General features: G+C 42.8%; 6 protein-coding genes, 1 long non-coding RNA gene, 1 other non-coding gene and 1 pseudogene across 10 annotated transcripts; 4 read left to right on the top strand and 5 right to left on the bottom strand.

The window, feature by feature from the left end:
* Window positions 1-130,045: 130,045 nt before the first annotated feature.
* On the top strand, window positions 130,046-365,402 carry LOC121536642 (inactive dipeptidyl peptidase 10-like). Its single transcript, XM_041844050.2, has 26 exons — window positions 130,046-130,234; window positions 291,214-291,325; window positions 298,487-298,582; window positions 303,800-303,894; window positions 304,424-304,498; window positions 327,608-327,660; window positions 333,511-333,592; window positions 336,052-336,172; window positions 337,080-337,234; window positions 352,434-352,531; window positions 352,665-352,788; window positions 352,915-352,953; window positions 353,119-353,226; window positions 353,771-353,862; window positions 354,180-354,227; window positions 355,591-355,712; window positions 355,938-355,985; window positions 359,897-359,995; window positions 360,818-360,887; window positions 361,027-361,221; window positions 361,345-361,399; window positions 361,538-361,637; window positions 362,682-362,740; window positions 363,050-363,122; window positions 363,766-363,839; window positions 364,574-365,402. Exons 1-26 carry the CDS (start codon window positions 130,178-130,180, stop codon window positions 364,706-364,708), a joined length of 2,385 nt encoding a protein of 794 aa, XP_041699984.1. The 5' UTR covers window positions 130,046-130,177; the 3' UTR covers window positions 364,709-365,402.
* On the top strand, window positions 253,051-254,838 carry LOC121536640 (annotated as a pseudogene).
* Window positions 365,403-378,521: 13,119 nt separating the features above from the next.
* On the bottom strand, window positions 378,522-724,802 carry LOC121536639 (inactive dipeptidyl peptidase 10-like). Of its 2 annotated transcripts, none has more exons than XM_041844048.2 (26): window positions 724,615-724,802; window positions 495,720-495,834; window positions 493,810-493,905; window positions 453,006-453,100; window positions 452,772-452,846; window positions 444,242-444,294; window positions 443,809-443,890; window positions 440,159-440,279; window positions 432,875-433,029; window positions 407,889-407,986; window positions 407,650-407,773; window positions 406,775-406,813; window positions 406,449-406,556; window positions 405,971-406,062; window positions 405,067-405,114; window positions 403,926-404,047; window positions 399,494-399,538; window positions 392,948-393,046; window positions 392,782-392,851; window positions 392,398-392,592; window positions 392,139-392,193; window positions 391,842-391,941; window positions 390,365-390,423; window positions 382,259-382,331; window positions 381,774-381,847; window positions 378,522-379,957 (listed from the first exon to the last, which is right to left on the bottom strand). In XM_041844048.2, the coding sequence occupies exons 1-26, from the start codon at window positions 724,684-724,686 to the stop codon at window positions 379,820-379,822; spliced, it is 2,403 nt and encodes an 800-aa protein (XP_041699982.2). In that variant the 5' UTR covers window positions 724,687-724,802; the 3' UTR covers window positions 378,522-379,819. The 2 variants fall into 2 exon arrangements, with proteins under 2 accessions (XP_041699982.2, XP_041699983.2); XM_041844049.2 differs by lacking the exon at window positions 724,615-724,802 and adding an exon at window positions 564,205-564,707.
* Window positions 634,192-634,267, bottom strand: trnat-ugu. The gene has a single exon. It is a non-coding gene; the product is annotated as a tRNA-Thr (tRNA).
* Window positions 724,803-860,336: 135,534 nt separating the features above from the next.
* On the bottom strand, window positions 860,337-887,750 carry LOC121536638 (actin-related protein 3). The gene is made up of 12 exons (XM_041844047.2): window positions 887,552-887,750; window positions 879,854-879,909; window positions 879,365-879,477; window positions 877,631-877,741; window positions 876,233-876,328; window positions 875,925-876,032; window positions 874,115-874,258; window positions 863,799-863,972; window positions 862,695-862,787; window positions 862,379-862,504; window positions 862,117-862,200; window positions 860,337-861,422 (listed from the first exon to the last, which is right to left on the bottom strand). Exons 1-12 carry the CDS (start codon window positions 887,593-887,595, stop codon window positions 861,327-861,329), a joined length of 1,245 nt encoding a protein of 414 aa, XP_041699981.1. The 5' UTR covers window positions 887,596-887,750; the 3' UTR covers window positions 860,337-861,326.
* Window positions 887,751-895,000: 7,250 nt separating this feature from the next.
* LOC121536637 lies at window positions 895,001-898,608 on the bottom strand. Its single transcript, XR_005994890.1, has 4 exons — window positions 898,487-898,608; window positions 896,480-896,556; window positions 895,612-895,683; window positions 895,001-895,481 (listed from the first exon to the last, which is right to left on the bottom strand). It is a non-coding gene; the product is annotated as an uncharacterized LOC121536637 (long non-coding RNA).
* An 853-nt stretch (window positions 898,609-899,461) lies between these two features.
* LOC121536099 (solute carrier family 35 member F5) lies at window positions 899,462-926,513 on the top strand. Its single transcript, XM_041843400.1, has 16 exons — window positions 899,462-899,483; window positions 903,006-903,132; window positions 903,507-903,569; window positions 903,698-903,842; window positions 904,372-904,521; window positions 904,699-904,764; window positions 904,911-904,992; window positions 919,486-919,586; window positions 920,757-920,838; window positions 921,028-921,115; window positions 921,208-921,272; window positions 922,090-922,249; window positions 923,427-923,513; window positions 924,123-924,280; window positions 924,632-924,727; window positions 925,973-926,513. Exons 1-15 carry the CDS (start codon window positions 899,462-899,464, stop codon window positions 924,673-924,675), a joined length of 1,440 nt encoding a protein of 479 aa, XP_041699334.1. The 3' UTR covers window positions 924,676-924,727; window positions 925,973-926,513.
* A 5,260-nt stretch (window positions 926,514-931,773) lies between these two features.
* Window positions 931,774-997,709, top strand: LOC121536635 (G-protein coupled receptor 39). 2 transcript variants are annotated; one of them, XM_041844045.1, is made up of 3 exons: window positions 931,774-932,023; window positions 932,240-933,094; window positions 996,491-997,709. In XM_041844045.1, the coding sequence occupies exons 2-3, from the start codon at window positions 932,305-932,307 to the stop codon at window positions 996,991-996,993; spliced, it is 1,293 nt and encodes a 430-aa protein (XP_041699979.1). In that variant the 5' UTR covers window positions 931,774-932,023; window positions 932,240-932,304; the 3' UTR covers window positions 996,994-997,709. The 2 variants fall into 2 exon arrangements, with proteins under 2 accessions (XP_041699979.1, XP_045062479.1); XM_045206544.1 differs by having other exon boundaries at window positions 931,774-933,094.
* Window positions 997,710-997,811: 102 nt separating this feature from the next.
* On the bottom strand, window positions 997,812-1,045,809 carry LOC121536636 (ly6/PLAUR domain-containing protein 1-like). Its single transcript, XM_041844046.2, has 3 exons — window positions 1,045,635-1,045,809; window positions 1,041,316-1,041,450; window positions 997,812-999,195 (listed from the first exon to the last, which is right to left on the bottom strand). The coding sequence occupies exons 1-3, from the start codon at window positions 1,045,681-1,045,683 to the stop codon at window positions 998,939-998,941; spliced, it is 441 nt and encodes a 146-aa protein (XP_041699980.1). The 5' UTR covers window positions 1,045,684-1,045,809; the 3' UTR covers window positions 997,812-998,938.
* Between the last annotated feature and the right edge of the window lie 16,100 nt (window positions 1,045,810-1,061,909).

Genomic DNA, 1,061,909 nt, shown 5'->3' with positions numbered 1-1,061,909 from the left:
ATAACTGTTAAGGCTCCATGGATTGGAAAAACTGTATGGTTGAAAGAGATGGGGCAAAAGGAGTGGCTAATAAGTCTGGCTGCACATCTGACTCACTGTAAATTGAGAAATTATGTCACTAAACTCAACAAAAAGAAGAATAAACTGTATTATGAAGCCAAGATCAATGATATAAAGAATCTCTGCCATATTGTGGTTTCAGAGCTATCTATCGAAGGGTGTTTTCACATATAATCCTCTTTAAAATAACCGATCTCAGTCCTCTTTAAAGTGAACTCTGGGGTAAAAAAAAAGCAAAATAAATCAGTTCTCTTTGTATTCACACTACCCTTGGCTTTGAATGAGGACTCAATTATTTTGCCAGTTCACTTCACCTATTTTGTGAACTGAGTCCTCTTTGCATTCACATTGCTATGTTTAGAAAGGAACCAAGATCTTTTTCCAACATGCACAGTTTTTACAAAGTGCAGGACAAGCCATTCAGTCAGAATGTGTTATCAGACAGCTAGATATACCTACCTACATTTTGGAAGCTAATAGATTGCATTTAGTTAAATATGAGACATATTAATTGTAATCAGAAGATACTATTAACATGTACATTTGATTGGTAACAGAATACATAACAATAGAATAACTGCAGAATAAATAATGTTATAATTGAAAATTGTACACCCAAGGTAGGCTACTGCCCCTTTAAGAGCTAGAATAGATTTTGAACCCTATATTGTGATTATAACCAAATATATTGTCTTCTCACACTATTCAAACCCCACAATAAATAAACAGCTCTTATTCTATAGATCACATATTGCAAACAAATAATCTGAACTAAAAACTCCACACATTTTAGAATTTCTGTGTGTCCTTGACAATCGCTAATCAATATCCAAAAACAGCACACATTTCTTTCCTCAAACCTGCACATCATCTTCTCTCTTTTGTGGCGCTAATGTGAGGGTTTATGGCAGGGGAAACAGTATTTCAGTAGTCTAGTGTGTGGTGCAGGAATAATGACAAGCAAACCTGGGGAGCTTTGCATTCACATTGTCCTAAAAAAGGAAACGACCGTGGAATTCAAATAAACTGATCTCAGACCACCTCTCGAGATGGTCTCAGTTCAGTTCACTTCGGGGGCTCTTTTGAGGGGTCTGAGTTCCTTTGGAGTGTTCACACTGCATAAAAAATTAAGTTGGAAGGGACCAAGTGTGAAAACACCCTAATATAACTCAGTGTTTTCTTTAATGGAAGCTTCTCTAATGTCAGACATGTAAAGTGTGGTTTACCGCACGGCAGCTCTCTAGGCCCTCTACTCTTTTCTATTTTTGACCTGCCTCTGGCATTAAACAAAGCATGTGTGTCCATGTATGCTGACGATTCAACCATATATGCATCAGCAACCACAGCTAATGAAATCACAAAAATCCTTAACAAATAGTTGCAGTCTGTTTTGGAATGGGTGGCCAGTAATAAACGGGTCCTGAACATCTGTAAAACTAAGAGCATTGTATTTGGTACAAATCAGTCCCTAAGATCTAGACCTCAGGTGAATCTGGTAATGAATGGTGTGGCTGTTGAACAAGTTGAGGAGACTAAATTACTTGGTGTTACCTTAGATTGTAAACTGTCATGGTCAAAACATATAGATTCAATGGTTGTAAAGATGGGGAGAGGTCTGACACCCCACTCCACAAAGCAAGTCCTGCAGGCTCTAGTTTTATCTTATCTTGATTATTGTCAAGTCATATGGTCAAGTGCTGCAAAGAAAGCCCTAGTTAAACTGCAGCTGGCCCAGAACAGAGCGGCACATCTTGCTCTTCATTGTAATCAGAGGGCTAATATTAATACTATGCATGCCAGTCTCTCTTGGCTAAAAGTTGAGGAAAGACTGAATGCGTCACTTCTTGTTTTTATAAGAAACATTAATGTGTAGGAAATTCCTAATCGTTTGCTTAGTCAACTTACACACAGCACTGACACACACACTTACCCCACCAGACATGCCACCAGTGGTCTTTTCACAGTCCCCATGTCAAGAACAAATTCAAGAAAACATACAGGATTATACAGAGCCATGAGTGCATGGGACTCCCTTCCATCTTATATAGCGCAAGCGAACAGCAAACCTATTTTCAAAAAACAAATAAAGCAACACCTCACGGCACAACGCCTCTCCCCCATGTGACCTACTTGTTGTGTGTATGTACTGACATGTATGTGTAACTGATAGATGCACACACACACTACATGTTCATGTTTTTAAATGTTTTTATTTTGTCTGTAATACATTTTTTGTTCTGTGTCGGACCCCAGTAAGACTAGCTGTTGCTATTGGCGTCGGCTAATGGGGATCCTGATAAATCAAATCAAATTGCCCATTGGGTAATTCTATGGTCCTGGGGGCCAAATGCTTATATTATGTAAACTCAGCAAAGAAAGAAACGTCCCATTTTCAGGACCCTGTCTTTCAATTATAATTCGTAAAAATCAAAATAACTTCATTGTAAAGGTTTTCAACACTGTTTCCCATGCTTGTTCAATGAACCATAAACAATTAATGAACATGCACCAGTGGAACGGTCATTAAGACACTAACAGCTTACAAACGGTAGGCAATTAAGGTCACAGTCATGAAAACTTAGGACACTAAAGAGGCCTTTCTACTGACTCTAAAAAACACCAAAAGAAAGATGCCCAGGGTCCCTGCTCATCTGCGTGAATGTGCCTTAGGCATGCTGCAAGGAGGCATGCAATGTCCGTACTGTGAGACACCTAAGACAGCGCTACAGGGAGACAGGACGGACAGCTGATCGTCCTCGCAGTGGCAGACCACGTGTAACAACACCTGCACAGGATCGGTACATCCGAACATCACACCTGCGGGACAGGTACAGGATGGCAACAACAACTGCCCAAGTTACACCAGGAACGCACAATCCCTCCATCAGTGCTCAGACTGTCTGCAATAGGCTGAGAGAGGCTGGATTGAGGGCTTGTAGGCCTGTTGTAAGGCAGGTCCTCACCAGACATCACCGGCAACAATGTCGCCTATGGGCACAAACCCACTGTCGCTGGACCAGACAGGACTGGCAAAAAGTGCTCTTCACTGATGAGTCGCGGTTTCGCGTTTATCGTCGAAGGAATGAGCATTACACCAAGGCCTGTACTCTGGAGCGGGATCGATTTGGAGGTGGAGGGTCCGTCATAATATATAATAATAATAATATATGCCATTTAGCAGACGCTTTTATCCAAAGCGACTTACAGTCATGCGTGCATACATTTTTATTTGTTTTGTGTATGGGTGGTCCCGGGGATCGAACCCACTACCTTGGCGTTACAAGCGCCGTGCTCTACCAGCTGAGCTACAGAGGACCACAAGTCATGGTCTGGGGCGGTGTGTCACAGCATCATCGGACTGAGCTTGTTGTCATTGTAGGCAATCTCAATGCTGTGCGTTACAGGGAAGACATCCTCCTCCCTCATGTGGTACCCTTCCTGCAGGCTCATCCTGACATGACCCTCCAGCATGACAATGCCACCAGCCGTACTGCTCGTTCTGTGCGTGATTCCCTGCAAGACAGGAATGTCAGTGTTCTGCCATGGCCAGCGAAGAGCCCGGATCTCAATCCCATTGAGCACGTCTGGGACTTGTTGGATCGGAGGGTGAGGGCTAGGGCCATTCCCCCCAGAAATGTCCGGGAACTTGCATGTGCCTTGGTGGAAGAGTGGGGTAACATCTCACAGCAAGAACTGGCAAATCTGGTGCAGTCCATGAGGAGGAGATGCACTGCAGTACTTAATGCAGCTGGTGGCCACACCAGATACTGACTGTTACTTTTGATTTTGACCCCCCCTTTGTTCAGGGACACATTCTTCAATTTCTGTTAGTTACATGTCTGTGGAACTTGTTCAGTTTATGTCTCAGTTGTTGAATCTTGTTACATTCATACAAATATTTACACATGTTAAGTTTGCTGAAAATAAACGCAGTTGACAGTGAGAGGACGTTTCTTTTTTTGCTGAGTTTAGGCCTACCTTTTTGAGCTCCTGTGTTTGATAGATTCGATTTATTTTCTCAAGGGGAGGCTGCACTGTAATTTCAACAGTAAAACACTGTAGGATGCACTGTATAATAACATACATGTGTTTTACAGCGTTCATGCTGTAGATTGCGCTGTATTATGGGTAAAATGCTGAAAAATACTGTTATTAACTGTAATGAATACTCAGGGAGAAAAAGGTGTAGATTCACGCACAGAGCACGGCAGGTGTTTATTAAACCTTTGCAGAAGGCAGGAAGCGTGGTCACAGGCAGGCAATGGTCATACACAGGTAGGCAAACAGGCAGGTGAAACAAAACTAGGACTGAAGGCTAAAACTGGTTCTCACAAATGAGCTTGGAAAAGGCTTAGTAGAGTCAAAACGAACAATACCTCACAAGGCACAAACAGAAAGAACTGAACTAAATAAGGAGCTGATGAGACCAGGTGAGTAACTAACACAGGTGAAATCAATGAACAAAAATGAAAGACAGGGCTACGTTCAAGAACACAAGGAAACAGGGCTACATTTACATTTAAGTCATTTAGCAGACGCTCTTATCCAGAGCGACTTACAAATTGGTACATTCAACTTATGATAGCCAGTGGGACAACCAACCAATTCTTTATTTTTATTTTTATGGGGGGGTAGAAGGATTACTTTTGTAGTACGTACAAGAACACAAGGTGAACTAAGAAAACAAATACAGAACCTTACATTAACGGTAATTCGGAAGCCTCCTGTAAAAACTACTCTAACATACTGTATTTCTTTACAGTAATAACCTTATGCCTACTATAGATTCAATTATCAGTTTCAGGTGCCAACCTCATGCTGTCGGGTGAGACACATGAAGATCAGACTATTTTACTAAATATCTTCTTTAAGCGGCTGTGAAGTGGAATAATATTTTCAGCAGCAGCTGAGTAGGTACCTTGAGTTGTTTATAAGTATATTTATTGCTAGCCAATGTTGAATTACTATATGTTTCCTTAGCTAACCTAGCTAGCTGGCTAACATTTGCTAGCTAGCTAGCTCAAGTTGACAAAAGCCATTTCGGTCTACTCTAAATTTCTCGTAAATATCTAGTTGTGCGACCTAGAAAAACATCACCCAGAGAATAATTATTGTGATTATAGGCTGTATCGCAGCCCCTGAGTGCCATAGAGAATACACTGAGCGCTGATTCATGACCGTTATGTTTCCACCATTACTACAGAGAAAATGTATTGTTTCTAGCAGTTCAAAAGATGACCCATATTTTTTCAGATTGACGGGCCGCATTTTACACATAAACCTACGTTGTGGGCCGTACTCGCGATCCGCTAAAACCGATGTGAATGACCAGTGCACCATGTATCGAGGTGCCTGCTGACATAAGGTGCAGTGCCACTGGTCAGCGGCGGAAGCTAGTAAAGTGGCAAATATTTTATATACTGTATTTCAAGTAGAATTGCAGCCTACACAAGAAATAACTAATATTGGTAGCCATCTAGATGTCACCGTGATATCGTCTACTCAATGGGGAGAGCATGAATGGCAAAAACACTGGGATACAGTGTCCTCCTTAGCTGTCACAACCCTGTGTGATTCGGTTCACTTGGCTCTCAGCTGCGCGACATAAGTCAACGTTTTGCAGGCCAGGAGTGTCCGTATGGCCTCTCCCGCTAACCATTTGTTACCATAATGTTACAGTATTAGCTAAACCTGTTCACTTTACCAGTAGTATGCAAACATTTGGTGGCACAGCTAGAAAGGAAAATGTTGCGAGTCTGGTAAAATAATCTGTGATATTGTGTTGGCTATAGCAATGTTTTATTAGTTTGCTAGGGTTTGAAGTATCAAGCTGTCTTATTTGTATTTGTTCAATGCCTCAATTGATTTCATAAACCATATTGGATATATGCTGTAGGTTCGAATCAACCAAAGATGATGAACCCTGAAGATGGCACAAAGTGCATGACAAAGTGGCCCAGAGGAAGCCAGCTGTTTGTTCTCAACCCCTACCTTGCCCCATTCTTCCAAGAGCTCACTGAGTTTGAATGAAGACCTCTAGTGAGGTAAGTACACATAAACACACACACGACACCAGCTTGATATGTCCCTTGTCCCCTGTCTTTTTACCCACAGAGTAACAGCCCTGGTGCTCTCTGTCTCTCATTCTATTCTTTATTTTTCTATGCTTGTCCTAGGGCTGAGAAGAGCTGACAAATCAGAACTGAGGAGGATTGTTAAGGAGCCCTTTGAGGAACACCTGATGCTGTTCTGACTTCTCTCTCCTGGATGCTCTCCTGCCCAAACTGTCATGTTGTGTGTTTCACTGCCTCTGAACCCCCTTACCCCAAACAGAGTTGCCCCTGATCATAGATCGGGCTGCATCACAGCCTGGTATGGCAACTCCACCACCGCAGACCGCACTTCAGAGTGTGATACGCGCAAACGAAAGCAACATTGGGTGCACACTGCCTGTCCTCCAGGACACCTACAACACCAGGTGTCGCAGGGAGGCCAAGAAGTTAATCAGGGACCCCAGCCACCCGAGCCACGGCCTGTTCTCCCCGCTTCCATTACTCAGCATAGGAGCATTATGGCCAATAATTTCTACCCCCAGACCATCAGGCTGCTGAATAGCCACCACTAGTCAGCTATCTCCCGGGTAACCCAGTATTTCCCGCCAAAACTGGAAGTGTTATTCAAAAGCATAAATAAGCATACAAATAGGCTGGATTTGATTAGAGCTTTGATCTCAAATTCAAGCCTGATGCTACCTGAGCCTGATGAGCCATACATTAAATACATTTTCTGAGCCCTACATTAAAGACATTTAATGATCCCAAGCCCCAAAAAGCCCAAATGATTTTGCCGTTATCCAATACATATATGATATACTGTATACGTTACAGCACATTACGCGTGGCAGAAAAACATAAAAGCCCATAGATGTAGCTAGCTATATGCTCTCTTGGGTAAATAAATGAAACAAGCTCTAGTAGGCTTTTCTTTTTGTGAACTGTATTAATGTACTGGAATGTTTTATACTGTATTATATGGACTGAAATTACACACCTCATTCAAACCATGATATAGCATGGAGAGAACATGCGATTCTAGTGCAGCACGTGGCCTACAAAGTGTAGGCTAGCGAATTTTATTTTAATATTGAAATATAATAGGGCCTATTTGTATAATTAGTAGGCTGACGCATATATATACAGTGGGGAAAAAAAGTATTTAGTCAGCCACCAATTGTGCAAGTTCTCCCACTTAAAAGGATGAGAGAGGCCTGTAATTTTCATCATAGGTACACGTCAACTATGAAAGACAAATTGAGAAAAAAATATCCAGAAAATCACATTGTAGGATTTTTTATGAATTTATTTGCAAATTATGGTGGAAAATAAGTATTTGGTCACCTACAAACAAGCAAGATTTCTGGCTCTCACAGACCTGCAACTTCTTCTTTAAGAGGCTCCTCTGTCCTCCACTCGTTACCTGTATTAATGGCACCTGTTTGAACTTGTTATCAGTATAAAAGACACCTGTCCACAACCTCAAACAGTCACACTCCAAACTCCACTATGGCCAAGACCAAAGAGCTGTCAAAGGACACCATAAACAAAATTGTAGACCTGCACCAGGCTGGGAAGACTGAATCTGCAATAGGTAAGCAGCTTGGTTTGAAGAAATCAACTGTGGGAGCAATTATTAGGAAATGGAAGACATACAAGACCACTGATAATCTCCCTCGATCTGGGGCTCCACGCAAGATCTCACCCCGTGGGGTCAAAATGATCACAGGAACGGTGAGCAAAATCCCAGAACCACACGGGGGGACCTAGTGAATGACCTGCAGAGAGCTGGGACCAAAGTAACAAAGCCTACCATCAGTAACACACTACGCCGCCAGGGACTCAAATCCTGCAGTGCAGACGTGTCCCCCTGCTTAAGCCAGTACATGTCCAGGCCCGTCTGAAGTTTGCTAGAGTGCATTTGGATGATCCAGAAGAGGATTGGGAGAATGTCATATGGTCATATGAAACCAAAATATAACTTTTTGGTAAAAACTCAACTCGTCGTGTTTGGAGGACAAAGAATGCTGAGTTGCATCCAAAGAAAACCATACCTACTGTGAAGCATGGGGGTGGAAACATCATGCTTTGGGGCTGTTTTTCTGCAAAGGGAACAGGACGACTGATCCGTGTAAAGGAAAGAATGAATGGGGCCATGTATCGTGAGATTTTGAGTGAAAACCTCCTTCCATCTGCAAGGGCATTGAAGATGAAACGTGGCTGGGTCTTTCAGCATGACAATGATCCCAAACACACCGCCCGGGCAACGAATGGGTGGCTTCGTAAGAAGCATTTCAAGGTCCTGGAGTGGCCTAGCCAGTCTCCAGATCTCAACCCCATAGAAAATCTTTGGAGGGAGTTGGAAGTCCGTGTTGCCCAGCGACAGCCCCAAAACATCACTGCTCTAGAGGAGATCTGCATGGAGGAATGGGCCAAAATACCAGCAACAGTGTGTGAAAACCTTGTGAAGACTTACAGAAAACGTTTGACCTGTGTCATTGCCAACAAAGGGTATATAACAAAGTATTGAGAAACTTTTGTTATTGACCAAATACTTATTTTCCACCATAATTTGCAAATAAATTCATTAAAAATCCTACAATGTGATTTTCTGGAGAAAAAAATTCTCATTTTGTCTGTCATAGTTGACGTGTACCTATGATGAAAATTACAGGCCTCTCTCATCTTTTTAAGTGGGAGAACTTGCACAATTGGTGGCTGACTAAATACTTTTTTTCCCCACTGTATATTTACACCTTTCATAATATTTCCCCTAATGTTATTAGCCTACTTCCTCTTTCTCTCTCTAGTGTTGCTTCATTCCTTCCTCGCTTTCAACAGTTAAATGAAATACGTTTCGTTGTCCTTATCTTCATCAATATAATGACATGTTTGAAAAATATAGGACTTAAATTAGATGCAGAAGGATTTTCATGAAGATTGAATGGTTATAGGTCTGAATAAATAACTCCTATAGCCTACCACCATCTAGCGTTCGCTCTTCTTTCAAACTACCCGTGAGTTCTATTGGCTGCTGTAATTAACGTTCAGCAATTAAGAGTTTGTGTCCCTCTTCAAATAGTCTATTGGTATAAAAAAAAATGTCCAGCAAGATATTCTACTCTAGCTTTTCCTGCAGGAGACTCCAAGAGCTAAAGACGGGTGCGTGCGTATTGCGTAAGAGACAGAGGCTATAAGTTAGAAGCTTGTTATGCATAACCCATCATTCATTAGCTAGTAATGCATTTCATTTATTACCTGAAAGAGGTAGGCTAGGACATCTATATAGGCCTATCAATCTTGAAAATGTGTCACACCCTGATCTGTTTCACCTGTCTTTGTGATTGTCTCCACCCCCATCTTCCCCATTATCCCCGGTGTATTTATACCTGTGTTCTCTGTTTGTCTGTTGCCAGTTCGTTTTGTTTCGTCAAGCCTACCAGCAGTTCCCCCTGCTCCTGTCTTTTTCAAGTTCCTGTTTTCTAGTTTTCCCGGTTTTGACCATTCTGCCTGCCCTGACCCTGAGCCTGCCTGCTGTTCTGTACCTTGTCACACCACCCTGGGTTATTGACCTCTGCCTGCCCTGATCCTGAGACTGCCTGCCGTTCTGTACCTTTTGGACTCTGATCTGGATTACTGACCTCTGCCTGCCCTTGACCTGTCATTTGCCTGCCCCCTGTTTTTGTAATAAACGTTTGTTACTTCGACACTGTCTGCATCTGGGTCTTCTCCAGAAACGTGATAAAATGATTGTCTTTTTTGGATGCAATTTGAAGACTGCGAAAGAGTGCTCGTGCGTGCACTTATTTAAAGCAACGATATTCGAGTGATAGGCTGTTTTAAAACTGTGCAGCTGCAATAGATAAATAAAAAAATAAAAATAAAAATATATATGTATATTTAAGATTTAAAAATAAGGTGACCCCGAAAGCCAGGTGGAGATGTGTAAATTAGACGCACATGCGGTCTTTATATTACTGTAGCAAGGGCTATGCTGCAGTAAATTTAGGCCTACCTGCCTGTCACAAGAAAAAAAGTTACCGTGATGAGATGATAGGTCTACATGCATGGTGATCTGCGCTCCATACTGAGATGGGCTGTCTGTCCCCACCTTGAGCGTTGGTGATTCATCACGCAGAGAGAAGGCCGCAGAGAAGCTAGATATCACAAATAATTAAACAATTCCATTTCACATCATGCTGTTCATATAAATAATTTATTGTAATTTACCGGTTTCTCCCTGGAAAAGTGATTGGTTTTGGGCGGTACGTCTTGGTTAATCTCATTAACCGGGTTCCCGCCATTCAACCCTACTGAGCACGTCAACCTGCCTTGCCTTCTGCTGATTTCATGCCCTTTCATGCCATCATTTTACAATTACATAGGCTAATAAAGATATTTTGTAGACAAAATAATGAAAAGGGCTGTCTGGTTCCTCAATAAATAGACAAAGATTTGTAGTTGAACAAGTCATTGCATGTATAGATTTTGTTTTTACTTGACTTGAGACTTGACTTGGAAACTAGTGACTCAACTTGACTTGCTCTTAGAATGCATGACTTGGACATGACTCGAGTCTTGACCCTTTCTACTTGGGACTCGACTTGAGACTTGGAACTTGTGACTTGAGACTTGCTTGTGACGCGAATAATAGTGACTTGGTCCCACCTCTGGTAATTGACTGTTAATTAATATGAACACAATTAGCAACTCCAGGCCTCCACGCATACAAACCGCAACTTCCGGAGACACTTCAAACCATACCTCTTTAAGGAATACCTGGAATAGTATAAAAGTAATCCTTCTACCCCCCCCCCCCCCATAAAAAAAGTGGTTGTCCCACTGGCTATCATAAGTTGAATGCACCAACTTGTAAGTCGCGCTGGATAAGAGCGTCTGCTAAATGACGTAAATATAAATGTAAAAATGCATACAAGCCGCATACAAGCCACTGATGCATGCCTTTGGAACATCTACATAAAAAAAGTCTAATAAATCAATAGAATATATGCCATCACAATAAAACCATTATTTATTTTAGGCTGGACTAAAGAAACATGAGATGAAGAAAATGTATTTCAGAAAAACAGAATATGAGTTGGCCTACTGTTATCTGGCTATGCTCCATTCCATAGGCTGTAGTCTTGTTCATTTAGCAGACAAGAAATGCGTATAAGTCCCGTGCCATTGTTTTATATTATATAATTTAGCTGAATAAAATAGAAAGGATATTTTTCCCATTCCGGAGCAAGAGCGAGCATATGAAGTGGCTATGTTGAGCGTAAAAGTGATCATTTGAAACAGGTCCTATATGCTAGATTTAGAGTTATTTGGCAACTTTAGTTGTGAATGATACAAACCTTAGAATGCCTTAGAAATCAAAAGATATATGGGCTGCATGATGCGACTATAGGCTATTGATGATTTGAGAAAGTAGCAAAAAAAGCTTGTGCTCTGATCCTTGCCTCAGGTCACACATGCCGTTCTCTCATCAAGTGATCATATTTTCACCATTCAGACTATTCTCAATTTAATCTTGTCTTTACTAATATATAATATTCGTTTAGATTTAGAATGGCCCATTATCAAATGGGCAGGAACAGAGGCATGAGAAAAAAGACGTAATCTTTATGCACTCGAATAGCGAATGGAGGCCACTTTCCCACTGGTTCGTTTTTCCATCATGTAGGGTAGGCTACTCCGGATATTCGCTGCATGACAGGTGATATTCTGCCTAAACTCCGTATGCCATGGGGGCTTAATTTGGGAAACCAAGTGAAATCTGTTCAGGAACATCGATAGTAACATTATTTCACAACAAAACATATGTCATTAAACTGTTGACAGCCCCTCTCTCTGCATGCTTGAGAAAGGAATGAAGGAGAGAAGGGAGGAGATGGAAACGTACAGTGTTGAGATATTCTGTAGCTAAAGGTAATGTGTCGGCCTATTCATTATGAAAATATTAAACATGCAAACACAAATTCACTATAATTGTAGGTTAACTCTGAATTTGTTTAATTTAGGCTTGACCAATTATGTACCAAAGATATCTTAAAACCCTCTACAGTCTAAGCCCTGTCTAAGAAAGTCATACAAGGATAATTTAGCTATTACACTACCGGTCAAAAGTTTTAGAACACCTACTCATTCAAAGGTTTTTCTTTAGGACCGCCACAGGAATGGAAGACCCAGAGTTACCTCTGCTGCAGAGGATAAGTTCATTAGAGTTACCAGCCTCAGAAATTGCAGGCCAAATAAATGCTTCACAGAGTTCAAGTAACAGACACATCTCAACATCAACTGTTCAGAGGAGACTGTGTGAATTACATTTATGTCATTTAGCAGACGCTCTTATCCAGAGCGACTTACAGTTAGTGCATACATTATTCTTTTGGGGTTTTTTTCATACTGGCCCCCCGTGGGAATCGAACCCACAACCCTGGCGTTGCAAACGCCATGCTCTACCAACTGAGCTACCTCCCTGCCGGCCATTCCCTCCCCTACCCTGGATGACGCTGGGCCAATTGTGCGCCGCCCCATTGTCTCCCGGTTGCGGCCAGCTACAGCAGAGCCTGGATTCAAACCAGGATCTCTAGTGGCACAGCTAGCACTGCATCGCCTTAGACCACTGCGCCACTCGGGAGACAGGCCTTCATGGTTGAATTGCTGCAAAGAAACCACTACTAAAGAACACCAATAAGAAGAAGAGACTTGCTTGGGCCAAGAAACACGAGTAATGGACATTAGACCAGTGGAAATTTGTCCTTTGGTCTGATGAGTCCAAATTTGAGATTTTTGGTTCCAACCGCTGTGGCTTTGTGAGACGCGGTGTGGGTGAATGGATGATCTCTGCATGTGTATTTCCCACCGTAAAGCATGGAGGAGGAGGTGTTATGGTGTGGGGGTGCTTTCCTTGTGACATTGTCTGTGATTTATTTAGAAATCAAGGCACACTTAACCAGCATGGCTACCACAGCATTCTGCAGCGACACGCCATCCCATCTGGTTTGGGCTTAGTGGGACTATCATTTGTTTTTCAACAGGATAATGACCCAACAAACCTCCAGGCTGTGTAAGGGCTATTTGACCAAGAAGGAGAGTGATGGAGTGCTGCATCAGATGACCTGGCCTCCACAATCCCCAGACCTCAACCAAATTGAGATGGTTTGGGATGAGTCCGACAGCAGAGTGAAGGAAAAGCAGCCAACAAGTGCTCAGCATATGTGGGAACTCCTTCAAGACTGTTGGAAAAGCATTCCAGGTGAGGCTGGTTGAGAGAATGCCAAGAGTGTGCAAAGCTGTCATCAAGGCAAAGGGTGGCTATTTGAAGAATATGAATATGTGTTATTTCATAGTTATTCTACAATGTAGAAAATAGTAAAAAATGAAGAAAAACCCTTGAATGGGTAAGTGTTCTAAAACTTTTGACCGGTAGTGTAGCTATTTGTAGGCTGTAGCTTAATGTAAATATGAATCTATGGCAAGACTTGAAAATGGCTGTCTAGCAATGATAAAAATAATAATAATAATATGCCATTTAGCAGACGCTTTTATCCAAAGCGACTTACAGTCATGCGTGCATACATTCTTTTGTGTATGGGTGGTCCCGGGGATCGAACCCACTACCTTGGCGTTACAAGCGCCGTGCTCTACCAGCTGAGCTACAGAGGACCACACACATGATCAACAACCAACTTGGAGTGTCAGTGTAAGTATGTGGGTGTGTGGGTAGTCCAGTGAGTGTGCATAGAGTCAATGCCATAGTCCGGGTAGCCATTTGATTAACTGTTCAGCAGTCTTATGGCTTTGGGGTAGAAGCTGTTCAGGTGCTGTTTGGTCCTAGACATGGCGCTCTGGTACCACTTGCCGTGCGGTAGCAGAGTGAACAGTCTATGACTTGGGTGGCTGGGGTCTTTGACAATTTTCCGGGCCTTCCTCTGACACTGCCTGGTATAGGCGTCCTGGATGGCAGGGAGCTCGGCCCCAGTGATGTACTGGGCCAATCTGCACCACCCTCTGTAGCGCCTTGCGATCGAGAGCGGTGCAGTTGCCATACCAAGCGGTGATGCAGCCAGTCAAGATGCTCTCAACGGTGCAGCTGTAAAACTTTTTGAGAATCTGAGGGGCCATGCCAAATCTTCCATTTTCTAAAGGGGAAGAGGTGCAGCATGACTGTGCTGGTGTGAGAGGACCATGTTAAGTCCTTAGTGATGTGGACACCGAGGAATTTGAAGCTCTCGACCCGCTCCAGATGTGTTGTTACCTACCCTCACCACCTGGGGGCGGCCCGTCCAGTAATTCACCATCTCAAACATAATAAGTGCATATTCCTCTCTCTGAATGTGTGGAAGCTGAACCGTATGGGTTTATTTGGAGTGTTCGGATAGGAAGAGTCAACAAGGGCCCCAATTCAGTGTTTTTCCGTACCAGATTAAAAAGCTCCAGCGGTGTTGGCCAGTCCAAAATCATCCCCTAGCAAGGGCTGAAGATATGGTGGCTCGATTGCAACCAACAGGCAGAAGTCCTGCAGGTTACCATTTGATTTCATAGAACGCTACTAACAGGAGATTACAAAAAAAAAAACACAAGGATAAAACAGTGGATCAGTTGATCTCTCGTTGTTACCATTGAAGTGATTATGATACCAGACAGCTGGTCTAAAATTTTCTACTACCGCCCGCAATGAAATATCAACCTATCTGGAGCATCAAAAACGAAGGCTGATGAATTTAAAAATACTTAATCGAGTATAATAATAGTTTCAAGTTTCATTAGTCGTATGGGATACACATGGTATACACCATCCAATGAAATGCTAACTTGCAGGTTCCTTCTTGACAACACATCAACAATAATAAATAATAAAAGCTAAGTATACGAGCATAAAGTAAATGGCTGAATAGAATATAATATTTTTTTTTAGCATAAGTATAATATAGGAAGGGACAATTTATAGTCCAATATTTACATGTGTTTTGGGGAAGGTGGTATTGGGGGGGAAGTGTTTAAATTGTGCAGTATTTAGCAATCATAATAAGAGTCTGGTAGCAGCAGTTGTGATGTGTATGAGTGTGTGTGTGTGTGTGTGTGTGTGTGTGTGTGTGTGTGTGGATGAGTGTACTGTATATCTGTGTGGGTGTGTGTGTGAGTGAGTGCAGGTGGTCAGTCCACTACTTGAATAAAAGTCTAAAAGTATTTGGTTTTAAAGATACTTAAGTATCAAAAGTAATCATTACTCCAGACGGCATCATATTTTTTTCTATTTTGGGGGGGGGGATAGCCAGGGGTACACTCCAACACTCAGACATAATATACAAACGAAGGATGTGTTTAGTGAGTCCACCAGATTATTTTGATAAGTGTGTGAATTATACCATTTTATTGTCCTGCTAAGCATTCAAAATGTAATGAGTACTTTTGGGTGTCAGGGAAAATGTATGGAGTAAAAAGTATATGCCATTCAAGATAACTTTTTAATTAGATTTTAAAAAATGTATACATTATAGGTAAATGAGGAAATACTTTATTTCAGTTGTACAGAATGATTGTCAAATAGATAAATCACCCTTGGTCTGCTCAAGTAGCATGATTAAAATGTTCCGATGATAATACCCACCAGAGGGCAAAATCTTCTTGAAGAATGTTGGTTGCAATCAGGACTAAAAGATAACCCAACGTCCCCGTTATGGAGAGGTAAATCGGTGGCGGATGCTGGTTGCAACTGAGATCAGCTGTGTGGGTGATTTTAGCTCATATTGATGGTTTAACGAGAGATCAGCTGGCGATAATCTAGTGGCCCGGTGTGTCCAGTCCTCCAAGTATTCTTTTCAGCCAACTTCTTCAAATGCCATGCTTCGCCGCATTCCTTCAACACTGCATAAAATAAACTGCAAGGGACAGGGTTTGTGTTCGGTAACACTTTACTCATTTTTTTTACAAGGACAATACACAAAAGTTTCTATTACAGAGGACTGCTAAATGATCCTTCAGAGATATGCATTGATTTGACTGAAAATAGCTGCCAGGGATGTATCTGACAAGCTATCAGTGCATTGGTCCAATGTGAGGGGATTGTGTTGTTGTGTTTACATGTAGAAAATAGTCTGGATGCCCATTCTCTACCGCACTCCTGCCTAAAGGTTTTCAACACTATTTTCTATGCAAATTGTGCAGTTTAATTATACTGCTCTGCTTGGTTCAGGGCTTGACTGCATTGTGATGTACTTCACTAGCCTACCTTCAAGCACTACAGCTCATCTAATTTCTCAACACACCTCAAACATGTAAATTAGATTGAAATGGACCACATGATCGTCTAGACCACTGCGCCTGAGTGGCGCAGTGGTCTAAGGCACTGCACTGCACAGGCTCTGTCGCAGCCGGCCGTGACCGGGAGACTCATAGGCGGCGCACAATTGGCCCAGCGTCGGGTAGGGGAGGGAATGGCCGGCAGGGATGTAGCTCAGTTGATAGAGCATGGTGTTTGCAACACCAGGGTTGTGGGTTCGATTCCCACGGGGGGCCAGTATAAAAAAACATGTATTCACTAACTGTAAGTCGCTCTGGATAAGAGCGTCTGCTAAATGACGTAAATGTAAAATGGAATGGGGTCTGGCCACAAGTACAGGACACCAACAGAAAAATATGGATCTGAAATATTACCCATGAGTGACAGTCTATGGTAGCTTAGAAGTGCACATTGGACAAGCTCTCTGAACTCTGTTTAAGCGCAGTGCAGTTAATTTATGGGTCAGCTGCTATGCTAGCGTCATGTGAAATTGCTTCTTGTTTGTTTGTAGACACCAGGGTTGGGGTCAATTCCATTTAAATTCCAGTTAATTCAGAAAGTAAACCAAATTCCAATTTCCTAATTAAAAATAATTGGAATGTCAGTGTTCTTCCTGAATTGACAGGAATTGAAATGGAATTGACCCCAACCCTGCTAAATGCGATTATAAATTGTCTGTACATGGTACCAGCCACGAACCTTGATATTGTTTCTGGGCTAGACTAAACTGTGTCCCCAGTCCCAAAGACAGAGATTAGGAGAGCATTTCATCAGGCACAGAGAGAGGCCATAATGCTGTTTGTTCTGTCTTATTTCTTTGCAAAATAAGAACTATTACGCAACTGCGCCGCATGCTCCATCCTCACACATATGGTGCCAGCCAAGGGATTACAAAAGCAATTTTCTTTAGTGACCTTGGCAGGAGTTCACTGTTCAAATCCACCAGATTGTGATGAGTTTGTATGATCTGGGTATATGGCCACAGTCTACATAAATAGAATAGAATATAGGACTTGTTTGTTAGAAATAAAATTGGACTCCTAGAATATCAAGATTTTATGGTAGCACTTTAAAATAACTCCTGGTAAAGCATTTATAATGGATGAGTAAATAGTTTATTCATCATTTATTCATCATTACTCCATTCATACGAAGTTTCATATAGGTCCTCATTTTGTAATCATGAGTTAAGTCTTGTTGAGTGGCCTCATCTAAAGCGTGGGCTATTTATACTTTATAAAGTCTTTATAAATGTTTTGAGAGACCAATGTAATTTCGCACAGAAATATGGAAATGCCATTGGTAGACATTCCAGCAGTACCTGATGCGTGTTAAAGTCTCAAAATAGCCTAAAACATATCAATGGTAAAATAATAAACACACAACACAGGATGTTACAGGAAATATATCTAACATTTTATTCACAAAAACTGACTTGAGGAAAAGTTGTAATGTGAATATTTTGCTAATGTTGACAACTTGTATTAAAAACAAAAAACGATGTTTTAAGTGAAAAGTAGGAATTGTGGTCTGAAGCCAAAAAATACAGGAAATTCATGAGCACCATAATGCCTATTCCACCCATGTTCTACCAAGGTTTTTCAGCACACAGCTTTGACCTACTGATGTAGCTATGTTGGTATTGCACTTCAAACTATGTGTAGGGAGGTTGCTTAGGATTCAGCCTTCTCAAACAGCTCAATTCACACTCTTAGAGGAGATGCTTCCACAATAATGTAATTTGTACCGGATACAAGGTCATGTATTGGATTCGTCACACACCACAGTAAGACATTATGCCATTACGCTACCTTTCATGCTTTTAAAAATTAAATTAAGCAGGTTTTGCTTTCATACTTACAAGACCATCAGACTTGATTGAGCTGTTTTGTATTGAAGTAATGTGGTGCATGCCTGTATTTCATTAAACCTTTATTTTAGCAATACATGTCATAAAAAATAGAAAAATGTTTGGTAAGTAGGTGCCCAACAAAACAACAGGTGGTGGTGTGCTGGACACAGTAGCTCAGATAGATAGAGCCTGTCTGCATTGCTGATTTCTGTAACTGTTAGGTTACCTGTGTAATATTGACATAAGCTCAGAACCACTTGTGTTTCAAACATGGTCCTGTTTTATCAGTTGCTCTGCTGATCACTGGACAGTTCATTACCTCGGTCAAAATAATATGTAGCTTAAAGTTATGTTTGTATGGTGACGCAACAATAATACACATTTACAATAGGCCTATATCTAAAAATACATACAGCCTGAACAAAAATATCAATGCAACATGCAACAATTTCAAAGATATTACTGAGTAACAGTCAATTGAAATAATTGTATTAGGCCCTAATCTATGGATTTCACATGACTGGGAATGCAGATAGGCATCTGTTGGTCATAGATACCTTTTTTTTTTTGTTAGTGCCGTGAATCAGAAAACCAGTCAGTATCTGGTGTGGCCACCATTTGCCTCATGCAGCGTGACACATCTCCTTCACATATAGTTGATCAGGCTGTTGATTGTGGCCTGTGGAATGTTGTCCCACTCCTCTTCAATGGCTGGTTGAAGTTGCTGGATATTGGCGGGAACTAGAACACGCTGTCGTACACGTCGATCCAGAGCATCCCAAACATGCTCAATGGGTCAAATGTCTGGTGATTATGCAGGCCATGGAAGAACTGGGACATTTTCAGCTTCCAAGAATTGTGTACAGATCCTTGCGACATAGGGCTGTGCATTATCATGCTGAAACATGAGGTGATGGCGGTGGATGAATGGCACGACAATGGGCCTCAGGATCTAATCACGGTATCTCTGTGCATTCAAATTGTGTTCGTTGTCCGTAGCTTATGCCTGCCCATACCATAACCCCACCACTACCATTGGGCACTCCGTTCAGCAAACCGCTCGCCCACACGACGCCATACAGGTGGTCTGCGGTTGTGAGGCCGATTGGATGGACTGCCAAATTCTCTAAAACGATGTTGGAGGCGGCTTATGGTAGAAAAATGAACAATCAATTCTCTGGCAACAGCTCTGGTGGACCTTCCTGCAGTCAGCATGCCAATTGCACACTCCCTCAAAAATTGAGACATCTGTGGCATTGTGTTGTGTGTAGGGCTGTGGCGGTCACGAAATTTTGTCAGCCGGTGATTGTCAAGCAAATAACTACCGGTCTCACGGTAATTGACTGATAATTAACATAAACACATTTAGCATCTCCTGGCTTCCACACATAGCCTACAAGGCACTGATGCAGACCTTTGGAACATCTACATTAAAAAAAGTCTAATAAATCCATAGCCTACACCTTCACAATAAAGCTATTATTTATTTTAGACAGTTCTAAAGAAGCATGATATGAAGCAAATGTAGTCTATTTCAGAAGAAAAGAATAGCATACTCTGAGTTGTCCTTATGTTAGTGTCACGACTTCGAAGCTGCCACCTCTCCTTGTTCAGGCAGGCTTCGGCGTTCGTCGTCACCGGCCTTCTAGCCACTGCCGCTCCTCATCTCATCATTCCATTTGTTTTGTCTTGTTTATTACACACACCTGGTTCATATCCCCTCATCAGTACCTGTAAAGTGTTCCCTCTGCCCCCTTGTCTTTGTGTGTGATTGTTTATTGTGGAGGATAGTGAAGCTCGGTGGAGCTCCTTGTATTTTGTATCGCCGGGATATTTCCTGGTGTACCTTATATTTTCCAGTGCACCTGTTTTGCACACTGGAGTGTTATTGACGTGTTACTGCGTAACTCTGTGGTTGCGGAATAAATCCTGTTATTCTGTGATTTACGCTCCTGCGCCTGACTCCTTCCAACAATCCGTCTCCTTCCTCGGATACCACATCACCACCTCAGGTGTGGAGATGGAGGGAGACCGCATTTCAGCCATGCGTAATTGGCAGACTCCAACCACGGTTAAGGAGGTGCAGCGCTTCATTGGCTTTGCCAATTACGATCAAAGGTTTATCCGGGGCTTTGGCAAGGTCGCAGCTCCCATCACATCTCTGTTGAAGGGTGGGCCGTCCCGGCTACGCTGGTCTGCTGAGGCTGACAGGGCCTTCAGTAACCTGAGGGTTCTGTTCACCTAAGCCCCGGTACTGGCCCATCCCGATCCATCACTACCGTTCGTAGTGGAGGTGGATGCGTCCGAGGTAGGGATAGGCGGTGTCCTATCTCAACGCTCGGGCACGCCACCCAAGCTCCGCCCCTGTGCCTTCTTCTCCAAGAAGTTCAGCCCGGCGGAGCAGAACTACGACGTTGGTGATCAGGAGCTGTTGGCTGTTGTCCGAGCCCTGACCGTGTGGAGGCACTGGCTCGAGGGGGCGAAACACCCTTTCCTCGTCTGGACTGACCACCGTAACCTGGAGTACATCCAGGCAGCGAGGAGGCTGAACTCTCGCAAGGCCAGGTGGGCCTTATTCTAAACTCGGTTTGATTTTACACTATCTTACATCCTGGGTACGAAGAACGTGAAGGCAGACGCACTGTCACGGCTGTACAACACAGAGGAGAGGCCCATAGACAACACCCCCATGCTTCCGACCTCCTGCATTGGGCACACATGTCCCCCTCCTCTGGTCACCCAGGCATTGGTCGTACAGAGCGCTTCCTGACCGGAAAGTATTAGTGGCCTACCTTGGCAAAGGACGTGAGGGTGTATGTCTCCTCCTGCTCGGTGTGCGCCCAGAGTAAGGCACCTAGGCACCTCCCAGCGGGTAAATTGCAGCCCTTACCAGTTCCACAACAGCCATGGTCCCACCTATGTATTGACTTTCTCACTGATCTTCAAGGTAACATCACCAGCCTTCCGCCTCCTTCCTCTGCCCGGTCTCCCCACGGCCCTGCAGACTGCGGAGGCCCTGTTTACTCACGTCTTCTGGCACAATGGGGTGCCAGAGGACATAGTGTCTGATCGGGGTCCCCAGTTTACATCCAGGGTCTGGAAGGCATTCATGGAATGTCTGGGGGTCTCGGTCAGCGTGACCGCTTGGTTTCACCCCGAGAGTAATGGGGAGGTCGAACGGGTGAATCAGGATGTGGGTAGGTTACTGCGGTCCTACTGCCAGGACCGGCCTGGGGAGTGGTCGGTGTTCTTGCCATGGGCTCTCTCCGCCACTCCTCTACTAACCTATCGCCCTTTAATGTGTTTTAGGTTATCAGCCGGTTCTGGCACAGTGGCATCAGAGGCAGACCGAAGCTCCTGCGGTGCATGACTAGTTTCGGCGTATGGAGGAGACGTGGAACGCTGGTCACGTCGCCAGAAGGCCAACGCTGACCGCCACCGTATTGAGGCCCCGGTCTTGGTACCAAGTGATTGGTTCTGGCTCTCGACCCGGAATCTGCCCCTCGGCCTGCCCTGCCGGAAGCTGAGCCTGCGGTTTGTGGGGCCGTTCAAAGTCCTGAGGAGGATAAACAAGGTTACATATAGGTTATTACTCCCTCCAGATTACCTTATTAACCCCTCGTTCCACGTGTCTCTCCTCAGGCCGGTGGTGGCTGGTCTGCTCCAGGAGTCTGAGGTGCGTGAGGTTCCTCCACCCCCTCTGGACATTGAGGGGGCCCCGGCGTACTCCATCCGTTCCATCCTGGATTCGAGGCGTCAGGTGGGGGGCCTTCAGTACCTCATGGAGTGGGAGGGGTACAGTCCGGAGGAGCGGTGCTAGGTTCCGGTGAAGGATATCTTCGATCCCTCTCTATTGAGGGACTTCCACCGTTGCCATCCGGCTCGCCCTGCTCCGCGTCCTCCTAGCCGTCCCCGAGGCCGGTGTTGGCGCACTGCTGGAGCTGCGTGTCAGTACCTGTATAAGTGTTCCCTCTGCCCCCTTGTCTTTGTGTGTGATTGTTTATTGTGGAGGATAGTAAAGCTCTACCCTTTTGCTCAGAGCGGATGTTGCCTGTAATCCATGGCTTCTGGTTTGGGTATGTACGTATGGTCACTGTGGGGACGACGTCATCGATGCACTTATTGATGAAGCCAGTGACTGATGTGGTGTACTCCTCAATGCTATTGGAAGAATCCCGGAACATATTCCAGTCTGTGCTAGCAAAACAGTCCTGTAGCTTAGCATCTGCGTCATCTGACCTCTTCCTTATTAACCGAGTCACTGGTGCTTCCTGCTTTAGTTTTTGCTTATAAGCAGGAATGAGGAGGATAGAGTTATGGTCAGATTTGCCAAATGGAGGGCGAGGGAGAGCTTTGTACGCGTCTCTGTGTGTGGAGTAAAGGTGGTCTATAGTTTTTTTCCCTCTGGTTGCACATTTAACATGCTGGTAGAAATTAGGTAGAATGGATTTAAGTTTCCCTGCATTATAGTCCCCGGCCACTAGGAGCGCTGCCTCTGGATGAGCGTTTTCTTGTTTACTTATGACCTTATACAGCTCATTGAGAGCAATCTTAGTGCCAGCATCGGTTTGTGGTGGTAAATAGACAGCTATGAAAAATATAGGTGAGAACTCTCTTGGTAAATAGTGTGGTCTACAGCTTATCATGAGATACTCTACCTCCGGCGAGCAAAACATTGAGACTTCCTTGGTATTAGATTTTATGCACCAGCTGTTGTTTACAAATATACACAGACCGCCACCATTTTTCTTACCGGAGTCAGCCATTCTATCCTGCCAATGTAGCGTATATCCCACTAGCTGTATGCTATCCATGTCGTCGTTCAGCCACGACTCGGTGAAACATAAGATATTACAGTTTTTAATGTCCCGTTGGTAGGATAACCTTAATCTTAGGTCGTCCAAGGCAATTTACTCGCTCGCCGTCGGATCCTTACAAGGCACCCCGACCTACGTCCACGATATCTCAATCTCTTTCTCATGCGAATGACGGGGATTTTGGCCTTGTCGGGTGTCTGTAGGATATCCTTCGCATCCGACTCGTGGAAGAAAAAATCTTCATCCAATACGAGGTGAGTAATCGCTGTCCTGATATCCAGAAGCTCTTTTTGGTCATATGAGACGGTGGCAGAAACATTATGTACAGAATAAATTACAACTATCGCAAAAAAAACACACATAATAGTACAACTGGTTAGAGGGCTGTAAAACGGCAGCCATCTTCTCCGGCACCATTTCATAGTAGTCCAGGTGTGACAAAACTAGGGCCTGTAGGACCTGCCTTTTTGATAGTGCTGTTAAGAAGGTAGAGCAGCGCTTTATTATGGACATACTTCTCCCCATCTTAGCTACTGTTGTATCAATATGTTTTGACCATGACAGTTTACAATCCAGGGGTACTCCAAGCAGTTTAGTCACCTCAACTTGCTGAATTTCCACATGATTTATTACAAGATTTAGTTGAGATTTAGGGTTTAGTGAATGATTTCAAAATACAATGCTTTTAGTTTTAGAAATATTTAGGACAAACGTATTCCTTGCCACCCATTCTGAGTGCTGAGTACCAGGCAGTTAGCAAGTTTGGTAGGCTACTAATGACCATCAGCAGCATCAGAGCTTGGAGAAGCCTAATTTCCGTGACTAAACGTCACGTGGAATTTGACTGCGTTCATGACTCGTGACCACCGGTGTGGAGGTAATACAGTCATGACACAGTCTTATGAGGTACTGTAGCTAAGCTAAGTTATCAGGTGTGTGTCTGTCTCTGTGTTATATCTTTATAGTGGCAGATACCTGAGCTGATTCCAGACCAGCTGGACAGGAGATTTTCCTATCAGACTTCCATGGGATCTCATCTTTAGCTTTTGTCAGGTCATACTCAAGTTTACACACAAGCTTACAACATGTCTCTGCATCATACATTACAGTGCCTTCCCCAGCCCAATCTAGTGAACACCGTCCTCTGGACTCAGCCAGCCTAAACAGACAGATATACACATCACTGGGACATTGTTATTACATTGGTACATGGTGGATGTGTACTGAATCAAATGTGAGAACCACACCATTAGGTGTGTTCAAGAAGGATGGAAACCAAGAGTTCAACATGAGGGCCATTTTCTACAGGAGATACCCAGACACACACATCTGTATTGATGTGTGGGCCCCGTGTAGCTCAGTTGGTAGAGCATGGCGCTCGTGTTACGCCCCTGAAAAAGGGGAGAAATAATCACGAGAGTGATGCAGTTATGTTTCCTCAATGAAAACTTTAGTATAATCCTTTTACAAAAATACCACATTTTACAGAACAACAGATCTACAGGAACTAGATCGTTTTGTAGGGTACAAAGCTTATTCAAGTCACAACAGCATAAACTGTAATTCACTAAAACATATACAAATGTTTCAATATAACTGTCAAACACAAAGTGGCTTTAGCTCAGTAACCCATAACTACATTTATCAACCATGTCAACAAAGTATTCGAAACACATTATACAAATAACCCCAAAATATATTATTAACAGCGCACATGTTCATTCACAATCAACATAAAATGGCAGCTACTCTCAGTACGAAGCTATTCTTCGCTGCAACCGAGCAGGGTTTCACTCACACACGCACATATTACTCTCTGCAACTTAACTCTAACTTACTCAAGATGTTACTAAAACACACCTTTAAACACTCTTGACATGTTAGCAAGTTATTACATTCAAATTAACTCGTTTTAAATCAATAACGTACCTGAAAAAGGGGAGAAATAATCATGAGAGTGATGCAGTTATGTTTCCTCAATGAAAACGTTAGGATAATGAGGAAAAAGACCACGACTTCCCCGGGAACTTGGGTGGAGACCAGCGCAATCGATCTCAGGCTCATAGATTAAGAGCATTTAGTAGATCACAGATTAACACTTTTACCCTTAAATTAGACACCACAAAATAAAGTAGTCAATATAACGTTTACACATTCCTCTTACAATATTTACCCTTTGTACACTTGACGGATTTTAACCTTTTAACACAATTATGAATTTTATCAATCTCTATGACTAGTACTGAATGCATGATCTTTTTAACCTTAGATATTTTAAGATCCTCACATACCATGAACATACTAATACTTTCTTGTGTATAACAGGCTATGAATATTTCCTTTAACCTGTCACACTCGCAACACCAGGGTTGTGGGTTCGATTCCCATGGGGGGCCAGTATGAAAAATGTATGCACTCACCAACTGTAAGTCGCTCTGGATAAGAGTGTCTGCTAAATGACTCAAATGTAAATTTAATCCTAGTAAAAATTCCCTGTCTTAGGTCAGTTAGGATCACCACTTTATTTTAAGAATGTGAAATGTCAGAAAAATAGTAGAGAATGATTTATTTCAGCTTTTATTTCTTTCATCACATTCTCAGTGGGTTAGAAGTTTACATACACTCAAATAGTATTTCGTAGCATTGCCTTTGAATTGTTTAACTTGGGTCAAATGTTTTGGGTAGCTTCCCACAATAAGTTGGGTGAATTTTGGTCAATTCCTCCTGACAGAGCTGGTGTAATTGAGTCAGGTTTGTAGGCCTCCTTCCTCGCACACGCTTTTTCAGTTCTGCCCACAAATGTTCTCTAGGATTGAGGTCAGGGCTTTGTGATGGCCACTCCAATACCTTGACTTTGTTGTCCTTAAGCCATTTTGCCACAACTTTGGCAGTATGCTTGGGGTCATTGTCCATTTGGAAGACCCATTTGCGACCAAGCTTTAACTTCCTGACTGATATCTTCAGATGTTGCTTCAACATATCCACATAGTTTTCCTTCCTCATGATGCCATCTATTTTGTGAAGTGCACCAGTCCCTCCTGCAGCAAAGCACCCCCACAGCATGATGCTGCCACCCCTGTGCTTCACGGTTGGGATGGTGTTCTTCGGTTTGCACGATATTCCCTTTTTCCTCCAAACATAACGATGTTCATTATGACCAAACAGTTCTATTTTTGTTTCATCAGACCAGAGGATATTTCTCCAAAAAGTACAATCTTTGTCCCCATGTGCAATTGTAAACCGTAGTCTGGCTTTTTTATGGCGGTTTTGGAGCAGTGGCTTCTTCCCTGCTGAGCGGCCTTTAAGGTTATGTTTCTATAGGACTTGTTTTACTGTGGATATAGATTACTTTTGCACCTGTTTCCTCCAGCATCTTCACAAGGTCCTTTGCTGTTGTTCTGGGATTGATTTGCACTTTTCGCACCAAAGTACGTTCATCTCTAGGAGACAGAACGTGTCTCCTTCCTGAGCGGTGTGATGGCTGCGTGGTCCCATGGTGTTTATACTTGCGTACTATTTTTTGTACAGATGAAAGTGGTACCTTCAGGCATTTGGAAATTGCTCCCAAGGATGAACCAGATTTGTGGAAGTCTACAATATGTTTTCTGAGGTCTTGGCTGATTTCTTTTGATTTTCCCTTGATGTCAAGCAAAGAGGCACTGAGTTTGAAGGTAGACCTTGAAATACATCCACAGGTACACCTCCAATTGACTCAAATGATGTCAATTAGCCTATCAGAAGCTTCTAAAGCCATGACATCATTTTCTGGAATTTTCCATGCTGTTTAAAGGCACAGTCAACTTAGTGTATGTAAACTTCTGACCCACTGGAATTGTGATACAGTGAATTATAAATGAAATAATCTGTCTGTAAACAATTGTTGGAAAAATGACTTGTGTCATGCACAAAGTAGATGTCCTAACCGACTTGCCAAAACTATAGTTTGTTAACAAGAAATGTGTGGAGTGGTTGAAAGACGAGTTTTAATGACTCCAACCTAGCCGGTGCCCCCACACATTGACTCTGCACCGGTACCCCCCTGTACATATAGCCTCTCTACTGTCATTTTATTTGACTTCTGCTCTTTTTTTCTCAACACTTTTTTGTTTTATTCTACTTTTTTATTAAAAATAAATTCACTGTTGGTTAAGGGCTGTAAGTAAGCATTTCACTGTAATGTCTGCACCTGTTGTATTCGGCGCATGTGGCCAATAAAATTTGATTTGATTTGATGTAAACTTCCCACTTCAACTGTATACATGTGTATATATTAGGTCTGTGTTTTTTAAATACTCTTCTCTCTCTCTCTCTCTCTCTCTCTCTCTCTCTCTCTCTCTCTCTCTCTCTCTCTCTCTCTCTCTCTCTCTCTCTCTCTCTCTCTCTCTCTCTCTCTCTCTCTCTCTCTCTCTCTGTAAGACAGTGTGGTAGAACGTCGTGAGGAGGACACTGTAGACATGTCAGCCATGCACCAGGTAGTCAATAGAAGCTGTCCCTACAGTGACAAGGACAGACATGGAGAACATGCTGCAGACAGGACTGAGGGACAACCAGACCTCTGCCTAGAACTCTCCATGAAGTGTTCTACCAAGAACCATTTTATCATCTGAAGGTTCTTCCTAGAACCCTCATTGAAGGGTTCTACCCGATAACCATTTTATCTTTGGAGGGTTCTTCCTAGAACCGTCTATGAATGGTTCCACCAGCCTTATTTGCCTTTAAAATTAAATTATTTATGACAATAATTACATATATCTTAAGGCCTTTCTTTAAGGGTTTCACACCCTGATCTGTTTCACCTGTCTTTGTGATTGTCTCCACCCCCTCCAGGTGTCGCCCATCTTCCCTATTATCCCCAGTGTATTTATACCTGTGTTCTCTGTTTGGCTGTTGCCAGTTCGTTTGTTCGTCAAGCCTACCAGTGATTTTCCCCTTGCTCCTGTCTTTTCTAAAGATCCTGTTTTCTAGTTTTCCCAGTTTTCCCAGTTTTGACCATTCTGCCTGCCCTTCCCTGAGCCTGCCTGCCGTCCTGTACCTTGTCCCACCACACTGGATTATTGACCTCTGCCTGCCCTAACCTTGAGACTGCTTGCTGTTCTGTACCTTTTGAACTCTGATCTGGATTATTGACCTCTGCCTACCCTTGACCTGTCGTGTTGCCTGCCCCTTGTTCTAGTAATACACTTTTGTTACTTCGACACTGTCTGCATCTGGGTCTTCCCTAAAACGTGATAGTACGAACTGGCCCTGACCGACCCAGCAGACTCAGACCAGCTCCACAATGCTGTCTCCCTGCAAGGTGCCACCATTGGACGACATGAGGAGTTAGTGCAATGAATTATGGAGGGACTCCATACCCTGGCAGAACGCCATGACCAGGCATTTGAGACTTTGCTGGAGCAATTCCGCGGATTCCCCACTGGGCAGCGGGTCAACACCCGTAATCTCCCAGCCTACCCCAGTGTCCCGAGAACCCCACTTACCTCCTCTGGAGCGCTACGCTGGAGATTCCATAACCTGTCAGGCTTTTCTCAACCAGTGCTCCCTCATTTCCGAGCTACAGCCTTCTTCGTTCCCCTCGGACCGCTCGAGGATAGCGTACATCATAACGCTGATGTCCAGGAGGGCACTCGCCTGGGCTACGGCGGTATGGGAGCAACAGTCCGCCGTCTTCCTCAGTCTAGAGGAGTTTGTGGCGGAAGTTTGGAAGGGGTTTGATTCTCTGTTGTCCGGGAGAGAGGCTGTTCGTAAGCTGCTCCAGCTACGTCAAAACTCCCAGACTACGCAGTGGATTTTCGCACGTTGGCGGCTGAGTGTGCCTGGTACTCGGAAGCATTGTTCGACATGTTCCTTGACGGATTATCGGAGGTGGTCAAAGATGAGATTGCTGCCTGGGAGCTGCCCATGCACCTTGATTCCCTCATTTCCTTGACCATCTGGATCGATGGGCGGCTTTGAGAACGTAGGAGGGAGAGGGAATCTGTGCTCTGTCGCCCTTGTTCGCCCACGATTCCCACCTCACCTCCGAAGAAACCCGGAGACCCCCGAAGTCTACATGTTCGAGTGAACCCTAGCTGCAAGGTTAATCTGTCCTTCTGCCTCCCCCGCTAGCGCAGGGTTCTTCTTTGTGGAGAAAAAAGACAAAACCTTGTGCTCGTGCATTGACTACCGGGGCCTCAACGACATCACGGTGACGAACCGCTACCTGCTACCACTCATCTCCTCGGCCTTTGAGCCTCTCCAGGGGACCACCGTGTTCTCCAAGCTGGACTTACGGAATGCCTACCACCTGCTGTGGATACGGGTAGGGGACGAGTGGAAGACTGCTTTCAACACGGCCAGCGGTCACTACGAGTATCTGGTCATGCCATTTGGCCTTACTCTAACAATTATCACACTCATACCTCAATCATTCTAGGAACTAATTTCCCTTTTCAATAAATTAGTAAATCATACAAAAGTAATTCCACTGAATAACTTACTATTCTCTAAATCCCAGAACTTCCAAAGTGCTAAAAATAGCCCATATTAACATATGCAGCCTGAGAAACAAGGTTCATGAAGCCAATAACTTGCATATTCTGACTAACTCTGAAACTCACGTTGTAGCAATACATGGTTGTAACATCTACTGAAAAGACAGAAATGCCAACGGGGGCAGTGTTGTGATCTATATTCAGAACCACATTCCTGTAAAGCTTAGAGACGATCTCATTTTAAATACTGTTGAAGTAAATAATAATAATAATAATATGCCATTTAGCAGACGCTTTTATCCAAAGCGACTTACAGTCATGCGTGCATATTTTTTTTTGTCTATGGGTGGTCCCGGGGATCGAAGTAATATGGCTACAGGTTCATCTGCCTCACCCAAAGCCCATTCTTGTGGGAAGCTGCTATAGACCACCAAGTGCTAACAGTCAGTATCTGGACATTATGTGTGAAATGCTTGATAATGAACGTGATAAACAGAGAAGTATATTTTCAAACTGTAACCAGTGCCGGCAACCTGGTTCAGGTTGTCAGTCAACCTACTAAGGTATTTACAAACAGTACAGGAATGAAATCATCAACATGTATTGATCACATCTTTACTAATGCTGCAGAAGTATGCTTTAAAGCAGTATCCAAATCCAGAGGATTAGTGATTCATCTGTTGATGATATAAATAATATTTGCTGGTCTGTGGTGTGGAATGAGGAACAACCAGATGCTGTACTTGACACATTTATGAAATTGCTTATTCCAGTTACTAATAAGCACACACACATTAAGAACATGACTGTAAAAACTGTTAAATCCCCTTGGATTAATGAGGAATTGAAAAATTGTAAGGTTGATAGGGATGAGGCAAAAGGTATGGCAAATAAGTCTGGCAGCCCAACTGATTGGCAAACGTACAGCAAATTAAGAAATCATGTGACTAAACAAAATAAAAATAAACTATACTATGAAACAAAAATGAATGATAGTAAAAGGCTTTGGAGCACCTTAAATTACATTTTGGGAAGAAAGGCAAACTCGGCTCCATCATTCATTGAATCAGATGGCTCATTCATCACAAAACCCACTGGTATTGCTAACTACTTTAATGACTTAATAAGCAAACTTAGGTATGACATGCCAGCAACAAACGCTGACACTACACATCCAAGTATATCTGACCAAATTATGAAAGACAAGGTTTGTACATTTGAATCCCGTAAAGTCAGTGTGGAAAAGGTGAACAAATTATTGTTGTCTATCAACAATGACAAGCCACCGGGGTCTGACGATCTGGATGGAAAATTACTGAGGATAATAGCGAACGATATTGCCACATCGTCAATTTAAGCCTACTAGAAAGTGTGTGCCCTCAGGCCTGGAGGGAAGCAAAAGTCATTAATCTACCCAAGAATAGTGAAGCCCCCTTTACCGGCTCAAATAGCTGACCAATCAGCCTGTTACCAACCCATAGTAAACTTCTGGAAAAAATGGTGTTTGACCAGATACAATGCTATTTCACAGTAAACAAATTGACAACAGACTTTCAACACGCTTATAGGGAAGGACACTCAACAAGCGTAGCACTTACACAAATTACTGATGATTGGCTGAGAGAAATTTATGATAAAATGATTGTGGGGGCTGTCTTGTTAGACTTCAGTGCAGCTTTTGACATTATCGATCATAGTCTGCTGCTGGAAAAACGTATGTGTTATGGCTTTACACCCCCTGCTATAATGTGGATAAAGAGTTAATTGTCTAACAGAACACAGAGGGTGTTCTTTAATGGAAGCCTCTCAAACATAATCTAGGTAGAATCAGGAATTCCCCAGGGTAGCTGTTTAGGCCCCTTACTTTTTTCAATCTTTACTAACGACATGCTAATTTGAGTAAAGCCAGTGTGTCTATGTATGCTGATGACTCAGCACTATACTCATCAGCTACTATAGTAACTGAAATGACTGCAACACTTAACAAAGAGCTGCAGTTAGTTTCGGAATGGGTAGCAAGGAATAAGTTAGTCCTAAATATTTCCAAAACTAAAAGCATTGTATTTGGGACAAATCATTCACTAAACACTAAACCTCAACTACATCTCGTAATGAATAATGTGGAAATTGAGCAAGTTGAGGTGACTAAACTGCTTGGAGTAACCCTGGATTGTAAACTGTCATGGTCAAAACATATTGATACAACAGTAGCTAAGATGGGGCGAAGTCCATAATAAAGCGCTGTTCTGCCTTCTTAACAACACTATCAACAAGGCAGGTCCTACAGGCCCTAGTTTTGTCGCACCTAGACTACTGTTCAGTAGTGTGGTCAGGTGCCACATAGAGGGACTTAGGAAAATTGCAGTTGGCTCAGAACAAGGCAGCACGGCTGGCCCTTAAAAGTACATGAAGAGCTAACATTAATGACATGCATGTCAATCTCTCATGGCTCAAAGTGGAAGAGAGATTGACTTCATCACTACTTGTTTTTGTAAGAGGTGTTGACAAGCTGAATGGACCGAGCTGTCTGTTTAAAATACTAGCACACAGCTCAGACATCCATGCATACCCCACAAGACATGCCACCAGAGGTCTCTTCACAGTCCCCAAGTACAGAACAGACTATGGGAGGTGCACAGTACTACGGTACATAGAGCCATGACTACATGGAACTCTATTCCACATCAGGTAACTGATGCAAGCAGTAGAATCAGATTTAAAAAACAGGTAAAAAATACACCTTACGGAACAACGGGGACTGTGAAGAGACACACACAAATTTACAGACACATGTATACGCAGACATTGTGATATTGTTGTATGGTGGTATTAAACATTTTGTATTGTAGACGTAGTGGTGTAATACTGTTATATATTTTGTTTCATATGTAACTTAAATGCTTTAATATGTTTGGACCCCAGGAAGAGTTCCCTAATAAATACAAATACAAATAATGACCTTGCACACATCGTTTCTAGGCGTTGGGCCAAAGTAACAATGTCTTCCCTTCTTTCTATTCTTCTTCTATCAGTCCCTTCCCTGAGAGCAAAGTCACAGAACATCCTAACACAATAACAAGAAACAATACGCTACATGTAGTCACGCATTTGCAGAGACACAGAGGACACAAAAATGTCCACTACAGGAGGCTGTTGTAGCAGCAAAAGGGGGACCAACTCCATATTAATGCCATCATTTTGAAATGAGAAATTCGACGAGCAGGTGTCCACATACTTTTGGTAATGTAGTGCATATATATATATACAGTGCATCAGGAAAGTATTCAGACCCCTTGACTTTTTCCTCATCGATCTACACACATACTCCATGATGACGAAGCGAAAACAGGTTTTTAGAAATGTTTTCATATTTATTAACAATAAAAAACTGACATTTACATAAGTATTCAGACCCTTTAGTCAGTACTTTGTTGAAGCACCTTTGGCAGCAATTACAGCCTCTAGTCTTCTTGGGTATGACGCTACAAGCTTGGCACACCTGTATTTGGGGAGTTTCTCCCATTCTTCTCCGCAGATCCTCTCAGGCTCTGTCAGGTTGGATGGGGAGCGTTGCTGCACAGCTATTTTCAAGTCTATACATAGATGTTAGACTGGGTTCAAGTCCGGGCTCTGGCTGGGCGACTCAAGGACATTCAGAGACTGGTCCCGAAGCCACTCTTGCATTGTCTTGGCTGTGTGCTTAGGGTCGTTGTCTTGTTGGAAGGTGAACCTTGGCGCTAGTATGAGGTCCTGAACACTCTGGAGCAGGTTTTCATCAAGGATCTCTCTGTACTTTGCTCCGTTCATCTTTCCCTCGATCCTGAATAGTCTCCCAGTCCCTGCCACTGAAAAACATCACCACAGCATGATTCTGCCACCACCATGCTTCACCGTAGGGATGGCATTGGCCAGGTGATGAGTGGTTCCTGGTTTCCTCCAGACGTGAAGCTTATTTTTTATTTTTTCTCATTTAGCAGACGCTCTTATCCAGAGCGACTTACAGGAGCAATTAGGGTTAAGTGCCTTGCTCAAGGGCACATCGACAGATTTTTCACCTAGTCGGCTCGGGGATTAGAACCAGCAACCTTTCGGTTACTGGCACAACGCTCTTACCCACTAAGCTACCTGCCGCCCTAAGCTACCTGCCGCATTCATGCCAAAGAGTTCAATCTTGGTTTCATCGGATCAGAGAATGTTGTTTCTCATGGTCTGAGAGTCCTTTACGTGCCTTTTGGCAAACTCCAAGCCGGCTGTCATGTGCCTTTTACTGAGGAGTGGCTTCCGTCTGGCCATTCTACCATAAAGGCCTGATTGGTGGTGTGCTGCAGAGATGGTTGTCCTTCTGGGAGGTTCTCCCATCTCCACAGAGGAACTCTGGAGCTCTGTCAGAGTGACCATCGGGTTCTTGGTCACCTTACCAAGGCCCTTCTCCCCCGATTTCTCAGTTTGGCCGGGCGGCCAGCTCTAGGAAGAGTCTTGGTGGTTCCAAACTTTTTCCATTTAAGAATGAAGGAGGCCACTGTTTTCTTGGGGACCTTCAATGCTGCAGACATTTTTTGGTACCCTTCTACAGATCTCTGCCTTGACACAATCCTGCCTCGGAACTCTACGGACAGTTCCTTCGAACTCATGGCTTGGTTTTTGCGCTGACATGCACTGTCAACTGTGAGACCTTATATAGATAGGCGTGTGCCTTTTCAAATCATGTCCAATCAATTTAATTTACCACAGGTGGACTCCAATGAAGTTGTAGAAACAACTCATAGATGATCAATGGAAACAGGATGTACCTGAGTTCAATTTCGATCGTCATAGCAAAGGGTCTGAATACTTATGCAAATAAGGTATTTATGTTTTATGTTTTGAATACATTTGCAAAGATTTCTAAAAATCTGTTTTCACTTTGTTATTATGGGGTATAGTGTGTAGATTGATGAGGAAAACATTTAATTTAATACATTTCGAATAAGGCTGTAACTTAACAATGTGGAAAAGGTAAAGGGATCTGAATACTTTCTGAATACACTGTATATCAAATCAAATCAAAATGTAGTTGCCACATTGTTACAGGAGGGGGTCGCAGTTCCGGAGCGACCCACTAGGTGTCGTCCTCCGAAAACCTTAGGCATGTCCTCACTCACAGTCTGGACTAATCATTATCCTATTGGTGTCACCTGTGTCTACCTGTTCACCTGTGTATTTATGCCCTCACGTCCCTGTGTTCCCTTGCTCTGTTTTCTCTGCTAGTTTGTCAATGCCAAACAGTACTAATCAAGTCATGAGAAGTGTTCTCCCTGTTTCATTGTGTTTTCAGTCATAGTTAGTATTTCGTATGTTTGTTGTCAGCCTGTTTTTGGAGACCAATTTGCTCCTCCTTTATTTTATCATGACAAGTCCGCTATTTTGTATCCTGGTTTTGGGAACACCAGTAAATATCCTTGTTTCACCATCTCTGCCTACTGCCTACTGTCTATCCTGCACCGCATCTGGGACACACCTCACACCAACCCTTACAGAAAACAGAGCCAATATGGACCCAGCGGAGGCAGCACAGTATCGTAGCGCATTGGCAACGTAGGGAGCTATGCTGAACCAGCATAACCGCAGCCTGCAGCAGATCACCGAGAATATCACCAGCTGACGATTGCCGTGCAGAGCTGGGTGGACACCCGACCGGCCCCGGCAGCCGGCGGAGTGGAAGCCGCGGCAGCGGCGTCTCCAATCTTGCCTGCGACATCGCGGGAACCCTGCCTACCACCTCCGGAGAGGTACGACGGACGTCCAGAGGGCTGCATGGAATTCCTCACCCAATGTTCCCTGGTATTCAGCCTAAAACCCTCCTCCTTCCCGACGGAGCAGGGCCGGGTGGCCTACATTATCACTCTGTTGACAGGTCGGGCCCTTTCCTGGGTTACAGCGGAGTGGGAGAGCCAAACTCCGTCCTGCTCCGACTCCTACCAATTCACCCGGGAGCTTCGTAAGGTGTTCGACACCTCTCAAGTGGTGTTGGGGCACACAGCCTGTCGGCAGGGTGACCGTTCGGTGGCGGACTACTCTGTGGAGTTCTGGACCCAGGCTCAAGAAGCAGGATGGTAGGAGGCCGCCCTGGTCATCCTTTACGCGCAGGGGCTATCAGAGGGGATGAAGGACGAACTCTCCTTCCGGGAGCTGCCTGAGCAACTGGATGGCCTCGTCGACCACTCGATGCGGGTAGACTATCGGCGTCGTGAGGGTGCACGAGAGAGGGATGACGCAAGGCGCGCTTGTCCAGGATGGAGAAGCAGAGACGTTTGTGCCAGGGACGTTTCCTGTACTGCGGCCAGACAGGTTACCACTGGGACTGCCCGGAGAAGCCGGGAAATGGGAGGGCTCGCTAATATCGGGAGGGGTGGTAGCGAGCTGGAACTGAAACCCCAACCCCAGAAACTCCCAGACTTTTCTCCCCGTCAGGGTTCAGTTGGCCCGCACTGCACATTGGGTGCATGCACTGGTGGATTCGGGGCCCGCGGGAAACCTGATGGACGTGGGGCTGGCCCAAGGGTGGAGCGTTCCGCTACTCTCCCTCTCCGAGCCGGTTCCAGTCCTGGGCCTGGACGGCCGGCCGTTGGGGTCGGGCTTCATCACCTGGTGCACTGTCCCCATGCGTGTCCGGGTTGCAGGTGGGCTATGGGAGGATATCCAGTTTTTCATTGTGGACTCTCCGGAGTGTCCCCTCGTCCTCGGGCACCCCTGGATGGTCACCCACAAACCCTGGATAGACTGGTCCATAGGGCAGCTCATCCTGGAGGGAGGCCCCACCTCTGTCCTGTTCCGGTCTCCACCGACCACTCATCAGCCCAAACCACCATCCCAGACCACCTACCAGTCCTCACCTCTTCCCCAGGTCCCACACTCCGAACAGCCTACCGCCCTAGCGGCGGTTGCCACCGGGAGGACTGCGGCTACAGACTCGTCACCGGCCCAGACCTGGCATTCGTTTCCCGGGAGTATTGGGATCTGGGGGAGGTGTTTAGTAAGAGGCGCTATCGATCTCCTGCCGGGCGCCATGCCCACACGAGGGCGATTGTTTTCCTTGTCCCGGCCGGAGACGCTGGCCATGAGGGAGTATATCGACGAGGCACTCGTCGAAGGTCACATCCATCCCTCTACCTCACCCGTGGGTGCGGGCTTCTTCTTCATGGGGAAAAAGGATGGTGGGCAGCGGCCGTGCATTGATTACAAGGTACTCAACGACATCACAGTTAAGAACTGCTATCCACTCCCCCTGATGACGACGGCATTCAAGTCATTGCAGGGAGCCCGGGTCTTCACCAAGCTGGACATACGAAATGCCTACAACCTGGTGAGGATTCGGGAGAGGGATGAGTGGAAGACGGCTTTTAACACACCCAGTGGGCATTACAAGTACCAAGTCATGCCATTCGTTCTAGCCAACGCGCCTGCGGTGTTCCAGGCGTTGGTCAATGATGTGCTCCGGGACCTCCTCGACCACAGCGTCTTTGGATGACATCCTAATATTTTCAAAGGACACGAGTGAACACCAGCAGCACGTTCGGCAGGTCCTCCAACAACTCCGTCACCAGCTCTACGTCAAGGCGGAGAAGTGCGTTTTCCACACAGAGACAGTCTCCTTCCTGGGGTTCATCGTCCCTCAGGGGGACCTAATGATGGACCCAGCCAACATCAGCGCAGTACTAGATAGGCCCCAGCCATCATCCCTCAAGCAACTACAACAGTTTTTAGGGTTCGCTAATTTGTATAGGATATGTATTTCAATTTTAGCTCCCTAGCCGCTCCCCTGACAGCCCTCACCCAGACAAGCGTGCGTCCCTTCGCCTGGACCCCGGAAGCGGGGAACGCATTTGATGCGCTTAAGCTGCGCTTTACATCGGCCCCGGTCCTAGGGCATCCTGATCCGTCCCTGCCATTCATTGTGGAGGTAGATGCTTCAGACATTGCGGTGGGAGCAATCCTGTCCCAGTGGTTCCTCACGGACGTTAAGGCTTGCCCGGTGTGCACACGCACGAAGAGCTCACATCAGCCCGCGGCAGGGCTGCTCCAACCCCTGCCTATCCCCAAGTGCCCCTGGTCCCACGTCTAGCTGGAGGCAGGTATGGGCGGCTCTTAAGCGGGCCTCGATCAGGTCTCAACATCAGGCCAACCGCAGGCGCCGCCCAGCCCCGGTTTTTCACCCGGGACAGATCTTCTCCTCCGTGTGGAGTCCCCGGTTCGTTGGGCCATTCAGAGTGGTCCGTCGAGTCAACCCAGTGGCCTACCACCTGCAACTTCCCCCCACCATGCGGGTGCATCCCACGTTCCATGTGTCCCGCCTCAAGCCCGTTGTCACCTGTCCCCTGGCTCCCCCTCCTCATCCTGTTCCCCCGCTGCTCCTCGTCGGAAGGCATCCGGCTTCTACTGTGGACCAGATCCTGGACTGCCGGCGGGTGGGGAGGGGTCTCCATTTTCTAGTGGACTGGGAGGGTTATGGGCTGGAGGAGCAGTCCTAGATTCCCAGGAGGGACATTCTGGACCCAGGGCTGAGGTGAACAGCTGGGGCCGTTCGTCGGGGGGCGAGGGGGCACTGTTACAGGAGGGGGTCACAGTTCCGGAGTGACCCACTCAGTCCCAACGTCAACAGTGAAGAGGCGACTCCGGGATGCTGACCTTCTAGGCAGAGTTGCAAAAAAAAAGCCATATCTCAGACTGGCCAATTAAAAGAAAGGATTAAGATGGGCAGTCTGAGATATGACTTTTTCTTTGCAACTCTACCTAGAAGGTCAGCATTCCAGAGTCGCCTCTTCACTGTTGACGTTGAGACTGGTGTTTTGCAGGTACTATTTAAAGAAGCTGCCAGTTGAGGACCTGTGAGGCGCCTGTTTCTCAAACTAGACACTCTAATGTATTTGTACTCTTGCTCAGTTGTGCACCGGGGCCTCCCCCTTCTCTTGGTTAGAGCCAGTTTGTTCTGTGAAGGGAGTAGTACACAGCGTTGTACGAGATCTTCAGTTTCTTAGCAATTTCTCGCATGGAATAGCCTTCATTTCTCAGAACAAGAATAGACTGATGAGTTTTAGAAGAAAGTTATTTGTTTCTGGCCATTTTGAGCCTGTAATTGAACCCACAATTGCTGATGCTCCTGATACTCAACCAGTCTCAAGAAGGCCAGTTTTATTGCTTCTTTAATCAGCACAACAGTTTTCATTTGTGCTAACATAATTGTAAAAGGGTTTTCTAATGATCAATTTGCCTTTTAAAATGATCAACTTGGATTAGCAAACACAACGTGCCATTGGAACACAGGACTGATGGTTGCTGATAATGGGCCTCTTTACCTGGGATAGGATAAAGTAATCATATTGTAAAGTGGTTATCCCACTGGCTATAAGGTGAATGCACCCATTTGTAAGTCGCTCTGGATAAGAGCGTCTGCAAAATGACGTAAATGTAAATGTAAAATATTTACGCCTATGTAGATATTCCATTAAAATTCGCCATTTACAACATTAACAATGTCTACACTGTATTTCTGATCAATTTGATGTTATTTTAATGTACAACATTTTTTTTTTCGAAAACAAATACATTTCTAAGTGACCCCAAACTTTTGAACGGTAGTGTATGTACAGGTCCTTGAGAAAGTCCCTGTTTCATTTTTGTTTTCAGTCGCAGTTAGTATTTCATATGTTTGCTGTCAGCCTGTTTTTGGAGACCAATTTGCTCCTCCTTTATTTTATCGTGACAAGTCCGCTATTTTGTATCCTGGTTTTGGGACCACGAGTAAAGATCCATGTTTCACCATCTCTGCCTACTGCCTACTGTCTATCCTACACCACACCTGGGTCACACCTCACAACAACCCTTACACCACATGCACCGAATACAACAGGTGTAGTAGACCTTACAGTGAAATGCTTACTTACAACCCCTTAAATAACAATGCATGTTAGGTAAAAAATAGATAAGTAAAAAATTAAAATAGCAAATAATTAAAGAGCAGCAATAAAATAAAATAACAGTAGGGAGGCTATATACAGGAAGTACCGGTACAGAGTCAATGTGCGGGGGCAACGGCTAGTCGAGGTAATTGAGGTAATATGTACATGCGGGTAGAGTTAAAGTGACTATGCATAGATAATAAACAGAGTAGCAGCAGCGTAAAAGAGGGGGTGGGGGTGGGGGTGGGGTGGGGGAGGGGGGAGGGGGGAGGGGGGAGGCAATGCAAAAAGTCTGGGTAGCCATGATTAGCTGTTCAGGAGTCTTATGGCTTGGGTGTAGAAGCTGTTAAGAAGCCTTTTCGACCTAGAATTGGCGCTCTGGTACGCTTGCGGTGCGGTACCAGAGACAACAGTCTGTGACTATGGTGGCTGGAGTCTTTGACAATTTTTAGGGCCTTCCTCTGACACAGCCTTTTATAGAGGTCCTGGATGGCAGGAAGCTGGGCCCCAGTGATGTACTGGGCCGTACGCACTACCCTCTGTAGTGTCCGAGCAGTTGCCATACCAGGCGTTGATGCAACCAGTCAGGATGCTCTCGATGGTGCATCTGTAGAACTTTTTGAGGATCTGAGAACCCATGCCAAATATTTTCAGTCTCCTGAGGGGGAATAGGCTTTGTCGTGCCCTCTTCACGACTGTCTTGGTGTGTTTGGACCATGATAGTTTGTTGGTGATGTGGACACCAAGGAACTTGAAGCTCTAAACCTGTTCCACTACAGCCCCGTTGATGAGAATGAGGGCGTGCTCAGTATTCTTTTTTTCCTGTAGTCCAAAATCATCTCCTTTGTCTTGATCACGTTGAGGGAGAGGTTGTTATCCTGGCACCACACGGCCAGGTCTCTGACCTCCTCCCTATAGGCTGTCTCATTGTCGGTGATCAGGCCTACCACTGTTGTGTCGTCGGCAAACTTAATGATGGTGTTGGAGTCGTGCCTGGCCATGCAGTCATGGGTGAACAGGGAGTACAGGAGTGGACTGAGCACGCACCCCTGATGGGCCCCCGTGTTGAGGATCAGCGTGGCAGATGTGTTGTTACCTACCCATAGATAGCGTCCATTGATACAGAACATAAAGGCTTAACGACTTGGTCGCATCTCTGGCAACCAAACTGATAGAACGAACAACCAGCCAGCTTGGGTAGCAACCCTAGATTTGTGTCGCAACTAGATCTTGTGGAAGGATGAAATAGTATTAATAATTTCATCAAATTAAAATATGTAAATCATTATTTGAATATGTTGGTAACCTGTTTTATAAAAGTGATAATGCCTTCGAAGCTGGTGTTTGGAGGAAATATTGGCACGGTTTGCCGGCCCGAGACGAAACAACACCCGTACCAATATATCCTCCAAACACCGGCTTCGAGGGCATTAAAGGAATGTGAGGAAAACATATAAAAAATAGATAAAACTCCCATTTGCTTAAAAACATTTGATAAGATGAAATGAGAATAATCATATTTAAAAAACTGCCTGAAGCACAATGCCCTTTTTTAGCTTATTAAAAACCAATAAGAGAGACACTCAGTTGTCCCTCAGCCCTGTCTGCAGCCTCAGCAGAATGTTCTCCAGTCTTTCCAGTCCCTGACTGTCTTTGTCACCATAGGGACAGCTACTATTGACTACCTGGTGCACAGGTGACATGTCTACAGTGTTCTCACGAATGTCCACCACATTGTCCTACAGAGAGAGAGAGCGAGAGAGAGAGAGAGAGAGAGAGAGAGAGTGGAGAGTATTTTAAAAACATATACCTAATATATACACACATATACACTATATATACAAAAGTATGTGGACACCCCTTCAAATTAGTGGATTCGGCTATTCAGCAACAGGTGTATAAAATCGAGCACACAGCCACGCAATCTCCATAGACAAACAGCGCATGAAACTCGTCTGTCCTCGGTTGCAACAGTCTAGTCAAAGTCCAGGCCTAATCCCAATTGAGATGTTGTGGCAGGACTTGAAACGAGCAGTTCATGCTTGAAAACCCACACTTCACTGAGTTAAAGGTGGCACAACCAGTTATTGAGTGTAAGGGGGCAATTACTTTTTCACACAGGGGAATTGGGTGTTGCATAACTTTGTTTATGAAATAAATGAAATAAATATGTAATTGTTGTGTTATTTGTTCACTTATGTTCCCTTTATCTAATATTAGGTTTTGGTTGAAGATCTGATAACATTCAGTATCACAAATATGCAAAAGTAGAGAAAATTAGAAAGGGGTTAAATACTTTTTCATAGCACTGTATATCTCACTGGTCATCCCCAAAGCCAACACCTCCTTTGGCCGCCATTCCTTCCAGTTCTCTGCTGCCAATGACTGGAACGAACTGCAAAAATCTCTGAAGCTGGAGACTCTTATCTCCCTCACTAACTTTAGGTGTCAGTTGTCAGAGCAGCTTACCGATCACTGCACCTGTACACAGCCCATCTGTAATTAGCCCATCCAACTACCTCATCCCCATATTGTTATTTATTTTGCTAATTTGCACCCCAGTATCTCTATTTGCACATCATCTTTTGCACATCTATCATTCCAGTGTTAATATGAAATGTTAACTATTTTGCACTATGGCCTATTTATTGCCTTACCTCCATAATTTACTACATTCGCACACACTGTATATATATTTTCTGTTGTATTTTTGACTTTATGTGTTGTTTACCCCATATGTAACTCTGTGTTGTTGTTTTTATCACACTGCTTTGCTTTATCTTGGCCAGGTTGCAGTTGTAAATGAGAACTTGTTCTCAACTGGCTTACCTGGTTAAATAAAGGTGAAAAAAATAAAAAATATCATTAGCTTTTTAAGAATACTTTGATATTGATGAATCTCTAGCTGACCAGCTGATATTCAGGGCCATAATGTCCCTGACAACAGTCAGTTGTCACCACATGCAGGGCATAATTACGTGAAATGTTATGTAGAGTGTAAAGTCAAATGATTGTAGATGTATTATTATTAGGCTAGCCCTAAGCGGAGTATACATAATGCAATTTAATGAAATGGTGATATTAGAAATCATACAACTTCTATAGCAGATGTCAATAGCACACACTGAATGTATGATCAGAAAATTACAAACCGATTCAACTTGTGATAGCCATCGTTGTGCCACAGAGCCAGGGGTACAGACACAGAGTACACTCTTCTTTGGATTACATTAATACCAAGCCCATGGCAAATCATCCCTACAGGATCCACCATCCTTGTGTTCTCCATCAATCGTGGCCTTTGTACCCTTAGAATTTAAATTCCAGTGAAACACCTTAGAATTTCAATACAAATAGTTTATTGCCATTCAGAGATTGTTAGGAATTTGCTTTGGTGCAGCTCACATTTAGAAACAGGGACAAGTCCACACTAATGACAAACACTCCAGACCAAAGGACACATTTCCACCGGTCTAATTGCTCGTGTTTCTTGGCCCATGCAAGTCTCTTCTTCTTGGTGTCCTTTAGTATTGGTTTCTTTGCAGCAATTCGACCATGAAGGCCTGATTCACACAGTCTCCTCTGAACAGTTGATGTTGAGATTTGTCTGTTACTTGAACTCTGTGAAGCATTTATTTGGGCTGCAGTTTCTGAGGCTGGTTACTCTAATGAACTTATCCTCTGCAGCAGAGGTAACTGGGTCTTCCATTCCTGTGGCGGTCCTCATGAGAGCCAGTTTCATCATAGCGCTAGAGGGTTTTTGTGACTGCACTTTCTCTTTGCTTATTTGAGCTGTTCTAGCCATAATATGGACTTGGTCTTTTACCAAATAGGGCTATCTTCTGTATACGCCCCTACCTTGTCACAACACAACTGATTGGCTCAAACGCATTAAGAAGGAAATCAATTCCACAAATTAACTTAACGAGGCACTCCTGTTAATTGAAATGCATTCCAGGTGACTATCTCATGAAGCTGGTTGAGACAATGCCAAGAGTGTGCAGAGCTATCATCAAGGCAAAGGGTGGCTATTTGAAGAATCTCAAAAATAAAATGTATTTTGATTTGTTTAACAGTTTTTTGGTTACTACATGATGTGTTATTTCATAGTTTTGATGTCTTCACAATTATTCTACAATGTAAAAAATTGTAAAAATAAAGAAAAACCCTTGAATGAGTAGGTGTGTCCAAACCTTTGTGTCACGATCGTCTAAGGAGGAGGACCAATGCGCAGCGTTGAAGGTGAACATATTCTTTATTTAATTAGAATGATCACACGATCAAAACAACAGACGAAAACGTGATGTCTACGGTTGAACACAAACCAAATAAGAACAAGAAACCACAAACAATGAATGCCTAACGGCTACCTAAGTATGACTCCCAATCAGAGACAACGAGCTACAGCCCTCTCTGATTGGGAGCCACCCTGGCCAACATAGATATACAACGACAAGAACTTAAACAAATAAACACCCTGGCTCAACATACGAGAGTACCCAGAGCCAGGGCGTGACAGTACCCCCCCCCCCAAAGGCGCGGACTCCGACCGCGCCAACCAAACACAACAGGGGAGGGACCGGGTGGGCACTCCGCCTCGGCGGCGGATCCGGCTCCGGACATGACCCCCACTCCTTCTCTAAACCCCCAAAGTACCCCTGGTCCGGTCTGGCCCTGCTGACCGGAGCTGGACTGCACACTGGTGGAGCGGATAGCTTCAGCTCCGTAGTGGAGCAGTTGACCGGGACCTTACCAGGCACCGGTGACCCAGGCACGGGTTGTGCTGGACTGACGACGCGCACCCCTGGCTTGGTGCGTGGAGGAGGAACAGGCCTTACCAGGCTGACGACGCACACCGTAGGCTTGGTGCGTGGAGCAGGGACAGGCCGGACTGGGCTGACGAAGCACACCACTGACTTGGTGCGGGGAGCAGGAATGGGCCGGACCGGGCTGACGAAGCGCACCACTGACTTGGTGCGGGGAGCAGGAATGGGCCGGACCGGGCTGACGACGCGCACCACTGACTTGGTGCGGGGAGCAGGAATGGGCCGGACCGGGGTGACGACGCGCACCACTGACTTGGTGCGGGGAGCAGGAATGGGCCGGACCGGGCTGACGACGCGCACCACTGACTTGGTGCGGGGAGCAGGAATGGGCCGGACCGGGCTGACGACGCGCACCACTGACTTGGTGCGGGGAGCAGGAACGGGCCGCGCCGGGCTGACGAAACGCACCACTGACTTGGTGCGGGGAGCAGGAATGGGCCGGACCGGGCTGACGAAGCGCACCACTGACTTGGTGCGAGTGGCAGGAACAGGCCGGACCGTACTGGGAACACACACCACTGGCCCTACGTGGGGATCAGAAACAGGCCGGACCGGACTGGCAACACACGCCAGTACCTCTCGCCGTGCCTCTACAACCTCCTTCCCCCTGGTGACCAGTGACTCCCGTAACCTGGCGGCCTCCTGCTGCCCCGTCGTCCACGGCGTTAGCCCCCCCCTAAAAAATATATGGGCTTCACTCCTACCCGTGGCCAAGGCCTCCATCCCTCTTGCCAGACTCGCACTCATCTCCTCCCAAGTCCATCCTCTCTCCTCGTCACGCTGCTTGATCCAGTCGAGGTGGTTTCTTCTGTCACGATCGTCTAAGGAGGAGGACCAATGCGCAGCGTTGAAGGTGAACATATTCTTTATTTAATTAGAATGATCACACGATCAAAACAACAGACGAAAACGTGATGTCTACGGTTGAACACAAACCAAATAAGAACAAGAAACCACAAACAATGAATGCCTAACGGCTACCTAAGTATGACTCCCAATCAGAGACAACGAGCTACAGCCCTCTCTGATTGGGAGCCACCCTGGCCAACATAGATATACAACGACAAGAACTTAAACAAATAAACACCCTGGCTCAACATACGAGAGTCCCCAGAGCCAGGGCGTGACACTTTGACTGGTAGTGTATTTATCTATCCCTCCCCTGTAACTGTATATCCATCCCCTCTTTCTTATATCTAGTCTAAAGACAAAATGTTTCCCACTAGCAAGCCCACTAAGTTTCTTCAGGAACTTAATTTAGTATTTTACGCAATATAAATACATTATTAATAATTATTACATTAATCGTCATAATATATCATTATGATACTGTGTTTTCCTCTTTTAACGCATCTCGCAAGATGTCGACCGAGACAAAGGTGCAAACCGATGTATCATTTCTGAATAGTTCAAACAAATTGGTTAGGGTTAATGGGATACCTTTTAATCATGTACCTCTAGTTGCTCCCCAAAATGTGTGTTTCTAGGCTACTAGCTAGCAAGCTTTTACGTTAGTACAGTTGGCGCACATGTCACGTGCATGGTTGTGAACATCTCTGCATGGAGGTCGTTAGCTAACAAGCATTAGCTACTGGTCCACAGGAGCTGTAAAACATGTTATCCAGAACTTGTTACAGCAAGCTAGATATTATTGAGAATTATATTTGTAAATCGTTTTTCTCCCTCCTCCAGACCCTTACTTATCATCAATAGCTACGTGTTGTAGAAACAGATTGCTGATAACTATGGAAGCTTTAGGTTGGAACTTGTAAGCTAGCTTTTGTAAGCTAGATAACGTTAGCTTCCATTAGGGCCATTGAGTAGCGTTAGCATTAAGTTTCAAGCAAAATAGCTTATTTTATATTGGTAAGTGTTGTTTTGGCATTGGTTGCTAAGATGAAGTTTGAAAATCTCACATTTTCATATGTGTATGTGCTTTCGAGGGTGGCTGACGGCTTGAGATGCCTTGGGGTGCTGGAGGCCCTGCTGAACATCAGGGTGTCTTCATCGGCGGGAAGAGGCGTCTCCAGCCAGAGGATCTCTTGGACCTCTTCCATGTTGTCCTTTCAGAGGTACAGTACGTTGTTCAGTTGAATGGTGTAGGTGAGAGCGCGTTGCTGTATTGATTTACCAAAGCTTAGGTGAATGTGTTTTCCAGAAGGGGATTCGGTGGTCACTTTGGAAAGCATACTGATATTTTCATCTGGGGCCGACAACATCCCACCTTTGGGCTTCCCGTTCCGCCCAAGAATCACCTTCTTGCATGCAGATTTCCACGGCCGCAGAGTTTACCCGGAGGCCAACCATGCAACTTCCCATTCATCACACATACATATGAAGATTTTAAAAAGAAGATGGAATCTGGAATAATCCAGTCTACAACTTTTGGGTTTGCGTAAACCTAAAAGAGCTTCCATTACCGCCAAAAGGCAACTGTCATGGTACAAAATCATGCTTTAACTCAGTGTTGTCAGGCTACCTTATATCTTATACAGTAGGGCCATTTTTACAAGCAGTTAAAATCTATTTCCTAAAATTCTCAGTCTACTGTTATTGTAATATTGACAATGTCATTCTATCAGAGATTTGTTTCTATATAGTGTACATAACATTTAATTTTCCTAAGATTACATTTTATTTACAGTAATTAGATTAAATATATTTGACAAGAAGCTTGTTCAATAATAATATCTTCTTCCTTAATAACAATTTGGATGCATATGGCACTGATTGGGAGGCACCAATGTCAGTGGATCCAGAGGCAATCGCACTAGTTCCTGGACACACACACATTACATACATCTATTGTTATAATATACATTTTTCCTGTTGAGCAGAAAAAAAAAGTTTCATCACTAGAGGTAGTGTTCACAATCAGAGAATCAAGAGATTGTGGAGAGATCTTTGGTTCGCTGTTTCAAGCAATTATCATTCAGCACTACAGTACCTCACGAATGCTGGTACTCTTGATTCACACGGTCTGTTTGCATTATGTAATGATACCCAGAAACATGCATCTAACTTTTTAGACTATTGCCTTTTATGTGTTGATCTGAGAGTTCCTAAACCTGTGCTGTTTTCATTCAGACAAGAACTGAGCATATTTGCCATTGAGCCGGCACACCAGCGTAGGAGAGAGAGAGAGCGGGAGGGAGGCCAGTGCAGCTGTGACCACAACCGTGATGTTGAATTGGCCAGTTACCTGAAAATTGGCACAGATGCACTGACCTCTCTCTCTCTCTCTCTTTGCTGCACTGGTTTGCTGATACAATGTCTTCACTGATGGTGAGCATGTTAACCTTCTTACATGTAAACATTCCATTAATATGGAAGTATTCTTTAGTGCATCTGAACTGAGTAAATATGACTTTCCTTTTATGTGCTAATCTGAGAGAGCACTCAGGTGAGACACTGTGAATGTTTATTTAAATGTTAATTACTTTCACAAAATAAAGCATGCACAGAATAAAACAAATGTTATTTGAAAGGGAATTAAAGTGCTTTTTTCCACAGATGTAGCACACGTTGGCAAACACACACAGGGCCTGCATGAGGACAAAACAGTGTTGGACACTAGTGATATAGCCCTACCTGAACAGATATTCATTGTCTTATTGCCCATGATGGTTCACACTATACAGTGCCTTGCAAAAGTATTCATCCCACTTGCCGTTTTTCCTATTTTGTAATTTAAATGGATTTTTATTTGGATTTCATGTAATGGACATACACAAAATAGTCAAAATTGGTGAAGTGAAATGAAAACAATTACTTGTTTCAAAAAATGCAAAAAAATAAATAACGGAAAAACGGTGCGTGCATATGTATTCACCCCCTTCGCTATGAAGCCCCTAAATAAGATCTGGTGCAACCAATTACCTTCAGAAGTCACATAATTAGTTAAAGAAAGTCCACCTGTGTGCAATCAAAGTGTCACATGATCTGTCACATGATGTCAGTATGTATACACCTGTTCTGAAAGGCCCCAGAGTCTGCAACACCACTAAGCAAGGGGCACCACCAAGCAAGCGGCACCATGAAGACCAAGGAGCTCTCCAAACAGGTCAGGGATCGGGGAGAAATACAGATCAGGGTTGGTTTATAAAAAAATATCAGAAACTTTGAACATCCCACGGAGCACCATTAAATCCATTATAAAAAAATGGAAAGAATATGGCACCACAACAAACCTGCCAAGAGAGGGCCGCCCACCAAAACTCACCGACCAGTCAAGGAGGGCATTAATCAGAGAGGCAACAAAGAGACCAAAGATAACCCTGAAAGCTCCACAGCGGAGATTGGAGTATCTGTCCATAGGACCACTTTAAACCGTACACTCCACAGAGCTGGGCTTTACGGAAGAGCGTTCAGAAAAAAGTCATTGCTTAAAGAAAAAAATAAGCAAACATGTTTGGTGTTCACCAAAAGACATGTGGGAGACGCCCCAAACATATGGAATAAGGTACTCTGGGTAGATGAGACTAAAAGCATGGTGGTGGCAGCATCATGCTGTGTGAATGTTTTTCATCTGCAGGGACTGGGAAACTGGTCAGAATTGAAGGAATGATAGATGGCATAAATACAGGGAAATTCTTGAGGGAGACCTGTTTCAGTCTTCCAGAGATTTGAGACTGGGATGGAGGTTCACCTTCCAGCAGGACAATGACCCTAAGCATTATTCTAAAGCAACACTCGAGTGGTTTAAGGGGAAACATTTAAATGTCTTGGAATAGCCTAGTCAAAGCCCAGACCTCAATCCAATTGAGAATCTGTGGTATGACTTAAAGATTGCTGTACACCAGCAGAACCCATCCAACTTGAAGAAGCTGGAGCAGTTTTGGCTTGAAGAATGTGCAAAAATCCCAGTGGCTAGATGTGTTAAGCTTATAGTGACATACCCCAAGAGACTTGCAGCTGTAATTGCTGCAAAAGGTGGCTCTACAAAGTATTGACTTTGGGGAGTTGAATAGTTATGCACGCTCAAGTTGTGTTTTTTTGTCTTATTTCTTGTTTGTTTCACCCCCAATTTCTTGTTTCATCTTCAAAGTGGTAGGCATGTTGTGCGAAGGGGGGTGAATACATTCGCAAGCCACTGTAGGTTGTATACTTTCTAATGATTGCTTCCTCCTCCTTCGACTCAGTCATTCCTTCATAGGGCGGAAACCTAACTTTAAACCTGTGTTTAACTTATACGTTTCCCATACACTGAGCGTACTAAACATGAAGAACACCTTCCTAATATTCACCCTCTGAATAACACACAAACACAAACCATGTCTCAAGGCTTAAAAATCCTTGTTTAACCTGTCCCCCAAGGAGAGAGAAAGGCATTACTAATATTAGAATGGTGAATTCATTTAATGTAGTATATATTCCTGTTTGATATGCATGCATATAATTACATTGGACATGTTCTCCTTTATATAATATGCCAGTGATTGTTTTGTATCCAATGCATTTAGCTTACATTAGGATGAAGTAGTCTAGGCCTTCTAATCAAGTTATATTACATCATATTGCCTATCAATAGTAGTTATTAATGCATAAAGTGAATATAAAATCAAGCTATCTTTAACATCAGTGTCATTTATTAATATGCACGGGTGTTATAGTGTATGAATTATCACACAGCAAGCCTGCTCATTGGAAAAAAACACCAGCAGCCCTAACGTAATATTCACTTCACAGTGAAACACCACTATTCGGTCTATTTATCATTCGTAAACAGTAAGCAAAATAGCTTATTGCTAAATCATTTATTTTGTGCTTTAGCCTCTGTACCATGCATGCAAGCTTACCTGTCATACGTCCACAACGATGTAGCAGCAGACCAAGCACTGTGCAAGGAGGACCCCACATAAAATAATTATTCTGATCGGTGTCAACTTAATACACTAACAGGTACGGTCATAACATACTTTCTATATGGGCAAATACAATTCATAGAATAAAAAAGAAAGTTTTACAATTTACTAAGGGTGGTTTTAACCTACCAGACATGGAATTGTATCAACTCGCAACCCAAGGCTCTTACTTGCGACATATAGTTAAATGCACTAAAGAGGAACAATGGGTACATACAGTGGGAAAAAAATTATTTAGTCAGCCACCAATTGTGCAAGTTCTCCCACTTAAAAAGATGAGAGAGGCCTGTAATTTTCATCATAGGTACACGTCAACTATGACAGACAAAATGAGATTTTTTTTTTGCAGAAAATCACATTGTAGGATTTTTTATGAATTTATTTGCAAATTATGGTGGAAAATAAGTATTTGGTCAATAACAAAAGTTTCTCAATACTTTGTTATATACCCTTTGTTGGCAATGACACAGGTCAAACGTTTTCTGTAAGTCTTCACAAGGTTTTCACAAACTGTTGCTGGTATTTTGGCCCATTCCTCCATGCAGATCTCCTATAGAGCACTGATGTTTTCGGGCTGTCGCTGGGCAACACGGACTTTCAACTCCCTCCAAAGATTTTGTATGGGGTTGAGATCTGGAGACTGGCTAGGCCACTCCAGGACCTTGAAATGCTTCTTACGAAGCCACTCCTTCGTTGCCCGGGCGGTGTGTTTGGGATCATTGTCATGCTGAAAGACCCAGCCACGTTTCATCTTCAATGGCCTTGCTGATGGAAGGAGGTTTTCACTCAAAATCTCACGATACATGGCCACATTCATTCTTTCCTTTACACGGATCAGCCATCCTGGTCCCTTTGCAGAAAAACAGCCCCAAAGCATGATGTTTCCACCCCCATGCTTCAAAGTAGGTATGGTGTTCTTTGGATGCAACTCAGCATTCTTTGTCCTCCAAACACGACGAGTTGAGTTTTTACCAAAAAGTTCTATTTTGGTTTCATCTGACCATATGACATTCTCCCAATCCTCTTCTGGATCATCCAAATGCACTCTAGCAAACTTCAGACGGGCCTGGACATGTACTGGCTTAAGCAGGGGGACACGTCTGGCACTGCAGGATTTGAGTCCCTGGCGGTGTAGTGTGTTACTGATGGGGTTGAGATCTGGAGACTGGCTAGGCCACTCCAGGACCTTGAAATGCTTCCAAACAGCGCCGGAAGAAGATGGCTGCCGTTTTACAGCCCTCTAACCAATTGTACTATTATGTGTGTTTTTCCGCGTTATTTGTAATTTATTTTGTACATAATGTTTCTGCCATCGTCTCTTATAACCAAAGAGAGCTTCTGGATATCAGGACAGCGATTACTCACCTCGCGTTGGACGAACACTTTTTCTTCAACGAGGCGTTCGCGAAGGATATTCTACAGACTCCCGACAAGGCCCAGATCCCCGTCATTCGCGTGAGGAAGAGACGGAGATATCGTGGGACGTAGGTCGGGGTGCCTTGTAAGGATCCGACGGCGAACGAGTAAACTGCCTCTCCCATCAATCCTATTAGCCAACGTTCAAGCTTTGGAGAATAAAATGGACGATTTAAGATTACGGTTATCCTACCAACGGGACATTAAAAACTGTAATATCTTATGTTTCACGGAGTCGTGGCTGAACGACGACAATGATAACATTCAGCTAGCAGGCTATACGCTACATCGGCAGGACAGAACGGCAGACTCGGGTAAGACGAGGGGTGGCGGTCTCTGTATATTTGTAAACAACAGCTGGTGCACCAAATCAAATACTAAGGAAGTCTCAAGGTTTTGCTCGCCTGAGGTAGAGTATCTTATGATAAGCTGCAGACCACACTATTTACCAAGAGAGTTTTCATCTATATTTTTCATAGCTGTCTATTTACCACCACAAACCAATGCTGGCATTAAGATTGCACTGAATGAGTTGTACAAGGCCATTAATCAACAGGAAAACGCTCATCCAGATGCAGCGCTCCTAGTAGCAGGGGACTTTAATGCAGGGAAACTTAAATCCGTTCTACCTAATTTCTACCAGCATGTTAAATGTGCAACCAGAGGGGAAAAAACTCTAGACCACCTTTACTCCACACACAGAGACGCATACAAAGCTCTCCCTCGCCCTCCATTTGGCAAATCTGACCATAACTCTATCCTCCTGATTCCTGCTTATAAGCAAAAACTGAAGCAGGAAGCACCAGTGATTCGGCTAATAAAAAAAGTGGTCAGATGACGCAGATGCTAAGCTACAGGACTGTTTTGCTAGCACAGACTGGAACATGTTCCGGGATTCTTCAGACAGCATTGAGGAGTACACCACATCAGTCACTGGCTTCATCAATAAGTGCATCGATGATGTCGTCCCCACAGTGACCGTACGTACATACCCCAACCAGAAGCCATGGATTACAGGAAACATCCGCACTGAGCTAAAGGGTAGAGCTGCCGCTTTCAAGGAACGGGACTCTAACCCGGACGCTTATAAGAAATCCCGCTATGACCTCCGACGAACCATCAAACAGGCAAAGAGTCAATACAGGTCTAAGATTGAATCATACTACACTGGCTCTGACGCTCGTCGGATGTGGCAGGGCTTGAAAACTATTACAGACTACAAAGGGAAGCACAGCCGCGAGCTGCCCAGTGACACACGCCTACCAGACGAGCTAAACCACTTCTATGCTCGCTCGAGGCAAGCAACACTGAAGCATGCATGAGAGCACCAGCTGTTCCGGACGACTATGTGATCACGCTCTCCGTAGCCGATGTGAGTAAGACTTTTAAGCAGGTCAACATTCACAAGGCCGCAGGGCCAGACGGATTACCAGGACGTGTACTCCGAGCATGTGCTGACCAACTGGCAAGTGTCTTCACTGACATTTTCAACATGTCCCTGACTGAGTCTGTAATACCAACATGTTTCAAGCAGACCACCATAGTCCCCGTGCCCAAGAACTCTAAGATAACCTGCCTAAATGACTACCGACCCGTGGCACTGACGTCTGTAGCCATGAAGTGCTTTGAAAGACTGGTCATGGCTCACATCAACAGCATAATCCCAGAAACCCTAGACCCACTCCAATTTGCATACCGCCCCAACAGATCCACAGATGATGCAATCTCTATCGCACTCCACACTGCCCTTTCCCACCTGGACAAGAGGAACACCTACGTGAGAATGCTATTCATTGACTACAGCTCAGCATTCAACACCATAGTGCCCTCAAAGCTCATCACTAAGCTAAGGATCCTGGGACTAAACACCTCCCTCTGCAACTGGATCCTGGACTTCCTGACGGGCCGCCCCCAGGTGGTAAGGGTAGGTAACAACACATCTGCCACACTGATCCTCAACACGGGGGCCCCTCAGGGGTGCGTGCTCAGTCCCCTCCTGTACTCTCTGTTCACCCATGACTGCATGGCCAGGCACGACTCCAACACCATCATTAAGTTTGCCGACGACACAACAGTGGTAGGCCTGATCACCGACAACGATGAGACAGCCTATAGGGAGGAGGTCAGAGATCTGGCCGTGTGGTGCCAGGACAACAACCTCTCCCTCAACGTGACCAAGACAAAGGAGATGATTGTGGACTACAGGAAAAAAAAGAGGACTGAGCACGCCCCCATTCTCATCGACGGGGCTGTAGTGGAACAGGTTGAGAGCTTCAAGTTCCTTGGTGTCCACATCAACAACGAACTATCATGGTCCAAACACACCAAGACAGTCGTGAAGAGGGCACGACAAAGCCTATTCCCCCTCAGGAGACTAAAAAGATTTGGCATGGGTCCTCAGATCCTCAAAAAATTCTACAGCTGCACCATCGAGAGCATCCTGACTGGTTGCATCACCGCCTGGTATGGCAACTGCTTGGCCTCTGACCGCAAGGCACTACAGAGGGTAGTGCGTACGGCCCAGTACATCACAGGGGCAAAGCTCCCTGCCATCCAGGACCTCTATACCAGGCGGTGTCAGAGGAAGGCCCTCAAAATTGTCAAAGACTCCAGTCACCCTAGTCATAGACTGTTCTCTCTGCTACCGCACGGCAAGCGGTACCGGAGTGCCAAGTCTAGGTCCAAAAGACTTCTCAACAGCTTCTACCCCCAAGCCATAAGACTCCTGAACAGCTAATCATGGCTACCCGGACTATTTGCACTGCCCCCCACCCCATACTTTTTACGCTGCTGCTACTCTGTTAAGTATTTATGCATAGTCACTTTAACTCTACCCACATGTACATATTACCTCAACTACCTCAACTAGCCGGTGCCCCCCGCACATTGACTATGCAACGGTACCCCCCTGTATATATAGCCTCCCTACTGTCACTTTATTCTATTGTATATATAGCCTCCCTACTGTCACTTTATTTTTACTTCTGCTCTTTTTTTCTCAACACTTTTTTGTTGTTGTTTTATTCTTACTTTTTTTGTTTAAAATAAATGCACTGTTGGTTAAGGGCTGTAAGTAAGCATTTCACTGTAATGTCTGCACCTGTTGTATTCGGCGCATGTGACCAATAAAATTTGATTTGATTTGATTTGATTTGATTTGATGGTAGGCTTTGTTACTTTGGTCCCAGCTCTCTGCGGGTCATTCACTAGGTCCCCCCGTGTGGTTCTGGGATTTTTGCTCACCGTTCTTGTGATCATTTTGACCCCACGGGGTGAGATCTTGCGTGGAGCCCCAGATCGAGGGAGATTATCAGTGGTTTTGTATGTCTTCCATTTCCTAATAATTGCTCCCACAGTTGATTTCTTCAAACCAAGCTGCTTAGCTATTGCAGATTCAGTCTTCCCAGCCTGGTGCAGGTCTACAATTTTGTTTCTGGTGTCCTTTGACAGCTCTTTGGTCTTGGCCATAGTGGAGTTTGGAGTGTGACTGTTTGAGGTTGTGTACAGGTGTCTTTTATACTGATAACAAGTTCAAACAGGTGCCATTAATACAGGTAACGAGTGGAGGACAGAGGAGCATCTTAAAGAAGAAGTTACAGGTCTGTGAGAGCCGAAAATCTTGCTTGTTTGTAGGTGACCAAATACTTATTTTCCACCATAATTTGCAAATAAATTCATTAAAAATCCTACAATGTGATTTTCTGGATTTTTTTTCTCATTTTGTCTGTCATAGTTAACGTGTACCTATGATGAAAATTACAGGCCTCTCTCATCTTTTTAAAGTGGGAGAACTTGCACAATTGGTGGCTGACTAAATACTTTTTTCCCCCACTGTATTTGTATTTATTTAACCCCTTATTTTACCAGGTAAGTTGACTGAGAACACATTCTCATTTCCAGCAACAACCTGGGGAATAGTTAGTGGAGAGAAGCTGGGGATGGTTAGGTGGCCATGATGGTATGAGGGCCAGATTGGGAATTGAGCCAAGACACTGGGGTTAACACCCCTACTCTTACGATAAGTGCCATGGGCTCTTTAGTGACCACAGAGAAAAAGGAAACCTGTTTAATGGCACCCTACACAGGGCAATGTACCCAATCACTGCCCTGAGGCATTGGGATATTGTTTTTTTTTGGGGGGGGGCAGTGGAAAGAGTGCCTCCTATTGGCCCTCCAACACCACTTCCAGCAGCATCATGGATCCATAACATAAACAGAATATTCCTAAATTATGTTCATATGGAATAGTGGAATAGTAACTGAAATATGGCCTATTACCTCTCACATGTAACGTGATATAATATGAACTCCTTCAGAATTATGCATTTGTTGCACTGAAATATGATTTATTTCTTTCTGCATCTCTTGAGAAAATGTGAATGCGCGTGTAATGTGTTATCTTTGACGCTGTTATGCAAGCAGACAGAATTTCAACCATATAAAATGTGCACCCAAGACGAAAACGTGTTTTGTCATTTTCTCAGCTTTTCATTTCCTTAAAACCGGTCAAACTGATGACATTTGGAAATTTTGCACAGGACCAATCTTTCCACTGTTTTGGAGTTTGTGTTTTCTCCCCGGTCCCTAAACGAAACAGACAACTTTACCATTGTTAACTAGATTACTAATGCATTAATTCTATCAATGTAAGACATTATTCTGGTGAGCACTACGTTATTTAGTCTTCTGGGGCAACAAGTTATGACAGGAAGAGAAGCTGCATGTATCAAACTATAGTTGACAAATAAATGGCCTACCAAATGCCGGAAATTATAAGCAGAAATGTAATAAAAATGTAGTTAATTAATTATGGTAGGCTAAATTATTATGGTGGATCGAACTGCGTAGGTAGCCTACTTTTTCTTCAAAAGAACCCCTTTTAATGGATCCTCAAATAACCTTTTGAAGAACCTTTTGAGGTTCATTTTTTAACTACTCCCTCTCCCTTATTATTATTAGTAGTAATACGGATAACAATAACACAGTATTTTAGTTGTCAGTTTATCATGATTTTAGTGGCAAAGCAGAATTTAAAAAATCAAAATATGAGGTAAACTCCCAGCAGAGCCCCAAGTCCAGTGGGTATGTCCTCTGACATGTTGATGTTCTCCATATCCATATCCAGAACGATTTTGCAGTGCATTGTGATATAACAGGTTTCCTGTTGAATTTATCAGAGGTGTAGGGAAGGTGAAGTCTGTGAAGCCATTTTTTTTTTATACAGATGTTTAACAAAACATGCACACAACAGTATTTATACCTTGGTTTTTGTGGTAAATGTGAATGAAAAAAAACTGTTTTGATAATGGTTTTCATACACATACCTTGTCCATAATGTAGAGGCCTATGGGATTTTCATTGAACAGGTAAGGGAGGAGGATGGTACATGTAATCTGCATAACATACCAATTGACATACCTTTGTATGCCTCCTTGTCTGTATACCTGCAGACACAGACACAAAATTTAGCAGTTCAGCCATATGCACCCAATACAGCTAGACTTCAACATATTCTTATAGCCTACATATTCAATCCAGGGAACTCAGTGAGGAACACTGTACGCTGCCCAGGAGGCCTGTAAATAGTAGCTATACAAAGTAATTTAAGTAGGCTGCATATATTTCATGACTAGAACCTCAAAAGACAAAAATGCAGTCATTTCTTTCTGCGTAAATAGACATTTGCTGTCATAAATGTTAGCAAAACCTCCACCATTGTGGGATGCGCTGGGGATATGGTCACTAGTGTAACCAGAAGTAGAGGCCTCATTTAGTGCAATACATGCATCAGGCTTAAGCTAGGTTTCAGTCAGGCCAATCATGACTGCCTTGGAAGTGAGGGATCTAACATTCAGTAGTCCTATTTTGAGATGTGAGGTATTATCACAATCTCTTTCATTAGTGACAGGAATGGAGGAAGTCTTAGGATTAGTTTTGCCCAACCTAGATTGAAGCACAGACATGGTCTCAATGGGCAAAGCTGAGCTGACTACACTGACTGTGCTAGGGGGCAGACTCCACTAAGCTGGCAGGCTGGCTAACACCTTATCTCATTGTGGAGCTAGAGTAGTTAAAGCTCTGTCTATGCTGATAGATAAAATGAGAGCACCCCTCCAGCTCCCCGACCAAGGCCCTTCTCCCCCGATTGCTCAGTTTAGCCGGGCGGCCAGCTCTAGGAAGAATCTTGGTGGTTCCAAACTTCTTCCATTTAAGAATGATGGAGGCCACTGTGTTCTTGGAGACCTTCAATGCTGCAGACATTTTTTGGTACGCTTCTCCAGATCTGTGCCTCGACACAATCCTGTCTCTGAGCTCTACGGGCAATTCCTTCGACCTCATGGCTTGGTTTTTGCTCTGACATGCACTGTCAACTGTGGGACCTTACATAGACAGGTGCGTGCCTTTCCAAATCATGTCCAATCAATTGAATTTACCACAGGTGGACTCCAATCAAGTCATCTCAAGGATGATCAATGGGAACAGGATGCACCTGAGCTCAATTTTGAGTCTCATAGCAAAGGGTCTGAATATTTACGTAAATAAGGCATTTCTGTTATTTTATTTTTATTTTTTTTGCAAACATTTCTAAAAACCTGTTTTCGCTTTGTCATTATGGGGTATTGTGTGTAGATTGATGAGGAAAATATTCATTTAATCAATTTTAGAATAAGGCTGTAACGTAACAAAATGTGGAAAAAGGGAAGGAGTCTGAATACTTTCCGAATGCACTGTAGATCACTACTCCCCAACACTGGCTGTGATGGAAACAGGAAGTGTCGGTACAATTGTATACATTTTCATTAGACATGGTGGGATATTTTAGTGTCTTTAAAATTAATTATGAGACAAATTGCGCTGGAAACGATTTCTTGTGCAATTGTTGATAAAATAACCATAATGTCGAGGTAAATTTGCATCATGCGATGGTATGTTGTGTTGGCCTCTCACTAGGACTTGAAAATGCATGCACAGTTTATTAGGCTACAGATAAAATAAATTATAATGAACTTCATACGATGGTGAAAGTGCACGGTGATGAGCTTGATGCTCCTTTCCAATAAATTTGAGGGTCTTAATTTGACATGATCATCGGTGCTTAGCTGCGAATGAACAAATAAAAATGATCTTGCTCTTATCCATCTCATCATAATAACCTAACCTGTCCAGTTTATCAGCAAACTATTGTCTTGAGAGCATGCGCAAAAACCAGATTGGACAAGTTTGCCATTTATCGCAACTGTGTGACAAAACCATCAGTAGAGTGGAAAATGCAATGGAAACACATTGAATTTATGTATTTTATTCGGTGCATGAGAACTTAAGTCCACATTTTTTAAATTATGTGCACGACATCCTCACGCACAGCCTTATATCCGACACAAGTCAGTTTGATGGGAACAAACCTCTGGTGGGGAAATACACATATTTTTCTAAAGCAGATTTTATAATATTCACATGAAAATCAGTCACAAATTGGATGGAAACCTAGCTAATGATGTGGTAGAGGAGCTGCAGCTCAGGAGCTGCATGTCAGGTCCAGTCATAAGACCTTGTTCATTCCTTTTTAAGGAAACATGGCTGTCTTTTTGATGATTCCATAGTCTCAGATTTGGTTAAAGAGTGACTGGCCCTAAATAGCAACTAATCCCTTTGAAGCAAAAACACTATATATACAAAGGTATGTGGACACCCCTTCAAATTAGTGAATTCAGCTATTTCAGCCCGTTGCTGACAGGTGTATAAAATCGACTACACAGCCAGTACACATAGTAGAATGGCCTCACTGAAGAGCTCAGTGACTTTCAACGTGGCACCGTCATAGGATGCCACCTTTCCAATAAGTCAGTTCGTAAAATTACTGCCCTGCTAAAGCTGCCCCTGTCAACTGTAAGTGCTGTTATTGTGATGTGGAAACATCTAGGAGCAACAAGGGCTCAACCGCGAAGTGATAGGCCTACAAGCTCACAGAACGGGACCACCAAGTGCTGAAGTGCGTACACGTAAAATCATCTGTCCTCGGTTGTAACACTCATTACCGAGTTCCAAACTGGCTCTGGAAGCAACGTCAGCACAATAACTGTTCGTCGGGAGCTTCATAAACTGGGTTTCCATGACCAAGCATCCGCACACAAGCCTAGGATCACCATCCGCAATGCCAAGCGTCGGCTGGAGAAGTGTAAAGCTTGCCGCCATTGGACTCTGGTGCAGTGGAAATGCTTTCTCTGGAGTGATGAATCACGCTTCACCATCTGGCAGTCCGATGGACGAATCTGGGATTGGCGGATGCCAGGAGACCGCTACCTGCCGGAATGCATAGTGCCAACTGTAAAGTTTGGTGGAGGAGGAATAATGGTCTGGGGCTGTTTTTCATGGTTCGGGCTAGGCTCCTTAGTTCAAGTGAAAGGAAATCTTAACGCTACAGCATTCTAGATGAGTCTGAGCTTTCAACTTTGTGGCAACAGTTTGGGGAAGGCCCTTTCCTGTTTCAGCATGACAATGCCCCCGTGCACAAATTGAGGTCCATACAGAAATGCTTTGTCGAGATCGGAGTGGAAGAACTTGACTGGCCTGCACAGAGCCCTGACCTCAACCCCATCAAATACCTTTGGGATGAATTGGAACGCCGACTGCGAGCCAGGCCTAATTGCCCAACATCAGTGCCCGACCTCACTAATGCTCTTGTGGCTGAATAAGCAAGTCCCTGCAGCAATGTTACAACATCTAGTGGAACGCCTTCCCAGAAGAGTGAAGGCTGTAATAGCAGCAAAGTGGGGGACCAACTCCATATTAATACCCATGATTTTGGAATGAGATGTATGACAAGAAGGTGTCCACATACTTTTGGTCATGTAGTGTATTTTATGGAAAAGAGCTGTTGTATGTTTCCGGACGATGCACCATGCTGCCTTGTTGACAAAATGACCGAGGGGCGCAGATTACGGTTTGATTTGAGAAGTGCGGTGCCCCGTAGCTCAGCATAATCAAATCAGCCTGTTGAATGGGGCTCCGGTGTGCAACGGCCAGTGGTGGTGAGTATAACCAGAGATAATGACCTCTCTGGTATAACTTAGCTAATCACGTTAGATAATGTTGTTGCTGGTTATGTAGGTAGCTATCTTTAAATAAAGTGAGGCAGGCTAGCTAACATTACAACTACCTCATTACAACTTAGCTAGGTCGTGGCTCATACAAGTTTATTGTGTATTGTCTAGATACTGCTGGTTATGTAACATTATCATTTGATAATACTAGTGAGGCAACTAGCTAGCTAACATTAGCCTACAAGTCAGATTTGCAAGTTAGTTCATAGGTCATACAAGTGTATTCTGTATTGTCTAGGGCAAAACTAAATAATGGATGCAGCTATGGTGGAAGCTAACTCATGTCTGAGTCTGACTAATACAGTGAGTATGGTTACATGCACACAATCATTTGATTATTGTGGATAGTCAGATTAATATAATAGTTTGATTAAAACATTTACATGCTTTGCAAGAATAATTATTTCCCTAATAATCCTGTTTACATGGACACATCTGAAATCAGGTAACCTGATGGCACGCTGATAAATGCAGAAAATCGGCAATCAAAATAAACGTTCTACCACAGCGACCATGTTATTTTTGGGAAGCATATTTGATTCTGAGTTCGGACATAGAAAGTTTGCATGTGAAAACAACTTCTAAGACGCATACATTCAGTTGTTACGAACTCACTTCACTCATGCTTAAAAGGGAGGCTCGCTCGGCTGGTGCTAGCACATGTGCAGATGAAGTACACCACTGGAACGCCGATTTAAGGCGTTTACATGTTCTAATAATTCGAAAGACTACTCAGAAAACCAGGTGTTTTAATCGGCGTGTGCTTACTTGGAGTTTGACCTTATGCCGATTTAAGATAAACAGAGTAAGGTGTCTACATGACTGTTGCATAATCTGCCTACTGCCATAATCAGTTTAATATCGAATTATTACTGTGAATGTAAACATTCTCAATGAACTAGGAGCAACAAACCGTAACGGCGTCACCAGCCTGAATCTAATCCAATCTGGAGCTGCAGCACAGGAGGTTGGTGGCACCTTAATTGCGGAGGATTGCTCGTGGTAATGGCTGGAGCGGAATAGTGGAATGGTATCAAACACATGGTTCTATGTGTTTGATGCCATTCCATTCGCTCCGTTCCAGCCATTATTATGAGCCGTCCTCCCCTCAGCAGCCTCCACTGAGCTACAGTCGGTCTACTACATCTGTAAAGCGTAGCATTATGGTTTCTACTAGTTACCACAGCCACAAACTCACATTTCTCTATATCGTATAAATTCATGAAAACAAACATTTGATTTTTTTTCTTAATTTAAGGTTAGGGTTAGGCATATAGTTAGCAGTGTGGTTAAGGGTAGGGTTAAGGTTAGGCTCAAAATCGCATTTTAAGAAGATAAATTGTAGAAATAAGCAGCCTGTATGAGTTTTTGGCTGTTGTAACTAGTGACGACCTAGAATTAGCTTGACCCGAGAGTTACTGCTCTGATGACACAGACGGCTTCATCAACAACGGTAATGTGTGTTATGTGAAAAGTTGTATAAAAAAAGACCCGGTTTGATAAACTAGTCGGTTAATTACCCAGCCAAGCATATACACGTAGTAATCATTTTGGATGTGAATTGCGTTATCAAAAATCTTTGTCCTTTCTTTATAACAAAATGCAATTTACCACTTGGCTGTCTATTATATCACCCTGTCACAGGCCCTCCCAGTCAACACCACCTCATAAGATGAGGAAGTACATTGTTTATAAGGATTGCCTGCTGCAGTTGTTCGAGAGATATCCAGTTTGTAGCCAAACATGCAACATAGAGAAGACCAGAAAGGGGACCCTCAGCATCACGCAGACATGCCCTCGCTGTGAGCATTCCTATAAATGGAACAGGGAGGACACTTGAATCAGGTTGGTGACATTTGACCTGGTCAAAGGTCAAAACTGTTTCGAGTTTTGTCCCAATTCAATTTCAAAACCTAGCCTGGTGGAACCAGCCTGATCACTGTGTTCATCATTCTATTTCACTTGACATTTCATGATATCTGAAGTGAAATAGAAAGGTGAATGTAGTGATCAGGTTGGTTCCTCCAGGCTAATCATAACCACCATTGAAAATGTAATCAGTGCTCTGTGTGTGTGTGTGTGTGTTTGTGTATGACCGACCAGTATCATTGATGAGGAGCCAGGAGCTGATCTACGCTGCCATGCCCATCAATGGGGCGCTGCAAAGACCTTACCTCCAGCCTCACCTCTTGCCTGCTCACCAACGGTTATCAATGTGGAGACCAGAGTTAGGTAGGTTCAGTCTGGCTTGTTCAAACTTCAACATAGGATAGGTGATATCTGACAAACAAACATATACTAACTGCCATTGGTAATAGAACAGTGACTATGTGTGTATTGTGGCAGCCCAGAGGAGGCAAAAGTGTAACATCAGCAACTGTAAATAATTTTTCTAGCTAGTTACAGTGCATTCGGAAAAGTATTCAGACCCCTTCCCTTTTTCCACATTCTGTTACGTTACAGCCTTATTCTAAAATTGATTAAATAATTACAAATGTGTCATCAATCTACACACAATACCTCATAATGATGAAGCGAAAACAGGTTTTTAGAAATGTTTGCAAAAAAAGTAATACAAAAAAGTAATTTATTTACGTAAGTATTCAGACCCTTTGCTATGAGACTCGATATTGAGCTCAGGTGCATCCTGTTTCCATTGATCATCCTTGACATGTTTTTACAACTTGATTGGAGTCCACCTGTGGTAAATTCAATTGATTGGACATGATTTAGAAAGGCACACACCTGTCTATATAAGGTCCCACAGTTGACAGTGTATGTCAGAGCAAAAACCGAGCCATGAGGTCAAAGGAGTTGTCCGTAGAGCTCCGAGACAGGGTTGTGTCGAGGCACAAATCTGGGGAAGGGTAACAAAAACTTTCTGCAGCATTGTAGGTCCCCAAAAACACAGTGGCCCCCATCATTCTTAAATGGAAGAAGTTTGGAACCACCAAGACTTTTCCTAGAGCTGGCCACCCGGCCAAACTGAGCAATCGGGGGAGAAAGGCCTTGGTCAGGGAGGTGACCAAGAACCCAATGGTTCCTCTGACAGAGCTCCAGAGTTCCTCTGTGGAGATGGGAGACCTTCCAGAAGGACAGCCATCTCTGCAGCACTCCACCAATCAGGCCTTTATGGTAAAGTGGCCAGACGGAAGCCACTCCTCAGTAAAAGGCACATGACAGCCCGCTTGGAGTTTGCCAAAAGGTATCTTAAGGACTCTCGGACCATAAAGAAACCAAGATTGAACCCTTTGGCCTGAATGCCAAGCGTCAATGCTGGAGGAAACCTGGCATCATCCCTACAGTGAAGCATGCTGTGGGGATGTTTTTCAGCGGCAGGGACTGGGAGACTAGTCAGGATCGAGGGAAAGATGAATGGAGCAAAGTATAGGGAGATCCTTAATGAAAACCTGCTCCAGAGCGCTCAGGACATCAGACTGGGGCAAAGGTTCACCTTCCAACAGGACAACGACCCTAAGCACAGAGCCAAGACAACGCAGGAGTGGCTTTGGAACAAGTCTCTGAATGTCCTTGAGTGACCCAGCCAGAGCCTGGACTTGAACCCGATCGAACAACTCTGGAGAGACCTGAAAATAGCTGTGCAGCGACGCTCCCCATCCAACCTGACAGAGCTTAAGAGGATCTGCAAAGAAGAATGGGAGAAATCCCCAAATACAGGTGTGCCAAGCTTGTAGCGTCATACCCAAGAAGACTCGAGGCTGTAATCGCTGCCAAATGTGCGTCAACAAAGTAATGAGTAAATGGTCTGAATACTTATGTAAATTTGATATTTCCATTTTTTATTTTGATTACATTTGCAAACATTTCTAAAAACCTGTTTTTGTTTTGTCATTATGGGGTATTGTTTGTAGATTAATGACGGGAAAAAAAACAATTTAATCAATTTTAGAAGAAGGCTGTAACGTAACAAAATGTGGAAAAAGTCAAGTGGTCTGAATTCTTTCCGAATGCACTGTATGTAACATAATTGACTAAGGGTTGACATTGGTTTTGATTATGACCATGATAGGCATGATGCAAGATAGGATTCCAAACAGATGTAAATAACAAGGTATTGTATATCCAGGAAACTAGCTAGCTATGTTTACTAGCACACAGTGAGGAGAAACAACAATACAACAATTTACTGTTGTAAATCTCTAAAACTGAAGTTGATTTTACTATTATATTTTGTTGCCTGAGCATGCCTGATAGACATGGCTGTAGCTAGATACTGTCTGCCTACCTACCTAGGTACATTTGTACGGTCTGGTCACTGCAAAGGTTAAGGGTTATATTGGAAATGTAATCTCTGTGCCTGTGCAAATATACAAGTTAAATGGGTTTCCATCGCATTTTCAACTCTACTGATGGTTTTGGCACAAAAACTGTTGCGTTATATAGCAAATGTGCCCACTCTGGTCTTGGCACATGCACTCTAGCTAACAGCTCACAGATACAGTGCAGGTATGCTGCCTACATTGTGAAATTATTATGGATAAAAGCGATATTATTTGTATTTGTCAAACGGCAGCCAAGCATTGATCATCATGTCACCAAAATAAGCCCCTTGATATTTATTGGAAAGGAGCATCAAGCTCATGAACTTGCACCTTCACCACCCTGTGAAGTTCATCATTTATTTCATCTATAGCCTAATAAACTACATGCTTTCCCGAGTTGTCGTGAGAGGACCACACAACATATCATCACGTGACTCTATGAGCGTTTCCACCTCCATTTCGCACATTATAAATGTTACTGACACAAAAACATCCCACCATGTCTAATGAACAAATTGTCTCTCGGCATTAATACAATTGTACTGGCATTTCATGTTTTTCCATCAGCCCGGTCGTGACTTTTTTCATGTGTCAGGTAATTCATCAGCGTGAAATGGTTGGATGGAAACGTGGTTAATGAGGGACATTAGGACAAAGATCAGTCAACAAAGTGAATAGGGGGGGCTGAAGAAGGTGTGAAAAGGTTTAGGAGGGCACTTCAATCGCTCTCATACACAACAATACATTTACTGTCTAAGCACAACCCTGCACAACCAAAACCCCCTTCCTCATCTCAAAGTACTGTCTGTAAACCTCCCCCAGCCCATTGACTTTGACAGATAATTATTGTCAATAGTAGCCCTTTGCAGGGGAATTTTGTAGACATGTCTTTGTTGTGTTTTGACAATCTGCAGAGAGAAGAATGAGGTGGTTGTATCATTACTGTTGTAGTCATGATTTTACACCTTTCAGTGTCCCTTGCTGGTTTCTGTCCCAGAATCTTGTTGTGCTCCATAACCGCAAGGTGTGTCTGCTCCCTCATGATTGTGTACCCAAAATGCCCCTGCCGCTTTGGGGTATTTTTCAGCAGGGCACTGTGGAATGACTCCAGAAAACCTGAGTTTTACAAAGAGAAAAGGTAAAAAGAGAAGAGGGGTAGACTACATTTACTACATGGCCTGGAAGGTACTCTGTGCTCCTCAGGCTAACTCTAACCACCTGTAACCCCATAATACAAACACAAACACTACCCAATTAATATTTATGCCATGGTTACTGTAAATTGAGCTATCTTAGCCGTCAGCTTGTACATTTGTCACAACCTAAAATAAAGAAATGATCGAAAAGCAAAACACAATAATAAAAGTAATAATAGATATACAACACTGGCGGTCGGTGCCGTTAAATATTTTTTTATGAGCATGGCCTTATTTCTATTACAGCATATTGGAAGACTGTCATTCATATTCCATTCACCCAGCTCAATGTAACATCGATAGGTTTAGGCTACTACATGATACTCAAATTTTCCATATACCCATCATGAGGTTGCTACAACCTAGTCTATGAATGAAAGATTACAACGTAGCTGCACAGGTCGAGATTACAGGTCGCACTTCCAAAGCTAACTCTCTCTCCTCTGCTCTTATCCTTCTAGACCTATCTGCTGCCTTTGATACTGTGAACCATCAGATCCTCCTCTCCACCCTCTCCGAGTTGGGCATCTCCGGCGCTGCTCACTCTTGGATTGCGTCCTACCTGACAGGTCGCTCCTACCAGGTGGCGTGGCGAGAATCTGTCTCCGCACCACGTGCTCTCACCACTGGTGTCCCCCAGGGCTCAGTTCTAGGCCCTCTCCTATTCTCTCTATACACCAAGTCAATTGGCTCTGTCATATCCTCACATGGTCTCTCCTATCATTGCTACGCAGGCGACACACAATTCATTTTCTCCTTTCCCCCTTATGATAACCAGGTGGCAATTCGCATCTCTGCATGTCTGGCAGACATATCAGTGTGGATGTCGGATCACCACCTCAAGATGAACCTCGGCAAGACAGAGCTGCTCTTCCTCCCGAGGAAGGACTGCCTGCTCCATGATCTCGCCATCACGGTTGACAATTCCATTGTGTCCTCCTCCCAGAGTGCAAAGAACCTTGGCGTGACCCTGGACAACACCCTGTCGTTCTCTGCTAACATCAAAGCGGTGACCCGATCCTGCAGGTTCATACTCTACAACATTCGCAGAGTACGACACTACCTTACACAGAAAGCGGCACAGGTCCTAATCCAGGCACTTATCATCTCCTGTCTGGATTACTGCAACTTGCTGTTGGCTGGGCTCCCTGCCTGTGCCATTAAACCCCTGCAACTTATCCAGAACGCAGCAGCCCGTCTGGTGTTCAACCTTCCCAAGTTCTCTCACGTCACCCAGCTCCTCCGCACACTCCACTGGCTTCCAGTTGAAGCTCGCATCTACTACAAAACCATGGTGCTTGCCTACGGAGCTGTGAGGGGAACGGCACCTCTTTACCTTCAGGCTCTGATCAGACACTACACCCAAACGAGGGCACTACGTTCATCCACCTCTGGCCTGCTAGCCCCCCTACCTCTACGGAAGCACAGTTCCCACTCAGCCCAGTCAAAGCTATTCGCTGCTCTGGCACCCCAATGGTGGAACAAGCTCCCCCTCGACGCCAGGACAGTGGAGTCACTGACCACCTTCCGGAGACACTTGAAACCCTACCTCTTTAAGGAGTACCTGGAATAGTATAATAGTAATCCTTCTACCCCCCCTTTACTACCACTGTCTTTTGTCTAAACTAACACCTGACTTATTTCACCTGCTAGCACTGACTTGTTTAAAGAAATGTACTTATTGTGATCGAGATGTAGTTGTCCCTGATTGCACTGACTTTGCTCACAGCTGCTTGTTTGAAGAAGTGTACTTACTGTGATGAAGATGTGGTTGTCCGACTGGCTATCCTAAGTTGAATGCACCGATTTGTAAGTCGCTATGGATGAGAGCGTCTGCTAAATGACTTAAATAAATATGTAAAATTAATCAAGGTGAAAGACATTGACACATTCAATGCCGCCTTGCACAATCTTGCCTGCATCTAGCTGATCTGGGGTGTAAGAATTAGTCCAACAGTTGCAAACGAGTGTTTCTATTGAACAAATTCAGGTATGTTTATCCCCATTTCGTTCAGTTTGCTTCCAGTTAAGAAACGTTTTTCAACAGAATCGGCAGAATGAATACACCCCTGATCACACACAAACACAGTACACTTTCATAGCAGCCACATACAAACAGCATGATCCCTTTGATCATTGGATAATTCCTTCTCGCATTTACACATTCTCCTACTCTCACCTTTTCCCTTCCCTTGTGGACTTCAGTGCACAACATATCAGCTGTCTGTGACCAGGCAAAAAAAAACTTTCCAAGCCAAACCTTCATATCATAACTGCTAACCTCTACACACAGCCTTCATCGTTGTCACCATATTAGCTAACGTCAAGTCAACATAGCTACTAGAACTAACGCGTTAGTAAACCCGCTACAATCATGCAGTACAGTGTAAAGTTAGCAAGCAGTTTAGCAGTTACACAGGTGGGCCCGGTGGCAATAAATTTATAAAACCAAATGCTTACCTTGACCTGGAAGAGTTCCAGTGTTGGATAGCCATAGCCAGCTAGGTAACATAGCATCCCTCTCTGTTTGAGCTGGGTGTTTGAATAAGCTCAACTAGCTAGCTGCATTTGCTAGCTAAGTAGGTGAAAGTGAAAAAAATATGAAATATAGTTAGCAAGCTCTCTCTCTCTCTCTCTCTTGCTTCTCCTTCATTTTTGAAGAAATGAATTTGTTCAAAACTGTTGAACTATTGCCTTTCTCTCTCTTTGAGTCAACTACTCACCACATGTTATGCACTGCAGTGCTATCTAGCTGTAGCTTATGCTTTCAGTACTAGATTAATTCTCTGATCTTTTGATTGGGTGGACAACATGTCAGTTCATGCTGCAACAGCTCTGATAGGTTGGAGGATGTCCTCCGGAAGTTGCCATAATTACTGTGTAAGTCTATGGAAGGGGGTGAGAACCACAAGCCTGCTAGGTTTTGTATTGAAGTCAGTGTACCCAGAGGAGGACCGAAACTAGCTGTACTCCAGCTACACCATGATGTTACCCTACAGAGTGATGTTGAGGCTACTGTAGACCTTCATTGCAAAACAGTGTGTTTTAATTAATTATTTGGTGACATGAATATATTTAGTATAGTTATACCTAAAAAGCATAACTTTTTAAAAATGTTTCACTATTTTTATTTTCTTGAAATTCCCTGAAGAGGATGGTCCTCCCCCTTCCTCCACTGTTATTGCCTACCCTCACCACCTCGGGGCGGCCCGTCCGGAAGTCCAGGACCCAGTTGCAGAGGTAGGTATTCAGTCCCAGGTTCCTTAACTTAGTGATGAGTTTGGAGGGTACTATGGTGTTGAACGCTGAGCTGTAATAAATGAACAGCATTCTCACATAGGTGGTCCTTTTGTCCAAGTGGGAAAGGGCAGTGTGGAGCGCAATAAAGATTGCATCAGGTGACATGCTGGTAGATAGGAGGTAAGACGGATTTCAGTTTTCCTGCATTAAAATTGCCTCTAGATTAGCATTTTCTTGTTTGCTTATGGCCCTATACAGCTCGTTGAGTGTGGTCTTAGTGCCAGCATCGGTTAGTGGTGGTGAAATATGAAAGATATAGATTAAAAGTCTCTTGGTAAATAGTATGGTATACAGGCTTATCATGAGGTATTCTAACTCAGGCGAGCAGAACCTTGAGACTTCCTTAATATTAGAGATTGTGCACCAGCTGTTGTTAACAAAGAGACACACATCACCCCCCTTGAGCTTACTCGACACTGATGTTCTGTCAATGCCGATGCATAGAAAAACCAGCTAGAATATTATCCATGTCCTTGTTCAGCCAAGCTTCAGAGAAACATAGGATATTACAGTTCTTCAGGTCCCGCTGATAGGATAGTCTCGAATTGAGCTTTGTTCTCCAGTGATTGTACATTTGCCAATATAACAAAATCCCATGCTTCGAGCGTAATACATTTCCTGCTTTCTAGATGTAGCCATCTTGAAATGTGTGTTTGTGATGCTAACGTTAACTCACGAATGTGAGGATGTTTGAGTTGGAAAAAACCCAAGCCATTTATAAAAAAACAACTAGTTTTTTTAACATAACATTTGCGTCTGTCACGCCCTGGCTCTGGGAACTCTTAAATGTTGAGCCAGGGTGTGTAGTTTCTATGTTGTGTTTTCTATGTTTAGTTTCTAGATCGTTTAGATCTATGTTGGCCAGGGTGGTTCCCAATCAGAGGCAGCTGTAGCTCGTTGTCTCTGATTGGGGACCATACTTAGGTAGCCTGTTATAATAATAATAATAATATGCCATTTAGCAGACACTTTTATCCAAAGCGACTTACAGTCATGCGTGCATACATTTGGCACTAGTGGGTTGTGGGATCTTGTTCCGTGTAAGGTATGTTGTTTGCATGCTACCTTGGACTTCACGTTTCGTTTGTTGTTTTGTCGTGTGTTTAGCCGTAAATAAATATGAATGCATATCACGCTGCGCCTTGGTCCTTCTCGTCCGTAAACGACCGTGATAGAAGATCCCACCAATCCTGGATCAAGCAGCGTGACGAGGAGAGAGGATGGACTTGGGTGGAGATGAGCGAGAGTCTGGCAAGAGGGATGGAGGCCATGATCACGGGGGAGAGACAATCCCAAAACATTTTTAGGGGGGGCTCACGCCGTGGACGACGAGGCAGCAGGAGGCCGCGATAGAGCGGTTCCGCTGTTTAGCAGAGGAGGCCACCAGATTAGGGGTTCAGAGGGTTCAGAGGGAGCAGAAGGGAAGTGTAGAGGCACGGCGAGAGGAGCTGGTTAGGCAGCAGAAGGAGCGGGGGTTAATGAAGGAACTCAGTCCCGCTCCTCGCACCAATCAAGTGGTGCGTGTCGCCAGTCCGGTCCGGCCTGTTCCTGTCCCTCGCACCAAGTCAGTAGTGCGCGTCGCCAGCCCGGCCCGGCCTGTTCCTGCCCCTCGCACCAAGCCAGTAGTGCGCGTCGCCAGCCCGGTCCGACCTGTGCCTGTCCCTCGCACCAAGCCAGTTGTGCGCGTCGCCAGCCCGGCCCGGCCTGTCCCTGCTCCCCGCACCAGGCCAGTGGTGCGCGTCGCCAGTCTGGTACGGCCCGTTCCTGCTCCCCGCACCAAGCCAGTGGTGCGCGTTGTCAGCCCAGTCCGGCCCGTTCCTGCTCCCCGCACCAAGCCAGGGGTGCGCGTCATCAGCCAGGTTCGGCCCGTTCCTACTCCCCGCACCAAGCCAGTGGTGCGTGTGTCCAGTCCGGCACGGCCCGTGCCTGTTCCACCGGTGCCTGGTCCGGCACCGGTCAGCTGCTCCACTCCGAGCCAGAGCAATCCGCTCCACCGGGGTCCAGTCCAGCTCCGGTCAGCGGCTCCACTCCGGAGCCAGAGCAGTTCGATCCAACGTCGTCGGGTCCAGCTCCAGTCAGCGGTTCCAGACCAGACCAGGGGCGCAACAGGGAGGCGGATAATAGGTGGTGGTCACGCCCGGGCCGGATCCGCCTCCGAGGCGGAATGCCCACCCGGCCCCTACCCTGTTATGTTTAGGTTGCGCGGTCGGAGTCCGCACCTTTGGGGGGTACTGTCACGCCCTGGCTCTGGGGACTCTTAAATGTTGAGCCAGGGTGTGTAGTTTCTATGTTGTGTTTTCTATGTTTAGTTTCTAGATCGTTTAGATCTATGTTGGCTAAGTGGTTCCCAATCAGAGGCAGCTGTAGCTCGTTGTCTCTGATTGGGGACCATACTTAGGTAGCCTGTTGGCACTAGTGGGTTGTGGGATCTTGTTCCGTGTAAGGTATGTTGTTTGTATGCTACCTTGGACTTCACGTTTCGTTTGTTGTTTTGTCGTGTGTTTAGCCGTAAATAAATATGAATGCATATCACCGCTGCGCCTTGGTCCTTCTCGTCCGTAAACGACCGTGACAGCGTCAATGTCTTGTATATACAGTTATCTTGTTATCTGAACAAGTCTGAGGCGTTGTGTGCTAATGGTTAGTTCGGCTGTCTGTAAATAAATGGGCGGGTTGTAGGTTGATTCTGGTGAGCGATTGGATAGCTTGCACAGCAGCACACCAGGCAGCTGTGCTGCTCCGGATAATTTGATTACTGCCAGTTGTGATTAGACTGTGCCAGGCAGTTGTCCCATGTGGGCAGGATTGTAATCAAACCCAACCCGCATGTAAGTCGTGACACAAATCTCACAAAACTCTGTTTAGGAATATACTGACTTTATGACCAAAATTATTCTACTTACACTTTTTAGTACATTTTGGCACTGGAATAAATGTTTCTAACTAATATCGATGCCACATAGGCCATTTTCAACCAGATTTTGCATTCAGTTGCTCTTTAATGTGTTCTCGAAGTAGGCCTACGGATGTGCCTCAGTATGAGTCATAGGTAGCCCAGTGGTTAAGGAGATGGGATTGTGGCCGAAAGGTTGCCGCTTTGAATCCTGGCCTGTGCATTGTAAAGAATGGGGTGGAATTAATCTAACAACTATAGGGCTGCTGGGTTCACATCCTCAAGAAATGCCCCTACTGTTGGTTTCTTGAGCAAGGCCCTTAACCCCACAAAATGCTCTCCATCCATGGATGCTGCTTGGCCCTGTCGATGTCTAGGGGGGATTGAGCAGAATACATATTTCTGTTGTTTACTGTAAATAGCCTAACAGACAATACCATTTTATTGTATTATGATGGCACACATTTCAAAGAAAACAAGTGATTATCAGGAGATTAACTAACACTTTCTCTACTACTCTATGTTGATGACTTTGAAGTGTGCAATCCCCTTGAAACATCCCACAAAATCATTGCTATCTATGAACAAATGTGCCTTCACAGTTTAGGTCAACACTGACGTCCATTTACTTAGCTGTTCTTTTCCAGGCTGTTGATGAGAAGACAAGACATACTGTAGATACTGTACGGTACAGTGCTAGAGCCACTTTTAAAAGACATTGCACAATTGGAGGAGGAAGGACTTTTTATTCTTGTGATGGGAAATATAATTGAGAACACTTTTTTAGCATAGCAATCAATCAAATGTATTTTATAAAGCCCTTTTTACATCAGCAGTTGTCACAAACTGCTTATACAGATACCCAGCCTAAAACCCCAAAGAGCAAGCAATGCAGATGTAGAAGCACAGTGGCTATGAAAAAGTCCCTAGAAAGTAAATAACCTAGGAAGAAACCTAGAGAGGAACCAGGCTCTGAGGGGGGACCAGTCCTCTTCCAGCAGAAACTGGATCAGCAGCACAAACAGGTGGACTGGGGATGGGGACAGCCAGGAGTCGTCAGGCCAGGTAGGCCTGAGGCATGGTCCTAGGGCTCTCGTCCTCTGGGAGGGTAGAGAGAGAGAGCGGAGAATAAGAGGGAGCATAACTAAGATCACACATGACACCAGATAAGACAAATTGACCCTAGCCCCATGGCACATAGACTATTACAGCATAGATACATGGGGGGGTCGTGGGACAATGTGACCCTGTCCAAAGTTACCCCCGGACAGTGCCAACCAGGCAGGATATAACCCCACCCGCTTTGCCAAGGCACAGGCCCCACACCACCAGAGGGATATCAACAGACCACCAACATACTACCCTGAGACAAGGGTATAGCCCATAAAGATCTTCCCCACCACACAAGCCAGAGTAGGCGCAAAACTGGACAGGTGGACCATGTCAGTAACGCAACCCACTCAAGTACAGTATAGCGAAAGAAAAGCCTGGCATGACATGATGCACCCTCCTAGGGACAGCATGGGAGAGCACGAGCAGGGTTAGAGGCAGAGAATCCCAGTGGAGATGGGCACCGGCTAGGCAGAGACAGCAAAGGTGGTTCGTCACTCCAGTGCCTTGCCGTTCACCTTCACACCCCTGGGCCAGACTACACTCAATCATAGGACCTACTGAGTCTTCAGTAAAGACTTAAAGGTTGAGACCGAGCCTGCGTCTCACACATGAATCGGCAAACCATTCCATAACATTTGAGCTCTATAGGAGAAAGCCCAGCCTCCAGCGGTTTGCTTAGAAATTCTAGGAACAATAAGGAGGCCTGCATCTTGTGACCGTAGTGTACGTGTAGGTATGTACAGCAGGGACAAATCAGAGAGATAAGTAGGAGCAAGTCCATGTAATGCTTTGTAGGTTAACAGTAAAACCTTAATCAGCCCTAGCCTTAACAGGAAGTCAGTGTAGAGAGGCTAGCACTGGAGTAATATTATACCATTTTGGGGTTCTAGTCAAGATTCTAGCAGATGTATTTTGCACTAGCTGACATTTATTAGCTTTTCTGCATCATTTTGGGGAAAAAAACATTTTTGCAAAGGTCACAAAGATGGAAAAAAGTTGCTCTTTAAATTGTTTTGATATCAGTGTCCAGAGTAATGCAGAGGTCCTTCACAGTTTTATTTCAGATGACTGTACAACCATCGAGATTCATAGTCAGATCCGACAGAAGATATTTTTGTTTCTTGGGACCTAGAAGTAGCATCTCTGTTTTGTCCGAGTTTAAAAGTAAAACATTTGCCGCCATCCATTTCCTTATGTCTGAAACACAGGCTTCCATGGTAGGCAATTTTGGGGCTTCACCATGTTTCATGGAAATGTACAGCTGTGTGTCGTCTGCATAGCAGTGAAAGTTAACATCGTTTTTTTCCGATTGACATCACCAAGAGGTAGTATATATAGTAAAAACAATATTGGTCCTAAAACGGAACCATGAGGAACACTGAAACTTACCCTTGATTTGTCGGAGGACAAACCATCCACAGAGACAAACTGATATCTTTCCGACAGATAAGATCTAAATTAGGCAAGAACTTGTTCGCGTAGACCAATTATGGTTTCCAATCTATCCAAAATAATGTGGTGATTGATGGTGTCGAAAGCAGCACTAAGATCTAGGAGCACGAGGACAGACGCAGAGCCTTGGTCTGACGCCATAAACACTAGAACCGCTAAAGCAGTCATTTTGACTGCTCAATATTAGTTTGTTTGTTTGTTAATCTGCCATTTTTTAAGTCATGCCCCCCTCCATCTTTGACTTTTCCTAAATAAGTCTATATAAAACACTGTCGGTGTGTCACGGTGTCACGCCCTGGCTCTGGGGACTCTAGTATGTTGAGCCAGGGTGTGAGTTTTCATTTGTTTATGTTCTAGTTGTTGTATATCTATGTTGGCCAGGGTGGCTCCCAATCAGAGACGGCTGTAGCTCGTTGTCTCTGATTGGGAGTCATACTTAGGTAGCCGTTAGGCATTCATTATTTGTGGTTTCTTGTTCCGTGTTGGTTTGTTTATGTAACCAGGGACGTCACGTTTTCGTTTTGTTGTTTTGATCGTTTGATCATTCTAATAAATAAAATGTTCGCATTCAACGCTGTGCCTTGGTCCTCCTCTATGAATGACGATCGTGACAGAAGAAACCACCAAGATGTGACCAAGCAGCGTGTCCAGGAGCCATCGCCAGGGAGATCCCTAACAGATCTCCTTCGCCTCCTCGACTGGGTCAAGCCGAGTGAGGAAGAGAAGGGCTTGACATTGTGGCAGAAGGGCGAAAGGCTGGCGAGGGACATGGAGACCTGGTCCACGGGTAGGGGAGACGCCCAGAAATTTTTTTTAGGGGGGCTAACGCCGTGGACGACGGGCCAGCAGGAGACCGCGGCAGAGCGGCCCAGTGGATTGGCAGAGGAGGCCGCCAGGTTATGGGGGCCACTGGTCGAAGAGGGGGTGGAAGATGTAGAGGCACGGCGAGAGGTACTGGCGTGTGTTGCCAGTCCGGTCCGGCCTGTTCCTGATCCCCACGTAGGGCCAGTGGTGTGTGTTCCCAGTACGGTCCGGCCTGTTCCTGCCACTCGCACCAAGTCTACGGTGCGCATCGCCAGCTCGGCCCGGCCCATTCCTGCTCCCCGCACCAAGTCAGTGGTGCGTTTCGTCAGCCCTGTCCGGCCCGTTCCTGCTCTCCGCACCAAGTCTGTGGTGCGCGTCGCCAGCCCAGTCCGGCCCATTCCTGCTCCCCGCACCAAGTCTGTGGTGCGTTTCGTCAGCCCTGTCTGGCCCGTTCCTGCTTTCCGCACCAAGTCTGTGGTGCGCGTCACCAGCCCAGTCCGGCCCATTCCTGCTCCCCGCACCAAGTCAGTGGTGCGTTTCGTCAGCCCTGTCCGGCCCGTTCCTGCTCCCCGCACCAAGTCAGTGGTGCGCGTCGTCAGCCCGGCACGGCCCGTTCCTGCTCCCCGCACCAAGTCAGTGGTGCGCGTCGTCAGCCCGGCACGGCCCGGTCCTGCTCCCTGCACCAAGTCAGTGGTGCGCTTCATCAGCCCGGTCCGGCCCGCTCCTGCTCCCCGCACCAAGTCAGTGGTGCGTTTCGTCAGCCCGGCTCGGCCCGCTCCTGCTCCCCACACCAAGCCAGTGGTCTGCGTCGTCAGTCCGGCACGGCCCGTGCCTGTTCCACCGGTGGCGGGTCCGGCACCGGTCAGGTGCTGCGTCACGCCGGAGCTAGAGCAATCCGCTCCACCAGTGTTCAGTTCAGCTCCGGTCAGCAGGGCCAGACCGGACCAGGGGTACTTTTGGGGGGTTAGAGAAGGAGTGGGGGTCATGTCCGAGCCGGATCCGCCGCCGAGGCGGAGTGCCCACCCGGTCCCTCCCCTGTTGTATTTGGTTGGCGCGGTCGGAGTCCGCGCCTTTAGGGGGGGGTACTGTCACGCCCTGGCTCTGGGGACTCTAGTATGTTGAGCCAGGGTGTGAGTTTTCATTTGTTTATGTTCTAGTTGTTGTATATCTATGTTGGCCAGGGTGGCTCCCAATCAGAGACGGCTGTAGCTCGTTGTCTCTGATTGGGAGTCATACTTAGGTAGCCGTTAGGCATTCATTATTTGTGGTTTCTTGTTCCGTGTTGGTTTGTTTATGTAACCAGGGACGTCACGTTTTCGTTTTGTTGTTTTGATCGTGTGATCATTCTAATAAATAAAATGTTCGCATTCAACGCTGTGCCTTGGTCCTCCTCTATGAATGACGATCGTGACACACGGATCCCCCCGGTACTGCTGCTCATTACGTTCACCAGCTCCGGAGGTCTACGTCACCGGCATTCTAGGCATCACTGACATCGATCATTACCACCAACCCCGGACTGTCTTGTCTCATTACGCACACCTGGTTCCCATTCCCCCTGATTAGTATGTGTATATGTGACCTCTGTTCCCCATTGTCCTTGTTGATTATTTTCCCATGTCCGTTGGTCTCGTGAGTACCGTGTATTGTGATCTTGTTTACGGGTCTCGTCCCGTGTATTGTGTAGAGGTTACGCCTCGCTCTTTGTTTGGGTTACATCCCTTTTGTATACTGTATATATACACGTGTTTGTGTTGGGTGGAGTATTAAAGCCCCTAACATGTGCCTGTCTTCAAATCATTATACAACGTGAAATGGCGTTAGTATCTTAATATCACAAACAGAACTGGAGTTATAATCAGTTTTAGGAGGCATGTCATTTTTTTGAAAGTTTTTCCTCATTGCCCCTCCTTCTCCCAACAGTCAGCTGATAATCACCCCGATACTGAACCTAAACTATACCAAAATGTATTTCACACATATAACAACAGATTAAATAAATTAAGTAAAGTATGATGGAGAGAAAGGGGGAGAATGGATGAGTTGATGAGCGAGGGGCAGCGAACAATGCATAATTATGTAATCACTAATTGTGAATGAAGAACAGTGCGGGCCATTCTATCATTGTATTGATCCATTCTAATTACTGTATAATCTTAAAATGGTATGTACCCTATATTAGTCCACCGAATCAAAGCAGTCTTATCAGTCTACTCTGGCCTACTTGGAGCAGGCTACACAGTGAGATTGTGTGTAATTGTACATGCTGAACAGCTTTCAATGTCTGTGAAAATGTCCACATCAGGCAGCTGGTGAGCGAGTTTCGGAGAATGTGGTGATGAGGCTTGTGGAACCTTATGTTGGCAAGGGGAGAAATGTCTCCATTGACAATTTCTTCACTTTACTGCCATTGGCAAACAAGTTGCTTGCAAAGAAAACAAGTCTGGCCAGCACCATGAACAAAGTAAGGCACCTGCACAGCAGCTGTAGTCCACCACCGTGCTGAAGAATGACAACAGGAAGGGAACACAATAAAGAGAAAACCAGAGACTGTTGCGCACTAAAACCAAACAAAGGTATGTCAACATGTGTCAAGCAAGTGAAAGTTACGAAAATTGTGTCAACTGTTAGGACAAAGGATGACCGCTAAATGGATGACCTCTAAATGAAATCCAACACAGGAGGCTGCTGAGGGGATAACAGCTCATATGGAATGGCATCAAACACCTGGAAACCATGTGTTTGATGTATTAGATTTTTTGATATTTGGTGGTTGGGGTATTTGTTTTATTTTGTCATTATAAAAAGCTGTTACCGTGTTCCAACACATATGCTTTCTATTTCATAGTTGTGACAAAGACACTCCATTATTAAAATGGATTGAACACTTAACGTTTTTGCATTATTATTTTCTTTTTACATATAACCTATAGTAACATAAACTAATGCTATTGTGTTATTTGAAATAAAATAAAAATAGTATTCTAATGTTACCAAAGGCCTTCATAAACACAACCAAATGATTATTTTTGCGATAGTATACAGTAATTTTCTTATTTTTCCTTCAAAGCATTGTGGTGAGGAACCAGGTTTTGGTCTACCAGCTCATGGCGCTGAGGTGTGTAGACCATTTCTTCTTGCTGTGATCTTGGCTCATAGATTCCATATCAGGCATTGATGGATGTCTGACATGGGCTTGATTGCCTCGACAACAGTATCAAGATGTAATGTGTAATGATTTTCAAGACACGTTCTTGCAACGTTCCCATGAAACATGTCTAGAACATTAATATCTGGTCCTGCTTAAAATGACGTGCAGCTTATAAAGCCTTTATAAGCTTCCATAAACACTACATAATGCACTCATGACTGTAAGTCGCTTCGGATAAAAACGTCTGCTAAATTGTATATATTATATTACTCTAAAACATTTATAGGACGGCCTAACCTTTTTCCCTCTTGGGTACATAGCCAATATTGGACCTGACCTCAACTTTCCCAAAAATGGTGCAGTCATGCACAGCAGAAAATGTTGGCAGGGCCTTTTAAAATATATATATTTATTTTGCCTAATTCAGTTTTTTTCTCTCAAAATACTGTTTTCTCGGCTTGTTTTACCAGGTTTCGGATTTCCCCCATTATTTTCTGTTTTTTCTAGTTTTTTCACACTTTTTACATAAAAAAACAACAACATTTGATTTTCTGTGTTCACAACAATTTTTAAACCATATCAGGTGACAACTTTTGAGTTCTGGGAAAAATCAAAGAAATGTCGATTTAATTCAGTGAGCATGCCCTGCACTGTTGTTTGGTTGGCAGTGTTTCTGTGATGAGTTCGCAAATCAAATGCCCACTTGAGGTGCCACTGGACAGTTCCAATTATCTATAACTGTCGCCCCGGCGTGAGTTGTTTTATGCACATGATGTCAGAATGCACTCACTATTCCAAAATGTGATTGTTGCGCAACAGGACAGTTAACCCGTGCTGCCTGCTAATTATCTACAGGCTATGTTTCACTTTATGTATTAAACTTGTCAATTTCAAATGATAATCTAAGAAGTTTTATTTTCTAACAGTTTGAATTTAGGTGTGCTCCGCCTCCTCATTAATTTACATAGAAGTAGCCCATTTCACTGTTGCGGATAATTTATGTTTGAGGCTTTAATGAGCCCGACAAACTGCTCTCTTCGAGGAGAGCCCAAGCACTTCCCCATTGTTTCCGCAGATCAAGTATGAAGACATTTGCGCAGTCTTGCACAAACTTTTTTCCCCAGGCACATTTTCTGGCTGGCACTCGCATTGCCTTCATTGTCATTTTCCTTACAGATAATAACTTTGGACATGTGTGCGTTCCTATCAAAGTAAGTGCATTATTTTCTGTATATCGTGTTGTCGTTTCTACTGAAGCATACAGTATATATGTATGTATGTATGTATGTACAGTATGTATGTATGGAGCATAATGTATTTACAGTTTTATTCACGTTTGTAAGTACTGGTAACAAATAATGCATTCCGATTATTGCATAGATTGTAATGGACAACTATGATGATCGTAGATGTCACACCCCCTTCAACACGCATACTGCAAACAGACCAAACTTATCTTGTCTCCTCTTCTTATCTTTGGTTGACGCAAAAACAAAAACATGGTGGCGCGCACAAACTACCCATCGTCAGATTACTTTAGATTTTTAGAAATTGTTTTACTCAATTATTTCAGTCAATGGTGAGCTCACCCGTGATGTGATGAATAATTCCTATTAGCTAATTCATATTGTGGTTTCTGTCAGCCGAGAGTTAGCTAAATATGACCGCTTGTGCTATGTCAATCTTTCTTCAGTTAGCACTAGGACTAATGTAGCCTACATTTTCTGGTTTGGATGATTGTGTTATGCTGTTGCTACTTCTGTGAATATCTGAACATTGCATCCAAAAATAAACTGGTCACATTCAGGACATAACTTTGTAAGGATTGTGTTTGTGCAAAATGTTTCCGTGAAAAACAGTGTGGTCAGCTCAAACGCTGACTGTTGCGTCAATCGAAACTGGACTTTCTAAATAAGTGTTCTAATCACACCGGTATGAGCGTATGCTGCAGGGACCACTGTAGAATGATCACACCCTTTTGTTGGTTCGTGTCAAAGGGTTAAATACATTTTTGGTAGTTACGTGTTGAGCTAGATTACATAGCTAGCTCAACTGTTATTTCAAATAATTTCAGTGATTTCACAGCAATGGAATTTTGCTAGCTAGCAGTCTCAGCTAAATAAAAATCCCCCTAGATACAGCCACAGGTCATTGTGACGTCATGAGATTTGTAAATGAAAGAGGAATAAAATAATACGAATTGAATGGAGTTTCTCCAATCCCCACTTAGATTATTTCTGGCACAGCACAGAAATGCCCTTATCCAGATGGTGTGACAAAGGCATTTCCTGACAGACCTGCTAACTTTCTTTGTTGTTACTTTTAAGGTTGGAACCAACATGCAGTACCTCCAGCAGGCCGAGAGGCAAGAACCATTCATCTGCCAGCTCAGGGAAAAGCTACACCATTCACAGCCCTGTGTAATGTTCAATGTAATTGCATTGCTGGTCTTTTTGAAACTGAATGTATTTGTATTGTTTTAAAAATAGAAAAATGAAAAGGAAATGAATGGTTTAAACATGTCTTGAATGTTTATTTGTTTTAGCTGTTGGTGATATAAAGACTTTATGGATGTGTTATGAATGACCGAAGGTGTCTCACTTCAAACAAAGTATTACAGACACTACATAAAGTGTCAATAAATAGGTTATTAACGTTCTGCTGATTTGTGAAGGTTCTTTCATGATCCGCATGTTACTGTAGGGCAGGGATCATGAACTAGATTCAGCAGCGGTCCGAAGCTTTCGTTTGTTTGTGTGCATGTCAGGTATTCCTCTTCTGTTCCCTTGCTGGATACCAGGGCTTGATTACAACCTGTTACAAATCAGACAACATTTTGTGGCTGATCTTTCAGCGGGTGAGTGGGTGAATGTGTCAAAGACATGAATGGGCCCAGCACGGTATGGCTCGTTATATTGTTGTGTTTGTGTACTGAGGAAGAAACCCACTTTCAATTTCCTTATGTTGGAGGCTTTCATCAAGGTAAGTGTTTCTTGGTGTAACATCGTCCCCAGGCTATTGCTCACACAACACATATAAGCCTGGGATATCAATCATTCATAGTTGCCCTTAGTGGGAGTGACCATATAATTCTATGGGAGTGACCTTACTGAGTAAAGTATTTGTCATCAGGCTATGTCCTTTGCTAGCAAAAACATAACATAGCCACAAAGTCATCATTATGTCTTAACCTAGCCCATTTCCACAATTTATTTTCTTAAAATGTGATTTTAAACCTAACTAATGAAGGCCAAGTTTAACGCGTTGGTCCAGACCTTGCGAGCATTTGGGCGGAAGTGTCTGGGAACGAGATTAGATGTAATGTGACTAACATGACATCACTTTAGAGCGTGTGCCATCCTTCAGCACAACATGTCACCCTTTATAAAGCACATGTTTATATCATATTTGACATTGCTGATTATGTCACACAGTTATGTACATTTATGAACCCTTTATAAAGCATGACATACGGTTATAAATGCTTTGTAACACATGAATGTAGTGCTTATGAGGGCATTATGAAGGCTTTATAAGCTGAACGTCATTGAAAGCGGTACCTAATATCTTATGTTCTGAGAACATGGCAACCATGATCTGTGTATGTTTGGTGGGATGTTGATGAAATATTATCCTAACTCACAGAAAACTGGACACCTGAATGTTATTGCAACGTTCCCATGAGACGTGTCTAGACCATTAATATCTTATTTTCTGAGAACATCGTAACCATGTTCTGGGTGAGTTACATTTTACTTCAAGGGAATGGTCTCTTGGAAACATTCCTTGCACATCATGGGAACATTCCAATGAAAACATTAGTTAATTACCTAATGAAACTCCTAAGGGAACGTTCTCTAAAGTTGTGGGAACATTTGTTGTTAGCTGGGATGTTGCCTGACAGGTGGTGTATACAAATAAAGTTTGATTTGATTTAATAAAACACACAGGGCTCTACTTTCGGCTGGCGTTAAGGAGGTGCTAGTGTCAAAGTGCGCACTTTGGCAATTTAGACTTGTAAAAGCCAACGCTCTGCTATAATTTACCTGTAATTTACCTGTCTTATATCAGCTCGCTTGTGCTGTGGTGGGAGGGTTGGAAATATTTTGTCCTTAAAAATGTGCGCCAGTGTGCCAATGTCAAGCAGTGCTACTGGTGATATTTAAGACTCACCAAAAGCTGGTCTTAGCGGTAACACAATTGGTTATGGCATCAATTTTGCCAGTGGAGGCGAAGTAGCCTAATCAGTAGCCTATAAACAGTCAACAGACATTCCTGTTTTTTCTTTATATTGGACATTATTTTTCTGTGTGCAGCTTCTGTGAAAAGTTTGGACTCATTAGGTCTATGTGCGATGCCCATTGAATGAAAGGTGTCAGTGACTGTAGGAAGTCTGTTTAGGAACATCCAGTTATTACAATAGAATGCTTATTGTTTTTCTTTTATCATTTTGTAAAGAAATTGCATCTTCCACTTTCATCTGTTGGACCTATCTTCCGAACACTGTCCTTGTTGCTGAATCCGCTTGTAGCCTAGGCTATTTGTTTACCTTTCACAAAGTCACTAACAGGCCATATCAACCTCGATTCGATGGTAGGCTAATCTTATTATAACATTTGGGCAATGTCCAAATGCCCATGGCGCGAACATGCATTGCATTTTCGAAATGCGAATGCAATGTGTGTAGACAAATATTTCCATGTTGAAGCCAATAAATTAAACTAGATTGGCTACATGTTTGTTATAACTAGGTCTATTGTAGGGTTAGTGTATAGTATTTAATAAACTATATTCAATGGTTAGGACAAACATCCATGCCTCCTGCCGAAGAGCCCTTAGGCCTACCTACTTACCTTATGCTAAAGAAATATCAGAACGAGCAATGTCCGGAACATAATTATACAGTGAGTACAAAACATTTCCATGATAGACTGACCAGGTGAATCCAGGTGAAAGCTATGATGCCTTATTGATGTCACTTGTTAAATCCACTTCAATCAGTGTCAATGAAGGGGAGGAGACCGGTTAAATAAGGATATTTAATCCTTGAGAAAATTGAGACATGGGATTGTGTATGTGTGCCATTCAGAGGGTGAAAAAAATATTTAAGTGCCTTTGAACGAGGTATGGTAGTAGGTGCCAGTCGCACTGGTTTGAGTGTGTCAAGAACTGCAACACTGTTGGGTTTTTCATGCTCAACAGTTTCCTGTGTGTATCAAGAATGGTCCAGCACCCAAAGAACATCCTGCCAACTTGACACAACTGTGGGAAGCATTGGAGTCATCATGGGCCAGCATCCCTATGGAATGCTTTCGACACCTTGTAGAGTCCATGCCCCGATGAACTGAGGCTGTGCTGAGGGCAAAAGGGGGTGCCACTCAATATTAGGAAGGCGTTCCTAATGTGTTGTACACTCAGTGTATATGTATATGATGTTTGTATAGACATTATGGACAGTATATGAATAGAAAAGTTGTCTACAGCAGTAGTTATATAGGATGAGCATTGACTAGAATACAGTATATACAAATGAAGAGGATAAAACAGTATGTAAACATGATTAAAGTGACCAGTGTTCAATGACTATGTTCATAGGGCAGCAGTCTCTAAGGTGCAGGGCAGAGTATCGTGTGGTAGGTGGCTAGTGACAGGGACTAAGTTCAAGGTAGGGTACTGGGCAGAGGCCAGCTAATGATGATTATTTAACAGTCTGATGGCCTGGATATAGCAGCTTGTCATAACCTGATCTGTTTCACCGGTCTTTGTGCTTGTCTCCACTCCCTTCCAGGTGTCGCCCATCTTCCCCATTATCCCCAGTGTATTTATACCTGTGTTCTCTGTTTGTCTGTTGCCAGTTCGTCTTGTCTACCAGATTTTTTCCCGCACTCCTGTTTTTCTCTAGTTCCTTTTTTCCCGGTTTTGACCATTCTGCCTGCCCTGACCCTGAGCCTGCCTGCCGTTCTGTACCTTTTGGACTCTGTTCTGGACTACTGACCTCTGCCTGCCCTTGACCTGTCGTTTGCCTGCCCCCCTGTTTTGTAATACATTTTTGTTACTTCGAAACTGTCTGCATCTGGGTCTTCTCCTGAGCCGTGATAGTACGAACTGGACATGACGGACCCAGCAGACTCGGACCAGCTCTGCAACGTCGTCTCCTCCCAAGAAGCCACCATTGGAAGGCACGAGGAGTTGCTTCATTGTCTTATGGAAAGGTTCCAGACCTTGGCCGAATGCCATGACCGAGCGTTGAACACATTGCTGGAGCAATTCCGCGGGTTGTCTGTCAGGCAGCCTACCACGACAGTAACCTCCCAGCCCCTCAGTAACCCGGCTGTTAGCAGCGCGGCCTCCCCATCCACCCCGGTTTCCGGAGAAACCAGTGTTCTCTCATCATCGAGCTGCAGCCCTCGTCCTTCCCCTCGGACCGCTCAAAGATAGCGTATCTCATCACGCTGATGTCCGGGAGGGCTCTCGCCTGGGCTACGGCAGTGTGGGAAAAACAGTCGTCCGTATGCTTCAGTCTGGAGGAGTTCGTGGCGGAGGTGAAGAAGGTTTTTGCCCTCTTGTTTCTCGCTTCCGCATTGTCTCCGTGCTGCTGTGCTGTTTGCTGCTACTTGGCTACCTGCCAAACTATTCACGTTTTACTTTTAATAAACGTTTAATCAATCTCTGTGTTCAACAAATTTACCAACTTTTTAGTTTTGTCCTCACTCATCTTTTTTCGTTAAACTTTTTCACCCCGGACGTTTTATCCCGAGACAGAAGAGTCATTTTCCTGTGCGTTTTTGCTGCCAACTTTACTTTACTTTATTTTCCTTTTTTCCATCGCAACTTTTTTCCCTCATTCAACTTTTTCACTCCGGACGCTTTATCTGGACATGGTTCGTCAACATCTTCAACAGCCGAAGCTAAGTAGTAACATTAACATGATGTCTTCTAATTGCAGTCGCTGTACTCATAATATACAGGAGAACGATCGCCTTACGGCGAGAATAGCTGTGCTACAAGCCCAGCTTCAGACGCAATCGTTAGGCAAGGGTAATTTCAGTGTAGGAAAGGAAGAAACAGCGTCTGTGCCACCAGTAAGTACAGATAGTAACGTTAGTATAAATCCCCCCGCACAGTCCCCGCAGCCGGACAACTTTCTCATGGCTTCTGGAGGGAAATACTGTTGGAATGCTCAACCGGTGTCGCTCATTCAGCCGACAGAAACTTTCAACCGGTTTTCCCCATTATGTAGCGAGTCGGAGTCTGAGTCAGAGTCTTCTCTTGTCTCTACTCCTCCCGTTACGGGGTCTGAGACGCCGAAGGCTCCCACCATTAGCTCTGACAAATTGAAAACCCTAGTCATTGGCGACTCCATTACCCGCAGTATTAGACTTAAAACGAATCACCCAGCGATCATACACTGTTTACCAGGGGGCAGGGCTACCGACGTTAAGGCTAATCTAAAGATGGTGCTGGCTAAAGCTAAAACTGGCGAGTGTAGAGAGTATAGAGATATTGTTATCCACGTCGGCACCAACGATGTTAGGATGAAACAGTCAGAGGTCACCAAGTGCAACATAGCTTCAGCGTGTAAATTAGCTAGAAAGATGTGTCGGCATCGAGTAATTGTCTCTGGCCCCCTCCCAGTTAGGGGGAGTGACGAGCTCTACAGCAGAGTCTCAGCACTCAATCGCTGGTTGAAAACTGTTTTCTGCCCCTCCCAAAAGATAGAATTTGTAGATAATTGGCCCTCTTTCTGGGACTCACCCACAAACAGGATCAAGCCTGACCTGCTGATGAGGGACGGACTCCATCCTAGCTGGAGGGGTGCTCTCATCTTATCTACCAACATAGATAGGGCTCTAACTCCTCTAGCCCCACAGTGAAATAGGGTGCAGGCCAGGCAGCAGGCTGTTAGCCAACCTGCCAGCTTAGTGGAGTCTGCCAATAGCACAGTCAGTGTAGTCAGCTCAGCCATACCCATTGAGACTGTGTCTGTGCCTCGACCTAGGTTGGGCAAAACTAAACATGGCGGTGTTCACCTTAGCAATCTTATTAGGATAAAGACCTCCTCCATTCCTGCCATTATTGAAAGAGATCGTGATACCTCACATCTCAAAATAGGGTTACTTAATGTTAGATCCCTCACTTCAAAGGCAGTCATAGTCAATGAACTAATCACTGATCATAATCTTGATGTGATTGGCCTGACTGAAACATGGCTTAAGCCTGATGAATTTGCTGTGTTAAATGAGGCCTCACCTCCTGGTTACACTAGTGACCATATTCCCCGTGCATCCCGCAAAGGCGGAGGTGTTGCTAACATTTACGATAGCAAATTTCAATTTACAAAAAAAAATGGCGTTTTCGTCTTTTGAGCTTCTAGTCATGAAATCTATGCAGCCTACTCAATCACTTTTTATAGCTACTGTTTACAGGCCTCCTGGGCCATATACAGCGTTCCTCTCTGAGTTTCCTGAATTCCTATCAGACCTTGTAGTCATAGCAGATCATATTCTAATTTTTGGTGATTTTAATATTCACATGGAGAAGTCCACAGACCCACTCCAAAAGTCTTTCGGAGCCATCATCGACTCAGTGGGTTTTGTCCAACATGTCTCTGGACCTACTCACTGCCACAGTCATACTCTGGACCTAGTTTTGTCCCATGGAATAAATGTTGTAGATCTTAATGTTTTTCCACAAAATCCTGGACTATCGGACCACCATTTTATTACGTTTGCAATCGCAACAAATAATCTGCTCAGACCCCAACCAAGGAGCATCAAAAGTCGTGCTATAAATTCTCAGACAACACAAAAATTCCTTGATGCCCTTCCAGACTCCTTCTGCCTACCCAAGGACGTCAGAGGACAAAAATCAGTTAACCACTTAACTGAGGAACTCAATTTAACCTTGCGCAATACCCTAGATGCAGTTGCACCCCTAAAAACGAAAAACATTTGTCATAAGAAACTAGCTCCCTGGTATACAGAAAATACCCGAGCTTTGAAGCAAGCTTCCAGGAAATTGGAACGGAAATGGCGCCACACCAAACTGGAAGTCTTCCGACTAGCTTGGAAAGACAGTACCGTGCAGTACCGAAGAGCCCTCACTGCTGCTCGATCATCCTACTTTTCCAACTTAATCGAGGAAAATAAGAACAATCCAAAATTTCTTTTGATACTGTTGCAAAGCTAACTAAAAAGCAGCATTCCCCAAGAGAGGATGGCTTTCACTTCAGCAGTAATAAATTCATGAACTTCTTTGAGGAAAAGATCATGACCATTAGAAAGCAAATTACGGACTCCTCTTTGAATCTGCGTATTCCTCCAGGGCTTAGCTGTCCTGGATCTGCGCAGACTCTGCGAGGGCCTGGGATCGGGAGAGACACTTAAGTGTTTTAGTACTATATCTCTTGACACAATGATGAAAATAATCATGGCCTCTAAACCTTCAAGCTGCATACTGGATCCTATTCCTACTAAACTGCTGAAGGAGCTGCTTCCTGTGCTTGGCCCTCCTATGTTGAACATAATAAACAGCTCTCTATCCACCGGATGTGTACCAAACTCACTAAAAGTGGCAGTGATAAAGCCTCTCTTGAAAAAGCCAAACCTTGACCCGGAAAATATAAAAAACTATCGGCCTATATCGAATCTTCCATTCCTTTCAAAAATTTTAGAAAAAGCTGTTGCGCAGCAACTCACTGCCTTTCTGAAGACAAACAATGTATACGAAATGCTTCAGTCTGGTTTTAGACCCCATCATAGCACTGAGACTGCACTTGTGAAGGTGGTAAATGACCTTTTAATGGCGTCAGACCGAGGCTCTGCATCTGTCCTCGTGCTACTAGACCTTAGTGCTGCCTTTGACACTATCGATCACCACATTCTTTTGGAGAGACTGGAAACCCAAATTGGTCTACACGGACAAGTTCTGGCCTGGTTTAGATCTTACCTGTCGGAAAGATATCAGTTTGTCTCTGTGAATGGTCTGTCCTCCGACAAATCAACTGTACATTTCGGTGTTCCTCAAGGTTCCGTTTTAGGACCACTATTGTTTTCACTATATATTTTACCTCTTGGGGATGTTATTCGAAAACATAATGTTAACTTTCACTGCTATGCGGATGACACACAGCTGTACATTTCAATGAAACATGGTGAAGCCCCAAAATTGCCCTCGCTAGAAGCCTGTGTTTCAGACATAAGGAAGTGGATGGCTGAAAACTTTCTACTTTTAAACTCAGACAAAACAGAGATGCTTGTTCTAGGTCCCAAGAAACAAAGAGATCTTCTGTTAAATCTGACAATTCATCTTGATGGTTGTAAAGTCGTCTCAAATAAAACTATGAAGGACCTCGGCGTTACTCTTGACCCTGATCTCTCTTTTGACGAACATATCAAGACTGTTTCAAGGACAGCTTTTTTCCATCTACGTAACATTGCAAAAATCAGAAATTTTCAGTCCAAAAATGATGCAGAAAAATTAATCCATGCATTTGTTACTTCTAGGTTAGACTACTGCAATGCTCTACTTTCCGGCTACCCGGATAAAGCACTAAATAAACTTCAGTTAGTGCTAAATACGGCTGCTAGAATCCTGACTAGAACCAAGAAATTTGATCATATTACTCCAGTGCTAGCTTCCCTACACTGGCTTCCTGTTAAGGCAAGGGCTGATTTCAAGGTTTTACTGTTAACCTATAAAGCGTTACATGGGCTTGCTCCTACCTATCTTTCCGAGTTGGTCCTGCCGTACATACCAATACGTACGCTACGGTCACAAGACGCAGGCCTCCTAATTGTCCCTAGAATTTCTAAGCAAACAGCGGGAGGCAGGGCTTTCTCCTATAGATCTCCATTTTTATGGAACAGTTTGCCTACCCATGTGAGAGACGCAGACTCGGTCTCAACCTTTAAGTCTTTACTGAAGACTTATCTCTTCAGTAGGTCATATGATTGAGTGTAGTCTGGCCCAGGAGTGTGAAGGTGAACGGAAAGGCTCTGGAGCAACGAACAGCCCTTGCTGTCTCTGCCAGGCCGGTTCCCCTCTCTCCACTGGGGTTCTCTGCCTCTAACCCTGTTACAGGGGCTGAGTCACTGGCTTGCTGGTGCTCTTTCATGCCGTCCCTAGGAGGGGTGCGTCACTTGAGTGGGTTGAGTTACTGACGTGATCTTCCTGTCTGGGTTGGCGCCCCCCTTGGTTTGTGCTGTGGTGGAGACCTCTGTGGGCTATACTCGGCCTTGTCTCAGGATTGTAAGTTGGTGGTTGAGGATATCCCTCTGGTGGTGCGGGGGCTGTGCTTTGGCAGAGTGGGTGGGGTTATATCCTTCCTGTTTGGCCCTGTCCGGGGTTTCTTCGGATGGGGCCACAGTGTCTACGGACCGCTCCTGTCTCAGCCTCCAGTATTTATGCTGCAGTAGTTTATGTGTCGGGGGGCTGGGGTTAGTTGGTTATACCTGGAGTACTTCTCCTGTTTTATCCAGTGTCCTGTGTGAATTTAAGTATGCTCTCTCTAATTCTCTCGTTCTCTCTTTCTCTCTGAGAACCTGAGCCCTAGGACCATACGTCAGGACTACCGGGCATGCTGACACCTTGCTGTCCCCAGTCCGCCTGGCCTTGCTGCTATTCCAGTTTCAACTGTTCTGCCTGCGGTTACGAAACCCCTACCTGTCCCAGACCTGCTGTTTTCAACTCTTAATGATCGGCTATGAAAAGCCAACTGAGAGACCTGAGCCCTAGGACCATACGTCGGGACTACCGGCCGTGGTGACTCCTTGCTGTCCCCAGTCCGCCTGGCCTTGCTGCTATTCCAGTTTCAACTGTTCTGCCTGCGGTTATGGAACCCCTACCTGTCCCAGACCTGCTGTTTTCAACTCTTAATGATCGGCTATGAAAAGCCAACTGAGATTTATTCCTGATTATTATTTGACCATGCTTGTCACTTATGAACATTTTTGAACATCTTGGCATGGTTCTGTTATAATCTCCACCCGGCACAGCCAGAAGAGGACTGGCCACCCCTCATAGCCTGGTTCCTCTCTAGGTTTCTTCCTAGGTTTTGACCTTTCTAGGGAGTTTTTCCTAGCCACCGTGCTTCTACACCTGCATTACTAGCTGTTTGGGGTTTTAGGCTGGGTTTCTGTACAGCACTTCGAGATATTAGCTGATGTAAGAAGGGCTATATAAAATAAAATTGATTGATTTTGATGCTCCATTGTCCGGGAGTGAAGCTGCCCGGAAGTTACTCCAGCTTCGGCAAGACTTCCGCAGTGTGGCAGCTGAGAGTGCCTGGAACCCAGAATCACTGTTCGACACGTTCCTGCACGGAGTATCGGAGGAAGTTAAGGACGAGCTAGCAGCCCGGGAACTACCGACGGATCTCGACATGCTCATCGCCTTGACCATCCGGATCGATGAGTGGCTACGGGAATGTAGGAAGGAGTGGATGTCCGATTCCACTAGCCTGCTCAAGGATTCCACCTCGAGGCATCCCGGAGGTCCCTGACGTCTCCGCTGCCGAGAGAACCCGAGGCTATCCGAGTTCCCTCGAGAGTCTCCGAAGTCTGCCAATTCACCTCCTCCCGAGCTGATGCAACTAGGTAGAGCTAGGCTGTCCCCAGCCGAACGTCTACACAGGCATCCTCCTATCCACTAAAAGACCAGGCTCACCGGTAGGGGCAAGTACTCTGGTGGGCCATACGGATAACTTTTCCTCTCCCCTTACTCGCACCCCTTTCCATGCCATTCTGCTGTAGGGGAACCAGTCAAAATCTCTCCGGGTACTCATCGACTCTGGGGCCGATGAGAGTTTTATGGACGCTACCCTGGTTTCCGAGCTTGGCATCCCCACTCAGCCCATCTCCATTCCCATGGACATTAGAGCGCTGGACGGGCACTCTGTAGGCCGGGTCACCCACAATACCACCCCCATCAACCTACGAGTGTCAGGGAACCACAGCGAGGCTATCCAATTCATGCTAATCAAGTCTCCTCAGGTTCCCATGGTATTGTGATTATCTTGGCTCCAGCGACACAATCCCCTCATTGACTGGACTGCTGGTGCCATCATGGGCAGGAGCCCGTTCTGCCACGCCCATTGCATGAAGTCAGCGCTGCCTGCCCCAGGACTCAGAAGTTGCCCTGGACCTCTCCGCCATTCACGCGGAGTACCAGGACCTCCGGGAGGTTTTCAGTAAGGCCTGGGCCACTTCGCTTCCTCCGCACCATCCCTATGACTGCTGGATCTACATTATCCCAGGCACCACACCGCCCCGGGGACGACTGTACTCTTTGTCGGGTCCGGAGACCAAGGCTATGGAGAACTACATCGAGGACTCCCTAGCTGCAGGGTGTATCCGTCCTTCTGCCTCCCCCGCCGGTGCAGGGTTCTTCTTTGTGGAGAAGAGGGACAAAACCCTGCGTCCGTGCATCGACTACCGGGGCCTCAACGACATCACAGTGATGAACCGCTACCCGCTACCACTCATCGCCTCGGCCTTCGAGCCACTCCAGGGGGCCACTGTTTTCTCCAAGCTGGACCTGCGGAACGCCTACCACCTGGTGCGGATACAGAAAGGGGACGAGCGGATTACTGCCTTCAACACGGCCAGCGGTCACTACAAATATTTGGTCATTCCATGTGGCCTTACCAACGCTCCAGCTGTGTTCCAGGCCGTGGTTAATGACGTTCTCCGCAACCTCAATCACCACTTCACCACAGCTCCCATATTGGTTCATTCTGACCTGTCCCGTCAGTTCGTGGTGGAGGCCGATGCTTCAGATGTCGGAGTAGGAGCGGTCCTGTCCCAGTGTTCTGCCCTGGATCTCAAGTTACATACCTGCGCCTTCTTCTCCCAACGCCTCAAAGCCATGGAGAGGAACTATGATGTGGGGAATCGTGAGCTTCTCGCGGTGAAGATGGTGTTGGAGACAATGGTTGGAGGGGGCGGAAAAACAGAAATATCTTGTTTAGATAACTATTCATCCCCTTTGCTATGAGACTCGAAATTGAGCTCAGGTGCATCCTGTTTCCATTGATCATCCTAGAGATGATTCTACAACTTGATTGGAGTCCAACTGTGGTAAATTCAATTGATTGGACATGATTTGGAAAGGCACCCACCTGTCTATATAAAGGTCCCACAGTTGACAGTGCATGTCAGAGCAAAAGTCAAGCCATGAGGTCGAAGGAATTGTCCGTAGAGCTCCAGGACAGGATTATGTTGAGGTACAGATCTGGGGAAGGGTACCAAAACATTTATGTAGCATTGAAGATCCACAATAACACAGTGGCCTCCATCATTCTTAAATGGAAGAAGTTTGGAACCACCAAGACTCTTCCTAGAGCAATCGGGGGAGAAGGGCCTTGGTCAGGGAGGTGGCCAAGAACCCGATGTTCTCTCTGACAGAGCTCCAGAGTTCCTCTGTGGAGATGGGAGAACCTTCCAGAAGGACAACCATCTCTGCAGCACTCCACCAATCAGGCCTTTATGGTAGAGTGGCCAGACGGAAGCCACTCCTCAGTAAAAGGCATATGACAGCCCGCTTATAGTTTGCCAAAAGTCACCTAAAGACTCTCAGACCATGAGAAACCAAGATTTAACTCTTTGGCCTGAATGCCAAGCGTCACATCTGGCGGATACCTGGCACCATCCCTACGGTGAAGCATATGGTGGTGGCAGCGTCATGCTGTGGGGATGTTTTTCAGCGGCAGGGACTGGGAGATTAGTCAGGTGAATGGAGCAAAGTACAGAGAGATCCTTGATGAAAACCTGCTCCAGAGCACACAGTACAACGACCCTAAGCACAGTCAAGACAACACAGGAGTGGCTTCGGGACAAGTCTCTGAATGTCCTTGAGCGGCCCAGCCAGAGCCAGGACTTGAAACTGATCGAACATCTCTGGAGAGACTTGAAAATAGCTGTAGAGCATCACTCCCCATGCAACCTGACAGAGCTTGAGAGTATCTACAGAGAAGAATGGGAGAAACTCCCCAAATATAGGTGTGTGAAGCCTGTAGCGTCATACCCAAGAAGACTCAAGGCTGTAAGGTGCATCAAGAAAGTACTGAGTGAACGGTCTGAATACTTATGTAAATGTATATTTCCGTTTTTTTTTTTTTTATACATTTGCAAAAATTTCTACTCATTATGGGGTATCGTGTGTAGATTGATGATGGGAAAAAGCTATTTAATCAGTTTTAGAATAAGGCTGTAACGTAAGAAAATGTGGAAAAAGTCAAGGGGTCTGAATACTTTCCGAATGCACTGTATGTGTGGTGCCATGTTTGTTGACATTATACTATGCATTCTGGGTTTCACGTAAATGTCTGTCAGACCAAATATGTGGCCTCCATATGAATGAAGTGAGGGATGGTTCACTCATCTTTCGAGTAAACTTCCGGAAGTGAATGAAGGGAAGTGAATGATGGTAGATGACACACCCCCTTCAACATGCATACTGCAAACATACCAAACACATCTTGTCTCCTCTTCTTATCTTTGGTTGACCCGAAAAAGAAAAGAAAACATGGCGGCATGCACAAACTACCCATCGTTGGATTACTTTCGATTTTTAGAAAGTGTTTTACTCAATTATTTTGGTCAATGGTTAGCTCACCCGTGATGTGATGAATTGTAAATAGTAATTTATATTTGATAATTCATATTTTAGTTTCTGTCAGCCGAGAGTTATCTAAATATGACCGCTTGTGTTAGGTCAATCTTTCCTCAGTTAGCGCTAGGACTAATGTAGCCTACATTTTCCGGTTTGGATGATTGCGTTATGCTGTCACCACTTCTGTGAATGTCTGTATATTGCATCCAAAAATAAACTGGTCACATTCAGGACATAACATTGTAAGGACTGTATTTATGCAAAATGTTTCTGTGAAAAAAACTGTTGCCAGCTCAAATGCTGACTGTTGCGTCAATCGAAACGGCATGATCTAAATAAGCGTTCTAATCACACTGGTTTGAGCGTGTGCTGCAGGGACCACTGTAGAATGATCACACCCGTGTGTTGGTAAGAATCAAAGGGTTAAAGAGACTGTCTCACACACTGGGATTGACCACCTATGCATACTAAAAGACTGACACACAAAGTCATACTATATCACGTCTTCAGATATCACTTTATGTCTTCATTACATTTTCTCTCTGTTACATAGACCATCAGCAGTGACGACCTACCACAACCTCTCTTGAAGCCTGCCAAATGAGCTCTTCTCAAAATAAATAAATTGAAATAAATGTCCTCCTGCATCACTTCATTCTGTACATAAGACATGATCCAGAGGCTGTGACCTTTGGAGATGGTAGATTATCTCTGCCAATCAGTCAATACTTCATCAATAATGCAGTCTCATATCCGTGGACTCATTTTGAACCAACGACTCCATTTCGACAGGATTCCTCTGAACCCAGCAGTGTCCCATTCGGCAGAACGTCTGTGGCCCACCAATGCCGTTAGAACACACATTGATTTTCCCACAATGCATTTCAATCTGTCTATTTTGGATGTTTTTGTCCACTGCATTTGCTTAAGCAGGAAAATTATTATATTTGTGAAATTCCAATAATGATCCGCCTTCATGAATAATTGACGCATATCTACTTGGTAAAAAAGTACAAAATATATACTAACTGAGGTTCCAGTTAGGTATATCTCCATAGCTACCATCTCCTCCAAAGGTCACAGCCTCTGGATCATGTCTCTATCATGTTGAACTGAAGTCTTCTTCCAAAAAAGAGAAGCTCTTTATGTCATTTTGTGGATTCTTTAAAACAGCTATGTAATTTCTCTTAAATGCTTTATTGTAGATTCAACCAAACTTTGATCAACTCTCCTCACAGTCAAAAAGCAGGAGGGAGAACTTTTTAACAAACCTAACGCAATGGTAAATCTTAGCGCTGGCATTAGCGCTATAGGTCCAGGGGTGTGTCCGAAATATTATTTTTATTTTCACAGCAATAATTATGGGCGCAGTAGCTGGCAGTGGCGTAGAATGGCTGGGTTTTGATGAATAAATAAGTTGTAGGAGTGTCGAGGCTTGAGCCCTCACTGGCCAATCAGAACATGCTCCATGGCTAAATATGTGGTTGCTTTTAAAGTCGTTTATATTGTGGTGTCATCAACTCCAATTGAGTTGGGGGCATGGTGGGCATGGTTCGTCCTATCAGTTTATTTATAAAAAAGAAGACTATACAGTAACCCTAGGCTATAATATGCCTAGTTATAATAAACATAGGCCTATCCAGTATTTTTCCATTTAAAAAGTATTCTAAGTAGCTTCAACATGGAAATACACTACGTGACCAAAAGAATGTGGACACCTACTCGTCAAACATCTCATTCCAAAATCATGGGCATTAATATGGAGTTGGTCCCCCCTTTGCTGCTATAACAGCCTCCGCTCTTCTGAGAAGGCTTTCCACTAGATGTTGGAACATTGCTGCGGGGACTTGCTTCCATTCAGCCACAAGAGCATTAGTGAGGTCGGGCACTGATGTTGGGTGATTAGGCCTGTCTTGCAGTTGGCGTTCCAATTCATCCCAAAGGTGTTCGATGGGGTTGAGGTCAGGGCTCTGTGCAGGCCAGTCAAGTTCTTCCACACCGATCTCGACAAACCATTTCTGTATGGACCTCACTTTGTGCACGGGGGCATTGTCATGCTGAAACAGGAAAGGGCTTTCCCCAAACTGTTGCCACAAAGTTGGAAGCACAGAAACATCTAGAATGTAATTGTATGCTGTAGCATTAAGATTACCCTTCACTGGAACTAAGGGGCCTAGCTCGAACCATGAAAAACAGCCCCAGACCATTATTCCTCCTCCAACAAACTTTACAGTTGGCACTATACATTCGGGCAGGTAGCGTTCTCCTGGCATCTGCCAAAACCAGATTCATCCGTCAGACTGTCAGATGGTGATTCGTGATTTTTCACTCCAGAACACGTTTCCACTGCTCCAATGGCGGCGAGCTTTACACCACTTGGGCATTGTGATCTTAGGCTTGTGTGCGACTGCTCGGCTATGGAAACCCATTTCATAATACTCGCGACGAACAGTTCTTGTGCTGACGTTGCTTCCAGAGGCAGTTTGGAACTCGGTAGTGAGTGTTGAAACCGAGGCCAGACGAGTTTTACGCGCTATTCGCTTCAGCACTTGGCGGTCACGTTCTGTGAGCTTGTGTGGCCTACCACTTCACATCTGAGCCGTTGTTGCTCCTAGACGTTTCCACTTCAAAATAACAGCCCTTCCAGTTGACCAGGGCAGCTCTAACAGGGCAGAATTTTGACGAGCTGACTTGTTGGAAAGGTGGCATCCTATGATGCCACATTGAAAGTCACTGAGCTCTTCAGTAAGGCCATTCTACTGCCAATGTTTGTCTATGGAGATTGGATGGCTGTGTGCTCGATTGTATACACCTGTCAGCAACGGGTTTGGCTGAAATAGACAAATCCACTGATTTGAAGGGGTGTCCACATACTTTTGTATATATAGTGTATTATCTTACATTGTATACCATGGACATGCCTACCATAATAAGGTTATCCATCCTTCGCCGTTGATATGGCCTGTAGTGACTTTGTCACATGAAGAATTGTTAAAGGTAAGCAAACAGGCAAATATCAATAACCTAGCATATTCATCACCATGGACAGTGATGGTAATTCTCTCGAAGTAGAGGATATATTTTTTAACAAAATGATACATTGAACCAATAAGCAGTCAATTTTCAACAACTAGATTTTTCTAAACAGGCTTCCCAGTCAATGACATATTTCATTCAATGGGTATCGCACACAATGAGTCCAAACTTTTCACAGAAGCTGGACAAACATCCAATATAAAGAGAAAGGGGGAATGTCCAACCACCGCTCCCAAATGTAATGTTTTATAAACATAATAGAACCATGTTACAGATCGCATTCACACTTCTCTAGAAATAGCAGACGGCTCATAAATTGAATTTTTACATTCTCAGCATAAAGCCAGGATGGTGAATCATTCTAATAAATGTGGTTTTTAATCAAATGAAATGAAAAACAAGATATCTGTTTTAGTTTAAAAAAAATTTAACAACAAAGATATTTCTAAATAGGTTGGGGTCAGACGCATGATATCATAAAATCGCCAGCCTAGAAAAGACTTGACGCATTGCTGTTGAACCAGCCTTCGTTATAGTAGCCTAAGGTAAGGGTACGTTCTTCTTAAACGGAAAACAAGCAATTGTTACAGAAAAATAACTTATAAATATAAGGGTCACCAGCATCATCTCATCTTGCGTTTCATGATTGGCCTTTGCACACGTAGAATACATGGAGGGTTTTTTACGCATGACATGCATTGTCCAAAATGGGAGCTGGCTAAAATAATGTAGGCCAACATTAATGTAGCCCAAATGTCTGCTCACTGTTTTGCTGCTCCCAAACTTGATCTTGATAATAAAACATATATATTTTTTTGTTTTATTTATAAAACGTTGGTGATTAAGATTGATTTCAAAGCAATCTCACGAGCCAAACCCTTTTTTGATAGACTTTAGCTACTTGGCAAACGCATTGGGCAGGACAAAAAAAATGAGGGAAGGCTATGCTTAGTTTTTAACCAAATTAAACTAAATAGAAGAAAAAAAAGATTTGTTTTTAATGATTATCAATACAAGGGTTAATGGCACAAAAAACACATCTGCTCTCTTGTTCCATGAGAAAAAGGGCACATAGCTGGATAGGTTGCTCTTCCGCTGTCAAAATCCATGCCATTACCATGTCACGCCCTGACTCAGGGGACTCTTATATGTTGAGTCATGGTGTGTATATTCTTTGTTATATATATTCTATGTTGTAGTTCTATTATGTGTAGATCTGTTGGCCGGTGTGGTTCCCAATCAGAGGCAGCTGTAGCTCGTTGTCTCTGATTGGGGCCCATACTTAGGCAGCCTATTGGCACTAGTGGGTTGTGGGATCTTGTTCCGTGTAAGGTATGTTGTTTGTGTCTACCTTGGACTTCACATTTCGTTTAGTTTATTGTTTTGTCGTTGTGTATGTATGCATATCACGCTGCGCCTTGGTCCGTCCCGTCCTTCAACGAGCGTGACAGAAGATCCCACCAGACCTGGACCAAGCAGTGTGCCGAGGAGGAGCAGAGAGGATGGACTTGGCAGGAGATAAGAGAGGATCTGGCAAGAAAGATGGAGGCCCTGAAAGGGATCAGGGTGGAGAGGCAACCCCAATAAAAAAATTTTTTTGGGGGGGCACATGGTGTGGATGATGAGGCAGCAGGAGGCCGCGATAAGGCGGATCTGCTGGTTAGGAGAGGAACTGCTATTGGTTCAGAGGGAGCAGGAGGTATTCGGTCAGAGGGAGGCGCTACAGGAGGCTAGAAGGGAGAAGGAAGGTGAAGAGGCACGGCGAGAGCAGCTGGTTAGGCAGCAGAAGGAGCGGGGGTTAATAAAGGAACCCAGTCCTGCTCCTCGCACCAAGCAAGTGGTATGTGTCGCCAGTCCGGTCCGGCCCATTCCTGCTCCCCGCACCAAGCCAGTGGTGCACGTCGCCAGCCCGGCCCGGCCTGTTCCTGCTCCTCGCACCAAGCCAGTGGTGCGTTTGTCCAGTCCAGCACGGCCCGTGCCCGTTCCACCGGTGCCTGGTTCGGCACCGGTCAGCTGCTCCACTCCGGAGACAGAGCAGTCCGCTCCACCGGTGCCTGATCTAGTTCCGGTCAGCTGTTCCACTCCGGAGCCAGAGTAGTCCGCTCCACCAGTGCCTGATCCAGCTCCGGTCAGCTGCTCCACTCCGGAGCAGTCCGCTCCATCGGTGCCTGATCCAGCTCCGGTCAGCTGCGCCACTCCGGAGCCAGAGCAGTCCGCTCCACCGGGGTTCAGTCCTGCTCCGGTCAGCGGCTCCACTCCGGAGCCAGAGCAGTCCGCTCCACCGGTGCCCAGTCCAGCTCCGGTCAGCGGCTCCAGTTCAGACCATGACGTCAGCCCCTCTCCAGGTTCGGGGTCTCCCACACCAGGGTCCAGACAGGGCCTGGCGTATCGTGGGAGGAAGGAGAGGGGAAGTAGCGCGCCGAGGTCCAGACCAGACCAGGGGCGCAACAGGGAGGCGGAGAGTTAGAGGTCGTCACACCCCGAGCCGGATCCGCCGTTATGTTTATGTTGTGCGGTCGGAGTCCGCACCTTTGGGGGGGGTACTGTCACGCCCTGACTCAGGGGACTCTTATATATTGAGTCAGGGTGTGTATATTCTTTGTTATATACATTCTATGTTGTAGTTCTATTATGTGTAGATCTATGTTGGCCGGTGTGGTTCCCAATCAGAGGCAGCTGTAGCTCGTTGTCTCTGATTGGGGACCATACTTAGGCAGCCTATTGGCACTAGTGGGTTGTGGGATCTTGTTCCGTGTAAGGTATGTTGTTTGTGTCTACCTTGGACTTCACGTTTCATTTAGTTTGTTGTGTTCATTCGTTATAATAAACATGTATGCATATCACGCTGCGCCTTGGTCCGTCCCGTCCTTCAACGAGCGTGACATACCAGCTGTGTTACCGCTAAGACGTGCTTTTCATTGGTCTGAAATCTCCTCACTTTTGCGATTGTTTTCAAGGACACACCTCAAATATTGCCACCCCTCCCACCTCAGTGCAAGTGAGCTGATATTAGATAGGTCAATTACAAAAAATGCAGCAAGTGGTGTAAAATGCAAGGGGTCCAGTTTTTACATGCTGAAATTGCAAACCTAGCTGCGTTTGGCAGTTGCGCTGCCTTAGCGCCAGCCGAAATAGACTGCTGCTCTCTCTTTGTACCACACACACACTTTCATATCAATCCCTGTGTCTCATTGTCATCTATTATTGAATTGCCTGGACATTGAGGCAGAGGGATTAATTCAGATGTAATTAGCTATTCATCTCAATTTGGAATTAAGGGAATTGGCTACTTTGCTAGGGCAGGATGACGTTTCGTTACCCCTGTACCCTTGTGGTTCTTCAGTAAAATGTATCAATGATTCACTCTTGTCCATCTGTATATCGTTTGACATTTACATTATGAATTTGAGATGACATGGGGTTTCAAAAGAGGCCAAAGAGCCAGAACGAGTCTGAGTTCTCTAAAAGCCTTGATATATGCAACTACCAACAGTATTGTAACTAGGGAAACTGATGTTAGGATATATAATTCTTTTTTAGGACAGAAATGAAATGCTAACTACTTTTTTTCCTGGTAAGAGTTGGGTGGATGTGTGACCAAATTAGATTACAACTCAGTCAACTACACTGAACAAAAATATAAACACAACAATTTCAAAGATTTTACTGAGTTACAGTTCATATAAGGAAATCAGCCAATTGAAATAAATTCCTTAGGCCCTAAACTATGGATTTCACACGACTGGGAATACATATAGGCATCTGTTGGTCATAGATACCTTTTTTTTTTAAAGTTAAGGGCGTGAATCAGAAAACCTGCCAGTATCTGGTGTGGCCACCGTTTGCCTCATGCAGCGCAACACATCTCCTTCGCATAGAGTTGATGAGGCTGTTGATTGTGGCTTGAGGAATGTTGTCCCCCTCCTCTTCAATGGCTGTGCAAAGTTGCTGGATATTGGCGGGAACTGGAACACGCTGTCGTACACGTCGATCCAGAGCATCCCAAACATGCTCAATGGGTGACATGTCTGGTGAGTATGCAGGCCATGGAAGAACTGGAACAATTTCAGCTTCCAGGAATTGTGTACAGAGCCTTGCTTCATGGGGCTGTGCATTATCATGCTGAAACATGAGGTGATGGAGGCAGATTAATGGCACGACAATGGGCCTCAGGATCTCGTCACGGTATCTCTGTGCATTCAAATTGCCATCGATAAAATGCAATTGTGTTCGTTGTCTGTAGCTTATGCCTGCCCATACCATAACCCCACCGCCACCATGGGACTCTCTGTTTACAACGTTGACATCAGCAAACCGCTCACCCACACGACGCCATACATGCTTTCTGCCATCTGCCTCGTACAGTTGAAACCGGTATTCATCTATGAAGAGCACACTTCTCCAGCGTACCAGTGGCCATTGAAGGTGAGCATTTGCCCACTGAAAACGGTTATGGCGCCGAACTGCAGTCACGTCAAGACCCTGTTGAGGACGACGAGCAAGCAGATGAGCTTTCCTAAGACGGTTTGCAACGCCAGGGTTGTGGGTTCGATTCCCACGGGGGGCCAGTATGAAAAAATAATTTAAAATAAATAAATAATGTATGCACTCACTAACTGTAAGTCGCTCTGGATAAGAGCGTCTGCTAAATGACTAAAATGTAAAAATGTATGTAATTCCATCTCCCAAAGTCCTTGTCCAGCAACAAGCAACATGCCTCACACAAGCATTGGAACGATTCTAGAAGGGGAAAAAAAATCCACACGCCATGGACCGGCGTAGGGCTGATTGGTGGAGAATGCATATTTCATTAGATGAAGAATGAATATTGATATTCATCGTTATAAATGTCAAACAATAATTTCATTATAGCCAAGAAAATAGGTTAAAAAAATATATATGTAGTAGTAATAAATCTGCTGTCAATTTGTTTTGAAGGTATTTTTCTTGACCGCCTTCTTTAGCTACCTTTAATGAAAATGTTAAAGCCATGTAGTGAGAGAAAAATATAATTATTGTAGACTTATCCTATCCATGAAATAAAATTAACATTTAACTCTAAAAAGCTTTTTTTTGCTTACAAGAGACTGCAATTCTGTGACAAACCTACCGGTGGCACTGTGAAATATTGCTTCACTATCACCTGTCAACCAGCGACAAACTCGGTGGGGGTGTAGGGAAGATGGTGGAAACGGATGTTCTGTTTGAAACTGATGGTGGGTCGGGTTAAGATGAGAGTACGGAGAGTGAGAAAGAGTGGGCTACAGTCGTGAAAAAGGAAACAAAAGAAGTAAAGTTGTGATGGAAACTAAGAATTACCTAGAAGAGTTTATAGTCGGAGTGAGGGTTTTAGATCAATGTTACCTGGGGGATCTGTTCGATGTCACGAGGAGTATCATGGAGGCGTTGGTTGAGGTGGCGTCTGTGAGAGTCATAAGAGCTGGTCTTATTCAGATTCTTTGTGTGTCAGCGGAACAGAAGAAGCGTGCTTTGTATTTGGCGGACTGCGGATGGGGACAGCCAGGAGTCGTCAGGCCAGGTAGTCCTGAGGCATGGTCCTAGGGCTCAGGTCCTCCGAGAGGGGGGGATGGGGGAGAGAGAACGAGAGAGATGTAAGAATTAGAGGGAGCATAATTAAGATCACACAGGACACCAGATAAGACAGGAGAATTACACTAGATAAGACAGACTGAACCTAGCCCCCCGGCACATAGACTATTGCAGCATCGATACTGGAGACAGAGACAGGGGGGTCGGGGGACACTGTGGCCCCGTCTGACGATACCCCCAGACAGGGCCAACAAGGTAGGATATAACCCCAACCACTTTGCCAAAGCACAGCCCCACACCCCTAGCGGGATATCAACAGACCACCAACTTACTACCCTGAGACAAGGCTGAGTATAGCCCACGAAGATCTTCCCCACCACACAAGCCCGAGGGGGTGCAAAACCGGACAAGATCACCTCAGTGACTCAACCCACTCAAGTCGAGTATAGCGAAAAAAGCATTGTGTGACGTGATGCACCCCTCCTAGGGACAGCATTGAGAGCACTAGCAAACCAGTGACTCAGCCCCCATAATAGGGTCAGAGGCAGAGACCCAGTGGAGAGACAGCAAGGGTGGTTCGTCCCTCCAGTGCCTTGCCGTTCACCTTCGCACCCCTGGGTCAGAATACACTCAATCATAGGACCTACTGAAGAGATGGGTCTTCAGTAAAGACTTAAAGATTGGGACAGAGTCTGCGTCTCTCACATGTATGCCTCAAGCTGTTTGCTTAGAGATTCTAGGAACAATAATGAGGCCTGTGTCTTGTGACCATAGCATACGTGTAGATATGTACGGCAGGCCATAATCGGAGATAGGTAAGCAAGCCAATGTAATGCCATGTAGGTTGGCAGTAAAACTTTGAATTCAGCCCTAGCCTTAACAGGAAGCCAGTGTAGAGGCTTTCCACTGGAGTAATATGATTCAATGTTTTGGTTCCAATCAAAATTCTAGCAGCCACATTTAGCACTAACTGAAGATTATTTAGTGCTTTATCTAGGTACCCGGAGAGTAGGGCATTGCAGTATTCTAATCTTGAAGTTACAAAAGCATGTATTATCTTTTCTGCAACATTTCTGGACAAAAGGTTTCAGATTTTTACAATGTTACGAAGATGGAAAAGGCTGCCCTTGAAATATTTTGGATATGTTTGTAAAAAGAGAGATCAGGGTCCAGACAAACGCTGAGGTCCTTCACAGTATTATTTGAGACTACTGTACAACCATCAAGATTAATTGTTAGATCAAACAGCAGATCTCTTTGTTTCTTGGGACATAAAACTAGCATCTCTGTTTTGGCCGAGTTTAAAATAAAAATAATTGCCGCCATCCACTTCCTTATGTCTGAAACACAGGCTTCTAGGGTAGGCAATTATGGGGCTTCACCATGTTTCATTGAAATGTATAGCTGTGTGTTATCTGCATAGCAGTGAAAGTTGGCATTGGGTGTTTCTTAAAATGCATACTACTCAAATTGGAGCACGGGAGGGTCGGACTATGAGTCCAAATCAAAGTATGCGAAACAGAGCATGGAGGGCACTTTGAATGCTTATTCCATTTGTACAAATTTTGAAACAAGCATCGATGCATGCTTCAATGGAAAGTATGCAAAGAAATATGACGCAACCACGTAAAAAATTACACAACATTTCTTGAAATCAATGGCAGGCATTATTTGAGCTGAAGCGAGAGAAAATGCACTCCGACTTCGTAAGGAAATGTTGTGTATTCACATCTCATGTTGCCTGACTACAATATTTTATCTTGATACATTAATAAATACATGCTGTGTTAATTTTGGCATGTTTACCTTCCTACGTACCGTAGACCACAAGCCCATAATAAGTAAATAGGGCTAACTGGCTAGCTACTACTATTAGCTAGCCAGATAACCACGAATAATTGTTAACTAGCTACCTACGAAGAATTGACATCTACCTTGCATAACAATAGTTTTAGGTTATTTTTGCCTGTTAAGCTATCTGGTTAGCTACATTATTGCAATTCACATATAGGTAGCTGATAGTTACGAAGTAAAATGTTTGCTTTGTGTACATCTTGTTTCATCTCTATTGCCCTAGTCCTAGCTGGAAGAAGCTTCAGTGAATGGGTAAGTCCATAGTAAGTCAATAGGGCTAACTGGCTAGCTAGAAACCCACAAAGAATTGGTAGCTACCCATGAAAATGTTTCATCTACCTTGCATAACATTAGTTGTAGGTGATTTTTGCCTGTTTAACTAGATGGCTAGCTACTATGATTCACAAACTGTATACAGTATCTAGCTGATAATTATGAAGTAAAATGTTTGCTTTGTGTATATCTTGCTTCGTCTCTATTGTTGCCATTGATAAGTTCCTTACCTGAGGATGGCTCACCCCTCACAGTTCTGGGTGACTTTAACCTCCCTACGTCTACCTTTGACTCATTTCTCCCTGCCTCCTTCTTTCCATTCCTCTCCGCTTTTGACCTCACCCTCTCACCGTCCCCCCCTACTCACAAGGGAGACAATACGCTTGACCTCATCTTTACTAGATGCTGTTCTTCTACTAATCTCACTGCAACTCCCCTCCATGTCTCCGACCACTACATTGTATCCTTTTCTCTCTCGCTCTCCTCCAACACTATTCACTCTGCCCCTACTCAGATGGTAATGCGTCGTCGCAACCTTGGCTCTCTCTCTCCCGCTACTCTCTCCTCTTCCATCCTATCATCTCTTCCCTCTGCTCAATCCTTCTCCCTCCAATCTACTGATTCTGCCTCCTCAACCCTCCTCTCCTCCCTTTCTGCATCCTTTGACTCTCTATGTCCCCTATCCTCCCGGCCGGCTCGGTCCTCCCCTCCTGCTCCATGGCTTGACGACTCATTGCGAGCTCACAGAACAGGGCTCCGGGCAGCCCTGTTCTGTGATGGAGGAAAACTAGACTCCCTGCGGACCTGGCATATTTTCACTCCCTCCTCTCTACATTTTCTTCCTCTGTTTCTGCTGCTAAAGCCACTTTCTACCACTCTAAATTCCAAGCATCTGCCTAACCCTAGGAAGCTCTTTGCCACCTTCTCCTCCCTGCTGAATCCTCCTCCCCCCCTCCTCCCCCTACTGTGGATGACTTCGTCAACCATTTTGAAAAGAAGGTTGACGACATCCGATCCTCGTTTGTTAAGTCAAATGACACTGCTGGTCCTGCTCACACTGCCCTACCCTATGCTTTGACTTCTTTCTCCCCTCTCTCTCCAGATGAAATCTCTAACCTGGTGGTCCCTGCACGCACCACCCACGTGGAGTTCCAGGTCTCAGGCAGCCTCTGGAACTGCCGTTCTGCTGCCAACAAGGCAGAGTTCATCTCAGCCTATGCTACCCTCCAGTCCCTCGACTTCTTGGCGCTGACGGAAACATGGATTACCACTGAAAACACTGCTACTCCTACTGCTCTCTCCTCGTCTGACCATGTGTTCTCGCATACCCCGAGAGCATCTGGTCAGCGGGGTGGTGGCACAGGAATCCTCATCTCTCCCAAGTGGACATTCTCAATTTTTCCCCTGACCCATCTGTCTATCTCTTCATTTGAATTCCATGCTGTCACAGTCACTAGCCCATTTAAGCTTAATATCCTTGTCATCTATCGCCCTCCAGGTTCCCTTGGAGAGTTCATCAATGAGCTTGACGCCTTGATAAGTTCCTTTCCTGAGGATGGCTCACCCTCACAGTTCTGGGGGGATTTCAACCTCCCCTACGTCTACATTTGACTCATTTCTCTCTGCCTCCTTCTTTCCACTCCTCTCCTCTTTTGACCTCACCCTCTCACTGTCCCCCCCTACTCACAAGGCAGGCAATACGCTTGACCTCATCTTTACTAGATGCTGTTCTTCTACTAATCTCACTGCAACTCCCCTCCATGTCTCCGACCACTACTTTGTATCCTTTTCTCTCTCACTCTCCTCCAACACTACTCACTCTGCCCCTACACAGATGGTAATGCGCCGTCGAAACCTTCGCTCTCTCTCTCCCGCTACTCTCTCCTCTTCCCTCTGCTCAATCCTTCTCCCTCCAATCTACTGATTCTGCCTCCTCAACCCTCCTCTCCTCCCTTTCTGCATCCTTTGACTCTCTATGTCCCCTATCCTCCCGGCCTGCTCGGTCCTCCCCTCCAGCTCCGTGGCTTGATGACTCATTGCGAGCTCACAGAACAGAGCTCCGGGCAGCTGAGCGGAAATGGAAGAAAACTAGACTCCCTGCGGACCTGGCATATTTTCACTCCCTCCTCTCTACATTTTCTTCATCTGTTTCTGCTGCTAAGGCCACTTTCTACCACTCTAAATTCCAAGCATCTGCCTCTAACCCTAGGAAGCTCTTTGCCACATTCTCCTCCCTGCTGAATCCTCCCCCCCCTCCTCCCTCTCTGTGGATGACTTCGTCAACCATTTTGAAAAGAAGGTTGACGACATCCGATCCTCGTTTGTTAAGTCAAATGACACTGCTGGTCCTGCTCACACTGCCCTACCCTATGCTTTGACTTCTTTCTCCCCTCTCTCTCCAGATAAAATCTTGCGACTTGTGACGGCAGGCCGCCCAACAACCTGCCCGCTTGACCCTATCCCCTCCTCTCTTCTCCAGACCATCTCCGGTGACCTTCTCCCTTACCTCACCTCGCTGATCAACTCATTCTTGACCGCTGGCTATGTCCCTTCTGTCTTCAAGAGAGTGAAAGTTGCACCCCTTCTCAAAAAACCAACACTCGATCCCTCTGATGTCAACAACTACAGACCAGTATCCCTTCTTTCTTTTCTCTCCAAAACTATTGAGCGTGCCGTCTTTAGCCAACTCTCTTGCTATCTCTCTCAGAATGACCTTCTTGATCCAAACCAGTCAGGTTTCAAGACTGGTCATTCAACTGAGACTGCTCTTCTCTGTGTCACGGAGGCTCTCCACACTGCTAAAGCTAACTCTCTCTCCTCTGCTCTTGTCCTTCTAGACCTGTCTGCTGCCTTTGATACTGTGAACCATCAGATCCTCCTCTCCACCCTCTCCGAGCTGGGCATCTCCGGCGCAGCTCACTCTTGGATTGCGTCCTACCTGACCGGTCGCTCCTACCAAGTGGCGTGGCGAGAAGCTGTCTCCGCACCACGTGCTCTCACCACTGGTGTCCCCCAGGGCTCAGTTCTAGGCCCTCTCCTATTCTCCCTATACACCAAGTCACTTGGCTCTGTCATATCCTCTCATGGCCTCTCCTATCATTGCTACGCTGACGACACACAACTAATCTTCTCCTTTCCCCCTTCTGATAACCAGGTGGCGAATCACATCTCTGCATGTCTGGCAGACATATCAGTATGGATGACGGATCACCACCTCAAGCTGAACCTTGGCAAGACGGAGCTGCTCTTCCTCCCGGGAAGGACTGCCTGTTCCATGATCTCGCCATCACAGTTGACAACTCCGTTGTGTCCTCCTCCCAGAGTGCGAAGAGCCTTGGCGTGACCCTGGACAACACCCTGTCGTTCTCCGCTAACATCAAGGCGGTGACCCGATCCTGTAGGTTCATGCTCTACAACATTCGGAGAGTACGACCCTGCCTTACACAGGAAGCGGCACAGGAAGCCCAAAACATCACTGCTCTAGAGGAGATCTGCATGGAGGAATGGGCCAAAATACCAGCAACAGTGTGTGAAAACCTTGTGAAGACTTACAGAAAACGTTTGACCTGTGTCATTGCCAACAAAGGGTATATAACAAAGTATTGAGAAACTTTTGTTATTGACCAAATACTTATTTTCCACCATAATTTGCAAATAAATTCATAAAAAATCCTACAATGTGATTTTCAGGATATTTTTTTCTCATTTTGTCTGTCATAGTTAACGTGTACCTATGATGAAAATTACAGGCCTCTCTCATCTTTTTAAGTGGGAGAACTTGCACAATTTGTGGCCGACTAAATACTTTTTCCCCCCACTGTATTGTTCAATCTGATCAGACATGTTTTTTACATGGATGATACAGTGGAGATAATATACGACAATTACTTGAAACAATAAAATACTGAAACATCAAAGAAACCAGGCCTGGTCTTTATAGCAGATTTTGAAAAGGCTTTTGAAAAGGTGCGACTAGAATTTATATATAAATGATTGGACTATTTTAATTTTGGTGAATCTCTTATACAATGGGTTAAAGTTATGTATAACAACTCTAGGTGTAAAATAATAAATAATGGCTACTTCTCAGAAAGTATTGAACTGTCAAGAGGAGTAAAACATGGCTGTCCGTTGTCTCATATCTATTTGTGAATATTTTCTCAGTGGGATGATCAAAGTTTCTGATATTTTTTATAACCAACCCTGATCTGTACTTCTCCACAACTTTGTCCCTGACCTGTTTGCAGAGCTCCTTGGTCTTCATGGTGCTGCTTGGTTGGTGGTGCCGCTTGCTTAGTGGTGTTGCAGACTCTGGGGCCTTTCAGAACAGGTGTATATATACTGAGATCATGTGACAGATCATGTGACACTTAGATTGCACACAGGTGGACTTTATTTAACTAATTATGTGACTTCTGAAGGTAATTGGTTGCACCAGATCTTATTTAGGGGCTTCATAGCAAAGGGGGTGAGTACATATGCACGCAGCACTTTTCTGTTATTTATTTTTTAGAATTCTTTGAAATAAGTTATTTTTTTCATTCCACTTCACCAATTTGGACTATTTTGTGTATGTCCATTACATGAAACGCAAATAAAAATGAATTTAAATGACTGGTTGTAATGCAACAAAATAGGAAAAACGCCAAGGGGGATGAATACTTTTGCAAGGCACTGTAGCTATTACAGAGGAAAAATACCATGCTATTGTTTGAGGAGAGTGCACAACAACAAAAAATGTTTCACGGTAACTGATTTGATACATTCACCCCTGAAGGTAAATAATATACTTACATTCAGTAATCTTGCTCTGATTTGTCATCCTAAGGGTCCCAGAGATAAAATGTAGCATAGTTTTGTTTGACAAAATCCATTTTTATATTTAAATGTAGGAACTGGGTTCTACAGTTTGAACCACTGCTGTCTCTGGCTCCACACCCACCCCACACGGCCATCTAGATGTGTGCAAGTTAGAGTATAAGCTAATGATCCATCATGTATGGGCTCCCGAGTGGCGCAGCAGTCTAAGGCACTGCGTCGCAGTGCTTGAGGTGTCACTACAGACCCCCTGGTTCGATTCCAGGCTGTATCACAACCAGCCGTGATTGGGAGTCCCATAGGGCGGCGCACAATTGGCCCAGCGTCGTCCGGGTTTGGCCGGTGTAAATAGAAAATTCATGTTTTTTTGTTTGTATTATCTTTTATCAGATCTAATGTGTTATATTCTCCTACATTAATTTCACATTTCCACAAACTTCAAAGTGTTTCTTTTAAAATGGTATCAAGAATATGAATATCCTTGCTTCAGGTCCTGAGCTACATGCAGTTAGATTTGGGAATGTCATTTTAGGCGAAAATTGAAAAAAAAAAAAGGGTCCGATCCTTAAGAGGTTAAAGAACAAAATTGGCTGAAAAAGATTGGCATAAACTGAAAAGTATACCAGTTTCATTTGAGAACAAAAATGTTGACAGCTGCGCCATACAGGTTGCAAAATAGCTGGAAAGAGACTTTCGATGTACCGATTCCATGGCACATGGTGTATGAACTGAAACAAAAAACAACGCTTGATTCAACAATTAAAATATTCTATAAAATTCTTGCCACCAACAAAATGTTATATATATGGGGCCTTCAACAATCTCAACTCTGCAGATTTTGCTGCAAAGAGACAGAATCATTAGATCATTTATTTTTGGTATTACCCCCAAGTACAGTATCTTGTTTCTGGTCACAGGTTCAGGAATGGCAGAAAAATCACAACATTCATTTAAAATGAACCCTACAAACAGCAGTATTAGGCAATTTGGAAGGACATAGTCAATCGGTCAATAATATAACACAACAATATAACAATATTCTTAGGAAAAATGTTAATCTTTAACTCACAATCTATGGATACTATGCGATTAGAAAGGTTAAAAATGCATGTAAGAAATCACAGCACAGTAGAAAATATATGGCACATGGAAATCAAAAGAGGGTGGTCTACGGAGATATGTGGGATGGGCTGAGAGTAGCTGAGGGGTGGGATTAAAAAGCTCATGGTCCGTAATAGATATAACCGAAAACACTATATATATAATGTATACCGGATAAGTCTGAGTACTAATTATTTAAATGTAATGTGTATACTGTATATACACTACCGGTCAAAAGTTTGGACACACCTACTCATTCAAGGGTTTTCTTTATTTTTACTATTTTCTACATTGTAGAATAATAGTGAAGACATCAAAACAATGAAATAACACATATGGAATAATGTAGTAACCAAAAAAGTGTTAAACAAATAAAAATATATTTTATATTTGAGATTCTTCAAATAGCCACCCTTTGCCTTGATGACAGCTTTTCACACTCTTGGCATTCTCTCAACCAGCTTCACCTGGAATGCTTTTCCAACAGTCTTGAAGGAGTTCCCGCATATGCTGAGCACTTGTTGGCTGCTTTTCCTTCACTCTGCGGGCCAATAAAAAATAAAAGAAATAATACAAATATATTTAAAAAACCACTACTACCTGTATTTACTGGTGGAACAGCTGTTTCATCCTTCCCTACAATTAAATTGCCCTTGCCAAACGATTGCGTCTGAAGCCGGGCTTGCAACTCGGCTATCCTCACCATAAAGCAATAGTTCTCCTGCAAATTATGAGTACAGCGACTGCAATGAGAAGGCAAAATGTTACATAGCTTTTTCGGCCAGAGGAGGTCCTGCAGATCCATGTCCAGATAAAGTGTCTGGGGTGAAAAAGTTAAATGACAAAAGTTGCGTGAGGACCTGCAGGTTATTGTAGAAAAGTTTTAGAGTGCACCTTTAAAAACTAAATAGATTCACTGTTGCTATCGAAGTCATTCCAAATGGTATGTTTAACAGAGCAAATGAAATGTGACCATACTTTATCACTCATATACTGTATCATCAATGATGCTATTTAGGCCTATATAGGATTTGCAAAGTAATCAACAGCTATTGTTTCAATACAATAGCCTAAGGGTTTCAAGCTCAGTTTGATTTAAAATGTAATGATATTTAGTGATCAATGCCGTTCGAGATTATGCACAGATTATTACAGCAATTTTGCATAATCACGAACGGGCATTGATCAATTGCATGTCCTTTTAATTTAATCTCAACTGCAATCCAGGTCATTTCATTCTACTATTAGATGAAGCACAGTGATAACACATTAATCTGTTGTAAAAATAAACAAAACATCTGACATTGTATTCCCATTTGAACTTTGCTGTGCTTTTACTGTAAATTGTTGAAAGCGCAGTGATAACACATTGGAAATTCAATTTCTTTTTGAGTGGGTGAATATAGATTGTAATATCATTAATCAACGCCTCAACCAAATATTCACCAATTATCCATGTTGAAATTACGTGGTGTGCCCAGTGGGATAGTTCTCACACAGCCATCTCCCTTGGTGTGCAACACTCCAACTAGTATGTTCTCTGGGTGTGTCACAGATGTGGTGTACAGTGCCCATATTAGGACATACAAGCTAGTGGTGCTCTGTTGAACGTAGGTGCTTCCTATCTCCTTGGTGTCCCAGTGTTCATGGGGAGAGACCATTTGATAATGCTGCCTGCTGTTATCCCCTTGTGTCAATGCATTCTAGTGGGATTTTGCTCCTCTCAAACCATCTGGTGGATGGGTTGCTGATGACTACACACTTTTAGAAAAAAGGGTTCCAAAGGGGTTCTCTGGCTATCCCCATAGGAGATCCCTTTTTGGTTCCACATAATAATAATAATAATATGCCATTTAGCAAACGCTTTTATCCAAAGCGACTTACAGTCATGTGCGCATACATTTTTACGTATGGGTGGTCCCGGGGATCAAACCCACTACCCTGGCGTTACAAGCGCCATGCTCTACCAATTGAGCTACATAGAACCCTCTGTGGAAAGGGTCCTACATGGAACCAAAAAGGGTTCTTCAAAGGGTTATCCTATGGGGATAGCCAGACAACCCTTACTAGATAGCAACTTTTTTTCTAAGAGTGTAGATGTCAATAACCACTGAGCTTTACATGGCTCTCCTGTTGTGGTCTACCAGAGAGATAGGGGATTGAAAACGGATGTAAATGGCCTACTCACCATTGTCTGTAATGATTTATCTCGAACGTCGCTGTAACAACTTTGTGAATGAGCTGTTTGGAAGTGATTTGGGAAGCATTTGTACCAGTAAAGATTTGCATCTATTATTTTGAATTAAAGACACAAACAAAGCTTACACCACAAACAGTCTTTATTTATACTTTCCCTTCATGTCCCTTGCCTAATCATCTTTCTACCTTTTGTTCCATCTTTATTGTTTTATTCCCTCTTGAATGCAAATCTGGCCCGTAACCGTTGGCACCATAAAACTGAAACCATTTCAAATATGATTTACGCTGCACTTTGTGCCACTATCTCTCTGTTCGACAGAAACGTTCCCGCTCTCGGGTTTATTCCCTCTGTGCAACTATTCTCACTCTATTATTTTCTTAATTACAAAAAGTCTTAAATAGCTCCAACGCATTAATTATTATTCTGTCAGGTTTACACACATACTGTGAAGTGTGCCAGCGGAGGTCCCAAATGCCTGGGATAATCTCCACTTGATGCTCTACAAAGCACACAATTAGCCGTGTGAATCTCTCCTTGTTAGAGTAAATGGGGTTCAAGGTTAATCCACACTCACCATGCCATGTGAAGCTACTTAAGCCATGTGTAGCTACATAGTGATTAAGTTTCTAATTGTTTTAAGGAAGAAAGAAATACAGAATACACACAGCTTGAATCCAGACAGTCAAGTATGTTGAAATACCAGTGGCTCACGTTACAGTGTAGCCTATATTCTTTGACACAGTTCTTAGTTATCATCACTCAGTCTGACCTGTTATGGCTGGTTATTCCAGCATAATTTATTGATGACATTTGGACTGTGTATGTCGATGGCTGTGCTGCTACAGAGTAGGCTAGTCTTTCAATGTTCTCTCATCTAGCTATTTCTGAACATCTGTTATGCACACACAACATCAGGCATTTACCTGAAGAAAAGGTGCCCTTATTTCAAACCAGCTCATACTCCCTGAGCTATCTTATTTTTATGTTCTACACTTATTTTGGATCTGCTGTACCCATGCCAGGGACCTACATATGCAGTGGCGTGTCCAGGGGGTGGCCCAGGGTTGGCCACGGCCCCTGCTGAAATCTGTTTGTCCACCCCAATTCTGAGATCTGATAGGTCGTCTCTGAATATATTGATAATTTCGACCAAGATGTGCACAGACAGCAAGACTCATCAATCTCACTGGAGAAAGCATCCGAGCGAGCGAAACAGCGCCTCTCTGTCTTAATATGTGTACCCCATGTATCTGATGCTGTTTGGACTAAAATAGCATACTTTTCTTGGCCAGACGGCATCAGATACTTGGGCTACAGATACTAAGACAGAGGGGCGCTGTTTGCCTCGTTCGGATGCTTTCTCTGTTGAATAAAAATATAAACGCAACATGTAAAGTGGTCCGATGTTTCATGAGCTGAAATAAAAGACCCCAGATATTTTCTATATGCACAAAATGTTTTTCTCTCAAATTTACCAAGAGAATCCAACCACCTGACAGGTGTGGCATATCAAGAAGCTGATTAAACAGCATGATCATTACACAAGTGCACCTTGTGCTGGGAACATTAAAAAGGCCACTCTATAATATACAGATTTGTCACACAACACAATGCCACAGATGTCTCAAGTTTTTAGAGAGTGTGCAATTGGCATGTTGACTGCAGAAATGTCCCCCAGAGCTGTTGCCAGATAATTTAATGTTAATTTCTCTACCATAAACTGCCTGCAACATCATTTTAGAGAATTTGGCAGTACGTCCAAACGGCCTTACAACCACAGACCACGTGTAACCATGCCAGTCCAGGACCTCCACATCTGGCATCTTCACCTGCGGCATCGTCTGAGACCAGCCACCGGGACAGCTGATGAGACTGTGGGTTTGCACAACCAAAGCTCATCTGTGTGCTCGTCGTCCTCACCAGGGTCTTGACCTGACTGCAGTTTGGCGTCGTAACCGACTTCAGTGGGCAAATGCTCACTTTCGATGGCCAATGGCACGCTGGAGAAGTGTGCTCTTCACGGATGAATCCCAGTTTCAACTGTACCGGGTGAGCTGATGTCAACGTTGTGAACAGAGTGCACCATGGTGGCGGTGGGGTCATGGAATTGGCAGGCATAAGCTACGGACAACAAACACAATTGCATTTTATCGATGGCAATTTGAATGCCCATTGTCGTGCCATTCATCCGCCGCCATCACCTCATGTTTCAGCATGATAATGCATGGCCAATGTCGCAAGGATCTGTACACAATTCCTAGAAGCTGAAAATGTCCCAGTTCTTCCATGGCCTGCATACTGTACCGGGCAGATGGCAGACTGTTTGCTGATTTCAACGTTGTGAACAGAGTGCCCCATGGTGGCGGTGGGGATTTGGTATGGGCAGGCATAAGCCACGGACAACGAACACAATTGCATTTTATTGATGGCAATTTGAATGCACAGAGATACCATGACAAGATCCTGAGGCCCATTCTTGTGCCAATCATCCGTCTCCATCACCTCATGTTTCAGCATGATAATGCACGGCCCCATGTTGCAAGGATCTGTACACTTCCTGTAGGCTGGAAATGTCCCAGTTCTTCCATGGCCTGCGTACTCACCAGACATGTCACCCATTGAGCATGTTTGGGATGCTCTGGATTGACGTGTACGACAGCGTGTTCCAGTTCCCGCCAATATCCAGCAACTTCGCACAGCCATTGAAGAGGAGTGGGACAACATTCCACAGGCCATAATCAACTGCCTGATCAACTCTATGTGTAAGAGATGTGTCGTGCTGCATGAGGCAAATGATGGTCACACCAGATACTGACTGGTTTTCTGATCCACGCCCCTTTTTTTTAAAGATATCTGTGACCAACAGATGCATATCTGTATTCCCAGTCATGTGAAATCCATAGATTAGGGCCTAATGAATTTATTTCAATTGACTGATTTCCTTATATGATCTGTTGCATTGTTGCATGTTGCATTTATATTTTTTTTCAGTGTAGATTCAGCCTCTTGCGAATTGAAGGAGAATTATAAAACACGAATAGAAACGAATGAGAAATCATTTTATAGGTTTGTTTCTTTTTTTATTGTTACAATTTTGACATCCATTAATACATGCCACTTTGTAGGCTGAATGTCATCACACTTATGGTGTTTGTAATAATGTCAATTTCCATTCAAATGGCGGGTGCACAGTGGACTGTTCGGACGCTGGACTTATATTGGAGTAGACGAATGTGTGCAGCTAACCTACTTAATCAACTTTTTGAAGTGATTTGTTTGACAATCAGATTCAAACGTCATGACTGGTTGTGTTCATGACACATTAAAAGGTAATACATTTTTACAGTTAAATTACATGTCTTTACTATGAAGGACATAAAGCGCGTGCATACATAAGAGGTCCCGAAAAAAGAAATACAGACCCACCCGAATGTCACGGTATAATTCACACTCTGGATGGCACTTTAAAGTGAATTTACTGCTGTATGCTAATACCCTTATATGAATTACTGACCTTGAACGCAAACACTGTAACAAGACTTTTGGAATTGATTTATGATTTATTTGAACAGGGAAATGTACCAAACCTAAGCTGAAGCATTTAATGCGTTGAACCATCATAAGTTTATTGAAAACATCCACCTTGCATCGATTAAGGTTCAAAATGTTATGGCCCCCCTAAACTAGATCTGTGCCCCACCTTGGCCAACCCCTTTCAAAATGTTCTGGACATGCCACTGTACATATGTAGCAAATCATATATCCACTTACTGTATATCTATACATTTACATTCTATGGCTCTGGGTTATAAATTCTGCATGGCATTTAACACAACCATACTTTGTAGATAGATGTACAGATGTAGGATCGTAATTTGATCACCCTGTTGTTGCAGGAAATGTCCTGCACAACAGGAAATGCAAACTTGTTGTGTATTCAAGGTTTAAAAAGGCATCTAAAGTTTGTAAATTCCACTTTAAAATGTTTGACTTGATTTGCCCTAACTAAAAATGTACCAAACCCTACAAATGTATTTTTTTACTGTGAGAAACTGGTCCCATATCTGTAGCCGCACTGACCGATTTCATCAGCTCTCTGGACATTACTCACAATGCTACAGTTTCATGTATGTTTGGGTGGTGTTTACGTCATCCCAGGTACTTTATACACTTCTTCATACCCTGCAGGGTCCTGCACAGTAAAGCTTCTCTCCTCCCTCTGTCCTTCTATCTCTCCCTCTATCTCTCTCTCTCTCTCTCTCTGAGTGTGGTTTTCTCTTTCATGAGGTAGAAGGAAGTCCCTAGTGTCTCCTCTCACCTTGGCCCCATACTATCAACCCATCAAAAACATGTTTCAGAGGCACAGTCTTTCATTTATAATTAATGGACAACATATGACAAGCAAAAAAAGTGGCCCTGGAGAACACAGTTGAGAACACATTCAGCGATATGCCTAATGAAATAGGAAAAATTAAGGCAAACTGAGAAGGAGAGGTAAAGGAAAGGGCGAGAGAGAAAGTGCTAGCATAGCTGTGTAGCGATGCATGCTACATGCTCGTTGGGTGCTGATTGGGTGTGCCATGGCTGGCCTTAATAGAAACCTGAGTGGTAATCACAGATAGCGGCTAGAAGGTCAACCTGCCTACTTCACCTTTCCTCTGATATGTGTGGATTGAGAGGGTGGATGCTAGCCTACTTTCCCTCCATTTTCCAAGATAAAAAACACAGAAGTGGATGAGTCCACTCAGAAGTATGACCTCTCTGGCTCTCGCTGGTTGTGACATGGCAAATGGAAATGCTATTAAACCATTATTTTGAATGATTGGGCTTGCCTGGATTAGAACAATGGGGGGATACAGCTTCCGGCAAGAATTGTATCTAAATTCTCTGTTTGATGAGTTTTGTGGGTTTGATTTGTGAGGCCAACAAAGTTTTCTTTGCTGTTTGGAACAGAAATATCCAGCAGACATAATTTGAAAACAATGATGAGCATGAAATTTGTCAAAATGTTTCTGTCAAAGCAAGTTATGGTTTCATTAAAAATATATAATTAAGGCATAAACCTACATAAAGCCAGCTAAGAGTTTAATTAAATAAACCACCGTAAAGAGAACACATTCTTAATCTCTGAGATTACTATTTCCATATTACTGTTCTTGTTATTAATGCATAGTCTTATCATGGGAGAATGCACATGCCTTAAAATGATTGGGTTTGGCTACAAAGTGGGCTTGGACAACATTTAATTTTTTCTATTAAGACGATAATTGTGGTAATATTTTTACATTATGGGAATATAATATTTTTCCATTAAGGGAAATAACTGAAAGCCAGCAGATTAACTTCCGACAGCAGAACTCTGTGAACGCCTGGGATGTCTGGGATCCATCAAAGGAAGAAAATGACTTCTCCTCCTTATCCATCTGAAAAATTATAACCCACCATTCTAATTCCCTGTTGCATAGGTGTAGGAGAGAGAAAGCACACTGGCAGTGGTTATTTTTTATGAAAGGATTGAAGACAACACTGTCTAGCTCAGAGGAAAACATCAAATGAGAATGGAAATAGCAATCTTCCAACCAGGGATTGAAATGTTAAAAGTGAAACAGAGCACTAAACAGGAGAGGAACCATTAAATCACACAAACACTCAAATCTTTCTCTCTGGGGAGAGAGGGGGGAGAGAGGGAGGGAAAGTGATTGACAGGCAGGAGTGCATGTAGCGTAGCTGCCTCAGCTGATGGTAGGCACAGGAGACCACACTCTCGTCACTGTAGAGTGGTCACTGGGACATCAAGCTGATTGGTTGATTGATTACTGATTGATGAATCCTGACATTAGGGGAAGAGAAACAACAGTCTATGGTGCTTTTAAGGTCCCAATGATCGATGTTGAGCTAAGACAAGACAGACGCTAATTAACTCAAGAACCAAGGAGAGAAAGGCTGACACTGGCTTTCTCACCCTTCTATTTTATTTATGTATTTTTTTATTTTACTGTTTTTTTTGTTTTTTTTGGGGGGGGGGGTAGATCAACTTTAATATTGCAGATAGATTGTAACTTCCATCAATGTAATTGTCTGCATCACTTCCAATCCCCCATATGTTTTTATTTTTTCGCAAATCTCTCTCTCTCTCTCTCTCTCTCTCTCTCTCTCTCTCTCTCTCTCTCTCTCTCTCTCTCTCTCTCTCTCTCTATATATATATATATATATATATATATATATATATATATATATATATATATATATATATATATATATATATATATATACATACATACATATATCCTTAAAAAAAATATATTTCCCTTTATTACTTTCCAACCCCACCACCCTTTCCCTAATTGGAGTAAACTAGTGAACAACAACGCTTAGGCCTCTACTTCCAGCTTATACATACTATATACACCTTATGGACACAGTCAATTTTACGATAATTTTACCTTGCTTGGTTTTACTCCTGAACTTCCTCTACCCTCAACCTCTCCGATCATTTCCATGATGTCCATCCGGTTTGCTTCTATATGCCATATCTTTTCAACTGTGCTCTTTCACAAAAGCTCTCAACCTATAACCTTTATACTTATTATGGACACAGTATGCTTTACATTAGTTCTCTTGTTGTTATTAGTTGTTATTAGTCCCATCCTTCAGCTCCATTCAACACCTCCCATCTATCTCTTAACACCATCCATATTGGATTTCTATTTGCCATATATTTTTCAACTGTACTGTGATGTTTCACAAAAGTACTGAACCCTTCTATTATCATTGTTTCTACAGATTGTAAATTGAAAATAAACATTTTTGCTAAAAGTATTATTATATTATTGATCGATTGACTATGAATTTTCAGATCACCCAGTAGTGCTATCTGCAGGGTTAGCTCCAGGTAAATATTGCAATCCTTCAGCCATTCCTGGACCTATGTCCAAAAACAAGCTACAAATGGACAGTACCAAAACAAATGATCTAATGATTCTGTCTCTTCGCAGCAAAATCTGCAGAACTGTCCAAGATTGTATCCCCCAAATAAATAACATTCTATTGGTAGCAAGAATTTTGTATAATAATTTAAATTGAAAAATTCTAAGTTTTGAATCCGGCGTTGTTTTGCGTATCAGTTCATAAACACTATGCCATGGAATCGGTACGTCATAAAACTCTTCCCAACTATTTTGCAATCTATATGGGACGGCTGTCAATCCTTTGGACCTTAAATGAAACTGGTATACTTTTTTATTTATCACAAATTTCTTTAACCAATTATGTTCTTTAATGCAGGGCCGACAGACAGGTTCCTTACTTTTTCCCCCTTCCACTTTCCTCTTCCATTTTTGCGGTAATGCTGCAATTATTTGGTTGTAATTTTGGGTAGAGCAGACATTTCCATATGTTTTTGTTAGCTGCATGTCCTACCTATGATATAACTTACGAAGATTATACCTTTTTTTTTAAATTATTCCATCTCTCATACACTCACAATCTTCCTCATTTAGACATTTCAGGAATTATTAATTATTGCATAAAGATCAAAGAAGATTGATGAGAGTGAATGACACACTTAGAAAAAATAACCCTCTGTGTAAAGGGTTATACATGGAACTCAAAAGGGTTCTACCTGGAACCAAAATGGGTTCTACCTGGAACCAAAAAGGGTTCTTCAAAGGGTTTTGCTATAGGGACAGCCGAAGAACCATTTTAGGTTCTAGATAGCACCTTTTTATCTAAGAGAGCACAGGAATGAATCCATATGCTGGGTAAATGAGAATAGACTAGAGCTAGGGCTATAGATAAAACAGATTAAAGAGAATGTTTGAGTGGATAAAATCTGTGTTGTACTGTGCTGTCATCATCAGGCTGAAACATCTTGATCATGATTGGCTGCCTCACTAGAGCTTCACCCTTATTTCCATGTTAGAGCTCATAACTGTTACCTGGAGTTGTTTACGGAATACAATAGATAATTAAATCATGACCAAGTTATAAATAGAAAAAAATCGATGCTCGCTGGTATTTAGGGCATATGCATGTTGACTCGATAGATTAAAATAGTCTGAGATTACGGACATATATTTGGCACCAGAGACTGGTGGTATATCGGACAGGATTAAATGCACAGATTATTGTTAGGATAAACAGGGAGGAGAGGATGAGATTTTTGTACATGCACAGTGAGGCAGACTGGTCCAAAAAGATACAACGTTGGAAACTGCCCAGAAATGGGTGGACCAATGCATCAGAAAGTCATGTAAAATCGGATAAAGTATCTGTTCTCCATTTTCCTAAGGGAAGATACACAGGAATCACAGAGTGAACACACACACAAACAAGCCACTGATGGGACACTTAGTGACAGATATGCTGGGACAGTCTTTGGGATGAGAAGCCCAGTCTAAAGACTCCTGCAAAGGGCTTCATTTCAGAGCCCATCCCCATCTGACTTTATAGTTACCAGTGACATTTTGGACGCCGATCAATGGACAGTGACCCCTCACTCTCCAACCTCGACCTTTACCAGCTCAAAAGGCAGCGCCTCTCTCAGTGGAAAACGTCTTTCAAGTTGGGGGAAGCAATTCTCTTCAAAGAGCTCTGTGAAAACCAAACACATGAGACACTCTTTACTTATTGATGCTGAGGTTCGAGAGTGAGGCTCAAGATGAAAACACAGGTAGAGTAGATACCTTTTACAGCAACACCTCAACTCAAAGCTGCGTTTCTTGTATTTTTCTCCAGATCGGTACATGGTTTAGCTGTCATACCCCTTTCACACTATCTTGCCGACCCAAACCAAGATGTACTTTTCTTTTCACATTGTCCGTTCAGTATGCTTCCAGCAACTATGATCAGCACAGCTCGGTTTGGCTTGGCTCATTTAGGATCAGTATTGCGAAAAACCCTATTCTGTGTGGCCCAGGTTGGAACAGAACAGTGACATTGAGGTGCGTACAGCTGGCCATTTCCCCTTCATCCAATGATGTGAGGATGAGGTCCCTCATGAAGAAGCGCTCTAATAATCCTCAAATGTCACTGTGAGCAAACCCTGGGTGAAGACAATTGCTGTCACAGGCTTGGGAGGACAGCATGCTGGTAGCGTTAATATTGATGGTGCACTTGTATCTGCGATGACCTAACTAGTGAGTCCTAAAAGTGTTGTAAGGTAGTATTATTAACGGGGCACCAGTCCAGTTATTGGACAAAATGGTATTCTAAGAAGACCTGACTTATGAGTTATTTAAGTAATAAATATATAAGACTACAATTAAAATAACAGTAATAAATTGATTCATCTTAAGGTATAAATTCTATGAGAATCAATTGGAGTTCTTTACCAGAATAACAAGACAATCACAATTGATTTATACAATCAACATTTAATAACACTCATCAAAATATTTACAAACATAATGAGAATGATCACAAAATAGGAAATATAATGAAAGATAAGAAGTAAAGACCTGGAGATCCTGAAGATTAAATGATGTTGTACTCCGTCTGTGATCAAAGTCTGTTGGTGTCCTTATGCTTGTTGCTCTTCTCTGTCGGTTCCTTGCTTGAGTTGCAGAGGCTCTGCGCTAATTGTCTTCTCTTTCTTTCCTTGAAGGTTATCTTAAATGTATCATTCAGGCTACACTAGTTATTTTAAGTCTTATGTCTTCTTCTGAGACTAAGTCTTCTTCTGAGCGTGTTTAGTGCATGGGCATTTCAGTCCCAATTTCTGTACTGGATTACAGGTACTATTCCCTAAAAAGTAATTTTCCCCTAATCTATCAGTTACCAGTTCTGGCCATTAAAGGCAAAGGTCCAGGGCCTTTGGTAAGCCTTCTGGAGATGGAGGTCTTTCTCACTCCTTTGCGTCCAGAGTTAAGAGCGTGAGAGAGAGGGGAACAGTACTTTTCTAGTCCTGCTAGGTCACATGGTATCACACCTAGGTGTCGCAAGCCATTTTTACAACAGATTGTCTTGGAGGTAGAGATTGTATTTTGTGGAGAAAACCTAAAGTTGGTTAAGGTCAATTCAACATAATGTTCAGCATTGTTCAACATATGCCATTCAAATGACACATCACTACAGTGTGTTGGAAACTCATTCCCAGGGTCCATTCTAGGAGAGATGATGTCACGCCCTGGCTCTGGGGACTCTAGTATGTTGAGCCAGGGTGTGAGTGTTCATTTGTTTATGTTCTAGTTTGTATTTCTATGTTGGCCTGAGTGACTCCCAATCAGAGGCAACGAGTGTCAGCTGGTTGTCTCTGATTGGGAGCCATATTTAAACTGTCTATCTTTCCCTTTGTGTTTGTGGTTTCTTGTTCTTATTTGGTTTGTTTATGTAACCAGAGACATCACGTTTTCGTCTGTTGTTTTGATCGTGTGATCATACTCTAATAAATATAAATATGTTCACCTTCAACGCTGCGCATTGGTCCTCCTCCTTAGACGATCGTGACAGAAGAAACCACCAGAACTGGACCAAGCAGCCTAGTGAGGAGCAGAGTGGGTGGACTTGGCAACAGTGGAGGAAGAGGTTCGACTGGGTCAAGCCGAATGAGGAGCTGAATGGCGGAGATTGGAAGCAGGAGAGCGAGAGTTGGGCGAGAATTATCGAGGCCTGGCCCACGGGGAAGAGAGACTCCCAGAAAATGTTTAGGGGGGGGCTCACGACGTCGGACCAGCAGGAGGCCGCGATAGAGCGGCCCAGCGGGTTGCCAGAGGAGGCCGCCAGGTTACGGGGGCCACTGGTCGAAGAGGGGATGGAGGATGTAGAGGCACGGCGAGAGGTACTGGCGTGTGTTGCCAGTCCGGTCCGGCCTGTTCCTGATCCCCACGTAGGGCCAGTGGTGTGTGTTCCCAGTACGGTCCGGCCTGTTCCTGCCACTCGCACCAAGTCTACGGTGCGCATCGCCAGCTCGGCCCGGCCCATTCCTGCTCCCCGCACCAAGTCAGTGGTGCGTTTGCGTCAGCCCTGTCCGGCCCGTTTCTGCTCTCCGCACCAAGTCTGTGGTGCGCGTCGCCAGCCCAGTCCGGCCCATTCCTGCTCCCCGCACCAAGTCTGTGGTGCGTTTCGTCAACCCTGTCCGGCCCGTTCCTGCTCTCCGCACCAAGTCTGTGGTGCGCGTTGCCAGCCCAGTCCGGCCCATTCCTGCTCCCCGCACCAAGTCAGTGGTGCGTTTCGTCAGCCCTGTCCGGCCCGTTCCTGCTCCCCGCACCAAGTCAGTGGTGCGCGTCGTCAGCCCGGCACGGCCCGTTCTGCTCCCGCACCAAGTCAGTGGTGCGCCCGTCAGCCGGTCCGGCCCGCTCCTGCTCCCCGCACCAAGTCAGTGGTGCGTTTCGTCAGCCCGGCTCGGCCCGCTCCTGCTCCCCACACCAAGCCAGTGGTGTGCGTGCGTCAGTCCGGCACGGCCCGTGCCTGTTCCACCGGTGGCGGGTTCGGCACCGGTCAGGTGCTGCGTCACGCCGGAGCTAGAGCAATCCGCTCCACCTGTGTTCAGTTCAGCTCTGGTCAGCAGGGCCAGACCGGACCAGGGGTACTTTGGGGGGTTAGAGAAGGAGTGGGGGGTCATGTCCGAGCCGGATCCGCCGCCGAGGCGGAGTGCCCACCCGGTCCCTCCCTGTTGTATTTGGTTGGCGCGGTCGGAGTCCGCGCTTTAGGGGGTACTGTCACGCCCTGGCTCTGGGGACTCTAGTATGTTGAGCCAGGGTGTGAGTGTTCATTTGTTTATGTTCTAGTTTGTATTTCTATGTTGGCCTGAGTGACTCCCAATCAGAGGCAACGAGTGTCAGCTGGTTGTCTCTGATTGGGAGCCATATTTAAACTGTCTATCTTTCCCTTTGTGTTTGTGGTTTCTTGTTCTTATTTGGTTTGTTTATGTAACCAGAGACATCACGTTTTCGTCTGTTGTTTTGATCGTGTGATCATACTCTAATAAATAGAAATATGTTCACCTTCAACGCTGCGCATTGGTCCTCCTCCTTAGACGAACGTGACAGATGATAGAGTCATGAAGGTTAACAAGTGTCATCCCATATATGTGTATCTTCAGATCTAGAAACTGAGTTGGTTTGGCCATTGCAAAGATTGAGTATTAAAATAAATACCTGGAGATACTGTATGTAGGAACCCCAAAACATAGGCAGATGTCACTGCACTATAACATTGAGACAAATGGAGTCAAGACACAACACGCACAAAACACTGTCTTTTCCAGATCTGGTTACACAGTTGTCAGGCCAGATTACCTGAAATACTTTACGCATTGACTGGTTGAAAAACATTAAATGAAAATTGAACACAGTATATTATTTTTCTGTAATGTGATTTGTTATGTAGTTTAATAATATGTTATTGATCAGGTTGAGTCTTTTGCAAGAATCTATTCAGGTTGTCTTTTGCGTAAATCTATCACACCGGTTGAGAGAGACATGTAGGCAAGCTATCACAGTGCCTCCAATCTGCTGTACTTTATCAGCTATCCTTGTTGTCAGATTCTCAGGGGAAACCCCTTCATACTAATTGAGTGCACCCAGCAGGTCTCAGGGGCCAATCTGGCAACCTCATGCTCCTTCATTCAGGTTGACTGATTCAGACAGTGAGACAGTCAGGCTCCCAACAGGTCTATGAAGATGCCCACGCCATAAAACCCATTCCCTGGATGAGAATCTAGGTCATGTAATCTCTCTGGGCCCTGGAGCAGGAGGTTGATGTGGGGACCAGCTTAGAATAAACTCAGAGGTGGATTCTACAAAGTCCCTTGGGGGCCATCAGGTGGTCAATGGCTGGGTTCCGATTCTCTACCGTTCTACAGAAATGTGCACTTGTTCACTCTGTTGGATTGGTGTAAGTATGGCTGGAGGGAGTTTCCACCAACATATTACCCACATCAGTCTATTCCTTTTAAATCCATGACAGGAAGTGTAGTAGTGCACATTTACTAGCCCATGGCTCTATGGTGGTGGAGGTGTGAGCAGAGGGTCCAAAGGAGAGGCCCTCAAAAAGAGGAGAGAGTAGCCTACAACATCATTGTGGTTGGGTGTGAAATTCCAGAGCGGGGTGCATTTTAAATATAGTCCTGTCTGTCTTTTCCATCAAGACCACATTGAAAATAAATGTTGTAATATGTGTTAACCCCAGGGCTCTGCAAGCATTAACTGTACAAAAAATTAATCAAATCAGCTCGACAGTGAATAGATTTGTAAAGAAAAACATAGGCCTACTCCAGGTATATAAAATGTTCCAGATTCCAGATGGGTTAAACGGAGATAAAACTCTATCTCAATATGGACCCATTTGCACAAAGAACTTGGTTCAAGGAATATCGGATTTAATCGGTTGCTGTGGAAGAGGGTTAGACTTGTCAGCTGGAGTTTGGCTTTACAGTGAAAAAGGAGTTTATGTGGAGAGAGTTTCATAAATAATTTGTAAACAGACCGAATTCTCTGTCAACACCAGTGTCCCATGGCGAACCTCATTTATCAGAGAGAGAGAGAGAGAGAGAGAGAGAGAGAGAGAGAGAGAGAGAGAGAGAGAGAGAGAGAGAGAGAGAGAGATGGTCCAGTAACTTTTTTAGCCTAACAGTTTTCTAACAAATAAAATTACGTTGGTTAGGACATTTAGACAGCAGAACTGTAAACCACTGTAGAGCAAATAGATCTCACCTACAAAACGAATTGCTTGGCATGAGAGATGAGAATTTAGCCATCAATTGTGAGTAAAATGAGTCATTCTAACTTTTCGTTGAAAATAGGGTAATTTACAGTTGTTGGCTTCTGAGCAAAATGTCTCCAGTGTTACATTTGCCTCGAATGAATTAATTGAGTAGGCCTAGCCCAAAGCTGGCGCACCAGTAGAGGGAGCAGAGCTTTAACGCGCGTCCTTGCTGTCTGGAATCCTTGGAACGTCCCTATGCCCCATTGAAGTTGAAAAATGGTTAAGGTTAGGGGGAAAATGGTTAAGGTTAGGGTTAGGGTTAGGGTTAGGGTCCCCCCGTTTTATCATTGGAATGTGATACAAAACAAGGCAACGGTGTGCTTTAGGACCATGCAGACACCTCCGAGCGGTCGGGTAGGCTGTTTGAAGTGTTTATCCGACTGAAGAAAAAAAATATATATATATATATATATATATATATATATATATATATATATATATATATATATATATATATATATGTATAGTTATGTCCCCCCCACTTCTAAAACCAAAGTTGCGCCCCTGGGGTTAGGGTAAGGGTTAAGGTTAGGGTTTAGGGAAGGGCAGCGGTGGCCTGCCCATTTGGGCGCTAAGGGCAGCGCCCCACTTGTGAAAAAAGTACAAAACGTGTGATTTGTGAAAAATAAAGAAATAAAAAGTACATATATTTGTATTTTAAAATATATATTTATGTAATTCTTGGATTATGTTTTAAATGCTCATAAAACTGCGGTAAATGTCGACATTTTCCTGTTTCAAAAATAAATTGTTCAAAACGACTGCCAGCAGCAGCTCCGCCTCCGTGGGCGCATAGGCCTTGCTAACATTGATTGGATTGATTTGTCAGCTATTTGCTATAGACAAGTTGGTTGTTTAGCAACAAAACTGACACGTGCGCAACTACAGGGTAAGACAGATGGGGTTGGCTTAGATTGTTGACAACATGTAAACTATATTTAGTCTCCAATGTTTATTGAAAACATAAATACATTTGCACAATGAGCACTTGTTGTCTCTCAAATACATCGTTACAGCTGTTGGTTAGCTAGCTAGCAATTGTTTTGCCATACTGGCATTGACATGAAATCAATCAAAACACTTCAAAACAAGACATGGTATCAAGAACAAGACGAAACTAGCTGAAACAAGTCACTTACGATTCCCCACATGGTAATTTCTTGTCATTGTTGGTAGCTATCTGGGCATCCAGAATCACAACAACTCACAGACTTCTGCCAATTGAAGCGTGCGCATCATTTTCGTGACATTGTCAGCTAACCCATCTATGAGGTGGAATTGTCCCAATGAAATCACAGGATTTCATTGCATAAATTATAACAGCACAAAGTAAATGGACTGCACTGGGGCGCTCAAATGTGCGTCCGTTCAGTCAGAACTTCTGGGTCTCCTCTAGTCTCCATCCCAATGAGTCTCTCACACCAGACGGCTTACTTCAGCATGTGAGACTAGAACTGCTCTATCAGGTACAGATGGCGCTAAAGTAAAAACGAATTGTAATTAACTTGTAAATAAATAATTATAAGAGTCATGGGAGCCTGGGACCTGATAAACCGGACAACTACATCCAACAAGAGTCGAAGGACAGAGGGATACACTAGCTAGAACCTTCTCATCGCGGATCTGGTAGGACAAAAAAGCATGGCAAATATTCCTTTCCCCCCATGTTGTTCGTCAGGTTCTACTGTAGGTGACAGGGTGACATGTTGTGTGGACTAAAACAGCATAAAACCGGGTGTATCACAAAGCATGATCAAATTAATTTGCCATCTACAGTAATTTTGAGAAACATTTAAATAGATTGGTCGATTTTTGGAGTCTAATTAACCAGTTATCTACCTTTGATATGTTGGTAGCTTTCTTTCCAGTCTTTCTAAACTAATATCTGACTAACTCGGAAATGTGAAGTTATTTCATAATGAAAGATAACTGGCTAGCGCATCATGCTTTCTGACATGATGTTAGCTAGCTATCCCCAGATAGATAATCACTGTTGCATTCTCCCTGGTGCATTTGTGAGCTGGCTGCTCATTCTAAATAGTATAATTGGGGCGGCAGGTAGCTTAGTGGTTAAGAGCGTTGTGCCAGTAACCGAAAGGTCACTGGTTCTAATCCCTGAGCCGACTAGGTGTCGATGTCTGTCGATGTGCCCTTGAGCAAGGCACTTAACCCTAATTGCTCCTGTAAGTCGTTCTGGATAAGAGCGTCTGCTAAATAAAAAATATAATATAATTGAATCTGTTCCAAACAGTGGCAGTCATTAGGTTTTGACATGCAAAAGTGAAATAGGTGTATTTATGCTGTTGTTCAAATGCACAGATCACTTTATATATCTTCTCAAAGAAACTACTTGTAGTTCGAAAACTGAATACCTCGCGCCCCGGGTATTCAGCCAATCAGCGGCCACTACTGGGGTAGGGCAGTCCCAAGGATACCGGATAGCACTAACCTTTGACGCACGGGCATCATTGGCTGAGAAACCATGCATGTCATAGCAGAAAAAGCACAGCGCGAAAAAACGGAATAGTAAACTAGTTCCAACTAGTGATGGGCATTGAGCCGGATCATTTGGCTCTATTCAGCTAAAAGAGACATTCAGCAAAAAAATATCACATCTCTAATGTAAAGCCTACAAAGTTGCCTGCCATTATGTCAGACCGTCACATGTGAGTTCAAATACATTGTTACCCTGACCAAATTATTAGATGGCCAGCAGAAAAAGTTTTTTTAAAGCACTGTAAAAATGTGTGTGGACCATAAAAAAGTATCTCTCCTCACTATCTATTGTTCCTGTCGTAAGGAATTACAACCTTCAGAGAATGTTGTTGCATATAATGTTATATGCAGATAATAGTTGTCTGGAGCTCAAAAAGCAGTAGTAACAGTATGCCAATCAGGGAGCCAAATGAACGGCTCTTTCACAGATGCGATTCGGTTCCTCACGTTCACCAAAAAGAGCCATAAAAAAGAGCCGTTCATTCGAGAACGACCCATCACTAGTTCCAACGAGTCCCCTGTCGGCCAATTGCGCTCTATCTATCACCAACATAACATTGCTTGCTCAATACAAAGAGAGCGCGGATTCATAAAGGCGCACGGTGATTTATATTTCTTTCTGCCGCCACTGGAGCGGTCCAAGGTGCTGAAACATGAATCAAACTGCCGGAGTATCCCAGAATGTTCGTCGTTACTCTTCTGATGATAAGGTAAGCAGCGATGTAAAGTGAGCGGTTATTTCATATCGACGGATGTTTTGCGTGTACGGATGTGTTACTTACCTTTGCAAGTTTGTGAATTGGTTACGTTTTTGACTCGGGACCCCATCCCCAAGCATTAGTCTACTGAGTAAACACGTTTCCAATGTAGGGAAAAGCTTTCTGTTTTTGTCATCTCAGATCAACTAACTTAGGCTATAAACTTGAGTTTGTGGGACTCCTAGCAGGCACAATGAATGGACACCTGATAGAGATAACATTGTTATCAATCATTGTGCGAAATTGCGCTCGTGTCCGCCAATCTCTCACAAAGATGATGCTGGTTGTATTACTTACAGTGCCTTCATAAAGTATTCACACCCCTTGAAAAAAAAAATCGCACATTTTTGGGTTACAAAGTAGGATTAAAATGGACGTAATTAAAATGTTTGGTGAACGATCTACACAAAACACAAAGTGGAAGAAAAAGCCTTAAGCAAATTACAAAAAATAATCTACTAATATATCTTCACTATTCACCACCCTGAGACAATACATGTTAGAAACACCTTATGGTTTACATCTGTGAGTCTTTTTGGGTAAATCTCTTAGAGCTTTGCACACCTGGATTTTTCCATTATTCTTTTTACAATGATTCAAGCCTGGTCAAGTTGGTTGTTGATCATCGCAAGAAAGCCATTTTCATAGATTTTCAAGCCGATTTAAGACAAAAACTGTAGCTAGGCCACTCAGGAACATTCAATGTCATCTTGGTAAGCAACTCCAGTGTAGATTTAGCCTTGTGTTGTAGGTTATTGACCTCCTGAAAGGTACATTTGTTTCCCAGTGTCTGTTGGAAAGTAGACTGAACCAGGTTTTCCTCTAGGATTTTGCCTGTGCTTAGCTGTATTCCGTTTCTTTTTATCCCCAAAAACTCCCTAGTTCTTGCCGATGACAAGCATACCCATAACAGGATGCAGCCAACACCATTCTTGAAAATGGTGGTACTCAGTGATGTGTTGTGTTGGATTTGCCCCAAACATAACGCTTTGTAATCAGGACAAAATATTAATTTCTTTGCTAATGTTTTTGCAGTATTACTTAAGTGCCTTGTTGCAAACAGGATGCATGTTTTGGAATATTTGTATTCTGTACAGGCTTCCTTCTTTTCACTCTGTCATTTAGGTTAGTATTGTGGATTAACTACAATGTTGTTGATCCATCCTCAGTTTTCTCATATCACAACCATTAAACTCTGTAACTGTTTTAAAATCACCATTGGCCTCATGGTGAAATCCCTGAGCAGTTTCCCTCCTCTCCGGAAACTGAGTTAGGAAGGACGCCTGTCTCTTTGTAGTGACTGGGTATATTGATACACCATCCAAAGTGTAATTAATAAGGGATATTAGTCAGCGTGTGCTTTTTATTTTATCTACCAATCATTGCTCTTCATTGCGAGGCATTGAAAAACCTCCCTGATCTTTGTGGTTGAATCTGTGCTTTTAATTCACTACTCAATTAAGGCTGTAACACAATTTTTTGGGGAAAAAGGAATGAGGAGTGAATATTTTTTGAAGGCACTGTAGGGCTGGATAAAATATTAAACTTAGTGGCCTCCCGAGTGGGGCAGCGGTCTAACATGCTGACCACACCGCCCACGTCGCGTGCGCGAGTGTTGCAAAATATATGTACACATACATGTTATTCAATCATTGTACCCACACTGCTCGTGCGCTGCAAGTCCCGCCTCTCCCATCTCCTCATTGTTTTTTAGGAGCATATACCCACGTGGGTGATTGAAAGTTGAACTGAGGTCCACACTCCAGTCCAGATGGTGGTGGGAATACACCTTAAAGTTGGTTGCCAACCACCATATAAAGTCCAAAGAAGAAGAAGAAGTCTGAAGGAGGAGAGATTACTAGAAACAAACTCGGTTTACCCTTTTATCTGTGGATTAATTGTCGGAGTAGAGGACCTTGTGCATTTCAGGTAAAATAGCAACCCAATGTTTATATCCCAGGATAAATTAGCTAGCAACATCTAGCTAGCTAGCTAAATTGCCATACATGTTTAATGCTTTTCGACCTGTCCCCAAATTAATATAGTTGGTTCAGAGTTCGTTTTGATATTTCAACCTGCGTGTGTCTGGTGTGGGTGGACAAAATCAACATGCGCGCGATGGCGCATGCAGATGCACACACGCGAGTGGTCTGGTCAGCATGTAAGGCACTTTATCACAGTGTTGCGGCATCACTACAACCTGGGGTTCGATCCCAGACTGTGTCATTACCGGCCGTGACCAGGAGTCCCATATGGTGGCGCACAATTGGCCCAGCGTCGTCCGGGTTAGGGGAGGGTTTGGCCTGGGGAGCTTTACTTGGCTCATCGTGCTCTAGCGACTCCTTGTGGGGGGCCGGGTGCCTGCAGGCTGACTTCGGTCGTCAGTTGAACAGTGTTTCCTCCGACACATTGGTGCAGCTGGGTTAAGCAAGGGGGTGTTAAGAAGCTTGGCTTGGCGGGTCATGTTTCGGACCCGCCAAGCCAAGCTTGGGGAGTTGCAGCGATGAGACAAGATCGCAATCACGAAATTGGGGAGAGACAAAATGGGGTAAAAATTACAACAACAAAATAATATACAAAATAAATGATTAAACTTAGGACAAATGGCGTTCCTCTTATAGGACTGTCTCTGAGTGCCTTCAGTAGCCTAGGAGATGATTGAATGATTAATGTGACTTTGGAGAAGACTACCTTTATGAGGTAGCTGAACGTAGCCTGTCACATTAACATTTCATTTGTTAAACCTTTCAATAGCACAGCATGCAGTAATTTGTCCATGATGTGAACATACTTGGGTACGTGCAGTTTGGTTCTGAAGTTTTGCATCACTTTCAATTAGGCTACCGCAGAAATGTCGGTCTGTGTGTGTTTGTATGTTTGTGCGTGCATATATGTGTGTGTGTGTGTGTGTGTGTGTAAGAGAGTGAGAGAGAGAGAGTGCGTGTGTTTGAATGAGAGAGGATGAGAGAGAGAGTTTGTATGTGTACGTGTGCCTGTGTGCTTGTATGGGTATAGGGGAAGGCAGAGAGGAAGAGGTGGGCCCAAAATTCTCCAACAGGATGGTGTTTTTTCATATTTTTTCGCTCACCAAGCGAGGAGTTTTTGTATGGAGGTCAATGAGTGTGTAGAATTTGGCTAACAAAAACATGTATGGCTTATTTTCTATGTGTGGCTTATTTGATCGAATAGAAGTTTCGTAATGATTACATTGTTACGGGTGTACTGATAAGTAGGACACGTGACATCCCAGCAAATTTGAGAAAAAACACTATATATATATCGGAGTTGTGCCTAGTCGTCACTAGTTACCACAATTTTTACAAATCATCTTCTAACCTTAACCACACTGCTAACCTTATGCCTAACCATAACCTTCAATTAAGACCAAAAAGCACATTTTTGTATTCATGAATTGTTACGATATAGCCAATTTCGATCTTCGTGGCTGGGGTACGTAGTGGAAACTGTTGTGCCTGTTGTTCACACGTGTGTATGTCCTCTCATTGGCTAGAATGGTCCCACCTGATCTTGCCTCCTCCAGAATGCCTTCCATTTTTGAAGAAATGTATTTTCATTGTTAGAGCGGCCACTTGAGTATCTGGCCAATATACTGGATAATAGCTTAGCCTACCTTTGCATTAATGCATTCATGTCTTTGTGTTTGTGGGCTATTTCTGTTCAAAATCTAACAGATATAAATGATGTGTGTATGTGTTCAAAAAAATGAGCCTTGGAAAATAAAAAACAATTAGGGCATGGATTCCCTGCAGTTTAAACAGATAAATGAAAGTGCACATCTCACCCAGGGCTATTGAATTGTGCATTTGCTTTCTGTCTTATTAATGACGATATCTTGCTGTGGATTTCCATGGAGGACTTGAGCGTTGCAAGTTTCAAAGCATCTACTGCAGTGACATACTTAGAACAATATCATGGATGCTGACACAATAGTTTAACCCCCCCAAAAAACTATTGTACCCTTACACTTACATAATGAACATACAGTATGTCAGGTGCTAACTATAGTAACTGGGCAAAAAAACACAACCCTGACAAGACCACCAGTCTATCCCCAAGGGTTTTCCTGACGGTAAGTTGGATGACCCCCAAAATCCCACACCCTCTGCCCTGGCTTATCCCAGTATGCTTTTACTGGCCTCAGGCCAGTGTGCTATTAACAATGTACATGTACATATACATACAGTAAGTGTAATTCAGAAGTACCACCACTACAGAGCCACATCCCATGGCTCTATACACTCATAGAAAAAAAGGGTTCCAAAAGGGTTTTTCGGCTATCCCCATAGGATAACCCTATTTGGTACCAGGTATAACCCTTTTTGCTTCCAGGTAGAACCCTTTTTGGTTTCAGGTAAAACCCTTTATGGTTCCAGGTAGAACCCTTTTGGGTTCCATGTAGAACCCTCTGTGGAATCCAAAAGCATTCTACCTGGAACCAAAAAGGGTTCTTCAAAGGGTTCTCCTATGGGGACAGCCGAAGAAATCTTTTAGGTTCTAGATAGCACCTTTTTTTCTGTGTAGGCTCTCTCCCTGTTGCCACTGCACTGATGATTGACTTAGTGTACAGTATAATCACATTTGATATGTGATTACCGGTTCATTGGGAATCGAGTTTCCACTTGGACCATACAACTGTATGTTGAATTCATGTAATGCCTGTAAGTTGTTTAGGATAGCAGTGTCTGCTAAATTACAATTTTATATCATTATACCATAATGCTACTGTACCTGGTAAGGCTTACTTTACAGGGACAAATCTTACCTTGGGACAGTCTTGTGATTTGAGTTTTTTTTGCAAATCTACTTTTAATACCAGGGTTGGTGTCAATTTGAATTGAGGTGCAGTCAATTCAGGAAATGAACTGAAATTCCAACTAATTAAAAAAGGGCCATCTATTTTCAATGAACTCTCAATAAGCTGACATTAAGCTATTAATAGCAAATATTAAGCCATCAATAGCAACCATACTCATACTGAGTTGCATATTTCATGTTAACATTTGGCCATCAGTGTTCGTCTTGGGACAAATGCCAGTAAATACCAAGATCTCAAACAGAGAAAACTCTTAAGATACAGTAGCTAGTGTTTGGTGTGCAGTACAATGCTCTTTGAGTCTGGCACCATGAAGATGCATTCAGCCTAGGGAGTCGTAGATGGCCATTGTATCAGTGTGTTTGGATGCCCCGGTGGGCAATTTGTTATGTAAAGCAAATGTGGTGAAAAATGCTTTATAGTTCGGATAGAGAGGGACTGCATGGGTTGTTGTTGGAAGGAGATATGAAAAATCATGCAAAATAAACTCTCAACTCCCATGATGCTTCACTCTGCCCTGAGAGACAATGAGCTACTAGGTCAACAGTTTGTTTGTTGTTGACGTTGTTGTTGACACGAGAGTGAGGCTAGCAGAAGTGCTGTTGAAAGTAGACCCTCGTCAAAATAACCCTGCTTTGGCCAATAACAATGTTTGCCAATAATTTGTTTGCCAAGTAGTTGACCTAAATGTGCATGGTGGATCCAGATAGACATCTAAAAGCTACAGACACTATGGATTCATAATGATATTCCCTTTTTCCACATTTTGTTACGTTACAGCCTTATTCTAAAATTGATTAAATTAATAATGTTCCTCAGCAATCTACACACAATACCCCATAATGACATAGTGAAAACAGGTTTTTAGAAATGTTAGCAAATTTATTAAAAATAAAAAACAGAAATACCTTATTTACATAAGTATTCAGACCATTTGCTATGAGACTCAAAATTGAGCTCAGGTGCATCCTGTTTCCATTGATCATCCTTGAGATGTTTCTACAACCTGATTGAAGTCCACCTGTGGTAAATTCAATTGATTTGGACATGATTTGGAAAGGCACACACCTTTCTATATAAGGTCCCACAGTTGACAGTGCATGTCAGAGAAAAAACCAAGCCATGAGGTCGAAGGAATTGTCCGTAGAGATCTGGGATTATGTTGAGGCACAGATCTGGGTAGGGGTACCAAAAAATGTCTGCAGCATTGAGGGTCCCCAGGAACACAGTGGCCTCCATCATTCTTAAATGGAAGAAGTTTGGAACCACCAAGACTCTTCCTAGAGCTGGCCGCCCGGCCAAACTGACTGGTCAATCTAGCTACAAGCTACTGCTGGTCAATCTATGTCATGGAAAGAGCAAGTGTTCCTAATGTTTTCTACACTCAGTGTACATCATCAATAGAAAGTAACTGCAGAGTATTGTCCATGGGGATTCAATATTAACTCACAGCTCTATTCAGGAATCTGTCCTCATATTTCTTTAATCTCAGATGTGGAATAAATAGGCTCTTTAATACAAGATGTGGTCGGCTTATTTATTGTGTATGGGTGAATCTTCTTTTAGCTTCCACTACAGGCCCCGGTATGAGTAACGCAAACCTGCTGACTTTGCCAAGGACTGCAATGATGTGAAGATGCACAATGTCATATCATATAAATTTTGTCCCATACTGGGAAGCAAGAGTGCTTTATGTGCTAGTTTGATTTGATCAATCTTGGTAGCTGTTACTTAGAATCCGTGGAATAGTCAGCGGTGGGTTTCCCAAAGCTTTCATAGTTAAAGTAGCACGTTTCTCTTGTCGACCTAGAATCACGCATCTTGTAGAAAAGCAAAGTGCTTCATTTACAAATGTTGTTCACTCACACATAGAAGATTGACCGTCAAACAAAAGTTTTATGTTACTCTATTGTGGCTCTGTGGCTGGGTTGTTGAGAGAAATAACGTGCAACGTATAGGCGAGGCCTTCTGCAAACTCACCCTCAGTTGAGTCAAAAACAGATTAAGAATGGAAAGTTGGACTACTTGGGAAGGTCACACTTCAGTGGTCATTTTGCTTGCATGGGATTGAGGCTTGTCAACTCTGAAGACTTGACAAGACTTTCAAGCACAAGTCGGAAGTTGAGATCAGCATAATACAACTTGAGATACGATGGCTTTCATTTGGAAATCTAAGCTCTTTTGAAACCGTGTGAAGGTGTCACTGCCTTTCTAGTTATTTTAGTATTAATCTCTTTATTCTTCTTCTGGATTCCTCTTCCCCTCATCCTCTTCACAAATCTGCCAGCTATAGATAGTGGAAGAGCTCTGAAAGCAGGAAAGTGTAGATCATTATCATCACTTAAAAAGGTAGCAAAAATTAACTAGATTTTGGACTCTTTGAAAATGAGGGATGGCACAAAAAAAAGCCTAGAAATTGGACTTGTCAAGTTGAGAAATTGAGCTCTTTGCGACAGCTGCATTAAAATAGAACAAAGCTCTGTGAGGCAGTAAACATGGCCCAAACTGATAGAGATAGTGTGCGGTGCCGGCTAAGCTGCTATAGCTGTCTTTTTTTACTTGTGTTAGACCTGTCAATCAAACACTATGGGCAGTGTTTCAGTAAAGTGAGACAGAAGAGGTTCCATGGGCTTGCTAGCTATGCCCAGAGAGGAAGAGGCGAAGCTGTACTATATGCTGAATAACTCAGTAGACTGTATAGATAAGCTTTGCTATGCTGGCTAGCTGGCAACAACAGCCGGTGAGCGAGGAGATCACGGGAGGAGACACGGGGAGACAGATCGGGCATGGTGCTTGCTGCAAGCTACTAACAGCTAATATGATGGCTAGCATCTTGCAGCAAGCATTCAAAACATTAAGATCACCTGCTCTTTCCATGACATAGACTGACCAGGTGAATCCAGGTGAAAGCAATGATCCCTTATTGATGTCACTTGTTAAATCCACTTCAATCAGTGTAGATGAAGGAGAGGAGACAGGTTAAAGAAGGATTTTGAAGCCTTGAGACAATTGAGACATGGATTGTTTATGTGTGCCATTTATTGGGTGATTGGGCGAGCAAAACATTTAAGTGCCTTTGAACAGGGTATGGTAGTAGGTGCCAGGCACACTGGATTGTGTCAAGAACTGCAAAGCTGCTGAGTTTTTTTCACGCTCAATAGTTTCCCATGTGTATCAAGAATGGTCCACCACTCAAAGCCCTTACAAAAATGTACCATGGTAGTACAATGAAAAAAATACCATGTTATTATCATGTTTGTTTGGTCACTACCATGGCAGGAAAATACCATGGTACTGATGCAAATACGATAGTATTTTCATGCCATGGTAGTGACCCAAAAAACACGACATTCAACTGACTTGGCTACTATTATACAATTCTAAATAGCCAACATGCTAATTAATACCTTTTTACAAATGTTTTTTTTTTGCATCTTATCACAGATACATTTTCAAAGACACTAGGCACATGATCTCATTGATAGCAGGCTTAGGAAGGATACCAGGGGGCACCCTGCTGGCCACTTTTGATGTGGAGAGCTTGTACACTAACATCCCACACACTGGAGGCTTGCAGGCGCTGCAACACTTCCTTCAGCAGAGAGACCCTACCCTTGCGCCATCCAATGATTGCATCTTGCAACTCGCTGAACTGGTATTATCCAATAACTACTTCATCTTTGAGTCAGACTTTTTCCTTCAAATTAGGGGTGTAGCCATGGGCTCCCGTTTGCCCCCAACTATGCGAACCTGTATGTGCGACAATTTGAGGAAGCACTCATTTACAAAACAGACACAACCCCTACTTGATAAAATCCTCCTATGGAAGAGATACATAGATGTCTTTGTGCTCTGGGAAGGAAGTCAGCAGGAACTAAATTAATTTCAAACTCTATTAAACGAGAGCTATGAATATCTCAAATTCACCATGCAGACTGATAAGAAAAAAAATAATTACCTGGATTTATGGATCATCAAAGAGAATGATGCATTACATACAAATTACAGTGTCTTGCAAAAGTTTTCATCCGCCTTGGAGTTTTTCCTATTTTGTTGCATTACAACCTGTAATTTAAATGGATTTTTATTTGGATTTCACCAAATAGTCCAAATTGGTGAAGTGAAATAAAAAAAATTACATGTTTCAAATAATTCAAAAAAATAAATAACGGAAAAGTGGTGTGTGCATATGTATTCACCCCCTTTGCTATGAAGCCCCTAAATAAGATCTGGTACAACCAATTACCTTCAGAAGTCACATAATTAGTTAAATAAAGTCCACCTGTGTGCAATCTAAGTGTCACATGATCTGTCACATGATCTCAGTATACAGTTGAAGTCGGAAGTTTAAATACACCTTAGCCAAATACATTTAAACTCAGTTTTTCACAATTCCTGACATTTAATCCTAGTAAAAACTCCTTGGCTTAGGTCAGTTAGGATCATCACTTTATTTTAAGAATGTGAAATGTCTGAATAATAGTAGAGAAAATGATTTATTTCAGCTTTTATTTCTTTAATCACATTCCCAGTGGGTCAGAAGTTTACATACACTCAATTAGTATTTGGTAGCATTGCCTTTAAATTGTTTAACTTGGGTCAAACGTTTTGGGTAGCCTTCCACAAGCTTCCCACAATAAGTTGGGTGAATTTTGGCCCATTCCTCCTAACAGAGCTGGTGTAACTGAGTCAGGTTTGTAGGCCTCCTTGCTCGCACACGCTTTTTCAGTTCTGCCCACACATTTTCTATAGGATTGAGGTCAGGGCTTTGTGATGGCCACTCCAATACCTTGACTTTGTTGTCCTTAAGCCATTTTGCCAGTATGCTTGGGGTCATTGTCCATTTGGAAGACCCATTTGCGACCAAGCTTTAACTTCCTGACTGATGTCTTGAGATGTTGCTTCAATATATCCACATAATTTTCCTTCCTCATGATGCAATCTATTTTGTGAAGTGCACCAGTCCCTCCTGCAGCAAAGCACCCCCACAGCATGATGCTGCCACCCCCGTGCTTCACGGATGGGATGGTGTTCTTCGGCTTGCAAGCCATCCCATTTTTCCTCCAAACATAACGATGGTCATTATGGCCAAACAGTTCTATTTTTGTTTCATCAGACCAGAGGACATTTCTCCAAAAAGTACAGTCTTTGTCCTCATGTGCAGTTGCAAACCGTAATGTGGCATTTTTATGGCAGTTTTGGAGCGGTGGCTTCTTCCTTGCTGAGCGGCCTTTCAGGTTATGTCGATATAGGACTCGTTTTACTGTGGATATAGATACTTTTGTACCTGTTTCCTCCAGCATCTTCACAAGGTCCTTTGCTGTTGTTCTGGGATTGATTTGCACTTTTCGCACCAAAGTACGTTCATCTCCAGGAGACAGAACGCGTCTCCTTCCTGAGCGGTATGACGGCTGCGTGGTCCCATGGTGTTTATACTTGCGTTACATTGTTTGTATAGATGAACGTGGTACCTTCAGGCATTTGGATTTTGCTCACAAGGATGAACCAGACTTGTGGAGGTGTACTCAGCGTATGTAGCTAACTAGCTAGCTAGCTGGCTATGGTAAGGGTCAAGTCAATATGAGTGGATTGACATTACCTACTAAAATAATTCTGGTCTAACAAATAAATAAATACAAATATATGCAGTGCATTTGGAAAGTGTTCAGACCCCTTGACTTTGTCCACATTTTGTTATGTTACAGGTTTTTTAAAATAATTCTCATCAATCTACACACAATACCCCATAATGACAAAGCGAAAACAGTTTTTTAAAGAATTTTTTGCTAATTTACTACAAATAAAAAACAGAAACACCTTATTTACTTAAGTATTCAGACCCTTTGCTATGAGACTCGAAGTTGAGCTCATGTGCATCCTGTTTCCATTTATCATCCTTGAGATGTTTCTACTACTTGATTGGAGTCCACCTGTGGTAAATTCAATTGATTGGACATGATTTGGGAAGGCACACACCTGTCTATGTAAGATCTCACAGTTTACAGTGCATGTCAGAGCAAAAACCAAGACATGAGGTTGAAGGAATTGTCCGTAGAGCTCCTAGACAGGATTGTGTCGAGGCACAGATCTGGGGAAGGGTACCAAAAAATGTCTGCAGCATTGAAGGTCCCCAAGAACACAGTGGCCTCCATCATTCTTAAATGGAAGAAGTTTGGAACCACCAAGACTCTTCCTAGAGCTGGCCGCCCGGCCAAACTGAGCAATCAGAGGAGAAGGACCTTGGTCAGGGAGGTGACCAAGAACCCGATGGTCATTCTGAATGAGCTCCAGAGTTCCTCTGTGGAGATGGGAGAACCTTCCAGAAGGAAAACCATCTCTGCAGCACTCCACCAATCAGGCCTTTATGGTAGAGTGGTCAGACAGAAGCCACTCCTCAGTAAAAGGCACATGACAGCCACTTGGAGTTTGCCAAAAGGCACCTAAAGGACTCTCAGACCATGATGAAACCAAGATTGAATGACAAGTGTCACGTCTGGAGGAAGCCTGGCAACATCCCTACGTTGAAGCATGGTGTTGGCAGCATCATGCTGAGGGGTAGTTTTTCAGTGGCAGGGACTGGGAGACTAGTCAGGAGCGAGGGAAAGATTAATGGAGAAAAGTACAGAGAGATCCTTGATGAAAACCTGCTCCAGAGCGCTCAGGACCTCAGACAGGGGCGAATGTTCACCTTCCAACAGGACAACGACCCTAAGCACACAGCCAAGACAACGCAGGAGCAGCTTCAGGACAAGTCTCTGAATGTCCTTGAGTGACCCAGCCAGAGCCCGGACTTGATCCGATTCGAACATCTCTGGAGAGACCTGAAAATAGCTGTGCAGCGACGCTCCCCATCCAACCTGACAGAGCTTGAGGAGATCTGCAGAGAGAAATGGGAGAAACTCCCCAAATACAGGTTTGCCAAGCTTGTAGCGTCATACCCAAGAAGACTTGAGGCTGTAATCGCTGCCAAAGGTGCTTCAACAAAGTACTGAGTAAAGGGTCTGAATAATTGTGTAAATGTAATATTTCAGTTTTGTCTATTTTTATAAATTTGTTAAAAAATCTAAAAACCTGTTTTTGCTTTGTAATAGTGGGGTATTGTGTGTAATTGATGAGAAAAAAACAACAATTTAATCCGTTTTAGAATAAGGCTGTAACGTAACAACGTGGAAAAAGTCAAGGGGTCTGAATACTTTCGGAATGCACTGTATACAGTATATTGACACAGTGACTGTGTGTGTGAGAGGGGGAAAGACCCCTTTGGCTTTGGCCAGTAGTCTTTGAGTTAGTCCTTGGTGGGACAGTATTTACAAAAACTGCAGGTTTTCATATCTGTCATGGCACCATCAGGGTATTCCCACAAGGGATAGACTCCCCAAATGGGGGAGTGGCGCAGTGGTCTAAGGCATTGCATCGCAGTGCTAGCTGTGCCACTATAGATCCTGGTTCGAATCCAGGCTCTGTCGTAGCCGGCCGCGACCGGGAGACCCATGGGGCGGCGCACAATTGGCCCAGTGTCGTCCAGGGTAGGGGAGGGAATGGCCGGCAGGGATGTAGCTCAGTTTGTAGAGCATGGCGTTTGCAATGCCAGTGTTGTGGGTTCGATTCCCACGGGGGGCCAGTATGAAAAAAAGAAAAATAATAATGTATGCACTTACTAACTGTAAGTCGCTCTGGATAAGAGCGTCTGCTAAATGACTAAAATGTAAATGTAAATGGATAGGAACCCCGCCTGCGCTGCCCCTTAAGTACTGTGGCACCATATTTTCTTGAGCAGTATTGCTGTTCCTTGACTCAATACTGTTAAAGGGGCAATCTGCAGTTGCTACATCCATTTTTGGATGCAACCTTTGATTCTTGAAGAATATAATTTATATATGCCTCATAAGCTTAGTTCAACTTTTCTACCCCATCAGAACCCAAAATATAAGCTTGTTTTACTCCAGTGTTAGCAAACAAAGTAAATGTAAATAAGTACTATATACCCTCAAAACATGGTGAAAACTATTATTTTGATAGCATGAATTGTCAGTCCTTTCATCCATAGCTTTGTCTATGAATTTTCTCCAGCCCCATCCCTCAGCTTTTTACCGAATCAGGGGCAGGGAAAATGTTTTGTTAGTGTTTCAACTGCTGATTTTAAAGCTGCAAGCCAAAGTAAGTAAGAGCGAAGCTTTGCACGAGCTTTGGCTTGTGCGAGAGGGAACGGCTCATAGGAGCAGGAGCCTGTTTCTCTAGTGTGAGGCAGTTTCTGTTGTGTGAGGCAGCTGGATGTACAAGTACATCCTTACAAGTACAGGGCCTTACCCGGGACCAATCTCCGTAATGTTGAGAGCCAAGTAGAGACGCATCTGGTCCCATTTTTACAGTCTTTGGTATGACTCAGACAGTGATCGAACTGTCCAACCTTCAAATCTCAGGGAGGACACTAACCTTGAGGGCACTGAGTTGGTTATGAAAGCCATAGGTATTACCATATTGGGTAACCCTTTACTTGACACCAACTGTCATAACCTGTCATAATATGTTCATAACACTGTCATTACACATATATTTATGCCTGTTGTGACATGTATTGCGTTCTTTTATGGCTGGTTATGACACCTACATAAGAGTGTCAAAACCCACATTTATTCAAATTAGTTTTGTCACTGCCAAGAAGTTTCCTTTCGTTTGAAAATATGTTTCTTAAAGCCTTTGTTGTCGTAATGAATTCTTTACAGTCATGTTTTTTTTCCAGCACATTTTAAATAACTTGTAGAAAATACACTTTGAAACTGTCATGAAGCATTATGACCATCCTGTGTCACTTTACTTGGGCTAAGAAAAAACACTTTATGACACTGTGAAGAAAAATGATGACCATCATAATCATATCAGCCAGATAGGTCTATCACGTACATGCCATTATATCAGTCATCAGTCAAAAATATGGTGTCTTGTCCTGCTCCTGAAATCTGCTCCTGCATTCATCCCAGTCATCAGCAACAGAGCATTGGGGTAGGTGCATGTCTGACATGTGTGCGTAATTCAGTGGTGAAAAAAGTACCCAACTGTCATACTTGAGTAAAAGTAAAGATACCTTAATAGAAAATGAGTCAAGTAAAAATATAAGTCACCTAGTAAAATTCTACTTGAGTAAAAGTCTAAAAGGATTTGGTTTAAAATATACTTAAGTATCAAAAGTAAATATAATTGCTAAAATGTACTTAAGAATCAAAAGTAGAAGTAAAAGTATAAATCATTTTAAATTCCTTATATTAAGCAAACCAGACACCACCATTTTCTTGTTTTTTTTTTAAATTTACGGATAGCCAGGGGCACACTCCAACATTCAGACATCATTTACAAATGAAGCATGTGTGTTTAGTGAGTCCGCCAGATCAGAGGCAGTAGGGATGACCAGGGATGTTCGATAATAAGTGCGTGAATTTGACTATTTCCTACTAAGCATTGAAAATGTAACGAGTACTTTTGGGTGTCAAGGAAAATTTATGGAGTAAAAGTACAATATTTTCTTAAGGAATGTAGTGAACTAAAACTAAAAGTTGTAAAAAATATACACTACCGTTCAAAAGTTTGGGGTCACTTAGAAATGTCCTTGTTTTCGAAATAAAATCAATTTTCTTGTCCATTAAAATAACATCAAATTGATCAGAAATACAGTGTAGACATTATTAATGTTGTAAATGGCTATTTTACCCGCAAAACACCAGTCTCAATGTCAACAGTGAAGAGACTACTCCGGGATGCTGACCTTCTAGGCAGAGTTGCAAAGAAAAAGCCATATCTCAGACTGGCCAATAAAAATAAAAGATTAAGATGGGCAGTCTGAGATATGGCTTTTTCTTTGCAACTCTGCCTAGAAGGTCAGCATCCCGGAGTCGCCTCTTCACTGTTGACATTGAGGCTGGTGTTTTGCGGGTACTGTTTAATGAAGCTGCCAGTTGAGGACCTGTGAGGCTCCTGTTTCTCAAACTAGACACTCTAATGTATGTGTCCTCTTGCTCAGTTGTGCACAGGGGCCTCCCACTCCTCTTTCTATTCTGGTTAGAGCCAGTTTGCTCTGTTCTGTGAAGGGAGTAGTACACAGCGTTGTACGAGATCTTCAGTTTCTTGGTAATTTCTCGCATAGAATAGCCTTCATTTCTCAGAACAAGAATAGACTGATGGGTTTCAGAAGAAAGTTCTTTGTTTCTGGCCATTTTGAGCCTGTAATCGAACCCACAATTGCTGAGGCTCCTGATACTCAACTAGTCTCAAGAAGGACAGTTGTATTACTTCTTTAATCAGCACAACAGTTTTCAGCTGTGCTAACATAATTGCAAAAGTGTTTTCTAATTATCAATTAGCCTTTTTTTAAATGATAAACTTGGATTAGCAAACACAACGTGCCATTGGAACACAGGACTGATGGTTGCTGATAATGGGCCTCTGTACGCCTATGTAGATATTCCATAAAAAAATTCCAGCTACAATTGCCATTTACAACATTAACAATGTCTACACTGTATTTCTGATCAATTTGATGTTATTTTAAAGGACAAAAAAATGGCTTTTCTTTTAAAAACAAGGACATTTCTAAGTAACCCCAAACTTTTGAACGGTAGTGTAGATAGGAAAGTAAAGTACAGATACCCCAAGAAACTACTTAAGCAGTACTTAAGTACTTTACACCACTTGCGTAATTACAATGATAATTTAATATGGTCAATAAAAAATATATATATACAACATAAACATACTGTTGACACGCAGGCTATGGTGTAATTGATTGCCTTGTGTTGCCTTGTGTGGTAGGTTTTGTGGGTTTTGACACTGTTATGAAGGTGTCATAACCAGCCATAAAATAATGCAATACATGTGAAAACAGGTCTATGTGTCATGACAGTGTTATGACCATATTATAACAGGTTATGACACACACTACATGACCAAAAGTATGTGCACACCTGCTCGTCGAACATCTCATTAAAAAATCATGGGCATTAATATGGAGTTGGTCCCCCCTTTGCTGCTTTATCAGCCTCCACTCTTCTGGGAAGGCTTTACACTAGATGTTGGAACATTGCTGCGGGAAACTTGCTTCCATTCAGCCACAAGAGCATTAGTGAGGTTGGGCACTGATGTTGGGCGATTAGGCCTGGCTCGCAGTCGGCGTTCCAATTCATCCCAAAGGTGTTTGATGGAGTTGAGGTCAGTGCTCTGTGCAGGCCAGTCAAGTTCTTTCCCACCGATCTCGGCAAACCATTTCCATATGGACTTCGCTTTGTGCATGGGGGCATTGTCATGCTGAAAGAGGAAACGGCCTTCCCCAAACTGTTGCCACAAAGTTGGAAGCACAGAATCATCTAGAATGTCATTTTATGCTGAAGTGTTAAGATTTCCTTTCACTGGAACTCAGGGGCCTAGCCCGAGCCATGAAAAACAGCCCCTTGACCATTATTCCTCCTCCACTAAACTTTAAACTTTACAGTTGGCACTATGCATTGGGGCAGAGAGCGTTCTCCTGGCATCCGCCAAATCCAGATTTGTCGGTCGGACTGCCAGATGGTGAAGCGTGATTCATCACTCCAGAGAACGCGTTTCCACTGCTCCAGAGTCCAATGGCGGCGAGCTTTACACCACTCCAGCCGACGCTTGGCAATGCACATGGTGATCTCAGGCTTGTGTGCGGCTGCTCGGCCATGGAAACCCATTTCATGAAGCTCTTGTTTTACGCGCTACGAGCTTCAGCACTCAGCTGTCCTGTGAGCCTTGTATGGACTACCACTGAGCCGTTGTTGCTCCTAGACATTTCCACTTCACAATAACAGCACTTACAGTTGACTGGGGCAGCTCTAGCAGGGCAGAAATTTGACGAACTGACTTGTTGAAAAGGTGGCATCCTATGACGGTGCCATGTTGAAAGTCACTGAGCTATTCAGTAAGGCCATTCTACAGCCAATGTTAGCCTATCGAGATTTTTTTAAATGTTTGTTTATTTTTATTTGACCTTTATTTAACAAGGCAAGTCAGTTAAGAACAAATTCTTATTTACAATGACGGCCTACACCGGCCAAACCAGGACGACGCTGGGCCAATTGTGCGCCGCCCTATGGGACTCTCAAACACGGCCGGTTGTGATACAGCCTGGAGTCGAACCAGGGAGTCTGTAGTGTCGCCTCAAGCACTGAGATGCAGTGCCTTAGACCGCTGCGCCACTCGGGAGCCCCAGAATGTATGGAGGTGTGCTCGATTTTATACACCTGTCAGCAACGGGTGTGGCTGAAATAGCCGAATCCACTAATTTGACCGGGTGTCCACATACTTTTGTATATATAGTGTATTATGACATGGTTATGACTGTGTCATAATGTGTTATGACACTGGATGTCAAGTAAAGTGTTACCCTATAGAGCTTATTACGTTTTTCCATGTCAACTGGAAAATGAGAGGCATACACAATTAAACATCACAAATTATTTTATTAAGGATATACAGTGGGGGAAAAAAGCATTTAGTCAGCCACCCATTGTGCAAGTTCTCCCAATTAAAAAGATGAGAGAGGCCTGTAATTTTCATCATAGGTACACGTCAACTATGACAGACAAATTGAGAGAAAAAAAATCCAGAAAATCACATTGTAGGATTTTTAAATGAATTTATTTGCAAATTATGGTGGAAAATAAGTATTTGGTCACCTACAAACAAGCAAGATTTCTGGCTCTCACAGACCTGTAACTTCTTCTTTAAGAGGCTCCTCTGTCCTCCACTCGTTACCTGTATTAATGGCACCTGTTTGAACTTGTTATCAGTATAAAAGACACCTGTCCACAACCTCAAACAGTCACACTCCAAACTCCACTATGGCCAAGACCAAAGAGCTGTCAAAGGACACCAGAAATAAAATTGTAGACCTGCACCAGGCTGGGAAGACTGAATCTGCAATAGGTAAGCAGCTTGGTTTGAAGAAATCAACTGTGTGAGCAATTATTAGGAAATGGAAGACATACAAGACCACTGATAATCTCCCTCGATCTGGGGCTCCACGCAAGATCTCACCCCGTGGGGTCAAAATGATCACAAGAACGGTGAGCAAAAATCCCAGAACCACACGGGGGACCTAGTGAATGACCTGCAGAGAGCTGGGACCAAAGTAACAAAGCCTACCATCAGTAACACACTACGCCGCTCAGGGACTCAAATCCTGCAATGCCAGACGTGTCCCCCTGCTTAAGCCAGTACATGTCCAGGCCCGTCTGAAGTTTGCTAGAGTGCATTTGGATGATCCAGAAGAGGATTGGGAGAATGTCATATGGTCAGATGAAACCAAAATATAACATTTTGGTAAAAACTCAACTCAAGTCGTGTTTGGAGGACAAAGAATGCTGAGTTGCATCCAAAGAACACCATACCTACTGTGAAGCATGGGGGTGGAAACATCGTGCTTTGGGGCTGTTTTTCTGCAAAGGGACCAGGACGACTGATCCGTGTAAAGGAAAGAATGAATGGGGCCATGTATCGTGAGATTTTGAGTGAAAACCTCCTTCCATCAGCAAGGGCATTGAAGATGAAACGTGGCTGGGTCTTTCAGCATGACAATGATCCCAAACACACCGCCCGGGCAACGAAGGAGTGGCTTCGTAACGAGCATTTCAAGGTCCTGGAGTGGCCTAGCCAGTCTCCAGATCTCAACCACATAGAAAATCTTTGGAGGGAGTTGAAAGTCCGTGTTGCCCAGCGACAGCCCCAAAACATCACTGCTCTAGAGGAGATCTGCATGGAGGAATGGGCCAAAATACCAGCAACAGTGTGTGAAAACCTTGTGAAGACTTACAGAAAACGTTTGACCTGTGTCATTGCCAACAAAGGGTATATAACAAAGTATTGAGAAACTTTTGTTATTGACCAGTCTCTGTATAATTATTCCCTCTGCTCCCCCATGTCTTTGTGTGTTCTTGTTCCATGTGGATGTGTCGCTAGCTCGTGTTGAGCATAATGTTACTTTTTTCGCCGGGATATTCACCCGTGTGTTTTGTTTTCCCAGTACGCATTTAACCCTCCCGTTGTCCTAGGGTCAAAATGACCCGCCACTGTGTTGAACCAACTTTATTAAATTTTTATATTTTTGGGATCATTTGTGAGAAGGAGGCAGTGAGACTTTAAAGAAAGTATCACTGCCTCCTTCTCACAAATGATCCAAAAAATATACAAATTAAATAAAGTTGGTTCAACACAGTGGCGGGTCATTTTGACCCTAGGACAATGGGAGGGTTAAGTCGCACTGTATTTAGTTTATGCATTGCTGAGGACTGCTGGATTGGCCAAATAAACCCTGTTCTTTGATTCACACGTCCTGCGCCTGGCTCCGTCCTACTCACCTTGTTACATTGTAGTCATTGTGTCATTGTGGAGTTGCTATTTTCACCAGTTTTCTCATGTCAATTAACTCATGACATTCCTGGATTACTCATTATAATAATAAAGTTTGATTTAATCAAAAAACATGATAGTCAGTTTTAAAAAGGTTAACGGTACAAGACTGTGTACATATCTGTTTGGGTTGGCAAAATTACTACATATCCCATCAAGCCAAGCAGGGAGAGGCTGCCCGTTGTCACAGTTCCAAGACCAGTCAGAAACGTCCAGCTAACCCTATAGCAATGACGCCGGTGGATCTCAAAACTGAACTTGGATCCGTTTTAAGTAGCAATGATATCCTTCGCCACTGTCGTCTTATGACAGATACAGTATATTGAACCAGTCATGACTATTCAACAAAACAATAAAACTATAAATAATGTTTTAGTTTATTTCCAGCAAATGTCTTAGTTACATGATTGTATAACTAGCAAAGAAGTTTTGAAGTTGAGAGTGTTGTATTTATAAAGTTTGGCAATGAGGACAAAAACTAGCATAGTATAAACTAGCCAGCTAGTTTAGCCAGAGAAAACTGGTGGAAATGAGCTCGGGCCTAGTGCGCATGGGCGCACATGCGCACTAGGCTAATTCAGGAAACAGATTGTAGTTTTTATGTCCTGATATCAGGAGCGAAAAGTTTGATTAAACAATTCAGAGACTGAAACAAATAAATCAGATGACTTACAGTGGGGAAAAAAGTATTTAGTCAGCCACCAATTGTGCAAGTTCTCCCACTTAAAAAGATGAGAGAGGCCTGTAATTTTCATCATAGGTACACGTCAACTATGACAGACAAAATGAGGAAAAAAAATCCAGAAAATCACATTGTCGGATTTTTTATGAATTTATTTGCAAATTATGGTGGAAAATAAGTATTTGGTCACCTACAAACAAGCAAGATTTCTGGCTCTCACAGACCTGTAACTTCTTCTTTAAGAGGCTCCTCTGTCCTCCACTCGTTACCTGTATTAATGGCACCTGTTTGAACTTGTTATCAGTATAAAAGACACCTGTCCACAACCTCAAACAGTCACACTCCAAACTCCACTATGGCCAAGACCAAAGAGCTGTCAAAGGACACCAGAAACAAAATTGTAGACCTGCACCAGGCTGGGAAGACTGAATCTGCAATAGGTAAGCAGCTTGGTTTGAAGAAATCAACTGTGTGAGCAATTATTAGGAAATGGAAGACATACAAGACCACTGATAATCTCCCTCGATCTGGGGCTCCACGCAAGATCTCACCCCGTGGGGTCAAAATGATCACAAGAACGGTGAGCAAAAATCCCAGAACCACACGGGGGGACCTAGTGAATGACCTGCAGAGAGCTGGGACCAAAGTAACAAAGCCTACCATCAGTAACACACTACGCCCGCCAGGGTCTCAAATCCTGCAGTGCCAGACGTGTCCCCCTGCTTAAGCCAGTACATGTCCAGGCCCGTCTGAAGTTTGCTAGAGTGCATTTGGATGATCCAGAAGAGGATTGGGAGAATGTCATATGGTCAGATGAAACCAAAATAGAACTTTTTGGTAAAAACTCAACTCGTCGTGTTTGGAGGACAAAGAATGCTGAGTTGCATCCAAAGAACACCATACCTACTGTGAAGCATGGGGGTGGAAACATCATGCTTTGGGGCTGTTTTTCTGCAAAGGGACCAGGACGACTGATCCGTGTAAAGGAAAGAATGAATGGGGCCATGTATCGTGAGATTTTGAGTGAAAACCTCCTTCCATCAGCAAGGGCATTGAAGATGAAACGTGGCTGGGTCTTTCAGCATGACAATGATCCCAAACACACCGCCCGGGCAACGAAGGAGTGGCTTCGTAAGAAGCATTTCAAGGTCCTGGAGTGGCCTAGCCAGTCTCCAGATCTCAACCCCATAGAAAATCTTTGGAGGGAGTTGAAAGTCTGTGTTGCCCAGCGACAGCCCCAAAACATCACTGCTCTAGAGGAGATCTGCATGGAGGAATGGGCCAAAATACCAGCAACAGTGTGTGAAAACCTTGTGAAGACTTACAGAAAACGTTTGACCTGTGTCATTGCCAACAAAGGGTATATAACAAAGTATTGAGAAATGTTTGTTATTGACCAAATACTTCTTTTCCACCATAATTTGCAAATAAATTCATTAAAAATCCTACAATGTGATTTTCTGGATAAATTTTTTTTTGTCATTTTGTCTGTCATAGTTGACGTGTACCTATGATGAAAATTACAGGCCTCTCTCATATTTTTAAGTCGGAGAACTTGCACAATTGGTGGCTGACTAAATACTTTTTTCCCCCACTGTACATTTCAGGAGAGCGAATCAATATACAATCCCGAAATCAGCTATAACTGTCAATATTAAAACAAAGCTTAAAACTATGTTTGAGTGAACCCTGAATACAGAAAATGTATGGTGAAGTAACTTCCGGACACTGTAGAGTCCCTCCTCCTCACCACTCTATAGCAAAATGAAGCATTGCATTTGATTTATGGAATTTGATTGATCATTTGAATTTTGACAGTGTTAAACCACATGGAGATTTTAGTTTTTGTCACAATTCATGCTATCACAACAAGGAAATGAAATGGCAAACATAATAATTAATTTGTCATTTAAGCATTTACATTACATTTTTAAATGTGTCAGTGTTGTACTGGATAGTACCATGGACATTAAATATCAAGCACACTTTGCTATTTCTTTTTCAAATTGGCAGGCAGTATTCATATTCATGAAAATGATAATTTAAAATATTCCTTTGAATTTGAATTATATATTTTTTTACAAAACATATATTTCTTCTGTGAGGTGTTGAACCTATATCCCAGAGGACCTCAATTGTAATTGGTACGTGTAATCGTCAACACATTTTGTAAGTTAAAATTCGGTCATGCCACAAATAGTAGAACTCAGAGTAAACCATTCAGCGGCTTTACTTAAGTAAATGAAGTGAGGATGAATGCATTAGGAGAAGCAGATGGGGCTTAAGCCAGCTAACAGACAGATAATTTAATTCAAAACCCTACTGTTTTTACACAGGCATGTGATATTGAATTTTCCGTTTTGTGAAATACTTAGTGTTCGTGGCACAGAATCAAAGGTCAAATGTCAAATATCATTCTCTGATGATGCAGTATCTGCTAACAACAACGTTTCTCTCAGTAACCCATATTGCCTTTACTGATGCCCTACATCTAAAGGCATGCTGCTCATAACTGAATATTTAAACATCCCCAGTGTCCTCTCCTGTAGCATAGCTCTCTAGCATCCTATCTTCAAACTGCGTAACCATCCAGGGTTGGCAGAGATATTGTGTAGTATGAGCCCTCCCTCTCTAAAAATCACATCACATGCATTGGCAGGATACAGAATAGAAAGGAGGAGCCATTTGTCATTTCCGATGACAACTCCTTCCATTCATATTATTATATTTTGTTCAGTGACGGATAGATTAGAGTAAGCCTTCAAGCATGCCATACGTAAAAATGTATGCACACATGACTGTAAGTCGCTTTGGATAAAAGCGTCTGCTAAATGGCATATTATATTATAAGCAGCACAGATGGTGCTTTCTGAACACCTGTAAATAGTGATTATGCTGGCATTGATGGTTTCCATAGAAACTCAGCATCGGAGGGGTGCCTAAAAAGAGGTGAGGGAGCTGAGAGGAGGAAAAAAAACAGTTTTCCTTGGTTTTGTCTATATTTTAGATGATACATTCTTTATGAAGATGGGTGCTTATAGGGAAAAGTGTGACTTGTATCACTGTGTCTGCTACCTCTTTCTATGGAGAGAGATGGTGGGGGGGAGGGAGGTTCATCACTATTTTTTGCTGGGAAAACGGGTGGACGGGTGTTTGAATCTCTCTGCTGGTTGGGGATCTGGACTTTGCTGAATCAGTTTTGATCTACAGTATGTTCAGCCAGTGAGTAGAACCAATTCTGGTCTGAAGAGGTTTGTTCCGGCGTGGCACTCCCTCAGCTTATTCACTGCAGGTTGGCTCTTACAGGCCAGGGCTGGCCCATATTCATCTAACTGTTTATCTCACTCTTCTTCGCACACACTTGGTTTAACCTTCTAACAAACAATATTGATCCAGTTTATTTAACAACATGAACACCTCTGTCTCCGCCTCACATACGAACAATGCCCTATACCACCTCTATGCATTAACACTCTGTGGTCCTTCATCACACCCTTCCACTGACAATCTTGATCTAGTCCTTCTCTCATTTCCTGGTTGCAGATGTTATACAGAACCCTACAGAGTACAGACAATCTCAATCCTTATGCTACTCGTCTTGTTCTTGTCCTTTTGCTTCTTCTCCGAGACAACTGGACCACCAATGGGGAGTGCCATGAGGCACCGGAAGTCGTCCTACTCCTAAGTCAAAGACAAGATCTGAGCTGTGAGATCCAGCAGGGGGAGAAGCTGTAGTAACCATCTGTTTTATGTTTTTATGTTGCACAGCTATCTGTCTCATTACAATAATCTCCCACACTCCAAAGACGCTCTCCAAAGGATACACACACTGTCTCTGAAACAGCTTTGAAGAGCAGAGCATGCTTGAGGGATCAAAGCTGTAGGGATGTGTGTGTGTGTGTGTGTGTGTGTGTGTGTGTGTGTGTGTGTGTGTGTGTGTGTGTGTGTGTGTGTGTGTGTGTGTGTGTAAAAGTGTGCATGCATTTTTTTAAACCCTTAAATTCACCAGCCTTGCATTTTAAACAGTATTTGGCCAGAGGGAGCTACTTTAGCAGTTGCTCTAAATATGGAGAACTTAGACAACATTTCAGCGACATCTGTGGTGCCTCTTGTGAAAGTCATTCACCTCTCCAACTGTGTCATATCTAAATAAGCAATGGCTGGTTGGCTTACATGTGAGGGACTATTTTGGGCTTGCATCACTTAGAGGTGCCTTGCGTAGATTTTTTGTTTGAATACAGTGATAGCTTAGGGCTCTATTCAATCCGTAGTGCTGAAGATCCGCTTTATAGTGCGGTTGACAGTTAAAGGCAATGTTCATGCGGTCGTGGAGACTGCATTAACGGTAAACACTGTATACTGTATTAACATTTGAAGGAGATTTAATTCCAGTTTGTCTACACATTTATAATTGATATGTTGGATTCACGTCTCCATTGAAACCAAAAATCTAAGTTAAAGATTAGGACTAAATCAAACCAAACTTTAAATGCAATTTAAATACAGTTTGATTTGATTTTGTCCTATTTTTTAACTTAGATTTGTGGTTGAGATGGAGACATGAATTCAACATATTTAGTGTTAACAATAAATATGAATACATTGTTAACAATTGTTAATTCCATTTGAAATCAACCAAAGTTTGAAACCCTACACTCTTAGAAAAAAGTTTTCCAAAAGGGTTCTTCGGCTCCCCATAGGAGAACCCTTTGGAGAACCCTTTTTGGTTCTAGGTAGAACCCTTTTGGGTTCCATGTAGAACCCTCAGTAGAAAGGGTTCTACATGGAACCCTAAAGGGTTATATCTGGAACCAAAAAGGGTTCTTCAAATAGTTATTCTATGGGGACAGCAGAAGAACCCTTTAAGGTTCTAGTAAGCACCTTTTTTTCAAATAGTGAAGGCCTATATGTATTGTCTATTTTTTGTTGAATCCTGTGTTGAATTTAAACAATAGCTGTTGATGACTTCTCAAATGATACATTGGCCTGAATAGCATTATTGATGATATATGATTGATAAAATATGGTTACATTTCATTTGCTCTGTTAAACCTACCATTTGGAATGACTTTGATAGCAACAGTGAATCTATTAAGTGGAGATTTCTCAACAATAATTTTCACGATAGCACATTGGTAACAGTCAGTGAGAAATATCATAGCTAAGCAGGCCTGGTCTTTGTGAAAACCCTGGATGGGAGATCAAAGGCATAGCTGTAGATAGATCAACTTTCCAGTAGGAGGTGCTGCCCAACCTAATTTCTGTATTTTCTTATAGTGGCTATTACGTTGAAGATCTGACGTTTTTTCAAAGGTACAAATAAACATGTTTTATACAAGGTTTGTCTATGTTGAAAATTGGTTACCATGATGGCATAATGCTGTGGTTTAAATTTCACCCTCAAAACAACAGTTGATTACTTTTTTTCAAATCCAATGTATTTTCCACGTAGATTCCACATCACACTACATTGACAAATTACCTTGAAACAACATTGATTTAACCATATTGTGTACGGTGGGATGCCACTTTTGATATATCTACAGCAATCATCTTGACAATCTTTGTAAGTGATTTTCTTTGGTCCTGTACCATACTATAGACCTTAACAAGTGATACCCAGACTGATTTCTCATCGTTTATTTCTCATGGCCAGGTGTATTGGCCAATGTTCCACTGCAGTCACATGACTTCTCCGTTAAGGTATATGACTGATGGCTCTCTTAAACAGTCCCTGATTAGATGATCAATCAAACATTGACGTTGTAATTAGACACACAAATCAGCCAGAGGGACATGGCCACCCAGTACTATGGGAATGAGAATCAACTGACAGATAAAGCATGGGACTCAGACCAGAAATCATTGAAGAAGGCACTGTTCTCTCTTCACTGTCAGTCACAACTCTGAAGGAGCTGTGGTACTCCATCGCAATGCATCACAATGCTGATCTACTGTATAAATCATGTGAATGTGGCTCCTTTTTTGCTTAAGTTGAGTTACAGTGCGTAGCCTCACCTTAAATAGCCCTTTTGAGCAACAGGGGTGCGTTCAGTTTGCTTCAACGTTTGCTACGATGTGTGATGGTTTGTACTGAATGGCACATTTCACCAAACAGTGCACACCATTTGCTCCAGTTTGGTGGTTGTGGCGAGGTGTGGCCTGATCAATTCCAGTTTGTGTGACCCTCTGAAATCGCAAACCTTGTGCAGCACACATATGGTAAGTGCCTTCTAGGCCACCATTATCACTTTTTTCAACTGGTCGTTCAGTACGCAACCCTAGTGTCTGGCCAGACACAAGTCATGGGATGTCCGTTTCTGTAGGCAAGACCTCATGCTACCACATAAATAGTAGGCTACCTTGTGCAGCACACATATGGTAAGTGCCTTCTAGGCCACCATTATCACTTTTTTCAACTGGTCGTTCAGTACGCAACCCTAGTGTCTGGCCAGACACAAGTCATGGGATGTCCGTTTCTGTAGGCAAGACCTCATGCTACCACATAAATAGTAGTGTTGTGTTCGAGACCACCTAAAGCGAGACTGATTCAAGACCAAGACCGAAGCAAATCGAGTCTGAGTCAAGACCAAGACAAGGGGTCCGAGACCAGAAAAATGTGTCAATTCATCACCATAATAAGAGTACACGATATCCAGTATTTCTGTGTTCATATTTCAGAACAACATATGGGTTCTTTAGACATTCAGAGTAGTGAAAAAATGCATGCTGAGGGGAAATAGAGCCACTCTACAAATTATTACCAAACACAGTGGAGAACAATGGGCCTTCTACGCCTTCAGAGAAGGGCTAAGGATTGATCGAATAATAATAATAATAATATTATTATTATTATTATTATTATTATTATTATTATTATTATTATTATTATATTATTTTCAATGATGTTCTGACTTAGGCATCAAAGAAAAATCCTGATTGATTTTCAGGATTTTTCTTTGCTGGTCTCTAGGGAGATAAATCTAGCTAGCTAAGTCAGCCACTGGCTAGGCCATCAGAGGTTATAGTAGATAAAGACATCTGCCATTCAACTGTATTAGGGCAAGGTTTTGGAGTGACACTGGAATCAACCAATCACATTTTCACTTAATAGGTGGGACCGTTTTTACAAAAACGTATGGAAACTTCTGCTTTCTTGAAGGCCAACAGTTCACTGTGCAATAGCGAGAAGTTGTTTTTTCCCACTGTCTAGTTAGCTAGCTTTTGTTGTCGGCTAATTTGCAGCGGCTGCAGCAGGTGTTATCAAAGAGGATGTTGTTGCTAATTTGTTAGCTCGCTTTTCAAGAATAACTTTCAACAAGAAGTTACGTTTCAAATTATCATAATCTGGTGAGTGGAAATGTGTGTTTTATTGCAGCGCGCTTGCTGTTGTTCGCCATCTCTTTGAAAATAACTTATGTGTGTGAAACATTGTTGCATTTAAAGTGGAACTGACAGCATTTTAGCAACATGAAATCTTATTAAAGTCTGTTCATATACAACCCCAGTAAGAATATTATACTTTTAAAACATTTTCTGACAAGCAACCACTTAGATATGGTCATTTTCACGTTTTCATAAATTCTTAGAATGTTTGGGAATTATGGCATTTGTGAAAATTATATAGCAATATAGAGAGGGAAAGCGGCTGTGCGTTTGGACAATTAATAGACACTGCAGTAAATAAAACCAAATACAAACATCTGTCTTGTCCATGACCGGAGTCTACACAGACCGGTGCACTATAGCCAATCAGAGCTATAGTAGGCCTTTATACAAACAAGCCATTTGCCACACAGGCCTGCCATTCACTTTGAACTGGACTGTGTGTTTACAGGTAGTTGCAACAGCGCAACTGTAGATCATTAGAACGCATTCGCCAAAAGCCACAAAATACACCTGAATGGATTTCTGCAAATATGTAAACACCACAGGAGTCCTCTTACATTTGGGAACTTTACAGTCCTATTGATTAAACAACCATGAAAAGGTAGGAGGCTCTCTCTCCCTCAGTTATGCACATCAACAACAACAAGATCAACAACTAATGCTAGCCAGAGCAAGATGAGCTCAAATCTAACGAAGGAACATTAGTTAAACCCTCTCAAACTTTTTCTGCTAGTTGGCCGTCAAAATTGCACTGACAAATGAAGGGGAATTGTAGCCTCCTCGTCCTTCTGCAGCTTGCCTGCCAATGCATGCTTGTCCCAACCAAGCACCCAAGCTAACTGGCTAAAGTAGCTACTTCCAGACACAAATGAGAGAACACCTCACTCTGACCATTTTACTCGCCGTAGGAGAGTTGGTTAGGCTGTTTACATGTTATCTAGAGCGTTCTTGACTATTACTTTTTTGCCTACATTTATTGACACTGGTCATATTCAGCGGGTGTTGCACGCTCGTAAATTCATCAGTTGTTCTGCGCTCTGGCACACTCAGACGAGAGTGCTCTGAAATCGGAGTAGATACCCAGAATGGTAGATAGCCAGAGTGAATTTGCGAACCCAAGAGATATGCTAACTGGATAACTGTCGTTCAAGTTCTTGCTAGCTAACCAAATCCCACCTGCATCTCTAGCTGTGTATAGCCACCGAAAAACTACATGAGGGGAAAAAGTCAGTCACTTACCCACTCCTCCAATGGCATGACATGACATCCTCCTAGCAGCTAGCTAAAGTTAGGCTCCGTGTTTTTAGCTTGCTACATAAATAGATACACTAGCCTATTAGCTACATTATGACTGACTGGTGATCATTGCCCTTGCTAGTTTGATTGTATTGACATTCCCAGCCTTAGTTACAGTGGGGAGAACAAGTATTTGATACACTGCGAATTTTGCAGGTTTTCCTACTTACAAAGCATGTAGAGGTCTGTCATTTTTATCATAGGTACACTTCAACTGTGAGAGACGGAATCTAAAACAAAAATCCAGAAAATCACATTGTATGATTTTTAAGTAATTAATTTGCATTTTATTGCATGACATAAGTATTTGATCACCTACCAACCAGTAAGAATTCCGGCTCTCACAGACCTGTTTGTTTTTCTTTAAGAAGCCCTCCTGTTCTCCACTCATAACGTGCATTAACTGCACCTGTTTGAACTCGTTACCTGTATAAAAGACACCTGTCCACACACTCAATCAAACAGACTCCAACCTCTCCACAATGGCCAAGACCAGAGAGCTGTGTAAGGACATCAGGGATAAAACTGTAGACCTGCACAAGGCTGGGATGGGCTACAGGACAATAGGCAAGCAGCTTGGTGAGAAGGCAACAACTGTTGGTGCAATTATTAGAAAATGCAAGAAGTTCAAGATGACGGTCAATCACCCTCGGTCTGGGGCTCCATGCAAGATCTCACCTCGTGGGGCATCAATGATCATGAGGAAGGTGAGGGATCAGCCCAGAACTACACGGCAGGACCTGGTCAATGACCTGAAGAGAGCTGGGACCACAGTCTCAAAGAAAACCATTAGTAACACACAATGCCGTCATGGATTAAAATCCTGCAGCGCACGCAAGGTCCCCCTGCTCAAGCCAGCGCATGTCCAGGCCCGTCTGAAGTTTGCCAATGACCATCTGGATGATCCAGAGGATGATCCATGGGAGAAGGTCATGTGGTCTGATGAGACAAAAATATAGCTTTTTGGTCTAAACTCCACTCGCCGTGTTTGGAGGAAGAAGAAGGATGAGTACAACCCCAAGAACACCACCCCAACCGTGAAGCATGGATATGGAAACATCATTCTTTGGGGATGCTTTTCTGCAAAGGGGACAGGACGACTGCACCGTATTGAGGGGAGGATGGATGGGGCCATGTATCGCGAGATCTTGGCCAACAACCTCCTTCCCTCTGTAAGAGCATTGAAGATGGGTCATGGCTGGGTCTTCCAGCATGACAACGACCCGAAACACACAGCCAGGACAACTAAGGAGTGGATCCGTAAGAAGCATCTCAAGGTCCTGGAGTGACCTAGCCAGTCTCCAGACCTGAACCCAATAGAAAATCTTTGGAGGGAGCTGAAAGTCTGTATTGCCCAGCGACAGCCCCGAAACCTGAAGGATCTGGAGAAGGTCTGTATGGAGGAGTGGGTCAAAATCCCTGCTGCAGTGTGTGCAAACCTGGTCAAGACCTACAGGAAACGTATGATCTCTGTAATTGCAAACAAAGGTTTCTGTACCAAATATTAAGTTCTGCTTTTCTGATGTATCAAATACTTATGTCATGTAATAAAATGCAAATTAATTACTTAAAAATCATACAATGTGATTTTCTGGATTTTTGTTTTAGATTCCGTCTCTCACAGTTGAAGTGTACCTATGATAAATATTACAGACCTCTACATGCTTTGTAAGTAGGAAAACCTGCAAAATCGGCAGTGTATCAAATAGTTGTTCTCCCCACTGTACGTTTGTCTGTTTATGTCCAGAATATTGAGTAATTGAAACTGAAACAGCGCATCCCGAATGGAGGCAGCAAACAATGTACCAGGCCAGCTGTGATTTACAACCTGATAGCAATATTTTTTGGACTACCAAGAAATGTATTGGTGAATCATATGAATCATGCATTGAGCTGCATCCATCTATTCTGCCAACAATTCCTTAGTGTACGTCATGGAACGTTGAGTCAAATATAATCTATTTTTAAAACCTTTTATGAAGTTGGTTTTGCAGCATAAACTGGGAATTTGACATTTTTTACTGATATTATGATTGTCTGTTTGTTTCATATATGCAAAGTAGTTAAAATGCTGTCAGTTACACTTTAAACTTTAGCTCACCGGTTACTTTGTGTGCTAAATATTAAATGTTTTTTTGCAATGGGAAGTAATAGTGGTACATTTTGATTGGGAAATACTTAATGGTAGTGTTTTTGTATTCTTATGATTGGGACCTACTGGCTTATTATTTCAGAGTTGATGGACTGCTTATCCTTTAACATCATGCTGTGTTTGACTGCTGTCTTTCCATTGTCCCTATGCAGTGGTGTAGAGGTGCCAGGAGAAGGCGGTACAGTCTAATGTTGTCAAAAATGTCCCAAACAGCCTGCCCATTGTAGGAAATGCACCCTTTGTGAAAGAGCCTATGTTTTCCAATTGTTTTTTATGAGTTTTTCTTTAGATGTTTCAGATTTTCACTCTCAAAATCTCACTAGAAAATAAATACATTCAGTGGTGGAAAAAGTACCCAATTGTCATACTTGAGTAAAAGTAAAGGTACCTTAATAGACAATGACTCAAGTAAAAGTGAAAGTCACCCAGTAAAATACTACTTGAGTAAAAGTCTAAAAGGATTTGGTTTTAAATATACTTAAGTATCAAAAGGATGCTTGTATAATACACATCATTGGTCTTTTGGTTATGCAGGTAATGCTTGTAACGCCAGGGTAGTGGGTTCGATCCCCGGGACCACCCATACACAAAAAAAATTATGCACGCATGACTGTAAATCGCTTTGGATAAAAGCGTCTGCTAAATGGCATATTACATTACATATTACAAAAGTGAATGGAATTACTCAAATGTACTTAAGTATCAAAAGTAAAAGTATGAATCAATCCAAATTCCTAATATTAGCGAGGGGTACACTCCAACACTCAGACATCATTTACAAATGAAGCATTTGTGTTTAGTGAGTCCTCCAGATCAGAGGCAGTAGGGATGACCAGGGATGTTCTCTTGATAAGTGTGTGAATCGGACCATTTGTAGCAACATTTTAAATTGTGTTTTTTATATTGGATAAAAGTAAAGACTCAGAGCTAGAAAATGTTATATGATACACTACAGTTGAGGAACAATGGGAAAGTAATTCTGCTTTGAAAGTTGATACACTTGGAACCTCACTTTTGAGAAAATGGCCTGTTTTGGTACACCTACTGGAGAGCTTTTCTTTGTCTACACCCATTCAGCATCGTTCACACCCTCTTAAGCTTTAGCCCCAACCATCTATTTAAGGATTCTCATGTAATGCCATGTACTAAACAACCAAAGATTTCAAGACTAAAGGCTGGTTTATACTACGGGTGTGTTTGTACATTTAATCTGGAGTGCCAGAGTGTGCTCTGGGCGTTCGTGAACTCAGAGCGTTGTCAGATTGTCCGTTCAGAGAGTTTTTCGCTCTCGGAGTGTTCAGAGCACACACTGGACGCTCTTGCCAAAGAGTAGGGTTGATCCGAGTGTTCTGTCCTGACAACAGCAGTCAAGCACCCAAGCTAACTGACTAACGTTGGCTAGCTTGCTAGCTACTTCCAGACACAAATGAGAGAACAGCTCACTCTGACCAGTTTACTCACCCTAGCAGAGCTGGTTAGGCTGTTTTTATGTTATCCAGTGCATTGGTGACTGCAACTGTGATGCTGGCAACAATTTAATTACGCTTTTTTTGCCAACGTTTACTGACACCGGCCATATTCAACGGGTGTTGAGCGTTCGTAAATTCGTCAGTTATTCTGTGCTCTGGCACACTCAGACGAGAGTGCTCTGAAATTGGAGTAGATAGCCAGAGTGAGTTTACCGGCTACGTCTATCAACAGTTGTCGCAGTGACATCATTAACATTCTACTGAAATGGTTACTTGCATAGTGGAGTCTTTTGTTAAGACATGTAGCTAGCTAGCTAGCCAAACAATGAACCATAATCCCAATTTATGAAGTTACTACCCTACATGAATCTGCAGGTAGCTAACCAACCAGATTCAATGTTAGCTAGCTAACATTAGGCTATAACGAGCAAAGCAAATGGCTCTGAGATACAAATAATATTACTACACAGATCATACATGTAACGTTAGCTAGCGAGCCAGCCAGCTAACGTTAGCTAACTAGCTAATTGTACACTTTAACATGAAATTAAATCGACATTCTGACAAAGTTAGAAACATGTAATATCTGAAAATGTACCTAGCTAGACTATCTTACCTGTATATATGGATGGACGCGTGACATACAGTTTCCTGAAACGAGTCACATTTTCCTGTCAAAATGTAACAAGTATTTTGGGTGTCATGGAAAATGTATGGAGTAAAAAGTACATTATTTTCTTTAGGAATGTAGTGAAGTAGAAGTAAAAGTTGACAAAAATATAAATAGTAAAGTACAGATACCCCAAAAAAACTACTTAAGTAGTACTTTAAAGTATTTTTACTTAAGTGCTTAACACCACTGCAAAAAATGTGATGGACTAAGTCCACAACAATGCTTAAACAAAATCAATCTGATTGGGTAGGCCTGTCAGTGCCTGGCTCCCCAGTGGGTGGGTGGACCAGGCCCATCCATGTATACGCCCCTGATTTAAACATGGCATGATGACAATTGCGCACCACAAATAGGCCACTGGGTTGACTCGCCGGACCACTCTGAATGGCCCGACGAACCGGGGGGGCAGCTTCCTGGAATCCACGCAGAGGGGAATTCCCGCATGGAGAGCCACACCCGGGGCCGGGTGACGCCTACGGTCAGCCTGATGTTGAGACCTGACCGAGGCCCGCTTAAGCGCCGCCCGTACCTGCCTCCAGGTGCGGCGACAGTGACTGATGTGGGCCTGGACCGACGGGAACACCGCCTCCTCCTCTTGCTCGGGGAATAGAGGGGGTTGGTACCCGTATTTGTACTGGAAGGTGGACAGGCCGGTGGACGAGCAGAGAAGGGTGTTGTGGGCGTACTCCGCCCACGCCAGTCGCTGACTCCACATAGCTGGGTTGTCGGAAGACAAACTGACGGAGGCGTCGAGGCAGGTGGCGAATGCCTTCCAGAACCTGGAGGCGAACTGAGTGCCTCGATCCGACACCACATCTTGGGGAAGGCCGTGGACCCGGAAAACATGCTGCACCACCAACTTAGCCATCTCCCGGGCCAACGTGGGTTTGAGAAGGGGAATGAAGTGGTTAGCCTTCGTAAACCAGTCCACAACGACCAAGATGATCCCTACCCCCGGCAGGGCGGAAATGAAATCCAGCGAGATGTGGGACCAGGGGCGCTTGGGGATAGGCAGAAGTCCGAGCAGCCCTGCCACGGGCTGACGTGAGCTCTTCGTGCGTGCGCACACCGGGCAACCAGCCAAGAAGGCGTGGGTATTCCCCTCAGCTGATGGCCACCAGAACCTCCTATGCAGGAACTCAAACGTCCTGGCGCCCCCCAGATGGCTTGTGAGGTCGGACGCGTGCGCCCACTGAAGCAGTCGCGAACACGCCGCCTTGGGTACGTACATCCTCCCCGATGGACCGCCGCCCCGATCGGGCTCCCGCCGTAGCGCTGATCTGACCAGCCTATTGATTCCCCACGAAACTGGGGCAGCAATCAGGGCATTGGGTACATTGGGGTCATCCCTCTCCACCAGGTTAACGGTATAAGATCGTGAACTGGAACCTGGTGAAGAACAACGCCCACCTGGCCTGGTGCGAGTTGGGCCTCTTGGCCCCCTGAATGTAGGCTAAGTTCTTATGGTCAGTCCATATGACTACTGGATGGGCAGCCCCCTCTAGCCAATGCCTCCACTTCCCCAGGGCGAGCTTGTCCGCTAGCAGCTCACGGTTCCCCACATCAAAAAGTCTGGGAGTCTCTGGAGTTGCGGTTTCGGTTCCGGCTCAGCAAACATACGAAATAGTAACTACGACTGAAATAATAAAGAAAGAGGGAGAACACTTCTCGAGTACCTGTTCATAATTCTCCATTCAGACACCGATTAGTACTGCTGAGCATAGAGAAACTAGCAGAGAAAACTGAGCAAGGGAACACAGGGAAGTGAGGGCATAAATACAGGTGAACAGGTAGACACAGGTGACACCAATAGGATCATGATTAGTCCAGACTGTGAGGAAGGAGGTGCCAAAGGTTGGCGGAGGATGACACCTCTGTAGCTCAATTGGTAGAGCATGGCGCTTGTAACGCCAGGGTAGTGGGTTCAATCCCCGGGACCACCCATACCTAAAAATGTATGCACACATGACTGTAAGTTGCTTTGGATAAAAGCATCTGCTGAATGGCATATTATTATTATTATTATTATTATTATATTATACCTAGTGGGTCGCTCCAGAACTGCGACCCCCTTCCGTAACACTGGGATGCATTCAGTGCCTTGTAGAGTGGAGTAATAATGGGGAGATTTAGTTGAGTGTTTTCCCAACTGGCATTGCATATTTACATTTACATTTACGTCATTTAGCAGACGCTCTTATCCAGAGCGACTTACAAATAGGTGCATTCACCTTATAGCCAGTGGGATAACCACTTTACACTGTTTTTTTTTTTTGTGGGGGGGGTGGTGGGTTGGAGTGAAGGAGGGGGGGTAGAAGGATTACTTTATCCTATCCCAGGTATTTCTTAAAGAGGTGGGGTTTCAAATGTCTTCGGAAGGTGGTGAGTGACTCCGCTGTCCTGGCGTCGTGAGGGAGCTTGTTCCACCATTGGGGTGCTAGAGCAGCGAACAGTTTTGACTGGGCTGAGCGGGAACTATGCTTCCGCAGAGGTAGGGGAGCCAGCAGGCCAGAGGTGGATGAACGCAGTGCCCTCGTTTGGGTGTAGGGACTGATCAGAGCCTGAAGGTACGGAGGTGCCGTTCCCCTCACAGCTCCGTAGTTAAGCACCAGGGTCTTGTAGCAGATGCGAGCTTCAACTGGAAGCCAGTGGAGTGTGCGGAGGAGCGGGGTGACGTGAGAGAACTTGGGAAGGTTGAACACCAGACGGGCTGCGGCATTCTGGATGAGTTGTAGGGGTTTAATGGCACAGGCAGGGAGCCCAGCCAACAGCGAGTTGCAGTAATCCAGACGGGAGATGACAAGTGCCTGGATTAGGACTTGTGCCGCTTCCTGTGTAAGGCAGGGTCGTACTCTCCGAATGTTGTAGAGCATGAACCTACAGGATCGGGTCACCGCCTTGATGTTAGCGGAGAACGACAGGGTGTTGTCCAGGGTCACGCCAAGGCTCTTCGCACTCTGGGAGGAGGACACAACGGAGTTGTCAACCGTGATGGCGAGATCATGGAACGGGCAGTCCTTCCCCGGGAGGAAGAGCAGCTCCGTCTTGCCGAGGTTCAGCTTGAGGTGGTGATCCGTCATCCATACTGATATGTCTGCCAGACATGCAGAGATGCGATTCGCCACCTGGTTATCAGAAGGGGGAAAGGAGAAGATTAGTTGTGTGTCGTCAGCGTAGCAATGATAGGAGAGGCCATGTGAGGATATGACAGAGCCAAGTGACTTGGTGTATAGCGAGAATAGGAGAGGGCCTAGAACTGAGCCCTGGGGGACACCAGTGGTGAGAGCACGTGGTGCGGAGACAGCTTCTCGCCACGCCACTTGGTAGGAGCGACCGGTCAGGTAGGACGCAATCCAAGAGTGAGCCGCGCCGGAGATGCCCAGCTCGGAGAGGGTGGAGAGGGAGGATCTGATGGTTCACAGTATCAAAGGCAGCAGACAGATCTAGAAGGACAAGAGCAGAGGAGAGAGAGTTAGCTTTAGCAGTGCGGAGAGCCTCTGTGACACAGAGAAGAGCAGTCTCAGTTGAATGACCAGTCTTGAAACCTGACTGGTTTGGATCAAGAAGGTCATTCTGAGAGAGATAGCAAGAGAGTTGGCTAAAGACGGCACGCTCAATAGTTTTGGAGAGAAAAGAAAGAAGGGATACTGGTCTGTAGTTGTTGACATCAGAGGGATCGAGTGTTGGTTTTTTGAGAAGGGGTGCAACTCTCGCTCTCTTGAAGACGGAAGGGACATAGCCAGCGGTCAAGGATGAGTTGATCAGCGAGGTGAGGTAAGGGAGAAGGTCACCGGAGATGGTCTGGAGAAGAGAGGAGGGGATAGGGTCAAGCGGGCAGGTTGTTGGGCGGACTGCTGTCACAAGTCGCAATATTTTATCTGGAGAGAGAGGGGAGAAAGAAGTCAAAGCATAGGGTAGGGCAGTGTGAGCAGGACCAGCAGTGTCATTTGACTTAACAAACGAGGACCGGATGTCGTCAACCTTCTTTTCAAAATGGTTGACGAAGTCATCCACAGAGAGGGAGGAGGGGGGGATTCAGCAGGGAGGAGAATGTGGCAAAGAGCTTCCTAGGGTTAGAGGCGGATGCTTGGAATTTAGAGTGGTAGAAAGTGGCCTTAGCAGCAGAAACAGATGAAGAAAATGTAGAGAGGAGGGAGTGAAAAGATGCCAGGTCTGCAGGGAGTCTAGTTTTCTTCCATTTCCGCTCAGCTGCCCGGAGCTCTGTTCTGTGAACTCGCAATGAGATTCAGCAGGGAGGAGAATGTGGCAAAGAGCTTCCTAGGGTTAGAGGCGGATGCTTGGAATTTAGAGTGGTAGAAAGTGGCCTTAGCAGCAGAAACAGATGAAGAAAATGTAGAGAGGAGGGAGTGAAAAGATGCCAGGTCTGCAGGGAGTCTAGTTTTCTTCCATTTCCGGAGCTCTGTTCTGTGAACTCGCAATGAGTCATCAAGCCACGAAGCTGGAGGGGAGGACCGAGCCGGCCGGGGGGATAGGGGACATAGAGAGTCAAAGGATGCAGAAAGGGAGGAGAGGAGGGTTGAGGAGGCAGAATCAGGAGATTGGAGGGAGAAGGATTGAGCAGAGGGAAGAGATGATAGGATGGAAGAGGAGAGAGTAGCGGGAGAGAGAGAGCGAAGGTTGCGACGGCGCATTACCATGTAATCTGCTCATACAGTATGTCATGTAACCCCGTTCCACACACACAGACGCACACACATGCTGGGCAGGCCATTATTTTGGCTTCCATGGCTATGCCCCCATTGGATGACAATGCCCCAATCCACAGGGCACAAGTGGTCACTGACACTGAATGGTTTGATGAGCATGAAAACCATATGCCATGGCCGTCTCAGTCAACACATTTCAACCCAATTGAACACTGATGAGAGATTCTGGAGTGGTGCCTATGACAGTGTTTTCCATCAACAAACACCAAATTGTGGTATTTCTGGTGTAAAATTGTGTCATATTCCTCCAATAGAGTTTCAGACACTTGTAGAATCAATGACAAGGTGCATTGAAGCCGTTCTGGCTCGTGGTGGCGCAACACCCTATTAAGACACTTTATGTTAGTGTTTCCTTTATTTTGGCAGTTATCTGTACATATTGTACATAAAACATCAAACATGTTGTTATATACATGTATATAACATAGTGTTCAAACAATTGATTTTCAGGACAAACTCTTAAAATACTACATTTCCCAGAATGCATTAGTTTAACCCTCAAGTTGACCCTGAGGCCTTCAAAAAGAAGCCAAACAAATTAAATTGTTGGTGAAAATATACAGCAATTGGCTATTCTAAGCAAAAGGCTACAAGAGTATATGAACATTGTTTCCAGAGAAAAGTGATATATTCTTTGGTATCTGGAAGTGTGACCTGTCAGATTCAATGAAACTCTGATGTTCTATGACTGAGTGGAATTTATTTGAATTGCACTGTATTCAATTCTACTTCCTGTCACTCAAATTCAAATTCTACATCCTGTGGGGTGTGGCCAATTCAATTCAAATAAATTCCAAAATTCTGAATTGAGCCCAACCCTGGTAGTAAGTACTGCTCATGAATCATACTGTCAGTCTGCCTGCTGGGATGAGTGAGACTCCTGTATGTTATGGGGGATATAGGCATAGAATCTATATAACAGTCATTTTTTTCCGTTATAGTCATTCTATTTCTATGGATAGAAGAGTGATTGTGTATCCTCACCACCAGGGGGCACTCTGACATAACTGAAGTCTGGTTTAGATGCCATGTTTTACATTCAGCATCACTCCAAGGGAACTATAGTATTCTTTCTAACAAAGATGAGTTAGTTAAGAAGCTGAGGATAAAAATGGGCTTCTTCTATATAAATATTACCTGCCTCTCGCTAAATAGTAGAAAGGAGATTATTCAGTCGACGTTCCTATCGGTCCTAGACTATGGCGACATCATCTACTGTATATGAACGCAGCTGCCACTTCATTAAAGCCTTTAGATGCAGTTTATCATAGAGCACTGTGCTTTATTATGGGTGACAATTTTAGTACTCATCACTGCATTCTCTACCAGAAAGTTGGTTGGCCCTCTTTGATGTCACGTAGGTTGATACGGATATGAACCTCAGCCAAGAGAAGCATATCTGGAATCAATGTAGCTTAATATCTTGAATGAAATATATGCGGTGTATACAGTCAGTACTTGTCAACATGAAGAGAGAAAATAGGATGTCACATATCTCAGGATATTGAATGATTCCATATCCGGCCATAGCAAATGTCAATGTGTGATATTCTGAGTAATGCCAATATCATATATGTCTAAAAGACACATCTGGATTCAGAATTTGTCAGGATATGGTGCATATCCACAAAACTCAAAATATGCATTAGAAATGGTCTGTATTATCTAGAATATCAAAAACGTGTCATGTAAAGATATCCTCTGATATGGACCCTTTTCACCCAGTGTTCCCCTAACCTTAACCCTTTAATCTAACTCCTAATCTTAACCCTAACCCATAACCTTAACCCTTACCCCTAGCCCTAACCCCCTAGCCTAGCTAACGTTACCCACCTAGCGAATTGTAAATCGTAACATATCATATGAAATGGATGATGGACATCCACAAACGAATACATACCATACCAAACGTAACATATACTAATTTGAGTGTCCCGGATCTTTGTTTACTAAATTACATCTAACCCAGAGTCCAGGTTGCTTTCCCTCCCTTCTCAGATCACTTACTGAAGTACTTAAGCTGATGGGCAGAGAGAAATCAGAGGCTGCATTTTGGAGATAGCATATCTATCAATTCAACCATCCCCTAGAGGACCAGAGTTCTCTCAAGCTCCTTCACATAGGCTCCATGCATATCATGTTAATCCCAGCATTTGATGGGAATACCAAACCAATATACCTTTCATAGCAAGATGTTTTACCGCCCAACTTTACCATGCCACAAACCTATCAGCATAAACGTCACCTTTCATCTTTGGAATGCATGAAATCATGAAACTTCTATTGTTGTCCGACATCAAATGTGTATTTGTCAATCACAACGCATCATATAAATGCTTTTAATGCATTTATTCTCTCCATTTAAACATATGTAGTTCTGTCCTTGAGCTGTTCTTGTCTATTGTCACAGGAATGCTTTGGCACTTAGCCTGGGGGAATGCACACTGCCATTTCATATTTTTTTCTTGACTTTGACAGGCAAATATTTAAAGGCCCTTATATTTAGCTAATAAATGATGGGTTAATATGCATATCTTTTTAACTGAAACTACAAATCGTTAGTAGGCTATCTGTCTTCAGCCAAAATAACTGATGGGGGGTTTGAAAGAAGAGAAAGCGTGCGATAGGTGTGATCACATCCAACATGGATCAAAAAAGCTACTGTCTGAAATCATCCTACAGAGGTGCATCCAGGTCAGATTTTGTATTTATTTACATGATCAGAAAGAGCAGATTCTAATGCTAAATTAGGACATGGGCTCAAAAAGTAGGACATGGGCACTGCTTCAGAATAGGTTCCACATGTTCATGACACTCAAGTTGTGTGTGAAAAATATTATTTATATTTTATTCTGTTATATTCAATTATATTAAGTGTTACTATAACATATAGGCCCTATGTGTGTTGACTGTGATCAGGAATGTAGGCTAATTGTGTCTCTTGTAGGGCTGACCCCAATTAGTCGACTGGTCAATTATTTGGTCGTTAGGCTGTTGGTTGACCGAGATTGTTTTAGTCGAGCAGTAACAAATGTACAGTGGGGAAAAAAAGTATTTAGTCAGCCACCAATTGTGCAAGTTCTCCCACTTAAAAAGATGAGAGAGGCCTGTAATTTTCATCATAGGTACACGTCAACTATGACAGACAAATTGAGAATTTTTTTTCCAGAAAATCACATTGTAGGATTTTTTATGAATTTATTTGCAAATTATGGTGGAAAATAAGTATTTGGTCACCTACAAACAAGCAAGATTTCTGGCTCTCACAGACCTGTAACTTCTTCTTTAAGAGGCTCCTCTGTCCTCCACTCGTTACCTGTATTAATGGCACCTGTTTGAACTTGTTATCAGTATAAAAGACACCTGTCCACAACCTCAAACAGTCACACTCCAAACTCCACTATGGCCAAGACCAAAGAGCTGTCAAAGGACACCAGAAACAAAATTGTAGACCTGCACCAGGCTGGGAAGACTGAATCTGCAATAGGTAAGCAGCTTGGTTTGAAGAAATCAACTGTGGGAGCAATTATTAGGAAATGGAAGACATACAAGACCACTGATAATCTCCCTCGATCTGGGGCTCCACGCAAAATCTCACCCCGTGGGGTCAAAATGATCACAAGAACAGTGAGCAAAAATCCCAGAACCACACAGGGGGGCCTAGTGAATGACCTGCAGAGAGCTGGGACCAAAGTAACAAAGCCTACCATCAGTAACACACTACGCCGCCAGGGACTCAAATCCTGCAGTGCCAGACGTGTCCCCCTGTTTAAGCCAGTACATGTCCAGGCCCGTCTGAAGTTTGCTAGAGTGCATTTGGATGATCCAGAAGAGGATTGGGAGAATGTCATATGGTCAGATGAAACCAAAATATAACATTTTGGTAAAAACTCAACTCGTCGTGTTTGGAGGACAAAGAATGCTGAGTTGCATCCAAAGAACACCATACCTACTGTGAAGCATGGGGGTGGAAACATCATGCTTTGGGGCTGTTTTTCTGCAAAGGGACCAGGACGACTGATCTGTGTAAAGGAAATAATGAATGGGGCCATGTATCGTGAGATTTTGAGTGAAAACCTCCTTCCATCAGCAAGGGCATTGAAGATGAAACGTGGCTGGGTCTTTCAGCATGACAATGATCCCAAACACACCGCCCGGGCAACGAAGGAGTGGCTTCGTAAGAAGCATTTCAAGGTCCTGGAGTGGCCTTGCCAGTCTTCAGATCTCAACCCCATAGAAAATCTTTGGAGGGAGTTGAAAGTCTGTGTTGCCCAGCGACAGCCCCAAAACATCATTGCTCTAGAGGAGATTGCATGGAGGAATGGGCCAAAATAAAAACAGTGTGTGAAAACCTTGTGAAGACTTACAGAAAACGTTTGACCTGTGTCATTGCCAACAAAGGGTATATAACAAAGTATTGAGAAACTTTTGTTATTGACCAAATACTTATTTTCCACCATAATTTGCAAATATATTCATTAAAAATCCTACAATGTGATTTTCTGGATTTTTTTTCCTCATTTTGTCTGTCATAGTTGACGTGTACCTATGATGAAAATTACAGGCCTCTCATCTTTTTAAGTGGGATAACTTGCACAATTGGTGGCTGACTAAATACTTTTTTCCCCCACTGTATATATACATATATACATATATTTGCACCCATCTCAGTGAACTAATCGATTGCAAAGGCCTAGACTAAAAGCCCATTTATGCTTGATCCGAAAATGTGGTCGAAGGCTCCATATGGAGGGTGTAACGCAATTGCGGAGCCTCCAGAGGCATGCAGAGGCCAAATCGTGCTCTGTACCGCATTGCCATGCACCTCCCAAATTTTGTAACAATGCGGAGGGCTCTGTATAGCTCCGCATTGACATGATTAGTTGAGGGTAGGTGGGGGCGGTACATCCTGTAGAAAACACAAACTCACTTCCTTGACAACAGCTCCACAAAGCGCAAGAAGTATGAATGTCCTGACTTCTGCTGAGGCCATATCACCGTAAATGCTGCATGGCCAATGCAGATGTCGGATTGACCATGCACCCAGATGCACTTCTCTCTCCAGAATGCACTTTCTCCTGCCAATTTTTTCACATTAATTGTTTCATAACTTAATTGTGTGAATTGCTTGCGTTTGATTGTTAGTGTATATCAATTCCCAATTACATATATCACCAGTAGTACATTTACCATTCATTCCTATATTTTCTAATCTACAATGTTTGTTACTTTGGTTACGGTAATTTATTTTAATGCATTCAATATTATTATTCCAGTCTTCCCATTCTCATTGTCGGAGTGGACACATTGTTTGCAGAGTGCACAACCTATGCTACACGTGTGAGAAACAAGTTTTGGTTTATTTCATTCCATTTACAAGTTTAGTCAATTTTGTCATTGTCTTTTGTTTTGAGCGCTCCTGTCAATGTTGAGTAAGGACGCGCACGCATAGAAGTAGGCCTATAGGCTACCTGGCCTGCGCACAAATGTAGGCATATAAATGTGCCCATTTGGGGATCTGATAGTATTTCTGATTGGCTTAACGCACCAACACTAATGACCTGTGGAGCTTCTCAAAGTAATGTTTTATTCACCTCAAACAGCAAGCAAATTAACTCTGTTTTTACATCCATTGAGAATTACAATAGTTCCTCAATGTATTTGAACATTCTTTCCAGCTCTCTCCCTTTCGATAACCACTCAGCGTGAAAGGGAAAAATGTAATGCTCTGATCCAATGGAAACGTCATAAAATAGGCCTACCTGATTACTTCTTATCAGTGCTTGACTTGGACTGAAATAGGTTCCGGTACTCATTTTGAGTGCTGGTACTGTTTATATAGGTGCAGGAGCTCCACAATACTTTTAAGATAATATTTTATAAGAGGAACAGGAGCTCAAGCCGTAGAACATTTGAAGTGCCGGTATTCAGCTCCAGTGAGCTCCTGCCCAAGTCAAGCACTGCTTCTTATCCCTTGCGCAAATAGCTCACTGGCTCAGGAAACTCTGAGGGCCCAGAATATTTTATATGATATTGCAAGTTCGCTAGGGCATGCTCTGGGCAGGACCCAAGTTAATAGTTGATACAATGTTTCAAGTTCATTGCAGACAGGCCATGTGTAGCCAAAGTGATTCATAGGATATTATTTTTATCAGGATATTTTCTACCTGCAGGCTGCAATGTTTTTATTTGTTGGCTTTATGGAGGCTATTTTCACATAGTTGGCAATGGCAATAGAAGTTACTTTTTAAGTTTGTATCATTTTAATTTAGATTTGGATATAATTTTGATTAACCACATGACAATGATTGAGATATGAAGACGTTATTATAAATTAAATGAAACTGTTTCACGAAAATTAGTATATGAAAACCATAACTGGCACACAGATCAGTAGAAATTGTCAGATACATTGGCATTCCACATCAGAAAGGTTGCTGACTCCTCGTCTAGCCTATTGCAACTTCAGGAGAGTAATGGCAGAATTTGTGAAAGCCAGCAGGAGCGGGAGGAGAATAGTTGGGTCAGGTTAAGGTTTTTTTCTTCTGGTTATCTAGATGTCTGGCACCATCTTGAGGCATTTGTCTTATTTCATCAAACCCTAAGCTTTAAGCTTCAGACAAGCTCAATGCATTAACAGTTGAAGTCGGAAGTTTACATACACGTTTTTCAACCACTCCACAAATTTCTTGTCAACAAACTATAGTTTAGGCAAGTCGGTTAGGACATCTACTTTGTGCGTGACACAAGTAATTTTTCCAACAATTGTTTACAGACAGATTATTTCACTTATAAATCACTGTATCACAATTCCAGTGGGTCAGACGTTTACATACACTAAGTTGATTGTGCCTTTAAACAGCTTGGAATAGTCCAGAAAATTATGTCATGGCGTTAGAAGCTTCTGATAGGCTAAATGACATCATTTGAGTCAATTGGAGGTGTACCTGTGGATGTATTTCAAGGCCTAACTTAAAACTCAGTGCTTCTTTGCTTGACATCATGGGAAAATCAAAAGAAATCAGCCATGAACTCAGAAAAAACATTGTAGACCTCCACAAGTCTGGTTCATCCTTGGGAGCAATTTCCAAATGCCTGAAGGTACCACGTTCATCTGTACAAACAATAGTATGCAAGTATAAACACCATGGGACCACGCAGCCGTCATACCGCTCAGGAAGGAGACGCGTTCTGTCTCCTAGAGATGAACGTACTTTGGTGCGAAAAGTGCAAATCAATCCCAGAACAACAGCAAAGGACCTGGTGAAGATGCTGGAGGAAACAGGTACAAAAGTATCTATATCCACAGTAAAACGAGTCCTATATCGACATAATCTGAAAGGCCGCTCAGCAAGGAAGAAGCCACTGCTCCAAAACCGCCATAAAAAAGCCAGACTACGGTTTGCAACTGCACATGGGGACAAATATCATACTTTTTGGAGAAATGTCCTCTGGTCTGATGAAACAAAAATAGAACTGTTTGGCCATAATGACCATCGTTATGTTTGGAGGAAAAAGGGGAAGGCTTGCAAGCCGAAGAACACCATCCCAACCGTGAAGCACGGGGGTGGTAGCATCATGCTGTGGGGGTGCTTTGCTGCAGGAGGGACTGGTGCACATCACAAAATAGATGGCATCATGAGGAAGGAAAATGATGTGGATATATTGAAGCAACATCTCAAGACATCAGTCAGGAAGTAAAAGCTTGGTCGCAAATAAGTCTTCCAAATGGACAATGACCTCAAGCATACTTCCAAAGTTGTGGCAAAATGGCTTAAGGACAACAAAGTCAAGGTATTGGAGTGGCCATCACAAAGCCCTGACCTCAATCCTATAGAACATTTGTGGGCAGAATTGAAAAAGCGTGTGCGAGCAAGGAGGCCTACAAACCTGACTCAGTTACACCAGCTCTGTCAGGAGGAATGGGCCAAAATTCACCCAACTTATTGTTGGAATCTTGTGGAAGGCTACTCAAAATTTTTGACCCAAGTTAAACAATTTAAAGGCAATGCTACCAAATACTAATTGAGTGTATGTAACTTCTGACCCACTGGGAATGTGATGAAAGAAATAAAAGCTGAAATAAATTCTCTCTACTATTATTCTGACATTTCACATTCTTAAAATAAAGTGGCGATCCTAACTGACCTAAGACAGGGAATTTTTACTAGGATTAAATGTCAGGAATTGTGGAAACTGAGTTTAAATGTATTTGGCTAAGGTGTATGTAAACTTCCGACTTCAACTGTAGTTGATTTTATTAAAACACATAGGGTGTGTCAATATATGGAAAAATACACGTTTAAAAATGTTGACCAATCCATTGGTCGAAAGAACAGACAACTTTTTTAGTTGGGGACAGCCCTAGTCTCTTGTCTGTTTAATGAACAATATAATAACTATTGATTTAATTTGCATGGCGCAGCCATGGGCCGCACAGACCAGTAACATAATTAAACTCAAAATATGCTATTCTATTATTTTGAAAATAAACTGTATTAGTCTTATAAAGTTTCTTAGGACCTGCATAAACTAATTAATTATGGATTTTGTTGTCTAGCCAGCTCATATACTGTAGTTACCAGAACATATCTGATGTTTTTAGTATCCAACTATTTATTCACCATAAACAGGAAAATACAAGGTCATTATTTACAAATTATTCACAAGTAGGCTATGGTAAGCTGGTAACTTACTGTTTTGAATGTGAAGAAATTAAAGCAATGGTAGGTCTGAATTTAAACAGAGGAATTCATAACCTGCAGCTGTCAGGTTACCATGACATGACAGGGTCAAAGTTGAATGTCTCTTGCTCCTTCCCGGCAAAAGCAATGGCTATATAAAAGGCAAATGCAGACAAGAAGAGGTAAAAATAGGTCTGTTTAGAAGAAACATTGCCCAATTGTTTTTATAGGCAACATACCGTGAATCCTATGTGAAAGCAGTACAAGTGGATCAATTAATTGGGGGGGGGGGCTCACAGGGATGGTGTTGGGAGGGAGGAAAGCAGAGTGCATTGAAAGACACATGCCACTAGTTTTTGAGTTTTCCTTGATTGCATCTCCCTCAGGGGAAATGAGTCTTGCATCCTATAAAGCAAGCAGTAGCGTACTGTGCTGTGTGTAGTACTGTTTTTATCTTGAGCTAGACATGACTGAGTTTTGCTGAACATGCCTGGACAGTACTACTTGTACACACTTATGGTTGTGATTGAAAAATGTAACTGGGGAAATAAACAGTAGAGATGTTATAATCTTGATAATATTCTGCCTTTCCATGTAAAGTTCATTTTGTAACTGGAAAAAACAGGATCGTTATTGAACACATTGGAAATTGAGCTTTAATTTATGTTAATGATTTAGTCTTGCATCCCAATGTAAATCCCAGACACCCTGGACCCACTCCAATTTGCATACCGGCCCACAGGTGGTGAGGGTAGGCAACAACACATCCGCTACGCTGACACTCAACACGGGGGCCCCTCAGGGTTAAGTGCTTAGTCCCCTCCTCTACTCCCTGTTCACCAATGACAGCATGGCCGCGCACAACTCCAACAGACCATCATTGCGTTTGCTGACGACACAATGATGAGACAGCTTATAGGGAGGAGGTGGTGTCATTGGTGAACAGGGAGTAGAGGAGGGGAGAGTGGTGCCAGGACAACAACCTCAACGTCAGCAAGACAAAGGAGCTGATTGTGGACTACAGGAAACGGAGGGCCGATCACGCCCCCATCCACAACGACGGGGATGTAGTGGAGTGGGTTGAGAGCTTCAAGTTGTTCCACATCACAAAGGAATTAATGGTCCACACACGACAACACCTCTTCCCCCTCAGGAGACTGAAAAGATTGATTTGGCATGTGCCCTCAGATCCTCAAAAAGTTCTACAGCTGCACCATTGAGAGCATTTTGACTGGCTGCATCACCGCTTGGTATGGCAACTTCTTGGCGCTACAGAGGGTAGTACGTATGGCACAGTACATAACTGGGGCCAAGCTCCCTGCCATCCACGACCTCTATACCAGGCGGTGTCAGAGGAAGGCCCTAAAAATTGTCAAAGACTCCAGCCACCCAAGTCATAGACTGTTCTCTCTGCTACCGCACCACAAGCGGTACTGATGCACCAAGTCTGGGACCAACAGGAACCAGAACAGCTTCTACCCCATAAGAGTGCTAAATAGTTAACTAAATAGTTACCCGGATTATCTGCATTGACCCTTTTTGCACTAACTCTTTTGACTCTACATTCGCTGCTGCTACTGTATATTATCTATCATGATGCCTTTTCACTTTATCCCTACCTATATGTATATATCTACCTCAATTACCTCGTACCACTGCACATCGACTCTGTATTGGTACCCCGAGTACATAGCATAGTTATCGTTACTCATTGTGTATTTATTCCATGTGTTATTCTTTTTCAATTTTTCTCTCTGCATCTTTGGGAAGGGCCCATAAGTAAGCATTTCACCTGTTGTTTACAAAGTATGTGAAAACCACATTGTATTTGATTCAAAGTCAACTTTAATTACATTTTTCTCAGAGGTTTACTAAAAGCTATGTACATTAATCTATTACTCTGCTTTGCACAACATAATAGTTTTCGGTCTATAATCATATAACAATCATATTTTATATTGACTTCATCGCTATTTCTTGGAAAATAAACTTGTAGGATATAGCCCATCCAGCACATCTACTTTTGCTGGTTCGGTATACTTTCACGTCCAACTCACTGTTCGTTGTGCTGGAATGGAATTTGTTCAATCTATAGCAACCATACACAATATTGTCATAGCCCTAGGCCTAGTCCTTTAGGTAAGCGCACACTTTGCCAAACATGAAATATGAACGTATCTTTGGCCAATAGGGACCTTCCTTTCTCATAAAAAAGAAGTGCACCCCTGTTTAGAGTACACATTGTAGCAATGAGCTGTCTAAGCTCAGCAACTTGACATCTTTCTAGCCTTTGCCACGGCCCAGTATTTTTCTTTCCACAAGCAGCTCTGACACTCTCAGCCTGTCCATCCGGATCTATTTATTTTTCTATTTCCTGTTAGGATGGGGTCGGCCATTCATGGCCGTAGTGCACTATGCTGCTATCGCTTGCATGACGGACTGCAGCGTGAGTCTCCCGAGACCATCTGTCTTCTGCAGCCTCCCTGCTTTAAGACGTTCTATCTATCCCTACTGAAAGGAAGGAACACTCTAGTCCAGGGCTCTCCAACCCTGTTCCTGGAGAGCTACCTTCCTGTAGGTTTTCGCTCCAACCCCAGTTGTAACTAACTGATTCAGCTTATCAACAAGCTAATTATTAGAATCAGGTGCCCTATATTTGGGTTGGAGAGAAAAACCTACAGGAGGGTAGCTCTCCAGGAACAGGGTTGGAGAGCCCAGCTCTAGTCTATCAGTGGAGGCTGCTGAGGGGAGGACGGCTCATAATAATGGCTGGAACGGAGTAAATGGAATGGCATCAAACAGATGGAAACCATGTGTTTGATGTACTGTATTTGATACCATTCCACTTATTCCGCCCCAGCCATTACAACAAGCTCGTCCTCCCCATTTAAAGTGCCACCAACCTCCTGTGTAGTCTATACTGTATTGTCCAGTGTTGATGTGGCAGAGGAAAATGTCTTGTTGTGCTGCAGTTATATCTGTGAGTCTACAGAAGTGGAGGAAATTGCAGTCCCACCCCCCCAAAAAATATTTTAAAAACTGTTAAGTCTCCAAACTAATATTGAGTTACACCCCCTTTTGCCCTCTGATCAGCCTGCATTTGTCGGGGCATGGACTACAAGGTGTCAAAGCATTCCACATGGATCCTGGCCCATGTTGACTCCAAAAGCTGCAATATGTAACTTTTTGGGCGACGCAACCAAATTCACATAAAAATGTGTGTTATAGATCTGTCATTCTCATTGAAAGCAAGTCTAAGAAGCGGTAGATCTGTTCTATGTGTGCTATTTCTTTCGGTTTTGTACACCAGCTTCAAACAGCTGAAAATACAATATTTTTGGTTATGGAAAAGAGATTTCACAGCAGTTTAGATGGTACAATGATTCTCTACACTATACCTGCTTGTTTTGTAACATGAACTGAAATTATGCGAACTTTTAGAAGTTTAGCAACCAGGAAATGGCGGACCGATTTCTGCATTGTACACCTTTAACTGGTGACATCAATAAGGGATCATAGCTTTCACCTGGATTCACCTGGTGTGTCTATAATAATAATAATAATATGCCATTTAGCAGACGCTTTTATCCAAAGCGACTTACAGTCATGCGTGCATACATTTTTGTGTATGGGTGGTCCCGGGGATCGAACCCACTACCTTGGCGTTTCAAGCGCCGTGCTCTACCAGCTGAGCTACAGAGGAAAGAGCAGGTGTTCCAAATGTTTTGTACACTCAGTGTACATCATATGTTCTAATTCAATCCAAGGCAATAACAAACATATCATTAAATTAATAGAGTACAAAGTCATATTTCTAATGAGAGGTGGCTGTCCCAAAAATCTGACTCCTCAACTGTGTTTGAAAATAAAGCAATTCAAGATTTTTGTATTTTTTTTTTAAACTATTATTTCAAGTAGAACTGACAGCATTTTAACAACTTTGCAGATATGAAACAGACAATCAGAATATTTTTCATAAATATAAAATTCCCTGTTATGAATCAAAACTTTAGAAGAGGTTTTAAAAATAGGTTATATTTGACTCAAAATTCCATGCCATACATTAAGGAATTTTTGGCAGAATATATGGATGCAGTTCAATGCATGATTAATATAATTCACCAATAAATTTCTTGGTAGTCCAAAAAATATTGCTATCAGGTTGTAAATCACAGCTGGCCTGCTACATGCTGCCTCCACCCTTTCGGGATGCACTGTTTCAGTTTCAATGACTCAATATTTTGAACAAAAATGAACGACTGCAACTAAGGTTGGGAATATTAATACAATCAAACTAGCAAGGGCAATGATCACAAGTCAGTCATAACGTGGCTAATAGGCTAGCGTGTCAAACACAAGGCCCGCAGGACGAATAGGACACACAAGTGAGTATAAATGAGTCAACAGTTGAGTCATCTACTTTATGAAATTATAGCCTGATGCACCTGCATCAGTGAATTCAACTTCAATTGTGCTGCTTTTGTGTGTCCCGTTTACAGTGCGCAGCGGAGGGAAAGTGTACAGACACATGTCACAGTCCTAGCTTGGCTATTAAAATGTTGCTGTCTGGCTTCAGTTTTTAAAGCTTGACAATGAATAACCAAAAAACAAAACACCATGCAAAGGAGAAACATGTAGGCCTATTACAGCAATAGCCTAGGCTGGCTATGTCACGCCCTGACTCAGGGGACTCGTATATGTTGAGTCAGGGTGTGTATATTCTTTGTTATGTTGTATATTCTAGTATGTGTGGATCTATGTTGGCCGGTGTGGTTCCCAATCAGAGGCAGCTGTCGCTCGTTGTCTCTGATTGGGGACCATACTTAGGCAGCCTATTGGCACTGTGTAGTTGTGGGATCTTGTTCCGTGTAGGTATGTTGTGTGTGCTACCTTGGACTTCACGTTTCGTTTCATTTGTTGTTTTGTCGTGGTGTTTATTCAGTATAAATAAACATGTATGCATATCACGCTGCGCCTTGGTCTGACCCGTCATTCAACGAACGTGACAGAAGATCCCACCAAATGAGGACCAAGCAGCGTGTCCAGGAGCAGGCAACCTGGACCTGGGAGGAGATCTTGGATGGAAAGGGATCCTGGACTAGGGAGGAGATTCAGGCTGGGATGGATCGCCGTCCTTGGGAGGAGACAGTGAAGGCCCGGTATAGAGAGGAGAAACGGCGCCAACAGTGCCGACGACGGAGACCCGAGAGGCAACCCCAAGAACATTTTTTGGGGGGGCACACGGTGTGGACAACGAGGCAGCAGGAGGCCGTTAAAGGGCGGGTCTGCAGGTTAGGAGGCCACCATGTTACGGGGGCTATTGGTTCAGAGGGAGCAGGAGTTATTCGGTCAGAGGAGGCGCTACAGGAGGATAAAAGGGAGAAGGAGAGTGTAGAGGCACGGCGAGAGGAGCTGGTTAGGCAGCAGAAGGAGCGGGGGTTATTAAAGGAACCCAGTCCTGCTCCTCGCACCAAGCAAGTGGTGCGTGTCGCCAGTCCGGTCCGGCCCGTTCCTGCTCCCCGCACTAAGCCAGTGGTGCATGTTCCCAGTACGGCCCGACCCGTTCCTGCTCCTCACACCAACCCAGTGGTGCGCGTCGCCGGCCCGGCCTGTTCATGCTCCTCGCACCAAGCCAGTGGTGCGCGTCGCCAGCCCGGCTCGGCCAGTTCCTGCTCCTCGCACCAAGCCAGTGGTGCGCGTCGCCAGCCCGGCCCGGCCTGTTCCTGCTCCTCGCACCAAGCCAGTGGTGCGCGTCGCCAGCCCGGCCCGGCCTGTTCCTGCTCCTCGCACCAAGCCAGTGGTGCGCGTCGCCAGTCCGGCCCGGCCCGTTCCTGCCCCTCGCAAAACAAGCCAGTGGTGCGTGTTCCTAGTCCGGTCCGGCCCGTGCCTGCTCCTCGCACCAGACCAGTGGTGCGTTTGTCCAGTCCGGCACGGCCCGTGCCCGTTCCACCGGTGCCTGGTCCGGCACCGGTCAGCTGCTCTACTCCGGAGCCAGAGCAGTCCGCTCCAACGGTGCCTGATCCAGTTCCGGTCAGCTGTTCCACTCCGGAGCCAGAGCAGTCCGCTCCACCGGTGCCTGATCCAGCTCCGGTCAGCTGCTCCACTCCGGAGCCAGAGCAGTCCGCTCCACCGGTGCCTAGTCCAGCTCCGGTCAGCAGCTCCAGTCCAGACCATGACGTCAGCCCTTCTCCAGGTTCAGGGTGTCCCACACCAGGGTCCAGACAGGGCCTGGCGTATCGTGGGAGGAAGTAGAGGGGAAGCAGCGCGCTGAGGTCCAGACCAGACCAGGGGCGCAACAGGGAGGCGGAGAGTGAGAGGTCGTCACGCCCCGAGCCGGATCCGCCTCCGAGGCGGAATGCCCACCCGGCCCCTACCCTGTTATGTTTATGTTGTGCGGTCGGAGTCCGCACCTTTGGGGGGGGGTACTGTCACGCCCTGACTCAGGGGACTCGTATATGTTGAGTCAGGGTGTGTATATTCTTGTATGTGTGGATCTATGTTGGCCGGTGTGGTTCCCAATCAGAGGCAGCTGTCGCTCGTTGTCTCTGATTGGGGCCCATACTTAGGCAGCCTATTGGCACTCTGTAGTTGTGGGATCTTGTTCCGTGTAGGTATGTTGTGTGTGCTACCTTGGACTTCACGTTTCGTTTCATTTGTTGTTTTGTCGTGGTGTTTATTCAGTATAAATAAACATCACGCTGCGCCTTGGTCTGACCCGTCATTCAACGAACGTGACAGGCTACTCAACTACAATACATTTTACATTTTTTTACATTTTAGTCATTTAGCAGACGCTCTTATCCAGAGTGCATACATTTTTATTTCATCTTTATACTGGCCCCCCGTGGGAACCGAACCCACAACCCTGGCGTTGCAAGCGCCATGCTCTACCAACTGAGCTACAGGGGGCCCATTGAGTACACCATACAGCAATGCTGCATTCAACCGCACCGGAGATCCATGCAGTGGAAGAAAATAAAAAACATTTAAATGTTACAATAAACCTAGCTATGTTTTTGTTATTTGGAGTGAAATATTTTTTGATTAGGGTCACAGCATATTATGCACATCTGCAAGCATAGCAGCAAAGGATGGACAAATATTATTTATCTCTTTGTTTTAATACAGTATCAGTCAAATGTTTGGATGCACCTACTCATTCAAGGGTTTTTCTTAATTTTTACTACATTGTAGAATAATAGTGAAGACATCAAAACTATGAGATAACACATGGAATCATGTAGTAACCAAAAAAGTGTTAAACATCCCTTTGCCTTGATGACAGCTTTGCACACTCTTGGCATTCGCTCAACCAACTTCACCTGGAATGATTTTCCAACAGTCTTGAAGGAGTTCCCACATATGCTGAGCACTTGTTGGTTGCTTTTCCTTCACTCTGCCGTCCAACTCATCCCAAACCATCTCAATTGGGTTGAGGTCGGGATTGTGGAGGTCAGGTCATCTGATGCAGCACTCCATCACTCTCATTCTTGGTCAAATAGCCCTTACACAGCCTGGAGGTGTGTTGGGTCATTGTGCTGTTGAAAAACAAATGATAATCCCACTAAGCGCAAACCAGATGGGACGACGTATCGCTAAGTTCTTGACATTTTCCGGATTGACTGACCTTCATGTCTTAAAGTAATGATGTACTGTCATTTCTATTTGCTTAATTTGAGCTGTTCTTTCCAAAATATGGACTTGGTCTTTTACCAAATAGGGCTATCTTCTGTATACCACCCCTACCTTGTCACAACAACTGATTGGCTCAAACGCATTAAGAAGGAAAGAAATTCCACAAATTAACTTTTAACAAGGCACACCTGTTAATTGAAATGCATTCCAGGTGACTACCTCATGAAGCTGGTTGAGAGAATGCCAGGAGTGTGCAAAGCTGTCATCAAGGCAGAGGATAGCTACTTTGAAGAATTTCAAAAAATAAAATATATTTTGATTTGTTTTACACTTTTTTGGTTACTACTGTCAAAGTCGCGTCAATTCAAATCTGGTATTAGGAACAAAAGAGGTCAACACGACTTCTAAGATATACTAGTTATTTTAACTAATGCAAAAACCTTCAATGGTAAATATGATGTTTCGTATATACGGGCTCTTTGAAATACCTCGCAGGGCACTTCAGAGAACTAAATCCATTGTTTCAGATTGTTGCTCAAATACTCTGACAGAGAGAGTTTCCCACCTCTCTGTTGGCCAATCAGAGTAAAGGACTGAGTGTGGTTTAAACTTTACTCAGCCTATCCGTTGGCGCAGGGGTTGGTCCCATCTCCTCGGCGCTCCATTTGTCGCACACTGTTGCCAGGCACAAGTTTATCATAACAACCTGTCATAGTGAGAAGAGCCAGCTCCCTTAGACACCATTCCTACGTCCAAGGAAGGTTCACAGATCACAAAGAACCAGTATATTCCAGTATCTGGAGACACAAATCCCTATCTCCCTTTACCCCCTAAAACAGCTCTTCACATCAATCACAGCCTGCCAGGTGTCAAAACCTACATTAGCCCAGTCAAGAATGCATTCTTTCGAAGTTAGTCATCCCATCAATCCAATTATTAGAAAATAGAACCCAACACTACATGATTCCATATGTGTTATTTCATAGTTTTGATGTCTTCACTATTATTCTACAATGTAGAAAATAGTAAAAATAAACAAAAACCATGGAATGAGTAGTTGTGTCCAAACTTTTGACTGATAATGTATGTTAAAATGCTATACAGCACCCTTTATAAAGTGGCCATTATAAAGGGCCTTATTTTGTCTAATAAAACAATGGCCAGTTTGGGTTGCAGTTGCATGTTTAAAAAAAAATAAAACATAGGCTGTGTCTGGCCCGCGAATTCTTTGTGTTTTTTCAATATGGCCCGTGCACTGCTTGAGTTTGACACCCCTGGCTAGCATAACTTTTTATATAGCTAGCTATTTATGTAGCAAGCTAAAAACACAGAGCCTAATGTTAGCTAGCTAGCTGTTGGGAGGATGTCATGTCATTGCAGGAGTGGGTCAGTGACCTACTTTTCCCCCTCATATTGTTTTTTTGGTGACTAAAGCTAGAGATGCCAGTGTCATTTGGTTAGGTAGAAAGAAATGTGAATCACTTTGCTATTTAGCTAGCTATGCTGAACTTGAACGACTGTTATCCACGGTTAGCATATCTCTTAGTTGTCAATCAAATGTATTTGGCATCGATCAAATGGGCGGGCAGGCAGGCAAGTTCCCATTCAGTTGTCAAAACATGGGTTGGGACAAGCATGCATTGGCAGGCAAGCTGCAGAAGGATGAACAGGCTACTATTGCCCATTGTTTCAATGCAATCTTTACGGCCAACTAGCTTAAAACGTTTGAGAGGGTTTATCTAATTTTCCAGCGTGGGATTTTAGCTTATCTCACTGTGGCTAGCATTAGTTGTTGATCTTGTTGTTGTTGATGTGCATAGGCAACTGAGGTAGAGATAACCTACCTTATCATGGTTGTTTGATCAATAGGACTGTGAAGTTCCCAAACCTAAGAGGACTCCCGTGGTATTTACATATTTGTAGAAATCCATTCAGGTGTATTTTGTGGCTTTTGGCGAATGTGTTCTAATGATCTAAAGTCGCGCTGTTGCTACTGCCTGTAAACACGCAGTCCAGTTCAAAGTGAATGATGGCAGGCCCGTGTGGCAAATTGCTTATTTGCATATAGACCTACTGTAGCTCTGATTGGCTATGTCGCACCGGTCTGCGTAGATTCCTGTCCTGGACAAGACAGATGTTTTTATTAGGTTTTATGAATTGCAGTGTCTATTAATTGTCCACGGCCGCTTTCCCACTCTATATTACTATATGTAATTCTCAAGCGTTCTAAGAATTTATGACAATGTGAAAATGACCATATCTAAGTGCTTACTTGTCAGACAATTTAAAAAAAGGTGTCATATTCTTCCTTGGGGTGTATATTAACAGATTGTAATAATATTTCATGTTGCTAAAACGCTGTCAGTTCCACTTTCAATAGAACGTCATGAGTTGTTCTATTATTACATTGAAATATACTGATCTAATTAGTCTTTCTCAAAACAATGCTGTCCCACCTTTTGATGTCACTACCGAAACACAGACATTCAAATACATTGTATAATGAGTGTGCCTTAAGCCACACCCCTACAAATATCACCAGGTGATGGGATTGTAATGGGATTGTACCCCTCTCCAGCATGGCCACATGGTGAGTATTCTATCTGCAAACATTTTGGAGAAAATGAGTGAGCAAGTTGGTAAATCTTCATGTATGTATTTTTAAGAAGTGTCACTGCATCTAATCAGTGGTGGTTGGTGCCGTTTAAGATGAGGGAGTACGATAGTTATTATTATTTTTTTCATGAGCATGGCCTTATTTCTACTACAGCATATTGGATGACTGTCATTCATATTCCATTCACCCAGCTCAATATAACATCGTTAGGGTTAGGCTACTACATGATGCTCTAATATTCTCTATACCCATCATGAGGTTGCTAAATCCTAGCCTATGAATGAAAGTTTACAACATAGGTGCACACAGGTCGAGAGACAACATTTTAGGTGACAGACAGTGACACATTCAATACCGCCTTGCACACTTTTGCCTGCATCTAGCTGATATAGGGTGTACTCATTAGTCCAACAGTTGCAAACAAGAGTTTCTATTGGACAAATTCAGCTATGTTTATTGCTGTTTTGTTCCATTTGCTTCCGTTTAAGAAACATTTTTCAACAGAATCGCCGGAATGAATAAACACCCCTGATCACATGTAAACACAGTTCACTTTCATAGCAGCCACGTTGTATTCCTTCTCGCATCTGTGCACTCTCCTCCTCTCACCTTTTCCCTTTCCTTGTGGACATCAATGCACAACGCTTCAGCTGTATGTGACCAGGCGGAAAAAAAACTTCCAAGCCAAACCATATCATAACTGCTACACACAGCCTACATCGTTGTCACCATATTAGCTAAAGTAACGTCATAGTCAACATAGCTAATATAACTAACTTGTTAGTAAACCACTACAATCATGCTGTAACGTTACAGTCAGTAAGCAGTTACACCGGCATGGCAATATATTAGTAAAACCAAAAGCTTACCTTGACTTGCAAGAGTTCCATTGTTGGATAGTCATAGCCAGCTAGCTAACATAGCATCCCTCTCTTTGAGCTGGGTGATTGAGTTGGCTAAACTAGCTAGCTGCATTTGCTAGCTAAGTAAGTGAACAAAAAATCTCACTCTCTCTTGCTTCTCCTTCATTTTGGAAGAAATTAAGTTGTTCAAAACTGTTCAACTATATTGTCCTCTCTCTTTGAGTCAACTACTCACCACATGTTATGCACTGCAGTGCTAGCTAGCTGTAGCTTATACTTTCAGTACTAGATTCATTCTCTGATCCTTTGATTGAGTGGACAACATGTCAGTTCATGCTGCAAGAGCTCTGATAGGTTGGAGGACGTCCTCTGGAAGTTGTCATAATTACTGTGTAATGGGTTGAGAACCGTGCGCCTCCAAGGTTCTGTATGGAAGTCAATGTACCCAGAGGAGGACTGAAGCTAGCTGTCCTCCGGCTACACCATGGTGCTACCCTACAGAGTGCTGTTGAGGCTACTGTAGACCATAATTGCAAAATGGTGTGTTTTAATAAATTATTTGGTGACCTGATTATATTTAGTATAGTTTTATCAATAAAGGATTACTTTTAAAATTGTCATTTAAAAAAAATGAAATTCACTGAGGAGGATGGTCCTCCCTTTCCTCCTCTGAGGAACCTCCACTGCATCTAATATATCAATAAATATGTAAATGTACAGTTTTGGGAGTAAAATATGTTTGCTGGGATGTACATATGTCAAAATAAAAGATAGCCAACCATATGTTAGCAATGGGGTTTCTTGAACCGTTTCCAGCTGGAGCGTTCTAATTTGGAAATAATAGTTATGATGGTTTAAAGCCTTATAATACTGCCATTCAATCACCAATTTTATTTCTGAAAACTGCCATTTACACACGACAACATGAGCTACACATAGATATAATTGGCTTAGGACTTTATGGGCAGGAACCTTTTTTAATTGGTTATGACAAAGTTTTATCAATAATGTCACTTGAAAAAATGAAATTATTTTGTTAAAGTCTTTAAAGCGCTGAATAATGTTGGTTGCAATGCTGCTTAAAGAGGCAGCAGCTACATTAGCGTTAACTATTGCTTTAGCTAGCTATCCTCTTCCTCCATTTCTGAATGAATTTGTGGCTATTTCTTTCTAGCTGGCAAAAAGAGTGAGCTAGAGTTTCTTTGTGTACTGCCATATTTCGATAACATAACTAAGTTTGTCACTGATATGGACTAGTAAATGGTCACCATAGCAACACCCACCCGTAGTATGCGCTCCAGCAGGTATATCTCACTGGTCATCCCCAAAGCCAACACCTCCTATGGCCGCCATTCCTTCCAGTTCTCTGCTGCCAATGACTGGAACGAATTTCAAAAATCTCTGAAGCTGGAGACTCTTATCTCCCTCACTAACTTTAAGCATCAGTTGTCAGAGCACCTTACCGATCACTGCACCTGTACACAGCCCATCTGAAATTAGCCCACCCAACTACCTCATCCCCATATTGTTATTTATTTTGCTCATTTGCACCCCAGTATCTCTATTTGCACATCATCTCTTGCACATCTATCATTCCAGTGTTAATACTAATTGTAATTATTTTGCACTATAGCCTATTTATTGCCTTACCTCCATAACTTGCTACATTTGCACACACTGTATATATATTTTCTGTTGTATTTTTGACTTTATGTTTTGTTTTACCCCATATGTAACTCTGTGTTGTTGTTTTTATCGCACTGCTTTGCTTTATCTTGGCCAGGTCGCAGTTGTAAATGAGAACTTGTTCTCAACTGGCTTACCTGGTTAAATAAAGGTGAAAAATAAAAAGAATATCCTAAACCTAGCCAGCTAGACAGTGATAGCTGCAAGCTAAAACCGGGGAAGGGGAGGACATAATTAATTATGTTTCATCTGCTGCTGGCTTGCTAATGCTCGCTCAAATATGTGTTTCCACATTTATTCTACAAATATTATAATTGTGTCAATATGTTGTGAATATTGTAGAAAAATCCTCTCTGAATATAGCTACCATGTAAAAGATGGTTAGCTATGCTCCAACTTCAGTCTATCAGGTTATCTGACATGTGATTCACTAAAGAGCTGTAGACTAACCGTAATGACATTATCTGATTTACAGCAAACACTTTCACACTTTGCTTGTGTCTAGATAGGCTCATCCACCACATGGGATGTGTGGTGGATCATCATGATGGATAAGCCATCAGCTGATCCGGGACAGTGATAGGATGGCATATTTTGTGTTTGGTCCACTATCTAGCTAAATTAGGATTTAGTAATGTTTGTAATCTAGCTAGCTAACTACCTTAGTTCAGTAACAGTACAAATCGATAACTGCCAGGCAGGAAAACCATGTCAGATAACCTGATAGACTGAAGTTGGAGCTAAAGAATGCACACATTAAACCTACCAGACAACCAGTCAAACGGCCAGACAAACCAGATGAAAAAAAAGAAAAAGGCAGACTAAACAGACAAACAGGCCTAAAACGGGCAAAAAAATTTTTTTATAGTATGTGTTATGGATTTATGAAACAAGGCAACTAATTACAGTATAACGTTATATATTTTGTATAGGTAGAGATTGATGGATGAAGGCGGGTATACTTGCCTACTGCAGTCCCTACAGAGGAAGAGGCTGCTGACAGCTCTGATGAGGTCAGGCTCATAGCAGATTAGGATGTTGAGAAAGAGGATTTGCCAATGCCTTTTATGATGTACTTTTAGGCCTACAGTATATACAGTATACACTATATATACTAAAGTATGTGGACACCCCTTCAAATTAGTGGATTCGACTATTTCAGCCACACTCGTTGCTGACAGATGTATACAATGGAGCACACAGCCTTGCAATCTTCATAGACACACATTGGCAGTAGAATGGCCTTACTGAAGAGCTCAGTGACTTCCAACGTGGCAAAGTCATAGGATGCCACCTTTCCAACAAGTCAGTTCGTCAAATTTCTGCCCTGCTAGAGCTGCACTGGTCAACTGTGAGTGTTGTTAATGTGAAGTGGAAGCGTCTAGGAGCAACAGCGGCTCAGCCGCGAAGTGGTAGGCCACACAAGCTCACAGAATGGGACCGGCGAGTGAAAATCGTCTGTCCTCAGTTGCAACACTCAATACTGAGTTCCAAACTGCCTCTGGAAGCAACTTCAGCACAATAACTGTTTGTCGGGATCTTCATGAAATGGCCTTCCATGGCCGAGCAGTCGCACGCAAGCCTAATATCACCATACGCAATGCCAATCGTCGGCTGGAGTGGTGTAAAGCTCGCTGTGATTGGACTCTGGAGCAGTGGAAATGCGTTCTCTGGAATGATGAATCATGCTTCACCATCTGACAGTCTGACATACTAATCTGGGTTTGTCGGATGCCAGGAGAACGCTACCTGCCCCAATGCATAGTGCCAACTGTAAGTTTGGTGGAGGAGGAATAATGGTTTGGGCCTGTTTTTCATGGTCCGGGCTAGGCCCCTTAATTCCAGTGAAGGGAAATCTCAACATTACAGCATACAATGACATTCTAGACGATTCTGTGCTTCCAACTTTGTGGCAACAGTTTGGGGAAGGCCCTTTCCTGTTTCAGCATGACAATGCCCCCATGCACAAAGCGAGGTACATACAGAAATGGTTTGTCGAGATCGGTGTGGAAGAACTTAACTGGCCTGCACAGAGGCCTTACCTCAACCCCATCGATCACCTTTGGGATGAATTGGAACGGTGACTGCAAGCCAGGCCTAATCGCCCAACATCAGTGCCCGACCTCACTAATGCTCTTGTGGCTGAATGGAAGCAAGTCCCCGCAGCAATGTTCCAACATGTAGAGGAAAGCCTTCCCAGAAGAGTGGAGGCTTTTATAGCAGCAAATGGGGGACCAACTCATATTAATGCCCATGATTTTAGAATGAGATGTTCGACGAGCAGGTGTCCACATACTTTTGGTCATGTAGTGTGTGTCTATATATATTATTTTGCTTGTATGTATGTGTTGGGCATTATGGATTGTTTATTGGTATGTGTTAGGCTTTAGCTGAATTAATTATTTACAGAGTCAAGTATATTTGTCCAGGCTTCAATTCTTCCTTTACTAGAAATATTCATTCTCGCTGTCGATAATTCTGTTAAAACTTCAAAAAGTAACTGTATCCACTGGCGAGTGATGTGATTACCATCTAAGAGCAGTAGTCATCTCTGATGGATTGAGAGGAGTTGTCATCTTTAATTAACATAATAGATGCAAAGCATTGAATATTTACACTCATGCACTTCTAAATGAATTGTATAACTTTGCCCCAGAAGCATTTAAATGCAGGGCACTCCCACAGCATATGAAGGAATGTGCCTACCTGATTTAGGGGACACCGTGAACAGTTGGAAGCATACACTAGGATTTTCTTAAACATTTTAGTTCCTTTTTGTGTTTCGGCAGATATATTTTTTTTCAGCTGTTAGAGCAAACAAATGTTTTTCTTGAGGCATGTCGAAGTTCGGTAGCCGAAGTCTACACTCAGGGCTCTAAAGTGAGACCAAATATTTTGCTGTGTGAACAGGATTTTTATTTTGGGAGCGCTGTGCAAAAAAATTAAAATAAAAAGAAATAAATAAATAAAAGGATGTAATTGTTGTAATGATAAGGCTTCGCTATAATGTTGCACCATTACTACAGTGAAAACAGCGAAAACAGCGTGCTTCTAGCACAACCAGGTCAAAAGATCTGACCCATTTATGGGCGTCAGGTAGCTTAGTGGTTAAGACCGTTGTGCTAGTAACCGAAAGGTCGTTGGTTCTGAGCCGACTAGGTGAAAAATATGTCAATGTGCCCTTAAGCAGGTGTCCACATACTTTTGGTCATGTAGTGTGTGTCTATATATATTATTTTGCTTGTATGTATGTGTTGGGCATTATGGATTGTTTATTGGTATGTGTTAGGCTTTAGCTGAATTAATTATTTACAGAGTCAAGTATATTTGTCCAGGCTTCAATTCTTCCTTTACTAGAAATATTCATTCTCGCTGTCGATAATTCTGTTAAAACTTCAAAAAGTAACTGTATCCACTGGCGAGTGATGTGATTACCATCTAAGAGCAGTAGTCATCTCTGATGGATTGAGAGGAGTTGTCATCTTTAATTAACATAATAGATGCAAAGCATTGAATATTTACACTCATGCACTTCTAAATGAATTGTATAACTTTGCCCCAGAAGCATTTAAATGCAGGGCACTCCCACAGCATATGAAGGAATGTGCCTACCTGATTTAGGGGACACCGTGAACAGTTGGAAGCATACACTAGGATTTTCTTAAACATTTTAGTTCCTTTTTGTGTTTCGGCAGATATATTTTTTTTCAGCTGTTAGAGCAAACAAATGTTTTTCTTGAGGCATGTCGAAGTTCGGTAGCCGAAGTCTACACTCAGGGCTCTAAAGTGAGACCAAATATTTTGCTGTGTGAACAGGATTTTTATTTTGGGAGCGCTGTGCAAAAAATAAAAAAATAAAAAAATAAATAAATAAAAGGATGTAATTGTTGTAATGATAAGGCTTCGCTATAATGTTGCACCATTACTACAGTGAAAACAGCGAAAACAGCGTGCTTCTAGCACAACCAGGTCAAAAGATCTGACCCATTTATGGGCGGCAGGTAGCTTAGTGGTTAAGACCGTTGTGCTAGTAACCGAAAGGTCGTTGGTTCTAATCCCTGAGCCGACTAGGTGAAAAATATGTCAATGTGCCCTTAAGCAAGGCACTTAACCCTAATTGCTTGTCAGGGTATCTGATGCGGATGTGGTGCGGAATCAAGTGCAGGACACAGGAGCTAAGTCAAACCAGTCTTTACTTGAAAAGACAAAAGAACAAACGGGTCTAACCAACCCGGAGGCGAACAATACGCAACACAAAACCGACAGCGACTGGCAAAAAGTGAACAGCACCAACAGACAGGTGAAACCAATTACACACAACACATGACAGAAACAACGAGAACTTATAGGACACATAATCAACACTAAACATGAACAGGTGTACCAAACAGACCAAACCATCCGACGTCTCGAATCCAAGATGGACCGCACGGTGTACGCCGGTGCCCCCTCGATGTCCAATGGGGGCGGAGGAGTCTCTCTGATCTCATCTTCCTGGAGTGGACCAGCTACCACCGGCCTGAGAAGAGAAACATGGAACGAGGGGTTAATACGATAGTCACTAGGCAGTTGTAATCTGTAACACACCTCGTTCAATCTTCTCAGGACTTTAAACGGCCCCACAAACCGCCGACCTAGTTTCCGGCAGGCGGAGGGGCAGGTTTCTGGTAGAGAGCCAGACTCGATCACCAGGTGCGTACACCGGCCCCTCACTGCGGTGGAGATCGGCGCTCGCCTTCTGACGACGGATGGCCCGCTGCAGATGGACGTGTGCAGCGTTCCACGTCTCCTCCGAGCGCCGCACCCACTCATCCACCGCAGGAGCCTCGATCTGGCTCTGCTGCCATGGTGCCAGAACCGGCTGGTAACCTAACACACATTGGAAAGGGGTTAGGTTAGTTGAGGAGTGGCGTAGGGAATTCTGGGCCATTTCTGCCCAAGGAACATACCGTGCCCACTCCTCCGGCCGGCCCTGGCAGTATGATCTAAGAAACCTACCCACATCCTGGTTCACGCGTTCCACCTGCCCATTACTTTCAGGATGGTAACCCAAGGTAAGGCTCACCGAGACCCCCAAACGCTCCATAAATGCTCTCCAGACTCTGGAGGTGTACTGGGGACCTCGATCAGACACAATATCCTCGGGTACCCGGTAGTGCCGGGAAACGTGGGTGAATAGAGCCTCGGCGGTCTGTAGGGCAGTAGGAAGGCCCGGCATAGGGAGCAAACAACAGGCCTTCGAGAACCGGTCCACAACGACCAGTATAGTGGTATTCCCCTGCGAGGGGGGAAGGTCAGTGACGAAATCTACCGAGAGGTGAGACCATGGTCATTGTGGAACGGGCAGGGGTTGTAACTTACCCCTAGGCAGATGTCTAGGCGCCTTACATTGGGCGCACACCGAGCAGGAGGAGACATAAACCCTCACATCCCTGGCTAACGTGGGCCACCAGTACTTAGCACTAAGACAGTGCACTGTCCGGCCAATACCAGGATGTCCAGAGGAGGGTGACATGTGAGCCCAATAAATGAGTCGATCCCCGAACCTCGAGCGGAACGTGACGTCCGACCCACAGGACACTGTGGAGGGCTAGGGTCGTGCACGCAATGCCCGCTCGATTTCAGCATCGACCTCCCACACAACCGGTGCCACTAGACAAGACTCCGGTAGTATGGAAGTGGGCTCAACGGACCTCTCCTCTGTGTCATACCGCCGGGACAAGGCGTCTGCCTTACCGTTCTGGGACCCAGGGATGTACGTGATTTTAAATACGAACTTGGCTAGAAACATGTTCCACCGAGCCTGGCGAGGGTCCAGTCTCCTAGCTGCCCGGATGTACTCCAGGTTCCGATGGTCAGTCAAAATGAGGAAAGGGTGTCGAGCCCCCTCAAGCCAATGCCTCCACACCTTTAGGGCCTGTACCACGGCTAACAGCTCCCTGTCCCCTACATCATAATTTCGCTCCGCCGGGCTGAGCTTTTTAGAGTAAAAAGCACAGGGGCGGAGTTTAGGTGGCGTGCCGGACCGTTGAGATAGAACAGCCCCTATACCGGCCTCAGACGCGTCCACCTCTACCTGAAATGGTAAGGCAGGATCCGGATGCGCCAGCACCGGAGCCGAAGTAAACAGGCCCTTCAGTTTCCCAAAAGCCCTGTCCGCCTCAGCTGACCACTGCAAGCGCACCGGACCCCCCTTCAGAAGAGACGTGATGGGAGCTGCCACCTGTCCAAAACACCGGATAAACCTCCGGTAGTAATTCGCAAAGCCCAAGAACTGCTGCACCTCTTTAACAGTGGTTGGGGTTTGCCAATTACGCACGGCTGACACACGGTCCACCTCCATCTTCACCCCTGACGCGGACAACCGATAACCCAAAAAAGGAGACCGACTCCTGGAAAAACAGACATTTCTCTGCCTTGACATACAGGTCGTGCTCCAACAGCCTCCTCAACACTCGACGCACCAGGGCTACATGCTCGGCTCGGGTAGAAGAGTACACCAGAATGTCATCAATGTGACACGACCACCCCTTGCCCCTGCATGTCCCGGAAGATCTCATCCACGAAGGATTGGAAGACTGAAGGAGCATTCATCAACCCGTATGGCATGACGAGATACTCGTAATGACCCGAGGTGGTACTAAAGGCTGTTTTCCATTCATCGCCCTCCCTAATGCGCACCAAGTTATATGCGCTCCTGAGATCCAGTTTAGTGAAGAAACACGCTCTGTGCAATGATTCCGTCATAGTCGCAATCAGAGGGAGTGGATAACTGTATTTCACAGTAATCTGATTGAGACCACGGTAATCAATGCACGGGCGCAACCCTCCATCCTTTTTCTTCACAAAAAAGAAGCTTGAGGACGCAGGGGAAGTGGAGGGCCGTATGTATCCTTGTCTCAAAGATTCGGCTATGTAAGTCTCCATAGCCCTTTTCTCCTCTTGAGACAAAGGATACACGTGGCTCCGTGGGAGCGCCGCTCCTGCCTGGAGGTCTATCGCACAATCCCCCTGTCTGTGAGGAGGCAACTGCGTCGCCCTCGATTTACTGAACACAAGTGCCAAATCCCCATATTCATGGGGAATGTGCATTGCGGGCACTTGGTTTGGACTTTCCACCGAGGTTGCCCCCACGGAAACACCCAGACATCGCCCCTCACACTGAGCAGACCACTCCTTGAGAGCCCTCTGTTGCCACGAAATGGAAGGGTTATGGGTACTTAACCAGGGAATTCCCAGCACCACCGGGTACGCAGGAGAGTCGATCAGATATAGCTGAATAGTCTCCTCATGACCCCCCTGCGTACACATCTTAAGTGGTGCTGTGACCTCCCTAATCAACCCCGAACCCGGGCGGCTATCTAATGCATGAACGGGAAATGGAGCGTCAACAGGAAGGAGGGGAATCCCTAAATCTAAACAAAATTTCCAATCGACGAAATTCCCAGCTGCGCCTGAATCTACTAGCGCCTTATGCTGGGAATGAGGTGCAACCTGTGGAAAACGTACAGGTATACAAAAATGCACAACAGAGAGCTCTGGGTAAGTGGGGCGTCTACTCACCTGGGATGGCTCCCCAGTGCGTGGCCTGTTGTCCCCTCCTCCTGGAGACCCTCCCCAGCACCTGGCCGCAGTGTGCCCTCCACGGCCACAATTGGTGCAGGGGACAGCCTCCCTCGGGCTCCTTCTCCTCCTCTCTCTAGCGCCAGCACCCCCGAGCTCCATAGGGCTCGGCTCTGAGGTGCTGGAGGATGGAATGGACGGACCCCACTCGGGACGTCCACGGGTGGCCAGCAGGGTGTCAAGACGGATGGACATGTCGACCAACTGGTCGAACGTGAGGTTGGTGTCCCTGCAAGCCAACTCACGTTGGACGTCCTCCCGTAGACTACATCGAAAGTGATCGATGAGGGCCCGTTCATTCCACCCTGCATCTGCCGCTAGAGTCCGGAACTCCAGTGCGAACTCCTGTGCGCTCCTCCTCCCTTATCGGTGGTAGAATATACGCTCCCCCTCCGCTTTCCCCTCAGGTGGATGGTCGAACACGGCCCTGAAGCGACGGGAGAACTCCGCATAGGAGATGGTGGTGGCGTCTATCCTCCTCCATTCGGCGTTGGCCCATTCCAACGCCTTGCCTGTGAGACAGGAGATGAGGGCGGAAACGCTCTCGTGTCCCGAGGGCACCGGGTGTACAGTGGCCAGGTAGAGCTCCACCTGCAGGAGGAACCCCTGACACCCGACAGCCGTGCCGTCATACGCCCTCGGGAGCGAGAGCCGAATCCAACTGGGTTCCGGACCTTGGACGGGCGGACCGACCGATGGTGATGTTGTGATAGGTGGGGGTGTGGGTACCCCTCTGGACTCCCATCGGTGTAAGGTGTTGATGATGTCCTGTAGAGCGGTCCCAAGTCGATGGATCTGATCATCCTGGCTGCGGACGCGCTCCTCCAACGACTCAGGCGCTGCTGTTGCTCCTGCTGACTCCATGGGAAGGTGTGTAATTCTGTCAGGGTATCTGATGCGGATGTGGTGCGGAATCAAGTGCAGGACACAGGAGCTAAGTCAAACCAGTCTTTACTTGAAAAGACAAAAGAACAAACGGGTCTAACCAACCCGGAGGCGAACAATACGCAACAGTGCGTAAAACACAAAACCGACTGCGCACGAAAACAACAGTGCGACGGTAACACTAGCGACTGGCAAAAAGTGAACAGCACCAACAGACAGGTGAAACCAATTACACACAACACATGACAGAAACAACGAGAACTTATAGGACACATAATCAACACTAAACATGAACAGGTGTACCAAACAGACCAAACCAAACAAACATCGAAAACAAAGAACGGTGGCAGCTAGTACTCCGGAGACGACGACCGCCGAAGCCTGCCCGAACAAGGAGGAGGAGCAGCCTCGGCCGAAACCGTGACATTGCTCCTGTAAGTCGCTCTTGATAAGAGCGTCTGGTCAAATGTATACTGCAGCAACATTTTTATCTTCCTATAGCGGATCACCGGGACCGCATTTTACATTCATTTTTTCACGTAATTTCATTTAAATTATGTTGAACCAAAGTGGAATAGGTGTTGAATTGGTGCCGGTCTGTGCCCAGTGGGATGTTACCTCATTGGCTAGCTAGCTTTACCAGTATATCCAAACATTTGGGGGCACAGAAAGAAAGGAAACGGGATAGCTTCTTCAGGAGATCATTGATCATAGCATAGCAATTAATTAATTACAGATATCTTGCATGTAGTCGTGACAAACGTTTTTTAAAGAGGCATCTCAATAGGAAAATGGTGCTTTTACACAATGTAGAAACCTAATATTCCACAAATGACTATATAATTTCAATGACAGGTATTTGCATCAACATTTTAGCATTTATAATAAACTCATATCTTAACAGTGTTACATATTAGTTTATATGGCACAAAATGTGCTTCAAAAGTAGCTAGAATTCATATAGGGCCAATATATAGGCTGTATCTCAATTTAAATTTTTTTTTTTTATTGTGCTCCTAAATTCATGTGGTGCTTCTAACTTTTTAAAGTTGAGTGCACCAGTGCTACCAATATTTTTTATATTTTTTTAGCCCTGTCTATGCCCCTTCGTCAGTGGTTGGTCAACAGTATTACTCTTTGTAGGAGTGGGAACTATGGACAGGATTCTTCAATGAAGTGTTTGAGTTCAGTCAGTGATAGGGCTGTGGCGGTCACGAAATTTCGTCAGCCGGTGATTGTCAAGCAAATACATTTTACATTTTAGTCATTTAGCAGACACTCTTATCCAGAGCGACTTACAGTTAGTGAGTGCATACATTATTTATTTAAATGTTTTATGTTTCATACTAGCTGGCGGTCTTATGGTAATTGACCGTTAATTAACATAAACACATTTAGAATCTCCTGGCTTCCACACACAGCCTATGAGCCATTTTAAAAAGTCTAATAAATCCATATAATATAGCCTACACCTTCACAATAAACTGTTTCAGAAGAAAAGAATAGCGTACTCTGAGTTGTCCTTATGTTAGGTCCTGATCTGGCTATGCCATATGGCTGTGGGCTACGCTAATTCATTTAGCAGACAATATTTGCTTAGAATTCCGTGGCATATGCTTAATTTTGAGTTATTAATGTAACTTTAGTTGTTCTACAAACATTGGGCTATATGTTTTGATTTGTAATACATTGTAAGGCTGCATGATGAGACTAATTGATGATTTGAAAAAAGTTGCTTGAAAGGCATGAGCTCAGTTTTTTTTTTTTTGCCGCAGGCTGTACACACTCCTGTAGTCTCTCATTCACTTCATAATGCCTCAAATTTCACGGCGGCATCCCGTTTGTGTCCGTAATGCACCCTAAAAAAATCCATGCCTTTTGCTGCCCGGAGTGCTGCGTTGTGCCCTTCTCCTTGAGTGTGCTGCGCAATCCTAAGCGACTCTCACTCACATGGCTCTCCGTCACGTGATCAGGTCTTTCTCACAGGCTGCAAGGCGCGCGTCCTTATCCAATTCCGAGGTGCATATTGAAGATATTGGAAGAACTGTCCACATTTACTTTTTGTCCGCCAACAAGGTGCATTTTTATGGTGAAAATTATCTTCCCCAACCTTGAAACTCACGCGCTGCTTTTATATGCCAGTTAGGATTTACACCCCTTGTAAAGCAGATTAATGTGCTTAATTTTAAGAAGTTATTCGGCCACTTTAGTTGTAATACAAACCTTATTAAAACATATCAGTCTATGGGCTAGGCTACATGAGGTGTGCGACTATGATTTGAAAAAGTCGCAAAAAAAGGCATTGTTTCTTATGCTGGGCATCATTCACAAGTGATAATATATCATTCACAAGTGACAGGCTAATATTGTCACCCATCAGACTATTCTTGATTTAATCTTGTCTTTACATACAGTGAGGGAAAAAAAGTATTTGATCCCCTGCTGATTTTGTACGTTTGCCCACTGACAAATAAATTATCAGTCTATAATTTTAATGGTAGGTTTATTTGAACAGTGAGAGAAAGAATAACAACAAAAAAATCCAGAAAAATGCATGTCAAAAATTTTATAAATTGATTTGCATTTTAATGAGGGAAATAAGTATTTGACCCCCTCTCAATCAGAAAGATTTCTGGCTCCAAGATGTCTTTTATACAGGTAACGAGCTGAGATTAGGAGCACACTCTTAAAAGGAGTGCTCCTAATCTCAGTTTGTTACCTGTATAAAAGACACCTGTCCACAGAAGCAATCAATCAATCAGATTCTAAGCTCTCCACCATGGCCAAGACCAAAGAGCTCTCCAAGGATGTCAGGGACAAGATTGTAGACCTACACAAGGCTGGAATGGGCTACAAGACCATCGCCAAGCAGCTTGGTGAGAAAATGACAACAGTTAGTGCGATTATTCGCAAATGGAAGAAACACAAAAAAACTGTAAAAATCCCTCGGCCTGGAGCTCCATGCAAGATCTCACCTCGTGTAGTTGCAATGATCATGAGAACGGTTAGGAATCAGCCCAGAACTACACGGGAGGATGTTGTCAATGATCTCAAGCCAGCTGGGACCATAGTCACCAAGAAAATAATTGGTAACACACTACGCCGTGAAGGACTGAAATCCTGCAGCGCCCGCAAGGTCCCGCTGCTCAAGAAAGCACATATACAGGCCTGTCTGATGTTTGCCAATGAACATCTGAATGATTCAGAGGAGAACTGGGTGAAAGTGTTGTGGTCAGAAGTGACCAAAATCGAGCTCTATGGCATCAACTCAACTCGCCGTGTTTGGAGGAGGAGGAATGCTGCCAATGACCCCAAGAACACCATCCCCACCGTCAAACATGGAGGTGGAAACATTATGCTTTGGGGGGGAGAGGGGGTTTCTGCTAAGGGGACAGGACAACTTCACCGTATCAAAGGGACGATGGACGGGGCCATGTACCGTCAAATCTTGGGTGAGAACCTCCTTCCCTCAGCCAGGGCATTGAAAATGGGTTGTGGATGGGTATTCCAGCATGACAATGACCCAAAACACACGGCCAAGGCAACAAAAATATGTGGAGGGAGCTGAAGGTTCGAGTTGCCAAACGTCAGGCTCGAAACCTTAATGACATAGAGAAGATCTGCAAAGAGTAGTGGGACAAAATCCCTCCTGAGGTGTGTGCAAACCTGGTGGCCAACTACAAGAAACGTCTGACCTCTGTGATTGCCAACAAGGGTTTTAACACCAAGTACTAAGTCATGTTTTGCAGAGGGTTCAAATGCTTATTTTCCTCAATAAAATGAAAATCAATTTATAACATTTTTGACATGCGTTTTTCTGGATTTTTGTTGTTGTTATTCTGTCTCTCACTGTTTAAATAAACCTACCATTAAAATTATAGACTGATCATGTCTTTGTCAGTGGGCAAACGTACAAAAACAGCAGGGGATCAAATACTTTTTTCCCTCACTGTATACTAAATAATATATGTGTGATATTTGTTTTGATTTAGAATGGACCATTATCATGCACCTGTATCGAAACAGGGGCAGCGGGAAAAACCCCCACTTTGATTAGATTTTTGAAAACATTTGCATTGATGTCTGAGTGATTAGAGGGACAATAGAGTGCTGAGTACCAGGCAGTTAGCAAGTTTGGTAGGCTACTAATGACCAGCAGCAGCATCAGAGCTTGGAGAAGCCTAATTACAGTGACTAAACGGTCATGTCAAATTTGACTGCCTTCATGACTCGTGACCGCCGGTGTGGCGGTAATATGGTCACTGCAACAGCCCTAGTCAGTGAGAGATGACTAGTTTTTATGCAAATTTTTTCACATGAGAAATGCTGCACCAAACATCTTAGTTAGATATAAAATTGCATGACTAAAACCTCCTCTGCAAAAAAAGTCAACATTTAATTAGATACTTATTGATTTATCTTAGCCTGAAAATAGTCTGAATTAATCTATGTTGTTGCTATGGCGTCTCAAGAGGGACAAACAGTAATATTGCTGCTTTAACCTCGTTTTTCAAGCGTAGGTGTTTTTAAGGGAGTACAGTTGAAGTCGGAAGTTTACATACTCCTTAGCCAAATACATTTAAACTCAGTTATTCACAATTCCTGACATTTTAATCCTAGTAAAAATGCCCTTTCTTCGGTCCGTTAGGAGCACCACTTTATTTTCAGAATGTGAAATGTCAGAATAATAGTAGAGAGAATGATTTATTTCAGCTTTAATTTCTTTAATCACATTCCCAGTGGGTCAGACGTTTACATACACTCAATTAGTATTTGGTAGCATTGCCTTTAAATTGTTTAACTTGGGTCAAACATTTCGGGTAGCCTTCCACAAGCTTTTGTTCGGTGAATTTTGGCCCATTCCTTCTGACAGAGCTGGTGTAACTGAGTCAGGTTCGTAGGCCTCCTTGCTCGCAAACGCTTTTTCAGTTCTGCCCACAAATTATCTATAGGATTGAGGTCAGGGCTTTGTGATGGCCACTCCAATACCTTGACTTTGTTGTCCTTAAGCCATTTTGCCACAACTTTGGAAGTATGCTTGGGGTCATTGTCCATTTGGAAGACCCATTTGCGACCAAGCTTTAACTTCCTAACTGATGTCTTGAGGTCTTGCTTCAAAATATTCACATAATTTTCCTTCCTCATGATGCCATCTATTTTGTGAAGTGCACCACTCCCTCCTGCAGCAAAGCACCCCCACAGCATGACGCTACCACCCCTGTGCTTCACGGTTGGGATGGTGTTCTTCGGCTTGCAAGCCTTCCCCTTTTTCCTCCAAACATAACGATGGTCATTATGGCCAAACAGTTCTATTTTTGTTTCATCAGACGAGAGGACATTTCTCCAAAAAGTACGATCTTTGTCCCCATGTGCAGTTGCAAACCGTAGTCTGGCTTTTTTATGGTTGTTTTGGAGCAGTGGCTTCTTCCTTGCTGAGCGGCCTTTCAGGTTATGTCGATATAGGACTTGTTTTACTGTGGATATAGATACTTTTGTACCTGTTTCCTCCAGCATCTTCACAAGGTCCTTTGATGTTGTTCTGGGATTGATTTGCACTTTTCGCACCAAAGTACGTTCATCTCTAGGAGACAGAAGGTGTCTCCTTCCTGAGCGGTATGACGGTTGCGTGGTCCCATGGTGTTTATACTTGCATACTATTGTTTGTACAGATAATCTAGTAACAATTAAACATAGTAGGTAAATATTCAATAAATAATAGTCATCTCAATAATGAAAGTCACGACACAGACAAACACTCAATAGTATGCAAGTATAAACTTGGTTCTCTAAAGAACTTTCAGGTCTTGTTATGGTGAGAAATCAGGCCTGGGCCAAGGCTAGAAAAACTGACTCTGTAGCTGATTGGCAGCTTTTCAAGCAATTGAGAAATAGATGCACTTCCTCAATCAATAAAGCTAAATCTAGCTTCTTTCTAAGTTCTATCACAGACTGGAAAAAAGTAAATGCTCTGAAGCATGGAAATTCTTCTCCTTCCCTGCCTAAGCAGATTGTGTTAGACTCTGGCATCATTACTGAGAAAAATGTGATAAGTTATGCTTTTAATCTGAAATAAATGGTAGCTAAATTTACCCTGGTCAGCCGGTCGACTGCATTCCCCTCTCCCAGGCTCTAGTTTTTGTTTTGTTTTTAATGCCACTTAGCAGACGCTTTTATCCAAAGCGACTTACAGTCATGCTTGCATACATTTTTGTGTATGGGTGGTCCCGGGGATCGAACCCACTACCCTGGCGTTACAAGCGCCATGCTCTACCAGCTGAGCTACAGAGCACCACAGTTACATAGTTGACTCTATGGAAGTTCCGTCAACTTCTAGTGATTCTTTGTTTTCATTTGACAACTTTCTACTTGTGATCTACTAATAATCCAGTGGGGCTGACTTGCTTTATCCTTTCTTGTTGCAGCTTTCTGCTCCTCTGAAAGCAGATCCTTTAACACATATTTTGTATTTTTACATTATTTCTGGTACCATGCCCAGGGTCTGGAAGGCAGCCCATATACTCCCCCTTCACAAAGGTGGTAGCCCGTGTGACCTAAATAATTATCGCCCCATTTCCAAACTCTCTTGCCTAGCAAAAATTCTATAATCCTTGGTAAATACTCAACGTAGATCATTTTTAACTACGATTTCAGGTTTCAGACCAGGTCTCTGCTACCTGTTTGGTTTTAAATTAGGTTCTTAATTGTTTGGATAAGAAGAAACCCTGTGCGGTCCTTTTTATTTACCTGTCTAAAACCTTCGACACTGTTGGTCTTGAAAATATGGGCCAAGAGCACCATAAACCCTTTTCCCCTTTTCCCCTCCGAATCTACAATGTGCATAAATTAGGCCTATGCAGACAATTTGCCTGTTGGTTTTTCCTCCCTGTAGTCTCTTTCAGTCAGTTTATTCTTCACATCAGCAAATAACAACTCCATGTTTCAGAAACTAACTTTATCTAGCCTAGGCCAGGGGTGTCAAAGTAAATTTGCCCCGGGGGCCGCATTCGTTCTTCAACGAGGTCCGGAGGGCCGCACTGAAAATGTGTTATATATGATGAGATTTCTCTATGGGGGATTAAATCAAATTTAAGTGATAAGCTTTTTTTACATTGTATAAAAGGACAGACTCAAGAGTTTCAAAATGATATATCATACACTGTAGTTGGAGGAGGGGGGAAGTAATGCTGCTTTAAACATGAATACATTTCTAATCCCATTTAAGAGAAAAGGCGTTTCAAAAATCTGCTGCGATTTACACACTTGCTCAACATCAAGCCTTGGCAAACATGTATTTAGAAAAATAATACTTTCACCAAATTGCCGAAAATGGATTCTCTGAACGTTATCTCACCAAGTTCCCCAATTAGTCAAAACATGAACAGTATTAAATTGCCTATTGTTGTATAATAAAGATAACCTTTCACAGTGAACAGCTACAGCGCTATTCTTTGTTTTACGCCCATTTAGCATCGTTCACACCCTCTTAAACCTTAGAACCACACATCTCTTTAAGGATGTACATGTGAACCCATGTGACTGTGGCCATGTGCTAAAGCAGTGAGGTAGTGGTTAAAAAACAAATGAAATATTTCAACATTAAAAGATTTCAAGTGCTAGCCTACAAGCAGAAAAAAATTAAAACACATAAAGGCTTAGGTAAAAACACTATCTAGACCTAGGCCTATATATCAATTAAAATAACTTTATTATACTGTGTTAAGATAGCTAATGAAGTATGCTATGGATAATGATTCATCATGGCAGACTGAAACACACAAAATATCCTTCCCACTCAGCATCAACCAGATGATGATTTCCTTCCACAGTCAGAGCTGCATGATACCAGCACCAGCAGAATTCACTGCAACACTGTTATTGAAAGCTGTAGGGGTGGCAGGTAGCCTGGTGGCTAGGAGATTGGGCCAGTAACTGAAAGGTTGCTGGATTGAACCCCCGAGCCGACAAGGTAAAAATCTGTCGTTCTGCCCCTGAGCAAGGCAGTTAACTGCCAACAACTGCTCCCCGGGTGCCGACAAAGTGGATGTCGATTTAAGGCAGCCCCCACACCTCTCTGATTCAGGGGTTGGGTTAAATGCGGAAGACACATTAAAGTCGAATACATTCAGTTGTACAACTGCCTCTCCCTAGCTACACTTTACATGATTGAAATATTAGTACTGCAATTATCTGTGTTGCATCATAGTTTGGGAAAACACTGTCATACAGGTATTGTGACATTTTAAACTATTTGATTGACTCTGATGCTAAGCCTCCAATTTCCCAATTTCCTCAAAGATCCTGAACAAAGTGCTCAATCTTATTGTGGTCTTTAACATCAACTATTGCTTGTATGACACCATCTTGTCAATGCCTTCCTTCTGTTGTGTTTTGTATTCACTTTAGTCTTCCTTCCATGGAAAGCAGTTGTATTCAGTTTAGTCCTCCGCACCTTCACCTTCGACATGCTCCAATCAAATGACACTCCATGCTGCAACACAACAGCAGATAGCTACAGCTAGCTGCTTTCAATCTTCTCAAGTGTTTGCTGAGAACCGTATACAGTTCACCTATTTCTCCCTGTAGGGGAACCACAGAGGCCAGTAACCTTCATCTGTATTATTCTGAACTCGTATGAATACTCTTCCCGGCATATTTGTTTTAGACTTGCATATGGCAGTCATATGCCCACCATAATTGAATCCTTGGCTGCGGTACGCAAAGGCATATTTACCCAGGCTGATGCCCCATCTGGCTGCTCCATCCATAACCTTATCAAAATCATATGGAGAGAAAAAGAATGAAACTGCCACGTCCATTTGCGATATTACAACAACAAAGACATTACTTCAAACAATGAACACTGTTTTATTCCACTCGGACATCATTGCACATCATTGCACGTGCGATAGAACAGCAACTATTTCTTTATTATGTTACTTGATTCTCATCTCCTTTTCTAAAAAAAAACAATAACAAGACGAGTGGCACTGTTTCACCTTTCGTGGATCTCAGCGTTAAATATCAAAGGCAGGACTGGGCGAACTGCTCATATCTATGTAAATCAGAGGATGTTGGTTGGAGTAGCTATAGGAGGCCAGGCCCATTGTAATGACTGGAATGGAATCAATGGAACAGAGTCAAACATGTTGTTTCCATCTGTTTAAAAAAAAAGTGTTTGGTAACATTCCATTTATTCCATTCCAGCCATTACAATGGGCCCATCCTCCTATAGCTCCTTCTACTAGCCTCCTCTGATGGAAATGTATGTGTCTCTTGGTCAAGGATTTCTACTACACATATTTTTCTCTTTTCTGGCAGGTATCAAGGAATCAATCAGTTATTTTTTGTTATTCTTTTTTTTCACCTTGAAATCTGAACGAGTTGCCTGAAAAATGCTGAGGAAAAATTGTTGATGGATTTCAGAAGAGAATACACGAGTTGAGCAAAATCTTCCACATCGTTTGTAAGAGATATTCTCAGACTGTGTAGCCTAGTGTTTCTCAAACCTATCTTCCCCTGCAGACATTTCTTTGTTGTAGCCCTGAACTAGCCCACCTGATTAGACAAGTCAAGAGCTTGATGATTAGTTAGCAGGTTGAATCAGGTGTGCTAGTTCTGGAATAAATCAAATACATGAACTGCTCCCAGAGGAGAGTTTAGACTAATGTTGGCCTAGCCTACCTGTTATCTGTTCCTTGGGCCCATATAACTCAATCCCATCAGGGAGGGTAGGAAAATCATCCCAAGAGGTCAGTGAACTGTCGATTCCACCAGCATCTTTATCCATCATGTCATGTTCATTATACCTGCCTGAGCATTCAGATCGTTGAAGCAGCTACATGTAGTAAATCACCATGTAATTGAAGGGACATTATTGCCAGTGGCCTCAGTGTTGCCACAATGAGGAGTCCACTAATAATCAAAATGATCTCATTAATGTGTCGTCATGGATCACATAGCCATTATGATTGTTACCTGGTTATGATCGCTTGGTAATGGCAATTATATGACGACAAAATCGCTCTGCTAGAATTGCAAATCTTTCCATGTGGCTAGATGAAGACGGAATTAATGTTCTCTCAGCTGCCCTTTGTAGGAGTTGGAGGAATAGTTCATTCGGCCAACCAGACAAATTCTCTTGTGTTTCCTCCCTTTTGAAACTGAGATTCTCAATGCTTTTCAGGGTTTAGACCTCTAAGGTGAAGAATGAATGGGATGAAATTCTTTTGAAGGTTAGCTTCCATACAGAGCCAAAACTTCAAAATTCCTCAGACAGTTGGATGAGAAAGAACTGTAGAAATATACGTTTTCATAAGTGTCCATCCATCCATTCTCCACGTGGTTTTGACAGTATGTAAGAGATTTATTTGACAGGAAAAAGTGCCATATGAACAGTTATGTACAAAACATTAAGAAGACATACTCTTTCCATGACATAGACTGACCAGGTGAATCCAGGTGAAAGCTATGGTCCCTTATTGATGTCACTTGTTAAATCCACTTCAATCAGTGTAGATGAAGGGGAGGAGACAGGTTAAACAAGGATTGTTAAGCCTTGAGACTATTGAGAAATGAGCTGTGTACGAATTCTCATACTAACCGCACTAACAGTACTATTGTGACGTAAATGGAGTATGTAGTATGCTTATTAGTCATAGTATGGATATAGTTAGTATGCCAAAAGATCCCGGATGTCGTACTACATTCACCAAAATACGAAGAATACAAGCAATGGACACTATTTCCATGCTTTTAGGGCCCATATTGAAATTCTTCATTACATCAGTAATGTACCGGGTATTTTAGGTACCTACTGTAACGTTAGTTGGCTACTAATACATCGAACTTGCCAGTATATTGACTTTATGCTATCTAACTAACTATCCAACGTTTATTGACTTGATTATTCATGTCATTTATAGCTTAGCTAAGTGGTATAGTCGTTCGGGTGCGTTCGTAAATTCGCTCTGGCTATCTACTCCGATTTCAAAGCACTCTCGTATGACTGTGCCAGAGTGCAGAATAACTGATGAGAATTTACGAACGCTCAACACCCGTTAAATGTGGCCGGTGTCAGTAAACATCGGCAAAAAGCGTAATTAAATTGTTGCCAGCAGCACAGTTACAGTCATCAACGCTCTAGATAACATGAAAACGGCCTAACCAACTCTGCTGGGGCGAGTAAAATGGTCATAGTGAGGTGTTCTCTCATTTGTGTCTCGAAGTAGCTAGCCAGTTAGCTTGGGTGCTTGACTGAACACTCAGACAGCTAAACACACAGACAGCTAAACGCTCTGAATTTACGAACGGACAATCTGACAACGCCTTGAATTTACGAACGCCCAGAGCGCACTCCGGCACTCCAGATTGAATTTAGAAACACACCGAAGTCTAGCTAGTCATTTGTTATGCTAACAAGCTAGCAAGAGGTTGCATAGCAACAGCATCATCTTCCGGTAGACAGGCGAAGCGCTAGTACGCTCAACTGAAAGGATACCGTTCGTTTACAGTATACTAAAATGAACTAATAGTATGTAGTATATACTCATTAAGTATGTAGTATACAGTATGTTAGTATGTGTCACGATCGCCTATGAAATACGACCAAAGCGCAGCGTTGGGAGTGAACATGACTTTAATGTTGAAATAACGACAAAACAAAACACGATCCGTAACGTCCTCAGTACATAGACTGAACATAGAACAAAAACCCACAAACAAACAGTGAAACACAACAGTATATATATGGCTCCCAATCAGAGATAACGAGCCGACAGCTGACACTCGTTACCTCCGATTGGGAGTCATTGACCAATCACCACTAAACACAAACAAAATGAAACTCACCCAACCCCAACACCACCAAATGAGATACACCCTGGCTCTAACACACAGTCCTAGAACCAGAGTGTGACAGTATGGGTATTCGAACACAGCTATGGATTGTGTATGTGCTTAGGTCAAATAAAAAAGGTGAAATAAAAAAAAAAAAAAAAAAAAAAAAAAGAGGGTGAATTGGCAAGACAAAATATTGAAGTGTCTTTGAACGGGGTATGGTAGAAGGTGCCAGGCTACTGGTTTGTGTCAAGAACGGCAACGCTGCTAGGTTTTAAAATGTTGTTAGAGACAAGAGACAGCTATAGCTAATCACTGAGCATACTTCAAATTGAATTAGTTGAAAAAAATGTTGTTAGATACAGTCTACCTGAACTGAATAGGAGGTTGTGAAACGAGACAATTGATTACAGTCCTTGTGCTTGCCTGTCGGTGTGCGTCTGAGTTTGAGGTCTATATGGTGTATGAGGTCTACCATTTAAAATGATCGGTAATTATTTACTTTGACTACATATCCATAACGCATTAATTACACATCTATAAGCATTTAATGAACGCGTTATAACACGTCCTAACCGCATTATTAAAGGTTTATGAAATATATCCATAGCATTTCTATAGCACATTCATCTCATGCTAGGCAAGAGCTCATATTTAGGTATCTTAATACATTTACATTTTACATTTAATAGATGCATCATTATCGCTGTTCTCAAAAGTGTGCTTCTGCCATACCAGTGTTAGTGAATATGCCTAAACGCCAAACCACGTTTTAAAATGATTGACTTCAGAAAGTATTCATACCCATGACTTATTCCTGTGTTTCATTTTCAATACATTTGCTACAATTTCTATAAACCCGTTTTGTCTTTGACATTATGGGGTATTCTGTGTAGATGGGTGAGAAGAAAATATCAATTTAATCCATTTTGAATTCAGGCTGTAACACAACAAAATGTGGAATATGTCAAGGGGTATGAATGCTTTCTGAAGTCATACATTTTAAAACATGTTTTTTAGGCATGTTCACTAACACTGGTATGGCAGAAGCACATTTTTGAGAACAGCCATAATGATGCATCTATTAAGATACCTAAATATGAGCTCTTGCATAGGATGACATGAATGCGCTATAGATATTCTATGGATATATTTCATTAACCTTTAATAATTTGGTCAGGACCAGTAATAACACTTTCATAAAATGCTTATAGATGTGTAATGAATGCGTTATTGATATGTAGTCAAGGTAATTCATTACCAAATTATTAGAGAAGTGCAGTAGCGAGGCACGCTCTTCTGCGTTTTTGCCTCCCTTCCTCTTTCTGCCTGACTCTAATTAGTCATGTGAGGTTGCAAACGAAACCCAAACAAGGTCCCCATAGTCCCACATCCTGTCACATCGTCCCATGAGGCTTTGCAGCTCTGCAGTTTGGATTTTAAGGCCACTGCTATCAGAAGATGTGTCTTTATAGAGAGATATAATATAGAAAGGAAAGGGTTGCTTTAGATCAGATAGGCCTCATATACTTTAAGCTCATACAACTTATTGTATAAAACAGTATTAAGTGTGATGATTGACGTTTAAGCTCATATAACCAGTCCCAATTATATGTGATGACATTCAATTACCAAAAATTGAATTTTCATGTTTCATGTTACAACACAAACATGCTGTTGGAGGCTTATGTTATTTGTTCCGTATGCTATTAATAATGCCATTGTCTTTTGTCTGCAGAAGTTGCATGTTATTACATGTTATAACACTTAAGTGCTGTTTGGTTGCTTATGTTATTCGTTTTGATGCTCTTAATTTGACCAATGTCACTTTTCTGCAGAGGTTTGATTGATAAAGTAGGAAGCTAATTCAGTAATCAGTGCCCAGTGTTGAGATAAATTATATGACATTTGTGTGGGCATGTATCTTATCAGGAGAAACATTTCCTTCACAACCTCATGGAAACAAGGGAGATATTATGTCAATCATCCGAATATGCTTTGAATTGAGTCAAAACCACATACATATACAGTACCAGTCAAAAGTTTGGACACACCTACTCATTCAAGGGTTTTCTTTATTTGTACTATTTTTTACATTGTAAAATAATAGTGAAGACATTAACACTATGAAATAACACATGGAATCATGTAGTAACCAAAAAATCAGAATATATTTTATATTTGAGATTCTTCAAATAGCCACCCTTTGCCTTGATGACAGCTTTGCACACTCTTGCCATTCTCTCAAACAGCTTCATGAGGTAGTCATCTGGAATTTCAATTAACAGGTGTGCCTTCTTAAAAGTTAATTTGTGGATTTTCATTCCTTCTTAATGCGTTTGAGCCAATCAGTTGTGTTGTGACAAGGTAGAGGGGGTATACAGAAGATTGCCCTATTTGGTAAAAGACCAAGTCCATACTATGGCAAGAACAGCTCAAAAACCCTTAAATGAGTAGGTGTGTCCAAACCTTTGACTGGTACTGTACACACAGACATATCATCCTACTAAATGTCAACTAGACTTATTCAATCAAAATCGCTGCATTAACCAAACAAAACCTGCTCCAGAGTGGGAGAGGTGAGGGTCAGAGTCTTGGGTTTGAATTTCAATCAATACCACCCCCCCCCCCCTCTCTCTAAACATGACTTGTTTTTTCAAACAGATGAAAGGCTGCGGTGCACTCATTTCCAACGGGGATCTCAAATAAACAGCAGGGTTTACAGTGCTATCCTTTTCACACTGATGTGATTATTGAGTGGCTGTAAACATTGAATAGAAGGTTAGAAGGCTATAAATGCATGGGTTTTGCTGCAGTGTGTATATGCCCCCCTCCACACACACACACACACAAACGGCATATGTTTTACTATCCTTGTAGGGACCTAAAATTGATTTCCATTCAAAATCCTATTTCCCCTAAACCTAACCCTTACCCTAACGTTAACCCTAACCCCTAAACATAACTCCTAAACCCAACCCCTAACCCTAGTTGTAACCCTAACTCATGATATGTTTTTCTATTCTCATGGGGACCTACAATTAATATCCATTCATTCAAAATCCTATTTTCTCTTACCCAAACCCTAATTGTAACCCTAAACCTAACCCTTAAGCTTAAAGTAGCCTTTTTCCTCATGGGGACGTGGGAAATGTCCCCACGAGGGAGAATTTTCCTTGTTTTACTATCCTTATGGGGACTTTTGGGGATTTTAGGTCCCCACAAGGATAGAAAAACCAACACACACACACACACACACACACACACTACATACACTCACATACACATGCATATTGATGCCACACACACACACACACACACACACACTCGCACGTAGACACACGTTCATAAGCTGCTGCAACTCTGTTTTTTTTATCTATCCTGATTGCCTAGACACTTTTACCCCTACCGATTACCTAAACTACCTCGTACCCCTGCACATTGACTTGGTACCGGTACTCCTTGTATATAGCCTTGTTATTTTTTAGTTTTTAGTACTTAATTTTTTATTTTTTACAAACAATACAAAACATACATACACAAACATCGACTTTACACCTGCCCAGACCCACTTGCTCACACCCCCATCTCCATCCTTATGAAACAAGATTACAGTCAGAGGGCAGTATAACTGCAGTACACTTCAGTTATTCTGCATTTACTGCGTCCAAAATACCACAGTCGACTGCAGTTACTGCACTTATACTGCAGTTTCAAAACGGCAAAAAAAAATAATCTAAGGGCAACACCCGCATCACATGGCCTCAAACTGCACCATTTTGTTTCTCTCCGTCACCCACGCACTTTCAACATTTAGATAATAAAGCATTTGACCTTTCCATTGTGTTAACAATGGGCGATTGGTTGATTTCCAGTTTTTAAGTATACGTTTTTTCAAGATGATTGACAAGAAAAGTATCGTCCAACCCATCGGGTATCTCGCTGCACCCTCATATGCCATGTCTTGAAATATGCAGACAGACGGATTAAAAGTACATTTACATTGTAACAGCCAACTTTCTAACTCCGCCCATAACTGTTGGACTTCATAGCATTCCCGAAAGGATTATGAAGTAATTAGTTTTATACTTAATTAGTTTTATACTGCCGTTGTGTTGTATAATTTGTGAATTTATACATTCGTTTATACTGGATTAAGCATACATTTTAGTTAACTGTAATTTTGTAAGTTATGTTGCAACATTCCCACCATCTTGTGCCAATAATTTATCAGTGAATTCTGAAAAGCTATCCAAGGATTGTTCCATAGGGTTGTGTTTTTAGGGAGTGATATTAGCTCTTGTAGAATATGTTTACTTTTACTCCATGTTGTTATAGAGTTCTTACCTATGATGTTCTTAATGGTCTTTGCTTTATCCTTTGAGAATAGAAATTAGAAAAAATTATGTGGATGAGCATTCACATCTTCAATATGTACCCATTGTTCCTCTTTAGTGCATTTAACTATATGTCACAAGTAAAAGCCTTGGGTGGCGAGTTGACACAATTCCAAGCCTGGAAGGTTAAAACCACGCTCAGACTTAGGAAGATGTAAAACATTCCTTTTTATTCGATGAGTTTTATTTGCCCATATAAAGTCTGTTGTGACGAGTATACTTTTTTTATAGAATGTCTTCGGTGGGTTAATTGTATTACCGAGAATAAATATAACAACTTTGGGAGCCATTCTGAAGAGGTTTTTTATATTTATTGTTGTCCACTTAAAGATTACTGTAGATCATGAGTTATGAAAAAAATAATATTACCATTATTTTGTTTTTTTCCCAAGTTGATTATATATCCTAAGATTTTAGAGTATTCTGAAAATACTTTTAGCGAAGGGGGCATTGAGTTTTCAATATTGGTCAGGTATATCAGGAGATCATCTGCAAATCTGCAAAAGTATGTGGACACCTGCTCGTCGAACATCTCATTAATATGGAGTTGGTCCCCCCTTTTCCGCTATAATAGCCTCCACTCTTCTGGGAAAGCTTTCCATTAGATGTTGGAACATTGCTGCGGGGACTTGCTTCCATTAAGCCACAATGGCATTAGTGATGTCAAGCACTGATGTTGGGCGATTAGGCCTGGCTTGCAGTCGGCGTTCCAATTCATCCCAAAGGTGTTCGATGGGGTTGAGGTCAGGGCTCTGCAGGCCAGTCAAGTTCTTCCACACCGATCTCGACAAACCATTTATGTATGGGCCTCGCTTTGTGCACGGGGGCATTGTCATGCTGAAATAGGAAAGGGCCTTCACAAACTGCCACAAAGTTGGAAGCACAGAATCATCTAGAATGTCATTGAATTCTGTTACATTAATATTTCCCTTCACTGGAACTAAGGGCCCTAGCCCGAACCATGAAAAACAGCCCCAGACCATTATTCCTCCTCCACCAAACTTAACAGTTGGTACTCTGCATTGGGGCAGGTAGTGTTCTCCTGGCATCCGCCAAACCCAGATTTGTCTGTCGGACTGCCAGATGGTGAAGCATGATTCATCGCTCCAAAGAACGTGTTTCCAGAGTCCAATGGCGGCGAGCTTTACACCACTCCAGCCGTCGCTTGGCATTGCGCATGGTGATCTTAGTCTTGTGTGCGGCTGCTCTGCCATGGAAACCCATTTCATAAAGCTCCCTACGAACAGTACTTGTGCTGACGTTGCTTCCAGAGGCAGTTCGGTAGTGAGTGTTGCAAACGAGGACTATTTTTATGCTCTTCAGCACTCGGCGGTCCCGTTCTGTGAGCTTGTGTGGCCTACCACTTCGCGGCTGAGCCGTTGTTGCTCCTAGACGTTTCCACTTCACAATAACAGCTCTTACAGTTGACCGGGGCAGCTCTAGCAGAGCAGAAATTTGACGAACTGACTTGTTGGAAAGGTGGCATCCTATGACGGTGCCACGTTGAAAGTCATTGAGCTCTTCAGTAAGGCCATTCTACTGCCCAGTTTTCTATGGAGATTGCAAGGCTGTGTGATCGATTTTATACACCTGTCAGCAACGGGTGTGGCTGAAATAATAATAATAATTTGAAGGGGTGTCCACATACTTTTGTATGTATCGTGTAAGTTTAGTTTATATTCATGTTTACCAATACTGATACCTGTTACATTTGGGTACTGTCCATTTCTTCTGAAAGCAGTTCAATTGCCAACTCAAACAGGAGGGGGAAGAGAGGACATCCCTGTCTTGTGCCCCTATCTAAAGCAATTTCATCAGATATATATTTTTGCTTTAGGACATTTTATATAATATTTTTATAAAATTATTTCAGCTGGAAAGTTCAAAGCTTACAAAGTTTGGAATAGAAAAGGCCATTCAAGACAGTCAAAAGCCTTTTCGGCATCAACCGCCATTATTGATGTATATCTTGTGTTTTAGCGTATTTTATTAAACTGAAACGTCTTCTTGTATTTGTTTGTAAGTGTCTATTTTTAATAAACCCTGTTTGGTATGTTATTGTTATTTTATTCTATTGTATTACTATTTCCTTTTTTCTTAGCTAATGTTTCTTACTTTTTAACTCTGTATTGTTGGGAAAGGGCTCGTAAGTAAGCATTTCACGGTAAAGTCTACACCTGTTGTATTCGGCACATGTAACAAATACATTTGATTTAGATTTTGTGTGCCATCCTTCAGCACAATATGTAATCCTTTATAAAGCACATGTTTATCATATTTTACATAGTGTGTTATGTCACATTTTGCAATGGTGATTATGTCACACACTTATGAGACATTTCTGAACCCTTTATAAAGGTTAAAGATGCTTTGAAACACATTTATGTAGTGCTTATTAAGTCATTATGAAGGCTTTATGAAGCGTTTATAAGCTGAACATCATTTAAAGTGGGACCCAAATAGGATATGTAACTGGTTCCTACTGTTTTGCCCTTTTTGATGAACAGTAATTTGACAGAGCCTTGTCTTTAATTATTCACTCTCCAAAGTCAGTTTGGCTTCAATAATACAAAATCTAACACCACTAGATGATAGTAATCCTACAGGATTGGGTATAACATACATCCACTGTAGTTAGCAATGTCTCACCACTCATTAAACATTTAGCTCTGAGTTATTTAGGCTTTGGCTTTGTACTCTATTAGAATGCTGCTCCTGCTCTGACTTGGGCTTTGATGTTTCCCCACAATTTCATGGCTCGCGCCGAACCGTGTTCTCTCTTCCACACTTTTAATTGCATTTCGCCTCATTTTTCCCGTACTGTAACAGAGCTCGACCTCACGTAGTGCCAGTATAAATTTTTAGGAGCTCAAACCAACTGATCATTGCTCATTGCTCAATGGCCCTCTTAGTGGAGACTTGGTTTCAAGGCAAGATGAGGGCAAATTGTGGAAAATCACTAGTCTACTGAGAAGGGAGTATTACTTTCTGTTTCTTAGAAGAACTCTAGAGTGGTGAGCGTGTAGATAAGTGTCAATTGAAGAAATAAGGGAAATAAAGTTGAGAATATGTCAGTTGAAGTTGTACAGAAGGTTATAACCTTCTAAAGTTCCATAACAAGCTAAAGGTGTTTGCTCTAGATTTTGTTTCGTCTTAGATCTTGACAGCCACATATGATCTCTCCACATATGAAGTCCCCTCTGATTAGCTTTAGAGAGAAAGCCTCTGAGAAGTACTCAATATTTCATAAAGACATGCACAGTATGTACTGTATGTTTTCACACACAGAAAAAGGTACATGTTCATTTTGTGTCCATTTTCAGCAGATCTTCAATATGATCTACAATCATTGGTGAGGATACTGTACCCACAAACACCGATAATTTTACTACCATATACAACAGTCTTTCATGTAAAGGTAATTGGATCTATAAGAATAATATGTTTCTTTCCACAGTAGACAGTGTTGTTTCAAGCCCCATCTGAATTAGTACACTGCTGACGTGGTTGCAGAAACAGGGCGCAGAAACAGTAAGAGACCATTGAGATGAATAATATATCTCCACTTCAAAGAGGGGGACTCTATCTGCAGGGGCTTTTAATGCTGGGGGCTAATGCAGCCCTGCACATTTCTCTCTCCTCCTCTCCTTCCCTCTTTGTCATCTCTGCCTGGGCAAGTTTCTCAACCCCCTCCAGCCAATGTGTGCTTAGCAGTAGTGCATGCCAGCGAGGGGCAGAGTCTATTAATATTTCATAAGCAATGGAGGGAGAGCATCCCCGGCACGCACGTGCATAAGGATGCGTGTGTGCGTATGTATGTGTGTGTGTGTGTGTGTGTGTGTTGCAGTGTCAGTGTAAAATGTGTGTGTGGGTAGAGTCCAGTGAGTGTGCATAGACCCAGTGCAAGAATGTCAGTGCAAAAAAAGGGGGTCAAAGCAAATAGTCAGAGTAGCCATTTGATTAACTGTTCAGCAGTCTTATGGCTTGACGGTAGATGCTGTTCAGGAGCGTTTTGCTTCCAGACTTGACCCTCCGGTATCGCTTGCCGTGCGGTAGCAGAAAGAACATTCTATGACTTGAGCGGCTAGAGTCATTGACAATTTTTAGGGCCTTCTTCTGACACCGCCTGGTATAGAGGTCCTGGATGGCAGCTAGCTCAGCCCTAGTCATTTACTGGGTCGTACACACTACCCTTTGTAGTTCCTTTCGGTCGGATACCAAGCAGTGTCCATATCAAGCGGTGATGCAGCCAGTCAAGATGCGATGCTCTCAATGGTGCAGCTGTAGAACTTTTTGAGGATCTGAGGGCCCATGCCAAATATTTTCAGCCTCCTGAGGGGAAAGAGGCATTGTCGTGCCCTCTTCACGGCTGTGTTGGTGTGTTTGGACCATGATAGGTCCTTAGTTATGTGGACACCGAGGAACTTGAAGCTCTCGACCCGTTCCACTACAGCCCTGTCGATGTGAATGGGGGCGTGCTCGGCCCTCCATTTCCTTTAGTCCACAATCAGCCCCTTTGTATTGCTGACGTTGAGGGAGAGGTTGTTGTCCTTTCACCAAACTTCCAGGTCTCTGACCTCCTCCCTGTAGGCTGTGTCATCATTGTCGGTGATCAGGCCTACTTAATGATGGTGTTGGAGTTGTGCGTGGCCATGCAGTCGTGGGGTGAACAGGGAGTACAGGAGGGGACTAAGCACGCACCCCTGAGGGGCCCCCGTATTGAGGGTCAGCGTGACCTGGGCGTGGCCTGTCAGGAAGTCCAGGATCCAGTTGCCGCCCCTCATCTCTGATTCTCCGCTGGGCGCGCAATATCAAATGATCCATAGGCTACAGGCTACGAAGTGCATGCTCGGAGAAACACAGAGCAAAGTTATATTTCCAAGATAGCTGCTGGGATGGTGTAAATAAAACTAAGATGCATTACACACTGCAATGGATATTCCAACCCTGAGCCCCGGCCTGCGCTGCTTTTGCTGATCAAACACTTTTGTGTGTCCTGCCTAACCAATGGCTGGGCTGTGTAGACCTACGGTGGCAGTTCAGGAGAGTCAAAGGCTTCTTCCCTCCAAAAATGTGGATTAGGCCTAGTCCAAAAAATCTTGCGCGCGGACTAGCCTATAGCCTATGTTCTGTTCAGTTTGAGAAGGAGAGCATGAAGGTGAAAAGGTGGACGGAGGTGCTTGCTACTACTGTAATTGATTTTATATAAAAACAATATGTTTCCTGCCCATTATGTATTTTTCAGAGTTATTGACCTCACAATAAGCCATATTCACATAACTTACATTGTGGTGCTGAAACTTGAAGCAGCAGCCGTGGCACAATCAATCGGAAATGGACAGCTCATGGTGCTGAAAGTAGGCAAATTCGAGTAGGCATAATTCATTTAAACCGTCTTTACTTTACTAACAACAAAAGGGCTTTGCGTTCGAGCATATTTCTTCCTATTTAAGAAATATGAGGTAGCCCTACCTGTTTGACAGACGAAATTAGGCTATAGGCTGCTATATCCATAGATTTGTCAGTCAATTCCTCCACCCACCATGTACTCTTTAAATAGCCTACCTCCGTGTCAGTGTGCTGTTAATTTAAAATCAAGGCTTGAATTGAGGGGGTATGAAAGGGTATACCTTTTATTAAAGAAAATGGCAAAAAGCACAGATGTGACTCCAATGCATATGGGGATACATATCGTTTCATATGGGGATGCATATCGTTTCATATGGGGATATATATTGTTACAGCCCAACACCGTGCAGGATGTTTGGCATTTGCCAGAGAACACCAAGATTGGCAAATTCGCCACTGGCGCCCTGTGCTCTTCACAGATGAAAGCAGGTTCACACTGAGCACGTGACAGACGTGACAGAGTCTGGAGACGCCGTGGAGAATGTTCTGCTGCCTGCAACATCCTCCAGCATGACCGGTTTGGCGGTGGGTCAGTCATGGTGTGGGGTGGAATTTCTTTGGGGGGCCGCACAGCCCTCCATGTGCTCGCCAGAGGTAGCCTAACTGCCATTAGGTAGCCAGATGAGATCCTCAGACCCCTTATGAGACCATATGCTGGTGCGGTTGGCCCTGGGTTCCTCCTAATGCAAGACAATGCTAGACCTCATGTGGCTGGAGTGTGTCAGCAGTTCCTGCAAGAGGAAGGCATTGATGCTATGGACTGGCCCGCCCGTTCCCCAGACCTGAATCCAATTGAGCACATCTGGGACATCATGTCTCGCTCCATCCACCAACACCACGTTGCACCACAGACTGTCCAGGAGTTGGCGGATGCTTCAGTCCAGGTCTGGGAGGAGATCCCTCAGGAGACCATCCGCCACCTCATCAGGAGCATGCCCAGGTGTTGTAGGGAGGTCATACAGGCACGTGGAGGCCACACACACTACTGAGCCTCATTTTGACTTGTTTTAAGGACATTACATCAAAGTTGGATCAGCCTGTAGTGTAGTTTTCCACTTTAATTTTGAGGGTGACTCCAAATCCAGACCTCCATGGGTTGATACATTTGATTTGCATTGATACTTTTTGTGTAATTTTGTTGTCAGCACATTCAACTATGTAAAGAAATAAGTATTTAATAAGATTATTTCATTCATTCAGATCTAGGATGTGTTATTTTAGTGTTCCCTTTATTTTTTTTTGCAGTGTATTTTGTTGAAGGGAGGGCCATCCATTTTCATTTCAGAGAGGTCCAATTTTCTCCATGTAACTTTTATTATAAATAATGTTCACTCCCTTAACAGAGTCAAAATAAAGATATATGCCCACCTTGTCCTTGTCTGTTTGCTTTTCTGCAAATATACATTTTTAAATATAGATCATATTTTGACGCACAAAACCATTCAAATGAATACGATGGGTTTTCTTTCACTTTTCCCGAAATATTCACATAATGTCACAAACCCTGCCGTTGGCAGTGACATTGGCATACAGTCCCTTCAGAAAGTGTTCATACCCCTTGACTTATTCCACATTTTGTTGTTACAGCCTGAATTAAACATGTATTTAAATATTGTAAAAAATCTCACCCATCTACACACAATACCCCATAATGACAAAGTGAAAACATGTTTTTAGAAGTGTTTGCAAATGTATTGAAAATGAAATACAGAAATATTGCATTTACATAAGTATTCACACCCCTGAGTCAATACTTTGTAGAAGCACCTTTGGCACCGATTACAGATGTGAGTTTTCTGGGTAAGTCTCTAAGAGCTTTCCACACCTGGATTGTGCAACATTTGTCCATTTATTATTTTCAAAATTCTTCAAGCTGTTAGTTTTTCACTCTGTTTGTCAGAAACTAACGGATAACTAGTCAAAGCTCAAACCAAGTTTATTCACCCAATGGGTCAAACAGCAACAAAGACATGTTTCCACCAGCACAAGTATTTATACACTCCTTTAGGCAGCGTCTCCTCCTTTTTTCTAAACACTACATCTTTGTTGCTAGGCAGGAAGTTAAGTGATGTGTGTAATAAAACTGTTCCTTCTCCCTTCATGTGACCTGACCTGACCTTGGCTAACATTCCTCAATAAACCACAGCTATCGACCCTTATCAGTGACCGCAACCATGTGAGGCCGATCTAAACTCCACCCCTTTGTGAACACCCTCGTTACAGTGTAAACTTTGAGTCCCAACGGTTGATAAGCAGCCACCTTCTGACACTTTCTGTTTACTGTCCCTCGGTCCCAATCTTCTGGGGGTTAGGAATGAGGGAGAGATTAGTGCCGTTGGAAGAGTATCCAACCTTACAAAACTCTGAGTCACATGTTTCTTAATCACACTCTGCAGGAGATGTGATGCTATTATTACATCAAACTTCCCTTCCGGTGAGGTGGCCTCCTGTATACATGGATCTGTGGCTATTCTTTCAAGTGTTGTACCATCTTCGACGAACCCCTCACTGAAAGTTGACAATAGTGTCTGAAATGACAACACTATCTCTGCTACTCCCACCCTAATCTGGGTATGTGTGACGTTGAACTTGACTTCATAGTAGTGTCTCTATTGTGCACAGTTAGCTGTCCTTCCTCTCCTACGAGATATCCCCTGTATCACTATACATATAGGAGTGGTATCATTCCCCAGATACTCTATTACCCCCTTCCTAAATTTATGAGCCACACAGATCTCCGTTCCAGTCACAGTCCATTCTGTTCTCCCAATTCCCTGTAACATTAACACCTTGGTTTTTGGGACTCCATAGAATACACTGATATCGGTCCTGCTAGAATCTGCAACTAACACCCTTATGCAAACATTCTGTCTTGCCTCCGGCCACAAATACATTTGCACATGAATCATTCCATCTAACCCATAACACATTAGTCACTACTGCTAGTCCACTTATATAGTTATAAACATACTAAAACATGCTCAAGTCAATTAGTTAATTTCCAACAATCCCTAATCTGGAACAATGATCACTCTCATGTTCCACCTAGAAAACATATTGACACCATCCTTGATACGAATGAGACTGTGGAAAGAACCGTCCAGCCGTTCTGTTCTATGCCAATGGATGCTAGTCTCCTTCAGCCTCATCCTCGGGTGTCAAAGCAAGACACAGACTATGAGCCTTGTACGTAATTAACTGTACTGTATCATCCAGAAAGCCATATCTATTGATGTGCTTTAACATTATGATTCTGATGACATGGTAAAACAAAACCCCTACTATCAATGTCCCCATCATGGTTAGCCCAAGCTACCATCTAGTGGGTTCTCTAATAACCTCCCTCTCAGAGGACACTAAAAGATAAGGTTTCCTGGGAGGAAACCCTCCCTAGACTCAATACATTCGAGCAGTGCACCCTCCTCTCACTTTGTGCTCTCCTCACAGCTTAGGGGCAGCACTCTCTCTCTCTTTCTCTCCTTCCCGATTCATAATTAAAACAATTGATAAATGATCCAACCCACATTTAGAATGACAGTCCTTAGTGCTTCACGTGGAGTGTATCACTCGAATTCGAGACCCTCAACTTAGCACACACCGACACGGTTAGAATGTACATTTACAGACAGGGAAAATATATAGACAGTATGTACTACTTATTTTACCAGGATTCACTTTTCTCATTACGGCCCCCATTTATCCCTGTCTTACATCGTCACAAGTGGCATGTTAATGACAGATCAGTATCTCATTACATTTGTTTTACCTACATTACCATAAACTTCCCAATGTGTAGACCTCCAAAATCAACCTGATACCCCAAATAAACAGTTTAAGGCAACCTTAAATCAATTTACGGGCACAGTTGAATACTCTCAGACCATGAGAAACAAGATTCTCTGGTCTGATGAAACCAAAATTGAACACTTTGGCCTGAATGCGAAGTGTCACGTCTGGATGAAACCTGGCACCAGCCCTATGGTGAAGCATGGTGGTGGCAGCATCATGCTGTAGGAATGTTTTTCAGTGGCAGGGACTGGGAGACTAGTCAGGATCGAGGGAGAGATGAACGGAGCAAAGTACAGAGAGATCCTTGATGACAACCTGCTCCAGAGCGCTCAGGACTTCAGATTGGGGCGAAGGTTCACCTTCCAACAGGACAACAACCCTAAGCACACAGCCAAGACAATGCAGGAGTGGCTTTGGGACAAGTCTCTGAATGTCCTTGAGTGGCCCAGCCAGAGCCCGGACATGAACCCTATCGGACATCTCTGGAGAGACCTGAAAAAAAGCTGTGCAGCAACGCTCCCGATCCAACCTGACAGAGCTTGAGTGGATCTGCAGAGAAGAATAGGAGAAACTTCCCAAATACAGGTGTGCCAATCTTGTAGCAACATACCCAAGAATACACAAGGCTGTAATTGCTGCCAAAGGTGCTTCAACAAAGTACTGAGTAAAGGGTCTGAGTACTTATGTAAATCTGATTTTATGTTTAACAATTTTGCAAACATTTCTAAAAAGCTGTTTTCGCTTTGTCATTATGGGGTATTGTGTGTAGATTGATGAGGGGGAAAAAAAAACAATTTTAATCAATGTTAGAATAAGGCTGTAACGTAACAAAATGTGGAAAAAGTCAAGTGGTCTGAATACTTTCCGAATGCACTGTATATGTGCTGTGTGCTCAATAACCTGGGGACGACGTTACAAATTGAAACATTTATCTTGATGAAAGCACCCAACATAAGGACATTGAAAGTGGCTTTCTTCTGGAATCAAATTACATGTTCCTCAGTACACAAACACACACACAGCAATGTAACGAGCCATACCGTGCGGTGTTGGGCGCAGGCAGGTCTTTGACACATCCACCAACTCCCCCGCTGAAAGATCAGCTGCAAAATGTTGACACCATTGTAACCGGTTGTTATCAAGCCCTGGTCTTCAGCATGGGAACAGAAGAGGAATACCTGGTGCGATAGTGTCAGGTTGGACTACTCCAAATCATCTTGGTTCTGACACACACACACACAAACGCAAGCTTTGCAGGTCCATCAACTCATTTAAATACCTCTCACACCCTACAGTAACCTGTGGATCATGAGTGAACCTTCATAAATCAGCAGAATGTTTATAACCTATTTATTGACACTTTATGTAATGTCCTGTAATACTTAGTTTGACGTGGGACACCTTCGGTCAATCATAACACATCAATAAAGACTATATATTGCATGACACTGTACTTACTTTAAAGTCAGACCCCTGTGGTCTAATGTCCATTGCTCGTGTTTCTTGGCCCAAGCATTACAGATGAAGCTGGATGAGAGAATGCCAAGAGTGTGCAAAGCTGTCATCAAGGCAAAGGGTAGCTATTTGAAGAATCTCAAATATATAATATATTTTGATATGTTTAACACTTTTTTGGTTCCTACATAATTCCATATGTGTTATTTCATAGTTTTGATGTCTTCACTATTATTCTACAATGTAGAAAATATTAGAAAATAAAGAAAAAACCTTGAATGAGTAGGTGTGTCCAAACTTATGACTGGTAGGGTACATAAATGCCTTGTATCATATGACACTGTACTTACTATAAAGTCAGACACCTTTGATAATTCATAACACATACATAAAGGCTTAAAGAAATATATCCGTTGTTGTGACATGACTTTCATTAATGTGATGACTATTATTTATCGAATAATTACCTACTATGTTTAATTGTTACTAGATTAAATTAATCATGTAACAATTAACTCATTAGGAATTTGGGGCACCACTGGAAAAGTTGTTTAACGAGTTACCATTTCCCGAATTAACTGGTTCTAATATAATTTAACAATCACTTATTAATCATTTACCTCATATCAGTCTCATTCTGAAAGTCGTAGACTCTTTAAATCTGCACAAATCCGGATCTTACTGATCATTCCGTACAACACAAATTGATTCAATTATTTATTTACTAACTAATTAAAATGATAACACAAGATACAAACACGTAGAGTTAGGGATTAAAACTTAATACAATGAACACAGTTAACACAGTTAACTCCTGAGTGGCGCAGTGGTCTAAGGCACTGCATAGCAGTGCTAACTGTGCCACTAGAGATCCTGGTTCGAATCCAGGCTCTGTCACAGCCGGCCGTGACCGGGAGACTCATGGGCGGCACACAATTGGCCCAGCGTCGTCCAGGGTAGGGGAGGGAATGGCCGGCAGGGATGTAGCTCAGTTGATAGAGCATGGCGTTTGCAACGCCAGGGTTGTGGGTTCGATTCCCACGGGGGGCCAGTATTAAAAGATATGTATTCACTAACTGTAAGTCGCTCTGGATAAGAGTGTCTGCTAAATGACTAAAATGTAAATGTAATGAAAACGGGTCGCTAGCAGACTAACACAATATGACACTTGTTACAAAAGATGACGAGTTAAAGAGAGAGAGAGAGAACACTTGGATACACATGGAACTACGCTCACAGTAATCCTAATACTTTGCCCCGAACTGCTGCCCGTTTGGTAAGAAGTAATGCATGTATTTATGTGTTGGAGGTCGTGTATCTCTGTTGGACCCAGGCCTCCGTGGAAAGGGCTCGATGGGGTCTTCTCCTCGTGTTCTGGATGATAGTTGTCTGGTTCTGTAGTCTGTGGACTAACAGGGTAATGTTCACTCTCCCCGTTCTGGAAGAGTGATCTTCTGAGGACGGCTTATCAGCCGTGTCGATGGGGTGATGAGAACATTGTTGTTGACGATGATTTAAAGAGAGTAGCCGGATGGTCCTACTTAAATTCACTTTCTTAGATACAGTACTACAACTGTGCAATTGACTGTTAGAGGCTCCTTAATTTTTTTCAACTGTGTGTTGGTTTTCAGGGTTGGGACCAATATAGACCTAGCTGCAGCTTCAGGTCCGTCTAGTCTGTCTGTTGATTCTTAACTCAACCTTTTATACACTCTGGTAAAGAGGGTATTTACGTCATGCGGACACTCTTTCTGAGCTCCCTTGGGCGTGGCTAGTTACTGGGGCAAAGTATTCTGAACACTATGATTTTGCTAGAAAACCAAAATATTCTTCCTATCTTTACAAAAATATTATCTTCCTCCTGGATATTTCCTACACAACGTAAAGGATGCAAATTTGAAATGCACAGCATGAAAGCTCTTCAAGTTACAATATTTTCGTTATAACGTATTTTATTTTCATGCCATCACAAAATAGACATTCATTTTCCATATTCCCTCTCTCATCATTTCCAACATTTGGATGTTGAAATATACTGTTCCAGTGTCCACCTTTGGTCGTTTTAGAGTTTTGGGGCGGCAATCTGTCCCTGTAACACAGGAAAATCCTCCAACGATAATCGAACCAATTGGACATGGGCATAGTCATGGTTCATGACCTCTACTAGCTTTCCTACCAACAGGAGGGTTTTGTTCAGGAGAGTAGTGTGTGTGTTTACCACCAGAATAGTGTCCTGGAGAGACTTTCCTACATGTTGCAACCTGAGTGCCTGCCAACTCTTGTCGCTGTTATCAAGGGCAATTTGACTTGTTAGGTCTCTAACCTTCATACTGAGTGTGGCTGGACAGACTGTTGCTGGCATTGGTACTGGTACTCAAGGGGACCAGTTATCCTACCGATTTTATTCTGACATTTTATCCTACCGGAACACATGATTAGAGCACGTTACAAGTTGCATTGTAGTTGAAACTACACATGGCAAGGAATGATTATTGTTGCCATTTGTTTTGGAGGTGGAAAGTCCACTGGACTTATTTTACGACCAATGTGGTATACCTCAGTGATATCTCAGATATGTTCTAAGTTATCCCCGTCGAGGGGCTTGTCCGCTCCTCTCGGTTCTCACAGGGAAGTTTACAACTAGATTTGTTTCCTGCTCTGGCGGTCTGGTACAGTGTTGCACGAAGGACAAGATAAGTTAATCTCAGCTACAGTATCGCATGACTCCAAGGAGGAGGGAAGTTTCTCACTCACAGAGACCGCTGGCTTGAAATCATGAAAATAATGGTCAATCAGGTTTGCTGATTGAATGTGATGCGATATTGTAATATCTCCTTGGGTCAGATTCTGCGCCAAGAGATGTCGAAACGTCTGTTTCCCAAGGGGTTCTTTCAATAGGTACCCCTCGTGGATGACTGTGTTGAAGTTAACGTTCGGAGAAGACAGTGTGGTCAGTGAAAACGGCACTGTTACCTGTGACCATTCTTGGTTGGTTTTCCAATCCATCAGAGGGATCAAACGATCCATCAAGTCTGCTCCGAGTAGCAGGGGTTCACTTTTGAGGTAGGTAACATACACAGGGTGAACAAGCGATACGTCTTGGAAGTGTAGTTTCAGCATGAGTCTCAATGTGAGACGTGAGGTAGTCTGAGTGAAACCTCGAAGTTTAGTATCGCATCGTTCTGTTTTTAACCAACCTTTAGCTGGGTTCAAAGCCCCTTTGAGATAATTGAACAACGTTTGAGAGATGAGCGATATTGTTGAGTCCGACTGTTTCCAGGTATGGGCTGTTTGAGTCGTGTTTTGTGGTCATATTCCCCACAAAGTGGAGTGGTTGTTTGTGATGTGTCAATAGTGTTCATGGTGAAAACAGATCAACTTATCGGGTTTTGAGTGGAATTGGCAAAATGTTTTTGACCTTTTGCTTCGCAACATTTGTATCAGAGTTCATAGAGAAAGCCTGTGGGCTTGTTTCTAGATCGAGCGGGCCCTGGATAGGGTCTTGAGTGAGAGCGGGAGTAAGTTGATCCTTTACATCCTCGCAAATTGTGTTAATTTTGGCGGACCTGGCAAATCCACGTCTAGTCATAGTGACTTATCTTTTTCCCCTTTCTCAAAATGTTTGCGCTTCTGTATTTCTCTTAGCAGAACTTCTAGAGATAATCTGTTTAAGTTGTGATCGTCATTGAACCCTTTGTTAACCTTGTTACCCTTGTGCTCTAACACGTTGTGTGGGTTGGGTGCAGGAATGTAATGATCAGGTTGATGGTAGTGGTAGTCGTTTTGCTGGCGGCATACTTTACAGGTATTGGTATCGTGGTTTCGTGGTAGAAACCGTTGTTGTGTGTCATCACTCAACACTTCAATACCTGATAACGCACCCTCTAGCTGGAGTGAGTGCTCCTGTTCAATCTTGAAACACGAGATTACAGGGCTCTTAGCGTTGCACACTTTTGATGCCTCAAAAGCTGTGCTCGCAAGCTCTCTGAGGTCTGAGATTGGCAAACCAATGTGGGCTGTAGGACCGAAGTAGGTGTGATGGTTGGATACATGTTTGACAGAAACATTTGTTTGAATGGTAATAGCTCTTCCATTCCTGTTTCAGTGAGTAGGCCAATGTAAGTTGAACGAAGCCTATGATAGTAAGCTTGTGGGTTTTCATTCTGTGCTTGTTTGACAGTGTTAGCCAGCGAGCTGTCGTGTTTGTGAGTCGCAGAACCACTGAATTCTATTCTCAAAGCTGTGGCAAGTTTCGTGTAGTTGTTTTGCATGTGTTGCTGTTGTAAACGGATGAACCTAGTCACGTGTCTATTCAACGTTCACTTCAACAGGTAAAGCCTATCAGTATCCGTAGGGTTCGGGTAGCCATCCAAGGCGTCCTCTATGTCTGCTAGGAACGTCTCAGTGTCATTTGGCTTCCCTGGGGCGGGGTCAAACGTGCAGAAGGTCTTGATGATCTTATCAAGGCGTTCCGTGTCTAGTGGGGGGGTGCTTCATCCTGTGGGGAAGAATGGGCCAAGAGGAGAAGCAGAGGCCTTGCTTGGCTGGTGAGGAGGCGCCATATTACTCTGTGCCGAACAGCCAAAGGGAAAAGAGTGGGGGACACCTGAGAAAGGTAAAGGGTGAAATCTTCTGTCGTCTTCACTCCTATGTGAACCAAACTTCGGTTGCGAGCTTGGTTGCTTGGCTGGGTAGTCACGCTGTAGCGCGTGACTGTTCTGGAATTCCTCCAGATGGTACCTAAGGGTGGTATTCTGCTGCATCGCAGAGTCCACTTGGGCGCGTCAAATATTTATTTTAGACACATGAGTGTCGCACTTGCTCTGTTCGGCCTCATACTTATCTGTCATGGTTTGCAGGGAGAGGTTTTGAGTGTGGAGCTGGAGATTCAGTGATGATATTTCCTCTGCTTGCTTAGAGTTCAAATGTTCCACCTCCACACCTGGGTTTTCTCATCACTCATTTGATCAGCGACTTCAATGAGTTCCGCTGTTTGTTCATCCAACTTGGTCATTGTGTTCATTAACTGATCGTCTTTGGTTTGCAGCTTTTGGAATAGAACATTATTGCTTTGAGTGGTGTCATTCAAAACTGCTTGCAGGGCATCAAGTTGTTCGCCCTTGTTTTTAGCTAGCTCGTTAGATTCATCTAGTTTTGCATGGACTTCGTCGTATTTATTGTTGGCTAAATCGAGTTGTTCCTGTAGAAGACGGAAGGATTTATTAAATTTTCAAACGCAGTTCCTATGCTAGCAGAATGTTTTCCTCATCTGCTTTTGTCATTAGTTTCCCTGTTCTCTCCACCTGTCCCTTCATATCATCCATTTCTTGCTCATGCTTCTGCTGTGCACTGCGGTACTGGAGAGATGCCAATGTCTGATGGCTATACATCAGGGCTAAACTGGAGAGAACATTTATAAGGCCTGCACCCAATGGTTTACTTTGGAGGGCGTTTGTCGCAATTTCTGCTGTTTTTCCGCTAATGGTCCTGAGTGGCCTAGTTACAGTTTTGACTTAAATCGGCTTAAAAATCTATGGCAAGACTTGGCCAAAATGGCTGTCTAGCAATGATCAACAATCAACTTGACAAAGTTTGAATAATTTTTTAAAGAATTATGGGCAAATCCAGGTGTGCAAAGCTCTTACAGACTTACCCTAAAAGACAAAGCTGTAATTGCCACCATAGGTGCTTCTACAAAATACAGACTCAGTGGGTGTGAATACTTATGTAAATTAGATATTTCTGTATTTCAATTTCAATACATTTGCAAACATTTCTAAAAACATGTTATTACTTTGTCATTATGGGGTATTATGTTTAAACTTTCTGAAGGCGCTGTAAATATTAATCTTGTCCAGATGGGAGAGGGCAGAGGAGTGCAATTGAGATTGCATCGTCTGTATATCTGTTGGGGCGGTATGCAAATTGGAGTGGGTCTAGGGCAGGTGTGTCAAACTCCATGGAGGGACCAGTGTCTGCTGGTTTTTGCTTTCCTTTCAATTAAGACTTAGACAACCAGGTGAGGGGAGTTCCTTACTAATCAGTAACCTTAATTAATTAATAAAGTACAAGGGGAGAGCGAGAACCCGCAAACACTTGGCCATCCGTGGAATGAGTTTGACACATGTGGTCTATGGTGTCTGGGATGATGGGATGATGTGTGCCATGACCAATGTTCCCTCTAAGTTCCCGAGACTGCCTCGCAGATCCCCGGGACTGCTGGGCAGAAATATCACAAGATTTAACTTCACTCAACTTTCTAGAGCAGTGGTCACCAACCGGTCAATTGCAATCGACTGGTCCATAGCCAAGGCATTCCTAGTCGATTGCCAAACATTCATGTAAAAAAACTAAACAATGATAAAGCCTTGTGTTACAATTTTTTTTATTCTCTCGGGCTGTTGATGGTAGGTGCACCCGATTCAGCTGCCCTGCACGCGGGGTAGGCGAACTGTTGCCATTTTGAACTGTTGCATGTGTCTGGTGGTACAAACTCTACCTTCCCGGCAGGCCCATGACTAGAGAGAGACTGTCAACGAATACAGGAAATATATGCAGTTTTTATGAGTGAGTTCATGTTTAAGTTCTTACTCAGCACTATCAACACTTTGAATTCAACAATTTTAAAAGCCATAAAATGCGCGTTCTTCCTATTATCACTCAGCGCTACAACAAGCACTGCAGCAGTAATGAATGAGTAGGAAAGTGTATCTATAGGCTTGTGGTGTTATTATTAGCAGCTTGGGTCTTTTTTAATATCAAGGAATATTTCACTTTCTCTGTTCATAGGAGTAACAACATGAATTTGTGCATGAAGCAGAAATAATGCGGTGCGACTTGAGTTTCACCAGATGGAAGACGGTGTCCCTTTTTGGTCAGTGGAGGAAAGGGAGAGCGGAGGGATGTTGAGAGGCGGACCCTCAGTCTGCTACTCTTTCCCTCCACTGAGACTGACCATCAGATGCAGTTGCCATCAGCCCAGTAAAATAAAAAGGAAAATATTTAAATGTATGTTCACTTAGCTGTGCTTCACAAGTAATACAACAACAGATCTATTTTTGCCAGAAATGCCTTCTGGAACATGTAAACTTTCATGTGCCTTAAAACAAACTTGTATGCCATCTGTAAATATGAATACAATTGTTAAATTACGAGCCTAGTTGGTTTAGCAACGGAAAAAGACAGGAACCTTCCCGCTAGCCATGATTGGCTGAGATAATGGATGGTCTGGACATGCCGCGAGATGAGTTCGGATTGGTCTGCCTTGTAGCATGCTTCTGTCTATAACATGAGCTGCTTAGTATGTGTACAGTTGAAGTCGAAAGTTTACATACACCTTAGCCAAATACATTCAAACTCAGTTTTTCACAATTTCTGACATTTAATCGTAGTTAAAATTCCCTGTCTTAGGTCAGTTAGGATCACCACTTTATTTTAAGAATGTGAAATGTCAGAATAATAGTAGAGAGAATGACTTATTTCAGCTTTAATTTCTTTAATCACATTCCCAGTGGGTCAGAAGTTTACATACACTCAATTAGTATTTCATAGCATTACCTTTAAATTGTTTAACTTGGGTCAAACGTCTTGGGTAGCCTTCCACAAGCTTCCCACAATAAGTTGGGTGAATTTTGGCCCATTCCTCCTGACTTAGCTGGTGTAACTGAGTCAGGTTTGTAGGCCTCCTTGCTCGCACACACTTTTTCAGTTCTGCCCACAAATGTTCTATAGGCTTGAGGTCAGGGCTTTGTGATGGCCACTCCAATACCTTGACTTTGTTGTCCTTAAGCCATTTTGCCAAAACTTTGAAGTATGCTTGAGATCATTGTCCATTTGGAAGACCCATTGGCGACCAAGCTTTAACTTCCTGACTGATGTCTTGAGATGTTGCTTCAATATATCCACACAATTGTCCTTCCTCATGATGCCATCTATTTTGTGAAGTGCACCAGTCCCACCTGCAGCAAAGCACCCCCACAGCATGATGCTGCCAACCCCGTGCTTCGCGGTTGGGATGGTGTTCTTCGGCTTGCAAGCTTTCCCCTTTTTCCTACAAACATAACAATGGTCATTATGGCCAAACAGTTCTATTTTTGTTTCATCAGACCAGAGGACATTTCTCCAAAAAGTACGATCTTTGTCCCCATGTGCAGTTGCAAACCATAGTCTAGCTTTTTTATGATGGTTTTGGAGCAGTGGCTTCTTCCTTGCAGAGCGGCCTTTCAGGTTATGTCACTATTGGACTCGTTTTACTGTGGCTATAGATATTTTTGTACTCCTGAGTGGCGCAGTGGTCTAAGGCTCTGTCCAGGCGAATCCAGGCTCTGTCGCCGCCGGCCGCGACCGGGAGACTCATGGGCGGCGCACAATTGGCCCAGCGTCGTCCAGGGTAGGGGAGGGAATGGCCGGCAGTGATATAGCTCAGTTGATAGAGCATGGCGTTTGCAACGCCAAGGTTGTGGGTTCGATTCCCACGGGGGGCCAGTATAAAAAAAATATGTATTCACTAACTGTAAGTCGCTCTGGATAAGAGCGTCTGCTAAATGACTAAAAATGTAAATGTAAATGTTTCCTCCAGCATCTTCACAAGGCCCTTTGCTGTTGTTCTGGGATTGATTAGCACTTTTTGCACCAAAGTACGTTCATCTCTAGGAGACATAACGCGTCTCCTTCCTGAGCGGTATGAAGGCTGCGTGGTCCCATGGTGTTTATACTTGTGTACTATTGTTTGTATAGATGAACGTGGTACCTTCAGGCGTTTGGAAATTGCTCCCATTGATGAACCAGACTTGTAGAGGTCTACAATTATTTTCTGAGGTCTTGGCTGATTTCTTTTGATTTTCCCATGATGTCAAGCAAAGAGGCACTGAGTTTGAAGGTAGGCCTTGAAATACATCCACAGGTACACTTCCAATTGACTGAAATGATGTCAGTTAGCCTATCAGAGGCTTCTAAAGCCATGACATCCTTTTCTGGAATTTTCCAAGCTGTTTAAAGGCACAGTCAACTTAGTGTATGTAAACTGGAATTGTGATACAGTGAATTATAAGTGAAATAATCTGTCTGTAAACAATTGTTGGACAAATTACTTGTGTCATGCGGAAAGTAGATGTCCTAACCGACTTGCCAAAATTATAGTTTGTTAACAAGAAACTTTTGGAGTGGTTGAAAAATGAGTTTTAATGACTCCAACCTAAGTGTATGTAAACTTCCGACTTCAACTGTATCTAAATAAGGGATTTTTTTATTTATTTTTTATACATTTGCAAAAATGTCAAAACAACCTGTTTTCGCTTTGTCATTATGGGGTATTGTGTGTAGACTGATGACTAAACTATGTATTTAATCAACTTTAGAATAAGGCTGTAGCATAACAAAATGTGGAAAAAGGGAAGGGGTCTGAATAGTTTCTGAATGCACTGTATTTTTGGACCCAAATGTAACCTGTCGTTTTTGTGTTTATACCTTTTCATAACGACAACAACAAGTTTGATGTGGGACGACAATAGAATGTTCATGATGTCACTGAGACAACTCTATACAGACATGACAGTAGAAGTAGTTTAAACCAGCCTTTAGTCTTGAAATCTTTGGTTGTACACCACCATACTCATTGTTTAGCACATGGCTTCACATGTGAAACCTTAAAGAGATGGGTGGGGCTAAGGCTTAAGAGGGTGTGAACGATGCTGAATGGGTGCAGACAAAGAAGAGCTCTCCAGTAGGTGTCCCAAAACATTCAAGGGCCATTTTCTCAAAAGTGGAGTTACAAGTTTATCAACTTTCAAAGCAGAATTACTTTCCCATTTGTTCCTCAACTGCAGTGTATGATATACCATTTTCTAGCTCTACTTTTATCCAGTTTAAAAACACAATTTCAATTTTTTTCTACATAAGACCGAATCGAGGTGGTCGGTCACATATAGCCTACCTGAAATTTTGAAATATAATTTTAAAAAATAGCCAATATGTGGTGATAATGTATTGGGCCTATAGCTGACTGCCTCATTCCTACAGTACTGTTTTTAATTGGTTAATGTTGCATAGGCTTACGTTTTTTAAGTAATGTCAACAACAACAAATCTTAGTGGTATAGCTCGGCTTGCATTTTGACTCAAAGTGATCTTGACTCAAAGGTTGGTGACCACTGTTCTAGATTTTTCCCTGTTAACACTATCAATGTGTTCCCTTTACTGTGGCAATTTGGGTTGGTCCCAGAAACCGATGGGTTGGGCCAGAGCCAGAACAAACGTGGGTAAAGAAGCTTTTAGAAAATGTGGCATTGGCTTTGATATTCTGATTGGTTATAGATGAACCAATCGCTGATGACTTTGTTTTGCACAACACCCCTCATTTTGACATCACCACAAATTACTTCAATGATGGATGTCCCAGACTGAAGTATGTAGCAAACATAGAGCAGCGGAAGAATTCAGTTTGAGTCGTCAGGCAACAAAGATTGGGTCGGGGGGCACACAAAGAGCCCAGGGCAAATGACTCAGAGTCGAGGTTGAAGCGGGAATTTAGGTTAGTAACTGCTGATCTGATGTTCAAAAGTTTTTGTAGATCATAAGAAATGATAGCAGATATATTTCGTGAAAAAAAAGTCAAGATGAACGCCAAAAGTTGGGTCAGAGCTCGTAGGTTGGGTCGGAGCTCGCAAGACTGCAACCAAACAGTGCAGCACCATCTTTTGTATAGTGTTGTTCATCACCATGTTCATGATCTTATTCTTTTTCATGTGTAAAATATAACTTGCTCTCTCCGACAGTAAAGCAAGTGAAACACTTTTCAGGCAGTGATAAAGATTGTGAGACCAATGCAAGGGGAAACATAGTATAGTAGTGAATGTAAGGATGGACCTGAGCGCCTCACATCTTTCCACCGATGTCTCAGTCACTCCATTCATGACTCATTACGCGCCGTCCAGGCATCAAAGCAAATAAATGAATGATGAAACATAAAGTAAACAAAATGGGAGTCTCATGTTTTTATGTGGAAGAAAAAAAAGGTCTAACAAGCTATTCATTTCCCCCAGTCTCGTGGGGCTGCGCTAGATGGGGGCTTTAGCATTTGTTCTGCACTGCGCTTCAAAAAGCGCTTTTGAACTCCGAGACTAGCTCAAATCTGTTTTGGTTTCTCTCCTGGGTAGCTGCAGTCGACAGTGCTTGCCAAAGCAAATAGAGGCATCACGGCTTCCTTGGTTATTCAATTATGCCCTGCAACTTATTCAAAACAGAGCAGAGTGTTTTCATATGGCTATTTACTGGGTGCCAAATTCTTATTCTCTAATTTGTTGGTTTAGGGCACAGCTGAGGCTGGTGATGTGCACAGGGAGAACCACAGTAACAGTGGGTGTGAATCCCCCAGTGAGTGTCTCTCATTCCCAGTGGTGAGGAGCTAAGACCATGTCTACTACTGCATTATCTGAAACAGCTCTGGGGTTTTAGAACTTGTGCATACTGGTATTGTTGTTAATGAAATCAATAGGCCTAGAGTATAATCTCACAAACCTCTCTCATTGAAGCCACAGAAGTTGCCTGCAGTACCGACCGTGGTACTGTTTGTTAGCAGAAAATAGAATCCCCATTATAGTGAATGGAAAAATTGCAAACTTTGTGGTCAATCTTTGTGTAAAGACAAAAATTGGTACCAATAATTGCTTAAAATACACAAAATGTACAGTACAAGTAAAAAGTTTGGACACCTATTCATTCAAGGGTTTTTCTTTATTTTTACTATTTTTTACATTGTAGAATAATAGTGAAGACATAAAAACTATGAAATAACACATATGGAATCATGTAGTAACCAAAAAAGTGTTAAACAAATCAGAATATATTTTATATTTGAGATTCTTCAAATAGCCACCCTTTGACTTGATGACAGCTTTGCACACTCTTGGCATTCTCTCAACCAGCTTCACCTGGAATGCTTTTTCAACAGTCTTGAAGGAGTTCCCACATGCTGAGCACTTGTTGGCTGCTTTTCCTTCACTCTGCAGTCTGACTCATCCCAAACCATCTCAAATGGGTTGAGGTCTGGGGATTGTGGAGGCCATGTCATCTGATGTAGCACTCCATCACTCTCCTTCTTGGTAAAATAGCCCTTACACAGCCTGGAGGTGTGTTGGGTATTTTGTCCTGTTGAAAAACAAATGATAGTCCCACTAAGCCCAAACCAGATGGGATGGCGTATCGCTGCAGAATGCTGTGGTAGCCATGCTGGTTATGTTAGCCTTGATTTCTAAATAAATCACCAACAGTGTCACCAGCAAAGCACCCCCACACCATAACACCTCCTCCTCCATGCTTTACATTGGGAACTACACATGCGGAGATCATCCGAAAGACACAGCGGTTTGAACCATAAATCTCCAATTTGGACTCCAGACCAAAGGACAAATTTCCACCGGTCTAATGTCCATTGCTCGTGTTTCTTGGCCCAAGCAGGTCTCTTCTTATTATTGGTGTCCTTTAATAGTGCTTTCTTTGCAGCAATTCGACCATGAAGGCCTGCTTTACACAGTCCCCTCTGAACAGTAGATGTTGAAATGTATCTGTTACTTGAACTTGCAATTTCTGAGGCTGGTAACTCTAATGAACTTATCCTCTGCAGCAGAGGTAACTCTGGGTTTTCCATTCATGTGGCAGTCCTCATGAGAGCCAGTTTCATCATAGCGCTTGATGGTTTTTGCGACTGCACTTGAAGAAACCTTCAAAGTTCTTGATATTTTCTGTATTGACTGACCTTCATGTCTTAAAGTAATGATGGACTGTCGTTTATCTTTGCTTATTTGAGCTGTTCTTGCCATAATATGGACTTGGTCTTTTACCAAATAGGGCTAACTTCTGTATACACCCTCTACCTTGTCACAACACAACTGATTGGCTCAAACGCATTAAGAAGGAAATAAATTCCACAAAGTAACTTTTAAGAAGGCACACCTGTTAATTGAAATGCATTCCAGGTGACTACCTCATGAAGCTGGTTGAGAGAATGCCAAGAGTGTGCAAAGCTGTCATCAAGGCAAATGGTGGCTATTTGAAGAATCCCAAATATAAAATTTATTTTGATTTGTTTAATGCTTTTTTGGTTACTACATGATTCCATGTGTTATTTTGTAGTTTTTATGTCTTCACTATTATTCTACAATGTACAACATTTTAAAACTAAAGAAAAACCCTTGAATGAGTAGGTGTGTCCAAACTTTTGACTTGTAGTGTGTGTCCTTGAAACGATTATTTAGAAATCGCACACAGAAGAAGTTATATGGATAATTTAATTGCTAAAGGCAGCCTACCGTACCCCGGTCGGCCTTCAACTTGAGTTACTCAATGAGAGGGGGCTGCACTGAGCTAGGCTGCAACATCACTTCCTGGAGTAGCTCAAACTGAGCATGTTATGTCTCCATGAGACTCCATCTTAACCAACTTCATTTGGCTTCAATGCGCTGTTGAGTCTTCACATAGGAATGAATGGTGTCACGTGATCGATGGCTTTGTCCATTCATATATACAGTCATTGATGTAAACAAGTTACTCACCGAGCTGCTTTCCAATCAGGAAAACAACACTTTGGTATGTTGACGAGCATACACCATTCATACAATACAATAACTTGTGATATACAATTTAGTCAAGGACCATTAACTTGAGTCATGGATCAGTCATGGTCCACAATTTTAATCTTTTCAGCAATCATCATGAATGGAGACGTTTGAAGATACTGTAATGTTTCTCAGACTCTTGTCATATTCTATTAACTTTATTAAATGTTTGTGTAGCTCCCCTTGACATTTGTGGACTCTTTTGTCAACTTAGATGGGTTAGCTGACAACATCATGAAAACAATGTGCGCAATTCAATTGGAGAGAAGTCTGTGTTGTGATTCTGTATGGCCAGATAGTTGGCAACAATGACATGTGGGGAATCATAGGTGGCTTGTTTCAAATAGTTTAATCTTGTTCTTGATACCATGTCTTTTTTTGAGGTGTTTTGACTAATGTCATGTCTATGCTAATAGGGCTAAAATTCGGTACCTCGCTAACCAACAACTGTAACAATGTATTTGAAAGACAAGTGCTCATTGTGCAAATGTATTTATGTTTTAAATTTTTTAAAATGATTAATTATAGTTTACACATTGTCAACAAATCTAAGCCAACCCGTCTATTTTGCCCCATAGTTGCACACACATCGGTTTTGTTGCTAAACAACCAACTCATCTATAGTGCCCTTCAATCCTTGTCTAGGTCTAGTGAATAACTCCTTTCATTCTCTCAAACCATTGACGTCAGGGATGGATTCGGTTGCTTTATATAGCAATATAAAAAGCTTTTCACTCTTATGTTTTCATATGTGATAGCATGACTTCAAACCTTCCAAGGCATCAAGGACGTGATGCTTCAGAAGCCTCTACAGATGAGTTTTTTTTTCACAGAAATTCAGATGGAAACCTTTCATTTTATGGTTTCCTGGAAACTATTAGATACATGTAGATTGGTGTTTTTTTCAAAAGACTAAGCTGTGTTGAATAATGTCCATCTGTACGGTTAATGCACCTCTGATTGGGTTTGTGTATCACTCTTCTAGTTCAAACTAAATGGGTGCTTGACACAGAGAAGTTGGTTGTAAGTTAACTGAGGCCACTTGCTTTTCAAAATGGAGAGATAAGTGTTGAGTTATAGGTAAGGGCAAGAGAAAATGACATGGAAAGGATTACCATTTTCAAATGTAGTGTAAGTACATCCAATAACTTACCACTGCTGGGTATGAAAAAAAAAAAACGAATGAAATGAAGATAGAAGCCTGACGAAGACCTTCCGGTCTAAACGTTGCACAATAAACTGCAGGAGCATTCATCATTATGCGGGTATCTATCTCTATATCATAAAAATAATGACCAACTGTGTACCGAATCTGGGTCATTTGTGCATCACAAGACTTAGCCTGCTGAGCTAAGTTGAGAAACACTACAGCTGACCATGTAAGACATTGTTGTTGTGGTCTTACTTTAGCCTGTGACTTAAACCTCCCAAGAATCACACCAATGTTCAAGGAGCGGGAATTCTCGGGCACATGGGTGGATTATGAATCCATTTATACTCTCGGAAATGTGTCTGGGAAATGATAGTCGATCCCAAACTAGAAACTAATTGTCCACTGTATGCTCCGACTAGGTCCTGCGGCCTTATCTTTGAGCAGAGGCTTACAAAGCATCCAGGATGTGACGGCGTTACCATAATCTCCCCAGTTGATTGTGTCTGGGCTACAGTGACATAAAGCTCTGCCGCCTGATTGGCTTCTGCAGGCTTGGCAGCCCAGGAAGGCAAGAAGCAATCAGTGGGCAGATTAAAACTCCGGACAGCAAACAAAATAAGGAAGCGGCAGACTGACACAACGTTGAGACCTGCCCTGGTCGCCTGTGTCTGTGGGGACGGCTCTGTCACTGGTCAGGGGAGAGTGAGAGACAGAGTGGTTAATGGAGGGGTCCATCACTTCTTTGTCACGCCCTCATAGCAGATTGGCTTCCCAACTGGTGACTGACAGGTCGTCATTGGTGAACCCTCTGAGCTATCATTTAAAGGCCCAGTGCAGTCAAAAACGTGATTTTCCTTTTGGAAGTGCATTCGGAAAGTACTCAGACTTTTTCCACATTTTATAAAGTTACAGCCTTACTCTAAAATGGATTAAATAAATACAAATCCTAATCAATCTACACACTAGCCGATAATAACAAACCGAAAACATGTTTTCTTTTATTTGTTTTGGCAAATGTATTCAAAATGGAAATACCTTATTTACATAAGTATTCAGACCCTTTGCTATGAGACTCCAAATTGAGCTCATGTGCATCCTGTTTCCATTGATCATCCTTGAGATGTTTCTACAACTTGATTGGAGTCCACCTGTGGTAAATTCAATTGATTGGACATTATTTGGAAAGGCACACACCTGTCTATATAAGGTTCCACAATTGACAGTGCATGTCAGAGCAAAAACCTAGCCATGAGGTTGAAGGAATTGTCCGCAGAGCTCCGAGACAGGATTGTGTCGAGGCACAGATCTGGGGAAGGGTACCAAAACATTTCTGCAGCATTGAAGATCCCCAAGAACACAGTGGCCTCCATCATTCTTAAATGAAAGAAGTTTGGAACCACCAAGACTCTTCCTAGAGCAGGCCACTCGGCCAAACTGAGCAATCGAGAGAGAAGGGCCTTGGTCAGGGAGGTGACCAAGAACCCGATGGTCACTCTGACAGAGCTCCAGAGTTCCTTTGTGGAGATGGGAGAACTTTCCAGAAGGACAACCATCTCTGCAGCACTCTACCAATCAGGCCTTTATGGTAGAGTGGCCAGACAGAAGCCACTCCTCAGTAAAAGGCACATGACAGCCCGCTTGGAGTTTGCCAAAAGGCACCTAAAGGACTCTCAGACCATGAGAACAAGATTCTCTGGCCTGATGAAACCAGGATTGAAGTCTATGGCCTGAATGCCAAGGGTCATGTCTGGAGGAAACCTGGCACCATCCCTATGACGAAGCATGGTGGTGGCAGCATCATGCTGTGGGGATGTTTTTCAGCGGCAGGGACTGGAGACTAGTCAGGATCGAGAGAAAGATGAACGGCGCAAAGTACAGAGAGAGACTTGATGAAAACTTTTTCCAAAGCGCTCAGGACCTCAGACTGGGGCGAAAGTTCACCTTCCAACAGGACAACGACCCTAAGCACACAGCCAAGACAGCTCTTGAGTGGCTTCAGTCTGGACAAATGTGGAAAAGTCAAGGGGTCTGAATACTTTCTGAAGGCACTGTATATATGTCCACACTATGAGGTTCTAATAATACTGTGAAAATGATTATAATGACCTTTTAGTGTAAGAGCTGTTTGAAAAGACTGCCTGAAATTTTAGCCTGTTTTGCTAGGATGGAGTTACGGCCTTCATGGTGACATCACCATGTAGGAAATGAGTTAATATACCAATAAGAAAGAGAGTTCCAAACCTGTCTGCCAATAACAGCTAATTTTCAGTATTCCCCTCTCCACTCAGACCACTCCCAGACAGCCCTTGCTAAATTCTTGCTTGAGAAATTGCACTTTGCTAAGAAGCTATTTTTGTTTATTTTTTACCATTTTAACTGAAAACAACAAAGACATTATTTGATATTTAGATAAAAACTGCTGCATTGGACCTTTAAAGACACTGATCCAGGGCCTGATCAAACACAGTTTAACAATGTAGGGGCCTTACCAGATTGAACCATATTGGATGGTATTACGATTTGTAATGGTGAGCAGATATCTGGATTGACATAAACTGAAACTGGTGAGGTCTGGAAAAACTCCAAACAATGACTCACACAACACACCAAGGAGCCAAGTAGCTGGGCTCAGCTGCTGTGGGAAAAATGTATTTTCATAAAGAATATAAGTGTGTGTATAAGAGTAATACCTCACCACAGCATAACTCTCAATGGCAAATGCTCATTCATGTGTAGACCTACACAAGGCTGTTACGTTCAAAGATCTGCTTTCCCAACTGTCTTTGACGTATTGCAAGTCTTTGTTCATCATAAAATGGACCTTACAATTATTTATTTGTTTAAATAGCCGTAGGTGCATGAGAAGAAAAGAGAAACTCGGAACCATCTCCAATCAAATATGTTGAATAGAACCATAGCCTTAACCTTCATCAAATTGTCAGAGAGAAGAGAGTCAATTAATATTCATGACTGCAAAATCATGATGTGATGATGCTGCAGAGGCCCCTGTGGATTGTGGGTACTAACGAGCTGGCTGTGGCGCCCATCTGTTCATTTGTGTGATAGATTAGTCAGATGCCACAGGTTCTCCAATGACAGCAGTGGGGCCCAGTCGAGGTCAGCTGGCACCATAGACCAGGGGCCTCCAACCTTTTCTAGCATGTGAGCTACTAAAAACAAAATATAAACATGTTGTGAGCTACTCTTTTTTTTTCTAGCTTTCAAAAAGGCACATTCTTCTCTTCTCCTCTCCCCTGCAACTCTTCCCCGGGTTTTTAGTGTACAAGAGAAAGTAGTGCACTATGTTTTCTGTCAATACACCTGGTAAAAGAAGGGGGCCCTATAAAATCAGTGATTTCTTCCCAAAATAATATTATGTATTTTCCCAAATTATATTTTCTCAGTAAAAATTTTCCTGGTTTTAGAATAATTTTTTTCACTCTCAAAATTACAATTGTTCATAGAGAAACAACGAAATTGGATGATCTGAGTCCATGTCAATGCTTAAATCACGTGAAGACAATTCTCTTTAGGTCTGGAACAAAACTAACAAATATATGTTTTTTGTGTGGAATTCCCCTTTAATTGCGCATCTGGCCCTTTAATTTTAATTTTATTGTGCTCATAGCGAATGAGGAATGTGCCATCTAATGTGCCGGTCTCGCGATTGTTCTGTTCTGCTGCTGCTAATTTCATAGCAAAGTTTGCAAATAACAGATACAAATTATATAATTACTCATAATATACAGTACCTTCTGCCAGGTAAGCCTACTTTGCTGTTAACATTTAATTGGGAAGGTTTTGGGGAAAGTATTTCTGTCAACCCACAAGAGCGTTATCACGTCAACTGGCTACACACTGAATGATAGGCAAACACGTGCACCACACAAATAGACAGAGGCTATATTGCTGGAAATTAATTGGCATATATTGTTAGGTTTTTAAGCCAATAGTGGCTAACCAGGGGTGGGTTAATGTCAATGTTGCGTTGATTAGATAGTAGCTGAGAGCTTGTGGTGTCTGATACTAGTGAGATTTGTTTATGACAGTTTGCGGTGGAACACGTGAAAATTGCATGTACAGTGCCTTTGGAAAGTATTCAGACCCCTTGACATTTTCCACATTTTGTTAGGTTACAGCCTTATTCTAAAATTCATTAAATCAAAAAAAAAATCCCTCATCAATCTACACACAATACCCCATAAATACATAAAAATAAACATTTTACATAACTATGCAGACCCTTTACTCAGTACTTTGTTGGAGCAAGTTTGGCAGCAATTACAGCCTCGAGTCTTCTTGGGTATGACACTACAAGCTTGGCACACCTGTATTTGGAGAGTTTCTCCCATTCTTCTCTGTCGATCCTCTCAAGCTCTGTCATGTTGGATGGGGAGCGTTGCTGCACAGCTATTTTCAGGTCTCTCCAGAGATGTTCGATCGGGTTCAAGTCTGGGCTCTGGCTGGGCCACTCAAGGACATTCAGAGACTTGTCCCGAAGCCACTCCTGCGTTGTCTTGGCTGTGTGCTTAGGGTCGTTGTCCTGTTGGAAGGTGAACGTTCACCCCAGTCTGAGGTCCTGAGCGCTCTGGGGCAGGTTTTCATCAAGGATCTCTCTGTACTTTGCTCCGTTCATCTTTGTCTCGATCCTGACTAGTCTCCCAATCTCTGCCGCTGAACAACATCCCCACAGCATGATGCTACCACCCCCATGCTTCACGGTAGGGATAGTGCCAGGTTTCCTCAAGACGTGACACTTGGCATTCAGGCCAAAGAGTTCAATCTTGGTTTCATCAGACCAGAGAATCTTGTTTCTCATGGTCTGAGAGTCTTTTGGTGACTTTTGGAAAACTCCAAGTGGGCTGTCATGTGCCTTTTACTGAGGAGTGGCTTCCGTCTGGCCACTCTACCATAAAGGCCTGATTGGTGAAGTGCTGCAGAGATGGTTGTCCATCTGGAAGGTTCTCCCATCTCCACAGAGGAACTCTAGAGCTGTCAGAGTGAACATCAGGTTCTTGGTCACCTCCCTGACCAAGGCCCTTCTCTCCCCGATCGCTCAGTTTGGCCGGGCGGCCAGCTCTAGGAAGAGTCTTGGTGGTTCCAAACGTATTCCATTTAAGAAATATGGAGGCCACTGTGTTCTTGGGTATCTTAAATGCTGCAGAAATGTTTTGGTACCCTTCCCCAGATCTGTGCCTCGACACAATCCTGTCTCGGAGCTCTACGGACAATTCCTTCGACCGTATGGCTTGGTTTTTGCTCTGACATGCACAGTCAACTGTGGGACCTTATATAGACAGGTGTGTGCCTTTCCAAAACATGTCCAATCAACTGAATTTACCACAGGTGGACTCCAATCAAGTTGGAGAATCTTCTCAAGGATGATCAATGGAAACAGGATGCACCTGAGCTCAATTTCGAGACTCATAGCAAAGGGTCTGAATACATACAGTGAGGGACGAAAGTAATTGATCCCCAGCTGATTTTGTACATTTTCCCACTGACAAAGAAATGATAAGTCTTAAATTGTAATGGTATGTTTATTTGAACAGTGAGAGACAGAATAACAACAACAAAATCCAGAAAGCATATGTCAAAAATGTTATAAATTGATTTGAATTTGAATGAGGGAAATAAGTATTTGACCCCCTCTCAATCAGAAAGATTTCTGGCTCCCAGGTGTCTTTTATACAGGTAACGAGCTGAGATTAGGAGCACACTCTTAAAGGGAGTGCTCCTAATCTCAGCTTGTTACCAGTATAAAAGACACCTGTCCACAGAAGCAATCAATCAATCAGATTCCAAACTCTCCACCATGGCCAAGACCAAAGAGCTCTCCAAGGATGTCAGGGACAAGATTGTAGACCTACACAAGGTTGGAATGGGATACAAGACCATCGCCAAGCAGCTTGGTGAGAAGGTGACAACAGTTGGTGCGATTATTCGCAAATGAAAGAAACACAAAAGAGCTGTCAATCTCCCTCGGCCTGGGGCTCCATGCAAGATCTCACCTCGTGGAGTTGCAATGATCATGAGAACGGTGAGGAATCAGCTCAGAACTACACGGGAGGATCTTGTCAATGATCTCAAGGCAGCTGGGAACATAGTCACCAAGAAAACAATTGGTAACACACTACGCCGTGAAGGACTGAAATCCTGCATCGCCCGCAAGGTCCCCCTGCTCAAGAAAGCACATATACAGGCCTGTCTGAAGTTTGCCAATGAACATCTGAATGATTCAGAGGAGAACTGGGTGAAAGTGTTGTGGTCAGATGAGACCAAAATGGAGCTCTTTGGCATCAACTCAACTCGCCGTGTTTGGAGGAGGAGGAATGCTGCCTATGACCCCAAGAACACCATCCCCACCGTCAAACATGGAGGTGGAAACATTATGCTTTGGGGGTGTTTTTCTGTTAAGGGGACAGGACAACTTCACCGCATCAAAGGGACAATGGACGGGGCCATATACCGTCAAATCTTGGGTGAGAACCTCCTTCCCTCAGCCAGGGCATTGAAAATGGTTCGTGGATGGGTATTCCAGCATGACAATGACCCAAAACACACGGCCAAGGCAACAAAGGAGTGGCTCAAGAAGAAGCACATTAAGGTCCTGGAGTGGCCTAGCCAGTCTCCAGACCTTAATCCCATAGAAAATCTGTGGAGGGATCTGAAGGTTCGAGTTGCCAAACGTCATCCACGAAACCTTAATGACTTGGAAAAGATCTGCAAAGAGGAGTGGGACAAAATCCCTCCTGAGATGTATGCAAACCTGGTGGCCAACTACAAGAAACGTCTGACCTCTGTGATTGCCAACAAGGGTTTTGCCACCAAGTACTAAGTCATGTTTTGCAGAGGGGTCAGATACTTATTTCCCTCATTAAAATGCAAATCAATTTATAACATTTTTGTGTTTTTCTGGATTTTTTTTTGTTGTTATTCTGTCTCTCACTGTTCAAATAAACCTACCATTAAAATTATAGACTGATCATTTCTTTGTCAGTGGGCAAATGTACAAAGTCAGCAGGGGATCAAATACTTTTTTTTCCCCTCACTGTATGTAAAGGCAATTTTTATTAAACAAATCTTTTTTTTGCACAAATGTCTAAAAACCTGTTTTCGCTCTGTCATTATGGGGTATTGTGTGTAGATTGCTGAGGATAGCTCGCGGTTGACCTGTTGGAGACCCCCTGCCATGGACAGTCTTAACTTAGTATACCATCTTGTATTTGCTTGTCATTTCTTTTTTTCTTGAAGGGCAGATAAACACCTTGAATCTTATAGTGTAAGGCAAGATTTCCAAATTCAAATAAGCTAAACCATCGTCTGTCACATCACGTTGTCGTCACCATCGACGATGGATGTCCATCATTGTCAATAGACGATGCTATCGTAATACCACCCAACCATACTAGTAATCCAAGTCTTTACTCAAATAAATTAGTAAAAAATTAGGCACAATGTAAGAACACTGGAATAGTAAAGGCCATGTATCATACTACTCATACTGTATACTGAGTTTGAAGCATGTTAGTTTGATCCATGCGGGCCTGGAAAATTCCTCCAAGTGAGGTTGAAAACCAAATGGCCAAAAGTCTATCCTCATTCCTACTACTGGCCTATCATAAAACCTTTAAGACAAGTTAAAGTTATGAACAGTAGCTTATTTTCCAAATTTTCTAGCCTACGAAGGAGTTGTCCTAAAGTTATGGCTTTCAAAAATAACAAGAATTGAAGTCTATAGGCTAAGCCTAGGCATAGCCCACTGGGAACACCACATCATTGGGTAATATTTGGTTGAGATGTTGATCAATTAGATTACAACCTATATTCACCCACTCAAAAAGACAGCCAACGGTTAGTTTAATTTCTAATGTGTTATAACGATGCTTTCAACATCTAAAAGCACAAACAAATTCCAAAGAAAAAACAATTTCTAATTTTTTGTTTAGTTGTCACCCAAATGTCTATCACTGCGCTTTCAACCATTTAAAAGCACGGCAAAGTTCAAATGGGAATACAATGTCAGATATTTTGTTCATTTACACAACATATTAATTAATCTGAGCCACTGGCTTAATCCCATTATTCAATTTACATTTTTGGTTGAGTTGGAGACGTGAATCCAACATATAATTTGTTAACTTGTCGACAAGTTAATAGGCTATTTATTGTATTTCAAAAGTGATATTGAATTGTGTTTGGTTTTCAACGCAACCAAACATCAACAGGAGATTTCTCTTCTGCTTGTATAGTTCCATCTGTGCCATTGACTAGTCTGGCTTTAATTCCAGTTTGTCTACAGACTGGATATGTTGGATTCACATCTCTATCTCAACCAAAAATCTAAGTTTAAAGAATAGGACTAAATTAAATCAAATCAAACTTTAAATGCACTTTAATCAAAGTTTGATTTGATTCAGTCTTATTCCTTAACTTAGATTTTTGGTTGAGATACAGACATGAATCCAACATATTAATGATTCATTTGTAGACAAAAGGGAATTAAAGTTTCAAGTTTGAAAGTTTATTCGCCACATGCACAGGATACAGCAGGTGTAAAACAGTACAGTGAAATGCTTACCTTGAAAGCTCTTTCCAACATTGCAGTGATAATAATATAGATAATAATAATAATAATAATAATAATATATATATATATTTTAAAGTAAGAATAAAGACCACATAAGAACTACGATGAGAGTTAAAGATATAATGTTGAAGATTTGACATTTTAAAGGTATCAATTCAACATATTTTGTACAAGGTTTGTCTATGTTGAAATTTGGTTACCATGATGACATAATCCTGTGGTTGAACTTTCTCCCTCAAAACAACAGTTGATTTACTTTTTTCAAATATAAAATGTTCCATGTATAGTGAACAAAAATATATACGCAACATGCAACAATTTCAATGATTTTACTGAGTTACAGTTCATATAAGGAAACGAGTCAATTGAAATAAATTCATTAGGCTCTAATCTATGGATTTCACACGACTCGGCAGGGGCGCAGCCATGGGTGGGCCTGGGAGGGCATAGGCCCACCCATTTGGGAGCCAGGCCCAGCCAATCAGAATGAGTGTTTCCCCACAAAAGGGCTTTATTACAAACAGAAATACTCCTCAGTTTCATCAGCATTCAGGGTGGCTGGTCTCAGACGATCCCACAGGTCTCCCGAGCTCCCGAGTGGCGCAGCGGTCTAAGGCACTGCATCTCAGTGCTAGAGGCGTCACTACAGACCCTGGTTTGATTCCAGGCTGAATCACAATCCAGCTGTGATTGGGAGTCCCATAGGGGGCGCACAATTGGCCCAGCGTCGTCTGGGTTTAGCCGGGGTAGGCCGTCATTGTAAATAAGAATTTGTTCTTAACTGACTTGCCTAGTTTAAATAAAGGTTAAAAAAAAAGTGGAGGTCCTGGGCTGGCGTGGTTACACATGGTCTGTGGTTGTGAGGCTGGTTGGACGGAGGCAGCTTATGGTAGAGAAATTAATATTCAATTCTCTTGTAACAGCTCTGGTGGACATTCCTGCAGTCAGCATGCCAATTGCTTGCTCCCTCAAAACTTGAGACATCTGTGGCATTGTTGTGTGACAAAACTGCACATTTTAGAGTTGCCTTTTATTGTCCCCAATAATCATGCTGTTTAATCAGCTTCTTGATATGCCACACCTGTCAGGTGGATGGATTATCTTGGCAAAGGAGAAATGCTCACTGACAGGGATGTAAACAAATTTGTGCACAACATTTTAGAGAAATAAGCTTTTGTGCATATGGAACATTTCTGGGATCTTTAATTTCAGCTCATGAAACATGGGACCAACACTTTACATGTTGCATTCATATTTTTGTTCAGTATACATTCCACGTCACCATACGTTGACAAATTAAGTGGAAACAATTGCTTCAACCAGTTTTTGCCCAGTGGGAGGATGTTCTTAATCACAGCTTTATGATAGACAGATTTCTATTATTTTATGAGGCAAATAAAGCAATTATCCAGTTCTGATGATGGTAGATTGCTTTTAACCAGCCCATGATGTCACTACGGTAAGACAGCCCGTTCCTCATCAGACAGTCACTGCTCCAACACAGCGCACCACACAGACAGACATATACACACACACACACACAAACCTGCTCCATGCTGAAGGTCATCCACCAGAAAGAAATATTAGAAAATATTTGCCTGCACTTAGCCACTGCCCAGGTGTTCAATAACATTATCTTTTGTCATGATTTGTCCAGTTGCATTCGATTTTGTGCTATAGCCCAACTGTCATTTTAGCTGAGTTTAAAAAATAAACATTTACACATTTTGGTTTAGTCATATACAGTGCCTTCGGAAAGTATTCAGACCCCTTCACTTTTTCCTAATTTTGTTATGTTATAACCTTATTCTAAAATGGATTTAAAAAATAATAATTCTCAGCAATCTACACACAATACTCCATAGTGACAAAGTGAAAACAGGCTTTTAGAAATTGTATCAAATGTTTAAAAAAAAAAAAAAAAATACCTTATTTACATAAGTATGCTATGAGACTCGAAATTGAGATCAGGTGCATCCTGTTTCCATTGATCATCCTTGAAATGTTTCTACAACTTGATTGGAGTCCACCTGTGTAAATTCAATTGATTGGACATGATTTGGAAAGGCACACAACTGTCTATATAAGGTCCCACAATTGACAGTGTATGTCAGAGCAAAAACCAAGCCATGAGGTCGAAGGAACTGTCTGTAGAGCTCCGAGACAGGATTGTGTCGAGGCACAGATCTGGGGAACGGTACCAAAACATTTCTGCAGCATTGACGGTCCCCAAGACCACAGTGGCCTCCATCATTCTTAAATGGAAGAAGTTTGGAAGCACCAAGACTCTTCCTAGAGCTGGCCGCCCAGCCAAACTGAGCAATCTGGGGAGAAGGGCCTTGGTCAGGGAGGTGACCAAGAACCCAATGGTCACTCTGACAGAGCTCTAGAGTTCCTCTGTGGAGATGGGAGAACCTTCCAGAAGGACAACCATCTCTGCAGCACTCCACCAATCAGGCCTTTATGGTAGAGTGGCCAGACAGAAGCCACTCCTCAGTAAAAGGCACATGACAGCCCGCTTTGAGTTGCCAAAAGGCACCTAAAGACTCTCAGACCATGAGAAACAATATTCTCTGGTCTGATGAAACCAAGATTGAACTCTTTGGCCTGAATGCCAAACATCACGTCTGGAGGAAACCTGGCACCATCCTTACAGTGAAGCATGGTGGTGGCAGCATCATGCTGTGGGGATGTTTTTGTGGCAGGGAGACTAGTCAGGATCAAGGCAAAGATGAACGGAGCAAAGTACAGAGAGATCTTTGATGAAAACCTGCTCCACAGTGCTCAGGACCTCAGACTGGGGCGAAGGTTCACCTTCCAACAAGACAATGACCCTAAGCACACAGCCAAGATAACGCAGGAGTGGCTTCGGGACAAGTCCCTGAATGTCCTTGAGTGGCCGAGCCAGAGCCCGGACTTGAACCCGATCGAACATCTCTGGAGAGACCTAAAAATAGCTGTGCAGCAACGCTCCCCATCCAACCAACTTGAGAGGATCTGCAAAGAAGAATGGGAGAAACTCCCCAAATACAGGTGTGCCAAGGTTGTAGCGTCATACCCAAGAAGACTCAAGGCTATAGTCGCTCAAAAAAGTACTGAGTAAAGGGTCTGAATACTTATGTAAATGTGATATTTCAGTTGATTTTTTAAAATTATAAATTAGCAAAGAATTCTAAAAACCTGTTTTTGCTTTGTCATTATGGGGTATTGTGTGTAGATTGATGAGGGGGAAAAAATATTTAATACATTTTAGAATAAGACTGTAACTTAACAAAATGTGCAAAAAGTCAAGGGGTTTGAATACTTTCTAAAGGCACTATATATATTATATATCACAATGTTTTGTGGGTGCATAATCACGCTAGGACAAAGGTTGACATCGGCCAACCCTAATTATTAGTAGGAAACTGACAGTAATAGTCCAGGCCTACTCTCTAATAGTTGCAACAATAATTGCACAGCAGCAATAGAGGTTGAAAATGTTTTGAACTAAGACAAAAGTAACGTGTTTTTTTTGCTGTGACAATAACTTTTGTCAAGGAGAAAATTGGGCTGTTTCTTAATCGTCTTCGATACCGGTGTTCCTCTCTTCTCGCCTCCTTCTCAAAATTCATTGGAGGAGAAGGTCGGGGGGAGAGACCTTGGATGTTCCCCTCCAATATGTTTTGAGAAGGCAAGAGGCTGCGAGGAAAGACACATTGAAATACAGCCCTGGTGTTGTGGAGTGCAATATCTCATAATCTTTTCTAACAAGCACTACAGTTTGTCACTTAACCTTGAAGACATTAGCAAGTTCCTATGTCATCTAAAGCTTGATATATGTGTCAAATGTACTGGCAAATGGGCAGTCCTCCACATGTGAACATATTAGAGTCTTTCTGCTGCTACATGTGACACAGTCAGGTGACTTAGTCCGCATTGGCATCTCATGTGTTTGTTATTGTTTGAAAAAATCTGCCTACAGATGTATATATCATGTGTGGCTGCAGCTGGATACTATTAGTTGAGTTACTTTTGCACAAATGAAGGTTTGGAATATAGTTAACTACACTAACTGAGATAGTATGTCATCACCAGCAATAACAGGCTCAGACAGAAAATAGAACAGCAAAAATAACTGCATTTGCAGAAGAATGTATGGCTAACTTTAACTGTAATGTTGTAAAAACAATGGTTTGCAGGAATTAAATTGTCCTTAACCAATTATGTCTACCAAGTTTATTTTCTGCTATCAACATGCAAACTTTGAAAGCGTGATTACAGTTTTGGACACATATCAATGGTCTACCAAAATGATTAGGAACTTATGATGTCACAAGTTACTGATGAATCCCACCCATTTCAACTGTTTGACGCAGGAGTATGCCCCGAGTAAGCACTGTTTTTACATACTAAATGTATTGTTACTTTATGGCTCTGTGGTATGATCATGGTGATCAATGCTTTGTATTTGTATACCTTAAAAAAAAAAAAAAGTTTCTTCTTCATTTTGAGTGGCAGCCCACGGGTGGATGCGAGCTAACCCCCCCCCCCCCCAAGAAAAAGAATATGACAAAATGAATAAAGATCTGGTCACAGAAACGAATGATACTCTCGATTTCCCTATGTCTTGCTCTATTTCCTAATGGGCCTGGCTGCCTCGCCAGGGGATGGGCCTGGCTGCCTCGCTAATGGGCCTGGCTCCTCACAGGGACCTGATAGATATCTGAAAGGCAGCTCAGGCCCTTTATCTTGCAGAGGTTAGAAATTCCAGAGACATTGGCTCACGAATGGGGCGGGGATTGGCAAGGCTGTCTGGGTATAAAGAGGCCCAGATTATCAGAGTTGAGAGCAGAGATGCACAGTCAACCAGATGTCCCCCTCCAGAGACACAGAGATCGAAAAACGAACTCACTGCCATCATGAATTCAAGCCCCTAAAGTGTGTCGTCTTACCGCTGCCACTTCGAGGACATCAGCAGCAGCTCGTCCTCCTACCAGGTTAGGGTGTCCAGTCCTTCCCCCACCCGACGAGATGCCCGTACCCGATCTGCCAGCTTCGCCCGCGGTGCTGCAGGAGGCGGCACAGTGGCCCAAAGGACCATATCCTCCACACGAAGATCTGGCGCGGCTGGTGGGACTATGTGTGCCGGTATGGAGGGCGCTATCGACCTTCGACACAGCTGCCGCCGAGAACCAAGCATTCCTCAGCACAGCAGCGGGGAGTTACAGGAGATGGTCATCCTTAACAACAGGCTAGCTTTTTACATTGACAAGGTCCCCTTGTTGGAGCAGCAGAACAAGCAGGTGGAGATGGAGATTGAAGGCCTCCAGAATCGATGTGTGAAGCCGTCTGGCCTGCGCATGCTGTACGAGCAGCAACTGAAGGAACGGATGAAGATCACAGATAAGATGAGAGTCCAACGGGACCTGGCCCTCGCCGCTAAGGAGGCCATGGCTGGCCAACTGGAGATGATCAAAGCCAAATATGAGGAGGCTCTTGAGCTGAGGAAGGCAGCCAAGCTGGAAATCGAAGCATTCTGTCCGGATGTGGACGCGGTCACTTCTGTACGTATCACCCTGGAGAAACAACTGGAGCAGTTGGAGGTGGAGCTCGAGTTCCTCCAGAGGGTGCAGAAACAGGAAACCGAGGAGCTGATGGCTATGATTTATGCCGGTCATTCCGCAGCTCAGAGCTCCTTCGCCCTTTCTGACCTCTTGGCCACTCTCAAGCAAATCCAAAGTCAGTACGATGAAATCGCAGCCAAAAACTTGGATGAAATGGATTCCTGGTACAAATCGAAATTTGAAGACATTACCAACAAGACGACAAAGCACATCGACAAGGCCCGAAGTGTAAGAGAAGAAATTACGAGCGCTGAGAAGAATATCCAAAACAAAGAGCGTGACCTGGATGCTCTGAAGACCATAAACAACGCTCTCGAAGCACAGATCCACGAAGCAACAGAGGTACAAGAAGGAACTGAAAGATCTGCAGGCCAGGATCGAGGCCCCGAAGCTTGAGCTGAAAACCACCAAGGAGAAGATCGCTCACCACCTGTGCGAGTACCAGGACCTTCTGAATATCAACATGTCTCTGGAGATTGAGATCACGACTTACATGATACTGATTGAAGGCGAGGACTCGCGACTCAGCGACATGGTCAAGGGCTTGTCTCTGAGTAGCAGCAAGAGTGCGATGAGCTCTGGGATGAGTGTGGGTATGGCTGGAGGTGTGGCTGGAGGAATGGCATTGAGTGGAATTGTTAGAGGCAATGGAAACGGTGGAGGCAACGGAAACAGAAATGGTAAAGGCAACGAAAACGGTGGAGGCAATGGAAATGGTGCAGGTGGATAAGAAGCTACCTTCACCCCTGAGGAACAGACAGTGGAGGTGACGGAGAGGAAGACGGTCCTCATCAGAACTGTGAAAAAACAGAGGACAACATGCTGGAGAGCCACATCCAGAAGCAATTGAAGGTGGAGCAGATGACACAGATGAAGAACAACTGTGAAAGATCATGTGACCTTTGCTAAATTTTTAAAGAGATTATGTTAGGTAATTGTGTATACTGTTTAGCCAGTAGTTGAAAGTAGAGGCTCACAAGCCAAAAGTGGTGTCAGAAAATTGCATGCTACATCACATACAGTGGGGAGAACAAGTATTTGATACACTGCCGATTTTGCAGGTTTTCCTACTTACAAAGCATGTAGAGGTCTGTAATTTTTTATCATAGGTACACTTCAACTGTGAGAGACGGAATCTAAAACAAAAATCCAGAAAATCACATTGTATGATTTTTAAGAATTCATTTGCATTTTATTGCATGACATATGTATTTGATCACCTACCAACCAGTAAGAAATCCGGCTCTCACAGACCTGTTAGTTTTTCTTTAAGAAGCCCTCCTGTTCTCCACTCATTACCTGTATTAACTGCACCTGTTTGAACTCGTTACCTGTATAAAAGACACCTGTCCACACAATCAAACAGACTCCAACCTCTCCACAATGGCCAAGACCAGAGAGCTGTGTAAGGACTTCAGGGATAAAATTGATTATCTACACTTATCTGATGTGCACATTCAAACACTGACCTACAGTTAAGGAGCAATGATTGTGCCGACTAACTAAAACAAAGTTCACATGAAGTGAAACCAGTTCAGACAGGAAACCTGAGTATGCATTAGTTGATAGCATCAGCTGATATTGCACCTATTAGATTCATCACTCAACCTTTACTTTATGGTCTATTTAAGTTGACCATTTCCGCACACACATTCTCTGCCGCACGCAAGCTATGCTCTGGGTTTTCTTGCTATTATGCTGTTGCCGTAACATGCATTACGTGATATGCTTGTCTGTTTTTGCTAGCCCAGTCAGGGGGATTGATAGTATATCGAGTTTAATGTCTGTAGGTATTTTATTATCTTAATGATTGCTGCTTACTTTGGCAGTGATTTACCCCAAAAGAGCAGAGCCTAATGCCAAGATCTAATATAATGCATTGACATTTATTTTCTAATAAATGGTTAAACAAATTTACATGGTGTTTTCTGTCTGAACTAAATATTGGTTTGGAGACAGCAATTTTATCTACAATAGTACTGAAATGTCTTAACACGTACAATGCTAAATACGTTCAATTGTTTGTCAAGAAGCTCATGAAAGACCAAGGGTGGAAGGTTGTTCTCTCATTGCATTTGTGTAAGAATTTGTAAAAATCCAGCAGTACACTGATGGATTTGGCTATCTGCGGGCTGTAATTTTGATGTGGACTTGATGCCCCGTGAATTAACAATTGGCATGATTACACGATTTAAGACAGATATTCCTTTTATGATACTGTACTGAAAAGGAACATAAAGAGTCAGCACAATCCATCGTGTAATGATTACATCTTACATGATACATTATTCATGATTCAGCACATGGTTAAGTTTGTATCGGATGACATCACAGCTGAAACCCAGTTCATTAGACATGCTTGCCCGCATTGGAGGAATAGACCTCCTCTCCCTGAGAAGTTTAGTGTTGTGTTCATCCGATGAGCATCAACAAAATCAGGATTGACAAGAAGGTTGATCACTTTCAAGCAAAGACAACACTGCCAGTAGGCAAACTAAAGGCTGTCTGTTTGGTGCGGAGAGATGGCATTCATGTCAATATAGCAAATGGTATATAATAATGATAATTAAATATAATTTTATTAAATATAATATAATAACTAAAATCCACGGTAAATAATCAGAGCAGAGAAAAACAGATAATTTTGCGCAGTGAAGAAGGCATACCAATGTGAAAGATTGCAGTATCATTTCACAAGACCAAATGTATATACATATTCAGTACTGTCCTGTATGTCAAAATGTGGAGTTAACATTTTCAACCTCCTGAGGGGGAAGAGGCACTGTTTGCGTGTGTGTGGACCATTTTAAGTCCTTAGTGATTTGGACACAGAGGAACTTGAAGTTCTCAACCCACTCCACTCCACCCCCACATTTCCTGTAGTCCACAATCAGCTCCTTGGTCGTACTGACATTTAGGGAGAGGTTGTTGTCCTGGCACCATACTGCCAGGTCACTAACCTCCTCCCTTTAGGCTGTCTCATCGTCGCTGGTGATCAGGCCTACCACCGTCATGTAGTCAACAAACTTGATGATGGTGTTTGAGTCGTGGGTGGCCACGCAGTCATGGGTGATCAGGGAGTACAGGAGGGGACTAAGCACATACCCCTGTGGGGCCCCCATGTTGAGGGTCAGCGTGGCAGAGGTGATGTTGCCTACCCTCACCACCTGGGGTCGGCCTGTCAGGACGTCCAGGATCCAGTTGCAGATGTAGGTGTTCAGTCCCAGGGTCCCAAGCTTGGTGACGAGCATGGGGGTACTGGTGTCGAACGCTGAGTTGTAGTCAATTAACAGTATTTTCACGTAGGTATATTCATCTTATCTAGGTGGGTGAGGGCAGTGTGGAGTGCATTTGATATTGCATCGTCCACCCTGTTGGGGTGCTATGCAAATTGGAGTGGGTCTAGGGTGTCTGAGATGATGGAGTCGATGTGTGCCATAACCAGACTTTCAAGCACTAAACAATTACAGATGTGAGTGCTACAGGCTGGTAGTCATTGTGGCAGCCTTAGAGTTCTTGGAAACAGGAATGATGGTGGTCAGCTTGAGACATATGGGGATTACATACTGGGACAAGGAGAGTTACATACATTCTTGTTATCTCCATAAGAAATGCTCCTGTTGAAAGTCCATGAGGCTTTCAACCAGAAATGTGAGATATGTGAACAGAGATGTGCTGTATATGAAGTGCACTACAAAAGTATGTGCTCTATCATGTAATCAATTCCGTTCCAAGGACACTTAGCAGGGCACCACTATACAACACATCAATACATCCCAAACCAGCAGTGTCTCCATTAGGCTTTGAGGGAGTTAAGAAACCGGAGGTAAGCCCTTTCAGAATGCTTCATCAAGTCCAAATAGGCAACCGGATGGTTAGTTAGGGTCCCAACACACTATGCAGTCATCAAGCAGAATTCATGCACAAACACATTAGTCTTTTGTTGTTTACTCAAAACGGATGTTAAATCGTGTAATCATGCCAAATGTTCATTCACGGGCCATCAAGTCTACATCAAAATCACAGCCTGCAGATAGCCAAATCCATCAGTGTACAGCTGGATTTTTACAAATTATTACACAATTGTAATGAGAGATTTGTAAAAATGTGCGCGTCGCCAGCCCGGTCCGGCCTGTCCCTGCTCCACGCACCAAGCCTACGGTGTGCGTCGCCAGCCCAGTCCGGCCTGTCCCTGCTCCACGCACCAAGTCTACGGTGCGCGTCGCCAGCCCGGCCCGGCCTGCTGTTTTCAACTCTTAATGATCGGCTATGAAAAGCCAACTGAGAGACCTGAGCACCTAGGACCATACGTCGGGACTACCGGCCGTGGTGACTCCTTGCTGTCCCCAGTCCGCCTGGCCTTGCTGCTATTCCAGTTTCAACTGTTCTGCCTGCGGTTATGGAACCCCTACCTGTCCCAGACCTGCTGTTTTCAACTCTTAATGATCGGCTATGAAAAGCCAACTGAGATTTATTCCTGATTATTATTTGACCATGCTTGTCACTTATGAACATTTTTGAACATCTTGGCATGGTTCTGTTATAATCTTCACCCGGCACAGCCAGAAGAGGACTGGCCACCCCTCATAGCCTGGTTCCTCTCTAGGTTTCTTCCTAGGTTTTCGCCTTTCTAGGGAGTTTTTCCTAGCCACCGTGCTTCTACACCTGCATTACTAGCTGTTTGGGGTTTTAGGCTGGGTTTCTGTACAGCACTTCGAGATATTAGCTGATGTAAGAAGGGCTATATAAAATAAAATTGATTGATTGATTGAGAGAGCAACCTTCCACCCTTTGGTCTTTCATAAGCTTCTTGACAAACAATTGAACGTATTTAGCATAGTACATCTCAATACTTTTTAATACTATTGTAGTTCAAATTGCTGTCTCAAAACCAATATTTAGTTCAAACAGAACACATCACATACATTTGTTCAACCATTTATTAGAAAATAAATGTCAATGCATTATATTAGGTCTTGGAATTTAGTCTCTGCTCTTTCGGGGTAACTCACTGCCAGAGCAAGCAGCAATCATTAAGATAATAAAATAACTACAGACATTGAACTCAATATGCTCTCAATCCCCCTGACTGAAACAAATGCAGAGCCAAACAGGTGCCGGCTGGGGTGCTGGTGGGCTAGCAAAAACAGACAAGCATAGCACGTAACGCATGTTACAGCAACAGCATATATGCAAGAAAACCCAGCGCATAAGCTTGTGTGCAGCAGCAATCAGAGGATGTGTGCGCTGAAATTGTCAATTTATGGTCAACCACCATGTAAAGGTAGAGTGAAGAATCTAATTGGTGCAATATCAGCTGATGCTATCACCTGATGCATGATGCACACTCGGGTTTCCTGTCTGATCTGGCTTCACTTTATTTGAACTCAGTTTCATTTAGTCGGCACCTTCATTGGTCCTTAACTGTAAGTCAGTGTTTGAATGTATACATCAGATTAGTGTAGATAATCTGATGTTTCTATTTTATGTTACATTTCACCGATTGTGCTCCAGCTCAGCCGTCCCCTCAACTTTAGCATATGTCTAGTTTTGATTTACATTTGGTTACCTTGTCAAGTAACGTGAATTCAAAGTGAAATCAACAAAAAATTTCACCATGTCATTGGATTAATGTTCAAACTTGGCAAAAAATAAATAATCACAATTCCCTTACCTTGATGACTTTTTGCAAATCCAATCAGTATATCACGTTGATTCAACGTCATCACATATGTTTTTTGTTGAAATTATGTGAAAACAACATCGATTCAACCAGTTTTTGCCCAGTAGGATGGCATTGGTTTGAGTTGTAGTAAAAACAGTTGCCTATGTGTTGACACATCAACCAAAAACACGATATATTCCTCCAACAAGGAGTCATCCAGAATCTCGTTATTCTAACAAGAAGTCTCTGCCACTTGTAACGACACAACAGTTACTGTAACTAAACTATCTCTATTTGGTAATGGTTTTGAATTACTGCCTTAGGACCTATTCCTATAATATTCTCCATTTATGCAGTCTTTCATGACACCTGTCCACAGAAGCAATCAATCTATCAAATTCCAAACTCTCCACCATGGCCAAGACCAAAGAGCTCTCCAAGGATGTAAGGGACAAGATTGTAGACAAACACAAGGCTGGAATGGGCTACAAGACCATCGCCAAGCAGCTTGGTGAGAAGGTGACAACAGTTGGTGCGATTATTCGCAAATGGAAGAAACACAAAAGAACTGTCAATCTCCCTTGGCCTGGGGCTCCATGCAAGATCTCACCTCGTGGAGTTGCAATGATCATGAGAACGGTGAGGAATCAGCCCAGAACTACACGGGAGGATTGGTAACACACTATGCCGTGAAGGACTGAAATCCTGCAGCGCCTGCAAGGTCCCCCTGCTCAAGAAAGCACATATACATGCCCGTCTGATGTTTGCCAATGAACATCTGAATGATTCAGAGGAGAACTGGGTGAAAGTGTTGTGGTCAGATGAGACCAAAATTGAGCTCTTTGGCATCAACTCAACTCGCCATGTTTGGAGGAGGAGGAATGCTGCAAATGACCCCAAGAACACCATCCCCACCGTCAAACATGGAGGTTGAAACATTATGCATTGGGGGTGTTTTTCTGTTAAGGGGACAGGACAACTTCACCGCATCAAAGGGACAATGGACAGGGCCATGTACCATCAAATCTTGGGTGAGAACCTCCTTCACTCAGCCAGGGCATTGAAAATGGGTCGTGGATGGGTATTCCAGCATGACAATGACCCAAAACACACGGCCAAGGCAACAAAGGAGTGGCTCAAGAAGAAGCACATTAAGGTCCTGGAGTGGCCTAGCCAGTCTCCAGACCTTAATCCCATAGAAAATCTGTGGAGGGAGCTGAAGATTCGAGTTGCCAAACGTCAGCCTCGAAACCTTAATGACTTGGAGAAGATCTGCAAAGAGGAGTGGGACAAAATCCCTCCTGAGATGTGTGCAAACCTGGTGGCCAACTACAAGAAACGTCTGACCTCTGTGATTGCCAACAAGGGTTTTGCCATCAAGTACTAAGTCATGTTTTGCAGAGGGGTCAAATACTTATTTCCCTCATTTAAAATGCAAATCAATTTATAACATTTTTGACATGTGTTTTTCTGGATTTTTTTGTTGTTATTCTGTCTCTCACTGTTCAAATAAACCTACCATTAAAATTATAGACTGATCATTTCTTTGTCAGTGGGCAAACGTACAAAATCAGCAGGGGATCAAATACTTTTTTCCCTCACTGTAAGTGTATATGTTATCTGTTACAGTGCTATTATCCAGGCCTCACACACTTTCCTACAGTCACAAGTGAAAGTCTACACACCCATTTTGCTGCCTTAAATTTAAAAGGGATACAACTTTATTTTTTCCTACCGATCTACACAACATACTCCACAGTTCCAAAGTGAAAGAATAATTATACAACATTAAGATGTCTTCACACCCCAGAGTTAATACTTGGTGGATGCACATTTGGCAGCCGTTACAGCTGTGAATCATCTTGAATAAGATTCTACCAACTTTCACATATCTCAGGGCAACATACACTGAGTATTCAAAACATGCTCTTTCCATGACATAGACTGACCAGGTGAATCCAGGTGAAAGCTATTATCCCTTATTGATGTCACTTGTTAAATGCACTTCAATCAGTGTAGCTGAAGGGGAGGAAATCGGTTAAAGCCTTGAGACAATTGATACATGGATTGTGTATGTGTGCCATTCAGAGGGTGTATGGGCAAGACAAGATATTTAAGTGCCATTGAATGGGGTATGGTAGTAGGTGCCAGGCGCACCGGTTTGTGTCAAGAACTGCAACGCTGCTGGGTTTTTCACGCTCAACAGTTTCCCGTGTGTATCAATAATTGTCCACCACCCAAAGGACATCCAGCCCACTTGACACAACTGTGGGAAGCACCAGAGTCAACATGGGCCAGCATCCCTGTGGAAAGCATTCAACACCCCAATGAATTGAGGCTGTTCTGAGGGAAAAAGTAGCCTTTTAACAGCCTCAAAACCTCATCCTGTCACGTTTTCCCAAAAAGTTGAAGTCAGGCGTCAACCAATTGATGCTTATGTCAACTGGCCATGCTCCACAGGTACTTCACAGGCAAAAGCCTGGCTACAGAAATGTCTGAAAGCAGTCATGCCAGCTAGGACTAATAACTGGTCTTACATCAATTGACCCAGACCCATAGATACATAAATATGGCTCTGGGGTGAGTCAATAGAAAAGTCCAACGTTTTTTCTCTTGCAGTAGCAGTAATAATCATTGTGAAGACAATGATAGAAGAACCTAGCAGTGGCAGATAAGCCAAGCAGGGATGTATCGTATTAACGCCGGTAGCTGTGTGCATGGTTGATGCGCTACTGGCTCAGTGTACATTCTGAGGCCTTATCGTAGAGGTGCAGCTTGTGTCTTGTGTAATACAATAGCCAGCTATGACAACTATGGCAGGAGGGTGAATCCAACCTGCGCAACAGGATGAGGAGAGCAGAGATGAGCCATGGAGTGTTACTTTCAAAACTATCCAAAATGGCTTTGGGTGTTCCATGGACCTTTCACTTTCAGCCCACTCAGAATTGACATTTAATGTTATCTTTTCGCGTTTGGCTCTTCTTTATCTGTATCTGTTTGGACAATGTCTTCAAGCCCTCACAATAGCTTCTTTGCCATCCCTTCTTGCATACAGGCCCTGTGTAGCTCAGTTGGTAGAGCATGGTGCTTGCAACGCCAGGGTTGAGGGTTCGATTCCCACGGGGGGCCAGTATGAAAAAAAAAAAGTATGCACTCACTAACTGTAAGTCGCTTGGGATAAGAGTGTCTGCTAAAATGTAAATGTGTCAGAGGATGCAGAATATTAATTTTGAAAGAAAACTGTTCTCCTTATGATTTGTTGGTCAATTTGCAGACTTTGCAAACAGTGATGATTTCCTGGGTCCAAGGGGAAATGTTTGCGAAACTTCAATTATTTGAACACGTTTCCTTTGGGAGAATATTGCATACAGTACAGTGTATCTGAGATACAGTCGGGACTAATGGCTTTTTAGATGCATAGTAATTTCATGTTGAAGTGCTCGGTTAGTTGTCTACTGCAGCTCTCAATCATAGTCCCTGCAATTAAAAGGTTGCACAGTCACGCAGCTTGGCACACCCATTGCACAGTCTTCACATTTTGCTGCCTTAAAATTTTATCCTAAATGGGATACATTTTTATATTTTCCTACCGATCTACACAACATACTCCACATTTCCAAAATGAAAGAAAAATTATAGAACATTTTCCAAATTAATCAATAATAAGAAATGAAGATATCTTCACACCCCAGAGTTAATACTTGGTGAATACACATCCGGCAGCCATTACAGTTGTGAATAATTGTGAATAAGATTCTACCAAACTTGCCCAACTCTAAGGGCAACATATATTCATTGTGTTTGTCAAAATGAGCTTATCAGCCTCAAAACGTCATCCTGTAATATTTCTGCATGGTTTCAACCAATTGACGCTTATCTCAACTGGCCATGCTCCCAGCAGGCTTTGCGGTGCTAATGGGACAAGATGAGCGTCAAATTGAAGCTTATGTCAATACATTCCATTCAATGGGGGAAGATGAGTGCCAACTAACTGCACCGCCCTACAGACAGTGGTGCTGACAGCCTAGTACATCACAGAGGCCGAGCTCCCTGCCATCCATCTATATCAGGCGGTGTGAAAGGAAGGCATATTATAGTCAGCGCTAGCAAATAATCTTGTAGCAAAGCCTCCGATTCGGGGGACCATTCTTCAACGGAGTGCATCACAGGTACTTCCTGTTTGAGCTTCTGCTTGTAGACAGTAAGCAGGAGTATAGAGTCATGATCTGATTTGCCGAAGGGAAGACGAGGGAGGGCCTTGTATGCTTGTGGGTAGAGTAACAGTGGTCTAGGATTTTATCGCCCCTAGTGGCAAAGGAGACATGTTGATAGAAGTAGCCTAGTGGTTGTTGGGCCAGTAACCGAAAAGTTGCTGTTTCGAATCCCTGAGTCGACTAGGTTAAACATCTGTTGATGTGCCCTTGAGCAAGGCACTTAACCTTAATGTCTCCTTCAAGTCGCTCTGGATAATGTCAAATTCAAAAATTAAAATTACGTGTCTTGATTTCTTGGAATTAATCAACGGCAACAAGGAAAGTAGCCTCTGTGTGCATGGTTTCCTGCTTGTTTATAGCCTCTTACAGTTCGTTATGTGCCAAGTTGTTGTTTTTATAACTACTCCTTATTGTGACCTGACAGTCATTGTGAGCCATTGCTAGCCGATGCTGTGCTCCACCGTTCTACTGTTAAACTCCACTGAATTTAACTTGATAGTCACATCTGAGGACATTGTTATCCGCCCTTCCGCTGTCCCGATCATTTAGAGACAGCCCTGTGGCTCAATGCAGATTAATTATGATCCACCTGGCGACAGGGTGGCTGAAGTAATGAGATGAGCCACATGGTGAGGCGACATATCACCAGCCACTATCACTTCATGAAGGTCCACCCTCAAGCTCCACTATTCACAACAGCAGATGGTGAGGAGAAACAGGAGATGTACTAAACACAGGTGAGGACACTAATAATGTGAGGTGTGGAACGTTAGCAGAACACTAATACAACGTTCTGGGTATGGCATAGTTACGGATTGCCCCGGGAGTGTTCGTCCTCTGTTGAAAGCCAGAAAGACAGAACTCTTTACTACAAATAGACTCCCCTCTGTATTTATTTGGATAGTGAAGCTCAAACTTTTAATTTGGTTCTATACTCCAGCATTTGGTTTTGAGATCAAATGTTTCATATGAGGTGACAGTACAGAATGTCACCTTTTATTTGAGGGTATTTTCATACTTATGGTCATTTCCATGTAAAAGGACCCATGAGGACCAATGTGAAGTTTATAGAAGCATATAAAATGTAGTGTCAAATGAAAGCTAAGAGCCTATATTGCTAGGATATGAAGGCCTAGGTATGTTTTTCAACCATTTTCCAGCCTAAACATTTTTTATAAACAAAGGCTTTGATTTCTGGTCACACAGATGGAAAAGGGGTCATAAAAAGTATAACTCTTAAAAGTATTAGAAATACATCAAAACACAATAATGTTGAGGTAAAGTCCCCTGCCAACTAATATCAACATTTATATTTTGTTTTAGAAATTATTTTCCTTCTGTAAGTGTAATAAATATTGCCTAGTGCCTTGTCATTCTGTTACCAAAAACCCTCATATCTTTAACATGTTGTCTAATCTCTCTCTTCATGAGGAGGGAGGATTATGAAAGTTCATAGAAGTAACAAGTAAAGGTAGACCTATCAATTAGTTATAGTGTTTTTACTGATAACAATTTTGTTTATTTATTATTACGTTATTAAAACGTGTCACCAAATCGGGAACAGAGTGACCAAAAAATCATTAACAGAATGACTGAAATTGAATTGTCCACAATGGGAAATCAATCATAGTAGTCACAAATCACAGTTGCAGTAGAGCACAGTACATCACAGTACATTACAGTACAGTAGGGTTCAGTACAGCACATTAGAGCACACATGAATAAAGTACAGTATAATATAATATACTCTACTGGGCTGTACTCTACTGTAATGAACTCTGCTCTACATCACTGTACTGTACTATTCTGAACTCTACTCTACAGTACTGTGTTGTATGTGTGTAAAAAATGGGAGTATTACAACTGGATTGTGACTCAGTATGTTCAAGTATCTCTTTAAGTATTCTCAAAATACAGTACGTAGTGAAAGTCTACACACACCTTGCACAGTCTTCACATTTTGCTGCCTTCAAATTAAATCTACATTTTTCCCCCTACAGATCTACACAATGTACTCGATATTTGTGAAAGTGAATCATATTATGGGTATGCTTGTCACCGACAGGGACTGGGGAGTTTGTCAGGATCAAAATAAATATGAAAGGAGAAAAGGTAACAAGTTAGAGGAAAACCCACCTCAGTCTTCTGAAGACGTAACCATACAATTACACAAATGTTCATGCAAAACATGAACATGGCTTTCCAAGAGGTGTTGCATTTTCCTGACTGGTCCAGTCTCAGTCCTGACTTAAATCTGCTTTAAATCAGAGACAAGGTTTGAATATTGCTGTCCATCAATGATTCCCAACAAAATGTACAAGCTTGAGCAATTCTGACAAAAACAATGGGTAGATGTTGCACGAAGAGTTGTGCAAGGTTGGTAGAATCTTATTCAAAATGATTCACAGCTGTAATGGCTGCCAAATATGCATACACCAAGTATTAACTCTGGGGTGTGAAGACATACACAATCAATACATCTTCATTTTATATTATTTATTTCACTTTGAAATTGTGGAGTGTGTATAGATCGGTAGGAAAAAAAATCTAATTTAAGGGAGGGAGAAAGAGAGAGAGAGAAGAGAGAGATGGGGAGAGGGGGGATTAGAGGAGAGACAGAGAGATGCCTGCCTGTCTTTGAGTCTCATCTTTTCATCTTTTCCCATTGACTGGAATGTATTGATAAGCTTTAATTGGTTGACACTCATCTATTGACTTATGCGCCAACCCTGCAAGACCAATCTTTTCCCATTGACTACGATGTATTGACATAGCTTTAACCTTGTGACACTCATCTTTTCCCATTGAATGCAATGTATTTAAATGTTTACATTTTAGTCATTTAGCAGAAGCTCTTATCCAGAGCGACTTACAGTTAGTGAGTGCATACATTTTCATACTTGACATAAGCTTTAATTGGTTGACACTCATCTTTTCCCATTGACTGCGATGGATTGACATATGCGTCAACCCTGCAAGACATGTATTTTCCTTTTGACTGCAATGTATTGACATAAGCGTCAATTGGTTGATGCTCCTCTTTTCCCATTGGCAACGCAAAGCCTGCTGGGAGCATGGCCAGTTGACATAAGCATCAATTGGTTGACACCTGACTTCAACATTTTGGGAAAACGTGACAGGATGAGCTTTTGAGGCTGTTAAAAGGCTACCTGCACATTTTGACAAAAACAGTGAGTATACCCCCCTTTTGCCCTCAGAACAGACTCAATTCATCGGGGCATTCACTCTACAAGGTGTTGAATGCTTTCCACAGGGATGCTGGCCCATGTTGACTCCAGTGCTTCCCACAGTTGTGTCAAGTGGGCTGGATGTCCTTTGGGTGGTGGACAATTATTGATACACACGGGAAACTGTTGAGCGTGAAAAACCCAGCAGCGTTGCAGTTCTTGACACAAACCGGTGCGCCTGGCACCTACTACCATACCCCATTCAATGGCACTTAAATATCTTGTCTTGCCCATACACCCTCTGAATGGCACACATACACAATCCATGTCTCAATTGTCTCAAGGCTTTAACTGGTCTCCTCCCCTTCAGCTACACTGATTGAAGTGGATTTAACAAGTGACATCAATAAGGGATCATAGCTTTCACCTGGATTCACCTGGTCAGTCTATGTCATGGAAAGAGCATGTTTTCAATACTCAGTGTATGTTGCCCTGAGATATGTGTAAGTTGGTAGAAACTTATTCAAGATGATACACAGCTGTAATGGCTGCCAAATGTGCATCCACCAAGTATTAACTCTGGGGTGTGAATACATCTTAATGTTGTATAATTATTCTTTCACTTTGGAAATGTGGAGTATGTTGTGTAGATCGGTAGGAAAAAATTAAAATGTATCCCTTTTAGGATTTAATTTTAAGGCAGCAAAATGTGAATGTGCAATGGGTGTGTAGATTTTCACTAGCGACCGTAGAAAAGTGTGAGGCTTGTATAAAGCACCCTCTAACAGATAACATAGATTTTTGTATTCTCAAAGACTGCATAAATGGAGAATCATATAGGAATAGGTCCTAAGGCAGTAATTCACAACCATTACCAAATAGAGATAGTTTACTTAACAGTAACTGTTGTGTCGTTAGAAGTGTGTAATGGAATGGGGAAAAAAGCAGGTTTACAATAAGCGAGGAGGTTTAGTACGTTACACCCATAAGAATCAACATGTGGTATTTATCAAATTATAGAAAGAGAAATTGGCGTGCTCAGCTAAAATGTTTGTAGTAACAACATATATTTTGGTGCTGGAATCAAAAGGCATATACTGTACTTGTTCAAAGGAAAAACCTGAAATATTATTTGAGTTTGAATGTATTTTTTAGCAACAGAGGTCAGAACAAACAGACATGTTTCGGCGCCAGCCTTTGTCAGCATTTGGAGAACAATAGAAATTCACCCATATTTATAGATGACGTCACATTTCAGTACTGCTACTTTCTTTTTTCACAGTTATTATTTACATTCATTATTTACATACTTTATTTACATACATCTTCTATTATTTTCCACAAGAGCTTCAAAATAAAAATAATAAGCAGCCATGAACAAATTGATCATCCAAAACTTCAATTATGCACAGCTAATGGACATGAAATAAGTTTCCATGTCATTCACTTAATAATTTACTTGTCCATTAACCAATGCCTAGTAGAGTAAAGAAAAACAGGTGGAAAATATTTGCTGTGTGATGCTAAGAAATCCAGTAGTTCTACAAAAACAACAAATCTACGAATTTCAAGACATGAATGAACTGAATTAAGAAGCACACTTGGCACTATGTTATAAGTAACAACCTGATTATTCTCCACTGGAGTGCAATAGCATCCTGTTTCTGTGTCAGTCTTCAACAGACGGACAGACAGACAGGCAACCTGTAACTCTCTTTTCACTCGCTCTTAATTAACGCTGTGTTGCCCTGGAGATGAATTGGCCGATAAAATGGCTGCTTCATTCTTGAACTAAGTTTTTCTCAGTTTGCCTCCCCAAATGAGTTCAGTGAACTTTTTCTGCCCATGAAAATAGTTTTTTGTTGTAACTCCAGTTGATTAATTAGGCTACCCCTGTCTGAGTCAGTTTTCTCTCTCTCTTATGTTCTGAAAAAATGTCTGAAATGCACCTCCTGGAGATGGATGCGTGTGTCAACATCTAATGGAATCAACATTTATTTTCGTAGTTGACTTGACAGATTATGTGAGGGTAAACAGATTGCCTTAGAAGTTAGCGTTGTACATTATTCTGAACTAGCTGCACACCCAATATTTCAAGGAGACATAGTTCTATTTTGGTCTGAAGTCTCTTTTTAAATCATTGGTGTTTTGGGCACTTGTTTATACATGTAACAGAGGGGGTTGGTAGCTGTAGGTGAGGTGGTTTGGTGTTAGGTCCCAGAGTTAGCTCTGTGGTCTAGCACAGTCTTGTATAATGCTGACAGCCTGTGTGCACACTGCGGAGGTCAGAGTCACTGTCAGAGCCAAGCTGCGTCACTGTGCAACCTTTTAATTGCAGGGACAATGATTGAGAGCTGCAGTAGACAAATAACCGAGCACTTCAACATGAAATTACTGTGTGTCTAAAAAGCCATTATTCCCGACTGTATCTCAGATACACTGTACTGTATGCAATATTCTCCCAAAGGACACGTGTTCAAATAATGGGAGTTTCGCAAACATTTCTCCTTGGAGCCAGGAAATCATCACTGTTTGCAATGTCTGCAAATTGACCAACAAATCATGAGGAGAACAGTTTTCTTTGAAAATTAATATTCTGCAAATCTGCATCCTCTGACACATTTACATTTTACCAGACACTCTTATCCCAAGCGACTTACAGTTAGTGAGTGCATACCTTTTTTTTTTATACTGGCCCCCCGTGGGAATCGAACCCACAACCCTGGCGTTGCAAGCACCATGCTCTACCAACTGAGCTACACAGGGCCTGTATGCAAGAAGGGATGGCAAAGAAGCTATTGTGAGGGCTTGAAGACATTGTCCAAACAGATACAGATAAAGAAGAGCCAAAGGCGAAAAGATAACATTCTATGTCAATTCTGAGTGGGCTGAAAGTTAAAGGTCCATGGAACACCCAAAGCCATTTTGGATAGTTTTGAAAGGAACACTCCATGGCTCATCTCTGCTCTCCTCATCCTGTTGCGCAGGTTGGTTTCACCCTCCTGCCATAGTTGTCATACCTGGCTATTGTATTACACAAGACACAAGCTGCACCTCTACGATAAGGCCTCAGAATGTACACTGAGCCAGTAGCGCATCAACCATGCACACAGCTACCGGCGTTAATACGATACATCCCTGCTTGGCTTATCTGCCACTGCTAGGTTCTTCTATCATTGTCTTCACAATGCTTATTGCTGCTACTGCAAGAGGAAAAACGTTGGACTTTTCTATTGAGACCCCAGAGCCATATTTATGTATCTATGGGTCTGGGTCAATTGATGTAAGACCAGTTATTAGTCCTAGCTGGCATGACTGCTTTCAGACATTTCTGTAGCCAGGCTTTTGCCTGTGAAGTACCTGCCAGAATTAAATTGAGGGGGTTAGGAAGGGGATCAGGGAAACTCAGCAGGCATCGGTTCACGTCTCAGCAGTCAGTGAGGTATATCAGGCTTCTACAGCTGCAGGTTGAGGTGAACATGAACGTTTATCAGAATTCAGTTTCACTCTAATAGGTCAGTTTAATATAGTGTAAATGGATTAGAAACATTTCACAACCTATAGTATAATGTGAAAACATTTTAGTCATCTAGCAGACGCTCTTGTCCTGAGTGACTTACAGGAGCAATTAGTGTTAAGTGCCTTGCTCAAGGGCACATCAACAGATTTTTCACCTAGTTCGCTCTGGGATTCGAACCAGAAAGGTTTCAGTTTACTGGCCCAGCGCTCTTAACCTCTACACTCGGTTGCTTTTCACTTATTCTCAAAGCAATTTGCATGAAATGGAGGTAACTATCTCCATCTATCACCAACGTGTAGCATGCACCTGGGCGGTGAGCGACAGCCATGTTGTGCCAAAATGACTCATCACAGCGGAGAGACTAAGAGTGATTGACCCAGTTTGGGGATGATTATATAGATGGCCATTAGAGCGTGACGTGGGAGACATAGAAGGAGTTAAAATCAGGACAGCTTTTTATGATTTATCACACTGTTACATAATTTACTTTAGTTAATAATTTAATTTCACCCCCACCCATTTCATAAGCACTTGAACGTTATTTTTTATAGACATGAATCAGGTTTAAAAGCAACTTTACTTGATATAATGACTACACAATTAATCATTTTATACAAAACATAACTTTCAGGTCATTGGTTGTACACATGGGATGTAGCTTACACTCTTAGAAAAAAGGATTCCAAAAAGGTTATTCGGCTGTCCCCATATGAGAACCCTTTTTGGTTTCAGGTAGAAAGTGTTCTACATCCAACTCAAAAGGGTTTTTCAAAGGGTTCTCCTAATAGGTCATAGTCACTGTCCCTGTGTAAGATGAATAATACACTTACTGTACTTACGTACCAGCAACAAAGTGTGTTTTATCTCTGTTAATTTCAGACGCTAAGATTACAATCACAAACAGACCATGGATAGCTTTTTAAACAACCAAAAATAGGTTGTGGGTGGCGGCTTTAGCAAGGACCTATACAGGAAGCTGACAGACAGGAATTCCCTGTTAAGCGAACAAAGCTTCCACCCTACACCCCTACCAAAGAGCCTACCCATCAGCCAATACAGTTTCATACGCAGGATTTCTAGTAAACAGAGTGACTATGACAGACTAGCCGACTATCTGGATGAGTGTTTCAGACAGTGGGCTTACCCAGAGGAATGGCTGCATGACGCAAGGGATCGTAATAAATATATGACCCAGGATGACAGCCTCACGCCCAAACCACCCCACCCTCCTGACCAATGCGTTCAATGCTTCCTTCAGTACTCCCCACTTTGTAAACAGTTGGACCATATAATAAAAAAACACTGGCACATCTTGAGCACTGATCCACAACTGTAAAAGACGTTTAAAGAACCTCAGCGGGTAGTCTTCAGACATGCCCCCAACATCAGTCAAATGGTGGTGAAGTCTGACCTTTCACCAGCGCCACGTATTACCTTCCTAAACAATGTGCCGGACGGTCATTATAGATGTGACCGATGTACCCAGTGTAACTTGACAAAGAAATGTGACTGACCAGCTCGATTCGGTCTTACAGTGCCTTCGGAAAGTATTCAGATCAGTTGACTTTTTCCACATTTTATTAGGTTACGGCCTTATTCTAAATCTGATTAAATATACTTTTTTCCTCATCAATCTACACACAATACCCCATAATGACAAAGCAAAAACATGTTTTTAGAAATGTTTGCTAATTTATAAAAAATAAACAACTGATATTACATTTACATAAGGATTCAGACCCTTTACTCAGTACTTTGTTGAAGCACCTTTGGCAGCGATTACAGCCTCGAGTATTCTTGGGTATGACGCTACAAGCTTGGCACACCTGTATTTGGGACTTTCTCCCATTCTTCTCTGCAGATCCTCTCAAGCTCTGTCAGGTTGGATGGGAAGCGTTGCTGCACAGCTATTTTCAGGTCTCACCAGAGATGTTCGATAGGGTTCAAGTCCGGGCTCTGGCTGGGCCACTCAAGGACATTCAGAGACTTGTCCCGAAGCGACTACTGCATTGTCTTGGCTGTGTGCTTAGGGTCGTTGTCCTGTTGGAAGGTGAACCTTTGCCCCAGTCTGAGGTCCTGAGCGCTCTGGAGCAGGTTTTCATCAAGGATCGCTCTGTACTTTCCTTCGTTCATCTTTGCCTCGATCCTGACTAGTCTCCCAGTCCCTGCCATTGAAAAGCATCCCCACAGCATGATTCTGCCACCACCATGCCTCACGGTAGGGATGGTGCCAGGTTTCCTACTAGTCCAAATAGTTCAATTTTGGCAAACTCCAAGTGGGCTGTCTTGTGCCTTTTAATTAGGAGTGGCATCCGGCTGGCCAATCTACCATAAAGGCCTGATTGGTGGGGTACTGCAGAGATGGTTGTCCTTCTGGAAGGTTCTCCCATCTCCACAGAGGAACTCTAGAGCTCTATCAGAGTGACTATTGGGTTCTTGGTCACCTCCCTGACTAAGGCCCTTCTCCCCCGATTGCTCAGTTTGCTCAGCTCTAGGAAGATTCTTGGTGGTTCCAAACCATTTAAGTATGATGGAGACCACTGTGTTCTTGGGGACCTTCAATGCTGCAGAAAGGTTTTGCTACCCTTCCCCAGATATGTGCCTCGACACAATCCTGTGTCGAAGCTCTATGGACAATTCCTTCGACCTCATGGCTTGGTTTTTGCTCTGACATGCACTCTGAACTGTGGGACCTTATATAGACAGGTGTGTGCCTTTCCAAATCATGTCCAATCAATTGAATTTACCACAAGTGTAACTCTAATCAAGTTGTAGAAACATCTTCAGGATGATCAATGGAAACAGGATGCACCTGAGCTCAATTTCGAGTCTCATAGCAAAGGGTCTGAATACTTATGTAAAAAAAAATTTATATAAAAGTATTTCTGTTTTTTATCTTTAACACGTATGCAAACATTTATAAAAACCTGTTTTCGCTTCGTCATTATGGGGTATTGTCTGTAGATTGCTAAGGATTATTATTTTTTAAATCAATTTTAGAATTTGGCTGTGATGTAAAAAATGTGGAAAAAGTCAATTGGTCTGAAAACTTTCGAAGGCACTGAATTTAGCAAAATTTGAAATTGTGATTTTTACATTGGATAAAAGTAGAGACTCAGAGCTAGAAAATTGTATATTATACACTACAGTTGGGGAACAATGGGAAAGTAATTCTGCTTTGAAAGTTGATGAACTTGTAACCTCACTTTTGAAAAAATGGCACTTGAATGTTTTGGTAAACCTACGGGAGAGCTCTTCTTTGTCTACACCTATTCAGCATCGTTCACACCCTCTTAAGCCTTAGCCCCTCCCATCTCTAAGGATTCACATGTGAGGTCATGTATTAAACAACCAAAGATTTCAAGACTAAAGGCTGGTTTATACTACGTCTATCGACAGTTGTCTCAGTGACATCATGAACATGCTATTGCCGTCTGACATCAAACTTGTCGTTGTCATTATGAAAAAGTATAAACACAAAAACTACAGGCTGCATGACATCAGCAGCCTGGTGGTCTAAAATAGCATAACTAGCGTATTTTAACACCAATAAATCCACCCGTTTAAAAATGAATTTAGTATATGTCAATATAGCAAACCAGGCAACTAAAAGCAACTTTCTAAACAATGTTTTGATTAGTTTCTGGCTTGTTAGTTAGCTAAAATTCCTACACAGATCATACACGTAACGTTAGCTAGCGAGCCAGCCAGCTAACGTTAGCTAGCTAGCTAACAGTACGCTTTAACTTGCAATGAAAATACTTTCGGACAAAATGTGAAACTTATAATATCTGAAAATGTAGCTAGCCAGACTATCTTACCCGTATACATGGATGGATGCTTATCCCTCTCTGTCATGGATGCCATGGTTGCCCTTAGTTTGAAGATGTAATCCGGAGACTGTTGTTTCATACAACAGCCTTCTGTGTATTTTCTTTTCGACTCCCTCTGCATATTTGCGATCAAACAACAGAATTTTCTCCATCTCCTTAGCTATCATACTCTAATTCCACCGGGCAATGCACTGATTACAAAACTCGATCCTCCAGAAAGTGGAGAGCAACACTTTTGCAGTTCTACTACGTGATATTTTTCAAAAAAGCCGCGTTAGAAAGGATTACCTACACATTCTGACCATTTCATGATATAGACAGAAGCGCGCTACATGGCAGACCAATCCGAACTCATCTCTCGGCATGTGTAGCCCATCCATTATCTCAGCCAATCATGACTAGCGGGAAGATTCCGATCTTTTTCCGTGGCTAAACCAACTAGGCTCGTAATTTAAGAATGTTATTCGTATTTACAGATGGCATACATGTTTGTTATTAAGACACATGAAAGTTCACATGTTCCAGAATGGATTTCTGCCAAAAAACGCATTTTGATTTTAAAATAAAGTTTACGTTCAAATGCCTCTCCTGTGAAGTAGTAATGCGCGACATACGCCTAGTTTCCTGAAAAAAGTCACACATGTTCAATCACCCTATTATGGGCAAGGCCATTAAGATTAAGGGCATCATTACGTGTTCCACAAAAAATTTGATCTACCTGATCAAGTGTAGTTGTGGTCTATGCTATGTAGGAAAAACAAAACGAGCTCTGGAAACAAGGATAGCAGAACACAGGAGTAATATCAGGACCCTTGACCAGAGAAACCCTGTGGCTGTGCATTTCATGGAAGCTCGTCACAACATTAGCTCTGAGATACATTGGTATCGAACATGTTAATATTCCTAGGAGTGGGGGGAGATACTGATAATGTATTATTGAAAAGAGAAGTGGGGAAAAAAAAGTATTTAGTCAGCCACCAATTGTGCAAGTTCTCCCACTTAAAAAGATGAGAGAGGCCTGTCATTTTCATCATAGGTACACGTCAACTATGACAGACAAAATGAGAAAAAAAAATCCAGAAAATCACATTGTAGGATTTTTTATGAATTTATTTGCAAATTATGGTGGAAAATAAGTATTTGGTCAATAACAAAAGTTTCTCAATACTTTGTTATATACCCTTTGTTGGCAATGACACAGGTCAAACGTTTTCTGTAAGTCTTCACAAGGTTTTCACACACTGTTGCTGGTATTTTGGCCCATTCCTCCATGCAGATCTCCTCTACAGCAGTGATGTTTTGGGGCTGTCGCTGGGCAACACGGACTTTCAACTCCCTCCAAAGATTTCCTATGGGGTTGAGATCTGGAGACTCGCTAGGCCACTCCAGGACCTTGAAATGCTCCTTACGAAGCCACTCCTTCGTTGCCCGGGCGGTGTGTTTGGGATCATTGTCATGCTGAAAGACCCAGCCATGTTTCATCTTCAATGCCCTTGCTGATGGAAGGAGGTTTTCACTCAAAATTTCACGATACATGGCCCCATTCATTCTTTCCTTTACACGGATCAGTCGTCCTGGTCCCTTTGCAGAAAAACAGCCCCAAAGCATGATGTTTCCACCCCCATGCTTCACAGTAGGTATGGTGTTCTTTGGATGCAACTCAGCATTCTTTGTCCTCAAAACACGACGAGTTGAGTTTTTACCAAAAGGTTCTATTTTGGTTTCATCTGACATTCTCCCAATCATCTTCTGGATCATCCAAATGCACTCTAGCAAACTTCAGACGGGCCTGGACATGTACTGGCTTAAGCAGGGGGACACGTCTGGCACTGCAGGATTTAAGTCCCTGGCGGCGTAGTGTGTTACTGATGGTAGGCTTTGTTACTTTGGTCCCAGCTCTCTGCAGGTCATTCACTAGGTCCCCCTGTGTGGTTCTGAGATTTTTGCTCACCGTTCTTGTGATCATTTTGACCCCACGGGGTGAGATCTTGCGTGGAGCCCCAGATCGAGGGAGATTATCAGTGGTCTTGTATGTCTTCCATTTCCTAATAATTGCTCTCACAGTTGATTTCTTCAAACCAAGCTGCTTACCTATTGCAGATTCAGTCTTCCCAGCCTGGTGCAGGTCTACAATTTTGTTTCTGGTGTCCTTTTACAGCTCTTTGGTCTTGGCCATAGTGAAGTTTGGAGTGTGAGTGTTTGAGGTTGTGGACAGGTGTCTTTTATACTGATAACAAGTTCAAACAGGTGCCATTAATACAGGTAACGAGTGGAGGACAGAGGAGCCTCTTAAAGAAGAAGTTACAGGTCTGTGATAGCCAGAAATCTTGCTTGTTTGTAGGTGACCAAATACTTATTTTCCACCATAATTTGCAAATAAATTCATAAAAAATCCTACAATGTGATTTTCTGGATATTTTTTCCTCAATTTGTCTGTCATAGTTGACGTGTACCTATGATGAAAATTACAGGCCTCTCTCATCTTTTTAAGTGGGAGAACTTGCACAATTGGTGGCTGACTAAATACTTTTTTTCCCCCACTGTATATTGGACTCGCCGTTTGTGTACCATGTCTCCTAAAGGTCTGAACCAAGAGTTTGATATCAGTCCATTTCTTACAATAATATGTCACTTTGATTTGTTTTGCCTTCCAGGGGTCGGATTCACAAAACACTACTCACGAAGAAACGTAATACATTTCTTAAGGAAAAACATATGAAGTCCATAAGATAGTTCGTAAGTGCAATTCCTCAAAATGTTCTTAGGAATTCATAGTTTTCTTCGTAAATATCTTTCCTAAGAACTTCGTAAATATCTTCTTATTTTGCATTGACGTTAGTGACATGCTTGAAACCAATTAATACGCTTATGTGACAGGGTGTCACGGTTATTGAGAGACGGGTCAGACCAAGGTGCAGTGTGGTATGCATACATGTTTATTAAGACGAATAAACACTTGACAATATAACAAAACAACGAAAATGTGAAGTCCTATGGGCTACACACACAACAAGCCTAACAGGAACAAAAATAAGATCCCACAACTATGGTAGGCAACCAGGCTACCTAAGTATGATCACCAACCAGAGACAACGAGCGACAGCTGCCTCTGATTGGGAATCACACCCGGCCAAACATAGAAATACAAAACTAGATCTAAACATAGATATACAATCACATAGATCTCAACTGAAACTCACACCCTGACCATTCATGTGGACCAGCTGGAGGAGAAGATGTTGTCCATGATAGGAGAGACGGTAGTAGAGGGACTGCGCTAGCTAATGCGTAACAACATTAGCCAACATAGTTAACGACGTTAACGTTAGCTATGTTAGCCAAGTTCTTCTTTGCAAATTGACGAGCTAACGCTAGCTATTTAACACTTCTAGAATATTGTAATATTGTAATTACTAGCTAGCTATATAATGCTTGTTTAATTAGTTTTCTTGCTGTATTTAAATGTCCGGTAGCCAACTGTTTCTGTGTCTGTGGCAGTGGCGCAAGAACACGTTCATGGTTACAAAAGTATCCAGTTGTCACAAGACAAGGGTTTAGTTGTCCTAAAGTAAAGTAATTTTCCAAGAAGAAATCCTAAAACATTATTTTCAAGAATCCCATTTCTTCTTATCTTTTTTCTTAGGAAGAAATATAGTAGAAAACGTAAGAACATTTCCAATAACTTTATTGAGCAATAGCAACTTTGCTTAAATTTCTTCATAAGTCTATAGTTAAGGAACAAATGGCAGTTAAGAATATATTTATTCTTAAGAATGTTTTGTGACTCTGGGCCCCGGTCTCCTACTTGGTCATTTTGTAAATATATATTATTTTCTGTAACTGCTACATGTGCCCATCTCATTGATATCAAATTATTATAGCTACACAAATTGTTTTTGCACCCACCATATGTCATGTGCGTAATGGTCATGTGAGGTGTAATGTGCATATTTTGGGATGTGAGGACTCAGTTTGTTTGTTTGACCTGACGAAGATCCGTTTCGGATCGTAACGTTGTCAATAAAGCGGTGAATTGGGAGCTTTAACAATGTGCGGGCCTTCCTGTTCTGTACCTTGCACATTTTCTCAGACAAAGTTTATTCTAACACTCTGTCTGCTCAGGCAACTTTGCAGAACTGCTAAACTTAGAACCAATCAGAACTCCTATACATACACGTCGTGAAGAAGTCAGCCAAATGGCCTGCTTCTATCTCAGATGTAAACACAGGCTGACATGAAGTCATGAACTGCTGTGTGTGATGAAAATGATCAAGTCTAGCAAGCTCCCTAAGACTAAAATAAGATCAATATCTGTTTGAGTGCACTTGAAATATGCAGCATGCAATAATAATTGTCTTGAAGAGGTAACTCTGTTGACCATTTAGCCGATTTTCTGAAAGCTAACTAGCCTAGCTAATGCTACTGTGTCAATTTGCCTGCTAGCTATTCAGTGACCACAATAAATGATACCTTTATTAATGTTCAAAACTAACAAATCTTGCCCCATTTTATTTGTGTGAGTTTCATTAATCTCTACCAGTGAATTAAATAATTTCATGATTAAACTGGTTGTCTAATTTCAAGTAACTAGCTATTTGCAGGATAAAATAATAATTAAATCATATAAGTTGCATAGAAACCCAAATAAATGCATGGAGATAGAAAGATGTGTGTCATGTATGCTAAAGAATGGAGGTTTAAAAACTACAGCACAGCTACATGCATACTAGATAACACATATGGCATAGCCTACACATACAGTATACTCGACCTTGCAATACAATCTTCTCTAAAAACTGTTGGGCAAAGTTTGTACAATGTGCTCTGCAATAAGATTCTAAACCAGACGGTGAGATCCCAGTTGTTAGCAGCTGCCCAATACCACGGTGCATGCATAATGTTGGATGCGTTGAGAAATACGTTTGGATCTCATTGAGAATGATGAAAACCTGCAGGATTATAGTGGTTCAATCTGATACAATTTCTGACAAATACTGCACTGTGAGAGGCAATGGGAGTCGTAAAACGGTTACAGACTTTATCGTCGCAAACATGTTCTCATCGCACACCTGTTCCCATAACAGGTTTTATTTCCTGCACATTCATTCTAGCACATTCTGTTAAATAGCCCTATTATGCTATATTTAGTGTGTGTTGGATTGATGAAATTGCCCTCTATGCAAGGATCCCTCCAGCCCAGTGCTGACAAACACAGAGAGCAGGGCTTGGCATAATATTTTTGGGAGACTGAGAGAGTCATTCCTCAATGTGACAGCAGTGTACTTCGGGCAGCGGCGAAAAAGGGACACTTTAACCTTTTTATCAGGTACAGAAGACCAGGAGAAGACACCCAAATGTGCGCGCACACGCACGCACGCACGCAAGCACACACTCTACTTTCTCTCTCTCTCTTCTCTCGTACCCTTGCATTAAGGAGCAAGGGCAAACGGCTTAGTGGGTGTAGACAATAGGATAAGGAGATTACATTTCTCCCCTCAAAGTGATTAAGGTTTACCCTAAAAATCCTCTGTCTCCTTTCCTCAATTACTGCCTGAGTATTACTGATGTTTACCTATATCATGTCCTGTCTCTTTAACCTTCATGGTGATATGTTATGTCTGGGAGAGCGAAAGCTTTGAATCAAATACACTACATGACCAAAATAATGCGGACACCTGCTCGTCAAAAATCTAATTCCAAAATCATGGGCATTAATATGGAGTTGCTCCCCCCTTTGCTGATATAACAGCCTCCACTCTTCTGGGAAGGCTTTCCACTAGATCTTGGAACATTACTGCGGTGACTTGCTTCCATTCAGCTACAAGAGCATTAGTGAGGTCGGGCACTGATGTTGGGCAATAGGCCTGGCTCGCAGTCAACGTTCCAATTCATCCCAAAGGTGTTCGATGGGGTTGAGGTCAGGACTCTGTGCAGGCCAGTCAAGTTCTTCCACACCGATCGACAAACCATTTCTGTATGGACCTCGCTTTGTGCACGGGGGCATTGTCATGCTGAAAAAGGAAAGGGCCTTCCCCAAATTGTTGCCACAAAGTTGGAAGCACAGAATCGACTAGAATGTCATTGTATGCTGTAGCAAGATTTCCCTTCACTGGAACTAAGGGCCCTAGCCCGAACCATGAAAACAGCCCCAGACCATTATTCCTCCTCCACCAAACTTTTCAGTTGGCACTATGCATTGGGCCAGGTAGCGTTCTCCTGGCTTCTGCCAAACCCAGATTTGTCCGATGGACTGCCAGATGGTGAAGCGTGATTCATCAATCCAGAGAACGCGTTTCCACTGCTCCAGAGTCCAATGGAGGCGAGCGTTACACCACTCCAGCCGAGGACAAACGATTTTGACGCGCTTCAGCACTCCTAGACGTTTCCACTTCACAATAACAGTACTTACAGTTCACCGGGGCAGCTCTAGCATGGCTGTGTGCTCGATTTTATACACCTGTCAGCAACGGAATAGCCAAAACCACTAATTTGAAGGGGTGTCCAAATACTTTTGTATATATAGTGTAGGTGAGTTGGGGTTTGTACAGATTACAAATTGCATCATTTATACAGAACCTGCAGGGGCCTTGATCAATATTGAACTAAATCATATGCAGGTGTCTTTTTACAGAGCAGGTGTATAATAAGCAGAATATACCACACACCCAGGGCTGATTAGTGAAAGTGCTGAAGGCAAAACTGGAGAAACAGGAAAAAGTCTCCGCACACTTCCAGTCAGATGCAAGTTTCTTTAATTGTGGCTGAGCTTTTGGTCAGTCGACCTTCATCAGAGTAGGTGCACCATTGTGAGGAACCTACAGATACAGTACATGCCTACTATTTATCTTACCTTGGTGTAGGATCAGATAGGGCCAAGTGGTGGAATAGTGGTGAGGTTTAAATGAGTGTAGGGCTAGTTTTATTTGTGTGGAATTTTTCTTCTCTTTCCCCATTATTTTGCCATTCCCTTTTTGTGTCACAAAGTGTAATGAATTCACACTCCAGTAGTGTAGGCGGAAAAACAGGGCTTGATAAGAGAAATAGATTAATAGGGAGGCCTCACACTCCAGTACAGTAGGTGGCGGTGTATACACCTTTCAGTTGGTTGCTATTTGCCAATAGAAATTTAAAGAAGAAGAGGTATGGGGTCATTGTACACAGTCTTTTCACACCATTTCGCCCGGTGGGCGGTGCTATAAGTCACGGTGGGCGTAGATTTCAGCACGCATACGGCTGTACACAGTGTCGACAAAGAGCTGAGCACTCGCTCAATTCTGGATCGTGGAATCTATTCCACAAACTGCTACACGTTGGCTAATGCCGGGCGTATAGAGAGAGCGCTTCATCAACTTTTAGATTGTTTAGAACACCAGTAAAATAAAATATATTGTATGCTAACTGTGAAACATTTACAATATAATCAGCAGTTCACATGATGACATCACAGTCACTGAAAACGGAGGGGGAAATGGTAAACTCAGTTAATCTGACTTTGTTAATCTAAACACAAATAATTCATCTCAGTGATTGACAGGATACAGGTATTATTGCATGTGAAATTAGATTAAATCTAGTCATGGTCAGTTTCATATATTTCATTCAGTAGTCTAAGTGTAGTAGATTGGCTTGATAGCAGCATTCATTGACGTTGTTGGTTGGCTAGCAAGCAAAACTTGAAGTTACACATCATTCACTTTTGGGAAACTGCTCCAGCCACTTGGTAGCTAGCTAATGTCAGTGGTGTAAAGTACTTAAGAAAAAATACTTTAAAGTACTACTTAAGTAGTTTTTTGTGGTATCTGTACTTTACTTTACTATTTATATTTTTGACAACTTTTACTTTTACTTCACTACATTCCTTATGAAAATATTGTACTTTTTACTCCATACATTTTCCTTGACACCCAAAAGTACTCGTTACATTTTGAATGCTTAGCAGGACAGGAAAATAGTCAAATTCACGCATTCATCAATCGAACATCCCTGGTCATCCCTACTGCCTCTGATCTGGCGGACTCACTAAACACACATGCTTCATTTGTAAATGATGTCTGAATGTTGGAGTGTGCCCCTGGCAATCCGTAAATAAAAGAAACAAGAAAATGGTGGTGTATGGTTTGCTTAATATAAGGAATTTGAAATGATTTATACTTTTACTTCTACTTTTGATTCTTAAGTACATTTTAGAAATTATATTTACTTTTGATACTTAAGTATATTTCAAACCAAATACTTTTAGACTTTTACACATGTAGTATTTTACTGGGTTACTTTCACTTGAGTCATTTTCAATTAAGGTATCTTTACTTTTACTCAAGTATGACAATTGGGTACTTTTTCCACCACTGGCTATCGTTAGTTCAAATAAAGCAACATGATGTACTAATATGAAAGTATATTCATGTTGATATTCCGATTGCATTGACACCAGCAACTGTTTTGTCTTTGGAAATTAACTACTAGTGAATGGAGGTGCTGGTGGTTCTTTTAAAGTGGGCTGTCAATGGAGGCATCTGTTTAGATGTCACCTAGTCTTGAGCTACCGCAGGGTAGGATGGTGTTGAGAAGGATGGCTGTCCTCGTGTCCGCTGATTTTTGACAGATCTGTGAAAGGCGCTTGCAGAGACAGGACACATTAGGAGGTTCTATATCATCAGAGATGCTAAGCTAGATGGCTGGTGCGCTAACTCCATACGAACATCCAAAGCACTTGTAAAAGGCCTTGGAAGAAGATAAACCAGGTGGCTAACAACGGAATACCTTTTAATTAAAAAGCATGTTGGTCGCTTTGTCAGCGTCCAACGTCACAATGCTCAATTCTGTTCATAAATTCTAACTTACCTTTGTATGCTTAATTATTTACTTTCACATTATGTGGTATGACACTAAATACATGGTATAGTATGAATACATGGCTTTGTAAAACGGAAATATATTGGAATGTCATACAGTGAGGGAAAAAAGTATTTGATCCCCTGCTGATTTTGTACGTTTGCCCACTGACAAAGAAATGATCAGTCTATAATTTTAATGGTAGGTTTATTTGAACAGTGAGAGACAGAATAACAACAAAAAAATCCAGAAAAACGCATGTCAAAAATCTTATAAATTGATTTGCATTTTAATGAGGGAAATAAGTATTTGACCCCTCTGCAAAACATGACTTAGTACTTGGTGGCAAAACCCTTGTTGGCAATCACAGAGGTCAGACATTTCTTGTAGTTGGCCACCAGGTTTGCACACATCTCAGGAGGGATTTTGTCCCACTCCTCTTGCAGATCTTCTCCAAGTCATTAAGGTTTCGAGGCTGACGTTTGGCAACTCGAACCTTCAGCTCCCTCCACAGATTTTCTATGGGATTAAGGTCTGGAGACTGGCTAGGCCACTCCAGGACCTTAATGTGCTTCTTCTTGAGCCACTCCTTTGTTGTCTTGGCCGTGTGTTTTGGGTCATTGTCATGCTGGAATACCCATCCACGACCCATTTTCAATGCCCTGGCTGAGGGAAGGAGGTTCTCACCCAAGATTTGACGGTACATGGCCCCGTCCATCATCCCTTTGATGCGGTGAAGTTGTCCTGTCCCCTTAGCAGAAAAACACCCCCAAAGCATAATGTTTCCACCTGCATGTTTGACGGTAGGGATGGTGTTCTTGGGGTCATAGGCAGCATTCCTCCTCCTCCAAACACGGCGAGTTGAGTTGATGGCAAAGAGCTCGATTTTGGTCTCATTTGACCACAACACTTTCACCCAGTTCTCCTCTGAATCATTCAGATGTTCATTGGCAAACTTCAGACGGGCCTGTGTATGTGATTTCTTGAGCAGGGGGACCTTGCGGGCGATGCAGGATTTCAGTCCTTCATGGCGTAGTGTGTTACCAATTGTTTTCTTGTTGACTATGGTCCCAGCTGCCTTGAGATCATTGACAAGATCCTCCCGTGTAGTTCTGGGCTGATTCCTCACCGTTCTTATGATCATTGCAACTCCATGAGGTGAGATCTTGCATGGAGCCCCAGGCAGAGGGAGATTGACAGTTCATTTGTGTTTCTTCCATTTGTGAATAATCGCACCAACTGTTGTCAACTTCTCACCAAGCTGCTTGGCGATGTTCTTGTAGCCCATTCCAGCCTTGTGTAGGTCTACAATCTTGTCCCTGACATCCTTGGAGAGCTCTTTGGTCTTGGCCATGGTGGAGAGTTTGGAATCTGATTGATTGATTGCTTCTGTGGACAGGTGTCTTTTATACAGGTAACAAGCTGAGATTAGGAGCACTCCCTTAAAGAGTGTGCTCCTAATCTCAGCTCATTACCTGTATAAAAGACACCTGGGAGCCAGAAATCTTTCTGATTGAGAGGGGGTCAAATACTTATTTCCCTAATTAAAATGCAAATCAAATTATAACATTTTTGTTGTTATTCTGTCTCTCACTGTTCAAATAAACCTACCATTAAAGTTATAGACTGATCATTTCTTTGTCAGTAGGCAAACGTATAAAATCAGCTGGGGATCAAATACTTTTTTCCCTCACTGTAATTGCATTCCATACGACCCTGCATGATAATAATTATAAAGAATTAGATAGACAAGCCCATTACCGTGGTAGTGGATTGATTCGGATGGCTTGCAGCACATAATACGATTATTCAAGTTAGCTTAGTAGCTGGATTCAATGAAAAATATGTAAGTATCTTATTTTTCCTCACACGGGCATAATAAGTGCATATTTGTGGATGAATTCATGTGCAACTTTGTCTGGGTAAAGTGAATAGGTTAATGCAGTATATTATAATGTGCAGAATAAGATCTTACTTCACTGCTGCTCTAAAACTACAAACCAGGCAAGCTTTACATCATTAAATACTTTGTCTTTTAACTTATTGGCAATGCTAACATTTGCTGTAAAACACAATCTAAGCATTACAATAAGAACAAAAAACATGAAAGAACATAAACCAAAAACTATCCTCAGGAATTATTTATCCCTAAGATTTCAGTGAAATGCTCACAAATCCTACTCTCATTATAACTATAGTAATTATTTTCCTCCCAGGTATGAACTTCCACCTACCTATTTTGCATTACAAATACAGCCCCAAAGGGATGAAGGTGTGCATGGTTAATAATAACCTATTACACGTCTGTATTTCTTTCTTAATAATCAATGAAACCTTTTACATCATGAATGACATACAGTGCATTCGGAAAGTTTTCAGACCCCATGACTTTTTCCACATTTTGTTATGTGACAGCCTTATTCTAAAATTGATGAAATTGACTTTTCCCTCATCAATCTACACACAATACCCCATAATGACAAAGTAAAAAGTTGGACGTTTACATACACCTTAGCTAAATACATTTAAACTCAGTTTTTCACAATTGCTGACATTTAATCCTCGTAAAAGTGTCCTGTCTTAGGTCAGTTAGGATCACAACTTTATTTTAAGAATGTGAAATGTCAGAATAATAGTAAAGAGTGATTTATTTCAGCTTTTATTTATTTCATCACATTCCCAGTGGGTCAGAAGTTTACATACACTCAATTAGTATTTGGTAGCATTGCCTTTAAATTGTTTAACATGGGTCAAACGTTTCGGGTAGCCTTCCACAAGCTTCCCACAATAAGTTTGGTGAATTTTGGCCCATTCCTCCTGACAGAGCTGGTGTAACTGAGTCAGTTTTGTAGGCCTCCTTGCTCGCACACGCTTTTTAAGTTCTGCCCACACATTTGCTATAGGATTGAGGTCAGGGCATTGTGATGGCCACTCCAATACCTTGACTTTGTTGTCCTTAAGCCATTTTGCCACAACTTTGGAAGTATGCTTGGGGTCATTGTCCATTTGGAAGACCCATTTGATACCAAGGTTTAACTTCCTGACTGATGTCTTGAGATGTTGCTTCAATATATCCACATGATGCCATCTATTTTGTGATGTGCACCAGTACCTACTGCAGCAAAGCACCCCCACAGCATGATGCTGCCACCCCCGTGCTTCACGGTTGGGATGGTGTTCTTCGGCTTGCAAGCGACACCCTTTTTCCTCCAAACATAACGATGGTCATTATGGCCACACAGTTCTATTTTTGTTTCATCAGACCAGAGGACATTTCTCCAAAACGTACGATCTTTGTCCCCATGTGCAGTTGGAAACCGTAGTCTGTCTTTTTTATGGCGGTTTTGGAGCAGCGGCTTCTTCCTTGCTGAGCGGCCTTTCAGGTTATGTCGATATAGGACTCGTTTTACTGTGGATATAGATACTTTTGGACCTGTTTCCTCCAGCATCTTCACAAGGTCCTTTGCTGTTGTTCTGGGATTGATTTTCACTTTTCGCACAAAAGTACGTTTTTCTCTAGGAGACAGAACGCGTCTCCTTCCTGAGCGGTATGACGGCTGTTTGGACCCATGGTGTTTATACTTGCGTACTATTGTTTGCACAGATGAACGTGGTACCTTCATGCGTTTGGAAAATGCTCCAAAGGATGAACCAGACTTTTTGTTTTAGGTCTTGGCTGATTTTTATTTTATTTTCCCATGATGTCAAGCAAAGAGGCACTGAGTTTGAAGGTAGGCCTTGAAATACATCCACAGGTACACCTCCAATTGACTCAAATTATGTCAATTAGCCTATCAGAAGCTTCTAAAGCCATGACATCATTTTCTGGAATTTTCCAAGCTGTTTAAAGCAACAGTCGACTTAGTGTATGTAAACTTCTGACCCACTGGAATTGTGATACAGTGAATTATAAGTGAAATAATCTGTCTGTAAACAATTGTCTGAAAAATTACTTGTTTCATGCACAAAGTAGATGTCCTAACCGACTTGCCAAAACTATAGTTTGTTAACAAGACATTTGTGGAGTGGTTGAAAAACGTGTTTAAATGACTCCAACCTAAGTGTATGTACACTTCCGACTTCAACTGTAAGTATTCAGACCCTTTACTGAGTACTTTGTTGAAGCACCTTTGGCAGCGATTACAGCCTTGAGTCTTCTTGGGTATGACGCTACAAGCTTGGCTTACCTGTATTTAGGGAGTTTCTCCCATTCGTCTCTGCCGATCCTCTCAAGCTCTGTCAGATTGGATGGGGAGTGTCGCTGCACAGCTATTTTCAGGTCCCTCCAGAGATGTTTGATCGGGTTCAAGTCCGGGCTCTGGCTGGGATACTCAAGGACATTCAGAGACTTGTCCCGAAGCCACTCCTGCGTTGTCTTGGCTGTGTGCTTAGGGTTGTTGTCCTGTAGGAAGGTGAACCGTCGCCCAGTCTGAGGTCCTGAGCACTCTGGAGCAGGTTTTCATCAAGGATCTCTCTGTACTTTCCTCCGTTCATCTTTCCCTCGATCCTGACTAGTCTCCCAGTCCCTGCCACTGCAAAACATCCCCACAGCATGATGCTGCCACCACCATGCTTCACTGTAGGGATGGTGCCAGGATTCCTCCAGACGTGATGCTTGGCATTCAGGCCAAATAGTTCAATATTGGTTTCATCAGACCAGAGAATCTTGTTTCTCATGGTCTGAGAGTACTTTTGGTGCCTTTTGGCAAACTCCAAGCCGGAGTGTCTTCCGTCTGGCCACTATACCATAAAGTCCTGATTGGTGGAGTGCTGCAGAGATGGTTGTCCTTCTGGAAGGTTCTCACATCTCCACAGAGGAACTCTGGAGCTCTCTCAGAGTGACCATCGTATTCTTGGTCACCTCCCTGACCAAGGTTCTTCTCCCCCGATTTCTCAGTTTGGCTGGGCGGCCAGCTCTAGAAAGAGTCTTGGTGGTTCCAAACTTCTTCCATTTAAGAATGATGGAGACCACTGTGTTCTTGGGGACCTTCAGTGCTGCAGAAATGTTTTGGTACCCTTCCCCAGATCTGTGCCTCGACACAATCCTGTCTGGGAGCTTTACGGACAATTCCTTCGACTTCATTGCTTAGTTTTTGCTCTGACATGCCCTGTCAACTGTTGGACCTTTATATAGACAGGTGTGTGCCTTTTCAAATCATGTCCAATCAATTGAATTTACCACAGGTGGACTCCAATCAAGTTGTAGAAACATCTCAAGGATGATCATTGGAAACAGGATGCACCTGAGCTCAATATCGAGTCTCATAGCAAAGGGTCTGAATACTAATGTAAATAAGGTATTTCAGTTTTTTATTTTCATAAATGTGCAAACATTTCTAAAAACCTGTTTTCGCTTTGTCATCATCGGGTATTGTGTGTAGATTGATGACGACCATGTTTTATTCAATCCATTTTAGAATAAGGCTGTAACGTAACAAAATGTGGAAAAATTGAAGGGGTCTGTATACTTTCCGAATGCACTGTACTTGCAATATTTTCTAAACTTCCATCTGGAAAACGACATTGGGGGTTATCCAACCTGTGCTCTGTCACCCTGCCTAGGGGGCTGTACTATTTGACGTCATCAAAGATTGTCTCTTATATTGACAAGATAGCCAAGTGACCACAGATGTCCTCAATGATTGAAGGCAGGTGTCTGGACATCTGTGGCATTGTGTTGTGTGACAAAATTGCACATTTTAGAGTGGCCCTTTATTGTCCCCAGCACAAGGTGCACATGTTTAATGATCATACTGTTCCATCAGCTTCTTGATATGCCACACCTGTCAGGTGGATGGACTCAGGTCTAACTCCCATACTCACAGGATTGGCCACGATCTGCTCTCCCTCTGTTCATCATGTGACTGGTGACGCAACGCACTTCCGCCTTGTCTCTGTACTGCTGTACTGTTTGTTGCTACTTGGCTACCTGCCAACCTTTTTCACTTTTTACTCCTAATAACTATTTAATCAAACTCTGTATTTAACAAGTTTACCAACATCTTATTTTTGTCCTCATACAACTTTTTTAATTCAACTTTTTGAACTTTATCTGCACATAGATCTGCAGGACCTCCTCCGGCCGAAAAAGCGAAGTAACATTATGCCTTGTTATTGCAGTCGCTGTACTCATAATATACAGGAGAACTATTGCCTTATGGTGAGGATAGCCGAGGTGCAAGCTCGGCTTCAGACGCAATCGTTAGGCAAGGGAAATGTATGTGTAGGAAAGGATACAGCGTCTGTGCCACCAGTCAATACAGGTAGTAGTGTTAATCCCCCTGCACAGTCCCCGCAGCTGGACAATTTTCGATTGGCTTCTGGAAAGAAATGCTGTCTGCATGCTCAACCGGTGTTGGTCATTCAGCCGATAGAAACTTTCAACCAGGTTTTCCCAACGAAGTAACGAGTCAGAGTCAGAGCCCGAGCCTTCTCAGGTCTCTCCTCCACCCGTCTGAGCCATCGAAGCCTCCCACCATTAGCTTGGACAAATTGAAAACCCTAGTTATTGCCGATTTCAATACCCGCAATATTAGACTTAAAAATAATCATCCAGCGATCATACATTGTTTACCAGGGGGCAGGGCTACCGACATAAAGGCTAATCTGAAGATGGTGCTGACTGAGGCTAAAACTGGCAAGTGTAGATGGTATAGGGATATTGTTATCCACGTCGGCACTAACGATGTTAGAATGAAACAGTCGGAGGTCACCAAGAGCAACATAACCTCAGCGTGTAACTTAGCTAGAAAGATGTGTTGGCATTGAGAAATTGCCTCTGGCCCCCTCCCAGTTAGGGGGAGTGATGAGCTCTAGCAGACTCGCACAACTCAATCGCTGGTTGAAAACTGTTTTCTGCCGTTCCCAAAATATAGAATTTGTAGATAACTGGCCCTCTTTCTGGGACTCCCCCACAAACAGGACCAAGGCTGGCCTGCTGAGGAGTGACTGACTCCATCCAAGATGGAGGGGTGCTCTAATCTTCTCTATGAACATAGACAGGGCTCTAACTCCTCTAGCTCCACAATGAGATAGGGTGCAGGCCAGGCAGCAGGATGTTAGCCAGCCTGCCAGCTTAGTGGAGCCTGCCACTAGCACAGTCAGCTTTGTCAGCCCAGCTTTCCCCATTTGAGACAGTGTCTGTGCCTATCTAAATTTTAAAAAACTATCGGCCTATATCGAATCTCCCATTCCTCTCAAACATTTTAGAAAAAGCTGTTGCGCAGCAGCTCACTGCCTTCCTGAAGACACATAATGTATATGAAACGCTCCCATCATAGTACTGAGACTATTATTTAACCCTGCTGGTCTTCTATGAACGTTTGAACATCTTGGCCTTTTTATTTTATTTTTTACCTTTATTTAACTAGGCAAGTCAGTTAAGAACATATTCTTATTTACAATGATGGCCTATACTTTAATGGCCAAGTACTCATATAATCTCTACCTGGCACAGCCAGAAGAGGACTGGCCACCCCTCAGAGCCTGGTTCCTCTCTAGGTATCTTCTTAGGTTCCTGCCTTTCTACTGAGTTTTTCCTAGCCACCGTGTTTCTACATCTGCATTGCATGCTCTTTGGGCTTTTAGGCTGGGTTTCTGTATAAGCACTTTGTGACATCTGCTGATGTAAAAAGGGCTTTATAAATCAATGTAATTGATTGATTATCTTGGCAAAGGAGAAATGCTCACTAACAGGGATGTAAACAAATTTGTGCACAAAAGTTTCGAGAAATATGCTTTTTGTGCGTATGGAACATTTCTGGGATCTTTTATTTCAGGTCATCAAACTGGGACCAACACTTTACGTGTTGTGTTTATATGTATTTTCAGTGTAATCTCAAAGTTGCCTGAATGCCATGTGCATCCACTTATATCAGTTTTTTTATAACAGCCTAAACATTGCAAAACTTCTATTTGATCAAATAAGTCTCACGTAATTCGACACTCTCTCATAGACCTCCATAAAAATAGGGCTTATCTCACACGGACTGATTTTTGGCAGAGTAAATCCTCTCGCTTCGCCTCTTCCTCTCTGGCATCATGGACCGACTGACCGTTTGGGAGATGTTTAATTTTTGTTTTCACTTCTACCTTCAACTTGCTACTAATCATAAATATATCTGATATCTTCATCAAAAACTTTATGAATATTAACATTTTCTCTCTCTCTCTTCCTCCCTCTCTATCTCTGTCTCTCTCTCTGTAGGATGTGCCAGATTTTGGGCCAGACAGGAACTGGAAAGGTATCGCCATCTCTCTGCTGGTCATCGTGGTCGTACTGTCGCTCATTGGACTGGCCATCATTCTTCTTTCCAAAAGTAAATTCCTGGAGATATTTTCTTTTACATATAATCTCAAAACCTGCTGTATTTTCAAAGCTTTTACCATTAAGAGGATCAAAATCATTTCAAAAGAAGACCTTAGTTCTAACTTCTCACCATTCTCAATAAATGCAGCTTTACAAAACAGATCAAGAGCTACCAGCTTAGAATGTAGACTAACTAACACCTTTCATTTAATCCTTGTTGAAATTAATGAGATCTACCGTAAGTTAAGAGTTCCACACTCTATTGCCTTTCTATTAAGCAAATGGAGGTTATTTAATTGTGAGGGAACACTCTGGGATGATGACCATTGTCAGAGTCAATGGGCGCATTCGAACTGATAACTTTTATCAAGACTTTGACCAATGTTGGTCACCGCCTTTCAAAGTGTGTTGCATTATGGGTAAAACAATGTTTCCTACTTGTGACTACATGTCGACTGCATGACCTTTACCACAACCATGTGATCAAAGGTCATGAACTTTCAACTGCAGTAGATTTACATTTCTGCAGTTGCTCCTCACCAACTGCAACTTGAAGTCGGAACCAAAGCATTGTGGGAGACAACCTTATGTTTCTTTTGGAAGCAACCTATCATTGGTTATTATTAATGTATGTTTACTGTTTTAGGTGGATGACTATTTAGAGCTTAAATACATATTCATCCTTGCATCCTTACAATGTAATTACATAGTCCTACATGTGATCTAAATTTCAAACAAAAATAAATTAAATATCCTACTTGTGACACTATAGCTAATGTATTTATGTAGATGTTACTGTAATGGTATGCCCCATGTTATAGCCTACAATTTGTCTTTTCTGTGTTATTGTTGTCACCAAACAAATTAAAATGTTTCAATTGTCTATTAAGTGTGAATCAAATTGAATACATATTGAATCAAATTCTGTTTATTTCAGAACTAGTGTTAGTGCTGTTCTTAACACACCGTGTTTGGCTGAATTTTACCGTCTCCTGGAGCTAACGTTAGCAGGCTAACCTAAATGACCAAGGGGATAATCCAGGGTGGGCTACGAGATTAGGCTCCTCTGCAGTAGCTACTGATGATACTACTTTGGACCAATATCCCGTATTAACACATCCCACCAATGAGAATCGGAGGACTAATGTGTCTTGCTCTACACCATCGGAGGCAAAGTGGAAATGAGTTAAAAGGTAGGAGAGGAGGAACATTCCAATGTATCCTCCCTCTGCCCTCTCGTCCAGACCTGCGGCTCTCTAACTGTTTTATGGCTCTTCACCGGGGCCCTCCGACGTCCCACAGGCTCGCAGCGACCCTCTCCTCGTCCATAGTTAGGGATGTGGTGGTCCCGGAAGCAAGACGCACTGCTTCCCTGGAGCCCGTGTTCGTGACATAGATCACCAGGTCCCTACTGTGATGCAGAATCACCTGAATGTTCACACAGTAGTCATGCATCACCCTGAAGAAGGCACAGTGATGCCGAAACGTTGGTGGTTTACCCAATAAATTACTCTGAGTTTATACATAGAGTTTGCGACTGTCTTAGTTTTTTTAGCTTACAGTTTATTCATCGTTAGTCAGCAACTCTACACCATTTACATCATTTTCTCTGGGTGTGCGCCACCTCATGCTTTTTGTTGGTACAAACAACATAAATCTTCATAAATTGTAGCAATTAAAAATGACTTCTGAGGGCTCATAGACTAAAGGCTAAAGGAGACAGACAAGCGGGTTCTCATTTCCGGGCCTATACCAATGTCACGTCTCCTCCCGTTGCTCCCCTCCGGCGCTCTGATTCGCCGGTCTACTGAGCCACCGGTCTGAGCACACCACCTCGGCAACACAGGAATGGAAACCCAACGCACCCTAATCACCTCCAGCGCACCTGCACCTCATCATCTCATCACCACCCCTATATAGCCCTGGACTGTTCAGTCATTGTTATGTGTAATTGTTAGTGTCTTGTCGTTTACTCACTCTTTGTTATTCTCTTTATCATTGTTAAGTAAACCTTTATTCATTATTATTTTTTAATCCAGTCAGATAAACACTCCAAACAGCCTACCCGACCGCTCGGAGGCGTCCGCATGGTCCTAAAGTACACTGTCGCCCTGTTTTGTATCACATTCCAATGATAAAACTGGGGAGGACAAAAATGCAATTTCAGAATGTGGGGGGGACTTCCGTCCCCAGTGAAGGTTGTGCCCCTGGATGTGGCCATAAGCCAAAATATACATGTATCTGTTGCAGGGATTTACCTTGGTTCTCTACAGAACTTTCAGATCTTGTTATGATGAGAAATCATACCTGGGCCAAGGCTAGTAAAACAGACTCTGTAGCTGATTGGCAGCTTTTCAGGAAATTGAGAAATAGATGCACCTCCTCAGTTAAGAAAGCTAAATCATGCTACTTTCTATCTCAGATTCTGCTGTTGATCCGTAAAATGTTTGGAAGACAGTTAATGCGCTGAAATTCGTCTCCCTCCCTGCCTAAGCAAGTTGTGTCCGGGTCTAGCATCTTTAATGAGAAAAGTTTGAAGTGATGCTTTTAATCAACATTTTATCTCTGCAGGCCTTTTATTTTAAATAATGGTGGTTTAATTGACGCTGAACAGTCAATCGACTGCTCTTCCCTCTCCCAGCCTCTAGTTGGCAGGATGGAAGATTCGTCAACTTATAGTGAATCTTTGTTTTCATTTCAACAACTCTCTACTCGATGTGCTAGATGCGCTGCTTAAGATTAATGTAAAAAAAAATCCATTGGGGGTGATTTGCTTGATCCTTTCATGCTGCAGCTTTCTGCTCCCCTAATTGTGGAATCATTGACACATATATTTAACTTGACAACTATCTCGGTCGCTACCCCTAGGGTCTGGAAGGCTGCCCAAGAAAATGTAACTTCCACTTGTATGCGGACGATACTGTTGTGTATTCTGTTGCCCCTTATGTTAACAAGGCTCTTTCAGAACTACAATCTGCCATTTTTGCTATACAGAAAGCCTTTGTTGAACTGAAATTGGTACTTAATGCAGGTAAAACTAAGTATATGTTATTTTCCAAAATGCTTAAAAATGTATCTGGTGATTTATGCATATTTACAGTACATATTGTCTAATGAATGCAGCTGCACCTATATTGAAGCCATTGGAGCCAGTTTATCATAGCTCACTATGCTTTATTATGGGCTATAGCTTCAGTACACATCACTGCATGCTGTATCAGAAAGTAGGCTCGCCCTCTCTTAAGTCATTGCACTGCTCTCTTTTTTATTATAAAGCCCAATTGTGCAAACTTCTGCCATACCGTACTTCATTGTTAAATTACAGACATACAAGTCACCAGTCCCGATCACAGGGATGGTTAACTCTGGAGATCCCTTCGGTCTCCACTAAGTTAGATAGATCTGTGTTCAGTTTTTTTGCACCTTACTTGTGGAATGATCTCCAGAACTCTTTAAAGTTGGAGGTTTTGGTGCCGCTAGGACAGTTCAGATGGCTGATTACTTTTTAGGAATGTGTTTGTTTTTCATGATCATGCTTTGTAAGTTACTTTTCTTAAATTGCTAGTAAATGTTGTATGTTTTTATTGCATTGGAACTATAAATATTGTGAATTTGTATGATTGTGTGCAGGGCTCCCTTGTAAAAGAGGCCTTGGTCTCAATGTGATTCCCAGGTTAAAAACTTGTTTTCAGAGTAATTCTACATGAATACGGAGTACCAACATGAGATTGCAGTTTTGGGGAGCACTGCAGTTAGTTCATGGACAAATTAAAATATTTGAATGCTTTATGTAATTCTTTGCACATGTAATGAAATAATTATTATCAAAATTTCTGATTGTTGCTCCTGGACTTAAGGTCAAGCTGTCTGCCCCGGTCTGTCCTCTCCATTCATTAGGCAATTTAAATGGTACATTTCATAGATTATTCAGATAAAGGACTTGCCTTGAGGTTTTTATTCACTATGCGGAGCATAGACAACCCTGGGATTTATCGAAGTCCTTACTGATAATTGTTGCAGTTTGATCCACTTGAAGACTTTTAGGGCCGTTTTACTAAGCAAATTAATCCTTCGCTAAGCCACGCCCCCCTTGGTTACTGTTGCAACCTCAGACAACATTTTCCCTTGAAGCCCTTGAAGGGGGGGGGGTGTCAATGTAAATAGTCCGGGTGGCCATTTGATTAATTTTTCAGTAGTCTTATAGCTTGGGGGTAGAAGCTGTTAAGGAGCCTTTTGGACCTAGACTTGGCGCTCCAGTACCGCTTGCCGTGCGGTAGCAGAGAGAAGTCTATGACTTGGGTGACTGGAGTCTTTGACAATTTTTTGGGCCTTACCCTGACACCGCCTAGTATATAGGTCCTGGATGGCAGGAAGCTTGGCCCCAGTGATGTACTGGGTCGTACGCACTACCCACTGTAGCGCCTTATGGTCGGATGCCGAGCATTTGCCATACCAGGCAGTGATGCAACCGGTCAGGATGCTCTCGATGGTGCAGCTGTAGAACTTTCTGAGGATCTGGGGACCCATGACACATTTTTTCAGTCTCCTGAGGGGGAAAAGATGTTGCGTGCCCTCTTCACGACTGTCTTGGTGTGTTTGGACCATGATAGTTTGTTGGTGATGTGGGCACCAAGGAACTTGAAACTCTCGACACGCTCCACCACAGCCCCGTCGATGTTAATGGGGGCCTGTTCAGCCCTCCTTTTCCTGTAGTCCACGATCAGCTCCTTTGTCTTACTCGCGTTGAGGGAGAAGTTGTTGTCCTGGTACCACACTGCCAGGTCTCTGACGACCTCCCTATAGGCTGTCTCATCGTTGATCAGTCCTACCACTGTTGTGTAATCAGCAAACTTAATGATGGTGTTGGAGTCGTGCTTGGCCACGCAGTCTTGAGTGAACAGGGAGTACAGGAGGGGACTAAGCACGCACCCCTGAGGGGCCCCAGTGTTGAGGATCAGTGTGGCAGATGTGTTTGTTGCCTACCCTTACCACCTGGGGGCGGCCCGTCAGGATGTGCAGGATCCAGTTGCAGAGCGAGGTGTTTAGTCCCAGGGTCCTTAGCTTAGTGATGAGCTTTGTGGGCACTATGGTGTTGAACGCTGAGCTGTAGTCAATTAACAGCATTCTCAAATAGGTTTTCCTTTTGTCCAGGTGGGAAAGGGCAGTGTGGATTGAGATTGCGTCATCTGTGGATCTGTTCGGGCGGTATGCGAATTGGAATAAGTCTAGGGTTTCCGGGAGGATGGTGTTAATGTGAGCCATGACCAGCCTTTCAAAGCATGGCTACCGACGTGAGTGCTACGGGGAGGTAGTCATTTAGGCAGGTTACCTTCGCACAGAGACTATGGAGGTCTGCTTGAAACATGTATGTATTACTGAATCGGTCAGGGAGAGGTTGAAAATGTCAGTAAAGACACTTGCCAGTTGGTCCACGCATTCTCTGAGTACATGTCCTGGTAATCCGCTACGGAGAGCGTGATCACACAGTCGTCCGGAACAGCTGGTGCTTTTTTTTTTTGCAGACGCTCTTATCCAGAGCGACTTACATACATAATTTTTTATACTGGCCCCCCGTGGGAATCGAACCCACAACCCTGGCGTTGCAAACGCCATGCTCTACCAACTGAGCTACATCCCTGCTGGCCATTCCCTCCCCTACCCTGGACGACGCTGGTCCAATTGTGCGCCACCCCATGGGTCTCCCGGTCACGGCCGGCTACGACAGAGCCTGGATTCGAACCAGGATCTCTAGTGGCACAGCTAGCACTGCGATGCAGTGCCTTAGACCACTGCGCCACTCGGGAGGTCATGCGTGCTTCAGTGTTGCTTGCCTCGAAGCGAGAATAAAAGGCATTTTGCTCGTCTGGTAGACTCGCGTCACTGGGGAGCTCGCAGCTGGGTTTCCCTTTGTAGTCCGTAATAGTTTACAAGCCCTGCCATATCCGACGAGCGTCAGAGCCGGTGTAGTAGGTTTCAATCTTAGTCCTGTATTGACGCTTTGCCTGTTTGATGGTTCGTCTGAGGGCATAGCGGGATTTCTTATAAGTGTCCAGATTAGTGTCCTGCTCCTTGAAAGCGGCAGCTTTAGCTCGGTGCGGATGTTGCCTGTAATCCATGGCTTCGGGTTGGGATAGGTTCGTACGGTCACTGTAGGGAGGACGTCATCGATGCACTTATTGATGAAGCCGGTGACTGAGGTGGTATACTCCTCAATGCCATTGGATGAATCCCGGAACATATTGCAGTCTGTGCTAGCAAAACATTCCTATAGCGTAGCATCCACGTCATCTGACCACTTCCGTATTGAGCGAGTCTCTGGTACTTCCTGCTTTAGTTTTTGCTTGTACGCAGGAATCAGGAGGATAGAATTATGGTCAGATTTGCCAAATGGAGGGTGAGGGAGAGCTTTGTATGCTCCTCTGTGTGTGGAGTAAAGGTGGTATATAGTTGTTTTTTCTCTGGTTACACATGTGACATGCTGGTAGAAATTAGGTAAAACTGATTTTTTTGTTTGCTTATGGCTCGTTGAGTGTGGTCTTAGTGCCAGCATCGGTTTGTGGTGGTAAATAGATGGCTACGAATAATATAGATGAAAACTCTCTTGGTAGATAGTGTGGTCTACAGGTTATCATGAGAAAAAGTGTGTGCGAGCAAGGAGGCCTACAAACCTGACTCAGGTACACCAGCTCTGTCAGGAGGAATGGGTCAAAACTCACCCAACTTATTGTGGGAAGCTTGTGGAAGGCTACTCGAAACGTTTGACCCAAGTTAAACAATTTAAAGGCAATGCTACCAAATACTAATTGAGTGTATATAAACTTCTGACCCACTGGGAATGTGATGAAATAAAAAAAGCTGAAATAAATCATTCTCTCTACTAATATTTTGACGTTTCACATTCTTAAAATAAAGTGGTGATCCTAACTGACCTAAGACAGGGAATTTTTACTAGGATTAAATGTCAGGAATTGTGAAACTGAGTTTAAATGTATTTGGCTAAGGTGTATGTAAACTTCTGACTTCAACTGTAAACGTGAACGATGACAGTTGCTATCCATTGGAGCGCTGCGATTGGTTGCCCAACATTCTGGGACGGGCCTAGGCGAACTGTCAATTGTGAGTACAAGTGGTCTCTATTTCAATATGAAGACTTTGTTTCATTTCTTCACAGATGATGGCGCGAAGTCTCTAGGCACCCAATTGACACTGGATGACCTCTATCAACGAGAGTTCCAGGTGCATGACCCTGATGCTAAGTGGATCAATGGTACGTTTAGGCAGTATATGCATAACTCTACATATCTAATGTCGCTCATATTTGAAATAACATTGTATCTGTTTCAAATGTATTTTGTTTCCATTCGCTATGACTGCTGAGCAGCCATTATTGGGACCTGTTGCTCCTCGAATTTAGATCCATCTTCCCTGGATTCTCCTCTATTAACTGAACACATCATATTTCATAGCATCTGTATGTTGTCTGCTGGAGACTTGTGCCTCTTGCTAAATCAAGATTTGTAAACATCACCCATCTGCTTTTTATTTTCAACACAGAACATCACAAAGCCCAAAAGTAAACATCAAAAAGCTTTCAAAGCGAAATGGCACCGGCATCAAAAGCTCTCAAAGAATTGTGTCCTTTTGAAGATTTTTGTATGCGTGTTGAGCTGACAAAGTACATTTGTTTCTGCCAATTGTCTCTGGTGGTGTTTGTTCATCAGAGTTCACCATTCAGAATCTGAATTTCAATGGAGACGACATACTGTATATCTCTGAGGAACATTTTTCTGCCATTAGGATTAATTGTGCTGGCATTTTCCGATACCTTTAAAGGTACCAAACTACCATCACTGCTGCTGTTTGTCTGATATTAAATATTCATGCTGTTAAGGAACGTGTTAATGTACGTTTTACTCAGAGGGGCCAGGAGTGGTTAATCTTCTCCACATGGGCATGAAATAGTTGACCTACTGCAGCAGATAAGCAAGCACATGAAAGAAAATAAACTGTATTACACAAATTTGAACATTATACTGAAACAAACTCATTTCAAGCCCTATCAGAGCCTTGAAGGCAAATACAAGCCTTGAAAGAGGATGCATGATCAGGTAACATTGATACAATCACTGTTTAAATACCACCTGTGGAGTGTAAATTAATCATACCACCAGCAGTGAACAATGATAGAATACATTACTGTAATCTATGGGAATTCTTGTTCCGTTGGGAACCAGCACTCTTGGTTATGAATCGTTCACTCCTCAGACATTCAGTACTCCGGAGCCAGAACGGTATGGGATGTACCATCTGCAACAATTGACAAATCAAGATCCGGAAGATCAGAGAGGGATTTCATGCGTTATGTTCAAGCTTGCAAATCACTGCTGCTTTCACTCGTTTGTGTTTACAGTATGTGAAGCGAAGACTGTATTTTAGCACTGTCTTGCTGTGGATAGTGTCAGAAGCGGTGTTGCAGATATGAAGGGGTCAGACCAGTTTATAACACTCTCAAATCACTGTATTATTTCATCCACATTATCTGAAGGAGAGTCTTTTCAAAATATCATGAATAAAGCATCACGAATAGCCCCTTTCATGACAAAGCACTCCTCCCCTTCTGAGTCTCCCTGTCTAAGAGTTTGAGTTTGGCTTGTCTGTATAGGTGCTGTCAGCTTGTCACTTTACTCAGCATCTCAGTCTTCTGACAGGCTAGGACATGCTGCTGTCTCCTTGCAGTCATGCTCTATTTTCCACTCCTGAAAGATGGGGCCTCACTATTCATCCTTCAATTCCAAAGAGCGCTCCTCACAACTGCCTGAGTGCAAACCCCTGAAGTACTGCTATTACTTCACTGACATTCTTAAAGGTCCAATGCAGCCGTTTCTATCTCAATATCAAATCATTTCTGAGTAACAATTATACCGTATAAAAAAACAAAACACACACACACACAGCAGCTGTGATGGAAACAGGACGTTTCGGTACAATTTTATAAAAGCTGACAAATAATTTGTTTGTTCGGCATGGTGGGATCTGATTGTGTCGGTAAAATTGATTATGCGAGACATGACGGTGGAAATGCCTTTATGAGCAAATATTGATATAATATCCATCAAATCGAAGTAAACTTGAAGTCATGCGATGATATGGTCTGTGTGGTCCTCCCACTACGACTCTGAAACACATGCAGTTTATTAGGCTACAGATTAAATATGTTATGATGAACTTCACATGTTGGTGAAAGTGCACAGTGATCTTGATGCTCCTTTCCAATAAATATTGGTGGTCTTATTCTGGTGACATGATGATCGATGCTTGACTGCCGTTTGAAAAATAAACATTCTCGCTCTTATCCATATTAATCTCATGTAGACTAGCCTAACCGCACAGCCTACCCACACTGTATCTGCGAGCTGTTGGCTAGAGTGCACATGCGAAGACATTTGCTATTTAACGCAACAGTTAGTGTGACAAAACTATCGTTAGATTTGAAAATGCGATTGGAACACATTTAAAATTCTAGATTTTTATTCGGTACATGAAAACTTAAGCGAAAAAGAAAAATGTGTGTGCACTACATCATCACGCACTGATTTCTATCCACAACAAGTCAGTTTGGAGGAAACACACCACTTGTGGGAAAATTCACCTTTTTTTTTTATGCAGATTTTTGAATATTCACATGAATCTGTCGCCAATTGGATTGTTTTCAAATAAAATTGTCAAAAATAAACAATTTCATTTTTCTCAAGCAAGAATTTTGCTAGGACTGTCTGAGTGGGAGGGTAAAACTGAAAACTAGCTGTTATTGGCAGTGAGGTTTGGAATTCTCTTTCTTATTGGTCTATAAACTAATTTACCGCCTGGTGATGTCACCAAACAGTCAAACTCCATCCCACCAAAACTGGCTAAAATTCCAGGTGGTCTTGTCAAACAGCTCTTATACTAAAAGGGCATTAACATTATTCACAATTTCACAGTATTATTCCAATCTCATAGTGTTGAAATATATATATATATATATAAAACAGGAAACTCATTTTGTTGATTGCACTGGGCCTTTTAATAATGCTATTTCTCAGGCCTACTTTGCTGATTCAGACTTATATTCTAAAGCACGATGCAGTTTCAAAGTTTGTGTTCCTGCATAGAAGGTCTCTCTTTTGTTAAAAGCCACAAAATGAGTCAATGTTATTGCTGGAAAGTGAAACCTTTGCTGGTTCTACCTTGTTTCAAGTTATCTTTGTTTTCTTTAACAGTTGATGACGGTTTCATTGTTGATCGAGACTTGAGTGCTAGTTTGACTTTGCCAGTAGCCAAAGATGTAACAGAAAATCTGCCATTTTAGCTAAGGTATACCACACCTGTATAAAACAGCAACCATGCATATTGCTTTGAGCTTTAGTTCGTAAACTTTGAGACTACAGACCACATTGAACATAGCAAACATCTTGCAGATGCAGAAGTTGTCTTGCACAAGTTTAAAATGTTCCAAACACAGAAAAAGAGCGGATAAACGTCTGTTCTAGTCAGATTTCATACATTATTAATAGACCCAAGTCTACACTTCGGTCCTCAAAACAGTATCCCACAATCGGACAACATGACCTGATGAATACTTTTAACTTATTTGAGCACTGGAAACTTTGAAGGACAGAGAAAAAAGATGGATAAAAAAAAAACACTCTAGGAATTGATGTCAATTACCAATGCAAGACCAGATGTCGTTAGTTAATTAGTAGACCTCCAGACGCCTCTTTGTGGCTGCTAAAATAAAAACGTGCCCGGCTTGATGGAGGCACTGGAATGAGCTCTGGTATTTGTTCTGACACCTACTTCACTGCCCCGTGGATAACAAACCTTGCCATTCTTCCTGGCGATAGCACCATTTACATCAGGATGATGCCAGCTGGTCTACTCAAGCTGCAATTTTAAGAAATGTTGAAATGCGCCGTGGTGACAATGTGCACTAAGCATTAGATCCTTCCTTATATTGGGAAGCAAAGGCAGGGGCTGTTGGTATACAAGTTGAACGAGTTGAGGCTGATGTGAATTTGGAAACATCTATGGATATAATACATTGTGGATGGCTGCTCTTCTTTAACATTTGTCAGACAATCCACATGTTATTGAGGCCTGTGATAATGCACAGAGGCAGATCGAGTTTGTGCTTTAGCTTTGTATGCTCTGCTCAGAAACTGTGTTGTACCTTCAAGGCAACCGTCACTTCCACTTGCCATCTGCCAGTGTGTTGACAAAGGAAGCTTCATCCAGAAATTCAAGAATAGTGTCAAAGCAATTTGATAAAGTATTTTTTTAAACTGCGTCACAAAGGGAAATACCAACAAACATTTTTGGGGTGAAAAGTACCAGTAGAACATGTACAGAAGAAAATGATATTGAACACATTGCATTGAAAGGGCACTCCATATGGTCTGCATACGATCTGTACAGTACAAATGTTGCACAAATGCAATATATAAATACCAGCCAACCACAGGTTGATTCAAGACTACAAGCTAACAGTGTGTCACAATATTTACAGTTTAGTAGGCTACAGTTGATTCAGTATGCTACCTGCTTACTCCAAACGAATTATGAATCACAATGACAGTTTTTAAAAAATACATTCTTATTAAGTACTCTTGGAGTGTTATATAAAATTCTAACTGAATAACATTCTGGTCCCATCTTCTCTTTTACCCTCTTTCTCCTATTGATCATGTCAACCATCCATCACTTTTTTTTTATGTTTATTTTCCTGTCATTGTGCTTTAATGTATTCTGAGGCATCTCTGTTTTATAGCCCACCGCCCCAAGGTTGACGCCTTAGAACTAATTCAATGACATTTACTGTTTATGAGATGAAGGCTTTGTAATGATTTTGGGCTGTCAAAAGCATTAATGAAATCTTGGACTCCCCAGATTGTAAAATTGGCCAGAGATTAAAGATATTGGCCGACGCTCCCGTCATTTTTTTTCCTGTTGATGTGTAATCTTACTGAGCCAAGTTGTCACTGATACTCTAAGTGAGTCGGTAGATTATTGTGCATGTTGAGTGTCTCAATTCTTCAGGGGGGGACCTCTTTGTGCAGTTGTAATTTCTCATTGCAATGACAAGTCATTTGGTGCTTCACCCAAGGGATGTCTCACATGGGATGTCATTTACAGGATACCTGAGACAAGTGTCTATGCTTAAAGACACATATTTGGCACCATTCCTATAATTGTGTATGTGCACTGGAATGCTTTGCCATTCATTGTGACATCTCTAATTTACTGGCAGCGGGCCAAGTTGAATGAATGAAGTAAGTATATAGATTGAAAGTAGCAACCATAACCCTAGGTCTCAGCATTGACTTCACCTTTAACCTTTCAATTATTCACCTTACAAACTTTAACCCCAACACTCACAGGGTCCTCCCTCTTCCCCCTCTCTTTCTCTCTCTCTCCCTCTGTTTTCCTCCCTCTCTCTCTCTGACAGATGAGGATATTATTTTCAGGACCTGGGATGGTGACGTGTTCAAAACCAACACGCAGAGCAATGAGACAGACCTCCTACTGAAAAACACCACTTTCGTGAGTAATAATATAATAATAATATAAATATAATATAATATGCCATTTAGCAGACGCTTTTATCCAAAGCGACTTACAGTCATGTGCGCATACATTTTTACGTATGGGTGGTCCCGGGGATCGAACCCACTACCCTGGCGTTACATGCGCCATGCTCTACCAATTGAGCTACAGAGGACCAGAGTACTTACCATCTCTCTTCCCAGAGAACTCACATTAGAGAGACATGCTCTCCTTAAGGTTCCCTTTGGCAAGTGGTTGCCTCCAGTGACACCTTGCCATCTTGTTTTATTTGCCAAATGTTGTATACTGGAATGAGACAATGTTTTTAAAATAAGTCTGAGAATATACTACTAAGCCATTCTTGTGGCATTGGAATACATGTGTAGTTCATGCTAATCCAATAAATAATTATATTCACTTATTACTTTTTCATGCTTCAAAACAAACAATTTGAATGGACTGTAACTGCAGGTGAACAGTCACAGTATCTGTTATTCTCTTTCCACTATTTTCCCTTTCTTTCCAGGCAACATTTAAGGCCTCCAAGTTTGCAGTTTCTCCAGATCTAAACTTTGTTCTTCTGGGCTATGATGTGAAACAGGTCAGTGATTTTTTTTTTTTATGTGCCGTTTTCTGAAGCATATCTCAAAATGATACACAGCTTTGTAGCCTGGTCCCAGATCTGTTTGTGCTGAATAGCCAACTCATTTGGTTATTGTCATGCCAAACATTTGTTGATATTGAAAATGTATAATAACACAAACTGAGTTACAGTAAAAAACTGAATTTCCCTACATTAATATGAGAATGACATTGGAGAATGAACGGTGTTGGGCCTGTGTGTCTCTGGTCTCCTGTGTGTTTCCTTAATGCATCCTTCTCTATTTCTCCCAAAGAGATATTAGACACAACAAATGCACAGAGAATGAGAACAACAAAGACAGTGAGTGCTAGAGGAGACCTTTCTGTGAGATTGGCCTTGTCATTTGCGGTGATCTCACTAGCTGTGTTTTGAGGCCTTCCTCTTGTTCGTATTCTGTGATGTTCTGGTAAAGAAAGGTAATTCTCGTGACTCTGTGGAAAAGTAACTGCATTAAAAGGTGGAGGTCTTCCTCCTCATGTCCTACCTGTGTCTGCTCTTATTAGGTTTATAGTGACCTTGAAACGTTTTGTAAATACTACTAGTTCACTTCCTGCTGACCTAGTGTCTGTTTGGTCCTACAGAAGCATACAATAACTCTTTACATTATTCGGCTCTTTTTGAGTCTATATAAATGTGGGAAACACTGTTTTTGGATAGTACCCCACTGATGCATCTTTAGATGCTCAAGCACAAACCATCAACTAAAAATAACACAACAATAAAGCAATTATTAATATTTAACACGTGTCTGCTGCAACTTTGTTGGCATGCACCAACAAAACATCAGCGTTAGTGGATAGCTTGCTTGGTTCACTGGATGTGTGATGAGTACTAAGGATACGAAGAGGCAGGACGCAGACGCAGGAATCAACAAGGTAAAGGTTTACTTAACAATGATAAAGAGAATAACAAGGAGCGAGTAAACGACACGACGCTAACAATTACACATAACAATGACTGAACAGTTGAGGGCTATATAGTGGTGGTGATGAGATGAGGTGCAGGTGCAGGTGCGCTGGTGTTGATTAGGGTGCATTGGGTTTCCATTCCTGTGTTGCCGAGGTGGTGTGCTCAGACCGGTTGCTCAGTTGACCGTAGAATCAGAGCGCCGGAGGGGAGCAACAGGAGGAGACGTGACAGTGTGTGGCTCCCGCCGCAGGACGTCCCCGGCCGTGAGGACGACCCCGAGGACGAGGAGCGGGCCTGTCAGGGCGGCGACGGTGGAAGTCCCGAATTAGGTTGGGGTCCAGAACGTCCCTAGCCAGAACCCAGCTCCTCTCCTCAGGGCCATACCCCTCCCAGTCCACCAGGTAAAGGAGCCGTCGGTACCTGGAGTCCAGCAGATCCCTCACAGCATACGCCGGACTCCCGTCAATGTCCATGGCCGGAGGGGGTGTACCCCGGGGGATGGCATCCGCCATAGGACCAGGAACCACTGGCCTGAGGAGAGACACATGAAAAGTAGGTGAGACACGGTAGTGAGGGGGAAGGAGCAGCCGGTACGACACCTCATTAATCCGCCGGAAGACCTTAAACGTCCCCACAAACTGGGGGCTCAGTTTCTTGCAGGGCAGGCGGAGAGGGAGGTTTCGAGTGGACAGCCATACACGATCACCAGGCTGGAATATGGGAGCCCCACTGCGGTGGCGGTCAGCTTGGTCCTTCTGCCGATGAATGGCCCTCTGGAGACGGACATGGGTGGCCCTGCGAAACCACTCGTCGACAGCGGGCACATCGGTCTGGCTGGGTGTCCAAGGGGCAAGGGCCGGCTGGTACCCCAGGACGCATTGGAAGGGAGTGAGCCCTCTGGAGGAGTGACCGAGGGAGTTCTGGGCATATGCCCAGGGAAGAAACCTCGCCCACTCACCCTGCCGGTCCTGACAGTGGCAACGAAGAAAGCTCCCCAGCTCCTGGTTCATGCGCTCCACCTGCCCATTTGACTGAGGCATATACCCGGAAGTGAGGCTGGCCGTGGCCCCGATCTTCTCCAGGAAAGCCTTCCACACTCGGGAGGGGAATTGGGGGCCACGGTCCAAGACGATGTCCTCCGGAAGTCCATAGTGACTGAAGACCTGTTGGAACAGGACCTCAGTGACCTGGAGAGCAGAAGGAAGACCAGTTAGTGGCAAAAAACTGCATGATTTTGAGAACCGATCTACGACCACCATGACTGTGGTGAAGCCATCAGAACGTGGGAGGTCGGTAACAAAGTCTATGGACAGGTGTGACCAAGGTCGCTGAGCCACTGGTAGAGGAACTAGTTTGCCTGCCGGGGCGTTCCGAGGTGTCTTTGTTTGGGCACAGACGGAACAGGAGTTGACACAGCGAGAGACATCAGTAGGCCACCAGTATTTTTGTGATAAAGAATGCAGGGTGCGTGTAATACCGGAGTGCCCTGCCGTAAAAGTGGTGTGCGCCCAGATTAGCAGGTGGTCACAGACACTGGTGGGTACATACACGCGCCCCGGAGGGGCGTTGGCAGGGGCTGAGTCCTCCTGATCCGCCAGGCGGATGTCCTCGTCCACATCCCAAACAACAGGTGCAACAATGAGAGACGCGGGCAGGATAGAAACCCCCAGATCCTTCCTTTCTCCGGTATGGTGCATCCTGGAGAGTGCATCACCTTTCACATTCTGGGATCCTGGGCGGTAGGACAGAATAAACTGAAAGCGAGTAAGAAATTGGGCCCACCTGGCTTGACGAGAGTTCATCCGTTTCGCTGCCCGTATGTGCTCCAAATTCCGGTGGTCATTAACAATCCGGAATGGATGGACTGCACCCTCCAGCCAGTGTCTCCATTCCTCCAGAGCGAGGACCTCCGTCAACAGCTCCCTGTCTCCAACTCCATAGTTCCTCTCTGCGGGGGTAAGCTTTTTAGAGAAAAAGGCACAGGGATACATTTTCTCTGGCTTACCTTGCCGCTGGAAGAGGACCGCACCCACACCCTCCTCAGATGTGTCCACCTCCAGGATGAAGGACCAGATGGATCTGGGTGTTTTAGGATGGGCGCTGTGGTGAACCTCTCCTTAAGCCTCTTGAAGGCAGCGTCAGCCTCAGGGTTCCAGGACCGCTTCTGAGGCCCACCCTTAAGGAGAGAGGTGAGTGGGGTGGCTATGGAGCTGAAGGACCTGATGAAATGCCGATAGAAATTGGCGAAGCTCTGTAGGCCCTTGATGATGGGGACTGGCCATGACCTGACGGCGTCGGTCTGCTCTCTTTCAATGAACACCCCCTAATGACTGATCCTGTATCCCAGGAAGGAGATGGCCTGTTTGTGGAATTCGCATTTCTCCCCCTTCACCAACAGGCTGTGTTCCCAGAGGCGGAGTAGGAAAGCTCTGACATGCTCCTCAAACGTAGCCGAGTAGATCAGGTTATCGTCGTTGTACACCACCACCTGTCTACTCATCATGTCTCGGAACACGTCATTGATGAAGGTGCGTTGGCGAGGCCGTATTGCATGACGCAATATTCATAGTGGCCTGAGGTAGTGCTGAATGCCGTCTTCCACTCGTCTCCTTCCCGGATTTGGATCAGGTTGTAGGCACTCAGGTCCAACTTGGTAAAGTACCGGGCCCCTCGTAGCTGCTCGATGGCCAACAGAACCAGAGGAAGGGGGTACCGGTACTTGGTGGTGACTGCGTTCAGCCCCTTGTAGTCAATGCACGGCCTCAGTCCTCCGTCTTTTTTGGCCACGAAGAAGAAGCTGGCGGAGGCAGGAGAGGTAGAGCGTCTGATGAACCCCTGTTTCAGGGTCTCTGCCACATACTTCTCCATGGCCTCAGTCTCCGCCATGGAAAGGGAATAAGTGCAACTCTTTGGGGGGTGTTGTCCCTCCAGCAGGTCAATGGCGCAGTCCCAGGGCCTGTGAGGAGGGAGACAGCCTTTGAAGAAGAGAAGACATCGGAGAGATCTGTGTACTCACGTGGAATGTTGTGCTGGTGGGCGGACTCCGGACTCTCCACTGACGTGGAACAACAAACCACCGGCAGGCACGTTTTCCGGCATGAGGTGGACCAGGCTGTGATCCTCTTGGTGATCCAATTGATGGTGGGGTTGTGTATTCTGAGCCAGGGCAATCCCAAGACGATACGGTGAAGGGGTGACGTGACGATGTGGAATGACAGCTCCTCGTGGTGCTTCGGTAGTGTGGGAATGGTGATGGGGAGAGTGACATGCGTAATTGTGCCTGATCCAGATGGTTTATTGTCCAGCGAGGTGACGTGTAGCGGAGAAGGCAGTGGCACGGTGGGCAAACCCCATTCAGAGACCAGCTTCCTATCTATAAGGTTCCCCGCTGATCCGGAATCTATCATTGCAGTGGAAATGGAAAAGACGGAATAACCAGTCACCATTATGGGAACTAAAAACAATGGTTTTGTGATAGATGACGTAACATTCATGGAGCGGCGTCGGGAGTCATACGGCCTAGATTGGGAGCCGCCAGGAGATTTGTGGTCCGTGGTGGTGTAGGGGGTGCTGCCCACCTCCATGGGTGAGGACCCGGAGGCAGGGCGGCTTCCATAGCTCCAATGGGGTGAGTGTCGAGGCTCCTGGAGGTGTTGGGAATGCTGTCTTTCTCTCAACATGTTGTCAAGACGGATGGACGTGGCGATGAGGGTATCAAGGTCCATCTCGTCGTCCCGACATGCGAGTTCCATATTGATGTCCTCCCCTAAGCCTCTCCTGAAGGCTGTGCACAGAGCAGGCCGTGCACAGAGCACGCTCTGTGCTAAAGCTCAGAGCGTACTCGGACGAGGGCCCCTCTCCCTGTTGTAGCTGGAGGAGGCGTCCTTTCCCTCTGTGGGATGATCAAACACCGCCCTGATCCGAGCGAGGAAGGTGGAGTAGGGAAGCGCCGCGGCCTCACCTCCTTCCCAGACTGCCGTGGCCCAATCAGCGCCTTTCCTTTAAGTTGCAAAATCACCCGCGCTATCCTGGCTTGGTCAGATGGATATGACCCAGGGTGACACGCCAGATAAAGTGAAACCTGTAGCAGGAAGCCGCTACATTTAGTAGTTTTACAATCATAGCGCTCCGGTAGGGTGAGCGGTCCCTCAGATGTTGGTGATAGCATGGGAACAGGTGGACTGGGTGCACTCACCGCTCCCTGAGGTGGAACCAGAGCGCTGGGCAGATTATGCAGAGTTTGGAGCACTTCCTGCATGGTGGCGTTCAGCTGGGCAAGCTGCTGCTGATGCTGGTCGAGGCGCTGGGAAACTCCAGGAGGATTACCTGCTGCATCCATTTTCGTGAGAGGTGTGTAATTCTGTGACGAGTACTGAGGATACGAAGAGGCAGGATGCAGACGCAGGAATCAACAAGGTAAAGGTTTACTTAACAATGATAAAGAGAATAACAAATAGCGAGTAAACGACAAGACACTAACAATTACTCACAACAATGACTGAATAGTCCAGGGCTATATTGTGGTGATGATGAGGTGCAGGTGCGCTGGAGGTGATTAGGGTGCGTTGGGTTTCCATTCCTGTGTTGCCGAGGTGGTGCACTCAGACCGGTGGCTCAGTAGACTGGCGAATCAGAGCGCCGGAGGGGAGCAACTGGAGGAGACGTGACAGGATGGTTAGTTCTGGATCTTTTTTAAGGCTAATGGAATGCACACTGAAGGTGCCTTTGGTCTCAATCGAGTGTGCTTTATCTTTGTGGTATGACTACATAGTGGAAAGATATGTTTTTGCCCTGTTTCTAACAGTTTGGAAAATAATGAGAGGTTGTGTATATTTATTATCGTGTTTTTCTATCAATCCAGTCAAATTCAACCATTTAATTAACCTCAGGACAAAAGTTGTATCCGCATCAAAGCAATTAGTTGTAAACAATCCAATACATTTTTTTCTATCATTTTACAAAAACAGCTGTTGTCCAAAGAGAAAGCAATTATCGTTTAACGTAAGCCTATAGGCTCCAGGCTCGATAGATATCAAATCAAAATTGTATTTGTTTGATGTGTAATTGAAATGTATTACTTGATTGAATAATTAGCGGCATGCAATGATAGGACATACTTTGCAATACTTGGAGAAAGCACATATTTACAGAAACCATTTTCCATTCTTGTGTTCAGTGATTTTCTCTTTCATAATATGAAGAGGCTCCAGAGAAGGAAAGATAGGCGATATCCAGGGGAAACCTTCCTACTCAGATTACCTCTTATTCATTAGTTTGGTTGCAAACAACAATAGAAAATTGGCTACGAAACGCTAGCAACATGGTTTTTGATCTTCTGAATCCAATCTGTTACTGGCTCAGTAAGGATGACCTAACCTAAGTATTTCACTGAAACGTGACCCCTCATATGATGAAGCAGGTATTTTAATGGAATAACCAGCCGTACTTTGAGTTCCCGATATTTCACAACTGTATGTCATAGCCGACCATAGGCATAACGTCTCCAAACCCATCATCAAAAAATATTGGATACCCAATAAACAGGGACAGTTTCAAAACCAGTGCCATTTACACTTTTCATCAAATGAATGCCCTGATGGAATTAAATAGCTTGCTTGCAAAAGGCAAGACTTTACAGCAAAACCTATTAAAAATATGAATGCTTATTCAGTCAGTATGCATAGATACTCTAGCCGATGGCTCTCAAAGTGTGTCCATTACAACACTGCTTGGTTTCAGCGCTCCACACATCTTTTCCTGCTGCCTACATAGCTCCTCTCTCACACTCATTCTTCTGGAGCGCATAAAAGCCATTCAATTTTTGGCACTTCAGTATGGAGCCAATTTTCATCTTGTTTAATAGCAGACCGGGGAACATGAGAGTGGCTCACAACAACACATGCTGATCATCTTGATTCAGATACTGGTTTGTATAATGCAGTCTGCATTCTCACCAGCCTTGTGGAACGATAGAACCAAGCACCAGAAGATGGTTAGTAGGGTAGATAAGAGCCTGTTCAAAATGCAGAGGAGGATATGGATCTGATGAGGGTACAGTGTATTCGGAAAGTAGTCAGACCCCTTGACTCTTTCCCTATTTTGTTACGTTACAGCCTTATTCTAAAATAGATTAAATCGTTTTTTCCCCTCATCAATCTACACACAATACCCCATAATGACAACGCAAAAACAGGTTTTTAGAAACTGTTGCAAATTTATATAAAACCCACCACGTAAATATCACATTTACATCAGTATTCAGACCCTTTACTCAGTACTTTGTTGAAGCACCTTTGGCAGCGATTACAGCCTCGAGTCTTCTTGGATATGAAGCTAAAAGCTTGGCACACCTGTATTTGGGGAGTTTCTCTCATTCTTCTCTGCAGATCCTCTCAAGCTCTGTCAGGTTGGATGGGGAGTGTCGCTGCACAGCTATTTTCAGGTCTCTCGAGAGATGTTAGATCCGGTTTAAGTCCGGGCTCTGGCTGGGCCAACCAAGGACAAGACTTGTCCCGAAGCCACTCCTGCGTTGTCTTGGTTGTGTGCTTAGGGTCGTTGTCCTGTTGTAAGGTGAACCTTAGCCCCAGTCTGAGGTCCTGAGCGCTCTGTCTCCAAGTCCCTGCCGCTGAAAAACATCCCTACAGCATGATGCTGTCACCACCATGCTTCACCGTAGGCATGGTGCCAGGTTTCCTCCAGACGTGATGCTTGGCATTCAGGCCAAAGAGTTCAATCTTTGTTTCATCAGACCAGAGAATCTTGTTTCTCGTGGTCAGAGTCCTTTAGGTGCCTTTTGGCAAACTCCAAGCTGACTGTCATGTGCCCTTTACTGAGGAGTGCTTCCGTCTGGCCAATCTACCATAAAGGCCTGATTGGTGGAGTGCTGCAGAGATGGTTGTCCTTCTGGAAGGTTCTCCCATCTCCACAGAGGAACTCTGGAGCTCTGTCAGAGTGACAATTGGCTTCTTGGTCACCTCCCTGACCAAGGCCCTTCTCCCCGATTGCTCAGTTTGGCCAGGCGGCCAGCTCTAAGAAGAGTCTTGGTGGTTCCAAACTTCTTCCATTTAAGAAGGTTTGAGGCCACTGTGTTCTTGAGGACCTTCAATGCTGCAGATCTGTGCCTTCAACACAATCCTGTCTCAGAGCTCTATGTACAATTCCTTTGACCTCATGGCTTGGTTTTTGCTCTGACATGCACTGTCAACTGTGGGACCTTATATGGACAGGTGTGTGCCTTTCCAGATCATGCACAATCAATTGAATTTACCACAGTTGTAGAAACATCTCCAAGATGATCAATGGAAACAGGATGCACCGGAGCTAAATTTCGAGTCTAATAGCAAAGGGTCTGAATACTTATGTAAATAAGGTAAAAAATACATTTTCACTTTGTCATTATGGGGTATTGTTTGTAGATTGATGGAAAAAAAAGTATTTAATCAATTTTAGAATAAGGCTGTAACGCAAACAAAATGTGGAAAATGTCAAGGAGTCTGAATACTTTCCGAATGCACTGTATATGCCGTGTGATAGGCTATGCTTGCTTTTATGGATACATGGAACTGAGAAAGATGCCCCATTGATGTAAATTAGTGTTATGCTAGACTTAACATGTGTTTTTACCAGCCTGGGAGGTTAGCCAGCCAATGTGTTACTATATGACCTGACAGCATTCAATTATTGTCATTTATTACTAGATGGAACTATCCCTCTCAATAATTTAAAATAGCCTATTTTCTTACCTATTTAAAATAGCCTATCAGTTCTTACCAGTCAACAGTGGTTTAATCAACGTTAGTGTTGCAACCATGAACATTTACATGCCTCCTGCCTTATCAGTGCCATAATGAGACGATTCATATGCACTGCTGCGTACGTTCCATTTAGACACGTTCGTAACAGCCATGCAGCTTTAAAGGCCCACTCCTTCATTTGAAAACAACAAAACGGCATTCCTGCCGTTTGGTTTAATATATAGCTCAGGGAAGGGAATGGAGAAATGTAATCTGTAAAATTCAAAAGAATCAATGGGTGTCTAATTAATTTAAATCATCAAAAATGGCTGCAAAAATGAGAGTGGGCTTTAAGACGGGCTTGCGGAGCTCTGCCACAGTCAGGTGTAGTGGTTACCCCATAGAGACGCACACAGAGCAGAGTCTAGCATCTGTGTTTTCCTGCCTTGCCGTGGTTGCGGCTTATGCCAAAAAGGCAATATCCCAAAACAAACAAAAGGCTTTCTGTCCTAGGCAAGCCACTCGCTCCTGTTTTGCACCACCGTTTAACATTGCATTTGCACAGAGGGCTGGAAGGTGTATTTTGAGGGAGAGTGTGAGGAGATAATACCAACATTTAGTTTTTTGTGGAGGCTCAGGTGTTGACAGTTAATATGAAGCTATGATCACATTATAGGTCAATTGCACACAAGGTCCAACTCAAATTTGACTTCCGCTTTTAAACCAACCCCTCCGAAGGACAAACATACATATGCAGGGTTTTTTGGAGAGGTGCGGGGGGCTGCCACATTGGGCGCCCGGGGAGCTGTTGTTGTGTGGATTAAGTGCCTTGCTCAAGGGCACAACAGCAGGCAATGGCATCTAGGATGTGATACCAGCAACCCTCCAGTTGCCAGCTCACTTCCTGAAAGATTTTTCCCGTCAGACCCAGGATTTGAACTGGCTACCATCCGGTTGCTGGCTCGTCTCTCTAACCATTAGACTGTTTTTTCTCCTCCTCAAGCTAACACCCTGGGGAAAGAGTGGTTGTATGATTTACTTTTGTTCTACCTCACTCAAGCGTAGGAGCTTCTAGCAAATAGATTTGTAGACACAGGCCTACTTATAAATCCAAGGGAAGTTGTTGGGCAATGTTCAGACTTCAGAGTCTCACAAACTGTCTGAGTGGTCACCAACCGTGATTCTGAAGAGCTATACAGGTTTTAGTTCCAGCCCAGACATAACATTTTGCTGGTGAGGTGTGAGAACTTCAAAATATATTTTTAAGAGCAGTTAGTGTTCTCTATTTGTTGAGGTAGTCTGATGTAAGTTGTAGAACGAACTACATATTTTAACATGTCACTTTATTTTGACAAGTTTGGCAATGCTGCTTTTAGTAGGGTTATACTCCCCTCTCTCCTTTGTATTGCCCCCCCCCTCCATTTTTTTTCAAGAACAGTTAAAACCCCAACAACTACAAAGTACATTATCCCAGTTTAAGATGGCAATTACCATCACTTTAGACCTCAAATGTGAACATTTCAGTTCTCTAATGTATTATAATTACAATATCCGAGTCTGTCGTGAGGATTTACAATTTAAATATAAAAGCACCAGCGGCTGTGAGCACTTACATACCGATTCTTGATATGGAGGATTAGTCCTGATATTCTAAAACATGCCACTCTGATTTCCACTTACTAAAATTACATACATGCCATTCACATAGCTTGACTGAGCTTTTAGAATTAGGCTGGACAAGTGTAGGAATCGGGGCTGTCTATTGTTAATGAAGTACTGTCTGTTTAGTCTCAAGCTGCAGCATATCTCAATACCCTGGGCGTCAATACATTCAGTATGGATGATTAAATTAAATGTTACAGTACATACAGTGGGGAGAACAAGTATTTGATACACTGCCGATTTGGCAGGTTTTACTACTTACAAAGCATGTAGAGGTCTGTAATTTTTATCATAGGTACACTTCGACTGTGAGAGACGGAATCTAAAACAAAAATCCAGAAAATCACATTGTATGATTTTTAAGTAATTTATTTGCATTTTATTGCATGACATAAGTATTTGATCACCTACCAACCAGTAAGAATTCCGGCTCTCACAGACCTGTTAGTTTTTCTTTAAGAAGCACTCCTGTTCTCCACTCATTACCTGTATTAACTGCACCTGTTTGAACTTGTTACCTGTATAAAAGACACCTGTCCACACACTCAATCAAACAGACTCCAACCTCTCCACAATGGCCAACACCAGAGAGCTGTGTAAGGACATCAGGGATAAAATTGTAGACCTGCACAAGGCTGGGATGGGCTACAGGACAATAGGCAAGCAGCTTGGTGAGAAGGCAACAACTGTTGGCACAATTATTAGAAAATTGAAGAAGTTCAAGATGACGGTCAATCACCCTCGGTCTGGGGCTCCATGCAAGATCTCACCTCGTGGGGCATCAATGATCATGAGGAAGGTGAGGGATCAGCCCAGAACTACACGGCAGGACCTGGTCAATGACCTGAAGAGAGCTGGGACCACAGTCTCAAAGAAAACCATTAGTAACACACTACGCCGTCATGGATTAATTTCTTGCAGCGCACGCAGGGTCCCCCTGCTCAAGCCAGCGCATGTCCAGGCCCGTCTGAAGTTTGCCAATGACCATCTGGATGATCCAGCGGAGGAATGGGAGAAGGTCATGTGGTCTGATGAGACAAAAATAGAGCTTTTTGGTCTAAACTCCACTCGCCGTGTTTGGAGGAAAAAGAAGGATGAGTACAACCCCAAGAACACCATCCCACCCATGAAGCATGGAGGTGGAAACATCTTTCTTTGGGGATGCTTTTCTGCAAAGGGGACAGGACGACTGCACCGTATTGAGGGGAGGATGGATGGGGCCATGTATCGCGAGATCTTGGCCAACAACCTCCTTCCCTCAGTAAGAGCATTGAAGATGGGTCATGGCTGGGTCTTCCAGCATGACAACGTCCCGAAACACACAGCCAGGGCAACTAAGGAGTGGCTCCGTAAGAAGCATCTCAAGGTCCTGGAGTGGTCTAGCCAGTCGCCAGACCTGAACCCAATAGAAAATCTTTGGAGGGAGCTGAAAGTCCGTATTACCCAGCGACAGCCCCGAAACCTGAAGGATCTGGAGAAGGTCTGTATGGAGGAGTGGGCCAAAATCCCTGCTGCAGTGTGTGCAAACCTGGTCAAGACCTACAGGAAACGTATGATCTCTGTAATTGCAAACAAAGGTTTCTGTACCAAATATTAAGTTCTGCTTTTCTGATGTATCAAATACTTATGTCGTGCAATAAAATGCAAATTAATTACTTAAAAATCATACAATGTGATTTTCTGGATTTTTGTTTTAGATTCTGTCTCTCACAGTTGAAGTGTACCTATGATAAAAAACTACAGACCTCTACATGATTTGTAAGAAAACCTGCAAAATTGGCAGTGTATCAAATACTTGTTCTCCCCACTGTATAATGAAAGTTTAGACTTATAGTTGTTATGCTATATTAATTCATTCATTAATTTGTTAATATTGATACAACCATGCAAGGTAAACCTTTGAGGTCGTATTGCCTAGTGTTGCCAGAATGCTTTGCTCTATAGGAGCTATAATAATATTAACATTCTACTTTCCAGTGCTCAATGATGTGGTTAAATGGTTAGAAATTCAATTTAAAACGGTAATATGAATACAGTGTGGAGCATACCTTGCTGTTGGATGTTTGCAGTGATTTCTTGCATCGATTCAAAGCTCCATCTGCCATAGATCGATATGAACTCAAGATGAGCTTAGGTGTGTCAGACGCTATTGGCACTTTGAAAATACATTTGTGTGAGGCTCAAGCCGGGGCCTGCCCGCTCTATTCATAACTACCATGTTGAGCTGATTTTAAAACAGAAGATAATTGTATTACTATATCACTCTTGGTGCATATTGTGTGTTTATAGAAACACAGTCGTATACAGTGCCGATAGAAAGTTTATACCTCCTTGAACTTTTTTCACATTTTGATGTGTTAGAAAGTGGGATTGAAATAGATATAATTGTATTTTTTTTGTCATTGATCTACACAAAATACTCCATTAATGTCAAATTAAAAAGAAAATTCTACATATTTTGACAAATTAATAAAAATGTAATAACTAAAATATAGTTGTTGCGTAAGTATTCACTCCCTTTGTTTAGGCAAGCCTAAATTAGTTCAGTAGTAAAATGTGGCTTAACAAATCACATAAGTTATATGGACTCACTCTCTGTGACTAATAGGGGTTGACATGTGCTGTATGTCCCCCATACATGCAACGTCTGTAAGGTTCCTTAGTCAAGTATTGAATTTCAAGCAAAGATTCAACTACAAAGACCAGGGAGCATCATAAAGAAGGGCAGTAATTGGTAGATGGGTAACGATAACAAATCAGACATTGAGTAATCTTTAAGCATGGTCAAGTTAATAATTATTCTGTGGATGATGTATTAAACCACCCAGATACATTAAAGATGCAGTCGTCCTTCTGAACTGAGCTGCAGGACAGGAAGGAAACTGCATGTCACCATGAGGCCATTGGTGATTTTAAAACGGCTACAGAGTTCAATGACTGTGATGGGAGAAAACTGAGGATGGATCAACAGCATTGTAGTGACTCCACAAAAATGATCTAAATGACCTAAATAAAAATATATGCAACAAAGCACTAAAGTAATACTGCAAAAAAGCTTTGGGGCCTAAATACAAAACCTTATGTTTGGGGAAAATCCAACACCACACATCACTGAGTAACTGCCTCCTTATTTTCAAGCATGGTGGTGGCTGCATCATGGTATGGGTATGCTTGACATCGGCAAAGACTGGGGAGTTCTTCAGGATGAAAAGAAACGGGATGGAGCTAAGCACCTGAGAAATATTAGATGAAAACCTGCTTCAGTCTGCATTACTCTGTTACTGTTTTAAAGTCACCATTGGATTCATGGTAAAATTCCTTCCTCTCTGTCAACTGAGTTAGGAAGGACGCCTGTATCTTTGTAATGAGTGGGTGTATTGATACACCATCCAACGTGTAAATAATAACTACACCATGGTCAAAGGGATAGTCGATGTCCGTTTTTTTTTTTTTTTTACCCATCTACCAATATTTGCCGCCATTTGCAATGCATTGGAAAACCTCCCTGGTCTTTGTGGTTGAATCTGTGTTTGATATTCACTACTCGACTGTGGGACCTTACAGATAATTGTATGTGTGGGGTACAGAGATGAGTTAGTCTTAAATTGTTAAACACTATTATTGCACACAGATTGAGTCCATGCAACTTATGTGACTTGTTAAGCAACTTTTTATTGCTGAACTTATTTAGGCTTGCCATAACAAAGGGGTTTTGTGTGTAGACCAGTTACACACAATCTCGATTTAATCCATTTTAAATGCAGGCTGTAACATAACAAAATGTGAAAAAAGTCAAGGGGTGTGAGAACTTTCTGAAGGCACTTTTCATTACAGTTTAATGTAGAAAGATTACTTGTCTTATCTCAGTCTCTTGAAACTCTATCTGAAAACACAAGTTATATTTTTCAGTGTTTTTAATGTCACGTCTGTCAAGAAGCATCTAAAATAAGAAGCAACTAAAACAACAAGCAGTCACAAACCTTTCTTTTGAAAATGCCAAGAGGGTTCTGGTAGAAATGTTCATTGTTTCTACTACAATAGAACCATCACATACGCCTAATAATAGCACATGACAAACCTTGTTTGCTGTTTGGGCTATATTTATAGTTTAAAGACCCCCTGGTTTTTTTACCATCATATATCATGCCAATCAAAATATACCTGCATTTTACATTCATAAGCCATGTCACAGGCCGTTATAAAACTACTTGTGGGACGCATTTGTTTTACACCTTGTTCAGTCATGTTTGTTGCCTCAATACCTAGCTAGCTAACAATCTGGTAACTTTACCGGTATATCCAAACATTTGGGGTCACAGAAAGAAAGGAGGAGGGATAACTTCTTCAGGAGATCAATGATCATAGCAATAAATGTGTCATCACAAACTTGACGCTCTTAAAGAGTGTACAATTTTCAATGCAATGCATCTCAATAGGAAAATAGTGCTTTTTCATAATGTAGAAACCTAATATTCCACAAATGACTTAATTTCAATGACATGTATTTGTAACAACATTTTAGCTTTTTATAATAAACAAATGTATTTACAGGGTTACATATTAGTATCTAGGGCACAACATGTGCTTCATAAGTAGCTAGAATTCATATAGGCTGTATCTCAATCAACTTTTAAAAAATCGTATTTTCTGGTGGTCCTAAATTTTATGTTGTGCTCCTAACTTTTTAAAGATGGGAGCACCAGTGCTACCAATTAAACATTTTAATTTAGAGCCCTGCTTGTATCAGATCTCTCTATATGAATGTAAGATTGTTTAAATTCCCCCAGCCTAGTCCCGTGTAGGCAGGCAGGAGACAGACCTTTTCAGGAACAGGTGCTAAAAAAAAAGGGACGAATAAACAAAAACTTTCATAATTCATATCTCAAAATTCATAACATACAAACTGCCTCTGTAACGAAAATTTACATTTTTGAGCATAGGCCTATTTTATTTCTGCAACACTACACTCACTCATCACAAATTGTAAGCAAGTTAGGTACAGTGTCTCCTAAAGTCATGATTGACATGGGAAAAGAGGGTGGGCTATCAGCTGATCATTGATGTTGATGATTAATGTAAATCTGCTAGTTAGCTAGCACCTTTTTTTTTTTTTTTTTTTACTGCAGACTAGGGAAAAAGGTGCAACCTCCGTACAGGGCACACCAACAGGTGGAACCAACGGACGGGATGGTGGGTAGCGAACTTGATGACATCACAATGACTCTCTAGCAATGGGTTCAGAATAACAGCAACAAAACCTTTATACAAAAAAAATATATATACCACCACACAACAGGGCACTTGGCGAGTAGGATGGTAAAGGGGCATCTGCTGGGCACAGGTTTAATCCTATCGGTTCACGTGCCTGCCTGTAGGGGTTAAGCGGAAGGGTCAGGCTGTTGAAATCATAGATTGTGCCTTTTAAAGCCTCTCAGTGGCAGCAATATAATCATGGTTGAGGCGCGTGAGCCATGCTGCAGAGATAAAGGACTATGTGCTCTCAGGTGTGTTTCTAAAGATAGAAACAGGCTGCGCACACTTGCTGGAAACTCATTATCATTGCAGAATAGAGAAAGGCATTTGTTACCTCTGAATTGCACTACGTAATTTCCAAAGATTACTAGGTGCAGAATATTTGGTGACATATGCCAGAAAGGAACAAACTGCTAATATCACAGCCTGTCAACATTTGAGTCTGGTAGAATATCTCAAATCAAGGTCTAGAGTGCAAGGTTTACAGGCAAATAATGTTTGTGGGAAAATATATATCTAGAGAATATAGTGTATATAGATATTCTGTATTGTTTATTTTCTCATATAGTCTAACCCCCAACAACAAATCTACTGTGCATGGTCTAATTCAAACTTTAAAGAAAAACAATTAGGATTATTTAGTTATTTAGCCATACAGGACCGAACAGAGGTAGGAATATATATAGCATAGAATAATCTTTGTAAGTAAAAGTAATAAGGCTGTGGATATTGCTTTTTATTCTTTCAGGTCTCCAAGGAGACTGTAGTTTTAGAATTAACTCATTCATGGGTATTTGATTCTGGAACATGTCTTGAGTATTATACTGCACATATAACATTGAAGCTGTGTATACTGTACATCACCAATGTAAAATAGATTAAGGGCGGAACAAAATCCAACGATCACATAAATCATTAATTGATTTAAAGTGGAAGACATGCGCAAATACTCTAGTTACCCAAGTGGATCTCAAGTCATGATTCTGTCCTAAATGTTTACCGTATACGCATTGTACTTTGTCAAGTCCCCTGTCTTCGCTTGACTTCTGTTGTGACATGGGAAACAGATTGTTGGTTGTTGAGCAGAACAATCTGTTAGGGGTCTCAGAATGTAAAGGCATTTTTCCATTTTGGACTACCAGGAAGCATACATACTAATGCACACATTTTTACAAATTGTGGACTACCATGAAAGATGCATTTTAATCAATGCACACATTTTACTGGGGAAAGTTTGTTACTAACTAAAAACATATAAGTTATGATGTTTAACCTCATCTGTGTAAATCAGGAATCAAAAATACAAAATGTTTCTGAATAAATGTATCTATGATTCAACCACTCATAAAATCATGCAGATTACTTTTGTACATAAACTGTTATTAAGTTATGCTATCAAGTCACATTGTACAAGTAGCTTGATAGGTTATGTAATGTTTACATGATTCTATAGCTGTGGGTGGCCCTGATCACTGCCATTCCAGTAGCATTGACCTCACATACTGGGGAGTGAGCTCTGTGAGAACAGGTTTGATGGAGACTGGAACTGATCTCTACTGAGATGATGTGGCCAGATGTGTTCATCATCACACTGACAGCCTGAGTCTATGGAGAGTTATAGCATGGCCACTGCACCACTATCTCCAGTTATCTTATGAATTTATCATAATAGTGCTACCGCTATGCAGCAATAATAGCCTCCATGCTCAGTATGTTAGCTTGTGCCAATCGTTAAATATAGCCTCAGTATGTTAGCTTGTGCCAATCGTTAAATATAGCCTGTTATAGCAGCAGGGAGTAGGATATCCTGAAGTGGATATTTGGTTCTCAGCTTTAGTTGTAGCCATCCATCTTAATATTATGCCTCTTCTCTTAGATGTGTGACTCAGTATCGTTATGTATGTTTTGCATGACCTTTAGAGTTGAGAAGTCGAAGCTCAGAATGTCTGTTACAGGTACCCTCCTTTGGCAGTTAATGCAGTAAGATCAATTTGAAAAGAACCATGGGTAGCAATGATTTTTACTATGATAAAATAAACATACATGGCTCACATACCGTGGTGATGTATATAACTCCCTTAGGTGTGTTTCAATAGACATACTTTTTATTGTTAATTGTCAGTTTGTAATGTTAGTAAATCATTCCAGCAATGTAAATGTGTATGTTTTCCTGCCAATTGTATAGCCTTGAAAAACAATAAACCAATTTTGCAATAATAGCAGTAAGGTGTGAATATCTATTGGATTGCTTATTGAGCCTGAGATGGAAATAACTACCTTTTTGGTAACACTTTACTTGACACCCAGCGTCATAACACGCTATGATACGGTCATAACAAAGTCATAATATGTCATAACCTGTCATAAAATGGTCATAAAACTGTCATTACACATATATTTAGACCTGTTGTGACATACACTACATTTATTTTTTTGTCATTTAGCAGACACTCTTATCCAGAGCGACTTACAGGAGCAATTAGGGTTAAGTGCCTTGCTTAAGGGCACATAGACAGATTTTTCACCTAGTTGGCTCGGGGATTAGAACCAGCGACCTTTCGGTTACTGGCACAACGCTCTTACCCACTAAGCTACCTGCCGCCCTACATGACCAAAAGTATTGTCGAACGTCTCATTCCAAAATAATGGGCATTAATATGGAATTGGATGGGGAACATTGATGCACAGCTATTTTCAGGACTCTCCAGAGATGTTAGATCGGGTTCAAGTCCAGGCTCTGGCTGGGCCACTCAAGGACATTCAGCGACTTGTCCAGAAGCCACTCCTGCATTGTCTTGGTTGTGTGCTTAGGGTCGTTGTCCTGTTGGAAGGTGAATCTTCACCCCAGTCTGAGGTCCTGAGTGCTCTGGAGCAGGTTTTCATCAAGGATCTCTCTGTACTTTGCTCCGTTCATCTTTCCCTCGAATCTGACTAGTCTCCCAGTCCCTGACGCTGAAAGACTTCCCCACAGCATGATGCTGCCACCACCATGCTTCACCGTAGGGATGGTGCCAGGTTTCCTCCAGATGTGACGCTTGGCATTCAGGCCAAAGAGTTCAATCTTGGTTTCATCAGACCAGAGAATCTTGTTTCTCATGGTCTGAGAGTCCTTTAGGTGCCTTTTGTCAAACTTCAAGCGGGCTGTCATGTGCCTTTTTACTGAGGAGTTGCTTCCGTCTGGCCACTCTACCATAAAGGCCTGATTGGTGGAGTACTGCAGAGATGATTGTCCTTCTGGTAGGTTCTCCCATCTCCACAGAGGAACTCTGGAGCTCTGTCAGAGTGACCATTGGGTTCTTGGTCACCTCCCTGACCAAGGCCCTTCTCCCCCAATTGCTCAGTTTGGTCGGGCAGCCAGCTCTAGGAAGAGTCTTGGTGGTTCCACATTTCTTCCATTTAAGAATGATGGAAGCCACTGTGTTCTTGGGGACCTTCAATGCTGCAGAAATTGTATTTGTACCCTTCCCTAGATCTGTTCCTCGACATAATCCTGTCTCTGAGCTCTACGGACAATTCCTTCGACCTCATGGCTTGGTTTTTGCTCTGACATGCACTGTCAACTGTGGGACCTTTTATATAGACAGGTGTGTGCCTTTCCAAATCAGGTCCAATCAATTCAATGTACCATAGGTGGACTCCAATCAAGGTGTAGAACCATCTCAAGGATGATCAATGGAAACAGGATGCACCTGAGCTCAATTTCGAGTCTCATAGCAAAGGGTCTGAATACTTATGTAAATAAGGTATTTCAGTTTGACCTTTTAATACATTTCCAAAAATTTAGAAAAACCTGTTTTTGCTTTGTCTTTATGGGGTATTGTGTGTAGATTGATGAATAAGGCTGTAACATAACAAAATGTGGAAAAAGTCAAGCTCTGAATACTTTCCGAATGCACTGTATATAACCCGAGTGGCGCAGTGGTCTAAGGCACTGCATCGCAGTGCTAGTTGTGCCACTAGAGATCCTGGTTCTAATCCAGGCTCTGTCATAGCCAGCCGCGACCGGGAGACCCTTGGGGCGGCGCACAATTGGCCCAGCGTCATTCAGGGTAGGGGATGGAATGGCCGGCAGGGATGTAGCTCAGTTGGTAGAGCATGGTGTTTGCAACGCCAGGGTTGTGGGTTCGATTCCCACGGGGGGTATTAAAATTGAATAATGTAACTGTAAGTCGCTCTGGATAAGAGCGTCTGCGAAATGACCTAAATGTAAATAACATTTTCTGAAATTGATCACATTAAATTATCATTGTAATTATGCACAAATTTATGTCAGACATGCACCTACCCCAACGCTCTGTTGCTGATGAATGCAGATTTCAGGAGCAGGGCAAGATAGGGCTGTTGCGGTGACCGTATTTCCGCCTCAATGGCGGTCACGAGTCATGAAGGCAGTCAAATTCCACATGACAGTTTAGTCACAGTAATTAGGCTTCTACATGCTCTGCAGCTGCTGCTGGTCATTAGGAACCTACCAAACTTTCTAACTGCCTGGTACTCAGCACTATATTGTCCCACTAATCACTCTGACATCAATACAAATGTATTTGAAAATCGAATCAAACACTTCATGAGAGCCCATGAGCTCATGTTGCACAACATTTCTATAGGCTATGGAATTGTGGGAGAAAACAGAGTGATGGCCGCTAATAAAAAGACGAGGATCCCATCAGCTTTCTATAGGCTAGTAGGCCTACTATATTTATTTCTCAACTTTCCTAATATTAAGCACACTGCTTATATTTACAACAGGAGTATAGCCTGAGAAAAGCGTTCTCCATTCGCTCTTTAAGTGTATAGATGATTTCGATACAGGTGCATGATAATGGTCCATTCTAAATCGAAACAAATGTCACACATATATTATTTAGTATATGTAAAGACAATTAAATCAAGAATAGTCTGATGGGTGACAATATTAGCCTATCACTTGTGAATGATATATTATCACTTGTGAATGATGCCCAGCATAAGAAACAATGCCTTTTCTTTGACATTTTTTTCGAATCATATTGGCACACCTCATGTAGCCTACCTAGCCCATATGCCTATGTTTTAATAAGGTTTGTATCACAACTAAAGCGACCAAATAACTTCTAAAAATTAAGCACACTAATCCGCTTTACAAAGGGTGTAGAGCCTAAGTGGCATATATAAGCAGCGTGTGAGTTTCAAGGTTGGGGAAGACAATTTTCACCATAAGAATGCACCTTTATAATAAAAGCATTAAATGCATAATTGCATTTGCGGTCACTTTTGATAATGGTATTTTCCGGTAATGGAACATTTGCGCTTATAGCCTACTACCATGTGCACATTGCTGCGCTTATAATGTGAAGAAATAGCCTAATAGTTTATCAACATTTTAAGCTAAACGTTCTGATCTGTTGCGTCAGCCACATTGCATAAAAAAGGTTTTGTGATGCTAGTGGTTGTATTAATTTGGGATCTATCGCATCCCACAACTGTTTGGAATATGTATTTCTCGAACAATAGAATAGGTCAACTTTTGTACCATGGGGGATACAAGATTGACATAGACTAGTGCTTATGCTGTTTGTTAGGCCTACTCATGTGGACAGTTCTTCCAATATCTTCAATATGCACCTCGGAATTGGATAAGGACGCGCGCAGTTGCGTCCCGGATGTGTCGGTCTTCATTTATATGTAGCCTGTGAGAAAGACCCGATCATGTGACGGAGAGCCATGTGAGTGAGAGACGCTACGGATTGCGCAGCACACTCAGGGAGAAGGGCACAACGCAGCATTCCCGGCCGCAAAATGCATGGATGTTTTTAGGGTGCATTACGGCCACAAAGGGGATGCCGCCGTGAAATTCGAGGCATTATCAAGTGCTTGTCAAATTGTGAATGAGAGACTATTGGAGTGTGTATAGCCTGCGCAAAAAATGCCTTTTCAAGCGACTTTTTTCAAATCATCATTAGTCTCATCATGCAGCCTTACAATGTATAAAAAATCTAAACATATAGCCCGACATTTGTAGAACAACTAAAGTTACATGAATAACTCAAAATTAAGCATATAGGAGGACCTATTTCTTTGTTATCCACTCAACACAGAATAGCTGCATGTGCTCACTTCCTCAAATCGTTTGGAAAATATCATTGCACAGTCCTTCCATTTGTGAAAACTGACATTTAGAACATGAAAGTGGTTTCTCATGCTTCTCCGGAAAAGTATTTGTCAGGTCAAAATTAAATCTAAGCATTCCTTCACACATAAAGCTCATGTCCACCTCTTTGTCTTGCTGTAATCATTCACATTTATCACACCCAACCCACATCTCAGATTCACCGATTCAAAACATCAATCCCAAAACTACTCTCCACTCATGAAACATATCAAAGCTGTTAAGAGGCTTTGTTAGTCTGAGAGGCCTATCCCCACTTTCTCTCATAGCCATTTTAGCCAACTTTTGACCATCTTTTAATAAAAACATTGCTAAATGTGACCTATCACGGTGTCAGAGTTTTCCGGTGAAGATTAACAGGAGAGCCAAAATTAAGACTGAAGGCTGGGTGACTTGTACAATCAGCCAAGCAGACTCCATTTCCATGGGCAATTGTGCTCTGGTTAAGGCGAGTGGCGGGCCTCCACTGTATCACTATGCTCCAGGGTGAGCTTACTGTAATATTGTTATGCAAATGACCTCACTGATTACCCATACAGCACCAATCAGCAATTCCCTCTTCACATAACACTGTGTGTACAAAACATTAGGAACACCTGCTCTTTCTATGACAGACTGACCAGGTGAATAATAATAATAATAATAATAATAATAATAATAATAATAATAATAATAATAATAATAAAAAATATGCCATTTAGCAGACGCTTTTATCCAAAGCGACTTAGTCATGTGTGCATACACAGGTGAAAACTATGATCCCTCATTGATGTCATCTATTATCCCTTATTCACGGCAGAAAAACCTGCAGTAGTCTTTCTAATAAACCCTGGGAAGTGTTTTAATTGTTTATATATATATATATATTTTTTTTACAATTACACCCATTTTAATGCCAAAGACACACGAGAGTGGCTTTCCAAGAGGTGTTGAGTGTTCCTGAATGGTCCAGTCTCAGTCTGCAATCAAAAACAATGGATATACACTGAGTGTACAAAACCTTAAGAACATGGGCCAGCATCCCTGTGGAACACTTTCGACACCTTGTAGAGTCCATGCTCCGACATGTTGAGGCTGTTCTGATGGCAAAAGAGGGTGCAACTCAATATCAGGAAGGTGTTCCTAATGTTTTATACACTCAGTGTAGATTGAGTTTTAATGGCCTTATAGTTATGCAATAGTTGTCTGTCCAGCTTTCCATTTAGGTCACAGTTGAACTATGCCAAAGAAAACAATATAATATATTTGGATAATGTGCAAAACATTTATAATGGAAAATAAATTATGCTTTATTAATCTTAATCACATTTTAGAGATTATGTACTGGTGATAACACATTATCTGCTATGGATTTCTCCTTAGGTGTACCAATACTCTTTCCTGGCATCCTACTTGATATACAACCTGCATACAAGGTATGTATCACCTGTCAAGATTTGAGTAGACTAATAGTAAACAGAAGGCAATTTCCAACCAAGACGGCAGCAGAACCCGTGTGTCTTGTGCGCTTCTGTTTATTTGTTTGCAAGTGTTTTTAGGTTATAATCATTCCAGATACAACAGTATTTTTTTATATAGTCAACAAGTTACTTGGCTATAAAAAAGATCATCCATCTTTTCTCTTATCGGAGAAAGCAAACCGATATAAATCGCTCCGCTCCGGTGCCAATGCTAAAATATCCTCCACCACGCACCTGTCTGGTTGAAAGCCTCTTCTCATACCCAGCCTCCCGACTATCCAGGCCTGCTCCCCCCCGGTCTGGTACAGGTACCCCCTGCCAATTGCCCCCTTCTTCCCCGAGCTTCGCTCACCTCCAGCACACATTTACACACACACCTGTAGACTTGTGTGGACTTTTACTTGGGAACTTGTATTAATTTAGATTGGTATTACTTGGCCTTTATTGTTATTTTATTGTAGCTTATGTACTGTAGATTAGGCCTATTTCTTTCTGACTTAGAAAACGTTATATGATTATTTCTCACGTTGATTGATCGGATACAAACGAACATGTTGCTGTTGCTATTTTCTACCCTTGAATCTTACACTGAGGATGATGCATTTAGGGCCCGATGCCTCTTAAATGCGGCAAACTTTGAGTGTTTTTCCCATGTTGCATCCTGGGAGAAACCATACCCTTGTCCCACTATTGCGCTGGGGAACTCTGCGTGTTTTTCCCTTTTGACATGGGAGAAACCGCATGCTTGCATTTACGTGTCTGGATTGTTCTTTCAGTACTTAACCATGTCACTGGACTGTACGAATCTTTTTAAATATGTTGTATTAAAGACTCTGGGTCCTCTGAACTATGGTTCTAGTACTGTCTGTGAATCCAAATGCTGTGAAATCCCATCTAGACTTGCCATTATGTTGCTGCTTTTACTGTCAGGAAATGAGCTATCTAACCCAGGTACTGACATTTCTACCCCATCTGAATTCAAAAGTCAAAATGGTCTGAAGTTTCTGCACATAAATGTAAGAAGTATTCTTCCGAAACTTGATTTTGTAAATATTTTGATAAAAACCGCTGACCCAGACGTATTTATGCTTCCTGAAACCTGTCTCAAAAAATCTATCACTGACAAAGACATTGGCATTGATGGTTACAATGTTTTTCGGATAGATCGCAAATCTAAGGCTGGTGGTGTTGCTATATACATAAAAGACAAGTTCTCTGTGACCATTCTGACTTCTGTTACCAAGCCCAAGCAATTTCAATATCTGTCTTTGAATATACTGTAAATCTCTGCGCATCCTTGCATCTGGTTGTCTCCTGTTGTTATAGAACCCCCATCTGCTATTGCTGGCTCCCTGGATTGTATTTCTGAATTATTATCACATAATGTCAAATCTGAATTTGTGCTTATGGGTGACCTGACATCCAACTCTCATCAACTCAAGAATCTATGTAACACCTATAATCTTACTCAGATTGTTAAAAGTGTAACAAGGTTGAATGCAAAGTGTCCTCTGAAATCCTCTTTGATTGATCTTATTTTAACCAACACTCCTCATCGTTTTAATGCTTCTGGTGTTTTTGCAAATAATATCACTGTGTGGTTGCCTGTGTAAGGGATGGTAACATTTCTAAATTATCTCCAAGTATAATCATGAAAATAAACTGGAAGCAGTTTGATATTCAGGATCTTTTACATGATGTTTTTAACATTGCCTGGAATAGAGTTGAATTCATCCCTGATTAATTAGTATTTTCTTACTTCCACAAGGCATTCCATGATGTACAATATGCAACAAGCATGCCCCTTTCAAACAATACAGAATTAAGGGCAGAGACAACCCTTGGTTTTCAGATGAACTAGCTGAAATCATAAGGAAACAGAATGCTGTGTGGGCTAAAGCAAGAATGTCTGATTCAGCTGATGATTGAATGGCTTTTAAATGCTTTCGGAATCAGGGTGTGGCTATGACCCGAAAGCTGAAAGCAGACCACTATCTCAAATCTACTGATGATAATCTCAATAATCCTTCCAAATTTTGGCAAGTAGTGAAACGTTTAGAGTACAAAAAAAGATGCACAGCTTCCTAAGCAACTGCAGGTAGACTTACAGGTGGTAACTGAGAGAACCTCTACTCTGAACTCTTTAATCAGCATTTTCTTGATTCAGGCGAATTATTTGATAGGGTTAAAGGTCGAAATGAGCCACCTGTGAAATGACCTGATACCCCCATCCACTCCAATCCTTCTCTGTTTCAGAAGTGCTGTCACGATCGTCTACCAATGAGGAGGACCAAGGCGCAGCGTTGAATGCGAACATTTTATTTTATCAAGATGATCACACGATCAAAACAACAAAAACGAAACGTGACGTCCCTGGTTACATAAACCAACAAACACGGAACAAGAAACCACAAACACAAAGTGAAAAGACCGACAGTTAAATATGGCTCCCAATCAGAGACAACCAGCTGACACTCGTTGCCTCTGATTGGGAGTCACTCAGGCCAACATAGATATACAAACATAGACTTACACACCCTGGCTCAACATAACATAGTCCCCAGAGCCAGGGCGTGACAAGTGCGTAGAGCCCTGAAAGCAATTGGTGTAAAGAAATCCCCTGGCCCTGATGTTCTAGACCCCTGCCTATTACAATTATCTGCAGACATAATTTCTCCCCCTTTAACATGCATTTTTAACCTCATCCTGAAATGTAATGAAATCTCCAAGTTGGGGAAATCCGCATTTGTCCTACCTCTTTTAAAAGCAGGTGATCCCACTCTACTCAATAATTATCGGCCCATATCTAAATTGTCTGTTCTAGTAAAAGTATTGGATTCTCTAGTCAATAAGCAGTTTAAGGCCTACCTCCAGGAAAACTATAATTTGAGTGGTATGCAATCAGGTTTCAGGTCAAGCCACAGCACTGTTACAGCAACATTGAAGGTTTTGGATGATGTTCACTGTGCACTGCAGAAGTTGCATTGTGTATCTATGCTCCTAGATTTGTCAAAGGCATTTGACACTGTGGACCATACTGTATTGGTGCAGAGACTGAAGTGTACTGGGATTACTGGTCATGCTCAAACAGCTTTTAACATCATTCAACAGAATCTGTACGATTTGAAGCTTGTTCTGAATTCCTCTAAAATAAAATACATGGTATTTTCCAATACTAAACACTCTGAAAGCCATGTCATTACTACCTTGGAAGGAAATTCCATAGAGCAAGTCAAGACGTACAAATATCTGGGAGTTTGGGTGGATGAGTAGCTGAGCTTCACTAATAATGTTGTGAAACTGGTAAAGAAGATCAAGTTGAGAAGAGGTTTTTATTACAAGCATAAGGCTTGTTTTTCTTTGAAGGCCAGAAAAGGTCTGGTACGGTGTACATTCCTGTCTGTCTTGGACTACAGTGATGTAATTTATACAGTGAGGGGAAAAAAGTATTTGATCCCCTGCTGATTTTGTATGTTTGCCCACTGACAAAGACATGATTAGTCTATAATTTTAATGGTAGGTTTATTTGAACAGTGAGAGACAGAATAATAAAAAAAAAATCCAGAAAAATGCATGTCAAAAATGTTATAAATTCATTTGCATTTTAATCAGGGAAATCAGTATTTGACCCCTCTGCAAAACATTACTTAGTACTTGGTGGCAAAACCCTTGTTGGCAATCACAGAGGTCAGACGTTTCTTGTATTTGGCCACCAGGTTTGCACACATCTCAGGATGGATTTTTTGCATATCTTCTCCAAGTCATTAAGGTTTCAAGGCTGACTTTTAGCAACTCGAACCTTCAGCTCCCTCCACAGATTTTCTATGGGATTAAGGTCTGGAGACTGGCTAGGCCACTCCAGGACCTTAATGTGCTTCTTCTTGAGCCACTCCTTTGTTGCCTTGGCCGTGTGTTTTGGGTCATTGTCATGCTGGAATACCCATCCACGACCCATATTCAATGCCCTGGCTGAGGGAAGGAGGTTCTCACCCAAGATTTGACAGTACATGGCCCCGTCCATCGTCCCTAAAATGCGGTGAAGTTGTCCTGTCCCCTTAGCAGAAAAACACCCCCAAAGCATAATGTTTCCACCTCCATGTTTGACGGTGGGGATGGTGTTCTTGGGGTCATAGGCAGCAGTCCTCCTCCTCCAAACACGGCGAGTTGAGTTGATGGCAAAGAGCTCCATTTTGGTCTCATCTGACCACAACACTTTCACCCTGTTCTCCTCTGAATCATTCAGATGTTCATTGGCAAACTTCAGATGGCCCTGTATCTGTGCTTTCTTGAGCAGGGGGACCTTGCGGGCGCTGCAGGATTTCAGTCCTTCACGGCGTAGGGTGTTACCAATTGTTTTCTTGGTGACTATGGTCCCAGCTGCCTTGAGATCATTGACAAGATCCTCCCGTGTAGTTCTGGGCTGATTCCTCACCGTTTTCATGATCATTGCAACTACACGAGGTGAGATCTTGCATGGAGCCCCAGGTCGAGGGAGATTGACAGTTATTTTGTGTTTCTTCCATTTGCGAATAATCGCACCAACTGTTGTCACCTTCTCACCAAGCTGCTTGGTGATGGTCTTGTAGCCCATTCCAGCCTTGTGTAGGTCTACAATCTTGTCCCTGTCATCCTTGGAGAGCTCTTTGGTCTTGGCCATGGTGGAGAGTTTGGAATCTGATTGATTGCTTCTGTGGACAGGTGTCTTTTATACAGGTAACAAGCTGAGATTAGGAGCACTCCCTTAAGAGTGTGCTCCTAATCTCAGCTCGTTACCTGTATAAAAGACACCTGGGGAGTCAGAAACCTTTCTGATTGAGAGGGGGTCAAATACTTATTTCCCTCATTAAAATGCAAATCAATTTATAACATTTTTGACATGCGTTTTTCTTGATTTTTTTGTTGTTGTTATTCTGTCTCTCAGTGTTCAAATAAACCTACCATTTAAATTATAGACTGATCATTTCTTTGTCAGTGGGCAAACGTACAAAATCGGCAGGGGATCAAATACTTTTTTCCCTCACTGTATGCAGACCTCAAGCACTACCATGAAGGCACTCGATTCTGTGTAAAATGCAGCTCTTAGGTTTATTACCAACCAAAAGCATCTGACACACCACTGTGATCACTGTCTAGTTGTTGGTTGTTCTTCGTTGACTCTACGTCGGCTTAGTATACACAATGCAAGTATACACAATGTAACATTGGTATACTATGATCTATAAGGCCATTCTGATGCCATTTTGAGAAAACTGCCAATTTATCTCTGTTCTTATTTGATAAGGTCAGAAAATAAATACTAGTTACAGTCTCACTCCTACTTACTTTTAGCTGTTCCTGAAATCAGAATGGATAATGGCAAAAAGGGTTTTAGCTACTCAGCTCTGTGGCCTTAGAATTCTCTCCAGACCAGCTTAAAACTCCAGGATCTTGTTTTCTAGGAGTTTAAAAGTTTGGTTGACTCACATGTTACTAAGGAATGTGATTGTCGTTAGGACGATGCGTTGGTACATATGATAGATTTTTCATCTTTGACGCTTGTATGTTTCTGTAATTGAAATGTGTGTGTCTACGTAATTTGTAAAAATAAATATTGTGTGTCTATGTGTGTAAGTTCTTACAGTATGTCTGATATTTGTCTCAAACATTGTTCCCCCCCTGCTTCTGTCTTGGTTGGACCAAGTCTCTCTTGAAAAATGTATTTTATCTCAGTGAGACTAACCTGGGTAAATAAAGGTTAAATAAAAATACTCCAAAACTGATGTTTGTATATGAAGGACTGCATAATGATGTTGGGTTTTGAACCAGGGAGGTACAGGAGCTGAACCCTCCAGAGGTGTCGGACTCGGTCCTGCAGTTTGCTTCTTGGGGCGTTCGGGATCAACAGCTGGTGAGTAGTCCTCTGGGTCAGCTTGAAGACGATGACTCATGCTAATGTAGGGTTTACGATGTGTACACTGCACACCGTGTACTCAATCACGTTGAGTTCATGTCCTTTACTCATGCATTGCAGTAGATTTATGATAACTAGTTAAAGTCGGATGAAATGGGGTGAGGTGAATAGGGCCTTGTCCACAAATTGGTTTGGTATTTGTAGCATGTCTGCACCGGGACCACACCATACACACAACAACACAACCAAGCGTACAAACTTGTAGAGCACGATGCTAGGAGTGTTTTACTGTAGATCTCAGGATGATGACATCACACAGTGAGACAACTAGCAGTGAATGGCATTCCTCCATTGGAAAGCCATATATAGTAAGTATGTAAGCCTTGGACAAGCCAGAACAGCACATAGGGCAGAATCTCCAGATTCTGTAGCATGAGGCAGCTTGATGACAGAATGATAGTCTATCGCATGGCATAACCCACAATCCATCTCCTTAATGCTGAGTGTCAAGCAGAGGCATCAGGTCAGATTTCTAGACTCTTTGGTTTGACTCAACTGTGGATCAAACCCCCAACAGGGCGGACACATTAACCACAAGGCCACTGAGTTGGTTTAAAGCCATATGAGGGGGTGGGATATCACACAACGTCTTCTGTAGTGTTGAAGCCAAAATAGCCATTTGTGTTTGAATAAGTTAGATTGACCTTCCCTCATACTGTGAGTAAAAACAATGTTACACGATCGAAAGCAGGAGCGAAGGACTCTCAATCTCAAATCAGATCTTTGAAGTCTATTGTAAAACATGAAATCAACATTTCTTGACTTTAAGTCATGAGTCCATGAAATACAATGTATTTTGTTGTGTTTTGCCAACCAAATACGTTGTGTTGACTCATTTTCAATCGCTGGAAGCCATGGAGCGGCATGGGCAATGTTTAATTACACCTCTTATGTAACAATAGTATGTTTTATTCTCCAGACCCCCTTTGCTCAAAGGTGAATGTTGATTAAAGGTTGTTTTTGACATGAGAGAAATGGTAAACAAAAACCGTAAAAGGAACCAATTATCGAGACGGAAAACGAACAACAGTATTACTTATCAACCCATTGCTTTAAGACATGTTTTTGGCTACCAGATCTCTCTTTTTGAGTAATTCCCTCTACCCAACGAGTATTAAGCATGGCATTATCAGTCCATTATTTGTAAAGCGTAGACATGGAAAGTAATTAACCGTTTGATAGCATATTTATCTACTTTTTTGCAGTATTTATACCTGGCCCCCATGTAATCAGTTACATAGGCTGCTTACACAGGCAGCCCAATTCTGATCTTTTTTTTCTTCACTAATTTGTCTTTTGATCAATCAGATCAGTTCTGAAAAAGGTCTAATGTGAAAAGATCTGATGTGATTGGTTAAAAGACCAATTAATAGAAAAAATATCAGAATTTGTCTGCCTGTGTAAAAGCAACCTTAGAAAGCCCTGCAGCTGTGTGTGTGTGTGTGTCCATTTGCGTCCGCTGGTGCATGAGTGTGTGTGGCTCTGGTAGTGACAGAGTAGGTTTCATTATTCATTAGCTCCTTCTGCATATTTGTCTGTGTTATCACTTCACATGAACTCATTACCTATGGCCTTCCCACTGCAATCCATTTATGTAAGCTCCTCACACCAACACTTCCTCACAGTCTCCTACCATGTAAACACATTTTCTCAATTTGTCTAACAGAAATTGTTAAAAATGACCACTTTGCCATATGTTATGACCTCAACCGGGACAATTTATTGCATTTCTTTCGGAACTTTCCAAATTGATTCTAAGATACAATGGGGGAAAAAAGCTAAAAACTGTGGATAGGAAGTCAAATATTTGAGAGGAAAAGCAATAGTCCCTCTCATTTAGTGACTTCTCAGAGTTTTCTATGGCAGTGCCATTTTGCACCTCATCCATATTCTTGTTCAGTGGACCAAACTGGGCAGGAAGGCTGGATCCAAATCCAGCCTTCCAAATAGTCTGGGTAGCCATGATTAGCTGTTCGGGAGTCTTATGGCTTGGGGGTAGAAGCTGTTAAGAAGCCTTTTGGTTCCTAGACTTGGCGCTCCGGTACCGCTTGCCATGTTTTTTTCTGGTTGCACATTTAACATGCTAATTCAAGAGGCTTTTATGTGTTGTTGATTCTGCCTTCAGTGAATAACTTTTTGAGTGTGTGTGTGAGTATAACTTTATCAGTCTGCTTTGAGTGAGTGTGAGTGTGTGAGTGTGTGTGTGTGTGTGTGTGTTTCTTTCACATATACGCCTCCACACACTTGTCTTAATAAACCATACGCTTTTTTTATTTATAAGTGATGATAATGATGATAAGCATGATCTTATTATGTAGCAGGAACATCAACTAAATGTAGGTGAACGCAGTAGATTTGATATCCCACTATTAATGAAACATCTTTCTCATCAAAAGGTGTATGTCTTTGAAAACAACATTTACTACCAGATGGATGTCAAAAGCAGTTCTTGGAGACTGACGTCCTCGGGACAAGAAGGAGTGGTCTTCAATGGCATCGCTGATTGGTTATATGAAGGTAAGACGGCCACTGTTCTGACAATATTGGTCAACAATGGTTGAGAATGTCCATATATGACAACCTCAGGCTGGAATTCACCTATACTGTGTGAACAGTATAGGTACATTCCACTACTCTGAAATGGCTTCCTTTCTTTATGTCCTGGGGACTGTCTTTTGTAACCACGGATAGCAAAAAGACTTGACTGGTGTCCATAGAACAGGATTCACAAACACACACACACACACACACACACACACAATCTCTCTCTCACACAACCCACACATAGATAGGGAGTGTATTTACACTGTACCATTTGTGGAGACATGTTTAATAACTCTATGACGATTGTGCATCCTATAGGGCCATTGTTACATTTAGCTAGATTATTGGTTGTTTAGAGCAGCAAAACTAGAAATGTCCCCAAATGAGCTATTTGTACACATTATATTGGGTTGGCCAATGGAAAGTGAAGAGGCTGATAATTTTGTCATCTCCCACATGATTTCTGCCTGCCTGGCACTCCTACTGCATAATGGTTCAGCCTCTCCTATTCCTTCTACTCTAAGTAATGAGAGAGAGTACATGAATCCATTGTTTAGCTGTACACACACACATTATTATTCCTGGAGGAATTAGAAAAGAGAAAAAGAAAAGGAGCTAAAAAAAAGGGATGATATTTCAAAATAGAAAAGTGTCCTTGCATTTCTTTCAGATAAATAAAATACCTGTTATTAGCGCTGTGAATGTGTTTTTAAATGCTTTTCACCTCAATGGCAAAATAATTTTGTTGTGTACAGTTTTATTTATATACAGTAAAATGATTTAAATATTGGCAGAGTTAAAGTGTAGATTTACCATAAGCAATGTTCTATCCACTTGGCATAAACCGGTTATGAAATATTCTCCTTTCATTGTTTTACAGAGGAAGTGCTGCACTCTCAAGTGGCTCATTGGTGGTCCCCTGATGGGTCCCGACTGGCCTACCTCAACCTCAACGACACTCTGGTACCCAACATGCTCCTGCCTCGCTTCACTGGCGCCCTCTACCCCAGGGGCCAACTGTACCCTTACCCCAAGGTAAGAGTTAGGCCAACAATCCCTTACCCCAAGGTAAGTTAGACCCAGTACCAATTTAGACCAAGTTAGGCTAACTGTAACCTTACTCCAAGGTAAGACTTAGACCAACAGTACCCTTACTAGGGCTGTGGCGATCATGAATATTTGTCAACCAAATAACCGCAGATCTCACGGTAATTTACCAGTCATTAACATAACACGTCTAGCATCTCCTGGCTTCCACGCATAGCCTACAAGCTACTGCTGCAGACCTTTGGAATATCTACATTTTAAAAAGTATAATAAGTACATTTAATATAGCCTACGCCATCACAATAAATCCATTATTTATTTTAGACAGGTCTAAAAAAACATGATATGAAGAAAATGTAGTCCATTTCAGAAGAACAGAATAGTATACTCTGACATTATGTTAGGCCCTGATCTGGCTATGCCATATGGCTGTGTGATACACTAGTGTCACGTCCTGACGTATGGAACTCTTGTTTGTTTAGTCAGGGTGTGGAAATCTATGTGATGTTTTCTATGTTTAGGATCTAGATTCGTATTTCTATGTTTGGCCGGGTGTGATTCCCAATCAGAGGCAGCTGTCGCTCGTTGTCTCTGATTGGGGATCATACGTAAGTAGCCTGTTTGCCTACCTATGTTGTGGGATCTTGTTCCTGTGTTTGGCTTGTATTGTGTATAGCCTTGGACTTCACGTTACGTTGGTTTGTTGTTTTGTTTGTATGTTTATTTTATAAAATAAACATGTTCACATCACACGCTGCACCTTGGTCTGACCCGTCTCTCAACGATCGTGACAACTAGTTCATTTCACAGACAAGATTTGCTTAGAATTCCGTGGCATTATTTTATAGTATGAAGAAGACAATTGAACATAGCTGAATAAAATAAAAATGATATTTTCTCCAAACGATTTCCGAGGGAGTGCGAACATGCGGCTATTCTGTGTTGAACAGGTCCTCCTATATCCTTAATTTAGAGTTATTTATGCAACTTTAGTTGTGATACAAACGTTGGGCTATATGTTTAGATTTTTAATACATTCTAATGCTGAATGACATGACTCTAATGATGATTTGAAAAAAGTTTAATGAAAGGCATGAGCTCTGCTTTGTTTCTTACGCAGGCTGCACACTCCTCATCAGTCTCTCATTCATAGCGCTTGATAATATTCTCACCAGGCCTAAAATTTCCAGGCGGCATCCCCCTTGTGTGGCCTTTGTGCCCTTTGGCTGTATATAAAAATTATAATTCCCTTCTCCTGGCTTCCAATCGCCGCACTCCGAATCACCTCTCACTCACATGGCTCTCTCAGATATCTCAATTCTTATTATCCAATGACTGTCAGGTGATCGGATCCTTCTCACAGGCATCTCAGCTCCGAAGTAGGCTACAAGTGAAGACAGACACATCGGGGACGCAACTGTGCATGTCCTTATCGAATTCCAAGGCGCATATTGAACATGTTAGAAGAACTGTCCAAATTTACTTTTCGTCAGCCAACAAAATGAGTAGGGCTAATGAACAGCAAAAGCACTAGCCTATGTCAATCTACTATCCCCCATTGTACAAACATTTTGCTATTCTATTGGTCAACTTGTCCTTCTGTGCGAGAAATAAATATATTATGGGACAGTTGTGGGATGCGATAGATCCCAAATGAATACATCCACTCGTAGCTCAGTTGGTAGAGCATGGCGCTTGCAACGCCAGTGTTGTGGGTTTGATTCCCAGAGGGGGCCAGTATGAAAAATGTATGCACTCACTAACTGTAAGTCGCTCTGGATAAGAGCTTCTGCTAAATGACTCAAATGTAAATGTAAGCCTATAGAAAGCTGATGGGATCCTCCTCTTTAATAGAGGCCATCAAAACTCTGTTTTCTCACACAATTGCATAGCCTATAGAAATGTTGCAGAACATGAGCTCCTGGGCTATCATGAAATTTTTGATTAGATTTTAGAATACATTTGCATTGATGTCAAAGTGATTAGAGGGACAATAGAGTGCTGAGTATCAATTAAAATAAAATTTTATTTGTCACATACACGTGTTTAGCGGATGTTATAGCGGGTGTAGCGAAATGCTTGTGCTTCTAGCTCCGACAGTGCAGTAATATCTAACAAGTAATATCTAACAATTTCAAACATATACCCAAAACACACAAAACTAGTAAGGAATGGGATTTAAGAATATATACATATATGGACAAGCAATGACAGAGCGGCATTGACTAAGATACAGTAGAATATTATGGAATAGAATGCAGTATATACATATGAGATGAGTAGTGCAAGATATGTAAACATTATTAAAGTGACTAGTGTTCCATTTCTTAAAGTGGCCAGTGATTTCAATAGAAAGCAGCAGCCTCTAATGTGCTAGTGATGGCTATTTAACAGTCTGATGGCCTTGAGATATAAGCTGTTTTTCATTCTCTCGGTCCCAGCTTTGATGCACCTGTACTGACCTCGCCTTCTGGATGATAGCGGGGTGAACAGGCAGTGGCTCGGGTGGTTGATGTCCTTGATATTTTTGGCCTTCCTGTGACATCGGGTGCTGTATGTGTCTTGGAGTACCAGGCAGTTAGCAAGTTTGGGAGGCTACTAATGACCATCAGCAGTATCAGAGCTTGGAGAAGCCTAGTTACCGTCATGTGGAATTTGACTGCTATCATGTCTCGTGACCGCCGGTGTGGCGGTAATATAGTCACCGCAACAGCCCTAGTCATAACCCTTACCCCAAAGTACAGATGAGTCCAGCATTATCTTTACTCCAGTGTAGGTGTAGTGGGTGATGTTGGACGGAGACAGGAGAGGAAATCACGGAATAAATGGTTTAATCAATAAACAGAGGTACGCAGCAATGCGTAATACACACCAGTGCGGACAAACGGCGCACTGGGGAAATAAAGGCACACAGGTGAATAACCCAGCGATACACAATAGAAAACGAGCTTTACTCTCCTCTACAATAAACAATCACACACAAAGACAAGGGGGCAGAGGGAACACTTATACAGGTACTGATGATGGGATATGAACCAGGTGTGTGTGTGTGTGTGTGTGTGTGTGTAATAAACAAGACAAAACAAATGGAATGATGAGATGAGGAGTGGCAGTGGCTAGAAGGCCGGTGACGACGAACGCCGAAGCCTGCCCGAACAAGGAGAGGAGGCAGCTTCGGAGGAAGTCGTGACAGTAGGGTTGACCTAGCAATACTACGATTTTGTTTTCCTTTTTTTTTTACTCTGTTTATTCAGTTTTACACACGTAAGACAACACAAAACAATATAAATAATATACTCAACTATAAAATTAAAATAAATAAAATAGGTATAAAGATACCGTACTTTAGACAAGTTAAACACACTGGGAAGAAGGGTACAAAGGTTAAAGAGCAATCTGTAGTTAATACAGGGACAGAGCGGTCACCTCGCCATTGTTCCTGTGAACAGACAAGGGATAGGGGTGGAGAAATGCAACCACTCACATTCACAGACAGTCATGGCCACAGAACGACCATCCACTGGACCAAAATGTAAGTTTTCGATGCTTTAAAAAATATACAGTGGGGGAAAAAAGTATTTAGTCAGCCACCAATTGTGCAAGTTCTCCCACTTAAAAAGATGAGAGAGGCCTGTAATTTTCTTCATAGGTACACGTCAACTATGACAGACAAAAATAGATTTTTTTTCTCCAGAAAATCACATTGTAGGATTTTTAATGAATTTATGCACTCTAGCAAACTTCAGACGGGCCTGGACATGTACTGGCTTAAGCAGGGGGACACGTCTGGCACTGCAGGATTTGAGTCCCTGGCGGCATAGTGTGTTACTGATGGTAGGCTTTGTTACTTTGGTCCCAGCTCTCTGCAGGTAATTCACTAGGTCCCCCCGTGTGGTTCTGGGATTTTTGCTCACCGTTCTTGTGATCATTTTGACCCCACTGGGTGAGATATTGCGTGGAGCCCCAGATCGAGGGAGATTATCAGTGGTCTTGTATGTCTTCCATTTCCTAATAATTGCTCCCACAGTTGATTTCTTCAAACCAAGCTGCTTACCTATTGCAGATTCAGTCTTCCCAGCCTGGTGCAGGTCTACAATTTTGTTTCTGGTGTCCTTTGACAGCTCTTTGGTCTTGGACATACTGGAGTTTGGAGTGTGACTGTTTGAGGTTGTGGACAGGTGTCTTTTATACTGATAACAAGTTCAAACAGGTGCCATTAATACAGGTAACGAGTGGAGGACAGAGGAGCCTCTTAAAGAAGAAGTTACAGGTCTGTGAGAGCCAGAAATCTTGCTTGTTTGTAGGTGACCAAATACTTATTTTCCACCATAATTTGCAAATAAATTCATTAAAAATCCTACAATGTGATTTTCTGGAATTTTTTTCCTCAATTTGTCTGTCATAGTTGACGTGTACCTATGATGAAAATTACAGGCCTCTCTCATATTTTTAAGTGGGAGAACTTGCACAATTGGTGGCTGACTAAATACTTTTTTCCCCCACTATATATATATATATATATATATATATATATATATATATGTAATTGTAAACACAATTAAAACAGGGCAAAACAAGCTCACATCTTAGTCTCTGACAGGGCAAGAGGAATAAGGCATCCGCAAGTCACATTCAATAAGAATCAATAGGCACATAATCAATCTCAATGTCCCCCCAAAACCCTCACAAAGAAATACTCCTCACAGGGGTGTCAAATACAGACTTATTTTGGTTTTAATAAGAATGCCATCAGAAGGTGAACTGTTCAAAGTAAGACCGGAATGGAGCCCAAGTATCATAAAACAGTTTGGAGTTCCCACGTGTATTGAATTTTATTTTGTCTAATTTCAGAGAGAACAACACATCTCCCACCCAATATTTATAAGATGGGGGAACTGCCATCTTCCAGTTCTGGAGTATTAACCGTCTAGCTAAGAGAGTTGTATAAGCAACAGTGTCTGACTGAATTCTTGACAGGGGGGTACCTATGGGCAGTGCTCCAAAATGGGCTGTAAGGGGAGATTAATCTATAACAGTGTCATATATATCAGAGAAACATTTAAATATGAATTCCCAGAAACCAGACAATTTGTGACAATCCCAAAACATATGAAACAGTGTGGCTGGTTCCGTTTTACATTGGACGCAAGTAGGATCAAAATCAGAGAATATTCTTCCGAGTTTGGCCCTGGACCAGTGGATACGGTGAACCATCTTGAATTGAATGAGGCTGTGTCTAGTGCTAAAAGAGGAGGAATGCAGCGGCGCACAATTGGCCCAGCGTCGCCCAGGGTAGGGGAGGGAATGGCTGGCAGGGATGTAGCTCAGTTGGTAGAGTGTGGCATTTGCAACGCCAGGGTTGTGGGTTCGATTCCAGTATGAAAAATAAATAAAAATGTATGCACTCACTAACTGTAAGTCGCTCTGGATAAGAGCGTCTGCTAAATGACGTAAATGTAAATAAAGAAAAGCCTCTGCGGCAAAATGCTAAATGGAACTGATTCCACATTTTAAGGGACTGCTTTACAATTGGGTTGACACACCTTTTGCCTAGGGACACTGGGAGAGACGAGCACAACACAGAGGAAAGTGCAGAAGGTTTACATGATTCAGACTCCATCTGGACCCAGAGTGGTCAGTCTGCAGCCAGTACAAAAGGGCTCTGAAATTTTCAGCCCAATAGTATGTCTGCAAATTTGGTAGAGCTAAACCACGAACTGTATCGCCAGTGCGCGTGCACAGCCCAGTGCGTCCTGTGCCAGCGCCCCACACGTGTAGTGCGAAAGTGGACAGCCAGCCAGGACGGGTTGTGCCAGCTCTCCGCTCCAGACCTCCAGTCCGCTTTCACAGTCTGGATTCCTGCTCCTCGCACCAAGCCAGTGGTGCGCGTCGCCAGCCCGGCCCGGCCTGTTCCTGCTCCTCGCACCAAGCCAGTGGTGCGCGTCGCCAGCCAGGCCTGTTCCTGCTCCTCGCACCAAGCCAGTGGTGCGCGTCGCCAGTCCGGCCCGGCCTGTTCCTGCTCCTCGCACTAAGCCAGTGGTGCGTGTTCCTAGTCCGGTCCGGCCCGTGCCTGCTCCTTGCACCAGACCAGTGGTGCGTTTGTCCAGTCCGGCACGGCCCGTGCCCGTTCCACCGGTGCCTGGTCCAGCACAGGTCAGCTGCTCCACTCCGGAGCCAGAGCAGTCCGCTCCACCGGTGCCTGATCCAGTTCCGGTCAGCTGTTCCACTCCGGAGCCAGAGCAGTCCGCTCCACCGGTGCCTGATCCAGCTCCGGTCAGCTGCGCCACTCCGGAGCCAGAGCAGTCCGCTCCACCGGTGCCTGATCCAGCTCCGGTCAGCGGCTCCACTCCGGAGCCAGAGCAGTCCGCTCCACCGGTGCTCAGTCCAGCTCCGGTCAGCGGCTCCAGTCCAGACCATGACGTCAGCCCCTCTCCAGGTTCGGGGTCTCTCACACCAGGGTCCAGACATGGTCTGGAGTATCGTGGGAGGAAGTAGAGGGGAAGCAGCGCGCCGAGGTCCAGACCAGGGGCGCAACAGGGAGGCGGAGAGTGAGAGGTCGTCACACCCCGAGCCGGATCCCCGCCTCCGAGGCGGAATGCCCACCCGGCCCCTACCCTGTTATGTTTATGTTGTGCGGTCGGAGTCCGCACCTTTGGGGGGGGTACTGTTACGCCCTAAGTCAGGGTGTGTATATTCTTTGTTATGTAGTATTTTCTATGTGGGATCTAGTATGTTTAGTTCTATGTTGGCCGGTGTGGTTCCCATTCAGAGGCAGCTGTCGCTCGTTGTCTCTGATTGGGGACAATACTTAGGCAGCCTATTGGCACTATTGAGTTGTGGGATCTTGCTCCGGTCCTGGAGGGCCGAAACACTTCTGTTTTTTATTTCTACCTGGTAGTTAATTGCACTCACCTGGTGTCCCAGGTCTGAATTAGCCCCTGATTAGAAGGAGAGGATGAAAAACAGAGGTGTTTCGGCCCTCCAGGACCGGAATTGAAGAACCCTGGTGTAAGGTATGTTGTGTGTGCTACCTTGAACTTCACGTTTCGTTTCCTTTGTTGTTTTGTCGTGTGTTTATTAAGTTAAAAAAACATGTACGTATATAACGCTGCGCCTTGGTCTAACCTGTCATTCAACGAACGTGACGCTTCCAAAAAGTAAAAGATTGTTTCGAAGTGTCTGCTGGAGCAACAATGTTTTCCTTAAACAAATTTGAATTTTCCTTGTCACTTTAACTACCAAATCCCCCCCCCCCCCAAAATAAAAAATTAAATAAAAAAATATGTGACTTGATCATGGCCAAACCTAAACTGAAAGCTTGTAAAAGAGCACTTTAAAGCAGCCTTATTTACAGGAAAAAGCTCAGTCTTGCCTAGATTCAGCTTGATCCAAACGTTTAAATAATAGATAAGGCATGTGGTAATGAGGTATCACGGTTGGAGATAAACAGAAGAAGGTCGTCAGCATACGAGACATGCAAGACTTTCTGCTCTAAGCCTGTCCTGATTATACCTTGAATAGCATCATTAGAGTGCAGTGTGACGGCAAGGGGCTCAATTGCCAAAGCAAACAACAAGGAGGAAAGTAGACAACCCTGTCTGGATCCGCGGTGCAAGGGAAAATAGTCAGAAGACTCAAGACTTCTTAATGTGGCGTTGAATGAGAGCCATAGCCGCCTCCGGAGAATCAAAGATGTAGTCTGCCGCCATTGGGCACTCTGTTCACAACATTGACATCAGCAAACCGCTCGCCCACACAACACCATACACATAGTCTGCCATCTGCCCGGTACAGTTGAAACCGGGATTAATCCGTGAAGAGCACACTTCTCCTGTGTGCCAGTGGCCATCGAAGGTGAGCATTTGCTGAAGTCAGTTACGGCACTGAACTGCAGTCTGGTCAAGACCCTGGTGAGGACGACGAACACGCTTATGAGTTTCCCTGAGATGGCTTGTGGCAGTTTGTGCAGAAATTCTTCAGTTTTGCAAACCCACAGTTTCCCACAGCTGGTCTCCGACGATCCCACAGGTGAAGAAGCCGGATACTGGTTAATCAGCTTCTTGATATGGCAAACCTGTCAGGTGGATGGTTTATCTTGGCAAAGGAGAAATGCTCACTAAAAGGGATGTAAACAAATGTTTGCACAAAGTTTGAGAGAAATAAGCTTTTTGTGCGTATGGAAACTTTTCGGGATCATTTATTTTACTTTTATTTCAGCTCATGGGAACATATACAGTGAGGGAAAAATGTATTTGATCCCCTGCTGATTTTGTACGTTTGCCCACTGACAAAGACATGATCAGTCTATAATTTTAATGGTAGGTTTATTTGAACACTGAGAGACAGAATAACAACAAATAAATCTAGAAAAACGCATGTCAAAAATGTTATAAATTGATTAGCATTTTAATGAGGGAAATAAGTATTTGACCCCTCTGCAAAACATGACTTAGTACTTGGTGGCAAAACCCTTGTTGGCAATCACAGAGGTCAGACGTTTCTTGCAGTTGGCCAACAGGTTTGTACACATCTCAGGAAAGATTTTGTTCCACTCCTCTTTGCAGATCTTCTCCAAGTCATTAAGGTTTCGAGGCTGACGTTTGGCAACTCGAACCTTCAGCTCCCTCCACAGATTTTCTATGGGATTAAGGTGTGGAGACTGGCTAGGCCACTCCAGGACCTTTAATGTGCTTCTTCTTGAGCCACTCCTTTGTTGCCTTGGCCGTGTGTTTTGGGTCATTGTCATGCTGGAATACCCATCCACGACCCATTTCAATGCCCTGGCTGAGGGAAGGAGGTTCTCACCCAAGATTTGACGGTACATGGCACTGTCCATCGTCCCTTTTGATGCGGTGAAGTTGTCCTGTCCCCTTAGCAGAAAAACACCCCCAAAGCATAATGTTTCCACCTCCATGTTTGATGGTGGGGATGGTGGTCTTGGGGTCATAGGCAGCATTCCTCTTCCTCCAAACACAGCGAGTTGAGTTGATGCCAAAGAGCTCGATTTTGGTCTCATCTGACCACAACACCCAGTTCTCCTCTGAATCATTCAGATGTTCATTGGCAAACTTCAGACGGGCCTGTATATGTGCTTTCTTGAGCAGGGGGACCTTGCGGGTGCTGCAGGATTTCAGTCCTTCACGGCGTAGGGTGTTACCAATTGTTTTCTTGGTGACTATGGTCCCAGCTGCCTTGAGATCATTGACAAGATCCTCCCGTATAGTTCTGGGCTGATTCCTCACCGTTCTCATGATCATTGCAACTCCACGAGGTGAGATCTTGTATGGAGCACCAGGCCGAGGGAGATTGACGAATAATCGCACCAACTGTTGTCACCTTCTCACCAAGCTGCTTGGCGATGGTGTTGTAGCCCATTCCAGCCTTTTGTAGGTGTATAATCTTGTCCCTGACATCCTTGGAGAGCTCATTGGTCTTGGCCATGGCGGAGAGTTTGGAATCTGATTGATTGATTGCTTCTGTGGACATGTGTCTTTTATACAGGTAACAAGCTGAGATTAGGAGTACTCCCTTTAAGAGTGTGCTCCTAATCTCAGCTCGTTACCTGTATAAAAGACACCTGGGAGACAGAAATCTTTCTGATTGAGAGGGGGTCAAATACTTATTTCCCTCATTAAAATGCAAATCAATTTATAACTTTTTTGACATGCGGTTTTCTAGATTTTTTGTTGTTGTTGTTATTCTGTCTCTCAGTGTTCAAATAAACCTACCATTAAAATTATAGACTGATCATTTCGTTGTCAGTGGGCAAACGTACAAAACAGCAGGGGATCAAATAATTGTTTTCCTCACTGTGTGTATATATATACTGCTCAAAAAAATAAAGGGAACACTAAAATAACACATCCTAGATCTGAATGTCACGGTTTCGGCCGAGGCTGCCCCTCCTCCTTGCTCGGGCAGGTTTCGGCGGTCGTCGTCCCCGGAGTACTAGCTGCCACCGTTGTATGTTTCATGTTCGTTTGGTTTTGTCTTGATGTTGTACACCTGTTTCTAGTTAGTGCTCATTAGTGTCCTATTTAGTTCTCGTTGTGTGTGTCAGGTGTTGTGTGTGATTACGCTTCTGTTTGGTGTTCTGAGCTACGTGTTTCCCTCCGTTGTTTTGGAGAGGTTTTTCGCACATGTGAGTGCGCCTTTTGTTTGACGCCTGTGTGCGCCTTATTTCGCCTCCGGGCTTGTTGTGCTCGTGTACTACGTGAATATTTCACTAAAGTCTTTTGGACTTAGTTTCTGCGTCCTGCGCTTGATTCCTGCACCACACCCACCTTCAGCACCCGTGACACTGAATGAATGAAATAATCTTAAATACTTTTTTCTTTACATAGTTGAATGTGCTGACAACAAAATCACACAAAAATTATCAATGGAAATCAAATTTATCAACCCATGGAGGTCTGGATTTGGAGTCACCCTCAAAATTAAAGTGGAAAACCACACTACAGGCTGATCCAACTTTGATGTAATGTCCTTAAAACAAGTCAAAATGAGGCTCAGTAGTGTGTGTGGCCTCCACGTGCCTGTATGACCTCCCTACAACGCCTGGGCATGCTCCTGATGAGGTGCCGGATGGTCTCCTGAGGGATCTCCTCCCAGACCTGGACTAAAGCATCCGCCAACTCCTGGACAGTCTGTGGTGCAACGTGGCGTTGGTGAATGGAGCGAGACGTGATGTCCCAGATGTGCTCAATTGGATTCAGGTCTGGGGAACGGGCGGGCCAGTCCATAGCATCAATGCCTTCCTCTTGCAGGAACTGCTGACACACTCCAGCCACATGAGGTCTAGCATTGTCTTGCATTAGGAGGAACCCAGGGCCAACCGCACCAGCATATGGTCTCACAAGGGGTCTGTGATCTCATCTCGGTACCTAATGGCAGTCAGGCTACCTCTGGCGAGCACATGGAGGGCTGTGCGGCCCCCAAAAGAAATGCCACCCCACACCATGACTGACCAACCGCCAAACCGGTCATGCTGGAGGATGTTGCAGGCAGCAGAACGTTCTCCACGGCGTCTCCAGACTCTGTCACGTCTGTCACGTGCTCAGTGTGAACCTGCTTTCATCTGTGAAGAGCACAGGGTGCCAGTGGCGAATTTGCCAATCTTGGTGTTCTCTGGCAAATGCCAAACGTCCTGCACGGTGTTGGGCTGTAAGCACAACCCCCACCTGTGGACGTCGGGCCCTCATACCACCCTCATGGAGTCTGTTTCTGACCGTTTGAGCAGACACATGCACATTTGTGGCCTGCTGGAGGTCATTTTGCAGGGCTCTGGTAGTGCTCCTCCTGCTCCTCCTTGCAGAAAGGCGGAGGAGCATTCCTGCTGCTGGGTTGTTGCCCTCCTACGGCCTCCTCCACATCTCCTGATGTACTGGCCTGTCTCCTGGTAGCGCCTCCATGCTCTGGACACTACGCTGACAGACACAGCAAACCTTCTTGCCACAGCTCGCATTGATGTGCCATCCTGGATGAGCTGCACTACCTGAGCCACTTGTGTGGGTTGTAGACTCCGTCTCATGCTACCACTAGAGTGAAAGCACCGCCAGCATTCAAAAGTGACCAAAACAGCAGCCAAGAAGCATAGGAACTGAGAAGTGGTCTGTGGTCACCACCTGCAAAACCAGTCCTTTATTGGGGGTGTCTTGCTAATTGCCTATAATTTCCACCTGCACAACAGCATCTGAAATGTATTGTCAATCAGTGTTGCTTCCTAAGTGGACAGTTTGATTTCACAGAAGTGTGATTGACTTGGAGTTACATTGTATTGTTTAAGTGTTCCATTTATTTTTTTGAGCAGTGTATATTGTTCAGTACAGATACATTACATAGATACATACACATTACATACAGTTGAAGTCAGAAGTTTACATACACCTTAGCCAAATACATTTAAACTCAGTTTTTCACAATTCCTGACATTTAATCCTAGTAAATATTCCCTGTCTTAGGTCAGTTAGGATCACCACTTTATTTTAAGAATGTGAAATGTCAGAATAATAGTAGAAATAATTATTTATTTCAGCTTTTATTTATTTAATCTCATTCCCAGTGGGTCAGAAGTTTACATACACTCAATTAGTATTTGGTAGCATTGCCTTTAAATTGTTTAACTTTGGTCAAACGTTTCGGGTAGCCTTCAACAAGCTTCCCACAATAAGTTGGGTGCATTTTGGCCCATTCCTCCTGACAGAGCTGGTGTAACTGAGTCAGGTTTGTAGGCCTCCTTCCTTGCTCGCACACGCTTTTTCAGTTCTGCCCACACATTTTCTATAGGATTGAGGTCAGGGCTTTGTGATGGCCACTCCAATACCTTGACTTTGTTGTCCTTAAGCCATTTTGCCACAACTTTGGAAGTATGCTTGGGGTCATTGTCCATTTGGAAGACCCATTTGCGACCAAGCTTTTACTTTGTCTTGAGATGTTGCTTCAATATATCCACATAATTTTCCTTCCTCATGATGCCATCTATTTTGTGAAGTGCACCAGTCCCTCCTGCAGCAAAGCACCCCCACAGCATAATGCTGCCACCCCCGTGCTTCACGGTTGGGATGGTGTTCTTCGGCTTTCAAGAGACCCCCTTTTTCCTCCAAAGATAACGATGGTCATTATGGCCAAACAGTTATATTTTTGTTTCATCAGACCAGAGGACATTTCTCCAAAAAGTACGATCTTTGTCCCCATGTGCAGTTGCAAACCGTAGTCTGGCTTTTTTATGGTGGTTTGGGAGCAGTGGCTTCTTCCTTGCTGCACGGTCTTTCAGGTTATGTCGATATAGGACTCGTTTTACTGTGGATATAGATACTTTTGTACCTGTTTCCTCCAGCATCTTCACAAGGTTCTTTGCTGTTGTTCTGGGATTGATTTCCACTTTTCGCACCAAAGTACGTTCATCTCTAGGAGACAGAACGCGTCTCCTTCCTGAGCAGTATGACGGCTGCGTGGTCCCATGGTGTTTATACTTGCGTACTATTGTTTGTACAGATGAACGTGGTACCTTCAGGCGTTTGGAAATTGCTCCCAAGGATGAACCAGACTTGTGGAGGTTTTGGCTGATTTCTTTTGATTTTCCAATGGTGTCAAAAAAGAGGCACTGAGTTTGAAGGTAGGCCTTGAAATACATCCACATGTACACCTCCAATTGACTCAAATTATGTCATTCAGCCTATCAGAAGCTTCTAAAGCCATGACATCATTTTCTGGAAATTTCCAAGCTATTTAAAGGCACAGTCAACTTAGGGTATATAAACTTCTGACCCACTGGAATTGTGTTACAGTGAATTATATAAGTGAAACAATCTGTCTGTAAGCAATTGTTGGAAAAATTACTTGTCATGCACAGAGTAGATGTCCTAACTTGCCAAAACTATAGTTTGTTAACAAGACATTTGTGGAGTGGTTGAAAAACTAGTTTTAATGACTCCAACCTAACTGTAGATACAGACATGAAAAATGGTTATATTGTTCAATCATCAGCCAGCTTTTGACATTCTTTTTAAATGAAGTTAAGGTCGGTATTGTCACGACTCCCTCCGAAGCTGCCTCATCTCCTTGTTCGGACAGGCTCCGGCGTTCGTCGTCACCGGCCTTCTAGCCAATGCCGCTCCTCTTTTCATCATTCCATTTGTTTTGTGTTGTTTTTCACACACACCTGGTTCATATCCCCTCATCAGTCTCTGTATAAGTATTCCCTCTGCTCCCCCATGTCTTTCTGTGTTGTTCCATGTGGAGGTGTCGCTATCTCTTGTTGAGCATTATGTTACTTTTATCGCCGGGATATTCACCCGTGTGTTTTGTTTTCCCAGTACGCATTTTAAGTCTCACTGTATTTGGTTAAGCATTGCTGCGGACTGCTGTATTGGCCAAATAAACCCTGTTCTTTGATTCACACCTCCTACGCCTGGCTCCGTCCTAGTCACCTTGTTACAGGTATGGCTTTTAGTTGCTGTGGTAGTTTGTTCCATTCAACAGCACGGGTATATAAAAAGGTGTACTTACCAGACTCTTAAATTTAACAAGGACATTCTGTGTAGAGTAGCCATGTGCCCAAATCCCTCTCCTGGCTCTCCCAGAGGGCATAAAGAAGAAACAGCTACATCTTATCACAGGTGCAATTAATAATTAAACCTGCACAGGGCTTTTTGGCTTTAGCTTTTTCATCCTGGTTAGAAAATCCTTTCTTGTTTTATTCATGTCGACACTGACTGGCTTCCTTTGAAGAGCACGGTGGTGGTGGTTGTAGGGATCTGTAGTGTTAGGGGGGAAGTGCTGTGATATGCTATGGTAAGGAGAGATAATGCTCTGGAGGGTAAGAGTGGAGCTACCCCTCGGAGGGGCAAGGGGGCAGTGGGGTAGGTGAATGTTGCCTCACCCAGACCAAGAACTAGAGTCAGAGGTTCATGGGAGGGAATCATATTAATAAACCACAGCAGGTTTTGATCGCACACACATACACACAGGCACGCACGTACAACGAGAATCTTGCCCATATCCAGAAGAGAGAGGCTAATATCGAGGGAGTTGGGCGAAGAAGATAATTAATTTATCTTGGAATATCAGTTGGCATACTGTATTTACCTTATGATATGCCATTCTACTGCATCTATTTTTGTAGTTTCAGCATCTCCTCTGTGATATAATACAAGGAAACCAACCATCATTATAACAGTACCATCCAGAGACCAGATTATGCTGAAAAAAGAGAATAGTGGAGCAAGGCTATAATGGGGATGGCAGAATCAGTGCAGTGAAAGCCAAAGTTTGACTCCTGTCATCTTTAAGTTAGGATCTGTGGTATGGTACTCCTCTAGCCCTGAAAGACTAATGAGCTGCATGTTTTAAGGGGAGGACTGAGCTCATCTGGGAGAAAACAATAGCCTAGTTAAGATAGGCCTCGTAGGCTGCTGCGCAACACAACTCTTGTTTGCTCTATTTGTGATTCTCCCTTGTCATTATATTATCTGATGAGGGACTGTTTATGAATGCTGGCATTTAAAAACATGATAAGTATATAGCAGAATGTTGTGGGGCTGTATATCACATACTGTACATGCCTTCTATGTATAGAATATACAGTCTTCTATGTTTATGGTATGTACCGTGTGTGTTTCCATGCTCTCAATGGTTGGTGAGCACATTGAAAACTGTTGTGCATGTGATTTTTCTATTTGTGTTTTAGGTGGGACAGGTCAATCCCACGGTTAAGCTTTACGTCGTCAGCTTGGATGGGGGATCCCAGACAACTGAACTGCGACCTCCCAACAGCTTTGAAAAAAGGTATCAATCAAACAAACTTGTTCAGTGAAGAGACCAGCATGTTCAATAAAAAAAGACAATGATCGCAACGTCGTTCGTTAGGCCCCAGTTGGCTGCATATAATTTTGTTCCAATGGCCCTTTGTCCACTATAGTGACTACTATATTACCATGGTGAAATGGGTCACAGATGAGAAGATCGGTGTGCGCTGGTTGAACCGAGCCCAGAACACCTCCGTCCTGTCGCTATGTGAGGTCACTATGGGGGCATGTGTAAAGGTGAGCATCGTACACGTTACCGTCTTTGCACTGTGAGAGGTCCGATGGGTTGTTCATGTCTACAGTTAAAGGTTTGAACAGCAGACACACATACCCTGCACTAACCTCTCTCTGTTTCCTCCTCAGAAACATGTGATTACATCAGAGAAGTGGCTTGATCGTCAGGTAAGCATGCATAGGGTTTATCGCTATTGTTATTACACATGTATTACACAAGTTCATTCAAGATTTTCTTTAGCTACATATTGTGCAATACTTTTCACTGGGTAAGGGATACAAAGGAAATACCTTACAAAACCAGAAAATGTAAGACACTCATTTTTCTTACAGAATGAAGAGCCAGTGTTTTCCAAGGATGGGAATACCTTCTTCCTGACCATGCCAATAAAACATGGCGGACGAGGGTCATTCCACCATATCGCCATGATATCTGACCAGGTAGGATGCTCAGCTGTTATAGTTGTGGTAAATAAATTCTCAATTAGGTTATTCACTCTCTGTTGTCCCCCATGATGAAATCGGGGAGGGGACTGTGGATCTGTCTCTGTCCGTTAGTACTTTAGTATGTTAGTCACACGATATCTCAGACAGCACTGGCTTGATTTTGAAGAAACTTGTGTGTGTGAATAATGCGTGTTGCCATAGAGATCCGGCATTTACAAAATGACATTGATTGGCCAGATGGTGGCGCTATAACAAAATATTGAAAATGTAAACTTTGAAAGGTCACGCCCCTCACACCATTTGACCTAAAGTCATGAAATTCGGTACATAGGTCCCTCTCCTCACAAGTAACATATTTGCCTAAACATTATACTGATTGACCCAAGGGGGGCGCTGCATCATTCGTGGGGGACGACATGTTTACTGTTGCCTGGTTTTGTTATGCAATCAAAGATGGGTTATGCAAGGTTATGTTGCGTCTAGAATGTAGCTGCAGGTGATCTATTGTGTGTTTGTTTTGTCTCTCGTACCTGCCCAGTTCAATGGTGTTGAGGTCAACATGCGCCACCTGACCTCTGGCAGCTGGGAGGTGTCTCAGATCCTGGAGTATGATGAGGGAGCAGACACAGTGTACGTGACTGATACTCAGACCATACTCTGACACAGGATTGCAAAATTCTGGTAACTTTCCCTAAATCCCAGGTTTTCCCAAAATCCCGATGGAAGATTCACAGAATCAGGAGGGAATAGGCAGAAAATCCAGATTCCTCCAACTAGGATTATTGGAAAACCTGGGAGTTTTGGGAAAGTTACCGGCATTTTGCAATCCTACTCTGACATAATATGCCTTCGATGTAGGGCTGGATTCAGTTGCAAAATAATGTTCAGGAAAGTCACACCGACTGAACATGGATCATAACAAAGTATTTTGTTCTGTCTTTCTATAGTTATTTCCTTAGCACAGAAGATGGTTCAATACAAAGACAACTGTACAGGTACTGTTTACATGCATTTAATTAGAAAGTATAGTAATTGCCAATATGCAGATGTTAGACGTCCAACAGATATCAACTCTGGTCCAGACATTTGCATTCAGAAAGTATTCAGACCCCTTGATCTTTTTTCACATTTTGATACGTTACAGCCTTATTTTAAAATTGATTAAATACATTTATTTCCTCATCCTTCTACACACAATACCCCATAATGACAAAGTGAAAACAGGTTTAATTTGTTTTTATACAACAGAAATACCTTATACAGTACCAGCCAAAAGTTTGGACACACCTACTCATTCAAGGGTTTTTCTTTATTTTTACTATTTTCTACATTGTACAATAATAGTGAAGACATCAAAACTATGAAATAACACATATGGAATCTTGTAGTAACCAAAAAAGTGTTAAACAAATCAAAATATATTTTATACAATGTAGAAAATAGTAAAAATTAAGAAAAACCCTGGAATGAGTAGGTATGTCCAAACTTTTGACTGGTACTGTAAGTATTCAGACCCTTTGCTATTGAGCTGAGGTGCATCCCATTTCCATTGATCATCCTTGAGATGTTTCAACAACTTGATTGGAGTCCACCTGTGGTAAATTCAATTGATTGGACATGATTTGGAAAGGCACACACCTGTCTGTATCAGGTCCCACAGTTGACAGTGCATGTCAGAGCAAAAACCAAGCCATGACGTCGAAGGAATTGTCTGTAGAGCTCCGAGACAGGACTGTGTCGCGGCACAGATCTGGGGACGGGTACCAAAAAAGTTATGCAGCATTGAAGGTCCCCAAGAACATAGTGGCCCCCATCATTCTTAAATGGAAGAAGTTTGGAACGACCAAGAATCGTCCTAGAGCTGGCCGCCCGGCCAAACTGAGCAATCGGGGGAGAAGGGCCTTGGTCAGGGAGGTGACCAAGAACCCAATGGTCGCTCTGACAGAACTCCAGAGTTCCTCTGTGGAGATGGGAGAACCTTCTGCAGCACTCCACCAATCAGGCCTTTATGGTAGAGTGGCCAGACGGAAGCCACTACTCAGTAAAAGGCACATGACAGTCCGCTTGGAGTTTGCCAAAAGGCACCTAAAGGACTCTCAGACCATGAGAAACAAGACTCTCTGGTCTGATGAAAGATTGAACTCTTTGGCCTGAATGCCAAGTGTCACTTCTGTAGGAAACCTGCCACCAAAATGATTTAATCCATTTTAGAATAAGGCTGTAACTTAACAAAATAGGGAAAGAGTCAAGGGGTCTGAATACTTTCCGAATGCATTGTGTATGGTAGGGACCAAGCACTCAAGTGAATATGACTCTGACCTCTTATCGTATAGTATGTTCTCTGCTTCTTTCAATCAGGGTGTCGGTGGTAGACCCATTTCAACGTGAATGCCTGACCTGCTCCCTTTTCAAACCACAATGCTCCTACTACGATGCAGTCTTCAGCCCAGACTATCAGTATGTCCTGCTGAACTGTAGAGGTAATTGTTCAATAAAGATAATCAGTTCAATCTGAGTTGGATATATGCCACCTGTAATTTTACAGTGTGTTATATAACATTTTCAATTGAATGTACAGAATTTAAATTACAATAATAATTAGCAGACATTCATTGACATTTAAAAATGTTTTCATTAAATGCTCAACAAATGATTAGAAATACTTACAAGAACAAAATGTATTATACTTGGTCTCCTTTCTGCAGGTCCTGGAATACCAAGAACCACCCTTTACAAACTGAATGACATGAGCAGTAAGTACAAGAGCACCAACAATTCAAACAATGACGACCATGGCATTGTGTGTATACTGCTTGCTTGTGTAAGAAAGGAAGAACAGTGGGATGAGGGGAAGAAAGGACCATTTCTAGCAGGTCAAGGTTGTTATACTTTTTTCAGGGAGGTACAGCTGGAAGTACACTTGGTTCTATACTATCTACTACAGTATCCTAGTCTGCATCCCAAATTGCAGCCTATTCCCTATGCAGTGCACTACTTTTGACCAATGGAACCTGGTCAAAAGTACTGCACTAAATAGGAAATACAATGTCATTTGGAATGCAGCCTCTTCCTCCTCTGCAGGCACAGTGCGTGAGTGATGTTGATTAATTCACTCATTAAAGTTGCATCATTATATCCTCCATGGGCCCACAACAAATGTATATCGCTGAATCAGTTTCCTAGCAATTTGATCCTCATTTAGATGGATGTGGAAGTGGTACAATATTTAAATGCAACCTGGGTATCCTAAAGCATGTGTGCGCATTGGGTGAGTGGGATGTGTTTGGAAAATGTGTATGAACAGATATGGTAATGTGATTAAATTAAAGGAATCATGTCTATTGAATCAGTTCCACCGTATGATTTGATTATGCTGGTCGTTTCAATAAAATGGGTTTAATTTTCAACATTGGATTTGTCTATTTTAGGATATTATGGCATACAATGTGCCTTTAGCAAGTATTCATACCCCTTGATTCGACATTTTGTTGGGTTAAAGCCTGAATTCAAAATTGATTAAGTAAATTGTTTTCTTCACCCATCTACACACAATACTTCATAATGACAAAGTAAAAACCTGTTTTTAGAAATGTTGGCAAATGTATTGAAAATGAAATACAAAAATATTCATTTACATAAGTATTCACGCCCCTGAGTCAACACATGTTAGAATCACCTTTGGCAGCAATTACAGCTGTGTCTTTCTGGTTAAGTCTCTAAGAGCTTTGCACACCTGGATTGTACAATATTTGTACATTATTATTTTTTAAATTCTTCAAGCTCTGTCAAGTTGGTTGTTGATCATTGCTAGACAGCCATTTTGAAGTTAATTTTTAATTTTAATTTTAATTTAATTTTTTAATTTTAATTTTTTAATTTTGTAAAAAAAAATTGTCATTTAGCAGACGCTCTTATCCAGAGTGACTTACAGGAGCAATTAGGGTTAAGTGCCTTGCTCAAGGGCACATCGACAGATTTTTTACCTAGTCGGCTCGGGGATTAGAACCAGCGACCTTTCGGTTACTGGCAAAACGCTCTTACCCACTAAGCTACCTGCCGCCCAAGTGTTGCCATAGATTTTCAAGCCTAGTCAAAACTCTTACTAGGCCACTCAGGAACATTCAACGTCGACTTGGTAAGCAACTCCAGTGTATATTTGACCTTGTGTTTTAGTTTATTGTCCTGCTGAAAGGTGAATTTGTCTCCCAGTGTCTGTTGGAAAGCAGACTGAACCAGGTTTTTCTCTAGGATTTTACAAGTGCTTAGCTCTATTCTGTTTATTTTCATCCCCCAAAAAACTCCCTAGTCCTTGCCGATGACAAGCATACCCATAACATGATGCAGCCACCACCATGCTTGAAAATATGAAGAGTGGTACTCAGTGATGTGTTGTGTTGGATTTTCCCCAAACATAACGCTTTGTATTCAGGAAATTTTTTGCAGTTTTACTTTAGTGCCTTTTTACAAACAGGATGCATGTTTTGGAATATTTGTATTCTGTAGAGCTTCCTTCTTTTCACTCTGTCATTTAGGTTGGTATTGTGGAGTAACTACAATGTAGTTGATCAATCTTTAGTTTTCTCCTATCACAGCCATTCAACTCTGTAACTGTTTTAAAGTCACCATTGGCCTCATGGTGAAATCCCTGAGCAGTTCCCTTCCTCTCCTGCAACTGAGTTTGGAAGGATGTCCGTATCTTTGTAGTGACTGGGTATATTGATACACCATCCAAAGTGTAATTAATAACCAGGGCGCGAGATGGTTGGAGTCGTCAACAAAGCAGCATGACAAAAAATCTTTGAGAAGATATACTGTATAAAGCCATCTGTGCATTTGAAAAACAGCATAAATACACCTATTCCACTTTTGTATGTCAAACTTCAAAAGGCACTCGCACATCTGAGCTATCTTTGATGGAAGTGCATGGTAACAGTTCAATAAGATGAGAAAAAAAAAAAGAAACCCGCACACTGCTCTTGATAGTATCACTGCTCTTTAATAAGCTTTAGGTATCGGCCTCAAGGCCTTCGCCAGAGCTTTTTGCACGTCAAAAACCAAATAACCACTGCTGCACATGCTGCCACTGTTTTGAACAGATTAGATTATGCTATTTAGAAAGCGCAGCCAGCTCACGAACTAACGAGTGCACCAGGGAGAACGCAACAAGAATACAGATGCAATAAGTGAAAACAAATTATCTAGCTGGGGATAGCTAGCTAACATAATGTCACGAAGCATGATGAGCTAGCCAGTTAACAGTCATTGTGAAATAAGTTAGTCAGATATGAGTTTAGAAAGACTTGAAATTGGCATGGGAGCTAACTAGCTAACAAGCTACCAGCTACTGGTTAATTTGACGCCCAAAAATCGACCAAACTGTTTCTCAAAATTACTGTAGCTGAATGATTAATTTGATCAGCTTTGTTTTACACCCAGTTTTATGCTGTGTTAGTCCACACAACATGTCACCCTGTCACCTACATTAGAACCTGATAAACAACATCAGGGGGAAACAATACAATTGGGCATGCTTTTTTGTCCTACCAGATCTGCGATGAGAAGGTTCTAGGTAGTGTATCCCTCTGTCCTTTAACTCTTGTTGGATGTAGTTTTCTGGTTTATCAGGTCCCAGGCTCCTATGACTTTTATGATTATTTATTTACAATTTGCTTTAACCCTATCTGTACCTGATAAGGCAGATATATTGTAGTCTCACGTGCGTATGTAAGCCTTTTGGTGCGAGACACTCATTGGGAGGAGGAGACTAGAGCAGACCCAGAAGTTCTGACTGAACCAATGCACATTTGAACCCCCCAGAATGGTCCATTTACTTTGTGCTGTTTTATAATTTATGCTATGAAATCCTGCGATTTCATTGGGGCTGTGCCCCCTCATAGCAAATAGCTCGCAACACAATCCAAGCAATGTTCTCACGACCTGTGCACCCATGGAGGCGGAGCAGGTGCTGCTGGCAGTCACTGAGGGACAGAGTAGTAAGTAACTGAACAGCTTGTTTTGTACTATATATTTTTGAAACAGGAAAATACACATTTTTATTTTTACCCATTTACCAATAGGTGGCATTCTTTGCGAGGCACTGAAAAACCTCCCTGGTCTTTGTGGTTGAATCTGTGTTTGAAATGCACTGCTTGACTGAGGGACCTTACAGATATTTGTATGTGTGAGGTACATAGATGAGGTAGTCATTCAAAAATCATGTTAAACACTATTATTGTAGACAGATGTAAGTCCATGCAACTTATAATGTGACTTGTTAAGCAGATTTTTAAGCAAAACTTATTTAGGCTTGCCATAACAAAGGGGTTGAATAGTCAATACATTTCAGCTTTTCATTTTTTATTAATTTGTAACATTTATAAAAACATAATTCCACTTTGAAATTATGGGGTATTGTGTGTAGGCTAGTGACACAAAATCTCAATAGAATCCATTATAAATTCAGGCTGTAACACACCAAAATGTTGAAATAGTCAAGGGGTGTGAATACTTTCTGAAGGCACTGTAAATGCAAATACATGTAATAACCTTATATGCAATTAGGAGTCTATGCAGATATTAAAACATAATGCTTTACCATGACAGATTTAAGAGAGATTATGTGTCTGGCTAATCCAATTATTTATTTTTCCATCACTGTATATAGAGAATGAAACTTTGGAGAAGAACACTGCACTAAGAGATGCACTGCTATATAGAAATATACCAAGGAGAGATATCAGGACCCTACAAATCAACAACTTTGGTATGACAATCCAATCTTTCTCATGATCATTCTATCATCGTGACCATCATCTTCATTATCATCTTTGGGCATTATAATCATAGTTGTTATCATCATTGTCATTGTCATCATCAGCATCATCATGAATCATCATCCTTATCCCTCATGTGGTTCATTCATGGAATAATAGCACAGTTATAGGTAACATATTTCAGCTGTTGACCTGCTACATGCAGACGATTCGACAGGCAGGCTTTTTAGATGTAGTGTGAGCCATGGAGCTTGTAGTGCCGGAGTACATAATAAACAGATACCTGGGATAAACACAATTAAAAGAACAGGTGCACAGCTTTGTGAAGTAATTATGAATCAGCTCTGGAATGAGAAGCCTGCCAATCTACTGATCCAATTAGATGGGAAGGCTCGCCATATGGGTTCTTCACTCTGAACCGTGTGTGCAATTAGACACACTGTGCTACATTTCATTAAGGCTTCTGAATTAAGACTGCACCTCAATTTCTAGCTCCATTTCAAGGATTGCCTTTTGTCCATGTTTTTTCACCCTTTTTCCTCTTTCATGTCTTGATTTGTATGTATGCTGCCATACATGTACATTTGTCTGCAATGTAATCAGTTGCTAGGTAATTTGTTGAGCGATGTAACATGTAATTTGTCAAATCATAATTCCATGCAATCGAACAGGTTAACGTATGAAGATTCTCTCAAGATTCTCATTGTAGAAATAAACATAATATGTTAAGGTACTGCATTTGGAAGCCTGATTGGTACTTACTATAATCAATGTGCATTTGAGGTGTAAGGGAATTCTGATTTATTTTATAGCACTACGTCTTGAGCTGACCTTGCCAATAGATTTTGATGAGGCCACAGCGCATCCACTTCTGCTGATCCTGTACGTATCCTACCCTTCACCAATCCTGCATCCTTATCTTGGATATGTGTATTCCAACGAGCACTGAACACACTAGAAGTCACTGATATTGAACCTTGTTGGTAAGTTCAATTTGACCAACTTTGATTGTGTTCCACAGTGACAGTGCCCCCGGTGGCCAGGCGGTGAGTGAACAGTTTGTTCTGGACTGGGACTCGGTTCTGGTCAGCTCGGATAACGTCATCGTGGCTCGCCTGGACGGCAGTGGGAGTGGGTTCCTGGGCCAGAGGGTCCTACATGAAGTCCACCAGCGTTTGGGAACTGTGGAGGTGCAGGACCAGATCGCAGCAGTAGAGTATGTACTGGAGCATGATCTGAACATGATCTGAAAGCTCTCGCATGGATACTGTTGAAATAAATTGTTGATTCGATGCATTTCAGAAATGGTAGACTTTAATACCCTCCTGTATTTTATTAGTTACCTGACCAAGCTGCCATATGTGGATAATAACAAGGTTGCTGTTTATGGAAAGGTAAGGAAGTTTAATTTGGTAAATTTAATGATATGGTATAGTTTGCTATAACCCCTTTTTGTATTCTTACTTACAGTACATGGGTTTTTACCTATATCCACATTGCATGTCCAACATTTTTGGGGGGTGTTTCCCCAGGCTTATGGGGGCTTCCTGAGCTCTCTTCTACTCCTCTCCTCTGGCTCCATGTTCAGATGTGGGGTTGCAGTTGCTCCCGTGACAGACTGGAGACTCTACGGTAATTTCCCAGTCTAAGATAAATCTTTTCAGCATCTATTCATTTAATACAGTTTGTCAAGTCATGTCCAATATCTCTTAGGAGTTATGCTGATGACCACAATACATCAGGCTTTGTCAAATATGGCAGGTGGTGCGGCACTCATCCATTTACTTGAAATGTAGGGCCCCGTACAATAATAATATAATAATATAATATGCCATTTAGCAGACGCTTTTATCCAAAGCGACTTACAGTCATGCGTGCATACAATAAGGCTGATGGTGGTTGTTGTCTATACCAGGGGTTCCCAAAGTTTTTATAGTACCGTACCCCTTCAAACATGCAACCTCCAGCTGCGTACCCCCTCTAGCACCAGGGTCAGCGCACTCTCAAATGTAGTTTTTTACCATCATTGTAAGCCTGCCACACACACACTATTCGATACATTTATTAAACATAACAATGAGTGTGAGTCCCAATATAAGTGAACCCCAAATCAATGTAGTTCTCATATTTGCGCCTCTTCGATGGTCCAACGTCCCGGTCTGTTGTTCGGTGCTTTCCCGGGTAAGGGGGCAGTAGCTCTTTGGCTGCATCAGATTCACAACGGTCAGTGTCCATGCTAGCTGGGCTAGCAACAAATGTAGAATTACTGATGCTAGCATTGGATGTGCTCGTGGAAGCAGAACAACTTGTGTCGTCGACAGGTGCAGGTGTAGTACTGCTGGTAGTAGCAGTACTACCAGTAGAGCTGGTATATGTCTCTATGGACGCGGGCCGTACTTTTGAATGAACAGCAGCTACGTTTGGCTACATATGGACCGTTAGTGGAATTCCCACGAGAGAGTAACAGTTAATGTGATTGGATGTTAATTATATGACTGGGCTACCTGTATTTGACATTGTGTTGTTATTTCGCTGAACACTAGATGGTTAAATTCTATTTTTGGACTGTATTAATAGTGGACTAATGAAGGACATACCAAAATATATTTTTCTAGTGGATTTTTCCTTTAAGATGTTCACACACTTAACTATGTTGTTTTGTGAATTTTTCTAAAGGTTCGGCCTTCACTGAGCGATACTTTGGGTTTCCGGTCCAGGATGATCGTAAATACCAGGTATGATTGACTTTCCACGTTTTTTTTTTTTTATATTGAGAGGTGGTCAAGGTGGAAGCACTTTGAATATTCTACATTTAATCTTATCATTAGCAATTCATCCAATAAACACATGTTACAGTGCAATAGCATCATAACTGTTGATTCTTCTCTAATGGCAAGCCTCTGGTAGTGGCAAGCCTCTGTTAAATCACACCAAGCTGTGCTTGAATGCATTTCTCTGCGAAATCTTGGAGAAAACTAGTTGGTATTTACAGTATGTTTTCAGTATCTCTCACTGATATAAAATTGTCATTGTGTCTCGAACAGCTCTCCAGTCTGCTTCCCAACATCACAGGCACAGGTCATCAGAAGTTTCTCATCATCCATGGAACAGCCGATGGTGAATTCTAGTTTTCTCTAGTTGCTACTCTGGGCAGTGATTGCACACTATTGTTGGACTTAAATGTGAAGCTTTTTTTGTAGGTTTAATGAAAAAGATAGGAGACAAGCCGTTATCTAATTAGTGTTTTATCTGTCAGTCAGACAGTGTTTAGGTCAAGCAATGGGCTTATTCATGTGTTCAGTTGATTAACTGATTGTTAGCCTTAAGTGGTGATTAAAAGTATCATACTGTTGTTAATGAAATTAATAAGTTATGATTGACAGGCACTCACAAAATAGAACTGAGCAGCACATGTTATAATTGCATACCAGGTACTTGTGCACATGCTAGATTTTAAGTCTGTGCACATTTATACCTGAAACACAGTGCATTTTATATTTAGAACTTATCTTATGAGAAGAATCATGGCTTCTGTTGTACATCATGCTATAGCTTTATCTACTGTATCAGATCTATTTCATCTCTGAATAGCTTAGTGACTATGACAATGGATATTGCTTTTTGTCTGCATTGCTGCAGTCTCAACCATGTAGTATTACATTTAATTATGCGACATTGCCTACAATGTTAGTCATTTTTGGATGAAAATGCCTGTCGAGCAAGGACACCAACGTTTCACTTATCATTATCTCTCTTTCAGCCACCGTTCATTTCCAGCATTCCGCGGAGCTGGTGAAACTGCTGTCAATATCAAACGTTAACTACAGTCTGCAGGTGACCAGTTACATTCTCCCTTCCTGTGCCAAGTGCCATTTAATGTCCCTGACAAAGGAGTCCTCAGTGAAGCATGTATAATTCAAGCTGACCTTCCCCCTCTGCATTGAATCATTTATTATTTAAAGTTTGACAAAGTGAAAATGGTTACCTGCTGCGTGGTGCCAAACTTGCCCTGAAGAAAATCTGTCTGATATTTAAAAAAGGCCCCATCTTTGAAAAGTAAGTGGGAGAGGAGGGACAGGGAGAATTCAAGAAAGTAATAGTGGAGTGATAATGGTAAGAGGGAGAATTAAAGCAAAGGTAGACTCAGCTAAATTACTTTGCCACGAGCAGCATTGCAGATGTTGCGATGAGCCAGATGCAAGACTTCGCTCTCACACAGTCACACACCGTATCTGTGCAGGAGTTGGCTTCTTAAAATGTGGTAGCTACGGGACCAAAACAGTAGAGAAGTTAAGGCTCGCTCTTCACCGTTCTTAGTTGTTTGCGGAAATTGACCCACTATGCTGTTTACTTTGTGCATCTATGTCATATCGCTGAGTCTACCTTTAAGTGTAAAATGAAGTGTAATTAATAACAGTAGTTCTGCATGTGTGTTGTCACATTGATAATCACTTCACATTGTTAACACTTCTTTTTATCTAAGTCGTAATAACAGTAAATGTAAAACTGCTCTGCTGTAGAATTCAATATAATGATAATGAACAACTACTTATTTCTCTGTTTCCTAGATCTTCCCAGACGAAGGCCACAACATTGACTCTGTGAAGAGCCAACGCTACTTGTTGAACTCTGTCATGAACTTCTTCAAGGAATGCTTCCTAGTGGAAATCCCTGTAGCTCCTCCTGTGTCTGAGGATGACTAGGATGACCATATCTCACCTTGTTTTTGTAGAACCTGTTGCTCCTGGAAATGAGAAAGTGGTCTTTTGACCTGTTTGTCTGAGGAACCCCCAGTGAGAAGTGGTGAGATATGGTGAGACAATGTGGATGAGAGAGGGGTCAGACAATGTTGCTGTGCTCTATGAAGGGTAATGATAGGCTGAGATGAGATTGAAGATGTATTTTTCCTATACAGTGATGTATAATTTTCCTATTGCTATGATCAAGCAACAGTGCACCTAGGAACATTTAGGTTGTTATTAAGGTCTACCAGTGTTCTCCAAATATCATAAGTATACAGTTAGCATGGTAGAGTTTCAGTAGAGAAGAAGGGAAACTTGTTCATATTAGCTGTTTGTATGGGAGATATGTTTTTGTCTTTACTGTTAAAGATGTGAAAGGGAGATATGTATTTATTTTTCCATTTAAAGATTATAGTTATTTTCAGACATCTGTAATGTAATGTGAATTTTATACCTAGATACCTATTCAGTTCTAATTTGCCATTTAGCAGGCACTTTTATCCAAGGCAATTTACAGAGCTTGCATTAGGGATAAATACAGGTAACCGGGACCACTCTTCACATTTCCCCAAGAAATACAATGACAAGACCTGGAAAATTAAAACATTTTCCCCCAATGTCGCACTAATGCAATTCTACAAAATACACAACCTGTGCAGCATGAGATTGGCCAAAAATAAAATAGCACATTATCCAATCAGGTTGTCGCATGGAAGCCTTTAGCCTAGAGTATTTACTTAAAAAATTAAGAGACCACTGCACATTTTTTCTTAAATCAGCATCTCTACATGTATGACAGCCATTCCATTCCAGTGTCTGTTGAATTCCAACACAGGCACACCTCATTCTACTGAATTAGGTACTGATTAGGTGATCACCTGAACCAAATCTTATTTAACAGGGAAAAGTATAAAAACCACTGCTGTGGTCATCACTATCCTCTTGCAATAGGACCAGCTGGATGGCAAAAACAGTGCTAATAGTACCTCAAAAGTAATATTAATCAGAAAATAACTATTGACCATGCCAATAGAGTTGAAAAGGAAAGTTTTGAGTGAGGAAAAGAAAGGTTCAATTCTGGCTTTACTGGCAGAGGGATACAGTGAGCGTCAGGTTGCTTCCATCCTTAAAATTTCAAAGACGGCGGTTCATAAGAACAAGGTCAAGCAGCAGACATTGGGGACAACAAAGCTACAGACCGGCAGAGGGCGAAAATGACTCTCTACTGACTGGGATGACCGCCAACTCATTCGAATGTCACTCAACAACCGTAGGATGACATCAAGTGACCTACAAAAATAATGGCAAACGGCAGCTGGGGTGAAGTGCACGGCGAGGACGGTTCGAAACAGGCTCCTAGGGGCAGGGCTGAAGTTGTGCAAAGCTAGAAAAAAGCCCTTCATCAATGATAAGCAAAGAAGAGCCAGGCTGAGGTTTGAAAAAGACCATAAGGATTGGACTGTAGAGGACTGGAGTAAGGTCATCTTCTCTGATGAGTCCAATTTTCAGCTTTGCCCAACACCTGGTCGTCTAATGGTTAGACGGAGACCTGGAGAGGCATACAAGCCACAGTGTCTCGCATCCACTGTGAAATTTGGTGGAGGATCGGTGATGATCTGGGGTTGCTTCAGCAAGGCTAGAATAGGGCATATTTGTCTTTGTGAAGGACGCATGAATCAAGCCACGTACGAGGTTGTCCTGGAAGAAAACTTGCTTATTTTTGCTCTGACATTGTTCCCCAACTCTGAGGATTGGTTTTTCCAGCAGGACAATGCGCCATGCCACACAGCCAGGTCAATGAAGGTGTGGATGGGACCACCAGATCAAGACCCTGTCATGGCCAGCCCAATCTCCAGACCTGAACCCCATTGAAAACGTTTGGAATGTGATCAAGAGGAAGATGGATGGTCACAAGCCATCAAACAAAGCCGAGCTGCTTTAATTTTTGCACCAGGAGTGGCATAAAGTCACCCAACATCAATGTGAAAGACTGGTGGAGAGCATGCCAAGACGCATGAAAGCTGTGATTGAAAATCAGGGTTATTCCACCAAATATTTCTGAACTCTTCCTAAGTTAAAACATTACTATTGTGTTGTTTAAAAATGAACATGAACTTATTTTCTTTGCATTATTCGAGGTCTGACAACACTGCATCTTTTTTTTTTTTTTTGACCAGTTGTCATTTTCTGCAAATACATGCTCTAAATGACAATATTTTTATTTGGAATTTGGGAGAAATGTTGTCAGTAGTTTATAGAATAAAACAAACATTTTATTTTTACCCAAACACCTACCTATAAACAGTAAAACCAGAGAAACTGATAATTTTGCAGTGGTCTCTTAATTTTTTCCGCAGCTGTAATTGACACGGCTGGACTGCAGACAAGACTTGAATACAATTTAGAGTTCTCATCAGAACTGAGAATTCCCAAAAATAAAAAAAGGCAGATAAAAAATAAACTGTAGGCTAAACTGTAGGCGGCAGTAGCTTAGTGGTTAAGAGCGTTGTGCCAGTAACGGAAAGATCGCTGGTTCTAATCCCCGAGCCGACTAGGTGAAAAATCTGTTTATGTGCCCTTGAGCAAGGCACTTAACCCTAATTGCTAATAAGTCGCTCTGGATAAGAGCGTCTGCTAAATGACTAAAATGTAAATGTAATATTGATTTAAACTCGTGTTGAGAACAACACGGCGGAGGCGGGCGGCAGCAGAGTGAGTAGATGAGGAAACGGAATAATGATCAACTGAATAATGAAAATATTGGAATATAGTAGACTAATGCAATTGAAGGCATTGCTTATACTGAAACTCCCACCATCATATGCAACCGTTATACTAATGTAGTTTGAGGGTTCTTTCAAATGGTGGATGGATGACTCTCTACGTCAGGGGTGTCAAACTCATTCCATGGATGGCCTAGTGTCTGTGGGTTTTTGTATTTTCCTTTCAATTAAGACCTATCAAGTACGAAGGAGGAGCGAAAACCTGCAGACATTCAGCCCTCCGTTGAATGAGTTTAACACATGCTCTATGTGAACATAGAAACTGAATGGAGAATGATTACTATTTTATAGATTTAATCATCAACTGCACACAGATACAGCGATGCATGAACTCAGCTACTTCCTGTTCTCTCATTTTCAATCATTCACATTCCAACAATCACAAATAAGCAAGGTGATCACTAGGTAAATAGTCTAACTATTACCATTTCAAACAACTGATTCCACAGTGTTTTTAACTAACCAACAGTGAAACAAAAAATAAGAACTCTCATAAAATAATCCTACACAAATTTAAACCAATAGTTGTGTGTGGTCACGTAGATTATCATTTCAGAGAATGTGTGATCAACAAACGGAATGAAAGCATATATGGATTTTTTTTTTTACAGAGTTGGTCCCCATTAAGATATCATGATATTTAAACAATTTCCTTTCTTAATCTCCCCATTATTCATGAGCTGATCTGCTATCTATATAATCATGAACTCGATTTTGCCAAATAGGAGATATTCTGTCATTCGTTGGAGGTTATCTAGCAAGCTTAGCAACTTTGGTCATTTGACTTTTGTTTGACTGCCGTTACAAAGTTTTGTATGATTCAACAATGCTATAGCATACTCGGGATGCTCTCTGTGCGTCCTGAGCGCGCTCTGTGTCGAGATAGCTTAGGCCTACTGCTGAAATGTTGCAATTCACAACAATGTCATTCACAATCAAAGTTACTCTATCATTACTAAATATCAATTTCACTTGTTGTGAAATCTTTACATAGTGGCACAGCCAAGCCAGCAATGTGGCATAGCGACAATCTTATTTTGGGAGAACCCTGGCATAGTGACCATATCTTGATTTTAAATGGGCTCTTGGGATGAATATGAATTATTCCAGGTATTGAAACTTGGTAGATTTTCTGGAAAATATTAATCCCCAGCATGCATACACTTCCGTATGGGTGGCCCCAGCATAACCCACAAGCTGATGTTGCAAGCCCCATGCTTTACCAACTGAATACCTGCATTCGGAAGATATTCAGACCCCTTGACTTTTTCCACATTTTGTTACCTTACAGCCTTATTCTAAAATGGATTAAATAAAACCATTTCCTAATCAATTTACATACAATACTCCATAATGACAAAGCAAAAAGAGGTTTTTAGATATTTTTGCAAATGTATTAAATATAAAAAACAGATACCTTATTTACATACAGTTGAAGTCGGAAGTTTACATACACTTAGGTTGGAGTCATTAAAACTTGTTTTTCAACCACTCCACACATTTCTTGTTAACCAACTATAGTTTTGGCAAGTCGGTTAGGACATCTACTTTGTGCATGACACAAGTAATTTTTCCAACAATTGTTTACAGACAGATTATTTCACTTATAATTCACTGTATCACAATTCCAGTGGGTCAGAAGTTTACATACACTAAGTTGACTGTGCCTTTAAACAGCTTGGAAAATCCCAGAAAATTATGTCATGGCTTTAGAAGCTTCTGATAGGCTAATTGACATCATTTGAGTCAATTGGAGGTGTACCTGTGGATGTCGTTCAAGGCCTACCTTCAAAATCAGTGCCTCTTTGCTTGACATCATGGGAAAATCAAAGGAAATCAGCCAAGACCTCAGAAAAAAAATTGTAGACTTCCACAACTCTGGTTCATCCTTCTGAGCAATTTCCAAACGCCTGAAGGTACCACGTTCATCTGTACAAACAATAGTACGCAAGTATAAACACCATGGGAACACGCAGACATCATACCGCTCAGGAAGGAGACGAGTTCTGTTTCCTAGAGATGAACGTACTTTGGTGCGAAAAGTGCAAATCAATCCCAGAACAACAGCAAAGGACCTTGTGAAGATGCTGGAGGAAACAAGTACAAAAGTATCTATATCCACAGTAAAACGAGTACTATATCGACATAACCTGAAAGACTGTGCAGCAAGGAAGAAGCCACTGCTCCAAAACCGCCATAAAAAAGCCAGACTACGGTTTGCAACTGCACATGGGGACAAAGATCGTACTTTTTGGAACAAGGAAGCCTACAAACCTGACTCAGTTACACCAGCTCGGTCAGGAGGAATGGGCCAAAATTCACCAAACTTATTGTGGGAAGCTTGTGGAAGGCTACTCGAAATGTTTGACCCAAGTTTAACAATTTAAAGGCAATGCTACCAAATACTATTTTATTGTATGTAAACTTCTGACCCACTGGGAATGTGATGAAATAAATAAAAGTTTATTTCATCACATTCCTGACCTAAGACAGGGAATTTTTACTAGGATTAAATGTCAGGAATTGTGAAAAACTGAGTTTAAATGTATTTGGCTAAGGTGTATGTAAACTTCCAACTTCAACTGTAAGTATTCAGACCCTTTGCTACAAGACTCGAAATTGGTGCCTGTTTCCATTGATCATCCTTGATGTTTCTACAACTTGATTGGAGTCCACCTGTGGTCAATTCAATTGATTGGACATGATTTGGAAAGGCACACACCTGTCTATATAAGGTCCCACAGTTGGCAATGCATGTCAGAGCAAAAACCAAGCCATGAGGTCGAAGGAATTGTCCGTAGAGCTCTGAAACAGGATTGTGTCGAGGCACAGATCTGGGGAAGGGTACCAAAAAATGTTTGCGGCATTGAATGTCTCCAAGAACACAGTGGCCCCCATCATTCTTAAATGGAAGAAGTTTGGAACCACCAAGGCTCTTCCTAGAGTAGGCTGCCCGGCCAAACTGAGCAATCGGAGGAGAAGGGCCTTGGTCAGGGAGGTGACCAAGAAACCGATGGTCACTCTGACAGAGCTCCAGAGTTCCTCTGTGGAGATGGGAGAAACTTCCAGAAGAACAACCATCTCTGCAGCACTCCACCAATCAGGCCTTTATGGTAGAGTGGCCAGACGGAAGCCTCTCCTCATTAAAAGGCACATGACAGCCCACTTGGAGTTGCCAAAAGTCACCTAAAGGACTCTCAGACCATGGAAACAATATTCTCTGGTCTGATGAAACCAAGATTGAACTATTTGGCCTGAATGCCAAGCGTCACATCTGGGGAAAACCTGGCACCATCCCTACCGTGAAGTATGGTGGTGGCAGCATCATGCTGTGGGGATGTTTTTCAGCGGCAGGGACTTGGAGACTAGTCAGGATCGAGGCAAAGATAAACAGAGCAAAAGTACAGAGAGATCCTTAATGAAAACCTGCTCCAGAGCGCTCAGCACCTCAGACTGGAGCGAAGGTTCACCTTCCAACAGGACAACGATCCTAGGCACACAGCCATGATAACGCAGTAGTTGCTTCGGGACAAGTCTCTGAATATCCTTGAGTGGCCCAGCCAGTGCCCGGACTTGAACCCCATCTAACATCTCTGGAGAGTCCTGAAAATAGCTGTGCAGCAACGTTCCCCATCCAACCTGACAGAGCTTGAGAGGATCTGCAGAGAAGAATGGGAGAAACTCCCCAAATACAGGTGTGCCAAGCTTGTAGCGTCATACCCAAGAAGACTCGAGGCTGTAATCGCTGCCAAAGGTGCTTCAACAAAGTACTGAATAAAGGGTCTGAATAGTTATGTAAATATAATTTTATTTATTTTTTATTTTTATTTTTTACTTAGCCAAAATTTCTAAAAACCTGTTTTTGCTTTGTCATTAAGTGGCATTGTGTGTAGATTGATGAGGATTGATGATTAAAAAAACAAACAAAACATTTTGGGGGGTGGGGGGTGGGGAGTCAAGGGGTTTGAATACTTTCCGAAGGCACTGTATTTATGGCAAGACACATCATTCACCCAAGATTTTTCAAAATCATGCCAGTGGTGTCTGAGATATCACGTGTGACTAACACATTTCAGTTGATTGCTATAGCACCCCTGTTGGACCAATCAGTGTAAATTTGTAAATGCCGGAGCTCTATGTACTAACGGTCAGAGACGGATCCATAGTCCCCCATCGTGGGGGACAACAAAGAACTTGAGGTTGCACTAGCGAACTCAGTCATATTTCCACAAAGAGAAGAATGCCAGATAATTTATTAAAGCTGCAAGTAGCGTTGCTGGGGTTGAAGCTAGGTACTGTTATTAATTGTTGGTAAATGTTGAAGTGAGTTGAATAGTTGTTATAAGACGGCAAAAGTGTTAGTAGTACCCGAAGAGGTGAATCAGGAGTATTGATAGTGTTTCGCAATGAAACATTTCACACACATACATGAATGCACATAGTCAAACACATACAAACGCACACACTGGCCCCATAGCGCCACCATCGGGACAAATTGGACACATCGCCATAGGATGAGCTACTTCTGTACTCCTTACCATGCTGGCCAAATATCAGAACTCAAAATTAAACTGATCATGCAATATGCTTTTGATGTATTTTGTAAGATGTTCACCACAGTTTGAGGTCCTGAGCGCTCTGGAGCAGGTTTTCATCAAACGGGTGTGGCTGAAATAGCAGAATCCACTAATTTGAAGGGGTGTCCACATACACTTGGCCATGTAGTGTAGTTTCAGTCATGCAAATTGAAGGAAAGTTGGCAGGTGCACAGTGTACTGTTCGGACGCTGGAATTATCTTGGAGGAATGTGCGAAGGTAACCTACTTTTTGAATAAGCAGCACGTCCAATAGACTTAAAGCAAATTGAAATACATTTGCCAAAATTATATATTTACTCCTGTCTAAACAGAAATAAATAAAATCATTCAAATACTTCACCAGAGAGCATGACTTAGTCACAGAGGATCATGAGGTTCTTTAAAAACATAGCTGTGGAATGTTTCAAATCACCAGTGCATAGGCCTATGCCTATTTGGGAAGCCTGCAATTTGGGCAGCGCGCGTTGCAATAGGCCTAGCTGATTATTGAGCTGCAGCTGTCATTGAAAAACATCTAAAATATGTGTGAAGATAAAGTGTCATGTGTATAATTGAATAATGTTGAGACAAAAAGGGGAGGGGTGTGTGACGAAGATATAGGCATGTCTCTCTCCAGAATGCATGCGCTCAGCTCTCCAGAATGCCTCAGCTGTCTCCCGCCAATTCTTGCGCATTTATTGTTTCATTGCATGAATTGTTTGCCCTTTGATTGTTTATTTTTATCAATTCCCCATTATACAGTACCAGTCAAAAGTTTGGACACACCAACACATTCCAGGGTTTTTCACTATTTTTTTACTATTTTCTACATTGTATAATAATAGTGAAGACATCAGAACTATGAAATAACACTTATGGAATCATGTAGTAACCAAAAAAGTGTTAAACAAATCAAAATATATTTTAGATTCTTCAAAGTAGCCACCCTTTGCCTTGATGACAGCTTTGCACACTCTGCATTCTCTCAACCAGCTTCATGAGGTAGTCACCTGGAATGCATTTCAATTAACAGGTGTGCCTTGTTAAAAGTTAATTTGTGGAATTTCTTTCCTTCTTAATGCGTTGGAGCCAATCAGTTGTGTTGTGACAAGTTGGGGGTGTCCATATTATGGCAAGAACAGCTCAAAAAACAAAGCGAAACGACAGTCCATCATTACTTTAAGACACGAACGTCAGTCCGGAAAATTTCAAGAACTTTTCAGAGGAGACTGCATGAATCAGGCCTTCATGGTCGAATTGCTGCAAAGAAACTACTTCTAAAGGACACCAATAAGAAGAAGAGGCTTGCTTGGGCCAAGAGACACGAGCAATGGACATTAGACCGGTGAAAATCTGTCCTTTTGGTTTGATGAGTCCAAATTAGAGATTTTTGGTTCCAACCGCCATGTCTTTGTGAGACGCAGAGTAGGTGAACGGATGATCTATGCATGTGTGGTTCCCACCGTGAAGCATGGAGGAGGAGGTGTGATGGTGCTTTACTGGTGACACTGTCTGTGATTTATTTAGAATTAAAGGCACACTTAACCAGCATGGCTACTACAGCATTCTACAGCAATACGCCATCCCATCTGGTTTGGGCTTAGTAGGACTATCATTTGTTTTTCAACAGGACAATGACCCAACACACCTCCAGACTGTGTAAGGGCTATTTGATCAAGAAGGAGAGTGATGGAGTGCTGCATCAGATGACCTGGCCTCCACAATCATCCGACCTCAACCCAATTGAGATGGTTTGGGATGAGTTGGACTGCAGAGTGAAGGAAAACATTTACATTTACGTCATTTAGCAGACGCTCTTAGCCAGAGCGACTTACAAATAGGTGCATTCACCTTATAGCCAGTGGGATAACCACGTAACTTTTTTTTACTATATCCTATCCCAGGTATTCCTTAAAGAGGTGGGGTTTCAAATGTCTCCGGAAGGTGGTGAGTGACTCCGCTGTCCTGGCGTCGTGAGGGAGCTTGTTCCACCATTGGGGTGCCAGAGCAGCGAACAGTTTTGACTGGGCTGAGCGGGAACTATGCTTCCGCAGAGGTAGGGGAGCCAGCAGGCCAGAGGTGGATGAACGCAGTGCCCTCGTTTGGGTGTAGGGACTGATCAGAGCCTGAAGGTACGGAGGTGCCGTTCCCCTCACAGCTCCGTAGGCAAGCACCATGGTCTTGTAGCAGATGCGAGCTTCAACTGTAAGCCAGTGGAGTGTGCGGAGGAGCGGGGTGACGTGAGAGAACTTGGGAAGGTTGAACACCAGACGGGCTGCGGCATTCTGGATGAGTTGTAGGGGTTTAATGGCACAGGCAGGGAGCCCAGCCAACAGCGAGTTGCAGTAATCCAGACGGGAGATGACAAGTGCCTGGATTAGGACCTGTGCCGCTTCCTGTGTAAGGCAGGGTCGTACTCTCCGAATGTTGTAGAGCATGAACCTACAGGATCGGGTCACCGCCTTGATGTTAGCGGAGAACGATAGGGTGTTGTCCAGGGTCACGCCAAGGCTCTTCGCACTCTGGGAGGAGGACACAACGGAGTTGTCAACCGTGATGGCGAGATCATGGAACGGGCAGTCCTTCCCCGGGAGGAAGAGCAGCTCCGTCTTGCCGAGGTTCAGCTTGAGGTGGTGATCCGTCATCCATACTGATATGTCTGCCAGACATGCAGAGATGCGATTCGCCACCTGGTTATCAGAAGGGGGAAAGGAGAAGATTAGTTGTGTGTCGTCAGCGTAGCAATGATAGGAGAGGCCATGTGAGGATATGACAGAGCCAAGTGACTTGGTGTATAGCGAGAATAGGAGAGGGCCTAGAACTGAGCCCTGGGGACACCAGTGGTGAGAGCACGTGGTGCGGAGACAGCTTCTCGCCACGCCACTTGGTAGGAGCGACCGGTCAGGTAGGACGCAATCCAAGAGTGAGCCGCGCCGGAGATGCCCAGCTCGGAGAGGGTGGAGAGGAGGATCTGATGGTTCACAGTATCAAAGGCAGCAGACAGGTCTAGAAGGACAAGAGCAGAGGAGAGAGAGTTAGCTTTAGCAGTGCGGAGAGCCTCTGTGACACAGAGAAGAGCAGTCTCAGTTGAATGACCAGTCTTGAAACCTGACTGGTTTGGATCAAGAAGGTCATTCTGAGAGAGATAGCAAGAGAGTTGGCTAAAGACGGCACGCTCAATAGTTTTGGAGAGAAAAGAAAGAAGGGATACTGGTCTGTAGTTGTTGACATCAGAGGGATCGAGTGTTGGTTTTTTGAGAAGGGGTGCAACTCTCTCTCTTGAAGACGGAAGGGACATAGCCAGCGGTCAAGGATGAGTTGATCAGCGAGGTGAGGTAAGGGAGAAGGTCACCGGAGATGGTCTGGAGAAGAGAGGAGGGGATAGGGTCAAGCGGGCAGGTTGTTGGGCGGCCTGCCGTCACAAGTCGCAAGATTTTATCTGGAGAGAGAGGGGAGAAAGAAGTCAAAGCATAGGGTAGGGCAGTGTGAGCAGGACCAGTAGTGTCATTTGACTTAACAAACGAGGATCGGATGTCGTCAACCTTCTTTTCAAAATGGTTGACGAAGTCATCCACAGAGAGGGAGGAGGGGGAAGGGGGGGGATTCAGCAGGGAGGAGAATGTGGCAAAGACCTTCCTAGGGTTAGAGGCGGATGCTTGGAATTTAGAGTGGTAGAAAGTGGCCTTAGCAGCAGAAACAGATGAATAAAATGTAGAGAGGAGGGAGTGAAAAGATGCCAGGAGGGAGTCTAGTTTTCTTCCATTTCCGCTCAGCTGCCCGGAGCTCTGCTCTGTTCTGTGAGCTCGCAATGAGAAAAGCAGCCAACAAGTGCTCAGCATGTGGGAACTCCTTCAAGACTGTTGGAAAAGCATTCCAGGTGAAGCTGGTTGAGTGCCAAGAGTGTGCAAAGCTGTCGTCAAGCAAACGGTGGATACTTTGAAGAATCTAAAATCGAATATATATTGTTTAACACTTTTTGTTACTACATGATTCAATATGTGTTATTTCATAGTTTTGATGTCTTCACTATTATTCTACAATGTAGAAAATAGTAAAAAATAAAGAAAAATCCTTGAATGAGTAGGTGTCCTAACTTTTGACTGGTACTGTATATGTCACCAGTAGTAAATGTAACGTTAATCTCTGTCATTTGGTTACATTAATTTCTGTTAATGCATGTATTAGTTACAGTCATTCACCATTCTCATTCTCGGAGTGGAAACGTTGTTTGCAGAGTTGACAACCTGCAACCTGCTACACCATCATTTAAGAGTTTTGTCAATTTTCATTGGCTTTTGTTTGGATTGCTTCATGTGAGCAATGAGCATGTGTCTGGTTTGTCTGTCCTCCTAATGTTGAGGGAGTGCGCGAAAGTGCCCATTTGGAGATGTCTGATTTCGGATTGTCTTAACTCACCACTAATGCATTTTTTCCTCTCCTCACACAGTAAGTCCGTCAAAGTCATTATTTTTTTTACATCCATTGCGAATTATAATAGTTCCTCAATACTCACAGTACTTGAAAAATCTTTCGAACACTCTTCCCCCCTCGATAATCAACAAGCCTCGGTGTGCAAGAGCAAAATATAATGATCTGATGATTGCATATATCCAGTGGAAACGTCCTAAAATACCTGAAGACTTTTCCCCAAAACAGCTCTGTCCCAAGCTCACTGGTGTGGGAAACTAAGGGCCCGGAATAGTTTAGTTGATACAATGTCGCAAGTTCGCTAGCAACAGCTTCAGCTGGTCCCAGTTGAGTGATTTGATACAATGTTGCACTTCGATAGTTCAAGTCAAGACTGTTAGAAAGGGATGTAGACAGGCGGAGTAGAGAGATGAATGCAATTGAAAGAAACTGCATTTTCATCAGGATATTTTTGACTCTTTCTATTTGTCGGCTTTATGTATTTTTACTTAGTTAACAATGGAAGTTATAGGCCTACTGCTGCATTGGCCTATAGGCTATCATTGAGCTCCATGCATATGGTCATTTCTTTAGCCGCCAATGGTTCCCGGTGTATCAATGTGTTCATATGGCAGAGGCTGGTGCTCTCGCATTAGTTGAATTTTAACTTTTAGAATTTCATAATTTTAATTCCGATTTTTATGATTAACCAACTCACAATAATTTTGAGAAACAAAATTATTATTATTGAAATAAAACTTCCACAAAAATGTGCATATGAAAATCATAACTGGCACGCAGATCGGTAGAAATGGTAAGATTAATTGTAGGCTTCCCCAAATTTGAAACTCATGCGCAGCCTATTAAGGGATTTGTTTGACAATCAGATGAAAACATCATAACCTTTTGTGTTCATGCCACATTAAAAGGTAATACATTTTTACTGTTAATTTTCATGTCTTTACTATAAAACCCATTAATAAATGTATATAGGAGGTCCTGTGAAAAAAACGTGCCCGCCTTTGGAAATCAAATGCCTGTCCAACTCATTCGTTTTGGTGCTGGCCCTGGCAGTCGCCCTTTAAATGTCAGCACGCTATATCCAGGCTTCAGATTGAATCCAGGCCTAAGTTCATGACTCCTATACAAAACACAACTTATGGTCAATATATCCCTGAAACAATTGTCTACCATTCTATCCATCATATGGTGCAGCTTTACTGAAGTGTTGATCATGTATATTAATGCTTGCCTCAAATGAATTACACACAAACGGTCCCATTCACCATACAGTAAATGTCCTTAGTGAATTGTATTTGTATATTTGTCTAAATAATGTACACTAGAATAAATCTATTATATCTGTACTCTAGCTACCTTGATTCCCAATTTGTTTGTTGGTAAGAAACTGTACAGTAGAGAAACACCATTCTTAGGCAAAACATCAGGTAATCAACTGAAAAGTACTGCAAACTACCATAAAGTGCCACAACATTACACAAAATATGTTAATCAGACACCACAAAGCACTGTTAATCACTGCATGTGCTGCTTCACGTAATACACTGCACGTAATACACTCTGAGATTATGTTGGATGCTGTTCTGCAAAGAGGTATCAACATATCTCTCTCGCATACCACGACTGGTTTACATATGTTAGAGCTGGGTTGGAACAAAAGCCTGCCATTTGTTGCTCTCTAGGACCAGAGCTGCCCACTCCTGGTGTAGATCCAACTAACAGTTCTTGGGTTGAGTGTGTCCTCACTCCCTGGGAGCAGCATTTAGTATTTTAAACACAACACTGATAAACCATCTGCCTCAAGGCCCTCATTGAATGTGTCTTCAGACCATGACCAACTCAACTCATCTAGGCACAAAGGTTAGTCCAAGGTAAACGAACCGATGAAATACAATATAATTGACTGGATCATTCGTCATTTTGTCAATCGATACTAACAACACTGTGGTTGGATGTAATTTGTGCTAAATACCTAATGGTAATATATTAGTTTTTCAGTGTGTTTTTTATTTACAATCATCACTAGAGGACAATCACAATAACCCAAAACCCTCATCCCTCCCTTCCTTCAAAAACAACAAAATTAACATGAACAAGCATTACAAAATCCAAAATCTACCGAAACCAAAATAAACTGAAAAATGTACAAGACATTCATGTCAAATCATTCCATTCCCATAGACTAACCTATCCATAAGATCTGACATATCTAAAAAATATATGTATGTACACACTCTGCTGTATTGTACTGTACAAAATACGGCAACACTTTAGGCGTCCCCCTGTAGACATGCAAACACCTTACTTAGCCCTACACAATGTCATTTTATGGCCTTTGTGACCACTCACTACTCACTGGAATTATAACTGGTTTATGACCTGACATTACAACTGATATTAACTGTCTCTGAGACTGCACTGGCATGTTGCGTCTCAAAGAACTGAGCTGACACAGGTTAGTGTGATAATAATTAATGGCTATGAATGCCATTAAGTGGTCTTACGGTCTTATGTAACACCTCATAAGGCATTGGACATGTCTACATGAGACCCTTGTACAATTAAGTGTGCCCCAAAGGACTTATTTTCAGTGGGGGTTGAAGATGAGAGCATTCAGCAGGAATAGCACTTACTTGTGGATGACGTCATAGTCAAGTTGAACTTGCATTGCCTACAGTATGTCTCTGAAGAGCAGTGGAGCATTTCCTTGTGCATCAAAAGCAAACAAAAAGAGTGGGTGACATTTAAAAGGGTACATCATATGTGTTTGTCTCTTCCCAATGGCTACCACAATGAAAACTAACATGACAAAACTAGTTAAGCTGAAAGGGGAAAAGAACCATGCACTTGTAAGTGTGGATGTTGCAACCCTAATGGCTCCTGCCGGAGATGGAGGCAGTATGTTATGTGCTTTGCCGAGAGAGGGATAGTCTCAAAGGTGGAGATTGAAGTGGCATTTTAGATAAGTGAGAGTTCCCGCTTGTAGTCTTGACAATGCCGGTGTCCATTGTCTTTGACAGGTGTCCTTGGGAGTTCTCTGACTGCAAACACATGCACACACAAACATACATACGCAGACACACGCACAAACAACTATCAAACTCTCTCTCTCAAACTAACACAAACTATATAATTTGCACACACACGCGCCGCAACTCTCACTGTCCACCTCTGTCTTAACACTTGGTCAAAAAGCCACCAGCCTTTCGTGCAGGCTTCAGCAATTTTTTACAGAGAGGAAGTCCTGCCAAAGTCTTGCCGAAGGTCTTCACCACATCCTACTCCTACTCTTCCTCCTCCTCATCATCATCGGGCAGCGGTAGGATCTCTTCCTTGAGACACTCTCTGTAGAAGCTGGTGAGCGAGGCGAAAAGGTGCTGCCTACTCCGCTGGGACAGGAAATGACCCTCATCTGGATAGATCTAGAACACCACAACATGAGTAAAACATGAACACAACAATGAGCACACCCTGACCACAACATGTGCACAGCGGCATTAGTGAAAAGACAGTATACTCATATTTCTTTAAACTACTACTTTATGGATGTGTGTAATTACTCTCTTCTCATCACAGTTTAGTGTAGCTTATTAGGATTGCCATTTGCTACTGCACATGCAGCAGCTACTCTTCCTGGGGTCCACATAAAACGTACCAATACATGACAAAGTACAGAACAGTTATAGATAAGAACAACATATTAAATTCAAAATGAAATAAAAAATAAGACTTACATATTGGAGAGACACCAAGAGACAACAAAATAACTAATTACACACTTCATATATACTGTACATATTCATATTCTTATATACAGTACAGTTAAATTAGATCATTAGGAAGAGGAGAGGCGCTGTGATACGAAATGTTTTTTATCTCTTAGTTTTTTAAGCTAAACTTGCTTTTTGCATGAGTAACCTCTGGTGACAGAGCATTCCATGATGACATGGCTCTATAGATAACTGAGCGGCGCATTAAATCTGTTTTTGGTTTGGGTACAGTGAAGAAACCCATAGTGGCATGTCTGGTGGGGTATGCCTGTCTGTTTGAAGTGTATGCAAATAGATTATACAAGTGGTTAGGCATTTTCAACACACAAATGTTTCTTAAAAAGACTAGAAGAGAAGTAGTCAATTTCACCTCAACCCTCAACCATGAAAGACTATCATGCATGTTGTTGATGTTAGTTCTGGGTGTGCAGTTAAGGCAAGGCGTGCTGCTTTGTTTTGAGCCAGTTGCAGCTTTGCTAGGTCTTTCTTGGCTGCACCAGGCCATATTACCGGGCAGTAATCAAGATGGAACAAGACCAGCGCCTGAACAACTAGTACAGTTGATCTTTGTGTCAAAAATACAGAACATCTTTTTAGAACAGATATACCTCTCCCCATCTTCACAACAACTTTGTCAATATGACTTGACCGTGATAACTGACCATCCAATGTTACTCCTAGGAGTTCAGCTTCTTCAACTTGTTCAATGGTTACACCTTTTATGCACAACTCCAGTTGAGGTTTAGGTCTAAGAAAATGCTTTGAACCAAATACAACGCTTTTGGTTGTAGATGTATTTCAGGCCAGTGTATTGTTAATTACTCATTCTGACACTGACTGCAACACCTTCCTAAGAGTTTCAGTGAGTTCACTGGCTGTAGGTGCTGATGTGTAGAATGTGCAATCATCAGCATACATAGTCATTTTAGCATACATAGCCATCAAATAATTTGTAAAAATAGGGAAGAGTAACAGCCCAAGGCAGCCCAAGGGATACCGCACTGTCCTTATCTGATGTTCGAGAAGCTTCCATTGAAGAACACTCTCTGGGTTCTATTGGATAAGTAACTCTCCAGCTATGTAATGGCAGGTGATGTAAAGCCATAACAAGTGAGTTTTTTCAATAACAAATTATCATCAATAACATCAAAGGCTGCACTGAATACAAACAATACAGCTCCAACGATCATCTTATTATCCATTTATTTTAGCCAATCATCAGTCATCTGAGTCACTGCAGTAGAAGTTGAGTGCCCTTCCCTATATGCAGTAGCTGGTGGTACTGTATGTTTATGGTACTACACACACTACAGAAACATACCGTACATACATAGCATGGGTGGGGTACTACATAGTTTTGTTACTGCTAGTACACTTGGGTAGGCTTATGGCTTAATTAATCTAGTGTACCGGCACACTTTACAGAACCTGTATTCTATAGTATAGTGGGCAATGACTTTATCCAAACCTGCATTGTGTAGTTTGCTCCAACTTTCACAAGGTTCTTGATGAGCTCAGCAGTATGCTGAAAGTGGACATTGGCTGAAAAAGGCAGAATAAAATGTGTCAGCAGAATTCTGCTTGAATCGTCACGGGAAGCACAGCAAGATCACATTATGACAGAAAACATTACAGGGTGGAGATGAAAATACCATGATCTAACTTGAAACAGTTGTGACACTGTGATTTCTTGTGGCAAATCCATTCTCTGTACAATGGAAATTGACCGATTCTTTCAATAACTTATATTTCATAAAAACTGTCATTTTTGTTAAAGGTTCTTCAGTTGTGGCAGTTTGTGTAATTGTTAGATTATTGCTGTTTTAAGTGCCTTCTGGCACGAAGCACAATGCAGATTTGTCCTACATAGTAAAGAACAACACAACAGCTACATAACTGACCCTAGTTCATTGCTGATGTCTTTTTCTTGGTTTCACATAGTTAGTCACTCACCGTCTGCTGTGCCGTGGACAAGCATCAGAGTCTGTTCCCTCAGTGGCTGGACATTCTGTAACACACTGGAGAACTGCAACAGAGCCAGCCATAGAAGTGTTAAGAGTATTAGATAGAGTTTGCTGGCATATTGTTAGAAAGGGAAGGTCAGGAGGCATTCCTAGTGGCTAGTGAAAGTCTACAAAACCCTTGCACAGTCGTCACACTCTGCTGCCTTAAAATTACATCTAAAAAGGGATTCAATTCGATTCTGTTTTCAAAGTAAAAAAGAATAAAAAGAAGAACATGTATTGATTGTGTCTTCACACCCCAGAGATAATACTTGGTAGAAGCACCTTTGGCAGCCATTACAGTTGTGAATAATTTTGAATAAGATTCTACCAAACTTGCACAACTCTAAGGGCAACATATATTCATTGTTTTTGTAAAAATTAAGAACACATTCCTGATATTGAGTTCCACCCCCCTTTAGCCCTCAGAACAGCCTCAATTTGTCACGGCATGGACTCTGCAAGGTGTCGAAAGCATTCCACAGGGATGCTGGTCAATGTCGACTCCAATGCTTCCACAGTTGTGTCAAGTTGGCTGGATGACCTTTGGACCATTCTTGATACACACGGGAAACGGTTGAGAGTGAAAACCCAGCAGCGTTGCAGTTCTTGACACACTCAAACCAGTGCGCCTGGCACCTATTACCATACCCCGTTCAAAGGTACTTAAATATTTTGTCTTGCCCATTCACCCTCTGAATGACACACATAAACAAATCCATGTCTCAATTGTCTCAAGGCTTCAAAATCCTTATTTAACCTGTTTTCTCCCATTCATCTATACTGATTGAAGTGAATTTAACAAGTGACATCAAGAAGGGATTTTAGCTTTCACCTGGATTCACCTGGTCAGTCTATGTCATGGAAAGGGCAGTTCTTAATGATTTGTACACAGACTGGACCATTCAGGGACACTCAACACCTCTTAGAAAGCCACTCTGGTGTGTCTTTGGCATTAAAATGGGGGTAATTGTTCCACTGAAAAATTAAACTTCCCAGGGTTTTCAAAAGACTACGGCAGGTTTTTCTTTAACTTTGTACCTGGGCTTTTCTCCTTTCATTTTTATTTTAATCCTCACAAACTACCCAGTCCCTGCCGGTGACAAGCATACAAACATAATACAGAATACAGTGCATTCACTCCATATCATTGGCCTGTATTACAAAGTAAAAAGAAGAAAGCCTGTGTTTAAAAAATCCACTTCAAATTATCCATTATGTTTGCAACAAGCCTGTTAAGTAATACTGCAAGACAACACAGCAAAGAAATAAACTTTTTGGCCTAAATTAAAAACAGCAGGTTTGGGTCAAATCCAATACAACATAACACTGAGTGAAATGTTCAAGTATTGTGTCGGCAGCATCAGCATAGTCTCCGTGCTGCTGTGCTGTTTGTTGCTACTTGGCTACCTGCCAAACTATTCACGTTTTACTTTTAATAAACGTTTAATCAATCTCTGTGTTCAACAAATTTACCAACTTTTTAGTTTTGTCCTCACTCATCTTTTTTTCGTTAAACTTTTTCATCCCGGACGTTTATCCCGAGACAGAAGAGTCATTTTCCTGTGCGTTTTAGCTGCCAACTTTACGTTATTTTCCTTTTTTCCATCGCAACTTTTTTCCCTTATTCAACTTTTTCACTCCGGACGCTTTATCTGGACATGGTTCATCAACATCTTCAACAGCCGAAGCTAAGTAGTAACATTAACATGATGTCTTCTAATTGCAGTCGCTGTACTCATAATATACAGGAGAACGATCGCCTTACGGCGAGAATAGCTGTGCTACAAGCCCAGCTTCAGACGCAATCGTTAGGCAAGGGTAACCTCAGTGTAGGAAAGGAAGAAACAGCGTCTGTGCCACCAGTAAGTACAGACAGTAACGTTAGTATGAATCCCCCCGCACAGTCCCCGCAGCCGGACAACTTTCTCATGGCTTCTGGAGGGAAATACTGTTGGAATGCTCAACCGGTGTCGCTCATTCAGCCGACAGAAACCTTCAACCGGTTTTCCCCATTATGTAGCGAGTCGGAGTCTGAGTCTGAGTCTTCTCTAGTCTCTACTCCTCCCGTTACGGGGTCTGAGACGCCGAAGGCTCCCACCATTAGCTCTGACAAATTGAAAACCCTAGTCATTGGCGACTCCATTACCCGCAGTATTAGACTTAAAACGAATCACCCAGCGATCATACACTGTTTACCAGGGGGCAGGGCTACCGACGTTAAGGCTAATCTAAAGATGGTGCTGGCTAAAGCTAAAACTGGCGAGTGTAGAGAGTATAGAGATATTGTTATCCACGTCGGCACCAACGATGTTAGGATGAAACAGTCAGAGGTCACCAAGTGCAACATAGCTTCAGCGTGTAAATCAGCTAGAAAGATGTGTCGGCATCGAGTAATTGTCTCTGGCCGCCTCCCAGTTAGGGGAAGTGACGAGCTCTACAGCAGAGTCTCAGCACTTAATCGCTGGTTGAAAACTGTTTTCTGCCCCTCCCAAAATATAACATTTGTGGATAATTGGCCCTCTTTCTGGGACTCACCCACAAACAGGACCAAGCCTGACCTGCTGAGGAGTGACGGACTCCATCCTAGCTGGAGGGGTGCTCTCCTCTTATCTACCAACATAGATAGGGCTCTAACTCCTCTAGCCCCACAGTGAAATAGGGTGCAGGCCAGGCAGCAGGCTGTTAGCCAACCTGCCAGCTTAGTGGAGTCTGCCAATAGCACAGTCAGTGTAGTCAGCTCAGCCATACCCATTGAGACTGTGTCTGTGCCTCGACCTAGGTTGGGCAAAACTAAACATGGCGGTGTTCACCCTAGCAATCTTATTAGGATAAAGACCTCCTCCATTCCTGCCATTATTGAAAGAGATCGTGATACCTCACATCTCAAAATAGGGTTACTTAATGTTAGATCCCTCACTTCAAAGGCAGTCATAGTCAATGAACTAATCACTGATCATAATCTTGATGTGATTGGCCTGACTGAAACATGGCTTAAGCCTGATGAATTTGCTGTGTTAAATGAGGCCTCACCTCCTGGTTACACTAGTGACCATATTCCCCGTGCATCCCGCAAAGGCGGAGGTGTTGCTAACATTTACGATAGCAAATTTCAATTTACAAAAAAAAAAATGGCGTTTTCATCTTTTGAGCTTCTAGTCATGAAATCTATGCAGCCTACTCAATCACTTTTTATAGCTACTGTTTACAGGCCTCCTGGGCCATATACAGCGTTCCTCTCTGAGTTTCCTGAATTCCTATCAGACCTTGTAGTCATAGCAGATCATATTCTAATTTTTGGTGATTTTAATATTCACATGGAGAAGTCCACAGACCCACTCCAAAAGTCTTTCGGAGCCATTATCGACTCAGTGGGTTTTGTCCAACATGTCTCTGGACCTACTCACTGCCACAGTCATACTCTGGACCTAGTTTTGTCCCATGGAATAAATGTTGTAGATCTTAATGTTTTTCCACAAAATCCTGGACTATCGGACCACCATTTTATTACATTTGCAATCGCAACAAATAATCTGCTCAGACCCCAACCAAGGAGCATCAAAAGTCGTGCTATAGTTCTCAAACAACACAAAAATTCATTGATGCCCTTCCAGACTCCTTCTGCCTACCCAAGGACGTCAGAGGACAAAAATCAGTTAACCACTTAACTGAGGAACTCAATTTAACCTTGCGCAATACCCTAGATGCAGTTGCACCCCTAAAAACGAAAAACATTTGTCATAAGAAACTAGCTCCCTGGTATACAGAAAATACCCGAGCTTTGAAGCAAGCTTCCAGGAAATTGGAACGGAAATGGCGCCACACCAAACTGGAAGTCTTCCGACTAGCTTGGAAAGACAGTACCGTGCAGTACCGAAGAGCCCTCACTGCTGCTCGATCATCCTACTTTTCCAACTTAATCGAGGAAAATAAGAACAATCCAACATTTCTTTTTGATACTGTTGCAAAGCTAACTAAAAGCAGCATTCCCCAAGAGAGGATGGCTTTCACTTCAGCAGTGATAAATTCATGAACTTCTTTGAGGAAAAGATCATGACCATTAGAAAGCAAATTACGGACTCCTCTTTGAATCTGCGTATTCCTCCAAGGCTTAGCTGTCCTGGATCTGCGCAGACTCTGCGAGGGCCTGGGATCGGGAGAGACACTTAAGTGTTTTAGTACTATATCTCTTGACACAATGATGAAAATAATCATGGCCTCTAAACCTTCAAGCTGCATACTGGATCCTATTCCTACTAAACTGCTGAAGGAGCTGCTTCCTGTGCTTGGCCCTCCTATGTTGAACATAATAAACAGCTCTCTATCCACCGGATGTGTACCAAACTCACTAAAAGTGGCAGTGATAAAGCCTCTCTTGAAAAAGCCAAACCTTGACCCGGAAAATATAAAAAACTATCGGCCTATATCGAATCTTCCATTCCTCTCAAAAATTTTAGAAAAAGCTGTTGCGCAGCAACTCACTGCCTTTCTGAAGACAAACAATGTATACGAAATGCTTCAGTCTGGTTTTAGACCCCATCATAGCACTGAGACTGCACTTGTGAAGGTGGTAAATGACCTTTTAATGGCGTCAGACCGAGGCTCTGCATCTGTCCTCGTGCTACTAGACCTTAGTGCTGCCTTTGACACCATCGATCACCACATTCTTTTGGAGAGACTGGAAACCCAAATTGGTCTACACGGACAAGTTCTGGCCTGGTTTAGATCCTACCTGTCGGAAAGATATCAGTTTGTCTCTGTGAATGGTCTGTCCTCCGACAAATCAACTGTACATTTCGGTGTTCCTCAAGGTTCCGTTTTAGGACCACTATTGTTTTCACTATATATTTTACCTCTTGGGGATGTTATTCGAAAACATAATGTTAACTTTCACTGCTATGCGGATGACACACAGCTGTACATTTCAATGAAACATGGTGAAGCCCCAAAATTGCCCTCGCTAGAAGCCTGTGTTTCAGACATAAGGAAGTGGATGGCTGAAAACGTTTTACTTTTAAACTCGGACAAAACAGAGATGCTTGTTCTAGGTCCCAAGAAACAAAGAGATATTCTGTTAAATCTGACAATTCATCTTGATGGTTGTAAAGTCGTCTCAAATAAAACTGTGAAGGACCTCAAGCGTTACTCTTGACCCTGATCTCTCTTTTGACGAACATATCAAGACTGTTTCAAGGACAGCTTTTTTCCATCTACGTAACATTGCAAAAATCAGAAATTTTCTGTCCAAAAATGATGCAGAAAAATTAATCCATGCATTTGTTACTTCTAGATTAGACTACTGCAATGCTCTATTTTCCGGCTACCCGGATAACGCACTAAATAAACTTCAGTTAGTGCTAAATACGGCTGCTAGAATCCTGACTAGAACCAAGAAATTTGATCATATTACTCCAGTGCTAGCTTCCCTACACTGGCTTCCTGTTAAGGCAAGGGCTGATTTCAAGGTTTTACTGTTAACCTATAAAGCGTTACATGGGCTTGCTCCTACCTATCTTTCCGAGTTGGTCCTGCCGTACATACCAATACGTACGCTACGGTCACAAGACGCAGGCCTCCTAATTGTCCCTAGAATTTCTAAGCAAACAGCGGGAGGCAGGGCTTTCTCCTATAGATCTCCATTTTTATGGAACAGTCTGCCTACCCATGTGAGAGACGCAGACTCGGTCTCAACCTTTAAGTCTTTACTGAAGACTTATCTCTTCAGTAGGTCATATGATTGAGTGTAGTCTGGCCCAGGAGTGTGAAGGTGAACGGAAAGGCTGGAGCAACGAACAGCCCTTGCTGTCTCTGCCAGGCCGGTTCCCCTCTCCACTGGGGTTCTCTGCCTCTAACCCTGTTGCAGGGGCTGAGTCACTGGCTTGCTGGTGCTCTTTCATGCCGTCCCCTGGGAGGGGTGCATCACTTGAGTGGGTTGAGTTACTGACGTGATCTTCCTGTTCGAGTTGGCGCCCCCCCTTGGTTTGTGCTGTGGTGGAGACCTCTGTGGGCTATACTCGGCCTTGTCTCAGGATTGTAAGTTGGTGGTTGGGGATATCCCTCTAGTGGTGCGGGGGCTGTGCTTTGGCGGAGTGGGTGGGGTTATATCCTACCTGTTTGGCCCTGTCCGGGGGTTTCTTCGGATGGGGCCACAGTGTCTCCGGACCGCTCCTGTCTCAGCCTCCAGTATTTATGCTGCAGTAGTTTATGTGTCGGGGGGCTGGGGTTAGTTGGTTATACCTGGAGTACTTCTCCTGTCTTATCCAGTGTCCTGTGTGAATTTAAGTATGCTCTCTCTAATTCTCTTGTTCTCTCTTTCTCTCTGAGAACCTGAGCCTTAGGACCATACGTCAGGACTACCGGGCATGATGACACCTTGCTGTCCCCAGTCCGCCTGGCCTTGCTGCTATTCCAGTTTCAACTGTTCTGCCTGCGGCTACGAAACCCCTACCTGTCCCAGACCTGCTGTTTTCAACTCTTAATGATCGGCTATGAAAAGCCAACTGAGAGACCTGAGCCCTAGGACCATACGTCGGGACTACCGGCCGTGGTGACTCCTTGCTGTCCCCAGTCCGCCTGGCCTTGCTGCTATTCCAGTTTCAACTGTTCTGCCTGCGGTTATGGAACCCCTACCTGTCCCAGACCTGCTGTTTTCAACTCTTAATGATCGGCTATGAAAAGCCAACTGAGATTTATTCCTGATTATTATTTGACCATGCTTGTCACTTATGAACATTTTTGAACATCTTGGCATGGTTCTGTTATAATCTCCACCCGGCACAGCCAGAAGAGGACTGGCCACCCCTCATAGCCTGGTTCCTCTCTAGGTTTCTTCCTAGGTTTTCGCCTTTCTAGGGAGTTTTTCCTAGCCACCGTGCTTCTACACCTGCATTACTAGCTGTTTGGGGTTTTAGGCTGGGTTTCTGTACAGCACTTCGAGATATTAGCTGATGTAAGAAGGGCTATATAAAATAAAATTGATTGATTGATTGAGTATGCTTGTCACCGACAGGGACTGGGTCAAAGAGCAAAGCCCAGGTAAGAAGTTAGAGGAAAACCTGCCTCATTCTTTTGAAAACCCTGGGATAGAGCGGGACAATGACACAAAAAAATTTATAATGCCAAAGACACACCAGAATGGCTTTCCAAGAGGTGTTAAGTGTCCCTGAGTGTTCTAGTGTCAGTCCAGACTTAAACTGGACTCCATGCCCCGATGAACTGAGGCTGTTCTGAGGGCAAAAGCGGGGGGTGCAACTCGATATTAGGAAGGTGTTCTTAATGTTTTGTACACTCAGTGTATATTTCAATAGTACATACGGTACTTTATTACTAAGGTATGGATACTGTGATACATTATCTTGTCCCTAATGGATGTGAGTGTTATGTAAGTCAGATTGAGGGTTATGTGTACAATCTGTATTGGTTGGAGACAGTTTTGTGTTGTGCCTGATATAATGGCTTATTTCAGTTAGTTTGCTGTACAAATTGCAGTCATATAAATAAACAGCTTCATTTATCTGACAGGCAATGTTATTCAATTAATTGATATCAGGCATAAAATGATCAGTCTCAAGGATCACTCCATTACACATTTCAATAATATTGTATTTTAACCTTCGATGTCACCTGTGTAAACATTGCCTTTGGTTTGTATACCAAGTTAGTTTACTTATTTTGTCCAGAAGTCCTGTCAGTTCTGTCTTTCTTATCAGTGTAACTGAACCAGTTGTTTAACACAGCTCCAGGTCCACACCGCAGGGGAGTCTGGGAAAGCCAGACGACCCCCTTCAGCAGCTCGTCAAAAGACGAACGCAGTGCGATCTAATGAGCCAATACGCCACAGTTACCGTGGAGATGAGTGACAAAGTATCTGCGCTCTGGAAGCATCATAAAAAGGAAAGGGGAAAAAAACTCAGTACCTCTGACTTTGATGGTAGCGACATTCTGTAACTGTGGGGGCTTAACTGTAGGCATGTCAGTGATGCTACGACGTGGCGCTTTCAAAGAGCAAAACAAGATCGACGTCAAACAAGAGCAGGGTAGCGGTAAACAAACGCACCTGATATCTGCTGTCGTCCCGTAATGGCATGCCAAGGTACCTCTCGGAAAATGCTGATGCTGTTCAAATAGAAAGTGATACACTCTAAGAAGGTGGCAGGTACAGACAGTGTTTCAGTACTTCAGGTGAGCTAAGTGTTACTTTTGCCGACACTACACAAAAAGTGATCTCTGTCATTGTGCATCCAAACTAAATGCTCCTGAGTGGCGCAGTGGTCTAAGGCACTGCATCGCAGTGCTAACTGTGCCACTAGAGATCCTGGTTCGAATCCAGGCTCTGTCGCAGCCGGCCGCGACCGGGAGACTCATGGGCGGCGCACAATTGGCCCAGCGTCGTCCAGGGTAGGGGAGGGAATGGCCGGCAGGGATGTGGGTTCAGTTGATAGAGCATGGCGTTTGCAACGCCAGGGTTGTGGGTTCGATTCCCACGGGGGGCCAGTATAATAAAATGTATTCAGTAACTGTAAGTCGCTCTGGATAAGAGCGTCTGCTAAATGACTAAAATGTAATGTAAATGTAAGAATTATTATATTAATTGTTTTAGGGAAATTACAAAAAATGTCAACTTCATATTCATACCACAACTTAATATCTCCAGCACCACCAGAACATCAACATGTGAACATTTTGTGTGTCAATGTTTTGTAGTAAAAAAGATAGGGGAAGATAAGCATTTCCAATGACATCATCGGTGTGCATCCTGTGATTTTAACCAATTATGATTAGGATTGCCTACTAATTGCCTACTGATTGTCTACTAATTGGTTGATGATGTCATTGGAAACACTTATCTTCCTCTATCTTTTTTACTACAAAATATGTTGATGTTGGGGTGGTGATCAAGATGATGAATATGAAGTTAAACAATTTAGAAATGTCCCTTTAAGACATCAAAGTGCATAAGTAGCCAGTGAGATCTTATGATACTGGGATCTCTATGGTTTAATCTTCAGTCATTTGGTCTCTCTCTGTGGCTCAGGTGTTGCAATGTATCATTTTAATGTACAATTTGAACATTATCCTAATTCCTTATTGAGGGATGTCTTACAAATAAGACCATCACCTACATAAATGGTGCCCCATGTGAGGAGAATCCCCTACTCAGATGTCAACCCTTCAGTCACCTCTCCTTTGCTACCCCTCTATCTATCCATGTGAAGTGTAATTTCTGGAACCAGTCAAAAGATTGGGATTGCCAAAAGCCCTGTTAGACCCAATTGATGCTATGCAGGTATATCACACAAGAGATTGTGATGCCTATTTCATAACATGAGAAAGACTGTTTGCTGCTTAATACACATAAGTGACAAGAACATGAAATCATAATAGATGACTGTCTTTAAAGCCTTGCATCTAACTTGTTGAGAACACTTTACATTAAACATATTAAAGCAGTCATTCAAACTGTCATAAAAGTCATCATAAAAGGTCATAAAGGTTTATACCAACCAATATTTTACAATCAAGCTTCTACTCACCATATAGTCTCCAGTCCGTGACTGGGGACATTGCTACAGAACATTTGAACAGGCTGTCGGTTGATTTGAGCATCATTAATATCATATAGGCACCATAACCCTGGAAAATATCAAACAAAGAAGTACACAAAAAAGAAATGACAGTTTTATCTGTTCACTTTTCAATCCTGGGGCACAGCCACCAAAGAAAGGGAAAGTTTGTTTGTGTTGAGTATGTTTGTCTCCTAAAGTCATTAAAGTCAACTTGAGACAAGCAAGCTGGAGCCTCTGTGAGAGAATCGGTCAATAGAATCTTACCCTCCCAAATACTCCTATCCGTGTACGATCAATGTACGGGAATGTCAACATGTATCTGAAATAAATAATATTGAGGAGATGCCAAAGTTACAAAGCATGATATCATAGAATTGAATTCAGGAATATGAATACAGTTTTTAAAGTTGTTTGCCAAATTCAGTTAAATAGAAAACGTAAGCAGATAGTTAAATTGGCATATATTCTAAGCCTAATTACTAAATTAGACTCGATGGGATCAAAGGATCAAACTAGAACATACTCCACAGCTGCGATTTGATCCTGCACCTCTACTGTCCCCAAACGCTGGTGGACCTCATGTAGAACCCTCTGGCCCAAGAAGCCACTCCCTCTGCCGTCTAGACGAGCCACGATGACGTTATCCGAGCTGACCAGAACCGAGTCCCAGTCCAGAATGAATCGGTCGCTCACAGCCTGGCCACCGGGGGAGCCATCGCTGAAATTATAGATACAAATGACAGAATGAAACAGTGTTGACACCAACAAAAGCATACAGTGCTTGAGGCGGTCCTAATATGGGCATCAGTCTGGCTCTCACCATGGGGTCCATACCAACCATAATAGACATGAAATAAATGAATAAATAAAAACACCAGTGTGCACAGACACTGAAGGAGATACGTACACTACCAGAAGCAGGCCATAGTGACGTGATTCAGAAAAGTCTGGTGGGTAGGAGATCTTCAAAGGCAGATCTGAGCAGAGAAAGCAGCCATTAGCAACAACCTTAGAATAATAGAAAGAGAAACTGACATTTATTTATTTTTTATAGCAAAAATGATCAATTTTACCAAAATGTTCCATCTGGATTGTTCTGAAGTCCGTCATTTCAATCCTCTTGATCTTCAAAGCTGCCTTCAGTAAAGAGTTGTTCTCAAGGATGTAGTAATCTATGTTGAGGGACAAGGTTGCATTAGTTTTAGAAGTGTCCACAACGCGGGCCACAGTCGTGTAGTGGAAGGTATACGCAGGTATACGCGTTATACCCACTTTTTTCAGTAGGCATTGCGTATACTCACTTCTTAATCCCCACCGATGCGTGTCAAAGTAGTTTAGTGGAGGTATACACTGTATCAATTATGTAGTACAATAGAAAAATCATGCACAAAGTAGCCTACACAAATGCAAAGCACACAAAATATTTGGCTAATCCAATCACTGAATAATTGCAAACGTTACATAAAAAAAAATTATGCACTCACTAACTCTAAGTCACTCTGGATAAGAGCGTCTGCTAAATGACTAAAATGTCAATGTAAAAAATGGCCAACAAAGTAATAATGTGCACGTGAACAGCGGCTGAAATGGCTCTGATTGGCTGGTCATTCAGAACATTACTTTGCTTCAATCAAAGATTTTTGCTTGGTGGCGCCTTGGCTGTGCATAAAAGTAACAAGGATATCTTGAGATATCTCAACGTTTTTTTATCTTTCTCACATGCTGACACCAAACATTTGAAGTGCGCTCCTCGTGACAATTGTGCACCGCAGCTTAGGACACGGTAGAGCACGCAGACTCATTTTTGGCACGCCTGGAGCAGGTAAAGAGATGTGCTGCTGTTGAGGCAGGGTGATGCCGCTACACTGACTTCTTTTGCAGACATGATATGCTAATTAGAGGGACAAAGTGGACGCGCAGAAACCCCTCTCTCTATTCATCTCTCTCTTTCGTGTCTTTGATGTTTGTTGAAAATGTATTTTGATAGATACACCATAGGCCTAGATAGTGAGATGTACTGTACTGTATTGTTAAATTCTAAATGACCAAAAATATACACATTTCTTTGGTAAATATTATATATGTTTAAAACCATAATGGTTGTGGTGTTTAAATGTTGACAAGATGAATAGCATATGAAGTCAAATGTGTTAAAACTACCTAATCTGTCTGAAACTCCATTGTTTGGCTCTTGAGCGCATCTTGGAATATTCATGCATTAGGCCTATTGTATGTTCTGTAATTCTATTCAAAAACATTTTATCGTCTCCCATTATCCAACTTGCTATCCAGCTGTATCTATTTTTTATACAATGGGTAGAGTGAAGCTTTTTAGCCTATATTATGTAGTACAGTCACTGAACTGCTTTTTACACTGCTGGCTCTGATTTATTATTTTCACATTTTCAATTTCAGCACAGTTGCAGGCTTCCAGCAACTGTGTTGAATGGCTAACCAGGCCAGCCTAGTTCAGATTGGCTCTGTAGTGTGAAGAGAGGTACTGTAGGAACAGAACATAAGAACACAATGATGGTTTACACACTGCACAACTAAACTGACACTGAGCCATGCCAAGCCAAGCCCAGATAAGTGGGCCTGGATCTGCATCCACCATAATGGCTTGAACCATGCTAGAAAGGTCAGTGTGAAAACAATATCCAGACCATCACAGTACAGCTTGGGTTGGCCTGACTGTCAAAGACCAATATGGTATTTGTCATTTTAGGTCATTCAGAGCACATGTCACTCTTTCTAATATAATTTTTCACACAGGGAGCTTTTCCTTTGCTGGGCGGGCTGTTTGAGAAATGTATTGCACAATTCTATCCACTTCTCCAGGCACCACTACAACACTGGTGGGCCACTTATCTTTGTGCTCTTAGAAGCAAGTGGAATTACAGTGCCTTCAGAAAGTATTCATACCCCTTAACTTATTCCACATTGTGTTGTGTTACAGCCTGAATTCAAAATGGATTACATCAATTTTTTTCCACACTTCTACACAAAACCCCAATAATGACAAAGTGAAAACATATTTTTAGAAATGTTAGCTAAATTATTGAAAATTAAATACAGAAATATCTCATTTACATAAGTATTCACACCCCTGAGTCAATACTTTGTAGAAGCACCTCTGGCAGCGATTACAGCTGTGAGTCTTTCTGGGTAAGTCTCTAAGAGCTTTCCACACCTGGATTGTGCAACATTTGCCCATTATTCTTTTTAAAATTCTTTAAGCTCTGTCAAATTGGTTGTTGATCATTGTTAGAAAAACATTTTCAGATCTTGCCATATGTTCAAGTAGATTTAAGTCAAAATTATAACTCGGCCACTCAGGAACATTCACTATCTTCTTGGTAAGCAACTCCAGTATAGATTTGGCCTTGTGTTTCAGGTTATTGTCCTGCTGAAAGGTGAATTCTTCTCCCACTGTCTGGTGGAAAGCAGACTGAACCAGGTTTTCCTCTCGGATTTTGTCTGTGCATAGCTCCATTCCATAAATCTTTTATCCCGAAAAACTCCCCAGTATAACGTCAGTGCCTTGTTGCAAACAGGATGCATGTTTTGGAATATTTGTATTCTGTACAGGCTTCCTTCTTTTCACTCTGTCAATTAGGTTAGTATTGTGGAGTAACTACAATGTTGTTGATCCATCCTCAGTTTTCTCCTATCACAGCCATTCAACTCTAACTGTTTTAAAATCACCATTGGCCTCATGGTGAAATGCCTGAGCTGTTTCCTTCCTCTCCGGCAACTGAATTAGGAAGGACTCCTGTATCTTTGTAGTGACTGGGTCATACACCATCCAAAGCATAATTAATAACTTCACCATGCTCAAAGGGATATTTAGTGTCAGCTTTTTTTCTTCTTTCATTTACCAATAGGTGCCCTTCTTTGCGATTCATTGGAAAACCTCCCTGGTCTTTGTAGTTGAATCTGTGTTTGAAATTCACTACTTGACTGAGGGACATTACAGATAATTGTATATGTGGGGTACAGAGATGGGGTAATCATTAAAAAATCATGTTAACCACTATTATTGCACACAAAGAGAGTCCATGCAACTTTTTATGTGACTTGTTAACCACATTTTTACTCCTTTAGGCTTGCCATAACAAAGAGGTTGAATAATTATTTACTCATTTTTTATTAATTTGTGAACATTTCTAAAATCAAAATTCCACTTTTACATTGTGGGATATTGTGTGTAAATCTGTGGCACAAAATCTCAATTTAATTCATTTTAAATTCATGCTGTAACACAACAGAATGTGGACAAAGTCAAGGGGTGTGAATACTTTCTGAAGGCACTTTATATTAGACTTCTAAAACTCATTAAAGCCCTATTTGGACATGATAAGTTTTACTGGGGGAGGTCGGATAATATATTTATGTGCAAGAGCACAAAAATGTTTTTTTTGACAAACTCGAAGGTACTCTGATAATACTAGTCCCGTGCTTACCGTCATCCTTATGTTGTCTGAGACATTACAGAGTTCGACAGGTTCTGCTCGCAGTTTGAGCAAGAAAACAAGAACGGATTTGAAAACTTGATGCTTAAAACAAAGGGCAGCGCATATATTTCATATGAATGGCCTACATTCAACTTTCACAGTGAATATTTTTGTTTATACACTTTGTGCCAATGGATTGAACTTGAACGTCACCAAATGTGTCAGTTTAATTAAATGTGCAATAAAAAACTATGTCTACCGTAGATCGCTAAAATAATATTATGATTACACTTCCTCAATTTAAATATTATTGGGACAGCTATACATTTGTCTAGGCATGTTGAAAAAATCTTCACGCCTAGAATAAAAACCTTCAGGCTTCCGTCATGAGTCAATTGAATTAAAAATATTAAGATTTAGAATAACTTATCCTGTGTGAATCGTCCTCTGGAATAACGCACATGCTGGGGTAATACTTACATGATATTTTAGTAATACTACTCCTGTCCGAATACGGTTTAAGACTTCTCTTTCAAGCCTGAAGTAAAAATATAACTATAAACTCAAGTGCAGAGAAAATATGGAAACGATGACAAATTAAGGTCTTTCCGGCACAGACTTACAGTGGGGAGAACAAGTATTTGATACACTGCCGATTTTGGAGGTTTTCCTACTTACAAAGCATGTAGAGGTCTGTAATTTTTATCATAGGTACACTTCAAAAAATTTCAGAAAATCACATTGTATGATTTTTAAGTAATTAATTTGCATTTTATTGCATGACATAAGTATTTGATACATCAGAAAAGCAGAACTTAATATTTGGTACAGAAACCTTTGTTTGCAATTACAGAGATCATACGTTTCCTGTAGGTCTTGACCAGGTTTGCACACACTACAGCAGGGATTTTGGCCCACTCCTCCATACAGACCTTCTCCAGATCCTTCAGGTTTCGGGGCTGTCGCTGGGCTATACGGACTTTCAGCTCCCTACAAATATTTTCTATTGGGTTCAGGTCTGGAGACTGGCTAGGCCACTCCAAGACCTTGAGATGCTTAGTTGCTTAGTTGCCCTGCCTGTGTGTTTCGGGTCATTGTCATGCTGGAAGACCCAGCCACGACCCATCTTCAATGCTCTTACTGAGGTAAGGAGGTTGTTGGCCAAGATCTCACAATACATGGCCACATCCATCCTCCCCTCAATACGGTGCAGTTGTCCTGTCCCCTTTGCAGAAAAGCATCCCCAAAGAATGATGTTTCCACCTCCATGCTTCACGGTTGGGATGGTGTTCTTGGGGTTGTACTCATTATTCTTCTTCCTCCAGACACGGCGAGTGGAGTTTAGACAAAAAAGCTCTATTTTTTTCTCATCAGACCACATGACCTTCTCCTATTCCTCCTCTAGATCATCCAGATGGTCATTGGCAAACTTCAGACGGGCCTGGACATGCGCTGGCTTGAGCAGGGGGACCTTGCGTGTGCTGCAGGATTTTAATCCATGACGGCGTAGTGTGTTACTAATGGTTTTCTTTGAGACTGTGGTCCCAGCTCTCTTCAGGTCATTGACCAGGTCCTGCCGTGTAGTTCTGGGCTGATTCCTCACCTTCCACATGATCATTGATGCCCCACGAGGTGAGATCTTGCATGGAGCCCCAGACCGAGGGTGATTGACCGTCATCTTGAACTTCTTCCATTTTCTAACAATTGCGCCAACAGTTGTTGCCTTTTCACCAAGCTGCTTGACTATTGTCCTGTAGCCCATCCCAGCCTTGTGCAGGTCTACAATTTTATCCCTGATGTCCTTACACAGCTCTCTGGTCTTGGCCATTGTGGAGAGGTTGGAGTCTGTTTGATTGAGTGTGTGGCAGGTGTCTTTTATACAGGTAACGAGTTCAAACATGTGCAGTTAATACAGGTAATGAGTGGAGAACAGGAGGGCTACTTAAAGAAAAACTAACAGGTCTGTGAGAGCCGGAATTCTTACTGGTTGGTAGGTGATCAAATACTTATGTCATGCAATAAAATGCAAATTCATTACTTAAAAATCATACAATGTGATTTTCTGGATTTTTGTTTTAGATTCCATCTCTCACAGTTGAAGTGTACCTATGATAAAAATTACAGACCTCTACATGCTTTGTAAGTAGGAAAACCTGCAAAATCGGCAGTGTATCAAATACTTGTTCTCCCCACTGTAAATGAGATTTTGAGTGGGTGTTGAACAGTGTCCTTGATAACCAACTAAGTGCCAATTGTTTGGCCCAAGACTTTAAATGGCTCATAAGGCCAGATGCATTGTGTTTCCTAACCCATAATAAGATGTTGGGTTGTCTACCATTAAGACAGGACTGTGGTATTGTCAAAACACACATACACTGATTCCAGATGTGAACCATGTTGTACATCACAATAATGAACTATGGTCAGCCTTTGACCAGCCTGGGAGGTGCTGCCTGCATCGGAGTTTGACCACTGTAACATTATCAGTGTCTGACGTACAATGGACTAGGTGTGCTATTGATCTTGTCGCAACTGGCAGCGTTAATATCAGACTCACTGCAGTGCAGAAATGTTACTTTTTCCAAAGACATCTTATACCATCAACTGCTTGTCAATGGTGGTTTTTAAAAGAAGCCCTTCTGCCATTTTCTCCATATGGAACAACAAAATGAATGCCTATTGCATCTTCTATTTCAGACATCTGAGAGGAAACTGAATGGAATGGAATTCATCCAGCATTTCTAATAGAAACCCAATATCAGTAGGCGTCTCATTATGAAACCACCAAGGCCCCGAAGTTCTCAGCTGTGGATTGGAAGGTCTGGCCAAATAATCCTTGCCAAATTGCTTGCCTTTTTTCCACTGCAGCTGTTAACATTCAAGATAAAACATCGATAGAAATCCGGACTTGGGGACGGCGTAAAGGAAAATAATGAAATTAAGACAACGAGGGGGTCATTTCAACAAGGGTAACAGTGAGAGGGGAGCAGGCATTTTAAAGAGCAAATCATCAATATTTGAACAAAGTGAGCAATGGCTGTTTTTTTCATCCTTTCAACACTTGTTGGTTCTGGCAAAACGCCAATGTTCTAAGTTCTCTCACTAATTCCTTTAATAAGTTCAGGACATGACCATCAATTGAGGAAGATTAAGTTGAGTTCTTACTGGCATTATTGAGGCTGTGTAAGATCACAGTGGGTGCTCCCGGACCTGCAAGAAATAAAAAAAGTTAGACATACAAATGCATCCGATCTGTACATAGAGAGGTACAAAAATAGCACCTTTCAAACAAGGTAGCACAGTCACAAATACAATACAGCAGCCTTTCCAATCCCCTAGCTGCTGTCACAACCACTGTCACTTCCCCTTCTTTACCTATTACAGTCAATGGTTAAAGGTCATTCAAACTGCCTCTAATAACCTGGGCTTGTCAAATTAAGTCAATTCTATTCAGCACCCGTTGGAAGACACCCACACTGAGGTTAATAAGATTTAGCGGTCGCTGTTCGGCGGCCCAACCCTCCACAAATCACTCCTATAGCAACTATCAGACCTGTTTACTCAGGCTAGCACCTCCATTTAAATAATGCTAGCCAAGGTAATGGTGATTTAACAGCCACACACTGTTGCCAGGAATGGTAAATATATGAGGCTTTTAAAGCCCAGCACTGATCAATGAAGAGTAAGTTTTGTTTCATTTCCACCACTTAAGGCAAGTTTTATCATATACTTTTTTTATTTAAAAAAAGATGAGATTATTCACAACGATGCAGTGTTAAAACTCTTAAGGAGCACTGGCTCTCAAGGATATTGCGAACTCAGCAAAAGAAAAAGGCTGCTGTTATGTCACACAGAGAAATGGTTTCTAATTTGTGTACCTGCTCGAAAACGGTAATGATATCCGTCGCGTTTGATGGAGGGAATTAACTAGCTTTAATATGCTTGATGAGGAAAGTGGTCGTGACAAGCTGCTTGGTTTCTACTGAATTTAGCCTAATCCTCAGATGATGTGCTAACTGCATTGTGTTTATAGCTCACAAACAGAAGGATGGTACATTTTGGCCATTAACTCATGGTACACAAGACAAACACACCCAAGCATATGGTTAAAACAAACCCAAACAATAAACTGTGGCGGCAATTAACTCCTTTTAATGGGCTACGCATGGCACAATAACAACGCCTAAAGCAATTATACACAATAGAGCGGCTATTTTGTTATTTTTTTTATGCTCCTTATTTGGAATTGTTTGATAGTGTCTCTCCACACTAAATGTTGAATAATGACAGATTGCCAAAGGCAATCCCCTGACATCTGTCAAATTGGTTGTGGCTCGAGTGGCCACTTAAACAAAATGGTTGACTACATTGGAAAAGACAACATCTCAACTGTAATTGAATCATCCATCCATCTCAAATGGATCTCAGATTATGTTTGTTTAATGGAGTTAATTTTCATATTATTTTATGTTAGACTATTCATCACAAAAATATAATTTACTCTACACGCAAAAGTACAAGAATTTCCCAGCACACATTGGAAGACATCCTCCTGGTAGTGACACGTCTCTGGCCTTTTAAGAGATCAAACATATATATAGAAATATAAAAATGAAAACATTTGCATAAAGACCTGTTGCTCCTAGCACAGTTTGTTGGATGGAGTGTGCTAAATATGCTTGCTCACTATATATACACTTCCAGTCAAAAGTTTGGACAAACCTACTCATTTAAGGGTTTTTCTTTATTTTTTACCGTTTTTTACATTGTAGAATAATAGTGAAGACATCAAAACTATGAAATAACACATATGGAATAATGTAGTAACCAAATAACTGTTAAACAAATCAAAATATATTTTATACTTGAGATTCTTCAAATAGCCACCCTTTGACTTGATGACAGCTTTGCACACTCTTGGCATTCTCTCAAACAGCTTCATGAGGTAGTCACCTGGAATGCATTTCAATTAACAGGTGTGCCTTCTTTAAAGTTAATTTGTGGAATTGATTTCCGTCTTAAAGCGTTTGAGCCAATCAGTTGTGTTGTGACAAGATAGTGGGGATGTACAGAAGATAGCCCTAATAGGTAAAAGACCAAGTCCATTTTATGGCAAGAATAGCTCAAATAAGCAAAGAGAAACGACAGTCCAGGACATGAAGATCAGTCAATACGGAACATTTCAATAACTTTGAACGTTTCTTCAAGTGCATTCGCAAAAACCATCAAGCGCTATGATGAAACTGTCTCTCATGAGGACCGCCACAGGAATGGAAGACCCAGAGTTACCTCTGCTGCAGAGGATAAGTTCATTAGAGTTACCAGCCTCAGAAATTGCAGCCTAAATAAATGCTTCACAGAGTTCAAGTCACAGACATATCTCAACATCAACTGTTCAGAGGGGAATGTTTGAATCAGGCCTTCATGTTCGAATTGCTGCAAAGAAACCACTACTAAAGGACACCAATAAGAAGAAGAGACCTGCTTGGGCCAAGAAACACAAGCAATGGACATTAGACCGGTTGTCACGAATTCAGCCGAGGCTGCCCTCCTCCTTGCTCGAGCAGGCTTCGGCGTTCGTCGTCACCGGAGTACTAGCTGCTACCAATCCATGTTTCTATGTTCTACTTGTTTTTCTGTATTGGTCTCACTTGTTTCCCATCATGTAATAATGTCTTCCCTATTTAACCCTCTGGCTCACATTGTGTGTTGTGCGTGTTTGTCCATGTTTTGGTTGTCGTATCTGAGCGGGTTGTTCCTCCCTGCGTGGAGATATGTTCATTGAGATACCTACGAGTAAAGTACGTTTTTCGATCAGCTCTGTGTCCTGTGCCTGACCTGAGCCTGGACTCCCGAGTGGCGCAGTGGTCTAAGGCACTGCATCGCAGTGCTAGCTGTGCCACTAGAGATCCTGGTTCGAGTCCAGGCTCTGTCGCAGCCGGCCGCGACCGGGAGACCCATGGGTGGCGCACAATTGGTCCAGCGTCGTCCAAGGTAGGGGAGGGTTTGGCCGGCAGGGATGTGGGTTCGTTTCCCACGGGGGGCCAGTATAAAATAATAAAAATAAAAAAAAACATGTATGCATTCACTAACTGTAAGTCGCTCTGGATAAGAGCGTCTGCTAAAATGTAATGGAAAATGTCCTACCGCATTACACTGACGCCTTGACAGTGGTGGAAATGTGTCCTTTGGTCTGGAGTCCAAATCAGAGATTTTTTGGTTCCAACCGCCGTGTATTTGTAAGACGCGGTGTGGGTGAACGGATGATCTCCGCATGTGTAGTTCCCACCGTAAAGCATGGAGAAGGAGGTGTTATGGTGTGGGGATGCTTTGCTGGTGACACTGTCAGTGATTTATTTAGAATTCAAGGCACACTTAACCAGCATGGCTACCACAGCATTTTGCAGCGATACGTCGTCCCATCTGGTTTGGGCTTAGTGGGACTATCATTTGTTTTTCAACAGGACAATGTCCCAACACACCTCCAGGCTGTGTAAGGGCTATTTTAACAATAAGGAGAGTGATGGAGTGCTGCATCAGATGACCTGGCCTCCACAATCACCCGACCTCAACCCAATTGAGATAGTTTGGGATGAGTCGGACGACAGTGTGAAGGAAAAGCAGCCAACAAGTGCTCAGCATATGTGGGAACTCCTTCAAGACTGTTGGAAAAGCATTCCAGGTGAAGCTGGTTGAGAGAATGCCAAGAGTGTGCAAAGCTGTCATCAAGGCAAAGGGTGGCTATTTGAAGAATCTCAAATCTCAAATATATTTAGATTTTTTTAACACTTATTTGGTTACTACATTATTCCATATGTGTTATTTCATAGTTTTGATGTCTTCACTATTATTCTACAATGTAAAAAATAGTAAAAATAAAGAAAAACCCTTGAATGAGTAGGTGTGTCCAAACCTTTGACTGGTACTGTATATATATATACATATATATTCCCTAGTATAAAATAACATAGTGGTTTTGTCTCTAACATACTGTATCTCTTCAGTGTATGATTATCAGCAGGTTATGTTAGCTTTTAGCATATCTATCCTACTATTACATTGGTGGTGGTTGTATTGGCTCTTAACATATGATGTATCTTACAGGAAAACAGTGAGCAGTTAAAATAAATGCTGTACTTTGGTTGGATTTGATCATTTATCTAAGATGTATATCTAAGCATATGATGCATTGGTTGGGTTTAGCAAATGGCCTAGCTGGCATACCTCCACAGTCTAGAATAAATTGTTTGTTGATGTTGGTTACAAATGTCTTTAAATAACCTCTCAAAGAAAGTTGATGCTCTGGTTCTCTAAGCTCTACCAATATTTATCTGTCTTAAACAAAGAAAGATGAGGGGTGCTAGCATGTAGTTGAATATTAGCCTTAAATGATGCACTGCTTGTGTTAGCATTTAGCTTAGCTGACTAACTGTAAAATGACATGTATGGATTAGCCTGCTTGTGCTATATTGGCACTATGGAGCATACCTATACAATAGACTGTCTGTGTTAGCATTTAGCTTACTTTGCATTGTCCTGCTAGTGCTATTTTGGTGCTAGCTGTCTGTGTTAGCATTTAGCTCGGCTACTAGCGTACCTTTACAGTGGAGGATGATGTGCTGATCACTGGGGTTTATCTCAGCATTGAAGAAAAGACAGTGGGCCTTATTTAGCTCACACGTCAGACAGTGTCGAGGGAACAACCCCACAGTCTTCACACTGAAAGGAAGGGAAAGAGGGAAGATTAGGAGACCATTTTAGCCTCCACTGCAAATCCTGAAGAGCAGGCCTATTGAATATCTAGCACCTGTGGGGTTTTCAGTTAGCACATGATATTTACACTCTACAGAAATGAAGAGATGAGCAAAGTTGAGGTTGGGAGTTCATTGGTTCACCTGAAAGCATTTGAAATGTAATTAAGCTAATTCGGCCTTATCAAAAGAGCAGCTGGATTTGGATATGGTTTGTTGAAAAATGTAATTATTACCTCTCCAGACTTCAGACTCTTTATAAGAGTCAGGTAACTGTCAAAATAATGCAAATACTTGAATAAATGAGGGATACAAATGATATTGAAAGCAGGTGCTTCCACATAGGTGTGGTTCCTGAGTTAATTAAGCAATTAACATCCCATCATGCTTAGGTTCATGTGTAAAAATGCTAGGCAGGCCATTATTTTGGATACCATGGTAATGCCCCCATAGGATGACAATACCCACATCCACGGGGCATGAGTGGTCACTGAATGGTTTAATGGGCATGAAAATGATGTAAACCATATGCCATGGTCATTTCAGTCACCAGATCTCAACCCAATTGAACACTTATGGGAGATTTTGGAGCGGTGCCTGAGACAGCGTTTTCCACCATCATCAACAAAACATCAAATGATGGAATTTCTCACGAAAGAATGGTGTCTCATCCCTCCAATAGAGTTCCAAACACTTGTAGAATCTATGCCAAGGTGCATTGAAGCTGTTCTGGCTTGTGGTGGCCCAATGCCCTATTAAGACACTTTATGTTGGTGTTTTCTTTATTTTGTTACTTACCTGTATTATCTGGTGTACACAACCTTACATCAAGAGCGTCTCTATATTTCTGTATGCACAAAACTTCAGATGTTTACTGTTGTTATGAAATGTTCTTCACAAAAGGGAAATGATAGGAGATGAGAAGGACTGTAAAGCAAAGGGGAGCTGTCAAAAACCAGATTCAGGACAGGTTGCTAAATGTGTCACCTGAAAAGCTGTCTTCTCCGTGGTGAGCCTTCAGTGCTGAGGAAATATCTGTATGCAGGAAACAAACAAGTTAATTGGCTATCAAAGAAAACCGGTGGCCTTTGCTAACACGGTTATGGTTTAAATACTGTACATGCTCAAGCTGAGCTTCGTGTCTGTCATATTTACATTAGAAATAAACCTGATACTCCAATGGGGTGATTTCAAATAAGCAGCATTTGTCCTTGTACTTCATAAGCAATGTACATGACATTCAGCGTCTGCTAAATGACTTAAATGTAAATGTAGATTCAGTCTTGAGGCATTAGGCATGGTGTTTATTGGTGTCAAATTGAGAATAATAAAATCTGCCTATCTAGCTACAATAACATGCTAATCCAGTTACTACACAGTTTCACACTCAAGGTTATGTGTTTTACGATATGTAAATTCTTAAACCTCCTTTTCCCACCATGCACTATGGTGTGTTGTCTGTGATTGGCAGTTACATTGGTCTGAGAATTTGATTGGGAATGTACCTGACAACTTACAAGAGTAATGACACAAAGCCCCTCATAACATACAATGACATGTTCTGTTTGTGCTGTCGTCAACTCCTCTACAACATTCATTCATCATTCCATCCATGCACATATATGATCTGTCGACCAGACTAGCTGCTGCCTATGTATGAGATGCCTTTGTGTCAAGGATCGATGAGGAATGTGATGAATTATGATGAATGTAATTTTCAAGGTAAAATGTTAGGCGTTATCGCATATGGGACTCATAAACATGAGTCAGTTTCCAGATGCCCAACTATCTGTCACCTAGCCATACAACACTGATATACTGTATGTGTATATGCACAATACCTGAATCCTCATTATTCATATATTATGCACAGTCCAGAAGAGACACTCACATGTTGTCATTGCTCTCGTCATAGGCCAGGATCTTAGTTACTTCCCAGTTTCCTGATGTAAGATGGCGGACTTCGTTTTGATCTGCTCTGAACTGGAGGGAGGAAGGAGAACAGACACAGGAAATAAACAATTAGAAGAGTCATCTTACATATCTATAAAAAAGACTTAATCATCATCATCGTCATCATCATTGTTGTTCAGCTGCAAGTCGACCACAAACGTCATCCAGTAGCTACGGTCGAAGCCACTTTCATTGAGTCATCACATAATACATACAAAAGTACAGTGGCCATTGAGAGATAATGCTCACCACTATGGACACACAGTAGTAACATGACCCTCACTTCTTGTGCTGTAACCACAGAGATATTACCCTCACCCCAGTGGAAACTATAGCAACAGAACACTTTGAGTGGTAACCATGGTGACATGAGTGACCCTCGTCAGTGCAGTAACCATGGCGACGTGATCCTATACCTGTGTGGTGAACATGGCGATGTGATGGAACTCTCCGCGCCCGCCTTGCTTGACGGGCACCGTCAGGAAGAATCTGTTGCCGTCCCTGGAGAACACTGGTTCCTGGTTCTGCAGAAACAAACACAGCAAACATTTTACTTTTCAGTGTTATGACCTCATTACATGACCACAGAGATTGTGTAAAATACACTAGTAATATTCAAGTGTGTTGGCATTTTACAATCATTACCAATGTGCACATTAAAGATTGATTGAATTGAATGGAATGGAACTTTGATTTGATATGTTTGACCATGATTGACTTTACAGGAGTTAAGATGTTTTACCTGCTTTGAAAGCCAGAGCTCTGACGTTTCCTCATGCCTCTGAAATAGAAAGGCCAAAATGTTAACAGTTAATAGTATGTCCCGTTTTAACCAATTAACCATCCCACAAAGACAGCCCAAAGGCCTTCAAAATCATCCAATTCCCTTTCTTCCCCAATACTTTATAATGCCGGAATTTGTGCTCTTTCATTTAAAACCCATTGCAGAAAAGGACAAAAGCCCTGGCAGAGAAGTTGAATCCGGGCCCAGGCGAAGCAGCTTCTTGGCTGGAGCGCCTGTTTGGTTGTGCTCTAGCCGTCTGTGGGGCCTGACCCTGGAACAGTCAAACTGGACAGTTTCCCACAGACAGCCACGCTTTCCCCACAGGGGACTGCTGCTCTGCCCTGTTCCAGACAAAGCTTATAATAACACTCTGCAATCATTGCCATCAAAACAAATCGTGGGAAGGATAAATCTTTACTTTAGTGTTCATGAAAACAGTTCTATGAGATGTTAATTTAATAAAGGCTTCCCAGTAAAAAAATTATATAATAATTATTCTGATTTATAGTGTTTATAAATTTATAAATTCCACAAGAAAATCTTCTTCTTCAAAATGGTGGGTAAACAGAATATGCATACACCCCTTTACAAGCACCCTTTAGCATGCATAGTAAAAAGCACACAAAACAACACAGCAGGTGCTAAGCCCATACTGTAAACTGTTGATATAGAACTCATACAGTACTTTCAGATGAGGCATTCGAGTAAACGATCTCTTTCCCTTTGGTAGCATAGCAATAATAGAGTCAGTGCATTGTCTGCTCTCTCCTCCCACTGACAACACAACAGAATGACCCCCCACTGGGAGTGTGACCTAGAGTCGTGCCTCTCACCTTAACACAGGCCCCTGTGGTGGTGTCACACACGGTGAGGATTGACACATTCTGGGCACGGCTCATCCACCTGACCGCTGTCTTGGTTTTACTGATCCACTTGACCATGGCTACATAGTGCTCCCTATGAGAGAGAACAACCACAATTGTTATTTTCTGAAACATGGACAATGGCCTTGTCTCTCCAAAAAGCAAACTTTCCTAAATGTGTTTTCATAATTCCAGGCGGTGTATCACACCTTATTTTGAGGCTGTCTGGTGGTGTGAGCTCCTGTGTATGGGTCGGCCCGTACAAATTCACCACGTATAACTTCACTGTGGGGTTGGGTTGGCCCGCCTGAAAACAGAGTAAGTCTTTTAGATACTGTAGCACCACTACATATGATAAATCAAAGATGAATCATAGAGAAAAACACCACACATTACCAATCACCATGTCAACTAAGCTAAACATTGTATAATTACATTGTAAATATGTAGAGCAATATTATACAGTATATGTACCTACATAATAACCCAACTCCAAAACATCCACAATCAACGGATGGTAATAATAAACACATTAGAATCCTTGAACACATGCACTAACAATGAATAATAGCTACATTATGTCATTACACAATACAAACACATTTCATCGAATGGTGATACAAATGTTGGTAACCCTTTACGTCAAGTAAGTATATGCCCCTGTTACTATGTAACTACACAGTAAAAACTGTAGTAACAACATAGTAGTTACATAGGTGTTACTATGTAATAACATGGTAATAAGGTTGTAGCTATCAGTTATTGTACAATTGGAACAAGGAATGTGCATTTACACATCCACTTGCTGAAGGTTATTCCACATGTGTAATTACTGATGTTATTACACATTTTCTTGTTCCACTATGTAACTAATGTTTTGTAATTACACGTTTGAAAGTTACCTGTGAATTACCATGTTAATAACTCAAACCAAAATCTGACCTTGTTACAAGGTGCCACTGCCATCAAATTCACATGCAATACCAGGGTTGATAAATAGGCTAGGGCCTGGTTACAAAGCACACCCTGTCATTAACTACTGGTCATTTTTAATTTGTTTATTTCTATGTTATGACCTGACTCAAAGGCTATCCCGAATCAAATGTAATGTAAGAACAATGTGTTTACATAGGATATACTTGTAATTATCATGTACCCACCCAGGACCAAGCAACTTAATGTAAAGTGAAACCCAGTAGGGTATAACCTTTATAATTACCATGTAGTTAGAATATAATAACCTTTGCAGAGAGAAATTAGGAGACAGGAGAACATTAGGTATAACCCTTTTTAGTTACATTGTACTTACAATGTATAAATATTTAACAGCCAACCCTGTAATTGCAGTGTTGTTATAAGAGATATAAATGTATTTACATTTTAGCAGACGCTCTTATCCAGAGCGACTTACAGTTAGTGCATACATTATTTTTTTTCATACCCCCTGTGGGAATCGAACCCACAACCCTGGCGTTCAACTGAGCTACATCCCTGCCGGCCATTCCCTCCCCTACTCTGGACGACGCTGGGCCAATTGCACGCCACCCCATGGGGTCTCCCGGTCGCGGCCGGCTACGACGGAGCCTGGATTCAAACCAGGATCTCTAGTGGCACAGCTAGCACTGCGATGCAGTGCCTTAGACCACTGCGCCACTCGGGAGACTTACCCAGGAGTAAGACAATTCATGTAAAGTGAAGTGAATTTTTTTATGACTTTGTAGTTACAAAACATTTTTCAGATTACTTTTCTTTAACAGATTTGCCAAAGATTCATATTCAAACCATTCATATTCAATTCTCCATTTCAGACTCAAAGCAATAACTATTTTAGCTAGTAAAAATAAGTAACACAGGGTGGTAAAGCTACCTAGCTATCATTTCCCCATTATTCATTAATGTACAGTTGAAGTCGGAGGTTTACATACAATAAGGTTGGAGTCATTCAAACTCGTTTTTCAACCACTCCACAAATTTCTTGTTAGCAAACTGTAGTTTTGGCAAGTCGGTTAGGACATCTACTTTGTGCATGACACAAGTAATTTTTCCAACAATTGTTTACAGACAGATTATTTCACTTATAATTCACTGTATCACAATTCCAGTGGGTCAGACGTTTACATACACTAAGTTGACTGTGCTTTTAAACAGATTGGAAAATTCCAGAAAATGACGTCATGGCTTTAGAAGCTTCTGATAGGCTAATTGACAGCATTTGAGTCAATTGGAGGTGTACCTGTGGATGTATTTCAAGGCCTACCTTCAAACTCAGTGCCTCTTTGCTTGACATCATGGAAAATGAAAAGAAATCAGCCAAGACCTCAGAAAAAAATTGTAGACCTCCACAAGTCTGGTTCATCCTTGGGAGCAATTTCCAAACGCCTGAAGGTACCGCGTTCATCTGTACAAACAATAGTACGCAAGTATAAACACCATGGGACCACGTAGCCGTCATACCGCTCAGGAAGGAGACGCGTTCTGTCTCCTAGAGATGAACGTACTTTGGTGCGAAAGGTGCAAATAAATCCCAGAATAACAGCAAAGGACCTTGTGAAGATGTTGGAGGAAACAGGTAAAAAAGTATCTATATCCACAATAAAACTAGTCCTATATCGACATAACCTGAAAGGCCGCTCAACAAGGAAGAAGCCACTGCTCCAAAACCGCCATAAAAAAGCCAGACTACGGTTTGCAACTGCACATGGGGACAAAGACCTTTTTGGAGAAATGCCCTCTGGTCTGATGAAACAAAAATAGAACTGTTTGGCCATAATGACCATCGCTATGTTTGGAGAAAAAAGGGGGTTGCTTGCAAGCCGAAGAACACCATCCCAACCGTGAAGCACGGGGGTGGCAGCATCATGCTGTGGGGATTCTTTGCTGCAGGAGGGACTGGTGCACTTCACAAAATAGATGGCATCATGAGGAAGGAAAATTATGTGGATATATTGAAGTAACATCTCAAGACATCAGTCAGGAAGTTAAAGCTTGGTCGTAAATGGGTCTTCCAAATGGACAATGACCCCAAGCATACTTCCAAAGTTGTGGCAAAATGGCTTAAGGACAACAAAGTCAAGGTATTGGAGTGGCCATCACAAAGCCTTGACCTCAATCCTATAGAAAATGTGTGGGCAGAACTGAAAAAGCGTGTGCGTGCAAAGAGGCCTACAAACCTGATTCAGTTACACCAGCTCTGTCAGAAGGAATGGGCCAAAATTCACCCAATTTATTGTGGGAAGCTTGTCGAAGGCTACCCGAAACGTTTGACCCAAGTTAAACAATTTAAAAAATTTAAAGGAATTCTGAAAAACTGAGTTTAAATGTATTTGGCTAAGGTGTATGTAAACTTCCGACTTCAACTGTAGCTAGCTTTCTAGCAGCTAGCGAAGCACAATGTCGACACGTTTTTCGGCCATTAAACGTTACAAAATCCTCATAAACTCATAAAACATTTAGTTAACAATGTAATTTCACTATTTTGAGACCTACTTTGCACTTTTGCATATAACAACCCTTTATAAACAAAACTAATGAAAAATACAGAAATAGACAGGTTGGTTGTTAAGCAACAAAACCGACACGTGCACAACTATGGGTCAAAACAGACGGGGTTGTCTTAAATTGTTGACAACATGTAAACTATATTTCGTCTCCAATGATTATTGAAAACATAAATACATTTGCACAATGAGCACTTGTTGTCTTTTAAATACGTTGTTACAGTTGTTGGTTAGCTAGCTAGTGAATTTTTGTCATATTAGCATAGCTCAACATTTTCTTAACATTTGTCATAATTAATTAAAGCAATGAATTTGTATCCGCTCTCGTCGGACTTCGACTGCATATTTTCTGCCATTTTCTTCAAATTTGAAAATGTTGTGAAGCCACACTCATTTTCTGGAGAATTGCATTATGGGCTCTAAAAGCACGGAAATAGTGTCCACTGTTTGTATACTTCGAATTTTGGCGAATGTAGTACGACACCCGGGAACTTTTGGCATACTAACTATATCCATACTATGACCAAATAGCATGCTACATACTCAATTTATGTCAGTATGTAGTAAGGTTAGTGCAATTAGGATGAGTATTCAAACACAGCAACTGTCTCCCTCCAGCAGGTTGTACTTTTTTGTTGTTTCGCCCAAAAAGTAAGGAGTTTTTGTATCAAATCAAATGTAATTTGTCACATGCGCCGAATACAACAGGTGTAGACCTTACTGTGAAATGCTTACTTACAAGTCCTTAGCCAACAATGCAGATTTATTTGAAAAAAAATTAATGCGAATTTTTTTTATAAACTAAATTAAGAAAAAAAGTTACACAATAAAATAACAATAACGAGGTTATATACAGGGGGTACTGGTACCGAGTCAATGTGCGGGGATACAGGTTAGTTGAGGTAATTGAGGTAATATGTACATGTAGGTAGGGGTAAAGCGACTATCATAGATAATAAACAGCGAGTAGCAGCAATGTAAAAAAAAGGGGGTCAACGCATATAGTCTGGGTAGCCATTTGATTAACTGTTTAGCAGTCTAATGGCTAGGGGGTAGAAGCTGTTAAGGAGCCTTTTGGACCTAGATGGATCGGGTTCTTCAGGTCGTCCAACGCCTGGAGAGGAGCAGACCCGATCTGTCAAGACCAGCTGGCCAACCGGATCCAGCCACCTACACCCCAGCACCAGGAGGGATCCAGATATCCCGACCACGGGCGTTTGAGGGGACAGCGGCGCTGTGCCAGGGATTCCTCCTCCAATTGGAGCTTTACTTCGTCAGCATCAGGCCGGCACCATCGGAGCTGGAGAAGGTGTCCGTCCTTGTTTCCTGCCTCTGTGGGAAAGCCCTGGAGTGGGCCAATGCGGTGTGCAATGAAGGAGGAGCTGCGTTGGAGGACTACAGGGAGTTCGCTCGCCTCTTTCGGGCGGTATTCGACCACCCGTCCGAAGGTCGAGAGGCGGGTGAGCGACTGGTCCACCTGAGGCAGGGGACGAGGACCGCGCAGGACTTCGCGTTGGAATTCCAGCCGATGGCAGCGGGGTCCGGTTGGAACGAGCAGGCCCTGATCGACCATTTCCGGTGCCATCTGCGGGAGGATGTCCGACGGGAGCTAGCCTGCCGGGACACCATGTTGTCCTTCGATAAACTGGTGGACATGGCCATTCGGTTGGACAACCTGCTGGCAGCCAGAGGACGTCCTGGTAGGGGTCTGCCCATTTCCACCCCGGAAGACTCTGACCTCGAGCCGATGGAGCTGGGTGGAGCCGCCGGCCGAGAGAGCGGAGGATGCCAGCGCCAGTGCCCCATCAGAGCACTTGATAGTCCACCATTAGGGTCCGGGTTGGTTAAGGAAGTTACTGCACCAGTCACCATGATTACCCAGGAGACTCATTGTGAGCAGGTTACTTTTTCCATTATTGAGTCTCCTACTTTCCCTGTGGTATTAGGTATCCCTTGGCTAGCACTCCACAACTCCACCTTCAAACAAGCAATATTTCTGGCTCTCACAGACCTGTAACTTCTTCTTTAAGAGGCTCCTCTGTCCTCCACTCGTTACCTGTATTAATGGCACCTGTTTGAACTTGTTATCAGTATAAAAGACACCTGTCCACAACCTCAAACAGTCACACTCCAAACTCCACTATGGCCAAGACCAAAGAGCTGTCAAAGGACACCAGAAACAAAATTGTAGACCTGCACCAGGCTGGGAAGACTGAATCTGCAATAGGTAAGCAGCTTGGTTTGAAGAAATCAACTGTGGGAGCAATTATTAGGAAATGGAAGACATACAAGACCACTGATAATCTCCCTCGATCTGGGGCTCCACGCAAGATCTCACCCCGTGGGGTCAGAATGATCACAAGAACGGTGAGCAAAAATCCTGGAACCACACAGGGGGACCTAGTGAATGACCTGCAGAGAGCTGGGACCAAAGTAACAAAGCCTACCATCAGTAACACACTACGCCGCCAGGGACTCAAATCCTGCAGTGAAAGACGTGTCCCCCTGCTTAAGCCAGTACATGTCCAGGCCCATCTGAAGTTTCCTAGAGTGCATTTGGATGATCCAGAAGAGGATTGGGAGAATGACATATGGTCAGATGAAACCAAAATTGAACTTTTTGGTAAAAACTCAACTCGTCGTATTTGGAGGACAAAGAATGCTGAGTTGCATCCAAAGAACACCATACCTACTGTGAAGCATGGGGGTGGAAACATCATGCTTTGGGGCTGTTTTTCTGCAAAGGGACCAGGACGACTGATCCGTGTAAAGGAAAGAATGAATAGGGCCATGTATCGTGAGATTTTGAGTGAAAACCTCCTTCCATTAGCAAGGGCATTGAAGATGAAACGTGGCTGGGTCTTTCAGCATGACAATGATCCCAAAACACACCGCCCGGGCAACGAAGGAGTGGCTTCGTAAGAAGCATTCAAGGTCCTGGAGTGGCCTAGCCAGTCTCCAGATCTCAACCCCATAGAAAATCTTTGGAGGGAGTTGAAAGTCCGTGTTGCCCAGCGACAGCCCCAAAACATCACTGCTGTAGAGGAGATCTGCATGGAGGAATGGGCCAAAATACCAGCAACAGTGTGTGAAAACCTTGTGAAGACTTACAGAAAACGTTTGACCTGTGTCATTGCCAACAAAGGGTATATAACAAAGTATTGAGAAACTTTTGTTATTGACCAAATACTTATTTTCCACCATAATTTGCAAATAAATTCATAAAAAATCCTACAATGTGATTTTCTGGATTTTTTTCTCTCATTTTGTCTGTCATAGTTGACGTGTACCTATGATGAAAATTACAGGCCTCTCTGTCACGCCCTGGCTCTGGGGACTCTTATATGTTGAGCCAGGGTGTGGATTGTCTATGTTGAATTTTCTTAGTCAGGTTCTAGATCATGTATTTCTATGTTGGCCGGGGTGGTTCCCAATCAGAGGCAGCTGTGGCTTGTTGTCTCTGATTTGGAACCATACTTAGGCAGTCTGTTTTGCACTTGGTATTTGTGGGATCTTGTTCCGGAGAGGTTTGTGTTTTGTTAACCTTAGGACTTCACGTATCGTTTTGTTGTTTTGTTATTGTTATAATAAGTACTCATTAAAAGATGTACGCATATCGCGCTGCGCCTTGGTCTGCTTCCTATGACGATCGTGACACTCTCTCATCATTTTAAGTGGGAGAACTTGCACAATTGGTGGCTGACTAAATACTTTTTTTCCCCCACTGTATACCCCCTGTCACAGGCTGAAATGGTGGCTATGGAAACATATGTCACCGAGTCCCTGCGGCGCCAGGGGTATATACGTCCCTCCACTTCACCCGCCTCCTCGAGTTTCTTCTTTGTGAAGAAGAAGGACGGAGGTCTGCGACCGTGCATTGATTATCGACCACTGAACAGGGAGAAGATAAGATTTAGTTATCCTCTCCCCCTCATTCCTTCAGTGATTGAATCAATGCATGGGGCGCGCTTCTTCACCAAATTAGATCTCAGGAGTGCGTACAACCTGGTGATGCCCTATGGTTTAATGAATGCTCCCTCAGTTTTCCAGTCCTTTGTGAACGAGGTTTTTCGGGACATGCTTGGTCGCGGTGTAGTGGTCTACATCGATGACATCCTGGTGTATTCCGCTACGCGCGCCAAGCATGTGTCCCTGGTTCGCAAGGTGCTGGCCCGACTGTTGGAAAATGACTTAATGCTAAGGCAGAGAAGTGTATCTTTTTCCAGCAGTCCGTCTCCTTCCTTGGATACCGGATTTCCACCTCAGGTGCGGAGATGGAGGGAGATCGCATTTCAGCCGTGCATAATTGGCCGACTCCAACCACGGTTAAGGAGGTGCAGCGCGTCCTTGGCTTTGCCAACTATTATCGGAGGTTTATCCGGGACTTTGGCAAGGTCGCAGCTCCCATTATCTCCCTGTTGAAGGTTGGGCCGTCCGACCTGGCCTTCAGCAAACTGCGGGGTCTGTTCACCTCAGCCCCAGTACTGGCCCACCCCGATTCATCACTACCGTTCGTAGTGGAGTTGGATGCGTCCGAGGTTGGGATAGGAGCTGTCCTGTCTCAACGCTCGGGTACGCTACCCAAACTCCGCCCCTGTGCGTTCTTTTCGAAGAAGCTCAGCCTGGCGGAGCAGAACTACGGCGTTGGTGATCAGGAGCTGTTGGCTGTTGTCCGAGCCTTGACCGTGTGGAGGCATTGGCTCGAGGGGGCAAAACACCTTTTCCTTGTCTGGACGGACCACCGTAACCTGGAGTACATCCGGGCAGTGAGGAGGCTGAATCCTCGCCAGGCCAGGTGGGCCCTATACTTCACCCGGTTTGATTTTACACTGTCATACATTCTGGGTACGAAGAACGTGAAGGCAGACACACTGTCCCGGCTGTATGACACAGAGGAGAGGCCCAGAGACAACACCCCCATACTCCCGGCCTCCTGCATTGTGGCGCCGGTAGTATGGGCGAGGGACGCGGATATAGAGCGAGCATTACGCACAGATCCATCTCCACCGCAGTGTCCAGCTGGGCTGCAGTACGTGCCTGCTCTTAGCCGCGATCGTCTGATCTTCTGGGCACACACGTCACCCTCCTCTGGTCACGCAGGTATCGGTCGTACTGTGCGCTGCCTGAGCGGAATGTACTGGTGGCCTACCTTGGCTAAGGACGTGAGGGTGTACGTCTCCTCCTGCTCGGTGTGCGCCCAGAGTAAGGCACCTAGGCACCTCCCAGCGGGTAAGCTACAACCGTTACCAGTTCCACAACGACCATGGTCTCACCTTAGCATTGATTTTCTGACTGATTTTCCCCTCTCCCAAGGTAACACCACCATCCTGGTCGTTGTGGACCGCTTCTCAAAGTCCTGCCGCCACCTTCCTCTGCCCGGTCTCCCCACGGCCCTGCAGACTGCGGAGGCCCTGTTTACTCACGTCTTCTGGCACTACGGGTTACCAGAGGATATAGTGTCTGACCGAGGTCCCCAGTTCACGTCCAAGGTCTGGAAAGCATTCATGGAACGTCTGGGGGTCTCGGTCAGCCTGACCTCTGGGTTCCACCCCGAGAGTAATGGGCAGGTGGAACGGGTAAATCAGGACGTGGGTAGGTTTCTGTGGTCCTACTGCCAGGACCGGCTGGGGGAGTGGTCGGTGTTCTTGCCATGGGCAGAATATGCCCAGAACTCTCTCCGCCACTCCTCCACTACCCTAACACCTTTCCAGTGTGTTCTGGGTTACCAACCGGTTCTGGCACCAGAGCCAGACCGAGGCTCCTGCGGTGGATGACTGGTTTTGGCGCGCGGAGGAGACGTGGGATGCTGCCCACATTCACATCCAATGCGCCGTGCATCGTCAGAAGGCCAACGCTGACCGCCACCGCAGTGAGGCCCCCGTCGATCCAGGGGATCGGGTCTGGCTCTCGACCCGGAATATGCCCCTCCGCCTGCCCTGTCGGAAGCTGAGCCTGTGGATTGTGGGGTCATTCAAAGTCCTGAGGAGAGTCAATGAGGTCACATATAGGTTATTACTTCCCCCTGATTACTGTATTAACCCCTCGTTTCATGTGTCTCCAGGAGTCTGTGGTGCGGGAGGTCCCTCCACCTCCTCTGGACATCGAGTGGGGCCCCGGCGTACTCGGTCCGTTCCATCCTGGATTCGAGGTGTTGGGTGGGGGACCTTCAGTATCTCGTGGAGTGGGAGGGGTACGGTCCAGAGGAACGGTGCTGGGTCCCAGTGAGGGATATCCTCGATCCCTCCATGTTACAGGATTTTCACCGTCGCCATCCGGCTCGCCCTGCTCCGTGTCCTCCGAGGCCGGGGTCAGCGCCCTGCTGGAGCCGCACATCAAGGGGGGGGATACTGTCACTACTTTTGCCGAGGCTGCCTCCCCTCCTTGTTCGGGCAGGTTTTGGCGTACGTCGTCACCGGCTTACTAGCTGCTGCCAATCCATTTGTCATTACTCCACTAGACTTGTCTAATTAATCACACACACCTGGTCCTTATCCCCAATTAGTCATTGTATAAGTGTTCCCTCTGCTTCCTTGTCTGTGTGGGTGATTGTTTGTAGTGAGCTGTGTGTAGCTCGGTTGAGCTACCCTTACCTTGTTGTTGCCAGGGTAGATATTTCCCCTGTGCCTGAGTTTTGTTGCCGCATGCTTGCGCAACTGTTTATCGACGGAATAATCTTTTTGGATGCGTATTACTCTCCTGCGCCTGACTCCTTCTATCACACGCATCACACCCACCTTCTCTCAATAATCCTCCACCCCCTCCCTCCCTCCTCCCTCTCTACTGACTACTTTGTTAACCACTTTGAAAAGAAGGTTGACGACATCTGCTCCTCAATCACTCAGCGTATTGAGTCCACTGGTCCCACTCATACAGACCTACCCTACGCTTTGACCTCTTTCTCCCCTCTCTCAAGATGAAATCCTGAGACTAGTGAGTTTCGGCCACCAGACAATCTGCCCGCTTGACCCCATCCCCTCTTACCATCTCTGGCGACCTTCTCCCATTCCTCACTTCCCTCATCAACTCATCCCTGAACACTGGCTGCGTCCCCTCTGACTTCAAAATGTTGCTTCCCTCACCAAGAAACCAACACTCGACTCCTCTGATGTCAAAAAATGACAGACCAGTATCCTTTCTTTATTTTCTTTCCAAAACATTTGAGCATGCTGTCTCTGGCCAACTCTCTCACTATCTATCCCAGAACGATCTTCTTGACCATAACCAGTCAGGCTTCAAGATGGGTCAATCAACCGAGACTGCTCTTCTCTGTGTCACGGAAGCTCTCCGCACTGCTAAAGCTGACTCTCTCTCCTCTGTTCTCATCCTCCTAGATCTATCTGCTGCCTTCGACCGTAAACCATCAGATCCTCCTCTCCACCCTCTTAGGGCTGGGCGTCTCAGGCTCTGCACACTTTTGGATTACATCCTACCTGGCAGGCCGCTCCTACAGGTGACGTGGAGAAGATCTTTGTCTGCACCACGTACTCTCACTACTGGTGTCCTCAAGGGCTCGGTTCTAGGCCCTCTCCTCTTCTCTCAATCGGCTCCATCATATCCTCACATTGTCTCTCCTATCATTGTTATGCGGATGACTCTCAACTACTTTTCTCCTTCCCCCCTTCTGACAACCAGGTTGCAACACGCATCTCTGCGTGTCTGGCAGATATCTTGGATGTCGGCCGACCACCTCAAGCTCAACCTCGACAAGACGGAGCTGCTCTTCCTCCCTGGGAACTCCACAGTGTCCCCCTCCCAGAGTGCAAAGAACCTTAGCGTACCCTGGACAACACCCTCTCGTTCTCTGCCAACATCAAAGCATTGACTCGCTTCTGCAGGTTCATGTTCTACAACATCCGTAGAGTCCGACCCTACCTCACACAGAAAGCGGTGCTGGTCCCAATTCAAGCACTTGACATCTACCGTCTGGACTACTGAAAATCGCTGTTGGCTGGGCTCCCCGCTTGTGCCATCAAACCCCAGCAATGTATCCAGAAAGCTGCAGCCCGCCTGGTGTTCAACCTTCCCAAGTTCTCTTTCCATGTCAACCCTCTCCTCTGCACACTCCACTGGCTTCCAGTCAAAGCGCACATCTACTACAAGAACATGGTACTTGCCTATGGAGCAGCAAGTGTAACTGCCCCTCCCTACCTTCAGGCTATGCTCAAACCCTACACCCCAAAAGGAGGACTCCGTTCTGCCACCCCAATGGGAGGGCAGCTCCCACTCAGCCCAGTCCAAGTTCTTCTCTGTCCTGGCATCCCAATGGTGGAACCAGCTTCCCCTGAAGCTTGGACAGCAGAGTCCCTGCCTATCTTCCGAAAACATCTGAAACCCTACCTCTTCAAAGAGTATCTTAAATAATCCCCCCTCGCCAGCATGGTGGTGGCTGCATCATATGGGTATTCTTGTCATTGGCAAGGACTAGGGAGTTTTGGGGGATAAAATACATGGAATAGTACTCCTGAGTGGCGCAGTGGTCTAAGGCACTGCATCGCAGTGCTAACTGTGCCACTAGAGATTCTGGTTCGAATCAAGGCTCTGTCGCAGCCGGCCGCGACCGGGAGACTCATGGGCGGCGCACAATTGGCCCAGTGCCGTCCAGGGTAGGGGAGGGAATGGCCGGCTGGGATGTAGCTCAGTTGATAGAGCATGCCGTTTGCAACGGCAGGGTTGTGGGTTCGATTCCCACGGGGGGCCAATAAAAAAAAAAACATATTCACTAACTGTAAGTCGCTCTGGATAAGAGCGTCTGCTAAATGACTAAAATGTAAATGTAAATGAATAGAGCTAAGCATGGGCAAATTCCTAGAGGAAAACCTGTTTCAGTCTGCTTTCCAACAGACACTGGGAGACAAATTCACCTTTCAGCAGGACAATAACCTAAAACACAAGGCCAACTATACACTGGAGTTGCTTACCAATATGATATTGAATGTTCCTTAGTGGCCTAGTTACAGTTTCAACTTAAATCGGCTTGAAAATCTATGGCATGATTCAAAAATGGCTTTCTAGCATTGATCAATAACCAACTTGACAGAGCTTGAAGGATTTTATATACATACATATATATATATATATATAATATTGTGCAAATGTTGTACAATCCAGGTTTGCAAAGTTCTTAGAGACTTACCCAGAAAGACTCACAGCTGTAATTGCTGCCAAAGGGGATTCTAACATGTGTTGACTCAGGGGTGTGAATACTTATGTAAATTAGATATTTATTTATTTCATTTTCAATGACTTTGTAAAAATGTCTAAAAACATGTTTTCAGTTTGTAATTATGGTGTATTGTGTGTAGATGGTTGAGAAAAACAAGTATATTTAATCCATTTTTATTTCAGGCTGAAACACAACAAAATGTGGAATAAGTTAAGGGGTATGAAAACGTTATGAAGACACTGTAGCTATCTTAAGATGAATACACTAACTGTAAGTCGCTCTGGATAAGAGCGTCTGCTAAATGACAAAACATGTAAATGTACGTCCTATGTAACTAAATTGTTCTCACAGAGGAACTACACCGGGATTAGGCGTGTGCAAACCATGAACAGGACTCAGCACAGTAATTTTACCTGCTACACCAGAGACGTAAACAGATGCGCGTGTGGAAACAGAATCTCTTCTGCAAGGAATCTATCGTCACTGGGTCCAATATAGGTAGCCAATATGACTATATAACAACAATAATATTTCTCATTATATAAAAAATTAAGTTGAGTATAAATTCTACAACCATCTGCATTTGTTGATAAACCAGAGAGGAAAAGGCAAAGCAAGAGGGTCCACTCCCATCAAAATCTATCCAAACGGGAATGCAGCGATAATTGACTGTATGTTATTTATAATGAGGGATATCTGGAGAACATCGGATCTCTCTGAAATGAAAAGGGATGGCCCTCCCTTTAGTAAAATATATTTTTACCCGACCCTCCCTGAACGCTTGAAAATAACAAGTGACCCTCCCCTATTCCCAAAATAATAACTAAAACACAAAGTGGATAGCAGAGAACATGCCTACAGTTTACCTCCACTCCTAGGACAGACCAGAGCCTTAGATATGCAGTTTTAGAAACTGTTCTTCATTTTGTAAGAATTACATGACAAAGTAGCCAGAAGGTTGTGGATTCGTAGACAACCGCGAACAAGGGTGAACGATATCCATTATAATAAAAGCACGGCATGAATCTATCATCTTATTTGCGGTCCGAGTAAACGTCAATTGATAGTGACAGAATCATTACTTCCCAAGCAAAGTACATTTTTTGTCCCCTCATCGGCTATAAAAGCTTGTAGCGCAACCTCTGAATGTCATAGACACAAACCAAATACATCCCATATTCATCGGAGTCATGTCTTTCCCCAGCATTTTACAGCTTGTTTCTAGCATAAAACATTGCGGACTAAAGTGTCATTATAGATTGCTTTATATAATCAGGTCCATAATTTTTTTCTCTCCAAATCTTAAGCTAACAAGGGGTATGCCTATGCTTTTAGCTACACTATATATACAAAAGTATGTGGACACCACTTCAAATTAGCTGATTCGGCTATTTCAGCCACACCCGTTGCTGACAGGTGTATAAAATCGAGCACATAGCCATGCAATCTCCATAGACAAACATTGGCAGTAGAATGGCCATACTGAAAAGCTGAGTGACTTTCAACTTGACACAATCATAGGATGCCACTGTTCCAACAAGTCAGTTCGTCAGATTTCAGCCCTGCTAGAGCTGCCCCTGTCAACTGTAAGTGCTGTAACTGTGAAGTAGAAACGTTTAGAAGCAACAACGGCTCAGCCGCGAAGTGGTAGGCCACACAAGCTCACAGAATGCGACCGCCTAGTGGTGAAGAGCGTAGCGTGTAAAAATTGTCTGTCCTCAGTTGCAACACTCAATACCGAGTTCCAAATTGCCTCTGGAAGCAACGTCAGCACAATCATTGTTCATTGGGAGCTTCATGAAATGGGTTTCCATGGCCGAGCAGCCGCACACAAACCCAAGATCACAATGCGCAATGCCAAGCGTCGGCTGGGGTGGTGTAAAGCTCGCCACCATTGGACTCTCGAGCAGTGGAAACGCGTTCTCTGGAGTGATGAATCAGACTTCACCATCTAGCAGTTCGACGGACGAATCTGGGTTTGGCGGATGCCAGGAGAACGCTACCTGCCCGAATGCGTAGTGCCAACTGTAAAGTTTGGTGGAGAAGGAATAATGGTCTGGGGCTGTTTTTCATGGTTCGGGCTAGCCCCTTAGTTCCAGTGAAGGGAAATCTTAACGCTACAGCATATAATGACATTCTAGACGATTCTGTTTTTCCAACTTTATGGCAACAGTTTGGGGAAGCCCCTTTCCTGTTTCAGCATGACAATGCCCCCAAGCACAAAGCGAGGTCCATACAGAAATGGTTTGTCGAGATCGGTGTGTTAGAACTTGACTGGCCTGCACAAAGCCCTGACCTCAACCCCATCAAACACCTTTGGGATGAATTGGAACACCGACTGCGAACCAGGCCTAATCACCCAACATCAGTGCCTGACCTCACTAACGCTCTTGTGGCTGAATGGAAGCAAGTCCCCGCAGCAATGTTCTAACATCTAGTGGAAAGCCTTCCTATAAGATTGGAGGCTGTTATAGCAGCAAAGGGGGACCAACTCCACATTAATACCCATGATTTTGGAATGAGATGTTCGACTAGCAGGTGTCCACATACTTTTGGTCATGTAATGTATTTTCTTTAACAAAAGCCACAATACCTTCACATACCCCTTCAATTCGAGCCCTGGTTTTAACTTAACACACCAAGCTCTTCACTGACACTAAGATATTTAAGGAGTGCATGGTAACTGAAGGAATTGGCTGACAAAATCTATGGATTGTAGACTATAATTTAGTCTGTCAAACAGGTAGGCCTACCTCTTATTTCTTGAATAGGAAGAAATAGGCTCCAACACAAAGCCCTCTTGTTGTTAGTAGCCTATAGTCAAGACTGTTTAAATGGATTAGGTCTTCTCAAGTTAGCCTACTTTCAGCACCCATCTCTGCGGCTGCTGCTTCATAGTAATGTTTGCAAATGACTTGAATGGCTTATAATGAGGTCAATAACTCTGATAAATAGTTTCATTATAGGCAACGAAACATATTGTTTTTATTAAAATCAATTCTAGCAATAGCAAGCTTACCTCTGGACCTCCTTCTCATCCTCACGCTCTCTCTCAAGCTGAACAGGACAGCAGTTGGCCTAGTCCGTACACACAGATATTGCAATTTCTTTAACAAATTGACTCGCCTCCTGAAGTGCCACCATACACAGCACAGTCATTGCTTAGGTAGCACAAAAGGGTTTACATAAGCAAGAGCAGGGCAGGCCGGTGCTCATGATTGGGAATGCCTATCCATTGCAGTGTGCAATGGAATGTAGTCTAGTTTTATATACACCATCCCAGCAGTGCAATAATTCGGGAAGGAAGTATATTTTCTTAGAACTATAACTTTGCCCTGTCCTTTTCCGTGCATGCTCTTCGTATAGCCTATGCCTATAGCCTACAGTATAGGCCAGCCTTTCTCAAACTGTTTTGTGCCAGGGACACTCCAGAGGTGTTTTCAACAGCCAGTTTGTTGCGATATTTAGATTTTTATTGCAGGAAGAGAGAAGCTGGTCTCACATAAGTAGGTAGAATGAAAGGGGGTTAACGTCTTCACTGCCATCTCTCAGAGTTGCAGGTATTCTCCGCTGCTGAACAGCCAGAATGTGGACAGGCACATCTCATTAAAACGGGAGCGCAGGCCTTGGTCACAGGACAGCGCCAATAGTTTATCATTAAGAACCGGTGACAAGCTGAGTCTCTTCAGTGCTGGTGAATGGATTATGCATCTACTGCTTTCCCGGGCGTGGATCAGATTTTGAGGAGAAGTAATCCTCGAATTTGAGCTGAGTTTTGCTCAGCTGTGGCCCCATCAAAGTAGTGCACTGGGCCTTTACTAGTCCTGTATTAGCAGACCGATATAGCCGTCTGTAACTATGAAGCCATCAGTAAACTGTTATTGTCTGTGAAATTATTATGCAGCATTTTTATTTGTTTTATCATCTTTTTTTATTTTTTTATTTTTTTATTGTTTGGTTTATCCTTGAGATGTGGACGCTTTGTTTCTAAACGTCTGCACATTTTCGATGACTTCATAGCATTGTTGCTGAGGCCAGTCTGACATATCACACAGAGTGGTTTTGGCCGGCAGCTGTTATTTGAAACAAATCCAGGGAGAGAGAGAGAGAGAGAGTGTTGTAGACATACCTTCATACCGACCATGTGCCATACATGGATATTCGGTAATACCGACAATGAAACCCCACTTAGCCTCTGTAATCCGAAGGTTAGCAATGCTAACAAGTACATTTAAAATCCCATAGAGAATGTTAACTAAATGCTAACGAGCACATTGCGAACATTTTATAGTCTCTGACCTGAACTATTTGCAGGACAGACATCCCAGCTCATAAAATTATACAAGTAACTAAAAAATGCTACTCACAGTTTGCTGCACGCACAAAACAAATATTAGACTGCAAGGCTCTTGATCCAGGAGGGGATTCTTTGCTGTTACCAAGTGAAGCTTTATTTTGAAAGAATGTAACCACTTAGCTAGATAGCTAACTAGCTACTAAATTAGCAAACCCAATGCACAACTGTAGAGCATTTTAGAACATTTCAGACAGTTAACTTAATAGTTATAAATTATCTAGCTGGCAAACATTTAGTTGTGAATTCCATACTGTAACTAGATCACCTGATATGTGCTGCACAACAGTGAGTGACTCACAAGGCTCCAGTCTCTTATCATTGTGTGCTTGTAAATAAACACTACGTGACTGGAGACTGCCGGTAAGCTTCATAATGAATAATTATGTGACAGTTGAAATGAAGAATGCAATCTTCTTTATTTCCTAATGTATTGCACAAGTTGACTGCAGGTATTTACTTAAAGCGATACTTTGGGATTTTGGCAATGAGGCCCTTTATCTACTTCCCCAAGGTCAGATGAACTCGTGGATACAATTGATATGTCTCTGTATCCAGTAAGTTAGAGGTAGTTTTGTGAGCCAATACTAACTAGCATTCACGCAATGACTCGAAGTCTATGGGTATCTGCTAGCATGCTAGTAATTGAAATTGTATGTTGGGTTGGCTGGTTATCGGGCACATTCCTGTTGTCTGGTCATAACATTCAAATTGAGTTGATTAGATTGGAATCTGGGTGTGTTGTTCCTGCCTTTTGTTTGCACTAGCAAAGTGTTAAGAAATGTTAATTCAGGTTGTGGGTGCATTCCTGCTTGAATTTGGTTAAAAGGGCAGTGAAGTCACTCATACTTGAGAACTTGCTACCGAGCTCCTGTGTGTATCAGACACATATAGTTTTTTCTCTTAGAGATTATTCTGAACTGAAGACATGTGTAACCACGTTAAGTCTCTAACTGTGCAAGTCTTAGCCTATTGGTGATAGTCATTTACACTGTGTCATCTGTAATGTGTCATGTACTTCATGTACACTGTAATTGTTTGTGTCAATTATTTTGTGACTAATACATTCTATTAGTTGAATTGAGTAAATGCATTCCTCGTTTTAAAGTGTAATTATTTGATTGACTATATGCCTATAATTTAATTGATAGTTGTTAATTACACAAAAAACAGAGCATATATGCTTGGTCTCTAACTGTGCATCCCTGAGCTAAGGTTAACTCAATGATTTAATGCTAAGACATCGATTGCAAGTTATTAGCTCCTTGTTCACCCTGTAAAAGGCACAGTGATGCCGAAACATTGGTGGTTTCTTACCCAATATTTACTGGGAGTTTATACATAGAGTGTGTGACTCTCTTTAATTGTTTTTATAGAGTAATAATAAAGTACCTTTATCAATCTGACTCCATTATTATGTAAATGATATAGGCTCATAATCATATCCAGTGGGTATAGCCAAGGTTGCGAGCCTTGTGTCACCACTCGGAATACTATAAGATGCACGTGTCTAGGTTTACCGTTATGCAATTAGTAAGAGGCTGAGGAACAAGGAGCTAATATCTTGCAATCGATGTCTTAGCATTAAATCACTGAGTTAACCTTAGCTCACACTTATACATAGAGTGTGCGACTCTCTTTATTCACACTGAAGAAGGCACAGTGATGCCGAAACGTTGGGGGTTTCTTACCCAATAAATTACTGGGAGTTTATACATACAGTTGAAGTCGGATGTTTACATACACCTTAGCCAAATACATTTAAACTCAGTTTTTCACAATTCCTGACATTTAATCGTAGTTAAAATTCCCTGTCTTAGGTCAGTTAGGATCACCACTTTATTTTAAGAATGTGAAATGTCAGAATAATAGTAGAGAGAATGATTTATTTCAGCTTTTATTTATTTCATCACATTCCCAGTGGGTCAGAAGTTTACATACATTCAATTAGTATTTGGTAGTATTGCCTTTAAATTGTTTAACTAGGGTCAAACGTTTTGGGTAGCCTTCCACAAGCTTCCCACAATAAGTTGGGTGAATTTTGGCCCATTCCTCCTGACAGAGCTGGTGTAACTGAGTCAGGTTTGTAGGCCTACTTGCTCGCACACGCGTTTTCAGTTCTGCCCACACATTTTCTATAAGATTGAGGTCAGGGCTTTGTGATGGCCTCTCCAATACCTTGACTTTGTTGTCCTTAAGCCATTTTGCCACAACTTTGGAAGTATGCTTGGGGTCATTGTCCATCTGGAAGACCCATTTGCGACCAAGCTTTAACTTCCTGACTGATATCTTGAGATGTTGCTTCAATATATCCACATAATTTTCCTTCCTCATGATGCCATCTATTTTGTAAAGTGCATTAGTCCCTCCTGCAGCAAAGCACCACCACAGCATGATGCTAGCACCCCCGTGCTTCACGGTTGGGATGGTGTTCTTTGGCTTGCAAGCCTTCCCCTTTTTCCTCCAAACATAACGGTGGTCATTATGGCCAAACAGTTCTATTTTTGTTTCATCAGACCAGAGGACATTTCTTCAAAAAATACGATCTTTGTCCCCATGTGCAGTTGCACACCGTACTCTGGCTTTTTTATGGCGGTTTTGGAGCAGCGGCTTCTCCTTGCTGAGCGGCCTTTCAGGTTATGTCAATATAGGACTTGTTTTCCTCCAGCATCTTCACAAGGTCCTTTGCTATTGTTCTGGGATTGATTTGCACTTTTCTCACCAAAGTACATGAATCTCTTGGAGACAGAACGCGTCTCCTTCCTGAACGGTATGACGGATGCGTGGTCCCATGGTATTTATACTTGCATACTATTGTTTGTACAGATGAACGTGGTACCTTCAGGCGTTTGGAAATTGCTCCCAAGGATGAACCAGACATGTGGAGGTCTACAATTTGTTTTCTGAGGTCTTGGCTGATTTCTTTTGATTTTCCCATGATGTCAAGCAAAGAGGCACTGAGTTTGAAGGTAGGCCTTGAAATACATCCACAGGTACACCTCCAATTGACTCAAATTATGTCAATTAGCCTATCAGAAGCTTCTAAAGCCATGACATCATTTTCTGGAATTTTCCAAGCTGTTTAAAGACACAGTCAACTTAGTGTATGTAAACTTCTGACCCACTGGAATTGTGATACAGTGAATTATAAGTGAAATAATCTGTCTGTAAACAATTATTGGAAAAATTACTTGTGTCATGCACAAAGTAGATGTCCTAACCGACTTGCCAAAACTATAGTTTGTTAACAAGAAACTTGTGGAGTGGTTGAAAAACAAGTTTTAATGACTCCAACCTAAGTTTATGTAAACTTCCGACTTCAACTGTAAGCTGTTTTTATAGCTTACAGTTTATTCTCCGTTAGTCAGCACCTCTACAGTAAAAAATATTCTCTGGGTGTGTGCCAGCTCATGCTTTTTATTAGACTTTATTATTACTCAACATAATTTTTTACATCTACATAATGGTGACCCCTCATCCTCAGTTGATGGGGATTTCCACCAACCTACATAATGGTTGGAAAATTTCCACCAAACTAAATGGTGACTCATCCAGTTGATGGAGATTTTTATGTTACACTACAACTGGAAGTCTATGGGTATCTATACTGAACAAAAATATAAACGCAACATGTAAAGTGTTGGTCCCATGTTTCATGAGCTGAAATAAAAGATCCCAGGAATTTTCCATATGCACAAAAAGCTTATTTCTTTGACATTTTGGGCACACATTTCTTTACAGTCCTGTAAGTGAGCATTTCTCCTTTGCCAAGATAATCAATCCACCTGACAGGTGTGGCATATCAAGAAGGTGATTCAACAGCATGATCATTACACAGGTGCACCATGTGCTGGGGACAATAAACACAATGCCACAGATGTCTCAAGTTTTGAGGGAGAGTGCAATATACATGCTGACTGCAGGAATGTCCACCAGAGCTGTTGCCAGATAATTAAATGTAAATTTCTCTACCATCGTTTTAGAGAATTTGGCAGTACGTCCAACTGGCCTCACAACCGCAGACCACGTGTATGGCGTCATGTGGTGCGAGTGGTTTGCTGATGTTAACGTTGTGAACAGAGTGCCCCATGGTGGTGGTGGGGTTATGGTATGGGCAGGCAGGCATAAGCTACGGACAATAAACACAATTGCATTTTATCGATAGCAATTTGAATGCACAAAAATACCTTGACGAGATCCTGAGGCCCATTGTGAGGCCCATTTTTTTAAAGGTATCTGTGACCAACAGATGCATATCTGTATTCCCAGTCATGTGAAATCCATAGATTAGGGCCTAATGAATTTATCTCTATTGACTGATTTCCTCATATGAACTGAGAGCCAATGCTAACGCCAGTTAGCATTGGCTCTCGAAACTACCTCTAACTTCCTTCATTCTGGATACATCCCTTTAAAAAGTAGCTACACATATTCAAATGTATAAAGTACATTTTAAAGACATACTGTAGTTTCAACGGTATCAACAGTATTGAAAAACCACCCCGTGGCTGTTTCCAAATACCCGGTATACAGTATATACGGTGTACCGCCCAAGCCTTGTGTGCAGGCTGCCCAGCAGGGCTATCTTGTGTGTGTGTGTGTGTGTGTGTGTTTAGTGTAGCTACACTTAGTCATGGCAACACAATTTGTTAACTGCAGCATGCATAGTTCAGCGCATTGTGCAAGTAGACCTACGGCAAGTATTTATTAGAGTCAAATATGCAGCAGACCACCCAAAAAATTAAATCATATTCAAGACAAATATGCTGCAGACCGGCAAGCATTCCTCCACGGACCGGCGCCGGTCTACGGACCAGGGTTTGAGAAAGGCTGGTATAGGCAATATATAATTTTATTGAGACCACACTAGGTGCACTTGATATTGCACGCCCAGCAGGGAATCAGGGATGAGGGGCATCATTGGGCACACATAATATAATAAGCAACTCATTCTCAAACCCTGAGCAATATGACATTTAAATGATTACAAATTACATGACCCTCCCTTGGACTACATTTAAAAAATACTAAACCCACCCACCTGACTGAAATTGAAAAAGCATGACCATCCCCCATTTTCCTCTGGGTAACTATTGTGTAAATGTCGAGCTCTTCCTAAACAGACTGATAAGCAGATCGATAAGCAGACCGCCTGCCTTCCCGCCTTTGGGACAATGACGGCCATTGTTTGGGCAGAGAAGATTAGCTCGTCATTTATACAGCAGTGGAGGCTGGTGGGAGGAGCTATAGGAGGACGAGCTGATTGTAATGGCTGGAATGGAATAAATTGAATAGTAACAGACCTTTCAAACACGTTTGACTCGGTTCCGTTTATTCAATTGCAGCTCCTCCCACCAGCCTCCACTGATATGCAGTATCTCTGGCAAAACATGTCTGGTGCTCCGAGGACAGATGCTACAGCATTCCATGCTTTTTCTTAGGACAAAGCGTTCTTGTATTGTGGCTTGCTGGAGTCATACAGCAAAGTGTGCTTCTCAACTTCGATGATCAAACGGGTGTCATCCATTTAGCTAACTTTGTCCTGTCCTGTCAAATCGGAATATCTTCCAAGGAGGGTCGGGGGAGGAGTCTACTCTACAGCATCCTCTGCCTCAAAATATATTACAAGGTAGACATCAACTGCCGTTCCGTTCATCAGCTGGTTTCAATGTTTAAAAGTTTCTCAAAAGCATTGATACTGTAGATATAAAAACCTACCTCCATATTATGAACTAGGAAGACTACAGTTCCATTTATATATTTGTTTTTCATACAGATAGGACTACTACTATTGTATTGATGTAGCCTACTAATATTATTAATGTTTCTATTACATTTTCAAACTATGAAGCTGAGTGAAAAAGAGCGCCACCGTGAGGTGGTCTCCAAAAGAGGTGCCGGTTTAGACTATGTACAACTGTTCCAGCGTCAGTTAGAGGACATAAATGACAAGTAGGAGCCAGGGATACAATTTATTTCAACACTTAATTTCCATACACCGAACAGACACACATACGCAGCAAACAGGAAGAGGAGACTAGTGGTAGTGAATAGTGTACAGTGGTTCTCTAGGAAAAGAAGAGAGAGAGAGAATGTATCAGACACTGTACAACTGTTATAGCTACAAAGGCAGTAATAACAATGTAATAGCAGTGCTAATAACTACATAATTGTACAGTGACAAGCAATATAGTGGCTAGTAGCTCACAATGAACACAACAGGCTATATACAAATGAATAAACACAAGGTAGTAATTATGCAGTAGTTAAACAGTACCAAGGGCCTATTATATACAGAGAATATACACATGAACCCTAACATATTCCACTTACATAGTCAGTGATGCACTAACACATGGTTGGAAAGTCCAGGGTGGAGGCTTATCATCGTAGGAAGGGTCCAGTGGTGAGTTCTTCTGACCTGTTGTCAAGTGTAATAGACTCCAAACCCAATTTTAGGTTGCTGCTACAGCAGCCACGCAACGTCTACGCTTTAAGCACACGCCTATGTAGCAGGTAACATTGACTGCAGTAGGACTCTATCAACTCGGTATCACGCAGGTCTCACGGACGTGGATGTCACACATGTGGTGTAGCTGGGTCATTACATTACACTTGATTCGGTATAGCCTTTGAGCCAGGCCATTACACAGAAATAAACTCAGTGATAATGACCGGTAGTTAATGACAGGGTATGCCTTGTTACAATTGTTGTTACCAGGTCCTAGCCTATTTATCAACCCTGGTATGACATATGGATTCAATGGTAGTGGCTCCTTGTAGTTACATGTAACAATGGTCAGATTTTGTTTCGAGTTATTAACATGGTAATTCACAGGTGACTTTCAAATGTGTAATTACAAAACATTAGTTACATAGTGGAACAATAAAATGAGTAATAACATCAGTAATTACACATGTGGAATAACCTTCAGCAAGTGGATGTGTAATTACACTTTCCTTGTTCCAATTGTACAATAACTAAAAACGCTTCAAACGTATGACTATGTACTTACATAGTAACAGCTATGTAACTATTATGTTGTTACTACAGTTATTACTTTGTAGTTACATAGTAATAAGGGCAACTTAATGTAAAGTGTTACCCAAATGTTAATGTTATGAAAGAAAACGAGAAATACAGTATGACAAAAAGTTATCACCTCATTTACACACAGCACTGTATTCAGCCTAACCATGTTTAAATATGAATGAGAACCACAAAGGTTGGTTTTGAACAATGCATGAAGACATGTACCAGACCCCAAAGAGACTAATCATAGAGACACAGTATCGTATTGACCTTTTCTAATGCCAAACCTCCCTAATAGAGTAGCAGTGTTTTTTCTACATTCAGTGTGGCATTCACTGTTCGTACTCAACCCTAAATGCCATATGCCAAGCTCTACTGGTTCTCACCCTCAGTATGGATTCTGCCGCTTCTAGTTTAACCTTGGGCCAAGAACACATGGCCGGATTGGCCTCACACTTTGAAGCTCGCATCTACTACAAAACCATGGTGCTTGCCTACGGAGCTGTGAGGGGAACGGCACCTCCTTACCTTCAGGCTCTGATCAGACCCTACACCCAAACGAGGGCACTACGTTCATCCACCTCTGGCCTGCTAGCCCCCCTACCTCTATGGAAGCACAGTTCCCGCTCAGCCCAGTCAAAGCTATTCGCTGCTCTGGCACCCCAATGGTGGAACAAGCTCCCCCACGACGCCAGGACAGCGGAGTCACTGACCACCTTCCGGAGACACTTGAAACCCTACCTCTTTAAGGAATACCTGGAATAGTCTAACAGTAATCCTTCTACACCCCCCCCCCTCCCCCAGTGGGGGTTGTCCCACTGGTTATCCTAAGTTGAATGCACAAATTTGTAAGTTGCTCTGGATAAGAGCGTCTGCTAAATGACTTAAATTGAAATGTAAATGTAAGTATAAATATCTAAGTTTGGTTTCTAAAAGCTCAAGAGGAATGTTGATTTGTCTTACTCCCGAAACACAGATTTTGATTTTGATTGTATGAAGACTAGAGATACTGTTGATATTACTTTCTCAGACTAGTCAGAGCTATGTTGGAGTCAGGCCAATTTGTTTCATTCCACCTATCGAGCTGGCTAGGTGGGTGGCAGCAGACAATGTACTGTACATCATCTCAGATTTAGGCTATTGCTTACCTTAGGGTAGGGGTATTGCTTTCCCTTGGGGTATGAAGACCCAGTGAAGCGAGGAAGGGCCATATTGGGCACCAGAGTATCATTGAGAACCAGGAAGGCCAATCTCTCTCCATCGGGTGACCACCAGTGTGCCACATGGGACTGGAGAATCTCCTCTGTAGAGAGACATAAGGAATACATAAATATATTATAGACCTCTATAAATGTTTTTATTCCCCAACGATATGGCCACATATGGCTGTGTTAATATGTTACAGTACATGGACATTTAGTGTGAAAATTGCTTTTTAGATAATAGTTGATATTATCATCTTTCCTTAAGTTCAGCCTAACTTTCCATACGTACTGTTTCATATGAGAAGGATATACAGGTAAAAGTCAGTAAATTAGAATATTTTGAAAAACTTGATTTATTTCAGTAATTGCATTCAAAAGGTGTAACTTGTACATTATATTTATTCATTGCACACAGACTGATGCATTCAAATGTTTATTTCATTTAATTTTGATGATTTGAAGTGGCAACAAATGAAAATCCAAAATTCCGTGTGTCACAAAATTAGAATATTACTTAAGGCTAATACAAAAAAGGGATTTTTAGAAATGTTGGCCAACTGAAAAGTATGAAAATGAAAAATATGAGCATGTACAATACTCAATACTTGGTTGGAGCTCCTTTTGCCTCAATTACTGCATTAATGCGGCGTGGCATGGAGTCGATGAGTTTCTGGCACTGCTCAGGTGTTATGAGAGCCCAGGTTGCTCTGATAGTGGCCTTCAACTCTTCTGCGTTGTTGGGTCTGGCATTCTGCATCTTCCTTTTCACAATACCCCACAGATTTTCTATGGGGCTAAGGTCAGGGGAGTTGGCTGGCCAATTTAGAACAGAAATACCATGGTCCGTAAACCAGGCACGGGTAGATTTTGCGCTGTGTGCAGGCGCCAAGTCCTGTTGGAACCTGAAATCTCCATCTCCATAGAGCAGGTCAGCAGCAGGAAGCATGAAGTGCTCTAAAACTTGCTGGTAGACGGCTGCGTTGACCCTGGATCTCAGGAAACAGAGTGGACCGACACCAGCAGATGACATGGCACCCCAAACCATCACTGATGGTGGAAACTTTACACTAGACTTCAGGCAACGTGGATCCTGTGCCTCTCCTGTCTTCCTCCAGACTCTGGGACCTCGATTTCCAAAGGAAATGCAAAATTTGCTTTCGTCAGAAAACATGACTTTAGACCACTCAGCAGCAGTCCAGCTCTTTTTTTCCTTAGCCCAGGTGAGACGCTTTTCGCGCTGTTTCTTGGTCAACAGTGGCTTGACACAAGGTATGCGGCAGTTGAAACCCATGTCTTTCAAGCGTCTCTTGGTGGTGGATCTTGAAGCCCTGACTCCAGCAGCTGTCCACTCCTTGTGAATCTCCCCCACATTTTTGAATGGGTTTTTTTCACAATCTTGACTAGGCGCGGTGATCCCTATCGCTTGTACACTTTTTCTGACCACAGTTTTTCCTTCCCTTTGCCTCTCTATTAATGTGTTTGGACACAGAGCTCTGAGAACAGCCAGCCTCTTCTGCAATAACCTTTTGTGTCTTTCCCTCCTTGTGCAATGTGTCGATGGTCGCCTTTTGGACAGCTGTCAAATCTGAAGTCTTCCCCATGTTTGTGTAGGCTTCAGAACTGGACTGAGAGACCATTTAAAGCCCTTTGCAGGTGTTTTGAGTTAATCAGCTGATTAGTTTGTGGCACCAGGTGTCTTCAAAATGTAACCCTTACACAATATTCTAATTTTGTGACACACGGAATTTTGGATTTTCATTTGTTGCCACTTCAAATCATCAAAATTAAATGAAATAAACATTTGAATGCATCAGTCTGTGTGCAATGAATAAATATAATGTACAAGTTACACCTTTTGAATGCAATTACTGAAATAAATCAAGTTTTTCAAAATATTCTAATTTACTGACTTTTACCTGTATATCCATAGTGTGTTCAAAAATACAACTCAAGCATGAAGTTCGCAAGTATGATATTTGAGTGCAGTTAACGGCACTCAAGGGTCTGTGACAACGTAAGGTCACACAATAGAGATGTTAATTAGGTCTGATTAAGAGGCATTTGCATATCTCAAAATAGATGCTCGCAGAGAGAGAGAGAGAGAGAGAGAGAGAGAGAGAGAGAGAGAGAGAGAGAGAGAGAGAGAGAGAAAGACATTAACATGTTAGTTCACATTGTCAGAGAGATGAAAATAGACAAACGAAGGAATGATAGGTTGTCATAGAGACTGTCATATTACCATGAAAATCGCAATGTTTATGCAGGAAAAAAGTGTAGTTCATACAGATAAAACATAAAAGAATATCAATTGTTTTCCCAGAGGTATGGTTATAGGAAAACAATAAGTAACACACCGTATCATATGAAGCTTCGAACTAAAATAGGCTAAGTGCCAAGTTTACTTTGCACCTGTATTTTCAAAAGGATATTAAAACATTGATGAAATAACAAAAAGGTCAAATAAAGGTCAAGAGAAAGAACAAAAACAAAGGTAAACGGTAAATAAACACGGTCTTGTCACAACTTCCTCCAAAGCTGCCACCTCTCCTTGTTCGGGCAGGCTTCGGCGTTCGTCGTCACCGGCCTTTTAGCCACTGCCGCTCCTCATCTCATCATTCCATTTGTTTTGTCTTGTTTATTACACACACCTGGTTCATATCCCCTCATCAGTACCCGTGTAAGTGTTCCCTCTGCCCCCTTGTCTTTGTGTGTGATTGTTTATTGTGGAGGATAGAGAAGCTCGGTGGAGCTCCGTGTATTTTGTATGGCCAGGATATTTCCCCGTGTGCCTTGTATTTTCCAGTGCACCTGTTTTGCGCACTGGAGTGTTTTGACGCATTACTGAGTAACTAACTCTGTGTTTCAGAATAAATCCTGTTATTCTGTGATTTACGCTCCTGCGCCTGACTCCTTCCAAATCACCTCATCACAGGTCTCATGTTATGGGTTTACTTTTGGTGTTTTACACATTGCTGGGGGAAAAAACTGGTGCAAACTTGACCCTAAATATCCATATCAAGGCAAAAATACCCACACAACATAGAATGACGATAATTTTTCACACAAAGGTACATGGAATAATGAACAAATAATATATGCAATTGCACAGTTAAAGTGACTGCTTGCAGAAACACTTCCATAATCTGTGTATAATTGGATTTCTCCTGAGCAGTGTTGGGGGTAATGCGTTACATAATCAGATTTATTTTATGAGTATCTGAGTAAAGTAACATGTTACTTTTTCAAATTGGGTAATATTTTTACAGTTACTTTGTCAAACAACGCTTGCGTTACTTTCAGAATCATATCTCTACCAGCCGTGTGTTTCCATGATCCAACCTCGACTTGTTTCCTCATTTGGAGAGAGCGGAGAAAGGCTGTTTGGAGAAATGTCATGACAGCTACTGTCCATGGAAATGTATAGAGGGCGCACCTCTGATCTTTGCCATTGATTGTTTCTGTGATAGCAAAGCCCATAGAGGGCTATCCCGTCTAGTGGCAAGTGTGCCCTACATAGAGCACATCTCTATGGGTCTATAACCAGAACTGGAGTCTCGAGAGAAAGATTTTGATTAAAAAGATAGGAAATCTGTACAAATGTTTGGCTTACAGTATACAGTGAGGGAAAAAAGTATTTGATCCCCTGCTGATTTTGTACGTTTGCCCACTGACAAAGAAATTATCAGTCTATAATTTTAATGGTAGGTTTATTTGAACAGTGAGAGACAGAATAACATCAAAAAAATCCAGAAAAACTCATGTCAAAAATTTTATAAATTGATTTGCATTTTAATGAGGGAAATAAGTATTTGACCCCCTCTCAATCAGAAAGATTTCTGGCTCCGAGGTGTCTTTTATACAGGTAACGAACTGAGATTAGGAGCACACTCTTAAAGGGAGTGCTCCTAATCTCAGTTTATTCCTGTATAAAAGACACCTGTCCACAGAAGCGATCAATCAATCAGATTCCAAACTCTCCACCATGGCCAAGACCAAACAGCTCTCCAAGGATGTCAGGGACAAGATTGTAGACCTACGCAAGGCTGGAATGGGCTACAAGACCATCGCCAAGCAGCTTGGTGAGAAGGTGACAACAGTTGGTGCGATTATTCACAAATGGAAGAAACACAAAATAACTGTCGATCTCCCTCGGCCTGGGGCTCCATGCAAGATCTCACCTCGTGGAGTTGCAATGATCATGAGAACGGTGAGGAATCAGCCCAGAACTACACAGGAGGATCATGTCAATTATTTCAAGGCAGCTGGGACCATAGTCACCAAGAAAACAATTGGTAACACACTACGCCGTGAAGGACTGAAATCCTGCAGCGCCCGCAAGGTCCCCCCTGCTCAAGAAAGCACATATACAGGGCCGTCTGAAGTTTGCCAATGAACATCTGAATGATTCAGAGGAGAACTGGGTGAAAGTGTTGTGGTCATATGAGACCAAAATCGAGCTCTTTGGCATCAACTCAACTCGCCGTGTTTGGAGGAGGAGGAATGCTACCTATGACCCCAAGAACACCATCCCCACCGTCAAACATGGAGGTGGAAACATTATGCTTTGGGGGTGTTTTTCTGCTAAGGGGACAGGACAACTTCACCGCATCAAAGGGACGATGGACGGGGCCATGTACCGTCAAATCTTGGGTGAGAACCTCCTTCCCTCAGCCAGGGCATTGAAAATGGGTCGTGGATGGGTATTCCAGCATGACAATGACCCAAAACACACGGCCAAGGCAACAAAGGAGTGGCTCAAGAAGAAGCACATTAAGGTCCTGGAGTGGCCTAGCCTGTCTCCAGACCTTAATCCCATAGAAAATCTGTGGAGGGAGCTGAAGGTTCGAGTTGCCAAACGTCAGCCTCGAAACCTTAATGACTTGGAGAAGATCTGCAAAGAGGAGTGGAACAAAATCCCTCCTGAGATGTGTGCAAACCTGGTGGCCAACTATAAGAAAAGTCTGACCTCTGTGATTGCCAACAAGGGTTTTGCCACCAAGTACTAAGTCATGTTTTGCAGAGGGGTCAAATACTTATTTCCCTCATTAAAATGCAAATCAATTCATAACATATTTGACATGCGTTTTCCTGGATTTTGTTGTTGTTATTCTGTCTCTCACTGTTCAAATAAACCTACCATTAAAATTATAGACTGATCATGTCTTTGTCAGTGGGCAAACGTACAAAATCAGCAGGGGATCAAATACTTTTTTCCCTCACTGTATATGCTAATTAAGCTGCCCATATATAGCGGAGCACTTGTAGACTTGCACAGAAAAGCAGCGCCACAGATGAAAGGTAGAGCGGCGCGGCTCGCCTTGCTCCCCGTGACAGTCAAACAAATTGTGAGATTTTGAGGTTTTCTTTCATGAAAGTAATGCAACGTAATATAATTAGTAATATAATGTTTTACTTTCCTCACAAAGTAATATTGTACAGTAACGCGTTAATGTATTTTTTAAATGTAATAATCCCAACACTCCTCATGAGTAACGTGATGGGCTGTCTTTCTACTAAACTTAATAACCCTTCCCTATTCAAATCTACTATTTGATCACATTCATATTTAATAATTTTTTGGAATAAACTGGCATTTGGCACTAATTTAGAATTTCATTAATTTATCTATTGTGCAGCTGATGGGAAATTGAAAAAGTCATTAGAAGGTGCAGTTTGACTCCCCCACTGTGTTTGACTAATTATCATCAGAAAAACATGAGACATGTTAGAATTGCTGAACATCCCTCCACTGTGTTTACTCAGTCACAAATACCTTGAGTTACATGAAATACTATTGGCAATATTGTAGCTATGAAGAACTCATAATAATAATGCTTCCATGATACCACCCACTGGGCACAAACTGTTTGAATCAACGTTGTTTCAACGTAATTCGTCATCGTATTGTGACATGGAATCTACATGGAAAATATATTGGATTTGAAAAAAGTAAACAATGTTAACTGTTGTTTTGAGAGTGAAATTTCAACCAAGGAATTATGTCATCAATAACCACATTTCCATCCACAGTTTATATGCGAGTAAAGTCATACCGTATAAAAAATCATGACAGCTGTGATGGAAACAGGAAGTTTCGGTGCAATTTTATAAATGCCGACAGATAATTTGTTCGTTCGACATGGTGGGTTCTTTTTGTGTTGGTAAAATTAATTATCTGAGAAATGGTGGTGGAAATGCCTTTGTTGGAGTCACTCAATGAGATGATGTGTGGTTCTCCCACTACTAGGGAAACCATGCATGAAAACTTAAACGAAAAAGTACCTTTTGTGTGCATTACGTCATCAAACACTGATTTTTAAACGCAATAAGTCAGTTTGGTGGAAACACCACTGTTGGGAAAATATGCATATTTTTTTTAATGCAGAATTTAGAATATTCACATGAAATCTGTCGCCAGTTGGATGGAAACCTAGCTAATGTAACCAATTTTCAGCATATACAAACCTTGTATAAAATATGTTGAAATTGTACCTTTGAAAAAATGTAAAATCTTCAACGTTATATCCACTATCAGAAAAAAAGCTATAGGGTGGGCAGCACCTCCTACTGGAGAGTTGATCTACAGTGGCTTGCGAAAGTATTTACCCCCCTTGGCATTTTTCCTATTTTGTTGCCTTACAACCTGGAATTTAAATGGATTTTTTGGGGGGTTTGTATCATTTGATTTACACAACAAGCCTACAACTTTGAAGATGCAAAATATTTTTTCTTGTGAAACAAACAAGAAATAAGACAAAAAAGCAGAAAACTTGAGCGTGCATAATTATTCACCCCATTTCCACGTTGAATTTATGTGGTGTGCCTAGCAGGCAGTGTTTGCAAATGTAAGATGTTGTGTTGCATGTGTAGGTGTTAGCAAGTTCTGCCCACACTTTCAAATAAACTGTCACACATATTCCATACTAATACCAATTATATGGCAACATTTTCTCTGTTTTATTAAAAGGAATTGTGACAGTGATTATGCTTTCATGATACCAGTTTGCTATTGTTAGATGTTGTGTTGCATGTGTAGGTGTTAGCGAGTTCTGCCCACACTTTCAAATAAACTGTCACAAATATTATATTCTAAAATGAATCATATGGCACCATTTCTCAATTTTCTCCATAGGATTTGTGACAGTGATGCCACCTTTGGTGAACAACTGCCACATTTCTAAAAGGACTTTAGTTGTACAGTCTATTTAAGTAAATGCTAATACCTACCCTCGTACAGCCAGTCAGCGATCCCATTGAAGATGACCCCTTCCTTTCCAGAAGATGTCAGTCTGAGGGAGTTGCTCTTCACATCTGATTGGTAGTAAATATTGTTCTCAAATATGTAGATCTGTGTGCACAAGGACACACAAGGAGATCAGGAAAGTCATCACTGACATATGTGTGTTTTAACCCCTTTTAAACATTGTGTCTTTGAGCTACAGATTTGGGTTTTTGGATTTGTCTATTTCTTCTGCATCCGCTGATACCAACCATTATTCTGTGTGATTAACGGGGGCTGAGCTAGAGCTGTGTTTGTGAAACGCTTCTTCTCACAAAAATGTCTGCAAAGTCAGAACGGTTTGAGCTACAAAATGTATGACCCATCTATGAAAAGCTGTGACTCTATGACGCTCACAAGCCACACCATCATAGGAAATCCCAGGACATAGTGTCTATAGTACTGTAATAAGCTCACATAATTCCGGTCACAAACTCCAAACTCCACACAGTTGTCACTGACTAGTTGGATATTCATTTCTCACTGAGCAAACAATTTCTGTACTTACAGCATTCTTATAAATTCATTTTTTTTAATCAAGATTTAGCTTGATTAGCTTTACATTTTTCTATTGACATTTGGCAATAAAACTCATAAATGGAACTGTTTATGTCAAATTGTGTTCTACTTGTAGCTCTGGTTGTCCTGAAAGGTCATGCTTAACATAGAAATGTGAAACACTTCTATGTGAAACTAAATATGAGGGTAGAGCAAGCAGATTAATAAAAGTAGTGAATTTCATATTTTTCTGTGTGGGATTTCCTGGAACTGATAGATCTGTGGGCACAAGGACACACAAGGAGATCAGAAAAGTAATCACTGACATATCACATTTCATTTAACATTTAACTTTGGCATGACCTCTACAGGTCTGAAATGTGAAAGTCAATGAAATTTCAACTTTTAACAATAATTCAGTTTTGAACACAGAGAGAGAAATATGAATATTGTATATCACCTAGGGCACCCAGTCAAATTAGCAGATATGTTGAAATTCACGAAAAGGGGGAAATAACAACACATTTTCAATTCAGGTCTTATTCAAGTCTCACCCTGAAGGCAAGGAATCCCCCCTGTCCAGAGAAATTCCAGAAACCTAACGTCCAATTCCATTAACAACCTAAATGACCTGTGTTACATAGACCTGTGTTGAAATTAGCAACCAATTCCTTAGCCTCAGCTGCCTTTCTTTTCCCAGAACCATCCAACGTTTCCCAGTCAGCCAGCTGTCTGCATCAGCCAGACTTACATAAAGCACCGTTATGTAGTCACTCGGTCACGGAGCTGAGCTGACCCCGTCTCAGGCTCTGCAGGCCCTGCTGTTATATCAAAGGCATTGAGTAGCGGCAACCTTCCTAAATCGCTCCAGAAGGCAGTGTGTGTGGTACAGGATTCAGCTAAAAGAGCTGCTTTAAACAGCAATGTCTTGAACAGTTTCAACAGTTTCAACATCAATGCACCATCTACTTCAATAAAGACTGGAACTAGCTGTCCTGAGATGGGGTAGGATTTTCAGTTAGGAAATACATTGGCTATGACAGGTTTGGTTATGAGGAAGTGCTATCATAACATTTATATGTATGTTTTTGGATGTTTTGAGCTTGAGTTTGTGTTGACAGCTAGTTCACTTTAAGGATGCTGTCAATTTAATATCTAGTCTACACAACAAAACAACTCACAGAACTGGCATCCCATCCAATATATATTAGCAGTGTCATGTATTCATAAGATACAATTGTGGCTAACGATGGAGCTTATGCTACTCGAGAGCCCCGAATCCCTGGATATCTGTCTGCCTCATCCCTCATCACCGTAATGGCCCTCTAATGGAGGTGAGTTTGATTTACGGCAAAATAAACCACACCGAATGTTGCAATTGCAGACAAGAAGCCTGTAATACTTAAGCCTGTTAGCTGTCCACAAAAGGTGCCCCATCTGTCTAATGAAAAACAAATGAAAAGGTATTGTCATCTAATTTGAATGATTCTCTATTTCGAAAACGAACTGGAGTACAATGCGAGAGTCGTTTGACATTCCACATCAACCTGCTTAGAATGCTGTGCTTTGATAGTTGGTTTCAGAAAGGCTGGCTCTTGTTTTAGTTCAAGTGCATGTTGGATCTCACTTTCCCAGAATTAGACTGATAGGGTTCTGGGTTCTTGGTTCGAGTGGCTGTTTTATTGCATCACATTTTTGGTGGGATTTTGGTTGATACCATAATGACCCTACCATTAGTTTCCCCATGATTTCAGCCAAATACATTAACCTTCTTGGCGCTGTTGTTACAATTGTGCACCCACCATCCAAATGGATGGCATCGGGTTTGAATTCCACATGACCCCCAACTTCATAACATTTGGTGTCAGAAGTGGGATCCAACACAGGTGAGCCTATCAGAACGGTGTCGGAGCAGCTGTACGAAGAAGCTTCAAAGAAGCCTTCCAAAGGAGATGGGGCTGGGGTAGAAGGACCCTGCTGCCACTATGACCACTGCCCAGCGAGTTAGCCATCTTGGCACTGTAGTTAATCCTGCTCTGTGGCTTCACTACAAAGCACTACAAAATTAGCAGATTTGAGAGAAATAGTCAGGCTTGGAGGAAATGGTCCACATTTACATGGCATACTGAATGTCACATTAGTATAGGTTGTTTCAGGTGTGCTTGGCATTTCACTACCGATTGTCATGTTGATCAAATATCATGTTCTCAAATAATCTGACTGAAAGCTGTCAACATGTTTGAATGTCCACAGCATTGTTTTGTGACTAAAGAGATCAAAGTAATTATTAGATGCAAATGTTTTAAAGGCCAGGTAACTTGGTTGACCTTCTAAGCCAATACAGGAGACGGAGTGGATATTATCTATACATTCTGGCTTTACATTTAATGTAATTTTTTTATTCACTCAAACATAAATGTTCATGTACTCTATTGTTACCACTTTAATGAGAAACATGATTCACTTTCAACCGCAGCATAATCAAAGCACAGCCTAATTAAAAGTTCAAAATGCACTCCATGCAGGGATTCAATTGGAGAACAATTAAATCAAACAAAGCAATTACATGACGAAGAGGAAAGAAAATCATCCCGAAGGCTAAACCAAGAAATAACAGCATTTCAAAAATAAAAAATAAAAAATATTTTTTTCACTGTTGATCCTGGGCAAACCAACTGCTCCTATTCCTTTGTACATACATTACAGGCCACGGGCAACACTTGTTAAAGCAACATTTTTGTAGTTTATTCAAGATGCACCCAAAAACTACAAAACAAATAGCTGACATAACCCTCAGTAGGCAAGGACTATACTCAGTTACTTTCAACACTGGGGTGTGTACATGCAGAATATTGCAAGTTCGGGGGGTAGCCCCGCCTGGGACTCAAACCTGGGTCTACCGACTATCAACCCAATACGTTAGCCATCACGCCAAGAAATGCAAACTTCCTAGTTGGAGTAATATTCAAATGTCATGTGATATAGGATTGTGACTTTAACCGGAAAAATCACAAAATATGACTGTTGCATTATTCCCAATGGTAACAGGTGTGATATGGAAGGGTTGCATGTAGGAGTGGCCAACTTGTCTTTGACTTACCAGTTGCTGGCCCTGTACTCCCCATGCAGCGTACTGCAGAACAGAGTTCAGCACCTCCGGAGGGTCCAACTCCCATACCTCCCTGAAAAACAACAGTAAGTAACCAGTAAGACTTCTACCTAGAGCAGTGGAAGGCATTTACAAAGATGCACCTTTAACTTCGGGATAGACCGGTAACTCTAACTGTAAGTCGCTCTGGATAAGAGCATTTGCTAAATTACTCAAATGTAAACAAGGCCCCATAGAACTCCACTTAAAAACATTGTTTTATCATAAATATTGACATTTAAAAGGTCATGACTAACAAAATATTGAATTTCATTGTTTGTTGTGGATTCACCAGGCTCTTAGCATCCACCTGAGCTAAACTGCCTTAGAAGAGATTGTCTGGACAAGTAAACAAACACATGGTAAACAAGCACATGAAACATACCTTGTGTGAATGTTATAAATGCTATATGAGGCCATGTATGAATGCCGGTAAACCTAGAACAAAAGAGAGAAAAGAAAGAGGCGATTACTGGATGAAACATTAACGATGGAGGCAGCTTGGCTGATAACGACATCATAAAAACAGGCAGAGAAAGGCATCGAACAGAATAGACCAGTAGTGGTTTTCACAAATAGATTGTGTGGACAATGCGATTTGCATGGGTGACAGCTGCGAGATGAGACATTTTAATTCCATCTGAGGAACCGATCATGGAACCCCCATGACTTTGGGTCTGAAAGCCTGGGAGCCTGGGAGTATGAGAGAGAGAGAGAGAGAGAGAGAGAGAGAGAGGCAAAGCACTCAAACGGACTGGGGTGTGAGTAAATCTGTCTGGATTCCCTTAGAGAAGCTGTGCCTGACATGATAATAGCATTCAGACCATAGACGGGGAAGGAAACAGCCTCAATGTTGCAGTGTTTCATAATGATGACATGCTCCACACAGTTCAACTATAGACCAAGAAACATTCTCTGACAGCAGTGTTATTGTACTGTATGGCAGTTGCATTGCAAACTGTGAAGATAAATACTTTCCCCTGATTTTGTTGTGTTACAGCCTGAATTTAAAATGGATTAAATAGAGATTTTGTGTGACTGGCCTACACACAATACCCCAAAATGTGAAAGTGTAACTATGTTTTTAGACATTTTTATAAATTAATTAAACATGAAAAGCTGAAATATCTTGAGTCAATAAGTATTTAACCACTTTGTTATGGCAAGCCTAATTAAGTTCAGGAGTAAAAATATCACATAATAAGTTGCATGGACTCAGTGTGCAATAAAAGTGTTTAACATGATTTTTGAATGACTACCTCATCTCTGTATATTGTGCAAATATGGTACAATCCAGGTGTGTAAAGTTCTTAGAGACTTACCCAGAAAGACTCACAGCTGTAATCCCTGTGGAAGGTGAGTCTAACATGTATTGGCTCAGGGGTGTGAATACTTATGTAAATTACATATTTCTGTAATTCATTTTCAATAAATTTGCTAACATTTGTAAAGAAATGTTTTCACTTTGCTTTGGGGTAGTGTGTGTAGATCGGTGATAAAAACAACAACATTTTAATCCATTTTGATTTCAGGCTGTAACACAACAAAATGTGGAATAAGTCAAGCGGTATGAATACTTTCTGAAGGCACTGTACATGAAAAACAAAACACAATCATAAAAAACAGACACATTCTTGAGTAAAAGGGTCCCCTAACAGCCATCTGAAATGCCCCAGAGGCACCAATTCCTCCCATTTTCAAGTGCTTTAAAAGGTAAAGAAAAAAAAAAAATGATGGGGTGTATACAGTGGGTATAGAAAGTGACCACCCCTTTCAAAATGTTCACCTTTTGTTGCCTTACAGCCTGAAATGAAAACACATAAAATCAGACTTTTTCCAGCTTTATTTACACACAGTAACCCACAATATCCAAGTGAAAAAAAAATTCTAAAAAACTCTGAAAATTAATTAAAATTAAACAGTAAAATACCCTATTTGGATAAGTGAACACCCCCCTGAGTTAATACTTGGTGGAACCAAGCCATGAGTCTCTTTAATTGTCTCTACTAACATTGCACACCTAGAACGTGCAATATTTGTCCATTCTTCATTGCAGAATTGTTTAAGCTCAGTCAAATTGCATGGTGACCGCTCATGGACTGCACTCTTCAAGTCATTCCACATATTCTTGATGGGATTTAGGTCGGGGCTCTGACTAGGCCACTCAAGGACATTTACCTTCTTGTTCTTCAGCCACTGTGCGGTTGCTTTGGCAGTGTGCTTTGGGTCATTCACATGTTGAAACGTGAACTTCCCATTTTCAACTTCCTGGCAGAGGGCTGCAGGTTCTCCTCAAGAATCTGTCGGTATTTTGCACTGTCCATTTTTACCTTCTATCCTGACAAGTGCTCCAGTCCCTGCTGAAGAGAAACACCCCCACAACAGGATGCTGCCACCACCGTGCTTTACTGTAGGCATGGTGTTCTTTGGGTGGAAAGATGTATTGGGTTTTCACCAGACATATCATTTTGCGTTCAGTCCAAAAAGTTCAATTTTGGTCTCATCTGACCACAGCACCTTTTCCCACTCGGCCTCGGAATCTACAACGTCCTTTTTGGCAAAGCTCAAACGAGACTTGATGTGGCTTTTTTTGAGTAATGTTTTTTTTCTTGCCACCCTCCCATTGAGGCCAGATTTATGGAGCGCTTGTGATATTGTGGTCACATACACAGATTGACCAGTCTTTGTCATAAAGGCCTGTAGCTCCTTCAAAGTTGCCATTGGCTTCTTGGTAGCCTCTCTGATCAGTCTCCTCCTTGCCCGGTCATCCAGTTTGGAGGGACGGCCTGATCTATGCAGGGTCTGGGTGGTGCCATACACCTTCCACTTCTTAATAATGGTCTTAACTGTGCTCCGAGGGATAGACAAAGCCTTTGAAATCTTTTTATATCCTGCCCCTGACTTGTGCCTTTATCTCGTAGATCTTTTGAAAGTACCTTTCCGCCCATAGTGGATTCTTTGCATTGAATTGCACTAATGAGCAGTGGAGTCCTCTATGAACAACTGCTTTTATTCTGAACTAATCAAAGTCACTACAATTGATCACAGATGGAAGCCAACTAGCTTGATTTTTGATCTGGATGGTGGTTGGTTATACCTCAACAAGTTTGCAATTTCAATTCTAAGGGGGGAGGGGGTGTTCACTTATCCAAATAGGGTATTTTACTGTTTTACTTGTAATTCATTTTCAGAGTTTTTTAGATTTTTGTATTTTACTTGGATATTGTGGGTTACTGTGTGTAAATTTTTTTATGTGTTTTCATTTCAGGCTGTAAGGCAACAAATGGTGAACATTTTGAAAGGGGTGTTCACTTTCTATACCCACTGTAAGTCTATAATTTAACAATGGAGTAAGGTATGGTGGAAGTTTATGCAGGAGGGCTTTATAAACAAAAAGACTGCAAAGCATAGATCTACAATACTTCAAAGAGGGTCAGCCTACTTTCTGATACAGAATGCAGTGATGTGTACTGAACCTATCGCCTGTGATAAAACATAGTGTGCTAATGGCTTCAATACAGTGGCAGCTGCATTCATATAGTCAATATCCCCATAGTCTATAACCGGTATGAATGTCAACTGAATTATTTGTTTTCTGCTATTTAATGAAAGGCATGACCTATTCCTAAAATAAGCCAATTTTAATTCTTAATTTCTTAACTAACTCATCAACATGCTTTTTGAAAGATAGCTTTCATCAATCCAGATGCCCCAATATTCATAAGCGGGGACATGATCAATGAAGGCACCATCCTATGTACATATTCCTAAATCATCAGATACATTTTTACGTGATTTGCAGAATAGCATATACTTGGAGAATAACATATATATATATATGTTTGAGCAGACAGGAGTCTTAAAAAGGGATGCCACGGCAGAGGATGGATAGCTCAAATTAAAAAGGTCTTCTTCACTCGGAAAAACGCACTTCGCCACAGTGAATTATGCATAGCGCCTGAGGACGGCGGAAGGGCTTGATGGAGGTGGCAACGATGGCAACGACGGATGGCAGTGGGAGCTGTTATAGTGGCGAGATTGATGAGCGATCACTCCTCACTCCTGAAATAGTGTTGACAAGCCAAGATGAGTGATGTCAGAGTGAGGGGAGGGTGGAGAGTATACCTCCGATGGCTTTGACAAATGTCTCCTCTGCCTCTGTTGCTATTAGCTGCTGAGGAACAGAGACGCAGGTAGGGGTTAAACCTCTGTGAAAACACATCCTTTGCTAGGAAGAAAAACACCCGAGCGTTTAGATGTGTTGTCTCTTTAAAACAAATTCAAGGTAAGCATTTGGAACAGGATGTAATGAGCTTTTGTGAAATATCAACAGCAGAACCACAGACTCGTGTTCCCTGGGAAGGCAAATTACTGTTTACAAAAAGAGGAATGGACACTGTGACTTTTACTTGAACCCTATTGACTCCCTCCAGTTGGAGTTTTACTTCCAAACACACATTGACCTTTGGCACCAAAAAAAATAACTGCTTGTGGGATACAACTTTGACCGTCTCGCTCTCTCTGAGGTGCTCCTCATCTCTTGCTTTGATTACATTTCCTACTCTGTATATCATGATAAAAATGGCTAATATCAACTCTCAGTTTCCATATGAGGTGTACAGTTAGAGGATAATTTCCAAATGTTTCAAATTGTTTCCACTCCCCACATCTCTTCAAGAGCTGAGAAGCTCACATGGGCACAATGATCTTTGCGGTCAGCATGGTGATTTAATCAAAAACAAGGAGGTTGACATTTGAAAACAAACTATTAAATATGTAGACTGGCTCAGACAAGTTTAGGCGCTCTTCTATACTGCCTCAGAGAAGAGTACACTGGACCAGCTAATGGAGCAATGCATGCCAAGGTTTACAACAGCTGATTTCAGCCTCTGGGTAAAAGATGTTACAAAATAGTCTTTGACCCCCAAAAAGTATTTGGCTGCTTGGAAATGTGATTTTTTTCCATAGTAATAACATGTTTAAGACTGTCAATTACTGTGTAATACAGTAGGATAGTAGAATAACCATGTGAATGTTTATTGTTGTATCTAATCATTAGGTCTGTGACGATACCAGTATCGCAATAAGTTTTCCATGGCAAAAATGAAAACACGAAGCAGACCATACTCTTTGGTCCTTTAAAAACCTGCTTTATGCAAAAAATGGTGTGCTATAGCTTGGAAAATAAATACATGTTTGTTTCCAACATTAGGGCTGTTTTCCTAAAGAAGTTAAATCTGCATCGTGTTTTGTTTCTTTCCCACGATATGAATGAGTATCGTGACACTGGTATTAAATCAACTTAAACGACTCCTAAGAGCAGAGAGAGCTAGTGAAGCAGCTGTTTCCCAGCACTGTCACCCCAAAACAAGTTCAATTGTGACTCCAGCCCCACTTGGATCGATCCATTTGTAAGCAAAGGGGAGGAGAAAAGAGGGGGAGATCAATAGAAAACTCCCCAGTTCGGGAATTATTTTAGGCTACAAGCCACTCTAGAGGTTTCTGTGTAAGGAACGTAAGAGCCATCTGAACCCCTACGAGTATTAAAGCGAAGTGGTCCCCGAAGCTACCGGTGTCTTATCATTTTTTGCTAATTTATTTTGTGCACAGTGTCCGCCCAGTGTGGATGACGGGATCACCGCGACCGTCTCAGTACAGCAGTCAGTATGGGGCCCTCAGGTTACCATAGCAATTCTGGGCCCTTACAGCACATTGGCACCCTCAGATTTACTATAATAGCATGGACCCTCAAGGTGCCAGCACTGTGAAGGCCCTTCAGTCTCAAAGGTCTACCCAATCTAGACCCATTTATAGGGGTTGGGAATATGGATACGGTGATAACAGTGCTTATGGCCCCAGGTGCTGCTTTCGGCCTGCTAAATCACACAACATTGGGCTATTTGGGTTCCCATGACCCCCGAATGGTCCTGATAATAGACTGATTGACTGATCTAATAGATTCTGTCACGCCTTCTCCCTCTTCCTTTGCATCACATCTTTGATTCCCGCCGGGCTTATTTGTTCGGTAGTCAGCATTTGGGGATTAGGCAAGGTAGGACCTACGTGTCCAGCCTTCATTCATTTGAAGGAAGCGAGCCACTGAATATAAAGGATACTTCATCAATGTTAGCCAACGTTTAATCCATCACGAGGATGTATATGACTTAAATAGTTTTCTCCTTGCAAAGTTTCGAGAACCAGGAGGTGAAGAAACTGAATTCTTAATCTATTTCCCTCGCCAAAATGTCAGAAACACAATTGCGATGTAATAGGCTATGTGTGGTTTAACAATGTGAGACAAAATAATGGTTAAATTGTCTATTTGACTTAGATCTGTCATCAAACGAAACAAAACACAATTTCCTTACAGAGCGATTTAATGATTGTAGAGGACACCCAAATAACATTTCATCTATGTCATGTCAAGTAAACAATGGACTTCATTATTATACTCCATGGGTAAAAATAAATCCTGTTTATACACCTTTGTTTGGTGAGGTACTCAACACACTCCAACCTGATTAGCTTGAATCTATTCGCAAACACAATGCACTGGATCAACATAGACTTGGCTGGAGGATTTACAAGATGCAAGACAGAGCCTATTATCACAATTGACAAACATACAGGCAGCACAGATATTATGTTTATCAAGTTGAATCGCTCTTGGATACCTCAGTAATGAGATAATGGCATGTAATCCTCGAGCTAGGTGAGACTACCAGAGATTTCCTCAATGCACTCTGTCAACAACTTCCCTCTACACTGGTGAAAATAATTAGGAGAATTGATGTATATAACACATTTTGTGAGTCGTTGAATTCAGAATCTTACAGTTAGTAACAGTCAGCATAGATTACTTTTGAAGAGCGAGAACATGCAGGATCTCTTGAATCTAATGAAGTTAAGTTTGATGTTGATGGTGGGCATACTTGTTCAAATGCCACGACATTGTTCCATGCTTTTTTTCATTCCAACATACTGTACCGGTATTGCCCTGTTTGTTTAACTAAACAATTTCCCAAGGGTCCAGAGGTTGTTTTCATACAGTAGATGCCCAAAGGGATTCTGAACATATAATTATATTATGAACAAATGACAGCCTCTTTACATATCTTTCACAATCAATTCTGAGCTTGTCCCTATATAACATACAACATAACACTACACGGCAAAAGAAAGGGATCGCACAGTGAACTGAAGTTATTATTAGCCAGCACAAGAATCACAAGAAATATGCAAATAAATTAAGATGAATCTCATTGTCGGTAATCCTTACAGTTGATCCCTTCCAGAATAAAGGGTCCAATTTGCATATCTAATTTCACATCTACACGTTTCTGATGGAAACAGGCCCACTGCTATATTAATGAATGAACGTGACCTGTCAATTGCAGGCAACTAGGGCCTGAATTTTGTATCACACGTCATTCCGCCCCCGAGCACCATGAATTATACTGTACTTACACATTCAGTCACATCAACTAAATGTTTTTAAGTTATGATAAAACATGAACTTTTTACCCAGCTTACTCTACTGCAGGTAACATTTTTGAACAATTGTTTTTAATATCTGTGTTTTTGCATGTACATTGAGTGACTGATTGATTCATCTTATGCTACATAAAGATAACTAATCCAATCAGTTAGTAATATTTTTTGCACCAGTTCCTGAAATGGTTGTTCCAGTTTAAATGGCTTAGGTAGTCTCCTCACACTAATCCTAACCCTGGCAGTCATTACGACTGCGGGTGAATAAAAATATCCTAACTCTAGCTGGATTCCAATAGGAATTACACATCACTTTGCAAGCCAACACAATGTGATTTGCAAGTAGGGTTGCAAAATTCTGGTAAATTTCCCAGGTTTTCCGAAATCCCGGTTGGAAGATTCCTGGGAAAGATAACAGAATTTTTCAAACCTACTTGCAGGCCTGATGTAGCCTGTAAACCATGAGTTTCAAGCCCCTGTATTAGGGTAAAGCTAGGCCTCAAAATAAGGCCTTATGAGATATGTAACGTATTGTCATAAAGAGTTTAATTATAACGATAATGATAATATTTTCCAAGGAACTCACTTGGTGAAGGCCAAAGGACTATAAATGAATGAATTCAACAACCATGTCTTTGTCACTAACAAATACAGCCATTTGTGGTAACTCTACAATTCACTCGAAAAGGCAAGGCACACTGGGAAATTAGATTTGGAGGCGTGGCTTAGTGCTGATACAACTCAAATCTGGACCTCTTTCAGGGTCACAGTGACTCTATCGGTTTGAGTAATGACAAAAAAATCACTTTAAGTAACTGTACTCAGATATATTAAGTGAAACGGGTTTCCTCAAACGTTTTGAGTAATGACAGCACATTGGTGTTTACAGTGTTGACAGCACATTGGTGTTCCACGCCAGCCCATTTTTTTCATCGAGGCTAAAAATGGACCAGCCCATCTTTTGTTTGCCCAAATGCCAGATGGACAGTCCGCCCCTGTACACACGGAATGGTGTGGGTGTTTAGTCAATAGTCCCACTGTATAGTTGGCTGACTTCAAGATGTGTGTGTTGCAGCGCACAAGCTTGTATGGTACTCTAGTATGCATATATTTAAGATTGAGCTTGTTGATTTGATAGAGTTAGAGTGTGTTCCAGAATGTGTGAGAGACATAGAGCGTATGGGAGAGCGAGAGCGAGAGCGAGAGCGAGAGCGAGAGCGAGAGCGAGAGCGAGAGCGAGAGCGAGAGCGAGAGCGAGCGAGCATGATTGTGTTTGTACTGTAGGCTACTGTACCAGTCCAATTATCTGCAAAAGCAATTACTTTTCATATTTTATGAATAATGAGGGTATGTGACTTTTCCACAACAGCAGGACAAAAAACTTTAGAGTAAGAGCAGGAAAGTAAGACGATAAATTAGCTTACCTGTTTAACATCATAGGCAAAGAGCACATATTTCAAGTCCGGGGAAACAGAGTACTTTGCAACGTTGAAATTGACCTAGAAGACAAAAAAGACGGAAAGAGAGAGAGAGCACTTTTAAGCGTGCATACTGTATCAGTTTTCTGACATGTCAGTTTGAGTGACATATGTGTCTATGCTTGTGTGTCAGTGTCTCCATGTGCATGCATTTTCAGATGGTAAAGGGTTTGCACTTACGAACGTCGTGTTTGTCAGTACAATATCCGTCTCATTGGTGAGGATGTTAAACTTGATGACGTGGCCATCGCGATTCCTATAGATGACTTCTGAGTCTGTGAAAGGAGGAATAAAGAAGAAAAAACAAGTCTTGGTGAAACAATTCTTCAGTAGCTTTTCTACTAAGAAAAACAGGGAAGGGCCTTTGTTGCCGTTTTGAACACAAGGCCTTCTGTCAAGACTATAACTGTACCTTGAAAAAGGTTTTGCACTAAAACTTTGACAATGGAAGTTTCCATTCTATCCCCATGTCCTTGTTTTCTTCAACATAGCAAAGACAGAATGGCCAGTACCTTGTCACATCATTGTCTGGAAAATCAAGTAACAATGTTAACATGACGGCACTGACTCCATTCACATGCATTTGCGTGTGACTGCATGTGATGAAGCCAAATAATAATTTCATGGTGTATAGAAACACAAGTAAGGAGACACCTTGAGTTTTCATTTTCAACAAAACCTGCATGTTCCCTATTGATGGGAAATTCTTTGTGTGCCTAAAGGATGAAAACATATTTTGTCCTGTGTTCTAGTTGTTGGATGCCACAGCTTTGTTTGCTGTGTGATGTCATACGCAGACATGCCCCTGAAATGTCATCCCGCAAGGGAGTACTGCAAATGGCAGGTCACACGCAAGCATACGCACATGCACACACACTGATCAAATTATACCATACGTTGCTACCTTTATAATCACTAACTCACTAATTCATAGATGAGTTACGATCAAATGCAAACAAAACAAGATGGAGGACAATCCATAAAGCTCTGTGTGGAAACAAGCTGGGACAAATACCCCGTAATTAAGTTATCCATCTCTGTCAAATGTGATGGGGGTTATGTAACTGACATGGCAACCCCAGCAGACCTGGCAACACCGGCAGATATTGTAATCCTACAGTAGCAGGCGATCATCTATTACCGTTTCTCAGCAGTCTCAATTGTCCGTAAAACATTTTCTCATTCCCAGCCAATCAGGGCCCTGTCGTTGTGCTGTAGTTACTATGGGTTTGATTGATGTGTGATGGGGCCCTCATGGCCCAATCCCGCCCCATACATTTGTACCTGTCATAACCGCTGTGAGCCTATCACAGACATAAATGTCATAATCGAAGACAAGTAATCTGATGCCACGAGACCACTGGTCGAAATACTTGTGTTTACCACTACCTTATATAAATAAGGACATGCAAAAACCAAATGCCAAAATGAACCCCCTACAGTACAACGTTTTTTTTTATCAGAGTTTGAGTGTTTGTTTATATCTGTATATTTTGGGGTGTTGTAATCACTTAAGGAATTATTTGCTTCTCAAGCATCATCATTAAGGCACAACATCTGTTTCGGAAAATGAGCATGAGACGTGAGTGTGTGTGTGTCTGTGTCAGTGTGTGTGTCAGTGTGTTTGCGTATGTGCATGCACACGCATGTCTGTGTGTGTGTGTCAGTGTGTTTGGATCTGTGCGTGCGCATGCGTGTCTGGGTGTGCATGCGTCTGCGTCTGCGTGAAGGTCATGTGAGGCATGGTAATGAAGTAGCTTTAGAAGTAAACAGATCCGTCCTTGCAAAAAGTGTCTAACCCCAAACAGATGCCGACCATGAGTTTGGACAGAGCAGCGTACCCTCAGGAATACTCTTGGCTTTTCCAAAGAACAGCAGTTTAGAGCCGGCTGGCCCACTGACAAAACAGGAGCAGCACCCATCCACGATCTGAATGTTATCATCCTGTGGTAGCTGCTCCGGTCACCTTGGCCGCTGCATGCACCGCAGATTCAAAAATAATCTCTCATTGAAATTAAAAACTCTGGCTCTGAGCCGGTGACGCAGATAAAGTTGGACACACTCATGTATGATGTAGCACTAACTTTGACTTTATCACAACTACTGTAATTTGTTAGCTCTTACCCTAACCTTTCATTTGGACTTCAATTGAGATGGGGTGAGAGGATGTTGAATATCTTGACAGATAAAAGGGACTTGCTCATATGATCTTGAAAACATCGCCAGCCACTGATAGGCCTGGTCTCCGTGCTGTGCTTGTCTTCTTAAATAATGGAAGATTCCACGCTGGAAACTACAAGCTAAGACTCTAATGTTTAAGTAATATACTATGTCTGTAACATGTTTAAAAATATATAACTTTGGTCCTTTTACCAGTCTGAAAACCCCCAGCTTAGGGTTGGGCTGGTGATTTACCCTGCCCTCGCACCCTACCATCCTCAAGCTCCATCTCAATCTCCCTCCAGCAGCCCCCTGGAAACTAAACTAAACTCAAAACCATGGGAGACAGACAAGGCTTTTAGTAGGGCTACGCCCCGGCTGTGGAACACACATCCAGACTCAATCAAGGGTGCAGTGTCCCTCCTCTCAAGTTTTACATTTCAACTCAAAACATTACTCTTTCCATTTTCACAGACTTCAGTTGAATACTCCTCAATCTTATAATTGTGACTTTCATAACAGACTTCATGGACATGGTCAAGACACTAATGAATTTGAGCTTCATACAGTGCCTTCAGAAAGTATCCACACCCCTTGACTTTTTCCACATTTTGTTGTATTACAAAGTGGTATTAAAATTGATTTAATTGTCATTTTTTGTCAACTATCTACACAAAATATTCTGCAATGTCAAAGTGGGAAAAATTATATCATTTGTAAAATAACAAAAACAAAACAACTAATATATCTTGGTTGGATAAGTATTCAACCCCCTGAGTCAATACATGTTACAATCAACTTTGGCAGCGATTACAGCTGTGAGTCTTTCTGGGTAAGTCTCTAAGAGCTTTCCACACCTCGATTGTGCAACATTTGCCCTCTTTTCAAAATTATTCAAGCTCTGTCAAATTGATTGTTGATCATTGCTAGACATCCATTTTCAGGTCTTGCCATAGATTTTCAAGCAGATTTAAGTCAAAACTTTAACTTGGCCGCTCTGTAACTGTTTTAAAGTCACCATTGGCCTCATGGTGAACTCTCTCTGGCAACTGAGTTAGGAAGGACACCTGTATCTTTGTAGTGACTGGGTGTATTGATACACCATCCAAAGTGTAATTAACACCATGATCAAAGGGATCTTTAATGTCTTCTTTTTTTTTAACCCATCTACCAATAGGTGCCCTTCTTCACGAGGCATTGGAAAACCTCCCTGGTCTTTGTGGTTGAATCTGTGTTTGAAATTCACTGCTCGACTGAGGGACGTTACAGATAATTATATGTGTAGGGTACAAAGATGAGGTAGTCATTCAAAAATCATGCTAAACACTATTATTGCACACAGTCTGAGTCCATGCTACAACTATTACAGTGGGGGAAAAAAGTATTTAGTCAGCCACCAATTGTGCAAGTTCTCCCACTTAAAAAGATGAGAGAGGCCTGTAATTTTCATCATAGGTACACGTCAACTATGACAGACAAATTGAGATTTTTTTTCTCCAGAAAATCACGTTGTAGGATTTTTAATGAATTTATTTGCAAATTATGGTGGAAAATAAGTATTTGGTCACCTACAAACAAGCAAGATTTCTGGCTCTCACAGACCTGCAACTTCTTCTTTAAGAGGCTCCTCTGTCCCGTATTAATGGCACCTGTTTGAACTTGTTATCAGTATAAAAGACACCTGTCCACAACCTCAAACAGTCACACTCCAAACTCCACTATGGCCAAGACCAAAGAGCTGTCAAAGGACACCAGAAACAAAATTGTAGACCTGCACCAGGCTGGGAAGACTGAATCTGCAATAGGTAAGCAGCTTGGTTTGAATAAATCAACTGTGGGAGCAATTATTAGGAAATGGAAGACATACAAGATCACTGATAATCTCCCTCGATCTGGAGCTCCACGCAAGAACGGTGAGCAAAAATCCCAGAACCACACGGGGGGACCTAGTGAATGACCTGCAGAGAGCTGGGACCAAAGTAACAAAGCCTACCATCAGTAACACACTACGCCGCCAGGGACACAAATCCTGCAGTGCCAGACGTGTCCCCCCGCTTAAGCCAGTACATGTCCAGGCCCGTCTGAAGTTTGCTAGAGTGCATTTGGATGATCCAGAAGAGGATTGGGAGAATGTCATATGGTCAGATGAAACCAAAATATTACTTTTTGGTAAAAACTCAACTCGTCGTGTTTGGAGGACAAAGAATGCTGAGTTGCATCCAAAGAACACCATACCTACTGTGAAGCATGGGGGTGGAAACATCATGCTTTGGGGCTGTTTTTCTGCACAGGGACCAGGACGACTGATCCGTGTAAAGGAAAGAATGAATGGGGCCATGTATCGTGAGATTTTGAGTGAAAACCTCCTTCCATCAGCAAGGGCATTGAAGATGAAACGTGGCTGGGTCTTTCAGCATGACAATGATCCCAAACACACTGCCCGGGCAACGAAGGAGTGGCTTCGTAAGAAGCATTCCAAGGTCCTGGAGTGGCCTAGCCAGTCTCCAGATCTCAATCCCATAGAAAATCTTTGGAGGGAGTTGAAAGTCCGTGTTGCCCAGCGACAGCCCCAAAACATCACTGCTCTAGAGGAGATCTGCATGGAAGAATGGGCCAAAATACCAGCAACAGTGTGTGAAAACCTTGTGAAGACTTACAGAAAACGTTTCACCTGTGTCATTGCCAACAAAGGGTATATAACAAAGTATTGAGAAACTTTTGTTATTGACCAAATACTTATTTTCCACCATAATTTGCAAATAAATTCATTAAAAATCCTACAATGTGATTTTCTGTATTTTTTTTTCTCATTTTGTCTGTCATAGTTGACGTGTACCTATGATGAAAATTACAGGCCTCTCTCATCTTTTTAAGTGGGAGAACTTGCACAATTGGTGGATGACTAAATACTTTCTTTCCCCACTGTATGTGACTTGTTAAGCACATTTTTACTCCTGAACTTATTTAGACTTGTCATAACAAAGGGGTTGAAAAAATCGAAATACATAATTCCACTTTGACATTATGGGGTATTGTGTGTAGGCCAGAGACACAAAATCTACATTTAATCAATTTTAAATTCAGGCTGTAACACAACCAAATGTGGAAAAAGTCAAGGGGTGTGAAAACGTTCTGAAGGCGCTGTACGTGTTTATATCAGTAGCTAATAGGGGCTTAATCAGGTATTAGACAATTAGGCCTAATGAATGGCTAATAATACCCAATAAAGGCCTAATTAGCAACGTATACTGCAAATCAGTGCTTATAATGTGATCCCTATACTGGTGTTATGAAAGTCTGGATAATTATCTTAGAGCGATGACTTACCCACTGTTATAGACTACACGCAGCATTAACATCATTAAAATGCAGTCATAAATGCATCATGTGACCACTATCTGTGTTGATCTTTCACTCTGAAAGCTGTCTGAAACATTGTCCTGGATTTAAACAGACACACGTTATTGCCTACCGACCATGCGCCTTTAAAAGGCAATTTTGCTGACGTTCGCAGAGCTTACGTCCACAGTAAATGCTGTAGATGTCGGCTCAGTTGAAAATGACCTTCAATGTCAGGTGTTATGCACTTGTCGACAGCACAACTTTGATTTAATCTCGGCCATTGTCTACATGAGTCACACCAATCTGTTTCCAAAGAATCCCAATTGAATGACCTATCATAGCAATGCACCACATTCATTCTCCTTCCTCCTTCAAGCAGCTGGGAAACAGGTAATGAGAATGGAAAAGAGTTGTGAAGTCATCACACAGATATCATGAGTCAGATTGTAATGGAAAGGGCTGTATAGGAAAGGGCTCCTTGTAGAAATAGATGTGATTGAGGGGTTACGAGAGCTATGCGCTTCCTCACCAGACATACTCTTAGTGAAATATTGAGGGTACTAAGCTAACATATGGAATTGTTTTAAGATGGTCATACCATGGATCATTTAGCTATTTGATTGTAGGACCCCTTCAGGTAATTTCTGTCTTTACTACTTTAGTACATTGAATAATAGATTGATGAATGTAAAACAAGAGAGTCAAAAAATAAATCATAAGGATTAAAGTTTTGAAGGGTCTGTCCTATATCTACAGTGCATTTGGAAAGTATTCAGACCCCTTGACTTATTCCACATTTTGTTACGTTACAGCCTTATTCTAAAATGGATTAAAAAAATAAAAAATAAAACATCAATCTACACACAATATCCCATAATGACAAAGCAAAAACAGGTTTTTATGCATTTTAGCAAATTCAGACCCTTTATTCAGTACCTTGTTGAAGCACCTTTTGCAGTGATTACAGCCTCGAGTCTTCATGGATATTAAAAAAAAAACATTTTTTAGTCATTTAGCAGATGCTCTTATCCAGAGCGACTTACAGGAGCAATTAGGGTTAAGTGCCTTGCTCAAGGGCATATCGACAGATTTTTCACCTAGTCAGCTCGGGGATTAGAACCAGCAACCTTTCAGATACTGGCACAACGCTCTTAACCACTAAGCTACCTGCCGCCCCAGGGTATGACACGACAAGCTTGGCATACCTGTATTTGGGGAGTTTCTCCCATTCTTCTCTGCAGATCCTCTCAAAAAAACAGGTTGACTCCAATCAAGTTGTATAAACATCTTAAGGATGATCAATGGAAACAGGATGCACCTGAATACTTATGTAAATAAGGTATTTCTGTTTTTATTTTTAATACATTTTCATTTTCATTTTGTTTTCATTTTGTCATTATGGGGTATTGTGTGTAGATTGATGAGGAAAAATTAATAATTTAATCCATTTTAGAATAAGGCTGTAACGTAACGAAATGTGGAAAAAGTCAAGGGGTCTGAATACTTTCCGAATGCACAATAGGTGATCTTAGGCTTGTGTTTGGCTGCATGGCCATGGGAACCCATTTCATGAAGCTCCCGACGAACAGTTCTTATTGCTGACGAACAGTTCTTGTGCTGACGTTGCTTCCAGAGGCAGATGATTTTTACATGCTACGCGCTTCAGCACTCGGTGGTCCCGTTCTGTGAGCTTGGGTAGACTACCACTTCACAATAACAGCACTTACAGTTGACCGGGCAGCTCTAGCAGGGCAGAAATTTGACAAACTGACTTGTTGGAAAGGTGGCATCCTATGACGGAGCCAATCGACTGCCAATGTTTGTCTATGGAGATTGCATGGCGGTGTGCTCCATTTTATACACCTCAGCAACGGGTTTGGCTGATATAGCCGAATCCACTAATTTGAAGGGGTGTCCACATCCTTTTGTCCACATAGTATATAAGAAAGCTCAGGAAATATCTTAGTTTTTTTGGACACATATTTTAACCCCTTATTTTTGTTGCCACAAAACGACCTCCATACTTCCATTCGTTTGTATGGGTTACCTTCAGACGAGTCCCGTCCCACTTGTGGGGGCCTTAGAGCAAGTCTCCCCTTTCCATAGAGTGGTCATAAGTCTGTAGGCCAAACCGTTCAGACGCTACATACATTTTCGTGAGTAGCGTGATGGTTTGACAAACCGCTGTAGCTCGGCCACCTTCCACCACAGATTCGGAAGGCCGACATAGGCTGATGCGGTGGATTGAGATGTAGCCCAGGCAAAATATCTGATATCTGTAGCTTAAACTGACGGATTTTAAAGGGGATTTTTTTATTATGTTACTTAGGTTTGTCTCACGGTTGCGTCAATAGACTCTTAAGGACTGGACTAGCCACAGTGCAAAAACAGATCACGAACACAACCACCGAATACTTTCTCTAGAACACTGACTGAAAGCGTTGGTGATTCAATTGGCATTTGGCAGATCGGGTTTCACAGGTAAAGGTTGATTAAGACACTAGGAGTGCAGAGGCTCAGGGCCAAGGAAGAACACTGTACAATGAAATATGCAACACACAGCTGCATTATTTAAGCCAAGGTTATGTAATCGATGAATGCTGTAGCGCTGATCTCTAAGGTTCTCCAAAAAGTCAGAACCAGTCAAACTTGGAGCTTACTTGGCAAAGAATAAACTCATAAATGCCTGAGTTCCCAGTGCTCTCTACGGCGTGCACCACATGTCTTATGGATAGGCATGTTACACAATGTGCAGAAGACATTGCGACAGCACTACTCGTCAGTGTGCTGTAAAAAGAGGGCATGTATAGTCCAAGGTGTTCAAGCTATTTCATATTTCAGAAGCATGTGCTTCTGCTATTGAATAAAAGTATCATGGAATGTCAAAGGAGTTAATTGATCACCGTGAGTGTCAAAGACTTCGAATCAGTCTGCTGCAGTCGCCTCAGTGAATCTAACTTTGGATTTCCGGAGCAATTAGCATCCCCATAAATCTACAAATGAATATATCACAGCTGACAAAGACAGACAGCCAAGAAGATATGTGCAATTTAGAGCAATTTCTCATCAGGACCCATGATATGTATGTCTGGTGTTCCACCATCTTGCACCATACGGTAGGTGAAATAAACACTGCATATATCATTAACTGTACAAGAGGTCTTTGGCATTAGTAACAATTAGCACTGAATAACATCTGAATTAGCTGCACAGAAGAACCTCACTCATCACCGAATAATATCTAAATTAGCTACCTAGAAACCTCACTCTGTTGACATGTTTAATGAGTGTTGGAGAGAGGCAATCACACTCCATTGGTAAATGAGGTCTGGGTGTTGTAGTGGAGTGGTTGTAAATGTGGCAATGTTCAGACTGGTGTCCCAGGCTCCAGTGGAAACCCAGGTTATCCATAGACAGTGGATATTAACTATTCATCAGAACAACAAGCGTCTGTTGTGGGATATTTTGAGATTCCTCACCGTTGCTAAATGACCCTGAGGCTCAACATACTGGATATCCACTGTGAGAGAAAAGCTCTGAAGATGGAATATTGAGTTGGCAAAAATACAGCTATGGGGATATTCTCTTTTACTTCTGTGTACCAGTCAGTTTGGACAAGGTACTCTGAAAAATGCACATTACTCAAGCCTCATTGCAACCAACTCACCCTAAGTAACTTGCAACTCATCCTTAGTAGCTTTGCTAAAGCACTTTGAAAGGCCCCAAAACGTTAAGTTCAGTCATTTCCAAAGCATTAGGTGGCTAGGTTATGAGCAGAGGTTGGAACCAGTTCAGGGAAAAGAACCAAACAACGAACATTCTTTGAGGAACGGAAACAGAAACTGGAACGAAAGTGATCTCTAGTGTTCCGGAACAGAACCGTTATTTTCAAATCTTGAGAACCGGTTTTATTCCAAGAAATATTCCTAATGTCTCGTATAGAATTCTGTAACGTTATGATGCTAGTAGTAGCCTATACACATTCCAATTCAATTCATGTCATCATGCTCAGTGATTCAAGCCAAGCCCCCTCCATGTCCACCCCTCTCTCTTGCTCTCTCCCCACTGGTGAAATTTCAGTCGCATGTTGCATCTGCACTTATTTGTCCATAAAACGTGTAAACAACTACCTTACCCGTTCCATAGCAAGCTTCTCTATCCATGCTAATTGGTGGAGAAAAACGTTGTTGATTTCACATGGTAAAAAAAGAACGAAAGGAACTATATGAATGGTTACTTTTTTTGTTTGAACCAGTTCAGAACTTTATTATGCTGGTCAGAACACTGGAACGGAACAAAATAGATAGGGATTCTGATCAGAACGGAACGATTGGAAAATAATTTCGGTTCCAACCACTGGTTATGAGGAGCTATGCAATATTAAAGCCAAAGTTAAAAGCAGATGATGATTCGCTCATGTTGAGTTTATTTACTTTGTTTTGCTCTTGGCATCACAGATCCATGCTACTTAGCTCTCACCCTGTTGAACTCAAAGCTTTTCTGGGTCACTGCAGTTTGAGTAACACATTTGGTAGAACTGAAAGAGAAGAGAGTTGCTTAACATTCTACATATTCCTTGTCTCTCTGACCCTACATGGGGGGTACACCTCTTGCCTGCTATCTTTCAAACAAATTATATCCTTGTTATACATGTCTATGGAAGGTCAGGTCTTTCTAAAGCGACAATAACAGCAACAAAAACATATCAACTATTTGTATATAATTCAAAAATACACATTCTGTCCTCATTACAGTCAAGGGAAGGTCTTACATCAACAGCCTAAGCAACATTGCATGAACCTGAACAATGTTCCATTCCTAAATGGGACGTTGACAAAGCACTTCCTTATGACAGCTCTTTTTATACTGGGTTCTGCATAAGGGCATGGGAATGTAGACGAATGACCCATAATGCACTAAAATGAATTGGGGTTTCCAATAACAGACATCCTGATTATAATACAACATTTTCTTCCTCTAGATAGCTCCACTGTTTATATTTCATATAATGTCCTTCTTTCCACCTACACTTCAATATCTGAACAGCTCAATATCTGAACAGGAATTAAATGAACACGAAAACAATTATAAAGGGAAATAATAAATAATTGCCCTTGTATTAGATCCTGGTCGGTCACCTCTTCTTTTAAGCAGGCAAGAGCCAGGGCAGGCTTGTCAAGGAATGCAGTACCTATCAAAATGGTTCAACTGAAACAGACGGCTCCAATTAAATCCAAAGTAAATAGTCAAGACAAAAACGTTGTCTTGCTCCACCTCTAATTAAAAGTTAAACACATTTTTTTGGGGTAGATCACGAACCTCGTGGGCATAATTGGCATTTTCTTATTTACAAGAGAGCAAATATTCATGTGTTGTCATAAAGTGTTCTACAATTGGACAATAATACACGAGGGGATTTGCTTCCATGTGATTTTAGCAAGGCTGTGCTGTGGTTAAAGGTGCAAGGCGCTAGCCGTGATGCTGTTCTCATTTTAGCAAGTATTTGCCTCTAAGATTATCATAATGCTTGGCAAAAAATTCATCCTTATCATTTGATAAATGAGACACATTTTAGCTAAAAATGTCTGGTCCCAGCCCTTCTTATGCAAGCTATTGATCATACTCAAGGGGAAACATATTTCCTTATTTTATTTTTTGGGTGTCTACAAGCACCAGATAATCAACCAGGCAGGCAGCTCACTGTCTTATTCACATATAAGCAGGTGCATTCTCTGACAAGATTAAATTATTAGGAAAATAGATAAGCGTGGCACCTTCTCTCTGCAAAATGTACTCATTAAGTACCATCAATAAAGAATGTTAATTGATTGCTCCTTATCTAACGATGCATTTGATATGATTACAATTGAGTCGTTAAGGCCGCCCACTAAATCTATTCTCCTGAGCCATTTACTTTATGTTTGTTTTCTCATCTTTTCTTATTTCTTATTGTTGTTGCATTGTCAAGAAGGAACCTGCAAGTAAGCATTTAGTTGGACGGTGTATACCATGTGTATCCCATACATACGACTAATAAAACTAGAAAATTGATAGGGTGTTTGTGTGTGTGTGTGTGTGTGTGTGTGTGTATGAGTCTGAGGGTCTGTGTATGTGTGTGTGTGTGTATCATCCTGTCCATCAAGATTGATTCAACTATGCTCATATTAATAATTTCTAAACCCACGCACCACTGTATTGACGACATGGTGATCTGACGGATCAAATCTGTTTTACCTCATTTCTGTGTAACTAGAGCCAAAATAACTCTAGAACACCTTTACTCCATACACAGAGATGCATACAAAATTCTCCCTCGCCCTCAATTTGGAAAATCTGACCATAACTCTATCCTCCTGATTCCTGCATACAAACAATAACTCAAACAGGAAGTAACAGTGATGCACTCAATACGGAAGTAGTCAGATGAAGTGGATGCTAAGCTACAGGACTGTTTCACTAGCACAGACTGGAATATGTTCCGGGATTCATCTGATGGCATCGAAGAGTTTACCACATCAGTCACCGGCTTCATTAATAAATGCATCGACGACGTCGTCCCCAATTGACCATACATACATATCCCAACCAGAAGCCATGGAGTATAGGCAACATCCGCACTGAGCTAAAGGCTAGAGCTGCCACTTTCAAGGAGCAGGACACTAATCCGGACGCGTGTAAGAAATCCTGCCCTCCGACAAACCATCAAACAGGCAAAGTGTCAATATAGGACTAAGATCGAATCCTACTACACCGGCTCTGACACTCGTTGGATGTGGCAGGGCTTACAAACTATCACGGATTACAAAGGTAAACCCAGCCGCGAGCTGCCCAGTGACGCTAGCCTACCAGACCAGCTGAATGCCTTCTATGCTTGCTTCGAGGCTATGTCCTGCGCCTGACTCCATCCTACCTCTACACACTGACGCCTGACAGAAACACGCAACTCAAATGGAGTCAGCAGGTACATTCATTCCTTCCGGATCAGTGGAGGAACGCGTCCAACAACAGGCGACCATGATACAGACTCTTGGCACAGCAATGGAGCGTGTGTTGAACCCCATGGAGCGATAGGAGAGAGGGGGTTTTCCTACACCTCCTCCAACTACACAGCAACCCACACCGCTGTCCACCCCTTTGTCACCTGGGTCCAGTGGGATTCGGCTCTCGCTCCCGAGGGCATATGATGGTACAGCTGCCGGGTGCCAGGGTTTTCTGCTCCAGGTAGAGCTCTACCTGGCTACCATCCACCCGGCTCCCTTGGGATATGAGAGCGTGTCCGCCCTCATCTCCTGTCTGTCGGGGAGAGCGCTCGAGTGGGCCAACGCCGAGTGGGGAGGAATAGATGAGGCGTCGGTGCGCTATGAAGATTTCACCCGCTGCTTCCAGGCGGTATTCGATCATCAACCAGAGGGGAGAGTGGCGGGGGAACGTCTGTTCCACCTCAGACAGGGGAAGAGGAGCGCACAGGACTCCGTACTGGACTTCAGGACCCTGGCTACCAGCACGGGATGGAATGAGAGGGCCTTGATTGATCACTACCGATGCAGCCTACGGGAGGACGTTCGTCGGGAGCTGGCCTGCAGGGACACCACCCTTAACCTGGACCAGCTGGTGGATATGTCGATAAGGCTGGATAACCTGTTGGCGACCGGCGGACGTCCGGATCAGGGTCCGTCCATTTCATCCCCCAGCACCTCCGACCCTACACCGATGGAGCTCGGAGGTGCTGCTCTCAGGGAGACCGGAAGGGGGGCCGTCTCCAGCACCAACTGTGGCTGCAGAGGACACACTGCTGGTCGGTGCTGGGGAGGATACTTAGGGAGTCGAGGCAGCAGGAAGAGCACTGATGGACCGTCCCAGGTGAGTAGGCACCCGACTCACCCAGAGCTCCCTGTTGCGCACATGTGTATTGACATCGAATTTCTGGAGTTTTCCCCGCATTCCCAGCATAAGGCGCTCGTAGATTCAGGCGCAGCTGGGAACTTCATTGATCGTAAGTTTTCCCGTAGTTTAGGGATTCCTATTATTCCTGTTGATGTGCCCTTCCCTGTACATGCCTTAGATTGTCGCCCTTTAGGGTCAGGCCTGATTAGGGAGGTCACAGCTCCACTCCAGATGAAAACGCAGGAGGGTCATGAGGAGAAAATTAGCCTCTTTCTGATTGATTCTCCTGCGTTTCCAGTGGTGTTGGGGCTTCCCTGGTTAACCTCTCATGACCCCACGATTTCATGGCAACAAAGGGCTCTCAAGGGATGGTCACACCTGTGCTCGGGGAGGTGTGTAGGTGTTTCTATAGGTGCAACTACGGTGGAAAGTTCAAACCAGGTCTCCACTATGCACATTCCCCCGAATATGCCGATTTGGCTCTCGCCTTCTGTAAAAAGAAGGCGACTCAATTACCACCCCATCAACAGGGGGATTGTGCGATAAATCTCCAGGTAGGCGCTGCACTTCCCCAGAGTCACGTGTATCCTCTGTCACAGGAAGAGACGGCTACTATGGAAACATATGTCTCAGAATCTCTGGGACAGGGATACATTTGGCCTTCCACTTCACCTGTCTCCTCAAGTTTATTTTTTGTGAAGAAGAGGATGGAGGTTTACGCCCATGCATTGACTACCGGGGTCTCAATCAGATCACTGTTAAGTACAGTTATCCACTACCTCTCATTGCTAGTATGACAGAGTCATTGCACGGGGCGCGCTTCTTCACTAAATTGGATCTCAGGAGCGCGTACAACCTGGTGCGTATCCGGGAGGGAGATGAGTGGAAGACGGCATTTAGTACCACATCTGGGCACTATGAGTACCTCGTCATGCCGTACGGGTTGATGAATGCTCCATCAGTCTTCCAATCCTTTGTTGATGAGATTTTCAGGGACCTGCACGGACAGGGTGTAGTGGTGTATATAGATGACATTCTCATATACTCCGCTACACGAGCCGAGCATGTGTCCCTGGTGCGCAAGGTGCTTGGTTGACTGTTGGAACATGACCTGTACGTCAAAGCGGAGAAATGTCTGTTCTTTCAAAAGTCTGTCTCCTTCCTAGGGCACCACCTTTCCGCGTCAGGGGTAGAAATGGAGATGGACCGCATTTCGGCCATGCGTAATTGGCCATCTCCAACCACGGTTAAGGAGGTGCAGCGATTCTTAGGGTTTGCCAACTACTACCGGAGGTTTATCCGGGGCTTTGGTCAGGTAGCGGCTCCCATTACCTCCTTGCTGAAGGGGGGACCGGTGCGACTGCAGTGGTCAGCTGAGGCGGACAGGGCTTTTGGTCACCTGAAGGACCTGTTTACCACGGCTCCAGTGCTGGCTCATCCGGATCCCTCCTTGGCATTCACAGTAGAGGTGGACGCGTCCGAGGCTGGGATAGGAGCTGTACTGTCTCAGCGCTCGGGTACGCCACCAAAGCTCCGCCCCTGTGCTTTCTTTTCCAAGAAGCTCAGCCCGGCGGAGCACAACTATGATGTAGGGGACCGGGAGCTGTTAGCTGTGGTTAAGGCTCTGAAAGCATGGAGGCATTGGCTTGAGGGGGCTAAACACCCATTCCTCATTTTGACTGACCACCACAATCTGGAGTACATCCGGGCGGCGAGGAGACTGAACCCTCGCCAGGCAAGATGGGCCATGTTTTTCACCCGTTTTGTGTTCACCCATTCTTACAGACCAGGTTTCAGAACGCTAAGGCAGACGCTCTGTCCCGACTGTATGACACAGAGGAGAGGTCTATGGAGCCCACTCCCATACTTCCGGCTTCGTGTCTGGTGGCACCGGTGGTGTGGGAGGTTGACGTGGACATCGAGCAGGCATTACGTACAGAGCCCACTTCCCCCCCCAGTGTCCAGAGGGTCGTATGTACGTACCGTTAGATGTCCGCGATCGATTGATCTATTGGGCTCACACGTCACCCTCCTCCAGTCATCCTGGCATCGGTCGGACAGTGCTCTGTCTTAGTGGGAAGTACTGGTGGCCCACAGGATGTGAGGGTTTATGTTTCCTCCTGATCGGTGTGCGCCCAGTGTAAGGCACCTAGACACCTGCCCAGAGGGAAATTACAACCCCTACCCGTTCCACAATGGCCGTGGTCCCACCTATCAGTGGATTCCGTTACGGACCTTCCCCCGTCACAAGGGAACACCACGATCCTGGTCGTTGTGGATCGGTTTTCTAAGTCCTGCCGTCTCATTCCTCTGCCCGGTCTCCCTACGGCCCTACAGACTGCGGAGGCCCTATTTACACACGTCTTCCGGCACTACGGGGTACCTGAGGATATAGTGTCTGATCGGGGTTCCCAGTTCACCTCAAGGGTCTGGAGGGCGTTCATGGAACGTCTGGGGGTCTCGGTCAGCCTGACCTCAGTGTTTCACCCTGAGAGTAATGGCAGGTGGAAAGAGTAAACCAGGAAGTTGGTAGGTTTCTGCGGTCCTATTGCCAGGACCGGCCGGTGGAGTGGTCAGTTTTCATCCCCTGGGCAGAGATGGCCCAAAACTCCCTCCGCCACTCCTCCACTAACCTTTCCCCATTTCAGTGTGTATTAGGTTATCAGCCGGTCCTGGCACCATGGCATCAGAGCCAGATCGAGGCACCTGCGGTGGATGAATGGTTTCGGTGCTCGGAGGAGACCTGGGACGCTGCCCATGTACGCCTGCAACGGGCCATCAGGCGACAAAAGGCGAGCGCCGACCGCCTCCGCAGTGAGGCCCCGGTGTATGCACCGGGGAACCAGGTCTGGCTCTCGACCCGAAACCTGCCCCTTCGCCTGCCCTGCCGGAAGCTGGGTCGGCGGTTTGTGGAGCCATTTAAAGTCCTGATTGACCAAGGTTTTTTAAAGGTTACAGCTTCCTCCTGAGTATCGTATTAACCCCTCGTTCCATGTGTCTCTCCTCAGGCCGGTGGTAGCTGGTCCACTCCAGGGGTCTGAGGTACGGGAGGTTCCTCCGCCCCCACTGGACATCGAGGTGGCACCGGCGTACTCGGTCCGTTCCATCCTGGATTCGAGGCATCGGGTGGGGGGCCTGCAGTATCTCGTGGAGTGGGAGGGGTACGGTCCGGAGGAACGGTGCTGGGTCCCTAGGAGGGACATCCTCGATCCCTCCATGTTGAGGGATTTCCACCGCCGTCATCCGACTCGCCCTGCACCGCGTCCTCCTGGCCGTCCCCAAGGCCGGTGTCAGCGCACGGCTGGAGCCGCACGTCAAGGGGGGGGGGGGGTACTGTCACGGATTCAGCCGAGGCTGCTCCTCCTCCTTGCTCGGGCAGGCTTCGGCGTTCATCGTCACCGGAGTACTAGCTGCTACCGATCTATGTTTCTGTGTTCTACTTGTTTTGTCTTCATTGTACACACCTGGTTCCCATTATGTCTATGATTTCAATCAATCAATTTTATTTTATATAGCCCTTCTTACATCAGCTAATATCTCGAAGTGCTGTACAGAAACCCAGCCTAAAACCCCAAACAGCTAGTAATGCAGGTGTAGAAGCACGGTGGCTAGGAAAAACTCCCTAGAAAGGCGAAAACCTAGGAAGAAACCTAGAGAGGAACCAGGCTATGAGGGGTGGCCAGTCCTCTTCTGGCTGTGCCGGGTGAAGATTATAATAGAACCATGCCAAGATGTTCAAAAATGTTCATAAGTGACAAGCATGGTCAAATAATAATCAGGAATAAATCTCAGTTGGCTTTTCATAGCCGATCATTAAGAGTTGAAAACAGCAGGTCTGGGACAGGTAGGGGTTCCATAACCGCAGGCAGAACAGTTGAAACTGGAATAGCAGCAAGGCCAGGCGGACTGGGGGACAGCAAGGAGTCACCACGGCCGGTAGTCCCGACGTATGGTCCTAGGTGCTCAGGTCTCTCAGTTGGCTTTTCATAGCCGATCATTAAGAGTTGAAAACAGCAGGTCTGGGACAGGTAGGGGTTTCAGTAACCGCAGGCAGAACAGTTGAAACTGGAATAGCAGCAAGGCCAGGCGGACTGGGGACAGCAAGGTGTCATCATGCCCGGTAGTCCTGACGTATGGTCCTAGGGCTCAGGTTCTCAGAGAGAAAGAGAGAACGAGAGAATTAGAGAGAGCATACTTAAATTCACACAGGACACTGGATAAGACAGGAGAAGTACTCCAGGTATAACCAACTAACCCCAGCCCCCCGACACATAAACTACTGCAGCATAAATACTGGAGGCTGAGACAGGAGCGGTCCGGAGACACTGTGGCCCCATCCGAAGAAACCCCCGATTTTTGCAATGTTACGTAGATGGAAAAAAGCTGTCCTTGAAACAGTCTTGATATGTTCGTCAAAAGAGAGATCAGGGTCAAGAGTAACGCCGAGGTCCTTCACAGTTTTATTTGAGACGACTTTACAACCATCAAGATGAATTGAAAAGATTTAACAGAAGATCTCTTTGTTTCTTGGGACCTAGAACAAGCATCTCTGTTTTGTCCGAGTTTAAAAGTAAAAAGTTTTCAGCCATCCACTTCCTTATGTCTGAAACACAGGCTTCTAGCGAGGGCAATTTTGGGGCTTCACCATGTTTCATTGAAATGTACAGCTGTGTGTCATCCGCATAGCAGTGAAAGTTAACATTATGTTTTCGAATAACATCCCCAAGAGGTAAAATATATAGTGAAAACAATGGTGGTCCTAAAACGGAACCTTGAGGAACACCGAAATGTACAGTTGATTTGTCGGAGGACAGACCATTCACAGAGACAAACTGATATCTTTCCGACAGGTAAGATCTAAACCAGGCCAGAACTTGTCCGTGTAGACCAATTTGGGTTTCCAGTCTCTCCAAAAGAATGTGGTGATCGATGGTGTCAAAGGCAGCACTAAGGTCTAGTAGCACGAGGACAGATGCAGAGCCTCGGTCTGACGCCATTAAAAGGTCATTTACCACCTTCACAAGTGCAGTCTCAGTGCTATGATGGTGTCTAAAACCAGACTGAAGCATTTCGTACACATTGTTTGTCTTCAGAAAGGCAGTGAGTTGCTGCGCAACAGCTTTTTCTAAAATTTTTGAGAGGAATGGAAGATTCGATATAGGCCGATAGTTTTTTATATTTTCCGGGTCAAGGTTTGGCTTTTTCAAGAGAGGCTTTATCACTGCCACTTTTAGTGAGTTTGGTACACATCCGGTGGATAGAGAGCTGTTTATTATGTTCAACATAGGAGGGCCAAGCACAGGAAGCAGCTCCTTCAGCAGTTTAGTAGGAATAGGATCCAGTATGCAGCTTGAAGGTTTAGAGGCCATGATTATTTTCATCATTGTGTTAAGAGATATAGTACTAAAACACTTAAGTGTCTCTCCCGATCCCAGGCCCTCGCAGAGCTGTGCAGATCCAGGACAGCTAAGCCCTGGAGGAATACGCAGATTCAAAGAGGAGTCCGTAATTTGCTTTCTAATGGTCATGATCTTTTCCTCAAAGAAGTTCATGAATTTATTACTGCTGAAGTGAAAGCCATCCTCTCTTGGGGAATGCTGCTTTTTAGTTAGCTTTGCAACAGTATCAAAAAGAAATTTTGGATTATTCTTATTTTCCTCGATTAAGTTGGAAAAGTAGGATGATCGAGCAGCAGTGAGGGCTCTTCGGTACTGCACGGTACTGTCTTTCCAAGCTAGTCGGAAGACTTCCAGTTTGGTGTGGCGCCATTTCCGTTCCAATTTCCTGGAAGCTTGCTTCAAAGCTCGGGTATTTTCTGTATACCAGGGAGCTAGTTTCTTATGACAAATGTTTTTCGTTTTTAGGGGTGCAACTGCATCTAGGGTATTGCGCAAGGTTAAATTGAGTTCCTCAGTTAAGTGGTTAACTGATTTTTGTCCTCTGACGTCCTTGGGTAGGCAGAAGGAGTCTGGAAGGGCATCAAGGAATTTTTGTGTTGTCTGAGAATTTATAGTACGACTTTTGATGCTCCTTGGTTGGGGTCTGAGCAGATTATTTGTTGCGATTGCAAACGTAATAAAATGGTGGTCCGATAGTCCAGGATTTTGTGGAAAAACATTAAGATCTACAACATTTATTCCATGGGACAAAACCAGGTCCAGAGTATGACTGTGGCAGTGAGTAGGTCCAGAGACATGTTGGACAAAACCCACTGAGTCGATGATGGCTCCGAAAGACTTTTTGGAGTGGGTCTGTGGACTTCTCCATGTGAATATTAAAATCACCAAAAATTAGAATATGATCTGCTATGACTACAAGGTCTGATAGGAATTCAGGAAACTCAGAGAGGAACGCTGTATATGGCCCAGGAGGCCTGTAAACAGTAGCTATAAAAAGTGATTGAGTAGGCTGCATAGATTTCATGACTAGAAGCTCAAAAGATGAAAACGCCATTTTTTTTTTGTAAATTGAAATTTGCTATCGTAAATGTTAGCAACACCTCCGCCTTTGCGGGATGCACGGGGAATATGGTCACTAGTGTAACCAGGAGGTGAGGCCTCATTTAACACAGCAAATTCATCAGGCTTAAGCCATGTTTCAGTCAGGCCAATCACATCAAGATTATGATCAGTGATTAGTTCATTGACTATGACTGCCTTTGAAGTGAGGGATCTAACATTAAGTAACCCTATTTTGAGATGTGAGGTATCACGATCTCTTTCAATAATGGCAGGAATGGAGGAGGTCTTTATCCTAATAAGATTGCTAGGGTGAACACCGCCATGTTTAGTTTTGCCCAACCTAGGTCGAGGCACAGACACAGTCTCAATGGGTATGGCTGAGCTGACTACACTGACTATGATTTGTTCCCTATTTAACCCTCTGGCTCCCACTGTGTTGTGTGCGTGTTTGTTCTATGTTTGGTGTTATCGATTGGTGAGCGGGATTATCCTCCCTGTGTGGAGTTTATGTTCATTTGTTATTTACGAGTAAAGTGCGTTGTCTACTAGCTCTGTGTCCTGCGCCTGACTCCGTCCTACCGCTACACACTGACGCCTGACAGAGATAGAATCAGAATGCATCTTGTTTGAATATTTGTCTTACAGACACTGTCTGCTGTATGCTTTGGCTACAGTATCAATGTTGAGACAACGCAGATGCTTGTGGCTGTGCATGATCTTACTTGTATCAAGTCAAACAACACTATATAATAGCACCCACCATAACTTTCACCACCATCATCATCATCACCATAATCATCATCAACAACAACATTAGCAACAGCAGCAGCAGCAGCCATCAATAGAATACCTGCACCAACAACAATAGCAGCTCAACAAGTAAAGTTGTTACTAACTGTTACAGAATATGAAGTCACCCTCTCCTCGCCGCAGGGCGTTTGGGGCCTGCTGATGCTGCATGGCTGTGGCACAAAGCACCATCCTGTACCCTGTGGTAGCAAAGTCCTCTTCAAAGGTGCCCTCTCTCACCCTCCCACGCTATCCCGGAGCGCACCTGGAAACTGCAACCTGCGCTCTAGCCTGCAGACACACCAGACATCACTAAAGCCTGTCTCCCATGGAGTAAATAGTTGCATCCCCGTTAGCTCAAGCTCTTTTATCTATAGGTCACTAAACAGGCATACAGGAAGCACTGGGGCTTTATGTGTATTATTGTGTATTGCTAACATGTTCTTTTTTGTGAGAAAAGGGGATTTCATAAGGATCTGTAAGATAAGTGTTGTAGGATAAAGAATGGTGGGTTAAGGGCACCTCAGTTCAGTGTAATAAAACTGACACTAAGGAAGAGGCTGATTAACTAAGCTGTAAAATCATTATTTGCAGTATTTTGCAGAATACAGAGATACATACAGAATAGCTGCTTGATCTGGACTAGGACACTTCGCTTACATGGAGGCAACAAGCACATTACTACTCCATTCCCTGTCAACACCTGTGTACTAGAAACACAAATCAGCCATGTCTATTTACATTTACATTTTAGTCATTTAGCAGACGCTCTTATCCAGAGCGACTTACAGTTAGTGAGTGCAAACATTATTTTTTTATTTTTCATACTGGCCCCCCGTGGGAAGCAAACCCACAACCCTGGCGTTGTAAACGCCATGCTCTACCAACTGAGCTACATCGTCTATGACACATCTATCTTGAAAGCGGAAATGTGCACCATACACAGTTAAAAAAGCATATGCCCACATGTCAGACTGGCCCACATTTTCCCTTTCTCTTCCAACAGGTGTGCGTTGGGGATAATATTGCGTGGATACGTGGATGACTGCATGTGGGATGGGTGCAGGGTGGTTTTAATTGTTCCCCAGGGAGCAACACCTCCATCTTGAGATGGACAGGTGGCAGGGCCACGCTTCACAGAACCACTTTAATTGGAATCTTCATGCTCGTATGAGGCATCCTCTCAATCGCTAAAGTGGGTGAGTGGCGCTCTTTCATTCGCTAAAGTTGGTGAGCGGTGCGCTCTCATTCGCTAAAGTGGGTGAATGGTGCCCTTTTGTTTCTGGGAGGAGACACATGGTATGTAAAGACTGAGAGGAAACACACTCTCCTCCCAACTGGAGTCTGTGGTTTTGGGGAGAGTAGACCCAGTGGCCAAAACTGGTTGAATTGACATCATTACAACTAGTTTTGTCCACTGGGAAAGCTGTTGAAGGAGGATAGACGGCGCTGTAAAATAACATATTAAACATTACAAACAGAGCACTGCATTTCTTCAGGTGTCTCTCAGGAATTAATAGATTTTAACAGATGCCTTGCCTGATCCAAATAGAACTCATGTAATCTGAAAATGCTTAAAGGGACGGTTTTGGTATATTGAAAGTGACAGCTATTTTCTTTCATGATTAAACTTTTTGAGCCCAAGAGGCATGAGTATAAAAGTCTGTTAATCAAACAAACGTTATCACGCTAATACGGCAGGCTACAGTCAGTGAATGACCTTCCACTGACCTTTACAATGACACAATCATTCTCAACCTTTCAGGCAGACCTGTGGCTCAGCTCAATTTGAATGTGATATTAGGCTTGAATTTCAGGGAGGTAAAAATACAAAAATAATAATAATTGCCCAGCTCCAGACAATGCTCTGAAAAATTTATGAAACCAAGAGCAGAAAATGTCCTGCATCTTCATATCCCTCTCTGACATCCATTAAGTAGCCATGGCAACAGATGTAAACATGCAAATCAGCTAGCCGTTGGTTGTCGTGGAGGAGAACGAGTGAACCATCTATGAAGAGGAACTAATGAAAGACAGCCATCTTTGTCCTGCGAAGCCTAGATTTAAACCAAACATATTTAATTCATAGTGCGCTATCCACTCATTGTATCAATGAAGGGGCTAAATGTAATCGGACTAAATGTACTCAGTAATAAAGAAGTGGAATGTCACAGGCCTATGGCGGGGTGAAACAGTGGATGGGATTGTCATCCCATAATGCATTGCCCTGGTGACCCAAGGGACCCAGGGGACTGTGGCAGGGACGTTGGGTTATTTTCTGCACATAAAACAGCGTTTGGTTGGAATTCAACCTTTTAGTCTTTGGCTGAAACTGAAAAATAATTGGATGGATGAGCTCCTGAAAATAAACGTGGATTGATGAAAAAATGACTTTTGTTTATCCTTTGCAGCATACTGGAAGCCTGAACTATGCTAATGCTACTCCATATAGATTAGCATGGAAAAACCCTTACCGTCATGCTTTGGAAAAATCAAACCTGCTAAGCAACAAATATTCATACGCCATGACTCAGTTTTCTCCAGATCATAGCTTAACCACAGCCAAAAACAACCCTAAATAAGCACGTGACGCCTTCACAAACAATTTCTGATTGATCATATGTGACAGCTTAAAAGGTTACGTTAACACGGTCGCCATGGTGACAAATCCTGTGGGAAGGTAGAAGTGAAAGGAGGAATAAACAGTATCTTCAGAGGGGTGAAGTCAGGGCACAACACAGTGGCACAGAGGTTTAATGTGGCTGCTCGCCAATGGCCTCATTGAGAGGAAGTCATATAGAAAGCTACTCATAGACAACATTTCCCATTGTGTTTGCTTGGATCGTTTTGGCCTCAGGGTTAGACCAAAGCAGGAAGAGTGAGTGGACACTTCAATGACTAGTATGATTACTGACTAAGTGCATGACTGATATTGGACTGTAAGCCAATTATTGCAAATTATTCTTTGTTCCCATGGTCCATTAGGCAATTACAAAAGTGAGAAAACTGCTTGCGATGAAAAGTGCACCCTTGACAAGGGAATTAATTTGACAAATTCTACATTTAGGCATACATTTTCAATTGTAATTATGCTAATTCGGTTGCTTTTAGTATTCCTGAGAGGAGTTGAAATACTGGGCAAGTATATTGTTTTGCTAAAGCACTTCAGCTATATTCACAGTACAAAACAAAACAAAAGTTCACACTCTATTAGTGTTACACGGGATACTGAAACTTCGGTACTAGAACATGAAAAACGGTTCGGTAGTAGAATATTTGTTACTTTCGGTACTTATGTCAAATGTGTCTCACCTCATATTCGGATTGAGAGGATCGAGTCTGTCTAGTAATTTTTCGTAATCTTCTTAATGTTGCAATAGTAAGCTAGCCAGGCTACTTGCGATTGCGCATGCAGCTGACACAGCACGAGACGCTTTTGAGAAGCAAGAGGAGAGAGAAAATACCGACAGCATAGCTTCTTCAAATGAAAACACCATACCTTCAAACAGCTTGTTAACAAAACTGGCTTGTTAACAAAACTGACACCACCCCGTTCACGGAAACAGATCGCTGCTACAGACAGTGAGTCATGTGGCCATGGGTTGCTATATACAGTGAGGGAAAAAAGTATTTGATCCTCTGCTGATTTTGTAAGTTTGCCCACTGACAAAGAAATGATCAGTCTATAATTTTAATGGTAGATTTATTTGAACAGTGAGAGACAGAATAACAACAAAGAAATCCAGAAAAACGCATGTCAAAAATGTTATAAATTGATTTGCATTTTAATGAGGGAAATAAGTATTTGACCCCTCTGCAAAACATGACTTAGTACTTTGTGGCAAAACCCTTGTTGGCAATCACAGAGATCAGTCGTTTCTTGTAGTATTTTGTCCCACTCCTCTTTGCAGATCTTCTCCAAGTCATTAAGGTTTCGAGGCTGAAGTTTGGCAACTCGAACCTTCAGCTCCCTCCACAGATTTTCTATGGGATTAAGGTCTGGAGACTGGCTAGGCCACTCCAGGACCTTAATGTGCTTCTTCTTGAGCCACTCCTTTGTTGCCTTGGCCGTGTGTTTTGAGTTATTGTCATGCTGGAATACCCATCCACAACCCACTTTTAATGCCCTGGCTGAGGGAAGGAGGTTCTCACCCAAGATTTGATCGTCCATCGTCCCTTTGATGCGGTGAAGATGTCCTGTCCCCTTAGCAGAAAAACACTCCCAAAGCATAATATTTCCACCTCCATGTTTGACGGTGGAGATGGTGTTCTTGGGGTCATAGGCAGCATTCCTCCTCCTCAAAACACGGTGAGTTGAGTTGATGCCAAATTGCTCGATTCTGGTCTCATCTGACCACAACACTTTCACCCAGTTCTCCTCTGAATCATTCAGATGTTCATTGGCAAACTTCAGACGGCCCTGTATATGTGCTTTCTTGAGCAGGGGGACCTTGCGGGCACTGCAGGATTTCAGTCCTTCACGACGTAGTGTGTTACCAATTGTTTTCTTGGTGACTATGGTCCCAGCTGCCTTGAGATCATTGACAAGATCCTCCCGTGTAGTTCTGGGCTGATTCCTCACCATTCTCATGATCATTGCAACTCCACAAGGTGAGATCTTGCATGGAACCCCAGACCGAGGGAGATTGACAGTGCTTTTGTGTTTCTACCATTTGCGAATAATCACACCAACTGTTGTCACCTTCTCACCAAGCTGCTTGGTGATGGTCTTGTAGCCCATTCCAGCCTTGTGTAGGTCTACAATATTGTCCCTGACATCCTTGGAGAGCTCTTTGGTCTTGGCCATGGTGGAGAGTTTGGAATCTGATTGATTGACTGCTTCTGTGGACAGGTGTCTTTTATACAGGTAACAAGCTGAGATTAGGAGCACTCCCTTTAAGAGTGTGCTCCTAATCTCAGCTTGTTACCTGTATAAAAGACTCCTGGGAGCCAGAAATCTTTCTGATTGAGAGGGGGTCAAATACTTATTTCCCTCATTAAAATGCAAATCAATTTATAACATGAGTTTTTCTGGATTTTTTTGTTGTTATTCTGTCTCTCACTGTTCAAATAAACCTACAACTAAAATTATAGACTGATAACTTCTTTTTCAGTGAGCAAACGTACAAAATCAGCAGGGGATCAAATACTTTTTTCCCTCACTGTAAATCAGACAGACAGGCATCGAGGCATTCAGTTACTGTTCGATTGAACGTTAGAATGGGCAAAACTGGGCTTCCCGAGTGGCGCTGCGGTCTAAGGCACTGCTTGAGGCATCACAACAGACCCGGATTTGTTCCCAGGCTGTGTCACAACCGGCCGTGACCGGGAGTCCCATAGGGAGGCGCACAATTGGCCCAGCGTCGTCCGGGTTAGGGGAGGGTTTGGCCGGGGGGGGCTTTACTTGGCTCATCGTGCTCTAGCGAATCCTTGTGGTGGGCTGGGCGCCTGCACGCTGACTTCAGTCGTCAGTTGAACGGTTTTTCCTCCGACACATTGGTGCGGCTGGCTTCCGGGTTAAGCGGGCGGGTGTTTAGAACCGCGGTTTGGCGGGTCATGTTTCGGAGGACGCATGACTCGACCTTCGACCCTCTCCCGAGCCTGTTGGGGAGTTGCAGCGATGAGACAAGATCGTAATTGGATATCACAAAATTGGATATATATAATAATATATAATCATATTTGGCAAAACAAGTAACCTAAGCGACTTTGAGCGTGGTATGATCGTCGGTGCCAGGCGCACCGGATCCAGTATCTCAGAAAAGGCCAACCTGCATGGCTTTTCACGCAAGACAGTGTTTAGGTTTTACAGAGAATGGTACGATCTAAAAAAAACATCCTATGGGCGAAAACAGTTATTTGATGAGTGCGGTCGAAAGTGAATGGCAAGCTAACAGGTGGGCCACAAACAGACAAATAATGGCGCAGTACAACAGCGGTGTGCAGAACGGCATCTCGGAAAGCACAACTCGTTGATCCTTGTCACGGATGGGCTATTGCAGCAGACGACCACAGTGGAAAAACTTTTCCTGGAACATGAAGTGAGTTCAGTTTACTTGAGTGGCCTGCGCAGCATGAATGTACCGCCGTCCAATCTGCAGCAACTGCGTGATGCCATCACATCAGCATGGAGCAACATCCCTGTGGAACGTTTCTGACACCTTATTGAATGCCCCAAAGAATTCAGGCTGTTCTGGAGGCAAAGGGGGGTCTGACCCAGTACGTATTAAACTGGCCAGTGAGTGACATTCATGTGAGCATTATATGATTACAACCCAAAAGTAATGTGAAAGGCACTCATAACTTAGCTATGACAGTAAATTTAGACTACTTTTTGTTTGTCTGGACTTGCTATCAGTAGCCACTAGCCTGCCAGCAGCCCTGTGCAGAGTATTGCACCCTGGGAGTTGGAATACACTCTGGGAATTGTAGTATGCTGTGTAAAATCAATTGTATTTCTATGGAGTGTAGACTATTGCAATATAGAAGCTTCAGAAATCAAATTTTGAAGTTAAACTATTAATTGAATACATGAAAGTATGTCATTTGATCCAATATTATGGCCATAGATTAGCAAATGCATCTTGTATCAAGTTACATTTTAAAACAGTTTAGATTTAATTGTACAATTATTTTGTATGCTCTGAGTCTCAGATATGGCATGAGGAAAATGTAAGATATCTTTCTGTTATTTAATAGTGTGTTTTATTTTTGAAAGAAATTGAAAATAGAATAGAATATATTCTATTTGTTATTTTAGTTTTTCTACCAGTTATCAACATATTGTTCAATGTTTAAAAAAATTAAGCCCAGTGGTTTTTCTGTGACTTTAGCTAATACACATTCTTATTTTTTGCTGTGGTATCGTTGCAGTATCGAGTATCATTTTGGTATTGAATATCGTTTCGGTATCGAGTATCGTGATACTACACCTGATATGGTATCGAAGTCAAAATTCTGGTATTGTGACAACACTACACTCATTAGAAGGCCCAGTGACTCAGAAAAATCCTCTTGCAACATTTTATCTAAGTAGCTTTGCTCGGTAGCTATGTTTCCATTCAATTGGCGACAGATTTTCATGCAAATATTAAAACACCTGCATAAGGAAAATATGCACATTTTCCCACCAGTGGTGTGTTTCCAGCAAACTGACTTGTTGCAGATAAAATCAGTGCGTGATGATGTAGTGCACACAACATTTTATTTTTCACTTAAGTTTTCATGTACCGAATACATTTTTTATGTTAAATGTGTTTCCATCGCATTTTCAATGCTACTGATAGTTTTGTCACAAAAACTGTTGCGTTAAATAGCAAATGTGCCTACTCTGGTCTTGGCACATGCACTCTAGTCAACAGCTCGCAGATAGAGTGCGGGTAGGCTGTGCACAGTTTACACATTGATATTATTATGGATGAGAGCGAGAATATTTGCATTTGTCAAACGGAAGACAAGCATCTATCATCATGTCACCCGAAAAATACCCTCGATATTTATTGGAAAGTAGCATCAAGCTCATGTCCTTGCACTTTCACCACCCTGTGAAGTTCATCATAATTTATTTCATCTGTAGCCTAAGAAACAGCACGCTTTCCCAAGTCGTAGTGGGAGGACCACACACCATATCATCGCGTGACTCCAAGTTTACTTCGATATGATGGTTATTATATCAATATTTGCGCATAAAGGTGTTTCCAACGCCATTACTCACATAATTAATTTCACCGACACAAAAAGATCCCACCATGTCGAACGAACAAACGATCTGTCGGCATTTACAAAATTGTACAGAAACATCCTGTTTCCATCATAGCTGTCGTGATTTTATTTTATTCGCATAAAAACTATGGATGGAAACCTGGTTTGTGTTCTCTCATACTCCTATTCATTTTGTTTCCAAATATGATCCCTTCCATGCCCTGCACACACACTCTTCTCACATAATAAAAGCTTTCAAATGTGTCAGGTAAACTCAGATCCCTACATTGTGTATGTGTGTGTGTGATTGTGTGTGTATAAATGTGTGCGTGCGCACGCAAGTGATTGTGTCAGTTTCCCACAATGCCCCTCCAAATCCTTCAGAATCAGGCTGTAATTTGTATTGTAGCTGTTCATTAAAAAGCTTCACTTCCGGTATGGATCAATATACGAATGAATGAAGCAAAGACCTTGTCCTTTGCCCCTCCAAATCCTTCAGAATCAGGCTGTAATTTGTATTGTAGCTGTTCATTAAAAAGCTTCACTTCCGTTATGGATCAATATACGAATGAATGAAGCAAAGACCTTGTCCTTTACACCACTCTGACGTCTGCTCTTTCCTAATATACCAGATACCATTACAAACTGAGACTCACCACGCATAGCCAAGCACCTCACCACTCTTCACATCACTTACAGGGTTCCTGGCAAGTATTCAGACTCCTTCCCTTTTTCCACATGTTGTTACCTTACAGCCTTATTCTAAAGTTTTTTTCTTTTTTTATCCCTCATCAATCTACACACAATACACCATAATGACAAAGTGAAAACAGTTTTTTAGCAGCAAATGTCTAAAAAAAAAAAAAAAAAAACTGAAATACGTTATTTACATAAGTATTCATACCCCTTGCTATGAGACTCGAAATTGAGCTCAGGTGCATACTGTTTTCATTGATCATCCTTAAGACATTTCTACAACTTGATTGGAATCCACCTGTGTTAAATTCAATTGATTGGACATGATTTGGAAAGAAACACACCTGTCTATATAAGGTCCCACAGTTGACAGTACATGTCAGAGCAAAAACCAAGCCATGAGGTCGAAGGAATTGCCCATAGAGCCCCGAGACAGGATTGTGTTGAGGCACATCTCTGGGGAAGGGTACCAAAAAATTTCTGCGGCATTGAAGGTCCCCAAGAACCCAGTGGCCTCCATCCTTCTTAAATGGAAGAAGTTTGGAACCACCAAGACTCTTCCTAGAGCTGGCTTCCCGGCCAAACTGGGCAATCGGGGGAGAAAGGCCTTGGTCAGGAAGGTGACCAAGAACCTGATGGTCATACTGACAGAGCTCCAGAATTCCTCTGTGGAGATGGGAGAATCTTCCTGAAGGACAACAATCTCTGCAGCACTCCACCAATCAGGCCTTTATGGTAGAGTAGCCAGACAGAAGCCACTCCTCAGTAAAAGGCACATGACAGCCCACTTGGGATTTGCCAAAAGTCACCTAAAGGACTCAGACCATGAGAAACAAGATTCTCTGTTCTGATGAAACCGAGATTGAACTCTTTGGCCTGAATTTCATGCGTCACATCTGGAGGAAACCTGGCACCATCCCTACGGTGAAGCATGGTGGATGTTTTTCAGCGGCAGGGACTGGGAGACTAGTCAGGATCGAGGGAAAGATGAACGGAGCAAAGTATACAGAGATCCTTGATGAAAACCTTCTCCAGAGCACTCAGGACCTCAGACTGGGGCGAAGGTTCACCTTCCATAAGCACACAGCCAAGACAACGCAGGAGAATGTCCTTGAGTGGCTCAGCCAGAGCCCGGACATGAACCCAATCGAACATCTCTGGAGAGACCTGAAAATAGCTGTGCAGCGACGCTCCCCATCCAATCTGACAGAGCTTGAGAGGATCTGCCGAGAAGAATGGGAGAAACTTCCCAAATACAGGTGTGCCAAGCTTGTAGCGTCATACCCAAGACGACTCAAAGCTGTAATCGCTGCCAAAGGTGCTTCAACAAAGTACTGAGGAAAGGGTCTGAATACTTATGTAAATGTAATTATTTCAGTTTTATAATTTGTAATACATTTGCAAAAATTATGAAAAACCTGTTTTTGCTTTGTCATTATGGGGTATTGTGTGTAGATTGCTAAGGGGAAAAACTATGTAATACAGTTAAGAATACGGCTGTAACGTAACAAAATTTGGAAAAAGTCAAGGGATCTGAATTCTTTCCGAATGCACTATACCTTAATGACCTATTGCTGCATTTGCTATACCATTATGTTATACCCAAACCACGCATTGCATGACAGGTAGCTAATAACAATTCAATGTACTGATTATGTATTCTAGTATTGCAGCACGAAAATGTCCATAACTCTCTAATTTGATCCCACTTATTGATGGTGCACCTGCACCACATGGGCTAGACATAATCGTCTCATGGTCTTGATTTTGTTTGATTTGATCAGTGCTGAGGAAAGGCAGGGGTCTTTGCAGTCAGTAGACAGTTGTAAAGGTCACACAGAAGATGCTATGAAGGTCAAAGCATCCACACAATATAAGTGTCATTTAAAATCTTCCGGCTTTAAAGTGAGTCCTATGTGCTGTCACAGAGTCGATTTCCAAACTTCAAAATGAGCAGTGATTGGTGGCTCTAACCCGTGCCGGCCTAGTGCTGAGCCCTGCCAGCCAGGAACCCTTATCCAATACATCACTGTCTGCTCTCATTGGCCCTCCCTCCTCTTCACCACCAGGTGAGAGCCAATCAATACCCTAGACTCGTTAGGATGCCACTAAATGGCCTTCTCTGTCGAAACAGTGTGACACAGAATGGAACGGTGTATTACTGTGTATTACAAAGGGAGAATGTTGCCAGTTTTCCATGTTATGGGATTGGGAAATCAATGGGAATCCAGTGGGCTGGAGACCCACTGTCTGGCCAGTATCGACGGGAGATGACAGATTCCGATAATGGCAATCAACAGGCGTTCAAGGCAGTCATTTTCAACTGCCCCACATGGGTGTGAGGAACACCACGGGACTGGAAGGGTTCTCCTCATCAGAGACCGAGACAGATATCTCACTTTCGTCTTGTGCTCTGCTTCTCTGTTGGAGACCTCACTGTTTCCACGTCCCACTTTGTAGAAAATGTCTCTCTATACTCCTACATCTCTTTCATATCTCTGGATGTATATCTGTTTCTCTGTATTTCTATTGCTTTCTTAGTCTTTGTCTATGTGTATCTTTCTGAGAGAAGCGTTCCCTCTTTGTATTTTTGGCAGGTCTGTTGGGTATTCCAAGTCAAAAGTGATTTTTTACCCAACATAAGCAGGAAAAACACACTAATGACTTGGCAAATAAGACACAGTGGCAGGCTTTTCCTCTTAATCTGATTATGCTGAACTAACGGACACACTGAGGCACACCGTACAACTCCTAACAACTCCTGTAAAACTAGGAACAATGAGAGCAGAAGAGTCAAAGAGGCAAAAAGATAATGCAATAGACTGAAAATATACTGTTGCATAGTTTTAATAGTTTTTCCTCACTGTTCAGAACTGGGATAATGGGCGAGCCAGCACTTACTGGAATTGATTGGTGTCACAGTAGCCTTGCAATAGAGGGAGAATAATAGTGAATACATCAAGCTTTATAGAGGCCTCTGCACCGCAGTCGACTGGCTTTGGAGGATGTTGCACGAACAAGGCTGCATTTACAAACAGAATATTTGTCTTTGTCGTAAGTATGACAAACACACACACACAGGCCTGGCGCATTCTCCCCTACTCTGATGCCCTACATTGCAGCTTGAGGAGTCTCTAATGTTAATTAATGGCAGGCACCGGAGCATGGGATTTCTCATTAACCCCGGAGAACGATGCTGCAGAAGCATGCAAGAGGAAAAACACTCTAAAATGGGACTCCACTGTACTTCCTGATCTGTTCTTTGCATCCTGCACTACTGATCATTGGCAGCCGACAAGACTGAGGCCGTTCTTTACCTCTGGCTTCTTAATGGCAAGCGGCAGGGGAATATAGTGACTTAATTGAATTCATTACAGAGCTAATGAGGTAAATTAGAGCGAATCCAGGTGGGGTGGAGGGTTACTGTGACAGAACCCAAGATGAAGCATACGGGTGGGGTGTGAGAGTGACACACAAAGTTCAGAACTGCTCTGCAATCTGGCAATCTAAAGGAAGATAAACCCTGAGCATGGTCTGATATCACTGTTCAGCTCTGCAGCCATAGTCTGTAGCTAAATAGTAAGTCATGCAGCCTACATCCAAGCTGAGCTGTTCTCTCTACACACTCAAAATTCTGCCTCCACTGAACACCTTTAACCTAATCATTGACTGTGTAGCTTCAGGGCTATTGGGCCACGCCAGTTCCTCAATTTAGAATAAGCGGTGGATAAAAACAATGATTCACCAAGCACTGCCCTAGTGTGAGTAATGTGTACCAAGGTGAACTACTCACCTCCAGGCAGTTGACAACACTGATCATCTTACCATCATTGGCTATGTCTGTGCAAATAGGGATGAGTCTTTCAATGTGTCGGTATGAGTCAGTAAAATGAAATGTATCTGTAGGAAAGACTGTGCCAGTGGGTGCATGTATGTGGGTAAGATTGCAGCAGTATGTTCAGCAGGGGTCAACATGTGTTAGATTGAGTCAACATATCTATGCATTTGTGTACTCATAACTTGAGTCGTTCAGTATGTGTCAATTTTTTTCTGTGTACAAGTCAGAATGCGTAAGCATTTGTCATCGGTAAGTTCAAGTTAGGTGAGTACGACTAACCTTGTGTGGACAGTGGAGCACTTCCACATTTAAGACTTAGGTATGTGACCATATGTTTCAGTACCCATCAACATGTCCCTATGTCCCAACATGTCCATTACTTGTACATTCCAGGAGCTGTGGCTGCACTGATCCCTGTGCCTTAGGGTGTCTGTCTGGTTGGGGATTTCATGAAATAACCGTATCCTGAACCACCCGCAGTAATGGAGAGCATAATGACAAATCCAAGAATGTATACATTATTTCAGCTTTACCCAACATAAAGTCTAAAACAATAAACTTTTCCAAGGAACAGAGTAAGATTTAGGACATAATATAACTGACTGGTTACTGAAACTACTAGTAAGGATAAAGGCCATGATACACTGGGATTTTGTTTGGGCAATATTGCCGAGCAAAGTTGCCAGCAATGGTTGATGCAACTATTTTTACATTGAAAATGAGTAAAATTTTATTATCTGGGAATCTTGATCGGCAGCTCCACTTAGTGGGCAATTTGTAGGAATCCTCCAATCAGAGCACAGATATTGGTCATGTGATCAGTCTGCTGTTCCAAAATATTTTGGAAAAAATCGGAACCGTGTTTGAGCTGAAGCGAGAGAAAAATCAACTCCCGTTGGAGTGAAATGTTGGCCATTCACATCACATATTTTGCTCCACTACAACATTATATCATGGTGCTTAAATAAATACATAATGTGTTCAGTTTGTCATGTTTAACAGCTGAAAATATCCACAGTGGTGTGCATGCTAATCGATTAGCATGTTAACCGTAACCCACGCTAAGTTCATGGGACAAACAGGTCAATTCGCTAGCTAGCTAGTCATGTAGATTTTACATTTCGTTTTTCATTTTATATTGTTTTTTGTATGTTTAACTAGCTGGCTAGCTTGATTAATACCATTTACACTTCCTAGCTTAAAATTCTGAAGTAAAACGTTTTTTAAATCGTTGCCATTGACTTGACTGGCAGTAGGTTGAGTGGATTCCCAGGGCAACATGTTTGTTAGCTAATACATTCCAGTACAGATGTGGCAGTCAATAGGCAACAAAAAGCTATAGGAGATGAGTAAATAAATGGGGAAATTGAGTTTTAAGTTGATATAGTGGGGAGAAGAAGTATTTGATGCACTGCCGATTTTGCAGGTTTTCCTACTTACAAAGCATGTAGAGGTCTGTAATTTTTATCATAGGTACACTTCAACTGCGAGAGACGGAATCTAAAACAAAAATCCAGAAAATCACATTGTATGATTTTTAAGTAATTAATTTGCATTTTATTGCATGACATAAGTATTTGATCACCTACCAACCAGTAAGAATTCTGGCTCTCACAGCCCTGTTAGTTTTTCTTTAAGAAGCCCTCCTGTTCTCCACTCATTACCCGTATTAACTGCACCTGTTTGAACTCGTTACCTGTATAAAAGACACCTGTCCACACACTCAATAAAACAGACTCCAACCTCTCTACAATGGCCAAGACCAGAGAGCTGTGTAAGGACATCGGGGATACAATTGTAGACCTGCACAAGGCTGGGATGGGCTACAGGACAATAGGCAAGCAGCGTGGTGAGAAGGCAACAACTGTTGGTGCAATTATTAGAAAATGGAAGAAGTTCAAGATGACTGTCAATCAACCTCGGTCTGGGGCTCCATGCAAGATCTCACCTTGTGGGGCATCAATGATCATGAGGAAGGTGAGGGATCAGCCCAGAACTACACGGCAGGACCTGGTTAATGACCTGAAGAGAGCTGGGACCACAGTCTCAAAGAAAACATTTACATTTTAGTCATTTAGCTAACGCTCGTATCCAGAGCAACTTACAGGAGCAATTAGGATTGAGTGCCTTGCTCAAGGGCACATCGACAGATTTTTCACCTAGTCGGCTCGGGGATTAGAACCAGCGTCCTTTCGGCTACTGGCACAACGCACTTAACCACTAAGCTACCTGCCGGCGTAACACACTACGGCGTCATGGATTAAAATCCTGCAGAGCACGCAAGGTCCGCCTGCTCAAGCCAGCGCATGTCCAGGCCCGTCTGAAGTTTGCCAATGACATTCTGGATGATCCAGAGGAGGAATGGGAGAAGGTAATGTGGTTTGATGAGACAAAAATATAACTCCACTCGCCGTGTTTAGAGGAAGAAGAAGGATGAGTACAACCCCAAGAACACCATCCCAACCGTGAAGCATGGAGGTGGAAACATCATTCTTTGGGGATGCTTTTCTGCAAAGGGGACAGGACGACTGCACCGTATTGAGGGGAGGATGGATGGGGCCATGTATCGCAAGATCTTGGCCAACAACCTCCTTCCCTCAGTAAGAGCATTGAAGATGGGTCGTGGCTGGGTCTTCCAGCATGACAACGACCCGAAACACACAGCCAGGGCAACTAAGGAGTGGCTCCGTAAGAAGCATCTCAAGGTCCTGGATTGGCCTAGCCAGTCTCCAGACCTGAACCCAATAGAAAATCTTTGGAGGGAGCTGAAAGTCCGTATTGCCCAGCGACAGCCCCGAAACCTGAAGGATCTGGAGAAGGTCTGTATGGAGGAGTGGGCCAAAATCCCTGCTGCAGTGTGTGCAAACCTGGTCAAGACCTACAGGAAACGTATGATCTCTGTAATTGCAAACAAAGGTTTCTGTACCAAATATTAAGTTCTGCTTTTCTGATGTATCAAATACTTATGTCATGCAATAATATGCAAATGAATTACTTAAAATCATACAATGTGATTTTCTGGATTTTTGTTTTAGATTCCGTCTCTCACAGTTGAAGTGTACCTATGATAAAAATTACAGACCTCTACATGCTTTGTGAGTAGGAAAACCTGCAAAATCGGGAGTGCATCAAATACTTGTTCTCCCCACTGTTTATACTACTCATATGAAATATATTATTCATGTCCATATTGCTCATTGCTCATCATTTCTCTAGTGTCTCATACACCACTCTGTTGCCAGCAACATTGCTCAGTAATATTGCCACCAAAAATTGCCAATTGCCTTAGGACTTGAGAGGGTATTAGAGCCAACTGGTAACTCCTGTGTTATGTGACTGAACTACAAGATGCAAGTTGATGTGACGTACTCTTCTCACCAGATTGTCACTGTTAGGTTGAGGATGTTCAGCCCTCAAGGGAAGGCTGTGCTAATACTGATAGAGACTGACAGCCCAGAGAGAGCATGGCGTGACAGTGGCTGACTGTGACTGTGAGACACGCACATACACAGAGGCATACACACACAAATGCCGACACAGAAATCAATAGCTGGGGTACACATTCTACTTCATACTTTACAGATTTGCATACATTAGCCAGCTGTCTACCCCTGTAATGTTTATACTGATTTTCATTAATAATAAATGGACAGGGCCTCCCGAGTGGCATAGCGGTCTAAGGCACTACATTGCAGTGCTAGAGGCATCACTACAGACCCGGGTTCGATATCGGGCTGTATCACAACCGGCTGTGATCGGGAGTCCCATAGGGTGGCGCACAATTGGCCCAGCGTCGTCCGGATTAGGGGAGGGTTTGGCCGGGAGGGCTTTACTTGGCTCATCGTGCTCTAGCGACTCCTTGTGGTGGGCCGGGAGCCTGCAGGCTGACCATGGTCGTCAGTTGAACGGTGTTTCCTCTGACACATTTGTGCGGCTGGCTTCCGGGTTAAGCGGGCAGGTTCGATCCCAGGCTGTGTCACAACCGGCCGTGACCGTGAGTCCCATAGGGCGGCGCACAATTGGCCCAGCATCGTCCGGGTTAGGGGAGGGTTTGGCCTGGGTGGCATTACTTTGCTCATCGTGCTCTAGCGACTCCTTGTGGTGGGCCGGGCGCCTGCAGGCTGACTTCGATCGTCAATTGAACGGTGTTTCCTCTGACAAATTGGTGCGGCTGGCTTCCGGGTTAAGCGTGCGGGTGGTAAGAAGCACGGCTTGGCGGGTCATGTTTTAGAGGATGCATGACTCGACCTTCGCCTCTCCCGAGCCCGTTGGGGAGTTGCAGCAATGAGACAAGATCGTAATCACGAAATTGGGGAGAAAAAGGGTGTAAAAATCACAGAAAAATAAAATAATAAAATAATAACTGGACACACTGGAATTACAATTCAACAACATGCAGTGATGCAACATTTTTAATTACTGTCAACTGACAAGATAAAGGGATGGATAGATGGATGTATGGATGAATTAATGCATAGAGAGATATTCTTATCTTGGCATGGAATGTTACCTAACTGTTGTAGGAACGTTCCATGTTTGCTGGGGATATAGATATCAAACTCTCCAGATACAGTGGGGAGAACAAGTATTTGATACACTGCCGATTTTGCAGGTTTTCCTACTTACAAAGCATGTAGAGGTCTGTAATTTTTATCATAGGTACACTTCAACTGTGAGAGACGGAATCTAAAACAAAAATCCAGAAAATCACATTGTATGATTTTTAAGTAATGAATTTGCATATTATTGCATGACATAAGTATTTGATACATCAGAAAAGCAGAACTTAATATTTGGTACAGAAACCTTTGTTTGCAATTACAGAGATCATACGTTTCCTGTAGGTCTTGACCAGGTCTGCACACACTGCAGCAGGGATTCTGGCCCACTCCTCCATACAGACCTTCTCCAGATCCTTCAGGTTTCGGGGCTGTCGCTGGGCAATACGGACTTTCAGCTCCCTCCAAAGATTTTCTATTGGGTTCAGGTCTGGAGACTGGCTAGGCCACTCCAGGACCTTGGGATGCTTCTTACGGAGCCACTCCTTAGTTGCCCTGGCTGTGTGTTTTGGGTCATTGTCATGCTGGGAGACCCAGCCACGACCCATCTTCAATGCTCTTACTGAGGGAAGGAGGTTGTTGGCCAAGATCTCGCGATACATGGCCCCATCCATCCTCCCCTCAATATGGTGCAGTCGTCCTGTCCCCTTTGCAGAAAAGCATCCCCAAAAAATGATGTTTCCACCTCCGTGCTTCATGGTTGGGATGGTGTTCTTGGGGTTGTACTCATCCTTCTTCTTCCTCCAAACACGGCGAGTGGAGTTTAGACCAAAAAGCTATATTTTTGTCTCATTAGACCACATTACCTTCTCCCATTCCTCCTCTGGATCATCCAGATGGTCATTGGCAAACTTCAGACGGGCCTGGACATGCGCTGGCCTGAGCAGGGGGACCTTGCGTGCGCTGCAGGATTTTAATCCATGATGGCGTAATGTGTTACTAATGGTTTTCTTTGAGACTGTGGTCCCAGCTCTCTTCAGGTCATTGACCAGGTCCTGCCGTGTAGTTCTGGGCTGATCCCTCACCTTCCTCATGATAATAATAATAATAATAATATGCCATTTAGCAGACGCTTTTATCCAAAGCGACTTACAGTCATGCGTGCATACATTTTTGTGTATGGGTGGTCCCGGGGATCGAACCCACTACCTTGGCGTTACAAGCGCCGTGCTCTACCAGCTGAGCTACGAGGTGAGATCTTGCATGGAGCCCCAGACCGAGGGTGATTGACCGTCATCTTGAACTTCTTCCATTTTCTAATAATTGCGCCAACAGTTGTTGCCTTCTCACCAAGCTGCTTGCCTATTGTCCTGTAGCCCATCCCAGCCTTGTGCAGGTCTACAATTGTATCCCCGATGTCCTTACACAGCTCTCTGGTCTTGGCCATTGTGGAGAGGTTGGAGTCTGTTTGATTGAGTGTGTGGACAGGTGTCTTTTATACAGGTAACGAGTTCAAACAGGTGCAGTTAATACAGGTAATGAGTGGAGAACAGGAGGGCTTCTTGAAGAAAAACTAACAGGTCTGTGAGAGCCGGAATTCTTACTGGTTGGTAGGTGATCAAATACTTATGTCATGCAATAATATGCAAATTAATTACTTAAAAATCATACAATGTGATTTTCTGGATTTTTGTTTTAGATTCCGTCTCTCACAGTTGAAGTGTACCTATGATAAAAATTGCAGACCTCTACATGCTTTCTAAGTAGGAAAACCTGCAATATCGGCAGTGTATCAAATACTTGTTCTCCCCACTGTACATATCCAACTCAAGTCTAGGGATACATAATAGCGACAAGCTCAAATGGTGATGTGTTTCTGGGGAACAATGGTCTGTAAAACCAAGAACTTAAGAACTGATTTCACTCATTTATCCTCTTAAACTATCCCTTCCATCTTACAAATCATTTGTTCTTAACATCAATTTGTATCATCCATCCATAGCAGCAGTATTTAATCTCTGTCAATGGACTCTTTAGCCCATGTGCTTAAGAGAGGCAGTATCAATCAAGGTTTCTACTGTACATTCCGTTTACACTCTGCCATTGATTCTCCCATCAACCATTTAATATATTCCACACATTCACCCTCTGCAATCTATAATAACTATCATTTTTATTCTAACCTTGCACATATACATTTCCACATACCATATACCTTCCAATCTATACTTTATATAGCTTCTCTCTCAAATAAGTATTATCTGGATCATCTAAAACCTCCAAAGCCACACCATGATCAATCTCAGCTATCACATGTTACACTCCCTGTCTATTTGTTATTTCATCCTATTTGTCTGGGCTCCATCTATCATCAAAGCCGTCCCGCATAAACCTGGATTTCTGACTGGCTCGACGCAATTTAGCCCTCTCCATTTCTAGCCTGAGGTCAGCTCTGGGATTGAGATGGTGCAGAGGAGATAGTGGAGAAATGTCACTGAGGGGATTCAATATTGATGTACAGAAAGGCCTTGCCTCTTCCCCATGCCCTCTGGCTGCGAGCGAGCGAAGTCATGCAGTTATGGGCAGAGAGGAATCTGAAACAAACAACCCAAATGGCATCGGGGGAGCAGAATAGAGAAATGGATGGTAACTTGGATCTCCAGAGCGTCTTAGGAAGTCGGAGTCCTATCCTGTCAAAGTTATCGTTAACCTCTCCATACAACACAACCATAATCAGATTCACTTGTGCTTCACTTAACGTTTTATTCAGAGATCTGCACTTCCAGGGCCTTATTTTTTACATACAAGCCCCCTCCAGCAGATAAGGAATCAATACAATTTAAATATGTATCAGAGGGAAAGAAAATACATACATGAAGGCAGGGGTATGAGACATGCAAGCCTGGTTTAGTTTGACGATGAATTATACAAGCTGGTTTTACTGCGGCTCATTCTAAAAAACGGTGAAGGCAGGTGAGGGATCGTCCCTTTGTTGTCAAAGAAACTGTGCCCTTTGTTTTCGCTTTGCAGAACCGACTGCAGACTCACAGTATATCAAGATCTTGTTAACGTCAAAGATGGGATTTTGAAGTAGTGTGTACTTTTACGTAAATGTGCTAAGTGCCTCCAACAAACAGATGTTAGTATAACTCAGGATGTTATTTTGGGAACAATGAGGTAGGTTGCGCAGGTAGCCAAAGTGAGATACTCTGTATCAATGAAGCCTAACTTTGAAAACAAAGACCAATGCAATAGCTCCACCTACTCGCCCTAGACCCTGGCACAGTAATTTGTGGCTAATAACACACTGCTCAGTTACAAAAACACTTAAATAACTAATTCACATTAACGTCAGCAACAATAAACTCCCAACAGTGAGACTAAGGACTGTTTATAGCCAATCTGTGCCACCTTGTTTAAAAGACATGCGCCATGTCACACAAGATTCTCCTCACCAAAACATTCCAACCAAGTTGCATCAAAATGTCCATTATCCCAAGTGAGATGATATGTTGATGAGAGCTCCATCAACAAATCACTAGAGAGAACTGCTCTAAAATCTCGTTATGGTTGCTTGCCAATGGCAGCACTGTGGAGTACGTGTTGGCACTTACCGTTGATCCATTTGGCCTCTGGGTCATGGACCACAAACTCAGGCTTGAACAGATCTTCCACGGTGAGTTTTGTATCACTGCCAGCTTGGCTGTCCGCTGCAAAAAAAACAACAACATACAAGTGCATTAATTCCAAACTCTATCATAACTTGGAACTCAATAATGATCAAATCATTATTTTATCATTATTGATATCTCCTGCATTGTTTATTCTCTCACACATGGAGCGAGTAGTGACAATAACGCATATGATACTAAAGGAAAATGTTGTACTATTGCTTCTTTTTTTTGTATTGTGAAGTGTGCTGCATCAAAGTCTTTCTGAGGAACCCAGTTACCAGAAAGCATCAGGTTAGTCTCCAATCAAGGACAAGACTGTCTTCTTGGTCCTGACCTAGAATTTATCCCAGGCAGATGCCGCCAAGAGATTGCCTTTCACTCTACAGAGATCGAAATTCTGAGGTCGGACAGGCAGACAGCGAGGTTTATTTTAACCCCTGCTGTACCAAACTAAATGCTAGGCTGGAAGCGAGGGGAAATAATGTACAAGTTGAGATAAATACAAGAGATGATTCGGACAGCAACATGAACATGATATTCTTGATAATTTTCAGATGGAACTGTTAGCAGGCATAGGGGTGTCTGTGATGGCCAATACACCATGGACTGGGAATGCTGCTCGTCCAATCAGCATCCAGGATCCAAACAGCCAGTTTTATAAAAGAGTATACACATAACCATCCAGGTGTTTATAATGTCTTAGGTCTGTGCTTTAGTCTGACAAATGACACTCAGATGAATATCACATGTAGTAGAGAGGTGGAGTGGTCTGTAAACAGGGACTTTAATCTAGGGCAGCTATGGAGTTTTTTTTTGCAGGACTCTTGAGAGTGTCATGCTTACTTTAGCCTTTATGAATAAAATAAGTCAGGATCAAATCTTATAAGAAGATTGGATGCACTTGGATCGCTTCACCTGCTCTAGAGGCAGATACTTTGAGCAACCTTTTAAATACAGATGAAGAGGGAGTCAGGGGTGTAAGAGTGAGGTAGGGAGTGATAGAGGGGGAGGGAGAGCAAAAGACAGAAAGAGAAAGAGATATGGAGAAATTATATTGGGGAAAAAAACAATAGAACATGCACACGCACGCACGCACGCACGCACACACACACACACACAACCCATACATGCAATGGTCATTAACATGGTTGTTATCTGACCTAAAATCCCTCAGCTGTGTAAACATTGCCTAGGTAAACATATTTTAATTATAAAATGTTTAGCCATTAGTAAAATAGAATGTTGTTAAGCCAATTGTAAACTACTGTTGACTTGGACAGCTGCTAATTGTGCAGCGAGAGAGGAGGGCCAAATGGAGTGCCAAATGATTTTGAATGTCAGCCATGTTGGCCTGGGCTAGATAACTACAGAGCACTCCTGTTTGTAAATGATGTGGCAGCCACATGCAATAGATAGCTAGCCCAGCAGACATTTGAGGGGTTTTAAATAGCCTGGAACACCAGGGGACAGTGTGGTCTCTGTGTATCTGTGAGTCATTCCAAACATGTCTGTGTACGTCACTCAGCATAAACTGTTCTTCATTGCAGTAAATTGAGGAGGTTGATCAATAGGTGAGTGCTGAAATTAAGTTAATTCAAAGGTGCAGGCAGAAATCCCAATTCCGTATTAGAAATTAGTAGCACAACTGAACATGTAGCTCAAATTTGATCATTGAAAGTAGAGATATGTTAGACAATAATACAATTTTGGGGCTAATTTCCTTACTGTCACCAATAGCCTGCCAAACAAAAGGCACTGAACCACCTCTGGCACACATACTATGTCTATCCTGCATAACACAAATCCGGTTAATAAAGTAATATACTAATTCTCCATGTCCAGTACTGTACCTGGAGTGAGGAGGATGACAGACAATGTGATCAGAGAGCAGACCCCCAGTATAACCAGCAGAGCGATAACAATCCCTTTCCAGTTCCTCTCAGGTGGAGCTCCCGCACCAAGGTCCTGTAAAGAGAGAGAGAGAGGGAAGAAGGGAGGGAGAGAGAGAGAGAGAGAGAGAGAGAGAGAGAGAGAGAGAGAGAGAGAGAGAGAGAGAGAGAGAGAGAGAGAGAGAGAGAGAGAGAGAGAGAGAGAGAGAGAGAGTGGGGAAGGGAGGGTAAGAGAGAGGGAGAGAGAGAGAGAGAGAGAGCGAGAGAGAATGGGGAAAAAGAGAGAGAGAGAAACAGTTATTAAAAGGGAGTTCTGGAAAATACGTTTCAACGTTCGACTAAAAGTGGAGATACCTAGACATACTAAAATGCTAACATGCTAACAACCCTACATAAATGTTTCAGATTTGAGTCCAAGATTTTCTTCCAAACTTTATTTTCTTGCATCCATCCATACAAACTATTTTCAAGACCACAGATTGTCAATACACAAGTCATTCTATGTTGAGTCAGTTATGTAGGAGCTTACAAAAAACATAGCCATATGGTTGAATTGCTACAAATTGAAAGCCAAATCCAATTCACAGATCACAGACATTGAGCAAGTAATACACATCCATTTAGAATCAGGGACACAATAGGAAGCAGCATGGGTCAGCATGGGTTAACCCATACAATATAATGTCAACAATTGAGAAAAAACACAATACTTAAACAGCATAATGTGTTAGGATTGAATGCCGGTCAATGTGTCACAATAGCAATGACTTTGATAGGAAAGTGAACATCTACTCATGCCCTAGGTAGGAGTAGAAAAACGTAAACTAGGAAATGATAGTCACAAAAATGTAAAGTAATTTGTTCAGCTTTATTGTAGTGGATTTTTTAGCTACAGGTTTCAGCATTTCACCTTGATCTGCATGGTGGGGCTCATTGTAAGCTGCATAGTAGCATTGATAACCAGCTTCATGGTGGGTCTCAAAATAATCTGCATGATATGGTTCACTCTAAGCTACGCGGTGGGGCTCAATGATAAACACGAGCAACATTATGGCATTCTGTGTTTAAATTCAACTCAAGAGGTAAACAGCTGTTTGTAAGCTGCATGGAGGAAAGGGCATTGAGGGACTTCATGAAAAATGCAAGGTAATATTTCATAATTTGCATTTCAAGGGAGAAAGGCTATTTGCATGGTTGACTCGCTTTCATTAAAAACTCTCTCGGAGTCTCTCTCTCATACTCCTGCTTCATGACTACTGAAGCAACTCCCTGGCACAAACAAGCAGCCTTTTACCAGCTGTGCTACAGTATCATTGTGTGTCATAACCCCTATTCGACAAGACAGAAACAAAACTCAGGCGTAGGACTACATGTTTTGTGTTCAACAATTTTACAGGTTAACAGGGTGGAGAAAGGACAGGTCAAGATGGCCGCCTACTTTAATGGCCATGCAGTGGTGGGTTAAAGGCCCAATGCAGCCATTTTTATATCAATATCAAATCATTTCTGGGTAACAATGAAGTACCTTACTGTAATAGATTTCCTTTAAAGTGGCAATATGTAACTTTTTGGGCGACCCGACCAAAGTCACATGTGAGTTATAGATCTGTCATTCTACTTGAAAGCAAGTCTAAGAAGCGGTAGATCTGTTCTATGTGCGCTATTGCTATGCATCCCGTTCTTAAGTTTTGTTTTTGAGTCTTTTACTTTCGGTTTTGTACACAAGATTCAAACAGCTGAAACAACAATATGTTTGTTTATGGAAAATATATTTCACAGCTGTTTAGATGGTACAGTGATTCTCTACACTATACTAGCTTATTTTGTCACATAAACTGAAAATAGGCAAACTATTAGTTTTAGCAACCAGGAAATGGTGGAGCGATTTCTGCATAGCACAACTTTAAAATGGGCAAATATTACTTTTTGTCAAGCAAGAATTTTGCTAAGACTGTCTGGGAGTGGTCTGAGTGGGGAGGGGAAAACTGAAAACTGGCTGTTATTGGCAGAGAGGTTTGGAACTCTCTTAGTTATTGGTTTGTTAACCAATTTACCACATGGAGATGTCACCATGGAAAACCGAAACTGCTGCCCATGCAAACCTGCTGATTAGAAGGTCCTGTGCAGATTGTATTTTACATTTTAGTCATTTAGCAGAAGCTCTTATCCAGAGCGACTTACAGTTAGTGAGTGCATACATTTTTTTTTTCATACTGGCCCCCCGTGGGAATAAATAACATTGATAAAAAATAATCACACTTTTACAGTGTTAGTTTTATCAGCTGTTGTACAATATGATACAAAAGACATAAAAAACATTATTGTAACTGCACTGGGCCTTTAAGAGGCTGTGGCACAGTGTCAGAGGAGTTCTGCCTCAGTGGTCTTAAATAGGTTCTGTCCTCCATCCATATCTGCTAGTTCTGATAAGATGGCAACATTAAGACCTCTCTCCACATCACCCAAACCACTGGCTTTCCTGGCCTCAATTACCCACAAAACCCTGCAGGTACAGGGAGGGGATTACTGGCCTCCAATCCACTTCTGAGTTGTGATTGGCTAGAGGGGGTAAAGTAGAATTATGGCCAGTAAGACCCAGGTTACCGTTTAAAAAAGGTTTTTGTCACATTTCTGCTCCATTTTCCCGAGGAGGCAATCTGTATCGATTTATATCGTGTGTATCTTGGAGGGTTCACAGGTAGGTATGAACCAAACCGTCGCATACCTCCTGCTCCGAAAAAAATTCAAACGCTCAAGCACCTCTCCAACAGCTGCAATCTGCATTTGCATCCCCTGGCAAAGCCGTAGGGGCGCACCCTTGTTCTGGGGACGTTGTGTTATATCATTTACGGCCCCCAAAGGGCACAGGTGGCTGATATGTTATCAGAGGTTGGGCTGACGCTCATTTCATTATTACCACATAAAACGGCTTCCTTGTCCTTGAACGCTGACAGCAACTCTAAATTGCCAAAGCCCGCCATGCATGAGCTTCTTTTTTCTCTTCATCTCAAATATCTCTCTCTCCAATTTCCTACTTTGCAGTTTTGGAATCATCATCCTTAATTTATTAACTCAATTATGAGCAGATAAAGCCACTGAGAGAGTTCTGGCCCGATGCGTCTCTCCATTACCATTATGGGGATTAGGGAACCATGTCAGGGCCCTGACAAATGCCTAGCCCCCCAGGAGAAGAGAAAATAGCCTGGGTGTTTCACACAGACCCATCCCCCCCCCCACACACACACATTCAGTACCACTTGTCTTTCCTTTAACTTTATGCCACTTTACAATATGCTCATAAACAACACTTCAAGTAAAGTGTTATAACGCATACTGTATATAGACACATCCACAGGCAAGGGCAAAATAGGCAAAGGACAGCTAAAGCGCAACATTAAATACCAACAAGACAATCTTGTCGCCCACAAGCACTGCAAGTCTAACTTACTTTACTTTCACCAGTCTAGACAGAGTTTTAGTTTCGATTTACAGTCCAAACAAAATAACAGAGTCATAAAACTAATATGGCTGCCCACACCATTTCTTAGCAACCCATTTTTTTGCCCTTAGATTTTCTGTCATAGACTGTCATTCATCTTGCAAATGTCTTATTTTACTCCACATCGGGGTGTTAGTCTGTGTTGCAGAGAGGCACTGAAAACCATAAATAAATATCTGACAGCTCCAGCAATAAGCAAGCAGACAAAGCCTGCGTCCCAAATGGCGCCCTTATTCCATTTTTAGCGCATTACTTTTGACCAGGGCCCATAAGTCAAAAGTAGTGCACTATGTATGCAATAGGGTGCCATTTGGGACGCATCCAAAGCCTTCATTTCTCTATGTCAGAGAAGATACTCAAGGGAGAAGGAAAACAGGTCTATGGGGAGTTAGGGTTGAAGCGTTTTGTAGGTACACATAAAATAGCCCTGTTAGTTATGTCTGTGTTAATGCAAAACTGAAGAGTAATGCAGGTGCTTGGTTTTCAGGATGGGATTTATGAAGTTGTTAATACAATGTAAGAAGGTGGATCTTTTTGAATATGAAAGTGGATGAAAAACAGATTTGGCTCATTAATCTATATGGTCCAAATCAGGATGATCCATACTTCTTCGAAAATATTTATAACAATTTATTGAACTTACAGGCAACAAATGATAAAATCATTATGATGGGAGACTATAACACAGTGTTAAGTACCTCAATGGACCGTAAAGGGAATCACTCTACAAACTATCATCAATGTGCCCTTAAGGAAATCACAAATATTATGGACACATTAGAAATAGAGGATATTTGGAGACTAAAAAACCTTGACCTAGTGAGTTATACATGGAGGAGACTTAACCTCTTAAGGATCTAACCCTTTTTTTCAATTTTCGCCTAAAATGACATAACCAAATCTAACTGCCTGTAGCTCAGGACCTGAAGCAAGGATATGCATATTCTTGATACCATATGAAAGGAAACACTTTGAAGTTTGTGGAAATGTGAAATTAGATCTGGTAAAAAATAATACAAACAAATATATATATATATATATATATATATATATATATATATATATATATATATTATCATCTTTGAAATGCAAGAGAAAGGCCACAATATAATTTGGCAGTTTAGGCGCAACATATATTCTGGCCACTAGATGGCAGCAGTGTGCGCGCAACGTTTCTGATTGATCCAGTGAAGCATTGCAATACTGGACTATTTTGTAGCAAGTCTGCCCAAATGTGCCAAATTGGTCAACTGATAGATTTTCAAGTACACCACTATAGAAAACACACAAAAATGATATGGTAATACAACATGTAAGTTTACACACTCCGAGGAATGTCATACATGATGAATCATTAGCTTATACACTAACTTTCACACATCTAGATGGCCGGGCGGGGTGGGTGTGGAGCCAGAGACAGCAGGGGTTCAAACTGTAGAACCCAGTTCCTAAATTTGAATATAAAAATGGATTTTATCAAACAAATCTATGCTACATTTTATCTCTGGGACCGTTAGGATGACAAATCAGAGCAAGATTACTGAATGTAAATACATTATTTACCTTCAGAGGTGAATGTATCAAACCAGTTGCCATGAAACGTTTTTTGTTGTTGTGCACTCTCCTCAAACAATAGCATGGTATTTTATCACTGTAATAGCTACTGTAAATTGGACAGTGCAGTTAGATTAACAATAATGTAAGCTTTCTGCCCATATAAGACATGTCCTGTAAAGTTTGCTGTTACTTACAACAGTCATGCTAATCACATTAGCGCACGTTAGCTCAACTGTCCCGTATACGGGACATCGATCCTGTGACTACTTTCTTGTCTCTTTCTCTCTTGCATCAAAGATTTAAAAAGTTTTAATAGGAGACAGAATGCAATCGGATCATCATCTAATTGGCCTTCACATAACTCTTATAGAATTTCCACGTGGACGGGGATATTGGAAATGTAATCAAAGTTTACTGGAGGACAATTTATTTTTAAATAAGACAAAATAATTAATAACTGAATATTTCCAGTACAATATAGGTTCAGCAAATCCCCCTATTGTTTGGGATATCTTTAAATGTACCTTCAGAGGTAATTCAATATAAAATTAATCAACAATAAAAAAAGCAGATTCTGGTTAAAGAGACAAGGAGAACAAAGGAAATATGCACCAAATTCTTCCTGAATCTCCAACACAGGAACGCTAATAAAAAAGAATTGCAGAAACGCATTACTGAAGATGGAGTCATCTATAATTCTCCGAATGATATTTTAAAAGAGGAAGCTAAATATTTTAAGCAGATGTTCTCGTTTCCGTCTCATCTCACCCACTGAATGACGAGGGCATTGAAAATGGGTCGAGGATGGGTATTCCAGCATGACAATGACCAAAAACACACGGCCAAGGCAACAAAGGAGTGGCTCAAGAAGAAGCACATTAAGGTCCTGGAGTGGCCTAGCCAGACCTTAATCCCATAGAAACTCTGTGGAGGGAGCTGCAGGTTCGAGTTGCCAAACGTCAGCCACAAAACCTTAATGACTTGGAGAAGATCTGCAAAGAGGAGTGGGACAAAATCCCTCCTGAGATGTGTGCAAACCTGGTGGCCAACTACAAGAAACGTCTGACCTCTGTGATTGCCAACAAGGGTTTTGCCACCAAGTACTAAGTCATGTTTTGCAGAGGGGTCAAATACTTATTTCCCTCATTAAAATGCAAATCAATTTATAACATTTTTGACATGCGTTTTTCTGGATTTCTTTGTTGTTATTCTGTATCTCACTGTTCAAATAAATCTACCATTACAATTATAGACTGATAATTTCTTTGTCAGTGGGCAAAAGTACAAAATCAGCAGGGGATCAATTACTTTTTTCCCTCACTGTACACACTCTCATTCAAATGTACAAATGTGCACATACAGTTGAAGTCGGAAGTTTACATACACCTTACCCATTTAAACTCAGTTTTTCACCATTTCTGACATTTCATCCTTGTAAAAATTCCATGTCTTAGGTCAGTTAGGATCACCACTTTATTTTAAGAATGTGAAATGTCAGAATAATTACATTTACATTTAAGTCATTTAGCAGACGCTCTTATCCAGAGCGACTTACAGTCAGTGAGTGCATACATTTATTTATTTTATTTTTTCATACTGGCCCCCCGTGGGAATCGAACCCACAACCCTGGCGTTGCAAGCGCCATGCTCTACCAACTGAGCTTAGTAGAGTGAATGATTTATTTCAGGTTTTATTTCTTTCATCACATTCCCAGTGGGTCAGAACTTTACATACACAGTATTTGATAGCATTGCCTTTAAATTGTTTAACTTGTGTCAAATGTTTCGGGTAGCCTTCCACAAGCTTCCCACAATAACTTGGGTGAATTTTGGCCCATTCCTCCTGACAGAGCTGGTGTAACGGAGTCAGGTTTGTAGGCCTCCTTGCTCGCACACGCTTTTCAGTTCTGCCCAGACATTTCCTATAGGATTGCGGTCAGGGCTTTGTGATGGCCACTCCAATACCTTGACTTTGTTGTCCTTAAGCCATTTTGCCACAACTTTGGAAGTATGCTTGGGGTCATTGTCCATTTGGAAGACCCATTTGCGACCAAGCTTTATCTTCCTGACTGATGTCTTGAGATGTTGCTTCAATATATCCACATCATTTTCCTTCCTCATGATGCCATGTGTTTTGTGAAGTGCACCAGTCCCTCCTGCAGCAAAGCACCCCCACAGCATAATGCTGCCACCCCCGTGCTTCACGGTTGCGATGGTGTTCTTTGGCTTGCAAGCATCCCCCTTTTTACTCCAAACATAACGATGGTCATTATGGCCAAACAGTTCTATTTTTGTTTCATCAGACCAGAGGACATTTCTCCAAAAAGTACGATCTTTGTCCCCATGTGCAGTTGCAAACCGTAGTCTGGCATTTTATGGCGGTTTTGGAGCAGTGGCTTCTTCCTTGCAGAGTGGCCTTTCAGGTTATGTCGATATAGGACTTGTTTTACTGTGGATATAGATACTTTTGTACCCGTTTCCTCCAGCATCTTCACAAGGTCCTTCGCTGTTGTTCTGGGATTGATTTGCACTTTTCACACCAAAGTACGTTCATCTGTAGAGACAGAACACGTCTCCTTCCTGAGCTGTATGATGGCTGCGTGGTCCCATGGTGTTTATACTTGCGTACTATTCTTTGTACAGATGAACGTGTTACCTTCAGGCGTTTGGAAATTGTTTCCAAGGATGAACCAGACTTGTGGAGGTCTACAATATTTTTTCTGAGGTCTTGGCTGATTTCTTTTGAATTTCCCATGATGTCAAGCAACGAGGCACTGAGTTTTAAGGTAGGCCTTGAAATACATCCACAGGTACACCTCCAATTGACTCAAATGTTGTCAATCAGCCTATCAGAAGCTTCTAACACCATGACATCATTTTCTGGAATTTTCCAAGCTGTTTAAAGGCACAGTCAACTTAGTGTATGTAAACTTCTGACCCACTGGAATTATGAGACAGTGAATTATAAGTGAAATAATCTGTCTTAAAAATTATTTTTTTTAAATTACTTGTGTCATGCACAAAGTAGATGTCCTAACCAACTTGCCAAAACTATAGTTTGTTAACAAGAAATTTGTGGAGTGGTTGAAAAATGAGTTTTAATGACTCCAACCTAATTTATTTAAACGTCCGACTTCAACAGTACACGGACACACACATATAAATAGTGCCATCCATGCATTCAATGATATTCAGTTGGCCTTGCTGTTATGATTTTATTTTTTTTCATTATTGTTTTCTGTTTTCCTTTGTCTTTTCTTTTTTTCTCTTTTGTTCATTTTGTTGCTGTTGGTGCATTGGGGACAGGGGTTTGGGGGTGGGGAATGGAACATTTATTTTTTCTCGGGGGTGGTCTCGGATGGTTGAGGAGCAGCTCTTGGGGAACTGTGGGGGGGGATCTTGGAGGGCTGGTGGCCTGGCAGTTGGGAGCTTGGGCCGGTGGCTGATGGATCGCTGGTTCGGGTCCCCGTTTTTGACCTTTTGTGAGATCTGTCGACGTGCCCTTGAGCAGGGCGTTGACCCTGGTTGATTCTGTGTGTCGCTCTGGATGGGAGTCTGTTAGATGACTAATGTGATGTAGTTGTTGAGCAACTTCACTGCAAGTACAGTGGGGAGAACAAGTATTTGATACACTGCCAATTATGCAGGTTTTCCTACTTACAAAGCATGTAGAGGTCTGTAATTTGTATCATAGGTAAACTTCAACTGTGAGAGACGGAATCTAAAACAAAAATCCAGAAAATCACATTGTATGATTTTAAAGTAATGAATTTACATTTTATTGCATGACATAAGTATTGCAAAGTAAGTAAGTATCAGAAAAGCAGAACTTAATATTTGCTACAGAAACCTTTGTTTGCAATTACAGAGATCATACGTTTCCTGTAGGTCTTGACCAGGTTTGCACACACTGCAGCAGGGATTTTGGCCCACTCCTCCATACAGACCTTCTCCAGATCCTTCAGGTTTCGGGGCTGTCGCTAGACAATACGGACTTTCAGCTCCCTCCAAAGATTTTCTATTGGGTTCAGGTCTGGAGACTGGCTAGGCCACTCCAGGATCTTGAGATGCTTCTTACGGAGCCACTCCTTAGTTGCCCTGGCTGTGTGTTTCGGGTCATTGTCATGCTGGAAGACCCAGCCACGACCCATCTTCAATGCTCTTACTGAGGGAAGGAGGTTGTTGGCCAAGATCTCGCGATACATGGCCCCATCCATCCTCCCCTTAATATGGTGCAGTCACCCTGTCCCCTTTGCAGAAAAGCATCCCCAAAGAATGATGTTTCCACCTCCATGCTTCACGGTTGGGATGGTGTTCTTGGGGTTGTACTCATCCTTCTTCTTCATCCAAACACGGCGAGTGGAGTTTAGACCAAAAAGCTCTATTTTTGTCTCATCAGACCACATAACCTTATCCCACTCCTCCTCTGGATCATCCAGATGGTCATTGGAAAACTTCAGACGGGCCTGGACATGCACTGGCTTGAACAGGGGGACCTTGCGTGTGCTGCAGGATTTTAATCCATGACGGCGTAGTGTGTTACTAATTGTTTTCTTTGAGACTGTGGTCCCAGCTCTCTTCAGGTCATTGACCAGGTCCTGCCGTGTAGTTCTGGGCTGATTCCTCACCTTCCTCAAGATCATTGATGCCCCACGAGGTGAGATCTTGCATGGAGCCCCAGACCGAGGGTGATTGACCGTCATCTTGAACTTCTTCCATTTTCTAATAATTGTGCCAACAGTTGTTGCCTTCTCACCAAGCTGCTTGCCTATTGTCCTGTAGCCCATCCCAGCCTTGTGCAGGTCTACAATTTTATCCCTGATGTCCTTACACAGCTCTCTGGTCTTGGCCATTGTGGAGAGGTTGGAGTCTATTTGATTGAGTGTGTGGACAGGTGTCTTTTATAAAGGTAACGAGTTCAAACAGGTGCAGTTAATACAGGTAATGAGTGGATAACAGGAGGGCTTCTTAAAGAAAAACTAACAGGTCTGTGAGAGCCGGAATTCTTACTGGTTGGTAGGTGATCAAATACTTATGTCATGCAATAAAATGCAAATTATTACTTAAAAATAATACAATGTGATTTTCTGGATTTTTGTTTTAGATTCCGTCTCTCACAGTTGAAGTGTACCTATGATAAAAATTACAGACCTCTACATGCTTTGTAAGTAGGAAAACCTGCAAAATCGGCAGTGTATCAAATACTTGTTCTCCCCACTGAATATTGTATGTTTTTAATATTCAATACAAAATATGTATTTATAAAAAATAAAAATAAATACAATGTAAGATATAGGCCAACATTATTAGTCTATATGGGCAACTCCAGCGGAAGGTCAACCTGAGTTTGTCATTTCAAAATGAAGCCATCACGTTCCTAAAATGAAGCCCCCCTCCCCCCTTTTTGTTATAAAGTTGACATGTTAATGAAGAAACTTATGTATGTGATATTTCTGTTTTTGTTTTCCGTATGTAATATATTTGCAAACATTTCAAAGCTCATAACATTCATAAGCTAAACCATAAGAGATGTTAAAAATGTGATATATGGTGAAAAAATTAATGGCATGGATAAACAACCGTTTTCACTAGCTTTCATTTCCCGACATTGCCAATTTGTATTTCATTTAGACATCATTTAAGCTGCTCTTGGCAACTATCACTACAACCCATAAACATGTCTTATTGTGGGGAAATTAAAGAAATTTGGCCCAAAACAACGAATGTGCACTAAAACTACATTAATTTCTCAGTATGATCATCTTGTCTTTTGGAATTGAACCCTATGTGGTGTATACTGTAGCCTGACATAGATTGAATAACTGTGACTCGAGTGATACCAATTCCATCCATCACATCAGCTAAGAACTTTAATGAAAACCGTTTTTCTTTTCCATGGTCTCAATATCAAGTTGGAGTCTTACCAGCTATTTTAACAATCATTTATAAGAGGCAGTGGTGACCCGTCATTCAGGGCAGGTGGGGCATCAAAACTATGAAATAACACATATGGAATCATGTAGTAACCAAAAAAGTGTTAAACAAATCAAAATGTATTTTATAATTGAGATTCTTCAATGTAGCCACCCTTTGCCTTGATGACAGCTTTGCACACTCTTGGCATTCTCTCAACCAGCTTCATGAGGTAGTCACCTGGAATGTATTTCAATTAACAGGTGTGCCTTGTTAAAAGCTAATTTGTGAAATGTATTTCCTTCTTAATGCGTTTGAGCCAATCAGTTGTGTTGTGACAAGGTAGGGGTGGTATACAGAAGTTAGCCCTATCTGGTAAAAGACCAAGTCCATATTATGGCAAGAACAGCTCAAATAAGCAAAGAGAAATGACAGTCCATCATTACTTTAAGACATGAAGGTCAGTCAATCAGGAAAATTTCAAGATCTTTGAACGTTTCTTCAAGTTCAGTCGCAAAGACCATCAAGCGCTATGATGAAACTGGCTTTCATGAGGACCGCCACAGGAAAGGAAGACCTAGAGTTACCTCTGCTGCAGAGGATAAGTTCATTAGAGTTAACTGCACCTCAGATTGCAGCCCAAACAAATGCATCACAGAGTTCAAGTAACAGACACATTTCAACATCAACTGTTCAGAGGAGACTGCGTGAATCAGGCCTTCATGGTCAAATTGCTGCAATAGAAACCAGTACTAAAGGACACCAATAAGAAGTATAGACTTGCTTGGGCCAAGAAACACAAGCAATTGACATTAGACCAGTGGAAATCTGTCCTTTGGTCTGATGAGTCCAAATTTGAGATTTTTGGTTCCAACCGCCGTGTCTTTGTGAAATGCAGAGTAGGTGAACGGATGATCTCTGCATGTGTAGTTCCCACCATGAAGCATGGAGGAGGTGGTGTGGTGGTGCTTTGCTGATGACAATGTCTGTGATTTATTTAGAATTCAAGGCACACTTAACTAGCATGGCTACCACATCATTCTGCAGCAATACGCCATCCCATCTGGTTTGCGCTTAGTGGGACTATAATTTGTTTTTCAACAGGACAATGACCCAACACACCTCCAGGCTGTGTAAGGGTCATTTGACCAAGGAGAGTTATGGAGTGCTGCATCAGATGACGTGGCCTCCACAATCACCCGACATCAACCAAATTGAGGTGGTTTGGGATGAGTTGGACCGCAGAATAAAGGAAAAGCAATCTTTTGACTGGTACTGTATATATATTATACTTTTTTGCCTGTTTTGAATGTTATTTTAGCATTAATACGTGTCACATATCAGTTTGCAAACAATATAAAAATAAGAAAAACATTGAGTTAATAAAGTCGCATACAAACATGGTCTCTTTTTTGCTTTGTTGAGTAAGGCAGCTCCAAAATGCAGGTGTTTCAGCCTAGCTCAGTGCTTTCTATGGAGGTGGGGCAGTCAGCGGAAAATATGGATTGTAGGGGTTGGTAATGTTCTCTAGTTGCGCCGTGATTGGCTCAGTGTTCTGTCACTCAGGGGGACACTACGGCAGAATCCACGGGGAGAGCTCGAAAATTCAAGCCCCTTGGTGCTGCCATTGAGTTACTTTAGAACTGCCCATCCAAATAGGCTGAAGGTCATTGGCCACAGATAAAATGACGTCAAATCACGTTATATCTACCGTAGCTTTGATTGGACTGATCATGTCAACATCATACTTTCAAAGTCTTAGCTAACAAGCTAGCAGTCATCATCATGAATCAAGTCGACAATCTACTGGAAAATCGTTTTTAATCCTTGTCATATGAAGAGAAATTATGAAGAGGAATTATTGATAAAACGTATCGGTGCTCATCGGCCATTGGACATAAACAGTACACAACAAGTTGGAAATCGCAAATTCAACAATGAGCGGTTTGGAAGGAATCAGTGGCTAACTGCAAGTATTGCAAAGCAATCACTAGCCTGCTATTCAGTGGAGTGGGTGTTTGGTCCAAGTCTGGGTTTAAGGGTCTCTTTTCCAAGCTTAAAATGATAAACATTCAACATTGGCCATGCTGTCAATCCAGCATGACTACTGCCGCGTTCAAAACAACTGGAAACTCAGAACTGGGAAATCTCAGACGTCAGTGAGTTCAAGACAACTGGGAACTCGGAAACAAACGAGCTCCGACTGGGAAAATACGTTTTGAACAGTCATCCAACTCGGAATTCCAAGTCGGGAACTCTGGCCTCTTTCTAGAGCTCCGACCTGAAGATCAGTGATGTCATGATTCAACCTTGTTTTTTTCCAGAGTTCCCAGTTGTGTTGAAAGCACCATACATCCAGAGAATACCAGACTTTGATGACAAAGTTTTATGACAAAATTTGATAACAGAATTTGCCCACAAAGGACCGCCACACCACCTACCTGTTCAAGTGAGCACAGCACAACAAGGTGAGTCCAAAAATGTATTGTATGCTGCTGCATAAATGATGGAATATGCCAGGGAGATATGTATACTTTAGCTAAGAAAGTAATACTAAGTGTATGTTGTGTAGTAAGCTGTTAGTAGCCCACGTGCCTCACCCTAATAATTTGGTCCCTTTTCCCCTCCTAACTTAGCCTACTGTTCTGACTTGGTGGTGCACATGTAGCCAACAGCCTGTTTTAGAGAAATGTCATCATCGAATATTGTAAGAGCTTTCATTGTCTGCTTATATGCCCCCTTTATTTATCCTATGGTTCTCACTTGGTGTACAGAAAGAATACTGTAAGAACGGCCCATGTTCTGAATTCTGTCGCTGTACATTTCAAAAGTGCTGAACAAATAGTTATATTGACTATGTCCGTCCTAGCCCGCTCATTAATGTCTTAATCGAAATTATGGATTGCCTCTTATCCTGGTATGCATCCACAATTTTCTTTTTTTTGTTTGCCCCACCAAGATTAACATGCTAAAATCGCCACTGATAATAGGGTATCTATATCTTTATAATGATATAGCAATATGTAAATACAATGGGGATAACAAGCACAGTAACCACAAGTCCATAATACTTGGCCATAGAGAACGTTAATGTTACAGATCCCCCCGGTACTGCTGCTCATTCCGTTCACCAGCTCCGGAGGTCTACGTCACCGGTCTTCTAGGCGTCACTGACCTGGATCATTACCACCAACCCCGGACTGTCTTGTCTCATTACGCACACCTGGTTCCCATTTCCCCTGATTAGTATGTGTATATATGTGCCCTCTGTTCCACATTGTCCTTGTTGATTATTGTCTCATGTCCGTTGGTCTCGTGAGTACCGTGTATTGTGCTATTGGGATTACGGGTCTCGTCCAGTGTACTGTTTAGAGGTTTACACCTCACTCTTTTGTTTGGGAACCATCCCTGTGTTATATATATATATATATATAGAATATATATATATATATATATATATATATATATATATATATATATATATATATATATATATATATATATATATATATATATACGTGTTTGTTTTGGTCTTCATCCCCGTCGTTTTTCATGACTTACATTGTGTTGGGTGGAGTAATAAAAAAAACTAATACGTATTCCTGCGTCTGTCTTCTAGTCATTATACAACGTGACAGAATAATCGACCCAGCAAAATGGAGACAGCGGGAAAGGCCGAGCTGGCAACCATCAACCTGTCTCTCCAGACTTGGCAGCGCCATGGACAGCGTGCTGGCAACCATCCTGCATTTAGAGAAGAATGTGCAGTCCCTCCAGTCTCCAGGACTGGATCTGGCACCAGCCCCCACACCACCACTACCTGCCTCTGTCCCATCTGAGACGGTCCGCAGAATACCCCTGTCCCTCCTGGAGCGCTTCGATGGCGCGCCAGCGAGATGCAAGGGATTCCTTCTGCAATGCGACCTGTACCACGCTCGCTACGCCAAGGCTGTCTCTGGGAGAGACAGGATTGCCACAGTCATCCTGGCACTGACCGGAAGGGCCCTGGACTGGGGTGCCGCGGTCTGGGAAACGGGCGGACCCGTGGTCGAGTCCTACGAGCGCTTCACCCTCCTCTTCCGCTCGGTGTTTGATCATCCTGTGGAGGGCCGAGAGGGGGGTGAGCGTCTACTCCGACTACGCCAGGGATCTAGGACCACATCGGAGTTTTCCCTGGAGTTCCGGACCATCGCGGCCTCCACCGGATGGAACAAGTTGGTTCTGGTCACCGTTTTCCGCAGCGGACTGCAGGAGGAGGTACAGAGGGAGTTAGCCTGCTGTGATGACAGTCTGTCACTCGACCAGCTCATCAGCATGGCGATCCGGTTGAACAACCTCCTGTGGTCCCGACGAAGACCTGCGCAGAATCCGGAGCGGATGGCTACACCGGCTCCGTGGCCAGAGCCGATGGAGGTGGGCTCTGCACATTTGACCGAGGCAGAGCATGGAAGAAAGAGGAATATGGGCCTCTGCTCCTATTGTGGAGAAAGGGGTCATTTTACCCCGACCTGCCCTCTATCCACTAATAGGCGAGAAGGTGACAAGCTAGGGAAACCCCTGCTCCAACCCAGGTAGGATGCAAGATCTCCTCTCTTTTTCTGTCAACTCAACCACTGTGTTTTTCCATTAAAATTCCTTGAATACCCTAGCCCCTCACTCCCGTTTTCTCTGATTGATTCCGGAGCTACCGGGAATAGTTTAGATAGCGCACTGGCCACTGCAATACGCATTCCTTTGGTTCCCCTACAGTCACCCATTCCTGTTCGAGCCCTGGATAATCGTCCAATAGGGACGGGGCTCGTACATCACATCACTGGTCCCGTTTCTCTGCTGACCCATGACAATCATTTAGAACAGATCACCTTTTTGATTATAGACACCCCTCGCACCCCGTTGTTTTAGGTCTCCCCTGGTTGACATGGCATAACCCTGTTATTTCCTGGTCTGAGAGGAGACTGCTGGGTTGGTCGTAGGAGTGTCAGGGGAGGTGTCTCTCGGTGTCTGTCAACACTATTACGGTGGAAAGCCCAGACCACGCCCCTCAAGTGGATTTACCGGAGGAATACCAGGATATCCTCCGGGTTTTCTCTAAGACCCGGGCTACACGCCTGCCTCCTCATCGCCCCTGGGACAGTGACATTGACCTGCTGTCTGATAAAGCACTCCCGAGAGGACACTTCTATCCCCTCTCCTACGCGTAGACCGAGCCGTGGAGATCCTACGTACAGGAGAGCCTCCAGCAGGGGTTTATTCGCCCCACTACGTCACCAGACTCCTCAATCTGCGCCCCTGCATTGATTATCGGACACTGAATAAAGCCACCGTTAGGTTTATCTATACTTTACCCCTCATACCAGCATAACCTCCAGTTGAAAAAACAGAAATACCTTATTTACATACAGTTGGAGTCGGAAGTTTACATACACTTAGGTTGGAGTCATTAAAACTCGTTTTTCAACCACTCCACACATTTCTTGTTAACATACTATAGTTTTGGCAAGTCGGTTAGGACATCTACTTTGTGCATGACACAAGTAATCTTTCCAAAAATTGTTTACAGACAGATTATTTCACTTAGAATTCACTGTATCACAATTCCAGTGGGTCAGAAGTTTACATACACTAAATTGACTGTGCCTTTAAACAGCTTGAAAAATTCCAGAAAATGATGTCATGGTGTTAGAAGCTTCTGATAGGCTAATTGACATAACTTGAGTCAATTAGAGGTGTACTTGTGGATGTATTTCAAGGCCTACCTTCAAATTCAGTGCCTCTTTGCTTGACATCATGGGAAAATCAAAGAAATCAGCCAAGACCTCAGAAACAAATTGTAGACCTCCACAAGTCTGGTTCATCCTTGGGAGCAATTTCCAAACGCCTGAAGGTACCACATTCATCTGTACAAAAAATAGTACGCAAGTATAAACACCATGGGACCACGCAGCCGTCATACCGCTCAGGAAGGAGACGCGATCTGTCTCCTAGAGATGAACGTACTTTGGTGCGAAAAGTGCAAATCAATCCCAGAACAACAGCAAAGGACCTTGTGAAGATGCTGGAGGAAACAGGTGCAAAAGTATCTATATCCACAGTAAAACAAGTCCTATATCGACATAACCTGAAAGGCCGCTCAGCAAGGAAGAAGGCACTGCTCCAAAACCGCCATATAAAAGCCAGACTACGGTTTGCAACTGCACATGGGGACAAAGATCGTACTTTTTTGAGAAATGTTCTCTGGTCTGATGAAACAAAAATAGAACTGTTTGGCCATAATGACCATCGTTATGTTTGGAGGAAAAAGGGCGGCTTGCAAGCCTAAGAACATCATCCCAACGTGAAGCACTGGGGTGGCAACATCATGCTGTGGGGGTGCTTTGCTGCAGGTGGGACTGGTGCACTTCACAAAATAGATGGCATCTGAGGAAGGAAAATTATGTGGATATATTAAAGCAACATCTCAAGACATCAGTCAGGAAGTTTGGTCGCAAATGGGTCTTCCAAATGGACAATGACCCCAAGCATACTTCCAAAGTTGTGTCAAAATGGCTTAAGGACAACAAAGTCAAGGTGTTGGCCATCACAAAGCCCTGACCTCAATCCTATAGCAAATGTGTGGGCAGAACTTAAAAAGCGTGTGCGAGCAAGGAGGCCTACAAACCTGACTCATTTACACCAGCTCTGTCAGGAGGAATGGGCCAAAATTCACCTAACTTATTGTGGGAAGCTTGTGGAAGGTTACCTGAAACGTTTGACCCAAGTTAGACAATTTAAAGGCAATGCTACCAAATCATAATTGAGTGTATGTGAACTTCTGACCCACTGGGAATATGATGAAAGAAATTAAAGCTGAAATAAATCATCCTCTCTACTTTTATTCAGACATTTCACATTCTTAAAATAAAGTGGTGATCCTAACTGACCTAAGACAGGGAATTCTTACTAGAATTAAATGTCAGGAATTGTGAAAAACCCCTCCAAATCTACGGCCCTGCGCCTTCTACTCCAAGCAGCTGAGCCTCGCCCAGAGTAACTATGACATAGGGGACCGGGAACTTTTGGCGGTCAAGAAGTCTCTGAAGGCGTGGTGGCACTGGCTGGATGGGTCCAAACACCCTTTCATGGTGTGGACGGATCACCGCAACCTGGAGTACATCAGGGCAGCGAAGAGGCTAAACCCGATAAAGGCCAGGTGGCTCTATTCTTCGACAGGTTCCAATTTACGGTTTCCTATCGGCCAGGTTCGAAGAACGTTAACGGCGGACGCCCTGTCTCGCATATATATGACGCAGAGGAGAGGCAGGGAGAGGAGACCCCCATCATCCCTCTGTTCCATATCATCACACCAGTGGTGTGGGACGTGGACGCCGACATATGGCAGGCCCTGCGTACGGAACCCGCACCTGCACAGTGCCCGGAGAACCGCGCCTACATGCCCAAGGGTGTGCGGGACCGCCTCCTTTCCTGGGTGCACACGGCGCCTATGTCGGGTCATCCTGGGATAGGCCGTACCATCACCTGCCTGACTGAGAAGTACTGGTAGCCCACCTTGGCTAGGGACGTCCAGGTTTACGTCTCTTCCTGCTCCATCTGCACCCAGTCAAAGACACCCAGACACCTTCCATATGGAAAGTTCCATCCCCTGCCGGTTCGACAACGACCCTGGTCTCACCTCTCGGTGGACTTTGTCACTGACCTTCCCCCCTCCCAGGGGAACACCACCGTTCTCATCGTTGTGGACCGGTTTTCCAAAGCTTGTCGCTTCCTTCCTCTGCCTGTGCTCCCGTCGGCCATGCAAACCATGGAGGCTCTTTTTACGCACGTCTTCCTGCACTACAGTATCCCGGAGGACATTGTGTCAGACTGTGGCCCTCAGTTCACCTCACGCGTATGGAAAGCGTTCATGGAACATCTGGGAGTCACGGTCAGTCTCACCTCCGGGTACCATCCTCAAGCTAATGGGCAGGTGGAGAGGGTGAATCAGGAAGTGGGCAATGAAGTGAAATGAAAAAAAATAACTTGTTAAAAAAAATTATATAAAATAAATAACGGAAAATTGGTGCGTGCATATGTATTCACCCCCTTTGCTATGAAGCCCCTAAATAAGATCTGGTGCAACCAATTACCTTCAGAAGTCACATAATTAGTTAAATAAAGTCCACCTGTGTGCAATCTAAATGTCACATGATCTGTCACATGATCTCAGTATATATACACCTGTTCTGAAAGGCCCCAGAGTCTGCAACACAACTAAGCAAGGGGCACCACCAAGTAAGCGGCACCATGAAGACCAAGGAGCTCTCCAAACAGGTCAGGGACAAAGTTGTGGAGAAGTACAGATCAGGGTTGGGTTATTAAAAAATATCCGAAACTTTGAACATCCCACGCAGCAGCATTAAATCCATTATAAAAAAATTGAAAGAATATGGCACCACAACAAACGTGTCAAGAGAGGGCCACCCACCAAAACTCACGGACCAGGCAAGGAGGGCTTTAATCAGACAGGCAACAAAGAGACCAAAGATAACCCTGAAGGAGCTGCAAAGCTCCACAGCGGAGATTGGAGTATCTGTCCATAGGACCACTTTAAGCCGTACACTCAACAGAGCTTGGCTTATGGAAGAGTGGCCAGAAAAAAAGCTATTGCTTCAAGAAAAAAATAAGCAAATACGTTTGATGTTTGCCAAAAGGCATGTGGGAGACTCCCCAAACATATGGAAGAAGGTACTCTGGTCAGATGAGACTAAAATTTAGCTTATTGGCCATCAAGGAAAAAGCTATGTCTGGGGCAAACCCAACACCTCTCATCACTCCGAGAACACTATCCACACAGTGAAGCATGGTGGTGGCAGCATCATGCTGTTGGGATGTTTTTCATCGGCAGGGACTGTCAAACTGGTCAGAATTGAAGGAATGATGGATGGTGCTAAATACAGGGAAATTCTTGAGGGAAACCTGTTTTACTCTTCCAAAGATTTGAGACTTGGACGGAGGTTCACCTTCCAGCAGGACAATGACCCTAAGCATACTGCTAAAGCAACACTTGAGTGGTTTAAGGGGAAACATTTAAATGCCTTGGAATGGTCTAGTCAAAGCCCAGACCTCAATCCATTTGAGAATCTGTGGTATGACTTAAAGATTGCTGTACACCAGCGTAACCCATCCAACTTGAAGGAGCTGGAGCGGTTTTGCCTTGAAGAACGGGCAAAAATCCCAGTGGCTAGATGTGCCAAGCTTATAGAGTCATACCCCAAGAGACTTGCAGGGGGGTGGGTGAATAGTTATGCACGCTCAAGTTTTCTGTTTTTTTGTCTTCTTTCTTGTTTGTTTCACTATAAAAAATATTTTGTTTCTTCAAAGTGGTAGGCATGTTGTGTAAATCAAATGATACAAACCCCCCAAAAATCTATTTTAATTCCAGGTTGTAAGGCCACAAAATAGGAAAATTGCCAATGGGGTTGAATACTTTCGTAAGCCACTGTAAAGCCAACTTCATACAATACATGGCTAGCAGTAGTACAGAGAAACCACAACAACAACAAATATATATTTAAACAGGACAAATTTAAGTGGGCATGTGCCCTTGTGCCGCCTATGAGCATGACGCCTCTGATTGATGATATATGAGTGATAAAGAATGGTCACATTTCATTTGCTCTGTTAAACCTACTCTTTGGAATGACTTCGGAAGCAACAGTGAATCTATTCAGTTTTTAAGTGGAGCTCTCTGAACAATCATTCTCACGATAGCACATTGTTTAAAGGTACAAATTGAACATATTTTATAAAAGGTTTGTCTATGTTGAAATGTTGTGATAATTATGACATAATACTGTGGTTGAACTTTCACCCTCAAAACAACAGTTTACGTTGTTAACTTTTTCAAATCCAATTTATTTCACATCACAATACGTTGACAAATTACATTGAAACAACATTGATTAAACCAGTTTGTTCCCATCAATCAATCAATCAATTTTATTTTATATAGCCCTTCTTACATCAGCTAATATCTCGAAGTGCTGTACAGAAACCCAGCCTAAAACCCCAAACAGCTAGTAATGCAGGTGTAGAAGCACGGTGGCTAGGAAAAACTCCCTAGAAAGGCCAAAACCTAGGAAGAAACCTAGAGAGGAACCAGGCTATGAGGGGTGGCCAGTCCTCTTCTGGCTGTGCCGGGTGGAGATTATAACAGAACCATGCCAAGATGTTCAAAAATGTTCATAAGTGACAAGCATGGTCAAATAATAATCAGGAATAAATCTCAGTTGGCTTTTCATAGCCGATCATTAAGAGTTGAAAACAGCAGGTCTGGGACAGGTAGGGGTTCCATAACCGCAGGCAGAACAGTTGAAACTGGAATAGCAGCAAGGCCAGGCGGACTGGGGACAGCAAGGAGTCACCACGGCCGGTAGTCCCGACGTATGGTCCTAGGGCTCAGGTCTCTCAGTTGGCTTTTCATAGCCGATCATTAAGAGTTGAAAACAGCAGGTCTGGGACAGGTAGGGGTTTCGTAACCGCAGGCAGAACAGTTGAAACTGGAATAGCAGCAAGGCCAGGCGGACTGGGGACAGCAAGGTGTCAGCATGCCCGGTAGTCCTGACGTATGGTCCTAGGGCTCAGGTTCTCAGAGAGAAAGAGAGAACGAGAGAATTAGAGAGAGCATACTTAAATTCACACAGGACACTGGATAAGACAGGAGAAGTACTCCAGGTATAACCAACTAACCCCAGCCCCCGACACATAAACTACTGCAGCATAAATACTGGAGGCTGAGACAGGAGCGGTCCGAGACACTGTGGCCCCATCCGAAGAAACCCCGGACAGGGCCAAACAGGAAGGATATAACCCCACCCACTCTGCCAAAGCACAGCCCCCGCACCACCAGAGGGATATCCTCAACCACCAACTTACAATCCTGAGACAAGGCCGAGTATAGCCCACAGAGGTCTCCACCACAGCACAAACCAAGGGGGGCGCCAACCCAGACAGGAAGATCACGTCAGTAACTCAAACCCACTCAAGTGACGCACCCCTCCTAGGGACGGCATGAAAGAGCACCAGCAAGCCAGTGACTCAGCCCCTGTAACAGGGTTAGAGGCAGAGAACCCCAGTGGAGAGAGGGGAACCGGCCTGGCAGAGACAGCAAGGGCTGTTCGTTGCTCCAGAGCCTTTCCGTTCACCTTCACACTCCTGGGCCAGACTACACTCAATCATATGACCTACTGAAGAGATAAGTCTTCAGTAAAGACTTAAAGGTTGAGACCGAGTCTGCGTCTCTCACATGGGTAGGCAAACTGTTCCATAAAAATGGAGATCTATAGGAGAAAGCCCTGCCTCCCGCTGTTTGCTTAGAAATTCTAGGGACAATTAGGAGGCCTGCGTCTTGTGACCGTAGCGTACGTATTGGTATGTACGGCAGGACCAACTCGGAAAGATAGGTAGGAGCAAGCCCATGTAACGCTTTTATAGGTTAACAGTAAAACCTTGAAATCAGCCCTTGCCTTAACAGGAAGCCAGTGTAGGGAAGCTAGCACTGGAGTAATATGATCAAATTTCTTGGTTCTAGTCAGGATTCTAGCAGCCGTATTTAGCACTAACTGAAGTTTATTTAGTGCTTTATCCGGGTAGCCGGAAAGTAGAGCATTGCAGTAGTCTAACCTAGAAGTAACAAATGCATGGATTAATTTTTCTGCATCATTTTTGGACAGAAAATTTCAGATTTTTGCAATGTTACGTAGATGGGAAAAAAGCTGTCCTTGAAACAGTCTTGATATGTTCGCAAAAGAGAGATCAGGGTCAAGAGTAACGCCGAGGTCCTTCACAGTTTTATTTGAGACGACTTTACAACCATCAAGATGAATTGTCAGATTTAACAGAAGATCTCTTTGTTTCTTGGGACCTAGAACAAGCATCTCTGTTTTGTCCGAGTTTAAAAGTAGAAAGTTTTCAGCCATCCACTTCCTTATGTCTGAAACACAGGCTTCTAGCGAGGGCAATTTTGGGGCTTCACCATGTTTCATTGAAATGTACAGCTGTGTGTCATCCGCATAGCAGTGAAAGTTAACATTATGTTTTCGAATAACATCCCCAAGAGGTAAAATATATAGTGAAAACAATAGTGGTCCTAAAACGGAACCTTGAGGAACACCGAAATGTACAGTTGATTTGTCGGAGGACAGACCATTCACAGAGACAAACTGATATCTTTCCGACAGGTAAGATCTAAACCAGGCCAGAACTTGTCCGTGTAGACCAATTTGGGTTTCCAGTCTCTCCAAAAGAATGTGGTGATCGATAGTGTCAAAGGCAGCACTAAGGTCTAGTAGCACGAGGACAGATGCAGAGCCTCGGTCTGACGCCATTAAAAGGTCATTTACCACCTTCACAAGTGCAGTCTCAGTGCTATGATGGGGTCTAAAACCAGACTGAAGCATTTCGTATACATTGTTTGTCTTCAGAAAGGCAGTGAGTTGCTGCGCAACAGCTTTTTCTAAAATTTTTGAGAGGAATGGAAGATTCGATATAGGCCGATAGTTTTTTATATTTTCCGGGTCAAGGTTTGGCTTTTTCAAGAGAGGCTTTATCACTGCCACTTTTAGTGAGTTTGGTACACATCCGGTGGATAGAGAGCTGTTTATTATGTTCAACATAGGAGGGCCAAGCACAGGAAGCAGCTCCTTCAGCAGTTTAGTAGGAATAGGATCCAGTATGCAGCTTGAAGGTTTAGAGGCCATGATTATTTTCATCATTGTGTCAAGAGATATAGTACTAAAACACTTAAGTGTCTCTCCCGATCCCAGGCCCTCGCAGAGCTGTGCAGATCCAGGACAGCTAAGCCCTGGAGGAATACGCAGATTCAAAGAGGAGTCCGTAATTTGCTTTCTAATGGTCATGATCTTTTCCTCAAAGAAGTTCATGAATTTATTACTGCTGAAGTGAAAGCCATCCTCTCTTGGGGAATGCTGCTTTTTAGTTAGCTTTGCAACAGTATCAAAAAGAAATTTTGGATTGTTCTTATTTTCCTCGATTAAGTTGGAAAAGTAGGATGATCGAGCAGCAGTGAGGGCTCTTCGGTACTGCACGGTACTGTCTTTCCAAGCTAGTCGGAAGACTTCCAGTTTGGTGTGGCGCCATTTCCGTTCCAATTTCCTGGAAGCTTGCTTCAAAGCTCGGGTATTTTCTGTATACCAGGGAGCTAGTTTCTTATGACAAATGTTTTTCGTTTTTAGGGGTGCAACTGCATCTAGGGTACAAAACTAGGTCCAGAGTATGACTGTGGCAGTGAGTAGGTCCAGAGACATGTTGGACAAAACCCACTGAGTCGATGATGGCTCCGAAAGACTTTTGGAGTGGGTCTGTGGACTTCTCCATGTGAATATTAAAATCACCAAAAATTAGAATATGATCTGCTATGACTACAAGGTCTGATAGGAATTCAGGAAACTCAGAGAGGAACGCTGTATATGGCCCAGGAGGCCTGTAAACAGTAGCTATAAAAAGTGATTGAGTAGGCTGCATAGATTTCATGACTAGAAGCTCAAAAGACGAAAACGCCATTTTTTTTTTGTAAATTGAAATTTGCTATCGTAAATGTTAGCAACACCTCCGCCTTTGCGGGATGCACGGGGAATATGGTCACTAGTGTAACCAGGAGGTGAGGCCTCATTTAACACAGCAAATTCATCAGGCTTAAGCCATGTTTCAGTCAGGCCAATCACATCAAGATTATGATCAGTGATTAGTTCATTGACTATGACTGCCTTTGAAGTGAGGGATCTAACATTAAGTAACCCTATTTTGAGATGTGAGGTATCACGATCTCTTTCAATAATGGCAGGAATGGAGGAGGTCTTTATCCTAATAAGATTGCTAAGGTGAACACCGCCATGTTTAGTTTTGCCCAACCTAGGTCGAGGCACAGGCATCAGTCTCAATGGGTATGGCTGAGCTGACTACACTGACTGTGCTATTGGCAGACTCCACTAAGCTGGCAGGTTGGCTAACAGCCTGCTGCCTGGCCTGCACCCTATTTCACTGTGGGGCTAGAGGAGTTAGAGCCCTATCTATGTTGGTAGATAAGATGAGAGCACCCCTCCAGCTAGGATGGAGTCTGTCCCTCATCAGCAGGTCAGGCTTGGTCCTGTTTGTGGGTGAGTCCCAGAAAGAGGGCCAATTATCTACAAATTCTATCTTTTGGGAGGGGCAGAAAACAGTTTTCAACCAGCGATTGAGTGCTGAGACTCTGCTGTAGAGCTCGTCACTCCCCTAACTGGGAGGGGGGCCAGAGACAATTACTCGATGCCGACACATCTTTCTAGCTAATTTACACGCTGAAGCTATGTTGCACTTGGTGACCTCTGACTGTTTCATCCTAACATCGTTGGTGCCGACGTGGATAACAATATCTCTATACTCTCTACACTCGCCAGTTTTAGCTTTAGCACCATCTTTAGATTAGCCTTAACGTCGGTAGCCCTGCCCCCTGGTAAACAGTGTATGATCGCTGGGTGATTCGTTTTAAGTCTAATACTGCGGGTAATGGAGTCGCCAATGACTAGGGTTTTCAATTTGTCAGAGCTAATGGTGGGAGCCTTCGGCGTCTCAGACCCCGTAACGGGAGGAGTAGAGACAAGAGAAGACTCAGACTCAGACTCCGACTCGCTACATAATGGGGAAAACCGGTTGAAAGTTTCTGTCGGCTGAATGAGCGACATCGGTTGATCATTCCAACAGTATTTCCCTCCAGAAGCCATGAGAAAGTTGTCCGGCTGCGGGGACTGTGCGGGGGGATTTATACTAACGTTACTATCTGTACTTACTGGTGGCACAGACGCTGTTTCTTCCTTTCCTACACTGAAATTACCCTTGCCTAACGATTGCGTCTGAAGCTGGGCTTGTAGCACAGCTATTCTCGCCGTAAGGCGATCGTTCTCCTGTATATTATGAGTACAGTGACTGCAATTAGAAGACATCATGTTAATGTTACTACTTAGCTTCGGCTGTTGAAGATGTTGACGAACCATGTCCAGATAAAGCGTCCGGAGTGAAAAAGTTGAATGAGGGAAAAAAGTTGCGATGGAAAAAAGGAAAATAAAGTAAAGTTGGCAGCAAAAACGCACAGGAAAATGACTCTTCTGTCTCGGGATAAAACAACGCTAAGACATTTCAACGTTGACAGCGCAACCGTTGAGGAAAAATAACTACTCTCTGCCATTTCTTTGTTTCTTTTACCGTTGTCAAGTCAAGTAGAGCTGTTTACCTAAACATTGCATCTTTAATCTACAGTAAGAATTAAGACGGTCAAAGATTGGCAAACAAAGTGTATAGAGAAACAGTAGCGGTGTGGAAGGGGTTAATGCAATTTGTCTGGGTCAAGATTGATCCACTGAATAATTGGAAATGACTAGCCTGGCATAGGCTGTCATCTTATTGTATTTGACATTACTAACTTTGCCCTGAGGTGTACCGCTGATGCTCTCAGGTCTGAAGGAAACACCCTTCTCTATTAGTTACTGTCTCTGTCATATTGGATTCAGATTCATAACACACTGTAATTATATTGTATTCATACAACCACAGGGCTCAGCTGCTTTCATATCAAATTCATAGGATCAGAGTTCTCTGTTCAAATTCATGTTGCATGTATAAAGCCTTAACAGTTTTAAAACCAATGGTGCAGCTATATATGACAAAAGAGCTATGACTGCCCTAGAATATAAAATACTTTTCAAAGGCATAAGATCTCAACGTTTAAAGATTTTTTGTGAAAAACAAATCCTTAGTGATATCTTATTGTCTGCCATATTATGAAGGCTACATCATTAAAAAGAAGGCTGGGATAAAAGAGTTGTGTGTTTTCTGGGGGCTCAAAATACTTATGACATACCAAAAAGTTTACAAGCTTCTCTGATTCATTCCATCAATGTCTGCTACTGTTTTTCGCCAGACAACAAATAGATAACAAATCGAGGCCTTGATTGAGGTTCGACCAAAACTGTGGTAAACAACTCGTGAAAATACTCAGAATTCCTAATCTGCACCTCACGATACAACATCAATAAGTGTCTCTCCAGTGTTGTAATAATCCTGGTCTCATAGTCTGTGTCTGAAATTGCAACATTTTCCCTATGTAGTGCACTACATTTGACCAGAGCCCTGTGGGTCCTGGTCAAAAGTAGTGCACTACATAGGGAATAGGGTATCATTTGGGACGCATCCATAGTGCATTTCAACATCTATAATTCAAATAATTGACATACAGCTGTAATCAATGAGGGTATCACACTGATTTGTAGGAGGGATGCATTACATTACTTATTCCAGATTTATAGTCGGTCACATTGGCACTCAAAGTCTGTTGCATTAGCTTACGTTCATATTCTAGTCAATGTTCAGTTGCGCTGAGTTGTGTGTATCTGTGCTGTTCTGTTGGGGCTTGCTGTATCCAATTAGTGATGAGTGAACTACTCAAAGCACGCCTAAGGACTGGATCTACCCTCGAGCATGCTTAACATATCTGAAGAAATCAAGTCACATATCATATACCCTATATCGTTGAAGATTTTACATGCTTTGTAGACTACATGCTCTTCAATTACACCAATAAAATATGAAATATCAACATTTGTTTTGTCAAAGGATTTGTAATTTTGTTCACACTTTTACCTGAAGCAACCAGTCATGATGCCTTCATAGGACAGTCATAAGGGGGACATAATAACTTTCTTAATGAAGTAAGACAACCAGAATCCAAAAAGTCATGGAAAGATAACGATGACTAACTTTTCTTATTTTTGCAATCAATGAAAGTATCTGGCATTTAAGCCATTTTAATGTTGACTGATTCCTGATTTGTCTACAGTACTATGGCTAGGGTATTCCCACTAAGTGCAAACCAGATGGGATGGCGTCTCGCTGCAGAATGCTGTGGTAGCCATGCTGGTTAAGTGTGCCTTGAACCCTAAATAAATCACTGACAGTGTCACCAGCAAAGCACCCCCACACCATCACACCTCCTCCTCCATGCTTCACAGTGGGCACCACACATGCGGAGATCATCCGTTCAACTACTCTGCGTCTCACTAAGACACGGCGGCTAGAACCAAAAGTCACAAATTTGGACTCATCAGACCAAAGATCAGATTTCCACCGGTCTAATGTCCATTGCTCGTGTTTCTTGGCCCAAGCAAGTATCTTCTTGTTATTGGTGTCCTTTAGTAGTGGTTTCTTTGCAGCAATTCGAGCATGAAGGCCTGATTCACGCAGTCTCCTCCGAACAGTTGATGTTGAGATGTGTCTGTTACTTGAACTCTGTGAATAATTTATTTAGGCTGCAATCTGAGGTGCAGTTAACTCTAATGAACTTATTCTCTGCAGCAGAGGTAACTCTGGGTCTTCCTTTCCTGTTGCAGTCCTCATGAGAGCCAGTTTCATCATAGCGCTTGATGGTTTTTGCGACTGCAAAAAATTTTCCGGATTGACTGACCTTCATGTCTGAAAGTAATGATGGGCTGCCGTTTCTCTTTGCTTATTTGAGCTTATTCTTGCCATAATATGGACTTGGTATTTTACCAAATAGGGCTATCTTCTGTATACCACCCCTACCTTGTCATAACACAACTGATTGGCTCAAACGCATTAAGAAGGAAAGAAATTCCACAAATGAACTTTTAACAAGGCACACCTGTTAATTGAAATGCATTCCAGGTGACTACCTCATGAAGCTGGTTGAGAGAATGCTAGAAGTGTGCAAAGCTGTCAATTAGGCAAATGGTAGCTACTTTGAAGAATCTCAAATGTAAAATATAGTTTGATTTGTTTAACAGTTTTTTGGTTACAACATTATTCCATGTGTGTTATTTCATAGTTTTGATGTCTTCACTATTATTCTACAATGTAGAAAATAATAAAAATAAAGAAAAACCCTGGAATTAGTAGGTGTGTCCAATATTTTGACTGGTACTGTATATACAGATATATATATATATATATATATATATATATATATATATATATATATATATATATATATACACAAACAAATAAGTTAAATATGTGTAAAACATATATGTTTCCACCTCAGATGCGGAAGGCCTCCATAGGCGGATGCTGTGGAAGGTGGCCGATTGAGCCCATGCAAAACGGATATATCTAGCTTAAATTGACAGATTTTTATGGGGTTTTTTAAAATTACGTTTCTTAGATTGACGCACAGGTGCGTCAATACACTCTAGGGGCTTAAGCACATTTTTACTCCTGATGTCACGCTCTGGCTCCGGGACTTTGTGTGTTGAGCCAGGGTGTGTTCGTTTCGTGGTGTTTTGTTTGGTTGGGTGGTTCTATGTGTTGTATTTCTTTGTTTGGGTCAATGACTCCCAATCGGAGGTAACGAGTGTCAGCTGTCGGCTCGTTATCTCTGATTGGGAGCCATATTTATCTGTATGTTTTCCTGTGGGTGTTGTGGGTTTTTGTTCCATGTTCTGTCAGTTTAGCAGAGGACTTCACGAATCGTTCTTGTTTTGTTGTTTTGTTCCAGACTTTGAGTTAATAAAGTCATGTTCACTCAACGCGCTGCGCTTTGGTCTGTTCATTCGTCAGACGATCGTGACAGAAAAACCCACCATAAAAGGACCAAGCAGCGTGTCCAGGAGCAAAGAGACTGGACATGGGAGGAGGCGCCTGGTAAGGAGATCGAGAGGCTGGCGATGGCCCAGGTGGGCAAATCGTGGTCCTGGGAGGACATGCTCGGGGGCAAGGGACCTTGGGGGAAGATCAAGGCCCTGGCGAGAGAGGAGCAACGGCGTCAGCAGGGTCATCGTTGGAAGGACGAGAGGCAACCCCAAAAAGTTTTTTTGGGGGGCACATGGTTTGGGCGGCTGGGCAGCAGGAGGCTGCCACAGGGAGACGTGGAGAGAAGGCTATCGGATTACGGGAGCCATTGGCGAGTAGAGGAAGGGAAGTTGTTGCGGCACGGCGTGAGAGACTGATGTGTGTTACCAGTCCGGTCCGGCCCGTTCCTGATCCCCAGTTAAAGCCAGTGGTGTGTGTTCCCAGTACGGACCGGCCTGTTCCTACTCCACGCATCAAGCCCACGGTGTGCGTCGCCAGTCCAGCCCGGCCTGTTCCTGCTCCACGCACAGAACCTACGGTGTGCGTCGCCAGCCCAGCCCGGCCTGTTCCTGCTCCACGCACAGAACCTACGGTGTGCGTCGCCAGCCCAGCCCGGCCTGTTCCTGCTCCACGCACAGAACCTACGGTGTGCGTCGCCAGTCCAGCCCGGCCTGTTCCTGCTCCACGCACAGAACCTACGGTGTGCGTCGCCAGCCCAGCCCGGCCTGTTCCTGCTCCACGCACAGAACCTAAGGTGTGCGTCGCCAGCCCAGCCCGGCCTGTTCCTGCTCCACGCACAGAACCTACGGTGTGCGTCGCCAGCCCAGCCCGGCCTGTTCCTGCTCCACGCACAGAACCTACGGTGTGCGTCGCCAGCCCAGCCCGGCCTGTTCCTGCCACTGCATCAAACCTACGGTGCGCGTCGCCAGCCCGACCCGGCCTGTTCCTGCCACTCGCACCAAACCTACGGTGCGCGTCGCCAGCCCGGTCCGGCCTGTTCCTGCCACCCGCACCAAGTCTACGGTGCGCGTCGCCAGCCCGACCCGGCCTGTTCCTGCCACTCGCACCAAACCTACGGTGCGCGTCGCCAGCCCGGTCCGGCCTGTTCCTTCTCCCCGCACTAGCCCTGAGATGCGTGTCCTCAGCCCGGTACCTCCAGTTCCGGCACCACGCACCAGGCCTACGGTGCGCCTCAGACGGCCAGAGTCTGCCGTCTGCCCAACGGCGCCTGAACTGCCCGTCTGCCCAACGGCGCCTGAACTGCCTGTCTGCCCAACGCCGTCTGAACTGTCCGTCTGCCCAGCGCTGCATGAACTGCCCGTCTGTACGGAGCCTGCAAAGCCGCCCGTCTGCCATGAGCCTTCAGAGCCGTCCGCCAGACCGGAGCCGTTAGAGCCTTCCGCCAGACAGGATCAGCCAGAGCCTTCCGCCAGACAGGATCAGCCAGAGCCTTCCGCCAGACAGGATCAGCCAGAGCCTTCCGCCAGCCATGAGCAGCCAGATCCGTCAGCCGGCCATGAGCAGCCAGATCCGTCAGCCAGCCATGAGCAGCCAGATCCGTCGGCCAGCCATGAGCAGCCAGATCCGTCGGCCAGCCATGAGCAGCCAGATCCGTCAGCCAGCCATGAGCAGCCAGATCCGTCAGCCAGCCATGAGCAGCCAGATCCTTCAGCCAGCCATGAGCCGTCCAGCCAGGATCCGCCAGAGCCAGCCAGCCAGGATCCGCCATTGAGTCCGGTGCTGTCCCTTAGCCCGGTGCTGCCCCTTATCCTGGTGCTGCCCCTTAGTCCGGTACTGCCCCTTAGTCCGGTGCTGCCCCTTAGTCCGGTGCTGCCCTTTAGTCCGGTGCCGCCCCTTAATCCAGTGGGGTTTAGTTGGGGGTGGTCATGTGGAGGAGGCTACGTAGCGGGTAGTGACTATGGTGGGGTGGGGATCAAGGCCGGAGCCAGAGCCACCGCCGAGGAGGTATGCCCACCCAGCCCTCCCTTGTTTAGCCTTATTGAGGCGCGGTCGCAGTCCGCGCCTTTAGGGGGGGGTACTGTCACGCTCTGGCTCCGGGACTTTGTGTGTTGAGCCAGGGTGTGTTCGTTTCGTGGTGTTTTGTTTGGTTGGGTGGTTCTATGTGTTGTATTTCTTTGTTTGGGTCAATGACTCCCAATCGGAGGTAACGAGTGTCAGCTGTCGGCTCGTTATCTCTGATTGGGAGCCATATTTATCTGTATGTTTTCCTGTGGGTGTTGTGGGTTTTTGTTCCATGTTCTGTCAGTTTAGCAGAGGACTTCACGAATCGTTCTTGTTTTGTTGTTTTGTTCCAGACTTTGAGTTAATAAAGTCATGTTCACTCAACGCGCTGCGCTTTGGTCTGTTCATTCGTCAGACGATCGTGACACCTGAACTTATTTAGGCTTGCCATAACAAAGGCGTTGAATACTTATTGACTCAAGACATTTCAACCTTCCATTTTTATTAATTTGTCAAATTTCACTTTGACAATATGGGGTATTGTTTATAGGCCATGACAACAATCAATTTTAAATTCAGGCTGTAACACAACAAAATGTGGAAAAAGTCAGGGGGTGTGAATACTTTTTGAAGACACAGTATAAATTACTAAAGTTACGATAGATTGCCATAGATTTTCTGTTAATTACCAAAATTACTGAAGATTTTGGTAACTTTGGTAAATTACCAGTAGCTTTTCAACCCTAACTACTGTATGACTGTTGGGAAAGTATAACTCATTATTATCTTTCATTACATGCACCTGTAGTATTTTATTCTTAGTAGAGTGTTTTTTCTTCAAAATAGATAGTATGACAGTACGACAAGCTGTGAAAAGCCTCAAGTCAAGAGAGGTGTAGGTGTTACAGATACAGTATTTCTGTAATGACATGCATCCAATCCTACTGTAGCTAAGAGCCACCACTATTCTGAGAAATGAACATTTGCCAATGATCACAAAACTACCCACACCACTACATACACCAAAACACTAACCAATCACATATTTAATATACAACTTGGGTGTCGATACATGGATGACCTCAAGTGCACAGAAATGCCTTACAAATGCCTTCAACAGTTAAAGCTTCAGAGAGAAGTAGATAAACAAAACACTATTTTGGACCAATAAGAAACCAAAACATTCAAACCACAGCAGCCTTGTACAAAGTGCAAGTTGGGGGCCGTGCGAGTTGGGAGCCACAGGCGGTTCTTGACCATATGCCACAGTGGGGCTCTAATGTATAAAATACTCTACCCAATATGCCCATGACACACAAAGGGAAACATGACTTGGGCCCTCGCTGACGAAACTCAATTCTCAACATTGACTGTAAGACAGCTCAAGCTAGGAGTCCGTTTTTCATTAATGTGAGTGGCTGAGCACAGAAGACACGGAGCATTGCAGCTGTGCTATTCACAAATGAATAGGTGCCGCATTTGGTTCATTGTTTGCTTATCGGAGCTCTAGTGACCAAAATGTGATGCTTCATGTAATAATCATTGTCTAGCGCTGAAGTTAAGTGTCTAGTCCGGATGAACATCTATGAAACATTTGCACTCAATGGAGCTCACATGATCTGCTATGAATGTCTACTCCTTCACACTCTTATCTCCTATGCCAAGTGATGTTAATTATTTACGAAGGAAAACAAGATATAAAAACAGATGTCAGATAAGAGCCCCATTAATTCCATTCTAAAACAATTCCTTCTTGTTTCGTTTTTTGAGTATTTAAAAATCGCTGTGCTGTTGTTAAAAATACAAATAGAGTCAATGACGTGCACAGAACAGCAAATGTTTTCTAGCAACATCAAGTCAAATAGGGACATAGCAATCCAAAGGATGCATTCATCGGTATAAGACCATATAATGTCTGAATAATGCCACAGACCACCTCCGCAGAAGCAAATGCAGGACAATACAGTCATTCTATTAATCAGCATTAACTATCTGAATGATTTTTCCACTACCGCACATTAAAATGTGATTTGGTTTAAATTACACGGTAGGTGTTAAAGGCTTTTTCTCTCCTGCAGTAAAATATAACTGAAGCCAATTAAACACAGCTGACTACATTCCTAGTCAAATTGGTCTATGCTATCCGGGATCCTTGGGACGTCCCTACCCCATTGAAGTTGAGATTTTAAATGGTTAAGGTTAGAGTTAGGTTTAGGTAAGGGATAGGGATAGGGATAGGGATAGGGATAGGGATAGGGTAAGGGTAAGGGTAAGGGTAAGGGTAAGGGTAAGGGTAAGGGTAAGGGTAGGGATTAAGGTTAAGGTTAAGGACTTTCCCGAAGCAGATCCTTTGTCTGCTCTCCCCAGGGCAATTGAACTGATTCCAGCGGCTGACCCAAAACATCGCCGGCGGAGGAGAGGCACTAGGAGCGGCCTGCTGGTTCGACTTAGGAGGCGCGTACACCACCCACCGCTTCCAAGTATACTACTCGCTAATGTTCAGTCTCTGGTTAACAAGCTCGACGAGCTCCGGGCAAGGATTTCTTTCCAGAGAGACATCAAAGCCTGTAACATACTTTGTTTCACGGAAACATGGCTCTCTGGGGATATTCTGTCGAAATCGGTCAAGCCAGATGGGTTCTCAGTTCATCGCGCAGACAGGAATAAATATCACTCCGGGAAGCAGAAGGGGCAGAGGTGTGTGTTTCATGATTAACGACTCATGGTGTAATTGTAGTAACATACAGGAACTCAAGTCCTTCTGTTCACCCGACCTAGAATACCTCACAATCAAATGCTGACCGTATTATCTCCCAAGAAAATGTTATTTGGTTATAGTCACGGCCGTGTATATCCCCCCTCAAGCCGATACCACGACGGCCCTCAAAGAACTTCACTGGACTTTATGCAAACTGGAAACCACATATCCTGAGGCTGCATTTATTGTAGCCGGGGATTTTAACAAAGCAAATTTGAAGACTAGACTGCCGAAGTTCTATCAACATATCGACTGTTGTACTCGGGCTGCTAAAATCCTCGACCATTGCTATACGAACTTCCGGGATGGTTATAAGACCCTCCGCTGCCCTCCTTTTGGCAAATCTGACACGACTCCATTTTGCTCCTCCCTTCCTATAGGCAGAAATTCAAACAGGAAATACCCGTGCTAAGGACTAATCAATTCTGGTCTGACCAATCGGAATCCACACTTCAAGATTGTTTTGATCACACGGACTGGAATATGTTCCGGGTAGCTTCCGAAAATAATTTAGATGAATACACTGAAACGGTGACTGAGTTTATCAGGAAGTGTATAGGTGATGTTGTGCCAATTGTGACTATTAAAACCTACCCTAACCAGAAACAGTGGATAGATGGCAGCATTCGTGCAAAAATGAATGCGTGAACCACCGCATTTAACCATGGCAAGGTGACTGGGAATATGGCAGAATACAAACAGTGTAGCTACTCACTCCGCAAGGCAATCAAACTGGCAAAACATCAGTATAGAGACAAAGTGGAGTCGCAATTCAACGGCTCAGACACGAGACGTATGTGGCAGGGTCTACAGACAATCACGGACTACAAAAGGAAAACCAGTCACGTCGCCTACACCGATGTCTTGCTTCCAGACAAAATAAACACCTTCTTCACCCACTTTAAGGATAACACAGTGCCACTGACGTGGCCCACTACCAAGGACTGTGGCCTCTCCTTCTCCGTGGCCGACGTGAGTAAGACATTTAAGCATGTTAACCCCTGCAAGGCTGCCGGCCCAGACAGCATCCCTAGCCGCATCCTCAGAGTATGCGCAGACCAGCTGGCTGGTGTGTTTACGGACATATTCAATCTCTCCCTTTCCTAGTCTGCTGTTCCCGCATGCTTCAAGATGACCACCATTGTTCCTGTACCCAAGAAAGCAAAGGTAACTGAACTAAATGACTATCGCCCCGTAGCACTCACCTCTGTCATCATGAAGTGCTTTGAGAGCCTAGTCAAGGATCATATCACCTCTTCCTTACCTGTCACCCTAGACCCACTTCAATTTGCTTACCGCCCCAATAGATCAACAGACGATGCAATCGCCATCACACTGCACACTGCCCTATCCCATCTGGATAAGAGGAATACCTATGTAAGAATGCTATTCATTGACTATAGCTCAGCATTCAACACTATAGTACCCTCCAAGCTCATCATTAAGCATGAGGCCCTGGGTCTGAACCCCGCCCTGTGCAACTGGGTCCTGGACTTCCTGACAGGCCGCCCCCAGGTGGCGAAGGTAGGACACAACATCTCCACTTCGCTGATCCTCAACACTGGGGCCCCACAAGGGTGCGTGATCAGCCCCCTCCTGTACTCCCTGTTCACCCATGACTGCGTGGCCAAGCACGCCTCCAACACAATCATCAAGTTTGCAGATGACACAACAGTAGTAGGCTTGATTACCAACAATGACGAGACCCCCTACAGGGAGGAGGTGAGGGCTCTGGAGTGTGGTGCCAGGAAAATAAACTCTCACTCAACGTCAACAAAACAAAGGAGATGATCGTGAACTTCAGGAAACAGCAGAGGGTGCACCCCCCTATCCACATCGACGGGACCGCAGTGGAGAAGGTGGAAAGCTTCAAGTTCCTTGGCGTACACATCACTGACAAACTGAAATGGCCCACCCACGCAGACAGTGTGGTGAAGAAGGAGCAACAGAGCCTCTTCAACCTCAGGAGGCTGAAGAAATGTGGCTTTGCACCTAAAACCCTCACAAACTTTTACATATGCACAATTGAGAGCATCCTTTTGGGCTGGATCACCGCCTGGTACGGCAACTGCACCGCCCGCAATCGCAGGGCTCTCCAGAGGGTGGTGCGGTCTGCCGAACGCATTACCAGGGGCAAACTATACTCCCTCCAAGACACCTACAGCACCCGATGTCACAGGAAGGCCAAAAAGATCATCAAGGATATCAACCACCCGAGCCACTGCCTGTTCACCCTGCACTCATCCAGAAGGCGAGGTCAGTACAGGTGCATCAAAGCTGGGACCGAGAGAATGAAAAACTGCTTCTATCTCAAGGCCATCAGACTGATAAATAGCCATCACTAGCACATTAGAGGCTGCTGCTGCCTATTGAAATCACTGGCCATTTTAAGAGATGGAACACTAGTCACTTTAATAATGTTTACATATCTTGCACTACTCATCTCATATGTATATACTGTATTATATTCTATAATATTCTACTGTATCTTAGTCCATGCCGCTCTGTCATTGCTTGTCCATATATGTATATATTCTTAAATTCCATTCTTTACTAGATTTGTGTGTATAGGGTATATGTTGTGAAATTGTTAGATATTACTTGTTAGAAATTACTGCACTGTCGGAGCCAGAAGCACAAGCATTTTGCTACACCCGCAATAACATCTGATAAACACATGTATATGACAAATAAAAATTTATTTTTATTTATTAAATTTTTTATTTGAAGATTGTCATCACACGCACAGTCACACACACAGGCTATACACTTTTGGAGATAACCTTGCCAGAAGTCTTTCCCTTTCAATTTTTTTTGGTGACATTGGGGCACCTAGCAGCCATTGAGCTATAAAATTACCAGCGAGGGGCGAATTAAGAACGGAAACGTGAGGACGAAGGACAACGCCAGTGGGAGTTGGAGTTGGATAGATGTGGCTGCTCATGCGACTGATCTCCTCTTTCGGTTCCTCAGCCCTGTCTGCTGCTCCAGGAGTTTGGATCACATTTCCTACCTCTCTCTAAGCAATTATTTAAAATGAACTGTAGCTTGCTAACATGGCAACTATTCACCTAATATGTATTGTGTCTATGAATAACTTGAAGGATGTAAAGTATGGCTTTATAAGTTAGAGGAGTACATATCTAAAAGGTACACTTTGTCATTGAGATTTATGTAGATAGTTGGGGGAGGAAGACAGTTCAGATGAATCTTCTTAATTTTCCCATCTTATGTAAGTCGCTGCACAAGTGGAAAGCCACTGGAGACCTCTATTTCTGACAAACACACACACAAACCGCATGCACACACACATCAGTAGAGTCAAGTAAATACATTTGCCCTTTGATTATATACTGCTGGGCCACAGATCAATCCCAGACTCCCTTGAACACTCACAAAACCCCTGGAAGAGCATGTTTGCCCAGGACTCTAAAGAGAGATAATGAACTAAGTACATATAGTTGAAGTTGGAAGTTTACATACACTTAGGTTGGAGTCATTAAAACTCGTTTTTCAACCACTCCACAAATGTATTGTAAACAAACGAAAGTTTTGGCAAGTTGGTTAGGATATCTACTTTGTGCATGATACAAGTAATTTTTCCAACAATTGTTTACAGACAGATTATTTCACTTATAATTCACTGTATCACAATTCCAGTGGGTCAGAAGTTTACATACACTAAGTTGACTGTGCCTTCAAACAGCTTGTAAAATTCCAGAACATGATGGCATGACTTTAGAAGCTTACGATAGGCTAATTGACATAACTTGAGTCAATTGGAGGTGTACCTGTGGATGTATTTCAAGGCCTACCTTCAAACTCAGTGTATCTTTGCTTGACATCATGGGAAAATCAAAAGAAATCAGCCAAGACCTCAGAAAAAAAATGGTAGACCTCCACAAGTCTGGTTCATCCTTGGGAGCAATTTCCAAATGCCTGAAGGTACCACATTAATCTGCACAAACAATAGTACGCAAGTATAAACACCATGGGACCACGCAGCCGTCATACCGCTCAGGGAAGAGACGCGTTCTGTCTCCTAGAGATGAGCGTACTTTGGTGCGAAAAGTGCAAATCAATCCCAGAACAACAGCAAAGGACCTTGTGAAGATGCTGGAGGAAACAGGTACAAAAGTATCTATATCCTTGTAAAACGAGTCCTATATCGACATAACCTGAAAGGCCGCTCAGCAAAGAAGAAGCCACTGCTCTAAAACCGCCACTAAAAAGCAAGATTACGGTTTGCAACTGCACATGGGGACAAAGATCGTACTTTTTGGAGAAATGTCCTCTGGTCTGATGAAACAAAAATAGAACTGTTTGGCCATATTGACTGTTGTTATGTTTGGAGGAAAAAGGGGGTTGCTTGCAAGCCGAAGAACACCTTCCCAACCGTGAAGCACGGGGGTGGCAGCATCATGCTGTGGGGGTGCTTTGCTGCAGGAGGGACTGGTGCACTTCACAAAATAGATGGCATCATGAGGAAGGAAAATTATGTGGATATATTGAAGTAACATCTCAAGACATCAGTCAGGAAGTTAAAGCTTGGTCGTAAATGGGTCTTCCAAATGGACAATGACCCCAAGCATACTTCCAAAGTTGTGGCAAAATGGCTTAAGGACAACAAAGTCAATGTATTGGAGTGGCCATCACAAAGCCCTGACCTCAATCCTATAGAAAACGTGTGGGCAGAACTGAAAAACCGTGTGCGAGCAAGGAGGCCTTCAAACCTGACTCAGTTACACCAGCTCTATCAGGAGGAATGGGCCAAAATTCACCCAACTTATTGTGGGAAGCTTGTGGAAGGCTACCCGAAACATTTGACCCAAGTTAAAAAAAATGTAAAGGCAATGCTACCAAATACTAATTGAGTGTATGTAAACTTCTGACCCACTGTGAATGTGATGAAAGAAATAAAAGCTGAAAGAAATAATTCTCTATACTTTTATTCTGACATTTCACATTCTTAAAATAAAGTGGTGATCCTAACTGACCTAAGACAGATCATTTTTATTACGATTAAATGTCAGGAATAGTGAAAAACTGAGTTTAAATGGATTTGGGTAGGGTGTATGTAAACTTCCGACTTCAACTGTACTGTAGCGAACAGCAGGGCAAGGAAGCTAACACGGCACACTGGCATGAAAGGCAAACGCACTATGCATCACACCAATAGGATTAATCCACTTGGTGGAATATGTAACATGGCTCATATAGTGATGACCGCCACAATACAGTGAGGGAAAAAAGTATTTGATCCATTGCTGATTTTGTACGTTTGCCACTGACAAAGAAATGATCAGTCTTTAATTTTAATGGTAGGTTTTTTTTAACAGTGAGAGACAGAATAACAACAAAAAAATCCAGGAAAAACGCATGTCAAAAATTTTATAAATTGATTTGCATTTTAATGAGGGAAATACGTATTTGACCCCTCTGCAAAACATTACTTAGTACTTGGTGGCAAAACCCTTGTTGGCAATCACAGAGGTCAGATGTTTCTTTTAGTCGGCCACCAGGTTTGCACACATCTCAGGAGGGATTTTGTCGCACTCCTCTTTGCAGATCTTCTCCAAGTCATTAAGGTTTCGAGGCTGACGTTTGGCAACTCGAACCTTCAGCTCCCTCCACAGATTTTCTATGGGATTAAGGTCTGGAGACTGGCTAGGCCACTCCAGGACCTTAATGTGCTTCTTCTTGAGCCATTCCTTTGTTGCCTTGACCGTGTGTTTTGGGTCATTGTCATGCTGGAATACCCATCCACGACCCATTTTCAATGCCCTGGCTGAGGGAAGGAGGTTCTCACACAAGATTTGACGGTACATGGCCCCGTCCATCGTCCCTTTGATGTGATGAAGTTGTCCTGTCCCCTTAGCAGAAAAACACCCCCAAATCATAATGTTTCCACCTCCATGTTTGACGGTGGGGATGGTGTTATTGGGGTCATAGGCAGCATTTCTCCTCCTCCAAACACGGCAAGTTGAGTTGCTGCCAAAGAGCTCGATTTTGGTCTCATCTGACCACAACACTGTCACCCAGTTCTCCTCTTAAACATTCAGATGTTCATTGGCAAACTTCAGACGGGCCTGTATATGTGCTTTCTTGAGCAGGGGGACCTTGCGGGCGCTGCATGATTTCAGTCCTTCACGGCGTAGTGTGTTACCAATTGTTTTCTTGGTGACTATGGTCCCAGCTGCCTTGAGATCATTGACAAGATCCTCCCGTGTAGTTCCGGGCTGATTCCTCACCGTTCTCATGATCATTGCAACTCCACGAGGTGAGATCTTGCATGGGAGCCCCAGGCCGAGGGAGATTGACAGTTATTTTCTGTTTCTTTTATTTGCGAATAATTGCACCAACTGTTGTCACCTTCTCACCAAGCTGCTTGGCGATGGTCTTGCAGCCCATTCCAGCCTTGTTGTTACGGATACAGGTATCCTGTGTCTTTTTGTGTTTTTCCTCTCCTTCTGCCCTAATCACAGGAGTCCTGTATGTTCCTGATTGGTGGTCGTTGGGGTGTCTGCTGATTGCTGAGGTGGACCAATCAGTGGACATTCCTCTGCATTGCACCACCTGTTTCTGGTTTTTCAATCACATATCCCATTGTTTAAAAGCCGGTCAGTTGTGTTTGTTGTTAGAGACTATTTCCGTATGTGAGTATGGATACTGTGGTGTCCTGTGTTTTGTGTACTCACTAAGTTGCTGGTTACTCTGTTTGGTAACTTTGTTAGAGACTATTTCTGTATGTGAGTATGGATACTGTGGTGTCCTGTGTTTTTGTGTACTCACTCATTTGCTGGTTACTCTGTTTGGTAACTTTGTGTGTTTCTGGGAAAAGGGGAATTTAAGCAAGTTGCCCTTGGGCGTACATTACCCGTAGGAAGAAAACTGTCTAAAAACACTAGTTAGACCTGAGCGGACCACCCACTGTATTTTTGTATGATTAGCAGTAGCTTAGCGGTTCTTGAGGCAGGCAAGATTTTTTAAGGGGTTTTATACACTATTGTTTCATTTCTTGGGTCCTGCTCAGCCCTTTTTCCCAAACCTTTACCGTGTGTTCAAAAATAAACCTTTTATGTTTGACGGTAGTTTATGGTTGTCGTGTAGTTTTTGTTCTCACTGTTCCATGTCACGCTTATAATTTGCATGAATTATGTTACGGGTCTCATGTCCATTCACCCTAGACGTTTAAAGCCACGGGGTTCGTAACACTTGTGTAGGTCTACAATCTTGTCCCTGACATCCTTGGAGAGCTCTTTGGTCTTGGCCATGGTGGAGTGTTTGGAAACTGATTGATTGCTTCTGTTGACAGGTGTCTTTTATACAGGTAACAAGCTGAGATTAGGAGCACTCCCTTTAAGAGTGTGCTCGTAATCTCAGCTCGTTACCTGTATAACACCTGGGAGCCAGAAATCTTTCTAATTGAGAGGGGGTCAAATACTTATTTCCCTCATTAAAATGCAAATCAATTTATAACATTTTTGACATGCATTTTTTCTGGATTTTTTTGTTTTGTTATTCTGTCTCTCACTGTTCAAATACACCTACCATTAAAATTATAGACTGATAATTTCTTTGTCAGTGGGCAAACGTACAAAATCAGCAGGGGATCAAATACTTTTTTCCCTCACTGTACATTTGAATGCCCCAATAATATTTTGAGTACCAGCTATACAAAGCTAATACTAGGCACCTATTTAGGCATTTGCACCCATGTCACGATTGGACACATAGTAATCATGACGGAAAAGGATATACATAGATCAGAGTCCGACCCGAATGGACACATCATCAACATTTATTTAGAATAGGTTGAACTTCTAGGCACACCGACAGAAACTCATCTGAACAGAACAATTATTTGTATTATTATTATACAACGGGTGGGTCTAAGGCGAAATCGCACCTCATTAGCTCATTGTTATAGATGTATCCAAATAAAAGTCACTAGAAAACAGCTTAAACAAATGCAAATGCAGCTACTGTTGTTATTCTGGCTGCACTGTTTGACTTGACTGTAAGTTAGCCATAGTTGGGTAGCTAGCAAGCAAGGGATAACGCTGCGCCTTGGTCTGACCCGTCCTTCAACGAACGTGACACTTGCCTTTCGAATGAATTGTAGAGTTACCGCCCATACTGTATTTGTTAGTAACAGAGACATGGTTGTTGCATTCATCCATGTTCATTCTTGTGGCCTTCACCAAGTGAGATCCTAAGTGAATATGTTATCATTAAAATGTAATTATTTAACACAATACAAATTTCATAAAGCCTTGTAAATGTTTTACAGGCCACATAAGGCATGCAAGTAGGGATGCAAAATTCCATTAACGTTCACAAAATTCCCCAAAATCCTAGTTGAAGGATTCCGGATTTCCTGGTTATTCCCTCCCATTTACAGGAATATTCCAACCAGGATTTCTGGGAATTTGGGGAACGTTATCAGAATTTTTCAACCCTCTTACAAGTCACATAATACTGGCTTGCAAAGTGATGCATAATTCCTATTCGAATCCAACAGTTTGAATTTATTCCCTCGTAACCTGCATTCAAAATGTCTGTCAGGTTTAAGAACATTGTGAGGTGACTACCTAAGCCATTTAAACTGGAACAACCATTTCAGTAACAGGTGCACAAAATCTAACTAACTGATTGGATTAGTTTAGAAACATGTATGTTATTTATCTTTGTGTAGCATAAGATTAATCAATCAATGTACATGCAAAAACACAGATATAAAAAAAACTGTTGGGAATGCTGGGAAATATGATAATGATTATCGTTGTTTTACCGTAACTTACAGTCAACAAAACAGTTTTATGGTACCAATGCCGGTATTGTAATCTATTGTATGGGGAGGGAAGGGGGAGAGTGATTTGAATTCAGCCTAAGTGAAGTTGCAATTCACCTCATTTCCACAGGGGCGCTGTGTTTTATATGTACATTTTACATTTTAGTAATTTAGCAGACGCTCTTATCCAGAGCGACTTACAGTTAGAGAGTGCATTCATTATTATTTATTTTTTCATACTGGCCCCCCGTGGGAAACGAACCCACAACCCTGGCGTTGCAAACGCCATGCTCTACCAACTGAGCTACATCCCTGCAGGCCATTCCCTCCCCTACCCTGGACGACGCTGGGCCAATTGTGCGCCGCCCCATGGGTCTCCCGGTCGCGGCCGGCTACGACAGAGCCTGGATTCGAACCAGGATCTCTAGTGGCACAGCTAGCACTGCGATGCAGTGCCTTAGACCACTGCGCCACTCGGCAATGTAACTCCTATTATGTGTGTGCTTGGTTTACTTTTAACAGTGGAAAGGGATTTATTTGTACACTGCTCAAAAAAATAAAGGAACACTAAAATATAACATCCTAGATCTGAATGAATGAACTAATCTTATTAAATACTATTTTCTTTACATAGTTGAATGTGCTGACAACAAAATCACACAAAAATTATCAATGGAAATCAAATGTATCAACCCATGGAGGTCTGGATTTGGAGTCACCCTCAAAATTAAAGTGGAAAACCACACTACAGGCTGATCCAACTTTGATGTAATGTCCTTAAAACAAGTCAAAATGAGGCTCAGTAGTGTGTGTGGCCTCCACGTGCTTGTATGACCTCCCTACAACGCCTGGGCATGCTCCTGATGAGGTGGCGGATGGTCTCCTGAGGGATCTCCTCCCAGACCTGGACTAAAGCATCCGCCAACTCCTGGACAGTCTGTGGTGCAACGTGGCGTTGGTGGATGGAGCGAGACATGATGTCCCAGATGTGCTCAATTGGATTCAGGTCTGGGGAACGGGCGGGCCAGTCCATAGCATCAATGCCTTCCTCTTGCAGGAACTGCTGACACACTCCAGCCACATGAGGTCTAGCATTGTCTTGCATTAGGAGGAACCCAGGGCCAACCGCACCAGCATATGGTCTCACAAGGGGTCTGAGGATCTCATCTCGGTACCTTATGGCAGTCAGGCTATCTCTGGCGAGCACATGGAGGGCTGTGCGGCCCCCCAAATAAATGCCACCCCACACCATGACTGACCCACCGCCAAACCGGTCATGCTGGAGGATGTTGCAGGCAGCAGAACGTTCTCCACGGCGTCTCCAGACTCTGTCACGTGGCGATTTTTGCCAATCTTGGTGTTCTCTGGCAAATGCCAAACGTCCTGCACGGTGTTGGGCTGTAAGCACAACCCCCACCTGTGGACGTCGGGCCCTCATACCACCCTCATGGAGTCTGTTTCTGATCGTTTGAGTAGACACATGCACATTTGTGGCCTGCTGGAGGTCATTTTGCAGGGCTCTGGCAGTGCTCCTCCTGCTCCTCCTTGCACAAAGGTGGAGGTAGCAGTCCTGCTGCTGGGTTGTTGCCCTCCTACGGCCTCCTCCACGTCTCCTGATGTACTGGCCTGTCTCCTGGTAGCGCCTCCATGCTCTGGACACTACGCTGACAGACACAGCAAACCTTCTTGCCACAGCTCGCATTGATGTGCCATCCTGGATGAGCTGCACTACCTGAGCCACTTGTGTGGGTTGTAGACTCCGTCTCATGCTACCACTAGAGTGAAAGCACCGCCAGCATTCAAAAGTGACCAAAACATCAGCCAGGAAGCATAGGAACTGAGAAGTGGTCTGTGGTCACCACCTGCAAAACCAGCCCTTTATTGGGGGTGTCTTGCTAATTGCCTATCATTTCCTCCTGTTGTCTATTCCATTTGCACAACAGCATGTGACATTTATTGTCAATCAGTGTTGCTTCCTAAGTGGACAGTTTGATTTCACAGAAGTGTGATTGACTTGGAGTTACATTGTGTTGTTTAAGTGTTCCCTTTATTTTTTTGAGCAGTGTATGATGTGCCTTTCTGATTATATACTTTTTCTATAATATAAAACTGCATGGCCATAAACAAAGCAATGCATATAAAATAACAATAATATGTATAATAAATAATATATGCCATTTAGCAGACGCTTTTATCCAAAGTGAATTACAGTCATGCGTGCAAAAACAAAACAAAACAGGTACCAATTAACTAAGAATATAATATAAAATGTATTATACTTATAAGAAAAACATTTTCTCTCTTGCTTCAGAGGATGTGCTTTGATTTTGTTTCCATGTGCTTTCTGTGTGGCATTCTATTTTGACTCTATGCACAAGGACTCTTTAAACAAATGTACGCAGAACATTTCACCAAAACACATTTACTGGAAGAACTCTGCAGATGCTAAGTTTAATAACAGAATTAAGGTAAAATCTCACTCTGTTAAATATCTGCTCAGAGATAAGAAGTAGCCACGGCCTCCCTCAGATCTGATGACTCAAACTAGGTATCTGTACATTTACTTTACTATTTATGTACATAAACAACTTTTAGTTCTACTTCACTACATACATTTTTTTTTTTTCTTTTTACTCCATACAGGAAAATGGTCCAATTCATACACTTATCAAGAGAACATCCCTGGTCATCTCTACTGCCTCTGATCTGGCGGACCCACTAAACACAAATGTTTTATTTATAAATGATGTCTGAGTGTTGGATTGTGCCCCTGGCTATCCGTAAATTAAACTTTTGATTTCTGTATTGTGCCGTCTGGTTTGCTTAATATAAGGATTTTTTAAAATATTTATACTTTTACTTTTGATACTTAAGTATATTTTAGCAATTACATTTACTTTTGAAACTGAAGTATATTTAAAACCAAATACTTTTAGACTTTTACTTAAGTAGTATTTTACTGGGTGACTTTCACTTTTACTTGAGTCATTTTCAATTAAGGTATCTTTACTTTTACTCAAGCATGACAATTGGGTACTTTTTCCACCACTGGCTATGTTTGCCAAACCTAAATACAAAAGCATGGATAAAATACAGTTGAAGTCGGAAGTTTACATACACCTTTGCCAAATACATTTAAACTCAGTTTTTCAAAATTCCTGACATTTAATCCTAGTAAGATTTCCCTGTTTTAGGTCAGTTAGGATCACCACGTTATTTTAAGAATGTGAAATGTCAGAATAATAGTAGAGAGAATTATTTATTTCAGTTTTAATTTATTCAATCAGGTTTGTCGGCCTCCTTGCTCGCACACGCTTTTTCAGTTCTGCCCACACATTTTCTATAGGATTGAGGTCAGGGCTTTGTGATGGCCACCCCAATACCTTGACTTTGTTGTCCTTAAGCCATTTTGACGTAACTTTGGAAGTATGCTTGGGGTCATTGTCTATTTGGAAGACCCATTTGCGACCAAGCTTGAACTTCCTGACTGATGTCTTCAGATGTTGTTTCAATATATCCACATAATTTTCCTTCCTCATGATGCCATCTATTTTGTGAAGTGCACCATACCTCCTGCAGCAAAGCACCCCCACAGCATGATGCTGCCACCCCCGTGCTTCACGGTTGGGATGGTGTTCTTCGGCTTGCAAGCAACCCCCTTTTTCTTCCAAAAATAACGATGGTCATTATGACAAAAAGGACATTTCTCCAAAAAGTACGATCTTTGTCCCCATGTGCAGTTGCAAACCGTAATCTTGCTTTTTAATGGCGGTTTTAGAGCAGTGGCTTCTTCCTTGCTGAGCGGCCTTTCAGGTTATGTCGATATAGGACTCGTTTTACTGTGGATATAGATACTTTTGTACCTGTTTCCTCCAGCATCTTCACATGGTCCTTTGCTGTTGTTCTGGGATTGATTGGCACTTTTCGCACCAAAGTACGTTCATCTCTAGGAGACAGAACGCATCTCTTCCCTGAGCGGTTTGACGGTTGCGTGTTCCCATGGTGTTTATACTTGCGTACTATTGTTTGTACAGATGAATGTGGTACCTTCAGGCATTTGGAAATTGCTCCCAAGGATGAACCAGACTTGTGGAGGTCTACAATTCTTTTTCTGGGGTCTTGGCTGATTTCTTTTGATTTTCCCATGATGTCAAGCAAAGAGGCACTGAGTTTGAAGGTAGGCCTTGAAATACATTCACAGGTACACATCCAATTGACTCAAATGATGATCAGAAGCTTCTAAAGTCATGACATCATTTTCTGGAATTTTCCAAGCTGTTTAAAGGCACAGTCAACTTAGTGTATGTAAACTTCTGACCCACTGGAATCATGATACAGTGAATTATAAGTGAAATAATCTGTCTGTAAACAATTGTTTGAAAAATTACTTGTGTCATGCACAAAGTAGATGTCCTAACCGACTTGCCAAAACTATAGTTTGTTAACAAGAAATTTGTGGAGTGGTTGAAAAACAAGTTTTAATGACTCCAACCTAAGTGTATGTAAACTTCCGACTTCAACTGTAAATAGGGCTCGTCCATTTTACCACATGATAATGATCCCAGCGTTAACATACCATATCATTATTTCTTTGTCATTGGGCTGTTTAGTTAGTGAACAGTACTTAGAGTTTCTGATTATTGGAAAAGGAAAAACTGAGGCCGGCTTTCACAAACAATCGTTGTGGGTTCCTTTGGTGGCTGTGGTAACTACAGGTAAACTACATCATGTTGTTTGGAATGTAGCATCTCCTCAGGTCCCCTGACAGTCTAGTCTCATGGCTATGTTGAAAACCATTTGGCAGCGGCCCTATTCACTTCTCTCCACTTCCCCTTCTTCTTTTCCCTCCCCTTCCTCCTCGTCTTCCCCACTTCTCTTCCTCCTCCCTTTTCCCAGTCCCCTCCTCTCTCCTCCTCGCCGCTCTCCGCTCTTCGTCCTCCAACCTCCTCTCCTCTCTTCCTCTTTCCTCGCCTCTATTCCTCTTTCCCCCCCTCCTCTCCTCCTCTCCTCCTCTCCTGTCCTCCTCTCCTCTCCTCCTCTCCTCTCCTGTCCTCCTCTCCTCTCCGGTCCTCCTCTCCTCTCCTCCTCTCCTGTCCTCCTCTCCTGTCCTCCTCTCCTCTCCTGTCCTCCTCTCCTCTCCTCCTCTCCTCTCCTGTCCTCCCCTCACTGTAAAAAATGACTCCTGTGGTTAGTAAATTATACTTGAAAATCGTTTTTTGTATTTAAAATAAATCTAGTTATCATCTTAACTTGATAAAAATTAGTACTTTACTTCACTTGTTAAACCAACCTGAAATAAATAAATAAATATTCAACATAAGATACATTAATAATCTAAACAAGTATTTGTGTATAAAAACAACTACAATGGAAATTGTCTTTAACACTCAATTATCATAATTGTAACGATCCCGGCAGTCTGAGTCGGGTCCTGTCTGTGTACTAGTTTTTCCGCTCGTGATCTCCAGTTTCCCGAGGGTTCTGGAACGCTCCCTGCCTGGTTGCCGGGCAACATTGCTAGGCGGGAGCTCTCTTGATTTCCGCACCTGCATCCCATCAGCAATCTGCACACCTGGTCCTGATCATCACCCTTCTTAGGCTCTGGCCTAACATCCATTCCCTGCCGGATCGTTAGCCATGAACAGTATGTTTATCAGCGGATCAGTCTTAGAGCTTAGAGCATTAGTTTTGTTGTTTTGCACCTTGTTTGCTTGTTGTATGCTTACCTCCGTTTTGTTCTCCCTGCAGTCACTCATCCGGAACCTTCACCCAACCTCTGCCTGATGGTCGGCGGCTGCCGAGCCATCATTGGACCAACTACTGCACCCTCAACAACTCATCCACGCCGCCCGCTCTGTTCCCTGGATTATTCAGCAGCACTCGTGGATCAGTTAAATAAACACTCACCTTTGACACCACTTACCTTGTCCTGGTCTGCTTCTGGGTTCTGGCTTAGTAAACCGTGACAGAACGATCCGGCCAGTAATGAACCCAGCGGACCTGGACTCTGTTCGCCATGCCATTACCCATCAGGAGAAGATGTTGGGCCATCATAGCACGGTACTACAGGAGATCGCGTTGTCAGTTCGGAACCTTTCTACCGGTCTGACGGAGGTCCAGAACCAGCGCAAGTTTCCGGTGGAGGATCCACTACCGGTTTCACCCATCTCGCCTGCCGCTTCTGGAGCTGTGTCCTTCCGTGAGCCCAAGGTTCCGACGCCGGATAAATATGAGGGGGAGCTGGGAAGATGCCGTTCCTTCCTTATGCAGTGTGGGTTAGTGTTCGATCTACAGCCCTACTCTTATGCCACAGACAAGGCTAGGATAGCCTTTGTGATTGAGTTGCTGCGTGGTCGAGCGCTGGAGTGGGCTTCAGCCGTTTGGGAACGACAGGATCCCTGCATGGCTTCATACCAGGGGTTCACGGCCGAGATGAGGAAGCTCTTCGACCATTCCGTCCGAGGGAGGGACGCAGCTAGGCGCCTGTTTTCGCTTCGCCAAGGAACTCGCAGCGTGGCCGACTTCGTGATCGAGTTCAAGACGTTGGCTGTGGAGAGTGGGTGGAATGAGGAGTCTCTGCAAGCGGCCTTTTACCAGGGTCTGTCGGAGCAGCTCAAGGATGAGTTGATCTCCTATCCGGAGCCTAGTGACCTGGACAGCTTGGTAGCCTTGTCTATTCGGGTGGATAATCGAGTCCGAGAGCGAAGGAGGGAGAAGCAATGGGTCCCGTCCAACCGATCAGCTTCTCAGGTTCCAGTCGGGTCGGGGATTGGATCAGAATACGTCGATCATCGTCCACCACACAGGATTAGTGGAGAGGTCCTGTCTCCCGATTCTGAACCCATGCAAGTGGGGCGGCACGGGTTAACCAAGGAGGAGCACCAACACAGACGTAGGACTAACTGTTGCCTCTACTGTGGTGGTTCGGGACATTACCTCGCCACTTGTTCCCGGCGGTCGTCAAACTGCGCGGCTCGCTAAAGTTGGGAGGACTTTTAGCGAGCCAGTTTCGATCTCTCAATACCTCTGTCAGACCCCGTTTCCCGGCTACCCTTATGAACAGGAATCAGAGCTTAGCGATTAACGCTTTTATCGATTCAGGTGCCGATGGAAGCTTTCTTGATGCCGAGTTGGTGGAACAGCTGGGGCTTTCCAAGGAGCAATTGCCGGAAGCCATTGAAGCTACCACTCTGGACGGCAGTAGTCTGGCACGTATCACGATGAGGACTGAACCGGTTAAGATGCTGTTGTCGGGGAATCATTCTGAGATGATTTCATTCTTCATTCTGCCGTCTTCCCATGTTCCTCTGGTCCTTGGATACCCCTGGCTGAAGGAACACAATCCCACGTTCGATTGGGTGACGGGCAAGGTAACGAGTTGGAGCCTTGATTGTCATGCTAACTGTCTCAAGACTGCCTGTCCCCATTCGGTTCCCAGTCAGGTGATTGAGGCTAAACCCCCAGATTTGTCCCTGGTTCCCGAGACATATCACGATTTGGGGGAAGTGTTCAGTAAGCAGAAGGCTCTGTCACTCCCTCCCCACCGACCATATGATTGTGCCATCAACCTGTTCCCTGGAGCTGTCTACCCCAAGGGAAGGTTATACAGTATCTCCCGACCTGAACGTGAGGCTTTGGAGACCTACATCAAGGAGTCCCTAGCTGCTGGTCTCGTTCGGCCCTCGTCATCACCCCTGGGGGCAGGATTCTTCTTTGTGGGTAAGAAGGATGGCTCTCTTCGACCGTGTATTGATTATCGGGGGTTGAATGACATCACGGTCAAGAACAAGTATCCCCTGCCCTTGATGAGTTCTGCCTTCGACTCCTTACAGGGTGCTACGGTGTTCACCAAGCTAGACCTACGCAATGCGTATCACATGGTCCGGATCAGAGAGGGGGACGAGTGGTTGACGGGTTTCAATACACCGATGGGTCACTTCGAGTATCAGGTGATGCCGTTTGGACTGACCAATGCTCCAGCGGTATTCCAGAGTATGGTGAACGACGTCCTGAGAGATATGATCGGTCTCTTTGTGTTTGTTTACCTGGATGACATTCTGATCTTCTCGAAGGAACCTTCCGACCACGTCCAGCATGTCCGGCAGGTTCTGCAGCGATTGTTGGAGAATCGCCTGTTCGTGAAGGCCGAGAAGTGCGAGTTTCACGCCCACACGACATCCTTCCTCGGGTACATCATCTCCAGGGGAGAGATTAGGATGGACAAGGAGAAGGTTAGAGCGGTTCTGGAATGGGCCCAGCCCGGTACGAGATTGCAGCTCCAGAGATTTTTGGGGTTTGCGAATTTCTACCGCAGATTCATCCGGGATTACAGCCGTGTGGCCGCTCCGTTAACTGCCTTAACTTCCAGTATCAGGACCTTCAAGTGGAATCCGGAGGCGGATCGAGCGTTTCTGGATTTGAAGAGGCGATTCACCAACGCACCGATTCTCTCTCAACCGGACACGGCCCGTCAGTTCGTCGTTGAAGTGGACGCGTCTGATGTGGGAGTTGGCGCCATCCTGTCGCAGCGATGCTCCACGGACAGTAAACTCCATCCCTGCGCCTACTACTCTCGTCGCCTTTCGCCTGCAGAGAGGAACTACGATGTGGGTAACCGGGAGCTTCTCGCGGTGAAACTTGCCTTGGAGGAGTGGCGCCACTGGTTGGAGGGGGCGGAGCAACCGTTTATTGTCTGGACTGACCACAAGAATCTTGCTTACGTGCAATCGGCTAGACGTCGCAACTCCCGTCAGGCCAGGTGGGCGTTGTTTTTCGGACGATTCAATTTTTTCCCTGACGTTCCGACCTGGATCTAAGAACGGCAAGGCGGACGCCTTGTCCCGGATGTTCTCCAAGACGGAAGAGAGTGGGTCCAAGACCGAGACAATTCTCCCCGGAACTGCGTCGTGGGAGCAGTTATGTGGAAGATTGAGGAGGAGGTGATGGCGGCCCTTCGGACGCAGCCCGGTCCCGGTAACGGTCCACCCGGTCGGTTGTTTGTGCCTGAGTCGGTTCGTCCTGCTGTCCTCAAATGGTCCCACGCCAGCAAGATGGCTTGTCACCCTGGCGTGGCTCGGACGATGGCGTTTCTTCGCAGACGCTTTTTGGTGGCCTGCCATGGCCGAGGATACTCGGGGTTTTGTTGCTGCCTGTCCAGTGTGTGCGCAGAATAAGAGTACCAATCGGCCCAGCTCTGGACTACTTCACCCCCTTCCTATTCCCCGGCGACCATGGTCGCATCTGGCCCTGGACTTTGTCACTGGGTTGCCCGCTTCTGAGGGGAACACGGTCGTTCTGACTATCGTGGACAGATTCAGCAAGTTCGCCCACTTTGTGCCAATTGCCAAGCTTCCCTCTGCCTCGGAGACGTCCGAGATCCTGGTCAGGGAGGTTTTCAGGGTCCACGGTTTGCCCAGTGATATCGTTTCCGACCGTGGCCCTCAGTTTACCTCTGCTGTCTGGAAGTCCTTCTGTTTGGCCATTGGAGCTACAGTCAGTCTCACATCTGGTTTTCACCCCCAATCTAATGGTCAGGCGGAGAGAGCCAACCAGAAGATGGAATCCATGCTACGCTGCCTTGTCTCTTCCAACCCCACCTCCTGGGTCTCTCAGTTGCCTTGGGTTGAGTATGCCCACAATACTCTCCCTACATCTGCCACTGGGATGTCTCCCTTCCAGTGCCTGTATGGCTACCAACCTCCCTTGTTCCCTTCTCAGGAGAAGGAGCTCTCAGTGCCCTCTGTTCAGGCCCATATTCGTCGTTGCCACCGGACCTGGCATCGGGCCAGAAAGGCACTCCTTAGAGTTTCGGACCGGTATCAGCTCCAGGCGAATCGTCGCCGGATCCCCGCTCCCACCTATACCATCGGAGATAGGGTCTGGTTGGCCACACGGGATCTTCCTTTACGGACTGAGTCTAGGAAGTTGTTACCGAAGTTCATTGGTCCGTTTGTGGTGGAGAAGGTGATCAATCCAGTGGCAGTTCGACTCAAACTACCGAGGACGCTCAGAGTCCATCCCACCTTTCATGTCTCCTGCCTCAAGCCTGTTTTCCTCAGTCCTCTGTTGCCTCCTCCGCCTCCTCCTCCTCCTCCTCCTCGGATGATCGGAGGTGGTCCTGCCTACACGGTGCGACGCATCATGGATTCCAGACGGCGGGGCCGGGGTTTCCAGTATCTCGTGGACTGGGAGGGGTATGGTCCTGAAGAGAGGAGTTGGATTCCGCGACGACAGATCCTAGATGCTGACCTCATTCGTGACTTCTACCGCCTCCATCCTGGCGCTCCGGGGAGTCCGCCCGGTGGCGTTCGTCGGAGGGGGGGTACTGTAACGATCCCGGCAGTCTGAGTCGGGTCCTGTCTGTGTACTAGTTTTTCCGCTCGTGATCTCCAGTTTCCCGAGGGTTCTGGAACGCTCCTGCCTGGTTGCCGGGCAACATTGCTAGGCGGGAGCTCTCTTGATTTCCGCACCTGCATCCCATCAGCAATCTGCACACCTGGTCCTGATCATCACCCTTCTTAGGCTCTGGCCTAACATCCATTCCCTGCCGGATCGTTAGCCATGAACAGTATGTTTATCAGCGGATCAGTCTTAGAGCTTAGAGCATTAGTTTTGTTGTTTTGCACCTTGTTTGCTTGTTGTATGCTTACCTCCGTTTTGTTCTCCCTGCAGTCACTCATCCGGAACCTTCACCCAACCTCTGCCTGATGGTCGGCGGCTGCCGAGCCATCATTGGACCAACTACTGCACCCTCAACAACTCATCCACGCCGCCCGCTCTGTTCCCTGGATTATTCAGCAGCACTCGTGGATCAGTTAAATAAACACTCACCTTTGACACCACTTACCTTGTCCTGGTCTGCTTCTGGGTTCTGGCTTAGTAAACCGTGACAATAATATTTCTATCAACTTAAGAGTTTTTCGTTTTTGCATCAACTTGCCATGTGGCTTTGTTTTTAGAGGATTGTGGACTTTATGATACATTTACACAATGTTGTACGCATGTTTGAAGAAAGAAAAATATATTTATATACTAGTATTAAGCAGCTTGTTGTGCTATGGGGTATAATGGCTCATGATGAACCAAAACCGTCAGGCAAATTGACGTTTAATGATCAGACCACCGACTCCCACCATTACCACTCTAAATTGCAACATTTTTAGGTCTACCTTTAGTTCCTGCTGGTATATTGAACACTGTGCTCAAAATGGCAAATTATCGAAAACATAAAAGAATGTTAAACATTAAGACATGATCACTGAAAGTAACTAATCAGAAATATAAAGTAAATCTAATGTATACTAACAGTTTTGGAATTGATCAAATTAAGTTTGATCTAAACCATTTTTTATGGACTTAATACAGTATTAGTGTGACACTCTGGCTCCGGGACTTTTGTATTTGAGCCAGGGTGTATTCGTTTTGTTGGGTTTGGTTTGGTTATGTTGGGTATTTGGGTGTGCTTGGTTTTGGTTGTTCTTGTTAGTCATATGACTCCCAATCGGAGGTAACGAGTGTCAGCTGTCGGCTCGTTATCTCTGATTGGGAGCCATATTTAAACTGTGTGTTTTCACCTTGTGTTTGTGGGTTTTTGTTCCGTTTCGGTCAGTGTACCGTGGACTTCATTGAGTCGTCTTTTGTTTTGTATTACGTGCTTTACTCAAATAAAGTCATGTTTCTTGGACACGCTGCGCCTTGGTCATACTTAGACGACATAGACGACCGTGACAGAAAAACCCACCAATCTAGGACCAAGCGGCGTGTCAAGCGGCAACAGGACCCACATACACAGGATTCATGGACGCCTATAAAGGATTCATGGACATGGGAGGAGATACTGGCTGGAAAGGGTCCTTGGGCACAACCGGGAGAATATCGCCGCCCTCGTGAAGAGCTGGAGGCAGCTAAAGCCGAGAGGAGGCGGTATGAGGAGGCAGCACGGAGTCAAGGCTGGAAGCCCGTGGGTACTACCCAAAAATTTCTTGGGGGGGGGCTTAAAGGGAGTGTGGCGAAGTCAGGTAGGAGACCTGCGCCTACTCCCTGGACTTACCGTGGAGAGCGAGAGTACGGGCAGACACCGTGTTACGCAGTAGAGCGCATGGTGTCTCCTGTACGCAGGCATAGCCCGGTTCGGTACATTCCAGCTCCACGTATCGGCCGGGTTAGAGTGAGCGTTGAGCCAGATGTCATGAAGCCGGCCCAACGCATCCGGCTACCAGTGCGTCTCCTCGGGCCGGGCGTACATGGCACCAGCCTTACGCATGGTGTTCCCGGTTCGCCCACATAGGCCGGTGCGGGTTATTCCACCTCCCCGTACTGGTCGGGCGACGGGGAGCATCAACCCGGGTAAGGTTGGGCAGGCTCAGTGCTCAAGGGGGCCAGTAAGCCTGCACGGTCCGGTATTTCCGGCGCCACCTCCCCGCTACAGTCCAGTACCACCAGTGCCTACACCACGCACCAAGCCTCCTGTGTGTTCCCCGAGTCCTGTGCGTCCTGTTGCTGCTCTCCGCACTAGGCCTTATGTGCGTCCCCAGGGTCCAGCATGCCCTGTTCCTTCTCCCCGCACTAGGCTTTATGTGCGTTCCCAGGGTCCAGCATGCCCTGTTGCTTCTCCCCGCACTAGCCCTGAGATGCGTGTCCTCAGCCCGGTACCTCCAGTTCCGGCACCACGCACCAGGCCTACGGTGCGCCTCAGACGGCCAGAGTCTGCCGTCTGCCCAACGGGGCCTGAACTGCCCGTCTGCCCAAAGGCGCTTGAACTGGCCGTCTGGACTGAGCCTGCAAAGCCGCCCGTCTGCCATGAGCCTTCAGAGCCGTCCGCCAGACCGGAGCCGCTAGAGCCTTCCGCCAGACAGGATCAGCCAGAGCCTTCCGCCAGACAGGATCAGCCAGAGCCTTCCGCCAGCCATGAGCAGCCAGATCCGTCCGCCAGCCATGAGCAGCCAGATCCGTCAGCCAGCCATGAGCAGCCAGATCCTTCAGCCAGCCATGAGCAGCCAGATCCGTCAGCCAGCCAGAGCAGCCAGATCCGTCGGCCAGCCATGAGCAGCCAGATCCGTCAGCCAGCCATGAGCAGCCAGATCCGTCAGCCAGCCACGAGCAGCCAGATCCTTCAGCCAGCCATGAGCCGTCCAGCCAGGATCCGCCAGAGCCGTCCAGCCAGGATCCGCCAGAGCCAGCCAGCCAGGATCCGCCATTGAGTCCGGTGCTGTCCCTTAGCCCGGTGCTGCCCCTTATCCTGGTGCTGCCCCTTAGTCCGGTGCTGCCCCTTAGTCCGGTGCTGCCCCTTAGTCCGGTGCTGCCCCTTAGTCCGGTGCCGCCCCTTAATCCAGTGGGGTTTAGTTGGGGGGTGGTCATGTGGAGGAGGCTACGGAAGCGGATAGTGACTAAGGTGGGGTGGGGACCACGACCAGGGCCAGAACCGCCACCGTGGACAGACGCCCACCCAGACCCTCCCCTAGACTGTATGCTGGTGCGCCCGGAGTTCGCACCTTTAGGGGGGGGTACTGTGACACTCTGGCTCCGGGACTTTTGTATTTGAGCCAGGGTGTATTCGTTTTGTTGGGTTTGGTTTGGTTATGTTGGGTATTTGGGTGTGCTTGGTTTTGGTTGTTCTTGTTAGTCATATGACTCCCAATCGGAGGTAACGAGTGTCAGCTGTCGGCTCGTTATCTCTGATTGGGAGCCATATTTAAACTGTGTGTTTTCACCTTGTGTTTGTGGGTTTTTGTTCCGTTTCGGTCAGTGTACCGTGGACTTCATTGAGTCGTCTTTTGTTTTGTATTACGTGCTTTACTCAAATAAAGTCATGTTTCTTGGACACGCTGCGCCTTGGTCATACTTAGACGACATAGACGACCGTGACAGAAAAACCCACCAATCTAGGACCAAGCGGCGTGTCAAGCGGCAACAGGACCCACATACACAGGATTCATGGACGCCTATAAAGGATTCATGGACATGGGAGGAGATACTGGCTGGAAAGGGTCCTTGGGGAAAAACCGGGAGAATATCGCCGCCCTCGTGAAGAGCTGGAGGCAGCTAAAGCCGAGAGGAGGCGGTATGAGGAGGCAGCACGGAGTCAAGGCTGGAAGCCCGTGGGTACTACCCAAAAATTTATTGGGGGGGGGCTTAAAGGGAGTGTGGCGAAGTCAGGTAGGAGACCTGCGCCTACTCCCTGGACTTACCGTGGAGAGCGAGAGTACGGGCAGACACCGTGTTACGCAGTAGAGCGCATGGTGTCTCCTGTACGCAGGCATAGCCCGGTTCGGTACATTCCAGCTCCACGTATCGGCCGGGTTAGAGTGAGCGTTGAGCCAGATGTCATGAAGCCGGCCCAACGCATCCGGCTACCAGTGCGTCTCCTCGGGCCGGCGTACATGGCACCAGCCTTACGCATGGTGTTCCCGGTTCGCCCACATAGGCCGGTGCGGGTTATTCCACCTCCCCGTACTGGTCGGGCGACGGGGAGCATCAACCCGGGTAAGGTTGGGCAGGCTCAGTGCTCAAGGGGGCCAGTAAGCCTGCACGGTCCGGTATTTCCGGCGCCACCTCCCCGCTACAGTCCAGTACCACCAGTGCCTACACCACGCACCAAGCCTCCTGTGTGTTCCCCGAGTCCTGTGCGTCCTGTTGCTGCTCTCCGCACTAGGCCTTATGTGCGTCCCCAGGGTCCAGCATGCCCTGTTCCTTCTCCCCGCACTAGGCTTTATGTGCGTTCCCAGGGTCCAGCATGCCCTGTTGCTTCTCCCCGCACTAGCCCTGAGATGCGTGTCCTCAGCCCGGTACCTCCAGTTCCGGCACCACGCACCAGGCCTACGGTGCGCCTCAGACGGCCAGAGTCTGCCGTCTGCCCAACGGGGCCTGAACTGCCCGTCTGCCCAAAGGCGCTTGAACTGGCCGTCTGGACTGAGCCTGCAAAGCCGCCCGTCTGCCATGAGCCTTCAGAGCCGTCCGCCAGACCGGAGCCGCTAGAGCCTTCCGCCAGACAGGATCAGCCAGAGCCTTCCGCCAGACAGGATCAGCCAGAGCCTTCCGCCAGCCATGAGCAGCCAGATCCGTCCGCCAGCCATGAGCAGCCAGATCCGTCAGCCAGCCATGAGCAGCCAGATCCTTCAGCCAGCCATGAGCAGCCAGATCCGTCAGCCAGCCATGAGCAGCCAGATCCGTCGGCCAGCCATGAGCAGCCAGATCCGTCAGCCAGCCATGAGCAGCCAGATCCTTCAGCCAGCCATGAGCCGTCCAGCCAGGATCCGCCAGAGCCGTCCAGCCAGGATCCGCCAGAGCCAGCCAGCCAGGATCCGCCATTGAGTCCGGTGCTGTCCCTTAGCCCGGTGCTGCCCCCTTATCCTGGTGCTGCCCCTTAGTCCGGTGCTGCCCCTTAGTCCGGTGCTGCCCCTTAGTCCGGTGCTGCCCCTTAGTCCGGTGCCGCCCCTTAATCCAGTGGGGGTTTAGTTGGGGGGTGGTCATGTGGAGGAGGCTACGGAAGCGGATAGTGACTAAGGTGGGGTGGGGACCACGACCAGGGCCAGAACCGCCACCGTGGACAGACGCCCACCCAGACCCTCCCCTAGACTGTATGCTGGTGCGCCCGGAGTTCGCACCTTTAGGGGGGTACTGTGACACTCTGGCTCCGGGACTTTTGTATTTGAGCCAGGGTGTATTCGTTTTGTTGGGTTTGGTTTGGTTATGTTGGGTATTTGGGTGTGCTTGGTTTTGGTTGTTCTTGTTAGTCATATGACTCCCAATCGGAGGTAACGAGTGTCAGCTGTCGGCTCGTTATCTCTGATTGGGAGCCATATTTAAACTGTGTGTTTTCACCTTGTGTTTGTGGGTTTTTGTTCCGTTTCGGTCAGTGTACCGTGGACTTCATTGAGTCGTCATTTGTTTTGTATTACGTGCTTTACTCAAATAAAGTCATGTTTCTTGGACACGCTGCGCCTTGGTCATACTTAGACGACATAGACGACCGTGACAATTAGTGTTTGTGAAACATTAAAAGTGAAGTATATTATACATAAAAATAACTCATGTTGGAAATGCTCAAAAAGCTGATGCAAATAGCTGATGCAAATAGCCTCATTTTTTAAAGTAGAACTAGCAAAATATTTTTTACAGTGCTCCCCTCTCCTCTCCTCTTCTTCTCCTATTGGTTCTCCTTCTCCTCTCTTCTCCTCTCCACTCCAGACAATGACAGACTCCTTGTCCGTTAGTGTGAGCTATTAGGGCAGAACAGGGGATCGTGGCATGTGAAAGCCCTTCTCTTCCTCATAATGGTGAGGCATTGATTTCTCCGTGTGCCTTTGTCCACCGAAACACAGTGAAGTGGATGTCTGGACAGGTTGTAACACAACACACCCACTGACTGCAATGAGAGGCCCGTGAGACGAGGTCACGCCAAGGTCAGTCTCAAGGTCAACCTGCGTGTCTATGGTTACATTGACAAAACTATGAGTCATAAAGATGCCAATTATCTCAGTATCCTTTTAGTGACTCATTGGCTGTGGAGTTTCACTGTCTTTGTTTCATAAGGGCTCTCCACATGGCAAATACATGTCGTATTGTCCGAAGCCAGCTCTCACAGTGAATACAATGCTCATCAACTATCATATATTACAATTCCAGTAATTTTGTAGTAAACTTAAGAATTAGTCTTAACTTTACAGGTTGCTTGACTATTTTCTTTCATAATATGCTCACTTAATCGTAATAACTTGAATGTCACGGAAAGAGCAAATAAAATTTGCAAAAGTTTACACACAGGTGTATATGATTGTCGAGACCCATAAAGAAGTAATGTTTCACTTGGCTCCATGTAAAAAATATAAAAAATATGATGATCCATCCCCATGCAACTGATATGATAAAGAACAAAAAGAGAAAAGGGGAAAGTTGAAAACAACATTTGGAAACAACATCACAGCTGTGAAAACCATTGCATTTAAGCTACTTCTCTAACAGTGAAATGGTACTAGATAATAATGAGATATCCAAAGGTTATTCTCGTCTTCGCTATTTGTATATCTCTCAATACACTCAATAAATGTTGTGGAAGGTTCATCTGCTAGAGCTATCAGAGAGTCCGGCGCAGTTATTGCCTCACAAAATCTCTGAAAAAAAGAGCCTATGTGGCTGTCACGGATTCTGCCGAGGCTGCCCCTCCTCCTTGCTCGGGCAGGCTGCGGCGTTCGTCATCACCGGAATACTAACTACTGCCGATCTATGTTCTATGTTTCTATGTTGCACCTGTTGTCTAACGTCACACACCTGTTGCCCATTATTTCCCTATTTAACCCAGTGGCTCCCAATGTGTTTTGTGCGTGGTTGTTTTTCGTTTCGTGTGTCGTTGGTGAGCGGGTTAGTTCCTTCCTGTGTGGAGGTATTTTTGTGTTGTTTCGATCCACCGCATTTCGATCCACCGCATTACACTGACACTCGTTACAGAACCACGCACCATCTATGGAGTCAGCAGGTACAGCCCGTCAGTCCGAATCGATGGAGGAACGATTTCAACGACAGGAGAGTATCATCTAGGCGCTCGGCACCGCCATGGAGAGGGTATTGAATACTATGGACCGTTGGGATAGAAGTGGCCTTCCCACACCTCCTCCAACCACTCTACCACCCATACCACAGTCCACCCCTTCTCCACCTGGGCCCAGTGGGATTTGGCACTCGCTCCCGAGGGCATATGATGGTACACCAGCCTGGTGTCAGGGTTTCCTTCTCCAGGTAGAGCTCTACCTGGCAACCATTCACCCGGTGCCCTCGGGATACGAGAGCATGTCCGCCCTCATCTCCTGTCTGTCGGGGAAGGCACTCGAGTGGGCCAACGCCGAGTGGGAAGGAATTGACGCTGCATCGGTCCGCTACGAGGATTTCACCCGAGCGTCTGTTCCACCTACGACAGGAGAGGAGGAGCGCCCAGGATTTTGCGCTGGAGTTCAGGACGTTGGCAGACAGCGCCGGATGGAATGAGAGGGCCCTGATCGACCACTATCGGTGCAGCCTAAGGAAGGACGTTCGGCGGGAACTGGCCTGCAGGGATACTAATCTCAACCTGGACCAACTGGTGGAGATGTCCATCAGGCTGGATAACCTGTTGGAGACCCGCAGACATTCTGATCAGGGCCCATTCATTCCATCCCCCAGCACCTCCGACTCTACCCCATGGAGCTCGGAGGTGCTGCGCTTAGGGAGACCAGGAGAGGGGCCGTCCCCTGCACCAACTGTGGCCGCAGAGGACACACTGCGGGTCGGTGCTGGGGAGGGTCCCCAGGGAGTCGAGGCAGTAAGCAGAGCACTGTTCGACCATCTTAGGTGAGTAGGCACCCGACTTACCCAGAGCTCCCTGTTGGTCAGTTGTGTATAGAGGTTGTGTTTCCGGAGTTTTCTCCTCATTCCCAGCATAAGGCGCTAGTTGATTCAGGCGCAGTTGGGAATTTTATTGATCGTCAATATTCTCATAGGTTAGGGATTCCTACTGTTCGTGTTGATGTGCCCTTCCCTGTCCACGCATTAGATAGTCGCCCACTAGCGTCAGGTCTAATCAGGGAGGTTACCGCACCACTCTTAATGAGGACGCAGGGGGGTCATGAGGAGAGGATTAGTCTCTATCTGATTGATTCTCCTGCGTATCCTGTGGTGTTGGGACTTCCCTGGTTAAACACTCATGATCCTACTATTTCCTGGCAACAGAGGGCTCTCAAGGGATGGTCCAGTCAGTGCTCAGGGAGGTGTGTAGGGGTTTCCTTGGGGGCTACTACGGTGGAGAGTCCAAACCAGGTCTCCACAGTGCACATTCCTTCTGAGTATGCTGATTTGGCTCTCTTCTTCAGTAAGAAGAGGGTGACTAAATGACCACCCCATCGTCCGGGGGATTGTGCGATAAATCTCCAGGTAGGCGCTGCACTTCCCCGGAGTCACGTGTATCCTCTGTCACAGTTGGAGAAGGCGGCTATGGAAACATATGTCTCTGAATCTCTGAGACAGGGATACATTCGGCCTTCCACTTCACCTGTTTCCTCAAGTTTATTTTTCGTGAAGAAGAAGGATGGTGGGTTACGCCCGTGCATTGATTACCGTGGGCTTGATCAGATCACTGTCAAGTACAGCTATCCCTTACCTCCGATAGCATGTATGATGGAATCACTGCACGGGGCGCGCTTCTTCACGAAATTGGATCTCAGGAGCGCGTACAATCTGGTGCGTATTCGGGTGGGAGATGAGTGGAAGACGACTTTCAGCACTACCTCAGGACACTATGAGTACCTCGTCATGTGATACGGGTTGATGAATGCTCCATCAGTCTTCCAAGCCTTTGTCGATGAGATTTTCAGGGATCTGCATGGACAGGGTGTAGTGGTGTATATTGATGACATTCTCATATACTCCGCTACACGGGCCGAGCATGTGTCCCTGGTGCGTAAAGTACTTGGACGACTGTTGAAGCATGACCTGTATGCCAAGGCGGAGAAATACCTGTTCTTTCAGGAGTCCATCTCCTTCCTAGGGTACCACATGTCCACGTCTGGGGTGAAAATGAAGAGTGACCGCATTTCGGCCGTGCGTAATTGGCCGACTTCAACCACGGTGAAGGAGGTGCAGCAATTTTACCAGAGGTTTATCCGGGGCTTTGGTCAGGTAGCGGCTCCCATTGCTGAAGGGGGGACCGGTGCGTCTGCGGTGGTCAGCTGAGGCGGACAGGGCGTTCAATAATCTGAAGAACCTGTTTACCTCGGCTCCAGTGCTGGCTCATCTAGATCCCTCCTTGGCCTTCACAGTTGAGGTGGCGCGTTGGAGGCTGGGATAGGTGCTGTACTTTCCCAGCGCTCGGGCACACCACCCAAGCTCCGCCCCTGTGTGTTCTTTTCTAAGAAGCTCAGTCCGGCAGAGCGCAACTATGATGTGGGGGACCGAGAGCTGTTGGCCGTGGTCCAAGCCCTGAAAGCATGGAGACATTAGATTGAGGGGGCTAACCACCCTTTTCTCATTTTGACTGACCACCGCAATCTGGAGTACATCCGGGCGGCGAAGAGATTAAACCCTCGCCAGGCAAGGTGGTCAATGTTTCTCACCCGTTTTTGTTTCACCCTTTCGTACAGGCCAGGTTCCCAGAATGCTAAGGCAGATGCTCTGTCCCGACTGTATGACACGGAGGAGAGTTCCGTGGAGCCCACTCCCATACTTCCGGCGTCGTGTCTGGTGGCACCGGTGGTGTGGGAGGTGGACACGGACATCGAGCGGGCATTGCGTAACGAACCCACTCCTCCCCAGTGTCCAGAGGGTCGTGTGTACGTCACGCTGGAGGTCCGTGATCGGTTGATCTATTGGGCTCACACGTCACCCTCCTCTGGTCATCCTGGTATCGGTCGGACAGTGCATTGTCTTAGTGGGAAGTACTGGTGGCCCACCTTATCTAAGGACGTGAGGGTTTATATTTCGTCCTGCTCGGTGTGTGTCCAGTGTAAGGCTCCTAGACACCTGCCCAGAGGGAAATTGCAACCCCTACCCGTTCCACAACGACCGTGGTCCCACCTATGGGTGGATTTGTGACGGATCTTCCTCCCTCACAAGGGAATACCACAATCCTGGTCGTTGTGGATTAGTTTTCTAAGTCCTGCTGCCTCATTCCTCTGCCCGGTCTCCCTACAGCCCTACAGACTGCTGAGGCCCTATTTACACACGTCTTTCGGCACTATGGGATACCTGAGAGTAACGGGCAGGTGGAGAGAGTCAACCAGGAGGTGGGTAGGTTTCTGAGGTCATATTGCCAGGACCGGCAGGGGGAGTGGTCAGTTTTCCTCCCCTGGGAAGAGATGGCCCAAAACTCCCTCCGCCACTCCTCCACTAACCTTTCCCCATTCCAGTGTGTATTACGTTATCAGCCGGTCCTGACATCAGAGCCAGATCGAGGCACCTGCGGTGGATGAATGGTTTCGGCGCTCGCAGGAGACCTGGAACGCTGCCCATGTGCGCCTGCAGCGGGCCATCGGGCGACAGAAGGTGAGCGCTGACCGCCACCGCAGTGAGGCTCCGGTGTATGCACCGGGGGACCGGGTCTGGCTCTCGACCCGAAACCTGCCCCTTCGCCTGCCCTGCCGGAAGCTGGGTCGGTGGTTTGTGGGGCCATTCAAAGTCCTGAGGATATTGAACGAGGTAAGTTATAGGTTACAGCTTCCTCCTGAGTATCGTATTAACCCCTCGTTCCATGGTCTGTTTTGCCCAGTAGTTGCTGCCAGTGTGAACCTTTTGTTAAGACCTCTAGAGTGGCAAGTGATATAAAACACAAAATATTCATTAATATGCCATAATGTGTAATCACTTTACCTAGCAGCCAACCTGCATGCACCAATCCCTTGTAATTACAGTAAAATCATGTGAAACACAAACCCCTCCACTCAATGAATTTGATTCATCCATTAATTCATAAATTCTGATTACGGTAGCATTTATACATTTTCACAGCATAATAATAGTATAGCCTCCTTTAGCTCAGTTGGTAGAGTGTGTCGCTTGCAACGGCAGGGTTGTGGGTTCGATTCCCACGGGGGGCCAGTATGAAAAATGTATGCACTCACTAACTGTAAGACGCTCTGGATAAGAGCGTCTGCTAAATGACGCAAATGTAAATAATACAGTACATTGTACTGTATGTCATTACACAGTACTTGGTTTGATACCGTATTTATATTACAGTAGGTGTACTGTAATATGAAATACCGCATTTTAGTTGCCACGAGCTGCCTGTAAATTACTGTAAAATTCATGGCAACCCCTTTACAGTGTATAGCCTAAATTACACTGTACTTTGAGGTATTATCAACAGTAAAAAAAATACTCTGAAACATTTTACTGCAGCATACTGTAAATTATGCTGCATTGTGGAGCTGCCTGTAAATTGCTATCAAATTCATGGTAACCCCTTTACATTGTACTGCATGTTTGTCATGCAATGGATTACTCATACCTGGGTTCAAGTAGTATTAATTTTCTTTTAAATATGTTCATGCTCTTGATTGAGCATGCCTGGCACAATTGAACCATCTGTCACTCCAGGCTGACCCAATCAAATTCTAATCTCATATCAAATACTTATTGAACCCAAGTCTGGAAATGCAACGGTACCCCTAACACAACATCATTCAATCAAAGCAGGAGTTTTCCGGTTTTGGGCAAAACAGCATTTCAGAGATACAATAAAGGATGTTGGTATCTATTACAGTGTGGTTGACTTCAAGTTCAGACTGAAATTCATTGAGGGGAGGGGTTTGTATTTACATTTTAGTCATTTAGCAGACGCTCTTATCCAGAGCGACTTACAGGAGCAATTAGGGTTAAGTGCCTTGCTCAAGGGCACATCGACAGATTTTTCACCTAGTCGGCTTGGGGATTAAAACCAGCAACCTCTCGGTTACTGGCACAACGCTCTTAACCACTAAGCTACCTGCCGCCCTATTTCACAGTATTTTATTGTAATTACAAGAAGCTACCTCAGCACAAGAGGAATATGTGTCTTAGATTGCTAATGGTGGGTCTATACAGTTGAAGTCGGAAGTTTATATACACCTTAGCCAAATACATTTAAACTCAGTTTTTCACAATTCCTGTTAGGATCACCACTTTATTTTAAGAATGTGAAATGTCAGAATAATAGTAGAGAAAATGATTTATTTCAGCTTTTATTTCTTTCATCACATTCCCAGTGGGTCAGAAGTTTAAATACACTCAATTAGTACTTGGTAGCATTGCCTTTAAATTGTCTAACTTGGGTCAAACGTTTCAGGTAGCCTTCCACAAGCTTCCCACAATAAGTTGGGTGAATTTTGGCCCATTCCTCCTGACAGAGCTGGTGTAACTGAGTCAGGTTTGTAGGCCTCCTTGCTCGCACACGCTTTGTAAGTTCTGCCCACACATTTGCTATAGGATTGAGGTCAGGGCTTTGTGATGGCCATTCCAACACCTTGACTTTGTTGTCCTTAAGCCATTTTGCCACAACTTTGGAAGTAAGCTTGGGGTCATTGTCCATTTGGAAGACCCATTTGCGACCAAACTTCCTGACTGATGTCTTGAGATGTTGCTTCAATATATCCACATAATTTTCCTTCCTCAGATGCCATCTATTTTGTGAAGTGCACCAGTCCCAGCTGCAGCAAAGCACCCCCACAGAATGATGCTGCCACCCCCGTGCTTTACGTTGGGATGATGTTCTTCGGCTTGCAAGCCCCCCTTTTTCCTCCACGCATAACGATGGTCATTATGGCCAAACAGTTCTATTTTTGTTTCATCAGACCAGAGGACATTTCTCCAAAAAGTACGATCTTTGTCCCCATGTGCAGTTGCAAACCGTAGTCTGGCATTTTTAATGGCGGTTTTGGAGCAGTGGCTTCTTCCTTGCTGAGCTGCCATTCAGGTTATGTCGATATAGGACTCGTTTTACTGTGGATATAGATACTTTTGTACCTGTTTCCTCCAGCATCTTCATAAGGTCCTTTGCTGTTGTTCTGGGATTGATTTTCACTTTTCACACCAAAGTATGTTCATCTCTAGGAGACAGAACGCGTCTCCTTCCTGAGCGGTATGACGGCTGCGTGGTCCCATGGTGTTTATACTTGCGTACTATTGTTTGTACAGATGAATGTGGTACCTTCAGGCATTTGGAAATTGTCCCAAGGATGAACCAGACTTGTGGAGGTCAAAAAAAAAGTTTTATGAGGTCTTGGCTGATTTCTTTTGATTTTCCCATGATGTCAAGCAAAGAGGCACTGAGTTTGAAGGTAGGCCTTGAAATACATCCACAGGTACACCTCCAATTGACTCAAATGATGTCAATTAGCCTATCAGAAGCTTCTAAACCATGACATCATTTTCTGGAATTTTCCAAGCAGTTTGAAGGCACAGTTAACTTAGTGTTTGTAAACTTCTGACCCACTGGGATTGTGATACAGTGAATTATAAGTGAAATAATCTGTCTGTAAACAATTGTTGGAAAAATTACTTGTGTCATGCACAAAGTAGATGTCCTAACCGACTTGCCAAAACTATAGTTTGTTAACAAGAAATTTGTGGAGTGGTTGAAAAACGAGTTTTAATGACTCCAACCTTAGTGTATGTAAACTTCTGACTTCAACTGTATGTGGGTGCTGTCCACGGTGTTGAACCCCGCAAGACCCCAACACAAGGGACACCTGAAATGTGGCATTTAAAATGGACATGGTGGTGCCCACAGATGTTGACCATAATATATAATAAGAGACCTCCCACGTCAAAACAGATGGATAGCAAGGGTCTGGAAGATCCCTTTGCTGGGTTTAACACTCCACGTGAGGGTTATTGAAACATTTCGGGAGGCCAAATCAATAATTTGTCAAAATTCATAATTTAGCGCCTAGAGTTGACTTAGTTAGAAGCACCGACCCCTAGCTAGTTGTCAAGTTAACGCTCCACAACTTCCTCAAGTCAGTGATGTCACACCTTTAAATTCTTAACTAGGAACATTGCAAATTCAGAAAAAAACATTGCAGATGCAGACTGGAACACGGTCTCTGAGAGCTATTTGTACTGCATGAACACACTGACAAGAAAGCCCTGCCTCTCGGATAATTGTGGTTGACGTGCACAAAATACAGAAGACATTTACTGAGGTGAGCTGCTGCAGGTCTTGTGCAGTGTATTTGTGTGTGTGCGGGTGTGTTTGATAGTGAGACGCTGGCAGTAGACTCTTTTCAGAGTGATTCTCCGCGGCTGTTCTCTTTCAAGGTGTCGTCTTGCGGACAGCTGTTGAGGCAAAGGTTGAATTACAATCTCCCGCGAGGCGAGTCCCCCCCACTATCCCCCCCATCTCAGTGCAAGTCCTCCGGATTCCCACGAGAGCACTCATTATTCTCCAGCATGACAGCTGACGAGCTCTTCTTACAGAGTCACTAATTGATAAGTCCTAAATCTTGTCTTGCAATATTCACGCACGATTGGGAGCGCATGGACAGAAAGCTATCACTGATAGGGTAAATAAGACACCCGCTCTCTAATAGCAGACAGTGAAGCTGCAACATATCCAGTGAAAGACACATCACTGCACTCCCTTGCTGTAGACTAGGAAATAAGTTCCTGAATATGAAATGTTCTAAAATATACATAGTAGGCCTATTCAGGTGTTATATGACCCCTATTTCTCACACACTGCCACACACAACAACCGGCATTCATTTGCGGGCATCCAATTTTAGAATTATAGCCTAAATTACCTTGTAGCCTAGAGCACACAAACTGGATGGAGAATGTATAATCATAGAATAGAAATTAGCTCTTCAATAGCCTAACCACAGATTATGGCAAATAGATAGACTGGCAAGCCCACCTCCTCGTCATCCTTCGGCGGTGGCTTCTGTCTCTGATTCGGCTGCGCTTCCTTCGTGGCTGTCATTGTAAACTCCTTGTAATAGAACTTGGACACAACTCGCTTTGAATCGTAAAGATGCGCTGCAGTCAGATCCCACTGGCTCGTGGATTAGTCAAAACGGCGAGCGATGCAAGACGAGAGCCTGGTGTCCTGGTAGGTATAGGCGCCGGTTTATCAATTGCAGAATCTTAATTAAGCAGGAGGCATGCAGCAATGTGGTCCGTCAGGAATTAATTCTGCGAGGTCTTAGAACGTCTGACAAGAACCCTTCTAATGCTAGTTGGCTCTCCTTATTATGTTAAATAGAGAAGACAAAATATTCAGTCGTCAGAATAATAATAATAATAATAATAATAAAAAGAGAAATATAAAGTACACTGGCTGCCTATACCCCTCTATCTGTCTGCAAGCGACAAACGAGGGGATCTTGACTACTCGCTTCTGGTCTTGTCTGTGTGATCCATGGTGATGGTGTGGTTGGGGAACTGGGAATGGGAGGAGGGGAGGGGGCAACCGAGTGGTCTGATGCGTTCCCACGGCAAAATGGGTGGGGGTGTGATTACGTGTTTGACATAATATACATTTAATGAAGACCCAACAGAGCTCAAACGGGCATGTTTTTCCATATCTTTTAGTTGTAGTATTTCAGAATCTAGCCGAAGCATTACAAATCCTACTAGTTTTCCCATTATGCGTGTAGGCTACAGTTGATTATAGTAGTGGTAGGCTACAGTGTGATTAGGCCTATAGCTTTTGGTTGGTTAATATTTATCAATTTGAATCCTAAATCATGTTCAGCAACTGAGCTGTGTGCGTGCTGTCCATGGTGCTGAAGTCATGAACCCTGCAGCGCATTTATCTTAATTGAGTGCAAACGCGCTGTCACGCACAACGAACACATCCTGCTTTTACGATACCACCCCGTCAAAAACGAATGACCACTGATGTAATCTGAGTTCATTTATTTTTGGTCGAATATGTTTGATGGGAAGCGGCTCTTGGTTAGTGTGGAGCTTAACCCATTGTGGTAAATATAATTGTAGTTCGTTTTCTTGTCAAACAATTATTTGAGTGGCCTGTGCATGTGTACAATCGGCTATGCCAATCTGAAGACAGCTACATCAAACTCACTGTAGCGTTTGAGAGAAACATGTTTGACAAGGTTATAGGCTGGTTGGGACTGTCACGATCGTCGAAGGAGGAGGACCAAGGCGCAGCGTTGAATGCGAACATACTTTTTTATTAGTGATTACACGAACAAAACAACAAACGATAACGTGACGTCCATGGTCTAACACAAACCACACTGGAACAAGATCCCACAAACACTGTGGGAAAACAGCCTGTCTAAATATGGTTCCCAATCAGAGACAACCAGCAACAGCTGACACTCGTTGCCTCTGATTGAGAACCACTCTGGCCAACATAGAAATACAACAACTAGAGACACAACGAGCACAAAACATAAAGAACACTCACACCCTGGCTCAATATACCAGCGTCTCCAGAGCCAGGGCGTGACAGTACCCCCCCCCAAAGGCGCGGACTCCGGCCGCGCCAACCAAACACCACAGGCGGAGTGCCCACCCGGTCCCTCCCCTGTGGTGTTTGGTTGGCGCGGCCGGAGTCCGCGCCTTTGGGGGGGAGGGGTACTGTCACAAACCAGTGTGGTTTGTGTTAGACCGTGGACGTCACGTTATCGTTTGTTGTTTTTTGTTTGTGTTATCATTATTTAATAAATATGTTCACCTTTCACGCTGCGCCTTGGTCCTCTGTACCCGACGATCGTGACAGGGACTCAGGAAATTATAAGAAGCCTCACACAATCAAAACCTTTGTCAACATGAGCCAGCCACCTCAGAAATAAAGAATAGATAGTATTAAACCACTTAAATCTGTGCGCCCACACTCTATCTACCAAGCTGGAGGCAGGTTTCAATCAATAGGCTTTATACCTGCAATTGACATTGATAAACAAAGATATACAGTGCCTTGCAAAAGTATTCAGACACTTGGATTTCTTCACATTTTATTGTGTTACAATTTGGGATTAAAATTGATTTAATTGTAATGTTTTGTTAACAATCTCCACAGCAATCTCCATCTCCTCTGTAATGTCAAAGTGGAAGAGAAATGCTATTTTCTTTAAAGAGTAATACAAATGTAATAACTAAAATATGGTCTTTCATAAGTATTCAGCTCCCTGAATACATATTTGGCATCGATTACAGCTGTGTGTCTTCTTGGGTGAGTCTCTAAGAGCTTTGTACACTTGGATTGTGCAATATTTTCCCCATTATTTTTTTCAAAATTCTTCAAGCTCTGTCAAGATGTTGGGGATCATGGCTAGACAGCCATTTCCTAAACTTCCCATAGATTTTCGAGCATATTTAAGTCAAAACTGTAACTCAGCCACTCATGAACATTCACTGTCTTCTTGGTAAGCATCTCCAGTTTAGATTTGGGCTTGTTTTGTAAGTTATTGTCCTGCTGAAAGGTGAATTCCTCTCCCAGTCTGTGGTGTAAAGCAGACTGAAGCAGGTTTTCCTCTAGGATTAGCTCCATCCCGTTTATTTTTACCCTGAAAAACTCCCCAGTATTTGCCGATGTCAAGCATACCCATACCATGATGCAGCCACTACCATGCTTGAAAATAAGGAGGTAGATGTGTTGTGTTGGATTTGCCCCAAACATGAGGCTTTGCATTTAGGCCACAAAGTGTATTCCTTTGCATTTTTTTGCAGTGTTACTTTAGTGCCTTGTTGCATACAAGATGCATGTATTCTGTACATTTGTATTCTTTTCACTCTGTCATTTAGGTCATTATTGTGAGTCACTACAATGTTGTTGATCCATCCTCAGTTTTCTCCCATCACAGCTATTAAACTCTGTAGCTGTTTTAAAATCACCATTGTCCTCATGGTAACATCACTGAGCAGTTTAATTCCTGTCCTGCAGCTCAGTTTAGGACGACTGTATATTTGATGTGTCTGGGTGGGTTAATACATAATCCACAGCATAATTATTAACTTGACCATGCTTAAAGATATTCTGTGTTTGATTTGTTATTGTTACCCATCTACCAATCACTGCCCTTCTTTATGAGTCTTTAAAAAAGCTCCCTGGTCTTTGAAGTTGAATCTGTACTTGAAATTCAATACTTGCCTGAGGGACCTTACATATGTTGTATGTATGGGGGGCAGAGGAAGGGTTAGTTATTCAAAAACCATGTCAACCCCTATTATTTCACACAGAGTGAGTCCATGTAACTTATTATGTGATTTGTTAAGACGACCTTTACTACTGAACTAATTTAGGCTTGCCCTAAACAAAGGGGCTGAATGCTTATGCAACAACTATATTTTTGTTATGATATTTTTATTTATACAACAAACAATTTTTCTTCCACTTTGACGTTACAGAGTATTTTGTGTAGATTGTTGACAAGAAATTACAATTAAATCCATTTGAATCCCATTTTGTAACACAATAAAATTTGAAGATATCCGAAGGGTCTGAATACTTTTGCAAGGCACTGTATTTTTCTTTTATTCCAGCTCTCTGACAATTTGAGTGGGAAAACAGTCAGAGCATAATGGACCTGAGTTCCGAAACATGTGTATTTGAGTATCTGGTATTTCAAATACTTTTTCTGTGTATTTGAGTATTTTCAAATACACAGCCCAAAACAAGTACTTTTATTTGAGTATTTGGTTATTTGTAAAAAAAAAAAAAAAAGAATAATAATAATTGTCAGCTACAGTATTTTCAAATACCTATTCAAATACTATTTTCAAATACCTGGGTTAAATGCATGGGAGTGTATTTGAGTCAGTGTATTTGAGTATTTTCAAATATTTTCCAAGTGTATTTCCAAATACATTAAAATATTCAACTACTTGTCTTTTCAAATGAAATATAGCTGAATACATACTTTGAGGGAATGTGAAAGTAATTGAGATATTTGAAATAGCATTTGAACCCAGGTCTGCTGCGGATGCAAACAATGTCTCATTTGATCATATGTTAGCTATCAGGGATTTTATAATCCCTACCTAGTCTCAGTTATAATGTAGCCTAATAGGTCAATACCTGTTTTTTGAAGGTGTATTGTCAAGCCCTATTTTCAACATTATGAATAGCTTTTTAAGAGTTCTTGTTAAAGTCTAGATGGGGTAAAGATAGAGGTACAATACCATGCAATAGTTCTGAATAATCTACCTACCAGAACCATAATTCCTCCAACAACAAATGTAGTTGTTGAACATGGCCATAAAATGAGCAGAGTTAATGACCGGAATAATCAGAAATTACAATGACAAGATACTGTAATGGATGATAGTGCTGTCATGTGACAAATGAGACATGCCATTCCGTCAATTGCTGTGATGGATATGCCATGTAATACACACAGTATCATCATGTAAGCCTATGCCCATCATATGCTTTATCCCACAGTCCAACTGTCACCAATTCATAAATGTCTTGATGTGTGGTATCAGAGTCGTTCAATGTCATTTCAGCAAGCCATGACAGCCATCATCTCAGATTGTTCTGTAGTTTCTGTAGTTAGAAACAGGTAAGATTGGCATTCCTGAAACATTATTTTTTTGAAATTACATTTTATCTCAGTTAAATTAATTGCACTCAAATTGGCCATTTTAATTTACAGGATTCAGATCATACTAAATACCTATAGTACCCAAGATCCAATTTGGACCAAACTTCTTCCTACCAATGAGTAAGACATGAGGAATAAAACCTCCCATACCCCATGCCAATTCCACCCACAAAAACAGTATATAGTATCAGTTCTCTATGTTTGACAAGTAATATGAAGCTGTGGCTTGGAGTATTGCTTCTCCATACTTTGTAATGTATTCCCTGTGACTATGGTGATGATTTCTTTCCTTGTTGAGAAAAATTATTAATTAAAGTCGCTTGCATTATTTACCATATAGTGGTGTGAAAGCCAATAGCGATGCGTGGGTGAAATCACTGGGGAAGCCAAGGCAGGAAAAAAAAGCCATATTACAACCTATATGTTGTGATAATTGCATTGTTTGCTTTATAACCTGTTAGTTCATAAGCCTTGTGACCATGATATACAGGCCTAAGGCCGAGACAATAAGAAGACACAGTGGCAGAATAAATTCAACCACACCTTTGTTTAATCCCAAAACCGGAGAGCAACCTCTGTCTGGTGAAGTCCACAAAGCATATTGCATGTAAGAAACAGTTACATGACCTACAACATGGTCAAGCAAGGTAATGTTTCAAACTTTTCCAGACTACTAAACAACTATTGATTTAGAACCATGGAGAGCACCATTTCAATTTCAACATTTCAACATCATCAAATCACCTATGCTTAGTCTAATACAGTGACAACTAAAAGATACCAAAAACAATTTAGTCCAATCAGCGTAAGCTAAATATGATGTGACTGTCCATGGTTCTGATGTGTGTGTGTGCGTGTATTCGTGCAAGTAGAAAAAACATGTTGACACACCCTACCTGTAGAGAAACGGCAATGCCATCCTCTTTTTATGTTGACAAAACGGTCTAAAATGCTTGCTCACTAGCCTAACTTCCTTTTATGAGCAACGTTAGCTAGTTAACATTAACTAGCTACATGTTGAACTTCCATCCTCTCAGTCCAGGGGCACAATGTATGAATTTATGGTTTCATCAGAATTGCCGTTATAATCATTGGCCAGTACAGAGAATTAAGTAAAACCACAAGTCCAAATCCTTATCTCCATCCATGGCTAATTTAGGAAACTGGCCACTGGAGGACAACAACACAACGAGATGACGTGAATGACGTATTTCTCTTGATGCGATGTGATAGATCAGCTCAACGCTGATTGGCTATTGCTGGTGAAAGTACCAGGTTTTGACCACTGTTCCTGCTATACCGCCACACTCTTTTATCAATTTTGCTGGTCTCTTGTGTTTATTAAATATCTCACAACACTTCCTTTGCAACTTTGGATAGAAAACCAATAGACTTGGTTCATGATGAAAATAAATTGTGGTCATCCTCACATTTCAAGCCAGTCCTCCACGAAAGAAAATCAGTTTGTCCTTCTTTTACGCTTAATCTGTGTCCAGGAAACAGTCCCTTTGTGTATTGTTTATTCCTTTCAAAAAAGGTCTGGATTAGTTACTGTTAGACCATTCCTGGTGAACAGGCAAACCATTAGGCTGCAGCATTTCTAATGGTTTCAATGGTAAAAGTCCCAAACACACACTGTATAGTGTTTTGCAATAATAATGATATTGGGTTGGTGTTAATGGTAAATGTCACTAATTACAATACATATAGAGCTGTTTCCTAATAACTTTATTGAAAAACATAAGACTGCCATGCAATTCATTATTGTATTAGGGTTTCACAACATTGTAGTCTCTAGCCCATTTCTCCATCAACGTTTTGGGCTTGTAGGAAAAGTCTTCATATGAGGATTGCATACATGTGGTATCAGAGAGCGGCCACTTGCTGTACTATTCATGGAGAGTTGGGTTGAAGTATTAGGTTGCTAAGAGAAGAACAAACTGATTTGCTTTCATGGACTGGCTTGAATTGTGAGGATGACCACACAATGTATTTTCATAATGAGCCAAATCTATTGGTTTTCCACCCAAAGTTGCAAAGGAAGTGTTGCAATCTATTTAATAAACACAAGAGACAAGCAAAATTGATAAAAGAGTGTGGTGGAATCTAGCGGCACCTAGTGGTCAAATGCTGTAACGTAACAAAATGTGGAAAAATTCAAGGTTTCTGAATACTTTACGAGTGCACTGTATACCAGTCAAAACTTTAGACACACCTACTCATTCAAGGGTTTTTCTTTATTTTTGCTATTTTCTACATTGTAGAATAATAGTGAAGACATCAAAACTATGAAGTAACACATATGGAATCATATAGTAACCAAGAAAGTGTTAAACAAATCAAAATATATTTTATATTTGAGATTCTTCAAATAGCCACCCTTTGATTTGATAACAGCTTTGCACACTCTTGGCATTCTCTCAACCAGCTTCATGAGGTAGTCACCTGGAATACATTTCAATTAACAGGTGTGCCTTCTTAAAAGTTAATTTGTGGAATGTCTTTCCTTCTTAATGCGTTTGAGCCAATCAGTTGTGTTGTGACAAGGTAGGGGGACGTATACAGAAGATAGCCCTATTTGTTAAAAGACCAAGTCCATATTACAGCAAGAACAGCTCAAATAAGCAAAGAGAAACGAGTCCATCATTACATTAAGACATGAATGTCAGTCAATATGGAACATTTCAAGAACTTTGAAAACGTCTTTAAGTGCATTCACAAAAACCATCAAGCACTATGATGAAACTGGCTTTCATGAGGACCACCACAGGAATGGAAGACCCAGAGTTACCTCTGCTGCAGAGGATAAGTTCATTAGAGTTACCAGCCTCAGAAATTGCAGCCCAAATAAATGCTTCACAGAGTTCAAGTAACAGACACATCTCAACATCAACTGTTCAGAGGAGACTGTGTGAATCAGGCCTTCATGGTCGAATTGCTGCAAAGAAACCATTCCTAAAGGACACCAATAAGAAGAAGAGACCTGCTTGGGCCAAGAAACACTAGCAATGGACATTAGACCGGTGGAAATGTGTCCTTTCATCTGGAGTCCAAATTTGAGATTTTTGGTTCCAGCCACCGTGTCTTTGTGAGATGCGGTGTGGGTGAACGGAGGATCTCAGCATATGTAGTTCCCACCGTAAAGCATGGAGGAGGAGGTGTTATGGTGTGGGGGTGATTTGCTGGTGACACTGTCAGTGATTTATTTAGAATTCAAGGCACACTTAACCAGCATGGCTACCACAGCATTCTGCGGTGATACGCCATCCCATCTGGTTTGCGGTTAGTGGGACTATCTTTTGTTTTTCAAAAGGACAATGACCCAAAACACACCTCCAGGCTGTGTAAGGGCTATTTTACCAAGAAGGAGAGTGATGGAGTGTTGCATCAGATGACCTGGCCTCCACAGTCCCCCAACCTCAACCAAATTGAGATGGTTTGGGATGAGTCGGAACCCAGAGTGAAGGAAAAGCAGCCAACAAGTGCTCAGCATATGTGGGAACACCTTCAAGGTTGTTGGAAAAGCATTCCAGGTGAAGCTGGTTGAGAGAATGCCAAGAGTGTGCAAAGCTGTCATCAAGGCAAAGGGTGGCTACTTTGAAGAATCTGAAATGTAAAATATATTTTATATTTTTAAAAAAATTGGTTACTACATGATTCCATATGTGTTATTTCATAGTTTTGATGTATTCACTATTATTCTACAATGTAGAAAATAGTAAAAATGAAGAAAAACCTTGAATGGGTAGGTGTTCTAAAACTTTTGACCGGTAGTGTATGTGATGGGATGTATAGACAATATGGTGTATGGATAGAATACGTAGTATATCTGAAGAATAGAATGTGTACAGCAATAGTTAAATAGGATAGGCCTTGACTATAATACCATATACACTATATATACAAAAGAATGTGGAAACCCCTTCAATTTAGGGGATTTGGCTATTTCAGCCACACCTGTTGCTGACAGGTGTATAAAATCGAGCACAAAGCCATGCAATCCCCATAGACAAACATTGGCAGTAGAATGGCCTTTGGTCTGGAGTCCAAATTGTAATTTCAGTACCTTTCAACATGGCACCGTCATAGGATACCACCTTTCCAAAAAGTCAGTTCATCAAATTTCTACCCTGCTAGAGCTGCCCCGGTCAACTGTAAATGCTGTTATTGTGAAGTGGAAACGTCTAGGAGCAACAGCAGCTCAGTGGTAGGCCAAGTGCTGAAGCGCGTAGCACGTGAAAATCGTCTGTCCTCGATTGCAATACTCACTACCGAGTTCCAAACTGCCTCTGGAAGCAACATCAGCACAATAACGGTTCATCAGGAGCTTCATGAAATGGGTTTCCATGGCCGAGCAGCTGCACGCAAGCCTAAGATCACCATGCGTAATGTCAAGCGTCGGCTGGAGTGGAAACGCGTTCTCTGGAGTGTTGAATCACGCTTCGCGGTCTGGCAGTCCGACGGATAAATCTGGGTTTGGCGGATGCCAGGAGAACGCTCCCTGCCCCAATGCATAGTGCCAACTGTAGTTTAGTAGAGGAGGAATAATGGTTTGGGGCAGTTTTTCATGGTTCTGGCAAGGCCACTTAGTTCCAGTGAAGGGAAATCTTAATGCTACAGCATACAATGACATTCTAGACGATACTGTGCTTCCAACTTTGTGGCAACATTTTGGGGAAGGCCCTTTCCTATTTCAGCATGACAATGCCCCCGTGCCCAAAGCGAGCTCCATACATAAATGGTTTGACGAGATTGGTGTGTAGGAACTTGACTGGCCTACACAGAGCCCTGACCTCAACCCCATCAAACACCTTTGGGATGAATTGGAATGCCGACTGTGAGCCAAGCCTAATCGCCCCAACATCAGTGCCCGACCTCACTAATGCTCTTGTGGCTGAACGAAAGAGTGGATGCTGTTATAGCAGCAAAGGGGGGACCAACTCCATGTTAATGCCCATGATTCTGGAATGAGATGTTCGACGAGCAGGTGTGTCACGAGTTGCTAAGCCAGAACCCAGAAGCAGACCAGGACAAGGTAAGTTGAAACGAAGGTGAGTGTTTATTTACAAATTCAAGAGTGATGCTGAATAATCCAGGGAACAGAGCGGGCGGCGTTGATTAGTTGTTGGGGGTGCAGTGGTTGATCCCATCCTGGGTCGGCAGCCGCCGACCACCAGGCAGAGGTTGGATGAAGGTTCCGGACGGGTGACTGCAGATGGAACAAAACGGGGGTAAGTAAGCAACAAACCAACAAGGTGCAAAAACAACAAAACTAACGCTAGGCTCTAAGACTGATACTCTGGTAAACCTACTGTTCATGGCTAACGATCCGGCAGGGAATGGATGTTAGGCCAGAGCCTAAGAAGGGTGATGATCAGGACCAGGTGTGCAGATTGCTGATGGGATGCAGGTGCGGAAATCAAGAGAGCTCCCCGGAGCGTTCCAGAACCCTCGGGAAACTGGAGATCCCGAGCAGAAAAACTAGTCCACAGACAGGACCCGACTCAGACTGCCGGGATCGTTACAGTACCCCCCTCCGACGAACGCCACCGGGCGGACTCCCCCGGAGCGCCAGGATGGAGGCGGTAGAAGTCACGGATGAGGTCAGCATCTAGGATCTGTCGCCGCGGAATCCAACTCCTCTCTTCAGGACCATACCCCTCCCAGTCCACGAGATACTGGAAACCCCGGCCCCGCCGTCTGGAATCCATGATGCGTCGCACCGTGTAGGCAGGACCACCTCCGATCATCCGAGGAGGAGGAGGAGGAGGCGGAGGAGGCAACAGAGGACTGAGGAAAACCGGCTTGAGGCAGGAGACATGAAAGGTGGGATGGACTCTGAGCGTCCTCGGGAGTTTGAGTCGAACTGCCACCGGATTGATCACCTTCTCCACCACAAACGGACCAATGAACTTCGGTAACAACTTCCTCGACTCAGTCCGTAAAGGAAGATCCCGTGTGGCCAACCAGACCCTATCTCCGATGGTGTAGGTGGGAGCGGGGATCCGGCGACGATTCGCCTGGAGCTGATACCGGTCCGAAACTCTAAGGAGTGCCTTTCTGGCCCGATGCCAGGTCCGGTGGCAACGACGAATATGGGCCTGAACAGAAGGCACTGAGAGCTCCTTCTCCTGAGAAGGGAACAAGGGAGGTTGGTAGCCATACAGGCACTGGAAGGGGAGACATCCCAGTGGCCGATGTAGGGAGAGTATTGTGGGCATACTCAACCCAAGGCAACTGAGAGACCCAGGAGGTGGGGTTGGAAGAGGCCAGGCAGCGTAGCGTGGATTCCATCTTCTGGTTGGCTCTCTCCGCCTGACCATTAGATTGGGGGTGAAAACCAGATGTGAGACTGACTGTAGCTCCAATGGCCAAACAGAAGGACTTCCAGACAGCAGAGGTAAACTGAGGGCCACGGTCGGAAACGATATCACTGGGCAACCCGTGGACCCTGAAAACCTCCCCTAACCAGGATCTCAGACGTCTCCGAGGCAGAGGGAAGCTTGGCAATTGGCACAAAGTGGGCGAACTTGCTGAATCTGTCCACGATAGTCAGAACGACCGTGTTCCCCTCAGAAGCCGGGCAACCCAGTGACAAAGTCCAGGGCCAGATGCGACCATGGTCGCCGGGGAATAGGAAGGGGTGAAGTAGTCCAGAGCTGGGCCGATTGGTACCCTTATTCTGCGCACACACTGGACAGGCAGCAACATAACCCCGAGTATCCTCGGCCATGGCAGGCCACCAAAAACGTCTGCGAAGAAACGCCATCGTCCGAGCCACGCCAGGGTGACAAGCCATCTTGCTGGCGTGGGACCATTTGAGGACCGCAGGACGAACCGACTCAGGCACAAACAACCGACCGGGTGGACCGTTACCGGGACCGGGCTGCGTCCGAAGAGCCGCCATCACCTCCTCCTCAATCTTCCACCTAACAGCTCCCACGACGCAGTTCCGGGGGAGAATTGTCTCGGTCTTGGACCCACTCTCCTCCGTCTTGGAGAACATCCGAGACAAGGCGTCCGCCTTGCCGTTCTTAGATCCAGGTCGGAACGTCAGGGAAAACTTGAATCGTCCGAAAAACAACGCCCACCTGGCCTGGACGGGAGTTGAGACGTTTAGCCGATTGCACGTAAGCAAGATTCTTGTGGTCAGTCCAGACAATAAACGGTTGCTCCGCCCCCTCCAACCAGTGGCGCCACTCCTCCAAGGCAAGTTTCACCGCGAGAAGCTCCCGGTTACCCACATCGTAATTCCTCTCCGCAGGCGAAAGGCGACGAGAGTAGTAGGCGCAGGGATGGAGTTTACTGTCCGTGGAGCATCGCTGCGACAGGATGGCGCCAACTCCCACATCAGACGCGTCCACTTCAACGACGAACTGACGGGCCGTGTCCGGTTGAGAGAGAATCGGAGCGTTGGTGAATCGCCTCTTCAAATCCAGAAACGCTCGATCCGCCTCCGGATTCCACTTGAAGGTCCTGATACTGGAAGTCAAGGCAGTTAACGGAGCGGCCACACGGCTGTAATCCCGGATGAATCTGCGGTAGAAATTCGCAAACCCCAAAAATCTCTGGAGCTGCAATCTCGTACCGGGCTGGGCCCATTCCAGAACCGCTCTAACCTTCTCCTGGTCCATCCTAATCTCTCCCCTGGAGATGATGTACCCGAGAAAGGATGTCGTGTGGGCGTGAAACTCGCACTTCTCGGCCTTCACGAACAGGCGATTCTCCAACAATCGCTGCAGAACCTGCCGGACATGCTGGACGTGGTCGGAAGGTTCCTTCGAGAAGATCAGAATGTCATCCAGGTAAACAAACACAAAGAGACCGATCATATCTCTCAGGACGCCGTTCACCATACTCTGGAATACCGCTGGAGCATTGGTCAGTCCAAACGGCATCACCTGATACCAGGTGACCCATCGGTGTATTGAAACCCGTCAACCACTCGTCCCCCTCTCTGATCCGGACCATGTGATACGCATTGCGTAGGTCTAGCTTGGTGAACACCGTAGCACCCTGTAAGGAGTCGAAGGCAGAACTCATCAAGGGCAGGGGATACTTGTTCTTGACCGTGATGTCATTCAACCCCCGATAATCAATACACGGTCGAAGAGAGCCATCCTTCTTACCCACAAAGAAGAATCCTGCCCCCAGGGGTGATGACGAGGGACGAACGAGACCAGCAGCTAGGGACTCCTTGATGTAGGTCTCCAAAGCCTCACGTTCAGGTCGGGAGATACTGTATAACCTTCCCTTGGGGTAGACAGCTCCAGGGAACAGGTTGATGGCACAATCATATGGTCGGTGGGGAGGGAGTGACAGAGCCTTCTGCTTACTGAAAACTTCCCCCAAATCGTGATATGTCTCGGGAACCAGGGACAAATCTGGGGGTTTAGCCTCAATCACCTGACTGGGAACCGAATGGGGCAGGCAGTCTTGAGACAGTTAGCATGACAATCAAGGCTCCAACTCGTTACCTTGCCCGTCACCCAATCGAACGTGGGATTGTGTTCCTTCAGCCAGGGGTATCCAAGGACCAGAGGAACATGGGAAGACGGCAGAATGAAGAATGAAATCATCTCAGAATGATTCCCCGACAACAGCATCTTAACCGGTTCAGTCCTCATCGTGATACGTGCCAGACTACTGCCGTCCAGAGTGGTAGCTTCAATGGCTTCCGGCAATTGCTCCTTGGAAAGCCCCAGCTGTTCCACCAACTCGGCATCTAGAAAGCTTCCATCGGCACCTGAATCGACAAAAGCGTTAATCGCTAAGCTCTGATTCCTGTTCATAAGGGTAGCCGGGAAACGGGGTCTGACAGAGGTATTGAGAGGTCGAAACTGGCTCGCTAAAAGTCCTCCCAACTTTAGCGAGCCGCGCAGTTTGACGACCCGACTGGAACCTGAGAAGCTGATCGGTTGGACGGAACCCATTGCTTCTCCCTCCTTCGCTCTCGGACTCGATTATCCACCCGAATAGACAAGGCTACCAAGCTGTCCAGGTCACTAGGCTCCGGATAGGAGATCAACTCATCCTTGAGCTGCTCCGACAGACCCTGGTAAAAGGCCGCTTGCAGAGCCTCCTCATTCCACCCACTCTCCACAGCCAACGTCTTGAACTCGATCACGAAGTCGGCCACGCTGCGAGTTCCTTGGCGAAGCGAAAACAGGCGCCTAGCTGCGTCCCTCCCTCGGACGGAATGGTCGAAGAGCTTCCTCATCTCGGCCGTGAACCCCTGGTATGAAGCCATGCAGGGATCCTGTCGTTCCCAAACGGCTGAAGCCCACTCCAGCGCTCGACCACGCAGCAACTCAATCACAAAGGCTATCCTAGCCTTGTCTGTGGCATAAGAGTAGGGCTGTAGATCGAACACTAATCCACACTGCATAAGGAAGGAACGGCATCTTCCCAGCTCCCCCTCATATTTATCCGGCGTCGGAACCTTGGGCTCACGGAAGGACACAGCTTCAGAAGCGGCAGGCGAGACGGGTGAAACCGGTAGTGGATCCTCCACCGGAAACTTGCGTTGGTTCTGGACCTCCGTCAGACCGGTAGAAAGGTTCCGAACTGACAACGCGATCTCCTGTAGTACCGTGCTATGATGGCCCAACATCTTCTCCTGCTGGGTAATGGCATGGCGAACAGAGTCCAGGTCCGCTGGGTTCATTACTGGCCGGATCGTTCTGTCACGAGTTGCTAAGCCAGAACCCAGAAGCAGACCAGGACAAGGTAAGTTGAAACGAAGGTGAGTGTTTATTTACAAATTCAAGAGTGATGCTGAATAATCCAGGGAACAGAGCGGGCGGCGTTGATTAGTTGTTGGGGGTGCAGTGGTTGATCCCATCCTGGGTCGGCAGCCGCCGACCACCAGGCAGAGGTTGGATGAAGGTTCCGGACGGGTGACTGCAGATGGAACAAAACGGGGGTAAGTAAGCAACAAACCAACAAGGTGCAAAAACAACAAAACTAACGCTAGGCTCTAAGACTGATACTCTGGTAAACCTACTGTTCATGGCTAACGATCCGGCAGGGAATGGATGTTAGGCCAGAGCCTAAGAAGGGTGATGATCAGGACCAGGTGTGCAGATTGCTGATGGGATGCAGGTGCGGAAATCAAGAGAGCTCCCCGGAGCGTTCCAGAACCCTCGGGAAACTGGAGATCCCGAGCAGAAAAACTAGTCCACAGACAGGACCCGACTCAGACTGCCGGGATCGTTACAAGGTGTCCATATACCTTTGGTCATGTAGTGTATACATATGAAGTGGGTAAAAAAGTCTATAAACATTATTGAAGTGACCAGCGTTCCATGACTATATACATAGGGCAGCAGTTTCTAAGGTGCGTGGTAGAGTAACCGGGTGGTAGCCGGCTAGTAACAGTGACTAAAGTTCAGGGCAGGAGTACTTGGCGGAGACCGGCTAGTGTTGAGAACTGATACTGTGTACTGGTTGTTAGGGTGGGATTGGCATGGGGTGTGGAGGGGTTTGTGGGTGGTTTTAAAAATTTTTTGGGGCATTCCTCATGTCTTACTAATTGGTAGGAAGAAGTTTGGCCTCGGATGTTGGGTACTATATATATTGAATATTATCTGAATTTGGATGCAATCAATTAGCTTAATTTCTCAGAGATAACATTTAATTTAAACAAAATAATGTTTCAGGAATGCAAATCTTACATGTTTTTCAACTACAGAAATAATTTCAGAATAATCTGAGATGGTGGGTGTTGAAATCCTCTTTCTTGTGCTTTTTGACGTGGAATGACCCATCAGTTTGAGACACTTCACATCATTAACATGTCAACCATAATAAGCAAGATGGAGTCTATATGAACCCATTCACACTGAACATTTTCAATCATGACAAAGACTGTCGGAATGACAGGTTTGTATTGTCTGACTTCTTATTTTACGCTAATTTGTTGTCCTCCCTCTCCCACTTAATGACAATAAAGCACTAAGTCCACCAAAGCCAGTGACATATAACTCTGAGATGTCAACACTTCATAAATTCAAGGGCAAACAACAGGCCCTCCAATTGAAGCTGAAATATTGACTTATTGCACTTGATCCACTCTACTTACACTATACAGAATGTCAGAGACGTGGACTTACTGTAGAACGACCACAATTGTGCAAAAAATAGATTTATAAAGAATAACACTAAAGGAGGTGAGTCGTGAAGGTCGTAAATTAATCCAGGCTTTGTTTTGACAAGATATAGAAGGAGAGCGAGAGGGGAAATACTGTTTTGTTCTGTGTGCTGTGCATTCTAGTAGCATCTCTAGCATTAGCATAAATCCCACTTAACCTTTGCATGTGCACCACTCGTCGTCCTAGTGGAATGAAGCCTGCATCAAAAGGAGAGCAAAACCCGCATTAGCTGTATCAGTGTTGCATATAACATAACATGCTCTTTACCGTGTGGGAAAACAGCTATGATATAACATAGAAGTAATGTGTGGGCAGCTCTAAAGGGTACTATGAGATCTATGGCCATAGGATATCATTCCTTCTTGGATTGACATTGGACAGGCTGACAACGTGATTGTGTTGTTTGTTAGCCAATCACATAGTTTTCTCATGCTGGACAATGGAAACTATGCATTAGGATTGCTATAAAACAGCAGTTATACCCGTTTCATACCATTGAGCCAAACCGAGCTGAACTGGTGACGCATGTCAAAATAGAATATCTTTGAGCCAGCACAGTACGGTTCTGGTAGGCAAAATACAACCAAACGTGTTGTTTTGCACTGAAACATGTTGATACAGTTTGGCTGTTGATAATGACTTGAACAATATTTTCAACAAGTCAAGTTTGCTGAGTGCACAAAACATTATGAACACCTGCTTTTTCCATGACATAGACTGACCAGGTGAATTCAGGTGAAATCTATGATACCTTATTGATGTCACTTGTTAAATCCACTTCAATCAGTGTAGATGAAGGAGGGGGAAGACAGGTTAAAGAAGGATTTTTAAGCCTTGAGACAATTGTGTGTGTGCCATTTAGAGGATGAATGGGCAAGACAAAAGATTTAAGTGCCTTTCAACAAGGTATGGTAGTAGGTGCCAGGCTCACCGGTTTGTGTCAGGAACTGAAACGTTGCTGGGGTTTTCACGATCAACAGTTTCCCATGTGTATCAAGAATGGTCCACCACCCAAAGGACATCCAGCCAACTTGACACAACTGTGGGAAGCATTGGCGTCAACATGGGCCAGCATCCCTGTGGAATGCTTTCGACACCTTGTAGAATCAATGCCCCGACGAATTAAGGCTGTTCTGAGGACAAAAGGGTGGGGTGCAACTCAATATGAGAAAGGTGTTCTTAATGTTTTGTACACTCAGTGTATGTGCTGAGTTGTTTTAAACTAGCCTCCCTCTCACTGCTGTACTTCAAACACCATGTTATCCAGCTATATATGAAGAACACGTCACTGGAACAAGGAATTATACGTTGAATTACAGCATCAAGATCAAAGTCATTCCTGCAGGCAGAGAGTAATCAAGTGCGTTTCAGGTTATTGCTTTGCTAAAGCTGGGGGGAGTTTTCACAAAATAACAAAGGAGAGAAGAGAAAAGAAGCAAAACAGAACCTTGAACTGAAGTGATACCAAAGTACAGCAGCATATGAATTTCTACAGTTGAAAGTCTTTTTAATTCACGTAGGCCTACAGCAGAGGTATTCCATGGAACTCCTCCACATTCAATTCAACAGCAAATTTAGGGTGGAATGGGTTGGTTGTACAGTGAAATCACTGTGTTGACTTTGAGGAGGGTTTCGGCGCATGTGTGTGTGTGTGTGTGTGCGTGTGTGTTTAAAGGTGGAAAATATGATTGTACTGTCAAATCCCCTTGTAGACTTGAGGAGGGCCAACTTCAGATGTAGAAGACTAGCCCAGTTGAACTCACTGCTTTGGATTTGTAGCAATAACAAAAACCAATAGGTGTTTCTTTGTATTAGGCCTCAAAACATTCACATTCACACTCACAAACAGTGAGGTTTGGTTTGTGAGATAGATTTATTGCGTGTTCATCTTTCTCTGCAGTGCCAGACAACATCTCCTGCACAGTGTTTTAAGATAGACAGGGAGATACAATGTCACAATGCACAGTGGGGCTACTTCCTGCTTACAGTTATCAACAACACAATTCATATCTGCCCAGACTGCCACTGTCGGATCTTTCAATGTATGCCTTTCCATGAGTCATACCAACATTGGGGACAGCCAATAGTGACACTTGGACAATATTAATTTTGTTGTTGTTGTTGTTGTTGTTGTCGTCTGTAAGCAGGAAGTCACCCAGCTGTGTATGATGATGTCATAGCTTTTAGCCTTTCAAGTCACATCCATGTATTACCATAATTATTAACAAACAGTCCTGTAATTAAGTCTCTTAACTGGACAAGAAGTGCTGTGCTGTTATTGTCTCAAGCTTATGTTCTTATCTACTTGGATTTTGTAGTTTTTACTTATTGTCAAGGGCTTTGAACTGGTGAGTTTGATGGAAGGGTTTTGACTTCACAGAGACGCTACGGGCCATGATATCTGATTAATCTGCACTTCATCAAAGGAGAGACGTTTTTCCGCAACAACATATCACGTAGAGGCCCTGTCTGATTTCACTTTTGAACAGCTAGGATTAGGTATTCAAAGAAGACATAAGCTCTATGACAGATACGAACACCTTTTCACTTAAAACTGTACGTTTTAATTTAAATACTTACATAAATAAAACTGTAATGAAGTTGCAATTGGTATGACTAGTATGATTCTGTATGTAGTCTAATGTTTTTTGACAGTACCATTGCTGCATGAGGTTTTTTATTCCCATTGGCAAGGTTTGCCTTTTGTTTTTAAGTCAACGGGAAATACAATTGCAGCATGTATTTCCATTCATTTATATCTGTCACGCTAATTTTTATATCTCCACACGTCTTTGTGCACATTCCACCACAGTGGCATGACATTCATCTAAAGACACCGTGGAGCAACATAATTTCCTGTTGTAGGGACATTTGCATATCAACACTAATTTCAGAACCCTGCTGTCATGAAGTTTGACATCAAAATGGTTGATTTGCTCTGCAATTTGTGTTTTTCAAAGGTTTTGCTCTGGGCACAAAAACATCAGACGCATCAAATGACCAGCAGTAGTCCTTTCATCGGACTGCTGAGTGAATGTGCAGATAATTTCTCCAAACATTTTTGAATCAGAGATTAATATTACTGATGTCCGTGTATTGAAAGGACAGGCCTAACCTCTGAAGTTTGGGGACTGGAGAAGGCAATTGAGGAAATGTGAATTTACCATGTTGATATATGCCTTTGTTAACCGCCTGGTGGAATATCACACACACACACACATCAAAGGATGTGACATCATTGGTGTGACGCACACAAACATGTATGGTTATATTTTTGATGTTTTATTTAGTTTGTTATTTTATAGAGCCATCCCTTGTATCATATTCTAGGCCTTCTGGGTATTTGCATTGAAAGTAATGCATATGGTTACCGCCACTAGGGGACCTGTGACGTCAATGGGGAGCGTTAGTGTGATCGTGAGGTCTTGGATGTTTCTTCTTCAATCTAGGAAATGTCTGATACTGAACACTACTACCTTTTCTCCGTCTCATCATTCTACCCTGTTAATTCAGGCATGTAATGTGCAAAAGTACAATATGACTCACGAAATATTGAAATAACATGGTTAACTACATAGTCCATGAGTTGGGTGATGTTTGAAGGTAATTGAAAGGAGTTTTAACCAAGTGAAAAACTGGTTGGTATTTTCTCCATTATAAATGTTTTACATGTAAGCAAAGGGAACAAGACGGTGTGCAAACTTCTTGTACATTTTTAACAATGTTTTAGATCATATTTTATGGAGGTAAATCATTGACATAATGATTTGAGCGTGCAGAATAGATATGTAGTTGTAAACAACATTTGCAAGTGTGTAACTGATGAGTTGTGAACATGAAATAATAATATGTAGTTGTAAACACATTCTCAAATGTGTAACTGATGAGTTGTGAACATGAACAAAAACTAATTTGTATTTGTAATCACATTCTAAGTTCATATTTGACAGCAATAATTGCATCTGTAGCCCTGCACATGTCAATTTCGCTCACTCAGACTTTTGGCAGCACTTTAGCGCCCTGACATGACAAAAACATTTGTAGATGTGCAGACAACGATTTGCAAGCAAGGAGATCGAGCGAGAAAGCAGGAGCTCTGGGTGGTGGGGCCTGTTTCTTCTAACTAATTAGATGAGGTTTTCATAGACCAGCAAACCCTACACTGGTAGGTTGGTGACAGCTCACATGGGCATTAAAACAGTGGTAATCCTTCAAATAGCCTTGTCTCAAAGTCACTTGGAGCACATAAAAGGCTCATAATGCGTTAGTATACATCTGAGCCGTTTTTTTCTTGAGCGGATGGTGCGTTACCAGGTTATCACGAGTCCAACAATGAAGCCCAGCTGTCAGCTGTCATGGCATGCAAGTTGAAATGTCTTTATTTTATGGCTAGGTGACAATATTTTTTCTTTGTATACATTTATGGAAGCTATTGTCCAATTCACTGTTAAGATTTTATAACTCAAATATTGTAGTTTAATACTAGCTACCAAAATCGATTACAGTGGCTTGCGAAAGTATTCACCCCCCTTGGCATTTTTCCTATTTTGTTGCCTTACAACCTGGAATTAAAATGGATTTTGGGGGGGGGTTGTATCATTTGATTTACACAACATGCCTACCACCTTGAAGATGCAAAACAAGAAACAAGACAAAAAAACTGAAGATTTGTGCATGCATAACTATTCACCCCCCCAAAGTCAATACTTTGTAGAGCCACCTTTTGCAGCAATTACATCTGCAAGTCTCTTGGGGTATGTCTCTATAAGCTTTTAGCCCATTCTTCAAGGCAAAACTGCTCCAGCTCCTTCAAGTTGGATGGGTTCCGCTGGTGTACAGCAATCTTTAAGTCATACCACAGATTCTCAATTGGATTGCGGTCTGGGCTTTGACTAGTCCATTCCAATACATTTACATGTTTCCCCTTAAACCACTTGAGTGTTGCTTTAGCAGTATGCTTAGGGTCATTGTCCTGCTGGAAGGTGAACCTCTGTCCCAGTCTCAAATCTCTGGAAGACAGAAACAGGTTTCACCTCAAGAATTTCCCTGTATTTAGCGCCATCATTCCTTCAATTCTGACCAGTTTCCCAGTCCCTGCCGATGAAAAACATCAACAGAGCATAATGCTGCCACCACCATGCTTCACTGTGTGGATAGTGTTCTCGGGGTGATGCCCAACACGTTTTGCCAGACATTGCGTTTTGCTTGATGGCCAAAAAGCTACATTTTAGTCTTATCTGACCAGAGTACCTTCTTCCATATGTTTGGGGAGTCTCCCACATGCCTTTGATCTGGCCACTCTTCCGTAAAGCCCAGCTCTGTGGAGTGTATGGCTTAAAGTGGTCCTACGACAAATACTCCAATCTCCGCTGTGGAGCTATCTTTGGTCTCTTTGTTGCCTCTCCGATTAAAGCCCTCCTTGCCTGGTCCGTGAGTTTTGGTGGGCGGCCCTCTCTTGGCAGGTTTGTTTTGGTGCCATATTCTTAAAAAATTTTAATAATGGATTTAATGGTTCTCCGTGGGATGTTCAAAGTTTCGGATATTTTTTTATAACCCAATCCTGATCTGTACTTCTCCACAACTTTGTCCCTGACCTGTTTGGAGAGCTCCTTGGTCTTCATGATGCCGCTTGCTTGGTGGTGCCCCTTGCTTAGTGGTGTTGCAGACTCTGGGGCCTTTCAGAACAGGTGTATATATACTGAGATCATGTGACACTTAGATTGCACACAGGTAGACATTATTTAACTAATTATGTGACTTCTGAAGGTAATTGGTTGCACCATATCTTATTTAGGGGCTTCATAGCAAAGGGGGTGAATACATATACACACACCACATTTCCGTTATTTATTTTTTAGAAATTATTTTTACAAGTAATTTTTTTCATTTTACTTCACCAATTTGGACTATTTTGTGTATGTCCATTACATGAAATCCAAATAAAAATCTATTTAAATTACAGGTTGTAATGCAACAAAATAGGAAAAACGCCAAGGGGATGAATACTTTTGCAAGGCACTGTAGGTAAAGTTATTTTGCAAGCTATTTTTAAGCTAGCTAGCTAGCTAACATTAGCTTGAGTCTCTATGGAGCCATAGCTAGCTAACTAGCTAGCATAATCATTAGAAAATGAATAATTCACCTGCTAAGCACACAGCAAAGTTATATTTCTAAGATAGCTGTTGGGATGGTGTAAATAAAACTAGGCTGCATTACACACTGCAATGGCTATTCCAACCCTGAGCCCCGAACCGCTCTACTCTTGCTGATCAAAAACGTACTTGTGTATTGCCTAACCAATGGCTGTGCTGTGAGTTTTAGTAGAAGCACGACTGATGGTATAAATAATTTATTTAGCTTTGACATTGGCTGCATTCTGTGAATCTGTACTGCCATTTGAGTAATGCAAAACCCTATTTGAACCATTTACAATTGTCTGTCCCCACTCTCCAGGCTGCAATCCACTCCCAGTTAGATATGGGGTCCGTTCAGGCCTCCGTCAGCTCCACAATGTCCTTGGGGACGTGAAGGACATCCAGAACTCCCTAAAGTCAGCAGCGACTGGAGGCAAACCATCAACACCATTGAGAACCTGAAGGATGTAAAATATGCTGGGATGGAACACAGTCAGCTAGCCTCAGTCATGGAGAATTTGAAGAATATATTTTCAGGTATGGCCAGCTGCACCATTACACGCACATCATGAACCTCTTCGAAACTACTTTGGCAAGGTGCAGGGCCTGTTGGAGGACTTGGCCAAGCAACTGTGGATAGTGCTGCAGCGCGCCCTGGGCAAGGCTGGAGGCCACAGTGAGCAATGACACTGGTGTAATGCTTCCCAACACATTACAACACCTTGACAGGTTCTTCATGCTCTACCACAACACCGTGTCCATGAGGGTGCAGGAAATGGCTGCAGAGGACCTGATGGCCAACAAGATTGTGTCCCTCCTCACCTGGGTCCTCAAGTTATACTTAGAAAAGTAGTCTGTACTGCCCTCTCTGTAACTCATGTAGCATTAGTGATATCTGGACACCGATCGAATCATATCTTTCTTTCATCTTAGTTTGTAAACTAAATATGGTCCCTCCTGCTGTCATAAATACCAGCTCAGAAATATCTTGTTTGCTTAGCCTGCCTGCATTACATGGGAACCACTGATAAATTAGAGATTTTCCCTCTGATTTTCTGTGAATGGTTGTGTGATTCTGTATGTACTGTAACAGTGTCGCTTCCCTTTCCTTGCCCCAACTTGAGCTCGAACCAGGGACCCTCTGAACACATTGACAACTGTCACCCACAAAGGATTGCTACTTATCGCTCCACAAAGCTGTGGCTTTTTCAGCGCAAGGGAAACTACTACTTCTAGGTTTCAGAGCAGGTGACGTCACTGATTTGTATTTGAATTTATTAAGGATACCCATTAGCTGCTGCCTAGGTTCCAGCAACATTAAGGCAATTATATACAATTTAAAATATTACATGAAATTACATTTCATAACACTTTTCACAACACATTAAGTGTGTTCCCTCAGGTCACTACTCTACTATCACATATCTACAATACAACATGTGTACGTGTGTGTGGAGTGTGTGTCTTATTATGTGTATGTGTGTCTGTGCCTATGTATGTCTCTCTTCACAGTCCCTGCTGTTCCATAAGGTGTACTTTAATCTGTTTTGATTTTAATCTGATTCTACTGCTTGCATCAGTTACCGAATGTGGAATAGAGTTCCATGTAGCCATGGCTCTATGTAGTACTGTGCACCTCCCATAGTATGTTCTTGACTTGGGGATTGTGAAGAGACCTTTGGTGGGATGCCTTGTGGGGTATGCATGGGTGTCCAAGCTGTGTGCTAGTAGTTTAAACAGACACCTCAGTGCATTCAGAATGTCAAAACTTCTTACGAAAACAAGTAGTGATGAAGTCAATCTCTCCTCCACTTTGAGTCATGAGAGATTACATGCATATTGTTAATGTTAGCTCTCCGTCTACATTTAAGGGCCAGCCATGCTGCCTTGTTCTGAGCCAATTGTAATTTTCTGAGGTCCCTCTTTGTGGCACCTGACCACACAACTGAACAGGTGCGACAAAATTAGGGCCTGTAAAACCTGTCTTGTTGATGGTGTTGTTAAGAAGGCAGAGCAGCGCTTTATTATGGACAGACTTCTCCCCATCTTAGCTACTAATGTATCAACATATTTTGACCATGACAGTTTACAATCCAGGGTTACTCCAAGCAGTTTAGTCACCTCAACTTTCTCAATTTCCACATTATGTATTACAAGATTTAGTTGAGGTTTAGGGTTTAGTGAATGATTTGTCCCAAAAACTATGCTTTTAGTTTTAGAAATATTTAGGACTACAGTGGGGAAAAAAGTATTTAGTCAGCCACCAATTGTGCAAGTTCTCCCACTTAAAAAGATGAGAGAGGCCTGTAATTTTCATCATAGGTACACGTTACCTATGACAGACAAAATGAGAAAAGAAAATCCAGAAAATCACATTGTAGGATTTTTAATGAATTTATTTGCAAATTATGGTGGAAAATAAGTATTTGGTCAATAACAAAAGTTTCTCAATACTTTGTTATATACCCTTTGTTGGCAATGACACAGGTCAAACGTTTTCTGTAAGTCTTCACAAGGTTTTCACACACTGTTGCTGGTATTTTGGCCCATTCCTCCATGCAGATCTCCTCTAGAGCAGTGATGTTTTGGGGCTGTCGCTGGGCAACACGGACTTTCAACTCCCTCCAAAGATTTTCTATGCGGTTGAGATCTGGAGACTGGCTAGGCCACTCCAGGACCTTGAAATGATTCCTTCGTTGCCCGGGCGGTGTGTTTGGGATCATTGTCATGCTGAAAGACCCAGCCACGTTTCATCTTCAATGCCCTTGCTGATGGAAGGAGGTTTTAACTCAAAATCTCACGATACATGGCCCCATTCATTCTTTCCTTTACACAGATCAGTCGTCCTAGTCCCTTTGCAGAAAAACAGCCCCAAAGCATGATGTTTCCACCCCCATGCTTCACAGTAGGTATGGTGTTCTTTGGTTGCAACTCAGCATTCTTTGTCCTCCAAACACGACGAGTTGAGTTTTTACCAAAAAGTTATATTTTGGATTCATCTGACCATATGACATTCTCCCAATCCTCTTCTGGATCATCCAAATGCACTCTAGCAAATTTCAGACGGGCCTGGACATGTACTGGCTTAAGCAGGGGGACACGTCTGACACTGCAGGATTTGAGTCCCTGGCGGCGTAGTGTGTTACTTATGGTAGGCTTTGCTACTTTGGTCCCAACTCTCTGCAGGTCATTCACTAGGTCCCCCCGTGTGGTTCTGGGATTTTTGCTCACCGTTCTTGTGATCATTTTGACCCCACGGGGTGAGATCTTGCGTGGAGCCCCAGATCGAGGGAGATTATCAGTGGTCTTGTATGTCTTCCATTTCCTAATAATTGCTCCCACAGTTGATTTCTTCAAACAAAGCTGCTTACCTATTGCAGATTCAGTCTTCCCAGCCTGGTGCAGGTCTACAATTTTGTTTCTGGTGTCCTTTGACAGCTCTTTGGTCTTGGCCATAGTGGAGTTTGGAGTGTGACTGTTTGAGGTTGTGGACAGGTTTCTTTTATACTGATAACAAGTTCAAGCAGGTGCCATTAATACAGGTAACGAGTGGAGGACAGAGGAGCCTCTTAAAGAAGAAGTTACAGGTCTGTGAGAGCCAGAAATCTTGCTTGTTTGTAGGTGACCAAATACTTATTTTCCACCATAATTTGCAAATAAATTCATAAAAAATCCTACAATGGGATTTTCTGGAGAAAAAAAAATCTCAGTTTGTCTGTCATAGTTGACGTGTACCTATGATGAAAATTACAGGCCTCTCTCATCTTTTTAAGTGGGAGAACTTGCACAATTGGTGGCTGACTAAATAATTTTTTCCCCCACTGTAACTTATTCCTTGCCACCCATTCTGAAACTAACTTCAGCTCTTTGTTAAGTGTTGCAGTGATTTCAATCGCTGTAGTAGCTGACATGTATAGTGTTGAGTCAACCGCATCCATAGCCACACTGGTTTTTTCTCAAAGCCAGTTGCATGTCATTAGTAAAGATTTAAAAAAGTAAGGGGCCTAGACAGCTGCCCGGGGGAATTCCTGATTCTACCTGCATTATGTCGGAGAGGCTTCCATTAAAGAACACCCTCTGTGTTCTTTTAGACAGGTAACTCTTTATCCACAATATAGCAGGGGGTGTAATGCCATAACACATACATTTTTCCATCATTATACTATGATCGATAATGTCAAAAGCCACACTAAGGTCTAACAAAACAGCTCCCACAATCTTTTTATCATCAATTTCTCTCAGCCAATCAGTCATTTGTGTAAGTGCTGTGCTGATAAATGTCATTCCCTATAAGCGTGCTGAAAGTCTGTTGTCAATTTGTTTACAGCAAAATAGCATTGAATCTGGTCAAACACAATTTTTGGTAACAGGCTGATTGGTCGGCTGTTTGAGCCAGTAAAGGGGGCTTTATTATTCTTGGGTAGCAGAATTACTTTTGCTTCCCTCCAGGCCTGAGGGCACACACTTTCTAGTAGGCTTAGATTGAAGATATGGTAAATAGGAGTGGCAATACTGATGCTTTTATCCTCAGTAATTTTCCATCCAAATTGTCAGACCCCAGTAGCTTGTCATTGTTGATAGACAACAATAATTTTTTCACCTCTTCCACACTCACTTTACGGATTTGATCAGTTATACTTGGATGTGTAGTGTCAGCGTTTGCTAATCTTGCCAATGAAAAAATCATTAAAGTAATTGGCAATATCAGTGGGTTTTGTGATGAAGGAACCATCTGATTCAATGAATGATGGAGCTGAGTTTGCCTTATTTGCCCAAAATTCCATTTAAGGTGCTCCAAAGCTTTTTACTATCATTCTTTATATCATTAGTCTTTGTTTCATAGTATAGTTTCTTCTTTTTTTTATTCAGTTTAGTCACATCATTTCTCAATTTGCAGTATGTTTGCCAATTGGTTGTGCAGCCAGACTTATTTGCCATTCCTTTTCCCTCATCCCTCTCAACCATACAATTTTTCAATTCCTCATCAATCCACAAGGATAAAAATGTTTCTACAGTCATTTTCTTAATGGGTGCATGCTTATTAGTAACTGGTATGAGCAATTTAATAAAATGTGTCAAGTGCAGAGTCTAGTTTCTCCTCATTGGAGGACCAACATATATTCCTTACATCAACTACATCCGATGGATTCGGATACTGCTTTAAAGCAAATTTCTGCAGCATTAGTAAAGATGTGATCAATACATGTTGATTTCATTCCTGTGCTGTTTGTAACTACCCTGGTAGGTTGACTGATTACCTGAACGAGGTTGCAGGAACTGGTTACAATTTTAAGCTTTTTCTTGAGGGGGCAGCTTGATGAAAGCCAGTCAATATTTAAATCACCCATAAAATATACCTCTCTGTTGATATCACATACATTATCAAGCATTTCACATGCTATCCAGATACTGATTGTTAGCACTTGGTGGTGTGTAGCAGCTGTCCATAAGAATGGCCTTTAGGTGAGGCAGATGAACCTGTATTACTTAAACAGTATTTAACTTGAGATCCTCTCTAAGCTTTACAGGAATGTGGTTCTGAATATAAACAGTAACACCTCCACCATTGACATTTCTGTCGTTCCTGTAGATGTTATAACCATGTATTGCTACCACTGTATCATCAAAGGTATTATCTAAGGGAGTTTCAAAGATTGTCAGAATTTTAATGTCATCTGTTACTAGCAAATTATTGATTTTATGAACCTTGTTTTTTAAGCTACATATGTTAACGTGGGCTATTAGCAATTTTCTGGGATACTTGATAGTTTTCATTGCTTTACTGGGAAGCTTAGCAGAAGGAGATATGCTCATGTTATTTATGTTAGTGCAGACTGAGCTGAACACAGTGGACTTTCTACTAGAGCACACTGCCTCAGTGCTTACAGTATAACTCTGGTTAATTGGCACATGATTATGTAATACAATAGCTGTAGGATTAGCAGAGGCATTCATGGCAGTTAGAGGGACATAAATTAGGTTACCAACACCCCTGGGATAATATACATTTGCTGAAGCATTGTGACAACTCAGTGGTAGGGATTAATTGAGCAGGGTTTGGGTCATTGATAAGTCATTGTCTCAATGCAGCCTTATAATGCTGTGAAAGGATCCAGGAACCCAAATGATTTGGGTGGATCCCATCCTCCTTATAAAACAAGAAGGTATCAAAATTGTCAATAAATGTTACACCCACAGAGCTGCAATAGTCATTGTTGATAGACAACAATAATTTTTTCACCTCTTCCACACTCACTTTACGGATTTGATCAGTTATACTTGGATGTGTAGTGTCAGCGTTTGCTAATCTTGCCAATGAAAAAATCATTAAAGTAATTGGCAATATCAGTGGGTTTTGTGATGAAGGAACCATCTGATTCAATGAATGATGGAGCTGAGTTTGCCTTATTTGCCCAAAATTCCATTTAAGGTGCTCCAAAGCTTTTTACTATCATTCTTTATATCATTAGTCTTTGTTTCATAGTATAGTTTCTTCTTTTTTTTATTCAGTTTAGTCACATCATTTCTCAATTTGCAGTATGTTTGCCAATTGGTTGTGCAGCCAGACTTATTTGCCATTCCTTTTCCCTCATCCCTCTCAACCATACAATTTTTCAATTCCTCATCAATCCACAAGGATAAAAATGTTTCTACAGTCATTTTCTTAATGGGTGCATGCTTATTAGTAACTGGTATGAGCAATTTAATAAAATGTGTCAAGTGCAGAGTCTAGTTTCTCCTCATTGGAGGACCAACATATATTCCTTACATCAACTACATCCGATGGATTCGGATACTGCTTTAAAGCAAATTTCTGCAGCATTAGTAAAGATGTGATCAATACATGTTGATTTCATTCCTGTGCTGTTTGTAACTACCCTGGTAGGTTGACTGATTACCTGAACGAGGTTGCAGGAACTGGTTACAATTTTAAGCTTTTTCTTGAGGGGGCAGCTTGATGAAAGCCAGTCAATATTTAAATCACCCATAAAATATACCTCTCTGTTGATATCACATACATTATCAAGCATTTCACATGCTATCCAGATACTGATTGTTAGCACTTGGTGGTGTGTAGCAGCTGTCCATAAGAATGGCCTTTAGGTGAGGCAGATGAACCTGTATTACTTAAACAGTATTTAACTTGAGATCCTCTCTAAGCTTTACAGGAATGTGGTTCTGAATATAAACAGTAACACCTCCACCATTGACATTTCTGTCGTTCCTGTAGATGTTATAACCATGTATTGCTACCACTGTATCATCAAAGGTATTATCTAAGGGAGTTTCAAAGATTGTCAGAATTTTAATGTCATCTGTTACTAGCAAATTATTGATTTTATGAACCTTGTTTTTTAAGCTACATATGTTAACGTGGGCTATTAGCAATTTTCTGGGATACTTGGTAGTTTTCATTGCTTTACTGGGAAGCTTAGCAGAAGGAGATATGCTCATGTTATTTATGTTAGTGCAGACTGAGCTGAACACAGTGGACTTTCTACTAGGGCACACTGCCTCAGTGCTTACAGTATAACTCTGGTTAATTGGCACATGATTATGTAATACAATAGCTGTAGGATTAGCAGAGGCATTCATGGCAGTTAGAGGGACATAAATTAGGTTACCAACACCCCTGGGATAATATACATTTGCTGAAGCATTGTGACAACTCAGTGGTAGGGATTAATTGAGCAGGGTTTGGGTCATTGATAAGTCATTGTCTCAATGCAGCCTTATAATGCTGTGAAAGGATCCAGGAACCCAAATGATTTGGGTGGATCCCATCCTCCTTATAAAACAAGAAGGTATCAAAATTGTCAATAAATGTTACACCCACAGAGCTGCAATAGTCACATAGCCAGTTATGGAGGGCTAAAAGTCTGCTGAAACGCTCAATGCTATGACTTTGGGAAGGCACAGGGCCGGATATTATGGGGCGTTTGTTTGTGTCAAGCAGAGACCCAATCAGTTCTTTAAAATCCATCTTCAGCTGTTCTGAGCTGCCCTTCATAATGTCATTGAATCCCACATGAACTATGATAGACACAATTTCCTGATGCAGGTTTTAAATGTTTTGGGAGCAGCTTATTGATGTCCTGTACTCGTGCTCCTGGATAGCACAACGTTTTTGTTCCAGGGACTGAGACATTTCTCACCATTGAACTGCCCAATACAATGGCTGGAAATCTGCCCATTTCTACCCCTCACACAATTTGTGGAACCGTTCACGGGCCAACAAGAAGCATTTTAGTGTACGCCCGCAGACTCAATCTTGTTGGCCGTCAGGTCATGTAGCATCAGTGATATCTGGGCACCAGTCCAAATTGTGTTATTACGCAACTAGTTCAAGCCATTGTCAGCAACATTAGAATAGAAAGGTATGGTTGGATTGATGCCCGGATTTCACTAATGCTACATGAGTCACAGAGAGGGCAGTACAGACTTACTTTTGTAAGTATTAATTAAGGACCCAGGTGAGGAGGGAGTGGGACACAATCTTGTTGGCCGTCAGATCCTCTGCAACCAGTTCCTGCACCCTCATGGACTCAGTGTTGTGGTAGAGCTTGAAGAACCTGTCAAGTACTGCACCAGCGTCACTGCTCACTGTGGCCTCCAGCCTTGCCCAGGACGCACTGCAGCACTTTCCACAGTTGCTTGGTCAGGACGTCTGACAGGCCCTGCACCTTGCCAAAGTAGTTTAGAATGAGGTTCATGTTGTGCGTGTTTATTACTGCCCATGCGGTACTGATCGTACTTGAGGTCATTCCATTAGCACTCCAGGTTCATCAGCTTGTGGTGGCCCTCCAGCATCTCGGCTTGCTCTATCATTAACGGAGTGTCTTCCACCATCTCAGGCACTACACAGGAAGGGAGGAGAAATCTTAATATACAGATACATTGTAACTGTACAGTGTCACATCAAAAGCAATGCAAGACAACAATAATAGTTCCCAATCATGTGGCATGTAATGGAGCAGCTGAATATATCTGAAAATATATTTTTTCAGGTTCTCCACAGCTGAGGCTAGCTGACTGTGTTCCATCCAAGCATATTTTACGTCCTTCAGGTTCTCAATTGTGTTTATGCTTTGCTTCCAGTCATTGCTGACTTCTTCAGGATGTTCGTCATGTCCCCCACGGCATTGTGGAGCTGACGGTGGCCTGAACGGACCCCACTTCTAACTGGGAGTGGATTGCAGCCTGGAGAGTGGAGACAGACAATTGTAAATGGTTTAAATAGGGTTTTACATTACACAAAGGGCAGTATAGATTCACAGAATACAGCCAATGTCAAAGCTAAAGAAATTATTTTCTACCTTCAGTCGGGCATCTACTAAAACTCCAGTTCTAACTGGTTAATCAATAAATAATGGGATTTATGTCCGTTGCTAGGTCGTAGCAGGTGAATGATTCATTTTCTAATTATTATTATTATTATTATTATTGCATTATTATTATGCTAGCTAGCTTAAAAATAGCTTACAAAATAACTTCACCTAATTGATCTTGGTAGCTAGCATAAGACTACAAAGTTAGAGTTACAAACTCTTAATAGAAATGAATTAGACAATAGCTTCCAATAAGTATTGCAAAGAAGAAAAAAGAGAGCTACTTAGCCATAAAAGAAAAACATTTACACTTACCCGCCATGACAGCTAACAGCTGGGCTTCATTGGTGGACATTGCACAACCAGTCTCAGTGGTAACCTGGTAGCGGACGTCGTGATTCACAGGAGGTTGCGCCATACATCACGGCCCATGTGAGCTGTCACCAAGTAACCATTGTAGATTATGCTGGTCTATGAACAGTTGAAGTCGGAAGTTTACATACACTTAGGTTGGCGTCATTAAAACTAGTTTTTCAACCACTCCACAAAATTCTTGTTAACAAACTATAGTTTTGGCAAATCGGTTAGGACATCTACTTTGTGCATGACACAAGTAATTTTTCCAACAATTGCTTACAGATAGATTTTTTCACTTATAATTCACTGTTTCACAATTCCAGTGGGTCAGAAGTTTACATACACTAAGTTGACTGTGCCTTTAAACAGCTTGGACACTTCCAGAAAAGTATGTAATCGCTTTAGAAGCTTCTGATAGGCTAATTAACATAATTTGAGTCAATTGGAGGTGTACCTGTGGATGTATTTCAAGGCCTACCTTCAAACTCAGTGCCTCTTTACTTGACATCATGGGAAAATCAAAAGAAATCAGCCAAGACCTCAGAAAAAGAATTGTAGACCTCCACAAGTCTGGTTCATCCTTGGGAGCAATTTTCAAATGCCTGAAGGTACCACCTTCATCTGTACAAACAATAGTATGCAAGTATAAACACCATGGGACCACACAGCCGTCATACCGCTCAGGAAGGAGATGCGTTCTGTCTCCTAGAGATGAACATACTTTGCTGCGAAAAGTGAAAAATCAATCCCAGAACAACAGCAAAAGACCTTGTGAAGATGCTGGAGGAAACAGGTACAAAAGTATCTATATCCACAGTAAAACGAGTCCTAAATTGACATAACCTGAAAGGCCACTCAGCAAGGAAGAAGCCACTGCTCCAAAACCACCATAAAAAAGCCAGACTACACATGGGGACAAAGATCGTACTTTTTGGAGAAATGTCCTCTCGTCTGAAATGTCCTCTCGCCATAATGACCATCGTTATGTTTGGAGGAAAAAGGGGAAGGCTTGCAAGCCGAAGAACACCATCACAACCGTGAAGCACGGGGTGGCAGCATCATTCTGTGGGGGTGCTTTGCTGCAGGAGGGACTGGTGCACTTCACAAAATAAATGGCATCATGAGGAAGGAAAATTATGTGGATATATTGAAGCAACATCTCAAGACATCAGTCAGGAAGTTAAAGCTTGGTCGCAAATGGGTCTTCCAAATGGACAATGACCCCAAGCATACTTCCAAAGTTGTGGCAAAATGGCTTAAGGACAACAAAGTCAAGGTATTGGAGTGGCCATCACAAAGCCCTGACCTCAATCCTATAGAAAATGTGTGGGCAGACCTGAAAAAGCGTGTGCGAGCAAGGAGGCCTACAAACCTGACTCAGTTACACAAGCTCTGTCAGGAGGAATGGGCCAGAATTCACCCAACGTATTGTGGGAAGCTTGTGGAAGGCTACCCGAAACGTTTGACCCAAGTTAAACAATTTAAAGGCAACGCTACCAAATATTAATTGAGTGTATGTAAACTTCTGACCCACTGGGAATGTGATTAAAGAAATAAAAGCTGAAATAAATCATTCTCTCTACTATTATTCAGACATTTCACATTCTTAAAATAAAGTGGTGATCCTAACTGACCTAAAACAGGGACTTTTTACTAGGATTAAATGTCAGGAATTTTGAAAAACTGAGTTTAATTTATTTTGCTGAGGTGTATGTAAACTTCTGACATCAACTGTAAACCTCATCTAATTGGTAAGAAGATACAGGCCCCCCTCCCAGTTTGAGATTGAGTTGAAGATTATTATTTCATGTTTACAACTCATTAGTTACACACTTGCAAATTGTGTTTACAACTACAAATCTATTCTACACGCTTAAATCATTATGTCAATGATTTATCTCCATACTATTTGGTATATTTTCTATGAATGAAGGCTCAGTTTACTTCAGGTAATATATGTACATATGCACTGTGACGATAGAATGTGTTGAAAGTGTTTATATTTGTAAGAAAATATAATTTAACAGTTCCCTAGCTTTACGCTAACCAAAAATGGTGCTTTGCTAAGTGCTAGCTAGCTCTAGACTATTGAGTTTCAGCAACAACAAAATAAATATATTTTTAAAATATATTTTTAAACCTTTATTACTTTCCAACCCCAACACCCCTTCCCTAATTGGAGTAAACTAGTGAATAACAATGCTTAGGCCTCTACTTCCAGCATATACATACTATATAGATTTTATGGACACAGTCAATTTTACAATAATTCTATTTTATTTGTTTTTACACATGAACTTCCTCTAGCCTCAACCTCTCCGATCATTTTCATGATGTCCATCCGGTTTGCTTCTATATGCCATATCTTTCCAACTGTGCTCTTTCACAAACCTACAACCAATAACATATATAGTTATTATGGACACAGTATGCTTACATTATTAGTTATCTTGTTGTTATTAGTTGTTGTTCGTTATTATTAGTCCTATCCTTCAACTCCATTCAACACCACCCAATAACACCATCCATATTGGATTTCTATTTGCCATATATTTTTCAACTGTACTGTGATGTTTTACAAAAGTTCTGAACCTTTCTATTCTCATTGTTTCTACAGATTGTAAATAGAAAATAAACATTTTTGCTAAAAAGTATTATTATATTATTGATCGATTGACTAGGACTTTTCAGATCACCCAGCAATGCTATCTGCAGGGTTAGCTCCAGGTAAATATTGCAATCCTTTAGCCATTCCTGGACCTGTGTCCAAAAACAAGATACAAATGGACAGTACCAAAACAAATTATCTAATGATTCTGTCTCTTCGCAGCAAAATCTGCAGAGCTGGGAAGATTGTATCCCCCATATAAATAACATTCTATTGGTAGCAAGAATTTTATATAGTAATCTAAATTGAAAAATTCTACGTTTTGAATCCGGCTTCGTTTTGCTTATCAGTTCATGAACACTATGCCATGGAATCGGTACGTCAAAAATCTCTTCCCAACTATTTTGCAATCTATATGGGACGGCTGTCAATCCTTTGGTCCTTAAATTAAACTGGTATACTTTTTTATTTATCACAGTTTTCTTTAACCAATTATGCTATTTAATGCAAGGCCGACAGACAAGTTCCTTACTTTTTCCCCATTCCACTTTCCTCTTCCATTTTTGCGGTAATGCTGCAATTATTTGGATGTAATTTTGGGTAGAGCAGACATTTCCATATGTTTTTGTTAGCTGCATGTGCAACATAACTCCACCAGTCCTACCGTTGATATCATTTACGAAGATTGTACCTTTTTTAAACATTTTGTCAATTATCAATTAGTATTTACATTTTTTGTATTTTAGCAGACGCTCTTATCCAGAGCGACTTACAGTTAGTTAGTGCATACATTTTTCATACTTGCCCCCATTGGGAAACGAACCCACAACCCTGGCATTGCAAGCGCCATGCTCTACCAACTGAGCTACCCAAGTATATTTGAGTTTAACCACGATATTTGTTGCATTATTTGTTCTGTCGTTTCTGGAGGATTAAATTGAAATGGCAACCAACTTTCTATGTTTTGTTTTAGAAATAGTGATATTTGGGAGATGATTTCCTTTTCAAATAACTGAAAGGGAGCGGTTGTAATCTGAATAAAGGGAAAAAGGCCATTCATGAACATTGGGTGAGACAATCTTACTAATTTGCTAGAGAACCAGTTCAGATTTAAGTATAACTTTTGTATGACTGAAGCTTTTAGTGATAGGTCTAATGCTTTAATATTTAATAATTTCTGTCCTCCGAATTCATATTCATTATATAAACAGGCCCGTTTAATTTTGTCTGTCTTGCCGTTCCAAATAAAATGGAATCTTTTTTTCTCATATAATTTAAAAAACTGTTCGCTAGGCGTAGGCAAGACCATAAGCAAATAGGTAAACTGGGATAATACTAAAGAGATAATCAGGGTGATATTTCCACAAATTGACAGGTATTTACCTTTCCATGGTAGCAAGATCTTATCTATTTTTGCTAACTTTCAGCTATAGTTAGCTCATGTGTTGAGGGTTGATAATGTAATGTTTGTAGCATTGTTTAGCACAGGCCTCCAGTCATTTGTACCTTAATGGAAAGTGACACTGCTATATAGTGAGCTCTATATAATATGATGTAGCCCTTTATGGTATAATTAGATGGTTTTACATGCCAAATAGCTTTTGTTGGTATATGCTAAATACTATACTGATTGAATTGCCTCAGGTTATATGCACTATTCATTTGACTATTAGTGAAAGCTAATTAGGTGAATGTGTTTGAATGTGAACGTGTCGATGTATGGAGATAGCTTTTTGAACTTTATATGTTTATATTTGATAGACTTAACGCTACAATGCCCTTGTAATGTATACTTGATAATTGATTTGGACAACAAATAGAAAAAAATACAAAAGCTGAAAAAAATACAGTGTTTCTAAAAGAAACTTGCAACAAGCTAGCATGCATAAGATACAAAACGAATGCGGCATAGTTTTGTATCTTATGCATGCTAACTTGTTGCAAGTCCGACTTTTTTGAGAAACACAACGTCTTTTTGTATCTCCACCCATGGGAAATACTTTATTGGTTTGACACGTGACTGGCAGCGCATCACTTGTTTCCATCTATATTCTACCGAGAAACGGTCAAAACAAGACATACATTTTTTTTTTTTTATATACCCTAGAAATGTAAACTACGAGTCAATCAAATGCTAGAACACTGAATGCCACCGTTACCCAGACTTCTAATAGTCGAGTGAACGACACAGTATTTTGGAAGGCTGGCCACACGAGACTAGTGGTTTGGTGAACTATACTTGATTAAGTGATGAGTAACCTTGCCAGAGACAGACTTGTTAGCTCCTTGAAGTAATACAGTACACCTAGGCTTTAATTAGGATTTTGGATTTTGGCATGCAGATGACACTGGGCTCAAACCCACTTGGTCACAGCAACATGTTTCTATTCCATCCAAATCCCACGGACAGGAATCAGTAAACTACACTACGCCATCACCCAGAAGGACTGGGATCCTGGTTAGGGCAGCATCTTACAATTCTCCTACTTGGGCTGTGATGAAATATGAAACATCTCCCCTTTAAGTATCCAGAATGCATTTGGGAGGACTAGACACCTAAACCACATACCATTAAGAATACAAAGTCAATATGCAGATCTGGTCAAATGAAGACAAATGAAGCATGTATGCATCTTTTGGGAAAGGAACCATAATTCCAAATCAATACAGTTCCTAGGTATTTGCATGGCACAGAGCGCTGTTTCAACAATGCTTCTCATATCAAAGTGGCTACTCTACCGAATCTCCACATTTGTACTGCATGTGATAGCATAACTACGCTCAAGGTTCCTCATTTTAAAAACCTGACTCTTCAGTCAGAGCAATGCGATTGGAGAGAGGGACAGCAGCAGAGTTTGGCTGGAGTTGAAAGAATGAATGAGCTTGAGGGGCCTTGAGCATTCTTTGACATTGAAGTGATGTTTTATGCCAAACACACAAAAGCCAAGGCAGTGGCACTGTGTAGGGCCGTTGTAAACACTTAACCCAGAATATGGAGAAGACTGAGAGATGTGTTGGCGTTGAGTAGGAGGTTATTCATAACCAGGCCACGAGAAGGACATACAAAAAAATGATTAAATAACACCTATAATTTGTTTAAAATGGCTCGTTATTCCCTACATAGTTCACTCACTACTTTTGGTCAGAATTTGGCCAGAGCTCAAAAGTAGTCCACAGGGAGCCATTTCAGATTGGCCCTCTCCACCCTTGGATAATGAAAGGGAGATAGCACATGGGATCAGTAAAGATCAATGTTACCAGAGACAGGGCCTCCAGGCTGTCTTTTCTCATCAAATATTAACCTGTTACCAGTCAGAGGATCAATGACACGACAGACTATCAGTCTAAATCACAATCAAATACATATTTATTTTTTCACCTTTATTTAACCAGGTAAGCCAGTTGAGAACAAGTTCTCATTTACAACTGCGACCTGGCCAAGATAAAGCAGGCTACCATCCAAGGACAAGACAATGACACCTGTGTCAGGTTGAGTAGCTCCAAAATAAATCACTTTCTGAAATGTCCTTCTAAAAAGCCTCCTTTGGAGTACTCTTAGTATTTTTAAGAGAGAAAAATCACCTCCATAAGATACTAGAGTACCGGTATACAGTGGTTGGTACATTCAACCTGAGAGTGAATGAGCACACACAGACATGGCAAATTGAACTGAGACCCAGAGAAAGAAAGTTCCAGAGAGAGGATATACTGGAGAGAGTGAGAGGATCAGAGGAGGGCTGAGGGGACTGATAAGAGGATTTGGGTGGTGAGGGAGAGGGAGAGAAGGGGGGAGGAGAGAAGAAGGAGGGGGAGAAGAGCTCTGAATGGCCACATTACCCAGAGTGTGTAGGAAACCCAGGTTGGGGTAGCAGTAGAATTTCGAAAATCCAGACCTGATGAAAACTCACTCAACTCAACTGCAGGGCAGGGTTGAATCCTCTAAAACAGTCAGGATTGCTAGCCACGCGCTAGATGCTATCTCTACTCCATGTAGACGTCTATCAGGGAAGGGAGAGGTACCTCGAGGAGGGATACTGAAAGGGGCATTATATCAAGCCATTTGTTCCTCAGTCAGATTGTGACTAACCCTAACCCTTTTTATTTTTTATTTCACTTTTATTTAACTAGGCAAGTCAGTTAAGAACAAATTCTTATTTACAATGACGGCCTACCAAAAGGCAAAAGGCCTCCTGCGGGGACGGGGGCTGGGATTTTAAAAAAAAGTATATATAAATATATGCACTAGTTCTATATATTGCTGCATGAAATGTGAAGTGAAACAATGGGAAGTGCAGCATTCAATCTGGTTATTGTCTTCACAATGTGGGAATTTTCACAATGTTTCACAGTAGCATTATACACATAATAGGCCCTTCACAAAAAATACAGTGTGAAGAACAGGTAATGCAGCTTTATTGTTACAAAACCTAGAACAGAATGGTTAAACTTTATTGTCCACACAATGTGAGAATTTTCACTAGGTTTCAAAGTGGCATTATACTTATAATACACATAATACACAACACTGACAAACATAAAAAACTTGGGACAGATAATGATTTAAATTGCCAAGCACTATTAAAGGAAAACTATACCCAAAACTATATTTTGGTATATGTTTCGTTAGTCCATTGTTGCCAAGAAGTTTTGCTTGTCAGCAATCAAGTTTTCAAGATATGTAACTTTCAAAATACAAAATGCATCATACAGGGATGATTTCTATATTTTGAACGTCACATATCTTGAAAACTTGATTTGTGACAAGCAAAACATTGTGGGACTATGTCAACAATGGACTAATGAAACAAAAACCTAAAGATAGTTTATGGCTGGAGTTTTCCTTTAACCAAAACACACCTGTTAAAAACAGGAGGGGAAAGTTCACATTGTGGTAAAGTTTTGCAAACAATTACATTTCCCTTTTAGGAGATTGAATGGTTGATGGAGAGCACATGACCCGAGCAGTAGAGCATACTTTATGTTCTTGATTTATTCAAATAGAATCACGCTTTGAAGTATAATTACCAGAATAAGCAGCAGAACATTAAATCTGTCTTAATTAAACATAACATTTTGTTATATTGAGAAGTTGTTGATGTCAATTACATCTTATGATTATAAAGTTGTAATAAATTGAATGTAAATTGAATGTATGTGTCACTTGTTTTGCAAAGTACTGCAAAGGTTAAGCACACTATGGTATAAGAGACATTGGTTTGCGTAGCAAAATTGGTTAGATCTCGGCTGCAATTTAGCTCCATAATTGCATGTTCTCAAAAAAGGAAATTAGATTCAAACTCAATTGAATGACTTTAAAATTTGTTCACTAATATGCACAAATAAAAGCTATTTACGAGATACAATTATTCATATTTGACTAACTCACTGATTATCAGTTTAGTTCAACTATCAGGTAGATTACAGTTCAAAAAAGGCTTTTTAATCAAGGAATCATCTAGCCTGAAAACACGCATATTGGTAAACAAAATGTTGAAAATTGCAGGAAATTATGTCATGCAGAAAAAAATGAAAAAATGCAATCCCTCTGAAGTTACGATTGGTTACCTTATGAATCTCTGTGTTTCAACTTCCTCACAGTTTATGGGTTAGTAGTGAGGTGTTGAAAAGCCATGAAATGTCACAACTTAATCATTTTGGTAATTTAGCTTGTTGAAACCTATTAATAAGACAATTTGGCTGATAAGGTAACAGTTCAGTGGTGAAACAGCATCTACTTAAGGAATGGCTAGAGGAGTTGACATCTAGACTTTTTCCTATTAAAATGTGCATCTGCAAATAAGCCTTTCATATGGATCAAAGGACAGCTTTCTACAACCCAATACAATTAAATAGGCTTTTAGACCAAGCAGGCAGTAGAAACAGAGTGTGGCAGTTATGCAAGAGCATGCCTGAGACGATTTATACATTCATAACATAAAATCTGTTTTTGTAAAAGTTACTGTCTACAGTGAACAGTAAGCCTTCAATTTACTAAAGTAAAACAAACAATTATGGTTCAATAGGCTTTACAGCATATTTCTTCCATACTTGTCATAACAGTGAAAAATTCCAATGTTTCCTTCTCTAACCTATGATACTTGAACTGACTTTCCAACATGCTACCTTGAAAGATAAGATACCCTTTCATACCACTTTCAATTCAATATAATTCAATTCAATGGTTGACAACACCCACTTCCAATTTCATATCTCTCATATCAGCCACTCATTTATGTGTTTCACATCAATAACTATCAAAATCCACCCACCCCATTCCTGGGATAAGTTCTCCTTCCAACCACCCATCATCGCCTCACATCAGCAAAATTGCTTCCTTATACTCTCGCCAAAAGGCCTCTGAAACATGGACTGTAAATCCAATTCTTTGCATACTGCCCAAGCCTCCATCACCATAGCCTGGCAGTACAATTCCGCTACCACCCACCCCTCCACTCGTTTGTACCCACCTCTCTGCACTCTCTCCTGGGTGATCCATCATGGCTCCATCCCTCCCCCATCCCTCCCCATCCATCCCTCCCTCTTACCTCCCCTCCACTCCCCCTGCCCTCTACTGTACCTGTGCCGCTATCGTAATGAAATCTAAATTATAGGCTGTGTACGAAGCGCCCATCCATCCACAGCATAGTGCCGGTGGTCCCCGTACCTTGCTTGCAGAGCTCTCGAACAGCGAACGGAGAGTGATTTGGCATTTAATAAATACACCGGGTTCTGGCAGGAGAGACCGACCCTCTGATGTCTGCTGGCAGAGTGAGGCACATTGTTCATTTGTGTTGACGGACGAGGGATACTGGGGGGGATTGGCGTTAGGATAAGTTGCCCTATAGCGGCAAATGGAACAGTAAGCGTGAACCCAGCAACCGTATCTGACTGAGACTCATGCGACGAAGCTACAGATATAGATACCTCAGCAACACCACAGGAAGCCAGACTGAGAGGGAGTTCCTGCTGGGACTGTTGTCCTTTGATTCACAGGGGGTGGGGGAGTGGGGTTGAAGATACCTAGTCAATTGCAAAACTGAATGCATTCAACCGAAACGTGTCTTCTGCATTTAACCCAACCACTCTGAATCAGAGAGGTGCGGGGGGCTGCTTTAATCAACATCATCGGCACAGTTGTTGTTGGGGGGTTAACTGCTTTGCTCAAGGGCAGAAAGGCAGATTATTCCACCTTGCCGGCTCAGGGATTCAAACCAGCAATCTTTCGGTTACTAGCAAAATGCTCTTAACCGCTATGCTACCTGCCGCCTACCTGCTGAAAGTGGTGATAGACTGATAAACAGATATATGAAATGCACTCGCACATCTGAGGGTTAATTCAGCAGGTGCGTCAGAAGCGTTCAAAGGTAATTAAAAGGAAAGAAGCTCGGCGCTTGCAAAGTATCACTGTTATCGATACCTAACATGTCAGCCTCACAACCTTCATCAGAGCTTTCAATATAGGAAAAACAACCATGAAAACAAAGATTAGCCAAATATGACAACTACATATCTCATAATACATTAAATACAGTAACATGTAATCATTCTCACTTGTGGGCGATCCCACACCAGCGGGAGCGGAAAATATGTTTGGTATCTCAGATTGTTCTGGCAATTCTCACATTGAAAATTCATTGGGAGGAAGGATGTTTGACATGCTTTTTACATTTGTATCACAAACCATTTCGGAAAAAATCACAATGAAAGTGACCATTTTAAGCCATTTTTAGACCTATACATGCCTACTCTATGACCTTATGATCCATGAACCTTACATGATATAGACAACATCTTGGTGTCATCCGAGTGGCGCAGTGGTCTAAGGCACTGCATCGCAGTGCTAGCTGTGCCACTAGAGATCCTGGTTCGAATCCAGGCTCTGTCGTAGCCGGCCGCGACCGGGAGACCCATGGGGCGGCGCACAATTGGCCTAGCGTCGTCCAGGGTAGGGGAGGGAATGGCCGGCAGGGATGTAGCTCAGTTGGTAGAGCATGGTGTTTGCAACGCCAGGGTTGTGGGTTTGAAAAAATAAATAATGTATGCACTCACTAACTGTAAGTCGCTCTGGATAAGAGCGTCTGCTAAATGACTAAAATGTAAATTATACTCCTTATAGTGTGCTCTAACATATGGAGTATGTCTAGATTCTGAAATACACATTTTCACATTAATAATTGATTAAAAATAAAAAATACCCTTTTTGATTTTATTCATTTTAAGACATTGTTTGGAACAATATAATCTACAAATTCAATTGATTGGACATGATTTGGAAAGGCACACACCTGTCTATATAAGGTCCCACAGTTGACAGTGCATGTCAGAGCAAAAACCAAGCCATGAGGTCGAAGGAATTGTCCGTAGAGCTGCGAAACAGGATTGTGTTGAGGCACAGATCTGGGGAAGAGTACCAAAAAATGTCTGCAGCATTGAAGGTCCCCAAGAACACAGTGGCCTCCATCATTCTTAAATGGAAGAAGTTTGGAACAAGCAAGACTTTTCCTTGAGCTGGCCGCCCGGCCAAACTGAGCAATCGGGGGAGAAGGGTCTTGATCAGGGAGGTGAACAAGAACCTGATGGTCAATCTGAAAGAGCTCCAGAGTTCCTCTGTGGAGATGGGAAAACCTTCCAGAAGGACAACCATCTCTGCAGAACTCCACCAATCAGGCCATTATGGTAGAGTCTCTTTGGGTATTTCTCTATAAGCTTGGCACATCTAGCCACTGGGATTTTTGCCCATTCTTCAAGGCAAAACTGCTCCAGCTCCTTCAAGTTGGATGGGTTCCGCTGGTGTACAGCAATCTTTAAGTCATACCACAGATTATCAATTGGATTGAGGTCTGGGCTTTGACTAGACCATTCCAAGACATTTAAATGTTTCCCCTTAAACCACTCAAGTGTTGCTTTAGCAGTATGCTTAGGGTCCTGCTGGAAGATGAACCTCCGTCCCAGCCTCAAATCTCTGGAAGACTGAAACAGATTTCCCTCAAGAATTTCCATGTATTTAGCGCCATCCATCATTCCTTCAATTCTGGCCAGTTTCCCAGTCCCTGCCGATGAAAAACATCCCCACAGCATGATGCTGCCACCACCATGCTTCACTGTGGGGATGGTGTTCTCGGGGTGATGATAGGTTTTGGGTTTGCGCAAGACATAGTGTTTTCCTTGATGGCCAAAAAGCTCAATTTTCCATATGTTTGGGGAGTCTCCCACATGCCTTTTTTAAGCAATGGCTTTTTCTTTAAGCAATGACTTTTTTCTGGCCACTCTTTCGTAAAGCCCAGCTCTGTGGAGTGTACGGCTTAAAGTGTTCCTATGGACAGATACTCCACTCTCCACTGTGGAGCTTTGCACCTCCTTCAGGGTTATCTTTGGTGTCTTTGTTGCCTCTCTGATTAATGCCCTCCTTGCCTGGTCCGTGAGTTTTGGTGGGCGGCCCTATTTTGGCAGGTTTGTTGTGGTGCCATATTCTTTAAATTTTTTAATAATGGATTTAATGGTGCTCCGTGGGATGTTAAAAGTTTCAGATATTCTTTTATAACCCAACCCTCATCTGTACTTCTCCACAACTTTGTCCCTGACCTGTTTGGTGAGCTCTTCATGGTCTTCATGGTGCCACTTGCTTGGTGGTGTCCCTTGCTTAGTGGTGTTGCAGGTGTATATATACTGAGATCATGTGATCACTTAGATTGCACACAGGTAGACTTTATTTAACTAATTATGTGACTTTTGAAGGTAATTGGTTGCACCAGATCTTATTTAGGGGCTTCATAGCAAAGGGGGTGAATACATATACACGCACCACTTTTTTTGTTATTGATTTTTTTGATTTTTTAAAAACAATATTTTTTTTTCATTTCACTTCACCAATTTGGACTACTATTTTGTGTATGTCCATTACATGAAATCCAAATAAAAATCAATTTAAATTACAGGTTGTAATGCAACAAAACAGGAAAAACGCCAAGGGGCATAAATACTTTTGCAAGGCACAGTACATTCTTTGAATTTGGAGTGTAATGGCCATTTGAATATCAATTGGGATTTTTGACATAAAATGTATGTATTTTGTTTTCAATTTAAAGTGTACATTGTTTCACATTGGACCCTTTTATAGCAAGACGGTGCATCTCAAGTGTCAGTAAAAATGTGAAATAAATATTGGTTGAGGGAATGTGTCGGACATGTCTAAATCGTCCCTGAAAGCCTCCTCTTTCTGAGGTTGTAACTGTTGACACGTCTTAGATTGATGCTCCAGGGCCAAGTCCAGTTGCCAAACTTATTGCAACAGGTCACGCATTTTGCTGCGATGATTGCACACTGTGATATTTTACCTAACAGATATGGGAGATGGTCAATATTTTTTGTTTTCAAAAACAAATAACCCCCCCGTAGTGCCCCTGGTCAGGTACCGGTCAGCTGCTCCACACCGGAGCCTAAGCAATCCGCTCCACCGATGTCCAGCTCCAGCCAGTGGGACCAGACCAGGGGCACTACGGGGGGGTTATTAGAGGGTGGTGGTCACGCCCGGAGCCGGATCCTCCTCCGAGGAGGAATGCCCACCCGGCCCTCCCCTGTTCGGTTTATGTTTGGCGCGGTCGCAGTCTGCGCCTTTGGGGGGGGTACTGTCACGCCCTGGCTCTGGGACTCTTATATGTTGAGCCAGGGTGTGTAGATTCTATGTGTTTGTGTTCCGTATAAGGTTTGTGTTTGTTAACCTTGGACTTCACGTATCGTTTATTGTTTTGTTCGTGTGGGGTACTTAATAAATAGAATGTACGCATATCACTCTGCACCTTGGTCCGTTGTGTATGACGATCGTGACAAAGGCTATGCTTACTGAGTCTGTACATTGTCAATTTTTCCCTCCCTTTTCTCAGTCACAGTGGTCAGATAGTCTGCCACCGTGTACTGTATGTTTAGAGCCAAATAGCATTTAAGTTTACTTTGAGATTTTGTAATGTTTTCCCAATAGGTAATTCTACCCCGCATGCAGTATTTGAGGCATTTCTCTGTACTCTAAGAATGCTTTTCCCTTTTTTTTTCCTTTTCTTGATTGGTTAGCGGATCCCACACTTCACTTCCATATAGGGCAATTGGTTCAATTGTAGATTTGAATATTTTGAGCCAGGTTCTAATTGGTATGTCAATTTGAATTTGTCTTTTGATAGCGTTAAAAGCTCTTCTTGCTTTCTCTTTCAGTTCATTGACAGCCAGGCAGAAATTACCCGCAGAGCTTATTTTTAAGCCCAGATAAGAATAGACTTTAGTGTGTTGTATGTCTTGCGTTCCTACTGTGAAATTGTGTTTAAGTCTTGGGATTTTGATATTTTTTGAAAAATCATGTTTTTTGTCTTCTTTAAGTGTACTGTGAGGGACCATGTCTGACAGAACTGATCTAGGATATTTTGATTATGTTCTTTTGTGGTTGGTAATACAACTAAATCGTCTGCATACAGCAGGAACTTAACTTCCGTGTCATGCAGGGTGAGACCAGGTGCTGGGGACTTTTCAAATAGTTTTGCCAATTCATTTATATACACTGAGTGTACAAAATATTAGGAACCTAATATTGAGTTGCACCCCCTTTTGCCCTCAGAACAGCGTCAATTCGTCAAGGCATGGACTCCACAATGTGTCGAAAGCGTTCCACAGGGATGCTGGCGCATGTTGACTCCAATGCTTCCCACAGTTGTGTCAAGTTTGCTGGATGTCTTTTGTGTGGTGGACCATTCTTGTTACACATGGGAAACTGTTGAGCGTGAAAAACCCAGCCGTGTTGCAGTTCTTGACACACTCAAACTGGTACGCCTGGCACCTACTACCATAACCCGTTCAAAGGCACTTCAATGTTTTGTCTTGCCCATTCACCTTCTGAATGGCACACATACACAATCCATGTCTCAATTGTCTCAAGGCTTCAAAACCCTTCTTTAACCGGTCTCCTCCCCTTCATCTACACTGATTGAAGTGGATTTAAAAAGTGACATCAATAAGGGATCATAGCTTTCACCTGGATTCACCTGATCAGTCTATAGTCGTGGTCAAAATTTAGAGAATGACACATGTATTAGTCTTCACAAAATGTGCTGCTTCAGTGTTAGATATTTTTGTCAGATGTTACTATGGTATACTGAAGTATAATTACAAGCATTCAATAAGTGTCAAAGGCTTTTATTGACAATTACATTAAGTTTATGCAAAGTGTCAATATTTGCAGTGTTGACCCTTCTTTTTCAAGACCTCTGCAATCCACCCTGGCATGCTGTCAATTAACTTCTGGGCCACATCCTGACTGATGGCATAATCAATGCTTGGAGTTTGTCAGAATTTGTGTGTTTTTGTTTGCCCACCCGACTCTTGAGGATTGACCACAAGTTCTCAATGAGATTAAGGTCTGGGGTGTTTCCTGGCCATGGACCCAAAATGTTGATGTTTTGTTCCCCGAGCCACTTAGTTATCACTTTTGCCGTATGGCAAGGTGTTCCATCATGCTGGAAAAGGCATTGTTCATCACCAAACTGTTCTTGGATGGTTGGGAGAAGTTGCTCTCGGAGGATGTGTTGGTACCATTCTTTATTCATGGTTGTGTTCTTAGGCAAAATTGTGAGTGAGCCCACTCCCTTGGCTGAGAAGCAACCCCACACATGAATGGTCTCAGGATGCTTTACTGTTGGCATGACACAGGACTGATGGTTGCGCTCACCTTGTCTTCTCCGGACAAGGTGTTTTCCGGATGCCCCAAACAATCGGAAAGGGGATTCATCAGAGAAAATGACTTTACCCCAGTCCTCAGCAGTCCAATCCCTGTACCTTTTGCAGAATATTAGTCTGTCCCCTGATGTTTTTCCTGGAGAGAAGTGGCTTCTTTGCTGCCCTTCTTGACACCTGGCCATCCTCCAAAAGTCTTTGCCTCACTGTGCGTGCAGATGCACTCACATCTGCCTGCTGCCATTCCTGAGCAATCTCTGCACTGGTGGTGCCCCGATCCCGCAGCTGAATCAACTTTAGGAGACGGTCCTGGCACTAGCTGGACTTTCTTGGGCACCCTGAAGCCTTCTTCACAACAATTGAACCTCTCTCCTTGAAGTTCTTGATGATCCGATAAATGGTTGATTTAGGTGCAATCTTACTAGCAGCAATACCCTTGCCTGTGAAGCCCTTTTTGTGCCAAGCAATGATGACAGCACGTGTTTCCTTGCAGGTATCCATGGTTAACAGAGGAAGAACAATGATTTCAAGCACCACCCTCATTTTAAAGCTTCCAGTCTGTTATTCTAACTCAATCAGCATGACAGAGTGAACACTCTCACCTGTATTAACGAGAGAATCACTGACATAATGTCAGCTGGTCCTTTTGTGGCAGGGCTGAAATGCAGTGGAAATGTTTTTTGGGGATTAAGTTCATTTTCATGGCAAAGAGGGACTTTGCAATTAATTGCAATTCATCTGATCACTCTTCATAACATTCTGAAGTATATGCAAATTGCCATCATAAAAACTGAGGCAGCAGACTTTGTGAAAATTAATATTTGTGTCATTCTCAAAACTTTTGACCACGACTGTATGTCAATGAAAGAGCAGATGTCCTAATGTTTTGTACACTCAGCGTATTCAGTAGTGTTAAATAGAGGGGGGCTTAGACCCTGAGTGAAGTAGTTTGTTTGTTTCCAATTTGTATTGCACATTTACTGTTTGTATACATACAATGCATTCAGAGAGTTATTTTTTTTTTTTTTTTTGGGGGGGGTTCTCATCAATCTACACAATACACCAATAAACTGTCTTCTTGGGTATGATGCTAAAACCTTGGCACACCTGTATTTGAGGAGTTTCTCCCATTCTTCTCTGCAGATACTCTCAAGCTCTGTCAGGTTGGATGGGGAGCGTTGCTGCACAGCTATTTTCAGGTTTCTCCAGAGATGATCGATCAGCTTCAAGTCCGGGCTCTGGCTGGGCCACTCAAGGACATTCAGAGACTTGTCCCGAAGCCACTCATGCATTGTCTTGGCTGTGTGCTTAGGGTCGTTGTCCTGTGGGAAGGTCAACCTTCACCCCAGTCTGAGGTCCTGAGCGCTCTGGAGCAGGTTTTCATCAAGGATCTCTCTGTACTTTTCTCTGTTCATCTTTCCCTTGATCCTGACTAGTCTCCCAGTCCCTGCCACTGACAAACATCCCCACAACATTATGCTGCCGCCACCATGCTACACCATAGGGATTGTGCAAGGTTTCCACCAGAAGTGACGCTTTGCATTCAGGCCAAAGAGTTCAATTTCATCAGACCAGAACATTTTGTTTCTCATGGTCTGAGAGTCCTTTAGGTGCCTTTTGGCAAACTCCAAGTGGGCTGTCATGTGCCTTTTACTGAGGAGTGGCTTCCATCTGGCTACTTTACTATAAAAGGCCTGATTGGTGGAGTGCTGCAGAGATGGTTGTCCTTCTTGAAGGATCTCCCAGCTCCACAGAGGAACTCTGGAGCTCTGTCAGAGTGACCATCGGGTTCTTGGTCACCTCCCTGACCAAGGCCCTTCTTCCCCGATTGCTCAGTTTGGCCGGGCGGCCAGCTCTAGGAAGAGTCTTGGTGGTTCCAAACTTCTTCAATTTAAGAATGATGGAGGCCACTGTGTTCTTGGGGGCCTTCCATGCTGCAGAAAGGTTTTTGTACCTTCCCCAGATCTCTGCCATGACACAATCATGTCTCTGAGCTCTACGGACAATTCCTTCGACCTCATTGCTTGGTTTTTGTTCTGACATGCACTGTCAACTGTGGGACCTTATATAGACAGGTGTGTGCCTTTCCAAATCATGTCCAATCAGTTGAATTTGCCACAGGTAGACTCCAATCAAGTTGTAGAAACATCTCAAGGATGATCAATGGAAACAGGATGCACCTGAGCTCAATTTCGAGTCTCATAGCAAAGGGCCTGAATACTTATGTTCTGTTTTTTATTTTTAATACATTTGCAAACAAACAAAACATTTCTAAAAGCCTGTTTTCACTTTGTCATTATGGGGTATTGTGTGTAGATTGATGAGGATTTGTATTTATTTAATCAATTTTAGAATAAGGCTGTCATGTAAAAAAAAATTTGGGAAAAGGGAAGGAGGACCTGAATACTTTCCAAATGCACTGTATGTAGCAAGTGGATGAATGTGCGCAGGTAGCCAAGTAAAGGAGCCCTTTGAAGTGATTGACAAGCGCGTGCACACATAGGTGGTCCCATACCGGGAAGACATTTATTCTACTTTCACCCCTGATTTTACCCATTGGTCAAAATATGTGTTTTTGATTGGACACCCTATAAAACGTTTTAAAACTGGTAGGACTTCACTGATCTCGAAAGCTCAGTTACAAGCTAGCTTAGCTTGGAAGGCAAAGTCGTTATCGCTTAATCTCTTAAACAATGATTGACTCCCTGCCATCCAGGACCTCTATATCAGGTGGTGTGAAAAAAAGGCCCGGAAAATTGTTAAAGACTCCAGCCACCCAAGCCATAGACTGTTCTCTCTGCTTCTGCACATTAAGTGGTACCAGTGCATCAAGTCTGACACCAACAGGCTCCTGAACAGCTTGTATCCCCAAGACATAAGACTGCTACATAGCTAACAAAATGGCTACACGGACAATCTGCATTGACCGTTCTATTTTATTTTTGCACTCTCTATACACACTCACTCTATGCACATTATACACACTCACTCACACTCACACACTCCAGCACACACACAATAAAAACTTGAAACTTGTTAATTATTTTCCTTCAAAAAGGTTCTAGAAACTCATAACGCTGTGACCTTCCACTCTGCAGGCCATTTAGATTCCTCTCTCTCTGGCTCTGGCTCTCTCTCTCTCTCTCAGTGCATGCTGGGAGTTTTTTGGAGTTTGAGTGTTTGGTGTGGAGGTCTCTGTCCTAACTTATTTTCTTGATTATTTTCTTTGGTTTTTTCTTTCAATTTTTATTTTCTACGATGGAGGGTTTAATGCACTGTTTGTTTAACGGTACCCACTGTTTTTTCCCCAGTTTTTCAGAGGGAGGAAGAGGACAGAGTTTTAGTTTCCTGGTGTTTTGAACGGTGTGGTGTGCACGATGGCTTCGCAGCCTAGCACGTAGGAGACGCTGTCGCTACGGCATGGATTCAGGTGGGTTCCCGAGAATGGAATTAAGGTGGAGGAGGTTCTGCGCACAGTCGGCGAACAGGTAGGAGCTGAATTTATACGTTCCGCTTCCAGAATGAACAAAGCTGTGGTTGTGTTCATGAAAAGAGCAGATTTGGTGTGTAGGCTCATTGCTAGTGGAATATTTGTAACGGGTGTGTTGGTGCCAAGTTATCCTCTTTCTACCCCTTCGACTAGGGTGGTAGTTTCAAAATTGTCGTTTTGGTAAATTTGCTAGTGGTTTTCTTGTACTGTCTGCAGGTTTTCAGGCAGATGCCGTCAAGCATGTTGTTCCTTTCCGGAGGCAATTGTTCATGTTTCTGAATAACAATGAGCAACAGTTAAATGTGCATTTTAAAGTGAGGCATGGGGAGGGGCTCTATGCAGGATTTGCCAGCACAGATAGTCTACGGTGCTTTGAGTGTGGGGATTTGGGGCATAAGAGCTTTGAAGCCCACATAAAGGCCATAGACAAGGTGAGGGTACAAGCACCAGTGGGGGAAATCGAGGTAAACATGAGACGCAGGCAGCAGAGGCTGGGCTTAGTCATGCTACAGATGGTGGTGTAGCTAAGGCTGGGCCTAGTCATGCTATAGATGGTGGTGTAGGTGAGGCTGGGTCTAGTCATGCTATGGATGGTGGTGTAGATGAGGCTGGGCCTAGTCATGTTATGGATGGTGGTGTAGGTGAGGCTGGGTCTAGTCACGCTATGGATGGTGGTGTAGATGAGGCTGGGCCTAGTCATGTTATGGATGGTGGTGTAGGTGAGGCTGGGTCTAGTCACGCTATGGATGGTGGTGTAGATGAGGCTGGGCCTAGTCATGTTATGGATGGTGGTGTAGCTGAGACTGGGTCTAGTCATGTCATGGATGGTGGTGTAGATGAGGCTGGGCTTAGTCAGGTTATGCTAGTGGATGAGGAGATTATAGTGGGGAAGGGTAAGCCACTAGGGGGGGTGGAGGACGGTGTCATGTGGAAGAGGAAAAATGGGGAGAAGAAAGGAGGTGGGAGGGGAGGGGAGAGGCTGGTGTGGTCAAAGGCACCAAGGAACCTTTGCCTGGTGCTGGGGGGGGGAGGCCCCGAATAGAGAGAAAGGGCAGGTGGTCAGGTTGGGAGATGGAGATGAGGAGAAGGAAGGTGAGTCTTAGGAAGAGGATGATGAGGAGGATTTCTTTTCAGACTCCTCCTCAATGGGTCCAGAGCTAACAGCCTGTCAGGCAGAGGGGTCAAAGCACACGGTGAGGGAACTGTCAAGGTTCCTGAATGAGACTAAGGGGAAAAATCCGAGGTAGTTTGTAAGATCAGTACAACATGCAATGAAAAATGAGGGGCATGGTGTCCTTTCACCCAGGAAACGGTTGAGGAAGTGGGTCACAACCATACGTAAAGGTCTACCTTCAGACGCTATTTAGATGAATAGTTTCTTTCTGGCACTGGGGCTTTTTGAGCTTTGCTCTTGGTATATTTCTTTGCTGGCTTTTCTCCCACTTCTTATGGAGACTCTTCAGGTAGGCTCGCTTAATATTAATGGCACCAGAGATGCAGGAAAGAGGAGTGTGTTGGGTGAATATGTAAAATGAAAAAAGTACAGGTGTTGTTTCTGTAGGAGACGCATAGTGATGTGGTGAATGAAGTTGATTGGGTGCTCTGGTGGAAAGGGGCAAGTATGCTGAGCCATGGGACACATGTTAGTGCAGGGGTGGCAGTCCCTTTTGTATCGGGTCTGTCTGTAAATATTTGCTCCTCAAAAGAGGTGTGTAGGGGTAGACTGCTTGTAGTAAAAGCAGAAATTAACAACAGGGGTGTTGTCTTTATAAATGTGTATGCGCCTAACACAGGGAAAAATAGAGGGGCTTCTATTTGGGCAGGAACTCTTACAGGTAGCGCCTGAAGAGACACTGGTGGTCAGCAGGGACTGGAACTCTACGATGGATTTTACGAAAGACAGAAATAGGGAGGAGCCTCATTCAGGCTCAGTGGGGGTGTTAAGGGACATCATTAATCAGTTTGACCTAGTGGATGTTTGAAGAGCTAGACATCCCAACACAAGACAGTATACATGGGTGAAGGTCTTTGGGGCTAGGGTGAGTGCAGCCCGGCTTGATCGATTTTACATGGCAAGGAATCATAGCAATAAGCTGTTGGGCGCTACCATTCTCCCGGTGGGGTTTTCGGATCATCACAAAACCATGGCTCGGCTGTCTATTTCACCAGGGCATCAACAGGCATCCTATTGGAAGTTTAATGTAAAGCTCTTACAAGATGCCATTTTTCGCTCAGGTTTCCAGACTTTTTGGGAAAGGTGGGGGCAGCAAAGAGAGGAGTATGAGTCTCTGAGTCAATGGTGGGATGTGGGAAAAGTCCATATTCTACTTTTCTGTCAACAGTATACAGCTCTCTCATCCTCAGAGGCTAGGAGAGTATTTGGGGAACTCGAGCGTAGTATTAGTGAGATGGAGGTAGAGCTGGTGGGGCAAGGCACTGTAGGCCTCCAGGCTAATTTAGCTGAACTACGTAGGGACCTGGTCAGTTTTTTCCAGGTTAAAGCAAAGGGAGCACTTGTAAGAGCTAGGTTCTCCATGCTCAAGGAGATGGATGCTCCCAGCTCCTTCTTCTTTGGTTCGGAAAGACAGAGCGGTGAAGCCAAGGGTATGTATTGTCTACGGCTTTCGGATGGGTGGGTGACCTCTGTGGTGGAGGAGATGCGGAAGCGGACTGTGGAGTTTTATACTGAGTTGTGTAGTTGTATAGGGTCGAACTGTGTGATCCTATGTGTGCTCAGGTTTTGTTTGCAGAACTCCCTTAGCTCTCTTTGACACAGAGGGATGAAATGGACATTCCCCTGTTGTCCCATGAACTGGCAGAGGCCGTAACCCAGATGTCCCCCGGCCGTGCACCGGGGGTCGATGGACTCCCAGTGGAGTTTTATAAACAATTCTGGGGAATAATTGGACTGGACTTCTTTTGCGTGTTGTGTGAGTACGTCGGGGTAGGAGAGTTGCCGATGAGCTGCCGTTAGGCGGCTCTGACTCTCCTGCCCACAAATGAGAATGTATCTTTAAAGAAAGACCAAAAGAGTGTCTCACACACACACAACCACATGATTGTTGTATTTGTCAGATGCTCTGTGGATACAACCAAGGCTTTCAGACACTTAATGAAGCGTACACTTCTGGATAGGATTTTCATCTACAGACAAAACACACACCATTCCTCAGACCATATGCTTAAAGAATGAGCCCTCCTCTGTCCTCTTAGGAAGATCACTTTTTTTTTTTTCCCGCAGATATTTATCTTCAGGACAAGAGTAGAGGAGATGGAATTTAATTAATCTCTTTGTATTGAAATTCTCCTCACAAGCTATATGGGGAGTGTTTCTATACTACTATGTGGGGTACAGTGTCCTTTGTCCTCTTGCTCTCCATTGAAAAGAGATGTGAGATGGAGGATGTATGAGCTAGTCCATTGAGACTGCATTCTCAAATTCTAAACCACATTCTAGACATCTTCTAATCCCTCAGTTAAGACAATGAGGATAATGGTTATACGTAGTGTGTGTATTCTAACACTGTTCTTACACATATGCACGTCTCCACAAACACATCTGCATGCACCACCCCCACCCCCATACACAAACACACAACACCCCCCAAACCTAGCCAAAGGCACCTTAACAAAATCAACAACAACAGGCTTTCAGAGGTGTCGACCGCATTGTCATAAATAAGGTCAGGCTTTGTCCTGGCCGGCCCTCATCAGTATGTCACTCTCTCCAAATGAAAAGTTAATCAGGCTGTACAGTGCGGTAGCAACCGCCTTCCCTTTACCGTCTGTTAGGGGCTACGCTACTTGTGCCGTGAACAGAATTGTGAAAATAAATGGTTAACAAAGGCAGGGTTCAATTAGCTTTTCTTCTAAATTCATACATCTAGTGAAAGGCAGTGGCTCTGGCTGATGGATTCGTTTTTTGCTGTAGTCTGTGTGTATGTGTGTGTGTGTGTGTGTGTGTGTGTGTGTGTGTGTGTATGCGTCCGTGCGTGCATGCGTGTGTAGCCTACTTCAAATAGGATTTTGGGAGGACAGGGCATTCCAGTCAGTGATGTCACTCGTAATGAAAGTATCTCTAGAATTTTCTATCACCACCTGCTCTCAATCAACTTGGTGTGAAAAAGACACTTTGTATGCCTGAGTACAACAGCACAACATAACATATGATCAATGTTCGCTCTAAACCGTGTGCTGCCGCAGCTCCCCTCGGACTGCTGCGCAGATGAATAATCGCACCAACTGTTGTCACCTTCTCACCAAGCTGCTTGGCGATGGTCTTGTAGCCCATTCCAGCCTTGTGTAGGTCTACAATCTTGTCCCTGACATCCTTGGAGAGCTCTTTGGTCTTGGCCATGATGGAGAGTTTGGAATCTGATTGATTGATTGCTTCTGTGGACAGGTGCCTTTTATACAGGTAACAAGATGAGATTATGAGCACTCCCTTTAAGAGTGTGCTCCTAATCTCAGCTCGTTACCTGTATAAAAGACAACTGGGAGCCAGAAATCTTTCTGATTGAGAGGGGGTCAAATACTTATTTCCCTCATTAAAATGCAAATCAATTTATAACATTTTTGACATGCGTTTTTCTGGATTTTTGTTGTTGTTATTCTGTCTCTGACTGTTCAAATAAACCTACCATTAAAATTATAGACTGATCATTTCTTTGTCAGTGGGGAAACGTCAGCAGGGGATCAAATACGTTTTTCCCTCACTGTATAGACTGTGACATTCACTTTGAACTGGACAGCACGAGCGGTCAGTAGATGTGCTTGTTTAGAGACCAAAGATAGAGCTGCATGTAGCCACCTGTGCACATCTGTTCATATTCTTTGCTAGTTAGTGTGTTATTAGTCCAGTTATAGCTCATTTCTAGTCAACAATGGTGGATTGGTTGCTTCCTACAAGAGCACAAAATATGTGCATTTCTAGACATCTTTGAAAAGCAAGTCAGGTAAAGAGCTTTTTTTATGTCTTATAGGTGCAGTGTTGTATTTTGAGACAGTCTTGAATAAACTAAGTAGCCAATAGGCAGAGGGTAGCATAATTCTCTCTCTGTATGATTCTCTGTAATAATGGTATGGGAATAATAATGCATTTTATTTTGTAAAGTGCTTCAAACATCAAACAACACAACATTTTCAGTCACCTCCTTGTCTGAAGGACAAGTGGTTAAACAGGTTAATGTCAAGCCCTGCATGTTTTTTTCAAAAGTCTCATGGAATGTAGGCCTACATTGAACACCACACGTTTGCTGCTACTGTAGGCTTAGTGATAAAACAGCTATTTCTTTGTTAAAATGTTATGGGATGCATTTTCTCCATTGTTTTTGATGGTAGGCCACTCTGGTAGGCCTACATTATGATCAAATAGCCACAGTAGCCTACTTGGCCACTGTTAAAACTGTAACTTAACGCGGGTACAGCCTCAGTGTTCACAGTAAACACGCTCTGGAAGTTGAACAGAATTTTTACAATGTTCAAGTTTGCGCTCAGCAGACTTGAAATTTGTTCAGTGCCGAAAGAAAATAGAGGGAATATTGCATATGATGTACAGTGCCTTGCAAAAGTATTCATCCCCCTTGGCGTTTTTCCTATTTTGTTGCATTACACCTGTCATTTAAATTGGTTTTTATTTGGATTTCATGAAATGGACATACACAAAATGGTCCAAATTGGTGAAGTGAAATAAAAAAAATAACTTGTTTCAAAAAAGTCTAAAGAATAAATAACGGAAAAGTGGTGCGTGCATATGTATTCACCCCCTTTGCTATGAAGCCCCTAAATAAGATCAGGTGCAACCACTTACCTTCAGAAGTCACATAATTAGTTAAATAAAGTCCACCTGTGTGCAATGTAAGTGTCACATGGTCTCAGTATATATACACCTGTTCTGAAAGGCCCCAGAGTCTGCAACACCACTAAGCAAGGGGCACCACCAAGCAAGCGGCACCATGAAGACCAAGGAGCTCTCCAAACAGGTCAGAGACAAAGTTGTGGAGAAGTAAAGATCAGGGTTGGGATATAAAAAAATATCCAAACATCCCACGGAGCACCATTAAATCCATTATTAAAATATTGAAAGAATATGTCGCCACAACAAACCTGCCAAGAGAGGGCCACCCACCAAAACTCACGGACCATGCAAGGAGTGCATTATTCAGAGAGGCAACAAAGACACCAAATATAACCCTGAAGGAGCTGCAAAGCTCCACAGCGGAGATTGGAGTATCTGTCCATAGGACCACTTTAAGCCGTACACTCCACAGAGCTGGGCTTTACGGAAGAGTGGCCAGAAAAAAGCCATTGCTTAAAGAAAAAAGCCATTGCTTAAAAAAAGGCATGTGGGAGGCTCCTCAAACATATGGAAGAAGGTACTCTGGTCAGATGAGACTAAAATTGAGCTTTTTGGCCATCAAGGAAAACGCTATATATGGCGCAAACCCACCACCTCTCATCACCCCGAGAACACATGGTGGTGGCAGCATCATGCTGTGGGAATGTTTTTCATCGGTAGGGACTGGGAAACTGGTCAGAATTGAAGGAATGATGGATGGCGCTAAATACAGGGAAATACTTGAGGGAAATCTGTTTCGGTCTTCCAGAGATTTGAGACTGGGACAGAGGTTCACCTTCCAGCAGGACAATGACCCTAAGCATACTGCTAAAGCAACACTTGAGTGGTTTAAGGGGAAACATTTAAATGTCTTATAATGGCCTAGTCAAAGCCCAGACCTCAATCCAATTGACAATCTGTGGTATGACTTAAAGATTGCTGTACACCAGCGGAACCCATCCAACTTGAAGGAGCTGGAGCAGTTTTGCCTTGAAGAATGGGGATAGATCCCAGTGGCTACATGTGCCAAGCTTATAGAAACATACCCCAAGAGACTTGCAGCTGTAATTGCTGCAAAAGGTGGCTCTACAAAGTATTGATTTTTTGGGGGGGTGAATAGTTTTCAGTTTTTTTGTCTTATTTCTTGTTTATTTCACAATAACATAATTTTTGGCTCTTCAAAGTGGTAGGTATGTTGTGTAAATCAAATGATACAAACCCCCAAAAAAATCCATTTTAATTCCGGGTTGTAAGGCAACAAAACAGAAAAAATGCCAAGGGGGGTGAATACTTTCGCAAGCCACTGTATCTCTTTCTCACAAGGTTGGTTATACTCAATGCACTTGTGGAATGGCTTGCCAAGGTTCTTTGGATATGTGACATCCTTGATCATGTGAAATTATTGAGGACACAGAGTAAAGGATGGCAAATCATCAGGGTCTTATTTACTAGGACCCAAACCGAAGTAAACAGACAGAAACTGTGAGGGACTACCTGAATTGGTCCTATAAGAAACGCACAACGTTTTGCTACGGTGTGCACTAATGAATACGACCCAGGATTCCCTTTTTGGAAAATGGTATAGCCCTACATATTTCACAATAAGCTGCCCAGTTGAATATGTGTGATTGCATTGACCAGTAATCAACCTATTAGGGTACAAATCTCACCTATTGCATTTTGATGACAGAAAGATCAATATGCATTGGATATTGACAGAATGCTAATTGGCTCGTGGCATGTATGTTGCACATACACTGAGTGTACAAAACATTAAGGACACCTGCTCTTTCAATGACATAGACTGATTAGGTGAATCTAGGTGAAAGCTATGATCTATTATTGATGTCACCTTTTTGCCTGTCTTGACCTACTGATTGCCTGCCGTCCTGTACCTGCCTGACTCTGATTTGGATTACGACCCTTTGCCTGCCTTGACTTACCTTTTGCCTGTCCCTTGAACTATAATAAACTCTGAGACTCTTACTGTCTGCCTCCTGTGTCTGCATCTGGGTCTTAGCCTGAGCCGTGATAGCGCAACAGTTTCCCGTGTTTATCAAGAAAGGTCCACCACCCAAAGGACATCCAGCCAACTTGACACAACTGTGGGAAGCATTTGAGTCAACATGGGCCAGCATGTTGAAATCACACTACAAACTATTACCCTCATGCACTTAAGGAAATCACAAATGTCATGGATATATTGTAACTAATGGATATGTTAAGACTTAAATATCCTGACCTAGTGAGATATACATGGTGGAGGCTTAATCAAGCTAGTCTTCTTGACTACTTTCTTATGTCATTCTCTATGGCATCAAAATATATTTTTAAAATTGATAGGGGACAGAATGTGGTCGGACCATCAAATAATTGGCATATATATTACTCTTACAGGATTTTCAGGGTGAGGATATTGGAAATGTAATCAAAGCCTATTGGATGATAACTTGTTTTTAACTAGGACAGAATAATGTATAACTGACTTTTTAAAACAACATTGGTACAGCAGATCCCTTTATTGTATGGGACACTTTTAAATATGCCTTTAGAGGCCATGCAATTCAGTACTAATCTCTAAAACAAAGGTAATTTAAGTCAAAAGAGTCCATATTAACAAAGGAAATGGAAGGACTAACAGTACAGATAGATAGCAACAAAACCTGTACCATAGAGGCTCAGAATAATTTAGAGAAAAAACAAAATAAATGGAGGAAAGATTAAGTATAATATATTATAAAAAATAAAGCAAACTGGATGGAATATGGGGAAAAATATTTTTTTTATCTTCGACATAGAAATGCTACCAAAAATAATTTACTGAAACTTGTTACAAATGACGGAGTCAGCCATGATTCACCAAGCAATTTTTGAAAGAGGAAGTAAAGTACTTTAAGCATATGTTTTCGTTTCAGTCTCCTCCATCTCCACCAACCGACGCTAATTGTATGGATTTTGTTTCTATTAATAATGTAACTCATGTGAAGTCCAAATTACAGAGGAATAACTTCTTGATGCAATTAAAGCCTTTAAGTCCGGGAAGAGTCCAGGGCTGGATGGCATACCAAACTTTTTTTGATATGCTTAGAGGACCGTTATTAGCATGTTTTAACTACTCCTATATAAATGGTAGATTATCAGACCCTCAACAAGGTCTGATTTAATTATTACTGAAACAGGATCCAAGTAGTACATATAAAGATCCAGTCGATTAAAAAAATTGGAGGCCTTTTACATTTTAGTGTTGTGATGCAAAAATTCTAGAAAAATGCATAGCGCATAGAATTAAAAAGGTATTGTCGGATATTATTCATCCTAATCAGACAGGTTTTTTACATGGACGATACAGTCGAGATAATATAAGTAAAGTACTGGAAACAATAGAACACTATGAAAAATCTATCTGGGAAACCAGGCCTGGTATTCATATCTGACTTTGAAAATGTATTTGATAAAGTACGACTGGAGTTTATATATAAATGGCTGAAATATTTCAATTTTGGAGAATCTCTTATAAAATGGGTTAAGGTTATGTATAATAACCGTAGGTGTAAAATAGTAAATAATGGCTACTTCTCGGAAAGTTTAAACTGTCAAGAGGAGTAAAACAAGGTTGTCCACCATCGGCATATCTATTTATCATCGCCGTCGAAATATAAGGTGTTAAAATCAGAACCAACAATAATATCAAGGGGTTAGAAATCCAGGGCTAAAAAACAAAGGTGTCATTGTATGCTGATGATTCATGTTTTCTTTTAAATCCACAATTTGGATCCCTACACAGCCTCATAGAGTGTCTAGATATTTGTTCTAATCTCTCTGGATTACAACCAAATTATGATAAGTGTACTATATTACATATTGGCTCACTAAAAATACAAAATTTTACTATACTGTGTAGTTTACCAACAAAATGGTCTGACGGTGATGTGGACATACTCGGTATTCATATCCCAAAAGAAAGAATTGATCTCACTCTGTCAAGGATTCTGCCGAGGCTGCACCTCCTCCTTGCTCGGGCAGGCTTCGGCGTTCATCGTCACCAGAGTACTAGCTGCTGCCGATCTATGTTCTATGTTTCTATGTTCTACCTGTTGTTGTCTGATTGTCTCACACCTGTTTCCCATCGGGCAATTACTCCTTCCCTATTTAACCCGGTGGCTCCCATTATGTTTTGTGCATGTTTGTTATTTCGTTTGGTGAGCAGGTTTACTCCTCCCTGTGTGGAGGTATTTTGTATTTGTTTCTTTACTTGTTAGAAAAGTACATTTTCATTGAGTTCTGTGTCCTGTGCCTGACTTCGATCCACCGTATTACACTGACACTCGTGACACACTCCAATTCATTTTTATAGAAAGTTAGCAAAAATAGATAATATCTTCCTATCATGGAAAGGAAAATACCTGTCTATTTGTAGAAAAATCACCCTGATTAACTCTTTAGTCATAGCCCAGTTTACCTACTTGCTTATGGTATTGCCTACACCAGCAACATGTTTTTCTTTAATTATATGAGCAAAAAATAATCCATTTGATTTGGAATGGCAAGCCAGACAATTAAAAGGGCCAATTTATATAAAGAATATGAATTCGGAGGGCATAAATTATAACATATTAAAGCATTAGATCTCTCACTAAAGGCGTCAGTCATACAAAAGTTATCCGAACTGGTTCTCCAGCAAATTAGTAAGAATGTCTCACCTCATGTTCAAGAATGGCCTTTTTGCCTTTATTCAGATTACAACCTCTCACTTTCGGTTATTTGAAAATGAAATAATCTCCATAATATCGCTATTTTTAAAACAAGCCATAGAAAGTTGGTTGCAATTTCAGTTTAATCCACCAGAAAAGACAGAACAAATAATACAAAAAATATGGTGGTTAAACTCAAATATAATAATTCATTTTTTTTTTTAAACATTGTTTTTCAATAAATTTTAAACAAAAACAAAAAGTTATGTCACTCATGCAGTTAACAAAAATATATGGAAATGTCTGCTCTACCCAAAATTTTAATCAACTAATTGCAGCATTACTGCAAAAATGCAAGAGAAAGTGGAAGGGGGGAAAAGTAAGGAACTTGTCTGTTGGCCCTGAATTTATTTATTTTTTATTTAACTTTTATTTAACCAGGTAAAAACACATTGAGACCTAGGTCTCATTTACAAATGTGCCCTGGGAACAATACAGAAAATAAAATTATACACAATTTAAAATACAAAATTAAATAAATAGCAAACATTATATACACAATGAACAATCATGATATGTTATCTACTAGTTAATGAAAGGCAAGCCCGATTCCTATAGAAGAAGCCCAACTTAATTGTTAATTTCTTGACTAACTCGTCAACATGCTTTTTAAAAGATAGATTTTCGTCAATCCAGATGCCCAGATATTTATAGGCGGGGACATGATCAATGGGGGCACCATCTAACGTACTTATGCGCAAATCATCAGTTACATTATTACAGTGGGGAAAAAAAGTATTTAGTCAGCCACCAATTGTGCAAGTTCTCCCACTTAAAAAGATGAGAGAGGCCTGTAATTTTCATCATAGGTACACGTCAACTATGACAGACAAATTGAGGGAAAAAAATCCAGAAAAACACATTGTAGGATTTTTTAGGAATTTATTTGCAAATTATGGTGGAAAATAAGTATTTGGTCACCTACAAACAAGCAAGATTTCTGGCTCTCACAGACCTGTAACTTCTTATTTAAGAGGCTCCTCTGTCCTCCACTCGTTACCTGTATTAATGGCACCTGTTTGAACTTGTTATCAGTATAAAAGACACCTGTCCACAACCTCAAACAGTCACACTCCAAACTCCACTATGGCCAAGACCAAAGAGCTGTCAAAGGACACCAGAAACAAAATTGTAGACCTGCACCAGGCTGGGAAGACTGCATCTGCAATAGGTAAGCAGCTTGGTTTGAAGAAATCAACTGTGGGAGCAATTATTAGGAAATGGAAGACATACAAGACCACTGATAATCTCCCTCGATCTGGGGCTCCACGCAAGATCTCACCCCCGTGGGGTCAAAATGATCACAAGAATGGTGAGCAAAAATCCCAAAACCACACGGGGGGACCTAGTGAATGACCTGCAGAGAGCTGGGACCAAAGTGACAAAGCCTACCATCAGTAACACACTACGCCGCCAGGGACACAAATCCTGCAGTGCAAGACGTGTCCCCCTGCTTAAGCCAGTACATGTCCAGGCCCGTCTGAAGTTTGCTAGAGTGCATTTGGATGATCTAGAAGAGGATTGGGAGAATGCTATGGTCAGATGAAACCAAAATATAACTTTTTGGTAAAAACTCAACTCGTCGTGTTTGGAGGACAAAGAATGCTGGTAAGAACACCATACCTACTGTGAAGCATGGGGGTGGAAACATCATGCTTTGGGGCTGTTTTTCTGCAAAGGGACCAGGACGACTGATCTGTGTAAAGGAAAGAATGAATGGGGCCATGTATCGTGAGATTTTTAGTGAAAACCTCCTTCCATCAGCAAGGGCATTGAAGATGAAACGTGGCTGGGTCTTTCAGCATGACAATGATCCCAAACACACCGCCCGGGCAACGAAGGAGTGGCTTCGTAAGAAGCATTTCAAGGTCCTGGAGTGGCCTAGCCAGTCTCCAAATCTCAACCCCATAGAAAATCTTTGGAGGGAGTTGAAAGTCCGTGTTGCCCAGCGACAGCCCCAAAACATCACTGCTCTAGAGGAGATCTGCATGGAGGAATGGGCCAAAATACCAGCAACAGTGTGTGAAAACCTTGTGAAGACTTACAGAAAATGTTTGACCTGTTTCATTGCCAACAAAGGGTATACAACAAAGTATTGAGAAACTTTTGTTATTGACCAAATACTTATTTTCCACAATAATTTGCTAATAAATTCATTAAAAATCCTACAATGTGATTTTCTGGAATTTTTTCCTCATTTTGTCTGTCATAGTTGACGTGTACCTATGATGAAAATTACAGGCCTCTCTCATCTTTTTAAGTGGGAGAACTTGCACAATTGGTGGCTGACTAAATACTTTTTTTCCCCACTGTACTTGGTTTTACCAGCATTTAGTACCAACTTCAGGTCAACCAAGCCTTTCTGCAAGGTAGTAAAAGCAGATTGAAGAGTCAACAGAGCCTGAGCTGCGGTAGGGGCAGTAGTGTATACAACAGTGTCATCTGTGTATAGATGAAAGTTGCAGTTTTGTACAGATAGACCAATACTGTTAATATAAATTGTGAAAATAACTGGACCAAGAATCGAACCCTGTGAGACACCTTTTATGTCATGTCTAAAAATCCTGATTTAATGCCATCAGTAAGTACACACTGTGTTCTGTCTTTTAAATCATTCTCAAACCAGCTACAAGTAGCTGATCTAAGCCAATCGTAGAGAGCTTCTGATTAAGTAAGGTGTGATCCACGGTGTCGAATGCCTTGGACAGGTCGATGAAGAGGGCAGCACAGTGTTTCTTCGTATCTAAACAATTTATGACATCATTTAAAACCATAGAAGTAGCAGAGATGGTACTATGACCTGGTCTGAACCCTGACTGTTTTACATTCAGAAAATATGTAGGAGTTAAAAGGGATCTAAGCTGAGTATTAATCAATGATTCCAGGATTTTTGCTAAGCAAGAGAGTTTGGAAATGGGACGATAATTATTTAGATCACTCGGGTCCCCACCTTTATGTAAAGGAAGCACATGGGCCGCCTTCCAAACTATAGGGATATTACTCTATATAATTGTCAAGTTAAAAATATGTGTTAATGCTTCCGCAATCAATGGAGCAGAAAGTAGATTTTCTTTACATCAATCTCAATTCTGATGCATTGTTCCAATACATCAGAAGTAGACAGTTGCTCCAGAGAGTACAAGGATTCACCGGTGGTTGTCTGGTCCTCTATCAAGTCGACGAGCGGCAGGAAAAGAGACGAGCAGTTTACTGACTGACCCGGATCTATTAAACCGAGATTTCTTTCAAACAAAAAAATCGGCTGACATAAAATGTTGATTAAAAGCATGACCTATCTCATTTTTTTCAATAACGATGTCAGAGTTCAGTATAACTTGCTTGGGTAGGGAAGGAGAGGAATTTACATGCTTTAGCACCTTAACTGTTTTCCAAAATGTTGATGGATGACCAGCAGAGTTAACGATAGTACTTAGAAAGTAGCTTGATTTAGCCTTTACTAAGGATGTGCATTTATTTCTCAGTTGCCTGAAAAGCTGCCAGTCCACAACAGCATCAGTTAGTCTAGCTTTGGCCCAGGCATTATTTCTTGTTCAAAGACATCTGAAAGTTCTGTAGAAAACCGGGATTTGATCTGTTTTTTAGTCTATAGCATATAAAAGGAGCATGTTTATCTGCCATTGATATAAAAATAGATGAGAAATTCTCAAGAGCTAATTCAGGGTCAGGTATAAACTTGATGGAGGAAAGTTCCGAAAAGTACACGCTTGGGGAGAAAAGTTTTTAAAATGTATCTTCTTAATAATACGGGGATCATAATTATGCTGTCTAGTATCTCTTATACAGGCTATAGCACAAGGTGACTAGCAAACACACCAAAATACATGTACTTATGGGGGATATTCCATGGCACATGGTTTATGAATTTATACGCAAAACGACACCGGATTCAACACTTAGATTTTTTCTATTTAAATTATACAAAATTCTTGCAACCAATAGAATGTTATATAAATGAGGGACACAATCTTCCCAGCTCTGCAGAGTTTGTTGCGAAGAGACAGAGTCATTAGATCATTTATTTTGGTACTGTCCATATGTAGCTTGTTTTTGGTCACAGGTCCAGGAATAGCTGAAGAATTGCAACATGTACCTGGAGCTAACTCTGCAAATAGCACTGCTGGGTGATTTGAATCGATCAGTAATATAATAATACTTTCAGGAAGAAAAAAAAATATTTTTATTTACAATCTGTAGAAACTATGAGAATAGAAAGGTTCAGAACTTTTGTGAAACATCACAGCACAGTTGAAAAATATATGGTAAATATAAATTGAATATGGATGGTGTTAAGAGACAGATGGAAGTGGTTGAATGGAGCTGAAGGGTGGGACTAACAACAACAAGATAACTCATGTAAAATATACTCTGTCCGTAAAATGTACAGTGATGAGAACAAGTATTTAATACACTGCCGATTTTGCAGGTTTGCCTACTTACAAAGCATGTAGAGGTCTGTAATTATCATCATAGGTACACTTCAACTGTGAGAGACGGAATCTAAAACAAAAATCCAGAAAATCACATTGTATGATTTTTAAGTAATTAATTTGCATTTTATTGCATGACATAAGTATTTGATACATCAGAAAAGCAGAACTTAATATTTGGTACAGAAACCTTTGTTTGCAATTACAGAGATCGTACGTTTCCTGTAGGTCTTGACCATGTTTGCACACACTGCAGCAAGGATTTTGGCCCACTCCTCCATACAGACCTTCTCCAGATCCTTCAGGTTTCGGGGCTGTCGCTGGGCAATACGGACTTTCAGCTCCCCTCCAAAGATTTTCTATTGGGTTCAGGTCTGGAGACTGGCTAGGCCACTCCAGGACCTTGAGATGCTTCTTACGGAGCCACTCCTTAGTTGCCCTGGCTGTGTTTTTCGGGTCGTTGTCATGCTGGAAGACCCAGCCACGACCCATCTTCAATGCTCTTACTGAGGGAAGGAGGTTATTGGCCAAGATATCGCGATACATGGCCCCATCCATCCTCCCCTCAATACGGTGCAGTCGTCCTGTCCCCTTTGCAGAAAAGCATCCCCAAAGAATGATGTTTCCACCTCCATGCTTCACGGTTGGGATGATATTCTTGGGGTTGTACTCATCCTTCTTCTTCCTCCAAACACGGCGAGTGGAGTTTAGACCAAAAAGCTCTATTTTTGTCTCATCAGACCACATGACCTTCTCCCATTCCTCCTCTGGATCATCCAGATGGTCATTGGCAAACTTGAGATGGGCCTGGACATGCGCTGGCTTGAGCAGGGGGACCTTGCGTGCGCTGCAGGATTTTAATCCATGACGGCGTAGTGTGTTACTAATGGTTTTCTTTTAGACTGTGGTCCCAGCTCTCTTCTTGTCATTGACCAGGTCCTGCCATATAGTTCTGGGCTGATCCCTCACCTTCCTCATGATCATTGATGCCCCACGAGGTGAGATCTTGCATGAAGCACCAGACTGAGGGTGATTGACCGTCATCTTGAACTTCCTCAATTTTCTAAGAATTGCGCCAACAGTTGTTGCCTTCTCACCAAGCTGCTTGCCTATTGTCCTGTAGCCCATCCCAGCCTTTTGCAGGTCTACAATTTTATCCCTGATGTCCTTACACAGCTCTCTGGTCTTGGCCATTGTGGAGAAGTTGGGTCTGTTTGATTGCAGGTGTCTTTAAGAGTTCAAACAGGTGCAGTTAATCGGTAAGAGGAAAACAGGAGGGCTTCTTAAAGAAAACTAACAGGTCTGTGAGAGCCGAATTCTTACTGGTTGGTAGGTGATCAAATACTTATGTCATGCAATAAAATGCAAATTAATTACTTAAAAATCATATAATGTGATTTTCAGGATTTTTGTTTTAGATTCCGTCTCTCAAAGTTGAAGTGTACCTATGATAAAAATTACAGACCTCTACATGCTTTGTAAGTAGGAAAACCTGCAAAATCGGCAGTGTATCAAATACTTGTTCTCCCCACTGTACAGTGGGGGAAAAAAGTATTTAGTCAGCCACCACTTGTGCAAGTTCTCCCACTTAAAAAGATGAGAGAGGCCTGTAATTTTCATCATAGGTACACGTCAACTATGACAGACAAATTTAGATTTTTTTTCTCCAGAAATTCACATTGAATGATTTTTAATGAATATTTGGTCACCTACAAACAAGCAAGATTTCTGGCTCTCACAGACCTGTAACTTCTTCTTTAAGAGGCTCCTCTGTCCTCCACTCGTTACCTGTATTAATGGCACCTGTTTGAACTTGTTATCAGTATAAAAGACACCTGTCCACAACCTCAAACAGTCACACTCCAAACTCCACTATGGCCAAGACCAAAGAGCTGTCAAAGGACACCAGAAACAAAATTGTAGACCTGCACCAGGCTGGGAAGACTGAATCTGCAAAAGGTAAGCAGCTTGGTTTGAAGAAATCAACTGTGGGAGCAATTATTAGGAAATGGAAGACATACAAGACCACTGATAATCTCCCTCGATCTGGGGCTCCACGCAAGATCTCACCCCGTGGGGTCAAAATGATCACAAGAACGGTGAGCAAAAATCCCAGAACCACACGGGGGGGACCTAGTGAATGACCTGCAGAGAGCTGGGACCAAAGTAACAAAGCCTACCATCAGTAACACACTACGCCGCCAGGGACTCAAATCCTGCAGTGCCAGACGTGTCCCCCCTGCTTAAGCCAGTACATGTCCAAGCCCGTCTGAAGTTTGCTAGAGTGCATTTGGATGATCCAGAAGAGGATTGGGAGAATGTCATATGGTCAGATGAAACCAAAATAGAACTTTTTTGGTAAAAACTCAACTCGTCGTGTTTTGGAGGACAAAGAATGCTGAGTTGCATCCAAAGAACACCATACCTACTGTGAAGCATGGGGGGTGGAAACATCATCCTGCTTTGGGGCTGTTTTTTCTGCAAAGGGACCAGGACGACTGATCCGTGTAAAGGAAAGAATGAATGGGGCCATGTATCGTGAGATTTTGAGTGAAAACCTCCTTCCATCAGCAAGGGCATTGAAGATGAAACGTGGCTGGGTCTTTCAGCATGACAATGATACCAAACACACCGCCCGGGCAACGAAGGAGTGGTTTCGTAAGAAGTATTTCAAGGTCCTGGAGTGGCCTAGCCAGTCTCCAGATCTCAACCCCATAGAAAATCTTTGGAGGGAGTTGAAAGTCCGTGTTGCCCAGCAACAGCCCCAAAACATCACTGCTCTAGAGGAGATCTGCATGGAGGAACGGGCCAAAATACCAGCAACAGTGTGTGAAAACCTTGTGAAGACTTACAGAAAACGTTTGACCTGTGTTATTGCCAACAATGGGTATATAACAAAGTATTGAGAAACTTTTGTTGTTGACCAAATACTTATTTCCCACCATAATTTGCAAATAAATTCATAAAAAATCCTACAATGTGATTTTCTGGATTTTCTTGTCTCATTTTGTCTGTCATAGTTGACGTGTACCTATGATGAAAATTACAGGCCTCTCTCATCTTTTTAAGTGGGAGAACTTGCACAATTGGTGGCTGACTAAATACTTTTTTTCCCCACTGCATGTAGGTTCAGAACATTTGTGAAACAGCACAGTTAATAAAATATGGCAAATAGAAATCAAACTGGATGGACATCAGAAATAGATAGAGAGGACAAGAGGACAAGAGAGGTTGAGGGTTGAGGAAGGACAGGACTAAAAATAAACTAAATAGAACTATTGTAAAATAGACTGTTTCCATAAAATGTATATACAGTTGAGTCGGAAGTTTACATACACCTTAGCGAAATACATTTATACTCAGTTTTTCACAATTCCTGACATTTGATCCTAGTACAAATTCCCTGGCTTAGGTCAGTTAGGATCACCACTTTATTTGAAGAATGTGAAATGTCAGAATAATAGTATAGAGAATGACTTATTTCAGCTTTTATTTCTTTTATCGCATTCCCAGTGTGTCACAAGTTTACATACACTCAATTAGTATTTGGTAGCATTGCCTTTAAATTGTTTAACTTGGGTCAAACATTTCGGGTAGCCTTCCACAAGCTTCCCACAATAAGTTGGGTGAATTTTGGCCCATTCCTCCTGACAGATCTGGTGTAATTGAGTCAGGTTTGTAGGCCTCCTTGATCACACATGCTTTTTCAGTTTCTGCCCACACATTTTCTATAGGATTGAGGTCAGGGCTTTGTGATGGCCACTCCAATACCTTGACTTGATCTATTTTGTGAAGTGCACCAGTCCCTCCTGCAGCAAAGCACCCCCACAGCATGATGCTGCCACCCCCGTGCTTCACGGTTGGGATGGTGTTCTCGGCTTGCAAGCAAGCCCCTTTATCCTCCAAATATAACGGTGGTCATTATGGCCAAAAAGTTCTATTTTTGTTTTATCAGACCAGAGGACATTTCTCCAAAAAGTACGATATTTGTCCCCATGTGCAGTTGTAAACCATAGTCTGGCTTTTTTATGGCGGTTTTGGAGCAGTGGCTTCTTCCTTGCTGAGCGGTCTTTCAGGTTATGTCAACATAGGACTCGTTTTACTGTGGATATAGATACTTTTGTACCTGTATCCTCCAGCATCTTCACAAGGTCCTTTGCTGTCGCACCAAAGTACGTTCATCTCTGTAGTCCTCTGTAGCTCAATTGGTAAAGCATGGCGCTTGTAACGCCAGGGTAGTGGGTTCGATCCCCGGGACCACCCATACGTAAAAATGTATGCGCACATGACTGTAAGTTGCTTTGGATAAAAGCGTCTGCTAAATGGCATATTATTATTATCTCTAGGAGACAGAACGCGTCTCCTTCCTGAGCGGTATGACAGGAACATTTGTTTAAAAAATATATGTATAAATACAGTACCCATCAAAAGTTTGGACAGAGAATTACATCATTTAGCAGACACTCTTATCCAGAGTGCATTATTATTATATATATATTTTTCATACTGGCCCCCCGTGGGAATCGAACCCACAACCCTGGCATTACAAGCGCCATGCTCTACCAACTGAGCTACACGGGGCCCACACACCTACTCATTTAAGGGGTTTTCTTTATTTTTACTATTTTTTGCATTGTAGAATAATAGTGAAGACATCAAAACTATGAAGTAACACACATGGAATCATGTAGTAACCAAAAAAGGGTTAAAAAATCAAAATATATTTTAGATTTTAGATTCTTCAAAGTAGCCACCCTTTGCTTTGATGACAGCTTTGCGTTCTCTCAACCAGCTTCATGAGGTAGTCACTTGGAATGCTTTTCCAACAGTCTTGAAGGAGTTCCCACATATGCTGAGCACTTGTTGGCTTCTTTTCCTTCACTCTGCGGTCCAACTCATCCAAAACCATCTCAATTGGGTTGAGGTCGGGTGATTGTGGAGGCCAGGTCATCTGATGCAGCACTCCATCACACTCCTTCTTGGTCAAATAGCCCTTACACAGCCTGGAGGTGTGTTTTGGGTCATTGTCCTTTTGAAAAACAAATGATAGTCCCACTAAGCATAAACCAGATGGGATGGCGTATCGCTGCAGAATGCTGTGGTAGCCATGCTGGTTAAGTGTGCCTTGATTTCTAAATAAATCACTGACAGCATCACCAGCAAAGCACCCCCACACTAGCACACCTCCTCCATGCTTCACAGTGGGAACCACACATGTGGAGATCATCCGTTCACCTACTCTGCGTCTCACAAAAATCTTAAATTTGGACTCATCAGACCAAAGGACAGATTTCCACCGGTCTAATGTCCATTGCTCGTGTTTCTTGGCCCAAGCAAATCTCTTCTTCTTATTGTTGTCCTTTAGTAGTGGTTTCTTTGAAGCTATTAGACCATGAAGGCCTGATTCATGCAGTCTCCTCTGAACAGTTGATGTTGAGATGTGTCTGTTACTTGAACTCTGTGAGGTGCAATCTGAGGTGCAGTTAATTGCCGATTTCTGAGGATGGTAACTCAAATGAACTTATCCTCTGCAGCAGAGGTAACTCTGGGTCTTCCTTTCCTGTGGCGGTCTTCATGAGAGCCAGTTTCATGATAGAGCTTGATGGTTTTTGCAACTGCACTTGACGAAACTTTCAAAGTTCTTGACATTTTCTGGATTGACTGACCTTCATGTCTTAATGTAATGATGGACTGTCGCTTCTCTATGCTTTTTTGAGCTGTCCTTGTCATAATATGGACTTGGTCTTTTACCAAATAGGGCTATATTCTGTGTACCACCCCTACCTTGTCACAACACAACTAACTGTTAGAGAATAATATCAAGCAGTCGTGTGAACTAAATCATTAAAGAAAGAATGTGGATGGCTGCTCCAATCAAAGAGCCCAAAAGCAGCGCTTGACCCACCTCTCTCTAGTGTCAAAGGTCAAAAGTGAGGACAGTGACAGGAACAAGGAATGTAGCTGGCAGCCATGACATCATTTAAAAATGATCCATGACCTTATAGGTGACACTAGATGTCCCTCCAAGACACCGCTTTCTAGTTGTCTCTGGATTTCTTTCCTCCACAATCTCCACAGAAACAATATAGGATCTTCTCAAAACAGATTGAAGAGGGTAATGAATAAGCAGCAAAGAAATAACATTACCCTGATGTATCCGCTGAGTCCTTTGGACACTGTATTGGAGTATACATTGCATTCGGAAAGTATTCAGACTCCTTCCCTTTCCCCACATTTTGTTACATTACAGCCTTATTCAAAAATGGATTAAATAAAAAAAAATCCTCATCAATCTACACACAATACCCGATAATGACAAAGCGAAAACATTTTTTGGGTATTTGTTTTTTGCAGATTTATTAAAAATAAAAAAAGGAAATATCTTATTTACATAAGTATTCATTCCATTTGCTATGAGACTCGAAATTGAGCTCAGTTGCATACTGTTTATATTGATCATCCTTGAGATGTTTCTACAACTTGATTGGAGTCCACCTGTGGTAAATTCAATTAGTTGGACATGATGTTGTTGTACTTTTTAGTGATATCCAATTGGTAGTTAGTCTTGTCCGATCACTGCAACTCCCGTACGGACTCGGGACAGGCGAAGGTCGAGAGCCATGCATCCTCCGAAACACCCTGTCAAGCTGCAATGCTTCTTGAAACACTGCTCGCTTAACCCAGAAGCCAGCCGCACCAATGTGTCAGAGGAAACACCGTACAACTGGCGACCGAAGTCAGCGTGCATGCATCCTGCCCGCCACAAGGAGTCGCTAGAGCGCGATGGGACAAGTACATCCCAGCCGGCCAAACACTCCCCTAACCCGGCCACTTCCATCACTCTTAAATGGAAGAAGTTTGGAACCACCAAGACTCTTCCTGGAGCTGGCCGCCCGGCCAAACTGAGAAGGGCCTTGGTCAGGGAGTTGACCAAGAACCTGATGGTCACTCTGACAGAGCTCCAGACTTCCTCTGTGGAGATGGGAGAACATTCCAGAAGGACTACCATCTCCGCAGCACTCCACCAATCAGGCCTTTATGGTAGAGTGACCAGACAGAAGCCACTCCTCAGTTAAAGCCACATGACAGCCTGCTTGGAATTTGCCAAAAGTCACCTAAAGGACTCTCAGACCATGAGAAACTAGATTCTCTGTTCTGATGAAACCAAGACTGAACTCTTTTGGCCTGAATGCCAAGCATCACGTCTGGAGGAAACCTGGCACCATCCCTACGGTGAAGCATGGTTGTGGCAGCATCATGCTGTGGGGATGTTTTTTCAGCAGCAGGGACTGGGAGACTAGTCAGGATCAAGGGAAAGATGAGTGGAGCAAAGTACAATAGATCCTTGATGAAAACTTGCTCCAGAGCACTCAGGACCTCAGACTGGGGTGAAGGTTCGCCTTCCAACAGGATAACGACCCTAAGCACACAGCCAGGACAACGCAGGAGTGGCTTCGGGACAAGTCTCTGAATGTCCTTAAGTGGCTCAGCCAGAGCCCGCACTTGAACCCGATCGAACATCTCTGGAGAGACCTGAAAATAGCTGTGCAGCGACGCTCCCCATCCAACCTGACAGAGCTTGAGAGGATCTGCAGAGAAGAATGGGAGAAACTCCCCAAATACAGGTGTGCCAAGCTTGTAGCATTATACCCAAGAAGACTTGAGGCTGTAATCGCTGCCAAAGGTGCTTTAACAATGTACTGAGTAAAGCATCTGAATACTTTCTGAATGCACTGTCAGACATTTGTTGTGGATTTGTATATTTATTGCCTTCTCATGTCTATAAATCCCTCTCCAAGAAGAGTAGAGCTCAAATCCTGAAGGAAATAAGTTTGATTTCTTAACATTAAAATTCCCCCGACAATGACAACAATTGCTGAGGCCCCAAAATACTGTATATATTGATACGGCCCAGAAATATTTTTTTACGTCTGTGTTTTGGTGATGGAATAGCTTCCAGGGGCTCTTGAAATTTTAGGCCTATCAATGTTTCTAACAGAACCGTTATCCTCTTCGTCTGTGTTTGATGGAGGACTCAAGCAACTTTGACACCCTGCTAAATGTCTCCGCCTCAGTTTCAGTTCTGTGAATGATGATAATACCACACTTTGATTTGGTGTGTGTTGGCGTCGCAATGCACCTGCTGTTCTTCATCCCTGGGGAAATGCACCACTCTGTCATTCATACCACTTCACCAAAGGGTGCATTTGGACATTGAAGGGACAAATACTGTAGGCATTGAGGGGACATTTGGTAATTGAGAGGACACAGAGTTGTCAAGCGGATTATTCATTTAGTTGCTGAGGGAATGTTTGACCAATTCAGATAAATTAATTGAAAACACAGTGACATACACTACATGACCAAAAGTATGTGGACACCTGCTCGTCGAACGTCTCATTCCAAAATCATGGGCATTAATATGGAGTTGGTCCCCCCTTTGCTGCTATAACAGCCTCCACTCTTCTGGGAAGGCTTTCCACTAGATGTTGAAACATTTCTGCGGGGACTTGCTTCCATTCAGCCACGAGCATTAGTGAGGTCGGGCAATTAACCCTGACTGTGAGCCAGGCCTTCAATTCATCCCAAAGGTGTTCGATGGAGTTGAGGTCAGGGCTCTGTGCAGCCCAGTCAAGTTCTTTCACACTGATCTCGACAAACCATTTCTGTATAGACCTTGCTTTGTGCACAGGGGCATTGTCATGCTGAAACAGGAAAGAGCCTTCCCCAAACTGTTGCCACAAAGTTGGAAGCACAGAATTGTCTAGGATGACATTGTATGCTGTAGCGTTAAGATTTCCCTTTACTTGAACTAGGGGGCCTAGCCCGAACCATGAAAAACAGCCCCAGACCATTATTCTTCCTCCACCAAACTTTACAGTTAGCACTATGCATTGGGGCAGGTAGCATTCTCCTGGCATCCTCCAAACCCAGATTAGTCCGTCGGACTGCCAGATGGTGAAGCGTGATTCATCACTCCAGAGAACGCATTTCCACTGCTCCAGAGTCCAATTTACACCACTCCAGCCGACACTTGGCATTGCGCATGGTGATCTTAGGCTTGTGTGTGGCTGCTCGGCCATGGAAACCCATTTCATGAAGCTCCCGACGAACAGTTAATGTGCTGACGTTGCTTCTCTGTAGTGAGTGTTGCAACCGAGGACAGACTATTTTTACGCACTACGCACTTCAGCACTCTGCGGTCCCGTTCTGTGAGCTTGTGTGGCCTACCACTTCGCGGCTGAGCCGTTGTTGCTCCTAGACATTTCCACTTCACAATAACAGCACTTACAGTTGACTGCAGTAGCTCTAGCAGGGCAGAAATGTGATGAACTGACTTGTTGGAAAGGTGGCATCCTATGACGGTGAAGTCACTGAGCTTTTCAGTAAGGCCATTCTACTGCCAATGTTTGTCTATAGAGATTGCATGGATGTGTGCTCGATTTTATACAGCTGTCAGCAAGGGGTGTGACTGAAATAGCCGAATTCACTTCTTTGAAGGGGTGTACACATACACATTTTCTACAAGGGTGGTATTCTAGGGACAGTCTGTCATTGACCATTTTTAATACATCTGATTTATGAGGACACACAGAGTACCGCAGACTCTACAGAGCTGAACTAGTGCATGTGAGCCGAGATGTGCCGACTTCAAGTTCACTCTATCAAACTTTAATGGCATACTGTATACTGTCTAATCAGGCATGAGTGAGCACTTCAACATACTTTGAAGAGCTACATTTAAGAGAGGTCTTACCCAATGCTTACCGAGTCCGTGAACACAACGTTCCCATGTGGGCTGAGCAAGGAGAAAAGTAAAACCCTTAGCGGACCCCCAGCCTGCCACCCCACTCCTACTGTATATAAAAAAAACAGCCATTTTCATTGTTAATGCATTAAGCGTATGGACAATGGCTGTCTTTAACCGCACGCTGAAGTTCCTTTGTTAAAAATGAATGCCTTAATTACGGCTTCCCTCTGGTTACGCATCAGGCTCATAAGGACCCGGGTGTATAAGGACATCTCTCAGACGGAAGCATGATGTGCTGGCACATTAGGACCGTGAATCAGTCGTATTGGGCTCTGCTACATGCATGAGGAAATATTTTACCTTCCACACAAGGACACGATAAAAAATGCATACCTCACACTCAATATTTTAAGCGGCACAAAAGTGAAGTGGCAGTTTAGGGGGGGCATTTAAGATGAGGGAGGATTTTACTTGATTTTTAATCAGCATTTCTATTTCCTTATTTCTATTACAGCATATTGTCATTCATATTCCATTCAACCGGTTCAGTGTAACAGCGATAGGTTTAGGCTACTACAGGACACTCGAATTTTCCCTATATCCATCATGAGGTTGCTACATCCTAACCTATGAATTAAAGTTTACAATGTAGGTGCACACAGGTCGAGAACAACATTTGAGGTGACAATGACACATGGACAGACAGTGACACATTCAATACCGCATTGCACATTCTTACCTGCATCTAGCTGATATAGGGTGTAATCATTAGTCCAACAGTTGCAAACAAGAGTTTCTATTGGACAATTCAGGTGTGTTTATCCCCGTTTTGTTCCATTTGCTTCCGTTTAAGAAACTTTTTTCAACAGAATCGGCGGAATGAATACACACACCCCTGATAACATTCAAACACAGTTCTCTTTCATAGCAGCCACAAACAAAGAGCATGATCACTTTCCTTGTTAATTCCTTCTCGCATCTACGCGCTCTCCTCTTTTCACCTTTTCCCTTCGCTTGTGGACTTCAGTGCACAACATATCAGCTGTATGTGACCAGGCGAAAAAACTTTTCCAAGTCAAACCATATCATAACCACTACACACAGTCTACATCGTTGTCACCATATTAGCTGAATTAACATCATAGTCAACATAGCTAATAGAACTAACCCATTAGTAAACCTGCTACAATCATGCAGTAGCATTACAGTGTACAGTCAGTAAGCAGTTTAGCACTTACAATGGCAGGCCCTGTGGCAATAGATTAGTAAAACCAAAAGCTTACCTTGACTTGGAAGAGTTCCAGTGTTGTGTTGGATAGTCATAGCCAGCTAGCTAACATAGCATCCCTCTATTTGAGCAGGGTGTTTCAGTAGGCTAAACTAGCTAGCTGCATTCACTTGCCAAGTAAGTTAAAGTGAAAAAATAATACAACAAAATATAGCTAGATCTCTTTCTCTCTCTCTCTCTCTTCTCTCTCTCTCTCTCTCTCTCTCTCTCTCTCTCTCTCTCTCTCTCTCTCTCTCTCTTGCTTCTCCTTCAGTTTTGAAGATATTCATTTGTTAAAAACGGTTCAACTATTGTCTTTCTCTCTCTTTGAGTCAACTACTCACCAAATGTTATGCATTGCAGTGCTAGCTAGCTGTAGCGTATGTTGTCAGTACTAGATTGATTCTCTGATCCTTTGATTGGTGGAAAACATGTCAGTTCATCCTGCAAGAGCTCTGATAGGTTGGAGGACATCCTCCGGAATTTGTCATAATTACTGTGTAAGTCTATGGAAGGGGGTGAAAACCATGAGCCTTCTAGGTTTTGTAGTGAAGTCTATGTACCCAGAGGAGGACGGAAGCTAGCTGTCCTCCGGCTACACCATGGTGCTACCCTACAGAGTGCTGTTGAGGCTACTGTATGTCTTCATTGCAAAATAGTGTGTTTTAATAAATTATTTGGTGACGTGATTATATTTAGTATAGTTTTTTCTAAAAGGGTAACTTTTTTAATGTTTCACAATTCTGATTTTAATGACATTCACTGAGGATGGTCCTCCCCTTCCTCCTCTGAGGAGCCTCCACTGGTGCCTATTAATGTGTGTGTCTGTGTGGGTATGGGTGTGGATACATTCTTAATGTACCTGTGCACCAAGGTTCATGAGCTGGGTATATTTAACGGAGCACATGATGCTTGGACAAAATGTTTTGCTTATTCTGCGACATTGAGGAATAAGCCCAAGAAGCATATTTTAGTCCCCAGTTAGCTTTGACCTTTTTTCAGTCGACACATTGAAGCATTATACACATACAGTGAGGGAAAAAAGTATTTGATCCCCTGCTGACAAAGAAATGATCAGTCTATAATTTAATGGTAGGTTTATTTGAACAGTGAGAGACAGAATAAGAATACGTATTTCCCTCATTAAAATGCAAATCAATTTATAACATTTTTGACATTCGTTTTTCTGGATTTTTTTGTTGTTATTCTGTCTCTCACTGTTCAAATAAACCTACCATTAAAATTATAGACTGATCATTTCTTTGTCAGTGGGAAAACGTACAAAATCAGCAGGGGATCAAAAAAAATAATCCCTCACTGTACCCACTGTACACGTACCCCCTAAATCTTATTCCTTACAACTGACAGGAAATAGCACTAAGCAAGGCTGGAAAAAAACTTATAAAATCAGCAGGGTACCATACTAACATTGTCTGGCTTCAAATAGCTCAGTTCACCTTCAAGAAGTCTATGTTGTACATATATTTTTCTGGCTTACAGAAATAAATAGAGACCACTCAGGGCCCAATGAGAAGATCAATATCAATTTTAGGTCCATTTGGTTGTATGTCACAATGCTCTGACTGCAGTTTTGATGCAATCTGTGGGATGTATGACAGTCACATTTTCAAAGGTACTAACTGCAGAGAATATATTGATTGTACAGTGAGGAGATGCTCTTATCCAGAGTGACTTACAGGAGCAAATAGGGTTAAGTGCCTTGCTCAAGGGGACATCGACAGATTTTTCACCTAGTCGGCTCGGGATTAGAACCACTGACCTTTCGGTTAATGGCACAACGCTCTTAACCACAAAGCTACCTGCCGCCCCATTTTATCCCCTGCTGATTTTGTACGATTTGCCCACTGACAAAGAAATGATCAGTCTATCATTTTAATGGTAGGTTTATTTGAACAGTGAGAGACAAAATAACAACAAAAAAATCCAGAAAAACGCATGTAAAAAATGTTATAAATAGATTTGCATTTTAATGAGGGAAATAAGTATTTGACCCCTCTGCAAAACATGACTTAGTACTTGGTGGCAAAACCCTTTTTTGCAATCACAGAAGTCAGACGTTTCTTGTAGTTGGCCACCAGGTTTGCACACATCTCAGGAGGGATTTTGTCCCACTCCTCTTTGCAGATCTTCTCCAAGTCATTAAGGTTTCGAGGCTGACGTTTGGCAACTCGAACCTTCAGCTCCCTCCACAGATTTTCTATGGGATTAAGGTCTGGAGACAGGCTAGGCCACTCCAGGACCTTAATGTGCTTCTTCTTGAGCCACTCCTTTTTTGCCTTGGCCGTGTGTTTTGGGTCATTGTCATGCTGGAATACCCATCCACGACCCATTTTCAATGCCTTGGCTGAGGGAAGGAGGTTCTCACCCAAGATTTGACGGTACATGGCCCCGTCCATCGTCCCTTTGATGTGGTGAAGTTGTCCTGTCCCCTTTGCAGAAAAACACCCCCAAAGCATAATGTTTCCACCTCCATGTTTGACGGTGGGGATGGTGTTATTGGGGTCATAGGCAGCATTCCTCCTCCTCCGAACACGGCGAGTTGAGTTGATGCCAAAGAGCTCCATTTTGGTCTCATCTGACCACAACACTTTCACCCAGTTCTCCTCTGAATCATTCAGATGTTCATTGGCAAACTTCAGACGGGCATGTATATGTGCTTTCTTGAGCAGGGGGACCTTGCTGGCGCTGCAGGATTTCAGTCCTTCACGGCGTAGTGTGTTACCAATTGTTTTCTTGGTGACTATGGTCCCAGCTGCCTTGAGATCATTTACAAGATCCTCCCGTGTAGTTCTGGGCGTATTCCTCACCGTTCTCATGATCATTGCAACTCCACGAGGTGAGATCTTGCATGGAGCCCCAGGCCGAGGGAGATTGACAGTTCTTTTGTGTTTCTTCCATTTGCGAATAATAGCACCAATTGTTGTCACCTTCTCACCAAGCTGCTTGGCAATGGTCATGTAGCCCATTCCAGCCTTGTGTAGGTCTACAATCTTGTCCCTTACATCCTTGGAGACCTCTTTGGTCTTGGCCATGGTGGAGAGTTTGGAATCTGATTGATTGATTGCTTCTGTGGACAGGTGTCTTTTATACAGGTAACAAACTGAGATTAGGAGCACTCCCTTTAAGAGTGTGCTCCTGATCTCAGCTCGTTACCTGTATAAAAGACACCTGGGAGCCAGAAATCTTTCTGATTGAGAGGGGTCAAATACGTATTTCCCTCATTAAAATGCAAATCAATTTATAACATTTTTGACATGCGTTTTTCTGGATTTTTTTGTTGTTATTCTGTCTCTCACTGTTCAAATAAACCTACCATTACAATTATAGACAGATCATTTCTTTGTCAGTGGGCAAACGTACAAAATCAGCAGGGGATCAAATACTTTTTTCCCTCACTGTATATTTTCTGAGAACCTCTGCTTTACTTTGACCATCAAATCAAATCAAATTGTATTTGTCACATGCTTTGTAAACAACAGGTGTAGACTAACAGTGAAATGCTTACTTACGGGCCCTTCCCAACAATGCAGAGAAAGAGAAAATAGAAAAAGAATACAAATGTATTAACACGTAATAATAAAAGTAATGATAAATAAACAATGAGTAAAGATAACTTGATATGTACAGTGCATTCGGAAAGTATTCAGATCCCTTAACTCTTTCCAATTTTTTTTACGTTACAGCCTCATTCTAATATGGATAAAATAAATAAAAATCCTGATCAATCTACACACAATACCCCATAGTGACAAAGCGAAAACAGGTTTTTAGAAAATACCTTATTTACATAAGTGTTACAGGAGGGGGTCGCAGTTCCGGAGCGGCCCACTAGGTGTCATCCTCCGACAACCTTAGGCACCTCCTCACTCACAGTCTGGACTAATCATTATCCTATTGGTGTCACCTGTGTCTACCTTTTCACCTGTGTATTTATGCCCTCACTTCCTTGTGTTCCATTGCTCTGTTTTCTCTGCTAGTTTCTCTATGCCAAATAGTACTAATCAGTGTCTGATCACGAGACGTATGTACAGGTACTTGAGAAGTGTTCTCCCTGTTTCATTGTTGTTTTCAGTCAAATTTAGCATTTTGTATGTTTGCTGTCAGCCTGTTTTTGGAGACCAATTTGCTCCTTCTTTATTTTATTGTGACAAGTCTGTTATTTTCTATCCTGGTTTTGGGACCACCAGTAAAGATCGTTGTTTCACGATCTCTGCCTACTGTCTATCCTCCACCGCACCTGGGTTACACCTCACACCAACCCTTACAGGAAAGAGAGCCAATATGGACCCAGCGGAGGCAGCACAGTATCATAGCGCATTGGCAACGCAGGAAGCTATGTTGAACCAGCACGACCGCAGCCTGCAGCAGATCACCGAGAATCTCCGCCAACTGACGATCGCTGTGCAGAGCCGGGTGGACACCCTCTCGGTGCGGGTAGATAATCGGTGTTGTGAGAGGGCGCATGAGAGAGGGATGACGCAAACACGCTTGTCCAGGATGGAAAAGCAGAAACGTCTGTTCCAGGGACGTTGCCTGTACTGTGGCCAGACAGGTTCCCACTGCGACTCATACCCGGAGAAGCCAGGAAACGGGAGGGCTCGCTAATATTGGGACGGGTGCTAGCGAGCCGGAACCAAAACCCCAACCCCAGGGTTCAGTGGGCCTGCACTGCGCATCGGGCACATGCACTGGTGGATTCGGGGGATGTGCATGTCCGGGTGGCAGGGGGGCTATGGGAGGATATCCCGTTTTTCATTGTGGACTCTCCGGAGTGTCCCCTCGTCCTCTGGCACCCCTGGCTGGTCACCCACAAACCCCGGATAGACTGGTCCACGGGGTGGCTCATCCTGGAGGGAGGCTCCGCCTCTGTCCTGTTCCGGTCTCCACCGACCACTCATCAGCCCAAACCACCGTCCCAGACCACCTACCAGTCCTCACCTCTTCCCCAAGTCCCGCACTCTGAACCGCTTACTGCCCTAGCGGCGGTTCCCACCGGGAGGACGGTGACTACAGACTCCGTCACCAGCCCAGACCTGGTAGGCATTCCCCGGGATTTTGGGATCTGGGGGAGGTGTTTAGTAAGAGGCATGCCAAGGGCCTACCTTCTCACAGGCCATACGACTGCGCTATCAATCTCCTGCCGGGTGCCATGCCCACAAAGGGCGATTATTTTCCTTGTCCAGGCGGGAGACGCTGGCCATGAGGGAGTATATCGACGAGGCACTCGTCAAGGGTCACATCCGTCCCTCTACCTCACTCGTGGGCGCAGCCTTCTTCTTCGTGGGGAAAAAGGACGGTGGGCAGCGGCCATGCATTGATTACCGGGCGCTCAACGACATCACGGTTAAGAACCGCTACCCACTCCCCCTGATGACGACGGCATTCGAGTCATTGCAGGGTGGACAGGTCTTCACCAAGCTGGACTTACAAAACGCCTACAACCTGGTGAGGATTTGAGAGGGGGATGAGTGGAAGACAGCTTTTAACACACCCAGTGGGCATTATGAGTACCAAGTCATGCCGTTCGGTCTAGCCAACGCGCCTGCAGTGTTCCAGGCATTGGTCAATGATGTGCTCCGGGACCTCCTCGCCTACAGTGTCTTCGTGTATTTGGATGACATCCTAATATTTTCAAAGGACATGAGTGAACACCAGCAGCACGTTCGGCAGGTCCTCCAACACCTTCTCCGTCACCAGCTCTACGTCAAGGTGGAGTGTTTGTTCCACACAGAGACAGTCTCCTTCCTGGGGTTCATCGTCAACCAGGGGGACCTACGGATGGACCCAGCCAAGGTCAGCGCAGTACTGGATTGGCCCCAGCCCTCATCCCTCAAGCAACTACAATGGTTTTTAGGATTCGCTAATTTTTATAGCCGATTTATTCGCAATTTTAGCTCCCTAGCCGCTCCCCTGACAGATCTCACCCAGACGAGGTTGCGCACCTTTGCCTGGACCCCGGAAGCGGAGAACACATTTGATGCGCTTAAGCGGCGCTTTAAATTGGCCACGGTCCTAGGGCATCCTGATCAGTCCCTGCCGTTCATTGTGGAGGTGGATGCTTCAGACGTTGCAGTGGGAGCAATCCTGTCCCAGCGGTTCCTAACGGACACGTTTTTCTCCCGTCGACTGTCCCCGGCGGAGCAGAATTACAACCCCTGCCTCCAACCCCTGCCTATCCCCAAGCGCCCCTGGTCCCACATCTCACTGGATTTAATTTCCGCCCTACCCCCCTCTGATGGATACACAGTCATCCTGGTTGTTGTGTACCGGTTTTCGAAGGCTGCCCACTTCATTTCTCTTCTCAAACTCCCGTCAGCCTGGGAGACAGCTAAGTTGGTGGTGCAGCACGTTTTCCAGGTCCACGGCCTTCCCCAAGATGTGGTGTCAGATCGGGATCCTCAGTTCGCCTCCTGGTTCTGGAAGGTGTTTGCCACCTGCCTCGGCGCCTCCGTCAGCTTGTCTTCTGGCTTCCATCCCCAGTATTCAGACCATTTCCTATGAGACTCGAAATTGAGCTCAGGTGTATCCTGTTTCCATTGATCATCCTTGAGATGTTTCTACAACTTGATTGGAGTCCACCTGTGGTAAATTCAATTGATTGGACATTATTTGGAAAGGCACACACCTGTCTACATAAGGTCCCACAGTTGAAAGTGCATGTCAGAGCAAAATCCAAGCCATGAGGTCTGAGGAATTGTCCGTAGACTCAGAGACATGATTGTGTCGAGGCGCAGATCTGGGGAAGGGTACCAAAAAATGTCTACAGCATTGAAGGTCCCCAAGAACACAATGGCCTCCATCCTTGTTAAATGGAAGAAGTTTGGAACTACCAATACTTTTCCTAGAGCTGGCTGCCCGGCCAAACTGAGCGATCGGGGGAGAAGTGCCTTGGTCAGGGAGGTTACCAAGAACCCAATGGTCACTCTGACAGAGCTCCAGAGTTCCTCTGTGGAGATGGGAGAACCTTCCACAAGGACAACTGTCTTTGCAGCACTCCACCAATCAGGCCTTTATGGTAGAGTGGCCAGATGGAAGCCACTCCTCAGTAAAGGGCACATGACAGCCCACTTGGAGTTTGCCAAAAGGCACCTAAAGGACTCTCAGACCATGACAAATAAGATTCTCTGGTCTGATGAAACCAAGATTGAAATCTTTGGCCTGAATGCCAAGTGTCACGTCTGGAGGAAACCTGGCACCATCCCTACGGTGAAGCATGTTGGTGGCAGCATCATGCTGTGGGGATGTTTTTCAGCTGCAGGGACTGGGAGACTAGTCAGGATCGAGGGAAAGATTAACGGAGCAAAGTACAGAGAGATCCTTGATGAAAACCTGCTCCAGAGCGCTCAGGACTGGGGTGAAGGTTCACCTTCCAACAGGACAACGACCCTAAACAATCAGCCAAGACAATGCAGAAGTGTCTTCGGGACAAGTCTCTGAATTTCCTTGAGTGGCCCAGCCAGAGCCCGGACTTGAACCCGATCTAACATCTCTGGAGAAACCTGAAAATAGCTGTGCAGCGACGCTCCCCATCCAACCTGACAGAGCTTGAGAGGATCTGCAGAGAAAAATGGGAGAAACTCCCCAAATACATTTACATTTACATTTACATCATTTAGCAGACGCTCTTATCCAGAGCAACATACAAATTGGTGCATTCAACTTATGATAGCAAGTGGGACAACCACTTGTTTTCTTATTTTTTTATTATGGGGTGTGGGGGAGGTGTGCCAAGCTTGTAGCATTATACCCAAGAAGACACGAGGCTGTAAAGGGGCTGAATACTTATGTAAATGTTATATCAGTTTTTGTATTTTATTTAAAAAATAAAAACAATGCTTTTACTTTGTCATTATGGGGTATTGTGTGTTGATTGATGAGAAGAAAAAATACAATTTAATCCATTTTAGAATAAGGCTGTAACGTAAAATGTGGAAAAAGTCAATTGGTCTGAATTCTTTCCGAATGCGCTGTACATATAACTATAAATAAAGTCACTAGGCAACAGGATAGATAATAAACAGTAGCAGCAGCGTATGTGACGAGTCAAAAAAAGTGAGTGAAAAACGGGTCAATGCAGATAGCTATTTGGTTAACTACTTAACCAACTATTTGGCAGTCTTATGGCTTGGGGGTAGAAGCTGTTCAGGGTCCTATTGGTTCCATACTTGGTGATTTGCTACCGCTTGTCGTGCGGTAGCAGAGAGAACAGTCTATGACTTGGGTGTCTGGAGTCTGACAATTTTTAGAGCCTTCATTTGACACCACCTGGTATCGAGGTCCTGGATGGCAGGGAGCTTGGCCCAATTGATGTACTGGGCCATACGCACTACCCTCTGTTGCGCCTTATGGTCAGATGCCAAGCAGTTGCCATACCAAGCGGTGATGCAGCCAGTCATTATGCTCTCAATGGTGCAGCTATAGAGCTTTTTGAGGATCTGAGGGCCCATGCCAAATCTTTTCAGTCTCCTGAGGGGGAAGAGGCATTGTCGTGCCCTCTTCACAACTGTGTTGCTGTGTTTGGACCATGATAGGTCAACCCGCATCCACTACAGCCCTGTCGATGTGAATGGGGGCGTGTTGAGGGTCAGTGTGGTGGATGTGTTGTTGCCTACCCACCTGGGGGCGGCCTGAGAAGGACAGTGAAGTTTCTTTCACACTACACGATATTCCACACAAATGGCAGGTTCATACAACGTCCCGATATTCTTAAGATCAAGTATTTGTGTAATATGAAAGATTCTAGCTAGGATCCCTGTATACAAGCTCGTAAGGCCCACCTATACAGCACAGAGTGATTTAAAAAGATAAAGACATTCTGTAACGATGTACTTTGACTACATATCCATAAAGCATTAATTACACATCTATCAGCGTTTCGTGAACGTTTTATAACAGGTCCTAACCACATTATTAAAGGTTAATGAAATATATCCATATCATATCTATAGCACATTCATGTCATGCTATGCAAAAGCTCATATTTAGTTATCTTAATAGATGCATCATTGCAATGACAGCTTGTGTCATCATTATGGCTGTTCTCAAAAGTGTGCTTCTGCCATACAATTGTTAGTGTGGTTCTGCCAAACCACATTTAGAAAATGATGCTGATATAAAGCCTGTACTCACCCCTTTTCCCCCACAAGCCGGTGTAGGCCCGTGACTTACCTTACCTTACCTTCTTCTTCTTCTTCTTCTTCTTCTTCTTCTTCTTCTTCTTCTTCTTCTTCTTCTTCTTCTTCTTCTTCTTCTTCTTCTTCTTCTTCTTCTTCTTCTTCTTCTTCTTCTTCTTCTTCTTCTTCTTCTTCTTCTTCTTCTTCTTCTTCTTCTTCTTCTTCTTCTTCTTCTTCTTCTTCTTCTTCTTCTTCTTCTTCTTCTTCTTCTTCTTCTTTTCACTGAGGTCAATAGTGTATGGGGATCCCCACAGGGTTGAATCCTCAGGGTAAATTTTACAGATAAAATCGTGGAGTTGAGGGTCATAACTCTTTCTGAGCTCTTGGATAGCATGACATGAATGTGCTATAGATATTCAATGGATATAGTTCATTAACCTTTAATAATCCAGTTGGGACCTGTTATAGCCTGCTCATGAGATGCTTATAGATATGCAATAAATGCTTTATGGATATGTAGTCAAAGTCAATCGTTACCGGAAATTGAGCGATTACTAACTTATCCTCCAGTCCAAGGCTATAGTTCATATCCATCAGTCAACTCTTCAATCTCCCAGATCTAAAGGCAATCTGGATAGCTCCGTGCAGTACATTCAGTATTCATAGTCCACTGCCCTGTGTCAGATAGAGATAAGATAGGGATCATGGTTGCTGAGGGATGAAGACCTGATCTAGGCATTCAGTTGCTGGCTGCTCACTTCGTGTTTTCCCCATGCACTGAGAAGCCCAATCCATACACTCAAATATACAGTGGCATAAATACGTTCCCATATACTCCCATAGGTTTTTCAGAGTCCGAGCAACAATCACTTCACACGCTAGCGTGTGGCTCCCGATAGATCTGCTGTATTGAATTTCAATAGATTAAAATGTACCGTTTATGTACCGTCAGAAAGGTCGGGGGGGGGTGGACAATTTTGTCACGGCGCCCGGTGTTGTGTATCTTTCCCCTCCGTTGCATTTTAATCACTCGGCGCACAGCCGATCAATAAGCCATTTCATGCTACCCAGACCAACATGTAATTCACTCGCACTGTACTGCTGGGAAATACCTTTGCTGCTATTGATGTCTATACAAATGAATGGCAGTTCTGGACAATGCTGGAGAACCAACACAAAATAACAACAAGAGACCAAGCTCCAGCATTGATATAATCGCCTTGCTTGTATTCATGAAGTCTGGAATAGTCTAGAGGGTTTCCATGCCAGCGGGAGCAGAAAATATTTTTGGTATCTCAGATTCTGGGAATTCTCACAGAGAAACTTCAATGAGAGGAAGGATGTTTGACATGCTTTTACATTTGTATCACAAACCATTTTTGAGAAAATTATGATGAAAGTGTCAATTTTAGGCCCTTTTTAGACTTATGCATGCCTCCTGTAAAACCATATGATCTGTGAACCGTGCATGATACAGACAACATATTGGTGTCATTTTAATCCTTATAGTGTGCTCTAAAATATGAAGTATGTTCTGATTCTGAAATACACATTTTCAGATAAATGTATTAAATATAAAGAATATGAATATCTCAAAACTACCCTTTTTGATTTTGTGCATTCTGCTAATTCTGAAGTTCTGATTAATTTTATGAGCGCCACACCAAAACAGTGAATGGTAAATGGCTTCAAAGGGAATTCCCTCTGCTGGTGATTTGCTGAATGTGCAATCCTGAAGGAGTGCTGTGATTGGTTAATGACCTATAATGTATAAAATGGCTAATATCATTAAAAGTACCAGAGAGCCCACTCTGGAAATGTGATGTGTTTGAATAGTATATTGTTCCAAACAATATGTCTAAAAATAAGCAAAATCAAAATTGGTAGTGTTGAGATATTCATATTCATATTCATACTTTTAATGATGAATAAATTATGGTGAAAAATAATCTAGATATACTCCATATGTTAGAGCACCCTTTAAGGACTATAATATTCACAGATCATAGGGTCTTAAAGCCTAAAATGGCCACTTTCATCATGATTTTCTCAAAAATGGTTTACAAATGTGAAAAGCATTTCAAACATCCTTCCTCCCAATGAAGTTTGTATGTGAGAATTGCCAGAACAATCTGAGATACCAAAAATATTTTCTGCTCCCACTGGCATGGAATCGCCCTCTAGACTTTTGAGGAGGCCTTTGGCGACATGAGCTGTATACCCACAAAACTGGGTTGTGTAGTCTATTATTAAAGGAATACTTCAGGATTTTGGCAATGACTGGAAGTCTATGGTAACTGCTGGAATGCTAGTAAATACTTCCAGTCATTGTGCTAACGCTAGCTAGCATTGGCTCATGAAACTACCTCTAACGTCCTTCATACTGGATGCAGAGACATACAAATTGTATCCAAGAGTTCATCTGACTCTTGGGAAGTAGGGCTTCATTACCAAATCCCGAAGTATCCCTTTAACGTGTAATTGCACTACTTTGGCCGTGAAACCTTAGTTTCTCTCCTGAGAAACGAAGGTTTCTCCTTAGTGGACTCTCCTTAGTGGACTCTCCTGAGTGGCGCAGTGGTCTAAGGCACTGCATCGCAGTGCTAGCTGTGCCACTAGAGATCCTGGTTCGAATCCAGGCTCTGTCGTAGCCGGCCGTGACCGGGAGACCCATGGGGCAGCGCGCAATTGGCCCAGCGTCGTCCAGGGTAGGGGAGGGAATGGCCGGCAGGGATGTAGCTCAGTTGATAGAGCATGGCGTTTGCAACGCCAGGGTTGTGGGTTCGATTCCCACAGGGGGTATGAAAAAAATAAATAATGTAAGTCGCTCTGGATAAGAGTGTCTGCTAAATGATGTAAATGTAAATGTAGAGATAGCAACAACTTTTGGAAAATCGCTGGGAAATTCATCTAGCATGTGAGGATACAAAACATCTATAGAGATAGCAACAACTTGTGGGAAATCAAGGCTACACTCAGCTAGCAATTTCTTTAGTTCTGAATTACTATGCTGTAGTGCATATCTGGGCTACTGAAAGTGATTTACAACTAGTTTATTTAATCCATGGTCGCCCGACTAAGGTGTGCATTCTCTTTAGGTCTGCATTCTCCAACTATCTCACCCAAAGAGATCAGTGGAGAGGCAGGGCCCTAGATCCAAATCGATTTGGTAAAAGCAGCACTGTCCATCATGTCTCTGTGACTGTCAGCTGGAATGAGATGCCTGTGTGCCGGAGGCGTCGCTCCATTCAAGGTTATGAATTGCATATCTCATGTACGTGACAGATTCAAACGAGTGCAGGAGGTAGGTAAGACTCTGTTTGTATTGGCAAGTCTGTGTTCAGGGCTATTCCAGAGCATCAGCCATGCAGGAGATGCTCTGCTCACCAACCTTGAGAAATCATTTCCTGCAGTGCTTTTGGTGAATATTAAGTCAAAGGTTTAAAGTTCATTAACAGCATCCTAGATTTCGGAGGATGGGCTCATTTTAAGGTGAAATATAGTGTGTGATATGAAATATAGAGTATGATATTAAATATAGTGTATCATGTTACATATACAATCCCATTTTATATAGTATCATTAAATAGTGAATCAAATAAAGAGTATCAAATTATATTTTTATATCTTATTTGCATAAAGTATTATATTAAATATAGTGTATCAAATATGAAGTATCATATTACATTTTAATGTCTCATTTGCTCTTACAGGAAAGTATAACCCAGGACCATGGTAATTTGTAACAGGTCATCTAAAGTCCCACGAGGGAAACAAAGCTAATATAAATTGACATAGGAACACAGGCAAGTCCATTGCGAGTGTTCTGTGCCCTTTCAAAAATCAATAACCTAAGTGTATTATTATTACATTGTGCTGTAAAGGGATGTTTTAATGCCAACTCCACGAATGGTGGTTTATAAAATAATGGGGCTCTGGCGGGACTGGTCAGGACTGTCCACTAACTAATCACTGACCAGCCAAGCCTGACCACACAAGCTGTGTGAGTACAAGTGGAGCTGCACCACTGATTTCCCTTGCTTGTTATTGGTGTGCGCGCTAGACCGTACCGTTCTATACTGAATTCCCAGATGGCTATAAAGGCAATGTGTGTTTTATACTGTGTACTGTATGGTTGTCTGCAGAGAATATCAGCCCTGTTTTTTTCCAACATTTTCCACTTCTGATGTTTCTGGCTAGTGATACTGGCTACGAAAACATGATTAAATATGGATGAAATGTAACCATCAGGGTACCTTTCCAAACAACAGCTGTAGAAATGCATTGGCATGTATATGAAATATAAACACTTATTCTAACATATAGGCTTATACTGGGTGAGAAATATGGGCAAATATTTGCCCATAAACCTAACAACAACATATTTTCAATTTCACTATAATTAACATTATGGGGCGGTTTTCCGGACACAGATTATGCCTAATCCTGGACTAAAAAGCATTTTCAGTCCAGGATTAGGGGGTTGTTCCATGTAATTTCAGCAAGCCATAATACCAACCATCTCAAATTGTTCTGAAATAATTTATGTAGTTAGAAACAGATAAGATTAACATTCCTGCAACATTATTTTGTTGAAATATATATACATTTTAATTTATAGGATTGATATAATATTCAATACATATCCAATTTGGACCAAACCTTTTTCTAACAATGAGTAAGACATGCGGAATCCAAAGAAATTGTCAATCTTATCTGTTTCTAACTACATAAATGATTTCAGAACAATTTGAGATTGTTGATAGAGAATAAAGTGTTTATCGTTCATATACATAAGAATGCATTTCTACAGCTGTTGTTTGGAAAGGTATCCTTTCTCCTTACTAAAGTACCCTTTCTCATTACTAAAGGGCTCAAGGTTCATTGATGATACAGAGCTTGGATAACCATACAATAGAACAGCAGAGATTAGCTAGCAAGCTAGCTAGCTATATCAGAAGGAGCAGTTTAGAGCAGAATGGCTCATACCATAGAACTCACATGTTAGCATAGAGTGGAAGACGTGATACAGCAAGACAGCATGGAACAGCACAGCATATTTCATAAAATCACAAAAATGACCACAGCCATTATCATATTGGTTGCTGTAGCTTCATTCACCTCAGTCGATCTACAAACACATAGCCTATTTAGCTATACAATTAGCCGCTACACACAGAGGGTTTCTTGGTAGTCTTAAACAAATCTACTTTGAAACAATAGTATACACCTCACACACGGTTGTGGGCTTAAAAAAAAGAAGACGCCTGTACCATGTCAGATATAGAGTTGAAATGTATTAAATTTTGAGTTTGCATCCCAATATTACACGTCATATACATCACAGAAGACTGAAATATAGCAAAACTGTTTGACATAGAAACACCGGATTTTTGGCACTAAAATAAATAAATAAAGTTGATTAATTATTAAATTATGAAAAATATTAATAACATTCCACCCATGAGGCCACTAGGTCATTTTACTGCAGGAAAGGGCTACCTCACATTTACTCACATTAACTCAGATTACAAACTATAATTTAAAAGTATTTTATTAACAGAGTTTTTGGAAAACATCACATTAAAAAAATGAGGGAGATTTCATCGCATTCTGTTACATCTATTCTGTTCTTCGAGTAAATGTGTTTTTGTAAAATGTTCAGTGGAAATTGTTGAAAGTAGTTATTGCGCATAGAGTTGTATGGTTTGCCTCTTCAACCCTACTCTCCTCCCTTTCTGCATCCTATGACTCGCACTGTCCCCTTTCCTCCTGGCCGGGTCAGCCCTCCCCCCTGCTCCGTGGCTGAGTAACTCATTGCGAGCTTACAGAACAGGTCTGCGAGCAGCTGAGCAAAAATTTAGGAAAACTAAACTTCCAGAGGACCTATCATCCTTTCACTCCCTCCTCTCTACCTTCTCTTCCTCTGTATCCACTGCTAAATACACGTTCGACCACTCTACATTTCAAGCTTCTGCCTCTAACCCTAGGAAACTCTTTTCCACCTTCTCCTCCCTCCTTACTCCTCCTCCCTCTCCCTCCTCCCTCTCTGCGGATGACTTTATCAACCACTTTGAAAAAAAGGTTGACGACATCCACTACTCATTCACTCAGCCTATTGAGTCCACTGGTCTCACTCACACAGAACTACGCCTTGACCTCTTTCTCCCCTCTCTCTCCAGATGACATCCTGCTCCAACCAGTCAGGGAAGGGATGGAGGATTAAGGAGGGAGGAGAAGGTGGAAAATAGTTTCCTAGGGTAAGAGGCAGAAGCTTGAAATTTAGATTGGTAGAAAGTGGCTTTAGCAGCGGATACAGAGAAAGAGAAGGTAGAGAGGAGGGTGTGAAAGGATGATAGGACCTCCAGAAATGTAGTTTTCCTCCATTTTCAATGACTTATCAATGACCCAAGTCCAGCTCAGTTAATCCCTACCATTGTGTCACTGAGTTGTCATAATGCTTCAGCGAATGTACATTATCCCAGGGGCATCGGAAGACTCAATGTAAGTGACCTAATTTATGTCCCTCTAACTACCCTGAATGCCTCTGCTGATACTACAGCTTTTGTATGCAGTAATCATGAGCCTATGAACCAGAGTTATACTGTTAGCAGTGAGGTCGCGTGCCCTAGTAGGAAGTCCACTGTGTGCAGCTCACCCTGCACTAACATAAATAACATTAGCATTTATACTTCTGCTAAACTTCCCAGTAAAGCAATGAAAACAATCAAGCATCCCAGAAAAGTGTTAAAAACAGCCCACGTTAACATATGTAGCTTAAGAAACAAGGTTCATTAAATCGATAATTTGCTAGTAACAGATGACATTCATATTCTGACAATCTCTGAAACTCACTTAGATAATACCTTTGATGATAGAGTGGTAGCAATACATGGTTATAACATCTACAGAAAATAAAGAAATGGGAAAGGAAGAGGTGTTGACTTTTATATTCACAACCCATTCTGGTGGAAAGCTGCTACAGACCACCAAATGCTAACAGTCAGTGTATGGATAGCATGTGTGAAATGCTTGATAATGTATGTAATATCAACAGAGAGGTATATTTTCTGGGTGATTTAAATATTGACTGGCTTTCATCAAGCTGCCCACTCAAGAAAAAGCTTCAAACTGTAACTAGTGCCAGCAACCTGGTTCAGGTTATCAGTCAACCTACCAGGGTAGTTACAAACAGCAAAGGAATATAATCATCAAAATGTATTGGTCACATTTTTACTAATGCTGCAGAAATTTGCTTTAAAGCAGTTTCCAAATCCATCTGTCACACCCTGATCTGTTTCACCTGTCTTTGTGATTGTCTCCACCCCCCTCCAGGTGTCGCCCATCTTCCCCATTATCCCCAGTGCATGTATACCTGTGTTCTCTGTGTGTCTGTTGCCACTTCGTTTTGTTTCGTCAAGCCTACCAGCGTTTTTCCCCTTGCTCCTGTCTTTCTCAAGTTCCTGTTATCTAGTTTTCCCGGTTTTGACCATTCTGCTGCCCTGACCCTGAGCCTGCCTGCCGTTCTGTACCTTGTCACACTACCCTGGGTTATTGACCTCTGCCTGTCCTGACCCTGAGACTGCCTGCCGTTCTGTACCTTTTGGATTCTGATCTGGATTACTGACCTCTGCCTGCACTTGACCTGTCATTTGCCTGCCCCCTGTTTTTGTAATAAACTGTTGTTACTTCAACACTTTCTGCATCTGGGTCTTCTCCTGAAACGTGATACCATCGGATGTACTTATCACAATATATAGCCATATCTAAAGTTCCAAAGGCTGGGCCTAATATAGTGTATAAGAGGTCATACAATAAGTTTTGTAGTGATTCCTATGTTGTTGATGTAAATAATATGTGTTAGTCTGTGGTGTGCGTCAAGTGCAGCGTCTGGAGCAACCAGGCGCTGCACTTGACACATTTATGAAATTGCTTCTTCCAGTTACTAATAAGCATGCACCCATTAAGAAAAGGACTAAAAACAGTTAAATCCCTGTGTGTTGATGGGGAATTGAACAATTGTATGGTTGAGAGGGATGAGGCAAAAGGAATGGCAAATAAGTCTGGCTGCACAACCGACTGGCAAACGTACTGCAAATTGAGAAATCATGTGACTAAACTGAATAAAAAGAAGAAGAAACTATACTATGAAACAAAGATAAATGACATAAAGAATGATATTAAAAAGCTTTGGAGCACCTTAAATGAAATGTTGGGCAAAAAGGCAAACTCAGCTCCATCATTCATTGAATCAGATGGCTCATTCATCACAAAACCCACTGATATTGCCAATTACTTTAATTATTTTTTCCATTGGCAAGATTAGCAAACAGGCATGACATGCCAGCAACAAACGCTGACACTACACATCCATGCATAACTGATCAAATTATAAAAGACAAGCATTGTAATTTTGAATTCCATAAAGTGAGTGTGTAAGAAGTAAAAAAATATTGTTGTCTATCAACAATGACTTTTGGGCAAAATTGTATTTCACCAGATACAATGCTATTTTACTGTAAACAAATTGACAACAGACTTTCAGCACACTTATAGGGAAGGACATTCAACAACCACGGCACTTAAACAAATGACTGATGATTGGCTGAGAGAAATTGATGATAAAAAGATTGTGGGAGCTGTTTTGTTAGACTTCAGTGCGGCTTTTGACATTATCGATCATAGCCTGCTGATGGAAATACGTATGTGTTATGGCTTTACATCCCCTGCCATATTGTGGATAAAGAGTTACCTGTCTAACAGAACACAGAGGGTGTTCTTTAATGGAAGCCTGTCCATCATAATCCAGGTAGAATCACGAATTCCCCAGGCCAGCTGTCTAGGCCCCTTACTTTTTTCAATCTTTACTAATGACATGCCACTGGCCTTGAGTAAATCCAGTGTGTCTATGTATGCGGATACTGTGAGTGAAATCACTGCAACACTTAACAAAGAGCTGCAGTTAGTTTCAGAATGGGTGGCAAGGAATAAGTTAGTCCTAAATATTTCTAAAACTAAAACCATTGTATTTGGGACAAATCATTCACTAAACCCTAAACCTCAACCTAATATTGTAATAAATAATGTGGAAATTTAGCAAGTTGAGGTGACTAAACTGCTTGGAGTAACCCTGGATTGTAAACTGTCATGGTCAAAACATGTTGGTACAACAGCAGCTAAAATAGGGAGAAGTCTGTCCATAATAAAGCGCTGCTCTTCCTTCTTAACAATACTATCAACAAGGCAGGACCTACAGGCTCTAGTTTTGTCACACCTGGACTACTGTTCATTCGTGTGGTCAGGTGCCACAAAGAGAGACCTTAGAAAATTACATTTGGCTCAGAACAGGGCAGCACGGCTGGCCCTTACATGTACACGGAGAGCTAACATTAATAATATGCATGCAAATCTCTCATGGCTTAAAGTGGAGGAGAGATTGACTTCATCACTACTTGTTTTTGTAAGAAGTGTTGGCATGCATACACCACCCGACATGCCACCAAAGGTCTCTTCATAATCCACAAGTCAAGAACAGACTATGGGAGGTGCACAGTACTACATAGAGCAATGGCTATTTATTTTACTTTTTTTTAACTAGGCAAGTCAGTTAAGAACAAATTCTTATTTACAATGACGGCCTACACCGGCCAAACCCGGACAACGCTGGGCCAATTGTGCGCCGCCTTATGGGACTCCCAATCACGGCCGGTTGTGATACAGCCTGGAATCGAACCAGGGGGTCTGTAGTGACACCTCAAGCACTGAGATGCAGTGTCTTAGACCACTGCGCCACTCGGGAGCCCAATAGCTACATGGAAATCTATTCCACATTCGATGACTGATGCAAGCAGTAGAATCGAATTTAAAAAACAGATATAAATACACCTTATGTATCAGAGGGGACTGTGAAGAGACACACACACAGGCAAAGACACACATAAACATCATAAGACACGCACTCTACACACACATACACATGGATGTTTAATTGTAAATATGTGATAGTGGAGTAGTGGCCTGAGGGAACACATTAAATGTATTGGGTAAAGTGTTATGAAATGTAATGTCATGTAATATTTTAAATTGTGTATATATAAGGCCTGCCCACTTAAAGACCTCTCCATCATGGTTGACAACTTCACAGTGTTGCCGTCCCAGAGTGCAAAGAGCCTTGGTGTGACCCTGGACAACACCCTGTTGTTTTCTGCTAATATCAAAGCAGTGACCCGCTCCTGCAGGATCATGCTCTACAACATCCGTAGAGTACGACCCTACCTCAAACAGGAAGTGGAGCAGGTCATAATCTAGGTACTTGTCCTCTCCCGTCGGGACAACTGCAACTTGCTGTTGGCTGGGCTCCCCGCTTGTGCCATCAAACTCCTGCAACTTATACAGAAAGCTGCAGCCCGCCTGGTTTTCAACCTTCCCAAGTCACCCCGCTCCTCCGCACACTCCACTGGCTTCCAGTCGAAGCTCGCATCCACTACAAGACCATGGTGCTTACCTACGGAACAGCAAGAGGAACTGCCACTCCCTACCTTCAGGCTATGCTCAAACCCTACACCCCAACCCTAGCACTCTGTTCTGCCACCTCAGGTCTCTTGGCCCTCCCACTCCTACGGAGGGCAGCTCCCGCTCAGCCCAGTCCAAACTCTTCTCTGTCCTAGTACTTCAATGGTGGAACCAGCTTCCCCCTGAAGCTAGGACAGCAGAGTCCCTGCCCATCTTCCAAAACCATCTGAAACCCTACCTCTTCAAACAGTCTCTTAAATAATCCTCCTCCTCATTCGTTTATAGTGGAAATGTCCATGACTGTAACATATTAGCACATTGCCATTGACTCCACTTTTCTATTTTTCTGCTCTGTAACTTTGAGGTATGGCCACTACTGCATATTGCATAGTCTAGCTAAAAGGGAAACCCTAAGGACCAAGTGAAAAAAGGGACTGATTAAGAATTGGAGCATCTAGGAGTGCTGCTCAGACCAAATCCCTACAGGCTGGATGGACTTTGATTTGAGCCATTGATTCACAAAGCTGTACACTATGTTCTCGTTACATGTGATAATGTATGTCCAATTGCTAAGAAGCCCTTAAAATAATCACAAGTACATCCATGGGTTTGAGAGAGATTGTGATATGTAAGCCTACCATACGCAGGATGAGTGCAATGTCTTCTATTTTATTTGATTTCAAGGCTCTTACTGTATGTTAATGTAACCTTGACTTCAGCATTGATTTGATTTGGCTCTAGAGATCACTATTCTGCAGGTAACACAGTCACAAAGTGTTTATACTTAGCAGGAGGAATTATACTGGGGTGGGGGGGTCATTTAGCTATCTGATTTTGAATAAAAAAGTATTTGCTAAAATATTGCATTTGGCCTTTACTAATATAGCCCATAGAAACACATTGAATAACACATTCATAAATGGCACAAACACAGTAAAAAAATAACAATAATAAGGAACAAGGTTAGTGTCTGTCCTATATCTAGGAGATATAAGAAAGCTCAGGAAATATTTTTGTTTGTTTGGACACATATTTAACCCCTTATTATTTTTGTTGGCACAAAACTACCTCCATTCATTGGTATAGGTTACCTTCAGACGAGTCCCGTGACACTTGTGGGCTTTGTAGAGCGAAGCGGAGAACACCATCGTGTTTGTGAGAGTCTCCCCTTTCCACAATGGGGTCATATTAGTTTGTAGCCCAAACAGTTCGGACAATACAGACAGACGTTGGCACATAAGCATTACCGACTTCAGATGAGTCCCGTGGGGATCGTAGAGCAAAATGGAGAACACCATCTTGCGAGTGTCATCTTTCATAGTTTGGTCATAGTTTGTAGACCGAACCGTTCGGTCGCTACAGACGTTTTCATGAGAAGACCGATTTTTGGGACGTCTCATGGTCTGACAAACACCGCTGTAGCTCAGCCACCTTCCACCTCAGATGCGGAAGGCCGACATAGGCGGAGGCGGTGGAAGGTGGATATCTCTACCTTAAACTGACAGATTTTTATGAGGAAATGTTTATTATGTTACTGAGATTGATGCACGGGTGAGTCAATAGAGTCTTCAGGATTTTAAACCCTGATTTAGTTGTTCCATCTTTAACAGGGGCAATCATTTAAAAAGGCTTAGCAAAGCACTTTCCCTGGGGACTTGTTGCTCAGTAAATTATTGATGTCCCTCACACATTGGGTCCGTCCCAAATGACATCCTATTCCCTATTTCGTGCACTACTTTTGACCAGGGCCCATACAATAGGGCTCTTGTCAAAAGTAGTGCACTATAAAGGGAATAGGTTGCTATTTGGAATGCCGATGTATCTCCTCTGATGAGACTGAGAGGACTAAACTCACACCCCCAGCTCTCCTCCCTTATCCCTCACTCCTCTCCTCTGTCTCTTTCATTTCCAGCTCATCCTCCCCTCTCTACCTATCTCTCGCTAATCTATACGAGCCCTCCATTACTTTATGGCTGCGTGCTCTTCCCCCCTCTCTCACCCTTCCACTTCTCTGAGTCCTTCCCTTCTCGCTCCCCCCACTGCGCCATCCTTTTGATAATGGAAATTATTTCCATTTAAAGAGCACCTTTCAAAGAGAGATCTAAAAAAAAACTCTTACCAATTCTTTCTCCCATCTTCCTACCTACTGGTGCTCTCATCTTTCTTTTCAGGGCTGTTCAAACTAATGCTCGCTACTTTTTCATTAGATCCCGCACAATATGGAATAGTGGATTATTTGGAGAGTACTATATTTTTGTACATGGGAAAACATTTGACAACGGATCCATTCAACATGTTATGGTGGCTGAGAATTTATCTGGGAAATCTATGAATTGGTCCTAATTCGTCAAAAACACTGCATAAGACAATTCAAACACTACAGTATACTACAAACCGCAAAAGCACTACATTAACCCCTTAAGGATCGGACCCTTTTTTTCAATCTTCGCCTAAAATGACATACCCAAATCTAACTGCCTGTAGCTCAGGACCTGAAGCAAGGATATGCATATTATTCATACCATTTGAAAGGAAACACTTTGAAGTTTGTGGAAATGTAAAATTAATGTAGGAGAATATAACACATTAGATCTGGTAAAAGATAATACAAACAAAAGAACATGCGTTTTCTATTTTTGAAATGCAAGAGAAAGGCCACAATATAATATTGCAGTTTAGGCGCAATTTAGCAGTGAGTGTGCAAAGTTTCAGATTGATCCAGTGAAGCATTGCAATACTGGACTATTTTGTATCAAGTCTGCCCAAATATGCCGAATTGGTCAATTGATACATTTTCAAGTACATAACTATAGAGAACATACAAAAATGATATGGTAATACAAAATGTAATTACACACTCCCAGGAATGTCATACATGATGGTTCATTAGCTTATACACTCACTTTCACACATCTAGATGGCTGGGTGGGGTGGGTGTGGAGTCAGAGACAGCAGTACACAGTGGGGAAAAAAAGTATTTAGTCAGCCACCAATTGTGCAAGTTCTCCCACTTAAAAAGATGAGAGAGGCCTGTAATTTTCATCCTAGGTACACGTCAACTATGACAGACAAAATGAGAAAATAAATTCCAGAAAATCACATTGTAGGATTTTTTATGAATTTATTTGCAAATTATGGTGGAAAATAAGTATTTGGTCAATAACAAAAGTTTCTCAATACTTTGTTATATACCCTTTGTTGGCAATGACACAGGTCAAACGTTTTCTGTAAGTCTTCACAAGGTTTTCACACACTGTTGCTGGTATTTTGGCCCATTCCTCCGTGCAGATCTCCTCTAGAGCAGTGATGTTTTGGGGCTGTCGCTGGGCAACACGGACTTTCAACTCCCTCCAAAGATTTTCTATGGGGTTGAGATCTGGAGACTGGCTAGGCCACTCCAGGACCTTGAAATGCTTCTTACGAAGCCACTCCTTCGTTGCCTGGGCGGTGTGTTTGGGATCATTGTCATGCTGAAAGACCCAGCCACGTTTCATCTTCAATGCCCTTGCTGATGGAAGGAGGTTTTCACTCAAAATCTCACGATACATGGCCCCATTCATGCTTTCCTTTACACGGATCAGTCGTCCTGGTCCCTTTGCAGAAAAACAGCCCCAAAGCATGATGTTTCCACCCCCATGCTTCACAGTAGGTATGGTGTTCTTTGGATGCAACTCAGCATTCTTTGTCCTCCAAACATGACGAGTTGAGTTTTTACCAAAAAGTTATATTTTGGTTTCATCTGACCATATGACATTCTCCCAATCCTCTTCTGGATCATCCAAATGCACTCTAGCAAACTTCAGACGGGCCTGGACATGTACTGCCTTAAGCAGGGGGACACGTCTGGCACTGCAGGATTTGAGTCCCTGGCGGCGTAGTGTGTTACTGATGATAGGCTTTGTTACTTTGGTCCCAGCTCTCTGCAGGTCATTCACTAGGTCCCCTCTTGTGGTTCTGGGATTTTTGCTCACCGTTCTTGTGATCATTTTGACCCCACAGGGTGAGATCTTGCGTGGAGCCCCAGATCGAGGGAGATTATCAGTGGTCTTGTATGTCTTCCATTTCCTAATAATTGCTCCCACAGTTGATTTCTTCAAACCAAGCTGCTTACCTATTGCAGATTCAGTCTTCCCAGCCTGGTGCAGGTCTACAATTTAGTTTCTGGTGTCCTTTGACAGCTCTTTGGTCTTGGCCATAGTGGAGTTTGGAGTGTGACTGTTTGAGGTTGTGGACAGGTGTCTTTTTGGTTGTTGTGCTCTCTCCTCAAACAATAGAATTTGTATTTTTTTACTGTAATAGCTACTGTAAATAGGACAGTGCAGTTAGATTAACAATAATTTAAGCTTTCTGCCCATATCAGACATGTCTATGTCCTGGAAAGTTTGCTGTTACTTACAACCGTCATGCTAATCACATTAGCACAACAGTCCCGTATACGGGACAACGATCCCGTAGAGGTTAATTACTATAGTATATACTATAGTTTTCTTTTACTACAGTATTTATACTATAGTTAACTGTAAATCCTACAGTAAGTAAGCATTTCACTGTAATGTCTGCACCTGTTGTATTCGGCGCATGTGACCAATAACATTTGATTTGATTTGATTTGATATTCACTGAAGTATTTTTGTGGACTTTAGTCTGCAAAAACACTACAGTGAATACCACAGTAAAGGCCGAAAAGAGATGTGGGAAAATTTTTAATGTGGGAAAAGTGGTAGAACAGTTTGGGCCTTTAGAGGGGAATATAAAGTGTAAATAGGATAATTTTGGTCATAAAGTCAGTCTCGTCCAAAACAGAGATTTGCGAGATGATAGGAAAACATTTTATGTCACGGAATGAAGGGTACCATAACAGTTTTCTGTGTTTTTTGTTTTTTTTTACCTCAATTTGGTTTGACATTCGGTATCCCTATGGAGCCAGTTGGGGACCATCAGTAAACTACATAATGTACTGTACATGACTTAAAAACCTTAAAACAACTATAATTGTAGAAATACAAATATTGAAAGCATTTAATGAGACAATTAAAAGATGTGCAACATGAAAATATTTTGCCATTTACATTGTGTAATTTATTGACGGTCCCTAACTATCCCCAGAGATAGGCTATCCAAAGTCAAACCAACTTTGCCATGGTTGCACAACAGCCGGCTGAAACGAATTGGCTAAATCATTTGTCTAACTCTTCCCACCTGCGAACACACTCAAGAGACACCCACATCAAACCACACCCTGAAATCAACTAATTTCTTTACAAACCAAATCTAAAACGAGGACAAATCAAGAAGTGCAGTCGCCCTTTAAGACAGAGTATTTGTATTTGGTGGAGGTCGGCCGTTCTGTGTTCCTCCGTATTCACCAAGTCCCTCAAGTTGCATCGAGGTCCATGCTTACCGATGTAAACAGAACCCCTAGACCAACCCCTGGACGTTAACTCACTCTTCTACTTCCCCTCAATTACTTGCGTCGAGTTTGACTGTCTTTGAGTTATCGGGTTATAGAAGGAGTTTTATATAATGTGGTTCCCAATTAAGGATGTGAGCATAAAGGCAAGAGACGCCCAAAGGTGATGGGATTTAAATAACTCATTTTAATAGGCAGCAACTCCGAGGGGTATGCAGACAATTATCACTTGTGACCTGTAGCAATTATCACCTGCTCCCTGGTGGACAGAATTTAATTCTGAACTAATTGAGTGTTAAGCTTGTGGAATTCAGAGAGCTCGACCTTTTAACGGTGGTTCAGTAGCAGGTGCCGGAACATGTTCTACTCGGTTCCTTTATTTTAAAGGGTGACTCCACTTCCAGATTTGGACTCGTTTTTCATCAATGCTCATTAAGAAATGCTAGCGGCCATGACTGAAGGCAAACGAGAGTTGGTTTGGCGGTCAGGGCCGTAGCTACATATGAGGACACAGGCCGTAGCTACATATGAGGACCTCTGTATTTTTTATTTATTCGAAAACTCATTCTGGGTTCTCAACTTACTGATAAGAGTTAGAATAGTATAATACACAATGTGCAGTTTCGAAACTTGGTTGTGCATTAGCAGTTTTCCTCTTGCTATACACTGAGTATATCGAACATTAGGACCCCCCCCCAAACCGGTGCTCCTGGCACCTACTACCGTACCCCGTTCAAAGTCACTTCAATCTTTTGTCTTGCCCATTCACCCTCTGAATGGCACACATACACAATCAATGTCTCAATTGTCTCAAGGCTTAAAAATCATTATTTAACCTGTCTCATCCCCTTCATCTAGACTGATTGAAGTGGATTTAACAACTGACATCAATAAGGGATCATAGATTTCACCTGGATTCACCTGTTCAGTCTATGTCATGGAAAGAGCAGGTGTTCTTAATGTTTTGTATACTCAGTGTATGTCATTCACTGACAGTCACTCAATTAGCTCACGTCAGTAAAAACAGTTTTGGTTGGTAAATTGGTCTAGTTAGTCTAGCCAGCTATCTAAACTTGTAGTAATCATGGTTGAATTACCGACCAGGCACACAGGGCACGTACCCAGGGACTCTGACCTCCAGGGAGTCCCCATTGATTTTTTTAGACACTCTCACTCAGTTATATTATATTTATATGTATTTATATTTACGTCATTTTGCAGACACTCTTATCCAGAGCGACTTACAGTTAGTGAGTGCATACATTTTTTTCCCCATACTGGCCCCCCATGGGATATCATATTAACATGACATAAGTCATGGCAAAATGTGTAGAATTGCAGGAAATTATCTGTAAAACTGCAACAACAGAAAAGTTCTGAAAGAAAACGTATTTGTTTACCTTTTGTGAAATATCTACTCCGAATTAAGATTCAAAGATGTCTGCAGAAAGAATGGGGTGTCAGCTATGACATGACACCTTGAGTTAGAAAAAATATATATATTTTGGTTATTGAGCTACAGTAAGTGAAGTGGATTAACCCCCGGTAACAGAATGATGGTAACAGAATGACATCATGGATCCCTGATCTGTACTATACAAACATGCATAATTATGAATGTCATTCTCTTCATGGTGACCAAATTTGATTGGTCCGGACCGGACCAAATCTGTACCAATCATAGACATCTATGTTTCACATAGACATCACAGTACAGCACAGTAGACCACAGTACAGCACAAACTTGTGAAACAGACGTCTATGATTGGTTCAAATTTGGACTGATCACATTTTTTACTACTTTTCCCATGTCCATGGACGTCTGGTGTCAGTTGGTGCTCAGTGGGTGAGAGGGCTGGCTACAGTAAATGGAAAGAGAGGGGGCTCATGGGTAGGTGTCAGTAAGAGTCGGGAGAGGTGACATTAACTGTAAAGAGAAGAGAGACAGGGAGAGAGAGAAAGGGAGGGGTTGTACAGACTGTTTTCACACTCATGCTTTGACCGCCACGTGACAGAAAGAGAAAGAAAACTGTTATAAGCTGAACATAACAGTATGCCAGTGGAAGGGAGGACAGTAGCAGGTGACCCAACTGTGGTTTGTAACTACTATGAATTTCCATTGTAGCCAACTCAGTTTCAGTCATTCGGTTACAGATTTTTTGGTTATTCTATTACCAAACCGGCATTTTAATCACTTGATAAATCATAAACCAAATTGTTATCAGTAAAAACACTATACCTAATTGGTAGGTCTACCTATACATGTTACTTATGTGAACCTTCATTATCCTCCCTTCTGAGGGAGAGAAATTAGAAAATATCTTAAAGGCCCAGTGCAGTCAAAAACGTGATTTTCATGTGTTTTATATTTCTACACTATGAGGTTGGAATAATACTGTGAAATTCTGAAAATGATGATAATGCCATTTTAGTGTATGAGCTGTCCCACTGGGCACACACTAGTTGAATCAACGTTGTTTTCACATCATTTCAATGAAATGATGTTGAACCAACGTGGAATAGATGTTGAATTGACGTGACATCACTATGTGGTAAATTAGTTAATAGACCAATAAGAAAGACAATTCCAAACCTCTCTGCCAATAACTGCACATTTTCAGTTTTCCCTTCCCCACTCCCAGACAGTCCTAACAAAATTCATGCTTGAGAAATGTCCCTTTTCTAAGGAGCTATTTTTGTTTCTTTTTAACATTTTAATTGTAAACAATCACAGTAAGGTACTTAATTGTTACCCAGAAATTATTTGATATTGAGATAAAAAAAAATCTGCATTAGACCTTTAAAGATACATAGGTTTGGGTAATAGAATGACAAGACACTAGGCAAATCATTTCTGCAAAACTAAATATACATTTTGATATTGGTTGGCAGGGGTCTTTACTTCAACATTATTGTGTTTTGATGTATTTCTAATACATTAAGACCCTTTTCCATCCATTTGACCAGAAATCAAAGCCTTTGCTTATTCAAAATTTTTAGGACGGAAAATGGTTGAAAAATGTATATATGCCTTAATAAAAAATTAAAAAAGAGACTCTTAGCTTTCATTTGACACCAAATGTGATGTTCTCCTATGAACTTCACATGTTAGTGCTCATGGTGCCTTGCCGTCAGTGTCATACAGTATATCAGTTGTCTATGATCTAACGCTTTTGGTTCAAGTGTTTGGGCTAAAGATTAGCTAGCTACAAGGGTTTGCAGGCTTATAATGTGTTTGTCTGCATGACACCATTGTAGTCTCCAGTCAACTCAAATGGCAATCAAACTAAGGCTACTTTAATATCAACCCATCCAAAATCCCCTTTCCTTCTAATTTGGGTTAGCATTGTTGTAGCAGAAGTGGCCTTTCTCAGTTGAGATAAGAATCGATTATGATGATTGTAAATGCATTATCAACATGTGTGGTTCTATTGTGTTTTAAATGGTCATCTATATTTGAAACACTGATGTGCACCTCTGCTGGATAGGCTTGAAAGCCAGACACATGCTGTGTCAATCAATCCCTATGAGCTAGTCCAACACTGCCCTCTTGTGTTTCCCTCCAAAAAGGAAAAACGCACAAGAGGATCTTCACATTTACGAGGTGATTTTATTCAGTTTTATGTTTGTCTCACTAAGTAGGACTGTCACCCAATCGCTCCCTCCCTTGTGCTCTCTCTCTCTCTCTCTCTCTCTCTCTCTCTCCCCTTGTGTTCTCTCTCTCTCTCGCTCTCTCTCTCCCTCCCTTGTGCTCTCGCTCTCTCTCTCTCTCTCTCTCTCTCTCTCTCTCTCTCTCTCTCTCTCTCTCTCTCTCTCTCTCTCTCTCTCTCTCTCTCTCTCTCTCTCAATTTGTCAGTCAGTCAGCCACGTCTCATTCTCTTATGCAATCAGTAACTCCACACCTCAGTCTCTCTCTCACCCTCTCCCTCTTTCTCCTTATTTGCACTCCCTTCGCAATCCTCTCTCTCTCTCATTCACTCACCTACACTCCCCAATCTATCAGCACCACCTCTCCATTTCTCCCTCTTTCATTCTCAACAATCTTCTGTGGGTTTTCCTACTTTCGGTCCTCTGCAGTTTCAATCTGCTACTAGCCCTTTATCTGTCACGATTCAGACAGACGACCAGAGGACCACAATTGCGTCACACCAGAAAGTTTATTAAACTTAAGGGAAAAGGGAAGTAGGGAGGAATGAAGGCTCCAGGGGGTAACAGGGATCCCGTCCAATGCGCTGGGTCTGTGCCCCCCAGTGGCAGCGATGCGCCCTATGAAGCCGGTGGTGGGTGGTCCAGAAGTCCGGGATTGAAGAGTAGTCAGGAGTCGTAATGGCAGAAGCAGGTCTGGATCTCCTGAGGCAGAAGAGTATCCAAAAAACAGGCAGGTCCGGGGTCACAAACCAGGGTGAGCCAGAAGCGCGAGCAAACAGGTTCCGGGTGTGAGCTTTGCAGACGATCTGACACCGGAGAGCTGAAAGACAGGGCCTTAAATACTGGGAGAGGTTAGTGGGTAATGCAGCGCAGCTGGCAGAGTAATTAGAGCCGAGCAGAGCAGGGACAGGTGGAGCTAGTTAGGCTGAGTAGAGAGAGGGAGGTGAGCAGAGTGGAAGATAGTGGAAACAAATTAAGGTGGTAACCCGGTGGAGTGAGAGGGCTCATGACAGAACCCCCCAAGGGACGGCCCCAGAAGTCCCTAAGAGCAACACCACGCCGGGCGGGAGGAGGGGAGCCGGAGGAGGGCTAGAACTCCTCCGAACGGTCCGAGTGAACGTCCTCATCCTCGGAGGAAGCCGGAGGGCCGTGGTCGGGAGATGGGACAGGTCCCGAGACAGGATCAGGCACAGACAGGAAGCCGAGCGGGCCGGACGGTTAGGGACCCCTCTGGGGCGGCCCCCTACGGATTGCAGGTTGATCAGGATGCCGCTGGTGGAAAGCGGTGATGAGAGTCCTATCCACAATCCGACTAGCTGGCACCCAGGTCCTTTCCTCAGGTCCATAGCCCTCCCAGTCAATGAGGTACTGGAGACCCCTACCCCTCCGTCTGGACCGAAGCAGGCGGCGGACGGTGTAAACCAGACCACCATCGACGAGCCGTGGAGGAGGAGGACCAGGCGCAGCAGGGACCAGCGGACTCTCATGGATGGGCTTAATCTTAGACACATGGAAAGTGGGGTGCACCCTCAGGGAATTAGGCAGTTGGAGCCGGACAGCAGTTGGGCTAATCACTCTTATGATAGGGAATGGGCCAATGAACCGAGGTGCCAGCTTCTGCGACTCCACCCTGAGTGGCAGGTTCTTCGATGACAACCACACCCTTTGACCAACATGGTAGGTGGGAGCAGGAATTCTCCGACGGTTGGCCCCGGTAGTGAGCTGGCAACGGACCTGAGGAGTGTGGCTCGGGCTTGTGACCAGGTGCGGCGACATCGACGGGCAAAAGCAAGTGCAGATGGGCAAGTAACTCCTCCTCCTGGCTGGCAAATAGAGGAGGCTGGTATCCATAAACACATTGGAAAGGGGACATACCGATGGCAGAGCAGGTCAGAGAATTGTGTGCGTACTCCACCCATGTCAATTGCTGCGACCAGGAGTGGGGGTTGCGTGAAGTCATGCATCGCAGCGCCTTCTCGAGCTCCTGATTAGCCCGCTCTGACTGCCCATTGGATTGGGGATGGAATCCGAAGTCAGACTGACTGTGGCTCCCAGCAGGTGACAGAACTCCTTCCAAAAAGCGGAGGAGAATTGTGGACCACGGTCAGAAACAACATCCCTTGGCAGTCCGTGGATCCGGAAGACGTGTTCCAGGACCACCTGGGCGGTCTCCTTGGCGGTTGGGAGCTTGGGGAGGGGAATGAAGTGTGCCATCTTGCTGAAACGGTCAACGATGGTGAGAATGACGGTCATGCCACTTGAAGGGGGCAGCCCGTGACAAAGTCAAGGGCGATGTGAGACCAGGGGACGTTCTGGGCACAGGCAGGGGCTGCAGCAATCCGGCTTGGGGCTGGCAGGACGACTTGTGTTGGTTGCAGATGGGGCAGGCTTGGACCAATTCCCCGTACATCCTTCCTCAGAGAGGGCCACCAGAACCTCTGGGCGAGCAGGTTGTAAGTGCGGGTGGAGCCAGGGTGACAAGCTAGGAGGGAGTCATGTCCCCACTGAATGACCTGGGACCTCAGGTCTTCGGGGACAAAAAGGCGGTCAGCTGGGCAAGTGCTGGGACCTGGCTGGTTACGGAGAGCCTCCAGCACCTGTTCCTCAACAGCCCAGGTCAGAGCTGCAACGATGCAGGGACTTGGCAGAATCGACACAGGGTCCTTGGAGGGGGTGTCATCCTTCTGGAATTGACGGGAGAGGGCGTCTGGCTTGGTGTTGCGTGATCCAGGCCGGTATGACAGAGTGAAATTAAACCTGGTGAAGAACAGGGCCCAGCGGGACTGCCTGGAGTTCAACCGTTTGGCAGCGTGCGGATGTACTCCAAGTTCTTATGATCGGTCCAAACGAGAAATGGAATGGTGGACCCCTCCAGCCAGTGACGCCACTCCTCCAAGGCAAGCTTACAGCCAGCAGCTCACGGTTCCCTATGTCGTAATTGCACTCAGAGGGGGACAACCGACGTGAGAAAAAAGGCACAGGGATGGAGCTTCCTATCCTCCGCAGCCCACTGAGAAATCACAGCCCCAACTCCCACATCCGAGGCGTCCACCTCCCACAATGAATTGCCGGTCCACATCAGGCATCTGGAGGATGGGAGCGGAGGTGAACCTCACCTTGAGGGTACTGAAGGCTTTGTCGGCTGCTGGGGTCCAGGTGAAGGGTTGCTTGGTGCTGGTTAGAGCAGTGAGAGGGGCAGCAACGGTACTGTAGTTCCCGGATAAACTTCCTATAGAAGTTAGCAAACCCCAGAAACTGTTGCAGCTTCTTTCTGTTCTCCGGAACTGGCCATGAAGTGACTGCTGATACTTTGGCAGGATCCATTTGGATACTTCCTTCTGCCACTATGTACCCCCAGGAAGGCCACTGTCTTGACGTGAAACTCACATTTCTCTGCCTTGGCGTAGAGGGGAATTCTCCAGAAGACGATGAAGGACTTGCTGGACATGGCGGGTGTGTTCAGACAGGTTTCTGGAGTAAATTAAGATGTCATCCAGGTAAACGAAGACAAACTTGTTTAACATGTCCCGCAGTACATCATTCACTAGAGCCTGGAACACAGCAGGAGCATTGGTGAGGCCAAAAGGCATAACCAGATACTCGTAGTGGCCTGTTGGTGTATTGAATGCGGTTTTCCATTCATCTCCTCCCCGGATCCGCACTAGGTGGTAAGCGTTTCTGAGATCCAACTTGGTAAAAACAGTGGCTCCCTGGAGCAACTCAAAAGCAGAGGTGAGCAGAGGCAGAGGGTAACGGTTCTTCACTGTGATGTCGTTGAGTCCCCTGTAGTCGATGCGAGGGCGAAGAGATCCGTCCTTCTTCCCACAAAGAAGAAGCCAGCACCAGCAGGAGATGAAGATGAACGGATTAATCCTGCGGACAGAGAGCCATTGATGTAGTCCTCCATGGACTTTCTTTCAGGAGCAGACAACGAATAAAGACGACCCCTTGGAGGAGCTGTTCCAGGGAGGAGGTCGATGGCACAGTCGACATGGTCGGTGAGGGGCAGAGATGTGGCTCTTGCTTTGTTAAACACCTCTCTGAGACCATGGTAGCATTCTGGGGACATTGGAGAGGTCAGGAGCGGAGTTAGTAGGTACTGGCCGAGGGGGTCAGGCAGCAAGCAGGCAGGTTCGGTGGCAGTCCTCTCCCACTCCCTGATCACCCGGTCACCCAGTCGAGCTGAGGGGTTGTGCCGGGCGGAGCCATGGGTAACCCAGGATGAGGGGTTGGCCTGGAGAGGGGAGCAGGTGAAACTGGATAGTTTCTTGATGGTTTCGGACAGACCCATCGAGACCGGGGCCGTGACATGAGTGACCGATCCGAGTAAGTGTCCGTCCAGTGCCCGGGCAGGAATAGGAGGTGTCAAACGGAGGTTCTCCAGTCCCAGTTGGCGTGCCAGCTTGATGTCCATTATGTTGGCTTCGGCGCCAGAATCCACCAGAGCAGCCAGGGTGTGAGTTGAGTCAGAGAGGCGGAGGTGAACTTGCAGCAGGGGTTTGCGGGTCGGAGGACTGGATGGTCATTGAACTCAACCCGGACTCCCCTACGCCCGGTGAGCTTCGGCCCTTAAAGGGCAGGTTACCACACGATGTCCATCACCTCCACAATAGAGGCAGAGGTTTGAGGTGGAAGCGGCGCTGGCGCTCTGCAGGAGTGAGGGAGGCTCGCCCAATCTCCATAGGCTCAGACCGATCAAGCTGACCTGGGTGAGTGGCAGTAGATGACAGGGAGCCCAGTCGGATCTCTCCGAATGCCGGTAGTAGGTGGACCTTGGCGCCCCTCTCACGACGACGGGTCTGTATCCTTCTGTCGATCCTGACAGTCAGTGCGATGGCTTCATCAAGAGTGGAAGGCAGTTCATGGGAGACCAACTCGTCTTGATATAGTCAGCCAAACTATGGAAGAACGCGTCCACCAACGATGGTGTGTTCCAAGAACTTCGTCTAGCCAGGGTTCGGAAGTCGATGGAATGGTCTGCGACTGTACGTCTGCCTTGTCGAATACTGAACAGTTCACGAGACGCCTCTGCGGTGGGTGAATCCAGGTCAAACACCTTCAGCATCTCCTCAGCAAACAGGTCGAAGGTTGCACATGCGGGGTTTGACGTTCGAACTCTGCTGTTCCCCAGAGTCGAGCTCGGCCCGTCAGGTGAGTGATGGCATACCCAACTTTAGCCCCCTCCGTGGCGAAGGTCCTTGGCTGCAAGGGAGAACTGAAGTCGGCAGCTAGTCAGGAATGGCCGGACCTGGGTTGAATCGCCGTTGAACCGCTCGGGGTTTCCAATCTTGGGTTCGGAGCAGCGGCTGCAATGACCGGGGCAGGTAACTCGGGGGCTGGGCTGGTGGGCAGACTGGCTGGGGTAAGGTTGGTGAGGAGTTGAATGATCATGGCGAGTTGTTGTTGCTGCTGCTGGAACTGCTGCTCATGCTCATCGGTTTCCATGTCGGGGAAAGTGTGCGCTGAGTCCATAATGGTCAGATCGCACTGTCACGATTCAGACAGACGACCAGAGGACCACAATTGCGTCACACCAGAAAGTTTATTAAACTTAAGGGAAAAGGGAAGTAGGGAGTGAATGAAGGCTCCAGGGTAACAGGGATCCCGTCCAATGCGCTGGGTCTGTGCCCCCCAGTGGCAGCGATGCGTCCCTATGAAGCCGGTGGTGGGTGGTCCAGAAGTCCGGGATTGAAGAGTAGTCAGGAGTCGTAATGGCAGAAGCAGGTCTGGATCTCCTGAGGCAGAAGAGTATCCAAAAAACAGGCAGGTCCGGGGGTCACAAAACCAGGGTGAGCCAGAAGCGCGAGCAAACAGGTTCCGGGTGTGAGCTTTGCAGACGATCTGACACCGGAGAGCTGAAAGACAGGGCCTTAAATACTGGGAGAGGTTAGTGGGTAATGCAGCGCAGCTGGCAGAGTAATTAGAGCCGAGCAGAGCAGGGACAGGTGGAGCTAGTTAGGCTGAGTAGAGAGAGGGAGGTGAGCAGAGTGGAAGATAGTGGAAACAAATTAAGGTGGTAACCCGGTGGAGTGAGAGGGCTCATGACATTATCTTTCTCTTGACCTCACATTATTTCGCCCCTACTCCTCCTTCTTCAACCCGCTCCCTTACTCTGAAGCGTAATTTATTTTTCTCACCCCACACTATCACTCCTTGACTGTGTCATTTGATCCTCACCCTCCCCATCTCGCACTGGCCCTCTATCTCCCCCTCACTGTCATTCATCCAGTGTGCAATGTGTCCCGACGTGCCCTCTTCTTCTGCTTACCTCCCTCTTTCTCCTCTCTCTCAATTCATCCCTCTCTCCCCCTGCACCTACTTCCTCTCTTCCCCTTCCTCACAGTGTACATCCCTGAGGACCTATGCACAGGGTGAGTGCTGCTATAAACCTTGGCATTCAAACCCAACATTGCTCATGAATTTTAATATGCAGCAAGCAGGTGGGAGGGCTGCGTTCAGAGTCGCTGAGCGTCTCCCGCCGACTTGCAGCCAGCGGACAATAAAAACAGGCAGGTGCCTGGGGAGCGGGCCTTTTATCTCCCCGGTTTAGGTTTATCTCAGCACCAGGGCCCTGGGCCAAGGTCAATTTCACGGCTGGGCAAGGGGTGGTTACGCTGAGGTTGGGGACCCGTTGTCGCATGGTAGGCTCCCTTGGAGGTGTGGGTCAATAGAAATGAATAAACCGTAAATTAACTTGGGCAATTAGTAGAGTCTTCTCCCAAGATTGATGTAGCTTCCCTGTTGTGAGACTTTTTCCTTATTGTGATGAGTAGAATAGGCCTAGTGTCTGACCTGCATATTAGTAAATAGCTAATACCTGTAATAGCTGAGAAAAACAGCTTTGTGTTGAGCCACATATGGCCATAATAACTGTTATGGCTTTCAGATATCTACTGTAAGTTTTCTGCACTGAGAAATGGATTCAAACATGACAGTAATTTCATGATGTACACTCACAGCTTTTCACCTCATTTGTCCCTCCCTCACGGCTTTCTTGTGACTTATAAAGATGAGGATAGACAAAGGAGCTGGTCCTTTTATCAAGACCTCCATCCCCATTCTGCCATTTCCCTCCAGTGAACTAGATTCTCCTTTCCACTGTTGGAGAATTAGATAAGAGGAATCGGGTTAGAGAGCAACAAGATTAAATGAAAGAGCGTTTCTTTCAAAAGCTCCCTGTGGTCTTGGCTCTCTACTATAGCAGTTGTAAGTGGCACACAAGAGGCTGGTCTACCATTAGAAATAATAGAGAAGTTGTGGTTGGGTTTTCTTTATCGTATTAAAGGTCAAACACTACCCACAAGATGTGAGGCTCGGTTTTATAAGTTGCTTGACTGAAACCATATGCTTATGGAAGGTATGGACTATACTATATGATATGATACAACACGATACAATATTATACTATACTATGTAATACTATATTATACTATTTGTATGTAGGCTATTTTGTATGAGAATATGGAGGTGCATTTGTATTCATGTGTCTGGATGTTGGCGTGTTGTGTGAATCTGATTAAGACACAAATATAGGAATGCTCAAATGAAACTTGATTGGATCCCTCTGCTGTAAATTGATAACAATTCTGTGGGATTCATTTCTCCACAGCAAGACACTTCTGCTGTTTGATTCATTGAATACAGGCCAGGTATTCTACACAGAGTGATTCCAGCAGTGGAGGCTCCACAAAAGAGGAAGGGAAGGACCATCCTCCTCAGTGAATTTCATAAAAATGTCAATAGTGAAACATTAAAAAAGTTAGCCTTTTTAGATAAAACTATACTAAATAGAGCTGAAGTCGGAAGTCATCTCTAGGAGACAGAACGCATCTCCTTCCTGAGCGGTATGACGGCTGCATGGTCCCATGGTGTTTATACTTGCGTACTATTGTTTGTACAGATGAACGCGGTACCTTCAGGCTTTTGGAAATTGTTCCCAAGGATGAACCACACTTGTGGAGGTCTACAATTTTTTTTCTGAGGTCTTGGCTGATTTCTTTTGATTTTCCCATGATGTCAAGCAAAGAGGCACTGAGTTTGAAGGTAGGCCTTGAAATACATCCATAGGTACACCTCCAATTGACGCAAATTATGTCATTTAGCCTATCAGAAGCAGGAGGACAGACATTTTCCGTCATCCTCTGGGTACCTTGACTTCGATACAAAACCTTTTTATTTTGTATTTATTTATTTCACCTTTATTTAACCAGGTAAGCCAGTTGAGAACAAGTTCTCATTTACAACTGCGACCTGGCCAAGATAAATCTAGGAGGCTCATGGTTCTCACCCCCTTCCATAAACGTACACAGTATTTATGACTGCATGAACTGATGTGTTGTCCACCCAATCAAAGGATCAGAAAATTAATCTAGTACTGAAAGCATAATCTAAAGCTAGATAGCACTGCAGTGCATAAAGTGTGTAGTTGACTCAAAGAGAGAGAAAGACAATAGTTGAACAGTTTTGAACAAATATATATCTTCAAAAAGAGAGAGAGAGAGAGAGAGAGAGAGAGAGAGAGAGAGAGAGAGAGAGAGAGAGAGAGAGAGAGAGAGAGAGAGAGAGAGAGAGAGAGAGAGAGAGAGAGAGAGAGAGAGAGAGAGAGAGAGAGAGAGAGAGAGAGAGAGAGAGAGAGAGAGAGAGAGAGAGAGAGAGAGAGAGAGAGAGAGAGAGAGAGAGAGAGAGAGAGAGAGAGAGAGAGAGAGAGATATATTTTATTGTATTTTTTTACTTTCACTTACTTAGCTAGCGAATGCAGCTAGCTAGTTTAGCTTACTCAAGCAGAGAAGGGTACCGTGTTAATTAGCTGGCTATGGCTATCCAACACTGGAACTTTTTCAAGTCAAGGTATGTTTTTGATTTTATTAATTTATTGCCACCGGGGCCTGCCGCTGTATCTGCTAAACTGCTTGCTGACTGTACACTGTATTGCATGATTGTAGCTGGTTTACTAACGCGCTAGCTCTAGTAGCTATGTTGACTAAGACATTAGTTAATATGGTGACAGCGATGTAGGCTGTGTGTAGCGGTTATGATATGAAGGTTTGGCTTGGAAAGGTTTTTTCGCCTGGTCACAGACAGCTGATATGTTGTGCACTGAAGTCCACAAGCGAAGGGAAAAGGTGAGAGGAGGAGAGCGCATAGATGCGAGAAATAATTAACTAGCAAAGTGATCATGCTGTTTGTATGTGGCTGCTGTGAAAGAAAACTGTGTTTGAATGTTATCAGGGGTGTGTGTATTCATTCCGCCAATTCTGTTGAAAAACTTTTCTTAAATGGAAGCAAATGGAACAAAACAGGGATAAACACACCCGAATTGTCCAATAGAAACTCTCGCTTGCAACTGTTGGACTAATGATTACACCCTATATCAGCTAGATGCAGGCATGAGTGTTGCGCGATAGTACGGAATCAGAAAGCATGTTGTTTAACTAGCAGTGGATATGATCACAACTTAAAATGCAGCACATGCAAGTTCAGGAACACGTAATCAGATGGCTATCATCTATAACATCGCAGATGTCATCAGAAGATTGATTACCTAGCAAGCCAGTGAGGTAAGGTAAAATACTTATCACAAATAGAGCTAGATAAAGCCTGAAGAATAATATACTTGTTGAACAATAATAATTGTCCAAATTTTTTAAAAACTCTATCTGCTCCTAATTAAGATTCAACGATGACTGCAGAAAGAATGGGGTGTCCGCTATGAACTACAGTAAGTGAACTGGATTTACACCCGGTAACAGAATTGCGGTAACGGAATTTCATCATGGGTCCCTGATCTGTACTACACAGAAAAGCATAATTAAGGATATGAATGTCATTCTCTTCATTGTTATGTATCCTAAATAAAGCACAAAGTTATAAATATGCAATATCCTCGTTTGAATATTTGGGTATTATTCTACACGCTGGCTATTTCTTTTATGAGCTCTGCCCCAAATTAGACCAAATTTGGTTGGTCCGGACCAGACCAAATCTAAACCAATCATAGACATCTATGTTTCACAAGTTTGGGCATCAAGGTACAGTACAGTAGAGCTCAAATGACCTCCCGAGTGGCGCAGTAGTCTAAGGCACTGCATCGCAGTGCTAGCTGTGCCACTAGAGATCCTGGTTTAAGTCCGGGCTCTGTCGCAGCCGGCCGCGACCGGGAGACCCATGGGCGGTGCACAATTGGTCCAGCGTCGTCCAAGGTAGGGGAGGGTTTGGCCAGCAGGGATGTGGGGTTTTTTCCAACGGGGGGCCAGTATAAAAAAATATATATATACATGTATGCATTCACTAACTGTAAGTCGCTCTGGATAAGAGCATCTGCTAAATGACTAAAATGTAAATGTAAAGAGTATAGTAGAGTACAGCACAGCACGGAACAGAACAGTAGAGTAGAGTTCATTACAGTACAGTAGAGTTCAGTACAGTAGAGTACAGTACACTACATTATAGTATACTCAACTCTAGTGTGCTCTACTGTGTACTGTACTTAACTCTACTGTACTATACTGTATTGAACTATACTCTGCTTTTCTTTACTGTACTGAAGTACATGGGGCGGCAATATTTGCACATTATAATATTTTTAAATTCTTCAAGCTCTGTCAAGTTGGTTGTTGAACATTGCTAGACAGTCATTTTCAAGTTTTGCCGTAGATTTCCAAGACGATTTAAGTCAAAACTGTAACTAGGCCACTCAGGAACATTCACCTTGGTAATCAACTCCAGTGTTTTCTCCCATCACAGCCATTTAATCTTCAAAACGTTCTACAGCTGCACCATCGAGAGCATCTTAACTGGCTGCATCACCGCTTGGTATGGCAAATGCACCGTTGACCGCAAAGTGCTACAGAGCGTGGCGCGTATGGCCCAATACATCACTGGGGCCAAACTCCCTGCCATCCAGGACCTCTATACCAGGCGGTGTCAGAGGAATGACCCAAAATTGTTTCAGCCACCCAAGTCATAGACTGTTCTCTCTGCTACCACACAGCAACTGGTACTGGAGCGCCAAGTCTTGGAGCCAAAGGTTCCTGAAAAGCGTCTTCCCCCAAGCCATAAGACTGCTGAACAGTTAATCAAATGGCTACCCGGACTTTTTACACAACTTTTTATTTTATTATTTTTATTTATTTATTATTTTAAGAATGTGAAATGTCAGAATAATAGTAGAGAGAATGATTTATTTCAGTTTTATTTATTTCATCACATTCCCAGTGGGTCAGAGGTTTACATACACTCAATTAGTATTTGGTAGCATTGCCTTTAAAATGTTTAACTTGGGTCAAGCATTTCGGGTAGCCTTCCACAAGCTTCCCACAATAAATTGGGTGAATTTTGGCCCATTCCTCCAGACAGAGCTTGTGTAACTGAGTCAGGTTTGTAGGCCTCCTCGCTTTTTCAGTTCTGCCCACACATTTTCTATAGGATTGAGGTCAGGGCTTTGTGATGGCCACTCCAATACCTTGACTTTGTTGTCCTTAAGCCATTTTGCCACAACTTTGGAAGTATGCTTGGGGTCATTGTCCATTTGGAAGACCCATTGGCGACCAAGCTTTAACTTCCTGACTGATGTCTTGAGATGTTGCTTCAATATATCCACATAAGTTTCTTCCTCATGATGCCATCTATTTTGTGAAGTGCACCAGTCCCTCCTGTAGCAAAGCACCCCCACAGCATGATGCTGCCACCCCCGTGCTTCACGGTTGGGATGGTGTTCTTCGGCTTGCAAGCCATCCCCTTTTTCCTCCAAACATAACGATGGTCATTATGGCCAAACAGTTTTATTTTTGTTTCATCAGACCAGCGGACATTTCTCCAAAAAGTACGACCTTTGTCCCCATGTGCAGTTGCAAACCATAGTCTGGCTTTTTTATGGCGGTTTTGGAGCAGCGGCTTCTTCCTTGCTGAGTGGCCTTTCAGGTCATGTTTATATAGTAATCGTTTTACTGTGGATATAGGTATTTTTGTACCTGCTTCCTCCAGCATCTTCACAAGGTCCTTTGCTGTTGTTCTGGGATTGATTTGCACTTTTCGCACCAAAGTATGTTAATCTCTAGGAGACAGAACGCGTCTCCTTACTGAGTGGTATGACGGCTCCGTGGTCCCATGGTGTGTATACTTGCGTACTATTGTTTGTACAGATGAACGTGGTACCTTCAGGCGTTTGGAAATTGCTCCCAAAGATGAACCAGACCTGTGGAGGTCAACAATTTTTTTCTGAGGTCTTGGCTGATTTCTTTTGGTTTTCCCATGATGTCAAGCAAAGAGGCACTGAGTTTGAAGCTAGGCCTTGAAATACATTCACAGGTACACATCCAATTGACTCAAATTATGATCAGAAGATTCTAAAGCCATGACATAATTTTCTGGAATTTTCCAAGCTGTTTAAAGCCACAGTCAACTTAGTGTATGTAAACTTCTGACCCACTGGAATTGTGATACAGTGAATTATAAGTGAAATAATGTCTGTAAACAATTGTTGGAACAATTATTTGTGTCTTGCACAAAGTAGATGTCCTTACCGACTTCCCAAAACTATAGTTTGTTAAAAAGAAATTTGTGGAGTGGTTGAAAACGAGTTTTAATGTCTCCAACCTAAGTGTATGTAAACATCCGACTTCAACTGTATCTAGATGCCTAGTCACTTTACCCTGCCTTCATGTACATATCTATCTAAAATACATCGTACCCTCTGCACATTGATCTGGTACTGGCACTCCCTGTATATAGCTCCATTCTTGTTTATTTTATTTTATTCCTCATGTTACTATTTTATTTATAAACTCTGTATTGTCTGGAAGGGCTCGTAAGCAAGCATTTCACGGTAAAGTCTACACCATTTGTATTCAGCGCAAAATTGTATTTTATTTTGCTCTTGTAGAGATGTGAAAGTGAGAGAACAGTGACATGGTGCTGATCTCTGGTGGACAGAGAGGGAAAATGCATGACCATCCAATGAAAGATGCACTGAGAAATGTCAACATTAACCTTACAGTGAAAACATGTTTGAATGTTCTTTCCTGTTTGAATGGAATGTCCTTTGTGTCTGAAACCATATTCTAGGCTCTGAGCTAAATCAATATAAATAAATAATTTGATTTGTATAGCATACTTTCTTTTACAAAATAAATTTAAAGAAAGTAGTAGACATAGGCTAGAGACATTGTACTATAAGGACACAATATATAAGGAAAAGCATTTGGGATTGAATGTAACAAATTCTATTGAGTGGAAATGCACTAGAACAACTAACCGTGGTGGTTACTAAATTAAAGGACCGTTCAGGTTGCCATAGGCTATACATGGCAATTCATAGGTTACATAAAACATAGGTTCCTATTGTCATAATTCAATAATTATGTTTTCAGTAGATGCATACAACCTTACAACAGAGAGACAGACACCATTGTATGCATTGCAGTCAGACGTCATAATAACACGTTCCATATATTCAATACTGCCAGCTTGGTCATTTGGAAATTAATGAGGGGACATCGGCTACCTAGCCATAGCAAGCAGCATTGAGTGGCTGTCCCCGTACAACAAGAGCAACAAATGCAATTGATATTCAGTGACAACACAGTCCCTCTCCTTCTGCCGAGATATTAAAAGGAATCTGTTACTGCTCCTATATGGAAATATCCCGCCATTCTTCTCCCTGCTTAAGAGACAGATTTAGGTGTTATCTGAGCTGAGCGAGCGGTTTTATTTTCCTGCCCAATATCCTCAATCCGATTCGCTCCCTCATGGGAATGGCCTATAAGATGTCCATTCCTTCACCGAGCAATTTATTAACTAGCCTAGCCCTCTGCACACTTATTGGTTGAACGTTTGGTTGAGTTACCTGTGCGAAATATAGATAAGGAAAAAGTAAATCCCCATGGTGACTATAAATCACAAGTTGTTGGTCAGTGTGAAAGGGGCCCTGTCTCACTGAAGTGAAGGGTATAGGACCTATAGGTCCCAAAGCTCAACGCTTTGCTTGGATGGTGGCGGCTTGTGCCCGGCTGGCTAGAGTGGAGTTTTTTTCCAAAGCCAAGTCAGGAATAGGGGATACAATTTAACTAGAAGTGTTAATAACACAACATAACACCTTGAATACATTATATATTATGAAGCATGTAGCTTTGAGATCATCAAAGGTTTCAGCTTGGATTCAGTGCATCATTTACAGTAGGGCTGAAACAAGGAATATGACTTAATTTGCCCAAAACTGTCATTCCATGTTATGTCATACTGAAATGGGTATTATGTCAGCATTATAAATCTAATAATGTGATTTCTTTTATTTTCTCACTGACAAGCCTCAATGCCATATTCTAGAGAGGGTTGAATCAGGGGTCAGTGGAGGCGATATCCTTAGTGCAGCACACAGCTTGATACCGCTAACATCGCAGCATGCAGCTCACTGCTCTCTGGCCCATAAACTAGTCATTGTTGGGCATCCCTACGGAGACACCCTCTATAGCCACAGTAGAGTGTTTGGTATTGAGCTGATGTAAGGGGAAGCAATGCGGTTGAGCTTTCTTTAACTGTTTGTAAAGATAAGGTAAGGGATTTTGACTTGAGCTGCTTATGATTGGAACTTCGGAGACAGATGATTCCCACTCTGCCCTACAAAGGCAAAATGCAGTAAGAATAATATTTTTTCGTGCAAAATCTGACTTTAAAGTATTTTTCTGTCTAGACAGATAGCAATTTCTGATACTACATTATATATTCTGATCAACTGTCTTGTTATTGTGTCAGGAAACTAAATACCACACTAATCAGATAATAAACTTGGCCATTACAACAGATCAAAGATTTATGAACAAATGCGTTTTGCCTTTGTAGGGCAGCATAGTGAAACAGTGCCCAACTATTTCATTATCTCAAATTTGTTTGTTTTTTGCAGAGGTTGAATATTACATACTGGAATATTACAATCTACCTGATGAGTAGGCAAAAAACAGTGAGATCAGTGGATGCATGCTGAGTGTTAATGCTTATAGAACTATACCACTTCCACTCCATACGCATACAACGTTCCAGGGCAAATTCTATCATCCTTTGCAGTACCTCCCTTGTGAGTAATACGGAGACTGCCTGCTGTATATTTTAAACAGCTTTCATTAAAATATATAAATAATCATCATTGTTCCTGCATCCCTAGTTGTGTAGCAAGGTCTTAATGTACAGTGCCTTCAGAAAGTATTCATACCCCTTGACTTATTCCACATTTTGTTGTGTTACAGCCTGAATTCAGAATCTCACCCATCTACAAACAATACCTCATAATGACAAAGTGAAAACAAGTTTTTAGAAATGTTTCTAATTTATTGAAAATAAAATACAGAACTAATTTACAGTTGAAGTCGGAAGTTTACATACACTTAGGTTGCAGTCTGTAAGGGATCGGGGGTTGGCTGGGTCTAGACAGATTCTGACACTTCCCCGATCTACAGAGAGGGGGAGTCATCAGACTCGATCTGGTTCACCTGAGTTCTGAGCACACCTGTCAGTAATTAGTGTAGGATATAAGGTGTGCTCAGAAGCTCAGTCGGTGCGAGGTATTGTTCCATTGTGACTTGCTAAGCGTTTTGTTCCGAGAGAGAGAGAGAGTTTGTTGTTTTTGATTACCCGTGTATCCGACCTGTGCCTTGTTGTTTGACTCCCCGAATTGCTTAATCCTCTGCTTGTTTATCCCAGTGATTACCGTACTCTGACCCTGTGCCTGTGCCCTCGACTACGACTATGTCCGCTCCCTTGGTACCTCTGCCTGTCTCTGCCTGGCCCGGTTTTGACCACAGCCCGCCCGACTACGATTAAGCTATTCCCTTGTCTGTACTCTAATAAAGCATCGCTATTCTGTTGGATCTTACCACTCTGTCCGAGTATTCATTACAGAATACCTCGCCTTTACCATGGATCCAGCGGAATTACAGAGGCGATGGGAGATACAGGAGAAACGGATGGATGAACTCCTGCAGCTACTCAACGCTGGTGCGGCTGAAGGCACCACCCCGAACACGGTCAGTCCTCGTCATGCACCTCCGATTTCACTACCGACAAGGTACGACGGGGAACCTGGCAAATGTCAGGGGTTTCTACTCCAGACGTCCCATGTACGACAGGTTCTGGACCGACTCCGACAACACTCTCTGTTCGTGAAGGCCGAAAAGAGTGAATTCCATGTCAATACGATTTCCTTCCTTGGGGCCATACTCACTCCCGACGGGGTAAAACTGGATGAATCCAAGGTGCAAGCTGTACGAGACTGGCCTCAACCCCAGACAGTGAAAGAGCTCCAGAGATTCTTAGGGTTTGCCAATTACTATAGACGGTTCGTGCGTAATTTCAGCACAACCGCAGCTCCCCTGTCGGCGATGACCAGCTACAAGGGTCGTGGTCTGAAATGGACGGAGGGGGCAGTGCGGGCTTTTGAGACATTGAAACAACGCTTTACCACCGCTCCCATTTTATGTCAGCCGGATCCTACCTTGCCGTTTATCGTGGAGGTGGACGCCTCGGAGGTTGGAGTTGGAGCCGTGCTATCCCAGCGCCAAGGTGAGCCGCCCAAATCACGACCCTGTGCTTTTTTTTTCTAAGAAGCTGAATCCGGCCGAGCAGAACTACGACGTGGGAAATCGTGAATTACTGGCGGTGAAGTTAGCACTGGAGGAGTGGAGACATTGGCTGGAGGGAGCAGATCATCCGTTCCAAGTGCTCACGGACCACCGCAATCTGGAGTATCTTCACAGTGCTAAACGACTGAACTCCCGACAGGCAAGGTGGTCTTTATTCTTCAACCGTTTCCAATTCACTGTCTCTTATATTCCCGGGTCCAAGAATTGTAAGGCGGACGCGCTTTCCGACGGTTCGGAGCGCGGAAAGACCCGTGGAACCAGAACCTATCCTCCCCCATGAGTTGCCGTGCTGGTCCTGTGAGGTGGGCTATCGATGACACTATTCAGGAGAGCCTCCAAGCGGAACCAGCCCCTCCAGAAACCCCGGTGTCGAAGGTGTTTGTACCAGCTCCGCTTCGACCTCAACTGATGGAATGGTGACACACGTCGCTAGGATCTGGTCATCCCGGAATCACTCGAACTACACGACTCATCAGTCGAAAATACTGGTGGGATTCCCTCACAGATGACGTCAGAGACTACGTATTATCCTGCCCAGTATGTGCTCAGTCCAAGGCACCTCGAGCACTACCGGAGGGTAAGCTGATGCCATTGCCAACTCCTCAACGACCCTGGTCGCACATTGCTATGGACTTTGTTACCGATCTACCAGAATCAGAGGGCCATACTGTAATTCTCGTGGTCATCGATCGATTCTCCAAGATGTGCCGGTTAGTACCCATGACCCGTTTACCTAACGCCACTCAGATGGCTGAGACTATGTTTAACCAGGTGTTCCGGCAGTTTGGTGTTCCGGAGGATATTGTTTCCGACCGGGGACCCCAGTTCGTATCCCGGGTATGGAAGGCCTTCTGCGAACGCTTGGGCATCTCGGTGAGCCTCACCTCCGGATATCATCCCCAGGCCAATGGGCAGACAGAACGGCTCAACCAGGAAATTGGGAAGTATCTACGGCAACAATGTTCGCGGCAGCCGCAAGAGTGGAGCCGATTCCTTCCTTGGGTAGAGTATGCTCAGAACTCACTCATTCACACCTCCCTACGTCTAACGCCCTTCCAGTGTGTTCTAGGGTATCAACCACCCCTGTTCCCGTGGGATACCGCATCCGGGATGGTACCGGCGGTGGGACGAGTGGTTCCGGCGGAGTGCGCAGGTCTGGGAGACGGCCCATCAACATCTCAGTCAGGCCTCACAACAGCAAAAGACCTACGCCGACCGACGCCGGAGACCTACTCCCACTTATCAACCCGGGCAACGAGTGTGGCTGTCTACCCGAGACCTGCGGTTCCGACGGAGCTGCAAGAAGCTCCAACCCAGGTACATCGGGCCTTTCAAGGTACTGAGACGTATTAACCCTGTCACCTACCGTCTGTTACTCCCTCGACACTACAGGATAAACCCTACGTTCCAAGTCTCCTTGTTGAAAGCTGTCCACTATAGCCCGATGTACCCCCCAATTGCTCAACAACCTACTACACCACCTTTGGAGGATGAACAGGACACCACCTATAGAGTCCACGAGATACTGGAGTCAAGACGGAGACGAGGGGGCATCGAATATCTCGTTGACTGGGAGGGATATGGACCTGAGGAACGGTCCTGGATCCCTGCTAAGGACATACTGGACCCCGCTCTCAAGGCCACCTTCCACGCTGAACACCCAGATCATCCAGGACCCCGACCCAGAGGAAGACCACCCGGTAGAGGTAGAAGGCCGTCAGGAGCCGGCCCTGGGGAGGGGGATACTGTAAGGGATCGGGGGTTGGCTGGGTCTAGACAGATTCTGACACTTCCCCGATCTACAGAGAGGGGGAGTCATCAGACTCGATCTGGTTCACCTGAGTTCTGAGCACACCTGTCAGTAATTAGTGTAGGATATAAGGTGTGCTCAGAAGCTCAGTCGGTGCGAGGTATTGTTCCATTGTGACTTGCTAAGCGTTTTGTTCCGAGAGAGAGAGAGAGTTTGTTGTTTTTGATTACCCGTGTATCTGACCTGTGCCTTGTTGTTTGACTCCCCGAATTGCTTAATCCTCTGCTTGTTTATCCCAGTGATTACCGTACTCTGACCCTGTGCCTGTGCCCTCGACTACGACTACGTCCGCTCCCTTGGTACCTCTGCCTGTCTCTGCCTGGCCCGGTTTTGACCACAGCCCGCCCGACTACGATTAAGCTATTCCCTTGTCTGTACTCTAATAAAGCATCGCTATTCTGCGATTGGATCTTACCACTCTGTCCGAGTATTCATTACAGAGTCATTAAAACTCTGTCACGATCGTTAGAGAGAGTGGACCAAGGCGCAGCGTGATGAACGAACATACTTTATTAAATGAGAGTAAACACTCGAACAAAACAACAAACGATACGTGCAGTCCTACGGTACAGACCAAACGGAACAAACCAACTGGAACAAACCGAAAGGAACAAGATCCCACAACTATTTTGGGAAAACAGCCTCTATAAATATGGCTCCCAATCAGAGACAACCAGCAACAGCTGACACTCGTTGCCTCTGATTGGGAACCACTCTGGCCAACACAGAAATACAATACATAGAATATCCACATAGAAACACAACACATAGAATATACACACCCTGGCTCAACATATAGAGTCCCAGAGCCAGGGTGTGACAAACTCGTTTTCAACCACTCCCAAATTTCTTGTTAACAAACTATAGTTTTGGCAAGTCGGTTAGGACATCTACTTTGTGCATGACACAAATAATTTTTCCAACAATTGTTTACAGACAGACTATTTCACATATAATTCACTGTATCACAATTCCAGTGGGTCAGACGTTTGCATACACTAAGTTCACTGTGCCTTTAAACAGCTTGGAAAATTCCATAAAAAGATGTCATGTTTTAGAAGCTTCTGATAGGCTAATTGACATAATTTGAGTCAACTGGATGTTACCTGTGGATGTATTTCAAGGCCTACCTTCAAACTCAGTGCATCTTTGCTTGACATCATTGGAAAATCTAAAGAAATCAGCCAAGACCTCAGAAAATAAATTGTAGACCTCCACAAGTCTGGTTGATCCTTGGGAGCAATTTCCAAACGTCTGAAGGTACCACGTTCATCTGTACAAACAATAGAACGCAAGTATAAACACCATGGGACCACGCAGCCGTCATACCGCTCAGGAAGGAGATGCGTTCTGTCTCCTAGAGATGAACGTACTTTGTTGTGAAAATTGCAAAACAATCCCAGAACAACAGCAAAGGACCTTGTGAAGCTGTTGGAGGAAACAGGTACAAAAGTATCTATTTCCACAGTAAAACAAGTCCTATATCGACATAACCTGAAAGGCCGCTCAGCAAGGAAGAAGCCGCTGCTCCAAAACCGCCATAAAAAAGTCAGACTATGGTTTGCAACTGCACATGGGAAAAAATATTGTACTTTTGGGAGAAATGTCCTCTGGTCTGATGATACAAAAATATAACTGTTTGGCCATAATGACCATCGTTATGTTTGGAGGAAAAAGGGGGTCCTTGGAAGCCGAAGAACACCATCCCAACCGTGAAGCACAGGGGTGGCAGCATCAAGCTGTGGGGGTGCTTTGCTGCAGGAGGGTCTGGTGCACTTCACAAAATAGATGGCATCATGAGGAAGGAAACTTATGTGGATATATTGAAGCAACATCTCAAGACATCAGTCAGGAAGTTAAAGCTTGGTCGCAAATCGGTCTTCCAAATGGAAAATACCCCAAGCATACTTCCAAAGTTGTGGCAAAATGGCTTAAGGACAACAAAGTCAAGGTATATGAGTGGCCATCACAAAGCCCTGACCTCAATCCTATAGAACTTTTGTGGGCAGAACTGAAAAAGCGTGTGCGAGCAAGGAGGCTTACAAACCTGACTCAGTTACACCAGCTCTGTCAGGAGTAATGTGCCAAAATTCACCTAACTTATTGTGGGAAGCATGTGGAAGGCTACACGAAACGTTTGACCCAAGTTAAACAATTTAAAGGCAATTCTACAAAATACTAATTGATTGTATGTAAACTTCTGACCCACTGGGAATGTGATTAAATAAATAAATAATTCTCTCGACTATTATTCTGACATTTCACATTCTTAAAATAAAGTGGTGATCCTAACTGACCTAAGAATTTTTACTAGGATTAAATGTCATTAATTGTGAAAAACTGAGTTTAAATGTATTTGGCTAAGGTGTATGTAAACTTCCGACTTCAACTGTACATAAGTATTCACACCTCTGAGTCAATACATGTTAGAATCACCATTGGCAGCGATTACAGCTGTGAGTCTTTCTAGGTAAGTCTCTAAGAGCTTTGCACACCTGGATTGTAAAATATTTGCACATTATTATTTAAAGAATTTAAAGCTCTGTCAATTTGGTTGTTGATCATTGCCGTCTTTTGGATGGGATGTTAAACGGGTGTCCTGACTCTCTCTGGTCACTAAAGATCCCATGGCACTTATCGTAAGAGTGGCGGTGTTAATCCCAGTGTCCTGGGTTAACCATCATGGCCACATAATCATCCCCAGCTTCCAATTGGCTAATTCACTCCCCCTCCACTCCCCTGTAACTATTCCCCAGGTCGTTGCTGTGAATGAGAATGTGTTCTCAGTCAACTTACTGTACCTGGTAAAAACAAAACAAAAGAAACAACGATTTTGAAGTCTTGCCATAGATTTTCAAGCCATTTCATGTCCAAACTGTAACTAGGCCACTAAGGAACATTCAATGTCGTCTTGGTTTATTTTATTTATTTTATTTCACCTTTATTTAACCAGGTATGCCAGTTGAGAACAAGTTCTCATTTACAACTACGACCTGGCCAAGATAAAGCAAAGCAGTGCGATAAAAATAACAACACAGAGTTACATATGGGGTAAAACAAAACATAAAGTCAAAAATACAACCGCATATATATATACAGTGTGTGCAAATGTAGCAAGTTATGGAGGTAAGGCAATAAATTGGCCATAGTGCAAAATAATTACAATTAGTATTAACATTGGAATGATAGATGTGCAAGAGATGATGTGCAAATAGAGATACTAGGGTGCAAATGAGCAAAAAATCTCACTTTGGAATTGCAAGTGAAATAGTGTTATCCTTCCCACATGCGAAAAGATGGCGTTAACATGTTGCAGTAGGAGTGTTTCCACATATGGAATTGCAAATTCTGTAATGGCATTCTGTAAAAAGGTAAGTTAGCCTAGTATATTAATTAAAGTGTGTTAAAAATAATTATTTATTATTTCTGAGCCATCCATTCAGAGTTTACTGCTGCAGGCAGATGCCTCTCTTCCTCATACATTGGCCAGTGACCTTTGTCTCCTTATTTATACTTTTTAACATGTTAAAATTAGCAGCGTCACAGTTAATCAGTTAACTTTGTGTCATTTTAGTGCACTCTTTTTTTATTGCATTGTCTGAAAATGTTCAAAATACACTGAAAATGTTCAAAATACATAATCTATACAGCTACAAACAACAATGTGATGTCAAAACAGTTTTGACTTTGAAGTTAAAAAAAGTGTGTTTATCAATTTACCTGATTATGCTAACCGTTACTTTGGACAAAATCAAAACGGCAATATTCTTGTAATGCTATTTTTATTTTAAAAAATCTTAAATTACAGCTCAATTTGAGCAAATTCTGAATTTGCGATTAATCACAGCAAATCTTGCAATAAACCATTCAATTTATTTATCGTTTGACAGCACCAGTTTACATAAAAATTTGAAAATGAGAGTGGAGCGGACATGAGTCGGTCATGATTGCTCATGATCACGTGATGAGGTAGCCCCGCCTCGACTTTAAAATTAGTGTTGGCCTTCTTGGTCGAATGGTCATGACGTTGTCTTCTCCCATGGGAGACCCGGTTTCTAATCTAGCCAGTTACAAAAGCATACGTGAAACTTATAATATAACATGTGAAATGTTGAGAAACCACGTGTCTGAGTCATGTGAAAAATTTATGTGTGAAAGATTCATGTGAAACGTCACATGTCCAAAAACCAAGTTTTTCACATGTTCTTTCCACGTGATTTTTTTTCATGTGTAAGGGTGTACATACTGCACAAAGTGTGTAGGTGCCATTTATCATGTTTTGTGTTCTATTCATTTCTTCCCTATACTTATCTGTTTAGCACCTGACCACCCACCCTTGATTGTGATTTGTCTCCATTGATTACAAATGGCTGCCAGGTGATTAAGTGGGTGGGAAATAGTGTGCCTGGGAGCACAGACAATTTTCAATCCTATTTGGTTTTTATGGATTATTATTATGGATTATTGAAAATAAAGAAAATAAATGGACTAAATGTATTCTTATATTGGATTGTGCATGTTGGAATTATCCCCAGGTCACTAGTAAGTGGCATTAATAACTTTTTTGGTATTTGCCCAGTGGCGTCAGTTCAGCTAAACCTAGGGTATGGCAAAGTGGGGTGGGGTGGGGGGAGGAATGTTTTGGGAAGTTGAAGCTTTACTGCATTTCTACACAATTTAAAAACTCTAAAATGATATTTGGAGAACAGCAAAAACAAACAAAAATGACTCCAGACATTAATTATCTCCACAATATTAGAATTTAAGGTCTGTGGAATGGCATATTCAATGTCAAACACTACTTAACCTCATCATAAATGTACTCATTTTCTTATGGAACGGCGTTTACAGTGCAACGTGAAATAGATGCATAATACACGCTATCAAGTCACAACAAGGCTGACTTCAAATTCCGACACCCACAAGACATGCCACCAGAGGTCTCTTCACAGTCCCCAAGTCCAGAACGGACTATGGGAGGCACACAGTACTACATAGAGCCATGACTACATGGAACTCTATTCCACATCAGATTTAAAAACAGGTAAAAATACACCTTGTGAAACAGCGGGGACTGTGAAGAGACACACACACAGGTACATACACACACACATATAGACACTCACTCTACACACACGTACACATGGATGTTGTATTGTAAATATGTGATAGTGGAGTAGTGGCCTGAGGGAACACACTAAATGTATTGGGTAAAGTGTTATGAAATATAATGTCATGTAATATTTTAAATAGTATATAACTGCCTCAATGTTGCAGGACCCCAGGAATCGGCAGCAGCTAATGGGGATCCTTAATAAATACAAATACAAAAATTGCCGTTGCGTGAGTTTGAAGTTTGAGGAAGCAATTTTTTTAACCATAAAATTGCACCTTTATAATAAAGGACTGCATGCATCTATCATCGCATTTGCAGACTAATGTAAGATAGGCTACTATTCCTAATGTGATGAGTAGATTGCATAGTAATTTAGGCTAATAATATAACTCAATCACTGTTAGCAAAACAGACAGATCTGAACAATATAAGGCCTAAGTGCGTAGTAACATAGTGTAGGCCTAATCAAAATTAATTGGTATATACAGCCGTAGACATTTGTGTGCAACATTGTGTAGATGTTCCTAAAAAGCCAGAATGTTGATAAAATTACATTTAAACTTGCTCTACCGGTTGCCTGTGTGTCCTTCTGCTGCTCGAAAATGTAGACAAAATATACACAGAGTAGTGTTATTAAAATGACTTTCAGTAATATATCGGTTTTTACTTCGTGTTTTTGTTTTCAATACTGATTCACACCTGACAAACACTTGCACAATATGGCCGAGCCTAACTTAACCACTGCCCGATTTGAAAACACTTCCGTGAAAACGTGCTTTGGTCGACTAAGCTTGGCTACATTCGGCTATTGTTTACATATTGTACATCACATGCAATGCGTCCAGATTAAAAATACCAGCTACAGAACCTATCGGCGCTGCAAAAAGTTGGGTAAACAACATTTCCCTGTGGATACCCTATCTCCCCCACCTACCGCCAAATGGACCAACAGCATGTATAACCAGTAAAGTAACCTCAAATATAATTGTATTCAACATTATTGCATCTTTTTTAAAGCAACTTCTTTCAGATTGATATCCATGAAGTAACCATGGTAACAGTCTGATGTTTAGACAAGCCTAATCAGAGACGTTTCTTCTCCTTTGCACTGGAACAATTTGACCACTTATAAACACATTTCATGCAATTCCACTACACTTTATATGACTAGAGACATAAGCAACATATTTTTTAATATGTCACAAATTAGTAGCCTACTCTGCTGACACTGACAAACAGATCAGTAAAAATGACCTCGTCTTAAATGCAACAATCTAATCTAGGCCTACGAAAAGGGGAGACATAATTTGTACAGTATGATGTCTATCTAGCCTGGAGGAGGAAATCATTGTCCCCCAAAAAACGTTCCAGTGATACTGATCCAATGATGAAGACAGTGAATATGTTTGCACTCACTGGGCATATGGCCGATGCTCTCCACTGGTGCCAATAAGGTATTGTTTGCTCAAATGGGAGATGAGAGTTTTGATAACTAGAGACAGATTGGTATTTTCTTTGTCTTCTCTTTTCAGCAATAGCAATTTGCTTTCTAAACTATGTTTTTTCTATGATTGTATAAATATTGCAACAGGCCTAAGCCTATTTAACTGCTTTTCACTGACTGCTGCAACTTAACAATCAGCTATTTGGTAGGAAATTTGCCATCCGCACTGCCCATATTGCACACTTAAAACAATCCACAGCTCATTTTTAAAATAAGCTAATGATTCTCTGTGGCCAAATCATGCTCTCTGGTGTAGTATTTTGAATATTTTATTTATTTGTGTATAAGCACAAGTAATTATATAGCAAATTTTGGATAATTGAGTTAAATGTACTTTAGAGGAAGCCCCTAGCCTATTGGACATGCCGCCTATTCTGACATCAATGTGAAAGCTGGCAGAGAGGCTTACAAGGCAGAGTTCAAATGCCGATATCAAATTCAAATCAATCGGCGTAAAGCCTAAATGGCTGACTGGCAAAGCAAACTGCCTGGCACTGTCTCTGCTCCCTACTTTCTTAAAGTGAGAGAAAGGTGTGCAGGCTGGCAGCTTCTCTCTCAGCGATGCTCCACATGGTCCTAAAGGCAGCCTTTCAATATACTAAACATTGTAATTTTTGTAGTCTACTTTTACATTTTTGGTCCTTAACTAGGGTATGGCGACTGCCAATGATTGGACGCAACTGGACCCGGTTACTACCGTGAGTAAAAGAGACAATGAATGGATGTGCAGAGATATCTGCCGAAGTAATCGCTGTCTAAAGCGAATAACAAATTGTTGTTGCTTGTTTGCCTCTCGTCTCGGAGGGTTCATTGTTGTGTATGGAATTCACAGGGCATTGTGGATTTGTTTGTGTGATAATTCTGGAGCGCGGCTGCATGATTTGCCGCCCGTGTGAACGGAAACAATGCATCAATGCGTCAGATTAACGCGACTGAAACAATCCAAAACACCTGTTGAGTTGTGTTTCCTGCTTTTTATTACTTGGATTGTGTTGAACTGTGTCTTACCGTGCTGTCAGAATGGCAGACAAAAAGCTTGATGAGCAGCCGGATGTGGCTGAGAGTGAAACTATTACTGATGAGAAGCCACAAACGCTTGAAAGTGCAAGTGATGACGTCATGATTGCTGAACAAAAATTTACTAAACTGATTGGCTCTCGGAGAGCTAAGCTTGGTGTATTGACACAAAAAATGAATGAAATCAACGCTCTCATTAACAAACGTAGACAAATGTGGAAATGATGCAAAATGAAATTCTGAAGGAATTCACAGAGCTTCACCATTCTGTGCAAATGCTATTGTCTGAACAGGAGAAGTTTAATGACCGTGTTGATTGGTATAATCCTGAAATGCAGAGGTTCAAATCATTTCTTTTTTCTTTTTTTCTCCCCAATTTCGTGATATCCAATTGGTAGTTACAGTCTTGTCCCATCGCTGCAACTCCCGTACGGACACGGGAGAGGCGAAGGTCGAGAGCCGTGCATCCTCCGAAACACAACCCAACCGAGCCGCGCTGCTTCTTGACACTGTACACCTGGCAACCATGTCACGCCACAGGAGTCGCTAGTGCGCGATGGGACAAGAACATCCCTGCCGGCCAAACCCTCCCCTAACCTGGTCGACGCTGGGCCAATTGTGCGCCGCCTCCGGTCGCCGCCTCCGGTCGCCGCCGTCTGCGACAGAGCCTGGACTCGAACCAGGATATCTAGTTATTTAATTAATTTCTTGAAAATGTACATAAATGGAAATTGCAGGTTTTACTCCTACTGAGGTTCCTATAGATGTACAACCTGATGACAGTACTTCATATGTATCACAAAGATCAATGGGCTCTCCACAGCATCCTCAACCTCCTTCTTCGTAAGAGCTGAAGCAAAAAATGCAGCCCTATTGGCTCGTGCAGAAGGGCTCAAAATGAATCATCAGCTTGAAAAAGAAGCAAAGCTGTTGGCAGAGCTGAAAGCAAAACAGGAGGAATTGGAAAATGAAATTGCAGCATCCACTGCCAAGTTGAGAGTCATTGGTGAATACAGAGAACATAGAGCATCAGCACAAGTCAATGTAAGGACACCAACAGATGGTATGAATGTTTATGCGGAGGCTATGTCAAGGGCTCCAAGAACTTTGGAGAGGTTCAATCCCTCAACCCCTGGAGCATCACTGCAAGGGACATACAGCCAACATATGATGACATGCAAACCCATATATAACCCTAATCCCACATCTTCTGGTCCTGGTGCACGCCCAAAGAGTGGCCACCAGCAGTTACCAACAAGGTCAGCAGATGTCGCCACACATTGGAACTCGTGCAGATGAAAGCAATCAAAGGATGCTTCTCAGTGTTCTACAAAAGCAAAAACAACAATGACTGTCTCTACTTCCTGTAAGAGAGATACCAGTGTGTTTAGGTGATCCTTTGTATTATCAATCCTTCATCAGAGTTTTTGATCATGGCATCAACAGCAAAACTACCAAGACAAGCTGTACTTCTTAGAACAGTATACCAGCGTGCAACCAAGAGACCTTGTTCGCAGCTGTTTACATATGGACCCTGCAAGAGGGTATATGGAAGCCAAGAGGCTCCTAAAGCAAAACTTTGGTAATGGTATGAGGATCACTGCTACCTATATGGAGAAGGCTCTGGGCTGGTCACCCATTAGAGTTGAAGATGGTAAGGCTCCTCTGAGAGGTTGTCTTAATGTAATGCAAGATATTCAGTACATGACAGAGATGAATACACCATCCAACATGAGAAGTATCATCTCCAAACTACCATTCAAACTCAGAGACAAGTGTACATCAGCTGCATGTGACATTCAAGAAGAAACTGAGCAAAGAGCAAGTTTCAAAGACTTGGTGAGTTTCATTAAGAGGCAGGCTAGGATAGCCTCAGATCCCATGTTCAGGAATATTCAAGACTTTGTTACTGGTAACGAAGCTGTTCTAAAGACCAATGCTTCAGATCCCAAGCTTCAGCCTCCAACCTGGGAGGAAGCAGTTTCACTACTGTAGCTGGTGAAACTGTAAAGGAGAAGAATACTTACAGTGCCTTCAGAAAGTATTAACACCCCTTGACTTTTTACAGATTTTGTTGTGTTACATCCTGCATTTAAAATGTCAAAGTATAATTACGGTTTTACAAATTAACAAAAAATGAAAAGCTGAAATGTCAAACTCACCTTTATTATTATATTTATATCTCTTTTACGCCATAGCCCAGTTCACATTTATCTTCTGGCTTGCATGTGAAATATGCCATCCATAAACACAAAGGGATTTGATTGACATGTACATAACCCATATTGCCATCTTGACAGGATGAAAACACGGCAGCATTTCAAATATGACATGTGACAAAGTTGTAATTATGCGACAGAAATGCTGCTATTTGGCCGGTTGGCAGGAGCTTTTTGCCATGGTTGGTAAACGGTGGCAAAGTGCACACTCTCCGTGGGGACAAAATGTACAAATGAAATCAACAACAATATAAGTATTCATACCCCTTGACTTATTCTACATTTTGTTGTGTTACAGCCTGAATTCAGAATTGATTAAATATATGTTTTTCTCTCACCCCATCTACAAACAATACCCCATAATGACAAAGTGAAAACATGTTTTTAGATTTATTTGCAAATTTATTGAAAATGAAGTACAGATATATCTCATTTACATAAGTATTCAGACACCTTTGCTATGACATTTCAAATTGAGCTCAGGTGCATCCAATTTCCTTTGATCATCCTTGAGCTGTCGCTACAACTTGATCGGAGTCCACCTGTGGCCAATTCAAGTGTTTGGACATGATTTAGTAAGAAACATATACAGTGAGGGAAAAAAGTATTTGATCCCCTGCTGATTTTGTACGTTTGCCCACTGACAAAGACATGATCAGTCTATAATTTTAATGGTAGGTTTATTTGAACAGTGAGAGACAGAATAACAACAAAAACATCCAGAAAAACGCATGTCAGAAATGTTATAAATTGATTTGCATTTTAATGAGAGAAATAAGTATTTGACCCCTCTGCAAAACATGACTTAGTACTTGGTGGCAAAACCCTTGTTGGCAATCACAGAGGTCAGACATTTCTTGTAGTTGGCCACCAGGTTTGCACACATCTCAGGAGGGATTTTGTCCCACTCCTCTTTGCAGATCTTCTCCAAATCATTAAGGTTTCGAGGCTGACGTTTGGCAACTCGAACCTTCAGCTCCCTCCACAGATTTTCTATGGGATTAAGGTCTGGAGACTGGCTAGGCCACTCCAGGACCTTAATGTGCTTCTTCTTGAGCCACTCCTTTGTTGCCTTGGCCGTGTGTTTTGGGTCATCGTCATGCTGGAATACCCATCCACAATCAATTTTCAATGCCCTGGCTGAGGGAAGGAGGTTCTCACCCAAGATTTGACGGTACATGGCCCCGTCCATCGTCCCTTTGATGCAGTGATGTTGTCCTGTCCCCTTAGCAGAAAAACACCCCCAAAGCATAATGGTTCCACCTCCATGTTTGACGGTAGGGATGGTTTTCTTGGGGTCATAGGCAGCATTCCTCCTCCTCCAAAGACGGCGAGTTGAGTTGATGCCAAAGAGCTCGATTTTGGTCTCATCTGACCACAACACTTTCACCCAGTTCTCCTCTGAATCATTCAGATGTTCATTGGCAAACTTCAGACGGCCCTGTATATGTGCTTTCTTGAGCAGGGGGACCTTGCGGGCGCTGCAGGATTTCAGTCCTTCACGGCGTAGTATGTTACCAATTGTTTTCTTGGTGACTATGGTCCCAGCTTCCTTGAGATCATTGACAAGATCCTCCCGTGTAGTTCTGGGCTGATTCCTCACTGTTCTCATGATCATTGCAACTCCACGAGGTGAGATCTTGCATGGAGCCCCAGGCTGAGGGAGATTGACAGTTATTTTGTGTTTCTTCCATTTGCGAATAATCGCACCAACTATTGTCACCTTCTCACCAAGCTGCTTGGTGATGGTCTTGTAGCCCATTCCAGCCTTGTGTAGGTCTACAATCTTGTCCCTGACATCCTTGAAGAGATCTTTGGTCTTGGCCATGGTGGAGAGTTTGGAATCTGATTGATTGATTGCTTTTGTGGACAGGTGTCTTTTATACAGGTAACAAGCTGAGATTAGGAGCATTCCCTTTAAGAGTGTGCTCCTAATCTCAGCTCGTTACCTGTATAAAAGACACCTGGGAGCCAGAAATCTTTCTGATTGAGAGGGGGTCAAATACTTATTTCCCCCATTAAAATGCAAATCAATTAATGTCATTTTTGACATGCGTTTTTCTGGATTGTTTTGTTGTTATTCTGTCTCTCACTGTTCAAATAAACCTACCATTAAAATTATAGACTGATCATTTCTTTGTCAGTGGGCAAACGTACAAAATCAGCAGGGGATTAAATATTTTTTTCCCTCACTGTAACTGAAGTAAATGACTATCGCCCCGTAGCACTCACTTCTGTCATCATGAAGTGCTTTGAGAGGCTAGTTAAGGATCATATCACCTCTACCTTACCTGACACCCTAGACCAACTTCAATTTGCTTACCGTCCCAATGGATCCACAGACGATGTATTTGCCATCGCACTGCACACTGCCCTATTCCATCTGGACAAGAGGAATAACTACGTAAGAATACCCTTCAAGCTCATCATTAAGCTTGGGGCCCTGGGTCTGAACACCGCCCTGTGCAACTGGGTCCTGGACTTCCTGACGGGCCATCCCCAGGTGGTGAAGGTAGGAAACAACACCTCCACGTCGCTGATTATCAACACAGGGGCCCAACAAGGGTGCGTGCTCAGCCCCCTCCTGTACTCCCTGTTCACCCATGACTGCGTGGCCACGAATGCCTCCAACTCAATCATCAAGTTTGCAGACAACACAACAGTAGTAGGCCTGATTACCAACAATGATGAGACAGCCTACAGTGAGGAGGTGAGGGCCCTGGCGGAATGGTGCCAGGAAAATAACATCTCCCTCAACGTCAACAAAACGAAGGAGCTGATCGTGGACTTCAGGAAACAGCCAGGGCCCTCACAGGCCACCTTAATAATGGAGCACTAGTCACTTTAGAAATGTTTACATACTGCTTTACTCATCTCCATACTGCTTTACTCATCTCATATATATATATTTATTCTATTCTATAGTATTTTAGTCAATGCCACTCCAACATTGCTCGTCTGTAGCTTATTATTTAGATGTTTGAGGCTGCTGGTGAACCATGATATGCATGCATAATCAAAGTGACACTGGACTAGCGCACTTGCCAAAGCCTTTAGGGTGTCATTGTCCCTAATATGCACACCTAGGTAAAAGCCCTATGCTAAAACATGCAAGCCTTTTGTTAATAAAATCTTTAGTAATTCCAATGTTTTTTCAACCCACATTTTTTTTCAGGTTCCTTCAATGAATAATGCCTTAAACATCTATTCAAAAAGTTTCAAAAGTGTTGGCTGTTTTTCTCTGTGGTTTAGTAAGTGCCATACCCTGTTAGAAGAGCACCTTGTATAGGTTAGGCTACTTTAATGTCTAGAGCTGTAGCCTACTATACCCGCATGGCAACCGTGGTTTGTTCGGTGTAGATAGAAGTTGCCCCTAGATGCTTATCTTGTGTCAGTTTTATATTAATTAAAGACATGAAAATGACTTAGGTTGACGGAGGAAACCTGATCCTTTGGGGAAACAACAAGTCAAATGAGAAATGTGGTAGTCTATTTACCATGTATGTGGAAAGTAAAGTAAACAGTCACTTTTTATTGAAGGGACTTTTGTAATCATGTGGTTATCTTAAGTTATTAAACATCAACTTGCCCAATGAGAATAGAGTATTTAACAAAGCTGTGATATACAGTTGAAGTCGGAGGTTTACATACACCTTAGCCAAATACATTTAAACTCAATTCCTGACATTTAATCCTAGTAAATATTCCCTGTCTTAGGTCAGTTAGGATCACCACTTTATATTAAGAAAGTGAAATGTCAGAATAATAGTAGAGAGAATGATTTATTTCAGCATGTATTTCTTTCATCACATTCCTAGTGGGTCAGAAGTTTACATACACTCAATTAGTATTTGGTAGCATTGCCTTTAAATTGTTTAACTTGGGTTCGTTTCGATAGCCTTCCACAATCTTACCACAATAAGTTGGGTGAATTTTGGCCCATTCCTCCTGACAGAGCTGGTGTAACTGAGTCAGGTTTGGGATGGTGTTATTCGGCTTGCAAGCAGACCCCTTTTTCCTCCAAACATAACGATGGTCATAATGGCCAAACAGTTATATTTTTGTTTCATCAGACCAGAGGACATTTCTCCAAAAAGTAAGATCTTTGTCCCCATGTGCAGTTGCAAACCGTAGTCTGGCTTTTTTATGGCAGTTTTGGAGCAGTGGCTTCTTCCTTGCTGAGCAGCCTTTTAGGTTATGTCAATATAGGACTCGTTTTACTGTGGATATAGATACTTTTTTACCTGTTTCCTCCAGCATCTTCACAAGGTACTTTGCTGTTGTTCTGGGATTGATTTGCACTTTTCGCACCAAAGTACGTTCATCTCTAGGAGACAGAACACGTCTCCTTCCTGAGCGGTATGATGGCTGCGTGGTCCCATGGTGTTTATATTTACATACTATTGTTTGTACAGATGAACGTGGTACCTTCAGGCGTTTGAAAATTGCTCCCAAGGATGAACCAGACTTGTGGAGGTCAAACATTTTTTTTCTGAGGTCTTGGCTGATTTCTTTTGATTTTCCCATGATGTCAAGCAAAGGGGCACTGAGTTTGAAGGTAGGCCTTGAAATAAATCCACATGTACACCTCCAATTGACTCAAATGCTCCAAAACAGAGTTGACACTTGACTTATGGAAAGTTGTGCAGAACATGGCTTTGAGGCGCAAGCAGTTGAAGGTGTTGCATCTTGGGATGCGCTTCTTTTGTCTCCCCCTCATTTTTGTGTTTTGCATACACAGGCGTGTGTGTGGAGTGATGCACTTCTTTCTTTAAACAATAATTTACTATTTATGCTGTTATCCACAGGGCAATATCAGAATAATGTAACTTTTATTTTAACATTAATACGATTCCTATAACTTCTGTAGCATTTTTGGGTGCAAAATTAACTGTGTGAATTCAGGTCATAAGAAAATATTTGTCTTCCCTATGTTTTCAAAAATGTATTAGAAAGGTGTTCCATTGCATAGCAACATGTAGCATAGCCTACATATGGACCTCTTCTTTCACTTTGAATTCATACACAAACGTATTAGTCATAATTTCGTACTTAAATAGGTCATACACAGTATGTAACCATGTATCACAGCTTCCCCTATAGAGCCTATTGAGACATATCAATTTCTCTGAACCTTAAATAACATACACTATTAAACAAAGGAGAACGGAGTAGGTTGTTTTGGTCAATGCCTGATGTTAGTTATGCTGTCATATAGCAGACAAAGACTACCTCTGAAGTTGTTGAAGTTATGGAGGATGTGTTCTTTGTCTTCTCTTACAAGGTGAATGTGGAGGAGGCCTTAATATATATACTCCCTGTGTTCATGGTACAGACATGTACATACAGTGGGGGGAAAAAAGTCAGCCACCAATTGTGCAAGTTCTCCCACTTAAAAAGATGAGAGAGGCCTGTAATTTTCATCATAGGTACACGTCAACTATGACAGACAAATTGAGAATTTTTTTCTCCAGAAAATCACATTGTAGGATTTTTAATGAATTTATATGCAAATTATGGTGGAAAATAAGTATTTGGTCACCTACAAACAAGCAAGATTTCTGGCTCTCACAGACCTGTAACTTCTTCTTTAAGAGGCTCCTCTGTCCTCCACTCGTTACCTGTATTAATGGCACATGTTTGAACTTGTTATCAGTATAAAACACACCTGTCCACAACCTCAAACAGTCACACTCCAAACTCCACTATGGCCAAGGCCAAAGAGCTGTCAAAGGACACCAGAAACAAAATTGTAGACCTGCACCAGCCTGGGAAGACTGAATCTGCAATAGGTAAGCAGCTTGGTTTGAAGAAATCAACTGTGGGAGCAATTATTAGGAAATGGAAGACATACAAGACCACTGATAATCTCCCTCGATCTGGGGCTCCACGCAAGATCTCACCCCGTGGGGTCAAAATGATCACAAGAACGGTGAGCAAAAATCCCAGAACCACACGGGGGGACCTAGTGAATGACCTACAGAGAGCTGGGACCAAAGTAACAAAGCCTACCATTAGTAACACACTACGCCGCCAGGGACTCAAATCCTGCAGTGCCAGACGTGTCCCCCTGCTTAAGCCAGTACATGTCCAGGCCCATCTGAAGTTTGCTCTTCTGGATTTTGGATGATCCAGAAGAGGATTGGGAGAATGTCATATGGTCAGATGAAACCAAAATATAACTTTTTGGTAAAAACTCAAATCGTCGTGTTTGGAGGACAACGAATGCTGAGTTGCATCCAAAGAACACCATACCTACTGTGAAGCTTGGGGGTGGAAACATCATGCTTTGGGGCTGTTTTTCTGCAAAGGGACCAGGACGACTGATCCGTGTAAAGGAAAGAATGAATGGGGCCATGTATCGTGAGATTTTGAGTGAAAACCTCCTTCCATCAGCAAGGGCATTGAAGATGAAACGTGGCTGGGTCTTTCAGCATGACAATGATCCCAAACACACCGCCCGGGCAACGAAGGAGTGGCTTCATAAGAAGCATTTCAAGGTCCTGGAGTGGCCTAGCCAGTCTCCAGATCTCAACCCCATAGAAAATCTTTGGAGGGAGTTGAAAGTCTGTGTTGCCCAGCGACAGCCCCAAAACATCACTGCTCTAGAGGAGATCTGCATGGAGGAATGGGCCAAAATACCAGCAACAGTGTGTGAAAACCTTGTGAAGACTTACAGAAAACGTTTGACCTGTGTCATTGCCAACAAAGGGTATATAACAAAGTATTGAGAAGCTTTTGTTATTGACCAAATACGTATTTTCCACTATCATTTGCAAATAAATTCATAAAAAATCCTACAATGTGATTTTCTGGAAACAAAATTCTCATTTTGCCTGTCATAGGTGACGTGTACCTATGATGAAAATTACAGGCCTCTCTCATCTTTTTAAGTGGGAGAACTTGCACAATTGGTGGCTGACTAAATACTTGTTTTCCCCACTGTAATAGTCACAACTTACAAGGCTATACCACAGCCTTCTGCTGCTCTAAGGTTAGACCTTAAACAGAATATGAAATGAGCGATGGAGTGAGGGGCAGACACTCCATTGCCATCGACTGCTGAGAATAGCACCCATTTTTTCTCTGCCCTCTGGCAAAGCTGGTTGGCGGGGCTCCACAATCGTAGTGGAGAAAGAGAAGGGTTGTCTCTTACTCCAACAGAGTGGGATCCTGGTGTTGTTCATTGAGAGGATCTTCCTCCTTCTTTCTTATTCCTCTGTTCTTCCCTTCTTCTTCTAGTGTCAGTAAGGTGTTGATTGGTGTTTCTACTTTGGTAGGAGGTGTAAGAACTCCACATGAATTACTTTATCAAGAGACAGGAACTTTAAAGTAAAACCAGTGGTACCAGTGGTACTGTATGACTACATTTGTATCCTATCACTGCATGCAGGTACCACCACTCTCCTTCAGTCGGCCTGGGGCTGTGGAAGAAAGCTCTGAAGAGAGAGTATAAGAGAGAGGTAGAGAGATTGTCATCTGTGAGAGAGTCATCTCTGAAACTACTATAGAAATGGTTGATATGTATATATGTGTATGTGTGTAAGCCCTTGCACGGGTATTTACAGATCAATGTGCCGTAGGAGGATGATGTGAGAGAAAAGGAAGCGGGTGTCAGAGGGAAACGTCCTGTGTCCCCGGGCGCTGGTGGTGCCAGCTTAGCAATTAAGATGTTAGACAGAGAATCTCAGTTTCACCTTAAAGGCACTACACCAAACACCCACCCCAACACCCTCTTCTCAGTCACCTCCGCCCCTCTTCAAGACTGCAAAGTGAGATACCACCATGGGCAGCCAGGTGGAATACTCTGTCCTCTGCTGGCCTGTACTGGAACTGCACAACTTTCTCTTGGATCTGCCATCTCAGCTCTGGTCCTGTCCATGGCGTTTAGCACACATCGATAAAGGGAGTTAGTAGAGGAATGCGCACTAAAACCCTGGACCAGAGCTATTCAGCAATATGATGTCATCACTCACAGTGTGATTGTGTGTGTAATTGTGTGTGATCGTTTGTGTGTGTTTAATGTATTAGGATATAGTTCCTTTATAGTACAAACTATGGTATTTTCTAAACCACTCAGTTTGTCTCATCCGTTTTACGAATCAGACTGTGTAATCTCTACCTCTAGCCCATCCAAACAAATAAATTCCACTGACAGGATAAGCTCACGGTAAAATAGGATTTGCTGGTGTTGTAATCTTACCCAGCACGATACCTGGCAGGTTACGAGATTTCCAGAGACTTTGCTTTGCTTCTAATCTTAGTGGATGTGACACCTTCATTGTGGTTTAATACATTATTATAGACCATAATGCTTTGCTAGTGGCTTGAATTAAAGATATAGTTTAAAAAACATTTTAGGCCAAGTTTGCATATTCACATTAATAATAATAATATGCCATTTAGCAGACGCTTTTATCCAAAGTGACTTACAGTCATGCATGCATACATTTTTTATGTATGGGTGGTCCCGGGGATCAAACCCACAACCTTAGTGTTACAAGCGCCATGCTCTACCAGCTGAGCTACAGAGGACCACATTCCATGCATTGTCTACTTTACAGGGGTTTCTGTAGTTTCTGTAATTCTATGACAGACTCATAAAGCCTATAGAAGTAAAAAAAAATATTGAGATTGGTTTAACATTTCAGAAAACTATCCCTTTTATATGACATAGACAGTACTCAGCAAATTATTCATTTGGAAATATATTATGTTGGATGGTGATTGTTTTGCTCTAGCTTTCCAATGCAGGATGTGTTATTTTTCTGTTGAAAGGTGATTGTTTCGTTCTAGCTTTCCAATGCAGGATGTGATGTTTTTCTGTTGACAAGGAACATAAGTTCATTAGTATTCAGGGGCTGTTTTGCCCATCTTGCTGTACTAGTGAATGCATAGACATTGTGACAAAGTTGATGAAGCCTGCATTTTCATCAACACACACACACAGGAGTCCTGTGTAGTGCACCCGATATTGACTATACTGTGAGAGTTTTTAGAGTCGTGCAAGAAAAAGTCTATAAGGACATTAACAATGTACAAACACATAGATATGTGTATGCAGACATGTGTGTGTTTGTGTGTGGGTGCGTGTGTGTGTGCGTGCGTGCTTGCATGTACAGTTGAAGTCAGAAGTTTACATGCACTTAGGTTGGAGTCATTAAAACTCGTTTTTCAACCACTCCACAAATTTCTTGTTAACAAACTATAGTTTTGGCAAGTTGGTTAGGACATCTACTTTGCGCATGATACAAGTAATTTTTCCAACAATTGTTTACAGATAGATTATTTCACTTATAATTCACTGTATCACAATTCCAGTGGGTCAGAAGTTTACATACACTAAGTTGACTGTGCCTTTAAACAGCTTGGAAAATTCCAGAAAATAATGTATTGGCTTTAGAGTCAATTGGAGGTGTACCTGTGGATTTATTTCAAGGCCTACCTTCAAACTCAGTGCCTCTTTGCTTGACATCATGGGAAAATCTAAAGAAATCAGCCAAGACCTCAGAACAAATATTGTAGACTTTCAAAAGTCTGGTTCATCCTGGGGAACAATTTCCAAACACCTGAGGTACCGCGTTCATCTGTACAAACAGTAGTATGCAAGTATAAACACCATGGGACCACGCAGCCATCATACCACTCAGGAAGTAGACGTGTTCTGTCTCCTAGAGATGAACGTACTTTGATGCGAAAAGTGCAAATCAATCCCAGAACAACAGTAAAGGACCATGTGAAGATGCTGGAGGAAACAGGTACAAAAGTATCTATATCCAAAGTAAGACAAGTCCTATATCGACATAACCTGAAAGGCCGCTCAGCAAGGAAGAAACCACTGTTCCAAAACTGCCATAAAAAAGCCAGACTATGGTTTGCAACTGCACATGGGGACAAAGATCGTACTTTTTGGAGAAATGTGTTCTGGTCTGATGAAACAAAAATATAACTGTTTGGCCATAATGACCATCGTTATGTTTGGAGGAAAAAGGGGGTGCTTGCAAGCCGAAGAACACCATCCCAACCGTGAAGTACGGGGTGGCAGCATCATGCTGTGGGGGTGCTTTGCTGCAAGAGGGACTGGTGCACTTCACAAAATAGATGGCATCATGAGGAAGGAAACTTATGTGAATATATCGAAGCAACATCTCAAGACATCAGTCAGGAAGTTAAAGCTTGTTCGCAAACGGGTCTTCCAAATGGACAATGACCCCAAGCATACTTCCAAAGTTGTGGCAAAGTGGCTTAAGGACAACAAAGTCAAGGTATTGGAGTGGCCATCACAAAGCCCTGACCTCAATCCTATAGAAAATCTGTGGGCAGAACTGAAAAAGCGTGTGCGAGCAAGGAGGTCTACAAACCTGACTCAGTTACACTACCTCTGTCAGGAAGAATGGGCCAAAATTCACCCAACTTACTGTGGGAAGCTTGTGGAAGGCTACCTGAACTGTTTGACCCAAGTTAAACAATTTAAAGGCAATGCTACCAAATACTAATTGAGTGTATGTAAACTTCTGACCCACTGGGAATGTGATGAAAGAAATAAAAGCTGAAATGAATCATTCTCTCTACTATTATTATGACATTTCACAATCTTAAAATAAAGTGGTGATCCTAACTGACCTAAGACAGGGCATTTTTATTAGGATTAAATGTCAGGAATTGTGAAAAACAGAGTTTAAATGTATTTGGCTAAGTTATATGTACTGTAAACTTCTGACTTCAACTGTATGTATGTATCTGCACATAAGCTGTGAGGGTATTTGTACAAACATTTTGTAGTGGCAAATACCAAAACAGTTATTGATGCCACTTACTAGTGACCTGGGGATAATTCCAATGCGCACAATCCAATAAAAGAGAGGAATCCAAGAATACTTTTAGTCCATTTCTTTTCTTTCTTTTCAATAAATCCAAAATATATTTCAAGCATCATACCTTTTTTTTCATATTTCTCAAGTCCATAGTTCTTTGTGTGTGTGTTAGTCCTTTGTTGGGACCCACCAGGGGCCTTGTCGGTGTCTTTGTAAAGTGTCAGTATACTCTATGTGTTAGTCCTCCTCTGTTGCTTCCTGCAGCAAGCACAGCTTGCTGATTTGTCGCTTCAAGATGCTTGTCTTGGTTTTGAGGAGTGCACTCCTTACCTGACCCTTAGAATCAGGGAAGGGTTTGATGACTCTGGCAATCAATCAGGAGTTGCGTGGTGCTGTATCATCCATTACTAGCATAATGTAATCTGTGGTGAGACTCCTTTTTAATAGGTTCCGTTTTTGGCACTCCTGCATATTATTATTATTTTATTTTTAACCTTTATTTAACTAGGCAAGTCAGTTAAGAACAAATTCTTATTTACAATGACGGCCTACACCGGCCAATCCCGGACAACGCTGGGCCAATTGTGCGCCGCCCTATGGGACTCCCAATCACGGCCGGTTGTGATATAGCCTGGAATCGAACCAGGGGGTCTGTAGTGACACCTCAAGCACTGAGATGCAGTGCCTTAGACCACTGCGCCACTCGGAAGATCCAAAGCAACCTACTTCCTGAAGGAATAAAATGGACTTCTGACTCCCATCATGGAGGTGTGTGGGAGCAGCTGATACCCTAGGTAAAATCCATTCTGACCTCAGTCATGTGAAAACAAACACTGGATGTTGAAGGCATTAATGGAACATTAATGGAAGGTACTCGCTGATTAATATTTTCTAGAACAGGTCCATCAGATACTGAATCTGTTTGCATCTTTAACTGGAATCCAAGTCCTCCTTCTGAAATAGCGCTGGTGCCATGATGGGTTTACCTTTCAGTTGTAGAAGGTGGTTCGGTCTGAGGGCCTCCAGATCATTGGGGTCATCAGACACTGTGGTGATTGGACGATCATTCAGGATAGCTTCCACTTCACAGAAAGCTGTCTGTAAGCCTTCAACATCCAGTGTTTGTTTTCTCATGACTGAGGTCAGAATGGATTTTACCTGGCGTATCAGCCGCTCCCACACACCTCCATGATGGGAGTCAGAAGTCAATTTTATTCCTTCAGGAAGTAGGTTGCTTTGGATCTATTTTATTTTCTGACTTTTCTTTGCTGTAGTGTTGTCTTTACTCTCAGCATCCAAACAACTGCCAATTTTCAAGCTACACTGTGAAAATATTTTTCTATTTGCTGATATGTTGGGCTCGTTTCTTCTTTCACCACTATGTGATTGACAGTGATGTCTTTTTTTTAGAAGGGATGGGGCTCAGCTCCTTTGGCATTTCTGGCCACTGTGGCTCCACCCTCAACAGGAAATATGGACCTTCAATCCATCTCTTGTATTTCAGGAAAGATTCTGCCGTCATGTTATGTGACGCATCATCTGCTGGATTGACTTTGGAGCTCACATACCGCCACTAAGTAGTTTTTGACAAACCTCTGATGACTGAGACTCTGTTTGCCATGAATGTGTGCAACCTTCTTGTTTCTTTGGCTATGTAGCTTAACACAGATGTGCTATCAGTCCAGAAGACTGATTTTTCCAGCTGAATCTGAAGCTCTGATTTTAACATTGTATCAACACATACTGCAACAACTACTGCTGAAAGCTCTAGTTGGGGGATGGTAATTTGCTTTAGCGGGGCCACTCTCGCTCTTCTCATGAAGAATGTGATGTGGGGATCGTCTGTGGTGTTTCTTTGCAGTAGATAGGTCACAACACCACATACTACAATACTTGCGTCACAGAAATGGTGTAGCTGTGCAGATATCACCTTGCCAAAGCCACTTGGTTTGATGCATCTGTTGACATCGAAACCAGTCAGTTGGTTCAGATCTGCAAGCTGTTTCTTCCACTGCTGAGAAAAAAACATCTAGTATTTCTTCATCCCAGCCACAGTTGGATTTGCACATCTCCTGGAATATTCTCCTTGCTGTCAGGATGAAAGGTGCAAGGAATCCCAGAGGCATACACTGAGCAGACAAAAGATAGTATCCCTCTTCTAGTGTGTGGTCGGTTCTTCATGACTGTTCTGAATCAAAGTGTGTCATCCTCCACATCCCACTGGACACGCAGTGCCTTTTCCGCAGGTAAGTTCTCTCTCTCATGGTCAAGCTCTTTCATGTCTTTCACCTTCTCCACTGCAGGTAATGAAGCCAGGACAGCACAGCAGCTCTGAGGTCTCTGACCAGGTTGATGGCTTCACCGTCTGTGGGAATGGATTTCAAACAATCATCAACATAAAAGCTCATTCTAATGGTATCGAGAGCCTTCTCGTCATACTTGCCAATGTTATCTTCAGCAGTTTTCTTAAGTGCAGCTGGGGGATGAAATGGCACCGAATAGATGGACTGTCATCCTGTACTCTGCCAGCTGTTGGCTTACATCAACATCAAGCCACCACAGGAAACTAAGGAAGTCAATGTCCTGAGGTGGTACTCTGACCTGATGGAACATGCCCTCAATATTGGCCATCAAGGCAATGGGCTCCTGCTGAAACCTGAGCAGAACACTAAGCAGTGTGTTGGATAGGTCTGGGCCTTGTAGGAGCTCCGTGTTGAGAGATGTGGCCTCTTCTTTCTTGAATGATAGACTGCATGATGTATAATGTACCACACTCTCCCATCATCACGAAGCAGCTGGTTTTCTGGTACCTTTTCAGCGTGACCTTTCCGAATGACCTCATTCATAAAACCTTTGTAGTCCTCAAATAACACTTTGTCATTGTTGAACTTCCTTATGAGGTTAAGGGCTTGCTGCTATGATTTCGAAAAGGGAGTTGAAGGTGGTAATGCCAATCCATCAGTGTTGCAGAGTCTGATGCTAACTTGAAGAACTTGATTGCCCCCCATCTATCCTCAGAGTTTGTACTGATTGGTGACCTAAACTGGGATATGCTTAACACCCTGGCCATCCTACAATCCAAACTACATGCCCTCAATCTCACACAAATTATCAAGGAACCTACCAGGTACAACCCTAAATCCGTAAACATGGGCACCCTCATAGATATCATCCTGACTAACTTACCCTCTAAATACACCTCCGCTGTCTTCAACCAGGATCTCAGCGATCACTGCCTTATTGCCTGCGTCCGTAACGGGTCCACGGTCAAACGACCACCCCTCATCACTGTCAAACGCTCCCTAAAACACTTTAGCGAGCAGGCATTCCTAATTGACCTGGCCCAGGTATCCTGGATGGATATCGATCTCATTCCGTCAGTAGAGGATGCCTGGTTGTTCTTTAAAAGTGCTTTCCTCTCAATCTTAAATAAGCATGCCCCATTCAAAAAATTCAGAACAGATATAGCCCCTTGTTCTCCTCAGACTTGACTGCCCTTGACCAGCACAAAAGCATCCTGTGGCGTACTGCATTAGCATCGAATAGCCCCCGCGATATGCAACTTTTCAGGGAAGTTAGGAACCAATATACACAAGCAGTTAGGAAAGCAAAGGCTAGCTTTTTCAAACAGAAATGTTGCACTAAATCCAAAAAGTTTTGGGACACAGTAAAGTCCATGGAGTATAAGAGCACCTCCTCCCAGCTGCCCACTGCACTGAGGCTAGGAAACACTTAACCACCGATAAATCTACAATAATCATGAATTTCAACAAGCATTTTGCTATGGCTGGCCATGCTTTCCACCTGGCTACCACTACCCCGGCCACCAGCTCTGCACTCTCCGCTGCAACTTGCCCATGCCCCAACTGCTTCTCCTTCACCCAAATTCAGACAGCTGATGTTCTGAAAGAGCTGCAAAATCTGGACCCCTACAAATCATCTGGGCTAGACAATCTGGAAACTTTCTTTCTAAAATTAGCAGCCAAAATTGTCGCAACCGCTATTACTAGCCTGTTCAACCTCTCTTTCGTAACGTCTGAGATCCCCAGAGATTGGAAAGCTGCCGCGGTCATCCCCCACTTCAAAGGGGGTGACACTCTAGATCCAAACTGTTACAGACCTATATCCATCCTGCACTGCCTTTCGAACGTTTTTGAAAGCCAAGTTAACAAACAGATCACCGACCATTTCGAATCCCACCGTACCTTCTCTGCTATGCAATCCGGTTTCCAAGCTGCTCATGGGTGCACCTCAGCCACGCTCAAGGTCCTAAACGATATTATAACCGCAATCGATAATAGACAGTACTGTGCAGCCGTCTTCATCGACCTGACCAAGGCTTTCGACTCTGTCAACCACCGCATTCTTATTGGCAGACTAAATAGCCTTGGTTTCTCAAATGACTGCCTCACCTGGTTCACCAACTACTTCTCAGATAGAGTTCAATGTGTCAAATCGGAGGGCCTGTTGTCTGGACCTGGCAGTCTCTATGGGGGTGCCACAGGGTTCAATTCTCGGGCCGACTCTTTTCTCTGTGTATATCAATGATGTCGCTCTTGCTGCTGGTGACTCTCAGATCCACCTCTACGCAGACGACACCATTTTGTATACATCTGGCCCTTCATTGGACACTGTTAACAAACCTCCAAACGAGCTTCAATGCCAAAACACTCCTTCCGTAGCCTCCAACTGCTCTTAAACACTAGAAAAAATGAAATGCATGCTCTTCAATCGAACGCTGCTGGCACCCACCCACCCGACTAGAATCACTACTCTCGGCGGGTCTGACCTAGAGTATGTGGACAACTACAAATACCTAGGTGTCTGGTTAGACTGTAAACTATCCTTCCAGGCTCACATTAAGCATCTCCAATCCAAAGTTAAATCTAGAATCAGCTTCCTATTTCGCAACAAAGCCTCCTTCACTCATGCTGCCAAACATGTCCTCGTTAAACTGACTATCCTACCGATCCTTGACTTCGGCGATGTCATTTACAAAATAGCCTCCAACACTCTACTCAGCAAATTGGATGTAGTCTATCACAGTGCCATCCGTTTTGTCACCAAAGCCCCATTTACTACCCACCATTGTGACCTGTACGCTCTTGTTGGCTGGTCCTCACTACATATTCGTCGCCAAACCCACTGGCTCCAGGTCATCTATAAATCACTGCTAGGCAAATCCCCGCCTTATCTTAGCTCATTGGTCACCATAGCAACACCCACCCGTAGTATGCGCTCCAGCAGGTATATCTCACTGGTCATCCCCAAAGCCAACACCTCCTTTGTCCGCCATTCCTTCCAGTTCTCTGCTACCAATGACTGGAACGAACTGCAAAAATCTTGGAAGCTGGAGACTCTTATCTCCCTCACTAACTTTAAGCATCAGTTGTCAGAGCACCTTACCGATCACTGCACCTGTACACAGCCCATCTGAAATTAGCCCACCCAACTACCTCATCCCCTTATTGTTATTTATTTTGCTCATTTGCACCCCAGTATCTCTATTTGCACATCATCTCTTGCACATCTATCATTCCAGTGTTAATACTAAATTGTAATTATTTTGCACTATGGCCTATTTATTGCCTTACCTCCATAACTTGATACATTTGCACACACTGTATATATATATTCTGTTGTATTTTTGACTTTATGTTTTGTTTACTCCATATGTAACTCTGTGTTGTTGTTTTTTATCGCACTGCTTTGCTTTACCTTGGCCAGGTCGCAGTTGTAAATGAGAACTTTTTCTCAACTGGCTTACCTGGTTAAATAAATAAAAATTTCAACAGAAAACTCACTTTTTTCATTGTGACGCTTCTCTGGGAAATCTTGATGGTATTGCTTGACAAGCGTAACACCCTGGCTCTGGGACTCTATATGTTGAGCCAGGGTGTGTTCTTTCTATGTGTTATATTTCTATGTTGGGAGTTCTAGTTGTGTTTATTTCTATGTTGGCTAGAGTGACTCCCAATCAGAGGCAACGAGTGTCAGCTGGGGCTGGTTGTCTCTGATTGGGAGCCATATTTAAACTGTCTGTTTTCCCTTTGTGGTTGTGGGTTCTTGTTCCGTGTTGGTCTATGTTACCTAGGACGTTACGAGTCGTTTGTTGTTTTTGTTTACTGTCCGTGTTTATCGCTAATGATAAATAAACATGTTCATTCATCACGCTGCGCCTTGGTCCTCCTCTCTTAACAACGATCGTGACAGAAGAACCCACCATACAAGGACCAAGCAGCGTGTCCAGGAGCAGGCAGACTGGACATGGGAGGAAGCGCCGGGAAAGGAGATGGAGAGGCTAGGATTAAGGCCCTGGCGAGAGAGGAGCAGCGGCGTCAGCAGTGTCATCGTCGGACGGACGAGAGGCAACCCCAAAAATCTTTTAGGGGGGGGCACACGGCATGGGCGGCTGGGCAGCAGGAGGCTGCCACAGGGCGATTTGGAGAGGAGGCCACCGGGTTTTGGGGGCCAGAAGGCAGGTTGGCGGAGCCTGGATGGAGAGCAGAGCCAACTCCCCGTACTCAGGCATGGCAGCATGAGACTGGGCAGGTTCCGCGGTATGCGGAGCTGCGCACTGTGCCACGAGTGGTCCGGCATAGTCCGGTACGTCCTGTGCGAGCACCCCGCACGTGTTGTGCGAAGGTGGGCATGCAGCCAGGACGGAGTGTGCCGGCTCAGCGCTCGTGGCCTCCAGTGCCTGTCCTCGGTCCCGGATATCCTGCGCCAGTGTCACGTGCTGTTATGCCAGTACGGGTACACAGCCCTGTACGTCCTGTGCTGATGCCTCACACAGAGTGTGTGAAGGTAGGCATTCAGCCAGGACGGGTTGTGGCAGCTCTTCACTCCAGGTCTCCTATCCGTCTCCACAGCCGGTCCGGCCTGTCCCTGCTCCACGCACCAAGCCTACGGTGTGCGTCGCCAGCCCGGTCAAGCCTGTCCCTGCTCCTCGCACCAAGCCTACGGTGTGCGTCGCCAGCCCGGTCCGGCCTGTCCCTGCTCCTCGCACCAAGCCTACGGTGTGCGTCGCCAGCCCGGTCCGGCCTGTCCCTGCTCCTCGCACCAAGCCTACGGTGTGCGTCGCCAGCCCGGTCCGGCCTGTCCCTGCTCCTCGCACCAAGCCTACGGTGTGCGTCGCCAGTCCGGTCCGGCCTGTCCCTGCTCCTCGCACCCAAGCCTACGGTGTGCGTCGCCAGCCCGGTCCGGCCTGTCCCTGCTCCTCGCACCAAGCCTACGGTGTGCGTCGCCAGCCCGGTCCGGCCTGTCCCTGCTCCTCGCACCAAGCCTACGGTGTGCGTCGCCAGCCCGGTCCGGCCTGTCCCTGCTCCTCGCACCAAGCCTACGGTGTGCGTCGCCAGCCCGGTCCGGCCTGTCCCTGCTCCTCGCACCAAGCCTACGGTGTGCGTCGCCAGCCCGGTCCGGCCTGTCCCTGCTCCTCGCACCAAGCCTACGGTGTGCGTCGCCAGTCCGGTCCGGCCTGTCCCTGCTCCACGCACCAGGCCAGGGGTGCGCATCGTCAGCCCGGTCCGGCCCGTTCCTACTCCACGCACCAAGCCAGGGGTGCGCATCGTCAGCCCGGTCCGGTCCGTTCCTACTCCACCCACCAAGCCAGGGGTGCGCATCGTCAGCCCGGTCCGGCCCGTTCCTACTCCACGCACCAAGCCAGGGGTGCGCGTCATCAGTCCCGCACAACCCGTGCCTGGGTCACCGGTGCCTGGTAAGGTACCGGTCAACTGCTCCACTACGGAGCTGAAGCTAACCGCTCCTGCTAAGTCCAGTTCAGCTCCAGCCAGCGGGGCCAGACCGGACCAGGGGCGCTATGGGGGGTTTATTGGAGGGTGGTGGGCAAGACCGGAGCCAGAACCTCCGCCGAGGAGGAATGCCCACCCAGCCCTCCCCTGTTTTGCTCTAGTTGAGGCGCGGTCGCAGTCTGCGCCTTTAGGGGGGGGTACTGTAACACCCTGGCTCTGGGACTCTATATGTTGAGCCAGGGTGTGTTCTTTCTATGTGTTAAATTTCTATGTTGGGAGTTCTAGTTGTGTTTATTTCTATGTTGGCTAGAGTGACTCCCAATCAGAGGCAACGAGTGACAGCTGGGGCTGGTTGTCTCTGATTGGGAGCCATATTTAAACTGTCTGTTTTCCCTTTGTGGTTGTGGGTTCTTGTTCCGTGTTGGTCTATGTTACCTAGGACGTTACGAGTCGTTTGTTGTTTTTGTTTACTGTCCGTGTTTATCGCTAATGATAAATAAACATGTTCGTTCATCACGCTGCGCCTTGGTCCTCCTCTCTTAACGACGATCGTGACAACAAGGAGCTCGTCAATGTTTGCAATAGAGATACAATTTGATGTCATGCACTGTCTTCCATGTTCATCTACGCTGGTGCTGCTGTTGAGTGGACCATTGACCACCCATCCAAGGAGAGTCTTTACCACATATGGACCTTTACGTTGACTGTTAATGATTGTCTACGGTTCCAGTGCCTTTGGGGTGTTGACTTCAACAAGCAGTCCAACATCTCATTCAATACTGGGCAACTTCACTTCATTGAGATAAAGCCATTCCTTTATGTTATTCTGTGAGGTGATGTTTTCTTTGGTGACAGGAATCTCTCCCTGAGAGTACACCACTGGCAGCTGTAAGATTATGCAATTCTAGGTCCTTGAATTTGTAGCTGCTCAAAGATTTCTCCTGTCCCATTGTTCTTAGAAGAATCTCTGTCTTCAGATGCAAGCAACTCTGTAATCAGCTTCTCAGTACAGGTTGCAGAGCTACCTGGATCCAAAAACACATAAGTCTGTATAATCTTGTTACCTTTGGACAGGTTAGATTTGGACAGGCAAGATGGCTAGAGTACAAACTTTGTTACTGGCCCCTGTATGGCCACACGTTGACATAGAAACTAAAGCATGTCTCCAGCATATTTCACCTCTCTGGGATAACTCTAGTCATCCGTCTTTATGTGCTGCAAACTGGGGTGCTTTCGCTGACACATTTTACATGTCAGTTGTCTTTTGCAGTCTCAGCTAATGTGTCCTCTTGTCAAACATTCAAAACATAAACCTTTTGAGAAACTCAACATTTTCTCTGTGTGGTCTTGATCTCATCTTTCTGCAGCACTCCATTGTGTGATAACGTGAGCAGAATACACATGGCTTTAAAAAGAGACATTTTGTAGCTGTTCTCCTGAATATTTTCATGCAGGTACAGTGCCTCCAGAAAGTATTCACACCCCTTGACTTTTTCCACATTTTGTAATGTTACAAAGTGGGATTAAAATGTATTTAATTCAAACAAATTGGCAATGATCCAGACAAGAAACTCTGTAATGTCAAAGTGGAAGTAAAATATTGAACGATGCTGAATGGGTGTAGACAAAGAAGAGCTCTCCAGTAGGTTTACCAAAACATTCAAGGGCCATTTTCTCAAAAGTGAGGTTACAAGTTTATTAACTTTCAAAGCAGAATGACTTTCCCATTGTTCCTCAACTGTAGTGTATGATATTCAATTTTTTAGCACTGAGTCTCTACTTTTATCCAATGTAAATAAAACAATTTCAAATGTTGCTACAAATGTTGCTACATAAGACTGAATCGAGCCTTTAAGAAATTCTCCATGTTCTGTCAAGTTGGTTGTTAATCATTTGCTAGATAGCAATTTTCAAGTCTTCCCATAGATTTTAAAGCCGATTTCACTAGGCTACTCAGGAACATTCAATGTTGTCTTGGTAAGCAACGCCATTGTATATTTGGCCTTGTGTTTAAGGTAATTGTCCTGCTGAAACGTGAATTTGTCCCCAGTGTCTGTTGGAAAGCAGACTGAACCAAGTTTTCCTTTAGGAAAACACCATCCAAAGTGTAATTAATAACTGCACCATGCTCAAACGGATATTTAATGTATGTTTTTTTTTTACCCATCTACCAATAGGTGCCCTTCTTTGCGAACCATTGGAATACCTCCCTGGTCTATGTGGTTGAATCTGTGCTTGAGATTCGCTGCTCGACTGAGTGACCTTACAGATAATTATATGTGTGGGGTACAGAGATGGGGTAGTCATTTAAGAAAGTAGAAATCTGCATCAATTGAAAAGTATAGTCACTGAGAAAAGCCGCACAATTTAAATATGTGTAGTAAAGGAGACTGAGTAAAGGTAAGGGGAATATACATGGTTTACATCATCAATAGATTTCCGTCACAAACTGGATTGGCAACATCAGCAAGTATTGAGGAGCTGCCACTAGAAATGTTCTGGAAATCGAAGTGTGAATGTTTGTCAAAAAAAGAATACTTTTGATTTGCCAACTTTATGCCCATTTATGTCAAATCACTGCTCTCTGCACAGACACCCTCATGCTTAACAAAAGAGTTAGCAGTCTGCATGGCAAGAGATGTCACCATATCATGGTTGACAATCTCCAAAGACATCATACCATAACTACTGACATCAGAAAGATAGCGTAACAAATAATCAGAGTGGTATCGGCAAAATAAGTCATCGTCAAAGGGATCTAAAATGTTGGGAGTATAAAAAGATCTTCAAAGATGGCCCAGTTAAGATTAAAATAGATTACACAAGTACCAGATCTAGTACAACTTACCGTGGTAAAGACTAAGAATACTAAAGTAAAAAGCTTTTAAAGAGGAGGTATTACGAAGGAAAGTCTAATATTTATAAAATGAATCTTTCCTGCCCTCTTTTAAACTTCATATGTGTCATATTATAAGAATTAATGGTCTAAAGACCTCTCAGCTCAACTGTCCAAAGCTTTGGCATTTCATAAAAAACCTTTAATCACACCTCAGCACAGCCCCCAATGGCCCCCATTAACAGCTCATGACATATTCACATCAGTCCACTTTGCAGCAGGCTCTAAAAACTAGTTGCACCTAAGGGATGGTCAGTTCTGTTCCGAGGCTATAATATACTTCAGGAATCTAAAGAATATGAAGCCTAGGAAGCCTCAGGGTTCAAGTCATTAGTACCTGTTGTGAGAACTCAAGAGAACCAAAGAATGATTATTACCGGTCAGACAGTAGTTTGACAAATGGTATGTTACATCCTGACATGTTTTTTTTATAACAAGTATTGGTTTAGGTGTAATCTTTGATATAGGGACAAATAAGACACCTCTTGGGAATAGGCACTGATATACAAATGAACAACAGACATGTCTCAACAAAAAAACAAATTAGTAACACATTTATCACCCATTCCTCAGTGAATAGAGAGAATGAGAAAGAATGAGAGATGCACTGCGGGGAGAGAATATATTGAGATCAGTTGGCATGCCGACTATAATTTATAGAGTCACAGACTGGAGAGGCGATGCAATTATTCTTATGAGACAAATTCGAGCAATCGATCAAACGCTGAGGATGGCTGTCGAGCAGGCAGCCTGCAACATGTCAGTTACTGGGAGTTTTTCAAGACAATTTATTTGATAGATCTTAGCAAGGGGAGAGAATGCACAGGGAGTGCCTCAAAGGTTCAATAACACACCATTGGTGTTTTTTGGGACCAGGGAAGTAGAGCTAGCTGCAGAGATGAAGGTAGATGGTATATTGAAAGATGGCTCTGATTTTCAAGATCCAAGGTGTTTTGGGTGTCTCATGTGGGTTAGAGAAAAAGCAGATGTTGTATAGGCAAGTATGCTGTATATACTTGGACTTTTAAAATTGTCCGAACAGGAAGTTCATCCACGTTTCATGGATTTTAGCTTTTGAAATATGCCAATGTCACAAAGGAATACTACCAAAATAACACTTTTACAGAAGAATACTACCAAACACTACTATATTACCACAATCATTACCATCCCCAGTAAAGTGTTGTCCCATGACATCTTAATTACGTATTTATCTAGTTGTAACCAGATAAAGACATATTTTTCATGACAGCATGTTTTGGTTGTTTTCTTGTCAGATATTCAAATTACAACCAGATTAGGACATATTTTCTGGTTGCTAAAAACAAGTTAACAAAACATCCTTTTACAACCAGTACACCACCTGACCATGACGTCATAAAAGACGTCACAACGTTGTCAGTGAAACCAGTTTTGCCCGCTGGGTCACCACAGTTGATTCATCTTCACTCATCATTTTTAGTTCATCACATCCTTCCGTCATGAAAACCCACAGTCCTATATCTCACTCCAGTCTGCCCTGTCTTTTTTCCCCCATCACTACCCTCAGTTCTACTCAATCCTATCAGCCCATTATTCAGAGTTACTGGCTTCCATCACTCCTCCATTATAGGATCCATTAACCCCTACTTCCCCTCACTGTGACCTTTCATTATCCAGCCTTCAGTACAACTTCACATCATCACACGTCAGCATCATTCCCATACTACTCCAAAAACATGAAAATATGAAGAAGATATGCCAAAGCCAAAGTGATAGGCCTATCTAATGGTTTAATGTTATGATATGCTATATATCCACATGGTACAATGAAGTTAACATAGCATCTACTACAGAAATGCGAACGTGGCATATTTTTCTCTCTCGCTGTGCTTGTTTAATAGCTACTAAATATGTGCCGTCATTTATAATTATTTAATGAGCATGATTAATAATTAATGATCTTCCCCCACTGTGTAAACTCAATTAACCATCTATAAATATTGTTTGTCTGATATGCAATTACTTTCCCCAAATGCTCTCTCAAACTCAAAATGGCTTTCTCTCAAACAGTGAATAGCTGAGGTTTGGGTTATTGAACTTTGCAAGTGAATTGTGAACATGAGAGTGACTTGTGATTGCTTTCTCTCAGTTTCTCAGTTTGTAAGTGGCTGTGAGTGCAGTATTGGGCACGGGGGGAAGTGCAAACCTCTTAACTCACCCAACTTTCATCTACTTATGAATAGCCTTATTTGTCTGGATCTTGAAGGAAAATCAGCCCAAAACAGTCTTCAGTCCTACATAGCCTGCAAGGTAACAGGGTGAGAATTCCAGAAGGTCTGATACAATCACACATATCATCATAAAGAGCTGATGGTAAGCATGCAAGCAGTTCCTCTAACTGTTTAATAAACTACAACTCCATACGGACACTGCTAATTAAACAGAAAAGACACCCTTTAGTGAGAAGGGGATGTAAATCCATAATAGTACCCTACGCCTATATGGCAGCCAGCCCTGCTATTGGACAATGTTCTTGTGCTCTTATCACATCACCAGTAATGTGGTTGCGGTATCCCAGATTACTACAGCCACTATAGCCTTGGCTTCCTGCTTTCTGATGGGGCCGGTTCAGTTTTTGTGCTTGGATGGACCTGTCACTTTTAAGGACTGGATGACGTGAGCCGTAGCTGCCCGGAGACTGTGCTGGTCTCGTAAACCCAGCAGGAGCCTCGAAGAGTGAAAGCCCACGAAAAATCTGCTGCCTCTTCTTAATTGGATTGTGTGTATAAAGACGAAGAGAGGAAGGAAGACATGGGAGCGTTTTAGAGGATCCAAAACACTGACAGGGGGGAGATCAGGCACTGGAAGGGAGACAGAGGTGGCCTAACAGTTAATCCAACTGTGTATTACAGTATGGTAAATTGGATCTAATGTAGGATCCAGGACAGGTTTGCGTGAGATGAAGGGATAGTTGCTGCTATGTTATCTGGGGTTTGAAATGCTGTTGTGCCCTCAATTTGAATCCAGCACAATTTGTACTCTATATGGAACATGGTTTTCTGAAAGAAAATAGCCCACTATGGGTATTTGGGGTCTTTCACTACGTCAATACTCGTAATGTTTCAATACATCAAGGTCCAGTGGAGATCCGTTTGTCTTGGAGTGTCTAACTCCCATTCAGGTTGCACCTGAGCTTTCCTCACATGAAATAGAGGTGAGTCAGTCAGCATAGTGCTCTGTCCCATTTCAGCACCATGCCACTGTCCTCAAGCACTGCTTAGTCTCTACGAGGCTCAAACTATTTCAGCACCGAGTGCTGTCCACCAGCACATATACACATGCCAAACTGCTCTCTCTCACTCACTCACTCACTTACTCACACACTCACACTCACCCACACCAATTTCCAATACCACCTTAATTGTATGTAATATGTTTGAATGTTGATGTGAATCTTGCATCATTTAGACTACGCCATGAGTACATTTAGCAGTCGTAGCCTATGGACAGATGTTTTAGTATGAAGTCGCTGATGGAGCCTATACCCAGCTATACTTGCCGAGTTGTGAGTCAGTGATTGACCTTCACTCACAAAATCACTGCTAACCCTTAGAAAAGCATCCAGTTTATATGGAGAGTGGCTAATGTGGTCTTGTATATGGCAGAAGGCTAATAACACTTATGTAGGCAGGCCTGTGCCATTACAGGGTAATAGTACTGTTGCTGGCAGGGGTTGTGTCGCTGTAATCAGGGCTAAAAGCGAAATACAATACCAACAAGAAGCATGTGACGTCCAACCAACTTGGTTAGCTTGAAATTCCTCTAATGTCTTTATGGACTAAAATGTTTAATGCCACTGCATATAAGACCCAAGATGTGTAATCCTATGTCTAAGAAATCAAAGACTTCATGATGCAACCTGTTTACATTTGAAAGCCCAAGACAAGCTACTCAGCATGTCTGAAAAATTGTGTTTCAGCTTTCTAACACATTCTACAATCAACAAAATATGTGGAGAGAAGGGCTGTCAGTGAGTAATGTATACACCAACAGATTGCAATCAACTACATGCACATTTCTATTTTGTATGTCATTCCCAAAATATGTATACATGCATTTTGAAGGGAAATATCAATACAGTTTCTTCCAACAAAATATGACCCATAGGAGTTTGAAATTGAAAAGGGATGGAGAACCCGCTGCAAAATCAATAACTGTTGAGTCACTGTGGCAGACCGTATACTATGCACATCAACACAAATGTTCACCCCTTCAACAATGCAGACTGGTTCCCATTGCATTGTACGGATACAATAGCCTACTGATATAGGCAAGGATGGAGACACTGTGGAGCTGCAGTGACAAATAGTTTGAGAGCATAAAAACAAAAAAGATCAGACACAACAAGCACCATAAAGTAAATGCTCCATCATCTGAAAACCACAATATAGCACAGGAAGTGAAGTAAGACTTGAAATAATTCAAATATCCACACAGCCCAAATGGGGCATTTCCCTGGTAGGCTAGAGTAAAATAATGCACAATTACACCAGTAAAGAATATACCTATTTCTTCTGCTTTACTTTCATTCCCATGAGAGAGACAGATACCTACTCAAACAGTTGCCAAAAGACACAGAGCACCATCTTGATGAACATTGATTGAGTTACTCTTAACAACAGGTCCATCTGGCCCAAATTCCCTAGAGACATCATATACAAAATCCAAAGCAACATAGCCTAATTATGGCAATCTGTCAAGCTTTAAATGGTAATTTACTAATAGCCTATAGGTATGGTGGCTTAACAAAATTAATGCTGCTTATCATCATATTTTGTATTAACATTAAAGTGGCTGGGTGGTGGGTAGAATCGATATGCACTTTTCAAAGGGAGATATTGGTAGCATATTTCCCCCTCTTTCTTCCGCTCTCCTGAATTTTAAATGGCTGTACTGCAGCATTGTGTGTAGCTACAATGCCATTTATTCCACAAAATATTTTAATTTGGCTTCAGCATTTTGCTTAACATGCTGAACAGTATTCAACATACTGCTATAGGGTGAAATTGATCTTCAATATATAGCCTAATATATGTGGTAGTACTGCAACATTTCTCAAACCCATCCCCATCTAAAACCAACAGCAGCCACAAAACAGAGTATTAAGTCAAGTTAATAGCCACACATCAACATGATCGATAATAATAATAATAATAATAATAATAATAATAATAATAATAATAATAATAATAATAATAATAATAATAATAATAATAATAATAATTTAAGACAGCCCAAAGAGTTCTGGTCTCCATCACCACAAAGTTACTTTTGCGCATAGAATTGCTCACATGGAACTTCTTTCTATTTTGCGTAATAACCCAAGCATAATAATGCAAGCTTAATCGGACAATAATTATGTTTAAAACTAATTTCACTTATGCCTGTCCTTGGAGACATAAAGTTCATACCTTGGCCATAGCCTTCGAAGACACAGAAGACTGGCATTTCACTTGGTGCGAAACGCCGGCAGTTTGGTTCATCTTGGAAAGCCACGAGCCGTTCCTATCCCAAAAATGTTTAAACACCTGGCAAACACCGACAAGCAAAACATAAAGCAGGACCGTCTATCCAGCAACTCCCTGTTGCATATGTGGACTCCGAGTATTCGGCGACTGACTCTTTGTCGTGTATGATGCGCGCAACTGGCTTCTCCTCGATGCGTGCAGCGCCGGCGCATAGGGTACCTGAATTTGTATTTACAGCGCTGTCTGTAGTTTGATCCACTACACCACAAACCAAAACAGGCTCGTTGGAAATATGAAATCGACGAGACATGCGTGATTGCCAGCATTCAGTTGTCATCAATTTACTCACAATCATTGCGAAGTTGTTGATTCCCACTGAAATATACAGAAGAGTTTGTGAAAACAGCATCTATTAATACAATACACCCATGGTATTAATAGTACGCTATTGCAGTACAATGAGTCATAAATAATCATACAGCTTCTTATTTGAGAGGGAAGTAGAGCTACCAAATGATGCTACTCATCAACACCATTAAAAGTAACGTGCATTAGATGTTATCAATATGATCAGGTTTTACAGCGTACAAATATATTTGAATCCCGATTAGTGCTCGGACCCGGATCCAGCGACTGTCAAGCCAACACCTTAACCATTAAGCCATGAGGTCCGAGCCTCTTGACGAGGTTGCTAGGCGTTGGGTTAAGGTCGCTATAATACAATTGTCTAGTTGGACTATAGCTAAGGTTTTCTATAGTTAAGGTTTTCTAAATGGATGACATAATCACATTTGTTGATGAGCAAAATCGAATTACTTCATGGTTTGTGGCACGCATTACTTTCACCACTGCCAACAGCAACTTTTATGGAGAGAGGGAAGGCTAGGGATATGGGAATAGTTTACAGACTTGGGCAGAAATGTTTTTTCATGACACAGTGAGTAAATGTGTCTGCAGTGGCCTTCAGAATCTGATGAATTACTGTTCTACAAACCACAGAGCCTCAGCCTCACCTCCTGTGTGTGAGTGTGTGTGTTTGTCTCTGTGTGTGTGTGTGTGTGTGTGTGCATCAGACAGAGTGCTTTTCCTTTCTCTTTCATCTATTGCCCTTTTTTCTCCGTTTCGATTTTCCTCTTGTCTAATTTCTCTCTCTCTCTCTCTCTCTCTCTCTCTCTCTCTCTCTCTCTCTCTCTCTCTCTCTCTCTCTCTCTCTCTCTCTCTCTCTCTCTCTCTCTCTCTCTCTCTCTCTCTCTGTTCTTTGGATCTTTTGTCCCTTTCCTCTGTTTTCCTTCCCCCTCTCATCTCCTTCTTTCCCTCTGTCTCTCTTGTCCCATGCTTGCACTCCAGCAGATACCTCTAGGCTCCCTCCAGTGTCCCTCTGTATCAGAGGTGTTAATTAAACAGTTGAGGTGCATCTGTTCTCTCATCGTGTACGGTTATCAGTGGGCTCATCAAAAGGCATGTTACACCATGCCTCTCCATGGCATTTTGAATTGTGTTTTGCATATGAGGGTTGCATATCAATGTCCATAATACATCTGAAATGCAATATACCCACCACTCGTGTTTTTTTCATATACTAAAAACATACTTAGTGTCTTAGTAAAACATCTTTCCATTTATTCAATATGCTGATACGCAGTGTACTGGAATTAAATAACTACACAAATGCATTTCAAATGAGCAACATATAATATTAAGCCTAGAGATACAGTGGCTTGCGAAAGTATTCACCCCCCTTAACATTTTTCCTATTTTGTTGCCTTACAACCTGGAATTAAGTTTGTATTATTTGATTTACACAACATGCCTACCACTTTGAAGATGCAAAATATAAGACAAAAAAACGGAACACTTGAGCGTGCATAACTATTCACTCCCCCAAAGTCAATACTTTGTAAAGCCACCTTTTGGAGCAATTACAGCTGCAAGTCTCTTGGGGTATGTCTCAATAAGCTTGGCACATCTAGCCACTGGGATTTTTGCCCATTCTACAAGGCAATCTGCTCCAGCTCCTTCAAGTTGGATGGGTTCCGCTGGTGTACAGCAATCTTTAAGTCATACCACAGATTCTCAATTGGATTGAGGTCTGGGCTTTGACTAGGCCATTCCAAGACATTTAAATGTTTCCCCTTAAACCACTCAATTGTTGCTTTAGCAGTATGCTTAGGGTCATTGTCCTGCTGGAGAGTGAACCTCCGTCCCAGTCTCAAATCTCTGGAAGATTGAAAACGGTTTCCCTCAAGAATTTCCCTGAATTTAGTGCTATCCATCATTCCTTCAATTCTGACCAGTTTCCCAGTCAATGCCAATGAAAAACATCCCCACAGCATGATGCTGCCACTACCATGCTTCACCGTGGGGATGGTGTTCTCGGGGTGATGTGAGGTGTTGGGTTTGCACCAGACATAGCGTTTTCCTTGATGGCCAAAAAGCTCAATTTCAGTCTAATCTGACCAGAGTACCTTCTTCCATATGTTTGCTTATTTTTTTCTTTAAGCAATGGCTTTTTTCTGGCCACTCTTCGGTAAAGCCCAGCTCTGTGGAGTGTAAGGCTTAAAGTGGTCCTATGGACAGATACTCCAATCTCCACTGTGGAGCTTTGCAGCTCCTTCAGGGTTATCTTTGGTCTCTTTGTTGCCCCTCCTTTCCTGGTCTGTGAGTTTTGGTGGGCGGCCCTCTCTTGGCAGGTTTGTTGTGGTGCCACATTCTTTCAATTTTTTAATAATGGATTTAATGATGCGCCGTGGACACGCTTGCTTGGTGGTGCCCATTGCTTAGTGGTGTTGCAGACTCTGGGGCCTTTCAGAACAGGTGTATATATACTGAGATGATGTGACAGATCATGTGACACTTTGATTGCACACAGGTGGACTTTATTTAAATAATTATGTGACTTCTGAAGGTAATTGGTTGCACCATATCTTATTTAGGGGCTTCTTAGCAAAGGGGGTGAATACATGTGCATGCACCACTTTTCCTTTATTTATTTTTTAGAATTTTTTGAAACAAGTAATTTTTTTCATTTCACTTCACCAATTTCGACTATTTTGTGTATGTCCATTACATGAAATCCAAATACAAATCAATTTAAATTACAGGTTGTAACGCAACAAAATAGGAAAAACGCCAAGGTGGATAAATACTTTTGCAAGGTACTGTATAGGCCTTACTACATAGCAAAGAGTCAATTACATACTGTACTAGCAGGTACAAATCTGTTAATGATATTCAGACATTGCTTTGCGTGGTGTTAACCACACTGTGACATGTACATGCAGGTGTAAATGAGACACTAGCATTTAGCTACAGATGTGGTGATTACTTAGTATGCGCAGATGTGAGCTAGAATACAAATGTGTTTGACTGTATGTATTGGACAGAGGTGCTGGCATGACACTATGAGGAGTGTCACTAAATCAACAGTGTGAAATGGTGTGAGAGGTTTACAAGAATGTATGTGTTTCTGTTTCTGTGTGAGTGAGTGGGTGTGCCTTCGTGCGTGAGGGAGAGATTGCATGGGCGTGCATATATAGCCTACCTTAAGAGGTTTGCCAGTGCATAGCTAATTCAAATCTAAATTAAATGTGTACGTTGTTGACTTGTATTGCTCTTCAATAACACATATATTTACTTCTTGAACGGGCTATGGGGAGAGAGCTGCAGGCGATTTGCATGGCTGAGCATGTATGGCCCTCTGATGGGTTCTTTCAATGAGTCCCAGGTTTTGTTCGGTGACTACAAAGCGCCATTCTGTGCAGAGCGCTCAACACTCTACAAGCGGTGGACAGGAGGCTAATAGATTAGCCGTACCTACGGGCATAGTTGGATGACCCCCAAAAGATTGGATGAATCATCCAAGAGTGCCTGTGTCCTCCTCCCCACTCCATATAGATAGGCTCGAGAAGCAAGCGTTGGGCAGACCCTGAACATACACGAGGAAGCGAGGAAGAAACTTCATATTCTGTGGCTAATGCTATGCAAATGAACTGTGCTAGCATACAAACATGTCAAAGTCAACTTTGAGCAAACAAAGTTTGTAATACGTTGCTCAGTCAACCAAGACATCCCATTACGTGCAAGATTATAACATCTTGAGGGCATTGTAATCATGCCACTGCAATCCGGATTTTAAGTGCCCTTGAAAAACAAATGTACAATCTGTAGGTCTGCATGCATGTCTGTGTTCCCTATTATGATAACATCTTGGAACATCTCTTCCAGCTATTGTATGCATAGTCATCAGATTTCTCAAGTGAAGGCCAGGGTACCTAATCTTGTGAAAATAAAAATAAAAATCTACACACAGTTTAGATTCTCCCATTGTTCAGTAGAGCTATGTTTTGCATGTGTAAACTCTGATTATTCAGATGTCCTTTGAACCACGAGTGCATCATTCAATAACAAAGGTTTCAAGGCCTTGTGGTACAGGACCATAATGCTCCAATGTCAATATTGGCCAGAGCTGGGTTGTACAGCATATGAATCTATATGTATGAGAAAATGTGCGTTCTTAACTGCCTAAGGCTAAAGGTCTGCAAGCTAACCCTGGTCTCTCTACTCTCAACCATTTCAATTTCTCCACTTTTCAAAGCCTGGGTTCATCAGGAAAAGAAGCCAGTCTACTGAATCTACAGTAAGTCATAACATGAATGCCACCTCAGTTTGTCTTTGAAGTTATCCAGGCAATAAAGAACATAGATGAGAGCATATATCTATATAATGTTCATAAATATAGTACTGAACATAGAAAGCAAAGTTGAGATGCATTAATACTCCGCCGCCATTCCTCTTTTTCTACATTAAACAAACATGCCAACAGTGACTTTTAGCTTTTGCCTATAATGCCAATTCTTACCAACCGAAACATTCATCATTGACAATTTTAATAAGGATGTAGAGACAATGTAGTGATATAGTTTCATAACATTTTAGCTGCCAGTTTACACACTTTGGACAGCAGGAATAGGGCTAATTACAGCTCTATTCCTGTGAATTCAGCCACATTGCTACGATTGTTCATAATAGTTTTATTCACTTTCATAGCGTATCTGCACATTTACCAACCACCCCGGCAACTCATTAGATTTATTTGAAATGTTGCCTTGTCCAACTGAAGACTTGCCTAAGGGCTTTGAACGTACTAATTGTATTTTAGGGGAATTCATTAAATAAATACTTATCAGAGAGAAGATCAGAGAACAGATAAGGGGCTTAGTTATTCAGCTGTCTCACTAGGATAACAAAGTCGACAAGGCACTGAAAATTATTTTAGCTTATTTTTTCAGATCACGCCTCCATTCTGCTCGTCCCCACCTATAGGCAGAAACTGGTTTGACCAATCGGAATCTATGCTTCAAGATTGTTTTGATCATGCGGACAGGAAAATGTTCCGTGTCGCCTCTGAGAATAGTATTGACGTGTACATTGACTCGGTGACTGGGTTCATCAAGAAGTGCATAGAGGATGTTGTTCCCACTGTGACGTGGATAGATGACAGCATTCGCACTGAAAGTGCGTACCACTGCATTTAACCATGGCAAGGTGAACATTGACGTGTACAAACAGATCACCTATGACCTCCGTAAGGCAATCAAAGACACAACAGGGACAAAGTGGAGTCGCAATTCAACAGCTCAGGCACGAGATGTATGTGGCAAAGACTCCAGACAAATTACGGATTATAAAGGGAAAACCAGCCACGTCGCAAACACAGACGCCTCGCTCCCGGACAAGCTAAGCACCTTCTTCGCCTGCATCGAGGAAAACAACATTGAGCCACCGATGCAGGCCCCTGCAGTTCATGAGGACTGTGTGCTCCCATTCTCCATGGCCGCTGTGAGTAAGTCGTTTAAGCATGTTAACCCTCGCAAGGCTGCCGGCCCAGACGGCAACCCAAGCCGTGTCCTCAGATCATGTGCAGACCAGCTGTGTTTATGGACATGTTCAATCTCTCCATATACCAGTCTGTTGTCCCGACTTGCTTCAAGATGTCCACCAATGTTCCTGTACCCAAGAAAGTGAAGGTAACTGAATTAAATAACTATTGCCCCGTAGCACTCACTTCTGTCATCATAAAGTGCTTTGACAGGCTAGTTGAGGACCATATCACCTCCACCTAACCCGACAACCTACACCCACTACAATTTGCATACCGCCCCAACAGATTCACAGACAATGCAATTGCACACTGCCCTATCCCACCTGTAAGAATGCTGTTCATCAACTACAGCTCAGCCTTCAACACCATAATGCCCTCCAAGCTCATCATTAAGCTCAGGGCCTTGGGTTTGAACCCCTCTCTGTGCAACTGGGTCCTGGACTTCCTGACGGGCTGACCCCAAGTTGTGAAGGTAGGCAACAACACCTCTGCCACACTGATCCTCAACACGGGAAAGGAGGGGGGGCCCCACAGGGGTGCGTGCTCAGCTCCCTCCTGTACTCACTGATGACACAACAGTGGTAGGCCTAATTACCAACAACGCCGAGACAGCCTACAGGGATCATGTGAGAACCCTCAACCAAAATGGAGCTCTTTGGCATCAACTCAACTCGCCGTGCTTGGAGGAGTAGGAATGCTGCCTATGACCCCAAGAACACCATCCCCACCGTCAAACATGGAGGTGGAAACATTATGCTTTGGGGGTGTTTTTCTGCTAAGGGGACAGGACAACTTCACCGCATCAAAGGGACGATGGACGGGGCCATGTACCGTCAAATCTTGGGTGAGAACCTCCATCCCTCAGCCAGGGCATTGAAAATGGGTCGTGGATGGGTATTCCAGCATGACAATGACTCAAAACACACGGCCAAGGCAACAAAGGAGTGGCTCAAGAAGAAGCACATTAAGGTCCTGGAGTGGCCTAGCCGGTCTCCAGACCTTAATCCCATAGAAAATCTGTGGAGGGAGCTGAAGGTTCGAGTTGCCAAACGTCAGCCTCGAAACCTTAATGACTTGGAGAAGATCTGCAAAGAGGAGTGGGACAAAATCCCTCCTGAGATGTGTGCAAACCTGGTGGCCAACTACAAGAAATGTCTGACTTCTGTGATTGCCAACAAGGGTTTTGCCACCAAGTACTAAGTCATGTTTTGCAGAGGGGTCAAATACTTATTTCCCTCATTAAAATGCAAATCAATTTATAACATTTTTGACATGCGTTTTTCCGGATTTTTTTATTGTTATTCTGTCTCTCACTGTTCAAATAAACCTACCATTAAAATTATACACTGATCATTTATTTGTCAGTGGGCAATCGTACAAAATCAGCAGGGTATCAAATACTTTTTTCCCTCACTGTATATACTGTATTCTATTCATGGCTCATCCTATATAACTACTGCTGTACACATCTGTTCTATTCATATACTGTCCATACTGTCTATGCACACCATTATTCACTGATTGTACAAAACATTAGGAACACCTGCCTAATTTTGAGTTGCACCACCTTTTGCCCTCCGAACAGCCTCAATTCATTGGGGCATGGACTCTACAATGTGTCGAAAGCATTCCACAGAGATGCTGGCCCATGTTGACTCCAATGCTTCCCACAGTTGTGTCAATTTGACTCGATGTCCTTTGGGTGGTGGACCGTTAATGATACACACGGGAAACTGTTGAGCGTGAAAAACATGGCAGCATTGCAGTTCTTGACACACTCAAACCAGCGCGCCTGTCACCTACTACCATACCCTCGTTCAAAGGCACTTCAATCTTTTGTCTTGCCCATTCACCCTCTGAATGACAGACATACACAATCCATGTCTCAATTGTCTCAAAGCATAACAATCCTTCTTTAACCTGTCACCTCCCCTTCATCTACAATGATTGAAGTGGATTTGTCACGACTTCCTCCCGAAGCTGCCACCTCTCCTTGTTCGGGCAGGCTTCGGCGTTCGTCGTCACAGGCCTTCTAGCCACTGCCGCTCCTCATCTCTTCATTCCATTTGTTTGTCTTGTTTATTACACACACCTGGTTCATATCCCCTCATCAGTACCTGCATAAGTGTTCCCTCTGTCCCCTTGTCTTTGTGTGTGATTGTTTATTGTGGAGGATAGAGTAGCTCGGTGGAGCGCCGTGTATTTTGTATCGCCGGGTTATTTCCCTGTGTGCCAAGTATTTTCCAGTGCGCCTATTTTGACGCATTACTGCGTAACTCTGTGTTTCAGAATAAATCCTGTTATTCTGTGATTTACCCTCCTGCACCTGACTCCTTCCAAATCACCTCATCACAGGATTTAACAATTTACATCAATAATGGATCATAGCTTTCACCTGGATTCACCTGGTCAGTCTATGTCATGGGAAGTGCAGGTGTTCCTAATATTTTGTATACTCAGTGTGTATACATACACATGTACAGTACCAGTCAAAAGTTTAGACACAGCTACTAATTCAAGTTTTTTTTTTTACATTGTAGAATAATAGTGAAGACATGTGGTAACCAAAAAAGTGTCATCAAGGCAAAGGGTGGCTATTTGAAGAATCTCAAATATAAAATATATATTGATTTGTTTAACACTTTTTTGGTTAATACATGATTCCATATGTGTTATTTCATAGTTTTGATGTCTTCACTATTATTCTACAATGTAAAAAACAAAACAAACAAAAAACAAGATTTAGTAGTTGTGTCCAAACTTTTGACTAGTAGTATATGTATATATTCCAGACTTTCTTAATTTCTTTCTTTTTACTTTTATTGATTATGTGTGTATTGTTTTGTATTGTTAGGTATTGCTGCACTGTTGGAGCTAGAAACACAAGCATTTCACTGCACCAGCGATAACATCTGCAAATCTTTGTATGTGACCAATTAACTTTTATTTTATTTGACTCTGATTTGACTTGAAGCCACATACGTGCAATGAAGGAAATAAAGCTTCTTTATCTTTCTGAACCTATGGTAACTGTGCTTTATCATTGAGACTTTGTTACACCCCCCAGTGTCACGCACTGACCTTTAAATGCCTGTTGTTTCTCGTTGGTTTGGTCAGGGTGTGAATTTCTATGTGTACATTCTATGTTATTGTAGATCTATGTTGGCCGGGTGTGGTTCCCAATCAGAGGCAGCTGTCGATCGTCGCCTCTGATTGGGGATCATACTTAGGTAGCCATTTTGCCTACCTATGTTGTGGGATCTTGACTCTTGTAGCCATTGTGAGCGTCATGTTACGTTACGTTTGTTGTTTTGTTGTTTTGTTGTTTTGTCGTTTTGTCGTTTTGTCGTGTGTTAACTTCGTTAATAAACATTTATGCATTCCACGCTGCACCTTGGTCCAATCCTGTACTAAACGAACGTGACACCCAGAAAGACATCTCTGTCCCCCATAGTTGGCCAAACAATCCCTCATTATGCCTAAGCTCTTGACATGACATGACATCACAACATAAAAACAGTTCTCAACCCTCTTGCATCCAGATCCAGTTTAAGAGGCTACCCAGATTAGTGGCTTGATTAGTTCCCCTTTTCGATTAGGGATTGTTTATTGATAGATCTGAGCCTAACAAGAGCCTCACAATCCAATATTCAAGCCTTGTATCTCTACTTGTCTTTCAGGCAAGCACTGTGACCCATTCCCCCTTTTTCTGCAATATGAGTAGGAGTCGTGTGGAGGCTGGTGTTCCCCTCCCTGATTTCATGGGTCACCGTCTTGGGGAATATTTCCTCTTACCCATGCAGCGGGCTTCAAATAAGAAATGTGGGCTTTTTATCCCATCCCTGCCAGCATCGGTTGAGTTGTCTGTGTGTGAAATGTGGGACTGTGCAGAGTGGATTACCTGTCCAAGCTCTTCATGCTTGCTGGCAGGAGTTGGCGCTATAGCATTTGTTATCCCCGATGCCAGAGTGTGACAAAGGGACCGTTGGCTCTTTCTGAAACACTTAGGCTACACCGCAGCCGTTACACAAACATATGGATGCATTCTCACCAGAGACGTGTTAAAGCATTGACAACAAAAACATATTGACATAGTAAAAGCATGCTAAATGGCATATTATATTATTATTATTATTTAAAAAAACATGATATACTTCATGCTGAAACCCTCATATTAAACGCCAATGGTATTCACTAAATTGATGGTTTTTATTGAGGTTTTACAGCTTTGTCATTCCATTTTTTTTATTTTTAAATCATCTGATAAGGCCACACAGTGGGCCAGAGATAATTAAAGACACCTGTGATGATGGTGGTCCTCTGTAGCTCAGCTGGTAGAGCACGGCGCTTGTAACGCCAAGGTAGTGGGTTCGATCCCCGGGACCACCCATACACAAAAAATGTATGCACGCATGACTGTAAGTCGCTTTGGATAAAAGCGTCTGCTAAATGGCATATTATTATTATTATTATAATCTGAAGTACCCAAAAGGGCCACTACATACCAACATTCTGGTAGTTTACAGGTAAACTTTGAAAGCTTCCAGTAATATACCCTCCCTTTGCAACCCTAACTGGAACAGTACAAAGGACTTGGCAGTGCCATCTTTGTGAATTCCTTGAATTGGTTTCAAGCATCGCCTCAAGGGTTTTGAAGGACTCTGTCCGCAAATTGAGTCTTCAGTACTGTGGGTTTTAATCAAAGCTATGAAGTTCAAGTGACCTCGCCATTCATGTAATACCATAACTCATTCATCTACTGTAACTTTCACTTTGTCAGTGATTCTGTATAGAGTCCATACAGTAAACCAATACATTATACTACTTAATAATATGCCATTTAGCAGACGCTTTTATCCAAAGCGACTTACAGTCATGTGTGCATGCATTTTTATGTATGGGTGGTCCCGGGGATCCCATTACCCTGGCATTACAAGCCCCATGCTCTACCAATTGAGCTACAGAGGACCACTTAACACTGTAGCCTTGCTGTATTGACCCACATAAAAAAATACAAGAGTTTACTATAGAATACTACAGTACTTACTATAGAATGTAAAATGTAGTATACTGTAGAATACTATACTACATACTGTAGTATCCCTCAATCATGTGTAGTACTTACTTTAGAATGTTGTAGAATACTGTAGAATACTATATTAAATAGTACAGTATTATCGACAAAAAAAAAACACTGTAGTAAATAGTCGCAAAAACATTGGACTTTTTTAACTTTAGTAAATAGGGATGTAACAATTCACCGATATGCATTGGTCTCCGATTAAAATGTTAAAGATATGACTGCATCAGTCAGCGAACCCCAAACTGATCCAAATGTAGAATGAGTAGGTCAGAAAATCGATTTAAACTTTATGAATCCCATATTCACTTAAAAAATATATATATATTACTTTCTTTCTATCTTCCGAAAATATCTAATCTTATGTGACAACTGATACGTCCTCTACTTCAGTGTCAAACTAAATGTACACAGTGGCTTGCGAAATTTTTCACCCCTATTTTGTTGCCTTACAACCTGGAATTACAATTGATTTTTTGGGGGTTTGTATCATTTGATATACACAACATACCTACCACTTTGAAGATGCTAAATGTTTTTTATTGTGAAACAAACAAGAAATAAGACCCCAAAAAAGAAAACTTGAGCGTCCATAACTATTCACCTCCCCAAAGTAAATACTTTGTAGAGCCACCTTTTGCAGCACTTCCAGCTGCAAGTCTCTTGGGGTATGTCTCTATAAGATTGGCACATGTAGCCACTGGGATTTATGCCCATTCTTCAAGAAAAAACTGCTCCAGCTCCATCAAGTTGGATGGGTTCCGCTGGTGTACAGCAATCTTTAAGTCATACCACAGATTCTCAATTGGATTGAGGTCTGGGCTTTGACTAGGCCGTTCCAAGACATATAAATGTTTCCCCTTAAACCACTCTTTGATTTAGCAGTATGCTTAGGGTCATTGTCCTGCTGGAAGGTGAACCTCCGTCCCAGTCTCAAATCTCTGGAAGACTGAAACCCGTTTCCCTCAAGAATTTCCCTGTATATAGTGCCATCCATCATTCCTTCAATTCTGACCAGTTTCCCAGACACTGCCGATGAAAAACATCCCCACAGCATGATGCTGCCACCACCATGCTTCACTGTGGGGATGGTGTTCTCGGGGTGATGAGAGGTGTTGGGTTTGCGTTTTCCTTGATGGCCAAAAAGCTCAATTTTAGTCTAATCTGACCAGAGTACCTTCTTCCATATGTTTGGGGAGTCTCCCACATGCCTTCTGGCAAACACCATACATGTTTGGATTCATAGTTTTGATGTCTTCACCATTATTTTACAAATTAGTAGCTGTGTCCAAACTTTTGACTAGTAGTATATGTATATATATATATATATATATATATATATATATATATATATATATATATATATATATATATATATATATATATATATATATATATATATATACAGTGGGGAGAACAAGTATTTGATACACTGCCAATTTTGCAGGTTTTCCTACTTACAAAGCATGTAGAGGTCTTTAGTTTTTATCATAGGTACACTTCAACTGTGAGAGACGGAATCTAAAACAAAAATCCAGAAAATCACATTGTATGATTTTTAAGTAGTTAATTTGCATTTTATTGCAAGGCTTGAACGCAGCCCGTTTCACGGTTAGCCATTGTGGCTGGGTCCGCGGATTGTCACGGGTTTGTGGCTGTCTAGATCCCTGCTGTTTGTTGTTTTCAGTCTTCCCTGTGACCTGCCCTGTCTGGAACTGCGAGGAGTAACAGCGTAACCTACGTTGCTAGCTATCATGACAAAGGCCAAAGCCGGCGGGAGTACCGTTGTCGAGGACAGTGGTGTCTCTCTATCACACGTGAAGGATCTTTTAAACGAACAAAAAGAGTTCTATAAGCAGTTGTTACAACAAGAAAATAGCTTCAAGTGCTTTGTCCAAATACTGATGGATACAACTAATAAAAGAACGGACGACCTGACCAGAGAGGTCCAGGACCTAAAGAACAGTTTGCAGTTCTCCCAGGGTCAGCTCGATGAGTTGAAACAGGAGAACGGCAAGATGACAGCTGTAAGTCATTGAGAGTGGACATCAGTTCTGTGTGTGAATCCATGATAACAATGACGGATCTCGAGGGACAATCAAGGCGGAACAACATGGTTGAGGACGGAAATGCAGAATCTCCACATGAGACCTGGATGTAGTCTGAGGACAAAGTAAGGGAATTGATCTCTGAGAAATTGAAGATGGACCACAGGTAGATTGAGGTGGAGCGCGCCCACAGGATTGGAAAACCCACCTCCAGCCCAGGTAACAGGCCCATGCCGATAGTGGTCAAGTTCCTGAGGTTCAAGGACAAGGTCGCTGTTCTGGAAAGAGTCAAGAACTTGAGAGGAACGTATATCTTCCTCAACGAGGACTATCCTGAAGCTGTGTGCCAGAAGAGGAAAGAACTTATCCTAGCCATGAAAGCTGCCAGAGCGTGTGGGGACATTGCTTACATCCGCAATGACAGGCTCATTGTCCACCCTCCCTCCCAGAAGCCTGGAAGGGATGACAGAGCCAAGCCTATGGGTTCATAGCTTCAACCCCACAGCACACACACACACACACACCAATTGATTAATGGACTGCTGAATGTATATATTCTCTTCTCTTTTTTTTCTCTCAGTATTATGTATATCTCTGATAAGCTACCCAGGAAAGGGCTGAAAATAGCCCATATTACTATATGTAGCCTTAGAAATAAGGTTAATGAAATCAATAACTTGCTAACATCACATAACATTCACATATTAGCCATTTCTGAGACTCACTTAGATCATTCATTTGATGATACAGCAGTAGCAATACAACAATATAACATCCATAGAAGAGACAGAAATGCTTATGGGGGAGGTGTTGCTGTATATATTCAGAGCCATATCCCTGTAATGTTTAGAGAAGATCTTATGTCAAGTGTTACTGAAGTGTTGTGGTTGCAGGTTCACTTGCCACATCTAAAGCCTTTACTTTTGGGGTGTTGCTATAGGCCACCAGTCAGTATCTAAATAATATGTGTGAAATGCTTGATAGTGTATGTGATTTAAACAGAGAGGTCTACTTTCTTGGGGACCTGAATATTAAGTGGTTTTCATCAAGCTGTCTGCTCAAGAGGAAGCTTCTTACTGTAACCAGTGCCTGTAATCTGGTTATTAACCAACCTACCAGGGTGTTTACAAACACTACAGGAACAAGGTTATCCTCTAAGTGCCCAGGTATGAAAAGCCAAGTGACATTTACTCCTGATGTACTGACCTCTACAACCACTGTGATTATTAATTGAACCTGCTGGTCGTCTATGAATGTTCGAACATCTTGGAGAAAAATCTGGACTTAATGGCCATGTACTGTTATGATCTCCACCCGGCACAGCCAGAAGGGGACTGGCCACCCCTCGGAGCCTGGTTCCTCTCTAGGTTTCTTCCTAGGTTTCTACCTTTCTATGGAGTTTTTCCTAGCCACCGTGCTTCTACATCTGCATTGCTTGCTGTTTGGGGTTTTAGGCTGGGTTTCTGTACAGCACTTTGTGACATCTGCTGATGTAAAAAGGGCTTTATAAATAAATAACCCATTGGATGCAGTGATCACAATATAGTGGCTATATCCAGGAAAGCCAAAGTTCCAACAGCTGGGCCTAAAATAGTGTATAAGAGATCATACAAAATATTCTGCTGTGACTCATATGTGGATGATGTAAAAAATATGTGTTGTTCTGATGTGATTAATAAGGAGCATCCAGACGCTGCACTTGATGAAATTATGAAATTGCTTCTTCCAATTATTGATAAACATGCACCTGTTAGGAAACTGACTGTTAGAACTGTTAAGGCTCCATGGATTGATGAGGAATTGAAAAACTGTATGAGATGGTGCAAAATGAGTGGTTAATAAGTCTGACTGGCTGACTTTTGAGAAATGATGTGACTAAACTCAACAAAAAGAAGAAGAAACTGTATTATGAAGCCAAGATCAGTGATGTAAAGAATGATGTAAAAACCCTTTGGAGTACTTTAAATGAAATTATGGGCAGAAAGACAAATTCATTTGGTCAAATGATTGTGTTTGACCAAATACAAAGCCATTTCTCTGTAAACAAATTAACAACAGACTTTCAGCATGCTTATAGGGAAGGGCACTCAACATGTACTGCACTGACACAAATGACTGATGATTGGTTGAAAGAAATTGATAATAAGAAGATTGTGGGAGCTGTACTGTTAGATTTCAGTGCAGCGTTTGATATTATTGACCATAACCTGTTGTTGAAAAAACGTATGTGTTGTGGCTTTTCAACCTTTGCCATATCGTGGATTCAGAGCTATCTATCTAATGGAACTCAAAGGGTTTTCTTTAATGGAGGCTTCTCTAATGTCAAACATGTCAAGTTTGGTGTATCACAAGGCAGCTCTCTAGGCCCTCTACTCTTTTCTATTTTTACCAAGGACCTGCCACTGGCATTAAACAAAGCATGTGTGTCCATGTATGCTGATGATTCAACCATATACGCATCAGCAACCACAGCTAATAAAGCCACTGAAACCCTTAACAAAGAGTTGCAGTCTGTTTTTGAATGGGTGGCCAGTAATAAACTGGTCCTGAACATCTCTAAAACTAAGAGCATTGTATTTGGTACAAATCATTCCCTAAGTTCTAGACCTCAGCTGAATCTGGTAATGAATGGTTTGGCTGTTGAACAAGTTGAGGAGACTCAATTACTTGGCGTTACCTTAGATTGTAAACTATCATGGTCAAAACATATGGATTCAATGGTTGTAAAGATGGGGAGACGTCTGTCCGTAATAAAGAGATGCTCTGCTTTTTTGACACCACACTCCAAAAAGCAAGTTCTGCAGGCTCTAGTTTTGTCTAATCTTGATTATTGATCGTGTGGTCCAGTGCTGCAAGGAAAAACCTAGTTAAGCTGCAGCTGGCCCATAACAGAGTGTCACGTCTTGCTCTTCATTGTAATCAGAGGGCTGATATAAATACTATGCATGCCAGTCTCACTTGGCTAAGAGTTGAGGAGAGACTGACTGCATCACCTCTTATTTTAATAAGAAACATGAATGTGTTAAATTGTTTGCATAGTAAACTTACACACAGCTCTGACACACACACTTACCCCACCAGACATACCACCAGGGGTCTTTTCACAGTCCCCTAATCCAGAACAAATCCGAGAAAGTGTACAGTATTATATAGAGCCATTATTGCATGGAACTCAGTTACATCTCATATTGCTCAAATAAACAGCAAACCCGGTTTCATAAAACAGATAAAGCAACACCTTACAGCACAACGCCTCTCCCCTATTTGTCCTAGATAGTTTATGTGTATGTATTGATATGTAGGCTATGTGTGCCTTTAAAAAAATGTATGTAGTTCTGTCCTTGGACTGTTCTTGTCTATTAATGTTCTGTATTATGTTATGTTTCATGTTTTGTGTGGACCCCAGGAAGAGTAGCTTCTTCTTTTGCAACAGCTAATGGGGATCCTAATAAAATACCAAAAGAAATGTGAGGTAGGTGGCCTGTTCATGATCTTGCACATCTGTGCTAAAATGCTAAAATGGATATTCGGCTTTATTAGTTGAGTGACAACCTATGTAATTTTCTAGGTAATTTTTATCAATGCGCTATTGAAAATTGTGTTTTACCTGAATAAAAGTAAGCTATACCTGCTTGATGGGGGTTACAATATATTTTATTTGGATTGTTCAGCAATAACAAAAACCAATCAGCAATAGTTTTGGTAGTTTTGCTTTAAACAATCAGTGTGTATTGTCATTTTTAGATATACATGGTAAAGTTGATCATTTCATAAAGCGGGAGGATGAAAGAAGCTCACTAAACTTCTATAACGGTCAAAATCATTTGATTTGATGTGGGTGTAATCCAAAATTGTGCTATATAGTCATTGGCTATGTAATAGCTAATTTATAAATGATAAATATTGATACATTACTAGCTCAAACACTTAATCTGCAAAAATGTCAATTAGTGGGTGATGGTGACACACACACAGAAGTCAGCTCAGACAGATCCAGTTAAGAGAGGCCCAGCTCATGAGCTCCATCAGCAGCACTTCTTAATTTAAAATGACAAATTAACATGGTTATGCAACAAATGTTAGTGCATGGAATTGCATCAATTCGTCCTCTAATCAAACCGAATTGCACCGAATCGTTTCAAACTAAAACATATAGTTCCTGTATCGTATCGGAGACCAAGTATCTAGATATGTATTGAATTGTCTTGAAAGGGAAAGATGCACATCCCTAATAGTACATAATACAGTATTTAATTTGCATATACCCTGCCTATTCCCCTCCCCCATATTGACATTTGTAACACCCATAATTGAGAAACCTACACTGAGTACAAAAAATTAGGAACACCTGGCCTTTCCATGACATACACTGACCAGGTGAATCCAGGTGAAAGCTATGATCCCTTATTGATGTCACCTGTTAAATCCACTTCAATCAGTGTAGATGAATGGGAGGAGACAGGTTAAATAAGGATTTTTAAGCCTTGAGATAATTGAGACATGGATTGTGTATGTGTAATTCAAAGGGTGAATGGGCAAGACATAATACTTAAGTGCCTTGAACGGGGTATGATAGTAGGTGCCAGGCACACCGGTTTGAGTGTGTCAAGAACTGCAACACTGCTGGGTTTTTCATGCTCAACAGTTTTCCATGTGTATCAAGCATTGTACACCATCCAAAGGGCATCCAGCCAACTTGAAACAACTGTGGGAAGCATTGGGCCAGGATCCCTGTGGAACGCTTTCGACACCTTGTAGAGCCCATGCCCAGACAAATTGAGGTGGTTCTGAGGGCAAATGGGGTGCAACTCAATATTAGAAAGGTGTTCCTAATGTTATTGTGTTCTCTACAGGTTATAGTCTCACCCACGGCCACTTCCCTCATCCCTGGAAAACAGCAGTTGTCACCATGATCCGCAAACCTGGCCAAGATCGACAGAATGTTTCAAGCTATCGACCAAATCAGCCTGCTTAGCCATCTGGGGAAACTATTTGAAAGGCTACTAACCACCAGAATAAGCTGCCATGTAGAATACACAGGCCTTCTTGGAGTACACCAGGCAGAAGAAAGAAACAGATAAACAACAGACAATATTTTATAACTATCAGAAGAAAAAAAATTGATGTAGAAAAGGCATTTGATAAAATGGGACACAACTGACTGCGCCACAGACTAGCAGACAACAACCTCCAACTGCCGCTCTCAATCAGAAACATCATTTAAATCTTCCACCCTAACTGCCAAATCAAAGTCAAGGCCTACACAGCCATCTCTCAACCATTCACCCCAGAAGCTGGAGTCCCTCAAGGTGCAGTCCTCAGCCCACTTCTATTCATAATCTACATCTCAGACATTTACTACCCCCCACCCTCTGTTGGACAGGTATCACAATTTGCAGACGACTTATGCTACACAACTAGCCTCCAAAAAACTCACCAAGTGCATAGCATAGATAGAAAAGTGGTCAAACAAGTGGCAAGTGAAACGAAACCCTGAAAAAACACTGTGTCCTAATCACCAGAAACACAAACCTCAAACCCCCAAAAAACATAACCCTCAAGTTGTATAATGAAACAATACAAACGGAAAAAGGGGCCAAGTTCCTGGGGGTTACATTTCAGAGCAACATTGTGGATGACCCACATTGGGAACATCGAGAGAGAAGGACGTGAAAATACCAATCACTTAAAAGCACTTTGTGGAAGGAAACATGGAGCAACACCGGAAACTATTTTAAGGGTATATTTTAGCTACATCAGATCACTCTTTGAGTATGCACTACCCGCCCGAATAACAGCCTCCACACCACTGCAAAGAATCCTGAACCAAGCAATAAAATTGGCATTCAGACTATCCATATACAGTTGAAGTCGGAAGTTTACATACACCATAGCCAAATACATTTAAACTAAGTTTTTCACAATTCCTGACATTTAATCCTAGTAACAATTCCCTGTCTTAGGTCTGTTGGGATCCCCACTTTATTTTAAGAATGTGAATTGTTAGAATAATTGTAGAGAGAATGATATATTTCAGCTTTTATTTCTTTCATCACATTCCCAGTGGGTCAGAAGTTTACATACACTCAATTAATATTTGGTAGCATTACCTTAAACAATTTAAACTTGGGTCAAACATTTCGGGCAGCCTTCAACAAGCTTCCCACAATAAGTTGGGTGAATTTTGGCCCATTCCTCCTGACAGAGCTGGTGTAACTGAGTCAGGTTTGTAGGCCTCCTTGCACGCACACGCTTTTTCAGTTCTGCCCACAAATGTTCTATAGGATTGAGGTCAAGGCTTTGTGATGGCCGTTCCAATACCTTAACTTTGTTGTCCTTAAGCCATTTTGCCACAACTTTGGAAGTCTGCTTGGGGTCATTGTTCATTTGGAAGACCCATTTGCGACCAAGATTTAACTTCCTGACTGATGTCTTGAGATGTTGCTTCAATATATCCACATAATTTTCCTTCCTCATGATGCCATCTATTTTGTGAAGTGCACCAGTCCTTCCTGCAGCAAAGCACCCCCACAGCATGATGCTGCCACCCCCGTGCTTCACGGTTAGGATGGTGTTCTTTGGCTTGCAAGCAACCCCCTTTTTCCTCTAAACATAATGATGGTCATTATGGCCTAACTGTTCTATTTTTGTTTCATCAGACCAGAGGACATTTCTCCAAAAAGTATGATCTTTGTCCCCATGTGCAGTTGCAAACTGTAGTCTGGCTTTTTTATGGCGGTTTTGGAGCAGTGGCTTCTTCCTTGCTGAGCGGACTTTCAGGTTATGACGATATAGGACTCGTTTTACTGTGGATATAGATACTTTTGTACCTGTTTCCTCCAGCATTTTCACAAGGTCCTTTGCTGTTGTTCTGGGATTGATTTGCACTTTTTGCACCAAAGTACATTAATCTCCAGGAGACAGAATGCGTCTCCTTCCTGAGCGGTATGACGGCTGCGTGGTGCCATGGTGTTTATACTTGCGTACTATTGTTTTTACAGATGAATGTGGTACCTTCAGGCGTTTGGAAATTGCTTCCAAGGATGAACCAGACTTGTGGAGGTCTACAATTTTTCTTCTGAGTTCTTGGCTGATTTCTTTTGATTTTCCCATGATGTCAAGCAAAGAGGCACTGAGTTTGAAGGTAGGCCTTGAAATACATCCACAGGTACACCTCCAATTGACTCAAATGATGTCAATTAGCCTATCAGAAGCTTCTAAAGCCATGACATCATTTTCTGGACTGTTCCAAGCTGTTTAAAGGCACCGTCAACTTAGTGTATGTAAAGTTCTGACCTACTGGAATTGTGATACAGTGAATTATAAGTGAAATAAACTGTCTGTAAACAATTGTTGGAAAAATGTCTTGTGTCATGCACAAAGTAGATGTCGTAACCGACTTGCCAAAACTATAGTTTGTTAACAAGAAATGTGTAGAGTGGTTAAAAAACGAGTTTTAATGACTCCAACCTAAGTGTATGTAAACTTCCGACTTCAACTGTACATCAACAACCAATACATCCACCAGATCCACCAGAATCAAGACCACCAAAGATAGACAAGCAATAATAGGACAGAAATACCTGAACAGAGCAATCCACAACCCATCACTCAAGAAAACCGTATAAGAATCACAATGGGCCACAGAAACACCTCTGTCAATCATGCTCCAGATGTCAAAGCCAGACTGATACAAACACAACCTCACATCCCACACAACATCAACATACCTCATTTATAAACACAACATAACTACCACAGGAGGTTGGTGGCACCTTAATTGGGGAGGACGGACTCGTGGTAATGGCTGGAGCGGAATTAGTGTAATGGTATCAAATACATCAAAAACATTGTTTCCATGTGTTTGATGCCATTCTATTTACTCTGTTCCATACGTTATTATGAGCCGTCCTACCCTCAGCAGCCTCTTGTGATACCTACCTACCTACAGGTTATGGAACATTTGTTATTTTAGTATTTCTCCAGTAGGTTTCCTAAAGGAAAAAGCCTCCACTTCTTTGTCAAAGATAATAAAACAAAAACACTTTAGTAAATACTACAGTAATGTTAGCAAAAACACTACAGTAAATACTAGAGTATACTACAATCCACAAAAACACTACATTAATTACTATAGTATATACTACAGTTTTCTTTTACTACAATATGTATACATAGTTAACTGTAAAGACTACACTATACCACAGTAAGTACTACAGTAAAGTCCTCAAAAACGCTACAGTGAATACTGTCTCAACCTAACGAGAGGTAGAATATTAGCATGCCTTCCGAGTGGCGCAGTGGTCTAAGGCACTGCATCGCAGTGCTAGCTGTGCCACTGGAGATCCTGGTTCAAATCCAGGCTCTGTCCTGGCCCCCCTGTGGGAATTGAACCCACAACCCAGGGTAGGGAGGGAATGGCTGGCAGGGTAGCTCAGTTGGTAGATCATGGTGTTTGCAACGCCAGGGTTGTGGGTTCGATTCCCATGGGGGGCCAGTATGAAAAATAAAAAAATAATGCATGCACTCACTAACTGTAAGTCGCCCTGGATAAGAGCGTCTGCTAAATGACTAAAATGTAATACAGAAGGTGCAATTTCAAAGTCTTTCTCTCCGCCCCATGGCAAAATGAGTAGAATTACATGAAATTTGTTATATAATTTCAAAATCTTCTCTCTCCCCCATGGCAAAATGTGTAGAATTGCAGCAAACTTGCTTTAAAACTGGAACATTTTCTCTGCGCCCCATAGCAAAATGTGTAGAATAGCAGGAAATTAACTCTAAAACTTTAATTTTGCTTAGGGCCCCCAAAACACTAGGGCGGGCTCTGACTGCATGTGTGGGTATGGATGTAGGTAGCAGACCCGCAAACCACTGCGGCCCCTCATGATGATTTCATCTTTTTTGTGGACCCCACCCCCATCAAAGTTGCCCATCCCTGATTTATACTATAGTATGTTTTTCATTGAAATTCTGATCATAACCAAAGAGGAAATTGTCTGGTGTCCAACTTAAAAAGCCACTGTCACTACGGTGGAAAATGTAGAAATTAGTTTTCTTTTGAAATAGTTCTGCATACTATTTGCCTTTGTGTCTGAGCATAACATTTGCCAAATAGCTTATTTTTTAGTCATGTGAATCAATTTAACTCTAGTTTTGTTTTCTAGATTTAACAAAGTAACAGCTGATCACCAGCACACTGAAGTCCACAAATAGCCACTTTATAGACCAGCATTCACCCTCCACATGTCCTCAGTCATAACTATAGTAAAAATATACTGTAACTCATTTCAGAACATTCAAAACATAATTAACCCCTGTGGAAAGAAATGCACCTTTCCATAAATACAGTAAACTCTGATACATTGATGTACCAGAACTAGGCAACTGCTACGCCACTCTTTCCCCAACAAATGTAGCACTCATAAGGGAACCTTTCTTGTGTTTAAATGAAATCATTCTCTTGCTATCTACCTAGATACAGTAAAGTATCTATTCCACTTAGAGTGCTACAGAGGATGATTTTTCATGAAAAAAACATTTAAAGTGACTTTCTGACATGCAGTACCAATGAGACAAAGTGAGTTGGAAAGGCAATAATGTTGCTTACTGTAAGACGACTCCTAACCAGACCAAGTGGATTAGTAAATGACAGCTCATCTTTCATTTCAGGACAATAAGACTATGTTCTTTATTGCTCTGACTCATTCCCTTATTTAAATGGAATTCAACTATTCCACATCTTAAGAAAACTTTGCCCACTTATTTGCTCTCTGTGTCTTCTCTATTCACAAAAAAAAAAAAAAGATGATTGCTTTCCAACACCTTATAGAGTTACAAAGTCCAGTCGCTGCCTTCTTTCAAGAGAAAAGACCATGGAAAATTAGGAATGACCCATAGATCTGTTTTCTTCCAATTGCAGTGTGAGAGCAGCTAGCCTGAGGCATATGTTCAGCACCATCCATCTTTTGATTAATAATCTATATGGTGATCCATCTTGCTACGCAGAGCAGACCTCCTGCTCTGGAGGAATCCCCTGAGAAATGACACTCTACACAAATGCCTTGAGGCTATGGCATTCACTGACTCTAAATAAGATTTGTTGTTCTTATGGAACACACTATTAGACTTTTTAGCTACTAAAGGGAGCATGGACCCATGGGCATGAAGTTACTTGTTTATGCACAGTCAAATAAGGGATTAAATTCATTGTTGATTAATAAAGCCAGAATCCATGTTAATGAAAGTGTTTACGATCCTTCTGAAGCAATGACAGGAATGACACCAGTCATCCCTCCAAAATATTTATATGTCATTGCTTTTGAACTCCTGTTCTAACAGTAAGTTAAAACTTCTCACAACCATTTATAAAGCTAGCAGTGTATGGAAAGTCCTTGAATGCTTGAGTAACAAAGGGCAGAATCATGTTTTTTTGTGTATTCTTGTAAAAGCTTGACATTTACTATACTTTATACCTGACTTAAGGATGAGGTTTTCCTCCCGATTAAAGTCACTGATATTCAAGCTTCCCTGCTAGTAATCCCTCATTCTGATGGGAAAATACGCTTGGCCTAATATACAGGCTCAGACTTTTCCCTTGGTATCTCAACATCCAAACTTTCTACTTTCACAGGATAGACTTTTGGTTTGAAATGGAATGAAGTGTAGCTATATCACAAAATAGCAAAGCATTTTGATGGCCACAGACTGGAAATCAATCGTTGCAGAGAATTGAAAGTCTTATACAGGATATTGGAGGTGCAGGAAAGGTCTTCAAAGCAGCCTCATCTTGCCATGTTCCTGTGACAGCCAATGAGACATGGATGGTTTGTGGTACAATAGCTTAGTCATTAGCATCAGTGGAAGTGTATTGCTGTACAGTTAATTCTGTTTTCAACTGAACCAGGAATGTCAATAACCACTTACAGTAAGGGAAAAAAGTATTTGATCCCCTGCTGATTTTCAAATTTTGCCCACTGACAAAGAAATGATCAGTCTATAGTTTTAATGGTTGGTTTATTTGAACAGTGAGAGACAGAATAACAACAAAAAAATCCAGAAAAACGCATGTCAGAAATGTTATAAATTGATTTGCATTTTAATGAGGGAAATAAGTATTTGACCCCCTCTCAATCAGAAAGATTTAAGGCTCCCAGGTGTCTTTTATACAGGTAACGAGCTGAGATTAGGAACACACTCTTAAAAGGAGTGCTCCTAATCTCAGTTTGTTACCTGTATAAAAGACACCTGTCCACAGAAGCAATCAATCAATCAGATTCCAAACTCTCCACCATGGCCAAGACCAAAGAGCTCTCCAATGATGTCAGGGACAAGATTGTAGACCTACACAAGGCTGGAATGGGCTACAAGACCATCGCCAAGCAGCTTGGTGAGAAGGTGACAACAGTTGGTGCGATTATTCGCAAATGGAAGAAACACAAAATAACTGTCAATCTCCCTCGGCCTGGGGCTCCATGCAAGATCTCACCTCGTGAATTTTTAAGTAATTCATTTGTATTTTATTGCATGACATAAGTATTTGATACATCAGAAAAAGCAGAACTTAATATTTGGTACAGAAACCTTTGTTTGCAATTACAGAGATCATACGTTTCCTGTAGGTCTTGACCAGGTTTGCACACACTGCAGCAGGGATTTTGGCCCACTCCTCCATACAGACCTTCTCCAGATCCTTCAGGTTTCGGGGCTGTCGCTGGGCAATACGGACTTTCAGCTCCCTCCAAAGATGTTCTATTGGTTTCAGGTCTGGAGACTGGCTAGGCCACTCCAGGACCTTGAGATGCTTCTTACGGAGCCACTCCTTAGTTGCCATGGCTGTGTGTTTCGGGTCGTTGTCATGCTGGAAGACCCAGCCACGACCCATCTTCAATGCTCTTACTGAGGGAAGGAGGTTGTTGGCCAAGATCTTGCGATACATGGCCCCTTCCATCCTCCCCTCAATACGGTGCAGTCGTCCTGTCCCCTTTGCAGAAAAGCATCCCCAAAGAATGATTTTTCCACCTCCATGCTTCACGGTTGGGATGGTGTTCTTGGGGTTGTACTCATCCTTCTTCTTCCTCCAAACACGGCGAGTGGAGTTTAGACCAAAAAGCTCTATTTTTGTCTCATCAGACCACATGACCTTCTCCCATTCCTCCTCTGGATCATCCAGATGGTCATTGGCAAACTTCAGACGGGCCTGGACATGCGCTGGCTTGAGCAGGGGGACCTTGAGTGCGCTGCAGGATTTTAATCCATGACGGCGTAGTGTGTTACTAATGGTTTTCTTTGAGACTGTGGTCCCAGCTCTCTTCAGGTCATTGACCAGGTCCTGCCGTGTAGTTCTGGGCTGATCCCTCACCTTCCTCATGATCATTGATGCCCCACGAGGTGAGATCTTGCATGGAGCCCCCAGACCGAGGGTGATTGACCGTCAACTTGAACTTCTTCCATTTTCTAATAATTGCGCCAACAGTTGTTGCCTTCTCACCAAGCTGCTTGCCTATTGTCCTGTAGCCCATCCCAGCCTTGTGCAGGTCTACAATTTTAACCCTGATGTCCTTACACAGCGCTCTGGTCTTGGCCATTGTGGAGAGGTTGGAGTCTGTTTGATTGAGTGTGTGGACAGGTATCTTTTATACAGGTAACGAGTTCAAACAGGTGCAGTTAATACAGGTAATGAGTGGAGAACAGGAGGGCTTCTTAAAGAAAAACTAACAGGTCTGTGAGAGCCGGAATTCTTACTGGTTGGTAGGTGATTTTACTTATGTCATGCAATAAAATGCAAATTAATTACTTAAAAATCATACAATGTGATTTTCTGGATTTTTCTTTTAGATTCCGTCTCTCACAGTTGAAGTGTACCTATGATAAAAATTACAGACCTCTACATGCTTTGTAAGTAGGAAAACCTGCAAAATCGGCAGTGTATCAAATACTTGTTCTCCCCACTGTACATGCCCGTCTGAAGTTTGCCAATGAACATCTGAATGATTCAGAGGAGAACTGGGTGAAAGTGTTGTGGTCAGATGAGACCAAAATGGAGCTCTTTGGCATCAACTCAACTCTCCGTGTTTGGAGGAGGAGGAATGTTGCCAATGACCCCAAGAACACCATCCCCACCGTCAAACATGGAGGTGGAAACATTATGCTTTGGGGTGTTTTTCTGCTAAGGGGACAGGACAACTTCACCGCATCAAAGGGAGAATGGACGGGGCCATGTACCGTCAAATCTTGGGTGAGAACCTCCTTCCCTCAGCCATGGCATTGAAAATGGGTCGTGGATGGGTATTCCAGCATGACAATGACCCAAAACACATGGCCAAGGCAACAAAGGAGTGGCTCAAGAAGAAGCACATTAAGGTCCTGGAGTGGCCTAGCCAGTCTCCAGACCTTAATCCCATAGAAAATCTGTGGAGAGAGCTGAAGGTTCGAGTTGCCAAACGTCAGCCTCGAAACCTTAATGACTTGGAGAAGATCTGCAAAGAGGTGTGAGACAAAATCCCTCCTGAGATGTGTGCAAACCTGGTAGCCAACTACAAGAAACGTCAGACCTCTGTGATTGCCAACAAGGGTTTTGCCACCAAGTACTAAGTCATGTTTTGCAGAGGGGTCAATTGCTTATTTCCCTCATTAGAATGCAAATCAATTGCATTTTTCTTGATTTTTTTGTTGTTATTCTGTCTCTCACTGTTCAAATAAACCTACCATTAAAATTATAGACTGATCATTTATTTGTCAGTGGGCAAACTTACAAAATCAGCAGGGGATCAAATGCTTTTTTCCCTCACTGTAAATACAAGATAAACTGCGTCAATCCGAGTGTAGCAAGAGGCAAAACACCATAACAATCTGTAGTTAGAAAATAAGGACTGCATCATATCATCAATATGTGAACCCAATGTTGAACAGAGAGGAAGTCCCCAAAAGTAACCAAGAAAAGTGTAAATCAGGTCAATGATTTTCTGGACAGTATTAGGGGACAGAATCTACATTCGTCCATTGACTTGTTAAGTTTTGACCTGCCAAAACCCACATGAAAAAATACTACAGTTTACTATACAATACTACAGTACTTACTGTAGAATTCTGTAGTAAACTGTTGTAAACTTAAGTGATAATGCCAGATAAGCTGGTGTTTGGAGTATATATTGGCACAGGTGTTGTTAGGCCCGAGACGAAGTTGAGGGTTACCAACATATTCAAATAATGATTTACATATTTTCATTAAAAACGTTATTTTGATTAATTTATTCATACTATTTCATCCTTCCACAAGACATAGGCCCGACACAAATCTAGGGTTGCTACCCAAGCCGGCTGGTTGTTCGTTCTATCGGTTCGGTTGCTAGAGACGCAACCCAGTCATTCAGTATTTTTGTTCTGTATCTATGGACACGACCCAGTCATTCGTTCTAAATGTTCCATTGCCATATTGGCTGGCAACATTCTTATCCCTTGCTTGCTAGCTTGCCAACTACAGCTAACTTACTGTCACGTCAAACAGTGCAGCCAGAATAACAGCAAAGTAGCTGCATTTACATTTGTTTAAGCTGTTTTCTAGTGACATTTATTTGGATACATTTATAACAATGAGCTAATGAGAGGTGATTTCGCCTGGCATAGAACATTTGCTCACTCGTCAGGACACTGTTGTTCATAGGAGCTAGCCAACAACACAGCTAACACAATCACTTCAAACTGAAGCTGGAAAGACTATAAACTAGCTGCACTTTGTATATATCCATAAAAATTATGCCAGCTGATTCATGATTTAGACTGGCTGAGAAACGCCAAATTTGAATATTGAAACAATGTTGCAAATGTCGGAGAGACAGACAGCAAGGTTTATACAAATCTCCGCTGTTGAAAACTAAATGTTAGTCTAAAAGAAATGTGAGGTAAATGTCTAGATGTTTTTTATAGTGGAGATCAAGTTTATAAATTGCTTGGCTGGGCTGATGAGACAGTGGATTGCGCAGTCAGATGGCACAGAGTAAATAGGCATTTTAACATCATAGATTTAGCCAGTGGTAACTTGTGGAATAGACACCGGCTGGAATGCCGTTTTAACCAATCAGCATTCATGATTAGACCCACCCGTTGTATAATGTAGAATACTATACTACACACTGTGGTATCCCTCTGACATGTGTAGTACTTAATATAGAATGTTGTAGTATACTGTATGATACTATTGTAAATACTACAGTATTATCAGCAAAACAACACTGTAGTAAATAGGGCGGCAGGTAGCTTAGTGATTAAGAGTGTAGTGCCAGTAACCGAAAGGTCGCTGGTTCTAATCCCCGAGCCGACTAGGAGAAAAATCTGTTGATGTGCCCTTGAGCAAGGCACTTAACCCTAATTGCTCCTGTAAGTCGCTCTGGATAAGAGCGTCTGCTAAATGACAAAAAATGTAAATACTACAATAATGTGGGCAAAAATACTACACTTTTTTAAATTATTGTAAATATTACAGTATTTAATTTGCATATACCCTTCCCATTTCCCTCCCCCTTATCCCAATTTGTGCCACCCATAAGTGAGACATCTACATGTCTAGTATAGACCACAAATTGTGTTCCATACAGGTTATAGAAAAGCTATCCGTTCAGAGAATGCTGTAGTATGTACTATAGTATTCTACAGTATACTAGAACATTCTATAGTAGGTACTACACATGATCAAGGGATACTACAGTGTGTAGTATAGTATGCTACAGTAAATACTATACTAGTTTACCACAGAAGTCTATAGTAAGTATTGTAGTATTCTACAGTAAAGTGTAGTATTTTTTAATGTGGGCGCTAATAATTCAGAACAGCAAAATGTGAACTTCAACGTATAGGCACCTTTATGAAAAACATATTTAGAAACATGAGCCTGACATAAACCCAAAGGGTAGACCTATGAATTAATGTGTCTCATGTTGATAACCCCCGCAGAGAACATGACCTAACTCCCAGATGCATAATCCTCTACTGTGTTAATCAATCCTGTACATGGTTGACAGATAATTGACTTGTTTCCATTTCTCGTACGCTTCCTCATGTTTACCACATCACCTCCGTCCTGCGTGATCATGCAAGTCCTATGCCACTGGCACGCGGGGAGAGACACGCTCTTTGATTACCTACGGTACCAAACCTGGGTCCACCGCTTCGGCTTTAATGTATTTTTAAGCTGTGTAGAGTGCGAGCACTGTCTCTCATCCGTCGTTCCCCTTTATGTGGGAGCCCCAAAATACAGTGTCTTCAGAAAGTATTCATACCCCTTGACTAATTCCACATTTTGTTACGTTACAGCCTGAATTCAAAATGGATTAAATGCATGTTTTTCCTCACCCATATACACACAATACCCACAATGAAAGAGAAAACATGTTTTTAGAAATCTGTGCAAATGTACTGAAAATGAAATACAGAAATGTCTAATTTACATAAGTATTGACACCCTGAGTCAATGCATGTTAGAATCACATGTGGCAGCGATTACTGCTATGAGTCTTTCTGGGTAAGTCTCTAAGAGCTTTGCAAACCTGGATTGTACAATATATGCACTTTTTTAATTTTTTTATTCTTCAAGCTCTGTCAAGTTGGTTGTTGGTCATTGCTAGACAGCCATTTTCAAGTCTTGTCATACATTTTCAAACCGATTTCAGTCAAAACTGTAACTAGGTCACTCAAGAACATTCAATGTCGTCTTGGTAAGCAACTCCAGTGTATATTTGGCCTTGTGTTTTAGGTTATTGTCCTTCTGAAAGGTGAATTTGTGTCTGTTGGAAAGCAGACTGAACCAGGTTTTCCTCTAGGATTTTACTTGTGCTTAACTCTATTCTGTTTGTTTTTATCGCATAAAAACTCCTTAGTCCTTGCCGATAATAAGCATACCCATAACATGATGCAGCCACCACTATGCTTGAAAATATGAAGAGTGATACAGAGATGTGTTGTGTTGGATTTGCCCCAAATGCTTTGTATTCAGGACACTATTCAGTTTAACTTTAGTTCCTTATTGCAAACAGGATGCATGTTTTACAGGCTTCCTTCTTTTCACTCTCTCATTTAGGTTAGTATTGTGGAGGAACTACAATGTTGTTTCTCTATCCTCAGTTTTCTCTAATCACAGCCATTAAAAAGTCACCATTGGCCTCATGGTGGAATCTCTGAGCGGTTTCCTTCCTCTCCGGCAACTGAGTTAGGAAGGACGCCTGTATCTTTGTAGTGACTGGGTGTATTGATACACCCTCAAAGTGTAATTAATAACTTCACCATGCTCAAAGGGATATTCCTTGTCCCTGGTCTTTGTGATTGACTCTGTGTTTGAAATTCACTGATCGACTGAGAGACCTTACAGACAATTGTATGTGTGGGGTACAGAGATGAGGTTATTGCACACAGAGTCCATGCAACTTATTATGTGACTTGTTAAGAACTTTTTACTCCTGAACTTAATTAGGCTTGCCATTACAAAGGGGTTGGATACTTATTAACACATTTCAGCTTTTCATTTTTTATTACATTTGTAAAAATGTCTAAAAATATATTTCCACTTTGACATTATGGGGTGTTGTGTGTAGGCCTGTGACGCAAAACCTCCATTCAATCAATGTTAAATTCAGCCTGTAACACAACAAAATGTGGAAAAAGTCAAGAGGTGTGAATACTTTCTGAAGGCACTGTAATTCATGGAGTTAGAGTCACACAAGGCCCACTGTATGAGGCGCAGGCAGCCAGGAATCAAAAGGTGAAGGCAGGCACACACGCCATTTTCATAGATAGTGTTTTAGTTGGTAGCATAGCTTGAGGCAACGTTGTTTCTATTAAATGGTGGGGAATTTACTTTGAATAAAAGTAGGATGCTAAGGACGTTTCTTTTCAGAATCCAAATTACCCTGTCATGTCCGCTGTAGTTCCCATTTAAAATTGAAACATGTCATATTAGCTATCTGCAAATGGGAAAATGGCAATGTTGTTATTGGTTTGGAACGACGGTGGAATTTTTCACCCATTGAATACAGGAACGGAATTACAAGTGTTAAAATGAATCTGCAGACGTATTCATGTGAGCCAGACTGGTCTGATGAGGTGAATCATTCTCTTTCTATGGCCCGTTGCATAAGCGTTCCTGCGCTTTCTTCCAACAAAGTTAGATGGCAATCAGGGTTTCAATGGAGCTCATCAATCTGCTTTTTAATTTTAAAAAGTACAACTAAAAATGTGTTTTGGGTTACTGTTATGCAAGAAATAAACTAATACTGTATCCATCTAGCATATTTAAAAAAGCAAATAACCAAACAGAGCTTGTACAAACATTTTCCCAGATCCATGCTCAGATGATGATAACAAACTTTAGCACGCCACGTTTCTGTCCCTCGTTGGTTGGTCGTTCACACTGAATATCACAGTCACTTGGGGGATGTTGGAGGATGTGATATGAGTGCTACTCTAGTGTGAGGCCATTAACATGCAGTTTGTGCAGCTCTTCATTTTCTTCAGGAGCAGTAGGAGGGAGAGCAGATGCCATCTGTCATGTTTTATTAAGTCTGTCCTGCTAGCTGTGAAATCTGTAAGAAGTCAATGTGCTGTATCTAGAACTGGTCTTCGCTAAAACTGCAAAAAATGTGATTCTCCAATCTCCTCCCAATATGGACTTGCTTGCTGAACCATGGGACTCCATTCTCATTTCTAGACCTGCAGGCTGGTCCTGAGGCTTTTCTACTCAAAATGGTCCCTTTCCATTTAAACCATGGATGGTCAGTAATGGTATTTATATTTAGTGCATGATGTGTGGAGTCACACATACTTTTCATTGAGCTAATATTTTACAAGCGGTTGCAAAATCTGTGAAGTACACACCAATATCCTGAAACACAATACATAGATTTAATCAAAGTATTGCAGCTTATATGTAGGCCTATGTGTTGTTGTTTTTGAATGGACCAAAATCTGGATGTGAATTTATATTCTGCTGTTACAATAGGCTAACTGCTGTATGCCTTGGAGGTGTTAGGTGACACACACACGGCAAACAATGCAACACAGACAGCGGTATAAACACATTCAACCCCCAGTTTGAAGGTTTTGATTTCCTGACCTATTGTCAATTTTGTTTGAGTTTAGGTTTGTTGCCCTGTCTTTGCGTTGCATGTTTTGTTTTGCTAGTTCTTCATGCATTGTCTTATGCAAAATGGGGTTATTACATAAGGGTGCATACTGAGACCGTTTTGTTTGTTTCAGGCTGAAAATGCCTGACACCATTCTACCTCCCTCCCTCCTGAGAAGAAATCAAAATGAGTTTCCAGACCACAGCTTTTACAGTCTCTGATGGCTTTTTTCCACAATATTCTTTAGAGACTATAGGCATGGAAACATCATAACTTGCCACACAAATGTCAAGTTTGAAAATCCAAACATTTCCAAAATATTTTTGTTCTATGTAATAACCAAGTTATAACATGATTAGCTAATAGACTGGGACTGTACCTAGGCTTTGGTACAGGCTTCAATCACATTATCATGAGTATGTTTCATCGTTGAGTTTACTCTCGCCTCTTTCAATTTCCCATTCCTGTTGCAGTGGCGCTCACTCACTCGCGCACATCTCCATTAGTTATTCAGAGTAACCCGTGGTGAGGGGAGGAAAGGCCTGGCAGACCTATACCTCAGAGTGGCAGGCTGATGAATAGGCCCTATCAAACGCTGCGTCAGGAAACTCCAGGTGAGCTCCCCCACTGTAGATTTTCAAAGGAGTCCCCCATAGCGCGCTCCATCTCCCTGCATCCCAGCTGTATCTGAAACTGAAAGGCCTCGACCACAATCCACAATGTGAATGTATACACTTCACTTACTGCCTATTCAAATGAGACAGGTCTATTTGTCGACATGTGAAGCCTAGCTTTTTAGACGTGTACAAACATCAAATCTAATTTTATTGGTCGCGTACACATTTTTTTTGATGTTATTGCGGGTGTAGCGAAATGCTTATGTTCCTAGCGCCAACAGTACAGTAATACCTAACAATACATAACAATACACGCAAATCCCAAAAAAAATTTATATATAGAAATATTAGAACGAGCAATGTCAGAGTACGGAATATAAATATATATATATATATGTATATACAGTATGTATAGACATTATGGACAGTATATGAATGGAAAAGGTGTGTACAGCAGTAGTTATATAGTATGAGCCTTGAGTAGAATACAGTATATACATATGAAGTGTGTAAAACAATATGTAAACATGATTAAAGTGACCAGTGTTCAATGACTATGTATATAGGGCAGCAGTCTCTAAGGTGCAGGGCTGAGTAGCGGGGGGTAGCCTGTTACTAACAGTGACTGAAGTTCAGGGCAGGGTACTGGGCGGAGGCTGGCTAGTGGTGACTATTTAACTGTCTGAGGGCTGGAGATAGAAGTTGTTTTTCGGTCTCTCAGTCCCAGCTTTGATACAGAGAGAGTTCTAATAAGACTTGAAGTGCATAAATAAATTGTTTAAAGATGGCAACTGGGAAACTCTATCATATTATGTAGGTCATTGTATGCTGTCAGTGTCCTTGAATAGCTGTCATGGATTTACGACAACTGACAGGACAGCACTACCCATTTTGAGGCTTCAGTGTACGTCCCTATTACTACAGTATACCTGGCAGAACCGTGTGAATTGGACTCCTGTTAGCAAAATGTTGTCCATTCTCTGTTTTAGATTAAATTGGTTGTGTAATGACAGTCACCATTGGATGTGAATGTGTGAAAGCCAGGTATAGCGAATGCTTTTCAGCAGTTACATATGATGGATATTTCAAAGGCAGTGCTTAGAGGTCAGCGCACCAATTTAATCCTCACAGTTTTCTTGTTCTTCAATGACTGAGCTGCCTTTGTCTCCCTTTTTACACATCTTCACTGAACATCTCATATCACAGTCAGACAGACGAGGCAGACTCTCCTCCTCAGCTGTGGTGAGCGGTGGGGTTGTGTGCCTTGATTGTGATTGCTCCGAATTGGTAGTCCTAAATTGAATTTTTTATTAAAACAACTGATCTCCTAAGACATAGATGGAAGTGCTACATACCCTGAAGTGTATCCATGTCTTCCTTTATCTTGTCCGTGGTTGTACACAGTTCCGTTCTGTTCTAGTACAAATGCATGTTTGTAGCTATAAATCTCACATGGAAAAAAAGAGTTCACCTCAAATATTGTAGAGGCTGTTGTAGTCGCCCGATTCCTGGCGGTGTGTACTCCCAAAGTTGTTGACTTGTTGTGCTTGCAAGTTACCTAGCAGTTCTCTGCAGTTAGCCGTTTCATACTGGCAATAAAAACAGATGAGTGCCATCATTTCATTCAGTCATTCCTGAATTATTTAATGTAACAAATCAAACATTAAAATACCATTATAGAAGGTAAAGTGAAAATCCAAGATATTGCATCTGTCATTATTACTTTAGTTGGTGTAGCCCAGAGTTATAGATTACAGATGAGAGCTATGCAAGCCATTCAAAAGTAGTGTGCCTTCTACTTGGCATAAGAATGACCCACACGCGCAAGTCATCTTAAGAGGGTTTTCTGTTTTTGGTCATGTAAAAGCAATGTAACGAGTTACTTTCCACAGTAAGTAACAAGTTACAGTACTTTTAATAGTAACATTCCCCAACACTGCCTTCCAGCCACAACGAATTAGACCCGTATCATCTAAATTCTGGTGCTAATAAAAAATATAATTCCTTTTTAGGGTTGTTTAGTTTTTGTTACTTTGATAGCTTACATCCTGTTTGTGTGAATGTGTGTGTGTGTGTGGGTGGGTGTACTGTTGGTGTCCGTGTGAATGTGTGTGTGTGTGTGTGTGTGTGTGTGGGTGTACTGTTGGTGTGTGTGTGTGTGTGTGTGTGTGTGTGTGTGTGTGTGTGTGTGTGTGTGTGTGTGTGTGTGTGTGTGTGTGTGTGTGTGTGTGTGTGTGTGTGTGTGTGTGTGTGTGTGTGTGCGTGTGTGTGTGTGTGTGTGTGTGTGTGTGTGTGTGTGTGGGTGGGTGTACTGTTGGTGTGTGTGTGTGTGTGTGTGTCTGTGTCAGCACGTGTGCGTATAAACTTTTCACGTGCAGCCCTGGACATGATGGTGAACGCTGGGTGAGTCAGAGAAGGGCTGCTCGGGGCCTATTGATTCCCAGATAGCCGTCTGCTCTACGTGGGACTCCGAATAAAAACTGCTACTGTGTATTTGTTGTATTTACTCTGTCTCTTTCCTCCTTTCCATGTTCTGCCTCAATGGTTCATATATGATGTCCCATTATATTTGTGAACCTCTGACCTCAAATGTTGCCAACCATCAGAGTTTATTTGGGGAAAACTCCAAACACCAACGCGTTCAAATGTTCTCCTGGGTGGATAATGACATCTGACAGCTTGTCTATGAGTGGACAAGTGTGGGGCTTGGCGTCCCAAATGGCACCATATTCCCTTTATAGTTCACTACTTTTCACCAGGGCCCATAGGGCTCTTGTCAAAAGTAGTGCACTGTATAGGGTGGCATTTCGGATGCATCCAAGCTGGGTGCATACTTGTCCCAAGCTGCCAACGTACCAGCTGCTACTAATTTCCTAGGTCATAGAAAGCAATCACAAAGGGCAGATGGTTCTCCAATAATTCCTATCACTTGACCACATGTAAACAGTAAGGTAATACAGATATGAGGTATACTGTATGAAAGTGATCATAATTTGTATTATTGGTCATTTGGTTACCGTTTGATTTCACCTGTCAAAGATAATATTTTGAATACAAATACACACTAAGAACTTGCTTATTGCACACAGTACCATGGGCTTCAGTTCAGAGCACCTATCTCTCCCAAAACCTTCCTATTCTGATAGCAAGTAAGTACAACATGCATCTCCCCCTATAATCACATACATCCCCCCTTTATTTACTGTAATAGCATCCAATGCTATGTGATTATTAATTGCATATTGTCCAATGAGTGACATTTCAGACACAATTGCTTGAAAACCCAAGACTGTTAGTAGGTACAATGTTCAACTCTGACTCTGTTCCCATAATATGCCTGAGGAGAGATACAAAGGATAACACTCTGGTTTCAGTCACTGAAAAATCAGTACAGCCTTGGATTAGTTAGGATTAAGGAATTCAACCAAAGGTCAGATCAGATGAAAATAGCATAAACATTCCTATGTCACACACACCAAACCCCATGATAGGAACCAATTAAGTTCTTGCATATCAACATAGATGTAACCCTATCTTAGTGTTCACTGATTAAATATGTTGATGTTATAGTTCACTGAGTCTGAATACATTTAACTATAGTCTACTAAAAAATCATCATCACATGCAAATTAATTATTCAACACAAATTTAGAATGACAATGCTTAGTGATTAACATGGGCCTTATCAATCAAAGTTAACCCTCAATTTAGCACATATCAACACTCTCAGAATGTACACTTATATTACATACAGTATAATAATCCAGACAACTACTTCAAGGTCTCAGAGTGAGTTACGTCACCAATCGAAACGGTACTAATTGGCACCGCTAAGTAGCTAGCCATTTCACACCGGTAACACTCACCCCCCTTTTGACTTCCTCCTTTTCCGCAGCAACAAGTGATCCCACTACACCAAACTTAACCCATTATGTCCCTTACAGCTAGCTCGAGTTCAGCAAGCCCCAGTTGCTAACACCCACAGACCAACACCCATTCTCAAATAGCGTTCTGCATTTACCTCTATCGTAGGGTTAAAAAACGAACTTGACAACTTTCACAATCCTGGATTGCTGTGGTAGCTTCATGTTTTGGTTCAGTGTCTCTGTTACAATATTGGGTCAGTAATATTTCTGTAGTGATCTCAGCTAAAAGTTTCTATATTCCTCAGTTAATGTTATCTTTCATACACTGCTTCTTTCCAACACCGCTTTTTTATCCCTGGTGTTTTTAATACTCTTTTTATTCTCTTTTGTCCCCTTGCTTCACTTCCCATTAAGATAAGACACTCACTTCCCTGTGCTCCGGCACTATGCTATTATTGTTCTTCTTTTATCAACTAAGATCATAGCCACAGCTCTTATTAAACCACCAATCCGCCATTATTAGAAGTCAGCAGATCTAGGTAACTGTCCTTTATGATTAGGCTACTGGTAACAAACCAAACACTTGCTGTAGTTGACAAGCATATATTCAATTTATATCCATTTATTAATATTCAATCTATTGATTGACATTACGACCCCATTCACAGTAGTTTAAACTAATAACTCAAAAAATGACTACCTCGAAATCATCTCGCTATTCCAGTGGCTTAAGTGAGTCTTTAAATTTGAACCAAGCACGCTGCTAAATCGTCCATTCTACATCACCAAACCAAATACTGTCTGCAGTATCTGTCTAAGCAACACATACCAACAGTTGAATTACACTCAGAAACACAGATTTTACTCTATGCCATTGACCCAATGCTATTGCAATGACAAAGAAATCCCGCAAATAGCCCAATTACAATGGTTTATCGTCTTAACATCTGATACAAAATGAAATTCCTTCACTTCATCACCTTAGCTCCGCAATGATAATTAGTTTAATGGAAACCCTAAATTGGCTTTGTACTATGTTATAAGTTACGTCTATAAATTCCACTCCTTATGGGCAGTTTATTTCTTAAACCTTATCTCTATCAAATGATCCATCAATGGCACCAACTCAGAAAGCCTTTATTTATTATTTCCCACCCCTGACGTACGTCTACGTTTGGGTGAGCAAGTTAATATATAAATAGTATTTGAATTATTACTTTATCACCTCTCTAGTAATCGATTACACACATAAAATTCATCCTATTTTCATATGTTCACATAATCCATACAGAACATTAGAAACTCCTAGGTACTCACATCAAACAATACCTTCATGATTTTTTAACGATTCTCAATCGACACCAATCAACTTCTTCAAACATACTCCCAGCGGATCCAAAAAACAAAACAACTTTATTTTCCCGGACACTGACCTTCCTGTCATGGGATCCTCACCGGTTCTCTAACCTTCAGGAAACCCTGTCAAAGTATTTTCCACTACTCTCTAAAATAACCTCACACTCTCCATACCACTCCTTGATATTCTATGTGTCACGAGTTGCTAAGCCAGAACCCAGAAGCAGACCAGGACAAGGTAAGTAGAAACGAAGGTGAGTGTTTATTACAAATTCAAGAGTGATGTTGAATAATCCAGGGAACAGAGCGGGTGGCGTTGATTAGTTGTTGGGGGTGCAGTGGTTGATCCCATCCTGGGTCGGCAGCCGCCGACCACCAGGCAGAGGTTGGATGAAGGTTCCGGACGGGTGACTGCAGATGGAACAAAACGGGGGTAAGTAAGCAACCAACCAACAAGGTGCAAAACAACAAAACTAACGCTAGGCTCTAAAACTGATACTCTGGTAAACCTACTGTTCATGGCTAACGATCCGGCAGGGACTGGATGTTAGGCCAGAGCCTAAGAAGGGTGATGATCAGGACCAGGTGTGCAGATTGCTGATGGGATGCAGGTGCGGAAATCAAGAGAGCTCCCCGGAGCGTTCCCGAACCCCTCGGGAAACTGGAGATCACGAACAGAAAAACTAGTCACCAGACAGGACCCGACTCAGACTGCCGGGATCGTTACAGTACCCCCCTCCGACGAACGCCACCGGGCGGACTCCCCGGAGCGCCAGGATGGAGGCGGTAGAAGTCACTGATGAGGTCAGCATCTAGGACCTGTCGCCGCGGAATCCAACTCCTCTCTTCAGGACCATACCCCTCCCAGTCCACGAGATACTGGAAACCCCGGCCCCGCCGTCTGGAATCCATGATGCGACGCACCGTGTAGGCAGGACCACCTCCGATCATCCGAGGAGGAGGAGGAGGAGGCGGAGGAGGCAACAGAGGACTGAGGAAGACAGGCTTGAGGCAGGAGACATGAAAGGTGGGATGGACTCTGAGCGTCCTCGGTAGTTTGAGTCGAACTGCCACTGGATTGATCACCTTCTCCACCACAAACGGACCAATGAACTTCGGTAACAACTTCCTAGACTCAGTCCGTAACGGAAGATCCCGTGTGGCCAACCAAACCCTATCTCCGATGGTATAGGTGGGAGCGGGGATCCGGCGACGATTCGCCTGGAGCTGATACCGGTCCGAAACTCTAAGGAGTGCCTTTCTGGCCCGATGCCAGGTCCGGTGGCAACGACGAATATGGGCCTGAACAGAAGGCACTGAGAGCTCCCCTCTCCTGAGAAGGGAACAGGGGAGGTTGGTAGCCATACAGGCACTGGAAGGGAGACATCCCAGTGGCAGATGTAGGGAGAGTATTGTGGGCATACTCAACCCAAGGCAACTGAGAGACCCAGGAGGTGGGGTTGGAAGAGACCAGACAGCGTAGCGTGGATTCCATCTTCTGGTTGGCTCTCTCCGCCTGACCATTGGATTGGGGGTGAAAACCAGATGTGAGACTGACTGTAGCTCCAATGGCCAAACAGAAGGACTTCCAGACAGCAGAGGTAAACTGAGGGCCACGGTCGGAAACGATATCACTGGGCAACCCGTGGACCCTGAAAACCTCCCTAACCAGGATCTCGGACGTCTCCGAGGCAGAGGGAAGCTTGGCAATTGGCACAAAGTGGGCGAACTTGCTGAATCTGTCCACGATAGTCAGAACGACCGTGTTCCCCTCAGAAGCGGGCAACCCAGTGACGAAGTCCAGGGCCAGATGCGACCATGGTCGCCGGGGAATAGGAAGGGGGTGAAGTAGTCCAGAGCTGGGCCGATTGGTACTCTTATTCTGTGCACACACTGGACAGGCAGCAACAAAACCCCGAGTATCCTCAGCCATGGCAGGCCACCAAAAACGTCTGCGAAGAAACGCCATTGTCCGAGCCACGCCAGGGTGACAAGCCATCTTGCTGGCGTGGGACCATTTGAGGACAGCAGGACGAACCGACTCAGGCACAAACAACCGACCGGGTGGACCGTTACCGGGACCGGGCTGAGTCCGAAGGGCCGCCAGCACCTCCTCCTCAATCTTCCACATAACTGCTCCCACGACGCAGTTCCGGGGGAGAATTGTCTCGGTCTTGGACCCACTCTCCTCCGTCTTGGAGAACATCCGGGACAAGGCGTCCGCCTTGCCGTTCTTAGATCCAGGTCGGAATGTCAGGGAAAACTTGAATCGTCCGAAAAACAACGCCCACCTGGCCTGGACGGGGAGTTGAGACGTTTAGCCGATTGCACGTAAGCAAGATTCTTGTGGTCAGTCCAGACAATAAACGGTTGCTCCGCCCCCTCCAACCAGTGGCGCCACTCCTCCAAGGCAAGTTTCACCGCGAGAAGCTCCCGGTTACCCACATCGTAATTCCTCTCCGCAGGCGAAAGGCGACGAGAGTAGTAGGCGCAGGGATGGAGTTTACTGTCCGTGGAGCATCGCTGCGACAGGATGGCGCCAACTCCCACATCAGACGCGTCCACTTCAACGCACGAACTGACGGGCCGTGTCCGGTTGAGAGAGAATCGGAGCGTTGGTGAATCGCCTCTTCAAATCCAGAAACGCTCGATCCGCCTCCGGATTCCACTTGAAGGTCCTGATACTGGAAGTCAAGGCAGTTAACGGAGCGGCCACACGGCTGTAATCCCCGGATGAATCTGCGGTAGAAATTCGCAAACCCCAAAAATCTCTGGAGCTGCAATCTCGTACCGGGCTGGGCCCATTCCAGAACCGCTCTAACCTTCTCCTGGTCCATCCTAATCTCTCCCCTGGAGATGATGTACCCGAGAAAGGATGTCGTGTGGGCGTGAAACTCGCACTTCTCGGCCTTCACGAACAGGCGATTCTCCAACAATCGCTGCAGAACCTGCCGGACATGCTGGACGTGGTCGGAAGGTTCCTTCGAGAAGATCAGAATGTCATCCAGGTAAACAAACACAAAGAGACCGATCATATCTCTCAGGACGTCGTTCACCATACTCTGGAATACCGCTGGAGCATTGGTCAGTCCAAACGGCATCACCTGATACTCGAGTGACCCATCGGTGTATTGAAACCCGTCAACCACTCGTCCCCCTCTCTGATCCGGACCATGTGATACGCATTGCGTAGGTCTAGCTTGGTGAACACCGTAGCACCCTGTAAGGAGTCGAAGGCAGAACTCATCAAGGGCAGGGGATACTTGTTCTTGACCGTGATGTCATTCAACCCCCGATAATCAATACACGGTCGAAGAGAGCCATCCTTCTTACCCACAAAGAAGAATCCTGCCCCCAGGGGTGATGACGAGGGACGAACGAGACCAGCAGCTAGGGACTCCTTGATGTAGGTCTCCAAAGCCTCACGTTCAGGTCGGGAGATACTGTATAACCTTCCCTTGGGGTAGACAGCTCCAGGGAACAGGTTGATGGCACAATCATATGGTCGGTGGGGAGGGAGTGACAGAGCCTTCTGCTTACTGAAAACTTCCCCCAAATCGTGATATGTCTCGGGAACCAGGGACAAATCTGGGGGTTTAGCCTCAATCACCTGACTGGGAACCGAATGGGGGCAGGCAGTCTTGAGACAGTTAGCATGACAATCAAGGCTCCAACTCGTTACCTTGCCCGTCACCCAATCGAACGTGGGATTGTGTTCCTTCAGCCAGGGGTATCCAAGGACCAGAGGAACATGGGAAGACGGCAGAATGAAGAATGAAATCATCTCAGAATGATTCCCCGACAACCGCATCTTAACCGGTTCAGTCCTCATCGTGATACGTGCCAGACTACTGCCGTTCAGAGTGGTCGCTTCAATGGCTTCCGGCAATTGCTCCTTGGAAAGCCCCAGCTGTTCCACCAACTCGGCATCAAGAAAGCTTCCATCGGCACCTGAATCGATAAAAGCGTTAATCGCTAAGCTCTGATTCCTGTTCACAAGGGTAGCCGGAAACGGGGTCTGACAGAGGTACTGAGAGGTTGAAACTGGCTCGCTAAAAGTCCTCCCAACTTTAGCGAGCCGGGCAGTTTGACGACCGCCGGGAACAAGTGGAGATGTAATGTCCCGAGCTACCACAGTAGAGGCAGCAGTTGGTCTTACGTCTATGTTGACGCTCCTCCTGGGTTAACCCGTGCCGCCCCACTTGCATGGGTTCAGAATCGGGAGAGAGGACCTCTCCACTAATCCTTTGTGGTGGAGAATGATCGACGTGTTCTGGTCCACCACCCGACCCGACTGGGAACTGAGAAGCTGATCGATTGGACGGACCCCATTGCTTCTCCCTCCTTCGCTCTCGGACTCGATTATCCACCCGAATAGACAAGGCTACCAAGCTGTCCAGGTCACTAGGCTCCGGATAGGAGATCAACTCATCCTTGAGCTGCTCCGACAGACCCTGGTAAAAGGCCGCTTGGAGAGACTCCTCGTTCCACCCACTCTCCACAGCCAACGTCTTGAACTCGATCACGAAGTCGGCCACGCTGCGAGTTCCTTGGTGAAGCGAAAACAGGCGCCTAGCTGCGTCCCTCCCTCGGACGGAGTGGTCGAAGAGCTTCCTCATCTCGGCTCTGAACCCCTGGTATGAAGCCATGCAGGGGTCTTGTCGTTCCCAAACGGCTGAAGCCCACTCCAGCGCTCGACCCCGCAGCAACGCAATCACAAAGGCTATCCTAGCCTTGTCTGTGGCATAAGAGTAGGGCTGTAGATCGAACACTAATCCACACTGCATAAGGAAGGAACGGCATCTTCCCAGCTCCCCCTCATATCTATCCGGCGTCGGAACCTTGGGCTCACGGAAGGACACAGCTCCAGAAGCGGCAGGCGAGATGGGTGAAACCGGTAGTGGATCCTCCACCGGAAACTTGCGTTGGTTCTGGACCTCCGTCAGACCGGTAGAAAGGTTCCGAACTGACAACGCGATCTCCTGTAGTACCGTGCTATGATGGCCCAACATCTTCTCCTGATGGGTAATGGCATGGCGAACAGAGTCCAGGTCCGCTGGGTTCATTACTGGCCGGATCGTTCTGTCACGAGTTGCTAAGCCAGAACCCAGAAGCAGACCAGGACAAGGTAAGTAGAAACGAAGGTGAGTGTTTATTACAAATTCAAGAGTGATGTTGAATAATCCAGGGAACAGAGCGGGTGGCGTTGATTAGTTGTTGGGGGTGCAGTGGTTGATCCCATCTTGGGTCGGCAGCCGCCGACCACCAGGCAGAGGTTGGATGAAGGTTCCGGACGGGTGACTGCAGATGGAACAAAACGGGGGTAAGTAAGCAACCAACCAACAAGGTGCAAAACAACAAAACTAACGCTAGGCTCTAAAACTGATACTCTGGTAAACCTACTGTTCATGGCTAACGATCCGGCAGGGACTGGATGTTAGGCCAGAGCCTAAGAAGGGTGATGATCAGGACCAGGTGTGCAGATTGCTGATGGGATGCAGGTGCGGAAATCAAGAGAGCTCCCCGGAGCGTTCCCGAACCCTCGGGAAACTGGAGATCACGAACAGAAAAACTAGTCACCAGACAGGACCCGACTCAGACTGCCGGGATCGTTACACTATGACCTTATTCTGTTATATATTGAAACTTCTTATCCAAACTTATATCAAATTATCACACACATTCATATAATTTATTATGCACCCTTCAGATTAAAAGTACTTTCTGCTCTTTGTTCATAAAATAGCCTATGTTGTTCCATTCAATTACTTAACATCGTTAGCTGACTTTTGCTCCTTATTAATTATATTTCCAAGCCATCGTGCGCTCATTAAATCGCATGCTTTATACGCCTCTTTCATATAATCTAAATCCCATTTTGTTTTGCTTATGGCGATATTGTCAATGATATATTTTCATTCTATCTGTAACTTATTCCTTTTAAGAATACCTTCTTGAGGATACTCATTATCTGTCCATGCTGATAAATCACTGATATATGGTTCGACATAGAAAAACCCTAATGTACTTAACATCTATTCGTGCATTGTCTGATTTTCAGTACTTTTAAAAGAGACTTGTTTTAAATGCGGATTTGTCTGTAATAATTTTGAAATTTCCTTTAACTCCCTTCGAGGTAAATTAAGCTCTGATTTATTCTTAATAGTGACTGTCTTTCCAGATACCGGTCTACTAAGTTGGCTATCCGTTGCCTCTATTAGTTCATGCAATATTAGTAATCAAATACTTTAATCAAATCCCCAACTTGATCTTTATTAAAAATTAATTTGCCTATGTTGTCATCGGTGCCATGATTGAACATGCTTGTTTTGAATAATTCACAAAGGACTCATTCTGTACTTCTTTTTATGATGAATATCACACCAAAGGCCCGTAACCTATCTTTTTATAATGTCTCTATACACTAAGGGATACCTGTGCCCAATCTTTTTTGAGGGACTAACACCCACTCTCTTTATATTTCCATTACACATTAAGGGAATTCCTGCGCCACTCGTTTATCCTCTGTTGCTTTTTACTCATTACTCTGAACACACCCTGTGTTGAATCATAGCACCATGTCATTGTCTAATTTGATATCTATTCCCCTCAAAAAACATTGAATTTTAAAAGTTTGTTACAGCTCAGCTTTACCACAGATAAGCAGAATTTAACTAATCAAAAAATGGAAGTCTGCTTACCTGTTAGTTCGGCTGTAAACTGCATCCTGTTCATTTAGACGCCAATCTGTTATGATGATTTTCTCCGGTATCAAGTAATTCAGGATGCAAGAGAATAGTTAAACACTTAGATGGAGAGTTGGTACCAAGTATTTCATATTACAGTACCGGATTCAGCATAACGTAAGTTGCCCCTCGTTATCTGAATGATAGACATACAAAATATCTCCGTTTATATACGGCTTTGCAAGCTAATTCCATCCAACAGTTGCCAACCATTATTGAGTGTCACTCCCAACAACAATAGTATCATCTTGCAACCCAGTCAGCTTGAACCTAATAAGGATATTCCATCACATACTAATTCTAAGATTAACACAAGTGGGCCCCCTAGACCTCCTTGGCCTGCATACCTTCTGGCACCCACCAGTGACAAAAATAAATACATGGAATGTCCTCATCCTCCAACTCCTATGCAGCTCATAAGATACCATTTAGCAAATCCTGTATAAAATACATAATATCAACACCTAAACAAATCAATGAAAATTTTCTATAATGGTCAGTTAAAGTGGAACTAACAGCATTTTAACAACATTAAATCTAATTAAAATATGTTCATATACACCACCAGGAAGAATATGACACCTTTTTTGCCAGCACATAGATATGGTCATTTACATGTTTTCATAAATTCATAGAATGTTTGGGAATTACGTATCGTAAGGCATTTGTGAAAATTCTATAGCAGTATAGAGGGGGCAAACGGCCGTGTGTTTGAACAATTAATAGACACTGCAGTAAATAAAACATAATAAAATAATCTATCTTGTCCAGGACCGGAGTCTACACAGACTGGTGCCAATCAGAGATACAGTAGGCCTATATGTAAATAAGCCATTTGCCACATGGGCCTGCCATCATTAACTTTGATTTGGACTGTGTGTTTACAGGCAGTAGCAACAGCGCGACTTTAGATCATTAGAACGCATTTGCCAAAAGTCACAAAATACACCTGAATGGATTTCTGCAAATATGTAAATACCAAGGGAGATCTCTTACATTTGGGAACTTCACGGTCCTATTGATCAAACAACCATGAAAAGGTAGGCTCTCTCTCCCTCAGTTATTCACTTCTACAACCACAAGATCAACAACTAATTCTAGCCAGAGGGAGATGAGCTAAAATCTAATTAGGGAACATTAGATAAACCCTCTCAAACTTTTTCAGCTAGTTGGCCGCCAAAATTGCACTGATAAATTATGGGGAATTGTAGCCTGCTCGTCCTTCAGAGGTTTGCCTGCCATTGCATGCTTGTCCCAACCCACATTTTGACAACTGAATGGGAACTTCCCTGCCTGCCCGCTCATTTGATCGATGCCAAAATCCATTTGATTGATGCATAATACCTTTAATTGACAACTAAGGGTGCAGTCGTAAATTGCCTTCAGTGTGTCAGAGTGCGCTTTGGGTCGTTCCTAAATTCAGAGCATTGTCAGATTGTCTGTTTGTATATTCAGAGCGCACACTGCACTATTGACACTGGACACTCTGGCAGAGGAGTAGGGTTGATCCGAGCTTTTCTCACAACGGCAGTCAAGCACCCAAGCTAACTGGCTAAAGTTGGCTAGCTTGCTAGCTACATCCAGACACAAATGAGATAACACCTCACTCTGGCCATTTTACTCACCCTAGCAGAGCTGGTTAGGCTGTTTACATGTTATCTAGATCGTTAGTGACTAATTGTGCTGCTGGCAATGATTTAATAACTTTTTTTCCCGACGTTTACTGACACCAGTCATATTCAGCAGGTGTTGAGCATTCGTAAAATCATCAGGTATTCTGCGCTCTGGCACACTCAGACGTGAGTGCTCTGAAATCGGAGTAGCTAGCTAGAGTGAATTTACGAACACGCCCTGGATAACAGTCGTTCAAGTTCAGCGTACAGTGGGGAAAACAAGTATTTAGTCAGCCAACAATTGTGCAAGTTCTCCCACTTAAAAAGATGAGAGAGGCCTGTAATTTTCATCATAGGTACACGTCAACTATGACAGACAAATTGAGGGAAAAAAATCCAGAAAATCACATTGTAGGATTTTTAATGAATTTATTTGCAAATTATGGTGAAAAATAAGTATTTGGTCACCTACAAACAAGCAAGATTTCTGGCTCTCACAGACCTGTAACTTCTTCTTTAAGAGGCTCCTCTGTCCTCCACTCGTTACCTGTATTAATGGCACCTGTTTGAACTTGTTATCAGTATAAAAGACACCTGTCCACAACCTCAAACAGTCACACTCCAAACTCCACTATGGCCAAGACCAAAGAGCTGTCAAAGGACACCAGAAACAAAATTGTAGACCTGCACCAGGCTGGGAAGACTGAATCTGCAATAGGTAAGCAGCTTGGTTTGAAGAAATCAACTGTGGGAACAATTATTAGGAAATGGAAGACATACAAGACCACTGATAATCTCCCTCGATCTGGGGCTCCATGCAAGATCTCACTCCGTGGGGTCAAAATGATCACAAGAACGGTGAGCAAAAATCCCAGAACCACACGGGGGACCTAGTGAATGACCTGCAGAGAGCTGGGACCAAAGTAACAAAGCCTACCATCAGTAACACACTACGCCGCCAGGGACTCAAATCCTGCAGTGCCAGACGTGTCCCCCTGCTTAAGCCAGTACATGTCCAGGCCCATCTGAAGTTTGCCAGAGTGCATTTGGATGATCCAGAAGAGGATTGGGAGAATGTCATATGGTCAGATGAAACCAAAATATAACTTTTTGGTAAAAACTCAACTCGTCGTGTTTGGAAGACAAAGAATGCTGAGTTGCATCCAAAGAATACCATACCTACTGTGAAGCATGGGGGTGGAAACATCATACTTTGGGGCTGTTTTTCTGCAAAGGGAACAGGACGACTGATCCGTGTAAAGGAAAGAATGAATGGGGCCATGTATCGTGAGATTTTGAGTGAAAACCTCCTTCCATCAACAAGGGCATTGAAGATGAAACGTGGCTGGGTCTTTCAGCATGACAATGATCCCAAACACACCGCCCGGGCAATGAAGGAGTGGCTTCGTAAGAAGCATTTCAAGGTCCTGGAGTGGCCTAGCCAGTCTCCAGATCTCAACCCCATAGAAAATCTTTGGAGGGAGTTGAAAGTCCGTGTTGCCCAGTGACAGCCCCAAAACATCACTGCTCTAGAGGAGATCTGCATGGAGGAATGGGCCAAAATACCAGCAACAGTGTGTGAAAACCTTGTGAAGACTTACAGAAAACGTTTGACCTGTGTCATTGCCAACAAAAGGTATATAACAAAGTATTGAGAAACTTTTGTTATTGACCAAATACTTATTTTCCACCACAATTTGCAAATAAATTCATTAAAAATCCTACAATGTGATTTTCTGGATTTTTTTTCCTCATTTTGTCTGTCATAGTTGACTTGTACCTATAATGAAAATTACAGGCCTCTCTCATCTTTTTAAGTGGGAGAACTTGCACACTTGGTGGCTGACTAAATACTTTTTTCCCCCACTGCAGCTAGTTAATAAGCTAGCTAGGAAAGTGATTCACTTTTCTTGTTAGCTAACCAAATGACACCTGCATCCCTAGCTGTAGCCACCAAAACAAACGATATGAGGGGAAAAAGTAGGTCACTCACCCACTCCTCCAATGACATCCTCCCAGCAGCTAGCTAGCTAATGTCAGGCTCTGTGTTTTTAGTTTGCTAAATAAATAGTTAGAGAAATAGATACGCTAGCCTATTAGGCATATTATGACTGACTATTAGCCACATTATGACTGACCTCCGGTAAGACGAGGGGTGGGGGTGAGTGTCTATTTGTCAATAACAGCTGGTGTGCAATGTCTAATATTAAGGTAGTCTCGAGGTATTGCTTGCATGAGGTAGAGTACGTCATGATAAGCTGTAGACCACAATATCTACCAAGAGAGTTTTCATCTACATTTATCATAGCCGTCTATTTACCACCACAAACCGACACTGGCCGGGGACTTTGATGCAGGCAAACTTAAATCAGTTTTACCTAATTTCTACCTGCATGTCACATGTGCAACCAGAGGGAAAAAAAACTCTACACCACCTTTACTCCACACACAGAGACGCGTACAAAGCTCTCCTTCGCCCTCCATTAGGAAAATCTGACCATAATTCTATCCTCCTGATTGCTGCTTACAAGCAAAAACTACAGCAGGAAGTACCAGTCACTCGCTCAATACGGAAGTGGCCAGATGACACGGATGCTACTCTACAGGACTGTTTTGCTAGCAAAGACTGGAATTTGTTCCGGTATTCATCCAATGGCATTTGGGAGAATACCAGGTCAGTCACCGGCTTCATCAATAAGTGCATCGACGATGTTGTCCCCACAGTGACAGTATGTACATACCCCAACCAGAAGCCATGGATTACAGGCAACATCCACACCGAGCTAAAGGCTAGAGCTGCCGCTTTCAAGGAGTGGGACACTAATCCGGACACTTATAAGAAATCCTGCTATGCCCTCAGACGAACCATCAAACAGGCAAAGCATCAATACTGTACTAAGATTGAATCCTACTACACCGGCTCTGACACTCATTGAATAAGGCAGGGCTTGCAAACTATTATGGACTACAAAGGGAAACCCAGCCGTGAGCTGCCCAGTGACGCGAGCTTCCCAAACGGGGTAAATACCTTTAATGCTCACTTCGAGGCAAGCAAAACTGAAGCATGCATGAGAGCACCAGCTGTTCCGGACAACTGTGTGATCATGCTCTCCGTAGCCGATGTGAGTAATACCTTTAAACAGGTCAACATTCACAAGGCCGCTGGGCCAGATGGATTAACAAGACGTGAACTCAGAGCATGCGCGGACCAACTTGCAAGTGTCTTCACTTACATTTTCAAACTGTCCCTGAACGAGTCTGAAGTACCTACATATTTCAAGCAGACCACCATAGTCCCTGTACCAAAGAAAGTGAAGGTAACCTGCCTAAATGACTACCGCCCCGTAGCACTCACGTCGGTAGACATGAAGTGCTTTGAAAGGCTGGTCATGGCTCACATCAATATCATCATCCCGGAAACCCTAGACCCACTCCATTTCGCATACCGCCCCAACAGATCCACAGATGACATAATCTCAATCGCACTCTACACTTCCCTTTCCCACCTGGATAAAAGGAACACCTATGTGAGAATGCTGTTCATTAACTACAGCTCAGCTTTCAACACCATAGTGCCACAAAACTCATCACTAAGCTAAGGAGCCTGGGACTAAACACCTCCATCTGCAACTGGATCCTGGACTTCCTGACGGGCCGCCCCCAGGTGGTAATGGTAGGCAACAACACATCTGCCACGCTGATCCTCAACACGTGGGCCCCTCAGGGGTGCGTGCTTAGTCCCCTCCTGTACTCCCTGTTCACCCACGACTGCGTGGCCAAGCATGACTCCAACACCATCATTTTGTTTGCTGACGACACAACGGGGGTAGGCCTGATCTCCGACAATGATGAGACAGCCTATAGGGAGGAGGTCAGAGACCTGGCAGTGTGGTGCCAGGACAACAACAACCTCTCCCTCAATGTGAGCAAAACAAAGGAGATGATCGTGGACTACAGGAAAGGAGGGCCGAACACGCCCCCATTCACATCGACAGGGCTGTAGTGGAGCGGGTCGAGAGTTAAGTTCCTTGGTGTCCACATCACCAACAAACTATCATGGTCCAAACATACCAAGAAAGTCATGAAGAGGTCACGACAATGCCTTTTCCCCCTCAGGAGACTGAAAGATTTGGCATCGGTCCCCAGATCCTCAAAGAGTTATACAGCTGCACCATCGAGAACATCCTGACTGGTTGCATCACCGCCTGGTATGGCAACTGCTCAGCATCTGACCGTAAGGCGCTACAGAGGGTAGTGCGTACAGCCCAGTATATCACCTGGGCCAAGCTTTCTGCCATCCAGGACCTATATACTAGGCAGTGTGAGAGGAAGGCCCAAAAGAATGTCAAAGACTCCAGTCACCCAAGTCATAGACTGTTCTCTCTGCTACCGCACAGCAAGTGGTACCGGAGCGCCAAGTCTAGGTCCAAAAGGCTCCTTAACAGCTTCTATCCCCAAGCGATAAGACTGCTGAACAATTAATCAAATGGCTCCCTGGACTATTTGCATTGAAACCCCTCCCCTTTGTTTTTACACTGCTGCTACTCACTGTTCATTATCTAGGCATAGTCCCTTTACCCCTACCTACTTATAAAAATTACCTCGCCTAACCTGTACCCCCGCACATTGACTCGGTACCGGTACCCGTATATAGCGTCATTATTGCTATATCATTGTGTCGCTTTTTTTCTTTTCTTAAACTGCATTGTTGGTTAAGGGCATTTCACGGTAAGGTCTACACCTGTTGTATTCGTCGCATGTGACAAATAAAAGTTGATTTTATTTTATCATTGCCCTTATGATCATTGCTAGTTTGATTGTATTGACACTCCTAGCCTTAGTTACATTCGTTCGTTATTGAGTCTTTGAAGCCAGTCACCAGGCCAGCTATGATTTACAACCTGATAGCAGTATTTTTTGGGACTACCAAGAAATATATTGAACTGCATCCATCTATTCTTCCAACAATGCCTTACTGTACATCATGAGATTTTGAGTAAAATATAACCTTTTTTTAAAACCACTTATAAACTTGGTTTTGTAGCATAAACTGGGAATTGTATATTTTTGACTGATATTATGATTGTCTGTTTGTTTCATATCTGCAAAGTAATTAAAATGTTGTCAGTTCCACTTTAAAGCAATAATAAACCCAACACTGCTAATAGAAAAACAAGGGAAGGCACGAATGTCATGTAAAGAATGATGTTTAAATCTAAATACTTCTTCCTAAAGAGATGAAATAAGCGCTGTTATTATTCTACAGGTGTAATAATCCCAAGGGAAGTAGTGTCCAGAAGAAAAACCCAAAATATATAAGTAGGCCTTATAAGACATAGTCTTCCAAACTTTGTTCCACAGAGGAAACAACTGAACTACAGTGAGGGAAAAAAGTATTTGATCCCCTGCTGATTTTGTACGTTTGCCCACTGACAAAGAAATGATCAGTCTATAATTTTAATGGTAGGTTTATTTGAACAGTGAGAGACAGAAAAACGTATGTAAAAAAATGTTATGAATTGATTTGCATTTTAATGACGGAAATAAGTATGTGACCCCTCTGCAAAACATGACTTAGTACTTGGTGGCAAAACCCTTGTTCGAATTCACAGAGGTCAGACATTTCTTGTAGTTGGCCACCAGGTTTGCACACATCTCAGGAGGGATTTTGTCCCACTCCTCTTTGCAGATCTTCTCCAAGTCATTAAGGTTTCGAGGCTGACATTTGGCAACTTGAACCTTCAGCTCCCGCCACAGATTTTCTATGGGATTAAGGTCTGGAGACTGGCTAGGCCACTCCAGGACCTTAATGTGCTTCTTCTTGAGCCACTCCTTTGTTGCCTTGACCGTGTGTTTTGGGTCATTGTCATGCTGGAATACCCATCCACAACACATTTTCAATGCCCTGGCTGAGGGAAGGAGGTTCTCACCCAAGATTTGACGGTACATGGCCCCGTCCATTGTCCCTTTGATGCGGTGAAGTTGTCCTGTCCCCTTAGCAGAAAACCCCCCCCAAAGATTAATGTTTCCATCTCCATGTTTGACGGTGGGGATGGTGTTCTTGGGGTCACAGGCAGAATTCCTCCTTCAAACATGGCGAGTTGAGTTGATGCCAAAGAGCTCGATTTTGGTCTCATCTGACCACAGCACTTTCACCCAGTTCTCCTCTGAATCAGTCAGATGTTAATTGGCAAACTTCAGACGGGCATGTATATGTGCTTTCTTGGGCAGGTGAACCTTGCGGGCGCTGCAGGATTTCAGTCCTTCACGGCGTAGTGTGTTACCAATTGTTTTCTTGGTGACTATGGTCCCAGCTGCCTTGAGATCATTGACAAGATCCTCCCATGTAGTTCTGGGCTGATTCCTCACCGTTCTAATGATCATTGCAACTCCACGAGGTGAGATCTTGCATGGAGGACCAGGCCGAGCGAGATTGACAGGTCTTTTGTGTTTCTTCTATTTGCGAATAATCACACCAACTGTTGTCCTTCTCACCAAGCTGCTTGGCGATGGTCTTGTATTCCATTCCAGCTTTGTGTAGGTCTACAATCTTGTCCCTGACATCCTTGGAGAGCTCTTTGGTCTTGCCCATGGTGGAGAGTTTGGAATCTGATTGATTGATTGCTTCTGTGGACAGGTGTCTTTTATACTGGTATCAAACTGAGATTAGGAGCACTCCCTTTAAGAGTGTGCTTCTAATCTCAGCTCGTTACCTTTATTAAAGACACCTAGGAGCCAGAAATCTTTCTGATTGAGAGGGGGTCAAATACTTATTTTCCTCATTAAAATGCAAATCAACTTATAACATTTTTGACATACGTTTTTCTGGATTTATTTGTTTTTATTCTGTCTCTCACTGTTCAAAAAATAAACCTACCATTAAAATTATAGACTGATAATTTCTTTGTCAGTGGGAAAACATACAAAATCAGCAGGGGTTCAAATACTTTTTTCCCTCACTGTATGCTTTTAAATGTTATATTATCCTAATTATGAAAAATTTCTGACTACAACATGCAGTCAATCAAAATGGCTTCCCTCTTCCTGAAACACACACTTCCTATGTAACTCAAACCAGGGCTGCGTTCAGTACGAAAAAAACATACTGGTGACGTTCAATTAAACAAAAGCTGCTGTACTGATTGACCAGATGAAAAACGGGGAGAGGTTGGATTGTGGTTTGGGGAACGTTGTCATCATGGCCACTGCCCTTTAAATACGTCACTCTCTGCTTCAAGCCACACCCACTAAACAGAGCAGACCTACCTCAATGTCTGTTCAAGAACGTACAAGAATGTTTTGGGGAAATGTGTTGTTCAGGTCAAACCATTCCGCAAAGTAGCAATCGAACTGAGAGCACACCAGGAAGTGACTATGGCTGTGACTATGGTTGTGGCTATGGAGTGACTGGGGCGGAGCCCACAGTCTATACACAGCTCAAGGACCCATGGAACATTTCTATCACACGGTGTTGGAGGAATATTACACTTTTTGCCATTAAACTTTTGAAAATCCGGTTCTGAAAAGGGCTGCTAGTCGTTCACTTGAGGAAAAAATTGAGAAAGCAAGCTCCATTTAATATACCAAGATTTGGACTGAAGAGAAGCTCACTCCCCACATGAAAAAATACTATGGTATACTATGGTATAAATAGTATTCACTGTAGTTTTTTTGCGGACTTTACTGTAGTAGTCACTGTAGTATACGGTAGTATACTGAAGTATTTACAGTTAACTATAATATAAATACTGTAGTAAAATAACTGTAATATATACTATAGTAATTAATTACTCTTTATGGATTGTGGTATACTGTAATATTTACTGTAGTGTTTTTATAGACTGTAGTACACTGTACTACTAGAGAAATATTAAAAGACTACATTTTCAGCTCCGCTTTAAATGACGTTCACCTTATAAAGGCTTCATAAAGGCTTCATAATGCCTTCATAAGCACTACATAAATGTGTTATAAAGTATCTGTAACCGTATGTCATGCTTTATAAAGGGTTATTAAATGTGGCATAATTGTGTAACATAATCACCCATGTCAAATGTGACATAACCAACTATGTTGAATATTATATAAACATGTGCTTTATAAAGGGTGACATGTTGGGTTGAAGGATTGGAATACGCTCTAAAGTGAAGTCATGTTAGTCACATTACACTTAATCTCATTCCCGGACACTTCTGCCCAAATGTGCGGAAAGTCTGTGGACCAACGCATCAAACTTGGCCTTCATTTTTTTTTCACCTTTATTTAACCAGGTAAGCCAGTTCAGAACAAGTTCTCATTTACATTTACAACTGCGACCTGGCCAAGTTAAAGAAAAGCAGTGCGATAAAAACAACAACATAGAGTTACATATGTGGTCAAACAAAACATAAAGTCAAAAATACAACAGAAAATATATATACAGTGTGTGCAAATGTAGCAATTTGTTACATTTTTTTTACAAGTTATGGAGGTAAGGCATTAAATAGGCCATAGTGCAAAATAATTACAATTAGTATTAACACTGGAATGATAGATGTGCAAGAGATGATGTGCAAATAGAGATACTGTGGTGCAAATGACCAAAATAAATAACAATAAGGGGATGAGGTAGTTGGGTGGGCTAATTTCAGATGGGCTGTGTACAGGTGCAGTGATTGGTAAGGTACTCTGACAACTGATGCTTAAAGTTAGTGAGGGAGATAAGAGTCTCCAGCTTCAGAGATTTTTGCAGTTCGTTCCAGTCATTGGCAGCAGAGAACTGGAAGGAAAGGCGGCCAAAGGAGGTGTTGGCTTTGGGAATGACCAGTGAGATATACCTGCTGGAGTGCATACTACGGGTGGGTGTTGCTATGGTGACCAATGAGCTAAGATAAGGCGGGGATTTGCCTAGCAGTTCTTTATAGATGGCCTGGAGCCAGTGGGTTTGGCGACGAATATGTAGTGAGGACCAGCCAACAAGAGCATACAGGTCACAGTGGTGGGTAGTATATGGGGCTTTGGTGACAAAACGGATGGCACTGTGATAGACTACATCCAATTTGCTGAGTAGAGTGTTGGAGGCTATTTTGTAAATGACATCGCCGAAGTCAAGGATCGGTAGGATAGTCAATTTTACGAGGGCATGTTTGGCAGCATGAGTGAAGGAGGCTTTGTTGCGAAATAGGAAGCCGATTCTAGATTTAACTTTGGATTGGAGATGCTTATTGTGAGTCTGGAAGGAGAGTTTACAGTCTAACCAGACATCTAGGTATTTGTAGTTGTCCACATACTCTAGGTCAGACCCGTCGAGAGTAGTGATTCTAGTCAGGTGGGCGGGTGCCAGCAGCGTTCGATTAGTTAGGGTTGGGTTTATAATCATATTTTAAGAAGATAAATTGTGGAAATGGGCAGGGTTTAGTCATAATTATGACTTTTTTACTGTGTTAATTAGTGACTATGACAAATACTTTACTCGTTAAGGTCACTCCTGTAGAATTCTATGGTCACTCCCAATAAGGCCAACTTGTAATGGTTGATATCCCAGGCTTATATGTGCTGTGTGTGCAATAGCCTGTTACACCAATAAATACTTACCCTGATGAAAGCCCACATTCTAAAGAAATTGAAAGTGGCTATCTTCTGGAACCAAGTTACATGTTCCTCAGTACACAAACACACAACAAAAACGAGCCATACCGCGCGGTGCTGGGCCCAGTCAAGTCTTTGACACATTCACCCACTCCCCCGCTGAAAGATCAGCCAAAAAATGTTGCCACCATTCTAACAGGTTGTAATCAAGCCCTGGTCTCCAGCATGGGAACAGAAGAGGAATACCTGGTGCGGTGGTCTCAAGTTGAACTACTCCAAATTATATTGGCTCTGACACACACACAAGCTTTGCAGGTCCATAAAGTATTTAAATACCTCTCACACCCTACAGTAACCTGTGGATCATGAGAGAACCTTCACAAATCAGCAGAACGTTAATAACCTATTTATTGACACTTTATGTAGTGTCCTGTAACACATAGTTTGAAGTGAGACACCTTCGGTCATTCATAACACATCCATAAAGACTCAATATTGCATGACGCTGTACTTACTATAAAGTCAGACACCTTTGGTCATTCATAGGGTCAGGCACCGGCGAAACAGGCACGGAACGTGCCGGACTGACGACGCGCACCCCTGGCTTGGTGCGGGGAGCAGGAACGGGCCGGACCGGGCTGGCGACGCGCACCACTGGCTTGGTGCGGGGAGCAGGAATGGGCCGGACCGGACTGGTGACACACACCACTTTCTTCGTGCGAGGAGCGGGACTGGGTTTCCTCATAAACCTCCGCTCCCTCTGCTGCCTACTCAGTTCCGCTCGCCGTGCCTCTACACTCTCCTTCTCCCTTAACACCTCCTGTAGCTCCTCCCTCTGACCAATTAACTCCTGCTCCCACTGGACCAATAGCCCCCGTAACCTGGTGGCCTCCTCTCCTAGTCTGCAGATACGCCCTGTCGCTGCCTCCTGCTGCCTAGCCTGAGTACGGGGAGTTGGCTCTGCTCTACCTCTAGGCTCCGCCAACCTCCCTTCCAGCCCCCCAAACCTGGTAGCCTCCTCTCCTAATCCGCCGATACGTCCTGTAGCTGCCTCCAGCATCCCCGTCGTCCATGCCGTGTGCCCCCCCAAAAAAATTGTCTTGGGGTTGCCTCTCGCCTGTCCGACGATGGCACGGTTGGCGCCGTACCTCCTCTCTCGCCAGGGCCTTAACTTTTGCCCATGGCCCTCTGCCCATGAACATGTCCTCCCAAGACCACCATTCGCCCACCTGGGATATCGCCAACTTCTCCAGTTCCTTACCCGGCGTTTGCTTCTGAACACGCTGCTTGGTCCTTCTTTGGTGGGATCTTCTGTCACGATCGTTGTAAGAGGCAGACCAAGGCGCAGCGTGATAGGCGTACATCTTTTAATGAGTACTTTACACCAACAACAAACCGATACGTGAAGTCTAAAGGTTCACCAACACAAACCTATACAGAACAAGATCCCACAAACAACAGTGCCAAACAAGCTGCCTAAGTATGGTCCCCAATCAGAGACAATGAGCCACAGCTGTCTCTGATTGGGAACCACCCTGGCCAACATAGAAATAAACGATCTAGAAAGAAACACATAGAAAACACAACATAGACACTACACACCCTGGCTCAACATTTAAGAGTCCCCAGAGCCAGGGCGTGACAGACACTACATAACAAATCACATGGTAATACGCCTTGACCCTTCTGTGCAGGAAATGGGGATTGGTTCAGTTTCCTGGCATGCGTTATTAATTAAACTAACCATAAATCTAATTAGCATATAAACAATATGCCTCTTTATCTTAGGACTTTAATTCAGTACTGCTTTGTTGAATATGTTGCTGACGTTCCACGATAAAGTTTTCCTCTTTTCCAAATTCTTTATTTGGGGCATACCAGGTGTTGCACAGTCCAATGCTTATTATTGCATAAGGTCATTGATTGAGAGGGAATTAGAACCTGCACCCATTAGAATTCAATAGATGGTAATTAGGTTGTGCAGGTCTTCAGGATGCATGTGTTGGTTACGAACAATACGGATAGCTCTCAATAGGTCCAAAAATATAATGTAAAGGGTATGTAAAAATAAATATGATGAAGAACTGCCATTTCAGTTTTCACTTCATATAAAGTCTCTACAGTAAGTTTTGAAAAACGAGAGGCTTGAACAATGTCTCACAGTCTTTGCCTCAGATCCCGGACTGTTTTCTTCTGAGCAATGAGTGTTCTGAACACAGAAATGAAAAAAAGTGTGCTTCGTTCAAGGCCAACTGAAGTGGTTATGACACTTGATTGCCATGTCGCAGGATTGCTTTTTAACAGAAAAACACATTGAATGTCAAGAGAAATAGAGGTCAGGGGGTTTTCAAATGTACTACTTCTGCTGAGTGAAATGAAATGTGAACAGAGGACAAAAAACACAACACAGTTCAGAGCTGTACTGAGAAACAACAATAGAAAATGGCGCCTCTCCTTTAGGACCACTTCATCCCTTTGTAGTTCTTTGTGAACACACAAAACAATGGGTATTAGTCATTTTAATCAGTAGTTCCTAGAAAAGTCTGTGATTGTTTGATCTGTATGCCATGTAAAGGTGTTTCCAAGTAATTCCTTACCATGCTGCAAGAGAGCTTCATTATTAGCCTTTATGGGATCGGTGTCCCGTATACGGGACGGTTGAGCTAACATGCGCTAATGTGATTAGCATGACTGTTGTAAGTAACAGCAAACTTTCCAGGACATAGACATGTCTGATATGGGCAGAAAGCTTAAACTCTTGTTAATCTAAATCCACTGTCCAATTTACAGTAGATATTACAGTGAAAACATACCATGCTATTGTTTGAGGAGAGTGCACAACAACAAAAAACTTATCATGGCAACTGGTTTGATACATTCACCTCTGAAGGTAAATAATGTATTTACATTCAGTAATCTTGCTCTGATTTGTCATCCTAAGGGTCCCAGAGATAAAATGTAGCATAGTTTTGTTTGATAAAATCCATTTTTATATTCAAATGTAGGAACTGGGTTCTCAGTTTGAACTGCTGTCTCTGGCTCCACACCCACCCCGCCTGGAAACCTAGATATGTGAAAGTTAGTGTATAAGCTAATGATCCATCATGCATGACATTCCTGAGAGTGTGTAAACTTACATTTTGTATTACCATATCATTTTTGTATGTTCTCTATAGTTATGTACTTTTATCATCAATTGACCAATTCGGCACATTTGGGCAGACTTGATACAAAATAGTCCAGTATTGCAATGCTTCACTGGATCAATCTGAAACTTTGCACACACACAAATCTAAATTGCGCCTAAACTGCAATATTACAGTGAGGGAAAAAAGTATTTCATCCCCTGCTGATTTTGTACGTTTGCCCACTGACAAAGAAATGATCAGTCTATCATTTTAATGGTAGGTTTATTTGAACAGTGAGAGACAGAATAACAACAAAAAAATCCAGAAAAACGCATGTCAATAATGATATCAATTGATTTGCATTTCAATGAGGGAAATAAGTATTTGACCCCTCTGCAAAACATGACTTAGTTGGCAATCACAGAGGTCAGATGTTTCTTGTAGTTGGCCACCAGGTTTGCACACATCTCAGGAGGGATTTTGTCCCACTCCTCTTTGCAGATTATCTCCAAGTCATTAAGGTTTCGAGGCTGACGTTTGGCAACTCGAACCTTCAGCTCCCTCCACAGATTTTCTATGGGATTAAGGTCTGGAGACAGGCTAGGCCACTCCAGGACCTTAATGTTCTTCTTCTTGAGCCACTCCTTTGTTGCCTTGGCCGTGTGTTTTGGGTTATTGTTATGCTGGAATACCCATCCACAACCCATTTTCAATGCCCTGGCTGAGGGAAGGAGGTTCTCACCCAAGATTTGACGGTACATGGCCCCGTCCATCGTCCCTTTGATGCGGTGAAGTTGTCCTGTCCCCTTCCCAGAAAAACACCCCCAAAGCATAATGTTTCCACCTCCATGTTTGACGGTGGGGATGGTGTTCTTGGGGTCATAGGCACCATTCCTCCTCCTCCAAACACGGCGAGTTGAGTTGATGCCAAAGAGCTCGATTTTGGTCTCATCTGACCACAACGCTTTCACCCAGTTCTCCTCTCAATCATTCAGATGTTCATTGGCAAACTTCAGACGGCCCTGTGCTTTCTTGAGCAGGGGGACCTTTCGGGCGCTGCAGGATTTCAGTCTTTAGGACGTAGTGTGTTACCAATTGTTGTCTTGGTGACTATTGTCCCAGCTGCCTTGAGATCATTGACAAGATCCTCCCATGTAGTTCTGGGCTGATTCCTCACCGTTCTCATGATCATTGCAACTCCACGAGGTGAGATCTTGCATGGAGCCCCAGGCCGAGGGAGATTGTGTTTCTTCCATTTGCGAATAATCGCACCAACTGTTGTCACCTTCTCACCAAGCTGCTTGGTGATGGTCTTGTTGCCCATTCCAGCCTTGTGTAGGTCTACAATCTTGTCCCTGACATCCTTGGAGAGCTCTTTGGTTTTGGTCCATGGTGGAGAGTTTGGAATCTGATTGATTGATTGCTTCTGTGGACAGCTGTCTTTTATACAGGTAACAAGCAGAGATTAGGAGCACTCCCTTTAAGAGTGTGCTCCTAATCTCAGCTCGTTACCTGTATAAAAGACACCTGGGAGCCAGAAATCTTTCTGATTGAGAGAGGGTCAAATACTTATTTCCCTCATTAAAATGCAAATCAATTTATAACATTTTTGACATGCGTATTTCTGGATTTTGAACACTTATTCTGTCTCTCACTGTTATTCTGTCTCAAACCTACCATTAAAATTATAGACTGATCATTTCTTTGTCAGTGGGCAAACATACAAAATCAGCAGGGGATCAAATAATTTTCCCTCACTGTATATTGTGCCCTTTCTCTTGCATTTCAAAGATGATGGAACAAAAAAAGAATATAAAACGCATGTTTTTTTGTTTGTATTATCTTTTACCAGAGCTAATGTGTTATATTTTCCTACATTCATTTCCCATTTCCACAAACTTCAAAGTGTATCCTTTCAAATGGTATCAAGAATATGCATATCCTTGCTTCAGGTCCTGAGCTACAGACAGTTAGATTTGGCTATGTCATTTTAGGAGAAAATTGAAAAAAAGGGTCCGATCCTTAAGAGGTGTCACGCCCTGATCGAGAGAACTCTCGGTGTGAGTTTTCTGATGAGATCTATGTTAGTATATTTCTATGTTTGTCACGATCGTCTGAAGAAGCGGACCAATACGCAGCGCGTGGAGTGAACATGATGACTTTATTTATTAAAGCAACCACGAAAAACAACAAATGACGATAGTGAAGTCCTCTGTAACACTGACAGAAACATGGAACAAAAACCCACAACCACAAAGTGAAACCCCACAGTATAAATATGGCTCCCAATCAGAGATAACGAGCCGACAGCTGACACTCGTTACCTCCGATTGGGAGTCATTGACAAAACCTAGAAATAAACCCGACAGAAAAGCAAACATAGAAATACACCCAACAGAAAATGAACAACCCTGGCTCAATAATCAAAGTCCCGGAGCCAGAGTGTCACAGTACCCCCCCCTAAAGGTGCGAACTCCGGGCGCACCAGCATACAGTCTAGGAGAGGGTCTGGGTGGGCGTCTGTCCACGGTGGCGGCTCTGGCACTGGTCGTGGTCCCCACCCCACCATAGTCACTACCCGCTTTAGTAACCTCCTCCACATGACCACCCCCCAACTAAACCCCACAGGATTAAGGGGCAGCACTGGACTAAGAGGCAGCACCGGACTCAGGGGCAGCACCGGACTAAGGGGCAGCACCGGACTAAGGGGCAGTACCGGGCTAAGGGGGCAGCACCGGGCTAAGGGGCAGCACCGGGCTAAGGAGCAGCACCGGGCTAAGGGGCAGCACCGGGCTAAGGGGCAGCACCGGACTAAGGGGCAGCACCGGGCTAAGGGGCAGTACCGGACTAAGGGGCAGCTCCGGACTAAGGGGCAGCACCGGGCTAAGGGGCAGTACCGGACTAAGGGGCAGCTCCGGACTGAATGGCGGATCCTGGCTGGCTGGCTCTGGCGGATCCTGGCTGGCTGGCGGATCCCGGGCTGGACGGCTCTGGCGGATCCTGGCTGGACGGCTCTGGCGGATCCTGGCTGGACGGCTCTGGCGGATCCTGGCTGGACGGCTCTGGCGGATCCTGGCTGGACGGCTCTGGCGGATCCTGGCAGGACGGCTCCGGCGGATCCTGGCTGGACGGCTCCGGCGGATCCTGGCTGGACGGCTCCGGCGGATCCTGGCTGGACGGCTCTGGCGGATCCTTGCTGGACGGCTATGGCGGATCCTGGCTGGCCGGCTCTGGCGGATCCTGGCAGGACGGCTCCGGCGGATCCTGGCTGGACGGCTCTGGGGGATCCTGGCTGGACGGCTCTGGCGGATCCTGGCTGGACGGCTCTGGCGGATCCTGGCTGGACGACTCATGGCTGGCCGACGGGTCTGGCTGCTCATGGCTGGCCGACGGATCTGGCTGCTCATGGCTGGCCGACGGATCTGGCTGCTCATGGCTGGCCGACGGATCTGGCTGCTCATGGCTGGCCGACGGATCTGGCTGCTCATGGCTGGCCGACGGATCTGGCTGCTCATGGCTGGCTGACGGATCTGGCTGCTCATGGCTGGCTGACGGATCTGGCTGCTCATGGCTGGCTGACGGATCTGGCTGCTCATGGCTGGCTGACGGATCTGGCTGCTCATGGCTGGCTGACGGATCTGGCTGCTCATGGCTGGCTGACGGATCTGGCTGCTCATGGCTGGCTGACGGTGCTGGCTGCTCATGGCTGGCTGACGGATCTGGCTGCTCATGGCTGGCTGACGGATCTGGCTGCTCGTGGCTGGCTGACGGATCTGGCTGCTCATGGCTGGCTGACGGATCTGGCTGCTCATGGCTGGCTGACGGATCTGGCTGCTCATGGCTGGCTGACGGATCTGGCTGCTCATGGCTGGCTGACGGATCTGGCTGCTCATGGCTGGCTGACGGATCTGGCTGCTCATGGCTGGCTGACGGATCTGGCTGCTCATGGCTGGCTGACGGTGCTGGCTGGGCGGCTGGCGGTGGAGGCGGACCCCAGCCTCGGAGAGTGGTCATCACCTCCAGCAGGGCGGTTCCCATCTGCAGGAGCTGCTCTTGCTGGTCCCGAACCTGGGCTTCCAGTCTTGTACGGGCTGCGTCGGCTCCTGCTGATTCCATAGCTGGTGTATGCTTCTGTCTGGCGGAAGGCTCTAGCGGCTCCTGTCTGGCGGAAGGCTCTAGCGGCTCCCGGTCTGGCGGACGGCTCTGAAGGCTCATGGCAGACGGGCGGCTTTGCAGGCTCAGTACAGACGGGCGGCTTATGCAGCGCTTGGCAGACGGGCAGTTCAGGCGCCATAGGGCAGACGGGCAGTACAGGCGCCGTTGAGCAGACGGGCAGTTCAGGCGCCCAAGCCATGTGCCCCCCCAAAAAATTTTTTTGGGGTTGCCTCCCGTCCTTCCGACGATAGCCCTGCCGACGCTGTTGCTCCTCTCGCCGTCGCCTCTCCACCGTTTCGCTCCATGGACGGCGATCCATCCCATCCAGGATCTCCTCCCACGTCCAGGACCCTTTTCCGTCCAACAGCTCCTCCCATGTCCAGACCCTTTGCTCCTGGACGCGCTGCTTGGTCCTTTTGTGGTGGGTTTTTCTGTCACGATCGTCTGAAGAAGCGGACCAATACGCAGCGCGTGGAGTGAACATGATGACTTTATTTATTAAAGCAACCACGAAAAACAACAAATGACGATAGTGAAGTCCTCTGTAACACTGACAGAAACATGGAACAAAAACCCACAACCACAAAGTGAAACACAACAGTTTAAATATGGCTCCCAATCAGAGATAACGAGCCGACAGCTGACACTCGTTACCTCCGATTGGGAGTCATTGACAAAACCTAGAAATAAACCCGACAGAAAAGCAAACATAGAAATACACCCAACAGAAAATGAACAACCCTGGCTCAATAATCAAAGTCCCGGAGCCAGAGTGTCACAATGTTGTAGATCTAGATTGATCTTTCTATGTTTGGCCGGGTGTGAGTCCCAATCAGAGGCAGCTGTCGCTCGTTGTCTCTGTTTGGGGATCATACTTAAGTAGCCTGGTTTCCTACCTTAGTTGTGGGATCTTGTTTGTGTTCCTGTTTGGCTTGTTGTGAGTATAGCCCAGAGGACTTCACGTTACGTTGCGTTTGTTGTTTGTCAAGTGTTTATCTTCATTAATAAATATGTACGCATACCACGCTGCACCTTGGTCTGACCCGTCTCTCAACGATCGTGACAGAAGATCCCACCACCAACGGACCAAGCAGCGTGCCCAGGAGCACAGACACCGTGGGTTGGGAAGTCATTTTGGACTTGGGAGGAGATATTGGCTGGTAGAGGACCATGGGCGAAGGAGGTAGCCCAGGCAGGAGAGGAGAAACGGCGACCCAAAAGGACTCGGTCACGAAGAAAGCCCGAGAAGCAGCCGCAAGAAAAACATTTTTTGGGTGGGGCACACGGGTGGCTGGCGGGGCCAGGGTTCAGAGCAGAGCCAACTCCCCGTATTCATGCTAGGAAGCGCGTGACCGTGCAGGCTCCGTGTTATGCGGATGCGCCAGTGCGCCTGCACAGTCCAGTGCGTCCTGTGCTAGCGCCACGCACATGCCGTGCGGAAGTGGGCATCCAGCCAGGACGAGTTGTGCCTGCTCAACGTTCCTGGTCCCCAGTACGCCTCCTCGGTCCAGCATATCCTGCGCCGGTTCGACGTACTGTGTCTCCAGTGCGCATGCACAGCCCAGTGCGTCCTGTGCTAACGCCACGCACGTACTGTGCGGAAGTGGGCATCCAGCCAGGACGGGTTGTGCCAGCTCTATGCTCCAGACCTCCAGTGCGCCTCCACAGTCTGGTACGGCCCGTGCCAGCTCCTCGCACCAAACAAGTGGTGCCTGTCGCCAGCCCGGTAAGCCCCGTACCTGCTCCCCACACCAAACCAGTGGTGCATGTATCCAGTCCAGTACGGCCTGTACCTTCTCCCCGCACCAAACCAGTGGTGCGCGTATCCAGTCCGGTACGGCCCGTGCCAGCTCGTCGCTCCAAACCAGTGGTGCCTGTCGCCAGCCCGGTAAGCCCCGTACCTGCTCCCCACACCAAACCAGTGGTGCATGTATCCAGTCCAGTACGGCCTGTACCTGCTCCCCGCACCAAACCAGTGGTGCGCGTATCCAGTCCGGTACGGCCTGTGCCAGCGCCTCGCACCAAACCAGTGGTGCCTGTCGCCAGCCCGGTACGCCCCGTACCTGCTCCCCGCACAAAACCAGTGGTGCGCGTATCCAGTCTGGTACGGCCTGTGCCAGCTCCTCGCACCAAACCAGTGGTGCCTGTCGCCAGCCCGGTACGCCCCGTACCTTCTTCCCGCACCAAACCAGTGGTGCGCGTATCCAGTCCAGTACGGCCCGTATCTGCTCCCCGCACCAAACCAGTGGTGCGTGTCGCCAGCCCTGTATGCCCCGTACCTGCTCCCCGCACCAAACCAGTGGTGCGCGTATCCAGTCCAGTACGGCCCGTACCTGCACCCCGCACCAAACCAGTGGAACGTGTATCCAGTCCGGCACGTCCCATGCCTGCTCCTCGCACCAAACCAGTGGTGCATGTCTCCAGTCCGGCACGACCCGTGCCTGCACCTCGCACCAGCCCAGTGGTGCGTGTTCTCAGTCCAGCTCCGGTCAGCGGTTCCACTCCAGAGCCAGAGCAGTCCGCTCCACCGGTGCCAAATCCAGCTCCGGTCAGCGGCTCCACTCCGGAGCCAGAGCAGTCCGCTCCACCGGGGTCCAGTTCAGCTCCGGTCAGTGACTCCACTCTGGAGCCAAGGCAGTCCGCTCCACCGGGGTCAAGTTCAGCTCCGGAGTACGCACCTTTGGGGGGGGGGTACTGTCACGCCCTGATCTAGAGAACTCTTGTTGGTTGGGTCAGGGTGTGAGTTTCTGTTGAGATCTATGTTATTGTATTTCTATGTTGTAGATCTAGGTTGATATTTCTATGTTTGGCCGGGTGTGAGTCCCAATCAGAGGCAGCTGTCGCTCGTTGTCTCTGATTGGGGATCATACTTAGGTAGCCTGGTTGCCTACCTTAGTTGTGGGATCTTGTTTGTGTTCCTGTTGGGCTTGTTGTGAGTATAGCCCAGAGGACTTCACGTTACTTTTGTTGTTTTGTCAAGTGTTTATCTTCATTAATAAATATGTACGCATACCACGCTGCACCTTGGTCTGACCCGTCTCTCAACGATCGTGACAAGAGGTTAGCTAAGGAGATTATGAATTTGTGTGAGGATGTACACATATACAATATGGTATGAAGCAGGGTCGATATCTTGTGCAACTTCATCACTGAAAAAGACAAGGCCCACTGGGCAAAAAGTGGTTGAGTCAACGTTGTTTCCACGTTAAAAAAATGTATAAAAAAATAGAGACATGATTGGATTTCAAAGAAGTCATCAACGTAAGATAATTTTGAACTTTTAACATAAATTCAATGACATGGCGAACGTTTTTGTTAATTTAACATTTAATTCACATGGGGGGGGGGTCAATGCATTATTTTTACAATTACAATTCTTGTTTTGGCCTAACTGAAATTTGTTTTGAATGGATCATGTTGACTTTTCTGTTGTTCTGAAATAATAATGAATGGCAATTAGGTTGAACCAGCATCACCATGACAATTCAAATCCACTTGGAATTTTACAGAATACCGTTCCAGGGGATCATCGACACGTACCAACAGATCGACACGTACCAACAGAGCCAAAACAAATGTAATTTATAATCAATCATTACAAATAAGTATTTCATTAAACTAATATTTATTCTGATCTCAAGCATGGAAAATAATTACTGGTATTATGATTTTTGTCAACTAATTTTGTGTGTAATGTCTTGAAATATACCAATGTGAACTAGGTTTCGGAGGCCAGCTCCACTTTGGCTGTATGAGAGGCGAGATGATGAATTGCCAATCAGCCAAATGCATCGAATGTCAAACAAGCTTGTCTTTGATCCTCTGTAGACCATCAGCAAAAGCTAATAAAATTGTTATTAAGTATGCCCCCAGGTAGCGTCACATCTGTCAGTGTGTCAACACTTGTCTATAATAACAAACCCTTATACAAAGCAGGCCTGTGATTTCTCAAGGGACCACTACTATCTGGAAACCATTTTGTTGCTTTTCTCTTGTATTGACGAGGATATCTAAATAGGAGACTCTGTCCTAAGGGATGGTTCAAGCAAGCTCTACCATTTCAAAGGATATTTCAAATGCAATAGTTGATTCTCTTTATGCGATATTGTACTCACCATCTACTTTTTTATTTAAAATTGTAAAAATGTTGTACACTTTTCTTTTTGCATCATCATAAAGAACATGTAGGATTTGCCATTATTCGAGTACCCTTTCAAAAAAAGTATTTTTATTACATTATGGTCAATAAGTAGAGTTTGGTTTTTATGAAACCCATGCAGGAATGGAACACACCATTGTGGTGATGCCAACGCCATGCTCCAAGCAACTGAGCCATCTAGTTCACTAATAAAGTCATACGGCAGAAGCCTGGTGTCCTTGGACTTCCTTTCCTCCTGATTCTAGTACAGGCATTGATATCAAAACTGGTCATGAAGAGTGTGGAACCCAAGGGGGTTGCATGGACACAAAACCTTGTCAGCCACAACATATTCTGCTGTTTTCCTATTCTTTCCTCAGTCACATCCTACATTTATATTCAGAGCTCATTATTTTATGAGCCATATACAGTGAGGGAAAAAAGTATTTGATCCCCTGCTGATTTTGTACGTTTGCCCACTGACAAAGAAATGATCAGTCTATAATTTTAATGGTAGTTTTATTTGAACAATGAGAGACAGAATAACAACAACAAAAATCCAGAAAAACGCATGTAAACATTTTTATAAATTAATTTGCATTTGAATGAGGGAAATAAGTATTTGACCCCCTCTCAATCAGAACGATTTCTAGCTCCCAGGTGTCTTTTATACAGGTAACGAGCTGAGATTAGGAGCCTACTCTTAAAGGGAGTGCTCCAAATCTCAGTTTGTTACCTGTATAAAAGACACCTGTCCACAGAAGCAATCAATCAATCAGATTCCAAACTCTCCACCATGGCCAAGACCAAAGAGCTCTCCAAGGATGTCAGGGACAAGATTGTAAACCAACACAAGGCTGGAATGGGCTACAAGACCATCGCCAAGCAGCTTGTTGAGAAGGTGACAACAGTTGGTGCGATTATTCGCAAATGGAAGAAACACAAAATAACTGTCAATCTTCCTCGGCCTGGGGCTCCATGCAAGATCTCACCTCGTGGAGTTGCAATGATCATGAGAACGGTGAGGAATCAGCCCAGAAGTACACGGGAGGATCTTGTCAATGATCTCAAGGCAGCTAGGACCATAGTCACCAAGAAAACAATTGGTAACACACTACGCCGTGAAGGACTGAAATCCTGCAGCACCCGCAAGGTCCCCCTGCTCAAGAAAGCACATATACAGGGCAGTCTGAAGTTTGCCAATGAACATCTGAATGATTCAGAGGACAACTGGGTGAAAGTGTTGTGGTCAGATGAGACCACAATCGAGCACTTTGGCATCAACTCAACTCGCCGTGTTTGGAGGAGGAGGAATGCTGCCTATGACCCCAAGAACACCATCCCCACCGTCAAACATGGAGGTGGAAACATTATGCTTTGGGGGTGTTTTTCTGCTAAGGGGACAGGACAACTTCACCACATCAAAGGGACGATGGACGGGGCCATGTACTGTCAAATCTTGGGTGAGAACCTCCTTCCCTCAGCCAGGGCATTGAAAATGGGTCGTGGATGGGTATTCCAGTATGACAATAACCCAAAACACACAGCCAAGACAACAAAGGAGTGGCTCAAAAAGAAGCACATTAAGGTCCTGGAGTGGCCTAGCCAGTCTCCAGACCTTAATCCCATAGAAAATCTGTGGAGGGAGCTGAAGATTCGAGTTGCCAAATGTCAGCCTCGAAACCTTAATGACTTGGAGAAGATCTGCAAAGAGGAGTGGGACAATATCCTTCCTGAGATGTGTGCAAACCTGGTGGCCAACTACAAGAAACATCTGACCTCTGTGATTGCCAACAAGGCTTTTGCCACCAAGTACTAAGTCATGTTTTGCAGAGGGGTCAAATAGTTATTTCCCTCATTAAAATGCAAATCAATTTACAACATTTTTGACATGCGTTTTTCTGGATTTTTGTTGTTGTTATTCTGTCTCTCACTGTTCAAATAAACCTACCATTAAAATTATAGACTGATCATGCCTTTGTCAGTGGGCAAATGTACAAAATCAGCAGGGGATCAAATAATTTTTTCCCTCAATGTACAGTACAACTAATTTCCCCGGCTGCTCTAAGTTTGAGGTTCATCCCTAAAAACTTTCACTCTCCTGCCTACTTATCCTGTAAACTTCTTTAGCAAGTGTATGTCGGGGAGGTGTTTTGTGAGGCCACTGTTCAGTAGCCTACAATTCTAAGAGGCAGGTGAAAAAGAGAAACATCTCAAATTAGAAGAAGCGGTCAACAAAGCAACACAGCATATTATTTATCGCTGGGAAATTCATGTGCCCTAATATAACATTACGCAAATGCATAAAAGCCCATAAGAAACATCAAGTAGACACACATTTAAAAATGTAGGCCTACACTTCTACTTCTACTACTCCTATGTAACTCAACCTGGTCTAACAGCATTTCGTATTATTCTGTACATAAATCCTGTCATGACTTCGGCCAAGGCTGCCTCCCCTCCTTGTTCGGGCAGGCTTCGGCGTTCGTCGTCACCGGCTTACTAACCACTGCCGCCACAATCATCATCACAATTGTCTCGTCTTGTCAATCACACACACCTGGTTCCTATCCCCTAATCAAATCAAATCAAATGTTATTGGTCACATGCGCCGAATACAACAGGTGCAGACATTACAGTGAAATGCTTACTTACAGCCCTTAACCAACAGTGCTTTTATTTTTAACAAAAAAGTAAAAATAAAACAACAACAAAAAAAGTGTTGAGAAAAAAAAGAGCAGAAGTAAAATAAAATAACAGTAGGGAGGCTATATATACAGGGGGTACCGGTGCAGAGTCAATGTGCGGGGCACCGACTAGTTGAAGTAATATGTACATGTGGGTAGAGTTAAAGTGACTATGCATAAATAATTAACAGAGTAGCAGCAGCGTAAAAAGGATGGGGTGGGGGGGCAGTGCAAATAGTCCGGGTAGCCATGATTAGCTGTTCAGGAGTTTTATGGCTTGGGGGTAGAAGATGTTGAGAAGTCTTTTGGACCTAGACTTGGCACGCCGGTACCGCTTGCCGTGCGGTAGCAGAGAGAACAGTCTATGACTAGGGTGGCTGGAGTCTTTGACAATTTTGAGGGTCTTCCTCTGACACCGCCTGGTATAGAGGTCCTGGATGGCAGGAAGCTTGGCCCCAGTGATGTACTGGGCCGTACGCACTACCCTCTGTAGTGCCTTGCGGTCGGAGGCCAAGCAGTTGCCATACCAGGCCTTGTGAATGTTGACCTGCTTAAAAGTCTTACTCACATCGGCTACGGAGAGCCTGATCACATAGTCATCCGGAACAGCTGGTGCTCTCATGCATGCTTCAGTGTTGCTTGCCTCGAAGCGAGCATAGAAGTGGTTTAGCTCGTCTGGTAGGCTTGTGTCACTGGGCAGCTCGCGGCTGTGCTTCCCTTTGTAGTCTGTAATAGTTTTCAAGCCCTGCCACATCCGACAAGTGTCAGAGCCAGTGTAGTACGATTCAATCTTAGTCCTGTATTGACTCTTTGCCTGTTTGATGGTTCGTCGGAGGGCATAGCGGGATTTCTTATAAGGTTAGAGTCCCGTTCCTTGAAAGCGGCAGCTCTACCCTTTAGCTCAGTGCGGATGTTTCCTGTAATCCATGGCTTCTGGTTGGGGTATGTACGTACGGTCACTGTGGGGACGACATCATCGATGCACTTATTGATGAAGCCAGTGACTGATGTGGTGTACTCCTCAATGCTGTCTGAAGAATCCCGGAACATGTTCCAGTCTGTGCTAGCAAAACAGTCCTGTAGCTTAGCATTTGCGTCATCTGACCACTTTTTTATTAACCGAGTCACTGGTGCTTCCTGCTTTAGTTTTTGCTTTTAAGCAGGAATCAGGAGGATAGAGTTATGGTCAGATTTGCCAAATGGAGGGCGAGGGAGAGCTTTGTATGCGTCTGTGTGTGTGGAGTAAAGGTGGTCTAGAGTTTTTTTTCCTCTGGTTGCACATTTAACATGCTGGTAGAATTTAGGTAGAACGGATTTAAGTTTCCCTGCATTAAAGTCCCCGGCCACTAGGAGAGCTGCATCTGGATGAGCGTTTTCCTGTTGATTTATGGCCTTGTACAACTCATTCAGTGCAATCTTAATGCCAGCATTGGTTTGTGGTGGTAAATAGACAGCTATGAAAAATATAGATGAAAACTCTCTTGGTAAATAGTGTGGTCTACAGCTTATCATAAGATACTCTATCTCAGGCGAGCAAAACCTCGAGACTTCCTTAGTATTTGATTTTGTGCACCAGCTGTTGTTTACAAATATACACAGACCACCACCCCTTGTCAGCCGTTCTATCCTGCCGATGTAGGGTATAGCCCGCTAGCTGTATGTTATCCATGTCATCGTTCAGCCACGACTCGGTGAAACATAAGATATTACAGTTTTTAATGTCCTGTTGGTAGGATAACCGTAATCTTAGGTCATCCAATTTGTTATCCAATGATTGAAGATTGGCTAATAGGATTGATGGAAGAAGCAGTTTACTCGCTCGCCATCGGATCCTTACAAGGCACCCCGATCTACGTCCACGAAATCTCAGTCTCTTCCTCACGCGAATGACGGGGATTTGGGCCTTGTCGGGTGTCTGTATGATGTCCTTCGCGGCCGCCTCGTTGAAGAAAAAATCTTTGTCCAATACGAGGTGAGTAATCGCTGTCCTGATATCCAGAAGCTCTTTTTGGTTATAAGAGACGATGGCAGAAACATTATGTACAAAATAAATTACAAATAACGCGGAAAAACACACATAATAGTACAATTGGTTAGAGGGCTGTAAAACGGCAGCCATCTTCTCCGGCGCTGTTTCATAATTAGTCTGTGTATAAGTGTTCCCTCTGCCCCCTTGTCCTTGTGGGTGATTGTTAATTGTGGAGCTACTCATAACATTGTGTTACCAGGGTAGATTTCCCCCCTGTGCCTATGTATTATTGGATTCCGTTACATTGTAATTGCCAGGGATGTTTGTTTCCCCTGTGCCTGTTTCGTTGATCGCTATTGGAGCGCATTTGTGTGTCAACAAAGGAATAAACTCTGTATTTGGTGAATACCCTCCTGCGCCTGTCTCCTTTCACCACACTCACCACAAATCCGATAAACTCCATTTAGTATAATATGTTACGTTTGGTATGGTATGTATTAATTTGTGGATGTCATCACCCATTTCGTATAATATGTTACGAATTACAATTGATATTAAATATTACAAATTTGTGGAAACGTACGTTACAAATTCACAATGTACTATATGATACGAATTTGCAAATTGTATGATATGTAACTAATTCTAGCTAGGTGACTTACGTTAGCTAGCTGGCTAGTGTTAGCTAGGTTAGGGGTTAGGGTTAAGTTTAGGAGTTAGGTTAAAGGGTTAAGGTTAGGGTTGGAGTTAGGGGAAGAGTTAGCTAAAAGGGTTAAAGTTAGGGTTAGGGGAAGGGTTAGCTAACATGTTAAGTAGTCGCAAAGTAGCTAAAAAAGTAGGATCTAGTTGAAAAGTTGCTAAGTAGCTAAAATGCTAAAGTAGTCCGTGATGAGATTCGAACTGGTTGCTAGTCATTTGCGTTATACACCCACCCATGCACCCTGGCCAACCACCCTACTTTCGTTATGGCCTTAAGTAACCATCTGTCTTATATAACTGTACCAAACGTAACATACTGTATCATACTAATTTCAGTTTCTCTGATTTACTTTTACTATGTTAAGTTTAGTCTATGAGATCAGGCTGTGTAACTGGGCATGTTTTAACATTGGTATTTCCTAAATATTCACGGGGGCACTCGAGAGTAAGAATCTATCACCAGGGCCCAGATTCACTTCTTAAGAATACTTTTCTTCTTAACTGCCATTTTTTCCTTAACTATGGATTTAAGAAGAAAGTTAAGCAAAGTTGCTATTCATCAAAAAGCTTCTTGGAACTTTTGTTGCGCTATTTCTTATGTTTCTCCTTAAGAAAAAAGTAAAGAAGAAATTAGATTCTTGAAAATATAGTTATTGGAAATGTTCTTAATTCCAAGATAGCTAAACCCTTGTCTTAAACTCAGGGCAGTGAGAGGAAAAGCTCATGAAAGCAATTGAACATGTTTAATTCACTCACAAACTTCATCTGAAAGTTTCAGTATTGATTATTTTAAACCCAAGAACATGTTTTAGAACAGTGATCTCAGTACAAAATATGCTAACATGATTGCCATTGCTAGATAAATAGCTAGCTAAAACGGTTGCCTAGCAACACAAATCTTAAGATTCATAAGAAGATATTTGAGAAGCTCGTAAGAAAATCATAAAATCTTAAGGTATTATTGAGGAATTGCACTTATGAACTATCTTATGAACTTACTTGTTTTTTCTTAAGATGCTTCTTAAGTTTTTGCGTAAGAAGTGTTTTTAAAATCTGGACCCAGATCCCTATCCCTTAAGGAGTAGGATTCTCAAGTATACAGTCATGACAGAAATGATTAGCACCCTTGATAAAGATAAGCAAAAAAAACAGTACAAAATAAATAATACAAATTCTGAACTATATTGTATGCTCCAAAAATGTTCACGTCATCTGACCATAGCACCGGTTCCAATCCAAGTGTCAATGCCGTTTAGCAAACTCCAGGCATTGACATTTGTTGGACGACATAAAAATAGAATTCATTGGCCACACACAGCAGAGGTGGGTTTAATGGCTCAATCACTTAAAAAAATCTCTGCGCTGTCCTATGTTCACATGTTGTTGTTGTGTCCTTTTTAGATACTGGGTAGCTATAGTCCAGTGTTAACCAATGAGGAAATAATACTTTGATATTTAACACTAAGGAGGCATTTACCACCTCCAGTTTCGTTAGCATCAGATGCCTGCCATAGGCCTACAGTATACTTTGTATTTGTATTTATTATGGTTCCCCATTAGATACTGCCGCAGCAGCTACTCTTACTGGGGCCCAGCAAAAATTAAGGGAGTAATATACATTCTAATACCATTTTTAAACATTAAAATACATTTTACAACATAATTCACAATATATTAAGTGTGTGCCCTCAGGCCACTAATCTACTACAACACACAATCCAAGTGTACTCGTGTGTATGTCATTTTTGTTTGTATGTGTCTGTTTGTACCTGTGTGTATGACTCTTCACAGTCCTCGCTGTTCCATAAATTGTATTTTTATCTGTTATTTTCTTAATCTGAATTAACTGCTTGCGTGAGTTACTTGACGTGGAATAGAGTTCCATGTAGCCATGGCTCTATGTAGTACTGTGCGCCTCCCATAGTCTGTTCTGGACTTGTGGACTGTGAAGAGACCTCTGGTGGCATGTCTTTTGGAGTATGCATGGGTTTCCGAGCTGTATGCTAGTAGTTTAAACAGACAGCTCGGTGTATTCAACATGTTAATACCTCTCACAAAAACAAGTAGTGATGAAGTCAGTCTTTCCTCTACTTTGAACCATAAGATATTGACATTCATATTATTAATGTTAGCTCTACTAAGCCCCCTTTACTGGCTCAAATAGCCGACCAATCAGCCTGTTACCAACCCTTAGTGAACCTTTGGTTAAAAAAAAATTTGACCAGATACAATGATATTTTACAGTAAACAAATTGACAACAAACTTTCAGCATGCTTATAGGGAAGGACATTCAACAAGCACATCCCTTACACAAATGACTGATGATTGGATTAGAGAAATTGATGATAAAAAGATTGTGGGGGCTGTTTTGTTAGACTTCAGTGCGGCGTATGACATTATTGATCATATGGCTTTAAACCCCCTGATATATTGTGGATAAAGAGTTACCTGTCTAACAGAACACAGAGGATGCTCTTTAATGGAAGCCTCTCCAACATAATCCAGGTAGAATCAGGAATTCCCCAGGGCAGCTGTCTAAGCCCATTACTTTTTTCAATCTTTACTAATGACATGCCACTGGCTTTGAGTAAAGTCAGATTGTCTATGTACAGTGGGGAGAACAAGTATTTGATACACTGCCGATTTTGCAGGTTTTCCTACTTACAAAGCATGTAGAGGTCTGTAATTTTTTATCATAGGTACACTTCAACTGTGAGAGACAGAATCTAAAACAAAAATCCAGAAAATCACATTGTATGATTTTTAAGTAATTAATTTGCATTTTATTGCATGACATAAGTATTTGATCACCTACCAACCAGTAAGAATTCCGTCTCTCAAAGACCTGTTAGTTTTTCTTTAAGAAGCCCTCCTGTTCTCCACTCATTACCTGTATTAACTGCACCTGTTTGAACTCGTTACCTGTATAAAAGACACCTGTCCACACACTCAATCAAACAGACTCCAACCTCTCCACAATGGCCAAGACCAGAGAGCTGTGTAAGGACATCAGGGATAAAATTGTAGACCTGCACAAGGCTGGGATGGGCTACAGGACAATAGGCAAGCAGCTTGGTGAGAAGGCAACAACTGTTGGCGCAATTATTAGAAAATTGAAGAAGTTCAAGATGACGGTCAATCACCCTCGGTCTGGGGCTCCATGCAAGATCTCACCTCGTGGGGCATCAATGATCATGAGGAAGGTGAGGGATCAGCCCAGAACTACACGGCAGGACCTGGTCAATGACCTGAAGAGAGCTGGGACCACAGTCTCAAAGAAAACCATTAGTAACACACCACGGATTAAAATCCTGCAGTGCACGCTTGGTCCCCCTGCTCAAGCCAACGCATGTCCAGGCCCGTCTGAAGTTTGCTAATGACCATCTGGATGATCCAGAGGAGGAATGGGAGAAGGTCATGTGGTCTGATGAGACAAAAATAGAGCTTTTTTGTCTAAACTCCACTCGCCGTGTTTGGAGGAAGAAGAAGGATGAGTACAACCCCAAGAACACCATCCCAACCGTGAAGCATGGAGGTGGAAACATCATTCTTTGGGGATGCTTTTCTGCAAAGGGGACAGGATGACTGCACCGTATTGAGGGGAGGATGGATGGGGCCATGTATCGCGAGATCTTGGCCAACAACCTCCTTCCCTCAGTAAGAGCATTGAAGATGGGTCGTGTCTGGGTCTTCCAGCATGACAACGACCCGAAACACACAGCCAGGGCAACTAAGGAGTGGCTCCGTAAGAAGCATCTCAAGGTCCTGGAGTGGCCTAGCCAGTCTCCAGACCTGAACCCAATAGAAAATCTTTGGAGGGAGCTGTATGTCCATATTGCCCAGCGACAGCCCCAAAACATCACTGCTCTAGAGGAGAACTGCATGGAGGAATGGGCCAAAATACCAGCAACAGTGTATGAAAACCTTGTGAAGACATACAGAAAACATTTGACCTGTGTCATTGCCAACAAAGGGTATATAACAAAGTATTGAGAAACTTTTGTTATTGACCAAATACTTATTTTCCACCATAATTTGCAAATAAATTCATAAAAAATCCTACAATGTGATTTTCTGGATTTTCTTTCTAATTTTGTCTGCCATAGTTGACGTGTACCTATGATGAAATTTACAGGCCTCTCTCGTCTTTTTAAGTGGGAGAACTTGCACAATTGGTGGCTGACTAAATACTTTTTTGCCCCACTGTATGTCATGCAATAAAATGCAAATTAATTACTTAATAATCATACAATGTGATTTTCTGGATTTTTGTTTTAGATTCCTTCTCTCACAGTTGAAGTGTACTTATGATAAAAATTACAGACCTCTACATGCTTTGTAAAGAGGAAAACCTGCAAAATCGGCAGTGTTTCAAATACTTGTTCTCCCCACTGTATGCGGATGACTCAACGCTATACATGTCAGCTACTACAGCGACACTTAACAAAGAGTTGCAGTTAGTTTCAGAGTGGGTGGCAAGGAATAAGATAGTACGAAATATTTCTAAAACTATTAGCATTTTATTTGGGACAAATCATTCACTAAACCCTAAACCTCAACTAAATCTTGTAATAAATAATGTGGACATTGAGCAAGTCTTTGGTTATTGTTACAGCCGTGAATATCTCCCCTCAAGCCGATACCACGACGGCCCTCAAGGAACTTCACTGGACTTTATGCAAACTGGAAACCATACAGTGGCTTGCGAAAGTATTCACCCCCCATGGCATTTTTCCTATTTTGTTGCCTTACAACTTGGAATTAAAAATGATTTTTGGGGGGTTTGTATCATTTGATTTACACAGCATGCCTACCACTTTGAAGATGCAAAATATGTTTTATTGTGAAACAAACAAGAAATAAGACAAAAAACTGAAAACTTTCACCCCCCAAAAGTCAATACCTTGTAGAGCCACCTTTTGCAGCAATTACAGCTGCAAGTATCTTGGGGTATGTCTCTATAAGCTTGGTACATCTAGCCACTGGGAATTTTGCCCATTCCTCAAGGCAAAACTGCTCCAGCTCAATTGGATTGAGGTCTGGGCTTTGACTAGGCCATTCCAAGACATTTAAATGTTTCCCCTTAAACCACTTGAGTGTTGCTTTAGCAGTATGCTTAGGGTCATTGTCCTGCTGGAAGGTGAACCTCCGTCCCAGTCTCAAATCTCTGGAAAACTGAAATCATTCCTTCAATTCTGACCAGTTTCCCAGTCCCTGCCGATGAAAAACATCCCCACAGCATGATGCTGCCATCGCCATGCTTCACTGTGGGGATGGTGTTCTCGGGGTGATGAGAGGTGTTGGGTTTGCGCCAGACATAGCGTTTTCCTTGATGGCCCAGCTCTGTGAAGTGTACGGCTTAAAGTGGTCCCATGGACAGACTCCAATCTCCGTTAGTAGGGTTATCTTTGGTCTCTTTGTTGCCTCACTGATTAATGCCCTCCTTGCCTGGTCTGTGAGTTTTGGTGGGCGGCCCTCTCTTGCCAGGTTTGTTGTGGTGCCATATTCTTTCCATTTTCTAATAATGGATTTAATGGTGCTCTGTGGGATGTTCAAAGGTTCAGATATTTTGTTATAACCCAACCCTGATCTGTACTTCTCCACAACTTTTCCCTGACCTGTTTGGAGAGCTCCTTGGCCTTCATGGTGCCGCTTGCTTGGTGGTGCCCCTTGCTTAATGGTGTTGCAGACTCTAGGGCCTTTCAGAACAGGTGTATATACACTGAGATCATGTGACAGATCATGTGACACTTACAGTTGAAGTCGGAAGTTTACATACACTTAGGTTGGAGTCATTAAAACTTGTTTTTCAACCACTCCACACATTTCTTGCGAACAAACTATAGTTTTGGCAAGTCGGTTAGGACATCTACTTTGTGCATGACATAAGTAATTTTTCCAACAATTGTTTACAGAAATGATTTCACTTATAATTCACTGTATCACAATTTCAGTGGGTCAGAAGTTTACATACACTAAGTTGACTGTGCCTTTAAATAGCTTGGAAAATTCCAAAAAATGATGTCATGGCTTTTCTGATAGGCTAATTTACATAACATCCACAGGTTCAACTCCAACTGACTCAAATTGTGTAAGTTAGCCTACATTCAAACTCAGTGCCTCTTTGCTTGACATCATGGGAAAATCAAAAGAAATGAGCCAAGACCTCAGAAAAATAATTATAGACCTCCACAAATCTGGTTCATCCTTGGGAGCAATTTCCAAACGCCTGAAGGTACCACGTTCATCTGTTCAAACAATAGTACGCAAGTATAAACACCATGGGACCACGCAGCTGTCATACCGCTCAGGAAGGAGATGCATTCTGTCTCCTAGAGATGAACATACTTTGGTGCGAAAAGTGCAAATCAATCCCAGAACAACAGCAAAGGACCTTGTGAAGATGCTGGAGGAAACTGGTACAAAAGTATCTATATCCACAGTAAAACGATTCCTATATCGACATAACCTGAAAGGCCACTCAGCAAGGAAGAAGCCACTGTACCAAAACCGCCATAAAAAAGCCAGACTACGGTTTGCAACTGCACATGGGGACAAAGATTGTACTTTTTTGAGAAATGTCCTCTGGTCTGATGAAACAAAAATAGAACTGTTTGGTCATAATGACCATCGTTATATTTGGAGGAAAAAGAGGGTTGCTTGCAAGCCGAAGAACACCATCCCAACCGTGAAGCACGGGGGTGATAGCATCATGCTGTGGGGGTGCTTTGCTGCAGGAGGGACTAATGCACTTCACAAAATAGATGGCATCATGAGGAAGGAAAATTATGTGGATATATTGAAGCAACATCTCAAGATATCACTCAGGAAGTTAAAGCTTGGTCGCAAATGGGTCTTCCAGATGGACAATGACCCAAGCATACTTCCAAAGTTGTGGCAAAATGGCTTAAGGACAACAAAGTCAAGGTATTGGAGTGGCCATCATAAAGCCCTGACCTCAATCTTATAGAACATTTGTGGGCAGAACTGAAAAAGCGTGTGCGAGCAAGGAGGCCTACAAACCTGACTCAGTTACACAAGCTCTGTCAGGAGGAATGGGCCAAAATTCACCCAACTTATTGTGGGAAGCTTGTGGAAGGCTACCCAAAATGTTTGACCCAAGTTAAACAATTGAAAGGCAATGCTACCAAATACTAATTGAGTGTATGTAAACTTCTGACCCACTGGGAATGCGATGAAATAAATAAAAGCTGCAATAAATCTTTATCTCTACTATTATTCTGACATTTCCCATTCTTAAAATAAAGTGGTGATCTTAACTGACCTAAAACAGTGCATTTTTACTAGGATTAAATGTCAGAAATTGTGAAAAACTGAGTTGAAATTAATTTTGCTAAGGTGTATGTAAACTTCCGACTTCAACTGTAGCTAGCTAGATAGCCAATGAGCTGGGCTTTACATGAGTATGTGATGGTACTTTGTATGAGTAAAAGCCTAATTCTCCATTGAAAATCGAAAGGACCAAGAGGAGTTTTCATTACGCACAGCTCGATTTAGTTCTACAAAGTTTTTAGCAATTTTAGTAAGTACAACAATGGCATCTAACACTGGAAAAGCTAAATCGAAGTCGAGATATACAGATTTGGATGAGATTATAGCAGAAATTGACCGAGAACGTGACACAGAACCGGATTGGATTTGACACAACCGCTGAATAAATGTTTTTGGAAGGAAAGGACGCTACTTTAGACAGGTAAGTGAAATACGATTTTTCTTAACATGCTAATGAACTTGTTTTTTGTGTGGTTTTTTGTGGTTTTTGGGGGGTAGATCAGCTTAATATTGCAGATAGATTGTAACTTCCATCAATGTAATTGTCTGCATCACTTCCAATCCCTCATGTTTTTTATATATATATATACTCCCCTTTATTATTTTTCAACCCCGCCATCCTTTCCCTACTTGGGGTAAATTAGTGAACAACAATCCTTAGGCCTCTACTTCCAGCTTATACTTACTATCTACATTTTATGGACGCAGTCAATTTTACAATAATTATATTTTATTTGTTTTTGCTACTGAACTTCTTCTACTCTCAACCTCTCCGATCATTTTCATGATGTCCATCCGGTTTGCTTCTATATGCCATATCTTTCTAACTGTGCTCTTTCCCAAAAGCTCCCAACATACAACCTATATACTTATTATGGACACAGTATGCTTACATTATTAGTTATCTTGTTATTATTTGTTGTTGTTTGTTATTAGTCCCATCATTCAACTCCATTCAACACCTCCCATCTATCTCTTAACACCATCCATATAGACTTGCCATATATATTTCAACTGTACTGTGATGTTTTACAAAAGTTCTGAACCTTTCTATTCTCATTGCTTCTACAGATTGTGAATTAAAAATAAACATTTTTGCTAAAAGTATTATTATATTATTGATCGATTGACTATGACTTTTCAGATCACCCAGTAATGATATCTGCAAGGTTAGCTCCAGGTAAATATTGCAATCCTTTAGCCATTCCTGGACCTGTGTCCAAAAACAAGCTACAAATGGACAGAACCAAAACAAATGATCTAATGATTCATTCTCTTCACAGCAAAATCTGCAGAGCTGGGAAGATTGTATCCCCCATATAAATAACAATCTATTGGTAGCAAGAATTTTAAATAATAATTTTTAGTGATCCAATACGTAATATGGTACATTTGTCATAATTTGGTTGTAATCCAGAGTGGTTAGAAAATTTATCTAGATCCTCTATGAGGCTGTGGAGGGATTCTAGTTGTGGATTTAAAAGAAAACATGAAACCTCAGCATACAATGACACCTTTGTTTTTAAGCCCTGGATTTCTAATCCTCTGATATTATTATTGGATCTGATTTTAATAGCTAACATCTCGATGGCCACAATAAATAGATATGCCGATAGTGGACAACCTTGTTTCACTCCTCTTGACAGTTTAAAACTTTCTGAGAAATAGCCATTATTTACTATTTTACACCTAGGGTTACTATACATGATTTTGACCCATTTTATAAGAGATTCTCCGAAATTGAAATGCTCCAGGCATTTATATATAAACCCCAGTCGTACTTTATCAAATGCCTTTTTGAAGTCTGCTATGAATAGCAGGCCTGGTTTCCCATATTTTCCATAGTGTTCTATTGTTTCCAATACTTGCCTTATATTTTCTCCAATGTATCTTCAATGTAAAAAAAACCTGTCTGATTAGAATGAATAATATCCAACAATAACTTTTTAATTCTATAAGCTATACATTTTGCTAGAATTTTTGCATCACAACACTGAAGTGTAAGGGGCCTCCAATTTTTTTAATGGACTGGATCTTTATATTTTCCACTTGTATCCTGTTTCAGTAATAATGAGATCAGACCTCCTTCTTGAGTGTCAGATAATCTACCATTTACATAGGAGTGGTTAAAACATGCTAATAACCTCTTAGTATATCAAAAAAGGTTTGGTATACCTCGACTGGTATGCCATCCAACCCTGGAGTTTTCCCGGACTTAAAGTCTTTAATTACATCCAGAAGTTCCTCCTCTGTAATTTCACCTTCACATGAGACTTTCTGTATGGCTGTTAATTTTACATTATCAATAGAAAAAAAATGCTCTACAATTAGCTTCAGTTAGAGGAGATGGAGGCGACTGAAAAGAAAACATATGTTTAAAGTACTTTGTTTCCTCCTTCAAAATATCATTTGGTGAATTATGGGTGACTCCGTCAATTGTAACCAGTTTCATTAAATTATTTTTGGTAGCATTCCTATGTTGAAGATTAAAAAATAATTTTGTGCATTTTTCCCCATATTCCATCCAGTTTGCTTTCTTTTTATAATATATTACACTTGATCTTTCTTGAATAAGTTTCTCCATTTCTTTTTGTTTTTCCTCTAATTTATTCTGAGCCTCTATGTTACAGTTTTTATTGCCATCTATCTGTTCTGTTAGAATTTCTATTTCCTTTGTTAGTATAAACTCTTTTGACCTAAATTGCTTTTGTTTTCGAGATGAGTACTGAATTGCATGGCCTCTAAAGGCACATTTAAAGGTGTCCCAAACAATAAGGGGATTTGCTGTACCTATGTTATGTCGGAAAAAGTCAATTATAAATTCCTTTGTTCTAATTATAAATAAATTATCATCCAATAGGCTTTGATTAAATTTCCAATATCCTCGCCCACGTGGAAATTCAGTAAGAGTAATGTACAGTGGGAGACCAAGAATTTGATACACTGCCTATTTTGCAGGTTTTCCTACTTACAAAGCATGTAGAGGTCTGTAATTTTTATCATAGATACACTTCAACTGTGAGAGACTGAATCTAAAACAAGTCCAGAAAGTCCAGAAAATCACATTGTATGATTTTTAAGTAATTCATTTGCATTTTATTGCATGACATAAGTATTTGATACATCAGAAAAGCAGAACATAATATTTGGTACAGAAACCTTTGTTTGCAGTTACAGAGATCATACGTTTCCTGTAGGTCTTGACCAGGTTTTGGCCCACTCCTCCATACATACCTTCTCCAGATCCTTCAGGTTTCGGGGCTGTCGCTGGGAAATACGGACTTTCAGCTCCCTCCAAAGATTTTCTATTGGGTTCAGGTCTGGAGACTGGCTAGGCCACTCCAGGACCTTGAGATGCTTCTTAGTTGCCCTGGCTGTGTGTTTCGGGTCGTTGTCGTGCTGGAAGACCCAGCCACGACCCATCTTCAATGCTCTTACTGAGGGAAGGAGGTTGTTGGCCAAGATCTCGCGATACATGGCCCCATCCATCCTCCCCTCAATACGGTGCAGTCGTCCTGTCCCCTTTGCAGAAAAGCATCCCCAAAGAATGATGTTTCCACCTCCATGCTTCACGGTTGGGATGGTGTTCTTGGGATTGTACTCATCCTTCTTCTTCCTCCAAACACGGCGAGTGGAGTTTAGACCAAAAAGCTATATTTTTGTCTCATCAGACCACATGACCTTCTCCCATTCCTCCTCTGGATCATCCAGATGGTCATTGGCAAACTTCAGACGGGCCTGGACATGCGCTGCCTTGAGCAGGGGGACCTTGCGTGCGCTGCAGGATTTTAATCCATGACGGCGTAGTGTGTTACTAATGGTTTTCTTTGAGACTGTGGTCCCAGCTCTCTTCAGGTCATTGACCAGGTCCTGCCGTGTAGTTCTGGGCTGATCCCTCACCTTCCTCATGATCATTGATGCCCCACGAGGTGAGATCTTGCATGGAGCCCCAGACCGAGGATGATTGACAGTTGTTGCCTTCTCACCAAGCTGCTTGCCTATTGTCCTGTAGCCCATCCCAGCCTTGTGCAGGTCTACAATTGTATCCCTGATGTCCTTACACAGTTCTCTGGTCTTGGCCATTGTGGAGAGGTTGGAGTCTGTTTGATTTAGTGTGTGGACAGGTGTCTTTTATACAGCCAACGAGTTCAAACAGGTGCAGTTAATACAGGTAATGAGTGGAGAACAGCAGGGCTTCTTAAAGAAAAACTAACAGGTCTGTGAGAGCCGGAATTCTTACTGGTTGGTAGGTGATCAAATACTTATGTCATGCAATAAAATGCAAATTAATTACTTAAAAATCATACAATGTGATTTTCTGGATTTTTGTTGAAGTGTACCTAGGATAATAATTACAGACCTCTACATGCTTTGTAAGTAGGAAAACCTGCAAAATCAGCAGTGTATCAAATACTTGTTCTCCCCACTGTACATACATACATACATGTCAATGTGAGCTATTTTTAGCACTTTCCTGGGATACTTAATTGTTTTGATTGCTTTTCTGAGCGGCTTATCAGAAGTAGACATGAGAGTGATATTTATCTTTGAGTTGATAGTGCAGGGTGTGCTGCACACAGCGAACTTCCTACTAGGGCACACTGCCTCAGTGCTAACAGTATAACTCCAGTTCATAGACACATGATTACTGCATACAATAGCTATAGGATTGACATAGGTATTCAGGGGAATTAGAGGGACATAAATTAGGTTACTTACATTCTGACTTCCAATGGTCCTGGGACAATGTAAATTTGCTGCAGCACTATGACAACTCAGCGACACAATGGTAGGGATTATCTGAGCATGGCTTGGGTCATTGATAAGTCATTGTCTCAACGCAGCCTTGAAATGTGTGGACAGAGTCCAGGAGCCAAGATGATTTGGACGGACTCCGTCATTCCTGTAGAGCATCTTCTGTTTCCAGAAGGTATCAAAGTTATCTATAAATGTTATGCCAACGGAGCTACAGTATTATTTTAGCCAGGTGTTTAATGCAGGTAGCCTGCTGAATCCTTCACAGCTGCGGCCCAACGATGGTACCGGGCCTGAAATAATTGGCCGCTTTTTTGGAAACTTTCAGAGCAGAATCAGTTATTTAAAATCAATTTTCAGCAGTTCCAAGCTAGCCCTCCTAATGTTGTTTGACCCCACATGGACTACAATTGCGTCAGCCCCGGCATCTGTCGTAGAACCTTTAGGAAGCAGCCTTGTAATGTCCTTTACTCGTGTCCAGGATAGCATAGGGTTTTTTCCCCGGGAACGGAGACGTTTCTCACCATAGCGCTGCCGATGACGACAGCTGGTGGAAAAGGCTGAAGAGGTGTGGCCGCTCTTTCACTGCAAGTGCCCTCGCAGACCCCCCGAGGATCGATGAGCGGTGAGGCCCGATGGACCCGAGCCAGCTGTAGAATCCATTGTGGCTGATGGAGGGGCCGGAGTCTCAGACACCCTCACGGTCCGATGTGGGGGGAGCTCTGAAGATCTGAAACCGAGTTAGAAGCCACGGGAGAGGGAGACAGAACAGAGGACGAAGGCGCAGGTACCTCAGGATCCAATCTTGAAGGGGAAGCCCCCAGGGATGAAGGCTCCGGAAACTTTGGATGAAGGTGCCGGAACCTACTGCATTTGCTACATTGTCATGTGCATTGGCTTTTCCCATCACTACAGATTATCTTTATGTGGTCCTCTGTAGCTCAGCTGGTAGAGCACGGCGCTTGTAACGCCAAGGTAGTGGGTTCGATCCCCGGGACCACCCATACACAAAAATGTATGCACGCATGACTGTAAGTCGCTTTGGATAAAAGCGTCTGCTAAATGGCATATTATTATTATTATTTATCTTTATATTTACCTACTGTACCTAGTCATCAGTATGTAATTTGTACCTTTTATATCTTTCCATCATCACCTTACCCTCCACAGCCACCAGCAGTGATACTGAATACTGATACTCCCTCATACACAATGACCTAACTATACAGCGCTTTCTGTCTCTCCGTTTCACTACAGAGACGGATGGACACGGCCCTGGGGAATGACAGTGAGGGAGCACACTGGGGCGACCAGGTGAGATATGTCTGATTGAGGCCGCTTTGAAGTGCTAGGCCGTGACGGGCGGAGAGACATAGACACCTCGGCGGCTGAGAAATTAGTGCCATCAGCGTCTCCGCAGCTGGATTAATGAGGGCCTGTGGTGCGGAGCCAGGTATAGGCCGCTTATTTGTTCGAATTCCCATCTCCATTAAATAATAATAAGGGGAATTAATATGCTCCAGCAGCGCACTCCCCGAGCAGCAGCGCCGGCGATGCCCGCCGCGGCGTCGAAGGGTTTGTATTATGACAACGGAGCTCATCACACTTTGTAATCTCTGATGAAATTAAAATGGCCTGGACAGCAGCTGCAGCATTTTCTTCCTATCACTAGTCCCTGTCACCCCACCCACCACCACCACCACATCTCCTTATTTGATGGTCTCCTTTTTCAGATATTGTGTAGTTCGAGGCACAGATTCTTGACTCTGCATCTCTCCATGTCCCATAGACAATATATAAGAAATTAAGTGCGGGTTTGTTTTTTTCCCAGTTTCAACCCATTTGGAAGAACATGTTGGCTTACAGGTGTCTTGCGCCAATTATTCCCCCCATAGCAGCCATGTGACTCAAGTCAGGTGACACGGCGTTTGTATTTGGCCTTATTGGTTTGTACCTCTGACCAATCTCCATGAATTTTCACTTTGCCTCGCTCCACCACACATAATAGAATTGAAGGGGGGAGAATGCACAGACACCAAAAAGCCATTTAAAAACAATTAGCATGTATCATTAGGCAGGAGGGAAAGAAAACACCTGAAGGAGAGAGAGGGAGAGGGAGAGAGGAAAATAAAGAGTAATGGTGGGGTGGTCCAAGGACATTAGTGTCACTTAGAGAAGGGAAGCGGTACAATGTAGGCGTCCTGAGAAGAGTCTGTTGCTGATTATCTCTGCAGTATGATAAGAAGCATCATCGCGACTGTAGTCCACACATCATAATGAACCAATCATAATGACTGCAGTAGATTTAATCAAATGTGAGAACAGGTGAATCTCTCAAAAGCACATTTCCATAATTACAATTCAACAACATCATTAACCATCAGTGCATCTGTGTATTTGGATAGCAATGGAAGCATAAGGGAAACATCCAGTGAATTAACAAATACATGAAGCTGATTATCATTTTAGTGCTTCTCACCAGAATTCATTCAAATGAGTTTGGATGCTTTCTCCTGCTTTGGAACATCTACAATAATTCTCACCTTCTTTAAATCAGTTATATTACAGGCCAGTCACATGAAGTGCATAAAAATTGTGTGTGATATTTTGTGATATTTATGTTAGTTTACTAGACACTTAAGTCCACTCAACCCCATTCAGACACAAATGCTTTACATGTGAAAATGTGAGTTTGTGCCCAGATTCTATCTGCCACGCTCAAAAGAGTACAGATTAAAGGCACAGGTAATTTCCATGTAAAAGGACTAAAACAAAGAAACATGAATATCTATGACAGTGGATTTTTATAACTACAAAGAAATATATTGAATAAGATGTGTCCTTAAATTTCCTTTGTGTCCTATTCAGGCCATAATAAAGTGTTTGCACACTTGTGTGCATGCACGCACACACACCCACTCACCCATGCACACACACACCAGAGGAGGCTGGTGGGAGGAGCTATAGGAGGACGTGCTCATTGTAATGGCTGGTATTTAATACATTAAACGGAGTCAAACGTGGTTTATAAAGAAGAAAATGTTACCTTTACTTTTGAAAAAAGCCAACAACTACAGGTTAAACAAACAAAAAAAAGACTACTTAATGGCAAATAAACCTGGTAAATATCTTGCAGCTCTCATAAAATGAATACATGCTAAACCAGTGTCATGATGACTTCATGAATGTATGTACAACTCATAAGATGTATGTATGAGGACAGAGAACAAGGACAAGCCATGTGTTATTGGTGTCACGAGTGAGTAACATAAGATCAGTGTGCCAAGATAGATTGGGGGCCACTGTTGCTAATCTTAGGAGGGGTGTGCGTGATGGAATGGCCTGGCTAGGGTGCCACACTATACCATGTAGGGTGATACTATTGTGGTAGATGAGTGACACTCAATGATGGTTAGCAACTGTGCGGGATAAAAGTAGATTGGAAGGGCATTATATAAACTGAGAGATTTTGTATGGAAGTCATTCAGATGGCAGGAGGCTATGTCCGTACCCCATGTCATTGAATCCAATATTGTAACCATTAAATAATGACTGAATCCAATCTCCATCTGTGTAACATACTCTCTTGCATCCTGAACTTCTCAATACCAGAAACTCATCATAACAGATTGGCGTCTAAACGAACAGGATGCAGTTTACAGCCGAACTAACAGGTTAGCAGACTTTCATTTTTTTGATTGTGTTAAACTCTGCTTATCTGTGGTAAGGCTGAGCTGTAAAGAACGTTTAAAATTCTATATTTTAAAAGGGGGAAGATGAGTTGTATTGAGTTATTTAATGAGATGTAAGGAGAAAGATCAAATTAGACAATAACATGGTGCTATGATTCTAAGTAGGATTTGTTCAGAGTAATCAACAACAAAAAAACATCAGAGGTGAAGGAGAATGGGCTTAACAAGATTGGGCGTAGGGTCTTTTAAGGTGTACGACATTATAAAAAAGGTCAGAGGTTCGAGTCCTCAACATGACGAGATTATAAGGTGTACAACATTATAAAATAGGTCAGAGGTTCGAGTCCTCAACATGACGAGATAAGAGTGTACGACATTATAAAATAAAATAGACATTGTTCATAGGTTCAAGTCCTGTGACGAAAGAATATAGATATGAAGAGGTTCAAGGCCTCAACCAGGTTATAAAAGCCCTCTTACCAGATGTATGCCAGGAAGAGGGTAATAGAAGGTATATAAGGTAGAGTGTTAGTTCAACTGACGAAGGGCAAAGCCATGTCCGTTTGTTAGATGAACCCACGAGCTCGTGATCCAATAAATACTTGGTATAAAATCTCCACAGAATGTCTAAGTAAATTCTTGCATCTTGAACTTCTCAATACCAGAAACTCATCATAACACTATTAAAACGTTTGCATGGAGAAAAGCAGCAGGAATGGATGGCTTTCCCATAGAATTCTATTCAACAGTTTGGGACAAAGTAGCCCCCCTACAGTATTTACACAAATGACTAAACACATGTTACTCAATTCAGTACTTTTTGTGACAATAAAATAATAACAAAGCTTATAAGCAATATAATGGCAAAAGTCTAACCAGACTTGAAACATATCAATAAAAAATATACAGAAATAATACATTATCTGATAAAATTGCTTTAGAAAGGGGAAAACGACAGGAATGTGCCCTCTCCCCCTTCCTGTTTGCACTGGCAATTGAACCGCTTGCAGAAATATTTAGACAGGACCCAAATGTAACAGGTATTGTCGTGGATAATTATCACTATACTTGTTAAAAATCAAAAGTTCTTCCAGAGGTTTTGTAGAATGAAAATAGACTTATATTACATGAAGCAACGAAAGCCGAGATGATCTGCAGAACATCTGTTTTCCCTGATTCGGAGCTCTCCTTTTATACAGACACAAATGCATAGTCATGCTTATACAACCTACACAGTTACTCCATTATATGTACATGATTAAGATCCACATGTTGTTTACTTGCGAAGGCTAAGTGCATTTCTCTAAATGGGGCCTCTGTCTCTTATCTCATTATATTGGTGGCGTGACTCGGACACGCTCTCAAAAAATAATATACATACCTACGTTAAAGAACAATCACACTCTGAGTATTGACTATATTCACTATCCAGGCATGCATCTGGAGTACAAAGTATAAATCATGTTCATTCTGTTTTACTCTTATCATTTCATAACACATTATGAAACATATCAATTAATATTTAAACATGGTTTACACATGTCATGTCCACAACATACATTTAAGCCTTTCCAAACAGCCATCCTCCAAGGACCCTGAGCCACTATGGTTTTTCCTTGTGACTATGTGCATGTGGCTATGTGTGTCAGGTCATAAGCACAAACAAGTGATAATACTAGTTCCATTGTTACTCCAATCTCCACACAGCTACAACGAGAAGTTGTATCTCCTTCACATGTCATTGACATACCCAGACCAGCTGCAGGGAGTTAAGAAGGAACCATTCTTATCATAAGCACAGCATTTGCACTAAAGAAATGTCCCTGCTCTGTTTTAACCCTTTAATTGGTTCTTAATCCATAAACATTTAAGGCATATAGGTGTTTCATTCTACAACATATGTAGTAGAAAGTCATCCATATATTCCCCACTTTGTGACTTTCTAAGTCCCAACCAATAAAACAAAAGTTAACATATAATGAGTGTAAGCATGTGCATATACTTATTCTTAGCCTTGCCATCTGTGGTTACATTTTTTAAAGAATATATAGTCAGACCAATGTATCTTCCTCATTGTCTTACCCATCACGATGAGGACGAGGAGCCCAGTCAGGTACTGGGTACAAATCCGGAAGGTTTCTCTCTAAGCTAACCTCCAATTGTTGCTGTTGAGCTTTGTAACCATGACAGGCCCATACACCCCCTGCCACTACCCCATATAGTCAATCTAGGTTGCCATAAGGGCAGTCAAGTGGTCCTCAATGTTGTGATAATGACCATCTGCTTTTGGGCCTCTACTCCGGGCCGGCGTTAGTCCCTTTCGGTCAGGACCTTCTTCCATCACTAGGGTCTCGGCATCCTCAACTTCCTCATCTCTCAGTCGTCGGTTTAGATGATACCAGGTCGAGCTCCCCTCAACCCTTACAGCAGTTGGTGTAACCTGGATGAAGGCGTAGGGTACCACATGTCTCTGTTCATGCTACTTCCTTCTGAAGACCCTGACGTAGACCTTCTCCCCCGGGACCACTGGTCATTGTAGATTTGCCTCTGGTTTTAGAACTCTGCTTCTCTCCTGTTGATATACAGTGGGGAGAACAAGTATTTGATACACTGCCGATTTTGCAGGTTTTCCTACTTACAAAGCATGTAGAGGTCTGTAATTTTTATCATAGGTACACTTCAACTGTCAGAGATCCAGAAAATCACATTGTATTATTTTTAAGTAATTTATTTTCATTTTATTGCATGACAAAAGTATTTGATACATCAGAAAAGCAGAACTTAATATTTGGTACAGAAACCTTTGTTTGCAATTACAGAGATCATACGTTTCCTGTAGGTCTCTCAGGAAATGCCTAGGAATACAAACGTTAACGCTATGTAACTAGATATAGTGGGGGAAAAATGAATTTAGTCAGCCACCAATTGTGCAAGTTCTCCCACTTAAAAAGATGAGAGAAGCATGTAATTTTCATTATAGGTACACGTCAACTATGACAGACAAAATGAGAAAAAACTATCCAGAAAAGCACATTGTAGGATTTTTAATGAATTTATTTGCAAATTATGGTGGAAAATAAGTATTTGGTCAATAACTAAAGTTTCTCAATACTTTGTTATATACCCTTTGTTGGCAATGACACAGGTCAAACGTTTTATGTCAGTCTTCACAAGGTTTTCACACACTGTTGCTGGTATTTTGGCCCAATCCTCCATGCAGATCTCCTCTAGAGCAGTAATGTTTTGGGGCTGTCGCTGGGCAACACAGACTTTCAACTCCCTCCAAAGATTTTCTATGGGGTTGAGATCTGGAGACTGGCTAGGCCACTCCAGGACCTTGAAATGCTTCTTACGAAGCCACTCCTTCGTTGCCCGGGCGGTTTGTTTGGGATCATTGTCATGCTGAAAGACCCAGCCACGTTTCATCTTCAATGCCCTTGCTGATGGAAGGAGGTTTTCACTCAAAATCTCATGATACATGGCCCCATTCATTCTTTCCTTTACACGGATCAGTCGTCCTGGTCCCTTTGCAGAAAAACAGCCCCAAAGCATGATGTTTCACAGTAGGTATGGTGTTCTTTGGATGCAACTCAGCATTCTTTGTCCTCCAAACACGACAAGTTGAGTTTTTACCAAAAAGTTATATTTTGGTTTCATCTGACCATATGACATTCTCCCAATCCTCTTCTGGATCATCCAAATGCACTCTAGCAAACTTCAGACGGGCCTGGACATGTACTGGCTTAAGCAGGGGGACACGTCTGGCACTGCAGGATTTGAGTCCCTGGCGGCGTAGTGTGTTACTGATGGTAGGCTTTGTTACTTTGGTCCCAGCTCTCTGCAGGTCATTCACTAGGTCCCCCCGTGTGGTTCTGAGATTTTTGCTCACCGTTCTTGTGATCATTTTGACCCCACGGGGTGAGATCTTGCGTGGAGCCCCATATCAAGGGAGATTATCAGTGGTCTTGTATGTCTTCCATTTCCTAATAATTGCTCCCACAGTTGATTTCTTCAAACCAAGCTGCTTACCTATTGCAGATTCAGTCTTCCCAGCCTGGTGCAGGTCTACAATTTTGTTTCTGGTGTCCTTTGACAGCTCTTTGGTCTTGGCCATAGTGGAGTTTGGAGTGTGACTGTTTGAGGTTGTGGACAGGTGTGTTTTATACTGATAACAAGTTCAAACAGGTGCTATTAACACAGGTAACGAGTGGAGGACAGAGGAGCCTCTTAAAGAAGAAGTTGCAGGTCTGTGAGAGCCATAAATCTTGCTTGTTTGTAGGTGACCAAATACTTATTTTCCACCATAATTTGCAAATAAATTCATTAAAAATCCTACAATGTGATTTTCTGGATTTTTTTCCCTCAATTTGTCTGTCATAGTTGACGTGTACCTATGATGAAAATTACAGGCCTCTCTCATCTTTTTAAGTGGGAGAATTTGCACAATTGGTGGCTGACTAAATACTTTTTTCCCCCAACTGTATATATATATATATATATAAAAACATGGGGGATTGGAAGTGATGCAGACAATTACATTGATGGAAGTTACAATCTATCTGCAATATTAAGCTGATCTACCTCCCCCCCCCCCCCCCAAAAAATAAACAATAAAAGAGAAAAATTGAAACTCCCATTCTCCTGGAACAGAACATTTACATTTTGTTAACATTTACTATAGTACATCTTAATCAGCCACCCAAACTTTTTAACTATAAACAAACATGACAATAATTCCACTGTACTCCATAAATTGCTGTCCTTTTTAAGTAAATACAAACAAGTGTCTACTTTCTCATGCCAAGGGTACACTAAACATTTTTTCCACATAAGTCTATTACTGAGAACCGTTTTGCCTCTGGTGGAACATTTGTTAACAGTGTGTGTGGATTAGTCACCTTCTGCTTTATCCTGAACTACTTCATTTACTGCTCTCAGGTCATGAACCAATCTCCACTTCTGTTTGTCTGCCTTTAGTACTGGTGGCCTGTTACAGTCACTCTGTTTTAACCAGTACTCCCCCCTTTGGACACATGATTCACATCGTGATTAATGCGTTCAAAAAAGTAAACAACAACATTGGCTGTTATCCTTTGGCCACTAAAAGTGTTATGAACCAGGTCTGTATCAGATCCTAGAACATCTTGTGCTTCCATTGGTGACCCTTGTTTTCCTATTATAAAATATTGCGATCTCATGGAAGCTAGTTTACCTCATGCCTTCCTTAACCATAGTTGTTCTAGCAAATTATTTTGATATGAATCATATTGCAGTGTACAATGATAGCCTGATTTTGGTACTCCCATTTCTTGAACTTTAGCCCTGATACATTTTCCCCACTTCTTTAATACCTCTTGTATTGGTGATTCTATGTTCCCTATCCAGTATATATTTGCTGTTTTGTCTGTAGCCATCATCATCTGTGGACATACCCCTTCCTGAACTATTATTAGTCCCTCTAATGTGCATTTAATTTTGACCCCCATTCTACATAGTGCATCTCTTCCTAATAGATTAACTGAAGTTTGTTCTGATACTAATATAGGTATACATGTAGCTTTTTCCTGCTTCTGGTTTTACTGAAACTGTCCTATGTATTAACTGCATTTGTCATGAAAATTATATTTGCCTGATATGCGGAGGTGAGAGGCATAATTTGGACTTATCATCATAATTTGGATTTATCATCATTGTTGTGCCTCTATTATTCACCTGAACCTGCAGCATAGGTTCTTCATCAGCCTGCATAGTTACTGCCACTAGCTGACCCTCCCCTTTAGGATTCCCTGGGCATCCCTAGAATCCATGATTTGGTCCTCCCCGCGGGTTCACTGGGCCTTGTGGAGCCTGTGTCTGAGACTGCTGCCATTCAGCTAAACTGGGCCCATTTCCTTGCCAATTACCCTGTTGTGGTTGCCTAGGCCACCACGGCTTGGTAGGACAATTCCTTCTTATATGTCCTGATTGATTGCACCTCCAGCAGACACCTGGTCTTCTTGGTTCACCATTCTGTTGTGTCTGCTGCTGGGGTCGGTACCATCGATTCCTTGGTCTGTTTTTATTATTTTTGTTTTGCCACTGTCTAGGGGATTGTTGTGTGTACACATTCACTACTGGTAAGGCAGGAGCTCTTTGGCCTTGTGGTTGAGGCGGTGGTTGTTGACCTCCCTGGATGACAGGTGCCATGGTGCCCTCTTCCGGAGGCGCTGGAGCGATCACTGGAGCTTGTGTTTTATTTTTGTCCTTTCTTGTCAGCTCTTCCAGCTGCATCCGTGTCAGTTTTCTCTGAATATCTCTCCCCTGCTCTGTCCGTTTCTGTTCGTCCTTCCTGTATTTTTCCACTGCATGAATAATATGGTCACAGAACTCTTTGTGTGACTTTGACGTTAGTCCCACCACATCTTCCAGTTTGCTTCTGACAGGCGTTGGCATTGCTTCCATCAATGATGTCCTGAACAGTGTTGTCATCAGTGGATCCCCCTCTGGATCTTTTTTCTGTTTCTTGTCGCCACCTTTTGAGCTGGTCCTTCAGGTAACCTGCCGGGTTTTCTTTATCCCCCAATGGCTCCCCTCTCAGTGCCTTCAGGTCTATCTTGGCTGGTTACTCCATTCTCAGAGTGTGCCATAGTCCTGGCCTATAACTGTCAAAGGCCACTCCATCCAGTAACGTCCTCCGCACCGCCTGTATGAGGCCAGCCGCCTGCAACAGGTCCTCCATTTTGGCCACTCCCACCACCCTGGCCAGCAATCCTTCAAGTCTCCCACCGCCAGTAGCTTCCCCATTGTTTGTTCTTCAAATGTTCTAATCCATTTCCCTGCTCCTTCATGCAGGTTAGGCAGTCTAGTCACCAGGCCTTCCAGGTCCTGCGATCCACAGGGCACACAGTGAACCCGTGTCCCCTTTACCAAAATGGGACACTGGGCTCCATATTTGTCTGTTTTTTATTGTTGTTGTTCTTCTGTTTCTTAATTTTCTCTTAGATTTTTCCAGGTGGGCTTGCAGTGCTTCACCTAGTTCTGTTACTATAGATTTGCCTCCTGTGGTTCCTTGGTGTGATAATTGTCCCTCTGTCTCACTCTGTTCTTGTTCAGAGTCAGCACACTGTTTTAGTTCCTCATTACTTGCATCATCCCACTTGCTCTCTGCATCAACATCTTGTCCATACATCCCATAATTTTCCAATTTGTTTAACATACTCTTCAGTCCTCTATAACAGTCTATATCAAAATGTGATTATTTTCCTTTCTTTGGTGTGGAAGGCTGTTGCTTTTCCAATCTCTTCCTTATTCTCTGGGAACCTTTTCTTCATGATTTCTACTGATGTTCCTGCCATCCCTATTCCTTGTATTCTTGGCCTTCCTGTTGCTAATCTTATGTTTGGTTCAGTGTTTATATTAGAATGCAAAGTAAATTATTTAGCTTTCTCAGCTAAAAGTTTTTATATTCCTCAATCAATGGTATCCTTCTTCCTAGTACAGTGAGGGAAAAAAGTATTTGATCCCCTGCTGATTTTGTACGTTTACATATTGACAAAGAAATGATCTGTCTATAATTTTAATGGTAGGTTTATTTGAACAGTGAGAGACAGAATAACAACAACAAAATCCAGAAAAACGCATGTAATAATGTTATAAATTGATTTGCATTTTAATGAGGGAAATAAGTATTTGACCCCCTCTCAATCAGAAAGAGTTCTGGCTCCCAGGTGTCTTTTATACAGGTAACGAGCTGAGATTAGGAGCACACTGTTAAAGGGATTGCTCCTAATCTCAGCTTGTTACCTGTATAAAAGACACCTGTCCACGGAAGCAATCAATCAATCAGATTCCAAACTCTCCACCATGGCCAAGACCAAAGAGCTCTCCAAGGATGTCAGGGACAAGATTGTAGACCTACATTAGGCTGGAATGGGCTACAAGACCATCGCCAAGCAGCTTGGTGAGAAGGTGACAACAGATGGTGCTATTATTCGAAATGGAAGAAACACAAAATAACTGTCAATCTCCCTCTGCCTGGGGCTCCATGCAAGATCTCACCTCGTGGAGTTGCAATGATCATGAGAACGGTGAGGAATCAGCCCAGAACTACACAGGAGGATCTTGTCAATGATGAAGTTTGCCAATGAACATCTGAATGATTCAGAGGAGAACTGGGTGAAAGTGTTGTGGTCAGATGAGACCAAAATCGAGCTCTTTGCCATCAACTCAACTCGCCATGTTTGGAGGAGGAGAAATGCTGCCTATGACCCCAAGAACACCATCCCCATCGTCAAACGTGGAGGTGGAAACATTATGCTTTGGGGGTGTTTTTCTGCTAAGGGGACAGGACAACTTCACCGCATCAAAGGGACGATGGACAGGGCCATACACCGTCAATTCTTGGGTGATAACCTCCTTCCCTCAGCCAGGGCATTGAAAATGGGTCGTGGATGGGTATTCCCGCATGACAATGGCCCAAAACACACGGCCAAGGCAACAAAGGAGTGGCTCAAGAAGAAGCACATTAAGGTCCTGGAGTGGGCTAGCCAGTCTCCAGACCTTAATCCCATAGAAAATCTGTGGAGGGAGCTGAAGGTTCGAGTTGCCAAACGTCAGCCTCGAAAACCTTAATGACTTGGAGAAGATCTGCAAAGAGGAGTGGGACAAAATCCCTCCTGAGATGTGTGCAAACCTCGTGGCCAAGTACAAGAAACGTCTGACCTCTGTGATTGCCAACAAGGGTTTTGCCACCAAGTACTAATTCATGTTTTGCAGAGCGGTCAAATACTTATATCCCTCATTAAAATGAAAAATCAATTTATAATATTTTTTACATGGGTTTTTCTGAATTTGTTTGTTGTTATTTTGTCTCTCATTGTTCAAATAAACCTACCATTAAAATTATAGACTGATCATGTCTTTGTCAGTGGGCAAACGTACAAAATCAGCAGGGGATCAAATACTTTTTTCCCTCACTGTATATCTTCATACTCTGCTTCTTTCCAAAAATGCATTTATATCCCTTGTGCCCCTCCTTTTTAATATTATTTTATTTTCTTTATCTTTGTCATTACTTTCCTGTAAGTTACCTCAAATGCTTTCTTGTGATTAGGTATATTCCCAGTCGTTTGTTCAGCCTCGGGTCACTAGACCACACGCTATTTTCCCTGATCAATATCCTCATTACTCTACTTTTCAAAAACCCTCCAGTTGTATTGACATACAAAAATTCAGATACAGGAAAAATAGAGTATCTGTTCTCTCTCTAATCTTCGTCTAGGCATTTATTCCCTAATCTTGGTTTTTAGCTTTCTCTTTTACTTGTTTATATCTGGACAGCCAGTCCCTATCCTAAATTCTCCCACCTAGATTTCTATTATTACTATTATCCTGGTATCATTACTGGATCAAAGACATAGGTAATAGCTGTTTCGCATTAGCTTGTGTCTTTTTCTGATAATGTTATAATTGTAGCCTATTGCATTAATTTAGTTAAAATATGAATTTGTTGAACCCACAATAAGTTGTTGCTATCCATCAGCATAATAGTTAAAGCTACATGCAATCCACTGGTTCACGTAACGAAAACAAAATTATCGTTTCAGAATTCATTAACTATTTGCATACGTCACTGGTGTTACGCAAACTATAGAATAAAGTAATAACAATTAGAATTGGTCAAATAAATGTTTTCCATTCAACTATTCAGACTTCTGCTTAAAATGTCTCTTACAGCTCGATACAGTCCAGCATGTACAACTCTCTTTTACCCGCGAACTAAAACATAGCATTAGTAAAGTCTATTCACAAACCACCAATAACTAATAGTATATTTGCATTCATATTATTAAAATACATTAGTTTCATTCCAGTCTACCTTAACAATTCAAATTTGAAATTCTCACTTCCCTATGAAATCACTTTCCTCTGTTATCAATTAAAATCATTGCCAAAGCTCTATTATAATTGCCAGTCCGCTGTTACATTTATGTAACTGTCCTTTCTGATTAGGTTTTAGTTAATAAAACAAACACTTGCTATGATTGACAAGCATACATTCAATTCATATCCATATTCAATTCAATATTCCAAATTACAATCCCATTCACAGTAGTTTAAACTCCCAAATCATTAGACCACACAAAAATGACTCTTGAACTCGTCCCACTATTCGTGTTGAATAAGTGAGTCTTTCAATTCGAAAGACGCAAGCTGCTAAATCCCAGTCTTACATCACAAAATCAACACTGACTGTTCTATCAATCTAAGCATAGTTGAACTATAATCAGAAAACCTAGATTTTAGTCAGTCATGTAGAACCAATGCTTTATTGAAATGACAGGTAAATCCTTCTTTATTCCAATTATAATGGTCTGTAATTTTAACATCTTGCACATAACACAATTATCAGAAAAGATCTCGCAAGCTCGAAGGGAATGAATTAGCATTCACCGAGTCAAATCTACATTCATTGATTTTGAAACCAGATCTGACGAGTTTAATCAAATGGATTATATCAAAAGCTTATTATCAAAATTTCTATAAAATCATCATACACACCTCTATACCTCATCATTCAAACTTCAGTGCGACTCATTTATACCATTATACCACTCTCGTTCCATATTCACACAATGTTGTTCTCAAATGCGCTTAATCACTATTTGTATAACCTACAGGAATATTTTATTCTATCAAAGGGCCCAAATTTGGAATGTTAACACTATCACATTTGACATTTCACTATGGTCAATTTTACCATAATCCTACATTACTTCTACATTTCCCAAATGTAATGATACCCTAAAAGATTGGCCGAAATACAATGTGTATACGTCATACGATCACACCCGTACACGTGACCTGTTCCAGGATTTCTCATACCCCTCCTGGTAAAGTCACACACACCTTCTGATCCCCTTCTAATCAGGACACACACACACCTTCTGAACCCCTTCTGATCAGGACACACACCTTCTGATTCCCTTCTGATCAGGACACACACACTCCTTCTGATTCCCTTCTAATCAGGACACACACACTCCTTATGATCCCCTTCTAATCAGGACACACACACTCTTTATGATCCCCTTATAATCAGGACACACACACACCTTCTGATCCCCTTCTAATCAGGACACACACACTCCTTCGGATCCCCTTCTGATCAGGACACACACACTCACACACACCGGTTACGATGAGCAGCCTCTCGTGCCAAAATGAAAGTATTTTTCAACTAAGTTCCCTGTGTATTGCATCCCCTGGGCTGTATCCGCAGGATTTTTAAACCTCAACTTTCAACAACATAGCATGCATACTTAATTCTCATTCCAACAAAAACTCTGTACTTTTCCTAAATGTAGTCTTTAATGCTGGAGAGACCCCTTCTGTACCTTACCCTCAGATTCAGCTTGATCGATTCACACAATTAATATGTTTAAAAGTAAGAACGTCGCTTACCTGTATTAACAGTGGCCACTGAATTTTGTGTATGATTTGTCCATAATATTTCTGATGGTGAAGTACTCAACAGTCCCTTCCACTCCTGGCTAGCTCGCCAATATGTCATGGATAATTATCACTATACTTGTTAAAAATCTAAAGTTCTTCCAGAGTTTTTGTAGAATGAAAATATACTTTTATTACACAAAGCAACAAAAGCTGAGATGATCTGCAGAACATCTGTTTTCCTTGATTTGGAGCGCTCCTTTTATACAGACTCAAATGCATAGTCATGCTTATACAACCTACACAGTTACACCATTATATGTACATGATATACATCCACATGTTGTTTACTCGTGAAGGCTACATGCGTTTCTCTCAATGGGGCCTCTGTCTCTTATCACATTATATTGGTGGTGTGACTCGTACACGCTCTCCAAAAATAATATACATACCTACGTTAAAGAACAATCACACTCTGTATTGACTATATTTACTATCCAGGCATGCATCTGGAGTACAGAGTATCAATCATGTTCATTCTGTTTTACCTTTATCATTTCATAACACATTATAAAACATATCAATTAATACTTAAACATGGTTTACACGTCATGTCCATAACATACATTTAAGCCTTTCCAAACAGCCATCCTCCAAGGACCCTGAACCACTATGGTTTTTCACAGAATACAGAGTTTATTCCTTAGTTGACACACAAATGCGCTCCAATAGCGATCAACAAAACAGGCTCAGGGGAAACAAACAAACATCCCTGGCAATTACACTGTAATGGAATCCAATAATACATAGGCACAGGGGGAAAATCTTCCCTGGCAACACGATGTTATGAGTAGCTCCACCGAGCTACATTACTCTCACAATTAACAATCACCCACAAGGACAAGGGGGCAGAGGGAACACTTATACACAGACTAATTAGGGGATAGGAACCAGGTGAGTGTGGTTGACAAAACGAGACAATTGTGATGATGATTGGGGCAGCAGTGGTTAGTAAGCCGGTGACGACGAACGCCGAAGCCTGCCCGAACAAGGAGGGGAGGCAGCCTCGGCCGAAGATATGACAGGATTTATGTACAGAATAATAATACGAAATGCTGTTAGACCAGGTTGAGTTACATAGGAGTAGTAAAAGTAGAAGTGTAGGTCTACATTTTTAAATGTGTGTCTACTTGATGTTTCTTATGGGCTTTTATGCATTTGCGTAATGTTATATTAGGGCACATGAATTTCCCAGCGATAAATAATATGCTGTGTTGCTTTGTTGACCGCTTCTTCTAATTTTAGATGTTTATCTTTTTCACCTGCCTCTTAGAATTGTAGGCTACTGAACAATGGCCTCACAAAACACCTCCCCGACATACACTTGCTAAAGAAGTTTACAGGATAAGTAGGCAGGAGAGTGAAAGTTTTTAGGGATGAACCTCAAACTTAGAGCAGCCAGGGAAATTAGTTGTACTGCATATGGCTCATGAAATAATGAGCTCTGAATATAAATGTAGGACGTGACTGAGGAAAGAATAGGAAAACTGCAGAATATCTTGTGGCTGACAAGGGTTTGCGTACATGCAACCCCCTTGGGTTCCACTGTCTTTAAGACCAGTTTTGATATCAATGCCTGTACTAGAATCAGGAGGAAAGGAAGTCCAAGGACACCAGGCTTCTGCCGTATGACTTGATTAGTGAACTAGATGGCTCAGTTGCTTGGAGCATGGCGTTGGCATCACCACAATGGTGGGTTCCATTCCTGCATGGGTTTCATAACAACCAAACTCTACTTAATGACCATAATGTAATAAAAATACTTTTTTTGAAAGGGTACTCGAATAATGGCAAATCCTCCATGTTCTTTATGATGATGCAAAAATTTTAAATAAAAAAGTAGATGGAGAGTACAATGTCGCTTAAAGAGAATCAACTATTGCATTTGAAATATCCTTTGAAATGGTAGAGCTTGCTTGAACCATCCCTTAGGACAGAGTCTCCTATTTAGATATCCTCGTCAATACAAGAGAAAAGCAACAAAATGGCTTCCAGATAGTAGTGGTCCCTTGAGAAATCACAGGCCTGCTTTGTATAAGGGTTTGTTATTATAGACAAGTGTTGACACACTGACAGATATGATGCTACCTGGGGGCATACTTAATAACAATTTTATTAGCTTTTGCTGATGGTCTACAGAGGATCAAAGACAAGCTTGTTTGACATGCGGATGCATTTGGCTGATTGGCAATTCATCATCTCGCCTCTCATACAGCCAAAGTGGAGCTGGCCTCCGAATCCTAGTTCACATTGGTATATTTCAATACATTACACACAAAATTAGTTGACAAAAATCAGAATAAATATTAGTTTAATGAAACACTTATTTGTAATGATAATAAATTACATTTGTTTTGGCACTGTTGGTACGTGTCGATGAGCCCTTGGAACGGTATTCTGTAAAATTCCAAGTGGATTTGAATTGTCATGGTGATGCTGGTTCAACCTAATCGGCATAAATTATTATTTCAGAACAACAGATAAGTCAACATGATCCATTGAAAAAACATTTGCGTTAGGCCAAAACAAGACATTGTAATTGTAACAATAATGCATTAACCCTTTAATCCATAAACATAACGCATATAGGCGTTTCATTCTACAACATATGTACTAGAAAATCATCCATAGTATCAGTATTGGTAAACATGAATATAAACTAAACTTTATTTTTATCTTTTATTATTATTAAACCTTTATTTAACTAGGCAAGTCAGTTAAGAACAAATTCTTATTTACAATGACGGTCTGCCAAGAGGCAAAAGGCGTCCTGCGGGGATGAAGGCTGGGATACATTTAAAAAAGTAGGACAAAACACACATCACGACAAGAGAGACACCACAACACTACATAAAGAGAGACAATAGCAACACATGACAACAACATGCTAAGAAAATATGACAACAACACGGTAGCAACACAACATGGCAGCAGCACAAAATGGTAGCAGCACAAACATGGTACAAACATTGTTGGGCACAGACAGCACAAAGGGCAAAATGGTAAAGACAACAATACATCGCGTGAAACAGCCACAAGTGTTAGTAAGTGTCCATGATTACGTCTTTGAATGTAGAGATGGAGATAAAACTGTCCAGTTTGAGTGGGGGGGGTTTTCAGCTCGTTCCAGTCGCCAGCTATAGCGAACTGAAAAGAGGAGCAACCCAGGGATGTGTGTGCTTTGGGGACCTTTAACAAAATGGGACTGGCAGAACAGGTGTTGTATGTGGAGGATGAGGGCTGCAGTAGGTATCTCAGATAGGGGTGGAGTGAGGCCTTTTTTATAAATAAGCATCAACCAGTGGGTCTTGCATCAGGTATACAGAGATTACCAGTTTACAGAGGAGTACAGAGTGCAGTGATGTGTCCTATAAGGAGCATTGATGGCAAATCTGATGGCCAAATGATAAAGAACATCTAGCTGATCGTGAACACCCTTACCTGCCGATCTATAAATTACGTCTCCGTAATCTATCATGGATAGAATGGTCATCTGAATCAGGGTACGTTTGGCAGCTGGGGTGAAAGAGGAGCAATTACGATAGAGAAAACCAAGTCTAGATTTAACCTTAGCCTGCAGCTTGGATATGTGCTGAGAGAAGGACAGTGTACCGTCTAGCCATACTCCCAAGTACTTGTATGAGGTGACTACCTCAAGCACTAAACCCTCAGAGGTAGTAATCTCACTGGTGGGGAGAGGGGCATTCTTCTTACCGAACCACATTACCTTTGTTTTAGAGATGTTCAGAGAAAGCTTGTTGGACACTAAGAAAGCTTTGTAGTATAGCGTTTAACACAAAATCCAGGGAGGGGCCAGCTGAGTATAAGACTGTATCATCTCCATATAAATGGATGAAAGAGCTTCCTACCCTCTGAGCTATGTTGTAGATGTAAATTGAGAAGAGCGTGGGGCCTAGGATCCAGCCTTGGGGTACCCCCTTGGTTAAAGGCAGTGGCAGAAACAGCAGATGTTCTGACACTGCACTCATTGAGAGAGGTAGTTAGCAAACCAGGCCAAAGACCCCTCAGAGACACCAATACTCCTTAGCTGACCCACAAGAATGGAATGGTCTACTGTATCAAACGCTTTAGCCAAGTCAATAAAAATAGCAGCACAACATTGCTTAGAATCAAGGGCAATGGTGACATCATTTAGGACCTTTACCAGAGAGAATACTGTAGACATCAAGAAAGCCATTCAATTGATTATTGACAAGTTTTTCCAACACTTTTGATAAACAGGGCAAGATAGAAATTGGCCTATAACAGTTAGGACCAGCTTGATATCCCCCTTTAAATAAAGGAAGCACCGTGGCTGCCTTCCAAGCAATGGGAATCTCCCAAGAGAGGAGAGACAGATTAAAAAGGTCATAGATAGGCTCAGTGATGATAGGGTTTATAACCTTAAAGAAGAAAGGATCTAAACCATCTGACTCAGATGTTTTTTGGGGGTCAAGTTTAAGGAGCTCCTTTAGCACCTCAGACTCAGTGACCGCCTGTTGGGAGAAACTGTGTAGCGAGGCAGGGGGAAAAGAGGAAGGAGCATCGGGGCTGGTCGCATTAGAAGTGCTCGGAGGAAATGTTGGATGGGCAAGGAGGCATGGCTGAGTCAAATAAAAATCCTCACTTAATAAAGTGGTGATTAAAGAGCTCAGCCATGTGCTCCTTGTCACTAACAACCACATCATCAACATTAAGGGACATGGGTAGCTGTGAGGAAGAGGGTTTATTCTCCAGGTCTTTCACCGTTTTCCAGAACTTCTTGGGGTTAGACCCACAGAGAGAGAACTGCTCCTTAAAGTAACTAACTTTGGCCTTCCGGATAGCCTGAGTGCACTTATTTCTCAATTTGCCTGAAAGACAGCCAGTCAGCCTGAGTATTTGTGTGCAGAGCCTTTCGCCAAATGGTGTTCTTGAGGTGGAGTAACTCTGCCAGATCACGGTCGAACCAGGGGCTGAATCTGTTTCTTTATGGGGGCGTGTTTGTTAACAATACCACTGAAAATATAAAAAAAGAAGGTCCAAGCGTCTTCACCAGAGGGGATCAAGCTGATTCTATACCAATTTACAGAAGCCAGGTCATGAAGGAAGGCTTGCTGATTAAAGTTTTTCAGCAAGCGTCTATGACAAATCAGGACAGGTCGTTTAACTGAGCAGCCATTACGAACACAGGCTGTAAAACAGTGATCACTAAGGTCATTACAGAAAACACCAGACGGATACCTAACAGGATTTTTTGTGAGGATAACATCAAGGAAAATAGTCTTTTCTGGTTGTGTTTGTATTCATACCTTGTGGAAGTGGTAATTACTCGGTCATAACAGACTTTATATGGGCAAATAAAATTCATAGAATTAAAAGGAAAGTTTTACATCTTCCTAAGTCTGAGTGTGGTTTTAACCTTCCAGACTTGGAATTGTATCAACTCGATACCCAAGGCTTTTACTTGCGACATTTAGTTAAATGCACTAAAGAGGAACAATGGGTACATATTGAAGATGCGCATGCTAATCCCCAGAATCTTTTTACATATCTTTTTTCAAAGGATAAAGTTAAGAACATTAACAACTTCATAGTTAAGAACTCTAAAACAACATGGAAGAAAAGTAAAGTTTTCTACAATAATCTATATTACTCCCTAAAAACACAAACTTATGAAACAATCCTCAGATAGTTTTTCAGAATTCACTGATAAATTGGTCCACATGGAAAACTAAAGGCATAGAAACCGTAAATTACTTGGTAACAGGAAATAAATGTATTTCCATGACAGATTTTAAAAGTAATTTTGGACTGACCAATACTGTAGTTTAAATACATGCAACTTAAAGTTACATATCGCAACATTTCGATTTCAAATATTTTGGACATCAGAGCAACCTTGAGGGAATCTTATTTGAGTCAGAAAAGGATGTTCATGTAATAGGGAAGATATACAAAACCTTGCAGAGCGCATACCAAACTGATAATCTCTTTGAAAAAAATATAAACTATTGGAACCAAGACTTAAAAAGAACTGAGGTTGGCACAATATGGAGGGAAAGTTGGAGCATAACTATCAAAATTACAGTTAACGAAAGTGTACGCTTAACAGTGTTGTGTATTCATAGGTGCCAAGGGAAGCCAGGCTTCCCCAAAACATTTACCAATAAAAAAAAACTATAATTTATATTTCGTCTCTCTGTGTTTCTTAATTTTCCTTCAGTTCACAAGAGGCTGAATGTATCTCACTGGAGAAAGCATCTGAGCGAGCGCAATAGCGCCCCTCTGTCTCTGTATGCCATCTATCTGATGCTGTTTGGTCAAAAAGAGTATGACATTGTTGCCGCCCATAGCATTCAATGCAAGGGAAGCCAGAGAGCATTTAGCCTCCCTTGATAAAAAAAAGTATAAATTAATAGCCAATCAGCGTTGAGCTAAACTGAGTGAGCTCAACTGTGAATGGTCCTGGTTCACCAAAAAGAAAGTGTCAAGGGAAGCCAGTTTGGATTTGGCTTCACTCCCTCCAATCACATCACATCGAGAGCAACAAGTAATTGACAGAAACAACTTTAATTGTTGCATCTCGTTGTCCTACGTTGGTTAACTAGCTAGCTAAAATTGTCCCTTTCTTAAATTAGCGATGGATAGAGATAGGGATTTGGACTTGTGGTTTTACTTAATTCTCCGTACTGGCCAATGATTATGACGACTATTCTGATCCAACCATAAATTCATACATTGTGACCCTGGCCTGAGAGGATGGAAGTTCAATATGTAGCTTGATGCAGAAGGCTAATGTTGAAGAAGGCTAGCTAACGTTACCCATGAAAGGACATTAGGCTAGCGAGCAAGAATTTTAGCCAGGTAGCCTAGGACAACAAAAAATAAAAGCATGTACTGTATGACAGAGTTGTAGACCGTTTCATTAACATGAAAGAGAGGAGGATGGCATTGGGGTTTCTCTACAAGTAGGGTGAGTCAACATGTTTTTTCTTCTTGCATGAACCTGCACACACACACACGCTAAGAGAAATCAGAACCATGGACATTCCACATCATCTTTAGCTTACATTGATTGGAATCAATTGTTTTTGGTATCTTTTAGTTGTCACTGTATTAGACTAAGCATAGGTGATTTGATGGTGTTGAAATGGTGCTGGAATAGTGGAGGCAGCTCCTGTTTTCTTTGCGACTTGCGGTAACTCTCTGTGGTTCTAAATCAATAGTTGTTTAGTAGTATGAAAATGTCAGAAACATTAACTTGCTTGACCATGCTGTAGGTCATGCAATTGTTTGTTACATGCAAAATGCTTTGTGGACTTTACCGGACAGAGGTTGCTCTCCAGTTTTGTGATGAAACAAGGGTGTGGTTGAATTTATTCTTCCACTGTGTCTTCTTATTGTCTTGGCCTTAGGCCTATATATCACGGTCGCAAGGCATATGAACTAACAGGTTATATAGCAAACAATGCAATTATCACAACACATTGGTTGTAAAATGGCTTTTTCTTGCTGGCTTGGCTTCCCCAGGAATTTTTCCCATGCACCGCTACTGGCGCATAATTCAGTATAAACTAATGTATAGAATGTATTATACAAGAGACAAAATTCACATATTCTGCAGCACAATGGCAGAGTCATGTCTTAAGTGTAAAACAAATTATTACTCAATAATCCATGCTTTCTGGGAATGCTATGAAGTCCGGAAGTTGTGGCCGGAGCCAGAAAGTTGTCTGTCAGAAGTATTACAATGTAAACATACTTTTAATCCGTCTGTCTGCATATTTCAAGACATGGCATATGGGGGTGTAGTGAGATACCCAAGATCTGGACGATTCTCTTCTCATCACTCCTCTTGAAAAAACGTATACTAAAAACTAGGAAAACAATCAATCCGCCATCATTAACACAATGTAAAAATCAAATTATTTATTATTTAAATATTTACAGTAGCATTGGCAACCGAGAAAAACGAATTGATACAATTTGGGAAACAATAATGCAGGCACTAGCGATGGGGGTGTGAGCATGCGGGTCTGGGCAGATGAGATGTAGTCATTGTTTGTGTGCGTCTATAAGTTGTTGTTCGTATGTATTGTATACGTTTATATATGGAGTAAAAAAGAACACTTGACTTGTTTTTATACCATCACATTTCTACCCTAGCTTTATGTATGTACTTAGTATTCATTGGACATCAAATGCTGGCTGAAACCTTGCATCAGGCCTAACAGCTTGCCTGCTTCTAGCATCACAACTTAAGACGGTATCGAGTTGTGTTGCACATAAGCAATAACTCATATCCCCATCTAAAGATGAACATGATTGACGATTGTGTGATACTTAACCTTTTTGTATCAGACAGGAGTCATCAAAGTCTCAGGGAACGTGACAAACAATAAATCATGTAGAATAATTAACAGTTAAGTGAATATTGCAGCAATTTGGTTACTCCACACCACACAGTGCAGTGTTTGAATACAATAAGTCTGTGTGGTATCATTGACTCGCATTTCAGTTTGTTGGGGTTGAATATTCAGTGCTTCACTGCAACAATCCAACTTATGGGTATGCGGACCAGTATATTGGCTGAATCCCTATTGCCTACTGAAAACCACAACCATGAGAAAAACATATTGGTTTCATGATATCTATTTGCATTTCATCTATTCAACCTCTTACTTTCCAACAGAACGTAAACAGGTTTCAATGTAAATCCTACACATATATGATGACATGTAAATTAAGTGTCCTTTAAGTCAAGAATGCTGTCATGAACCCTGCATCCTGAGTCGGTTCCTGCCTGTGTTGCCATTTTTCTGCTCGGAATCTCCAGTTTCCTGAGGGTTCGTGAACGCTCCCGGCCTCGTTGCCGGGCGACGTTGCTAGGCGGGAGATCTCCCGATTAACCGCACCTGCATCTCATCAGCGGTCTGCACACCTGGTCCTGATCATCACCCTTCTTAAGCCCGTGACCTGACATCCATTCCCTGCCGGATCGTTAGCCATGAACAGTATGTTTGTCAGTGTATCAGCCTTGGAGTTTCTAGCGTTAGTTTTGTTGTTTTGCACCTTGTTGGCTTGCCGTGTACTTACCTCCGTTTTGTTTCTATCTGCAGTCAATCTCCCGGAACCTTCACCCAACCTCTGCCTGGTTGTCGGCGGCTGCCGAGCCATTCTTGGATCTGCCACTGCACCTCCACCAACTCATCTCCGCTGCCCTCTCTGTCCCCTGGATTATTCTACATCGTTTTTTGAATCTGTTAAATAAATACTCACCTTCGTTTCAACTCACCTTGTCCTGGTCTGCTTCTGGGTTCTGGCTTAGTAAACCGTGACAGAAAGATCCGGCCAGAAATGAACCCAGCGGACCTGGACTCTGTTCGCCATGCCATTACCCATCAGGAGAAGATGTTGGGACAACATAGCACGGCACTACAGGAGATAGCATTGTCCGTTCTGAACTTTTCTACCAGTCTGACGAAGACCCAGGCTCAGCTCAGTTTGCCGGTGGAGAATCCACGACCGGTTTCACCCATCTCGCCTGCCGCTTCTGGAGCTGTGCCCTTCCGTGAGCCCAAGGTTCCGACGCCTGATAAATATGAGGGGGAGTTGGGAAGATGCCATTCTTTCCTTATGCAGTGTGGATTAGTGTTCGATCTACAGCCCCACTCTTATGCCACAGACAAGGCTAGGATAGCTTTTGTCATTGAGTTGCTGCGTGGTCGAGCTCTGGAGTGGGCTTCAGCCGTTTGGGAACGACAGGACACCTGCATGGCTTCATACCAGGAGTTCACGGCCGAGATGAGGAAGCTATTTGACCATCCCATCCGAGGTATGGACGCAGCTAGGCGCCTGTTTTCGCTTCGCCAAGGAACTCGCAGCGTTGCCGACTTCGTGATCGAGTTCAGGACTTTGGCTGTGGAGAGTGGGTGGAATGAGGAGTCTCTGCAAGCGGCCTTTTACCAGGGGCTGTCGGAGCAGCTCAAGGATGAGTTGATCTCCTATCCGGAGCCTAGTGACCTGGACAGCTTGGTAGCCTTGTCTATTCGGGTGGATAACAGAGTTCGAGAGAGAAGGAGGGAGAAGCAATGGGGCCCGTCCAATCAATCAGCTTCTCAGTTCCCAGTCGGGTCAGGGGGTGGACCAGAATACGTTGATCATTGTCCACCACACAGGATTAGTGGAGAGGTCCTGCCTCCAGATTCTGAACCCATGCAAGTGGGGCGACACGGGTTAACCAAGGAGGAGCGCCAACATAGACGTAAGACCAACTGCTGCCTCTACTGTGGTAGTTCGGGACATTACATCTCCACTTGTTCCCGGCGGTCGTCAAACTGCTCGGCTCGCTAAAGTTGGGAGGACTTTTAGCGAGCCAGTTTCAACCTCTCAATACCTCTGTCAGACCCCGTTTCCCGGCTACCCTCATGAACAGGAATCAGAGTTTAGCGATTAACGCTTTCGTCGATTCAGGTGCCGATGGAAGCTTTATTGATGCCGAAGTGGTGGAACAGCTGGGGCTTTCCAAGGAGCGATTACCGGGAAGCCATTGAAGCTACCACTCTGAACGGCAGTAGTCTGGCACGTATCACGATGAGGACTGAACCGGTTAAGATGCTGTTGTCAGGGAATCATTCTGAGGTGATCTCATTCTTCATTCTGCCTTCTTCCCATGTTCCTCTGGTCCTTGGATACCCCTGGCTGAAAGAACACAATCCCACGTTCGATTGGGTGACTGGCAAGGTAACTAGTTGGAGCCTTGATTGTCATGCTAACTGCCTCAAGACTGCCTGTTCCCATTCTGTTCCCAGTCAGTTGATTGAGGCTAAACCCCCAGATTTGTCCCTGGTTCCCGAGACATATCACGATTTGGGGGAAGTGTTCAGTAAGCAGAGGGCTCTGTCACTCCCTCCCCACCGACCATGTGATTGTGCCATAAACCTGTTCCCTGGAGCTGTCTATCCCAAGGGACGGTTATACAGCATCTCCCGACCTGAACGTGAGGCTTTGGAGACCTACATCAAGGAGTCCCTAGCTGCTGGTCTCATTCGTCCCTCGTCATCACCCCCTGGGGGCAGGATTCTTCTTTGTGGGTAAGAAGGATGGCTCTCTTCGACCGTGTATTGATTATCGGGGGTTGAATGATATCACGGTCAAGAACAAGTATCCCCTGCCCTTGATGAGCTCTGCCTTCGACTCCTTACAGGGTGCTACTGTGTTCACCAAGCTAGACCTACGCAATGCGTATCACCTGGTCCGGATCAGAGAGGGGGACGAGTGGTTGACGGGTTTCAATACACCAATGGGTCACTTCGAGTATCAGGTGATGCCGTTTGGACTGACCAATGCTCCAGCAGTGTTCCAGAGTATGGTGAATGATGTCCTGAGAGATATGATCGGTCTCTTTGTGTTTGTTTACCTGGATGACATTCTTATCTTCTCGAAGGAACCTTCCAGCCACGTCCAGCATGTCAGGCAGGTTCTGCAGCGATTGTTGGAGAATCGCCTGTTCGTGAAGGCCGAGAAGTGCGAATTTCACGCCCACACTACATCCTTCCTCGGGTACATCATCTCCAGGGGAGAGATTAGGATGGACCAGGAGAAGGTTAGGGCGGCTGCCGAGCCATTCTTGGATCTGCCACTGCACCTCCACCAACTCATCTCCGCCGCCTGCTCTGTCCCCTGGATTATTCTACATTGTTTTTTGAATCTGTTAAATAAATACTCACCTTCGTTTCAACTCACCTTGTCCTGGTCTGCTTCTGGGTTCTGGCTTAGTAAACCGTGACAAGTGCATTAACAGTCTACGAAGATGCATTGCTCTTCCAACCCCTGATTGAAGTGGGGGTGATTTGACACAAAATGTATTTATATCTTCCCGGCGCTAACTGCATTCTCCCAGATGATTTTTGGGAAATGACAGAGGTGAGTCAGTCCAGTCTCCAGTCCTGAGGAGCGTCTGCTCAGGGAGATAGACTTGTTCCTAATGAATATTTATTGTGAAATGTGTTGTTTTACAGGGTCAGCCATAGTAATTAAGTGCCTTGCTCAAGGGCACATCGACAGATTTTTCACCTTGTCGGCTCGGGTATTCAAACCAGCTACCTTTCGGTTACTGGCCCAACGCTCTAACTGTCTACCTGGGGCTGAAAAACCTATAAAACAAAAAGTTGTAATGGTTTTCAACTCATAGCGATGTCACATAAAGCTTACTTAATCATTCAATTTATTAAAAGTATTTTCACCGCATCAGGGATGGCGTACACAGACATTTCGGCTTTACAGCCTTCGTCAGTGTGTAGGTACAATTTTATTTTAATTCAAAACAGCATTTGTAAAGAACAGTGCCTTCAGAAAGTATTCATACCCCTTGATGTTGTCCACATTTTGTTGAGATACAGCCTGAATTTAAAATGGATTAAATTGAGATTTTGTGTCACGACTTCCTCCGAAGCTGCCTCCTCTCCTGGTTCGGGCAGGCTTCGGCGTTCGTCGCCACTGCCGCTCCTCATCTCATCATTCTATTTGTTTTGTCTTGTTTATTACACACACCTGGTTCATATCCCCTCATCAGTACCTGTATAAGTGTTCCATTTTCCGCCTTGTCTTTGTGTGTGATTGTTTATTGTGAGGAGAGTGAAGCTCGGTTGAGCTCCTTGTATTTTGTATTGCCGGGTTGTTTTCCCCGTGTGCCTTGTTGGACTGTTTGACGCATTACTGCGTAACTCTGTATTCAGAATAAATTCTGTTATTCTGTGATTTACCCTCCTGCGCCTTCAAATCACCCATCATATTTTGTGTAACTTGCCTACACACAATACCCCATTGTGCCAGAGTGGAATTGTGTGGAATGTTTTTTAAAATTTGTACTAATTAATTAAATATAAAAAGCTGAAATGTCAATAAGTATTCAAAATCAAATGAAATTTTATTTGTCACATGCGGCAAATACAAAAGGTAATACCTTACCGTGAAATGTTTACTTACAAGCCCTTAACCAACAATGCAGTTCAAGAAATAGAGTTAAGAAAATATTTACTAAATAAACAAAAGTTAAAAAATGTAAATATATATATATATACAGTGGGGAGAACAAGTATTTGATACACTGCAAATTTTGCAGGTTTTCCTACTTACAAAGCATGTAGAGGTCTGTAATTTTTATCATAGGTACACTTCAACTGTGAGAGACGGAATCTAAAACTTTGTATGATTTTTAAGTAATTAATTTGCATTTTATTGCATGACATAAGTATTTGATACATCAGAAAAGCAGAACTTAATATTTGGTACAGAACCTTTGTTTGCAATTACAGAGATCATACGTTTCCTGTAGGTCTTGACCAGGTTTGCACACACTGCAGCAGGGATTTTGGCCCACTCCTCCATACAGACCTTCTCCAGCTCCTTCAGGTTTCGGGGCTGTCGCTGGGCAATACGGACTTTCAGCTCCCTCCAAAGATTTTCTATTGGATTCAGGTCTGGAGACTGGCTAGGCCACTCCAGGACCTTGAGATGCTTCTTACGGAGCCACTCCTTAGTTGCCCTGGCTGTGTGTTTCGGGTAGTTGTCATGCTGGAAGACCCAGCCACGACCCATCTTCAATGCTCTTACTGAGGGAAGGCGGTTGTTGGCCAAGATCTCGCGATACATGGCCCCATCCATCCTCCCCTCAATACGGTGCAGTCGTCCTATCCCCTTTGCAGAAAAGCATCCCCAAATAATGATGTTTCCACCTCCATGCTTCACGGTGGGGATGGTGTTCTTGGGGTTGTACTCATCCTTCTTCTTCTTCCAAACACGGTGAGTGGAGTTTAGACCAAAAAGCTCTATTTTTGTCTCATCAGACCACATGACCTTCTCCCATTCCTCCTCTGGATCATCCAGATGGTCATTGGCAAACTTCAGACGGGCCTGGACATGCGCTGGCTTGAGTAGGGGGACCTTGCGTGCGCTGCAGGATTTTAATCCATGACGGCGTAGTGTGTTACTAATGGTTTTCTTTGAGACTGTGGTCCCAGCTCTCTTCAGGTCATTGACCAGGTCCTGCCGTGTAGTTCTGGGCTGATCCCTCACCTTCCTCATGATCATTGATGCCCCACAAGGTGAGATCTTGCATGGAGCCCCAGACCGAGGGTGATTGACAGTCATCTTGAACTTCTTCCATTTTCTAATAATTGCGCCAACAGTTGTTGCCTTCTCACCAAGCTGCTTGCCTATTGTCCTGTAGCTCATCCCAGCCTTGTGCAGGTCTACAATTTTATCCCTGATGTCCTTACACAGCTCTCTGGTCTTGGCCATTGTGGAGAGGTTGGAGTCTGTTTAATTGAGTGTGTGGACAGGTGTCTTTTATACAGGTAACGAGTTCAAACAGGTGCAGTTAATACAGGTAATGAGTGGAGAACAGGAGGGCTTCTTAAAGAAAAAACTAACATGTCTGTGAGAGCCGAATTCTTACTGGTTGGTAGGTGATCAAATACTTATGTCATGCAATAAAATGCAAATTAATTACTTAAAAATCATACAATGTGATTTTCTGGATTTTTGTTTTAGATTCCGTCTCTCACAGTTGAAGTGTACCTATGATAAAAATTACAGACCTGTACATGCTTTGTAAGTAGGAAAACCTGCAAAATCGGCAGTGTATCAAATACTTGTTCTCCCCACTGTATATGTAATTAATACAGAGGTCCGGACCTCGGTGTCCTCATGTAGTTACGGCCATGTAACTAGTGTATTATAGATGATTATGAGCTTGTGTGTTGAAACCGATATTGACACTGTTAATTAATTGAATGGTGATTAATAATGTATTAATTAACTAGAATATATTTAAAACACCAACTTGTTAGATCTGGATAAATAAACTCTAAATTATTCAACTGTAATAGATAGATCAAAAGGAAAGAAATGGAAATGAATCTAACAGTGGTATTTCAAAAATGTTAATCCTTCTTGCATACAATATTTGAGAGAAGGTAAAATCCTGAAAAATATTCAGGTTCACGACGTTGCAAGTGGGCCATTTCAATGGGTCCTGAATGGGGAAAGGTGGGTAAAATGTGATTACCTCACAGGGATAAGAGTGTTTTGTATATCCTAAGACGTATTTTATTTTCCTTCTCCCAGAATAAACAGCCTATATCTCTGGCAACTCGCCGCAATTGATTTTCCCTTCTTTCTTCACTCCACCTTAAGCTCTGCCTCCAGCCTCGAGATGGGATTCAATCCATCCCTATGGCCCAAAACAGTTCATTCAGTTTGAGCCGATAGGAATCTGGCTGGGGTGAAGGGGCGTGAGGAGGAGATTCAATGCCGAGCATAAAAAGTGAGTCCCGCTTCGACAAATGAACGTGACCTGTGACTTATTATAATCGTGGCATCCATTGTAGTTTGTTAGACTGGCTCAGCAATGTTCAACTCACAGTAGGCCAACTGTTCAGTGTGATTTATGTTGCTTTTATCTTTTATATTATAATGTCCATCAGAATGCAAATTGAAAGTGTATTCGAAACTTGCCTTGGATGAAGTATTTTCTTGTCTGAAACACTCAGATGCAAATATAGTAGGATAAAAATATTCTAGCTACAAATAGCTAGCTGTTGTTCAGTGCATGCAAGCCATCTGACAAAACTTGACTTTTACGCCAATATCAGGGGCGTAGGAGCAACTTTTGAAAAACAGGTTTTAAATGCTAATTTCTAGTTTTAAACGTAGACATGAAAGGTCAAACTGAAATTAATCAATCTCCACTCTACACAATTATGTATAAAATATCATCCTGAATGCCTCTCTCCTGCATGACATTAACACATGCAATACACCCTCCTATCATTTAATCAGAGATCATAATATCATATATTATATGATAATTCAGATTGATTCACACAGAACATCAGTCTATGAACTCTATGAGCATGGAGAGGCACTTCTCACTATCTTTCCTGTTTGATTGTGGCCTCTCGCTCTCTCTGCCTGTCTGCCTATCCATCTGTGGGTATCATCATGGCTGCCTCTCTCCTGCATGAAGTTAGCACATGCAATACACACTGTAAAAAGTAACTGCCCAATCATTAAAGAAATTGAGTATTGGCTACTCAAACATATCCAACGGTCAGTAGAACTCAAATCATAAAAGTGGTACTAACTCATATGTCAATAAGATGTCTTATCACTTAATGTTTTAGAGTACTGTTAACAAATATTAGGTTATTGAGTAAATATAACCTTATTTATTTGTGTTCTGCTAATTTAAAGTTATTGAGTTTTTAAAGTCAATCTAACATTTATTAAATAAGTTATACTTACTTGATTCTATTATGTTTTACGTCTTTACTTAAAATAATAAAGCAGGAGTCAGACCAGTGCCTCCTCTAGATTTGGTCTGGGGTCACCCCCACCATAAAACGTTTTAGTATTATTTTTCAGTCTTAAAGTACATTTCCTGCAGTTCTACACATTTTACCATGGCTATAGAGAAATTGTTGCAGTTTTAAATCACATTTTGCCATGAGGCAAAGAAAGCAGTTTCAAAGCAAATTGCACGCATTATTTCTTTTTTTGGCCATGGGGTGGTGATAATCTTTTGCCGTTTTAAAGCTCATTTCCTGCAATTCTACACATTTTGTAATGACTTATGCCATGTTCATATGATATCTGTGTGAGAGTGACTATCAAAATCAATGGGGGCCCCCTGGAGGTCAGGGTCCCTGAGCACATGCCCTGCGTGCTCGATAGCTGGCTAGACTACCTTACCTAGCAATCTATTTTGTTTTAGAACACACAAGTGACTGACATAACAAGTGGCAAACTTCTGATGCACTACCAAATTTAAAAATCACACCTTGTGTATTCTACTTTTCTAACTCTCAACAGTAAGTTGAGACCGTGATTGACTAAAAAAATAAAAGTTTTTAGGGCCACAGGGCCCTACACATAGAGCGTAGTCTGCGTATAGGAAGAGGCCCGGGTCTGAGTCAGACACATTGATATTTGAGTACAGTTCATTTATCGGTGTTGTGCAGATATAGAAGTATTATGTTTTTGCAAGTTATTAACACTTAATAGTGCCACATGGCTCTATTTTTTGAGGATTGTGGGTAATTATTATTGTTTTGACTTCATGATACTTTTACCCAATGTTGTATGCATGTTTGAAGAAAGAAAAGTATATTTCTAAAATAGTATTAATCAGTTTGTTGTGCTATGAGGTGTAATTGATCATGATGAATGGATATCAAAGCCGTCAGGCAAATTGACGTTCAATAATGAGACAAGCCCCTCCCACCATCAACAAAGTAATGTGCACCACTCTTAATGATGATTCACAGATTATTCACACTTTGAACATTATGGGCTTGGAGGCCTGTTGGTTTGTGGCCTCTCTCTCTGCCTGTCTGTTTGTACATGGCTGTCACTCTCCTACCATGATCATGATAGCACCAAACAATGTATTAACACCTTCATGACTCATAATCACTGTGATGAAGTTAAAGACACCTAAGCTAAAAGCACTCAAATTTGCCAGCTAGTTTTCCAGGGGTGGTGTGCGGGCAGTTGCCAAGAACCTGACTTATCATTTGCACTCCTTCGCAAAAAAATTACAGTGCCTATAGAAACACTACATCCCGTTGGATTTCTTCAAATTGTATTGTGTTATAAAGTGGGATTACAATCTACAAAAAATACTCTTTAATTTCAAAGTGGAAGAAAAAATCAAAAATCAAATCAAGATTAATGAAAAGTAAACACTAATATATCTTGATTAGATAAGTATTCACCCCCCAGAGTCAATACATGTTAGAAACACATTTGGCAGCGATTACAACTGTGACTCTTCTTGGGTAAATCTCATAAGACCTTTAAACACAAGTATTGTGCAATATTGGTTTTATTATTTTTTCAAAATAAAAGTCTCGCAATTGTTTTAATTAATTTTATTTTTTTATTGGGGGGGGGACTATTTTATCTGCTTCTCACATTGGGGAGGACATCCTCTCCAAGGATGTCAGGGACAAGATTGTAGACCTACACAAGGCTGGAATGGGCTACAAGACCATCGCCAAGCAGCTTGGTGAGATGGTGACAACAGTTGGTGCGATTATTCGCAAATGGAAGAAACACAAAAGAACTGTGAAAGTGTTGTGGTCAGATGAGACCAAAATGGAGCTCTTTGGCATCAAATCAACTCGCCGTGTTTGGAGGAGGAGGAATGCTGCCTATGACCCCAAGAACACAATCCCCACCGTCAAACATGGAGGTGGAAACATTATGCTTTGGGGGTGTTTTTCTGCTGAGGGGACAGGACAACTTCACCACATCAAAGGGACGATGGACGGGGCCATGTACCGTCAAATCTTGGGTGAGAACCTCCTTCCCTCAGCCAGGGCATTGAAAATGGGTCGTGGATGTGTATTCCAGCATGACAATAACCCAAAACACACAGCTAAGACAACAAAGGAGTGGCTCAAGAAGAAGCACATCAAGGTCCTGGAGTGGCCTAGCCAGTCTCCAGACCTTAATCCCATAGAAATTCTGTGGAGGGAGCTGAAGGTTCGAGTTGCCAAACATCAGCCTCGAAACCTTACTGACTTGGAGAAGATCTGCAAAGAGGAGTGGGACAAAATCCCTCCAGAGATGTGTGCAAACCTGGTGGCCAACTACAAGAAACGTCTGACCTCTGTGATTGCCAACAAGGGTTTTGCCACCAAGTACTTAGTCATGTTTTGCAGAGGGGTCAAATACTTATTTCCCTCATTAAAATGCAAATCAATTTATAACATTTTAGACATTTTTCTGGTTTTTGTTGTTGTTATTCTGTCTCTCACTGTTCAAATAAACCTACCATTAAAATTATAGACTGATCATGTCTTTGTCAGTGGGCAAATGTACAAAATCAGCAGGGGATCAAATACTTTTTTCCCTCTCTGTAGAAGAACAATATTAGTGATTGGATAAAAAGTATTTCCCTTGACAGTCATTTCCAATTATTGTATACAGGCTAGAAATGGCAGTGCCATGAACTATAAAGGTCTTATAAATGCATAGTCTGATTTATGGTTCAGGGGTGAGTGTGTAACAGACGTGGTAATGAGTTTACACAGCACTATGTGCAACCTAAACAGCAAGACATCAGATAAATAAATGGTTTTGGATGTTCTGGAAATTACCACATTAATCTGAATGTGTTGAAGGTGAGAGAGACACTGCAAGGACACCCTTCTTTAACAATCTTCTCAACATAAAACACGAGTGTACTTCAACATGTAAAAGACATTGCTCCAGAATTTATAGCAAACCCGATTGAATTTCAGTTTACTCACAAGAATGCCTGATGTTAGCCCAAGATGTACTCTTAAGGAGCACACCATCCAAGGACCTTATGTTATTTTCAGAAGTAGATTGGCTCTGGCAGCCAAAGCAGCCAAATACTTCATCTAAAAGTGAATCGATTCTCAATTGCGATACGGTTCTAGAAACATAATGCCCTTTACTTTCATATCACATCAAAATAATTTCACAAATGCAAAAAACACACTTACTGTACACTGTTTTAACCGGCTTTATCACAGTTGCAGACAACAATATTTTTTTCAGTGACAACACGTTTCTGGTGGCCTTCTTCCATTACACACAGGTGTTTGGAGAATGGTAGATTATTTTATAAAAAAATGTTTTTTCACCTTTATTTAACCAGGTAAGCCAGTTGAGAACAAGTTCTCATTTACAACTGCGACCTGGCCAAGATAAAGCAAAGCAGTGCGATAAAAACAACAACACAGAGTTACATATGGGGTAAAACAAAACATAAAGTCAAAAATACAACAGAAAATATATATACAGTGTGTGCAAATGTAGCAAGTTATGGAGGTAAGGCAATAAATAGGCTATAGTGCAAAATAATTACAATTAGTATTAACACTGGAATGACAGATGTGCAAGAGATGATGTGCAAATAGAGATACTGGGGTGCAAATGAGCAAAATAAATAACAATATGGGGATGAGGTAGTTGGGTGGGCTAATTTCAGATGGGCTGTGTACAGGTGCAGTGATCGGTAAGGTGCTCTGACAACTGATGCTTAAAGTTAGTGAGGGAGATAAGAGTCTCCAGCTTCAGAGATTTTTGCAATTCGTTCCAGTCATTGGCAGCAGAGAACTGGAAGGAATGGCGGCCAAAGGAGGTGTTGGCTTTGGGGATGACCAGTGAGATATACCTGCTGGAGCGCATACTACGGGTGGGTGTTGCTATGGTGACCAATGAGCTAAGATAAGGCAGGGATTTGCCTAGCAGTGATTTATAGATGGCCTGGAGCCAATGGGTTTGGCGGCGAATATGTAGTGAGGACCAGCCAACAAGAGCGTACAGGTCACAGTGGTGGGTAGTATATGGGGCTTTGGTGACAAAACGGATGGCACTGTGATAGACTACATCCAATTTGCTGAGTAGAGTGTTGGAGGCTATTTTGTAAATGACATCGCCGAAGTCAAGGATCGGTAGGATAGTCAGTTTTACGAGGGCATGTTTGGCAGCATGAGTGAAGGAGGCTTTGTTGTGAAATAGGAAGCCAATTCTAGATTTAACTTTGGATAGGAGATTCTTAATGTGAGTCTGGAAGGAGAGTTTACAGTCTAACCAGACACCTAGGTATTTGTAGTTGTCCACATACTCTAGGTCAGACCCGTCGAGAGTAGTGATTCTAGTCGGGTGGGCAGGTGCCAGCAGCATTCGATTGAAGAGCATGCATTTAGTTTTACTAGTTTAAGAGCAGTTGGAGGCTACTGAAGGAGTGTTGTATGGCATTGAAGCTCGTTTGGAGGTTTGTTAACACAGTGTCCAATGAAGGGCCAGATGTATACAAAATGGTGTCGTCTGCGTAGAGGTGGATCTGAGAGTCACCAGCAGCAAAAGTGACATCATTGATATACACAGAGAAAAGAGTCGGCCCAAGAATTGAACCCTGTGGCACCCCCATAGAGACTGGGTGCAGAGCTGGTGGCCGGGGTAGTGCTATCCAGGTAGAAAGCATGGCCAGCCGTAGCAAAATGCTTGTTGAAATTCTCGATTATTGTAGATTTATCGGTGGTGATAGTATTTCCTAGCCTCAGTGCAGTGGGCAGCTGGGAGGAGGTGCTCTTATTCTCCATGGACTTTACAGTGTCCCAAAAGTTTTTGGAGTTAGTGCTACAGAATGCACATTTCTGTTTGAAAAAGTTAGCCTTTGCTTTCCTAACTGCTTGTGTATATTGGTTCCTGACTTCCCTGAAAAGTTGCATATCGCGGGGGCTATTTGATGCTAATGCAGTATGCCACAGGATGTTTTTGTGCTGGTCAAGGGCAGTCAAGTCTGAGGAGAACCAGGGGCTATATCTGTTCTTAGTTCTGTATTTTTTGAATGGGGCATGTTTATTTAAGATTGAGAGGAAATTACTTTTAAAGAACAACCAGGCATCCTCTACTGACGGAATGAGATCTACAGTGGCGAAAAAATGTATTTAGTCAGCCACCAATTGTGCAAGTTTTCCCACTTAAAAAGATGAGAGAGGCATGTAATTTTCATCATAGGTACACATCAACTATGACAGACAAAATGAGATTTTTTTTCCCAGAAAATCATATTGTAGGATTTTTAATGAATTTATTTGCAAATTATGGTGGAAAATAAGTATTTGGTCAATAACTAAAGTTTCTCAATACTTTGTTATATACCCTTTGTTGGCAATGACACAGGTCAAACGTTTTCTGTAAGTCTTCACAAGGTTTTCACACACTGTTGCTGGTATTTTGGCCCATTCCTCCATGCAGATCTCCTCTAGAGCAGTGATGTTTTGGGGCTGTCGCTGGGCAACACAGACTTTCAACTCCCTCCAAAGATTTTCTATGGGGTTGAGATCTGGAGACTGGCTAGGCCACTCCAGGACCTTGAAATGCTTCTTACAAAGCCACTCCTTCGTTGCCCGGCGGTGTGTTTGGGATCATTGTCATGCTGAAAGACCCAGCCACGTTTCATCTTCAATGCCCTTGCTGATGGAAGGAGGTTTTCACTCAAAATCTCACGATACATGGCCCCATTCATTCTTTCCTTTACACGGATCAGTCGTCCTGGTCCCTTTGCAGAAAAACAGCCCCAAAGCATGATGTTTCCACCCCCATGCTTCACAGTAGGTATAGTGTTCTTTGGATGCAACTCAGCATTCTTTGTACTCCAAACACGACGAGTTGAGTTTTTACCAAAAAGTTATATTTTGGTTTCATCTGACCATATGACATTCTCCCAATCCTCTTCTGGATCATCCAAATGCCCTCTAGCAAACTTCAGACGGGCCTGGACATGTACTGGCTTAAGCAGGGGGACACGTCTTGCACTGCAGGATTTGAGTTCCTGGCGGCCTAGTGTGTTACTGATGGTAGGCTTTGTTACTTTGGTCCCAGCTCTCTGCAGGTCATTCACTAGGTCCCCCTGTGTGGTTCTGGGATTTTTGCTCACCGTTCTTGTGATCATTTTGACCCCACGGGGTGAGATCTTGCGTGGAGCCCCAGATCGAGGGAGATTATCAGTGGTCTTGTATGTCTTCCATTTCCTAATAATTGCTCCCACAGTTGATTTCTTCAAACCAAGCTGCTTACCTATTGCATATTCAGTCTTCCCAGCCTGGTGCAGGTCTACAATTTTGTTTCTGGTGTCCTTTGACAGCTCTTTGGGCTTGGCCATAGTGGAGTTTGGAGTATGACTGTTTGAGGTTGTGGACAGGTGTCTTTTATACTGATAACAAGTTCAAACAGGTGCCATTAATACAGGTAACGAGTGGAGGACAGAGGAGCCTCTTAAAGAAGAAGTTACAGGTCTGTGAGAGCCAGAAATCTTGCTTGTTTGTAGGTGACCAAATAATTATTTTCCACCATAATTTGCAAATCAATTCATAAAAAATCCTACAATGTGATTTTCAGGATTTTTTTTCTCAATTTGTCTGTCATAGTTGACGTGTACCTATGATGAAAATTACAGGCCTCTCTCATCTTTTTAAGTGGGAGAACTTGCACAATTGGTGGCTGACTAAATACTTTTTTTCCCCCACTGTATATCCATCCAGGATACCTGGGCCAGGTCAATTAGGAAGGCCTGCTCGTGTGGTATCTAAATAATGATGCCAATTATGCTGTGAGACCAAGGAGTCAGCTTACACTGTACTTTGATTATAAAGGTTTATTTATATCACAAGATTTCAGCGTAAATTTACAGACATCTGCAGGCATCTGGAGAACAACGAACTCAAAATAATATGTTGTTTCGTCCTCCTTTGTTTTAACCGTGGTATTTATATCCTATGCCCTATGTAACATAATATGGGTGTTTTCCCATAAACCAATCCCAGGAGGCCACCTAACAGACTTCCTCTAACACACCATTTGCAAAACATCAACAAAGTCATAAACTGTTTAAACACTACATATTTCCCCCCTTCGAGACTAATTAAGTCTCGAAAACAAAAAGAATAGGATTATGACAAATAACAATTTCTCTTATTGAGTATCTTTAACAATAAACCAAAAACAAATTTTTCTATGGAGTGTAAATACATTTCTATGAAATATGAACAAATCTTTATGGAGTGTGAGAGTGAAAAACCTGTCTGGCAGCTTTCTTTCCAAATATCCATCAATCAATCAAGACAGTAAAATTATCTCACGGCCCCTCTGCCCGAGGCAACCACCTAAGTACTCCAGATCAATTCATAAATCTTTATCAATGCATTTTAAACTATGATGCAATTTTAGTACACATGAAAGCCTCAGCAAAGAAAATACAATCAAAAATGTCCACATTCAGGCTGGTCGACCCATCGGACCCTCCTGTGGATTCTCTCTATCCCATCCTCGTCGCCATTCTGTGGTATCTAAATAATGATGCCAATTATGCTGTGAGACCAAGGAGTCCGCTTACACTGTACTTTGATTATAAAGGTTTATTTATATCACAAGATTTCAGCGTAAATTTACAGACATCTGTAGGCCTCTGGAGAACAACGGACTCAAAATAATATGTTGTTCTGTCCTCCTTTGTTTTAACCGTGGTATTTATATCCTATGCCCTATGTAACATAATATGGGTGTTTTCCCATAAACCAATCCCAGGAGGCCACTTAACAGACTTCTTCTAACACACAATTTGCAAACATCAACAAAGTCATAAACTGTTTAAACACTACACTCGCTAAAGTGTTTTAGGGAGCGTTTGACAGTGATGAGGGGTGGTCATTTGACCGCGGACCCGTTACGGACGCAGGCAATAAGGCAGTGATTGCTGAGATCCTGGTTGAAGACAGCGGAGGTGTATTTAGAGGGTAAGTTAGTCAGGATGATATCTATGAGGGTACCCATGTTTACGGATTTAGGGTTGTACCTGGTAGGTTCGTTGATAATTTGTGTGAGATTGAGGGCATCTAGTTTGGGTTGTAGGATGGCCGGGGTGTTAAGCATATCTCAATTTAGGTCACCAAGCATTACGAACATCATGGTTGGCGGAGTGTGCTAACGCAGTGAATAACTCAAACTTAGGAAGTAGACTTCTGATGTTAACGTGCAGAAAACCAAGGCTTTTACAGTTACAGAAGTGAACAAATGATAGCTCCTGGGGAGTAGGAGTGATACTGGGGTCTGCAGGGCCTGGGTTAGCCTCTACATCACCAGAGGAACAGAGGAGGACTAGAATAAGGATACGTCTAAAGGCTTTAAGAACTGAGGGAAATAAGTATTTGACCCCTCTGCAAAACTTAGTATTTGGTGGCAAAACCCTTGTTGGCAATCACAGAGGTCAGACGTTTCTTGTAGTTGGCCACCAGGTTTGCACACATCTCAGGAGGGATTTTGTTCCACTCCTCTTTGCAGATCTTCTCCAAGTCATTAAGGTTTTGAGGCTGACGTTTGGCAACTCGAACCTTCAGCTCCCTCCACAGATTTTCTATGGGATTAAGGTCTGGAGACTGGCTAGGCCACTAGGAGGTTCTCACCCAAGATTTGACGGTACATGGCCCCGTCCATCGTCCCTTTGATGCTGTGAAGTTGTCCTGTCCCCTTAGCAGAAACCCCCCCCCCCAAAGCATAATGTTTCCACCTCCATATTTGACGGTGGGGATGGGGTTCTTGGGGTCATAGGCAGCATTCCTCCTCCTCCAAACTCGGCAAGTTGAGTTGATGCAAAAGAGCTCCATTTTGGTCTCATCTGACCACAACACTTGCACCCAGTTCTCCTCTGAATCATTCAGATGTTCATTGGCAAACTTCAGACGACCCTGTATATGTGCTTTCTTGAGCAGGGGGACCTTGTGGGCGCTGCAGGATTTCTCTCCTTCACGGCGTAGTGTGTTACCAATTGTTTTCTTGGTGACTATGGTCCCAGCTGCCTTGAGATCATTGACAAGATCCTCCCGTGTAGTTCTGGGCTGATTCCTCACCGTTCTCATGATCATTGCAACTCCACGAGGTGAGATCTTGCATGGAGCCCTAGGCCAAGGGAGATTGACAGTCTTTTGTGTTTCTTCCATTTGCGAATAATCGCACCAACTGTTGTCACCTTCTCACCAAGCTGCTTGGCGATGGTCTTGTAGCCCATTCCAGCCTTGTGTAGGTCTACAATCTTGTCCCTGACATCCTTGGAGAGCTCTTTGGTCTTGGCCATGGTGGAGAGTTTGGAATCTGATTGATTGATTGCTTCTGTGGTCAGGTGCCTTTTATACAGGTAACAAACTGAGATTAGGAGCACTCCCTTTAAGAGTGTGCTCCTAATCTCAGCTCGTTACCTGTATAAAAGACACCTGGGAGCCAGACATTTTTCTGATTGAGAGGGGGTCAAATACTTATTTCCCTCATTAAAATGCAAATGAATTTATAACATTTTTGACATGCGTTTTTCTGATTTTTTGTTGTTATTCTGTCTCTCACTGTTCAAATAAACCTACCATTAAAATTATAGACTGATCATTTCTTTGTCAGTGGGCAAACTTACAATATCAGCAGGGGATCAAATACTTTTTTCCCTCACTGTAGATGGGAGGGGTTGAGGGGAACTGAAGGGTGTGACAAAAAATAATAAAAAAACAAGATAACTAATGTAAAATATACTGTGTCCGTAAAATGTATATAGTATGTATAAGCTGAATGTAGAAGCCTAAGTATGGTTGTCTATTAGTTTACTCCAATTAAGGATGGTAGGGTTAGTGGAAAATAATAAAGAAGGAAAATATATGGGGGATTGGAAATGATACAGATAATTACATTGATACAAGCCACAATCTATCTGCAATATTAAAGCTGATCATAAAACCCCCCACCCCCCCCACCCCAAATCTAAAAATAATAATAATAATAATAATTGACAGAGTGAAAAGAAGGAAGCCTGTACAGAATAAATTTTTTTCCAAGACATGCATCCTTTTTGCAACAAGGCACTAAAGTAATACTGCAAAAATGTGTCAAAGCAATTAACTTTTTGTCCTGAATACAAAGTGTTATGTTTGGGGCAAATCCAACACAACGCATAACTGACTACCACTCTTCACATTTTCAAGCATAGTGGTGGCTGCATCATGTTATAGGTATGCTTGTTATCGTTAAGGACTGGGGAGTTCTTCACAATAAAAAAAAAATAGAATGCCGCTAATTGTGGTCCTCTGTAGCTCAGCTGGTAGAGCACGGCGCTTGTAACTCTAAGGTAGTGGGTTCGATCCCCGGGACCACCCATACACAAAAAAAATAAAAAATTTATGCACGCATGACAGTAAGTCGCTTTGGATAAAAGCGTCTGCTAAATGGCATATTATTATTATTATAATCACAGGCAAAATCCTAGAGGACAACATGGTTCAGTCTGCTTTACACCAGACACTGGGAGATTAATTCACCTTTCAGCAGGACAATAACCTAAAACACAATGCAACTGGAGTTGCTTACCAAGAACACAGTGAATGTTCCTGAATGGCCGAGTTACAGTTGACTTAAATCTGGTTGAAAATCTATGGCAAGAACTGAAAATGGCTGTCTAGTAATGATCAACAACACATTTTACAGAGCTTGAAGAATTTTTAAAAGAATAATGGGCAAATGTTGCACAATCCAGGTGTGGAAAGCTCTTAAAGACTTACCCAGAAATACTCACAACTGTAATTGCTGCCAAAGTTGATTATACAAAGTATTGACTCAGGGGTGTTGAATACTTACAGAATGTAAATTAGATATTTCTGTATTTCATTTTCAATACATTTGCACACAAAAAAACAACTTGTTTTCACTGTCATTATGGGGTATTGTGTGTAGATCGGTGAGAAAAAAAATCCAAGGCCAAGGTCCAGGATGTATCCTTAAAACAGTTTCACCCAAACTTTCTTGAAGGTCTTTTTCAGTCTGTTAAAGTGCATCCAGGCTTTTAAAAGCTATATCAAGCTATCTGATGCCGACAGACCAGCAAAGGTGCAGAGCTAATGCTATTTTCTCAAAGATGCATTTAGCCACTGCAGCATCACAGCTGCGTTCCTTTCGCAATGATGTGGGATAAAAACAGCGAAGCGTGGATGGACAACATAATATAAAGTTTGCGATTTCTTTCACAAACTTTCAATCTAATACTTTCCTATTGACACACTGTGAAAGTGAAAAAGTGTTTCAGATTGGTTTTGAAAAAAGATGCGAATGAATTCATCAAAAACATTTCCAGTATTTGCATACCTCACATCCCCCATAAGTGTCAGTCAGAGAGCCAATGAACAGTCACAGTATCAGTCAATACTGTGGTTGCCTCAAATCATGTGCTGTGAAGGATATTGGCACCCAGAGAATTATGGCTAAAAATAGCCATTGACTAATGTAAACCTGTGCTTTCTCTATTGACTACTGGCTAATGGCTGGTGCAATTTGGGAATATTACCACTTTAGTGAAATACATTTAAAAAAGGTTTAAATTCACTCAATATAGAATGGACTAAAGCTTTATGGTGTTGTGAGGCTAACATGACATCTGAACCATTTGGACGCCAATCTGGCAACCAACCTCTGGCTGTAGCTACACTCAGATAGACATTATTGACTGGAATTCTAGCCTAGAGGTGGGTTAAAAATTGACAAAATGCATATTTCAACAAAACTAAAAATATTGATAGCTTGCTACCATTGCATAAGTAAATACAGGTGCCTCTGGTCCAAATGCAAAAATGGTTTCACGCTCCTGTCCTTGTGTGTCCCGTCATGTTGCTTCTCTGAACCGGTGACACGTCTTTAACAATACCTACAATACCTGCACCTGACACCGCCATCCACAGAGCCCTGTATAGCCACCTCCGAACTTGTCTCTACTCCCGCGGTCTCTCTAACAGTACCAACAGCTCACAAATCACACCCTATTATCCAGGAGTCATCCTCAAAGGAGCCTTGGAGGTCAGATACGGGGCAATTTACCACACCTGCCATACCTTCAACCTGGCTTAAAGGGTTTCCTTGTTGTTGTGACACTATGATCTGGCAGACAGTAGCCTTGAAAAACAAATCGTTTTGACAGGTAGCTAGTGTTTGGTCTGCACAGACAGTACAGGGATTGGACTTTCACTCAAACCTTTGGGCCGTGACACTTACTTGAAGCTAAAAAAAATAGTCCCTAAAGTATTATGTGTCTTTATTCACAAAGAAGATTTGTTGTTGTGAGATTTCTGTGAGATACAGAAGTGTCTTTGTGTACCATATGTATACTTTGGGGACAGTGGGACACTATGCCTAGAATATTTCTGCTTGCGATGCCAGAACAATACCTAGATCAAATCCTCTCTCAAATTTGGGAACTGTTGATAAATGACCCTGTCATCGGATAATGCCCACAGTTTAGAAAATATATGCATTTGGAATGGCATCTGTTTCTCGCACGTCCCAATTACTGTATGTTTACCAACTGCAAGGAGCTGTACTGTGCCTCCTGCAGTTATTCAAAAATGACTTCTCTCCCACCCCCGATCCTCAGCCAAATCTATGAATGTCCTTATATTAATATACAGATCTCCGCCAAGGGTTATTAGCTTAGGTATTCAGCACATAATGTGTATGATGCAAAACAATCTGTCTGAAATCATCTACATTACTTGAATATATACTTTATGAATTATGGTTGAATTTACATTATATCTTCCTATCCGAAGCAACTTCAAGTCAGTGCATAAGACATTAGAGAGGCTATAGAAAATGCAATATATTTTTCTTAGTGAAACGCCTCATAGTTATAACCCATATGACCTAGTACGTCTACGTGGAAATGATGAGCCCTGAAAACATGAAAGCAACATAAAACAAGGAGGTAAATAAGAAGCTGTGCACGGAGCGCTCCCTCGTTCCCTCCCTCCGTCTTTCCTGTTAGCGCTTATCCAGAGGATGGGCCAATCACTCTCTCCCTCTCTATCCTTCTCTTCTCCATCTCCTCAGACTCATATCACCCCCTACATCTCTGCCTGTCTCCCTGATATCTCCTCCTGGATTCGATCCCAGCCACTTCTATTCAACCCTCAGACTTCCACCTCTTTTATCTCTCCTCTTCCTCCCCAGGCTCCTCTATCTATCCTGACTCTGCAGGGTCCAGCCTCTGTCCGTCCGATAAAAACCCATCCGACAACATTGACTTCTTTCATCCTTCCTCCTCCCTTTCTCCTTTAATCATTGTTATGAAATGTTTATTTCACCTGGGGAGAATGAAAATAGAGTGAAGCACAGTCGGGGTTGTCATTCCTGAGCTAATATCTGGTTTGAAGTTTAATTTCTCAAGTAGAGCATTTCTGCATGTTGTGGGGATAGTTCCTGTTAATATCCAATTGAGCCTTCTGGTCCAATGCATCACATATCTATTTAGGTTATTTTGAATTGCATACATTGCAGCTAAACGTTGAATTGCAGCATACATAAGGTTGGTTAACTGAGTATACAGTTAGTGTACCGGTTATAATTTCAACTTGAGTATAACTTAATCAATATTATTGGTTGATCATGTAGTCCTACCATTTACAGGTGCAGCTCAATAAATTAGAATATTGTGGAAAAGTTAAGTAATTTCAATAATTCAATTGACAAAGTGAAACTCATACATATCATGGATTAATTACACAAAAAGTGAAATAGTTCAAGCCTGTATTTGTTTTAATCTTGATGATTACGGCTTACAGCTCATGAAAACCCCAAATTCAGTATCTCAGAAAATGTGAATATTGTGAAAAAGTTCAATATTGTAGACTCAAGGTGTCACACTCTAATCAGCTAACTAACTCAAAACACCTGCAAAGGTTTCCTGAGCCTTTAAATGGTCTCTCAGTCCAGTTCAGTAGGCTTCACAATCATGGGGAAGACTGCTGACTTGATAGTTGTGCAGAAGACAGTCATCAACACCCTCCACAAGGAAGGAAAGCCTCAAAAGATCATTGCTAAAGAAGCTGGCTGTTCACAGAGTGCTGTATCCAAGCATATTCATGGAAAGTCGAGTGGAAGGAAGAAGTGTGGTAGGAAAAGGTGCACAAGCAACAGGGATAACAGGAGCCTTGAGATGATTGTCAAGCAAAGGCCATTAAAAAATGTGGGGGAGCTTCACAAGGAGTGGACTGAGGCAGGAGTCAGTGCATCAAGAGCCACCACGCACAGACGTATCCAGGAAATGGGCTACAACTGTCGCATTCCTCGTGTCAAGCCACTCCTGAACAAGAGGCAACGTCAGAAGCGTCTTACCTGGGCTAAGGAAGACTGTCGCTCAGTGGTCATAAGTCCTCTTTTCAGATGAAAGTACATATTGCATTTCATTTGGCAATCAAGGTCCCAGAGTCTGGAGGAAGAGTGGAGAGGCACAGAATCCAAGTTGCTTGAAGTCCAGTGTGAAGTTTCCACAGTCAGTGATGTTTGGGGAGCCATGTCATCTTCTGGTGTTGGTCCACTGTGTTTCATCAAGTCCAAAGTCAACTCAGCCGTCTACCAGGAAATGTTAGAGCACTTCATGCTTCCTTCTGCTAACAAGCTTTATGGAGATGCTGATTTCATTTTCCAGCAGGACTTGGCACCTGCCCACACTGCCAAAGGTACCAATACCTGGTTCAATGACCATGGGATTACTGTGCTTGATTGGCCAGCAAACTCGCCTGATCTGAACCCCATAGAGCATTTATGGGGTATTGTAAAGAGGAAGATGAGAGACACGAGACCCAACAATGCAGACGAGCTGAAGGCCGCTATCGAAGCAACCTGGGCTTCCATAACACCTCAGCAGTGCCACAGGCTGATCGACTCCATGCCACGCCGCATAGATGCAGTGATTCATGCAAAAGGAGTCCCAACCAAGTACTGACAGCATGTACAAGAACATACTTTTCAGAAGGCCGACATGTCTGTATTAAATTTCCTTTTTTCACTGGTCTTATGTCATGTTCTAATTTTCTGAGATACTGAATTTGGGGTTTTCATGAGCTGTAAGCCGTAATCATCAAGATTAAAACAAATACATGCTTGAACTATTTCACTTTTTGTGTAATTAATCCACGATATATATGAGTTTCACTTTGTCAATTGAATTATTGAAATTACTTAACTTTTCCACAATATTCTAATTTATTGAGCTGCACCTGTACATCCATAGGTACATGCTTATTATTGATTGAAATATGGATTGTTATAGCACAAATCAATAAGGAGCATATCCCAATGTAAAATGTTACAAATACATAATAGCTCACCTTTAAAGAACATTATGCAGAGAGCAGGATTTAGTGTGTTTGGTCTCTGAAGGGACCCATTTGTTTCCCTTTGTGTTACGTGTTGGTGCTGTACCCTCTGGGCTAAGGGGAAATTGGAAAAGAGTTCAATTAGCACTAAGGTGCTGAAAAATAACTCTCTCTCCTTTACTGCGTTTGACTTTTTTCCTGCATTTAAATTAGAGATGAAAACTCCCTTTGGTGAAATCAGGCAAGGGTGGGTATGGACTCCAAATGTGTAGCTGTCTGGTGAATGGACAATTTTTTTTACATTTGACATTTTTAGTCATTTAGCAGACACTCTTATCCAGAGCGACTTACAGTTAGTGAGTGCATACATTTTCATACTGGCCCCCCATGGGAAACGAACCCACAACCCTGGCGTTGCAAGCGCCATGCTCTACCAACTGAGCTACAGGGGACAGCACACAGACGCACGCACGCACACACACACACACACACACACACACACACACACACACACACACACACACACACACACACACACACACACACACACACACACACACACACACACACACACACACACACACACACACACACACACACACACACACACACACACACACACACACACACACACACACACACACACACACACACACACACACACACACACACACATACATACATACATACATACATACACACACTCCATCAGGTTCAGACAGGTGACTACTTAAGTGAGTCTGGATGGAACAGTGGGTCCACCAAAACGGAGACGGTGAATCATTTCCACCTTGATGTTTGTTATTACTGTGGTCATCTTCCAGGAAGCCTTTCAACCCTCTCCATATGATTGACAATCGTTCAAGTGAGGAGGCATCTGATTTCCGGCCCATCACAGTAGATGGATCCTGTATTGCTCTCCTGGTTTTCAGTTATGAACGCACAAGGACCTGCAATCACCCGGGTCTATATGTCATTAGCCATCAAATGACATCGGACATTGGATGTGTGACGCGGAGTGGGAGAGGAGGCTATTCAAGTCCCCCCCAAAGGAAATGCTGTGTCCAATCCTTGTGACACATTGATATTTAACCTACCCAGAATCCTTTCCTGGACGCTGATTGCCCATTATATCGGACATGGGCTTTGCTTTGGGCTCCAGGGCTCTGTCTCTGAACCTGCTCCCCACTCTGTCACACACAGAAGATGTTGTGTGAACTCAAGACCTGCGAGGCAACTCATTTCCTGTCCTCACTCAGTGTGCGTATTCAGGCAAATGTGTCAGGGCAAACGGAAGACCTACTAATAGTGCTTACAGGCTTATAGAACTCACGTTTGGGTTTTTCACTGTGATAATAAAAAAACTATTTTACCTAGGTGGAATGAGACACTTTCTGTCTGAAGAGAGAACACCATGTATTTTAGACCCAGAGTGATAATGTATTTTAGATACATACTGTCGTTCAAAAGCTATTTTCACATTGTTGTAAAATGTGGTTAATTTGTGCGTGTAACTTTGGTTGAACCCATATTTGTGCATCACAAAACCAGACACTACGCTCAAAAATATGCAGTGGAATGAAATGGGTGCAATTATTGGTGTTTTGTTAGGGGATCGGTCTAGGGCCAGAGTTGTTGATGCCGAACCTAAACTGGACCTGCAGTTATCAACAATGGGAATGTTTTGTATGTCCTGCTTGAAATAAGAGTTGGTTTGTAATTACTTTTAGGGATACAGTGAAGACAATCAATCACGTACATAAAGTTGTTTCATGTGAAATCTCTTCAAGTCCCATTATACTACAAACCAGCACCAAAATAACGTTACTTTCTAATTTCTTACCCCACACACAATTTCTCTGTTGTCAACCAAACTCATCTGATCATTCTGTCACAGTTAATGTATACGTCAGAGCCTTGCTTTGTCCCAGCTTCCACAAACAATACCATATGAAAATTGCCTATTTAAGTGCCGGTCACCGAAATTGATTTTCTGTTTGTTTGAATGGTGATCTCCATCGGCATCTTCTAGTGCTGTATTTATTGTTTGTTTTGGGTAGGTTCCTTTTTTCTAGCAGGAACCTATTACCTGTGCTCAAAGAAGAAACCTCTTCCCCATATAAATGAGGCTATCATTTCTCAGCACACTCTCTATTTGTCCTGCTACAGTGTTGGGGGAATCCGAATGCTCAGGTTTTTTTTCTCAATTCATTGGCCGATGAGCAAAACTGAAGCACTTACGAGCCATTCACAGGTGTTATTGGGGCCGTTACACTAAAGCTAAAACCCAGAAATATCCTGAAACCCTGCCCTTTGTGGTAGTTTCAGCCTCCCATGCCAGGCTTCCAGGTGTGTATGGTTGGTGAGCAAGACTTGGAGCGAGATTGTTAAGGAAATTCTGGTAGCGCTTTATATTACAGCTAAGAATAAGTAGGTTTATGTAAAGTGCTACCTTCCCGCCATCCTCTTCTTCGTCGTTACTACAACCAGTTATGGGTCTCTTGAACAGCAATGATTTCCTTTCCGAACCATTTTCATTGGAGAAGAACAGGCTCATGCTCAAGTTAGCTCTGATTTGGTTTTCAGGACAAATGCATGAGAGCTGATAGTGAATTTCTATTTTGAATTGTGGTCTAATTTGCCTGTGTTGAAGGTATCTTACATTAGACAAGCAAAGTAAGTTGAGATCAAGACCAACTACCTTGCCTAAGTTACTAATTAGGCACTGGTATTTGCTTCGAGTGGACATCACTAAAAGGCCCCTGCAGTCTCCAATCCCCTCCAGCCTCCAGTCCACTTGCGTGTAAGTGGTCTGGTTCCATATTGTCTTTCGCCAAAGGGCTATGTGACCATGTACACACAGACACTGATAGTTTCTGGTGGCTTTGATTCTCTTGAAGGACAGAAATAGCCCACAGGTAGGAAAAGGTTTTCCTCAAGCAGTCAGTAAGAATGGATAACAACGGAGATGATTGTTCGACAAAAGATACCACAAACGGTCCCTTTTTTAGCTGATGCAATTCGTACTAATACGTCCGAAAATACTTTTGACAAAACAAAATAGACAATGATATACCTCATATAAGATGTCTTCATGCATCTCAGTGTGTCTCTGGCCTAAGGCCACAGCCACACTGAGATGCATGAACACAGATTATATCGTATATTCAAAAGTACAACTCATCTCTACTTTTTTTCTTACAAATTTGCACGAAAAGACAGATCGCTTGTGGGGTTTATTCGTCTTTGGACAATAATCTCTGTTGTCCGGTAACGGATGACTCCCATTGAAAAAACATGGGCTCCACCTGAAATGTTTCGACACGAAATCCCAATGTGGCCACGGCCTAATGCTGGCATCACCACCTGTTGTCTGTTTGACATCACTTCCTGATGGGGTATTACTTCCCTATGGAGACATATGCCTCATCCCATTCTCCTGTCTTGCGGTCTCTGTACGCATGTTCTAAAAGGTTTCCGGTGTGCCAGGGTGTGGCAGCGCATTTCCCTAGATCATTTTGGACTCGACATGTGAGACTGCATGACAGTGACAAAGCCAAAGTGCTTTGTACTCAGCAACATGTCACACATAGTGTGGCAGTGCTTAGATCTCAGACCGCAAGACAGAATGGGACGGGGCAATACATGCTAATGTTACATTTCTCAAGGATCCCTGACAAATTACAACTCAATGGCTCCAATGAAAAGATTGACTTATGGGTAAAACTACAAAGGTGTGAAGACTTTGTTTTGCATGTCAGTCTCATCCCATACTAAATAAAGCATTGATTGCCATCAACTATATCAAAATATCATCTTGAGATATATGCTAGATGTTATTCAAGATGTATTTGAGAAAATATACAATTGCACATGAACCAGTGACAAAATTTGAGACAAGGCAAACAAGAACCCAGTCATATTCCATAGTCTTTTTGGTTTTTGTTCATCATGGGCTGGAGCTCTTTATGACATTGTGGGGTGTTGACTGTTCTGTTTGTTGCTGTTAATTTCTGTGTTTGAAATCTCAATAAAAATTTGAATCATAAAAAAAAACGATAGCCCAGTCAAGCACTTAAGAAACAAATCTGAGCCTTTATTGGAATGTTGCGAGGCATTAAATAAACAAATTATTTTTTTATAATTTGGTTTTTAATTTTAAAACAAAGCTTGGCTAACAAATACTGGTCCGACAGTCATTCTCTTTCAATTTGATAGTTATAATTTCATGAATAGTTTTATTTTATTTTCGCTACGATATAGAAGAGGAAATCTGGCATGGTCGAAAGTGAAAGCGAAGGCATGTTAATGTAGAATTAAAGGGAGAATAGCAAGGACAGACAATGGGGGAATGACGAGGGTTTTCTAACTTAAGAAAATACTGCGTATCAAAGCTGCTTTGTGGGTTAAAACAGTCACTTGCTGATCCTGGTATGCAATAAAAACAATCCCCGATTTCCCAAGTTTTGCATATAAAAAACCTTTATGAAATATAAACAAGCTGTTGTTGTGATAAACAAAGTGAAGTGCATTTGAAGCAAAAACATAAAATGAAAGATAAAGAAGACATTAATATGTTCTATAACCTTGGCATGCTCAACAACATCTCAAGTCGTCAGATATTGCCTGGACTCAAGTTCTATAAACATAAATAATGTTTTATGACTTCTGGTTTTATTATTATCAATGTTGTTGTCATCATCATTACATCCACCACCACCATCATTATCATCCTCGTTGAGCTTTCTGCATGTTGCTTGACAGATCCGGAAATTATCTTTTATTGTTTTGGTTTAGAAACCACATTTCCCTCATTTTGGAAAAACAAAAACAAAACAAAAAAAGGAACATTCACAATACATTTTTTCCAGCCGGACTGTTTCTGTTCTTCTCATAAAAAAAAAAATCTGTACCGCCTCTCGTTCTGTACATCCAGAGTGAACAAGCAATCAAAAAGCACAAACTCGCCACCCCTGACCCGCTGTCTCCCCTCCCTTCCCATCCCCTACCCACCCAACCCTACCGACCCCACCCGGTCTAACCATTAGATGTTGGAGGGCCACAGTTAAGACATAACTCCGAACACGGGGTTGTGGCGACAGATGCTGGGGCCAATCTCCTCATAGTCCTTTTTGGTGTGGCATACCTGGTAGAATTCAGGCTAGAAAAGAGAAAGCAATGTGTTGACATTTGACATATTTGAATAAAAAGACAAAAAAGCTAAAAACATAAACAACCTTCGTGTGCGGTTTTGACTCGTTTTTTAATACTAGTTGTTCCTATCGAAACCAGCACCTGGAACTAGACACACTGCCTCACGGGCACATCCTACAGTCCCAGAGTTCCTGTTCTAAAAAGGTGCCAATCAGTTGACTCATCATGAGTAAATACAATGTTGTAACCTCCCGAAACTCACAATGAACATTATCGATGGATGCTCCCGAGTGCGTTATGGGCGTTTCCCTTTTACATTCAAAGAAAATAAGGAATTATTTTGAATTACTTTTTCATTTCAATTGAGTTACAGGGAATCTGGAAGATAGTATGCCCTTACGTAAGCACTAAATGGCAGTAATCATGCTGACAATGCAAATCACTGAAATTCAGCTACTGTGCTGACAGTAACCTTTTAGCACTACTACATTTTTAGGGAGGCAAGTTTTGCAGATGGCATATAAAATTATAAAATTTTCTGAATGACATTTCAAATCATTAAGTTGCTTTACTATGTCCAAGTTAAAGGATTCCTTATCATAGGAAATGTGTGCCATAGAACAACTAATACTCATTTCCACATTTGTAGTTTTAGTACAGCTTTTCCCCACAGAATGGCGCAACAGATTTGTGATACTTACAGTTGAGGCTAACATGGATCCTCCAAACCACACTGCATATCTCTGCATATGATGAGTGATGACTTGCACATCGATTGGTTTGGGCTGAGAAGGCAAAAGCAAACACCACAAATAAAGATCTTACATTTCTTACCAAAAGTGTAGCCGGTAACAAACTCTAAGAATAAAAACGAATTAGAACAGGAGCAGCTCGTGGGGACCACAATTATTAGGATAAAGAGACAACTCTAGTAAGGTCACCATGACTAGGGACTGCTCTCACCTTGAGCTTGCCCCCGCTCAGCTCCTCGCTCATCTTCAGCCTGGCGTCCACCGTCCTCTTCAGGTCCCTCTGCAGGCGCCGGCCAAAGTCCCTGAACATGGTGGAGCCGCCCGACAAGACAATGTTCTGGAGAAGAACACAGTGTGGCTAGTTAAGACACTGGTTAACACATGCCCTAACACACAAAACAGGGTTCAACTCGAGCACACACACACACACACACACAATATTGAAAGGGCAAACCCAAAGTGCTGATTGGATATTAATGGGATGTGGTTTTTAAACCAATATCTATGTAGTTCAGGGATATGATTACCTTGTAAAGAGGACGTCTGACATCAATGGGGCAGTTCTGGATAACCTCGTCCACAACTTCGGAGATGGGCTGGGTGAAGTCAGGATTGGCAAACTAGTGGATTTTGAGGAAGAGTGAAGGGAGAAGAAGAGGGTGAGAGAAAGAGTTTATAAGTGCATACACACACCCATGTTCACAGATAAATATCTTAAAGTGGCAATATGGAACATTTTGGCCGACCCGACCAAATTCACATAGCATTGTGAGTTATAGATCTGTCATTCTACTTGAAAGCAAGTCTAAGAAGCGGTAGATCTGTTCTATGTGCGCTATTTCTATGCTTCCAGTTCTTAAGTTTTGTTTTTGCATCTTTTACTTTGGGTTTTGCACACCAGCTTCAAACAGCTGAAACAATATTTTTGGTTATGGAAAATATATTTCACAGTGGTTTAGATGGTACAATGATTCTCTACACTAAGCTAGCTTATTTTGTCAAACTGAAATTAGGCGAACTATTAGAGTTTTAGCAACCAGGAATTGGCGGAGCGATTTCTGCATAGTGCAACTCTAAAATAACATCTTAACCATTTTAAAGATGTCTTTCTCCATCATTCACTCCAGCCTATGCAGCCCTTAACTGCACAACTCCTCTTCTGCCTGTAGTTTGTGCTAATAGGTAATAATATAATAATAATAATAATAATAATAATAATAATAATAATAATAATAATAATAATAATAATAATATGCCATTTAGCAGACGCTTTTATCCAAAGCGACTTACAGTCATGCGTGCATAATTTTTTTTTTTTGGTGTATGGGTAGTCCCGGGGATCGAACCCACTACCTTGGCGTTACAAGCGCCGTGCTCTACCAGCTGAGCTACAGAGGACCACACTGAAGTAATATGTGCTTCAGTGTAGTAGTACCCTACTTATGATGGTCCTAACCACTCAATTTGAGCTACTCTAACCTATAGACCTGGGGGTCAGAGTTCTGCTAACATTATGCTAATGTAGGATGACACTGAAGAGAACATTTCCCATTCATGGTATGCTAGGTAATTAGCATAGCGCTAACCTCTTGCTATGCAGCCGTATAATTATTCAAGTGCTAACTGCTAACCTCCGGGTGGAAGAAGATCTCAGGGCCGAGGAAGCGCTCGTAGCCCACGTCGACGGTGAACTCCTTCTTGCTGATGTTGTTAATGCCGGTGTACTGCTTGATCCACTTGGAGCCATCCGTGTCGTACTTGCTGAATTCTTTCACTAGGTCCGGACACACGTAGCTGAAGCGCTCCTGGTGTAAAAAGACATGGAAGACAAAGAGTGAGTGGATGCTTAACTACAGTGTAACTGGTTACATTGGATTTGAAATGATACAACTTTAATTTGAGGGTATTTTCATCCATATAGGGTGAACCGTTTAGAAATTCCAGCACTTTTTGTACACTGTCCCCCCATTTTAGGGGACCATAAGTATGGGGACAAATTCACTTATATATGCATTAAAGTAGTCAAAAGTGTATTATTTGGTCCCATATTCCTATTACACAATGATTACATCAAGCTTGTGACTCGACAAACTTGGATGCATTTGCCATTTGTTTTGGTTGTTTCTCAGAAATGAATGGTAAATAATGTATTGTGTCATTCTGGAGTCACTTTTATTGTAAAAAAAGAATAGAATGTTTCTAAACACTTTTACATTTATGTGGATGCTACCATGATTACGGATAGTCCTGAATGAATCGTGAATAATGATCAGTGAGAAAGTTAGACGTACAAATATCATACCCCCAAGACATGCTAACCTCTCACCATTACAATAACAGGGGAGGTTAGCTGTTGTTGATTAAGGACCTGCATGATTTCAGCCCTGTTTAGACTCACATGATTCTGGCCCTAATTACGTTCTAAATAATTTTGTCCAAAAACCCAGGACTCCACTTAATTCTCCATAACACATATTCTGGTAGATATGAATGCAAATGATTGGATAGCTCTTTTCTAAGAGCAAGACCATTGAATACAAATCAAGCTACCAATTGCGGTCAGTTTTCAAGTCTCAGTTGGGTGAAAAGCCTGATAAGTGTTTGTCTCTGGGTGAAAAACAATTATCTTCAACTCTAGGGCCAACAAGGATTTTAGATGAGTCTTCCAATAAACATTTACTGCTTTGGATCAAGAAGGGAAGCAAGGTGAATCACAATGGAGTCTGGTGAAAATGAGCAGCAATTACAAGCATGGGTTTAATGTAAACAACACACCCTAGGAAACACCAGGGGAGTCAAGCTGTCCATCTTGAATTGTAAATGGAACAAACAATCAAAATCAGAACCGCGTCTATGTATCCCACGTTTCAAACGTCTTCACAAAAGACCAGTTTGAATATCAAGTGATGTTGTTCTTTGCGTTAAGGAGGTATGAAACTTTCCGGTGGAATAAGGGTGCCACCTAGTGTTCAAGTCAACACACTACAGACAAGGTGAGAATTTCACATCCTCTTTCAGACATCTTGGTTTAGTAATTTCTTAATTTACATTTCATCAAACATTCTGAGGTGTGCTAGCACTGTTCATATACTCAGTCAACTTCCCAACTTTCACAGCAAACAGTGACCAAATCTTAACTGTGTGAGTAGTGGCTGGTGGCTGATAGAGGATTGCTATTGGGGTGCATACCTTCATTCAGTCACTGAATAAAAAGTGCTGGACAATTTATTTAACCTTTATTTTGACAGGGAGTCAATGCTGAGACCAAGGTCTCTTTTCCAGATCAGCCCTGTATAGCACCACAATACACATAAAAATACAAAAAAACACATTAAACTACACAATCATATAAACAATAAAATACAAGTTATTATACACAACAATACACAAAAAGCAAAACACAATCATAAAAAAGACACATTCTTCAGTAGAAAGGTCACCTAACAACTGTGTGAAATGACCTAGAGGCACCAATTCCTCCAAGAGTAGAGGTAGCTGCACTTTGATAAATAGTATCACCATAATCAACAACAGGTAGAACGGTTGACTGCACAATCTGCTTCCTGCTGACTGGAGAGAGACGAGATCATACAAGCTCAGTTGTACGTTTTATAAACGATAAATCATTGTCAATCCAAATGCCAAGGTATTTGTAGGTATGGACTCGTTCGATTATAGCACCATCCGAGGAGTAATGATGTAATCTATCTGAGACAATCTTACGAGAACTTGAAAACAACATGTATTTCATTTTGCCCGTATAGAGCCCCACAGTGGAGGTGTCATAATACCCATAATCAAACAAGGAAGTGGTTCCAATAGTTTTTCCACCATTCATTTTTCCCCATAGGAAATTTTAGAAACACTTAAAATAAGGGCTGTGTTTCGTGCAGACTTATCCTGGCGTGAAGTTTTGATGACCATGTAAATCTCTCGGACAAGGTGACTTTTCTCAATAAAATGAATGGTGGAAAAAGATTGGAACCATTTCCTAGTTTGACTGCTAGGTTTTATGGGTATTATGACTCGTACTGTGGTACTCTATTAAGTACGATTTTTAAAATCAGTAAGGGGTTCCTGCACAACTGCAAAATCAGACTGTAGCCTTGTCACAGTCAGGTCAACAGTCGGGGCAATTGTGTACATAATAGGATCATCTGCATATAGATTACATCTATCATTTTTAACAGATTGACTATAAATAGTGAAAAGAACAGGTCCTAGTATCGACCCCTGCAGAACACCTTTATGTACTTCAAGAAATTCGGACTTAACCCCATCAATCACAATGGCCTGAGTTCTGTCACTAAGGTAATCATGAAACCATGAACAGGCGTCAGAGCTCAGGCCTATCGAGGACAACTTATTCAATAAAATAGCATGATCAACAGTATCAAAAGCTTTTGACAGGTCCACAAATAAAGCACCACATTTAATTGTAGTGTCTAAGGCATTGCCAAGATCATTAACAACTAAAGTGGTTGCTGTAATAGTGCTATACCCAGGCCTGATTGGTTTACATTCAAAATACATTTCTCAGAAAAAAGAGCAAAGTTGTACATTTACCAAGGATTCACGAATCTTAGCTAGACAAGGAAGCCTTGAAATGGGGTGATAATTATTAAGATCACTACTATCCCCGCCCTTATGAAGTGGCAGCACAACAGCTGATTTCCATACTTTTAGAATATGTTAAATAAAACAATGTTAAATAAAACATTTGGGTTATTGAGAGAAACATTATGGGAGCTGCACACTTAAGCAGACCGGGATCCAATTGGTCGGCCCCTGTGGATTTCTTGTTGTCTATTGCTAGCAAAGCATCCAGGACTTATTTTTCTGTAAATAGCCTAAAAGAAAAGCTTTGACTATCATTTCTCTGATCATTCAGGAAATCCCTCCTATCAGCATACAGCCCAATATCATTGTGAATAGGCTTAGAAGTTCTTTCAAAGATAAATAAAATGGTGATTAAATGCATCAATTATGGCTTTTTTGTTGTTGTAATGAGGCCTGTGTCTGAATTAATTTGTTGTGGCAGAGAGGAGGAAGTAGAACCCTTCAGGGACCGTTTTCCAGAATTTTGCCGTGTTCCCATTACAAACCGAAATAGGTTTTAGCCTTAGTAATTTGTCTTAAACAATGATTCCTCAGTTGCTTAAAAGCTTGCCAGTTGGGGCCTAAGCCTGTGTTCCTGGCCTTGACCCAACCATCATCTCTTTTATGAATGACTTCTGATAATAGTGTACCAGGCATTCGATTTATCTTTAATCGTTAATTCTTTGAAGGGAGCATGATTATCCACAACAGTACTAAAGACATATGCAAAAAGGTTGAAAGCTAAATCAGGTTCAGGGATAGCTAAAATACAATCAAGGGCTCTAAAATAAAGACCATGTAAAAAGCCTGTGTAGTGTATTGACAATATGATGGTGTTAAATGTTGTTTAAATGGAACTGAAAGAAGGTTGATTGTTGCTATCAAGAGGGAAGGTTTTAGCGTGACGTCACATATGACAGACAGGAAGTGGGTTGTAAGATACGGGGATTGAACAGTAGAGGGAGCCATTCAACTCTTGGAAGGCTATATAAAGGGGGGAAGAACGGTGGGGAGTTAGAAAGCATTAAGATTCATTTGGGACTGCTTCTCCGGATCGCCGCGGTGTCTGTACTTACGCTGTAACCTCGTGGTATTAATAAAATTCTCTACAACACGATACAGCCTAAGGGATTCTTTGATCGACAGCAATACCCACCAGCATTCGACACGATACCACACCTGTTAACTGAAGTTTTTAAAGTTTCTCTTTGTGATGACACAAGGCTTACATTTTTGTATTCACACATCTCAAACACAAACAATGGGGCAATGGTCACTAATATCTTGGGTGAAGACACCTGTAGAAACATATTTCTCTGGTGTATTCGTTAAAATAAGATCAATCAGAGTTGACTTTGAAGAATCTTTAGGGTTGGGCCATGTAAGCTTAGTCACCAGCTGGGTTAGGTTTTGATCATTACACATGTCTTTTACACATGTCCCAATAATAATTTAGGTCACCCAGGATAATAACTTCTGATTTAGTAAAATAAGACAAACTAGTTAACTCCTCGAGTGCATAAAGGTTAGCCGAGAGAGGACGGTAGAACCCTATGACAGTTATGGATACATTTTTCCCCAAACAAAGGCTTAAAGATGGTAGTTCAAATTTTTTGGCAAGGAAAATGGATTTCAAAAAAGGAACAGATAATTTATTTTTAATAAGAATGGCCACACCACCACCTCCACCCTGTTTATCAGCTCTGAACACATTATAACTCTCAATATTAATATCAGGTTCCAGAATGTCCCCAGAGATTCAAGTTTCAGTCAATACCAGAATGTCCAGATTCGTCTGCATAGCCCAGAACTTGATGTAATCCAGTTTAGGAAGTAAGCTCCTAATGTTCAGATGCATCAACCCAAGTCCTTTACGATTTTTAAAGTCACACAGAGTCTCCAACTCAAACAAGCTACCTTCAATAGGCGGTTGCAGGCCCTGTCTGATAGTTGATATTGACATAGTTGGTATGGCATAGGACAATAGACAAGCAGCTTGGTGAGAAGGCAACAACTGTTGGCGCAATTATTAGAAAATGGAAGAAGTTCAAGATGACGGTCAATCACACTCGGTCTGGGGCTCCATGCAAGATCTCACCTCGTGGGGCATCAATTATCATGAGGAAGGTGAGGGATCAGCCCAGAACTACACGGCAGGACCTGGTCAATGACCTGAAGAGAGCTGGGACCACAGTCTCAAAGAAAACCATTAGTAACACACTACGCCGTCATGGATTAAAATCCTGCAGCGCACGCAAGGTCCCCCTGCTCAAGCCAGCGCATGTCCAGGCCCGTCTGAAGTTTGCCAATGACCATCTGGATGATCCAGAGGAGGAATGGGAGAAGGTCATGTGGTCTGATGAGACAAAAATAGAGCTTTTTGGTCTAAACTCCACTCGCCGTGTTTGGAGGAAGAAGAAGGATGAGTACAACCCCAAGAACACCATCCCAACCGTGAAGCATGGAGGTGGAAACATCATTCTTTGGGGATGCTTTTCTGCAAAGGGGACAGGACGACTGCACCGTATTGAGGGGAGGATGGATGGGGCCATGTTTCGCGAGATCTTGCCCAACAACCTCCTTCCCTCAGTAAGAGCATTGAAGATGGGTCGTGGCTGGGTCTTCCAGCATGAAAACGACCCAAAACACACAGCCAGGGCAACTAAGGAGTGGCTCCGTAAGAAGCATCTCAAGGTCCTGGAGTGGCCTAGCCAGTCTCCAGACCTGAACCCAATAGAAAATCTTTGGAGGGAGCTGAAAGTCCGTATTGCCCAGCGACAGCCCCGAAACATGAAGGATCTGGAGAAGGTCTGTATGGAGGAGTGGGCCAAAATCCCTGCTGCAGTGTGTGCAAACCTGGTCAAGACCTACAGGAAACGTATGATCTCTGTAAATGCAAACAAAGGTTTCTGTACCAAATATTAAGTTCTGCTTTTCTGATGTATCAAATACTTACGTCATGCAATAAAATGCAAATTAATTACTTAAAAATCATACAATGTGATTTTCTGGATTTTCCGTCTCTCACAGTTGAAGTGTACCTATGATAAAAATTACAGACCTCTACATGCTTTGTAAGTAGGAAAACCTGCAAAATCGGCAGTGTATCAAATACTTGTTCTCCCCACTGTATATAATAACTATAGAATTAGAATAATCATTATATTTCCATGATTGAAACAGTTCACACAAGTGTTTTGCTCTCAATTGCAAGTCAAATTGCAATTGCAACATTTGGTTAAAAATAAGGTCTAGATTGTTTGCCCATATCCTGCAGCCCTACGTGGCAGTGTAGAAATGATCTCAAATGAGTGCTGAAATGCAGAAAGTGCTTTAAATTATTTTGGGTTGAAGTTCAATTGAACAATCAGAATGGAGAAAGACCCATTGAAATCATTTAAAATGTATGCGTTGCCACCCTAGGTTCACGCACTACTCATAAAGCAAATGTTGAATTTTTATTATTCAAAAACATAAGATACCGTCAAATACCATCCAATTATTATTTTTTAAATACCGTGATATTATATTTTTGCCATATCGCCCAGCCCTAGAATGGCAAAAAAATTTGCATGGAACTGCCCCATTAGGTATATCCCTATTAGTAATAGAGGAAAGAGTAGAAATTTGAATTACTTTTCCAAAGTTGGCATCATAGGCCCCGAGTAACCAATGATGGAATGTTATAAACTGACTTACATGGGCTTTGGTTGCTATAGTGCATAGGTCACTAACAGGCGGACCGCGGTCCGGATCCGGACCCAGAAGCCGTCCCATACGGACCCGGACCAAAACAAAAGATTATGAATTAAAACCTGACGGGGCGCTTCTATTTTAATATGCACAGCTTTTGTAGTCTTTACGGTACTCGTTTTGTGAATGAGGAAACTCACCGACCAATTGCATGTGAGTTAAGCGATCCCACGTGATACCACTCAGCCAATGAAGTCTTTGCATTCCTGGCGGTAAACATTGGGACTCTACAGTGCAGACAGATGAGAGTTTTAGAGGCAAGTTACCAAGGAAAAGAAAGTCGGATTAAAAAGATAGCGATATATGTAGAAAACAAAGGGAGCGAAAACAGACGAATGAGACGGAGAAAGGGAACGAAACAGACGAGTGAGAAACAGACGAATGAGACGGAGAAAGGGAGAGATACAGACGAGTGTGCCGGAGAAAGCTGAGGAAAATACGAGTGAGACGGAGAAAGTTGACGAAAATATGAGTGAGACGGAGAAAGGGAGCGAAACAGACGAGTGAGGCAGAAAAAGGGTAACAGTTAGAGAAAATAAGGAACAAATGGCACTCTCCAAAAAAAGAAAAGTGGACAATGAAAACAGAGCATTTAATCCAGAATGGACAGACTCCACCAGGATCCTGAGCAACACATTCACTGCCCAACAACGTGCTCTTGAGTGTTCCCTCAGAGTTTCTTGGATTTTGGGTAAACACAAAAAGCCATTTACAGATGGAGGGGTTGTCAAAGAATGCATGAGTGCAGTAGCTGAAACACTACTTGAGGGAAAACAAAAAAATGAGCTTTGTGATAAAATAAAGCAAATTCCCATGTCAGCATCATCTGCCACAAAGAAAAGTGAAATATTAACTCAGGATGTGCTAACCCAGCTAGATGAAGCCATGCATAAGGCACCATGTGTAGGCTTAGCTGTGGATGAGTCCACTGACATATGTGACAATGCTCAGCTGTTAGTGTTTGCCAGGTTTTTCAACACAGCCCAGAAAACATTCTGTGAAGACATGTTAGGTGTCACTCCCCTTCAGACCAGTACAAGAGGAGAGGATCTCTACCTGGCCATTAAGGAGATGTTAACAAAAAGAGGAATAGAGCCAAAACAAGTGGTTTCAATAACCACAGATGGAGCCCCTTCTATGATAGGGAAAGAAAAAGGAGCTGTAGCAAGACTGAAAGGGGACAATCCTGAGCTTTTATCTTACCATTGCATCATTCATCAATCTGTCCTCTGTGCCTCCCTGTCAGATGAGCATGCTGAGGTGATGAATACAATGATGAAAATGATAAATTTTCTCAGGGCATCCTCTTCCTACCAGCATCGCATGCTTAGGGAATTCCTCAGAGAAGTTGATGCCAATGCTGATGATCTTTTGCTGCACAACAATGTGAGATGGCTCAGCAAAGGCAGGGTGCTAGAGCGCTTTTGGTCCATCAGGAGCGAATTAGCATCTTTTTTTGGCAGAGCTAAGCAGTCAGAAGGCAACACAGTTTTCTCTTTTTTAGAAAATGAGAAATGGATGGATAATGTGGCCTTTTGGTTGACATCACGTCACATCTGAATGAACTGAATTTGAGGCTACAGGGCAAGGACAATTCAATTTGTGAACTGATGACAGCTGTTCGCTCCTTTCAGAGGAAACTTGAAGTGTTCAAGGAAGACCTGCAGGGAGACTGTGTACACTTCCCAGCAGTGCAGGAACAGGTTCAGGGACAGAGAGATTTGTCTTCTTTTGTTGATTTTATTGATAAGCTGATTGTAAACTTCAGCAACCGTTTTGACAGCTTCAGCTTTGGAGAGCAGCTCACCATGTTCATTCAGAACCCATTTCTGATCACAGATGTCAGGGGGTTCTCAAAGGAAGTCACACAGCACTTTAAATGGGTAAATGCTGGGTCTCTCCAGATGCAATTGGTTGATCTCCAAGCAGATGTGGCCCTGAAAGAGCAGTTTGTAAGAACTGACCCTTCCACTTTCTGGTTCCAAATGGTCCCTGAGACTGCTTTCCCGGGTCTGAGGAAAGTAGCCCTATACATCTTGACCATGTTTGGCTCCACATACAACTGCGAGGCAGCTTTCTCCACAATGAACATAATTAAAACTAAATATCGTTCCAGGCTCACCAATGAGCACCTTCACATGTGTATGAGAATGGCCCTGACTCCATTCAAGCCCAGGTTTAAAATTCTGGCAAGACAGGCTAAAGCTCAATTCTCTCACTGAGCAAAAACATGGTGGAGTGGGATATGAAACTATATATAAAACTGTTCAATTGTTAAGATCTGTTGAGATTTATTATTTGTAAAATTGGTTGAGACTGTTGAGTCAAGATGTGAAACAGAAAAGGGGAAATTCAAACTTTTCCTCCCTTTATATTATTTTTCTGAAGTTAAGCACTTTTTTTTGAAAATGCACAATTTTCACATTTTATTTATTTTCTCTTATTTTGACATGCAGCCCTAGTTTTATTTAGTTAATTAATGAGAGCACATTGTACATATCTACAGTCATACATATATGTTCAGTAGGGCTGCCCCTCTTAGTCGATTAGTCGACTAATCGGTCGTTTTGGTCTTAGTCGACTAAGATTTCTTTAGTCGATAAGTCATTTTTATGCTTATTCATGCTTAATTACTCATTTCCAAGTAACTTATGAGAACATTTCTGGTGAACACGAGATTTAAAGTGGTGCTTTTGCAGGATTAATTTCGGAGAAACTCAGTTTTACAGATGGTTAATTAACTACATTTATATTGCGCTTTTCTAGTCTTGCACAGCTCTGTCGATTAAATCAACTAATCGATTAGTCGACAAACTCATATAAGTGTTAGTCGACTAAGAATTTCTTTAGTCGAGGACAACCCTAATGTTCAGTTCTATGTTTCGTGATAATAAATATTGTCAACAAGTTTTTGAATTGTACTGAATTAATTTGATTAGACGGTCAGTTATTGATTACATTCAGAACTACTAGGCTACTTAAATATATATACCACTAAATTGTTAGACATTATGATCTTCTGGACCTTTGCTTCAAAACATTTTCTCTAACTGGACCTTTTTTAAATTTTGTTGAATACCCCTGCTATAGTGCATCAGCCCAAGCCATCTACATGATTTGAAAACCAATAATGGGAGTAGTAGACTAGTTGATGGAGAAAGACAAAACAGTGAGACTTCTGCCAGAGTGGTCGGTCCAGGACCAGAGTGACAGGTATTGTGATGCAGAAGTGTGACTTACATGGAACTTTCTACTTGTTGTAATCAAGCCAAACTAGTATGCTAATGCCATGTAGAATGTGTTGTAAATCGCACCCCGAAACTGTTCTTGTGAAAGCGAAACATATAGTATTTTGTTGGCCTAGGGAACTGCAACAGGGTATGTAATTCCTGTGTGAAAATGCCCTAAGACAACACAGGATCATTTCAATTTGAATTCAACATTCTGGAAAGACTTGCCTCAGAGAACCAGGGATTCAGTTAGGGTTGAGAATTTGGTCTAGGATTGGCTCCTTGACTATACTATGAACCAATACAGTGGTTAGTAATAGGAGTGGAGTGGTGGATGATGGGAAATGTAGTTCGCTGCGACCTACCTTGACTGCCTTGGCTGTCTCCAGGGACTGCTCTGGGGGGATGCCCACCTCCCGCTCCCTCAGAAGCTGCTGGGTGAAGTAGGTGATGTCACGACCCGCGATGGGAATGTGCTTTATACAGCTGCCGATGACGTAGCCCTCAGCCTATAGCAACACAAAGACAGATGAGTCAGAGTTCACAATGTTCACAGCATATAAGAATAAATAGGTCAAAGTAGATGCATATGTTTAAATTACTCTAATGCCTGATTTACACTATTGTGCCGAACTAAACCTTACTGCTTGGATATTTTCTTTTCACATTGTCCTTTACAGCATGGTTTCCAGCAAATATGGAGGATGTGTAACAAGGCCAGCCCAGTACAGCTTAATTTGTCTTGGCTCAATGTGGCTCAGTAGTGTGAAAAAGGTATCAGGGAATATACTGTATAACTGACTATACTTTTACCAAACTTGAATGACCCTGAATAGGCATATATTTCTTTCATGTACAGTACCAGTCAAAAGTTTGGAACCACCTACTCAATGTGTGCAAAGCTGTAATCAAGGCAGAGGGTGGCTACTTTGAAGAATCTCAAATATAAAATATATTTTGATTTGTTTAACACTTTTTTGGTTACTACATGATTACATATGTGTTATTTCATAGTTTTGATGTCTTCACTATTATTCTACAATGTAGAAAATAGCAAAAATAAAGAAAGCCCTTGAATGAGTAGGTGTGTCCAAACTTTTGACTGGTAGTGTACGGGTTACATGCTCACATCCTGAATTCTCCTTCAGTTTAATGTTTGGCTGACTTTCTGTATGTTAAGCAGTGGCTTGTACATCCTGCAGGGCAGTTTAAAACCAAAATGCAGGACCTCTATACCAGGCGGTGTCAGAAGAAGGCCCTTAAAATTATAGCCATAGACTGTTCTCTCTGCTACCGCACGGCAAGCGGTACCGGAGCACCAAGTCTAGGTCCAAAAGGCTTCTTAACAGCTTCTACCCCCAATCCATAAGACTCCTGTACAGTTAATCAAATGGCTACCCGGACTATTTGCATTGTCCCTCCCCCCCACCCACCCCCTCTTTTACGCTGCTGCCAATCTCTCTTTATTATGTATGCATAGTCACTTTAACTCTACCTTCATGTACATATTACCTCAATTACCTCGACTAACATTGACCGGTACCCCCTGTATATAGGCTCACTACTGTTATTTTATTGCTATTTTTTTACTTATCTATTTTTTACTCAACACTTATTTTTCTTAAAACTGCATTGTTGGTTAAGGGCTTGTAAAAAAGCATATCATTGCAAGGTCTACACCTGTTGTATTCGGCGCATGTAACATATAAAATTTGATTTGAGAAATGATCATTGCACAACTTGTGTTCTTGCCAGGCAATTCCTCCTTGACCTAAGTCTGTGTGTCAAAAGTATACAGTGGCCTACTTTCATACTTTCCTCTCCATCATCTGCACTGATTGAAAATAAATGGACAAGAGAAAACATACCCACAATAGGAATCTTTTCTCTGGCTTTTACCAATCCAGTCTTTTTTAAGATCAGTTCAGAAAATGCGAAAGGAGACAAGCAAATGAAGCCACTGAAAAGTATTGAACCTCAACATGAACGATTAGAGGTCTGGCCAAAGGAGCCTTTCACTATGACCAGAGTTGTGTTCAGTATGGCACACAGTATCAAAACACTTTGTAATAGAACACACAAATCAGTTCAGATTGTATACTCTGTGTGTAATAGATCTGTATTTTCTGTCAAGTGTGAGAAGGCTGTCCTTAGGTCAGCTGATGTGTCACTCACCACAGGGATAACGTGGGTGACTCCGTCTCCACTGTCGATGACCGTCCCCGTCAGTGTCCTCTCCCCTACCTGTCTGGATGTCCAGGAGGCCGCCAGTGCCAGGACAGCCTTGGGGATAGAGAAAACAACATCAATGTGACACCATTGTAAAACAACTCTGCGATGTCATTGACGACATCCTTTACCACAACATTAAACAGCAGCGGGCAGAGGCAGTTATGGAGTCTGTGTTTTATACAGTTTAACAGCATATCGGCTGTGTGTGTGTGCTAGATGAAATTGTGTTCCCAGAGATGATGAAGCTTTACCTGCACTGCGATGTAGAGCCCTGGGACGTTGAAGGACTCAAACATGATCTCTGCTGTGTACTCTCTATTCTCTGGTGTGTTCAGAGGAGGCTCTGTCTGCAAGAGGACAACACAGTAGTGGGAGTTAGACTCCCACACACAGACACACTCTAATCAGGTTTATTAACAACCACATGGACACTCAATTAGGGCTGGCAAAATTACTGTACAACCGATGGTTATGACCATTTCATTATTTTATTTTTGTGTGTGGAACGAACAGCTGATTGAAGACCGGACGGCCGGGCATTCGTGCGGTAGAGTCCGTTTCAGCGGTAACATGGACTCTTAACAACGTAATGAAACTTTGTTGCTCCTTGCTGAAACAAGCAAGGTCTTGTAGCAAACAAATCTTCAGTTGCCTAGGCAACGCCCCCCTCCCTACAGCAGCAGGACACAGAAATAGAATGAATAGGATATGCTTGGAAACCCTGGCAATTTCACTGGTAAACTCATGGGTACACTCACAACGGCTGCCTGGTATTGTGATGCAATAATTTCCATGGTAATGTAGAAAGTTCATTCAAATGATGTTAACTGATGTGGCTCATGTAAGTTGAATCAACAAATCACAGCACATATTGATGGGTACACTTCCTGCTTTGCTCCTATAGACGGGTTGGTTGACAATGTCACAAATTATGCGCGCGCATCGGTGATGCAGAAGTCCACCCATTATGCCATCATTGACTTGAATGAGGACGCCCGTTCTATTCATTCCATTTATATGGCAGCACATAGTCAGGAGCAGAGGAGACAATGTTTGTGCAATTGAAACAGGTATTACGGTGACCACGGTCATTTGGCTGGTAAATAACCGTCATCCGAAATTCCATGACCGTCACCTCAATTACAGGTAAAAGTTAAGATAGGGTTAAGTTAAAATATCCTATTTCAAAACAAAAAAAATCCCATCCTATTTAAGAAAGTCAACTTTGTGTTAATGGATCACAAACACTGGCTTTAATGCTACCCATTTCACAGAGAATTAGATAAAGCTCATTATGAAAAAAAAAAAATTATGCACTCACTAACTGTAAGTTGCTCTGGATAAGAGAGTCTGTTAAATGACTAAAATGTAAAAATGTAAAGATTTTGGCCGACTGTTTTAACCATTTCGTTTCAGTTCCCTTCACCCGATATAGTCGTACTTCCTCAAGTGTCTTGACATTTATGACATCACTTTTTAATCCAGAGGTGCACAACTCAGGCCCTTGAGTTTCACAGTACAGCTGGTTTTTGTTTCTCCCATGAAGTTGGAAAGAGAGCCTACCCTCTTTGTGCCAAGTGTGCCCTCTATCCATCGACATGGTTTCTTCCTATTCCATACATTTCCCATTTGGCCCATGGGCCTCTTACCAACAGGAAGTAGTGGTCCTCAGGCTCTGCCCTCAGGTACTTGAAGATGACCTGCTCCATGAACCTCTCCATTAGGTCCCAGTCCTCCACGATGCCGTGACGGATGGGCCACTGGTGGGCGAGAGGTCAAAGGTCAGTCACACTGGCAAACATAAAGGCTAGTAAATGACTAAGTGACACTAAGTACACCAACATACACCTTAGTGCATGGTTGAATGACACTTCAAGTACACCAACTTACATTTAGGACATGACCTAGTGACACACCAAGTACACTGAACAAAAATACAAAAGCAACATGTAGTTGTGTTGGTCCCATGTTTCATGAGCTGAAATAAAAGATCTCAGAAATGTTCCATACGCACAAAAAGCTTATTTCTCTCAAATGTTGTGCACAAATTTGTTTACATCCCTTTTAGTGAGCATTTCTCATTTGCCAACATAATCCATCCACCTGACAGGTGTGGCATATCAAGAAGATGATTAAACAGCATGATCATTACACAGGTGCACCTTGTGCTGGAGAAAATAAAAGGACACTCTAAAATGTGCAGTTTTGTCACAACGCCACCGATGTCTCAAGTTTTGAGCGAGTGTGAAATTGGCATGCTGACTGCAGAAATGTCCACCAGAGCTTTTGCCAAAAAATTTAATGTTCATTTCTCTACCATAAGCCGCCTCCAACGTTGTTTTAGAGAATTTGGCAGTACGTCCAACCGGCCTCAGAACCGCAGACCACGTGTCTGGCATCGTGTGGGCATGCGGTTTGCTGATGTGAACAGAGTGCCCCATGGTGGCGGTGGGGTTATACTATGGGGAGGCATAAGCTACGGACAACGAACACAAGTGCATTTTATCTATGGCAATTTGAATGCACAGAGATACCGTGACGAGATCCTGAGGCCCATTGTCATGCCATTCATCCGCCTCCATCACCTCATGTTTCAGCATGATAATGCATGGCCCCATGTCGCAACGATCTGTACAAAATTCCTGATAGCTGAAAATGTCCCAGTTCTTCCATGGCCTGCATACTCACCAAACATGTTTCCACCAATATCCAGCAACTTCGCACAGCCATTGAATAGGAGTGGGACAACATTCCACAGGCCACAATCAACAGCCTGATCAACTCTATGCAAATGTTATGTGTCATGCTGCATGTTGCAAATGGTAGTCACACCAGATACGGACTGATTTTCTGATTCGCGCCCCTACTTTAAAAAAAAAGTATCTGTGACCAACAGTTGCATATCTGTATTCCCAGTCATGTGAAATCCATAGATTAGGGCCTAATGAATTTATTTCAATTGACTGTAACTTACATGAACTTTAACTCAGTAAAATCTTTGAAATTGTTGCGTTATATTTGTATTGTTCAGTATACAATAACATACATTTAGTAAGCCTACATATTTAGTACATGGCTGTTGACAGATGCCTCTCTGGTGAAGTATACTGGTTTCCGTATTGCCTTGGAATGGGAATCTTTGAAATGCACAGTACGCGAGTTATCACCACAACGTGTAGGCCACATGACACAACGTGTAGGCCACATGACAACTTCCAATTGGTGGGTTTGTGCATTGTATTGGTCACATAAAAATTACTCTTCCAGGCTGTCATATTTTGCTGTCATGTTTGGCATTGGGTAGGTTTGTTTGTGGTTTATGTGAGTTTTGATATACTGTATTGGTTGGTCCTGTTGCCTTTTCAAGTCAACAGGTTGTGTACCTTTGTGGCGTAATTGGGCTTGTCTATCCCCTCGTCTCCGATGAAGAAGTCCAGGTCGTCCACCCCCTTGACCGTCCTTGATCCAACCTTGGCCGACTCTTTGATTGCAATACCTGGGAGGGAGAGAGAGCAAGAGCGCGCGAGAGGGAAAAAGAGAGAGAGAGAAAAAGAGAGAGAGAGCCAGAGAGAGAATCGATTAGACTAAGGCTGTGTTTGATGAAAGATCTTTGTTAGGGATACCGTGTGTTCTCTAAATAAGACACTAATTCAGTCAAACACCAAGTGCAAGAGTGAACTATGCCCTCACTGTTCACTATCCTGCCTTGTATTCCCAAAGCATGGCCCCAAAGGGTTCCTCTTTGAAACCATGTTAGCTCTCTGCTTGACCACCTTTAAAATGACTTTGGTCTAGGCAGCACAACATTTAAAAAAATCAACAGGTAGGCCTACCCTTTATGTGAGGCGCATCGTCTGGACAGATATACTCACATGATGGAACAATGAACTGTGGCTCTGTGTTCCCTGCATACCCCAGCTTAGTGTATCTGGAAGACAGAAGGTAGCTACACCATTAGATTTAACAGCCATGGTAGACTTAAGACATGCTCACTGTGCACATTTATTTTGTATTGGTGCCAGTTTGTAAAGATGCCTAGACTATATTTTGGTTAGCTTCTGTGATTTTGATCAATACAACCCCTGTTCTTCCATGGATCAGAGCCAACAACTGTAGCTCGACTCTGAATAGCCTACCCTTCAATAGGAAGAGTGTAAAAGGGCATTTGGAATCTAAGGGGCTATTCATACATTTCCCAAAATCCAACACATGTATAAATCTTAGCATAGCATCATCCTACAACTGGTCTGAGTGCCAGCAGTGTTGCATTTGAAGTTCACTTGCAGTAGGCTAAAGCCTTCCGCAGAGCGATAATGAAGCCTAGAGTGCTCAGCCCAAACAATGACAGAAACTTTCAAAATCATTAAAAATGGGGATATTAGTCTTTGAAAGTTGGAAGTCGGCAGAAATCTCTGTGAAAACTTGGGGTGGGCAATTAGGCTAGCATGGCACAGACTTTCTACACATACCTGGAAACCTATCTAATGGTCTTTTGTTGTGGTCAAAACAATTTCTCACGTATAGACATAACCCTTGGAGCATAACCTAGCTTAAATACTACATCAAAGACTTAAATACTAGTAAATGTCATGGGCCTTTCTATAATCCTTTGTGTAGTGGCATTTTGATAGGCACATGCTAGCCAGATGTGGGCGGCTGTGGCTCTGTTCTCCCATCGTTTCCTGGACAGGGCCCGTGGGACTGATAGATGACACTGTTGAAGAGTGCCAAAGCACTGTGGGCATCAAAGACTACAGTAGGCTAGTAACTCCTAGTCATAACAGTGCAGTCTTTCAGTTCATGTACTTAGGAGGAGGCAGTAGCAGTCTCTAAAGTGCATGACCCAAAAATAAGGATATATCGTAGTTGATACACATACTAGCTAAGGATATAGTAGGGCTGTACCCGACAAAAAAATTATATTGGTCGACCGACAGTCGTACTGTTCTTTCGACCAATCGATTGGTCGAAATGTTTAAACTTTATTTTTCATATATAGACAGACAAACCCTATGTGTATGAATAAAATCAACTACATACAGTGAGGGAAAAAAGTATTTGATCCCTTGCTGATTTTGTACGTTTGCCCACTGACAAAGACATGATCAGTCTATAATTTTAATGGTAGATTTATTTGAACAGTGAGAGTCAGAATAACAACAAAAACATCCAGAAAAACGCATGTCAGAAATGTTATAAATTGATTTGCATTTTAATGAGGGAAATAAGTATTTGACACCTCTGCAAAACATGACTTAGTACTTGGTGGCAAAACCCTTGTTGGCAATCACAGAGGTCAGACGTTTCTTGTAGTTGGCCACCAGGTTTGCACACATCTCAGAAGGGATTTTGTCCCACTCCTCTTTGCAGATCTTCTCCAAGTCATTAAGGTTTCGAGGCTGACGTTTGGCAACTCGAACCTTCAGCTCCCTCCACAGATTTTCTATGGGTTTAAGGTCTGGAGACTGGCTAGGCCACTCCAGGACCTTAATGTGCTTCTTCTTGAGCCACTCCTTTGTTGCCTTGGCCGTGTGTTTTGGGTCATTGTCATGCTGGAATACTAATCTAATAATCTTAGGTTCTCACCCAAGATTTGACGGTACATGGCCCCGTCCATCGTCCCTTTGATGCGGTGAAGTAGTCCTGTCCCCTTAGCAGAAAAACACCCCCAAAGCATAATGTTTCCATCTCCATGTTTGACGGTGGGGATGGTGTTCTTGGGGTCATAGGCAGCATTCCTCCTCCTCCAAACACGGCGAGTTGAGTTGATGCCAAAGAGCTCCATTTTGGTCTCATCTGACCACAACACTTTCACCCAGTTCTCCTCTGAATCATTCAGATGTTCAGTGGCAAACTTCAGACGGCCCTGTATATGTGCTTTCTTGAGCAGGGGGACCTTGCGGGCGCTGCAGGATTTCAGTCCTTCACGGCGTAGTGTGTTACCAATTGTTTTCTTGGTGACTATGGTCCCAGCTGCCATGAGATCATTGACAAGATCCTCCTGTGTAGTTCTGGGCTGATTCCTCACCGTTCTCATGATCATTGCAACTCCACGAGGTGAGATCTTGCATGGAGCCCCAGGCCGAGGGACATTGACAGGTCTTTTGTGTTTCTTCCATTTGCGAATAATCGCACCAACTGTTGTCATCTTCTCACCAAGCTGCTTGGCGATGGTCTTGTAGCCCATTCCAGCCTTGTGTAGGTCTACAATCTTGTCCCTGACATCCTTGGAGAGCTCTTTGGTCTTGGTCATGGTGGAGAGTTTGGAATCTGATTGATTGATTGCTTCTGTGGACAGGTGTCTTTTATACAGATAACAAGGTGAGATTAGGAGCATTCCCTTTAAGAGTGTGCTCCTAATCTCAGCTCGTTACCTGTATAAAAGACACCTGGGAGCCAGAAATCTTTCTGATTGAGAGGGGGTCAAATACTTATTTCCCTCATTAAAATGCAAATCAATTTATAAGATTTTTGACATGCGTTTTTCTGGATTTTGTTGTTGTTATTCTGTCTCTCACTGTTCAAATAAACCTACCATTAAAATTATAGACTGATCATTTCTTTGTTAGTGGGCAAACGTACAAAATCAGCAGGGGATCAAATACCTTTTTCCCTCACTGTACGTACTGAGCTTGTTTGATGCTTTAAGCACACTGTTTGATTAAATAATAAAAACACACAAATGACTCAAGAAAGAGCCCGATGTTCACATTGTGTTTAAAAGAATGACAGCGAGTGCCTGTATGACTGGCACACGTTGTCTCGCTCTCCTCCCTACTGTAGCGCAAAGGCAGCACAGCACAGCAAGTGTTTATTGCGCTGTCAGTGCTGATGCTGCAACATCATTTAAGCCATTTAGTTTCTTACTTGTTTCTGACTGAAACGTTCCGTTAACGAAATCCCTAATTTGTTTTGGAAAAACATAGCCTATTCCCTCAACCCTTGCTCTCTTTACGTGAAACATGTAAGCAGAGCATGCACGTGACCAATAGGGCTTGACCTATAGCCTATCATAATCACATCAATAAATTGGTTATCTGACAGCAAAATGGATGCGGCGGACGTAAAAAATAAACTCGAAATGGTCAAATGTTTCCTGGTTACTCAGGAGGGAAAGGGGAAGTCATCTGTGGAAGACATTTAACTTAGTTGTGGGAACTACTGGAGATCAATAAAAAGGAGGGTATAGGAGCAAGCCTTGCGTGAGTATTATGTGTGCCAAGCAGTTGCTGTTAGATTACAATATTTTTCTTTTTTCTAACCATTTGGAACAGTGTAAACACTAAATAAATAAGTGTACCAGAGAGTCTGTTCTAACGAAAAAACTAAAAATATAAAGCCTTTAATACAGCATACTTAAAACAGTTGTATGCATTCGTGAATTGCGGTTTATTTATTCAAAAGTTCCCTTCGTTATTTAATTGTAAAACTAAAATGCTTGATTGCATTTCAAAGCATGAATGTGATGTGTGATGGCATGAACAAATGAATGATTGATACAGTAGCCTATATATTGAAATATAGGCCTAAATAACTTACGGTATTAAGACTAAACAGGACGCGCTCTTAGGCCTACAGCTCAATGGTGGTTATACAAGGCTACTATACAAAGCCTACTAATGATAACGACATTACATATTATTATAATGATGATCATAATAATAATTGTAATAAGAACAATAAGAAGGAGATCAAGAAAAAGGACGTTCTAGAAGCGAGAGCTGCGTGCAGATGCTGTTAGATTACAATATAATTTTTCTGCCTGTTTGGAACAGTGAAAACAACACTAAATTAATTATGTAATACCAGTCTGGTCTAACAAAAAACAATTGTAAAGCCTTTATTACAGCATAGCAATGCAAATAGTCCAGGAAGCCATTTGATTAGCTGTTCAGGATTCTTATGACTTGGGGGTAGAAGCTGTTAAGAAGGCTTTTGGACCTAGACTTGGCGCTCCGGTACCGCTTGCCGTGCGGTAGCAGAGAGCCTGACAATTTTTAGGGCCTTCCTCTGACACCGCCTGGTATAGATGTACTGGATGCCAGGAAGCTTGGCCCCAGTGATGTACTGGGCCATACACACTACCCTCTGTAGTGCCTTGCGGTCGGAGGCCAAGCAGTTGCCATACCAGGCAGTGATGCAACCAGTCAGGATGCTCTCGATGGTGCAGCTGTAGAATGTTTTGAGGATCTGAGGACCCATGCCAAATATTTTCAGTCTCCTGAGGGGGAATAGGCTTTGTCATGCCCTCTTCACGAATGTCTTGGTGTGTTTGGACCATGAAAGTTTGTTGGTGATGTGGACTCCAAGGAACTTGAAGCTCTCAACCTAATCCACTACAGCCCCGTCGATGAGAATGGGGGCGTGCTCGGTCCTCCTTTTCCTGTAGTCCACAATCATCTCCTTTGTCTTGATCACATTGAGGAAGAGGTTGTTATCCTGGCACCACATGGCCAGGTCTCTGACCTCCTCCCTATAGGCTGTCTCATCATTGTGGGTGATCAGGCCTACCACTGTTGTGTCGTCGGCAAACTTAATGATGGTGTTGGAGTCATGCCTGGCCATGCAGTCATAGGTGAACAGGGAGTACAGGAGTGCACTGAGCACGCTCCCCTGAGGGGCCCCCGTGTTGAGGGTCAGCGTGGCAGATGTGTTATTACCTACCCTTACCACCTGTGGGCGGCCCATCAGGAAGTCCAGGATCCAGTTGCAGAGGGAGGTGTTTAGTCCCAGGGTCCTTAGCTTAGTGATGAGCTTTGAGGGCACTATGGTGTTGAACGCTGAGCTGTAGTCAATGAATAGCATTCTCACGTAGGTGTTCCTTTTGTCCAGGTGGGAAAGGGCAGTGTGGAGTGCAATAGAGATTGCATCATCTGTGGATCTGTTGGGGCGGTATAGTGGGTCTTGGGTTGATGTGAGCCATGACCAGCCTTTCAAAGCACTTCATGGCTACAGACGTGAGTGCTACGGGTCGGTAGTCATTTAGGCATGTTACCTTGGTGTTCTTGGGCACAGGGACTACGGTGGTCTGCTTGAAACATGTTGGTCTTACAGACTCAGTTAGGGACAGGTTGAAAATGTCAGTGAAGACACTTGCCAGTTGGTCAGTGCATGCTCGGAGTACGCGTTCCGGTAATCCGGCCTTGTGAATGTTGACCTGTTTAAAGGTCTTACTCACATCGGTTACGGAGTGCGTGATCACACAGTCGTCCGGAACAGCTGATACTCTCATGCATGCTTCAGTGTTGCTTGCCTAGGAGCGAGCATAGAAGTAATTTAGCTCGTTTGGTAGGATCGTGTCACTTGGCACCTCGTGGCTGTGCTTCCCTTTGTAGTCTGTAATAGTTTGCAAGCCCTGCCACATCCAACGAGCGTCAGAGCCGGTGTAGTACGATTCAATCTTAGTCCTGTATTGACGTTTTGCCTGTTTGTTGGTTCGTTGGAGGGCATAGCGGGATTTCTTATAAGCGTCTGGGTTAGAGTCCCGCTCCTTGAAAGCGGCCGCTCTACCCTTTAGCTCAGTGCAGATGTTACCTGTAATCCAAGGCTTCTGGTTGGGGTATGTACGTACGGTCACTGTGGGGACGACGTCATCAATGCACTTATTGATGAAGCCAGTGACTGATCTGGTGTACTCCTCAATGCCATCGGAAGAAACCCGGAACATATTCAAGTCTGTGCTAGCAAAACAGTCTTGTAGCTTAGCATCTGCGTCATGTGACCACTTCTTTATTGACCAAGTCACTGGTGATTCCTGCTTTAGTTTTTGCTTGTAAGCAGGAATCAGGAGGATAGAATTATGGGTGCGAGGGAGAGCTTTGTACGTGTCTCTTGTGTGGCGTAAAGGTGATCTAGAGTTTTTTCCCCCTCTGGTTGTACATTTAACATGCTGGTAGAAATTAGTTAATTAGGTTTCACATCACTCCGAACACAACTGTTAAAAAGGAGTGGACAAACTAGCCCTACGATAACTCTGCTGTTCCATTTCATTGTTGAGTTCTAAGAATAGCGTCCCACTTGTGCTTGAGATAAACGGATGTTGAGTTCAGTTCACACATTTTGGCTGTCTGAGTGTGACTCATGAGCTGTGTGGTGGTGTACTTGACTCAACTTCTGCTGGTCTCGTACTTCAGCATCTTGGCCTTCTCAGCATTTTCAAACATCTGCTCCACAAAGGAGTTAGCCTCATTCTCCATCCTCAGCTGTAGTTTCCTGTCCTCTTCCCCAGCGAGGACCAGATGCACTAGCCTAACTAATAGCCCAAAGAGAGGGGGGAAGCTAAGTGGAGAGGTATGCAGGGCAACATACGGAGTGACGAGTTCAAGTCTTTACATGCAAACGCTGCAGCACAGCTGCATCTTAGTTAGGCAATAACCCCAACTATAGTATTAAACCTAAATCCCTGTCATTTCAAATAATCTACGTCTAGGTCAAGGCTATTCCAAATGCACACATTAGATATTGCTCCTCAGATTAAATCATATACATTGATAGACAATAAGTAGGCCTATCAATGAATAAAAGTAACCGATACAGAGAATTGCACTAGCAATAATTATTCAAAGACTGAGGAATGCACAAAAACATTATTGTGTTACTGAATAAGATTCACCAAAGTGATGATTTGCTAAAACAAGTTAACTAGAATGTTGTTGTGTATTGCACAGTTCAATAATGACAGATTAGCCTAGGCCCAACTGTTTTTAATTCACTGGCTTTGAATAGATATTGGGACGTGCAATCAATATATTGGCATCCAAAAATATTTACAGATCATAAAAAAAGGATGGGCATAAATCAGAAGTATGCACAATCAATGCAAATCAATCCAATGTGAAAATCCCCGTGCTTATCTATGGAATCGAATCAGTCTTTGTTATTCTGAAAAATTATTAATGTGTAGTTTCATTTGAGATAGTTTAGGATCAGACAACGGCTAAAGTGAAGAAATTAGAGAAGTTTGCTAATCAAAAAAACATGTTCAGATGCCGAAAACGACCATATATGGACTAAAAAGCGTGAATGAGGAAGTCGACAATATAGGAAGTGGCTCTGCGCGTGCTCAAAGTCAGGGATGACTAGAAGTGAGCACTGTAAAATTACTTATGAACTGCATAGCTAGTAGTTACCATTACAAACGTATACATTACAATAAACATGCAAAGCCCATTTATACTGTCCACTCAAAGTAAGCCAGAAATGTAACACAGTTATATTAGAACCCCTGCAATGAGTTAGTCAAATTTTTTGTATTGAAAAAGCCTTAACGACAGAAGAACATTCTGATGTCAAGCAAATAGCAGGCTTAGTTATAGCCATCTAGCTAACGTTAGCCAACACAGCAAAAATTCATGTTTTAGTCAATTATTATGAAACAGCAGTGCAATAACGACCTAACAAAACAATTAAAACACGTTAGTTTCGCAATGAATGGGCATGAAAGGTTACATTGATTATATTTAACAAGCTAGCTAGCACGAACACCCAGTTGCTGACAGCGATGGGCTCTGTCGGTGACACCCAAAATATCGATGCTCTGTCTGTACGGCGGTCTAGTTTGAATAGCTTACCCTGTACCACAGTCGACAACACACGCCGGTAATCGTCCTGCCATCTCGTGTACTTCTGGTAATCACAAATGTTTGTTTTGAATCGATTGCTGTCTGTGTCGGGTGGAGGATCTTGTAAACCGTCCACAGGCGTACGGAATCCAGAACCCGCACAGTACAGTTTCTACTTCCGCACTCAATCTCGGGCAGGCAGGGTCGTCACTAGTTAGCACAGCCACAAAGTCATAATCTCCGCCTGTTTCTACAATTTCTCATTATAAAATCAGATGTTAAACCTAACCTTAACCACACTGCTAACATTATGCCTAACCCTATCCTTAAATTAAAAACAAAAAGCTAATTTTTGTTTTCATTAATATTTTACGATATAGCCCATTTTTACTTTGTGGCTGCGTTATCTAGTGGAAACCGGCAGGCAGGGAGAGGCAAGATGGCTGACGCCGGGGAGCGCTCGAGCAATGCAGGCAGTGGGGTTCACAGTGGCCCCTGTGTACGAACGTAAAATAGAGACATAAGTGTACATGCATGTAAAGTATGAGTTGCACCTGTATTATCAGTTTTGTAGTTGCACACAACACTTACAAGCACGTAAGTGATGTGTGAATAAATACAACACTTGCAAGCACGCAACTTCATTTGCGAATGAATGCAACTACTTTACTAAACTTGCAACTGGGGAATCTTCTGTGAATCAAAATACGTTTGCCTATTTCGAATCTGCTTGCACTGAGTTATCACTAATTTAGCATCTAAACTCTGCCAAAAGTTTTGTAGTTGTAAAAAAAAATTATGTGCTGTAACAGCTGCTCTGCAAGCAAGCAGCAAAGAAAAACACGACAGTGCCCAGACAAGATGAGAGCTAACTGCTACAAAGAGAATCTGATAGATCTCACCTTTTTTATGTCTTGATTAGCTAGCTAGATGTCGAACCAATGTAATGATATTCATTTTATTTGCTTGTTATATGAGCTGCTCTTCCTAAAAAAAAACGTATATCTGATATAGCTAGCTAGTTGTTGTTGTTCTAGTGTCTGTTAATTGTTACAGCCACAACATCATGATCATGTAGTCATGCATCTGCAGACCATCGAGGAGGAGAAAATACCACTTTGGGTGTGTTAGCTAGAACAACATCAACTAGCTAGCTATAACATCAGATAGACATTTTCAGGAAAAGCATGGATAGAGCTAGCTATCTGTAGTAACATTATTATTTGAAACCACCACATGCACATAATCTGTATCTGTGTTACATTGCATAATATGTTTTAATATATACTGTATTTCTATATGTCTCAAGTTGGACAAATCATCAGAATGAAGAATACTGAATTCTGTGTTATTGTCAAGTGGACTGAATTCTCATTCAAATGATGTTGTGCCTCTCTTTCAGATCTGCTAAGCACACCTCTGCTAGCCACACAGACACTGTCCAGGGGTGACATTTTTAAAAATATATTTTTAGTATTTGTTTTGATTTAATGTAGTTATTTTTTGCTATTTCTTAAAAACAAAAGTTGTTGGTATTCTTTCTTACAGTTGCATTGTTGGTTAAGTGCTTGTAAGTAAGCATTTCACTGTAATACCTGTTGTATTCGGCGCATATGACAAATAACATTTGATTTTCAGTCCCCAGTAATTATTCTACAATAGTTTATGTGCCGGGTGGCTATGGTCAACTTGTCTTATCTGGACCCATATTCACAAAGTGTTTTAGAATAGTTTTTACTTTTAGATCATAATTAAATAAGTTCAATTGAATGGTGGGACCTGACCCTAGATCAGCACTTGTGCATTTCCTCAGTGTTTTACCCAAAAGATTCAGACTTTTCTGTTTCCGTCTACACGGACCGGCACCCGTGTCTCACTGGACCATGGCTCCGACGGACCTGCTCTCACTTGGGGCCAAAGCCAGGCCACTTTCATTTACATAACAATGGCTAACAGTGAACTGTAACACCTTCTCCCAAACCAACTGTTTGATTATGCAGAGGTTGTTGATTCTGCTCTTCACAAATCCTCACTGTCAGCCCTAGCTATGGAAACACAATTTCCCTATTATAACATAAGGGTGTATACACTAGTGTAACACTGATGTTAGGCACTGATCTTGGGCATGCTCCCACTAACACCCCCTTCCCCCCTTCTCTCTATGTCTCCCCTCCCGGAGGACCTGAGCCCCTGGTTGTGCTGCCATTCAGACTGCAGCTGTGGACCCCTGGACTGACTTCACTGGGCGTTCTACCTTGTCCCAGACTTCTGCTGATCAAGTTTAGCCCAGGTAGTCACTGTGCTTCTGCCTCTGCATTGCTTGCTCTTTGGGGTTTTAGGCTGGGTATCTGTAAAGCACTTTGTGACTGTTGATCAGGGCTGTCCTGATTAACTTGAGACATTTACATTTAAGTCATTTAGCAGACGCTCTTATCCAGAGTGACTTACAAATTGGTGCATTCAACTTAGGATAGCCAGTGGGTCAACCACATATTGATCACAGTAAGTACACTTCTTCAAACAATGAGACAATAGTCATGCATTTGTAACAAGAACAGTAAGTGTTGTGTTGGTTGTATGTCCTTATTTTGCAAATGTGAACGTTTAGCTGATCGGGAGTGGACTACATTTTAATTTTAATTATTCGCTAGGATGACTAAAATCCATATGCAATCCACTACCACTTTTCAAATGAATACTCCTTCTCAATCTATTGTACATGGAACAACAACGTTTTCTATGTATTTATAATTAATATTCCCTTTTGTCAATAACAGCTTCTACACATCATGGCAACATGCTTGACTGAAAAAATATTGAAACATGTCTTTAGACTTATGGAAATTATGGGGGTGATGTTGTTGCCCCTTTTTCCAGTGAGATATTCACTGCCCCCCCCCTTTTCTCTCCCTCCCTCGTTTGCAGACTTCCTGATTAACCTGATCCTGTGGGTGGAGGGCTTCTTGGCAGCCATCCACTTTGGCACGCTGGTGGCCATCTTGGCTTTGTGGTTTGGCATCTCCGTGCCCCTCACCTTCGTAGGTGCCTAGCCTACTTCGGCTTCAAGATGCCTGTGAGTTTCACTTATCAATCACACTGTCTGTATGAATAACTCTTTCAGGTCATCTTACATCATGTGCATTTCCCCCCTGTGTTTGCAATCTCTTTCACACTGGCATAACAATCAGAGAAAGCATAGCATACTAAGTAGGGTTTGTCTTGATGAGTTTCTACCCTACTCTCTCTGCTCCAGGCACAAAAAATAGATACCTTATTTACATAAGTATTCAGACCCTTTGCTATGAGACTCAAAATTGAGTTCAGGTGCATCCTGTTTCCATTGATCATCCTTGAGATGTTTCAACTGTGGTCAATTCAATTGATTGGACATGACTTGGAAAGGCACACACCTGTCTATATAAGGTCCCACAGTTGAGAGTGCATGTCAGAGCAAAAACCAAGTCATGAGGTTGAAGTAATTGTCTGTAGAGCACCGAGACAGGATTGTGTCCAGGCACAGATCTGGGGAAGGGTACCCAAAAATGTCTGCAGCATTTAAGGTCCCCAAGAACACAGTGGCCTCCATCATTCTTAAATGGAAGACGTTTGGAACCACCAAAACTCTTCCTAGAGCTGGCCTGCCGGCCAAACTGAGCAATTGGGGGAGAAGGGCCTTGGTCAGGGAGGTGACCAAGAACCCGATGGTCACTCTGACAGAGCTCCAGAGTTCCTCTGTGGACATGGAAGTATCTTCCAGAAGGACAACCATCTCTGCAGCTCTCCACCAATCAGGCCTTTATGGTAGAGTGGCCAGATGGAAGCCACTCCTCAGTAAAAGGCACATGACAGCCCACTTGGAGTTTGCCAATAGGCACATAAAGACTCTCAGGCCATGGGAAACAAGATTCTCTGGTCTGATGAAACCAAGATTGAACTCTTTGGCCTGAATGCCAAGCGTCACGTCTGGAGGAAACCTGGCACCATCCCTACGGTGAAGCATCATGATGTGGGGATGTTTTTCAGCGGCAGGGAATGGGAGACTAGTCAGAATCGAGGGAAAGATGAACAGAGCAAAGTACAGAAATATCCTTGATGAAAACATGCTCCAGAGCACTCAGGACCTCAGACTGGGGTGAAGGTTCACCTTCCAACAGGACAACGACCCTAAGCACACAGCCAAGACAACGCAGGAGTGGCTTCGGGTACAGGTGCGCCAAACTTGTAGAGTCATACCCAAGAAGACTGGAGGCTGTAATCGCTGCCAAAGGTGCTTCAACAAAGTACTGAGTAAAGGGTCTGAATACTTATGTAAATGTGATATTTTAGTTGTTTATTTTTATTACATTTGCAAACATTTCTAAAAACCAGTTTTTGTTTTTATGGGGGTATTGTGTGTAGATTGACGTTTTAATCCATTTTAGAATAAGGCTGTAACGTAACAAACTTTGGAAAAAGTCAAGGGGTCTGAATACTTCCCGAATGCACTGTATGTGTCTAATAAACCCTTATTCCATATCACGATGGACTCAGTGTCGTTAAACTTCAAATCAGGGTAATAGAGAGCATAAAAGCTTTGAAACAATGCCAGCAAAACATAACCTAGAATATTTTACTGGCTAACTGCAGTGAGTTGGATGAAGCTACATCTCCAGTAGTCTTTCACGCTCTCTCAGCTTTGTTTGACAGTACAGTCTGTCACCACTATAGGCCAAATCAAAATGTATTGTCACAGCATTTATATCACTCGTAGATATATGTAGAATGGTGCATTGCCATTATCTGTTATGATTAATACATATGTCAAAAGTGTTTCCAACGCAGTTTTAGAGATAGACCTCTCATATTTGGCAAAGATCTATAGTGTTTTTGTGTTGATTTATATCTAAGGGAAGGTCATCCAATTCTGGTGTTATACACTGCTCAAAAAAATAAAGGGAACACTAAAATAACATGAATGAATGAAATAATCTTATTAAATATTTTTTTCTTTACACAGTTGAATGTGCTGACAACAAAATCACACAAAAATTATCAATGGAAATCAAATTTATCAACCCATGGTGGTCTGGATTTGGAGTCACACTCAAAATTAAAGTGGAAAACCACACTACAGGCTGATCCAACTTTGATGTAATGTCCTTAAAACAAGTCAAAATGAGGCTCAGTAGTGTGTGTGGCCTCCACGTGCCTGTATGACCTCCCTACAACGCCTGGGCATGCTCCTGATGAGGTGGAGGATGGTCTCCTGAGGGATCTCCTCCCAGACCTGGACTAAAGCACCCGCCAACTCCTGGACAGTCTGTGGTGCAATGTGGCGTTGGTGGATGGAGCGAGACATGATGTCCCAGATGTGCTCAATTGGATTCAGGTCTGGGGAACGGGCGGGCCAGTCCATAGCATCAATGCCTTCCTCTTGCAGGAACTGCTGACACACTCCAGCCACATGAGGTCTAGCATTGTCTTGCATTAGGAGGAACCCAGGGCCAACCGTACCAGCATATGGTCTCACAAGGGGTCTGAGGATCTCATCTCGGTACCTAATGGCAGTCAGGCTACCTCTGGCGAGCACATGGAGGGCTGTGCGGCCCCCCCAAAGAAATGCCACCCCACACCATGACTGACCCACCGCCAAACCGGTCATGCTGGAGGATGTTGCAGGCAGCAGAACGTTCTCCACGGCGTCTCCAGACTCTGTCACGTCTATCACATGTGCTCAGTGTGAACCTGCTTTCATCTGTGAAGAGCACAGGGCGCCAGTGGCGATTTTTGCCAATCTTGGTGTTCTCTGGCAAATGCCAAACGTCCTGCACGGTGTTGGGCTGTAAGCACAACCCCCACCTGTGGACGTCGGGCCCTCATACCACCCTCATGGAGTCTGTTTCTGACCGTTTGAGCAGACACATGCCATTTGTGGCCTTCTGGAGGTCATTTTGCAGGGCTCTGGCAGTGCTCCTCCTGCTCCTCCTTGCACAAAGGCGGAGGTAGCAGTCCTGCTGCTGGGTTGTTGCCCTCCTACGGCCTCCTCCACGTCTCCTGGTGTACTGGCCTGTCTCCTGGTAGCGCCTCCATGCTCTGGACACTACGCTGACAGACACAGGAAACCTTCTTGCCACAGCTCGCATTGATGTGCCATCCTGGATGAGCTGCGCTACCTGAGCCACTTGTGTGGGTTGTAGACTCCGTCTCATGCTACCACTAGAGTGAAAGCACCGCCAGCATTCAAAAGTGACCAAAACATCAGCCAGGAAGCATAGGAACTGAGAAGTGGTCTGTGGTCACAACCTGCAAAACCAGTCCTTTATTGGGGGTCTTGCTAATTGACTATAATTTCCACCTGTTGTCTATTCCATTTGCACAACAGCATGTGAAATGTATTGTCAATCAGTGTTGCTTCCTAAGTGGACAGTTTGATTTCACAGAAGTGTGATTGACTTGGAGTTACATTGTGTTGTTTAAGTGTTCCCTTTATTTATTTGAGCAGTGTATTTTACATGTAGCTTGTATACTGCTCTGTGTTCATATTTATTTTTACGAAACAGGAGGATGTTGCACTTTAAGTTGATAGTATAGTGAGCAGAGCACAGCAGGTAAAACGTTTCAGAAATGTGGGTGTGGGTTTAAGGACTTCAACACTGAGTAATGGAACTCAAGCTGCTCGATTTGGATTATAACAGCGTTTCCCAGCAGTCTGCTGGATCATAAGAATACTGCTGCTGTATTTAATTTAATTACACTTACGTCATTTAGCAGACGCTCTTATCCAGAGCGACTTACAAATTACCACTCTTACATTGGTACTGTTGATCACAACCATCAAAGCAACATTCGCAATGCAAATTAAGGGCATTTCATTAATTTGGACATTTGCTCAGTACTTGAAGGGTGTCATTTCCAATGCTATCGAGTTGCCAACACCGATTGGAAGGTGAGTGTTGAGACAATATCTTCTCTGTATCTATCTGCAGATCCAGAGGCATCAGGCAGTAGGTCCTCTGTTATCCTGGTGAAATTAATGGTGGTAGAAAATTCCCATGACATTCTGATTCATAATCTAGCTTTATTGTGACCATGGAACCTTTGGGCCAGCATAGTGCCCACCAAAATTCTAATGATAAACCACATGAGAGCTTTTATTCCTAAGTCCTACTTTCAGCGTTGTACACTTTTGTAATTACTATATCCTATGGGAGCAGCCAGAACATGTTGAATACTGAAGTTGAAAATAGCTCTAGAAATATGACTGAGTTTCCAGACCAGGGGCACCAATGAGCAAGGTTTACTACAAAAAATGTGATATACCACATTGGTACACATTGTTGAAATTAGGACAGGGATTGGTGTGTTTTTACTCTGCTTTATTGATCCAAAACCAACTGGAAAATGGGCTTTATGCTTCAAGTTATCCTTTGAAATGTTGAACTTTACTTTCAGTAAAAAAGCACACTTGAAGTGAATGTAAACATTTAATTGAACCGATTTTAATCAAAGAGCAGTTGAACAAGAGTTAGCTAAGTTTAGGATAAGGGGGATAAAGTCGTTGATGTCTGGCAGCCTGGGATTGGTGCCAACAGCAAAGCAACTTTCCCTAATGTATTCTGGAGAGAAAGACAGAGCATGTGGCAGTGGAGGGATCATTAAAATTATGTGAAAGGGACACAGTATAATAACACACAGGTAACAAGTAAATAGCATGATGTTGACATTAAACTATGTTAGTGTCTAGGAGTCATCTATAGGTAATACCACCCAACATGAGAAAGAGACACGCCTTGAGAGCATCATGCCAAACAGGAAGTGTAAAGGGGCTTTCGTTGAAAGACAAGGGAAGGAGAGGAGGGTCTCAGCTGAGGTCCAAGAATTCTGATATGTTCTGTCCAGCTGTCCCTCAAACAGGCCTGTAGGTGCCATCAACAGCCTACATACCATCTGAGTGAGTGAGCTGTGAGGATGGCAGAGAGAGATCAATAATCACTGTTGAACATTCCATTTAAAAGTAGTGTAATAAAGTTCTAGAGTCAGATTGTCTCAGCACAGTAGGGTACAGCAGGGTTAGAGATATGCAAACTTACAGTCATGAGGAAGTAGTGTAGGACCTTGAGAGCTTCTGGATAGGGCTGAGTGACTGGACTGTGTGAATGGTCCTGTCAATGAGAGGGAGGGAGAGTGTGGGGGGGAAATCAGTAGTCAAGTAATATCAGACTTTCTCTGTATCATTGAACATCAGCCCCCCTGTAAGGTGTGTTAAATTTCGTCAATTCGAATCTGGTATTGGAACAAAAGAGGTCAACACGTCTTCTAAGATATACTAGTATTTTAATTAATGCAAACACTTGAATGGTAAATATAATGTTCGTATATACGGGCTCACTGAAACACCACGCAGGGCAGACAGGGAACTGAGCCATTGTTATAAGTTATTATTTAAATACTCTGACAGAGATAGTTCCCGCTCCCTGCTGGGCCTGTCAGAGTAGAGGCTGGGTGTGGTTTAAACTTACCCAACCTATCGATGGCGCACAGGCTGATCCCAGCCCCTTGGCGCTTCACTGTTGCCAGGTGTTAGTTGTTTTTGTTGCAGTACACATGTCCTTGAGCAGTTTAACAAAGAGGCAGTGTGTGTGTGTGTATCTCAGCCTACCCCCTAACGGTTCCTCACATTAATCACAGCTTGTTATGTTAAACAATCTATATCAGTACAGCACAAACCTATTATGTTTAATCATTAATGTATTCTTTCTAAGCTAGGCATCACATCTAGTTATAAGAAAATAGATCCCCACAGGTGGTAGGTATACATTCAGAAAAGTAGGTCAATTGTCATAGCAATTCATGTAGTATCCTCGCCATTATGCCTTTTCTACATCTGCCTTTCAGTAAGCAGGAAAGGAGGTTTGTGAATTATACCCACACCAATTAAAAATGCTGATTTTAACTTACTGTATTGGCTGATGTAACTGGATGAAGTTCATGATCATCTGCTCAGATGCCATACTGTATCCTCCTGCGGGCACATTCTGAACCCACACACACACAATATCAGCATTGACTGTAGCTTAACTGGATATTGTTGTATTGAAAGTGTAAGAAATAGCTATGCAAAGGGTCTGATAGGTAACCATTTACAGTAACTGAAGTTCATTATTAGCCTACTCAGTTAATCAAATCAAATCAAATTTTATTGGTCACATGCGCCGAATACAACAGGTGCAGACATTACAGTGAAATGCTTACTTACAGCCCTTAACCAACAGTGCATTTATTTTAACAAAAAAAGTTAAAATAAAACAACAACAAAAAAAGTGTTGAGAAAAAAAGAGCAGAAGTAAAATAAAATAACAGTAGGGAGGCTATATATACAGGGGGGTACCGGTGCAGAGTCAATGTGCGGGGGCACCGGCTAGTTGAGATAATTGAAGTAATATGTACATGTGGGTAGAGTTAAAGTGACTATGCATAAATAATTAACAGAGTAGCAGCAGCGTAAAAAGGATGGGGTGGGGGGGGCAGTGCAAATAGTCCGGGTAGCCATGATTAGCTGTTCAGGAGTCTTATGGCTTGGGGGTAAAAGCTGTTGAGAAGTCTTTTGGACCTAGACTTGGCACTACGGTACCGCTTGCCGTGCGGTAGCAGGGAGAACAGTCTATGACTAGGGTGGCTGGAGTCTTTGACAATTTTGAGGGCCTTCCTCTGACACCGCCTGGTATAGAGGTCCTGGATGGCAGGAAGCTTGGCCCCAGTGATGTACTGGGCCGTACGCACTACCCTCTGTAGTGCCTTGCGGTCGGAGGCCAAGCAGTTGCCATACCAGGCGGTGATGCAACCAGCCAGGATGCTCTCGATGGTGCAGCTGTATAATTTTTTGAGGATCTGAGGACCCATGCCAAATCTTTTCAGTCTCCTGAGGGGGAATAGGCTTTGTCGTGCCCTCTTCACGACTGTCTTGGTGTGTTTGGACCATGATAGTTTGTTGGTGATGTGGACACCAAGGAACTTGAAGCTATCAACCTGTTCCACTACAGCCCCGTCGATGAGAATGGGGGCGTGCTCAGTCCTCTTTTTTTTACTGTAGTCCACAATCATCTCCTTTGTCTTGGTCACGTTGAGGGAGAGGTTGTTGTCCTGGCACCACACGGCCAGGTCTCTGACCTCCTCCCTATAGGCTGTCTCATCGTTGTCGGTGATCAGGCCTACCACTGTTGTGTCGTCTGCAAACTTAATGATGGTGTTGGAGTCGTGCCTGGCCATGCAGTCATGGGTGAACAGAGAGTACAGGAGGGGACTGAGCACGCACCCCTGAGGGGCCCCCGTGTTGAGGATCAGTGTGGCAGATGTGTTGTTACCTACCCTTACCACCTGGGGGCGGCCCGTCAGGAAGTCCAGGATCCCGTTGCAGAGGGAGGTGTTTAGTCCCAGGATCCTTAGCTTAGTGATGAGCTTTGAGGGCACTATGGTGTTGAACGCTGAGCTGTAGTCAATGAATAGCATTCTCACGTAGGTGTTCCTCTTGTCCAGGTGGGAAAGGGCAGTGTGGAGTGCAATAGAGATTGCATCATCTGTGGATCTGTTGGGGCGGTATGCAAATTGGAGTGGGTCTAGGTTTTCTAATAAGCACAAGCCAAACAGAAGATCTAGCGTAGCTAAGTTAGCTACAGAAAGTACTGTAGAAATCTCAGCTTTCTGCAGCAGGTACCTCTGCCCGGGCCGCTTCATTTTGTAGCAGGTTGAGGGACTAACGTTAACTTACTTCCACTAGCTAGCTACTACTAGCTAGCTAGCATGAGGGACTAACTTACTTCCACTAGCTAGCATGACTATAGCCAGTAGCCAGGTAGGGCTAGCCAGCCTACTAGCAAGTAGTGCAAGCCAACTGTGTTCAGTTGTTGTTGAGTTCGTTCTATTGGCATGCTAACTTAAAGATAAGTTAAGCATTTTAGCTGGCATTACTATTTTTATCTTCCTGTCACACAAATGTCTCATCCTTTTCTCTGTGCCGCGGACACTGCAGCTCAACCCAGACTGTAAACACACACGCTATGCGCCGTGAACATTATTAGGTGGCGTGTACTTCCAGGTAAAAAAAAAAATTACATTTATATCGTTATTTGTTTTCTGTTACTCAATGCCCAATGTGGAAACCATGAACGAGAACAGGTTAAAATTAAATTTTCGTTTTGGTTTTCAACTAGAAAAATTATAAAACGATTAAGTTCCTTGTTTGGCCTTGCTGAGATGAAAATAAATATGAATTACCCATAAGCACACGGACCTGAATGTATCTGAGAAGTTTAGGAAACTTCAAATTATAGTTTGTAAACGTCATACACAGACAATCAATGCAATATCTACCACATTGAAACTGAACATATAAATATTGAATTTCAACTAAATCGAAATATAATTTAAAAAACGGAATGCAATATTCACTCAATTCAATTTCAAATCATGAAATACAAGTTCAATTTATGAATTCGATGATTACACTTGTGCATTACAAATTCAAAAATATTAAATTCAAATTCAATATCTTAATACAAATTCAAAAGTATCGAATTCAAATACAATTTCTGTTGACACTAAAATCGCTCCATAAATCAATGTCTTGCAAGATCAGATAATTATGAATTTAAATAACAGAACTGAATATAATAGCATAGCATAGTATAACTTTACTGTTACACCAAAAACACCTCCTAATTTCTAATGAGATTTTAGGATAGAGTCCGCCAATCACTAAGTTTGATTGAACATACAAGAAAAGGCTAATAGTTTAACACCATTTGCTCTTATTCGCCGACGAAACAGTAATTCAAGAAGATCTAAATGCATATTCCCATGAAACTGATTGAGATAAATCAAATGAAAACGTGAAGAATTATAATTCACGATTGACAGTGATGATGGCCTATTTTAAAATGAGATATGCCTAACTTGGTGTTTGAGGGTATTAAAAATATAACCTTTTCTTGAGACAATGTGTGTGGGCATAGCCAGATGTTGCAATTGGAGGATGCATTTAATGCATATTCTATAATGATAGGCTATTAAATAGGCTCCATCTGTTGGTACAAACTTTGATGGAGGAAATGATGACGTCATTAATGTTTTTATTTTTTCTCCCTCACCTAAAATAATAGCACTACACCACTGCAGGCGAATAAAACGTGACACAATAGGTGGTTGTGCCTTAATAACATCTAATAAAATAATATAATGTTGCAGTAGTATGAGATACACACATCTCAGTCACTGACCTTTGGCCTAGTGCACATCAATTTAAATACACACATTCTCTGGGCCAGGAATGAGTTTTACAGTGTTAGCTACATAATTAACCCATTGCATTCTAATACAAACATGGATTAGACAGTGCGAAATTCATAGCCAATGGATTAATCTATTTTGTCAACATATACTTGACTTCCTTCCAATTTGTCTATGTTGTCATATACTTATGTGTATAGTATGTTGTTTTCATCCCACTACATTTTTATATAATTCCATAATTTTTCTCAAATCCGAGCCAAAGAATTCTGCACAATTTCTAATAGACCTTTCCAAAATTGCCATCAGATACAATGGGTCATCATTATCATCAGACAGATGCAATATGTCATTTAGCATTTGCACGAGGACCTTCAAAAGATCTGTCTGGTTCCCACTGTCTCTGTTTTTCTGACAAATCTGAGAAAAAGGGCATGGATTATGGATTTCTAAAACCTTGCAATATCACAATGGTCCTCTTCTCAGGCGTGTGCACTAGTCTAGTGCAATTATTTTATTCCAAATAACTGATATATGGTATAGTATTCCTTCAACAAATGGAATTAATCTTTAAAATGGTAGCCATTATAGTATTGCTTCAACAATCGTATTAATTGTATTGATGAATCAAATTTGATAAATGAATGTTGACACATGCCCCCAATGATATGTAGATTTAGATTGATGGTTGTTTAACTGTTGTTGTTGTTTTTTAATACTGCGATATATATTAGTATTTCCTTCAATATATGGATTGCTTTGATTAATGTATATCTTTTTTCATACTGTACATGTCAATAAAATATACATCCCATATCAATTTGTTGATTCTGTGTAGGTCTACATGTCAATTAAATAATGTAGGTTTTCTACCAACCCGAACTGCACTCCAGCTGCTTCATGGAAAATGAAGTCTTGTTGAGTGTAAAATATTCTACATGGCGCCGAATTAAGACTACATATCCCAAGTCTCAGCGTCTTATTTAAATGCCTAAGCAGAGTCACCTGACCAGGAATCACAAGGATTGTTAATGTTTACAACCAAACCAGTTTGTGTAGATATGGGTTATCATCATCGCATACTCTACATTTATTACCGACGATCAAGCTGTTGTATTTTCCTGCAAAGACGAAGAATTATCGACCACGTCAAATAGAACGAAACCTACTTATCATCTAGCTAGCTAGCTAGGTAAATACGAATGATTTGTTGATGGTAACGTTAACTAGCTACTGTATGTAGCTGTAAACTAGCTAGCTCACGCGTTATCTAATAATAATGGCTCTAGTACTGCATTTCCAATATTGCAAAAATAACTTGTTACATTCATTTCAAACTAATTCGGGTTAACTAGCTAGCTACATTTGCTAACGGCTGTCTAATCGGCATGATGTTGCAGCTAGTTAACAAGCTTGTGAGTCCTTGCGAGCAGAGGAAGATATTGATTATCTTGTTAGCAAGCTAACTACCCCCTCTTTCGCTCTTGTTTGTCCTATGAATGATGAATCGAGCTAGCTAGCTGCTTAGAAAGATCTCTGATTATCAAATGAAGGGCAGCTCTGCAAACACTACCTCCAACTAACTATAGTGTTACAGACAGTAATCTGTCAGACTCAGAGTGACGTGTCAAACTCATCTCACCCCTTTGACAAATATAAACTCAACAAAAAAAGAAACGTCCTCTCACTGTCAACTGCGTTTATTTCCAGCAAACTTAACATGTGTAAATATTTGTATGAACATAAGATTCACAACTGACATAAACTGAACAGGTTCCACATACATGTGACTAACATAAATTGAATAATGTGTCCCTGAACAAAGGGGGGGTCTTCCTGGTGTAACAAATTGTGCCTTCCTGGTGTAACTCAGGCAGTTGTTGCCATCCTGTACCTGTCCCGCAGGTGTGATGTTCGGATGTACCGATCCTGTGCAGGTGTTGTTACACGTGGTCTGCCACTGCGAGGACGATCAGCTGTCCGTCCTGTCTCCCTGTAGCGCTGTGTTAGGCGTCTCACAGTACGGACATTGCAATTTATTGCCCTGGCCACATCTGCAGTCCTCATGCCTCCTTGCAGCATGCCTAAGGCACGTTCACACAGATGAGCAGGGACCCTGGGCATCTTTCTTTTGGTGTTTTTCAGAGTCAGTAGAAAGGCCTCTTTAGTGTCCTAAGTTTTCATAACTGTGACCTTAATTGCCTACCGTCTGTAAGCTGTTAGTATCTTAACGACCGTTCCACAGGTGTACGTTCATTAATTGTTTATGGTTCATTGAACAAGCATGGGAAACAGTGTTTAAACCCTTTACAATGAAGATCTGTGAAGTTATTTGGATTTTTACAAATTATCTTTAAAGGAAAGGGTCCTGAAAAAGGGACGTTTCTTTTTTTGCAGAGTTTTTATTTGTGCATTCCTCCTTGACCATGATTACTTGACTTAGCTACTTGGCTAAAAATACCAGTACGTTTTTTCTGACCTTCATCGGGAATGTATGTATAATTTACTCCACAGTTCTTTGCTGTGGATGCAGGCTACTTTTGTAGTTAAATAATGCAAATCTGAAACACCTTTTGCAAAGGATCAATCAACTTCTGCATAGTTGTAACGTTAGCACACATGATTCCTCCCTAGTAGACTAGCCTAGCTAAGGCCGCACTGAGTAAACATTATGAACAATGAATGCGTTCATTCATGATCCGCTCCCTTTCTACTAATCCAGTGGTTCCCAACCTTTTTCGGTTAAAGTACCACCAACTGCATTTTACCAGTAGGACTATGGTCTCATGAGTCTTCTCAAGTCCCGTTGTGGATAGGCCATGTTTCAAAAGGACAAGTTCAGGTAGGTCCCTGTTTTGGCCCATTTTCTTCCATTTGGTTTTCAGTAAATACACCCATGAGAGAGCTTCATGTGTTCACTCAGGTGGTGCAAAAATGTGCATTTAGTCAAATCTAGAAGGAGTGATTTAGGCTTATGTGCTATGATTAGGAGAGCATAACATACTTCAATGACTTTTCAGACTAATCAGTGAATAGTCCCGTCATACCCGTCTGTGTGGAGGCCTACCTCTTTTCTGCTGATTGATTTCTTATTCCTTTCCTCTGCCTGTCTTTCTGTTGTTCAAAAATTAGGTTTGTAATTGTGTTAGCTATGATAATGAACATAGTCTGGTTCTAATTTGGTTCTCCCATTTCATTGCAGGTGCCTGTGAAGCCCCATGTTTGTGTTCCTCTTTCCTGAACTGGTCTGCACAGCAACACCTAGAGCAGGCTAAAACGTTCATATCGGGACAACATTTAGCCGACGTGCCTTTCTTGGGGTCGACCCGGTAAAATCCTAAAGAGTTCTTAAAAAGTAATTGTAAGCTCTAATATTTGTGGGTAAACCAGTTGAAAAGTGTACAGATGTGAGAAAAATTTGTTAAAATGAGTTTGTAATGTCACAAAGAAGTTTTGGTTGAGGTGGCTCTGAAGAAAACCCACATTCTTGTGTCCTGTGAAACCATTCTCACCAAACAGTTAGGCCTATTCTATATCATCTTTGTCTGGGTTTCAGATATCTATATGGATTTTCACCCCAACAGTAATGTTCAGTGTTGCATAACAATATGAAGGGATAATAGATTGCGGTTGATGAGTTTTGTGCACTCCATATAGGACTGTTGGACAATGTTTCTCATTATCTACTTTGACACTGTTTCAGATTCCTGCCTGTCCTGAGTCAGAAAGTCCAAAACTCTGAAGAATCCTGTATTAGGATTTCCAGGTACTGTCACTATGTCACATCTGAAGAACATCTCCCAGACATCTGTTTTTGGAATTAGTTTGTGAAAAGTTTTGAAATGTGTGTGTGTGCGTGTGTAATAACATGTCTGTGTTTGTGTGTTTGTCCAGCATTGTCCAGATGGTGTGGGTGTTCATCATGAACCGGATGGGTTCTCAGGGCAGCACGGTCACCCAGCAGAGACGCATGGCCCTGGGAGTGGTCATCCTCCTGCTGGTGGACGTCATCTGGGTGGCTTCCTCCGAGCTCACCTCAGTAAGACACTAGCACTTCCTGTAGTCCAGGGGCGCACAACTCCCCTGGTTTCGTGAGCCACAGTCCTACTTCTTCTTGTATTTGCTTTTTAGCTTGAACTGATTGGCAAGTGCAAGCTACAGACAATTACAGTGCACAGGGAGAAATGAAAACCAGCAGCACTGCAGAAATGGGTGGCCTGGTTAGGCACCCTTTATTTCGGCTAATATGCTCAATCTTAAGACTAGTGCCCAATTATAAGACAATGCTTTACCCTAACCCCTACCCCATAGGCACTTGTGTAGATCTGAACGGATTGAATAGGAATATGGTAGTAACTCCACCTTGCCTACTAGTGGGGCAAGGGTTTAGGGACTAGGGGACAGTTTGGAATTAGGCCGCACTGTACTAGGAATAGCCACATCTCAATAGTTTCAAAGTGACCTCACCCCCCAAATAAAAATATAATAAATAATCAGCACTGGATTGGTTTGAAGTGCCAGACATTCGTACAGTAAGTCATACTTTTTTCACCTCTATTTTCCCCCAGTACATATTCAAGCGGCAGGAGTACAATAAGCCCTTCTTCAGCACGTTCACCAAGACCTCCATGTTTGTGCTGTACCTGTTGGGGTTCCTGCTGTGGAGGCCATGGAGGCAGCAGTGCACGGGCAGTCTCCGGGGACGACACGCTGCCTTTGTACGTATAGCACTGATGTCCCACAACCACAGGGGGGCAACAAAACATTGTTGTTTCCATCTAAAGATAAATGGTTGCTTAGCGCATGCAGTAAATTAGAAGTGGGCGTTGATACTAAGGTAATGTTGATTTGCTATGACCAAACAGCCCAGTCTAACCTACAGCACCTTTCCATAGTTTGCTGATGCCGAAGCCTACTTTACCCCCTGTATCAACAACACCAGTTTGAATGACCATACCCTAGTGAGTATAGTTGATTTGCTTTTTGTATTCTCCCTGACTCGTATTTAGATCTTACTGTTGGCTGGCTGAATATACTGTAATAAATGTGATGATAAGTAATGCTTTTAGTAAAGTGCATTAGTTGAAGACTTTCTTTCTTACTTCAGAGTGAACCCCTGTACGTTCCAGTGAAGTTTCAGGACCATCCCACAGAACAGACAAACTGTGCCAATGGAGACTGTGATTCCAGTGAGAATTAAAACTTATTTTTTTATATACAGAAATAAAACCTTTAGTAGACTAACCAACAGACTAGGAAAGTAGATGAAATAAAGCCTTAAAACTGATATATTTTCTTAAATTCACCAGCTACAAATAATGAGCGTTGTTGAAAGAAACCATTAAATAATCAATATTTCATCACGTTGTAGCGTAGGAATCCTGTGAACTCTCTTGGTGATTGAGATTATCTTTTCAATTTTCAATAATTGAGGCTACTTGTTTCACCCTATGGGCAATCTTTGTTCTCTAAATCAGAGAGATTAGATCTGGTCAAATTCATGATTGACAGACAGAATATGATCATCCTGACCACGGTGGGGATAAGGATCCTCACATAACTTGAATTTCTTTATTGATATCCATGGTTTATAGATAAACATAGGCCCTCTCAACAGGCTACAACCAGGGTGGTAAATTAACTTTTTGGTCCACCAGGCACTGTCGTAGGTAGATTTATACATCTACCAGCCCACTCAGATTTTCTACCAGCCAAAATAGTTTTCGCCATAATTACACCAATAATAAAATACAAATAAATTATGAGCATGCTTTGTAATATTTCTAAAACAATAAATGTATTACTAGTAAGAAGTAATGTGGTATATTGCTCAATCAACAAAGTGCCTGCCCTGCCACAAAATGCTGAGTGATACGGCTTATTTATTATTATTATTAGTTCAGGGCTGTAACGCTGAGATTGTTTACAAGGAGTACATTAGTTGATATTTAGGAGCACACAAATACATTTAGGAGCACAATTAAATTATTTGAGTGTTTTAATGATAAGACATTACTAAAGGTACATGAATAAAAGGTTTTTGGAGTGTTCCATGTTCAATCAAGCACAATGTACCCTCAAATATTTGAGTCATTAGGTGAGACAAAAATGATCAGCTGCCCCTCGGTGTCTGTCTGTCAGAGATGAGAATCTCTGTGTTTGTGCTAGCCACAGAGTTGCAGCAAACTCAAACTAATATTGAAAAACAACCTAGTGTGTGAACAAAACGATGTAACTAACCAAGAAACACGAGGACAAAGTCACACTTTAGTAGCCTGTCAGGTCAATTTGACCAACTTCTACATTTGGGGTTTGGAATAAAAAAACTGTTCCCAAATGCTGTGTGTGACCACCCGCCAACGTGGCTTGTGAAACAGACATTCATACCCGCCAATGCCAAAATCTACCCTCATTTGGCGGGTGGCGGGTGTTCATTTCCCACCCTGGCTACAAACACGAATGGTCCTGTGATTTGACTGGCAACCGGTGCCCATCTGCCTCCCTCCCTCGAGTTGTATTGGCTCCTCATCTTGTCACAACAATTTGACTAAACGTTTCGAATTCTAGAGTCCCTTGGATATGAAATGCAAAACCGTAGCAACAATGATTTATATCACAAGCAAACATTCTAAATTGTAGGTTTTTCTCCGAAAAAAACTTTATTTGAAGAGGGACAATGTACAGTACAACAGTCTCAGTACACTTAAGAACACATATGTCAGAGTCAAGGCCCGCGGGCCACATCCGGCCCGCGAGAAGGTTTTTTACGGCCCCTGGGATGATCTTGATTTATTATTAGAACCGGCCCGCAGACCGCAGCAAGCCGGCAGCCCGCAGATCTTTTACACGCACCAATACTACATTTCCCACAATGCAACGGTGACGCACCGAGCAGTAGGCTGCTTCATTTCAATATTTATTGGCACAGCAGTCGTCAGCATCACAGTAAAATTAACTTTCAGATACCCATCAAAAATGGCAAAACGGAAGGTGGACACTGAGAACCGGGGTTTCAAACAAGGTGGGAGTCGGAGTATATGTTCACGGAGGTAGCTGGAAAACCTGTGTGTCTTCTGTGTGGAGAAAGTGTGGCGGTACTGAAAGAGTATAATCTGAGACGACATTATGAAACGAAACACGCGGACAAAAACAAGAATATGGACATGGAACAAAGGCTACAAAAGGCAGAGGAATTAAAACGAGGCCTCAAATCTCGACAGGCTCTGTTCAAAAAGCCAAATCACAAGGCCAGGCTGCTGTCAAGGCCAGTTTTATTTTGGCAGAAGAGATCGCTAAATCAGCCCGGCCATTTACGGAGGGGGATTTCATCAAAACTGCATGATTAAAGTTTGTGACGAAGTTTGCCCAGAAAAAAGGCAACTCTTTTTAAATGTGAGTCTGAGCAGAAACACCATTGCCGAGAGAGTAGACCAGTTGTCCATCAATCTAAAAGAGCAGCTTGTGAAAAAGGGAAAAGATTTCATTGCATATTCCTTGGCTGTGGATGAGAGCACCGACATTTCTGACATTGCCCAGTTGTCAATTTTCATCCGCGGAGTGGACTCCAGCCTAAAGCGTGACAGAGGAGTTTTTGGCTTTACGTCCTATGCATGGCACAACTACGGGGCATGATTTGTATGAAGAGGTGTCAAGATGTGTAAATGAGATGGAGCTGCCTTGGGAAAAACTTCGTGGGTTTGACAACCGACGGAGCACCTGCGATGTGTGGACACAGGAGCGGACTGGTGGCGAAGATACGGGAAAAGATGCAAGAGGAAAACGCGACAGGTGAGCTGACAGCTTATCATTGTATCATACACCAGGAAGCGTTGTGCGGTAAAGCCTTGAAAATGGAGCATGTAATGAGCATCATCACGCGCACAGTTAACTTTATCAGAGCCAAAGGTTTGAATCACCGCCAGTTCAAGGCATTTCTGACGGAGTTAGAAACGGAGCATGGTGATTTGCCTTATCACACAGAGGTGCGATGGCTAAGCCAGGGAAAGGTGCTTCAAAGATGTTTCGAGCTTCGTGAGGAGATTTGTCTGTTCTTGGACAGCAAAGGGAAAGACACAACACAACTCCGAGACGAAATGTTTCTGTGTGAAATGGCTTTTCTGTGTGACATTACGAGTCATCTGAATGCAATGAACTTGCAGCTGCAGGGTCGGGATCATGTCATCTCTGATATGTACAGTACAGTGAAGGCATTTAAAACCAAACTGACTCTGTGGGAGACGCAGATGCGGAAAGAAAATTTGAGCCACTTTCCCAGCTGCCAGACCATGAAAGAGAAGCTCTCTACCAGTGCGTTCCCGAGCGCACAGTTGGCTGATAAAATAGGTATGCTTGCCGCTGACTTTCGACGCCGATTTGCTGACTTTGAAGCACAAAAAAGCAGGTTGGAACTGCTCGGTAACCCATTTGCTGTTGACGTGGAAAGCTCACCACCAAACCTCCAAATGGAGTTGATTGACCTCCAATGCAATGATGCACTGAGGGCAAAATATGCGGCAGTGGGTGCTGCGGAGTTCGCCCGTTTCCTCCCCGACACAATGCCCCAGCTGCGCATCCAGGCTGCTCAAACGTTGTCTATGTTTGGCAGCACATACCTGTGTGAACAACTGTTTTCTTTGATGAACCTGAACAAAACATCACACAGAAGTCGACTTACTGCTGAACACCTCCACTCAATTCTGAGGATTTCCTCAGCTCAGAGCCTTACCCCGAACATTGATGAACTTGTGGAAAAGATGGGACACCACCAAGTATCACCCTCAACCTCAAACAAGTGAACATTACTGTGCAATCACATATTTAGAGTTTTTACTCAGTTCAAGTTTAAAAGTTAAAGTTTAATATTTGTTTTCACTGCATGTTACTTCTCCTTAAACAAAGTGTTGTTTTTGATTAATAGATTTTTGCACTTTATTTTATTGTATTTCAATCCAATTATATTTAAAAAATATTTCAGTTGAGTGGATGATAGAAAATTGCTATTATTGTTTTTTTCTTTGAAGTAAATTTAGCCCACTTTTGCTAAAATAGAAAATATAGGCTACTGATGGTGCCTTGAATACCGGTTTCTTTCATTTAATGTTCATGTTATGGGGATTTTTATATAAAGGAAATTTGTCTTTTGTGTCTGTTGAAAATTAAAGATTACTGACAGAGCCATAAGAAAATATTGCTTTATTTATCTGATCATATTGGAATATATTTGTTAGGTTTTCAGTAGGTTCAATTAGGTTCACTAGACTATATGCGTCATTTAAAAATTTTTCAATGAACATTCGAACAGTCCGGCCCTCGGCTTGTAGCTAAATTTTTTATTTGGCCCTCCGTCCATTTGACTTTGACACCCCTGCTTAAGAAGAAAATATTTGTTTTACCAGATTGAGCCAGCAGCCAATTTCCGTCTGCAGTCCCCAGTCAGGTGATCAAATAAACAAGAAAAATATTATATATACGAACAGACAACATACAAACATCAGACATTTCAAAAATATAAATGAAATGAAAAAAAAATAATTATTAAAAAAAAAGTCAAGACATTGCACATAATAATCATTAGACACATTGCTACTGGCTAAGGTCGATCTTTACATGTAAAGACCTTGGCAAATAATGAGGTTGTAGAATGGGACTGTTAAAGGGAATCTTCGCCGCTAGACACTATTTGGGGTGTTTTTCCAGCCTCTCTACAATTATGAGTGATGAGAGGGTGCTTCAGACATAATTGTGCACTATAGCTGTATTTTTGTTATTTTGTGCGCCGGGAGAGTTCAACCAATGACGTCATTGATTGATTGAGCCTGCTGTCTGATCAAGAAATTAATGAAGTCATGTTTTGTAGCAATTATTGTGGCCTTTGTCTTTTGCCAATTGCATGATCACGCTAGCAGCGAGTAGATATGGTTGTCCTTGTTCGATAGAGCCATTGGACTATCTGCCAGGACATTGCAGGATTTCTAGGTTGTCTCATTTTGCTTGGCTTTGTAAAGACTACAGCCTGACGGGAGCCCAATGAATTGTTCCCACCCTCGAAGGCAGGCTTTTCAAAACGGGGGAGGTACTAGTTTACAGGTTCACTGGAGCTACAGTGAGCTCCAAAAGTATTAGGACAGTGACACATTTTTTTGTTGAAATTATACAATGACTATGAGGTACAAACTGTCAGCTTTAATTTGAGGGTATTTTCAACATCCATATCGGGTGAACCGTTAAGAAATTGCTGGACTTTTTGTACATATGGGTCTACAGGCTCTGTACTATTAAAACTGGTGTCAAGGTCATTGTCATCAGCAGCAGGATTAGTCTGTAGGAGACACACTAGTCAGTGATTATCCAACATTTTACTACTTTGTTCCCATCAATCAGGGCCGGTCCTTGCCGTTCCGCTGTCCCAGGCAAAACCAAAAAACGCTGCCCCCTGCAAAACTAGAATAGTCCCAGTAAGGAAAATTACATTTAAAATATGTATTTTCCAGACGTTGATGTTATGTTAAAGTTTGGTTCTGAATGAAAGTTGAAAATATATGTTTAAAATACATATTTTCCAGGATGTTGAAAAATTGATATTTTCTGGACCAAATCTGAACGAATCATGGACGTCCATGTTTGGTTCAGATTTTGTCCGGTCTGGACCAGCCTTGATTTGGCCCAAACATAGACGTCTATAAAAAAGTTTTTTTCAACTTTCATTCAAAACCAAAAATTAACCTGATTTCAACCGGACCAAAAATCTATGCCCTTGGATGTTGAAATCAAGGCCGGTCCGAACTGCACAAAAAAACGTTCAAAAGGCATCGGTCCGCGCTTACTAGCCTACAGTGTTGCCTGAAATTGAGTTTAATGAATGCCCATCTACAGTGGGGAGAACAAGTATTTGATACACTGCCGATTTTGCATGTTTTCCTACTTACAAAGCATGTAGAGGTCTGTAATTTGTATCATAGGTACACTTCAACTGTGAGAGACGGAATCTAAAACAAAAATATTTTCTATTGGGTTCAGGTCTGGAGACTGGCTAGGCCACTCCAGGACCTTGAGATGCTTCTTACGGAGCCACTCCTTAGTTGCCCTGATTGTGTGTTTCGGGTTGTTGTCATGCTGGAAGACCCAGCCACGACCCATCTTCAATGCTCTTACTGAGGGAAGGAGGTTGTTGGCCAAGATCTCGCGATACATGGTCCCATCCATCCTCCCCTCAATACGGTGCAGTCGTCCTGTCCCCTTTGCAGAAAAGCATCCCCAAAGAATGATGTTTCCACCTCAATGCTTCACGGTTGGGATGGTGTTCTTGGGGTTGTACTCATCCTTCTTCTTCCTCCAAACACGGCGAGTGGAGTTTAGACCAAAAAGCTCTATTTTTGTCTCATCAGACCACATGACCTTCTCCCATTCCTCCTCTGGATCATCCAGATGGTCATTGGCAAACTTCAGACGGGCCTGGACATGCGCTGGCTTGAGCAGGGGGACCTTGCGTGGCGCTGCAGGATTTTAATCCATGACGGCGTAGTGTGTTACTAATGGTTTTCTTTGAGACTGTGGTCCCAGCTCTCTTCAGGTCATTGACCAGGTCCTGCCGTGTAGTTCTGGGCTGATCCCTCACCTTCCTCATGATCATTGATGCCCCACGAGGTGAGATCTTGCATGGAGTCCCAGACCGAGAGTGATTGACCGTCATCTTCAACTTCTTCCATTTTCTAATAATTGCGCCAACAGTTGTTGCCTTCTCACCAAGCTGCTTGCCTATTGTCCTGTAGCCCATCCCAGCCTTGTGCAGGTCTACAATTTTATCCCTGATGTCCTTACACAGCTCTCTGGTCTTGGCCATTTTGGAGAGGTTGGAGTCTGTTTGATTGAGTGTGTGGACAGGTGTCTTTTAGACAGGTAACGAGTTCAAACAGGTGCAGTTAATACAGGTAATGAGTGGAGAACAGGAGGGCTTCTTAAAGAAAAACGAACAGGTCTGTGAGAGCCAGAATTATTACTGGTTGGTAGGTGATCAAATACTTATGTCATGCAATAAAATGCAAATTAATTAATTACTTAAAAATCATACAATGTGATTTTCTGGATTTTTGCTTTGTAAGTAGGAAAACCTGCAAAATCGGCAGTGTTTGAAATACTTGTTCTCCCCACTGTATGTGGTAAGCCTACCGTTTTTAAAACAGGCTGTAGCACTGGCTTTATTGGTCCTGATTCTGTTGTAGAAAATTATCAAACAAACAAAGTACTTTCAGAGTTTTTGTCGAATCAAGATTGACTTTATTACACAAGCGATAGAGCTGAGCTGGTCTGCAGAGCAACTGCCGTCCCAGACTTGGAGCTCTCTTTTTATACAGCTTCATCTTTTCATATCATATCTGAGCCACTATGGTTTCTTTGTCTAGCTTCTTTCCTGTCTATCCCCATGTCTGCTTGGTCTCCTTTTCATATTATATCGGAACCCCCTCTTTATCCAAACAGCCACCCTCCATTGACCTTCTTCTGGTGGCTATATGTATTGGATCATAGCGCACAAACAAGTGATAACATTAGTTCCATTACTACTCATATCTCCACACAGAAGCGCCCTTGGAAGATAGTAAAAGACAGGATGAAGTGAAAAACTGTGGTCATTCTGAGGCTCTTTGTCTTGACCATGTGACCAGGTTACTCAGAAGCAACGAGAAATGGAAACAATACAGGTCTATCTGTTCCTGAAGTTTATCTCCATCCCATGTCCTTGACTGCACGCCAGACCAGCTGCAAGTAGCTAGAAGGAACCATCCTTTCTCAGAAGCACAGCATTTGCACTAAAGAAATGTCTCTACTATTGTTAAGCATATTATAATATATGTAATGGAAAAATACCTTTAGAGCCATTTCATCATGGCTCTGTTTTAACCCTTTAATTGGTTCTTAATCCATAGGCATATAGGGCATATACAGTGAGGGGAAAAAAGTATTTGAGCTCCTGCTGATTTTGTACGTTTGCCCACTGACAAAGACATGATCAGTCTATAATTTTAATGGTAGGTTTATTTGAACAGTGAGAGACAGAATAACAACAAAATAATCCAGAAAAACGTATGTAAAATTTTTTATCAATTGATTTGCATTTTAATTAACAAAAAACAAAACATCTCTAATTCCTGTGACTAATCAATTTGTCTTTTTAAGCTCTGAATATCAGCTACCCAACATTATCAGGAGTTTTCGTGAGCCTATTTACTATGTGTTTACACAGCGGGAAATGCAGAAGTGTTTTATTTTTTCGCTATAATAATAATATAATAATTGGTCATTTAGCAGACGCTCTTATCCAGAGCGACTTACAGGAGCAATTAGGGTTAAGTGCCTTGCTCAAGGGCACATCGACAGATTTTTCACCTAGTGGGCTCGGGGATTAGAACCAGCGACCTTTCGGTTACTGGCACAACGCTCTTACCCACTAAGCTACCTGCCTCCCCGTATGAAGGCCTCCCCCCGCTATGAAAAGCTTGTCAAAGATTTAAGGATTAAAACGTGAAACCACTGATCATGACAATTGGGTGAAACTCCTGGACGACAGTTGTGATTGTCCATTTTACTTTGACCTGTCCTGTTTTTATGATATGTTAACATTAAAGCAAATTTTTTATTTGATTGAGCGCCATTTAGGTTAGGCTATTTGATCGGAGAAACCTGCATGATGTAAAAAGTGTCCGTCTCATTATATTTTTATACATTTTACTCAAACAAGGTACTATATCCACCCAACCCCCCTAATACCAATAGATAATGCATACTAACCTTCAAACGCAAATACCCACCCAAACAGACACCAGTCAGTCACCCAAACCATCCCCTTCTTTTTTTTTTCTTTTTTTTTGAGGGGGTTGGGTAGATCAGCTTAATATTGCAGATAGATTGTAACTTCCATCAATGTAATTGTCTGCATCACTTCCAATCCCCCATGTTAAAAATTTTTAAAAAAAATAATAAAATATATATATACACTGCTCAAAAAAATAAAGGGAACACTTAAACAACACAATGTAACTCCAAGTCAATCACACTTCTGTGAAATCAAACTGTCCACTTAGGAAGCAACACTGATTGACAATAAATGTTACATGCTGTTGTGCAAATGGAATAGACAACAGGTGGAAATTATAGGCAATTAGCAAGACACCCCCAATAAAGGACTGGTTTTGCAGGTGGTGACCACAGACCACTTCTCAGTTCCTATGCTTCCTGGCTAATGTTTTGGTCACTCTAGTGGTAGCATGAGACGGAGTCTACAACCCACACAAGTGTCTCAGGTAGTGCAGCTCATCCAGGATGGCACATCAATGCGAACTGTGGCAAGAAGGTTTGCTGTGTCTGTCAGCGTAGTGTCCAGAGCATGGAGGCGCTACCAGGAGACAGGCCAGTACATCAGGAGACGTGGAGGAGGCCGTAGGAGGGCAACAACCCAGCAGCAGGACTGCTACCTCCGCCTTTGTGCAAGGAGGAGCAGGAGGAGCACTGCCAGAGCCCTACAAAATGACCTCCAGCAGGCCACAAATGTGCATGTGTCTGCTCAAACAGTCAGAAACAGACTCCATGAGGGTGGTATGAGGGCCCGACGTCCACAGGTGTGGGTTGTGCTTACAGCCCAACACTGTGCAGGACGTTTGGCATTTGCCAGAGAACACCAAGATTGGCAAAAATCGCCACTGGCGCCCTGTGCTCTTCACAGATGAAAGCAGGTTCACACTGAGCACATGTGATAGACGTGACAGAGTCTGGAGACGCAGTGGAGAACGTTCTGCTGCCTGCAACATCCTCCAGCATGACCGGTTTGGCGGTGGGTCAGTCATGGTGTGGGGTGGCATTTCTTTGGGGGGCCGCACAGCCATGTGCTCGCCAGAGGTAGCCTGCCTGCCATTAGGTACCGAGATGAGATCCTCAGACCCCTTGTGAGACCATATGCTGGTGCGGTTGGCCCTGGGTTCCTCCTAATGCAAGACAATGCTAGACCTCATGCGGCTGGAGTGTGTCAGCAGTTCCTGCAAGAGGAAGGCATTGATGCTATGGACCGCCCGTTCCCCAGATCTGAATCCAATTGAGCACATCTGGGACATCATGTCTCGCTCCATCCACCAACGCCACGTTGCACCACAGACTGTCCAGGAGTTGGCGGATGCTTTAGTCCAGGTCTGGGAGGAGATCCCTAAGGAGACCATCCGCCACCTCATCACTCCTTTTTGCAGATCTTCTCCAAGTCATTAAGGTTTCGAGGCTGACGTTTGGCAACTCTAACCTTCAGCTCCCTCCAGAGATTTTCTATGGGATTAAGGTCTGGAGACTGGCTAGGCCACTCCAGGACCTTAATGTGGTTCTTCTTGAGCAACTCCTTTGTTGCCTTGGCTGTGTGTTTTGGGTCATTGTTATGCTGGAATACCAATCCACGACCCATTTTCAATGCCCTGGCTGAGGGAAGGAGGTTCTCACCCAAGATTTGACGGTACATGGCCCCGTCCATCGTCCCTTTGATGCGGTGAAGTTGCCCTGTCCCCTTAGCAGAAAAACACAATCATTCAGATGTTCATTGGCAAACTGGCAAACTTCAGACGGGCCTGTATATATGCTTTCTTGAGCAGCGGGACCTTGCGGGCGCTGCAGGATTTCAGTCCTTCACGGCATAGTGTCTTACCAATTGTTTTCTTGGTGACTATGGTCCCAGCTGCCTTGGAATCATTGGACAAGATCCTCCCGTGTAGTTCTGGGCTGATTCCTCACCGTTCTCATGATCATTGCAACTCCACGAGGTGAGATCTCGCATGGAGCCCCAGGCCGAGGGAGATTGACAGTCTTTTGTGTTTCTTCCAATTGCGAATAATCCCACCAACTGTTGTCACCTTCTCACCAAGCTGCTTGGCGATGGTCTTGTAGCCCATTCCAGCCTTGTGTAGGTCTACAATCTTGTCCCTGACATCCTTGGAGAGCTCTTTGGTCTTGGCCATGGTGGAGAGTTTGGAATCTGATTGATTGATACTTTTTGTAGATAGGTATCTTTTATACAGGTAACAAACTGAGATTAGGAGCACTCCCTTTAAGACTGTGCTCCTAATCTCATCTCGTTACCTGTATAAAAGACACCTGGGAGCCAGAAATCTTTCTGATTGAGAGGGGGTCAAATACTTATTTCCCTCATTAAAATGCTAATCAATTTATAACATTTTTGACATGCGTTTTTCTGGATTTTGTTGTTGTTATTCTGTCTCTCACTGTTCAAATAAACCTACCATTACAATTATAGACTGATCATGTCTTTGTCAGTGGGCAAACGCACAAAATCAGCAGGGGATCAAATACTTTTTTCCCTCACTGTATATGGGACGGCTGTCGATCCTTTGGTCCTTAAATGAAACTGATATACCTTTTTATTTATCACAGTTTTCCTTAACCAATTATGTTCTTTAATGCAAGGCCGACAGACAAGTTCCTTACTTTCTCCTCCTTCCACTTTCCTCTTCCATTTTTACGGTAAGGGTGCAATTATTTGGTTGTAATTTTGGGTAGAGCAGACATTTCCATATGTTTTTGTTAGCTGCATGTGCGACATAACTCAACCAGTCCTACCGATGATATAATAATAATATGCCATTTAGCAGACGCTTTTATCCAAAGCGACTTACAGTCATGCGTGCATACATTTTTTTTTGTGTATGGGTGGTCCCGGGGATCGAACCCACTACCTTAGCGTTACAAGTGCCGTGCTCTACCAGCTGAGCTACAGAGGACCACATTTACAAAGATTATACCTTTTTTAAACATTTTGTCAAAAAAAAAAAGTTTTTTTGTCAATTAGTATATTTGAGTTTAACCACAATATTTGTTGCATTATTTGTTATGTCGTTTCTGGAGGATTAAATTGAAATTGCAACCAACTTTCTATGGCTTGTTTTGGAAATAGTGATATCTGGAAGATGATTTCCTTTTCAAATAACTGAAAGTGAGTGGTTGTAACTTGAATAAAGGGAAAAAGGCCATTCTTGAACATTGGGTGAGACAATCATCCCCTTCTTACTAATACTGCCTTTTCTCCAATTTAGACTTAAAGCCTTCAATCAACTATGCCTCCATAATACAGAGAGAACTGTAGCCTATTTGTAAACACACCAACTATGACAAGACACAGACCATATTTATGCCTAGCTCCAGTATATTTATTTGCTTATTTACATTTTAGTCATTTAGCAGACGCTCTTATCCAGAACGACTTACAGTTAGTGAGTGCATACATTTTCATACTGCCCCCCCGTGGGAAACGAACCCACAACCCTGGTGTTGCAAGCGCCATGCTCTACCAACTGAGCTACACGGGGCTTATCATGGAGTCATGGAAATATTTCGTAGATTTTAGTAAGATTTTAGAAGGTGACAGATGTTCCTGGTACTGAGCTTGATGTTGATGCCGCTCCAGATGTTGATGGGATCGGACTCTAAATAGAACATAACGTTATTCATATTAGCCTCTGCGGTAGTTGGCTAGCTAGCTAATGTAACCTAACGAAGCTAACGTTAACTTAAAAAGTTACAAGTCACATCGCCAGATAGCAGCTGGCTAATTACATTGATATTATTTGGAATGTCTGGCCAGCGTATTATGAAAGCTAGATGTTGGTTTAGATTTCCCCCTTCTGATAACCAGGTGGCGAATCGCATCTCTGCATGTCTGGCAGACATATCAGTATGGATGACGGATCACCACCTCAAGCTGAACCTTGGCAAGACGGAGCTGCTCTTCCTCCCGGGGAAGGACTGCCTGTTCCATGATCTCGCCATCACGGTTGACAACTCCGTTGTGTCCTCCTCCCAGAGTGCGAAGAGCCTTGGCGTGACCCTGGACAACACCCTGTCATTCTCCGCTAACATCAAGGCGGTGACCCGATCCTGTAGGTTCATGCTCTACAACATTCGGAGAGTACGACCCTGCCTTACACAGGAAGCGGCACATGTCCTAATCCAGGCACTTGTCATCTCCCGTCTGGATTACTGCAACTCGCTGTTGGCTGGGCTCCTGCCTGTGCCATTAAACCCCTACAACTCATCCAGAATGCCGCAGCCCGTCTGGTGTTCAACCTTCCCAAGTTCTCTCACGTCACCCCCTCCTCCGCACACTCCACTGGCTTCCAGTTGAAGCTCGCATCTGTTACAAGACCATGGTGCTTGCCTATGGAGCTGTAAGGGGGAACGGCACCTCCGTACCTTCAGGCTCTGATCAGTCCCTACACCCAAACGAGGGCATTGCGTTCATCCACCTCTGGCCTGCTGGCTCCCCTACCTCTGCGGAAGCATAGTTCCCGCTCAGCCCAGTCAAAACTGTTCGCTGCTCTGGCACCCCAATGGTGGAACAAGCTCCCTCACGACGCCAGGACAGCGGAGTCACTCACCACCTTCCGGAGACATTTGAAACCCCACCTCTTTAAGGAATACCTGGGATAGGATAAAGTAATCCTTCTACCCCTCCCTTACCCCAACCCCCCCGCAAAAAAAATTTAAATAAATAAATTTACATTGTAAAGTGTTGATCCCACTGGCTATAAGGTGAATGCACCAATTTGTAAGTCGCTCTGGATAAGAGCGTCTGCTAAATGACGTAAATGTAATAAACAAATGTAGTTCGCTAGCTAGTTAGCTAGGTAACATTAGCTGTGTTACCTCAGCTTGACTTACTTTATGCTGCGCTAATATTGGCTGATGTCTTCCTCTTTGAAGTAAAGGGGAAAATCGATGAATAGCATCACTTTTCAAAGTTTGATAACATGGCAACCCCATCAATTCAATACACCTCCACTGGGCTGTCCTCCTTGTGGTTTGCTTACAAACAGGAAATGTAGCTGGCCCGTTTCTGCCGGTGAGATGCAGGAACGCTCGTATATCCCTTTAAGGTGCCCACAAACTAGGTTCGGTTTGCTCCTAGCAGAACTCGACTAGGTGATTCTAACGTCTGTGCCTCGCATACTCCATTAAAAGTAATATTACTGTCTGTCCCTCTTGAGACACCATAGCAACAAAATAGCCAGTATACACTTCCTCAAAATTATCAGAATTAATCAAGAAATCTGTGATTTTTACGTTTTTGCCGAGGAGGTCTTATTTGCGAAATTTTACATCTAACCAAGATGTTTGGTGCAGTATTTCTGATGAGATGTGATGTCCCTCAGGTTTGACCCATGAGAGTGAGTCGATAAACAATGTGAAAGAAAAGGTTGTCTCATGAGAACTCGGTCTCACCTTTGAGTGACCCTCGGCTTAGTTTTCTCTGTTGTTGCTCATTATGAGATGATGGCATATTTCTCTGTCTGGGTTGATTGTTATAGAATGATTATATGCTTTCAGGGTCCTACAATTTCAAATGTCCATTCAAAGCTGCCCAATTCAATCCCATGCTATTATTGTGCCTAAAGCTCAGTATAGGGCACCGGATGCTTTTTAGAAAACAGCTGTGCTAAATACTCATTGTTTTGGTTCCTAAAATGAATAGATAAGTAAAATAAAAGCATGCATTAGATGAAGGGTTCATTGTCTCGTTCATTTCATTTGTCATGCTGTGATCCATCTAGCTACCACTTTATTAGCTTTTTCTACAAAGACACAAAGGCCTAAAACACTGATCTCTCTTGCTCTCTCTGTACCCCTCTATCCCTCCCACCTCTCAGCCTCTAAAAAACAGCGGTTGCGCTTCAGCAACATCATGGAGGTGCGGGACAAGCTCACAGTCACCGATGTGGCCAAGATCAGCTTCTTCTTCTGCTTTGTTGTGAGTTACATCCTGTGAGGGAACTTGTTTTGTTAGTGTCTGTAGACTTATTTACTTGGTAGATTCTCAAACTTCTGTATACTAGCTGGGCACCTCCGTATTAAGTTGGAGGAAGAAAAGTCAATATCTTAAATACATCTTTGGAGTATCTACATTTGGGATTTGGTTCAAATGCATAAGGCAATATAGGCTTTTTTATGTCTGTCAACTTAATCTAAGTAGTTGAATTTGTCACATTACTGTTAACTGTCAGTAGTAGGTGAGTTAACTACAAAGTTTGTTATTATCATTGATGAGTTATTGCTGGTAGTACTACTAGTTTTGCTGCAGTGTGTTTGCTGTAGAATACCCCTAGGTTTGTTCCATATCATTTCAGCAAGTCATGACACCCACCATCTCAGATTGTTCTGAAATCAGTTATGTAGTTAGAAACAGATAGGATTAGCATTCCTGCAACATTATTTTGTTGAAATATAATTGGATCTCTAAATTACACTGAACAAAAATATAAACGCAACATAAAGTGTTGGTCCTCAGATTATTTTTTAATTTTTTTCTGCTCATTGTGGTACACACAGTGACATAAAACAGGAGAATGATTCCTTTTCTCTATTCAAACTGCTTGAATTAGTGATTTTTATATTGCATGCACCTTTAACTCACCACAGGTGAGTTCAATTCCAAAGTAAAGGAGAATCACCTGCATCAAACTACTTCTAGAAGGTGCCAATAATATTGTCCGGGCCATTTTAGGATTTCTTTGTGGAATAAGCTAAGATTTTGTAAATTATTCAATTTTGGGGGGTTTTGTTCAACTGCAAACCAAAGACATACATATGTGGATACCAAAATATATGTTTATTTCAACAGTTTTCTCGAAGAAATTGTGCATTATTTGAAAAAAGTCATGGTTTTGGGGTTTGCCCTTCATGAATAGTGTACATTTGTGTAAAATAATACATTATGCATGCAGAATCCTGAACTCTTTTATCTTACAAACTTTGCGCTTGTAAACAAATCTTTGTATCGTAACTCATTTCGCACATGAGCATTGACACAGAACTGAGGGAAGATTACAGACACGAGTAATAGGGCAATCTACCATATTTGGTACACATCAGAAGTGTGTCATGCTGACACGTCTCCCCCTCCTACTTCTCTCCCTCACAGTTGTTCCTAGCCAACCTCTCCTACCAAGAGGCCCTGTCGGAGACTCAGGTTGCTATAGTGAACGTTCTGTCCTCCACTTCAGGTTAGTCCGTACACTAAATGTGGCGTCACAGCTAATTCTACATGTAGGATCATGGATGTTCCTTTGTAATAACATTGTTGCAAAGAAATGTTACGATGTTAGAAAACTGCAGCATGTGTATTTCAACATGTCACCTTGAACAGGTTGAACACTGTTGGTATTCTCGCTGGTATTTGTCCTCCTCACCAGGTCTCTTCACCCTCATCCTGGCGGCCATATTTCCCAGTAACAACAGTGACCGCTTTACTCTGTCCAAGCTTTTAGCTGTGGCTCTGAGGTAAGCCATGACATCAGCTGAATTATTGTAGTTACTCTGGGTTCTTACTATTATCTGTGGTTACACTGTTTGTCTGGTCTCTTTCCCCATAGCGTGGGAGGAGTGGCTCTGGTCAGTTTTTCCAGCATGGACAGCCCCGATGGAAAGGGCACTACAGGTAACCATGGAGATAGAAGTACTCCAGATAAACATCCTTCCTCAAAACCGTTTAGTTTTTGTTTGGCTTTTTTCCTACCTCCTGTTACTTTCCTGTCCCACTTCATATTGTATTTATTTCTATTGTACTGTACTTGATTTACTATTGTCTTTGTGTCCTAGAAATGTGCTATATAAATACAATGTATTATTTAAGCATTAAATCAACTCTTGAAGTGCAAGCCATGCCACGATGTCACGTTTGCTTGCATTGTAGAAAGAAAAAAAAAAGTTTGGAGTGTAACCATGAGTTGTAACTCGTGATACAGGGATGTATTAGCGTAAGACAACAAAACAATGAAGTCGTGTTGGTTCAGTCTCCCTGTGGTCGTTGGCCGGGGCTGCGCTGTACGCAGTCTACATCGTCATGATCAAGAGGACGGTGGGTGGGGAGGACAAGCACGACATCTCTATGGTCTTTGGGAAGTAGATCATAGTTAGGTCCTTATTTTTTTATTTTATTTTTAGTCATTTAGCAGACGCTCTTATCCAGAGCGACTTACAGGAGCAATTAGGGTTAAGTGCCTTGCTCAAGGGCACACCGACAGATTTTTCACCTAGAGTCAGGTGTGGCAGCTTGGTCTGTTGCTGATTTTCAGATGCTTTTTTTTCTTCACTGATATAACTCCGTATAATGATCCTGAATTGATTGTGTATACAGTCATTCTATTAAATGAAAGGTTTGTAATATATAACATTTTCACCTGCAAATAGCGCTAAATGTCAATAACAAGTAAGTAGTAATAAAGTAGTCATTTTCTCTTATTTGTGTCTCTTAGGGTTCGTGGGGTTGTTCAACCTGCTCCTCCTGTGGCCAGGCTTCGTTATGCTTCACTACACAGGCTTTGAGGCCTTTGAGCTGCCCAGCAAGCTAGTGTGGACCTACGTCCTCATCAACGGCCTCATCGGCACTGTGCTCTCCGAGTTCCTCTGGCTCTGGTGCGTCTCGGTTGATGAATGGATTGATTGGTTTGATTGATTGATTGAACGACCACATAATATGTTTACTACTCCTTGTACACTCTTGTACACACACTGTGCAGAAACACGTATCTTGAATCCGAACTTGATATCTGTGCGCTTAACTTGGACTTGCACGTAAATCATGCATTGATGTCAATGGGAGATTTGCACCAAAATGCTAGTTACCCGCACATATCTCGGGTTAAGATTCGGCCCTATGTCTATAGCAGTGGTCACCAACCTTTTCTGTGTCAAGATCACTTTCGCAGTTAAAAAGCAAGCCGAGATATACTGCTCATAATAAAAAAATGTAATGTTACCCAAATAAAAACAGTTCTGTAGTAATGAGGTTTGTGCAGTAGGCTTTTTTATTTTTAAAACAAGGTCAAATCATGACGTCAGTGATCTTCAGGTCGGAAAGTCTAAGCTCTAGAAAGATTTGGAATTCCGAGTTGGATGACGGTTCACAATGAAGTTGGAGATTTCAAAGTTCCCAGTTGTTTTGAACACAGCATTAATCTCAGCGGAGGGGGGGTAGAGCGCAGCAGAGTGTCCCTGCTCTCTCCTTCCTTTCCTCCGGTGAGACTGACAAGAGAGAGGGGACACAGTCTTCCACCTAATGGTGAAACTCAAGTCACACCGCATCTGCCTCATGCACAAATTAATGTTGTTCCTATGACCAGAGAAAGTGAAATATTCCTCGATATTAAAAGACACGACGCGCTGCTAATAATATTTTAAAAACGCAGGCCTATCGATACGCTTGGCTACTCATTGCAGCTGCAGTGCGAGTGAAAGTATGGAGATGCACGTTATGTAATGACGTTGATAAAAACAGTGTTGACGGTGCTGAATAAAAACTTAGACATGACCTCACTCATAAAAACAGCAGCTCTTTGCTGTATTCTTTGACAGTCTTTCTCTGGTCGTGGGTTTAAAAGTGATTAAATCGTACGTAGGCTAGTATCGAATTTTGGTCGTGGAAGCTGCAGGCACAGTGATTTGTTGGTGACCACTGGGCTATAGTGTGATATGCAGAGTTATCCCGAGTGATAAACATTTTATTTATTGCCTAAGAGGGGCATTTTTGCATTTGATTTAATTGTAGCGTTGTTGCCTGTGTTCTATATAATGTTGTGTGTACTCTCCATAGGGGCTGCTTCCTCACATCCTCCCTCATAGGCACTCTGGCCCTCAGCCTCACCATCCCACTGTCCATCATAGCAGACATATGCAGAAGGTAAGAGGGGGAACTATTATCACTGGATGGCCATGTTGCCATCACACCCTTGAGCATGGCTGCTCTACCAAAGGTGGTGTGTCAGTTTGTCAGTCAAATAAAGTGGAATTGGTTTGTGATGGATGCTTTGTCACGTGGCACTTAGCGTAATTAATTTTATCACAGGGTATCGTCTAGCAAGGTTATGAGTGAGCTTTGTCTGTCTGCCTGTGGGGATCTAACTTTGAAACAGCAGAGGCTATTCCCTTAGTAGACTGCATGGGATATAGCATCATTTGAAGTTTAAAAATAGCATATCTTTTTTTGTGGCAATAGTTAGAAAACTCGCATGCTTCTGATGTCAGATATCCAGTCTGTCGAGATGTCAAGTCAACAACTCTCATTTTATAAATACAGGACATGCTAGCTAGTAACAGTGAAGTTCAAGTACAATGCACTTATCTTGGAAGAAGCCATCCTTCTGAGATGGTTGTGATTGTTATACATGTAGCTATATTGCAAATATTGAAATGTTTCCGACCCACTGTTAGGCAGCTGGCACTTACTGTATCTATAGGTGTACTATACAAGCAGCCATCCCATTCTTTACTGCTATATTTCCATCACCAGGTGCGTTTCTCCTGGCTGTTTTTTGCTGGAGCGGTTCCCATCTTCCTCTCCTTCTTCATCGCCACTCTGTTATGCCACCTCAACAACTGGGACCCTGTCATGGTGGGGCTACGAAGAGTGTTTGCTTTTATTTGTTGCTCGAAACATCGGATTCAAAGGTACTGGGAAAAACCCTTTCTGCTCTTCCTATTGTAGCCTACTGTTTTCTTGGCCTATGCTTTGTAAGGTTTTACTTTCACAATAATTGTACACACACACACTCTTAAAATGTGCACAATCTTTGTGATTAAAGATTCTTCCCTGACATTGAATCCAGGACAATGGATAGAGTTGGTTGCTTTTAGGCTTGCTGGGATTGTAGTTAAATGAATTTGCGTTTATGACGCTAATTTGCTATATTGTGATGGCACTCAATTCTTATCTGAATGCTAGTTGTTTCCATTCAGGTAGTGATTATGATCATGGTTATTATCATGACGGTGATAATAATGATAATCCTCTTCCCTCAGATTGCCAGAGGACAGCGAGCAGTGTGAAAGCCTTATTCCCTTAAGTCTCCCATGACAATGAAAGCTTCTGCTCGTGATCCACCAGCCAGTCACAAGGTAAGGAGACACACAACTTCCTTTTTTGTATGTCCTGTTACAATCTGAGGTTACTTGTGTATAGTAATAATGTAAAACAAAATGCTTTAACTATTAGTGAGTCAAAGTTACAAACTAGTGTTGTCGATCAAGTAGTATACAGAGAAGGGCACATTTACAGTATTGAGGAATAGCTGCATAACAGACACAAATATTTCCTCTATTTGTCCAATGCTATTTGCCACGTATCATCAGGAAAGCACTGTATTAACTCACTTCTTGTAATCATGTGATTTGTTTGTCTTTGAACATCTGTCATGCATTTATCTACTTCAATGTTTAGACATAGTATTGAGTGAGAGAGGAAGGACATGACTTAGAGGATGATCATCAAGTAAATATTTTAGGGAAGACCATCGCCCACCCACTCCAAGGGATCTGGATTTCACCATGTGAAAAAATATAATTTGTTTTCCCTTTTTGGGAGTTTCAATACATTTTAAATGAAGACATGGTGTCTCATAGATGTGCTGTTGTTGAATGCTGAATTAGAGCTACCCATTGAGTACTTATTCTGAGCTTCCAGACTATCCAGGGTTTGTCTGATAATTACCCTCCACCTTTTACCAAGGTAGACACGCAGCTAGTATTCTGCTGGATTCATGCTGATGATGATGCAGTTTTTTTTTTCTTTCTATACGCAACCAGCTGGAGGCTGTCAGGGGTTTTCATAGCAACAATGATGACTTAAGCTGTGTTCGAATACTCATACTAACCGCACTAACCGTACTATTTGTGACGCCAATTGAGGCTGTAGTATGCTTATTGGTCATAGTATGGATATAGTTAGTATGCCAGAAGTTCCCGGATGTCATACTACATTCACCAAAATAGGTGAATAGGATACCTTTCGTTTACAGTATACTAAAATGAACTAATAATATATAGTATGTAGTATATACTCATTAGGTATGTAGTATGCATTATGTTAGTATGGGTATTCGAACACAGCTTTAGTCACAATGCGTTTGATACCCTCCCTGGGGCATCAAACGACCTGATAAAAAATATGACAATGTGAACAACAGGCACGTGAAATGGATGTCTTTCATATCTCCCTTTTTATATCCGAGTAAGTCCTTTACAGACAATGTAACGCTACAAAGAAAACAGACATCTACTGTGTGTGTGCGTGCGTGAGTCTGCAAATATCTGTCTCCAATAGAAAAACAAGGTGTTCTCTCACATTTGACTGTCTCTCACCAGATCATGAATACAGCGCAGAGTGGCATGTTGAAGTGACAATCTCGAAGCAACCAAGCAGAGACCTTGAACTACCCCCAGTGCCTCTTATTCAACCTATGTATTCTCTGCAGTGTGGAGATGACGTTCCATCTCTACAAGATTAACTCCTTTTACTTTGTACAGCGTTGATGCGACTTGTCGTTGACTGAGATTCTGTTTTGCTATGTTGGATGTCGTTGTTTAAAAAGAAAAACTTTGATGGTACTGAAGGTGCCGGCCTTTTATAAATGGTTCATAGTGTCATGTTACAAGTTTAAATAATGGGACAGAGAGGTTTCATAAGAAGAAGAGCAAGGTTGTTTTTCCCGTGGCAGCAATTTGAACCAATGAAAGGGTCTTTCTTTGTTGCAAGGAGAAAAGTGTTTTGATTGGCTCATGTAGATGTTACCTCTTGTTGGGTTTCTGAAGCCTCACTGCTTCTTACATTATACATTTTAGTCATTTAGCAGACGCTCTTATCCAAAGCGACTTACAGTTAGTTAGTGCATACATTTTTCATACTGACACCCCGTGGGAATCGAACCCACAACCCTGGCGTTGCAAGTGCCATGCTCTACCAACTGAGCTACAGGAGGGCTGTTCACAGGAGTAGGTTTTGGAGCAGGCAAAATTAATTATCGTTAATGTAGAAATAGTATGGGTGGAACAAGTTGGTCATGGATTTGATCATCAGGCTATTAGGTGACTTACAAATCTGATGTAGAGATCTGGACGTATTCACAAATGGTCTCAGAGTGAGAGTATTGATAAAGGATCCGTTTTGCCTTTTAGATCATAATGAATAAGATTATATAGACGGGGGGAACTGTTCCTTGATCAGCACTGCTACTCTGAGACACTTTGTGAGTACAGACCCTGACCTGCTGATTTGTGCGGTTCCCGTGAACAAGCAGTCTCAGAAGTTTGAGATTAGGAGACTGTGAACTACCACATTTGATTTCTTCCCAATATTCTACATCCCTCCATCTCTGGCCCCTGGCAGCCAGGTAATGCTGGATAATGAAGGAAAACTGTGACGAATGTGTTAGAATGGGAACTAACACTACCCCTCCACTAAGCTAAGCTGCGATACAGAAGTTATAATGCTGTTGCCTTTCCAACCGAAAACAGTAACCATCTCAAAACAGGTGTAAATACTGTACTACACCATGAAATACGAATAAAGTATTCTTACTTTAGTTTGTATTTTGAAAAATGACTACTACAAAGACCCTCTGTACGTATCTAGCGTTCATGTTCTCCGAAAAATGGTTTACTCCAATGTTTGTTGTTTTAAAATCTTGACTGTAATGACATAAAAAATATTTTAAGACAGACCAAGTACATGGATTTTGCAGTATGTTTAACAAAAGCACTATTTTTCATCCAATTAGATCCCCATAGTCTTAATAGAGAAAATGTTATTGCATCTGAGATTATTTATACCACTTCGGTGGGTATTGCAGAGCCACGAATGGGGACTTGATCTGATTGAGGATCTTTCAACTGTTGAAAATGGACCATTTTATGCCATAATAGCGTTTGTATGTCCAACAATTGTATTTTAGACACATTTTGTTTGATCAGCACATGAAATGCAAATCAATCACCCACTCACTCTTATTCTATTGGTGATTTTATTTAACTTAAATAATTTTTTTATCAGTAAAGGTTAACTGTTCTGTAAACCTTGATGTACACCATGACAAAGGGCATGTTATCAATGTTATTCCACCAACTGTCAACCTGTGTACAGAACTTTATGGAGTGTTTGCCCAGCACCCATTGTGGATAGAAGACATTTTATGACTTGAGCTAACTACAGGAAGTTATAACTTCCCCTGTCAACTGAAAAAAGTTAAGCCCCTCAAGTGCAAGTTTTACCTTTGTCCAACTCAGTTGTTACTTTCACATTGTCAAGAAAATTTAAAATAATAAAAATTCCAGTAGCTTTTATTACCATCACTATGATTAATGCACAAAGGAAGCCAGATGTAGCTCAGCTGGTAGAACACGGCGCTTGTAACGCCAAGGTAGTGGGTTCGATCCCCGGGACCACCCATACACAAAAAAAAAAATTTATGCACGCATGACTGTAAGTCGCTTTGGATAAAAGCGTCTGCTAAATGGCATATTATTATTATTATTATTATGTATTTGACTGTTTAATTCTTGTGGTTCCTATAGCCTATTTTTACTTGCGAAAAACCCAGGCACTCTGGAACTTATCATCCTATCTAAACATTTGTTTATCAGATTTTCCCCCAGATCATCCATGTTGAAGTCTCTTATTGATGGGCGAGGTGCTAGATACATAAGTGCATTGTATATATTTTAAAACGGGTGTTTTCCAAAATTTATTTTTTCAACGGTTCTTACGAAAGAAGGTTGTTTTTTCTTTCTCAGGTACTTTGTTGGAAGGATGACTTTATTTTCCTCTGTCCAATCAGATTTTGGTTTGATAATTTCTCGTCCTTTATGATTGTATCATTAATTAATCTCTTTTAAAAAGATGTATACAGATTTATGTAAGCGTGATCATTGTAGTTTACTGTATCATCCCAGGCTCTTTTAAGAGTCTTTGGTGAAGTTGTGTAAGTCCTTTTTCCAATGTTATGCTGCACTATTAGAACGGAAGATTTTCATTCTTGTCTCGAAAATATTATGTTTTGTAGGTATGACTCCAGCGCTATTATTCCATATCGGATTGTAAGAAAGATGGCATAATAGTGAATCTTGTCCTTTGTATCCCCACTTTCTCCCTCAGTTAAGATACCTTTCTTTGCCATCTAATTTACAATTTTAAAAAAATTGAACCTATTTCAATAACATAACAAAAAAGTTAAAGCTGGTCAAAAGCTGAAAAAGCCATGAAATTCAAATGAGCACCACAGCCCTAACTATGCACTACCAAGATTTTCCAGCACACAGCTTCAACACCTGCTAAATGTCTGTAGCTATGTTGGTCTACTGTGCTTCAAACAACATGTACTCACCACAGGGCAGAGTGGTTTACTATGAAGCAAGCTAGATGTACTTATAAAGCTAGCCAGCTTCAGTTAGCTTCACATTCCAGCTCAGGCCTCATACATACTATAATATGACGGTGGATATTGCTCGTCTGCCTACCGCTAACCCTAGCAGGCTTGTACCTTCACGTGCATGTCGCTCATGGCTAGTCGAACGCTGAACTCTTCATTGAGACAATGCTGAAACCTCAATCCATAGGCGGGTCAGTATCACATTTTCATTTGTGCTGAAATCAAAATAAAATAAGTTATTTTGAAAATTCAGCAGGCTTTGGTGTGAAATATGCTTTTAGAGGTGCTGTCTTTATTTGATTACTTATCGTTAATGCCGTCTTTGGTGTGCTTATCAATACACAAGCACCTTTTTCCCCCACTGCTATCTATATGCAATAATTGTATTAAGTTATACAAAAAAAGTTTTACTGTGCGTAAAGTTTCTAATGTATTCTGTCATTACTAAATTTGTAATGTGATAGGTATTTTAACATTAAATATTTTATTAAATGTTTGTTAAAAAATAGTAATCAGTCGTCTTCTTCCAATGAAGGGCATGATGACGCAATCTTTGCGAGAGGGAGGGAGTCTGATTTCATTGTTCTTCAATTCGCGGCTGAGACAATTCATTAAGCATTGTTCTAAAGGATTCGTTGCCATAGAAATGTACCTGGGTTAAAGGTGAGCCACTTTCGTGGTACCGGTTATCCTGAGTTGAACTCAGAGTTGACCAAAGTTACCTCTTCAAAAATGATTTGTAGAGTAGGGCTCAGGTTACCTAGGATTTGTTAGATAAGGTTTGTGTTGTGTGTGTTGGTTCACACTTTTCAATTTCGTTCTGTGTTATTGGTCACAGAACTGCCTACAAAAGATCCAAAGCTAAACTCAGGACGACTTCTGGTTTACAGTTCAGAAGTTGTTTTGTATTCAGTGAATCCTCTTCCGCTCCGCTCCCTGATTTGGTTGGAAGATAGCAGTATGTTTTGAATTCAGCCTGAGAGGTAAGGAAGGCCAAATCAGGGGACGAGATCTCCTAAAACCATCTCTCAAATGGTATAAACCGTTTTATTAATTCTTCAGACTTCTCTATGGCCTACACAATTGAATTGTGCAATGATTCCATCCTGTAAGACTAATATAATAGTGATAGTGTGGGTGTTGTTTTTAGCATATTATGTACAGTATGTAATCTACTGTACATAATTACATTGACCCACAATAAGCTATTATCAATTTATGTCCAAGAAATCCTGCCAAAAACATTTGAGACCTTTTAACTTGTAAGACCGACTTACGAGTCTAAAAATGGTCGACAGAGGAAAAACAATAGATCTACTGTTATACTGTATGATTTTTGGTATTTATTACAACACTAATTAGAAACCACATTTTTGTTTATAGAATGTATATTTATACTGGCTACAAAATATTAACACAGGAGCTAGCAGTGCAATTATGTCAGCAGATTGTCTTGGATATATGGCTTCCAAATCAATCTCTGAGTTGGATCCAGTCTGTCTAGTCATTGCAGATAATTGCAGTTACATGGACAAATTCCATATCCAAATTCAGCTGGCATTAATTGAAATGGAATTGGACCCTAACAGTGAAAGGCTCATAAACTGATAAAGCCCTCACCTGTCCTCATAGGCTGACATCGGGAAATGTCATACCTGTCTCTCTGTGTTCTGCCCAGTTTACTATTGTACATTACTTGCAGCAATACATTTATTCTGTGATTCATCATGCACTCAAGTTCAGCTGTTTTGTCAAACGCACGTCAGCATCTCGTCTTATAAAACATTCAAATAGCAGTTTCACGGAGGCATTTACAATCAGGGCAATTACAGAACATAATGATAGATCATTAGGAAAATATAAAAGGGCTGGAAATGAAGAGGTAGGGTAATTATTGTAAACAAACCAAATTGATTTAGCTAGCTTCGCTGTTGAGAGTGCACCTGCCTGACGACGCTTTGTCATGCAGTTTGGCCTGGGTTATCATGCTTTATCTGCCTGAGAGCTTTTGAGAGCACAGAGATAGGCACTCAACCAATCAAGTCTGTGCTCTAATCAGATTGATAAAACCTGCTTTATCATTTTACCCAACTCAAATTCTTGTGGAATATGCTTATGTGAAATCAGGGCAGATTGCAAGCCAATTGCAGATTGCAAGTTTTCGTAGAATGGATACAGTCACTTTTCCTGTCTTAAATCAAAGGGTCCGTTTTTGTTTGATTTACTTCTTGTCTCGAGCCAGCTCATTGTTAATGTCAAATGACATGGACTTGATGCGGCCTCAATAGAAAATGTGTGTACTTTAATTCAGTCATGTCTGTATAATATCAATACAACTTCCTCCATTTGAACTTTTGAACTTCTACGTACCGGTATGCCTTTTGTTACTTCACATCCATCCTACACAGGGAATTTATTTCACCACGTCTGTTTTCTTAGAGGGCATGTGGAAGAGTGTCAAAGTCATTTGTATATTCTGCAATAGTTTTAATTTGTGTAAATAAGCCTAAGAATGGCATTTGAATAAATGTACCTTTCCAAGGTGCCATGTAGTAAAGTTTCCTTTTTTAGTTCTGTCCCATATTATATTCATCCAAATGGGAGGTGATAATGTTCGGGAAGGGCCACACCTCTGTATGACTAAAGAGATGCGTAGTAACCCTTGGTCCCGCCTACACACAATCACCCTGTCCCTGAAGTAGAGCCAGGGTTCATACTGCACTTGAGTAGTGATAACAGAACAGGGCTCTCTCTCCCCTGCTCTGAAGTTTAATGTTTAACTTGTAGGAGGGAGGAAATAGGAGAAAATCAGTGCCTGCTGACAGGGTGCAGCTTGAAGCATGGCCCAAGCAAAGGAGTAAATCCAATACTTTCTGGATAAAGACTTCGGATGGCCGATGGTTCAAAACTCAGACTTCAGGCCAGTAATGGGTAGTCCTGCCACTTTGAGGCGTGTGTTTCAAAGAAGCTAAAACGAGGAAGAAACTTTCTGGTATGTCTAATGGGATCCTAATTATTCTTCTGTGATATGGTTTATCTGGGCAACCAAGAGGTCTGTGGTGAGAAAGTTGTTGTGTCGCAACAACCAAGTTAATCTAGTTTTAGAGTCAATCACAGTTTTCGACGAGGGAGTCAGAAATATAATATTTGATCTCTGAAAAATAAATCTCTCCCTGGCTGTTTGGATTTCCTCTGGGCTCTATTACAGACCCTGCCCTGCTGAAGTGATACGCTAGGAAAAAATCAATATCTGGAGATCGAAACTCAGTAACCATGAATGTGGGGGAGGCCGAGATAGCCGAGGAGAAAGACTGGAAGGAGCTGGAGCCCAACTATGCCATCAAAGTCTTCCTCACTGTCCTGTACAGCCTCATCCTGCTCACAGGCATCGTGGGTAATGGTGTCACCATTCGGGTGACGCAGGTGCTGCGGCAGAATGGCTACCTGCAGAAGTACGTGACGGACCACATGGTGAGCCTGGCATGTTCTGACCTTCTGGTCCTCCTCATAGGAATGCCCGTAGAGCTCTACAGCGCCACGTGGTTCCCCTTCACCTCAGCCTCGGGTGACGCTTCCTGCAAGATCTACAACTTCCTGTTCGAGGCCTGCAGTTATGCCACCATCTTGAATGTGGCAACGCTCAGCTTCGAACGCTACATGGCCATTTGCCACCCGTTCCGCTTCAAGGCCCTGGCCAGAGAGCGAACAACGGGGAGTCTCATCGCTCTCGCCTGGGTCACGTCCGTGTTCATAGCCCTCCCGCTGCTGTTCACCACGGGAATGGAGGGCTATGTCCCAGAGCGAGCCATCAGGCCGGTCCAGAACCTGACGTTCTGCACCAATCTGAGCGAGCAGTGGGGGATGTACAGGGCCAGTATCTTTGTGGCGTTCATTGTGTACATGGTGGTGCTAGTCAGCGTGGGGGTCATGTGTCGGGCCATGATCCTGGTCCTTCAGAAAACCATGGGGCCCACAGGAGGAGGGGTCAACGGAGTAGAGGACAAGCCAAAACACGAGAGTGCCAGGGTCAAAGCCGCCAAGAAGCAAACCATCCTTTTTCTAGGTAAGTTGACACTTTTATGTTCTACCTAAAATACCTAAGATGTTATCGATTGCAATTTTGAAAGGATGTCGATACATTTTGTTTAGCCAACTAGTGTCCACAATGTGTGTGTTACACAGGGCGTGTACACCATTGCATTCCAACTGGTAGACAGTGGAGCTGTTGAGACAGGCCTGCCGGACAACGTGTGGCGAGGCGGCATTTGCCACCGCACTTTTGATTTAGGTTAATAAAATATATTGTCGCAAAGTGTTAAAAAGAGTGTCAAAGTACTGTTTTTTAGACCGATTTGCCAAATGATTTGTCAACTCAAGCGCAATTTCTCTATCCTTCACATCAGAGTGCTTCACATCGGAGTGCTGCTGCAGGCTCTTTGCTGTGTTTTGACCAATCAGATTCATGGAAATCGCAGGTCACGCATGCTAGGCACAATGCACAAAGCTCAAGGCGCACGCTTCACTTTCGTCCGGTATTGGGTATTTCGGCAAGATGACAACCTAAGCCCGCAACTTCAACAAGCTAGTTAACGAAGTCTCTCAATTTATATTTACAACCTGAACTTCTCTCAGTTCAAAATACTGTAAATATAAAATACGTATTTGTCACTATACTGTTGGTTATTGTCCTAGAAGAGAATGTCAATGTCAACATTTTCCTCAGGATCTGGTCCTCTGAAAGCTAGTGTCAAAGGAGCTAGCAACAACCATGGCAACAACGCTAAGGCTACAGGGCAAAAGTGTCTGACAACTACTATGCCCCCTCCTCATAAAAAATAAATAAAAAAATATTTTGAATGAACCAAAAGTAGACAAGATTTCCAATGCAACAATACTTGGAGATAACATGCTCACAGACAGGTTTGCTAAGCAAGACAAAACACTTGAGGACATTAACTCTCAAATCAAACTTGGGCTGACTAGGCTACCTAGACTTTTTAAATCCAAAATTATTAGCTGGAATTAATCAATAAAAACAATAGCTGACATAGACTGTAAATTCATTTTTTATTAGGCCTACAGTTACATATGTCACGACTACACTATTTACATTTGCATAAAGCAAGCTCAGCCCTGTTAGTTTTATTGTCCAATCATGATGCTTTCTCTGTGTCTGTGTATAGGAAACCCCCTAGTCCTTTTTTTAAATATAAGTACAAGGTTGCTGCAGTTTGACAGGGTATTCATCCTCCCCAAGGCCAGGAGTTGTTCCAGGAGTTTTTTTAAACCACGTAACCTGATTAGAAAAACTTTGGTCCCATCATAGCCCATATTAAACCTTTTTACAACAAATTAATCACGCCATATCATATAAGGTCTGGAGTTTTACCTGCTTAGGTTACCAGATCAGGAAAAACTACGTGCCCCAGAATGTTTTTTTTTACCACACCACTCTGGGACCTGTGGTGCCACCTCTGTGTTGAGATGTGTCTGTCCAACTCCTCTGTTTACCTAACAGTGGAAACACCACTCCCGGCCCCAAGCTCCGATTGACTCTACGAGACCATTATGAAACGTTATGACCATTCAAATGATTGATTTCACACACAGGTCTTCTGTTTGGGGTGTCTGTGCCATTACTGTCCACAGAGAATCTCAAGGGAACTCACATGAAGAACACGCCTGTAAATGGCCATGTTATATTGATGTCACGTGGATAGAAGGAAATACCACACAACATTGAAGTGTGCATACACATTAAGTACGCAGAGTTATTTTTTAATTCGTTCTAGACTGTATTGTAGTGTTTTCTCATGTCTCGAATGCATGTAAAGTTCTCGGGTGCTAGAAGCAGGAAGCCTTGACAAAGACGGAGAAAAATGTCTAGAATTGGAGGCCTGTAATCCATATTAACATTGACTATAATGATTAATATGTGTGGCTGTGTGCAGAATATTCAACATGCACATGTGAAGTGTTTGCTCTATGTTCGTTACAGGGTTTCCAGGCAATACTTTATCCCAACAGTAAATATTACCGCATGGCAAAGAGAATCGGAAGCCAATGTGAATATAATGTATGATATATTACAATTAAAATGACTCTGTTACTGGTACTGTAGTTCTCTCTGGGGGTACTTAATTGAAAATGGGCAGATTTACTTCAATATGGCACTTGATAATGTAAACTGAGAGAATGTGTAACCTCATCTCTCCTCATTACTGCACTCTGCTCCTCTCAACCACCTACTTGAACCATTCAGTGTATAAATATTAATATTTAGAACACAGACAACATACCCTTGCATTTTTACATTTCTGTGTGTCAACATCTTTGTCTAGTTTCTATTATATATTATTCAATGAAATCAACAGTTATATAAGTGATATATATTCGCAGAATGTCCAGGTATCTAAGAAATCAAATGTAGGCCTACAGTATCATATACGCTAACCATATCGTGTACGCTTGGAAACCAGGCATATGCCAAATCATCATTGGATTCGCCTTAGAAATGTGTATCTTCTTTAGTTACTTTGTACATGTACATCCTAAGGCTTCTCCATTCCTAAATCCCATCACAGCCCTTTCAGACAATAACAATCTCCACAATTGGCTGTGCCATCTTGGCTTCCATTTCACTACTAGACCAGTGATCACTACTTGAAGGTATAACAGCTCACTGAGCAGTGCTTGAAGAGCTGTCCTTCAACTGATTGCAAGGTATGAATTTCAGTGCCTGACTGGTTTTCTGCCACTTGGCACGTGGCACTTTGAAAGTGATTCATTTGTAATTATGTGTATTTGTTGTCAGAGCGGTGTGGTTGTATTCAACAGCTATCAGAATGTAATAATAATAATACATTTAATTTGTATAACACTTCATTACAGTGTTATCTCAAAGCTCTACATAGGCAACATTTTTAATAATGATAAAAAATCTAATACACTGAACAAAAATGTAAACGCAACATGCTAACTGTGCCACTAGAGATCCTGGTTCGAATCCAGGCTCTGTCGCAGCCGGCCGCGACCTGGAGACTCATGGGCGGCGCACAATTGGCCCAGCGTCGTCCAGGGTAGGGGAGGGAATGGCCGGCAGGGATGTAGCTCAGTAGGTAGAGCATGGCGTTTGCAACGCCAGGGTTGTGGGTTCGATTACCACGGGGGGCCAGTATAAAAAAATAAATAATATGTATTCACTAAACTGTAAGTCGCTCTGGATAAGAACGTCTGCTAAATATGTAAAATGTAAATGTAATGTAATGAGCTGAAATAAAAGATCACAGAAATGTTCCATATGTGGTCCTCTGTAGCTCAGCTGGTAGAGCACGGTGCTTGTAACGCTAAGGTAGTGGGTTCGATCCCCGGGACCACCCATACACAAAAACAAAAAAAGTATGCACGCGTGACTGTAAGTCGCTTTGGATAAAAGTGTCTGCTAAATGGCATATTATTATTATTACAAAGAGCTGATTTCTCCCAAATGTTGTGTAGAAATTTTGTTACACCTCTGTTAGTGAGCATTTCTCATTTGTCAAGATAATCAATCCACCTGACAGGTGTGGCATATCAAGAAGCTGATTAAACAGGATGATCATTACACAGGTGCACCTTGTGTTGGGGGACAATAAAAGGTCACTATAAAATGTGTAGTTTTGTCACACAACACAATGCCACAGATGTCTTAAGTTTTGAGGGAGTGTGCAATTGGCATGCTGACTGCAGGAATGTCCACCAGAGCTGTTGCCAGATAATTGAATGTTCATTTCTCTACCATAAGCCGCCTCCAACGTCGTTTTAGAGAATTTGGCAGTATGTCCAACCGGCCTCGCAACCGCAGACCACGTGTAACCACGCCAGCCCAGGACCGGCTTCTTCACCTGCGGGATCATCTGAGACCAGCCACCAGCCACCCAGAAACTGTGGTTTTGCACAACCGAAGAATTTCTGCACAAACTGTCAGAAACCGTCTCAGGCAAGCTCATCTGCGTGCTCGTCGTCCTCACCAGGGTCTTGACCTGACTGCAGTTCGGCGTCGTAATCGACTTCAGTGGGCAAATTCTCACCGTTGATGGCCACTGGCACACTGGAAAAGTGTGCTCTTCACGGATCAATCCCGTTTTCAACTGTACCGGGCAGATGGCAGACAGCGTGTATGGCGTCGTGTGGGCGAGTGGTTTGCTGATGTCAACGTTGTGTGCCCCATGGTGGCGGTGGGGTTATGGTATGGGCAGGCATAAGCTAAGGACAATGAACACAATTGCATTTTATCAATGGCATTTTGAATGCACAGAGATACTGTGACGAGATCCTGAGACCCATTGTCGTGCCATTCATCCGCTGCCATCACCTCATGTTCAGCATGATAATGCACGGCCCCATGTCGCAAGGATCTGTATACAATTCCTGGAAGCTGAAAATGTCCCAGTTCTTCCATGGCCTGCATACTCACCAGACATGTCACCCATTGAGTATGTTTGGGATGCTCTGGATCGACGTGTACGACAGCGTGTTCCAGTTCCTGCCAATATCCAGCAACTTCGCACAGCCATTGAAGAGGAGTGGGACAACATTCCACAGGCCACAATCAACAGCCTGATCAACTCTATGCAAAGGAGATGTGTCGCGCTGCATGAGGCAAATACTGACTGTTTTTCTGATCCATGCCCCTACTTTTTTTTTAAAGGTATCTGTGACCAACAGATGCATATCTGTATTCCAAGTAATGTGAAATCCATAGATTGGGGCCTAATTTATTTATTTTAATTAACTGATTTCCTTATATGAACTGTATCTCAGTAAAATCTTTGAAATTGTTGCATGCTGCGTTTATATTTTTGTTCAGTGTAAAGACATACAGTATTTAGAATCAAGGCAGGAAATAGAAGTAGTAGGATAGGTGCTAAAAGGATTTTTCAGGTTAGGAATATAAGAAAGACAGTCTGTAGAAATATGTTTTATGGCCCATTTTAAAAGTTCTGATTGATGGAGAAGCTCTCAGATGGTCAGGGAGAGCATTCCATAGGCGAGGGGCAAGGGAGCAGAAGGATTGGTCCCCCATAGTACGGAGACATGTCTTGGGGACTTGAAGCAGTGGTGAGTTGCTGGAGCGTAGTAAGGTAATGTACATGTCTATTGTCAAAATAAATAAAGTGTGTCAATGGAGAAAATGCAATTTTGGGAAAAACTGTAAAGCAATCCCTGGTTGATGGTTGCTGGTCCTGGGTTCAAATCCTAGTCTGGGCTACCTCCCGCATTTGCTGCAATTTGAACTATGTAGATGTTTATCAAACCCTCATTTTCCCATCTAGTATTCATTGTGTGAGATGATTTATCATGTGTCAGGCTTTGTACCATCTGCTCCCCCTTTTCATCAGAAAGGGCTTGACTACATAAGGTTCCATTTGCATGAGTGTAATTTAGCCAGTAGCTTCAGTAATTTATCAGCCTCCCAGTAAATTGGGGCAGGAAGAATTCATCAGCCAGTCTAGAACAGTGTTTTTTTACTAACTAACCTGAGAGAATAACTAATGCCATCAGCCTGATGATTTGAATAGAGGGCACAGTGCTACCATTTCTAGCCATCGTGCTTTTACTGTATTGATGTAAAGTAGCACATTGGCTTTAAGAGTTGCATGCCCTATTGAAACCTTATCCTAAACTTTGGACCGCTAATTCAGCAAAAATATATATTTATTAGCAGCTTCCTCCAAGCTCACTCGTGTGCACATAATCACATGCATTATAGTGTAGTATATTTTATACAATATTATTATTTTATTCATGTTATATTTTAAAGTAAGTGAACACACTCAAAAATAGTAATAACTGATTGACCCTATCGTGTAATGATCTCATTGCCTGGAGTGTAAAAACAAGATGGCATTTTCATAGTCGGACTCAATTACACGTCAGCCTGTACATCTTCACTGGTCTAATTGTGTCTTTAAAATTGGATAGAGTGAGAATCAGATTGAGTGTATGTGCTCCGGTAACCTCCCTACGGGGTCTGGTTCTGACAGGACAGGGAGATGGTTGGCCATATTACAGTGATGAAGGAGTGAAATGGGGTTTCATCCATTAGCCCCCACACATTGTGCACCCTAATCACTGGAGCAGACATAATTCAGCTTGTCGGGCAGCATGGACACTGTGGCACCTCAATCATGTCATACTGAGCCAATGGAAATGAAAACTTACATGACATTGTTTTGAGGCAGTTATCCTCTGATGATTCATATCATGATGATGATAATCCTAAAGCAAAAGAGTACACTTTCTACTCAAACAGGCATAAATCATTCTCACAAACCGATTTAATACTATTATCTACACCTCTATTTTCTTTAATTAAGAAAATAGAAATTTGACATATGAGCTTGTCTGACCACCATGCTTACTACTGCCAACTTAACATTTCTGAATCTCCTAAAAGAGCCACAAGATGGCATTTCAACATTTCATTACTACAAAATCCTACATTCTGTGATCAATTTGAAATTTCACTAAATTAATTAATAATGATCAATAAAAATTATGTCGATGACCCCCGGATTATATGGGATGCCACCAAAGTTATTTTTTTAAATAATGCAACTGCATTTGCATCTGCGTTGAATAAATCACAATAAAAGAAGATATCAGATTTGGAAATGTGTTAACTTTGTTACAGCTTTCTCAACAAACACTATTTTCAGACCAGGAAGTTATTACTCTTTCCAAAGTCAAGACAGAACTTAATTTATTAATAACACAGAGATCAGAATTTGCCATCCATCGAGGAAGACTCAACCATTACATCCATGGTAATCGTCCCAGTCATTTACTGGCCAACAAGCTATGCAGTATTGATCAATTAGCTGATATAGCAACTATTGAATCTGAAACAGGGGAATTACTATCAGAACCCAAATTAATCAATCAGATTCTACCGCATCTATAAAGAACTGTATGTAAATCCACAGCAAGCCAGACTACGTCATTTTTAAAAGAATTAAGAAATCATCTTCTCTCAACAGAGGAAGCCACCACACTGGGAGTCCAAATCTCTCTCAATGAACTCAAAAGGAATCAGTTAGGTCCACTATTGCTCGAAATGATTAATACAGCCGTTCACAAAGTTTCATTTGGGATAGATGTGAATACAGCACTAATTTCCTTTTAATAAAAAAAGTTAAGGATGCCACCCAGTGTTCTCACTATCACCCCCTATCTTTGATAAACACAGATATGTTGATAAACTGTTTTCTAAAATGTTGTCGTCCCATCTCAAGACTTACTTACCCAAATTGGACCACACGGACCAAAGCGGGGGTGTTAAAAAGTGTTTATCCTCGGATAACCTCTGTCAACTATTACATATCTTAGATGCTTCATCAGAAACAACAGCTCCTTGGTCTGTATTATCTCTCGATGCAGAAAAAGCTTTTGATAGACTAAGAATGGTCATATCTCTGGTCTGTCTTGGAACATATGGGAATTGGCAAAAAAAGTTATAATATGATTTAAATACTACATGCCAATCCCTCAGCCATAGTTACAACTGGCAATATCTGCTCTGCTCTGATCAGAATCACTAGAAGCAGCAGACAACGCAATCCAATTTCGACCTTTGCCATTGTTATTATCCATGGAACTCCTGGCCCAGGAGATTCGTCAATCGAACACCAATTTCCCTCAAATCTACTGATCACTTCATCTCATTATACCCAGACAATGTATCTCAATTGCTCCCAAAAGCATTGAAGATCATGGATAAATTCAGCTTAATCTCAAGCTCTAAAATGTATGTAACCAAATTAGCCCTACTGCCTCTCAAGACCCCGATGGAGGACTCCATCTTTACTTATGGAATCCCAATCGTTTCCCATTTTGGATTAGATATATTTGCTTCCTCAGATAAAACCATTGCCAGAAACTTTAACAGAATACTCAAATCAATTCAATCCGACCTCTGTTGATGGAATAATATCCCAATTAAACTGGCAGAATATCTATTGTCAAAATGAAAATATTGCCACAGCTTTTCTGTAGTTCCATTCTTACCATGGCTCTCCCTTCTGGCTATTGGGATAAAATTCATAGTGTGGTAAAAAAAATTTTTTACGGCAAGGTAAACAATCCCGGATAAAATTTACAAATTTACAAAGAGGGAAAGACGTAGGAGGACTATCTGTACCAAACTTTAAATTGTATTTCCAGGCACTAGCATGTCGCCCTATCCTTAATTGGTTTAGACATGATTTTTCTGTCCCCCTAGCTTAGTATAGAAAGACATATGGTGTCTCCTAACGCCCTAGAAGAGGTGGTCTTCACTGATATATCCCTTAAACAATGTAAACTACGCTTTGGTCCTATTATTACTCACAATTTCTATTTGGGGCAAAATTTTAAAACAATGTAACTGGGAATCAAATTTCATGCCCCCAATGGTCCAAATGTGGAATCCGGACCCTTACCGATATCATGAACAGTAATGGTTTGAGAACACTCCAAGATTTGAAAGATACATACTGTACACATTACGAGGCAACTCCTTTTTTCTATATTTACAACAGCTATGCTGGCCTATGGAGTCCCTTGGGAAACCGAACTACCGAACCATCCAATGATTGGTTTTATAAATAAATTATCTGGGCTCCCGAAAACACTGATCTCTATAACATATAAAAAAAAGCTGATATTCTGATCTAGCCATTAAAAAAGTATGGTCCACAGTTCTAATTGAAAATGAACAACCCTTTAACTGGAACAGAATATGGAAAAATATGACCTTAGCATCCCGTAATCCGAACCATCAATTTATACATTTTAAGTTTGTTCACAGACTGTATTTAACAGCAAGGTTGTGGCAAAGTTACAAAGTTCATTTCGTGGTGAATTAATTTAAATATTCAATGCTTTGCATCTATTATGTTACTTAAAGATGATAGCCCCTTGAATCTCTCAACCAATCAGAGAAGATTACTGATGGCAGGCAGAACTGCTGCAAAAAACATTTTGGGCTCTAAGATGGCAACCACCTCACTTTCTTTCCCATTTAACCAGTGGATACAGTTACTATTATAAGTTATAATCGACAGCGAGAAGTAATTGTGTTAGTCAAGGAACAATTGAGTCCTGGACAAATATACTTGAATCTGTAAAGAAACAACAAAACTAAATAAAAAGTTGGTCCTAAAAAATGTAATATCATGATTTGATGATGATGATGATGATGATGATGATTTGGAACAGTTTGGGTGTTTCTTACCGGTATCTTACTATTATCGGTGATAGTAATAGTAATGATGAAAGAGATAATATTGCGTATAACTACTACACAGATGAGGATGAAAATAATCTAATCTTTGTAATGAAATTATAAACTATTAATGGCATTGTATAAGCAGCTTATTAAAAAGTGCCTTATGTAAGGTAAAGTTTAACCGAATAATGTTCACACATGATAGCATTATTTATACTAAACTGTCTCTAACAACTAATTCAAACAAATGTATTTACATAAAGATACGTTTAATTGTTAATGGTTATACAGTCAATAGGATGTTTATACATTTAAGATATAATTTGCGAATAATGAAAAGGACGAGTAAGAATTTTCTCTCAATCTGTGATTGTCTTAAAAGTCATACAGGTAACTATTAATTATGCTAATTAATAATTTACACTTACAACTTCTCAGTAAATATAATGCACCGAATCACTCCCTGTAGCAGATGAACTTCAGCTTCCTCTCACATTTTCCGGATCCCCAATGGAGCTTTTTAGTGTTAATGCTTCCACAAGGAAATGCAGAGGAACAATTATCATCCCACCCCTCTCTGTTCTCGTACTCCAGGGCATCCCCGTTCACCCACAGCCAGTAGCCACCATGGAAGCATAGGCCCATCCACACCAGCGGACTATCAGTGGTATTCTTGATCTCCTCCTGGATCTTTCTCATTGCAACGTTATTCTCGTTCTCAGAGAGAAGGCTGACGATGTCAGTGAAATGCTTTCTACAGTAACGCACGGCCTCCTCCCATGTCTTCTTCTCATGGACCAGGGTAATCTCCTCAAAGCAGTAGAAAGTGAATTGCGAATCACTGAACTGATAAAATGTCAGTACTTTTTTGCCAATGAAGACACAGTTCCCTGTGTCTTCAACTGAGTTGATTGAGTGGTTATTCTAACACCTTATCATTTGGTTATTGGTGTCTATGGGCACACTAACCCAACCAATAGATCCATCCAAACCCGCTGCATCTTCAATGGAGGCCAAGCCAGTGTAGTGCTCACTGCAGTACCTATGTGCGTCTGTGCTGTTCATCTGGCTGTCCACGTTGAAGAGCTCTCTCACCAGACCGGAGGCCACCCCACATAGAGCTGTGATGAGGAGGCCAGTGTAGCTGCTCTTCCCCTGCATGGTGCCTCAGTGTTCTTGGCGGACTGGAGATGCCCCCCTCGTCTTCTGATGCTGGTGCTCTCTCTGACCGTGGGTCACTGTGTTTACCTGCAGCCCCATCCCTTAAGCAAACTGCCCATCTGCCTCTCAGGCAAATTCTTGGAGTCATGCAAAATCCTCCCTGTCTCCTGACGAGTATGTTGGATGGACATGGGGGAAACCCATTTGAAGTGATGGTCTGTACAATCGTCATACTTCTTTGACTCAACTCACTTTGCAAACAAGTTCTGGGTAGGCGTGGTGAAGTATTAATTTTGGAGACTTCTAGTTTGGGCATGTTCATTTTGGATTAATCTAGCAAGTCTAAAGAGAATGTCATTTTATGAGTATATATTTAATTTCAAACTGGGTGATACAAGCCCTGAATGCTGATTGGCTGACTGTCAAGGATGTTGTAAGTGGGTGTGGTGGTGGAATCAGGCGCAGGACGCAGAAGTATAGTTCCAAAGACTTTAGTGAAATCTCTAACCGTGCAAGCACTAAATAGCCCGAAGGCGAAACTCCGCGCACAGGCGAAACAAAACGTGCGCACAAACAGGTGCGACAAAACTCTCCAAACTATGGAGGACAGCTCTACCGAGCAAATAGTCAATACATCCAGCAACAAAGCACGACAGTGAAAACAATCACACACAACACTAACACAAACCCAAGGAGAACTTATAGGACACTAATACACTAAACGAAAACAGGTGTGACAACAATTAGACAAAAGCAAACGAACATAGAAACATGCAACGGTGGCAGCTAGTATTCCAGAGACAACGAACGCCGAAGCCTGCCCGAGCAAGGAAGAGAGGCAGCCTCGGCCGAAACCGTGACAGTACCCCCCCTTGACGCGCGGCTCCAGACGTGCGCCGACTCCGGCCTCGGGGACCCTACAAACCGCCGACCCAGTTTCCGACAGGGCAGGCGGAGGGGCAGGTTTCTGGTAGAGAGCCAGACTCGATCACCAGGTGCGTACACCGGTCCCTCACTGCGGTGGAGATCGGCGCTCGCCTTTTGACGACGGAGGGCCCGCTGCAGGTGGACGTGTGCAGCGTTCCATGTCTCCTCCGAGCGCCGCACCCACTCATCCACCGCAGGAGCCTCGATCTGGCTCTGCTGCCAAGGTGCCAGAACCGGCTGGTAACCTAACACACATTGGAAAGGGGTTAGGTTAGTGGAGGAATGGCGTAGGGAATTCTGGGCCATTTCGGCCCAGGGAACGCATCTGCCCACTCCTCTGGCCGGTCCTGGCAGTATGTTCTAAGAAACCTACCCACATCCTGGTTCACACGTTCCACCTGCCCATTACTCTCCGGGTGGTAACCCGAGGTGAGGCTCACCGAGACCCCCAATCGCTCCATAAAAGCTCTCCAGACTCTGGAGGTAAATTGGGGACCTCGATCAGACACAATATCCTCGGGTACCCCGTAGTGCCGGAACACATGGGTGAATAGTGCTTCGGCGGTTTGCAGGGCAGTAGGAAGGCCCGGCATGGGGAGCAAACGACAGGCCTTAGAAAACCGGTCCACAACGACCAGTATAGTGGTATTACCCTGTGAAGGAGGAAGGTCAGTTAGGAAATCCACCGAGAGGTGAGACCATGGTCGTTGTGGAACGGGCAGGGGTAGTAACTTACCCCTAGGCAGATGTCTAGGCGCCTTACACTGGGCGCACACCAAGCAGGAGGAAACATAAACCCTCACATCCCTCGCCAACGTGGGCCACCAGTACTTGGCACTAAGACAGTGCACTGTCCGGCCGATACCAGGGTGTCCAGAGGAGGGTGACGTGTGAGCCCAATAGATCAATCGATCCCGAACCTCGAGCGGAACGTACTTCCGACCCTCCGGGCATTGAGGTGGACTAGGGTCGGTGCGTAACGCTCGCTCGAGTTCAGCATCGAACTCCCACACTACCGGTGCCACCAGACACGACTCCGGCAGTATGGGAGTGGGCTCCACGGACCTCTCCTCCGTGTCATACCGCCGAGACAGTGCGTCTGCCTTACCATTCTGTGACCCAGGGATGTACGTGATCTTGAATGTGAACCGGGTCAAAAACATATTCCACCTCGCCTGGCGAGGGTTCAGCCTCCTCGCTGCCCGGATGTACTCCAGGTTACGGTGGTCCGTCAAAATGAGGAAAGGGTGTTGAGCCCCCTCAAGCCAGTGCCTCCACACCTTTAGGGCCTGTACCACGGCTAACAGCTCCCTGTCCCCTACGTCATAGTTTCGCTCCGCCGGACTGAGCTTCTTGGAATAAAAAGCACAGCGGAGTTTAGGTGGCGCGCCGGACCGTTGCGAAAGCACGGCTCCTATACCGGCCTCTGACGCGTCCACCTCTACCTGAAATGGCAAAGAGGGATCCGGATGCGCCAGCACCGGGGCCGAGGTAAACAGGTCCTTCAGCCTCCCAAACGCCCTGTCCGCCTCGGCAGACCACTGCAGACGCACCGGACCCCCCTTCAAAAGAGACGTGATGGGAGCTGCCACCTGGCCAAAACCCCGGATAAACCTCCGGTAGTAATTCGCAAACCCCAAAAACTGCTGCACCTCCTTCACAGTGGTTGGTGTTTGCCAATTACGCACGGCTGACACCCGGTCTACCTCCATCTTCACCCCTGACGCAGACAACTGATACCCCCAAAAAGGAGACCGACTCCTGGAAAAACAGACACTTCTCTGCCTTGACATACAGGTCGTGCTCCACCAGCCTCCGCAACACTCTGCGCACCAGGGCCACATGCTCGACTCGGGTAGGCGAGTACACGAGAATGTCATCTATGTACACAACCACCCCCTGCCCCTGCATGTCCCTGAAGATCTCATCCACGAATGATTGGAAAACTGACGGAGCGTTCATCAACCCGTATGGCATGACAAGATACTCGTAATGGCCCGAGGTGGTACTAAAGGCTGTCTTCCATTCATCGCCCTCCCTGATGCACACCAAGTTGTACGCGCTCCTGAGATCTAATTTAGTGAAGAAACGTGCCCCATGCAATGACTCAGTCATGGTCGCAATCAGCGGGAGTGGATAACTGTACTTCACCGTGATCTGATTGAGACCACGGTAATCGATGCACGGGCGTAACCCACCATCCTTTTTCTTCACAAAAAAGAAACTCGAGGACGCAGGGGAAGTGGAAGGCCGTATGTATCCTTGTCTCAGAGATTTGTCTATGTAAGTCTCCATAGCTTTCTTCTCCTCCTGAGACAGAGGATACACATGGCTCCGTGGGAGCGCAGCTCCTGCCTGGAGGTCTATCGCACAATCTCCCTGCCTATGGGGCGGCAACTGCGTCGCCCTCGACTTACTAAACGCAATAGCCAAATCCCCATACTCAGGGGGAACGTGCAATGCGGGCACCTGGTTTGGACTCTCCACCGAGGTAGCCCCTTCGGAAACGCCTAAACATCGACCCACACACTGGGCAGACCACTCCATCAGAGCCCTCTCCTGCCACGAAATAGATGGGTTATGGGTACTCAACCAGGGCATGCCCAGCACCACCGGATACGCAGGCGAGTCGATCAGAAATAGCTGGATCATCTCCTGATGACCCCCCTGCGCACACATCCTAAGTGGCGCTGTAACCTCCCTGATCAAGCCCGCACCCAACGGACGGCTATCTAGGGCATGAACGGGGAAAGGAACGTCAACAGGTAGAAGGGGAATCCCTAAGGCTAAACAAAATTGCTTATCAACAAAATTCCCAGCCGCGCCTGAATCTACCAGCGCCTTATGCTGGGAATGAGGTGCTACCTGTGGAAAACGCACAGGTATACAAAAGTGTGCAACAGAGAGCTCTGGGTGAGTGGGGCGCCTACTCACCTGGAAGGACTCCCCAGTGCGGGACCTGTCGTCTTCCCCCCTAGGAGGCCATCCCCAGCACCTAGCCGCGGTGTGTCTTCCCCGACCACAGTTGGTGCAGGAGATGGACCCCCTCGTATTCCGACCCCTCCTCTCTCTAGCGCCAGCGCCACCGAGCTCCATGGGGCACGGCTCGGAAGCGCTGGAGGGTGAAATGGACGGACCCCCCTCGGGACGTCCGCAGGTAGCTAGCAGGGTATCCAGCCTGATGGACATGTCGACCAACTGGTCGAACGAGAGACTGGTGTCCCTACAGGCCAGCTCCCTACGGACGTCCTCACGTAGACTACATCGATAGTGATCGATAAGGGCCCGCTCATTCCACCCTGCATCCGCCTCTAGAGTGCGGAATTCTAAGGCGAACTCCTGGGCACTCCTCCTCCCCTGCCGGAGGCCGAACAGACGCTCCCCCGCCGCTTTCCCCTCCGGGGGATGGTCAAACACCGCCCTGAAGCGGCGGGAGAACTCGTCGTAGGTGATGGTGTTAGCATCTATTCTCCTCCACTCTGCGTTGGCCCATTCCAACGCTTTACCGGAAAGGCAGGAGATCAGGGCGGACACGCTCTCGTGCCCCGAGGGCGCCGGGTGCACGGTGGCCAGGTAAAGCTCCACCTGGAGAAGGAATCCCATCCGCAGGATCTGGTCATCTTGCTGGCGGACCCTGTCCTCCAGCGTCGCCTGCGCTGCTTCGGCTCCTGCTGATTCCATTTAACGGTGTGTGATTCTGTCAAGGATGTTGTAAGTGGGTGTGGTGGTGGAATCAGGCGCAGGACGCAGAAGTATAGTTCCAAAGACTTTAGTGAAATCTCTAACCGTGCAAGCACTAAATAGCCCGAAGGCGAAACTCCGCGCGCAGGCGAAACAAAACGTGCGCACAAACAGGTGCGACAAAACTCTCCAAACTATGGAGGACAGCTCTACCGAGCAAATAGTCAATACATCCAGCAACAAAGCACGACAGTGAAAACAATCACACACAACACTAACACAAACCCAATGAGAACTTATAGGACACTAATACACTAAACGAAAACAGGTGTGACAACAATTAGACAAAAGCAAACGAACATAGAAACATGCAACGGTGGCAGCTAGTATTCCGGAGACAACGAACGCCGAAGCCTGCCCGAGCAAGGAAGAGAGGCAGCCTCGGCCGAAACTGTGACACTGACAGCTGTGGTATATTAGACCGTATATACCACGGGTATGACAAAATGTTGGTTACCAGTTTACAGTGCATTCGGAAAGTATTCAGACCCCTTGACTTTATCCACATTTTGTTACGTTACAGCCTTATTCTAAAATTGATTAAATAATGTTTTCCCTCATCAACCTACACACAATACCCCATAATGACAAAAGAAAAACACGTTTTTAGAAATTCTTGCAAATGTATTACAAATAAAAAACTGATATCACATTTACATAAGTATTAACACCCTTTACTCAGTACATTGTTGAAGCACCTTTGGCAGCGATTACAGCCAGCGATTAAGCTACAAGCTTGGCACACCTGTATTTGGGGAGTTTCTCCCATTCTTCTCTGCAGATCCTTTCAAGCTCTGTCAGGTTGGATGGGGAGCGTCACTGCACAGCTATTTTCAGGTCTCTCCAGAGATGTTCGATCGGGTTCAATTCCGGGCTCTGGCTGGGCCACTCAAGGACATTCAGAGACTTGTCCCGAAGCCACTCCTGCATTGTCTTGGCTGTGTGCTTAGGGTTGTTGGCCTGTTGGAAGGTGAACCTTCGCCCCAGTCTAAGGTCCTGAGAGGTCTGGAGCAGGTTTCCATCAAGGATCTCTCTGTACTTTGCTGCGTTCATCTTTCCCTCGATCCTGAATAGTCTCCCAGTCCCTGCCACTGAAAAACATCCCCACAGCATGATGCTGCCACCATCATGCTTCACCGTAGGGATGGTATTGGCCAGGTGATGAGCGGTGCCTGGTTTCCTCCAGACGTGACGCTTGGCATTCAGGCCAAAGAGTTCAATCTTGGTTTCAGCAGACCAGAGAATCTTGTTTCTCATAATAATAATTAGTCATTTAGCAGACGCTCTTATCCAGAGCGACTTACAGGAGCAATTAGGGTTAAGTGCCTTGCTCAAGGGCACATCGACAGATTTTTCACCTAGTCGGCTCGGGGATTAGAACCAGCGACCTTTCGGTTACTGGCACAACGCTCTTAACCACTAAGCTACCTGCCGCCCGGTCTGAGAGTCCTTTAGGTGCCTTTTGGCAAACTCCAAGCGGGCTGTCATGTGCCTTTTACTGAGGAGTGGCTTCCGTCTGGCCACTCTACCACAAAGGCCTGATTGGTGGAGTGCTGTAGAGATGGTTGTCCTGGAAGGTTCTCCCATCTCTACAGAGTAACTGGAGCTCTGTCAGAGTGACAATCGGGTTCTTGGCCACCTCCCTGACCAAGGCCCTTCTTCCCGGGCGGCCAGCTCTAGGAAGAGTCTTGGTGGTTCCAAACTTCTTCCATTTAAGAATGATGGAGGCCACTGTGTTCTTGGGGACCTTCAATGCTGCAGAAATGTTTTGGTACCCTTCCCCAGATCTGTGCCTCGACACAATCCTGTCTCGGAGCTCTACGGACAATTCCTTCAACCTCTTGGCTTGGTTTTTGACACGCACTGTCAACCGTGGGACCTTAAATAGACAGGTGTGTGCCTTTCCAAATCATGTCCAATCAATTGAATTTACCACAGGTGGACTCCAGTCAAGGTAGAAACATCTCAAGGATGATCAATGGAAACAGGATGCACCTGAGCTCAATTTTGAGTCTCATAGTAAAGGGTCTGAATACTTATGTAAATTAGGTATTTCATTTTTTTATTTGTAATACATTTGCAAACATTTGTAAAAACCTTTTTTCCCTTTGTCATTATGGGGTATTGTGAGATTTAGTCATTTTTTAATCCATTTTAGAATAAGGCTGTAACGTAACAAAATGTGGAAAAAAGGAAGGGGTCTGAATACTTTCCGAATACACTGTATAATAGCAATAAGGCACCTTGGGGTTTGTGATATATGGCCAATATACCACAGCTAATGGCTGTGTCCAGGCACTCTGCGTTGCATCGTGCATCAGAACAGCCCTTAGCCGTGATATATTGGCCATATACCACACCCCCTCGAGCCTTATTGCTTAATTATACTTTCATTACAGTAGTATTTAATACACTCAAGTACTGTAGCCAATGTTGCATGAATTCTTGTCTGATCAACTTGACATGAAAGCTAGTTCTATCTATACTAATGGAAACTTTGAACAAAACATTAGTGTTTGTTAAGAATTGTGGATTCTTGTTGGAAAAGCAGCACTAGTGTCTCAAGTGGAGATTAGAGATGAATCATATAGGGTGCTTCCAAAATGGCACCCTATTCCCAATGTAGTGCACTACTTTTGACTGGAGCCATATGTACTCTGGTCAAAAGTAGTGCACTACATTGGGATTAGGGTGCCATTTGGGACGCATAGGCTGTGTTCTCATTCAGATTGCGACAGGCACTCAATCAGACTGTCGTCTCCCCCCAGTTGAGAGGGAACAGCAGGCAAATCACAGCTTTGTGTGACAAACAAATTGAGCCAAGAACATGCAACCCCCTTCCCCTTCCCCTTAACCTGAAAAGCAGATAGATGACTAAGCATAACTTTTCTGACAAACCTTTCTGCAGGTTTTTTCAGAGATTGTTCAGCCCTTATGTTGTATTTTGTTTTACTTGGTCTGCTGCTGCAATTTTAAAATACATCTACAAATGTTGGAAGAGTTTTATTCTCAGTCCATTTGTAAGCCTTTTAAAGGAGAGTAACGGCCAGCTTTTCCACAGAATGCATAGAAGAGTACTGGTTCTGTTCCACAGTTTCTGTAACAGGCTATACATTGCAAATAACTAATGAGGTTATTGTTAGCCTTAGTTTTAAATTGGCAGATAAAAACATCAATAATATGAACATTACCCCACTGCTGGGCCTAGTCATAGGTGTTTACGAAACCAGCTAGCTAGCATACTAATATTGCAACATTCGCTAAGTCTAGGGATCCTTGGCCTAGCTAAATAGTCTATAACCTCATTTAATGTGTGCATTTGCGTGAGAAGTCGGAGTATGCAGACCGTGTTGTATGCATGTTCCCCAGGTACAGCAAACTTACCTGGGTCCAGGGCCAGCTCAGTCTTGACTCCTTGGTCGAGCAGCTCAAGCGAGTTATTGATGTTCACGTTTTACATTGGCATTTTAGTCATTTAGCAGACTCTCTTATCCAGAGTGACTTACAGTTAGTGCATTCATCTTAAGATAGCTAAGTGGGACAACCACTTCTCAGTCATAGTACAGTAAGTACATTTTTCCTCAATTAAGTAGCTATTAGCAAAGTCAGTGCTAGTAAGTGGTGACCAACAAATAATATTACATACAAAAAGGACATAAAAATATGGCAGGCCACCGAAAACTGGTTCTACCTGGAACCAATAAGGGTTATCCTATGGGGACAGCCAAATAACCCTTTTGGAAACCTTTTATCTAAGAGTGTATATAGAAAACAATAGTAAATCCAATATCCGAATATGAAAAAAGTGTGTGTCAATACCCAGCTGGGACACTCGCAGAAAATGGCAATAATATATTCTACAAAATTAGGCTACTTTACTACAAATGAAAATGCACAATAGAATACAAAAGCATCTCCATAATCATCTGACACACACGGCCAATATGTTCTTCATATTTTGTTTGTCTTGCAAAGGTGAGCTAGGTGAAGAAGTTGTTCTGGTTGATTCAGTGTATTTGCAGGCAGTTAACAATTCAACAGTGTCGAAAAGTAAGCAACAGCACAGACCAGACAGTTAACCTTAAATGTGTGGATACATTTAATCAGGTCATATAAACTCAACTCATATTACAACCCATCAGTCCAAAAAATAAAGTTTGTTTCAATCAAAGTTAAAAGCATTTCGCTACACCTGCAATAACATCTGCTAAATATGTGTATGTGACCAATACAATTTGATTTGATTTTAAGTAAGCACCCTAACAAGCTAAGTACAATGCCAGTCAAAAGTTTGGACACACCTACTCATTCAAGGGTTTTTATTTATTTTTTACTATTTTGTACATTGTAGAATAATAGTGAAGACATCAAAACTATGAAATAACACATATATGGAATCATGTAGTAACCAAAAAAGTGTTAAACAAATCAAAATATATTTTATATTTGAGATTCTTCAAATAGCCACCCTTTGCCTTGATGACAGTGTAGTATATGATGAATTGTGGCAATTACTGCTGTCAACAAAGAGTCCGTTATGCTGCATCATGTTAGAAGTTTTATTCATACCACGAGGTTACAGCATAAATTACAGACACGCGTTGTCCGGAGAACGACTCGCCAGATTGTTATGCTCGTTCTAACGTCTCACCGTTTAACCCCTATTTATAAACACTGCTGCCCCCTCTTCTGGCCAATCACCAGTCTCCCCTGTCTACAACCCACCCCCTGTCTGTGGTATGTGGTATTACACCTAAAACATTCCCTCTTGATACTACCATAAACAACATTCTATTTCTTCATGAAAAACATTTAACAAAGGCATAATCTTCAGATACTATATTCCCCCTTTCGAGACAACCCAAACGTCTCGAAACCAAACAGAATAGGATTATGACTAGTAACAACTTATCTTATTGAATATCTTTAACCTTAAACCAAACCATTCTCCTCTAGAGTGTAAATACCTTTCTTATAAAATATGAATAACTGTTGATGAAATGTTAACACATTACTATGAATCATGAATAAATCTCTATGGAGTGTGAACACATTACTATGAATTATGAATAAATCTTTATGGAGTGTGAGAGCGAAAAACCTGTCAGGCAACCTTTGTTCCAAATCCATCCATCCATCAATCAAGACAGTAAAATTCTCTCACGGTTCCTCTGCCCCAGGCAACCACCGCGGTACTCCAGATAAACTCATAAATCATGTAAAGACATTTGAAACTATGATGTAATTAAATACACATGGAAACAAAATCCTATCCATAAATATCCATTGTACGGCTGGTCAACCCATCGAATCGTACAATGAATCTCTCCCTTCCTAGACCTTCTGTCCCTAAACCCCATCGAAATAAACAAAAGCATCTAAGATCCTCATCTGCATTCAATAACATCAAACATCATTCTACTAAAATCAATACCTAAGAATATGACACAATTATGTATTACACATCAAATATGTCTATATTTCATTGCTGACACTGGAATGTAGTCCACTACACTTCATCTCCTCCGTAGTGTCCTCTTCCAATGGACTTGTTGATAATGGAATCAGCCACACCCTCCTTGTTTCATCTCCTCCAGTCATATTGTCCCTTCATATTGTCTTTGTTTGAGTATTCCAATCTCCACATGTTCTCCCAAATGCTTCTGGAATGACAAGAAAATAAACGACCAAACAGTATCTTTTGCAAAACAACATTTTCAAATTAAACCCCAACATCAATTTAAGAATATAAAAATGACCTATAAATGATGTATGAATCACATTAACCTATCCCCCCCCTTGATTCATAAATCATACCAACATCACCCTACTATTGAAAAAAAATTTTTTTTGAAAAATAATCAACTCATAAAAAAAATGATATTTATCCATCAGTAGTCCATCCATCTTTATCCAGATCCGGAACAGTCAACAATGGCATCTGAGTGTTGCCTCCAGGCACCACTCCTCCAACCTATCTCAATATCATAACTTTCTCAACGGTCAGTAACATATTACACAGTGCCTTAAAATGTACCCCATCACTGCCCCCTACTGGCCTAACTGATTTTGCATCCAAATGCATCCCTGATATTTTCCAAATGTTACACCATACCATGAATGAAGTCCCCCTTCTCCCTTAAACCTACCCTTCAATGATAGGCTTGAAGACTATAACATGTAGCCATGTCACCCTTTTAACCCTAGATTTAGCTGTGTCCGATGCTAGCTCTCTTTTAATAGTAAAAGCCTCATATGGAAGCTTCAACGTTGACACATACCCAAATCCTATCCCTTCATAGGGTAAAAATATATATACTTTATCATCACAAACCCACCAAATATCTCTAAGATTCCCCATAGTCACCCTGTCAGTCAAAAGCTAATCTTTTAACCATCAAAGTCCTGCTCTTCTTACTACCTGGTATATAAAAATTACATTATATTTGTCATCTCTAACCTTATGTTCATGCTTATCCAAAGTTATCATATAACATCCCAATATGATATTCCCATAAACATACCCCTTACCTCATATGTTTTATTAGACCAAAAACAACTTTTATCCTCACTGATTCACCTGAATACTTCAGATTTCCACTGTTACCTGACTTTACTTTCTATCTAACAATTCCCATATGGTAATCCATTTACCCAAGAACACTTAAACCCTACTGTTCTGACAACTACATTATTTTATCGGTCAATGACTGTTGCCGATACCACAGTCATGACAAAGCATAACCCTGACCCAGACCCGCTAGAGGCTGCGCAACCGTCCAACACGTCTTGGGCTGGCATCCCCAACAGACATCAACCCTCAAGATTCCTCACTGATTCTTACAGAATGAGTTAATCTATCTCTAATTTCCACAACAGAGGAACGAGCAGCACTGATCAGATGCCCCCCCCCTCCGTCATCAAAATCAAAAGACCTCATCCTGCAGCTTCCATGATGAATCTCTCTTCTCCATTTCAGATTAATCTATATTGCTCTCTCTCTGCCATCTGCTCTGCTTTTTTAACCCTATTCGTCGTAACCCAAACCCCCTGAGTCTCTCTTGCTACCTTTAATTTCAGAAAAGTTGTCGTCATCCTTCCTACATTTGCTATTACCATCGTATCATTAATCCCTTCCCAAAGTTACCATTAACGTTGTTGATTTAGTTGATGAATTAAAACCCTTAATTCCCTCTAGTGGGAAACTACCAACATCCTATTCGATTATTCCCTGTTGGAGTGACTACTGTAATAAACTTATCCTTAACTCCCTCTGTGACTGTGGAAAGTTTTACAGACTTCAAATCTTCCATTATAAGCATCACCTTACAAATTACATAGCCCTTTAACCAATAATTCTTAACCAAAACAAATTTTAATGCTTTCACTAGATGAGTACACATATTCTCCCTGATCTTTATCTGTAACCTTACGCAAAATAATCCCTTATTTGAGTAGGTGCAACAGCTCCTACTTCTGATCCTGCTAACAATACTTATTCACCCTAATTATCTCTCTCTCTCTGTGAAAGAAACGTCATCATCCTAAATGGCATATTATTATTATTATTATCCTAACTCTAATAACAGTATTTTCCCCCTATAATTGATGCTGGACCCTTATAATCAAATGCGCTATATTTATGGCTTTAATAACTATCAATGTTGAAAGAGTTAAATTACTTCTCACTGTTGTTTTAATAGACTCACGTGGTGATGTCATTATTGTTACTACTTCATCCCAAAGCTCTGAACTCTTTACTTGTACTTCCATCCATCCCCACTAGTGTCACGTTTTCCCCAAATCTCAGTCCTATCTCTAAATCCCTGACTTTCAAACTTTTGATTACACAAAATACACCTATAATGACCTTGATCTCCCTGCTGGAAACTGTAAATATAGATACTCAATCACCCTCAAATCATTCAGCAACACATACTTTGTCAATGCATCTGCTCCTAACCGATTTAAACTCCTACCATATCTTCCCACTAAACTTTAAAATGTCCTTCCTCACTGTTCTCTCTCTGTCTTACTACTAACTTTGAAACTTAGCTTACTGTCTCAGAGTTCCTTCACCCCTAGTTCTCCTAACTTATTTTAATCTAATCTTTCCTCTCATAACATTTAAAACCTTTTCCCCTGATTTATTGACAAAATCTCTTACCACCAAATTTTTTGGAATATGTGATTGGGAAAGTTCCCCACCTGCTTCTGACTCATTACACACAGACTTGGCAAATGACTAAACACCTTTTAGCCTAACCTCAAATCTCTTAGTGTAAGAATGTAACCCAAAATAACAGTCACCCCTATTAAGTTTATTTTCCCAGACAGATTGTCTAACAGGCAATCTAATACATTATCATCCTTCCTATGATATTATCTTTTAAGCAAATGATTCCCAAAAACCCCACTTCTTAAAATATTCCACCAGACAGTCAGTCGTCCAGTGTGTCTCTGATTGAACCCTTCAATTTAAACCATGCATCTCTTCCCACAATATCCTTGATATATTGTCCTAATATTAGTATGTCTATTGTAATTCCTATTTGTCTTCTATAGCAGAGCTCAATTGATTCCCTAAGAGTATTTAAACTGTTTTACTACTTCCAATCCCTATCCTAACCTAATTAGTTTATTTTACAGAGTGGATATGGATAACCTCTTTAGGCTGAACCCAGATAAGTTTTTCCCCTATTCACTATCACTTCTAATAGTCGGTTGTTTTTACTTTTAGCTATTTTCTCTTCTTCTCTAATCGATGCTATCAGCTGATACCCCCCTTCTGGATATTCTAGACACTCTAGAATATTTAGTGTTCACCTGGAGAACAGGTGATCTTGAATTGCCCCTGTATCTTCCTTAAAAATGTTCTCTTGTTTCCTCCTGACTTGTTGCTGTGGATAGGGAACATCTGGTACCCCCCTTTGCTGGTACAATTGCATTTGATATTGTTCAGTTGAAGCTGTGACAGTGATTGTTGATTTGATTCACTCTGATTCTTCATACTTTTCTTCTTCTCCACCACCAGTTATAAGTTGTATTTGATTGAGTTTTCTTCGTCCAGTTCTTCTCGTTGTGGACCTATCAGTATTCTTCAAAAAGGTTATCTTCTAAGTTCTGTTCTTGAAATATCATCTTCCATCATCTTATTACTTTTCTTCAGCATCTTTGCCTCAATGTATTCTTCTTCTCCTCCAATTCTTGGGATTAAAAATGTTCTCCGCAGGTTCTCCTTGTCTCTTCTGTATCTTCAGCGTCTCGAGCTGTTCCTCTAGCTCCCTTACCTCTCCCAAAGTTGTCTCTTCCTCCAGGCCTGATACGCCTTGGTCTATATCTCCTATTTCTTCTTTGCCAGTCATTGTAGGATAAAATCCTCTTGAACATACAACACCTTTAATCTCCAAATCTTCATCACTTTCTTCATCAGAACTCGAATCTCTTGTCTCCTTCTTCGTTCAACTTTCATCAGAGATCAAGTCTCCAGTATCCTTCTTTCCTCTCTTGCCACTTCCTTCTGATCACAGAGTCACCTCCACCCATGGCCTCTCATCAATCACTCTCATCGTCATCATCCTCATCTCCTTAAGTTCCCAGACATCTCGGTTTTCTTCCGTCTTCTGGATTCATCTTCATCGTTGTTTTTGCTCGTATTCGTCTTCATCTCTGATGCCATAATCACCCTGCTGGATGATGTCTTTCTGCTGAATCCATATGTGAGAAAGGTGTACTAACATCTGCCATTAGTCTCTCCTAACACTACTCTAACCCTACTTTGATCAAAAATGACTATTTTAATCAATTTTCCCCTATATCAAGCCCTTTATATTCCTTTATTGTGAACTATCCTATTTTAGACTATATAAGTTATATAAGCTTCCCCCCTGTAATTCTTAATATAACCTAAACAAATCCATTAACCATCCTGAATAGTTAACCCCAATTCCTATTCCTATGTCACCAATATCAATTAGTGTTGGCTATCTTACCACAACCCATCAAATGCAAGTAAATGCAAGTTAGTCATCTTCAGACTAAAATACCCATAAACAAAGCCTTCTAACCTTACAACCCTTCAATACTCCAATTCCCATAACCCCTTGTTTCTTCCTATGATATAAACCCCAAGTATCATAATTGCAAAATAATGTCAGTACCTGATTTCCAATCGAACTGTAATCCAGCCCAGTGATGCACATAGCCTCCAAAATGTAACTTTTATTGAAATAGAATTTGCCAAGCCCATGTAAACTCGTCATAACATCACATATTCTGTTAGGGAAAGATTTTGTAACCATAATCAGTACCAAAACCTTTTTGACTTGATCCTCTGCCACGTGTCGTGACGTGCACGTCCTCTCTCTCTCTCCTCTGCTCTCGTCTGTCGTCTAGTCCTATTGCTCCTCTCATATGACAGAAGAACATACACAGAAAAAGACTTTAGTAGTTAATGCAATCACTGAGTATTTCCAACCATTCAATATTCATTCGTTCTACCTTATTCCCTCTAAGACTAAACTCAAAACTAACTAAAACGCTCAAAAACATTTATTTTTATTCGTTATTTAATTATTTAATTCACTCTAAGACTAATCCGTTACCATATATTTAATTTATAAATTCAATAGGTACCCAAACAAGTTTCATCTTAACCCCCCACCGTTTAAACTAGAATCATCGTGTTAACCTTTCTCCTGGTGCCTATCAAACCCCTGCAAGAAACCCCAAAGATAGGACCTTACGCCCCCATTTTGTTTCTTCACCTCAGCACGACCGCATGTCGTAGATTTAGTGCCGTAAACCAAAACGTGTCCTAATCTCGTGTCATAAACTCCAACTCCCACGTTGGGTACTGTAGTGTCGTAAATTTAAACGCATGCGCAAATATCATTCCTCAATACAATTTCACCGTGAAAGGAAGATTCTCTACTCTCTCTCTCCAAACAGAATACCAGTCCAGCTGTAATTCCCCCTTCTAGTCAAACAACATTTAACAGCGCTCACAAAACATACAACCTGACTTACAAACACATAAACAAGTTTAAGAGACTTTCACCCGTCGCAACGGAATCTCTAAGGATACGTTAACATGTAGCACACAACACAATTAGCCTGTAGCATTAGCCGTTAGCATTAGCCACGATGTACCACGTGACCTGAAACAATGAAGAATGAGCTGTAGCCTCTAGCCAACTGCGATATACTACACAAATCAATATCCTGCACCGTGGCCCAATCATTTTCCATGATTATCAATAATGTCTCCTTCTAACTTTGTGTTGCCTTGAAAGATAAATCTCATATCAAGAGGTTATCCCCAAACCAATTTCCCGTCGACCAGAGGCGGAGTATAACGTAAATACACCAATTCACTTCATAATTCCCGCTTAAGAAATCAACCTGACCCAATACTAACTAAGTCTGGATTTCTGGCCCACTCCTGTGAGTCGCCTCCTCGAGGGCTTTTCCAGATCCCCGGTGCCCTAATTATGCAGACATCTCCCAACATATTCTCTACCAATCCATTTGTACAATCCATTGTTGTAAACAGCGTTTACACATCAACCAAATTTAGACTATTTTCGTTCAGACTCCCAGTTAACAGCCATAACGCCACCCGAAACACGGTCGTAAGGGTACATTCCTCCAGTGTACATAAGCAGTAACAAAACCAACAACTTAGCTGTGTCTAGTCGGGTCATGACTCCAGACCAAAGTCAGCCTGAGTTAGCTTGATGACTCCAAATGCAGCAAAGAAGGATTGCATCATCCCTCCTGGCAAGCTCGCCATTCTGTAGTATATGATGAATTGTGGCAATTACTGCTGTCAACAAAGAGTCCGTTATGCTGCATCATGTTAGAAGTTTTATTCATACCACGAGGTTACAGCATAAATTACAGACACGCGTTGTCCGGAGAACGACTCGCCAGATTGTTATGCTCGTTCTAACGTCTCACCGTTTAACCCCTATTTATAAACACTGCTGCCCCCTCTTCTGGCCAATCACCAGTCTCCCCTGTCTACAACCCACCCCCTGTCTGTGGTATGTGGTATTACACCTAAAACATTCCCTCTTGATACTACCATAAACAACATTCTATTTCTTCATGAAAAACATTTAACAAAGGCATAATCTTCAGATACTATAACAGCTTTACATACTCTTGGCATTCTCTCAACCAGCTTCATGAGGTAGTCACCTGGAATGCATTTCAATTAACAGATGTGCCTTCTTAAAAGTTAATTTGTGGAATGTATTTCCTTCTTAATGCGTTTGAGCCAATCAGTTGTGTTGTGACAAGGTAGGGGGGGTACACAGAAGATAGCCCTATTTGGTAAAAGACCAAGTCCATATTATGGCAAGAACAGCTCAAATAAGCAAAGAGAAACAACAGTCCATCATTACTTTAAGACATGAAGGTCAGTCAATACGGAACATTTCAAGAACTTTGAAAGTTTCTTCAAGTGCAGTCGCAAAAACCATCAACCGTTATGATGAAACTGGCTCTCATGAGGACCGCCACAGGAATGGAAGACCCAGAGTTACCTCTGCTGCAGAGGATAAGTTCATTAGAGGTACGACCCTAAGAAATTGCAGCCCAAATAAATGCTTCACAGAGTTCAAGTCACAGACACATCTCAATATCAACTGTTCAGAGGGGACTGTGTGAATCAGGCCTTCATGGTCGAATTGCTGCAAAGAAACCACTACTAAAGGACACCAATAAGAAGAAGAGCCCTGCTTGGGCCAATAAACACGTGCAATGGACATTAGACCGTTGGAAATCTGTCCTTTGGTCTGGAGTCCAAATTACAACCGCTGTGTCTTTGTGAGACGCGGTGTGGGTGAATGGATGATCTCCGCATGTGTAGTTCCCACCGTAAAGCATGGAGGAGGAGGTGTTATGGTGTGGGGGTGCTTTGCTGGTGACACTGTCTGTGATTTATTTAGAATTCAAGGCACACTTAACCAGCATGGCTACCACAGCGATACGCCATCCCATCTGGTTTGGGCTTAGTGGGACTATCATTTGTTTTTCAACAGGACAATGACCCAACTCACCTCCAGGCTGTGTAAGGACTATTTTACCAAGAAGGAGAGTGATGGAGTGCTGCATCAGATGACCTGGCCTCCACAATCCCCCGACCTCAACCCAATTGATATGGTTTGGGATGATTCGGACGGCAGAGTGAAGAAAAAGCAGCCAACAAGTGCTCAGCATATGTGGGAATTCCTTCAAGACTGTTGGAAAAGCATTCCAGGTGAAGCTGATTGAGAGAATGCCAAGATGGTGCAAAGCTGTCATCAAGGCAAAGGGTGGCTATTTGAAGAATCTCAAATATAAAATATATTTTCATTTGTTTAATACTTTTTTGGTTACTACATGATTCCATATGTGTTATTTCATACTTCTGATGTCTTCACTATTATTCTACAATGTAGAAAATAGTCAAAATAAAGAAAAACCTTGAATGAGTAGGTGTGTCCAAACTTTTGACTGGTACTGTAGTTGCAAAGTAGCTAAAACGTGGTCAGTAGGTGTAGCGTTGCTAGTTAGCTAAAAATGCTTAAGTTGTAGATGATGACATTCGAACAAGCAACCTTTGGGTTGCCAGCCGTTTGTGTTATTTTCATACTAATTTGGGTTGCCAGGCGTTAATTAGTTATCATACTAATTTGAGTGTCCCGGATTTTTGTTTACTATGTTACGTCTTTTATTATTATTATATTATTATTATTAGTCTAAGAGACCAGGCTGATCCCTGGCCTGGTTTCATAAAATAATGTTATGCAGAACTGGACCAATACATGGCATCAGGCAAAAGAAAACAGGGATTGAATGACTTATGCAACTGTTAGGCTAGCGTAGGCCACATTCTGTGTTAATTTGCCTGTGAGATGGAATGTAATCATTTTTCAGCTATTTATTAATGCACAGAGGAAGGGATTCTCAAAGATGGTGCTCAAGCAAAGCATATCAACAGGTAGGCTATAAAAGGTGCAGATTAGACGCTCTACCCAACTCATTCAGAAAACATTTCGGACTTGAACAAGTAAAACAAATAAAAAAGTGAATCTTGCCTAAAAAAAATTGCTTCCTAAAACACACAAAGAATAAGAAGTGAAATATTGATGTTTATAATGTCCTTGAGGAGGATTTAGTAGTTTGTGCAGATATTTAATTTAAAGTCAATCCACATGGTTTGGAATGTATTTTGCACTAATTGGATAATTACGTTAGATGATTATGTTATGCAGGGTGATCGAAATGAGGGGTAAAAGCACAGTGCCTTTTTTTCCGCTCAGAAGCCCTACTTATTGTGTCCTAAGAACTAAACTTAACGACCTATCCTATACCATAACATTGGCTATACTGTATTTGTAATGGTGCAAAGTCATGACTGTGTATTCCCCCTAAAATATGTTTTGTGTTTTTTGTATATCCATAACGGTTTACAGCACCGTGGTAGAGTGAAAACAGTTTTGCATGAATATTTCACTGATTTGTATTTTGTGCAAAGGCATACTGTATGTGTACTGTGTCAGCACTGGAAAAAAAAGCTTCCAAGTTTGTATTTACGCGTAGCACTTGTTTGACTTTTTTGCATGTGAATTTGCCTTGTGTGCAAAGATGTTGACCTCTGTCTCTTTCATTGTAAACATACATTAATCATTCAGAATGGTTAGTGTACTGTATGACAATGTGTTTAGTGTTGACAGGTTGAGAATTGCGTTGCTCTCAGGTCCTATAAACTAACATAAGTCAGTCTCTACTGCTTTTAACCAGAAGATGGCAATACACTCCCTTTTCAATAGAAAAATGTAAATTGACTATGCATGTTTAGGCCATTGTATTTGTGTGAATTACTGTTATTATTAAGTCTTTATTAGTGACTGTGTATAGGCCTACTCTAAAATATGCCATTTAGCAGACGCTTTTATCCAAAGCGACTTACAGTCATGTGCGCATACATTTTTACGTATGGGTGGTCCCGGGGATTGAACCCACTACCCTGGCGTTACAAGCGCCATGCTCTACCAATTGAGCTACACCCTCTACTAAGATGTATTCATATTATGCAGTCCTACATGTACTGTATATTAGCTGATAACAATATATAGTAATATATTTCATTTTGAATGGGTGATTCATTTCTTGCCCATTACTCAAAAACCTACAGTGGCCATGGGCAAAAGTACATAACAATCAAATTATTTGCATAGCTAATTAGAAAGATACTGAATCCAACAAGTTTTGCTGACACTCATGTTGATTGACAACTTAAGTGCAGCAAAGCAATATTCAGAAATTGGAATATTACAAGAGATACTGCATGGGCTGGCACAATTACCGTATAACCGTGTAACCGACGGTTATGGATGAAGACATCAGGAAAATAAAATAACTGTTTAACATTTATTCTTATTTTTGTGTGGAACAAGTCGGGGCGGCCAGGCATTTGTGCGATTGAGTCCGTTTCGGCCATAACATGGACTCTTAACAACGTGATGAAACAAGCAAACAAGTCTTTGGTTGCCTAGGCAACACACTCCACAATGCCGCAGCAGCAAATTAAATAGAAAGGATAGAACCAGTGGTGTAAAGTACTAAATTAGTTTTTTTGGGGTTATCTGTACTTTACTACTTATATTTTTTGACAACTTTTACTTTTACTTCACTACATTCCTAATGAAAATAATATACTTTTTACTCCATACATTTTCCATGACACCCAAAAGTACTTGTTAGCTAGCTACCTATCAAGACAAAATACTTTTCATCACGATCCTGCAACTCTGAGAGTCAAGACCACAGGATATAGTGATCAAACCCTAGAGCAGCCAAACCCCCCCAAAATGTATAAAAATATGTACAATATTTACAGAGCTCTCTGCCTAGGTTACCTTACGGTGCCATGGCATCCACGGAACCATCATCATTTGGCTGGCCAATTACTGTAATCCAAAATTCCATGACCGTCACAGCCCTACCACTGCATAGACGTGCAGTGCAAATTATTTCTATAAAGAAATAGCGACATTGCCTCCGGGTTATTTTAATAAATTCACTTCACCTGGCTCTACCTCGCTCCCTTCAGGGTCATAAAATTATCATATCACTCTCAGCTACTCTAAAATTCATAACTCCCCAATATTGAGAGACAGGAAGTGCAGCAGCAATACATTCAGAAATGCATTGATTCATTTTCCTGTAGAGGTGTTATTGAGTTTAGGGTCAACTTTGTGCTTGCGTTGACAGTTTTTTGTCTCAAAGCGACATCCTTCGTCAGGAGGCCTAAACATTTTCATATATTTGCTTTGTGTATCATACTGTATTTCTCTGCTGAGATTTCAACTAAAGTTAATCAAGACATGACAATATTGTAGCAAATGGTAACAGTGCACTGCTCCTTGCGGGTTTCGAACGCGGTTCTCCTGGCTCCAAGGCAAACTTGCTAACCACTGCTCCAATATGGTTAACTGACTTGGGCGGGATAGTAATGTGCCTATCTAGACAAGGCCCTTTACACTATACTGAGAGAGTTCAGTGAGACTAGTCAAAATGTATCTGTATGGGGTTGTTAGAAGCGCTCATTAAAAACAACCCGGGCTGTGGTAATCACCGCTGTTAATTACCTCTGAAAGAGTGAGTTACGCCACTGTCACCTTGCCACTTTACCTTGAAAATAACTTTTTAATCTCAGGCGGACTCTGTGACTTTGGAGAGTAATTAAAAGCAGTGTGCCAACTCGGTAAGTTGCCCACACATCACATATAGGACATAAGGTTAATTGCTATAGATATTTTTTGTCAGTCACGCCGGCTCGCATTAGCGAAACTAATATTCATTTTGTTTTGCCGCCTTCAGCCTTTGACACTCGCCCTTTTTGGCCAACGTGTGGTGTGGACATTGTCTGTGTAGCATGTATTATTCCACACTGACAAGATAGATATGTGGTGTGGTAAAAGCTGTTAGCTTCCAATTGGCTCATTCATCCCCCTTCCTCTCCCCTGTAACTATTCCCCAGGTCGTTGCTTTAAATAAGAATGTGTTCTCAGTCAATTTACCTGGTAAAATAAGGGTAGAATAAAAAAGTGCGTAGAGGCATAAACATACAGAGTGGGTGGTTTGGTTCCTTTCACTTATCGGTTGGTGGCTTTGACATTGTTCTTTTTCTATTAGAGTAAATCAGACTTGTTGAGGATGTTGTGTAAAAGTACTTGACACCCTACGTTGAATAGCACTCACAGCTACATGGGATTTCGATCTTCTCTTGTCACAATGGTGTAATTATCGTTTAACAATTGGTAATTAGGCTACATTGTTAGGTTTTGTGCATGAGCAGTCCATTTATTCACATTTTCCTTTCTCCTCTTATTCAATGGAGTCATTGCTTCTCATCGGTTTGTTAATGTGAACACACTCGAAATACTTCTAGACTTCACAACTTCTTCAAAACGGCGAATATGTCTGCTTGTCATCAAGTTACAGTGCATTAGGCCTGCACCATCTATCTGTTGACCATGCCCCTTCGTAAGGACTTCCTACTCATTGAATCAGTCTTAGACTACATCCTTTAAACCCCATTGTAAACCAATAGTTATTAAAGACCCTTTCCCCTCTATCAACTCTCTCTTATCCCCAGTCAGCCAGAATGTGTCCATATCTCATAAACATGGTGACAACCCTATTGCCACCCACACAACTCTTAAACCGCAGTCCATTAGATCGATGTTGTTTATTTATTGTGTATGACTGCACCACAGACGATGGTCCCCTTTTTACCTGCCAGATGGTGAAGTTAAACAAACCTCAGGGAAGGATTTGTGGCAAGAGATGTATGATTCCCTTGGTGCAGGTCGATTTAACACCCTCTTTCCTCTCCTCCCTCCCTATCTCCCGCAGAATGACAGCCACATACTTTTAATGATGGGCTCCCTGCCTTAGTGGTGTTGCTATCGGCAATCCTACCTCAGAGTGACAGCTCGACTCACTAACTCACACACAGGAGACAATGGCTGACAGGGGAGAATAGCATGGCTTCATAGTGTGACGGCACAGAGGGCGATGACAGAATAATTGTGTGGGTGTGTTTACTTGTCTTACGATATGTAGGGCTTGATGTGATAGTGGTTGAATAATAAGAATCAAAGTTGCCCTAATTTGACATTGACTGATTCATTTTACATGACATACTCAATATTCACATTACAGTGGATGCTATAAGCTTGTTGTAATTGTTGTCACATTTTGGTCTTTGAGGATACTAACATCATTGAGTAGTTTGTGAGAAATTAGTGTATTTGTCACTGTATTTTTCTGTAATACCTTTCAGTAGCACTCTTCAAACTTTTTCAGTAGTAAAACACCTGCCGGTGTTACCTTGTTAAAAGGCCAGTGCATTCAAAAACGTAATTTCTCTGTGTTTTATATATAGTGAGTTCCAAAAGTATTGGGACTGTGACACATTTCTTGTTGTTTTGGTCTGTACTCCAGCACTTTGGATTTGAAATGATACAGCTTTAATTTGAGGGCATTTTCATCCATATCGGGTGAACCGTTTAGAAATTACAGCACTTTATGTACATAGTCCACCCATTTTAGGGGACCAAAAGTATTGGGACAAATTCACTTATGTGTAGTCAAAAGTTTTGTATTTGTCCCATATTCCTAGCACGCAATGATTACATCAAGCTTGTGACTACAAACTTGTTGGATGCATTTGCTGTTTCTTTTGCTTGTTTCAGATAATTTTGTGCCCAATAGAAATTAATGGTAAATAATGTATTGTTTCATTTTGGAGTCACTTTTATTGTAAATAAGAATAGAATGTTCCTAAACACTTCTACATTAATGTGGATGCTACTATGATTACGGATAATCCTGACTGAATCTTGTTATTGTAATTGTGAGAGGTTAGCATGTCTTGGGGGTATGATATTTGCACGTCAATATTTCAATGTTTACAGTTTATAAGAGAGCTTCGACCTGGCCTTCCCCTCACTCTCGATGGAAATGCTTCAGGGTTGTGGTTATCTTTTGCACAGTGTGCAGCACTGAGGGGCCTCAGGTAAAATGAGATGAGTTTCTTGTGTGCTACCTTCCAGCAGTAGTATCTTGCCCATACCTAACCCCTCAGAGAGTCTGAAAGCTAGGCCCTATCTCTACAGTGCCATTGTGCAGTGAAAGGTATAGGCCGATTATCTGTATTACTGTACAGCGTTAGTCTACATTAATGACATGGGTAGGCTAACATATTTTCCTGTAGGCCCATGTCTGTCTAAAGACTGTAATGTTGTGTAGAAAATATGTGACACACCTTTTCTTTATTTTTTCCAAAATGGTCCACCCCCTTTGAGATGCCCTGTTGAGGGTTGGGCTACAGGCATACAAGGAAACATACGGGGGTGGACAAGTCCTCCTTTCTGTAGCTCCTTGAGGATAAGCAAATGCCAGGAATTTGCTTCAAGGAGTTTTAACTCGATGGAAACAAACAATACAGTGGCTTGTTTTGTAAGATCGTGACTTTGATATGCACTTAAAAAGCATTTAAAAATTAATTCAGAAAGGGAGACTCAAAACATGCCCTTCAGGACTTTCTCTTAAAAGCAGAGGATAGACTTATTTGGTATTATATTCTCTTTTAAGGGTTGGTCATACCTGCAGTGGTTTTCCTAGAGATGATTCAGTCCTTTTCCCTTGATATTCTCAAAAGTCAAACTACAACCTAGTCTAGTCAGATATAAAGGAGTCAATAACACAGAGACCACATATTATTCCGGACGTTTTTCACGGAATAATACTGCACCTAGTTAGCTAGCTGAATAAACTAGGATAGTATATTCCTAGAAAACATTGAACCGCTGTAGTTTACAACAATTATAGTTTCTGAGGTGGAAGTTGGGAGAGTTATATTTGGGAGTTGTGGCTCTCTCCTTTCCCAGATGTTTAGTTTATTTTATTCCGATCTCCTCTGCATTATTGTAGCCATCTGCTGCAGCCTGTCAACTATGCCTCTGCCTATCCCTGTTCTCTCCTCTCCGCACAGGCTACACAAACACCTCACACCGCGTGGCTGCTGCCTCTAACCTGGTGGTCCCTGCACGCACGACCCATGTGGAGTTCCAGGTCTCAGGCAGCCTCTGGAACTGCCGTTCTGCTGCCAACAAGGCAGACTTCATCCCAGCCTATGCTACCCTCCAGTCCCTCGACTTCTTGGCGCTGACGGAAACATGGATTACCACTGAAAACACTGCTACTCCTGCTGCTCTCTCCTCGTCTGACCATGTGTTCTCGCATACCCCGAGAGCATCTGGTCAGCGGGGTGGTGGCACAGGAATCCTCATCTCTCCCAAGTGGACATTCTCAATTTTTCCCCTGACCCATCTGTCTATCTCCTCATTTGAATTCCATGCTGTCACAGTCACTAGCCCATTTAAGCTTAATATCCTTGTCATCTATCGCCCTCCAGGTTCCCTTGGAGAGTTCATCAATGAGCTTGACGCCTTGATAAGTTCATTTCCTGAGAATGGCTCACCCCTCACAGTTCTGGGGGATTTCAACCTCCCTACGTCTACATTTGACTCATTTCTCTCTGCCTCCTTCTTTCCACTCCTCTCCTCTTTTGACCTCATCCTCTCACCATCCCCCCCTACTCACAAGGCAGGCAATACGCTTGACCTCATCTTTACTAGATGCTGTTCTTCTACTAATCTCACTGCAACTCCCCTCCAAGTCTCCGACCACTACTTTGTATCCTTTTCTCTCTCCCTCTCCTCCAACACTACTCACTCTGCCCCTACACAGATGGTAATGCGCCGTCGCAACCTTCGCTCTCTCTCTCCCGCTACTCTCTCCTCTTCCATCCTATCATCTCTTCCCTCTGCTCAATCCTTCTCCCTCCAATCTCCTGATTCTGCCTCCTCAACCCTCCTCTCCTCCCTTTCTGCATCCTTTGACTCTCTATGTCCCCCTATCCCCCGGCCGGCTCGGTCCTCCCCTCCAGCTTCGTGGCTTGATGACTCATTGCGAGCTCACAGAACAGAGCTCCGGGCAGCTGAGCGGAAATGGAAGAAAACTAGACTCCCTGCAGACCTGGCATCTTTTTACTCCCTCCTCTCTACATTTTCTTAATCTGTTTCTGCTGCTAAGGCCACTTTCTACCACTCTAAATTCCAAGCATCCGCCTCTAACCCTAGGAAGCTCTTTGCCACATTCTCCTCCCTGCTGAATCCCCCCCTCCCTCCTCCCTCTCTGTGGATGACTTCGTCAACCATTTTGAAAAGAAGGTTGACGACATCCGATCCTCATTTGTTAAGTCAAATGACACTGCTGGTCCTGCTCAAACTGCCCTACCCTATGCTTTGACTTCTTTCTCCCCTCTCTCTCCAGATAAAATCTGGCGACTTGTGACGGCAGGCCGCCCAACAACCTGCCCGCTTGACCCTATCCCCTCCTCTCTTCTCCAGACCATCTCCGGTGACCTTCTCCCTTACCTCACCTCGCTGATCAACTCATCCTTGACCGCTGGCTATGTCCCTTCCGTCTTCAAGAGAGCGAGAGTTGCACCCCTTCTCAAAAAAACAACACTCGATCCCTCTGATGTCAACAACTACAGACCAGTATCCCTTCTTTCTTTTCTCTCCAAAACTATTGAGTGTGCCGTCTTTAGCCAACTCTCTTGCTATCTCTCTCAGAATGACCTTCTTGATCCAAACCAGTCAGGTTTCAAGACTGGTCATTCAACTGAGACTGCTCTTCTCTGTGTCACAGAGGCTCTCCGCACTGCTAAAGCTAACTCTCTCTCCTCTGCTCTTGTCCTTCTAGACCTGTCTGCTGCCTTTGATACTGTGAACCATCAGATCCTCCTCTCCACCCTCTCCGAGCTGGGCATCTCCGGCGCGGCTCACTCTTGGATTGCGTCCTACCTGACCGGTCGCTCCTACCAAGTGGCGTGGCGAGAAGCTGTCTCCGCACCACGTGCTCTCACCACTGGTGTCCCCCAGGGCTCAGTTCTAGGCCCTCTCCTATTCTCGCTATACACCAAGTCACTTGGCTCTGTCATATCCTCACATGGCCTCTCCTATCACTGCTACGCTGACGACACACAACTAATCTTCTCCTTTCCCCCTTCTGATAACCAGGTGGCGAATCGCATCTCTGCATGTCTGGCAGACATATCAGTATGGATGACGGATCACCACCTCAAGCTGAACCTCGGCAAGACGGAGCTGCTCTTCCTCCCGGGGAAGGACTGCCCGTTCCATGATCTCGCCATCACGGTTGACAACTCCGTTGTGTCCTCCTCCCAGAGTGCGAAGAGCCTTGGCGTGAACCCTGGACAACACCCTGTCGTTCTCCGCTAACATCAAGGCGGTGACCCGATCCTGTAGGTTCATGCTCTACAACATTCGGAGAGTACGACCCTGCCTTACACAGGAAGCGGCACAAGTCCTATTCCAGGCACTTGTCATCTCCCGTCTGGATTACTGCAACTCGCTGTTGGCTGGGCTCCCTGCCTGTGCCATTAAACCCCTACAACTCATCCAGAATGCCGCAGCCCGGTCTGGTGTTCAACCTTCCCAAGTTCTCTCACGTCACCCCGCTCCTCCGCACACTCCACTGGCTTCCAGTTGAAGCTCGCATCTGCTACAAGACCATGGTGCTTGCCTACGGAGCTGTGAGGGGAACGGCACCTCCGTACCTTCAGGCTCTGATCAGTCCCTACACCCAAACGAGGGCACTGCGTTCATCCACCTCTGGCCTGCTGGCTCCCCTACCTCTGCGGAAGCATAGTTCCCGCTCAGCCCAGTCAAAACTGTTCGCTGCTCTGGCACCCCAATGGTGGAACAAGCTCCCTCACGACGCCAGGACAGCGGAGTCACTCACCACCTTCTGGAGACATTTGAAACCCCCACCTCTTTAAGAAATACCTGGGATAGGATAAAGTAATCCTTCTACCCCCCCTTTACTCCAACCCCCCAAAAATAGAAAAAAAAAAAAACATTGTAAAGTGGTTATCCCACTGGCTATAAGGTGAATGCACCTATTTGTAAGTCGCTCTGGATAAGAGCGTCTGCTAAATGACGTAAATGTAAATGTAAATCATTATGGTCGAAAGAGAAAGATGGCCAGCTCCACTCATGCAATAAGTAACACGGTATCAAATCGAATAGACCTGGCTCACAGTCTGCGTTCCAATTCATCCCAAAGGTGTTTACATTTACGTCATTTAGCAGACGCTCTTATCCAGAGCGACTTACAAATTGGTATTGTTGAACATGACTGAATGTTAAATAAAGACAAACCCCATTCACACTTCTCACATATTTAAGATGAAAAAAAACATTTAAAAAAACTATTTACATGTTAGACAATGATAATTAATAGTTCATCATGGACTCCTATACCACTGCAAGGAGACAATACTTTTTTTTGAGGAGCACAGAATGGAAAGAGCATACAATATAATTATAATTATGTGATCAATGGGGTGGAGGTCAGAGCTCTGTGCAGGCCAGTCAAGTTCTTCCACACCGATCTCGACAAACCAGTTCTGTATGAGCCTTGCTTTGTGTATGGGGGCATTGTCATGCTGAAACAGGAAAGGGACTTCCCCAAACTGTTGCCACAAAGTTGGAAGCACAGAATCGTCTAGAATGTCATTGTAGCCTGTATTGTTTCCCTTCACTGGAACTAAGGGGCCTAGCCCAAACCATGAAAAACAGCCCCAGACCATTGTTCCTCCTCCACCAAACTTTACAGTTGGCAATATGCATTCGGGCAGGTAGTGTTCTCCTGGCATCCGCCAAACCCAGATTCGTCTGCCGGACTGCCAGATGGTGAAGCGTGATTCATCACTCCAGAGAGTGCATTTCCACTGCTCCAGAGTCCAATGGTGGCGAGCTTTACACCACTCCAGCCGACGCTTGGCATTGCGCATGATGATCTTAGGCTTGTGTGCAGCTGTTTGGCCATGGAAACACATTTCATGAAGCTCCCGACAAGCAGTTCTTGTGCTGACGTTGTTTCCAGAGGCAGTTTGGAACTTGGTAGTGAGTGTTACAACCGAGGACAGACGATTTTTACAAGCTATGCACTTCAACACTCGGGAGTTGAACTACATTGAAAAGTTTGTTTTATTAAATTAATTGTTTGAAATGTCATGGTATATCCTTTTATGTAGCAATGTCACATGGATATGTAGATTAACTTTAGAAAAAGCCTTTTCAGTGTTAAAATATACCTATAATAAAAAAATAGTATTTGAATACTAACATCCGTTCGAATATTCGAATAAACGTGCACATCCCTAGCTCATTCCTGATTTAATTTCAGTAGCTCATTCCTGATTTAATTGAGGATTTTAGACAAATCTGACGGAGTTGACCATCTCCGGTCACATCTTTTAGGAATCAAACTTTTGAGAGATGGAGCTGTAACTTACTCCTAATTATACCATTATCCCAACTGACAAATCGAGAAGATTGAAATACTGAATTTTTTTATGAAACAGCCTTTTTCATCATGCTAGGCTAGATAATGCTTATAGCTGCTCATTGGGTTCCATGAAAATGCAAAGGCTAGCGTTGTCACAGAACAATCAGCCAGATGTTTCACCGGATGTATAAATCTGAAGCATCCCATTTGCATTTCCACTCACCACCAAATATGGTGATGAGAGGAAGCCCAGTGGACGGCAGTGCGAGAAGATGGAGCAAGATGGATTTTGGGCGACATTATGCAAAAAAAATAAAAAGAATCAAGGAAACATTTCATCTTAATACAGTTTTCTGTTCTCCAAACTAGAATAGGTTACGAACAGAGTGGACTAAGTTTTGTAGACTTTACCCTTCGCCAAAGTTTCAAAAAATGGTGTTAAGGAGTCCAAGGGCGAATTAAGTTATTGCACACGCGCACTTCAGAGTAGGTGTTCCCTAACGGAAATATGCAAATACATGCTAGAACGCGCCAATAGGATCTCGCTAGCTTGTGCTTGGCTCTGCCCACCTCCTTGCTTGTTCTGCCCACTATGATTAATTTGCTTCCATTGGAAACGACAGGCTGTGGTCTGTCTCGGGTTAGTTATAAATAATCTTTAGGGTTGTGGTGAGTATCTACCGGAAGTTTTTTTCAAATCCAATGGGTTGCTTTAGCATGCTGACGAAAAGGGCAGTATTTCAATCTTGTCCATGTGATTTTGTTACATACAAGGATAAACCATGACATTTAAAATAATTTAATAAAACAACATACTTTTCAATGTAGTTTTTGAGGTGCGCCCCATAAAAAGACCGGCAGCCGACCGGTGGCCTTCGTGTGTAGCTTGCTTATGTTGGCCAATCAAAGCGGCGGGGAGGCTCAGTGTGTAGCAAGTGGAGGAGTTCGCTAAATGCAGTGCAAGATGGAATTTAATCATGGAATTGAAAGTTAGCGAAATGAGTGGGCTGCAGTGAGCGACTAGCGGGTGGGCTGTTGTTTTGTTTGGATGGGGTTGGGGAGAAAGCGCATCATGTGGCCTCAAGAATTAGGCTAGCTTTCTATTGGCTACTCCAGCCAAGACAGGCACTGTTATATGGGATGATAAATAACATTTTGGCTCCTACATGTTAGCTAGTCTTGGCTGTAGCTGAGTTGTCTTGGTTACTGCATATCTCTCTCTCTCTGGCCTACCACTTTGTGGCTGAGCCGTTGTTGCTCCTAGACGTTTCCATTTCACAATAACAGCACTTACAGTTGACCGGGGCAGCTCTAGCAGGGCAGACATTTTATGAACTGACTTGTTGGGAAGGTGGCATCTTATGACGGTGAAAGTCACTGAGCTCTTTGGTACGGGCCATTCTACTGCCAATGTTTATCTATGGAGATTGCATGGCTGTGTGCTCAATTTTACACACCTGTCAGCAACGGGTATGGTTGAAATAGCCGAATCCACTAATTTGAAGGGGTGTCCACATGTATGGACATATAGGTAGGTGTAAAGTGACTAGGCAACAGGATAGATAATAAACATTAGCAGCAACGTATGTTATGAGTCAAAAGATTTAGTGCAAAAAGGGTCAATACAGATAGTCCGGGTAGCTATATGGTTAACTATTTAGCAGTCTTATGGCTAGGGGGTAGAAGCTGTTCAGGGTCCTGTTGGTTCCAGACCCCCCTTTGCATTTTTAATAGTTTTTTGCCTTACAACCTGGAATTTAAATGGATTTTTGGGAGGTTTGTATCATTTGATTTACACAACATGCCTACCACTTTGAAGATGCAAAATATATTTTCTTGTGAAACAAACAAGAAATAAGACAAAAAAACAGAAAACATGAGCGTGCTTAATACTTTGTAGAGACACCTTTTGCAGCAATTACAGCTGCAAGTCTCTTGGGGTATGTCTCTATAAACTTGGCACATCTAGCCACTGAGATTTTAGCCCATTCTTCAAGGCAAAACTGCTCCAGCTCCTTCAAGTTGGATGGGTTCCGCTGGTGTACAGCAATCTTTAAGTCATACCACAGATTCTAAATTGGATTGAGGTCTGGGCTTTGACGAGGCCATTCCAAGACATTTAAATGTTTCCTTTTAAACCACTCGAGTGTTGCTTTAGCAGAATGATTAGGGTCATTGTCCTGCTGGAAGGTCAACCTCCATCCCAGTCTCAAATCTCTGGAAGACTGAAACAGGTTTCCCTCAAGAATTTCCCTGTATTTAGCGACATCCATCATTCCTTAAATTCTGACCAGTTTCCCAGTCCCTGCCGATGGAAAAACATCCCCACAGCATGATGCTGCCACCACCATGCTTCACCATGGGGATGGTGTTCTCGGGGTGATGAGAGGTGTTGGGTTTGCGCCAGACATAGTGTTTGCCTTGATGGCCAAAAAGCTCAATTTTAGTCTCATCTGACCAGAGTACCTTTTTTTGGGGGAGTCTCCCACATGCCTTTTGGTGAACACCAAACGTGTTTGCTTATTTTTTTCTTTAATCAATGGCTTTTTTCTGGCCACTCTTCCGTAAAGCCCAGCTCTGTGGAGAGTGCGGCTTGAAGTGGTCCTATGGACAGATACTCCAATCTCCACTGTGGAGCTTTGCAGCTTCTTCTTTCTTTGTTGCCTCTCTGATTAATGTCCTCCTTGCCTGGTCCGTGAGTTTTGGTGGGTGGCCCTCTCTTGGCAGGTTTGTTGGGGTGCCATATTCTTTCCATTTTTTTATAATGGATTTAATGGTGCTCCGTGGGATGTTCAATGATTCAGATATTTTTTTATAACCCAACCCTGATCTGTACTTCTCCACAACTTTGTCTCTGACCTGTTTGGAGAACTTTGTCTCTGACCTGTTTGGAGAGCTCCTTGGTATTCATGGTGCCCCTTGCTTAGTGGTGTTGCAGAGTCTGGGGCCTTTCAGAACAGGTGTATATATACTGAGATCATGTGACAGATCATGTGACACTTAGATTGCACACAGGTGGACTTTATTTAACAAATTATGTGACTTCTGAAGGTAATTTGTTGCACCAGATCTTATTTAGGGGCTTCATAGCAAAGGGGTTGAATACATATGCACGCACCACTTTTCCGTTTGAAACAAGTTACATTTTTCATTTCACTCCACCAATTTGGACTATTTTGTGTATGTCCATTACATGAAATCCAAATAAAAATCCATTTAAATTACAGATTGTAATGCAACAAAATAGGAAAAACGCCAAGGGGGATGAATACTTTTGCAAGGCACTGTATGGAAATGCTCACCATACTAGTCGCATTTGTTGCGCTCCCCACACACACAAAGATGTTGAAGGTAAATTGCCTAATCAACTTACCTACAACTTTTCTCCACTTTCTCTTTCTTTCCTTCTCTCGCTCCCTCCATCCCTTCCACCTTCAGGTTGACTGTGACATGACCTGGAAATAAGAATCTGCCTGTTCCTAATTGGCACTCAGCTGTAAAAAGCCTTGAGGACCAATTGAAAGATGAATGGATGGAGTGAGGGAGGCATTTTTCATGTGTTCCTTGTAGAACCCAAAACATAACTCTTCCTTTGGCTTGAGGCATCTTGACATAACACCTTTGTGGCGTTGTAACGGGGCAGTATTGTAATTATACCTTTTATTTTGATACATCCTGCCAACTACGCCAGTTACGATTTAATGTGGCATTATCTGTTATGATATGGCACTAGCAGTCTTTTCAGATCATATTCTGAACTTTTCCAATGCCTAGTGATTCTTCCAAAGAAATCACAAAGCATATGGAACAAATTTAGAAACTCTGTTTGCCTCTGTATGTTGCAGTACAGTATCATTGCTTGAGTAAGTCTGAAAAAAATTATACATAGAGAGAACAGTAAGTGTTGATCTATCTAAATAAACAGCTATGGTTCTGTGAGAAAATCACTTTAAAGATTAGATTAGCACAATATGAATAATATCCTCTTCGGAATGAATGAAGTTGCTTGAGTGGTTTAACGACAGAGAATTTTCTATTAGCTATCAAATTAATTTGCTCACCCACAGTGGCTGGATAGCATCCCAACATTATAGATAGTCGCTTCTTAATCCATTTGCTATGCTAGGGCAGCCAGTACATTTGTGCCTGACTGACAAGCAAACGACTGGAGATTTTCCCAGGTTTATAAATGCCTTTACTGGATCCATGGACTTAGATATAGTGAAGACATATTGACAGGGGAGGGGGGTCCTCATCATCTTCCTCCTCCTCCTCCTACTCCTTCACTTCTTCCTCCTCCTCCTCCTCTTCCCCTCCACTTCCTACTCCTTCACTCTTCCTCCTACTCCTCCTCCTCTTCCCCTCCTCCTCCACTTCCTTCTCCTCCTCATCCTACTCCTTCACTTCTTCCTCCTCCTCCTCCTTATCATCTTCCTCATCCTCCTTCACTTTCTCCTCTTCATTCTCCTCCTCTTTCACATACTCCTTAAAGGGGCAAACTGCAGTAGAAACAATAACAAAGCATACACTCTCAAATTTGTAGACAGGGCTATGGATGCAAGGACTGACCATTCATTTGACATTTTAGTCATTTAGCAGACGCTCTTATCCAGAGCGACTTACAGTTAGTGAGTGCATACATTTTCATACTGGCCCCCCATGGGAAACAAACCCACAACCCTGGCGTTGCAAGCGCCATGCTCTACCAACTGAGCTACAATGATAGTTTTAATACAAACGTTGTAGTAAAACAAGCTATTTTGTGTTCTGATGTGGTATGACAGTTTACCTAAGCCAATGAGTGGGTGCATACAGGTAACTGCCAAAATAATGGAAACACACAGGTGTGGTTCCTGAGTTAATTAATCAATTAACATCCCATCATGCTTAGGGTCATGTACACAAATGCTGGACAGGCCATTATTTTGGCTACCATGGCTATGTGCCAATAGGATGACAATGCCCCATCCACAGGGCACAAGTGAATGGTTTGATGAGCATGGCCATCTCAGTCACCAGATCTCAACCCAATTGAACACTTATGGGAGATTCTGGAGCGGCGCCTGAGACAGTGTGTTCCACCACCATCAACAAAACACCAAATGATAGAATTTCTTGTGGAAGAATGGTGTCGCATACCTACAATACATTTCCAGACACTTGTAAATCTATACCAAGGTGCATTGCAGCTGTTCTGGCTCATGGTGGCCCAGCGCCATATTAAGACACTTGGCAGTTACCTGTATCATTAAAGGTGCAATATGCAGAAATCGCTCCGCCATTTCCCCATTTCCTGGTTGCTAAAATTCTAATAGTTTGCCTAATTTCAGTTTATGTGACTAAACAAGCAGCCATTGTGTAGAGAATCATTGTATCATCTAAACCTATGTGAAGAAAAAAAATCTGCTGTTTGAAGCTGGTGAACAAACCCGAAAGTAAAAGACGCAAAACGAAACTTAAGAACGGAAAGCATAGAAATAGAGCACATAGAACACAGATCTACCACTTCTTTCAATGAGAATGACAGATCTAAACTCACATTTTTATGTGAATTTGGCAGGGTCACCCAAAAAGTTACATATTGCAGCTTTAATTTATAAGTGCAAAAATAGATGTAGCAACTTTAACTTTCTCCTCCTCCTCGTCATTCTCCTCATTCACTCTTCTTCCTCACATCCTCCTCATCCCCTTGTCCTCATCCTCCTTCTTCTCATCCTCCTCTTCATCCTCATTCTCCTCCTCCTCCTTATCCTCATTCTACTTGTCCTCCTCCTTCTGAGGTATGGAGGCCTGCCCTTGTCCCTGTATCTGTCCTTCGTGGTTCTGATGTTCCCCAAAGAGTCCAAGAAAACTGTTGAACCACTTGGGGGAGGGATCGGGGTATTTTAGGGGTTGAAGGGAATGGAGGACTGAAGTTTTCCCAGCAACACCTTTTTCAGATGACGAGAGCCACACTGGCTAATCTGCTAGAGAAAATGATTACCCATTTTTGGTACCTCATTCCAGAAATGTGCACAAAACACTAACAGTACAATTCAGCTGTCTGTGAAGATTGTCTGTGTTGATACACTACAATGATATTGTAGAGTTCTAGAGTGTTGTCTGCGTTGTATACTCAGAGTCGCTATTCACAAAAATACACGGCAGAGTTCTCATAGACCGCAAGCAGAAAAAGCTTCCATGTACATGTTGCTTATGAGTGCATTTCACACTACTTTTGGATTATAATTGGATTGTAAGGCTCGTATGAATGTCCTGCTTCATATAATGTTTGTGTCATCGTAGCCAATCAACTGCATTATACTTAAAAACAAGTAAAATGCTAATCACAAGCTTAATAAATAGCTACCAGCCTATGTCAATGAAAGTTAGCATTCTAGCTAACAACTGCTGCATTCAAAATAGGTATTTTGCAACGATCACGACTAAATATAATCTTAGCGACTGTTCAAGCAATAATCAAAACAACATTGTAAGCCTATGAGAACCCCCCAAATGTTTTTGTTTATCAGTAATAACTACTTAAATCTAGGCTATGTTGAATGGGCACAGATGGTGAACAGCATTTGACTTCCCCGAAGGTGGGTGTGGTTTAACGGACTACTTCTTCATGACGTGAATAGCGACTCGGCGTATGGGACCTGTTATGACATCACGGTTTGGTTCCATTACAATCTTGATCTATGACATCACATATTGCAGACCTACAGTAAGTAATTCAATTGAGATAAAGGGTTCTGACTACTGATTCAGTGAAACTAGAGAATGTCCTGTGGTGCCAGGACAACAACCTCTCCCTCAACGTGACCAAGACAAAGGAGATGATTGTGGACTACAGGAAAAAAAAGAGGACTGAGCACGCCCCCATTCTCATCGACGGGGCTGTAGTGGAACAGGTTGAGAGCTTCAAGTTCCTTGGTGTCCACATCACCAACGAACTATCATGGTCCAAGCACACCAAGACAGTCGTGAAGAGGGCACGACAAAGCCTATTCCCCCTCAGGAGACTAAAAAGATTTGGCATGGGTCCTCAGATCCTCAAAAAATTCTACAGCTGCACCATCGAGAGCATCCTGACTGGTTGCATCACCGCCTGGTATGGCAACTGCTTGGCCTCTGACCGCAAGGCACTACAGAGGGTAGTGCGTACGGCCCAGTACATCACTGGGGCAAAGCTCCCTGCCATCCAAGACCTCTATACCAGGCGGTGTCAGAGGAAGGCCCTCAAAATTGTCAAAGACTCCAGCCACCCTAGTCATAGACTGTTCTCTCTGCTACCGCACGGCAAGCGGTACCGGAGTGCCAAGTCTAGGTCCAAAAGACTTCTCAACAGCTTCTACCCACAAGCCATAAGACTCCTGAACAGCTAATCGTGGCTACCCGGACTATTTGCACTGCCCCCCACCCCATCCTTTTACGCTGCTGCTACTCTGTTAAGTATTTATGCATAGTCACTTTAACTCTACCCACATGTACATATTACCTCAACTACCTCAACTAGCCGGTGCCCCCGCACATTGACTCTGCACCGTTACCCCCCTGTATATATAGCCTCCCTACTGTCACTTTATTTTACTTCTGCTCTTTGTTTTTCTCAACACTTTTTTTTTGTTTTATTCTTACTTTTTTTGTTTAAAATAAACGCACTGTTGGTTAAGGGCTGTAAGTAAGCATTTCACTGTAATGTCTGCACTTGTTGTATTCGGCGCATGTGACCAATAAAATTTGATTTGATTTGATTTGATTTGAGAATGACCTTTGTCTCTGCGCCTCTGATCTGAACTGTGCATGTGTCTGTCTGTCTGTCTGACTGTCTGTTTGCAACTCTAAATTACAAACATGTTTATCAGTGTTTATCTTCACCGCTTCTATTCCCTAAATCGCTTTTCCTCATTCCACTGTTATTAACGAACCTCACTGTCTTCAACCCGGTTTAGATACAACATCCGGCATAAGGAGAGACGGGACAAAACTAGCCAGTTTTAGAATTTTGTGTTTTAGAACAGCTGACGAAAAACAGGGCATTCAGATCAACTTGTTGTAGCAAGGTGTTGTAGCAAACAAGTATCATGAAAAACATGCACCAAAAACAGGGCACACTTTGTGACTTGCAAATATCAGCAAGCTAGGCTAGCTAACAGCAGCAAAATATTGACTTAGCTTAGCTAACTAGTAATCCTTCAAATGAAAACACACACACACTTTGAGTTTGCTGTGTCATGTCATATTAAAGGAGATTTATTTAAGACTTATAATATTTGTATTTATAATGGTTCCCGATTAGCGAAGGCAGCAGCTGCTATTCCTGGCATCCAGCAAAATTAAGGCAGTTACAGGGCATTCGGAAAGTATTCAGACCCCTTGAATTTTTCCACATTTTGTTACATTACAGCCGTAATCTAAAATGTACTTTAAAAAATGTATCACCAATCTACCCCATAATGACAAAGCAAAAATAGGTTTTTAGAAATGTTTGCAAATGTATTACAAATAAAAAACGGAAATATCACATTTACATAAGTGTTCAGACACTTTACTCAGTACTTTGTTGCAGCACAATTGGCAGCGATTACAGCCTCGAGTCTTCTTCGGTATGAAGCTACAAGCTTAGCACACATGTATTTGGGGAGTTTCTCCATTTTTCTCTGCAGATCCTCTCAAGTAGCAAAAAAGGCTTGCACTCTGTTCCTTGCCTCAGGCTGCACAGCTGTTCTCTCATCAAGTGATCATATTTTCACTAATATGTAAAATTAGTTTCGATTTAGAATTGCCCAATATCAAATGGGCAGGAACAGAGGCAGGGGATTTGTATGCACTCGAATAGCGAATTGAAGCCACTCCTGACATTTGATATTCTGCCCAAACGCTGTATGCCATGGGCTCTCCAACCTTGTTCCTGCAGCTACCCAGTGCTTCATTTGGAAAACCAAGTGAAATCTGTTCGGGAACATCGATATTAAAATAAAATCTCAACAAAACATATTTTTGCTAAACTGTTGACAGCCCGTCTGCGCGCTCGAGAACGGAATAATGGAGAGAGAGAGGAGGAGATGGAAACTTATGGTGGTGAGATATTCTTTATAGCTAAAGGTAACGTGTCACCCAATGAATTGTGAAAATATAAAACATTCCCGATTACTAGGCTATTCAAAATCAAACACAAATTCACTAATTGTAGGCTAACTGTAAGCCACCCTGCACAATCAATGAACCAACAGCATTGCCTAGGACTATAAGTTCTCTCCCAAACTCATGGTTAGAAATGTTGGTGTAGCATAAGGTAACCAGTCCATCCAGTATGCATAACAATACAGTCCACACTCAAAGGTGATTACTGGAATTTGTTTAATTTTGGAGTATAGGCTAGACCAATTATTTACCAAAGACATCTTCAATCAGTTTTGTTTTATGTTTTTCAGCCATGCATCATTTGCGATAGAGTATGTATTGTATAATGCCACAATCATCATTTTAATTCAGGTTTTTCTTTTGGGCTTGGGCTCATAAGCCTATGCATATGCTCTAATATGCATATAGTGTTTTGAATGTGCTCATCACATGTAGGGGCGACCCTACCCTACATGTAGGGGGTGGTAGGTAGCCTAGCAATTAAGAGCGTTGGGCCAGTAACCAAAAGGTTGCTGGTTTGAATACCCGATCTGAAAAAGTGAAGAATCTGTTGATTGGTCTTTGAGCAAGGCACTTAACCCCAATTGCTCCTGTAAGTCGCTCTCGATAAGAGCGTCTGCTAAATGACTAAAATCTAAACATGTTAATGTAGTTCAACAAGACCACTCATGGTCTGTAAAGTTCTCTACTTTTGATAGATTTAAACCACAGGTGTCAAGCTCATTCCATGGAGGGCCGAGTGTCTGCGGGTTTTTTACTTGATTGATGAATTAAGGTCACTAACTCCCCACACCTGGTTGTCTAGGGCTTAATGGAAAGGAAAAACCAAAAACCTGCAGACACTAGGCCCTTTCAGCATTGTGGTAAAATGTGTAAAATTAGCTATAAAACTGCACATTTTGCTCTGACATTGGGCATAGAACTGCACTACACCACTGTTCAGGACAACCAGAGCTACAAGTAGAACACAAAACAATTTGACATAAACGGTTGCATTCATGAGTTTTATTGACAAATGTCAATAAAAAAATTAGGTCCACTAAAGCAAAAACCTGAAAAATTGTATTTATAGGAATGCTGTAAGTACAGAAATTGTTTGCTCAGTGGAAAATGAATATTCAACTAGTCATTGACAACTGTTTGGAGTTTGTGACAGCAACTATGTGATCTTATTACAGTATTATAGACACTATGTCCTGGGTTTTCCTGTGATCTTCTATGTAGAAGAACTCCATATCTTGTAATGACTCTTGTGTAGCTTGTGAGCTTTAGAGCGAAACATGTTACACGTGCTTGTTCGTGAGAGTATCAGTTATTCAAAAAGTGTCTGATGAAAAGTGATCTTCTTATCCATGTGTGATCACTACCTTCTCTGGCGGATGTGTCATCACGCACTCCACGCAACAAACCTTGTTCCTGATTGGGAAATTTGGAATGCAACTGTAGGTAAGCAACCTGTGTTCGAAGTTTCAATAGCGCAAATTACATTTTGTTTGTGAAAACTATTTCTAAATGCATACTTTCAGTTTTTCCGAATTCACTTCACTTGCGCAATCGCATAGAGGGAGGCTTGCGTTGCTGGTGCTGGCACATGCCCAGATCAAATACACTATTGCAGTTGACATAGCCTACGTTGGCTGACGTAGCCTCGCAAGCCAATCGCAGAATGTGACGACAAAACGGAAGCAAATCATACAATCTGGCCAGATTGATACCAATATTTTATTTGGTAACATTGCACAGTGTGACATGTAATAATTGTAAAAGATTGAATCCGACGTACAGTGTGGGAAGGCCTTTAGACTGACAGTTCAGACTCTACTAAAATTAGACCGAGTTGTGCTTAATGTTGGCTGAAAAGAATGTCAACAAAATATAAATAGTACGTTATTTAGCAGATAGGTATGCCTAGTCCTTGACCTTCACCTTCAAGGTAGGATTATTGAGATTGTTTAAATATGTATTATGTACTTGTTATTCTCTGAAAATATGCAAATTATATGCAAAACAACATCTCACCTTTTTGGACCCTAACCAGATTGCATCCCTGAATATGATACCTCATTACTGTAAGGGGCTAAATATCCCTTAACACCTGTAGGTCTAAGCCCTTAGATCGCAATATCTACTAAGCTAACATATGGAATTGTTTTAAGATGGTCATAAAATTTATAATTTAGCCATTTGATTTATAATTGTACGACCTGTAGGTATAAAAATATATAGAAACAATTATTTGATGAAACATTGAATTTGGCCTTTACTGCTATAGCCCATAGAAACGCATTGAATAACACATTTGTACATGACAAAACAGACAGTCAAAAAATTAATCATGAGGAACAAGGTTTTGAAATGTCTATCTGAGAGATATAAGAAAACTCAGGAAAAAATCGATATATTTGACACATATTTGGTCATGTTATTCGTGGCACATTGTACCCCCTATGCACTTTTTGCAATTTTTACAGCCCAGTACTTACTGGGTTACCTTCAGACTACTCCCTTGAAGCAGAACAACCGACACCTTCGTGTTTGTGAGTCTCCCCTTTTGATATTGGGTGACATATTAGTTTGTAGCTCCAACAGTTCGGTCTGGACAGTCAGTTTTGTGAGAAGACCTCTTCGAAATGAAAAAATTGGGGCCGTTCTGGAAATCGTAATTTACATAGGCTTTCTAGGACAGACCAGGGCTTTTGGCACCGCTAGGTTGCTACGTAGTAGCCGACCAGCAGAGCTCGTGACTTCATGCTCCAGACTGGACACTGGGTGCGTCAATCAACTCTAGGGGGTTTTTAACCACACATTTGCTTACAAGTTCCATAACCTGTTTGTAGTATATAACAATAGTGGTGTAACTACCACGAGCGATGTCTGGCCACACAATAGATACGAGGGGCTCAATCAGAGAGACTCCAATTAAAGACAGGGAATTAATTGGTTGAATAATCAGCTTTAATTGCTTTCTAATTAGTAGCTGGGCCTTATTATCCTTGGCAGGAGAAAGTAATACTTTATTAAGGGGACTCTGTGGTACTGTCTGTGTATTTGTGTGTGTCATAGGACCAGGCTGTCCAGACTGTTCTTTCATATGCAGTGTGAGGCAGCAGGAGCGCCCGGCAGGATAGCAGAAAAACAAAACAGACTCAGAGCCAGAACATAAGTGTGTTTTGCCAAGCATGGATGATAATGGTGAATCGTGGTGATATACAGTGTGTGTGTGGGGAGGGAAGAGGGGATATGTGTATGTGGGTGTGTACCGTTTGTACCTTTTGTGTGCCTTGACAACAAGATATGACTACAAATGTTTTGAGTTGTATGTGTATGGTGTGTGTTTATGGCATATGTGGTATATGGTTATGGCATTAGACAGATACTAGACCCACAACAACAACAACACCATCAATCAACATTCATTGACAAAGCATCTACCATTATGGAGGCTATAACGTTTGAATGTTTTACAGTTATACTCTATTACTGTTTCACGTGCACCAATCCATGTTGGCTCAATGCCTATTTCCCAGGTGACTGGCCACATTAGAATGAGGAAGCCATGGGACAGGAAGAACCAAACTCGGTGATCGATCGCCTCCCCAGGAATTTGGAGCAAATAGAATAGCAGTCAGCATTGTCTTCATGGTTCTCTGCTTAATTTAACATTTGGACATGGTATCAGTTAAAAGGTCATGCGAAAGATAAACTTAATCGATTCTAAAAGAATCATAGATTTTTATTAAACTGACAGAAATGTAATAAAGTGTGTGTAAAGAAATTGATTTAAAAGTGGTCCATTATGCTCAAGGGCAACAAACTCCACACCTTACTCATTTGTGTGTAACTGCTTATAATCATAGTCATGAATCTTCCATTTGACAAGGAAGTAATTAATCAATTGATTGCACTGGGTTCTTTTGATTACATTATAGCCTAACACAAGTCCCCAGTTATTTTGAATTGAAGAAAACTGGCATTTAGTACCCTTTCCTCAAAAGCAGAAGGGTAGTGAAGACTTTCTGTTGTGTGGACCATGAACACTTAGATTGGTTTATGAGTAGCAGATCAGAGAGTGGTGTTCTCATCACCTGTGTGTGTACAGCAACTGCGGCACTCTGTATCAGTCTAATGTGAACCAGTGGACCTGTGGATAGCGCCAATAATGATAATGATGAGTCCGTGTCCATCCGATAGAGAGCTCTTTGTGTGTGGTGTGTGATGCTCTGCTTCTTTATTCTCTCTCCACTGGCTTTATTCTCCTTCTCTCTTGTTCTCCCTTCTCTCATCTTTATCTCTGTCCTTCCCACTCTTCCTCTCACTCGCCTCCTCTACCTCTTTTTCTTTCTTACAGCCTCTCTCTGTTCTCTCCCTCCCGTTTTCTTACTTTCTCGTCCTCTTTAGCTCTCCCTCTGTCCCTCTCATAAGCCTCAAGTCATGTGCTTGTCTTGTTAAGGGTTATTGTGACAAGCCCCTGGTTGATTTTCCACACAAAGGGGGTTAAATGTTTTTGCTGTGAATAAAAAGGGTTTTCAGGCTTCTTTAGTATTCATTGATGTCTCCACAATCATATAAATTAACTTGATTTATTATGCTCCATCAAAAGCATGCACAGAGTAGTGCATTCCCATGTCCCACAACCCCTCCAGCAGTCTAACTGCGACATATGCTATGCTCCAGTCTCATATGTATGTAGAGTAATGTGTGTGTGCAGGAATAAAGCACAAGAGCAGTGTATACAGGACAGTGAACAGGCTTTCCTTTCTTTAATTCCAGTACCATTTGTTGCTCTGCTGCATTGTTTGGAAGGGAGGCCACTGATGGCATTTGGTAGCTGTCTGCATGATGTGCGTTAACTGAGGTAGGGAATGGCCCTGTTGCTACTGACCCTGCTGGTAATCAGCTGAGGCTGAGCGCAGTGGCCTGTCCAGCCTGTAATGGGTTGACCTCTGCTAAGGCTAAATTGCTATGGTCACAGCGACCTGCTAATGGATTGGCCACTGCCTGGAGATAAGCTAATGTTGCTTACGGTGACCGGTGGCAGTGGGCCTGTGGCTGTTACGGTTCCTCATTCTGCTTGGGAAAAATCTAAGTTGAAGCTGGTAGCACAGATTGGAGCTTGTTCAGGGAAATTGCATTGTTTCACTGGTCTGTGAGGTGTTACGGCTTAGGGTATTGATACTTTACATAGATCACTTTGGGTGTTTCTCGATATGCGTACTACCGCGCTCCACATTCTCATGCTCAAAGTGCATTTTCCGGCCACGTTCTCTTGAGTACGTTCTTGTGAGGATGAGAGTGTGGAGAATGCATAAAACAATACATTTGAGAAGCACTCACACTCCCCCTATTGTATTTCCTCACGCTTCACCTCCCCATTCACTGAACCTTCTTCCAGCCAGGATAATGACAACAATAAACGAAACAAGATATACACAAAGCAACCGTTTTACTTCATAACTATCAGCTAGCTATATGTGAATCGTAATAATGTAGCTAACCAGATAGTTTAACAGGCAAAAATGACCTAAAACTAATATTATTCAAGGTAGATGTCAATTATTATACTAGTACTAGTAGCTAGCCAGTTAGCCCTATTGACTTATTATGGGCTTGTGGTCTACGGTACGTAGGCAGGTAAACATGCCAAAATGAACACAGCATGTATTTATTAACGTATCAAGATAAAATATTGTAGTCAGGCAACAAATGAGATGTGAATAGGCAACATTTCATTCCAAAGTCAGAGTGTATTTTCTCTCGCTTCAACTCAAATAATGTCCGCCATTGATTTCAAGAAATGTTGCATAATTTTTTACGTGGTTGCGTCATATTTCTTTGACTACTTTCCGTTGAAGCTTGCATCGATGCATGCTTCAAAATATGTACAAAAGGAGTACGCATTCGAGAAGTGCCCTCCGTGCTCTGTTTCGCATACCTTAATGTGGACTCACACTCTGACCCTCCCATGCTCCAATTTGCATGCTCGGAGCACGGTAGTATGCATTTTGAGAAACACCATTTGTCTCTGACATACCTATCGTGAAAGATAAAATTGACATTTTACAATAAAATAATTACAAATCAAGTGTATGTAGCTAACAAATAGCAGCTATGGAGTACTAATGACTGGCCTAAAAAATTTATTCATAATTTTTCTCAAAAAAACCCAAACCACCATGACAGTTGAATGAGAGGAATGAGAAATGTTCAATTATGAAGTAAAGCCGAACATGTGCAAGAACAACTTGGTCTGCGGAATACAAATAGCCAGAGAATCAGATATATTATTGATGGTCAAATAACCACAAATCCCTTGGTTATAATAATGTAATATGGTGAGATATTTAATGCACAGTCATACACTCCGAAAATCATGCCGTTTTTGACCAAATGTTCTTACATTTGGACTCATAGTGAAAATTTGTCCAAAATGTAAAAACATTTCGAACACCATTGGAGCAAATACTGATTTAATAGCTTTGTTATTCATGTATTCCTGTTCAATATTCTGTGAGAAGTTTCCATTTGACTTATCCCCATCAGTTTTCTGTTTACCCCTTTAGGCATGTATTGTCTAGAGACATGTTTGTAATGAATAAAATATACATACTTCTTTTGCCTCTCCGATGTCTGGAACTCGAGCTGTGGATCTTGTCAATTTCTATTTCCTTGACTTGATGTCAATTGGGAAATTGGAGCCCATTGACACGTTAAGTTTGAGTTCTTGATGCATTCGATCAACGCTTTCAGGAATTTGTATCTTCAGGATGCATTTGTTGGTGTGAAACTAAGCATTATTAATTTAGATTTAGAAATATGGTTGAGTGTGGATATTGGACATTCCCTATCTTCAACACAATTCTAGCATTTGCATAGGTAATAGAATTGTTTGACTATAATAGTCCAAACTCACTACCACCCAGGGTTGGAGTTTAACCTCCATATGCTACACTGTCAGCTTAGTCTACTTTACTATGATGCTTAAAGCATATGATAGAGATGTGCTGAGACCATCATTTGTGCACCAGCTATAGCATACACATAACACACCAGGCTGATGCCAAATATCTAAGCCTACTGTATGTTTGACATTTAAAGTTTCTCTGTCTTGAGTTTTCTAAGACCCATTCCTGACACTTGGCAGATTCAAACTAAAACTTAACCTTGACTTCATAGTTCCCCCAGGAAAAAATATGAAGGTTAGCTTGCTGCTTCACAGCCATGATTACTGTATGACTTTGCCTCATGGTGCATTCACACTGTGGAAGAATTCTGTGTGTAAATGCAAGATCAACCTACTGAATGACATCTTTCAAATACACTCAAGTCTGCACAAAGAACATGTATGAGCCAATGCCAACAGGAACTGTATTGAGTATGTACTGGAAATAAGAATAGTGTAAATAGTTATGTCTTGTAGAATCTACAACTTCATGTAAGTGTTTGTCAGCAAATTGTTTAACTAAATTGATAACTATTTACTTCAACACTTAAAAAGTGTTAGCGATTTTAACACTTAAAAAGTGTTGGACTATGTTTAATACTTATTTGTTTTAATACTTAAAAGTGTTCATATAAATTGATGAGGATTGGTAACTATGTGTGCGGGAGTTGTACTTTTTTACAATCAAGCAAATTGTTACCACTTTTTCCTGCTGTGTAGAACCTATTTAGCATTTTTTTCCCCAAAGAGGTGAATACAACATTAGCCAGGTAGGAATGTATCAAAAACCTGTGCCTCATCATCACAGAGGAATTCTACAGTCTGAGACCTACCAAGAAAATTGTTTTGGTCTTCTTATTAAAATCCCATTTCATTTATTTTGGCAAGGATAATGTTCAGTCATAACAATGTTTTTCAGCAGTTGCCTTTATTCAGGGTTTTTCTTTTAAAATAATTGCATGGCACAGTTACACTTCAGTTACACCCAGCTAAGATAGCCCCATTAACGAAAACATAAATCAGATAACAATACATATATATCCCTGTTTAGGATTTTTCTTCATTTGTTGTATTTTTTATTCATTACAATGGGTACTGTTGTAGTCTGACATTCACTAAAATGAGCAAGGAGACAGCAAGAAAGTGTAATTACCCCCTAGGGAATCTCTCTAATGGATCCCTCACAGTGTCGACCCATACTGCACCTCTTCTAATCTCAGCGCCACTTTGCTGTGAGACAGGGCTGAAGAAAATATCTCCACACCCCATCATTTCTGTTTTCCCTTTTTCGAATTTCACAGCATTTCAATTTAAGTCCTTAATTCATAACAGTAGTATGCCGATATGAATATAAATAAATACAAATTATTTAAATGTAATTTGAAATCACCTCGCCCTAAGGACTAGCCGGCAGTGATTTTTACAAAAGCACAGACCTCCATGCACTGAGAAAGTATATTTTTTATTTAATAGTGCACTGAATCTCAAAGGACAGTTTTTGTCTTAGCATTATAAATCATCAGGGGAAGCTAAATGAGTTCATGTAAAGAGACAGCACAAATATGGCCAAAAACACCAACATAAGGCATTGTTTCTGAGTATTCATGAAAGCATATCATTGCATCAACGCGGGTTTAGATGGCAAAGCAAACCGAATCTACACAAAAATGTTTGCATTATTCAACCTGGGTTGAAATACTATTTAGGGTATTTCAATTACTTTCAAAGATATTTCAGAGTAAGTATTTTGATATTTCATTTAAAATACATGTAGTTGAATATTGGAATGTGGAAATACAGTTGGAAAGTATAGGCATGTACACTGAGTGTATAAAACATTAGGAACACCTGATTTTTCAATGACAGACTAACCAGGTGAATACAGGTTAAAGCTATGATCCCTTATTGATGTCACCTGTTAAATCCATGTAAATCAGTGTGGATGAAGGGTAGGGGACAGGTTAAAGAAGGATTTTTAAGCCTTGAGACAATTGAGACATGGATTGCGTATGTGTAACATTCAGAGGGTGAATGGGCAAGACAAAAGATGTAAGTGCCTTTGAACGGGGTATGGTATTAGGTGCCAGGTGCACCGGTTTGAATGTGTCAAGAACTGCAACACTGCTGGGTTTTTCTTGCTCAAAAGATTCCTGTGTGTATCAAGAATGGTCAAACACCCAAATGGCATCCAGCCAACGGCAGGCCAGTCGTCGAAAATGGGTCATTGATGAAAGAGGACAAAGGAGACTGACACGAATTGTGCAGAGCAACAGACGGGCTACAGTTAGTCAACTGACAGTCCAGTACAACATTGGTGCCCAAAGACTCATAAAACGATATGCAACTCATTTTACCTTGACACAAATGGGGTACGGCAGCCGACGACCTTACAGAGTTCCACTTCTTTCAGCAAAAAACAAGAAACTGCGGTTGCAGTGGGCTAAGGAACTGGATAAGTGGAAAAACATTGCCTGGTCTGATAGTGTGGGGTGTGTTTTCATGGCACACGTTGGGTCCCTTGATAAAAGTGGAGCAATGTTTGAATGCCACAGGATATCTGAATATCATTACCAATCAGGTGCATCCCTTCATGGCAGCAGTGTATCCCATTTGCAAATTGATTTTGACACAAGGCTAGGATTGTCCAGGAATGGTTCCATGAACATGACAGTGAATTCAGCTTACTGCATTTATTTTTTATATTTTATTGTTATATATATATATAGATATATATAAAAAAAATGTTTTACTCCATATACAAACTTATACTGTACATGCGAACAACAAGTGGTCCTCTGTAGCTCAGCTGGTAGAGCACGGCGCTTGTAACGCCAAGGTAGTGGGTTCGATCCCCGGGACCACCCATACACAAAAAAAATAATGTATGCACGCATGACTGTAAGTCGCTTTGGATAAAAGCGTCTGCTAAATGGCATATTATTATTATTATTATTAAGTTACAGACGCACACAAACAATGACTACATCTCATCTGCCCAGACCCGCATGCTCACACACCCATACCTAGTGCCTGCATTATTATTTGCACTTGGCCTTAAATTGTATCAATTAGTTTTTCTTGGTCGCCCATGCTATTTCAATATTTCGATAATAAATAATTAGATTTTTCCATTGTGTTAATGATGGTGGATTGATTGATTTCCACATTTTTAGTATACACTTTTTCAAGAGGAGTGATAAGAAGATAATTGTCCAGGTCTTGGACACCCCCATATGTAATGTCTTGAAATATGCAGACAGATGGATTAAAAGTATGTTTACATTGTAATACTTCTGAAAGCCAACTTTCTAGCTCCAACCACAAATTCCGTACTTTATAGCATTCCCAGAAAGTATGGATTATTGAGTCATTATTATCACTCTGCCGTTGTGCTGTAGAATTTGTGAATTTTGTCTCTTGTATAATAAATTCTATACATTAGTTTGTACTGGATTAAGCGTACATTTTAGTTAACGGTAATTTCATTAGTTATGCTCCAACTTTCCATCATTCTTGTGCCAATATCAATTATTTTAAAGTCTTGGTTCCAATAGTTTATATTTTTTTCAAAGAGATTGTCAGTTGGATATGATCTCTGCAAGGTTTTGTATATCTTCCCTATCATGTGAACATTATTTTATGACTCAAATAAGGTTCCCTCAAGGTTGCTCTGATGTCCAAAAGATTTTAAATATAAATGTTGTGATATGTAACTTTTAAGTTGCATGTATTTAAAACTATTGGTCAGTCCAAAATTACTGTCATGGAAATAAATGTATTTCCTGTTACAAAGTCATTTACGGTTTCTATGCCTTTAGTTTTCCATGTGGACCAATTTATCGGTGAATTCTGTAAAAGCTATCCAAGGATTGTTCCATAAGGTTGTGTTTTTAGGGAGTGATATTGGTTCTTGTAGAATATGTTTCATTTTCTTCCATATTGTTATAGAGTTCTTAACTATGAAGTTGTTAATGTTCTTAGCTTTATCCTTTGAAAATAGACACATAAAAATATTCTGGGGATGAGCATGCACATCTTTAATATGTACCCATTGTTCCTCTTTAGTGCATTTAACTATATGTCACAAGTAAAAGCCTTGGGTAGCGAGTTGATACAAGACTGGAAGGTTAAAACCACCCTCAGGCTTAGGAAGATGTAAAACCTTCCTTTTTTTAAAATGAATTTTATTTGCCAAAATAAAGTCTGTTATGACCGAGTATACTTTTTTAAAGAATGTCTTCGGTGGGGTAATTGGTATTACCAAAAATGAATACAACAACTTTGGCAGCTCTGCCATTCATAAGAGGTTTATTCTACCTGTAAGATTTATGGGAAGATTAGTCAATTTAATTAGATCTGCTTTCAGATTGTTGAGTAATGGAATAAAGTGCTTTATATATATATTTTGTTTGTTGTCACTTATTAACCATCCTAAGTATTTCATATTTTTTGTGGTCCACTTAAAGGATTGCTGTAGATTGTCAGTTATTCTTTTTCTTTTCCTATTGCCATTATTTCGTTGTTTTCCATGTTAATTTTATATCCAGAGATTTTTGAATATTATGAAATTATTTTTTAGCAAAGGGCCATTGAGTTAATTTGCAAATAAGTTTAGTTTATATTCATATTTACCAATACTGATACCTGTTACGTTTGGGTCCAGTCTAATTCTTTCTGCAAGTGGTTCAATTGCCAGTATAAACAGGAGGGGGAGAGGGGACATCCCTGTCTTGTGCCCCTTTCTAAAGCAATTTAATCAGATTATGTATTATTTGTGTATATTTGTGCTTTAGGACATTTAAAAAAATTTTTTTATGTACATTTATTATTTCAGCTGGAAAGTTGAAAGCTTCCAAAGTTTTTAATAGAAAAGGCCATTGAAGATGTCGAAAGCCTTTTCGGCATCAACAGCCATAATGTATAAATCTATATAATGTTTTTCTGTATATTGTATTAAATTGAAACATGTTCTTGTATTTGTTTGATTGATATATACAGTGGGGAGAACAAGTATTTGATACACTGCCGATTTTGCAGGTTTTCCTACTTACAAAGCATGTAGAGGTCTGTAATTTGTATCATAGGTACACTTCAACTGTGAGAGACGGAATCTAAAACAAAAATCTAAAAAATCACATTGTATGATTTTTAAGTAACTAATTTGCATTTTATTGCATGACATAAGTATTTGATCACCTACCAACCAGTAATAATTCAGTCTCTCACAGACCTGTTAGTTTTTCTTTAAGAAGCCCTCCTGTTCTCCACTCATTACCTGTATTAACTGCACCTGTTTGAACTCGTTACCTAAATAAAAGACACCTGTCCACACACTCAATCAAACAGACTCCAACCTCTCCACAATGGCCAAGACCAGAGAGCTGTGTAAGGACATCAGGGATACAATTGTAGACCTGCACAAGGCTGGGATGGTCTATAGGACAATAGGCAAGCAGCTTGGTGAGAAGGCAACAACTGCTGGCGCAATTATTAGAAAATGGAAGAAGTTCAAGATGACGGTCAATCACCCTCGGTCTGGGGCTCCATGCAAGAACTCACCTCGTGGGGCATCAATGATCATGAGGAAGGTGAGGGATCAGCCCAGAACTACACGGCAGGACCTGGTCAATGACCTGAAGAGAGCTGGGACCACAGTCTCAAAGAAAACCATTAGTAACACACTACGCCGTCATGGATTAAAATCCTGCAGCGCACGCAAGGTCCCCCTGCTCAAGCCAGCGCATGTCCAGGCCTGTCTGAAGTTTGCCAATGACCATCTGGATGATCCAGAGGAGGAATGGGAGAAGGTCATGTGGTCTGATGAGACAAAAATAGAGCTTTTTGGTCTCAACTCCACTTGCCGTGTTTGGAGGAAGAAGAAGGATGAGTACAACCCCAAGAACACCATCTCAACCGTGAAGCATGGAGGTGGAAACATCATTCTTTGGGGATGCTTTTCTGCAAAGGGGACAGGACGACTGCACCGTATTGAGGGGAGGATGGATGGGGCCATGTATCGCGAGATCTTGGCCAACAACCTCCTTCCCTCAGTAAGAGCATTGAAGATGAGTCGTGGCTGGGTCTTCCAGCATGACAACGACCCGAAACACACAGCCAGGGCAACTAAGGAGTGGCTCCGTAAGAAGCATCTCAAGGTCCTGGAGTGGCCTAGCCAGTCTCCAGACCTGAACCCAATAGAAAATCTTTGGAGGGAGCTGAAAGTCCATATTGCCCAACGACAGCCCCGAAACCTGAAGGATCTGGAGAAGGTCTGTATGGAGGAGTGGGCCAAAATCCCTGCTGCAGTGTGTGCAAACCTGGTCAAGACCTACAGGAAACGTATGATCTCTGTAATTGCAAACAAAGGTTTCTGTACCAAATATTAAGTTCTGCTTTTCTGATGTATCAAATACTTATGTCATGCAATAGAATGCAAATTAATAACTTAAAAATTATACAATGTGATTTTCTGGATATTTGTTTTAGATTCCGTCTCTCACAGTTGAAGTGTACCTATGATAAAAATTACAGACCTCTACATGCTTTGTAAGTAGGAAAACCTGCAAAATCGGCAGTTTATCAAATACTTGTTCTCCCCACTGTATCAAGTCTGGTAAGACTTTTGCCATTCTATTGGTTATAATCTTTGTTATTATTTTGTCACAATTTATTAAACTTGTGGGTCTTAAATCAGCAGGGACTCTCCAGATGTTCCTTGTTTTAATATAACTGAAATAACTGTGGAACTAGGAAGTACTGAATTGAGTGACATGTGTTGTCATTTGTACATAGGGGGGCTACTTTGTCCCAAAATGTTGAATAGAATTCTATGGGAAAGCCATCCATTCCTGGTGCTTTTCTCCATGCAATTGTTTTAACAGTATCTAATATTTATTCTTATTTTAGTATCATCTGACCAGAGTACCTTCTTCCATTTGTTTGGGGAGTCTCCCACATGCCTTTTGGTGAACACCAAACGTGTTTGCTTATTTTTTTCTTTAAGCAATGGCTTTTTTCTGGCCACTCTTCCGTAAAGCCCAGCTCTGTGGAGAGTGCGGCTTAAAGTGGTCCTATGGACAGATACTCCAATCTCTGCTGTGGAGCTTTGCAGCTCCTTCAGGGTTATCTTTGGTCTCTTTGTTGCCTCTCTGATTAATGCCCTCCTTGCCTGGTCTGTGAGTTTTGGTGGGTGGCCCTCTCTTGGCAGGTTTGCTGTGGTGCCATATTCTTTCCATGTTGAAAGTATCTGATATTTTTTAATAACCCAACCCTGATCTGTACTTCTCCACAGCTTTGTCCCTGACCTGTTTGGAGAGCTCCTTGGTCTTCATGGTGCCGCTTGCTTGGTGGTGCCCCTTGCTTAGTGGTGTTGCAGACTCTGGGGCATTTCAGAACAGGTGTATATATACTGAGATCATGTGACAGCATAGCAAAGGTTGTGAAAACATATGCACGCACCACTTTTCCGTTATTTATTTCTTTAGTATTTTTTGAAACAAGTTATTTTTCTAATTTCACTTCACCAATTTGGACTATTTTGTGTATGTCCATTACATGAAATCCAAATAAAAATCCATTTAAATGACAGGTTGTAATGCAACAAAATAGGAAAAACGCCAAGAGGGATGAATACTTTCTCAAGGCACTGTAGCTGATTTAGCCACATTATTTGAAATTACTATTATTTAAATAAGAAATACTTAAATATGCATGTGTTTGAACCCAGGTGTGGTCCACTGCCTCCTTCTTCCATTATCGAATATTCTTAATTACTTTCTCTCTTTCCTTCCTTCCTTCCCTCTCTCTCTCTCTCTCTCTCTCTCTCTCTCTCTCTCTCTCTCTCGCTCCCCCTCCTTCTTTCTCAGGTTTAATCGTGGGCTCCCTTACCGTGTGCTGGCTGCCCAACCAGGTGCGTCGCCTGATGACCGCCGCCGTGCCCAAGTCCAGCTGGACCATGTCCTACTTCCGCAACTATGTGGTGCTGCACCCTGTGGCCGACACCTTCTTCTACCTTAGTTCCGTGCTCAACCCCTTCCTGTACAACCTCTCTTCCCTCCAGTTCCGACAGGTCTTCGTCCAGGTGCTACGCTGCCGCCTCACCATCGAGCACATCAACAAACGGACTCTGAGGAACACCAAGGCCAACTCGGCCCGCTCACTGCGGCCCCTGCTAAAGTCACTGCGTCGTTACGGTGGCAACAGGTCTACTCAGACTCAGAGCGAGGAGTTCAAGATGCCTACGTTCACTACCTTCCATAGTCCTAAGGACAGTCCCGCTCCCAGCCCTGAGGAGGCCCTCCCCACAACCGATGAATCATTTTCGATTTCGGTGCGAAAGGGAAACGACCCTGAAGAGACAGAAATATAAGTTTATTAAAATACATGTATGACAGAGTTGTCTTGACTTATGCTCTAACATGCTTCTTGGCTGAGGTTATGAAGTAGGATTAACGTGGTGAGTCAATACAGTCCAGAATGACTTCTAGGTGACTTCGAAAGATGAACCAAAGGAGAGCATATTGGCTGTGTTCAGTATTACACTATTCAATCAATCAGAGAAGGATACAGGGTGTCATCCAACACAGACTTGAACAATCTGTGACAAGCTGATTTGTCAAAGAGGTGGCTCTACAGACAGAATACGTGAGGAGTCTAACATACAGTAATACATCCAGTCAAAGCACAGTCAGGACATTTTTACCAATTTCATCTCATACTGTACATTGTAATAGCGGGAACATTGGAAAAGCTTTGTATTTGATCAGTGTTAATTACAGTGATTTGTTTCTGTTACATGAGAGTACACTTTTCTTGGCCATGCTGTAACTCCTATTATCACATTCACTTAAGATGCCACTGAAAAATAAGTTCAACATTGTTCATCATGACCTGGCGTCTGCATTGTACATTGTGTCCAAAGTATACTTTTCCATTGATTTGTATGGCATCCATATCTGACCACTGACAGTTGGCCACTTTCTAAATTAGATGCAGTGCATATGATTTGATCTCAAGACAAATGTAATTTATGTTTCATCACTACAGTATCTGCATCATTATTTTAATATTAAAAATGGTCAGTTACTCTGTTGTGTTATTTGTGTTTTTCTTCATCTTATGTCTCTGTACTCCAGTTCATCTACTGTACAAATATACCTCTTCCAGTTCATCTACAAATGTACAGATTATCTTCAATTGCCCTCAGTTGGCCAGTCAATAACTATGTTTCCATTAACTTGTCCAGTGATTTTTTTGTTGACATTTGGAAAGTTTGCATAGAAAATAAATTATATGTGACAATTGCCTGTTACGGTGCGTTTCCATTTAACTGTCTTGTGTCGATAAAAACAGCTGTACATAATGATGTCACACCTAAAAAACATTTTTATTATTAAAAACCTATAGTGTCAAATAAAATGAAGTGGTTGAAGTGTTTCCATTGCAAATTGTGCAGTGATCATTTGGCGACAGCCTGTATGCTGTCTGTTTCATGTCTCAGGTAGCCTTGCGAAAGCCAGCAGCATTGATAGAATGCAATAATTTACTAATATTTGCCATATTATTATAATTATTGTGTGCCAATGTATTGCCACGGTCCGTGCCATGGTGAAACCTGCACTCCTGTAGATCTGAAATAATTGGATGGTAAAACTTGCCAGCCAACCAGAAAAGCAAGGCAAAGCAATTCAGGCCTTCTTGAAAGTCAGGACAATCCTCGTCCTGCAAAGAAACATTCATTTTATAGTCGAAAAAATTGATTTAGCAAGCAGTAGACATTTAGAATTAAACGTGGAGTGGACCTTAACAGTTATGTGATGACATCATATGCCCAGCGTACGTACCTTCAAAATTATTCGGCAATCATCATTTATTAGAAAAACACTGTTTCCATCATCATTGTCGCAATAAAGAATGTTCAGCAAAAGTAAAATGGATAAAACCTGTCAAATGGATAAAAATGTTGTCGATCTATATCTTCCGTTTCCATTACACATTGCTTGCTTTTGTCAAATATACCTGGGTCAATGGTTAGCCTGCCTATTGTCTGTCAAACATGTGGTGCACCTGACTCACACTATAAACATATTTGTCAGGATCCTTCAGTACCTTATTTGAATCAATATCTTTTGACCTTTAGTCGCTGTCCATAGTAGGACATCTTCTAAATGCGGTGTCCATACTAGGACAGTGTCACACATCCATTAAAGATATGGACACCGTACAGGCTGGAGAACCTTTCACGGAAACACAGGCTGAGTCCAAAAGCTGGACCACAGTCTTGATGAGACCAAACCAGCCAATCATAGGGTCTGTCAGCAGAATATGGAGGATGGGTGCAGTAGGAAGGGAATAAAAAGGAGGGAGAGGCTGTGTAGTGGGATTAGGGACGAGGTGGCAGAGGGAACTCTGTTTCTGGAACTCTGTTTCTTCTGACGGGGTCCATTACAGAGGGGTGTGTTGCAGCAGCTGATGCACACCGAGTTGAGTTTCCCCGTGCAGAACTGCTGGTAGCCAGAGGAGGCGATGAGGCAGGCACCAGACGAGGCGCAGGACTTGCGGTAGTGTTTTCCTGGAACAAGGACAGAAACGTAGCCATTAGATACTGTATGCCCAGATACTTATTTCACACTACTGAGATAAAATGAGCTGTACTAGGCTGTGGGCTGGTTAACCATCCACCATAGTTGCTGGAACCGTGCTGGTCAGGACGATGTGAAAATAAAATAGTGTGAATCAGGCAACAGTCTATGTATGTCTGTGTGCTTGTTTATGGAAAGCACATCTACACAAAATGTGTGATTTATTAGAGGAGTTCTAATAATAAATACATTGTAATACAGCCATACAGTGCACAGACAAGATATTAGATCAGTTGTTAGACGAATGAACATTTTGAAAATTATCCATCAATCGATTTCTCGATCTCTATATACAGTATGTGGCACAACTAATACATTTATCCAGGGTTCGGGGACTCCAACTAGACGGTGTGGTCAAAGTGAGTCTCTTGCGAGAGCTTCTTTACTAATTCAGTGATCCATAGTGAATCTACAAGCTGTGTCTTCTTCACAAAGAAATCAAATTACCCCGTAATGGAGTCAGGTACAGTATGACCTCTTCAGTACCTTGCTACCAAACGCACAATAGCAGAGAGTGGTGCTATTGACTCACAGAACACCCACAGTCAACAAAGATGCATTAGTCATCATTCTGAGATAAAAGTCAGTCCATTAAAATTACAATTACAAGGTATGCACCAAGAATCACCTGGCTGGCTATGTATTTGTATGCCTTCAAGTTAATTATCTTGAAGATTATTACCCTTGGCGGTGTCCATTGGTTTTGCATGAAGGTTCTCAAGGCCACTGAATTGCTATTATGTTCATGACAGTGGGCTCTTGAGAATGATTATGTCAAAAAAAATCAGAGTATGAATTTTCTACAGATAGTCTGTAGTATAATCATATTGTGAGACAACATTGGGTGTGGCAGTGCTTATCTTTTAGAGTACAATGTACATGTAAACCTGTGGCATACAATACAGGGAATACAAAAATTAGCTGAGTCTGAGAGTGATACTTACACTAAATCACCAAAAGTATGTGGACGCCTGCTTGTCGAACAGCTCATTCCAAAATCATGGTAATTAATATGGAGTTGGAAAGGTTTCCACTAGATGTTGGAACATTGCTGCGGGGAATTGCTTCCATTCAGCCACAAGAGCATTAGTGAGGTCGGGCACCGATGTTGGGCGATTAGGCCTGGCTCGCAGTCAGTGTTCCAATTCATCCCAAAGGTGTTCGATGGGGTTGAGGTCAGGGCTCTGTGCAGGCCTGTCAAGTTCTTCCACACCGATCTCGCCAAACCATTTTTGTATGGACCTCGCTTTGTGCACGGGGTTATTGTCATGCTGAAACAGGAAAAGGCCTTCCCCAAACTGTTGCCACGAAGTTGGAAGCACAGAATCGTCTAAAATGTCATTGTATGATATAGTGTTAAGATTTCCCTTCACTGGAACTAAGGGGCGTAGCCCAAAATATGAAAAACAGCGTGATTCATCACTCCAGAGAATGCGTTTCCACTGCTCCAGAGTCCAATGGCGGCGAGCTTTACACCACTCCAGCCGACGCTTAGCATTGCACATAGTGATCTGAGGCTTGTGTGCGGCTGCTCAGCCATGGAAACCCATTTCATGAAGCTCCCGACGAACAGTTATTGTGCTGGCGTTGCTTCCAGAGGTACTTTGGAACTCGGTAGTGAGTGTTGCAACTGAGGACAGACTATTTTTACGCGCTACGCTCTTCAGCACTCGGCGGTCCCGTTCTGTGCGCTTGTGTGGCCTACCACTTCGCGGCTGAGCCGTTGTTGCTCCTAGACGTTTCCACTTCACAATAACAGCACATACAGTTGACCGGGGCAGCTCTAGCAGGGCAGAAATTTTATGAACTGAGTTGTTGTAAAGGTGGCATCCTATGACGGGCCACGTTGTAAGACACTCTTCAGTAAAGCCATTCTACTGCCAATGTTTGTCTATGGAGATTGCATGGCTGTGTGCTCGATTTTATACACTTGTCAGCCAAATCCACTAATTTGAAGGGGTGTCCACATACTTTTGTATATATAGTGTATGTGAATAACCAGTGTTAACAGTACATGCAAAGCAAAGCATGAAATGCAGTTATAGGGAGAGACTTAACACGGAGAACGATGTCATAAAGAAATGGTTTACAGTTGGTGTCTCATTTACAAAGACACCATTGAAATTCCACTTATCTCTTCCCAACTGGTACCAAACAATCAATTCTGAACAAAGTAAGTGTAGCCTACAACATTATGGCTTTGTGGGCTAAAAGCAAGGGGAGGGATATCCTGGTACGCCACAAAGACTCTAGGTCATCCAAACCCACTCACGTCTTCACAGGAAGAACACATCACAGTGTTTGTTACACACAGAGCTGTCAGGCGGTGGAACACTGTGCTTAATGAAAGACAATAGCGTTCTCCCTTTCCAATGAAATTGTATTTGTCACATGCTTCGTAAACAACAGGTGTAGACTAACAGTGAAATGCTTACTTACTGGCCCTTCCCAACAATGCAGAGAGAGAAAATAGAGAAATAATAGAAAAGCTATAATATGTAATAATAAAAGTAATAATAAATACACAATGAGTAACGATAACTTGGCACAAGGTTTTGTACCGAGTCGATGTGCAGGGGTATGAGGTAGTTGAGGTAGATATGTAACATATTAATATGAATAAAGTGACTAGGCAACAGGATATACAGCATAATAAACAGTAGCAGCAGCGTATGTGATGAGTAGAAAACGTTAGTGCAAAAAGGGTAAATGCAGTCCGAATAGCTATTTGGTTAACTATTTAATTAAATATTTATCAGTCTCATGGGTTGGGGGTAGAAGCTGTTCAGGGTCCTGTTGGTTCCAGACTTGGTGCATCGGTACCGCTTGCAGTGCGGTAGAAGAGAGAACAGTCTATGACTTGGGTGGCTGGAGTTTTTGACAATTTTTAGGGCCTTGCTGGATGGCAGGGAGCTCGGCCCCAGTGATGTACTGGGCTGTACACACTACCCTCTTTAGGGCCTTGCAGTTGGATGTCAAGCAGTTGCCATACCAAGTGGTGATGCAGCCAGTAAAGATGCTCTTAGTGGTGCAGCTGTATAACTTTTTGAGGATCTGAGGGCCCATGTCAAATACTTTCAGCCTCCTGAGGGGGAAGAGGCGTTGTTGTGCCCTCTTCACGACTGTGTTGGTGTGTTTGGACCATGATAGATCCTTAGGCATGTGGACACTGAGGAACTTTAAGCTCTCGACCCGCTCCACTACAGCCCCGTCGATGTAAATGGGGTCGTGCTCGGCACTCCATTTCCTGTAGTCCATGATCAGGTCTTTTGTCTTGCCGACGTTGAGGGAGAGGTTGTTGTCCTTGCACCCCACTGCCAGGTCTCTGACCTCCTCCCTACAGGCTGATGGTGTTGGAGTCGTGCGTGGCCACGCAGTCATGGGTGAACAGGGAGTACAGGAGGGGACTAAGCATGCACCCCTGAGGGCCCCCCGTGTTGAGGGTCAGTATTGCGAATGGGCGGTCCTTTAGGAAGTCCAGGATCCAATTGCAAAGGGAGGTGTTAGGACCTAGGGCCCTTAGCTTAGTGATGAGCTTGGAGGACACTATGGTGTTGAACACTGAACTGTAGTCAATTAACAGCAATCTCGCATAGGTGTTCCTCTTGTCCAGGTGGGAGAGGGCAATAGAGATTACGTCATCTCTAGATCTGTTGGGGGTGTATGCAAATTGAAGTGGGTCTAGGGTGTCTGGGATGATGGGGTTGTGAGCCATGACCAGCCTTTCAAAAAATTTCACAGTCATTTAGACAGGTTACCTTGGCGTGCTTGGGCACAGGGACTATGGAGGTCTGCTTGAAACATGTAGGTATTACAGACTGGGTCAGGGAGAGGTTGAAAATGTCAAAGAAGACACTTGCCAGCTGGTCAGCGCATGCTCTGAGTACGCGTCCTGGTAATCCGTCTACGGCTTTGTGAATGTTAACCTGTTTAAAGCTTACTGACATTGGCTACGGCGAGCGTGATCATACAGTCATCTGGAACAGCTGGTGCTTTTATGCATGGTTCAGTGTTGCTTGCCTCGAAGCAAGTAAAGAAGGCATTTAGCTCGTCGGGTAGGCTCGCGTCACTGGGCAGCTCGTGGCTGGGTTTCCCTTTGTAATCCGTGATAATTTGCAAGTAATGCCACATCCGATGAGTGTCAGAGCCGGCGTAGTAGGATTCAATCTTAGTCCTGTATTGACGGTTTCTTTGCCTGTTTGATGGCTCGTCAGCGGTCATAGCAGGATTTTTTATAAGCGTCCGGATTAGTGTCCCGCTCCTTGAAAGTGGCAGCTCTAGACTTTAGCTCAGTGCAGATGTTTCCTGTAATCCATGGCTTCTGGTTGGGATATGTATGTGCGGTCACTGTGGGGACGACGTCGTCGATGCACTTATTACTGATGCCAGTGACTGATGTGGTAAACTCCTCAATGCCATTGGATGTACATATTCCAGTCTGTGCCAGCGAAACAGTCCTGTAGCTTAGGATCCGCTTCATCGGACCCCTTCCATATTGAGCGCGTCAATGGCACTTCCTGTTTGAGTATTTGCTTGTAAGCAGGAATCAGCGGGATAGAGTTATGGTCAGATTTGCCAAATGGAGTGCGAGGGAGAGCTTTATATGCATTTCTGTGTGTGGAGTAAAGGTGATCTAGAGTTTTGCCTTCTCTAGTTGCACAGTTGACATGCTGGTAGAAATGAGGTAAAACGGATTTCAGTTTCCCTGTATTAAAATCACCGGCCACTAGGAGCGCCGCCTCTGGACGAGCATTTTCTTGTTTCTTTGCTTATGGCCCTATACAGCTTGTTGAGTACGGTCTTAGTGCCAGCATCGGTTTGTGGTGGTAAATAGTATTGTCTACAGCTTTTAATGAGGTATTCTAACTCAGGCGAGCAGAACTTCGAGACTTCCTTAGAATATTACAGAGCGAGCACCAGCTGTTGTTAACAGACACACCCCTCCCCCTAACCATACCCCAAGCTGCTGTACGGTCTTGACGATGCATAGAAAAACCAGCTAGATGTATATTATCCATGTCCTTGTTCCGCCACGACTCTGAGAAACATAGGATTTTACAGTTCTTCAAGTCCCGTTGATTGGATACTCTTGAACGGAGCTCATCCAGTTTGTTCACCAGTGATTGTACGTTCGCCAATAGAACGGAGGGTAGAGAGAGGATTATTTATTTGTCGACATAGTTTCATCAGGGTGCCAGCACATATGTATCTCTTATGTCTTTTTTTCTTCAGGCCTGGTCCAGGGTGAGCAGTATGTCCTGTGCCACTGACTAGTTGAAGTAGAAATCTTCATCCAAATCGAGGTTAGTGATCGCTGTTCTGATGTCCAGAAACTCTTTTCGGTCATAGGAAACGATGGCGGAAACATTATGTACCAAATAAATTAAAATCAGAGCAAAATAAACACAAAATATTGACAGGAGCCCATAAAACGGCAGCTATCCATTGCAGTGCCATTCTGAGTAGCAGGTAAACAAGTTCATTATCACATCTGATTGTTTACAATTTGGCTTCAAAGAGGCAACAATTTCTATTGACATTTTTGTCATTTAGCAGACGCCCTTAACCAGAACGACTTATCTTTGTTATTCCAGTACTCACATTATTTAAAGTAGCATTGGTAACACTTTGCATTACGTTGCCACGATTACTATGTAACTACACAGTAATAACTGTAGTAACAACATAGTACAGTAGTTACATAGGTATTACTATGTAATTACATGGTAATACGGTTGTAGCGGTGTCAGTTATTACACAGTTGGAACAAGGAATGTGTAATTACACATCCACTTGCTGAAGGTTATTCCACATGTGTAAATACTGATGTTATTACACATTTTATTGTTCCACTATGTAACTAATGTTTTGTATTACAATTTGAAAGTCACCTGTGAATTACCAAGTTAATAACTCGAACCAAAATGTGACATTGTTACATGTAACTACATGGTGCGCACTATAATCAAATCTACAGGTAATACCAGGGTTGATACTGTTTATCTAATGATGTAAATAGGTTAAGACCTGGTAACAACAATTGTAACAAGGTATAGTCTGTCATTAACAAGTGGTTATTTTCAACAAGTTTATTTGTGTTATTATCTGGCTCAAAGGGTATACTGAATCAAGTCTAATGTAAGAACTATGTAGTTGCACAGGATATACTTACTGTTTTTATCTCTTAATTTGTCCTGTTTTTAAAGGTTTTTAATGTGCAAAAGTGCAATGTAAGTCTCAAAATAGTGAAATAACTGTTAACTAAATGTGTCATACGTTTTTTGACGATTTTGTAATGTTTATAGACCGAGTTGGAAAACGTGTTGACATTGTACCAGGGCTTAGCTACAGTGTATCTACATTAGTGAACCATGGGGAAACGCTAGCTAGCTTTACGAACCTCCCTTACAAAAATGTACCATGGTAGTACAATGAAAAAACAAACATGATTTTTGGTCACTACCATGGCAGGAAAATACCATGGTACTTGCACCAGTACCATGGTATTTTACTGCTATGGTAGTGACCAAAAAAAATGATATTTATTTCATTGTACTAGCTACCATGGTACACAAATGAACCATGGTAGTACAATGAAAAAAATACCATGGTTTTGTATTAGCAGCATGTAGTGAAATATGAAAGCATGGTAGTGGTTTACAATGTATTATGATGGTCTATGTCCCACCGTTTTTCGGGTAAAGTGACCAAAAACATAGTAATTTATGGTACTCACATAATGCAACATTGACTACTCGCTCTGCAATGGCAAAGCATAGGCCTAGTACCCTCTTAAACCCCTTTAGCTCATAGTGAAAAACCACAACACACATGGTCTAGTGGTGTAGCGTACCCTCTTAAAGGGAGTCTGAAACCTTGAAGATTTAAAATAGTTAGTTTATCTGGTGCATCTCTCTTCAATACTGTTTTTAGTTGTCTCTCTCTCATTCAGCTGACTTGGCTACACTTATACAGATATATATTTTGGTATTTTACCCCCTTTTTCGATCTTGTCTCATCGCTGCAACTCCCCAACTTGCACAGGAGGGGAAGGTCGAGTCATGCGTCCTCCGAAACATGACTTGCCAAACCGCACTTATTAACACCCGCCCACTTAACCCGGAAGCCAGACGCACCAATGTGTAGGAGGAAACACCATTAAACTGACAACTGAAGTCAGCCTGCAGGTGCCCGGCCTGCCACAAGAGCGCGATGAGCCAAGTAAAGACCCCTCGGCCAAACCCTCCCCTAACTCGGACGACGCTGGGCCAATTGTGCGCCGCCCTATGAGACACCCGATCACGGCCAGTTGTGATACAGCTCGGGATCGAACCCAGGTCTGTAGTGACAACTCTTGCACTGGGGTGGGGTGTGTTGGGGGGGGCAATGCAAATAGTCTGGGTAGCCATGATTAGCTGTTCAGGAGTCTTATGGCTTGGGGGTAGAAGCTGTTAAGAAGCCTTTTGGACCTAGACTTGGCGCTCCGGTACCGCTTGCCGTGCAGTAGCAGAGAGAACAGTCTATGACTAGGGTGGCTGGAGTCTTTGACAATTTCACCGCCCGGTATAGAGGTCCTGGATGGCAGGAAGCTTGGCCCCAGTGATGTACTGGGCCCTACGCACTACCCTCTGTAGTGCCTTGCGGCCGGAGGCCGAGCAGTTGCCATACCAGGCAGTGATGCAACCAGTCAGGATGCTCTCGATGGTGCAGCTGTAGAACTTTATGAGGATCTGAGAACCCATGCCAAATATTTTCAGTCTCCTGAGGGGGAATAGGCTTTGTCGTGCCCTCTTCACGACTGTCTTGGTGTGTTTGGACCATGAGAGTTTGTTGGTGATGTGGACACCAAGGAACTTGAAGCTCTCAACCTGTTCCACTACAGCCCTGTCGATGAGAATGGGGGCGTGCTCAGTCCTCTTTTTTTTTCCTGTAGTCCACAATCATCTCCTTTGATTGATGCCATACCATGGTAATATTTAGGTACAATGGCAGTACCATGGTAGTCCCATCATACTTCAAGGCTAAAACCATGGTACATTTCCATGATACAGAATATACCATGGTATATGTGAAAGTACCATAGTAGTACCATCGTAAATTTTTGTAAGGGCTGTATCAGTGTACACATTTTGGTTTGAGTTATTGACATGGTCATTCACAGGTGACTTTCAAACGTGTAATTACAAAACATTAGTGGAAAATGTGTAATAACATCAGTAATTACACATGTGGATTAATCTTCAGCAAGTGGATGTGTAGGTTTTTGTTGTGGAACTGTTAGATATTACTTGCTAGATATTGCTGCACAAGCATTTCGCTACACTCGCAATTAAATCTGCTAACCATGTGTATGTGACCTATACATTTGATTTGATTTGATTTAATTACACAGTCCTTGTTCCAATGGTGAAGGTGCATAAAGATGGAGGAATTCAGATGTGACATCATTGTTTTAGCACTACCCACAGAGGTCTTAAACTATGGGATGCAACATGGTTCAATGTGCCAATAAATCAGCACAATCTACTTTTTTGTTCTTTCAAATTGTCGCAGTCTCTGAGCCAGAATTGGGATAATGTTTACTGTGCTAATGACGATACAAAAAAAGGAGTAATGACGAACTTAGCAAATGAGGCATTTGTGATATAATTACATTGGGTCCGTGATCTTTATGCATGTCCACTATTGTGTAATAACTGCAACGCTACAACCCTATTACCATGTCATTACATAGTAATACCTATGTAACTCTATGTCGTTACTACAGTTATTACTGTGTAGTTACATAGTAACAGGGGCAGCTTAATGTAAAGCGTTACCAGGGCATTTTACTCTAAAAACATGTTTTCATTTCCTGTCAGTCCACCATTCATTTAGTCATTCACTTCACTGAATTAATGAATGATATACTAGACATTAGGAATATTTTTGGAACAAAAAGGAATATTATTAACCGGTTCTGTTCCGGAACACTAGAGATCATTTTAGTTATTTTTCAGTGTTCGGTTCTGTTCCCTGAACCTGTTCCAACCCCTGCTTTGTACATACAGGAGACTGAAAGTAGGAGTTGGTTAGTGACTTATCGCAGATGGGTATCAGAGAATCTGTCCTCTTGAATAGAAAGTAACTTTTTTGAAAAACATAGAAAAAATAGACTTGACTTATTTCACACCATGCATTCAGCGCACATCATCGAGAGCATTCCTGTGGAACTTAGTGGTGGCATGCTTCTGAATTTCTAACATTTGATCTTTCTTTTCAATTAAACTCAGAAGCCCTTGTTGATATGATTGTCACCCTTACACGATATATTGATGAATCACAGTTCTTTCTGTTACACACACAGACTCCCTTTTCCACATTACATTAAATTAGAAAAGACTGACATTCACGTAAAACACTGCGTCTCGCAAAGTCATAAATATTATATTGAGACTTGGAACTATCCCTACTATGACATCTAATTTAAATGTAAAATTAATGGCATTTATTGAAATTATTTTCAAATGGTTATCTCCCATTTAGTATTGTGTGTCATCAATGTTTAACAGGTTACTGTGCCTGCATTATGTAAGCCTTTCAATGTATAGGCAACTACTTCATATTGCAAGTAAGCAGTTAGGAACTGGTGATTTGCACAAAATGAGCCTTGAGTTGTTTCTAATCTAATTCAAGGAAAATAGTCATGACTCAAAATACAGTCATCATAACTCAAATCTAATTTTGTAAACAACCATTCAGAAAACAACAAAATGTGTACCTACAAAAGTCTCCACATCTGTGTAAGTCAAGCCCAATTGATTTAATGCATGACTGAACGTCAAAGTATAAAGACTACCGGCGCTAGCAAACCTTTGAGCCTAGAGTCAAAACAAATGTTGGTGTAAGTGCTCAGCTGACACCTTGTCACAGAAGTCCCCTCTAGCATCCCCATTTCAACCATGGAGTTGACAATGTCACGGTGGCTCTCCAATATAAAAGTGGAAACTGAGGCAGTGACATATGTCATTCCATTTTCAAATTCTTTGTACACAAATGTGTCATCGCAGTGGCATCCTAAGCTGGTAAACATGACAGTGTTTGAAAAGCTTGGGGGAATAAGAAAGCGTTAGATGAGTAGTCCATGACAGCATCGCAAAAAGAGAAGTATCCAGTAGTTTGTTTTCGATTGTCAGCCTACAAAAGCAAAAAAGAGCCATTCAAACTGTCACCTTGTGTTTGCGTCTGACACAAATGTTCCATAATTGGTACCTCGTGAGATTATAGAAATATGCATAATGACATAATTTTAAACTAATTCGCTAATATGGATGACTGCATGCATTATCCCGAACTTTGCATACCATTCCTGAGGCACTCTGCCATCATTTAGATTAAAGTGACTGTGCCACTACACCTTTATGTATTAGGCATTATGATTGTATTCCATACCACCAATAATGGTGCTGTAATTTAAAAAGTGTTAGCCAAGTATGTCTGGCCAATATCATTACAATAAATCTTAGACCACCAGGCAACGGTGAAACACTAAATTCATATTGCATGAACGACCATAAAGATTCCAGATGCAATCGTGTTTCGACAATTTTTCTGCTAGAGGGATTGAGTTCCAATTTCAGAGTGTCTGCAGCACTACCTGGTCTAAATTATCATGTTGGGGTATTTTGTGGGAAAAGAGAGTAAAGAATGTACCATGTACTCCTAAACACTAATGAGAAAGGATATGGTTGGCTGCACGGACAGCGGCGAGTGGTCGGACATCTCAACCCTCGTGTGGATCGGTGGGAATTTAACTTTTAAATGTGGGTTCTTCTGTGCCATGCAGGCAGAAAAGTAGACAACCCTACTGAGTGGCCTTCGCAAACTAGTGTTAGGCCTACTGCTGCTAGGTAGCTCTCTCTCTGCTCTCCCCCTCCCCTCTGTCTGTCCTTGATTGCAGGAGTGAAGTCTGGTGTGCGGGAGTCAGGGTTCCAGCTGCAGCTCATTCACCATAATCACCTCAGCCTTTAAGACCCTGTCAAACTTTCCACTCATCATCAGATCATAGTCAAGACGACCATGTTAGTCTCGCTGCCGACTCAACCTGTTGTTTTCACTCTTTGTGTTTTTGGCCTGTTCTATTTACTTTTCTCCTGTGCCACAGATTATGGGAACCTGACTTCTGCCTCCGCTTCACTCCTGCCACCACCATCCTGCTCCCCACTACCGGACCTCCCTTTTGGACTCACCACGGACACTAGGACATTACGGTACCACACCTGCCCTGACCTGGATCTGTTACCCTCCCTGTAACCTGGACTTGCTCTTCCCCTATTATTGGAAACCTGGACTTTTTGAACATTGTAAATAAACCTGTTAAACCTTCTCTGGCTTGGTGTACTTGTCTGCATTTGGGTTCTAATCCAGTTAAATCAGGACAGTATGATCTGACCAACATGAACCCAGCAGACAGTAGCTCGGATACCACCCCAGAGTGCACTCAAATTCGGACTGCTATAGCCAATCAGGACATTTTACTTGGCCAACATGATACCCTGTTTAAGACTATTGCTGAGAACAGTCAGGTGCTGTTTAATCAGGTTCAATTACTCACCAATCAGGTGTCTGTCCTTACTACCCAAGTTAATAATGCAACCCTCGGGCATGGCATACAAACTGCCCCTTCTCCTGCTCCACCTGTTTTTCCTGGCCCTCCAGCTCAGATCAGAGAGCCTTTTGTTCCTGCTCCAGAGCGCTATGATGGGAACATGGGAACCTGTGGTGAATTTTTGACTCAATGCTCGTTAGTGTTTGAACAACAGCCCCTCACCTACGCCTCAGAAAGAGCCCGTATTGCCTACCTTATCAACTCTACTAGCGGTTCCGCTCGTGCCTGGGGATCCGCGGTCTGGGAGAGTCAGTCGGACATTTGCAACGCTTACGTGGCCTTCTCCACTGAGATGAGGAAGGTTTTTGACCACCCCGTACGGGGCAAGGAGGCTGCGAAACGGTTGTTGTCTCTTCGGCAGGGGGTTCGCAGTGTGGCAGAGATGGCAGTGGAGTTTCGGACGTTAGCGGCAGTGAGCGGTTGGAATGACGAGGCATTACAAGGAGTGTTCATCAATGCTTTGTCTGAGACTTTAAAAGATGAGTTGGTGTCATTTGATGTATCGCCTACGCTGGATAATCTTATTTCACTCACAATCAGGTTGGATAATCGGATTCGGGAGCGCCGCCGGGAGAGGAGTGTCAGTTCCAAGCAACTGGTCTGTCGTCAACAAACCCCTCCCCGCATCTTCCCTACGGAGAAAGCCGAGTCTTCCCGAGTCGATACGAGGAGCACTGAACCCGAAGCCATGGAGGTGGGTCGTGCACGGTTGTCCTCAGAGGAGCGTGCACGTCGTATTCAGGCTCGGGTCTGCCTGTATTGTGGAGAAGCTGGTCATTTCGTTCCTTCCTGCCCAGTTCGTCCGGGGAAAAGGGCCGGCTCATCATTATTGGGAGAAGTTTTGGTGAGCCGAGCAGCGGATTCTTCCTCTTCTCCCCGCATTCTGCTCCAGGCATCCCTCCAGTGGCAGTCCCAGAATTTCTCTGTTAGTGCGCTGGTTGACTCTGGTGCCGATGAAAGCTTTTTGGATCGAGAGTTGGCTCAACAAATGGAGTTAGAGACTGTTCCTATGGACTGTCCGCTGCAGGCTAAGGGTCTAAATGGACAATTGTTGACCCGTATTACTCATCAGACTTTTCCTGTTTGTCTCAGAGTGTCGGGTAATCATCAGGAGAACATTCAATTCCATATAATTGACTGCCCACAGACCCCCCTGGTCCTTGGTATCCCCTGGCTCATAAGACACAATCCACACATTGATTGGGTGACCGGTAGAATTGTTTTATGGAGCACATTTTGTCATGTGAATTGTTTGTGTTCTGCTCAGACCCCTGCCAGCACTGTGCCTCAACCTCCACTGGAGTCCATGGATCTTTCTGCTGTCCCTGACGTGTATCATGACCTGGCATCCGTTTTCTGCAAACACAGAGCTACTTCTCTTCCTCCTCACCGGCCTTACGACTGCGCCATTGACCTCCAGCCAGGAGCCCCTCTCCCCAGCAGTCGCCTGTACAATCTCTCCCGCCCGGAGACGGAGGCTATGGAGAACTACATTCGGGACTCCTTGGCGACAGGTATTATTCGTCCTTCCTCGTCACCTGTAGGAGCGGGATTCTTTTTGTTGCTAAGAAGGATAAGACCCTCAGACCCTGTATTGATTTCCGTGGACTTAACAACATCACCATTAAGAACAAATATTCTCTGCCTTTAATTAACTCTGCTTTTTCCCCTCCTTCATGGTGCAACTATCTTCACTAAACTGGATCTACGAAATGCGTATCACCTGGTGCGCATTCGTAAAGGTGATGAATGGAAGACTGCCTTCAACACACCTTTGGGACATTTTGAGTACCTGGTTATGCCTTTTGGGTTGTCCAATGCCCCTGCCGTTTTTCAGGCACTAGTCAATGATGTCCTTCGGGACATGTTGAATCGGTTTGTTTTTGTCTATCTGGATGATATCCTGGTTTTTTCAGAGTCCTCCCAGGAACACGAACTGCATGTGCGCCAGGTGTTGCAAAGGTTGTTGGAGAACAAACTGTTTGTGAAGATGGAGAAATGTGAATTTCATGTGTCTGAGACCTCTTTTTGGGTTACATAATAGCTCAGGGGGAGTTGCGGATGGACCCAGCTAAGATCTCTGCTGTCACGGACTGGCCAGCCCCCTCCACCCGCAAAACAACTTCAACGATTCCTGGGGTTTGCGAACTTCTACAGGAGGTTCATCAAGGACTACAGCCGCATTGCGGCGCCACTCACCGCTCTCACCTCCATCGCACGACCGTTCGCTTGGAATGAAGGGGCCGAAGCAGCGTTTGAAGAACTGAAACATCGCTTCGCCTCGGCTCCCATTCTGATGCAGCCGGACCCCGACCGCCAGTTTGTCGTGGAGGTGGATGCATCCGACACTGGGGTAGGTGCGGTGTTGTCACATCGTTCACCGGAAGATAACAAACTGCATCCCTGTGCTTTCCTTTCACGGAAACTTTCTCAGGCAGAGAGGAATTATGATGTTGGCAATCGTGAACTGCTCGCCGTGAAGCTGGCTCTCGAAGAGTGGCGGCATTGGCTGGAGGGGGTGGAACAACCCTTCATCGTTTGGACGGATCATAAGAATCTGGCATACATCCAGTCAGCGAAGCAGCTCAACCCCCGTCAAGCCAGGTGGGCACTATTTTTTGGTAGATTAAATTTTTCTCTGTCTTACCGTCCTTGGTCACGCAACGTCAAGCCTGACGCCCTGTCTCGTGTTTTTTCTGCTGTTGATACTGGTAGTAACCCTGAACCCATCTTGCCTCCTACCTGCAGTATTGCGGCCATTACATGTGACATCGAAGGGATTGTTAGACAGGCTCAACATAATCAAGCTGACCCTGGGAGCGGTCCTCCTAACCGGTTGTTTGTCCCTGAGTCTGTTCGCTCCCAGGTACTTCAGTGGGCTCACTCGTCTCCCCTTACCTGTCACCCTGGAGTTACTCGGACCCTTGACTTTGTGCGACGGAAGTTCTGGTGGCCCAGGATGGAGGCGGACACTCGAGCCTTCATTGCTGCTTGTACGGTATGTGCACGTAGTAAGAACTCCACCCAGGCCAGCGCTGGTCATCTAAGACCTCTGCCTATACCCAGCCGGCCCTGGTCCCACATTGCCTTGGATTTTGTCACTGGACTTCTCCCCTCGTCTGGAAAGACGGTCATTCTTACTGTGATTGATCGTTTTTCTAAGTTTGCTCATTTTTTGGCCCTACCAAAACTGCCCACTGCCAGAGAAACGGCTGATATTTTGGTTGAACATGTGTTCCGCTCTCATGGTCTACCCACGGATATTGTCTCTGACAGGGGTCCCCAGTTTGTCTCCCAGGTTTGGAAGGCTTTCTGTAAAGCTTTGGGCATTACATCCAGCCTGTCCTCTGGATATCACCCCCAGACCAACGGGCAAGCCGAGAGAGCGAACCAGGAGATGGAGACTGCTCTCCGCTGTGTCACAGGGTCTAACCCTGGGTCATGGAGCTCCATGCTCCCCTGGGTGGAATATGCTCATAACACCTTGACTAACGCTTCCTCTGGGTTGTCTCCCTTTCTGTGTGCTCTGGGTTATCAACCTCCCCTGTTCCCTTCTCAAGAGAGGGAACTGGCGGTACCTCGGTGCAGTCCCACATGCGCCGCTGCTTCAAGGTCTGGAGGAAGGCCAGGGTAGCTCTGTCCCGAGCTTCGGGCGTACATGCAGAGGCAAGCCAACCGTCACCGGTCCCAGGCTCCCGGTTACTCTCCTGGTCAAGAGGTATGGCTTAAATCACGTGACCTTCCATTGAAAGTGGAGTCTAAGAAGATGGCGCCTCGTTTTATAGGACCGTTCAAGATACTGTCTATTGTTAACCCCCTGCGCGGTTAAGCTACAGCTTCCTGCCTCCCTACGGGTTCATTCCACCTTTCATGTTTCCCAGATTAAGCCTGTGTCGGTTAGCCCTCTGTGCCCGCCCTCTCGTCCCCCTCCTCCGCCCAGGATCGTGGGTGGGGGTCCGGTCTACACTGTCCGGCGACTTCTGGATGTTCGCCGCCGGGGTCGTGGGTTTCCAGTACCTGGTGGATTGGGAGGGTTATGGTCCTGAGGAACGTTCCTGGGTGCCCAGGAGCTTCATTGTGGATCCTGCTCTGGTCCGTGAGTTTCATAGGTTACATCCTGATAAACCCTGTCGGTCGCCAGGTGGCGTCCGTAGAGGGGGGGGGGGGGGGGTACTGTTAGGCCTACTGCTGCTAGGTAGCTCTCTCTCTGCTCTCCCCTCCCCTCTGTCTGTCCTTGATTGCAGGAGTGAAGTCTGGTGTGCGGGAGTCAGGTTTCCAGCTGCAGCTCATTCACCATAATCACCTCAGCCTTTAAGACCCGGTCAAACTTTCCACTCATCGTCAGATCATAGTCAAGACGACCATATTAGTCTCGCTGCCGACTCAACCTGTTGTTTTCGCTCTTTGTGTTTTTGGCCTGTTCTATTTACTTTTCTCCTGTGCCACAGATGATGGGAACCTGACTTCTGCCTCCGCTTCACTCCTGCCACCACCATCCTGCTCCCCACTACCGGACCTCCCTTTTGGACTCACCACGGACACTAGGACATTACGGTACCACACCTGCCCTGACCTGGATCTGTTACCCTCCCTGTAACCTGGACTTGCTCTTCCCCTATTATTGGAAACCTGGACTTTTTGAACATTGTAAATAAACCTGTTAAACCTTCTCTGGCTTGGTGTACTTGTCTGCATTTGGGTTCTAATCCAGTTAAATCATGACAACTAGCCAGAAAAAAAAGCATGTGGCTAGACCCTCGACTGTGGTTTCAATAACGGCACTGCAGTGTACGAAACACAAACAACGAAATGTCATAGTTACAGTAACTGTAATCTCTGGATGGCTGAGACTAGGCAGGGCAGACCCGTTTATTGATTTCTGGTATTTCATCAAGATAAATCAATTGCAGCACGTTTTTGGACTCATTCAGCAGTTTTTATCCAATCAAATACAATACCATTGGAAATTAGTGTTGAGAATTCAATTTATATTCCTAAAACTTAAGTGGAAAATAATGCTGTAGCTACTTCCTGTTGATAAATAGCCCAATGTCGAAACACAGCTTTAACACGTCCAAATCAATAACCAATATGCAGAAACAGTTTGTGATATATTGAAAATGTACTATCTACACATACATGTGCAACAATAGTAATCAGATTACTCCTTATAATCTGCATATGCACCAAAAACCCTGGCATTTTGACAAGTGCCAATACATCACTGATATTGCTTAGGGGGAAATCAGGTTGTTGCGCTGTTGAAACCCCAAAAATATATAATATAAACTGGAGATATTTTTTACATCACTGGTTAGAGAACAACCTGCAGAAGACAGTCAGCTACATTTTGGAGTGAGGCATTTTGATTTGGGGGTCGCCAAAACGGAAAGAGAAACACAACACTTATTTGTCAATCACTCATATCAATCCATTGCGCAAGAGGGGGGAAATGAGGTTGCACGTCCCGTTAAAACTAACACCGCTCAAAAACCACACGGAATCTGGGAATAATGTGTACATACTGTACACATTAGAGGACAATTTGTAGAAACGACTAGCTCAGAATTTCACAAACTTGGTCCTCGGGACCCCAAGGGGTGCGCGTTTTGATTTTTGCCCTAACACTATACAGCTGATTCAAATCATGATGATTAGTTGATTATTTGAATCAGCTGTGTAGTGCTAGAGCAAAAATTGTAACGTTACACTTTTTTTGGTAATCACTTCCATCGATATCATGCTGAAATCAATAGAACAGGGGGCAAACGTTTGGGGTATAGCGCTGTTTAAACAAACACTATTCAAAGGCCACACATAAACTTGGAATAACCTATACATGGTTGGTTAGATGAGTACTTGTAGAAAGCTTATATCTACAGTATATATTTTGGAATGTCGGATGTTGATTTCGGGAGGCTGCCATCACGGAAAGGGGAACAGACCACTTTGTCTGTTAGTTAACTTCAATGAATCACGACGCGGCATAGGATATCAACAGTGACAACGGTTGGCTGATATTTAAGTGATCGTTTGACTGTAAAGTCCATGTATTGGTGTGTGGCCAGCAACTTCTATAGAGACTGCCCCATATTTTCCATGCCATTTCCTGGCCATTTCATTAACTCCGAGTTCTAAGACCTGCTCATCCCAGCGCGTGACAAAATCAATGGTACAAATCCAAATATATTGTTCTGTTAAGCAATCAAGCTTATGTCATCGTGATGACTATACACTTTTATACTAACATCCCCAATCTGAGGTAAAAAGGATGTCCCTACTGAGACATCCTTTGAGGGATATCCTTGAAGGTCCACTCTGTGTAAATACTCATCTTTCTGAGGAAGGCTATATTTGACACTTTCACCAGTTTACTCTCAGTTCTATACTGTATCAAACATGACAAAGTATTACCATTAATTATATTGTATTACAGTCTTTTATTTTACTAGGCAAGTCAGTTAAGAACAAATTCTTATTTACAATGACGGCCTACACCAGCCAAACCTGGACGACACTGGGCCAATTGTGCGTCGCCCAATGGGACTCCCAATCACAGCCGGTTGTGATACAGCCTGGAATCGAACCAGGGGGTCTGTAGTGACGCCTCAAGCACTGAGATGCAGTGCCTTAGACCGCTGCGCCACTTGGGAGCCAATATAAATATGTCATCGAGATATACAGTCTGTATAGGAATGAATAAGAGAGGAGGCCACGTTCCGTAGTTAAACCAAATGCAGGTGTGGCTTATAAGGCTTCATTATCTCCAGGACCAGACACTTCACTGAACCCAACCACACATTGATCCGCCAATTGTAATGGACAAGGCTGCAAAAATCAGAGTCTACAGTATACAACAAGCACAGGTTTGAGCAGGTATTGAAATAGCAATGTTTACTGATGAGCACTGCCTACTGCAGTTACCTCGCCATCGCCCTGAAGACAGATATTTACTATCTGGGCAAATGGCTGGCTTTTAAAGATGGAATCTGCATTAGGGGAAACAGCGCCACTATCCGTCCCAGCACCTTTGTAATTGTTTTTGTTTTGTGGACGAAACGGAGGTGGTGCGTCGAGAAGTGTGGTAAAAAAAAATCCAGTACATATTCAGTACATATTCTGCTCTTCTATCGCACATGCAATGATGTCAGAGGGGGAAAAAACGGTGTTTCTTATTTTTGCAGTAACTTCTATGTTGATGTAATATCCCAAACGGACGTGGCAGTTTCACCATTAAGGATTCCAGCTTTATTTAAGCCTTGAGGGGAGAACAATATTTTCAACATGATAAGTTTGCTGATGATTTCCGTGGTTGCCATGGTGACGTGAGGTCGCCTAGGCAGAGAGCTCCTGTACATTTTGTAAATATTTTAACATTTTTAAGTGTTTTTTGTTACATTAAAAAAGAAGCTGTTTAGATCACATAAAAAGTGTGGTCCTCAATCGCAAAGTTAGAGGAATTGTTAATTCAGTTTGTTTGCCTTGGCTAGCTAGCTAGCTGGATGGCTAATGTTTGCATTTAAATAATCCAGCAGCAGCACCAGCTTTTTTTGTTTCACCTGCCGGTTGGAAGGTGGAGACTGCGGTGTCTGAGATGTCAGAGAGGCCGAGGGACTGTTCCTGACCACTGCTGATGTGTGGTTGATTTTCTTGCGCTTTACTGCAGCCGAAGCATCACCCAGGTGGGTGCTACACTGTAGGCAAAGATCAGCTATCTACGGAGGAGCGGCTATTATGGAGGAACTGGGAACGTCTGACAAAGCGATGGGCCCTGATGAAGAGCTCCTGGCCTGTGTGACAGACTGACTTTCTCCCTGGGTGTACTGTACCATCGATGCACCCTCCGCTCAAGCCTTACTGACTTTTCCAAACTGCTTCAACTCTATTCATTTTCCATCTTTAATTTGTTGTTTATTGGTTAATTTTGTTAACAAGAGGACCACAATGGAAATCAGTTTCTAAACTTTTTGGTGTTATCCTCAATGATTTTTAAATGCATTGTATCCACATCTGTGGTTGTATTGTGTTTTTATAAATGGTCAAATAAATCATATAATAACTTAGGAGAACACACAACTAATGGAATGGTGGAAACAAATTGGTGGACTACGTTGTTGGTGTCCCGATAATCTTTAACTCCCTTTGTTATTCTCATGTCCTTCATGATCCAGAGCTGGGTTCAAATAATATTTTAGCTGAATTTGACTGAGCTTACCTGTTACCATGGAACCAATATGGATGTCCTAAAAGCCATAGGCCTACCATATTTAGGGAACATATTAACATGCAGAAAATCTAATATTTGACTTACTAACCAGCATGTTTACTTCAATCATCCAACACGCAAGCCATAAATATGTACGAAGCTGAATATAAAATATATTTAGAGACTGTAAACAGTACAGTACTAGTACAGTACCATAAAAGCCAATTTACTTCAAATTAAAGTATTGGTTGATCAAATCCAAAACCGACAAAAACATTCCAACATTGGTACCCCATAACTCTTGAATCATGTCCTGAGAAGGCATTCAAACACTTACTACTTTGAAACATGTTAAAGGACTTTCCATTGGCTAGTACCCCAGTGATTCAATTGAATAATCAAACAACTCTATTGACAACCTTCACAAGGACACATGATTCCAAATCAATCTCAACCTGACCAAATTACAAATGTACTGTGCTCACATTACCACAGGGATAACTTCAATAATCATTTAAAATCTTTACAATATAAGGGAACTGTGGACTTAACGCCCTGTGACTAACTGCATTCAAATTCCTTTCTGACTGATACAGTAAATTAACTCTTATGTATAGCCAGTTATAATTGTAATGGCTTAGCTGATAATAACAAAAAAAGAACAATATTTACATGGCTCAAAGAGAAGGAATATAATATCTATTGTATACAGGAAACTCATTCAACAATTCTAGATGAAGTAGAGTGGAAGTAGAGTGGAAAAAAGAATGGGGGGAGGGGGGGGGGGATATACTTCTCCCATGGGCAAAGAAATTCAAAAGGGGTGATGATAATTAATTAATAGTAATTTGTGCAAATTGTCAAAATAGATAAGCAAGGTAGATGGATTATTTTAAATATGTTATTGGACCATAAACAGATATGGCTCATTAACCTTTACGGACCAAATAATGATGAGCCACAATTCTTTGACAATATATATAATACATTATCAAGCCTGCAAGCAATTCAAGACAATATTATTATGGTGGGGGATTATAATACTGTTTTAAAAAGCTCAATGGACCGTAAAGGAAATCACACCACAAACAATCACCCACATGCTCTTAAGGAAATTGTGAATGTCATGGATACATTAGAACTAGTAGATATATGGAGGCTTAAATATACTGATCTAGTGAGATATACATGGCGGAGACTGAATCAAGCTAGTCGTCTTGACTTCTTTCTTATCTCATTCTCATTGGCACCAAAAGTTTTAAAAAAGTGTTGATAGGGGACAGAATGTGGTCGGACCATCATATAATAGGCATATACATTACTCTTACTGAATTTCCACGTGGGCGAGGATATTGGAAATTTAATCAAAGCCTATTGGATGATAATTTATTTATAATTAGAACAAAATAATTTATAACTGACTTTTTCCAACATAACATAGGTACAGCGAATCCCCTTATTGTATGGGACACCTTTAAATGTGCCTTTAGAGGCCATGCAATTCAGTACTCATCTCGAAAACAAAAGCAATTTAGGTCAAAAGAGTGTATACTAAGAAAGGAAATAGAAAGTCTAACAGAACAGATAGATGGCAATAAAAACTGTAACATAGAGGCTCAGAATAAATTAGAGGAAAAACAAAAAGAAATGGAGAAACTTATTCAAGAAAGATCAAGTGTAATATATTATAAAAATAAAGCAAACTGAATGGAATATGGGGAAAAATGCACAAATTATTTTTTTATCTTCAACATAGGAATACTACCAAATATAACTTAATGAAACTGGTTACAATTGACGGAGTCACCCATAATTCACCAAATGATATTTTGAAGGAAGAAACAAAGTACTTTAAGGATATGTTTTCTTTTCAGTCGCCTCCATCTCCTCTAACTGAAGCTAATTGTATAGATTTTTTTTAAATTGATAATGTCAAATTAACAGCCACACAGAAAGACTCATGTGAAGGTGAAATTACAGAGGAGGAACTTCTGTATGCAATTAAAGACTTTATGTCTGGGAAAACTCCAGGGTTGGATGGCATACCAGTCGAGGTATACCAAACCTTTTTTGATATACTAAGAGGACCGTTATTAGCATGTTTTAACCACTCCTATGTAAATGGTAGATTATCTGACACTCAAGAAGAATATCTCATTATTACTGAAACAGGATACAAGTGGAAAATATAAAGATCCAGTCCATTTACAAAATTGGAGGCCCCTTACACTTCAGTGTTGTGATGCAAAAATCCTAGCAAAATGTATAGCGCATAGAATTAAAAATGTATTGTCGGATATTATTCATTCTAATCAGACAGGTTTTTTATATGGAAGATACATTGGAGATAATATAAGGCAAGTATTGGAAACAATAGAACACTATGGAAAATATGGGAAACTAGGCCTGCTATTCATAGCAGACTTCGAAAAGGCATTTGATAAAGTTCGACTGGGGTTAATATATAAATGCCTGGAGCATTTCAATTTTGGAGAATCTCTTATAAAATGGGTCAAAATCATGTATAGTAACCCTAGGTGTAAAATAGTAAATAATGGCTATTTCTCAGAAAGTTTTAAACTGTCAAGAGGAGTGAAACAAGGTTGTCCACTATCGGCATATCTATTTATTGTGGCCATCGAGATGTTAGCTATTAAAATCAGATCCAATAATAATATCAGAGGATTAGAAATACAGGGCTTAAAAACAAAGGTATCATTGTACGCTGATGATTCATGTTTTCTTTTAAATCCACAACTAGAATCCCTCCACAGCCTCATAGAGGATCTAGATACATTTTCTAACCTCTCTGGATTACAACCAAATTATGACAAATGTACTATATTACGTATTGGATGACTAAAAAATAAAATTTTTACATTACCATGTAGTTTACCAATAAAATGATCTGATGGTTATGTGGATATACTCGGAATACATATCCCAAAGGAAATAAATGATCTCACTTCAATACATTTTAATAGAAAGTTAGCAAAAATAGATAAGATCTTACTACCATGGAAAGGAAAATACCTGTCAATTTGTGGAAAAATCACCCTGATTAACTCTTTAGTATTATCCCAGTTTACCTATTTGCTTATGGTCTTGCCTACGCCTAGCGAACAGTTTTTTAAATTATATGAGAAAAAAATATTCAATTTTATTTGGAACGGCAAGCCAGACAAAATTAAAAGGGCATATTTATATAATGAATATGAATTCGGAGGACAGAAATTATTAAATATTAAAGCATTAGACCTATCACTAAAAGCTTCAGTCATACAAAAGTTATACTTAAATCCGAACTGGTTCTCAAGCAAATTAGTAAGATTGTCTCACCCAATGTTCAAGAATGGCCTTTTTCCCTTTATTCAGATTACAACAACTCATTTGCAGTTATTTGAAAAGGAAATCATCTCCCAAATATCACTATTTCTAAAACAAGCCATAGAAAGTTGGTTGCAATTTCAATTTAATCCTTCAGAAACGACAGAACAAATAATGCAACAAATATTGTGGTTAAATTCAAATATACTAATTGACAAAAAAACTTAATTTTTTTTACAGAATGTTTAAAAAAGGTATAATCTTCGTAAATGATATCATCGGTGGGACTGGTGGAGTTATGTCGCACATGCAGCTAACGAAAACATATGGAAATGTCTGCTCTACCCAAAATTACAACCAAATAATTGCAGCCTTACCGCAAAAGTGGAAGAGGAAAGTGGAAGGGGGAGAAAGTAAGGAACTTGTCTGTCGGCCTTGCATTAAAGAACATAATTGGTTAAGGAAAACTGTGATAAATAAAAAAGTATGGACCAGCCGTCCCATATAGATTGCAAAATAGTTGGGAAGAGATCTTTGACGTACCGATCCCATGGCATAGTGTTTATGAACTGACATGCAAAACGACACCGGATTCAAAAATTTGAATTTTTCAATTTAAATTATTATATAAAATTCTTGCTACCAATAGAATGTTATTTATATGGGGGATACAATCTTCCCAGCTCTGCAGATTTTGCTGTGAAGAGACAGAATCATTAGATCATTTGTTTTGGTTCTGTCCATTTGTAGCTTGTTTTTGGACACAGGTCCAGGAATGGCTAAAGGATTGCAATATTTACCTGGAGCTAACCTTGCAGATAGCATTACTGGGTGATCTGAAAAGTCATAGTCAATCGATCAATAATATAATAATACTTTTAGCAAAAATGTTTATTTTTAATTCGCAATCTGTAGAAGCAATGAGAATAGAAAGGTTCAGAACTTTTGTAAATCATCACAGTACGGTTGAAATATATATGGCAAATAGAAATCCTATATGGATGGTGTTAAGAGATAGATGGGAGGTATTGAATAGATGTTGAAGGATGGGGCTAATAACAAATAATAACAAATAACAACAAATAATAACAAAGATAGCTAATAATGTAAGCATACTGTGTCCATAATAAGTATATAGGTTGTATGTTGGGAGCTTTTGGGAAAGAGCACAGTTAGAAAGATATGGCATATGGAAGCAAACCGGATGGACATCATGAAAATGATCGGAGAGGTTGTAAAATTGACTGCGTCCATAAAATGTAGATAGTAAGTATAAGCTGGAAGTAGAGGCCTAAGCATTGTTGTTCACTAATTTACCCCAAGTAGGGAAAGGATGGCGGGGTTGAAAAGTAATAAAGGGGAGTATTTATATAAAAAACATGGGGGATTGGAAGTGATGCAGACAATTACATTGATAGAAGATACAATCTATCTGCAATATTAAGCTGATCCACCCCCCCCCAAAAAAATAAATAAAAATAAAAATAATAATAATAATTAACTCATGAATAGTAATGCCAAATTTAGATAAGCTGCAAAATAGGGCAGGACATTTTCGCTGAGAGGCTAGTCCGTGCTCTGTCCGGGAGTCTAGGATTTCACAATGGCACAAATAGTCCAACTTTCTCAGTTGGATAGAGTGCAGAGTGCATAGGAACTCATAGGATGTATGGCAGGTTGATGTTTATTGCCATGAAACTTGTCCTGGAGGCAGAGCTGATCGTTTTCCACTACATAGGCCAGCTGCAAAGTCAAAATTGGCTATTATCGTAAACATTTATGAAAATAAAAAGTAGCTTTTTTGGTCTTCATTTAAGGTTAGGGTTAGGCATAAAGTTAGAAGTGTGGTTAAGGTTAGAGTTAGGTTTCAAATCTGATTTGTATTTTGCCGGGGCGGCAGGTAGCTTAGAGGTTAAGAGTGTTGTGCCAGTAACTGAAAGGTCACTGGTTCTAATCCCCGAGCCGACTAGGTGAAAAATCTGTCAATGTGCCCTTGAGAAAGGCACTTAACCCTAATTGCTTCTGTAAGTCGCTCTGGATAAGAGCGTCTGCTAAATGACTAAAATGTAAATGTAGACTTTGTGGCTTTGCCAGCTATAGTGACCACTGTGCAGAGCTGCTTTCAGTACATGAGTCATGACAATAAATGCCAACCTGCGGACGTACACTGAGTATACCAAACATTATGAACACCTTCCTAATATGGAGTTGCAACTCAATAATTATTCTATACCCTCAGAACAGCCTCAATTCGTCGGGGCATGGACTCTACAAGGTGTCGAAAGCGTTCCACAGGGATGCTGGCCCATGTTGACTCCAATGCTTCCCACAGTTGTGTCAAGTTGGCTGGATGTCCTTTGGACCATCCTTGATACACACGGGAAACTGTTGAGTGTGAAAAACCCGTCAGCTTTGCAGTTCTTTACACAAACCGGAGCACCTGGCACCTACTACCATACCCCGTTTAAAGGCACTTCAATCTTTTGTCTTGCCCAGTCACCCTTTGAATGGTAAACATACACAATTCATGTCTCAATTGTCTCACCTGAATTCACCTGGTCAGTCTATGTCATGGAAAGTGCAGGTGTTCTTAATGTTTTGTATACTCAGTGTATGCTTCCCTGAAGACATAAATATCAACAAGGTGACCTCAGATCTGTGCATTACTCGTTAAGTGTTTACTTGGAGCGGATAACAGAACCTATGAGGACCAACACTTCTAGAATTGTTTTACAACTTAAGGTATTTTAAATTAAAATGCCTCCTGTTAAGTAATTGCCTATTGCTCTGATTATTGACAGAACCATTTTCAATATTATGGCTATTCTTTCCATGCAATACATATTATATTGAACTTTAATACTTGTGATATCTTATTGAATGGAGCAAATCTTTCAAAGCACCATCGTTACACGTTTTTCTGCACCAGTACCACCTGCAAAGCCCCAAAGCATAAGTGACTCATCGCTATTGCTTGGTATTCAGATTGTCATTCAGCCACATCTAAACAGAATCATTATACTTATTTGTCTTGTCATCAAAGCTGCGCTTAGCACTCTGCCTTTGCCAGTTAACATTCACAAGTGACAATAGAATTAACAGATTCCTTTAAAATAGATAAGCTGCAAAAGTGACAGATACACACCAGCTAAGGCAACCGTAAGCATATCACTGATCTGTATGTATGTATGCCATAAAACATTTATATGAAACAGTCGTAATTTATGTTACTGCTGTTAACCATGTAGATTGAATAATATTTTATGAAGGTGTTGACATGCTCATGTGTCATGTCATGTTACTTTTACTGCATGTGGAGGAGGCCATGGTTAAATTTACCGTATCAAAAGTCATTCATGGACCACATCAATAAACCTGTAGCATACAGCTCTGAATGGTTGTCAGGAATGATTTCAATGTAACTACATTTAGTATTGTTGTACACTACATTAACATGTAAAAACTTGTGTCATTTTGCAGACACTCTTATCCAGAGCAACTTAGAGGAGCAATTAGGGTTAAGTGCTTTGCTCAATGGCACATTGACAGATTTTTAACCTACCTACTCTATTTTTAACCTACTCCTACTCCAATTGTTGCGAGCATTCATGAGGACATTTTCTTATTAAAGAGCTGTCGACTCCACAGTACAATGTCCATGCCCTTTGGATCTGGAATCACATGTCATACATTCAAAGACAGGGGCTTGAACCAGCGACCTTTCGGTTACTGACCCAACGCTCTTAACTGCTAGGCTACCTGCTGCGTGTCCCCAAAAAAATCGATAAATGTCTGACTGTATGAGCATTCTGTGTGGAACCACAACTAACAATATGCCCATTCTGACAGACAGGCAGCATCCATCAATATTATGTTCATTGCATGATTTCCAATTCTAAGCCATTGTGTTTTTGTTTGTATGATTACACTGAATTATTTACCAGCTATTGTAAGATGGCTGCCAACATAATCACGGGTGGCCATTATATATTCTTAATGACAGTATCTACACAGGGGAGAGGCAATTTCTCAGCCCCTGGAGTCCTCAAGTAGGCCACGTTTTGGCTGAAGCGCTCCACAAAAGAACAAGCAGCCATTGAAATTACCTGCAACCAAGCAGAGATAAGCAATCATCATCCCAGCCAGGGGAGTGTGGGAAAGCAGAGCACTCTAGCCAAGTGAAACCGTAGCACACCCTGTCATTTCTCAAGAAATAATCGGAGGGGGATGATGATGAGGGAGGGAGGAAGGGAGGGAGTAGCCTGTTCTGTCCGTCAGAGCATGGCTGAATAATGGCCATCATTTAAATGTGAAGTGTAGATTCTTTTCTCAGATGGATTTTCTTCGAAGATGGTTCTTTTGGGTGATGTTCACAGAAACTCCAATGTTCTGCCACCAGCCACTTGGCTGGAAAGAAGTGGTATCGCTTGATGGAAGCAGACAGATGGAGTACCTGGCTTGGGATCTAGACCTTAATCTCTCAGTTAGAACACGCACGTCAGACACCTATATCTTTCTAGGAAGCAGAGCAATCCTGGAGCTAAGTGTACTTACCTAAATCAGACAGACTCTCATTGTGGTTTTTAATTAATGTGGCCCCAGAGAGTCAAACAAAATGGGAAAAGTATCAGTTACATTTCAAACAGTGATAAGATTTAAGCTGGTCAAAGGAATTCCCCGAGCCTCGTTGGCACAGCGGAGCCGATAATGATAACGCAGTGAGATAAAAGCACAAATGTACATGAGCATTCATGAGGACATTTTCTTATTAAAGAGCTGTCGACTCCACAGTACAATGTCCATGCCCTTTGGATCTGGAATCACATGCCATACATTCAAAGACAGGGGCTTATTGCGTTTGTTCATCTGGAGGGAAAAATGGCCCCCGAACAGAAATACCCAATTTCAAGGAGTGTGATAACAAAGCAGACCCAGTGCTAAGAAACTGACCCGTTTAGATGACAAACCAAATACCAGGAAGAAACAAACGACCCACAAGGACAATAGACCCATAGGAAAGATGACTCCAACACTTTCAAAGGTGGATTGTTAGACTTGGACCATGACCAGATATTTATATTGTACAGTAAATTACTTTGTACACAGATAGTTGAAGTGGCTAAATCGCTTCAGTAGGGGGCAAATAATAAATAGATAAAAAGTTGCATAAAATATCTGGTTTGAATTGCCTGAAGAAGATCATGTTCTCAAAACACAGTGAATGCACTATAACCAGTTCATTTGTCTCTGTGGTTTCATTTCTGAAATAAATCCATGTTAAAATGGCCCATGTTACGGAAGTCCTTTAACTTCAACAGATATTTTTACATGCAAGGATTTTCAACTACTATTTTAGCCAAGGTTTATACTACTCAGTCGGAGTATTGGAGCCACCTGATACACAAATTAGATGTTCTAGTTGCAACAGTTAAGCAAATTGTTTATTTTCACTGTTAAACATGCTTTCCCTTCACATCACTACTTGGTCTTTGTGTATGTTTCTTTGTTCATACCGAAAAAACATAAAATATATATATATACAGTGGGGAAAAAAAGTATTTAGTCAGCCACCAATTGTGCAAGTTCTCCCACTTAAAAAGATGAGAGAGGCCTGTAATTTTCATCATAGGTAAACGTCAACTATGACAGACAAAATGAGAAAAACAAATCCAGAAAATCACATTGTAGGATTTTTAATGAATTTATTTGCAAATTATGGTGGAAAATAAGTATTTGGTCAATAACAAAAGTTTCTCAATACTTTGTTATATACCCTTTGTTGGCAATGACACAGGTCAAACGTTTTCTGTAAGTCTTCACAAGATTTTCACACACTGTTACTGGTATTTTGGCTCATTCCTCCATGCAGATCTCCTCTAGAGCAGTGATGTTTTGGGGCTGTCGCTGGGCAACATGGACTTTCAACTCCCTCCAAAGATTTCTATGGGGTTGAGATCTGGAGACTGGCTAGGCCACTCCAGGACCTTGAAATGCTTCTCACGAAGCCACTCCTTCGTTGCCCAGGCGGTGTGTTTGGGATCATTGTCATGCTGAAAGACCCAGCCACGTTTCATCTTCAATGCCCTTGCTGATGGAAGGAGGTTTTCACTCAAAATCTCACGATACATGGCCCCATTCATTCTTTCCTTTACACGGATCAGTCGTCCTGGTCCCTTTGCAGAAAAACAGCCACAAAGCATGATGTTTCCACCCCCATGCTTCACAGTAGGTATGGTGTTCTTTGGATGCAACTCAGCATTCTTTGTCCTCCAAACACAACGAGTTGAGTTTTTACCAAAAAGTTCTATTTTGGTTTCATCTGACCATATGACATTCTCCCAATCCTCTTCTGGATCATCCAAATGCACTCTAGCAAACTTCAGACGGGCCTGGACATGTACTGGCTGAAGCAGGGGGACACGTCTGGCACTGCAGGATTTGAGTCCCTGGCGGCGTAGTGTGGTACTGATGGTAGGCTTTGTTACTTTGGTCCCAGCTCTCTGCAGGTCATTCACTAGGTCCCCCCGTGTGGTTCTGGGATTTTGCTCACCGTTCTTGTGGTCATTTTGACCCCACGGGGTGAGATCTTGCGTGGAGCCCCAGATCGAGGGAGATTATCAGTGATCTTGTATGTCTTCCATTTCCTAATAATTGCTCCCACAGTTGATTTCTTCAAACCAAGCTGCTTACCTATTGCAGATTCAGTCTTCCCAGCCTGGTGCAGGTCTACAATTTTGTTTCTGGTGTCCTTTGACAGCTCTTTGGTCTTGGCCATAGTGGAGTTTGGAGTGTGACTGTTTGAGGTTGTGGACAGGTGTCTTTTATACTGATAACAAGTTCAAACAGGTGCCATTAATACAGGTAACGAGTGGAGGACAGAGGAGCCTCTTAAAGAAGAAGTTACAGGTCTGTGAGAGCCAGAAATCTTGCTTGTTTGTAGGTGACCAAATATTTATTTTCCAACATAATTTGCAAATAAATTCATAAAAAATCCTACAATGTGATTTTCTGGAGAAAATAAATCTCAATTTGTCTGTCATAGTTGACATGTACCTATGATGAAATTTACAGGCCTCTCTCATCTTTTTAAGTGGGAGAACTTGCACAATTGGTGGCTGACTAAATACTTTTTTTCCCCACTGTATCTTTGGATTGAGCAAACATTCCCATATTTCTTCGATAGCTGCATGTGTGAAATAAGTTCACCATTACTATTCATCATATCATTATTAAATATAATAAAAATAAAAATAAATCAATGAGTATGTTTGAGGTTTGCCATAATATTTGTTGTAATATTTGTTCTGTATTTTCTGGAGGATAAAATGTTTATTGTAACCTGCTTTGTATGACTTTGTATGACCAAAAATTAGGAGTTGTAATCTGTATAACGGCAAAAAGGCAATTTTTGAACAAAGCGTGAGCTTTCTTAGTAATCTACTGGAGAACCAGTTCGGGTTTAAGTATAACTTCTGTATGAGTGAAGCTTTTAGTGAGAGGTTTAGTGCTTTAATATGTAATAATTTAATAATAATTATATAAATAGGCATGTTTAATTTTGTCTGGCTTAGCGTTCCTGTCACGATCGTCGACAGATGAAGCGGACCAAGGCGCAGCGTGATAAGCGTACATACTTTATTTGTGTACACACACGAACCAAAACAATAAACCAAACGATACGTGAAGTCCTAGGTTATACACAACAAACCCTACGGAACAAGACCCACAATAAACTAGTGAAAACAGGCTGCCTAAGTATGGTCCCCAATCAGAGACAACGAGCTACAGCTGCCTCTGATTGGGAACCACCCTGGCCAACATAGATCTAAACGATCTAGAACGAAAACATAGAAAATGTAACAGAAACTCCACACCCTGGCTCAACATTTAAGAGTCCCCCGAGCCAGGGCGTGACAGTTCCAAATAAAGTGAAATATTTTATGTTCATTTTATTTTTTTAAATTATCGTCTAGAGTTGGCAGTGCCATAAGTAAATAAGTAAACTGTGATATGACTAATGAATTTATCAGTGTGATTTTTCCATAAATAGACAAGTATTTACCTCTCAATGGTTGGAGAATCTTGTCTATTTTTGCTAATTTTCTGTTAAAGTGTGTTGTGCTAAGTTCATTTATATCTTTAGGGATATGAATACCAAGTATGTCTAATTCGCCATCAGACCATTTTATTGGTAAACTACATGGTCATGTAAGAGTTGTATCTTCTAATGATCCAATACGTTATATGGTGCACTTATCATATTTTGGTTTTAGTCCAGAGAGGCTATAGAAGTGATCTACATCTTCAATGAGACTGTGCAGGGATCCAGATTGCGGACTTATGAGGAAATTCGAGTCATTGGCATACATTGACACTTTTGTTTTTAAGCCCTGGATTTCTAACCCCTTGCTGTTCTTGTTGGATCTGATTTTAATAGCTAGCATTTCAATGGCCATAACAAATAGATATGGAGACAGCGGACAACCTGGTTTTACTCCTCTTGACAGTTCAATACTTTCTGAGAAGTAACCATTATTTACTGTTGTACACCTGGTTTTGCTATACATAACTTTAATCCATTGTATAAGAGATTCAACACAATTAAAATAGTCCAGGCATTTATATATTAATTCTAGTCGTACTTTATCAAAAACCTTTTCAAAATCTGCTACGAAGACCAGGCCTGGTTTATTTGATGTTTCATATTGTTCTATTGTTTCAAGTAGTTGTCGTATATTTTCTCCAATGTATCGTCCATGTAACAAACCTGTCTCATCCGACTTAACAATATCTGGTAAAACCTTTTTAATTCTATGCGCTATGCATTTTTCCAGGATTTTTGCATCACAACATTGACATGTAAAAGACCTCCAGTTTTTTAAATGGACTGGATATTTATACTTACCACCTGGGTCCTGTTTCAGTAATAGTGAAAACAGACCTTCTTGCTGAGTACCCGATAGTCTACCATTTTTATAGTATAGTAGTTAAAACATGCTAATAGTGGATCTTTAAGTACATCAAACAAGGTTTGATATACAGTACCAGTCAAAAGTTTGGCGACACCTACTCATTCAAGGTTTTTTCTTTATTTTTACTATTTTCGACATTGTAGAATAATAGGGAAGACATCTATGAAATAACACATATGGAATTATGCAGTAACCCCAAAAATTGTTAATCAAATCAAAATATATTTTATATTTGAGATTCTTCAAATAGCCACCCTTTGCCTTGATGACAGCTTTGCACACTCTTGGCATTCTCTCAACCAGCTTCACCTGGAATGCTTTTCCAACAGTCTTGGAGGAGTTCCCACATATGCTGGGCACTTGTTGGCTGCTTTTCCTTCACTCTGCCGTCCGACTCATCCCAAACCATCTCAATTGGGTTGAGGTCGGGGGATTGTAGAGGCCAGGTCATCTGATGCAGCACTCCATCACTCTCCTTCTTGGTAAAATAGCCCTTACACAGCTTGGAGGTGTGTTGGGTCATTGTCCTGTTGAAAAACAAATGATAGTCCCACTAAGCCCAAACCAGATGGGATGGCGTATCGCTGCAGAATGCTGTGGCCTTGAATTCTAAATAAATCACAGTGTCACCAGCAAAGCACCCCCACACCATAACACCTCCTCCTCCATGGTTTACTGTGGGAACTACACATGCGGAGATCATCCGTTCACCCACACCGCGTCTCGCAAAGACAAGGCGGTTGGAACCAAAAATCTCCAATTTGGACTCCAGACCAAAGGACAGATTTCCACCAGTGTAATGTCCATTGCTCGTGTTTCTTGGTCCAAGCAGGTCTCTTCTTATTATTGGTGTCGTTTAGTAGTGGTTTCTTTGCAGCAATTCAACCATGAAGGCCTGATTCACATAGTCCCCTCTGAACAGTTGATGTTGAGATGTGTCTGTGACTTGAACTCTGTGAAGCATTTATTTGGGCTACAATTTCTGAGGCTGGTAACTCTAATGAACTTATCATCTGCAGCGGAGGTAATTATGGGTCTTCCATTCCTGTGGCGGTCCTCATGAGAGCCAGTTTCATCATAGCGGTTGATGGTTTTTACGACTGCACTTGAAGAAACTTTCAAAGTCATTAATGTTCCGTATTGAATGACCTTCATGTCTTAAAGTAATGATGGACTGTCGTTTCTCTTTGCTTATTTGAGCTGTTCTTGCCATAATATGGAGTTGGTATTTTACCAAATAGGGCTATCTTCTGTATACCCCCCCTACCTTGTAACAACACAACTGATTGGCTCAAAGGCATTAAGAAGGAAATCAATTCCACAAATTAACTTTTAAGAAGGCACACCTGTTAATTGAAATGTATTCCAGGATCCTACCTGGGGGAAAAAGTTAAGAAAAACCCTTCAATGAGTAGGTGTGTCCAAACTTCTGACTGGTAGTGTACATGCACAGGAAAGGACAACGAACTAGCGATAGCACTTCATGTTCTGTTTCTTTAACAATGAGACAACTGATTATTCATTATATGCACTACCTGGAGCCTACAGTCTAGTTTGAATGGATTTCACATGACTGGGAATACAGATATACATCTGTTGGTCACAGATACCTTTAAACAAATGGGCCTCACAATGGGTCTCAGGATCTCGTCATGGTATTTCTGTGCATTCAAATTGCCATAGATAAAATGCAATTGTGTTCATTGCCCGTAGCTTATGCCTGCCCATACCATAACCCCACCGCCACCATGGGTCTCTCTGTTCACAACGTTGACATCAGCAAACCGCTCGCCCACACAACGCTATACATGTGGTCTGCGGTTGTGAGGCCTGTTGGACGTACTGCCAAATTCTCTAAAATGACGTTGGAGGTGGCTTATGGTAGTGGAATTAACATACAATTGTCTGGCAACAGTTCTGGTGGACACTCCGTTAGTCAGCATGCCAATTGCACACTCCCTCAAAACTTGACACATCTGTGGCATTGTGTTGTGTGACAAAACTGCTCATTTTAGAGTGGCCTTTTATTGTCCCCAGCATAAGGTGCACCTGTGTAATGATAATGCTGTTTAATCAGCTTCTTGATATGCCACACCAGTCAGGTGGATGGATTATCTTGGGAAAGGAGAAATCCTCGCTAACAGAGTTGTAAACTAATTGGTGCGCAAGATTTGAGAGAAATACGCTTTTTTTGTGTATGGAAAATTTCTAGGATGTTTAATTTCAGCTCAGGAAACATGGGACCAACACTTTACTTGTTGCGATTATATTTTTGTTCAGTATACATTACACGCACTAACAATAGTCTAGTCTAAACGATCAACCATCATATTGGCTAACTCATACCATTACTGGTTTATTGGAGTAGCCTGTATTTCTCAAAATTCCCCCTAAGCTGTCGGCCGAGTGCGGAGCAGTGAGTCACTGAATACCATAGTGACAATTATTGCCACTAATTCATTTTATCATATGCTACAGCTGCAATGGGCTATATTTTCAACTCATTATGCACAATGTCTGTTAACCATAATTATCCAATCCTACATTGGGCACATAACCGCCTAAATGGAAGAGAAGAATTGGACAGCGAAAGAAGAGAAAAAGGGGCCAAGAGCATCAAAAACAGTAGGCCTGCACATTTCTGTTGTTGTTCATATAGGTCCTATTCTGTCATTTCTTCATGAAGGCCTACTGAAAACGTGGGTGAGCTGAAGTGCACTTAGATTTGCCCTTACCAAAGGACTCAACGTCCAATCCATCAGTGTCCCATTTGCCTATTCATTCAATGCAAATCTGCTGTGAGTTGCAGAATTAAGCTACCACTTATAGTTGTAGCCTAATCAATAACTTGTAACACAATATCACAACTAAAAATGCAATTGTCTTTCATTACACAACATAGGCCAAATAGCCGACTGGCCCCGTATATCAATAGACTGACTATATTTTCTGTATTGTCATCTGCATCTATAGCCAGCCTACTGTTTTGCCCCACTAATTGCGCCCTTAATGAAGTGGCATTCAGTCCGATATCATTTAAGTGCATTTCCATCCAGACAAAAAATTTAATAATAATAATCACTCGTGGATGATTATAGTTTCACATATCGACAGTTTACCAAACTGTATAGATGTAGAGAGAGAATGGGGGGAACAGCCCGCTTTTACTTTATTTTCAGTCATCAGGTAGTCTTCTCTTTCATCTTCCTCCACCCCCATGATGACAATGTCGTGCCTCATGCTTCTGCATTTTAAGTCCAGTATTGCCGCCTTCTTCTGTTTATTGTCATCCTGGAGTGTATTTGTTGTATTTTGTAGGTTTGCGGCTGTGGCTCGGAGGGTTTCATTTTCTGCCCTTACCTCCTGTATTAGTTTTCTTAAATTCCATAGATAATCTGAGAGACTTTGGAGCAAATCGAGCTTCTTCAATTGCTCATTCATGTCTGCCAACAGAGCACTGTCTTCCCTAGAGAATGTTGTGGGGTATTCTCCCTTCGTTTCTCCGTCCATATTCAAATGTTTGGATGGCCGCACCTTGTCGGTTTCACTGGAGGACAGTACTACTTTTGTTTGTTTTACTTGTTGACTAAGCATATCTTGAGATAGATCTATAAAAGGCTCTAGTTCTGATATATCCTCCAGTTTGATCGTTGTTAACAATTAATGGCTAAATTACCATTTCTAAACAATAATAATGGGACAGGTTTGGAGCTCAGCACGTCCACCGCCACCTACCACTTAATTTCCCTCGTGTATTCACCACTGCAGTATTAATCAGCTTTCAAAAATCATAGTCAGTTAGACATAATGACTGTGATGGTCAAATTATAACATTAAATCATTCAGCAGAGCAATTATGGGCAAGTCAGAACTGTAAACCCAACTAATTTATATAAAACCCTTTCAATATATACATACAGTGGGGGAAAAAAGTATTTAGTCAGCCACCAATTGTGCAAGTTCTCCCACTTAAAAAGATGAGAGAGGCCTGTCATTGTCATCATAGGTACACGTCAACTATGACAGACAAATTGAGCATTTTTTTCTCCAGAAAATCACATTGTAGGATTTTTTATGAATTTATTTGCAAATTATGGTGGAAAATAAGTATTTGGTCACCTACAAACTAGCAAGATTTCTGGCTCTCACAGACCTGTAACTTCTTCTTTAAGAGGCTCCTCTGTCCTCCACTCGTTACCTGTATTAATGGCACCTGTTTGAACTTGTTATCAGTATAAAAGACACCTGTCCACAACCTCAAACAGTCACACTCCAAACTCCACTATGGCCAAGACCAAAGAGCTGTCAAAGGACACCAGAAACAAAATTGTAGACCTGCACCAGGCTGGGAAGACTGAATCTGCAATAGGTAAGCAGCTTGGTTTGAAGAAATCAACTGTGGGAGCAATTATTAGGAAATGGAAGACATACAAGACCACTGACAATCTCCCTCGATCTGGAGCTCCACGCAAGATCTCACCCCGTGGGGTCAAAATGACCACAAGAACGGTGAGCAAAAATCCCAGAACCACACGGGGGGACCTAGTGAATGACCTGCAGAGAGCTGGGACCAAAGTAACAAAGCCTACCATCAGTACCACACTACGCCGCCAGAGACTCAAATCCTGCAGTGCCAGACGTGTCCCCCTGCTTAAGCCAGTACATGTCCAGGCCCGTCTGAAGTTTGCTAGAGTGCATTTGGATGATCCAGAAGAGGATTGGGAGAATGTCATATGGTCAGATGAAACCAAAATATAACTTTTTGGTAAAAACTCAACTCGTCGTGTTTGGAGGACAAAGAATGCTGAGTTGCATCCAAAGAACACCATACCTACTGTGAAGCATGGGGGTGGAAACATCATGCTTTGTGGCTGTTTTTCTGCAAAGGGACCAGGACGACCGTGTAAAGGAAAGAATGAATGGGGCCATGTATCGTGAGATTTTGAGTGAAAACCTCCTTCCATCAGCAAGGGCATTGAAGATGAAACGTGGCTGGGTCTTCTTTTTCTCATTTTGTCTGTCATAGTTGACGTGTACCTATGATGAAAATTACAGGCCTCTCTCATCTTTTTAAGTGGGAGAAATTGCACAATTGGTGGCTGACTAAATACTTTTTTCCCCCACTGTACATCCAACTGATTGCAGCATTATCACAAAATGGAGGAGGCAGGTGGGAGGGGGAGAAGGTAGGGAATTAGTTTTTCTGCCATATATTAAAGACCAAAATTGGCTGAAAAAGATTGGCATAAACTGAAAAATATACCAGTTTCATTTGAGGACAAAAACATTGACAGTTGTGCCATGCAGGTTGCAAAATAGCTAGGAAGAGATGTTCTATGTACTGATTCCATGGCACATGGTGAATGAACTAATACACAAAACAACGCTTGATTCAACAGTTTGAGTTTTTCAATTTAAATTATTTTACAAAATTCTTGCCACCAACAGAATGTTAAACACAGTGCCTTCGGGAAGTATTCAGACCCCTTGACTTTTTCCTGATCAATCTACACACAAAATACACCATAATGACAAAGCAAAAACAGGTTTTTAGACATATTTTCTCATTTATAAAAAATTTAAAACTGAAATAACACATTTACATGAGTATTCAGACCCTTTACTCAGTACTTTGTTGAAGCGCCTTTGGCAGCGATTACAGCATCGAGTCTTCTTGGGTATGACGCTACAAGCTTGGCACACCTGTATTTGGGAGTTTCTCCCTTTCTTCTCTGCAGATCCTCTCAAGCTCTGTCAGGTTGGATGGGGAGCATTGCTGCACAGCTATTTTCAGGTCTCTCCAGAGATGTTCGATCGGGTTCAAGTCCGTGCTCTGGCTGGGCCACTCAAGTACATTCAGAGACTTGTGTTGTCTTGGCTGTGTGCTTAGTCGTTGTCCTTATCGTTGTCCTGTTAAAAGGTGAACCTTCGCCCCAGTCCGAGCGCTCTGGAGCAGGTTTTCATCAAGGATCTCTCTGTACTTTGCTCCGTTCATTTGTCCCTCGATCCTGACTAAGCTCCCAGTCCCTGCCGCTGAAAAACATCCCCACAGCATGATGCTGCCACCACCACTCTTCACCGTAGGGATGGTGCCAGGTTTTCTCCAGATGTGACGCTTGGCATTCAGGCCAAAGAGTTCAATCTTGGTTTCATCAGACCAGAGAATCTTGTTTCTCATGGTCTGATAGTCTTTAGGTGCCTTTTGGCAAACTCCAAGCGGGCTGTCATGTGCCTTTTACTGAAGAGTGGCTTCCGTCTGGCCACTCTACCATAAAGGCCTGATTGATGGCGTGCTGCAGAGATGGTTGTCCTTCTGGAAGGTTCTCCCATCTCCACAGAGGAACTCTAGAGCTCTGTCAAAGTGACCATCGGATTCTTGGTCACCTCCCTGACCAAGGCCCTTCTCCCCTGATTGCTCAGTTTGGCCGGGCGGCCAGCTCTAGGAAGAGTCTTGGTGGTTCCAAACTTCTTCCATTTAAGAATGATGGAGGCCACTGTGTTCTTGGTGACCTTCAATGCTGCAGAAATGTTTTGGTACCCTTCCCCAGATCTATGCTTCGACACAATCCTGTCCCGGAGCTCTACGGACAATTCCTTTGACCTCATGGCTTGGTTTTTGCTCTGACATGCACTGTCAACTGTGGGACCTTATATAGACAGGTGTGTGCCTTTCCAAATCATGTCCAATTAATTGAATTTACCATAGGTGGACTCCAATCAAGCTGTAGAAACATCATAAGGATTATCAATGGAAACTGGATGTGCCTGAGCTCAATTTCGAGTCTCATAGCACAGGGTCTGAATACTTATGTAAATAAGGTATTTCTGTTTTTAATTTTGAATACATTTGCAAAATGATCTAAAAACCTGTTATCGCTTGGTCATTATGGGGTATTGTGTGTAGATTGCTGAGAAGAAAAAAAAATCATCAATTTTAGAATAAGGCTGTAACGTAACAAAATGTGGAAAAAGTCAAGGGGTCTGAATATTTTCCGAAGGCACCGTATATGTTTATATATGGGGCAAACAACAATCTCAGCTCTGCAGATTTTGCTGCGAAGAAACAGAATCATTAGATCATTTATTCTGGTATTGTCCCCATGTAGCTTGTTTCTGGTCACAGGTTCAGGAATGGCTAAAAAAAATCCTAAAATGAATCCTACAAATAGCAGTGTTGGGCAATTTGGAAAACCATAGTCAATCAATTAAAAATATCATAATACTCTTAGGAAAAATATGTATCTTTAACGTACAATCTGTGGATACTATGCAATCAGAGAAGTTAAAAGTTAATGTGAGACATCACAGCTACGGCTGTTACGGTGACCGTATTACTGCCACACCGGTAAATAGTAACCGCAAAATACCAGTCTCAATGTCAACAGTGAAGAGGCGACTCCGGGATGCTGACCTTCTAGGCAGAGTTTCAAAGAAAAAGCCATATCTCAGACTGGCCAATAAAAATAAAAGATTAAGATGGGCAGTCTGAGATATGGCTTTTTCTTTGCAACTCTGCCTAGAAGGTCAGCATCCTGGAGTCGCCTCTTCACTGTTGACGTTGAGACTGGTGTTTTGCGGGTACTATTTAATGAAGCTGCCAGTTGAGGACCTGTGAGTTGTCTGTTTCTCAAACTAGACACTTTAATGTATTTGTCCTCTTGCTCAGTTGTGCACCGGGGCCTCCCACTCCTCTTTCTATTCTGGTTAGAGACAGTTTGCTCTGTTCTGTGAAGGGAGTAGTACACAGCGTTGTACGAGATCTTCAGTTTCTTGGCAATTTCTCGCATGGAATAGCCTTCATTTCTCAGAACAAGAATAGACTGACGAGTTTCAGAAGAAAGTTATTTGTTTCTGGCCATTTTGAGCCTGTAATCAAACCCACAATTGCTGATGCTCCAGATACTCAACTAATCTCTAGAAGGCCAGTTTTATTGCTTCTTTAATCAGCACAAACATTTTCAGCTGTGCTAACATAATTACAAAAGGGTTTTCTAATGATCAGTTAGCCTTTTAAAATGATAAACTTGGATTAGCAAACACAACATGCCATTGGAACACAGGACTGATGGTTGCTGATAATGGGCCTCTGTACGCCTATGTAGATATTCCATTAAAAATCAGCAGTTTCCAGCTACAATAGCCATTTACAACATCAACAATGTCTACACTGTATTTCTGATCAATTTGATGTAATTTGAATGGACAAAAAATTGCTTTCCTTTCGAAAACAAGGACATTTCTAAGTGACCCCAAACTTTTGAACGGTAGTGTATTAAAAATCTAAACATATAGCCCAACATTTGTATCACAACTAAACTTACATAAATAACTCTAGATTAAGCATATAGGAGTACTTGTTTCTTTGTTAACTGCTAAACACAGAATAGCCCCATGTGTGCACTCCCTCAAATCATTTGGAGAAAATATCCTTTCTATTTTATTCAGCTATGTTCTGTTGTATTCTGAATACTATAAAATACTATGCCACGGAATTCTAGTGTAGCCCACAGCCATATGGCATATTCTGTTCTTCTGAAATAGATACATTTTCTTCATATCATGTTTGTTTAGACCTGTCTAAAATAAATAATGGATTTATTGTGATGGTGTAGGCTATATTACATGGATTTATTAGACTTTTTTAAATGTAGATGTTCCTAAGGTCTGCATCAGTGGCTTGTAGGCTATGTGTGGAAGCCAGGAGATGCTAAATGTGTTTATGTTAATTAATGTTCAATTATCGAGAGACCGGAAGTTATTTGCTTGACAATCACCAGTTGACACAATTTCATGACCGCCACAGCTCTAATCACAGCACAGTTGAAAAATATATGGCGCGTGGAAATCAAAAAGGTTTACAACGGTAGCAGCTAGTATTCCGGAGACGACGAACGCCGAAGCCTGCCCGAGCAAGGAAGAGAGGCAGCCTCGGCCGAAACCGTGACAGGGTGGACTACGGAGATAGGTGGGATGGGCTGAGAGTAGCAGAGAGCTGCGTTTAAAAAGCTCATGATCGGTAATAGGTATTACTGCAAACACTAGATAGATGTCAGAGTACTAACTATCCAAAATGTTGTGTGTATATATGAAAAAAACTTATTTTATGTAACTGTGCAAAAAAAAGTACCAGGTATGTAAAATGGGTGTCAAATGTATATATAACAAAAAAAACAGTAAAAACAGAAATGTAAAAACAAAGTTACTTTTGTCCTCGAAAGAGGGGGGGTGCACTGCAGGCATTTCGACTGTCATCAGAACCATTGACTAATTCAAGCTAATTCAAGCTCTGCATTGGGCTAATTCAAGCTCTGCTGATCCCAGATCTGTGAAGCCAGCAGACTATAGACGTTTAGCAGGCTATCTAGCAGATCAGGTGGATAGATTGAGGCAGGACCCACTGGGTAAAAACTGGTTGAATCAATGTTGTTTCCACATCATTTCCAAAGAATTCAATGTGCTGAAGTTGAATCAACGTGGAAAACTGATTGGATTTGCAAAAAGTCATCAACGTAAGGGAATTTCGTATTTTTTCACCCAATTTTTTACCTATATCCAATGACAGGGTGACATTTTTGGTTGATTTCATGTTGAATTCACATTAGCTGACATCGCAACCAAATGTAAATCAAAACTAGACGTTGAACTGTGCCCAGTGAGGAAAGTTATTCATTTGAATGCATTCAGGTATTTTTCAAATTCACAGAGCGAATCTCCACCCATTTATGTATTATTTTTGTACATGTTACAGATAGAAGGCATATTGCGGAAAGATCTCAACACATTCGTCAAGACCAAACAACCAAAACACATAAAACACACCTTTCTTGGCTATTTGACCTATGCTTCTCACAGAGTAGAAGGGTTTAAGTCAAGTAAGTTCATATCATATGTGGCTTACCGTCTTCCTTCACTAGTACCTCCTTCTGGCACATGTCCTGCACGTTGACAGTGCAGTTGACGATGAACTCGGGTGTAGAGCATTCATTGTGAGTGACCTCTTCACACTGATAACACTGGATCTGCAGTGCCAGCCCTACAACATACATGAGAAACACAGGTTGCCATAGCAAATCTGTTCCTAATTGACTTACCTGTATGAATAAAGATTTTTTTAAAGAACACAAAACCAATACAATACAATACAAAAGTATGAAGTGAGACACTAGTATACCCATGGACAACGAAATATACTGTACAAAAAAACACATACAGTATGGCATGGTATGGTAAAACTATGAAACAGTTCACAATATCTGTGCAGACATGTCCAAACTATACAACTCATGTGGATCTCAGCCTTAATTTCCCTCTGAAAATATTTTGATATCGGCTGATATGACAAGATTCCTGATACAACTGCAGCTGCAATTACTGTGGTTAAGTCATACAGTATAATCATAAAATATGTACTGTAATTCTCCCCTGACAGAACATCAGATATTAGGACATGGTACATTAAACATTTTCTTAACAGGCCATTATGTCCCAGAAAATTTCACGAGCGTAAGAAAGCCCTGTTTCAACTTGAAAATGGACCTGAAGAAAATCTAAATGTAGCTTATTCACCTAAATGTAGCTTAGTCACCTTATTTACCAACTATGACACAGCAAGCAACTTCATTCAGCTACAGTTGAGTAGTGACTGTGTTTCAAATATGAGTACTGTTCCATCATCCAGTGTGCAACAGTATGCCCCATCCGAATGTCACACATTTTCTGGAGTTCTGCTTTGGTAAACAGACATCTAAAACTGTAAGTAAAGGCTGACAGTTAGCAATTTGCAATGTCAGGGTACATGGGGATTTTTCCAGGTACCCAGGGGAAAGTTACACTAATTCAGTCAAACCAGGTTTCAGGGATACATCAAAAACAACATTATTGGCAGGCAGAGAGAAATATTTGATATGCAGCACAGCAGAGTTCGATTAGCATTAAACTCCCTCTATTATGTGAGCAAAACAAATTATGTTGATGTCATTCAATGCTAAGCAATATAATGAGACTACCAAACATAATGTATTCCCAGTGCTTAATTTGTAAATCGGGATGTGCCGGAGTAAAATGTGAGCACGAGAGGGTGGTGACCTAGGGAGCTCTGAGGTACCGGAACGCATGAGAAAAAAAATCACCTTTATAGTAAAGAATTGCATGCATATCATTGCATTTGCGTAGTGGCATAGAGCAGTAGAGTAGAGGCACTTACAGAAGTTGCACACATGGAGAACATTTTTAGTGGCCTAGGGTTTGGAAAAATGTGATCTTTTATAAATGCATTTCATGCAATTCTACATCATTTTACATGACTGGAGACTTTGGCATAATATTTGTTAATGCCGTGTTCAAAACATGGGAACTCGTAACTGGGACATCTCCGACTTCTGACATCAGTGGGTTCAAGACAACTGAGAACTCGAGGGAAAAAATTGTTTTGAACGGTCATCCAACACGGAATTCCAAATCGGGAGCTCAGGCCTCTTTCTAGAGCTCCAACTTTCCAACCTGAAGATCACTGACGTCGACCTTGTTTCTTTCCGAGTTCCCAGTTGTTATGAAAGCACCATAATACCACACAAATGATGGAAATTACAGGTTACTTTGACACTAACAAACTGAGAATCTGAGATCAATAAAAACAACCTTGTCTTGAATCCATCAATAGCATAGGCCTAGGTGTGTGCAGACACATATTGTAGGCTACAACATGAGGAGGAAATTATAGTCCTAAAAATGCTTTCCAGCTTCACTGACTCACCCAATGATGCGCAGCTCACTTCCTGGTGATGGCCGATGTGCTCGTGCCAAAAGCCTCTCTCTCTCTTGTTTTACTTTGTAAAACAATCGGCTTATTTGAAAGTTGATCAAATATTTTGGTAGCCTACATCAGACGGATTAGAGTCTTCTCTTTTCAGCAGGAGCCATTTGCTTTCCAACCTGTGTTTTCCAGCAATTGTATTTGAAGTATTGCCTGTTTTGTATGCATGCCATTTGTTCACTGAGAGATTTGCCGCACGTTCCCGACTGTAGGCTATGCCTTGTTATTCGGCTACACTCCACAGCTAGGAAAAAAAAATAAGAAGCTGATGCTCTGTGGCTAAATGATATGCTTTCTCATGGTGTAGTAGGCTATTCTGAATTATTTCATTTATTTCTGAACAGACAGCAGTAACTATAACTTTGACAAATGTATTTCAATTTATCAGGGGTGCTGCAGCTCCTCCAGAACCCTTCGCACGCACAACAATCTCACACTCAATTCATGCAAATATGTACGAAAAGTATTTCAGCAGATTTTGTGTTTTTTGTGCATTTTTGTGTAGCTTCATTCATATGAAAAGACACATTTTTGTGCGACTTAATTCATAGGAAAATACATTTTGGGGGGCAAACATCAGAACAATATTTTGAACGTTATTAGAGCAATGCATGATGGGCAATGGTGTTCTATACTGCTTTTTTTTGTGTCCCACATTTATTTATATAAAATAAAATAAAACGTGTGAACAACCCAATATTGTTAATCAACCAGGTTGTCAACGAAATAATTATAATATAATAGTAGCCTTACGTTGTTCTTTTTTTAATGAATGCCAATACTGTTTTCTATGCTTGTTTTCGCTTAATACTTTGGGATACTGGTGAACTTGTAGTCAGAAAGGCCCTTTTTTCACGTAGGCCTACACAATTCACAATTTTCTTCATAGCGCATTTCATATTTTGTGGAGCTTACAGTACACAATTTTCTGCATAATGCATTTAATACAAGGCTCCACTTTATTGTGTACATTACACCATTTCTTTCATAATGCATTTTATACAAGGCTATGTCGAATTTTGTGAGGGTTACCAGATTGGAGAAAAAAATACAGATTTTTCTGTAGATTTTTTGTGGTATCGATGAAGGTATTTGATTGGGAATGGGGATACAATTTTATGATGGGAAATTATAATACAGACCATAATACACACACACACAGACACACACACACACACACAAACACTTACATACATATACACACACTCACTTTGTTTGTACTCATGTTATAGCCAACTACTGACTTTCGTATGAATTATTTTTAATTAAATATTTGTATGTAGTCATGTATTCATTATCTTTAACTGGTAAAATGTTCGTAGTTTGCATGTTTCAGTAATAATTACCATGGTTAAATAGTCGTAAATCTCTGCTTGATTTAGCTTTTGGTATATTTGAGATGGTTTGGGATGAGTTGGACCGCAGAGTGAAGGAAAAGCAGCCAACAAGTGCTCAGCATATGTGGGAACTCCCTCAAGACTGTTGGAAAAGCATTCCTCATGAAGCTGGTTGAGAGAATGCCAAGAGTGTGCAAAGCTGTCATCAAGGCAAAGAGTGGCTACTTTGAAGAATCTAAAATCTAAAATATATTTTGATTTGTTTAACACTTTTTTGGTTACTACATGATTCCATATGTGTTATTTCATAGTTTTGATGTCTTCCCTATTATTCTACAATGTCGAAAATAGTTTTTTTTTTTTTGTATAACCTTGAATGAGTAGGTGTGTCCAAACTTTTGACTGGTACTGTATATATATATATATATATATATATATGTTTTATGAATATTTTCATGCCATGAGAGGTACCGGATCCGGCCAAATAGGTCCCGGAACAAAACAGTCCAAAGAGAGGTGCCGGATCCTGTTCCAGCAGGATCCGGCACAAATTAAGCACTGTGTATTCCCAAACGGCTAAGTGTAGTACGCTACAACGGATGTGTCATAATATACCCATCAATACGCACCAACGGGTGCCGATTGCATAGAAACTCCTTTGTCAAAATTGTTTCGAACAGTGTTTCCATCTGAAAGCAGGCTTGCCTCATTGTCTTGACATCCACACACTGGTGTAAAGATAATACTTTTTTGTTCCCACATCAACAGTGCCAAACCGTGCGAAAAGATGCAATAGGAAATATCACAGAGAAGTATAGGCTACTGAAAATGTTATAATCAACTTTTTCCCCCCTTTCAAAATAACCAAGTTGCTTGCGCTCCAGGATAGCCTACTGGCTATCAAAGACGCACCCTGAGCTTACCTTCCTCTCCAAAAACGTTATTAATACTAGGCCTACTCCAGTTAGACTCATAATTTCTGGTATTACAAATAATTTAGATAGACTAGCCATTGCATTCCAAAACTGTTTGCAGTGTTACAGTTAACAAATCCCGTAGGTAACATACCTGATTTGAGGATAAACCAGAACAAAGTTGTGTAAGTAAGCAGCCGCATTCTTTCCCTGGTGTCGCTTAGGAAGGAAACATTAGACCCGGTGATGTTGCAAGGAGTGCACAGTCCATGTATGGATCAGACGAACGTCCATGCTAGCCTCCTAAACGTTCAGTGCTGCGTACCTCTGATTCAACAGTGAGCCCAGCTACTGCACTTGCCAGAGTGATAACTGGGGAGGAGTGGAGGTTGCAAGTGTACCATGTGATATGATGATGTGTTTAATCCAAAAATGGCAGGGGTTTAAATGTTATGATTTTAATCAGATTTCCAGTGCTTTAAAGTAATCTATAACCAGGGGTGGACTGGGACAAAAAAGTCAGCCCTGGCATTTTAGTCACATCAGCCCACATCCCAGTACCATCTTTCCATTTTTCTATTCTGACTGAATGACTGACAGATCGTGTTTGACTTTGAATGTGAATTTGGGCCCCCTCCGCTCAGCCAATCAGAAAACCAGACTGGCCATTGCCCACTGGTCAGCCAAATGCTCAATACAGATTATTATGACAACAGAGAAATTGTGTCTTTTATTTTCATTTTTTATATACAGATATACAGTGGGGAGAACAAGTATTTGATACACTGCTGATTTTGCAGGTTTTCCTACTTACAAAGCATGTAGAGGTCTGTAATTTTTATCATAGGTACACTTCAACTGTGAGAGACGGAATCTAAAACAAAAATCCAGAAAATCACATTGTATGATTTTTAAGTAATTAATTTGCATTTTATTGCATGACATAAGTATTTGATACATCAGAAAAGCAGAACTTAATATTTGGTACAGAAACCTTTGTTTGCAATTACAGAGATCATACGTTTCCTGTAGGTCTTGACCAGGTTTGCACACACTGCAGCAGGGATTTTGGCCCACTCCTCCATACAGACCTTCTCCAGATCCTTCAGGTTTCGGGGCTGTCGCTGGGCAATACGGACTTTCAGCTCCCTCCAAAGATTTTCTATTGGCTTCAGGTCTGGAGACTGGCTAGGCCACTCCAGGACCTTGAGATGCTTCTTACGGAGCCACTCCTTAGTTGCCCTGGCTGTGTGTTTCGGGTCGTTGTCATGCTGGAAGACACAGCCACGACCCATCTTCAATGTTCTTACTGAGGGAAGGAGGTTGTTGGCCAAGATCTCGCGATACATGGCCTCATCCATCCTCCCTCAATACGGTGCAGTCATCCTGTCCCCTTTGCAGAAAAGCATCCCCAAAGAATGATGTTTCCACCTCCATGCTTCACGGTTGGGATGGTGTTCTTGGGGTTGTACTCCTTCTTCTTCCTCCAAACACGGCGAGTGGAGTTTAGACCAAAAAGCTATATTTTTGTCTCATCAGACCACATGACCTTCTCCCATTCCTCCTCTGGATCATCCAGATGGTCATTGGCAAACTTCAGACGGGCCTGGACATGCGCTGGCTTGAGAAGGGGGACCTTGCGTGCGCTGCAGGATTTTAATCCATGACGGCGTAGTGTGTTACTAATGGTTTTCTTTGAGACTGTGGTCCCAGCTCTCTTCAGGTCATTGACCAAGTCCTGCCGTGTAGTTCTGGGCTGTTCCCTCACCTTCCTCATGATCATTGATGCCCCACGAGGTCAGATCTTGCATGGAGCCCCAGACCGAGGGTGATTGACCGTCATCTTGAACTTCTTCCATTTTCTAATAATTGCGCCAACAGTTGTTGCCTTCTCACCAAGCTGCTTGCATATTGTCCTGTAGCCCATCCCAGCCTTGTGCAGGTCTACAATTGTATCCCTGATGTCCTTACACAGCTCTCTGGTCTTGGCCATTGTGGAGAGGTTGGAGTCTGTTTGATTGAGTGTGTGGACAGGTGTCTTTTATACAGGTAACGAGTTCAAACAGGTGCAGTTAATACAGGTAATGAGTGGAGAACAGGAGGGCTTCTTAAAGAAAAACTAACAGGTCTGTGAGAGCCGGAATTCATACTGGTTGGTAGGTGATCAAATACTTATGCCATGCAATAAAATGCAAATTAATTACTTAAAATCATACAATGTGATTTTCTTGATTTTTGTTTTAGATTCCGTCTCTCACAGTTGAAGTGTACCTATGATAAAAATTACAGGCCTCTACATGCTTTGTAAGTAGGAAAACCAGCAAAATCGGCAGTGTATCAAATACTTGTTCTCCCCACTGTTTTTATATATATATATATATATATATATATATATATATATATATATATATATATTTGTTATTTTTAAAAAAAATGTACCAGCCCACCCCAATAAAAGATGGTCCGGCCCTTCTGGCATTTGCTAGAATTGCCAGATGGCCATAACTATTTTGTATGCCTTATCAGTATTAATGCATATGAACACAATGAAATATGCTTATCCAATATGATTGCATGGTTGTGTAGACCTACACAACAAATTGGCCAGTGCTGATTTTTTTGTGTAACATTTCTAGTGTTGATTCAGGAGTTAAATTCAATCTGTAAGTGTCACGGTTTCGGCTGAGGCTGCTCCTCCTCCTTGTTCGGGCAGGTTTCGGCGGTCGTCGTCCCCGGAGTACTAGCTGCCACCGATCTATGTTTCATGTTCGTTTGGTTTTGTCTTGATGTTGTACACCTGTGTCTAGTTAGTCCTCATTAGTGTCCTATTTAGTTCTCGTTGTGTGTGTCAGGTGTTGTGTGTGATTGCTCTTCTGTTTGGTGTTCTGAGCTACGTGTTTCCCTCCGTTGTTTTGGAGAGGTTTTCGCACATGTTAGTGCGCCTATTGTTTGACGCCTGTGTGCGCCTTTATTTCGCCTCCGGGCTTGTTGTGCTCGTGTACTACTTGAATATTTCACTAAAGTATTTTGGACTTAGTTTCTGTGTCCTGCGCTTGATTCCTGCACCACACCCACCTTCAGCACCCCTGACAGAATCACACACCTTTAATGAATGGAATCAGCAGGAGCAACAGTCACGCCTGAGTCGCTGGAGGAGCATGTCCGCGGCCAGGATGACCAGATCAGACAACTGGGGACCGCTCTACAGGACGTCATCAACACCCTGCACCGATGGGAGTCCAGAGGGGTACCCACACCTCCACCTACCTTGCCACCCCCCATCGGCCGGTCCACCAGTCCCAGGTCCGGAACCCAGTGGGATTCGGCTCTCGCTCCCGAGGGCGTATGACGGCACAGCTGCCGGGTGTCAGGGGTTCCTCCTGCAGGTGGAGCTCTACCTGGCCACTGTACACCCGGTGCCCTCGGGACACGGAGCGTTTCCGCCCTCATCTCCTGTCTCACGGGCAAGGCGTTGGAATGGGCCAACGCCGAGTGGGAGGAGGATGGACGCCACCACCATCTCCTACGCCGAGTTCTCCCGTCGCTTCAAGGCCGTGTTCGACCATCCACCTGAGGGCAAAGCGGCGGGGGGAGCGTCTATTCCACCTGAGACAGGGGAGGAGGAGCGCACAGGCGTTCGCACTGGAGTTCCGGACTCTAGCGGCAGACGCAGGGTGGAATGAACGGGCCCTCATCGACCATTTCCGATGTAGCCTACGGGAGGACGTTCAACGTGAGTTGGCCTGCAGGGACACCAATTTCACCTTCGACCAGTTGGTCGACATGTCCATCCGTCTGGACACCCTGCTGGCCACCCGTGGACGTCCCGAGTGGGGTCCGTCCATTCCACCCACCGGCACCTCTGAGCCGAGCCCTATGGAGCTCGGGGGTGCTGGTGCTAGAGAAAGGAAGAGGAGGAGCCCGAGGGGTCCTGTCCCCTGCACCAATTGCGGCCAGGTGCTGGGGAGGGTTCCCCGAAGGAGGAGACAACAGGCCACGCACTGGGGAGCCTTCCCAGGTGAGTAGACGCCCCACTTACCCAGAGCTCTCTGTTGCGCACTTTTGTATACCTGTTTGTTTTCCACAGGTTGCACCTCATTCCCAGCATAAGGCGCTAGTAGATTCAGGCGCAGCTGGGAATTTTGTTGATCGGAAGTTTTGTTTAGATTTAGGGATCCCTCTCCTGCCTGTCGACAAGCCTTTTCCCGTTCATGCTTTAGATAGCCGCCCGTTGGAGTCGGGGTTGATTAGGGAAATCACAGCGCCACTTAGGATGTGTGCGCAGGGGGGTCATGAGGAGACTATACAGCTGTATCTGATCGACTCTCCTGCGTACCCGGTGGTGCTGGGAATTACCTGGTTAAGTACCCATAACCCTGCTATTTCGTGGCAACAGAGGGCTCTCAATGGGTGGTCTGCTCAGTGTGAGGGGCGATGTCTGGGTGTTTCCGTAGGGGCGACCTCGGTGGAAAGTCCAAACCAAGTGCCCGCACTGCACATTCCGCCTGAATATGGGGATTTGGTCTCGTGTTTAGTAAAGCTAGGGCGACGCAGTTGCCTCCTCATAGACAGGGGATTGTGCGATTGATCTCCAGGCAGGAGCAGCGCTCCCACGGAGCCACGTGTATCCTTTGTCTCAAGAGGAGAGAAAAGCTATGGAAACTTACATAGCCAAATCTTTGAGACAGGGATACATACGGCCCTCCACTTCTCCCGCCTCCTCAAGCTTCTTTTTTGTGAAGAAAAAAGATGGAGGGTTGCGCCCGTGCATCGATTACCGTGGTCTCAATCAGATTACTGTGAAATACAGTTATCCACTCCCTCTGATTGCGACCATGACGGAGTCGTTGCACGGAGCGCGGTTTTTCACAAAACAGGAGCGCGTATAACTTGGTGCGCATTAGGGAGGGCGACGAATGGAAAACAGCGTTTAGTACCACGTCAGGTCATTTCGAGTATCTCGTCATGCCATACGGGTTGATGAATGCTCCATCAGTCTTCCAATCCTTCGTGGATGAGATTTTCCGGGATATGCAGGGGCAAGGGGTGGTCGTGTACATTGATGACATTCTAGTGTACTCGTCTACCCGAGCCGAGCATATAGCCCTGGTGCGTCGTGTATTGAGGAGGCTGTTGGAGCACGACCTGTATGTCAAGGCAGAGAAATGTCTGTTTTTCCAGGAGTCGGTCTCCTTTTTGGGTTATCGGTTGTCCGCGTCAGGGGTGAGAATGGAGGTGGATCGTGTGTCAGCCGTGCGTAATTGGCAAACCCCAACCACTGTCAAAGAGGTGCAGCGGTTCTTGGGCTTTGCGAATTACTACCGGAGGTTTACCCGGGGTTTTGGACAGGTGGCAGCTCCCATCATGTCCCTTCTGAAAGGGGGTCCGGTGCGCCTGCAGTGGTCAGCTGATGCGGACAGGGCCTTTAGGAGACTGAAGGACCTGTTTACGTCGGCTCCGGTGCTGGCGCATCCGGACCCCGCATTACCCTTTCAGGTCGAGGTGGACGCGTCTGAGGCCGGTATAGGGGCCGTACTCTCTCAACGGTCCGGCACGCCACCTAAACTCTGCCCCTGTGCTTTTTACTCTAAAAATCTCAGCCCGGCGGAGCGAAATTATGACATCGGGGACAGGGAGCTGTTAGCTGTAGTTCAGGCCCTTAAGGTGTGGAGGCATTGGCTTGAGGGGGCTCAACACCCTTTCCTCATTTTGACTGACCATCGGAACCTGGAGTACATCCGGGCAGCAAGGAGACTGAACCCTCGCCAGGCTCGATGGAGTATGTTTCTCGCCAGGTTCGTATTTAAAATCACGTACATCCCTGGGTCCCAGAACGGTAAGGCAGATGCGCTGTCCCGGCGGTATGACACGGAGGAGAGGTCCGTTGAGCCTACTCCCATACTACCGGCGTCTTGTCTTGTGGCACCGGTGGTGTGGGAGGTCGATGCTGAAATCGAGCGGGCGTTGCGTACCGACCCCAGCCCTCCACAGTGTCCTGTGGGTCAAAGTACGTTCCGCTCGAGATTCGGGATCGACTCATTTACTGGGCTCACACGTCACCCTCCTCTGGACATCCGGGTATTGGCCGGACAGTGCATTGTCTTAGCACTAAATACTGGTGGCCCACGTTAGCCAGGGATGTGAGGGTTTATGTCTCCTCCTGCTCGGTGTGCGCCCAGTGTAAGGCGCCCAGACACCTGCCCAGGGGTAAGTTACAACCCCTGCCCGTTCCACAACGACCATGGTCCCACCTCTCAGTGGATTTTGTGACAGACCTTCCCCTCTCTCAGGGGAATACCACCATCCTGGTCGTTGTGGACCGGTTCTCTAAGGCCTGTCGTCTTCTCCCCTATGGCGGGTCTTCCTACTGCCCTACAAACCGCAGAGGCACTATTTACCCACGTCTTCCGGCATTACGGGGTACCCAAGGATATAGTGTCTGATCGAGGGCCCCCAGTTTACCTCCCGAGTATGGAGAGCGTTCATGGAGCGTTTGGGGGTCTCGGTGAGCCTTACCTCAGGGTACCACCCGGAGAGTAACGGGCAGGTAGAACGAGTCAACCAGGATGTGGGTAGGTTTCTGAGGTCGTATTGCCAGGACCGGCCTGAGGAGTGGGCTCGGTACATTCCCTGGGCCGAGATGGCCCAGAACTCTCTCCGCCACTCTTCTACCAACCTAACCCCCTTCCAATGTGTGTTAGGTTACCAGCCGGTTCTGGCACCTTGGCAGCAGAGCCAGATCGAGGCCCCTGCGGTGGATGATTGGATGAGGCGCTCGGAGGAGACGTGGAACGCTGCACACGTCCACCTGCAGCAGGCCATCCGTCGACACAAGGCGAGCGCCGATCTCCACCGCAGTGAGGGGCCGGTGTACGCACCCGGAGATCGAGTCTGGCTCTCTACCAGAAACCTACCCCTCCGCTTGCCCTGCCGGAAGCTGGGTCGGCGGTTTGTGGGGCCTTTTAAAGTCCTGAGAAGATTGAACGAGGTGTGTTATAGGTTACATCTGCCTGTTGAATATAAGAATATTAACCCCTCGTTCCATGTGTCTCTTCTCAGGCCGGTGGTAGCTGGTCCACTCCAGGAAGGTGAGATAGGAGAGACTCCTCCGCCCCCACTGGACATCGAGGGGGCTCCGGCGTACACCGTTCGGTCCATCTTGGACTCAAGACGCCGGATGGGGGTCTCCAGTATCTCGTGGAGTGGGAGGGGTACGGCCCGGAGGAGCGGTGCTGGGTGCCGCGGAGGGACATCCTAGACCCGTCTCTCCTGTCGGAGTTCCACCGGGACCATCCCGCGCGCCCTGCTCCGCGCCCTCCTGGTCGTCCCCGAGGCCGGGGTCGGCGCACGGCTAGAGCCGCGCGTCAAGGAGGGGGTACTGTCACGGTTTCGGCCGAGGCTGCTCCTCCTCCTTGTTCGGGCAGGTTTCGGCGGTCGTCGTCCCCGGAGTACTAGCTGCCACCGATCTATGTTTCATGTTCGTTTGGTTTTGTCTTGATGTTGTACACCTGTGTCTAGTTAGTCCTCATTAGTGTCCTATTTAGTTCTTGTTGTGTGTGTCAGGTGTTGTGTGTGATTGCTCTTCTGTTTGGTGTTCTGAGCTACGTGTTTCCCTCCGTTGTTTTGGAGAGGTTTTCGCACATGTTAGTGCGCCTATTGTTTGATGCCTGTGTGCGCCTTTATTTCGCCTCCGGGCTTGTTGTGCTCGTGTACTACGTGAATATTTCACTAAAGTCTTTTGGACTTAGTTTCTGCGTCCTGCGCTTGATTCCTGCACCACACCCACCTTCAGCACCCCTGACAGTAAGAGTGGTGTAAAAATAACTCCAGTGTTGGTGTTGATAACCAGAGTTATTGTTTTACACTGTGGAGAGTAAAACAGTCCCAACCAAAACCACACCCATCATTATCATATTTCCCAGTATGCTCTACTTCAGGTAGATTTTTTTTAGAATTGTTTTTAAAATCTGTGTTTTTGCATGCACATTGATTGAATGATTGATTAATTTTGATTGAGTGATTAATCTTGATTGAGTGATTAATCTTGATTAATCAAAGATAAATATCATACATTTTTCTAAACTTACCCAATCTGTTAGTTATATTTATTGCACCTGTTACTGAAATGGTTGTTCAGGATTAAATGGTTTAGGTAGTCTCCTTTATCAATGTCCGTAACACTGACAGTCATTCTGAATGCAGGTTGCGGGTAAATAAAAATTCAACTGTTGAATATCCTAACTCTGGCTGGATTCCAATACGAAATACATATCACTTAGCCAACCATCATAATGTGACTTGCAGGCTTGATGTGGCCTGTAAAATAGGAATTTCCTAAATTCACTGTTTTAGGGTAAAACTAGGCCATCAAAGTAAGGCCTTATGATATGTATGTAATGTATTTTTATTAAGTACATTTTTTAATGATAACATTCGCCTACGTACTCATTTGGTAAAAGCCACAGGCCTTTGAAAGCAAAGAATTCAACAACCATGTCTCTGTCACTAACAAATACAGTCATGGGTGGTAACTCTATTTTTTAATTTTTTAATTTAACCTTTATTTAACTAGGCAAGTCAGTTAAGAACAAATTCTTATTTACAATGACAAACTACACCGGCCAACTGTGCGTTGCCCTATGGGACTCCCAATTACAGCCTGGATTTGAACCATGGGGTCTGTAGTGACGCCCCAAGCACTGAGATGCAGTGCCTTAGACCGCTGCGCCACTCGGGAGCCCAATTAAATAACTCGAAAAGAAAAGGCACCATGGAAAATATGCAAATTAGGCTTTACACCATACAGTGTTAAAACAACACCCAAAATGATTTACTGTAAAAGTGTTTTTGTTGAACACTAATAGGAGTTAACTCTAGACTAACACTAGTGTTGAATCAAATTAACACTGAGTGTTAATTACCCAATAGTGTTACATTTGAGTGTAATGAATGCAGTGTTGATTTTTTTACACTACGAAGTTTTACATGAACACTCAAAATGTAACGCTGTGTACATTTTACACTCTGTAGAGTGAGACCATGTGTTATCTGAGGTAGTGCTAAAATTAACTCTTTAAGTGTTGATTTATCATTGAAAAATTTACTATGTACAGTATATAGAAAGAGTCATAGTAGATCAGATACAGTACCTTTTTCTGGTAAGAGAAATCAGAAATAATTTAGTACAGCGTGGTGCTTTTTCTGAATAAGAGCTTCAAACTGAGCTGCAATTTCCTCGGGTAAACCATCTAACACCCTGTCTCACACTGCTGAGTTGCGCTTCACGTCGATTTACTCTTTCCAGGCTCCAAACTAATTTGTACTAGATGGTTGACTACACCTGCCAACATGTTCCTGTGTGAAGGTTAACGACAACTTCACAAGGAACACTCTATGGCGACCTTCAAATGTTCCTTCAGAATAACTAAGACTTTAATCAACAAGAGGATAGTAGCCTATTTGTCAAGCCTATAGCCGTTGCTGACCAGTCCGACATTATTTAATGCAATGTTCCTTTCTTTTCAAAATGGTTTGTAGTTTATCAAACCTTTATTTACACACGTACTGGTAAGTCAATTAAGACTATATTCTTATTAATAATGATGACCTGTCACGAGATAGACTTGTTTTCTCCCTCCATAAAACATTCTTGACAGGATCAGAGGGCTCTCGAGGAGTTGCTCTTGACTTAGGCTACTGAGTTAAGTTAATTAGCTTTATTTATTCCTCCATAATTGCCCATCAAGAGACTGTCAATTGTTATGAATACCCTGCTTCATTAGAGCCCAAAATCTGTTAATTGGCCCCAGTAAGCCAAAAAGTTTTTGAGGATTCAGAATACTTTTATTACAACTTTTTTAAATAAACCCCATGGGGGTTAACTGAAACAAGATCTTTGTATTTAGTTTAAAATAACACCCAACTCATTGTTACTAAGGGCTGGATTCAATCTGTATTGCCACGTTGTAGCCCGATTGGCATTTAAAGACAATGTTCCCACGTTAGCGGAGAGTGCATTCACGACAAACGCTGCATATGTCGGCTCAATCGCAGCGTATGTGGTCTCAGAGAACTCGGTAACATTGCCTTTAAAAGGTGCATAGCCGAAAAGGGGTGATCGGATTGAATCCCAGCCTAACACTGTTACCCAAAGCTTACTTAAGGCTCGATTCAATGCGTAATGCCAAAGTTCAGCGCTATAGCGCAATTTTAATTTAAAGGCAATGTTCCCGGGTTCGCGGAGACTGCATTCATGGTACACACTGCATATGTTGGCTCAATCGGAAATTACCTTTACATTTCAAGCGCACTATAGCGCTGAACTTTGGTACCGATTGAATCGAGCCCTTAACCTTTGAGGCATTGGCTTGGACAGCAAGGGAAATATCAGAGACTATCAAAAGACCTTCAAATAACATTGAAATAAAGGTCTCTGCCGGTTCGGATGCTGAATTTAAATATAATATGACAACATATGTGCCAACAGGATCAAGATGTGGAGTGAAACTTTCAAAACAATAGCAAAACCTTAACTGCCCCATACATCTTGCCGGTTGGATAAATAATCCGGGGGTGCATGCTGAATCAAGATATATTTATCAAAGGGAAGGCATATGTCACAGTGACTAAGAGCCAGGACTTAAGTCATCTTCCTCGACAGCTGTCACTGCTCAAGGTTAAAGGCACTTTTACTTTCAGAAGATTCGTTAGAAGTACAGTAGAACCACATTCTAAGAGAGTTGGGAGAAAAGACAGGTAGCTTTCGCAAAGGTGAGATTTGAGTCACTGAGGTAATCAATGATTATTTGACCTATGAACTTAACTCTCAACAGTGGTGTTAAGGCAATGTGACAGCTTTGTAAGTCTGTTATGTACAGTATACACTGCAAGTAGATTTTGTACTTACAGTGTATTGCCAATGTATGTACTAATGCCCTCACAAACCACATTGAATGTTCACACACAGACATACAGTAAATACCTTTAACAAACACACACATTTAATTTGGTCTACACTATAACTCTCATGAAATGACGAAGACAAAATGATAACGAGGTCTTAGTTGTACATTCCACCGTAAGATGGCTTGCTCACCTTTTTTGCACGTGTGTATTTTTTTGTTTCACTGTTTACTCACAGGAGCATCGCTGTCAACATTGGAGTGCTACTTTGGAGGGAATATGGGAGCACACCACTTCCCAGAATTCTCAGCCCCTCGTGAGAATGCAAGTATCAATAATTCAATGTACAGTACATTCCCATTGGCGCTTGACCAGATTGAGGTGTGTCTTTAAAGGCCATGGAAGCAACGTGTGCCAGAATGAACCCAAAGTGGACTGTTTGTTTGTGTTTCTTCAGATCAGAGGGAGCAGGCACTCAGTGCGATGCAACTTCGGGTAAGACCTGTATCTTTCTTTGCAAGTAATTTAGCAGACGCTCTTATCCAGAGCGACTTAAAGTTAGTGAGTGCATACATATTTTATTTTATTTTTCATACTGGCCCCCCGTGGGAATCGAACCCACAACCCTGGCGTTGCAAACGCCATGCTCTACCAACTGAGCTACATCCCTGCCGGCTATTCCCTCCCCTACCCTGGGCCAATTGTGCGCCGCCCCATGGGTCTCCCGGTCGCGGCCTGCTACGACAGAGCCTGGATTCGAACGAGGATCTCTAGTGGCACAGCTAGCACTGCCTTAGACCACTGCACCACACATCCTTCTTGGTAAAATAGCCCTTACACAGCCTGGAGGTGTGTTGGGTCATTGTCCTGTTGAAAAACAAATGATAGTCCCACTAAGCCCAAACCAGATGGGATGGCGTATCGCTGCAAAATGCTGTGGTAGCCATGCTGTTTAAGTGTGCCTTGAATTCTAAATAAATCACAGAGACACCAGCAATGTACCCCCACACCATAACAACTCCTCCTCCATGCTTTAGGGTGGGAACTACACATGTGGAGATCATCCGTTCACCCACACCGCGTCTCACAAAGACACGGCGGTTGGAACCAAAAATCTCAAATTTGGACTCCAGACCAAAGGACAAATTTCCACCCATCTAATGTCCATTGCTCGTGTTTCTTGGCCCAAGCAGGTCTCTTCTTATTATTGGTATCCTTTAGTAGTGGTTTCTTTGCAGCAATTAGACCATGAAGGCCTGATTCACACAGTCCCCTCTGAACAGTTGATGTTGAGATTTGTCTGTTACTTGAACTCGGTGAAGTATTTATTTGGATTGGATTATAACTGTATCTATTGTTTGAAGACTGAACTGTTACTGTTTAGAGGTGATTATCATGAGAGCAACAATTCCTCAACCTTGTGAATTTTGAGCCAACAGTTGAGAGAGACATATTTACTGTTCCTTGTATCTTTTTTGCCTCAGGCCCACTCAGATGATTGGACAGAACCGGAGTAAAATGAGGAGCGGAGTTGAGCGGAGTGGGCAGGTTGCCAGAGTTCCCCTATCCCCTAAAACAGGAGAAACTCTTTTTTTTCCCTTTTGTGGAATCAATTCCACCCTAACCACTTTAGTGGGAGGCCTACGCCATTTTTGATACATTTCCAATCTACCTATTGTTGTAAATAAATGTTAATACTTTTTGCTGAACTCTTGCCTCCTTGTGTTTCATGGTTACTGTGGTTCCCAACTGGTAACTAGAACGCAAACCTTTTACAGTTAACAGTCCTGGTGCTCCAAACCTCCACCAGGTGGCGTAGTCAGGTTTTTATGACATAACAATGTTTCATGCTGGTAGCAACACCATAAGTGGTAAAATAGTTTATTTCACCCTGATAAGTTTTGGATAGAACAGAGGATAGTATTGTCAAACATTGGACAAATTATCACATAAAGGAACATAACTGGCATTGAGTTCTTAGAAAAACCGACAGCTGAGGCTGAATAGTAAAGAACACTGTAATCATAATACTTATGTACAGCATACAAATACTGGGTATTAAGACATGAATACTAGAAAAATACAATAGTCTTTCGAAATTGACTCTCTCCATTAATATGAACAATATCAAAACAAAGACTTCATGCTCTCATTACCAGTACCACGTCGGAAGACTTAATTGACACGTTAGAATGGCTTAATCGCTAGTACACATGTATATTGCTATACTCATAAAACATCAAGTAACAGTTAATAATATTTTCTTTAAAATAAATGCAACATTGCAACAATTAAAAGGTTATCACGAGTATAAACAGTTATATACAGGTGTAAGTGTACATTAGAGGAAAGCAGTAGTATTTCATAAGTATTTATGGTATCTATTCAAATTACTTATTTTGTTTGAAATTGTAATAATTTAATCTGTTGACAAAAATATTTCATAGTCGTCAATTACTGTTACACAATAGTTTGTTTCATATATAATGTTAAAAGGGCAATCTGCTATTGTATCAAATATAACTTAGAAATGCTTACATTTACATTTTACATTTTAGTCATTTAGCAGACGCTCTTATCCAGAGCGACTAGCTTAGTTCAACTGTCATACTTTGTTTGAACTGCAGATTGCCTCTTTAATGTCTCTTTATAGGGAGTATCAATAGAGACTATCTCTGTAGTCATATAGAAAATTGACCCGATATGTATCCCAATAGTTTTAGGGATTTTTTGGCTTGATTCTCAAAAAGCCCATAGTTGTTTTCTGTCATACTACATTTACACATTTTGTCATAAGTGATGACGTAGGCTGGACTATGGTTGGTTGGGAATATGGGGGGATTACAATGGGTCACAACACTGCTAATATATGTTTGTTATGTCCTTATTCTGCCTCTGGTGTGGTGTCTAAAATACCCCATGTTACCAGGACTGATTATGAACTACTGTATACCTAGGAGGAGAGAGACCGCCCTGGGGTAAATGGTCGTCACAATTTATAAAAGGCAAGGCAGGGACACAATTTCAAAAAGGCTTAGGGAAGCAAAACATTTCATATAGCAGCCTAAGTTGCCAAACATGTCAGGATGCATTGATAACAATGAAAAGGTCAGTAGAGTACACAATATGCATTATATTTGGAGCTTAAAAGTGAGTTGCCTAGATGCAATACCTCACACAGTTATTTTATACAGATAAAGTTGGATAAATGGCAAACAAATTCTGAATAGACAATGTAGTTCATAAAAGGCAAATAGTATTTGTTGTATACTTATACTCTTAGTTGTAAAATAGTTACAGTGCCTTCAGAAAGTATTCATCCCCCTTGAATTATTGTACATTTTGTTGTGTTAAAGCCTGAATTCAAAATTGATTAAATCTGTTTTTTTCTCTCACCCATCTACACAGACTACCCCATAACGACAAAGGGAAAACATGTTTTTATAAATGTTTGCAAATTTATTGAAAATGAAATACAGAAATATATAATTTACATAAGTATTCACACCCCTGAGTCAATACATGTTAGAATCACCTTTGACAGTGATTACAGCTGTGAGTCTTTCTGGGTCAGTCTCTAAGAGCTTTGCACACCTGGATTGTACAATATTTGCACATTATTATTTTCAAAATTCTTCATGCTCGGTCAAGTTGGTTGTTCATCATTGCTAGCAGCCATTTTCAAGTCTTGCCATAGATTTTCAAGCCAATTTAAGTCAAAACTGTAACTACGCCACTCAAGAACATTCTATGTCGTCTTGGTAAGCAACTCCAGTGTATATTTGGCCTTGTACTTTAGGTTATTGTCCTGCTGAAAGGCGAATTTGTCTCCCAGTGTCTGTTGGAAACCAGAGTGAACCAGGTTTTCCTCTAGGATTTTGCCTCTGCTGAGCTCTATTCCGTTTATTTGTATCCTAAAAACTCCCTAATTCATGCTGATGACAAGCATACCCATAACATGATGCACCCAACACCATACTTGAAAATATGGTACTCAGTGATGTGTTGTATTCAGGACATAAAGTTATTTCTTTGGCCATAATTTTTGTAGTTTTACTTGAGGGCTTAATTGCAAACAGGATGCATGTTTTGGAATATTTGTATTCCGTACAGGCTTCCTTCTTTTCACTCTGTCATTTAGGTTAGTATTGTAGAGTAACTAATGTTGATCCATCCTCAGTTTTCTCCTATCATCGCCATTAGACTCTGTAACTGTTTGAAAGTCACCATTGGCCTCATGATGAAATCCCTGAGTGGTTTCCTTCCTCTCCGGCAACTGAGTTAGGAAGGACGCCTGTATCTTTGTAGTGACTGCGTGTATTGATACACCATCCAATTAATAACTTCACCATGCTCAAAGAGATATACAGTGTCTGCTTTTAATTTTTTTACCAAACTACCAATAGGTGCCCCTCTTTGCAAAGCATTTTTGGTTGTTTGAAATTCACTGCTCAACTGAGGGACCTTACAAATAATTGTATTTGTGGGGTACAGAGGTGAGGTAGTCATTCAAAAATCATGTTAAACACTAATATTGCACACAGTGAGTCCATGCAACTTATGTGACTTGTTAAGCAAATTTGTACTCCGGAACTTATTTAGGCTTGCCATAACAAAGGGGTTGAAACTTAAGAGTCAAGTAATTTCAGCTTTTCATTTTGATTATTTTGTTTAAAAAATTAAAAACATAATTCCACTTTGACATTATGGGGTATTGTGTGTAGGCCAATGACAAAAAAATCTATATTTAATCTATTTTAATCTCAGGCTGTAAGACAACAAAATGTGGAAAAAGTAAAAGGGTGTGAATACGTTCTGAAGGCACTGAAAATATACACTACATTATACAAAAAACATGTGTTGGGGTTGAATTGAAAACCTGCTTATAAGCCATCTATTAAGTATTTCCTAAACGAGTAATGGCTTTTCCCTGAGCTGACTGCATAGCAATATTCATGTTACGCGTATGTATAACTGAGTTCATAGGTATACTGTACATACAAGAGTTCAGTAATGTGTAACACGTCATTAAAAGTGCTTGATATATACAAAGTTAACCTGCTTTTTTCATTTACTTGTTCATACGGTTTTAGGGTGAATCTATTCAATGTAGTGACATACAGTTGAGTCGTCCCATGTCATTTCAGAAAGCCATGACACCCGCCATCTCAGATTGTTCTGAAAGTGTTTCTGTAATTAGAAACAGGTAAGATTGGCATTTCTGAAACATTTATTTTTATTAAAATGTAATACTATCTCAGAGAAATTGAGTTAAATGATTGCACCCAAATTGGCAATTTGGTGGTTTGTGGTTTGTTTCAGCTAGTTGTATCTTGTTATTGATACCATGTCTTGTTTTGAGGTGCTTGACTTATGTCTATGCTTATATGGCATTTAAATGTATGGGAATCAGATATTATTCAATAAATATAGTTACCAACATTCGATTTGGACCAAATTTCTTCCTACCAATGAGTAAGACATGAGGAATATTTTTTGTTGTTGTCAAAGTTCACCCACTGACCCC

Source organism: Coregonus clupeaformis, chromosome 23, assembly GCF_020615455.1.
Source record: "Coregonus clupeaformis isolate EN_2021a chromosome 23, ASM2061545v1, whole genome shotgun sequence".
NCBI lineage: Eukaryota > Metazoa > Chordata > Actinopteri > Salmoniformes > Salmonidae > Coregonus > Coregonus clupeaformis.
Note: the sequence above shows the minus strand (reverse complement) of the source record. Positions and strands in the feature narration are given on the sequence as shown.

What these genes read in the sequence shown, in the direction of transcription:
- LOC121536099 (XM_041843400.1), top strand. Translation starts at nt 899,462, where the DNA reads ATGCCTAACTTGGTGTTTGAGG. An exon ending in GTTTGAATGACCATACCCTA is followed by an intron (nt 904,765 to 904,910) that starts GTGAGTATAGTT and finishes TTCTTACTTCAG; the next exon opens with AGTGAACCCCTGTACGTTCC. An exon ending in GCTTCTTCTTCTGCTTTGTT is followed by an intron (nt 919,587 to 920,756) that starts GTGAGTTACATC and finishes TCTCCCTCACAG; the next exon opens with TTGTTCCTAGCCAACCTCTC.
- LOC121536639 (XM_041844048.2), bottom strand. Translation starts at nt 724,686, where the DNA reads ATGAACCAAACTGCCGGCGTTTCGCACCAAGTGAAATGCCAGTCTTCT. An exon ending in TGTCATCCTCCTCACTCCAG is followed by an intron (nt 493,906 to 495,719) that starts GTACAGTACTGG and finishes TTTTTTTTGCAG; the next exon opens with CGGACAGCCAAGCTGGCAGT. An exon ending in GAGTACAGGGCCAGCAACTG is followed by an intron (nt 440,280 to 443,808) that starts GTAAGTCAAAGA and finishes TTGTGCACACAG; the next exon opens with ATCTACATATTTGAGAACAA.
- LOC121536636 (XM_041844046.2), bottom strand. Translation starts at nt 1,045,683, where the DNA reads ATGCGGCTGCTTACTTACACAACTTTGTTCTGGTTTATCCTCAAATCA. An exon ending in CTGGTTTATCCTCAAATCAG is followed by an intron (nt 1,041,451 to 1,045,634) that starts GTATGTTACCTA and finishes TGTATGTTGTAG; the next exon opens with GGCTGGCACTGCAGATCCAG. An exon ending in GGTACTAGTGAAGGAAGACG is followed by an intron (nt 999,196 to 1,041,315) that starts GTAAGCCACATA and finishes TCCTTGTTCCAG; the next exon opens with GAAAACACTACCGCAAGTCC.
- LOC121536638 (XM_041844047.2), bottom strand. Translation starts at nt 887,595, where the DNA reads ATGGCAGGACGATTACCGGCGTGTGTTGTCGACTGTGGTACAGG. An exon ending in AGCCCAATTACGCCACAAAG is followed by an intron (nt 877,742 to 879,364) that starts GTACACAACCTG and finishes CTCGCCCACCAG; the next exon opens with TGGCCCATCCGTCACGGCAT. An exon ending in AGGACCACTACTTCCTGTTG is followed by an intron (nt 876,329 to 877,630) that starts GTAAGAGGCCCA and finishes GTCCTCTTGCAG; the next exon opens with ACAGAGCCTCCTCTGAACAC.
- LOC121536635 (XM_041844045.1), top strand. Translation starts at nt 932,305, where the DNA reads ATGAATGTGGGGGAGGCCGAGATAGCCGAGGAGAAAGACTGGAAGGAG. An exon ending in GCAAACCATCCTTTTTCTAG is followed by an intron (nt 933,095 to 996,490) that starts GTAAGTTGACAC and finishes CTTCTTTCTCAG; the next exon opens with GTTTAATCGTGGGCTCCCTT.
- LOC121536642 (XM_041844050.2), top strand. Translation starts at nt 130,178, where the DNA reads ATGAATCAAACTGCCGGAGTATCCCAGAATGTTCGTCGTTACTCTTCT. An exon ending in ATATACAACCTGCATACAAG is followed by an intron (nt 327,661 to 333,510) that starts GTATGTATCACC and finishes GTTTTGAACCAG; the next exon opens with GGAGGTACAGGAGCTGAACC. An exon ending in CATCCATGGAACAGCCGATG is followed by an intron (nt 363,123 to 363,765) that starts GTGAATTCTAGT and finishes TCTCTCTTTCAG; the next exon opens with CCACCGTTCATTTCCAGCAT.